A 1,153,433-nucleotide genomic window follows, 5' to 3' on the forward strand; every position below is an offset into this window, starting at 1 on the left:
GTCCACTGAAATCTGAGAATACTTGTTCAAACCGATTAAAGAACTTGGTAGCACCCTCAGACTTCTCTTGGACGCAGGCGGTAAGCTTGTCCCAAATAATTATTTTTTCGGGAATCATAGTTTTCAATTTCGCAACTATTCTGTCAGGCAAAGTTAGTATCACCAAAGGCGGTCTTTCGCCAGCTGGCCTTTCTCCATCGACTCTAATTATGTTAGCCCATGTGTCTCCTAACCCTGGTAGGTCATCTATAGTCCTGACCTGTTTCCACAAATCCACAGGCAGGAGTACGGGAAACACCAAATCAATGTCACTTAAAGTGAATATTGAGGATTGCAAAACAGACTATTTCTTTATAGAACCCTGTCGAATTTTTCCTAATGTCGGGAATTGATTGTCTAATGGTGTTCACTTCCTGTCTTGAGAACGGGACGTGAATGCACTGAGACACATAATGTGCAGGTATTTCCACAGCAGCTGTACCCGCTGCAACATTAGCAGGGACCTCAACCTTTGGGACAAGTGTCGGAGGAAACTCTCTCATAGGCAACTGAGAAGTAGGCAACTTCGAACGCTTACTAAGCAACAGAGTCAAATTGAACGCTAAAGCAGCCGAAGAAGTGTCAAGTGAAAAAGCTCTCTTGTAAATACTTAATAACTCTGTGGGACAACTAATCTTTCTTTTTACACACTTATCCTGTAGGTATTCTGCCATTACCTGTATCACTTTCCTCTGCATTTCTGGCGTATACTGACTATACGTGTCATATACTTCAACTGGAGTTATCAACGAGTCTGAGATCCATCTAATCGCGTCATTTGTGCAAATTTGCATTTCCTCAGATATCAATTTATGAAAAGGAAGGAACTGCTTCTGTACATACATACTATCTTCATCTTCATCCCGTAATCTTTCCAACTCCTTTCTATACTCAAATACCCTCTCAACATGCTCTTGTACCTTCTCCACAGTTTCTCTAGAGAACGCTAAGGTGTTCAGATCCCTCAACCCTTGTGGGAGATCTGTATTGTTTAATCTGCCCCACATTACACATAAATGAATCCCTAATCCCTCAATAAAAACATTTTTCTCAGGAAAATTGTCCATATTAGAAAGTCACGTTTCTTCTCTGGAGGTACAGTATTGCGAGTAACAACCCTCGATCCCGCTCCCTGATCTACTACAAGCAGTGCAGGACCACTAGGAAGAGGGAGAGTAGGCATGTTCAAAAGAGGTGTTATCACTGGTACAACAGGAAAGAGCAGAGGAGCAGGTGGAGGAGCAGGCAGAGGAGCAGCAACAAATGGAGGACCAACGACTGGAGGAGGAGGAACGACAGGAGGGACGATAGGAGCAGGAGGAGGAATAACAGCAGAAAGAGGCAAATCAGCAGGAAAAGTAACATACGGAGTGGCACCAGGCCTTCGTTCTTTTAACAATTTGTCAATAAGTTCATCGGAAACATGAAAGTCTTTGGAAGGATAGATTTTCTGGACACCAAGTGAGAAAGCCCTATCCATATTCCTAGTCGACTCAGACTGTTTATCTTGGTCATATAACAATGCTTCATTGGTGTTCGTCTTATGACGACACACATGTTTTTCTCTACTCTTAAGCTGCTGTAAAGCTTCTTTGTTCCAATTTTGTAATACGTCAAATGCTGCAGGTCTAGCCTTTTTCTTCAATAGTATAGATTCTAAGTATTCTATGAGAGGGATCTCAAAACTACCATTGATTGGCCACTGAAGATTGGAAACATGTCTAGTTTGTCTGTGCCAAATATCATTAAACACTATACTACCAATGCCATGCTTGCAGTACATAGTACAAGCCAGCGACCCCTCCTGTGGCGCTGGACGGCTAAATTCCAAAGATTGTCTGTCACTGCGGAATAATGCCCTAAAGCAGGCAGACAATTTCGCAGGCATGTCAGAATACTGCTGTTACCTGGTCAATAATTGTACTAGGATAATTTATCAGGATACTTAAGAATCGAGTCACGACTCACCTGATCAAGCCTAAGGAGGTCCGATCGGATTTCAAAGTTTTTCTTTTCTAACAAATTTTACCTCGTGTTTGGTGATTTCGGCAAATGCCCACCTCGATATGTGGACCCTCGTCAAGATGCCGACTCAGACCGCGTGCTCACCGTCCAGGGGTCGGGCCATGCAGCGCTGTTGAAGTGTCGCATTTCATTCAGAAAGGGGCCCCTTTTTTCAACACCTTCCGATCCCGGTCCGATAGCAGCGTCAACCTTCAACGAGCTGGCATCAATCTTGAGGGTCCCCATTCGGGTGCCATCTGTGAAAGCAAAAACAAAATATCGAGGCTGAGTACCCCAAAAGGAAATACACCAAACGCGGGTTACAAAGAAAGATACAGAGATCTTTATTCTATAACTGAACAGTTTCAAAGGACAAAGCAACAGATAGCTATCAGGCCCCCCAGTACGACACAGCGAGAACCAGCCCTGTTCGGTGTGCGTAGTGAGTGGGACTGTACATCAGAATAGTCGCACCATTTAAACAGTCCAAAACATGATGTCCAGCCCACCTACAAGTTAATACATCATAGATATAGGGTTCATGCCGAGTTTGCATCTTAATTCATACATCTATACATTTAGGGGTTATCCTTAACATATTTGCAAACAAGTTACAATAGCAACAGTGTCTCTTTGGATTTCACATTGATCTTTTACATATATTTTAAACAATATAGTCAAACAAGTATTCACATTGGATGCTTGAACAGTATTTTGCATAATATACGTTCATGGATTAGCTTTGTTGGTACAGGTAATCCTTTATACACAGGTCAACAAAGGACAAGGTCTCAGTACATGACCCTAAGATTTGGCTGGCAGGCAGTTTACATATTAACTTGCACACAGAGTTCAAGACGGCCATGTTACATTTGGAATGACACTGTCCACAATCTTAGAACACAGGGTGACTTTAGAGAGAGAATCTAAAATGGCTGATGAACCTAAAATGGCGGCTTACACAGATCTAAGGTCAGGACCTTGCAATGTGGATTTTACACACACGATCTAGAGGGTATAATATGATTTCTCGTTTGACATACAGTTCTATGTAAATGTGACGCACGGCTAGTCTAGTCTTCACTATTCTATCTAGATATGACGCATGGTTATTGTTCACAAATATATCTAAATGTGACGCATGGCTAATATTCACAATTCTTTCTAGATGTGACACATGGCTAATATTTACCATTCAATTGGGATGTGACGCAGGGCTATTCTTCACAGATCTAACCAATGAAATGAATTGCTAATATTCCTAATAGGTCTATTGTAACACATTTCATGCCTGCAAAATACATTTGGGCGCAACATATTTAATATCCTGCAAAATATATCTAAATCCTGCATGATGTCTGCCCCCCAGTACATGTGTAGGTGAAACACATTTCCTTCAGTACAAGGCATAACTATGAGGTGTATCACAATGGCTGACTATGGAGGGTAGCACAAATCGACTCAGAGGCCAACTTTGTCAGCGCCGTTTACAGTGTAGTAACAGTGTAAGAGTGGCTGGGTTTCCGGAGCACAGTAACGGTTGTGCATCCTGCCTGTATCGCCTTACAGTGGCTAGTTAGAGGGCATGGAAATATTCAACACAAATTAACTATAGTGTGGAACATAATTACTAACTATGGGGAGCAGCGCAGTTATATCTCAGAGCGCAGCAGGTGCATATAACAAAGCTATAAACAGTTTGGGTGTGAAGTATGGCTAGCGTACGTAATTTAGGCTCCATCTAGAGTATAGCTATTTTACACACTTAAGGCTGATGTAGAATGGTATTTCCTGCTCATGTGACCAAGGACACAGGCCAATTGGAGGGAGTGAAAGCAGGCTGTGGCCTATGGATCACTTACTGCAAGCCAGAGAAAAACTACAGACAATGGAGAGGAACCCCCGACTCCCTCAGCCAATTCCTATCAACATGGGAGGAGAGAGGAAACAGAAACAAACAAATTACTATACCCCCAAGGCAATCCTCTCTAGAAGTTGAACCAGTGGAAAAAAAACGATTTGTAAAATCCACTTAAACACAGATAAAACCATCCAAAAATAACCCAAACAGGCTGGAAACAGATTACCAGACGCTTGCTGTAGAGGATGCCTATGGATTAATAACTGCAAGCCTGGGAAACTACTGCTAATAGACAGGCACCCCCGCAGAAAAAAACATCCATGGAGTATGGGCAGACAGGAGATCGAGTTCAATAGGAGCAATTGGAGCAGGAGTCACCTGAAAGTGCCCTATGTACCACTGAAACACGGAGTGCATGGCATTTGGGTGCATTCATGATGGACAAGGGCCTGTTAACATGTTCTCAAGCATCTAACAAGATATACTTCTCCTTCTACCTTAAAAGTCAGAAGCCTCAAACAACATTACCTAGTGTGGTGGTGCGGGGGGGGGTGGCACAGGTAAGCCAACATGAAGTGGTGCAACAACCATTTGCTCAACTTGGTGCAACCACAACAACAGCAATGGAGTGTATAGCTACATGACCTGGGCCACCTACAGGTCCCTAGGTAGGCAAGTCACGACAGTACACAAACAGACCTTGGAGATTCACTGATGACAAAAGTCCCTGTAATAGCAGACTCTAGCCAGTACATCAGGAGTATGTGAGTAGCCATTCATACATACATAGATCACTGTAATTATGATGCCACAACATCGCTGGCATCAAGGGTACTGCCAGTGTATGTGGGTGGTGACATGAAAAAGCTATTTTACACTGCAATCCTGAACTGCCTGGAATAAGACATAAGTGGTAAAGTGCACTAATTGACACAAAGTAGACTCACCAGATATGTGCACACACACTGTGGCAACAAGTCTGCTTTGCCCACAGAAAAGTGTATTGCCCCACACACAGTCAGTGCGGTCATCACCTCTTCCAACCTGTGTGTATCCCACATTTCTCCACCCAGCATGTTAGCCCATGTGCAACCCGGCACACAAGTGTACATGGGTCTGTGCCCATGGTTCATGCAGTGTCTCACATGAATGAGGTTAGGTTTGGGTTGTACAAAGTGCAGTATATTGTGATCATCATTGCTACATTTGCTGCATGAAGTCACACCTTGGCAGGTTCACACACATGCACAGGAACCACTCACATATGAATTCTGGCAAGCATGCAATAATGTCCAGGCCATGCTCCATGTATGAACACACAGAGAACATCCAGCTAGTTCACGCAAACCACAATTGTTGGAGTAAGAACAGGGACCAACGGGGAAGGCAGAGCGATCCATATCTGCCCACAAGACAACCTACACCCTAGACATGAAGAAGCACTCTCACATAGGAAATCCCCTAGACTTACATGTGTGGACAGGCTCTAACACAAATGAGAACCTGAGTGTAAAATGAATAGCTGTGGTAGGACATCTCCACAGTTTACGTTTGAAAGGCACCACAAAAGAAATCTTCCAGAATACTACAACAGGGCTCCCGCATGATTAACCAGGAATGTCAGACCTTGGCACAATGTCCCTGCCACCCACTGCTCCTCCATAGCTACTCTGAATGCACATGGAGCAAGCTGGAAATCTGCACGATACTACCATACAGTACAGGGCATCGGGATGAGCATCTATTAAAAAGTACACTGATGACATCGCAGGGACAGCACAAGTGCATTGGTGACCATGCACAGCATGGCATATGGGCACATCACTTCACCGATGTCACCTTGCATGATCAACAGGAAGCCACCAAATGGCAGGTGTATGGCTGTGACCTCACGATAAATTGCATCTGCTTTACCAAAAATTCCACAACAAAGGCATGCCTCACGATGTAACTGGAAGAATCGACAATGGTACCCGTACACCCTATCCCTTCCCACAGCATGCCGAAACACACCAACACATGCTGGTTTAGTCCTCATCTCCCTCTGCCTGCATGAGGGACATGCGTCCTCAGCAAGCACCTCTGGGCTTGCATCCTCTGCAGGCAGGTAGAGTTGGAGGCCCATGCACCTGAGTCCAGATGAGTGTGCACGCCCATCCACCTTTGTGAGGGATATGGGGTCCCCCAGTCCTCTTCTGTAGGTACGCTTCAGACAGGCAAGTGCTTTTAATGTTATTAGCCCTCCTCGTGGCTGTCGGGAATTCCTCAGCGGCCCTTTCCTCCGTTGTCACAGCTGGGAAGTAGAAAGAAAAGGAGACATGCCAGTCCATCACATACTATTCAGGTGCGCACATTTGTTACATAACTTCTCACATATTGCAAATGATTTGCATGCATCTTGCCTTTACACAAATTCCCATTCAACTGTCCACACACTGCTGTCGTACATGTGTGATTGACCCCAATAGGCATATTGTTGTTGCCTTTAGCAATGAGTGGTGAATGTGGAGGCAATGTAGGGATGTGCCAGGTGTTTATGTGTGTTGGTGTTCTGGCAGGCCTATGACTCATTTCATGCTTATTATGCATGTGGGGAAAGGTTAATTGCATGAGGTTGTCATGCCCCCTCTGTCCATGAAACGTAATGTCCAACGGTAGTTGAGCATCTCAGGGTGTGGGTCACATGTATGCATAGCTTGGTAGGTGTTGATGGAGGTGGGGCTCCTGGAAGAGTGATGTGGGATAGGTTATTTGTTGCCAGTGCACAAGTATTCCACGTGGCTTGGTGGAATGTTCCCTTTAAGTGAATCGGGGATGTCCATGGCACTTTGTTTTGTGTACTATTGTGGAGTCAATGATGCATGTGCCGGTGTTGTCTTCCATTAAGGATTGCTACCTGTGTGTAGAATAGGGATGGGTATTCTGTGGGCATCTGCATCAGGTCTCTATGTAGCATTGCTGCTGTCATGTGTAGTGTCAGTCATAGCATGTGCAAACCTCCTGAGAGCACCGGCCTTCATTAGGTTTGCTCATGCTATGACTGACACTACCCCATTCGTTCCATGCAGCCCAGTACTGTTTTTTTTTTTCTCTTGCCTGATTGCATGTCATTTTCAGTGCCCCACTTAAATATTTGTGACCGGAATGCGTGGGATGAACTTCTGAAGTGCAGTGGTCCTTGGGAATGAGGAAAAAGAGAAACAGATGCATACAGATAAGACATTCCACAGGGGAATCCTTGAACTGTTCTGCGCCGGAGTGTGATTCGAGTGTTCTGGTTACTGGTGTGGCAATCGGAGACCTGAAGGTGGGACTTAACACTCAAACACTCCTGCCACACCGGAGCGTGGTGGAGTGTGATCAAGTGTTCTGCGTCTGTGGCTCCGAGCGGAGGAGGAGCGCTGGTCAACAACTTGCTGTGCCAGTTTGCGGGCTGCCCTGAATACGACCTCCCTTGTGGTCTTGTGGGGAAATAGGTGGCGAATTTTGAAATAGGGGAATGGAGAAAAACGTTCAAGAAACAAGTAAGTGACTGGAGAGACACCCATCCCACCACTGAGGTGTTCCCAAAGAATTTCATCTATTGCAAGTGTCTAGGAAGGTGCAGACAGAATTGGCAGCGTTAAGGTGGGTCCCAGAGCCTATTGCAAAATACAACTCTTTCTCTCGTGGTGACTGCGGGGCGGTTCCCTTTGAACTACGTTTCTAAAAAATATCTCAGCGGACAATCTCGGCTAACACTACAATGATTAGTGTGACCGTGGTGACTGCAGGGCTGGTCCGTTTGAACCACCTTGGTGAATCGACATCCTACCACACTACTGTGTTTTGTATTTCTTTTAAAAGTACACTAGTTAATAGTACCAACAAGCCGGGGAAGGCTCCACCTAAACACAGAAACGATAACCTAAGGAAGCAAAAACCCTATGGCACATGCAATGGGTACATGTGTGCCCCTATGCATAGAGCAGTCAGTATTTTGGGCGAGGAATCATACGAAATAACAAACCCCTTTGTAACTCTGGTCCCTACAAAGAACGCTTCAAGTAAAACAAAAGACATTTCTTCATTTTTTACAAAAAAACAGGACACCATTGTGCATTTAAATAATGCAGAACAAACAGAAACCGACGTCCGAATTCACGATGCACCAAATGCCAATAAATTAGATTTGCACTTTACATTTGGGGGCGGGGGGATTGATAACTCACTATTGGAACTATGCTACCAAGTTAGCAATTCAATGCGTCCTATTGTGGAGGCGCAGGTTGGTATAAGCAATCATGAAGAAGCCGCATCTATGGGGGCTCATCTGAATGCTTTGGCTGCTTCTCGGAATTTAAATCCTGTTGCTTTGGTGACACAGCGCCTTTCAACCTTCCAAATGTGGTCATGGACGACACACCCCCATCGCTGCATGCGCTCCCTTCTTACTTAAATAACCAAATGAATAGTCAGTATAATTCTACAAATTTAACATCAGCATTAAATAACAATGTTGTACACTTTGCAATAAAGATCTTACTAAAGCGTTGTGGACGTATTCGCAAGGAGGTGTTGAGGCAGGCCAACATCATGGGTTCCCTTCTCGAAGAACCCAAACTGAAACAGTTATTAACTGAAACTGGGGAAGTGCCCACTGATATTGCCCAGTCGGTACCCATAACAATTGAATCCCAGGAGGAGTGTGGCACAAGTTGTCACTTGGAAGATGGGCTATAGTCACCTCTTACTTATCCAACACATAAAGAAAGACCCTCAAAAAATGCTTTTTTCTGCCCTTGAAAGCACCTAACAAACCTCAGAAGTAAACTCTGTGTCTGGACGCCCAACCTTTTGTTTCAGAGTCTGAACCTCCTACTTAGACTAAGAAAGCTAAAAAGAAGGAAATACGGTTTAAAAGATGCCACCAGCATAGTGAGGGCACATTGATTAGTTGGCTTTTGAAAGATAACAATACCGGCCAATCACCCCAGGAAGTATCTATTTGCATCCCAAAGTAGCAACGTGTACCAGTACCAATAATTGGTAGTGCAGCATTGCACACAAATCAACCAGGAACTGGCCAAGTGACAGTCCCAGGGTTGCCTGCTCCCAAAATTCCAAGACCCCCCAAAATGTGGTATTGGATAGTCGAATAGTAACTATTAGTCAGAGGGTTACGATAAATCAGCCAGCTTTCTTTAAACCGTTTATAAAAGATGTCTTCCTTACGCATCCTAAATTCCAACGATTTTGATTTTGTGCAACTTTTGGGCACGAGTTATGATGACATGACTACAATCCACTGCTTATTATCATCTACTGCATCATTAATACGTGCTCAAAGAGATTCATTGGAATTTTTAGAATACAAATGAGATGTTACACCTGAGGTGAAGCCCTCTCATAGTGTGTGCGACCAGTGCAAAAACTGCTCAAAAAAGGACAGACAGCTACCACCATCCCTTCAAAGAAATGTGTTGCTCCAAGTTTCGATAATACTTAGGTATGGAAATGGTTAAGGAGTGTTATACCGGGTGCTTTGTTGCCCCATGCATGAATTAGCATAATCTCCTGGAACACACAGGGTCACTCACATTTTATCTCAGACGTGGGATCCATTGCCTACCTGGTAAAATCAATCATATATAGCAAACACGGTTATGTCAGGCCTTCAATTTAGATGGAAATGTGATTCATCAGGCCTTGGCAAAGAAGGGAGCATTAGGGCGCTCGTCGGGAGGACTTTTGATAAGTGTTTCTCATGACCTACCCTTCACACTTGTCGAACTTTTGGACGTAGATGGAAATGCCATTGCATTGGAAGTAGGACTATTACAGGGGGACAGAAGTAAAATAATGTTAATAGTATGTATTTATGATCGACCAGGGATGGATAAAACAGAATCCATTCTCGATTACATAGACAATTTGATTATGTCTTGGGTAGACGATGCAGAGTCTGACATAAGTATTTTTCGTGGGGGCATGAATGCAAGATGTGGTGAATCAGTGTCTGGTGCGAATGTTGGCCATATACTGAAAAGAAATAACATGCTGTTGAAGGATCCAATATTAAGGGACGTGAATGGCTTAACTTTTGTGCTGAATGGGAACTAACGACCCTTAACGGCCGCCTAATGAATGATATTCTGGGTAAAACAACCTAGAATATGGGCAATAAAAGTGGAACATTGCATTATCTGTGTGGGACCGGGCCTTTGCTCGAATATGTGTCATCATTGTGTGTGATACCTAATCAGTAAACCGATCATTGTATATTGGAACTCTGTTTAAAAGGAATTGGTAGGAACCTCATGGAAACAGGACCTGGCGACTTAGAGGTTCACCAAGGAGGAAATAGAATGTGCTGGTCTGATGGTAATATTAGAAGGACATGTATGATGCTCATAGATACTATTGTAGATGGTTCCAATTTCTTGGATAGGCTCTCTGCAGAAGGCATTGAATCATGGATAAGTGAAATTACTAAAAAAAGTTGGGGTTGCCATGGGAAGGCCACAAAATAAGCTTGGGAATGGAATAACAAAACCCTTTGACATGGAGGTCCAGTTGGCCAAACGTAAACTGCGCAGACAGGCGAGATCTATAAAACAAATCTCACACTCTACGCAGGATGCTTTAGTTAATATTAGAAAAGCTAAAAAATGTGTATCGCAATTGGCATAAATAACGCAAAGCGTTAGGGTTAACACATAACTGACTACAATTATTAAAGGTTATGTTGAGCCATAATCCAAAAACTATATGGCGTACACTGTCGCTGGCTAAAGATCCCAAAGATACAAAAGAATAATAAATCCTATCCCTGAACATACCCGTCAGGAGTTTGTTGAATGTAAGATGTTTAGAATTCGAAGGAGTTTTAAAGAAAAGAGGGGAGACGGCCACCCATGGCCACTGCATTTTAATCGGTACTACATACTTGATATCATAGAAAAGGAAAAAACTTCCAGCGCCCAAGGTCCAAATGGCTTCAGAATGGCAGTTTTGAAAGCTGATCCAGGAAAGTGGGCAATGCTGATAAGTAACCTGTTTTTGAAAGTCTGCCAGCAGAGGGAGATCCCACAATCCTGCACTCGATCCACACTGTTTCCTGTTTATAAGGCTGGAGACCGTCTGGCACATGAAAACTATCGCCTGCTATCCTTATTAGACACCACAGGGAAAGTGTTTGAAACGTGTGTCTTAAAACACTTGCAATCATGGGTGGATGAAAAAGAGATGTTACAACCATTAAAAACCGTTTTCCGAGCACGTGCCAGTATGAATCTAAACTTGAGGGGTCTGGACTGACTGAATAATAACGCAAGAAGTAAATTGAGCCCTTCTTTTAACATTGCCTTTGTGGATTTTAAATCTTCATTTGACCTAGTTAATAGGGAGCAACTGTGGGAAAAAATTTCCAATTGGGTATTCCCTGTGTGGCTCTTACTTATAATGAAGTGCTTACATGATAACACCACTGCTTGGATAAGATTGGGATATGGAAACCACTTACCAGGCGAATTTAGTATTAACAGAGGAGTCAAACAAGTTTGTATGATGGCCCTGCTCCTCTTTAATTTATACCTAGCCAATTGTATTTGCTGTTTAGATGTGGTAGCTAAATGGTCAGCTAAAATGTGTCAATATCGGATTACTGCCATTTTGTATGCAGATGACCTTGTGCTACTTAGTCATACAGTAGCTGGAATTAAGGGTCTATTAGGTGACTTGATTAGCTATGCCAACGAAAATGAGTGGACTATAAACCTAGAGAAATCTACTATTTGAAGGTGGGACTTAACAGTCAAGCACTCCTACCACACCGGAGCGTAGCGGAGAAAACCAAGATGATGTTGGTATCTCACAGAAAAATAAACAGGATGGCCATTGAAACACAAATAGGACACATTTGGTATACATCTGTACATAAATATCTTGGCCGTGGCCTAATTCATAGTGCAAGCTATGTAGACATAATGAAATCTAAAACCACGAAGGCAAGGCAATTAACTTTTTTTGATTAGCCGTTTTGCAAGAGGTAGGGCAGGTTTCTCGATGAGTGAGATTTTATTATGCAAGGAAACAATGGTTCTGCCCCTCCATACTGTATGGATTAGAAGTCTTGCAGATGAACAACCTAGAATGGCTAAATCGCATTGAAGGGTTCTTTTGATGTATCATTCTGAATCTGCCACAGTGTGCCCCTATGGAGTATCTATGGCTAGAACTGGGTCTTCTATCTTGCGCCTTGAAACACGTGTGTATAGGTGCGTTATAAATGCCATATCATATCATACCTCTAAAGGCAATGGTATTAAGACGCAGAGGGGAGCTGTGCCTCCGAACGCAATCCAATAGTGAGGATGAATTATTGGCTTGTGTGGTCTCTTACAGCCCTGTGGAGATAAGTAATGTGGATAAATATCTACGGCTGATAAATGTATCTATACACTAGTAGCCAGATATCCATTGCGGGACCAAATAAGGGACATTAAAGAAAGTGTTTGCGCGGAGGATAGCACAGTGGGATTGGCTGGGTAATTATGTTCATCCATGGTTACGCTCAGGTGTCACTAGTAATGCATAGATGCATGAGACCACAACCTTGTCTTTTGATTTGTCCTGACACTGAGGTGAGAAGACTTGGGGCCTGACCCACAGAAGTGCTTTATAATGACGCAATCCCATAGGAAAACGCTCTGTGACTCAGGCTCTTAGACTCTTAACACGGATTAACCAACTCCTGGTGCTCACCTCATTGGGCGGATGTTTAAAATTGCAGGTGGACTGTAGATACTGTAGAATTTGTATGACCCATGGAAATAAGGAAAGGGTAAGCCATATCCTCACGGAATGTCGTAAAGTGGGCTCACTATACATGATATACTTAGGACACCTCAATACAAACTCCACTTCAATACGTGTTGTTTTGTACCAAATATTGGCTTATCATTAGAACATATACTATGAGGGATTACAAACAATAATCCTGTGGGTGAATATATATTGAATTGGTCTACCCGTGAGCACTTAACTGGCAAAGTTACTCAATATTTAAGTTTTAGAATTATTCTGGAGATCTTAGGCTAGTGTGTCTGAATATGTCAATGTTTATGTACCTCTGGATGTTAGTGCTGTTTGATTCAATTGCACGAATATTATGAACTCATTTGCAATTTTTTTTTAATTAATTTAAGATTGTTCAATGAATTGTAAGGTTTTTGAATGAAATTCAGAATGCATGTTTTTATGGAAAACTTTAGCTATGCAGCTTGGCTTGCTCTGTTTTATAAAAAAAACTATGGATCTGGATATTGGAATATATTTAAAGAACCTTTATGCATTTTTTAATGTGTATATGTGTATATGTATGCATTCAAAAAAAGTAAGTGTAGACTAAAAACGTATACAAAAATAAATATGAACTGTTCTGCTATTCCAAAAGCCTATTTTTTTTATGACTGATGAAGTAATCTGAAGATTATGAAAGCTTGCAAATAACATGAATTTATTAGACATAAAATGTTATTTTCCAGGTCCCGCTACATAATTAATACTAAAAATGAATAATAACCTACAACTTAATTTACCTTGTAAATGCTGTTTTCTGTGCCTGGCCGGTGAATGTGCACTAGAAGCGTCAGCCTCAGCCTGTCGTCCATCAGAAACTCTCAAGGTCCTGCGTTCACGTGATGAATGCTGAGCATTTCTCTTTCGGCCTCCAGTCCTGGCCTGATGCAGGACATGACAGCCTGATGTGTGCGCCGCTCCTTCCAGCACAGTCCAGTGTATTCTTCATGGGCGAGTGGAAAGGCAGAGAAGAAAGGGCTCTGCATATCTCAGAGGCAACCTGCCTGCGAACGGCAGCAGTGCCATGTTTTATTGATCGACCGTTCAGCGTGTGTGCAGACGAGGCTCGGTGGGCTCCGGCACCCGCAGACATCCCAAGGCAAAGAGCATGTAATACAGTTCTGGGGTGCCAGGGCCTTGAGTTGCCCTGAGCAGTGCAAGCTTTACACCTCTCTGTGGATTATTCACAGTTCTGTAATAAACGAGTGCAGTGTGTGTGAGCTGCAGGTAAACGGCACACTCTGCGTACGTGCCACACCACAATGGTGCGAACGCATGAGAGGCGTGACTTCGTGTCTATAACAAAGCGTCGGTGCCCGCTCTGCCAATGCACGTTAAAAGCTTTGTATGAATGAATTTGTCAATGTATTTCAATATTTTCAAAAGTGTGGACTTACGTGCAGCAATACACATTTCAGAGGTACGGATATGTATGATAATGCCAGGTTGCAAATCACACGTTTTTAAATTCTATTTCGGGCATGGCCTCTCTGTAATATCTAATCCTATTCGAGTACTCAATCAATTGGCGGTTTTAAGGTCTCCGGAATAAAAAGAGTGCAGCATTTTCCATTTGGTAAAAGGCACCGTGCTTAGTAGCGAGCACTCACGCGAACCAGCAGTGCACCGAGTAAAAGCAGCTGTGATTTTCCCGCCTTCTCCGGTATGACGAGCACATATTGTATACATTTTTCCCGAGCAGGGGCCTAATTGTTTTTTGTTCATCATTCCCTGCGCAATGGCTTTCTCAAAAACACTTCAAGCAATGCTGTGAAAGCCACGTGTAATTTCCCTTGGTTATCCTCTGAAGTGATTACAGCCAGAGACAAAAATACGAGCAGGGGAGCAAGTTTGCCAGCCCTCAGATGTCCAGCAAAGGAGAGCCCGGCTCGCGCTCACAGGCACTGGCATTTCATGAAATGTCCACATTTCTTTAAGTTCGTTTGGCTTATGACTGTGAATGCTGCGAGGGCTCTTTGACACACGTGTACATCTGTTGCACTCGAGGTGTTAGTTTGTGGCATGGGGTAGAATCTCCACTTTGTGCATCTGCTTTTGTGACCAGACTTTTGTAAAATCACGGTAAACTCTAACTGACGTAATTGCATTGTGAAATATAAGGAAAGGTAAGGTGGTCTTGTAAAGCACCCTTAGGCCTTGTTGTGTGCGCCACTGTAAAAAAAATACTGTTTGGGGTGGGAACCATTAGGTTAGTGGGAGGCCGATGAGGAAACCTGTGGGTTTGAGGAGTGCGGGTAAGAAACATCTGTGAACTGCGTGGTGGTACCCAGGTCTAAAAGGATGACTTTAGAGACCATCCTGGAGTCATCTGATGATCATCGAACTACATTAGAAGTCATTCCCACATCATCAGAAGTCATCAGGCTGTTAAAGTCATCAGCAAATGTCTCAGAATGGTGGGTGATGATTTGGGGATGAGCGTGGGATGACTTGCTGATTATGCCAGCATCATCCCTATTTCAGAAAACTCTTTGTTCCTGATGATTGTAAGATGACTTGCTGATTACTTCAAGGGCATCACCATGTTTGTCCCTGATGATTTGGTGATGATTCTGGGATGACCTGCCGATTACTTCAAGAGCAACACCATGTTTGTCCCTGATGATTCGGGGATGATTCTGGGATGACCTGCCGATTACTTCAAGAGCATCAACATTTTTGCCCCTGATGATTTGGGGATGATTCTGGGATGACTTGCTGATTACTTCAAGAGCATTGCCATGAACAATTGTTCTTCATGACATGGAGATGGCTTACTGATTACTTCAGAACATCGCAGAATTTGTAGGATGATTTACAGACTAATACTGATTTTCATGCAGCTTTTGCTTAGTTGCACTTTAGCAAAGCATTCAAAAATCATTAAGCAAATCACACCTTTTTGGCATTCTTTTTAATTGCATGTAAAAAACATGATATGGATATGATTATTTATAAAACTGCTAAAGCATTCACCAGGAATCACACTTAAAAAGCATACATGCCACAGAAATAGTTTTCTTGCAGTAATAAGTGACTAACGCATATGTAGGGGAATGCGCCGCTAAGTACAGCAGTGAAGGTCAGCAGGGAAAGCGGACAATGAGAGGCACGCACCGGAAAAAAAGAATCAGGGAAAGAAGCAGAGCAAAAGTAGCAGGCAGGCAAGGAGGGAATGGTAACGAAAATCAGAGGAAGGGCAGCCAGAAGGAAAGAGAAGTGAGAACACGCCAGTAGAAGGGTTACACAAGCATCTTACTTAGGGAGGTAAAGGATTGCAACGCATGAGCGGGCCGCAGTTTCAGGATGTAAATACGAAGCGTGGGTGCCATCTTGCAATACACTAGGGTAAACGATTGTTCCAGGTCAAACGTGATGGAACACAGAGTGTATCCATTTCCATCGGTGCCACAGCGAATTCCGATGCGCTGTGACACCATTCCAAGAATGCAAAGAATGAAACAGGTCTGTACTAGTGCCACACAAAAGGAACAGTGTTTCCTGGCATGTATGAAGATAGCTTATTTAAAATGAAATAGGAAGTTAATTATTCAGTACCTGGTAAGAAATGTTGATTATTCAGCACCTGGTAAGAAATGTTAAAGTGGCAAAAATATTAAGGGTGCCAGGTGCAGAGAGGCATTTGTTACGTGGAGAACTTCATAACTGCCATTACAAAATGCACATGGAGAAAGGGCCTGGAGTTTATAACGTTCTATAATACTACCTCAAAGGTGAAAAAAATTGTAGAATGAGTGCAGCCGAACAGCTTCTGTAAGGAAACTCTTCTGAATGTTGCATGTGCCACATTTCAATTAACTGAATAATGCAGGCAAACTTATTTTATATCATAAGTGAACCAAAATAAAAAAGCAACTACTGTTTGCAAAAACACTTTCAATATTTAACTACTCAACTATCAATGCGTACTTACTCACTCATCCCTCAATACAGACATGTTCATATACTAATGTATTCATCCTCAGTAATATTTATCCATTATTCATGCATTATTTGCAATCATATTCACTGCCTCATCCATCCATCTATCTGTCCAACAATATTCACTTATTCATTGACCAATACAACCATATTCACATTCACCCACCCACACAGTCCTAAGAATTCACACATCCATCCTCTCATGCAACCATGTTCTCCCATGTCCTTCCATCCACTCAACCATATTCACATTCACCCACCCACACAGTCCTAAGAATTCACACATCCATCCTCTCATGCAACCATGTTCTCCCATGTCCTTCCATCCACTCAACCATATTCACATTCACCCACCCACACAGTCATAAGAATTCACACATTCATCTTCTCATGCAACCATGTTCTCCTATGTCCTTCCATCCACTCAACCATATTCACATTCACCCACCCACACAGTCATAATAATTCACACATCCATCCTCTCATGCAACCATGTTCTCCCATGTCCTTCCATCCACTCAACCATATTCACATTCACCCACTCAAACACATTCACTTACTCACTTGAATATGCAAAATAAAAAGCCAGACTATGTGGTTGTGCCAATGCTTGTTTACTGTGCCCAATCTTAATCTATTTCCGGTCGCTCTTTTTTAAAAAAAATCTCTGATCTTTCAGTGCCATTTCTCAAGACCATTGCCCAATCTCTGACAACAAGCTCCCTTCCACACTCTCTGCCCATGCCATTATCATTTCTCTCTCTCTGCGCAACCAGTATTTCTTCTCTCTGGCTCATCTCTTTATACATGCCTTTTTAAAACTGTGAATGAGAACTCCTTGGCAGCATTTACATTTAGGGGCTTTTTCCCTCATAGGAGAGTTAAAAACCATAAAATCCCAAAAACGCCATTCTTTAAAACGACCCCTCTGCAAAATGAAAAAGAAATGCAGCAATATAGTTGACAAGTATAGACAACAGGATAGGGGATAAATTAAGATACAAATTAAATGGAGAAATAACACCACAAAATGAAAGAGAAAGAACAGAGTATGCGCTCTCTCCCCAACACCCATCTCTAAAATCTGAGCAGAAGGTGCCTCTCAGTCTGACTGGACAGAAGGCAGGTGCTGTTTAACATTTACACGACAAAGCCACACACCATTAAGGTCATCCTTTGATTGGGAGCTCTGCCTAGAACAGAACAAAGGATGCCGCACGAACGTTAGTGGCTGTGTTGTCTGAGTGGCAGCTTCTCCCACGCTGCTGCGTGATGACGACGGCTACCAGGTCCCAGAATGCGTTGCGTGATGAGCCGAGTGTTCGGTTACCAGCAGCACAATTCCCCATTTTTTAAAATGGCGATTTTGTTTGTGCTGGCTGCACGAGCTGTGCAAATCATCAATTTTTGTGGGCAGACGGAGCGATGCAGAGACACTTTACTCGATCTACAGCGACTCGTACAGTGAGGTTTGGTTTTTGGTCTTTTGTGAGCAAGAAGTGGAAATGTATGTTGGTTTAGCATCCATTTATTTAAAATGATTCCATATATTTCATAGATGCTTCAAATAAACGTCTGGTGTCTGGATGGCAACATCATGGCGCTTAATTTGAAATCTATATAGCATTTGTTTATTCTTCTCCCTGCGCAGTACATTGTGCTGGTAAATTCACCAGTAGCTCAGCTAGGATCGGTTGTCCAGCGATATAAAAATACACCCCCTATGCCCCCACCTGGACAAAATAATAAGAAAAAACAGATGCAAATGCCACGTACCCCAAGCGTGGCTTTTTATGTTTGTGAAACGTACTTATTAGCCCTTGTCACGGTTGTAAAATGCCGCCAAGGCAGTCTGCTTTTATTTGGGAGTGCATGAGCGGGCAGATGGTCAGCACGATAACGGTGGAAAGTTAAGTGTCTGGTTTCTTGGAACCTGCTGCCCCAAGCCATCGAGTGAAGTGAGTGCACCTACAGAGGCCTAGAGTTGCCAGTCAATAATGGAAGTAGAGATGATCTGGTCTGCGGGAAACTGGGAATGTCCCAGACAGGACTGTGCTCCTGAGGGAGGGGAGGGAGGGTAGGGCTGGGGCAGAATCAGGCACAGCTTGGATGAATAAATCACTTGCAGAACTTCTCCGATTATTCTGCAATACCAACTCAATGATACGGTGGTGTTTATAGACTATGGGGTTATCCATCCAAGGCAATATTCAGAATAAAAAACATACGTTAACAATCCTAACGCTGCACAGGCCACCAGAACTCCTATTTTGAGGGATTTCAGCACAGAATCAGGAGCAGGAGCTCTACTTGTGCACCGGTAACTGCAGCACAGAAAGCGGCGGGGAACAAAGAAAGCAGTGAAAGCACTGCAGCACACTATGAATGCTATATTCCAATCTAAAGATTAACAACGTGATATTTAAACTTACAGCTGCACATTGAAAAGGCTGGTCCTTGATCTGCATGAATACGCGCGCAAATCTAATAATACAGTGAACGGCAGCCACAAAGACATGGGGGGGAAAGGGGAAATAACAGTTTCGCAGATCCCCCGCTTAATTAATTTCATCACGTTTTCTTTCATTCAAAGTCTGAAAGGTGTCTAACAAATGTACAGCCACAGAATGCATTGTGGTTCACATGTGCCTTTGGAAATTTGAATCCTGTGTTTCTAACAACACTTGTCTTACTTTGTGTGTCTCTTTGCTTCCATTAACCTAACCATAACCATTCTTTGTTTCTCTATCTTGCCGTTCCTACACAGCAGTCTCTCACTCTCCTATTGGTGTCCCCCTTTCTTGCTCACTCTGCCCCATTGGCTATTGCACGCACCTTTTATCCAGTTTCATAATCCCTCTTGCAGTGTATCCTGTCCTCAGCCTTCCTCTAAACTTGTCACTCTGTCCCTGCTTCTGGAGCGCCTCGAGCCTCCCTCCTGCTAGCCTTGCCTGTGCATCCTGCGCTCCCTCTCGCCTGTCTCTTTGCTCTGTTTCTGTATATTGCCCCGCTGCCCGTCCATCTTGCTCTGGGTGTCACTGTCAGCAGCTGGTTGAGTTACTGCTTCTTCAGACACACCGGCCTCTTGCTTTTTCTTCCGGTCTTGTATCTCACACTCTCTCTTTTCTCCCATATTAGCTCTCTCTGCCTCCAGCTAGCTCTCTTTCTGGCAATTGTCGGTCTCTCCTTCTCCTTCTTTCTCTTTCTGCTGTCCTCCTTGTGTGGGGTGGGGGGGGGGCTTCCTGCTGGGAATTCAGACAGGGGTGACACAGGGGCGAGCCTTGGGGCAGGGAGTTCTGCTGCGTGCAGTGCTCGGCTCTCTTTGTAGGTGACCCCTAAATGTTAGAAACAACCACCAACACCTCCCTGGTTGGGCTTATTCCACAAAAGCACAGTGATCCCTCTCCTTCAGTTCCTGGTGTAACTCAGAGAAAGTCACCAAGTAACCTTAGTTCTACAAATCCGAAGAGTGTTCCACAGTGGATGCAAAGCTACCTCGCACAATATAAATGTGCTTTTCAAATGTATATAATGTATATCCGACAACCAACGCTAAAAGCAGGGCTCGGAAGCTGCCATTGGCCATGTGTAAGAAGGCATACCAATCCTGTTTTTCCCCTTGAATTCTGGGACTTGTAGTTTTTTTTTTCTAATTTAGGAAAACTTCCAAGTCCTAGAACTCTAAGCAAAATCGGGAATGGATGCCTTTCTCACGCATGGTCAGGGGAATCATTTCCAGGCTTTTTGCAAAAGGAAAATATGTGCAAGGCTGTTCTGTTTCTTATTGTTTGGGCCTTCTAGATTTTTAGTACCATCAGAACACTTTTTGGCTTCTCCTTGTAACGTGGGGATGTGGAAAGGCAGAGTGCCCCTTAAACACCGGAATCCTAAGCCATCTATTGGAGTCAGAAAACTCAATGGGGGTGAGATTCACATCGTTTTTACCAGGGTTGTCACTCCAGAAAAAGTAATGTTTTACATGTGTACATTACACCAGAGTCACAAACACGGATCTCAAGTCCCCCCTGCCATGCCTGAGGCCACCCAGTCCCAAAAAAATAGGAGTGAAGGACTGTTCTCACACATGGCACGGGAAACTAAAGTCCTGAGTAGGAGTGCTGAACGGCCATACATTCCCACCATGGGTCAGATTGCAGAAACCTTTCACCGGTACAAGTGCAATGTTGCACGGTATTAGCACTAGGATTAGAAGATTAGATTAGATTAAGGAGTTAGTTAAATGGGCATGACTGTTCATTTAGTGGATAAGAGGGCAGGTCTGCAATGGCAGCCTGCAAGTGAGATTTGGATGTTACCAAGGATATAGAAGCCTAGAAGCGCACAGTGTAATTTTTTAACAACATCTTAAAGCTACTGTCTGTTTATCAAGCATTCTCGCATAACGTAAGCGCCGTGCTTTATTGTAATGGGGGCATGTAGGTGGAGATGTGCCCACATATGGACAGTGTTGTAGGGTGGAGGCACAAGTGAAAATTATGGGCAGTTCTTTCACACCTTTGTCATTATTTATGGTCTTGAAAACAGAAGGATTCCAACATGACATATTGCTTTCCCGGGAAGCGTTTTATGCTATAGGTGGCATGGTATATAATCTTCAAGTTAGTTCTCCTGGTGGGGGAAAGTGTGTTTGAACATGTGTTCATGGAGAGCAACTAGTTAATAACGGAGCCAATGGTCCTGTAGTTGTGGGGGCAGCAGAGTTATAGTGCTCATGAAATGTGTGCCATATGCTGCAAGCATGGATGTGTACCATGCGTGTTGTGGGGTGAAGTAAGGTAGCTCATTGAGATGGGCACTTTCTCAAACAGTTGTGCATGATCTGCAAACACAGGTTCGAGCTTAGAGCAAACCCAGATTTGTATCAGTCCAATGTTAATAAATTATGTACATCTGATGATAATATTAATCAGGTGTTATAGAGTAAAGGTAACTTAGGTGGGAAGTGAGTTGGGCGCTTATGTGTCATGTGTGTAGATAGAAATCCATTTCCTGACTGTTTTCTCACATGGAACACTAGAGATTGATCTTGCTGGTGTGCACATTGCTTCACAATTCATCTCTTTGGCCCCCCTCTCCTCTCCTCCCTCTCCCCTGTCACACCTGATGCGGTCTCTAGACCACTCCTGGTACCTGCTCACCGTGCCACCCGGCCTCAGGGCAACCCCTTGCACTGGGGTCTATATCTGTACCCATACAGTCCCCCCCCGCCCTTTATCTTTATGCACTTATCAGATTTTTAGTGGATTTTTGGGGATTGGATTGTTTTTGGATTTTTAGTGGATTATTTGGGGATTGGATTGTTTTTGGATTTTTAGTGGATTGTTTGGGGATTGGATTGCTTGGATTGTTTTGGGATTGCATTCCACTGAGGATTGCTAATTAACATATTTCAGGGTGCATGAAGCCAAAAAGAAGACAAAAGCAATCCTCCTAGTATAATGGGAGTTTCTGGAGTTAAAGAGGATTTAAAGAGGATTTAAATGTTTGGGAAAATCCAGTAGCAATCCACTTTCAATCCAGATTTTTTTGGTAGGGAAAATACACCGGTCCCCAGTTCCCTGATGCCACTGGAATCAACGGAGATTTTCTGCACACCAGAAACTATACGTTTAACTGGAATATAAAGCGGGTATAGCATTAGCGATCATTAGGGTTGTTTACCAGGGCGATTTGGGTTCAAAATTCTATGTTGGCAGGCCAGCTGTCTCTCGCTCGCACACAGACACGCACGCACGCACACAGTATTATTCAGGGCAAACCCACAGTTGTTTCGGGCGCATGTGAAGGATTCGGAAGTAAAGAATTATTATGTACCCGTTAGAAAGTAATTTTTTACATGTTATGGGACAATTTGAACAATACAATTACAGAATCAAATTGGTAAGAAAACAATTCATGCCCATTTCGGTTGTACTTAATGGGCATTTTGAAGAAATGATAAAGATAGCAAGGCAGCTTGAAGGAAAAGTTATATGTATAACGTGTGGTCTCTGTTGCCATGATTGCAGACAAGCCCTGGCAAATGTGATGTATTCATCGGTGCAACCCCAGCGTATCCTGGAATGTGGTTACTATGTCATCACGCGAGACTCCGGGCATCACTCCAGGTGTCACGCCAGAGGATGCTGACACCTCCTGGAGTGGGCACGCATCCCTGCCATGATGGCTGCATTACTCGCATCTGTGCAGGTAAATAAAGGACCCCCCCTCCTCTTGGAAGCCTGGCACAGGGTGTAAGGGCAGCAAAATGGGGTGCTGCTTGCGACCACGGACGAAGGTAACAGGCGGGAAATCCGCTGTTATTTCATTTGGTTCGCTCTCTGTTTTTTACTTTTTGCACAACAAAAGGAAGCCCGCCTGGAAGGGGTATGGTTGGTGCGGTAGACTCAGAGTTTCTGGGGGAGGCGCAGGGGGGGGCTGTGTTGGAGCTGCAGGTGAACTATTAGTTCCGGCTGTAGTAACATCCTGCTCTGAGAAGGGGAGGGGGGGAGTAAGACCCAATTCAGACGTTCGGCTGTGCCCCTGTTTGCAGCCTTGCCTGACTATAAACTTTTGGTGCTTTGCTTTCAATTCTGTGCCTTTGCGTCATTATGCGCGTGCAGCTATGCTGAGACCGCACTCTCTAGGAAGGGGTTCAGCCAAGCCTGAAACTGTGTCTACTTCTTGCAGGTAGCTCGTTGGATGGAGAAGGAGATGCTGCAGCCTCTCCTGTGATCCTCGGCCTGTTGCTGCTGTCGACCCAGGTAAGGGGTGTGCAGTCTTTGAGTCCCTAGGGCGACATGAATGTAACACACATGTTAAATATATTTATTTGGGGATTGTACAGTGCTAATTATCTACTGCGCTTCCTTTCATTCAGGCATCCGTGTGCCAGGCACCACTTCTGCAATTTTATGCTTGTGAAAACCTCTGGATCATCTTCGACGCCACACCCTCCTTCTCTCCTCACATCTCTGACGTCTCTAAGAAGTCACACTACCAGCTGCACCTCAGGGGTATTCTTCCTTTCCTCTGCTCCCCCACAGCTCACTGTTTCCAGAGCTCTCTCTCTAGGCTGGACTCTATTGCAACAGCCTCTTTCTAAATCTACCTGCCTCTACTCTTCGCCCTCTGCAACTCATCCAGAACAGGACTGCAAGACTTGTCCTTGGCCTCAAGCCCAGGGATCGTATCTCTCCAGGACTGAAATCTCTGCAGTGGCTGCGAGGATTAAGTTCAAAACCCTCTGCATTGTCCACAAGGCCTTCTGGGGCCTCAACACCTTCAACTCTCTCTTCCTAAATATCTTACTTGTTGTGCTCTTCGCTCATCTGCCTCCAAATCCCTCAGGGTCAGTCGCTTCTCCAAACAACGAGTTGGTGGTAGATCTCTTTCCTCGGCTGGTGCATCCCTCTGGAACAGCCTCCCTGAAACTTGAGGAGAACCATCTCTGGTTCCGGAAGCACCTCAAAACCTTTCTCTTTGCGTCTGCTTTTTCTCCTCCTCTCCTCTGCTGACCACCTGGCTGTATCCTGAACTGCACTGGCTACCTGGACACCCTCTGATCACGGGCCCAGGTCCCTCCCCCACCAGCGTCTCACACCTGCACTGCCCACCTAGCAACCCCCACACCCCTACAGTCCCCCTACCAGCCCCCTGATGTCTGCACTTACCCATGCACTTGCCACTTGCTGGCCGTCACTTACTTATTGCTATCATCTTGTACTGCACTATCCCTGCCCCCTTCCCATGCACTAGCGCGATACGAATGTCACCTGGCTTAGTATGATTGTTGTCCACCCTCCCTTTGTGTCCCTTGACTCGTCACGCCTTGAAGCAGTTGGGGGTAGAAGGGAATTTGGTCACTGGTCATGTGTAATATTAATGTTTGTGCTACTATTTCGGTGTACTGGGATAGAATGGACTTGCATCGGAAGCTGGCCATCGGACACTGCCTGGAACTGGCTCTTCAGTGAAGAAAGAGGGGAACCAGAACCACCGAGTGCCTGATCCTGGTCCGGCATCAGCATCAGAAGTAAGCACCCCTTGATTAAAAAGCAAGTTGGTTGACACCCCTATTAAATGTAATGCTTTATCTTCTCAGTCAATATGCCAGAGAAATCTTAGTCTTTTCCTGCCTCATCTCTCCCCTCTACCCCGGCATTCCTGTGAAGACATCTTGGGGTTGATACCCTTGTAAAGTTTGCAATCGACTATATGCCTAAGCCTACAGATCTATAATTGTATGTATTGTGCTTACAAAGCTGTTTCACCAAAGCACGATACTATGTGAATAAATAACCAGTTAGGCAGAAAAGCAGTAAGGAAACAAGATAAACAGACCACCAAAAAGAGAGCATATAATTGTGGATGTGGCTTTATTAAATATTGAAATCTGAACAATTTCCAGATCTTGATATAGTTTTTCAGGTTTGAGAAATCTAATCATTTTTCTTTTCTTATATACACATAGGAACATTCGTCTCGTTACAGGCTACATGGTGAACCAAGGGAGATTGTGATGTCGGCACAAAAAGACAGACGAGCAACTTGGCCCGCAACCTGCTGAAAAAAACGCTGGCACGTGAATGTAGCAAAATGGCAGAAAAGGGAAGATTAACATTGGATTGTCAGTGACAAGAAGCAATAAAAGGTACATAAATACCATTCAGAACACACATGTTAAATATATTTATTTGAAGCTTGTACAGTGCTAATTGTCTACTGCACTTCATTTCATCCAGGCATCTCTGTGCCAGGCACTTCTTCAGCAAAGTTATGTTTGTTAAGCATCTTTTTCCAGCTCTTTTCAAACAATTTCTACAGAATGATTCCTTTTTGCATTTCAGAATGTATCCATTAAAGCAACAGAAATGGGCTTTGGAGAACACTCTGCTGTTGAATACGGAAAGCACTGCCGAACACAATTGGGATCTACTGTCTGAAGCAGAAGGCACCTGACTTGTCTTTTTCTACGCAAGTCTAGTCACTATTTACAGAATGCAAAATTCATCTTATTTTTCAAAACATTTAGTTATTGTATTATAAAATGCTACCTGGGTTGGTTCAGGGGAACTCCATTGCTGCCTGTACTTGTCTGGGGCCCCCGGCCCTCTTGCTCCCTGCGTTGTGGCTGGGTCCCCGCCACCCCTTGCTACCGCGCATGGTTTTGTGCCCTCCCCTCTCTTACTCTCTTGCTCCGTGGGCCGGTATCCCTCCCTTGGCGTCCTGGGCTGGGTCTGCGTCTTCCCTCTCCTCTGCTCCCAAGGGTAATCATGGGCCGCCCCAACACTTGCTTGATCCCTGGGATGAGTCTGCACCACCATCTTGTTTAATCTCTGGGTTGTGTGCACACCTCCGTTTTCCTCCCTGGGATGGGGCGTGCCCCCCAACTCCCTGGTCTGTGCCTGTGCCCCCCCTTTGCTCCATGGGCTGGTTCTGGGTCACCATCTGACTCCCCTGGACTCACCCTAGGTCCACATCAGAATCCCTCGCTCCCCAGCTTGCTCTGGTTCCCCATTTGACTCACTGGCTTGTTCTGGGTCCCTAACAAACTTCCTTACTTGCTGGGCTGTGTCTGGGTACCCATCTGGCTCCCTGCGCTGGTTCCGGGTCCCTCCTTAACCCTTGCTCTCTGGGCTTGCCCTGGGTCTCAATTTGACTCATTGCCTGGTTCTGGCTCCCCACCTAACTTCCTTGAAAGCTGTGCTGAGTCTGGGTACCTGCTTCACAACTGCTCTGTGAGCTTGGTCCGTACCTGACTTCTTGCTTACTGGGTATATCCGGGTTTGACTCCCTGGCTGGTATTTTCTTTTTTTTAAGTCCATACATGTGCACTAATTGTAAAGTACCCAGTTCTGGGATTGCTACAGTCATGCTTGTGTATATGTGCCCATTTTCCGGTTGAACCTCATTGTGCCTCTTTTAATAAATGCAATTGAATTAAAAGCAGGTGTGTTCTTTTTTAAAAATAGATAATATCCCATTAGCCTTGTTCGACTGTCATATCATTTTACCCAAATGACGACTAAGACCCAGTGAGTGTAATGCCTACAAGAGGGTTTCTTTTCAGGGTTATAGTTAACATCGCTTTGGGATTTTTATAGGATTGTCTTGGGTTTGCATTGCTTTTGGATTTTTATAGGATTGTTGTGGGATTTCATTGCTTCTACCAGGAAGGACTTCTAGTTAACATATTTCGGGTGCATTAAACCAAAAGGAAGCCATTGCTTGGGTTTATTTGAAGATTGTGTATTTTAGTGCAGCACTTTGTAATTGTGGGAGTTTATTGGGTGTGAGGACATGTTAGCTAGAGGTGAGAAATGAAATGTGGGAGTTTACAGATTGGTTCGTCACATGGGGGGATTTGCAGTTTTGTACGCTAAATCAGCTTAGTTAACGACATTTGGGTGCTATAGCATAGAAGTCAAAGAGGGAAAGTGACGGCTGCAAAATTCCCTAGTTTTTCCAGTAAGTCTAAATAGTGTCATTCTAAAGTGATGCCACCAATCTTACTCAAAAGGGATACATCCTGGGGTAATCCAACCCCTTTTCCTAAATCTTTTGGAAGCATCTTGAAATCATTTAAACTCATCCTGGAGTGGTCTGCAATAATCATTCACAATTCAAAACCCATCCTAAAGTTATCATGGAACCATCCTGGAGTAATCCCCACCCATCCTGAAGTTGTCATGAAGTCATCCTCGAGTTGTCATGGAGTCATCCTCGAGTAATCCGAAGTCATCCTCGAGTAATCCCAACTCATCCTGAAGTTGTCATAGAGTCATCCTAGAGTAATCCGAAGTCATCCTGGAGTAATCCCCACCCATCCTGAAGTTGTCATGAAGTCATCCTGGAGTTGTCATGGAGTCATCCTAGAGTAATCCGAAGTCATCTGGGAGTAATCCCAACTCATCCTGAAGTTCTCATGGAGTCATCCTAGAGTAATCCAAGATCATCACTGGAAGTAATCCAAACTCATCCTGGAGTAGTTTCTGTGATGACTCTAGAGTCATCATCTCATTACATATTTTGGTCTGTGGGAATACTTCGGATGATCTTCCTGAACTATCCATGGATGACTTTAGAATGGAGTCATCGGATGACTCCAGAATGATTCCAGGATGATCTTCCTTTTTGACTAGGGTAGGCATTCTTTGTGTTCAGAGGTGAGGACACTGAGGTGGGTTATCGATGAGCGGTACCCAAGGTATCAGAGAGATATGTTGAGGGTTGTGCAGATGATATTAGAAGTCAGACAAGAGTAGGAATCTGTGTGAGGGTAGGTAACGATCTCCCTCAGAAGCAGCCACTCAACAGGAAGCTGTCCTGGGCTCAAGAATCAAAGGAGCACATCCATTCTAAAGGAGTGCCTCATACCAGGGTGCTGCATATCAAATAGGCCTTCAATCCTATTGAGAAGGGGCACGGATAATGTAGACAGGAAGGGCTCTGTACAGTTCGGGGAAGGTTCTACCTTCTTGTTTCTCACTGCCTCTTCCTCTCCTTCCTGTCCCTCCATATCTCTAGCACAAAGCACTTTGGGTGGGATGTCAGAAGAGCAAAGATCAATTCTTTCAAGAACTGGGATTGGACCACTTAAACAGGCTAGCTTTAGTCTAATCACCTGTGGACCTTTACTTTTAAACACAGAGGTCTCACACCATTCCTTGAATCATCGTTTGGACTTCGACCCCTGAAAAAGATTTTGTTGGATCGTGCTAGGAGAGCAGTCTTTTTCCAGAGTCGTCCCGTTGTGAGGTGTAGGCCGGTGTTCCAAGGCAGAGGAGAGCTCTCTCCACTAAAGATACCCAGTGCCTATTGGGGGGGTGATCCTGCTGCTTGAACAAGACCTGCATCTCTGCCAGCCACAGTGTTACCCAGGACCTCACTGAGTTGAAGGACGCCTGCAGTTGTGTGCAGCCTCCCCAGTGTTTGGGAGAGGGAGAAAATACTCATCGTGGCCATTATCCACTGAATTGGGACTCACAGCACCCTGAGAGCCAAAACAAACAGAATTCTAGTGTTTTTGACATTGAACTGCTTGCAGCTGTTTTGAAGAACCGTTTGACACACAAACAAACAACACCCTCCTGTTCTGCCTTTGGCACTCTGATCTCTGTATCGCTTGTACAGCACCAAGAAGTCTCATTCAGTGGTGCCGGACCATCAAGAACTGCAAAAAGGTACTATTGACTGCTTACTGGTGCCTTGGTCCATTTATGGGCCCTACGGACTGGTTAGGTCACTTTTATCCCTTTTGGTTCCAAGAGCATATCCTTTTAAAAAACATTGTGGTTATTACTTGCTTTAAACCGCTAATTCATTACTGAGAGTGTTGCATCTTGGAATCTTTGCTTATTCTGTGTTCTTTCCACTGGGGTGGGTTTTGTGTAGTGTTTTTCTAGTTAGTTATTATAGTACATGGCATTTTTAATTAAAGTATATTTATTTTATGGAACATTGATTGTTCATTTCTCTATTTTGGACTGTTCTACTTCGCTGTTTGGGAGTATGGCTTTTCCTTGGCCCACTTTACCAAAAAAGGGGAAGGCGGTATATCTCTTAATTGTGTCTGTCTTACTTTTATATTGTGTTGGCGCTTGATTTATAGAAGTGCGAGTGCTGAGTAGGCGATTTAGCCTCGATTCATTCTTGTACTGCTGCAGAGCAGAAGTGAAATTAGCCACATTGCCAGCAGTTGGGATTTGGAGCAGACTGTCCCTACAGCTGAGTCGGACAAAATATGAATGTACATTTAAAGTTAGTTTCACTGTCAAGGCATTTCTTAATTGCCTATGCAGGCCATTCTGCCTGTTGGTCTCTTTTAAGAGGAGACCACAATCAATGTGGGCATCTTGTATATAGGTATGTATGGATTAGATTTATAACATGCAATAATATCGTTCCACCAAACGAGGCTTGAAGGCGCAGAATAATTTCAGGATACATAACATACAACCAAGTACAGAGCCACTTTAAACAGATAACTGGGGAAGAGCACATCTTAACAGCTGAAGTCCCACTAATCCAGGTAGTGAACTGAAGGTCCCCAACTCTGAGAGGGAACAGTACAGGATCTCTCGAGGAGGGCCCAGTTCCCACCAGATTCAAATATTTATGGACCATGTTTCCTTGAGTGGCACTGCTGCTTGCTTCACATCTGTCAGTGGACTTGTTAGTACGCCCCTAGACCAAACCTGAAGGTAAGAGGGTTTGATAGTCTTTAGTACTGTCCCTTGGAAACAGTAGAGCATAGTTCAGGAGTGAAACCTCCCAGCCACATATTGCAGTCAAGAACTACATTCCAGGTGGGTGTCTGCTGGTAATTGCCTCCCTGATCCTGAGATAATCCCAGCAGTTACTGGAGCAGGAGCTTGGAGGGCAGCAAAGGAGGGAGTGCTTGAGGGCTGTGGCTTCCTCTGGAGGAGAGCGCAAGGGACCGGCCTTCCCAGTAGCTCCCCATCCAATCCAGAAGTTCCATTAGACACCTACTCCCGCAAGAGAGGGCCCAGTGTGCGTTGAGATGACTATTGTAGTACCACCGGGTTCAGTGATCTTGAGATGGTGGATAGGGTAATTTCTTTCCTCAGGTATAGTCCAGGACTAAGTGAGTTGGAGTCCCAGAGCAGATTGACTATTGCCTGGAACAGCAGAGCTTTTCCACTCTAACAGGTCTATTGAGGCAGACCACAGAGCAGGTACAGGGCAGATGCCCAGAACCACTCCAACAAAGGCACATAGTGAAGGCCTTGGACTGTTCCAAAAACATGAGAATTCCTCAGCTGGCGGGTGCGAAAACGGTCTCACCGGTAGCTCCCAGTCCGGCCTGAAGTCCCTTGAGCAGGGACGTCATTTCACCGAAATGCCAGGGGTAGCGGAAGTGACATCACACAACCCTTGACCTCTGATAACAGAGCTAGGGATGTCCTTTGACCTCACTCGGAAGTGACATCACAAGAAGCAATAAAACACAACCTTTCACCCCTTGACAAAACAGAAAGTGGCATCAAATAGCATTGTTCCTAAGTACACTACGAAAAATATGGTTACTATATCACTGTAATGTGATATACATTTCATACAAAAATAGATGGCCATATGTTATCGGTAATATCAGTGTGTATAGGTCCAGGGCCTAATGAGATGTTATTATATAGCACTTACACTTAAGTGTTTTATATTTAAAAAATATGCATACAATATCACCCAGCCTGTGCTGGTACTCATTCATCAACCTCAGAAGGATGAAAGACTGAGTTGACCTGGCTGGGACTGGCTGGGATTCGACCAGAAACCTGCAGATCACACACTCATCGCAGCATTGACCGCTCAGCCCACTGAGCTATCTTACCAGCTACAGCTAATTTACCGGTTATAGTAAAATGAGCAATTACATGTCTGAATGTTCTCAAAGTCAGAAATTAAATTACACTCAGTAGCAGATACTGGTAACTGAGATTTAACAGCAGGCAAGTTCATCTGCATGTCTGGTGCAAAGTTGGGCACATATCAAGCCTGCATGGAGGTACTTTTTAGGCTTCAGAGGTTGCCAAGATACATACCATTGGGAGGGTTCATAACTGTGTATTAAAGGATTTAGAATAGCACAGGGAAAGCAGCAGTGCACTCACACAGCAACCCGTACTCTTGGCACTCTTTACCTCATACATGCAAACAAACATCCTGAACCGCATTCATGGAGATAGGAAAGATAGACACATTACAAGAAAACATTAATTGTGGCACAATGAAATAAAGCGCTAATTTATGTGCTATGGTCAAACATTTCTACATTGTGCACAAGCTTTTAGGCACAAGGATTTTGTCAAGTGACCGAGGACACCAAGATGGAATTTCTTGTGATGATCATAACAGAGGCAGTGGCAGAATAAAACATGCTATAAGTGCAACTTGCCAAAAGCAAAATACATAGTATGAAATCAATGCTTATTCTACTCTAAATGCTTTTTGGGGTTATATGTGATTTTACCGACCACAATTACAGAGTGGTACATTTAATTGCAGACAAAACACCTAATCATTTCTTCTTTTTTTTTTTTTAAATGTTGGGTGTGTCCCCAAGCCCACTGTTTACCCGTATAACACCACCATAACCCGACCCATTTTAACCCCTTTACCCCACTACCATTTATTTAATTAATGTTTGCAGTGTTTTTCAGTATTATGGTCCACTCTGAAAAGTACCACTCTGCAATGTTTTAGATACATTGGGCCTCATTCCGAGATTGGAGGTTACCATGGCACTATCCCCATAGGGCTCAATGGGAATGGGGAGGGCGGTAATAATGGGCTCGCGAATGGCAAGCCCATTATTAGCACCCTGGTCCCTTAGTGGGACCCATAAGGGACGTGTGGTCAGACCACACGTTCTTTACGGTTCCCTCCAAGGGACCTCAGAATCGGGCAGTAAGGGATTACCGGCACCGGTCTCCTTACCGGTGCCCGGTATCCCTTGCCGCCTGACTCGTAATGACCCAGATTGACTGGATACACTTTTTGGAGGTTTTTGGCTGCATTGTGAATTTTGAGATATTTAAGAACAGACCAAATAAGTGACTCACCCCCTGAAGTGTGCCTGAAATAAACCTTTAATATTAGAGTCTAAAAATTGTTGTACAGAATTTGAGGAAGACAAATTATTTGTTATTCATATTTTTCTTAATTAGTGTCACTGCTCAAAGTGTTACAGTATTGGAACACCCTGTTCTTTTAAGAGGCCTGTACAAGAAAGCCAGCCAATCCAGTAACAAAGAGCCACACATGAAACTGAACATAGCCCAAAAGCTTCTATTTAAAATAAAATAAAAATATGGGTTGCAAGGTTCACCACAGGGGTAGAAAGGGAGAACTCCAGATGACTTCCCTGCCCTTAAGGCTCCTACACTTGCGAGAGAGGACTCTGCAGCTACTGAAGTGGCAATGGAGTTAGCATAGGATTCAGTGATGTCAGGGTTGCCTACGGGTGTAGAGGAGAAGCCTGAAATGGTGGACAGGGCAGTTTCAGACCTGGATGGCCTGCCAGAGCTGGAGGAGTGGAATCCAGCTGGACGCATAGGTCAGCTGTTTTTTTGCCAGAAGTAGAGGGACTGTCCCACTCTGGCGATTCTGTTGAGGCAGTCATAGGCGAATGTACAGGGCCAGAGTCTTGTATCACTCCAAAAAGGGAAACAGGTGCAGAGCAAAAGCCGTTGCCTATTCCAAATAAACAAAGCAGTGCAAGGCAAAAGCCCTGACCAGTTCAAAGACAAGTAGATCAAGAATCATGAGGTAGGGCACAGCTGGGAATTGGCTGTTCACCCAGGCCCCAAGAGTTTCATAACGAACATGGCTACTGACATAACTGCTGGTCACTTAGATGAGTCTGGGAAATCTGCTTGTCAGATAATTTCTGTAATTATGTGTGGAGTTACAAGGGAAACTATGGTTGGGAGGTCTTGTGTGAGGAAAGGTAACTTCTCTCAGGCGGGATCCCCACGATGTCATAACTGACAGGAGACCCCATGTCACCTCTGTGGCTGTGCAGTCATCACAGGAAATTCAGCAGGCCTCTTACTGCCAAACTACATTCCAGCACTCAAATGCTGGCTTAAGGAGGGCCCCAGTTCTAGAACTCCCAGACAATAGGCAGCAAAATAAAAACCATTCAGACACATGTATAACTGCAATTGGAGTAGACACAGTTCAGCTGAGCTTAGACGTCACTGATCAGCCCTTCACATCCATTTGCAGTTGGCTGACGGGGTTACAGAAACACTGGGGCATGGTTCAGAAGAGTCGAGAGCTTGGTCATTAGGATATCTCTCTAGATAGAGTTAAAATGGACATGCTGCCTAAGCCTACACCCCAACATGCTATTGCAGATGTTAACCATTTATTCTCTCACCATGAGGTTGTAACTGAGCCTTAGCAGGGAGGTTCTCAACCTTTTAGGCTGGGGGCATGTGATTAATTGAATCTGGAAAGGGTGTAGAAGCCCTTGTCTTTTTAATTTGTATTAATTCATACAATTTGGTGTTTAATTCCATCTCTGTAAGGGGAATATGCTGGCCAGATCCCCCTTTTATAAGCTCCATGCCAAAAGCATAGTGTACACCTGTGCACTGCTGCATCAGTAGCCTGATTGCAGTGCCTGTCCTACTGTGGCACAGAGCATGTTCTGGTCACAGATACCATCCTGACAGCTGAAGTGACAGCCAAAGTCATTGCAGCACTGGGGTGGCATTTACAATATGCCCAGTTCCAAACTATTACGAATATGAGTATCCCTTGCTGGTGGTAGGGTAAATTCTAAATCTAAGCCATGCTCGAGTTAAGACATAGTACACAGCACTACTTATCATCATTGCAGCCACATCCAATTTAAGATCAAACATGTGTTAGCTTTTGTGAGCCAGCTTGGCTGTGGAGGGTGATGTGTATTCTATCCACACAGGTTGGTGCTGCCAAGAGACAGGACAGGAACCTGGATGGTCATGCCTCTTCTTTGATATCTTTGTGAGGCTAAGTAACACTGTACCCCAGAAACAGATGCTCAACAAGCAGCTGTCCTGGGCCCAGGAAACAAAGGAAGCGAAGGAGCACACCCATTTGAAAGCAGTGGCCTCATACCAGGGTGCTACATACCAAAGTGGCATTTGATGCTATTGAGAAGGGAAGGGCAGTGTTAGTGTTGACAGGGAGAGCTCTGTACAGTTGGGGGAAGGATCCACCATCTTGTTTTTTTCTACCTCTTCCTCTCCATTCCATCACCTCCACTTCCTCAAGCACAAAGCACTTTGACTGTGATGTCAGAAGGGCAAAACCCACTTCTTTCAAGAACATGGATTGTACCCCTAAAGCAAGCAGGCATTAGTCCAATCACCTGTGAACGTTTACCTTTAAAAGAAGGGGTCCCCAAATCTTTGAATCATAACTTGGACTTCAATCCATAAAGAAGATGTTGTTGTACCTTGCTGTGAGACAGTACTTTCCAGGGTCCTTTAGTTGCAAGATGAAGGCAGAGGGGAGCTCTGTCCCCAAACCTTCACCAGGGACCATTCGGGGTAAACCTGTATCTGGAATAATACCTCCCTCTCTGCCAGATTCAGCAGTACCCAGGACCTCATTGTGTTGAAGGACATCTGCAGTTGTGTGCCAGCCACACCCTTGTTTGGAACCCCGAGAACAAGGACCCATCTTGTCCCAGAGTACTTGAAGTGGGACTAACAGAAACGTAGCAAAACCAGCTTCTCTGCCAGCCACATCGGTACCCATGACCTCATTGTGTTGAAGGACCATTGGTGTTGTGCGCCAGCTTTCCCCATGCATGAGGAAAAGACTCATCCTGTCACTGAGCACCTGGATTGGGATTCACAGAACCTTCAAAAACAAGACAGATTGGATCCTAATGTTTTTTCTGTTGAACTGCTTGGAGCTGTTTTCAAGAACCATCCAACATGTTGAAACCACCAGGAGCCACTGGTGCTGCCGTTTAAACTTACCCGAACTTCGAATCACTTGCACAGTACCAAGAAGTTAAAAAAGTACTATTGACTGCTCATGGCCCCTTTGGTCCATTTTTGGGCCTTAGAGAATAGTTAGGTCACTTTTATTCCTTTTGCATCCAAGAACTTATCCCTTTAAAAACAGTGTGGTTATTACTTGCCTTACGCCCATGAGCCATAATGGGCAGTGCTGCATCTTGCTATCTTTGCTTATTCTGTGTAGTGTTTTTCTAGTTAGTTATTATTGTACAAGGTGTGTTTAATTACAGTATATACATTTTCATAGAACCTTGATTGTAAACTCCTCCGGAGTTCGGGCAGAGTTCAGTCTGCGGCAGTCTCTGGTGGAGTGTGGAGTGAGGAGCTGCAGCGACGTGTCTTTCAACTGTTCGCTTCCTTCAAGCGTGTGGCTGACGGTGTTGTACACCTTTAACAAAGAAAGCCCCACCGACTTTAAAAACCTGCCTCGAGCGCGGAGCGCGCGCGGAGTTCGGGCAGAGTTCAGTCTGCGGCAGTCTCTGGTGGAGTGTGGAGTGAGGAGCTGCAGCGACGTGTCTTTCAACTGTTCGCTTCCTTCAAGCGTGTGGCTGACGGTGTTGTACACCTTTAACAAAGAAAGCCCCACCGACTTTAAAAACCTGCCTCGAGCGCGGAGCGCGCGCGGAGTTCGGGCAGAGTTCAGTCTGCGGCAGTCTCTGGTGGAGTGTGGAGTGAGGAGCTGCAGCGACGTGTCTTTCAACTGTTCGCTTCCTTCAAGCGTGTGGCTGACGGTGTTGTACACCTTTAACAAAGAAAGCCCCACCGACTTTAAAAACCTGCCTCGAGCGCGGAGCGCGCGCGGAGTTCGGGCAGAGTTCAGTCTGCGGCAGTCCGCGGCTGAACGGAGGCTGCTTGCTGCCCATCGTCCTTCGTGAACCTTGCTTAACTCCGCGTCAGCTGACTGCCGACTCAGGCCATCGTCCAGTGAAGGTAAGGAAAGTATTCTCTACCCCATTCCGGATGGCCGAAAATGGGCCTTTGACCCGAGCCATGGCAAAGCAATCGACACACCCTAGAGACAATTCGCTAAATACGATTTTTGGCGAGCGACCCAGAAAGGTTGGAGCTGGCACACTTACCCCTCAGGGAGGTGGGCCAGCGACTGAAGATAATGGAGTTAATGAATCTCCTGCACAAGAGTGCTCGATCCCGACGTCGGCTTCATTGAGGGGATATGATTGGGGAAAACAGAGCGAGCCCTGTACAAATGCCCCCCTTTTGCCTGCTGAAATAACTGAAATGGTCACGCTACCAGGTCCTTCTGTAGTGAATGATCTAGCAGTGCAATTCTTGAACAATTCCCGGAACTTAACTCCGTCCAAAATACCGTCATCAGTGGGGCATGGCATGGACGGTCTCTCCCAGACAGGGGTGGGGCGCGCGCAGGCGTTGGATTCAAACTTGCCTACATGCGAAACCTCCTTAACGATCGCGCAGAGCCCTGTGCATGAGCCTTTGCTACTACCTCAAACGAGAGAAGCAAGGCTTGCTGGTAGGGGAAGGCCAGTGAGGAGTTTGTTGGAGGTGGACAGCTCTCCCCGCGCCTATAGTGCATCAAGGGAGTTTGGGAATGTGAATATTCGAACTACAAATGGCGAGCAATCGCCAAAAATAGACTTAACAAGTGCTGCGGGAATCTTCTCTTTCGACGTCACCGATACCGAACTGCTGGAGTTTGAGACTCGGTCCTCGCAGAGCGGACATGAAACATCCAAATCAAAGTCCCTAGGTTCAAGGCAAGATGTCGTACAAGCGGTGGCGGATTCACAAACTGGGGTAACAGAAACCGCAAATAATGGTGGGCAAGTGAGCGTTCATGTACAACAAAAAAATGTTGTTCTAGATGAGATCCTAATGCATGTAAGCTCTGAAGAAAAGACTGACAAAGGGAGTTCAATAAATACGCCACCGATCCCCGTGATGGCAGCAGGCGGGGCGACTATACCACCTTTAACAGCAGTCTGTGGTATTGATGTAATCAACAGTTCACCACAGCCTTACTCCAATAATGCGCTGCATTTGTTCGACCTGGCTGGGAGAGAGGCGCGTTTAACACAACGTCTGAAGGACGACTTCGAGCAAATTAAGGTTCGGCTGTCGAGTATCCCCAGAGCAATGCCAGTGTCTAGTGTTATGGGTACAACTAACTCTAAGCCGGTAAATCAAGAAAAGTCCGGCAGTGCCTATATACATACAACAGCCGGACCGGGAGAACATGAAATACCGGACAGTTCTTCTTGCGCCCCTTACCTCCCGTTGAGTGGTACATTACGGATCGGGGGCAGAGGCGGGCCCCTCATGCAGAACAAACCACAAAAGCGCATTCCGAGCATGGTTTTGCACTGTTCTACCCCAAAGGAGACGGCGGCCTCGCTTGTCTTGCCAAAAAAATTGGTAGATTGTGATGCTGCTGACACATGTGTAAACAAGGATACAAGCAAACATAACTTGATGAATGAATCGACGAAAGAGGCCGCGGCAGCCCTTAAATCGAATCTGTCTGCGGCTGCGGCCCTACAAATACACAATAATGTGATGGCTGCGACATCAGTTGCTCTCATTCCATTTACTAAATTATACGAGAGCATAAATGACTCAGTGCAATCAAATGGGGGTCGTCTGGATCACATCATGGAACGGCTGGTAAAGCAAGACCAAATCATCTCACTGCTCCAACTAAACCTGGAAAGTGAAAGATCTTCCTCTGCTTCCCTGCAAAAATTAGTGAATGATATGACAACAAATGAGATCAATGAAAAAAAAGAATTGATAACAGCTTTTGCGTCGTGCCTAAAGCAAATCACCCTGATGACGAACCAGATAGCCAAAGGAACAAACAATCTAGATGTTCCACCACAGCTGCCGGTTGGTCCTGTGGTCGACTCTACAAATGAGCACTCGAGGCCAACTCCAATAGTCATCGCAGGCAATGCAGATGCGAATGAGAATTGTGAACTTAATCTACCGGTAGTTGAAAAGTCGTCAAAAGGTCTGGCGTCCCCATTTGAAATTATTGATGTCCAACCAGCTGAGATTGCTGAAAAGTGTCCAAATTCCTCCACAGAACCAGAGAAACAAAAACTGACTACTGAGCAAGAAAAGGAATCTTTAACATTCTTGCCTCGTACAATCTCAGTAGCATCTTTTGGCATTTTCAGTGGCCCGGCAAAAAACCTAAATACGGCAAAGGAAATCACCACGAAAGAAAAAGCAAAACAAATGACAAAGGACCAGCCAAAAAAAAGGACTGAAAAGTTAAAGAATTGCGACTCTCGAAAAGGGGCTGGCAACGCAAAGAAATTTATACATAATCTAACAACACCTGCTAAAGTGACCCCCTTCTTTAGACCTTCGAAAGAAAATTTGGCACAGCAAACTAAAGGGTCAAAAAGGGCTGTTGCGAAAGGGCCGGCAATTACATATGATATGAATAACCCAAAAAAACGACAAAGACTTGATTCAGATGACCTGATAAACGTGGTCGAGAATGCTTCTATTGACTTATGTAATTTATCTACATACTCCCATGATGATGAGAGTGGAGCCCGTAAGATCGATACCTCGAATAGTACAATGAGTACGCTTGACTCAACTGAGTCAAATGAGCCCGAGGACAGAAGGCCGATAAATACGTGGGCCATAAGTTAAAAGGTCTGTCTCAAACAAAAATCACCACTGAGTAAAACTAGTCACTCTTCAAAACCAGTACCATTTACAGCAAAGTGTAATGCTGGGCCATCCACCAAAGTGGCAACTTTTGATGGGGCTACCTTGACTGATCATGATAGCAGTAAAACAACAATGGGGCTAAATCCAAAGTTAACAGCTGCTCTGCGACTAAAGGAGTCCTTGAAACATAATCACGAAATGCAAGATTCAGGCAAACAGTCCGATATTCGAATCGCAATCGTGAATATGCTGAAAGAGGATCGTGATGTGAACATGAACAGGAGAAATGTACTGTGCCTACTACACTCAGTGCCTGCATTAAGAACGATAACCTCCAATGATATTGCAATCATCGAATATATGTCGGAGGACTATGCAGACCAGGTGTATCTCCATATAAAATCTCATGCAGTAAGAAAAGTCATATTGGCAGCCAAAGTCGAATTATTGCAACTCGGATTTGACATTAGTGAGCATAAATCTGCCCCACACACAGCTAGCAACCCTTTGTGTGAATCGGAAAACAGTTTAGCATCTAATGAACAGAGAAAAATCAACATAAGAAACCAATTACGAACTGGAACATATACAAAACCAATGACAACGAGAAACATGTACGGTGGCCAGATACATTAGCTGGAGGACGCGAAGGCTAAAGATGTGGTTTCCCTGGTCTCGTGGAACACGAGGGGATTCTCCCATCTACTTGAGGAATTTCCAACTGATCTTGAGAACAATTTCATAATCTGCTTACAAGAGACGTGGCTAAGGTCAGTGCCTGTTAAAGATGGTTATGTCACCTTGTTAAACTCTGCAGGCAAAAATGAGCATGGACGCCCCTTTTCGGGCCTTTTAACCATGATTAAAATCGGGCTTGGATGGACAGTAATAAAAATTGTAAATCCTAACATCTTCATACAAAGTACCTTACTCCAGTGTAAATCAAGCAGCCCTGGATCACACCAATATATCTTATTATTAAATGTATATTGGAACCCAGTGATGATAACTTTGAAGAATTTCATAACTGCGGTAACCACAATCCTAGACAAAAATTTGCAGGCCAGAAGCAACATCATGATCATTATTGTTGGCGACATGAACCTAACTTGGTTCGATAAAAAAGGTAACAAATTGCTTACCAAGAGAGAAATGGATTCCCGACACAATGATAGACGTAAGCATTGGGACAACATCATGAAGACTTACGATTGTGTCATGGTAAACGGGCAAATTGATGGAGACATACCTCCAAACACTACTTGGCATAATATGGGTCACGCAAAAATACTAGATTACATTTGGGTGTCTAAACACTCCTGGAAAAAAATCAGAAAAATGAATGTGATCAAGACAACAAAAAGTGACCACGAACTATTGGTGATGGGCTTGTATATAAGCAACAATCCAGAATTGCAGACCTTCGGACAAGCTCTTGAAGTAAATAATGCAAAAAACAAGCTGCGACTATCCTCTCAACAAATAATTACGCTATCAAAGGTCATGGATAAGGACAGGATCCCCACTTACAATAAAGTGGATTATGTGTCGTTTTTGCCTCTGCAAATTGGCGCCCCATTATGGAAGAAAAACTCCAATAAGCAGCATCTGCATGGCTGGAGTACGATGATAAATGAAAAAAAAAAGACGCTTCAAAGTGAGATACGTAAGCTGAAATCACAAGGAGGCATAAAAAATATCGATATGATAAAAAAAAAGAGGCAGGTCTACCGCAATTGGGTTAAAGCATACAGGTATCAACGTGACCAGGAACGTGGTGAACAAATGCTAGGCCTGATGAAATCCAACAAATGTAGAGAAATATGGCACATACTAAATAGCTGCTCAAATAATCAAGCAACTAAGATGGCCAATGTGGTATCGGAAGCTGAGTGGAACCAACATTTCACAAAAGTATTTGCAGGTGAGACTGAATGCGAAGCAAAAGAAGACGAATCATCGACAGGAAATTGGGACTGCATTGAATCTGTCGATGACGTACTCCTTGCAATCAATTCCCTGAATAATTCACGTGCGGCAGGCCCCGATGGTATATCGAATGTGATGCTTAAAAAAAATAAATCTGAATGGGCGGATTTTATTGCAAAATTATTTACAAAGATAGCAACATCGAAGAAAATCCCCACAACCTGGACATCTGCCATCATTGTACCGATATTCAAGAAGGGTGATCGGGCAAATCCAGCAAATTATCGCCCCATCGCCCTGTTGGACACCATCGGCAAAGTGTTCGTTAACTTTCTACAAAAAAAAATAACAAAGTGGGCCATTTCAGCTGGAATTGTGGACTGCAGACAAACTGGGTTCACCAAGGGTGTTGGTACTGAGAACAACCTGACGCTGCTTAACATCCTGAAACTGACAACTCTGGCGAGTAAAACGAAGTTGTTTATAGCTTTCATTGACCTTCACCAGGCCTTTGATTGCATAGATCGGAAATTGCTATGGGACAAACTAAAAAAATGGAATTGTCCTCAGGATCTATTGCAGCCAATAATTGCCTTACACACTTCAACCACAATACAAATAAGGCTAAATGAAGCAGGACTCTTGTCGAACAAAATGAGGACACAAAGAGGTGTGAAGCAAGGGTGCCCTATAGCTGCTTGTTTATTTAAGCTGTTCATCGCCGATATTCCGGATGCTTTGTGTAATGTCCGATGTTTTCCCCCAAAGATAAATGGTTCTCACATAAACTGCATGATATATGCGGACGATATCGTGCTAGTTGACAACACGCAGATTGGCCTCCAGCGTCTTTTGCAAAAGATACAAGACTACATGAATCAAAATCACCTAAAAATAAACATATCAAAAACAAAAATCATGAAGATTGGACCAAAAAGCGGCACAAGGTCAAGTGCCTTTAAGTGGAGACTTGGAAACATGACCCTAGCCGAAGTTACTGAAATGAGATATCTAGGAATCATGTTCAGTCCATCAATTTGTGAGCGGAACTGGGTCCAAGACGTTGAGTTCCGGATGACCACTCTGGCAGTACAAGGAGCCCGGTTCCATTATCTCTTCGGCAAGTTCTCCCTCGCTCCGATCCGGCTATTCTACCTCCAAAAAGTGATTTCTTCAATCACCTATGGAGCAGAGGCTGGCTGGAACCTGGACCATTCAATTTGGGCAAAATTAGAAGGCCAGTTTTGGAAACGTGTTCTAAGACTACCAAAATGCGTTTCCATAATGGTTATAAGGCAGGAGTTGGCACTTGACGACCTATATACCACTATTATCTGGAAAACACTGGCATTAATGCGGAAGATGCTAATTACAAAGAAAGAACCACCGTATAAAATTCTGGCGGTGACAGAGGCAAAACACGTAAGGGGTGTTTTTGCGAAATGGTTGGAAAAAGCAAATAACATCATGTTGGCTGCCAATATAAGCAATGAAATGCTAATAAAGTGGCCACAATTAGCAAAAAAGAGACTAAAAGAATGGTCCTGGGCATGTAACATGGATAAACTAGAAGGGTTAACAACTGCCCCCAAACTAGGACCAACAGCAAACAAACTGAATAAACTGCCAGGATATCTCACGCAATTTCCATCAAGGCACCATCGGGATCGATTTCTCAGACTTCGGCTGAATGCTTTAAGAACAAGAGAAGTACTATTCATAAGAAAAGACGCAGAGACAAGCGACAATTTGTGCAGATACTGCCGAAATGAAATGGAGACAGTAAGACACTTGATAACTGCCTGCCCTAAACTCCATTCTTTAAGATCTATACACCTTAGGAAATTTGCACCACTAAATGAGAACATGGATGAGTGGTGGTTTCGAATCTTGAGTGGAAGTTCTATTATCTTAACCTGTGCAGTGATCAACTTCATTGATGCCCTAAATGTCTGATAAGATATGTGGGCCAAGGGTCTGGCTTAAGGACATGTGGAAGGAACTGTGTGTTAGAACAAAAAGTTTATACTAAACTATGTTTAATAAAAAAAAAAAAAAAAAAAAAAATTCCTTTATGTTGGACTGTTCTACTTCGCTGTTTGGGTTACTACTGGACCACATTCACACCCCTTGAGAGTAGAACCTTCTCTCTGTCCACGTTATCACAAAAGATAAAGGAGGTATATCTTTTAACTGTGCCTTTTTTTACCTTTATGATTGTTCTACCTCTTTGCTTGTAGAAGTGTGAGAGCTGAGTAGGCTCTTTAGCCTCTACACAACTTTGTACTCCACCAAGGCAGGAGTCAATGGCCCTCATTACGAGCATGGCGGTCTGGGAAGTACGGTACCGGTAAGCATGCTGGTACCGTACTTCCTGGACCGCCATACTATGGGCTCTGATCGCGGGAACTGTTTCACCCACCAGGTTTTTCCTGGCGGGTGTAACGGCACCCGCGAGCAGAGCACCTCCGATGCACTGGCACATGCAGAGTTGTGCCGGCGCATCTGATGTCCCCATCCCCATTCAGCCCTATGGGGCAGAATGGGGATGAGGAGGCCCTTGATTCTGGCACCCGAAAATGGCAAGTACCGGGTCCACCTAACTCGGCATGACCTGGTTCTTGCACATTCACGGGTACTGGAAAAAATGCAACTCCGGCGGCAGCCATGCCATTTTTAACGGCACGGCTACCGCCAGAGTTGTAATGAGGGCCAATTTGTCACAATGTCATTACACAAACAACACAGTATCTGAGTCAATACAAGAGAAATTGAGTGTGTAAAGAAGCAAGACAATAGTTAGAAAGACATTTGGAATATAAATAGCATTCATATTCAGTGTTCCCAGACACATGATAAATTAAAGAATAAATGCCCAGGGGCATCATTTCACCAAAATGCCAGGGCTAGCGGAAGAGATATCACGTGACCCTTGACCTCTGATGAACTCACAGGAAGTGACAGCATTTGACTCCACCCCTAAGTGACATCACAGGAAGCAATGGAACACGACTGCTTATCCCTTGACAAAACATTAAGTTGCAACACATAACATTGTTTCTAAGTACACTATGAAAAATATGGCTACAATGTCACTGTTACGTGATATACATTTCGTACAAGAATGGATCACCATATGTATAGGCAGAAAAAAAATGCTATAACTAACTTGCGAAAAGCAAAATACATAGTACGAAATGGATGCTTATTCTACTCTAAATGCTATTTGGAAGATGTTGTCTGCATTGTGAATTTGAGGTGTTTAAGAACAGACTAAATCAGTGAAGTTTGCCTTAAATAAAACTTTAATGAGTCTAACAATTATTGTTTAGAATTTCAGAAAGACAAATTAATTTGTCATTCCTATTCTTTATTATGTATGGTCACTACTCAAAGTGATACACTTGTGGAACCCCACTTTTTCTTTTTTTAAGAGGCCTGAACAAGAAAGTCAGCCACTCTATGTCAGGCAGAATTGCATGCAGTACCCTCTGGGACCACCACATACAATTAGGACTACAGGTGTAAGCAAAACCAACCTTTGGTATAAGTCTGTACTACACAGTTTTTGATAGCGAGCTGACCAGCCATGCTTATCTCAAGAGGGAATGTGAGCAGTAAACAAGGTTTCACAGAGGTTTTACAATCACAGTGGTTCAAGTAGACGCTTACTCTCAAGGTTTCTTCGTAAAACACTTATTAATTTATTACACAGTCATTTAGAAAACATTCACAGAAGGAGGCAACTTAATATCATACACAAATACACTTAGGACAAAGGCACAAGTTAATAGAATAGATCACAAATACTTTCTTAGGCAGTGCAAATAGTTTCAGTTCACTAGAGGACTCGATTCAGTTCAATAGGCATAGGCCAAAGTCAATTGACTAGTGTCTTGGATAGGAAAGAGCAGTTATTGTAGTAAACAGTAAAGTCTTTGCCAAAGTTCTCAGAAGTAGTTTGTACGAGAAAGAATCATATGTTGGGTCACAAGCTGATTAGGCCTGCAAGTTGGAAAAGTTTCACAAACTTTTACCGCGAGAGGCAAGTTCTCTCAATCGGGTTGGCACAGTACCTTAATATGAAGAAAAGATGCAGCTGAAAACGTTGGTGGCAGTTCCTGCAGATCTCACTGTTCCTGAGTCTCAGTTGTGGGGATAAGAGGGAGGACGTTGGGGGACTCTTGCACTGCATGGGGACAGGTCAAACAAGCTGGCAAAATGGAAGATCTTTGGTTTGAGTAGCTGTAGTCAAGCAGACAGGCTGGTGTCCTTCCCCCTGGTTAATACTAACCAGCTCTGAGAATGGTATCCAGGTGGCTTATGAGTTGATTGACCCAACCAACTCAAAGGAAGAAGTCATCCTTGAAGGGGCTTCTCTGTGGAGATGAACTTGGCAATTCAGACCTGCAGGCGGGCTTCACCGGGCAAACCAACGGTCCAGGAATTGCAGCACCCGTCCTCTTCCAACTCGTCTTCGTTTCTTTCGTTCCAGTGGTCGACTCTGCTTTCCAGTCCAAGAGACTGACCTTTTAAACAGTTTTCTCTCATTCATTCCAGCCTAGCTGCCACTCACCCTGGAGAGTGGCTGTCCTTACCGGACAGTCAGCAAGCCAATCACGCCAGAGTGCATTTGGGTCTCCTAAGAGACTAAGCCCAGGGAGTCGGGCATCTCCCTCACTTCCTGCCCACCCCAGACACTCAGATGCCAGAGGCGGTCTTCAGTCCTGAAGCCCTCCAAAGGCATAGAAACAAAGGGACCAAACCTAGTTTGGCATGCAGAGACACACTAGAAGGACCTTTTCATAAAGAAATGGTGAAAAAAGAAGACCGGGACCTGTTTAAACAAAGGGGCTTAAGGCGCCATCTTGAAATACATGGCTCCCGTGATTTTCAGCTACCGTTCGGGATCGTGTTCGCGGTCGGGAAAAGTTATGGTAGTTCATTGTAAAACCACTGCCACCAGCCATTTCGATAGAAAAGGGTAGCATTTAACTACTACATGGGGTTCTAGACATAGGGGATACTAGGTAATCCCTCCAGCACTCTATAGGAAGATAGTGTGTGCTGGGTCTAGGAATTTAAAAATACTAGCAAGGTCAATTTAACCTTACATTCTTTGGAAAACAGTAGTTGATCCCAGATAAGGTATTTAAGCCTTTTGGAAGTCTAAAAGACATCCCTGTGTCACTGCCCTGAGGGTGCTGTGTAACACAAATGAAAAAGATGATGCTTATGGAGTTGTCTAAAACTCCATGAAAAAAGGAAATAACACAGAAAATAACCAGAATTAAAAGTTCAAAGTCCGGAAGGTCAGCAAAAGAGCTGGGGGTCTCTAAGGTAAAGAGGAATTAGCACATTTATGAGAATTTTTCCTAACACTGTAGAAACAGAGAGGCACATGGCAATGGCCACAGCCCAGGAGCTTCAATGTGTAAAAAAAAAAAAAAATGTTTTTACATTTTTTTTTCTTTCGGGATAACAAGGGTGGACACAGGGGTACCAAGGGAGACCTCAGGGGTCGCAAGTGTGTCCCATGGTGACCCCGAAATGACATCCTTGTAAAAGCGGTTATCAAACTGCTTAGATACATGCATTATTAAATTGCTCTGTGAGCATAAAGATGCAACTCAAAGAAAGTGAGGACACAGCTGCAACGTCTCATCAGAAAGATCTGGGTTTGCAAGCTCAATTTGATAGGTTACAACAGAAAATACAAATAAACAAAAAGGACCCAGTCAGACTAAGAACAAGACACTGCTATTCAAGAAATGCCCCAACTCATTTTACAACTGACACAAGCACATGCACATGCTGTTCAGTGTCTTCACAAGAGGCAGAGAGAAGAACTGAAGTGAATGTGACTGTTTTGTTCTACCCTTTTCCCCTGTCTTGGCTTGTCGCGCTCTGAAACACTTGTGTACGAGTACGATAGAAATACAATATCAATATCAATGGAAAGAAAAAACTGAAAAATGATGTGCAATCTTGAAAGTACAGTGTTACAGATTGAACTATTGAATTTAAAGAGTTAGCTAGCTGGCAGTATATAGACCAAGAATCAGTACATTAAAAACATGTTTGTCCGTAGGAAAAACATTCCTTGCAGAAGGAGTTACAAAACAACAAAGAAATACTGACCTATAAAACTAAAGCATGCATGTCTAGTCAGGCTAGTCTGACTGAATCAAGGGAACAACCAGAACAATGGAAATACCAAGTGATAAAATAAATGGATAATCCTTTGCTGTTAAAGATACTAACAGAGAGAGAAGACTCTACATTCAAAGCCTGCTGACTAGTCCTCCACCTTCCATGCAAAATACCCATCCAATGAAACTGAAGACTTACATTAGTCCTATTTACTTGGGTTATTGGCCTATCCAAGGCCACAACTATGTTATTTCATCAGAGATAAATAATCAGAATCCAGGATTAGCTTTCCAGGGAAGTTCAAATCAGAATTTCTCTTGCGATAGAAAACAATCACTCGCTCCTACAAACAATAACCACAGAGACGTACCAACTCCTACTATCTTCTAGGATAACCAATCCCAGTGCAGAGGTGAGCGAAAACCAAAAAATCCATACACCATACATGAATTACTCCTCTAGAAGGGGTACAAGGGAGGAACAAATATATGACCAAGGACTGCCCCACAAACAAGAGGTAAGAGAAAATATTTCACAACTGATATGACACGTAAAAGAATTAACTGAGTGCATCAGTCAACTGATCAGATTCAAGAAGGAGACTCCTGATCCTAATGCTCAGAGAAGCATTGTCCGAAGTAAACTGACAGGGCAGCGTGGACATTAACAAGAGAAGCAAACAATTGTGAAAGAAGAGAACCAAGTCTTTTCTCTTTCAAAGATAGAATGCCAGCTTAAAAAGAACAAAGAATCAGAATTTTAATAAGTGTCACAAATATTTCTAAAATATAACGAGATTAATCAAGAAACCCCCAGAATGACGTAAAAAGAAGAAAATAGAATACGTTTGATATAGGTATTCCTTCATCTCCCAACTTTTTTATGGATTGCACTCAAAGCAGAGACAGGGACCTGGAACATGTGAAATGGGGAGGCCCTGTTCCTTTTATGATTTCAATATGTATTTTTCGTTGCTACAGATTCCTGGACCAACTCACCAGAACTTGAGCTTGAGGACAATGCCCCCAAGGCCAAGGTGGCCGCTCAAGGTGAAGTTCATGAAACCCCAAATGTGAGAACGATACATTCAGAACTATCCACCAAGTCAAACATTTTTTGTAATTTGGAAGTGAACAAAATCATGTTTTTCCCACATATTCAGCTTCAGAGAGAGTGTGACTTATTGATGTCCATAGATACCGGTTCTGAGGGGCTGTAGGTACCTCAGGAAATGCTTGATATTCTGAAGCACTGCAGAGGGGAAATTAATTGTATTACCCTTGAAACCCTCCTTGGAGTTCTACACATCTTTGATGGAAAGCAGATTCCAGGGTTGAAGTAGAAATCCAAATAGGGTGACATTGACTTACTCACCTTGTAATTGTTGTCACACTCCTGTGCACACCTTTATTACTGGGAAACGATGTGCCTCAAAGACTTTAACCTTCTATAGTTTGTGTGAACCAGGTCCTCTGGACCCAAACTTTCATGCATGCAAAAGTTCCAATTATGTTAGTTTGAACAGTACGTGTCACAGGATTGAAAAGCATCCAGATGGACATGGAAATTCATTTTTAAAACACTCAAGTCCCTTACAGCACTATCATATCTGTGAAAGAACTAGATGATAGTGAGAGGGTTTCCACTTACTTAAAAAAATACTTATTTCAACAAATAATGAGTAGTTCTCCACTCTGAATGGAAATACACTGATGTTTTATCCAAAGCCAACCTTCAGCGAGGGTCTTGTTAAACCGTCGGATAACTACAGAGATAAAATATGTGATGTTGCTATTACGCCTAGAAAAGGAGAGTTCATACTCTTCCACATTAAAATTAAGGGAGTTTGGGATCCAGTTCTCTCAAATGTCTGTTTAACTCAAGAAAGAAGCTTTATCAATGAGAGACTGCTTAGACATTTGCAGTAAGATGAGTAAATTCCAACATTTAATCTAATAAATACATGGGAATCCTGTCTTGATGTGATGGATTCAAAACTCCTGATTAATATCACTTGTGCAAGATCATAATTGCAACCAAATCAATAAATGCTGGGTCATAGGAAATGTGATTTCTGATTTTTTATATATCAGTAATGATATACTTATTTGATTAGAAATTCATTAAGGATATATTAAGAACAAACTTTCGTCCCGAATCTGAGGATTTGAATGATTTTGCAAAAGCATTTAGGTCAGCTCAATTGCTCACTTATGCTGCTGAATTTCAAATCAGAGAAGTTGTTTCTAATCCTGGAAATACTCGAAAATACACATCTCTAAATAAGATCAAAAAAGGAAAAACCTTTTTTAATGATGAAGCTTTTATGAATTTCTATAATATGCTTTGACAACAGGGACTTTCACTACATCCACCTCTATTAGTAGATCTTAAAGATGGGATTATTCAAATATTGGTTGAACACAATGATCCTCAATGTGCCATTTTGTCTCAAGACATTATCATGGCTGTCAATTCCAGACACTCTTGAATTGATTTAACAAATACTGGTATTGGTCCAATAACTAATGATTGCTATTAGGATACTATACTATACTTGACAAGGGGGATTTCATGGTGTACTCCCTGTCTGGAGTGAAGTATGTTACCTGTGATATGTTGGAAGATGAAATAGTGTTCCGAGCCATCAGTAAGTACCTCCATTTAAAGCAATCATGCACCCAGATAGATGCCATGAATAGAGATCTCTCCACTCATCTTTAACATATTTCAGATGTTTCTACTCCAGAAATATTCCAGGCTTCTGTCAGATGGTCTATGAACAGAACAGCGCGACTGGTGCGTGTGAAATAGATGAACAATTGAAGCATGTGTTTCTTGATTTCCAGAAATGTTTCTCTGTTGATTCATAGGATTGTGGACATGAGCCTCTTCATTACACTACAATACCTACAGACCCTAGTACAGTGCCGGTATTTGTAAACAGTCCAGGTTGCCTCTCAAAGCCATATAATCACGTACAGAGATTATAAAAAATGTGAAATCTTGTGTGGTCATTTGTCCAGTACATGGTAACTTTGATAACTTAGTACTCAGAATAAATACATCCAATAGACAATGTAGACCCCGTGCAGACCTAAAGGAACTGAACAAGAGTGTGCACATGTCAAGGTGGCCTCTTCCATCTATAGATGAGTGACTTCCACTGACTCATAGTTAAAACATATATTTGCTCTGTGAACACCAATATAAACGTGTCTTTACCTTGAGTTCAGCATTATTTGTGGACCTGTACACCATTTAGGCACATTAACAGTTGGAACCATCAGAGGTCAGCCTTTTCCCTTTGTTTTGTTTGTTTTACAAACTGGAGAAATAGTGCTTTTGGCCTGATCCTTGTTGTGACTCTTCTAACAGAAACAGTAGAGCCCTTAGCCAGGATCAATTTAGACAGCCTCATGTATTTCCAGGTTTCGTGTTTGATTGTGTTTAATTGTGGGACAATTGTAACATTGTTAAATAGATTTGAATGCATGGGTGATGTGGAGGGAGTTGATTGACTGTCCGATATGATATAGGTATAATCTGGGGCAGATGAGGGGGAAGGCTGGACCCAACATTAACAGTGGAACAACGCACAAGGAGGCTCAGATTATGGGTATTTCTTGCAAAACTGGTTCTAATTTAAACAAGCTCCTCACACACCTCATATGGAATATCGCTAGTCTTCATAAGGAAATGTCTTGTGGTTCCTGGTGTAAATTTATTTCAAAATATCATGCTGTTAACCTACAGAAAACTTGGTCAATTGAGTTTACACTCCATCAGGGTTTTACACTGTATAAGAAGCAGGCTATAAGATCTAGTAGTAACGGGAGATGACCAGGAAGGCTGGCGACTTATATAGTGTAGTATTAAACAAATGTATGTCTCCAACCCGAATTTGCTTTTTCTAAAAGCGAATATTAAGGGTACTAAACAACTGCAATTCATCAACCTTTACAATAGGAATGGACCAAATTCAGTAGATGTGCTCTCAACTTTACAGGGATTTATACAACCCGACTCTAGCGGCACAGATCAGATCTGACCATCGCAATCAGAGGGCACTTAAACGTAAGATCCAGACCAGGGGAGAAGCTCCGCTATAAGGAGGAGGAGCTTATATTCTCTGCCCGCGCCACAAACACTTGGATTCCAGTACGTCAAATATTGCATACTATGATTGAATCAAACCATAGAGCCGTCAATGGGAGGTTTCAATCCCAGTCTGTTGCTATTTTTACCTTGGATAAGGGTTGTTTCAGAAGTAATATTGATTATATTTTGTTTCCTATATCAAGATGGAATCACGTCAAATTTTTTTATATCCTTGACTGATGTGACAATCATCTTTATCCACTTTCCTTGACCTGGTGATGGGCTGCCAATTCAGTCTCTGCCACTGTTTCGTTTTTTTCACCTATCAACTGGCAAAATGCAAAAGGGGCATGTTTGTGCTGGAGTCCGGATTTAACAACATTTTATCTGAAAGCCTACAAGGACAACTTAATGATTTGTTTAAACCCTAGCACACCCTAATTGATCCCCGGGGCTACCTCTTCTTTAATTCATCATGTGGGATAATAAGAAATGCAAAAAGCCTCATCAGCGGGGAAATCTAATTCCTGGCTCTCAGAGGAAAAGAAAGGTTCTATTAGGGGCTGTGAAGGCCAAATGCTAGACGGCAGTGATAATCAAGCAAAGATGAATATCATATTAATGGGAACTAGCCATTGTGAAGTGGGAGATTTCCAGGTGTCACTGGGAAGCTCTGTGCGAGGCTGCTCCCATAATGATAATAAAAGTGTCTGGGGGACCATTGCTAAAATTTCAAACAGTTTCCATCTTGGCTGCTGCGATGAACCAGAAGCGCTCATCAAGGCACAAGACTGGGTAGACCACTACACTGCACTATGTAGTGCTGACAGTAGTGGCAATAATGTGATGTGTACTGACTCTGATGACACTATTCTGGCACCTTTTTTGGTTAAGGAAGGTGAACTGGTTATTGGCCATAGCAAAACAAAAGAGGTGATGGCTGGAAGGTTTAGAATAAATCTTAACCTCTGGCATTGCTCTGAGCAACCCTGCAGACCATCGTTCTTTGCCTGCCAAGCCATTACAAAAGGGGAAAGACCATATGCAAATCAGGCTTGGTCCCACCCCCAAAGGGGTAGTCCAGCCCGAACTGCTAGGTCACATCCCTTCTGCATGAGACCACAAGCATACCCAGACATGTTTCAGCCTTGTTGGGCGTCATCAGTGGCCTAGCAGATTTATTCAAAATCTTCCACCCATCACTTTTGTGGTCACAGTTTGTCTCACTATTTGAGAGAGAGTATGACCAGACGTGGGTCCCTTGCTCGCTGCGCCATAGGGAACCAAGCTGCACCTCAATGAGGAGGCCCAACAAGGCAGAAACATTACTGGGGTTGCTTATGTTATCGTGCAGAGGGGACCTGGCCTAGCAGTTCAGGCTGAGCTGCTACCATTGGTGTCAGTACCTGAGTGATTTGCATATGGCTGGACCCCTTTTGCAATGGTGCAGACGGGCTAAAAAACAGTGGTGTGGAAGGTTGCCCAGAGCATTGCCAGTGGTACAGATTTATTCAAAACCTTCCACCCATCACTTTTGTGGTCATAGAACTGGTTATTGGCCGGCAGAAATGCCTTAAAACACCTCAGTCTGATGGAGTGCCAAATGACACCTTTCGCTTCTGCATACAGCCCTGGGCCCCTTTCCTTACCTAGGTATTTAAAGCTGTGCTGTCTATTGGCTTCCTTCCAAACATCTGGAAAATGAAGTTAGTGAGAATACTCCTGAATGGCTAATTTCCCTTACCTACTGACTCCCTCAGCAGCTTTGCTGGATTTCTAGGATTTTATTTTCACCTGGTAAGAGTGTGAGACTTTTTTCCCACTCTTACCTGTGTTTTGCTGTGTGTTTTACATTTTGTTTTCATAGACTATGGAGCCTCACCTACTCCATAGGCATCATCTTTTTACTATGTGTCACACAGCACCTTTAGTGCAGTGACACAGGGTTTCCTGTTCAGACTTCCCACTTTAAACTCCATTTTCTGTGACTGACTACTGTCACCCAGAACATGTAAAGTTGCCATTGACTTTATTAGTATTTTTAAATTCACAGACTCAGTACAAACTATCTTCCATAGAGTACTGGAAAGGGTTAACAGTTATCCCTTTTTGTCTGTCTCTCATGGAACATGATTTTGTCCCGCTTTCTTTAAGATTTGGCTGGTGGCAGTGGTATCTACCATATTTTTCCTACCGCGGTCTATGCAAATAGCCTTGGTACTGTTTTAGGCTAGGTTAGTAGCCTCGAACTTTAATCCACTGGACCCCATTTACTTTTATTTGGTTCTGGCTGGGTTTATTCACCATTTCTTTTTGTAAAGGTCTTTCTCGTGTTTACTCTGCGCACCAAACCAGGTTTGGTTCCTTTGTTTGCCATCCTTTGGCAGGCTTCTGCACAGAAGCCCTCCTTAGGCGCCTGAGAGTCTGGGTAGACAGGATGTGAGGGAGGGGTTTTAGGACCCGTGCACAGTGTCTCCTTAGAGACCCAAGTCACACTCTTGTTTGATTTGCTAGGTGACTGTCCTGCCAGGACATCCACCCTGCTGTGGGATTGAGAACCAGTCTGTGTCAATGGGGCAAAACTGCATAAAAAGCAGGTCTCTGTGACTTAGAAGGCAAAGTCATCACTGGATCGAGAGAACCAAAGAGAATCTGAAAGAAGAGGACCACTACCACGACTGAACCTCCCATTGAAGCCCTGCTGTGGGTCTGAATCTCCAAACTTCGTCGAAGATCTGCAAGGAATCTTTTTCCCTTGAGCTGGTGGGACCAACCAGTTTGCCAAACAACAAGCAAGGCCTCCCTCCCCTGGTCGAATTTGCTGTGCAGCGCTGCAGTGAACCGGATAGCCAGGAGGACCGGACCCTGTTTGGGTTTTAAGGAGCACACTTTTTATTTGTTGCTTTGCTCTGCTGCTGGTTTCTTCCCTGGGCAATGCAGGGCCCACCAGTCTTCCTTATTTGTGTCAGTTTGACAATTGCTTCAGGATCCGTGAACCTGCAGGATCTGCCAGGAACTTCTGCCTCAGCTACAACATTCATCTTCTTCTAAAGGTACAGTTCAAACCCGGTTGTAAGTTCCGTCCAACCGCAGTGAAAGTGTTTTAAATCTTTCGCCAATCACAGGGCTTGTCCTTCTGTACTCTTTTAAATAACTTTTCCTTCGACCAACTTTGTTTCAAACTCTTGGCAAAGACTTAACCGCAAACTACTCTGAACTGTGTGATCCTCTGCAAAGACTCTGAACAATTAACATTGGCCGAGGCCTATTGATTTGAATCCTCATTGTAGCAAGCCTTTTCTAGATTGCCCAGCCTACTTACTTGTTGGTGCTGTTTGATTGGGAATAGCCTTGGCTTTCCCTCCCTTTTTAAATTGATGGAGTTCCATTTTGCTCACACTTCATTTTGAGCTTAACTTGTCCAGAATTAATTGGGTTTTGTGTAGTATATTAAGAGTGTGATTTTATGCTGCTTTACTTAGTGAACTGTTTTAGAAATGAATGTGTAAATAAATGTATATTCTTTTACTCATAAACCTTGAGTCAGTGTTTGTTTGAACCATAGTAAGTACTGTCCTTTGTGTAACTTCTGATATTGCTCACTTTACTCTTGAGATAAGTCTGGCTGCTCAGCCATCGCTACCACTTCACTGTGCAGTACAGCCTTGTACCAAAGGTGAATTTGTACTGTCACTTCTAGTCTTAATTGTGTGTGGTGTTCCCAAAAGGTACTGCATATAATTCTGCCTAACAAATAAGTACTATTGTTGTTATTTTCAAAAAGGGGGGGAACTTGCTCCTGGAGTCTTACCGTTCAATCACCCTCTCGAGCGGAACATTCTCGGGTGTTATCATGAGCTGACTAGAGGAATAGGCTTTCAATAACTTATCCGAACTGCAGCTGGCATTTAGACCAGTAATGGGGATGATTAACCAGTTTGTTTCACTTTACTTAATTGAATCTCAGTATGTTACTATCCTGAGGAGTTATGTCTTCGTGGCCTTTGTGGCCCCGAGTTCCACCTTCGACCACATGGACAGGAGTCTCCTCTGAAGGTGTTTATATACAATGGGGGATCCTCGATCATTAATGCAATTCCCGTAATCTCTCCACACAGATACCATGATGGGAAACTGCTCTGGTAATGATGGTGTTGTCAGTGATAACATAACTGCAAATAAGGGTGTTCTGAAGGGTTGTGTGCCTGCCCCACTGTTTTTCCACTTGTATGTTAACCGTGTCCCTCTGTGCCTGGAGCAAGTGCACACAGATGTCCAACACTGAGTTGAGAAAGCTGCCAGTCCAGAGTTATGCGGATGGTCTGGCAAGAACACCCGAGTCCCTAAAGAACTTAATGCAAGGTTATGTGAACTTCATGACCCATTTGGGATTTAGGGTAAACAAAGAGAAATGTTATGCCATGTGCTTCTCATATAGCAGGCAGCATGAGCAAAGGGCCTATCTGTGTGACTATACATTGTCCTTTTGTAGGCACTTTGAACATTTGGGGATTATCTTCAATAGACGGCTGACATGGAAGGACAATAACTAGGCAAGAAGATTAAAGATGAAACAGGCTATAAGATGCCTTTTTTAAATTTGCTAAGATCCTGCATGATTCTTCAGTGTCACATATGTTAACAGCCTATAAAGGGAAAGGGGTGGGGGTGGGTAGCTACGGTAGTGAATTATAGGGCACAGGCAAGCTTACAGAACACCAAGACAATGGGAAATTCTTCCTTTAGTGTCTATTGAAGGTGCCTATATTGGCTGGAGCCTATATTACATGCCTAAGATGGTAGAGGCTGGGAATCCTCTATTCAGGGGGCTAGGGGAGGGCTGTCACTTTTGGATCCCAACCCTTGGGGAGGACGAGCGAGGGAGGATCACCTGGTTAGAGGAGTCTGTTGTTGTGATCATGGAAATACCCCAGGTGAGATGCGGTATCCCAACAGGATAATAGGCAAGGAGGAAGAAGTCCCTGAAGACTTTATGGGATATGCAGGCCCCATTGTCGCTGATCCAAGAGAGAGGCGGGAATACCGTGGTAGAGCAAAAGCAGGCAGGTAGGTGCGTCAGAGGAAACGACAATATGACTTCAAACCTCATACCTATTTATCTCTCCACCTTTCAGAACCAAGGGAAGGCTGTCAAGATCAGTACCTTTATGTCAGGGGACCATCAGTTGGAAACAACATGACAAAAAGGGAATCACCCCATTGGTATAAAAACAGGGCCAGGGGACTCAGCACTTTTCTCTGTCAGGCATCCTATAATTATTCCACCCATAAAGATAAGTTCCTATCTCCCCCCAAAACCCCTTCTTAATTTCCAGCAAATACAGAGTCTAGGAAGAGGCAACTATGATCGGTAGGGATTACCCATAGGAATAAAATGGAGAAAATAAGGGAAACCTACCCTAGAATTAACTCAAGTTGTCCAACTAATAGAGTCAGGCAGGGTCAGACATTCACAAGTAACTATTCACACTTGACTCCACTTAACTTGTCTTTTCGCTATAAAAGGTGTGGTCTTACACAAATGGATGAGCGAGTAGGAGAGCAAGCAGTGTGAGTTGGGAGGAGAGCCAAGATACCAGAGCTGCCCAAGACCACAGACCGGGATGCTGAGACGCGGATGAGCTGCAATTCCGAACGGCAGAAGCATGGAGAGAGAGCCATGTCTCCAGGGAGCCCAGGAGAATCTGTGTATGGGAACCGAGAGAAACTGCAGATGCAAGTGCTCATTCCCCACAACCCAGGAGTGTCTGAGGGGCAGGTGGCGAGACCCTGACCTCAGATGGAAGAACCGTTGGGAAGCCAAAGCGCAGTACTCAGCCTGTTGAGTCTGAAAGTATTGCAGAGCCGGGTTGTGAAGAGTGCAATACGAAGTGGCATTTGAAACGCATAAGAAAGAGGGTCGCGTTTGTTTGAGTATTTGAGTGAAGTTAAAGGCATGGTCTAGTAAAAAATGTTATTGTCCCTACGGGTCGGCCATGTTTTTTTAAGCCTAAGTGGCTCGATTTTAGAAAACTTTCCTATGGACCTTACCCGAGTTTTCGTCCATTAAACGCACGCGAAAACAGGCACCAGGGAGCTGCCATTTTGTGATAATCCTATCATTTCCCCCATCGCCCTGGCTGACCTGCTTTTGCGGCACTAAATCATATCCCCCGCCCCTGAGCCTGTCATCAGCAGACTCGTACCGCCCATTTCCCAACACCAAAGCACGTCTTGTATCAACATTCGCTGCACTTCAGCTAATGACGTGTCGCCATGGAAATGGCAGGACGCCTCTTTCCTCAATAAATATAAACAGACCGTTTCACAACACACAGCAGCAGATTTACGATTCCATTCCTCTCTCTGTGTTACTAAGAGTATTTTGTGACTCGTTTCTGTGCTCTGGTCAGCTACCTTTGCCGCTTGTAGCCCGTGTGAACACCTGTACCATCTCGGTAAATTATTTTACTTTGTTTACCACACAATAGCTACAATAATGCCCTACATGTACGAGCCCGAGTATACTGAGGAGGAACTACTGGAAATGGAAGCACGCGAAAACGATGGGGATTCGGACGGCAGTTGGCAGGACAAATCAACATGAAGAGCCTGGGCCTGCTCGCATGGAGGGCGTCTCCACTTGGTGCACATGCAATCAGTGCGAGCTAATGCCAACCGAGGAGGAGAACTGCTGCTGCCGAGAAAACTCGGGATGCCTGGCCTACATTTCGGAAAGCGAGCCACGACTGCAATGCATCACCGAGCTGCCAGACTTCAGGGCAGCCTGCCTCACACGGGCCGTGTTGAGGATAATGATGGTGCTTATGCACGAACTTCGCGCAACTGTTCGTCCTCGTAATCCGAGTAACGAGTAAGTATACTCTGCTTGTCATGCCACTCCAATTTCATGTTCTTCTACTATATCCAAAATTACATCTACATATCATTGTAACGCATGTAAGTCGTTCAATAGTGTGCATTGTCTAGATAGCATTTGTCCGTGCAGAATGCCATTAGTTACAAGAATTGTCATTGACAACAAACGTTTATTAAACTTATCTTGGTCATTTAAAAACAGTTTGTTTCATTCCTTTTCACAGGTGGTACAGGCTGGTGGCCTATCTTTCCTTTACATGGTGGCTCCACGGGAGGCTTTCACACCGCGTTCGAAGAGTGATACCCGCCTGTGCCGTTCGTGCCATTAGAGAAACGTTCCCGAGTGACAGCGGTCAGTACAGGGGATTTTCTCTCGCTGTGCAGCAACCTACCTGTATAATCTTTAAAGTCTTGTATTTTTGTGTCATGAAAATAAGATACAAAATAAAACACCACATATATTTTAACAACGGTTGTTTCGATTTTTTAAATGAATCAAGTGTGTCTCCATTCAAGGATGGACGTCAGACATCTGTGCTCCGAATGGGTGAAGGTCTGGTCGCTGTGAAGCAGGGTGGTCACTATCTATCTAAGCTAACATAACATATTCTCGATAATGCATGCACTAAATAACACTTGTTCAAAGTCTTTCAGTAGGTTATGTCTCTATAAAATTCACACATATATCTATACTAACCATTGGATTATACAGGCCTTAGGGTCTTGACCACTATAATACACCGGTTGAAGTGTGGGTCTGTGCTCACAAGAATCTCCGGTATGTGGCATTTGTTATTGATAAGCAACGATATACTATCAAAGGCGGTTCGCGCCAGTGGATGAACGCTTGCATGGGGGGCTGTCAGGGGCGCGAAAGGCCAAGGTGCCAAACTGCATGTACACTTCAAAAGGTATCCCACGCCAAGGGGCCATCGGTCACATGGCCTCCTCAGACCCCGTGTCTCCAGCCAGGCCTCCCCTTGAAGCAGGCCGCCCCCATGCAATCCACATAAGTGTGTCTCCATCCAGCAGTCTTCCTGTGCCTTATCTGCACGCCCCAGGCCCATCCATCCCACCCCCTCTATCAAAGGCGGTTCGCACCCGGGGATGCACGCTGTCAGGGGCGCGAAAGGCCAAGGTGCAAAACTGCATGTACACTTCGAAAGGTATCCCATGCCAAGGGGCCATTGCTCACATGGCCTCCTCAGACCCTGTGTCTCCAGCCAGGCCTCCCCTTGAAGCAGGCCGCCCCCCTGAAATCCACATAAGTGTGTCTCGATTCAGCAGTCTTCCTGTGCCTTATCTGCACGCCCCAGGCCCATCCATCCCACCCCCTCTATCAAAGGCGGTTCGCACACGGGGATGCGCGCTGTCAGGGGCGCGAAAGCCAAGGTGCCAAACTGCATGTACACTTCAAAAAGTATCCCATGCCAAGGGGCCATCGGTCACATGGCCTCCTCAGACCCCGTGTCTCCAGCCAGGCCTCCCCTTGAAGCAGGCCGCCCCCCTGCAATCCGCATAAGTGTGTCTCTATTCAGCAGTCTTCCTGTGCCTTATCTGCATGCCCCAGGCCCCTCCATCCCACCCACCCTCTATCAAAGGCGGTTCGCGCCAGTGGATGCGCGCTGTCAGGGGCGCGAAAGGCCAAGGTGCCAAACTACATGTACACTTCAAAAGGTATCCCATGCCAAGGGGCCATCGGACACATGGCCTCCTCAGACCCTGTGTCTCCAGCCAGGCCTCCCCTTCAAGCAGGCCGCCCCCCTAAGACCACGACATACATACGTCATTCATTCACAAACACACCCCTGTTTCTAATACTTTATAAACCACTTGATATGTCTCATGAGAACATCTTTGTGCTTTCCAAGTCAACTCCTGAACGTGCTACCTGGCAACCACTGAGATCTACGCTAATCTGCTCGTCGTCGTGCTATCTGTGAACTTCTGTGACCGCTTAGAGCAAACCCATCAGTGTGCTACCTGTGGCCACCCACCTATTCTCCTGCAACATACTGCTCTGCTTGCTGAATCCAACTGTTTGTTGGTCAAGGTAAGGCCATGTATCCTAGTCATATTTCGCAGATTTTTAAATTTCTATCTATTTGCGAATAGAGTACACAATAGTGCTATGTTCATTGGTCTCATTGCTATTGACTTGAGTTTCCATTGTTATGCTATCAATAGATCTATTTATTTTCATATGTGTCTATTGTCATCGAATTGCATCCTTCAGGGGTCCAGTCTATAATGTAAGCATGTTTCCTTCTCGTGCAAGACAGAACATCCAAGGGACGAGTCACATGTTCAGATTTTAGTCACATCATTTATACATTTCTGCAACTTATGCAAATACTAAGCCGCACATAATGAACTGGTATAGTTCCTGCGACCAAAACAAACCTTGCATTGATCATTGTATGATTCATTTACTTTTGTATCAAATCTTTATTCTTGAAGATTGTATAATAATGTCGATATTTACTTTTCAGATTTATCAACAATGCCTGCCTGTTCGATTAGCGGTTGCCCTTCGAAGACCCATGCGAAATCTGAATGCACTACAATGCATGTATTCCCGAAAACTGTTGATCGAATAAGAGAATGGGTCAGACATTGCAGATATCCACTGGATGAGCTGGAAAGTAGAGTCCAACAAGTCTTACAGGACAAGATGGGTGATCGATACCCCATCTGCAGCCGGCACTTTTCCTTGGACATGTACACAACATCTTGGGTAACAAAGAAGAAACGCCGAACGACACGGAAATTGCTCGAAAACGCTATTCCCACTCTATTCTTCCACATTCCGCCACCGGTGAGTCAAGTGTCCGGATTTAGCTTTATGTCTTGCGGTAGTGTGTAGGTAGCCGAATGGATTAATTGATATTGTAGGTGTTCTATCCCTTGTAATAATTTCGATATTGATATGAGTGTATAGTTTTTTGAATAATGACATTTATCAATATATTCTTTTTCGATTTCATAACCCACAAACGCAATGTATATATATATGGGAACAGGGAACTGTACTGTATTGAGGATTTCTCAAGTATTCTGTCGCCTTACATGGCTATTTTTAATATTGGCATTTCATTATCAATCATTAATTTACCTTTACAACTCCTTGACTATCCCTTGAATCTGAAGCAAGAACATTCTACATCCTTGACGTGGTCGCAGTTATCAACCACTTCTAGCGCGTATCAGGTAATCTTACTAGGCTAATCCGCTACAGACTTGTTTTATGCATGTCAAGTAATAGTTTTATTCTATCGTGTAATTATTTTACCGAATGTTTGGTTAGTGCTTTCCAATTGATATACACCTTAGTTATCGTCCACTGGTGTTTGTTTTCAGTTATAATTAGTGTTATCCATACTAGTGCCATCTTTCAGGGAGATGCTGAAGCGTCCGCCACATCTACAACATTTCTAGATGTTCTTCACCAGCAGGAGGTATGGATACTGACAGCTCCATCGAGCGTCATCATCAGAGCTGGAATTCTTGTTGTTTGATTGTTCTACACAATGTTTCATTCGTGGTTAGCCGTTGATATGTACCTGTGCTGTCGACCCCAGGTGTGTGTTATGTTTTCACTATTGTAATCCGCACTAATGCAAGTACTATGTTTCAGGCAGTTGATGGAGCGTCAACCCCTGCACTTGATGCAGAGCCTGACATTCAAGTAATTCCAGGGGAAGTGGAAGCGGGACCATGCGCATACGAATCAGCGCAACAGCTTTCGGAAGTGCGCAATACATTTGCAACATCCATAGATATTCTTCAGCAGCATGAGGTATGTATACTGACAGCTCCATCATGCGTGATCATATAACGTGATTCCATTTGCTATACTTTCTTCCCTATTAACGCAAGTGCTGTGTTTCAGGGAGACGACAAAGCTTCCACTACAATCACAACATCCAATTTAGATATTTAGATTTTCCTTGATTCTTTTAGACAATGCATCATTTGTGGTTATCTCTTTATATGTACCTGTGCGTTCGACCCCAAGTGTGTGTTATGTTTCCAATATTGAAAACCATACTAATGCAAGTACTGTGTTTCAGGGAGACGACGGAGCTTCCACTACAATCACAACATTCCATTTTCATGATGCAGATGTAAAGGAATCAGAGAAATAAGTCGATGAAATCTGCATACTTATATTTTCCTTGATTGTTTTAGACAATGCATCATTTGTGGTTATCTCTTTATATGTACCTGTGCCGTCGACCCCAAGTGTGTGTTATGTTTCCAATATTGAAAACCACACTAATGCAAGTACTGTGTTTCAGGGAGATGCGGATGCCTCCTCTCCAATACAACCATTCATGGCAGTCCATGCAGAGCCAGAGGTATGGATACTGACAGCTCCATCGAAATAGATCATCACTGGTCGAATACCTGTCGTTTGATTGTTGCACACAATGTTTAAATCGTGTTTGGCTATTGAGATGTACCCGTGTGTTCGTCCTCACGTGTGTTTTATGCTAACAATATTTTGATACATAGTAATGAAAGTACTATGTTTCAGGGAGACGATGGAGCCTCATTCCGTGCTGTCTATGCGGATACAGAAAATATAGTCGTTGCAGCGCAAGAGGAAGGGAGGACATGTGGAAACGAATCGGAGCTACAGCGTGCAGATGTTGAAGGTCGAGTCAAAAAAGTTGCAAAGAAAAAAAAACAAAAAAAGGTTAGTTACAAACAGTTCATAACTTTAAAAAAATGTTTGTGCTGGGGACTATTTTATGTTTTTTTTCCAGTCAATTTGACTACACTTTATCTTGTGTTTAAACTGAACATCCCTTTTCCAATCTCTCCTCCAGTTACCCGTGGGTGTCAGAACTATACATACACAGACAGTGAAGCGAATGAGAGATGTTGCTTGCCAGACCATGTACACTATGGAGGAACTATTAATTGAGGCGAGGCGTGTTCAGGCTCGAGATGCTCATGTCCAATGGCCAGAACATGAATAAACTGTGTTTGGAGACTACAGCAAAGTTGCATTGGACCATTGCTACTGTGCGACCGCACCACCACAAGAAGATGTTATTGAATGTATTGAAGATAGCTCTGAAGTAGTTGCAGATCAATTCACACAATCTACACCCACCTTAAATTTGCCACCCAAAAACCTGTCAACATTGTTGTGTTCTCCCATCAATGTTGAAGTAATAGATGTCGAAATGACAGAGAATGAACCAGCCGCAGCATCCATAGACGCATCAGAACTTGATATCAGCGATATTACTTTCCAATGTGTTGAAATCTCCACAACGTCACAGGCCGAAACAACGTTGACGCAGGATGACAGTCTAATGAAAGAGAGCAAATACATTGTATTCGACAGTTGTTTGATGGAAATTATAAGTATGCTGAAATGTGGGCATTCAGTTAGAGGGAAAGTATGTGAGAAGCCATTGATTAATGTAACTCGTCAAATAAAAGGCAGTAACGTCAAAATAAATGCCGCCTGTCGATTAAATCATAGGTTCTCATGGTCTGCACAAACGATGCTGGGGAAAATGCCAGCAGGCAATCTACTGTGTGCAGCTGCATCACTTTTTAGTGGCTCCAGTTTTAGAAAGTTACAGTGTTTCTTTCATGTTTGTGGGACTCCATTTCATTTCTAAATCGCTGTACTACATATACCAACGTGATTATCTGTTTCTGGCCATTAGTGATGCTTGGAAAATTGAACAATTGTCTCTAGCAAGTACATTCGAAGGGAAATGTTTCAGGCTAGCCGGCAATGGACAGTGTGACAGCCCTGGATTTTCTGCCAAGTACTGCACCTACCACTTTCAGGACATGGATAGTAAGAAAATTGTGAGTTTGGTGGTTGTGCAGGTAACACAATGTACATCGTCAGTGGCCATGGAGAAACTAGGATTTATAAAATCAGTGGAATATCTACAATCAAGGGGAATGCACATCGACCTCATAGCCACGGACAGACACGTTTCAATTGCCAAGACAATGAGAGAGCAGTTCCCACATATTAATCATCAATTTGACGTATGGCATCTTGCTAAATCAATCAGTAAGAAAATCTCGGCTGCAGGAAAAAAAAGGAAAGTATTTTGCAGTGGTCCCATTCTATCACCAACCATCTTTGGTGGAGCTCAAAAAATTCCGAAGGGTCAGTAGAAATACTACTTGAAAAATGGCGGTCACTGATGCACCACTGTACCAACGTTCACCACTGGACAGCAAATCAACATTTCAACCAATGTGAACATGGCCCTTTGTCCCCAGAGGAGACACGGAAGAAGAAGTGGTTGATTCCATCTTCACCGACACACAAAGCCATTGAGAACATTGTTTCGACAAAACTCTATCAAGAGATTTGAGAGGACTGACAGAATTCTGTCACACAGGAGATTTGGAGGTGTTCCACAATATGTGCCTAAAGTACAGGCCAAAGCGCTTGCATTTTAGCTTTCGGGGCATGAAACATCGCACTCTACTAGCGGTCTTGGCCCATAACAGAAATGTCAGACGTGAACAATCTAGGACTAGGGGTAAAGTAAGGATGCCTCGCTACACTAAGGTGTTTTCAAAACGAAGTAAGCAATGGGTGATCAAACCAGTCTATGATGAAATGCAGTTCGACTTTGTGAAAGGCCTTATTGTTGCTGTGTTAGAGAAGCACAGATATGGAATTTTGGATGTTTCTGTGCAGAGCAGTGATCCATTGCCACCGAACATTGCGACTGTGCCATGCCCACCCGAAGCACAGCTGGTTGTGAAGTACAAATCCCGGTTTAAATAATTGCAATGTTATGTACAGTGTACCTGTAACCCTAACCCCTACCTTCACCATCATGGGTGGCGAACAAGCTGGGTGTCATCTTTGAATTCTCTATATTCACCTCATATATGTGTATGTATATATTTTTCTCATGTCTCATCTCATGTAAATGTAAATGCTGCGCACTGTTGCGCACTGTTAACGGAGGGGAGGCTTGCGTATTGCAAATAATAAAACAAACAATAAATCTCACTTTTAACTCAACTCCTGTGGTACTTTATACTTTCCCTGACCTTCCGCCAAAAATTAAATGTCTCAATTTGGGCTGCAAAGCTCGCAGACAACGGGGACAAAATTGGGGAACTTAGAACGCGCCAAGCGGGCCGTGGCATTTGGGAGAGAAGCCAGTTCGCATTTGCACATTGAGGCGCACTACATAGAGGGATTCTAAACTTCAAGTTCTCACAGATGCCTATACTACGTGATGTTGCAAATAAAGAATGCGAAGGACAGCGGCTTTGATTTTCAGCTCGCGCCCAGATGAGGCCCACAAGTCGCACTGGAAGTATAAGGGTCTATTGTTTTTTGACCTTGAGACAGGGACCATGCCGAAAGAACTACATTTGAAGGGGATGCGCAATAACTTAAGAGACGATAAGGCAGAAAATTCAGAAACTAGACCGAGTTTCATTTTAGTTCAGTATACGAAAAATCGTTGTCAAGAGCACGGTCCGTTTTACAGACTGCATTACGAAGAGACACAATGGAAATTTCAAATATAATGTAAGTAAATCTTTACACGCTTTTATACCAGAATGAAGATTTAATGATTGGATGCATGAATAAATGAATGAATGAAGAGCTAGGAAAAGCAAGGAGAATGTGTTCGTAGTGGGCACATGGGCATGCAGGTCCACTGGTCTCACCGATCTCGGTCCTTGGGCCAGCCACTTTTCCCTGCACTGCCTACCTGCACTACGGGACTGTCTCTGTATCCTTCAGCCCGTTCTCCCGGCATTTACCTTGCACTTGCCACCAGCTGGCCCTATTATTTAATTTGTATTCAACTAACCATGTACAGCACTTTTACCCCCCTCCCCCCTTCCCCATGCGCGATCAGAAAGACACCTGGCCTAGTAGGGTCGTTGTCTGTCTGCCCTTGTTCCCCACCTGCCTCGTCGCGCCTTGAAACACTTGAGTATAGGCGCGTTACAAATGCCATATCATATATCATATCATTCCTCACGAATGTAGACTAACTGTCGTTTATCATTGTGTGTTGGCTTCGATTTATTTCGTTACTTTTCGCATTGATTTTAGAGCCGAACATACTCCATTGAACTATCCTTGCAAGCAAATAGTTTCTGATCGGCTGTAATAAATAAAATGAGTAATATTAATGAAGATCGGCTGGCGAGACTAATTATAATTTTTTTGTTTTCAAAACAGGTATTTGCTCCCCTTCTGCTACTGCCATCGGTTTGAGACACCAGCAGATGGCTTTTACAGTAGACACCTGCAGCTTCGTTTGAACAACTGGAGCACACTGACAATTTTATGGGACGATCGCCAAGGGCCCACATGCCCTTACGCTGTACTAAAGGCTAGAAGCAACATATCAACCTTTACGATGGACTAGTGCCTAGTTGATGGAACAGCCTTGCGGTTCACCGTGCTTCCAAAGTGCTTCTTTTAACAAAAAGCAACACCCTGTGTACCATGGCGGATACAGATAAAAGAAAATAAATGGCTTTCGGAGATCATATGGCAATTTCTGAATATTCTCTAAACATTTAATGTCAAATAAATGTACTTTACCAAATGTACCGTGTTGCTGTTTGATTTTAAAGTACAGTTTCATATTCCGAATTGTGGCGCGCTGTGTTGTGAGATGGTCTGTGTTGGTTTCCGGGTTCTGTGTCGAGTCGCGTAGAAGACGACTGGGCGCGTTTGCCTATGCAGCACAGTAACGTCACGGAGAGAGGCGGGGAATATGAATGTTTGGATAATGTCAGGCTCAGGGGCGGGGGAATTGATTTAGTGCCGCAGAAGCAGGTCAGCCAGGGTGATGCGGCAAGTGATAGGATTATCACAAAATGGCAGCTCCCTGGTGCCTGTTTTCGCATGCGTTTAATGGACGAAAACTCGGGTAAGGTCCATAGGAAAGTTTTTCTAAAATCGAGCCACTTAGGCTTAAAAAAACATGGCCGACCCGTAGGGACAACAAACATTTTTACCAGACCATGCCTTTAAAGGGACGATTTCAACGATGTAAAGTAACAGTGTAAGCACAACAAAGGGGAGACGTGTGTTTGTGAAGTAATAAGTGGAATAAAGCTGGACATTGGAGTGATACGAGTAAAAAATAGGGGCCAGAAGCCCACGGAAAAGGTGCAAGAGGTATGAAAGCAAAAGAAAGTTTAAAAGGGGGAAAAGCTCATGGAGAAGCATTCAAGAGGCATGACAAAGGGGAGGAATAAAGGACAGTGCCAGTGTGCATGGCAAAGGGAAAGTACTGCATGAACTTGGTGCAGGAAGCACCTGAAGATAAAAATTGCAAAGAGTAAGAAACCAAGAGAGGGGCAAAGGGTCAGAGTGGTTGTGCTGAGGAAAAGCAAAGTGGCTGGTGTTTTCAAAAGCCTCTGATTATACCCCATTAGAGGATGATACGTAAGAAAGACTACATGAAAGGTAAAGGCATATCCTGACTAGGTGAGTTAAAGTTTGGAGGTGAATTAATATTTGGAACTAGATGGACCTAAGCTTAAGAAGAGGCGGCCTGTGAAACCAAAAAAGGAACTGTGATACATTGGGCCTCATTACGAATTTGGAGGCAGCCATGCCCTAATAAGGGCATGGCTGCCTCCAAACTCGTGTCCGGGTCTGGGTTCCCTGAATGGGGAATTACCGGGCCATTCCGACTTTGGAGGGCCCGGTATTTCCCCATTCAGGGAACCCAGACAATCCCCATTCCCATTTGAGCCCCCATAGGGCTCAATGGTAATGGGGAGCATGCTAACAATGGGCCAGTTAATGACAGGGCCCGTTGTTAGCATGCTAGTTCCCTCGAGGGACCCGCAAAAGACGTCTGGTCTGACCAGACGTCCAGAGCGGGTTCCACGAAGGAGCCTTGTAATAGGGCGGAATGGGTTTAATGGTGCTGGCTGTTAAACCCATTCCACCATGGTGAGGTCCATTGTGTTTTGTGTTGAAAGATGGACGAGGCCTGAGCTTGGGGAGGGAACCCTGAGAGGCCTTTTCAGAAAAGTAAGTTGAAACTTGAGGTAGGCAATCCCAAGAAACTCAAAGACATTGAAAGTATTTGAAATTACTGTAAGGGACCTGTGGAGACGGTCTTATGAACAGCCCTTTTCAGTGAAACCATCTTTGTGGCATTGACCAAATTGAACCAACTCTGGTTTTGGCATTTTTGTTGAACCACCATATTTCCTTTTAAGACAACTTCCTATTAGACAACAACGGCCATTAGAAACATCAGTTAAAGGAACCATTCCTTTAGAGTTAGGGCCAGTCAGGCATTCCACCAACCCAAGAGCCTTAGTAAATAAAGGTTTTAAAACAAATGATTTTGAGTCTGTGTATCTCTCTTGATACAATGCATGTTTCACACCTGCTGTTAAAAAACCTATTCTTTTATAGTATTCTAGGTAGTGCTTTGATGCTGACTGCCTTACACAATGTTGGTTGGAGCACATTCTAACTCTGGGCAATTAAAAAAGGATTAATTGGTTAAGATATATTAAACATACTCTTGGAACTGTGGGTACAGATTTCTGCTTGAACAATCCCACATTTATTGCTACTGTGTTTTTCCAGGACTAAAAATGTTGCTGCTGCCACAGTGGGCTAGTAACAGAGTATCTGTCTCCAAGGGTCCATGGTACAACTATATCTCCAAATCTCCACCCACCGGTGGATGGCCCCTTAGCTCGACTTTGTTATAAACCCATACCACATGCCATTATTGACCCACGCTAAGTTTAACACAATACATGTTAAGGCAGTAACCAACAGGTGGGCTGCTAAGCCTTCTATCAGCGCAACATGTGTCTGTCGTGCAGTGGAAACCTTGGCCCAGTTGGTGTTTTTCTGTTCTATATACAAAGACCTACATAAATATTAGCTCTTTGATTTTTTAGTGGTTCTGATTATAGGCAGTGGCAACCTGTCTTCTTACTGCTATTATCATCAAGAGATGTTCCTAGGGCATTTAAATTTACCGGCTTCTTACATCTTGCATGGAAAAGAAGAGCCAAGCTTAACGGACAATTTTATGATATTGTCATGTGATTATTATTATGAAGTGTTCTCCTGATATTGTATTGTGTTATAGATGCATTTGTTTCTGTTTTCAGGAAGGTGATTTTATGCTGTTCTATATATTTTATTATGCTTACATGTGTGTTATGGATAATAACATGGCAGAAATAAACAGGGTAATCTCTCCTACAAAAAGCAATGCCTGACCTTACAGAAAGAACGTGGCCTTTGTAGATGAGCTATTAATCAAAGATAAAAGTGTGGAAGAACACTTGGAGGAGGTCTGCCACATGTTGACCCAATTAACGAATGTAGTTGCTTAACTATCCCTTCAGAAACTACAGTGGTGCAGAACTTTATAGGACATTAAATCACAGCTGAGGACCTTAATCCTTAGTAAAAAAAAATGTTGAGGATTACAGAAGTTGAAATACCCCACCAATCTATGTGAGTTACACAGTCTCTTAGGATTGGCCATATGCAGTCATAAATGCAAAGAGAGTTACACAGAGATGGCGTAGCCCTAGGTCCATCTATTGAAGGCCAGGGTGAAGTGAGTACGTGGGGGCACTGAAGCAGATCCTCTGAAACAACTGAAAATAAGTATTTCTCCAAGCTCTATGCTTGGCTTTCTTATGAAAAATAAATAGTTTTACCTAGAAGCAGGATTTCAACGCTGAGTTTGGCAGTCTGTGGCAGTCCGCGAGGGGAGCCAGAGTACCAAACATATTCCAATCGAATGGAGGGCAGAGTTCTGGAGAATTTCTTGTGTGATTAATGATTTAGGAATAGGGGCAGTCCCAGTTGTTGTGTAAAATTTAACACACATGTTGATACGCAAGTCCGGATACGGAGAGCAACACAGTCATTTGCAAGACTCCTATCTCAGCCCTGTGATCTGCTGTAATAAGGCCAGTCCACAGATTCACAGTGACTGCAGGGTGTTTGGGATGTCCCTTACTGTCCATCCTTTGAGCCGTGAGGCGCTGACGACACTCCGTCCGGTCTGTAAATATCCTCTGACACGCAGGGACGGCCGGATGGCATGGAATCTTCCTAGCATATACCCTTTGAGCTGCGTGACGTGAGGAACTGCTTGTGTTCCACCTCTCAGCACCTTTGTACTCGAGGTGGTCATGGCCCTATTATTTGGAAATAACATATTCTGATGATTTTGGATATGGAGAAAGGCCTGAGCCTTTGAAAGTTCTTCGAGGTGCTTGATTGCAGATTTTGCTTAGAGCACTACCGGGCGGTTCAGTGCTAACTTTTGGGTCTTTTTACTATGAGGCCTAGTCGCTTGATTTTTTCCTAGTAAAGAGGCTTGCCCTAAAGGTACTCCAGTTAATTGAGGTTGTTCTGCTGGACGAGGAAGAGATGGACTTTGTCCTCTAATTATTTACTGATCTAATTTGGGAGCCAGCACGACTCATGATATATTTCCAACAGAGGATGTTTGCTGAACTGTTTTTGTCTGTTCTACTAAACACATAAGTGTTAAAGAGTGTGAGCCCACAGGAAACTGGAATTAAATACAAAGAGTTTCATTATATTGGCTTTACATTTGGGAATCTATTAAGAATGTTTCTTTTTTGTGAAGTGTTTCTGTGTCTACACATTATCGAATTTGTATTTTGTTTATTATTAATTGTAAGTTAACAGTTAACAGTTTACTGCTGTTAATTTATATTAGGGGGATATATTTTATTGGTTTTATTGTGCGGAGGAAGGTTAGGGCGACCACATTATGAAAAGAGATCATAGATGTCCCTTTGATCTTTTCTAAAAGACGAGCCGTGCATTGGCACTTCCATTTCCTCCCTCACCTGAGCCTGAAGAAAGGGTCCATACTTCAAAAAGGTGGGGACGCAGAAGAGATCCGCAGAAGAAAGTACAGCAATAGCCTATTTACATTTTGCATTGAAGACCTGGGTACCTTTCCCCCAAGAGATTCATAGCCGAATGTCGGGCACTGTTTCATCAGAGTGTTTATTGGGAATCCCTGAACCTATTATTTGTTCCCTTTTGAATACACCCTCTATGTTCTCAACAGCAGAGGTTTCCTTATTAGCTCTATCGGAGCCCATTACAGGAATCCTGGGCAGAAGATGAGAGCCTGACATTAGCACGTAAGTCCTGAATTGGGGGCAGGGGAGGACTCCAGGCCTATTTTATTAGATTTACAAAATCTATGTGAACAATTTTGTTTTGTTTAGAATTGCAAGTGCAGACCAATTATTCAAAAAGATATCTCTGGCCACGTATTGTCTCTTGAGCAAACGGTAGGGAGAGGTGCCCACATCTGCGGGTTTTAGGCCATCAAGTGACGGTGAGTCAGCCCCGTATGGTTGATTCCATGACTGCAGCAGATGTAATTATCTTGAGTAGTTCGAACTCTGCTGAAGTGCAGGGCTCTCCCACTGTAAATAATGAATGTGTGCAGGCCAAATCAGAAACGTATAAAGCAGACGAAAAAAAGCCATGAAAGGCAACAATAGGACCATAAACAAATCAGCTAGGGAGGCTCTACAAAAGGTTGCGTTTCAGGAGGACTCTTTGAACCATTCCATTGGGGAAGATACAGAGGTGCAAGTAAACCAAAAAGATGTATACTCTGAAGCAACGGCCATCCCATTGGGGAATAGCTCTGTCTTAATAGAGACAGACCCTGGTGGGATACAAGAAATTTGCAAGGTGAGTGGGAATAAGGAATGTGGAAAGGATTATGAAGTCTCTGAGACTAGGTTACGCAATGTTATGAAACAGAAAGGACAGAATGAGGGGCTCAATGTAGGTAAGGCTTCTACTTGTCAATCAAAATCTTTGGTCTTTGATATATGAAAGCAAACCAGTATTGCACAATTGTATTTTTCAGAGTTCCTGTGCTGTGTGCATAATGATACGGAGGCAGATAACATTTACACTCATAATTTAATTTACATTCTAATTATAAAAACAGTGTGTAAAATGAGGCGTATGCACAGTCTAGTTTGCATCCATCAGCACTTGCAGTCAATGGGGTACATTACTATAAATGGTTAGTGGCAGCAGAGTCTTTGCTCAAGGGTGAGTGATTGTCATTAAACCAATCACAGGTGTTCTAGACTCCCAAATCTTCAAGACTACAGTTAAAACATCCAAAACCTGACACTCCAGGAAGTGCAAGCGCTGTTAAAAAAAAAGTTACATTTGTAATTGAAATAGAAACTCAGCAAAACCTGTTCCTCTGATAATCCAGATAGGTATTCAACTTCATGTAGCACTTCATACATGGTTCGTCCAACATCTAAGCACTGTGATTATTATACCTCAGTCGAGACTCAGTTCACCGACCTCTGAAGGATGTTAGCCAATGATATTGCTCATCCGGTTGAGCACTCGTTGCTGTGATCTGTGAGTGATCTGTAGGTTGCAGGCTAGAATCCCGGAAAGGCCAGCTCAGATTTTCATTCTTTCGAGGTCGATGAAGAAGTACCGACTTTGGTTTGGTGATAATTGTGATAAATATGTTCTATGTACAGCGCTTTGCCAAAAGTGCTATATAAATAGCCATTTGAACTTGAGATAAGATATAGAATTCAGCATGGGTCCTTGCCTCTCTGCGCTGTTGTGCCATAACATTTGCATACCATTAGATAGTAATAGGTCCAGGAAACAAGGACTTTCTTTAAACATCAAAAGACAATTTTGCTATCAAACCTCAAAACACACTATACAATTCATGTTGGCTTTACTATGTAATTGGATAGGTTTTCGTGTTTTCGACATTTAAATATATACAGGAGAGATCAAATGGCCTGACATTAGAGAAATAATGAAAGGTGTATTCTTTCACAATGCAGACTGCCAAATAGTAATGATTGCCATGCAGTTTTTGCACGCCTCGGCTGGATGACACATACATTTTACTCTCTTGCAAAGGAGAAAAGTCATTTATACTCTTAAAATCACATCTACTCTCAAAGTTTAAAACTAGGGAGTAAAATACTCCCACCTCAAAATCTTATCTGGAGCACTGCGCGCCAATATCTGTGTGATCTATTTAGGTATATGCTAGAGGTTAAATGAAGTACAAGTAATTCAACTCCCCCTGGGGGGAGAAGCTGACGAATGCAATGAAATATGTATCTGAACATTCTGCATCTGGTTCGAACTTAGAATTTGAGAATGGCACTGTCCCGGATACCCTCCAGGGATCACGAGAGGGTAGATTTGGAGAACCTGTCTTTCCAGAGGAACTTAGTCTGATGTCAAATTAAATGTTAGATAGAGGGGGTCTGGACTAATCCAATAGGACCCGTGGTTTGGCCCTTTTGATGAAGTCCCTGTACTTTGCTTGATAACTTTTAAGGATATAAAATCGGTTGATTTTGTTCACCCCTAGATATGACCATGTCAGATTAGTTACCCCTTCAGAAATGGTCTAGAATGTCTTACCTAGTGAGACCCAGAGTCTGCTTAAAATGGGGCATGATCTCTCTCCTCTGAGAGGGAGCATCAAGGGGTAGTATCAAAGTAAGGACCTCTGGTACAAGTACTCTATGAGAATAAGGAAGAGAAAAACAATAAGCACACTGAGGAATCCATTAGCAGTTCTGGGCTTGAGGAACCAAATTGGCGCTGGTTGGCATTATCACTCACTCAGAGAAGCCATAACACAACCTAAAGATCACAGAGGATAGCTTTAGCATAGGTACCCTTATTTGATGTATCTCATGGAATCTGAGGGATATTTTGGCCATACGCTCAGATGCTCCACTTTGCTCGCATCTCCGATACTTTTCTATTATTTTCCTTCAAGAGACCTGGTTGGTTTGCCTGCTGGTATTTGATGGTTGTACGTTCCTTACAGAGCCAGCAATCCATGAGGCAAAGTGTCGTCCTGTGGGAGGCTTATCGATTGCTGTGCAGAATGGTATCCGTTTTATGGTGTTGAGTTATTCTATCTTGCTTAAGTTTTTTTTTTAGCGGTGGCTATCAAAGTTGATGCGGGCATACATGTTAAGCACATTTTATTGATAGACATTTATAGGAACACCTAGGAGATTTAGCCCGGATGACAGAATAAAAGCTTTTCTGGAAGAATGGCGTATAACCTGTCTGGGGGGACAGATGTTGATGGTGGGAGATTTCAATGCTGACTGTGATGAATCTGGATCTACTGATCTCAAACAATTCTTGACCAAGCCTGTTGAAGTTGCTAACTAAGCACCATGATTCAGGTCAGGAGCCGGCATGAATTGAACCAGTGGTGGGGAGAAAAAAGGCCCAAGGTAAAGGAGACATTGGAGGGGAGCCTCGGTGCTAATCTGAATTGCCAGGGAAGTAATTCCTGATCTACCACCGATTATATATTTATCTCTATGGTGATGTAGGATATGTGCATTAAATTTGAAATTCAACCAAATAGAAATAGTGATCATTGTATTTTGCGTATGGTCCTCAATTAAGAATTCTCATAAATAACCTATTTATACTCCTTCACTTTTGACTAATATGAGTGGTAACCAAATTAGAAGGCATGATAATAATGCCATGAAACTCAATATGTTGATGGTGAGAGATGAGAATTTGCCTTATGAAAATAAAGGGGACACATATGCCCGAACATCGTTTTAACTATTATCTTCAGTCGGTGATGAAGAACTTAGGTTAAGTATTAGTGGGGAAAGTTCCTGCCAAATATCACACTCATAAATATGATATACAGGTGAAGAACATGAATAGGCACATACAACAGCAGATCAGAGTAGTTAAAAGTACACCTCTAGGTGGGACGAGAGGGTGAAGTAGAAATTTAAAAAACTGGCTGAAGTCACATTGGTATAAACTTCATCAACAAGATGGGGAAGCTATGTTGGAGGCCTTGAAGGGGGCAACCTCCAGACAGTTTTGGTCTTTAATTAATGGAATAGAAATCAACCAAATGATTGTTCAGAGTAATCCCATTCAGAACATATTTGGTTTTGCTATTTTTCTGAGTTCTATGGGAAAGGGGGGTATCAGGTGGGCAGTAATTAGGTCAGCAACTATATTGGTTGGTCTCTGGAGGTGACATTGAAAAGTCAATTATCGGGGCCAGCACGTCGAGAGCTGGCTGCCCAAATGTATCATCGAATAAGGTTTTTAAAAAAAGACACTAAACTGTAGGCTAGAATTATGTATCTTTTGTTCTCAGATATTGTGGCCAAGAAGAATATGCCCCTTTCATGGAAAACCTCCTATGTAATACCCATCTATAAAAATGGGGACAAAGTGACCCATTTAATTATCGTCCAATCACACTTTTGGATGTTGACTCAAGAATGTTTGCGTCAATTATATAGTATGGAGGAATGGTGTGGATTAAACAAAGTTCTTCATATGTTCCACATTGGATTGGCAACGAATGGGGACGGATGCTGGAGGCCTTTCAATTACTTGTTTGCAGCAGTTAGCCTGGAAAGACAATGCTACCACTACATATGTCGCATCCATGAATTTATCCATGGATTTTGATTTGGTAGACCAAGCTATCTTGATAGCAAAACCTGAAAAATTAGGACTACCTGGTGTTCAGTTGAGTATACTTGTCTACTTACATGAAGGTTCATGAACTCAAGTTGGAATAAACAATAATGGTCTAATGTCCAAACCGATTCTGACTTTTAATGGCCTCAGGCAGGACTGCATATTGGCTCAATTCCTTTTTGATATTTATATGTCAGATGTAGGAGAATCTCTCAGTAAAGCTTATTTTGTCTCCCTGAAGGTTGGAGATGTAGACATCAATGATTAATTAATGCTTGTAATGTGTATAACAGGAAACAACCATTCTAACAGTCAGAAAACTGTGATTGTAAAAATGTGTTAAGTACTAGAATTTTCAAAATTCTAGACCTACCAGCTCCAGGGATGGCTGCCTGAAGGCTGAGCTCCTGCCCCTAAGCTGATTCCTTGCTCTACAATGGGTGATACAAGCATAACTGATCCAAAGCAACCTGCAAAAAGACAAAAAGGGGGATGGTGAGAGCACCCCTGATGAAAGAGAGGATAAGATACTGGACCTACTGACCAAAGTAAGCCTAGATGTCGCTGAAATCAAGGAGAATGTTTCCAAGGCAGAAAAGAGATATGTTGAACTTACTTCACATATCAACAGGGTGGAGTCTCATTTAAATTAAATGGATGGCAGGGTACTGAAAATGGAAGATCAGAGACTTACAAATCAAAAATGAAAAACTGTCCTTGATCTCACAGAAAGACAATTTGTCAAGGATTTAAAATGTCAGGATTGCTGGCATTCCTGAAGACATAGAGAGAGGTAAACCCATGGAGTTCATAGAGAAAACTCTGATCTCCTTGCTTAAACTGGACCCAAAAATAAGCTTGGACATGTAAAGGGCACACAGAGGTCTGGGGCCTAAACCATCATTGGGGCAGAGGCTCCGATATTTTGGGGTGAAATGTTTAAGATTCCCAATTAAGGAAATGATTTTAAGGAAAGCACGTGAGCTGAAGGACCTTTCCTGGGGTGGTCACAGGGTGATTATCTTTGGAGACCTAAGCCGGGATGTCTTAGACAAAAGGAAGGAGTTGAACATAGCAAAGGAGAAGGCAAGAGCAAAAAGCCTCAAGTACTACAATGTTTATTTGGTGTGGTTATGGATGGCCGGCAATTCTCATTCAATGACAACAAAATTGCTGAGACTATCCTGAGCCACCTTGAAAAAGATCAGGATCCCATGGAGGCCACTGCATCCAACTCAAAAAGGATTTTGCCATCTAAGAAGAAACAATAAATAATAGTCCTTGTCCAGAAATAACGACTTGCATGGCTCTTTTTAGGCTCTTACTTTATTTTTAATTGTTACTTGACTTTACTTTTTTCTCATGACTGCTCGTTTACTTTGCTTGCCATCTGTCTCATACTTTAATATTTCTTTTTTTTAACCCTTTCCATTGTGACTATACTGTTTGCCCATCCGTGGCCGTTATTTTCGTTTCAACTTGTTTTTTTTTTTTGCACTTCAGCACAAATTTTCAGGATTATCAGAGGAATGGCCCCATCGACGGCACCGCGATGTGCCTAAGCAGGAAAAATGGAATGGCGTACTTACAGTGCTGGGAAAGCTGACTGATCACGACTGAGGCGGGTGAGGAGCAGGATGAAGACCGTAGCGGTTGCTTCACAGACGGTAAGAAGGGACTGTATTGAGGTTGAGACATTTCACATGTACTGCATCCGCAGAAGGCACCCGCCACTATATCCACGTGGTTGCCTCCATACCAAGCGGGTCTGCCGAGTCTCAGATGTGAGGGAGATTGCTTGTGTTGGAGAGAGAGGGGAGACGTTCTATACTGCCGGCGCACGTAAGGACCAGATAAGAATATGTGCTATCCAACCCTAGTGTTCTCGTTCAGTGCGCTGAGCCAACTTATATGACAAATGGGGAAGCCCTTACTGAGATCCAATACATGGTGGTGCCATAAACCATGAAGGAGGTGAAAGTGTAGACGGCTGGATACTGTTGTGTCCCCTCACTGAGATACTATGGAACAGTTGCATGATGTTATTTCTATTACCTTGAACTTGCTTGATTGCGCAACGAATTTGTGTTTTTATGAAATGTGATGGATGGGCAATGAACAGATTGAATGGTTAATGGGAAACACTGGACTGTAGGCTGGGTTGCACGATTATTGATGTTAACATGTTAGGGAATGGCAATTTAACAATGGTACATGGGCTTATGGCAGGCATGCAGACTTGGCAAGCAATAACTAATGTGTCTGTGTTGCTGTATATATAAGCTATAAGGCACAGGATGAGGTCCATCACTAAGATGTACACAGATTGCAGTCATTATGAAGATACACTATACCCACTACACAGTCAGTGGAGATAAGAATTGTTTGGATAATGTTAATGTTCAACTGAGTGCAGGCTTTGGACCAACTATAGTTCGGAACAGCAGTGAACATGCACATATTGTGGCTCAGAATCACTTTGTAAGGATGCAGAGGTTTATGATTTACATATCTTTGATGTGTTTATGTATGAATGTCTTTGTTACTTGTCTTGTGAATACTAATGTAATCTATATTCCTCTGACGTGTCAAAACCATGTTACTAGTTGGACACGATGTTGCATTTACACCTTTGCCTCAAATAGATACCTCCGGGCTTGCTACTCTATGATTTACACAACTATTACATCCAATGAATATTTAGCCCTAAGTGCCCACTCTATAATGTTGAGAGCAGATAAGGGTAAATGGAAATGTCACGGAAGCTGGCCTCTAGATGGGTGAATTAACGAGATTAAAGAGAGAGAAAACCGATATTGCCCTTCTGTAGGAGACCCACCTTTTGGAGGAATCCAAAAGCCTCCTGAATAACACACTTTTTAGCAAGGTTTTATTAAAATCGAGAGGGGTGGGCATACTTTTACGCAAGGGTCTGAACTTGAACGTGGAGAAAGTAGTTATGGATGAAGATTGGAGAGTGATTCTGGTGGATGCTAAATATGACAGCAGAGTATTTACAATAGGATCCATCTACTGATCATGTACAGGGGGAATGTTTTTTTTCACAAAAGGTATTGTCACTATTATGGGAAATGAAAGGGGAATACACTATACTGGTGGGCGATTTCAATTGCGTCTTTGATGGCAGGTTGGACCGGCACAGAATTTTGAGCATTTTGTGAGTTCCTGTACAGTCTAGACTTGGTAGACATATGGAGGCCTATGCATCCCGGTGAGAGAGAGTTTTCCTTCTTCTCGCCGGTCCACGACTCATACTCAAGAATTGATATTAACAGACTTGTTGAAAAGGTCTCTAGTAAAAACATAATATAGAGGGATATTTCGGATCACTCCTTGATCACAATGCGTCTAGAAATTGGGGTGGAGGGACCTATAACACCCAAGTGGCATCTAAAAACCTACATATTGCAAGGGGTACTAGAGTCTCTAAAAGTTTTTTATTAGGAATGTCTTTGAAACATATGAGGGATCTACAGCTGACATAATGGTTTGGGATAACTTCGAGGCAACAATCAGGGATGAACTGATGAATATTACGGCCCACAAAAGGAGAAGGGGACTGACAGAACTAAAGAGGCAGGAGAGCGAATTGGGTACATGTCAGAAGAGATATCAAATGACAAGAAGTGGTGAGGAGAAAGCTGAAATGGATAGAATGCGGGAGCATCTCAAACGTTAGATGGACGCCCAGCACGAGAAAGGTTTATTCTTCATGAAACAAATACTGGGAACACAGTGAGCGGTACGTTGCTGGCCAACAGACTGCAAGGCTTAATTGATAACTCCTTTGTTCAGAGAGTAGAGGGCAAGGGAGGGGTACAAAGTTAGGAAAGAAGAGATATGTGAATGTTTTAGGAAGTTTTATGCATCACTATACAAGGAAGACCAGTTCACAACACCTGTGGGAATGAATGGGTTCTTTGAGAAAATTGCCTTGCCAAGGCTGTCTGGCCACCAAGCAGCAGCCGTCGATTGGCCTTTTAGGGAGGAGGAGATACTGACTGCCATTGGCCAACTCAACACAGGTAAATTGCCAGGTCTGGACGGATTACCAGTAGCACTGGATCCAGAGTTAACACCGTTTTTATGTAAGCTATACAATCAATTTATGACTAATGGGATAATGTGCCCAACGATGAAAGAGGATTGCATTTAGTGATCCCGAAACCGGGCAGAGATCATAAAAAATGCGAAAAAGATAGGCCAATATCATTGTTAAATGTAGACCTCAAAATATTCACTCGAAGAATGACTAATCGGTTGGATAGGTGCATTGGAGCTCTGATAAGTCGATCCCAAGTTGGGTTCAAGTTGGGTTCATGCATGTCAGGTGTGTTTATGACCACATTAGAACGATATGGATATAATGGGACTCCCAAAGGAGAAGGTTAAGAATGCATTTCTAGTTTTCATGGACACAGAGAAGGCTTTCGACTGGGTTAATTGGGCCTTCCTGGATTGCACACTCCGGAAGATGGGTTTTGGGGAAACTTTCCTGAGAGTAATCAAAACGCTGAAATCGTCCGTTAGTGCTCAAGTATGGGTCAATTGCGTTCTGTCTTCTCCCTTTCTCCTAACAAGGGGTACTAGGCAGGGCTGCCACTAATCACCTTAATCTTTTCAACCTTGCCATAGAACAGTTGATTGTGTACACAAGGCAGGAGCAAAGTCTTCAGGGTCCCACTTTTGGGGATAATGAGATCAAAATCCTATGTTATGCAGTTGATATGACTATCACATTGACTAACCCAAGGGAAGAGAGTGAAAGGCTAAAATGCATGTTTGAGGAAGTGGGGCTATTGTCTGGCCATAAAATGAACTGGGGAAAGACAGTGGTCTTCCCCCTAGACATCACACAACCAAGGGGTGACATAGGCTCATGGAACTGTCTGTGGAAGACAGGAACAATGAAGTACTTGGGTGTCTACTTGGTTTGAGATCTATGATGGAACTTAATGTCTCAAAGATTATTGAGGTAATCCGGAGGGATATACTAAAATGGGGCTGATTAACACTGGGACTCTGGGCAAAAGTCAATGCCATCAAAACGGTACTTTTGGCGAAGGTACTGGACATTGTTCAATCTATCCCTTTAAAGTTCACCAAGATGATCACTGGTCGTATTGACAAGGTCTTCGAAGAATTTCTTTGGGGGGAAGGCAATAGGCCTAGCATTCCAAAGTACATCTTAATGCGACCTGTACAGGAAGGGGGTTTCGGATATCCTAACCTGTCAAACTATTGCAGAGGGTTTGTTCTGAAAAAATATGGTTTTATTTCATTGAAATGGATAGGGAAATGCCTTGTTGGCAGATTATTGAGAGAAAACAATTCTCGCTGTATGCATTGCAAGACATATACACAATGTGTAAGATGCCGAATACCGCCACTAAATTACCTACAATGGGAGCTACCAGAGAGGCCCCACAAGATTTCATAACTGCCAGTGGGGAAAACATTTCAATTCACTAAGCGGCATCGCTATAGCATAAAATGGGACTGCATATTGCAAACAAGACCTTTTGCTGGCAGTGCTGGGTCCAAAGGATCACTCTCAGATTACGAGATGTGTGGGAGGGTGACCATAAAACCTCATTTGTACGGCTCAGAGAAACTTCGGGCTGGGGGGTAGAGAACATAAGCGCCAAATGGACCTTAAGTGCCTCCTAACTGAATGGCTGAAAATGCTAGGTAGCCCCATGCGAGAGAGACCTGTGCTCTGCAATGCCATCTGTTGCTCTCCATGCACGATGTTGACGTACATGAAATTGATACCAGTAGACAATTCACATGTGGAAGCATGGGAGAAACTGCATCAGGCTTGGGTGGAAGAACTAAGTATAGACAATTCTAAAGAGGAATGGGGCAGTCTGCTGCGCATAGGCACGCAGTCAAAGATGGGTTTGGGTCTGCGGTATGTAAGACAAACAATCCTTTGTAGACTATACTGGACCCCTGCATGGATGTCTAAGCTTTGGCTGAATGATGGCTGTGGTCATAGTGGAGCACCTTACAGCATATGCTAAGGGCATGCCCAAGGGTGGCTAACTTCTGGGGCAATGTCTTAAGCAGATTAGACCTTGTGCTTGAGAACACACTTCTAAGAACATTTTACTCGACAATTTTGTTATCAAACAAAGGGAGAGGGGAAATGTCCCAAGTGTGTAAGGAATGGATAAATAGGGTAGTTGTAGTAGCAGCAAAACAAATATTAAAAGTGTGGAAGTCAAGGAAAAAGCCGGATGTGGAAGATTGGTTGACAGATGTGCGCAGTCTGATTATGAAAAAGTTAAGCTTAAGAAACAAAAACGAGAGGTACATTACTTTAACCTTTGGGGACTGTTCAACCAGTTATATGCTTAATGTTGATTTACAGAGTGCATAATAGATAGAACGCAATAAGAGGGAGATTACTGACATTTTCTGTTCAGTGTTGTGTGTTGGTGTTTGTCACTGATGTATTGTCCGATGTTGTTAAATGTCTGAAATACTGTTGTAAAATAGAGGTTTGTAATAGTAAGATAAGGCTTGGAATTGTAGTTTTCAATAATGCTACAATTAGATATATGGGTACGATATATATTGTGCTATTCAAATGCATTCCTCTGACAATATGAATATGTACGTGTTATCTTTCTCTGTTTGACTTGTATTACAAATGACAAAGAGGTTAAAAAAATAAACTTGTTAAATAAAAAAGAAAAATATGTTTTCCTGCTTTATTGACTAGATAAAGCTTCAGATGAGACAAAGCATGGCCTATTTGGGTTATCCTATTGCCTCGTATCCCTATAAATCTTTTCATAGGAATTTCTTTAAGGGAAAATCAACTATGTTGCCTAGCCAAAAGGCCAACGTTGACAGAAGGTATGGTCAATTCTGTGTCACCCCAGTGTAAACATTTTATTTGGGGAAAGTAATTCTGAAGTTGACATATGGTATGAAAATATGCCTGGAATAGATATGACTGGGAAAAAAAATACTTATGAAGCCCAAATATGGTGTACATTATTATATCTCCTACCTCGGAGCGTTCCCCTCGTAGCAATACAGTATAAATTGGTGCTCCAAACACTTCAGAGTAGAGTTCAGTGGAAGCAGCTCTCTCCTTTTAGGAAATTGTATGCATCTTTGGAAGATAACATATTCAGCCTTAGGACAAGAGGGTAAAGAGAAAGTTCAAAAAGATAATTTTATAAACTCATTTAAGTCACACTGTCTATATATCTTGGTGAACCTAGGGCTCTCATTGCAATTACTGGTTGGCAGCTATGATAAGGTTAAGAAGCTATTGCAACATAAGGATTGGGCCAACACTGTTGATGTGTTATCTAGATCCATGCTTTAGGCACATTTGGTATCTCACTACAAAAAGGTAGGTACTCCTGAATATTACTTGCAATAGTTTCCCAATAGAAGGCAGAGGAATGATGTTATGCATTTTAGAAAGCATGTTTTATTAACAAATGAAATAATTAGCATTAGGAGCGGTCTCCCTTCAGAATCAGCTTCTTATCTGTTTTTTTTTAAATGTACTGGGGAGTTAGAATCCTTGCCCCACCTAATACTTTTTTGTTCAGCCTTAAGGGCCCAGCGGATTGCATATTTTAGTAAACATATATCCTGTGTGTAATGGGTTATGCTGGATTCCCTTTGGAAGAACATTGTGCATGCAAAATCCGTCTCTTTGAAATTAATTGTCTTGAGGTTTGTAAGAAATGTCTGTAATTTATAATTAATCTAAATTATTCAAATTGTTTAAGTTTGTAGCTCTGAATTCTACTGAAATATAATAAAATGGATTTTAACAATGTTATGTAAAGGACTGAAATGTGTTTTAAGATATTTATTGTATGAATTTAAGATTATGTATGAAATTTTCTCTGGTTGTGTAAAGGTTTATTTTAAAACAAAAAGAAATATATGCATAAATAAAAGCAGGATTTCAATGTGGTCTTCTACTAGAAGCATGACCAAGTTAATAAGGTAATTTCATATGCTAGTAAAACAATATCATCTGTCCAAATTAAGTTAACAAATGTGAGAAATCTCTCCCATAAATGGTATGTCCATTTAAACATGGGGAGCATATTATAGTTCAGACATCTTACCAGCCTCTACACTATTTAAGGAATGACTGAATATAAACTGTGAATATCACTGATTCAAGGATTGTTGCCTGGTTTCTTTCTATGCAAGGATACCCTAAAGAAACCAAACATGGCCAAAATAAAAAAGAGATTAATGACACAAGGAAAAGCAGATCTACATGACTGTGTCAATGACAATTGTCTAGTAGATGATGAATTCAAAACAACTGATAACAGAGGCATATCATGTGTCTCCTTGCAAGGTGTTTAAAGAGAACACCTGTCAGGTTAAGGCCATAGTTTATGTGGATGGATGTTCCTACCAAATAATAGAAAATAGTGAGAAGTAATTAGTCGCTGGAATCGTGAATACCTGTGTAAATGACATCCCTGAACCCTCAGTGGCTATATAACTGGTCTCCGGAGTAGTCAAGGGACAGAACGAATGGCCATATATAAATCTGTCCTTACTGGCATATACCATAAACTCCAAACACTATTCATATTTACTGATTCAAGATTATATTGAAATTGATTAAACACTTAATCAATTGGAAAGCCAGGAGTATGCTCCGTTCCAGCCACAAACCCTTGAAACATTGACAGTTATTCTAAATTATAGATGGTCTAATGACTTTAAACAACATCACCAACTAGTGAGAAAAGGAAGAAACTCAAGGCACAGTGTCCCAACAAAATCAAAGCATTATTTATTCAATCATTTAGCCAAAACCGGTTCTCTCTAAGGGAAATATATCCATATGCTACACCTGCTCTGAGAAATACAAATAACAGCAGTGGCTTGATCACTAACTTGTGTTGAAAGTGAGTTTTCCACTCTTCTACTCTTCAGTGGAGTAGAGATGTTCCAGATTTTGATTGAATTACTGCTCAAAAAGAAGCTTCAATTATTAGGACTTTTTTGTCTATATCTACAACATCCAGAAACAGTTCCCTTAGCGGAAAGGAGTGTGATGGAAAGGATGGTCTTCTAGTTCTAATTAAGTTTGAGAACATGTCTAAGATATAAGAGGGTCTTCTATTTAAGATACCCAAATCTTTTTACCATCAGAGGACAGCACTTACCTCAGTCCAAAGCATAATGCTACATCATGCCCCTGATGCAGTGACAACTTGTCATCAGGTACTTAAAAAAATGATGCGTTCCTGTGTTTGGTTGCCTGTCACCTTCACATGAATAAAGACCTTAACATGCACTTAAGAGGTGGCTCATATATATGCTCAGTTCAAACCCAGTTCTCGCACTCACTGGGCTCCTCCAGAAAGAAAATGGGAATGGCATTGCCATGGTCAGATCTCTAAGTAGATTTGATTGCATCAGTGATTTGTTCTGCCCGTATAAGTAAATATATGTGAACTGGTATTTGCCTACTTACCAAATGGATTAAAGTCTCATAGCTCGAAATGGTTAGGTGGAGAGTGCTGTCACTTTATTGATCCACCATATTTTTCCCATTTCGGCCTTCCTCAGAGGATTGAGTTTCCCACAGTAGTCATTTTAATGTGAGGTGATGACGAATATCTGGGAAATTCTTTGAGTCAAGAAGTTATATATTGCCTACCACCCAGCATCTTGTAGGAGTAGGGTTATATAAGAAGGCAATTGTGGTGGATTCTGAACCCATTTGGAACTTGCAATAATAGCTACTTCTGATGGCTCTGAGGTCTACCCTTCTTCAGTCACAGAAATTTCCCCTTTTGAACTCATGACTGGTAGAAAAATTGTCTTAACGCAACATCTTTTACACTGAACACAGGAACAGACCTTGATTCATGTCTACACTACCCATGAACACGTAGAACATCTTTCAAACACCTTCTATGTGCTATTGAGGGCTCTTTTTTATTTCCGGCGGACCTCCTTGAAAACATTTCTTCATTTCTTGTGGGTACTCAGCCAGTGCATACATTGCTTAGGGTACAGCACCATGATTCCTTTGGGTGACTGATGCTCTTTACAAGTGTCGATAACATAGCATAACATGACCAGTGAAACCTGGAAAACCCTGCATTTAGAATGTGAATGCACTAGGACTGGAAACCTCAATCCCTCACTCTTAGTTAAATATGGCCTTCAAAATATGGCCCTGGTTGCATGGTCATAGGATGTGGCTGTAGTAATCTCCCTGCTTTTCTTATCTCTTGCAAATCATTAGCAACGTCAACTCCCACTACAAGTCTTAGAATTGTAATTGACTGATTGTGTGCTTCATTTCTATTCTCTTCTTTGATTTATTTTATTTATGATTAATGATGTGTCTATGTAGTGTCTTGTTTTGATGTTCGCCCATAAAGCTCTGGGACCCTAGTTGCGTGTTACAAATAAATAAGGTAAAGTAAATAACTAGAAGTTACTTCCTGCCTGGAGAGAGAGGTTGGGGAATGACAGAAGGACTAGAAAGGCCATTCACCAAGGAAAGGAAAAATGTACGAACCTAGAGATCGAAATGGCACAGTTAGAAAGAACCAATGACAATAACAAGTAAAGAAGACCTAATCTTTCTATTTTTATTTAAAAAGGCTATCAAAGGTGACCAGTAGCATAAGAAATCCCACTGAATCCTAATCCATGATCTTGTGTAGTTGATCCTTGACTTTCATCATTGTTGTCTCTGTGTTCTTGCAAGGAGGACACCTGAATGATAATATCACTGTGGTTTTTATCTTACCAAGTGCTCTTGACATTGAATAGCAGCTACCTTTTCAAGTATTATTAGAAGGATGTGATCACTAGAAATAAGATGGCTGTTGCCACTATCATTAGGGTTCAATGAGGCTTTCTATAAAAAGGGGGTTTTCCAGGTCTTCTACTGACAAGTTGGACTTCAGCGAATTACCCATTTAAAAATTCTATAATTATGGGAGTAAGATCAGCTGTGCAGCATTTCGTGACAATTTATGGACACGGTCCGGAGGGCAGTTGGTGGGTTCATTGAGTTGAAGTTTAAAACAAGTAGTGTTAGTATATTCTGAGGAGAAATATATAACTGCATTGTTTGTGTCCATATCTGTATTGGCTATTATTCCTGTTATTGTACATCTGAGGTTATCAATGTTGAAATGCTTTGAACAGGGAGTTAATCATTCAGTACACATGTCCAAACTAGAAACCAACAGTATCCTACATCCAAAGTAGAATTACCCCTAAAATAAGAATGTTTTATGTGAATCTATTGGTTGTTTTGGTGAACTATATACATGAACTACATATCGTAAATCCTGATGAGAATATTTGATGGTTTTCCTTTAAATGTGTTGCTGACAAGCAGTGATAATTTGGCTGATCCCATTGAAGGTTTTATTTTTAGTAGAATAATTAATCATACCTTTTTGTATAGGAATGGATGTGTAATTACTAGTGAGACAATAACAGGGAGGTGGTTTCCTTCTAAAGATAAGCTCCCTATTATGTGTACACAGTATTGTAGGTGATATTCCTAGCATTCATTGGCCTCCTTTTGATTTATTTTTTAAATAAAGCAGAACATTGAATATTAAAAACAATCTGTTTCTTATCCCAGAATTCTGGGGTGAGGTTGTTGCCAAGGGGGGTGTTAGATCATGAGATATTTCTCTGTACAGCCATTTTTGATGCATTTTATAGCTATGGTCAGTTACACCTCCTACCTCTCAGCCAGATACCAAACAGTCCATATGGTTAATTTCAGATCCGGCTGTCAGTCACATCACCTTCAGTGTCCGGCTGGGATCAATACCCTCCCAGGTTATTTTCAATTTCTATGTGGAAACACCCTGATCACTTCTGAAGGGCCCTAATGTTTCAGTTCACCAATACACCGATGATACTCAGTTACACCGCAGGTGAATTGGATTTAAGAGAAGTCATGCCTCAGAAAAAGCCTTGCCACCCCACAAGCTTGGATGACACTCCCATCATGAAAATCAGTCCCACCAAAACAGAATTCATCCAACTAGGCCATACATCTAAACAGAAGGCTATACAAGTGTGTTGGAATTACCTGGCAGATTCACACCACAGTTAGCCCCAGGTGTCCAATTATTTGGGTTCATTGTCAACCAAAAAATCCCAAATTGGCTGATATAAAATAGCGCTCTTCCGTATGAATAAATCCATCCTCCCAACTGAGTATTTCAGAACCACAGCCTAGGCCTTGGTAATCTCACAACTTGACAGAAGAAACACCTTTCCCAATGACAACCCACATGTCTGGCTCCCCTTACTGCTGCAAAACATGCTGCATAATGGTACTAAAACATGCACCACATCTCCCCTCATCGTCAGAGAATTACATTGGAATCCAACTTGGTCAGGATACTCTTCAAAGCTGCCCGTATCACATATAAATTAATTATTCCCTGATGAACAGCCTACAAAATCACAACACTTGCAGGGTCGGGTAGAATGCACTTCACTTGAAGATAGACAATTGGGAGACTTGAGACTAAAGTGGTACACAAAAAGAAACACGCCTTTCCGTGCAATGCCTCAGCCTATTGGAACACCACCCCAGTCACAATCAGGGCCATTCCAATGCTACTGCAGGTTGCGAAGGAACTCAAAACTCTGCTGGCAAGAGAATTGCACAGGTAGGATAGCTCAGTGGCAATGCACTTGTCTTGGAAGCAAGACGACGCAGAGCAACACTGGTTCAGATCTGGGTCTGCACTTATAACCCTCTTTGGCATTAAGTGTGTTATAAAACCAACCATTATAATTATGATACCTAGGGTTACGCCCATGTATTATTGGATATCCATGCTACTAAGCATTTAACTTCCCCTTCCACTGACATCTGTCAACCCCAAACTACTGTTATGGTGCTCCGTGCTTCCCAGCTAGTTACACGCTTGATAAATACCAACACAAAAAAACAACAACAAAACAAACATGACTTGACTGTGATGTATCACTGCTGGAGTCTCAAGGGAAGCTTTGTATTGGGAAGCCAATTTCCAGACTCATGTATGCTCCTTATCCCCCACCCCTAACTGCACCAGCAGAGCAGGGCCATCTACATCCCCTAGACACAATCATGTGCATTGGAACCGTTTTCCAAAATGGCGTTTCTGCGAGAGGACAGTTGGGCCAGGCTTAGTTTGTCACATGTACCTATCTTTCACCCAGCCCATTCGCCCCCACATACCTGTTCCGACTTTGCCTGGTTTCCCCCTGGGCCTATCCAGAAGGTGTTTCACCGCTCAATCGCCATTCCTCAACTTCCTTAAACCACCAAAAAAGGCACGTTAAAACAAGAAGGATTCCGAAAAATGTTTTCTTGCCTTCCATACTGCCATCTACAAGATTTCAGAATTGGAAGGCAAGCAAGTATTCTGACAGAACTGAAAAACAAAAACAAATTCCTTCTAAGTCCAAAAGCTTTTTTTTTCTGCCAAATGTTGCCTCAATACCGACTAGAAGTCAAGTTTGGTACATCCCTACTTTAAGAGTCATATATTCTGCCAGGACACACACCTCATAACATCCTGGTTTCTGTAATACAGTCTCAATTTAGCCCTGTGACACACGCATTTAAGTAAAGCTGTGCATACTTTACCTCATATCCCCATCCTCCACTGACCCCACCACTGCCTCACGTGATGCATAAAAAAATGAATTAGCAATCCTCTTTAGTTTGCAGCACTGCACCTCTTCCCCCCCTCCCCCTTAGGTTAATGTTACGTTTGTAAGTCAGTTGTTTTCCTATATACATTGTGTCTGTTTGTTTTGTCCCTGGCATATGTTCTAATTTGTGTACACCATCATAAACTGGCTCACTACTTGTTCTTATCTGTAACCAATTCTACAGGCACCCTTCATGTGCTTCCTCCATCTGTAAATGTGTTCAGGTGAGTCAATTCCAGATGACATTGACATCCCTGTTCTTCAAATAAAAACAAATATTCAATTTCAATTCAAGTAAGCTTATTTGTTCATCGAAAGGCTATCACAAACAAAGCACAGCCAATAGAAGCCTGGCAACCAAGAACTATACATGTTTGCAAAATAGAATGGCTATGAAGTATGACTATAAAGGGCCTAAGCACAAGGCCAGAGTCTAGAAATTGCATGTGTTGCAGCATGGGGATACACAAGTGGCAAAAGACAGCCTCAACATTCCCACAAGAAGGAATAATGTCACTGCTTCAGAGCAGGAGATGAAGTAAACACAGTGATTGAAATTTCTTAGTACTAGCAAAGAGCTTGTGGTGTCAAACTTCCAAGCAGCCAAGCGCTCACTTACAAATGCTGTTTATGTAGAGGATTACGGCATCCTCTGGCTACAAAAACTGTTCAGAGTGAAAATACTACGAGAAAGCAGCAAAACAATGGCCCATATATTTATATTATTAGACCTACTTCAAAGCATTAACTTTAATTAGTACCCGGCGAGGGGTGTGTGGTTGCCTCCCAGCCAATGAGGAGTCTCAGAACGCAGACGTTACCAGATGGTAATCCTGCCACCCTGAGTCTCCGCAGGGCTGGCGGCCGCCATCTCCCCCCACCGGGAAATGCGTTTCTTCTCCCCCTTGCCTCCATTTCCCTTCCCTCCCTCCCCCACACTTTTTGAAAGGGAACATGATGGAAACATTCCTGTTTCCAGCACGTCCGCTCCCGATCTGTGACAGGCCGCCAAAGAAAGGAAGAAGGGACTACATGTAGTCCCTTCTCTCTGTTCCATCGCAGCAATCTTTTTTGTTCACTTTTTTAAAATGTTGTTTTAATGGCCGGCATGGAGATGGTGTAAAGACTGCCTGGAGTGGGGTGTCTGTACTCCTGCTCTCTATATGGCAGAGGAGAGGCACAGAGGACCCCAGCCAAGATTCTCTATTATGGTAGAAATGGACGAGTAGTCGAGGCCTAGCTTCTCAGGAGGTGATGCGGGCTGGTTCTTAAGTACAGTGGAGTCCCCAAGCACCCACAAAGGAATGTCTACACACTGTATTAGTTAAAACACAGTCTTTATATAAATAAGGCTCAGGTTTATATACACAATCACGATAATACTCTTTGTGCTCTGACAATTCTAAAAATGTTAAATATATACAGTTCTAGGTGGTACCACGATTACTCTGATTCCATTCAAATGCATCAACAGTACTCAGTTCAAATAGTATACAAATCAATACAGCAACACTATATCAACCATAGACTTAGGAGGAAGATAAGTTGGTTAGACAATTGGCAGAGTACTAGCCCCGTTACCTAGACACAGTTCCGTGTGAGGATTGCGCCACCTTAGCAACCTGTAAATGAAAATGCACAAGCCCAGTCCATATAATGGGCCTCATTACGACCCAGGCGGTAAGGGTTTAACGGGGCCGTAAAAGGTGTCAGCGCTGTAAACTCTTACCGCCTAATTATGAGGTCCCTTTGCGGGTCCCAACCTTAACGGCTGCGCAAAGGGACTTTCGAGGTAATTACGGTACTGCAATTTGCAGTACCGTAATTAGCGCCTTCCCCATTCTCATTGAGCCCTATGGGGGCAAAAATGGGAATGGGGAAGGGCCAATGGTGAATGGGGAATTACCGCCCCGCCAACCTTGGAATGGGGCGGTAATTCTGCCATTCACCATGGCAGAGTTGGTAATTTCCCGGCGTCAACCATGGCACTAATAGCGCCATGGTTAATGCCAGGGTCGTAATGAGGCCCATTGTCTATTAGAGTCTTATCTTCTTCTATAGTTCTGCAACCCAAATGTACCTTGTGTTGTAGAGTTCTTTGTCGGGGAATCAACGGGCCCTTTTTGAGTGCGCTCCCTTTCAAGTGGGAGTCACGGGTCAAACTTCCGAGATGAAAAATAAGGTGAACGGTGGTCCTCGAGGGAGCAGCTTCGATCTTCATGGTGCTCATTGACGTAAGCTTGTCAACGTCCTGTGAAAAGAGGCATGCGGTGCACCTCGGTGACGAGTGTTTGTTGCTGCAAAGAGTTAGTGAAGAACTTTGGCCCAGTAAGGGCGTCGAGTCGTCGGCATCAATGGTCGGCGGATGGGACGTGACCACAGCTGGCTTCAGTAGCTTCGTCGGCATCTCTGAGGTCTTCGGGTGGCGGGAAACCCATCGGACGATTCTCCTCAGTCGTCGACGCCCTTGACTTTCTCCAGCAGGACGAAGGCGTTCCACGATGATGAACAAGGGAGTCCTTGGATCAAATGTTCTTAGGCAAAAGGAGCACGATGGCTCCGGTCGGCGACGGTGGACGGCCGTCCGGGGCTTCTCTTTGTTCTCCTTGGCGGTCCCCTTCTCCGGTCTCCAGCCTTTCGTAGGTCTGTCTATCAGGGAGCTTTGGAAAAGACCAGCTGGTGCACGAAGGTCCCTCGTAGCTCGGGAAGAGGTCTCCTAGCCAGGTCCTCTCTTGGATCAGGTCCTTGAAGGCACAGCAGCTTTCAGATTAGCAAAGGACAGCAGCAGCAGTTCTTCTTCCAGTGGGCCTTCAGCTTCTGCACGATGAGAGGTCCTCAGATATACTAGATGATCTCCCATTCATTCTGCTGGGTCACACTCAGGCAACCAATCATTCAGAAGGGCATTCAGGCAGTCAGTCAGCCAAACAGGCGCACGGTGCATTCAGGCCATTCTTCTCCATCCAGACACTCACAACACAGAATGTGAATTTGGACAAGTACCCAGCTTCTCAGCACTAGACACTGCATTCATGCAAGTTCCGGGCAGAGCTGTCTCAGTCATTGTGTCAAACACCAGATACTAGACACCCATAACACAGAATGCGTATTCATCACACACTCCATTCACCCAGGTCCCACCCCACAGGCCTACCTACAACAGTCATTGGGAAGGCTCCAGCCAGTCTACCCTGAACTTCCCCACAACACCATATATGGAATTTCCACCCAACAACCAATCAGGGGGAAGGGACAGAGTAAGGGATTCCCGGGACTTCGGGAAAAATAAGGAAACAGGCGATAGAAAGCAAGAGGTCACAGGGGCCATCCTGTTTCCTATCAGGAATCCAATGATGCCAATGACAGGGCCTGGACATCCCAAAATGGAGGACGCTCAGGGCACCTGTCAATTCAGCACGGAGCTGCCACCAGCCTGTACCCTGCTCTGTGGGCCACACACAGGTTCCCAAAAACATACACTAAGGGTCGTACGCCCACCCATGGGTGCCACAAGGGTATCCCAAGGGTCCGTTCACCAAACCAAATACAGGAAGAGCCGCACCGCCAGGAGTCCCACCTGAACTCCTACACGGAAAACAAGTCAGAACACACTTGATAAGGTAATAAAGGACAAGGCTATGGAGGCCCTGTCCCTCCAATGCATTTCCAGCATCACAGACGGGACAACATATAGTCAATTCTCCCTTTCCATGGTTGCCATTTTGTTTACTTTTTTTTTCTTTTCAATGGGCACTATGGAATGGGAAAACAGACTTTGCTTTCCCTTCCCAGGCAGCCATTCTTTTAACTTTTTTTTTCTTTCTGTGCCGATTCACCAGGTCATTTCAGAACAGAAAAAAAAATGCATATAACACTCCTGTCTTACGGGTCGTGATACTAATAGGAATAAGCCCCTCGCAGGGGTGAGGCATTACCACTTGGTCCCCGGGGCACTACCTAAAGTAGCAATACCCCCATATATGCCCCCCTGCGCTGGGCTTAATTAGATTATTTTATCTCATTCGTCGAGAAGGTCAGAGATTTGCTCTCCTTGATATAAATTGCCATATGAGTTGCGTTGCAATGGGACTCATGTGCCACATGTCGCTGAAGGCCTATTCCACTCTGATCGATCAGTATTGTCTCATCACCATATATCTGGCATGCCAAGGAAGGTCAGCCAAAAAAGGTCAAATAGCAGGGCGGTCATTGGTCCCACTGCTTACACACAGCAGCCACCTGGCTATGCCTACGTGTGACAGAGCACCCAACAAGCTTTCTCTGCCAAGCAATGAAGAGTGATGCTGGAAGGTGCTGAACGAATCTAATCTATTGGCATTGTCCAGAGAAACCCTGCAGAGAATCGTCTTTCAGCCTGCCACGCCAGAACAGAAGTGGTATGACCATATGTAAACCAGACCGTACCCCAAACTTCTACGTCACAACCCTTCTCCACGAGAGCACTAGCAAATACAGATTTTTTGGTGTAGCTCAGTTCTCTAGCAAGATTGGGACCCGTATCCGGGCCTACATTTCCCATGTGGGGTCACTTTTGCAAAAACATTGATGGATGAAATGTTTCAATGACTGCAAACCACTGGCACCACTCAGGACAACCCTCCATACCACAGTTCTTCAGCCAGCCATGCCATTACTGAATGGTAAACAGCATACTGAAATCAAGCTTGGTCACACCCCACAAGGGACACATCCCTGCTGCACGAGACAACAAGCGACAATAGGCATGTTTTGACATAATCTGTGAGGTATAGACTCGGTCTCTAGGCTAACCAAGCTCAGCACCCATGACTTGACATGCCCATTCCACTAGGGGTGACCTCTGCATACTGGCATTGCATAGAGTGCCCCCAAAGGGAACGCATAGAACTAGGTACGAACTCCACAGAGGAACTTGGGCAGATAAATGGGTAAACTTTGATGGCACAAGAAGAAACTTTCTTAAAAATCCATTTGGAAAGATCTTTGACTATTGAATCGAAAAGTGAGGTAAGACGATAAGCATGTGGATCGATTGGGCCCCCTCTTAAAGATGGGAATGATTTAAGCTGCCCTCCACGAATGGGAAACGTCTATGTTCTCTACCAGTGCGTGGAATAGTAGGGTCACGATGACTATTGCAAGCATGCACTCAAGGTGCAGGTAGAGGGCAACGCATAAGTGGCACTTGACTCGACTAAAGTGAAGAACTGATTCTTGTTATGTCAGTAGATTTCCTAAATGCAGAAGTTAGTTTCATCCAGAGAGAGTTTCATCCAGTGCTCTATGTGTTCGTGCAGTCTAGGCTGTAGTTGTTGATCCTGCAATGTACGTTAGCATACAAATACCCGAGTGCAAAGAAAACCCAGAGGAGTAATTCAAAGCCGACAAGGGGCACCTTGAGATCACCGTCTGCGTGAGCCCAGTGAAACGTTCCTAGGTAGAACACTTCACAGTGGGCTAGCGGTGTGCTGCATAGTTAATAATCGAAAATATAGGTTTCCTAATATAAATAGCAATTCATGATTTGTATCATTGAGGTTGCACGATGTGCCACAAACTCCATTTCACATCGAATTGCTGAACGCATGTGAAACATAACTGCTTCCTTCCTTCCTCAGAGTCAGCACGGAGGGGGCAATGTGTGGGGAGCATTTCAGACGAAACACCCCCTGCCAATAACATTGGGCCATACAATGGCAGGACCTCACCCCATGGGAAGTGCAGAGCGTGTCACTTAGTGACTCTGATAAGGCCAGCTTCTTTTAAGACCGTGATACACTCAAACAGATAATACTAAAGCAAACAAGTGCCAAAACAAGTGCAAATAAAAATGGAATTAGCAGGGATCGTTTTTAAACACCTAAAGACTTATAAAACAGAGAGACCTTACATTTCCCACTGCCATGCCCAAGCCACCCCTCTTGGAATTGTGGAACATGTAGTTTATTTATTTTTTTTCTTTGCGTTTTGTCTCTGTTACAACAAACCTAAAATTCTATGTAAAATAAAAACATGTCTGCGTGAGGGCTATGTAGAGCAGGTTCCTACTACAATAAACATACACACAAGTGCTGCTTTGCTTTTTGGGGCTCGAGAAGAGGTCTCCAAGCACGTACGCGCCTCGCCCACAACACGTTTTCATGATAAATACTTAAGTCTGCAAAATAACCTACGCGGCATACCATCACAGCATCACATTTAATTTGCACTTGGCACATCACTAAACGTTTATCGTTTGGCCAAATTGCCACCTGTACCGCTTCAGGACAGATCCATTTTAACTTGCAAAACAAATATGCTGTGTTCCGAGTCCCTCGCTTATAGGCTGCGTCTGCTTGCGCTCATTGAGTAAAACGGTGCCATAAACGTAATGAAGGCGATTAATTTAGTGCGCGGTAAATGTAATTATAATTAAGAAAAACAGGTCATTTAATAAACCATGGCATGCTGTGCCAACATCTCGGCGCTCTCCCCGAGGGACCATTTCATCAGCTCAATGACAAAGGTACAGCTGTGTTTTCTTGCCCATAGCATGAAATGACCCGCAGCAAATGCCAGGCCGGCCTGTGTTATCCCACACCATAACACAGTGTAATTCCCGGAGCCTGATTGGGTAGCCGGAAATCAGCGCAGCCCCCGGTTGTTGTTATTCATGCCTGGCAGAGGTCATTGAGAGGCGGCGCAGGTGTTCAGCTATTGTGAACTTCCGGCTGACAGGCAGCATAACTGTGATTTGGGGCAGTAAATTACGTTTCACACAGTTTCCCCTTAAGTGCAGAAACAGCTAATCCAAATGGTTAGCAAAACAACTACAAAGCATTCTGCCATATATTGTTTCCGTGTTAGCGCTGATCGATGCGATCAGGAGTCGAGGGAGGGAGCACGCCAGGCCCCTAGCGCGCCCATATCGTCTTCACCTGCAACACGCACTTCTAATTCCCACTTAATATGATCTAGGTGGAACATTTTGAAGATTTTCCGCATTTCATCAGTTTAATTGAACAGGGCAAATCGTGTCCCCAGACGTGCTGCAGAGAATGCGGACACGGTTCTCCAGAGAGTGTTTGCTGGCTTTGCCCAGGTTTCTTCCAGCTAAAGGTGGGTCGCAGAAAATGCCTCCAATTTAAGATTTGAAGAAATGTTCTCGTTCATGATGTGCAATCTTATCACAGCAATAATACATTATATTTTGGCTGCTTACTGGTGACCTTTTTCCTAAGAGCTATTTGTTTGGTAGGGGTTTGGAGTCAATTGGGAGCACATTGCAATACTTTAACACGTCTGCCATCTAGTGGACAGCATTTGAAGCAGGCTAAACCGCAGCTTCATCATTTAATGTAGCCCAGGAATATTCTAATTGAACAGCTGATAATCGACATTTTCTTGAGAGCTTTCGCACGCATAGAACCGATGCTCTGCATTTGGCACTAATTATTCCTGAAAGGTTTAAGGTGTCCTACATTCAACACCTATTTTAAATGATAATTTGAAGCCTTTGTTAAACAGGCTGAGTGACAGTTCTTAATCCTCCATTCTAATTCAATGAAGGGATTTATTTCTTGCAAAATAGAACAGACAACATTGTCATTTACATGAAGATGATGGGAATGTCACCTCAGCAGCAGGCAATATCGGTAGGCTAGAATAATTCTGCAGTGCCAGCTAGTAGAATCCAGGAGTTGGGCACTCAACTTTACGCAGCATAAAATCAAAGCTCAACAACATGTCTTAAGAATTACGAGTAAATAAATGGTACACTGCCTCTAAGAGAAGTAAAGTGGATATTATTATTAATATTATTAAGATATTTATTGTATGCAGACCTTGCATTGGGAAGCAAAGGAGCGCTTCTCAAGTCTTAGGGATAAGTGCAATGCAAGGGACGCAGTTCGCAAGGGATCCATGTAAGGGAGCAGGAAGCTAACAAAGTGGGAATGGAGGGACAGTCAAATTAGCAGCAAGGGATCTACCAGCAATCGAGAGGGAAGAGGGCAGAGGCGATTGCACAGTCCAATGTTTGGTGGGAAGTGGAGGGTATGTGTACCTAGGTGCCCGGAAGGAATCATTCTTTGAAGAGGAGGGGCTTGAGCTTCTTCCTGAAATTTCAAAATTAGGTACTGAATGTGGTGTTGGCAGGTAGGAAGTTCCAGAGTCGGAGGGGCTTAGACAGAGTAGGGCTGTCTTCTGTTTTTTTTCCTTCCTGCACCAGTGGGTTCAAATCTGAACATGCCATTATTCTGGCAGACTGTAGGACTCTGGAGATACTGAGGTTCTCAGTGATTTAGTTTGGGGTCTTGAGGACAATGACCTTGTAAATAATGCAGCAGAAGTTAAAGGTACTACATGCTGGCAGAGCGAGCCAGTGCATTTTGTAGATGGTTGGGGTGATGTGGTTGAATTTGTGGTGGCCTTTGATGAGTCATGCTGCAGTTGGTAGGACACATCTCATGGTTGCCAGGGTGGTATCCAGTGGTGGATGGGTGATGTATGCTCCTCACCCTCCACAAGTGAAGAAATAGTGGTGGGAAACCCGGTTTAAACCTTTTCAACAACTGTGTTTCCTTTGGACACCAGGACCTGTAATTACACTTTCTTCCAACGATACGTTATGGTGTTGTCTAAAATGCCAGAAATTGATAATGGTGATTCTCCGACCATCGGCTCCAGCCAACAACGACGTGGAAATGAAGGGTACTTGGACAGCTTTATGCTTTTTGTTGTCAAAAAGATAATAAGGAGAGGGACATCTCGTAAATAGACTAGGGAAAAGAGTGGAGGAGTAAAAGGTCATCTAGGCTTTGGGGTATATTATCTTGCATTGCACTGTGTCCCACACATCCTTTAGGCTGACCTTTCTCCACGGTAGCCTGTTTTGCTTTTCTTGGCCTTGTGCAGGGACTTCGTTCTTATGTCCCCATACACCCTAACAAAACCAGTTATTGGACTCGGGGAAAGATACCCACTTAGACCATTCCTTATTATGAAATAAAATGGCTTGTTGTAGTCCCTTTATTCACTTATCATACATACACACATAACATTTTATCAATTATACATAAACATAGAAAAAGAGCATCACTGTTAATATGGTTGCAGAAGACACCTTCATCTCGACCACCACAACACTGCTTAATCTCAGAGCAGGTACGCAGAGAGATCACTCATACTAATGGGGTCTGGAGCAGAGCGTCCTCCCTCTCAGTGAGACTGCATCACCCGGGGGTCCAGTTCTATCTGCTTTCTCAAGAGGAATATCTCTTCTCTTTATGGGGGAATCCCCGCCCCCCATAGGTTACTGGATTGCCCTTGGCCGAAGAGCAGACAATATGCATGAGGAGCCAAGCCAAATTCCAGCCAGGAGTGGAAAAAGCCAGCTTCTCCTCCCTGCCTTCTTTCCCAGTAGCCCTTATCTCTGCACCTGCAGAATGCTCCAACTCCTTTTCTGGCTCGCCCTTCGGCAGACAATCCACCAACTATTCTCCACAGTTATTTTAGCTGACATCATTATGTGACCTTGCCTCCGCTGCAGAAATGCACGTTTACTTACTGAGCCCCTTCAAATCATTGCGGTAATGGAAGTGAATGTCCAAAATGGCCACGCATCAACGCCATGTTCTTTTAGATTATTTTTCACACACGCACTACGCTTCACCCCTTGGACAATCAACTACCACAACCCAATGGCCAAAAAGATGGTTCCCAAAACATACAGAACATCCTCCATAAATTTGGAATACATGAAATACAACAACAGCAACAAATCAAAATAGTGAAAACCCCAAAAACCCAAATAAAAACCGAACGCAATGCCTCGGGAATCCATGCAAACAACTGACCACACCAGTTCCCATCCTGATCTTGAGTGACCTGGGCAATAAGATCTTTCAACCCACCAATATGATTTTCAATGGAACGAGAATGATCCTCTAAATTAAAACAACACATCCCTTCTACGACATCACACCATAATTATGCTTCAAAAACAAATAATCAATATTTAGCAAAATAACCAATTTCTATTATCTAACAATAACTCTGTTAATGCCTGCAACGTTTTGTTAAGCCCTTTAAGTACCAAGCAGGCTAGTTTAATCATGATTTTATATCCCCCAGCAGCCAGACCCCAAATCCCTATTAACGGAATGGTTAAAGCTAACACTTCAGTTTCAGACAACAAATTCCCATCAGAATTACAATCAGGTGACAGGGCAGTATAATGAATAGCTCCCGTAGACTACCGAACAGCAGGCTGTAAGGGAAACCTCATTAAACCAAGACATGTTAAAGCACAGGGGCCACCCGATATATTAGCAGGTATATATGAATAGGCATAGTTCCCACAGGAAAACAACAAACCTGTTGGAAGTTTCACATAGTTCAGGTGACTGGCAGTTAAAACATGTGATTAGATATATCAAAACGCACACTCGTTGGTCGCGCACCTAAGCGCTGCTCAAAATCAGTTCCTCTCTCCTCCTGGTTCAAACCCAATTGTTGACATTTACTAATGAAGTTCGGGTCACAAGTAATTTGATAACAAACATCTGCAGGAGCAACATCGTAGGTGATGATGCGAGTCATGTTCCTCCATTTGTGGTCGGAATCCGCACAGAATTTACAATACTCATACAAGGAAAAATAACTTTATGCGTCGGAATCCTCTATCAGAGAATCCTCATGCAATATTCTGAACAGATGTAGCAACATTGGGTTAGGCGTTGGTTTAGCCACAAGCCAGGTGGAAATCAGATTTGCGGAATTGTGTACATCCACCAAACAGAAATATGAAATGTCTAACACTTGTCGTGCCAGGTAAACCCATATATTCTCAGGTTGTCCAACAATGGCTAAATAGCCATGCTGCACAAAAGACATAGAAATCACAGAAGGGGGCAAGGTATTACGCTTACACCCTCCTCGTTTCCTCAGAGCACCGCCATATGCTGCAATGGATGCGTCGTCAGGTACAAAGGTGGTAGCAGCCGTGTCAGTCATCATCCAAATTTCAGACTCCATCTGCAGAATTGAGACATTTCCCACCTCTTCCAGCATGTTCCCGGACCCTCCCAAAGATACTCCCCTGCGCTCCACACAAACAACCAGCATACTCAGGATCTAAAAAATCAGAATTTAAAAACAAGATATCAGTGGCGTACATCACACGCGCAAATAACATTTGTCAGCGGGAATATGAGTCCATTTCCTTTTTCCTGGTTCCATCACAAAACCACCTCAAGCTATTACATCCGCCGGGATGGGCGGACCATTAGGCTTTTTCACCCACACCTTGGCAACCGTAACTATTGTATCTGATGAGCCAAAACCCTTGTCCCCATGAGTTGTCACTACCGTAGGCGGATGCCCTTTCTTCACCATGGACATTTTCACAGGTACCAATATCAATTGTGACACCCTATCCCCCTTATGGATAGGCCACACATTCTCTCCACTATTCACGAGGATTACCTTAATTTCACCTTGATTTTTTGATTCCACAATCCCTCCCATTATCTGAATACCTCTCAGGGCCAAGCCAGATCTAGGGGCAATTAATTCCATATGCTCAGCTGGAATTTGCACCCCTATCCCTGTATCGATCACAATAATGCCCCTGGGTTCAAGTCGGATTTCTTCCCTTGCGTGCAGATCCACTCCAGCAGACTCAGGGGTGGCTGCATAAGGAGCCAATTCCCCAGAGTACATTTCCCAGTATAAGTGTGTTTCCATAACTCTCTTAGGTTTGAATTGTAAGGTTGTCATTAACATATGGCTCAATGGAGTCTCACGTTCGCAATGGGGCGGTTGTTAAGAATCGGAACCACCTCCAACACACGCTCTCGCCACCCTTTCAGGGTTCCCTCACCAGTTTTGTGCAGCCGTTCTTTCAACAATCAATTCATCCTCTCAATTAACCCTGAAGCCTCAGGGTGATAGGGGACATGAATGATCCATTGGATACCTTTTTCCTGACAATAGTCCAAAACCAACTTCCCCTGGAAGTGTGACCCATTATCACTTTGAATCTGTAAGGGAACTCCTAATACACAGCCACTTTATCTAACAATTTAATTGCGTTCAATTGGGTGGCTCTTGTACATGGCAACACCATTAAATAACCGGACAAAGCCAGGATCGGTAATAGATAATCATCAGAAGGGTAATGAATCGATGTCACCCAAAAAGAGTGCTGATCAAGGGGCTCTGTGGGCCATAATTCCAGAGATAATAACACAAGTATGTTTGAAGTTGGGTACAGGCCAGTCTTCACTTTAGTAAAGAACAAATAAAATTGATGAGTTGGAACATGAGGGGATCTAGCAGCTTTAAACATTTGAAAGTGGGACCTGAAATATTTGGGAGAAATGATTTGATTTTCTTCCAAGAGACATGGTTGATACAGGCTCCAGATTTGGAGGGATTTACAATTGTCACACAAGCAGCCACTTGGAGTGGGAAAGGGAGACCAAAAGGAGGACTGCTAATGGCCTGCAAATCAGATTTCTGCAAACAAGTGAAAAAGATACCATGTCCTCAGGAAGGAATCCTTGCGGTAAAACTGAAGGTCCCATCGAAAGAAGGAACAAAACAGTTAATAGTTTTGAATCTATACTGGAACCCCTCAAGTTCAGAACTCTCTACTTTTCTAGATTCCCTCGGAGGTGTCCTCACCCACATAAAAACAGCCCATTCAGAAGCACGTATTATAGCAGCCGGTGATCTGAACACACAATGTGTCCCATACATCCTGGTGAGCCAATTACAAAAGTCACACAAAATCAGTGCTAACGGGAAAAGATGGTGTTCCTTTTTTAAAGAATCGGACTTAAGCATATCAAATGGTTCCATAGAGGGCGACGTGCCACCAGCATCCACATGGACATGAGGGGAAACAAAATCTACCCTAGTTTATCTCTATCTATCTTCTACCTTATTCCAACAATGTGAATATTTCAAAGTGGGCAAAACTGACTCAAGTGATCATAAACGGCGTGAAGCCTCGATTCGTTGGAGCTATCACAAAAAGGTCAAACTGGGGCAAAACACACTTTTAGTAAATGCCCAGGAAAATTGAGTGATAAAATATAGGAATGACGGTCATCTGCTTAATGAAGCTCTAACTGACATTCAAAGTACATTTGGAATGGTTACGTGGGGGGGGAAATTGCCATCCGCAACACTTTTATGTTTTCCTTTGGACAACACAACGTCCCAAAGTTATAAAGCCAAATAAAGTCATTCCACATAATCATGCATTTGATTAAACAACTTGGGAGAAAAAGCAGGAAATGTGGTGCATGGTCAATCTTGCTAAAAGAGAAACAAAGGATAATGCGCTACTTTGGAGGAAAGTAAAATCCATCAAAAATTCCTATGAAAACTGGTCTAGGCAACAACGAGCACTCTGACTACAAAAAGATGGAGAGGCAATGCTCAAAACTTTAACCATCAATAACTCTCGCAATTTCTGGTCCGTGATTAGCTCCCAAGGTAAGGCCAAAAACACTATCCAAGCAAATTGTGTACCAGAATCCGTCTGGGTAGATTACTTTTGTAAAAAATACTTGAAATCTGAAGAGGGCCCCAGATTTGACACACCTGATATCCCATGGCTATTTGAAATTACAGAAGAGTCAATTAGAGAGCTGATCAACAAATCTTCATCTTCAACAGCCGCGGGGCCTAATGGACTTACTTACCAGGTCTTAAAGGAGAAACCAGCGATGTGGGCAAACATTTTGCGACAATTATTTTGTGGAATAGGGAAGACCAGGAGAATTCCACAATCATGGAAAACAGCCCTCATTATACCCATTTACAAAAAAGGAGATTGAAAGGACCCGAGAAACTATAGGCCCATTACCTTACTAGATAAAGAAAGTAAGATTTTTGCTGGCCTACTGCTGAAAGAACTGGAGAATTGGGCAAAAATCAACAATATTATATCGAAACTTTCAGAAGGGGCCACTCCACTGGACTAAATGGAATTGCATTAGCAACTCTTTGCAATGGGAATGGCAAAGGGAAACCACCAAAGTTATTTGCAGCATTCGTGGATTTATCAAGTGCCTTGATTTACTTGACAGAGAGAGACTATGGCTTAAGCTCAATAATAGAAGAGCCCTGAAATTCATACTAAATATATTAGTAGCCCTTCATGAGAACAACAATGCAGAAGTCAGACTGAACATGGAAGGTCATCTATCAGATGAAATCCTTGTGAAAAGAGGAGTAAGGCAAGGGTGCATTGTTGCCACCTTCCTTTTTAATTTTGACCTCTTGGACTTCGGTGAAGAGGTCATCCCCGCATCATTAGTGAGTGCCAAAGTTGGACAGGAAGCAATAAAATGGCTCATGTATGCCGATGATATTGTCCTCTGACAGAACACCTGTGGGGCTTCAAAGGATGCTGCGCGCCCTAGAAATCTATATGAAGCGAAATGACCTAATAGTGAATCCAGAAAAAAACAAAATTGCTGTGTTTGGAGGAAAGGAAAAGGGATACAGGTTCCCCTGGACAATAGGTGGCCAAATAACTCCAGTAAAGGAGGAAATTGTATACCTAGGATACACACTATACGCCAAACCTCGAATGGCTCAGACATTGCCAGAAATGATCTATAAGACGACTCAATTTACAGCACAACTACAAAGAATAGTAGGCCATTTCTGCAAGTTTTCACTTCTACCAGCACTAAGGTTTTACAAAGCTAAAATCATACCAGAACCCCTCTCTGGCATTGAAGCCAAACCATTGGCTTGGACTACTGATTAGAAGAGAATAGAGGGACTAATCTGGAATAAGGTTTTAAACCTTGCAAAATGTCTACCATTGACATGCCTAAGATTTGAGTTGGTACTAAAACCCCTAAAATCCCAAATGGACTGGAAATTGGTCTCATTATATGGACTCATTATTGATCCACTAAAGAACTCACTATACGAAGATCTCAGAAAAAATCTTGAGCACCATCCATCGGTCCTATGGAACTTTAAAAAATGTGGCAAAGGAAATTCTACTCAATGGTGACACGGATGAAGCTACACTGGTGTCAAATCCGATGAAGTCAAAAAAGGCAATAGAGACAAATGATTGGGTCCAGACAATCGACAAAATGAAATCATCAGTAACATCTTCTCTTCTCTATTTTATAAGGTTTCCAGACCCTAAAATAAGGCCAAATTTCCTTAGGGTGTGGCTTAATCTGATACACACAGGAGCCATATTGGTAAAGAGAGGTCAAGATGATCAATGTAAAATCTTATGCCTAGGATGTAAAGACCCGAAACAACAGACTCTCGAACATTTACTGCGACACTGTCAAGGAACCTGGAATACCAGGCAAAGACATCTGGGAAGATGTATTTCAACAACTGACTATGAAGAGGATTTATCTTCACAGGTGTTTTGGAATAGAGTGATTACTGGACAGGAAACTGCTCTAATAATTAATGTTGTGAGAGTTCTTCAAAATACTGCTAAAAATGCTATTTAATATCTATACCTGATATCTTTTTTAGTACTGCTCTTTATTCATTAATTCTTTTTTAATTTTTTTCTCTTTCCTTCTTTTACCTTTAAAATGTAGAAAGGGAGAAATGTAATTGTGAAAAATCAAATTTGGTTATAACACAAATAAAAAAATAAAAAAAATAAATAACCGGAATACATGTCCACAATAGTACACGCATATTGACATCCTTGGCTAATGGCCATGGGACCAATATAATGGATCTGCCAAATCTGTCCGGGAAATTTTCCCCGTTTCAACGTGCCATGAATATATGTGGAATAGATCTTTGTTTCAGATTTTGAAACACAGGACATATTAAAATCACTTTTTTCACAATCTCTAATGGAAGGTTAATTCCCTTGTCTTGCACCCATCTGATAGTAGCTTTTTATGCAAGATGCCCACTCTTCTGGCAGGCCCATTTAGCAATCCCCTCCAAATCATCTTACTCAGCCCTCGTGTCCATGACTGAAATCTTGGCATGTTTGTCTGCAACAGAATTGAACCATCGTTCTAGTGAATCTGTTTCACAATGTGCGTCTACAAGATACACAGTTACTGCAGTATGCATTAGTATTTCATCAATGTTTTGCCACAATTCCTGTCCCGATACTTCTTTGGCATGAATTTTCCATCCATGTTTTTGCCAGTTAGGCAGCCACACAACCAACCCATTTGCAATGGACCAGGAATCTGTATAAATATAACAACACCGAGGCGTTTCCTGTTTCAAATCCTAATACTCGGCATACAATTACGCAAATTGGCTACTCTTCAATTATCCAGAGGTAGTTGACACCTTTTTTTCGATTTAGGATTATATGCAACCACTTTCCGGTGCCGTGCGGTTCCCACATATTTAGCTGGACCTTCTGTAAACCAGGCATGTTCAACTTGCTCACTTGTGAAATTACCATAGGGGATTCCCCATTTAACTTGTGTTTAAGAGATTTTCCTCACCTCCTTGGGTTCTAGATCTACTAACGGAACCTACGCCACTTGCTCGTGCAGTTTTGCAACCCTTTGCTGTCTTGTCACGATCTTTAATATACCATTTGTTAATGCTGGCCTCTTGTGTGTGCCCTATTTGATGTGTTTTAGGGGAGCTCAGTACCCACTGCATGATCGGTATTTCTGGTCCGATAAATACATCGTAACCCACCATAATTTGTTCTGTATCCACGAGTGCCCAATAAGATGCTAACAATTGTTTCTCAAAGGGAGTATATCTGTCACCAGCCTCGGGCAACTTCTGACTCCAAAATCCTTAAGGCACCCGCCTCTTGTCCTGTTTTTGCCACAAACTCCAGTTCGCATAGGTATCCTGTACAGATACATTTAACTCCACCTGCCCGTCCCTTAATGGCCACAAATCAAGCACTTTGTGTATGGTGTCTTTGGCTAGTTGGAACGCTCTATCTTGCTCCTCACCCCATTCAAAATTGAATTTCTTGCGTGTCACTTTGTAAATGGGGCACCAGAATCTGCCCCAAATGTGGAATATGTTGTCTCCAGAATCCAAACAACCCAATAAACTGCATTGCTTGTTTCTTAGTCCTTGGAGTGGAAAACTCAATGATCGTTTGCTTAGCTTTTGGCACCATTTCCCGATGCCCATTCTACCACTGAATCCCCAGAAAAATAACGGTCTCCGCTGGACCTTGGGTTTTGGTCTCATTCATTTCCCACCCTTCCTTCCATAGTCCTTCCATGATAAGATCTAGGTGCACTCGCACACTATGCTCATCTTTTCCCTGTATCAAAATGTCATCAATATAATGCACAATTTGCACATCCGGTTTGCATGGAATTTTATCCAAAGGTTCCACCACCAGCCAGTGACAGATTATCGGGCTATGCATGGATCCCATTAGCAGGCGTTGGAACATGTACTGCCTCCCATTCCAGGAAAATGCAAACTGCTCCTGACATACATCAGCAATCGGTATGTTGAAAAAGTAATTAGCCAAGTCTAACACTGCATACCAGGTTCCCTCAAACATTTGTACATTTTCAATCAAAGTCACTGCATCAGGGACTGCTGGTATCAACGGAAGAGTGTATTTATTCAACTTGCAATAATCTACAGTCCTCCGGTAACTTCCGTCTGGTTTCTTAACAGGCCAGACTGGATTCTTCCAAGCCGTGGTTATGGGGCGCAATACACTGGCTTCTTTTTTTAAATTTTTTGTTTTATAAGTTTATTACAGACTTTAAAAAAGGAAATGAACAACAACTAAGAAATAAACTAAAAAATGATCAATACAACATCACTAGTCCATTCGTCAATTCGTGTGATGTTTCTCATTTACCTTTTTATGTTTTTTTGTTGCTTATTTTCAATGTTGATTCTACATGAGTGTTATATCAACTTTCACCAGATTCTCCTGCATCGGTTCCAAAAACAATGTAAGGGCTATTGTCAGGTTTTTGGAGTTACTGCTGTGCGTTCTCATCCACCACTCTTTGCTGATGTAGGTTGTGCCTTTTCTCAACTCCTGACCCAAATATTTTGTTCTTAATGTTCTCAATTCACTACAGTGTAAAACCAGATGTTTTAATGTTTTATCTTGACACTGACAGAAGCAGCATTTAAGATCTTCCATTCCAATATTCTGTCTTAGCCTTTTGATTTATTTCGTTACGAAAAGGTTCAGCCTGAATTTCAAATAGATTTTTCTTAGGGGCTTACACAGGAATATTTCCATATATTTTGGGAGACTGTTAAGACTGTTCGCTTCAATTGGAGAATTTTTCCTACATTTGTGATTTGCTCTCTTCTCTGTTGTTTCTATCCAATCTAGTTGGAACCATTTTTTTACAGCGTTCAGGTTGTTTATGAGAGTTTTTTCCTGTGTCCAGTTGTTTTAGAATATCTTTAAATTTTTGTCTCCACTTCTGTAGTAAGGTCTCTTTCTCGTGATTCTTCTGATCGACTATTACTTTGAATTGCAGCAGATCAGCCTCTTCTGTGGTCTTACTGTATAGTGGTAACGTGGACCACATGATTCTGGCATTCAGAGTTGCCAAACGCACTTCATATAGTACACATGATGTTGGAAATCTTTGGGGCAGCTGAAAAATTCTCTTCCAAAAGGTGCTTTCACATTTAGACCAAATCTGGCTTGCAAAGCCAAACATACTTTCTGCTCCATAAACTAGAGCTGGGACCACCTTGCTCTTATAGAAATGTATGACTGGTTTGTAAGAAAATTTGCCATACTTTTTATGTATGGTAACACCTTGAGCTGTTAGTTGTTTACAGTTACTTGCAATTCTTTTTGTCATTGGTTCGCCATTTATGCTTGAGTTTGTATAGGTTCCCAGGTATCGACTACATGTTACTTGTTTCAAGTAGTCGGTTCTAAATGTCCATCTTTGTTTTTCCTTTTTAGTTAGCCCTCCTTTTAGATTTTCCAGGATCAGGATTTCGGATTTTGCTGCATTTATTTCCAGTCCGTTCTCCTCTATATAGGACTTCAGAGCATTCAGTTTACGTTGTAAACTAATCGGCGTCAGATTGAGTAGAACTATATTGTCAGCGTAAAGGATCCAGTTGATGTGAGTTCCATTTAACTTTGGAGGGAACGACTTAACTCCATCCAACACATATCCGACCTCGGAGATGTAGAAGTTGAAGAGTGTTGTTCCTAGTGGACACCCTTATTTAACACGGCAAGCTGTTTTTATTGGATTGGAAAGATGTCCTTCTTTGTCTAGACGGATCTGGACTAGTGTACCTGAATAGAGTTTTTATTGCCAGTATCATACCTTGATGACATCCTCGTGATTTTAATTTTGTCCATAGTGTTTCCTGGTCAGCAGCATCAAAAGCATGTGCTAAATCTATGAACGCTAGATATATTTATGACCAGTTCTAATTGCATCCATTTTTAGGAGATTGAGGATGAGGAGATTCAGATTACAGCCTACTCCTCTGACAAAGCGGTTTGTCGCACATCAAAGGCCCTTTTTGTTCTGATCCATTGAGTTAATTGTGCTAGAAGGAGACTTATGAATATTTTGCCATCACGTCCAAAAGGGCTATTGGCCGATAGTTTGCTGGCTCCATTCAGCAGCCCTTTTTTAAGATCGGCACGTTTATCGCTAATTTCCAAGAAGCAAGGATTCTTCCTTCTTGCATATGTTTTTAAATAATACCTCACAAAACTCTGACCATGCCTCTGGGTTATTTTTTTAGTGTTTGGTTAAATAACCCATCGGGACCAGCAGCTCTTGAGGAGCTGAACTTTTAAATGCACCTCCGAATGTCGTCACGCTCCATTTTGATGTCCCACTGTTGATTTGCAATACATTTGGGGCTCTTTATGTCCTCTTGTTTTTCAAACAGCTTACTGTAGTGGGATATCCATTGGATTTCATTAACCATATTCATTAGGGTCGCCTTCTGCAAGTTTTCAATCTCATTCTTGAAGGACCAGATCCCTCTTGAGTTTCTTTGCACTAAGGTTCGAGTATGGCTTCTGTGTCTCTTTGTTACATAATCGGTTTATGTGCTTTTAACCAATTTTTTTAGTTATTCTTTAATTTCCTTTTCAGCTCATTTTGATTAGCGTCTATATTGATATTGAGTCTTCCTAGTCCTCTTCTAAGTTCTTTTTCTTTTGTGCAACTTACTGAACAAATTTATGTTTAGTGTATGTCTGTTTATTAGACCCCCCGCTTTGACCTTATAGACTTCCATGAAGTCTTGATAATCTTTCAAGTCTTTCTCAGTTCATCCGACCTAGTGTTGAATTTCCTCAGGTAGAGCAATTATGTCACTATTATTCAAACAGAGGTGATTACGCCCAGGTCCAGACTTATATCCTGTCTCCATTGGTCTTTTGACAAAAAGTTTCCTTGTTTCCACACCAAGGTTACCAGGTTATGGTCACTTTGCAGGGTCTTTACCACCTTTAGGGTCATGATCTCTTGGGCCATGGGTTCTGAAATGAAAAAGTAATCTAGGGTGGACTTTTGGCTGCCTCTTTCCCAGGTTTCGACTGGAGGGATATATCGCTACTGATGATCCCATTAATCATGTTCATATTGCGGTCGTTTGTTTCTTCCAGCCACATTTTTCTGAGATTCTCCTTCTGATGTATACCATTACTCTTTGTCTCTTCTTGAAGTAGCAATTCATTTAGTCAAATATTCAAGTCTCCACACAGTACTATATGTGGCTCTGTATTTTCAGTCAGTATGGAGTCGATGAGATCTAACAGTTCTTCTGTAAACTTTTGTCGAGGTACGGCTTGATGGTTCCAATAGACATTGATGATGAAGACCATTTTTTTCCTCCAGATTCCTACTTGTTATTGCCTCTAAGGTCGCGCATTGCATATATGGTGAGTGATTAAACCATGATTTTATACTAAACCCACTGTTTCGGTTCACCAGAATAAAAGTTGTCTGGACATTGGGCTCCATTTATTTTGCTGGACTGCATGATTCAGAGTTATTTCGAATCCATTAATGCATGGGCATTTGGACAACCAGGTCTCTTGTAGACAAATTATATCAAAGGACCTTTGCTCTTTTGGCAACGTTTTTACTAAATGCGAAAAGCCTCTGTTTTTCCATGTGGCCAACATGATTTGTTTGGGCCGATCTTGGCATTAAATTTAACTTGCTTAATTTAGGGACTCGGCTACCCAGGCCCAACTGTCCTCTTCTTTATAGCTTGAACTCAGTTCTCTGTCCTGCTGTTAGGCAGAATCCTGTGCAGGTCCCTTGGGGAACACTGCAAAAAGATTAAGACTACAAGAGTAAGCAATAAACCCAATTGGTAGCAGTCTGTACCACCCAAATTTACCTGGTAGCTGTGGCTGAGCAGTCAGACTTCTCTCAAGAAGAGTAAGGCAGTATACAGAGAATACAAAATAGGGCTAAAACACAGTAGAGCAAGCAAACACTGACCAGAGCTTGTTATCAAAAGTATATAATTATTTATTTAACACACACTTTAGAAAATACACTAGAACTACTAATCAAAGCAAGTTAAAAAAACAATCAGAAAAGTATACACACCTCCCTTAAGAATTATTAGACAAGTCTAAGTCAAGACACCACTTTTTGTCAAAACAGAGGTGAGCGCGTAACTTAGATGGCACTCCAATACTTAAGTAAAAGGGAGAGAAAAAGGCAGGTCATGAAAATACAACAGTTCCCAACACTTTTAAAAGACCAAAACAAGTTAAAGAAGACAGAGTCTACTGTAGAGCCAAAGTTCATAGGCCAGGCCCACTTTAAATGGAGCAAGGTGAAATGTGCGGAAGATCACACAGTTGAGAAATGCATTTAAGTCTTTGTAAGAATGTTCAAAAGAGGTTGGGTTGATTCAGAAGGTAAAGTTAGAAGGTCTGGGGGCCAACCCAGTTGGAAAGCCAAGAATTTAACGGTCACCTTTAGCAAACCGTAGAAAGGGAGGCCAGGTGGAACACAGAACCTTTAAAGTTGAGGAAGCTCCAGCGGTGGCAGTTGTTCCTGGCAGCGGGTGCATTTTGTGGTTTCGACCAGGGGAAGAGATGATCTCATCGAGGAGAAAACTTGGAGTCGTTGCACTGCCCAGGGAAGAAACCAGCCACAGAGTTTGTTTGGTGAAAAAGGTGCGTTCCTGTTATTCGCGGTCACAGTGGTGAAGCTTGGCTATCCGGCCGCCGGGGTGCTTGGCACGGGTGATTCGACCAAGAGACGACCTGGAAGGTGAAATGGCAAACTGGTTGATCCCAAGAGCTCAGAGGAAGAAGACTCTTACAGCAGAAGATCTTCTCTTGTCGTCGGGAAAGTGGTGAGGTCGTTGCAGATGGCTCAACTTCTCCCCTCTTCGGATTTCTTAGGTCCTGTGGCGACTTCTGAAGTTCCAGTCCCAAAAGCCCTGCTTTTATGCAGAAAAAAACCCATTCAACAGCCTAGCTGTCACTCATACATGCTAAGTGGTGAGCCGGGCGGCTCACCACTGGGCCAATCAGAACAGAGTGCGACTTGAGTTGCTAAGGCAACGCAGTCCAGGGTGCCAATTCCTCCACCCACACATCCTGTGGAACCCAGACAGAGTGGCACCAGTTGGAGGGCTTCTGTGGAGAAGCCCGCCAAAAAGTGGAACAAAGGGCCGACCTTGGTTGGAGTTACAGAGACGGACACGAACGCCATTTTAGAAAAAAAGTTCTGGCAAAAAGACCAGTGATTTTATATTAAATAAATAAACCAGCGGTATCTTTAACATTGCACCAAAAAGTGGTGCGTTTAAAATCAATGGGAAAATCCCATAGGAAATATTCCAGTGGAATATTTTGCGTGGTAACCACTGTCACCAGCTAGAAACTCGACAAGGGGGGACTGGACAGTGCCCCCTTGGAAACAGACCCATGGGCAATCGAATTAACCCCTTCCAGTACTTCCACAATATGATGGTTTGTACTGGTTCTGTTCACAATTTTGGACTAGTAAAGTCAATGGTGACTTTACATGCCCTGGGAGACAGTAGTCAGTCCCAGGGTATGGAGTCTATGTTTGGGGGTCACTATGACACCCCTGTGTTACTGCACTGAGGGTGCTGTGTAACACATACACAAAAACAGATGATACCCTATGGAGTAAAAAAGAACATAGCCCATAAGCACACAAAAAGTCAAAGACATACCTCAAATCATGCCTAGGAGTGGGAGGAAAAGAGTCTCACTCTTGGCAGCAGAAAAAAACAAACCCCAAAAATCCAGCAAAGCTGCTGGGGGACTCACTAGGTTTGGGAAATTACCCTTATAAGAGAATTCTCCCTAACACCTGCCATTTTCAATGTTCATTTCCCTCCGGTTCTCGACCCTAATTTTAATTTCTTTTCTTATCCGTTCCGCTTGCAAGGCAGTGACATCCACCAATGGTTCATTCAGCTCATCATCTGCTGCATTTCGAGCACTATTTGATGGAAACTGGTGAGTTTGGACAGACTTCAGTTTCTTGATCTCACACGGCTCCATTTGCTTAGAGGAGAGCGGTGTGGTCTCTAGAGCTCTGGAATTAGTCAGGGCTTTGTCCACTTCATATACTTGGAACCCGGCATCCAAAAGCTGTCTCTCGCACATCATTACAAGTTGAGCTAACTTTATTGCATCAATATTTATTAGTGCTCTATGCCTCGTCGCATCTTCCAGGATTTCAACAAGCTTAATTTCTGTGCTTTTCACAGCCCTCAATACTAGGATGAAGTGGAAGAGCTGCAGCACAAGATTTCTGTTTAGCATGGGATTTCCATTCAGTGATTCAATTCGTTCAACCAGAATTCTGTAAGTTTTACCGTCACCCTGCAGCTCTTGTTTATTAGGGTGGGGACCTGCAGCGAGCTTATCTTGATACGCCCTCCTCGCATTCTGCTCGGGTTGCTCTGTTATTTTCGACACAATTGAAGTAGCCGCCTTTCGTTCTGAATTTGAGCATTCGTTCTTTCCCCTCATAATTATGTTTTTTTTTTAACTGAATTGAGTTATTGGCATTCTCAAGTTGCGCTAATTAATTGTTGTGTATACCTTTTCTTTAATTTCTCTTTGATGGTGTAGAAAGCGTTGTTTCCACAATTTGGCATTTTTTCCCCAGTGCTTCACTGATTTTGTCAGGAGAAGGCAACATTATAATCGCTCGTTTTCTACTTAAATCCACCAAGCCTGACCCAGAGGGTTTCTCGACTTGAAGGTCCTTTTCAACTTCCAATAAGCCTCTTGACTTGTCTAGTTGGTTCTCTTCATCCAGATTTTTGACTTTCTCTGTCTTTTCACTTTCCTCAACTTCCGCTGTAAGTCGACATGTTCGTCAAATCGTCATCACAGCTCTCATCTTTGCTAGCATTTCCGCGCGGGGTTTTCTATTCCTCCTTCTCTTGGATTCCTTTCTTATGTGACCATTTGGTATTCGTTTTATGTACAGATTGATTGTTTGACATCTGTTCCGTGTTAGCTGCAGGATTATTAATCGTGACATTCAAGGATTTTATATTTCTAAAGAAGTTGGATGCGTTTCTTGCATTTTTGTTCTTTTGAGCCGGCATATTTTTCTTTTTTTACTTTTTCCTTGTTCAGAAGCAACTTCGTTCACCTTACTGGAACTTTGCACTTTGTTTGTAAGCTGGGATTTTTCAATATATCAAACCATTCAGCCTCTTTTTGTATCATTGTTGGTAAGGCGGTCTTGGACTTCTTTGGATCAGACGTGAGCCCCATGGCATTGGCTGATGTTGATGATTCTGATGCCGGAACTTGTTTGGAGAGAGCTTCTTTCCCATCAAGTAGGAGCTGTGGTACTTCCACGACAACTGATGTTCTTTCCTTGTCTGTCTTCCATGCTACGTCATCAGTAGTACTATTTACATCAGTCAAACAGAGCTCAGGGACTTTTCGAGTTGTTTCATTACAATGGGAGTTGCCCAAGTCTTTTCCCTTTGAGCTCTCCTGGTCAATACCTGGTTCTAACAAAATCCGACCCGAAGGTCGGCAGCTGTCCAGAAAGTTGAACTTTGTATAGGCATGCTGGGTAGCTGTTTGACATGACCCTGTGTTTATGGGGTTTCATTCCAAGCTTACTCTTGCCTCTTGTTCCTTTTTCAAAATTGCCATTGCCTCTCGTGCTAATTCCGCCAGTAATATTTTATCTTCAAAATTGTTTTTTCAGGGCTTCAAAACATCATAGAGAGATCATTCTCTCTCCGTGCCAATGTGTTTTGTGTCGTCGTATCCACTAGATCCAATTCCAATTTTGTAATTTTAGAATTTAATAGTGCTATCAATGTATTTTGATCCCTGTAATTTTCGTTCAATTGTTTAAAAAGGTTTGTCAGAGGTGCTTCTGTAATTGTAGTTGCTGACATCAGATTAGGTCTCAATTCATTTATCACCTTTTCACTTATAACTGCAATTGGTGGCATTCCTTTTCTCTCACTCCAAGTTAGAGCTTTGGGTACCTGACATTTTACTTTTCTTCTGATAGGACTTCCAGGCTTGGATTCTGATGACGAAGATGAATCTTCTGATGTCCGATGGTTAATTGACCTGGCGGTTGCGGCCCTACACTCCCCAGAGCCATTAGGGTCTATTCTTTCCAGCGTCCTTGGGTTTTCGAGTTGTTTCTGAGAATAGCAGAAGTCACTCTCTGAACTATTTTCGTTTCTGGTCCTTTTTTGCACCAATTTTGCACCATCATGCAAGTCCCTTTTGGTTAAGCCACTGTTATCGGCGCATCCAGTCAAAGGCACCGGTTGGATTCTTCTTGCTAGCCCCCATAGCGGTATCGTTTTGCATTGTTCTGACGGGCATCGTTGCCAGGGCCATCTTTACATTTAAGATTACAAGATCCCTGATTGCAATTGAATTGCATCGATTTTTAATAGGGCTGTGTTCTAGGTTCTCAACTTGCGTGCAGGTGCCACCCATGGTTTCCCACGTTTCTTCATCTCCTACATCGATCGAGTTGAGAATGTTCAAAGTAGCCCCCCCAGACCCATTTGTGCCTTATGGGTTGTTCAGGTCAGCATCCTGATGCCCCAGTGCTCTGAAAGGCGGGGCGCTTGATTTAGGCAATTTATACACATCCGAGATCAAAGCTTTTCGGCTATTTGTACTTTCTGTTTGGACACCACCCTTACTTGAACTGGGGGTGGGGACTACACAAGTCCTTCCTTCGGTCCTTAGGCAAGGAATTCTCTGCTGCGGATTGTCAGGCTCTTCAGATGCTCGAGCAAGTTCGTTATAGCAGCTTTTTTGAGGACTAGACCTCATATTGCGTTTAGCTCTATTCAGTTCTTTGGCAGATTTGCCAGTCATTTCAATAATTCTCCACATCATTAATTTTAATGGCTGTATGGCCAAGGTAGTCTTTGGTAACTGTGTGGGATGTACTTCACATGCTAACTGGATCTTCCGGCATGGCACATCCGCTATTATCGCAGTGTTGTTTAGCACTTCAATTTCACCCGTGTCCGCACCCCCGTGACTGTCAGAATTAGCAAAACACTCGAACTTCTCATCTGATGGCAATCCGAACCAATTGTCCACGTTTCTAACTAGCGAGTGGTCCACCTTTTGTGGGGACACGCCTTTGGGCATTGGTGCAGATAGTTCTGATGATTGACCACGTGGGGGTATCACTGTAATTTGCACTGGTGCTATTTTCGATACACAGGGAGATGGAGATCGGGGGCAGGCTCGCACCCTCCATTTTTTGCTGCAGGTATGAAGGGGGTCAACTGGAGGGGCAACTGGGAGCGCACTTAGCACACTGGGCGGGGAGAGGCATAGTTTCTGCAATCGAGGACAAGACTACAGTTTGATCTTCCTCCGCCCCGCCAAACTCCCCCCCCCCACTTACTTCCATTACCAGGGTGACCGCTGTTGAGATTTTCCTGCCGACGACGTTTCCCCTGCTCAGCTGTTGACCCTTGGACTCAGTACCCTTGCCTCATTAAATCTGGCACGCATCAACAGTATTCCTGTTCTTATGTCCACGGCCCACGTCCTTCAAAGCACACAGCTCACAAGGAAGACAAGTAACTCACTCCTGACACACTCTGCGATGCTCTGCATCTAGCAGGGTGCTTTGAAGGGATTGCTCCTCCTTCAACAATGGAAAAGAAAAAAACACTGTAGACTTGGAAAAACGGCAACAGCTCCATCAGCTCCACACAAGTAACACACTCCTGACACACTCCGGCTTCTACTTGCCCTTTAATGGTGTCTGAAATTTCCTTTTGCCCCCTGGGAATTAAATACTGTTCCATGGATAATCTTTTTTTGTGGCTAATGGAACCTGCACTGGGGGCATCTTCAACTTTCCTACAATCACAGGGGTACAAGTTAAATCACTCACCCCAAACTGATGAAGTATCCCTTCCAATCCGAGGGTTAACCCCTCTAAAATGTCAAATCCAATAATATATTCAGGGATTGGGACAATTAACACCTGATAGGTGTCCCTTTTCAAACTTTCATATCAATTTTAGTCCGAACCGCAGGGGTCTATTTTCCCCCCAAGCCTGCAATCGTAAAATGTTGTCCCTTGTACTAATGAGGCCCCCGCCCTGTTATCAATTAAGGGGTGGACTTCTTTTAGGTTTCTAGATTTCCAAAATAATTTCACCTTTACACAAGGCCGTTGTCTACCTTGATGTGGGCAGTCGAAAATTCTTGAAACAGGACACACGAGCAATTTGGTGGACACTAAACAACAAGAACAAACTACAGACAGTGGCCCAGGCCACAGGTGTCAGTGAGGGGGTGTGCATAGAGTATTTCTCAACAAAATACAGTTAACAGAGATGCTTCGAATCAGTTGCCCATTACCTCCTCTCACTCTCTTGCATTCGATCGAAAGGATATTGAACTTACAATGGGTAAATTAAAGAATTCAAGAGCAAATGGTCCAGATGGTGTAATGAATGGCATCTTTAAAGACAACCGAGAACTTTGGGCAGACATCTTGTTTCACTTATTCACTCATGTAATTCAAGAAAACACCTGCCCAATATCATGGTCAGTCTCAATACTAGTCCCAATATTTAAAAAGGGAAGTAGAATCGAACCAGCTAGCTATAGACCAATCTCACATCTGGATACATCCTCTAAAGTATTTACAAAAATAGTATTAAAAGAACTAACATTGTCGACTAAGCCTGTTGTAGACAAACTACAGAAAGGGTCTGGGCACGGTACTGAGTATGTCCACATTCCGGGTGCTGCCTATAAATTGCAGTAATTGACATGTCTTCTGCATTTGACTATGTAAAAACAATGAGGTTATGGGTGAAGTTGTCAAAGTGGGGAATAAATACATCTCTCCTTAGCATGATACAACTGCTATACTCTAACAACACCACGAGGCTCAGGCTAAACACACAAGGAGAATTATCCCATAAAAAATACTCTAAAAACAGGTTTGCGTGTTAGCGCCCCCACCCTAACTTGTTTTTTGGGATTTGTGGGATAAAAGTGAGGAGAGTGGGGGAGAGTGGTTGTTCCAAAATGGTCAGGACTGAAATTGAGTTGCATCGCTTTTGCCGATGGCATCCTACTTAAGAATTAAACCCCGGCAGGGCTTCAGCATCAACTGCTGGGGGTTGAAGGGTATCTTAAAGCGAATTCCCTGCAAATAAACACTGACAAATCGTATGTCATGGTTAGCACCACTAAAAGAAAGTGCAGGGAATACTCCTAGGTGCTGAGCAATGTGACAATACGGCGAGTGGACTCAATTCGCTACTTTGCCTTTGAGATTAAAACAGGATGGAAGAGAAAATCTTGTAGTGTATGTCACTGTTAAAAATGGTAAAGCAAAAATTGTGCCTCTAGTCTTTAGCTCTACTGATCGACTTCTATAGAGTAACAGCGTCTCTGATAATCTATATGGGTGTTAGTTGATGAACATAACTGACAGAATGTTTTTGATGCTTTTGAGGGAAAGATCCGAAAACTAGTTTTGGGTCTCTCCAGCCTCAGTTTCAATAAGTATCATTAGATTGGAACTAGGCCTAACATCAAGGTGGTCTCAGTACATCAGTAGGACCATAGCCCTATTCGACACTCTCGAAAGAGCAGATGAGTCTGGGTTCTATTTAAATGCCCTATTAGCACAAGACTAACCTATTTTTGAAAAATCTTAGGAGAAGATGTGACAAGTTTCGAACGTTGGTTGATCTACATGGTTCTGAATCTGCTGCAGTTGTTAAGAACAAAATCAAGAGATGGGACCCATCTATGGACCTGTCAGATCTTGCCCGCCTGCAATTGTATGAGGGGAATGGTCTATTCTATTTTCCAGCTATAAACCTAAAACGGTATCTAGTAAAGTTTCCATCCTCCCCCTATTGAGATTGATACTTAAAGTTCAGATTGAATTGTCTTCCCACGCTAGAAGCCCTTGGTCCAAAAGTGGAAGTCAAGAGAGAATGTGCAGTTCAGATTCGATTGAGTCACTGTTTCACTTAGTGATGTCATGACCAGCCTTTGTCAACCTCAAAAGGCAAAATTGTTAACGGTTTACCCATTCAACCTCTGCGGTTCTAACAGATGACTTATTGTATAGATTAATAACCACTTCTCTTACTTACACCATTATTGTTAGCTCTGGTAAAAGAGTAAATCACATTTTTTTTTTATCGTCATGGAGCAAGGAACCCTTGACTTTATCAAAGTATGTGAATCTTAACAGATTGATCTGCGGATGTAAGTCATTAAGTTCTTAGACATGTAAATTAAGACTTAGCCTATGCGCAGTCTTCAGCTGTATCATTTTATTGTTTGTAATGTGGTGATTTCGAAGATATGTCTTTTATGTGATTGTGTAAATGTTTATTTTGTACAACAAAACACAATTACATTTTCATGGTAAAAAAAAAGTAAATATATTTCTACAACTGGAAATAATTTCATTTTGCAAAGTATGTTCTATTACTAATTATATTTTCATTCTTTACAGACCAACATGCACAGATTGCAGCCTTTCTTACTAAAACCAACTAAATTTATATGCCCAGTATCACACTCCTCAACACAAATGAGGTGTTGGCTGGAAGGTTTAGAATTAATCTTAACCTCTGGCATTGCTTTGGGCAACCCTCAAGACCATTGTTCTTCACCTGCCAAGCCATTACTAAAGGGGAAAGACAATACACAAATCATGCCCAAAAGGGGCAGTCCAGCCTGAACTGCTTGGTCACATCCCTTCTGCTCGAGACCACAAGCAAGACCACAAGCCTTTTGTTAAATGCCAAACCATGTGTCTTTTACAGATTTTCTATCCTTTGAATTGTTATACCTCCGATCCTTAATTTACATGAAGTCCGGGGGTTCAGGGGTTAAGAATGAAGTGATGCACATTAAAAATCAAGATGGCCAAGGTCTTCCTCCACTAGATTTCTGGATCCTTAGATTCCCTGGACCTCCCCTAACGCCTGTCTGTCCTGCATCAAAAGGTATCCCTTTGTCTGGAAGCCTCCAATTAAGTATTGTATTGTATTATGGTCCAGCGAAATTGGCAAAACAACAATGTTTATCAAGTCGAAGAAGTAGATGAGTTTTAAAAGCCGTATGAAAGGAGGAAAGAGTTGAGTTGTTAAGGACTAAATAGACAGAGGTAGAAGTCCCTGCTCCCAGCTCTACCCCAGGGGGAATGGCAGTCTCTTCACTTGGGAGAAGGAACAATTCTCTTACAGCAATTGATTTCCTGGGCGTAACTGGGTCCATGTCTTTTGTGAGCATCTTCAGAGGCAGACGTGTGCAGTAAATATCGAAATCTCTAGGCCAAGTGAAAGTTTAGAGGTGGGATAAGGGTATTATTGGCAAATTAGGGTTTGCCTGTTTGGTGTAATCACTCATGTAGCACTCACTATGTCTATTTTTTAAGAAGATTCAATTATATGTTTACTTCAGCAGTGTCCCTGAGTTTTAAAGGGTAAAGTGTCACGGCCACCATATTCAAGAAGTTAACATTTGCTGATTGAACTCTGTTCGTTTACCCCTAACTGAATTCCTGTTTTCATTTTTTTTAACGCCAATGTGAAATTTGGCTTAACTTTATTTTCTATACATGCTAGCAATATATTATTTGGAATGCATCTCCCTGATGTGATCAGAAATGTCCCCTCTAATGTGTACATTGCTGCCAGAAATCAGTTTCCACTGTGTTTGCGAAAAATTCGGATGGGACACTTTTGAAAGCGTTAGCCGGAAACTTTAGCAGCTTGTTTTTAATTCCACATCATATTTTCACTTAGTTTCTAATATGTTAATTAGAAGGCAAAGGGCAACAATAGACATCTAAATGGCATGAAGTTTTTCATTCGCACCAACAGAGCTTTTCACCTGTTTGTAAACTGTGCTCAGTGTGTCCAAAATTAGTGGCAGTGATCAGTTTACACTCACAATGCCTGAAACAAGCACAGGTATAATCACTGACAGTGGGCCTCATTATGAGTTTGTCGGTAACCCGCCGGTAATACTGGCGGTTTGCGGCCAAACTAATAACACTGTTTCAGCTGCCTGATATCCCAGTGCCAACGGGACATTACAAGTCCCTGTGGCCCGGGATATCGGGCGTTGGAAAGTGTATGTCCCCATTCCCTGGAGTTCCATAGGACTCCATGGGAATGGGGACATGGAAGCACCAGCACTTTTGCTAATGGTGCTGGTGCTTCAGTGAAAACCATTCCTGCAGGGTCCAGTTTCCCTGGCAGGTCAGACCTGCTGGGGGCAATGGCACCTGCAGGCATAGTTGTAGTCTGCCGATCCAAAAAGTGTGCTGGTACGTTGCTAGCGGCACACCTATTTCCAGAGTGCCAGAATGGGGCCCACTACATTTTAGAAACAGTGTATATGGAAAGGATGCAGCACTGCTTACTTGCAGAGAATCCACATATACGTTTTATGAAACAAATCAAAAATTCTCAGCTATCTACCATTGCAGTTGACATTCTAGCATTTGTGTACATTCGTGTTACATGACTAAATGTAAAGAAAATGTAAAAAAAAGAAAAACCATGTGTTCTGGGTTAATTCCTGCAGGGACATCATTTAGGGGTCACACTTGCGACCTGTGTTGTCTCCCTTGCGACCTCTAAAAAAAGGTTTTCAAAGTTTCTTTTTATGCAAGCTCCTGGGCTGTGGCAGGACCATGTGGGTCTTTACTTCTGGAGTGGCTGGCTTTCTTGTTCAGGCCTGTGACAAGGCAGAAGTAAGGAAAGGGGATCAGAACCAGAGCCAGAGGGGTCTGTCCGGTCTCACCAGGCATTACAGCGAGTAGAGAGCAAAAGGATGAATGTATGGGGGCTGGTTCTTGTTGGATTTGATGGACACTTCGCTAAACCAATAGGAAGTCAGCTTCCTGGGGTGTAGGTACTTTTATCTAATATACTGCTCGTTTTTGTTGTTTGTTTTTGTTGTACAGGGAGGAGGAGCCCTGCTACGAGTGGGCATTTTAGCAATGAAAGCCCTGAAAGGAGAAAACATACTGTTTAGTTAATTGTTGAAACATTGTTAAAGTTCTAAATAAACAGTCAGCATGTTGGTTGAACTATAATCAGAAGCTGAAGACTGTAATGTTGCTTCTGTGGCCTGCTGTGTGTAACAGACAAGGAGAGAAGCTTGCGGTGAACAACTGAGAGCCGCGGAGACGTGAGCCATTCTGAAGAATCTCTGAAGCAGAGGCGGAGCTTCAGTCTCAGCTGTGTGGTCCGCTGCCGTCAAGCCCAGGAGCAGCTCAGAGGGGGCGTGGCGGTCTCCGGGTAGCCGGGTGGATTAGCATCAGGAGGTGTGTCCTGGTCACGGATGAAGGCTCCAAGGGAAATAAATGAGGCGAAGCTGTCAAGGCAAGTTGCAGTGCCGGAAGGTGTGAGAGAGAGAGCGAAAGGCGGCTGTTTACGAAGCTCCCATAAAATGTGGGAAATAGACACTGATATGATGAATGACCTAGACAGAAAGGCACTGTCAGTCTGAAAGGTAGAAATACAAATGAAGGGAGGAAAACAATGTTGAAGCGCCAGTCCTGAATCCATGACTAAGGCAGTTGCACTTATAAGCAGGAAGTGCATTTCATGAGCCGGTTGCACAGATGAACCACGTTAGAAAGACTGTATAAATAAGCCTCTAGATTATGCAAGGCGAGAGAATAAGGGGGCAATCAGGATTTTGAACATGAAGGGAGAAGTTCACACCACAGAGTATTGTTTAAAAGACTCATCCTGACCCTGTCATCACCCGAAGAGGGAAAACTGAAAAGAGGAGAGATCGCTCTCTTCCCTGATTTGAGTCATCAACACAGCAGCTTCTTCCTAGAGTTCAGAGAGCGAACAGCTAGGGCTGCCTCTTAAAGTTCATCCTTATCAAAGAGAGAGAGAGAGTTTGGCCCGTTTCTGACTTTCAAGAAACATAAAAATCAGTTCTGTTAACTAAAAATGTGCTTTCTGTCTTTTATCCCACCCTGAAATTGTGACAAGGCCCCTTAAAAAAAAGAAGAAAAATAAGAACAGGAGTGCCACAAGTCTTAACTCTTTCAGCACTGACTCTAAATAAGAAAGAATATGAATACCAAATAATGTGTCTTTCTGGAATTCTCTCAAATAATTGCTAGTCTCATTAAAGGTTTATTTCAGGCACACTTCAGGGGGTGGGTCACTGATTTAGTCTGTTCTTAAACGCCTCAACTCAGCCTTTCATCCTTCTGAGGTCGATAAATGAATACCAAAACAGGTTGGGTGATTGGGTGTATATTTTTTCTACATAAAGTGCTTAAGCGTAAGTGCTGTATAATAACACATCATTATCATTTGGTCATGGATGTCTGCTTGCATTCACAGTAATTTGGTAATATGGGCCTATACGCACTGATCTTAATGATACATATGGCGATCGATTCTTGTATGAAATGTACATCACATTATAGTGATATCATAACCATATTTATAGTAGTGTATAATGCTATGTGATGCCACTTCCTGTTTTGTCAACAGGTGAAAGGTTGTGTTCCATCGCTTCCCACAATATCACTTTGGTTGGGTTCAACTTCCTGTGGTGTCATCAGGGGTCAAGGCTCGTGTGATGTCACTTCCACTACCCCTGGCATTTTGGTGAAATGACATCCCTGTATTCCTGCCGAAAATCCAAAAAGGCTGTCTCATGTCATTAGATGTGACCACCAAACTGATTCCTGTGGATGCGACCTTGCCAGAACCTCACTCTCATGATTCTTAGTTCATCGAGTAGAATGGTGCATGTGTCTGTTAACCTCGATTCCCAAGCTATGATGTTCTGAGATGCCACCACTAATGTATCACTCCCCCTCAAATTGTTCTCCACAGGAAGTGTATGCTCTTCCTGCCTAAGCAGTATTGGTTCACAAAGGCACGAGTTAGGATTTCTCTGATCATAATGAGGACAGCTTTGCGTGCAGATCCGTGTTTATCCACGTGAGGAGGGCAAATTTGTATCCCCCCCCTCCGGAGTTGGACATGGGGCCGAGAGCGGAACATTCCATCAGCAAGCATGTAAATGCAGTGGTATAGGCAGAATGAAAGGGTGTATCTGGAAAAGGCAAACAGCTGCATCAGTACAAATATGCTGTGTAAAGTGTGCATACAGGGAAATGTGCAAAATCGTATACCGTATACGAAGGAGCTTGTTACCAACCAAGAAAATCATTAAAAGACTATTCATTTACAACTGAGAAAGATTTGATTGTAGAGTAGATGTGTATTGCAGTGTGTTCCATACAGCAGACCACAGGTGTATTGTGTGCAATACGATGTCAAGGAGCCCAGTACATACTTGAACACAAGAGGCAACCACGTTAACCTTAGACTGTACAAATTCGATGACTAAAGTTCATATGCAAGTGAGGGTCTTGACACAGAACACGTCATAGAAACGGACAGTACAGTGAGTCAAGGCCAACAAGCACTTTTTCACTTGACATATGTGCCAGAAGAAAGTACAGTAACACGGCTACAGTGTGGCCTTGGGATCTCGGCAATGAAGCAGTTGTCAGGAGAGCCACATGCAGCAGTGCCATTGTATAGCTAACACGAAGGACGCAGTTAGTGGATTCAGTCCTCTCCGTAATACCATACTGTGAACATGTTCAAAAACCGAACAAAGACATTCAATGTATACGTTTCTTTGTATTGAGAAACGCATGAATGGGGAAGAGACTGGAATTTCTTTGTGTCATTTATCAATTGCATGCCCCCGCGCCCCCTAGCTAAAATGAGCGAAGTTCTTTGGGAAGGAGGCAATAATATACTGTGATTGGGAGCACAATTTGAGTATTTGCCTTTGTTGAAATGGCCATTATAAGTAGTTTCTGGAAACACTGTTTAAGCTATTACCGAATAAGCAACATAACGTCGTTAAATATATTCTTTTTGGGCGATTGGCCCAAATAGAATGGCATATCCCGTTTCAACACAGAACTATATCTGTCCAGCCCAGGTAAAAGGCAGACTGGTAAAAAGGTACAGCACAGTGAAGGCTCACATGTTATCCTGTTCCATCCAGTAAACAATGCAAGTGCATGTTTTGCATGCCCAATTGATCTGCCTCAAATTATCTTTTTAAAGTACCTGCGTCAGCATTTTGCAATCCAGCAGCTCTGCATTGGTCTTGGGTTTGCGAACATGCTTAAAATGGCCCAGAAAGTGCATGTTAGGCAGAATTGCAGGCAGTACCCTCTGGGACCACTACACACAATTAGGACAGGTGTTAGCCAAACAAACCCTTCGTATAAGTCTGTACCACACAGTTTTTGGTAGTGAGCTGAGAAGCCAGGCTTATCTCAAGAGTCAATGTAAGCAGTACAAGTAGTTACACAAAGGACCTTCAATCACGGTGGTTCAAGTAAACACTTATACTCAAGGTTTCTTGGTAAAAACACATTAATTTATTGCACAGTCATTTAGAAAACATTTCACTAGGAGAAGGCAACTTAATATTATAAACTAATACACCTCAATACAAACTTCTAAGGTTTTGAGAGAGTTTGAGCTCCCCTGAAATAGGAGCCAAATGGCAGTTCAGTACTTAGAAAAGGAGCAAAAGGCACAAGGGAAGTAGATCATATATACTTTTTAGACAGTGCAAATAGTTTCAGTTCAACAGAGGAGTTAAATTCAAGTCAATAGGCCAGGCCAAAGTCAATGGGCTAGTGTTCTGGATAGGAAAGAGCAGTTCTGGTATCAAACGGTAAAGTCTTGCGAAAGTTCTTAGAAGTAGTTTAGGCGAAAAAGAATCATATGTTGGCCCACAAGCTGATTAGGTCTGCAAGTTGGGAAAGTTTCACAAACTTTCACCGCAAGAGTGGCGTTCTCTCAATCGGGTTGGCACAGTATCTTTGTATGAAGAAACAAATGCTGCTGAAGTCGGAGTTCCTGGCAGGTCCTGCAGATCTCACTGTTGCAGAGCCTCAGTCGTGGGGACAAGAGGGATGATGTCGGGGGACATCTGTACTGCATGGGATCATCGAAGAAAGCAAACAAAATGGAGTCACTTCAGTTCCAGTAGCTGTAGATTCAAGATCACAAACTGGTGTCCCTCTCCCTGGTTAATCTTAACCAGCCTTGAGAATCGTATCCAGGAGTCTTACGAGTTGATTGGTCCCACCAACTCAAAGGAAGAAGCCGTCCTTGAAGGAGCTCCTGTGTCAAATGGAGTTTGGCAATTTGGACCTGCAGCAGGGCTTCCCTGACAAACCAACGTTCCAGGAGTTGCAGCAGTCAATCACACCAGAGTGCATTTGGGTCTCCTAGGAGACTAAGCACAGGGAGTTTCAGGCACCTCCCTCACTTCCTGCCCACCCCAGTCACTCAGACACCAGAGGCGGTCTTCAGTCCTGAAGCCTGCCAAAGGCACATGAACAAAGGGACCAAACCTGGTTTGCCGGCAGAGACAAACACTAGAAGGACCTTTCCAAAAAGAAATGGCGAAACAAGAAAACCGGGACCTGTTTAAACAAAGGGGCTTAAGGCGCCATCTTGAAAAACATGGCTCCTGTGATTTTTAGCTGTCGGTGTTCGCGGTCGGGAAAGATCATGGTAGTTTGTTGTAAAACCACTGCCACCAGCATTTTCAATAGGAATGGGTAGCATTTAACTGCTACATGAGTATTTAGGCACAGGGGATATTATGTAACCCCTCCAGCACTCCATTGTAAGATGGGGTGTGCTGGGTCTCTACATCTGGAAAGACTAGTAAAGTCAATTTCACTTTACATTATCTGGGAAACAGTAGTTTATCCCAGAGAAGGTATTTAAACCTTTGGGGAGTCTAAAAAGACAACATTGTGTCACTGCACTGAGGGTGCTGTGTAACACACATGGCAAGATGCATTTGGGAGCTATCCTAAAGCTCCAAAGTCAAAGAACACAAATGGAAAACAAACAGAATTAAAAAGTACAGCGTCCCAAAGTTCATCAAAAGAGCTGGAGGTCTCTAAAGTAGGGAGGAATTAGCACATTTTGAGAATTCTCCCAAACAGTGCACCCAGATTATTCTTTGCCCGAGTCCTCACTCAATCTATCTCCTCAATCTCCACGAATCCTCCAGCAGAAGTATGTTCTAGGTCGCAGGTCGTAATTCTGCATAACCTTTGGGTTGTTGCCAGCTTTTGCAGGTCTTCCATGTCTAGTGATCTTGAGCATTTCATTTGTTTCTGTGTGCCTCGTCCTTGTGCTTAGTCGTGATCTTTATTAGCATCCCACCGGAATGCTTCATCACACCCATTGTAACATCCATTATCATACACACGTCGTGGTATATTATGTCACGCATGTATCGATAGGTCAAATCATGGTAGGTCATACAATACTATGGGCCTCATTATGAGTTTGGTGGTGTGGCCAAAAACGGTGGCAATGCAGTGATGATGGAGCTACCTTATAATGAGGCTCTATGACATGACTTGGCATGCCCAGCAAGCTGGCTATTCCCAATAATCTCCCACTTTGACATTTCCATGAAGCAATGTAGTCCAAATGAGATCACAGTTTGAAATTCCAAGTAAGATCACGGTTTGCACAATTCCAGTATGCTTCACTGAAAAATGCCAACATATTCCCAGATATCACGGAACAAAAACTCCCATTGGAGAAACAAATTTAAGTAGCTCTAACTAAAAAGACATACAGCATATCACCAAGACCCATAAGACATAATAGCAGTCAAGGTGATGAGGCTCAGAACTCATAATATGATATATGATATGATGGGTTATTTATAACGCGCTTAATATCCAGTGGTTTCTAAGCGCGGACCCAGGGATCAAACCTATATTGCTCTGTGTCATCTTGCTTCCAAGGCGAGCACGTTGCTGCTGAGCTATCCTCCTGAGAGCCATTCATTTGAATGAGACATGGCTTTTCATATCCTCAGAACCAAATGAATACCTACGATCACAAAAGATAACAGCAGCTTTCCTGTAGTTGCATACTACTAACAACGCTAATACTATAAATAATTTGTACAAATTATCATCATCTCATTGCATACACACCATACAATCCAACCCATGAGTTTCCTTCAGTGTTTTGAAGTGGCAACCCCACTAGTTGCCACATTAAAAAAACCTCTAAAATGAAATTAAATTAAATGATTTATTTGTTTGTATATTGTCATGAAGATAAGCAGGATCAGCAAGAGTCAGAAATGGAGGTTTATGAAAAAACAATCATGAGCCTATTGGGGACAGTTGCATGCTTGGATCGACCTAAAAAAGATTAACATAAAGCTTCAAATTTAGATGGCTTTTCCTCGGCACAAAAAGAGGCCGATTCATGGAATAATTAGAGTGGCGCAAGTGGGCAAAAACGTGCGAATCGCAGTGGAATGGCGAAAATCGCAGTGCAAGTGCGAAAATCGCACGAAAAGCAGCGCACATCGATTCATGGAAGGCCGTGCACGAGAAAACCAGCGGATGTGCGATAAAAAAGTGTGCGGCGCACGTTGGTGCACGTTGGCGCACAGGCCATCTAACAGCGTGCGCCAGGTCACAGCGAAAATCGCACAGGCCACAGCGAAATTCGCACATAGCGCGGCGCACGCAACAAAAGTAGGCGGAACACGGGCGTAACACTCGGAATGGGGAACAACTTGCCAAAACGTGGGCGTCACGGGGGAAGTACAGGGCACAAGTGCGCGGAACGCCCACACGCTCGCCTACAACACGTATTCATGGAATAGAATAGGGGAAAAAAGCGCATGCTCAAACCAGCGCACAGGCACAAACACGACCGCCACAAGAAAGGAGGCGGTAGCGTCTCTGCGGATGTAAGAAATGTGCGCCAAAAGGTGCACCAACAAATAGCACCTATATACTGCCATGATGAATGTCCCATACTGTGGCCCTCCAGGAAAAATGACGTGCAAAGGGGTACCCACAAACACGGACACCCGCTGACAAAAAATACGTGTGCATGTATACCGGGGTGCGCGGGAAGTGTCACACGCGATTTGCAGGGTACGTGCATCTCAGGGGTTCGTGTGAAGTTATTCACGCGATCGGGCCTGGGGGAGCGGGCTACGTGTATTTCAGGGGTTCGCGTGAAGTTCCTCACGCGATCGGGCCTGGGGGAGCGGGCTACGTGTATTACAGGGGTTCGCGTGAAGTTCCTCACGCGATCGGGCCTGGGGGAGCGGGCTACGTGTATTACAGGGGTTCGCGTGAAGTTCCTCACGTGATCGGGCCTGGGGGAGCGTGCTACGTGTATTTCAGGGGTTCGCGTGAAGTTTCACACGCGATCGGGCCTGGGGGAGCGGGCTATGTGTATTACAGGGGTTCGCGTGAAGTTCCTCACGCGATCGGGCCTGGGGGAGCGTGCTACGTGTATTTCAGGGGTGCGCGGGAAGTTCCACACGCGAATAGCCTGGGCGCGTGTATTTCAGGGGTGCGCGGGAAGTTCCACACGCGAATAGCGTGGGCGCGTGTATTTCAGGGGTGCGCGGGAAGTTCCACACGCGAATAGCCTGGGCGCATGTATTTCAGGGGTGCGCGGGAAGTTTTACACGCGAATAGCCTGGGCGCGTGTATTTCAGGGGTGCGCGGGAAGTTTTACACACGATTTCTGCACGGTACGTGTATTTCAGGGGTGCCGGGGAGTCCCACATGTGATTTGACAGTGTGGGTCCTCCCAGGTGTACCCTGTACACCCTCCACGGCCCCTGCAGGCAGCCCACACCACAGGGGACTACCCTGCATCCCTGGTCATGTCCCGCAGGCAGCCCACCCAACATGGGCATGCCCCCCAGCAAAGGCACATGTCTCCTTGAACTAATTAACACCAACACATGTCCCCTTGCACCCCCATCCCCCAGCACTGTGGGGCACCTGCCAGCAGGCCCCCACCCATGTCCAACTCATGTCCCCCACCACCCCCACCCCCCAGCACTGTGGGGCACCTGCCAGTAGGCCCCCACCCATGTCCAACTCATGTCTCCCACCACCCCCACCCCCCAGCCACCAGGGTCACCCTCCACCAGGCCCCCACCCATGTCCCCTATCAACCCCACCCCCCAGCCACCAGGGGCACCCTCCACCAGGCCCCCACTCATGTCACCCACCACCCCCACCCCCCAGCCACCAGGGTCACCCTCCACCAGGCCCCCACTCATGTCTCCCACCACCCCCACACCCCAGCAGTGCAGGGGCACCCTCCACCAGGCCCCACTCATGTCTCCCACCACCCCCACACCCCAGCAGTGCAGGGGCACCCTCCACCAGGCCCCCACTCATGTCTCCCACCACCCCCACACCCCAGCAGTGCAGGGGCAGCCTCCACCAGGCCCCCACTCATGTCACCCACCACCCCCACCCCCCAGCGACCAGGGGCACCCTCCACCAGGCCCCCACTCATGTCTCCCACCACCCCCACACCCCAGCAGTGCAGGGGCACCCTCCACCAGGCCCCCACTCATGTCTCCCACCACCCCCACACCCCAGCAGTGCAGGGGCACCCTTCACCAGGCCCCCACTCATGTCTCCCACCACCCCCACACCCCAGCAGTGCAGGGGCACCCTCCACCAGGCCCCACTCATGTCTACCACCACCCCCACACCCCCAGCCACCAGGGGCACCCTCCACCAGGCCCCCACTCATGTCACCCACCACCCCCACCCCCCAGCGACCAGGGGCACCCTCCACCAGGCCCCCACTCATGTCTCCCACCACCCCCTCACCCCAGCAGTGCAGGGGCACCCTCCACCAGGCCCCCACTCATGTCTCCCACCACCCCCACACCCCAGCAGTGCAGGGGCAGCCTCCACCAGGCCCCCACTCATGTCTCCCACCACCCCCTCACCCCAGCAGTGCAGGGGCAGCCTCCACCAGGCCCCCACTCATGTCACCCACCACCCCCACCCCCCAGCGACCAGGGGCACCCTCCACCAGGCCCCCACTCATGTCTCCCACCACCCCCACACCCCAGCAGTGCAGGGGCAGCCTCCACCAGGCCCCCACTCATGTCACCCACCACCCCCACCCCCCAGCCACCAGGGTCACCCTCCACCAGGCCCCCACTCATGTCTCCCACCACCCCCACACCCCAGCAGTGCAGGGGCACCCTCCGCCAGGCCCCACTCATGTCCCCCTGCCCCCAGGTCCTGACAATACTCAATCATGGCAGTAATGGGCAGCATACCCAGCACAAACACCCAGGCAAGGATTGCATCCACCCACATAGTGAATGCAATTACATGATACAACCCCAATGGCAAGTCTGTAAATGAACACATGTCCGTCACACACACATACACAATGGGTGCAAGTCAATGTCAAAACCCATATCATGACATGTATGAAACCAATGAGAAAATACCACAAGTGAAAGTTAAAAAGAACATGTATTAAAGATGAAAAATAAGTAAAAAAATAAAACATAAAACAATGGCGATAACAAAATAAATGGTCCATGTCCGAGAACAAATGTAAAAATAAAATAAACAAAGTAATCCAAAAACAAATGTTGTCCAAAGCAAAATCATGTGGAAGTAAAATAATGAAAATCCATTTCCTCATGGTGAACACAATAATTAATAAAAAAAAAATTTCTTCAAAAAGCAAACTATATACACGAAAATTCCAGGGTCCATGAGCCCAACACCATAAATGAAACCTACTACTACCTAATGAAAATAATATATACAAAAAAGTGACCATTGTCCGAGCGGTCCAAAAAATAATAAAATTAATAAAGGAAACCTAACACTAAATAACTAAATAACTATATACAAAGGCAGCGGGCAAGTCCTGCGGCTCACTCGGTGATGTTGCTGGCCAGGGCATCATCGAACTCCATGTCGATGTCCTGGAGGCGGGACTCTGTCCTGGCCCCGAGGTCTCGCAGGGATAACCCCATGTCCAGCTCAAACTCCCTGCGAGCTTCCTCGAGGCACTCAGCCCGCCTCAACGCCCGACGCATGGAGAACTCTGCCCTGACCATGGTGAGCCGCTCCTCTTCCGCCCGCTGCCACTCCGCACCTATCCGCTGGACCAACTGCTCCCACACGGAAGACACCGCCATCCCAGGGTTGCCCTGCCCTCCGGCCGATGCCTGCCCCTCTGATCTTGAAGGCCCCGAGCCATGATGCCTCCCACGTCGAGCCTGCTGCTGCCTCCGACGCCACTGCCTCTGCCAGCACGACGGCATCCAGGCTGATGGAAACCACAGACGCCGTCGTGCACGTGCCCTGCCTGATGATGCTGTCACATCTTCCACCTGCTGGGGTCCAGTTGCTGTGTTGTCCACCCCTGCTGGACCTCCGACTCCCAACTGTGGCAGGGATGGGATCCCCACCGAGCTGGCTGCATTGGTCGGGGAAGGTCCACAGGGGGCCCTGGTGGCATCTGGGCTGGAAGACGGCAAGGAGAACGACTGGTGGATAGCCTGCACAGAGGAGGAGAGGGCCGCCACATTGGCCAACACATGCAGGAAACCCCCGAACATGGCCGATCCCAATTGGGCCACGTCGGCATGGTGCACTTCGTGATGACGTGCGTGCTCCTCCCGGGAAGCACGCACGGCATCACGAATCACAGCCGTGCGCATCGCGACCCCAATCAGGACCTTCTCCGCACGGCCAGGGGTTCCCACGTCCGCAGGTGGAGAGGAGTCAGGTGACATGGACATCCCGTATACCTGCGGACGGGCCTGGGACGGGGCATCCCTGCTGGTGCATGGTGGTGCACTCACAGGGTCAGGGACAGCGACATGCACAGGCCCCTCCACGGTGACCTGTGCTGCCTCCTGCCCCTGGCCCTGGACTGCACCACTTGCACCAGCAGGGATGCCCCCACCAGGCCCCATGTGTGCCCCAGTGGCGGCCTCCTCCTCCTCTGTGCAAACCACCAACCTGGATGGCTCCTCACCATCTCCCACCGTAGCAGGCCCCTGAGGGGGCTCACCCACCCCTTCCGCTGCAGCCGTGGGGGCATCCCCGCCGCCTTGCTCCACAGCGCCGTCTCCGCCCTCTTCTTCACTAGCCGCTGCGTAGAGGGAGACAAAGAACACAAGCATCAGGGCACTGTACAATGGTCCCCTAGACAGGAAGCAATAGCAGATGAGCACCACTGTCAAAGTACACTTCCATCATGTCCCTCCACAACACATGGGTCAGTCCAGGCAAAACACACACAGTAACAGGCATGGTGCATGCCATGGACATTTCCATGCATGTCCAATGGACTCTTGAAACATTCAATGATATGTAACTCACATGCATCTTGGCTCATGCCTATCATATGCACACACTTCACCTCAGTCACATCCATCTGGCCCCAAACACACCAAACACAGCGGATACAAGGGTAATTTGGCTGCTTCACTGAATCTGTGCATTGTCACACACATGTGTCATGCATCCATGGCATGCACAAGTCACAGACACGCAGGTCAGGCACACAGACATGGCTACCATATATGTACCTGGCATCAGCACCCATCCCTCACCCCCACCCATGTCCAGGTACAGAGACTGGCATGCTCTCATGTTCAAAATCTGCATAGGGCTCCCCATTCGGCATTTGAACACATGCAACAACCATGTGGGTCACACATCACTGGTCGCACATGCATTACCATGATGTCCCTGCACACATACATGCATACATGGCCTATGGCACACATACAGGCAAGTATCATAGAACCAGCACACCGCAACATGCTCTGTTTCACACAGTAATGCTTGGACACTTACCGCTCAACTCCAGACGAGCCTCCCTCTCAAGGATCTGGGCGTGGAGCGCTGGGCGTACGCGTTCCAGGACCCTCATCTGGATGGAACTCATGCGGCCCTGGCCCCCCTCCACGAGGCGCCGGGCCTTCACAAGGGTCCTGGACCTCAAGTCCTCCCAGCGCTTCTTGATCTTCAGGACGTCGCGGGTTGCCACCCCCTCCGCGTTGATGGCAACCACACAGTCGGCCCAGATCCTCTGCCGTCCTTCCTTGCTGGCGCGGGACGATCCAAAGAGGGCATCATACTGCCCCAGGACATGCTCCACCAGGACACCAACTTCGGTGGCAGTGAAGCTGGTGCCCCTCTGCCCCTCTGGCCTGGGATTGCCACTGGTGCCAGATGTGGAAGTGCCCGACATGGCAACCCCAGAGGCAGGTGTTGGTGGGAACTGGGTCCTGGGGCTGGGCTGTGGAGCGATGTAATCCCAGTCGGGAGTCTTCAGTTCCAGCAGGGGTGGACACAGCAACTGGACCCCTGCAGATGGCTGATGTGCAGGCACCAAATGGCAGGGCACGGTGGCAGCAGGCAGGCAGGTAGGCAGGCAGCAGCAGATGGCATGTGGGAGGCTGCTCGGGGCACTGGGGGGCAGTAACTCGGCCTTCTGGGCAGGAGCGTGGTCTTCCGTGTGTTTACGCGTGGCCAGCTTGATACGGAGTGATTTGGCACGTGAAAATCCTGCACGTCAGCGTGAAATTTGAGGAAAGGCCCTTAGCGCGTAAGCGCGTCAGCACGCATACGCGATTCTATTGGACCAGAGTCCCTCAGCGCGTAAGCGCGTCTGTGACGTGACCCGCACGGGTGTTCCCCACTCAGCACGTGATGACGGGGCACACGTGGAAATACTGCACGTCAGAGTGTCATCGCGTGTAATTGGACAAAAGTGCGCGTACACGCGATTGGCCTATGTACGTGTATTTAATGGGTGCGCGGGCACTTACACACGCAAGTACGTCAGCGAACCTGTATCCCGTGGTGCGTGTGAATTTCCACACGCTATTGGACTGGGAACTGGATTCCAGGGGTGCGCGGGTCACACGCTGTATCCCGTGGTGCGTGTGAATTTCCACACGCCATTGGACTGGGAACTGGATTCCAGGGGTGCGCGGGTCACACGCTCGCCTAGAACACGCGCAAAGCATAAATTTGCGGACTTTAACAATAACAAGCTCAGACGGCAGGATGAACATACCGTTCCTAGCAGCAGTGGCAGTGGGCTACCAAAGGAGGAGGAGGAGGATAGTCAGGGCCAGAATATTCACACCCAGAACCAGCCTTTTCGGGATGCCTGATGACCAGGTGTATGGGAGGTACAGGTTTCCACCACACATTATACTGGACCTGGTGAGTGAGTGTGAGGATGACCTCACATCACCCACCCTGTGCTCCCAAGCACTCAGCCCCCTGGAGAAGGTCCTCAATGTACTGCACTTCTTAGCCACTGGATCATTTCAGCGGACAAGTGCCAAAGTGGGTGGGGTGTCACAGGCCACCCAGTCACGCTGCCTACACCAGGTCTTGAACATCATGACTGCACGCCCATCAGTCCGCAGGCACATATACCTGCCCAGAACACCTGCAGAAAGGCATGCTGCCGCCCTGGATTTTTACGCTGTGGCACGATTCCCCAAAGTGCTAGGTGCCATCGACTGCACCCATGTGGCTCTACGTCCCCCCAGGGCATCTGAGCACATCTATAGGAACCGCAAGCACTGGCATTCCATCAACGTGCAGGTAGCATGTAATGCCAAGGGAATCATCACCTCAGTATATGCCAACTATCCCGGCTCCACCCACGACAGCTTCATTTACCGAATGTCCACCCTAAGCCGGGACCTAGAAGCTGGGCGGCATGGCGATACATGGCTGCTTGGTGAGTATGTATGCCACTGCACATGCATGCATGTTGGATACTGAGCAAGGTCACAACCCCACCAATGATACCAATCACCACCTCCACAGGGGACAGTGCCTACCCTCTCAGCCCACACATGATGACGCCAATTTGGAACCCCACCACGCCACCCCAGGTAAGATATAACACAGCCCACATTACAACCAGGGGCATAGTGGAGCGCACATTCGGAGTGCTTAAGTCACGCTTTCGCTCCCTTGACCGTTCTGGCGGGCAGCTGTTATACGCTCCCCCAGTAGTGTGCAGGATCATAGTGGCAGCATGTGTCCTGCACAACGTTGCAACACGCCGGGGCCTGGCCGTGGACATGGTGTTGGCCCCACATCCCCAACCACATGCACAGCCGCTGCGCATGGGAGGGGAAAGGGCACGGGGGGAGGCAGCCCGTACACAGCTACTGGCTAATTACTTCACATAGAAATCACACCCCTGTGGAGTGCACACTGCCCTGGCACATTCCATCTGACAATCAATGATGACTCAACCTGACACTGATCCTGAATGTCTGGAGAATGAACCGGGAATACCATGTCAGCCTGAGATTGTTCACCTGGAAGTGTCACAATGTGTGCATCCCTACCCACACAGACACCACCAATGCAGTTTTGTGAAGTTACACATTGAAGCAGCTAAAATGAATACCCACTTGCAAAATGCAACAAGAGGACAGTGCCATGTCAGCCAACCCAACCCCAGCACCGCCACACGACACACCGTGCCATGTCATGCTAATTGCAGGTAAACAAAGTAATCCCCACAACATGACATCAGTCTCACTATGTACAGTGTCCCTATTAGAAACCTGCAACACCTGAAATGCTCACAGCAATGCCGGACCAACAACATACTTGAGCACGTACTACCATTAACATGACATCACAAATGTTAGATATTAGTAGTCTCACCACCTGGAAATGCCTGCACTCCCACCACTACCAACTGTGCACTGTTTTCGCCATGTAGAGTTGTAGGTGCACTGCTGCCAACATGGACCCCATCTCCAGACTAGAGGTCCTTGTGTGGACATGAGGAAGGGACCTGCAAATTGGGAGGTAGACACAGAAGAAGAGTTACACATCAATGCAACATGCAGTGTACAACACAACAGCAATATGCACTAGGAATGTATACACAGTATTGACTACAGACTGCCCACACAGCTCATGGGAGTCCAACGTCACTGTGTAATTCACTGTCACTTGGGCACACCCTTTGCAAGCCCATGGAAACGGGAAGCAGGAGGGGTGTGTGTGACTCAAACCCAAGCATCTGAACCAAATACATTACAAGCCTGCATGTGCCCAGCCACAATGCAGCGTATGCCCTCAGGAACCACGGAAGCCAACAGATCGTCCCAAAAAAATTGGGAATAAAAGAAATCAAAATAAAAATAAAAATAAGAAACAATCAAAAATGGCCATTGATGGGCCCGGGGGGGTTGGGGAGGCCACCCAGGAGGTCCGAGGACAGGATGCACACCAGAACCCACCTGCGTGGATCCTGGGAAGATAAAACACCTCCATGGGCTCATGGCCCACACGGCTACCCTATTGTGGGAGTATCACTGCTGTCACTATTATCACCCTGTGCAGCTGCATCCGGAGGTGGTTGCACTATGGGAGGCAGCCCACGCAAGGCCCTAGTCTGCTCCTCCATGGCTGCAAGCATGCGGGTGTGGTAGGTCTGGTTCTGGAGGATGAGTGTGCGGAGGTCCCCATGCAACAACTCACGGGATGCCCGGACCTCCGCCCTCGTTGCCTGCATCTCAGCTGAGAGCGTACGGGTGAGACGCTCCAGCTGCTGTTCTGTCCTTTGGTGTGTTGAAGCCTCAAGCTCAACAAGAGTCGTCCTGAGGTGAAGGAGCTCCTGCCTCAGGGCTTCCCTGTGGCCCTGGGACTCAATGGAGATGGCCTCCTGCAGAGTCGCCAGTGCCGCCCGCCTGTCCCTGTTGGACCCCAACATGTCCTCCCTGTGTGACTGGCAGATGGAGTCGGTTGCCTGCTCTAGTCGCTCCATCAGCCTTTCTGGAGGGACAATGGAAGTGGCCACCCTATCCATGGCCTGAGCCATCATCTCGGATGATGCAGCCTGTTGGGTTGCCATACCGTAAATGGATTGCTCCCATGCGGTATTGCCGGGTGGCGTACGACCACCACGTCGGCGGGCACCACACCTGTCTGGGGCAAGGCGAACTGCGCCTTGCTGTGCCGGCACTGCCTGAGGCTGCAGGACTGCATTCCCCCTCTGATCTGCTGGCCCAGGAACAGGATCAGATGTCGCGGAGTGTGACCCTGCATCCGTAACCACCGAAGGCGTAGCTGCCAACACTGACATTCCCATGGAGGGTTCTGACCCTGGTGCAGGTGGGTGAGACAGAACAGAATCCCTCCCTGGAACACTCACCTGCGACGGCACGTAGGTCTCATCCGAATCAACACCTGAGTACAGCTCGGGGGAGGTGCAGCCAGAGACACCCCTTGAGAGCACGACCTGCAGCACTTCTCCCCCACCACCACACCACGTCCCTCACTGGTGGTTGGTCGGCCCTCGGACCCCTCCTGGGTCAGCACCATCTCCACAACCCCAGCAGTATCAGGTGCGTCTTCCCCTGCAAAGACATGAAAACCAAGAAATGGAAACAGGCATTAGCACCATGGCACACAATGAGGGCTGAGAAGCAAGAGAACCAGTACTTGATTGACACATGTCCCACATGACTAATACCCTCCCATGCATGCACCCTCACTGCGTATGAAGTGCAGGCAAATGGCACACACTGATGACACCAAGATGGAAGATGAACACATTTTCTGCATGCTGCCTGGCAGTGGCATCACACATTGGCCTGTGATTGCCAGGTGAAACACACATGCCATCACACAGATGGCATGTACCATTGCTAGTGAGTGAAGATGGAGAGGAGGGCAGCACCTATTCATTCAGTCCAGTTCCCGCATGTAATTGCTTTTCTAATTCTAACAGGTCAGATGTTTCACCTGGAGCTGCCAGTCTGAAATGGTCCAATTGCACAGGGACATGTGTGTACAAATGATATCCAGGTAACAAAGTCACTCCACTTTACCATACCCATGTCAGACATGTGACTAGTGGACAGCGACATGCCTAGTGAAAGTGGTGGAATGCAAACAAACTGACTGAATGAAGAGTGAAAAATAAGCAAATATGTTGTGGCAAGGTGACACTTCAAGGGCAACTGGCGTGCAGTTGGGCTAGATGTCTACTGTTGGCAGAAGGGATACTGCTATGGCCAAATGCAGCTGTGCAGGGAGTATTGCATGAAGCACATGGCTGACCCATACGACTCAGGCGCACACACTCTCACCTGGCACACAAACAGAAGCCCTCACACACACACCATGCACATGTATGACACACACATGCATGTGCACTCACCGGACAATGCCTCGTAATCAGCCAGATCTCCCACGCCTTGGATCTGTTCCTCCGTGACGTAGGTCCCAGCGACTGACTCATGTGGAGTGAGTTCCATGTCTACTACTGGAGACCCACCTCCAGTCACTAGAGTTGCGGCATGACTTGAGGCCAGCTTACTCTTTGCCCTGCGCTTTAGGTCATTCCAGCGCTTATAGCAATCATTGGCTGTGCGCCTCACGATTCCAAGGGCACTTACGATGTCCGCAACGGTCTGCCAGTGTGCCTGGTGTTGTGCAGGTGTGGTCTTGGATCCTGCAACAATGACCATCTCGTTGTCATGTCCGGACACATACTCGACAAGTGCATTCAGTTCGTCATCCGTGAAGCTGGGCTTCCTGGACGGGCCGGACTGTGTAGCCGTGTCTGGGGCATCAGCCTGTGCCGGACGAGCACTCTTCCTCTTCCGCTTGGAAGGTGGTGGTGATCCTGAGTGTCCTGCGCCGCTCTGGACACTAGGGGCAGGAGCCCTGGTGGACTCTGTTTCAGGAGTGTGGGATTGCACACTCAGCATGGGATTTGGTGCAGGCATTGGCTCTAGTGTGATGGTGTCAGGGGGAATGTCAGCAGCATGGACTAGGACCGACACTGTCCTGGCTGGGTGTGTGAGGGCTGGGGTGGATGGAGCCGCAGCTGCCCCTGCAGCCTCTCCGCCCTGCCTCCTTGGTGCAGCAGATGACCTTGCTGCCCCAGATACACGTGGCATGATGGCATCAACGTGCACCAGCGCACGTGTCGTAGCCCTGCTGACCTGGAAGTCAGCCATGGAGTCAGCCAGGTCTGGTGCCACAATGGGCTGGTCCAACAAGGGCTGAGCATGGATGGTGTCAGCCACATCAGCCTCAATGGGAGGGGGGGAGGGGGGGATTATGGGTGCCCGTGACTGGTCCTCCACACATGGGGGGACAGGCTCACCCTGCAAGTTACGACCACGTCCCCTACTGGATCCACCACAGCCACCACTTGTGGCTCTTCCACCTTTGCCACCCTTACGGAATCCTCGCCTCCCAGCGATGGCACTGATGTTAATGTGCGTATGGGAGTGGATGTAGACTATTGTCCTGGGCAATTGGGGGTCAAAGGGGTTGGGTACCAGATGGTAATTGTACCCTAGTGCTCTAGCAAGGCTGAATGTAACCCCTGGGGAAAGATGACGGGTCACGCAACGCACAGGAGGCCCAAAAAAGGGAGATGATGTGCACGCAACCCCTTCTAGACCACGTGTGCAGAAAGAAAAACCTGCACTACGCTGTGGCACCCAGAAACACAAGAATGAACGTATGCGTGTCACACGCAGCCTAGAATGACCTCTGAAGGGGTAGGCTACACACGGGGCAAGCACAGATGTTAGATACGTGCGTGACTCACCGTCTGCCTGGTAAACGAGCGTGTAAAAGGAGCACGTTTGGTTGGCAACACCCCCGCCAAAAGAAGATTTGTACGCTGTCTGAGGAGACAGGACAACAGTAGAAGGGAACACTGTTTGAGGGAACAGGCCCAGGTAAACCAGTAAAAGCGAAAGAAGAGAAAAAGCTGTCAGAGGTAACAGGGAATACGAACTTGAAACGCCGTGAAGTAAATCGCGTGTGAAACGACAAGAAGTACAGAATTCACCCACTCGCTCTCCACGAAAAGCACGTACAAGGAAGTGGTGTTCTACGCGTACCTTTTATACAGGCCCACACGTCCAGCGTCACTTACGCGGCGTGTACGCGCTAGGGCCATTTCCACCAATTACACGCTTTGTCACTTCTGCGTGTAGGGCCATTTCCACCAATTACACGCTTTGTCAATTCTGCGTGTAGGGCCATTTCCACCAATCACACGCGATGAGACTCTGACGTGCAGTCTTTCCACGTGTGCTATGTCATCACGTGCTGTGTGGGAAACACCCGTGCGAGTCACGTCACAGACGTGCTTACGCGCTGAGGGCCTTTGGTCCAATAGAATCGCGTATGCGTGCTGACGCGCTTACGCGCTAAGGGCCTTTCCTCGATTTTCACGCTGACGTGCAGGATTTTCACGTGCCAAATCACTCCGTACCAAGCTGGCCACGCGTAAGCACACGGAAGACCACGCTCCTGCCCAGAAGGCCGAACTACTGCCCCCCAGAGCCCCGAGCACGCTCCCACCTACCATCTGCTGCTGCCTGACTGCCTGCTGCCCACGTGCACTGCCATTTGCTGCCTGCACATCAGCCAGGGGTGCTGTTGCTGTGACCACCCCTGCTGGAACCGAAGACTCCCGACGGGAATTCCATCGCTCCACAGCCCAGCCCCAGTACCCAGTTGCCCACCCACTCCTGCCTCTGGGGTTGTCATGTCGGGGCAAACACCATCTGTGACCAATGACAACCCCCGGCCAGAGAGGCAGAGGGGCACCAGCTTCAGTGCCACCGAAGTTGGTGTCCTGGTGGAGCAAGTCCTGGGGCAGTATGATGCCCTCTTCGGAAGTTCCCGCGCCGACAAGGAAGGACGGACTCGGATCTGGACTGACATCGTGACTGCCATCAACGCGGAGGGGTGGCAGTCCGGGACTTACAACATGTCAGGAAGCGCTGGAAGGACTTCAGGTCCAGGACCCTGAACAAGGCCCGGCGCCTCTTGAAGGCAGCGGATGCCAAGGGGCGCCGGGGCCACTTGTCGGAAGAACAGATGGGGGTCCTGGAACGCATATCCCCAGCGCTCCACGTCCAGGTCCTGGAGAAGCAGACCCGTCTGGAGTCGAGCGGTGAGTGTACATGCATCCTGATTGTGTGCAGTGCGTGTGGTGATTATTCGGTATTGTGCAGGTTGCACATCTGTTTGTATGGGGTCGAGTATGGGTGGGGGTGTACATGGCCGTGGACTGACACATGCGAGGGCTGTAATGTGTGAGACATGTATGGTGCTTGTGTGTGTAGGCTTGCATGGCAAATGCAGTTGTGCGTGCACACATGTTTGTATGTATGTGTATGTAAGTAGACATGTCCATGTTGTCACGCATGTATGTTGTTTTGGGCTGCATGTATGAGCACTGTGTACATGTGCATGTGTGTGTATTTGACAAGGGTGCAACAGTGATGCAACATGGATGCATGTGACTGCGGTATGTGTAAGCCTGATTGGCAGATGTGACATGGATGCCCGTCTGAACAGTGCGACACTTGGCAGAGGTGTAGACATGCATGCAAGTGTGGTGGTGTCTGTACATGTGTGGTGCACATCCTGTGTTGCATGTGATGTCTGGGTCACCTTTGGCTGCTCATGCTGTTGTATGTGTATGGATGGTGGTGGCAGTTGCAATATGGCTGTGGTATGGCTCATGTGTGCGAGTTGCAATGACATGTGTGTTGGGGATTGTGATGACATGTCTGAGGTTTGCCAATGCCACTCATGTGCAACTGTCATGTGTGTATGTGTCCATTGTACACTGCCCTGATGCCTGTGTTTTGTTTCTCCCTGTCTGCAGCGTCAACTGATGAAGAGGGCGGAGAAGGTGCTGTGGAGCACAGCGGCGGGGATCCGACCGCCAGCCGGAGACGCAAGGCCCGGCTCCCCTCCCGTGTTGTCATCTCGTCGGGGAGTGAGGAGTCCGGTGCCGCGTCCCAGGCCGCAGCTGCCGGGGGGAGGTCCAAGAGGTGGAGGTTGGAGTTGGACTCCTCGGCAGCAGAAGGGGCAGCTGGGACCCCACAGGGCCCAACAGGGGAAGATGGCACAGAGTCATCCAGGTTGGTGGGGGGTCTGGTAGAGGAGGAGGCCGTGCAAGCACCAGAGACGGGGTCTGGAGGTGGGGATCCCACTGGTGCTAGTGGTGCAGTCCAGGACCAGGGACAGGAGGCAGCACAGGCCGCCGCGGAGGTGCCTGTGTGCAATCCTGTCCCCGATCCTGTCCCTGCATCATCTTGCACCAGCAGGGATGCCTACGTCCAGACCCGTTTCCAGGCAGGGGATGAGCTGACGTCAACTGGCCTTCCTCTGCCTGCGGACGTGGCTATCCAGGTCCGGGTTGAGCCTGTCCTGGCTGGTGTGGCGTTGCGTCAACGGGCCATGCGAGGTGACCTGCAGTCTTTTCATGGAGAGACTGCACGTCATCTCGAATGGCTCGTTGACCACGTCAGCCTGCTGGGACAGGTCACCCAGACCGGATTCCTCCGTCTGATGGGGCTTGTTCCGACCCCCTCCTCAACTGGACCCCCTACGCGCCAGTCGTCCTCTGTGCCATCTTCCCACCCATCAGTCACCTGGGTGCCCTGTGGAGCTGCCTCTGACAGTGCGGCCAGGCTGGTGGAGAAGGCATCCCTGCCACAGTCGGGAGTCGGACGTCCAGCAGGGGTGGCCACATCAACAACTGCACCCCAGCCGGCGGAGGATGTGCAGGCAGCAGGAGGCAGTGCACGGGCAGAGGCAGAGCAGCAGCAGCAACATGGTGGGAGCCATGAAGGCTCGGGGCCTTCGACATCGGAGGGGCAGGCATCGGCCGGAGGGCAGGAGGACCCAGGACAGAGAGTGTCTTCCGTGTGGCAGCGGTTGGGCCACGCCATAGGTGCGGAGCGGCGGCGGGCGGAAGAGGCACGGCTCACAATGGTCAGGGCGGAGAACTCCATGCGGAGGGCCCTGAGGCGGGCCGAGTGCCTCGAGGCAATCCGCAGGGGGTTGGAGGAGGACACGGCGTCGTCCCTGCGGACCCTCGGGGCCATGGAACTGGATCGCCTCCGGGACATCGAACAGGAGTTCGATGATGCACTGGCCCGGAACACCACGGAGTGAGCCGCTGGACTTGCCCGCCGCCTTTGTATATAGTTCTTTAGTTTTAGGTTTCCTTTGTTTTTTCTTATGATTTGGAGTCGACGGACAATGCTCCACTTTTTGTATATAGTTGATATTTAGGTAGGTTTTTTAGGAGGTTTCCTTAGTTCAGTTGTGATGATGGACCCTTGTTATTTTTGTACATAGTTCTTTGTTGCATGGAGAGTTTTTACATTTCACTTTGGACAAAGTTTTATGGATTTGATTTTCTACTTTTGTGTTTTTTATGCGGACATGCAGCTTATTTTTTCACATTTACATTGTAGTTATTTTTCTTTCTTTACCATTCGTATTTTTGTCCAATACATTTTTTTTCCATTGTTCACTGTGTGATTTCATCTCATTGGTTTCATGCATGTCATGTTGTGTGTTTTCCCATTCAATTGGAAAATATGTGTGTGACGGACATGTGCTCATTTGCTTCATGAACATTGGGGGTGTAACATGTGTTTTCATTTCCATGTGGGTGAATGGGTTACTTGGTAGGGCTTTTTGGCTGTGGAGGCTGACCATTACGCACATGATTGGGGATTGTGAGGACCTGGTGGGGGCTGCACATGGTGGCAGGGGGTGGGGGTGGTGGGAGACATGAGTGGGGGCCTGGTGGGGGCTGCCCATGGTGGCAGGGGGGTGGGGGTGGTGGGAGACATGAGTGGGGGCCTGGTGGAGGGTGACCCTGCACTGCTGGGGGGTGGGGGTGCAGGGGGACATGAGTGGGGGCCTGGTGGAGGGTGACCCTGCACTGCTGGGGGGTGGGGGTGGTGGGAGTCATGAGTGGGGGCCTGGTGGAGGGTGACCCTGCACTGCTGGGGGGTGGGGGTGGTGGGAGACATGAGTGGGGGCCTGGTGGAGGGTGCCCCTGCACTGCTGGGGGGTGTGGGTGGTGGGAGACATGAGTGGGGGCCTGGTGGAGGGTGACCCTGCACTGCTGGGGGGTGGGGGTGCAGGGGGACATGAGTGGGGGCCTGGTGGAGGTTGACCCTGCACTGCTGGGGGGTGGGGGTGGGGGGAGACATGAGTGGGGGCCTGGTGGAGGGTGACCCTGCACTGCTAGGGGGTGGGGGTGGTGGGAGACATGAGTGGGGGCCTGGTGGGGGCTGCCCATGGTGGCAGGGGGTGGGGGTGGTGGGAGACATGAGTGGGTGCCTGGTGGAGGGTGCCCCTGCACTGCTGGGGGGTGGGGGTGGTGGGAGACATGAGTGGGGGCCTGGTGGAGGGTGACCCTGCACTGCTGGGGGGTGGGGGTGGTGGGAGACATGAGTGGGGGCCTGGTGGAGGGTGACCCTGCACTGCTGGGGGGTGGGGGTGGTGGGAGACATGAGTGGGGGCCTGGTGGGGGCTGCCCATGGTGGCAGGGGGGTGGGGGTGGTGGGAGACATGAGTGGGTGCCTGGTGGAGGGTGCCCCTGCACTGCTGGGGGGTGGGGGTGGTGGGAGACATGAGTGGGGGCCTGGTGGAGGGTGACCCTGCACTGCTGGGGGGTGGGGGTGGTGGGAGACATGAGTAGGGGCCTGGTGGAGGGTGACCCTGCACTGCTGGGGGGTGGGGGTGGTGGGAGACATGAGTGGGGGCCTGGTGGGGGCTGCCCATGGTGGCAGGGGGGTGAGGGTGGTGGGAGACATGAGTGGGGGCCTGGTGGAGGGTGACCCTGCACTACTGGGGGGTGGGGGTGGTGGGAGACATGAGTGGGGGCCTGGTGGAGGGTGACCCTGCACTGCTGGGGGCTCGGGTGCAGGGGGACATGAGCAGGTGTGCAGGGTAGTCCCCTGTTTTGTGGGCTGCCTGCTGAGGCCGTGGAGGGTGTACAGGGAACACCTGTGAGGACCCACCCAGCCTAATTGCGTGTGATAATTCACGCACAACCCTGTAATACACGTACCTGGCCAAATCGCATGTGAGAATTCCCGCACACCCCTGTAATACACGTACCCAGCCGAATCACGTGTAGAACTTCCCGTGTACCCCTGTAATACACGTACCCAGCCAAATCGCGTGTGATAATTCCCACGTACCCCTGTAATACACGTACCCTGGCCAATCGCGTGTAGAACTTCCCACGCACCCCTGTAATACACGTACCAAGCCAAATCGCGTCTGATCATTACCACGCACCCCTGTAATACACGTACCAAGCCAAATCGCGTGTGATCATTCCCGCGCACCCCTGTAATACACGTACCCAGCCGATTCGCGTGTAGAACTTCCCGTGTACCCCTGTAATACACGTACCCAGCCAAATTGCGTGTGATAATTCCCACGTACCCCTGTAATACACGTACCCTGGCCAATCGCGTGTAGAACTTCCCACGCACCCCTGTAATACACGTACCAAGCCAAATCGCGTCTGATCATTACCACGCACCCCTGTAATACACGTACCAGGCCAAATCGCGTGTGATCATTCCCGCGCACCCCTGTAATACACGTACCCAGCCGATTCGCGTGTAGAACTTCCCGTGTACCCCTGTAATACACGTACCCAGCCAAATTGCGTGTGATAATTCCCACGTACCCCTGTAATACACGTACCCTGGCTAATCGCGTGTATAATTTCATGCTTACCCCTGTATTACACGTGCCCTGGCTAATCGCATGTAAGACTTCCCGCGTACCCCTGTAATACACGTTCCCTGGACAATCGCGTGTTGAATTTACCGCGTACCCCTGTAATACACCTTCCCTGGACAATCGCGTGTTGAACTTCCCGCGTACCCCTGTAATACACGTTCCCTGGACTATCGCGTGTTGAACTTCCCGCGCACCCCTGAAATACACGTACCCTGGCAGCCTGGCTAATCGCGTGTATAACTTCACGCGTACCCCTGATATGCACGTTACCCGCTTTGCGTTCCTTGTTTGGCAGCCCTGTAAACTGGTCCAGGGTTAGCGCAGCCCTTTGCGATGATTTAGCGATTTTGATGGCTTTTCCTTGCGCGAGGGCGTTCTTGGGGGCGTTACTGGCGCTGCTGCAGGGTCGCTGCGATACTCTGCGCCACGGCTGGTTTGGGAGCCTAAAATCCATGAATACGCTGTGCGCGGAAATCGGTTTTAGCGCACGTGCCTGGCGCAGACAATCGCACGCGGACACTCTGCGCCAGCCGCTTGCGACACTTTTCTGCGAAATTCTATGAATTACCCTGTCAATTGCTTGTTTGCAAATCACAGTCAGAGTTAATTTCCGTAAGTAGATGTTACATTCAGAAACAAACTCAGTCCTGGGTTTTGCAAGTGCTCCACACATGTCTTTCTTTTTGGCTAATTGTGTAGATTCTAGTTGTTTTTGATTCTCGTGCTCGATGCAGGGGGCTTCCTTCTTGACTATCTGAGCCAGCATGTACCTGCAGTCTCGGACCATTCACCTGTAAGAGGATTCAATTCAACACTACAGCTAAGTCAACGCCTAGTCTAGAATACTGAATGAAAACCCTTATTGATATATCTTTATGTCCAGTTCATGCGTTCTGGATGACTACCCCTATATAACACCCCTCTCTTGGAATCCCCCTGACCCCACTGAGCCAAGAAGTAGTTCTGTTTTGCAAGTTAAAAGGTTTATTTGATAATTTAAACAATCGATATATATATCACACTTTATAATAATTAATAATTGAATATAACACTTAATCTGAGCAGTAATCAATAATGGATAGTCTGGCACTAGCACACTTGTGAATAGGAACAGAAGAATAAGGTGGTAGAGAATGCTTTATATAAGTTCAGATGGATGCAATGTTGAATGAAATGCAATACAGAAAATACTTAATATGATTTCAACAAAACAATGTAATCACTTTTCTCTGGCAATCCACTCCCCCCCTTTATGCAATGCAAGGAAATGGAAGGAAAGCACACATTTCTCAGAAATGCAATCAAATGTAATCCCGTTCACCCCAGCAAGCTTAGACTACAGAAGTTTGAAACACAGGCCCAAAATGCTTTTATATGTGCTGGCAATGAAGTGAAAAATATGCTAAAATGCTTTTAATTCCCTCTAGAGGTTCAGGGTGAGTGGTATCAAGTTAATATTAGTCCAGGCTCAGTCTAGCAATGATTCAGGGATGGTTCTTAAGAGGCAAACACATTTTTAGCAAGGAAAACAAGGAAGCTGCTGTTTTCACACGTGGAGAAATTGCAAATCGCGGTAAAATTCGCGAGTGCGTTTTTCGCGATTGCGGCAAAAGTATAGGGGGTAGGAAAGCCAAGATTCCCAGCTTTCAGAGGAAAGTTACTGAGAGTCTCTAAGACAAACGGTCACGGAGATATGAGCGATATGGTAAAGGTCATTTTTCAGATTTGAAATTTTAAAAGTTCAAAGTAACAAGTGACAGCTAGCAACTAGAAATGACAGGTGACAGCTTTACAAAATGACAGGTGACAGTTAGGAGGCAGTTCTGGTTAGATTAAAATAGATTGAATTATATTATTCTAACTAAGAGACTGGTTCTGCACAGTTCTGCTAGGTACTCACAATATATTTTAAAATAGAATGGGCCTCGCCACGGATCTGGTCAGGTTTTCTTCACTCGCCACGGACGGTCTCTGCGCACAGCGTCTGGGTCAGCTCTACTCTGCTGGTCTGGTCTGGGTCTCTGGTTCTGATCAGGTCTGTGGGTCCGGATACAGCGGTCTCCGGTTCAGCTGGTCTCTCTCTGGATACAACACTGCTCTCTGGCAAATGGCAAGAGTTCTTGCAAAGAATTCAAACAGCTCGCCTGGCTGTGATAATGGCAATTATTTGAGGCCTGCTAAAGAGGGATTTAGCTTGTAGTTGAACTCTCTGCTACAAATTCTGAAGTAAAGTCTTGGTCTCTGAAGGTGGATAGATTGAAGTCTCTATGTTGGCTCTCTGGAGGTTGATGGAGGTAAAGTATGGATTTTCCCGGCAGAGCGTCCCGCAGCAGATGGAATAGACTGTCCCTATCTGTCCTGACTGTCTGCTTTTATGTGTTTTGAAAGTAGGTGGAAAGGCTAGCTTCCTAGGCCCTACCCCTCTCCACTTGTCATTGGCCACTTCATCCTCTTCCCCTTGATTGGGGGAATGAAATGAAGTGTCATCATGATGAGGTCTGTTTATGGTACAGAGAACCCACCCCTGTCAACTTTACACACAATCTATATTTGATCAAAAAGACATATTTCATAGCTACACAGTGGTTTGAAATTACATGCACCCATCATGCATATTCCATGAGATATACCCTGTTCAAATCTGCTCTTCCTGAGAGCTTGTATTGAGAAATGGCAACATATTTCACTTTTTGGTCAAGTTACCAATATCAGATTCTTACTCAAATTTACCCAAATGTGTGCAAGGCATGCAGGCATTAATTGATGAAGTATCAGAATTTTAACATGCATACATTTTAAGTAATACCCTCTTAACTGCTAGTTTGCCCCCAGATCATGCCACCGGTTCTAAAAACCTCTTAAAATGTGGGCAGAAAAATCACAAGAATTATGGTATCATTTAAATAATTATGACAAGTCCGTACTATGAGTTATTCATCTTTTTCTGAAACCATATTCTGGCTACAGGGGTGTGTCTTTTCAGGTCACATGGTACAGAAACCAGTCTTTCCACTTTCTTCAAGCTCAGCCTCTGTCTCCAGTTTCTCCCCCTCCCAGTTTCTGCCAAGCCAGCTTGCTCTCACATGCAGAGCTCCTCCCCTTTCCTTCCAGGAGGAAGCCACATTTATGACTCCCACCCATAAAACATTTGCCTGAGTCAGGACAGGGCTTTGTTCAATTTCCTGCAGAGCCCAGATAATTCAATCAGAGAAGTGTCAGATCCCTTTTGGTGGGAGCAGCAAAAGGCAGCTAGGCGTGGGACCTGCTGTGGATACAGTTTCACTCCAATTGGGGGGAAGGTGTCAAGCAGAATCCAGTTCCTTAAGCCAGGCCCCAGCTAATGTCACTTTTAGTTACCCAGTTTTCTGCATTCAAATAAAACTAACCATTTTTACATATGCAGCTAGAATGCTGATTCTAAGTGTAAAACTATGACATTTAAACAATTGCAACCTATGTGACACTCAAAAGTAGGTCACTCATTTCTTTTAAACATTTAGGTTTTTAGTGTCTTTCAGTCCAAATTTACTTAAACTGCCGAAATCCACAGCTCAGCCAGTCTTGTTATAAACCTTCAAGTCACTTCAGAATATAACTTTACATTGGATCCACCTCCCAGTAAGTCTTTCTTTGGCCTGCTTTGGGTTCATTTATTCAGTTTTACACAAGAAAAAAAAAATCTGGTGTTGTTTTAAAATGCCGGCTTTCTGATAGTGGTGAGTACTGGTAATGCAACCATTTTTGGGATTTTTCTTGGATTAATGCATTCCAAACAGGAATGGTTCTTACATGGTAGTAAATCCTTGCTTAACATTGTTTTGATGGGGCTCCTTACAGTAAAATGGTTATGTGGAACCCCACAAAAGGGTTGAATCTTTAAAGTGGTCCAATGAGTCACGATTTCAGCAACTTTTTGACATCAGTAACAGTGTATTTTGTTAACAAAGATCTTTCTTTACACTGGTGGGTGGCAAGTTAGGTAACCATTTTGGGTGTGCGCACATACTGCGTGGTTCTCCTGGATTCTGGTGCACTTGTGGGCTTTTTGGCCATCTTGGATTTTTTAAGCCCACAGCACCAAATGTTGCAGCATGATAGCTCAAACGTGGGTCAGGACACCCAACACACCAGTACAAATAATATAACGGTTACACACCTTCAAAGATTCCAAAGGCAGCTGGTTAGACTAAATTGTCTACAGGCTACATATCAATTCTCTTTCCACCTCCTTGTCATGGGGTCCTGGCTTTGTTCCCACAACCCCCATCCTTATTCTACTCCTCAATGGGTGGCAACGGCCTTGTATCTAAGGGGACATATGTACTCCCTTTCATCTCCTCTACACTTGTTAACTTACTGTCCCTCATCAATGCTCCACCACTTTCCCTCTGCTTCACTCTGAGTCAGTTCATTTTTGACTTCAACTCCAACCAATCTTGTTCACTGGATATCCTCCATCTGCCACCTGAACACAACATGCAATCTCTACTATATTTCTCTTAACCTCCTCCTTAAAGTTATTTCTCTCTTCTTAGTGTCCTTTCCCTTCTCCTCTCTGAGTTTCCTTCTTCCATCCTCGTTGATATTCCTTCCAACCTCCTGTATGATGTAGTTGCCTGCTTCTCTCTTGTTCTTCCTCAAGCCTTCTTTCTCCTCACTATATCCACCTTGTCTCTCTGCCTCTCCCCGACTTCGTCTATGATATTCCTACCAACCTTCCTTCTAATGCTCCCTACCCTTTCCTTTCTTTCTTCCCTTCCTACAGGCTGCTCTCTGCTCAGCTCACTCCTTCAAGTGTTTCTCCCAGTTTCCATCTCCAGCCTATGTAACTCATTTGCCAACTTCTTACACAAACACTGATTCCAAACTGAGCGACATTCTTATAAGGGTCTGGTCCCTCCGTTTGGGCATTCCTCACACTATTCAAGTATAGCTGCATACAGGTTTTGTGTCTGTAATAGGTTTGGAGCAGTGGTTCCCACTGATCGAGCCACCTAAGGTTTTAATTTCCTGTAAGGGGCAGAACAATGTGGAGTCAGTTACAGGCTCTGAATGCTTTGTGCACATTCTATATGCTGTGGAGCGGAATGCCAGGAGTGCCCACAGTGAGTGCAACCGCTCCCACTCCACACCTGAGCCCATTGGCGTGGCCATACCCTAAACCCCAGCTTTTGCAATATTATCCCTTGTTCTCCTTACTTCAGTACTCTTGCAGAAGTGATCACAAAATAAGGGACCATTACATTGTCAGAGGCCAACAAGGACATGATTATGCCTTGAAGGGACAGGGGATTGGAGCTAAGGGCCACTGGCAGTCCTGTGCCACATACCTATTTTCTATTTCCCCTCATCCCTCCAGAAGCATGGACTGTTTTCTGTGGAATACTTTTCTGCCATAACAAACATTCTATTTTACCATGCCAGTACTTGGGGTTCCCCAAACAAGGACCATAGCAATCCATGATAAAAAGAATCACAACCCAGACTGCCCTGCCCTTCCACACTCACATCTTTAATCAATGAATGTCCTTGTCATTCCCTCACATTATCCAAATTGGCAAGGTCACCCTGCACTGTTGCCCCTCATGACTCATCTCTCACTCTTCCATCTATATTTTTCCTACATATGACGCATGTTTTATTTACTCCAATCTAAATCTATGTTTTTCCACTATCCCTACCTTTCTCCCTACTAACAGTACCTACTCAACTCTCCCTATTTATTGCCCAACACCCATACCCAAATTCGATGTCATCTTCTATTCTACCTCATGAGCAACATTGATAAACGGCCTCTTCCTCCTACTATCCAGATAGGTAAATTATTCTTTTATACATCCCTCTGCAGAACATCTATCATCTTCCAATGCAAACTGTGAGGGGTCAGAAATGTGAGACGGACACAAAGTTCAAGGTTTCTCAAACGTTTGCCATTTATTCAAAGTATGAAAGGGTTTGAATAAATGCCTAACTTTCCCTAACCTAATAGAGAGATCACTGCCTGGCAAACTAAAGCTAAGGAAACTTATCCTATGGTCCAAAATATCTCTGACCCTCAAACTAATACATACAACAAAATCATACAAAGAAAATACGGCTTAAGTTTAGTTAAGCAAAACAGTGTTGTAATTCAAACTCAAATGTTCTTGGGAGCCCTCCTTGAAACCAGAGTTATATTCTCTTTCCCTGGATCAATTTAGGAATACTCAGAATATAGTTCTGTTTTGGGGGGTGCTGTTGAGAAGCCGAGCATGATGGCCGCCTGATTGTGAGGCTCCGACCCACCAACAATCCTTGGCATATTAATCCGTTGCTGAGCATACATTAACATTTTTGAATGAAGAATCGGAGGTGAGAAGCGACTGTGCCTCTGTGGTCTAACAACGAGACCCTTTGGTTCAGCAACACTGAGGATACATACACCGGAAGATAAGCAAGGTGCTGTTGCAACTATCAAGCCGCCATCGGCCCCTGGAGGGGGTGGAGCCGATTCCCAGCAAGGCAGTGACTGGGGAAGCTGAACCTGAAACAACACTGTGCCAGCATACATTTAAAAGAATATCGCACTGCTGGAGTGGAGGGAGGCCGAGGGGGGCGTTGTTCTGCGTTGACTCATCTGTCCTGCTGAATGCACAGGAGATAAATATACCCACACTGGCTGGAATAAACACACAGCATTATCGGATGAGCCCCAGTGGAAGAGATAAAACCTTGTCACATAACAGCACTTTACTCGCACAGTGACCAGTTGTGGAGAGGCATCAAATAAGCATTGACCCTGAAGCTCTGGGAGAGGGGGATGTGAGTCCAACCCAGTAGAACGTGAATCTCACTCGGAATATGCAGGTTACCCGATTGTAGACTTAGAACTAGGCAGAGGTAACCGGGCAAGCTCTTTGTCATGTGAAAACTACAGATAACTGAAATATAACATCACCAGAGATGCAATGACTGAAGGGACATCAGCAACCATAGGCTGGAGCTATCCTGTGACAGAGATGAAAACTAAGCAGTGGACATCGTAACTCAACTTTAGAAATACTGAAACAACCATACATAAAGGATATGAGTTAATAGATCCCAGCTGAGATTGTGGCCAGGACATAACCTCATACTAAAGGTACCCCTGTAAAGACTCTAGTCCATTTAGCCAACACCTACTCATGGTGAAAAACCGCAAATAATTCAACTGAGATACCTCCAACATCTGCCGTGACACTAGAATAGCATAATATATACTACAAAAGATCCACAACAGTACCGTGCCAAGGTCATCTGGTGCACTTCACCAAATCACACACTTCTGCGAGATGGACATAGACTATACCCCCAGCTGTATCACTGAGTGGCAAATCCAATAAACACGGTACATTGAAAATGCTGAACCTACGTTAGATATCAGCGGCGGAACTGCACATCTGACCTAGGATTTGGCACACTCTGAACCATGATGAAGGGGGTTAACAAGAAGAAATGCCCCATGGATTTGTTCACTGGCCCTCGTCCCTCAACCCCAGAAACAACCAACATTCCCAACACAAACCTGGTTGAAGTCGTAGAAGGCAGCTCTCGTAAAGATCATCTACTGCAAACAATGCAAAGCAGATTTATGACAATTAACATTAAATTAGATGATATCGTCACCACAATAGGATCTCTGAAAGCAAAAATCGAGAAAGAGAGCGGTCGCATTAACAAGGTTGAATCACAGGTCAGCATGACTGGGATTTAGTAGACCAATCAAAACAGAACTCAGCAAGATGAAGAATAAGTTTGATGACCTAGAAGCAAGGTCCAGACACAACAACATCTGAGTGGTGGGAGTACCCGAAGTGGCTTGTAAGGGCCCAAGATGCCGTTTGTAGAGAACTTCTTAAAACACTGTTTGATCCTGCTAAGCTCTCCTCCCGATTCATGGTGGAAAGAGCACATTGTAGGTTTGCCCCCCCCCCCCTCCACTGTGGCCAGGCACAACTCCATGCACAATAATTCCAAGATTGTTGAACTATAGAGACAGAGATGCAATCCTCAGACTATCAAGAGAATTGGGGACATTGCACTTAGAATCAAGCAACATACACTTTTACCCGGACCTTGCTGCCAGGGAGAAAGCACAAAAAAAGATGTACGACTCAGTGAAGCACCTTCTTAGAGCACAAAGGGTACCATACTCCCTGATCTTTCTTGTTAAGCTGAGGATTCACTATGGGTGTAGAGCTCACTTTTTTGAAAGCCCAGCCAAGGCGCTAACCTACGTAGAATCCTCTATACCTGCCCCCCACCTCATCAGAATAGAGAACCGAACGGACCACCGAGAGACGAGGTGGACCACAGCGATGAAAACAACTGAGCCAGCGTAATAAAGCAGAGGTATATCCAGTCTAACAGAATAGTAACCAGGTATGCAGGCAAGGAATAATTGGACTTGATGAGGCATGTTTGAGCCGAGCCAGGAGGTCATGGTGATCAACATGGCCCCCCTCTGGGGTATTTCCAAAGGTTTCGGGATAATGAATCATCAAGTTGGGTGAGATGGTGAGGGTGGCGGGGTGGATGTGGGTACAACAAGATATGAAGTTATTGAGTAATGGAACAATGGGAGCCCCCAAAGGGTCAAAAGTTGTGGGTAAAAAAGTGGGAAAGAAAAGTGGCATTTGGGTGATACGACTGGTCAGACAAATAACCCGATAATAGTCAAAAAGATTTGGGCATATCTTGAACGACATTCGCCCAGCATAATTATGCTGCAAGACACACGCACTAGATGCAACGCATAGACAAATAGTACCGAAATGGGGGAAAAACAGATTCTGTACTAGTTACTCATCACAGGCAAGAGGAGTGATAACATTAATACATAAGTACGTTCATTTTAAAGCTGGGTCCACTCACATAGACCCACACGGAAGATATGTTATAGTGACAGGGTCCATAAGTAACGAGGTAATAACATTAGTAAACCCATACGGCCCGAATATTGATGACCCCACATTCTATATCAAGGTGGCAACATTGATTGGGCAAGCCGCTGATGTCCCAGTACTATGGGGAGGTGATTTTAATATAATTCTTGATTACACCAAAGACAGATCTAGCACCAGAAACTGCGGCAACAGAAAAGCAGCGCAGACGATACGTCAGATAATGGCCCAATACACATTGATCGACATATGGAGAGAAGAGCACCCAGACAATGCAGAATTCACATACTATTGCACTGTACATGATGCACTGTCTAGAATTGACTTCTGGATGATTATGGACACATGGCTAGATAAAATATGTAAATCAACTATATTGCTGCAAACCTGGTTGGAGCACTCGCCAGTGGTGCTCCAGGTGAAGCTGGTACCAGAGACCAGGTCCCAAGCCCTATGGAGAATGGCTCTATCTGTGCTGGAAGACACTTCATTGTCAGAGACACTGAGCATAGATATTGAAACATTCTTCAAAAATAACAAGGGATCGGTGGTTAGATATGCCAATGTATGGCAGTCACTTAAAGTATGGTTCTGTGGTATAATGATAGCCTCTATGGCAGACATACTAAAAGCCATGCGGAAGGAGCTGGATGAGACAGAAGAAGTATTGAGAGGAATAGAAATTGAATATGGTGAGACAAAAGATAGGACACTCCTGGGATTGATTAAGGGAAACCTACTCAAGTTTTGTGACTTGGCAGAATGAGAAGTCTGATTTATAGCCAGGAACACACAAGCCTGAAGATATGGTGAAGGGGAACGACAGGGTCGCCTGCCTGCAGGAATAATTAAAGGTGAAAGGGACATACACCACTTCACGGGTATCGCAAAACCAGATGGGGGCCACACCATGCACACCAGGGAAATAAATAAGGTGTTTAAGGAGTATTACCAAAACCTATATGCTAATTCAGATACAGTGTCCATAGAAGAGGTTGACAGATGCATAGGAGGACCAGCTTTGCCCATGCTGGACTGCGAGGCAAGAGATAGATTAAATAGCGCTGTAAAGCTGGAACAAATAACAACTTCCATAACATCCCTTGCATCTGGCAAAGCCCCCGGTACAGACGGCATTGGGATCCAATTGTACAAAACATATAAGGATATATTAGCCCCCCGACTGCTTAAAGTATGGGAAGAATCCTGTAACATTGGCAAGCTTCCACCCTCACTTACGGAAGCTGTAATTACGGTCCTCTTAAAATCTGGTACACCTCTGAACAAGACTTCCTCATATCGTCCACTCTCGTTGATCAACTTAGTCACAAAAATATTTGCAAAAATCTTGGTGAATAGAATTCTTCCATATATGTCAGAGCTAGTGCATTTGGACCAATCAGGCTTCTTCCCTGGAAGATCAACAGCCCTACATCTGCATAGACCGTTCGGAACAATAGCTCAGCTGAGCCCAAAAGTGTCAATCGTGGCGGATTGTTTGTTTGTTTATTACATTTATTACGCGCACCAGACCCAGGAGTAGCAGGGCACAGAAGGATATGCAAGGCTTACAAATGTTACATGATATACAGGCAATATACAAACGTCGACATTACACACGAAATAATACAATATAGTACAATATACAAGACTACAGTTACATGGAGAGTCAGAGTTATTTACATCTAGTAATTGAAGCTATACACAATTCACAATCTAACAGCAGGTTGAGCTAACGTGCCAGCGTTTCAGTGGAGAGCTAGATCTCAGTCAGGTTGAGGTGGGTAATGAGATTCTTTCTGAAGAAAGAGTAGGGGAGGTCGGCTCTCAACTGGTGTGGTAGAGAGTTCCAAAGTTTGGCGGCCTTCACCGGGAAACTGTTGCCGCCAATCTTAGACAGTTTGAATCTGGGTACTACCAAGCAGTTGGTGTTGATAGTTCTGGACGGTCTGCTGGAGGTTCTTCTGGATATTTCGTCAATTAGGTAGCTCGGTGCCACATTGTGTAGAGCTTTGTGTCAGGGAGGCGATTTTTAGTTGTATTTTGTTGTGGGTAGATAGCCATTTATGATGACGCCTGATAGCAGAGATATGCACTCTTTTATTGATGCCTAGTGCAGCTCTAATGGCATTGTTTTGTAGTATTTGGAGTTTTTTGATGATGGTTTTATTAGCACTGCTGTAGAGAGTTGTGCAGTAGTCTAATCTTGATAGAATTAATGCTCTGGCCAGTATAAGGCAGCTGCCGTTGGAAAGGAAGGGTCTGCCTGCTCTGATCAGCTTACAAGTGTAAGCTGTGGTAGAAGCCAGAGAGTTTAGTTGTTTAGTAAAGGACATCGTTGCATCCAGGTAGAAACCGAGAGTTTTTACCTCCTTTGAGACGATGGTATTGTTACCATTGATGATGAAGGAGGCATATTCATGCCCTAGTTTGGAGATGTTAGAAATGGAGCCAAGGATTATCTATTCTGTCTTGTCATCATTCAGGCATAGGCCGTGAGTGGCCATGCATGCCTGAATGATGAGATAGATTCTATTCACCAAAGCCAAGTCCCTGCCGTGATCCCCGGAAAGCGGGAGGAGTGTCATCTGCGTAGTTAGTGTAGGTGACACCCAGAAGTTCCAGATCATCGAACAATGGTTTGGTGAATATATTGTAGAGAGTGGGGGGACACACAAGAACCCTGAGGGACTCCACACGTGATAGGGGTGGGATCCGCAGCTGCAGAAGGTGAGAATACTCTACTAGTTCTGTCGCTCAGGAAGGATTCTATCCTCTTAACAGCACTTATAGAGAAGTGGGCTGCTGTATCAAGATGCCTACAGAAGACCGTATGATCGACCAAGTCGAATGCAGCTGAGAGATCAAGTAGCAGCAATAATGCTGTTTTCCCTTGGTCTCTCAGCTCATCGACCTCTGTCTTCAGGTCTATTAGTGCAGTGTCCGTCCCGTGCAATGGTCAGAATCCTGATTGTCGGACCCCTAGGAGTTTGTGCTGTTCGAGGTGTTTTTGGATCTGCAAGTATGCAATTTTATCCAAGATTTTAAGTAGTACTGTTGGATGGGGCGGTAATTGGTAGCGATGAGTGGGTCTAAGGTTTGCTTCTTGAGAAGCGGGAGCACCCATGATTGTTTCAAATTAGCTGGGATGGTTTCGGAAGCTAAGGAGGCATTAATCAGTTTGGAAATGAAAGGGGAGAGGTCTCTAGCAGCCTCTTTTATGATATACTCTGGCAAGATATCTCCTTTACAATTTGACGGTTTGAGAGAGAGGATAGTTTTTTCCACCTCGAGGATTGTTGTTTTAGTGAAGCGGTATGTGGTATTTGGATCGTAGGTATTTGCATTAAGTGGAGGGTGGTAGTTGGTTGGTTGAGATACGTTCAGGGAGTCTTTCTTGATTTTTATTTTAGTTTGGAGGGTGTTGATTTTGTTAGTTAGTGCTTGTTGTATCTCTGAGCACCAGTTATTGTCTTTAATGCAGATATCAGGAGAAGAGATAGGGGACTCCAGTTCTTTTAAGATTAAGAATAATTCTTTCATGCTAGAGTTGGACTTAGCTATCCGTTCATTGTAGGAGTTTCTTTTTGTCTGGTAGATTTCTTTTTTATAGTGTGATGCAGTGGACACTAGCTTCTTTTTATTTTCAAGGGAGGGGCAGAGGCGCCAGTCAGTTTCACATTTTCTTTTTAATAGTCACAGGTCCTTTAACTGTGGGATGAACCACTTGTTAAGGTGTAGTTTGGCTTTACTAGCTCTTAGTTTGAGAGGGGCGACTTTCCCCAAGGTGCAGAGCATGATCTTGTTGTATTCATGCACCATCATACTAGGGTCCAGGTTGTCTGGCAGAGGATTTAGGGTAGGTAGAATGTTAGGGATCACACTGTCCGCTGTTATGTTCTTTTTTAACCTGGTTAGACAGGGGAGCTATGAGTTTTTGTCTGGTAGTGGAGAGTGTCAGGAACACGAGGAAATGGTCCGTCCAAGATAGGGGAGAGATAGAGGTAACGGTAGCTGTACAATTGTGGTCTGCTACCCAGTCCAGAGTTCTACCCTTGTTAAGGGTAAGAGCGTTCACCTTTTGAGTTAGTCCTAATGCATTGAGGGAGTTTACTATTTGCACAGCCTGATTGTCCGAAGGATCATTCAGCCCTAAGTTAAAGTCTCCAAGCAACAGTACTTGGGAGGTAGGTTTGAGATTACAAGCAATTAGGTTATGCAGATCCTCTTCAAAGGTGCCAATAGGGCCACGGGGTCTGTAGACTATGTGCATTGTGAGTGATTGGGAGTTCTTTAGTGGTAGCTTGATAGAAAGGGATTCACATGATTGCAGGTCTTGTGGGGCCACTAGTCTCAGGGACAATGGATATGATAGCTATTCCGCCGCCTCGGGAACCATCTCTGTCTTGTCTGAGAATAGTGTATCATTCTGGGATGGCTAACATGAGTGCAGGTCCTGTGGCCTTGTGTAGCCATGATTCGGTTATGACTAGGAAATCTAAACTGTTGCTGTGATTAGGTCGACAATGTCGATAGCATGGACCACCAGGGACCTAGCGTTCAGAAGAGCTCCTTTTAGTGGTAGGTTATCTTCTTTAGTTGTGGTTAGACATGTGGTAAGGCTATTGGGGGTTGGTGCCTTGGGGATGTGTATGGGAGTCTGAGTAACAGAAATGATACGGGTGGGTAGAGTGGTGGGCAGTTTGGCGCTAGTGGTTGTCATAGTGTTGTAACCGTTAGTTTTCTTATTGGAGGGTGGGAGCAATCTGGTGAGAGGCTCGTAAATCTTAGGGAGTCTGCTTCTAATATACGTAGTACAAGGGATCATAGTAAAATCTCCTGTGAACTGGTGGTTGGGAGGGGCAAGGCTATTAGGCTTGGGTGTCATGTTGATGAAGGTATGAGGGTGTGATTTCTTCTCAGCTACGAGGGTGGCATTAGGGTAGGCTGCTAAGCTAATGAGCAGCTGAAGAATGATAGATCTCATAAGGATATGAGGGATTTGGTGGCCTGGCATATTAGTGGTAGGAAGTGGATCGCAGTGGGCAAGTTCCACTTTAGCTAGGACACAGAGTGTGTGGTACACAGGATGTTCTAAGACAAATCAGAGTATGCAAATTCACTTTGGCTGGGACCTGTTACAAGTCATGCAAGTGCACTGAGTGCTCTAGGACACAAAGATAGGGCTATTATGTCACAGGCAATAAGGCTAGGTATCCTGCAAGTATCAATGCAACTCTCGGGCTGAGTGAACATAATGGTTATAAGAGTACACACGAGTTAAGTCAAGGATGCAGTGGTATCAAGGTAAGCAGATCCATATGGTATGGCCTAGGTGCAGTTCATATAGCAATACATACATAAGGTTAATATACAGTGTCAATTGTGCAACAATACATACATGATCAGGAAGGTGCATTTATAGTATCACAGTGAGTACAAGCGGCCTAGGCTGAGAGGAGATCAGACTACGGGCGATGAAGAAAGAACAGGGGTGGTTAAGGGTGATAGAAAGGGCAGGTACCACCTGAGGGAGATTAAGGGTGGAGTTTGTGCCGCTGGTGTTACTAGAGAACAAAGGTAGCTTTGGAGGAAGCAGCGTACTCGCATGGGTCAGCGAGAACATTTCAGACAGGGAGTCTGGCCGCCGGCAGAGAACCTCCTTACAGAGTGATTTGGCAGGCAACGTGTAGGTCCAAAGTAAGTGTCCACAGTATTTGAGAAGCCAGTTCCGGGTAGATCCTGGAGGCCGTATGTGCGCAGGATGTTTCAAAGGTTACTGTTGTGGTGTGTGGATACGGCGAGTAGAAATTTTGAAGATTGTCTACACGAATTAGTCATCTGGTGATATGTGGCGGGAGATCATTGGGAACTTTGCAGGATAACGGATGGGCGGTGCGACTTACATGGTTTACGAGCAGACACATGGAGGGCTGACTGCGGAGCAGTGTCCCGCGCCGTAGCACAGGTGCGTACAGGGACAGACAGGAAGGGGCCTTTGGCTCTCGGGCCTTAGGCAATTTGATCCGGCTTCCGCCTCAGGTTTTGCAATCAGCTCTAAATACGGAAGTTTGGTGGGTTGCTAGGCAACCAATGTTAACGCCGCTAGCGCGTTGGCTTTGTCGGCCATCTTGCGGCGAGGAGCAGCACCGGCAATCACGAAGCCTCACGAAGGATATATTAAGTGCTGAAAAAGTTGTTCATTCGGTATCATGGAATTGCCTGTTCTGGGTGCTGCAACGCTTTGGCCTGGGGTACAGATTTAATAAATATGTAATACTGTTGTATAACCACCCGAAAGCCAGGGTACACACCAATCAAAACTACTCTGACTCAATCATACTCACGAGAGGTACATGACAGGGGTGTCCCGTCTCTCCTCTGTTGTTCGCATTGACTATAGAGCCATTTGCAAGCAGGATTAGAGAGTTTCATGGCCACAGAGGAATACATATATGGGGCCCTCCTCAGGTAATATCACTGTATGCCGATGTCACCCTTCTGTACCTCAGAAATCCTACAGATAATACAGAACCTATTCTATTGTAAGTAATCAAATTCACACAACACTCAGGAGGATCAACACAATGAAGTCAGAATTATTCCTGTTAACGGATAACACCACAAAGCCAAAGGATTTACGTGGTTTGAGATGGGCAGACAGCACGGTTAAATACTTGGGGGTAAAGGTGGCATGCACATGTAAATTACTGTTTGAAAACAACCATGAAGAATACCTTAATACACAAAAACATAAATTAAATCTGTGGTCAAAACATTCTATTTCACTGTATGGTAGAGTTGCAATCCTGAAAATGGTGGTAGTACCCAAATGATTGTACTTTTTTAACACTATCTCGATATGTCCAGGCCGGAGGTTGTTTAACAAACTACGAGCGCTAGCGGTGGGATTTGTGTTGGTGGCGGAGCATCTCATATGAAATGGGAATGCCTTGCCAAGCCATATGACAGAGGTGGGCTTGCGGCTCCTGACTTTGAGATATATTATTTAGCAGCCCAGGCGCTTTATGCAGGATACTGGTATGGACAGGACACAAAAGCTGCGCACAAGAAACTGGAGAAATATGCATCGTCCCAGATCGATAATAAATCAGCCCTGCTGGGTGATCACTATGTAGATTTATGCCCATTTGATCCGGTATGAACCACTGTAGATGCATGGAGGCGATAAACGAGTGGATGGGGACCAAAAACTCATACTGTAACAGTGTTTCCTTGTGGAACTGCTCAGATCTTCCACCTATAATCAATGCAGATATCCAGGTGGCATGGGATCCTGACAGAGAAATGAAAGTCGAAGACCTTTATCCGGGGGTCAGATTTGTTACAATAGACACATTTAGAACTAAAATGGGAGACACCCATGTACTCTTACTCCAAAACGATCGCATGAGGGCTGCTGTTAAAAAGAAATAGCCAAAAAATCCCACTGGAACCTGAACCAAATGAATGCTTTGCAATGATAGTACGGGAGACAGTAGAAAGGGCCCAGTAGCTAGAATATATGCTAAGATACAGGCTGGGACTAATCAACACAACACAGTGAAAAATAAATGAGAAAGAGATACTGGGAATTTAATAGATGATGTTAAATGGAAGAACATTTGAAATCTCACTAAAGAGGTTTAATTGAATGCACAACTACGTTTGATACAATTTTAAGTGTTCAATAGACTTCATTACACACCAGCACGGACCTCACAATTTAATCCTGATAACATTAAAAAATGTCCGAAATGTTGAAATGAAGAAGCAGACACAATCCATATGTTTTGGAGTTGTCCCCCGGTTAAGGACTTTTGGCTACATGTTGCAAAGACATTACATGAAACGCCTGATATACCCCCAACACTCCTTCCTCTGAAGTATCTACCTGGAGATGTATGGAAGGTAAAAATAATATTTCAAAGACGATGTATAATCCACAAAAAATGCATTTTACTTAAATGGAAAGCAAAAGAGACACCAACAATACAGCAATGATTTTAGGAAGTGACATTTGTTAATGACAATGAAGAGGGGTATTTAGGTACAGTTGCAACATCAAGTAGACCCAAGGACATATGGGGTCTGTACCGAATATATATTAACAGGCTACAAAACTAGATATTGAGATACGTTGGTAGACACACTCCTGTAAATGTATTACAATGGAAGGCATCACCATGAAACAGGTAATACTGGTGCTACAAAAGAGATAATGTGACTGTTTGATAAAACAAACCTACATTAAGGTGATTTCATGAACGAAATGGTGAGTTCCCTGTAACCCACTGCCAACGTGTTAAATAAAGTTTATTAAAAAAAAGAATATAGTTCTGTTTCAACAAAGTTCCACTCAAATACATAGCACAGTCTGTTTCCACTACAGTTGCTTTCTTAGAAAAAAAAAGATATATGTTCCTTTCTTTTTCACCAAAGCTGGCTGATAATTCAAACAGTTCAATGTCTTCCACAATATCCCTCTTGCGAGATGATTGATTTCTTCTCAAAACACAAGTTCCGAAACCAAATACAATTGATCTTTTATCGTAGAACACTTTCTTCAAAAGAAACCTCTTCTTGCAGAGAAACTCTTTTATCAGGATAGGAACAACAACTTGCCTCAGTGATGCCACTGCTTGTCACCAAATGATAAAGCACATAAGGTATTTTCATTCAACAAATGTTCTTTCCACAAATCTTTCTGCTATACAAATAACAAACCCCCATCTTCTTTCCTGGTCCACTCACCTGCCGGGGTAACCACTACAAATACTTGTGTACATGTACGTTGTAAATGCCATATCATATCATATCATATGAAGCCCTTTCCTGGTATACGTGCCTGCCAGGAAGAAAACTCCAACCACCAACTTCAAACTTGATGGGTTGGTTTCAGTATATTCCACAACAGTCATTCAGTGTGGTTTTGCAATCTCTTGACAGTTGGCAATGTGAGATATAAGCTTTCTCAGAATTGTATCTCATAAAATGGGTCGTATGCTTTTGTTGCTTTGGCAAGGGTTTTCTACAATCTATAAGCTGATGGTAAAACTGGTTATGAGCTTCTCCCAAATGTTGTCTTGATCTGATGACCTCCTGGCTGGAGGTAATTATGGTTAGAGAATTTTGCCACTGGTAATTTGCCCACAGTCGTTGGACAGACCCTTGGCTGTAGGTCATACTGGTTGCAATCTCTCCCCTCTTGATGTTTGCCCAAAGTTCTTTGACAGCCTTTTGCCTGTGGGTGGGACTTGTTGTGCTTTTTCCCCTCGGGTTGTCCAATGTATCCTTGATTGTGGTAATTATTTGTATTCTCAAAACACATTCTGCTTGGATTTGTTAATTGTTCGATATTCAAAATTATTATTTTGTGCCAGCTTTTGTTCATGGAGCTCCCCAGGGTTAGCATTCACTCTCTGCCAACTCACTGGTTACTTGTAGTAATGCCCTCTGACTGTCAGGCTCTGTGGCGGTGCTTCTGCAGTCAATCTGCCTTCCTTCCTGCATCGTAGAGCCTCGAGTAAGTTGCATGGTGGTCTCTGGTAGTACCAACAGCTTTGTGGATCTTCTGAGGTTTCCCCATTCTGCTTCACGCTGCTTCAGTCGCGTTTCTTCTTCACAGTTGGTTTTCTTCTTGGTACGCCGTCTCCCACTGCGGGTACTGTGCAGTTCTTCTGGATTTCATCTATCAGGGTGACTTGTCCTGGCAAGCTTCTCTCCATGGCTGCTCCGGCACCTCGGATGACTTCAGTTCCTTCTGCTATGACACCCGCATGGTTATGAACTGCTTCTTCCTCTGCTTCAGCTTCCGATCTCGGCTGAGTCTCATCCTGGAGTTTAAATATCATGCTCAGGTGTTCAGATTGGAAATTACTAGACCACACCTCTGAATAATCACTCTTCTGAGTTCCCATTGCCTCCGAGGTCCTCTTCTTTGTCCCAGTACTTCTAGCATTATGGCAATTGAAGTTCATAGGAGAGTTTTCAATATTAAGTTGTTCCACTTTATTTTTAATTAAATCAGATTGTCCTATACACTGAGAGTTACTAGATTACTAGATGAATGAGTGTGCAATTGTACAAGTGAGTGATGATTTCTTATTAAGATAGAATCATGCTGACCCCCACGGTAAGGTTCAGGCAGCAGCTGCCTTCCCCTGGCCACATGGGATGAGACTTTAGCCTGGGGTTTGGTGATGACTCCACAGGGTTCATCACAACACCTTCTATCTGTATATGCCCACAACTCTGTTTGTGGCTAGTCTACAATAATCACTGCAGCATGCATCCTGCTCCATTCCCCCAAATTCATAAACCCTGACTCCTACCTTTCAAAGCCTTGACCATCCCTACCCAGCTCCCAACTCTGCTCATCACCAACCTCAACTGCCTATCAGCACACCTTCCAAAACACAACTAATATGCTCCTTTACTTGCCCAATTCATCCCATTTGCTCCACCACATCAACTATTATTTACATATCTCCCATCTCCCTATCCCTCACAACCACCCACTCTCCCCACTTCCTGCCTCCTATACCACACCTACATCTATTCTACATCTTATTCTTCCCACCTTAATCCATCTACCATCGTCCTTTCCCTACCTACACACTCCACCATACCCTCTTACATTCTTCTTCTTTCGCCCAATTCATGTGACCTCCTATTTCTAATGTTGCTTCACTTTCATACTCTCACACTCTCTCCTCGCCATATGCAGCATTTATTTCCTCCTGTCCACCCATCTAACTATGCCATACCCTTCCTTCATCATCCACTACAATAGCAAGCACTTTAGATCAAACTATCTCGTATTAACTCCAATCCATCACTGTCTCTCCCAAACACTCTTCAGCAGCCTTATTATAACTCATCAAATGTCTCCCACTCCCACTCTCTCCATGCCCCACCACCCCATTCCTTTGAGGAAACAAACTTAGATTCTAGCTAATGGTCATAGTGTTTAGATAGCTCCTTGTAACCCCTCAAAATGAAAACAATTCTTACAGCCTCAGAAATGTAACTCCTGCATTCAGCCTGGGATCTGGGAATGTTTTCTTCCACTGGTATCTGCCATCTCATCTCATCCTTCCCATTAATCAAACGTGCCTTCAATGCTCTAAACCAACCCTCACAAAAGATAGTATAATTGTATTGCATTACCTCCAACCCATCACTGCCTCTCCTAAACACTCTTTTGCAGCCTTGTCATAACTCCTCAAATGTCTCCTACTCTTTCCATACCCCACACCACCATTCCTTTGAAGAAACAAACTTCAATTCTTCCTAATGGTCACAGTGTTAAGATGACAAACTCCTTGCAATGCCTCAAAAATGAAAACAATAACTGCAGCCTCAGAAATGTAACGCCTCTATTCAGCCTGGAATCGGTGAAGTTGTTCTTCCACTGGTAGCTGCCATCTCATCTCATCCATCCCAGTAATCAAACATGCCTTCAATGCTCTCAACCGACCCTTACTCTCCATCACAAAAAATGTGCCTTCTCACAAACCCACAAACCAACTCATGAAGGATCACTCCCACTTCTCACTTGACCTTATAATTCTGTCTCACTCGGACCTCATCTTTGACCTCATATTACCATTCCAATCAACTCTTTCCAACCATTTCTGTGTTCTAACTCCAATCCAACGACAAATTCACTGACCAAGAAAACCCCTACCTCATTTTCATCACTTATATATGTTTTTTCAACAGCTACCTAGGGTTCACACAGAAAGCCATTCCTCCAGTCTGCAAATTACTCCAGGTGGACTGCAATATTTGCAATCCCCACCTCTGCTGATGTTTTTTTTCCTCACCACAGATAACGAAGCACTCCTTGCCAAATTCGCCCCATTGTGTTAAAGGCTTCCCTACTCATCTACAGAGTCCCAGACAACTGCTCCTCCTTTTCTGATGTTTTTAGTGATTGTAGCTTATCTTGTAACTCCTCTTCATTTCAACCCCAAACCCATCTAATGATTTCAATATTTGGTTTAACATGCATTAAAAAACTATGATCTAATCCTCTTTGATCCTTTCAACATCAATTGCTTGCCTCTGCCAAATTCACTAAACATGGCACATGCTAGACACTATCTTCAATTTTTTGAGAAAGCTATTTGTATGGCTCCAACATTCTGTCTCCTGCACTGATAATTGTGCAATCCCATCCGATGTGCTTTACTCATTGTCACCGCTATCTGTCACACTGACAAACCACTCTTCTTCATTTCACAGGTGAAAACAAATTGAGGTAATTCCTAATCAAGAAAATGTGCCCAACACTTCTGAACCCCGACACATATTTCATCTATACCTATGGAAAACATCAATATTTTCAAACAAAGTTTCTACTATGCATTTGACTCTCCCGTGCCTCCGATCGCCATAGATAATTTTCAAACCAGAGGAAATCCTTAAATGCCTGATGCTTCTGCCTAAATGTATGAAACATTAAAACGAAAAGTCACATACAGGAATGAAAAAGGAGTAGCAACCACCTCCCAATAGTAGATCTAAGCTCACTTAAACTAAAACCTAACTGAAATATGCAAGGCATGGAAATGATAACGTTCACATAAACTCTTGATATTCAACCTCCTTTAAAGGGACATTTTCAATTTCATTTTTGAAGCTAGTAACCTGTATGCTCATTTAACGTCCATCCCCATCTCACATTCCTTTTATAACGTGCTTTCTGCACATTTCCTCAAGAAACCTATTGCCTTACACAGACTTTTCTACTCCAAACTCAAACCATTATAGCGTACAATAACCTTTCATTCATCATTTACCTTTGACCCTGACCCACTACTTTACACCCTCATTGCCTTCCTCTCAATCTCCTCTGACATCTTCAGATCACTCATGACCTAAAGTCAAAGGCAAGCTTGCAATTGCCCCCTGTCCTCCAGTGCATTGCAAAATAATCCTAACTTCTGCCACAGAAACTTTCATAGTACTTATTCTCTCTCCTTAAAACCTCACTCAGCTCTGGCTGCCTTTCCCCCAGACTTAAAGGATTCCCACATCAAATGCCTGATTGAAAACCCTTCTTGAGACCACAACCAAGGCCAAATTATGATTTGCTAATCTTGCTAACCGCAACCTTAACTTAACATCTCCAGTTCATCAGATCCAAGAATAGTCCAGATTATGCACATCAAAGTATCAGACCCTGTGAAATAACACAAATCTGCATTGTCAATCTAGGATAATCTCAAACTCCATGCATGGACACAAGTGTAAACATTATCCTTTTCAATGTATCTGCAACGAATAAAACAGTTGACAAATCGACCCTCAATTTGAGATTACATCAAATAGGCATCACAACGCTGCATCAGGTTTGTTTGTTGTCATCAATGGTAGCACTATTTTATACACCTCAAACCATTTTCTTAAGTGTGTTGGGGAGAAGTTGGACCCCCACCAGGGCTCCTGGGGGTCCGAGCTGTGGGAGACCCCAACACCTCCCATTTTGCCCAAAAAAATGCAGCAGAGTCCCAACCACGCAGCAACATGTTCCAAACTGTGTTTATTTCTGTGCAGCAAAAAAAGAAAAAAACACACAGAGAGCTTTGTGCACAGTCAAAGTCCCAGTACCATCTCCCCCGAGGCTGGCTTGCAAGCCAGCTTTGTAACACACTGCAGGCTGACATCACATGATTGGACCAGCTCCCAGAAACCTATCTCATCCTGCTATTGGCTGCTAAGTGATAGGTTACCTATGTAGCCCTTATAGGAAGCCTGATAATTGGACATTAGGACTTTTGAGTCAGTGGGTTGGTTTAGCTGCCCCACCCCATTACCTAATTCTAAAATTGTTGCAGTATGAATCTGTTCCCATCAGTTTTAGCTGAAACAGGATTTTCGCCCCTGGGCCCGCAGCATTCATTGGCCAAAGCTGAGCCATTCTTGTTACAATTATGTTTCAAATGATGTGTGGGTCTTCTTTCATTCCCAGGGAAAAGCACTGGGCTCTGGATGTTCTGCCGTGGTTTACTCATATTTGTGAAGAATTAAAAATGTTTGTCTGCCAGGGGTCACTGTTGTTCAAAGAAAGTAATCTTATCTTACTGTGCGACCTTGGCTGCTCCTGGGTTTGCGAGGAGCATTGCTGTAGTCAGCACAAATCCTCACTGCGGCTGGTGTTCAGTGAGACGAATGCACTTGGCTGTGATCTTCCTGAAACATGGCTTTACACTGTGCAATTAGATCAGGTTAATTCATATTGGCATCTGCAAGTCTTTAAACAGGGATTCTTGTTTTTTGCAGATTCTGGTATTGCTGGATTGGCTAATGTAGCATGGAAGTTGCAATGTTGGTGAAGTGGGTGTCTTTCAGCATATTTGTCACCCATGCGTGCGCTGGGGCCTGGTTCAAATGATAAGCGGGCTCCTTATTCTTCCTGCTGTCCTGTCTGTCGATGTGCCTGGGGTGAGGGGCAGGAGTTTGATCTCGATTTCCCCTCTTCAAGTGGCTGTCATATTACTCATCCTATTCAACGTTTGTCATGGTTCTCCTGCTGCTGCTTTGATTTAGCTTGTTTAAGATCTCTGAAGCCCTACGCGCCTGCTGACCTTGTATCATGCCTCAAAAATACAGGCCATTAAATGATACTAAATCTACTCACATTCAACCCTTTAAAAAGAGAACTCCTGATGTGTGAGCTACTCTTTTATCACTCAACTGTCCTGTTTGAGTGCTTGCATGGATACTTCATCACAAGTTACTTCTTCCTTTTATGAATCCATCATATTCAACTAAATTCATATTCAAACATCATATTCCAACTAAATGAACTCAAACATGTTCAGCAGTTTTCAACATGGCTACAGTTACACCCCGTACCAAGAGAACACGTCACCCAAGCTTTACATAGCATAAACCTCTATTGATCATCAGGGCATTTTTAGAGGAATTTATATGATTCACTAAGGCCTTAACAAAACTGACATAGAATACCCGTAAAGGAAAATTACTAAATATATGCCTAAATGCACACTCAGATCCTCTATTGCACAAAATGTGTAAATCTGAAAAATGTAAAGTCTCTTCTGGATAACATCTGCTCATGAGTGCTACATCATTTCAATCAATGCACAGGCCCTTTCTGTTTTGCCTCCTACCTTCCCCATTACCTTACTTCCAAACTCAAGATCCACTATTGTTGAAAGGACAGGTGCACAATATACAAGCACTACCCTCTGACATCCAAGCAAGGAATCATTTGGAATTCCACTTCACAGAATATATAAAAATACAGTCCTCAAGATGTGTTCTTTCTTAAAAAGACAGGCATATCTGAACATAAAGAGATATCAACAATCAGGGGTCAAGTACTAAAAACGAACGTGGGGGCACATGTCAACAAATGCAATGAGATGTGATGTCACCAGAAATTAGCATATCAAGGTGAAATATGCACTTTTCATTACATTTGCTTTGCATAACCACCAAAATGGCACAGGACGAATGTCATTTGCCTTTCATAAAAACAACACACACGAAAAGCCCAGAAAGGATTTTTTCTTCTAATAGTGTTTTTCAAAACGTTAAAAAATGTGCCTGATTTAAACTCCAATAACCAATATAAGTGTTTTCCCTGGGAATTGCAGTACCGAAATGAGACATTTTACATTTAGTTGTTTGTTATTGTTCCTCAGGTTATATAATGCAGTGGTGAAGTATCCGGCCTACAAACCTGGCCACTGTGGTTTAATCCCTGTGGTCGTCTTTAATGCATAAATTCAAGAGGACATTTACTGTTTATCATTTTAGCTAGGGGGGACTGAGTTCACCCTCTGAAAAATGCGGGAGGACTCCGTCCCCCCGCATGTACCCTCGACTTGAGCCCTGTCAACAAGGCATTGTTCCTTCATGCCCCTTACCTGATCCAGAGCAAGTACCCTCCCAACTCTAGAGAAAGATAATAGTAAGAATAATTTCCCTCAATTTCCCCAACAAGTCATTTTACTGTCTTAATTATCTAGTTCTTAAATAGGTGCACACCTAGATTGTCTTTGTTGCCATTTTCCCATTGTAATCTGCCACTCCTCATGGATCTCTCAACTACACTCTCATTACACATATGCTGTTTTCATTTGAAGTGTACTATTTCACACAGTGACTTATACTGTGAATTCATCTCTTACCCAAAATCTTTATTTCGGATAGTACCTCAAAATTTGGTTTACATAATGTATGCTTTACTTTAGATTGTACTCATGTTTAATGCTATTAAACCATATTCTCCTTGATTTGGTTAATGTGTGACATTTTATAAACACTTTCCTAACCATCCATTGCTGTGCCCGACACGTAAATTCCACTTGAATTTGGGTACAATTTAAAAAATGTATGATTCAATTTCCATAACCAATTCAAACTGCCTGCTGCTTTTGCATATATTTTTGTATCAAATGTTCAATGCAATTGCTCGCAGCAGGGGTGGATTGTCTACATTTGATGGGGCACAAACCCCAACTGGTTACAGCGGAGCCACCAACATGTAAATGGAAACATAGTTTACCTTTACATTTCAAGTCTCCACCGTGCATGACCAGTGGGCCATGCAATACAGGGATGTTTTGCTTCCCCAACATGAGTGTGCGTACATGGGTAGGAGCATTTGTGCAGCCAGTGGAAATATGCTTTGTTTGTGTTGCCTTGCATTTTATATTGGTGGTAAAGGCAACACCAATATGGTGAGTGTTCTTACATTGAGGGGACATGTCTGCAGCCTGCAAAGACATGTTTGATTACTTTAGTATTATAATTATTCCTGGTATCACCGGTAAATCCAGCATGATATTGAACATTGTTTGGCTAAAATGGTCTACATTGGTGCAGCCAGTCTGGATATATGTTCATACTGTGGCATGAAACTATTTACTGGGCATAAAGGGTAAAACAATCATGAGTCTTCTTAGGTTGTGTACTGGCTTACATTGGTGCAGCCAGTCTGGACTTATTTTCTTACTGTGTAATGTTATTTGTTAACAGCAAAACAAGCAGGGGTAGGGTCCTATATGGTAATGTTTGATATATTGGTGGAGTCTGCATGGAGATATATGGGCACAGTCCACATGAACATTTTATTTTTATACTGGGAAAAAAGGTGGGCAAAGGCATCCTCGCAATAAGTTGTAAAAAGCGCCTTTGCACTACAAGTTACTTTGATGTGTTAATTTTATCAAGTGTTACAATGCACAAGTTGCTGTAAAATGTGTGGCTTTTTTACACACTTTGCACATCTTAGGTCCCCCTGATCCTCCCTTGGTTGGTTTGTGCTAGCCTGCGGTCGTTTACGCATATTTGTGGAAAACATGTACACCCAACAATTAAACAATTCAATGTGTGCTACGGTCTCACACTGACACAAACCCCGAAGCAATAAGGATAACTGCAATTCAGTGCATGGCATTGATTCTTTCCAACTATTGGACAGAGGTCTTTGCTAAAAGCAACTGCATTCTGCACATCAATCTGATAGCACCTGGTCTGTTCGACTGCATCACTTTGCAGTGTCACTTTGTGACTGATTAATTTATAGCTTTATGTGACTCCTTACATATCAAACAACCTTCAAGCTCATGTAGGCAAATTCAAAGTCCCTACCCACATGCAATCTTGTCAATCTTCCTAATATTAACGTGAAACTCATCTAATCTTCATCATCATTTTGGCACTTTGATTTAACATACTGATTTACCATACAAATGCAATGAATGCAATGTTAGCCAATGGTCTTGCACAATTGCAGAACTCTCAACAATCAGTGAGACCATATCCATGTCAGATAAGTTCTTTTATAATGCCACATCACAAAACATAGTATAACTTGCAGGTTACCCGTGGTGCTACAATTTTACAATATCAAGTGGAATGTTCTAAAGTTATAGATATTGAGCCCTGTCAAAAGTCGTGCATTAGATCTTAGATATGGGCAGACTGAATGAAATAATACTTTAGTTTGGTACATGCCATTATAGTGAAATCATTATTAAAATATACATACATCACACATCATACATTGGACAACAATTTACATTATTAAGCCTATTTTAAAACAAATAATCTATAATTAAACTCCTTTATATCTGAAAAAAGTGTTAGGCAAGCGAGGGATATAACAATATTAAACAAGAATAAAATATGCATAAGTTATGACATACATTATTTCCAAATATTCAGCAAAATCAATCCAATGTACTTACCCGGCAAGCAAGGTCATTAATGACACTCTACCAAATGCCTCGCAATTGGGTGTTTGATTCTCAGGGTAACCTGTGATAACTTCTGTAGTGCTCCACTCACTGCTGAATCAGAGATTTCCTTTGAAAATTACAAGGCTGGTTTACATGTTCTAAATCCTAGTGATTTCAAAAGTGGTATCAAAGTTATTTTTCTTATACTCCTATTTGACGCACAACTAGATGAAAAGAAATGAAAAGAAACATTCTTCCTCACTATGTAGGCAAAATGTCAATATGGTATGTGCGAAACCTGAAGGTGTCCTCACATCTACTTCATTTGTATCCCCTTCTCAGGTGGCCAGGGAAAGGCCATTGCTCTTGGATCTCGACCCTGGGGTTGGTGAAGCAAGGGAGGATCACCTGGGTGGAGGGTTCTTGGGGATTGGGGAGAGGGCAGCCCTGAGGGAGATGCAGTACTTCCCCCCTTTTCAGTCCATAATGAACCTATTGTGCCAGAAGCATTTGTGAGATATTGTTATCCCATTTCTTTTGGTCAAGATAGCATCAGGAAGAATTATAAACCACAGGAGCTGTGGGTGAATCCAGGAGAGAAAGGTTGCCGTCCTCATCCAGAGAGAACCCTCCCCAATTGCTGGCGTGCAGAGAAAATGGTCCAGCCGGCCTTGCAATCGGCGAGGAAGCTGCAGGGGCCATTGAAGGGAGCCGCAATCTTCCGGTGAGTGTTAGAGAGAGCACTTTGGCTCCGAATGGACAGCTAATAAGTAACCGTCATTGAAAATAAGTTCATCAAATGCCAATTGAATACCGTAATGGACTGAAGCTTTATACAATGAATGCATCATGAATACCAAACTACATGACAACTCAGTTAAGCAAAACAAATGCATCAGAATTACGAAATGGAATGGAAACTTAAAAATTGAGCCTAATGAAAGAATTTTAAGCAGTAAACTGAACAAAAAGGTGACATTGAAGATAACAGAATTATCTTGAATACTGAACTGAATGAAACCTTGAAGTTACTGAATGCTGAATGCACAAAAAACTGTGGGCAAAGCAAATCTTGAAGGATAACCAAAGTGCCGATGTGAAAATAAACTGCAGAAAAGGGCATACGTGCGAAAGAGTGCCACAGAAGGGGGGTATGAATAAAACCCCAAAAAGGTGAACTTTTATGAGTGAATGCAATGTGGAAGGACCTCAGAATGGAATGGCTAGAGGTGTGTGACACATGATGGCAGAATCAAGAGGTTGATAAGGAGAAGTCAAAGAAGTGTACACGTTGTGAGAAACCAAATGGTGTCTCACCTGCTAGTCCCCAGGGATCTCTCTCTCAGGTGGCCAGGGCATGGCCATCGCCTTTGAATCCAGACCCTGGGGGCGGACCAGTGCAGGAGGATCACCTGGGTGATGGGTCTTCGGGTAATGGCGGTAAGGCAACCGATGGCGAGCCATGGTATTCCCCCCTTTCCCGTACCCATGCCCATCCTATTTTGTAGGATTCTCCAAGTCCTCAACCCCCGCCCCTTTTCTGCACAAACACTGGGCCCAAGGAAGAGGGCAACAGAGAGTAAAGAGGATATCCCTTACATATCTCATTGGACATGACTCGCTAATCGGGTCAGGCACTTGACTCTAATTACATCCATCTGATACCCATTAGCTCTCGCCACATAGATACAACATAGAGACACACTCTGAGCAAGGTGAAACATGAGAAGGAGCAGATTTTTCGGGGTGAAGGCGAACCTTCTGGAGAAGGACGACCGATTGAGGGACTAGAGCAAAGGGTAGGGAAACCCTGAAGATCCCTGCAAAAGGTTGTTGCTTCCGGGAAACCATGAAGGAGATGCAGAGAAAGCCAAATCGCAGACAAGAAGAAATCCTCATTGTGTTTCAAGGTTTCCAGCGACCCTCCCGCGTGAATGACAGAGTTGGGGAGGTGTTAGGCGGAAACCTGTTCAGTTCCCTCTGGGACCACTGCAAAAGATTTAGGACTACAGGTGTTTGGCAGTAAACCCACTTGGTAGCAGTCTCTACCACACAGATTCACTTGGTAGCTGTGGCTGAGCAGTCAGACTTCTCTCAAGAAGAGTTAAGCAGTATGTGGAGTATACAATATAGGGCAATTCTTCACAGTAAGACAAGCAAAACACGCAACGAGGCTTAGTTTAAAGATATTAAGGTATTTATTTATAACGGAACATCTATGGAAAACACTAAGGCACTATCACGGCAAACAATTCAATTACAATTACTCTACGAAGAAGAAACGATCAAACCCCCTAACAATATTTCGACAAGTCTAGGTTCTACCGGCATCACTTATTTGCAGACAGAGGTGTATGCCTCAACCTAGATGGCACTCTAATATCAGTTAGAATGGGAGAGAAAAATAAGCAGGTTACGAAATCAACACAGTTCAATACTTCATGGGAAAAATGCAAGGCAAGAAGACAAGAACCACAATAGATCATAAAGTTCAGAGGCCAGGCCCACTCGGAGAGAGGCAAGGCGATATGTCCCAAAAAGTCTCTTTGTGGAAATGCGTTCGAGTCTGTGTAGAAAATTGTTATTGGAAGATTGAACCAGTTCAGAACAACACGCTAGAGAAAGCTTGGAGGTGACCCAAAGGAAAGGAGAGGATTTAGACACCTCACTCGATCCGGCAACAAGGGAAGCCAGGCAGACACAGTACCTTGATTGTGGAGAGACAGCTCCGGCGGGGGCAGTTGTTCCTGGTGGTGGATGCACGTCGGGTCTTTGCCAAGAGTAGAGATGATCTCGTCGTCGAAGAAAAGGGAAGTCCGGTGCACCATCAGGGAAGAGACCAGCCGCGGAGTGCTCCGTCACAAGGCTCCACCTTTTGGTCGCGGTACAGGGGTAGTGGCTATCCGGTTGCTGAGGTGCTCTGCACGGGCAATTCGACCACTGCGTCCTGAGGATAAGAAAAAGCAAAGGGGACTGGTTGTTCCCACCAGTCAGGGGAAGAGACTCTCCGGCAGGGAGATCTCCTCTGTCGTCGGGAGGTGGTGAGTCGGTTCAGCAGGGCTCCAACGGAGGTGTCGTCGTTGCAGGTCGGCTCAGCTTTACCCTCGTCGGATTCTTAGGTCCTGTGGCGACTTCTGAAGATCCAGTCCCAAAAGCCCTGCTTTTATGCAGACAACCCCCATTCATTCAGCCTAGCTGTCAATCAACACACGCTAAGTGGTGAGCGGGGAGGCTCACCACTTGGGCCAATCACACCAGAGTGCGACCGGAGTTGGCAAGGCAACTCGGTCCAGGGTGCCTAAACCCCTTCCCACACCCCTGTGGTAACCCAGACAGAATGGCACCACTTTGGAGGGTCTCTGTACAGAGGCCCGCCAAAAGTGGAACAAAGGGCTCAACCTTTGGTTTAGGAGTCAGAGAGACGAACACATACGCCATTTTAAAAACCGAGTTCTGGCAGAAAATACCATCCGATAAACTTATTTAAGATAGGTAGACCGGTGGTACGTTAGAGATTAACAAGGAAAAGTATCAATCTCTAACAATGGGACGAACATAACAAGTAGCTTCCACTGCCACCAGCCAAAACTCGACGAGGGGGGACGGGACAGTGCCCCCTCGAATAACAGATCCAGGAGTAATCGAATTACCCCTACTAGTATGTCCACAATAAGATGGTTTGTACTAGTTCTGTTAGTAAATTTAGGTCTAGTAAAGCCAATGGTGACTTTACATGCCCAGGGAGACAGTAGTCAGTCCCCGGGTATGGAGTCTATGGTGGAGGTCCGCTAGGACGCCCCAGAGTTACGGCACGTAGCGTGCGGTGTAACACACATAGAAAAACATATGAGACCCGATGGAGTAAAAGACCCCATAGCCCATAGAACACATTGACATTCAAAGGAATTACACACATTCATGTCCAAGAGTGGGAGAAAAAGAGTCTCACTCTTGGCAGGATGGAAAAAAACAAACTCCAGAAATCCAGCAAAGCTGCTGGGGGACTCACTAGGTTAGGAAATTCAGCCTAAACAGAGAATTCTCCCTAACACTCGCCTCCCCAGACTAAGGGACAGGAGGATTTAATCCACTCCTGGATGAATCTCATACCTCTAGTCGATGACATACATCCTAGAGAGACCATCAGCATTTTGGTGGTGACACCCTGACCTGGGCTCAATGGTGAAATCAAACCCTTGCAGGCAGATCAACCATCTCAATAGTTTTGGGTTTTCCCCTTTCATTTGCATTAACCATCTCAAGGGTTGGTGGTCAGTCTGAATGACAAAAGTAGAACCATACAAGTACGGCCTAAACTTCTTCAGAGCCCACACGATAGCAAAGCACTCTCTTTCGATTGTTGCCCACCTTGTTTCAGGATCCTTCAGCTTGCGGCTGATGAAGCAAACGGGGTGCTCCCTACCTTTCCCATCCAGTTGACTGAGTATGGCACCTATTCCTACATTTGAAGTATCTGTTTGCACAATGAAGTGTTGGCGGTAATCAGGAGCTCTGAGTACTGGGGCTTGGCAAAGAGCCTTTTTCAGGTTTTCAAAAGCCTGATTGCACTCCTCTTCCATCTAACCTTTTTAGGAAATTTGGGCGAGGAGATGACATTCAGTGGAGAAGCTATGGTCCCATAGTTCTCTATGAAATTCCTGTAATACCCAGTGAGGCCTAGGAAGGCTTTCACTTGGGTTTGAGTAGTAGGTGTTGTCCAATTTTGCACAGCTTCAATCTTACTGAGCAAAGGCCTTATTTCTCCACCTCCTACCTCATGTCCAAGATAGACTACCTTACTCTGTCCAATTTGGCATTTACTGGCCTTTATGGTCAGATTGGCTCGTCCAAGAGCCTGCAAAACATCTCTCAGGTGGGTTACATGTTCTTCCCAGGAATTGCTGAACACTGCGATGTCATCCAAGTATGCCATGCAGAAGTCCTCCATCCCATTCAGAACCTGGTTTACCATCCGTTGAAACGTAGCAGGTGCATTCTTCAATCCGAAAGGCATTACCTTAAACTGGTATAAGCCAACGGGGGTAGAAAATGCAGTTTTCTCCTTGGCATGGTCTGTCAGGGCTATTTGCCAATAGCCTGACGTCAAGTCAAATGTGCTGAGGAACTTTGCGGCGCCAAGTTTATCCACCAACTCATCTGTTCTTGGCAAAGGGTGGGCATCAGTCTTGGTGACTGCATTTAGAGCTCTATAATCCACGCAGAATCTAAGCTCTTTAGATCCGGCCTTTGGTACTAACACAACTGGGCTAGACCATGGACTAGTAGAGGCTCTATTACCCCGAGATCGAGCATTTTGCTGACCTCACCTTTGATGTGGGTTCGTACGTTTTCTGACATTCTGTATCCTCTGCTTTTGACCGGCAGACAGTCACCAGTGAGTATGTCGTGCTGGCCCCAAGGGGTCAAGCCTGGTGAAAGCGAAAACAGAGAGGCAAACTGATTCAACATAGATTTGCACTCTTCTTGTTGCTCGGGTGTCAGATTGGAGGAGAGATTTACTCCTTCAATTTTTTCGTCTAAAGGTAAGCCTCTGAGGAGATCCGGAAGAGCTTCACTCTCTTCTTCTTCCTCGGATGATGCTAGAAGCAATGCTCCTACATCGGGTCTTGAGACACACGCTTTGAGTCGGTTGGTGTGAAAGAATGTCGGAGCATCCTTGGGATTGCCCAAGTCCACCAGATAGTTGACCTCTCCGAGTTTACCCACAACTCTGAAGGGTCCCATCCACTTATCTTGCAAGGCCCTCTGCCTTGTTGGGATCATAACGAGAACGAGCTGGTCTTGAGCGAACTCATCCATGTTAGCCTTTTGGTCGTGCCAGTGCTTGACCAATGCTTGTCCAGCTTTCAAGTTATCGCTTGCTTCCGTCATCATGTGCGACATTCTCCTCCGGAGACCTATCACGTAGTCAGTCACTCTGACTGGCTTGGGGGAAAGAGCACTCTCCAACCCCTCCTTAATCAGGGCCAATGGACCTCTGACGGGATGACCATAGAGAAGCTCGAAGGGAGAGTAACCTACTCCCTCCTGAGGGACTTCTCTATAAGCAAAGAGAAGGCATGGCAGTAGAAGGTCCCACTTACGCTTAAGGGGTTCTTCTAAAGCACCTATCATGCTCTTCATGGTTTGTTTGAACCGTTCTACCAACCCATTGGTTTGTGGGTGGTAAGCTGTTGAGAACTTGTAAGTAACTCCACAGGTTTTCCACATGGCCTTCATGTAGTGGGACATAAAGTTTGACCCCCTGTCAGAGATTACTTCCTTAGGAAACCCGACCCTAGTAAAAATACCAAGGAGGGCCTTAGCCACAGCCAGAGCTGTAACAGTCCTCATAGGAATTGCCTCAGGATACCTAGTAGCATGGTCTACTACAACAAGTATAAACCTGTTGCCTGAGGAGGTTGGAGGATCAAGGGGACCAACAATGTCAATCCCTACTCTCTCAAATGGGACTCCCACAACTGGGAGAGGCACTAAAGGTGCCACATTCTTGGAGCCAACCTTACCAGAGGTCTGGCAGGTGTGGCAGCTCCTGCAGTGTTTTTCTACTTCGGCCCCCATCTTTGGCCAATAGAAGTAGAGAAAGCCTTTCCTTAGTCTTCTTGAAACTCAAGTGACCAGCCAAAGGAATCTCGTGGGCTAACTGCAAGAACTGTGGTCTGTTCTCTTGGGGTACTACAAGTCGTTTGTAGTCTCCAGGTGCAGACTCGGTCAGTTTGCTGTAGAAGAGGCCATCTTCCCAGTGCAACCTGTATTTCCCAGGCTCTTGCCCTTCAGCCTGAGCTTCTGCCTGGTGGCGAAGACCTTCCAGAGTTGGACATTCTCTCTGTCCTTTACTGAAGTCTGCCCTGCTGGGTCCACCTTCTGCCAGTAAAGACTGCAGCTCCGGATGGTCAACAGGATCCAGATCTCCAATGAGTTCCTGGCCTTCCATTAGCTCTTCCTCAGAGTCTAATTGTACCACACAGGGTTGTACCTCCCTCTCAGCCTCAGCTGGAGGTGGAGTTACGGGTGTAACTTTGGACAACCGCGGGGAAGTCCGTGTTGGCTACACTGAAATGCTGGCTGCTGGTTTCAGGATAGAAGTCTTAGGTTTCCCTTTCGCTTCTGATTGCTCGGGGACAGCTGCCGACAATTCCAGTGGAGCAGGAGTGATTTCTTTCTTCATCATCTCCTGGAGAGTACCGCGCATGGTCCTCTCTCTTGCGGGTCTGGTTAGCTCCTGTAACCGTTTACTAGGAGGTCTGGGAGTATGCGATACAACTCCGAGAGTTTTCAAATCGTTACCCAACAGTACGCGTCCTGGTACCTCACTCTGTATGCTGACAGGTATCTTTACAGTCATGTTGTTGCACTGGATGAGAACTGGTAATTGGGGAAGCATCTGCACAGGCCTTCCAGCTAACTCGGTGAGGCGTTTGGGTGCCTTAGCAACATCCTCAGCCTGAAAAAATGATTTATCCACCACAGTTATGCTGGCCCCAGCGTCCCTAATGGCAGGAGTCTCCTGACCATTCACCTGGACACTGTCCTTATAATACTCTTTAGTATTATCGGGATAGAATTATAGACATCTAAATTCTGTTGTTCCCACAACCCCAGAGATACTAAAGAAACGCTGGCTGAGACTCCAATGGGTTCGTCAGCTAGCAGTAGAAAGTTTCCACTTGCCATTTGGACTTCCTCCTCTGGAGCGAAGGCTAAGGAGACAAGCTTGACCCCTGAAGGTTTACCCTTACATCTGGGATCTCCTTTCACGTGGTCATTCGAGCCACAAACAAAGCATTTACCGAATGCTTTCTGGAATGGTGGCTTGTTCTGGCCTCCTTCCGGTTTGGCACCAGAAGACACACTTTTCTGCTGCGGTTTTCCTTGTGGCTTACCCTTTTGGTTTTGTTTGGGGCCCTCTTTGGAATTTGAGTTATTAGAATTCTCTTTTGAGTCTTTTTTAGGCTGTTTTCCCTCATCCTTTTTCTGAGTTGCCCCAGAATCCTTATGAGTAGCCCTGTTGGCAACCCACAAGTCAGCAGCCTTAGCTAGCTTCCGGGAATCCAATTCCTTCGAATCAGCCAAGTGCTGTCTGAGCTCAGGAGAACAGGCATCATAAATCGACTCCAACATAAAAAGATTCTTCATACCCTCATAAGTGTTCACTTTGTAACCCTTAATCCATCCCTCTAGGTTTTTCAACCCTTCACTCACCCAGGTAGCCCAAGGGGTACCATCATGCTTTTTGAGGGTTCTAAACCTCTTAAGATACTGGGAAGGGGTCTTCCCGAATCTAGCTATCAAAGCTAGTTTCACACTTTCGTAATCCGTCTTATCCGCCTCCCCCAATTCCATTACCACATCAGTCGCAACAGGAGGGAGCCTAGAGAACAACCAGGGAAGTAAATCATTCCCGGTGATGTCCTGGAGCCCATGATTGTACTCAAACAGTTTTAACCAATCCAACACATCCAATCTCGGTTCATACATACACACTAATTCCTTCAGCATCCGGGGACTTTTGGGACTGCAGCTCCTAGAGGAACCAGAGGAGAGAGAAGCATTTTCTATAGACAACTTTTTCATCTCTAACTCGTGATTAAGTTCTATTTCCCTGAGTCTTAACTCAGCTTGCTTCTGCTCAGCCTGGGCATTCATCCGTCTGAACTCGAGCTATTGGTTTCGTTCAGATTGAGCCAAGAACCGTTTGTATTCTAATTCGAGCTTCATTTTTTCGAGTTCAAAATAAGCAGGGTTACTTGTGGGACCTGGTATGGGCCCCGTAGGCACAGCTGGTAAGGCAGGTAGAGGAGCAGGGGAGACAGGTTTGTTAGCCTCTCCGTCCTCGTCAGCCTCTTCATCGCTATCATCAGAATTAAGATTTAGATCAACACCATCACTGTTATCTACATTTGCTGGAGAAATTGGCTCCTCTAAACCAGTACCCAGACTTTGGTTCGCCAGCAATCTCTCTATTAGTTCTAACTTCTTGCCCCTTACAGAAAGATTCTCTTGCCTACAGAGAGCTCGCAGACTCTCAGTATTTTCACCCGACAAGGACTCTTGACTGTAAGTTTCCATCGTAGACATGTTTTTGAAAGTTGCTTTTTAGTGCTAAGCTTTGTGGTTAGTTATCCTAAAGTGTCGAAAAGCACTCTAAACTGTATACTCGATACAAATCCCACCGCTGGCCACCAGTGTTAGGCGGAAACCTGTGCAGTTCCCTCTGGGACCACTGCAAAAGATTTAGGACTACAGGCGTTGGCGGTGAACCGACTTGGTAGCAGTCTGTACCACACAGATTCACTTGGTAACTGTGGCTGAGCAGTCAGACTTCTCTCAAGAAGAGTTAAGCAGTATGTGGAGTATACAATATAGGGCAATTCTTCACAGTAAGACAAGCAAAACACGCAACGAGGCTCAGTGTAAAGATATTAAGGTATTTATTTATAACAGAACATCTATGGAAAACACTATGGCACTATCACGGCAAACAATTCAATTACTCTACGAAGAAGAAACGATCAAACCCCCTAACAATATTTCGACAAGTCTAGGTTCTACCGGCATCACTTATTTGCAGACAGAGGTGTATGCCTCAACCTAGATGGCACTCTAATATCAGTTAGGATGGGAGAGAAAAATAAGCAGGTTATGAAATCAACACAGTTCAATACTTCACGGGAAAAATGCAAGGCAAGAAGACAAGAACCACAATAGATCATAAAGTTCAGAGGCCAGGCCCACTCGGAGAGAGGCAAGGCGTTATGTCCCAAAAAGTCTCTTTGTGGAAATGCGTTCGAGTCTGTGTAGCAAATTGTTATTGGAAGATTGAACCAGTTCAGCACAACACGCTAGAGAAAGCTTGGAGGCGACCCAACGGAAAGGAGAGGATTAAGACACCTCACTCGATCCGGCAACAAGGGAAGCCAGGCGGACACAGTACCTTGATTGTGGACAGACAGCTCCGGTGGGGGCAGTTGTTCCTGGTGGTGGATGCACGTCGGGTCTTTGCCAAGAATAGAGATGATCTCGTCGTCGAAGAAAAGGGAAGTCCGGTGCACCACCAGGGAAGAGACCAGCTGCGGAGTGCTCCGTCACAAGGCACCACCTTTTGGTCGCGGTACAGGGGTAGTGGCTATCCAGTTGCCGAGGTGCTCTGCACGGGCAATTCGACCACTGCGTCCTGAGGCAAAGAAAAAGCAAAGGGGACTGGTTGTTCCCACCAGTCAGGGGAAGAGTCTCTCCGGCAGGGAGATCTCATCTGTCGTCAGGAAGTGGTGAGTCGGTTCCGCAGGGCTCCACCGGTGGTGTCGTCGTTGCAGGTTGGCTCAGCTTTACCCTCGTCGGACTCTTAGGTCCTGTGGCAACTTCTGAAGATCCAGTCCCAAAAGTCCTGCTTTTATGCAGAAAACCCCCATTCATTCAGCCTAGCTGTCAATCAACACACGGGGAGGCTCACCACTTGGGCCAATCACACCAGAGTGCGACCGGAGTTGGCAAGGCAACTCGGTCCAGGGTGCCTAAACCCCCTCCCACACCCCTGTGGTAACCCAGACAGAATGGCACCACTTTGGAGGGTCTCTGTACAGAGGCCCGCCAAAAGTGGAACAAAGGGCTCAACCTTTGGTTTAGGAGTCACAGAGACGAACACAGACGCAATTTTAAAAAACGAGTTCTGGCAGAAAATACCATCCGATAAACTTATTTAAGATAGGTAGACCGGTGGTACGTTAGCGATTTACGAGGAAAAGTATCAATCTCTAACAATGGGACGAATCCCATAGGGTTATGTTCGGGGTAGAACATAACAAGTAGTTTCCACTGCCACCAGCCAAAACTCGACGAGGGGGGACGGGACAGTGCCCCCTCGAATAACAGATCCAGGAGTAATCGAATTACCCCTACTAGTACGTCCACAATAATATGGTTTGTACTAGTTCTGTTAGTAAATTTAGGTCTAGTAAAGCCAATGGTGACTTTACATGCCCGGGGAGACGGTAGTCAGTCCCCGGGTATGGAGTCTATGGTGGAGGTCTGCTAGGACGCCCCAGTGTTACGGCACGTAGGGTGCGGTATAACACACATAGAAAAACATTTGAGACCCTATGGAGTAAAAGACCCCATAGCCCATAGAACACATTGACATTCAAAGGAATTACACACATTCATGTCCAAGAGTGGGAGAAAAAGAGTCTCACTCTTGGCAGGATGGAAAAAAACAAACTCCAGAAATCCAGCAAAGCTGCTGGGGGACTCACTAGGTTAGGAAATTCAGCCTAAACAGAGAATTCTCCCTAACAGGAGGCAATGCCAATCCTGTGGTGTTAACCTTGACTTGTGGATCAAAGCTGCAGAGACAAGAAAGGAACATGCACAACCAGTGAGTTACTGAAAGACATGAAAGGCCAGTTTGTGTCAAGGAAAGATTGAAGCCACCACAACAGTATATGTCACAAGTGAATGTTGACTACATGCTGATGAGACGTGAAAGAAATCTAACCAGTGATGACCTTTTAAGTGGCTGATAACTGTGAAGCCAGTGATATAGAGTAGTGGAGTGGTCCGGCGAAAGGAAGTAGTCCACTTAAAAGTCTATTATAAAGTGGCAAAGTGAATGAACTCTGAAATGCGTAATGGTCAAGATTAACCCAGGCAAGGGGAAGTGAAAGGTGAGTGCTTGAAGAGGAAGATTTCTTTGAACTTTTGTGCTGAACTACCAAGACCAAGAGACACTGGGGCAAATAACACAAGAGTGTGAACTGAAGAGACAGTCTTCGACATCAGTAAAAGGTCCAAGCCTGACTGAGGGAGACCGGAAGTGTTATAAGTATAAGTTAGGGGAAGGGAACGCCTAACAAATGTGAATTAAGCTTGGGGAAGTGAACCCCTGCAAGTGCTGTGATTCCAAGGTCTGAGCCTGGCTGAAGGAGACCTGCATTGAATCAGGTACTTGTTGATTGAGAGGTCCGAGCCTGGCTGACGGAGACCTGTGTGAGCTGTTGAAGCTTCAAGCAGTCCGGCAGACAGAGGGAGACCTAAGTTAACTTTTTGTTGAACTGTGAAAGAACTTTTGGAACACTAGAATTAATGACTTTAACGTTGATGGCCAGGCAGGCCTCATTCCATATTTTGAAATGCCTTTGTTTTGAGAACCTGAGCCAGAGGGTGCAATCGTGTCTACGGGGTCCACCTTACTCCGTGCTGTTACTCTGTGCTGTCCAACGTGGGAAGAAGAGATGACTCAGCCATCTTGATCCTTTGTTATAACACTGATTTTCCTTTGCATATATATTCTCCTTTACCCATGTTTTGTGTAAGAGATAGGGCAGGCGTTAGGTTTTTCTGGTAAAGGCCATTTTTATTTGACAAAGACTGACTAGTACTGTGTTCTCTTTATTATTTGATGGTAGACACTACTCCCATCATAGCTATAAGGCTAAGTAGGAGTTTTCCAAAATGTACAAATCTACTAACGATTTTGCATTTGTATCTTTTGCGTCAGTGTCATACTTGTGATACCATGCCTCCCTTACAACTTGTACATAAAGCCAAGAGGCCAACACAGTGGATTTAAATGAAAGTGACTTGGTGAACAGGGGTGGGAGCTGAAGACCCTGACCTGGAAATCTAGGGATCCTGGTTGCGCGACCTGTGATGGGTGGACCGTGTGATCTGACAACTGCGCCTAGACCAGTGAGCCCTTTATGAGAACTAAAAGACATTTGGCCTCATTACACGTTGGGATTGACAGTACAGGTAAGGGACTACCGGTACCGCTAAATTCCCTAGCCAATTACGACCCGGACTTGCCGCTATTAGCGGAACCAGTAAGTACGGTGCCACTAATAGTGGCAAGTCCGTGGGCGCGCGACCCCCAGGTCGGAAATAGCGGCATGGCGCTAATAGCATGCCATTACAAGCCATGTGGACATGGCAAAAACCCCTTACTGGCATGGCACTAATACTGGCATCGCGAACCACCCGTAAAGAGACCTGAGCAGTGTTCCCACCTGCCACAGGTGGACACAATCAGCACAGGTGGAGGCAATGGAGACTGGCAGCACAAAAGAGCACACCATACCCCTTCCCACACCCCTTCCCACACCAAGATGGTTCCAATACTAGCAGCATTACATGGGCTGGAGGACATTATTGCAGTGCAGCACCAACAACAACAGGCAGCACAGATAATAATACCAAAACTACTTCCCAATTGCTGATATTAGGGGACTTTAACCTTGGTTTAAATGACCAAGCAGATGCCCATGCTGCCACTATCGCCAATACCCTTCAGACCTTGGGACTTACCCAAAAAGTTAGCACCCCCACACATGCAAAGGGTAGAATACTTGACTGGATCGCTGATTCCAACTGCTCAGCCACAGTATCTTCCATTATGCCACTCTCCTGGACAGACCACTCCCTGGTGTCCTTTAATTTACTAACTACCAAACCACACAGCCTTGACCCACAGGCAGCTCCGCCATGCCTTACAAGAAACAAAAAGAATATTACAGTAGCTAATATTATTCCCCTGATCCTTCCTACCTTAAATGCACTGCCAGACAACCTCAACCCTAGTGCATTGGTCAATGAATTCAACAACATCATGCGCACCACTATGGACAAAGTCGCCCCTCTCAAAATGCGAACAAGCAAACCCAAGGCACACTTAAACAAGCGGTTAAACAAGCGGTTCATGACAGAACTTAAGGCCTTGCACCTAAACAAAAGAATATGCGAATCCCACTGGAAACTATGTCCAACCGAAGAGAATAAAGCTAATTTAACTAATATCTCGGCATTATAAAAATGAAATATGTCTAGCGAAACGCAATTCTTACAATGCTCGCATTGCCAATGCCAACTCAAGTATGAAGGAACTCTTCTCCATCTTGAAAGAACTTGAGTCCCCTATTGCTACACCAGATACCTGCATTAAAGATCAGACCTGGTGCACAGATATCCAAACAGCCATCGCAAATAAAATCACCACACTGCAAAACAAAATCCAACTAAAAAAAGATTCCCTAAACCTCACAAACAAGCTGCCACTCAACAACACCATCAACGACCCAACCAACAAATTCTCCTTCACTAAAACTACCATCTTAGAGGTAGAGAAAATCATCCTCTCCCTCAAACCGTCGAACTGCAAAGGTGACATCTGCCCAGCACAACTAATAAAAGACGCTGCCAGAGACCTTTCACCGTTCATTTCAAAATTGATCAACTCCTCCTTCGCCACAGGTAATATCCCAGCGAACCTAAAACAATCATGGGTGCTCCCACTTCTCAAGAAGCAGACCCTTGACTCCCTCATCCCCACCTTTCCTTCTGAAGATACTAGACAAGGTCGCCTATACACAAATTCAAAGACACCTTGAATCTAATAATCTACTGGGAGCCAGACAATCTGGTTTCCGTCCACTCCATGGTACTGAAACTGCACTCATTGATCTAAAGACCCAAAAAGACGAACTGAGAGACCAAGGTAAGACGGCACCCCTCCTCTTACTTGACCTCTCAGCTGCTTTCGATCTGGTGGATCATAGGGTCCTCTGCAAACACTTGGACAGTGCTGCACACTTCTTTACGCATGCCACCAAATGGATTGAATCCTTTCTGAGTGAGAGAACAATGAGAGTCTTCTCCCCCTCGGCAACAGCCGACCCTCTTCCAATCACGTGCTGCGTCCCTCAAGGCTCCTGTGTTTCACCAACCCTGTACAACATATTCACTAAACCCCTTTTCGATGATCTGGACCTTCTAGGTATCACCTACACTAACTATGCAGATGATACACAGATTCTCCTCCCGCTTTCTGGGGATCACAGCAAGGACAGGGAGTTGGTGAATAGGGTGTACCTCATCATTCAGGCATGGATGGCATCACATGGCCTCTGCCTGAATGATGATAAGACTGAGCTGATCATTCTGGGCACGCAGGCCAATATCAACAAACTAGGCAAGGACTACTCCGCGTTTAACATAGATGGCAATTGCATTAAGGTCTTGAGTGTAGTAAAAACACTAGGTTTCTATCTCGACTCCACCATGTCTCTTGCCAAACAAGTTAATTCCTTAGCTTCCACGACAGCCTATACCTGCAAATTAATAAGAGCAGGTGAACCTTTCTTATCCAATAACAGTTGCATGATCTTAGCGAGAGCCTTAATACTATCACGACTCGATTATTGCAATGCGCTTTACAGTGGCGCCAACAAAACTATCACCAAAAGGCTACGCATCCTCCAAAATAAGACCCTCAGAGCTGCCTTAGGCATAAACAAAAGGGAACATATCTCCTCCACTAGACAACAATACAAATGGCTCTCCACCGACAATAAAATTCACCTAAAAATGCTCTCCCTGACGCACAAAGCCCTCAATAACGCTGCCCCCATTTACCTGATGAACAAAATAAAAAGAAAAACCTCTAGCAGACCTACAAGAACGCCCAACTCCAACTGTCTGGAAATTCCAAGATTTAAACTTGCCTAAATTGGCGGCACAAGCTTCCCTGTGCTAGCCGCTAAATGGTGGAATGCCCTGCCACACAACCTTAGATCAGACCAACCTTTCCCCCACTTTAGAACGAACCTCATTAAACACCTCACTGACAACAACATGTAAGGTTTGAAAGACTTTATTGGTGTTATGTTACTCATCTGAATGTATATATGTACCTTCAAAGATTCATCACTATTGTAAATTTTAATTATGTAACATTGTAATTTGCTGTAACATTGTAATTTCTATGCAACTTTGAAAGCTTCGTATATTCTGCTCACTGTGCCCGGTTACCCTTGGGTCTGGCGCGCAATACAAATAAATAAACAAACAAACAAACAAACAACAAAGCAGGAGGAGGAGGATGAGTAGGAGGAGGGCAAGACAGGTGCAGCAAGCGCCACCAGGGCACCCAGAAATACCACAGAGGCAGCCAACAATCCCCAGGATCCAAGCCAGTCCATTTAACCTAACACCTGAGCAGATACATACCCTGTACCGTCTGGACCGGGATACCATCACCAGCATTGTGGATAAGATACATGACGACATTGTGAGCCTCATAGACATCAGAACTGCAATCCCCCCTCTACTGAAAGAGGTGACTGTGCTCCACTTCCTGGCCACAGGCTCCTAGCAGCATACTGTGGGGCAGATGCATGGCATCTCACAACCAGTATTCTCACGCGCGCTGAACCAGGTACTCGATGCCCTCCTGAAGCTTGCAGATGAACACATATTCCTGCCATGGACTGCCCAGGAGATCGCAAACACCAAAGTTGCCTTCTATTCACTGGCAGGCATCCCAAGTAGCATCGGGGCCATCGACTGTACCCATGTGGAATTGGTGGTCCCACATCACAATGAAGTAGTCCACCGAAACAGAAAACAATTCCACTCCATCATTGTCAAAATGGCATGTGACGCAAAAAAGACAATCACACATTGTTGTGCCAGATATCCCGAATCAACCCATGATTCAATGTTCCTGCATAACTCAACCATATCACGCAACATGGTGCTACAAGCCGGACAACGATCGTGGCAACTTGGTGAGTAGCAGGGCATGCATGGCGGTGTGATTGGGGGGGGGGATACATACTCCAACTGGGTGTTGACTGTCGTGCGTAGGACAAATGGACATACAGATGTACGCCAATGTTCATCAGGGAAGGCCACAATGTACTTGAGAAGACACCACATGCAATTTGAAGCTGCACAACATTGAAAAAAATCCATGTTTCAAAAGAGTACACATCCATCCACACCCACATTGCACATCATGCCACACCACATAATACACAAATCAGCAACATGCCATCAAGACGGTCATGCAGAACTAGGGCAGCACAACATCAATACAGCAATATGCCCTTGAATGCATGCAAAGGGATCACCCCTAGCCATAGCATCGAACCACACAACTATAGCACCACTGAAGTGATGCTTCACAGCATGGCAACATGGATGTCGGAATGGCAGTACACTGGCAGTGTGGTACTATATTTGCCTGGGCCCAGGGACACCTGAGACCTGGCCTCACTCAGGACATTTCTATTACTGTCGGAGGCATGATTCGGACAGGTCTACTTGCATGGTCGAGCTCAGCTTTGCACATTGCAGTCACGCAGGTCGTCTGCATGTATGCTGGTAGTTGTGATTTTCAATCACAATGCAAAGACAATTTTTGTGACATGTACAGGCCGCACCAGAGGTAACCGGTAACAGGTGCCCATTCTTCACCACATACAGGTGACGCCGCCTATCCCCTGAAGAGGTGGCTCCTCACCCCTGTATGGAACCCACAGAACCAGCAGGAAGAGGACTACAACATTGCACATACCAGTACCCGTGTCATGACAGAGCAGGCATTTGGCCTTTCGAAGACACAGCTCAGGTGCCTAGGTGGCCCGGGTGAGGCTCTCCTGTACGGCCAAGACAAAGTGCCAAAGATAACCATGGCATGTGTAATGCAGCACAAAATGTGCATCAGACGGAATGTGCCTATGCCACCTGACATTGACATGCAACCACCAGATGAGGATGATGTTGATGGGGATAAGGATGGGTGAAATGGTCCGCCAGGACGTGCAAGAGGCGATGGCCAGGGGGAACACGATGTGCGTCAGCATGTGATGTATCAAATTTCATGAGATACAAGGGAGAACTATTAGGGATGGAGATGGGTATTGTTGCCCTGATGCATGTGGTGAGGCCCACAAAGGACCCTCTCCCCAAGAAAGTACACATACACAATGATGGAGACCAAGCCTGTGTTTTAACTTCTCAACAGTGTATTGTGATCAGGATGTGAACAAAAAGTGCATGGCCCCAACTGTGCAAACAACCTTTCCCCCCTCCCCCACAACACTCCCAAAAACACCCTTTCCCCCTCCCCCCACAACACTCCCAAAAACACCCTTTCCCACCCTCCCCCCACAACACCCCCATGTGAGCCTTATAGTGTGTACGTGTCCTGCTCCACATGTGCCACTTAGTCCTTGCTGGCCCTAATCCTCAGTGCCTCCTCCGCCATTGGGTGGTTGGAATGTCGTGCACCTCAAGTTGCACAGAGAGCGGCACAGGGGGCTTGTTTGCCGGGAACTCGCAGAGGAGGAGGTACCCGGTTGATCCTGTGTTGGGGGTGGGTATTGGCGCTCAATGGCGTCCGCAATACGTGTCATGGCCTGCCTGAGTTGGGCCATTTCCTCGCAAACCCTGTTCGTGCAGGCCTCCATGCCCTCCCTTGTCTGGCTTGCATACATACTGAGGTCATCCCTCAGACGGGCTGCCTCAGCCACATGCTGCCCAACCAGCGCAATGATTTCTACCTGCCTCTGGCTGATGGGTGCAAGGTCATGTTGCGTGCTATGAGCTGTTGGGGTGGCTGCTGCGCCCTGGTCTATGCCTCTGGCATCAGGTAAGGACACCAGAGGGCTCCATGCCCCTTCCACGGTGTGGGTGGCTGATCCTCCATGGCTACCTGATCCTGATGATGGCCTTGGGCTAAGCTCAATGGACTGTGTTGGGCTGGGGGTCTGGCTTCGATCCAGAACGTCAATTGCCTCCTCCTCGTCCGAAAGTGGTGCGGTGGCTGCTGCCTCACCAGTTGAACTGGTGGCAGCAGAGTGCGTGCCCTCCGTGCTGGTTTCACATGTAGTGGGACACACTGCCGTGGGTGCAACAATAGAAGCAGCCGTGGCCTCAGGCTGCATAGAACTGGTGCTTTTGCTGCCTTTGGCCCTCTGCTGCTGAACACTCCTCCCGGTTCCCCTTGAGGTGGTGGCGTTGTCCCCTGTCTCATCTCTTCTGGGCTTTTTCGGTGCTGGGGGAGCAGGTGTCGCAGTGCGTGGGTCTTCAGTGTCTGTCTGTGATCCTGTAGGGGTCAAAAATAGGGAATATCATCGTTTATGGTTCAACGTGCCTTATGCAGAATGTTTACGTTATGCCTCTCTATGCATTGGGACTCTTTATTTTGGATTCCGGTAATGGGGATGTCGGGTGGGTCATGCATGAATGGGTCTGTATTGCACGTGTATGTGGTGATGCATGCATGTATGTTTATGGGTGGATCCATGGCCTGAATATGGACACATATTTGGGGGGCCCCTCACCCTTCACTGTACATTGTTTAATGTATACACTTGCCTCCATCGGATGAAGTGGCCACACCATGCTCCATGTATCCAACACCCTCTACCGATTCCACACCAATTGTGGAAGCGCAGGTCTCCTCCCACTCCCGAGGTTTCAGAGGGGAATCGGCGCCACCTCCTGTGCCCATTGCCAGCTTGCGATTCACTGCCAGTATGTTTCTGACACAGACCCGGAGGTCGTCCCACCGCTAACGGCAGTCCTTGACTGTGCGGGTGGTGGTGCCCAACGCACTGACTTTGTGGGCAACCTCTGCCCAAATGGCCTTTTTCTTGAGGAGGGTCTCCCGCATTTGCCGCAAATGTCTCAGTGAGCATGATCAGCTCCTCATTGCTGAATTGTTCTTTTCGCTGGCGATCTGCAGCTTTTTTAAAGGCCTTGGGCATCTTCGGGCTATCGGGGATGAATTTGTGTTCGAGTTTCCTGGAAAGAGGTCCTGGATGCAGAGGTTGGCAATGGATTGTGTTTTTAAAGATGGCCGCCTTGTTCTTTCCCATTCCTGTCCGATGACGCTATTTCCGGTTCCGCTTTTTGACGGTGACCGCTAATAGCGGTGACCGCAATTTGCATGTAGCATGAGGGCAGAGATGCTATTAACACTTTGGTCGAAGCCGGTAAGGGACTTTTTGGGGACTTTTACGGCATGGCGGAAGGGTCATTACCGGCATGGAGCTATGCTTGTGTCCGCATACTCGTAATGGTACGCAATTAGCGCCCTCTTGCGAGGGCAGAAACGCTAATAGCGCCATGCCAGTAAATGCCGTTTTTTACCGCACAACGTGTAATGAGGCCCATTGTGAACAAATCAGGAATAAGCCTTGTGAGTGAATTCTTGAAGCCAACCAGAAGGAGAGTCAGGTTGGCCTCGAGTGAAGTTGCACTTTGGAAAATGCTGAAATAAACTTTGCAGAGTCTTGGGGAAGGAAACCCTGAGACTTTAGGAACTGCATGTGTTTTCTTGAGGGCGAAGCGTCAAGACCCCTTTGTTTTTTGAACTGTGTTGCTTGGAACTTGGTGAATGGAACCCCGAAAACTATATAGAACTGTTACCTGGAACATGAAGAGACATTTTGTGGAACTTTTTTGCCCTTGGGGACGGGGAGTTGGAAGAAGGCTGGGACTGGACAAAGCTCAGAACTTTATGTTGAACACTGTTTATGTTGTTAGTAACATCCCTACACATTGGTTAGCTTTAGTTGTGAGGGCAAGAATAGATTTGGTCACAGACAGACTTTTAAATTGAACTCTTTGACTCAGAATTTCCTCAGTTTTGTTCAAGTAGAGAAATCCCACCTTAGCATAGGACAAGTTAAGCTTTGAACCATCCTGACATTTAAGTTAATAAATATTTTTTGTTTGAACTTTGTTGTCTGTGTCTTTCTTCATGATGCCTTCACAGGTCTTAAATTGTGCTGATTCTTCCCAATCATCAAAGTGTGCCCCGTAGGAAGTAGATGAAATCTCAAACAAAGCAATAACTGCCAATCTCAAATCCCGCTAAAATGATCCACTGTAATTCCAAGTTTTACAGTTATGTAGTATACTCTATTACTCTTTTTAATCAACTTGCAGTCTTCCCTATTGTCATTCCTCAAGCAACTCAATGCGTTGACAACCCCCCTCTATCATTTTTGTTAATCTAACTGGGTCGACCAATCTTGTGTATACCTAGTTCGACCAGGCCATTTTGGCCAATTAATAGATTAACAAAATATTTACAAAAAATGTTTGGCTATAATGTAAAAGATGAATTTTGTGCAGTTCACCAACTGTCAATGTGTCCAAACATATTTGCTGGGTGCCTAAAACACAGGGATTATTCAATCTATAATAATCTGTCGTATTTTCCTTTTTTACATCATTATTTATAGAACGAGTGGATGCTGATATAGAAAGAAACAGTTTGTGTTTATAAAATGCATCTTCATTTTTCTGCAAAATTACAGGATCCTCAACCCCCATAATTATGCACGTTTCGTGTTGTGCAATATAAGTTGAATTTTAGCCAATGAAATGACTCATGGTTAATATTGCTCCACTGGTTGATTGGTCCATTGCCAACCTCTGGGCCATGATGTGTGCTCGACCCCTCCAGTTCTTTGAAAATGTCATACCTAAATAGGGAAACTTGATTACACATTCCAGTTTCGATCCATTTAAGGTAAACCAGGGGGTACACCATATGTGTTGCCTTCCACAACATGAATCTTTGATTTAGAGTTGTTTACTATTACTTGTGTGCTTATCATAAAGTCTATCTATGAATATGTATTTCTAGGGCTTTTGGCGTCCACGCTAGAAGATAGCATAGTCTATATAATTGAGATGTGCATTAAGCTGCCTCCTGTCATCTCCACATGCAAGTAGCTGGATTTCAAGTCAGTGTCTAAGGCAGTTGTGTATAACTTAAACAATAGGTAGGTTGGGCACAGCCCTAGTACACACATTGTGTAACCTTGAAACTATTTGTGTTTTCCCTCCCAGCCCATAGCAGACTGTTGGCTCTGTATCATTCCATCTCATTGCATCTGCCTGAGTCTGCCTGCAGAGGTCAGGGGACCTACAAGGAGCATCCAGGAACAATCTATGGACTGCTCACATGACCTCTCATCCCACAACCGACATCTTGAAAGGTCTTTCCACCTTCAAAAGGGCATCAGCTGGGCTGAGAGCAACATGGAGCTCATAACAACAGCACCAGAGGTCCTCATTCCATCTGCTGGATGCCTTCAGAGTTCAGGGGTCCTGCAAGTGGTATCCAGGAGTGATCTATGGACTGCTCACATGACTTCTGATCCAAAACTGCCATGTTTGAAAGGTGTTTCAACCTCCAAAAGGGACATCACTAGGGCTGAGAGCAACAGTGAGCTAATAAAAAAAGCACCAGAGGCACTTATTACATCTGCCTGAGGATACCTGCAGAGACAACCTGGCTCCCCCAACAACACCTGCTGCTAATCTGTCCATGGCATCCTCCATCCTGCATGCTCCCCTCAGCCTCCTGCATCACCATCAAGCAACAGACAGGGTGGCTGGACTGGATTCCATCTCATGGCCTGCTCTGCTCTGTAGACACAGGCTAGTGGACCTGCTCCCCCTCCCGCCATTGTATGCTCCTAACCACTTCCAGTACTTGACACCTTGCATTGGGGCAACTCAGCCCTGGGCAACCCAGCAAAGGGCAAACAGCTAAGGCCAACCCTTTGACTTTGAGCTATTGCTTTGTTGTGTCATGCAAATTGCTTGTGAGTAACAATTACTGCTTTGCTCAACCTCACCCTCACCATGTATGCCACTTACGTTCTCTTCTACATCTCTTTTCATTCTCCCCTGCTCAAAACCATTTCAAGTCTCTTCCTATCACTGTCATCTATTTCCCTTGACATCATCTCTCTCCTCGCTCACCTACTCTCTCTATTAACAAAACATCCAAACCCAACTTTCATCACACTTCCTGTTCTCACATCTCACCCCGGCACCTCTCTACTTTGCAGACTCAACATCAGTATGCTTCTGCATCTCATTATATTGATATTGCTCTTTGGAATGCGCATTCTGTCTCTAACAAAGCTTATCTTGATTCTGAATTCCTTTTTTCCCATTCTCCCTCGCTTGACCACAGAAACCTGCATTTCTACCTCAGACCCCTCAACCTGTGCTGCACTTCACAACCCTGCCTACACCTTCACCCACTCTCCCTGTCCAAATAGTAAGGGGCTGCCTCTTTCGAATACACTCTGCACAATCACTGCTCCCCATGACATTCATATTAAATTTCTCTATTGGCCACCAGGCCATGCTGGTCAATTAATTGATCACCTTTCCCAACAAATCAATTCCCTCCCCATCATCATCTCATTGTCACTCGTGACTTTAACCTCCTCTGTCTCTCCACTCCCCTATCAACTGGCTTCAGCTGACTTTAGCTCTCTTCTCCTTAATCACTCACTCTCTTCTATCCATTCTCTGCCCGCCCATTCAAATAATAACTCTCTTGTCCTTATTTTCATCTACTCTCAACTTTCTATTTATTTGTTATTTATTTATGTATTTATTTATTTTTATTGTTGTATATAATCACAATTGATTTTTTTACAACATCTTCAATCAGTGGTTCATAAAGAATTTCTCAAATTTAAGACATATCTCTGGCGAGTTGGAAAAAATTAGAAAAGGTAGAAGGTAGCCTAGCAAGAAGTCAAGTCAAGCTTGGATTCCAGCTTTACTATCAATTGTTGGAGGATTTTAAAGGTTGGTATTTGCCAAGAGGTTCTATCCCAGCTTATCATTCTTGCCCACCAGGTTTCTTCCTCTGTAATAGATGAGTGTCTAAATAAGTGTTTCATATAAGGGAGCCTGATGGCCACTGTACCGGGACAAGACAATAGGAGATGGTGGATGGTCTCCTTTTCCATGCTGCAAAATCTGCAGTTGTTGTTCAACGAAAATCCTCTGATTTGACGTATTTTGTTTGTATCCAAAAGGTTCAGTCTAGCTCTCATTAGGATGTTTCTTGCTGCTCGGCTAGGAAACCTTTTGAGGTAGTTCTGTAGCGAGTTCAGTTTGTTCCATATTGGAGGGAGGTGAGCTGTCAGTTTGCTGGTGCTGGTTGCAGTCAAGGTACGAATCCAATCAATCTCTTTTATTTTTTTGGTTACCCTTGTGGGATTTCACATTAGGTCGTCTTCTGAGCACTCTAGGTTTTTTATTAGGGCTAAGTTTTCGTCTCTCCATGATTTTAGCATGTTGCAGTTCGATTTGCATATTTATTTGTTGACCAAGCCATGGAGGAAGGTGCAGTTAGGAATTTCCTGTAAAGCATGATTGTGTTACACTCCACGGTGCCCAGTAGAGAGAGCAGACTTAATTCACGTCTGATCAAAGAGACTGAGGTTGAATTAGGAAGTCGGAGAACAGTTCTCCAAAAGTGGCCCTCTAGTTTTGGCCATACACTTCTGGGTAGATAAGGCATTGCTTCAGAGCCATAGGTCACAGTTGGAACCACTTTCAGCTTATAAAAGTTTAGTACTGGGATAGTTGAAAAGCAACCACATTTTCTGTCTATCGCCTTACCCTGAGTCGCCAAAAACCTGATCTTCGTTAAGAGCGCTTCTTGCATGGCGAGTTCTTTTTTGGAATTGTAAAACTACTCCCAAGTATTTGAACTTTTTGACTCTTTCAACCTCAGTCTTGTTTAGGGACCAGTTTAGTGTTTCTAGTTTCTTCGACTGGCGTTCCACAACCAATTGATATTAAGATTAGATCGTCTGCCTTGTGCCAGTCTTGGTGGAAAAGATATGATGGCCTCCTCTGTATATTGATAATCCTCCATATAGGCTAGAAATAAGGCCAGAGCTAGGGGACAGCCTTGTTTGACTCCTCTTTTGGTCTCAATGCGAGCCGATAGGCATCCTTGCTGGTTCAGACAGATTTTGATGTTGGTCTTTGTGTGTAAAGCTTTGATGGGTTTGAGGATGTGTTAGGGCATTTCCAAGCTTCCAGTTTTTCCCAGAGTCGGGCTCGATCGACCCTGTCGAAAGCCTGGGAGGAGTCTATAAAAGCAGTGAACAGTCTCGGTCCTCCTTCCATCACTTTACTTTTCAGAATAGACATTAGAAGGATGTTAATCGCTGTTCCTAAGGTTTTTTTTTTAATCCTGTTTGAAAGTTGTCATTGCATGGAGCTTGAGATGCCCATGTTTGGAATTATTTTAGCAGCAGTGATCCAAAGACTTTCCCTATTGGGTCCTGGAGGGCGATTGGGCGAAAATTTGATGGATCTTGATTATCTCCTTTCTTGTATATCGGGACCACAATCGCAGATGACCACGAGGGCGGAATGGATTGCGATTCTGATGAACACTGATTTTATAAACGTTGAGCATTCATCAGGATGCGTTTTTAGGTCCAAGTTGGTGATAACATCTGGGCCTGGCACCCGAGATTTTTTCCGTTTTCTCAGGAGATCATGTATATCCTCTTGGTCATCAAATTTCAACCATCCCTGGGATGGTTTGGTCTCACTTTGCTCCCTTTTCAGCGTCAATGGCTGGGAGTTCTCAAATGGGTTGATTGTAGGAAGTTGGAAGAGTGACCTAAAGTGGGTTGTCCAGGTGGTTTTGCTGATACTGTTTAAGATGGCCACTCTGTTTGGTGTTGATATCGGTTTCAGCAACGACCCGAATTCTCTAAAATTAGTGCTGCATAGTGAGTTAAGCATAGCTTCCGCATCTTGATGGTAAAGGTTCCATCTGTGTGCTCTAACCCAGGATTTATAGCTTATAGTGGCCTCTCGGAGTGCTATTTCTGCGTCACCTGGTGATAGGTTTCATATGGTTCTTTTTGCTTTTCTGTATTCTCTGCGTTTTTGGACCAACAGTTTATCATAAGTGTGGATAATTGAGGAAGAGCTGGCGTTTTCCTTTCTTTGTGGTTTTCTCAATGCAGTAAGTAGTGGTCCATAGTCAACGGGTTTTAGGCTGATGTCGTCTCCGAAATTGATGTATTGATTCAGTAGTTTATTTCTGCTGTTTTCAGTGAATCTTACTTGCTCCCTGGAGATTCTGCTCTAGCCCAACCATCATCTTTTCTTGGTTGTGTGTAGTAGATTTCCAAGTACTCAGCAGGAGGTTATGGTCACTAAATGCTGTATGGGTGACTTCAAAGCTGACAGTTAGGGACAGGATAGGGTCAGACACAAAGATATAGTCAATGGTGGACTGGGATTTTCCATTTGACCATGTCGGAAGTCGGTTGGAGCTTTCATCAGTTTCAGCCAATCTTTTCCTCGATGTTCAGAAGGCAGTGCTTTTTCTTTGAGTTTTTTCTTATTGCAAGATGTGTTGAGGTCCCCACATAGTATGATGTTGTAGGTTTTGTAGGTGGATCGTACGTCATCAATCGTGTTTTCAATTAGAGCTAAGAATTTCTTTTGGTCTATTGCTGCAGAGTTCCAATATGTATTGAGACTGCAATAAAAATCGGTTGCTGAGAATGGCCTTCCAATAGGTTTTGTGTCCAAGTTAACAGAAGAGCTAACAAGGAATCGTTGGCGACGAGGACGCGTGAGACAAAGAGGCCTTGGCCAGTTCGACATGCCGTTAAGAGACCCGAGGAAGGGCGGTCCAAAATACCTTTCTTTGCTGGCTCTAAGAATGTTTCATAGCAGTCAAGGGTGGGGGTGTTGGACAGCCAGGTTTCCTGTAGACACAGGAGTGTTGCGTTGATAATGCTTTTGGAGCCATGACCAAAAGCTAGTAAATGACGGATTGTTAGTTCCTGATGCTAGTTGATCTTTTTTTGGTTGAAAATTTTGGGTAATCTTCTTTTTGGTCTCTTGGCATTCTTTATGTAATTTGGCTTGCCCTTCGGTGTCCACGTTTTTTGGGTGGACAGTTTCTGAGTTGAGTGACATGACGATCTTTTGTGTTAAAATAGGGCTTTTAGCTGAAACAGTTGCTTTGGGGCAAAGCGAAAATCCCCCATGGATGCAGAATGAAGGTCGCTCTGATTCAATCATGTTGCGTTTATTTTGCATTCTTTTTCAGAATGCTGGTGATTTTTGCTAGGTTTCCAGTTTTTGACTCCCTTATCCGGTAATAGTCCGTAGGTTTTATGATTTTCGGGCGGTACGTTTTCCCGCCTTAAACTCAAGTCATATCCCAAACTTAGAAATCTCTGGCCTGGTCAATGAGGAGATTTTTGACCCTTCTAGATAAGATATGCAAGTGACATGTCGCTCTTCCATGGTAGTGACTGCGCTCAACGATCCTCAAGTCGTCCGGGTTAATTTGCTGCAGATTGGATATAAGATGGATCAAGGACAGAATTCCTCTTCTGTTTAAGGTTACTTTGTCCCAATTTTCCTTGATTTGCTCAAATTTAAGAATCCATTTTCTCAGTGGTATTTCAGACTTTGTAGATTTCCGATAAACCTCTGTCTTCAATCTGTAGTGCAGGTCAGCGTAACCAGTGTTTTGTCCAGTAATATACTCTTTTCGATGGGTTTGCAGTGTTTTTTGACATCGAGCGCTGGTGCCGGGAATTTGTTCCGAAAAGCAGTCTTCTAGGCGAGGCCGGAGTGTTTTGCAGCTAGGATGGGGCTGTTTTGGCTCTTCCTTGGAATTCTGTTTTTTGTGAAGCACATTAGTGATTTTTGGCATTGTTTTTTGTCTATGCATTGACAGGTCTTCGATTTTGTTTCTGCACTCCTCTAAAGTCAGGAATGGAGACGTAGACACTTCCTCGTCTACTATGGATCTGGGCGAGGTATCAGCAATTGGAATTCCCGATATAGGGAGACTATTTGGCTCTCCTGATGGCCGAGCTATCGTACCAGGAGAAGTTGCAGCGTCGAAATGCTGGCTAAGGTTCATCAGGGCGTCAGTTGTCATAAAGTCCTCTATTGACTTAGGTGAATCCAAGGTTTTTTGCTTTGTAGTTGAAACGTGAGAGTTCAAGGGGCTGCGTTCCTGATGAGTTAATGAATTTTGGGAGGCTAAATTGATAGTAACGGATGGAGATGACTTAATAGTCGTTGTTGGTCGTTTTACGGGTGCTGTATTAGATCTGGGGGATTCTGAAATCCTCTGAGGCTTGTTCACTCTAGGTTTAGAGGGTTCAAAGATTGAATAGGGTTGGTACCCTGGCTCTGATGTCACTGTGTTTGCTCTCCCTTGATCATCCACTACTAACACAATGCTGATAGAGTTCACTTGAGCGGTTTGGGTGGTAGGTGGATGAACTTTTTTACAAGACAACTTGGGGCTGATTCATGGAATTATGTGCGCCGGAAAACGGGCTTTGTGTGCCATTCTGCTCACAAATCCACATTTGTGAAACAACAATTTGCGGGCACATTGGCGTATAAAGCCCATTTTTCGGCACACATAATTCCATGAATCAGCCCCCTTGTCTCCTGGAGGAGAATTTAATTTTTGTAATTGGCGAGATCTCAAATCGATTATAGGTGGCAGTGTGATGGCTGGCCCGTGATGTCTGGCCCACCCTGCAGGGTGGAGGGACCACGTTTCTCTAAGTGATCCATAAGATTTTCTATTGCTTCCAGACACGAGGATATGGTGTCCATGTTTTTATTTGGGATTTTAGTTTTTTCCTCTTGGGCCGTAACGTATCCTTCTAGAAAAATTAGCTTTGTGTGAATCATGGCATGTAGGGTTGTTTGATCCTTCAGTGTATCATGTAGCGATTCATACAATTTGGTGAAGGGAGCCAATGCAATCGTTAATGTTGACATGTATGAAAGAAGATCTGGTTTCTTTGAGGGTGAATCTTTGCTTGTTATTGAAAGTTTTCGGGTGTGACCATGAGTAGGGGTAGATAGCGTAGGAAAGCCAGATTTGTTGAAGCGGACATCCATCTCACCCAGTGTTTTGGGCCTGTCTCTGTTCTCCAAAGTATTTAAGATGATGGGAGGGTTTTTTAAGTATGAGTCTTGTGAGTCATGGGCCTTTAAGGGTACCCACCTTTTTTCACTAGTAAGTCATGATTCTGTCCCAATTGTTTGTTTCTCCCAGATCTTCAAGAAATCAGAAGGGCTTGAAAATGCAGATGAAGTGAGGTTGGATGAAGCCAGTTGAGGGTGTTGAAAGTCAGAGCCAGATAGAATAGAAGGCTCTGTTTTTTTTTCTCCAGGTCTTCGTCAGTGGAGATGGGGAATTTCTCATTTTAGGTATTGGTGAACCCACTGGTTGAACCACTGGGCTTGAGTTATGCCCACACGACAGCAATGCGGTTTTCGGGCTGCAATCAGGTTCTTTAAGCCCCTTGTTGGCAGCAGGGATTCTAAGCGCAATTTCTGGATCAAGGCGGTTAATTTTAGGAGGCGGTGAAATAGTTGTTTGTATCACATCAGTCCTTTTTTGTTAGTGTGATGGCTGGAGGTCTAAAACAGCTTCAAGCAATTCAGCGTCCGTAAGATCACTCGGCAATCCAGTTTGCCAAGTCCCTTGTTTCTTTTTAAAGAAGTTGGCCAGGGCAGACAGTGGGGAGGAAGCCAGCCCTGATTTCTTGCCGTACAAAAATCTGTCCTTACTTACAGATTATTTAGATCTTAGTGAGGACGTTTCCTCGAGTTGGTCGTTTGATTGTTATCTGAATTTTTGAGAGTCTGAGAGGCTAGGTGCCATGAGCCCTGCTCCGCAACCAGGGGGTGTGGCTCTCTCTCCATGAGTGAGCCAGCGTTTGGTACGTCGACGTCCATGTCCTGCAGTCGAGCGGGGCGCACCGGGGACCTCTGCCGATCATGGGGTGACGGGAGAGGCGACTCAGCCTCTGCATGGACCAAGGCTCGCATCGCCCGCCCAGGAGCCGGCACCAGCACCTGGGTCGCCAGTCCCTGGGTGACACGCGGCTCTCTCTGGCTCTGAGCAGCAATGCTCCTCAGACACTCCCTGGCCCGGCCCAGAGAGGAGCAGGGAAGAAGGGCCAGTGCCGTCACATTCCTGAGGACCCACATCCTCCGCTCAGCGCCCTCCACACGGCAGCATGGACAGTATCCCCGACTTGGCGGGGCTTGCCTGCCGACTCAGGCCTCCCTCCAGGGAAAGCCGGTACGCAAGCGGGAGGGTCACCATCAAGCAGGGCCGTGGGGCTCAGCTGTGCATTTTGAACGTCGCTCTGACGCTCTAAGTTATTGAGTCAGTTGGTTTGGGAATGTGTTTTCAAGTGTTTCTTTTCGGATTTTTTGTGTTGGCTTTGACAGGCTTCACTGCTATTAAACGGCAGTCTTCTATATCTTGAGTATCCTTTGGTGTCGGTTTTTCGGAGTTCAGGCGAGGGCGCGAACTTTAGAGACGCCGATTGCCATCCTCTAAGGGAGATAAGGGGGGGGGCAACCTTTGCAGTCTTACCAGCCGCGACAGCCATGACTGTACGACTGCCACTCTCTGCCACTCCGTGCCGCTCTGTGGGTTGTTTGGTAAATTGTAGGTGCTCCAAAGGCTCCTCCTCCAGCAAGGAATGGCCACGGAAGACAGACACTGCAGGTTAGAACTCTCTGCACGACTGCCACTCTCCGCCATTATTTATTATGTGCACAATAGACCCATAGGCGTGATGGCACGGACAAGAACGAACGAACAAATACTTAGACAGTGCATATCATGTATCCACACATGCTCAACCAAAATCAATGTGGCAGTGACAATAATCTATCCAACATTCATCAATAACACAATAGCTATGGTAAGGGAAAGCACTCAGTGAGGATTTCCAAAGGGCTATACATTTAAAGAATGAGATTGCAATTAGAAGCACCTTTGGGGAGATATTTATAGCATCTGAGAAAGGACGGTAGGGTGCTAGCCCCACAGCCCACTATGATGCAGTCACTGTTAGGTTCCGAACACCAGTCGCTCTGATCTATCCTACGAATGATAATTAAGTCCATGCGTCTAACCACTCCTGGACCTGTTCTCTGACGCAGCCAGACTAGAACCTTGTTGCACAGGGCTTCTTTAGACTCTTATACTTCTGTTTTCTGGATATTAGTTATAATAAAATTCCTCTCATCCAATACAAAGTCATAAGTGTACACTTCTTTTATTTTTGGCATTTGTGACTTTTTTAGTTGTAAATTACGGGAGAGTGCTCTCTTCAATTTGGAATTCGGAATTGTAGGCTGATTGACTTCTTTGTGTACAAAGTTTGACTCACGTTGCGATGCCAGAGGAGAAATGTCCTGTGGTCCAACCATGGTGGGGATGAGAACCTTTTCGTTATAGTCCATGACTGCCCCAATCGGAGCCAATGAATCCATACTACACCAGTCGGTTTGAGTCCCTTGATCTCTTATTTCCCTTTGTTTAGGCTCCTTCTCACTCTGATCATTCCAACATCTTGCACACTCTATTGGAGTCATAGTTGCCATTCGGGCAGACCCTCAGAGAGCTTTCCTTGGAGAACTAATGAGGCAGCACATTTGCCTTTTACTAATATTTTTATATCTAAATATATATGTAATCTTGAGATAGTTGCTAATAGTTTGTGGTGTAAGGGTTTGCAATTGGTAATGGAGTTACATTCTGTGTTGACGTCATTTGTTTTTGTGAATACCCAGTAGCAATGATAAGCAGCTTTTGTGATTTCTTTGGCTTTTTGTGACTATCGGCTCAAATGCAATCTGATCTGTCTGATATTTATTTCCTTATTAGTGAATATTTGGCATACAAAGAGAGACAAGGATGGTTAGCAAGATTACTTATAGGAAATGTAAGCAATAGAGTTTAAGTGGAATTAGTTTTCTGTAAATAAGAGGCATGCTCCTACAACATCTAAACATGTTTCTAAATGATGTAGAGAACAAACTATCACTGGGGAAGCCAATAGTCCTGCTTTGCTAATTTATAGTGCACACATAGAGTGCACACATATTGTGTAATGTGCTACATTTTCATTTCAGAACGGTGGACTTAATAATTAGTGCTGTGAGAAATATTGTCAGCACCATTTTTACATTTTTCAGAAATTGCACTAGTGCTCCTTTAATTCCTTCACTATCTAACGAAGCCCCATAGTGACATATATATACCATGTGTACTACTTATACAAACAAAATCTGTACAATATGTTGACAAAGACATTTCACAAACTCTTTTAACACACGTGATGCACAGCTCACCACTCCATCAGCTCTGTAAAGGTTCATGGAAATATTTACACATGGCATTCACAAGTGATTTTGCTGAAGAGATTAATGTACCTTAAACACCTTCTATGGTGTGATGGTCTGTTCAAGGGGTGATCCATTAGGCTTTGCACCCAGAACACATTTTTAAACAATAATTTGCAAAGCCATTGGATTTCTGTACTTTTTTGCTGTTCTTTGCATTTATGGGCACCAGGGTGCAACGAGGAGAGTGCAAAGTTTTAAAGGAGGATGCAATAAGGGATGCAGGTGTGCAAGAGTATGTGAAGGAAGGAGAATAGAGTAAGGGAGAAAATTATAGAGAGAGAGGGTGCCATCAATGATGAGGAAGAGGAAATATGAGTCAGAAATGTAGAGCTTCAGATGGTAAGAAATACAGCAAGAGTGTGAGAGGATAGATTAGAGGGTGTAGAGAGTGGGGGTGGGTGGGTGTAGAGAGTGGGAAGTGGTGTGTGGAGGTAGATAGAGTGGTGGTAGGGTGGGTAGGGTAGAGAGAATGGGGGTAGGGTGAGTGGGGGTATAGTGGTGGTAGGTAGATTACCGTTTGAGTGGGTGGATGGGGGAGAAAGAGTGGTGGTAGGGTGTGTGATTGTATGGGAGTAGAGAGTGGATGTTGGGTGGGTGGTTGGGGTAAAGCGAGTGGGGGTTGGGTAGTTGGTGTAGAGAGAATAGGGGCAGTGTGGGTAGATGGGGTTGGGAGTTTGGGGGTGGATGAGGGTAGGGAAAGTGGGGGTATAGTGGGTGGGTAGGAGAAGAAAGAGCAGCTGCATGGTGGGTAGGTGGTGGTAGAAAGTGGTGGGTGGGGAAAGAGTGGGGGTAGGGTGGTTGGGGTTAGTAGATAGGGTGTATAAGGTGGGTGGGGGTAGAGAGTGAGAGTGGAGGTATGGTGGGTGGGTGTAGTGAGTGGAGTTGGGTGGGGGAAGAGATAGTGGAGGTTGGGTGGCCTGGGGTAAAGAGTGGCGGTTGGATGCACGGGATAGAGAGAGTGGTGGTATTTTGGGTAGAGAGATTGGTGTAGGGTAGGTATGGTTAGAGACAGTGGGGATAGGGTGGGTGGTTGGGAGTAGAGCGAGTGGTGGTAGGGTAGTCAAAGGATGGCACCCAAAAACCATAGAATGAAAACAATCCAAATGACTAAAATAATTACTGCACCTCTTTGCAAGGGAAAACAAACAGTTAGGTAAAACCACACTGACATGGAGCTTGTCTTCTCTCTAGTTGGTATATCGTTAATAGTGGAGAAAACACAAATTAACAATACTATGCATACTAATGAGCACAACATCCTGTCACCCTCATTGGCTACCACCTATAGAAAATACTAAGCCCCCATAGTCCCTTGACCAATTAGCCACATCTACGCTACCCCCATTCCCCTAGACATGTGGTCCCCTACCTTGTCACTGTCAAACCCAATATTTGATTGGTGGATTCTGGGCAATGAGTTTGGAAATTTGGGACCATCATGTCATGTGCACCCTCCTGTTCCAGACGCTATAAAAGAAACTTTGGGGAGGCTAACTCTGCTTTTGATTAGACAGTAGGCTTCCTCATTAGCCCAGACACCATGGCACACATGAGCCACACCCTCAACCTTGTACTGAATTTCTTGGCATCACACCTTTCTCCTCCCAACCCCAGATGCACAGGAATCACGGGACTAGGGCACAGCTCTTCAGTCAGAATTTCAAGGATTTGTTTGCTTGAGTGGTGTGTCTAGGTATGTTTCTTATAGGGTGCATCCCTTCCTGCTCTTCAGCCAACTAATATTCCATTACCACCACATTCTGTCCCTGCTCTGGATATAATTAGTGTTTATATGCATACCATGGAAGCCTCTGACCTAGGCTTCTCTCCTGGGGAATGGGAAAAGTGATGTTTTTGGAGCCGAGCTATCAGAGCCAGATCTCCACACCAAGGCCTGTATTTTCTTCTGTTCATCATGGACTGGGCTTTAACATAAAAATGGTGACACATCTGCCAATTTGACACACCAGTCTTGCTTCTACCACACTGCCTTGCTGACTCAATCTTCCTCTCTTTTCGATCCTTCCCACACATCACACTATCCTACGCCACTAAAATACATCAACTAACACTGTGCCTATAATGCTGCCCTATCTAGAACCTCTGAAACTGCAACATGAATACATGCGTTGCTCTTTCTGTGTTGCTACATGTGAGTATCTAATATGTTTCAGACCAACTAAGACAAAGGGCCTCATCTGGATCTGGCCGGTATCCTAGTGCTACTTGCGCCGGAAAAACGCCCAATGCAATTTGTGTTACCACTACTCGGTTCATCAAAAGTTGGGCCAGATCACCAGTAGTGGTAAGGTTTTAAATCCCCAAATAGCACTGCACTAATAACACTGAAAATGGAGATTTCTACCTCCAGCAAAAAGCTGGAGGTAAAACTCACATTTTCCACCAGTCTCATGATTGGGCCAACCCTTAAATGTGGTGGTAGTAGTGTTACTACTTCATTTAAGGGTTATGGCCCAACTCATGATGAGGCCAATGTATGATCTGTCCGTGGCACTAGCTTTACTCAGCACCCACAATGTTATGTTCTAATTGGTTTTCATCCACCTGAACCTCTTTGCCTGGCTGGGACACTATATGTCCATCCCAACATTCTTCCCATTAATTAATACTCCATCAACTAACCCCTCCTCCTTCTTTCTATAGTCATCATCCATGGGTACACATGCCCTACAAATGTGATGTTATATACACCCCCCCTCGGGCATACTCTTCTGGGGTGACAGCAGGAGATGGGGGATGCTGTTGCATGCCTAAGTCGACCCAGCACTCACTATAATTTTCTGGGTCTGATGGGAGTGTTGTTATCGTCCCCGGGCATTCCACAGGCTGCTCTAGCGTTAACATTCTTGGCCTAACAAACCCATCCCAACTATCAATCTCAGGTGTTACTTATGTTTATTGAAATCCTCATCATGGTGTTCCTCGGCATAGCCTTTATACAGTACTTCAGGATCATTTGACAGGAACAAAACATCACTAATAAAAATACTAAGATGGGAACCAACATTTTTACAGCTATCTTTAACCACGATGGATCCCATGAAAAATAGCCAGTTGTCATCCAATACAGCTTCTTTCTCCATAGCAATCCTCAAATAGTGGCGGGCCCCTTTTGCGTGGGACAACGATCTGTTGTCAGCATCATTTGGGGATTGGAATGTGAAGCAAGAGAGTCCAATTGTCTTCCACACTCCCCCCTCCATAGCTTGTGAGCAGGTCTAGAACAAATCAGTTATGTGGGGTCATAAGTGTGGTCACTCTCAACTCACTCATTGAGTTAAAACCCTGTTCTGTCTAATTTGCTATCTGAATCATCTCCCATCTGCTTATCTGCAGCCATTTTGCATTGGCTGCAGTCTGGAGACCTGACACCAAAAAGGAGGCAAAAAAATGTTCTGTCTTTGTAAATAACCAGTAGCGATCAGGAATTTCTTTCAGTCAGATTTTCAGAGGAGTCTTCGGACAGGTAAATAGTTCTCTTCTGACGATTAACTAGTGACCGAGAAACATGCATAATGGTTAAGGGCTTAGTTGGTTCTGGGGCTGTTACGGTCACCTGATATCCCGGTGGGCGTCTGGAAGGCTCTGAGATCTGGAACCCTGGATGCGTTAGTTGCCCAATGCTGAATAATGAATCTTCAATTACAGAAGGGAGGATTTGTGTTAACTGTCTCTAATGGGTGAATCTCCCACCTCCATCTGACCGATTCCCTTCCCACTGGGTTCTTTTCTCACCTTAGTTGTTTGTAGGGTGAGCTATCTATCCTGTGTTTCTTGTGCAGGGGTGCTTGAGGTTTGTTGGCGAGCTGCCTGAGTTGCTTTACTGGTGCAGTACTCCTTCCTTGGGCCCATGCCTGCTGTGACCCCGAATCTGCTGGTAGGCAGGTAGGTTTGTTAATTGTAAGTCTTTGTTCTGGTTATGGTTGGAATTTGTTAATGTCCATCTCCTTCTTTTCAGGTGCGAAGGTCTTTATGCTGGCGAGCCGGATGGAGAGACATGTTTTCTAGGTAAGAGAAACCATGAAACGCAGCACCTTTTTTGTCTTTTAAAGCTAACCTATGTTTTCTTCTTCTTCTCCTCACAGCCTGCTGTGGTGCTGCGAGTGGATATGAGCGTGATGACAAAAAGGCCGCCGGAATCCGTTAAGGTAAGTACAGCACTGTGTGGTTGTTTAATATTGAAAGCGAGCCTGAATATGTCTCTTTTCCTTTGCAGATGTTGCTGTGGTGCTCCAGATGGAAGCGGGCGTAGCGCGATGGAATTCAGGTAAGACTGATGGAATTTGATATTTTGGAAGGGCGCCTTCTAATATTGTTTTTCCCTTTCTCGTTATTGCAGGTCGCAATCTTTGAACAGCAGCTGTGGTAGCAGTTTGCGGAAGTCCTTAAGCTAGTACTCATGGGTGAGTGATGTTTCTTCTTCTCTCAGTTTTCACAGATTTCAGCCCAGTTGAGATGCTGAGTGATGGATGGTGTTTTCTCAGGTAAAACAGAATAATCTTGTTCTTGTTCTTGCAGGGTTATAGGAAGATGCTGAAAATCAGGAGCTGGACACGGTGAGCGTCACGCTGCGGGCTGCAGAATAACACGAAGCGTGTTCTGCAGTCAGGGTGTGGTTTATATAGCCCAGGTAAAGTAGTATCTGGGAAAGTAGTTCTGGGCCTGCTACGCGCAAAACAGTAGACCGCATGGCTTGGTTCTTAGAACTAGACTGTGTGGGTGTGTTGTGATTAACTTTGCATTCATCTGGTGCAAGTGACTAGAATCTTGAGATGGAATGCAGGGCTTAGAATGTTTATCTATGAGTGAGTTCCAGGTTTGTGAGTTGCAAGGATGTAAGCCCTGAGAGAGGATGCCGGTGGGTGTCCTAGGTCCCCTTTTACTTACCTGACTCTAAGAACTGTATTTGGTGTACCTAAACTTAAGTAAATAAGTTAACAGTTTACTGGAGTGTCAGAGTCATTTGTGGCCAAACCCCGAACACAACACTGGCGACGAGGATCTGGCTCTGCTGGGGGGACAGCACCAAAGGGAGACACCCACCGGCCCCCCCCCCCTCTGAGAAGTGATCCTCTCTCAGGTAAGTGCGCTGGATGGCTGTGAGGCACTGCAAGTGCAGTGAGGGCAATAGAGGCCCAGACAGAGGTGTTACAGAGGCAGAGGGGGCACGAAAGGCCCAGACAGAGGCGCTACGAAGGCACTGGAATAACAGAGCAGCTATGGATGTAAAGGTGCTGCATGAGGCAGTGGAGAGGTTCTGCCAGGGCAGTGAGGTGCTACAATGGGCAATGAGATGTTGCAGAGGCAGTGAGGCGCTGCATGAAGAGGTGCTGCGAGGGCAGTTAGGCGCTGCAACAGGCAGTGAAGAGGCGCTGCAGAGACAGTGAAGCGCTGCTAGGGGCAGTGAGATGCTACAGAGGCAGTGAGGCGCTGCATGAAGAAGTGCTGCAAGGGCAGTGAGGTGCTGCAACAGGCAGTGAAGACGTGCTGCAGGGGCAGTGAGGTGCTGCGTTAGGCAGTGAAGAGGTGCTGCGTGAGGCAGTGAAGAGGTGCTGCATGAGGCAGTGAAGAGATTCTGCAAGGGCAGTGAGGCACTGCAAGATGCAGTTAAGAGGTGCTGCAAGAGGCAGTCAAGAGGCGCTGCAAGAGGCAGTGAGTGGTCGCTGCAGAGGCTGTGAAGTGCTGCATGGTGCAGTGAAGAGGTGAGGCGCTGCGAGGGCAGTGAAGTGCTGCACGGGGCAGTGAAGAGGCACTGCATAGGGAGTGAAGAGGCACTTCAGTGACAAGGGTGTGCTGCAAAGGGCAGTGGGGACAAGAAGTTCTAGTGTTGAAAGGTACAACGGTCTGCTGTAAAGTGCAGTGGGCTCTGTGAGACTTATGGTTATTAGAAGAAGCTGTGAAGTTCATTGGAGCAGCAAGGTTCATTCATTCATTGGCATGGTGAAGTTCAAGGTGGCAGTCTCTTATAAAGCATTTAAGAGAATTGAGACTGTACAAACATTCAGAAGAGTTGGAAGTTGTTAATGGATCTAGGAGGGGCCTGGGGCCCATGGACTGTGCAAACATCTGTTGCGCCAAGGCTACAAGCTATTGGTCATAGTGAAGGCAGCTGAGATCACTGACAAAGTTATCCGATGTCAGTGCTTACCTTTGACTGGAACCGAAGGTTGCTGCGGTTGGCTTGAGTGGAGTCCTGGAGTTCGGCATGAGTGCTGCAGCGGGAGGCCTGACTCAGTTATGAAGTTTGATGGGGATGGGAGCTCTGTGTTCCTCCGTTACTCTCTATGCAATGGTGAAGTAGGAGAGAATGCAGAGGTGCTGGCGTTTAGAGTTGAGATACTAGAGCTGATATATATTAGTTTATTAGAGTGATGTTGTAGGTACATGTCTCTCTCTTTAATTGAGTTATGTAGTTTAACATATTTCTCTCCACAGACGGACTACTGTCCATTACATGTGTTGCATGTGTAAAAAGGTGCAATGGTTGAGGTGAACCGTTGAGCGGACTACTGTCCATTACATGTGTTGCATGTGTAAAAAGGTGCAATGGTTGAGGTGAACCGTTGAGCGGACTACTGTCCATTACATGTGTTGCATGTGTAAAAAGGTGCAATGGTTGAGGTGAACCGTTGAGCGGACTACTGTCCATTACATGTGTTGCATGTGTAAAAAGGTGCAATGGTTGAGGTGAACCGTTGAGCGGACTACTGTCCATTACATGTGTTGCATGTGTGAAAAGGTGCAATGGTTGTGGTGAACCATTGAGCGGACTACTGTCCATTACACTGTCTGTATAAAAAGGGAAATGTTGTTCCTAGACTTTGGTGCCATTGTTTTGGCATATGTTGGTAGACATGTATGTGGTGATGGTGAGTGAAATAAGATATTAATGTTTTGAGTGTTTATTAAATCTTCATTAGAGTTATTAAGTTGATAACAGTGTTCATCATTAGCTGTTCTATGTAGGCATATTAATATGTTCTCTCCACAAGTGGACTTTTAATTTTAATCCACAGATGGACATTGATGTTAATGTTAATAGATTTTGAAGTGGTGACAGGGTCTAAACCTTTTGGAGTTGGTTGTGGTTATATATGAAATGCTTTGAATAATCTTTTGTTTTTCAGGTGGGGCTTTACTGGACAAATCTTTTGATGAAATATTGATCTTGCCACCGATACTTTACTGTTCTTGTTGTTGTCCCTATAGGGGAAAGATGTGTTGTGATTAACTTTGCATTCATCTGGTGCAAGTGACTAGAATCTTGAGATGGAATGCAGGGCTTAGAATGTTTATCTATGAGTGAGTTCCAGGTTTGTGAGTTGCAAGGATGTAAGCCCTGAGAGAGGATGCCGGTGGGTGTCCTATGTCCCCTTTTACTTACCTGACTCTAAGAACTGTATTTGGTGTACCTAAACTTAAGTAAATAAGTTAACAGTTCACTGGAGTGTCAGAGTCATTTGTGGCCAACCCCCGAACACAACAGGGTGCTTCCATGCTGGATTTAAAGGCCCATGTACATAAATGGGACCTAGTTTGAACAGCCCTTCCATACTACATATGAGCCTGGTGCCAAAGGCGCCAGGACTTGCTCCAGGAGCCCTTTTGCAGTGGCTTTAAGGCCCTCAAAGTTCTGTTGGCAGCCTGCTTGTGGCACAACTTGTGCCCCCTCACAGTAATCATGACAGGGGATGGCACATTTATAACCGATAGATGAGAATCAGCAACTACTAAGGCAGCAGATCGTAGGGTGGTCAGTGAGCAATCAACCCTCCATGATGGTAGAATATGTAGATATGCATATTGTTTACACACCCAGAACATGTCCATTAATGCTGCTGTACCCTTAGTTATGTCAGGGCTGAATGTTTTATTGCAATGTCTGTTCATTCCTATGGGTACTGTTCCATGTCCTCAGAAACAATAGTACTCTGTTGGCCTTTGTACTTTGGATGGTGTTTCATTTAGTTCAATCCATGTCAGTTTTGGCATGTAGTTAACCCATATTTTGCCACATATCTTATTGACATGTGGCACCACGTCTTTAGGAAACCCCCGTAAAACCCCCTGCTGCACAGCTCACTACTCCTGCCACCCATCTGTTGTTGGAAAACAATGCTCCTTCCTTCTTCAAAAATGGCCACATCTTGCACCGTGCCTCATCTTTCTTCTTGGCACATTCTTCATCATCACTGTCAAGGATTACCGGTTGGACAGTGTACCTTTGGAAAAGGCTCTGTACTCTGAACAGAGCTAAGTGTACCAGACACTGGACTATGATGCAGCATTTCTTGGGGTATAAACAACTTTGGTGTGCCTGTCACATGAGGTATCAAAGCGCAAACATAGCAGCTCTCGTTTGGCCACTCTCTCCCAACATCTTGTATGTGGTTATACCACAGGTGATCTGATTCAAGTTGGTGCACATCGGCCAGTGTCAAATGTAACACGCTTGTATTGATTGTACTCTATCTCCTCCTCAGTTTCCCTCCTAATATGTGTTATCCCCATGTGTGTTTCATTCTCAAAAACATTCCATAATACCCCTAAATCCTTGTTTAAATGTCCCCACCATATAAAAATTATTGTATAAGAACAATATTCATCCTGCAAAGAATAAAGAACATGTACAACATAATATATATATTATTCAACATCTCTGGTGTTGTACCTGCAGAGGGTTTGAAAAAGCACAATTCCATGCAAACAATCACAAATCCATCAAAATATATATATATTCAGTAAAAACAGTTGTTAAAAGGACGTTATGGTTAAGTTGCGCTACTAAAAACCTATGAAACTCAGTGAAAAAAACTTTGTTAAAGGGACGTTATGGTTCCAAGTAAAACTGAAAAAACCCTGAAATTCGCCAGTTATGGTAACCTAAGCAACCGTAACTCCTGCCTCCACCGTGCACTGCTAAGACTAACACCCAGGACATCAAAGATGACATCACAAATGTCATTGATGACATCACTGATGACATCACATTTCTGGCTCCCTCTTTTATCCTTTACTGACATATGTAGGCCAGTAACAGTCAGGAACAAAAAATTCAAAAAGTACCCCTATAAAAGGCCACACCCCAGAGCTGCTCCTTATTCTGTTTTTGCGCTTCCAGGACAGAGACTGTTCCTTGTTGCATTGGATGACTCTTGCTCTTTTAAACTGCTGTCCTGATGGCATCCATTGCTGTTGCTGGTGCTACTGCTGTCACAACCCCGCCCCCAACCCCAAGCCCTCCACCACCAACAACTCCCCAAGGACCTGCAAGGGGAACAGGCATGATGATACAGAGGAGAGTGATGAATAGGATGAAGAGGATGAGGTAGTGGAAGTCCCTACTACAAGTCCTCACTATGAATCTTGGGTGTGGATGTTATTTACCACTCTTGATGGAGTACCAAAAGAACATGCAAACAAGGTGACCTGCGATAAGTGCAAGGTGGTGCTGATTCCTGGGAAACCGAGTTTGTACAGCTATGGTACTATCGCAATGAAGCGACACCTAAAGTCGTTCCACGGTGGGGCTATTCGTAAGGTTGTACCTTGCGATAAATGTAGTAGGTTGAGTTCCCCTACAGCAGCCTCTCTTTCTGCTCTTGCCACCACAAGAGACACTCCAGGGCAGCGCATCCCTCCAGCTGCATTGCAGGCCTTACGTGATACTGTTGATCCTTACCTTTTGAAGGTCACAGTATTGTGCATGTACTGCGATGCAGTACTCTGCTGGGGGAAGAACCTATAAAGTGCTTTTGAGACTGTGGTCAAGGAGCATGAGAAGGACTGCTACCTCCCTAAATAAGGCCCACCATACATCTTCATATAAATCAACAAAAACCAAAGCAAAAAAAGGCTCGTTTCAGAGCCGCCTTTTACAGTTCAAAAATAGAAGTGTCAATGAAATACTGCAGGGCCCTGTGCATTTTTAGAAGTCTGTGGACTGTCCGCCAAACTCTACATTTTTGGGGTGCTGCCCTGTCAGAACCATTGCACTTTTCTCTGTGAGGAAGTGGTGGCTCTGAAAAGAGCCTTTTTGTGGTGCCTTTTTGTGATTTGAAAACTTCAAATGGTCAACACCTACTGCAAAATGGATTGCTGTAATTCCAAAAAGGGTTGCAATGCATTTTGTATATTCCACAGAAATATCGGATTGCCAGCATGAGTAAGATGTACTCGATCTCTGCGAAAAATGTGTGTACTACAAAACATAATGTTTTCATTGTGAAAAGACGACATACCAACATCTGTCAAAAATGCATAGACAGCCTTGTTGACATTGCTCCTTGCTTTATCCATTTGTGGACCAAATACAGAAGAGCACAGCCACATTTGTCCCTGCGCAATACGGTAAAAAATTACTCTGGAGTTTGGATACATGTCCATGACTTTCCCAAGTCCTTCCTTTATTGCAAATTGCAAAGAGATTCCAGACACATGTCCTAAACTGTTCCTCCACAATGAATAATAATAATATCTGGATGACGCTGTGTCACCAAAGTACCACAAAGAGGTACCAAATTCAGCCACTTCATTCCACGCACTACATGACCGTGCACTTCCACATGCATATAAACCGAGTAACTGCCACTTACCATGTATAACCTGTAAAACAAGCTTACTGTCATTTCTCCCATCTGTTATGATCAACTGCCACTTACAAAGTTGTCTGCTCTCCAAATTTGTATTTACCCATATTATTAACTGCAATGTGCAAACTGTTATTTTCTTCATTCATTCAATAATTTTTGTAACCACTGCCACTTATTTATCCACATTTCAACCATAATAGCATTTAATACATTATAGTGCATAAGATGTACATACAATTTCCTTTCTATACATTCTGCACATTTAACATACATTCTATCATTTCAGCTTCCTTTACAAATGAGTATAATACTAATCGAACATAACACACACAGATATCTAACAAAGTGTCATTTCATGTTAAAAGATGGGAGAAATAACAGTATAATTATGGAAAAACTCTTTCTAGTGTGTTATAAAATGACACGCACCCAGGATGAGTACATGCATCTTTATTTATGCACACAGATAGCCAATATCATTTTAAAGGCTCCCATCTGAAACAACACCACTGCCTCTACAACTGTTTGTCCAATCTAGACAGCTCTCTCATTCCAGCTGATTGCCCATTCCGTTCTAGAATTTACAACAGAATTCAACTATGCACAGGTGCATTCAAGTCTATCACACCATCTACAACTATGTCTATGTACAGTGTTGTAGAGCAATACATACAACTTCTCCCCCTTCCCTTCTATCTGCAACACAAGCACCAGATCCTTTCTTGCCACATTTACTTTATTTCAGACTCTCCCATCTCCAAGCACCATGGAATCACCCAGTACTTTGGTAATGACCTACTGAGTAATACGCTGCTGGCCCCATCAAATCCTTCTTCTTTATTTCCCACACCTTCACAAATGCATACATTGCATGCTTTTCCGTATACTTCCTGCCATTTACCCCGTAAAAATAATAAATACAGCATACGATTATTTCTTCTGTCTCCTAACATCCAATAACACCACCTGTGCTCTTTGTGCTTACTATTGCACTCATTTGTAAAGCACATTCAACTAACAGAGTCTAAAAGAAATGTACAGAATGCACAAAGGCAAAGGAAAGTTCATGTCCATGCTGTGCATAGTTATCAGAAAGCACTACTACTGCAAAAACAAAGAAATCCATGTCTACATTAACAACAGTGTTATTAACACAAATTTACTAACTTATTTCTTTCACAATTGCAGTGAAGACCCCTCCGCTGAAAAGCAGCAGCGTCTGAAGTACGAAGGAGAACTCTTAAAAAGCCTACTCTTTCCATCCAAAAAAGTAAGTGCAATACTGCCATAATGATCTAACTGTTACTCGAACACTGTAGAATTCTGGTAGTCTAGAACAAACAATTGTACTAACCCTGCAACATTAGATTCAGTATTAGTGCTTCCTCTCACCAGCTCCATACTTTGTATTGTTATCTGAACACAAGTATAGTAACACCCACATACATGAATAGCCTTCCCAACCTGATGTAGCAGCCCATTGCACAATCACACACCACTACATACATCCTTACCATCATACTCAGACACTCATGCACAAAGCACTCATAAACTGCACAAGATCCCAACCCACAGATTCTCCAACAGACCCCAAAGAATGCCTACCAAAAAGCAATTCCATAGAAGTCAACGCAAAAGTAAACAAAATCAAACTAAATTCTCCAAAATAAGCATCCACCGCTAGCAGAATACGTGCAAAAATTTCAAACAAAACAGCTAATACAGTCATTAAGCAAAACAAAACAGGCTTCCCGTACAGAAAATGTGCCTCCTCTTTCAAAACGTAAAATGAAACAGAAAGTAATTAACAACACTGCAGCTACAACTTTTGCTAACATTGCACCTATATATCTTGAATTAAGCATACCAAAAAAAAATGTTTACAAAACATTTTCCACCACAGAGTCCTTCAGAACCTCATAAAAACAGGAGAGAAATCACGCACAACCCTTAAAACCTACCGTTGAAATTTAATCCTAGAAGCTCTCATAGACAGTGCTCAAAAGGCAATTATTTATTTTAGTTTTAAACAGAATGAAACTACTAACAAAACTAAGTACTGAACTACAAAAAAGCTTCTCAATAAACCGAATATCAACACAGATAGATTCACAAACCTCTGTGGAGATGAATGGAGTCACACCACCAGCACATAACCATATTTCAATGAAGAAGCATACAAACAAAAGCAAATAAAGATTGGTCTTATGACAAGAAGAGTACACTTCCATTCATACATTTAAAAACATTGTTTATACAAAAAATGAACAGATGGGACTGGACCCAGAACTATACCCACTTGTCCACTTTGAAGGGGTATGAGGCCATAACACGTGTAATCCATAGTTTCAGAAAGACCCAACAATACTTGATACTATGCCCTGACCCGGAGGTACATCAATTTATGCTAAAGCTGTGGACTAATCAGCTTCAGGTACAAGCGGGTGTTGGACCACGGCTGGGCATTTTACCAAAGGATAGGTGCTGTCGTATCTGTGAGATGGGAGAACATCTAGAACCAACTAGGCACGTTTTAACTCTGTGCCCTCGTCTGCAGATCAGAAACACATAAAGCAAAGTACTCCAATACATACAACCACCACAGCACAGTACAAACATCCTCATATCATATGCAATACACTCCCCTACACTAATAAAGCCTGCTTGCAATTACTAAAATAACTGTCCGCGGACTGCAGTGGTGACCGCGGACACTGTGGACACAACAATGGCATCTGGAACCTAAACAAATGCATCTTATGACCCACCTTTCACTCCCCCACCCTTTCCAGCCCTATTTCCCAACACCAAATTCCTCAAAACATGTTTTCAAGGCCCTTTTGCTGCCAGGCTGTCCGCAGTGTTTCTCGAAATGATGATGCTCCTCACGCTTCCCTCCAGCCAATCAGCGGACGCATCGGGTATCGGCGGATATGATGCAACCGCTAAACCAATCGAAAAGCTGTCGGCGGAGCAAACAGGGAAGTGTGTCAGCGGACCGGACACAAATATCACTAATTATTTTGACTTTTTGGTCATTTTAAAAACAACTAAAAGACGGATTTACACCAAATTAACAAAAGCAGGCTTTCGGGACCAAGCTGCCGCTCCTGCCGTAAATATGGTGAAATTCTGTCCAGCTGTTCGGGCTGTAGGTCTACTGAAAAAAAAAAAATGTTGGGACCCCCCTACAACTTTGCCCCGCCTTGACGAAACCTTACCAAACTTGGAAAAAAACAATCAGAGCAGGTCACCTACTATATTTGCAAAGTTGGTGAGGATTCTTCCAGGGAGAGCGAAGTTATAAGCCACTGAAAAGGTTGTCTTCCTATGGGTTTAGCAGCAACTTAACCATAACTACTGGGCCGCTACCACAGGCCAAGATATATATATATATATATATATATATATATATATATATATATATATATATATATATATATATATATATATATATATATATATATATATATATATATATATATATTAAAAAAGGTACTGAATGAGCTTCAATATCCATAAAGGGACCTAGCTTACTGATGTAATTTAATGTCCATGGGTGATTTTCTTTAAAATGGGAACGTGGTGCTCAATAATAAATCAATAGGGCACTTTATGTACAAATACAACTCTTAGTGGGTCATTAACTGAATCAGCGCAATTGTTATAGGATAATGGAAGCATACTGTAATATGCAAATGTATTCCACATACAAACTTAGGTCCACTTCATGAGAAGGTGGAGCGGTGTCGGTAGCCTTCTGAACGTTGCATAGGTGGACTCAGTACCACAACTCCGTAACTGCATAATGTGTGGTGATCCCCATGGTGAAGGGGCCCTGGAACCTCTGCTTATTCCAGCGAAGGACGAAGTTGCTCACGTAGATCTCGTCTCCTGAAAACAATTTGAGCAGTGGCAAATTGAGTTCATCGGTCATCGATGTTGCTGTTACCGCTTCTCTTCTAGGAGCAATCTGTCAGCAGAGCACTTTAATGCATTTGGTTAATCCACAGAAAATACCCAGGAAACTCCTTCCCAAAACTCTGACTGTCCTGTGAGCATCTGGTGCTGTATGTGTGGGTGTAAGAGGTCTGTGCATCCTTCTCCCCATCACTATCTTGTGCAAGGAAAAGTGGTGGTCTTTGCTGGCCTGCGTTTTGAAGCTAAACAAAGCCAGAGGGAAACTTTGCACTCAGTTCCTCCTTAATGTTAGATGCAAGTTAGATAGTTTACTTTTCAAGTGCCTGTTGATCTTCCCAACAGTCCTGTTGGCAATAAGTAATTGAAAAAGTGAGTTCCATTGTCAGATTGTAGGACCTCACACACCCCTCAACAAGGAAAAACCTCATGTACAATAAATGTTGCTGCAGATTTAGCATCTGTGTGTGCACAGGGACCAGCCTCAGCCCAATGTGAGAGCGGGCATACCACATCAATAAGGTAACAGTAATTACTACACCTGTTAGACATATCCGCATAGTCATTGTGAAGCTCCCGTAATGGCCCAGTGGGATGGGGCAATGTGCCATGCAGCATCCTGAGTGTCTGGACAGCATTGTAAAGGTAGCACACTGCATAGTTTACCAAACTTGTGTTGAGAAATTAATTTGGATTGAGGACGAACCAGTCCTCCAATATATCTGCCGAAATATGCTGTTTTGAAATATGCGTCTGGTAGGTTAGCAACTCAAAAGCAATGGTTTGCAACTCCCGTGGCATACCACCTTACCTGTAATATTTTGTCTTCCAATAAGGTCAGTCGAGGACTGCATGCAACCCCTCTTCAGCCATGCATCTTTCGCCTCTTGGGTTGGTGTCCCTGCAACTCAATTATTTGCATAATAGGTACTGCAGTGCATAGAATTGTTAACTATAACTGCTGATTTGCCACCTCAGGGCATGCAGCATCATCTGGGCCTCTTAGATACGCTGTCTCTTTGGTGGTCCTGTCTGTAGAATCATTGCAGAGTAAAATTGGGTATGTATTTTGGGTGTGGGTGGAGCATTTAACCACAGCTACCACTGAGGGACAGGACAATGCAAATTTTGATCTTTCCAATAAAGGTGCATGATGTACAGGGGTACCATCGGACTTGCAAAACCTCCTCCTTTTCCATTTGGAAAACCCTGATTGTACAGTAGTGGTGATGTACACCAAATTGGAGTAAATGGGCACCGAACATCACTGGGATGCCTCCAACACTTCAATGAAAGCAATGAGTTCCACTGCATAGACAGCCTTGTTGACATTGCTCCTTGCTTTATCCATTTGTGGACCAAATACAGAAGAGCACAGCCACATTTGTCCCTGCGCAATACGGTAAAAAATTACTATGGAGTTTGGATACATGTCCATGACTTTCCCAAGTCCTTCCTTTATTGCAAATTGCAAAGAGATTCCAGACACATGTCCTAAACTGTTCCTCCACAATGAATAATAATAATATCTGGATGACGCTGTGTCACCAAAGTACCACAAAGAGGTACCAAATTCAGCCACTTCATTCCACGCACTACATGACCGTGCACTTCCACATGCATATAAACCGAGTAACTGCCACTTACCATGTATAACCTGTAAAACAAGCTTACTGTCATTTCTCCCATCTGTTATGATCAACTGCCACTTACAAAGTTGTCTGCTCTCCAAATTTGTATTTACCCATATTATTAACTGCAATGTGCAAACTGTTATTTTCTTCATTCATTCAATAATTTTTGTAACCACTGCCACTTATTTATCCACATTTCAACCATAATAGCATTTAATACATTATAGTGCATAAGATGTACATACAATTTCCTTTCTATACATTCTGCACATTTAACATACATTCTATCATTTCAGCTTCCTTTACAAATGAGTATAATACTAATCGAACATAACACACACAGATATCTAACAAAGTGTCATTTCATGTTAAAAGATGGGAGAAATAACAGTATAATTATGGAAAAACTCTTTCTAGTGTGTTATAAAATGACACGCACCCAGGATGAGTACATGCATCTTTATTTATGCACACAGATAGCCAATATCATTTTAAAGGCTCCCATCTGAAACAACACCACTGCCTCTACAACTGTTTGTCCAATCTAGACAGCTCTCTCATTCCAGCTGATTGCCCATTCCGTTCTAGAATTTACAACAGAATTCAACTATGCACAGGTGCATTCAAGTCTATCACACCATCTACAACTATGTCTATGTACAGTGTTGTAGAGCAATACATACAACTTCTCCCCCTTCCCTTCTATCTGCAACACAAGCACCAGATCCTTTCTTGCCACATTTACTTTATTTCAGACTCTCCCATCTCCAAGCACCATGGAATCACCCAGTACTTTGGTAATGACCTACTGAGTAATACGCTGCTGGCCCCATCAAATCCTTCTTCTTTATTTCCCACACCTTCACAAATGCATACATTGCATGCTTTTCCGTATACTTCCTGCCATTTACCCCGTAAAAATAATAAATACAGCATACGATTATTTCTTCTGTCTCCTAACATCCAATAACACCACCTGTGCTCTTTGTGCTTACTATTGCATTCATTTGTAAAGCACATTCAACTAACAGAGTCTAAAAGAAATGTACAGAATGCACAAAGGCAAAGGAAAGTTCATGTCCATGCTGTGCATAGTTATCAGAAAGCACTACTACTGCAAAAACAAAGAAATCCATGTCTACATTAACAACAGTGTTATTAACACAAATTTACTAACTTATTTCTTTCACAATTGCAGTGAAGACCCCTCCGCTGAAAAGCAGCAGCGTCTGAAGTACGAAGGAGAACTCTTAAAAAGCCTACTCTTTCCATCCAAAAAAGTAAGTGCAATACTGCCATAATGATCTAACTGTTACTCGAACACTGTAGAATTCTGGTAGTCTAGAACAAACAATTGTACTAACCCTGCAACATTAGATTCAGTATTAGTGCTTCCTCTCACCAGCTCCATACTTTGTATTGTTATCTGAACACAAGTATAGTAACACCCACATACATGAATAGCCTTCCCAACCTGATGTAGCAGCCCATTGCACAATCACACACCACTACATACATCCTTACCATCATACTCAGACACTCATGCACAAAGCACTCATAAACTGCACAAGATCCCAACCCACAGATTCTCCAACAGACCCCAAAGAATGCCTACCAAAAAGCAATTCCATAGAAGTCAACGCAAAAGTAAACAAAATCAAACTAAATTCTCCAAAATAAGCATCCACCGCTAGCAGAATACGTGCAAAAATTTCAAACAAAACAGCTAATACAGTCATTAAGCAAAACAAAACAGGCTTCCCGTACAGAAAATGTGCCTCCTCTTTCAAAACGTAAAATGAAACAGAAAGTAATTAACAACACTGCAGCTACAACTTTTGCTAACATTGCACCTATATATCTTGAATTAAGCATACCAAAAAAAAATGTTTACAAAACATTTTCCACCACAGAGTCCTTCAGAACCTCATAAAAACAGGAGAGAAATCACGCACAACCCTTAAAACCTACCGTTGAAATTTAATCCTAGAAGCTCTCATAGACAGTGCTCAAAAGGCAATTATTTATTTTAGTTTTAAACAGAATGAAACTACTAACAAAACTAAGTACTGAACTACAAAAAAGCTTCTCAATAAACCGAATATCAACACAGATAGATTCACAAACCTCTGTGGAGATGAATGGAGTCACACAACCAGCACATAACCATATTTCAATGAAGAAGCATACAAACAAAAGCAAATAAAGATTGGTCTTATGACAAGAAGAGTACACTTCCATTCATACATTTAAAAACATTGTTTATACAAAAAATGAACAGATGGGACTGGACCCAGAACTATACCCACTTGTCCACTTTGAAGGGGTATGAGGCCATAACACGTGTAATCCATAGTTTCAGAAAGACCCAACAATACTTGATACTATGCCCTGACCCGGAGGTACATCAATTTATGCTAAAGCTGTGGACTAATCAGCTTCAGGTACAAGCGGGTGTTGGACCACGGCTGGGCATTTTACCAAAGGATAGGTGCTGTCGTATCTGTGAGATGGGAGAACATCTAGAACCAACTAGGCACGTTTTAACTCTGTGCCCTCGTCTGCAGATCAGAAACACATAAAGCAAAGTACTCCAATACATACAACCACCACAGCACAGTACAAACATCCTCATATCATATGCAATACACTCCCCTACACTAATAAAGCCTGCTTGCAATTACTAAAATAACTGTCCGCGGACTGCAGTGGTGACCGCGGACACTGTGGACACAACAATGGCATCTGGAACCTAAACAAATGCATCTTATGACCCACCTTTCACTCCCCCACCCTTTCCAGCCCTATTTCCCAACACCAAATTCCTCAAAACATGTTTTCAAGGCCCTTTTGCTGCCAGGCTGTCCGCAGTGTTTCTCGAAATGATGATGCTCCTCACGCTTCCCTCCAGCCAATCAGCGGACGCATCGGGTATCGGCGGATATGATGCAACCGCTAAACCAATCGAAAAGCTGTCGGCGGAGCAAACAGGGAAGTGTGTCAGCGGACCGGACACAAATATCACTAATTATTTTGACTTTTTGGTCATTTTAAAAACAACTAAAAGACGGATTTACACCAAATTAACAAAAGCAGGCTTTCGGGACCAAGCTGCCGCTCCTGCCGTAAATATGGTGAAATTCTGTCCAGCTGTTCGGGCTGTAGGTCTACTGAAAAAAAAAAAATGTTGGGACCCCCCTACAACTTTGCCCCGCCTTGACGAAACCTTACCAAACTTGGAAAAAAACAATCAGAGCAGGTCACCTACTATATTTGCAAAGTTGGTGAGGATTCTTCCAGGGAGAGCGAAGTTATAAGCCACTGAAAAGGTTGTCTTCCTATGGGTTTAGCAGCAACTTAACCATAACTACTGGGCCGCTACCACAGGCCAAGATATATATATATATATATATATATATATATATATATATATATATATATATATATATATATATATATATATTAAAAAAGGTACTGAATGAGCTTCAATATCCATAAAGGGACCTAGCTTACTGATGTAATTTAATGTCCATGGGTGATTTTCTTTAAAATGGGAACGTGGTGCTCAATAATAAATCAATAGGGCACTTTATGTACAAATACAACTCTTAGTGGGTCATTAACTGAATCAGCGCAATTGTTATAGGATAATGGAAGCATACTGTAATATGCAAATGTATTCCACATCAAAACTTAGGTCCACTTCATGAGAAGGTGGAGCGGTGTCGGTAGCCTTCTGAACGTTGCATAGGTGGACTCAGTACCACAACTCCGTAACTGCATAATGTGTGGTGATCCCCATGGTGAAGGGGCCCTGGAACCTCTGCTTATTCCAGCGAAGGACGAAGTTGCTCACGTAGATCTCGTCTCCTGAAAACAATTTGAGCAGTGGCAAATTGAGTTCATCGGTCATCGATGTTGCTGTTACCGCTTCTCTTCTAGGAGCAATCTGTCAGCAGAGCACTTTAATGCATTTGGTTAATCCACAGAAAATACCCAGGAAACTCCTTCCCCAAAACTCTGACTGTCCTGTGAGCATCTGGTGCTGTATGTGTGGGTGTAAGAGGTCTGTGCATCCTTCTCCCCATCACTATCTTGTGCAAGGAAAAGTGGTGGTCTTTGCTGGCCTGCGTTTTGAAGCTAAACAAAGCCAGAGGGAAACTTTGCACCCAGTTCCTCCTTAATGTTAGATGCAAGTTAGATAGTTTACTTTTCAAGTGCCTGTTGATTTTCCCAACAGTCCTGTTGGCAATAAGTAATTGAAAAAGTGAGTTCCATTGTCAGATTGTAGGACCTCACACACCCCTCAACAAGGAAAAACCTCATGTACAATAAATGTTGCTGCAGATTTAGCATCTGTGTGTGCACAGGGACCAGCCTCAGCCCAATGTGAGAGCGGGCATACCACATCAATAAGGTAACAGTAATTACTACACCTGTTAGACATATCCGCATAGTCATTGTGAAGCTCCCGTAATGGCCCAGTGGGATGGGGCAATGTGCCATGCAGCATCCTGAGTGTCTGGACAGCATTGTAAAGGTAGCACACTGCATAGTTTACCAAACTTGTGTTGAGAAATTAATTTGGATTGAGGACGAACCAGTCCTCCAATATATCTGCCGAAATATGCTGTTTTGAAATATGCGTCTGGTAGGTTAGCAACTCAAAAGCAATGGTTTGCAACTCCCGTGGCATACCACCTTACCTGTAATATTTTGTCTTCCAATAAGGTCAGTCGAGGACTGCATGCAACCCCTCTTCAGCCATGCATCTTTCGCCTCTTGGGTTGGTGTCCCTGCAACTCAATTATTTGCATAATAGGTACTGCAGTGCATAGAATTGTTAACTATAACTGCTGATTTGCCACCTCAGGGCATGCAGCATCATCTGGGCCTCTTAGATACGCTGTCTCTTTGGTGGTCCTGTCTGTAGAATCATTGCAGAGTAAAATTGGGTATGTATTTTGGGTGTGGGTGGAGCATTTAACCACAGCTACCACTGAGGGACAGGACAATGCAAATTTTGATCTTTCCAATAAAGGTGCATGATGTACAGGGGTACCATCGGACTTGCAAAACCTCCTCCTTTTCCATTTGGAAAACCCTGATTGTACAGTAGTGGTGATGTACACCAAATTGGAGTAAATGGGCACCGAACATCACTGGGATGCCTCCAACACTTCAATGAAAGCAATGAGTTCCACTGCCTGATCAGAATAATGTGTTGGTAACCTCATATTCTCCATCCACGAGGCACACTACCACTGCCCCGTGTGTCTCTGCCAGTCTCCTTCAGTGCGTATTTGCGTGCCTGCACCAAATCATCATTGGGACCTTCATAAGTGACAAAATAGGTGAGCTCCTCTCTTTCAACAGGTATTACAATAAACGTGGCAGGCTTCATTGTGCGGCATCTTACAATGTGAATGGATGAGCTGAACAAAATGACTTCATATGTGGAGGCCCTTTGTGCAGTAAATGTGGATTTTGATCAGTCCAGTATTGCAAGCACAGCATACCCTACATGTAATGCAACTCAGCACCCCATAAATATGGTTGAGATTTTCTCAATAGCAAAAGCTGCATCAGCCAAAGCCTGTTCAAAGGGAAATTGGTCCTGCATTACCAAATATAACCTACCACTGTAATGTGATAAAGGCTTGTGTCCCAAGGATGTTTGTTGGGACCAACACAGCAGTCATTACTTGTCCATTAAAATGTGAAAATAAATACAATTCTTTTGTGTAATCAGTGCTTGCCAATACTGGAGTATTACCTATGGCATTTTTCAATTCTGCAAAACATGTCACCATTTTGTCTCTACATGTCAGAGACACTTTCATGTTCTGTACTTCTTTCAGTCCCTGCAAGAGAGGTTTTTTTTACTAGAATAGTCAAAAGTCTAAGCTCTACAGTAGTTACACAAACCCAGGAATTGTTGCATCTCTAACTGTAGTAGGCTGTGGTGTATTCCTCACTGCAGCAGCTCTTTCCGGAGTTACTCTTTTCACTGCTGATGATATTATTTGTTCCAAATACACAACCTCCTTTTAGCAATATTGCATTTTCGATTTTTGTCTACTTTGTATCCTTTGTCTGCAAGCAATGTCAGTAACATGATGGAATCTGCTTTGTACATCTCATCTGTGCTACTACATACTAGAATATCATTTACATACTGAATGATTGTGTTGAGTACATGTATGTTGCCCAAATCCATGTGTAATATTCAGAGAATCGCATAACCCCTGTGGGAGTGTGGTGTGTTGGAATCACTGCCTGCGGTAAATAAACGCAGGGAATTATTGAGAATCAGGGTGCAATGGAATAGAAAAGAAGGAATTTTTCAAATTGATCGTGAAATGTGTGACTTCCTTTGGTATGTTGCAAAGTACTGTGGCAGGGTGTGGTACACATGGAAATTCTGCCTCCATTGGTATTCAATTGGTGTAAATCTTGTATGAACCTCCAACTTCACCCCTTTGCTTTTTTAACAGGGTACCCCATTGCATTACACAGGGCTCCCATAGCGCAACAATTGTCTCATGTATTCCTTCATCTTTTTCTCTTGACAAAGGTTACTGTTGCTCTCTAGACAACACTGCTCTCTGCTTCAACTTAATATGCACTACTCCAATGCTCCTCAAGAGCCCCAAGTCATGAGGGTTGTCCATCCATAAAGTACTTGGAACTTGTTGCAGGTCATCTTATAAATGTGCAGGCATGCTCTTAGCAATAAGTACAGGGCATTTTATGGATTTTGTTATTGTTCATTTATAACAAGCTTAATACCTATGAGTGGTTTCTAAGCATGGGATCAGGATTCAAACCTGTGTTGCGCAACGTTGCCTTGCTTCCAAGACAAACGTGTTGCCCCTTAGCTTAATGTGATAATAGTACCTGTAACATGGTCTTGGGGCAATGCAGCTCTAAATAGAAATTCTGATGCCATTCTCCATGGCTTGCTCTGAACATGTGGCACCCAACTCAACAACCCTATCACTCCATACATAAACAAATCTGGAAGCACAAGTACACCCTTAGTAATGCCATCACTAAACAAGGCTCTTGTTATCGCCAACACGTTGGCGTAACAAATTCCTGGTGTCAAACACACTACCCATCCTTCTGAAAATTAAATGGTTATGTTCAATTTGCTAAAGAAATCCCTTCCCAGCAAGTTTAGCGTGTCGCCTTTGAAAACAATAGTGGTGCTAAGACCTCTTGGTTATTGTGAGAAACCTGAAGGTACTAGCTCATCTACTCTCCAGGTATCTTCTGTTTAGGGTGTCAGGGAAGGGCCATCGCTTTTGGATCCCGACCCGGGGGGTGGAAAAGTGAGGGAAGATCACCTGGGCGGAGGGTCCTTTGGGATTGGGGAGAGAATACCTGAAGGCGAGAATTGGTATCCCCCCTTTTCTAACACTGACCTAACCTACCCTACCTCAGTCTTCATAGGGTATTGTCAATCCTATCCCATCTTTCCCGATACTTTCCCACCAAGTACTGGGCAGAGGCAGAGGCAACTAAGAGTAATGCACACTTCCTATTGTAGACACCACTCTAGTACTGTGACGAAGAAGAGGGGCCTGGAGGCATCCATTACTGAAGATCAGGCATCTCACACTAACAGGCTTATACAGGGTCAGGCAATTGAGTCTAAACCCCTTCACCTGCAGCCTGTTAACAATGAACAAGAGTATATAAGGACGAGCCCAAAACCAAAAAGTGGCTCCCATAGAGGCTGCTCCTGGTTGTGTCTGCAGGTGACGCAGGTGAAGCCAGTTTCCAGCCACCTAGCAGGGTTGACCCGCACGCTACCCTCTTAACCCTGTCCAACTCTCAAACTTAGGTGTGTTTTTCTCCTGTTTTTAAAATTGTATTGTGAAAGTATTTAAAATTGCATTGCGAAACCTAGGCTTTTTTCCCTCTATTCAGGACTCTCAAACTTAGGTGTGTTTTTCTCCTGGTTTTAAAATTGCATTGTGAAAGTATTTAAAATCGCATTGTGAAACCTAGGCCATTTTCCCTTTATTCAGGACTCTCCAACTTCGGTGTATTTTACTCCTGTTTTTATAATTGCATTTTGATAGTCCTTTAAATCTGAGTGTCTCTTGTCTTGTCCGATGGTTCAACTTGTCTCGCCTCTCTCTGTCTTGTATGCCTGCACCATGCCCTGTGTCCTTCCCTAGTGTTCTCCCCTTCCCTCTCACTTCCTCTTCTCTTCTCTCCCTATCTTCTCTATGGTGCTCTCTGTCTCTCCTATTTTCTCTAACTGCTTCTCTATCGACTATCTTGCTCTCCTCACTAAATCTGGTAGGAAGAAGTTTAAAAAGGACATCTTGGTCTCCATCCCAGGTCTCCCTATCGCTGACACTTATACCAGTGCCTTCTCCAGGCAAACTTTCACCAACATCCTCTTTGTCGTTCCCTCACCAGACCTATGGACCTTACATACGGTCTCTGTGCTTTCTCCTTTCTCTTCTTCTCCCATTAATGGTGGCACCCAGTGGGAGGCCCTCCTGGCCTCCTTCCACTCCTCTAAGGTCATCATTAATGTTTCTGTGAATGGTACCGTCTTGGTCCAAGGCCCTCAGGCCAACCTTCTACACCTCTATAGACGCTTTCCGTGCGTCATCAATTTCCTTTCTTCTCTTGCTGTCCACTCTCCCCCCTCTACGGCTTCCTCTTCTCCCCCTGCTGCCTCCTCCTTGGCTACCTTGCCTACTCCTTCCCTTTCTGCCCCCCTCAGGCTTCTTCTACACGTCTGCAGGGCATACATCTGATTTGTACCCCTCTCCGCAAGTCTTTCAAGGATGGCAACCTTTTCCATATTGCCACTCTTAACTCTCGCTCAGCTGTCAAACATTCCTCTTACATCTGCCACCTTCTGGAGGAACTTGACCTCGATGTCCTTGGGCTAAACGAGATATGGTTCATGGCCAGATCTGTCACGAGCCTCGACACTCGCCTCCCTGATGGCTATAAGATCCTTTTGCGTCCTGGTCTAACCGTTCCGCAGGGTGTGTAGCCCTAATCTTCCCTGAGTGGATTCCTGCATCTGTCATTCCTAATTAGGCCTGCTCCTCTTTTGAATGCCTCATCTGCAGGCTCTTTCTCTCTCCTAGCCGTTCCCTTACTGTGGCTACTATCTATCGTCCACCTGGTCAGATCTCCTCCTTCCTCTCTGAGTGGGCGGACCTCTCCTCTTCCCACCTAGTCTCGAACACTCAACTCCTCCTTCTTGAAGACTTCAACATCCACCTTGATGCTTCCTGTGCTTCCTCTGGACTCTTTTGCAACGTTTTTGACTCTCTCTCACTCTCTGTTCACCACTCTGGCCCGACTCACTCTGCAGGGAGCACTCTGGATGTTCTGATCTCCTCATACCTTCCCCTTCCTATCCCCCTCACCACTCCTCTCTCCTGGAGTGTGCAATTTCTCCTTTCCTCCCAGTGCCCCCTCTCTACCCCTCAGGCCAAGCAAACTCCATCACTGCCACCCACCTTTTCGGTCATCCGACCAATGAAGCATGTGTCAGGAGAGGCTTTCACTACCACTTTCTCACCCACCCCTCCCCCTTTGGCTGAATAACATCCTAACACAGCCCTTTCCATGCTCCACTCTGCTATATCTAATACTCTCGATGTTCTTGCCCCTGTCATGAGGATCCGCCTGAAGCCCAAAGCCAAGTGCAACTCCTGGTGCGACTCAGACCTTGTCACCTTTAAATGCAAGTGCAGGGTGGCTGAGACGAAATAGTGTGCTTCATGTACATCCTCTGACAAACTGGTCTGCCGCCTGCTCCAAAGGCAATACCGGCTCTGTCCTCACCAAGAGGAGAGCTCACATCCAGGCACGTGTTTCTGCAGCATCTAACAACGCAGCTGAACACTTTAAAATCTGCAAGGAACTGGGCAATCCTGCCACAGTCTCTACCTCTCCTGTCCCTTCCCAGGCTCTTTGCACGGCACTGGCTTCTCATTTAATCTCTAAAACTCTGGACATCCTGTCCTCTCTCTCCTCCTCACCTCCTCTCCTCCTCTCCCCTTCCTCCCTCTACTCCCTGCTCTTCTTCGGCCACCCCTCCTCCCTCCTTCTCTGCCATCCCCCTGTTCTCCCCAGACAAGGGTAGTAGACAAGTCTGATCTATGAAAGTCTCATCAAAACAGGTTCTCCCCTGTTCCTCTATAACCATCAAGGACCACATTAACTCCCTGGCTCCTGACCTGGCCGATTTCTGCAACCACTCCTTTGCCACTGGAGTCTTCTCTTCCTCACTGAAGCCCTCCCTTGTGAACCCTCTTCTTAAGAAACCCTCTATCAACCCGTCCTGCCCGGCTAACTATCGCCCAATCTCCATCACTCCTTTCCTGGGCAAACTCTTGGAAAAGCTGGCCAGCTCAAACTTCATACTGAATCTGTTGGTTGTCTCCATGATCATCAGTCTGGCTTCAGAGCTGCCAGAAGCACAGAAACTGCTCTCCTGAACATCCATGAACACCTGCTCTCCAACTTTGATTCCAACACCCCCTGTGTCCTCATCTTACTTGATCTCTCTTCTGCCTTTGACATGGTCAACCATGCCATCCTGCTCCACTGTCTCTGTGATAACCTGGTGATCACCGGTCAGGCCCTGGCGTGGCTGACTTCTTTCCTCTCTGATCAACCCTCCGGGGTTCAACTTGGGTCCTTCCTCTCCTCTATCTGTATCTCTACCTGTGGTGTTCCCAGGGGTCTAACCTCTCGCCCTGGCTGTTCAACCAATGCCTGACACTTCTTGCCCACCACATTGCCGCATTCCAGTGCTATGCGGATGAGACTCAGCTCATTTTCAGGCTATGCTCAGCCACCTCTTCTCCCTCTCTCATCTCAGACAGGAGTTGTGTACCGCCAATGATCTCTGCCTTAATGCCAGTAGGACAGAGATTCTCATCATCAGCACACCCGCTCCCTCCTTTCCTTTCACTCTCTGGCTGGACTCTCTTGGCCCTCTTCCTGCTCCCTCCTGTGAGGCTAAAAACCTCAAGGTCATCTTCGACTCCACACTCTCCTTCTCTCCTCACATCTCTGATGTCTCTAAAAAGTCACACTACCAGCTGTACCTCCTCCGAGGTTTTCGTCCTTCCCTCTCCTTCCCCCAGAAGCTCACTGTCTCCAGAGCTCTGGTTATCTTTAGGCTGGACTATTGCAACAGCCTCTTTCTAAATCTGCCTGCATCTATTCCCCGCCCTCTGAAACTCACCGGGAACAGGACTGCAAGACTTATTCTTGGTCTCAAGCCCAGGGATCGTATCTCTCCAGGACTGAAATCTCTGCACTGGCTCCCAGTAGCTGCGAGGATTAAGTTCAAAACCCTTTGCATTGTCTCTCTCTGCCTAAATATCGTCCTTCTCAAGCTCTTCGCTCATCCACCACCAACTCCCTCAGGGCCAGTCACTTCTCCAAGCAACTAGTTGGTGGTAGATCTCTTTCTTGGGCTGGGGCCTCCCCCTGGAACAGCCTCCCTGCCTCCCTGAAACTTGAGGAGAATCATCTTGGTTTCAGAAGCACCTCAAAACTTTTCTATTTGCTTTTGCTTTTTCTCCTCCTCTGCCCTGATGACTCCCTGCCTAATACTGAAACTACACTGGTTACCTAGCAACCCACTGATCTCGGGCCCAGGTCCCCTCCCCGCTAGTCACCCACCTGCACTGCCTTCCTTGCAATCCCCGAACTAGGGACTGTTTTCTGTTTCCCTACAGTCCCACTACCAGCACTTGACACCTGATGTCTGCACTTACCCTTGCACTTGCCACCTGCTGGCCGTACTTTTACTTATCGTCTATTTATTCTATTATTCCATGTACCGCACTTTCCCCTCCCCTTTCCCCCCCGCACTTTCCTCCTTCCCCATTTCCTTGCACTTGTGCGATCTGCATGACACCTGGCCTAGTAGGATCGTTGCCCGTCTTCCCTCTGTCCATCCTCCCTTGCCTCATTACGCCTTGAAACACCTGTGTATAGTCGCTTTATAAATGCTGTATCATAATATATCATGCAGCAGGAGCAGGAAGAAGAACAGGAAGAGAACTCTGTGTTGGGAAGAGACAAGCCAGTCCAGACATCGGCAACAACCGCAGGAAACCTGCCAGAGGAACTTTGCAGGACCGGGGCCTTCATTTTGGAAGGTGGGCAGCAGACACTGTCGTACAGCAAAGGAACAAGAAAAGCCGTCCAAACCCAAGCTCGGGTGCAGCTGGAGCTGCAGAAGCCACCGGTACCGGAGGGTATGCAGACTGCATATGAAGCAGAACAGAGAAGCTGCTGTGTGTACAGAGGCGTCACCAGTGAACTGGTGGTCTGTTTCCCAGCAACGAAGAAGCCGAGTGGGAACAGTGGAGGTTGCCACAAGGAGTAGCTGGGAGCCGGTAAGTGTCAAAGGACACTAGGGAAACCAGAGCGCTGCGAGGGGACCTCAAAAAAGTAACAGCCCATCTACGGAAGTACATATTAAATATATCAAATCCCAAACTGTACAGCACCTGTTATTTGAGTCAAAGCAAGTACATGCTGTGTTTATTTAACTCTGAACTAAACAAAAATTGCTATTTGAGTGAAAGCAAGTAAATGCTACATATATTGAAAATTGAACTGAAAGAAAACTGCAGTTTAAATAAACCATGATATGTGGAATGGTGAGTGGACATTTAAAGATAAACCAACATATCGAAAGGCACAGTGCCAACCAATTGTAGTATGAAACTGAAAGTGTGCAAAGTGAAAGCCCAAGACAGAAGAGCCTCTCAGGCACCCAACAGCTTCGGGGAGACTTATGGTTGCGTGGCTTGTAATGGGTGGACTGTGAAGTCTAAGAACTGTGCCTGGACCAGGAATAGCTATTTAGTAAATAAGTCATCAAGAACTGTGAAACAATTGGTGAAGCAAACCAGCAGGTGTTTAGGTTTTGAACATTGAGCCACTGGAACTAGCGTGTTATGTTGAAGTCTTGGGGATGGGAGCCCTAAGACTCAGACAATAGAAGGACACTGTCTTGGGGACGGGAGTCCTAGGTCCTCCTTGTAGTGTGAACGGTGCAGTCTTAGGGAAGAGAACTCTGAGACTCAGACAACAGCTGGATTCTGTCTTGGGGAAGTGAGTCCCAGAACCTTGTTGCTGTGTGAGCTGTGCTACATTTGAACTTGTGGAGGGGGGTCCCAGATTTCCTCTTTGTGTGAACTGTGCTGCATTTGGACTAGGAAAAGGTAAATGCAGAACTTTGGTGAACATTATAGAAATCAACCTTTATTGGAACTGTGTTGAACTTGGGACAGGGAATTTATGGAAAACTCAAGCTGAAAGCAGCTCTGTCTTTCTGTTTGGACACTGATAAATTTCCTAAGAAAATTCCCACACCATGTTGGTTTATTTGTTGTGATGGCAAGCATAGATTTTGACACAGACAGACTATTATTTTAGACTTGTAGACAGATGTTGCTTAGCTTCTTTAGGCATGGATAATCCCACCATCATACAGGGCAGGTTAGGAGTTACACCATCCTGATCATTAATAAAGTTTAGTTAGAAATATATCTTTGTTGTCCGCGTCATCTCTCTTGATACCATATGTAAGGAACACATGGTGGCAACAGTAAAGACAGACATAAGTGATCACAGTTCAAGGGTGTTTATTAACTGTTGATGCAGGTTGCAAAAAGCCTAATCTAAACCTAAATCTGAGATGGGAGCAAGCAACGACCATCAAATGAAAAATAAGGCAGTCGTAGTGGCGTTGTGTCAAATAAAAGGACCTATACTAAAAAACCTATCACCAGACATTACAACTAGATACAAAAATGGTGTGGGATAATGTTCACACAAAAAAAGAAAAGCGTCTATAATTTATATATCAGGATGTGGTAGCCGGGGTCTCCCTTCCCGGCGTTTTGAGCAAATGACAAGATGGGACTCCTGAGCACAGCACACTCTCGAGGCTTCCCAGTATGAGATGACAGTTCCGTTCTCAGCTATCTGGGCATTCGATGGTTAAGTCTCTTTTCATAAAAATTCTCTTGCCATTGAGGATCTGATCTACACCAAAATAACAAATAAAAAGTTGCTCTCTGATTACACTTTGGATGATGTTTCTTCACCCCTGGATCCCCTTCTTCCGGGCTCAGACCCCTCTCGATTGTTTGCCTGCCTCTGTTGGGTTCACAAGCATTAATGTGTTTTAAACATCGCACTGTGGACATCCCTCCGTCGGTTTAATTCTTGTCATCACAATGTTCTTTAGGGTATCAAGCTTTGCCCCTTTCTGTCGGCGTCTGTCTATCTGGTTCACTCTCGCCAACCACGCAGTTCCTTCTCCTTTCTTACTGAGAGGGATTTATTCCTTTCCATTTCCATTAACATATCAGTCAAAGACTTTCGATTGTACAGGATTTTGCTTGACCACTTTGACCTTTTCCTTCCGGTTCTCCCAAGGTCTCCTGGTATCGGTAGTTTCACCCTGAAGGGCAAATCAACCGAGTCCCTTGAGTAAGCACCCAAGTGGTACCAATGTCATTGGTGTTCCCCCAAGATATAAACAGTTTTGTTGTTTCCTTAATTTTCCAAATGCTGTTTTGAACCGCTTAGCTTTTCTTGTTGCTGGATGCACGGTAGCAGGCGTATCTTCCTTGTCTTTTTATTAGCGTAGGAGGGCTCCATGTACCGTTGACAACTTCTGTAACACACGTTAGCTACTGTTCACGGTCTTACAATTCGTTTCAGGCAGGCTTTGCGGATCTGGGTCGGAAAAGGCAAGGTAGCTTCTCTTCTTGTTGCCCCTTCAGCTTTCACTGCCTTTCTCCTCCTCTTGAATTGCTGTACTGGTATTGCTGTCTCGTTGTGCGGTCTGCCTTGCTCATATTGTGCTCTCATGCTCCACCTTTTATCTCTGAGGGGAAGGGAAAGAGCCATCAGGTGTGTGTGGTAGATGTCAGGTAAACAGCTCTGGTGTTAGTCCATTGTCTTCGTGGTATGCAAAAGTGTTTGTGTCAGAAAACAGGGAGTCGTGTTTTTGCATCTCCTACATGGTAGGATGGGGAAAAGTTATTGGAAGAAGGGAGATACTCATCTCACCCATCAGTGTCCCACTTCCACTCCCGGTGGACCCCCCATTCAGGTGATCCTCCCTCACTGGTCCACCCACAGGAACTGATCCATTAGTGATGGCCTTGTCCTGGCCACCTGGATGACAGATCCCTTGGGACTATTCAGTGAGATGCATTCAGTTTTCTCACACATGCCTGTCTCACTTTACCTACCTTGATGGATAATTCTTCTGTGAATGGAACCGAATGTATTTCCCCAGAGAATCACTGAATGTCCATTACTTTACCTGATATGGGGAAGAGCCCTTCCTTTAAGCATGATTTTGTAGCACCTGTTTCAACCATAAAAACAAATGATTTGTTGCCTATCTCTACACCTCCCAGTGTTGATGATATGTAACTGATTCTGCCAGTCCACTAGTGTACGCTACAGTATTATATGCATACGTTTGTCTGCTCCTACATTCTCACGCAAAGTGACCCATCTTCCCACAAGAAAGCACATTTCTGACAAACACAGCCCTGACCCACCAAATTTCAACCCCAGCCTGACAAATCCTCCTCCTATACCTCCCGGCCTCCTGGAAACCCTTCTTTTCCCCACAGATAACCTCCTGGGTAACCTTGCTTGTAAAAACAGGGTATCCTCCCTGATATCCCTGGTTGTCAATAGACCCTTGGTATCACCCTTCAGCCTACGCAAATGCCATTCTGGCTTCTACCAGAGCCATTCCCTGTTCCACCTGCTGTACGGGTTGCCCCGTAATTACTGCTCCTTCTATACTTGCCAACTTTTTCTGTACTAACTTCACCTCTGCATTCTGCGCTGTTTCTGCAATACCCTTTATGTTTTCCTATTGCTGTTTGCAATTGTGAACTACAATTGCTTGAATCTCTGCACAACCTTTCGCCTCGATCCCTACTACTTTATCCAAAGCCTACTTTACACCTCTTTTTGGAGTCCTTTCCTCAGCATGTGATAAAACATTGCTATCATTTTATCCCATGATTCCCCTCTCTCCACCCTCCACATCTCTTGAATCTGTCATATGTATTGTACCTGGTCTTCATCATCCTTCATGGTGCATGCCATGATCAAGTGTATGTCTGGCGTATCAGGATATGCATTTCTTAAAACCGCCCACACTCTAGCCCGACAATCATCAAAGTGTGTTCCATCATGTTTATCATCACCCATCTGTACCCCTGGATACCCTGCCTTTCTCCAAATATCACCATGATATTCTAATATTGCTGTAAACAAACTTTTCATATCACCTAATGCCAACGTAATGCCTGCTGTTTGCTTCTTTAATGCAAATATCCACTTGCACGCTCCTGCTGCAAATGAGAGGACCACCTTAATCAAATTGTTTTTATCCATGTGTGTCCAGGTCACATATGTAACAACGAAAACTGTGTTCCCACCTGCTTCGCTGGTAACTTCTTCCCCTCAACTTCCCTTTTACCACTGCCATATGACCTGGCCGTGCTCTTAATCGTGGGCCCTACAAACTCACTGGCATCACTCTAGGCGGAACATCTTCTCCCTGCTTCTCATCTGTCCCCTACTCTTCCTCCTCCTCTGATACTCCTGCATCAGCTCCTGATCAAATGATTTGATAATCTAAACTATCCACCACGTTCGCCCTCCTCTATACCCTTCATCATTGCGGCCATCATCCCTCATTTCAACATATGCATCTCTAATCACAAAGCTGTAAATTCTAAATAGAATATCACCCGCTCTCCATTCATTGGTACGTATTAGCGCTCTTCACCCTTCTACACTCTTTCGCATTACTCGGGCAAGCTCTGCTTCTGTCCTTCAGAGCACCATTTCTAAATCTCTTAGTGTGCTATTTTCTGGTTCGATATCTAATTGGTTACACACAGTGCTCGCTGTTAAGAACTGTGGGACGTTTTTCTGAGTTGAGGGGGCTTGCTGTTGCAGTGCTACATGGGGCACATACTTGCGGTTAGTATATCCTGAAGCTGCTTGCATGGGGTAACATCCATGTGGGGGTGGCGGGGTTGTGCGTGTTGCAGGCATTGTGGGTTGTTCACAGGACACAGGTGGTACACTTGGTATGGGAGTGACACAAGGCACTTGGTATTACTACATCTGCCCTCTTTGAATATTCAGGGACATCTTCAAACTCCTCTACCATTCTCCAAGGTTTGAGAATGCATGTTCTATTCCTCAACTACTTCCCCTTATAGTAAGCCACCAAATAAAAGTATACATGATGTTAGGGAACATTTATCTTTACTTCTCCTTTCCCTCCATCTATATGGAACCCCCAAACTTTGCGCTTTTATTTTTGATTCTGTCCTTCTCTTTTTGATGTGCATTCAAGCCTTAAGCTTCACTACACTGGCTTTTGCTCATATGTTATGGTGAAACTGACATGTCCTTCTTGCGACTTTGTTACAACTTTTCACTTGTGGTCACTTTTATTATTGTAAAATAAATGCAGATTACTCTGCAGTACAATGGGGTACACATTTTGTTTTGCCCTAGACTAACACTCAGAGGATTTATGGTTACTCTAGGTGTCCTAAAAGGATAAGCTGGTGGCAGCAGTGACTTATTTCCCATTTCTGCATTTGGCTACTAACTGTGGCTACTGGTCAAAAGTGGCCGTGCCACAGATGTTTTGCTTGTCCTTTTGCCATCTTGTTCTTTAAAATCCTTATATATCCAGTGTCCCAGAAAGCAGAAACCTTTGGTGGGCTATTGGAGGGCTGTGTGTGTTTGCTGGCAGGATGTGGGCTGTGACTGTCTGGTCCCAATCCACAAACTGATTTCAGTGTGTCTGAGTCATATGCATGAGTGTTTCCACCAGTGGTCCTGACTGGGCTCCTGCTGGGGTGTGTGTGGGCTAGACCGGCCATTGGCTAGTGAGGGCAGCTGCTCTTACATGGCTTTTAGAATAAGAAGAGGACCCCTGCACCAATTTCTCAGAGCCTGGAGAAAGCTGAAGGAGCCAAGAATCCTATCCAGCTGTGAGACCTGCGAAGAAACCGGTGACCCCTCAGAAGAAGGCTTGGCTACCAACTTCTGCTGCTGTCCTGGAGGAGCCATGTCTTGCTGATGATCTTTAGCAGTCCTGCATAGGAGCTGTGACCCTTGCAATGGAGGGAACATCCATTCCTGACGTCTGCTCGATACCTTGCAAAGGAGAGCCTTCCTTCTGAAGTGCCCTGGGACCGTCCTGGGCTACCGTGCTGCCGGCGTCACCATTCCAAGTTTCGACCTGAAACTTTGGTGATCCTCAGCTGGCCCTACGAGATTGACCTCTGCGAAATGTCGGCATCCTAGCATCAAGGGTACCTGAGATAGGAGGGAAAGGCTGTCCTCGGCAGTTGATTTCCTTTGCATTGCCATGCTGCAGTGAACACCATCGCAAATCGCTTACCTGACCCGAGTCCAGTCCTGAGAGGGGTCCTGCACCTTTTGCCACATTCTTCTTTCGAGAGTGCTTGCAACAGTGAAAGACACCAACCTGAGATCAGCTACAACCTGCCACCCCTGTTACTCGAGGACTATGACTTTTCACTGGAAAAGCAACCTCAGACCCTCTTCCTTTGTCCTGCCAAGTCTGGGGAAGAATCAGTGTACGGGGGTAAGTTACAGTGATTCTTAACTAGCCCTACACTCCCATTATAAGTCTACAGGCTTATAATAAACTTTATTATAATAATATTGTCTTTGCCATTGCTTGTATACGCAAGACTTCTGAAGGTTGGGGCTACTTCTGTTAGCTAGTTTAACTTGTACTCGGACATGTACAACCCTTCACTGAACCAGAGAGACCCTACATGCATTTTTTCCTGCTTCAAAGATTATGTGGAACTTTACCTGAACTATTGGGCAAAAGGCCCCAGACAACTAAGGGCTGTACAATTTAAGTTAGGGATCATTCTCTTGAGTGTATAATAATAACATTACCTTTCCTTTGCAGGAGTTTGTGTTGAATATTATGCCCTAAGTGAATGTATATATGTATCTATTGTTACTAGTATTGTTCTAATTGGCCATAGTCATTTTTCTATAGTGTATTTTGGCTAATAAATAATGATTGTATTTTATATACATCCTGTCTAAGTGTAATCTTTGATTCATTGTGTGACCTCATTGTGGACCCTAGACAAGCTCACCACCTCAGAAGAACTTAGCCTAGACTGCCTGTCACTACTACCTGAACTGGTTTGGCTACATCTCCCTAGAGTTGTCCCTGTCATAATATAGGTTGGCCTTCCATGCAATGTCCACCAGGCCATAATGTGGAAAATCCGTCCTAAGATATGCGACCCAAGAACTCTCTATTATTTGTTGCTTCTTTGTGCCAGGGCTCGTACATTCCCCCAATCGTATCAATCACCCACTCGTTGTGGTATTTCATTACTTTTACCAGTACAGCGGAAGTGCTATACACATATATTCGAGAGCTATCGGGGAACACATGTTGCGTCCGGGCCTAACCTCAAAACGCTATTCCGCCTCTTAAACATTGACCTAGTGGTATCAATCCCCCTCCTCCTCCCACTGTTGTCCACCCTTTCCATTACCCCTCCCTTCCCTCATAACCCCCTCACACCACACAACACATCTCCAAACAATTCAACAACCACTAATTCACACCACAACAATCCAATAACACCATATACCACAAATCATTAAAAATGCACGTATACACACAAAGATTTAGATCCTTCCTCAATCTCTACTTCGGAATGAGGCATGTACCTCCTTGCGCCCCATTTCTGATGGGTGAAGGGATCCCATGTCTGAAATATGATGGACTTAAACAACAAAATCACACTTACTGACAAACGGTGTAGACCCTTCCTCTTTCCCCGTGCCTCGGGAAGATGAATTAACCTCCTCACACTCCCTGGTGCTGAGTGGAAGGATCCCAAGTCCTCCATATGTTGGAGTTCATCGCTCATTTTATTCTGCAGTGCTGCCTTTCCCTTCACAATTGGAGAAGTTCCAACTTAAAAAAGGAAGTTTGGCTTTAAAGAAAGCTGCTCCGTAGGGCCACACCTTACAATCCCAATTTTTAGACCATAGAGAAACTGGTGTTGATACAGTTGCATCTGCGAGTAAATGGGTGTCGCAGGTCTCTGGACTCAGACAGTAGTAAAGCCTAACCGTCACCACATGTAATGTAGAAAGAGAAAAAATCTGGGACTCAGCGCCACCAGTTTAACAGTCATTTAATTGTGTTATAATGTCACACATTAAATGATGAGGTAACGCCAATGAAGTTCCAACTTACTCTCTCTATTCATCCTTTGCCTCATAACATATACTTTGATGTTACCTAATAAAAATCACTAGATATTACCACATGGCTTTGCACACTCCATACATTCACAACCAAAACACTCAACACATACCCACTCTCCCCTTATTGTTTTCTCCTGCAAAGGTGCACTTACATCTATGAGTTCTGCTAAATTCATCCGATACGGCCTCCTGGCAATGGCTTGCACACTCTGGGAGCAGCACCCAGCTCCAAAGAGCAAACATTGATTCTGCAACATGGTGCCTGTGAAGCTCTCGTCAAATCGTGCACATGGAACTGTTAGTTGTAGATGGGTACTGCACCCCAGATGTGTGGTTGGTTACCCCGACCTCATGGAGAGTTTGGGATCACGTCAGAGTCACACAATTGAAAGGATGGTAGCCCAAAAACCATAGAATAAAAACAATCCAAATGACCAAAATAATCACTGTACCTCTTTGCAAGGGAAAACAAGGATACCTACATGAAAAAAGGTCTCAGACGGTTCAGTTGAACCAAACTGACACAGAGCTCATCTCATTTTAAGACGGGATAGAGAGTGGGGGTAGGGTGGATGGGGGTGTAGAGAGTGGAGGTAGTGTGGGTGTGTGGGGGTAGGGAAAGTGGAGGTAGGGTGGGTGGGGGTAGAGTGGGGATCCTGTGGTTGGGGTTAGAGAGAGTGGGGGTAGGCTGGGGGGTTGGTGGGTGAGGGTACAGAGAGTGAGGGTAGGGTGGGTGGGAGTAGAGAGAGTGGAGGTTGGGGGGTAGAGAGTGGGCATAGAGTGGCTGGGTTAGAGAGAGTGGAGGTAGGGTGGGTGTGTGGGGGTAGATAACATAGAGGGAGGGTGGGTGGAGGTAGAGTTGGGCTACTGTGGGTAGGGTAAGAGAGAGTGGATGTAGGCTAGGGGGCTGGATGGGTGAGGGTACAGAGAGTGGGGGTAGAGTGGGTTGGTGGTTTGTATGTAACATGAGTGGGGCTGGGGCAGCTTGGTGTAGATAGAAAGTGTGGGGTAAATGGCCAGTTGCAGGAAGGAGGTGTTAGGAATCTCAACACTGACACCATAGTGGCAGTTGCAGTGCCTGGAGTATTGCCAGGGTAAACCCTGTTCATATAAATGAAGACACCTGGTACCAAGCCAAGAGACGTGTTTGAGACCCTGCACATTAGGCGGGATCTAGATTAACTACAGTACACATCCTATGAGTATCCTGAAGTTGCCTTACAGCAGGTAGACCACCACAACTGGTTTCAAGCGGTTATGACCTACCCCTCCACTTGGGCTAGACATTGTCCTTTTGCTATGGAAATTTTAACCTTAGAACAAATCCTTAGGTTGCACTCAAACAGGTGAGAAAATGGGTGATATACCAGGGAACACTATACAATTCTGATAAGACCTTTTGACATTGTCTGCGCTCAAGCTGTAGAATATAGAGCTTTGGGAGCTGCTCTCGTTTGCAGGCCCTCAAAGCCTTATTGGGCATTTTCCCCAAAATGCAGGAGTATATCCCCAGATGGTATTCCAGTAAACTGAGCCTGATTGAAGTAGCCCACCATCAGGTCACTCCTGAGCAGAGACAGAGAGCGTTGGTGATCATAATGCCTATAGGTTGTTATCCACCCATGGAACACTGTGATAGTTGGATTTCAGTGTATACCACAAAGATATAGAGATGAAGGCTATCCTTCTCATCCTTCACAGAAAGAGAAGAAGCATGGCTTGGTACCAAAGGGAGAGTAAAAGCCCTCCAGGGAGGAGGGGAAAGGAAGCAAACTGTAGCTTTCAGTGTGGACAATGGCATACATGTAAGACACTCTAAACAAGTGTCCCAAGATAATACCAGAGAATTAAGATGCAAGAGACTGGTTAGTGGTACAATTGGATTCTGCCACAAAAGTCTCTATATTTAAAGAAAGACACAAGGAGCTTTTACAACACATTCCAACTAATCCAAAAGTAAAGGTTATTACTCCCACAGGAGAAGTTGTTGAGGACAATAATGTGTTTATAGTTATGATTGAAGGGAAACATTCAAAGGTAATAGAGGCACTATGTTGGTCTAATTTGCCTACAACACAAGATGGCCTTTCAGCAGAAAATAAGTGGGCCAGAGCCCTAGAGGGGAGGAGGTAACTAAAATACTTTTTTAGATGAACTTGGGAAAATGTAGTGAGCTCCTATGCAGCCCCAAAGGCTGTTCTGGGTGCAGCACAGTTATACAATACTCATGTAAGACATGCCATATTTTACACTTCACATATAATGCCAACTGTTTGCGACACCAAAGCATCAGAGACGGACTATGCCACATATGAAAGTGTGGATTAGTTATTAGAACCAGGGGTTATGATACAACTGGCAAGCCCCTACAATCCAAACCAGATGGTTCATATTGGTTGGTAAAAGATTTCAGAATCTTAAATGCTAATAAACACACAGAGGCTGTACAGAACATACATAGTTCAGGCCTTCTGGGTGACATACAGAGAAACAAATAGACTGTATTGGCTCTGGGGAATGGATGTATTGCACAACCTTTGCATTCAGAGAGCATCAAATACAGTGCTGTAACCTTTAGCGGAAAAAAATGTTGCTTCCCTAGACTACCACAGGGGTCAAATAAACTGCTGGACATATGTAGATGACATAGACTTTACAGGTGATGACTTAGATGAACACTTAGAGAAAGTGGTCTTAATCATTGGGACACCAGCAGCTAAAGGCTACATTTTCAATTTCAAAGAGTCTAAATTAGCCCATAGAGAAATCATATTTCTGGGTTTTTCATTATCTGATGAGTGAAGGGAACTTGGTCCTCAATTCCTAGAGAAATGTGCACACTTGCAAAGCCCACTGATGCTTAAGCAAATGCAGGCCATTCCTGGACTTTTAAACTTTGGATGATCATATGTGGCAGACTGTGCAGCTTTAATGGAACCACTATCTGACTTGTTGAAGCCCAACTTCTGTCCAACAGTCTGTAATGGAGAGTACAGCGGCATCCTACGGTATGACATCTTTTTGCCGGCAGTGTTTATTTGATGGAATTTTTACTGAAAAGTTCCACTGAAAAAACTCTTCAAAATATGGGTTGGGTAAAGGGATAAAAGGGTTTGGGGGAGGGTTGGGTAGCTATACAAATATAGGGAAGTGGGACTTGGAAGGGGAAACCCCCAAATAAAATGTCAATGTGTTTTTCGATGGAATTACGTTGGTAAAGAATCGCAAAATGACATTCTCAACTTGTCTACCAACCGATGACTCAAAGCAGTCCTCTTCAGGACAGGAAAACAGATAAGGACTTAGAAGTGGCACTGCACTATTTACTGGTCCAAGAACTCTAAAATATGTAATATATAATCATGGAGTGACAAAACCCATAGCATACCATTCACATGTCTATACAATTCTGCAGCTAAAATTTGCTCCAAAAGGTATCACTATAAACCAGAATAGATAGTAATGTATGATCTAGAATGGTCTCTATAACCTTAAACAGAAACAGCAGTACCAGACATCCTGCTTTATATATCTGCAAAAATACTATACTGTGATAGAAATGCTGTTTCAGAAATTGGGACACGCTCTAAGTATTCTGCTGCCTGTGCTGATGTAAAAGGATGATTCAACTATAACAATAATAATCATAATAATTTCTTTTTTATATAGCTCTTTAATATAAAGCGTTTTACATAGGACATATTTGCATGCACTACATGCAATGAGTTTGAACACCAGGATACACAAAAAACATTTAGGGGGATACAGCAGCTCAGGTTGGAAAGTTATAAGGCCTCCTCCTTGCACTAAAACATATTGATCCACATAAGCATACTATAATTGTGTTTGATTCAGATTATGTAATACAAGGTTATAACTTTGACCTTCAATGGTGGCAAGCCAACTCATGTAGAGTTTCTAAAGGCAATACAATATTGTCACAACCAATTTGACAATAAATATGGGACATCAAGAAGGCTAGACCTATCATCTGGGTTATGCACATAAAAGCACACAGAACAGATTTTGTGCACAGTGCAGGCAATGCGCTTGCTGATCAATCTGCAAGACAGCAGCCTGCACACAAAGTGGTAGCGGCAGTAACACTCTCAGCCACATTCTGAGGACATAAAATCATGTCTAGATGCTAACTGTCCTAACTCTCAAGGGTTCCCCACCAGTAAGCACACTAACAAGGGCAACTGTAACTTTTCAATGCATGTTTATGGACCACATAGGTCCACTGAAGCCTGTCAACAAATAGTTATAGTTATGGTGGACACTTGGCTGATTCTTCAGAAGAAAGCTTATTGTGAGGAGGTCATAAAGGGTTTGATGTCCTATGACAGCACCCAAATTACTTCAAGCTGACAATAGGTCAAACTTTTCAGGTAAAGCCTTTAGAGAGGCTCTGTCAAGCGGGGGCTGTGCTCTACACTTCTCTAAACACGTTTTGCCAACAAGCTAATGGTGTCATAGAGAAAGCCAATGGGATAGTTAAGCAAGCCTTGACTATATGCATCCTTTCTTCTGGTGATAATTAGGTGAGTTACATACATATAGTGCAGTGTAGTATAAATAGTCTAACTTGCCTTTCTCAATGTGAGGGTAAAACACCTTATCAGTTCCTGTTTGTCGTTCCTACGAACATGCCTGATGTACACAATTCTTGTAGTTTTCTCAACAGGCCAAACCAGGCAGGCATAAATCTCCTAAGAGACTCCATCAATGGTGAAGAAGCACCACAACATCAAAGAGAAGACAAGTCACAGACTGCCTTGAAATCTGGGCGCTATGTCCTAGAGAAGATCCATGATAAAGAAGCCCTACAGACCTCCTGTGAAGGTATTGGGCCTCATTACGACCCTGGCGCTAAGTGAAAAACGATGGCGGTAAATGTTTACCGCCATCGTTTTCCGCCAGGTCCGATCATGACCCGTGACCGTTAACTACGAAGCCAATAGCGGCATCGTAGTTAACGCTGCCGCTAACTGCGCTAAGGGTGCACGCACGCGACCGCCCACACCGTACTTAGCGCCATGGCGGAAAGGTACGCAAATGCCGACCCAAGCGGACATGCACCTAACGCCATCACCCAGCCCGTTAAGTACCTTACCGCCATGGTGCAAATAACGCCATCGCGAACCAACCGTAAAGGGCCATGTTAAGTGAATGCAGCTGCCACAGGTGCACAGAAACAGCACAGGTGAAGGCAATACAGACTCAGGGGAGTACAAAAAGAGCACACCCCACCCCTTCCCACACCCAGTCACACTCCACAATGATACCAATACGACTAGCAATGTTGGGGCTGGAGGACCTGATAGCAATGCATGTGCTACAACAGCAACAACAACAACAGGCAGCACAGAGGAGACGCAGGAGGAGAAGGAGGGCAAGGCAGGCCCAGCAAGCCCCACCAGCACAGCCAGTGCCACCACGCAGGCAGCCCCCAATCTCACGCATCAGAGCCAATCCATTCAACCTCACTGCTGAGCAGATCCACACCCTGTACCGTTTGGACCGGGACATCATCACCACCATCGTAGACATGACACACAACGACATCGTCAGCATGATAGAAAGTCCAACCGCCACCCCCCCCTACTGAAGGTAGTGGCCGTACTCCACTTCCTGGCCACAGGCACCTACCAGCACACAGCGGGGCACCTGCATGGCATCTCACAACCATTATTCTCACGAACACTCATCCAAGTGCTCGATGCCCTCCTCAAGCACACAGACGACCACATCTCATTACCACGGACTGCCCAGGAGATTGCAAACACCAAAGTGGGTTTCCATGCACTAGCCAGCATACCCGGTTGCATTGGTGCCATCGACTGCACCCATGTGGAATTGGTGGTTCCACGTGCCATGGAGGTACCGTACCGCAACCGGAAACAGTTCCACTCAATCAACGTGCAAATGGTCTGTGACTCCAACAAGATCATCACACATTGTTGTGCCCGATTCCCCGGATCAACCCATGATTCCATGGTCCTGAGGAACTCCACAATACCACGCTACATGGAGCGACATGCAGGCCCAAGATCCTGGCTACTCGGTGAGTGCAATGTCATGGAAGTGGGCAGGTGAATGACGTACCGGGGGGGGGATGATGCATACTCCACCTGGCAGAAAGGGGGGGGGGGATGCATACTCCACCTGGCAGAAAGGGGGGGGGTGATGCATACTCCACCTGGCAGAAAGGGGGGGGGGTGATGCATACTCCACCTGGCAGAAAGGGGGGGGGGTGATGCATACTCCACCTGGCAGAAAGGGGGGGGGGTGATGCATACTCCACCTGGCAGAAAGGGGGGGGATGATGCATACTCCACCTGGCAGAAAGGGGGGGGGTGATGCATACTCCACCTGGCAGAAAGGGGGGGGGTGATGCATACTCCACCTGGCAGAAAGGGGGGGGGTGATGCATACTCCACCTGGCAGAAAGGGGGGGGGGATGATGCATACTCCACCTGGCTGTGAGTAACACAGGGAACGGAGACAGAGGAAGGGCACTCACAATGCACACAACCCCTCTGCATACATTGGGTGATGGCATGCAAAACAGGCCATAGGAGCCATGAGCACATACTGGTTGCATTGTGTGAATCAATTAGTGCATGTAGAAGTGAGCCAAAGTAACAGTTGGATGCGAGCCATGGTGGAACATCATGTTCCTGATCAGACAACATGACTGACACATACATTCTCGCCTACATACAGGTGATGCAGCCTATCCCCTGAAGAGGTGGCTCCTCACACCAGTCCGGAACCCGCAGAACCAGCACGAGGAGGACTTCAACCGTGCACATACACGTACTCGTGTGGTCATAGAGCAGACATTCGGCCTCTTGAAGGCACGGTTCCGAAGCCTCAGCAGGTCTGGTGGGGCACTCCTGTATGGCCATGAGAAGGTGGCAAAGATCGTCATGGCATGTGTCATGCTACACAATATGTGCGTCAGACGGAATGTGCCCCTGCCCCCTGACGCAGAACTGTAACCACCTGACGATGAGGATGAGGAGGGTGCAGATGGGGCGGCACCCCATGGAGGAGGCGAAGCACAGGAGGGGCGTGCCATGCGCCAAAGTATCATCGACCACTGCTTCTAGCACACACGGCTGGTGTTTATCGCATGGAGACTGCACTTGGGGCACTGTGTGTCCCTGGGACATGCACACTGTGGACTGTACACCAATAAAGCACACATACGCAATGAAAATGTCCACACATTTCTTTTTTGGGAAAGAAAAAAGTGTATTGAAACTATGAACTGTCGTGTCACACCCCCTTCCACCTCCCCCCTGCACACCCCAACACACCCCCTCCCACCTCCCCCCTGCACACCCCAACACACCCCCTCCCACCTCCCCCCTGCACACCCCAACACACCCCCTCCCACCTCCCCCCTGCACACCCCAACACACCCCCTCCCACCTCCCCCTTGCACACCCCAACACACCCCCTCCCACCTCCCCCCTGCACACCCCAACACACCCCATGCAGGTGTCAACAGATGCCTGTGACAGTGGCCACAGGCCGTCACAAGCCCCCTCTCCCGGCCCCCGGGGCACCCCTGGCTGTGGAGCGCAGGTTACGACCGGAACGTCGCACGGGGCTGCTCTGCGCAGAACTGGCAGTGGAGGATGTCCCTGGCTGCCCCTGTGCATGCACGTCCTGTTGTGTGTGGGTGAGGCCAGTGACCGCACGACGCAAGGCCGCAAGTTCTGCACAGATGTCCCTGGACATGGCCTGCATGGCATCCCTCAGGGTGGCAGTGCTCTGCGCCACTTCGGCACTTAGGGTCTCCGTGGCCTGTTCAATGCTAGACCTAGCCCCCACACATTCCGCAGCATGCTCATCCAGCATTGCGGACAGTTGATGCTGCCGTTGAGTGATGTCCTGGAGGGACTGCTGGCCGTGCTGGCCCATGGCCAGTGCTGGTGGAGTGATGGTGGGGCTGCTCCCCTCCTGTGGAGTGTGGACAGGGCATGGGGTGGATGGCCACTCCTCTACCTCTGTGTGCCCCTGTGAGTGACCCTCATGGGGGCTGGCGTCTGAGAAACAGGGGGAATGTAGCAGGTCAGTGGGGCTTCTGACCTCGTGCTCCATGTCCGAGTCTGAACATGCAGCTGTTGCAGCTGTCTCCCCGATGTTGCTGCTGGCCGCTGACCCCCTGCCTCCTGTGGCAGGCAATGTCGGTGGAGGTGGAGCAGCTGCTGCTGGCCTGCTGCCGACAGGGGTGCTTGCCGGTGGGACCTCCGGTATGCCTGCAGTGGGACCTGCTTGTTGTGGGGTCTGCCTCACTGCAGCTGAGGTTGAGGGTGCAGGGACGTTGTTGATGGCCTTCTTGGCCCTCTTTGGCGCAGGGGTGTCCTGGTCCTCTGGGTGTGAATCTGTGCCTGTGGTGGAGCAAAGGAGGGAGGGCGTTATTGATGGGTCTGCGGACTTTGGAATGAAATGTTTGACATTATTGTGGTCAGTGGATGAGGAAGATTTCAGGCAGTGCCATGCAGGTTGTCTCCTTTTAGTGTGGAATGTGGATGCAGGTATGCGGGTGCCAGCAGTGTATGCAGGGTGGTGCTCGCATGTGGCTATGGGCAGTGTTGATATGTGTTGCATTTACACTCTAGGGCAACCTTGTGCTACACATGATTGGACTGCTGTGACTATGGCATGTTTTGTTTGAGGCACCTACCTTCATCGCCTGATGTCGGAGCTCCCCTTTCCATCCCTCCGACGCCTTCAATGGACTCCATGCCAATCGTGGTTGCACAGATCTCCTCCCACGGTTGGAGTTTCAGGGGGGATTCCGACCCTCCACCGGTACCCAGGGCAAGGTTGCGGTTTGCTGAGATGACGGCTCTGACCCGTATGCGTAGGTCATCCCAGCGCTTCCTGCACTGCTGTGGGGTGCGGGGTACGGTCCCCACCGCGCTGACGCGCTCAGCCACCAGGGCCCAGATGGCCTTCTTTTTCCTGATCGCTGTCCTGGTCATGTCCGGGGAGAAAACGACACCTGCGTTGTCTTGCAGGGTCTCCGCAAGCATGCAGAGTTCCTCCCGGCTGAATCTCTCCTGGCGCTGGCGGTCACATGCCTTTTTCACACATTTAGGCATTTTCGGGTACTTGGTAGGGTGGGTGATTGGTTGGAACAGGTGTCAGGGTTGGGTCTGGTGTTGTTTGGTAGGATGGCGATGGATTGTGTTTTTCAAGATGGCCGACGGGCTGTTTCCCGTTCCGGCGCGATGACGCTATTTCCGGTTCGACCTTTTACGGCCGCCGCTAATTACGGCCGCCGCTAATTACGGTGGCCGCTACTTGCGGTGGCCGCTACTTACGGTGGCGTAAGTGCACTTTGCTCGCTTAACGATGCCGGTAGGGGCCTTTTCCGCCATGGCGTTAATTGCATTACCGCCATGGCGTAATGCTCGTGCGCGATGGGTCGTAATGTGGCGCTCTTTACGCCATCGTCCCACGGCGTAAACGCTGATTACGCCATGGCGGTAATGACGGGCGATTACCGCCAGCGTCGTAATGAGGCCCATTGAAACTGATCAGCTCAAAAACAGCAGGCCTACCAGACCTGCCTCCTAATAAAGGTATCGACAAGTGTCTGTATACCACCTTAAGCCACCTCCAGATGGTTATGCCCCTGTTACATAGGGAGGAGACTTTTTCTTGAACAACCTGACAAGCAGGCAAGTATATATGAGAATGTGAAGAGTAGCTCGACAAATCTCTGAAACCTATGAAAATATGTCTATTTTTCCCATTTTGTCTTGCTGAAATCGGGCCATTTTTTATTACCTATGGAGATCCCAATGATCAGCCGACGGGGGAACTTTTCAACCTTAGAGAGCATGTACACTAAACCCAATATATCAGAGGGAGGTGCAGGGTGTTGTGGGGGGACTCTCAACTCATATACCCACTGGTGTTAGGACAACTGTGGACACAGCAGTATAAAACCTACAGTGGGCCTAGTGTGCAACACCAGGTACATTCACTATCGGTTATAGATTAATATAGGTTAGTGATGCATCCAAGACAGAAGCTTTGCCTCAAGCAGCATTATTAATCCTGAAGGTGATCTAGAGGACATGGCAGACCATGTATGTTTTATGAGATATTTTGTCACCTTCCTTTTCTATAAGTGAAAACCTGTGCAGTGGTTCGACACAACCCACTGGGAGCATTGTCCTGTTCCTTTACTGAACTTGCCACCAGAGTTTTGGGCACAGTTCCCTTACATGCCAAAACAACAGGTGCAGGTGAAAGGAAGAGCGTATAGCACAAAATTGATATATAGTCCCCCCTACCTCCTACAGATGGGCAGATTATGTTGTCCACACATTCTATGGACTATGATATTACATTCTATGCCACAATGACGGAGAAAACATGGCAAAACACAGTCCCTATTAACGCATCATGGGGGTGAATCTGGTCATGGAACTGACACATTAGATGTAGCATGCAGAAATCTGCATTTTATGTTTTTCCTCAAACACACTAATTTGGCGGTAATGTGTAGTTCAGACCGTTTATCCGCATATTCTCTTTGGAAGGCCAAGGAATGTGGCTTTTGGTGGACAACTAAACAACTTAACAAAGCAATAAAGGAAGGAAAATATGAGCATATAACAAATACCTCAAGCTTTCCAGTACACTGGAATCTTGGAGGCAATGAATGTCATAAAAGATACTATGGTTTAAGAGTAGGGCCTTCCACAGCTTCGGCTTCACAAAACATTCCACAAATCTATGCTAATTCCATAGGCAAAGCATGCCAACTAATGGCAAAACAAGAACCGTTACAAGGGGTTGTTAGTGTAATAGACACATGGGGATGGTCAGGTAATTGGTGAGCAATCCAAGCCCGGATAGGTAACCTAGAAAAGGATCGGGCCAAAATGTTTTTTTTTTAAAGCTGAACTTACCTGGAAGAAAGCTTTCTTGTATTTCGAAGGATTGGCTGTACTGCCCATCGAGAGGAGCCTTTTAACAGCCGATGTTAACGTCATTGTATTTTAGCAGGAAATCTACAAGCTCAGTGAGAGATGTTGTAGTGGATATGGTGCATATATCATCCAAGAGGGCTTGGAAACTTTACAGGATGAACAACAAGCACTCATTGAACCTCTGAAGATCACAGACTCCCTCGACACACTCTCTACAGGTGTTGCGGACTGGTCTTTCAAAGCATGGCCAGAGCAGCTGACAGAACTTAAACTATCAAGAAAAGCTCAAAGACAGTCCATTTTTCAGTGTCCACCTACTCTTTGCTGAGTGTACTGAAGAAGATATTCTACGGAATAGACATTGCATGGTATCCTGAAAATTACTGTGCCTGGCAGGAACACCTCTTTAGTGTGAAAACCTGCAGTCCTCGGTCACCATTAGGTAGTAGCAGAGTTTTACCACTTATGATTTCCATTCAAATTGCACTCAGGATGCACTTGGTCGAGTTTGAATTCTGCTCACATCGGCTGATCTTCAAAATATCCTGGCATCTTCTATGGGAGTTCCCACACAGTTCTTCAGGGAATACAGTTTTTCTGCAGAGTCCTCATGATTTACATAGGCATGGGTATAGGGCACCTCATAGATGGGTTGTTGTTATTGCTTCTCTACTTGATGCATGATGCCTCAGGACTGCAGTTCTTCACACAAAAGAGATGTTCCTGCCAGGCACTGGAATATTCAGGATCTCATGCTGTGTCCATGACATTAAGTCTGTGTCCCATGATGGATATGAAGATAAACATTACTAGGACCACAGAGAATACTGCAATTGGCCTAAGACCTCTTGGAAAGAAAACCAGATTGGCAAAAGAAGATTCAAGCCCTGTTGGAAAGTTCTCCTCTGACAAATGGGAGCTCCATTACTAACGAGCTGACGGATACCGTTTTTTGCTTCAATCCATTGTAAGTTCTTTTTAAACTTTTCTGAAAACATAGGCTCTAGTATCACACTGGTGTTCTACTTCCTCGCAACTGAGTTCATCCTGATACTGATCATCGTTTTACTTTGTTGCGACAAGTAGCAGTGAACTTGTTCAATGCACCAAAACTGTATCCTGAATAACAGAAGAAAACTGTTTGGAATTTTTCGTGTCGCGAACATCTACCCATCTCTGATTCATCAGCGATCATCAGTGGCTGAAGTGTGTGTGCTGACTGGTACCTGCTGCAGCTGGCCCTTCTCAAGAAGAAATTAAGTTCAAAATTTAGTAACTTGTGAAGATTCTTAGTGAATACATTTTAGCAAATAAGTATTCTGCCATGTTTTACATGCTCGTTTATCACTTCGCTCTTGTTTGTTTGTTTGTTTGTTTATTTATTTGTATAGCACTCCTGACCGAGGGGTATATGGGCGCTTAAACATCAAGTTACATGCAATGATGATGAACATTTGTACATTAGTACAACATATGTATAGTTACAAGAAAGCAGATAGTACCAAGCAGGCATAGTAAAGGATACATTCGTACATTAGGCATACATACATAATTGGTTATTTATTGAGTAACCAAGTGAAGACCTTAGTTCTGAAAGGTTGGAAGATGGGGGTGGATTTGATATCCAGTGGGATAGTGTTCCACAGTTGTGAGGCTAGAACTGGGAAGCTGGGTCCACCGGCTCTTTTGAGGGAGTATTTGGGCACTGACAGTTGTAGTGTATTGGAGGATCTGGTGGTTCTGGTATTCTGTTTTAAGGTGAATATATTGGTTAAATAGGGCGGGGCTAGGTGGTTGAGAGCTTTGTAAGTGAGGCAGATGGTTTTTAGGTCTATTTTTTGTAGGATGGAGAGCAATTTGCATGAGGTTCTTGTAGCCGAGATATGTTCTCGTCTAGGGATATTGAGGGCTGCACAGAGTGCATTTTTTTGTAGAACTTGCAGTTTATTGATTACTGTCTTTTTGGCACCTACATAAAGTCTGTTACAGTAATCCAGTTTGGATTGTATAAGTGCCCTGGCTAAAATGAGGCAATTGTTGGGGGAGATCAGAAATCTGCAGGCCCTAATTAGTTTACCAGTGTAAGCGGTGGCTGAGGCAGTCATATTAATTTGTTTGGTGAGGTTGGTATTCGTGTCTAAATAGAAACCAAGAGTTTTTACACTTTTAGCAATGGGAATAGTGTTACCATCAATGGTGAAGCTGGTGTAACTAGGGCTAAGGTTCCGGGTGGTGTTAGGTGAGCAGACAAGGATCAGTTCGGTCTTGTCATCATTCAGGCAGAGGCCATGTGTGGCCATCCAGGCCTGAATGATGGAGAAGACTTCACTGATCCGGTTGGCGTCCAAGTTGTAATTGCCGGACAAGGTGAGGAGTATCTGGGTGTCATCTGCGTAGTTAGTGTAGGTGATACCCAGATCGTCCAGCTGGTCGAATAGGGGCTTTGTAAATATATCATACAAAGTGGTTGAGACACAAGAACCTTGTGGGACACCGCAAGTAATGGGAATAGGGTTGTCCGCTGCTAGTGGTGAGAAGACCTGTATGGTCCTGTTGTCAAGGAAGGATTGGATCCATGTGACCGCGGCGTGAGAGAAGTGTGCTGCCGATGACAAGTGGTTGCACAAGATTTTGTGGTCAACCAGGTCAAAGGCAGTGGAAAGGTCAAGGAGAAGAAGGATGGCAGCCCTACCTTTATATTTGAGCCCATGTTGAGGACGAAAGCCATATTGGCGAGTTCCTAGTAGTTGGTTTGTCTCAAGGTACTCCTGAATTTGTAAATAGGCCTCTCTGTCAAGAATTTTTAGTAGGAATGGGACAGTGGTGATGGGTTTATAATTCGTGGGTATATCTGGGTCAAGAGTTTGTTTTTTTAACAAGATCTTATACCCATGATACCGTTGATGCCTCCACGGCTTGTTCTATGTCTCATCGCGGGGTGACATGTGATTTTCCCATATCAGCCATGCTTAAAATTGCATGTGGCATGAGCCATAGCACAAGCCATGGTGTGAAAGTGTTTATTTTAAGTAAAATGAATGCCGCAAGATTTGCTTTTGCAAAGTTAAAGTATAGTACATTACGTTTTTTTGGGCTGGTCCTTGATCCGTGTACACTAAGATTCTCCTGTGTAAACAAAGCTGTTCATTGCTGTTTGAACCTTTCTGAGATGAGCTTCAAATGTACTAATCATAAAATAACATAGATAACGGTAGGCACTGCGGAGGAATTACAAAATGCAGTCTTTTCTGTAGTTTTCCACAAGATCAATGTAGTTCACGGAAACTTTTTGTTGGAAAGATTCCTAGTGCTAAAAGACGAAAGTCGTCCCTGGCTAATATTTACACAAGAAAAGTGCTGTCCGCTGACACTTTTATTGGAAATATTCCTAGTGTTGGATAACGTTTCGTCCATGCTAATTGCTTAAACAAAAAAGATGTGGTTCTCAGATATTTTTGTTTAGAAAGATCTTCAGTGCTGGACAAACTTTGGTGATTGTAGGCGTGGAAAAGGGACGGCCCTAGAAGTATAAATAGAGTAAGCGCAGGCCCTGCACATAGCTGTTCAGGGCGGCGGAGCTAGTAGGAAGACCAGTAGGTAGACGCAGATGGTTGGAAGGAGAGAGAGAGCAGAGAGGCTTTCCAGTTGGGAGGGCCCTTCTCCATCTTTTCTTTTACTGGATTGTAAGGTCACCAAGGTAGATTCTGGCTATGTTTAAGCATGTCGAAAAGCAAAATTTAACCTGAATATTATTTTTTTATAATTCTCTCTATGGGCATGTGATAAGTTTGAAAATGACTTATTCTGATTTGTACAACTATTGTTTCTGTCATTTCGAGCATCATCGAGTTGTTAATGTATGCATATCATGCATGTATGCATGAACTATATATTTCAATATATCTTTTTTATGATTGTGATTCTTTTATATCTACTGAATTCAGCTGTATCTTATGTTTCTTAATTGGACAAAGGTTTCAGTCTTTATAACTGTTCATGCATTGCTCATTATCATCTTTGAATGCACATATTAAAGGTCAAACTTGGATAATACAAGGGAAGACCTTTTTCTTATGTACCCACAGATGGGCATGTTTGCTTTTGAATACATTGATCAAAGTGGTGGATAATGAAGAGCTGACTTTTGCATAACCATCGCTTTGAGTTCAAACTAAGTTAACTTAGTCCACTTAGAGGTGGTAGCAGTTTCTGCAAAATGTAATAAAGGCAATATACCGTTTAAACCATGTTTAGATGTAATGCAACCTGATAATGTGCAGGTCTGTCCAAGGATACTAGTAGTACACTGTGATTTATGATATCCATATGCATGGTTGTCTGATCCTGCCCACAAGGATGATCCAGCAAGGCAATTCTCCCAAAAAGAGTATGAACAGGAACTCCATACATATTGGTATGGCTTTCTGTGAATCTTCATTGAGGTGACTGTGCCACTCTAGGTACAGAGAAAAAAGGGACCAGAGTTGCATCACCATTTTTCACTTTGAAAATAAGACACAATGGTGAGTGACACTCTACTTCGGATGAACTTTTTTGGAAATGGCTGTTCTCTGGAAAGGTTCCAACTCAAGAGGATTTACAGCCACGTGTTACCCCACTGTGCTTTACCAGAAGAAACATATTTTTCTCCCACTGTAACACTGTAATGCCAGAGGGCATATAACGGGGCTGTTTGAACCTGCCCACCAAATTTCAACCTTACCACTGAACACATTTGAGAAGTTTGTTTGCCACTACCAAGGAGAGTTTAGGATAATCATGGTTATTTATATTGCATGCAGCACCTAAATTTAATTATTTCTAGACATTTGAATTATTGGTGTTATTATGGAAAAACTTAATAGTAGTCCTGGGAAAAACGTTCAGAGTCAAATGTGAATCATCTGATGTTCTGCAGATGCATTCAGGAAGGATTCTTCTAAAATTCCTTTGAGGATTCAATGGTGTAGGCCATGTTATAATGGGCTCATAATTAATTTAAGGCATGCACTGTTGGGATTCATAATCAGTTTTGCACACACAGACAGAGGCAGATGATCGCTGGCAACACGGGTAATGTAGATAGGTGGGAAGGACATTTACTTTGAGTGATATTAGAGTAGTTAAGGGAGTCGTAGACCATTGCAATATGATTTAGTTGAAAGAGGTTTAGGAAATTGAAGTAGAATAGTTTGGCTAATTTTTTGCAAATCCCAGTGTTTATCAGAGGCACGCAGTACATTTCATTTTGAGGTGTGTGACATTTAAATGTGTGTTATTTACTTTTTTAAAATTTCCATTGCAACATGTTGGATATATATTGACTAATGCCATAATGAAATTGAAAAATATGAAGAAATAAATTGCTGTTGAAACAACTTTGCAATTTTTTTTTTATTGTAGCAGAAATGGTTTGTTTTTAATTAAAGCATGACATGGAATTTAGCCAAAGGCTGTTATCATTTTTTTATATTATTGAAATATTACACCTATTACAGCTTAAAGATTTCTTTTTTAGTAGAGCCAAAGGCTTTTTCTGGGATCTGTGCATTAAAGTAGTTGGTTGAAGGCACGAGATTACATTCAATGTATGTGTGTGCTAAATAAGTGCTATTGTTTATGACTGTGGAATGGGAGAATCACTGTGAACACCTTACATGACACACAAATACAAGATATTTGCTCTCAACAACTACTAGGTGTGAGAACACCCTAGAGTTTGTTGGAGGCAGCTGATTCTAGTTATGTTGCTATAATGGAGCGTGCCGTCTATTTACTATGAGGAGGTTTTAGAGAAAACAAAGGAGAACATCCAGAGGTAGCTGGAAGCAGATTACATTCACAATCTGTAAAACAAAGTGCAAAACACATGCCATCTTTTTGTGACTAGATATGAGGAGTGTCCATCTTCTTCAACAACATATCTAAGGGGGCACCTATACAGCCAAAGGGAAAGTAATGACAATCACAGCAGCTGAGGTGGGCACTGTTAGGGAGAATTCTCCAGAATTTCGAATTCCCCTTACCTACTGAATCCCTCAGCAGCTTTGCCGGATTTCTAGGATTTTTTTTTCACCTGATAAGAGTGTGAGTATTTTTTCCCACTCTTACATGTGTTTTGCTGTGTGTGGTTAACATTTTCTTGTGTTCATAGACTGTGGATCCTCACCTACTCCACGGGCATCTTCTTTTTACTGTGTGTCACACAGCACCTTCAGTGCAGTGACACAGGTTTGTCTTTTACACTTCCCAACTCAGACTCCATTTTCTGGGACTGACTACTGTCTCCCAGAACATGTAAAGTTGCCATTGACTTTATTAGTCTCTTTAAATCCACAGACCCAGTACAAACTGTCTTACATAGAGTACTGGAAAGGGTTGATATTTATCCCTTTTTGTCTGTTTCTCTTGGAGCATTTTTTCACTCTCTTTTCATTAAGACTTGGCTGGTGGCAGTGTTAACTACCCTATTTTTCCTACCGCGGTTATCTTAAATAACCTTGGTATTGTTTTAGGCTATCTTAGTAGCCTCAAACTTAAATCCACTGTACCCATTTGTTTTAATTTGGTTCCAGCTGGGTTTATTCGCCATTTCTTTTTGTAAAAGTCTTTCTTGTGTTTTTCTCTGGGTGCCAAACCAGGTTTGGTTCCTTTGTTCGCCGTCCTTTCGCAGGCTTCTGCACAGAAGTCCTCCTTAGGCACCTGAAAGTCTGGGTAGGCTGTATGTGCATTAGGGGTTTTAGGACCCCTGCCATCGGTTCCCTTGGTAACCCAAGTCGCACTCCTGTTTGATTGGCTAGGTGACTGTCCCGCCAGGACAGCCACCCTACTGTGTGATTGACAGCCAGGCTGTGTGAATGGAAGAAAACTGCATAAAAAGCAGGTTTCTGGGGCTGGAAATGCAGAGTCGCCACTGGAACGAAAGAACCAAAGAGGAACTGACAAAATAGGACCCCTACCATGACTGAACCACCCGGTGAAGCCCTGCTGCAGGTTCGAATCTTCGGACTCCAACGACAGCGAAGATCTACCAGGAATCTTCTTCCCCTGAGCTGGTGGGACCAACCAGTTCACCCAAACTGCAAGCCAGGTCTCCCTCTTCTGGTCGAATTTGCTGTACAGAGCTACAGTGAACCGGATAGCCAGGAAGGTTGGACCCTGCTTTAGTTTAAAGGAGCGCACCTTTTATTTGTTGCTCTGCTCTGCTGCTGGTTTCTTCCCTGGGCCGTGCAGAACCCTCCAGTCTTCCTACTTCATGCCAGTCCAACAGTCGCTTCAGGAACTGTGAGCCTGCAGAGTTTTTTGTCTAACTTTGTCTTTCCCTCCCTTTTAAATTATTGGAGTGCCATTTTGCTCACACTTCATATTGAGCTTAACTTGTGCAGAATCTATTGGGAGTGTTGTGGTGTTTTAAGAGTTTGATTTTTCAACTGAGTTACCTTATTGAAATGTTTTACAACTGATATGTAAATAAATGTATATTCTTTTACTCAGAAACCTTGAGTCGGTGTTTGTTTGGCTCATAGTAATTGCTGTCCTTTGTGTAACTATTGATACTGCTCCCTTGCTCTTGGGAGAAGTCTGGCTGCTCACCCATCACTACCACCTTACTGTGTAGTACAGGCTTGTACCAAAAGTGGATTTGTACTGTCACTTGTAATCTTCATTGTGTGTGGTGTTCACAAAGGGTACTGCATATACTTCTGCCTAACATGCACTGTGGATACCAGAATTGTGTATGGTAAGCTGAAGGTATCCATTTTATATTCAGTGCTTTCTGCTATAGAACGTTTTGGTGTGAAAAATCAAGGAGGTCATGTCCATGTATTGTGGCCTAAAGAACAGATGATTCAGACCACTGCCTCCGGTGCAGAAGTGGGAGAGCTGCAGATTGCATTTACTGATTAGCCGCGAGGAAACTCACAGTTTGGAACAGCAAGATATGAGACGTTATTTGTCCCCACCACCATCCCCAACTATTTACAAGTTTGAGAGCAACAAGGATAAAGAAGATGGTAAAGATTGACCTGTGCAAGTCCATTGCCATCCTACAAACAATGTGTTCTCTAACTACAATGAGCACTACAGTGGGCCTTATGCAACATGACTTTATAGGCTGGCTTGGCTTTAAGGCTTTGTGTTCTGTTTACTTAAGTATGAGCAATGTTCTCACTAGGGCATCCTAAATCCTGACTATAAGCCCATGGGCTTGAGAGCCCTACTCCATGGGATGATTGAATGGTATTAAATGCGAAATTGTTGATGATAAATCCATCGATAATGGATCAGAAGGGTAGGAAGTCAAGAAAATGTCTGAGATCCTTGATCTAGAAGGGTAATAGCCCACCAGCCTGAGGCAGACCTGAATGAATCAAGAGCCTTAGCATTGCCTCAGGGCTGATAAAATGGGGGTGATTGCTATTCATAGCTGGGGCTCCCTCCAAGGTGGCCCTCTCCAGGGTGCAAATAGTTTTAAAATATTTTTTCCCATAGGAGACGTGCTTTGCATGTATTGCGCATGGCCAATTTCACATGTAAAAAACCCAAAAAACCTTGGTGGCAGGAACGGCACGTGTGTATGGGGGACAGATGACAAGGGCCTGGGGATGACCAGGTAAGTGATGGTAGAAGATGCACAATTCAATGTGGGAGGGTGAAGGGGCTTGAAGGCGCCAGCCATTACAAGTGGCAGACACCTGGGAGGCGGTGCTTTTGTGGCCGAGACAACACGTCGAATAACTTGAAGGTTTGTCCAAGTTCTCAGCCACCTGAGTAGCTAGCCCCTCCGGCCCCCCAGGTGACAAGACCTCTTGGACAAGCTCAGCCTGCCATGGAAACTGCTGAGGATGCCTTCTGTGTAAATTAGAGGTGTATCGAATAGCTAATTTAAGTATTTGATATAAATAGTTCACTTTTTAATAAAGGCAAGGAAAACACTTTGTAAATTAACAACACACTTTCAAATATGTAAATCCATTATTGTTTGCATTTCTGCACAGTTTGTATTTTTGTGCATTCATAGGTGCCTCTTGCTGGGCAGGGCCTAAGAAACTAAGAGTAGCCCAAAGGTATTGTATGCATATAGGGAGACATGGATGTGTCTACTCATACGTTTAAATGTTCCTTTGACCCTGCCCATCTTTAACTATCAGACTCCAGCAATGCGTTGAAACACTAAAGGAGTGATTGCGTTAATTCGTACCCTGCTGACTGCTTAAGTGCCACTGAATGCAAACCTTTTCGGATGCTAAAGACATGCTTTCTGTGTTTGGTACCTGGAGGAAACGCGACATTTGAAAAATGTATTTTCATTAATAGTTAGCTTTTTTTTTGGGTGGGGTATGTGTGTGCTGTTTTGGGGTATGGTACAATACGCCAGCTAAAAATACACATGGAATGCAGAGTCCTCCATGGTTCTCGGGTGATCCTATAGTGAAGGATCATGTTGAATTTCAGATCTTTAATTCGCATGTGCATGTTTGTTTCACATGTACATCCATTTGGTCCAGTGTTTCTATATTTTATACTTGTATCTCCTCATCTTTAGTAGACAAATGCCCTTCTTTTTAAACTTTCTAATGTTGATTTCTGCTGCCACACAATGGGGCATTTGGTTAATAACATGTTTTTCTAATATTTTCTTTAATAACATCTGTCACCTTTACCCAATTCAAAGGGACCCAACTCGTCAACATGAGGCAGTTGGAGAGCAGGAATTGTAACCCATGTTACGATATTACAAGCAACTATCTGCCTCAGGCACTCTTCCCACTTTGCCATCTTACTTGCTTCATAGCCTTGGCCTCCGGGCTGAATACAGTTCTTTGCTGCAGGCACACTACCTCCTGAGCTATCGTACTCTGGGATTGGCACTTCCTGGGATATCTGCAACAGTTGTATTGATCCACTTAATTATATGACTTGGATTGGGAATTGGTGGGATTGGAACCTATAACTTTCAGATCACCCACACAGGCCATCAGCAAATCAATGAGGTCCTGAAGAAAATACCATTGTCCAATAGCGATTTTGTAAACTATTGCTCCAGTACAATGGTTTTCAACTGCAAAATACAGGGAAGACCAGAGACATCTCCTTGCACATTCAAAATATTGAGAGTGTTTCTTCAGCTCAACCCTCTGCAGCAAACCACCAGACTAAAGTCTGTGAGCCTGATTTACAAAAATGTTTTCAGTGGGACTATCAATGTTAAAACATTTTTGTAAATCGGGCTTTGACTGTCCAGCACATCAAGGGCTAAGATTTTGTTTGCACTTTTAGACCTTTGCTCTGTCTGTGTAAGTGACAGCAGCATTTGTTTAATTATCCTTTTAAAGGATTAACATGACATGCCTCAATCATTCCAGGTACAGTCTAAGCAGTACTGAATGTATTTTGTAGGGGAAACTTTTCGGCTTCGAATGAAAATGACTTACGCATTCAGGTGAAGCCTACTATCTCATTTTCAAACAGAATTCGGCTGAATACTTACTCAAAGTCAAATTTCAGTACACCCCTAATGTAAATTAACTTTTGGGCAGACTTTCTGTAGTATTGTAACTGCTGGGCAATATTGTACATTAGCAGATGGCTAGACCAGAGTCCTCCTTTGCACAGTAACTGTTAGGTAAATGTTCTTTGCACAGTAACAGATCGGCCTCTTGCAGCACAAAAGTTGATGGACTTTTATTTTGTGCTTATCATAAACATGCATTTTGCGACCCAGTAACATCTGTGTATATTGAGTTTACTGAGCCATTTTAAATAATGTACTTGTAGAACATTATCAGCCAATGATGTCACATAATTGTTCTCTGGGCATATTAACTTTAATAGCAGTTGCAATATTCTGTTGAAAGTGCATTTCTGGCACGTCCATTCTGATGGACATATTCTCATGTCCCCAGATGTATGACTGATTTAATTTTACCATACAAATGAGATGTGATTGTCAATGTTTATCCTGCAGAGTCATTTTTCCTGACGGGCCTCATTTCTCCAGTAGTGGAAAATTATGGGTTGTACCTCTAGTCGGAACGTGGTGCTCATCAAATGAATATGCTAAAGCAAGCATGTTTCAACCCAGCAGAGAATGACTCTCATGGGTACACCAATTACATTTTTTCCTGCAATTAAATAGTCCTGTTTCGGGCAACACTGTCTCAATTCAATAGATGTTTAGCCAATAGAATTCGAAAATGCTCTTCAAAATGCTTCACTTTGGGCCATTTCTTTCAAATTTCTGGAATCGTGCTTGTTTTGCTCACAGGCATAAAGGCTCAGCTCATGCCTCAGTTCCAGTGACACACAGAAGGTATGCGCCTAAACCTTTATGGCTGTGCAGTGAGGAAAAAATCATAATTAGGAGGAACTTTCTTGGAGGCAAAGATGGTTTTCATGTAATATGTGCCTTGTCTCTATCTCAATGTCAATTGTTGCACACTTTTCCTTACTAGATTTTGGAGCCACGTGCACTTTCTCAGATTCCCCTAACACTACCTGCCTCGAGTCAGGCAATGGCAATATGCCCCTGTAAAAGATTTCTGCCACACAATGCAGGCAGATTCGTGTACAAATTCCACAGACAGAAATGTCCTATTTACGTTTGGCTCCATCTGCTGCCACCAGAACTGCAATTTTACGATTGCGGTTCAATATTTGGCCCACTCATGAGGTTAAAACAAGAAGAAAACAAATTCCCTCTGACCTTAATTAGTGCCGGTTTTGTAAAAATGCAGCGATTGTCGAAACTCTGCAACATATAATAATGGAGTTTTCAGCCCTTACGAATTTGAGAAGATCTCACTTTGTAAATCATTTTGCGTATTTTGCTCAAATTGACCCTACAAATAGATGGGTCGCTTTGGCAGCTACTGAATGTATGAGCATTAGACTTTTTTTTTTTTTTTAAACTTTTATTTTTAGCGGCACAAGGTTACATGGTGCAGGCAACAAGGGCACGAGTCCAGCCCGTGTAAAAGACGTAACAATACAGTACATTTAACATGGTACATTGGTCACAGCAATACAAGGCAGTGGTCGCATGAAATATATACAAATAAGTGTGCACATAGTAGGGGTAATTACAGAGGGGTGGGAGACAAGCCAGAGCTGGAGGCGCTTGCGCTTCTATTGTTAAGGTATGTGTTAAATTCTGTCCAGATGTTACGGGGGCGAGATGTAACAGGGAGCATGGATATGAATTCCTCCTCGCAATTGCGTGACCAGGTAAGCATATGGAGCCATTTCCGGTGAGCCGGAGGGGAGGGATTTTTCCAATTCTGAAGGACGCATTTCTTGGCAACCATACATGCAATATTCAAAAATCTAGCTGAACATCTGGTGTCATCGGTCGTCCAGGCGCCAAACAGGACGGCCAGGGGATCTGGGTCAACAACAACCCCAATGATAGCAGAGAGAGTTTCTAGGATGCCCTCCCAGAAACCAAGCAGTTTGTTACAAGACCAAAACATGTGTAGGTGATCGGCCTCTGTCGCCCTGCAGCGGGGGCAGGGGCGTGTCGCAGTGTGAGCGAACCTAGAGGTTCTGTACGGAGTATAATAAAGTCTATTTAGGAGTTTGTACTGCATGGCACGAAAACGGAAGTTGAGGGAGACTCGTTGGGTGTGCAGGCACATGTTCTCCCAGGCCCCATCTGATATTTCCAGGCCCAGGTCGTCGGCCCAGTCATCGCGTGCCTTGAGGGTGGGAGTAGGGGAAGCAGCCTGAAATATCTTGTAGAGTGAGGAGACCACGCCGCGGGCGCCCCCTGAGTTGGCAATGTATGCGATGGCTGGGTTGTCTGGGGGCTCGTCCGGGAATGTGGGCCATTTGGACCTAAACGCGGCCCGCAGTCTATAATATTGGAGGGTTTCCAAAGCGGTCCCGGTGTGACCCGGTTTCCAAGATCGGGGGTCAATAAAGCTGCCTTCAGGGTAGAAGTCCGTCAGTGCATGGTATCCCAGCTCCCCCCAGTGTCGGGCCAGCGCTGCGTCGTGTGTGGGTTCCAGGCCAGGAAAGGCCCACACGGGAAGCCACTTGTAGTACGGGAAGGCTCCAGGCGTCTGGGAAAGCATGCGAGACCAGGCCAAGAGAGTTGTGTAAAGAGGGTCGATAGGAGAGTCGGGTATGTATTGGTAATGCAGTAGCGCGGACATTAGGTCGATGCCGGTGGTCGCCAATCTCTCCAGTTTGACATGGGGACGCGTTGGTGCACCAGGATACCAGTGGGTGGCATGTTGGGCCTGAGCTGCGTGCCAGTAAAGTGATATATTTGGGGCTGTGAGTCCCCCTAGTTTGTATGGAAGTGTCATGTCCGTCCACTTTTTGCGTACTGCGCCCGCGTGCCAAAGGAACTGAGCAAACAGTGTGTGCAGTCTGGCAAAGTAGTTATTCCCAGGCCACACGGGTACGTTGCTAAATATGTAGAGGAGTTTGGGGAGCAGAATCATTTTAATGAGGGAGAGCCGTCCAGCAATGGAGAGCGGGAGGGCACGCCACCTGAGGATTTTAGTTTCGGCCATGCGTGTTACCGCCGAGTAATTGTCAGCGAGAAGGGAGGACTTGGCCAAGGATATGTGCACGCCCAAATATCTAAAACCATTCGGTGACCAACGGAGGGGGTATTCAGAGGCAGGTTGCTGGGTGGCCTTAGTGAGCGGGAAGATCTCCGACTTAGAATAATTGATAGTGAAGCCGGAGTGAGTGCCTATGCGAGTAATGTCCCTTAGTATTGAGTCAAGGTGTGTTGCAGGGTCTCTGATGTATAAGAGAACATCGTCCGCATATAGGGATATAATTTCGGGGCTGTCTTTCAGTCTTATACCCTTGCGGGCGTGGTGAGCACGGACATAGTCTGCCATTGGTTCAATTGCTAAGGCGAACAGTATTGGAGAGAAGGGGCATCCCTGTCGGGTACCTCTGAACAGTGTGAAAAGATCAGAAGTTAGTGTATTGATCCTAACCCGTGCCACAGGAGAAGTGTAAAGTAATTTTATAAACTTAATCATGTTCGGGCCAATACCCATATTCTCAAGGACCAGCCAAGTGTATCTCCAGGAGACCATATCGAAGGCCTTCTGGGCGTCCAGTGTGACCGCCACTGCTTGTGCCTCTTGATCAATGCGGGACATTACATTAAACAGTCTCCTGATGTTGTGGGAGGTGGACCTGCCCGGTACAAAGCCGGGCTGGTCATCATGGACCAGATATGTCATAATGGGCAGAAATCGGTTCGCTATAATTTTTGCAAAGATCTTTGTGTCGAGGTTCATTAGGGAGAGGGGTCTATAGGACCCACATTCGTCGTCTGGCTTATCGGGCTTGAGCAGCACCGTAATGACTGCCTCGCGCATAGAGAGGGGAAGAATAGAGACTCGGAGCGATTCATCCCAGACCTCGAGTAGCTTGGGGGCGAGTATAGCGACGTGTTCTTGATAGAAATCAGCAGTCAGACCGTAGGGCCCCGGGGCTTTGCCTTTGGGTAGGTCAGAGATGGCTGTTACTATCTCGTCAAGCGTGACTGGAGAGTCCAGTTCGTCACGGGTAGCGGATGAGATCTCAGTGGTGGGGATCGAGTCAAGGAGTTCCCGCATGTGCTGTTCAGTGTGCTCAGCAGGCTGAGAGTAGAGAGATCTGTAGAACTCAGTAAATGTATTCAGGATTTGTAGGTCAGCCCATTGGGTATTACCCTGTTCATCTTTAAGTGAGGTGATTTGCGTTCGGCCAGATTCCCATTTAGTTAGTGTCGCTAACGTTCTCCCGGGCCTCTCTCCCTCCCCATATTTCCTGGCCGCTTGAGGGCGACCAAGGAAATGTATCTCGCTGACGGCGAGTTTGTTGAAAGCTTGGAGTTCCTCAGAGATCTGGGCAAGAGTGGCGGGGTCGGCACTAGAGGCGCCTTGCAGTTCCAGTTGTTTCAGTTTGCTTTCTGAACGGCTCAGCGCTGTTCTGATTGATTTCAGCACCCCAGCTTCCCGGGAGATAGACATTCCCCTGATGTACACCTTAAAGGCGTCCCACCTCACGGCGGCAGAGGTATCTCGGAGAGTATTTAGTTCGAAGAAAGACAGAATATCGTCGAGTATTTCAGCCTTAAATACCACATCTCGCAGGGCGTCGGATTTAAAACGCCAGGTGCTGAACGTCGGGACGGGTACTCCTAGTCTGGCTGTGAGTGTGATCGGGGCATGATCAGAAAGCGTGCGGGGTAAGATCTGGGAGCCCAACACCCCTCCCATGACACCTTTCGAGACAAGAAACAAGTCTATCCTAGAAGAGCTCCCATGCACTGATGAGTAGTAAGTGTAGTCTCTAAGATGTGGGTGTAGCGACCTCCAGGCATCGCAAATGTCGAGGGTCTTAATGTGAGAGTGCAACCTGCGTGCGGCGCTGGACAGAGGCCGTGGGTTGGATCCAGTCCTATCCAGGGCTGCATCAAGGATAAGATTCAAATCTCCCCCCCAAATGACCAGAGTTCCCACGTATCCCAGCAGTATAGTGGCGATCTTGTCAAAAAAATCAGGAGAATCGATATTGGGGCAATAGGTGTTGACGAGTAGATATTCTTTGTTGGCCAAAGTGCAATGTAGTATGACATAGCGTCCTTCAGGGTCAGTGTAGTTTTTATGCAGTGTGAACTTGATGGATTTATGGATCATGGTTAGAACCCCCCTGGATTGAGTGGAGTAGGAGGTAAAAAATCTAGTAGGTCCCCATGCCGGGGCCATTGTTCTGGGGATGTGGCCATTGGAGTGTGTCTCCTGCAGGAACAGTATCTTGCAATTATGTCTGTTGGCATATGCCATGATTTTGCGCGCCTTAGTGTGATTGCTTACCCCTCGGATATTCCATGACATTAAGACGGTTGCCATACCTGTGCCAGGTATCTCATTATGTAACACGTGTTCTCAATGAACGTCTCGGACCCAACAATAGTGTGCGCCCCAAGGGTGGGGGCAAAATTTATGAACGTGGCCCATTAGTGCCGGCCACATGCAACCCCGTGTGCCTTTTGTAGATAACACCCAGTTTCCCCCCCCCACCCTCACCACCAACCCATGATCAGCAGTGTACATCCCACCCATCTCCAACAGTGCACAGTCGGACCGACCCCAACATGATCCAGCCTGTGCAAGAGCCCAACAGGGGCGAACCAAAAACAGAGAAATAGGAAGCAGTGCAATCGCAATGGGGTGCGCTATTGCCGTGTGTTAGCACGCTTGGGACACTAAGGCGTCCGTGAGAAAATAAACAGTGTTTGCGGTTTAGTGATGCATGTCACAGCCATTACCTGTGGCCGCGCCGGCCTGGATGCGAAATGGGGAGATATTGCATTTGATGAAGACAGGAATCAACATGATCACTATGAGTGGATCAACAACATGCAAAATAGAAAGTGCGTATCTGAGGGCTAAGGAACTGTGAGTACAGCCCGGAGGGCATGAAAAGTAGGAATAAAACAGCAGGGTAGTAGTGTGGGCAGTCCATGGATGATGAAGCCCTCAGACAGCTCGAGTAGGCGGCGATCCGGGAGAGCAAGTTTCAAATTAAGTTCAGTCATTTTCCATATCATCTCCGGCAGGTGGATGCAGAGGGATGTGTGCCTCTATGAATTTCACCGCTTCTGAGGGCACCGTGAAGAAATAAAGTTTGTTGTTAAATGTGAACTTTAGACGGGCCGGGAACAGGATGGCGTATGGAATGCTTCTCTCCCTGAGCAGGTTCTTGACCCCGAGAAATTGGCGACGCTCCTGCTGTACTGCAATCGAGAAGTCGGGGAAGATTCGGATCACCTGCGAGTCCAATCTGAGTTCACCCTTCTCCCGCGCAAGGCGGAGGATTTGGTCCCGATCTCTAAAACTCAGAATTTTGGCGATGATGGGCCGCGGGAAGTCTCCTGGTTTGGGACGTGGGGCTAACGCCCTGTGGGCCCTTTCGATTGTGAAGAAGGGGGACAATTCCGGATTGCCCAATAGGTCTTTCAGGAGGTTCTCGACTGCGGATTCAAGTCGGCCCTTCAGTGCATTTTCCGGGACTCCAATGATGCGTATGTTATTCCTCCGTGATCTAGATTCGAGGTCGCCGCATTTAGCGCGCACTAGTTTCATGTCCGTGACAAGGGTGGACACCGTGCTTTGCAGCGTGTTAATATTGTCCTCGTTGGAGCTGATCCTGTTTTCGGTTTCGGTGATACGCGACCCTTGTTGGTCCAGTTTGGTTCGTAGAGATGCCACATTTGCATTAATGTCATCTAGCTTCTCGTGAAAAGCTGCGAAGTTTCTGGCCATGGATTCCATAACGACCGTCAGGTCTGCGGGGGGGGCCTCTGCAGGGAGCGGTGCCTCGATTTGATCGCATGATGTATGGGCCGAGTCGGGTCTCGGGGTGGCCTTAGCAAACTTGTCCATGGCGCCAGATTTACCGGTGTTCCTGGACCTGTTGGACATCGTGGCGTGTTCCAGGGAGTCAGACTCGTGTGGTTATCGTGAGACGGGGCAATGCACCGGCACGGCGTGGAGGACCTTAAAACCGAGTGCCGGAGGTAGTGGGCGAGAGGTTCGTTCTGACGGAGCCCCAAACGGCTCTTAGGGCGGCAGACAGATTGACCCAAGGGGTTGTGGAGAAATGCCGCACACACAGGGCCCACCAGCTCCTCACCTCAGGCTCGGTTCGCAGTCGTTAGTTGGTTCAGGCCAGGAGCGTCTTCAGCGGAGTCTTCAGCGGAGCCTTCCGCGGCGCCGCGCCGGGTCGGCCCACGCGTATCAGCGTAGGCCGCACAGGCGGCCCCCGCGCTCCGGCTCCGGCCCCAGTCACAAGGCAGGTGGGCGCAGTGGCGATAGATAGGGAGGCGGCCCGCCGGGTCGCCAGCTGCGACGGAAGGAAGTCTGCGACACCGTCCGCGGCGTTGACCGGCAGCGCACGGGCCTGGTTCGAAGCACCGCGAACACAGGGTCAGAAGGTCCGATTCAGGGCCAGATTTCACAGGCGGGTGGCCCCGAGTGTCAGCTATGCGTGGGCCGAGTCCGGAGACGGGCCAGAGTAGCAAACCGCAGATGGAAGCAGATGTAAAGCGGCAGCACACGGAGCTGAAAGGCTAGGCAGCCATCTTGTCGGCTGCTCAACAGCGCCCCCCAGCATTAGACTTGCCACAATTAATTTTTTAAAGGCTTTGAACATGGAATGAAAATTGTGTTGCTGCTCTTAACTCTGCTATGATAAATGTGTTTGCAATCGTTTTATTTTTTCGAAATAATGTATTGCATACTGACATCTTAACTTGTGAATTTATATGAATGTCTATTTTTCTATCTGGAATGTAAAAATTGTTTGTTTTTTTATCTTTTATGCTTATGAAATCTTTACTATGTATAAATTGAAAAAGTTGATGTAATTTCAACTATATTCAATAAAAAAAAAAAATGGGAGCTGTTCTGGGCCCTAAATCAATCAGATGTACTCTCTATGTGTCCTCTAATAGGGACCATAATTCAAGATGTTGCTCTCAGATTGTTGGATACTTTTGTGAGAATGGTCAATAAGAAGCTGGTTAGATTTCCACCTGCCCAACAATGGATCATGAGTTAAACCAGGCCCAAGCTCCTTGTTTAAGTTTCCCGCAAATACCGTCAGCGTTTAGTTGTTTTGTTTTTTGCTGTAGGTGACAGCTAAATTTGCATTTCTCTAGATTCTACATCACAGACTTGCGAAAGAAGTTCAGAGTTGGATGTATATTGTTTGAGGTTTTATGCAGATTTGTCAAATGGCAGCATAGTTACTTCATATGTATATGAAAATATGTTATTCCTATGGGGATTTCCACTTAACCATTACTACAGAGTCACTCTAGCCAATTCTCTGATACACAGGCACACTCACAAACACAGACACAGACACACGCATATATGTATATATACCAAAAGGAGAGCACCTAAGAAAACAACCAGATCTGCCCAACCAAGGGCCAAACCAATGGGAAAGGACAGGAAAGTGAGCCCCAACATATTTGCATCTGCAGGTATAGCAAAAAGCATATTAGCCTTGATAAAGACCCAGAGGGGTCGAAACCCGTGTCGGCTGACAACAACAATAATAATGATATTAAAATGTAACTTAACAATGTAAAACGCAATATGATGCCTCATTGCTGGTCTATAACTATTAGGCAAGCAGTCTGTGGTTCTGATTACATGTGATCATTTCCCCCATAAAGACATTTCCAATAATACATATTTAAAGTGACCCCAACCATCTTAAGAATCACTTTTAAACCTTCTAAACCCACCACTTTAAGATAATGTGTGCTCGAAGGATGATATTCTTTTTCCTTTACTATGGGGAGGCACTACAGTTTCCCAAATAAACTGTTCAAGGATATTTTCACCATTCCAGAAGTGAGATTCTGTATCTGCTGTTAATGGGAGCCTTGGCGTACATTGTCCTTAACATGACTAAACTGCTGTACACAGCTCAAATCAAAGCAATGTGACGAAATGAGTACGAGGACATGTAGTGGCTAAGTCACCCACTCACCCAGATGTGAATGCAAACCATGAAGGGAAAACCAGCACAGCTGGAAAGGGGTACCTCCTTCACCTTATGCAGTAGTGCAAGTCAAGTGGAACGCTATATTTTTAGTAGAGGTGTGAGCGAATAACAGTAGCAACGCAAATATCGATAGTGTAAAGACACCGAAATAAAAGAATGCCCAATTAAGGTCTATAAATAATATCTATACCTTTTAATATAAAAATAAGAATGCAAATATCTAAAAACACAAACAAAACCCTCTGCTCTAAAGAAAAGCAGAAGGGCAACTTTGGTTAGCACAGAAGGGATGTCCTGGTACTCAAATGGAATCTTGTCAATGTTCTGTATGGTGTCTTGTACGAAAAAGGAAGGAAAGGGGTACCTAACAGTAACAATGGTCTGAAAACTGGACGGAGGGACCGGGTCTCTTCACAGTACCGTATTTCTCAGTCAAGGATGCTTGATATTGTCGAGTCGGACTTCTAGGAACTTTTGAGACAAGATGGGATGAGTTACCATGATCCAGTGTTGTGTCAGAATGAATATATGGCTTGGTGTGGAGAGAGTCACCATTTGAGCCGGTGTTAGTTGATGGATCACAACAGGTTCTAGTCAGTGGTTGAGTAGGGTCAAAACCCTCTGCTGGGTCGAGTTGGTGATTGACATAATGGGCACTAGAAGGGCGAGTCGGCAGTAAAATCTGGTTTGGACGCGGTTCTGTTGGTTTGATGCATTGCTTGAGATGAAGCAAGTTGGATGCTTCCACAGCGATGAGCTGAGACTCAAGTCGAGACGGCGGTGGTATTTAGTGGGATTCAGTGGCGAAATATGGTCTTGATTCGGCTAAAATAAGCAGGTGAACAGCTCACAGAGTGCCAAAAGCAGCATCATTGTTCCTGTGTCAAAGGCCATTAAGCATGTCTAAAGTGGCTCAAAGACTCCTCAGGGTGGTTAAACAGGATTCCAGCTGCTCTTAGACTGGTTGCTGCGAGTCCCAAGTGCAGGGGCTCCAGGAATACGTGAGACGTTTGGCTGTACTCCCACTCCAGGGTGCTTGCCTGCTGCCTACAGGGGTTTCTTCACTTCCAGTGACAAAGTAAAGTTCAGGTTCCAGTGCAGTCATAGTGACGCCTTGATACAACAGAAGTCACCCTCCTGTTCCCTGGGGATGATTAGGGGACAGGAATCACCTCTGCCTTGGATTCCTTCTCTCATTGCCTCACTGGCAGAGGACATTGGGATAGATTGCATCCCCAAAAGTGATTTCATAAGGCATAGGACGCATGTTACAAAAATGGGGACTGGACTCCATACAGCAGCCTTGAATCTGGGGGATGTCTCTATGCCCTGGGGTAAGGTGTTTCCCTTCCTGATGATGACTCACAGGGACAGCATGCTGGCTAATGTTCCACATGGCTGATGTGATGACAATCAGCCTAGACAGCAATATGCATAAGTCAATGATAAACCCTACTTACAGAGCTACTGGAATTGGTGTGATATCAAATTAACGAGCCATCAACATGCCACAAACAGCCATTGCTTATATTTAAAATATATGTGCCACCAAACTGTCTAAGGATACAATTATCAGAATTTAGGTCAGAGATGCATATGCAGGGACTTTCTGTCAGGAATGCAAAGGTGACCTTTGAAACTGCTCCATGCAAAGCTTGTGCTGTAGATGTTAGTAAACTGGTTACAGCAAATGCCATATCTGAATCGCAGACCTTCCGTCAAGGAACAATTCTGCCTGCATCATTCTATGGTCAAGCAAAAAAGTTCGTACTATCCTACCCTCAACAGATGTCATTCTGCCACATCCACAAATAATTTTCACCAGCGCTAGAGCCAGTAATCTTCTTCATTAATAATCCTTCCTCCCTGCGCCTTAATGTCATGTTGGTCCGTTCTGCATCCAATGAGCTGAGGATTAACAACAGGTGCAGCATCTAAACATTTATAACTCTGCTTCCGCTTATCTCCCCTTCATTCCTTCTATACTCCCTGTCCTCTTTGTTTTCTCTTCCCTTTTTTGTTCCCTACTCTTTGCTTTTAAGATATGTTTGTGAAATATAAATCTGATGCATAACATCTGCATACAGTTGCCGAAAGTGTAAAAGCCCCTCCCATGAGTGATAATTAGATTTATCCTACTGTGTCCACTCAGGAGGGACTACATCTAAGTTAAATATCTATATACTTCACCTGAGAAGAAATTTCAATCTACTCTTTCGATCTCACAAGGACAGTGCAGTGCCAAAATGCAACACAATTCTCCTCTGAACAAGAGTTAACACGGTAACTTCATGTCTTGTTTGGTATCATGACTAAGGTTCAGCAGAGGCACAGTGCCATTCTCGGCACATGGCTCAAGATGTGTAACGTTGCCTATTTGTATACCCCTTTTTGAACCTTATAGTTAAAATTAAAAAACTAGCATGGAGGGGACTTTTTTTGCACAAAAAGCAACACGTAACGTGTCCCCACCTTGCAAATCCCCTTTTACTTAGCTGGATTGTTGGGAGTGGGAAATTTATTGCATCTAGGTGGATTGTTGGGGTGGGAAATATGTTGCTCCTAACACCACTAAAAACTCACCATTCTGCATACTCACTCTCAAACTCTAAACTAAATACAACCATACCTCTTCCACACACACCTCACAACAACCAACATGAACCAAACCATGCAGAATCATACCTCAACACCACATGAGGGCTACCAACTGAAAACACACCAATGCTCAATGACCAATTTCTCCTTACTGAAGCTGCCAACAAAACATCAAAGCTCTTGTGCTCTTCTCCCTCTCAATCCCACCAACAAACCCAACTGTTCTACCATTGCACCAAGTGGCAAGTGGCAATAGTGTGCGGTAGAACACCCAGTAACATTAAATGTTTAAAAACATGACCTGATGGGTGTTGTCCAATTGAAGGAACTAGCATGCAGAGATAGCACTGGGGATGCTGGGACTTTGTGGGTTTCTTTTCCTCCTGTACTGTATGCTGTACCCTTTTAGATTGTGTTTGACCCTTGTAAGTGTGTAAGATTGTGTGCATGTCATGAGAAGAATTCCTTTAAGCCGTGAACAGCAGGAGCTGCTAATCAGATCAGCTGAGTCTTGAACCACCTATGCAGACTTCTTTTTGAAGCCACTCCTTGCACAGATGTCGTTCTAAATAAAACAGTTACCAGATATAGTCACCGCAATTAAAGATGCAGACATAATAGAGAACGGTTTGCTAGTGTGCTTTGAGCTTGAGGCCTTGTATACTAATATCCTACAAGAGGCCGGTAGAAACGTAATAGAAGCATTCCTAGATGTGTGCCCGAGACTGCACAGTGCCCCCAGTACATGTATTATATCATGTGCACATATCAATGACTGAAAATGTCTTTTTGCTCGAGGACCAAATGTTTTACACAGGGGATTCTTCACTTATCACTCCTTTTCCACTCTCTGGGCCTCATTACACGGATGGCGGTAAGGATTTACCGGTACCGGTAAATCCTTACCGCCTTACTACGAGGTCCCTTTGCAGGTTGGGGGATTTAACGCCTGCTTTTTGCAGGCGTTAAAATCCAACCCGCAAAGGGACCTCGGAGCTAATTACGGCACCGCAAAATTGCGGTGCCGTAATTAGCGCCTTCCCCATTCCCATAGAGCCCTATGGGGCAGAAATGGGAATGGGGAAGGGCAACGGTGGAAGGGGGATTTACCGCCCCTCCAACCTTGGAATGGGGCGGTAAATCCCCTTTCCACCAAGGCGGTGCCAGTATTTTACCGGCATGAGCCATGGCGCTAATAGCGCCATGGCTCACCGCCTTCCGTGTAATGAGGCCCTCTGTCTCTGTCATTTCACTCTGTCTATATCTCCTCTCTCCTTCCTTCATACCCTTTCTTGGCTACCTCGCTGTCAACCTGCACCACTCTCCTTCTCTCACTTATATTCCCTATGTCTCTTTCCTCTTCTGCTCTCAGTTCTCTTCAGCCACCCACTCACTTCGGGAACCTATCTCCTGTCACCTCTCTTTCTCTGTCTCTCTCTGCCTGCATTCCTCTCATCTTTTCTACTTCTGTCAATGACCAATGTCTACTCGGCTGTCCCCTGATCTTACAACAGGCTCTCCCTCTTATCCCACCCTTCCTCCTTCTTCTCTCTGCCCTTCCCACTATTATTCAATCTAAAACCTTTCCCTTTCTTAACACTCTGCCGCCCACACTCTTACACTTGCACTCACTCTCACACCCTCTCTAAACCCCCCTACACTTTTCCCCCTCTCTCTCTTTTACGCAACAGTAATACCCCCTACTCATTACACTGCACACAACTAGTAACACGATCTCTCACATACAATACCTTACCTGCACTCTTACAAATGCCACATTCTCCTCAGTACTCCATACCATTTCGTCCTCAGCCTTGTCTCTTGATCTCTGACTGCTTCACCTGATCAAATCTGAATACCTTTCAAACTACTCAAGGCTACCTGGGCTTTTATAACCCAGTTTGTTTCACGCTTCTAACGCACCTCTCAGCTCCTCTGGTCACATGCTCCCCTTAGCCAACAGTCCAAACTGATTTAGGAAACACAAGGTGAAGGGGACTTGAAGTCCGACTGTTCAACAAGCTGCTCTGTTATGCAGATTGCATAATGCATGTTATGAATATCAGCGTGAGGTGGATTGAGGGTGTCTGAGAATTTATATTTATTATGTATGTGACCGAGAAAGTGGGGTTCAGGAGCGAAATGGGTTCGGTGACCTGAGAGAATGTGGTCAAAGTCTGCTCCCAATTTATCCCACCAGATAGTCTAGTCACTGATTATGTATCTGGGTGTGGTCTGATCCATTGATGTCAGACGTTAAAAGTTCAGGTTTGGGGAGAGGTTATGACTTATTGGGCACTCAAGGTTGGGGACTGGGTGCTAGCAGATAGGTGGGCAGAGAGAGCATTGTTTGAAGGGGTTCTTGGTTTAATCAGATAGGGCTGGGCTAAGTGGCATCGTACTAGGTCACGCCTGTGACCATGAGGTCTGCTGGTGGATAACTATATGCAATGGCACAGAAACTGAGAATACTCAGCTTGAATGTTAGAGGAATGGATGGGATGGCTAAGAAAATCAGGATACAGTCCTATCTGGCGAGACACTATTTCACTATGCATATATTACAGGAAACACACAGAAAGAGGATGTGCAGCGCCTGACTTATAGATGGAAAGAACGGGTTGTGGGGTTGGGGTTATCAACATATGTCAGGGGAGTTATGATATGGGTGAAGGACACTTCATGTTTTAAGGTATAGCAGGTGCTGGAAGATGATGAAGGACAATACATAGGGATAGTGGGCAGTCTATTGGGAAGGGAAGTGCTGATTTTTGAGTCATTTTTTAGCCCAATGTGGAGATAGCGGGAATCTATGACAAGATCGGCAAACTTAAGTCAATGCACCCAGACCTACGGATAATTTGGGTGGCCAACTTTAACTGTATGTTGGATGGACGGATGGATATTTCCAATGTTGGAGGGAGACCTTTGGGGACGGCATTGAATACGCTACTTAGAGTGAATCAGGATTGGGGTTGGTGGAAGGGTGGTGATTGCAGCACGGGACTGAATTGGGTTATTCCTTTTATTCAGTAGTACATTTAACCCATTCACGAATAGATTTTGTGTTCATGCGAGAGTAGCATGTTTATTGCATGGAGGAAGTGTAATATTTAGAGAGGTTGCTGTCGGATCATGTACCATTCAGTGTGAGCCTCCAGGTCCTCTGAGACTCTCTCTGATACCCACCTGGAGGCTTGATAATGAAATGATTAAGGATTTGGCATTTAGGGACCTGCTGGGTGTGTAGTTGTTGCACTATGTTGAAGTTAACTGGGGGACCACTGCATTTAGGGCAACGGAATGACAAGCAAGGAAGGTTTACATTAGGGGAGCGTGTATGGCCGCAAAGACTGGCGTACAGGTTGCATGTCCCTGTGATAAATGTTGTCTGACAAAAATGTCACCAAAAAATGGCCTTGGTTTGCAGGGACATTATCACATTGAACATGCAGGGGACACAACCCGAAACCTTTTTTTTCTCAGAGTGGAGACACCCTGCAACCTCCTCTCCCCTTGACCCCATATATATGGTCACCATATATAAAGTCACCACTGCCTTTTCCCGGTGACCATATGTATGGCAACCATATTTATGGGGACAATATTACCGAATACTGGCGTGCGAAAGGCCCTTAACAGTACTTTGCTGGGCCTGGAAATGGAATTGGATGAACTAGACAAGAAACTGGGTGATAGGGAAAATGTACAGGCACAGATTGCAGAATTAAGAGATGAGATAGTTGTGGCCCAGGAGAGATTTGGTAAGTTTGATTATTTGGTGTATGTGGCAAGGCAATATAACGCAGGCGATCAACACGGTAGACTGCTGGCATCAGTGTTGAATAGAGAAAAAGTTGGGATAATGGTTCCCTGCATCATGGATAAAGCTGACATGGAGTTAATTGGACAGGATGGAATCTGCAGGGTTTTCTATGAATTTTATGCAGACATATATAAAGAGTGGCATAAGGTGGACCCGGCAAGAATTTTATCTTGGATTGCTGAAGCAGAGTTGAAAGCAATATCAGAGTAGGAAGGGATAGCGTTGAATGCACCTATGTATCTCCCTGATGTGGAGTGGGCTATGGGGAAGGGTAAGACACTCTGGGTGGATGGCTGGAAAGTCGAACTATATCGGGGATATAAACATATTCTGGTTCCTAAACTACTAGAAGTGAAGATTTCCAGGAGGCCTTTTGGAGCGGCATGCTACCGGCTCCATGATAGAAGCATTGGTGATTATGCTGCCCAAGCAAGGGAAACTTAGATCTGAAGGTGGCGCTTATAGACCATTATCTACGATCAATGTAGATTTGAAGATCCTAAGTAACATTTTTTCACACAGACTTAGCAAGGTTATGGCCTGGTTAGTGCACATGGATCAATTTGGATGTATACCAGTTGGGATCACCAGTCATAATTTGCAGAAACTGTTTCTGATTCTAGACAAATGCAGAAGCGCCAAGGAAGGACTAGGCATAGCTAGTCTTGACTTACACAAGGCATTTTATACTATTGAGTCGAAATATATGTGGGTGGTTTTAACCAGAATGAGGTCAAACTGCTGTATAATGGTCCCACCTCCAAAGTGAAAGTTAAGGAGATGATGTATGCGGCCTGGCAGATGGACAGATGAACCAGGCAGGGCTGTTCTCAATTCTTGTAATTCACTCGGGACCCCTCAGCCAGGCTCAGATCCCACATTTTACAATGTTCAGAGAATATTCTTTCTTGGGTGACTCACCGGTCACCCTGGATACCCTGCAGACGGGCTCAGATCCTTCCTCTTACACATTTATTCTCCCTCAGCCAGGCTCAGACCAATTTCAGTTTGCATTAAAGCATCGAAGACTTTTGAATGTGCATGGAGTTTAGCTTGACCCGTTGCTGGGCTGTCCTCTGTCAATGTTAATTTTTGCTTTAGTGATTAAGTCCCTAGCTAGGGTGCTCCGAGGGCAATGTAATGACTGTGTTGTTCGAATAGGGCAATAGAATCACTGTGTGGACTTGCATGTAGTTGATTTTCTGCTGTACGGTGTTAAAACTTTTAACCCTGTGCAGACTCTAGGATTCATGTTGGAAACAGTGGAGGATGTGAGAAACCTGAAGGTGTTTCACGCACTAGTCCACAGGGATCTGTCATCCAGGTGGCCAGGACACTGCCATCGCTTTTGGATCCAGTTCCTGGGGGTGGACCAGTGGATGAGGGGCCTTCGGGGAGTGGGAGTCGGACACCGAATGGTGAGACACGTATCCCCTTCCCTATAACACCTTTTCCCCATACTTAGGAACTCAACTCCCTGCACTCCTTTAACGACACAAACACTTTCTCATGGACAGCTCATTGTGAGTGAAAACAGACTAAGACCAGCGCTGTACACCTGACATGTCTCAATACAATGGTCAGGCAAGATCAGGGAATTGACTTCCATCACACTTCCCCCACAAGGACAAAAGGCGGAGCCCGAAAGCTTGCTCTGAGCAAGCAAATCACACGAGGAAGCAGCAGTTCCAAGCTGGCAGTTTAATACAAGGAGAAAGACGGCAAGACCAGAGAGGGTTGCAAGGAGGGAAGTTCCTTTGACCTTTTCAGACCATTAACCTTGGAAAATAAGAAACCTCAGACCGGAGGCTAACAACTAAAGCTGAAGAAACCTGCATTGTGTGCCAGAGGTACCCGGGGCTCTAACCCAGGCAGGGAGGAACAGTTGCCACTGTGGTACTATCTTTGGCTCCTACAACAAAGCAGCACGAGTAAAGACAGCACATCTGGTGAGTCGTAGAGACTGATACCTGACCAGCTTGTGTTTGAACAAAGGTTGCATGCAGCAGAATTGTATGAAGAAATCTAAAGCAAACTGTGTATAAAAAGTATGCAATGAGCAAAACAAATATAATTGAAAACCAGAGGAGTGACTGAACTTTTGGAAGCCAGGAAAGATACCGCAAAATGGTTTTGCGCCAGGTGGGTGCTCATTCGAAGGTCTCTGTTAGGTGTCCAAAGGGTTGGCAACTGTAATAAGGGAAATTGAAGATTGAAGTGGTCCTGAAACGGTTAAGCTAAACCCTGTGCTTATTCAAAAGTCTTTAATAGTTTAATGGGAACTGAAATTGGTCCGAGCCTGGCTGAGGGAGAATAATTGTATTTGTATTTGTATTTGTTTTTTTACAAAGCGCATTACGCCAAAGCGCTGTACATGGAACAACAATATATAAAACATGAACGAAATAACAGTGAAGCAATTACAATATGAATTGATCAAGCAATAAAACAGTGAGAAGAGCAATTAACTGAGAGGGATAGGGAGAACGGGGAGCGGGACAGGGAAGGGGGAGTGGAAGAAGAGGGAAGGAGGAGGAGGGGGAAGAGGGAAGGGAGGAGAAGGGAGGGGAGAACGTTGGGGAAAAGAGTGGGGAAGGGGGGAGAAGTAGAAGAGGGGAAGGGGTTTCAAGGCAGAGAATGGAGAAGGAGAGATTTAAGGGAAGTGCGGAATGAAGTAAAGGTGGGAGAAGAACGTAAGAGGAAGGATCTGATCCTGGCTGAGTGGGATCCGGGAGTGAACCGTGAGTCTCCCGAGAAAGAATATTCTCAGAACATTGTAAAAAGGGGGATCTGAGCTTGGCTTAGGGGATCCCGAGTGAATTACAATAATTGAGTAAGTAAAAGAGGAAAGGAATTTGTGCTTTGTTTTGGTACATCGGCCCTCTAAATCAAGACACTTTGGTTAAGCCCACGTTGGAGTAAAGGACGTGTTCATCCTGTTGGGCTGTGACATACTGACATACTGATTAGTAAAGCACTGTGGTCGCTGAACAGTGCATGGAAATCGCCTGCTGACAGAAGAATTACAGTGTTTGTCTTTAAGCGCTGACTCCGCCCACTTCTGCAGAGCGTGGATAAAAGCAAATTCAACTCGCCCTTGCTGCATTAAGCCTGCATTGGAGTAAAGGGCGTGTTCATCCTGTTGCGTTGTGACATACTGACATACTGATTAGGAAAGCACTGTGGTCACTGAACAGTGCATGGATATCACCAGCTGGCAGAAGAATTACAGCGTATGTCTTTAAGCACTGACTCCGGCCACTTCTGCAGAGCGTGGAAAAAAGCAACTCCAACTCATTGTTGTGGCGTTAGGCCCGGGTTGGAGTAAAGGGCGGGTTCATCCTGTTGGGCTGTTGGAAGTGTGGTGCTGTGATGCAGTGCGATATTGTGCCTGGCACACCTCATTCTACCCTGCCCGATCCGGCCCTGCAATCTGCCTGCAGTCCACTGACATAAGTCGTCTTCTGTGCTCCATAGCTAGGGACTATCTGGGGAGGGAGTCGGACTCTGGCCGCTCCTTGAGCTGTCAGGCGTGCCCAACCCAGATAGTCACCTTCACCTCAGCAATTGCAGTCGCCAGTGAATGTTTAAGCGTGGTGATGTGATTTATCTTGAAAGCTGTTCGTTTTGAAAACAACACCTAGCCATCATATTGTAACTGTGACAGCATGACATCTGCGGTGCCTCATTGAACAGTGGTTATTAACTGGGACAACTACTGAGCTCTACCAAGTCTTCACTTACTAACTTGGAGTCATTTGTCTCTGCATCTTCTCTCAATTTGACATTATAGCAGGCACACTCATTGGACGCAGTCTTGAAAGTCGCACTTAACCATTTATTACTGTTGCTGTGACTACTGTCAGTCCTTCTCTAGCGAGTGGCCTTATTTTTCCTGGGGGCTGCGAAGGAAGTTTCCTTCTCCCTTGCTTATTATGGTGCTAATGTTTTTACTTTTATTATCTTTTTTATAGTGTGTTGATCGATTTTATTGATTCATTCTGTACATTGCTCTACCTTGGTAATTTTAGGTTGTTAGGTTGTTGGACGTTTTTTTTTTATTAGTGGCGTTGTGTAGATCTGTGGAAACACCACATATCTTAATCTCAGGAGGTTGCGAGGCATATCCTCTCTTCCCTTGAAATTAACCACTGCCTGTTATAACTTTATATTGTATCTGAACTCATGAGTGATCTAGTAGATCACCTTTCCTAATTTATTTTACAGTGGTCCATCAGGATGTTCTGGTTCTCCTGTTAACCTAGGTTTCTCCCGTTTCCTCTTTGGTACTCTTCCTTCTTTCAATTGCCCTATCTCTGAAAGAATTATGAAGTCTCAAAAATGGGACAGAACAATGAAGATATTGTTGAGCATAAGGTTTTACGTGGTAGGCATGTGTGCCTTCCTAAAATCATAACTAATGTAAAAACTGCCGGTGTGACCTGTAAGCAGCTCACAGAGTATTTTCCCAAAATTCTTATCCCAGATGAGCAAGCGGTAAATAAGGCAGTTAGAGAATTAGTAGTTGATCTGTCGACCCAACTGGGCTGTGTGAGCACTAAGTTGCTAGATGATGTAATGTTTGGATCGCGCCCACATTCAACGTGTGAAACTAACAGCATTAATGTAGATAATTGTCTAGCGAGAAACCCCTCCACACCATTGAGCATACCTCCATATGACGAGGGTGGATTGAATTAACACTATTTAAAAAAATCTATGTCCAACACCCTTTGCCGTCATGGGACAGCGGATAACCTTTCAGCCCTTTCTATGGCAGACTGTCCCAAACTTGTACCAGTAATTGTACATAACTCTAATGAGAACTCTCTTCTCAGCCCTGTTGGGTGTCCTGACCCACGTTTAAGCTATCATGCTGCAACATTTGGTGCTGTGGGCTTAGAAAATTCAAGATGGCGGAAAACCCACATGTGCGCTGAAATCCAGGAAAGCTGCGCAGTTTGTGCGCACACTAAAATGGTTGCCTCACTTGCCACCCACCAGTGCGAGAATGAAAGGCTGGGTTGCCATGAGGGAAATGGGTTGCCAAAGGAAAAACAGTAGCGCCGGTTAGCTTCAAAGCGCTTTAAAACCACCATTGGACTACCCGCACAGTAGTCTGAAACCATTGGGAGTGGCAATGCTGATTGCCAAAAGCAAACCCATAACTGTTGGGAATTCATTTTCTTAAATCCCAAAAATGGGTGCAGTACCAGTACTCACCACTATCCAAAAGCCGGCAGTTTAAAACCACCCTGTGTTTCTCTGAAGGCAGGCTCAAACTGTCTATTTTAAACATTACAACACATCTAAAAACTCACTGGACACCAGCAGACATTTGGTAGAATGGAGTGTTGTGTGCCTACAAAATCTGGGAAATGAAGAGCCCAAAACAATGCTTATAACAAAACTGCTATGGAGTCAGCAGTTTAAGTTGCACTGGATTTAAAGACACTAAAATCGAAAATGTTTAGATTAAATGAGTGAGCTATGTTTGGTGTCACATGCCTTTGTAACTGTTTAAATGTCATAGTTTTAAACTTAGAATCAGCCTTCTAGCTGCATATGTAAAAATGTTTAGTTTTATTTGAATGCAGAAACTGGGGAACAAAAAGTGACATTTTATCTGAAACCCGGCTTAAGGAACTGAATTCTGCCTGGCAACTACCCCCATCAGGAGGGAAACTTGAGTCACCACTGTGTTCCCAGGCCAACCTTCCTTTTGCTGCCCACACTAAGGATATGCCATCTATCTGATAATTGAATTATCTGTGCTCTGCAGGAGAGTGAACAAAGCCCTCTTCACTCAGGCAAAGGTTTTTATTACCGCAGTCGTAAAATGTAGCTTCCTCTTGGCAGGAGCTGGGAGGGGCACTGCCTGTGAGAGCAAGCTGGCTTGGCAGAACTGGAAGAACCAGAAATTCAACCTTTTGCTGAGGGTAAACCACACCCCTTTGGAGCCAGAACATAACTTTAAAAAGATGAATAACTCATAGAGCGGACATGTGAACATTTTATAAATGATACCATAATTCTTGTGATTTTTCTGCCCACATTTTAAGAGGTTTTTCGACCCGGTGGCATGTTCAGGGGGGTTTTAGCGGAAAAGTGGATATTACTCTAAATGTATGCATGTTAAAAATCTGAAACTTCTTCAGTTAATGTCCATACTCCCTGCACACATGTATGTAAAGTTGGGTCAATGTCAGAAATTGCAAAATCAGTTAAAAAGTGAAATATGTGCCATTTCTGAATGCAAGCTCCCAGGAAGAGCAGAGTTTGAACAGGGTATACCTCCTGTAATGCATGATGGGTGCATATGATTTTAAAACAATATGTACCTCTGCAAATATGTATTTGTTTCAAATCTAGATTTGTGTGTAAGTTGACAGGAGGAGTGGACTTTCTGCAGGCTGTAAAATGACATCACTCTGACTCACAGTTCATTCCCCAATCAAATGATAAATGGAAGTTTGACCAATTAGAAGCTGAGAGAGAGGTAGGGTCAGTGATGCTAGAACACACCCACATTCTAAACACATAAAAGCAGACAGACAGGACAGATAGGGACTTTCCAAATCAATCTGCAGCGGGACGCTCTGCCGGAAAAATCCATACTTACCTCCATCAACCTCCAGAAAGCCAAACTAGAGACTTCAATCTATCCAGAACTAAGAGAACCAGAGAGAAAGCAGTGCTGTACCCAGAGAGACCCAGACCAGCAGAGAGAGCTGACCCAGATCACTGTGAAGTGCAGAGGCCAGACCAGACCAGACCAGAGTCCAGTCTAAAACCCTGACCAGATCCGTGGCGAGGCCCATTTCACTCAAGAATATAGTGTGAGTACCTAGAAAACTGTGCAGAACCAATCTCTTAGTTAAAATAATATAATTCAATCCTATTTTAATCTAAGTAGAACTGTCTCCTAACTGTCACCTGTCACTTGTAAAGCTGTCGCCTGTGATTTGCTAGTTGCAAGCTGCACTTGTCATTTTGAGCTTTTGAAATTTGCAAACCCAAAAACGACCTTTATTAAATCGCTCATATCTCCGCGACCGTTTGGGCTAGAGCTTAGAATCGTAGCTTTGAATCGCACCAAGAACTGCATTCCTACCCCTTATAGTTTTACCGCAATCGCGGAACACGCATCCGCGAATTTTACCGCGATTTGCAATTTCTTCACATGTAAAAACTGCTGCTGCTTGCCTTCCATTTGCCAGAAATTCGTTTAACCTGCTAACTATCCCTGCATCATTGCTAGTGTGAGCCTGGACTAATATTAACTAGATACCACTTACCCTGAACCTCTGAAAGGGAATTAAAAAGCATTTCCAGCATATTTCTCATCCATTGCTAGCACATATCAAAGCATTTGGGCCCGTGTTTTCAAAACTCCTATCTGTGTTTTAAACTTCTGTTGTCTAAGCTTGGGGGGGATTGAACTGATTACATTGATTGCATTTCTGAGAACTGTTTGCTTTCCTCCCATTTCCTTGCATTGCATAAAGAGGGGGGGAGTGAATAGCCAGAGAAAAGTGATTACATTGTTTGGTTGAAATCATATTGAGTATTTTCTGTACTGCATTCATTGAATATTGCATCCACCTGAGCTTACATAAAGCATCCTCTACCACATTATACTTCTGTACCTATTTACCAGTGTGCTACCTTATCCATTTCATCTCAACTCCTTAGTAATTATAAAGAAGTGGGCTAGTGCCAGATTCTCTGTTGTTAATCTGTATCATATCAGATTAAGTGTGATATTCAATTATTAATTTATTATAAAGTGTCATATATATATCTATTGTTTAAATTATCAAATAAACCCTTTTAACTTGCAAAACAGAACTACTTCTTGGCTCAGTGGGGTCAGGGGGATTCCAAGAGAGGGGTGTTATATAGGGGTAGTCATCCAGAACGCATGAACTGGACCTAAAGATATATCAATAAGGGTTTTCATTCAGTATTATAGACTAGGCGTTGACTTAGCTGTAGTGTTGAATTGAATCCTCTTACAAATTGGGGGCTCGAGCCGAGACGTTGGGTTAGATTTACCACTTGTGCAGCTTAATACAGTGTGCTAACTGACGGGATACATACATCCGGTCGGATCACCACGCTGCATTACGCTGTGAAGCATTCCTCAAAAGGGACACTCCAAGAAAAGTTCTGTTCTGCAAAAATAAAATACTAACTTCTGTAAGTCAGGACAGAGACCAATCTCTAGAATGACGACCTTGGTAGATATGAAAATAGCCAGAGAGCACTTCTTACATAAGTTATTTGTGAGAGGTGAGTGGACTCACCAGGACCAAACAGTCTGGTTGCAGGCCATCATGCAACAGGTCACGGAAACAGGGTCAGACCTATGGAGAGATCAGGGTCCATTACATGTGGCCCTGAGTGAACTATATATGGCTCCTAAGGCCAAAGATGAACACGACAAGATTGTTAGGATAGCGGCATATTTATATTTATATATGGGAGCCATACAGAATAAATGTGCTGAAGGCCATGATCTGGCAAAAAGGCAACAGATGGCGTTAGAGAAGGCCCAATCTGACCTGGTCTCTTCTGAGCAGAGGCTGCAGAGGAGCCAGGAGTCAGAAGATGATAGTAGGCAGCACATCATTAAAATAAAGAAGGATATGGATGTGCTGCAACAGGAAAAGCTAGAACAGGATACTAGATTTCTGGCCCTGCAGAAGGAGCACCAAGACAGTTTGGACTCCTTACTGCAGAGCCAGAAAAAGCTGGAGCAACAATTAGACTTTAACAGGGCATGCACGGAGCAGGTAGCCACCCTGCAAAGTCATCTAGATAGAGTGAAGGTAGAGAGCAACAAGCTGATCTTGAAAGACCTGGATACCCAGGCAGAGTTTGATGAGGAGCGCCAAAAAGCTGGTGCCCTTCAACGGCAAAGGGACGACCTGGCGGCACAAATGCAGGCTCTTAGTCAGGAAAGAGACGCCTTAGGCCAGGAAGTCTGCCATTTAAAAAGAAAAATGGAAGAAAATCACCTGGCCCACCAGGGACTGGGTGATCTCCAAAAAGAACACCAGAACTTGTTAGAGCACACCAGGAGGGTGGAGGATGCTCTAGCAAGAAAGGAGCAGGCCAATAGGGACACAGCTCAGGAGGTAACCCTCCTGCAGCAAAGACTGGCCCAGTTCTCCAGGACCAACCAGGAAGCACAGAGGGAAAACGAGGCCCTCTGTGAACACAATGATAGGCTCCAACAACAGGTAGCGATGCAGGAGAGACTGATAGAGTCCAGTAAGGCCTTAACTGAAGAACTGAAGGCACAAATGCAGGCTCTTGCATTGCAACAGGGAGCAGGGGCGGATAGAGATGAGGTTCGCTGGGAAAGGGAAACTCCGGAGCATAACCTCAGGAGCCCTAGTACCAGAGGCCCTCATACCTCTCAGTCCCTGGACTCTGCCACCCCCATGTTCCCTGGCGCACATGAGCACAGGGCCACAGGGATGGCAGATTACTATCCAGCTAAGAGTATGGGGCTCATAGGCCAGAACCACTCAGGAATGGAGGGGTGGGCATCCGGGTATGGGCACCCAAGTACAGTACAGTTCGATGGGGAACCCCAGGAGAGTAGGCCCATTAAGGGCATCCTGAAAACCTCTGCCCAGTTAGGTCAGTGGAGGGGGTACCCATCAAATCCTGGCAGCAAGGAGGAATCTGAAGACCCCTCTGAACTGCGCAGGACACAGGAGACCAGGTCCCCACATTCTGCCAGCCATTCCCAGGCTCGCAGAATCCGGGAAAACCTGGAAGAACAGACGGGAACCTCTGGGAGCAGTGCCTCTGAGTCCGAGGAAGAATGGACAAGGGTTACCCGAACCAAAAAGGCCAATAAGGCAAAAAGGGCCTTGCTTAAGGACCCTTTAAAGCAGATTAAGGCGATCAGGAGCGTCATCACGCCTTACCATAAGAACGCTAAGTATTCTGTTTGGGAGCACTTAGAGTTGTTTGAGCAAATGATGGAGACTTTCCATATGAAGGACAGCCAAAGCTGTATTCAATATGTAAAGTGGACCTTCTCCCCGGAATACTCCAGTTTCTTTGCGGGGCTGGAGGACCAAAATCATTTAAGATGGTCCACATATAAGGCGGCCATCCTGAAACATTTTTCTGTTCACAGAAATCCTCAAGAGGCTCGCAAGGCAGCCTACAATTTGCAATGTGGGGAGGATCAGGCCCCACAAGAATTTGTGCAGGAGTTAAAGCGTGCTTTTGCACAGACCACAAGAAGGGTGCGCACAGACAGTCGAGAATTCGTTAATACATTTTTTCATGCCTTGCCCAAATATATCATGACCCAGCTTGTGAGGGATTTTCATGAGAAAAGATCTTTAGACTGGGTCATTGAACAGGCTACCCGGATCTATGAGGTGCAGAAGCCCATAGAAAATAAAAGCAATGCCCAGAAAAACCCCAAAGCCAACAGCACCCCTGCGGCTGCCAAGGTGGCAGAGGTAAAGGTCACCCCCGTTTTGGAGTTGGAGATGGGGGGGCCTAAAAACCTACCTGCACCTAATAATGCTAGGCCCAGAAGGTCCTCGGGCCAGTCACAGACAGGGAGCCAGGGAGGCAGCCCCACAAATGGGGTCCCTCGCTCTCCTGATTATGTAAGTCCACGTTACAAGGGAAATCGACCCATCCTGGGTTATGTGTGGACTCCTCCAGCCCAAGGGGGGGGATCCAGCCAAGCACCTAACCCAGGGAACTTCCCTCCAAACTTCCCACAGGAGGGCAGAAACTCTCCAAATCCTGGACAGAACTTTTTCCCCAGGTATCCACCCAACTTTCAGCCCCAAAACCATCCATCCTTCTTTCCCCAATTCCCTGAGCCCAGACCACTGAATCCGGGAGAGGGGAGGCCAAGGGTGGAGGGGTACCCAAATCTTCCCAACCCGGGGTATTACCAGAGGAGGGATAGCTACCCTTCCCGGGATCAGCCCAGGGGAGAAAACAGGGCCCCGTATCAGCCTGAGCGGGTTTCCCAGTTAGAGCGCCAGGTTCAAAACATGGCGCGGGACCTGGGTCACATACTGAGGGCTCAGCAGAACCCTCAGATGGGCGTGCCGGCGCAGAACGCACCCAACTCTGGACCTGGTGCTCCAGAACAATGACGGGGGCAGCACCCCGATAACTCACCGGTTCCCAGGGAGGAGGCACAAAGGGAAGGGGGGTGTAAAGCCTTGGAGGAAGCTTCCTTCCTCACTTGTAAACAGCCCCTGGAAACCCAGGAACCGGAAACAAAATCTCTTGCCCCTGAAAGTCTGCCTCCTAAGGAGCAGAGGGGGGGTAGGAGAAACAAAAGACCCAAACAGACTCAGTTTGAGGAGGAGGTACAGATCTTCCAATTTGAGGGAGAGGGATCCTCAGAGGATCCTGGGAAAAGGATCTTCTCCTTCAGAGAGGGGGGAACTCCTCCCAAAGAAAAATGGGTCCCTAGGGATGCAAATCCAGACTGGGGAGATGTGGAGACTGAGCTACCGCCGCCCACCATCTCATCCCAGAACCAACAGCAAGAAAATCCCCTGGTTCAAACCCATCCTGGGGACTGCCTCCAAAAAGGGGGGGGCAGCCCAGAACCGGAACCAGGGGAACCCACAATGGCTCTGATCTCCAGTTGCCAACTTTTTCTTTCAGATTCCTAAGACTCTCCACAGAATTCTGCCCAAATCTCTTCGCTATCGATGTCCAAAACCAGAAAGTTAGCCCACCAGTTGTCCAAAAATGTACATTATCTGTGCCCCCTTGAGGAGAAGGAGGGAAGATATTATGCCCCGGTACAAGTACAGGGGCAGGGTACAATCTCGGCACTGGTGGACACTGGATCTCAAGCTACCCTTCTGTCCAGAAGGGCCTTTGATGAACTGAATGCAGGAAGGGGAGAGGATTACCAAATTCCTCTCACCTCTCTTCCGGGACAACTACAGAACTTTGAGGGGAAGGAAATTCCCGTTGAGGGGACGGCAGACTTGGACATTAAAATTGGGCGACATAAGTTGAAACACCCGGTCATAGTTGTGACCCCAGAGGGCACCCCTTGTTTACTAGGGAATGACCTCCTGAGAAGGTTGTCACCCCTAATAGATTGTGTAAACAAGGTCCTCTGGACCCAGACTAGCCGACCAATAAAATTAAAACAGAGTGTTAACCATGTTAGTTTAAACGGCACCTGCCACATGGTTGAACAAAAATCTGACCAAGTAGAATTTCACTTCCAGAACAACCAGATTCCAGACGTGACAGTAATAGCGGTAGGACAACAGACTGGTGATGGGGGGTCCTCTCTATTTCTGAAAATCAACCTTCCTTCCAATTTAAGGTGGTATTCCACGCTGGAAGGAAACACTCTGAAATTCTATACCAATCCACAATCTGAAACTCCCACTCCTATAGTCCAGAAAGATGTGAAATCAGCTCAAAGCCTGGCCGATATTCAGCAAATTGGAGAGCAGTTGTTCATCCCTGTTCAGTTAAATGATGGGAAGGACTCTGTTCTCGCTCGAGTGTGTGTGAACAACGGTAAGAGCTTCATCAGCGAAGCCATGTTCCGCCAACTCCCAAAAGATCCAGCCATTCCCACATTCAAACTGATAGACAAATGGGAAATGGACCTGGAAGCACCTAATTCCAAACATCTCCTGCCAAGCAGGTGTATGCTCAAAATCTCCATTGGCAACAAGAGCATAGTCCACAATTGTTGGGTCGTGCGAGACGTCCCTGCCGCCTTTTACTTAGGCAGTGACATTCTCAATCGCTTTGCCATTAGTTTGGACCTAATAAACTCCAAAGCTTGGTCCCGATTAGCGGATAATCCCATGGCCTTTGATGATCCAGAAAAAGCATTTAGGTCAGCTCAATTGCTACCTTATGCAGTTGAAATTCAGGTTAAAGAGGAAGTCACCATCCCAGAAAGGACCCGACAATTCTCCCTGGAAGTGAAAGTTAAAAGAGGACAATATTTGCAAAACCCTGATGCTTACATACATCTAAATGCTTCTCTCCAACAGCAAGGGTTGGGGGTAAACCCAACCCCATTAGTCAACATAGAACATGACACCATTCCAATAGAGGTGGATAACAGCGACTTAAAGAGTATTACTCTAGCCGCAGGCACCATTATTGGAATGGCGGTTGATGACCGACATTTTTCCATCGACTTAGTAAATGAACTGTTAGGACCAATCCCCAAGGACTGTTTTGACAGTGACAGTGATGACAATACAACACCAGACAGGATCTTTACCCGGCATGGGGGGAACTTCCTGGTGTACACTTCCTGCCCCTATGGTAAGGAAGATGTGACTTGTGACTTCAGGAGGGATGAGGTGATTTTCCAGGTCCATGAGGGCTGCCTTTCCCACCTGAAGCCTCCGGTCCAAATCAGCACTCTGACCAGGGACTTCTCCACCCAGCTGGAGGAGGCCGCTGAAATAGCCAAACCAGAAGTCTTTCCAGGCTTCAGGCAGATGGTGGAAGAGAGAGTCAACCTAGCTGATGCCTGTGTGACTCTGGAACAAAAGCAAAAGTTGAAACAAGTTTTCTTGGATTTCCAAGATCTCTTTGCGGTAGACTCATATGACTGTGGTCGCACTGACATCCACACAACAACAATCCCCACGGACCCTGGCATGACTCCTGTGTTTGTGAAGCAATATCGCTTGCCTCTCGCATCAATGGAGTCCCTTACCGAAATAATTAAGAACCTTGAGTCCCGGGGAATAATCCGTCCAGTCCACAGCACCTTCAATAATCCGGTGCTGGGAATATTGAAGCCAAACGGCCAGTGGAGACTCTGCGCCGACCTCAGGGAGCTCAACAAACGGGTCCATACTTCCCGATGGCCTCTGCCCTACATTGACCAAGGGCTGGCCCAGATCCAGGGGTCACAGGTATTCACTGCAATAGACCTGACCAATGGATACTGGACCGTGCCTGTCAGCAGGGAGGACCAATACAAACTGGCTTTTACCTTTGGGGGCCAGCAGTACACATGGACCCGGACTCCCTTCGGATACCTCAACTCCGGCAATGAATTCAACATTTTCCTACATAAGGCCATGCCCGACCTGGGTGCGAGGGGTAACCTGGCTTATGTAGATGATGTCCTCATCAAAAGCTCAACTGTTGAGGAACACATAGCGGAGATCCGTTATGTTCTGACACAGTTGAGGGCCGCCGGAGCAAAACTTTCCTTTCAGAAAGCACAGTGGTGTAGAACCCGTGTTAATTTCTTGGGCCATGAGATTACTCCTCAGGGTTTCTGTCCCCAGGAAAAGAAAGTGGAAGCACTTCAGAAACTGAAAGACCCCACAACCCTGCGGGAACTAAGGAGCCTCCTTGGACTGACTAATTACAGCAGAAAGTTCATTGAGGGCTACGCAGAGATCACCAGACCCCTGATTCATCTCCTGAAGGGGGGGGTCAAGTGGGAATGGGGTCCAGAACAAGCCGAGGCAGTAAAACAACTCAAGAGAAGCCTCTCACAAGCGCCTTGCCTAGCTTACCCTGTCAGAAACAAGGAGTTCTTCCTGGAGACAGGGTTCTCTAATACGTGCTTGACGGCAGTATTATACCAAAAGCATGACAAGGTCAATAAAGTAATCTCCTATGCGAGCAAAACTTTATCCTCTGTGGAGGAAAAATTCAACGATTGTGAGAAGGCACTCCTGGCAACGGTGTGGGCATTGAAGAATTACCGCCCGTTTATCCAGGGGGAACACATCATAGTGGAGACTCCACACCAGCCTCTGCAATATCTCCAAAGTGACAGAATCCGGGCCGGAAATGTGAGTAATTCCCAAATTACTTCCTGGATTCTGTCAATGCAAGGCTTTCCTGTGGAGGTCCGATATGGCCAAAACAAGAAGAGTCCCCTCGCGCAAGGTCTGGCTGACTTGCATGATTGTGCCAGAGAAAACTGTCTCGAGGACGAAGGTCTAAAAATAAAGGACAACATGGAGGCATACCTTAATTCCCCACACAAAGTCTTTGAAGAAGACAAGTGTGAGGGAATGCCCACTGTGTATGTGGATGGATGCTCTTACCATGTTGACAACAACGGGGAGAAAGAACTGGTGGCCGGCGTAGGGAATGCATGGGTGAATGAGTTCCCAGAACCCTCCGCTGGATACAAAATTGGTCCCCGAAGTAGTCAGGTGGCAGAATTGATGGCTGTGCATCAGGCCATCCTCACTGCTGTCCAGCATCAACTCCACAAACTGGTCATTATCACAGATTCGGATTATGTACGGAACGGGTTCGTGGAGCACCTGGTTAATTGGAAAACCAGAGGCATGTTATGTGCTAACAACAAACCCTTGAAACATGGGAAGTTGATCCAAAACATTGATGATCTGGTCACATCGAATGGGATGACCATCTATTGGAAAAAGATCAAGGGTCATTCCAAAGTAGAGGGACCAGACAAAACTGGAAATGACTTAGCTGATCAGCTGGCCAAAACCGGAGCCATCCAAGGGGATCTAATTGAGATTGAGTCCCTGTTGGGGGAAATCCAGGTCACTGCTATCACTAGGTCCCAGACAAATGCTCACAACGACCTTTCAATTGCACAATGGAGTAAGGAGACCCCTGATGCTGATTTGATCACCGCTCAGAAGGGGGATCCAATAATTGGTAAATTTTACCAGCACCTTGAGGACCCTGAGAACTTTCCCCTGACGGATACCGATTACATTGGGAAAGAGGACCTAAGAGTGTTGATGAAATGTCCAAAAATGTTCCGAATCCAAGACGGTTTGCTGGTAAGGAAATCCAAAGCTGGCCACGATCAGTGGGTGGTTCCTACCTCATTCCGAAGCCTGATGTTAAGTCACGCCCATGATGCGGCCACCGCCGGTCATAGGGGGTTTCACACAACATTGGAAATCTTAAGAGAGGTTGCATACTGGCCACACATGGGCCAGGACCTCAACCAATATTTGAAGGGTTGTCTTGTGTGTGCACAATTTCAGCCGACATCCCTCACACACCGGGCGCCTTTACAAAAGAGGGGAATGACACTGCCATGGTCAGATTTACAAATCGACTTTGTAGGCCCTGTGATTCGCTCGGCTAGGGGGAATAAGTACATGTTGACTGTGACATGCTTGTTTACCAAGTGGGTGGAATGTCTCCCAGCCCCAAATTGCAAGGCAGAAACTGCAGCTGCCTTGATGATTAACCACATCTTTTCCCGTTTTGGTCTACCTCAAAGGATTGAGTCAGACAGAGGTAGCCACTTCACCAGTGAAGTAATGACAAAGATGTGGAAGATACTGGGGGTCAAGAGAAAGCTGCATATTGCTTAAAGACCAGCTTCTTCTGGGGCAGTAGAGAGATATAACCGGACAATTGTGAGCATATTAAAGAAGTTTGTGGCAGATTCTGGGCCAAGTTGGGATATCCGATTACCTCTGGTCCTAATGGCTATCAGATCTACCCCTTCATCTGCAACCAAAATGTCACCATTTGAGTTGATGACTGGGCGCAAGATGGTGCTTCCTCAGCATTTGCTCTACAGGACCCAAGAGCAGACACTGATAAATGCCTCCACTACTCATGAGTATGTAGAGAATTTAAGGAAACACCTCCAACATGCTTTTGCTTATGCTCAGCGGAATCTAGAAAGATCAGCTGATAGCATGAAGACCCACTATGACCTGAAAACTTCCAGGAAGGAATATCAGGTGGGGGACCGGGTCTATCTATACAACTTCCAAAGGAACCAGGCCAAGCAGCGCAAATTTTTGCCTACATGGAAAGGACCCTTTGAGATCGTCGATAAGATCTCCCCTGTGGCCTACAAGATCCGCATCCCCAAAGGCGGTTCGGCAGAGGGGGAAGACAAGTGGGTCCACATAAACCAGTTGAAATGTTGCCATCCCAGGCACACTCTGCAACAACTGGAGGAATCCTCTGGAATCCTAGCGGGTACTGTCTCAGACTAATTCAGTTCCAATCATAAAACATACCACATCTAGTTTCTAAAATATTGTGATTTGCATGAAACTGTCTCTTAGTTATACTGTTTTTTTTTTTATCAAAGTAAGAATGTAATGTTTCGTCATGATGAAATGCATATGCTGTCCCACCATCTCAACAGTGGTGGAAAAACGTCTATGAGTAGGTATTGCCGCTCTTCCTTTGTCGTCCTAGGAGAAAGAAGACCTTGAGACTGGCCAAGGAGGATGATCCGGAGACCGGGAACGAAGATCCAATGGGCCCCGTGGACCGCCCAATACTCCCATCAGGACTGGCGAGGAGAACCGATCGATCAGTACCGGATGGAGAAGAAGATGCTGAACTGTGCCATCTACAGAAGAGGAAGAAGATTATGCGGACAGACCGGTGCGTGGGTCAAAACGGATGGGCACGCGACTCCCCATCGACTCAAATTCAAAGTGCAGTCGCGTGGGGGGGCTTGTTGGGTGTCCTGACCCACGTTTAAGCTATCATGCTGCAACATTTGGTGCTGTGGGCTTAGAAAATTCAAGATGGCGGAAAACCCACATGTGCGCTGAAATCCAGGAAAGCTGCGCAGTTTGTGCGCACACTAAAATGGTTGCCTCACTTGCCACCCACCAGTGCGAGAATGAAAGGCTGGGTTGCCATGAGGGAAATGGGTTGCCAAAGGAAAAACAGTAGCGCCGGTTAGCTTCAAAGCGCTTTAAAACCACCATTGGACTACCCGCACAGTAGTCTGAAACCATTGGGAGTGGCAATGCTGATTGCCAAAAGCAAACCCATAACTGTTGGGAATTCATTTTCTTAAATCCCAAAAATGGGTGCAGTACCAGTACTCACCACTATCCAAAAGCCGGCAGTTTAAAACCACCCTGTGTTTCTCTGAAGGCAGGCTCAAACTGTCTATTTTAAACATTGCAACACATCTAAAAACTCACTGGACACCAGCAGACATTTGGTAGAATGGAGTGTTGTGTGCCTACAAAATCTGGGAAATGAAGAGCCCAAAACAATGCTTATAACAAAACTGCTATGGAGTCAGCAGTTTAAGTTGCACTGGATTTAAAGACACTAAAATCGAAAATGTTTAGATTAAATGAGTGAGCTATGTTTGGTGTCACATGCCTTTGTAACTGTTTAAATGTCATAGTTTTAAACTTAGAATCAGCCTTCTAGCTGCATATGTAAAAATGTTTAGTTTTATTTGAATGCAGAAACTGGGGAACAAAAAGTGACATTTTATCTGAAACCCGGCTTAAGGAACTGAATTCTGCCTGGCAACTACCCCCATCAGGAGGGAAACTTGAGTCACCACTGTGTTCCCAGGCCAACCTTCCTTTTGCTGCCCACACTAAGGATATGCCATCTATCTGATAATTGAATTATCTGTGCTCTGCAGGAGAGTGAACAAAGCCCTCTTCACTCAGGCAAAGGTTTTTATTACCGCAGTCGTAAAATGTAGCTTCCTCTTGGCAGGAGCTGGGAGGGGCACTGCCTGTGAGAGCAAGCTGGCTTGGCAGAACTGGAAGAACCAGAAATTCAACCTTTTGCTGAGGGTAAACCACACCCCTTTGGAGCCAGAACATAACTTTAAAAAGATGAATAACTCATAGAGCGGACATGTGAAAATTTTATAAATGATACCATAATTCTTGTGATTTTTCTGCCCACATTTTAAGAGGTTTTTCGACCCGGTGGCATGTTCAGGGGGGTTTTAGCGGAAAAGTGGATATTACTCTAAATGTATGCATGTTAAAAATCTGAAACTTCTTCAGTTAATGTCCATACTCCCTGCACACATGTATGTAAAGTTGGGTCAATGTCAGAAATTGCAAAATCAGTTAAAAAGTGAAATATGTGCCATTTCTGAATGCAAGCTCCCAGGAAGAGCAGAGTTTGAACAGGGTATACCTCCTGTAATGCATGATGGGTGCATATGATTTTAAAACAATATGTACCTCTGCAAATATGTATTTGTTTCAAATCTAGATTTGTGTGTAAGTTGACAGGAGGAGTGGACTTTCTGCAGGCTGTAAAATGACATCACTCTGACTCACAGTTCATTCCCCAATCAAATGATAAATGGAAGTTTGACCAATTAGAAGCTGAGAGAGAGGTAGGGTCAGTGATGCTAGAACACACCCACATTCTAAACACATAAAAGCAGACAGACAGGACAGATAGGGACTTTCCAAATCCATCTGCAGCGGGACGCTCTGCCGGAAAAATCCATACTTACCTCCATCAACCTCCAGAAAGCCAAACTAGAGACTTCAATCTATCCAGAACTAAGAGAACCAGAGAGAAAGCAGTGCTGTACCCAGAGAGACCCAGACCAGCAGAGAGAGCTGACCCAGATCACTGTGAAGTGCAGAGGCCAGACCAGACCAGACCAGAGTCCAGTCTAAAACCCTGACCAGATCCGTGGCGAGGCCCATTTCACTCAAGAATATAGTGTGAGTACCTAGAAAACTGTGCAGAACCAATCTCTTAGTTAAAATAATATAATTCAATCCTATTTTAATCTAAGTAGAACTGTCTCCTAACTGTCACCTGTCACTTGTAAAGCTGTCACCTGTGATTTGCTAGTTGCAAGCTGCACTTGTCATTTTGAGCTTTTGAAATTTGCAAACCCAAAAACGACCTTTATTAAATCGCTCATATCTCCGCGACCGTTTGGGCTAGAGACTTGCAGTAACTTTCCTCTGATAGCTTAGAATCGTAGCTTTGAATGGCACCAAGAACCGCATTCCTACCCCTTATAGTTTTACCGCAATCGCGGAACACGCATCCGCGAATTTTACCGCGATTTGCAATTTCTTCACATGTAAAAACTGCTGCTGCTTGCCTTCCATTTGCCAGAAATTTGTTTAACCTGCTAACTATCCCTGCATCATTGCTAGTGTGAGCCTGGACTAATATTAACTAGATACCACTTACCCTGAACCTCTGAAAGGGAATTAAAAAGCATTTCCAGCATATTTCTCATCCATTGCTAGCACATATCAAAGCATTTGGGCCCGTGTTTTCAAAACTCCTATCTGTGTTTTAAACTTCTGTTGTCTAAGCTTGGGGGGGATTGAACTGATTACATTGATTGCATTTCTGAGAACTGTTTGCTTTCCTCCCATTTCCTTGCATTGCATAAAGAGGGGGGGAGTGAATAGCCAGAGAAAAGTGATTACATTGTTTGGTTGAAATCATATTGAGTATTTTCTGTACTGCATTCATTGAATATTGCATCCACCTGAGCTTACATAAAGCATCCTCTACCACATTATACTTCTGTACCTATTTACCAGTGTGCTACCTTATCCATTTCATCTCAACTCCTTAGTAATTATAAAGAAGTGGGCTAGTGCCAGATTCTCTGTTGTTAATCTGTATCATATCAGATTAAGTGTGATATTCAATTATTAATTTATTATAAAGTGTCATATATATATCTATTGTTTAAATTATCAAATAAACCCTTTTAACTTGCAAAACAGAACTACTTCTTGGCTCAGTGGGGTCAGGGGGATTCCAAGAGAGGGGTGTTATATAGGGGTAGTCATCCAGAACGCATGAACTGGACCTAAAGATATATCAATAAGGGTTTTCATTCAGTATTATAGACTAGGCGTTGACTTAGCTGTAGTGTTGAATTGAATCCTCTTACAGCCCATTAAAAGCCTCAATATGTGTAGTAGTGACTTAGTAGATCAGGACATTGAATATTTGGGAAACATAAAGGAAATACAGGATGCTGTTGTACCTACTACCTTTGACAAAATGAGTCTGTGCCATCACCCCTTCCGTCCAGTGGTACCCCCCTCAGCACCAAATATCGGAGGGTGCTGCAAAGGAACTTGAACGTTCACCTGCACTATTCCCTAGTCCCTGTGTATTTGATTTCCATGGTAAACACATCAAGAGAGAATCTGGTGTACTCAAGTCTAAACTTATTGAAGACTCCAGCAACGCACATGACGGTATGGGATTGGGTTGTAGTGAAATGGACACCAGTATGACCTCTGACGATTTGTTTAATGCTTTTGAAATCTTGCTTAAAACATTGATTGTCAAGTTTGAGGCCATTGAACAAAAAAGAGTATTCAGACTCTCTTGTTACACAAAAACCTACATCCCAGAAGAGAGTATGTAATCGTGGGGTAGGTACATCTAATAAGTGATTTTCACCATAATCCTCTTGTCACATCTGACAAGGAGGCAATTAATGAGCCTCACGAATTGAATGAATTAGCTGGGCATAAACTGCATGGTGGAAAAAACAAAAGGAAAACAATAGCTAGGACCTCCATAAAACGTAATAAACCATCTGTGAAACAAGCATTTATGTATTGTAATAAGGTTAAACTACGGAAGAACACTACATCCCCAAGATTCCTAATGCATCTATGGTTAACACAGTCCATGACGTAATTGATGTGAGACCCCTAATGGAACCCGTATCGCTATACCATCACAAGTCAAGGACAACGAGTTATCATCCGAACCCCCGGTGGCAATTCCTGCCAATGTAATAGTTAAGAAGGGACCAGATAATGCCTTAATTACAACGAAAACTCAATGTACTCTCCCAAACAGGTGGCCCATAACAAACCACACTTCTAGGTCAGTTTCTGATAAAATAGCAGAGAACACAAATGAAAGTGGAAATAACATTGAAGTTAAAGCTCTTCAAATGACCCTTGTTCACAAAGATCATAAGCCAAAGCCCCTAAATAGGGACATGGTTCTACATATTTTACACTCTAGTGTACCCCTAAAAACGATAACATCTGATGACATCAAGATTGTAGACCTGGTTGAGGAGTCGAATGTATATAAATCTAATATATCGTTTAAATCTGACTCAACAATAAGGTTTGTAATGATGTATGAAGTAGACCTGTTAAGAATGGGCTACATGTGTTACATTGTCTTGATCAAACAACGTTCTCTAGTGCTGCCTAAGAATGGTGTACACCTACCATGCTCTAACCCTGTAGCAATGACTGCAACTATTCAAGTAGGAAGTACTATTAAGAGCATCTCTCCTAATATTAACAAGATACCAACTCCACGAGAAGTACAACTGAGGCAACTAGCAGAAGTGTAGCCCAGACTGAGGAGTGTGAGTCCGCCAATAATGGGTATTGGCCATGGGTCCCACTCGCTTTCAGGACTCACTTTATGTCAGAACATTGATGATGTTAGTTTGCTCTTTTATTGGAACACTAGGGGAAAAGCTCAGTTATTTGAGCCAGAAGGCCTTGTCTCGTTCATTGAACAATTATTGTTCATTGCTCTGCACGACACTGGGTGTAAAGATATCATTCAATTTGATGGCCGTGTAACAGTACAGTCTATCGCTGAACTGGGGTTGAAAAGTAGACCTAAGGGAGGGTTGCTGATTAGTGTTCGTTCTCCTTGGACAGTGGATAAGTTGGATATTTCCACTCCTAATGGGTTGGCAGCAATATTATCATGTCAACGAGTGTCCATACTTCTAGTAAATGTGTATAACCCTCCCAATATGGTAGTGACTAAGAGAAATATTAACGTAGTTGATGTTATATTAAAGCTACATGGCCAGAAACATCATGTATGGATTGTTGGCGACCTAAATGCTAGAATTGCCATGAGCAGACATGAAGTCGTTGGGGCATCGCGGCATTGGTCATGTCCGACCATGATGTATGTTACTAATAAACAAGGAGATGCATGGGGAAAGTTGTTGTCTAAACACAATCTCTCTATCTTAAATGGAAGTACTAGAAGTGATGCATCACAGGCATTTACTAGAGAAGATGGCCACTCCGCATCAACGATTGACTATGTCATTGCCAATGAGCGCGGTATCGACTATATTCTTGATATGGGAATTGTCAGTCGCAAGAAGAGTGATCACTTTCCCTTGTGTGGCCTATTAACCTTGTATGTTGATGCTAATGTCATCACAAAACACGACATGAATGGTTAGATTTTAGTCAATGAAGGTGGAAACTGCATCATGTGGCAACAATCTAATTTGGAGAAAGCAAATTGCTCAGCTATGCTGCTGCTACTGGAGTATATTTTGGAGGGTTCCACTAACAACTTACATAGTCCTATAAAAACAATTTCCCAGTACAGCCGCATGGTAGAAAAAATTAGTCAATCTGTGAAGGAATGTCGAGTTTACAAATCTACATTAGAAACAAACAATAAAGTGAGCTACAGAAAAGGTCATGACAAATGTATAAGTGAAGCTAAGAAGATGATGTGAAAGGAAATTAGTGCAGTACTGTATGTGGTCCCTGTGGTTTTGCCTCTAAGACGGTCATTGAAAACGTCAAACATATTAAGAAAGAATATTGAATATGGCTTGGTAATCACCAGTTTAGCTGTGAGGTTAAGCGTTGGAAGAATATTGCCTTACTGGCCCAGTCACAAATTTCTTCGGGTATATGGCAAGTAATGCATGGCTCGAAGAATAGGGAGTTAGGTATCAATTGTATCACCGAACAGGCGTGGACTATTCATCCAACTAATGGTTTTTCTCCTCATTCTAATTGCTGGTGTTGCAAGGCTACAACACATGACATTATTGATATCATAATGTGCCTCAATACTTCACGGGCCGCTGGGCCTGACAAGGTGTCTAATACTTTGATTACGCTTGCTCCTGAGCTCTGGGCCACTGCACTCCACATTTTATTTAATGTGATCAGTTTGACGGGACGAAGTGCAGAGTCATGGAAAGTCACATTCTTACCATATACGAAAAAGGAGCGTGATACCAGTCTAGTAATTTTAGAATGTTAGCAATGTTAATGTGCCCTCTAAAATATTTGCTAGAGCTGTTACTAACTAAAAGTAGAATCATTACCTTCTCTCCGAAAAAAAAGCTAACCCCTGTAACAAGATCTGGACTATGAACAGGTGCGGCAATATAACTATCTAGGCGTGATAATCGATGATAAACTAAGATGGGAAAATCAGTGGCACAGCATTCAAAGGAAATGTAGCAGCTGGGCAAGTGCAATAAGTACCTTTATTGGTAAAAACAATGGGTACTCTATTTGTACACATCTAAAATTCATGCAATGCTGTTGTATGCTGCTGAAGTATGGGGACATAAATATGTTAAAGAGATTAAGATGTGTGAAGCCAGTATATTGCACAAACTCTTGAGGCTAGCAAAATGTATTTCTAAAGAATATCTATATTTCGAATTCAATGTGAAAGGTGTTGAACACAAACTCATCAGAAGACAAGTTATGTGCTATTTTAATCTCAACAATTTAGCAAATTATACTAGAGTGGTTCCTTTTATTCCGGCATTTATTCAGGTAGAGAGTTATAGAGAAATAGGGATCTTGGGTAAAATATCAACTGTTTATGAGTTATGATGGGCCAGTTATGTCCAAAATACTATGCTTTCTGGTGTCTGTACCTTCAAAGGCTGGCTAAAAAAGAATGTGTCAGCGCTAAGTTATGAATGCTGTGTGGTTGAACTAGCAACTGTTAAGATAGATTTCTGAACTCTGACCTGGAGGGGCAGAGGTTCAGAAGGCCAGCCTAGTTTCTTGGAACAGGGTAACCTCTGGACAAGCCAGACCAATCAGGGTAGCTATGGCAGCGGTCAAGACTAAGTCTCAAGAGCGGTGAGGGTGACTGAAAGACCTCAATGAGCACACAAAGCAAGGACACTTACAAATTACTCCAGACAGGTGTTATATTAAAAATATAGACACATTTATTACAGGGCCTTTATAACATCGACCATAGCAAAGAATCACAATAATAATAAAGTAAACCAACACATCACAATCAATACAATATATATACAAGACCAAGGGGTCTAAGGAGTTATGAGCACGTAATATGTAGACCACCTAGATGGGGAGGAAAACAGACAGTGCAAGTAATCATTAGACCCAGTTCGACATCAGAAATACACCTAACTAGGAGGAAGTCAGAGCCCTATGAAGAGAGGAGCCTTATGCTCAAAAGTACCTGCACACGCTGGTGCCAATGGATAAAGTAGGGTCTCTTCAAGGGTCTCAGGCAGTTCAGGAAGGTGAATGAAGCGATGCAGAACAAGTCCCCACTACTCAAGCAAGGCCTCCACTTGTGGGCAGAGGCAGGGTTCGAGTGCGGGATAGAGTCGCTATTTCGCAACAGCCGTAGAAAAGAAACAGGCTCCTGCGCGAGGGGCCACCGGTTGGGGTACTCACCGGACTACTCACCGGTCCCCGACGCAGGCAGACCCAGACTTCTCCAGTTCAGTTCACGTTGCTGGCAGGTTCAGCTGCGATGATCAGGACGTCTCGACACAGTGTAGATTCTCTGTAGCAGGATGCAGGGTCGAGGGTGTCCCAAATGCAGCAAATGTTCACAGGTTGCTACCACAGCAGGCCAACACAGCAACCGCGTTTACTCTGGTCAGGCGCACTCGTCTCACTTCAGACCTGGGATTGCCAAGTGTACAAAATTTGGAGTGAGGGTGCCGTGGACGCAGAGCACGCAGTAGACCAAGTTTCGAGGGCTTCCCCGAAATGGCGGGGGTGACAGAGCAAAGCGTCCTGCGTAAGATGGTCAGCCCACTGGTTGGCCCAGGGACACTTCCAAAGAGGCTTACTTGCAGGGTTTGTTGAAGGTGCCGGGAATAGTTGATCCCACTATTCCAATGGGTCAAAGTGCCTTTGCAGACCTTCTAGGACGATCAGATGCAGAGGGGTCTCACAGGACGACAGCAGTTCAGGGTGCCAAACCTTCAGCGGGTCACCAGCGGTTCCTCGACTCAGCTTCTTGTTCCAGGATACTTGGCTCCTTATCCCTTGTTCGGTGTGAACTCGACAGACATCCCAGCCCACATCCTGGAGGCACACACACAAGGCATGCAGAAGCCCGCAAAAGATTTGGGTTTCGCGGGAAAGTGCATGACCAAATACGGAGTGACCCGGATCGGCTCGACCTGGGGAAGGTGAAGGGGCAAGACGGTCAGAGGACAGGACAAAGAACCTCGTGGCATGGCCATTTTGGAGCCAGGCCACTCATTTGTGCCAAACGCGGTAAGCGTGGAGAACATGGCGAAAAAGGGTTCAAAACACAAGAGAAATGATAGCTGCCACCAGTCCTGTCACACTTGCACAGTTCATAATAAGTCCAGCGAGAGTTTCTAGGGCCTTGGGAATGACTAGAGACCCAAGAGCACGGTAAAGTAAGTTACATTGCACTCTTGTTTCATGTTACACAAAAGCTGAAACATGAGGAAAGGACTAAATGAAACAAAGTCTCCCAGTACTGACTGTCTTAAGGGCATGGCAATTTCCCCATAAAAATTAAGCGAAAGCCCAGAGGAGTGCGGCGGAAGGCTATGCTTCTCTGGCAAAGTCTAGAATAGGGTGTAAAACAGCAGCAAAAAGTTTGGGGGTTGCCACATGGAGGGAAAACTACATACAATTATGAAATCCTTCCTAACAGCAGCCAAATCTCATAGTGATCCCTTACATTGCTATCTACAAGATTGTGTCTCTAACCCACTCTATATTAATGCCTACCCTATTCCCAAATTGGTCCGCATCTATTTGTTGTTGAAGTTCAACAATAGTGAAGCAATGGATACTAAAGGTGGGCAGTTACCTATGTCTAAATCAATGCGTATGTGCCGCTTATGTGGAAATGAAATAGTGGAAACATTAGAACATTTGATGATACAATGCGAGTGCCTAATGGAACTGCGAAATAAGTATCTAAAATCATTTGATAATAAGATAGATACTAATAATCTTTCCATAATATGGCAACTCTTTATGAATGGCATGAATTGTAATTTCATGGTACGATGTTATCTGCATACAGTGGAGATTTAAAAAAATGGTATATAATTAGTAATGTAGTTGTATCTGGTTGCTGACAGTTCTTCTGGCTCTATTTGATTGCCTGTCATAATTGTTTCATAGTATCATGTTGTGAGTGAATACAATGTGTAATATCTAATTACATAAATTAACATGGTAAAAATACATGAGCGATATGGCCTATTCACACTGCACTATGTAATATGGTTTTAGTTTACCAAGTTATTATAATTATATATGTTATGGATCAATGTTGTTTATGTATGTTTTTAATGTTGTATATACAAAGCCTACTTGGCTATTAAGTATATTAATAAAAACTAAACTAAACAAGACACTTTGAAGTAAAGAGACTTGGGTACAGAAGGTCCTGATGCTGGTAATAGAATGTTATCCCTGTGCCGAAGAAGCCAGAGTGTGTGCTGTTCTCGAGTGAACTGCCTTGTCCCGTGCTGAAAATGTGGGGAAGGGAGGCCAACAGCCTGAGCATCATTTTGTGAAAACTTTTTTCTTTTTCGTGAACACTACACCACACTTTTTGTATTTAACAGTAATGTTTGGCAATTGTTTTTTTGAGTATAGGCCTTTTTACTTTGACGAGACTCCACTAGGACTGCATTATTATTTGATGGTCGTAGCTTTCTCCCATCTGTAGATTTAGGGTTAAATAGGCGTTTTTCACACCATTGTTGAAGTTCAATAAACACCCTTCAACTGTGGTCACTTGTGTCTGTCTTACTGTTGATACCATACCTTCCTTCCAAGGAATTCACATCAATGTCAGGGGTGGAGGTAAACAGGGACAAGTCCACAGCATGCACAACACCAGACATTGTGGGGGGTGGAATTTTGTGATCGCGCTATGAATGTTACTTCTATGGGATTCCCATATTTGGGTGTGCGGGTGAGTCCAAACCTGCAATGGGTGTTCAAGCAGAATATGGAAGATGCAGTGCTTAAGTTTGATTAAGCAGTGGATTTTGGGCAAAGTTCCTGCTGTCTTTAATGGGCCGAGTGAAACTGGCAAATATGATGGTACTGCCAAGAATGTTGTATGTGTTCCAGTCAATGCCTACAACAATTCTAGCTGAGTTTTATTGGAGGGTCGACATGGTGGTTTAGAAACCTATTTGGAAGACCGAGGCTCCAAGAATTGAGTTGTTGACATTACAATTGCCATTGGGAGAGGGGGTATGGGTGTCCCTGACTTTAGGGCTTACTATTGGACAGTGACATTGAAACAAATAGTGGATTGTTTCCAAATCCCCTGTTAAGACGTGATTACAAAGTTGATAGAGGGGCTGTGCAGATAGACACATTTTTTTGAGCTGGTTGGGGCAACCGAGAGGGAATTCAAAAGCCTACGGTGCTGGTTAACACCCTGATTAAAGTTTGGGAGCGGGTGACGGGAGCACCCAGTTATAAAATGATGTATGTACTTGAGATGTTATTAAGTAGCAGTTGCAAGTGGCATAGTGCTGATGGTCAGACTTGAATGGGTTGGGAGGTGAATAGATGTCAGGACTAGATCAAAGATCTACATATCGGATATAGGGCGGCAACATATCAGGAATTTTAACAATTGCACCCAATGACACGCATGAACTTCTTGGATTACTCTTGGTTGATGGCAGCATTGAGGAGGCGCTGCCCACGATTTCCGTTGAAACCGGACGAGCAACTGAATAATTAGACTTTGCTTAACTTAGTGGGTGGAAGGAAGAGAATATGGGAGCACTATTGGCTAATGCCCAAGAGAACAGAGGGGAGATTACAGAAGGTTAGAGAAGCATGGGAAGTGGATTTGGAGAACCAATTGTCTGGTGAGGAATGGATGAGGGACCTCAGGCAGATGGAAGAGGTTTCTAAAAATATGAGATTTCACTGGTTACCATACACAAGCATAATAAGAGCATATATCATAACGCCTGTGACAGTTAAGATGTGGTGGATAAGATATCCACATGTTGGAGCGGCAGAGCTGCAGAGGGTACATATTTACACATGTGGTGGGAGTGTGGGATGTGTGAGAAACCAGAAGGTGTCTCACCTGCTAGTCTCCACGGATCTCTTTCTCAGGTGGCCAGGGCACAGCCATCGCCTTTGGATCCAGACCCTGGGGGGTGGACCAGTGCGGGAGGATTACCTGGGTGTGGGGTCTTCGGGGAGTGGGACACCGGATGGTGAGATACGGTATCCCTCTCTTTCCTGTAACACCTTTACCCCATCCTACCCAATGGGATATTTAGAAACTCAGCCCCCCTTTTCCTGCACTAACACTTTTACACAGAAAGCCCACTATGGAAGAAAACACACTCACACCTGAGTCATGTACATGGCATGTCCCAATACCCTGGTCAGGCAATTAACAACAATCACTCACACCTGACTTCCATTACACTTCCCCACATGGATAAAAGGCGGAGCACGAGAGCACACTCTGAGCGAGGCAAAACACACGAAGGTACAGCAATTTCAAGCCCATAGCTGAATGAGAGGAAAAAGATGGCCAGGTACGAGAGGTGTGTGAGAAGGGCAACACCCTCGACCTTTTCGGCAGGAAGCCGTGACTTTCAAGAACCCTTCAAAACAGAAAGCTTTGGACCAGGAAACTAGGCTGAAGAATCCTGCATTGTGTGTTGGAGATATTGAGGGCCCTCCCACATTAACCAATGTGGAGAGGTGCAGCAGACACCTTGGTATCGTCCCCGGCTCCAAGAACAAATAAGTGACAGAGAACAAGACAGTTGGTGAGTTGGGGAGACCGATGACAGACCAGTCTGTGTTGAATTCAAGGTTACAAGCAGCAACATTGTAGAACAAGTGCTGGAGCAAACATTGTTAAACATGTTTGATGAAAGACGCACGTAAGCTACATTGATTGTGAATGTTTGAACTTAAGAAGGAAAGAGAGGATACCCTTGACAAAGCGGTCCGGCACCGTGAATGTGCTCAAGTGAAGGGCTCTGTATGGTATCCTGACAAGGGAAACAAAAGTAGAAGAATGATGTGAAGCCTAATTGTGTGACGTGAATCGAAGTAGTCCTGCAACGGTTTAGGCAAAACCCATCGCACATTCGAAAGTCTTGGATTCTGGTATCAAAAGGGATATAACCCCGGAAGAGCGGGATCCGTGGTCCGAGCATGGATGAGGTAAAGCAAATGTTGAACATTGTGGAAAAGGGATCTTAGTCTGGAAGAGGGAGATCCATGGTCTGAGCCCAGATGAGGGAGACCAAATTGTGAACATTGAAGAAAAGGGGTCTGAGCCCAGATGAGGGGACCAATGGTCCGAACCCAAAGGAGGGTCACCAGTCTTGAACTTGTGAACGTGAAATCCTGACAAAGGAAAGGAACTTCTTTTGTTTTTTTTTTGTTACATCAGGCTCTCTACATCAGGCTCTGCAATAAGAGACTGTCATTGCGAAAGACTTTAGTGGAAAGCCCTGATGCGTATGTGTTGAACTGTTACCGCGTGTCTAAGAAGCCAGAGTCTGTGCAAAGCCTGCATGTGTTGCCTTGCCCCATGCTAATGAAGGGAAGCCAACTGTTCAACTATCCTGACATATCATTTCTTGGACACTTTTCTTTTGCATACATTGTTATCCCACAACATTTTGTATTTAGAAGTAATGATTGGCAATAGGTCTGTTAGTATAGGCCCTTTTATTTTGATGGACTCCACTAGGACTGCGTTATTATTATTTGATGGGCGTAGCTCCCATCTTGAGATTTAGTTTTAAATAGGCGTTCTACCAACCCATTGAAGTTCAATAAACACCCTTGAACAGTGATCACTTGTGTCTGTCTGGAAGCAGTGGTGGAAACTCTGGGTAGACTATCAGGGAAGGCTGTGCACTTGTCAATTAAGCACTGTTTACTTTGGTTGTTGCCTGTCTGGAAAAGGAAGGCTGCAGCCAGTAAGCTATGTGCTCTAGGATTGGTGTGGGCTAAGAAGTGCATAGGAATAGCATGGACATCGAATGTAGGGCCGAAATATGTGAAGTGGCAGATGGATATCAAAAAGTGGATCAGAGCGGCGATTGATATCCGAGATAATGCTCTGTGAGCAGTGGATGACAAAAGCAGTTACAACGGTGGCATGGAGCATACAACCTACCAAGTGTACCCTCAGATCTGAACCCACCTTGAAAGATCCATGGAGGGGATAGGCTTTCACAGGCGTACGCTAGGGATCAAGGACTGGATAGCCCATGTGGAGAGGGGGAGGCAACACAAAGGAAAGGTATTCAGTATTTGAGAGGGATGGGGGCTAGTATAAAACCAACCACAACAAGTATACTGATGATGCTTCTGTGGGGTTTGACAGCACTCCGGAGAGAGATGACAGGAATGTCTGACTGCTACTGAAGGAACGGGTTGAGACATACGTATTTAGTAAAAAACACTGTTGTACATGCAAGACCACTGGGAAATTCAATTTAGCTTTGCTCAGCACTGTTGTGTTTTGTAATGTGAAACCCCCCAAAAAAGATGCTAAATTTCAAACATAATTAAAACAAGGATGTTATGTGATAGAAGAGTTGGTTGAGAAGTTAGCTTGATGAATGTCATCACATGATGCACTAAATAATATATATGTATTAGATTACTACAATGTATTTCTGCTTTTTCCCCATTGTGAATGCAGCATCACTTAAGCAAACGAATTTAGTGTAGCACTAACGTCAAATCCCAGCTTTGCCACTTGACCAAAGTGTTTTATCCTGGGCACCTCCTTTAACCTCACAATGACTAAACCTTTGCCAATCCCTAATTTCATAATTGTTAGAGCCTTAAAAGGATTTAGTTCTCTCTTAAAGAAATCCTAATTCATGGGATAACTGGCTACACTGGTTTTTCATTTGTAATCATAGTGATCACTGCATATTGCGCACCACAACTTCAGGTGTTTCTTGGCTCACTCATGGCAACACCACATGAAAACCATCGCCCTCGTCTAATCTGTCTATTTTCAGATATGTGCACCTTAGAGTAACTTCTACTGTGTATCTATGCAACAGCATGTGCTTCTTTCTCGGTGCGTCAGATCTCTCCTATGTCTTACTGCTTGAGCATGATCGCATTTTATGAGGCTGTTAATATAACTTTTGAGTTACAGCATGTGCTTCTTTCTCGGTGCGTCAGATCTCTCCTATGTCTTACTGCTTGAGCATGATCGCATTTTATGAGGCTGTTAATATAACTTTTGAGTTTATGCTTGGGTATGGTTACCTTTTTCATACTTCTCCTTACATATATACAGCCTGTAGACCGTCATTGTGTCCCGTATGCTTTAAATGTGTCAATGTGAACCGAGGCTGTGCTAGAAAACAAATACATATATCGGATAACTAATGTTGCTCATTACAGTCATTATTCTCATCCCAGCATGGATATATGGGGACATGGGGTTCAGGGTACTTCATGTGTTTATTTTAATTACTGTTAGGGCAACATAGGATATTATGGGGTGCAAACATGATTGAGGGGGAGACTACAGATTTTTGCTTGAGGAGGGGCCCTAAAGTTGTCTTGCCCCAAGCCCCAAACTCCCTAAAGATGGCCCTGACAGTTCTGTTTGGTGGTGCCTTACTGTTGCAAAGTGTGCAGTGGTCTTTTCAGACAGTTGCCTTTCCCACAGCAGAAGCTTAATCTGAAGGGTGCACATGTGGGTGTAAAAGTAGGCCACACATATGTTGCACTCCTGCATTTTGGTGCGTAGACAGTTGAGATGTTCTGTAATATGCACCATGAAAAGAAAAACCCGCTTCCATTCATCATCCTGCATTTCAGGCACAGCTCCCCCCCCCCCCCCACGCCCCCATTACTGCTGCTTGAATAACTGGAGTTCACCATGCAATTCAAAGAAACAATTCCAGACTGAACCAATACATCTCTGGGTGATAAGACGATAGATGAATCGCCTGCGGTGCACGCCCCTGGCTTAAATGAAATGGACCATCTGGATCACGTTTCTCATATTCAAGGTTTTTCATACGCATAGATTCCCTGTGCAAAATACAATGAACGCTTCAAAACTGGTGGCCGTGATAAATGGCACTTAACATTTTCTTTCAACTTTGTGCAATCTCTTTTGCCCGACATACATGATGATCCGTCTGTGGCCAGATTTGCAGCTTTTAACCCGCCTTTTGGGCAAACTGAGATTGTGACCAATCCACTCTTTAGTAGTCCCTGGCACTCGCCAAACTGATATCTTTCCATCTGGTGAGATGTCGTTTATGGGACCCTCCTTGGCAAACTCCTCTGTAATGCGCATGCTTGATTAACATGGCAATCAGTGGATCCGGCTCCCACCCACTCTCTGGGCTGAACCATTTTACCAGAGCTTCAGGAAAGGGCTAACAACTCTGCTGTTCACCCAACTCTGACTAACATGGTTCCCTCCCCTGCGAGAGTATTTCAGTAAGAATGTCCACTGCCCATGATGCTTCTCACATGTGTAACTGGTTTATATAACAGTTCCTTGATGCCCACGGGCTTAGTGCGCTTTATAAATGGAAAAATAAATAAATAAGCTGTGTCGGTGACACACGCGCTTTCATCAATGGCAACTGAAAGACACATGAAAGACTGCATATTCTCCGTTAGTTCAGCATTGTGCTTCTGCAATGATCATTGCCCCAGCTGAAAAAAAGGATCAAGTGTATATGCCAGCATATAGCTAGCTAGAGCTAGCTTGAACTGCTGCCCCAATGGCGTTTTGCGAGGAGGGATGGCTTCTTTTTCAGTATTTTCACGGATTTGCCGGGTTTGCCATCATATATATATATATATATATATATATATATATATATATATATATATATATATATATATATATATATATATATATATATATATATATATATATATATATATATATATATATATATATATATATATATATATATATATATATATATATATATATATATATATATATATATATATATATATATATATACATTGTATTTCTCTGCATGACTGCCTGTGCACTATTCAAACCATTGCTATAAACTGGGAGCAGAGGTGGGCCTGGCCAGGAGGAGGGGTTGGAGGTCTCCTGTGCCTGGGGCCGAATATTCACTGCATACATGGGGATGTTTTCGTGCAGGAAGGGCCATGGAAAGAAAGAACTGGGATGAATACGTCCACTTCATAAGAGTGATCAGGAGTGAGGGGGTTCGGATATTTATATGGTTTTCTGCAGAATCCGGTCAGCACACGTCTTGAGCACCAATGAGCTCCCGAAAACACACCAGCGCTCCTGCATATGAACGCTCGGTGCTGACATCGCAAGCACACCTCCTCCTGACAGCAAGCAAGACTCGTAGAATGAATGACAAGTTAGAGGAGCAATGGGTCTGCTCTAGGCATGGAGGTTAGTGTAGAAGATGTTTGCACCTGTACTGCCTTCCACACACCCACATAAGAATGTCAGTGCTCTACTTACAAACTGCAAACAGGAGCTCGCTACAAGGCGCAACACAGAATCTGTGCGCTGTGCGCCTTTGATCTGTTCCTATGTCTGATGCAGGAAGCGAGCAGGGAAAATGTACCGTACAGGTATAATTCCAACGCTCCAGCTCGGCCTGGGTGCCTCAGGCTGGTTAAAGCATAGGTTTGGTAGCGCTATTATGAATGTAGCTGCCGCCGTCGGGACAGGCTAGGTAAGAGGGCTGAAAGAGACTGCACCTGGTCCACATGACCAGGCTTGACACTCCTGCACTGCATACCCTGACTTTAGAACTCCAGTCGTCCAGGAAGGTGCTGCCAGGAGTGATATCTGCCCTACGGTCTTGCCAGAAAGTTCATATGATACTTCACAAAGGCTTCAGGGCTAGCTTAATATTCTTGAGCTTAAATGCACAAACGATACATATTGGCATAAAGTAAAAAGCAATATTTATATGAAGTAAGCAAATAAGCTGGTCGAATTTTGGCATTAATGACTGATGCTGCTAATTGGGTAGCCATATTAATCTAGTGCTATGGTTGAGAACCTGATGTGCAATATTCTGCCGAGTTCTAGGCTGGATAATAGATATCCAGAATCTATTGATTGGGATAGATTTAGGGAACAGACACAATATGACCTGACAGCCACTATTATACTAGTTGACTTGATTACTAAGCGGTTCTTAAAAATCTACCAAGTAAAAGAAGAAACTTTGAGTCTGAACTGCCTTTTCCTTAACTGGCTTCAACCTAAATTCTGACTTTACAAGTGGCATCTTATAATGGGATACTCCTGATAGATGTAAAAGAGAAAATACTGCAACATTTAAGAAACTATAAAGATGTGTCACTTTGCTCATCTTATCGACCAATATCCCTTCTTCCTTTTCTGATGAAGGTCCTTGAATCATTTATCGCTCCTCTGCTTAGCACATTTCTAGCAGAGGCTCCTTTTTTGTATCTCTTTCAGTCCTGTTTTTGTCCTTGGTAGGGGGCTGAGAGGGTGCTTGTTTTAGCTGTGGATGATTGGCTCATCTCTCTGATTAGGGTGGTGTGGGTGCACTGATCTTATTATATCTATCAGCAGCATTTGAAACTGTTGGCCATGCCATGCTACTTAATTGTCTCTTAGGAGCTGGTCTTGGAGACACAGTTTTGATGTGGTTCCAGTCCTTCCTCATGGATCGTACTCTGGCTCTTTCTTTAGTAATTTTTGTTCAGGACCTGCTTCCTTGACCTGTGGAGTCCCTCGGGGGTCTGCACTGACCCCTGTTTGATTTAACATCTATATCTAGCCTCTTGTCACCCTTATTTATTGACACAGTTTCTGCTGCTCCTCTAAGGTTGATGATATGCAAATTATTGTCAAACTTAATCTTGAGAATCAGGATATTGCATCTCAGTTTAGAGGATGCCTTGAGGCGATGAGTGGTAGGATGGGCAATAATTGACTCAAGCTAAATGGGGACAAAACTGAGGTGCTGGTTGTTGGCCCTCCACCTGCGTCTGCCTTATGATCCCCTGCCTTCTGGCCTTCTGCTATCGGCCCTCTGCCTACCCCTGTTACTGTGGTCAAGGACCTGGGTGTGAATCTATCTTCATCTCGATCTTCTTCGCCCCAGGTGAGTGCAGTTTGCCAGTCTGGTCACCTTTAGCTGAAGATCTTGCGGAAGGTAATCTGTTTCCTCGTTCTGCTTTTACATGCTCTAGTGGTGGCTGCAATGGTGCTTGGCCTGTGGATTATTGCAATTCCCTGTACCTGGCTCAGCAAGGTTTTCTGATCAGCTGCCTCCAAATTCTGCAGAACTCAGCGATGACTTGATATGGGCTCTTCCTTCAGGGCACATATCTCCCCAATCCTGCAGTCCCTCCAATGGTTTCCAGTTACAAAGCAGATCCAGTTAAAACTTTATGTATTATGTATCAAGCCTTTTATGGCGTTGGTACAGAATATCTACAGCATAAATTCCATCCTTATTTTCCAGCCTGTTCTCTGCACTCCCAGAAAGCCACCCTCATTCAGGTTCCCCCTTTTAAGCTTTCTCAGGTGGGAGGGTGTGCCATTTCGGTGGCCACAGCGAAATTGGGGAATTCCATTCCTCTACTCAACGAGTAGCTGACAATAATTTTTCATTCTGTAGATTCGTAAAAATATTTCTCTTATATATCCCTGGTCTGGCTAGTCCTTCCTGTTGCTCCTAGCACAAAGATGACTTCAGGTGAATGTTGCACTTTATACAAATCAATAAAATGACATAACATAATATAACGTTATTATTGAATGTGGATCTATTTCCCCTGTTCCTATGAGAATAAGAGCATGCTTTCATACCCACCTTCAACACAACTGATGTGGATGTCGCTAATGCAAACATCTATGCCCAGGTGCTTGACTTTCCAAATTCAAAGAAAGCATTTGAAAGGGCCAGATATCAATTTCTATAGACCAATATGAGAAAATGTGAATTTCAATAATAATACATGTGACAAATTGGATTCTGCCCTGCAGCCGTATAATGATGATGTAGGGTGAACGACCCAAAACCCAACCGATAAAAACAATACCAAATAGGCCAAATAATCGATGCACAGTGTGCAAGGAAAACAGAGTGTTATTACGTGCAAATGTATCAGATGGTCCCATAGAACTGAACCAACTTGGAACTCGCTCCACCCAAAGAAGTTGCAACTTTTATAGTGGAATACTGCAAATTAACAAAACTATGCATACAAAGTTGACAACATGGTCCCACACTCCCCATTGGCTAACACCTATACAAAATTCAGATCATCCCCTGTAGTCCCTTACCCTATTGCTCACACATTATCCAAATGCATTGCCCTAAACACGTGACCTACTACATCATTACTATACATTTTGGAGTTGATTAAATACCAGGTAAATTGCTCCCATAATACATTTCTTTAACAAGTAAAATATTCTTCACCATCACATGATGTGGACCCCTCCATTGGATCCTGATCAAGTGTGACTAGCGAGGCCAGCTCTGCTTTGATAATACATTGGCCTTCCTCATTATTGGCATGCACTAACAGCTCCCTAGCCATGTAGATACATGTATTGGCATCACCTCTGCTCCTCATGTCCCAAATCACGGTACATCCCTAGCATGTATCCCCCCTTATCTCTCTGGGAATCATGGTGCCCATGAATTACATGATCGCGGACCAGTCTTATGTCTGAATTTTGCTTATTTTTCCCTAGAGTGTGGCGCCTGCAGTTCAAATAGGATGACTACTCTTTTGGTGAGGGCAGTAGTGCTCTAAATATTCACCAAGCCTCTTGGCATTATAGAACCCCATGCCCTGCTCACATGAAATTAACCTTCAAAAGATGTATGCTATCCCTTCCTCCCTGGACCCAATGTTCACTTCTCAGATCCTCCGACCTCTGCAGCTTGACTCAATTAAATGTTATCGACACAGCACAGCTGTGTGTGAGCTTGTTCACAACTTCTCTCTGGGAGGAAGGCTGGGGGACTTATCTCAGGATTAAATGGACAGAGCCGCAGCTCCACGTTGAGCCTGTTTCTCATACTTTCAAAAATGCATCCCGTAACATGCCCAAAAATCCAACATGGCGGAACTCCTGGTACCTTAGCCCCTTGGCCTCACCTTAAATGCAACACTTCAGACGCCATCTCATACACCAATCTATGTCGGCTACCTACTCACACATCCCTTAAAACATAACACTGTACACTACTGCTAAATGCAAGATACGTCTCCCTATTTTTAACCACATCAACTTCAATGTGAATATATTGTTGCACTTTCTGTATGGCTATATGGTGTTTCTAATATGTGTCAAAGCTAGCTACAAATGGTCACATGCACATTCTGCCGTGCCCAGCAGGCATTGCCAGCACTAGGATTCCTGCTAATATATATTTCTTTGCAGTCTATATCTCTTTGCTTGATTAGAATGTTGCACTTGCATCCCAACACCCCCCTTTAGTTAATATTTCATAAACTGACCAAGCTTACCTTCTTCCATAATTTCCGTCTTTAGGCAGCCACACATTGCATTTTCTTCTGGGTTACAGGTCCTAAAACAACATCCCCCATCTCCTGCAAATTTACCCAATGCTCTACATCATTTTCTGGATAAAGTAGGAGGTGAGACACTGTCCCCGGGAGACCAAATGGTTGTTCTACTCTAACCATCCTCTGCTCTGTTTCACCATTTCACTTCTCGGTCTGTGTGTACATGTGTTTTGTGAGGGGAGTAGTTTTACCTTTTGTTATGGACACCACGATCATCATCACAATCTTAGGCAGTGTCTTGGAGCAGCAGTGTCAAATCATTAGACATAAACAGAACACTTATAGGAAAAATTACTACGATAGGAACTTGTGCTTTTAATACTATCCCCAATGAAGACTGAGCCCATGAAAACATTGATTCTAGCTAGTCTTCTGCACTCACTCCAGCCTCATTTACCATGGCAATCCGCAAGTTATGGAGGGCCCCTATGGCCTGGGTCAGAGTTTCATTGTCCCTATCATTAGTGGTTAGGTATGTGCAACAATACAATCATATCTTCTTTCACATGCCCCCTCCCATTGCTGTAAGTAAATCCAGAACATACCAGTTATGGAGGGCCATGAGGCGAATAGCCCCCAATTCAGTTTGTATTGAATTGAGAACCTGTTCTGCCTGGTTTGGTATCTGTAGCATCTCCCACCTTGTGATTGCAACTACTTTGCATTTGCAGCAGTTTGGATGCCAGGCACAAGGAGGGAAGTGAAACATGTATTTGACAACATGCTTGCTCTTTGTTCTTGGTACACTCGCTTCCATCTATGTCCAATATGACTGCCTGGACCGTGCGTCCTTCAAACAGGCTCTGTACTCTGAAAAGGTCCAGGTGCACTAAACATTCAGCTATGAGAGGTGGCATTTCTTGCAGAATGAACATTTACGGTGTGCCTGTTGTGTGGGGTATAGGAGAGGAAATATAGCAGCTCTCATTTGACTTAACTCTTCCCACCTCGTGTCGTCATACCACATATTATCTGTTTTGGGGTGGTGCACATCTGCAGCAACATCCAAAATAACTCCTTTATATTCATTATATTTGATTTCATTTTATGTTTCCCTTTTATTTCTTGACACCCCTATACTTATTATGTCCGTGTCATTGCTATACTCCCTCTCTATATGCACAACCATATCACATTGACTACAATAAAGGAAAGAAGACAGAAACAGAAGCATCCTATATATAAAAAAATATACATTCCATGATGCCTTAATCCTGGAAGCTGTGGAGAAGAAGGCCTATTGCCTTGGTGCCTGAAGGGGCACTTCGGTTGCAAGAATGTCACTATAAAGGTCACCGAATTTGAGGGCCTGCAGGAGGTGGGGCTGTGCGAGTTGCTTTTCAACCTTCAGATAAGTGGACCCAATAATGTAATTCTTTAACTCTTGTAGATGAGCTGGTGGATGCCTCTTTTCTGATCCCTGCCCCCTCACCACCAGACAAAGAGCTACAATTGGGAACCCATGCATGAATCCATGTAACATTCCTATACCGTGTCGAGTGTATGAAAGACGACATACACTCAGGCAGCCATTCAGAATATAATCTCACGTAGAGGCAGTGGAAAGACGTTTCCAGAAAGGATGTTCGCTGCCAAGACGCCAGGATGTGGGTGTAAGTAATATGGAAGACTTCTAAAGTAAAGTTTGACAACAACCAAATGAAGTCATAAAGAAGATGTATGAACCTATGCCAAATCGATATGAACATACTTAAGACTGACGATGTAATTGAAGCACTAAGAGAAACATGCACCTAAAGTAATTGTGAATAAAAGAAGATGAAGTAACTTGCTGACAAATAACTGTAAATAAGCTGTAATGGTACATAGAAGCTTGCTAAAAGAGGTATAAACATAACATATAGGATGGCCATTGGAAGAAAATGGATGACGGCATGTGTTAAGAATCAACCCTGCTTCCTCGGATTGCAAGTTGAAGAACTGATTAAGAAGCTGTTTTTGTGTTCAGAATAGGGGAATACTTTGGCCTGGAATCAAGGAGGCTATTTCGAGAGATGAGTGCAAGGCTGAAAGGGAGTCCAATGAACAGAACATGTCTGTAAGACATATTTATGCTAAGATTAGGAGAGACAAGAAGATTTGCAGGTGCCAAGCGTTGGACAACCACAAAGACAAAAGGCTATGTGAGGTGGAGTGAGCAAGTCTCTAAAGGGTAATGGCACCTTGTTTAATAAAATCAAGTAGCAGTAATTGAGAGTTTGAAATGGATAAAATCATGATCTTCTAACAAGTGATGAAGAACCCAAAAGAAAGGCTATTTGTTAGGCCTTCAAGTTAAGTTAGTGGTGTGCTTTCACTTCCTCGAATGTCCCAGAACAGTGAGTAGACTACAAGGTCAACTAACAACCGAAGATTTTGGCCACAGATCAGGTCGATGATATACAATGGACTAATTGGGAAAACAAGGAATGACAGATCTCAAGCACCTAGATTTCGTTTTCACTCACGAGTTGCTAAAGCAAGCCGAAGGTCCAAGGTTGGGTGGGGTTGCCAACTAATCATAAAGACTGCCATGCACTTTCAAATACAATTTTGCATTTATCAATCCGCTGCCATATTCTCTGCTATAATCAGTATATTACATATGTAGAAGTAGCTCAGGGTGTGTGCTACAGACAAGGGGCAGCTAATGAGATATTAACACTTATATAATTCTATAAGTAGACATGTTCCCTAATCCAATCCATTCTGTTAATAGGTTTTGCAAATGCCACATAGGACAACGTCATGAATGATGTATGTAAAAGTAAATAAACTCTGTACAAACAAGATAAAGTGTGAATATTAATGCATATATTTTCATAGCTGTTATATCCCCCTGCTTTCTTTAATGAGATTAAAACAGTATTTTCCCCTCTTCTTTTGGTCATTTGGTTATTTTGTCTAAGATATTTACTGGTAATTCCATCTAGCACACAGACAATGCTTCAAGGTGTTAGAGAACATTTGGTAGCAGTGCCGATGGTTCTGGTCTAACAACTTGGATCTAGACCAGATCCAGACACCAGACTATCGCCTGACCCTACCATTAGCCAGACGATCGCAAAGTTTCCTGTGGAAAACAGAGCATAAAATAGCACGTGTTAAAGATTCGGTTGGCAGGTCCCCCTTTGATGAAATTCCTTTCCGGTCGGGGAGATAACAGCCATTCAGGCTGGGGCATAATGAGGTCAGACGAAGAAAGGGAGGAGAATGAGAGGGCTCAGAGTAAAGGCACATAAGGATTTTAAAGAGAATCGAGTTTAGATAAAGGGGTAAAATGGTCAGATTTAGAAGACCCCATAGGAAAAACACCAGAACCAACACTGTATAATGAACAACCACAATCACAATTGCGCAGTACTGAGAATATGTCACTGTTTTATGTAAGCAGATTAAGGGCATTGCCAGGACGGAAACAAGCAGGCGAGGACAACGCTGCTTGGAAGACAAGGAGTGTGGGTGGTTATGATAATGAATCAGGAATTTCACAATTCTCAAGGGGTGGTCGACGACAATATATTCCATGGCCCCAAAGGGATAAGGAGATTTTAAAGTGCACACTACTGAGTTTAACTTCCAGTGTGGAAAAATAGATTTCTGAATTAGAGAAACGAACATCAGGAGCGACTTTTGCCAAAGGCGACATTACAGGCCTATAACCAGCTGTCATAGGGGAGAGAGCTGATGATATTTGGAAAAGAGCAGGATATCGAAAAGTCACTGCACAAAACACGATGCACGATGAAGCGCCATTTAATAATTGCAGGGCAGATGAATGTCAATCACGTTGAGTACAACATATCCTTATACAAAGGATATTGGGGCAATAAGGAAAATGGGAGAGACTGAAGACTCCCTTGCCTTTATTCAGGAGATTCAGGACGATGGAATTTGGAGGCGCATGTATTCTGGGATAAGATGGTAGCATTATTTTACCACATTTTATATCAAGGGCTGCGAGAGACGGTGCAACGTCAGCTAGAAAACAGGTCGGAGTGGAAGCAAAGCCATGGCCAGAGATACAATTGGCAATTGTACATTACTGTAGAAAGAGACAAAAGACAGAAAGACAAAAGGAAAGCCAAGAGTAGGAAACAGGAATAGGCAAAGTTGGTGCAGAAAGACTGATCAAAATACACCATTGAAGGAGCCGTATTGACAAGCAATGATGGAGCGATGATGCAAATGGTGCAGTTGCCACAGCGGAATAATGCAGTATACGCCATGTACCAGAATGGGTATAGTTTTATGCCGAGAGGCAGAGGGAATGGCGAGAGGGAGGGGGAGGTGTATTTCAAAAGCCTCAAGGTAAGGGAGGATTTAATGACAGACAGCCACCACAATGTTGGAATTGCGGTAAATTAGGACATTAGGCTAGAGTATGCAGAAGCATTGGCGGCATGGAGCAAAAGAATTGGCAAACTCCAAAGTGGGGGATGGCATATGCTCCACATTATAATATGATTCAAAAGGATATTATGCCCAAGATTACACGCAAATTCAGACATATGCACCGTAACCACAGCAAATAAAACGAGTCCCAATGCAGATCCAATCGCCACAAAGGCAGCAACAACAAGCACCTATGCAGATGCCATTGGCACAGACACAACAAGTACAATATATTCGAATGCAACAGACAGATAGTGGAGCCACACAAGTAGCCGCACCCACATCAGGGAGTGTTAAGGAGAATTCTGTCATAGAGAAACCCTTTAGATTTCTCATAAGGTTTAAATACCTTTTCTTGTGTGAACTACCGTTCCCAAGAATAGTGAAGTGAAATTGACTTTACTTACCTTTTCTGTTTGTAGGTCCAGCACACACCATCTTATGTCGAGTGCTGGGTGGTTACTTAGTAGCCCCTTTTTCCTACCTACTCCTTTAACATTTCTTATGTTTCCCTCACAACTTTAAATGGCTGGTGGCAGTGGTTTAATGTTCCTACCATTGTGCGTTTTTAACGCAGGCTGAATCCTCAGCTGCAGTATAGCACCCATGGATGACCATTTTGTCAAAATGGCCCTGGTCTTCTTTCTTTGCCATTTTCTGTTTGTGAGGTCTTTCTTGGGGTTTATTCTGCATGGCAAACTATGTTTAAACCCTTTAATCATTTTGCCTTTAGTGGGTTTCAATGCTGAAACCCGCCTCTGCCTCCAGTGTGTCTGGAAGGGCAGGAAGTCAGGGAGGAGCCTGAAACTCCTCTGTCCTTCGCTTTTAGGGATACCTGAATGAACCCAGTCCTGATTGCTGGCTTCTGTTTGAGTGACAGCTAGGCTTTGTATGAATGGGAGAAACCTGCTTAAAAGGCACGGGTTTTGGGACTGGAGTCAGAGTTGAACACTGGGAAGGACATCCCGATGAAGAAACTGTTAACAAAGCTTGCTGCATTCTCCTGGACCATTGAACTGCCCAAGGAAGCCCTGCTGCTGTGCTGAAACTCCTGTTTTCTATTCAACAAGAGAAGCTCTGTAAGGTACCACTTCTTCCCTTGGATTAGTGGGTCCAACTAACGCTGAGCCACACTTTGCTGGAAGACCTTCCCCAACTGGCTGTACTTCTTTGCTGCTTCATGAACTGAGTGCCAGGGGTAGAGAAATCCATAGTTGAGTGCAACATCTGTGATCAGGCTATAAGCTCCAGGAGTCTCCCCAGGACCCTCAAGAAACAAGACGACCAGAGCTTGAGTCCCCTCACCAGAGTGCAGGACTCAAGGAGTAAAGGAAGCCCAGCCGGTATCCAAGATTTGCAGTGGTGGAGCTGCAAGACGATATGCACTTAGGCAGCGATTTAGAATCTACCCTCAAGTGGAGGCAGTGGAAGGATGTTACAAGGAAGGATGTCCACTGCCAAGATGCCAGTATGCGGCTCTGAGTAATATGGATGACCTCTAAAGAAAAGTCTGAAGACAACCAAATGATGTCATAAAGAAGATGTATGAACCTATGCCGAAATGATATGAACATACATAAGACTGATGATGTAATTGAAGCGCTAAGAGAACCATGTGAATTTAAGAAGAGGAAATAATTTGCTGACTAATAACTGTAAATACGCAGCTATGTAAGGTAGAAAAGACATATAGAAGCTTGCTAAAAAGAGGTATATACAAAATGTTTAGGACGGCCATTGAACGAAAATGGATGACACCCCGTGCTACGAATCAACCCTGCTACCATAAAATACGAGCCTGGGATTGCAAATAGAAAAAACTGATGAAGATGCTTGTTTGTGTGCAGAATAAGGGAGTACTTTGGCATAGAGTCAAGGGGGCTATTTTGAGAGATGGGCACCAAGGGAGTCAAATTAACAGATCATGAACGTAAGACATATTTCTGCTAAGATTTGGAGAGGCTAGGACATTTGCAAATGCCAAGTGTTGGACAACCACGAAGGCAAAAGCCTATGTGAGGTGGAGTGAGCAAGTCTCTGAAGGCCAGAAAGGGTAATGGCACCCTGTTTAATAAAATCAAATAGCAGTAATTCAGAGGCTGAAATGGATCAAATTAGGGTCTCCTAACACATGATGAAGTACTAAAAAAATGGCTATTCATTAGAGCTTTATGTTAAGATAGTGGTGTGCTCACACTCTCTCGAATGTCCTAGAACATTGAATAGACTACAAGGTCAACTATAAACAGAAGATTTTAGTTAAGGATCAGGTCGATGAAATGCAATGGACTAAATGGGAAAACAAGGAATGAATTGACGCATCCCTAGGTTTCGTTTTCACTCACATGCATCTAAAGCAAGCCAAAAGTCCAGGGTTGGGTGGTGTTGCCAACCACGTATACAAGGAGGAGGGAGGCACTAGCTTATACAGATATTCAAACAATAGATCAATAGGAGAAGTTTCAGGTGCAAAAGGGTAAAAGTCTCAAGGCCACTTGAGATGACACAAAGCTATATAGAACAAAACCGTTTGTTGCCAATCAGTAACCCTGTGATGCACTCCTTGGAGGACATAAAAGCCCAATTAATTAACTAATCTCAGTTATAGGTCAATTATAGGAAATAAGCATGCACGTGGACGGTACAATCAGTGGTTTCATATATTAATAATCGCATTATATCTGCAGGTGAAATTCAGTGCAAGAGGCTACAATCCCACACATATCTCGGAAGTCACAGAGAAAGTAAGGTCTATAAACAGAGAGACACTTTTAACATCCAAGCCTACCAAAATGGGAAAATCACTTTTTTATGTAACCACACACTCGACCCAGAATGGGAGAATTAAATGGATTATACAAAAGAACTGGCCTAGGCTGCAAATGGATCCCCAACTACAGCAGTTGTTCGGACAACCACCTACCTTTGCATACAGGAACAGTAAAGCACTGAGTAACAGCCTGGTGAGAGCAGAGATCCCTCCTGCACCCACAAGAAAAAATGAATTCAAAGGAACAATACTGTGTCAGAATTGCCAACATTATCGCAACTTTATGTTAGGCTACAGTATGACACACCCACACTCTGGGAAACTGATCTGGCTGAAACACTCATGTACGTGTGATTCTACCCACGTGGTCTATGGACTTAAATGCCTGTGTGGTTATTATTATGTAGGTATGATAACAGGAAAAGCCAAAACAAGGTGGACGGAACATAAGTCTAACATTCGCACTAAAAATCAGAAGTCACCTGTAGCCATGCATTTTGCTGAGGCTAGACACACGGTTGTTCATCTTAAATGTATTATTCTTGAACATATAAAACTGGGGAATAGAGAGAGAGATATCCATAGAATATTGCTACAGAGAAAGATCCTATGTGTTGACTTGCTAGACTCACTCAGCCCAAGAGGGATGAATTGCAACTTTGATTTAATGTGTTTTGTCTGAATTATTGGGTATTTGAATACAGAATAATCTGACCTGGAGACACACTGTGTCCAGGTGCTTTGCATTAGACTGACATGAACATCCTGCCAGACCTGAAGGCTCAATGGATTGGATATTAAAGCTACACCATGTAGACACTAGATTGTGAGTGGGTCTTTCCTACGAGGAGTCATGTTGAACTAATTGCTCTTCTGGCTTTTTTTTTGCCTTTGTACATTTCTTTATTGGATATAGATTGATATGTGAAGACTGTGAGCGGGCTGAGACACACAAGTAACCATGTATATATCTCCTTGTGAGTTGGGGAAGAGGTACACTGCATTGGACACTCACTTGAGGCTTTACTACACTAAAATAGGCCCATTGGCCTTGTTGCCTAACCTCCATTGATCCTGAGCAAAAGTGGGACACTGCACCGATGTTGGTCCGTATTGTTGCCCCACTTCTTGCTCCCATTATATTGGCCACACATGCCACTTAATCGAAGCAGTTATGTGGCACTAGGCAGTACTAGACTTAGTTTGGCCCACCGGCCTTGTCCATTACTCTCCACTGACCCTAAGCAGGAGTGGGGCACCCCGTGGAGGTCCGAACGTGTTGTTGTCCTACTCCTTGCTCCCTCTACATTGGCCACTCATACCTTTCAATCGAGGCAGGTATGGGGCAACCGCCAGTATCGTATCTGTGACTTTGCACCACTACCTGACTACATACCTACAAGCTTTACTGCACCCATCAGTTGTTACTGGCCATTCCCTTTGAGAATTCAATATCTGAGCCTAGTCCTTATAGGACAATAGGCTGCCACAATCCTGTTATCACCTACAAAGGTTGCTATTGCCTATTCTTTATGGATTAATCCTCCTTGCTTTAAATTAAGAATGTACATGAGACCCGTTTAGCATATTTCTGCTTAGCAGGTTACCATAGTTACTGAAGACAAGCATTGTGCCACACCAAGATGGTGGACGTGCGAAGTGGCACCCGTGCGCATACAGGCAGGTGCCATTACAACCACATACACAACGGGGTGTCGAGCCGCGCGTCTCATAGCCGGTTGGCTCGGATTCCCTGTTGTGTACCTCATGGTGAGTTCCTTACAATTCCCCAGACATTGCTATTTTTCAGCATGCCCTGATATATAAACAGGCCGCACGTGCAGACTCGACCTGACAGAAAGGTACATAGCTCGCTACACGGTCACACAAACATGGTATCAGCGCTCATTTATCCGAGCTAGAAATTCTTACGCTTTGTTTAACAGCATACTAACTATAATGGAGACCATTACGTATTACCTTTGACATGCTCATTCTCTACTGTTCTTAACAGCACATACAGTAGCTTTCTATCTTTACTCTGATGACATACAGTATGCCGTTGTCTATATTTTTCCCGCACAGGATCTGGGAAACAGCTATGTATCTATCGTACATATGTCATATACTAATGACCGATAGTCACATTTGTGACTATCTGGTCAAATCTGCAGTGCGTTTTTGCTTTAAAGGATTCCTTCCTAGACAGTATCTTAATTTCACCCTATGGGAGATCTTATCCCTTCTTTAATATGTATTCCAGCCTGACTTTTCTTTTCCATTTTCGCATCAGCAAAACCGCTCTGTTGTTATTGACCCAGCTGCTGTTGCTACTACTCCACAGCTGGGTGAGTGCCTTTTATTTCTAATTAATTCTTACTGGTACAAATGTGTTACTACTGACTCGTCTTGGTTAATTGACTTAGACTTATACACCAATGTTCTTTCCTAAACAGGCAGGATCCTTCACTCACCACAACCATATGGGCTAGAAGGTTAGTACCGCACACTGAGGAATTTTACAGCCTATTGTACTACCTATAAAACTCCCCTCACTGAGTTGTTCTACTTATAACCCCTTAGGGGTCTACAAGTAGAATTAATCACAACACGTAGGAACAATTAGCTCAGTTGCCCTGAAGTTGGACCCTTAAGAGTCCGAAATGTGTTGGCCCTGCCATAACCTAAAAGTAACTATTTTGGGTTTTTCCAAAAATTGTCTGGTTGTGGACCACTTTACTTGTGTGAATGTTGTACACACAAGTGTTCACTGGTTAAAAGTCATTATGATTTGATTTGTATTGGAACAAAATTGTCCTGAGAACACTTGGTTCTAATTATAGAATGTAATTTGTGTGTAAGTTTATGTCCTGTACCATTATTTCTCTAATTCTGATGAGATAAAGATTCTGTTTTGCGTACGAAAAACGGATGACCTGTTATTTTCCTTTCCTGGTCTGGGATGTTTATTATGACATATGAACTGGTTGAATGACCTTTGATTGCCTAAAGACAGGCTTTAGAAATAATGTAATTATTAATATATGAAACCACTGATTGTGCGGGTCCATGTGTAGGCTTATAAGTGACCTATGATTGAGACTATTGAGACTATTGAATTAATTAGGGGTTTTATGTTTTCCAAGGATTGCATCACAGGGTTACCACTTGGCAACAAACGGTCTTGTTCTTCATGGGGTTGCCAGCCATTCATAAACACTGCTACGCACTTTCACATACAATATTGCATTTACCAATCCACTGCTATATTCTCTGCTATAATCAGTATATTACATATTTAGAAGTAGTTCAGAGCTTGTCCTACAGACATGGGACAGCCAATGATATATTAACCCTTAAATAATTCTATAAATAGACATGTTCTCCTAATCCAATCCCTTCCGTTAATAGGTTTTGCAAATGCCACGTAGGATGAACTCATACATGATGCATGTAAAAGTGTATTAAGTCTGTACAAACAAGATAAAGTGTGAATATGCATCTATTTTAATAGTTTTTATTTCTCCTTGCTTTCTTTCATTGAGATTATAGCAGTATTTTACCATCTTTCTTTGATCCGTCCAGTTAATTGGCCTAAGATATTTACTAGTAATTCCATCTAGCACATAGAAGATTATTCAAGGTGCTAGAGCACACTTTTGCAGCAGACAGAGTGGAATACACCACCTCAAATGGCCCTTGGTAATGACACTGGTTCTACTTCCTCATGAATGACCCCGCATATACAAAATCTCTGGGGTAGAGCAGAGGCGCATGCTGAGATGCTGGGTCGACCATAGGCATGGCAGCTGTTTCTTCTCTGTGGAGTGCAAGCTGTTTAGATATCTTTATACACTTTGTTAAATCCCTCAAACACTCCTGAAACTCCTCCCCATGATCTCAGCTACCCTGTTTGCATCTGATGTAGTACAAGCAGGTGTGTGTGGTGTGTGTAACCTTTTCCCTGTCACTAGTTTGTGCGGGGACACGTTGTGATCCTTACCTTGCTGGTTCCTAAGGCTGAACAAAGCCATATGAATTCAATGCAGTCAGTTCCTCGCGAGCGAATGGGACAACTTTAACAGTTTTTGTTCCAGCAATCCATGGACTTGAGGGTGGTAATTGAGCTCAATTCATGTTTCATCCCTAGCAGGGATGTAATATCTTAAAATATATTTTTTTAAAGTGAGTCCCGTTGTCTGATTTTAGGACATCACATATCCCCCAGCAAGGAAAGACCTTGCATACTAAAAATGTGGCAGCTGATTTAGCATCTGAGTGTGCATAAGGGCCTGTCTCAATCCAATGAAAAAATTGGCATACGACAACAATAAGATAATGATAGTTGCTGCACCTATTATCATGTCACATTGTCTATGCGGAGCTCTTGAAAGGATCCCGTTGGATACAGCAATGTGCAACGCAACATCCTGAGGGTGTCTGCGGTGCTGTAGATCTGGCAAGTAGTACAGTTTTCCACAAATGTATCAACATATTTTTGAAGGTTGAGGACAAATAAGTCCTATTGAATATCAGCTGCAACATACTGTTTGGACATATGCGTCGGGTAATGTAGTTGTTCAAGAGCAATCATACGCAATTTTAGCAGCATTACTACTTTGCCTGTAATGCTTTTTCTCCAGATAAGATCTGTTGGTGAGAGTGAGCACCCACGTTTAACCTGACCTTGTAATTTAATCATGTGAGTGAGCGGGACTGCTGTGTAAGGCACTGCTAGCTGCAATTGTTGTGTGGCTACCTCAGGATATGCCATGGCTGTCACGGTCCTGTGCTCCTGCACAGAGGTACCATGAACTTCTGCCGCCCCTTGGGGTCTTGGCGTCTGTACCTTTACCCTACACAGAACAAACCGTGACCCTGCGGGGAAAGATGGTTAGGGTCCACAGGATTGGATGGTTAGGGGGATTTAGGGTAACTGGAAAGAGGGTTAGCGAGCGGTCGTGGATGGGCAGATGGGAAGTAGGGTAATGCTTCTCTGTTACTGGATGCTGCACCCAGTCATTCACACATAGAACACACACTATTTCATATAGTGAGCACTGTCAGAACACACCAGATTACGTTAGCTCATGACCATGAATTTTTCAATAACCCATGGCCATTCAGTGGTGTGCTTGTTTTGCATTACCTCATACAAGACATTGGTTTACTTGAATTAACTCATATGATACATTGATGCACTTGCATTACCTGATATGATACATTGATGTACTTGCATTACGCTATGCATTCATTAGTGTGGTTGGTTGCATTACTACTTACAACTACTTGGTTCAAATATCGAACAGCCAAGAAAACAAAGATCTGCGCTTAGAACAGAACATATGACATGCAAGAAGCTGCTTAGCTTAGATCTTATGTGTGCCTCATTCACAGTGCATCACGTCAGGCTCTGCTTGCTGTCTGGGGCGTACACTCTGATGTCAAGCCCACAAGCGAGAAAGAAAAGAAAATAATTTGCTATCCAGCTTGTGAGCTTTATGCTTCATCAACAGAATGAGTCAGAGACTTGCAGGACTAATCTATCTCCATTAGGAGCATAGTCAAGTTAGTAATGCAGACGGAATGCAGTTCAGGACAGAGCGATGTTGGCCGTGTAACAATTGCTCTAGGAATACAAGCAGGATGCTGTTCAGTACAAAAGCAGCATTCGCCGCGTAATAATACTGAAGTGGAATAGATTGTGCTACTTACTTGGTAGTAGCAGAGCCTGGAGAGGAACAGGTGTGGGCCCGGACCCGCTAATGGTAGCCAATGCAGGAGCTGTTGGGAGACACCTCCTTTACGTTTCTTTCCTGAGTGTGAGCCGCTCACTGTGTCCTGCCCGTGCGCATACATGCTGGCTCGGGTATGTCCTGGCCTTCATGAAGTCCATGCTGAGTACTCCCAGGTGTCCTGGGAAGTGTAGTCTTTGCTGTAATCTCGCGCCTTGAAACACTTGTGTATGGGCGAATTATAAATGCCATATCATATCATTTTATAACTGTGGCTGGAGTGCCTTAGCCTTGCCGGTTTTGGGGCTTCTTTTTATTGTGTCTGTGTTATGGTGTATTTAAGGCCAGCGTGACAGTAGGAATACCTTCAATAAGGGCAGATGTGACATATGCTGGTGAATATTGGTGCTACAGTTTTGTGCATGACACGTTTGCCCCGATTGTTCCTAAGATTGACACCTGGGACTTCTAAATACAAGGCCTCTTTGTTGGTACTATCTGTGGAATCATTACTGAGTGAAACAAGGTCTATGTCCCGTGTGTGGGCTGCACATTTCACAACTGCTACTACTGTTGGGCGGGATAAGGCATAAAGTAATCTTTCTAGCAATTCTGCATGCTGCAAAGGCATCCCATTGGACCTCTTGAACCCTTGAATCCTTTGCCATCTGGACCACCCTGAATGTTCTGTAGATGTGATGTACACTGAATCAGAATATATTGTTGCTAGACACTCTAGTGATGCTTCTAGTGTTCAATCAATGCAATGAGTTCTGCTGCTTGTGCAGAAAAATGTGTTAGTAACCTCTTTAATTGCTACTTTGTACTCCCGTCTATGAAGTGCACCACTCCAGCACCTGTATGCTTTGTCCCATCTCCTGATCAATCATCAATGAACTATTAATAAATAACACTTCCCCCTGTTCGACTGCATCGTCCCTCACTTGAATTAGGTCATACTCTGGACCTTAATAAGTAACACAGTCATGCACCTCGTCCCCTTTTGGAACGTGTATTGCAATGATTGTAGCAGGGTTCATTGTGACAACTTATAATGTGAATAGAAGGACTGGTTAGTATGACCTCAAAACGCAACATTCTTTGGTTAGTGAGGGTTGATTTGGAACTTTCCAGAATGGCAAAAACGGTGTGTTCCGCATATAATGTTTCTGAACAGCCCATGGTTATCGCGGACACATTTACAATCACAAAAGCTGCAGCTGCCATTGCCCGCTCACAAGGGAAATTACTCTGCATCACTGTGTCTAAGATCCCTCTGTAAACGGCTAATGGATTGTGCACCATAGATGTTATCTGGGTCAACACTGCTGTCATTACTTCCCCATTGGAATGTGAGAACAAAAAGAATCCATTTGTGTAATTGGCGGTTGCTAACACTGAAGCGCTACTTATAGAATTCTTAGGATCTTGAAAACATGTGATTATTTCTCCTGTCTATGTGAGTGACCCTTAAATTTTCTGCACTTCTCTAAGCCCTTGCAACAAGGGCTTTGTGTAGCTAGAGTAGTAAAAATGCCATGCTCTACAATAGTTACACAATCCTAGAAACTAATGCATCTGTTTCACTGTGGTAGGTTTTGATGTGTTTTGTACTGCAGTTGCTCTGTCTGGGAACACCCTTTTTCCTGCTGAGCATATCATGTGCTGGCCTTAGTATACCACTTCCTTCTGTCAATACTGCATTTGGTCGTTGTCTACTTTGTTCCCCTTTTCTGCAAGTAATATCAAAAGTGTCACTGAGTCCTCTTTACACTGCTCTTCGGTGTTACTACACACCAGGAGGTCATCTACTTATGGCATGATGATGCTCTGGACGTGTATGTTACCTAAATCTATCTGCAACACTCTGTTAAAAATACTAGGTGTCTTAATAGTTCCCCTGAGGAAGCCTTGTGTGTTGAAATCACTGCCCGTAATATGTAAATGCAGTGAGATACTGAGAATCAGGGTGCAATGGGATAGAGAAAAAGCATTGTTCAAATCCATTACAGTAAAATGTGTAGCATAAGTTGGTATGTTACAAAGGATTGTGGTGGAATTTGCTAATGTCCGGAATTCCACCTCTACAATATTATTCAAAGGGAAGAGATCCTGTATCATTCTCCAACTTCAACCCATTGATTTCTTTACATGATACACAGATGTGCTGCAAGGGGATTCTAATGGTACTATCATGCCCTGCTGCCTGAATGCCACAATGGTGTCATAAATCCCTTCATATGCCTCTCTGGCTAATGGGTATTGTTGTACTCTAGGTAATACTACACCCTGATTCAGCTTTATGTGAATGGCCCCTATGCTCTACAATAAACCTACATCATGGGGTTGCTAGTCCACAAGGTGCTGGATACCTTTGCCATGTCTTCCAGTAAGTGAGAGAGTACTGGTCTAGCAATAAGTATAGTGTAGATACTTCTCTGTGCTACACCATGAACTGAAAAAGGATTCATATTGCAAAAACAATTTTTCCATCATTGTCAACATCTTAAAACAACTCCTCAGACAACCTCCTTAATGGCTGGTTGGGATTTATAAACAACACGGTGTGCCACTCCCCTCTTTCCTCATCAGTCCCTAACAGTACTACTGTATCTTTTTTATCATTACCGGTTCTAGATCTAGTGTGAAGATTGCACCTGGGGCATGTTCCAGAGGGACTGCTTGCCTAAACACAAACTCCACTGGCACTCTACACGTTTTGTCTTTTATTCCTAGCACCCACCCCACCAACACTGTTACTCCATATAGGAACACATCTGGATGTATAGGCACCCCTCTGGTAGCCTCATCACTATAAAGTGCTCCTATAATTGCAGCAGCCCTAGCATGATATATTCCTGTGGTTTAGCACACTACCCCAATCTCAGTAAATGCAATAGTAATGTTTAGTTAACTCAGGAGATCTCTATCTAGCAGATTCGCTTGGTATCCTTTAAAAATAATAAAGGGGCAACCACCTCCTGGGTACCTACAGTGAAGGGGAATGTGTGTTTGATTGCTGGGCCCAAGAAGCTGACAGCTGCCTGTTGTGCAGCTATCTCTGGCAGAGGGTGTTATCTGCCCTCACAAAGGGATCAAAGAGGCCTTTCCATTCTGGTTCCTGTACTGTCCTTTGGTAGCCTGTCTAGCCAGAATCCACATCACCTTCCACAGCTTGTCTGACTCACAGGAGCTGGCACATGTGTGATATCAAATTGGTTGTGGCTGCAAGGATCATACCTAGTGCCATGTACCATGCCTTTACTCAGTCATAGCTTACATTTAGAGTTTATCCTGTGACCTTCTTGGGCTACTTATGATCATCATAGTTTTAGTAGATGGGTGTATATCTTAAATGCAGCTTCTGTACTGCAGAGACGTGGCTGTCACAGCAACTGTCCAATGGGCAGCTGTGACCTTAGAACCTGCTCTGTGACACTTGTAAAGCGAGCAACGCAAATACAGCTACCGATGCAGCAGGACACAGATACACACTATGCTTTTGGAGTGGAGCATGTGAAAGGGGAATCTGATCAGCAGGTTTCCCTTTCAGAGATGGGATTAACCACATTGTTATTATTATTAAACATCAAAATAGCAAGGTCTTTCACACCCATGGCAGATGCCAATTCATCAAAGTATATTAGAAACATGACAACCTATCATCAAAATCCAAATGCAGCTGTCTGCATAACGAACCTCTGTCAAGAGGGAGCTCCCTTTCCTCAGCATGTGCCTCCCACTTGAACAGCCTCCCTGCCACACTCCGTCTTGAGCCTGATATTCTTAAATTCTGGAAACTTCTGAAGACCTTCTTCTTCTCCTCTTCCTACTCTCTCACCGTACCCTGCTAACCTAGCTCTCTGCTCTTCCTTCTCTCCCTCCTTTCCCCACAGCTTACTGAGTGGCTGCCTGGTGTACCTCAGAGTCTCACAGGTCCCAAACATCCCTGCCAGTCCTTTCTTGCACTTGCCTTAGGGCCCGTCACCCCCGCTGCATTTGTAAGAAAACCTTGAGAGCTTATCTCTCAGCATTTTCACCAGTCACTACCGACTGGGTGCACTTGGACCCCTGACCCTCCCTTGCCCTTCCCGAACGTGCACAATCTTTATACAGCCCAGCTTGAAGATCGTTCTGTCTGTTCTCCCTGTCTTCACCCCTTAACGTGCACTTGATAAAAGTGCAGAATCGCCGTCAGACCTGTTTACTGTATTTAAACTGTTAAATGTGCAATATTCACTTAATCTGCCTGTGCAGACCGTTATCCTCTCAGAAAATCAAGGGCTCTTGAGCGACAGTTGTTTTTTCCCTTTGTTCCCACCCTCCTTAAGCACTTTGAAACACTTACCTGTGTATAGGCGCTATATGAATAAACATTACCATACCATACCAAGACCCGCCATAATCTAGAGTGTCACAAGCCAGGGCTATCCCTTCCATCAGCAATGTGTCCATTAAACATTTTCTACCCTTTAAAAAAGGTAGATCCTTGACACATGCAATGCCTTGATACCAATGACTATTGTATAGCTGATGAAATTGTGATATAAGTACATCATATTCACCATAAACTATTGCAGCACTTTATAGTGTGGGAAGGGGTGCCATCACTTTTGGCATGCTGAGGGATGTAAATTACATTTCACAAAGAAACCAAACACGCAGTGTTATTTTACCTGATCTTAAGTCACCATCCAATGCTGATTCAAATCTAAGCTTGAATACAATGATTTATCCAATCTTATAAAAAACAACTAATCAGATTTTGAAAAAGTTAAATAATGTATCTTGCACTCTCATTGATCAAATCAATATTATCAAAATGCCCATTGAACCTCCGGTTTGCTGGTCTTTCAGGGTTATTCTGTGATATATTCCACTTCAAATTAGTAAAATAAATAATTCGTTGTTTTTGTTGGGCTCCCAAACACCTTGTAAGGCTCTCAATGTATGTGCCTTTTGCCTATAAACGTACTTAGAAGTGGGCCATGACTATGTGTAGGTCACCCATCCAGATGTTTGTGACATCTGAGTATAGCAAAGCGGCATGTGTCCTCCCCAGTGCAGCACTATACCCATTAACGGCTTCCTAGGGATTCCAGACCCACAACGCAATCACATTTTTTTTAAACCGTGTTATTATTTTATTTACCATGCCTCACTATCACGAAGGGGCTTTTCAGTACAGCAGATGGGCATGTCCTATGGCCATGAGGGGGGTGGCCCTCTCGGGGACCTAATTGTTTATCCCAGGAGACTTCGGAATTTCCCGATGAAAATATGAGGATGTTCCAATGTTTGTGAGAGCTCAGACCACCGATAATATTTGTTGTTTCGGATTATCCATGAACTAGTTCGGCAAGCATTAGTATAGGGCTACATTGTTTATGAGGACTATCGTGTGGGGCTAAATACCTCTGAGACATGAAGACATAATGGTGCAAACCCATTGGAAAACGTTCTGTGAATCAGGCCCATAGACTTTATGCACATGTCCAACTTAATCAATCAGTGGTCTGCAAATGCAGGGATTTTGGGAATTCATTCTATAGCGCCTCACCTCTGGAACATCTGCCAATTTTTAAGAGGGCATTGAAGACTTACTTTTTTTAACTTACAATCTGGTTTCTTGACTGGCTCCACATCTGTTTGCAAACATGAGCTGGTACTTCTATATGGCTAGTTTGATGCTTTGTTTTCTGTGTTCTGCCTTGGTGTCTACAGCTGCCTTTGTCCTGCATGTGCACCTTTTTGCTTATGGGGCGCTGGCGCGTTTTGAATATTAAATACATACATTCTGAAGAAGAATGCTTTGTATATGGTTGCCCTAAGCATGACTCTAAAATATCTTCAATTGCGATCCTGTATGCAGCGTAGTTAGGGGATGGTTAAATCCACTGAATGTGGTTCTGTGATCATTTCAACACCGTTATTCTTTAAACTAAATCTCAGAGCATTAGAAGCCACTGCAAGGTTAGGACAGTGTTTTGGTGCAGTCATCATAAAAGTATGCCTTCACTATGGCCTAGATTGGTCATACAAATTGTTCGCCTATCATATTAGAATAAGTCGTCATGAGTTCATGATCATCTTGGGAGAATAGACAATCCCAGATAAGGTGTTCAGAGCTAATGCATTTGTAAGTAAAATGCAACCAGAGTTATGTTCTGCTGCAAACATGAAGTTAAGGCAAAGTATAAAAAACCTAATTGGTTGGCCAAGTACTCACAAGATTACTAGATTATTATTGAAAAGGCTTTTGAAAATGTCCTTTTGTGAATAAAAACATTATGAATGCATTTATTTAATTATGAAAGATATTCTGATTTGTCCTGCAAAATGAAATGCAACCGTTGTATGATAGCTATATGTGGAACCGAGTTGTTTCTCATTTTAAGTGCACTTTATTTAGGTGTAATGTTCACTGGCACATCCACTATTATTGTGAGTGAATATTAAACACCAAATAACATACATGCATCACTTTCAACTCGTGAGAGGCGGGCTCCCATGTACCTTTGTGCACTGCTAACGTTCTTCAGGAAATGGGTGCACACCTGCAGAACTGGCAACAGATTTAGGTAGCCCACTTCCCTTTATGTGTAGGAGCAAGGGACGCCAATGGTCTCAGACTCAGAGATGCTCGTGCTCCATCAAGTTAACTGGGACAGGTCTTAGTGCGTTTGTGTTATGCGTACTAGCACTTGATGAAGACAGTGTTCACCTTTATTTGCTCATGTGTGCTGTTAAGTTATAATGCAGCTAACTGAAATCCCTGAATGTAACATGCTCTTTCTCTGTTTTGTATCTGTTCATATAGAACACTCTAGGAGGGTAATTAAAAACGCTTACAACACATTACATTATGTGTTGAAAATGCACTATTTGAGGCCAAGGTTCGCTAACTTTGTGATAGAAAGTCTAATCCTGCAAAATATGAGCTTCTGGAGGTAAATGTTCTTAATGAATATTTACTTCTGCATCTTTGAAGTCACAAATTGATGTTCATTGGCAATAATGTGGCCTGGTGGGCTTTACTGTGCACAGCCAAAAACATAGAACTGATGAAAAGCAATTTCGTCTGACAGATCTTTCGCCATGTAGAATTGTTTAAAAGCAATCAAGCAAAAAGCATATGTTGGCAAAACTGTCATATTTATATTGACTAGAAAATGGATTAAAATAATGTGTGCATGATTGTTGCGAGTAGATCAATTAATAGACCAAGTTCCACTGGATTGTCAAGAAGAAAACAAATGTTTGTTCATAAAGTATTTATTAATAATAAAATATGAATTACATACATTATAAAAGGCGCACTGGCTTGTGTCTTGCAACCCATTTGTGGTAAACACTCAGTGGGAATGAGAGATACAGCTTGCGTTTTATATGGGACTACACTTATTTGAACTAGGTGGTTTGAGTACTGCAGATACAGTTATAACGACAGAACATGTTCACCCTTGGCCAATGTAGCTTTATGCTGATTCCAGCTCTTGGTTGCATGTACTGACTTGCTTCTTTTGAAACTGCTAACTCTTTTAAAGAATGTTTGCAATCCGCGATATGTAGTAATTAACATAGGCATGAATGGAAATAGGTACCAAATTAGTTCTTAAAAGATGATCACAACTTTATCCAGTTGCTTTTTTATCTGGGTTCCCCGATAGAAGTCAATGGTAATTGGATTAAGTAGATCAACGCATAATGTAGCACAGGCTATTTTCAGGTTGCGTAGCAAATTGGGAAAGTGTATGATTGTTTTTCTGGTCTCCTCCTTTCTATGTCAAAAGCTCTTTCTGTTGCAAAAGTTGGCTCATAAATGAAGTGCTATTCCAAAGCACTCCACTTAGTAACATTTGAAAAACATTTGAAAAACATTTCATTTCAGGGACAAGTTCTACTCCAACTCTTTAATTACAGGCTGAGTTAGTTATTATGGTGATGGATAATTTACTTGTTTTAAGACAATGGGCCTCATTACGAGTCCAGCAGTGACCGTGCCGGTAAACAACCCCTGCGCCGGAATGTCAGACGCCAGTAAAATCTTGTTCCCCATTCCCATAGAGTGCCATAGGACTCTATGGGAATAGGTACAACAGAAACACTGGTACCGGTAATTACGGTGCCAGTGCTTTTGTGAAAGTCAGTGGGCAGGTGCCGGTCCAGAACAAAATGTGCCGGTAAGCTTACGAGCATCAGTGTTTCCAGACCGGCAAGCTCGTAATGAGGCCCAATTTCTTTTGGGAGTAGGACCTCGGTAAGACCAGTTGCTGATCCATATCATGTGCCGTTGCAGGAGCTTTGCAGAATTCAGTCGATTATCTGCATAAGTTTATGCCTTTGCTTGGACAATCCAGAAAAATGTAGTTTTACACAAGAAGAAGGTGGCAGAGTCTTTTATAGAGGATCAAAATTAGATGCCGCTCTCACTCAATCTTTTCATAGACTATTTAGTGAATAAATCAAAGCGGGGCTTTTATCAATATCTTTATTTTCATGCACCCAGCACAGTAAAGGGTCTGTTTAAGTTTCACTTCCGTAGCCCCCCCCATATTGGCAATACAAGGTAGATCTAGAAAAGTTGATCTCTCGTCCATCTTCTGCCTGTGTCTTGGGTTACACGGAGACTAATGTACATTTTTCATTCTTTTTTACACATTGCAAAAGGTTTGGGCACAAATGGAAGACTGATGTTTGGTGATAATGGTATTGGAGAATAATAAGGCCTGCTTATTATTTCTGACAATGGGTGGAACACCCTGATGTTATGTTTGTGGTCAACTAGGTTTTATGGAAAGTTTGAGGATGGCACTACAGAATCAAGATAGGTGGAAAAATGGGTTGTCAGAGATATTACCATATATGCATTATGATTGGTTCGTCTGACCCATGAGCAGAATGTTGCATTATGTCACAAATGTATCAAATATATATAATTGGTTTAGTGTGATGACCTTTTTTTAATTGATGAATTAATTATTATTATTTGCATCTTTTAAGTTTTTAAATGATATTTGAGATGAGAAATGAATTTTACTTTGAGGTTTTTAATTATGTTTTATATTGTGTCACATATATGGAAAACTGTTGTTTGTGTATAAATAAAGATTAGCTACCAATCTACCAAACAGTTGGACCATAACTCAGAGGTGGCACAATTGGTTGGTCAAAACATAAATGTTGACTTAATTTTGAAGTCGATCACATCTATGTTGAAGGCATTGATTCCTGTTGTCATTTATTTGCAAACACACGGTATTCCAACTGTGCTGTTAACTGGCAAATGTTCATAAGTGGTGGAATTCTGAATCTGTTTTATTCACACCATAAATAAAGTCATGGATACACTGCTACCATCCATTTTATGATTACATGTATGCAAGTAGGTGAATTATAAAGCAATAACCTAGCTAGAGAGTTATGAAGTGCTGTAATAATAGGAGTGGTGCATGATGTGGGGGATCGTCATATCAGTATATGGTCCTCAATTTGTCAGTGAACTGTTCTTGAAGAAAAGCGTTTTAGTTCTATCCTGAATTTAAAGAGTAAGGGAGCCAGACTGATGTTAGGGCTGTTTTATAGTGCAGGAGCATATTCTAATAATGTTTTTTCTGATCCTCTCTTGTATGCATTTCTTGCATTCCAATCTGGTGATATGTTGGCTCCTGGTATTATATTGTCCTCCTGAGATGGTGATCTTTTCAGCTAAGCTTGATGGTTACTTGGACATTAAAGGTTTGTAGGTGATGCAGGATGCTGTGAAGGTTATGTGAGCGCAATTCCTTCAGATGCCGGAGATCTGGCTGAATTGCCTTAATCTTGCCATGAGGCATGAAGCAGTGACCTGGACAGCTACCTGAGGGAGCCAATAATGTGGTTGAGGCACAAGCCAGGAGGGCACTGCAGCCACACAGGTGGAAGAGCGTATGGGCCTGGACGATAGATCTGTAGTCTAAAGCTGGGATGAAGGGTTTGATTTGGCACATGAGTTAGAGCCATAATATACGGTTTGTGTTTTCTTCTTAATGTGTGCTTTAAAGGAGAGGTTGTGATCAATGGTGCAGTGGAAGAACTTTGAACTAGAGGTGAGTTGGGGGGAGAACATGTTGAGATCCATCGCTGTCAGCCAGTTTGAAATGTGGGTGCATGTGGTGGTGCCTCCAGGGAGGATGAACACTGGTTTGGTGGAACTGAATGTCAGGAAGGCACTTGGAAAAGTGGACAGGTGCTGCTTCTGTTGATGAAACGTTGCTGAGGCAGTTAAACTTCAGATGTAGTTGTGTGCCATCAGCATACTGGTGGATCTTGTTGTTGAATTTGGCCACGAGTGCCACAGTGACTCTATGTACAGTTTGCAGGCATTCAACCAGTTATTGTTGGAATCTGCAGGTGCCCAGTTGGAAGAACTGGTGTCTGTTGTTGAAGTAAGAGTTGAACCATTGAAGGATGTGGTATTAAATCTCATCCGGGAGAACAGGGTGTTGAGTAAATCGTTGTGCTCCACCATGTCGAATGCAGCAGAGAGGTCAAGCAGTAGGCATGTGTTACCTTGGTCCATGATCAATAGAGCCTCATCAAGGACCTGCATGGTATTCTTGGAGTAGGATTGTTAGGGAGAATTCTCCAGAATGGCTAATTTCCCTTACCTACTGAGTCCCTCAGCAGATTTATTTTTTATACGTGGTAAGAGTGTGAGTCTTTTTTCCCACTCTTGCATGTGTTTTGCTGTGTGTGTGTGTGTAACATTTTTTGTGTTCATAGACTGTGGAACCTCACCTACTCCACAGGCATCATCTTTTAACTGAGTGTTACACAGCACCTTCAGTGCAGTGACACAGGGTTGTCTTTTAGACTTCCCAACTCAGACTCCATTTTCTGGGACTGACTACTGTCTCCCAGAACATGTAAAGTTGCCATTAACTTTATTAGTCTCTTTAAATCCACAGACCCAGTATACATTATCTCACATAGAGTACTGGAAAGGGTTAATACTTATCCATTTTTGTCTGTTTCTCTTGGAGCACTCTTTCACTCCATTTTCATCAAGACTTGGCTAGTGGCAGTGGTAACTACCCTATTTTTCCTACTGCGGTTATCTTAAATAAAGTTGGTATTGTTTTAGGCTATGTTGGTAGCCTCGAACTTGAACCCGCTAGACCATATACTTGTTTATACGGTTCCAGCTGGGTTTATTCGCCATTTCTTTTTTGAAAATGTCTTTCTCGTGTTTTACTCTGTGCGCCAAACCAGGTTTGTTTCCTTTGTTCACCGTCCTTTCGCGGGCTTCCACACAGAAGCCCTCCTTAGGCGCCTGAAAGTCTGGGTAGGCAGATGTGAGAGAGGGGTTTTAGGACCCCTCCCATGGGTTCCCTTGGTAACCCAAGTCGCACTCCTGTTTGATTGGATAGGTGACTGTCCCGCCAGGACAGCCACCCTGCTGTGTGATTAACAGCCAGGCTGTGTGAATGGTGGAAAACTGCATAAAAAACAGGTCTCTGGGGCTGGAAAGGCAGAGTCACCAGTGGAACGAAAGAACCGATGAGGAGATGGCAGAAGAGGACCCCTACAATGACTGAACCGCCTGGTGAAGCCCTGATGCAGGTCCAAATCTTCAGACTCCAATGACAGAGAAGATCTACCAGGAATCTTTTTCCCCTGAGCTGGTGGGACCAACCAGTTCGCCTAAACTGCAAGCCAGGACTCCCTCCTCTTGTCAAATTTGCTGTACAGAGCTACAGTGAACCGGATAGCCAGGAAGGTCGGACCCTGCTTGTGTTTTAAGGAGCAAACCTTTTATTTGTTGCTTATCTCTGCTGCTGGTTTCTTCGCTGGGCTGTGCAGGACCCTCCAGTCTTCCTACTTCATGTCATTACGACAGTCGCTTCAGGAACCGTGAGCCTGCAGGACCTGCCAGGAACATCCGCCTCAGATACAGCTTCTTCTCCATTTAAAGGTACTGTGCAAATCCGGTTGTTTGTTTCATCCAGCCACGGTGAAGGTGTGTGAAACCTTTCGCCAATCTGAGGGCTCGTCCTTCTCTACTCTTCAAACTAACTTTTCTGCTGACCAACTTCGTCCGTAATACTTGGGAAAGACTTAACCGCGAACTACCCTGAACTGTGTGATCTTGAGCAAAAGACTTTTGTCCTATTGATTTTGGCCCTAAGCCTTTTTGATTTGATTCCCTCACTGTAGTTCCTCTTTCTAGATTGCCCTGCTTACTTACCTGTTGGTGCTGCTCAATTTTAGTCTAACTTTGGCTTTTCCTCCCTTTAAATTATTGGAGTGCCATTTTGCTCACACTTCATTTTGAGCTTAACTTGTCCGGAATCTATTGGTAGTGGTGTGGTGTATTAAGAGTGTGCTTTTTCAACTGCTTTACTTTAGTGAAATGTTTTACAACTGATGTGTAAATAAATGTATATTCTTTTACTCAGAAACCTTGTGTCAGTGTCTGTTTGAATCATAGGGCCTCATTACACGGATGGCGGTAGGGATTTACCGTTACCGCTAATGGAATACCGGTAACGTTAAATCCCCATGCGGATCACGACCCGGCACACCGCTATTAGCGGCATCGCAAATTACGGTGCCACTAATAGCGGCCAGGCCGTGTGCGCGCGACCTTCCATCCCGTAAATTACACCATGCCGCTATTATCACAGCATCACAAGGCCAGTGGACATGCTAATAGCGGCATGGTAAATCCACCCAAACCCCTTACCGCCATGGTGCTAATACCGGCATCGCGGACCACCCGTTAAGAGGAATGAGCAGTGTTCCCACCTGCCACAGGTGGACACAATCAGCACAGGTGGAGGCAATGGAGACTGTGGCAGCTCAAAAGGAGCACACCACACCCCTTCCCACACCCCTTCTCACACAAAGATGGTTCCAATACTGGCAGCAGTACATGGCCTGGGGGAGCTCATTGCAGCGCAGCTGCTACTACAACAGGCAGCACAAAGGAGACGCAGGAGGAGGAGGAGGGGGAGGAGGAGGGCAAGACAGGCACAGCAAGCACCACAACGGCACCTATTCATACCACAGAGGCACCCACCAATCCCCAGGATCAGAGCCAGTCCATTCAACCTAACCCCTGAGCAGATACACACCCTGTACCGTCTGGACAGGGTTACCATCACCAGCATCGTGGACATGATCCACAACGACATTGTGAGCCTCATAGACATCAGAACTGCCATCCCCCGCTACTGAAGGTGGTGAGTGTGCTCCACTTTCTGGCCACAGGCACCTACCAGCATACAGTGGGACAGATGCATGGCATCTCACAACCAGTATTCTCACGCACGCTGAACCAGGTACTCTATGCACTCCTGAAGCATGCACCTGAACACATATCCATGCCACGGACTGCCCAGGAGATTGCAAACACAAAAGTTGGCTTCTATTCACTGGCAGGCATCCCAAGTTGCATTGGGGCCATCGACTGTACACATGTGGAATTGGTGGTCCCACATCACAATGAAGTAGTGTACCGAAACAGGAAGCAATTCCACTCTATCAATGTCCAAATGGTATGTGACGCCAACAAGATAATCACACATTGCTGTGCCAGATTTCCAGGATCAACACATGATTCCATGGTCCTGCGGAACTCAACTATCCCACGCTACATGGAGCGACACCCCGGACAACGTTTGTGGCTACTCGGTGAGTAGCAGGGCAAGCACATGGCAACGTGATTGGGGGGGGGAGAGAAACATACTGCAACTGGCAGTGATAGGGGGGGGAGATACATACTGCAACTGGGAGTGATTGGGGGGAGATACATACTGCAACTGGGAGTGATTGGGGGGGGGGGATACATACTGCAACTGGGTGTTGACTGTCGTCCGTAGGAGAAATGGACATACAGATGTACACCAATGTGCATCCGGGAAGGCCACGATGTACTTGGAATGAACCCACATGCAATTTGAAGCTGCACAACATCGACAACAATGCAGGTTGCAAAATATCACACATCCATCCACATTGAACATCCCACCACGCCACATTTCACAAGAATCAGCAACATGGCGTCAAGATAGTAATATACAATCAGCGCAGCACAACATCAATCCAGCAATGCGCACTTGAATGCATGCAAAGGGATCACCCCTAGACATAGCACTGAACCACACACCTATAGCACCACTGAAGTGATGCCTCACAGCATGGCCACATTGGTGTCAGAATGTCAGTACACCAAATTTGCCTGGGACAGGGACACCTAAGACCTGGCCTCACCCAGGACATGTCAAATACTGTTGGAGGCATTAATGTTGCATTACTACTTGCAGGGTCAACCTCCCCCTTGCACGTTGCTGCCACACAGACCATCTGCATGTATGCTGTCAATTCAGTACTTGAATCACAATGCAATGTCAATTAGTGTGATGTGAACAGGCCGCTCTTGAGGTGAACAGTAACAGGACCCTGTTCATTCCCCCATACAGGTGATGCGGGCTATCCCCTGAAGACCTGGCTCCTCACACCTGTACGGAACCCACAGAACAGGCACGAGGAGGAATACAATCGTGCACATACCCGTACCCGCATCGTGATCGAGCAGACTTTTGGACTTTTGAAGTCACGTTTTAGGTGCATTAGCAGGTCTGGTGGTGCTCTCCTGTATGGACATGAGAAGGTGGCCAAGATCACCATGGCATGTGTCATGCTGCACAATATGTGTATCAGACGGAATGTGCCACTGCCCCCTGACGTTGAAATAGAAGCACCTGATGAGGACGATGATGGTGATGAGGACGGAGGTGAAGGGGATGCAGGTCTTGCAAGAGGGGATGGGCAGGAGGGACGTGCTGTGAGACAGCATCTGATCAACCAAATATTCTGAGGAACATGTTTTCGTACTGTCACATGGTAATGGGGAGTAATGCACTGGTGTATGTTTACGAGCACGCAATGGACCCTGTCCCCAATAAAGTACACACACACAATGAAGTTGTCCAAGCCAGTGTCTAGATCAGAAACCAGTGTATTGAGTAAAATTAAGGTTTGAAAGTGCAAGTCCAAAAACATCCCACCACCCTTCCCCCCACCCCCACAACAGACCCATAACACCCTTCCCCCCACCCCCACAACAGACCCATAACACCCTTCCCACCACCCCCCACAACAGACCCATAACACCCTTCCCCCCACCCCCACAACAGACCCATAACACCCTTCCCCCCACCCCCACAACAGACCCATAACACCCTTCCCACCAACCCCCACAACAGACCCATAACACCCTTCCCCCCACCCCCACAACAGACCCATAACACCCTTCCCCCCACCCCCACAACAGACCCATAACACCCTTCCCACCACCCCCCACAACAGTCCCTCATGTGTTTGCCAAGTTTGCCCTGGCCTATGCACAGATAGGGATCCCTATCAAACCCCTATTTTCAATAGTCCTCAGGGGGATTCAGAGGGTTGGCAGATGTGCGCCTGGTGGTGCGCATTGAGCGCCGGAGGGGGCTTGTTTGTCTCGACCCAGAAGATGAGGATGGGGCAGACTGGCCTTGTTGGGAAATGTGGCGGTCCATAGTGTCAGCCATGCGTACCAGGACCTCCCTGAGCCTCCCTATCTCATCGCACAGCCTGTTGGTGTTGGCGTCCATCCGCTCTGTGGAGTGCCTCAACGCCTCCACGATGTTCTCACTGCGATTGGCAGCCTCCTCAACATGCTGCCCAACCAGCACAGACAGCTCTTGTTGGCGCTGCAGGATGGTGGTCAATTGGTGGGCAGTGCTGGGTGACTGTGCACTTGAGGCTGTGCCCTCGGATGCATCCACAACAGCAGGTGATGGCAACATGGGGGACATGATTGCAGGGACGGTGTCCTCAACTGTGGAATCAGACGCAGGGGTCTGGAATGGCACTGGCTCTGGTGATCCAGGGGGGCTTGAGGTGTGCATCTCCATGGCCTGGTCTAGGGTGTCCTCCAGATCGGATAGGGGGGCAGTGGCGGCTGCCTCACCAGTGGAGCTTGCCGCAGCTGATAGTGGGCCCTCGGTGGCTGGCATCGGTGCGGGTGGGTTCACCACCGGTGGTGGGGCCGCAGTTGGTGGTGCAGCTAGTACTGCCGTGGCAGTGGCACTCCGACGAAGTTTGGCACTCGTCTGGTGCGGCCTGCCCCCCTTGCCCCTTGATGTTGTTGGGGTATCCGCCGGCTCCTGTGCCCTTGGCCTCTTGAATGTAGCTGTTGCCTGTGTTGCATCAGCGGCATCCTCCCCATCTGTATGTGAGCCTGTCAGGGACGAGACGGGGGATGGCATTGGTTGCGTTTCAAAATACTTAATGCAGATTACATTAATGATGCAGTTGTGGCAATTGGGACTTAGTGGTTGTGGATGCAGGTGATGTGCCAGTTCAGTGCCTCATCCATGCATGGTTGTGGTTGGGACTTGTCTGTGGTGTTGTGTGCATGTGTGTGTGTGTGTGGGTCTGACACAGGCATGGTGAGGGATGGATGCATGTGTGGATGTGTGTCCATGCATGAGAGGAGTCTGTGCTCACATATGGGGGGTACAGTACATTCACATCGCATCCTGTCATGTGTACACTCACCTCCATCAGAAGTGGTACCCACGCCGAGCTCCATGCTGCCTACTCCCTCTATTGACTCGACGGCAATCATGTTAGCGCACGTCTCCTCCCATTCCTTCATCAGGATTGGGGATCCATCTCCACCAGCACTGGCAATGCGGTGGTTCTCCGCCAGGATGCCCCTCACCCGCAGCCTGAGGTCGTCCCACCTCTTCCTGCATTCGCGCACAGTGCGCGTGCTGGTGCCCACTGCACTGACTTTGGCTGCGACCTCCTCCCAGATTGCTTTCTTCCTCAACAGGGTTGGCCGGCGCATGTCATTCGCGAAGACCACCTCAGCATTCTCCGCAAGGGTCTGTGTCAACATCACCAATTCCTCATTGGTGTATTTTTCTTTGCGCAGCAAGTCAGTCGATTTCTTGAGTGCCTTGGGCATGATGCAGGTGTCCACAATTGTTTGGCACGGCTCACGAATCAATACAGGTCCAGGGGGCAGAGGATGGCAATGGATTGTGTTTTTAAAGATGGCCGCCGGGCTCTTTCCCGTTCCGGCGCGATGACGCTATTTCCGCTTCCGCTATTTTGCGGTCACCGCTAATAGCGGTGACCGCTAGTAGCGGTGACCGCAATTTGCATGTAGCGTGAGGGCGGAGGTGCTATCTGCACTTTCGTCAAAGCCGGTAAGGGACTTTTTTGGGACTTTTGCGGCATGGCGGTAGGGTCATTACCGGCATGGCGCTATGCTCGTGTCCGCGTACTCGTAATGGTGCGTAATTAGCGCCCTCTTACGAGGGCGGACACGTTAATAGCGCCATGCCGCTAATATGCGGTTTTTAGCGCACAACGTGTAATGAGGCCCATAGTGATTGCTGTCCTTTGTGTAACTATTGATACTGCTCACTTACTCTTGAGATAAGTCTGGTTGCTCAGCCATCGCTACCACTTTACTGTGTAGTACAGGCTTGTACCAAATGTGAATTTGTACTGTCACTTGTAGTCTTAATTGTGTGTGCTGTTCCCAAATGGTACTGGATATAATTTTGCCTAACACTGGTGGCAGCAGTGAGATCAAGTATGGTAATTACACTTAGTGTGCTGGTATTACCTTGGATCAACTAACCACAACGCTAAATATCACTAAAAAGCAATATTAATCATGTCTGATATGGAAAGCTACAGTCAGGAGACCCTCCTTAGTTACACTGTGGATTATCTGAAAAATCTGTGTAGAGAAAGGAATCTCTCTGTTAAAGGTAAAACGTCTGCATTGATTGAAGGGTTGTTAGAGAAACAGTGTCTGGAAGGTGGGTCTGAAATACCTGACCCCTCAGCAAATGTGGAAAATAATGAGGATGATAATGTGTCTATTATTGATGAGTTAGAGGAAGTAGGTGTGTCTCATCATATAGGCCTCACTGCTCCCTTACCTGCTCAACAACCTCAACCTTTGTCCACTGGGACCCCACCAGGTCCTATACTCAGTCCTGAATTCATTGCTCTAGAAAATTTGAGGCTTGAATTGGAATTGAAACGGTTAAATGCTCAAACCAAACAGAAGCACCAAGAACTTAAGCTCAGAGAAATGGAGCTGAATCATGAACTAGAAATGAAAATGTTATCTCTTGAAAATGCTTCTCTCACAGAGTCTACTAGGTTTCCAGTCCTAAGAGATCCTGTATGCCTAAAGAAATTGTGGGTATGTATGAGGTTTAGCTTGATATTTTGGATTGGTTGTCAATGTTTGAATATAACCATGGGATTCAAGGTCTTATAGGGAATCAGTTGCTTCCCTGGCTCTTCTCTAGGCTACCCACTGTTGCAACTGATGTTTTGATGGAGTAGAGGGAGGTGGATAGGATGGATTATGAGTGTGTGAAGCTAGCTTTAATTGCTAGATTTTGTAAGACCCCTTCCTAGTACCCTAAGAGATTTAGGACCCTCAAAAAGCATGATGGTACCCCTTGGGGTACCTGGGTATGTGAATGTTTGAAAAACATAGATGGTTGGGTTAAGGGTACAGAGTAAACACTTATGAAGGTATGAGGAATCTTGTTATGTTGGAGTCCATTTACGATGCCTGCTCTCCTGAGTTCAGACAGCACTTGGCTGATTCTAAGGAGATAGATCCAAGCAAGTTAGCTAAGGGTGCTGACTTGTGGGTTGTCAGCAGGGCTACTCACAAGGATTCTGGGGCAACTCAGAAGAAGGATGAGGAAAAGTAGCCAAAGAAAGATACCAAGGAGAATTCTAATACCTCCAATCCAGAAGCTGGCCCCAAACATAATCATGGTAAGCCACATGGGAAACCAAATAAGGCTAGCTAATCCTCTGGTGTTCAACCAGAGGGAGGTCAGCCGAAATCCTCATTCCAGAGAGCATTTGGTAAATGCTATGTTTCTGGGTCAACTGACCATATGGAAGGAGATCCCAGGTGCAAGGGTAAACCTGCAGGGATCAGCGCTGCCTCGCTAGCCTTCTCCCCAGAGGAAGAAGTACAAATGGTTGGTGCCCACTTTGAACTATTTGCTGAAGCACCCTTGGGTCTTCGGGCAACTGTATCCTTAGAGTCTATGGGTCTGGGTAAGAAACAGAATATGGTTGTGTACAACTCCATTCCAGAAAACTCTAGAGAGTATTATTTCTTTTATTTCAATTTTTTTTAATTTCATTTAGTTTATACAAACTTTTTTAAAAAAAGAACAGGAAAGACAAAGAAACGAAAAAGCCGACCAAGGGAGAAAAAGGAAGGAAAAAGAAAAAGAAGAGAATTGTACTCCATGAAATGCAAATAGAGTGCTCTAGACAAACAGAGGTAGATCGGCGATGCAAGGAAGTTCTCCCCCGTTCCATGACAACGCCAAATCTCCATCATGTCCACTAAGTTCTATCAATTATACATGATCTTCAAGAGATAAAACGAGCAATAGTTTTCCCATTTAAAAGTCTATGCCAAATGCCTTCCCATTTCTCGTCTTTGCCGCTTTCCATACAATTTCAGTCTATCAACAGTTTTTCCAGATTTCGTAAAAAAAATTTCAGACCATAAATGTCCTTTTCTCTTGGGTTAGAAAACTTTAGCCACATATCTTCTTGACATAGGTTTGGGTAAGTGTTTACCACTTGTCTCAAATGTATCGTCCTGAACGATTTTAGCCCTTTCAGTCTAGAGTTAGATGTTTTAAGTTCTCCAAGTAGTTCTCGCAGAAACGGCATGCTAGTGGCGTTGGTATTTGTTTAAATCTCTCTTTACGATTTACTCTTGTATTAAAGAGATTAAGTCAATATTTCACAAAGATTTTCCGATAGTTGGCCTTTGGTGCTTTCACCAGATATTGTGGGAGATTACTTCTATCTTTCCCTTCTCTTGCAGCATCTTTCATTAAAGTATAACGATTTCTATCATCTATGGTTGCACACCAGTCTCGTTCCCACAACTTTTTTTGGACATAATTCAGATTATTTTTTAGTGCCTCACAGTCTGTACATAGCTCATTCAGATGTCCTTCACAAGCATTAATCCATTTGACTTTGACTGGTATTGACTCAGGATTCCCTGCCCTCAGATCTGCCAATATTTCAAACTGCGGCATCCTCTTAACAAGAACAGTCTTTCGATAAAGGGACAGCATGTTCCAGAGCACCCTCGCATTCATTGATATTAGATTTAGTTCATATCGCAGACATGCGAACGGTAATCCCTTTTGCAGTTGGAGTACTCTTCTCCAATACTGGCTTTCAAGTTGTGACCATAGATTAGCCGGAAATCATAAAGCACTTTCTGCGCCATATATTAGGGTCGGAACTACTTTCTGGTTGTAATGCGCCAGTACTGGCAACAAGGAAAACATATTTCTTATTTACAACCACACCTTGACAAGCCAGTTGTTTACATTTTTGTTTTGCATTTTCAACCCATGGCGCATCATTTATATTGCTGTTTATCCACATCCCAAGGTATTTGACCTTGAAAACGCATTTTAGCATTTCATTATTTAGATGCCATTTTGGTTCCCGAATTTTGGTAGATTTTTTTGTCCGAGTAAGATCTTGCAAGATTAATACTTCGGATTTGGCATGGTTGATCTTTAGTTTGTTTTTAATGAAGTAACCCTCTAATGCTGCTAATTTGCGCGTCAAGCCAATTGGCGTTACGTCAAGTAGGGCGATATCATCGGCGTACAGCAGCCAATTTACCTCTTGGCCATTGATTTGTGGTGGATTAGAGTTAATTGCTTCAAAAACCTCTCCGATATCTGATAAGAATAAACAGAACAGGGTAGCCACTAGTGGGCATCCCTGTTTTACACCACAGTTGGTCATAATTGGTTGACTGAGTGTTCCAGCATTATCTAGTCTGATCTTAATGACCGTTTTAGTGTATAGTTCTTTAATGGGCTGCAACAGATTTTTTACGGACACATCCATTTTCTCATTTTTCTCCAGATCAGTCCTCTATCCACGGTGTCAAATGCACAGGTTAGATCAACAAATGCTATGTAGATTTTTCTGTTTTGTCGTATTGCCTCCATCTTTAGAAAGTTTATCAGTGTTAAATTAAGGCCACAGCCAACACCTTTAACAAATCCAACTTGGCGTGGGTCAAATCTCGCAGTTTCTTCAACCCACTTCAAAAGTTGTCATTGTAACTGGCTTGCAAAGATTTTACCTACCATGTCAAGGAGTGCAATCGGTCAATAGTTTTTTGACTGTGTTCTGTCCCCTTTTTAAAATATGGGGACAACGATTGCACTCCGCCATGACGTCGGGATTTTTCGGTTTCGTAATATGGATGCAAACAAAACATAGCAGAAATCGGCCCATACTCTGGTTGCTGTTTTAGTTGCTGATTTGTCAGGCCGTCTGGTCCAGCTGCTCTGGATGTGCTAAATCTCATTATGTTCCTTAATATGTCGTCCTTTTCAATCACAATGGACCAAGCATTTACAGGCTCTTGTTGTGCAGCCACATTATTTTCTTTGTTGCACAACAATTCAGTGTAGTGGTCGACCCACATTTTTTCCGATACCATATTGTTTATGAGCGCTCCTTGCGGCACATGTACATCGTTCACCAAGTTCCAAAGGGAGCTTGTATTTCTTTTGGATAGAGTCTCTATCATCAGTTCCGCATCATGTTGAATCATTGCGGATCTGTGACTGATCAACCAATTCTTATAGGTTTGTCTTGCCTGTTTTTTTCTCTCAGGGCTTCTCCAGCTGGATAGGTTTTGGCAATTCTTATTGCTTTGTTTAGAACTTTTTTTTGTTAGCTATTTCGTGGTCCCATGCATGAATTCTTTTAAAGTCAGGCTTTGATCTCATCATGCGTGTTTCGCGATATGCATCTAGAAGCACAGTATATTCTGGTCTCTCTGGATCATACTTATTCTCCAATGATTTCACTATGTTGTGTATGTTATTCTCTTCTAGCCGTAAACGGTTTCTCCCTGGTACCACAGTTAAGTGATCTGATATTGGTGGTTCACTGGTTTGATATGCTTTCAGTTGAAGTTTTAATATGCAGTGATCACTTCGTCCTATATTGAGAACATGTAGTTTTTCAACTCGGGTTCCCAATCGTTCAGTGGCAAACATATAGTCAATAATCGATCTTTGTTGATTTCTTTGCCAGGTAAAGTTAGCTGGAGTGTCTCCAGGGGAATTTCCGTTTAGCATCTTGATGTTCCATACTTTCATTTCATGCATCCATGCTTCACCCTTTACTGTTTTATTAGTATGCTGATGTTTTTTAGCCGTTAAATTCTGATTTGTTAAGCAGTTTATATTTAGATCACCACAGATTAGGATATTCACGTCAGCCTCTTTGCAGTAGATTTCGCTCACGATTTCAGAGACTTGGGAGATTAATTTTTCCTGACGTATAGCATCATGTTGCCAATAGAGATTCATCACCACTAGCATCTTGCCAATCTTCTTCATATATGATGGTAGTGAAATCTTAACTACCTGGATGTAAGGTGATACATTTTTGTAAAGAACAATACGTGCACCGCTTTTGACTCTTACTAAGGTTAGCAGGCCAGTCATCGGCCGGCCCTTAGCGCCCTTGAGAGCTGGATTAAAGGCGTTTTCAAATCCCTTGGCTACACGATTTTCTACAAGCCATGTCTCCTGAAGACACAAAATGTCAATAAGTTCAAGTTCGGTGGGAGTTTTGCCAAAGAGATGAGAATGACCTCTCGTATTCCAAGATGCTATACAGAAGTTTTTCGAGAGGCCAGACGCTGGACATTAACTTTCATTAACCCAGTTTAGAGTTCTTGCCACCCAAGTCCAGTTTTGCTTGTTACATGTGTCGGAGGTGGTATTTCCGATCAACATATTTGTCTGTGCAAATATGATGGTAATCAAATCTCTTTCAGGATCCCATCTCTTACTGTTGTCACCGCCATGTTCAGAGTCCAATTTCAGGGTCAACTGGTTTCCTTCAACAACAGTCTTAGCATCATTGTGTTCGACGATCCTAGTCACAGGGCGCTGCTCCCGTCGCATTTGTAAATCATGCATGAGTCTTCAGTTATTTCGGTAATATCAAATCCCAGTGAATTTATTTGATTACAAGACTCCAAAAGGGATTCTCTAATCATTTAAGATACAATGTGAAGAATTACACAATCATTCAGCTTTTCCTTCTCAAATTCAACTATTTGGATGTCTTCCGAACTCACAGTCCTCAACTGTGGTATATGGTGAAAAAGAATAAGTACATTGTTCCTGTTTAGGATCAATCCATCTTTTTCTTTTTGAATTCGTTCCACACGCACAAGATATTTCCCAAGTTCTTTTAGCATTTAATGCTTGCCTGTTGACACCTTTGGATACTTGTGCTTTCATTTTATGCCTAATAGATGGGTCACTTTGCTTTTCCTTATGTAAGTCGAAAGCTATTTTTGTCGAACTTGATGAGTTTCCATGTTTATTTAGATCATTACTTACTTGTAGTTGAATAATTTTGTTTATCAAATTCACTATTTTGCGCTTGTTGGTGACTAGCCAATTCAGCAAGAGCTCTTCTAGCGTCCAAGGTAAGAAATTTGTCAGATGTCTTATCGGTGTCTTCCATGGACATAGCATCACTTTTGATTACCACAAACTTGACACATCTTTTAGTATTAGATCTTGTCTGACCGATGTGTGGAGGGCTAGGTTCTAAATTAATTACAGAATTTGGCAAATTATTGACGACCTTCAATTCAGAGTTATGTGGCTCACTTTCTTCAGTTAGATCATCTTCATCCTCAGTTAATTCATACGTAGCCAAATCTGATAGATCCATTGGAATACTGTCATCCTGTAGTTGATTTGTAAGATCCTCTGGATTAGATTCCGTTTGTTTGTTCACAATGAGGATCTCAATGCAATTTTGTCCAGTATTCGTTTTGTTAGCATGGATAGTGTTGGATGTGTTAAAAGTATTGAAGGATTTAATGTTCCTCAAAAAGGATCTGACATTCACTCCTTGTGGTTTTTTTCTTGCTTTCAAATTTTTTGGTTTCTTCTCCAGTAACATGGTAGATGATTTTTTTGTGGATTCCACTATTTTTGGCCTAAAAATGGGGAACATTTTCATCTCAGTTGAAGATGATTCTACTTGCGACTTTTCTCGAGTACCAGTCTCAGATCGATTGCCGAGAGAGGCCTGGGTAGCATTCTGGACCGCTGAATTACCAATCAGTCCTTCAGCATTGGCAGAGGTGGAAGGAAGACATTCTCTTATGTTTGCATCTTTCAGGGAGATGGTTGAGGGTCTTTCATTTGCGGTATCTTGTGTCAACACGTTCAGGCAGGGTTGATTAGCAATAAATTCACAATTTGGTCTAGACGGTTTATCCTGCCCCAGGAGTTGATCTCGATCTCGTGCTACTCCTCCCTTTAAGTGCAGTTGTTCATCACTACCTGATCTTGCCTGGTTAGCTTTCTTGGTCAGAATTTCATTATTAAATGTATGGTTTGCCTTGTCTTTTCGTTTTAGTGGTTGGCTTGCATCCGTTGGATCTCTGATTAGGTCGACATCAATAGGCTTGTTATTTATTTCCCTGATGATGAAGTCCTTTATGATTTGAGCTGGGCCATTTTCTACTTGTTTGGTAGCTTGACGGCCTACAAGCTCACATTGATCCAAAATCCTGACTATAGGGTCATGATCAGTATTTGAATTTGTAGAATCAATTTTTTGCGTTTTCAGGAGGGCAATGGCTTCACGAGCCACTTCCGCAAACAGCCTTTTGTCCGTTGCACTGTTTTTAGTACGTTCTAACATAATTCTTACATTTGCTTCAAAGTTGGAAATACTAATTGTCGTTGCTAGTTTGCTCGACGCCATTTCTTGCTCCACTGGAAGGATTTTTGAATTTAGTAGAGCTAGCAGTGTAGTTTGATCTTTTATATTTTCATTTAGCTGCTCATAAAGTTTGGTAAAAGGCGCCATTGTTATGGTAAGAGTGGCCATTATCAAGTGATTCAAATCTTTACTAAGCTTGTTAGAGTGGCTGCAGGCCAAGGCTTCAGATGTGTTAGTGCTTTTTTTACGTTCCAATGAAGCTTGCTCCACTAAGCACGGTTGACCAGGATTGATGGGCACGTCTTCATCTCCCTCACTTTCAGATGAACATGATGTACATGAGTCCTCAGTCATAAGGTTCCGGCATTCAATTTGGGGCTTGATGGAGTGCCTTTTTTGGGAAACAAATGAGTTCTCATCCGAGCTAGACAACAATCTTCATCTTTTTACAGGTAGCCTCCAGTCTGGGATCATACTGTCGTTTGCTTTTGTAATACAATCGGAAATTATCAGTTCATGACAAGTGTTTTCATCAGCTTTGGATGGAGGAGATCTTACATCATTGTCTTCTTTGTCAGTGAGTTTCTCTTTGTCATCATCGCCGTTAGTGTCATTACTCTGTTGATTTTCCAGTCTAGCATTAATTGCAATAAGGTCTTTCAGTACTTTGTCAACAGCTGCAATGGAACTACGTCTATTTGGATCTGAATAGTTAGGGCTCCTTGAACTCTCAAATACAGTAGATGCCTCATGAGGCATGTCTACACAATTGCCCATGTGGATGGGGTGCATCAAACACTCGCCATCATTGTCATACTGAGTCTGATTTTTTGATTTAGATAAGAGCTTTGTAGCACGAAAGGCTAATACTTGCAGAGATAGCACCTCGCTATTCATTTTACAGACCAAACTGGATGCGCCTCTACTTGCAGCCTCCTTCGCACCAAGGTTAAAGCTACATGTTCCAGTGGCAGTGTAATTATAGCTAGGTGTAAAGAAGTTGCAGGCAGAAATGGAGCTGTTAGCTTGGAGATTACAGTCTTGCTGCTCACACTGATTTCCACTGTAGGTGGCAGCAGGGGTAAGGACAGGAGTACTGGCAGTACAATCAAGAAAAATGTCAGTAGTTAGTGAGGAGGAGACAGAGGGACAAGACATTGTGCAGACACAGTGCAGCTTGCTGGAGAACTCACGCCAAATCCAATTCTCTCACTGGCTCTTAAGGCTAAGAATCTTCTTTGTCTCCATGTGAGAGGAGGGCCAGCCCCCCCTCTCTTCGTGGCCTCCGGCTCCATGCAGATACCAGTGTAGATGGCAGCTCCAGACACACAGCGACAACCGAGGTCTGGAAAGGTAGCTGTGGTGACTACTGTGTTGTTCATCATGAGAGTTATACTTGCCATGCTGGTCGGGTCGCACTCCAGCGCACCCCGAGCAACACGATCAACACTCTGCGCAGTCCGCGTCGCTCCACGTCGCTCCGCGTCGCTCCGCGTCGCTCCACGATGGTGGCAGAGATTATATGGAGGAAATGGACTTCCTTACAAAACAAGGTAGACAGGCAGCAAAACTTCTCGCCTGGAAACAGAGTCTCACAACAATCAACACTCTACGCACTCCTCCAGAGAGTATTATATGGACAGTGTTCTTGTCAATGGCCAGGATAATCCTGCCAGGAGAGACACTGGGGCCAGCAGAACAGTAGTGGATGAATGCTTTTTCAAGCCTGAGGATGTTGCTAAGGCACCCAGAGGTCCCAATACATTTTCTGGAGGCCCTTTCCAGTTGGTTCCAATTCTACCAGCACTCATTCAGTCTAATAATATGACAGTGAGGATCCCTGTCAGTGTCCAGAATGAGGTGCCTGGGAGAGTCCTGTTGGGGAATGATCTAAAAGATCTAGGAGTGGTATCCATTACCCCCAGGCCTCCCAGTGAGAGAAAACAGAACCAAACCAAATTGTCTAGAGAAGCAACCTTAAGAGAACACTCTTAGCCTATGGGGACCTCTACAGAGAACCCCACTGCTTGCCCTGGGGTTAGTAAGTTGACCTCTAACCGAGGCAAATCTGAGGCTAGTATAATAAGGAAATGGGAGCCCCAACCAAGCTCCATCATTGCCCATCAATTGTAAAATCTTTGACTCCCCCTGCTTATAAGGAAGAGGTGGATAGACAAATTGGACCCCTCTCTAGACCTGTGAGAACTGGTAATTCTCAAAGCTGGTGGAAAACCAGGAACAATAAGTCTAAGGCTAAAAACCTTAAGACTGTTGGAGCTTCTACTGAAGACTCCAGTGTAAATCCTAATGTTAGGAAGGAAACTTCTAAAATAGGTAAGGTCAGATCTCAGAGGAAGTGGCAACATGTACCTTGCTTGACCACATCCCCTGCAACCAAGATACCCGAGACCCAACCTGCTCTTGTGAGAGAGGTGGTGAGGAACCCTGGAGGCCCCTGTAGATCTAAGGGATTCCTTTCTAAGGACCCCTTGAAAAAGCCTATTGTAGGTTCAGAGGTTGTTACAACTTCTGAGGGACTGTTAGATCAGATCACCTATACCTTAAAAAAGAGTGATGTACCTCAACAGGTTTGTAGCTCATATAGTCTACAAATAAGGAATGCCACCACCAAAATGCTGATGGTCTCTCTAGGACGTTTTTAACCAACTAGAGGTAGAGGTTCATCCAAGAGTGGATTAAATCCTCCTGTCCCTTGGTCTACGGGGGGGGGGGGGGGGGGTGTTACGGAGAATTCTCAGGAATGGCTAATTTCCCTTACCTACTGATTCCCTCAGCAGTTTTGCTGGATTTCTAGGATTTATTTGTTTCACCTGGTAAGACTGTGAGCCTTTTTTCCCACTCTTACATGTGTTTTGCTGTGTGCGTGTAACGTTTTTTGTGTTCATAGACTTCCCAACTCAGACTCCATTTTCTGGGACTGCTGACTACTGTCTCCTAGAACATGTAAAATTGCCATTGACTGTATTAGTCTCTTTAAATCCACAGACCCAGTGCAAACTATCTTACATAGTGTACTGGAAAGGGTTAATACTTATCCCTTTTTGTCTGTTTCTCTTGGAGCACTGTTTCGCTCCCTTTTCACAGAGACTTGGCTGGTGGCAGTGGTAACTACCCTATTTTTCCTACCGCAGTTATCTTAAATAACGTTGGTATTGTTTTAGGCTATCTTGGTAGCTCGAACTTAAACCCACATGCATATACTTTTTTATATGGTTCCGGCTGGGTTTATTTGTCATTTCTTTATTGAAAATGAAATGTCTTTATCGTATTCTACTCTGCGTGCCAAACCAGGTTTGGTTCCCTTGTTCACTGTCCTTTTGCTGACTTCTACACAGAAGCCCTCCTTAGGCGCCTGAAAGTCTGGGTAGGCAGGATGTGAGGGAGGGGTTTTAGGACCCCTCCCATGTGTTCCATTGGTAACCCAAGTCGCACTCCTGTTTGATTGGCTAGGTGACTGTCCCGCCAGGACAGCCACCCTACTGTGTGATTGACAGCCAGGCTGTGTGAATGGGGTAAAACTGCATAAAAAGCAGGTCTGTGGGGCTGAAAGGCAGAGTCACCACTGGAACAAAAGAACCGATGATGAGCTGACAGAAGAGAACCCCTACAATGACATAACCGCCCGGTGAAGCCCTGATGCAGGTCTGAATCTTCAGACTCCAATGACAGAGAAAATCTTCCAGGAATCTTTTTCCCAACAGCTCGTGGGACCAACCAGTTTTTCCAAACTGCAAGTCAGGACTCCCTCCTATGGTCGAATTTGCTGTACAGAGCTACAGTGAACCAGATAGCCAGGAAGGTCGGACCCTGCTTGGATTTTAAGGAGCGCACCTTTTATTTGTTGCTTTCCTCTGCTGCTGGTTTCTTCCCTGGGCAGTGCAGGACCCTCCAATCTTCCTACTTCATGTCAGTCCGGCAGTCGCTTCAGGAACCATGAGCTTGCAAGACCTGCCAGGAACGTCCGCCTCAGCTACAGCTTCTTCTCCATTTAAAGGTACTGTGCAAATCCGGTTGTTCGTTTTGTCCAGCCGCGGTGAAGGTGTGTGAAATCTTTCGCCAATCCGAGAGCCCGTCCTTCCCTACTCTTTAAACTAACTTATCTACCGACCAACTTTGTCAGGAACACTTGGCAAAGTCTTAACAGCAAACTACCCTGAACTCTGATCTTGAGCAAAAGACTTTTGTCCTATTGACTTTGGCCCTAAACCTTTGTGATTTGATTCCCTCACTGTAGTTCCTCTTTCTAGATTGCCCTGCTTACTTACCTGTTGGTGCTGCTCAATTTTAGTCTAACTTTGGCTTTTCCTCCCTTTAAATTATTGGAGTGCCATTTTGCTCACACTTCATTTTGAGCTTAACTTGTCCGGAATCTATTGGTAGTGGTGTGGTGTATTAAGAGTGTGCTTTTTCAACTGCTTTACTTTAGTGAAATGTTTTACAACTGATGTGTAAATAAATGTATATTCTTTTACTCAGAAACCTTGTGTCAGTGTCTGTTTGAATCATAGTGATTGCTGTCCTTTGTGTAACTATTGATACTGCTCACTTACTCTTCAGATAAGTCTGGTTGCTCAGCCATCGCTACTACTTTACTGTGTAGTACAGGCTTGTACCAAAGGTGAATGTGTACTGTCACTTGTAGTCTTAATTGTGTCTGGTGTTCCCAAAGGGTACTGCATATAATTCTGCCTAACAAGGATGTGTTGGACAACCTTTTAATGTAGTTAGAGGATTAGTGTCTTGCCAATGAAGGGTAGATTGGTGAGGGTTGATTTGCTAGGTAATCTATGTCAAGAGGGTGATTTCTCAGTAAGGGTAGGATCCTTGTTTCAGTGTGTTCAGGAAGATGTCTTGCATGAGTGAGGCATTGATAATGCATAGGAGAGGAGTGAGAGCATTTCCTCTGTTGGAGGCAGGGATGTCATCATGCTCGTAAGAGGTGGGCTTTTAGTAATGTAAGGATGTGAGTTGTTACTCTTCCATTATTAGGGACAAGAATTCTGATGACCTTGGGACATGGTGTTCTGGTGTGGTTTCCATGTTGGGTAGGGTGTCACTAATGTGGATACAAAGCTTTTAGAATTTATAAAGAACATGGTGATTGATTCACATCTCTTTGTAGATTTGGGTGTTTTGTGTTAGGTATTGGTGATGGTGAACAATGAAAGACTATTGCTGCCCCTCATCCTGACAGATTTTGTTTAAAGGGTGAGATGTTGCGACAGAACAAACTTTGCATCTCCCTGTCGAACGAGCATTAGTTTGGAACAATATATTTCTCGAGACATGAGTATAGATGATTTTTTTACACTGGTTATTTAGTTTCCTTGAAACAGACTGGACAACATTGTGGGTGAAACAAATCTTATTAACTTAATTAAGACACGAAACAGGGTGTGTTTAAATAGCCTACGACCTGCGAGAATGTGACTGCAGGATTCATCCTTTGAGCACTCAGCAGGCGTCACCCGGAATGAAAGTAACTCTGCCGGAGTAAGTATAACCGCTGCCGAAACAGAGTGTGATTAATCAGTGTGTTGCTGAGCATTGGTTTAACAACACCCTTTTCAGTTTAAGTGCTGCGTGAGAGCGACTTCAGGATCTTCCTTTGAGCTCTCTACCTGCAGAACCTGGATTGAAAGTAAATTTGCACAGGGCCATTTATCACTGCATGTAGCAGGAATGAGCTAAATTAAATAAACGCAACCCTCTCTCTTATCTCTGTCCGCTTTCCCGATACAAGGTGTGCTGTACTGTGTGAATAGTGATCAATTATATAAAGCTCATCCAGGAGTGTGGGGTGTTTTCAAATAACCCCATAGCCTGCATGAGCGAACACTGAATAGACGCAGTGAATACTTCCCCAGAAGTGTGTGGCGGACATAAAAAAGCCTCATAGCCCAGGTTGAAGTTTTTCCGCAGAGCTCTGCTTCTGGAGTTTGATATCAGACACTAATGTATGACCTGGGGAGTGGTAAAGCTTCGATGCCCATCCAACACACCTTTGCTGATATCTCTGATGCAGATATGTTGCAGGCGGTGAACCTACCATTGCCACATCCCAGTACCAAAAAAAGCCTGTGAATATGCTATAAACCGCTCGTATGGGAACTTAAGGGGGGACTTGGAATTAGAATCATGCATGACAATACCAGCAGAAACTATCCCCTCGATGAAACAAAACACCACTGTGATCACTTCATACTTCTTTCCACAAGAAAAGCTTAATGTTGCAACTGACTTACTAGCCACCCCAGAAAATCTTGGTATTACACAACCATCCTGTGATAATACAAGCCAATCTTTCTGCATACATAAAGATGAACAGATCTCGTTGTGTGATTCGGATGACTTAATGTACTTGAGTGTTTATGATGCAGCCTAGAACGGATCTATAAGAATGGGGTTTGACTCTGATTGTTCTTTTTTTTGTGCCTTGCCACCGCCTTTGGAAACATTGAGACATCCCTCATAGTCAACCTCAGGAATATATTTGTTCGATGGTCTCTACCCACTTATCAGACGCTTACCGAAATTTATCAAGTATTATGTATTTTGGTTAAACTTTCTGAGGGTTTGAAAACTGATGTTAAGGCCGTTACAAGTACACTTGAAACATTGTTAATGAAAGTGGGGATAGTATATGATCTATGTGATAGTAATGAAGGGGTGAGAACGATATCTGCATCGAGTGTCCTAAAATTGCCCTTAAAAGTCGATTGAAAAGGTGTGACTAATGTTCTTATGGGAAGGGTTATTGTCTCTAATGTTAGTGATCAAAGTACTAATTTAAGTGATGATAGTACTAATGAAGACCTGTGTGCTAGTAGCAAAGGTGTGGAAAGAAATACTGTGCCAAATGAATTAAAGGGCTCCTTAATAAATGTGCAAAAACTTTCTGACCATCAGGTAGAAAAAAGGCCAATTGTTCGTTGTAGTATTCAGGGAAGGTTGGAATCTCTAAATGTGTTGGAGGAGGAGAAATCCCTTGAAAATGATGGTGATGTCATATATGTGATATCCTGGCTGTCTACTTTAATAGAGTACCAGGAGTCGTCAACAGGTACACTGTTTCTGTTAACATCCAAGCTTGAGGGCCAACAAGTGTTACCAATGTCTCTAGGAAAAAGATCAAGACTGAAGTACAGAGTCCTTTACCAACCCAAAAATTACAAAAGTGCAGAGTTGAAAAAATAAAAACACAACAGACCAAACAATTCCTATCCAGTTTCTTTAGATAGCCCACTGTAAAAGAAGTATTAGCCTGCAACTCTAGTAGGGATACAAATATTAAGGGGGGGGGCTCCAGAGAGAGGAATTAAAAGAATCATTAATCCCTGAAGGAAAATCCATAAACATCCCGTGGAATAAGAGTGTGGCTCCCCGGGTTGTAGAGATGGTAGTTCAATAAAAAGATTTCTCTTCCTGGAGGATCAAGGTCACAATTAGGATTATCAGTTATGGCTGAATACCAAGCACATTCTAACAAAACCCTTTTGGAAAAAGAACTAATAATCCTGCGGGGCCCACCAAATGTAAACTCTATGCAGGATGCTGGGAAGGGAAAATGGACTAAAAATGTGTGTCCAGTCGTGGAGGAAAAGGGATTTATTCAACAGGGTTTGGCCAAATCTAAATATTTGACCCCTTTTCCTTCCCCATGTGCTCCCCCGTTACAAGCCAATAGAGGCCTGGGTGTACAAAAGGCAGTACAGTCAGAGGGTTTTCCCCCGTTAATAGTTAACAGATCCAAGGGTGTACAAAAGAAACTGCTGTCAGAATGGAACCTCCACTACCTGAATGGTGGGGAGGAGAGCCCTCTGGCCTCTCGTAATACAAGAATAAATGAAGTGAGTCATTGGCAAAGTGGGGAATTACCTGATAAGATTTCCAAGGGGTCCTTTACACTCCTGAGACAAAAATTAATTTAGATCTAATGGTATGAGTAGCGGCAGGCCACTACAGGATAATTCCTGGTTTAGTCTTTATGACTATCCTTATTCTACAATGGTTGAGAGCCTCCTGCCAGAAAATAAGTCACTAATAATGAGACGCTCTATGATCCTGCAGTTGTTTGCTGAAATCCCTTATTTTTCTGCAATAGGTTTTTCAGACATTGAAAGAGTGGACTTTTTGGAACATCAGTATACTGAATGCACTCTTGTAGTCTTAAAATCAAGATTTGTATTTGACTTCATTCTGAAAGAAAGTGATAATTAGCATGTACTGGGGTTTGATGTCTGTCCCTATAAGAAATAAGTAAGGGAGGAAAGTTCCACAGGGCCTATGGCTCAAATTCAACACCTACAAAAAAAATGGAACAATCAGAAGCCGTGAACAACTGGGCCTGGCTGCTGAATACGACGCAGCAGCAATAACAACACACAGGTATTTTCTTTTTGAAGATACTCAGATTCAGGTGCTCTCATGGAATTCAGGGGGTATAGACATTTGTTTGTTGATTCGGGCACAGGGCATAAACTACAAGACTTTGAAGTAATCGCTCTGCAGTAAACATTGTTGACTCTTTCCCCGGAAGATGACAGATAAAATGACGGTTTTCAATCAGCCAAGCAGGGTGCTAGGGGATGTCCATCAGGAGGACTCCCTACTCTTATTAGGTCTTCTAGTTTGTTGGAGGTGGTAATCTCCTCTGAGATTAGCTGGGGAGTGCTGGTTTCCCACATCATGTTTGAACATGGTACATCCTTAGAGGTTTCTTATCTTGAATGTCTATTGTCATGAAAGGTTTGGGTAAGTTGTATTCTCTTCTGGAGAGCATCTCTGAGTATGTTATTAACTGGTGTGGGAGTGTCGTGGAGGGACATATGGTACTGTTTGGAGATATCAACTCTGACTGTACAGATCCAGAAGCCTGGGAAGAAATTGGGAGGACAGGGGTTTGAGGCAACAATGAAAGGGGGAATGGGAGACAATGGTTATCGACTATGGGAGGTCTGGGGAATAGATTTCTAACTGAGACTTATAGCAATGTACCATCCTCCCTTGGACAAATGGTGTGAGTAGCTCAATCCTACACTATGTATTTGTCGATGAAGGATTGGGGGTGAAATGTTCCAGATATGTACTTACTAGCACTCCTTTTAGTGATCATGCAATGATCGAGGTTGGAAGCAGGGTTCTTCTCTCCATCAGTGCACAAAGTGTGTAGATAACCTCTTAACGACCAGTGCCGGTAACTGGGTCCTTTGGAACCCTCAGAAAATCTTAAAGGTGAATTCCCCATTGGGTCGATACCTGGATTCCATGGACGGGAGCTGGAGATTTAACACGTTTACATCCTATAACTTTGGCACCTTCATAGGAACATTACTAAGCCAGGGAGGTGTCTCTGATAAGGACTCTAATTAGTGGCTAAATAAGAATCACATTCATGTGTATAATGAAGAACTGGTACAATGGAGGAAAGAAATGCGTCGAAAGATTGCGCACTTAAAAAAGATCTAGCTGCCACTCAAATTATGATATAAGAGAGGGAATAAGAAAAATAAAACAGGTCTACAGAAATTGGGTACTTCAATCCAATGCAAAGAGAATATAACTAGACGTAGAAGCTATGCTTCTGTGTATTAAGGATAAACACTCACAGGCCTTTTGGCAAATTATTAACAACAATGAAGCTCCTCTTGCCCTGGCACAAATTAATGTAGTAGTGAAGGCGTGTTGGGTACGGCACTTTAGGGAGATCTATGCATATGCAAATGTATTAGAAGGTGACGATCAGTGTGTGAAATGGAAACCCCCGAGCTAACTCTGGATGATTTCAGGGAAGAGGTGGTTTTTAGGGTCTCACATCCATTAGTTCCTCCAAGCCGAAGGCCCGAATGGGTGGACAAATCTCCTACTTAAGTCAGACAAAAACTCCTGGGCCCAGACTTTATCCATACTTTTTGCTAACATTCTGGCTACTAGTATATTTCCATAGACATGGTCCATGGCATACATTGTCCCTATTTATAAAAAATGGAACCAGGCCAGTCTGGCCAGCTACCGTCTGATAGCGCTACTCGAAGCAGATAGCAAAGTATTTGCATTTATTGTCATGTAGAAGAACGGGCAGCTGGCGCGAGAAGACTCCCGGAATGGCAGACTGGCTTCAGGCGTAAGATGGGGACAATGATCAACGGGCTAGTGATAAACAGTGTGCAGAACTTGGCCTGGGAGGGGAAGTATGACGTGATATATGGAGCCTTGCTAGACCTGAACATGGATTTTGACCTTTTGGATCGTAGTAGGCTTTGGAAAAAAACTATTAGCCTTGGGAATCCCGTTAGGGCTTCTTAAATTGATTATTGGTCTTTATTTATGAACTGATATTCAGGTCCAGTTGAACAAGTCAGGAGTCCTTTCAAGAAAGAATTAAACTGTTTGGGGGTAAGGCAGGGATGTGTTTTTTCCCCTTGTCTTTTTAATTTATATCTTTCGGACATTGAGGATGTCTTGCTCTCTGCCTCATTTATTGCCCCTCGACTGGAGCACATACGATTTAGTTGGTTGGCCTATCGGACCTCTTTCTTTTTGATGTCACTGCTATTGGACTTCACCGTCTCATGAAACAATATGCCCTACACATGGAAGAGCATGCCCTAATGGTCAATCCAACAAAGTCTAAGGTGATACAGTTCAGTGATGTTAGGCAAGACTGTACGCAGTAACCCTGTCGGAGACTACACCAGTCTTGTTCTCTTGGTATTAGGTAACCCACCTATAATACACAAGTTGGTAGTGTGACTGAACAGCCAGACCTATCTCAAGAGAGGTAAATGTGATCTGTAGAGCTGTAGCATCGAAATCCACAAATACAAGTATCCAAATAACACTTACACTCATGATTTTCTAGTAAAATCATTATTTATTTATTTAACAGTCAGTATTAAATAAGGATTCTTTAAAAAGGGCAATTTGCAACAATAAAAATACACTTCACAATACTTTCTCAGAATCAAGTCAAAGCAAGTAGATACTATTTAGAGATGTTTCATAAACACTTCCTACACCGTGAAGTGACTTCACCAACTAGGACTGTATTGGCATGTTTATATCACTTTTGTAGGTGGTAAAATTCTGAGGTTGGTAACAAGCCAAGGTTAATGGAAGAAAAAAGTTTAACAGGTTCTCAGATCATGTGAGCACTTTTAAATCTCCAAATGAAGTCTAGATAAAAACATTTCCCATCAATATTAGTTAAAACCAATGTATCACCTATGAGGGACAGTAAGGGAGCCAAGACAGCCCAAGTCAAATTGGAGCAAAGTCTATGGAGCTGAGGCACTTCTTAGATAGCAGAAAGTCTTGCACAAAGTTAGAGAGTTTGTTGTAGAGCATCACTGTTGGGCCACAAGCTGTTACACTTGTGAAAAGTTAGAGCTAGAATAACTCTAGAAAGGCAGCTATTGCAAATCTCAACTGAGACAAGCAAGCTATAGACAAAGAGGTAAGTACTCCTTAGTCAGAGCAGTACCTTAGGTGAGAAGAAGAGGATTCAGCTGCCTTCTATCCTGGTTGCAGACTTGCAGATCCTGTGTTCCTGGGCCTCAGCCATGGGAACAAGAGGGAGGACAGCTATGTGCTCTTTTCAGTTCAGCTGCGCTTTGCGGTTTCAGCTACCGGAAAATAGCACCACCGCAGATCATGGACACTAGATGGGCTTCATTCACTCCTTGAGTTCAGCACTCTGGTGAGGTGACTCTAGCTTGGGTCGTCATACTTCGGGAGGGTCTTCTGGATCTTCCTGGAGCTTTGGTCCGGCTTAAAGACGTTGCACTCAGCTATGGATTTCTCGACCCCTGGCACTCGGTGCCAGCAGCAGCAAAGAAGTACAGCCAGTTGGGGAAGGTCTTCCAGCAAAGTTTGTCTTGAGGTTAGTTGGTCCCACCAACCCAAGGGAAGAAGTCGTCCTCTCCGGAGCTTCTCCAGTTGATTCAGAAAAGGAGTTTCAGCACAGCAGCAGGGCTTCACCGGGCAGTTCAATGGTCCAAGAGGATGCAGTAAGCTTCTCTTCACGATTTCTTCATCAGATGTTTCTTCCAGTGGTCAACTATGTCTTCAGTTCAAGAAACCTCGCCTTGTATGCAGTTTTCACCCATTCATGCACAGCCTAGCTGTCACTCACACAGCAGGGTGGCTGTCCCACAAGGACAGCCAGCCAGCCATTCATGACTGGGTGCATTCAGGTTACCAGGGAGACTAAGGACAGGAAGTTTCGGGCACCTCCATTGCTTCCTGCCCTGCCAGACACACTGCAGCTAGAGGCAGGTTTCAGTACTGAAGCCCACCAAAGGCGAAGCGAACAAAAGGGTTGAACCTTCTTTGGCATGCACAGTAAAACCCAAGAAAGACCTCACAAACAAGAAATGGCGAGAAAAGAAGACTGTGCCATTTTGACAAAATGCTTCAGCCATGGGTGCTACACTGCAGCTGAGGATTCAGCCTGCGGTATGAAAATAACAATGGTAGGAAAATTAAACCACTGCCAGCAGCCATTAAAAGTCATGAGGGTAACATAGGAAATGTTACAAGAGTAAGTAGGAAAAAGGGGCTAGTAAGTAACCCCACAGCACTCCACATAATATGGTGTGTGCTGGACCTACAAAGAGAAAAGGTAAGTAAGGTCAATTTCACTTTACTGTTGTTGGGAACTGTAGTTCACCCAAGAAAAGGTATTTAAACCTTAAGAGAAATCTAAAGGATACCTCTGTGGAACTGCACTGAAGGTGATGTGTGTCACCATACAAAAAGTAGATACAAATCAGATCAAAACACATGAGCGAGTGAGAAAAAGGGCTCACTCACTCCAGGGTTAAAATGTGTATATGGGAGGACTTACTTAAAAGCCCAGGCGATTAGCTTGGCCATCTGGAGGCAAATAGATTTTGTTTTTATATTGCATCAATCAAGCATTCTGGGCACCACACTACAAAGGAATTCCCAAACTCCTGGCCTCTAATTAATGGGATGCCCCCACTCACACAGGTTCATTTCAAGAGAAACATTCTTAGAAATATACCTTTAAAAACACTCGCCCAAGGCCTCAAATGTGGTCATTGAAAAAAGATAATTTTGGCTGACCATATGGTAGAGGTCTGACAAATCATGTTCAACCCAACTTTGTCCCCAAAATTGCACTTAAATGGTAACATCTTGTCACTAGCTAGGTAATGAAATACACCATGTGTCTAGATATTGAAATGGAAGAGGTCTGCCAACTATACATGTCAATTATGGACTGAAGGGTCCACAAAGCTTGTCAGCAGCTCACATGGATTATTGTGCTGTCACAAACAGAACATAAAGTGTATAATTTGAATTAGCGTTATTTGGTGCTTTAAACAGTTTCTTAGAGCCGTAACAAAAGATTTTCTGAAACTATTAATAATGAGCTCATATTTCATCATATATACTCTTGTCAGGTGTCTCTGAATTTGTGGTGACTGTGGGAATCCAGACACATTTCAGCTATTTGTCATGTTGCTATATAGCGATATGGAACACATATGATTTTGGCCAAAGTGTACAGCCCCCACCATGTCCTGTTGAGCAAAGTAATGAAATACTTAGCCAATTAGAAAAGTGTGATGTCATAATGACATAGTGTGTGAGTATGAGATATTATATAAGCAGAAACATACAGGGAATGAGGAGAGCTATGGGACTGTGAAGGTTGTAGACATTTGAACACCTGTACACAAAGTGTGAGATCTGAGCTTGGATATATTCTGCAGTTGATTGGGCATTATCCATGAGAAGTCTGAAGCAGATTTTACCTGAGTCAGACCTGTTCTCCTAACGACTGAGAATTGCCTGGAAACTCTTAAGGGTCCTTGCTGGCTCTTTGCCCTAAGTAAATATTCAAAAGTGAGTATGATAATTACCCAAATATAATTAGATTGATATTGGCCGTGCCTGGACTCAAAGATGCTGTCTGCAGTGTAAGCATGGATCTAAACAACATGCACGTGTTTCAAATTAATGTTGTTTTTCTATGCAACTATTCTCTGATACTATGCTTGCTATTAATATTGGTGAAAATAAAGTGTTTTTTTCTGCTGTTTATGAAAGAAAGCTAGTTCTATGTAAATGGTATGTGAAGTAGCTCAATATGCTGATCCATAAGCATCAATGCAATTATAGGCTTGGTTTGTCTTGTTTGGAAATGTTGGAGTGGTCTATAATGGTTTCAATGGGATAGCGCCACAAACCATCAGACCTCTGAGCGCTGCTTATTATTACTTTCGGTGTGTGTTATGTATCTAGTATAGTTATTGAGAATGGAATAGGTGTTACTATTAGTGTTATTTCATGTATAATTGATACATTTCAGATTTGCATACATGTAGCAAGATAATGACAAGCATACAGATACAATGTGGACACAATGGCCCTCATTACGACCCAGGCGGTAAGTTACCGCCTGGGTCGTACCCTTACCACCATGGCGTAAACTATGTTTACGCCATGGTGGTTGGCGGATTTACCGCCCCATTCCAAGGTGAGTGGGGCGGTAAATCCCCATTTCCCATTTTACCCTTCCCCATTTCCATTTTCGCCCGATAGGGCATAATGGGAATGGGGAAAGGCGATAATTACGGCACCGTAAATTACGGTGCCGTAATTATCGCCAAGGTCCCTTTGCGGCATGGATTTTAACGGCTGCAAAAAAGCAGCCGTTAAAAGCCATCCCGCAAAGGGAACCTTGTAATCAGGCGTTAAGGGTTGGCGCCGTTTACGGCGCCGTAAACCCCTTAACGCCTGAGTCAGAATGAGGGCCAATGTAGTTGTGTGGCATGAAATGTAGTGCCTAAAGATGGGACGCGAGGAGCCTTATATGCACACGCGATAAAAGCATTTTGCAGATGGGGAAGCTACTGTGAGGGTATGCGGTAGTCTTGAATACATGTGCACAGACATAAATAAACACAATGGGTTTTCTGGGAAATGTGTTTGGGACAGTTAGGAAACAGGGATTATAGGGTGAATACATGGGAGGATTGAATACACATAGCTGGGGTTTGTGTAGGCGGCAGGAATCTGGGGTGACGAGATAAAATTTGTGTGACATGCAAAGTTAGTTGATCGAGGTCAAAGGATGGTGGAAGGCACCTAACTGCATTCGGCCAGCTGCAATAACATCACATGGTCTGTTGGGGCCAGTACAGAATGAAGTGCTCAGGTTTCACAAGGTTTACAAATCTGTGCTGATGTGGATAAGAAATGTAATATTCCTGAGAACATGGGAGTTTGTTATTCAGTGGTCAGAAAAGTCCAGCCACATGGCAGGGTCGACTTGGGGCTAGGTAATAAACCCGGTGGATGGGGTGCTCTAGGGCTGAGGTATTAAATAGTTTATGGGTTTCATTCAGGTTCTCAGGGAAATGGCCATGATATGGCCAGAAGCCATGCAAGCTGAAATGGCAGTCGTGATAGCATGAAACAAGATATACCAGGGACGCCAGCAAGTCTAGGTGGATAAGAGGTTTATCACCGGTTCAGAGGGAACTTGTTTGTTTCTCTCCCTCCTGATATTGTTGAAGTGTCCTTTTAAAAGCCATGTCCATCATTCCCGGGGTTAGAGGCCCTTGATCAGACGGAACTTGAAATAAATTAGTATTATTGTAGGCTAGTACATAATTCTGTGATGTTGTCACAACCGACTCTGGAAAGAGCCCAAAAAGGGGTGTACTGTAAATATGAGCTAATACAAATGTATGTCAAAGGGGGATGGTAGATAATTGAATGTATCCAATGAGAGCATCGGAACTTGGGGGGGATTCGATTTCCTTGAACAGGGTTAACCGATCATGTTTGGGGGGTGACCTTGCAACAAAATATGTGTGAGCATGTTAAAAGTTGCAACAATGCATGTAATGTCTAACCTTTGTGTGGTTCGGTGAGAATATGGTTAGTTCTGACTCTTAGGAGTCATATAGCCCCTCCCAGCCGTTTGTATACAATACATTTGCTTTACGGACAAATGTGCACTCACCTCTTAAGAGGTGGGACTATTTTGTGAGGATATCGGCGGTCCACTCGTAAAGAAATTAGGCTGTCCTATCAGAGATATTTAGGCAATTCATGTTCTGATTGTTGGAATGACTGTATGTGTGCACTATACCTTGGTGAGACTTGCACAGGTGGGCCGATTCCTATTCCTGTAAGCCAGCTACAGATTTACACATATTTTTCAGTGGTGAATTTACCAACATGAAATCTGACAATATGGAGGGTATGCAGGTGATTGAAGAGGGCTTCTTTGGTTTTCATGGTTGCTTGCACCCCTGTCAGATTGAGGTCTCCTAGAAAGATGTTGATGGGATTGTTGATAATTGATGCAGTATTGAGGTTTTTGATTTCCTCCAGATAAGTTTTGCTACTCTGCGGTGGGCAGTAGATAATTGTGGAAAGTAGCAGTTTCAGTGCCAGAGAGAGTGGAAAGTGACTGGTCAGGATCACCATGGATTTAAGGGGCACTATGATTCCCACTCCAGATTTCCCTCTATGGTAGGCATTTTGAATGATGTAGTCAGCAGAGACAAGGATATTCACCAAGTGTGAGGAGGTGGGGGTAAGCTATGATTCTGATATATAATTAATTGAAGTTGTGCCAGGTGATAATATCTGCAATGTCCCTGCCCGCACCCCCCTGCATGGAGTACAGCTGAGTGTGGTTTGGGTGGTGCTTGGTGTGTGCTGCATGTGTATGAGGAATGGGTAGAGATAGGCAGAGGATTATAACAAGTGAAATACCTGGTGGTATGCTTATGTGTGTTAGTCTTTAAAGGTGCTCTGACTCACGGCCCTTGTCCAGGCCCTCAAAGGAATAAAAATGTGTTGTACTAGTTGAACTCCTTGTCTAAGTCAGCCCTTTGCTTTGTTGCAGGAGTGAAGTGAGGATAAAACGCAAAGGGGTCTGGAGGATAAAAGAGACCAAGGAGAGTGCTGGAGGCATTTAGCGGGAAAAGTAAAAAAATGACCAGAAATGGTACATTGTCAGAATTCATAGGACACAATTCAACTGTGCCCAGGGGGCAGAGGAGGCACAGACAAACGTGAAATGGGGAGGGCATGGGTCTCCTAGAGGGCTGGAGGTAGTGTAAGGCAGAAGAGGAAAAAAGCAGGAAGGGAGCGTGCTGGAGCTGTATGTGGGAACAAAAAGTAGAAACAGCCACAAATGTGAGAGAAGAATGGGGAGGAACAGAAAAGAGGGATGGAAGTGAGTAGTGGAAAAAGAGAGAAAACAACAGGTACAAAATGTGGGAAGGAATTGAAGAGGAGCAGCACAGAGGGGGCTTGAGTTGAGTGAGGGGGAAAAAGAGAAATAAAACAGTCACAAAAGAATGAAGGATTGTCTAGGATTAGTATTACCGGTGAGGGACAATCAGATTGTAACAATCAATCTGATTAGCCCTCAGTGGGTCCTTACCTGGCTGACAAAGACTTACCTGACTATGAGGGACGTGCGCTGCATGCCTTGAAGTTCCTTCCCGTTCACTGTCTGGTCGCCATGGAAAGAGAGAAGGGACTATGTGTGGTCCCTTCTCCCTGTTTCCATGGTGGGCATTTTGTTTGTTTACCTTTTTCAATTCACTATTCAATGGACACCATGTAAAGAGAAAAGGGACTAAATGTAGTCCCTTCTCCCCGATCACTGTTGGCCATTTTCTTTTTTTTTTCTCAAGTTGAGAAAACGTACTATTAGTACCCCATCACAACGTGCCAGGGTACTAATAGCAATAGAACCTTTGGAGGGGGGGCATTACTGGTCGGGTAATACCCCAAGGAGCTCCAGTAAAGCTCTTGTTTCACTTGGGCTTCTAACTATCGCCCTGGGGGCATTAGTCGACTGGTAATGCCCCCTCTCCTCAGTTTCTATTGCTTTAATGAAATTACAGAAGGTTGTTGATGGCTTCAATATTTTCTGGAATCTCATTCCAGAACTTGGTTGCCAGATACCATAAGGTTCTTCCCACGGCTCTGGCTTGTCTAACCCTGGGAGCACAAATCAGGTATTTATTGGCAGAATGTAATGATCGACGAGGACAGAACCATTCATACTTTGTTCTGTGGCAAGAGGGAGTTGGATTTTAAGGGCCTAAACAGGGTTCCAAGTTATAAACTTGATTCTGGTGGGAACAGTAAGCCAGTGCAGCTTCCTTAGGTCAAGAGAAATGCATGAACGATGATGAGTATTGGTAAAAATATGTGTTGTGGTGTTGATAATGACCTGAAGTCGTCTAAGAACATATGCAAGAGCTCCCAAAAATAAGATATTGCAATAGTCTAACTTACATCCAATAAATTATCTTGCAATTTTAGCATGGTCACTCTGGGACAAAAGCATTCTAATGTGTTTTGAGTAACATAAAATGGAAACAAGAGGTTGAAGCACGGGGACGTCATTTCACCAAAATGCCAGGGGTAGCAGAAGTGACATCACATGACCCTTGACCCCTGATGACATCACAGGAAGTGATGTCATCTGACCCCACGACAAAATGATATCACAGGAAGCGATGGAACACAACCTTTCACCCATTGACAAAACAGGAAGTGTCATCACATAGCATTGTACACTACGAAAAATATGGTTACGATATCACTAGAATTTGATGTACATTTCATACAAGAATGTATCGCATATGTATCTTTAAGATCAGTGTGTATAGGCCCATATTACCAAATTACCGTGAATGCAAACAGACGTCCATGACCAAATGATAATGATGTGTTATTATATAGCACTTGCGCTTAAGCGTTTTATATAGAAAAAATATACACCCAATATCGCCCAACCTGTCTTGGAACTTATTTATCGACCTCAGAAGGATGAAAGGCTGAGTTGAGCCGTTTAAGAACAGACTAAATCAGTGACTCACCCCCTGAAGTATGCCTGAAATAAACCTTTAATGAGTCTAGCAATTATTGTATGGAATTCCAGAAAGACACATTATTTGGTATTCCTATTCTTTCTTATTTAGGGTCAGTGATTAAAGTGTTAGAAGAAAACTTTTCTTTTTATTTTTTTTAATTTTATTTTTAGAGGTCACAAGGGAGACCACAAAGGTCGCAAGGGAGACCTCAGAGGTCGCAGTTGCGACCTCTGGCGACCCTTAAACGACGTCCCTGTTGAAGCACTTGTGTCACCATTAGTCAGCATTGTTAAGTAGGAATCACATTACAGTTACAAAGAGTTCACATAATTTTGTAATGAGGATCAATCAAAAGATTATAATGTATTGTTTTTGGGCCATGAGTAGGAGTTGTGATGGGAGAAACGGAATAACACCTTGAAGCATTGCTTATTCATCTGTCGCCCTATGAGAGGTTTTCTAAACACTTTCTAAAGGAGAGAGTAAAACATCTATGGGACCCACTTTAATCCAAGCATGCAACTGTATGAAAAGGAGCAGCAAACATTGAGGTTGCTATGCAAAGACCTGAATTTCCTGGACCAATGCATTTTTCCATACTTGTTTTCAGTCTTTGCTTATTGACGGATGTTGCTCATGAATGTACAATAATGAATGCTGCAAGAAAATAAATTCCACTCTAATAGTGTGTTTTGTCTTTACAAATTACATTTCTTATTTCTGCATTTGTTTAAAAAATAACAAAGTACTGTAGCAGTACAACTGTACTATCTATGCATTTAAATTGATTGATTCATACATTTACAACACATATTGTTTTACTTGTTCTACTTTGCTCCTAACATTTGATGCATTTTATAAATTATGATTCCAAGAACAATGTCTACCTTGGTCATGTATGTACAGCCGCACACATTTTTCTAATTCTGTGTTTTACGGGGAATGGAGTTTGTGGGATTTTGAATGGAAAATCATTGTATTGGGGATGTGCAGTAAAATGATTCCCTTTAATAACAGAGTAATAGAGGATGTTATTTCCGATAACTTCAGGCTGCCTGGAAAAGAGAAAAAGCAATTCATATTTTTTCACATAAAAGCAGATCACTTGTTCACTGTATTTTTGTAGCTGATCCAGAGAACATGTTATGACAGGAGTCCAGTCAATGAAAGAAGCTGGAGAAACAATACCTAGTTTAAGAAGAACAAATAAATGTAGTTAGAACTGGTCCCCTGGTAAAAGTCTGTAACTGATCAGACTAAAACATGTTGAGTGATAGAAGCAGCCTGAGGTAGCCGGCATGAGATAACAATTACAAGGCACTTCCTTATGCATGCCCAATCGCCCAATCTCCATCACTCCCTTCCTGGGCAAGCTCCTGGGGAAACTGGCCATCTCCTAGCTTAACCTCATGCTGAATCTATTGGTAGTCTTCATGACCATCAATCTGGCTTCAGAGCTGCCAGAAGCACGGAAACTGCTCTCCTGAACATCCATGAGGACCTGCTCTTGAACGTCGACTCCCACACTCTGTGTGTTCTCATTCTGCTCGATCTCTCTTCTGCCTTTGACACGGTCAACCATGCCATCCTGCTCAACCGTCTCTGTGATAACCTGGGTATCAATGGTCAGGCTCTGGCGTGGCTGACCTCTTTCCTTTCCAATTGACCCTCCCAGGTCCAACTGGGGTCCTTCCTCTCTGACATCTTTTTTTCCACCTGTGGTGTCCCCCAGGGATCTAATCTCTCTCCCTAGCTGTTCAACCAGTATCTGGCACTCCTTGCCCACCGCATCACCACTCTCTGCCCCAACTTTCAGTGCTATGCGGACGATACCCAGCTCATTTTCAGGCTACCCTCGGCCTCCTCCTCTCCTTCCCTCTTCTCTGACTGTCTGTCTGCTATCCAGGAATGGTGCGCCACCAATGACCTTTGCCTTAATGCCAGTAAGACTGAGATTCTACTGATCAGCACACCCACTTCCTCCTTCCCTGCAGCTCTCTGGCCAGCCTCTTTTGGCCCTCTTCCTGCTCCTACCTGCAAGGCAAAAAACCTCGGGGCCATCTTCGACTCCACACTCTCCTTCTCTCCTCATATATATGACGTCTCTAAGAAGGCACACTACCAGCTGCACCTCCTCAGAGGTATTCTTCCTTTCCTCTCCTTCCCCCAGAAGCTCACTGTCTCCCGAGCACTGGTTCTCTCAAAGCTGGACTACTGTACCAGCCTCTATCTTAATCTGCCTGCATCCACTCTCCGCCCTCTGCAACTCATCCAGAACAGGACTGCGAGACTTGTCCTTGGCCTCAAGCCCAGGGACCGTATCTCTCCAGGACTGAAATCTCTACACTGGCTCCCAGTGGCTGCGAGGATTAAGTTCAAAACCCTCTGCATTGTCCACAAGGCCTGCTGGGGCCTGGGCCCTGAATACCTTCAACTCTCTCTTCCTAAATATCTTCCTTCCCGAGCCCTTCGCTCATCCATCTCCAACTCCCTCAGGATCAGCCGGTTCTCGAAGCAACGAGCTGGGGGTAGATCTCTCTCCGCGACAGGGGCCTCCCTCTGGAACAGCCTTCCTGCCTCCCTGAAACTTGAGGAGAACCATCTCCGGTTCCGGAAGCACCTCAAAACCTTCCTCTTTGCTTCTACTTTCGCTCTCGCCTCTCCCCTGCTAAATTCTTCATTGAAACTGCACTGAATCTGCAACTGGGCCACTCTCACCGACCTCGGTACTGGGCCCAGCCACTCTCCACTTGCACTGCCTCCCTGGCATCCCCTGCACTGCGGGTCTGTCTCTGTATCCCTACAGCCCCCCTCCCAGCACTTGTCTGCACTTACCTTGCACTTGCCACCAGCTGGCCCTATTTTATTTATTTTATTCTACTTACCTTGTACTGCACTTCCCCCCTCCCCTTCCCCTTGCACTTTTTCCCTTCCCCTTACCCCTGCACTTGCGCGATCTAAATTACACCTGGCTTAGTAGCATCGTTGTCTGTCTTCCCCTTGTTCCCCCCTCCCTGCCTCGTCGCGCCTTGAAACACTTGTGTATAGGCGCGTTACAAATGCCATATCATATCATATCATATCATATCTTGCCTGCTAAAGGTGATAATTACATTCAGAAGCATCTTTATATATATAAAGCGGAATGTATGTATGTGTGTATGTTTGTCCGGCTATACAAATCCACACCATTGAACCCACGTCTATCAAATTTTGCATGGATTCCTCTATTGCCTGGGGCAAGATCATAGTCTATGTTTGGATGCAAAAATCTTATATGCAAAAAATGTTTGGAATGTGTGTCTGTATGTTAGTCCGTCCATACAAATCCACACCGTTGCACCCACTGCTACCAAATTTTGCATGGATTCCTCATTTGTCTGGGGCAAGATTGTAGTCTATGTTTGGATGCAAGAACTCCGTAGACACACTTATTTACTGATTCTCACCCCGAGTCAATAAAGTAGGTACTAGAAGGGGGCAGCATTTGGAAAAGTGTCTAAAGCTAAATGTTTGATGCGTTGGTTATTCCTTTGAAATGTATTACTACTGTATACAGTTTAAAAATGTTTATTAAAACATTTTTAAAGGGAATACAAAAAATATAATTTTTTTTGATCACACCATAGTTTGTTTCCACATGTTATATTTGGGCCTGATTCACATAACTTGTTCTTATGGGATTGCGCCATTAAAAAATACTTCCATGAATCAGGCCCTTTATCTCTTGCTAGCTGGGGTACCCGGTGTTGCCCGTGTCCTGATCGAGTGGTGTCTCATGTGCCCTGGAGGATGTTGCTCTTGTCCTCTTGTTGGCAAGTCTTGCTTCAGTTAGCTCTGGTGTCTCATGTGCCCTGGAGGATGTTGCTCTTGTCCTCATGTGAGCAATTATTGCTTCAGTTTGCTCTGGCATCTCATTTTCCCTGGAGAAAGTTGCTCTTGTCCTCTGGTCGGCAGGTTATGCTACTGTTTGTTGTTGTGTTTCAGAAGCTCTTGATATTGATTTTCGCTTTGCATCAGATGGAGCTTTTCCAAATGATGCTCGTTCTTGGTGCAGCATGTTTCAGTCACTCAATGACTTCCACATATTTGAGAAAATGTCCAAGAAAGATTGATTTATTGTGCTCTCTTCTCGTCAATGAACTTAAGTAAACTGTAACCTTGCCATTTCACATATTTGAATGGAGGTAATAGATGGATTTTTTTGCAGTGATGAAAAACTTGAAAGGATATAATATCATAATAAAATATGAGGATATCCATGAGAATCTCTTTTTAGGTTGTTTTGGTCTATGTGTTGGAGTTTCTCTTTCTCCCTACGTGTGTTTGGAGTTAGTCCTAGGTAAGAAGTTGATCCATAAACAAGTTGTGCATATGCAAGAGGGGGAAGATTCATATTTCTGAATAGGCAGAAAAGGTGATGAATTCACGCACTAGCTTTATCGCCACCAATGGTTATAGATCGATTAGTATGACGCACGTTCCAAAGGAGAAGGAGGGCTGAAATGGATGGGGGAGTGGAGAGGGGATTCAGGTATGTTAAGTTCGGTCTCAGAAATGGGAAACGTAAGCATAGTCTTTTCCCCCAAGAAGTGATACATGTTTAGACACTGGAGTAGGTAGTACTGTTAAGTGTATCGGATACTGAGATGCATATGTTGTGGTGTAGATTTTTTTGTTTTGTTTGCACGGAGACCAAATTCATATGAATAATACATGAATGGTAGTGGAGCAACGTTGGTATGGATCAAGTGCCCATAACCCACACTGTCGAAAGCAATTTTAATAAAGCCTCCATGCTTTCATTTTTTGCTGATTTGTACACAAACACATGCACGGTAATTACTCTGTTTCCTCTCAGTATTTATTTGAGAAAAGAAATGGAAATAAATAGAAAAGTGAATCTCTTGCTCAGCTCTCCAATTTGTCAGTCATGCCGTGGCTTTGCAAAGTAACACAATAGAACAGTTAATAATTTCCCTTTACAAATGTTCAAATGGCTACAGAGATGTTGCTCACTTCAGCAGTAATAGCAACACCAGATTTTTTTTATTAAGGTGAAAATGGATCTGGGATTAATATGCATGCATCCAGCTGTATTATCACACAATAAAAGGCAATCAAGCCCTTCATTTTTCTCTTCAATACCTGTGGAAAAATAACAGTTGGAACACATTCTGTTTATAGAGCAAGAACTAAATGTGGATAAATATAGATGGAAATGTTGAAAACATTCCATAAAACGGTGAGTCTCAATTATAAAGCTATGACATAGGATAATATAAGGTTGTGGCCATTTAAACACAATACGGTACAATTGCACTACTCATACATTTGCCACAAATATTTGATTTACATATTCTACACTGTGATATTATTTATAGCGTTCCTATTTTGGTTAGTGGATCATCACCTGTGTTCATCTAGCCTTTGACGTCTATGTATCTCACATATGAATATAGGTACTAGATTGTTTTGCACCATTGCACACTCTTCACAAAGCTGGTCTTCAATGTATATACTCCTTGCATCATAATGGGCAAGGACACCTCAACCATCTCTTTATCTTCCATTCCATCCATCATTCTCTACCCTCTCTTCTCTGTGAAAGTCAACACCTGCCGTCCCTTCTCACCGATAGCATCTTCAGCCAACACTATGGATATTTAAGGTAACATCAAAGTTTCAACCCCTTAAAACAATGCATACACCTGCAAGCAGACTCTCCTCAGGCAAGACTCTTCACACAAGTACCCTGCAATCCCAAATTGACTCTCTTTCCATGCCACTCTTTCGGCTATCAAATCCATGAAACCAGGGGGGCGTTGCTAGCAGCCGTTCACTGTGGATGTGAGCGGTGTGAGCTCTGTCTACCATACCTCCGAAAATCCTTTTGTAAATCATGATTGAAAGGACCTGATGGAGGAGGCCTGAAGCAGAGGGGCTAGTGACCCGGAATACCAAATATCTTGCCCATAAATATCCCATGTTGGCCAGGGTGTTCGAGTTCATTTCCTCTTCAAAGGAGATAGTCACCATCTTGGGAGACTGTGCTGGTTGTCTGGGGCAGTCTCAACAATTGAGAGGGGTGCCACAGCAGAGTAACAGCTGTTGTGGTCTACTTTCTTGCCACAATCTCCTGTGGGTGCCTCGGGTGAGGTTCGCTGGGTATGTGAGCTCCCTGCCTGCATGGATATTCCGACGCACTGCCCGAACGACTGACAGTATTGATCCTCTTTCTTGTGTTCCATACTGGACGGCTGTTGCTCTGGTGGGCCTCCAGGAGTCACGTTGGGTCACAGAATTGAGAATGGACGGGGCTTTTTCCCTAATCACTGGAAATTCCTTGGTGAGTACCAGATGTGGATATTTGGAAGACTGGGCTTCCCAACCTGAGTGAATACTCTGGTGTACAGGCAGTTGTGTGTTGAGTGGAACAGCATTGCCTTTCCTTGAGACTCCGGTGCATGGGATAAGTGGTTGCCACAGATTGATTTCGCTAGGACCATGTACTTCCCATCTGAGAGCAGGGTCCTCACCACAGTGCAGAGCCAAAAGAAAATGGAGCAGTTTTTGAGAGCCAGGAGCAAACGTAGTAATTAAGAAGATTGTAGCCTAGCCCTGAATCTGCACTGGCAAAAGAGAGGAGGTGACCATGGAGAACCTATTAGAAGGTATTAAGGACCCCAAAATGTCTTTGGAAAATGAAATCCAGGAGGTTGGAGTGGACATTTCCCTTGTAAGGGTGGCTCTGCGAAAAATGAATGAGAGGGTGATGGCTGCCGAACTACGGGTCAGTGATATCGAAGATGAAATGACAATGCAGCAAAAGCACTAGGGTGGCATAGCAATGGCGACAAGGACCCAGGAACGAGGGGCAGAGGATGCAGAAGGACAGTCTTGGAGATGCAACATATGGCTTGTTGGAACAGCTGTTCCTGGAAACCCTTAAAATGATGGGACTCTCGAAGTTTCTCACCATTGAGAAAGAGCACAGGGTGCCGGGATGACATCCCCCACAAGAACTCCACCTAATTGTTTTACTTCAAATGTTGTTGTCTGGTTACTAAGTTATGGGAGGGTAGGGGAGGATAGGATACTCAGAAGGGGGAGGGGGAAGGAGTCTAGGATTTTGATTTTTTATTAAGGGTTTTGAAATACAGGATGGTGTGCATGCTGTGCAGCAGTGGAAAGCTGGGGAGGCTCCCCAGCACGGCCAGTGCTATCATTAGGCAAGGTTAGGCGCTTACCTATATGTGGAAATGTTACAGCGGCAAAATGCTGCTTTAACACCTCCACACTAATTGTATAATACGAACTGCCTTGCCTGTGATAGCACCAGCCCTGACTGCAGGCTGAGGCTGGCTGCAGCAGCTGCAGATTCTGTAAATGAAAGAACAGTATTCTAAACCACTTGGACAGAGTGGAGGAGGGGGGAAGGGGAGGTTGGGCCGGGGATAGGTCACCCAACTCACCGTGCCTGTCTCTAAGGAAGAGCACCCTGTCCTTAGCGGGAGTGCCTGTCCCTAGGTAACATGTGCGGTGGTGCATGTCTAACAGAAATAGAAAGAAGGGCTGCCCCTAGTATTTCTATACTGGTGACCAGTGTATTCAGAGAAAGCACCACCCAACGCACAAAGAGCTAAGATTTTTATTCAATCTTCAATCTTGTAGACAGTCGTCAGTACTAGGGATCAGGCAAATGGAGGCAGGAGGGGACAGAAAACCTCAGTGGTGGTGACCCAATGGGGACACTCACCAGCCGGGGACCTCAGTTCGAAAAATAACCCCTCAGATTCTGCAAAGGCAGGGAAAGGTCCCAGAAAGGTGGTGGACCCAGCGTCTTGGATCAGGGTGCTAGGCCAATGGTGCTTAGCTGGAGGCAAAGCCAAAGGAAAAATGGGAGCCAATGGGGTGAGAGCACAGATAAAAAGGAGCCATCAGGGTTGTAGCCAAAACACTATTAAATTGGTGAATCCCAAAAAAGGTGGGAGCCAACAATACCAAGCATTAACATGGCCTGGGTAGGTCGTGCCACTGGATGTTTTCATTAAGGCCTTTCAAACATGTGTTCAGTCTGAAGATCCATTGCTGTTCTCGTCTGAAGAGGATGTTGTTGAAGTTGCCCCCTCCGGCAGGCGGTGTGATTCTCTCTATGATGGTCCATTTGAAAGTGTCTGCTGTGTGTCCTTCGGCTGAAAAGTGTTGTACTAAGGGGGCTGTCAGCTTGTTGGTGCGTATGCAAGAGCGATGTTCAATCATATGTATGCGGACTGCCCTCATTGTCATGCCTATGTATTTCAAGTTGCACGGGCATGTGATCATGTAGATCACTCCCTTGAAGTTGTAATTCGCAAATGTAGTCTGTCTCCACGGGATCTGCCATCCTATATCTATCTCTGTGGTTCTTGCTGTCTGGCCACACATTGAGCAATTGCCGCAGGGGGCATGGCCTATAGCAGGGGATGAATTCTAGAGGGTCCATTGGATCGGTCCTGTTGTGGATGTGTTCTGTGTCAGGGTTTTGACTATGTTGTCTCTTACATTGGATCGTCTTTTGAGGGCGAACTGTGGGACCGGTATGTCCGTATTCCCTGTGTTGAGGATCGGCCATAGTCTCTTCACCTCTCCCTTTATTTTGTTCAGAAGGGGCGAATAGCTGAATACTGTTGTGAGCCCTGCGATGCTGTCTTGTTTCACATTCTGTTGCAGGGTGACAGACCTGGGGATGTTCCTAACTCTTTTGTAGGTGTCTCTGATAATCCTTGAGGGATAGCCCCTGTCTGCTAGCTGTTTTTACAGGAGTCTGGATTGTGTAGTGTAGGCTGGAGTCTGGACACACACCCTTCGATATCGCAAGAAATGTCCGAATGGGAGGTTGTCTCGTAATGCTTTGGGGTGATAACTGGAGTAGCAGAGGAGGGAGTTTCTATCCGTACTTTTCTTGTTGACACATGAGACCAATTTCCCATCATCGGCCGAGATGGGTAGGTCAAGGAAGTGTGTGTGGTGCTTGTCTTTATCCAAAGTAAACTGTAGATGGGGGTTGAGTGAATTGACCCAAGCGTGGAATGCTAGTTCTTGTTCCGTCCTTTTGAAAATCACAAAAATGTCATCTATATATCGTCGCCATACAACCAAGCTGGTGAGGTATGGGTTGGTGTTGGGGTAGATATGTTTCTGTTCAAACAGGTCGTCATAGAGGTTAGCGAGGCTGGGGGCAAAGGTTGTCCCCATCCCAGTGCCTGAAGTTTGTTGATAAAAGATGTTTTCAAACAAGAAATAGTTTCTAGTGAGTGCAATTTCTGCCAGTTGATGGATGAAATCAGGTGGTATTCCATGCAGTTCGATGCCTGAATGGAGTAAGCTGTTCAGCATTTCTAGTGTCTCTTGTTGAGGAATCTGGGTATAAAGTGATTCTATGGGCCTCATTCCGAGTCGGGCGGTAAGGGTTAACGGTCACCGGTAACGAGACCGGTGCCGTTAAATCCTTACCGCCCTATTCCGAGTTCCCTTTGCGGGTTGGAACTTAACACCTGCTTTTTGCAGGCGTTAAAAAACCAACCCGCAAAGGGACCTTGGAGCTAATTACGGCACCGTAATTTACGGTGCCGTAATTAGCACCTTCCCCATTCCCATTGAGCCCTATGGGGCAAAAATGGGAATGGGGAAGGGCCCATGGTGAATGGGGAATTACCGACCCCGCCAACCTTGGAATGGGGCGGTAATTCCGCCATTCACCATGGCGGAGTCGGAATGATAATGGCGTCAACCAAGGCGCTAATAGCTCCTTGGTTAACGCCAGGGTCGGAATGAGGCCCTATGTCTATTGTCACTAACCATTCTGCTTCGGGGTTGGTTGTATGGGAGAGTGTTGAGGAGGATCAGCATGTTGGTGGAATCCTTGATGTAACTGGTCATTTTAGGAATTTTATCCTTGATGGAAAAAGTCTACGAACTGGGATAGGGGTTCCAGGATGCAGCTGATTCCAGACACTATTGGTCGCCCAGGTGGTGGCACAATGCCCTTATGGATTTTAGGTAGGGCATACATTGACAGAATAAGAGGGTGGGGGGGATAGAAAGGCGGCCTCTCGGGCGCTAATATATCCCTCAGCCCATGGATAACGGGGGATACGATGTCCTGGATGGATGCGGTAGGGTCTGTTCGAAGTATTTTGTAGCTTATATTGTCGCTCAGGAGATTGTTGACCATGGTGATATAGTTTACGGTGTCCATGATGACAATAGCCCTCCCTCCCTTGTCAGCTGGTTTTATGGTGATAGCTGAGTTTTTTGAAAGATTGGTCAATACATCCAGTTGGGGTTTGGTGCAGTTGTTGTTAATGAATGGGATGTTGGTTTCAAATTCTGAGATCTTTTTCAGTAGTGCTTGTTCGAAAGTTACTGATTCAGGAGTGTTTCTACAATGTGGAGGAAAAAAGTGTGATGGGGGCGTAGGCCCATCGCATCCTTCTTCTCAATTGTCTCGTTTGCAAAGTATTGTTTAAGTCTTACTTTGCGCATCAATTGTGTGCATTCAACCCGTGTTTGGAAAGGGTCATACCGTGCTGTGGGGATGAAAGAAAGTCCCTTTTAAAGAATCTCCTGTTCTGCTCTAGTCAGTAGGTGTGTTGACTGATTGACAATTAGTGAGGGAGGAGTGCTGGTATGGTTCCTTGTCCTCTGCTGCGGGTGACCACTGTTGATTGTGGGTGGTTCTGTCATCGTGCCTGGTTCTTGACTCTCCCGTGTTGGCCTAAAAAAGGGACCGCAGGAGGGGTACCCTGGTTAGGACTGCTGAATTGCACTCGTCTCTTTTGCCAGCTGGTGTTGCCCGAGCTGTTGCTAGAATTGCTGCTTGCACTATTCCAGGAGGGGTTGCTGTTGCCTCGTTGGAGGTTCTGCAAATGTAATTGGGCCGCGTCCCGTCTGGATTGTTTTGCCTCTTCTGAAAAGTATTCCTCACCCACATACGGGTACACTTTCACATGGGTGAAGGCTGTAAGATCTTTTTTAAGCTTAGTAATCTTTCTGCTGAGGTTGTAGTCCTTGAACTCTTTCAGAGTGGTATCTAGGAGGCTGAGTTTTGCTGTACCCACCAACTACAGACCCATCACCACAGTCCCCTTCCTATTAAAAATCCTGGACAGAGTGGCCTATCTCCAAATTCAGGAATATCTGGAATCCAACCAACTGCTAGGAATACGTCAATCTGGCTTCAGACCTCAACATGGAATGGAAACTGCCCTTGTTGATCTCAAAAGTCAGATTGATGAAATTAAAGACAAAGGCAATGCTGCGATCCTACTCCTCTTAGACCTCTCAACGGCCTTCGACCTGGTTGATCACAAAATTATCTGTAGCCACCTAGCCACCACAGCTCACTTTTTTCTCCTCTGCCGTCACATGGATGCAATCCTTTCTAGCAAACAGAACCATGCGGGTCTTCTCAACAACAGCTGCAGCAGACCCCATCCCCATCTCATCCGGGGTCCCACAAAGCACTTTTGTCTCCCCCACTTTGTATAACATATTTACAATGCCACTATTCAACCAACTGGACCATCTGGGTGCCACCTACATGAATTACGCAGATGACACCCAGCTACTCCTCACCATCAAAGGCAATTACCACGCCAATGTCTCCCGGATCAACGAAATATTCTCCATCATTCAGGCATGGATGGCCTCTCATGGCCTCTGTCTGAATGATGAGAAGATATAGCTTCTCCTTTTCGGCTCTCCCAGTAACCTGGCTAAACCTATTCCTAACTACAACAACATCATTATCGACAGCCACACCATCCCTATTGCCAAAAGCGTGAAAACGCTCGGCTTTTACCTTGATGCCAACTCTAACCTCTCCAAACAAACCAACATGATCGCCTCAGCCTCTTCCTACACCGGCAACCTTATCAGGGCCAGTAGACCTTTCCTATCACCCAATAGCTGCCTCACTCTTGCTAGAGCCCTCATACAGTCCAAACTGGACTATTGCAATAGCCTGTACCTAGGCACTAACCAATCTATAACTAACAAATTACGTGCAGCACTCAACATCCCCAGGCGTGAGCACATCTCCTCTGCTAGAAAATCATGCAAATGGCTCTCCATACGTCAAAAAATTTACTTGAAAACCATTTGCCTCACATACAAGGCTTTAAACCACTTAGCCCCACCATATCTAACTAATAAATTCACCATGAAACCCTACACCAGAACCACTAGATCCTCCAACACTTTATGCTTGACAGTGCCCAGATTCCGCTTTAAAAGAGCTGGAGGGGCTAGCTTCACAGTACTTGCCTCCCAACTCTGGAACACCTTACCACTCAACATTAAAACTATTGAGTCCTTCCAGATCTTCAGGAAACATGCTACCGGTTGGCTCCTCAACAAGGAGTAGCACCACAAATATCTGGCTATACTCCTTAAACATATATGTGATCTCTGCAAACTGCTGTATTTGAAACTGTAGTACCACCTAGATATTGTGAGTACACCTCCCACTGCTTAACTATGTCTGTATATTCTGTACATTGCTGTATAGTGAAAATTGTATATCACAATTATGTTACCGTCTTCTTTAAGCACCCTTCTACCTCTGGGTTTGGAGCACTATACAAATAAATAAAACAAACAAACAAACAAACGCCGAGTGGTTCATCACAGCCGGTGAGTTGAGGGGACAACCGATAAGAATCGGGCTGTGGTGAATGAAAATTGCAAAGTGGCAAAGTGAGAGAAGTTTAAAGAACTGTAACATTGTAAAGAGGAGACCAGCTACAAAAGGGTGCCGGTATCATGTGGGTGCTGCTCTGAGAAAACCTGGTCAATCCCCGTCTGAGTGAAACTACAGATAGCAGAAGACCGTAGGAGGGACGCCACAATAGATCAAAGTGTTCATACAGGAGGTCCAGCGAAATCCCCATACAGTCGCATGCCTTTGACCTAAGGACTATAAAGAATGCAAGGGAAGTGAATCTCGCAAACATTGAAAGTAAATGTGAATGTGAAGTTGGCAAGAGTGAAACCGGAAGATGGATGCTGTCGAGAAGGTGACAAGTCTAAAGTCCCAAGAAACAGTGTCTTGACAAGAATGAACCCGGCCGAGGGATGTCCACTGGAGCTGTTTAGAAAGGCATCAACATTTGTGAAGAAAGGTAAAGCAATAGTGAACTCTGTGGAGGGAGGCTGAAAGTAAAGAGGGGTCAGAGCCCGGAAGAATCCTTACCCTAATTCAAACCAGGACACACACTTTCATTTTTTTGAAGGAACTTTTGTTTTCATTATATGAATACGCCAGGCCCTCAAAGGCAAGAGACTTTCAAGAGAAATGAGACTTCGCCATTGACGGCACTGATAGCTGCAAGTGGAACTGTCGTCTCATGCTGGGGAAGCTCGAAAGTGTACTGTGCTCCAGGATTCCACCTTGCCCCATGCTCAAAACATGGGGAAGGGAGACCCAAGCTGCCGCATCCTGACATTTTATTTGAGAACACTTCTTTGTTTTCTAGAAAACTATCCCACACCCCTTTTTGTATTAGTTGTAAGGTTCGGCAATAGGTTTCTTAGTATAGGCATTTTTTATTTGACACAACACCACTAGGACTGCCTTATTTTCATTTGATAGTTGATGCTTGCTCCCATCTTAGATTTACCTTTAGTTTAGGCGCTTTTCCAGAATGCAATCACTGTTCAATAAACACCCTTGAACTATGTTCACATGTGTCTGTCTTTACTGTGGCCACCATGATTTCCTTACAATACAATGCAAGCCCAACAGGCTCCACAAAAATGCCAATCAGCAGTTAATTACAGAGCATGCCACACTATGCACCATTGTGGTTTCCAGGCCACCCCTCCAAAACATCAACCACCCTTACTTGTGACCATACCAGGACAAGATATTGGGATTGCATCCTGGACTCATTTCTACAACCTTGCAGAAATGACTGGTCCACAATCCACACGACCCTAGAGGGTCGAAACACATGTTGGTTGACTTCTAACAATAAATATAGCATCAAAACTGCTTTATTTTGACAACAGTTACTTATTTAATAACCCAGCACTCTGGTGGTCAGGGCTCACTCTCATATTCGAAACCCAACACTTGAAGAAGGAAGGGCAACTTCACAAAATAAACCCATCACCAGCAGCAGGGTAATCCGATTAAAGTACTAGATCAAGCGAGTGATATACCCATTTCACTGCCCTGTAATTACTTAATAATTGTGTACTCTGATTTGCTGATTGGGGCATAGGCCAAAGCCTTTGTTTGAATGGAACAAATATTCTGCTCGTGGGTACAGTCTGAAGTGCTGGACTGGATTACAACAAACATTTGCGAAGCGCACAAGCAAGGACCTGAAAGCATGCTTTTGCAAATCTGTCCTGTGTTTAACTTTTTTGAAAGTGTCAAAAAGTAAGTACACAAAATATTGATATAACATTGGTGCATGGACAGTGGGTCTGGCCCTCGGCAAGGATCAATGCCTACTCTGATTTACTTATGGGGGCATGTAGCATAGCCAAAGCCCTATGTTTGAATGGGAACAAATAGTCTGCTTGCGGATACAGACTGAAGTGCTGGACTGGATTACAACAAACCTGTGTGAAGAGCATAAGCAAGGACCTGAAAGCAGGCTTTTGCAAATCTGTCCTGTGTTTTACTTTTTTGAAAATGTCAAAAACCAAGTAAAAACATTTGTGATATACCTTTGCTGCCTTGGCAGTAGGCCGGGCCCTCGGCAAGGACACATGTCTACTCTGATTTGCCTATTGGGGAATGCAGCATGGCTGAAGCCCATGCCCCATAGATTGTGGAGACTGGCCATTGGTCCCATTATGAGGGTATAGGGGACGCTGAACTAGGATGCAGGGTAGGTGCAGTGGATAATGGGGGTGGTTTGGTAGGGCTGGGGTCATGGTTGACCCTCATGCCCTAGGCAATTCAACCATGAATTGCACCCGCAGCATGCACTGCTGATAACGAACACATCAGTATGCATTACAAAACATGTTTGTTAAAGGAGGTTTACAGTTCATCATGAACATTTTCACTCATAAAAATGGATTTGTTATTGCAATTTAACCATAACGTCCCTTTTTCTGTGAATCTCTCTATACATATGATTGTGGACATATCCAGTGTCCAGATGGTTGAAGGCATGCCCTATGACTAACCACATTATCCATTTTACAATATGCATATTCATTTTATAATCACTATGCACATATTACTGTGGCCATGGGCAGTGTCCAGATGATGGACTAGCTATGGCCACAACACGACCCTTCAAACATGTTATAAATACTGTATACACTTCAATACTACCTTCCACCAAGTTACAAATACTGTATACCCCTTATAGGTGTGCAGATCCGCTGCCAAGAATATGGACACTGGCCATGGTCACAACAATGCAGTTCAACCATATCACAAAGACTCACATTACACTATCATAAAACATGACTCACCCCATTTACTATTACTATTATCCACGAATGTTAAAAAGTGTCTGTGTGGCTTGGTCACAGGAGGATCCAGATGGCACGTGGGAGTCCACGGGCAGTCCTTCTGTTCTTTCTACTGTTAAAACTGCCTAATTGGCTACTTTCAAACAGTCACCCATCCATCCACCAATCACATTCAAAAACTTCTACTCACTTTACCAGATCAGATGTACCTTTCAACTCTCACAGTGCAGTTCTCGTGTGATGCAGCCACTGCTCACCCTCTTACAGATTTCAATTTGCAGATGTAAGAAGATCTACATCTAATAAGGTATGCTTTTATTTTTTTCATTTGTATATGTATTTTTTTAACCACCTTTTTTATAATATGACACGGCCCGCGGTAGCAGGCGTGTAGTTATGGTTAAATTGCTAAACCCATAGGAAGCCCACTTTTTAGGCAGCTTATAACTTCCCTCCCCCTGGAGGAATCTTCACCAAAGTTTGGTGAGGTTTCGTGTAGGGGGAGCAGGGGGGAGGGCAAAGTTATAGGGCGGGTCCCATTTCTCTTCCATAGGCTGAATGGGCAAAAACTTTGTGCATGGCTGCAGCCCAAACGGCTGGATGCATTTTAACCACATTTGCAGCGGGAGCGGGAGCTTGGTTTCGGAGAACGTTATTTTGTGTGTTTGGTGGAAATCTGACCAGTACTTTTGTTGCAAAGAACTGAAATGTACATATAAAAATTTAGTGATATCTGGCTCCGCTGACCCATTTTCCTGTTTGCTCCGAAGACAGAAGTCTCATTGGCTTGCAGTACGCTGTGATTTCGGCGAACATTGGATGCAGCTGGTGGTTGGCAGGAGGGAAGCGTGCTGTGCGTCAAAGTTTTTATGAAATGCTACCATGGTGTATCGGAGAACAGTGCGGTGCCGAAATGGACTGATAAACATACTTTACGCCATGTGGTGGTGGCAAGAAGGGATGGAAAGTGTGGGGGAGTAAGAAGTGGTCCATCTGAGATATGTGATTATTAGGTGGATGATGACGGTGGTGTGCCTGCAGTATCCGTGCATACTGCACAAATTTTCCGGTCCCTGCACTGGTCACTACCATGTGTGGTTCATCAGCATTGCATACATTGTTGATCATATGGGTGTAGTGATTGTTTGCACATCCTACAGTGTTTACTCCATGACTACACCTAATGGAGTGCACAGTTCTGCAGTGTGTGCACTGGGTGCTGTGTTGGAATACTGTCAGTATAGAAGAGGATAGGGTTGAAGTGCATCTTCTATGTGCTTGGATACTGTAGTGTGTGAACTGGGTGCAATATTGAAATAGTGTATCCATAAAAGTCGATAGGGTGAACTGCATATTTCATATGATTGTGTTGTGTCCATTGCATGGAGTGCTGACTACTGTACTGCACTATGAATTATTGGTTTTGTACACTGAATAGAGTGCTGGGAGCAGGGCCACTGTTGCGAACATTTTTTGGTTTGGTTGGCAGTAACACCATACTATGTGAATGAACATGGGTATGGGTGCCGGAGGCTGTATTATGATTGTAGATTCTTCTAAATGTTGAATGTTTCCATGCATAGCTGTATCACGGTGCAGAGGTTGTGTAGCCGTGCCGGTGGCATTGGTACGTGTGTTGAGAGTGGTTCTTGGTCACATGTTGCCATGCATGGCTGCATTACGTTGAGATGGGTGTGGGAAAGGCATAGACTATTGGGTGCATGGCCTACAACCCATGAACACAATAGTCTAGGCCTTGCCCACATCCACTGCAGCAATGCAGTTTAGACTGCATCTGTCATAGGGTACTCACCTTTACAGAATGGTTGTGGAGCACATTTTAGACTTGGTCAGCTGACATGCATATATTGTTGGTTGGTTCAGTTGGCAGTAACACCATCATATGTGAATGAAAGTGGGTAGGGGTGCCGGAGGCTGTGTTAACTTTTTAGGCTCTGGTAAATGTTGCATGTTTATATGCATAGCTGTATAACGGTGCAGAGGTTGGGTAGGAGTGCCGGTGGCTGTGGTACATGTGTGGATTGTGGTACTTGGTGACATGTTGCCATGCATGGCTGTATTACGTTGCGGTGGGTATCGCCAAGGCCTAGACTATTGGGTGTATGTCCAAAGGCCTTAGGCCATAGGCCATGCACCCAAAAGCCAAGGCCTTCACCACACCCACCGCAGCAATGCAGTTTTGACTGCATCTCTCAGAGGGTAGTCACCTTTACAGAATGGTTGTGGAGCACAATTTACTCTTCATCACCATGCACCAGAAGTGAGCTGACATTCATATATTGTTGGTTCCATGAGTATGGTCATTGTTACAACATCCTACAGTTTTTGGTGTATGGCTGGAGATTGTGCAGTGAAAAGTCCTGTAGTGTGCCCACTGGGTGCAGTGTTGGAACACTGTCACTATAGGAGAGGGTAGGGTTGAAGTGAATCTTCTATGTGCTTAGATATTCCAGTTTGTGCAGTTTCCTGGGAGTAGCCCCAATGTTGTGAAGATTGTGTCGTTTGGTTGGCAGTGACACAATACTTTGTGACTGGAAGTGAGTAGGGGTGGTGGATGAAGTGGTATGTTTGTGGAATCTGCTAACTGCCACATGTTTCCATGCATTGCTGTGTTATGGTGCAGGGATTGGGTAGAAGTGCCGCTGGCTATGTTACGTTTGTGGATTGTGGTTTTTGGCCACATGTTTGCATGCATGGATCCATTTTGTTGTGCTGGGTATGGGCAAGCAGTAGACTCTTGTGTGCATGCTCAAAGATGTGATGGGTGCCGCTCTGGATGATTTTGGATGCTGAAATCATGGATTCTTTTCCAGAACTTTGTACTGGAGGTGCTTTGGAAGCACATGCAACGTGTATTTGGAGTGTTCAATGGTAAATATGGGGTGCTGTACAGAAATGATAGTGTTGGATGTGTTGGAAGCAGAGGTCCTGGATGTGATTGCTGCATGCATGAGTGAATATTTCACAGTACTCAATGAGGGAGTGCTGGAAGAAGAACAGTGGAGAGGGGAGAAGGACTGTCCCTATTTTACTGGGGCGTAGCCCTCACTGTAGCTGGGAGAGCCACATCATGCCATTCTGAGCATGGTGGTCATGCAAATGGAACGGTGGGGATTATGGAATCAGGTGTCAAGGGTGTGGTTCACAGGAAGGGGCGGTACTACTTTTTCCCAATACTCTTTGTTTAATGAGGTACTGTTCAAGTTGTCATGGTGCATTACGGAGGTCTACATTTGGGTTACATGTCGTGTGGACGTTTGCTCCGTCACCTGAAGAAGTTGATGAATGCAGTGATGCAGATTTTTCCCACTGCGAAGGTCGTTTTTATCAACCATTCCACCAAGAGGAGTATGAGACCATGCCAGTGTCATTTGTCCCAGCCAGAGCTCGGAAGGTGTCTTATAAAAGAAGCATGTCTGCATTTATGTGCACTTATGGTATGTTCTCCACCCTCTATGAGAGCATGAAGTTCAAAATAAACACTGCTTCCATGCAAATGGCAGTTCTTTGAACGGCATTGGCAATGCCATTTCCTTTTATACTGTACAAGAAGCGTGGACCATAATTTGGTAAACATTGAAGGAGGAAAAGCAAACAAAAATTCATACAAATAGAAAAATCAAAAAAAGGTTGTTTGCAAGCACGTAAAAAACCACCCAAAAAAACTACTAAAAATAATTTTTCAAAGGGACCACTAAAGACTCAATCCCTTACCCTGTTTCACATCCCCCCTTCCTAGCACGACAATTCCACGGAATCCACGGTAGTTTCAGGATTCAGGATGGCAGCCATGGAAATGGTACTGTGGAGGCTAAGGCATTGCTCAATAAGGTTTGTGGTTGTGGTGTGTACCCAAAAACTGTGGCAGAAGGTCTCTTTTTACAGAGAAGTGCAGAAGGCTATGGTGGAAGTGTGCAAGGTAAGGGGCAGGCATCCTGTTTGAATGCATGCACTGTATGTACTTGTTTGAAGTTGCTAACATGCATTCAGTTCTGCTTTTGTGCGATATTTATTTTAATGTTTGTAAAGTGGGGTAATGTGGAAAAAAATGTGAAGTTTACAAGGTAAGTGAAAGGCACCCTATTGTTATGAATGGAATGTGTGTATGATATGATGTGAAATTGTATCATATGGCATTTATAATGCGCCTATGCACACGTTACTCAAGGCGCGACGAGGCAATGGAGGGCGAACAGAGGGGAGAAAGAGACAATGAACCTGCTAGGCCAGGTGCCACTTAGATCACCCAAGTGCATGGGTAGGGGGAGCGGAAAGTGCAGTACATGGAAAGAAGAACAAATGACAAGAAGTAAAAACATGACCCGATTGCAAGGATAAGTGCATGCATCGGGTGGTGGTTTAACTGTTAGGGATACAGAAAACAGTCCCTATGTGCAGGGTTCACCAGAAAGGCAGTGCAGGAGTGCGACTGGTGGGGGCAGGTGGCCTGGGCCCGACATCAGAGAGTAGCCAGGTAACCACTGCAGAATCAGTTTCAGCCAGGAAGTCAGCAGGGGAGAGGAGGAAAAAAAGCAGAATCAAAGAGAAAGGCTTTGAGGTGTTTCCAGAACCGGTGATGGTTCTCCTCAAGTTTCAGGGAGGCAGGGAGGCTGTTGCAGAGGGAGGCCCCAGCCAAAGAAAGAGATCTACCATCAACTGGTTGCTTGCAGAAGTGACTGACCCTGTGGGTCTTGGAGGCAGATGAGGGATGAGCTCAAGCAGGGAGATATTTGGGAAGTGAGAGTTGAAGGTATTGAGGTCCCAGGGCCCAGAAGGCCTTTTTCATAATGCAGATAGTTTCCACCTTATTCCTTGCATCCACTGGGAGCTAGTGCAGATATTTCAGTCCATGAGAGATACGATCCATGGGCTTGAGCCCAAGGACAAGTTGCGCAGTCCTCTTCTGGATGAGTTGCAAAGTGCGGACAGTAGAAGGAGGCAGATTTTAAAATAGGCTGTTGCAATAGTCCAGCCTAGAGAGTAGCACAGCTGTGCAGACCTTTTGGGAACTTGCTGTAGTTTGGTAATATCAACCAGTGCTGCTTTTGGTGCCATATTGTTACGATTTATGTAGGAGACGGGTTAGTGGGAAAAAGCATTTGTAGCATTGTCGGAAGGAAAGAAAGAGAGTTCCTGTTTCCATAATAGAATGGATGATATGGGTAAATGAAACCATTGCAAGCATATACCATTGAAGTGCCACTTGATGTTAGTAGATGGCAGAAAAAACAGTATGCTTTTGAAGAACGTTATGGACGCTCATTGGCAGATACCATGCGCAGAGCCACTTATAACAGAGTTGTAAACATACTGCAGAAAAAGTATTCATACCTCTATTTTGTGGTGATGGGTGCTCATGTGGATGAATTTGGATGCACAAATCTTGCATTCTTTTACTGAACTTTCTACTGGACGTGCTTTCGAATGACAGGCCACTTGCAGGCTGAATGTGTAATGGTACACATGAAGTGTTGTACAGAACTGACAGTCTTAGATGCTAGCGTCTTGGATGGCAATGGTGACAGTGTGTGTGACTAACAGTACCCATTGAGGTAGCGGTGGACACAAAATAGTGGAAAGGGAAGTAGGACTGCTCCTGCTTTACTGCAGCGCAGCCCTCACTGTACTTTAGGAAGCATACGTGCCACATTCTGGCCAATGGAAATGGGACTGTGGGGATTATCCAATCAGGTACTGAGGGTGTGGTTCCTAGGAAGGGTCGGTCATACTGTTTTACATTACTCTGCGCAGTGTGGCTTGCTGACATGGAGAAACACATAGTGTTGACTTTGGGTGATGCCTTTGTGATAGATCTGCACAAGTATGCCCAGGAAAGACACTTTGATGGCAATTTCAGTTTGGAAGGAGTGGAAGCATTGTGGTGCGCTGTCCATGACCGCAGTTTCGACGATATGCATGCACTTTGCAGAGACCTGGCCACTTTTGCTACTGTTGATGTTGTCATTGGGCCTCATTACGACCCAGGCGGATTTCGCGGTGCTAAATGCACCGCGAAGCATGGCGGAAAGCCGCCGATAGCGCCATGGGGGTTGGCGGATTTACCGCCCCATTCCGACCTCGGCGGAGCGGTAAATCCCCAATCCCCATTCTGCCCTTCCCCATTCCCATTCTTGCCCCATAGGGTATAATGGGAGTGGGGAAGGAGTTAATTACGCCACCGTAAAATACGGTGGCGTAATTAACAACGAGGTCCCGTAGCGCCATGGTTTTCTCCGGCTGGTAAAACCAGGCGGAGAAAACCTCCATGGCGCTACGGGAACTCGTAGTATGGCGGAGAGGTACGCCATGCACTACGCTGGCGTAATACCCTCTCCGCCAGGGTCCTAATGAGGCCCATTGTGTACTACGGTGGCATGCATTTGGGTTACGTGGCTTGTTTAGGTTTGTTCCGCCGACTGAAGAGGTTGCTGAATGTAGTGAAGAGGCTTTTCCCCACTGCCCAGGTGCTTTTCTCATCCATAACACCAAGAAGAGTATGGGACAATGCTAATGTATGTTGTTAGCAGCCAGAGGTTGGAAGGTGTCTCATCAACAGAAGGATGTCTAATTTTTTGTCCGCTGGTGGGATGTTCTTCTGCAACAATGACCTCATTAGTTGTGGAAATGCTGAGTTTTTCTATGCAAAGGGAATTTCGTTGTCACCCATTGGTAATGATGTTTTGTTTGCCCATCTACAGGATGCTTTGAAGAGTTTACTGTAACAATGTGAGCACATGAAAACACAAAATGAAATAAACGCCCCCCCAAAAAAAGGTGTTTATCTAGAAGCATCTAAAAAAAAGGGGTCTTTTTAGAGCCACCACTAAAACTAAACTCCCCTACCTTGTTTGCAATTTATTCCCCCACACCCGCACGCAGCACGAAAGCCACACCCGAGGATTTTGAGGATGGCGGCCATGGAAATGGGACTGTGGAGGCTGAGGGATTGCACAATAACGTTTCTGGGTGTGGTGTGTACGCAGAGGACTGTTGTATAGAACTGATACTGTTACATGGAAACCTCTTCAATGTGATTGATGGATGCATGCAGAACTATTTAATAGTACCCAATGACGGCGTGCTGGAAAGAAGAAAGTGGAAAGGGAAGAAGGAATGTTTCTTGGGAATGGCCCTCGCCGTACTTGGGGGAATGCATGTGCCACATACTACCGTGTTCAGCATGCTACCCATGGGAATGGGACAGTGGGGACTATTGCAGCTGAGGGTGTGGTTCACAGGAAGGCCCGGTAATACTTTTCTCCATTACAGTGTGTAGTGAGCCGGGCTGACATGGTTGCCATTACTTACAAAGCCAATGTCACACAGCAGATTCGGTCCAACATCAATGACAGGTCATTCCTATGTGGCCTGCTACTCTGTTCGGAAAAGCTACAAACAGAGTGTGGAGCAGATCTGGGGTCTCACCTTTTGTACGGCTGCTGTGGAGCTGTCCTATGCACACTGTTGCCACTTCTCTACTGATTAATAGTGCGACACACATGCGCCAACAATTTTGGGATATGCTGAGTGTTTATAGGGTATAGCAGTTGGGATGTTTATGTTTATAGCTACCTGCAGGACGTGGGTGGGTGGCTCAAACGAATTAAAGTTTGTTCACATATGCTGCACAGTGGCGGTGTTACTAGGACACAGAGGAACAGATAGACATGTGTGTACTTGCACAACAGACAAACGTCTGCTCCCACACGTAATTATAGGTGGTGCTCTAGGTGGTGCTCAAGCTGAGGACATGCGGACATGCGTGTTGTGCTGGCATCTCACGAGTGCCAGTTATGGTTGCTTAGGTTACTATAACTGGCAAAAATCTTTTTTTTTTGTTTTACTTGTGACCATAATATGGATAGGTTGTTATTAGTGCAAAGTAAGTGTAATGTTCCTTTCAAGTTCTTGTTGCACTAAATTTGATAGGTTTTTCTTAAGGCAACTGAAGCATATCGTCCCTTTAACAACATTTTTTGTCAGTGAATTTCATAGCTTTTTAGTAGTGCAATTTACTGATAACATCCCTTTAAAAATGTTTTTTGCAAGTGAATTGCATAGGTTTTTACTAGTGCAACTAAAACATAACATCCCTTTGACAACATGTTTTGTCAGTAAATATATACATATTACATGGCCTGTGGTAGAGGCCATGTAGTTATGGTTAAGTTGCTAAACCCATAGCAAGAGGTTTTATTGGGCGGCTTATAACTTCATTCCCCCTGGACAAATCTTCACAAAACTTTGCAAAAAATGTTTTTTTTCCCATAGACTGAATGGAGAAAAAACTTTGCTCATGCCTACAGCTCAAATGGCCGGACGGATTTCCACCAAATCTGCGGTAGTAGCGGAAGCTTAGTCCCGAAAGAGTGCTTTTGTAAATTTGGTGGAAATCTGTCCAATAGTTCTTTTTAAAACGACCAAAAAGTAGGTCTAAAAAGATTAGTGATATCCATTAGCTAATCGGCTTGCATCATGTCCGCGGACACGCAACATGTTCTCTGATTGACTGGAAAGAGGCGTGAGGTGCGTCACATTGTTTTGATGCGCCTGCCATATTGGATCCACAGACAGTGCGACGTCGAACTGAGCAAAAATACAATTTTGGGGAGTGTGTTGGTGTGTAGGAATGCTTGGGGAGGGTGGGGGAGTAAGAGATGGGTCAAATGCTGTATTTGTTTAGGTGGCAGGAGTCCTTGATGTGATTGAGGTGTCCGCGGTCACTGTGGTTGTCCGTGGACACATACTAAATACTGGGCCCCCTACTGGCTATTACTTTAGTATGATGTTGGTTTTGGTTTGTTAGTAGAGCATTGATTGTAATTATTTTTAGAATGTTAATTGAAGTGGATAGGTTTTGAGATGGATGTGTTATGTTTTTGGGTTGTGGATATTTGGTAGGTGTTTGATTCTATGGGTGTGTTATGCTGCAATGGTTGTGGCCAGGGCCTAGTGTCTTGGCCATCTACCTAAGACTCTAGTCCCTGGCCACAACCATCGCAGCATAACACACCCATGCTACCAAACCTTTTGACTGTGGTATGTGGGCTGCTTATAGGGGATATATGTTTTCAAAAGTGTGTGTACTTTTTCATTTGTAGAGTCTGTATGTAAAGTTTTGGCTAGGCCATGGAGTTAAGATTCTAGGGTTTGGTACCAAGCATTGCAGCATAAAATACCCATGGAAGTAAACATTTTGGATTGTGGTCTATGGTTAGATGTTTGCTTGAATAGGTGTGTTATGCAGCTGTGTTGTGAGTCAATTTATGATATACTTACTGTTTGACTTTTTGTGGTTGTATGCAGTTTGTTCATGACAAGGGTAATTGGAGCAGACATTCTATTTCAATCTCTGTGATAAAAGAAAAGACCATGGGCCTCATTACGAGTCTGGTGGCAACCAGCCGGTTTTTCCGGCTTGGTTACTGCCGGACTCGTATTACCATTCCACCTCCGTGACTCCCGGAATTACCAGAGCATTATGACCCTGGTGTCCCGGGAATTATTGAGGCGGAATTCGGTAAATCCCCATTCCCATTGAGTCCTATAGGACTCAATGGGAATGGGAACACCCATATAGTGAGAACACTATAAGTGGAAACACCGGCAGCACCTTGTGATGGTGCTGGTGTTTCCGCGTCCACCTGCAGGCAGGTGGTGTTACACCCGCCAGGTCAGACCTGGCGTGAACGCCACCTCCCGCCTGCAGGACTCGAGATCGGGTGGTCTGGAATTAACAGTGGTGGCGGGATTACTGCCACTGTTATTTCCGGACCGTCCGACACGTAATAAGGCCCCATTTGTTAGTGTATGTAGTTCATAATGAGTTATTGCATTGCATAATAGACATTTCTGTATTTTTTCGAACCTCATAGTTAGTACTTTAGAAGTACTATAATCCAAACCAGTGTGCTGTGCAATTTGCTCAGTTTCTGTGTTTGTTTATTAAATCATTGGGTCTGTGGGGAAAGATCCATGCTGGATTGAAAAAAAAAAACTTTCTATGTTGTGCTACAATATATTTCTTTCATTGTTTTCAGAGTTTATTTCTTGTTTCTTGATAATCTTCTATCTTGTGTTTGCAGAGTTTTGGGGCAGTTAGATATCTGTTGGCATATTCTAATTGTTTATTTCTAGTTTCATGCTATTCATTTATCTGTTGGGTTGTTGCAGATTTTTGGGGCAGTTAGATACCTGTTGGTGTATTCAACTGTATATTTCTTGTTTGCTTTTAGTGGTATTTGTCTATTATTTTGCTTGTTGCTGAATTTTGGGGCAGTTAGAGATACCTGTTGGCGTATTCTAACTGTTAATTTGTTGTTACATTTTAGTGGTATTCATTTATCTGTTTGCTTGTTGCAGAATATTGGGGCTATTAGATAACTGTTGGTGTATTCTAACTGTTTATAGTTTTGAAATTGAAGTTTTTTTAATGTTTATGCACAGGTTAGCTATTACATTTTGGTTTTAAGAATATTAAGTAAGCGTTAACAAGATTTCCTGGTAATCTCTGTTTTAGAATAATGGTACTATCATTACATTCAAACCATCCACATTTCCTTTGTATATATGCAGTGTAGTGACCTGCATTGGTTGAGGCTCCTGCATGGTAGATTATTCCTACTGTTTTGAAGGTTTTCTTTCCAAGTGATACTGGACCATGTATGAATCCAGTCAGCCTGCAGTTGTTTTTGGTACCATCTGCATTGTAACGTAAAAGCATTACTATTACGTATTTACTATGTGTCTTTATTTGTAAGGTGGACCGATTATCTGGTATGGATACAACAACAAAACGTTCATTAGGGACTTTTTCCTGTGCCACATGGCTGCAGAGAGTGTATGTATGTTTCCACATGTATGAAATCTGGAAGATTTAATTTATAGGTATGTTTGTTTTCCAGTACTTGTAGTAAGTACATTAGAAATTCTTGTGGATCTTCTTGTGAGTTTATAGTGAATTTGACCATTCCAGCACAGTAGTTCAATTCTTGCCTTATTCCAGAAACACTGTAAGTGTTGTCAGGAATGTTGGTTGCATTTCTATTAAGGACTAACATTTGCAAACAAAATTGGTATGTACTGTGTAAGTAAATATTGTAAATAATTGGTGGCAATTGGAATAGAATATTTAATGCTACATTTGCGTAGCAATTTACACCAGTTGTATTTGAACATTTGAATGGACCTGTCAGTTCTGTGTCAAAGTCATTTGTTTGGAGTGTTTGTTGCTTCTTTGAAAAAGTAGTTGAGTTACTTTGAGTAGTAGATTCTTCTTTGGTTGTGGTACTTGATGAAGTATTAGCGTCTATACTTTATTTGGAGGAATTGCAGTGAGATCCTGTATCGTTTCAGTTTGAAGTAGTTTTCTTTTACCATGTTTTGCTTTTTGTGGAACAGCATAGGTTTTTAGATGGGGGTGTAGAGTGAACGCAGTCTATTGTATTCTAGAATGCAAAGAATACCAGCATTTACTTTACTTGCATCAAAGTTGAGTAGAAATTTGTCAATATAATTTGTCAAAGAGAATATTGACAAACTGAATGTTGTTGTCATGTGGGTATGTTTGAAAGACAACAACTGTACCAAGTGCTCCATTAACGTGTCATTGCTCCACGTCAAGGTTACGTTTAAGCATTACTCTACAGTTTAAAGATAATGTTAATATTTTCTCCAAACAAGCTGTGTTGGAGATAGTTTTCTAATGTATTTAGTCTTGTTGTGTCTTGTTGACACATGGGTGGTGTCATACCATGTATGTCCAGTTTGTCTGTGGAGCACATTTCAATTATTGGTTGCATTTCTTTTTTCAACATGGTTTCATTGAATTTTGAATAGCTTGCAAGAGTTGGCATCAAGGACATACAATTGACATTTGTGTGCGCTAATTGTTCCATGACATCAGTAGCACATGAGTTATGGCCATAGGGTGCATGAATGGCCTGGTTTTTAATATCGATTGTGCTTCTTGAGATGGTACGCCAACTCTAATACCTTTTAAAATATTGGCGTATATGAGGTCTGCAGACTGACGCATGTTTTCAGTTAATTCTGTCTATTGGAAATGTTACATTTCCTATGCTGCCAAGATTTTTATGGCACAGTTTGTAACCTAAGGTTTTAAAAATAGGTTCACCTTTCACTGGTGTTAATTGAAGAAGATCTCCGAAAACAATAATGTGTTTTCCTCCAAAGAGCTGTTCATACTCTGTTTTGAGTACGTCTTGTAATCTGAGGTGAATCAAAGCAAGCATTAGGTTGGAGACCATGCTCACCTCATCTATAAGTAGCATTTTCATTTGTTTGAAAATTCTGCGTAGTTCCACTGCAGCTTCTGTAGAACGTTTGTAATAGTCTGATTTGTTTTGGTATTCTACTGGAAGGAGTAGTAATTGGTGTAAAATGACAGTGCCTATGTTGTAGGCAGCTAAACCTGTGGGGGCAATTACAACAGCTGACAGTTTGTTGTTTGTCAATTGTTGGTGGAACTTGCTGATGATTTTGATTAATAATGTTTTGCCTGAACCAGCTTGACCACTGAAGTATAGCAGTAAAGGTTTGTAGTCTTGGAAGGTACAGTTTTTATTTTTATTTTGCACACCATGTTCAATTTGTTTTGTTACTTCTTGGGAAATGCTACACTGCTCATTGTTCAGTTGTGATTTCAGTACAGCGAAATCTTCTGTAGATTGTTCATACAGACACATGGTGTTTTCTACTTCTGTCATGGCTAATACTGCCTCATTTGACATTAGTGGCTGTCCAAGTCGTCTTGGCTTCCTTTTACAGAAGGTTGACTACTGTCGGGAGTGGCCACATCTAGTCCACATCTAGTTGGGCCTGGAGTTCTTCTTCGTGTTGCTGTTCATTGTGCAGAAAATGATTTGTACTGTGTAATGTTTACGTCTGTTATAGTACTTTCATTTGATTTGAAAGCATCTTCATAGGAGTCCTAGGTATCTAGTAAATCTTCTTCTTTTCTCCATAGTTTAAAAAGTTGTAGCAGGGACATGTAATACAGTTCTTTAAATTGAGGAGTTTTTAATGACAATTTGATATGATTTATTAATCTTTGTTTGGTAAATTTCAATAATCTGCCTTCACAATTTGCCACTCCCTATTTCCCTTTCTTTTCATCTGGTTTAATATTATTTTTGTATGTGAAGGTTTGGGCTACGTGGTATAGACACATGTTTTCCAAAGTGCTACTCCTGTTTGGGTAGTTTGTGTCAAGTAAATTGGTTTTCAAAATGTCTTGGCTGTTGGGATCATGTTTGGCTATTGTTTCTATGTCCTCATATGATTTGAGAAAATTTTGCAGGACTAAGACTTAGCCATACTATATTTTCAGATTTTCCATACAAGGCAGTACCGGTTAAACGGTCACATTCTCTATGAGAGAGCATTTTTATGCATAAGCTGTACAATTTCTGTGAAAGTGTTTTGTCAGGTGATATGTCATCCCAGAAGTCTTGAAGCTCTGTTTTTTCTACTTTGGTTAAGTAGTCTGTGACATATCGTGCAACTGCAGTGGAATTGTCTGCAATGTGCTGCACATCTATGTTTGCATTCCATTGGAGGGCAATGATTGCATTGTAACCATTGATATATTTTAATTCTTCTGTTCTTTTTTTATGTAATATGTGTTCTTATGTGATTTACCGTTGACACTATGTCTAACTGTAGACATGAAGTTGTTTACTTGATCTGTTGTAACTGGTGTAAGGAAACCAAAGCAGTATTTGGTATAGTATTTTCCTTTGTTTTTATATTTGTGACGACAATATTTCTCACATTTGTGTCTTTGAAATTGTAAAATTTGTGCATGACGGTCACTATGTGTTGTTTATGAAGGAATTTTACATGTGACATATTTTTGGATAATCTGCAAAACAGTGGCATCACTGTCTTGACCAAATTTAGGAGCATCTTTAATCCATACAAGCATGTGGATGTGGGGTGCTCCTCTGGCTTGGTATTCTTTTCTCCAAAAGAAGTGTTGCACTTCTCCGAGGGGAGGAACAGTCTTATTACAAATAAAGTGTAGCATAGCAATGAAGCGATGATGGAAATATCTTGATACATTTACAGGATCTAGAGAGCAGAGTTCTCCTGGTGTTTTTATATCTATGTCTGTTTTGTTTTTGTTTGCTATGCATAGGAAATCATGTAAATCTTCCCATGAATATTCTGCACAACTTAATGTAGCAAACCAAGTGAGTGGGCCAAGGTTTCTTATCATACACGTACATCTCTGTGACGTCGGAACCAGTATTCTTTTGAACCACACATGTTTGCTAAACAATTTGTAATACATGACTGTAAAACCTCATATTTTTCTTGCACTTTTTGTAGTAATTGTGTAGCTGACATATTTAGAAAATGGGTACCTGATTTTAAGGTGTGTGCAACTCCATAGCATAGAGTTGCTAGTTCACTTTCAAAGAGAAAGTGGAATATGTATTCCACATTTTGTCTGAATCTGGGGTCATTAGAATACATTTGTAAAGAGCGATATTCTGATGCTGTTATTTGTGTGGGTCTATCATCATACCTTCCTCCTTTTCCAGTAGGAAAGAGTAGAGGAAAGGCACCTGCTTCTATGCTTTTTTCCCATCTGCTGATTGGAGATCCTTTAGCTTGTCGCATTCGGTACGTTTCCAGTGCATCACCTATGGTGTCTTTAGAGTGTAATGGGTGAATTGTATAATGGTCTAAAATATTGGATTCTGTAGCAGGATCTAGAAGTTGAAATTGACCAGTTTCTGGTGACTCTTGAATTATTTCAATGGTTTCTCTCAGGTTTTCTTCAATATTAATGTCTTTATAGTATTCATTGTTGTCTTTTAGATATTGCAGGGCTTGTCTAACTTTATGTAAGTCCACGAGTTGTTGCCAAATTCTTTTGTCTTTTGTAGGTTCGCCATTTACTAAGACAATTAAAGATTGATCTATTGGAAGTTGCACTCCCAGAGTGTGTACATTTTCTTTGAGATCTAACGGTAAATAAACTACCCTGCCAAGAATGCCTTTTACTAATTGAGAGGGAGGTAATTTTGCTGTTTTTGGTTCAAGGTGTATTATTGCTTGAAATGGGTGCACTGTTTGAATTATGATGCTCTCATATAAATTGAGTTGTTGCAGGGGTTTGGGTAGTGGTATTTGTGATAGCACGTGACAGTGTTTGCTTGCTGTCAATATTTGCAGTGCAGTAACTGCAAAGTATTAAGGGGTCAGTAATTTCGTATTTGTTTTCTGCTATAAGGTAGAGAGCTAATTGGAACCAAATGAAATCTCTATTGTCTGCTATATTGTACGTTATGTCTACAGTTTTTGTGCTACTTTTATAAAAAGTCCTGCGGCAACACACACACACACACACACACACATGGTTTGGTACTTCAGCAGATGTACTTTTAAACTTTAGTATTACTTTTTTTTATGTGTGTAATAGAAGGTTGCCATCTGTACAGAAGTTGGCAGTTTGTTGTAAAGATATTGCATTTTGTAAGTGGCTTTCACTTCCAAAATATTTTCTCTGGATATGCTCTAATTCGTCGAGTAGTTTTTTGGCTGTACCATGTAGAATATTGTTATTTAAATTGGCTAGTGCTAAAGCAGGACTTTTAGCATAGTAGAGTTTATCGACCAGATTTCTTATAGTTGAATGATATGTTGATATCATTTTGATATGATGGAAGGTGCTTTTGCAAATAGGTCCTGAAATGCAGGCTAATGAATGTCCTTGTAGTCCTGTATATTTGCACACTCTACAGGCATCCATATTTTGTAGTAGTTTCGTTTTGAATTTGTCTTTGCTTTTTATATACTGATTGAGCAACTGGCGTAAAGATTTGGACGATTTTTTGTCAATTTTACACATTGATGTCCATGGCCGTTTCTAGACTGGACGTTTTAGTTCAGTGGAATGGAGAGGTAATATTGAGTTTTCTGGGGATATTTTTGTAAGCAGGGTTTCTTGTTCCATAATGGTATTATAAAGTTTTTCATACCCTCGCCAACTGCTATGTATGGCAATTGGGTTTGTTTGCTTTTGTTTGTATGCTTCTTCAATGAAATATGGTTCTGGGCTCGTGGTGTGGCTCCCTTGACCTTGACAGATTTTTAAGAAGCTATTTTTGTTGATATTTCGTTTATTGAGAAGTCTTTTATGACGTTTAGTTGTTGGTTTTGTTAGTGGTTTCATTCTGTTTAAAATAAAAAATAAATAACTTCCTTTTGAGAAGGATTGCACTGTCTTTGAGAGCTTCTAGGATGAATTTTCTACGGTGGGTTTTAAGGATTGTGCATGACTTCTCTCCAGTTATTATAAGGTTCTGAAGGACTCTGTGGCGGAACCTTTTTTGTAAAATAATTTTTTTGGTATGGTTACTTGCCACTGCATCAAGATGTATAGGTGCAGTATTAGCAGTAGTGGTAGCTGAAGTCTTGTTAATCACATTCTGTTTTGTTTTACATTTTTCAATCGGAGGTAAAGTTTCTGTACTGGAAGTTTGTTTTTTTTCGCTTAATGACTGTATTGCCTGTTTTGTTTGAACTTTTTTACACATTCTGCTAGAGGTGGTTGCTTATTTTGGACACTTTTATTTTGATTTGCTCTACTTCTGCGTTGCTTTCTACGCAGTTGCTTTTTGGTAGGCATTCTTTGGGGTCTGTTGGAGAAAAAAACAAAAGTGTGGGTTGGGCTGTTGTGCAGTGTATGCATGCTTTGTGCATGAGTGCCTGAGTATAATGGTAAGGATGTATGTGGAGGTGTATGATTGTGCAATGAGCAGCTATATCAACAGGCTAATTCATAGAATCCAGCGCACAAGTAGCGCACGCGGCTGGCGCACAGCGTGCGCCTGCGATAGTCTGCGCCAGGCACGTGCGCTAAAACAGATTTCCGCGCACAGCGTATTCATGGATTTCAAGCTCCCAAACCAGCCGTGGCGCAGAGAATCGCAGCGAGCCTGCAGCAGCGCCAGTAACGCCCCCAAGAACGCCCTCGCGCAAGGAAAAGCCATCAAAATCGCTAAATCATCGCTAAGGGCTGCGCTAACCCTGGACCACTTCACAGGGCAGGCAAACAAGGAAAGCAAAGCGGGCAATCTTCAAATCATGAGTACGCGGGAAGTACTACACGCGACTAGGCAGGGAACGTGAATTACAGGGGTACGCGGGAATCACCACACGCGAACAGCCAGGGTGCGTGTATTACAGGGGTACGCGTGAAGTAGAACACGCGATAGGCCAGGGAACGTGTATTACAGGGGTACGCGGGAATCACCACACGCGAACAGCCAGGGTACGTGTATTACAGGGGTACGCGTGAAGTAGAACACGCGAACAGCCAGGGTGCGTGTATTACAGGGGTAGCGGGAAGTCCAACACGCGATTGGCCAGGGTACGTGTATTACAGGGGTACGCGTGAAGTAGAACACGCGATAGGCCAGGGAACGTGTATGACAGGGGTACGCGGGAATTATCACACGCGAACAGCCAGGGTGCGTGTATTACAGGGGTAGCGGGAAGTTCAACACGCGATTGGCCAGGGAACGTGTATTACAGGGGGACGCGTGAAGTAGAACACGCGATAGGCCAGGGAACGTGTATCACAGGGGTACGCGGGAATCATCACACGCGAATAGGCTGGGTGGGCCCTCACAGGTGTACCCTGTACACCCTCCACGGCCCCTGCAGGCAGCCCACAAAACAGTGGACTACCCTGCACACCTGATCATGTCCCCCTGCACCCCCATCCACCAGGGGCACCCTCCACCAGGCCCCCACCCATGTCTCCCACCACCCCCACCCCCCAGCAGTGCAGGGGCACCTGCCATCAGGCCCCCACCCATGTCTCCCACCACCCCCACCCCCCATCCACCAGGGGCACCCTCCACCAGGCCCCCACCCATGTCTCCCACCACCCCCACCCACCAGCACTGTGGGGCACGTGGCCAGCAGGCAGTCAGGCAGCAGCAGATGGCAGGTGGGAGCGTGCTCAGGGCTCTGGGGGACTTTAATTTGGCCTCCTGGCCAGGAGCGTGGACTTTCGTGTTTGAACGCGTGGACAGCCTGATAGGGAGTGATTTTGCACGTGAAAACCCCACACTCAGCGAATCGCGCGAAAAACCGTCCCCAGCATATGTGCGTCAATAGTTACCTGCACGTGCAGTGTCAAAGCGTGTGATTGGTGAAAAAGGATCTACACGCAGGAGTGACAAAGCGTGTGATTGGTGAAAAGTGAGCTACACGCAGGAGTGTCAAAGCGTGTGATTGGTGAAAAAGGATCCACACGCAGGAGTGACAAAGCGTGTGATTGGTGAAAAGTGAGCTACACGCAGGAGTGTCAAAGCGTGTGATTGGTGAAAAAGGATCCACACGCAGAAGTGACAAAGCGTGTGATTGGTGAACATGGGCCAAGCACGTACACGCCGTAAGTGACGCTGTACGTGTGGGCCTGTATAAAAGGTAGTGTTGAACACCATTTCCTTGTACGTGCTTTTTGTGGAGAGCGAGTGGGTGAATTCTGTACTTCTTGTCGTTTCACACGCGATTGACTTCACAGCGTTTCCAGTTCGTACTCCCTGTTACCTCTGACAGCTTTTTCTCTTTTTCCTCTAGTACTGGTTTACCTGGGCCTGTTCCCTCAAACAGTGTCCCCTTCTACTGTTGTCCTGTCTCCTCAGACAGCGTACACATCTTCTTTTGGCGGGGGTGTTGCCAACCAAACGCGCTCATTTTTCACGCTCTTTTACCTGGCAGACGGTGAGTCACGCACGTATCTAACTTCTGTGCTTGCCCCGTGTGTAGCCTACCCCTTCAGAGGTCATTCTAGGCTGCGTGTGACACGCATACGTTCATTGTGTTACTGGATGCCACAGCGTAGTGCAGGGTTTTCCATCAGCACACGTGGTCTAGGAGGGGTATTGTGCACGTTCCTTAACTTTTTTGGGGTGCCTGTGCGTTGCGTGACCCGTCATCTTTCCCCAGGGGTGTCATATAGCCTTGCCACTGCACTAGGGTACGAATACCATCTGGTACCCAACCCCTTTGACACCCAATTGCCCAGGACAATTGTGCACACCGACTCCCATACGCACAATACCATCAGTGCCATGGTTGGGAGGCGTGCAAGCCGTAAGGGTGGCAAAGGTGGCCGAGCCACACGTGGTGGCCGTGGAGGATCCACTAGGGGACGTGGTTGTGACTTGCAGGGTGCCCCTGTCCCCCCCAGTCTGGAGGACCAGTCAGGGACACCCATGCCAAACCCCCCCCCCCCCAGTTGAGAGTCATGTGGCTGATACCAACCCTGATCAGCCCTTGTCGGACCAGGCCATTGTGGCACCAGACCTGTCCGAGGGTGATCCCATCGCTGACATCCAGGTCAGCAGGTCCACTGCACGTGCACCGGTGCACATTGGTGTCATCAGGGCACGCGCATCTATGCCAGATAGGTCATCTGCTGGCCCCCGTAGCCAGGGTGTGGCTCCATCCACCCCACCTCTCATACACCCTGCTAAGACTGTGTCGGTCCTAGTTCATGCACCTCAGATCAGGCCTGACCCCATCCCACTACCCCCAATGCCTGCACCTACTCCCATGCTGAGTGGGCAATCCCACACACCCAGTACTGAGTCCACCACGGCTCCTGCCCCTAGTGTCCACAGCGGCGTAGGACACTCTGGATCCCCACCCCCTTCCAAGCGCAAGAGGAAGAGTGCACGTCCGGCACAGGCTGATGCACCAGGCACGGCTGCACAGTCCGGCCCATCAAGGAAGCCAAGCTTCACAGACGCCGAACTGAATGCACTTGTTCAGTATGTGTCAGATCATGATAGGGAAATGGTCATCGTTGCAGGGTCCAAGACCACACATGCCAGACGCCAGGCACACTGGCAGACCATTGCTGACAGAATAAGTGCCCTTGGAGTAGTGAGGCGCACAGCTAGTGATTGCCAGAAGCGCTGGAATGACCTTAAGCGCAGGGCAAAGGATAAGCTGGCCTCAAGTCATGCCGCAACCTTGGTGACTGGAGGTGGGTCCCCAGCACAGGAAATAGAACTCACACCACACGAGTCCGTAGCTGGATCCTACGTCACCGAGGGACAACTCCAAGGTGTGGGAGACCTCCCTGATTACGAGGCATCATCCGGTGAGTGCACATGCATGTGTGTATTATCCATGTGCATGGTGTGTGTGTGAAGCATTCATGTTGGGTGCCTGTCAAGGGGGTGTGTGGCAGAGTTGATAGTGGCACCCATGTGTCCCATCCAGTATGTTCAGTGCAACACCATCTGCCCACAGCACTATCCCTACTGGCAACAGTGCACATATGGCCCGACACCATGGAAGTTGCCCTTGAATTGTCATTTTGTCACTACATTGTTGCTCATACTCCCCTGTCTATTCATCTGATGTCTTACATACCATTCCTATACTTTCCCCCAGCCATTCAAGTTTCATCTTCACATGCCTGACATGCAATGATACCACATGCTAATGCGTCCTCTGTATATAAATGCCAACCAACATGCTGTCATACTGTGGATGTTGCCTTGACATCCACCTCCTACCTGTGGGCTTTGGTACCGTCTGGTTTCGAGCCCCATTCCCTCACACTCCATGCTGCTCTTCATGGTCTATCTTCCATGACTTCTACAGTTCAGACCATCGTGCCCTACTCACGACACCTGCTTGCCAAAAGTCAAATGAGGGCACCCTGCCCTCCAATGCGACCCACCCTATTGCTGACCAGTGCATCTGAGCCTACTCAAAGCTAACTCTCACTGACATCTGCTCATACATGCCTTTGCCTGTCCCATAGACCCTTCACATGGTCCCTGTCCTCTCTCCTTGCTCCTCTTCCACCATCAATGGTGGGACCCGTTGGGGTGTACTCCTGGCCTCCTTCCAATCCTCAGAGGCCACTATTGATGTGCATGGTAATGGGAGCGTCCCAGTCCAAGGCCCTTAGGCCAACCTCAATCTCCTTGAGAAATGCTACCCACATCTCATCAACTTCCTTACCTCTCCTGCTGTCCCCCCTCCTCTCTCCTCATCAATCCTGCACTGCCTCCCTGCACCCTCCCATGAACCTTCTCCGCCTCCCACTCCAACTCCTACACATGCTGCACCCCTGATCTCTAGCACTCCCCGTAAGTCCTACAAGGCTGTCAACCTCCTCCACAATTACACTCCTTTCACTGCGGCTGCATCAGGCATTCCTCCGATATCTGTCACTTACATGAGGTTATGCACCTTGACATCCTTGGTCTCATGGAAACATGTCTGACGGCCAGCTCTGTCTGCATCCTTCACACACTCCTACCTGATGTTCAGGAGACCCTCTCCTTGGCCCGCCACTACTGTGCAGGGGGGGTGTGCCCTTGGCTTCCCTGAGGATATTCCTGCCACTGTCACTCCTACTTAGACCTACTCCACTCTGGAATGGCTTGTGTGACGTCTCTCTCCACCACACCTTGACATTCTCAAACAGTGCGTACTGTGTCTGGGAAAACTGGTCAAATGTACTACTTCCTTTCTGAGTGTCCTCACCTCTCCTCCTCACTCATGTCCCCAGACACAGAAATCCTCATCCTTGGTGCTGTACGCATCCACCTGCATGCTTGTTGACGCCCCCACGTGACCTTTCTGTGACCTCAGCAACTCCCTCTCACCCTCTAGACTCCCGTCTGTCCCTACTCATTCTGCAGGGCACACTCTTGATGCTCTGATCTCATCTGACTTTCCCCTCTCCGTCCATCTCTGCACTCCTCTCTCCTGGAGTGATCACATTCTCCTCTCCTCCCAGCTCACCCTCACCACCCTACAGGCAAAGCCACCCTCACCACTGTCACACACCTTCTTGGTATTCCGACCCATGAAGTGTGTGTCAGTCGAGGCTCATGCTGCCAAAATCTCCCCCCCATCCAGCTCCCCCTTAGGCTCACTCCCATCCTGACAGGGCACACTCCATGCTCCACTCCATGTCAGGTACACTGGATGTCTTTGCCACGGTCATGACCACCTGTCTGAAGCCCCATGCCAATGCAGAGTCCTGGCATGACTCGGATCTTGTGAACCCAAACCACAGGTGCCGGGTGGCAGAGAGGGAATGTCCTGCATCATGGCCATCCTCTGGCAAACTGGCCTGCCACATGCTCCAAAGGCAATAGCGCCTCACCCTTTTCACCAAGATGAGATCCCCAATCCAAGGGCACATATCTGCGGCATGTGACAACTCTGCAGGACACATAGAAATCTGCAAGGACCTTGCCGAGCCAGATGCAGTGTGTACCTCCCCTGTCCCCTTCGAGCCCACAGCACTGCATGATTGACTCTGTACCCCTATAGGCCACCCCCCAAGCACTTGTCTGCGCCTAACACCATCTGCCCTTGACATCAAGTCCTACTTACCTTGTACAGCACTTCCAGCCGCCACTTCCCCTTGCACTTCATTGTGCCACCCACCCCTGCACTTGCGTGACATGAATGACACCAGCACCAGTAGGATTGTTGACTGGCATCCCCTTCTGCCCCACCACCCCTCAGTGCTCCGCTGTACCTTCATACATTTCTGGACCGGTGCTTCACGAATGCAATATGAATCCTTTACAGGTGATGGGGAGGTGGAATCACATTGTTTACTGCATTTTGTTGATGTAGACAAGGCACTGTGCATCGTGGCCTATTTGGACTAGCAGATCCATGTACAACATGTATACTTATTGAAGTGACGATGCAATGTCAGGACCAGAGTGGTTGAAATCCAAAAAAATCGCCCTCCTCTCCCTCTTCACTTGGTGGCTATGTCACATGCCATGTGTGTGATGGCATGTGCCTTTGACATGGCAATCACCGGCCAATGTGTGATGGCAGTGCTAGGCAGCATGGTGAGCAGGCGTTGCTCTCCAATCTGTACATTGTATGCCCTGAGCCTCCCCTACAGACCCAGTGATGGTGAATGCATAGGAGGTCTCCCAGTCATGTGGGACATGTGTCGTAGAACTACTGCCTCTGTTGTTCATCAGCCCTTGTTGCATGCCATGGTGCTAATGCCTGTTTCCATTTTTCTCTTTCATGTCTTTGCAGGGGACGAAGCACTTGTTGATGCTGGGGATGTGGTGGTTGAGCCGTCCCAGGAGGGCAACCCGGGCCGACCTACCTCAAGTGAGGGACGTGGTGTGTTTGTGGGTGAAAACCCACAAGTGCTGCAGGTCGTGCTGTCGAGGGGTGTCTCTGGGGGTTCCTCCCCCGAGCAGTATTCAGGTGTAGACTCGGAGGATGACACCTATGTGCAGTCGCAGGTGAGTGTTCTTGGGAGAGAATCTCCTCTGTCCGACCCACCTGCAGCCGGGCCATTGCCCTCAATGGGGATGTCAGTGTCGGCAGATCAGCCTCCGGTGGTTACGGATGCAGGGCCACACCACCCAATCTCTGATCCTGTTCCTGGGGCTGCAGATCAGAGAGGGAATGCAGTCCTGCAGCCTGAGGCCTTGCCGGCACAGCAAGGCGCAGTCCGCCTTGCCCCAGGCAGGTGTGGTGCCCGTCAACGTGGTGGCCGTATGCCACCTGGCAATACCGTTTGGGAGCAATCCATCTACGGTATGGCCACCCAACAGGCAGCATCATCCGAGATGATTGCACAGGCCATGGATAGGGTGGCCACTTCCATTGTCCCCCCAGAAAGGCTGATGGAGCGACTGGAGCAGGCTACAGAGTCCATCTGCCAGGCACACAGGGAGGATATGTTGGCGTCCAACATGGACAGGCGGGCGGCACTGGCGACTCTGCGGGAATCACTTTCCATGGAGTCCCAGCGCCACAGGGAAGGCCTGAGGGAAGAACTCCGTCACCTCAGGTCGACCCTGTTAGAGCTTGAGGCTTCATCCCATAGAAGGACAGAGGAGCAGCTGGAGCGTCTGACACGGACGCTCTCGGCCGAGATGCAGGCAACTCGTGCGGAGGTCAGGTCATCCCGGGAGTTACTGCATGGGGACCTCCGCATGATTATAACCCAGAACCAGAACTACCAGACCCGCCTGCTTGCAGCCATGGAGGAGCAAACTCGTGCTTTGCGTGGGCTGCCTCCCATTGTCACACCATCTTCTGAGGCAGCTCCCCCACCTCCAGAGTCAGCTGCAGGGTCTGGCCAGAGCCATAGCGACTCATCTCCCACAACAGAGTAGCCGTGTGCGCCACGAGCCTATGGGGTGTTTTAGTTTCCCATGATCCACACAGGTGGATTGTGGCGTGCATCCTGTCCTCGGACCTCATAGGTGCCCCCCCCCCCCCGCCGCCCTTTCATGGCCATTTTTTCTCTATTTTATTTTTTCTTTTCCAAGAGTGTTGCCTTGTGTGGGTACCTGGGCATACACTGTATTGTGGCTGGGCACATGCAGGCTTGTCCTGAGTTTGGTTTCGATGCTTGGGTAGCAGACATCCACACCCCTCCTGCTTCCGTTTCCATGGGCTTGCAAAGGGTGTGCCCAAGTGACATCAAATTACACGATGACATTGGACTCCCATGAGCTGTTGGCCAGTCCATAGTCAATACTGTGTAGACATTCATAGTGTTCATTGTTGTTGCACCTAACTATGCATGATGGTTTGATATGTGCCTCTACTTACATATGTTGCTCGTGTTTTGCAGGTATTTCACACAGATCTTCACAAGGGCATACTCTCTGGAGTCAGACTACATGTCGGTAGATGTGCACTGACACTTTTGCATGGCGCCATCACTGTACATCTGGACGGTGACAACATACCAGCAGAATCAGGTAATGAGACTACCATTGATTACATGCATTGTGTCTTGTTTGGGTGGGCTTCAGGGTGGGTTGGTGTGTAATTTGATTGAAATTACTCTTACACAGGTGTGTAGTAGTGGCTCCAGGTCCGTTAGCTGCTCAAGTGCGGCTATGTTCCATTTGGGGCACTGCTATTTGTGACACTGGTGTCATGTTGTGATGGCCAGTTTGTTTGCTGTCACATACCATGACATGGTGTCCTCAGTGGCGGGACTGTGAAGGGAATGGGTGACATGGCAATGTTGTCATGTAGTGAATCGCCTGTGGCAATGCATATTAGATTGATGGAGTTGTGTCTTTGCGTTGTGATGCATTGCTGGTGTATGTGTAGCTAGGGGTGCACACATATTGACACTTCCATGTTAACAATCTCAGGCTGATGTGTATCTGACAGTTTATTGTCAAGTAAATTTCAGACATTGTCAGGTAGTGTCATCATTGATTGTCAGATGGTATGTGCCAGAGCAGTGTGCACTAGCCAGCACTGTGATTCCTAGGTGAAGAAGTTGGCCACCAGTTGCGTACGGGCTGCCTCCCCCCGTGCCCTTTCCCCTCCCATGCGCAGCGGGCGTGCATGTGGTTGTGGATGTGGGGGCACCACCATGTCCACGGGCAGGCCCCGGCGTGTTGCAACGTTGTGCAGGACACATGCTGCCACTATGATCCTGCACACTATTCGGGGAGCATATAACAGCTGCCCGCCAAAACGGTCAAGGGAGCGAAAGCGTGACTTGAGCACTCCGAATGTGCGCTCCACTATGCCCCGTGTTGCAATGTGGGCTGTGTTGTACCTTACCTGGGGTGGCGTGGTGGGGTTCCGGATTGGGGTCATCATGTGGGGGCTGATAGGGTAGGCACTGTCCCCTGTGGAGGTGGTGATGGGTATCATTAGTGGTGTTGTGTCATGACCCAGTATCTGACATGCATGCATGTGCAGTGGCATTCATGCTCACCAAGCAGCCATGTATCTCCATGCTGTCCAGCCTCTAGGTCCCGGCATAGGGTAGACATTCTGTAGATGAAGCTGTCGTGGGTGGACCCTGGATAGTTGGCATATACTGATGTGATTATTCCCTTGGCATTGCATACAACTTGCACGTTGATGGAATGCCAGTGCTTGCGGTTTCTATAGATGTGCTCTGTTGCCCTGGGTGGACGTAGAGCCACATGTGTGCAGTCAATTGCACCAAGCACTTTGGGGAATTGAGCCACACCATAGAATTCCTGGATGCACGTCCGCCTTTCTGCATGAGTCCTGGGGAGATATATGTGCCTGCGGACTGATGGCCGTGCAGTGATGATGTTCAAGACCTGGTGTAGGCAGCGTGACTGCGTGGCCTGTGACACCCCACCCACTATGGCACTTGTCCGCTGAAAGGATCCAGTGGCCAAGAAGTGCAGTACATTCAGGACCTTCTGCAGGGGGCTGAGTGCTTGGGAGCACAGGGTGGGTGATGTGAGGTCATCCTCCCACTCACTGACCAGGTCCAGTATGATGTGTGCTGGAAACCTGTACCTCCCATACACCTGGTCATCAGGCATCCCGAATAGGCTGGTTCTGGGTGTGAATATTCTGGCCCTGACTCTCCTCCTCCTCCTCCTTTGGTAGCCCACTGCCACTGCTGCTAGGAACGGTATGTTCATCCTGGCATCTGGCTTGTTTATTGAAAAGTGCGCAAATTAATGCCTTGCGCGTGTTGTAGGCGAGCGTGTGAGCCTCGCACCCCTGGAATCGAGTTCCCACTCCAATCGCGTGTGGAAATTCCCACGCAGCAGGCATACAGGTGCGCTGACGTACTTGCTTGTGTAAGTGGCCGCGCACCCCTGAAATACACGTACATAGGCCAATGGCGTGTACGCGCACTTTTGGCCAATTACACGCGATGACACTCTGACGTGCAGTATTTCCGCGTGTGCTCCGTCTTCACGTGCTGAGTGGGGAACGCCCGTGCGGATCACGTCAGACGCGCTTACGCGATGAGGGACTCTGGTCCAATAGGATCGCGTATGCGTGCTGACGCACTTACGCGCTAAGGGCCTTTCCTCGGATTTCACGCTGACGTGCAGGAATTTCACGTGCCAAATCACTCCGTATCAAGCTGGCCACCCGAAAACACACGGAATACCACGCTCCTGCCCCGAAGGCCGAGTTACTGCCCCCCCAGTGCCCTGAGCAGCCTCCCACGTGCTATCTGCTGCTGCCTGCCTGCCTGCCTGCCTGCTGCCACCGTGCCCTGCCATTTGGTGCCTGCACATCAGCCATCTGCAGGGGTCCAGTTGCTGTGTCCACCCCTGCTGGAACTGAAGACTCCCAACTGGGATTACATCGCTCCACAGCCCAGCCCCAGGACCCAGTTGCCCACCCACACCTGCCTCTGGGGTTGCCATGTCGGGCACTTCTACATCTGGCACCAGTGGCAACCCCAGGCCAGAGGGGCAGAGGGGCACCAGCTTCACTGCCACCGAAGTTGGTGTCCTGGTGGAGCATGTCCTGGGGCAGTATGATGCCCTCTTTGGATCGTCCCGCGCCAGCATGGAAGGACGGGAGAGGATCTGGGCCGACTGTGTGGTTGCCATCAACGCGGAGGGGGTGGCAACCCGCAACGTCTTGAAGATCAAGAAGCGCTGGGAGGACTTGAGGTCCAGGACCCTTGTGAAGGCCCGGCGCCTCGTGGAGGGGGGCCGGGGCCACATGAGTTCCATCCAGAAGAGGGTCCTGGAACGCGTACGCCCAGCGCTCCACGCCCAGATCCTTGAGAGGGAGACCCGTCTGGAGTTGAGCGGTAAGTGTCCAAGCATCACTGTGTGAGACAGTGCATGTTGCGGTGTGCTGGTTCTATGATACTTGCCTGTATGTGTGCCATGGGCCATGTATGCATGTATGTGTGCTGGGACATCATGGTAATGCATGTGCGACCAGTGATGTGTGACCCACATGGTTGTTGCATGTGTTGAAATGCGGCATGGGGAGCACTATGCAGATTTGGGACATGAGAGCATGCCAGTCTCTGTACCTGGACATGGATGGGGGTGAAGGATGGGTGCTGATGCCAGGTACATATATGGTAGTCATGTCTGTGTGCCTGACCTGCATGTCTGTGACTTGTGCATGCCATGGATGCATGACACATGTGTGTGACAATGCACAGATTCAGTGACGCACCCAACTTCCCCTTGTTTTGCCTGTGTTCGGTGTGATTGGGGCCAGATGGATGTGACTGAGGTGAAGTGTGTGCATGTGATATGCATGTGCCATGATGCATGTGAGTTACATATCATTGAATGTTTCAAGAGTCAATTGGACATGCATGGAAATGTGCATGGCATGCACCATGCCTGTTACTGTGTGTGTTTTGCCTGGACTGACCCATGTGTTGTGGAGGGACATGATGGAAGTGTACTTTGACAGGGGTGCTCATCTGCTATTGCTTCCTGTCTAGGGGACCATTGTACAGTAGCCTGATGCTTGTGTCCTTTGTCTCCCTCTACGCAGCGGCTAGTGAAGAAGAGGGCGGAGACGGCGCTGTGGAGCAAGGCGGCGGGGATGCCCCCACGGCTGCAGCGGAAGGGGTGGGTGAGCCCCCACAGGGGCCTGCTACGGCGGGAGACGGTGAGGAGCCATCCAGGTTGGTGGTTTGCACAGAGGAGGAGGAGGCCGACACTGGTGCACACATGGGGCCTGGTGGGAGCATCCCTGCTGGTGCAAGTGGTGCAGTCCAGGGCCAGGGGCAGGAGGCAGCACAGGTCACCGTGGAGGTGCCTGTGCATGTCGCTGTCCCTGACCCTGTGAGTGCACCACCATGCACCAGCAGGGATGCCCCGTCCCAGGCCCGTCCGCAGGTAGAGGGGATGTCCATGTCAACTGACTCCCCTCCACCTGCGGCCGTGGGAACCCCTGGCCGCGTGGAGCAGGCCCTGATTGGGGTCGCGATGCGCACGGCTGTGATTCGTGATGCCGTGCGTGCTTCCCGGGAGGAGCACGCACGTCATCACGAAGTGCACCGTGCCGACGTGGCCCAATTGGGATCGGCCATGTTCGGGGGGTTCCTGCATGTGTTGGCCAATCTGACGGCCCTCTCCTCCTCTGTGCAGGCTATCCACCGGTCGTTCTCCTTGCCGTCTTCCGGCCCAGATGCCACCATGGCCCCCTGTGGACCTGCCCCGACCAATGCAGCCAGCTCGGTGGGGATCCCATCCCTGCCGCAGTTGGGAGTCGGAGGTCCAGCAGGGGTGGACGACACAGCAAGTGGACCCCAGCAGATGGAAGATGTGCCGGCATCATCGGGCAGGGCACGTGCACGACGGCGTCGGTGGTTACCATCAGCCTGGATGCCGTCGTGCTGGCAGAGGCAGTGGCGTCGGAGGCAGCAGCGGGCTCGACGTGGGAGGCATCATGGCTCAGGGCCATCAAGATCAGAGGGGCAGGCATCGGCCGGAGGGCAGGGCAACCCTGGCATGGCGGTGTGTTCCGTGTGGGAGGAGTTTGGCCAGCGGATAGGTGCGGAGCGGCAGCGGGCGGAAGAGGAGCGGCTCGCCATGGCCAGGGCGGAGATCTCCATTCATCAGGCATTGAGGCTCGCAGGGAATTTGGTGAGCACATGGGGTTGTCCCTGCGAGACCTCGGGGCCAGGACTGAGTCCCGCCTCCAGGACATTGACATGGAGTTCGAGGATGCCCTGGCCAGCATCACCAAGTGAGCCGCAGGACTAGCCCGCTGCCTTTGTATATAGTTTTTTAGTTAGTTAGTGCTAGGTTTCCTTTATTTCTTTTTATTATTTTGGACCGCTTGGACAATGGCCACTTTTTTGTACATATTTTTTAACTTAGTTAGTATTAGGTTTCATTAGTGGTGTTGGGCTCATGGACCCTTGAACATTCCTGTATATATTGTTATTTTTTGGGAGATACATTTTTTTAATTTCATATTGTTTACACCATGTCGTAATGGTTTTTCTTTGATTTCATGCTACATGTGTTTGCTTTGGACATAATCTATTGATTTTTCTATCCTTTGTTTTTTGGTTTCTCATTTTTGTTCCCGGACATGGACCTTTTATTTGCTTTGCCAGATAGTTGTATTAGTTTACTTATTTTTTTATTTAATACATTTTTATATTATCTTACACTTGTGTCATTTTTTCTTTGGTTTCTTACATGTCATGATATGGGTTTTGACATTCACTTGCACCCATTGTGTATGTGTGTGTGGCGGACATGTGTTCTTTTGCATACTTGCCTTTGGGGTTGTGTCATGTGATTGCATTCACTATGTGGGTGCATGCAATCCTTGCCTGGGTGTTTGTGCTGGGTATGCTTGCCATTACTGCCATTATTGTGTATCGTCAGGACCAGGGGCCAGGGGGACATGGGTGGGGGCCTGGTGGAGGGTGTCCCTGGTGGATGGGGGGTTGGGGGTGGTGGGAGACATGGGTTGGACATGGGTGGGGGCCTGCTGGCAGGTTCCCAACAGTGCTGGGGGTGGGGGTGGTGGGAGACATGGGTGGGGGCCTGGTGGAGGGTGCCCCTGGTGGATGGGGGGTTGGGGGTGGTGGGAGACATGGGTGGGGGCCTGGTGGAGGGTGTCCCTGGTGGATGGGGGTTGGGGGTGGTGGGAGACATGGGTTGGACATGGGTGGGGGCCTGCTGACAGGTTCCCCACAGTGCTGGGGGTGGGGGTGGTGGGAGACATGGGTGGGGGCCTGGTGGAGGGTGCCCCTGGTGGATGGGGGGTTGGGGGTGGTGGGAGACATGGGTGGGGGCCTGGTGGAGGGTGTCCCTGGTGGATGGGGGTTGGGGGTGGTGGGAGACATGGGTTGGACATGGGTGGGGGCCTGCTGACAGGTTCCCCACAGTGGTGGGGGTGGTGGGAGACATGGGTGGGGGCCTGGTGGAGGGTGTCCCTGGTGGATGGGGGGTTGGGGGTGGTGGGAGACATGGGTGGGGGCCTGGTGGAGGGTGTCCCTGGTGGATGGGGGGTGGGGGTGGTGGGAGACATGGGTTGGACATGGGTGGGGGCCTGCTGGCAGGTTCCCCACAGTGCTGGGGGTGGGGGTGGTGGGAGACATGGGTGGGGGCCTGGTGGAGGGTGTCCCTGGTGGATGGGGGTTGGGGGTGGTGGGAGACATGGGTTGGACATGGGTGGGGGCCTGCTGACAGGTTCCCCACAGTGGTGGGGGTGGTGGGAGACATGGGTGGGGGCCTGGTGGAGGGTGTCCCTGGTGGATGGGGGGTTGGGGGTGGTGGGAGACATGGGTGGGGGCCTGGTGGAGGGTGTCCCTGGTGGATGGGGGTTGGGGGTGGTGGGAGACATGGGTTGGACATGGGTGGGGGCCTGCTGACAGGTTCCCCACAGTGGTGGGGGTGGTGGGAGACATGGGTGGGGGCCTGGTGGAGGGTGTCCCTGGTGGATGGGGGGTTGGGGGTGGTGGGAGACATGGGTGGGGGCCTGGTGGAGGGTGTCCCTGGTGGATGGGGGGTGGGGGTGGTGGGAGACATGGGTTGGACATGGGTGGGGGCCTGCTGGCAGGTTCCCCACAGTGCTGGGGGTGGTGGGAGACATGGGTTTGGGCCTGGCGGAGGGTGTCCCTGGTGGATGGGGGGTTGGGGGTGGTGGGAGACATGGGTGGGGGCCTGGTGGAGGGTGCCCCTGGTGGATGGGGGGTTGGGGGTGGTGGGAGACATGGGTTGGACATGGGTGGGGGCCTGCTGGCAGGTTCCCCACAGTGCTGGGGGTGGGGGTGGTGGGAGACATGGGTGGGGGCCTGGTGGAGGGTGTCCCTGGTGGATGGGGGGTTGGGGGTGGTGGGAGACATGGGTGGGGGCCTGGTGGAGGGTGCCCCTGGTGGATGGGGGGTTGGGGGTGGTGGGAGACATGGGTTGGACATGGGTGGGGGCCTGCTGGCAGGTTCCCCACAGTGCTGGGGGTGGGGGTGGTGGGAGACATGGGTGGGGGCCTGGTGGAGGGTGTCCCTGGTGGATGGGGGGTGGGGGTGGTGGGAGACATGAGCAGGTGTGCAGGGTAGTTCCCTGTTGTGTGTGCTGCCTGCAGGGGCCGTGGAGGGTGTACAGGTAATGCCTGGGAGCACACAGCCAATTCGCGTGTGGAACTTCCCGCGCACCCCTGCAATCCACGTAGCCGGCCATATCGCGTGTGGAACTTCCCGCGCACCCCTGAAATCCACGTTCCCTGCCATATCGCGTGTTGAACTTCCCGCGCACCCCTGTAATCCACGTAGCCGGCCATTTCGCGTGTGGAACTTCCCGCGCACCCCTGCAATCCACGTACCCTGCCATATCGCGTGTTGAACTTCCCGCGCACCCCTGAAATCCACGTTCCCTGCCATATCGCGTGTTGAACTTCCCGCGCACCCCTGAAATCCACGTAGCCGGCCATTTCGCGTGTGGAACTTCCCGCGCACCCCTGGAATCCATGTACCCTGCCATATCGCGTGTGGAACTTCCCGCGCACCCCTGGAATCCACGTAGCCGGCCATATCGCGTGTGGAACTTCCCGCGCACCCCTGAAATCCACGTACCCTGCCATATCGCGTGTGTAACTTCCCGCGCACCCCTGCAATCCACGTAGCCGGCCATATCGCGTGTGGAACTTCCCGCGCACCCCTGAAATCCACGTTCCCTGCCATTTCGCGTGTGGAACTTCCCGCGCACCCCTGCAATCCACGTACCCTGCCATATCGCGTGTTGAACTTCCCGCGCACCCCTGTAATCCACGTAGCCGGCCATTTCGCGTGTGGAACTTCCCGCGCACCCCTGAAATCCACGTAGCCGGCCATTTCGTGTGCAACTTCCCGCGCACCCCTGAAATCCACGTACCCTGCCATATCGCGTGTGTAACTTCCCGCGCACCCCTGCAATCCACGTAGCCGGCCATATCGCGTGTGGAACTTCCCGCGCACCCCTGGAATCCACGTAGCCGGCCATATCGCGTGTGGAACTTCCCGCGCACCCCTGCAATCCACGTAGCCGGCCATATCGCGTGTGCAACTTCCTGCGCACCCCTGAAATCCACGTACCCTGCCATATCGCGTGTGTAACTTCCCGCGCACCCCTGCAATCCACGTAGCCGGCCATATCGCGTGTGGAACTTCCCGCGCACCCCTGAAATCCACGTTCCCTGCCATATCGCGTGTTGAACTTCCCGCGCACCCCTGTAATCCACGTAGCCGGCCATTTCGCGTGTGGAACTTCCCGCGCACCCCTGCAATCCACGTACCCTGCCATATCGCGTGTTGAACTTCCCGCGCACCCCTGAAATCCACGTTCCCTGCCATATCGCGTGTGGAACTTCCCGCGCACCCCTGAAATCCACGTAGCCGGCCATTTCGCGTGTGGAACTTCCCGCGCACCCCTGGAATCCACGTACCCTGCCAAATCGCGTGTGGAACTTCCCGCGCACCCCTGGAATCCACGTAGCCGGCCATATCGCGTGTGGAACTTCCCGCGCACCCCTGAAATCCACGTAGCCGGCCATTTCGCGTGTGCAACTTCCCGCGCACCCCTGAAATCCACGTACCCTGCCATATCGCGTGTGTAACTTCCCGCGCACCCCTGCAATCCACGTAGCCGGCCATATCGCGTGTGGAACTTCCCGCGCACCCCTGAAATCCACGTTCCCTGCCATTTCGCGTGTGGAACTTCCCGCGCACCCCTGCAATCCACGTACCCTGCCATATCGCGTGTGGAACTTCCCGCGCACCCCTGCAATCCACGTAGCCGGCCATATCGCGTGTGGAACTTCCCGCGCACCCCTGAAATCCACGTTCCCTGCCATGTCGCGTGTGGAACTTCCCGCGCACCCCTGTAATCCACGTACCCTGCCATATCGCGTGTGGAACTTCCCGCGCACCCCTGAAATCCACGTACCCGGCCATATCGCGTGTGCAACTTACCGCGCACCCCGGTATGCACGCACACGTTTATTTTTTCTCTCTGCGCGTGTCTGTGTTTGTGGGTACCCCTTTGTACGTCATTTGTCCTGGAGGGCCACAGTATTGGACATTGATCATGTCTGTATATAGGTGCTATTTGTTGGCGCACCTTTTAGCGCACATTTCTTGCAGGCGCAGAGACGCTACCGCCTGCTTTCTTGTGGCGGTCGTGTTTGTGCCTGTTTGTGCCTGTGCGCTGCTTTGAGCGTGCGCTTTTTTGCCCTATTCTATTCCATGAATACGTGTTGTATGCGAGCGTGTGGGCGTTCCGCGCACTTGCCTCCTTAACTTTCCCCGTGCCGCCCACATTCTTCCCCATTCCGAGTGTTGTGCCCCATTTTATTCCCCATTCCGAGTGTCCCGCCCTGTGTCCCGCCTACTTTAGAGCTGTGCGCTGCGCTCGGAGTGATGGCGCAGTGGCCGTGGCGCACGACGTTGGTTGACCTGTGCGCCGGCCTGCGCCGCGCGTTTTTTCCGCGCACGTCCTCTGCTTTTCTTGCGCAGGGACTTCCATGAATCGACGTGCGCTGGTTTCCCTGCGCTTTGCGCTGATTTTAGGCGCAGCGCACGTATTGGCCCCTCTGCGCCGGGATTTTCGGCGCACATTTATTCCATGAATCGGCCTGTAGTTGGAAAGGCTATTCTTGTATTTGTGTGTTACTATACTGGGGTTCAGATGACAATACAAAGTATGCAGCTGGTGAGGGGAAGCACTAATACTAAATCTAATGTTACAGGGTTAATACAATTGTTTGTTCTAAAATACTAGAATTCTAGTGTGTTTGAGTAACACTTAGAACATTATGATAGTATTGCACTTAATTTTCTGTATGGAAAGAGTAGATTTCTTATAAATAATTGTTCATACTTCAGGCACTGTTGCTTTTTAGGAGAGTGGTCTTCACTGCAATTTTAAAAGAAAGAGGTTAGTAAATATGTGTTTTTATAGCACTGCTGTTCATGTAGACATTGATTTGGTTTTTTTGCAGTAGTAGTGTTTTCTGATAACTGAGCATAGTATGCACATGCACTTTCCGTTGCCTATGTGCATCCTGTATATTTTACTTAGAATCTGTTAGTTGAACAAGCTTTACAAATGAGTACAATAGTAAGCGTACAGAGCACACTCAGCTTCTTAAGGCTTTGTTATTGGATGTTAGGAGATAGAAGAAATGATCATATGCTTTTTTTGCTATTTTTACAGGGTAAATGGCAGGAACTGTACAGCAAAGCATGCAATGTATGCATTTGTGAAGGTGTGGGAAATAAAGCAGAAGGATTTGAGGTAGAGGCAGTGGTGTTTCAGCTGGGAGCCTTTCTAATGATATTGTATATCTGTGTGCATGAAAAAAGATGCATGTACTCATCCTGGCTGTGTGTCATTTTATAACACACTACAAAGCCTTTTCCCACAATTATACTGTTATTTCTCTCATATTTTAATATGAAATGATACTTTTTTAGATAGCTGTGTTTGTAAACAACAATTTGGAGAGCAGACAGGTTTGAAAGTGACACTTGATCATAGTAGATGGGAGAAATGACAGTAAGTTTATTTTACAGGTTATACAGGGTAAGTGGGAGTTATTCTGTTTATATGCATTCATACAAGAGCTCTACATGTACTTTGCAGAAAATATTAATACCTGTAGTTTGTGTTCACACATGTGGATGTGTATGAATCTGCAAGTAGACATCTTGGGGAGTTTTATAGTAGTTGTTGCTGTAGGTCCTTTGCAGTCACAGCCCATTTGTAGTGAGAGTGATCAATAGGACTTCTAAAGTGCTGATCTGTCATGATGGAGTTAGATGTAGAGTTCTTGCATGTGATTGGTGGACGGTTGTATGACTGCATAACATTAGCCAATGAAGGAATGGTGCAGAGAGCGGAGTGGAAAGGGTAGAAGGGCTGCCTCATTGTTATGCGCCCCCCGGACACCGCGGCTGTTCGCGGACAGGGCGTGTCACATAAGGGACTTATTAACATATCTGGCATGGAAATAGGACTGTAAGGATCAGCCAATCAGGTGTTAAGGTTGCGGTTTATATTTAAAGAGGCTGCGTGTAGTGAGGATGGCAGAGGTGGAGAAAGTCAGGGTGTTGGTGCTCAGAGATGTTTGTTGATAGTTTGGAGCGGTATGCTAAATGTAGGAATGTGGCAAAGAATTTTGATGTAAAAGGAGTGGTGGTGGTCTAGAGTACTGTGCCTGGTTTCAATTTGCAGGCTATTGTACAAATTTGTGATGATATGGGCAAGGTGAACAGTCCAGATGCGGTTGTTCTCACTGTGGTGCTTTGTATTTGGGCTATGTCAGTGGCCCTACTTTGTTGAAAGATGTAGAAAACTTGGTTCAGGCAGTAATGCATCTAGTTCCAAATGCCAAGGTATTTTTTTCTGGTTTGGTACCTAGGGCGATATGGGACAAAAGTACTGTTTTTTGTCCTCAGCAAAATATTGCTAGCTGTTTAATCATCCGAGGCATGTTTGCTTTTATGCTTAGAGCTGGCATGTTCTTTTGTAACAATGGCAACAGTGACTCTGATAATGTTGATTATTATAAAGAAGAAGGCATGTCTTTATCTTTTATGGGAAATGCCATGCTGTTTTGGAACATAAGGATTGCTTTAGAGAAGCTAATGTGAAGGATCTTTGGAGGAAAATAAGGAAAAAAAACAAAAAATACAAAATAAAAGGTGTTTCAGAAGCATCTTAGAAAAAAACAAAAAAAGTTCTTTTCAGAGCCAACCTGAAAGGGGAAATGGGGCACACGATTTAAATTTTCATTCCCCACTCTCAGATTTTTCAGTTTGGCTGCGGACACCGCGGTTGTCCGTGGAAAGTGCGTATTACATACAGGGATTTTGAGGTTGAGAGGTATGAAAATGAGACTTAGCAAAGCAAGGGATTGGTCAATCAAGTTTACTGGGTGTGATGTGTAAGGAGAGAGTTTGTCAGAAAGTATTTTTCCTGAGAAGAGAGCATATAGCTATGGCTGTGTGTTTCAGAAAGCAGATTGTTTGGATTTTGGGAGATTCGTGGATACATTGGTTGGAGGTGCATGCAGATCACTGTGGAGTGGCTGCACATCTTGGATTCCCTCATGTGGAAGTGCACTGAATTGGAGTGCGTAGAATGAAGGGCTAGATTTGATACCTCTTTGTGCTACTTTGATGACACAGTGTCATCCAGACATTATTATTATTAATTGTGGGGGGAACAGTTTAGGACATGTGTCTGGCATCTCTTTGCAATTTGCAATGAAAGAGGGACTTGGGTGAGTCATGGACATGTTTCCAAACTCCCAAGTAATTTTTTCTTATATTGCGCAGAAACAAATGTGGCTGCATTCTTCTTCATTTGGTCCACAAATGGAGAAAGCAAGGGGCAATGTCAACATGGCTGTTTGTGCCTTTTTAAGAGATGTTGGCATGTCCTCTTTTCACAATGAAAATGTTATGCTCGGTAGCACACACATTTTTTGCAGAGATGGATTACATCTCACTTATACTGGCAATCAGATTTTTCTGCGAAATATGCAAAAAGCATTGGAACCCTTTATGGAATCATAGCAATCCATTTTGCAATAGGTGTTGACCATTTCAAGTTTTCGAAACACAAAGAAAAACAAAAAAAGGCTCTTTTCAGAGCCACCACTTCCTCCTGGAGAAAAGTGCAATGGTTCTGATAGGACAGCACCCCAAAACTTTTTAAAGTCTGCGGACAGTCCGCAGACTTCTAAAAGTGCACAGGGCCCTGCAGCATTTCATCGACACTTCTATTTTTTAACTGTGAAAGGCTGCTCTGAAAAGAGCCTTTTTTTGGTTTTTGTCGTTTTATATTTTTTTTTATTTTTTAAACATGACACACAAGGAAAGGAGGGTAAAGGAGGGTAAGCAAGGGACACCAACCACAGGGGAAAGAAAGGGCTGGTGGAGGCAGGAAGATGTAGGGTGGGTCTTATTCAGGTAGTGGGCAGTCATGCTCCTTTACCGCTGCCTTGAAAGCACTTTGAAGGTTCTCCCCACTGCAGAGTACTGCATTGCATTACATGCACAATACTGTGACCCTCGAAAGGTAAGGTTCAACAGCATCACATATGGCCTGTGAGGCAGCTGGAGTTTCTCTTGTGGTGGCAGAAGCGGAAATGAAGGATGCTGCATGGAAACTCAACCTACTACGTTTATCGTATTATACAACCTTACAAATAGCCCACCATGGAACAACCTTAAGTGTCGCTTCATTGATGTAGTACCACATCTATATAAACCAGGCTTGACATGACTCAGCACCATCTGGCACTGCATGCAGCGCACCTTGTTTGCACGTGCTTTTCGTATTCCATCAAGAGTGGCAAATAACCTCCACACCCAAGATTCACAATGAGTGCTAGTAGTAGGGACTTCCACTATCTCATCCTCTTCATCCTCTTCATCACTCTCTTCTGCATCCTCATGCCTCTTCCCCTCTGCAGGCCCTTGGGGACGTGGTGGTGGTGGGGGTGGTGATGAAGCCGAAGCAGCCATGTTTGTCATCTGGAAGACAGCAGGCAGAAGTCACCAGCAATGCAGTCAATGCAGGTCAGGAGCAATGCTCTGTCAGCTAGCAAGAAGCACAATGAGGAGCAATTCTAGGGTGTGGCCTTCTATAGAGGTGCTGGGGTGCGCTTCGTGGACACCTGCGCTGTTCGCGAACATTTTGAACACCCAGAAAGGGCTCAGAAAATTCCAAAAAGAATGTAAATTGCCAGGGACATTGTCTGGGACATGTGCAATGGTGAACTTTTACTAGAAAATACCTTGGATTGCTCAAAAAAGCACTTTTTAAATGTTTGGGGGCCCAGACAGTGTCCGCGAACAAGGACCCACGCTCAGCGTGGGTGCGGTCACATGATGACATTGCGGACACGTTCGCGAATGGGATGGCTGTCCATAGAACACCAAATGTGCGGGGTCCGTTGTGCGCATGCGTGCGGATGTTCTACGGACAGTGTTCCAGTCCCCGAACTAATTAAAAGTGCAACACACATGTGGCAGACAGTTACAGACAGCCGTGCTGTTTGTAGGGCCCAACAGTGTAGTACGCATGCGTGCGGGTGTTCTATGGACATTGTTCAAGTCCCCGAATAGAATAAATGTGCATCACAACTTTGCGGACAGGCGGATGGGATATGTGTTCTACGGACATATACATTCTGGTTGCGGACATTGGGAACAGGGGGAATGTTCTTAGGACACCTTAATTTGAATAGTTACAGACATGTGGATGGATTTAGTGTCCGCCGGACACCCCCATTTTGACTACAGACAGAGCAAACAGGTGTAGTGACCTTAGGAAACCCCCTTTGTGGTTAGTTGCGACCGACGGACATCTTGTGTGTCCTAAGGACACCTCCATTTTGATTGAGAACAGTACGAACAAGTATAGTGTCCTTAGGACACTCCCATTTTGATTACAGACAGGCGGACATCTTATGTGTCCTAAGGATACCTCCATTTTGGTTAATTGCGGACATCCGGGACACCCGCGCTTTCCACGGACACCCTAGTTGCCTTTTAAAAAAATAAGACACAGGAATATACTAACAACACACTTAAAATGTTATTATTGTATAACAGTATAAAAATAAAGACAGAGTGGGGGAAGCAGAAACTGAAACAAAAACAGGGGAATTAGGGGTGTATTAGGGGTGTAGACATGATGGATGGGAGAGGAGGAAGGGGTGGAAGTCTCCCAGCATGTTTTTCTTGCTGGGGAGGGGTTGGGGATAGTTGACTGGGACAACTGGTTCCCCCTCTCCATGTCCCAGTCAAGTGATATTTATGTTTTCTTTTATGTGGTCCACTACAAAGTGTTTTGAGAGAATTACATTTTTCATTAACATATCCATTTTTAGCTTCATTTGCTGCAGAGGATTTTCTAACGTACCTCTTGGTATATTATTTTTAGTGTCTGTATGGTCTGCTAAAAAAACTAAAAAAACTAAAATGTGTTAAGTACACATAAAGTAATGGTTATTAATTGGCTTATATAGATAAATGTTGTGTCTACAATTAGTATCACTGTCTTCACTCATTTGATCCCATGGGAAATTTTCCTCCAGCCATTCCAAAGTACTGGACATTTCTGTGTAAAAAAAATAAATATTAGTTTTAGTGTACCTAATAAAGAAATTTTATAAATATATAAAATAAATGTAGTGTACTTACTAGTTTCTTGGTAGGTTTTGCTGTTACTGCTGTGTAGGTCTGGTGTTGCTTTTTGCTGTGCAGTTTATGTGAGGTAATTATGTTGGAGGCATATTTATTTGGTTTTGGTATATTCCATTCTGGTGCATATGCTATTTAAATGGACGGTTGATGTCTTACATATACAGTTTCCACTTCTTATTTATTATTAAATGTAATGTGTTTATGTGCCACTTTTTGAACTTGTTCAGTGTTTCTATTGCATGATACAACAATGTAAGATAGCCCCTGAGTTTTTGGATAGTACTGATGTTGTCCGAGTCCATCTGCAGACATGCGCATAGTCCGCGGACATCAGAACCACTAGCACAGGTAGGGGGTTCAGTATGTTCTATGTTGTATATATATATATATAAACTAGGGGAATCCTAGTAAACATTTATCAAATTTATATTATCTATATCTATATCTATATTCATTCAAAAAACATTGTTAAAGGGTTTTTATGGTTAGGTTGAGCTACTAAAAACCTAGGAAATTCAGTGAAAAAGCTTTGTTAAGGTGGTGTTATGGTTAGTTTGCGCTACTGAAAACCTATCACCTTTACTGAAAAAACTATGGTAAAGGAACTTTATGGTTAAAGTGCCCTACTAAAAATCTACAAAATTCACTGACAAAAAAAAGCTGTTAAAGGGGCGTTATGGTTAAGTTGCAGTAGTAAAAACCTATGTAATTCACTTACAAAAAACATTGTTAAAGGGACGTTATGAGTAAGGTGCACTACTAAAAAGCTATGAAATTCACTGTCAAAAAACGTTGTTAAAGGGACGATATGCTTCAGTTGCACTAAGAAACACCTATCAAATTCAGTGCAACATGTACTTGAAAGGAACATTACACTTACTTTGCACTAATAACAACCTATCTTTATAATATGGGCCCTATTTTATGAAAAATACATTTTTTTAAAAAAAGAACACTCCTAATTATTTTCTCTTTTCTTCCTTTTGTGCAGCATGCCCTCTCAACATGCCCCAAAAGCCACACATACATTATGACTGGTAGGCTCTCAACTATCACCCAAGTAGATGGTACAGTGTCCTTGCCCTATCCTGCTGCTCTCCCTGTGCCAGATCTAGACTGCTCAAAGGGCAGGTCAGAGGCAAAGCCTTGCAGTAATTCTGCCTTCTTGTTGCAATGTAATGGCTGCTTAATTGTGATTATTCTCACTGGTGTCATACAATTCGTCCTATTATGCTTCCTGATGTCCCGCAGTTATTCTGGGTCCAGGTTTCCCACCTTTGTACTACACTAATTCACAGTAATTGTCTGCTGTTCTGTGACATTGCTTCCTGCAGTTACACTAAGTGGTATGAACATGGCACTGCCTGCTGTATGCTCCTTATGAATTTCCATGTGTCCTATCTTCCCCCATTCTCATACATGACAAGTCACTGTATACTGTCCACTGCTAGAGTGATAACAGCCAATGTCTGCTGGTCGCCCGGTAGATATCACTTCAAAGGAAGGCAGCCTCTTCTAGCTGATCCTTTTTTCAGAATGGCCTCTGACAAGGATAGAACAGACATCCTGTCACTCTCATCAAGGGGAAGTTTCACACCAAGCTCCTACCACAGAACCCTTACTTGCCCAGCCCATGTGAAGAAATGACTGCTACTCAGTAGGAGTAAACAGCTGAGTAGTTGTTTAAAATCTCTTATTCAGCACAAGAATACTTCTAAACCAGCAGTAATCCTAATCATAAATGTAAAATAGACACTGCGTTAAGGTATCAGGCCGAGGCCAGGTTATACATGTCAAAAGTGTGAGTTGGCAAGAAATACTCCACAACAACAATAATTCTAGGGTACCAATATAAGATATATGTGCAATCAAGGTTCTATAAACATATGAGAGTTTAACCAAACTAAAAGATAAGACAAACGAATACAAAACTAACAAACCAGTCCTTTGAATGAAAGATGCAATCTGGGATGAAGACAGGTGTAAGATTACAATTGTCTTTGCAGCAATGTTCAGTTTTTGTTATATGTCTTTTAACAGTGTAAGGAGAGGGTCTTAATTGTCTAAGGACCCACAGATCAGGGCCAGGGCCTCTGTATATATATATATATATATATATTACTTCTTTGTGAGGTCCAACAGCATTGAACTGTGCTTCTGCGTGCTTCTGGGTGCATGGAATCAGCTTTGAGATGCTCAAACGTATGTGATGGATTTCAACAATGCAGTAAAAATTAACACACGGCAACATCACTTGGCTCAAAGAAGCTTCAGAGAGGTAGGCAATGTTTCGTCGTTGAGCTCAAAAGCCCTTCCAGCCAGGGTGATTGCTAGGAGAACACGGAGGGTTTGCCACTTCAACAGCTTTGGTACCAGTGTCCAAGCAATGGGTAGAGCTTTCCTAACAGAAGGTCACTTCAAATGTTCCTCTGAAGTGCGTGAGGGGAGGATCTGACTCCCTCTTTGGAAGTCTTTATTCCTGTCTCAGGCTGAGTACTATGGGCAGACCATACCTTAATAAAGTTCCAGTGAAATAGCTTTTTTTTAAGTCAAAAGAAGATGCCACTAAAGGGGAGGGGGATTTCACCCCCTTATATACTCATTTTCCATGATAGGTCCATGTCCGGACTCCCTCACCCTAAGGGGTATACAATATCCGCTTGGGAATGTGGCAACCTTTTCCAGCAGAAAATAAAGTGAGCCTGTATGGCTGAACCCAACAGGTTGTTGTGGGTGATGGGTATACACAAAAACTCTGACCGTTGTACGAGTCACTAGAAACCCATTTGACAATAGAAATTACATTAAATGTGTGTTTCCCAATTTTAACTCTATCTGGACATATGCCATTTCATCAAACTAGCTATAGATGTATTATTATATTTATTTATTATAATTAGTGACATATTTAATCAAACTGCCACCAGACCTAAGAGATGTTCTGTTATATTGTAACATGTTTGTTAACCTTCAAAGGGATTCCCATTTTTAATCCAAAAATTCAATTTGAAATTAGAATACCTTTGGTTCTGGAAATTCAAGCCAGAAATCCTTTGGAGACCACCTTTCTGATACAGACAGAAATGCACCTTCCGTTTTGTAGACTTCTAGCACATTTGATGCAGGCTAGTCAATCAAAAACCGGTTTACACTTTTTAGCGAACAAATTGGCTGGGGCACTTTCTTAAAGTGTAGCCTCATTGCTATTAACATACTGCTGGCGTGCCAAATACTCAAGACCACCATCAGAATGTATATGGGGTGTCTTGTATATGGATGTTGGTAAGTTTCATTGTAGACCCAATGACCAGCATGCCAACCTGGTCATAAAACCTGGGTATAAAACCAACACCACTGGTTTTTAAAGGTTTTTAAAAGACAAAGCACTGTCTGAAAAAAAAAAGACTGTTTAGCAGATCTAAATTTCATGACAGAATCCATTTAACTTACCCCACCCAATTCTCCTTTTTTCGCTGCTCATCGCCCTGTTGGTCCCTCATGCCCATTGTGTTTATATGTGCACACCGCACACTACTCCTCTGTGTGTGCTGTCAACTTTGGGCGTCATTATTTGTATTTTTTTGATTTTTTATATAGCGCTTTACACCAAGCAACGCACAAAAGAGGCTGCACAGGAAACATTGTCTACGGAACCCACTACCAGGATGTCAGACAAGCAGGACTGCCACTGAGATGCTGCAGATGGTTGCTCCTAATTGTCAATGAAACCCTCCACTAACCTCTCCACACTCACATCCTCAACTTCTGTGAACAGAAACACTACACACAGACAAGCTAGGCCAACACACACATGCCAATTTAACATCCCTCCCATAAGACAACAAACTGAACACTACACCGCTACAACCAACGTGCATACCACAGCCCACTGCATTGCATCCTAGCACACTGGGCACATGAGGATCATGGGCACAAGTCCAGTCACAAATACATCTATGTTCTTCACACAGAAAACCTAGAACCCCAAGTAGCTTAGATTACTGCCTGTCTGCACGCAACAACATTACGGCAATGCTGTCTTGCTTTTCCCCTCTTTCCCTGCTTAGCTAACTTACTTCCATCGATCGCCCACCTGCAGACCCGGCAGATAGCAACAGAGCCTGGCATAAAACCCTGCAACATAACATAACGTATCTTCTCCAATGGAAAAACACTCAACGGAGATTGGAAACAAAGGCATTCTTCACCCAGTGGTGTCAATTCACCAAAATGCCATGGGCTTATTTGATACTGTCGTCTATTGAAGGACACACTCTAAAAAGACAGTTTTCTTGGCCAATTTGGTGTGGCCCACAATATTCATCATATGTCACTTTATGGGGGTATCACCACCAAACCCTCACTTCATCGACTCCTCACCCCCTCAGCTTAAAATGGGGGGCTTCCCCCCAACCTCTGTTTGCTGCTTCGCCCGCTCCTGAAAAAATACATCACCCTAAACCCCCATCACAAACACACCATAAAAGATGCACACACTCATCCACCCCATCCCTTCGATGACACAAACACTCCTCCTTCCCCTCACTCAAACACCCTTACACATAACTTAACCCCCACCACAATGTACACACAGACACATGAACACACAAACGTATCCAATTTGCCTGTGTCTTCCAGTCTGGCGCTGCCTGTCAGCCCCTGCGCGCACTCGTCTGAACCAGGGACGTGACAGTTTGATTTAGAAAGACTGTTCTGAGCGGTCTCGGAGTGGTCTTTCTAAATCAGCTTCTCCCCGCCCAAAAGAATATAGTGAGATTTTCACTTGATACCAAATGCCGTAGGTAGTGGAAGTCACATAACACACATGACGACCTCATAAAAAGCCTGCCTCTATGACCTTTGACCATGATGACATCACAAGAAGTGATGTAATTTGACTGTAGCCTTGATGACATAACAGGAAGGGACATCAAACACGTAGAAAAAACATACACAGTAAAATTGGGGTGGAATTTAGAGCATTCGGGTATTGGAAGGCATAACTATCCTCTTCCTATGGTGTGTTATGGATTTCCATGTGCTTGGGGGGAATCTTGCAACTTTATCAGTGAAATCTGCTATTTCATGATGCCTCTTTACACATGCAGGCGACATGCTACAGCTGGCTGAATACCAATAAAAGAGAAAGCATAATGCATATCACACACAGAGCACACGCACGCCGCAATTGCAACAATCTACCTTCCTTACACAGCCGATACCTTCCTTACATAGCCGATCTAATAGCCACCTCTAATTGGACACCAATATGCCACAAATACCTCTATCCATTTTGCTTCCAAGACCAAAATCGCTAAACGTCCATGCAATAGGCAAATGCTCATTCGAATTAGACTGCTTAGTATAGCATAACATCTGGTATGATAATGGTGCATTTGGCTATTAAAAAGCATTTTTTATTGTTACACTGCAAAGTGAAGTAAATTATTTCTAGATGATCTCAATGTTGTATTTGTATTAATTTGAAGACCACTTACAGATGGTCTTCAAAGAGGCCACAGGGGCCCTCTTGTCTTCTATCGGTATTCCATTGATTCCTATGGCAGGGCCTTGGTGTCACAAGAATGGCAGACACTCACAGCCACTGCCAAGTCAGCATGTAGCTGCCAGCAGCCCATACCCTGCTCTGTGGGCAAGTCACAAGTGCCCAGAAACACACATAAGGGGTACAAGGGTGTACCCCCTCCAATTGGTGCTATAAGGGTATCCCATGGGTGCTGTTAAGCAAAAGGAAAACATGAAGAGCTGCACTGCCAGAGGTCCAGGTGAACCACATTGGCAGAAACGTAGAGAAAACAGGGCTGCAATATCCTGTCCACAATCCATTGGAAAGTGGCTGGGGCCCCATGCTTGCTAAAAGGGAGGAATTTAAAATAGAATAGTCCCAGGGGTATTGAGGAAGCTGTCTTTTCCTTATCAGGTCCATTTCGCTGAGTGAAAGCTAAATTGGGAAGGATGGTAGGTTCTTCTTCCCTCTTTGCCTGAATGGTGGGTGGTTCATCAGCCTCTCCAAAACCTAATCTACCTCACTCAGTTTCTTCTGGTTCACCTTTTTCCTTAAAACAGTGAAATAGAGCCTTCTCAAGAATTCACTGTGCAATTTTGTCCCCACAACGCATTTCAAATGGAGTCTCACCATGATTCTGTAGGAGAACCTTTACGTCTCCCTGGAAGTCGGGATCTATTATGCCTGCTAGAGCATCCAGACCAAACTTCCAGGCAAGGCCAGATTTTGCATCCATCCTTATGTAACAACCCTCCGAGTGTATTAGAACTAAGTCTGTGGGAACCATCCCTCTTTTCCCTGGAGGGATAGTAGTATCTGTAGTATTAGTAGTATTCTGTAGGAGAACCTTTACGTCTCCCTGGAAGTCGGGATCTATTATGCCTGCTAGAGCATCCAGACCAAACTTCCAGGCAAGGCCAGATTTTGCAGCCATCCTTATGTAACAACCCTCCGAGTGTATTAGAACTAAGTCTGTGGGAACCATCCCTCTTTTCCCTGGAGGGATAGTAGTATCTCTGCGACTACAGAAGTCAAAGCCTATGGATTCTTGGTGGTGGAGGGATCTGAGGCTCTGTGACTAGGTTTCTGGATTTTGAGGGTCCCCCAATTTGTCTCATTGATTGATTGATATTTTATTTCTATCGCGCTCATACACAAGTGTTTCAGAGCGCGACAAATTTGAGTCACATCCCACTACTGACACCACATGGCGAGAGCCATGGTATCAAACAGTGAAGACTGACAAAAGTAATCACAGTTCAAAGGTGTTTATTGAACTTTAAAGTGGATGGTTGAATGCCTATCTAAACCTGAAGCAAAGGATGGGAGCAAGCTATGACCATAACATAATAATAATGCAGTTCTAGTGGAGTCTGTCACAATTGGTCTCCCTCATCCGGGCTCAGACCATGGATCCCTCTCGGCCGGGCTCAGATACTCTCGATATTCGAATCTAAGACTTTCAGAGTGCCTCCCTCCTCTAAAAACAAGCACCACGAAAAACAGTCCCATAGCTCATAACAAGACATAACAAAGTTAGCTTTCCCAGCAGAAATGTCCTTGACTGCATACCAGGTTTGGAAAGCATGTTTTCTTCAGCATTGTGAATCTAACTCTCAGCAAAATGCGTGCAGCTTTTCACTGCGGCATGAAGTAAATATCCATCATGGCTCCGAGCGCTCCGAGAATGCACTGCACACCAGCGCCATTTTGGTTCAAGCATAACAATTCCACCCTTGGATATTTACCTTCCATAGCCTAGGGGCAGAGGAGCCGGTCTCTGAAACCGCCGAAATATTAAAACTAAATTAGGAATGCATTGAATACAACAACAACAAGCTATTATGATAGCTAATATAATGCAAATGCAAGCGAAAGCGTAAAGTAGTGTACCCCCAATATCATGCAATCCATGAAAATAACCAATCCCACCAATTCCCAGTACGATCTTGGCACACTTGAGAAATGAGATCCCTCAAACCTCGAATATGACTTTCAATGGATCGTGAATGGTCACTTAGATTGAAACAACACATACCTTCAACTGCGTTATACCCTAAATTATGCTTTAGCAATAGATAATCAACAGCAGCTCTGTTTTGCAAAGTTGCTTTTCTAATAACTTGACTATCAAGGAGTAATTCTTCTAATGTCTGAGAAGTATGATTAAGGCCTTTGACTGCTAAACATGCTAATTTCATCAAAGATGTAACCCCCAGCAGCTAAACCCCAAACTCCCACTAATGAAAGGGTTAATGCTAGAACCTCAGCTTCTGATAACAAATGTACATGTGTATCACAATCGGGAGATAGACCCACAGACTCGAAAGTTGACCTTTTGCCTCGAGTTATCGCTGGGTGTAAAGGAAACATCATTAGTCCTAATCGAGTTAAGGCACATGGACCTCCGGAAATGTTAGCTGGAATATAAGTGTATGTGATGTTGCCACATTGAAAGAGCCATCCAGTTGGAAGTTTCACATGATTCAAATAACTGGCAGCTATCACTGTATGATTACAAGACATAGTAGTATTTACACTGGTACATGTGCGTGGCACTCGCGAACATAATCGTTGCTCAAACATTGTATGATTTTACTGTTTGGTTAAATCGAGCTGTTGGCATTTGCCAATTTCTTGTGCATTGCATGTCATAAAGTAGCATACATCACCTTGGGTTATATTATAGGTAATGACACGTGTCAAATTTCTCCATTTGCGATTGGTTTCTTGGCAAAATCTGCAGTACTCATAAACGGAAAAAGATTGCCTAATATCAGAATCTTGAACCAAAGAAACATTGTGTGTGACGCCGAAAATATGCTTCAGAACTGGAACAGGTGTCGGCACTGCTACTAAGCATGTAGTTAGTAAGGCTTCACCATTGGGCACATCAGTAAGGCAAAAGTGCGTTATGTTGAGCACCTGCTGTGCCAGGTATATCCATATATTCTCCGTTTGCGTAATCATGGGAGAATGTCCTGAAAATGCCTCTCGCATGACTGGCATCAAGGTTGTTTTCACTTTCTCCTGGCGTGTTTGCCGCATTTCACGAATCCATGTCTTTGGTATGGCTGGCTTTTAGGCATCGGCATAAGGCTGCTTTTGAACAACATTACTCATCACTATTAGTATCCCCTTGATCAATGGCACAGATGTAGTAGCATGCTGTTTAACTCTCCCAAATGGAGTCCATTTAGTACCACAATTACACCAGCCAGACACAGGATCTACAAGGCAAACCCAGAAAAGAGATATCAGTGTTGTACATCACTCTCTCAGGTAACATTTTTCCGCGGGCACATATTGCCATTTCTTTTTACCGGGCTCCATTACCAAAACTACTTGGTCTTTGCCTGATGCAATGACATCTGCGGGCACTGGCGGGCCACTTGGCCTTTCCACCCACACCTTCGCACCCGGTACCATACTGTCTGAAGAGCCAAAACCACGATCCCACGGGTAGTTAACACTGTAGGAAGCTCCCCCATCTTAATCATGGACAACTTAACGGGAATGATGATCAATTGGGCCACCCGATCACGCTTGTGGATTGATAACAATTGGTCCCCACTATTCATCAGGATGACTTTGATCTTGGCTTCGTAATCAGCATCAATTACCCCTCCCAACACTTGAACTCCCTTCAATGCTTGCCCAGATCTAGGGACAATCCATCCCATATGCTCTGGGGGAATTTGTACTCCAATCCCTGTTTCAATTACAACGATCCCTCTTGGGTCTAATCTGATTTCTTCATGGGAATGCAAGTCTACTCCTGCTGACTCTGGAGTCGCTCGATAAGGAGCTAAAGAACCCGGGGTAATTTCCCAGTACAATAGAGTTTCTCTGACTGAATTGGGTTGAACCTGTAAAGTAGGAGTCATTAGTCGCGTTAAAGGAGTTTCATGCTCATTCATAGGCCTATTGTTTAATACTTGCACCTCATCAAACACACGATCACGCCAGCCTGCCAAATTGCCATCTCCAGATTTGCGCAGCTGTTCTTTCAACAACCCATTCATTCGTTCAATTAACCCTGAAGCAGCAGGGTAATAAGGCACGTGGTACAGCGACTCAATACTCTTTTCCTGGCAGTACTCCTGTACTAGTTTGCCTTTGAAATGTGATCCATTGTCACTTTGAATCTGCAAAGGCACTCCATAATGTAGTATGATCTGATCTAACAACCTGATGGTGTTCAGTTGTGTTGCACGCTTGCATGGCAAAACCATCAGATATCCTGAGTATGTATCCACAATAGTGCATGCATACTGACAACCTTTACTGATGGGCATGGGACCGATATAATCAATCTGCCAAATTTGATCTGGTATTTTTCCTCTTCGCAATGTACCCCGAACAATCTGAGGGATAGGTCTATCCTGTTGGTATTGGCATACTTGACATTGCAAAATGATCGTTTTCACTACCTCTAAAGGAAGACTGATTCCTCGAGCTTGTGCCCACCTGATAGTAGCCCTTTCTCCAAGCTGCCCACATTTCTGGTGAGCCCACTTGGCCAAATCCTCCAAATCATCTTCCTGAGCCTCCGCATCCACAGAGGAAATCTTGGTGTGTTCGTCTGCAACAGAATTAAACCAACGTTCTAATGAGTCTGTGGCACAATGCGCATCCACATGATACACAGTGACTTCACTTTGTAATAACATTTCTGCAATATCTTGCCACAATTCTTTTCCCCACAACTCTTTTGAATGAATCTTCCACCCATTCTTTTGCCGGGTTGGCAACCACACTGCCAATCCATTCGCCACTGACCATGAATCTGTGTACACATAACATTGACCAGGGGTTTCTTGTTTCAATGCTTGGTAAACTGCGTAAAGCTCTGCAAACTGACAGCTCTTCCCTTTCCCTGATGTTGTCAACATCTTTTTTGTCTTGGGATTGTACGACACTGCTTTCCAGTATCGCTCAGTTCCCACATATCGGGCTGAGCCATCCGTGAACCAGGCATGCTCTGTTTGTTCCACGGTCAAATCGCTGTAAGGTACTCCCCATTTCACAGGAGACTCGCGTTTTTCAGGCACTTCCGGTGGTATGTAATCTGAGGGCGGTATGTTGGCTACTTGCTCATGTAATTTTGCAACTCCACCCTTCCCTGATTTGGCTCTGGCTTGAATGTACCATTTCCATTTAATTATGCTGGCTTCTTGAGCATGTCCTATTGTGTGTGTTTTAGGAGAGCTCAGTACCCATTGCATGATTGGTATTTCTGGTCTCATCAATACATCATGGCCCACCGTCATTTGCTCGGTATCAACAAGGGCCCAATAACATGCCAGCAACTGCTTCTCAAACGGAGTGTATGAGTTGCCAGCATCGGGCAACTTACGACTCCAAAACCCCAATGGCACACGTTTCCTGTCCTGTTTCTGCCACACACTCCAGTTAGCATAATTGTCTTGTACAGACACATTTAATTCCACTTTGCCTTCCTTCAATGGCCATAAATCAAGCACCTGCTGCACGGTGTCTTTCACCAGCTCAAATGCGTTCTGCTGCCCTTCCCCCCCCGACTGAAACTCATATATCTTGCGTGTCACCTTGTAGAGGGGGGCCAATATCTGCCCTAAATGGGGAATGTGCTGGCTCCAAAACCCAAACAGCCCTATAAACTGCTGAGCTTGATTTTTGTTCATTGGAGTGGTGAATTCAAGTATTTTCTGTCAGGCTTTTGGCACCATTTCTCGATGCCCATGATGCCACTGAATCCCTAGGAATATCACTGTTTCAGCTGGGCCTTGAATTTTATTCGGGTTAATCTCCCACCCTTCCTTCTTCAATCCTTTCATAATGACATCTAACTATCTTTGCACACTGTGCTCATCCTTGCCCTGAGTCAAAATATCATCAATGTAATGAGAGATTTGTATGTCAGGTTTACACGGTGTCTTGTCTAAGTGCTCTGCCACCAGCCGGTGACAGATAGTCGGGCTATGTATGTACCCCATAGGTAGCCTTGTAAAGGTGTGCTGACATCCACTCCAAGAAAATGCAAACTGCTCTTGACACTCTTCAGCAACTGGCACAGAGAAAAATGCATTGAATAAATCAATCACTGCATATCAAGTCCCCTCAAACTTTTGGACATTCTTAATCAAGGTAATAGCATCTGGGACCGCGGGCACTAAAGGAGGAGTGTGTTTATTCAACTCCCGGCAATCCACCGTCATCCTCCACGACCCATCCCCCTTTTTAATAGGCCAGAGAGGATTGTTCCATGTGATGGTGACAGGACGTAACACACCCGCCTCCACGTACTCTTTGATGGTATCTGAAATGTCCTTGTGCCCCCCATGAATGCGGTATTGCTTCATTGCTATCCGCTTGGTTTCTACAGGCATTTTCACTGGGGGCATCTTCAATTTGCCTACGGTAATGGGTGCACAGATCAATGCACTCACCCCAAACTGGTACGTTTTCCCTCCAAGTCCCAAAGTTAATCCTTCCAGAATGTCAAAGGCAATTATATATTCAGGTATCGGGACAATCAACACTTGGTATTTCTGCCTATTCAAATGACCTATTTTCATCTCCACTTTCGTTTGTACTGCGGGGGTCTCCTTTCCCCCGAGACCTGTAATAATAAATTGTTTGCCTTTAAATCATGCTGGATTGCCATGAATCACAGAGGCCTCCGCCCTGGTGTCTATCAATGCTCGCACCCCTTGTGTATTTCCTGGCCCCCAAAAAATCTTAACATCAACATGGGGCCGCCTATCAGCTTTTATGCGAGCAGACGCTGCCGGAGCTTGGCCGTAGCCCTAGTCAAATTTCAAATGAGTGTGACTCAACTCCGCCTCTAACATTGCACTCACCACATTTCTCAAATCAGCGTATTTTGGCTGGTACGGGGAAGGTGTCCCCATAGTCCCTTCTTCTTGTTCTTTCGCAGGAGGGGTAGAGGTGACGTGTCCTCCTGTTGCTTGGTTACTACCTGTTTCTTAACCTGTTTATAGCGCTCTTTTGCTGCAAGTCCTCTTTTTGTGTATAATTCACACATTACTTGGGTTTCAATGCCATCAATCTCTTCGTGTGGCACCCCGTCTTTTAACAAAAACATGTCCTTTCGGGAAACTCAGGAGTCTCTGCTATCTTGCCACCTGCCTTCGTTTCTTCTCTCATTACGCCGCTCTCTCTCCCATGGCTTGTCCTCACTCTTGTCCCACTCCCCTAAATCTGCACGTTGCCGAATGGCATCCACTACCTCATCAGTGGGTTTGCCCGTCATACCTATGAGCAAAGTCATAATGACACTTTTATATGCAGGTGGCGCAGTTCTAATCACCATGTTTCGAGTTGAAACCGAGAGCGGCATGGCTCCCATGTGTCCTGGAGCATCTAGTAGAATTGCCTCTTTCATAGCATGCTCTCTGACTTTTTGGGAATTGCCTCTCTCAAAGTATAACACTTTGTTTCATCACTAGGCCAATCTGTGGTAATGTGGTATTTACGGTTACATGCTTGGGCTATTAGGTGAAACAAAGACACCTGTGCATCGTGACCATTGTCATCAGGGGGCGGTCCTGCCCTTAAGACCTCCTGTACATTGGTGTCAGTTGACAGGGGTAAAAAACGCTGTGAATCCGTGGAATCTACCAACAACCCTGCAGCACCCCCATTTAACAATCTCATCATCCATGTCAATAAAGATTCCCCTGATTTTTGCCTCAAACGGGTAATAATTTCCCCAACCTCCTGCTGGGTGTAATCCTCCAGCGTGGTTAAATCCACCATTCCGCCTGCAGGATTCTGCAGGTGGGGTCCGGCTCGCCGTCTTCTAACGGGCTTAGCCGCCACTGTTTTCTGCTTCATTTCCATTTTGAGGTCAGACTCATTTGTGGAACTACTCTCTAGACTGGTGGAGTCAAAAATATCACCATCCCACTTATCCGGATCCCAGTCCACACCGTCAGTAGCGATTACAGCTGCCACCTTTCTTTTGTTGACCCCTCCCCTTCTTTTCCTATACTTATACCGGGCTACTCTGACTGCTGCCCTCTCGGCCACAGCCTGATATGCCTTTCTGCAGCCAGCTCTCTTTCTAATCGCGAAACCTCATTTTTCATTTCCACCTTCATTTGATGTATTTTCCTATAAGCATGCAAAAGAACACAGCCTTGCCTACCTAATGCAGCGCATTCTCTGCCACGTTCCACTGGAACTTGTTGCAAGCATAACATTACATCAGATGGATCAGCATCATCCAATCCCTGATCCCATGTTTCACTTAACCCTGCACCACATACCCACGCCTGGTCCAATTTATCATATGGACTCTTAGTCCAGCCTGGAATGATAACATCAGAACATTCACTGCCAGTGGTAACGCTCTTTTTCCTGAACAAACTACTCATTATTGCAAAAAAAACAAAACCTCTTTATATCTATATATTTTTTCTTTCCACACTGCAATCACTCCCACAAGCATGCACACACCGGCAAAGGGAAAAAAACAGCTTAACACAGTTCAGCACTCACTTCCAAATTACTTTCGCTGGCAAGGTAACCGAATCCTATCTACGTTGAAACAGATTCTTGAATATTTGGATCAATACATCACAAATATCCTGTTTGTGATGCCAAAAATGTATTGCTCTCCCAGAGTGCACGGAAAATCATAAATCACCAATGCCATTACAGAGCCAATACTTTGAACACAGAAAGACGCAATAACTTGCAACCACACACTCTTAGAGAATAATGAGCACTTATACAGCTATTTCTTCAAAGCTTAGAAGCAACTAGTGATAACATAGAAATAAATCACAGAAGAAACATAGACATAAATCACAGAAGAAGCAAAGAATTCAAAAGGAAATACATCACCGTGAGCGTAACTGGATTCCTCATCTCGCCAGAAGCAGCTGTTAGACCCTGATAACAGCCAGGCCAAGAGCACAACAGCTCACAGGAATGCAGGACGAAAGCGTCCCTCTCCAGCTGAACTCTCACCTGACCACCCCCGGGGTTCCGCATATATGCACACTCCGAAAAGGGGTGGCGATTTCTCAAACCTTCTGGCAACGCACTTGCTCATTGATGAGCAGCCGTTGGTTGCCAGCTGGGTCAACCGACAGTACCCTCAAGGAGTAGAGTGCCTCCCTCCTCTAAAAACAAGCACCACAAAAACATAGACATAACAAAGTTAGCTTTCCCAGCAGAAATGTCCTTGACTGCATACCAGGTTTGGAAAGCATGTTTTCTTCAGCACCGTGAATCTAACTCTCAGCAAAATGCATGCAGCTTTTCACTGCGGCATGAAGTAAATATCCATCATGGCTCTGAGCGCTGCCAGAATGCACTGCGCACCAGCGCCATTTTAGTTCAAGCATAACAAGAGGCCATCTCACCAAGTCCCTATTCTTCACCTGAGATGATTCTGGAGCCTTGATGACTTTTCCTGATCATCAAACCCAGAGATATTCTTAGTGAGTAAACTTGTCCAACAGAAAAAGTATTGGTGAGGTTTTTGAATGTTTTCCCCTAAATAGATTCTCAGGTGGTGGGTATCCAGGAGTAGATCCTTAGTGTTTTCTGATTAACAAATAATTCAATCAATTCCCACATATTCAAAGAATGCAGGTGCAAGTTCAGGGAAGTTTCAAAATCGCTGATCCCTCTCCCAGTGCTGATAACAATATAGTCATTTAAAGTAATTTGACATCCCTAGATTATATTTGCCCACTCCAAAAAATATGCATTAAAAAAACACAACATTCTCAATTGTGTGACATTCCCCAGACCATGCCTTAATGCAAAGGGGTTCTGAATGATAAACTAATTCACTGGGTTTGTGCTGGGCAGAAACATGTCTTCCAGGTTAAACAAAGGGGATTACCTGATTGAAAAGGCCCACCCTCTACTGAGAGTGTGAACGAGACTCCAAATAGTAGAAGAAAGATTTTCATTGCCTAGTGGTTAAGAAAAAGGGTGCAATGTATGGAGACAAGTGTTCTGTTATTAAATGTTTGGAGATTTGAACAATGTTAGAAATATAATGCAGTCAGGAAAGTCAGAGCTGAATGGCACTGTGCATACCATTTGTTTTGCCAAAGGAAAACTGCTACATGTTATTTAAAGTAAACCCCAGGAAAAATATATAGTAATGTTAAATTGTTCTGTCATGTCCAGGGTGCTGCTTAATACTTTACATTAGATGTATTGTGAGTGAGCCCATCATTTGAAGTGTTTATTCGACCTGTGTGTCTTTTCACATGAGGGGAGGATTTAAAAATACACAGGTTGAATTTGGATATTTTGTGAGTTCTATTATCAAAAGTGAATAGTGTTCAACTTGTTTGTATTGAAGTTTGTGCCACTGAGTAAGGTGGGGGGTCTAGTGATCATTCATATGCCATATTGATCTTGTCTACTGTGAGGAACCCGATGGTTTCATGACTCCTTTCCCATAGGTAGCCTCTTCTTATGTGGCCAGGAGATGGCTATGTGATTCTGACCCTGGAGGTGGCTCTTTGAGGGAGGACCAAATGGGGGGAGGTGACCCTCAGGGGGATGAGGCAAAATCATTGGGTGAGACATGGTATCCCCCATTCACTTTTAGGGATATCCCTTCCATTTCTCATGCCTTGACGGAATACTGTTATCCTCCCCTTCAACAACCTGTAAAGCATACTGTAAATAGCCGTTACATTTCTGTAATAAACTGAATGATAAAGACTCAGACGAGGAAGAGGAGCCGAGTAGTGCTGACTACTCAGCAGATCCGGAAGGACCAGTCGTGTGCTCTAAGGAAGCTGATTGGCTCCAAACAACTCCTTTCCTTGAAGTATGAGTTTAAATATGGAGCAGCTGACAGTCAATACTGGCTAGTTGCTGCCTGGGAAAGGCAAACTGTGAGGTCCACAGGTGAGCACGTACACAGTGAGCGAAGGACTGCAAGAGCTTGTTTGCCATGCTGGGATCACAGCCGGAAGAGAAGAGGACCCTTCTTGGTGACTGAGGGAAACGAGAAGCAGTTCCATCACTGTCAGAACATGGAGAAGGGTGCAGGAGAGAAGCAGAAGCTACAAAGGATTTTGCCAGATGAAGCTGGTACGCCAGTCAAGTAGAAGCGGGACGCCAGTGCGCTTCTGTAGTTTTGCTGCAAGAGGTCCGGAGAACACCAAGGAAAGCTGGTGAGCCCTGAGAAGAGAAGCTGGGTCAGCAGGGTGCTTCAAAAGCTCCATCAAGTACTGATAATAGCCAGGCAGATAAGTCGGGTGACCCCGAGCAAGGAGGTTGGGTCATTGGAACATTTGGGACATTTGAAACCCGGTACTTTGATATTGGAACATATTGGAACTGTATGAATACAAGATATACAAGAATAAAGATATATCCTGGCATGTGAGTTAGTGTCTGGACATTTGAGAAAGTAAGTAAATGAAAGTCGGTTTCAGACCTTGTGTTTTGTTGAAAACGATACAGAATATTGGAACTGTGTGAATACAAGAAATGCAGGAATAAAGAAACTGCCAGGAGACTATACCAGATGTCTTGCGTGTCTGGGATCCATACCCAAATTGTGTAAAGGAACTGCATTAGAGAACCAGGCAGGATAGTATATCAGCTTTTTTGTGAGTCAGAGAATCCAAAGAAAGAACCATGCCCTTATGATTTTGAGTTGTGTTTTGTGACATTTTGAAGGCAGAATCCTAAAGAAGATGTGTGCCCTTGTGAGTTGAAACTGCATTGCATGTTGGAAGGACCTGGGGAAGGGAGTAATTTCCCCAGGCGTGAATTGCAAAACCAAGAGGAGAGGGTTATCCTCTTCTAATACAAAGAACTTGGTTATTCTTTTGGAACTTTATTTTGGTGGAAGGGGGCCATTCCTTGGAACTTTGAACACTGTCCATCGAAACCTCTGTTGGATTTATACATTTTTGTTGAATTTGAAAATGTGTGCACTTTTCCACCTAAAGACATTACCCGTAGCACCTTATAGTTATTTTATAGTTATAGTTTTTTATAGAATGAGTGGGCTAGGATAGGATTTTGGACACAAGACATTTTTGCTTGGGCATCTTGAGACAGGACAGACCCTTATTTTTAGTTTGAGGTAGGCAAATACCTCCTAGATTAGAGACAGGCATTTCCCAACACCCTTTATTATTTGAATAAAAGTTTGTAACCACAAACATGAGTTCTCTGTGTCTCATTCGTTGTTCCTCGCACAATTAAATAATATATATTCTTTCTGCACACCGGCCTGATTCTTGGCTAATCTATTGCCTAGGAGTGGAGCCTGATAGTGGTGTGAAATGAGTCAGAAGTAAGGCTAATGAAACATCTGATAAACTGAGTTATTGATGTGGTGCTCTTGTCTGGGGAGGGAAATAATTGCCTGTATTGATAGTTGCTGCATAAACATCCCCAACATAAAAATGAAATGATGGTGTGCAATGGGCACCACCAGTTTAAAGTCACTCATGAGCATTCACAAATCAAAAAATGGTCTTGTGCCTAGAAAGTATTTATGGACCAGCACATTTTAAGGTGTGGAATCTACCTTATAGAGTAGGCAACTGAAATCACATAATTTACAGCACTAATAATGCCCTGTCTCAGGAGTGAGTAGTATGAGAAGGTCAGATATAACTATTTACTTCATCAGTGCTTGTTTTTAACAGGACTTTACTGTAAGGAACAGATTTAAATCCAGGGACTGCAGGCACATTTGGTTAAGACATTTTTATTACACCAGAAGCACATTTTACATGTGCAGTAAACCCATTAACTGTCAGCAGACCGTTTAGAAGCAATAATGGCAGGGCAACGTTTGATGTTACTGTTTGATGCCACAAAGAGATCCCAGAAGGATGTGTTTTGGGCGGGAAGGGGCAGGTACTGTGTGAAAATTACCATAGAAGATTATTTCTGTGCTTGGACGTTTTCGTTTTGTGTGTGTTAGTGTTTTTAAAATCACGATTTTAATGGTGGTTTTAACAACTTCAATTGATGCATTTCTGATCTGTTCGAATTTTAGAGTGAACTGTTATGAAATTTGTATGGGTTGCTTACAATTTCACTCAATTTTTATTTCATGCTTTATGTCATGTTTTCTCAAATTGTAATTGATGAACTATGTTGTCATTTCATGACTGTAAACATAATTTTGTTTAAATAACTCAATATCATATTCATTGTTAATTGTGCATATTGAGATGACATGGAGGCCAAAACATTCAGTGATTCCCGATCACACATAGAGGGATAAATGTGGCATGCCATATTATATTATAAAAAAAAAAAGAAACTATTCATTAAATACACTCCTCTCCGAAAGAAAACTGCCTTTAACAAATCCCGACTTCCCTAAGGCCGTACAGCGACTAATTGAGATGTACGTGTGCTGTAGCTGTTTATTTAATGACATGCAAATAATATGCAAGGGAATCAGAAAACTGCCATTACCTCAGAAATACTTTTTCAGCTCTCGCGAATGCTCACTCTGGCTCCAGGCTGACCTATCTGCCGGAAACCTCCATCCACACAGGCAGCAAGCTCTCAATGACGCCTGAACTCGCGCACTTGACCACAGGGAGGTTTGGGTCTCTATGGACCTTGTCAGAAATACACCTCGTATCCATTTCTAGACAGCGGAAAACCTCACAGTGCAGAATCATTCTGTATGCATAGAATCCAAAACACCCTTTAGCTGAGGGCTAGCCTTGAGCTCTAACATTTCCTCGAATGTATTGCTCGGCTGTTTTTCGCATTTTTTTACAGTATTACTGGTAAAACAAGACCCTTTGGGAACAGCACTCAAAAGCAGAATTGTATGAGTAGGATGTAGTGTACATACATGTGTTAATAACATGGGGGCTCATCGTAATCAATGTAGAGCAAACAATGTAATTGCATATACATATGTTTTCTGGGGTTTTAGAAAAATGAAAGGAAGCCCAAGTATGGGCTTGTATACACATCACCCTCTGTCTGCATCAGAGTCCCTCATCAGAATGACTGAGATATTCACGATCACAGCGTCTTCTTCTGTATTGTTTATGTATATTGCAAAAAACATGACACCCACCAAAGAGAACTAAAGATCCTTTGCTATAATTATTGTATAGTCCTCAAAATATAGGCCGTGTAATAGTAATGGTAGAAATACGTGGTATTTTAAATACAGGGGCAGCCCTAGATTCTGTGAAGACTGTGGTGGCACAAGATATGTGGCCCCCCTCTTAATTGCATTATTAGTAAAATCAGTGATATTGCAGAATATTATATCACAGAAGGAGTCCTTAATACGCTATGGTATAATGGAACTTAAATTAAAAAGATGTTGTGAAGAGAAAGACACTGTGGCGGCCAGTATATGAACTGCCATTGTTATTATTTACCTATGTGGCACTATTAGGATGGAGGCTTTTTTGAAGTAGCAGACAGTGTGAGCTTATTATCTTGTACAGACTTCTAATGTTGGCACATACGGCATAGTGAACTAGAAGTATTTGCCCAGGAGCACACACTATGGTTAAGTGGTGAAGCTGGAATTTGAGACCAGTCTGCAATTTAGGCCCGTGAACACATCTCTTCCAAGATGTTATTGGTGGAATCATTGTTTTCAAAAGATCGTTTTAAACATTTGGTCTGAAAACAACATCTCACTGTGCAAGGCATTGCAGACATAGGGGGATTGTGCTCTGCTAACTGAAGCTAGCTGCTGTTTTTACAGAAGTTTCACAATTGTTTTCATTTTTATTGTGTATATATTTGCCATGTTGTGCAAATATGCTTGTATTTCATAAGCTATAGATAATATACATTTTTACCTTCAAAACAAATAAACTCCCAGCATGTTCCAAGGATGTCATGTCAGGGCAGTGATTGAGCCTGTGGCAGACAGGACAGGTTGTGTACATTGCAATAGTTCTATAGCTATTTACCTGCAGGTCTTCAAATATTAACAACATGAACATGGCACAAGTCCTAAAAAAAGTGGGGGGCCTTAGTAAAATACACATAGGAGCTCAGTACATGGGGCAGAGGACACAGTTGCACCCGCTCTCTTTGAACAACTGGTGAGGACTGTCATTTTGCCCCTGTGGAGATTCTGTTTAAAATGTGAAGGGGGCGACCAAAAACTGAAAGGAAAATCCAGATTGTGTGCTGTGTTCCTGTAAATCACCGGGGTGTGGCAGGATTTCTGTCTCCTCTCCTGCTGCGTTCTGGCTTTGTGATGTGTTATCATGCATCTTACAAAACAATCAAGTGCTATTCACTTCAACATGAGAAGGGAGCATCATCAATGAACCCACTGAGCCTTACAGGGTAATTCATAGAAATTCGCTCAAAAGTGGCGCACGCGACTGGCGCACAGCGTGCCCGTGCGAATGTCTGCGCCAGCCGCGTGCGCTAAAATCGATTTCCGCGCACAGCGTATTCATGGATTTTCGCATCCAAAACCAGCGGTGGCGCAGCGACCCTGCAGCAGCGCCAGTTACGCCCCCAAGAACGCCCTCGCGCAAGGAAAAGCCTTCAAAATCCCCAAATAATCGCAAAGGGCTGCGCTAACCCTGGACCAGTTCACAGGGCTGGCAAACAGCAAACGCCAAGCGGGGAACATGTATTTCAGTGGTTCGCGGGAAGTTCCACACGTGAATGTCCTGTGTATGTGTGCATCAGGGGTGCGCGGGAAGTATCACATGCAAAATCAGCAGGGTATGTGTATTACAGGGGTGTGCGAGAAGTCCCACATGCGATTTCAGCAGGGTACGTGTATTTCAGGGGTGCATGGGAAGTATCACACGCGATTCCAGCAGGGTATGTGTATTACAGGGGTGCGCGAGAAGTCCCACATGCGATTTCAGCAGGGTACGTGTATTTTAGGGGTGCGTGGGAAGTTCCACACGAGATTGGCCCCGTGCGAGCAGGGTACGTGTATTCCAGGGGTGCGCGGGAAGTTCCACACGCGATTTCAGCAGGGTACGTGTATTTCAGGGGTGTGCGGGAAGTTCCACACGCGATTGGCTCTGTGCGAGCAGGGTACGTGTATTTCAGGGGTGCGCGGGAAGTTCCACACGCGATTTCAGCAGGGTACGTGTATTTCAGGGGTGCGCGGGAAGTTCCACACGCGATTCCATCAGGGTACGTGTATTTCAGGGGTGCGCAGGAAGTTCCACACGCGATTGGCCCCGTGCGAGCAGGGTACGTGTATTTCAGGGGTGCGCGGGAAGTTCCACACGTGATTGGCCCTGTGCGAGCAGGGTACGTGTATTCCAGGGGTGCGCGGGAAGTTCCACATGCGATTTCAGCAGGGTACGTGTATTTCAGGGGTGCGCGGGAAGTTCCACACGTGATTGGCCCTGTGCGAGCAGGGTACGTGTATTTCAGGGGTGCGCGGGAAGTTCCACACGCGATTGGCCCCATGCGAGCAGGGTACGTGTATTTCAGGGGTCCGTGGGAAGTTCCACACGTGATTGGCCCTGTGCGAGCAGGGTACATGTATTTCAGGGGTGCGCTGGAAGTTCCACACGCGATTTCAGCAGGGAACGTGTATTTCAGGGGTGCGCGGGAAGTTCCACACGCGATTGGCCCTGTGCAAGCAGGGTACATGCATTTCAGGGGTGCGCGGGAAGTTCCACACGCGATTGGCCCCGTGCGAGCTGGGTACATGTATTCCAGGGGTGCGCGGAAAGTTCCACACGTGATTTCAGTAGGGTATGTGTATTTCAGGGGTGCGCGGGAAGTTCCACACACGATTTCAGCAGGGTACGTGTATTTCAGGGGTGCGCGGGAAGTTCCACACGTGATTTCAGCAGGGTACGTGTATTTCAGGGGTTCTGGGGAGTACTACACGTGAATTGGCTGTGTGGGTCCTACATGTATATGTAAGTGGGCATGTTCGTGATGTCATACATGTATGTTGTTCTCAGCTGCATGTATCAGCACTGTGCACATGTGTGTGTATTTGAGAAAAGTGAAACAGTGATGCAACATGGATGCATGTGACAGCGGGATGTGGAAGCCTGATTGGCAGATGTGACATGGATGCCCATCGGAACACTGCGACAGTTGGCTGAGATGTACACATGCATGCAAGTGTGGTGGTGTGCGTGCATGTGTAGTGCACTCTCTGTGTTGCATGTGATGTCTGGCTCACCTTTGCCTGCTCATGCTGTTGTATGTGTATGGATGGTGCTGGCAGTTGCAATGTGGCTGTGGTATGGCTCATGTGTGCAAGTTGAAATGACATGTGTGTTGCCCATTGTGATGCCATGTCTGAGGTTTGCCAATGCCACTCATGTGCAACTGTCATGTGTGTATGTGTCCATTGTACAGTGCCCTGATGCCTGTGCTTTATTTCTCCCTGTCTGCAGCGTCAACTGATGAAGAGGGCGGAAAAGGTGCTGTGGAGCACAGCGGTGGGGATCGCACCGCCAGCCGGAGACGCAAGGCCCGGCTCCCCTCCCAGGTTGTGATCTCGTTGGGGAGTGAGGAGTCCGGTGCTGCGTCCCAGGCCGCAGCTGCCGGGGGGAGGTCCAAGAGGCGGAGGTCAGAGTTGGACTCCTCGGCAGCAGAAGGGGCAGCTGGAACCCCACAGGGCCCAACGGGGGAAGATGGCACGGAGTCATCCAGGTTGGTGGGGGGTTTGGTGGAGGAGGAGGCCGTGCAAGCAACAGAGACGGGGTCTGGAGGTGGGGATTCCACTGGTGCTAGTGGTGCAGTGCAGGACCAGGGACAGGAGGCAGCACAGGTCGCCGCGGAGGTGCCGGTGTGCAATCCTGTCCCTGATCCTGTCACTGCATCATCTTGCACCAGCAGGGATGCCTACGTCCAGACCCGTTTTCAGGCAGGGGATGAGCTCACGACAAATGGCCTTCCTCTGCCTGTGGACGTGGCTATCCGGGTCCGGGTTGAGCCTGTCCTGACTGGTGTGGCGTTGCGTCAACGGGCCATGCGAGGTGACCTGCAGTCTTTTCATGAGGAGACTGCACGTCATCTCGAATGGCTCGTTGACCGCGTCGGCCTACTGGGACAGGTCATCCAGGCCGGATTCCTCTGTTTGATGAGGCTTGCTGCGACCCCCTCCGCAACTGAACCTCCTATGTGCCAGTCGTCCTCCATGCCATCTTCCCACCCATCAGTCACCTGGGTGCCCTGTGGAGCTGCCTCTGACGGTGCGGCCAGGCTGGTGGAGGAGGCATCCCTGCCACAGTCGGGAGTCGGACGTCCAGCAGGGGTGGCCACATCAACGACTGCACCCCAGCCAACGGAGGATATGCAGGCAGCAGGAGGCAGTGCACGGGCAGAGGCGCAGCAGCAGCAGCAGCAACGGGGTGGGAGCCATGATGGCTCGGGGCCTTCCACATCGGAGAAGCAGGCATCGCCCGGAGTGCAGGAGGACCCAGGACGGGAAGTGTCTTCCGTGTGGCAGCGGTTGGGCCACGCCATAGATGCGGAGCGGCAGCGGGCGGAAGAGGCACGGCTCACGATGGTCAGGGCGGAGAACTCCATGCAGAGGGCCCTGAGGCGAGCCGAGTGCCTCGAGGCAAACCGCAGGGAGTTTGGGGGTAACATGTGGACGGCCCTGCGGACCCTCGGGGCCATGGAGGAGGAGCGCCTCTGGGACATTGAGCAGGAGTTCGATGATGGCCTGGCCCGGAACATCCCGAAGTGAGCCGTAGGACTAGCCCGCTGCCCTTGTAAATAGTTATATAGTTAGTGTTAGGTTTCCTTTGGTTTAGCATTTTTTTTGGACCTTTTGGACAATGGGCCACATTTTTGTATATATATTTATTTTTTAGGTAGTGTTATTATTGATTTATTTGGTTGGGATTATGGACCCTGGATTGTTTATCTGTACATAGTTGACTTTTGGATTTTCAATTTTTATTATGAATTTGCCATGAAGCAATGGTTTTCGATTTTAATTTTCCATTGGATTTACTTTTGTGGACTGTGACTTTGGACACCTTTCCTTTGCATTATGATTTGTGGTTTAGCATTATTTCACGGACCTGCTGTTTCGTTTTTTTTTTTTAATTTCTATTATTGTTTGTTTATTTTTGATTCAATTTATGTTGTTTTTAATACATATTTTTTCTTCAAAGTTCAATGTGTAGTATCATCTCATTGGTTTCATGCATATCATGATATGGGTTTTGACATTCACTGACACCCATTGGGTGTATGTCAGGGACATGTGTTCATTTCCAAACTTGCAATTGGGCTTCTATCAAGTTTTTGCCATTTCTAAGTGGGTGGATGCAATACTCGGGTGGGTGTTTGCCATTTGGAGGCTGACCATAAGGGCCAGGGATCTACATTGTGGTGACATGTTGGCTGGGAAACATGGGTGGGAGCCTGGTGGAGGCTGCCCCTAGTGGCGGGGGGTTGGGGTGGTGGTAGACATGGTGGGGGCCTGGTGGAGGCTGCCCCTGCTGGCTGGGGGGTGGGAGTGGTGGTAGACATGGGTGGGGGCCTGGTGGAGGCTGCCCCTGGTGGCTGGGGGGTGGGGGTGATAGGTGACATGAGTGGGGGCCTGGTGGAGGCTGCCCCTGGTGGCTGGGGGGTGGGGGTGATAGGGGACATGAGTGGGGGCCTGGTGGAGGCTGCCCCTGGTGGCTGGGGGGTGGAGGTGGTGGGAGACATGAGTTGGACTTGGGTGGGGGCCTGGTGGAGGCTGCCCCTGCACTGCTGGGGGGTGGGGGTGGTGGTAGACATTGGTGGGGGCCTGGTGGAGGCTGCCCCTGCACTGCTGGGGGGTGAGGTGGTGGGAGACATGAGTCGGGGCCTGGTGGAGGCTGCCCCTGCACTGCTGGGGGGTGGAGGTGGTGGTAGACATGGGTGGGGGCCTGGTGGAGGCTGCCCCTGGTGGCTGGGGGGTGGGGGTGGTGGTAGACATGGGTGGGGGCCTGGTGGAGGCTGCCCCTGCACTGCTGGGGGGTGGGGGTGATAGGGGACATGAGTGGGGGCCTGGGGGAGGCTGCCCCTGCACTGCTGGGGGGTGGGGGTGATAGGGGACATGAGTGGGGGCCTGGTGGAGGCTGCCCTTGGTGGCTGGGGGGTGGGGGAGATAGGGGACATGAGTGGGGGCCTGGTGGAGGCTGCCCCTGGTGGCTGGGGGGTGGTGGTGGTGTGAGACATGAGTTGGACATGGGTGGGGGCCTGGTGGAGGTTGCCCCTGCACTGCTGGGGGGTGGGAGTGATAGGGGACATGGGTGGGGGCCTGGTGGAGGCTGCCCCTGGTTTCTGGGGGGTGGGGGTGATAGGGGACATGAGTGGGGGCCTGGTGGAGGCTGCCCCTGGTGGCTGGGGGGTGGGGGTGGTGGTAGACATGAGTGGGGGCCTGGTGGAGGCTGCCCCTACACTGCTGGGGGGTGGGGGTGATAGAGGACATGAGTGGGGGCCATTTTGGAGGCTGCCCCTGGTGGCTGGGGGTTGGGGGTGATAGGGGACATGAGTGGGGGGCTGGTGGAGGCTGCCCCTGGTGTCTGGGTGGTGGTGGTGGTGGGAGACATGAGTTGGACAAGGGTGGGGGCCTGGTGGAGGCTGCCCCTGCACTGCTGGGGGGTGGGGGTGATAGGGACATGAGTGGGGGCCTGGTGGAGGCTGCCCCTGGTGGCTGGGGGGTGGGGGTGATAGGGGACATGAGTGGGGGCCTGGTGGAGGCTGCCCCTGCACTGCTGGGGGATGGGGGTGGTGGTAGACATGGGTGGGGGCCTGGTGGAGGCTGCCCCTGGTGGCTGGGGGGTGGGGGTGGTGGTAGACATGGGTGGGGGCCTGGTGGAGGCTGCCCCTGGTGGCTGGGGGGAGGGGGTGAGAGGGGACATGGGTGGGGGCCTGGTGGAGGCTGCCTCTGGTGGCTGGGGGGTGGGGGTGGTGGTAGACATGGGTGGGGGCCTGGTGGAGGCTGCCCCTGGTGGCTGGGGGGTGGGGGTGATAGGGGACATGGGTGGGGGCCTGGGGTAGGCTGCACCTGCACTGCTGCTGGGGGGTGGGGGTGATAGGGGACATGAGTGGGGGCCTGGTGGAGGCTGCCCCTGGTGGCTGGGGGGTGGGGGAGATAGGGGACATGAGTGGGGGCCTGGTGGAGGCTGCCCCTGGTGGCTGGGGGGTGGTGGTGGTGGGAGACATGATTTGGACATGGGGGGGGCCTGGTGGAGGCTGCCCCTGCACTGCTGGGGGGTGGGGGTGATAGGGGACATGGGTGGGGGCCTGGTGGAGGCTGCCCCTGGTGGCCGGGGGGTGGGGGTGATAGGGGACATGAGTGGGGGCCTGGTGGAGGCTGCCCCTGGTGGCTGGGGAGGTGGGGGTGGTGGTAGACATGAGTGGGGGCCTGGTGGAGGCTGCCCCTGCACTGCTGGGGGGTGGGGGTGATAGGGGACATGAGTGGGGGGCTGGTGGAGGCTGCCCCTGGTGTCTGGGGGGTGGTGGTGGTGGGAGACATGAGTTGGACATGGGTGGAGGCCTGGTGGAGGCTGCCCCTGCACTGCTGGGGGGTGGGGGTGATTGGGGACATGAGTCCCATGTATCTTTCCCATGTATCTTCAACTTGTGTCATGTAGAGCAGCACATGGCCACGGTCAGGGAAATAACCTCTGCAGTCTACAGGATTGCAAACTCTCTTGCCACATCTTGGGCAAATATTCATGACTCACTTACCCTCTCACAATTTCCTCCCTCACCCCATTGTATGGCTTTTAACAATACTCTGTTTTATAAAGATGACTTGAAAAGTACATAAACCATAGTAAGCTATTCACACATATATATATTACACGGCCTGCGGTAGTGGGCATGTAGTTATGGTTAAGTTGCTCAACTCATAGAAAGAACACTTTTTGGGTGACTTATAACTTCACCCCCATAGTCAAATTGTCACCAAACTTTACAAAAAAAAGTATATAGCCCCGCAAGATGATTCTGCGAAGTTTGGTGCAGTTTTCTCCAGGGGGGACAAAGCCATAAGGGGGCCCCAAAATGTGTGGAAATACTCATAGACGCAATGGAAATAAAATGTGCTCACACCTTCAGCCCAAACTGCTGGATGGATGTTCACCAAATTTGCAGCAGGAGTGGCGGCTTGGTCCCAAAAGTGTGCTTTTGCAGATTTAGTGCATGGACTCACTTCCCTATTCGGTCCGTGGACACCCACCTCAGCCAATCAGGGCCCAGCATAATGTCCGCGGACATAAGACATGCCCGCTGATTAGATGGTGCAAAGCGCAAGGAGCATCATATTTTTGTAAATGGGCATCATGTTGGATCTGTGGATAGCAGCCAGTGTGGTGAAAAAGCGCTGTGGTGAAAAAGTCTGGAAAAATATATTTGAGCTTATTTGGTGGTCAAAAGAGGGGTTGGAAAGGGTGGGGGTGGATAAAGATGAAATGGAGCTGGTTTTCTAGGTGAAAATATTGGGAACAGGTTCTGGCAGCTCCACGGATACATTGGTAGTCCGCAGAAAGCACTGTGAACAAACAGCTTGGAAAACACATTTGGGGTTATCTGATGGCTGAGAGAGAGCATATACAGGGTAAGGGAGTAGAATAAAGATGATATGGAGCTGTATTTGTAGGTGGAAAAAAGGGTTTGCAGATGACGCTGAGTTTGCGGTACATTTTGGTGTCTGCGTACATCATTCAAATGGCAGGGGGTTCAGGGCAAATTTTGTTATTTGAAGGAGTATTGTACATACTTGTAATATGGTTTAATTCTATTGTGATGGTTGTGGCCAGAGGCCAGATTCTTGGGGCTATGGCCACAGGCCATAGCCCCAAGAATCTGCCCACTGGTCACAACCACCACAGAAGTAATATGTGTATAGTAATTACAGGTAATGTATTTGGTATTTATTTATTTATATTACGCACCTAATCCCTAAAGGGGTAGCAAGGCGCAGAGACAACAAGAGGATTGCAAGGCTTAGTTACATACAGGGGAATGCAGTCCAGCCGTGGTTACAGTGCTGGACACGTCAAAAAGAAACAATGCACGCCGATGAAGCATAGGTTACAGAAGTATACAATATAAGCAGTATTATATACAATACATCGGTTGTCTCTTGAAAAGGTATCTACACTGAGCAGTTGACAACCTAAATGTACATATCTACAATCATAGTGGTGGAGCATCAGGGCAGCAAGAGAGCATGAGGTTGTTATGTGTCGTGAATCTTGAGCCAATGGATGGTCTTAGTTCTGAATAGGCGGTAGGGGAGGTCCTCCCTGCAAGGAGGTGGAAGGGAGTTCCAGTATTGTGCTGCTTTAACAGGAAAGCTGTTCCCACCCGACATAGACCGTTTAAACCTGGGCACCAGGAGGAGATTGGAGTTGGTCATTCGAGAGGGGCGAGAGGAAGTAGGTCTGGTGAATCTAGTGATGAGGTATTGAGGGGCTGCTTGGTGGAGGCATTTGTGGGTCAGGGAAACCGATTTGAGGATTATTTTGTCTTTGGTAGAAAGCCAGTTGACAGAACTTCTAGAATCAGAGATGTGGGCTTTCTTAGAGATACTGAGGGCCGCACTTAGGGCGTTATTTTGAAGGATCTGAATTTTGTTGGTAATATATTTGTTGCATCCTACATAAAGTGCGTTGCAATAGTCCAACTTGGACAAGATCAGAGCCCTGGCTAGGGTGATACAGTTAGAAGGAGAGAGAAAAGGTTTGGCTGCTCTGATGAGTTTGCATGTATAAGATGTGGCAGATGCCATAGCATTAACCTGTTTTTTAAAGGTCAGAGTGGAATCTAGGTAGAAGCTAAGGGTTTTGACCTCCTTGGCTACCGTGATCTTATTGTTGTCAATTACGAAGGAGGAGTAGTTTTGGTCTAGTTTGTTGAGGTTATGTGAGGACCCTAGAATGAGGAGTTCTGTTTTGTCATCATTTAGGCATAGACCGTGTGAGGCCATCCATGCCTGGATGAGGAGGTACACTTTGTTAACGAAAGCCAAATCCTTGTCATAATCCCCCGTCAGCGGGATGAGGATCTGGGTATCATCGGCATAATTAGTGTAGGGGATACCCAGACCATCTAGATCATCAAAAAGGGGCTTTGTGAAGATTTTGTACAGGGCCGGGGAGACACAAGATCCCTGAGGCACGCCACAGGTGGTGGGTGTTGGGTCGGCTGCTGCTATTAGGGAAAAGACTCTCATCGTGCGGTTATTTAGAAAGGATTGGATCCAGTCAGTTGCCTCTTGAGAGAAGTGGACAGCTTTTTGAAGGTGGTCGCATAGGATCTCGTGGTCGACCAGGTCGAAGGCAGCCGAGAGATCAAGAAGTAGCAATAGTGCCACCTTACCCTGATCTCTCTGCTCATCTATCTGTGCCTTAAGATCTATGAGTGCGGTTTCGGTGCCGTGTTGAGGCCTGAAGCCCGATTGTTTGACTCCTAAGAGATGGAAGTGCTCAAGGTAATGATGGATTTGTTGGTATGCTATTTTGTCGAGGATTTTAAGAAGGAATGGTACTGTAGTGATGGGGCGGTAATTAGTGGGAGTAGAGGGGTCTAGATTCAGTTTTTTGAGCAGGGGGAGGACCCATGATTGTTTCAGATTGTTAGGTACGCTGCCTGATGTGAATGACGCATTTATTAGTTTGGTAATAAATGGTGCGAGATCACGAGCCGCATCCTTTATCAATTGTGCGGGGCATAGGTCCCCATGGCAGTTTGAAGGTTTGAGGGTGAGAATGACCTTTTCTACCTCTTTGGTGGATACTCTGTGGAAGTTAAAATGGGGAATGTACACAGGGGGGTGTGTCTGAGTTGGGTGTATCTTTTTAGGGGTGGGGATACTGGGTTTGGTGGAAGAGAGAAGGGAATCTTTTTTAATGTTTATCTTTGTCTTGAGAGAGGAGATTTTGTTAGCTAAGGCATTTTGTATACCCGTGCACCAGTTTTTATTCTTGAGGCACGAGTCAGGAGCTTGGATGGGAGATTCAACCTCTTTTAGTATTGTAAAGAGCTCTCTGGTGTTAGATTTGGCTTGTGAGGTTCGAGTGCTGTAGGACGTTTGTTTGGCCAGGATGATTTCTTTTTTATAATGAGAGGCTAGTCTACTCAGGTTTTTCTTATTTTTTTCTGAGGGGAGTCATCACCAAATTTTTTCACAGCGTCGCTTTTCCTGTCTGAGGGCTTTAAGATGAGGAGAAAACCAGGCGTTGATGTGTTTTCTAGGTTTGCTCTTTTTTAACTTCAGTGGGGCTATGGTATCATCAAGAGATGAGAGCATGACTCTATTAGATATGTCTACCATCATTAAGGGATCTGTGTGGTCCGGACTGGCATTCAAGGTTGGTGTGATTAATGGGATCAAATTTTGAGGGGTGATGTTCTTTTTATTTCTAATCTGAACAGCTGGAGCTATACTGTCAATTTGCGCTGGTGTCGCCTCTAGGGTGAACGAGATCAGGTAATGGTCTGTCCAGGGCTGTGGAAGTATATTAGAGATCAGGACTGGGCAATTGTGCACAGCTAGCCAGTCCAGAGTTCTACCTTTGGTATGAGTGGGCTCTGTGATCATCTGGGTAAAGCCCAGTTCCTCTAAGGTATTATTAATTATTGTGGCGTTAGCATCTGCAGGGTCGCTAAAACCAAGGTTAAAGTCTCCTAATACGATACTTTGTGAGGAGTTCTTGAGTTTATTTGATAGGATATTTGTGAGGTCTTCTTCAAATGACCCTAAGAACCCAGTGGTCGGTAAATAAGGTGAATGGAGATGGATTGTGTATTAGATAAGGTTAACTTTGCAGTTAAGGATTCACAAGATCCTATGTTGGCTGGTGACACAATGGTCAGAGGGAATTTAGTTTTAGCTATAATGGCAAGACCCCCGCCTCGAGAGGCGGTACGATCGAGTCTTAGTAGAGTATAGTCATCTGGTATGGCTAACATAATTGCGGGGCCTGCTGTTGGATGTAGCCAGGATTCTGTAGTAGTGGAAGTATAAAGTGTTTGTAATATGGTGGAATTATAATCCCCTACATATGGTAATTATGATTGTAATACAATTAAGGATGGTGCTTTTGGAATATTTGTTTGTTTATACTTGGTATAGTTATATAGTTGCATACAGTAATTAAGCTGGAATGTTTGGTTCTTTTTCTGTGGAAATAAAAACAGTATAATTTGTTAAGCAGGATAGTTAAAGAGCTTTAATTGCATACAATTTTACATATACATTTACTTTTTTTGACCCTCATAAACAGTACATTCTATGTGCTATGTTTGGTACAACATTAGTGTATGATACACTGTTGTTGTATTTATTTGTATTGATTTAAAATGCATACACTTTTTTACAATTTGTCTCGTCCTCACAAAACATCAAGTTCGTCAAAGTTGCAGGAGAGGAGAAAGAAGGAGAAAGAGAAGAAGAGCGTAGAGGGGAAATGGAAATGGAAGGAAGAAGAAGTCAGGGACTTTGGAAAAAATTCTTCTTGCAATTTGCCATTATTTGGACTTCTTTTAATTAAATGTCTCTTTATTCCTTCCAGTTGACGTCTTTTCATATTTTCGAAAGTCAATGTGCTGAAGAAACCATGTCACCACGATCAAATATCTTGTTCTTTCTCCCTCCAGGTTTCCACCAGTCATCTGCTATGTAAAATTGCAAATATTTAAACAGATGACACATATGAGTGCTTCTTTCTCTTGACAGACCCTTACAGGCTATGAGCAAATGCCTAACGGTTTCAATTTGTTCGGGCAACTTGCAGAAGCGGCAAACATTGGTGCTCGAAAATTCCTCTAATGGCCCTTATTTTGTTTCTCATCAAGAGATTTAGACTGGCTCTCATAAATGTCTGTCGTAACTGCTTGTTAGGAAATTTCCCCAGACATGGTCTTGTATCATTTAGTCTTCTATTAGAGGATGGTAGATGGGATACCAGTTTGTATCCTACTGCTTTGTCCGAAGTCGTTATGCAATCCTGTCTTTCCTGCTTGATTTTCTACTGTTCGGGTTGCTCTTTAATTCTTCTTCTGTAGATTCTATTTCCTCCAGTTTGTGTTGGTTTTTCTTTATCCAGTAAGGGGAGGATGTACTTGTTGATTCGTACATTTCCTTATGAAGGATGTGGAAATGTTTTGAGCGCTCAGGTAGAATTATTTTTCTGAATAGCATCAACCGGCTTCTATCGACAATAGCCTGCAGTGAGGATATATATAGTTCCCTTCTGATCAATGTCATTGGAGTAGATGTCGGTAGATTTAAGAGGTTCCTCCAGAAATGACATTCCAGCTTCGGCCATAGTTCGTCAGGAATTTTTAGAGTGGCATGAGCTCCGTAGGTCAAAAATGGTACAACCTTTGTTCGATAGAATTGAAGAATTGGGGGCTGTGAGTAACGGCAGAATTTTCTATCTATTGCCTTCGGTTGAAATGTCAATTTTTTAACTATGTCCAATAAACATGCCTGCATATTTATTTCAGTTGATTTGTTGCTCAGAATGATTCCCAAATATTTAAATTCCGTCACCGCCTGGATTTTTACACCATCCAAATGCCAATTAAAGTTGTCCTTTTTCATTATTACTTTTTCTAGAATCATTATCTTTGTTTTTGTTTTGTTAATTTCCAGATAATTGTTTCTGATGTATTGACCCAGGTTGAAGGCCTATGGGCGTTTGATCTAAGAGAATTAGATCATCCGCCTATAAGAGGCGGGATATTGTTGTTCCTCCCAAAGCCGGTGGAAAAGATTGCACAGTCTTCTCTGTGTCTTTAAAGTCCCATAGATAGCCGTTAAAGAGGGAGGGTGCCAAGGGGCACCCCTGTTTTACCCCTCTTGCTGTCGGAATAGATTTTTAGAGGGTCCCGTGTTGGTTCAGTCGTACTGTCATTGAGGTGTTTTTGTGCAGTGCTTGGATTTGTTCAAAGATACTTCTTGGACATTCCTTCACCTGGAGTTTTTCCAATAGTAGGTCACGGTTGACCTGTTCGAACGCCTGGTCCAAGTCAACAAAGGCCATGAAAATTCTGAGCGTTCTTCACAAAGCCCACTTGGAATGGGTGTCCCACGTCAGCCTCCTTCACCCAATTTTGAAATTGATCCAATAGTATAGAACCGTAAAGCTTTCCGATGACATCTGGTAATGCTATCGGTCTATAGTTCTTGGCACTTTCTCTTGGGCTGTTTTTATATATTGGCACCACAATAGACATCTTCCAAGTGGATGGTATTGTTTTTGTACTGATAATTTTTATAATTACTTCATGGATATATGCAGCCCATTCTTCCGGTGCCTGTTTCAAATGGGCAATAGTTAGACCATCAGGTCCAGGGGCTCTAGAGCTGTTCATTTTTTTTTTATTTTGGTCACAATTGTTGCTATATCGTAAGGAAGAGCCCACTCTGTTTCCCCAAGTTGTTGTGTTAATGGTCTCATCTCAGCGTGATTTGGAAAGAGTGCTGTGAAGTGCTTTATACATTCCTCTTCTCCATCATAGTTATGAATTTGATTGTTAGTGTCTGCTGTCATTGATTTTATCAGATACCAGAACTCTCTGGATTTACGTCCATTCAACAAGTTTAGCATTTCTTCTGCATCTTATTGGTATAGAAATGTTCGATGGAATCTTAACCAGTTTTTGTAGATATTCTCTACTACTCTTGCTGTTTCTATGTCCTTTTTGTTTTTAGTTGTTGCCACTATACGTTTTGCTTTTCTTACTTTTCTTCTCTCTTCAACCAGTTTTTATCATAAATATGGCGGTTTTCAATTTGTTTGTTGTTTTCCTCTATTGTTCTTACTTCGATAGATGGTTAAAAGTTGTTTGTATTCAATGTTAGTCCAGTTTTGATGTTTATCTACTCCAGAGTTGTTGGTGTAGTTTGCAGTTACATTTTTAATCACCGTAGCGGTTAATCTCGGTCTGTTTCCACCTCTTGTTTCCTCGACTTTTGCTGTCATTCGCTTTCTTATCTCATGTTTAGATTCCCAATTAAACCAGAGAAGGTTGTGATCACTGTGTTTGGTATGCACAGTTTGGAATTTAATAATATACAGAAGGATTTCTCTTGATAGAAAAATGTGGTCTAATGTAGCAGATAGTTCTTAGTCATCACCTGTTAAAAATTGGAGCTTATATAAATCTCTAGACTTTATTAGATTGGCCCATTTAATTACTCTTGTTACCGTTGATGGTTTGGATTTTCTAGAGATGTTTTCCAGTCATATTTTAGGGTCAGACAAGTTCAAATCTCCAAATATGATTAGATATTTCGAATGGTGATCTATAGATGTTTTGTCTAGAATACTGCTTGCTTGGTCTAGAAACTGTTCATCGCTCATGACTATGGGATTCCAATATGTGTTCATTATGATTACACTGTCCCCCTTGGTTCTATGGGTTGAAGAAATATTTCCCTCCCAGTTCAGAAGCAGGACTTGTATAAAATAGGCATGATTCTAATGTTTGTACAACATGGACTTCAGTGTATGAGCAAATCAAGGTCAATAAGCCCGATGAGGGAAGTCCTTGCAAACCTTTAGCTGCTGGAGAAAGGTAGGTCTCATATCCATCCGTATGGAGTTTATCCGTTAACCAGGTCTTTTGGAGACAGAGAATATTGTAGTCTCCTAAATGTGTATCACTGGGTGAGAGTAGGTGGGTTAGTTTGATCTTCTTCTACTTTTCTCCCCACCGTCACCTCTCCATTCTCCCCTCTGGTATTTACTTGGTGTTGTTGCTTTTGTTTCTCAGGACATATAGTTCAATGTGTTCAGAGATTTCCATTCCCATCATGTGGTATGTGGTCTTGTTCTTTTATCCAGATAATCAGTTACATCATAGCCCAGCATCAATTAAATTTTGGTTGCTTGTGATATCAATGATCTTACTACTGTGGAGGGGACGTGAAGATATACACTATCTGATGTTCCTTTAATTCCAAATTCAACAAACTTGCAGGGTAATTCATAGAATTTCGCACAAAAGTGGCGCACGCGGCTGGCGCATAGTGTGCGCGTGCGAATGTCTGCGCCAGCCGCGTGCGCTAAAATCGATTTCCTTGCACAGCGTATTCATGGATTTTAGCCTGCAAAACCAGCCATGGCGCAGAGTGGCGCAGCGACCCTGCAGCAGCGCCAGTTACGCCCCCAAGAACACCCTCGCGCAAGGAAAAGCCATCAAAATTCCCAATTCAGCGCAAAGAGCTGTGCTAACCCTGGACCAGTATACAGGGCTGCCAAACAGCAAACGGCGAGCTGGGAAGGTGTATTACTGGGGTGCGCGGGAAGTTCCACACGCGATTTCAGCAGGGTACGTGTATTTCTGGGGTGCGGGGAAGTTTAACACGCGATTTCAGCAGGGTACGTGTATTACTGGGGTGCGCAGGAAGTTCCACACGCGATTTCAGCAGGGTACGTGTATTTCTGGGGTGCTGGGAAGTTTAACGCATGATTTCAGCAGGGTACGTGTATTACTGGGGTGCGCGGGAAGTTCCACACGTGTTTTCAGCAGGGTACGTGTATTTCTGGGGTGCGGGGAAGTTTAACACGCGATTTAAGCAGGGTACATGTATTACTGGGGTGCGCAGGAAGTTCCACACGCGATTTCAGCAGGGTACATGTATTACTGGGGTGCGCGTGAAGCAGGCCCCCACTTATGTCCCATTGCACCCCCACCCCCAGCACTGAGGGGCACCTGCCAGCAAGCCCCCACTCATGTCTCACCCATGTCCCATTGCACCCCCACCCCCCAGCAGTGCAGGGCACCTGCCAACAGGCCCCCACTCATGTCCCATTCATGCCCCCTTGCACCCCCACCCCCCAGCACTGAAGGGCACCTGCCAGCAGGCCCCCACTCATGTCCCTTTGCACCGCCACCCCCCAGCAGTGCAGAGCACCTGCCAGCAAGCCCCCACTCATGTCTCCTTGCAACCCCACCCCCCAGCAGTGCAGGGCACCTGCCAGCAGGCCCCCACTCATGTCCCCTTGCACCCCCACCCCCCAGCAGTGCAGGGCACTTGCCAGCAGGCCCCCACTCATGTCCCCTTGCACCCCCACCCCCAGCAGTGCAGGGCACCTGACAACAGGCCCCCACTCATGTCCCACTCATGTCTCGTTGCACCCACACCCCCCATGCAGTGCAGGGCACCTGCCAACAGGCCTCCACTCATGACCCCTTGCACCCCCACGCCCCAGCAGTGCAGGGCACCTGTCAACAGGCCCCCACTCATGTCCCACTCATGTCCCATTGCACCCCCACCCCCCAGCAGTGCAGGGCACCTGCCAACAGGCCCCCACTCATGTCCTCTTGCACCCCCACCCCCCAGCAGTGCAGGGCACCTGCCAACAGCCCCCCACTCATGTCCCACTCATGTCCCATTGCACCCCCACCCCCCAGCAGTGCAGGGCACCTGCCAACAGGCCCCCACTCATGTCCCCTTGCACCCCCTCCCCCCGCTCATGTCCCATTGCACCACCAACCCCCGGCACTGAGAGGCACCTGCCAGCAGGCCCCTACTCAGATCCCCTTGCACCTACACCCCCCAGCAATGGGGGACACCTGCCAGCAGGCCCCCACTCATGTCCCCTTGCACCCCCACCCCCCAGCAGTGCAGGGCACCTGCCACCAGGCCCCCACTCATGTCCCACTCATGTCCCCTTGCACCCCCACCCCCCAGCAGTGCAGGGCACCTGCCAACAGGCCCCCACTCATGTCCCACTCATGTCCCATTGCATCCCCACCCCCCAGCAGTGCCGGGCACCTGCCAACAGGCCCCCACTCATGTCCCACTCATGTCCCAATGCACCCCTACACCCTAGCAGTGCAGGGAACCTGCCAACAGGCCCCCAATCATGTCCCACTCATGTCCCATTGCACCCCCACCCCCCAGAAGTGCAGGGCAACTGCCAACAGACCCCCACTCATGTCCCACTCATGTCCCCTTGCACCCACACCCCCAGCAGTGCAGGGCACCTGCCAGCAGGCCCCCACTCATGTCCCCTTGCACCCCTACCCCCCAGCACTGAGGAGCACCTGCCAGCAGGCCCCCACTCATGTCCCGTTCCACCCCCAGCACTGAGGGGCACCTGCCAGCAGGCCCCCACTCATGTCCCCTTGCACCCGCACCCCTCAGCAGTGCAGGGCATCTGCCAACATGCCCCCACTCAAGTCCCACTCATGTCCCCCAGCACCCCCATCCCCCAGCACTGAGGGGCACCTGCCAGCAGGCCCCCACTCATGTCCCCTTGCACCCCCACCCCCCAGCAGTGCAGGGCACCTGCCAACAGGCCCCCACTCATGTCCCCTTGCACCCCCACCCCCAGCAGTGCAGGGCACCTGCCAACAGGCCCCCACTCATGTCCCACTCATGTCCTATTGCACCCCCACCCCCCAGCAGTGCAGGGCACCTGCCAACAGGCCCCCACTCATGTCCACTTGCACCCCCTCCCCCCGCTCATGTCCCATTGCACCACCAACCCCCGGCACTGACAGGCACCTGCCAGCAGGCCCCTACTCAGATCCCCTTGCACCTACACCCCCCAGCAATGGGGGACACCTGCCAGCAGGCCCCCACTCATGTCCCCTTGCACCCCCACCCCCTAGCAGTGCAGGGCACCTGCCACCAGGCCCCCACTCATGTCCCACTCATGTCCCCTTGCACCCCCACCCCCCAGCAGTGCAGGGCACCTGCCAACAGGCCCCCACTCATGTCCCACTCATGTCCCATTGCATCCCCACCCCCCAGCAGTGCCGGGCACCTGCCAACAGGCCCCCACTCATGTCCCACTCATGTTCCAATGCACCCCTACACCCTAGCAGTGCAGGGAACCTGCCAACAGGCCCCCAATCATGTCCCACTCATGTCCCATTGCACCCCCACCCCCCAGCAGTGCAGGGCACCTGCCAGCAGGCTCCCACTCATGTCCCTTTGCACCCCTACCCCCCAGCACTGAGGAGCACCTACCAGCAGGCCCCCACTCATGTCCCGTTCCACCCCCAGCACTGAGGGGCACCTGCCAGCAGGCCCCCACTCATGTCCCCTTGCACCCGCACCCCTCAGCAGTGCAGGGCATCTGCCAACATGCCCCCACTCAAGTCCCACTCATGTCCCAAAGCACCCCCATCCCCCAGCACTGAGGGGCACCTGCCAGCAGGCCCCCATTCATGTCCCCTTGCACCCCCACCCCCCAGCAGTGCAGGGCACCTGCCAACAGGCCCCCACTCATGTCCCCTTGCACCCCCACCCCCCAGCAGTGCAGGGCACCTGCCAGCAGGCCCCCACTCATGTCCCCTTTCACCCCCAGCCCCCAGCAGTGCAGGGCACCTGCCAGCAGGCCCCGACTCATGTCCCCTTGCACCCCCACCCCCCAGCAGTGCAAGGCACCTGCCAGCAGGCCCCCACTCATGTCCCCTTGCACCCCCAACCCCCAGCACTGATGGGCACCTGCCAGCAGTGCCCATTCATGTCCCCTTGCACCCCCACCCCCCAGCAGTGCAGGGCACCTGCCAATAGGCCCCCACTCTTTCCCACTCATGTCCCCTTGCACCCCCACCTCCCAGCACTGATGGGCACCTGCCAGCAGGCCCCCACTCATGTCCCCTTTCACCCCCAACCCCCAGCACTGAGGGGCACCTGCCAGCAGGCCCCCACTCATGTCCCCTTGCACCCCCACCCCCCAGCAGTGAAATGGCGATCTCATGACACAAACCAAAAGTCAACTATGTACATCAACACATGTCTGCCACACAAAGGCAGGCGGTAGCGTCCCTGCGCTAACAAAAAGCCTTATATACAGCTCTGATGAATGTCCCATACTGTGGCCCTCTAGGACAAATGACGTGCAAAGGGGTACGCGACAAACACGGAGACCCGCTGTGTCAAAAATAGCGTGTATTGCGGGGGATGCGTGGGAAGTTTCACACACGATTGTGTCTGGGCGAGCGGGGTACGTGTACTTCAGGGGCTCGCGGGAAGTTTTACATGCGATTGTGCCTGGGTGTGCCGGGTACGTGTACTTGAGGGGCTTGCGGGAAGTTTTACACACGATTGTGCCTGGGTGAGAGGGGTACGTGTAGTTCAGGGTCTCGCGGGAAGTTTTACACACGATTGGGCCTGGGCGAGCGGGGTACTGGCGGGACATTTTTCACAGGATTGTGCCTGGGTGAGCGGGGTACGTGTACTTCAGGGGCTTGCGGGAAGTTTTACACACGATTGTGCCTGGGTGAGAGGGGTACGTGTAGTTCAGGGTCTCGCGGGAAGTTTTACACACGATTGGGCTTGGGCGAGCGGGGTACGTGTATTACTGGGGTGGGCGGGGAAGTACAGGAGGGAAATGCGCGCAACGCCCACACGCACGTGCCAATAAAGACGCGCTAATCCGGAAACTAGTACGCCAGCAGGAAGCAGACGTACGTGGACCCGCGCAGCATAAAAGTGCGCGCAAACAACAAGCAAGCTCAGACTCCAGGATGAACATACCGTTCCTAGCAGCAGTGGTCATGGGATACCACAGGAGGAGGAGGAGGATAGTCAGGCCCAGAATTTTCACACCCAGAGCCAGCCTTTTTGGCATGCCTGATGACGAGGTGTATGGGAGGTACAGGTTTCCACCTCACATAATACTCGACCTGGTCAGTGAGTGGGAGGATGACCTCACATCACCCACCCTCTGCTCCCAAGCACTCAGCCCCCTGGAGAAGGTCCTCAATGTACTGCACTTTTTGGCCACTGGATCATTTCAGCGGACAAGTGCCGTAGTGAGGGGGTGTCACAGGCCACGCAGTCACGCTGCCTACACCAGGTCTTGGCCATCATGACTGCACGGCCATCAGTCCGCAGGCACATATACCTGTCCAGGACACCTGCAGAAAGGCAGGCTGCCATCCAGGATTTCTACAGGGTGGCACAATTCCCCAAAGTCCTAGGTACCATTGATTGCACCCATGTGGCTCTACATCCCCCCAGGGCATCAGAGCACATCTATAGAAACTGCAAGCACTGGCATTCCATCAACGTCCAGGTAGTATGTGATGCCAAGGGAATCATCACCTCAGTATATGCCAACTATCCAGGGTCCACCCACGACAGTTTCCTTTACAGAATGTCAACCCTAAACCGGGACATAGAAGCTGGGCAGCATGGCGATACATGGCTGCTCGGTGAGTATATATGCCACAACACATGCATGCATGCCAGATACTGAGTAATGTCACAACCCTACTAATGATACCCATCACCACCTCCCTAGGGGACAGTGCCTACCCTCTGAGCACCCACATGATGACGCCAATTCGGAACCCGACCACGCCAGCATGCCCGCACTCATGTCCCACTCATGTCCCCTTGCACCCCCACCCCCCCAGCAGTGCACAGCACCTGCCAGCAGGGCCCCACACATGTCCCCTTGCACCCCCACCCCCCAGCAGTGCAGGGCACCTGCCAGCAGGCCCCAATCATGTCCCATTGCACCCCCACCCCCCAGCACTGAGGGGCACCTGCCAGCAGGCCCCCACGCATGTCCCACTCATGTCCCATTGCATCCCAAAACCCCCAAGCATTGCTGGGCACCTGCCAACAGGCCCCCACTCATGTCCCACTCATGTCCCCTTGCGCCCCCATCCCCCAGAAGTGCAGGGCACCTGCCAGCAGGCCCGCACTCATGTCCCCTTGCACCCCCACCCCCCAAGCAGTGCAGGGCACCTGCCAGCAGGCCCCCACTCATGTCCCCCAGCACCCCCACCCCCCAGCAGTGCAGGGCACCTGCCAGCAGGCCCCCACTCATGTCCCACTCATGTCCCCTTGCACCCCCACCCCCAGCACTGAGGGGCACCTGCCAGCAGGCCCCCACTCATGTCCCCTTGCACCACCACCCCCCAGCAGTGCAGGGCACCTGCCAACAGGCCCCGACTCATGTCCCCTTGCACCCCCACCCCCCAGCAGTGCAGGGCACCTGCCAGCAGGCCACCACTCATGTCCCACTCATGTCCCCTTGCACCCCCACCCCCCAACAGTGCAGGGGCACCTGCCAGCAGCCCCCACTCATGTCCCCTTGCACCCCCACCTCCCAGCAGTGCAGGGCAACTGCCAACAGGCCCCCACTCATGTCCCCTTGCACCCCCACCCCCCAGCGCTGAGGGGCACCTTCCAGCAGGTCCCCACTCATGTCCCCTTGCACCCCCACCCACCAGCACTGAGGGGCACATGCCAGCAGGCCCCCACTCATGTCACCTTGCACCCCCACCCCCCAAGCAGTGCAGGGCACCTGCCAGCAGGCCCCCACTCATGTCCCCTTGCACCCCCACCCCCCAAGCAGTGCAGGGCACCTGCCAGCAGGTCCCCACTCATGTCCCCCAGCACCCCCACCCCCCCAGCAGTGCAGGGCACCTGCCAGCAGGCCCCCACTCATGTCCCACTCATGTCCCCTTGCACCCCCACCCCCAGCACTGAGGGGCACCTGCCAGCAGGCCCCCACTCATGTCCCCTTGCACCACCACCCCCCAGCAGTGCAGGGCACCTGCCAACAGGCCCCGACTCATGTCCCCTGCACCCCCACCCCCCAGCAGTGCAGGGCACCTGCCAGCAGGCCACCACTCATGTCCCACTCATGTCCCCTTGCACCCCCACCCCCCAGCAGTGCAGGGGCACCTGCCAGCAGCCCCCCACTCATGTCCCCTTGCACCCCCACCTCCCAGCAGTGCAAGGCACCTGCCAACAGGCCCCCACTCATGTCCCCTTGCACACCCACCCCCCAGCACTGAGGGGCACCTTCCAGCAGGTTCCCACTCATGTCCCCTTGCACCCCTACCCACCAGCACTGAGGGGCACATGCCAGCAGGCCCCCACTCATGTCACCTTGCACCCCCACCCCCCAGCAGTGCAGGGCACCTGCCAGCAGGCCCCCACTCATGTCCCCTTGCACCCCCACCCCCCAGCAATGGGGGACACCTGCCAGCAGGCCCCCACTCATGTCCCCTTGCACCCCCACCCCCAGCAGTGCAGGGCACCTGCCACCAGGCCCCCACTCATGTCCCACTCATGTCCCCTTGCACCCCCACCCCCCAGTAGTGCAGGGCACCTGCCAACAGGCCCTCACTCATGTCCCACTCATGTCCCATTGCATCCCCACCCCCCAGCAGTGCCAGGCACCTGCCAACAGGCCCCCACTCATGTTCCCTTGCACCCCCACCCCCCAGCAGTGCAGGGCACCTGCCAACAGGCCCCCACTCATGTCCCACTAATGTCCCAATGCACCCCTACCCCCTAGCAGTGCAGGGCACCTGCGAACAGGCCCCCAATCATGTCCCACTCATGTCCCATTGCACCCCCACCCCTCAGAAGTGCAGGGCAACTGCCAACAGACCCCCACTCATGTCCCACTCATGTCCCCTTGCACCCCCACCCCGCAGCAGTGCAGGGCACCTGCCAGCAGGCCCCCAATCATGTCCCCTTGCACCCCCACCCCCCAGCACTGAGGAGCACCTGCCAGCAGGCCCCCACTCATGTCTCCTTCCATCCCCAGCACTGAGGGGCACCTGCCAGCAGGCCCCCACTCATGTCCCCTTGCACCCCCACCCCCCAGCAGTGCAGGGCACATGCCAACATGCCCCCACTCAAGTCCCACTCATGTCCCCCAGCACCCCATCCCCCAGCACTGAGGGGCACCTGCCAGCAGGCCCCCACTCATGTCCCCTTGCACCCCCACCCCCCAGCAGTGCAGGGCACCTGCCAACAGGCCCCCACTCATGTCCCCTTGCACCCCCAGCCCCCAGCAGTGCATGGCACCTGCCAGCAGGCCCCCACTCATGTCCCCTTGCACCCCCAGCAGTGCAGGGCACCTGCCAGCAGGCCCCCACTCATGTCCCACTCATGTCCCCTTGCACCCCCAACCCCCAGCACTGATGGGCACCTGCCAGCAGGGCCCACTCATGTCCCCTTGCACCCCCACCCCCCAGCACTGCAGGGCACCTGCCAATAGGCCCCCACTCATGTCCCCTTGCACCCCCACCTACCAGCACTGAGGGGCACCTGCCAGCAGGCCCCCACTCATGTCCCCTTTCACCCCAACCCCCAGCACTGAGGGGCACCTGCCAGCAGGCCCCCACTCATGTCCCCATGCACCCCCACCCCCCAGCAGTGAAATGGCTATCTCATGACACAAACCAAAAGTCAACTATGTACATCAACACATGTCTGCCACACAAAGACAGGCGGTAGTGTCCCTGCGCTAACAAAAAGCCTTATATACAGCTCGGATGAATGTCCCATACTGTGGCCCTCTAGGACAAATGACGTGGAAAGGGGTACGCGACAAACACGGAGACCCGCTGTGTCAAAAATAGCGTGTATTCCGGGGGATGCGCGGGAAGTTTCACACACGATTGTGTCTGGGCGAGCGGGGTACGTGTACTTCAGGGGCTCCCGGGAAGTTTTACATGCGATTGTGCCTGGGTCTGCCGGGTACGTGTACTTCAGGGGCTGGCAGGAAGTTTTTCACACGATTGTGCCTGGGTGAGAGGGGTATGTGTAGTTCAGGGTCTCGCGGTAAGTTTTACACACGATTGGGCCTGGGCGAGCGGGGTACATGTATTACTGGGGTGGGCGGGGAAGTACAGGAGGCAAATGCGCGGAACGCCCACACGCACGCGCCATGTCACCTTGCACCCCCACCCCCCCAAGCAGTGCAGGGCACCTGCCAGCAGGCCCCCACTCATGTCCCCCAGCACCCCCACAACCCCAGCAGTGCAGGGCACCTGCCAGCAGGCCCCACTCATGTACCCTTGCACCCCCACCCCCCAAGCAGTGCAGGGCACCTGCCAGCAGGCCCCCACTCATGTCCTCCAGCACCCCCACCCCCCCAGCAGTGCAGGGCACCTGCCAGCAGGCCCCCACTCATGTCCCCTTGCACCCCCAGCCCCCATGCAGTGCAGGGCACCTGCCAGCAGGCCCCCACTCATGTCCCCCAGCACCCCCACCCCCCCAGCAGTGCAGGGCACCTGCCAGCAGGCCCCCACTCATGTCCCACTCATGTCCCCTTGCACCCCCACCCCCAGCACTGAGGGGCACCTGCCAGCAGGCCCCCACTCATGTCCCCTTACACCACCACCCCCCAGCAGTGCAGGGCACCTGCCAACAGGCCCCGACTCATGTCCCCTTGCACCCCAACCCCCCAGCAGTGCAGGGCACCTGCCAGCAGGCCACCACTCATGTCCCACTCATGTCCCCTTGCACCCCCACCCCCCAGCAGTGCAGGGGCACCTGCCAGCAGCCCCCCACTCATGTCCCCTTGCACCCCCACCTCCCAGCAGTGCAAGGCACCTGCCAACAGGCCCCCACTCATGTCCCCTTGCACCCCCTCCCCCCAGCACTGAGGGGCACCTTCCAGCAGGTCCCCACTCATGTCCCCTTGCACCCCCACCCACCAGCACTGAGGGGCACATGCCAGCAGGCCCCCACTCATGTCACCTTGCACCCCCACCCCCCAGCAGTGCAGGGCACCTGCCAGCAGGCCCCCACTCATGTCCCCTTGCACCCCCACCCCCCAGCAATGGGGGACACCTGCCAGCAGGCCCCCACTCATGTCCCCTTGCACCCCCACCCCCAGCAGTGCAGGGCACCTGCCACCAGGCCCCCACTCATGTCCCACTCATGTCCCCTTGCACCCCCACCCCCCAGTAGTGCAGGGCACCTGCCAACAGGCCCTCATTCATGTCCCACTCATGTCCCATTGCATCCCCACCCCCCAGCAGTGCCAGGCACCTGCCAACAGGCCCCCACTCATGTTCCCTTGCACCCCCACCCCCCAGCAGTGCAGGGCACCTGCCAACAGGCCCCCACTCATGTCCCCTTGCACCCCCACCCCCCAGCAATGGGGGACACCTGCCAGCAGGCCCCCACTCATGTCCCCTTGCACCCCCACCCCCAGCAGTGCAGGGCACCTGCCACCAGGCCCCCACTCATGTCCCACTCATGTCCCCTTGCACCCCCACCCCCCAGTAGTGCAGGGCACCTGCCAACAGGCCCTCACTCATGTCCCACTCATGTCCCATTGCATCCCCACCCCCCAGCAGTGCCAGGCACCTGCCAACAGGCCCCCACTCATGTTCCCTTGCACCCCCACCCCCCAGCAGTGCAGGGCACCTGCCAACAGGCCCCCACTCATGTCCTACTCATGTCCCAATGCACCCCTACCCCCTAGCAGTGCAGGGCACCTGCGAACAGGCCCCCAATCATGTCCCACTCATGTCCCATTGCACCCCCACCCCTCAGAAGTGCAGGGCAACTGCCAACAGACCCCCACTCATGTCCCACTCATGTCCCCTTGTACCCCCACCCCGCAGCAGTGCAGGGCACCTGCCAGCAGGCCCCCAATCATGTCCCCTTGCACCCCCACCCCCCAGCACTGAGGAGCACCTGCCAGCAGGCCCCCACTCATGTCTCCTTCCATCCCCAGCACTGAGGGGCACCTGCCAGCAGGCCCCCACTCATGTCCCCTTGCACCCCCGCCCCCCAGCAGTGCAGGGCACCTGCCAACATGCCCCCACTCAAGTCCCACTCATGTCCCCCAGCACCCCATCCCCCAGCACTGAGGGGCACCTGCCAGCAGGCCCCCACTCATGTCCCCTTGCACCCCCACCCCCCAGCAGTGCAGGGCACCTGCCAACAGGCCACCACTCATGTCCCCTTGCACCCCCAGCCCCCAGCAGTGCAGGGCACCTGCCAGCAGGCCCCCACTCATGTCCCCTTGCACCCCCAGCAGTGCAGGGCACCTGCCAGCAGGCCCCGACTCATGTCCCCTTGCACCCCCACCCCCCAGCAGTGCAAGGCACCTGCCAGCAGGCCCCCACTCATGTCCCACTCATGTCCCCTTGCACCCCCAACCCCCAGCACTGATGGGCACCTGCCAGCAGGGCCCACTCATGTCCCCTTGCACCCCCACCCCCCAGCACTGCAGGGCACCTGCCAATACGCCCCCACTCATGTCCCACTCATGTCCCCTTGCACCCCCACCTACCAGCACTGAGGGGCACCTGCCAGCAGGCCCCCACTCATGTCCCCTTTCACCCCCAACCCCCAGCACTGAGGGGCACCTGCCAGCAGGCCCCCACTCATGTCCCCATGCACCCCCACCCCCCAGCAGTGAAATGGCTAGCTCATGACACAAACCAAAAGTCAACTATGTACATCAACACATGTCTGCCACACAAAGACAGGCGGTAGTGTCACTGCGCTAACAAAAAGCCTTATATACAGCTCTGATGAATGTCCCATACTGTGGCCCTCTAGGACAAATGACGTGGAAAGGGGTACGCGACAAACACGGAGACCCGCTGTGTCAAAAATAGCGTGTATTCCGGGGGATGCGCGGGAAGTTTCACACACGATTGTGTCTGGGCGAGCGGGGTACGTGTACTTCAGGGGCTCCCGGGAAGTTTTACATGCGATTGTGCCTGGGTGTGCCGGGTACGTGTACTTCAGGGGCTGGCGGGAAGTTTTTCACACGATTGTGCCTGGGTGAGAGGGGTATGTGTAGTTCAGGGTCTCGCGGGAAGTTTTACACACGATTGGGCCTGGGCGAGCGTGGTACGTGTATTACTGGGGTGGGCGGGGAAGTACAGGAGGCAAATGCACGGAACGCCCACACGCACGCGCCAATAAAGACGCGCTAATCCGGAAACTAGTACGCCAGCAGGAAGCAGGCATACGTGGACCCGCGCAGCATAAAAGTGTGCGCAAACAACAAGCAAGCTCAGACTCCAGGATGAACATACCGTTCCTAGCAGCAGTGGTCGTGGGATACCGCAGGAGGAGGAGGAGGATAGTCAAGCCCAGAATTTTCACACCCAGAGCCAGCCTTTTTGGCATGCCTGATGACCAGGTGTATGGGAGGTACAGGTTTCCACCTCACATAATACTCGACCTGGTCAGTGAGTGGGAGGATGACCTCACATCACCCACCCTCTGCTCCCAAGCACTCAGCCCCCTGGAGAAGGTCCTCAATGTACTGCACTTTTTGGCCACTGGATCATTTCAGCGGACAAGTGCCATGGTGGGGGGGTGTCACAGGCCACGCAGTCACGCTGCCTAAACCAGGTCTTGGCCATCATGACTGCACGCCCATCAGTCCGCAGGCACATATACCTGTCCAGGACACCTGCAGAAAGGCAGGCCGCCATCCAGGATTTCTACAGGGTGGCACAATTCCCCAAAGTCCTAGGTACCATTGATTGCACCCATGTGGCTCTACGTCCTCCCAGGGCATCAGAGCACATCTATAGAAACCGCAAGCACTGGCATTCCATCAACGTCCAGGTAGTATGTGATGCCAAGGGAATCATCACCTCAGTATATGCCAACTATCCAGGGTCCACCCACGACAGTTTCCTTTACAGAATGTCAACCCTAAACCGGGACATAGAAGCTGGGCGGCATGGCGATACATGGCTGCTCGGTGAGTATATATGCCACAACACATGCATGCATGCCAGATACTGAGTAATGTCACAACCCTACTAATGATACCCATCACCACCTCCCTAGCGGACAGTGCCTACCCTCTGAGCACCCACATGATGACGCCAATTCGGAACCCCACCACGCCACCCGAGGTAAGATACAACACAGCCCATATTGCAACCCGGGACATAGTGGAGCGCACATTCAGAGTGCTCAAGTCACGCTTCGCTCCCTTGACCGTTCTGGCGGGCAGCTATTATACGCTCCCCCAGTAGTGTGCAGGATCATAGTGGCAGCATGTGTCCTGCACAACATTGCAACTCGCCGGGACCTGCCGGTAGACATGGTGGTGCCCCCACATCCCCAACCACATGCACACCCGCTGCGCATGGGAGGGGAAGGGCATGGGGTGAGGCAGCCCGAACGCAGCTGGTGGCTAATTACTTCACTTAGAATCACACCTCTGTGGAGTGCACACAGCCCTGGCACATAACATCTGACAATCAATGATGATGACTCAAGGGACAGTCAACTGTCACTACCATACGAGCCTGAGATTGGTCATCTGGAAGTGTCACAATGTGTGCATACCTAACTACAGAAACACCACCAATGCTGTGTCACCAAAAGACACATATGCTGCTAAATGCATTACCCCCTTGCAAAATACAACATGAGAACAGTGCCATGTCACCCAACCCCTCCCCAGCACCACCACCCAACACACCATGGCATGTCATGCTATGTGAGAGCAAACAAAGCAATCCCGAAAACCTGACACAAGTATCACAAAGTACAGTGTCCCTAATGGAAACTGGCCACAAACAATATGCTCCCAGTGATGTTGAACTAACAACACACATGACCAAATACTTACCAACAATACAATGCAGCTGCACAAGCTCAAACATAACTAAAACATGACAGTACTAAGTTAAAGTAGTTCTGGTCTTACAACCTGAATATGCCACCACATCGCCACCTTCCAACTGTAGTCTTGCAGGCTTGTCTGTGTACTGCATACAACATGAAGACATGAGGAATGAACCTGAAAATTCAGAGGGAGACATGGAAGCAGAAACATACATAATTCCAACATGCAGTGTACAATACAACTACAATACACACAAGGAATTTCTACACAGTATTGACTACAGACTGCCCACACAGCTTATGGGAGGCCAACATCACTGTGTACATCACTGTCACTTGGTCTCATCCTTTGCAAGCCCATGGAAACGGGAAGCAGGAGTGGTGTGTGTCTCACGAACCCAAACATCGAACCCAAACTCAGGACAAGCCTGCATGTGCCCAGCCGGAATACAGTGGATGCCCACGGGAGCCACACAAGGCAACACACTGTCAAAAAATAATCAAAAATCAAAAATCAAAAAAGCAAAAATCAAAAAGTAAAAATGGCCATGTGCGGGCCAGGGTGGGGGGAGGCCACCCAGGAGGTCTGAGGGCAGGCTGTGCACCAACAGCCCCCTGAGTGGATGTTGGGAAAAAAACACTTCCATGGGCTCATGGCCTGCACGGCTATGCCAATGTGGGAGAACTGCTGCTGTCGCTCTGAACACCCTCTGCTGCTGCCACAGGAGGTGGTGGTGCTATGGGAGGCAGCCCACGCAAAGCCCTGATATGGTCCTCCATGGCAGAAAGCATGCAGGTGTGGAAGGTCTCGTTCTGGAGGATTATAGTGCAGAGATCCCCATGCAGCACCTGACGTGATGCCCAGATCTCCTCCCGAGTTGCCTGCATCTCAGCTGAGAGCGAACGTGTGAGCCGCTCCAGCTGCTGTTCTGTCCTCAAGTTAGTGGAAGTCTCAAGGTCAACAAAAGTCTCCCTGAAGTGATGGAGTTCTACCCTCAGGGCTTCCCTGTGGCCCTGGGGCTGTATCGAAATCGATTGGCGTAGAGTCTCCAGTGCTGCCCGTCTGTCCCTGTTGGACGCCAACATGTCCTTCCTGTGTGATTGGCAAATGGAGTCTGTTGCCTGCTGTAGTAGCTCCATCTGCCTTTCAGGGGGGACAATGGATGTGGCCACCCTCTCCATTGGTTGAGCCATCATCTCAACTGATGCTGCTTGTTGGGTTGCCATACCGTAAATGGATTGTTCCCATGCGGTATTGCCTGGTGGCATATGGCCACCAATCAGCGGGCACCACACCTGTTTGGGGCAAGGCGATCTGCGCCTTGCTGTGCCGGCACTGCCTGAGGCTGCAGGACTGCATTCCCCCTCTGATCTGCTGGCCGAGGAACAGGATCAGATGTTGTGGAGTGTAACCCTGCACCCGTAACCGCCAAAGGCTGACTAACCAACACTGACGTCCCCCACTGGTGGCCGGTTGTGCCTCAGGTTCCTCCTGGGTCTGCACCATCTCCTCAACCTCACCAGCATCAAGTGCGTCATCCCCTGCAAAAACATGAAAGACAAAAAATGGAAACAGGCATTAGCACCATAGCACAAAAATAGGCCTGACAAGCTACAGAACCAGTACATGAGTTACACATTTCCCACATGACTATAACCCTCCCATGCATGCACTGTCACAGAGTTGGAAGGGGAGGCAAAAGTCTGACACTGATGACACCAAGATGGAAGAGCAACACATTTGCTGCATGCTGGGCTGTGAGTGGCATGTCCTATACACATAAATGACACATGCCATCACACAGATGCCATGGTACATTCCACAAGTACATCCATATGTCAGTGAAGGAGTACTGTCACCCATCCATGTGAGATGGACATGAAGAGATGAAAAATGCCACATAGTGTGAAAAGATACGCCATGTGCCACACACTGCAACACATCCAGTGTACAAAAATACAGTGATTGCAGGACCATGTACACATCAATGGTTGTGCACTTCAACATGACAGGAAACAACTAGAAGTTCCACATTTAAACAGTTCCAAAAACATCATGTGATCAGGACAATACTCATTCAGCCTGAATGGTCAAATCTTTCAACTACCAAGGTGACACATGTGGGCCTAGGTGCGGTTCTTCACTGACTGAACCATGTCACATATGTCACAATAGGGCTGAGGAATGTGTTGCGAAAGTGGGAGAATTGAAACAATCCGCCTGAAAGAACACTGAAAAATACAAACAATGTTGTTGCATGATGCCACCTCAAGGGCAACAGCCATAATGTTGCGCTAAATTACTACTGTAGGCAGAAGGGATAGTGTCACACCCATTCCAATGTTGGAATGACCCGGTTATTCCTCATTGCAGGAACCCGGTAAACGAGCCTGGTTTGGTGGCAGCCATGGAGCTTTTAACTCCATGGCTACCGCCAAACTCGTAATGAGGGCCAATAAGGCGCTATATAAACTATCATATCATATCATATCAATAGTACTTTATATGTAAGGTGAAGTGTTCCTACACAGATGTGTGAGCAGATGGAGAATGGTGGTAGTGTAAGGCATGTAATGAGTGAGTTTGGAAAGTGTGGGATTTATATTGAATAACAAATGGAAAATGCTGACTGTTTAAAACTGTTTCTTTTTAGGAGTATTTTTTTCAAAGTTAAGAAATGCATATGTGCATTTATTGGAGCTCTGTGTGCAACGTTTTTGTTAAATAAAATGGAAAAGATTTGTAGCACTTGGTGTGTAAGTTTAATATGGATACATTCAATTCTGTAGGTGTTTATGTAGTCCTAGGGCCTCATTACATGGATGGCGGTAAGGATTTACCGGTACCGGTAAAATACTGGTACCGGTAAATCCTTACCGCCTTACTACGAGGTCTCCTTGTGGGTTGGGGGATTTAACGCCTGCTTTTTGCAGGCGTTAAAATCCAACTCGCAAAGGGACCTCGGAGCTAATTACGGCACCGCAAAATTGCGGTGCCGTTATTAGCGCCTTCCCCATTCCCATAGAGCCCTATGGGGCAGAAATGGGAATGGGGAAGGGCAATGGTGAAAGGGGGATTTACCGCCCCTCCAACCTTGGAATGGGGCGGTAAATCCCCTTTCCACCAAGGCGGTGCCAGTATTTTACCGGCATGAGCCATGGCACTAATAGCGCCATGGCTCACCGCCTACCATGTAATGAGGCCCCTAGTCTTTTTTGGTAGTGTTATGGGAGTTGTAGTTCCACTTTTCCCATTATAAAATGTGGGCGACAAGTCCCATATTGCGGAGACAAAACCAGGACTGGATTAGCGCCTACAGATTGGAATGGGTTATGTTAGCAAGAATGCATGTACTGCGAATATATTAAACGTCCACACACAAAGTGCCACTTAGGGCCCCATCACGAGTTGGGCGGTAACACCGGCGCTATTACCGCTGGCGTTATTAGCGCCAGATCACGGATTTGGTGGAACGGGAATATCCTATTCCCCAATGAGCCCATTCGGGAATGCCCCATTCCCAATTGGGCTCAATGGGGAAATTTCACACTCTTACCGCCAGCAGATTTCCCACCGGCGGTAATAGCTCAAAATTTCGGCAGATTTCCCCCCAGCTAAGAGCTGGGGGAAATCGGCCGAAGCCGTGATTTGGCGGATCCTTAAATGCTGCGGTAATAGCGCTACCACCGCATTTAAGGGTTACCGCAAAACTCGTGATGAGGCCCTTAGACATGTTCTACAAATGTTTTGCATGTGCTTTTTCTTTCTTTTAGAAAGAAGTTACAAACAGTGTTGCTATAAATGCAAATATGCATTCTTTATCTTAAAGCTAAAAGCTCATAAAAAGAATCATTTTTAAACGCACAGCATGTTATATTATTGATTCAATATAAATGTCACACTTACGAATCTTCCAGTCCATTCTTGTTTTTTTTCTTTGCATTCTGGAACTTGTAGTGTGAGGTGTATAATGGAAGAATTGAAATTACAAGTCACAGAATGCATAGGAAAAAAGGCTTGATAAGCACCTAAAGATTGAAATGGGTGATGTTGGCAAGTATGCATGTAATGCCAACATATTAACCTGGCACCCACTAAGTGCCACTTAAAAATGGTCTACAAATCTATTCTATTTGCAGTTCCTTTCTTTTATCAAAAGGGTTACACACAGTGCTGCTATAAATGCACATATAATTTGTTTAACTTCCATCAAAATGCTCCTAAAAAGAAATGTTTTTAAACACATAGCATTGTAAGTATTTACTGCTTGATGTGAGCAGGTGCTGAATACTGGAATAAATGGAAGTTTGCTAGAGTGGTTAAAAATAGAATATGTTTATTGGGAAGCTGTTTATATGGCAGTAGCAGGAAGCCTCTATATATGTAAACATACATGTAATATATCTTGTTAGATGCAGATGTTGTTGAATCTGTGTTAGGGAGAATTCTCTGTTTAGGCTGAATTTCCTAAACTAGTGAGTACCCCAGCAGCTTTGCTGGATTTCTGGAGTTTGTTTTTTTCCATCCTGCCAAGAGTGAGACTCTTTTTCTCCCACTCTTGGACATGAATGTGGTTAATTCCTTTGAATGTCAATGTGTTCTATGGGTTATGGGGTCTTTTACTCCATAGGGTCACATATGTTTTACTATGCGTGTTACACCGCACCCTCCGTGCCGTAACACTGGGGCATCCTAGAGAATCCCCACCATAGACTCCATACCCTGGGACTGACTACTGTCTCTCAGGGCATGTAAAGTCACCATTGGCTTTACTAGACCTAAATTGCTAACAGAACTAGTACAAACCATCCTATTGTGGACGTACTAGTAGGGGTAATTTGATTGCCCCTGGGTCTGTTATTCGAGGGGGCACTATCCCGTCCCCCCTCGTCGAGTTTTGGCTGGTGGCAGTGGAAACTACTTATTATATTCGACCCTGGATATAATTCTATGGAATTCTTCCCATTGTTGGAGGCTAATACCTCCAACAATGTTAGTCTCTAACATACCGCTGGTTTATTTGTCTTAAATAAATCTACCGGTCGGTATTTTCTGCCTGAACTCGTTTTTTTAAAATGGCGTATGTGTTCGCCTCTATAACTCCGAACCAAAGGTTGAGCCCTTTGTTCCACTTTTGGCGGGCTTCTACACAGAAGCCCTCCAAAGTGGTGCCATTCTGTCTGGGTACCACAGGGGGTGTGGGAGGGGATTTAGGCACCCTGGACTGAGTTGCCTTGTCAACTCAAGTCGCACTCTGGTGTGATTGGCCCAAGTGGTGAGCCACCCCGCTCACCACTTAGCGTGTTTTGATTGACAGCTAGGCTGAATGAATGGGGGGTTCCTGCATAAAAGCAGAGCTTTTGGGACTGGATCTTCAGAAGTCACCACAGGAGCTAAGAATCCGACGAGGGTAAAGCTGAGCCGACCTGCAACAACAACACCTCCGGTGGAGCCCTGCTGAACTGACTCACCACTTCCCAACGACAGAGGAGATCTCCCCGCCGGAGAGTCTTCTTCCCCTGACTGGTGGCTACAACCAGTCCCCTTTGCTTTTTCTTCGCTTCCAGGGCGTAGTGGTCGAATTGCCTGTGCTGAGCACCCCGGCAACCGGATAGCCACTAGCCCGTACCGTGACCAAAAGGTGGTGCCTTGTGACGGAGCACTCCGTGGCTGGTCTCTTCCCTGGTGGTGCAACGATCTTCAACTTTCCTTCGACGACGAGATCATCTCATCTCTTGGCAAAGCCCCGACTTGCATCCACCACCAGGAACAACTGCCCCCGCCGGAGCTGTCTCTCCACATACAAGGTACCGTGTCCACCTGGCTTCCCTTGTGATGGTTAGCGTGAGCTGTCTTAATCCTTGCCTCTCCATTGGGTCGCCTCCAAGCCTTCTTAACTTTCTGTTCTGAACTGGTCCAATCTTTCTGTGACAATCTGCAACAAAGACTCAAATTGCATTTTCACTGTGATACTTTTGGGACATAGCGCCTTGCCTCTCTCCGAGTGGGCCTGGCCTCTGAACTTTATGATCTACTGTAGATCCTGCCTCACTTGCCTTGCATTGTTTCATAAAAGTGTTGTTACCAAGTTGGTTTCACACCCTGCCTTTTCTCTCCCGTTCTAACAAATACTAGAGTGCCATCTAGGTTAAAGCATTCACCTCTGTCTGCAAATAAGTGGTGCCGATGAACCTAGACTTGTCGACATATTGTTATATTGTTAGAGGAGTGAGATACTTATAGTAAATGAAGTTGTTTGTCGTATTAGTGCCAGTGTGTTTTTCATAGATGTGTTTTTATGAATAAATAACTATATATCTTTACACCCAAGCTCTGTTCCGTGTCTGCTTGTTCTACTGTGTAAATTGCCCTATTTTGCATACTCCACATACTGCCTAACTCTTCTTGAGGGAAGTCTGACTGCTCAGCCACAGCTACCAAGTGAATCTGTGTGGTACAGACTGCTACCAAGTGGGTTTACTGCCAAACACCTGTAGGCCTAAATTTTTTGCAGTGGTTCCAGAGGAAACTGCACAGGTTTCCGCTTAACAATCTGGAAATAGAAATCATAGAGAGTTTACAGTAGTTTCTGATGCAGATGGCTGTGATATGTACTCTCAGAGTTCAAGTGTACATCTGAATTGTTGAACTGAGATGACAGGGTTAGGTGTAGAGTTTTTGGATGTGATAGGTGGTTGAATGTGTGACTGTTTGAAAGTAGCCTATGAGTGTTAGAAATAAGAATGGAAAGGGTAGAGGGCTGTCCTGTACTACAGTGTCCGTGGACACCGCACTAGACCACAGACAGCACATGCCACATTCAGGTCTTTTGAAGGTGCCTGACATGCAAAGGGGCCTGCAGAGACCGTGGATGGTTTTGTATGTCTGAGTTTACATTAGGTTCTGATGCAGATGGCTGTGATTAATAGGAGATATGCATTCTCAGAGTTCAAGTGTAAATCTGAAGTGTTGAACTGAGAGTACATGTTTAGGTGTAGAGTTTTTGGGTTTGATTGGTGGATAGATGTGTGACTGTTTGAAAGCAACCAATGATGGAGTATTAGAAAGAAGAAAATAGAAAAGGCAGAAGGGATGTTCTATGCCACGGTGTCCATGGACATTGCAGTAGTCCGTGTACAGCACGTGCCACATCTGGGTCTTTTGATGGTACCTGGCATGCAAAGGGGACTGCAGAGACCGTGGATAGTCGTGGTTGTCCGCGGACACTAAGGGATCAGCCAATCAGGTTTCCAGGGTGTACTGTACAGGAAGAGAGGATAGCAGGAGTTTTGTTTGGTGAGAGCAATGAAGATTAGTTTGGATTTGTATTTGAGGAGGCAGAGTGTACGGATTTTGAGGGACTCTTGGATCTATTGGCTAAAGGTCTATTCTGAGCACTGTGTATTGTCTGGAAATCTTGGATTCCATGAATTTAAGGTTTTATGGTATGGAGTGTGAGAAATGAAGTGGGCAGACTTGCTCCCGTTTTGTGAGAGTATGGTTCACTTGAAACATCTGGACATTATTGTTGTTCATTGTGGAGGGAACAGTTTGGGATACGTTACCAGAATTTCATTACAGTTTGCAATGAAGGATACATTTGAAAATGATATGGAACTGTTTTGACATCCGAAAATAATTTTTTCTCGGATTGCTCAGTGACAAATATGGATGCGTTAAAATATATTTTGTCCACAAATGGAAAAAGCAAGGTGCAATGGGAATAAAGCTGCATGTGATTTTTTGCAAGATGTTGGCATGATATCTTTTCATAATGAAAACATTACATTTGATATTGACAACATTTTTTAAGAGATTGAGTGCATATAACTTATGTGGGCAATCAGATTTTTCTGGAAAAACATTAAAAATGCATTGAAGTAGTTTTTGTGAACACCTACAGTATGGATTGAAGTATTTGTTAGAAGTTGCATTAAATAAAAATAAAACATTTTTTTGTGAAAGTTACAAAAAATTATTATGTTTTGTAGAATCTTTGTTAGTTTAGTATATAAAACAAAATAATCCCAAAAATATTTTAAAGTCAAAAGTATCAAAAAAAGGTTATTTTAAGAGCCAGCATTTCTGCACAGAAATTAATTAAACTGATTTCTATTTTCCCTGCTGCGCGCCTGGAATTTTCCATATGTCCACAGTCTACCATGCTTTTTGCTGACTATGCAGGCTGCGGGAGGGGCTTGTGAATTTTATTTTCATTTATATCTTTTAACTGTGAAAGGTGGCTCCTAAAGGAACCTTTTTTGTGTTTTGTTTTTTGTAGATTGTTTAAATAGTAAGGTGGGGGAGGGAAGGAAAGCAACAGAAACCAACCACAGAGACGGAGGCACAGGTGGACAGGGGAAGATGTTGGGCGGGCCTTAAATTTAAGGTGGGGGCAGTGTTTGTCATTAACCACTGCCTCAAAAGTACTACGTAATTGCTTCCCCCTACAGATTGGTGCATCGCAGTACAAACATAATACTGTGACCATCAAGGGTCAACAGTGTTTTGTATGGCCTGCAGGACAGCCGGTGGGATCCTATGCCCCAGAGGAGCTCCCTGTCTGGTAGCAGGAACGGGTGAAATAGATGGGGGAGAAGAAGATAGCCTACTTCTCCCTGAAAAAGGAAATGCCTTTCCCAGAGCACCCGGGTAGTTGGATTTGGTGTGGCGCTGTATGGATTGGATTGGATAGGAGTACAGCCCAGGTTTTCCAGTACAACGTGGCACATCTTAATTTGGCTGTCCTAGCCTTTGGTACAACCCCAATGGTGGTGAAAAACCACCACACCCAGGTCTCTCTCCAGGTGCTGATGATAGGGACTGACTCTACCTCATCTTCATCTTCCTCTTGATGCTCATATGTATCTCTGTGAATGTTCCCCTCTCCAGGCCCTCTTGGTTGTTGTGGTGGTGGCCCCTGGGAAAGAGGACTGGCAATGAGTGAAGCCTTTGGTGCAAATAAAGGTAGTGTACAAAGCAGGTGTTACTCCTGACGCTCTCTCTTGGATAGCTAGAGAATCACTGAACGTAATCGGTGGGTCCCTTCAGAGAAGCTGTCCGCGGACTGCACAAATGTCATCGCTCAACCAAATAGAAATTAGGCCTTGAAAAGTAGTGAAAATTTGCCAGATCAATTAAGAATGGTTATTTCACCTATAGAAGGGTAAACCTTTAACTTGAAACACTTGGTCACAGGGTGCGGTCACATGACGGCCATCCGCGGACACTGTCAGGCGGGAGACACAGAGTGCATGCACACTATTGTCAGTAGAAAACGTGCACAGTCTGCGGACTATTTAAAAGTGCATCATGCGAGAACAGACATGTCCGTACACTGCACATGTCCGGGGGTCCTCCATTTTATGTGCAGACATTCTGGACAGTTGCTGTGTCAGCAGACTATTAATGGGCATTTGTATTAAAAAATAGGACAGAACAATATACAAAGATATTTATAGCATAAGAAATACATTTATTTAGAAAAGGGATGGGGTATCGGAATGGGAAACATAAATGGGAGGATTAGGAATTTCTGTACAGTAATAATCAGGGGAGGAAGGGAGTGAGGTTTCATCAAAGAGTCTTTAATTTAAATGTTGGGAATTTGATGGCCATGATTGCTGGGGACAAGGGGACAGGTGCAATAAGGACAGTGATTAACATTTTGAATTACATGATTTTTAACATGATTTAAAAGTTCCTTATAGTCATTACTGATTTCATCCAATTTTGCAGACATCGTGATTTCATTGTGTACAGTTGGGGATAGAGCTTCTCTTTTTGATTCTTGGAAGTCTGCATACTTAAATTGGGGTCTTGTTTTTTCATGAAAACTATGTGATATAATATAATAAGAAATTATTTCAGTGAGATATTTACAAATTATATTATTTATGTATATTAAAAGATGTATTGTATACCATTACAGATGTTATCATCACTCATGTCTTCTTTTGGGAAGTTGTCTTCCAACCAAGTGTGTTGCCATTTCTGTGAAAATAGAAAATAGAGCTTTTTGCCTATCAGAAATGTTTACATAATAAATGGTAATAAGAGATAAATAAATGCAGTGCAATTACTATTTAGTAAGAGTTTGTTTACAAATAACCACAAACTGTATGTGAGTATGTATGCAGAGATGTACTGAGGTGATAATATGAGGTGTACAGTTATCATTGACCACAAATGTCATCATTGTGGTCATAGGCTGTGCAACAGGGGGCACAAAGTTAAGGTGGCTTTAGCTGAATGTTAGTGGTTCTGTTTTGTTAAGTTCTCACCTTGATGTCCCTTCAACTAAAGTATTTTCCTTGAATTTTCCTAGGTTTGTTAGAATATATTGCTCACCTTATCGTTCCTGTAACTTAAGTGTTTTCCCTGAATTTCAAGGGTTTTGTTTTATTCCATAGATTTTTAGAATGCTTCCAGACCACAGCATGGTCTTCCGCCATGGCCGGTAGACACGGCCACTTTTAAAACACTTGCAACCCATCACTGAAAGACATTCATCGATCAACTGATCAGCACAGAAATGGGAAAAAAATTACCAGCTGCAGAAATAACATATACCCCAGGTACTTTCTGCACACATAGCGAAAATCAACAGCTGGCACCCGGGAATATATGCAAAGTAAATGAAAATATATCTAAAAGTAAAATATATAAATGTAGTTAATTTGACCTTCCCCCTTTGAAGAAAGGGTGTTAGACAAAATAGCATTTGAATTTAAAAAAAAGTAATGAACACCAGAAAAACAACCAGAGAAATTAAATGTTCCAATAAATATGCAGGCAAAGTATAAAAGGTGCTCAACATTTAAACCCAGCAATCTGTTGTGAAATGTTCCCTTGAGAAACAAAATCCAAATAAGAAACATGTGCTTGTGGTCCTGTGGGTAAGTGTCTGAATTGGGAACGTAACACCATGAGGAACATTTGGTAGCCAAATACCTGAGCAAGCATTCCAACTTCAAATAAAACCAGATGTTGTGTCCGCCCATTGAAAATAAGTTACGCTCTTCACCCACAATTGTCCTTTGCTTGTGCCCTAAAAAACTACCACTATCATGGGAGAATAACTACACCAGTGTCCAGGATTACAAACTCTTGCCACATGGTGGGCAAATACTCATGACTTGCCCTCTCATCATTTTCCCTCCTCACCCTCACGTCTGGCTTTCAACAATACTCAGCTTTATAATGATACCTTGAAATGTACACATTCCATAGTGTCACTCAAATATATAAATCCTTATTGCACTATGTTAGGCAAAAAGTGTACAATTGTGCCATTATCCCCCCATCGCCTCTTTACTGGCAGACTGCAACTTGAAAATTACACATACCATAGTGCCACTCAGATATATAAATCCTTATAAAACTATGTTAAGCAAAAGTGTACAAATGTGGCATTATTCCCCCTATCTTGACTGGGAGACTACAAATACCAGAATTCAATTCAGCAAAAGGATGACAGTAGCATGGTTTTTAAAAATACATGTGGATGCTGTGTTATATGAGATACTTAAAACTTGGAAAACACGGCATTCGGGACTGTCAACAGTCTCCCATCCATGCAGTAACCGGGACCAACCCTGCTTAGCTTCAAAGCAATGATGGATTCAGTCCCCTCAGGCGATGCTGCTCTAAGTGGTCTTATAAGGTGGGCTCATTTATTAGGCAACAATGGCCTGACGGTGCTGGCCACTTCCTCACTTTGAAGCTAAGCAGGATCGCTGTCCTGTATATACATATATATATATATGCGGTAGCAGGCATGTATTTATGGTTAAGTTGCTAAACTCATAGAAAGAGGATTCCTCACCAAACTTTGCAAAAAGAAGTATATGGCCCACTCTGAATATTTTGCAAAGTTAGGTGAGGTTTGGTCTAGGGGGAGCAAAGTTATAGGGCGGTCCCAAAATGTCTTTTTTTCCCATAGACATAATGGGACAAAATGTCTGTTGCGCCTACAGCCCAAACCACTGGACGGATTTTTCAGTGAGGTGAAACTGTTGCCTCTCTAAGAACAGTGAGCAAGGGGTCCACGTCTGGATTGCCCTGTTAACTTAGGGTGAAACCCAAAGTTAATGTATGCAAACAAAGGCTGAAACACATGTATGGGGTTACTGATGGTACTCTTGTTCAGAGGAGAATTGCCTCTGTGAAAAGGACAGTGAGCTAAAGACTTGGTAGAGTCTCTCCCAGGGGTTATTCACCCAAGAACAAGTCATTGGGCTGTGTTCGTGCTGGTAGGGAGATTCCCAGACCCCCTTTGTTTTGGATAAATAAATGTATCCCATTGTTATAAATTGAATCGATTCTTTGTGTTTTCTTTGTGTTGTGTTTTATGTTATTTGTTATTCTGTTACCAGTAGTAATTTAGGAGTAACACACTGCACAAGGGGCCTGAGATACGAATGCAGCAAGGGGGTGTATAGTGATCCATAACCCCCTAAGAGGTTGTCAAAGATTCTCTGAGACTGGAGCGAGCTTGCCCAGGGGGGGCAAGACGACGGTTACGGATTTTGTTTTTTCAGAATAACAGTCCAATTCCTGCCTTTTTCCAGAAACACTGTAAGTGTTGTCAGGATTGTTGGTTGCATTTCTATGAAGGACTAACATTTGCAAACACAATTGGTCTGTACCGTGTAAGTAAATGTTGTCAATAATTGGTGGCAGTTGGAATAGAATATGTATTACTACATTTGTGTAGCAATTTACACCAGTTGTATTTGAAAATTTGAATGGACCTGACAGTTCTGTGTCCAAGTCATGTGTTGGGAGTGTGCTTTGCTTCTTTGAAGTATTACCTTCTTTTACTTTCTTTGGGGGAATTGCTGTGAGATCCTGCATAGAGTGAGTCCAAAGTAGTTTTATTTTACAACGTTTTGCTTTTTACGGAACAGGATAGGTTTTTAAATGGGCGATGTAGAGTGAACACAGTCTATTGTATTCTAGAATGCAAAAAATATCAGCATTTACTTTACTTGCATCAAAGTTGATTAGAAATAGTCTGTCAAGTGTATGTAAGCGTGATAGTGCTACATAGCTCATGCCTTCCTTAAAGACTGTGCTACCAATATATATCAATGCTTTATCTACGGTAAGACCTTGTGATTTGTGAATGGTGACTGCTTATGCTAGAGTTAGAGAAAATTGTTCTCTAAAGAAGGAAGCGGGCAGTTGAGCGTCCTATCCTTTTAACTTCGGATAGTTTGTCAAAGAGAACATTGACAAATTGAATATTGTTGTCACGTGGGTATGTTTGAAAGCCAACAACTGTACCAAGTGCTCCATTAACTAGTCCTTGGTCCACGTCAAGGTTACGTTTAAGCATTACTCTACAGTTTAAAGATAATTTATAACATTTTCTCCAGCTGTGTTAGAGATAGAGTTTTCCAAGGTGTTTAGCCTTGTTCTGGCTTATTGACACATGGGTAGTGTCATACCATGTACGCCCAGTTTGTCTAAGGAGGCAATTTGAACTATTGGTTGCATTTCTTTTTCTAACTTTGTTTCATTACATTTTGAACAGCTTGCATGAGTTGGAATCAAGGACATACAATTGATATTTTTGTGTGCTAATTGTTCAATGACATCAGTAGCACATGAGTTATGGCCATAGAGTGAATGTATGTGCCTGGTTTTTAATATAGTTTGTGCTTCTTGAGATAGTACACCAACTCTAATACTTTTTAACATGTTGCCATATGTCAGGTCTGCAGACTGCTACATATTTTCAGTTAATTCTCTGTACTGGAAATGTTGCCATAGGTTGACATTTCCTATGCTGCCAAGAGTTTTACAGCACAGTGTGTGCCCTAAGGTTTTAAAAATAGGTTATGCTTTCACTGGTGTTAATTGAAGGAGATATCTGAAAACGATAATGTGTTTTCCTCCAAAGAGCTCCTTCTAGTCTGTTTGGGGGACCTCTTGTAGTCTGAGGTGAAATAAAGCCAACGTTAGGTTGGAGACCATGCTCACCTCATTTATTAGCAGCATTTTCATTTGTTTGAAAACTCTGCGTAGTTCCATTGTAGCTTCTGTAGAAAGTTTGTAATCGTCTAATTTGTTTTGGTCTTCTACTGGAAGGAGTAGTAATCGGTGGAAAGTGACACCGCATATGTTGTAGGCAGCTAAACCTGTGGGTGCAGTTACAACAGCTGACAGTTTGTTGTTTGTCAAATGTTGTAGGAACTTACTGATGATTTTGATTAAGAATGTTTTGCCTGAACCAGATTGACCACTCACTTATAGCAGTATAGGTTTGTAATCTTGGCAGGTACCGTTTTTATTTTCATGTTGCACACCATGTTCAATTTGTTTTGTTACATCTTGGAAAAGGCTACGCTGCTCAGTGTTTAGTTGTGATTTTAGTACAACAAAGTCTTCTGTAGATTGTTCATACTGACACATGGGGCCTCATTACGAGAATGGAGGTAATGGAAAAATGAAGGCGGAATGGAAATAGCAGCATCGTTAACGGGTCTGGGGCATTCCGACCCGACAACCCGCCAATACCGTCACCGCCCATACCGTGCCCCCTCATACCGGCATGGGCACGTACAAGCACCACTTCGGGGAGCAAATACCGGCATGCCGGTAATAGGAGGACATCACAATCCACGCGGACATGCAAATACTGGCATCCCGAAGGCATTAATCAGGGGCTACACGATGCCGGCCATACAGGCATCGCAGACCACCCGCAAACAGCAATCAGCAATCAAGCCAACTGCCACAGGTGCACACAATCACCACAGGTGGAGTCAATGGAGACTGGGGTAGTATAAAATGAGTACACCCACACACCACACCCCTTCCTACACCAAAATGCTACCACTAGCTGTTGCAATCATGGCGCTGGAGGACATGCCTATACTGCTACAACTACAGCAACAACAGCAAATCCAACAACAACTACAGCAGCAACAACAGGCAGCACAGAGGAGGCACAGGAGGAGAAGGAGGGCGAGACAGGGCCTACAATTACCACCCGCGCAGCCAGCAGTGCCTTGTAGGCAGCCACCAATCCCTCGCATCAGACCCAGGTCATTCAACCTAACCCCTGAGCAGATCCACACCCTGTACCAGTTGGACCGGGACACCATCACCACCATAGTACAAAATTACATTGCCAGCCTCATAGAAATACGCACTGCCACCCCCCCGCTACTAAAGGTTGTGTCTGTGCTCCACTTCCTGGCCATAGGCACCTATCAACACAAAGTGGGGCAGCTGCATGGCATTCCACAACCACTATTTTCACGAATGCTGAACCAAGTGCTGGATGCCCTCCTGAACCACGCAAGCACCCACATATCCTTACCACTGCCCAGGAGATAGCCGACACCAAAGCCGACACTGCCCAGGAGATAGCCGACACCAAAGTAAGCTTCCATGCACTGGCAGGCATGCCCAATTGTGTTGGTGCCCTGGACTGCACCCATGTGGAATTAGTAGTCCCACATGCCATAGAGGCGGTGTACTGCAATAGCAAGCAATATCATTCCATCAATGTGCAAATGGTATGTGACTCCATCAGGATCATCACACATTGCTGTGCTCGATTTCCCGGATCAACACATGATGCCATGGTGCTGCGTAACTCCACACTACCCGTCACATGGAGCGACATGCTGGACTACGTGCCTGGCTGCTTGGTGAGTTGCCGAACTGGGCCATTGCAGTGCTTTGGGCTACTGATGTGTAGAGATGCATACTCCACTTGGGTGGGAAAGGGGGGGTGCATACTCCACCAGGGTGGGAAAGGGGGGATGCATACTCCACCTGGGTGGGAAAAGGGGGGATGCATACTCCACCTGGGTGGCAATTGACGGTGATTGGAGAATGCATGCAGAGCTAGACACTCCTGACCTGAATCTCCCAAACCAAAATGACACATCGCTGGCAAACATGTTACCAATTATGCATATCGATGACAAGTACGAGGCACAACCAGGCCACCATGGGTGTGACAAGCAATGCATGACTGAACAGGATTGCAACTGTGCCAATGTGGCTAGTGTGACCATGCACAGCATAAACCGGAGGCTAAACATTGTTGTACTACCACAGTACATCCGCCTCAGCATGCATCATTTCACCCTTCATCATCTATTGAACGCCATCCAGACTACCACACCTCATAGCAGTAGAGTATGCATCTAGGTAACATTCTTGCATATGTACAAGGACATGTGCATGTGCACACCAAATAGCTGTGGCCATGACTGTGCTTCCTGAAGGCTGCAGCTCAGAGTGACACACACCTATTTGTATTTGCTTGCAGGTGATGTAGGATATCCCTTGAGGCCGTGGCTACTTACCCCTGTGCGGAACCCGCAGAACAGCCATGAACAGGAGTACAATCGTGTTCACACCCATACCTGTGTTGTGATTGAGCAGATCTTTGGCCTGTTGAAGGCGCGTTTCCGCTGCCTAAGCAGGTCTGGTGGGGCACTCCTTTATAGGCCTGAGAAGGTGGCAAAGATCACCATGGACTGTGTCATGCTGCTCAACATGTGCGTCCGTAGAAATGTACCACTGCCACCTGACTTTGACATGCATGCACCGAGTGAGTATGATGAGGATGGAGACGGAGGTGAAGTAGCCCCCCTGCCAGTATGTGATGCATGGGCTGGCCATGCAGTACGCCAAGCACTGATTCACAAATACTTCTGAACCACAGAGACTATGATAGACATGTGTCAGTGATACACTGGGTCCATGTGGACATGCACACAGAGGTTGTTGGGAGTTGGGCACTGAACACCATCACACATTAAATGGATACACACAAAATGAACAATGTCCAGCCATTGAATGTTTTTACTCACAACGGGTGTATTAGTTCAAACAGCAAAAATGTGACCACTCCCCCAGCCCCCAGTGAACTCCCAAAAGCACCACCCCCAACTCCACAAAATGCTCCCCTTCGCCCCCAACCATGTGTCCCACTCCATTTGTCCGCCCACACTACTTTCAGGACTTTTTGCTGTCCGGGGGTGGCATTTCGGTGTGCCTTGCACTCCTTCGGGTCTGGCACACAGGGCTGGTAGGGACTGAAGAAGCAGGTGTGGTGGCTGATGATGAGTCAGTGGCAGGTTCCATGCCTGCTGCAAGGTGTGGCCACTGCATGTGGAGCAGGATCGAAGTAAGTACTTGTGTTACTGCCCCCAGACAGTCCCTCATCAGCACAGCCGACGCATTCACAGCAGCTGTGTTTGCTGCAATGGCCACTGTGGTCCCTGCAATGGCGATTCCCCACCTGGTGTCCTCTCCATCGGCAATGTTTTGCCGCAGGAGCTCCAACATGGCCTCCTGTCGGGCCTCCACACTCGACAGACATGACTCAAGGGTGTTGTTGGGAGCTAGAGTGGTGGGTGGTGCACTCACAGGCCTGCATTTTAGGTGCTGGCCTCCTCGAAGGGGCCCAGGTCAGAGTCATGGAGGCAGGGATCAGCAGTGCTGTAGGTGGGTGAGAGCTCGATATGGGCTGGGGGGGTGGACACGGGGCTTGGGCTGGGTGGACATGTCACTTCTGTGACTCCCTCCTGGTCCACATTGCCATCCACGGCATCCTCAGTGGTGGCCGGTGCTTGTGCGGACTCCCCTTCAACTGGTGTGGGTGTGGGCTGCAGTGTCTCAAGTGTGTCAGGCACAATGGAAGCAGGTGTTGTTGACTGTGTCTCGGTTCGGTCAGGCACACTGGCTGTGGCCTGCTTGGCTGCCACGGAGGTGGCGGTAGCCCTTTTCTTTGGGTGGGACGTGAATACCCTCGCGGTGTTGTCTTGCCTGGCATCTTCCTCGTCGGTGCCTGGGGGGTAGAAGAGATGCAGGGCATCAGTGATGGTGTTACATGCCAGAAGCATACAATGGTGCTGTACATTGTTCATTTAATCATGCATTCAAGTCTTACAGGTGTGTCAAACAGGGTATTCTGTGGGGGCATTTTGGCATTCACTGCATGCCAGGTGGCATGGCGTTGAGTTGGGATTTGTGTGATGTGCTACATAGGCACGGTCGAGGTGTGTTGGCTGTGTGTTGGTTATGGGATTGGCACTCAGCATGCATTTCTGTCTGGCAGGGTTTGGCCCGCCATCTTGACTTGGATATGTTAATGTGGGTGTTCGGACATGCATTGCCTTGCCTAGACTCTCTTCCACATCATGTGTGCTACATCATGGTTTCCCCTACAGGGACCTGCAGGGTCACTCACCTCCTTCTGGGGATGATGCTACACCCGTCTCCATCTCCCTGAATCCCTCGATGGACTCTGGACCTATGAAGCTGCTTGCAGTCTCCTCCCAGGGCATCATTTTGGCAGGAGAGTGGGGGCCCCCGCCTGTGGCCATGGCCTGCCTCCTTTTGCTTGCCATGATGTTGCGGACCCTCAAGCGGAGGTCATCCCACCTCTTCCTGCAGTCCTTGACACTATCTGGGGTGGTTCCTATGGCCGACACCATGCGCGCTACCTCCTGCCAGATGTCCTTCTTTTTCTGCTGCACCTCACGCTTCATGTCATGGGATTTCAGATGGTCTGCATGTGCAGCAATGGTGTCCGCTAACATATTTAATTCAGCGTCAGAGAAACGCTATTTCCGCAGCCGGGGGGTGGTCTTCCGGGTAGCCTTAGACATTCTCACAGTATTGGCACAGAGCTCTCCAGGAATCAACTGGTAGTTTGGGAGGATTTCAATGGATTGTGTTTTTAAAGATGGACGCCGGCCCATTTCCCATTCTGATGCAATGACGTTATTTCCGGGTCTGGTTTTACAAGCCCGGTATTTGCATGTTGGTATTACCGGGTCGGTATTTAGGGGTTTCTCCTAATTGGTGGCGGTACCGGAGGGTCCCCTGATGGCACTATCAGGGGGTTGGAGGGCCTTTTGCGGCATGCCGGTATGGCCATTACCAGCATGGAGGTTTGCGCGTGCTCGCGCACTCGTAATCACCCGCTATTAGCGGCGTCATACGAGCACGGACCCGCTTGTTCCACCATGACACTGTTTTTACTGCGCTACTCGTAATGAGGCCCATGGTGTTTTCTACTTCTGTCATGGCCAATTCTGCCTCATTTTCTGTTATTGGCTGTCCAAGTGGTTCTTGGCTTCCTGTTACAGAAGGTTGACTACTGTCAGGAGTGTCCAGATTTAGTTGAGCCTGGAGTTCTCCTTCGTGTTGCTGTTCATTGTGCAACATTGTTCGGTACTGTGTAAAGTTTACATCTGTTATAGTGCTTTCATTTGATTTGAAAGCGTCTAAATAGGAGTCATACGTATCCAGTAACTCTTCTTCTTTTCTCAATAGTTTAAAAAGGGACATGTAATACAGTTCTTTATGTTGAGGAGTTTTTAATGACAATTTGATCTGATTAATTAAGCTGCGTTTGGTAGGTTTCACTAAGCTGCCTTCACAATTTGCTACTCTGTATCTACCTTTCTTTTCATCTGGTTTAATATTATTTTTGTATGTGAAGTTTTGGGCTACGTAGTAGAGACACATGGTTTCCAAAGTGGTACTCCTGTTTGGGTAGTATGTGTCTAGTAAATTGTTTTTCAAAATGTCTTGGCTGTTGGGATCAATTTTGGATATTGTTTCTATGTCCTCATTTGATTTGAGAACTCTTTTTCTAGATTTAGCAGGACCAAGACTTAGCCATACTATATTGTCAGATTTTCTATACAAAGCAGTACCTGTTAAACGGTCTGCAACTTCATAGCAACCACATTCTCTATGAGAGAGCATTGTTATGCCTAAGCTGTACAATTTCTGTGACAGTGTTTTGTCAGATGACATGTCACCCCAGAGGTACTGAAAGTCTGTTTTCTCTGCTTTGGGTAAGTAGGCTGTGACATATCGTGCAACTGCAGTGGAATTGTCTACAATGTACTGCACATCTATGTGTCATGACCACTAGTCAACGGCCATTACCTTCATCATACAAAGGGTCCAAATGGACCCAGTCCTGGCACCTTTGGCGCCAGGCTCATAAGAAAGTGTGTTCTGCACACTTTGTGTCTAGGGCATGTGCATCTAGGTCAGGTGTGGCCATTAAGAAGCATTGGATGGCATGTGCAGAAGTCTGTGGGAGTGGCAATGTAGAGCCACAAGGTGGGGCTAAAGCGGAGTGGCTGGGTCCAGGCTATTTAAACCAGCCCCACCCGCATGCTGGTGATTCACGTTATCCTGCTGTCTACAGCATAACGCTTACCTCCGTCTGAAGATCTCTTGCCTGTTTCCACCTCATCATCTCAGCACGCATCTCAACAGGTTCTGGAACATCTTCTTCAGCGCACACCTACCTTACTCCAGCCGCACCATAGCTCGAAGCACAGCTTACCTGATTCCAAATCTGCATCTTCAGCACTCACCTACCTGACTCCAACCACACCATCGCTCGAAGCACAGCTTACTTGATTGCAACTCTGCATCTTACCTGACTCTGCAATGCCATTGCATGCAGCGCATTGCATCTTAGCTGATTCCCGGAGTCATCGGAGTCGGGGTGCATCCTCACCTGTTCTGAGCATCCAACTATGCGAGAGTCTTCTTCTCGCCCAGCATCCTCATGGATCCATCCATCTAGCACCCGCCGGCAGGTCTTCGGATAGCCGCTCTCCATCAGACGCCGCCAGGCCATCCCTGCAAGAGAAAAGGAACGCACAAGGTTAGAAACTGCATAAATATCTTACGCTTGGCCACGTATCATATAAGCCTTGTGTACAACCTTGAAACCCTACTTATCTTCTAATTGGGGTTAGCTGAATCCCCTCTGGAACCATTTGGACTTGCTTCCAACACTGCGACTCTGTGTGGCCATCTTCAAACATATTGGGGAGAGAAAAGACATTCCAAGAGTTAGAGACAATAATCATTGGGGAAAGACATTGCAAAAGGATACGGACAATAATCATTGTTACAAACATTTAACTTCAAAATGGTTCAGTCACAGCCGGTTTAGGCCGCCATGCACACGGACCAGTGAAGCAAATAGGTCCATCAACGGTGCCCCTGCTGATGGGAAGCAGGTTGGAGAGCTCATCTTTACAAGAAAACAGGTGAGACCATATGGGAAAACGCATGCTCATCTCATTCTGGAACGAAGGGTTCGAGGGGATCACAATTCAACCGCAGCATTCTCACTGCCTCTTGTTTTCTCCCAAGGGCAGTGGTAGCAAACATAGCAGCCCACACTACAGCAGCTGGGAAAAAAGGCTGATCTAGGGGAGCCAAGTCCAGGGAAGGCTCCAACCATGCCCCAACATCCCCGCAGAGACGAGGTGAGCGTAATAGTATGTTTGCATTCCGTAGGAGTGCAATGATTGATTTGTAATCATTGATGTTTTTTGATTCTTCTGTTCTTTTTATCTAATGTGTGTTCTTAGGTGATTTGCCTTTGACACTTTGGGCCTGATCACGACTTTGGCGGTAACGCCTGTGGTATTACCACCAGCGGTATTAGCCCTACTGCCGAACTCCCCGGCGCTAATAGCGCCGGATCACAAGTTCGGTGGTAATGTAATTCCCCATTCCCCATTGAGCCCATTCGGGAATGCCCCATTCCCCATTGGGCTCAATGGGGAAAATTTGCGCTCTTACTGCCGGCGGATTTCCCGCCGGCGGTAATAGCGTGAATTTTCAGCAGATTTCCCCCCAGCTAAGAGCTGGGGCAAAATCCGCCAAAGTCCTGATTTGGCGGACCCTTAAATCCAGTGGTATTAGCACTACCGCCGGAATTAAGGGTTACCACCAAAGTCGTAAACAGGCCCTATGTCTAACTGAAGACATGAAGTTGTTTACTTGACCTGTTGTTGAAAATGGTGTAGGGTGTAGGGAAACCAAAGCAGCATTTGGTGTAGTATTTCTCTTTGTTTTTATATTTGCGACGACAATATTTCCCACATGTGTGTCTTTGAAATTGTAAAATTTGTGCATGAAGGTCACTTTGTGTTGTTTGTGAAGGGATTTCACAAGTGACATATTTTTGGATGCACTGCAAAACAGTGGCATCACTATCCTGACCAAATTTAGGAGCATCTTTAATCCACGTAAAGCATGTGGATGTGTGGTGCTCCTCTGGCTTGGTATTCTTTTCTCCAAAAGAAGTGTTGCAGTTTTCCGAGGGAAGGAACAGTTTTATTACAAATGAAGTGTAGCATAGCAATGAAGTGATGATGGAAATATCTTGAAACATTCACAGGATATAGAGAGCAGAGTTCTCCTCGTGTTTTTATATCTATGTTTGTTTTGTTTTTGTTTGCTATGCGTAGGAAATCGTGAAATCTTCCCATGCATATTCTGCACAACTTAATGTCACAAACCAGGTGGGTGGGCCAAGATTTCTTATCATACAGAGTACATCTCTGTGATGTCGGAACCACTATTCTTTTGTACAACACATGTTTGCTAAAATATTTGTAATGCTTCACTATAAAATCTCATCTTTTTCTTGCATTTTTTGTAGTAATTCCGTAGCTGACACATTTTGATAATGGGTACCTGATTTCAATGCGTATCCAACTACATAGCATAGAGTTGCTAGCTCACTTTCAAAGATAAGGTGGAATATGTATTGCACGTTTTGTCAGAATCTGGGGTTGTCAGAATACATTCATAAAGAGCGATATTCTGATGCTGTTATTTGTGTGGGTCTATCATCGTACCTTCCTCCTTTTCCAGTAGAAAAGGGTAGAGGGAAGGCACATGCTTCTATATTTTTTCCCATATGCTGATTGGAAATCCTTTGGCTTGTCGCATTTGGTACGTTTCCAGTGCATCATCTATGGTGTCTTTAGAGTGTAATGGGTGAATTGAATAATGGTCTAAAATATTGGATTCTGTAGCAGGATCTAGAAGTTGAAATTGACCAGTTTCTGATGACTCTTGAATTATTTTATTGTTTTCCCTCAGGTTTCCTTCAATATTTATTTCTCTGTAGTATTCTTTGTTGTCTTTTTGATTTTGCAGGGCTTGTCTAACTGTATGTAAGTTCACAAGTTGTTGCAATTTTTTTTTGTCTTTTGTAGGTACGCCATTTACTAAGATAATTAAAGATTGATCTATTGGACGTTGCACTCCAAGAGTGTGTACATTTTCTTTGAGATCTAATGGCAAATAAACTACCTTGCCACAAATGTCTTTCACTATTTCAGAGGGCGGTAGTTTTGCTGTTTTTGTTTGAAGGCATATTATTGCTTGAAATGGGTGCACTGTTTGAATTATGATGCTCTCATATACGTTTAGTTGTTGCAGGGGTTTTGGTAATGGGAATAATTCCACGTTATTTGTAATAGCACATGAAAGTGTTTGGTTGTTGTCAGGTTTTGCAGCAGTGCACTGACTGCAAGGTATTAAGGGGTCAGTAATGTCATATTTGTTTTCTGCTATAAGATAGAGAGCTAATTGGAACCATTTGGAATCTTCATTGTCTTCTATTTTGTACAATAAGTCTACAGTTTCTGTGCTATTTTTATAAAAATTCCTGCAGCAACATACACAAAAATGGTTGGGTAGTTCAGCAGATGTACTTTTAAACTTTAGTATTTCTTTTTTGTATGTGTGTAATAGAAGGTTGTCATCTATACAGTTGTTGCTAGTCTGTTGTAAATCTATTGCATTTTGTAAGTGGCTTTCAATTACGAAATATTTTCTCTCTCTGGATATGTTCTATTTCTTTGACTAGTAGTTTTCTCTGTACCATGCAGAAGATTGTTATTTAAATTGGCTAGTGCTAAAGCAGGACGTTTGGCATAGTACAGTTATTGACCAGATTTCTTATAGTTGTATGGTGCCTTGATATCATTTTGCTATGGTGGAAGGTGTTTTTGCAAATAGGTCCACAAATGCAGGCTAATTAATGTCCTTGTAGTCCTGTGTATTTGCTCACTGGACAGGGGTCCATATTTTGTAGTAGTTTAATTTTGAATGTGTCTTTGCCTTTCACATACTGATTGAGGAACTGGCGTATAGATTTGAAAGATTTTTTGGCAATGTTACACATTGATGTGCATGGCCATTTGTAGACTGGACGTATTGGTTCAGTGGAATGGACAGGTGATTCTGCGTTTTCTGAGGATATTTGTGTGAGCAGCGTTTCATACTCTCGTCCACTGCTATGTATGGCATTTGGGTTTATTTGCTTTTTTATATGCTTCTTCACTGAAATATGGTTCTGTGCTCGTGGTGTGATTCCATTCACCTCCACAGATGTTTGTGAAGTTATCTTTGTTGATATTCTCTTTATTGAGAAATCTTTGTTGTAGTTTAGTACTTAGTTTTGTTAGTGGTTTAATTCTGTTTAACACTAAAATAAATAATTTCCTTTTGAGAAGGACTGCATGAGGAACATTTTTTGTAAAATATTTTTTTTGGTATGCTTACTTGCCACTTCATCATGATTTATAGGTGCGGTGTTAGCACTAGTGGTAGCTGCAGTCTTGTTAATCACTTTCTGTTTCCTTTTACATTTTGAAATAGGAGGCACAGTTTCTATATTGGAAGCTTGTTTTGTTTCACTTAATGACTGTATTAGCTGTTTTGTTTGCAATTTTTGTACAAATTCTGCTACAGGTGGATGCTTATTTTGGAGAGTTTTAGTTTGATTGTGTTTACTTTTGCCTTGCTTTCTATGGAGTTGCTTTTTGGTAGGCATTCTTTGGGGTCTGTTGGAGAAAAAAGCAAGTGTGGGTTGGGATCTTGTGCAGTGTATGTGTGCTTTGTGCATGAGTGTCTGAGTATGATGGCAAGGATGTATGTAGAGGTGTGTGATTGTGCAATGGGCTGCTAAATCAGGTTGGGAAGGCTATTCTTATACTTGTGTGTTACTATACTGGTGTTCAGATTGCAATAGAAAGTATGGAGCTGCTGAGCGGAAGCACTAATACTGAATCTAATGTTGCAGGGTTAATACAATTGTTTGTTCTAGAATACTAGAATTCTACAGTGTTTCAGTAACAGGTAGAACATTATGGCAGTATTGCACTTACTTTTTTGGATGGAAAGAGTAGGTTTCTTCTGAGCTCTTGTTCGTACTTCAGACACTGCTGCTTTTCAGCAGAGTGGTCTTCACTGCAATTGTGAAAGAAAGAAGTTAGTAAATATGTATGTTAATAGAACTGTTGTTAATGTAGACATGGATTTCTTTGTTTTTTCAGTAGTGGTGCTTTCTGATAACTATGCATAGCGTGTACATGCACTTTTATTTGCCTGTGTGCATTCTGTATATTTTTTTTTAGAATCTGTTAGTTGAATGTGCTTTAGAAATGAGTAAAATTGTAAGCGCAGAGAGCACATTTTGCTTCGTAAGGCAGTGTTATTGGATGTTAGGACATAGAAGAAATAATCAAATGCTTTGTTTGCTATTTTTACAGGGTAAATGGCAGGAACTGTATGGAAAGGTATGTAATGTATGTATTTGTAGAGGTGTAGGAAATAAATCAGAAGGCTTTGATGGGGTCAGCAGCTTATTGCTCAGTAGGTGATTACTAAAGTACTGGGTGTTTCTGTGGTGCTTGGAGATGGGAGGGTCTAAAATAAAGTAAGGGTTGCAAGGAAGGACCTGGTGCTTGTGTTGCAGACTGAAGGGAAGGGAGGAAATGTTGTATATCTTGCTTTACAACACTGGTCATATGTGTAGATGATGTGATAGATATGACTGCACCTGTGCATAGTTGAATGCTGTTCTGAAATCTAGAATGGGCAACCAGCTGGAATGACAGAGCTGTGTAGATTCGAAGAACAGTTGTAGAGGCAGTGGTGTTGTTTCAGCTGGGAGCCTTTCAAATGATATTGGCTATCTGTGTGCATAAATAAAGATGCATGTACTCATCCTGGCTGTGTGTAATGCTATAACACACTACAAAACCTTTTTTCCATAATTATACAGTTATTTCTCCCATCTTTTAACATGAAATGACACTTTGTTAGATAGCTGTGTGTGTTGTGACTGATTACTAGTATAGTCATTTGTAAAGGAAGTTGAAATGATAGAATATTTGTGAAATATGCAGAATGTATAGAAAGGAAATCTTATGCACTATAATGCATTAAATGATATCATGGTTGAAATTGTTAAATATGTGGCAGTGGTTACTGAAATGATAGAATGAATGAAGAAAATAACAGTTTGCACATTTCAGTTAATATGGGTAAATACAAATTTGGAGAGCGGACAACTTTGCAAGTGATACTTGATCATAGTAGATTGGAGAAAGGACAATAAGCTTGTTTTACAGGTTACACAGGGTAAGAGGCAGTTTCTATGTGTATATGCATTTATACAAGAGATGTACATGTACCATACATGCCAATCCTCCCAATTTCGGCAGGAGACTCCCAATTTTTCCGTAAAAAATATAGTTATTTCTCTGTTGTAAATACATCTTTGCATTCTTATGAAACAAATGTTGTCTCCCGATTTTTCGGAGGAAATGTCCCTCCCAGGTAGGTTGGAATGTTGGCATGTATGATGTACTGTGCAAAATATATTCATACCTGTACTTTCTGTTCATGCCTGTGGATATGCATGAATCTGCAAGTAGAAATGTTGGAGAGTTTAGTAGTAGTTGCTGTGAGTGCTTTGCAGTCACAGCACAATTGTACTCAGAGAGATCAACTGTACATCTAAAGTGCTGAATTGTGATGATGGAGTTAGATGTAGAGGTCTTGCATGTGATTGGTGGATGGTTGTATGACTGCTTAACAGTAGCCAATGAGGGAATGGTGTAGAGAGTGAAGTGGAAAGGGAAGAAGGGCTGCCCCATTGTAACATACGCGCTCCACGGACAGCGCAGCTGTTCGCAGACAGGACATGCCCAGTCTGGGGCTTCCGAGCATGAAATGTAAGTGTATTTTTAGGATTAACCAATCAGGTGTTGAGGTTCTGCTTCGTATTGAGAGAGTCTGTTTGTAGTGAAGATGGCAGAGTTGGAGAAAGTTAGGGTGGTTGTGCTTGGAAATATGTTTGTGAATGGTTTGAAGCACTATGCTAAATCTAGGAATGTGGCTAACCATTTTGACACAAAAGGAGTGGATGTGGTGTGGTGCACTGTAACTGGTATTCATTTGCAGGCTATGCTAGAAGTTTGTCAGGATATGACTAGGTATAAAAGTCCACATGCACTGTGGTGCTTTGCATTTGGGCTATGTCAGTTCCCCTACTTTGTTGCAGGATATGCACAACCTGGTTTAGGCAATCATGAAAGTGCTTCCAAATGCCAAGATATTTTTTTCTTCTTTGGTACCTGGGGCAGTATGGGACAATAGTTATGTTTGTTGTCCTCAGCAAAATGTTGGTAGGTGCTTAATTAACCAAGGCATGTTTGCTTTTATGACTAGAGTTGGCATGTTCATTTGCAATAATGAGAACATTGACTATGGTAATGTTGATTACTTTAAAGAAGATGGCATGCATTTATCTTTTATGGGAAATGCCATGCTGTTTTGGAACATAAGGGTTGCTTTGGAGACGGCAATGTGAAGATTTTTGGAGGAAAATTAGGAAAAAAAACAAATAAATACAAAATAAAAGGGGCCTGATTCATGGAAGTGTTTTATAATGGTGCAATCCCATAGGAAAACATTTCATGAACCAGGCGCAAGGTGTTTCTGAAGCATCTGCAAAAGAAACCTGAAAAAGGCTCTTTTCAGAGCCAACCTCAAAGGGGAAATGGGGCACACTATTTAAATGTTCATTCTCCAGTCTCAGATTTCTCAATTTGTCCGCAGACACTGTGGTTGTTTGCGGGCAGCGCGTATTACATACAGGATTTTTGAGGTTCAGAGGGATGCTAATGAGAGACATAGCACAGCAAGGGGTTGGTCAATAGGGTTTACTGGATGTGATCTGTGAGCAGAGAAGCTTGACAGAAAGTATTTTTCTTGAGAGGAGAAAAGATAGCTATGGCTGTGTGTTTCAGAAAGCAGATTGTCTGGATTTTGGGAGATTTGTGGATACATTGGTTGGAGGTGCATGCAGATCGCTGTGGAGTGGCTGTACATCTTGGATTCCCTCATGTGGAAGTGCACTGGCATGGAATGCGTGGAATGAAGTGGCTGGATTTGGTACGTCTTTGTGCTACTTTGGTGACACAGCATCATCCAGACATTATTATTATTCATTGTGGAGGTAGCAGTTTAGGACATGTGTCTGGAATCTCTTTGCAATTTGCATTGAAAGAAGGACTTGTGAAAGTCATGGACATGTATCCAAACAGAGTATTTTTTTTCCATATTGCGCCGAGACTAATGTGGCTCTGTTCTTCTTCATTTGGTCCACAAATGGAGAAAGCAAGGCACAATGTTAACAAGGCTCTCTGTGCCTTTTTGAGAAATGCTCGTATGTCCTCTTTTCACAATGAAAACATTATGTTTCATAGTAGACACCTTTTTCGCAGAGATGGAGTACATCTTACTTATGCCGGCAATCAGATTTTTCTGCGAAATATACAAAATGCATTGCAACCGTTTTTGGAATTACAGCAATCCATTTTGCAGTAGGTGTTGACCATTGGAATTTTCAAAACACAAAAAACAAAGTGTTTTTACTGATTATATATATATAATCATCGACAGAAAACGTTAAAGGGACATTATGGTTAAGTTGCACTAGTAAAAACCTATGCAATTCAATGGACAAACATTGTTACCGGAATTCTTAGTTACAGGTAAAACCGAAAAACCCCAGAAATTCAACCAGTTATGGTAAGCTAAGCAACCATAACTCACGCTACTACTGTGCACTGCAAGGACTAACACCCATCACATCAAAGATGACATCACAAATGTCATTGATAACATGACTGATGACATCACATGTCTGGCTCCCTCTTCTTTGGTTCAGTGACATATCTACACCAGTTACTTTTCTTCACTGACAGTCAGGCACTAAAAATTCAAAAAGGAAGATTTTTGTAGACCTTACACTTCTTAAATGTTCTTACACTACTTTCCTTAGTGTTCAGTGACATCATATGATACATATACACAGGGGAAGAAGCAAGCCTGAAACACAGCAATAATTTCTGTGCATTTAGTTAATCAGTTAGGTTATGGACACTTTCTGGTAGGACTGGTACTGTTTTGCTTACTTTACCTGTATATGCTCATATTTGAATGCTTTGTGGTCTCTTAATGTTTTGTGTAGAGTAGTACAGTTATGTAGTAAGTGCAGCATTTTAAGCTACTTATTACATGTTTCACAATACACAAAACTCTGAAACGAAAGCAATTATCCTGTTACTGTCCAACATGGGAAGTTTTTGAATATTTCACAAATATGATGCATACTGCAGACAATGCCTACGTTTCTACATGAGCTGGTTCATGGAAAGAACTGTGTAATGCAATGGTGTTTATCGCAATGCATTGGTTAATTAAGTATTCATCTCATGATAATTGTTTCAATGATGTCAGATAGTTTTCTGCCAACATTACAATGACAATCCCTTGTGGAGGCTTTTCAAGAAAACTAAATGCACATGTGATCAGGGATGTCATCAATGACATTTGTGATGTCATCTTTGATGTCATGGGTGTTAGTCGTTACAGTGCACAGTGGTAGCGCGAGTTATGGTTGCTTAGCTTACCATAAATGGCGAATTTCTGGGGGTTTTCAGTTTTACCTCTAACTATAACGTCCCTGTTACATCATTTGTCCATTGAATTTCATCGTTTTTTTACTAGTGCAACTTAACCATAACGTCCCTTTAACAATGTTTTTTTTGTGTCAGTGAATTGCATAGGTTTTTTGTAGGGCACTTTAATGATAATGTTCCTTTAGCATTGTTTTTCCAGTAAAGGTGATAGGGTTGTAGTAGCACAACTTAACCATTACGTCCCTTTAACAATGTTTGTTTCACTGAATTTCATAGCTTTTTACCAGGATACTGTTAGTTTGTATAGATGTGCTGTACAGCATACTGAAAGCGGTGGCTCCATACTAATAGCCACAGTGGTTGCGAACAGTGCATCTGTTCACGGACATCGGGTAGCGTCCAACCTGCCAAGAAAGGGAGGGGTGGTCGTACATAGTGGTACCATGCAGCAAAGACAAGAAAGATATACAAGCAGCAGCAAGTAAATGAATTGGCAAGGAAAATGCAGTAGGTGTACAAACTCTGTTCTTTTGAAACAAACAGTGCAAAGGCATAGGCTATGCAGCATAATGGAATTCACCAACAAGAGAAGTAACTTCTGCCTTCAACAGTCTTACTGCACAGCTGCTGCACATACGAACAAAGAAGGAAGAGGTAGAGTTAGAGCGCAAAGTGGTGAGAGCAGAAAGTCACTGCAGTTTGGTAAGTACACCAAAGTTTACCTTATAATTGAACAGATCCTGCGGTGTGCCATGGTAGGAAAGCAGGATGTTTTCATTTTGTGCTTTTCTGCATGACAAAATGAGTGAGGATGATTACCACATTGGTAGACACCACAGTGTGAAAAGTAAAATAATGACTTCAATCGCAAGCACTCTACTATGTCTGGAAGAGAATCTTCCGCATGACAAAATAGGCGACCATCGTAACCCTCCTTGTAGGGAACACAGTGTGAAAAGTAACATAATTACAACATATTGCTTCATGTATACCGCACACATTTGTTTTTCTTTAACAGAACATATGGGAATAGAGGGGAGTACACAACAAGCGGCACCACTTCCACAACAACATTCGGCCACAGGAACTGAAGGAAACACTGTAAATACCAAAATAGACCTACTAGATGCATAATTGATGAATTGCTGGATAATTTTGGCACCTTGAAAGATTTTGTATGAGCATATTATGGACAAAATAAAATACCACTGCCCTACCTGCACATGCCCCCTTCCCTAATTTCCAGCTGCCCCTCCCTGCAAATTCGGTGTCATAAGAGACTCTTCGATGAGACCTCAATCCCTTCCTCCCCTCATGACCAAGTTGTAGAAATGCCAAAATCCCCGGTATTTGTATATGATTCTGGTCCCCCTTCCCTTTCCTAAAAGTGGCTATGAATGTGTAGAAATAAAGATTGATATGTAAATTGTTTCTGAATTTGTATGTGCCTTTTGCTTTGTTTTAACAAGCCCATTATAACTCTGAGGGGCTCAGCACTGGTCGGGATGATCGCAAGTGAGGGAAATGGAGGAGACGTATGACCACGGCACCTGGCTGGCCTATGCGCAATCACAATAGAAGCATCAGTAGGACGCCACTACGGGCCACAAGTCTGCATCCACACAACTGCCTGTAAGCAGTTGTAGGAGTGTTCATTTGTTGGTCGCATAACTTCACCCATGAGTATCTCTTCCTCTGCCGCCTGGTAACACCGCCCCTGGCCAAGATATGCAAAGAAACGTGTGATGTACTTTTAGTAGGTGGAAGCGCTCACCCACGTCCTGAGGATAACTTTGCACGTGAACATTCCACCTACTGTACCTATCACACACCTCGTTTTTTCGAAATGTTGGAGGCATGTGTGCCATACTTTTAATTAGCATGGGGATCCCAAGGGTCTCCGTAGGACACCTATGCACATGGGCACAAAGTATTCCATCCAAAATGCATCCTGCGGACAGCAATCCCAATGGAGAACAATAGCAACATAACCATGGGAATGCAACCATGCTGCATGTGGGCCCTTATTGGGCAGACACGATCTAGACCTGTGCACCTATAATAAAATCGGTGGGCAGTCATAATGTGGACAGTCAAAATGTCGACAGTCAAAATTTTGAAAAATAAATGTCGAAAAAAATAATGTCGACAAACAAAAATGTCGACATTTTTTCGATATTTTTTCGAAATTTTGTATTTATTGTATGAATAAATAAATAAATATATATAACTAAGATGTGTTGGGTATGAGGGGTGGGGGGGGGTGGGGGGGTGGCATGGGGTCTTTGGTGAGAGGGGGGTTGGGGGGGACCCCCCCAATAGTAAATGATACTCTTTTTGGTTATTTATTTATTGAAAAAATAAATAAATAAATAAATATATAATTAGAATGTGTTGAGTATGAGGGGTGAGAGGGTGGTTGGGGGGGTGGGGGATTGGCAGGGGGGTGTTGGGTGAGGGGGGGTTGGGGGGGACCCCCCCAATAGTAAATGATACTCTTTTTGGTTATTTATTTATTGAAAAACAAATAAATAAATAAATATATAATTAGAATGTGTTGAGTATGAGGGGTGGGAGGGTGGTGGTGGGGGGTGTGGGGGGGGTGGCAGGGGGGTGTTGGGTGAGTGGGGGTTGGGGGGACCCTCCCCAATAGTAAATGATACTCTTTTTGGTTATTTATTTATTGAAAAAAAAATAAATAAATATATAATTAGAATGTGTTGAGTATGAGGGGTGGGAGGGTGGTGGTGGGGAGTGTGGGGGGGGGGGCGGCAGGGGGGTGTTGGGTGAGGTGTTGATAGTTCTAAGTGACATTTTTTTGTCGACCTTTTATTTTTCTAAAAAATGACTTTTTCCATTATAAGTATAGGATGTCGACATTATTGTTTTCGAAAAAAAAAATTCGCCATTTTTGTTTGTCGACATTTTTTTTTCAACATTTTTTCGACATTATGACTATAAACCATAAAATCCTATTTTCTACAATGTATGGAGTGTTATGGTGAAAGTGCACCCTTAGAGAGGTCCTACACTGTCCCTTCTGCATCTACTTGTTTTTGAGAAAGATTTAGGGCTCCTTTCCGGTTGCATATGCTCCACAACAGTCCTATAAAAGGACACACCCCCAGCTGCGCTGCAATCCCTGTTTGACTTTCCAGAACAGAGCAGCGATGCACATTGCTTTGTGCAGAAATTGCTGTGTGACCAATTCTGTGTCTCAAAAGTACCTTTGCAAGTAATGGTGATCAGGGCTGCTGCTGCTACTACCTCTGACTCAGCAGCACCCACACCCTCACCACCATCACCTCCTTCTGATGGGCCTGAACAAGGGAACAGGCGTGATAATGTAGATGGAGATCAAGAAGGAAACTAGGATAGAGTACAGTGATTCCCCATTGCCTGCAGCCAGCGTGAGTCTTGGGTGTGGAAATTATTTACCACCATAGGAGATGTGCCTAAATCTCGATGTGCCTTAACCAGATGAAATGCACTGAGTGTACTCAGTCACAGAAAACCTGGCTTGTCCAGCTACAGCACTACTTCCACGCAGTGGCACCGGAAATCGAACCACAAAGCAGCTGTCCTCTGCAGCATCGTCTGCATCTGCTTATGCCACCGCTAGGGATACTCCTGTGGGCCAGCACATCCCGCAACCAGCCTTGCAGGCCATACAAACTGCAGCTGACCCGTACCTTTCAAAGGTCACTGTATTGTGCATGTACTGCCATGCGGTACTGTGCAGGGGTGAACAACTTTGAAGTGCTTTCGAGGCTTCGGTCTGGGAGCATGACAAAGAGTGCCCCATACCCAAGTAAGGTGTACCCAACATCTTCTGTTCTACACTTGCAGTTTCTTATCCCTGTGGTTGGTACCCTTTGCCAAACCTCCCTTCCTTTCTTTTCCTCTGTGGAGTGGTCAGAAGCACAGGAAAAATGCAACACAACCCTAAGGGGGAAGGGGGAAAGCACAGAAAGGCTCTTCTCAGAGCCAATTTTGCACTGTTCAAAAATAGATTTTCAATGAAAACATGCCGGTGGTGCCGCAGCCTATAAGCGTTGCGTACAGGGTTGCAATCAATGGGTGGCGCGACTCTGTCAAAAACATTGTACGCATTCCCAAAATGAAGTGGCAGCTCTGAAAAGAGTCTTTTTGTGCTGTTTCTGTGTGTAAGGTTGGAAGCGGTGAACACCCACTGGTGAAATGTTTTCTAAACTTGCAGGAAGCACTGCACAGCATTTTGGATATTACGCAGAAACAGCTCATTGCCAGCATCAGTCAGATGAACTCCATCTGACCGAAAAATGGTGCTACTATGAAACGTACTATTGTCATTGTGGAAGGAGAACAGGCTAATGTCTTGCAAAAAGGTGCAAACAACCTTGCTCACAGTGCGACACACTTTCTCTATTTGTTGGCCACACGAGGAAGAATGTAGCCACATCTGTCTCTAGGCAATGCAAGAAAAAATAATGTGCGACGTTGGAAACATTGCCATCAGTTGCCAAAATGTCTCCTTCATCGCAAACTGCAGTGAGATGCCACTAACATGTCCTAATCTGTTCCATCCACAATTAACAATAATAATGTCTGGATATTCGAGCGCCACCAAACTGGCACAAAGAGGACCCACATGCAGCCACTTCATCCATTGTATTCCGTACCAGTGGACATTGACATTATGAAACCCAAGGTGTGGTGCCAGTGCACAGCGTTTGGCGTAACCTTTTAAGCAATGTATCCAGGAGTCACCCAAAAGCCATATAGTCTGCCTACGAAACGGCACACCAATACCTGTAGCCATGTGCATTGCTACTGGCAAACACACCTTCTGGCACAATCTGTTGTTACACACCATGCCCAAGAAATCTTATTGACCAATCCCAACTCCTACACAGTCCCATTTCCATGACAGCCACCCTGAAAAGACCCAGGTATAGCACGTGTGGACTGCCAAATGCTGCGGCTTTTGTGAACATATTGTCCTGTGAGTGGGGTGTGCAAGCACATTTGAAGCAGGATAGAGAATCACCTCTTTGTTGGTAGATGTGAAAAGTGTTTTTTTTGTAAAGCGACTTGTAAAGAAACACCTTGCTGTTTGGTATTTGTTGGGGATTGCTCTCTGCTATTCCTCCTTACATTATTACCTGAGCTTCTGCAAACTACATTTTACATTGTGGAATACAAGACTATTTTCAATACGCAGAAAAATAAATGATCACCTCCACTGACAAACGTCCCATTAGAAGCACCAAGGTTCTCATGGGAACAGAAGAACGTCCCAGCATGGAACAAAGAATCATACATGCACTTGATTGGATAATCTGTAGTCCCATTTCCATGGCAAGTACATTAAGAAGCACAGCATGTGGCACGTGCACTTTTCCAACTACCATGCGGGCCGCGCCCCAGTAAAGCAGGGGCAGTCCTTCTTCCCTTTCCAGTACTATATTTCCAGCACAACCTCATTGGCTACTGTTAAACGGTCACAGACACATCCACTAATTACATCAAAGAATTCTGCATCTAACACTATCATCAACAGTCTATACTAACCATTAAACACACAGAGTTTATGTGTCTGGTGAATCAAAAGCACCTGCACCCGGAAAGTATTGTAAACCGTTCGCCACCCAGCAGCACACCCTGCAGGTATCACTAATTTTTGTACAGTACATTTGCAACTGTGTTATTCGTCTGTCGCAACACGGTACCTGGCATTGAATCTCCATAACATACTGAAAATGCATACTGTTAGTTCTCCCATCACCTAAAATGAAATGGCTCCTACAGTGATAGGTGCTGGCAAAGTTGCCATTTGCCTATAGGAGCCATTTCAATATGGAAACGGTTACTCTGTTCTTTTGTTTCGTCAATTTTATGATGCTTTCCCCCATTAACGCAGCTCCTACAAAATTTGTAAAAATCACACAAAAGGATCAGTCAGCGTATCCCACCAAACTAAGCCAAATCCATACATTGCATGCATAACAACAGTTTCCACCTTTCACACTTTATAATTTGCAACTATAGAAAAAAGGACTACACCAAGATACTCATAACCACGAGAGGAACAGGCAGGTTTAGAATGGACCATAGGTTCATGGAACACCTGGGAACATGGTAATTTATTTTGAAATGTGACCCAAGAACTAGAGAGCTATCACATAATATGCCTACAAGAAACGTGGATCACAAAACAACCAGTATGTGATGGATTCACAACGTTCATGAACCCTGCCGTTCATCAGATTAAAGGAAGACCATTGTCAGGTCTGCTGACATTGATAAACATAAATTCAGTCTGGACAACATTAACCTGCATCAACTTGAACTCTTGGGTCCAATATACCATATTACAGAGGATAGATGTCCCGAAACCTCATTGCCACAAAAACAACATGGTGCCTCGTTTGGGAATAATAAATGTATACTGGTACCCCATAGCCGTCAACGAGGCAACTTTCATTGACACTGTGTGCTCTGTGATTGATGCAGACCCAGACAAATATCGAAACATTTAGTGTATCAATTGCAGAGACCTGAACATTCATTTATTTGACAACCACGGTCAACCACTGAAACACACAGAACTATCTGCAAGAGCGAGAACATGGTTAAAAGAAATTGCAGTAAGAAATATAACCCTGGCAGGAAATCCACAAGATGCAAACCAGCAAATGATTCCTACGTGGACTCGCAATTCCTCCAAATCAATAATTGATTATATATATGTTTCTCCAAGCATCCTGGATGCAACATATAATACTGATGTAACTCACACGGATAAGAGCGACCATCAACTATTGACATTTTCATGGTCTGGTATTGGCTGACAATGGCGAAATCAAGCTCTTCCTGCAATGGAACTAACCGTGGCCAGGAACAGACTTCAACTCAAACCAAATCAACTGGAGCACCTTGCTCATAATTACCAACAAACCCATATGGAAGGCCTGGATAAATTAAACTACGAATGGCTTCTTGACCCATATCAACAAAAAGTAACTACTAATTTAAAAGATCTAACAATATATAAACATTAATATAATCGGCAGATCATGGAACAAAGAAAGAACTATGCAACCTATTGAGAGCTTTGCAAAAGAACAAAACGGAAGAGAACTTTCTAAAGATAAGATCTGCAAAGCAACAATACAAAAACTGGATAAAGATGACAGGAAGCACCCTATACCAACTTGATGCTGAAAAAATTCTTGAATCTTTAAAAAATAGAAATAGTTTAGAGAACATTTTGATGTTTTATATCACAAAATAACAGGTGAAATGACAGCACATAGCCTGTCAAACAAAGAGCATTGGAGTCTGAATTGGGATAAGGAAACCATACTGAAGATTATTAAAAAGCTAAATAAGTCACGGGCCCCCGGCCTGGATGGCTTATCAAATGAAATCATTAAACAAGCACCAGAAGTATGGACAGATATCATGATACACGTTCTTACCCTGATCCATGCACCCAACCAGATCCCGAATACATGGAAGAATGCAACCCTACTTCCCATATTTAAGCAGGGCAATAGAGAAGATCGGGTCAACTATAGACCGATTGCCCAGCTTGATCCTCTGGGAAAAATATTTGCACTCTTCTCCTGACTGAACTCTGCACCTGGGCAACAACAACAAAAATATTTGCAATAAGACAATTGCTCAATCTTATCAAATTGGAAGAGCTTTTGAAAATAATAACAGTAAGGGTAGCCTTTGTTGATTTACACCCATCGTTTGATGAAGTCAATCGCCAACTGTTTTGGGCAAAATTAGAAAACTTTAACTGCCCTAGGAACATTCTTGAGCCCATCAAATTGCTATATTCTAACACAGAGATACGGGTTAGACTATCTATCAAACTGCCTTTATTGAGACCTTAAATGGTCTAAAGCAGGAATGTCCATTGGCTGCTACCCTTTTTAATCTGTACACCGCTGACTTTGAAGATGAAATGAAGTCAAACACTCTAAATCCCACTATAATCAACTCTACTGCGCTCCCGCTTATGATGTACATGGATGACATTGTGTTACTCGATAAAACACCCAGGGGGCTCCAACGATGTCTAGATTGATGGGGACTTATATGGAAAATAATTAGCTAAAAGTTAATACAGCAAAAACTAAATTTATGACACTCACGAAGATTAGCTCAAAGAAAGTGAAGACTCCGACCCTATGTATAAGAGGTACGCCGCTAACTGCAGTCTCTACATTTAAGTATCTGGGCATTTTGATTAATCAGTCACCAAATGAAAAGGAATGGACAGCGCAATTATTGGCAAAGACGTATTCACTTACCCGACAAAGAAATTTCCTCCATGGAAAATTTGGGCAATTCTCATTTAAGTCAATCACAGCCTTTTGCAGAAACAAAGTTGTGCCATGGTCAACCTATGGGAGTGAAACACTGACTAAACTCCCAATCAATATCTGGCTAAAGATTGAAGCAATCTTTTGGAGGAAAATCCTGATGCTGCCACCTTCCTTCCCGATGCCGAGAATCAGATTTGAGGTCACAACTCAATCCTTGACTTCACTGTTTCTTTGGAAAAAAATGTATCTCTTTCGTAAAGTGATGAGTGAGGATGAAATTCCAGCCATTGACATCCTACGGATGAAGACCAACACCATCTGTACCAAAGCATTAATGAATGGAAGGCGGAAATAATAGCGATTCTAAAAAATGAAAATATACCATTAGAAATGCTAATAAACTGTCCACAAGAGTTAAAGTGGAAATGATGGGCAACGACTGGCTCAAAACAATGAACGACAAGGCAAGGTATCATGATAGATTATCATGCGATTTAGACATCAGAGCAATAAACCAATTGCCCAATTATTTGTTGATTTTTACGGATAAAAACGTTAGGAATACTTATTTGAAATTACATCTGAACATTCTACCGACAAGACACAGACTAGCTAAAGTGAAGCAATTACCGCTCTCGAAGCAAAACTGCAGATTTTGTCAGAAAACGGAATGCCATGAAACAATCCATCATATTATTATGGAATGCCCAGACCTAGAGACAGAAAGAGCTCTCTGTAGAGATTATTTTAAAATCTCTGAGACACAGACAGACGCAGAAACAAGATGGGCACAGATCCTGTTAGGTCATGACAAGAACCTGATATTTAAGGAAAAGGTGGAAGATATGATGAAAGATGCACACAAATAACAGCATCAGAATACGGCTGTTTAAAAAATGCATTCTGAAGACCCTAGATTTAGACAGAACATGGAGTACATATTCCACATCCTCTTTGAAAGTAAACTGGCAACAATATTGTTATGGAGGTGCACACACATTGAAAATAGGTTCTCATTTTCAAAACATGTCTGCTACACAGCTACTTCAAAAGCTACAAGACAAGGATGAAGTTTTACAGTCAAGTATTACAAATCTCTTGGCAAACATGCATGGTTAAAAAGAGTACTGGTTCCAACGGCACGCAGATGTATGGTGTATGCTACGCAACCTTGTTCCACCCACATGGTTTGTCACTTTAAGTTGTGCAGAGTATGCATGGGAAGCCTTGCACACTTTCGTATGCATAAGAAACAAAAACAAAACAGGTGTAGACATGAAAACACTAGGAGACCTTTGCTCACTTGATCTTGTAAATGTTTCACGATACTTCCATCATCGCTTCCTTGCCATGCTGTACTTCATTTGCAATAAAGCACCTCCTCCCCTTGGAGAAGTGGAACACTTCTTCTGGAGAAAAGAATATCAAGCCAGAGGAGGGCCAAACATCCACATGCTTTTGTGTATTAAAAATGCTCCTAAATTTGGTGAGGATGGTGATGAAACTCTTTTGCAGTTCATTCACACATATGAAACTTGCTAAATCCCTTCAGAAAGCACACATAGTGACCCACACACACATATTTTGCAATTCCAAAGACACAAGTGTGGCAAGTATTGTCGCCGCAAATTTAAGAACAGAGGAAAATACTACACCAAATGCCGCTTTGGTTTCCCTAGTCCAGTTTCAGCAACAGGGCAAGTAAACAGCTTCATGTCTTTGGCTAGAAAGGGAAATCTCCTAAGAACACATACTGCATAAAAAGGAGTGAAGGATCAAAGTACACCAATGATTACAATGTAATAATTGCCCTCCTATGGAATGCTAATGTTGATGTACAGTACATTGCAGACAATTCCGCTGCAGTTGCACGATATGTCACATCCTACTTAACCAAAGCAGAGAAAACAGAGCTCAAAGACCTCTGGGATGACATAATAAGTTTGCGTAATAAGGTTTTAGCCTAGCTAAGACAGAGAACTGGGCCGGGTGTGGTCAGATAATCTGACATGAAGATTCTCCACAGGTTAGAACTAAAAGACTGGTGCTCGCAATCTAATAAGGACTTGTTATAGTGGGCTGTGGGTCCAACACTTACCTGCATTCTTAAGACTGTGTAAATACTTTCCAAGAGGGTCCTCTAGCTGTAATCTTATTCTCTGATGTATCTCGTTGTTGAGGGAATCTCTCCTATTCGCCTTTCTCTTTATACATAATTGATTTTTAATCTTCCCTCATATTTTTCTATGGTGTTTTTCTGTTCTGTATTTCTCCCTTGGATGTTTTATATACCCTGCTGATTGTTTTTTGTGTTACTTGTAAAATTTGTTTGTATTCATGTTGTTTGTATTGTATGCACCCTCCAGCCTTCGGGCACATTGGTGTGCGATCTAAATGATTAAACAAACAAACAAACAAACATATCATCTGACAAAACACTGGCATGAAGATTGTACAGCTTTGGCATACAAATGCTGTCCCATAGAGAATGTGGCTGCTACAAAGCCACAGACCGTTTAACCGGCACCACCTCATATGGGAAATCTGACAACATAGTGTGGCTAAGCCTTGGTCCTGCTGCATCCAGAAAAAGAGTACTGAAATCATATGAAGACATACAAACAATAGCAAAAAACAATCCCAACAGCAAGGACATTTTGAAGAACAACTTATTGGACACATATACCCGAACAGGAGTGTTACTTTAGAAGCCATGTACCTGTACCAGATAGCCCAACACTTCTCATACAAAAATAGCATTAAACCAGATGAAAAAAAGGTAGATACAGAGTGGAAAGTTGTGAAGGCAGCCTGGTGAAACTTACAATTTCATATGACTAATTAGGCTGCATTTGGTAATGAAAAACTCCCCAACACAAAGAACTGTACTACATTGCCCTACTGCAACTTTTAAAACCATGGAGGAAAGAAGAAGATTTATTATGCACCCACATCTCCTATGAAGATGCTTTCAAAGCAAGTGAAAGTACAATTACAGATGAAAACTTTACAACAAAAAGATTTGCAATAAGACAATTGCTCAATCTTATCAAATTGAATACATGGTATTGGACAATGAACACCAACAAGAAGAAGAACTTCAAGCACAACTAAATGTAGACACTTCTGAGAGAAATGTACCTTCTCTAACAGGCAGCCAAGAACCACTTGGACAACCACTCATAGCAAATGAGGCAGAATTAGCCATGGCGGAAGAAACCACCACCATATTTCAGTATGAGCAATCTGCAGAATAGTTGGCTGTACTGAAATCCCAACTAAACAATGATCAGCGTACCATTTTACTAGAAGTAAGTGAACAAATTTGACATGGTATACAGGACCATAGTAAAACGTGTACCTGTGACAACTACAAACTTATACTGCTGTATGTAAGTGGTGAAGCTGGGTCATAGAAAACATTCTTAATAAACATTATCAGTAAATACCTTCAACAGTTTACAAACAACAATCTTTCAGCTGTTGTAACCACCCCCACAGGTTTAGCTGCCTACAACATAGGTGGAGTCACTCTACACCAATTGCTACTCCTTGCAGTAGAACACCAAACAAATTAGAGTACTATAAACTATAAGCAGAAGCTGCTATGGAGCTACGCAGAGTTCTGAAACAAATGAAAATGCTCCAAATAGATGATGTGAGCATAGTTTCTAACCAAATATTACCTTTGATTCACCTCAGATTGCAAGTGGTCCTCAAAACAGACTACAAAGAACTGTTTGGAGGAAAAGATGTCATTGTTTTCGGAGATCTCCTTCAATTAACACGAATGAAGGTGACCCTTATCTTCAAAACCTTAGGACACAAAGCATCCATGAGCTGTATGGCGTAACACATGTGCTGCTGATGTAGTGGAAGAATTAGCTCACAAAAATGTCACCTGTATGTCCTTAATGCCAACTCTAGCAAGCTGTGCACAATTAAATGCAACAATGCTGAAAAAAGAAAAACTACCACTAGTGGAAATTGACGCCACAGACAAGCTGGATGTACACAATATGACAAAACCTATGTGTCAACAAGCCATTGTACAACTAAATTCCTTAGAAAACTCTATCTCCAACACAGCTTGTTTGGAGAACATTTTAACATTATGTGTGAACTGTAGAGTAATGCTAAAGCATAACATTGATGTAGAGCAAGGTTTAGTTAATGGAACACTTGGTACGGTTGTTATCTTCCAGACATACCCACGGGACAACAGCATTCAGTTTGTCAACATCCACTTTGGCAAACTTTCAGAAGTTAAAAAAATAGGACACACAACGGCGTGATTCCTTCTTTTCAAAGACATGTATGCACGCAGAAAACAGTTTTCTCTGTCAGCTTATGCAGTAACTATTCATAAATCGCAAGGTATAACCTTAGATTAAGCATTGATTGATATTGGCTGCACATTCTTTAAAGAAGGCATGAGTTACATAGCACGGTCATGGCTACGTACACTGGAAGGACTATTTTTTTTTTGTTTATTTGTTCTTGGTTTATCACAAACCTTTACAAACTTGATCACAAAGCAGAACTATTCACAAAACAGAATAATACATTAAAAACACATAAAGAAAAAAAAAGTTACAGTCCAAATTTAGCATTTCTTTTAAAATATATACATCAGCGTACCAAAGCAAACCACAAACACAAAATTCGAAAGTCAGAGCCTTACTAGCTTAGATCACATACTGTTTTTAAAAAGGTAATCACTCGAATAATCAAAATCGGTGAATATCCGTTTCTCATTCTGAACCATATAAATTTGGGATCATTACAAACACCATTATCGAATAACTCTGCAAAATATTCAGATCTTTGATTCAACAAATGGGGGCATCTCAACAAAATATGTTCAAGAGTCTCGTCTGTTTCTAAACTATTACAGAATCAACACCATTTCTTATCATCCATCGGGTTTCTTATATTTAGTATACTATGAGTATGCATGACATTAAGTCTGAATCTCATATAAGAATTTCGAAACCTCCTGGAGGGATATTTGTTCAAATAATTTTCCATCACCGGCAAAATTTTCCAGAAGGAATGAACCTGATTATACAGTTTGGATGCAAACACTTTGCTCTTGGTCAGAGACCAGTCCATAGCTTTTAAAATCTGTTTGCATTTGTTGGGTTTGTTCATTACAGTACATTTTGCAATACCACATTCTTCCATTGAAATTCGATGACGTTATTTAAAGCATACATAAATGGACAAGAGGAATCAGCACCAGCTTCCGTATAAAAATTAGTAATGCCAGATAATTTGCATTTTCTCCACAACATGAGTCTTTTGGTTACAACCAGCGAATGGAGAGATTGCAAACCCAATTCGTACCTCAGTACTTCTATGGGTATGCATTTGGGTAAAAAGAATAATAATCCTCTCCATATAATTCCTTCCAAAATTTTCAAAAGATCCACAATCTCTATTGGGAAGAATTCCAGTCCATAGGTAAGCCGCGGAACAACCTTCCTTAAATAAAACTCCCTCATTGGTTTCAATGTAAAACCTACAAATTTCCTTTCTAACATTCTCATTTGTCTGAGGGACACTTCTGCTTTGGTTCTCAGTTGGTTTTTAAGCAGGGTAATTGATTCAACACCAGTGAAACAATATCCTAAATATTTGAACGCTTTTTGCGGCTTACTTAGTTTACCCTCACAAAACCAGGAATAAGAATCCTGCTTCTTATTAGTCCGTCCCATTCTGATTATGATAGTTTTGGCCGGATTAATTTTCAGGTATAAATTGCTTATGAACTGTTCAAAAATATTAATTAGGCGCTGTAGACCCACTTTGGTGTTATCCATGAGGAGAAAATCATCGGCGTAAGCCAACCAGGAAATTCCCTTCCCATTAAGTTTAGGTGACACCATACCTCCATTCACAAATGCGAATTGGGCTCCACTGACATACTGATTAAAAATCATAGGAGCCAGCATACATCCTTGCCGTAAACCGATTTTAGTTATAATCTCAGAAGATAGATCTCCCACAGTATTCATTCTGACCACTACCCTTGAGTCCGTGTAGAGCTCTATAATAATGTTCAGCAAATGATTAGGTATCTTTAAAGATCTTAATTTGTGCCATAACAATGGCCTATCTACTAAATCAAACGCCTTACTGAGGTCCATAGATGCGACATAAGTTTGACTCTTCCCCTTGATCCAGGATTTACTTTGCAAACATCGCAAGACCAAACCACCACAGTCAGTACCACAGTTTTTCCTAAATCCAACTTGATTCATACTGAGAATATCATTATTGTCCATCCAACTCTGAACATCCATCAAAACCAGGGAAGCAAATATTTTGGAATCCAAGTCTGCAATCGCAATCGGTCTGTAGTTACTAGGCAACATTCTGGAATCCTTCTTAAATACAGGAATAACAACTGAAACCCTCCAAGAATGCGGAATGGATTTGGAAATGCAAACATCTTTAAACAGAATGCATAAAATTCTTGACCATAAAAAGGATTAGATTTTAGTACCTTCTTACTTAAGTTGTTTAAACCGGGAGCCCCGTATTTTTAGATTTTATTATGAGCCTCATAATTACATCAACCTCACATCTCAGAGACCATAATGATGAAATCGTTCCCTGTGATGAATAGCATTGGTCGTTGGACTTATATAACTCAGCAAAATGACCAGCCCAGACTGTCTCAGGAATTGGATTTATCATTGTTAAAACTTGCGTAGAGTCAACATTATTCATTAGTTGCCAAAAATGTGAGGGTGTCACCCCTCTTAAAGCACTCAGCATACATTCCCCATCGCGTTGTGCAATGATACCTCTATGGCTAATCATCCAGTTTTTATATGATTGCTTTAATCGTTTGATAGAGATCCAGGAACTAGGTTCTATAGTACTCATGTTCTGTAATCTTCGGATATCCCTATTAAGTTCCCTTTTTCTTTCATGAACCTCTATATCCATAGAGTGTTTGTGATTTGTATGTTGGGCTTTCCTGCAAGGCTTATCTTCGAAGAAACCCTTAATTTTGGATCTAATAGTGCTATCAAATTCCCCTACTGAGAACATTTCCGAACGTTGTTCCAGCTTAGTATTCTCATATTCGGAAATCAAGGTAGCAGTAAATTTATTAGTAGAATTAAAGGACCATTTTATCCTATTGTTTGCCGTGTTAAGCACAAGATCCTTGGTATAGCACTGTTTGGCACTCACATACACACTGGAATCAAGTTCCACCATCAGCATACAGTGGTCACTCACCACAACATTCCTTACTTCAAATTTTAGCACAGAGAAACTTAATTTGGCAGTCAAAAAAATATCATCGATTGTGGACATACAGCCTCTTGCATTCCATGTGTGATGGTCGTTAGGAATCTGTTTTAATCCCCACAATTCGGTATATTTTAGCCATAGAAATCCTCTAAGTTTCTGATTACCAATTGAACTGGTCGCCAACTGTAGATACAACTGTTCTCCAGTCAGGCTATCCACGCTACAATCTGCGTTTAAATCGGCCGCTATTATTATTTGACCATATATGTTATTTATAGACCACAGGTCTATTTGTTTCCCCAGGTTAATTAAGTCAATTTCCAGCTGTTGATCCAATAAACTGTTGGCATTCCAATATACATTGATAACCAATAGGGAGAGAAGGTTAGTTCCTTCTCCCACCGTGAGGTCGGTTAGGAGAAAAGAATGACCTTGTTTCAGCATGTTTATGATTGAAATACCAGAGGACTCTTTAATGGCCATAAGCATGCCCCCTTTAGGTCTACCCCTCAATCCTTTTGTGGCACATAAGTCATTCACTACAAAATCTTCCCAACCCACACGGGAAGTCAACCAGGTTTCCTGCAGCACTATTAGGTCAAGGTCATACAGCTCTCTCATAAGGGATTTGTTGTTAAAAAGATTGAAATGGTCGCGAGAGTTGCAACAGAGTAGTTTCAAATTATGTGGTCTAGCTATGCAGGTTTACCCAATTCTTTTAGGTTAGAGATAGCATCACGCAGAGATATTGCCAACCATCTCCAGTCTTGTTTTTCAGAAGCATCATCAAAGCTTTGTTTATGGGGGAAGTTTGCCCGATCATAGCTTTCTTGCGTTGTTGACCCACCTCTATCTGGGGCTTGCGCTGTAATGGCTTGATCTTTAAATGGGAAAAGATCAAAACCCATGCGTTGCAGGGCTTCAGCCTCCTTCAATATCATTGAGCAAACCAAGGGGGAAGGAACAACCAATCTTACATAGTCTAGTCTTTCATTGTCTATGAAATCGACCAGATGGATATCTGCAGAGGTAATTAGCTTAAGTTCAGATATCCCCGCAAATACAGAAAGAATATAAGATCTTTTTAGCGGTTGGTTTCTCTCGTCTTTGAATAATGAACATAAAATCAATGCCGGCATTTTAGGAAATGCCAAAGGTCTCACCTCCCTCACATATTTGGAATTTTGGGGAGGTTTTTCATTGTACCATCTATCATCCCCCCTCACATAGAAGCGATAGTCACGTTCATTCCTTTCTTCATCTGATAAACCTTCATCTTTTTTCTGAACATTATGGAGAATATCTCTATTTCTCAACCTCTTATTTTCTTCCACAATATCATTCACATTTTTTAATAATTCCCCAATTTGATCCTGTTCTTTTGTCTGCGGAACCCTACTTATGTCAATGGCTTCAATTTGAATATTAGATTTATCCGTTCGTACCATATTAGTCATCTCAGTGTGTACCTTGCTTAAGTCAATGGCTTCAGTTTGAATATTAGGGTTATCCATTCGTACCATATTAGTCATCTCAGTGTGTAATAGCGGTCCCTTACCATTTGTACATTCATTCTCATTCATACGGTCTATTGCCTTATCTTTTCTTTCAGCCTTAAGTTTTCCTTCATCAGCTCCTGCACGTTTCTGAGAATATCCTCCACATTCATCTGAATCTTAGTTGGGGAGGTATGGGCATTAAGAAGTCCATCTTTAACACCTTGCAGCAGAGACATTTCATCTGTGGTTCTACAAGAGGCTACCATCATTTTATTTGTGAAAGTTAGGGTATTATCTTTTACCGTGTCTTTGTGGTATAGACCCGTATTTACCGATTGTATAATCGGCCTCATTCGAGTCTTTACTACCTCTCCATGGTCATCAACTGCTTGGCTGATTTTAACCTGCCCTATCGCAGTATTTTTACCAGCAGCTCTGATAGGGTCCTTTGAAAATTGATGGTCTACATTCTTACCCATGGTAATCGCTGTGCCCTTAAAGATTTTAAAAATATCATTCAACCCATTTTCCAATCTATTGTTTATCTCCATAGACAATGTTTTTTTTTTCTGCATGGCTTCATACATACCATACACTCCATCTTCATATTCACTCTGCGTTGCCTGATCAATAGAGGTTCTCTCAGTTTCAAATGCCTTCGTCTGAGTAGCGCCCGTCTGCGACGCCACATAAACGACTGCATCTGGAGAATCCTCCTCAATCATACGTTTCATATCAACATCTCTCATAAATTTTCTAGAGGATTTGTTCTTTAAGTCAGCTTTTTTCGCTTTCTTATTGTTTTTCTTCGCTTGTTTTTTAGCTGCTCTAGTAGAGGGAATATCCGTCTCAGGGTCAATAATTGTGACCTTTGGGGTGTTTGTGGATGTAGCGGTGCCTTTTTTCACCAGAATGGCCACAATTTCCAACAATTTAGGAATCACCATAATTTTTGGGGATATTACATCTTTTGGTAGAGAGGTAGAATCAAGCTGACCCGTCACTGATCCTTCTCCTTCAGAGTTAAGTATAGGTTTCAATTTCACACCCCGAGTTTCAATTTGCTCCTTAATTAAGGGCACAAGTATGCCAGATAAATCTTTGGGCAGTACTTCTATACATTTCACAATTGGTATGAGAGACGCTGATGGGACTTTTGGAATGTTGTCGATAGCAGATATCATTGTCTTCAACAATTCGTTATGTTTTCTCAGTTCAACCAGATTGCTTGGTTGAAGATTCCTAACATTGTAGTAGTATCATCTACGGGTGGAAATTCATTCATACCCCCCGAGATGATGTCATATATCGGGTCAGACAGGGTATCATCTGGAATGAAAATGGCCGGAGTATCTAATTCGAGATCATCAGTCTCAACCGCCTTGTTCCCCTGAAGTAAATCATTATGTACCATTTCTGCTTCATAATCTCCAAACAAAGGTTGGGAGAGATCCACATTTGCTTCTAAATTTTTAATTTCTGCTGAGCAATCCTGCGCGCATTGTAACAATTCCTCTTCATCTACTTAGGGGGCAGGAAAAGGGAGCGCTGCTGCGCGAGCCAAACTAGTCCTTCGAGTACTAACTGCGGTAAATAATTCCGCCCTGTGATCTTTGCGAACAGCAGCTAATTTGGATTTACCCATAATGACCATTGTTTAGATCCCACTATACAATGAGACAGGGATAATAGTACAAACAACACCTTCTTTTCAATTTAGCAGAAGGTTTTTCTTTTTTTTTTTCTTTTTTTTTGTAGGAAACAAAAATATCAAATACCTAATAAAAATGACCTGCTGAAACTATTGAAATCCATTTGCAAATAACTCACTTCATTTCTGAGCTCGTCAGCAACCTAGCCGAGCCCCGTGCACACCAGAAATATTGAGCTCAGGATTTGAATCCCTCAAGCACACACACTACGAAGCACGAACCGCGAACAGCAAACAGCGTGCTTTCGTGCTTCCGTGTGCACGCGCGAGTGTGCTACACACAGTGTTTTAGTAATTTGTTGTGGGCGGAAATGGAGGCGGGCTTTAGAGATCAAGCCCAATAGAAATGCAGCTGGAAATAGAGTAGATAAACATAAATCAGATCCAGGAAAGGAGAGAAGTTAACAAATAGCGATATGAAACAAGGTCAATTTCGAAGTCAATTTCGGTATTTACTTTCCACCCATGCAGTCAGGCAACTTCCTGTGTGCCCTAGAAAGACGTCCGCTCCGATGCGAACCCTCAGCGCGGCAAGGCGAATCCGTCTCCACGCATGAATCACCAACTAGTTGTGGCAGGTCTGTAACAGCAAACAGCGTGCTTTCGTGATTCCGTGTGCGCGCGCGAATGCGCTACACACCATGTTTTAATAATTTGTTGTGGGCGGAAATGGAGGTGGGCTTTAGAGATCAAGCCCAATAGAAATGCAGTTTCCGCCCATGCAGTCAGGCAACTTCCTGTGTGCCCTAGAAAGACGTCCGCTCCGATGCGAACCCTCAGCGCGGCAAGGCGAATCTGTGCAAACTGAGGAAAGAAGGCATCCGTCTCCGCGCATGAATCACCAACTAGTTGTGGCAGGTCTGTAACAGCGTGCTTGTGTGCTTCCGTGTGCGCCTAGAAGGACTATATCTAGTGAATTTTGATGCAACTGCAGTCGGCTCAGACATGCCTTGCATCATAGAGTACAATAGACTTTGTGCACTCTACACACCCCATCTGAACATGTACCGTGTTCCTCAGAAACCCAAAGGTTTCAACAGAAAGGTCATTCAATCAGAAGTTCTAAATGATTTGCCAACAGTACCACCAAAGAAAGTGTAATCAGCTCATACTCCATCAACTACCAAAAGCACAGACAAAAGGACTAAAAAAGACAAGACATACCCAGCTCCCCACACAAATCAAAGTGCCTTTTCAAACAAGCCATGTGCCCTTCCATCAAAGTACTCAGATACAGAGTGCCTGGTCCATTCAAATGTTCTAATACAACAGGTTTTAAGCCATGTGCCCTTCCATCAAAGTACTCAGGTACAGAGTACCTGGTCCATTCAAATGTTCTAATACAACAGGGTTTAATTGCTATGCAAATGTAACCATGAATGTTCTATTCCAAATGCCAGCAATTATTGAAAACATTTATTTAAATGGTGCAGACCAGTTCTGTTTACACATGCTCGTCCTTCACAGAAATGCAGTAAGTAATCTGACAACATTTACAGTGTCTCAGGAGTAAGGCAAGAATTGGACTACTGTGCTGGAATGGTGAAATTCACGTTAAACAGACAAGAAGATCTGAAGGGATTTCTAATGTACTTACTACAAATACTGGAAAGGAAAAACATACTCATGAATGAAATCTTTCATATTTCCTACATGTGCAAACATAGATGTAGTCTTTACAACCATGCCATTCAGGAACAAGTCCCTAAAGAATGCTTTGTTTTTTATCAATACCTAACTGTTACTCCATTCCATTTCAGCAACTGGTGCAAGCTGCTAACCATAGCATATTGTGTACTTTGTGCAATTCTGATAATCGTTTAATGCTACGTATACACTCACATAGTCAATATGTAGTTGCAATGCTCTTAAGATAGAATGCAGATGGAACCAAAAACAACTGTAAACTGCCTTTACTCATCGGCAGGTATCACTTAGCAAGAAAACCTTCACAACAGTAGCCATAATCTACCACACAGGTGACACAACCAGTGCAGGCCACTATACTGCATACATTAGAAAGCAATGGTCATGGTGGGAATGCAATGATACTTCCATCATTCCAAACCAGAGATTATCTGCAAATCTTGCAAATACCTACTTAATCTTCTTGAAGCCAAAATTTAGTCATTGATGTACAAACCTGCTATACCGTACTCCCCAGCACCCACCAGTACCTTCCTAATTGCACAAAAAAAGAATTACCTTCCACACTGTGGACCTAAAGCACCTTAGCATACAGCAAGTATTCAAGAAATGTATTACAGTGTGTTTTGGATACTTTTATCCCAATGAACCCAATGAGTACACTCAGACAACCAATATGTGTACACAAATGACAGAAGCAGTATTTTCCACATGATACTTAAAAGGTAAAGTACTACGTATGAGGTTTCAAAACTATCCTCAGTAACCTTTGAAACCAGCAAGTACGCAAATGAGTCACTGCCTCTCTAAGAATATGCATGCAAATGCTATACATATGGAACTATCACTACGTAAACCCATAGTGGCACACCACCACTTCAGAATGTACACAGATGTGAAAGTAGCAACAGGAATGCACAAGCCTGTAAACGTACCCGATAGGAATGAGACACTGTAAACAGTTAAAATACACCACCTTGTATCTAACTGCAACCAGAATACTGCAATGTTATTTGCAGCATTACAACAACCCAACTCAACCTTCAACAACCATTGTGCTACAAAAATATCCTCAAATACTTCCAAAGTATGAGCAGTTACAGTATGCCAACAGGTACGTAACTAACGTCACAATTCTGCAGTAGCACAGTACAATGCCACACTACTTGGAAAACACCAGCAGCAACCAAACGCATAAAGAAACAGTGCTACAAAAAAGGAAGTGGGTAAGCATTTACAAAACACCAACTGCTATACAACGACACCCATCCTACCAACATGTATACGCTAGAAATCGTAAACCATTACATTTCCTCCAACTTCAAGAGCACACCTTAAGAATTGCTATAACCGCTGCAAATGTTACTGTAATTCATTGTGCACCATAGTGCAAAGAAATGTGGACTTTTTTTTTTTTTATCCAGCATGGATTTTTTCCCCCACAGACCCAATGATTATGCAATGAAACACAGGAGCTGCGCACATTGCACAATACACTGGTTCAAAGCATAGTAGTTATGAAGTACTAGTAATGAGGGTCCACAAAGTAAATAAATAAATGCAATGTTGTGGACTGCAAAGTATCGAAATATCTGTTCTAACATGTTCTGTTCTCTTTTCCCACAGATAATGCAGCAACGATTACTACATTTCACATTCCTCTGCACAAAAAACAGCATAGGATCTCCTCCATCCCAACAGTAAGTATGAAATGATTGGTATCATACTTCTCTACAATATCCACAGTGCAATGTGTGCACTTATTGCTGCAATGCACATAGCAATGCCACAATTTGCAATATTCACCTATATTACACTACACAGCTTGTACATATGCCCTACAAGCTTCAGTACAGTGTACTACAGCCATGCACTCAATATTGTAGACCCTGCCCACAACTACCGCTGCACTGTACAACTATGCATACAAACATCTATCCACGTACCAGAAACCCCACACATAAGACAGCCACCTAGCCCTTAGCATTTTAGTTGACACTGACTGGCATTTTTCCACACAATAGATAACCTGGTTCCTACCTATATTGTTCACCTAAGCCTATAATTAGTGGACACACTGAATACACAATAGTACAATAACCTACCCGATAATCTGCACAATCACAGCAATGCAAACTGAACAATGCATCCATATGTCTTATGTAACTGTCCTAACTGCTGCACCATTTGCCTCTGCACATTCACTAGCACCGTTTAGGGCATTACGTCATATTCATTGTTATGTACACCATTTCAAAAGAAGGTATACAACACAGATTTCACTGGAGCACATGGCACATAGCTCGGCTGCCATATTGCAAACACTGTGTTTCTCCTTAAACTTTCAAAGTTCTGATTCCTTTTCTTATTGTGTAATGGAAACACCATTTGAACACCATACTACCCTTACAATGTTTGGAGGAGGTACAAAATAATTCCTTTTCTTTGATCAACCACAGCCCCGAACATGTTCATGCTGCAAGACACCAAACTGCGTTCGATGGCCCAGCCAGCCACGTATGCTGATCCAGAGCACACACAGTCTGCCATCGTCCACCATTGCCTCGTAACACACTGCACATATAAATGTTCCTTAGGGACTGTAAATGCACATTTTATGTATGTTGCCATCTGTGCATTCAATGCAGCATGTGTACGGCACCATCATCTCTCCTTATATGTCATACTAACTTCACCAACATTCGGAAATGCACGATACAATCGAAACATGTTGCTGCCTGGATCCTTTTTTCTCCATCATCATCTCTGTAAAGCAAAACCTAACACACTTCTCCTTCAACAGGACAAATACTCATTGTAAAACAGGCTTGAGTGGGAAGCATGATTAGGTCCAAGGGCAGACATTTATGGAATTGTAGAAAAAAAAGGAAAGATAACTCCATGTGCCCCAAAGATAGTATGCAACAATTGAATACACTGTACGCTGCAATTTGTCGTCCACCCAATACAAGCATGGAATTTGCCCAAGTTATGTAAGTACAACTTTATATCACATGTGTATTAGGATTAACATTGATTAGGCTGCAGGTCTGTATGCATAATTATGAATTTACTTTACACTTTGTGTGCATTGTACAGAGGTTTGTGATGGCAGTCATCAGTCACCATTACAGTGCTATGTCTCCACCATTCTCCGTACATTGCAACTGTGATTGTACTTTGTTTTCTTGCCATTATTCACCAGCAGTGAAAACGCATACCTTATGCTCACTTGTGCAGTGCTACATTTCCTGTTTTGCCCTTACTATGCCCTTTCAAACAATTACCATTTCTACGCACCCTCATTGAATTGAAATTAATAATGGCTAGAGGTGCATGCAGCAGTCAAACGGCACACAAACATCGACAGGTCACAGTTCAAGGTTGCATTTTTTTAGCAAAACAGCTCCTGCATTCTCCTGCAATCCAAGGGGACCCCCATGAGGGATCTCTTTTTTAACTTTTTTACTTTCAACACACACAGAGGCATTGTGCCGTGGGTCTAACAACACTCGCTAGAACTGTCATTTTTTATAAAAAGGAAACACATGAAAGGAGCATCTGGTGGCAACGTTTCAAAGACATTTCGCTTGTGTAGAGCCGTACAAGGACAGTATCACCTACAAAGCATAGAGCAGGACAGTGGGTTAACATATGACGCTACTCAATAAAACACAGAACAGGGTCCATGAGGCAGCCACTTATAAGGACATTCATCCCACAAACTCGTGTCCTGTACGTTGCCACTAGTAACGACTACTTACATCTATTCTTATTCTTGTTTCTTCTCTGATACATTGCACCTTACTGCGCGTGCCACCCCTTCTACTTTCCAACAGATGTAGGTGAACCAAGCATAGCAAGATTACCATAAGCAATGTGTTTTCTGCCGTTGTTATCTGGGCTGAACGATATGGGCCTGTATGTCCATTTGCGTTCCGGCAATACGAACCAACCTGAAAACGTTTATGATGGAAGCCATCAGAGAGGCAACAGCTGCTACCTTGTCTACCTTGCAAATAAAATGCCTTCTTCCACACGGCCCACCAAGGACCATACATTTATCCTTTTTCCACATTGCTAGACGACAAAAGAAGTACCGAAATGCACAGTTAGCATTGCACACTGGATTTTGTTTGTGAAATAAAAGAGCAGTGATTGCAGCCACCTTACAGGTTCTCGTGATCATTCTGTAGCAGAATAATGCTCTTGTAACCATTTACATTGTTATTCGTAAAGTATGGGAATGTTCTGGAACTGTATGTGCATGTCTGCTTTTGCTTTTGTATATGTTGTTCCTCTCCGGAGCTAGGTACTCACATGACAGAGTGCGCTATGCGTGGAATGCACATTACGAAGGTACCTGGAGTGCACACCGTGAGCAACGACTCTCCACAACCAAAGTCAGCTATGCCAGTGACTGTTGCAATGGTATACCGCACCCACACATTAGGTAATGGAAGCGATGCGCACATTAGAATTGCACACAATCGGAACACCAACCACTTTTGTTGGCCATCTCAACAAGTACGCAAAAGAAAGATGGCCTGCCGTCCTGTATATAGTGGGATTTAACACCTAGATGCTTTGTCTGGTGCAAATGTATGTGGGTCATTATGTACATTATACATATTTTAAATGTGTGATGCTTAGTAACTCATGTCATATTGCAATATCTTTCTTCACTCTCAAAGCACAGAGTATTATCAGGTGCACACCATTCCAAGCAGAAATGGTGGCATGTAAGTCCATGAATGGCAACAAGCCCAATGACGTATACCACATGCTAGTGCAGGCACGGAACACCACCTCTGGTGGTGTAACAACTGCCAAATGTCCTCCACAACCATTCTGTAATGGTGACCACCCACAGTAGAGATGCATACTTCGAAGAGTGTACGATGGAGTTACAAATCAGTATAGGAACGGACCCAAACAAGGCAACATTCTGAAACCTACTTCCAACCAGTGGCCAGACTATTAGGTCCAAGGGCCCTAGTCATGCTCACAAGGCATTAGGGGCTTTGCAGGCACAACACAACACAGTACACCGACTGGAAATATCCCCATATTGTCTCCAATGCACTCCCTATCCCCAATGGAGTCTGCCTGCACTCACCAAAAAATGATAGTCGCCTGTGCAGCTACCCACCAATAAAGTATATGTGAGTAGCTGCGTAAATGGTCCATATCACATACGTGTGATGGAAAAAAAATCCTTTCATGTGGCAATGTTTTACAGCCCTGACTGAAGCAAGGCTGTGCCCAAGCCCTAGCTTCTTGGGTACATGCAGAGGCCTATGGCCTCTGCCCAAGCACCCAAAAGCCTACGCCTTGCCCACAACCACTACAAGGCAATGGAGTTATGCATGGGAACATGTGGCCACGTACCACACTTGACAAAAGTACCACAGCCACCGACACCCCTACCCACCGCCACAACACAACAGGAACCCACAAAGGCAACATAACCATCGGCACCCCTAGCCAAAAGCACAACACAGTGTCAATTTCTTTGCATCATCTGCAATGCAGTCCCCATTCCCCATTCTAGAATGTAGTCGCTGGATGAGCTACCTGCAAATTGCCTCACTGTTCTCTCATGCATGGCGGCATTGCATTGCGGGGGTGGTGCCCAAGTCCTAGGCTCTTGGTTACAAATGGTCCATATCGCAAAAGTGAGATGCTAAAAAAATCCTTTCATGTGGCAATGTCTTACTGCGCTCTCGGAAGCAAGGCTGTGCCCAAGCCCTAGGCTCTTGGGTACATGCGGAGGCCTATAGCCTCCGCCCATGCACCCAAAAGCCTAGGCCCTGCAAACAAGCACTACAAGGCAATGGAGGCATGCATGGGAACATGTGGCCACCTACCATACTTTACAAATGTACCACAGCCACCGACACCCCTAGCGAACAGCACAACACATTGTCAATTTCTTTGCATCATCTGCAATGCAGTCCCCATTCCCAATGGAGCGTCCATGCAGTCGCCACAGAAGGTTGTCTCCTGAGGAGCTACCCGCAAATTGCCACATTGCTCGCGTACACCCCTCGCACACCACTGTCTTCTTTGACCTAAACAAATATATCATAATTTCTGCTTTTCACTCTACCAAACTGGTCATCCCCTCCTTCACCTAACCGATCCGGCAAACCAGGGTGGCACTATCCTCCGATACACCATGGCGGCGATTCCCAAAAATGTTGACGCACAGCACGCTTCCCTCCAGCCAACCACTGGCCGTGTCCAATTTTTGCTGACATCACGGCGTACTGCAAGCCAATGAGACTTTTGTCCGTGGAGCGAACAGGGAAATGGGTCCTTAGATTGGAGCCAGATATCACAAATGTTTTGAGATGTAAATTTCAGTTCTTTGCAACAAAAGTACTGGTCAGATTTTGACCAAACACACAAAAGCCCACATTTGGAACCAAGCCCCTGCTCCTGTCGCAAATATGGCTAAAATCTGTTCAGCCATTTGGGCTGCAGCCGTGCGCAAAGTTTTTGCCCATTCAATCCATGGAAAAAAACATTTTTTGTGACCCCCCTATAATTTTGCCTCCCCCTGCTTGAAACCTCACCAAATTTGCTGAATAAATTCAGAGCGGTCCCTATACTTATTTTTTGCAAAGTTTGGTGAGGATTCCTCCAAGCGGAGTGAAGATAGAAGCTGCCCAAAAAGTGGTCTTCCTATGGGTTTAGCAACTTAACCATAACTAAATGGCTGCTACCGCGGGCTGTGTAATATATATAAAAATATATAAAATGTTTACCATTGTAGCATTCCCTCGGCCATCCATCTTAAATGGGAGACTACAAATACCAGAATACAATTCAGCAGAAGGCAAAAAATGGCCTTTGGGTTATGAAAATGTACTTTCAAGACCATGGGCCTCATTATAAACTTAGCGTTCCTGGCGGAAAATAAAGGTTGCCAATAGCAATGTACTAGCACCTTTTCTGGATCGCCAAACTATAGGTATGATGGTAGGGGGCACGGAACTCCCAGTGAGAGTTCATGCCCCTACCAGTATGGTTTTCACTGAAGCACAGGCACCATTAACAATGAAGCAGTGCTTCAGGTTTCTCATTCCCATTTCCAGGCTTTGCTCCTGTTGGAGGCTGCCGCAATACTGGGGAAGTAACAAGCAGCTTTGAAATCGGTAATCAGAATGCTATGGCTTGCGCAGAGATATTTGAGGTTGCTTAGGTCTCCAGAGTTATGGTTTTTGCACCACCGTTTCTCTGGGGCTCTGACTGAGCGTTTGTCGGAAGCTAGCTCAAGATTGTATCATGGGACGGATGGTTTGGTCTTTGGCCAACTGTATTTTAAGGGGTCATGAGCGTCCATCATTTTCATAGCAGAGTTGCTGAATAATTCCAGGATACCTGAGGCATTCCCTATGGTGGTGAAGTCTGCAAAGTTTGCTTCCAGCTCATTGACCTGGAAGGTTGTTGTCGAGTGGGTGGCTTAACATGGGATGGCAGCATGGTGGGATCATTCAAGTGGGATAGGGTTTGCACAGGTGATGCAGGTGGATGATGTGAAGACTATGGGCCTCATTACGAGGTGGGCGGTAAGGGTTAACGGGCACCAGTAAGGAGACTGTAGCCGGTAAACCCTTAACGCCCTATTCCAAGGTCCCTTATAGGGTCCCAGCAGGAACGGCTGGTCTGAGCAGCCGTTTTCTGCGGAACCCGTTAATGGACCTTGGAGCTAATAGCGGGCCTGCAATTTACGGGCATGTTATTAGCGCCTTCCCCATTCCCATTGAGCCCTATGGGGGCTCAAATGGGAATGTGGAATGGTATTTGGAATGGGGACCTACCGGGTCCGCATAGGTCGGAATGCCCCGGTAAGTCCCCATTCCACCTACCCGGACACAGAATGCGGTAAGGGGGTAGCCATGGTGCTAATTGCACCATGGCTACCTCCAACCTCGTAATGAGCTCCTATGTCTAGGGTGTTGCCTTTGTTGTGCGTGGGGGAGAGCACAATTTGCTTAAGGTTCATGAAAGTAGTCAATGCAAAAAGCGTGCTTCAACTATGGTTGTCAACCTGTGACTCTGGGAAATCACGAGTAAAGACATTAATACAATGTGTTCATTTGACTGATGAGAGTAAGTTGGCAATGTCAGCAATGAAAGAATCACTCCTCTGAGGTGTTCTGTAGATGAGGTGGAAGGTGATGGACTCCTTTTGTGATAGAGGTTACTGGCTGGCGAGTGATTCAAATGAGCTTATTCTGGAAGAGGGGACGATAGAGCATGGCCAATTGCTCCTCTGGATGATTGCCACTCTGCCTCCTGCCCTTCCTGACCAGTCGGCATGTTGGATGGCGAAGCCTTGGGGCAGGAGGATGTTGAAAATGTGGGAGGATGGGGTAAAGCATGTTTCAGTGATGAACAGGGCATCAAGGTTATTGTATGAGATGAGGTCAGCAATCTCTGCAGCCTGAGCGACTGCTGAGCGAGCTTTGATTAACATGAGCGTGTGTACATGTGGTCAGTGGGTGTTGGATGGGACAGTGGCAATGTTGATGAGGTTCATTAGGGTAGTGTTGTGTCGTGTGTTCCCTGCTTTGGTCCTTCATGAATGCTTGCCTGATGGAATGTTATGTCTATGGCATGTTCTGGTGTGAGTGCCCTTTGTAAGCTCTAGGAAGGTCAGTTGGGGGGAAGCAGTCTGTGAAAGAGGAGGCCGGTGGATGTCACCTGTGTACCTTTGTAAGCGGATTCAATTCAACACTACAGCTAAGTCAATGCCTAGTCTGGGTAACCTTTATTGATATATTTTTATGTCCAGTTTGTTTACTCTGGATGACAACCCTTATATAACACCCCTCTCTTAGAATCCCCCTGACCACACTGAACCAAGAAGTAGGTTTGTTTTGCAAATTAAAAGGTTTATTTGAAAATTAAACAATATATATCTATCACACTTGTATAGTAAATTAATATTTGATAGCACACTTGTGAAGATGATAGTGAGCAACAATGGATAATGTTACAGTGGTACACTCTTTTTGATGACTTAGAAATGATATAGAGAGGATAAAGTAGCTGAGAATGCTTTTATGGCTTCAAGGACAATGCAATGATGAATGAAAATGCAGTACAGAAAATAAACTTGATATGACTTCAACAAAAGACAATGTAATCACTTTTCTTTGACAATTCACCCCCCCATCCTTTAAGCAAGGTAAAGAGTGGAAGGAAAGCACACAGTTCTCAGGAATGCAATGAAATATAATTCAGTTCCCCCCTAGCAAGCTTAGAGGAAAACAGGTAGGAGTTTTAAACACAGGCAATATACTTTGATGTGGTATGCAAAGAAGTGAAAAATATGCTAAAATGATTTTAATTCCCTCTAGAGGTTCAGGGTGGGTGACAGCTACTTTGTATTAGTTCAGGATCACTTTAGCAGTGCTCTATGAAGATTGTCAGGTTGCAAACGAATTTCAGCAAAGGAAAGCAAGGACAAATATTTTTACACGTGGCTGAAATTAAGCAAAATGTCAAATCGCGGCAATTTAGACATGTGTGTCGAGCGCAATTACGGAGGCACTATAAGGGGTAGCAAGTCGGTTTTAGGTTTGTCAGAAAGCTTGGAATCCTAGCTTTAGGATGACAGTTAAAACTCGATCCTAGCACACACGGTTCCGGAGATACGGCCGATTTAGTAAAGGTAGTTTTTCGGATTTTAAATTTTAAAGCTCAGAATGACAGATGACAGTTTTCAAGTTTAAAGATGACAGAATGACACGATTCTAGGAGGCAGTTCTAAATAGATTAAAATAGTTTGGATTAGATTATTTTAAACTAAGAGATTGGTTTTGGCTCAGTGAGTACTCACACTATATTTTCGAAATAAGCCGTCAAGGTCTGGTCAGGTTGGACGGGACTTCCAGCGGGTGGTTCTGAAGTCCCGGCTATCTGGGTCATCCCTGCTCTCTGGGTCTGTCAGGCACAAGTTCTGCACACAACAGTCTTGTCTGTGGTTCCCTCTGGTTCCGGATACAGCACTGCTTTCTGGATACTGCTACAGGTTCTTGCAAAAGTTCTTGGCAAAGAATTCAAACAGCTCGCCTGGCTGTTGAATAGTTTGGTTGGTTTTGAGGCCTGCTGAAGAGGATTCAGCTTGTGGATTCAGGCCTCTCTACTACAAATTCTGGAGTTAATTTCTGGTCTCTGGAGATTGATGGATTTGAAGTCTGGATCTTTGGATGTGAAGTCTGAAGTCAAAATGCTCCGCAGAAAGTGAAAAAGAAAAGAGCCCTATCTGGCTTCCAGTGGCTCTTTTTATGTGTTTAGAAAGTAGGTGGGTCGGCTAATTCTGCATGCCCAACCCTCTCAACTTATCATTGCCCAGTTCCTCCTCTCTTCCTTGATTGGGGGAACTGGGTTGTGAGTCAGAGTGATGAGGTAGGTTTATGGTCAGAGGATCCTCCCCTTGTCAAATTGCACACAAATCTATTTCTGATCCAAATACATATTTATCTATGTACCATTTTTCTAATATTATACGTCCAGTTAACATATTTTCTGTAGCACCAAACCATCCGATCCCTGTCTTTGTAAAATGTCGTGTCCACTTATGACAGAATTCTGCCCTTTTCATCCAGATCACGACCTCTAAACCTTTCCAGATTTTACACAAATGTGCACCAGGGATATGGGGTTCAGATGATAAAGTGTCAGATTTTTAACATGCATACATTCGGAGTAACAACCTTTTTTTCCGCTACTATCCCCAAGAACATACCACAGGGTCCTAACACCTCTTATAATGTGCACAGAAAAATCACAAGAATGATGATGTTATTTATATAATTTTACAAGTCCGCACTATGAATTATCCATCTTTTTAAAATCATGCTCTGGCCCAAAAGGGGTGTGGTTTTCCAAAGCACATGGTGGAATTTCTGGTTTATCCACTTCCCCCAAGCTCAGCTTGCTCACAGATGCAGTGCCCCTCCCACTTCTCCTTCCAAGAGGAAGCCATTTACGACCCCCCTAATATAACATTTGCCTGAGCCAAGGACAGTGCTTTGTTTAGTTTCCTGTAGTCCCCAGGTGCCACTCCCCTAATTCAATCAGAGAGGTGTCATCTCCTTTTGGCAGGGGCAGCAGGATGCAGCCAGGCCTGGGAACACAGCTGCTGAATTCCCTCTCCTGTCGGGGGTAGTTGTCAGGCAGAATCCAGTTTCATTAAGCCAGGCTTCAGCTAAATGTCACTTTTGTTCCCAGTTTTTCTTCATTCAAATCAAACTTACAATTTTTACACATGCAGCTAGAATGCTGATTCTAAGTTCGAAACTATGACATTTAACGGTTGCAAACTATGTGACACTCAAAAGTAGGTCATTCATTTAATTTAAACATTTCGATTTTAGTGGTTTTAAATCCAATTTCAGTTAAGCTGCTGACATCCACAGCTCAGCCAGTTTTGTTATAAACATTGTTTTGGGCTCTTCATCTTTCCAGATTTTGTATGCACACACAATTTCATTCTGCCAGATGTCTGCTGGTGTTCAGTAAGATTTTTGAATTGCCTGCAATGTTTGAAATATGCATTTTGAGCTTGCATTCAGGGAAACAAAGGTGATTTTAAAGCACTTTTTAGCCAACCAGCACTGCTGTTTTTCCTTTGGCACATATTTCACTCATGGCACTCCTAGCCCATCATGCTTGCACTGGTGGGTTGCAGGTTAGGCAACCATTTTGGTGTGCGCACAAACTGTGCGATTTTCCTGGATCTGGCGCAACTGTGGGTTTTTCCACCATCTTGGATTTTCTAAGCCCACAGCACCAAATGTTGCAGCTTAATAGTCCAAACGTGGGTCGGGACACCCAACAAGCCCCCCCGCCCGACTGCACTTTGATTTCGAGTCGAGGGGGAGTCGGGTGCAAAGGATGTTTTGATCCACGCGCTGGTATGTCCGCATCATCTTCTTCCAATTCCGTAGATGGCACAGTTCAGCATCTTTTCCTCCATCCAGTTGGATCGATCGGTTCTCCTCGCCGGTCCTGATGGGAATATTGGGCGGTACCCCAGGCCCCTCGGATGTTTGCTCCCGGTCCCCGGGTCGTCCACCTTGGTCGATGTAAATGGTTTCATCTCTCCTAGGATGATAAAGCAAACCGACAATACACATTCCTAGACATTTTTCCACCACTATTAATGGTGTGGCGAACATATACATTTTATACATCCGAATACATTTTGCAGTCTTATTTTAAAACTAGATATAACATAAAACATTTTTTTTTTCAAATCATAATATTTTAGAGACTATATGTGGGATATTTTAGGATGGGAACTGAATTAATCTGGAGCGGTCCCCTCTGGTATTGCAGAGGACTCCTCCAGTTGCTGCAGAGTGTGCCTGGGATGGCAACACTTTAGCTGATTTATATGTACCCACTTGTCTTCCTCTTCCGCCAGACTACCTTTGGGGATGCGAATCTTATACGCTACTGGGGAGACCTTGTCTATAATTTCAAACGGTCCCTTCCATGTAGGCAAACATTTTCGCTGTTTGGCCTGGTTCCTTTGGAAATTGTATAGATAGACCCGGTCTCCCACGGTATATTCCTTCCTGGTGGTCTTCAGGTCTTAGTGGGTTTTCATGCTATCAGCTGATCTTTCTAGATTCTGCTGAGCATAGGCAAAAGCATGCTGAAGGTGTTTCCTTAAATTCTCGACATTGAGTTGTGGAGGCATTTATCAATGTCTGCTCTTGGGTCCTGTAGAGAAAATGCTGGGGAAGCACCATCTTGCGTCCGGTCATCAACTCAAATGGTGACATTTTAGTTGCAGATGAAGGGGTAGAGCTGATGGCAATTCGGACCAGAGGTAGTTGGATATCCCAACTTGGCCCAGATCTGCCACAAACTTTTTTAATATGCTCACAATGGTTTGGTTGTATCTCTCTACTGCTCCAGAAGAAGCTGGCCGGTAAGCAATATGTAGCTTCCTTTTGACCCCCAGTATCTCCCACATCTTTGTCATTACCTCGCTGGTGAAATGGCTACCTCTGTCTGACTCAATCCTTTGAGGTAGACCAAAACGGGAAAAGATGTGGTTAATCATCAGGGCAGCTGCTGTTTCTGCCTTGCCATTTGGGGCAGGTAGACATTCCACCCACTTGGTAAACAAGCATTTGACGGTCAACATGTACTTGTTTCCTCAAGACGAGCGAATTACAGGGCCTATGAAGTCGATTTGCAAATCGGATCATGGCAGTGTCATCCCCCTCTTTTGGAGAGGCGCCCGGTGTGTGAGGGATGTTGGCTGAAATTGTGCACACACCAGACACCCCTTCAAGTATTGGTCGAGGTCCTGCCCCATGTGTGGCCAGTATGCAACCTCTCTTAAGATCTCAAGGGTTGTGTGAAACCCCCTATGACCGGCTGTTGCCGCATCATGGGCGTGACTTAACATCAGGCTTCGGAATGAGGTAGGGACCACCCACTGATCATGGCCAGCTTGGGATTTCCTTACCAACAAACCGTCTTGGATTCGGAACATCTTTGGACATTTCATCAACACTCTAAGGTCCTCCTTCCCAATGTAATCGGTATCCGTCAGGGGAAAGTTCTCAGGGTCCTCAATGTGTTGGTAGAATTTACCAATTATTGTATCCCCCTTTTGAGCCGTGATTAAATCAGCATCAGGGGTCTCCTTACTCCATTGTGCAGTTGAAAGATCATTGTGAGCATTTGTCTGGGACCTAGTGATAGCAGTGACCTGGATTTCCCCCAACAGGGACTCTATTTCTATTAGATCCCCTTGGATGGCACCGGTTTTGGCCAGCTGATCAGCTAAGTCATTTCCAGTTTTGTCTGGTCCCTCTACTTTGGAATGACCCTTGATCTTTTTCCAGTAGATGGTCATCCCATTCGAGGTGACCAGATCATCAATGTTTTGAATTAACTTCCCATGTTACAAAGGTTTGCTATTAGCACATAGCATGACTCTGGTTTTCCAATTGACCAGGTGCTCCACGAACCCGTTCCGTACATAATCAGAATCTGTGATTATGACCAGTTTGTGGAGTTGATGTTGGACAGCAGTGAGGATGGCCTGATGCACAGCCATCAACTCTGCCACCTGACTACTTCGGGGACCAATTTTGTACCCAGCGGAGTGTTCTGGAAACTCCTTCACCCATGCATTCCCTACGCCGCCCACCAGTTCTTTCTCCCCGTTGTTGTCAACATGGTACGAGCATCCATCCACAGTGGGCATTCCCTCACACTTGTCTTCTTCAAAGACTTTGTGTGGGGAATTAAGGTATGCCTCCATGATGTCCTTGATTTTTAGACTTTCGTACTCGAGACAGTTTTCTCTGGCACAATCATGCAAGTCAGCCAGACCTTGCGCGAGGGGACTCTTCTTGTTTTGGCCATATCTGAACTCCACAAGAAAGCCTTGCATTGACAGAATCCAGGAAGTAATTCGGGAATTACTCACATTTCCGGCCCGGATTCTGTCACTTTGGAGATATTGCAGAGGCTGGTGTGGAGTCTCCACTATGATGTGTTCCCCCTGGATAAACGGGCGGTAATTCTTCAATGCCCACACCGTTGCCAGGAGTGCCTTCTCACAATCGTTGAATTTTTCCTCCACAGAAGATAAAGTTTTGCTCGCATAGGAGACTACTTTATTGACCATGTCATGCTTTTGGTATACTGCCGTGAAGCATGTATTAGAGAACCCTGTCTCCAGGAAGAACTCCTTGTTTCTGACAGGGTAGGCACTTGTGAGAGGCTTCTTTTGAGTTGTCTTACTGCCTCGGATTGTTCTGGACCCCATTCCCTCTTGCCCCCCCTTCAAAAGATGAATCAGGGGTCTTGTGATCTCTGCGTAGCCCTCAGTGAACTTTCTGCTGTAATTAGTCAGTCCAAAGAGGCTCCTTAGTTCGAAATTAACACAGGTTCTGCACCACTGTGCTTTCTGAAAGGAAAGTTTTGCTCCGGCGGCCCTCAACTGTGTCCGAACATAACGGATCTCCACTGTGTGTTCCTCCACAGATGAACTTTTGATGAGGACATCATCTACATAAACCAGGTTACCCCTCGCACCCAGGTCGGGCACGGCCTTGTGTAGGAAAATGTTGAATTAATTGCCGGAGTTGAGGTATCCGAAAGGAGTTCGGATCCATGTGTACTGCTGGCCCCCAAAGGTAAAAGCCAGTTTGTATTGGTCCTCCCTACTGACAGGCACGGTCCAGTATCCATTGGTCAGGTCAATTGCAGTGAATACCTGTGACCCCTGGATCTAAGTCAGCCCTTGGTCAATGTAGGGCAGAGGCCATCGGGAAGTATGGACCCGTTTGTTGAGCTCCCTAAGGTCGCCACAGAGTCTCCACTGGCCGTTTGGCTTCAATATTCCCAGCACCGGATTATTGAAGGTGCTGTGTACTGCACTGATTATTCCCCGGGACTCAAGGTTCTTAATTATTTCAGTAAGGGACTCCATGGATGCGAGAGGCAAACGATATTGCTTCACAAACACTGGAGTCATGCCATGGTCCGTGGGAATTGTTGTTGTGTGGATGTCGGTGCGACCACAGTCATATGAGTCTACCGCAAAGAGATCTTGGAAATCCAAGAAAACTTGTTTCAACTTTTGCTTCGTTTCCAGAGTCACATAGGCATCAGCTAGGTTGACTCTCTCTTCCACCATCTGCCTGAAGCCTGGAAAGACTTCTGGTTTGGCTATCTCAGCGGCCTCTTCCAGCTGGGTGAAGAAGTCCCTGGTCAGAGTGCTGATTTGGACTGGAGGCTTCAGGTGGTGACGGCAGCCCTCATGGACCTGGAAAATCACCTCATCCCTCCTGAAGTCACAAATCACATCTTCCTTACCATAAGGGAAAGAAGTGTACACCAGGAAGTTCCCCCCATGCCGGGTAAAGATCCTGTCTCGTGTGGTATTGTCATCACTGTCACTGTCAGAACAGTCCTTGGGGATTTGTCCTAACAGTTCATTTCCTAAATCAATGGAGAAATGTCGGTCATCAACCGCCATTCCAATGATGGTGCCTGCGGCTAGAGTAATACTCTGTAAATCGCTGTTATCCACCTCTATTGGAATGGTGTCATGTTCTATGTTGACTAATGGTGTTGGGTTTACCCCTAACCCTTGTTGTTGGAGGGAAGCATTTAGATGAATATAAGCATCAGGGTTTTTCAATTTTGTCCTCTTTTAACTTTCACTTCCAGTCAGAATTGTCGGGTCCTTTCTGGGATGGTGACTTCCTCTTTAATCTGAATTTCAACTGCATAAGGTAGCAATTGAGCTGACCTAAATGCTTTTTCTGAATGATCAAAGCCCATGGGATTATCCGCTAATTGGGACCAAGCTTTGAAGTTTATTAGGTCCAAATTAACGGCAAAGCGATTGAGAATGTCACTGCCTAAGTAAAAGGCGGCAGTGATGTCTCGCACGACCCAACAATTATGGACTATGCTCTTGTTGCCAATGGAGATTTTGAGCATACACCTGCTTGGCACGAGATGTTTGGAATTGGGTGCTTCCAGGTCCATTTCCCATTTGTCTATCAGTTTGAATGTGGGAATGGCTGGATCTTTTGGGAGTTGGCGGAACATGGCCTCGCTGATGAAGCTCTTACTGTTGTTCACACACACTCAGGCGAGAACAGAGTCCTTCCCATCATTTAACCGAACAGGGATGAACAACTGCTCTCCAATTTGCTGAATATCAGCCAGGCTCTGAGCTGATTTCACATCTTTCTGGACTATAGGAGTGGGAGTGTCTGATTGTGGATTGGTAAAGAATTTCAGAGTGTTTCCTTTCAGTGTGGAATACCACCTTAAACTGGAAGGAAGGTTGATTTTCAGAAATAGAGAGGACCCCCCATCACCAGTCTGTTGTCCTACTGCTATTACTGTCACATCTGGAATTTGGTTGTTCTGGAATTGAAATTCTACTTGGTCAGATTTTTATTCATCCATGTGGCAGGTGCCATTTAAACTAACATGGCTGACACTCTGTTTTAATTTTATTGGTCGGCTAGTCTGGGTCCAGAGGACCTTGTTTACGCAATCTATTAGGGTTGACAACCTTCTCAGGTGGTCATTCCCTAGTAAACAAGGGGTGCCCTCTGGAGTTACTACTATGACCGGGTGTTTCACCTTGTGTCGCCCAATTTTAATGTCCAACTCTGCAGTCCTCTCGACGGGAATTTCCTTCCCATCAAAGTTCTGAAGTTGTCCAGGAAGAGAGGTGAGGGGAATTTGGTACTTCTCCCCCCACCTGAATTCAGTTTATCAAAGCCCTTCTGGACAGAAGGGTGGCTTGAGATCCAGTGTCCACTAGCGCCAAGATTGTACCCTGCCCCTGTACTTGTACCGGGGCATAATATCTTCCCTACTTCTCCTCAAGGGGGCACAGATAATGCACATTTTCTGACAACTGGTGGGCTAACTTTCTGGTTTTGGACATGGCGAGCGAAGAGATTTGGGCAGAATTCTGTGAAGAGCCTGGGGAATCTGAAAGAAAAAGTTGGCAACTGGAAATGGTTTCAGGTTCTGGGACACCCCCCCTTTTTGGAGGCAGTCATCAGGATGGGTTTGACCCAAGGGATTTTGGTATTGTTGGTTCTGGGATAGAATGATGGGCGGCGACAGCTCAATCCCCACATCTACCCAGTCTATTGATTCGGTTTTAGGTTCCCCTGGTTCCGGTTCTGGGCCGCCCCTGCCTTTTTGGAGGCAGTCACCAGGATGGGTTTGAACCAGGGATTTTCGGTCTTGTTGGTTCTGGGATAGAATGATGGGCGGCGACAGCTCAATCCCCACATCTACCCAGTCTGGATTGGAATCCCTTGGGACCCATTTTTCCTTGGGAGGAGTTCCCCCATCTCTGAAGGAGAAAAAACTTTTCCCAGGATCCTCTGAGGATCCCTCTCCCTCAAATTGGAAGACCTGTACCTCCTCCACAAAGTGGGTCTGTTTGGGTACTTTGTTTCTCCTACCCCCCTTCTGCTCCTTGGGAGGCAGACTTTCAGGGGCAGGAGATTTTGTTTCCGGTTCCTGGTTTTCCAGGGGCTGTTTACAAGTTGGGAAGGAAGCTTCCTCCAAGGCTTTACACCCCTCTTCCACTTGTGCCTCCTCCCTGGGAACCGGTGGGTTATCGGGGTGCTGCTCCCATTATTGTTCTGGAGCACCAGGTCCAAAGTTTGGGGCATTCTGCGGTGGCATGCTCATCTGAGGGTTCTGTTGAGCCCTCAGTATGTGACCCAGATCCCGTGCCATATTTTGGACCTGGCGCTCAAGTTGGGAAACCCGCTCACGTTGATACGGGGTTCTGTTTTCTCCCCTGGGCTGATCCCAGGAAGGGTAGCTATCCCTTCTCTGGTAATACCCCGGGTTGGGAAGATTTGGGTATCCCTCCACCCTTGGCCTCCCCTCTCCCGGATTAGGTTGTCTGGGCTCAGGGAATTGGGGAAAGAAGGATGGATGGTTTTGGGGTTGGAAATTGGGTGGATACCTGGGAAAAACGCTCTACCCAGTATTTGGGATATCTGCCCTCCTGTGGGAAGTTAGGAGGGAAGTTCTCTGGGTTAGGTGCTTGACTGGATCTCCCCCCTTGGGCTGGAGGAGTCCACACATAACCCAGGATGGGTCAGTTTCCCTTATAGCGGGGATTTACATAATCAGGGGAGCGAGGGACCCCATTTGTGGGACTACCTCCTTGACTCCCTGTCTGTGACTGGCCCGAGGGCCTTCTGGAGTTAGAGTTATTCTGCGCAGGCAGGTTTTTAGGCCTCCCCATCTCCAAATGTAAAACGGGGCAACCTTTACCTCTGCCACCTTGGCAGCAGCAGGGGTGCTGTTGGTTTTGGGGTTTTTGGGCGCATTACTTTTATTTTCTATGGGCTTCTGCACCTAATAGATCCGGGTGGCTTGCTCAATGACACAGTCTAAAGATCTTTTCTCGTGAAAATCTCTCACGAGCTGGGTCATTATGTACTTGGGAAGAGCATGGAAAAATGTGTTGATGAATTCTCTGCTGTCCATGCGCACCCTTCTGGTGGTCTGCGCAAAGGCATGCTTCAATTCTTGCACGAATTCTTGTGGGGCCTGATCCTCCCCACATTGCAAATTGTAGGCTGCCTTGCGAGCTTCTTGGGGATTTCTATGTACAGAAAAATATTTCAAGATGGCCGCCCTATACGTGGACCATCTTGAATGGTTTTGGTCCTCCAGCCCAAAATCAGAATTGGAGTATTCAGGGGAGAATGTCCATTTGACGTACTGGAAGCAGCTGCTGCTGTCCTTCAAATGGAATGTCTCCATCATTTGCTCATAGAGCTCCAAGTGTTCCCAAACAGAATACTTGGCGTTCTTATGATAAGGCGTGATGACACTCCTGATTGCCTTAATCTGTTTTAAGGGGTCCTCAAGCAAGGCCCTTTTCACCTTATTGGCCTTTTTGGTTTGGGTAACCCTGGTCCATTCATTCTCTGATTCAGAAGCACTGCTCCCAGAGGTGCCCGTCTGATCTTACAGGTTTTCCCGGATTCTGCGAGCCTGGGAATAGCTGGCAGAATGTGGGGACCTGGTCTCCTGTGTCCTGTGACGCTCAGAGGAGTCTTCAGATCCCTCCTTGCTACCAGGATTTGATGGGTACCCCCCCCACTGACCTAACTGGGCAGAGGTTTTCAGGATGCCCTTAGTGGGCCTACTCTCCTGGGGTTCCCCACTAAATTGCACTGTACTTAGGTGCCCATACCCGGATGCCCGCCCATCCATTCCTGGGTGGTACTGGCCTATGAGCCCCATCCTTTTGGCTGGATAGTAATCTGCCATCCCTGTGGCCCTGTGCTCATGTGCGCCAGGGGACATGGGGGTGGCAGAGTCCAGGGACTGGGAGAGATGAAGGCCTCTGGTATTAGGGCTCCTGAGGTTATGCTCAGGCGTTTCCCTTTCCAAGCGAACCTCATCTCTATCAGCCCCTGCTCCCTGTTGCAATGCAAGAGCCTGCACTTTCAGTTCCTCAGTTAAGGCCTTACTAGACTCCATCAGTCTCTCCTGCATGGCTACCTGTTGCTGGAGCCTATCATTGTGCTGGCAGAGAGCCTCATTCTCTCTCTGTGCCTCCTGATTGGTCCTGGAGTACTGGGCCAGTCTTTGCTGCAGGAGGGTTACCTCCTGAGTCCCATCCCTACTGGCCAGCCCCTTTCTTGCCAGAGCCTCTTCCACCCTCCTGGTGTGCTCTAACAAGTTCTGATGCTCTTATTGGAGGTCACCCACCCCTGAAGGGCCAAGTGATTTTCTTCAGTTTTTCTTTTTAAATGGCAGACTTCCTGGCCTAAGGTGTCCCTTTCCTGACTAAGAGTCTGCATCTGTGCGACCAGATCGTCCCTTTGCCTTTGAAAGGCACCAGCTTTCTGGCGCTCTTGATCTAACTCTGCCTGGGTATCCAGGTCTTTCAGGATCAGTTTATTGCTCTCTGCCTTTTCTCTATCTAGGTGGCTTTGCAGGGTGACTACCTGCTCAGCACATGCCCTATTGAAATCTAATTGTTGCTCCAGATTTTTCTGGCTCTGCAGTAGGGAGTCCAAACCTTCTTGGTACTACTTCTGTAAGGCCAGAAATCTGGTATCCTGGTCAGACTTTTCCTGTTGCAGGATACACATGTCCTCTTTGATTTTAATGAGATACTGTCTGCTCTCATTTTCTGACTCCTGGCTTCTGTGCATCCTCTGCTCCGAAGAGACCAGGTCAGATTGGGCCTTCTCTAACACGATCTGTTGCCTATTTGCCAGATCTTGGCCTTCAGCACATTTGTCCTGCATGGCTCCCATATAAAGATACAAATATGCCGCTATCCTAACCATCTTGTCGTGTTCCTCTTTAGCTTTAGGAGCCATGTATAGTTCACTCAGGGCCACATGTAAGGGACCCTGACCTCTCCAGATATCTAACCCAGTTGCAGTGACCTGTTGTGTGATTGCCTGCAACCACGCATCCTGGCCCTGCTCAGTCCATTCACCTCTCACAAATAGCTTATGTAAGACATGCTCTCTGGCTATTTGATGTCTACCAGGGTCGTCATGCTGGAATTTGAGTTCCTTCCTGACTTACAGAAGTTTGTATTTTATTTTGCAAAACAGACCGTTTCCTAGAGCGTTCCTTTGAGGGGTGCTTTCACAGTGTAAAACAGCGTGGTGATCTAACCGGATATGTGTATCCGGTCAGTTGGTACACTGTATTAAGCTGCACAAGTGGTAAATCTAACCCAGAATATCCCGGCTCCGAGCCCCCACTTGGTAAGCAGATTCAATTCAACACTACAGCTAAGTCAATGCCTAGTCTGGGATGCTGAGGGAAACCCTTATTGATATATTTTTATGTCCAGTTTGTTTACTCTGGATGACAACCCTTATATAACACCCCTCTCTTAGAATCCCCCTGACCCCACTGAGCCAAGAAGTAGGTTTGTTTTGCAAATTAAAAGGTTTATTTGAAAATTAAACAATATATATCTATCACACTTTTATAGTAAATTAATATTTGATAGCACACTTGTGAAGATAGCGAGCAACAATGGATAATGTTACAGTGGTACATTCTTTTTGATGGCTTAGAAGTGATATAGAGAGGATAAAGTAGCTAAGAATGCTTTTATGGCTTCAAGGACAATGCAATGATGAATGAAAATGCAGTACAGAAAATAAACTTGATATGACTTCAACAAAAGACAATGTAATCACTTTTCTTTGACAATTCACTCCCCCCCCATATGCAAGGTAAAGAGATGGAAGCACACAGTTCTCAGGAATGCAATCAAATATAATTCAGTTCCCCCTAGCAAGCTTAGAGGAAAACAGGTAGGAGTTTTAAACACAGGCAATATACTTTGATGTGGTATGCAAAGAAGTGAAAAATATGCTAAAATGATTTTAATTCCCTCTAGAGGTTCAGGGTGGGTGACAGCTACTTCGTATTAGTTCAGGATCACTTTAGAAATGCTCTATGAATGATTGTCAGGTTGAAAACGAATTTCAGCAAAGGAAAGCAAGGACAAATATTTTTACACGTGGCTGAAATTAAGCAAAAGGTGCACGAGGCAATTTAGCCACGTGCGTCAAGCGCAATTACGGAGGCACTATATGGGAGCAAGTCTTAGGTTTATTGGAAAGCTTAGAATCCTAGCTTTAAGATGACAGTTAAAACTCGCTCCTAGCACACACGGTTCCGGATATACGGCCGATTTAGTAAAGGTAGTTTTTCGGATTTGAAATTTTAAAGCTCAGAATGACAGATGACAGTTTTCAGGTTTAAAGATGACAGAATGACACGATTCTAGGAGGCAGTTCTAAATAGGTTAAAATAGTTTGGATTAGATTATTTTAAACTAAGAGATTGGTTTTGGCTCAGTGAGTACTCACACTATATTTTCGAAATAAGCCGTCAAGGTCTGGTCAGGTTGGACGGGACTTCCGGCGGGTGGTTCTGAAGTCCCGGCTATCTGGGTCAGCCCTGCTCTCTGGGTCTGTCAGGTACCGGTTCTGCTCACAACGGTCTGGTCTGTGGTTCTCTCTGGTTCCTGATACAGCACTGCTTTCTGGATACTGCTACAGGTTCTTGCAAAAGTTCTTGGCAAAGAATTCAAACAGCTTGCCCGGCTGTTGAATAGTTTGGTTGGTTTTGAGGCCTGCTGAAGAGGATTCAGCTTGTGGATTCAGGCCTCTCTGCTACAAATTCTGGAGTTAATTTCTGGTCTCTGGAGATTGATGGATTTGAAGTCTGGATCTTTGGATGTGAAGTCTGAAGTCAAAATGCTCCGCAGAAAGTGAAAAAGAAAAGAGCCCTATCTGGCTTCCAGTGGCTCTTTGTATGTGTTTAGAAAGTGGGTGGGTCGGCTAATTCTGCATGCCCAACCCTCTCAACTTATCATTGGCCAGTTCCTCCTCTCATCCTTGATTGGGGGAACTGGGTTGTGAGTCAGAGTGGTGAGGTAGGTTTATGGTCAGAGGATCCTCCCCTTGTCAAATTGCACACAAATCTATTCCTGATCCAAATACATATTTATCTATGTACCATTTTTCTAATATTATACGTCCAGTTAACATATTTTCTGTAGCACCAAACCATCCGATCCCTGTCTTTGTAAGATGTTGTGTCCACTTATGACAGAATTCTGCCCTTTTCATCCAGATCACAACCTCTAAACCTTTCCAGATTTTACACAAATGTGCACCAGGGATATGGGTTTCAGATGATAAAGTGTCAGATTTTTAACATGCATACATTTGGAGTAACAACCTTTTTTTCCGCTACTATCCCCAAGAACATACCACAGGGTCCTAACACCTCTTAAAATGTGCACAGAAAAATCACAAGAATGGTGATGTTATTTATATAATTTTTACAAGTCCGCACTATGAATTATCCATCTTTTTAAAATTATGCTCTGGCCCCAAACGGGTGTGGTTTTCCAAAGCACATGGTGGAATTTCTGGTTTATCCACTTCCCCCAAGCTCAGCTTGCTCACAGATGCAGTGCCCCTCCCACTTCTCCTTCCAAGAGGAAGCCATTTACGACCCCCCTAATATAACATTTGCCTGAGCCAGGGACAGTGCTTTGTTTAGTTTCCTGTTGTCCCCAGGTGCCACTCCCCTTATTCAATCAGAGAGGTGTCATCTCCTTTTGGCAGGGGCAGCAGGATGCAGCCAGCTCTGGGAACACAGCTGCTGAATTCCCTCTCCTGTCTGGGGTAGTTGTCAGGCAGAATCCAGTTTCATTAAGCCAGGCTTCAGCTAAATGTCACTTTTGTTCCCAGTTTTTCGTCATTCAAATCAAACTTACAATTTTTACACATGCAGCTAGAATGCCGATTCTAAGTTCGAAACTATGACATTTAACAGTTGCAAACTATGTGACACTCAAAAGTAGGTCACTCATTTAATTTAAACATTTCGATTTTAGTGGTTTTAAATCCAATTTCAGTTAAGCTGCTGACATCCACAGCTCAGCCAGTTTTGTTATAAACATTGTTTTGGGCTCTTCATCTTTCCAGATTTTGTATGCACACAAAACTTCATTCTGCCAGATGTCTGCTGGTGTTCAGTAAGATTTTTGAATATCCTGCAATGTTTGAAATAGGCATTTTGAGCTTGCATTCAGGGAAACAAAGGTGATTTTAAAGCACTTTTTTAGCCAACCAGCACTGCTGTTTTTCCTTTGGCACATATTTCACTCATGGCACTCCTGGCCCATCATGCTTGCACTGGTGGGTTGCAGGTTAGGCAACCATTTTGGTGTGCGCACAAACTGCGTGGTTTTCCCGGATTCTGGCGCAACTGTGGGCTTTTCCTCCATCTTGGATTTTCTAAGCCCACAGCACCAAATGCTGCAGCTTAATAGTCCAAACGTGGGTCAGGACACCCAACACCCTCCTGCTTACCCTTGGACTTACCTGATGATTCTACCTTGTTACGGAACTTAGTAAAGAAGTTCACTTCCCTTATCTGCAGGATCAGACTTTTCATTTCACCTCTCAACAGGTAGCTTGCCAGGGCTGCCCAGGGCATTTGGCCCTTCGAACCCTAGTGAGAGTGGGGATGGGCTGTGGGCAGAGGCGACACATTGTGATGCCTTTTGGTGAGTAGCAGTAGTTGCGAATAGTTTGTAGGTAAAATGCAGGATAAGGGTCAGACTCTTAGCCCTATCAGGCCCAAACTTGTGAGGTCTTTGTCTTCGCCCGTCTTTTAATGAGGACGCCGGCGATGAGGACACCTAAGGAGGACTGATTAAATAGGTGGAGGGTGGAGCAACTGAGTTCAGAGCTTGGTCACATGAGTAGCTTATTCAGTGCTGACAAAGACTCATAACAAAAGATAATTTGTGAAAAAGTTACCTTTTTGTGTCATAATATTTGACAAATGCAGGCCTGAGATATAATAGAATTAAACTAATACTTTCAACCAAAAATAAATGCTTTTTGTCATGTTAAAAATGAACATCTGAAAATTATGTACTTCGTTTAAAACTTTTTTGTGTGATACATTTGAATTGACCCGGAGGAGGATGTAGATTTAGGTAGTTATCTGGTGATTTGTGTGTGCCTTCAGAATAAAAATGTCCCTTTCCATTTCCTAACACGGAAACGTTAAGAACCTCATGTCCAAAACAATGCTCTTACATGAGCCTTGACTTATAAATCTGGCCTACTTTAAAATGTCTGCTAGAAAAAGAAAAGTGATAAGCAGTAAGTATGTGGCCTGCAGCGTCTGATAGGCCACTGGTAGGGGTTATTTTTCTCTAGAGCGTCACATGGGGGTGTGAGTAGACACAGTGCACTCACTAGGACAAATAGAAAAGCGAGCTTCGTACATGAAAGTAGCACAGCCCTTTTTTAAAACAATATCACTTGGTAAAGGTGAGGCAGGCACTCGTGCTGGCGGGGGTCCCCACAGAGAGTGGGGCCCTGGGCAGCTGCACAGGCTGCCCATGTACTGTTTAAATACATCATCTTTTTCAAATACCATTTAATTAAAGGTTGAGATCACAAGTGCTACATGAACCATTTGGTGCAAAGAAAGTACTTTAAGTACGGACATTAACATGGCGAAATTAGGTTATGCAGCACTTTCTGTGGATCACATCCGGTAGACATTCCATATCCGCAACCTGTACTTATTCTTATTGTTTTTTAAGGGCTATTTATAATACCACTTGTTACCGTAATATCTCTTAAAAGGAAGCGTGAGAATATGATTTTATTGTTGGGCAAGATGGGTCAGCGCTATCATTCCCTAAATGGTTCACCTGACTTGAGGCTGGCTCACGCTTCAGCAAATATTCAGTACATCAGGTGCCAGAATCTTCACTTGAACCCAGGCAAAGTCGACGCTGTTGAATCGACAAGTCTGTCAAACAACTCTATATGCGTGAAGCATATGCTCGCCAGGAACAAGGTGCTCCGAAATCTGGCATGGTTCGAGCAATCGTAACTCCTCCAGCACAGCCCTTCAGGCGCACAAGACGAACTACGGGGGTCGTGGATCCAGGTAAACAGAACAGCCCGGCCTCTCCCCCCTGCTCCCCCACAACGATACAGTCATTTACAGTAGGATGCGCGAACGTTCGCCCCCGCCTAATTTTCTCTGCAAAAATATATTCCGTATTGAACATTCTGTCCAACACTCTGGTTGTTTATTTCATGGTGTGCCGTTGTCAGCATCTGGCATGCTGGGCGTCAGACTAATGAGTTGGATGTTCCTCGGCTAATTAGATCTCTGAATGAAAATACAGCTCCGCGGAACCAGCCTTCGACTGCAACAGTAAATATGTGGGAACATACATCTTATTTCAGGACAGTCGGTGGCGAAACAACACATTTTTTTCCAAATGCTCTGCCCTAGCGGCCTATCTTTGCATCTCCGAGAAAATGAAGCATAGATATTTAATAAGAAATCCTATTCGCAACACGTTCCAGCCCTGAAACCGCGTTTTGCGTCGCTCGTTCAATGGGGGCAAGATGGCGCAGACCCTAGCATGCTTTGCGGCGCCTTCCAGGACAATAACATGTGGTGGTATTTTGTAAGAGAGCCCGCTGCTTTTTTTCAATTCATTTTTTTTTATATACTTCAGTGTGTTTCACTTCCGATGACGGATCTGCTCATACTGCGTCTTAATATAAAAGGGCCATCACATAGGAAAGGGAAGGTAATGCTGATAAGTATTGTGCAGCGAACAATTTTGGGTATGGAGTTGAGCGAGTTATGGGAAGCACTTTATCAGAGCAGGAGCAGTAAATCAGAGGCCTGCGTCGAGGTACACTGGAAAGCAATTTACCAGTTCAGAGGTGGTAGCTATTTCCCCAGAGAAGGAGCCGCGCGGGCTGGTGATTCCCAGTTGCACAGTTACTGTGCGAATGGCACATTTACATCCAGAGAGAAGTTAAAGGGAATTTCTCGCAAATGCCCTTGAAAAGCAAGAGCTCAGTCCAGTCGCGAACACTTGCAGATTAATGAAAGAAGGAAGAAAGTGCATAAAGTGCATAGACAGCCAAGGAAATGGGGAATGGAGAGAGCGTAGTCCTTCTTGTTCATTTAAATTCCTCTAGCTAGGAACAGTCTGAATTTTCACAATCCTGTTGAGACACGGGGCCTCATTACGGGGGACCTGGTCCGGAAATAAAGGTGCCGGTAAAAATACTGGCACCTTTCTTTCCGGACTGGGTCACTCCGAGTCTGCCGGAAGTGGCACTGAACAACCAGCAGGCCTGGCATGCCAGCAGTACAGTCCCCTACCAGCAGGTTTTTCACTGAAGCAGCGGCACCGTTAAGAACGGTGCCGGTGCTTCAGTGTACTCATTCCCATGGAGTCTTATGGGACACCAAGGCAATGGGAACTTACTGTACCGCTGCCTATGATATCCCGGTAACACAGTGATGTCAGGCCACAGAAACGGTACTGTGAGGTTTGCGGTAACCTGCCGGCAGCGAGGCCCAAGGTCATTACAAGTTTGCTGGTCCAGTAAATAAGACCCCTACAGGCAAATAACGGATGGTATGAATGGCACAGTAAGACCGTTGCTGATAATATCATCATAAAAACCCTGTGGGACTCCATGGAATTGGGATTTACCGCTGGCATCTGACCTCGTAATATGCCGGTATTATCACCATGTCAGGTGCTGGTAAAGTTATTATTTGCCGATATCCCGCCAAACTCGTAATGACCCCCCCCCCAGGTCTATATTCAGAAATATAGACCAATTGCTTTTCTTCTTTCTAACAAGGCCATACCATCATCCATTAGCAGGTTTGTAGGGAAGTGTTTAATGCAGAATCTCAGAACTCATCTATGATGGCCTCTGAGGGTCTCATTTGGAAATAATAAAATAGTAAGAAACACTATACATAATACTCTGCAGTGATGAGCAGTGATGGGCCAGGGTAATAACAAAAAACACGTCTCATACATTAGGAATGCTTACCAATGCTTAAAGAACTCCTCATCAGAGAACTCCTCATCATAGGACCCACAACAGCTCTGAACAAACTCAACTGTGACTACTCGACTTTCGCTATCAATAGCATCCCTATTCCAGTCTCGCCGTCAGTGAAAACCCTGGGAGTTGTAAGGATATTTGGCGTGTTACAGTACACAGTACAGCAATACTGCACAAGTAGCACAATTTTTTTTGCAGCACCACCACCACAAGGGTGCGGTGCATTGCTATATGGGTTAGCAGATTAACAAGGAAAGACAGACTATTCAGTAAAAAACGATTTTAACATATAAGATGCAAATCTATTTTTACAGTTAAAAGCACACGTGTTCATTTAAAAATGCACACTATTTTTCACCTGAAATGCCTATATTGCTAGAGACACATTTGAAAATTAACAGCTAACCTATTAACCATTAACCTGACTAATAAAACCTTATTTGAATATAACCCACTAATAAAATGTGTTCTCTACTGCAGAATTAGGCATACTCTGAAAACCATTTAAATGAGTGTGCAGATTTTTTTTTCTTCTCTTCTCTGCCTGATTATCCGTGTTGTTGTGCACAGTAACGGCAGGAAGGAGGAAGTCAGATTTGCAACAATTGCAAATGTATAAGCGAAGCTATTGTTGAAGAGTAGGAGGATGAGAGATGATGGATTTCATTGGGACACGTCATAAAGAGGGCTGAGAGGAAAGTTTTAGTGGGCAGTAGCAGGGAAAAAGACAGGCAGACATCTTTCTGCACTACTGGGGAGAAGACCTGGCTGTGGGGTCCTGACTGAATGCAGATTCCTGTGTCCTGCTGCAATCGACATTGGGGAGAGCTGAAAGAAAAACCTGTCCACTGGCTGAGGCAGTCCTATCTGAAAAAGCTGAGAATTCCAGGCAATGACCCCGGCTTGAGAAGGCAAGCGTTCCTTTTTGTTGGAGTTAATCCAAGAGAGCCACATTCACAGAGAGAAGCCTCTGAACAGATAAGGTAATTACCTAACTGGGGGAGCTGTGTGTGTGCACGGAAATATGCAGTCAGTGTAGAAAAATGAAAGTCCCGTGCGTGTCTTAATCAAGTGCTAATGTTGCAATTTAAGTTCTGTTCTCCGCCACGATAATTGCAGTGTGTCATAGAAAATGCTTTGATTGTTCCATTTTATTGCTGTAAAGAATGAGATCGTGTTAAATACAACTTTTATAATACAGAAAAATATTTGAAAACAGACGGATGGTGTACTTACTATTTATCATTACAATGCTGATGATGTGGGGAGATTTTTAAACAGTGCAATGGTCATTTTAAGACAGATGTGTGCATGTCAGAATCAGTATGAATAATTGTGAGTGACTGTAGTATAACTTGTTGGAGGTACATGAGCCAACGGGAAGAGAGACTCTCTGAACATAGCTCCCTACCGTATATAAGGTAGTGGAAATTACCACAAGACTACCACATATAGCTCGCTGTCGTAAATAAGTCAGTGAGTTTGCCCATGGTGGCGCACCAACACTATCACTGGAAATTGTGGTATCCCTAGAATGCAGGTCTGAGGTCTCTCTAGTGATCACACGAAAAATCTAAGCGAAGATAAGGGATTCTGGACATTGGGGCCACAAATAAAACAAGGGAATTATGCTCACCAAAATACCACCAACCACGTATACCAAATATGCAGGTCTGGATGCTGAAATAATGCATGTCCATTGTATTATTATTGCACATGGCCAAATTTGAATACAAAGAGTGATTATTGCTAAGTTATTTTTCGGCGGTAATAAAATACCGTCAGGCCCCAAATCTCCACAAAATACCCTACATATTTATGGTGCGCAGGCCGGAAAAGTGATCATAGAGTACCTACTGGGCGTGGCAAGCGTGTCTCACACTGCCATTTGCACATTAAAGGGAACCCATTTTATAATAGCAGTGTGCCACTAAAAACGAATTTCAGAATGTCACAAAGGGAAACCACATTCTCAGATCTAGTGCAATATTTAGAGGCAAAGTTATTTGCACATGGGAATTGGTCTTCGAATACCACGTTAGAATGGAGTAACCGCATTCAGGGTGAGGTGCAGAAAGAAAAACTAGACAATATTTTTGCAGAAGGCAGCATAATTCAGGTCTGCCTTACAAGATTATTGAATGCAGCCGATAAAAGTGCAGAGAAAGACTGTTTAATACGGCTATGCGGCAAAATATGGTTTATTTTAAACAAGTCCCTGCGAATGCAAGAGAATGATACTCAGCTAATTAACAGGTTAAAGACTGAATTAGATGGGGCAAGTAAAAATCAGGAAATGTTGAGAGCAGAATTGGATGTATGCCAAAAAGACATGCAATTAAAATGCAGAGACTTTGATACTCAGTTATCCAAAAGCAAGAAACAATTTGAAGATAGTGAGCAAGAATTGACACACTTAAAAGCCTTAGTGGATCACATTAGGCAGGATAAAGATGAGATTGTTTCAGAAATGCAGATTTTACAAAAAGAACATTGCGAAAAAGAAGGTGATCTCCGGGGTGTAGAACAAGAAATGATTAAAATGATTCAAGAAAGAGACAAAAGAAATAAAGAGTTCAATGAATGCCAAATGCAAATGTGTGACATGCAGGAGGCGATTAATAAAATGAGCGATGAAAATAATTATTTACAGAATGAAGCAACCAGACTCCTTAAAAAGTGTAAGGACTTAGAACAGCAAATGTGCATTCCCAGGTCCCAGGAGAGGCGGCAGGGTACCACATTCTATGGAGTGGAGGTGAATTCTAGCTCTGCCCAAAGAGCTAGTGCCCCAGTGACAGGGCCGGTGACTGAACTTGGTTGCAGCGCCCTTGGGGGATTTGATACTCCCATTGGGGGCAGTCACCAATCTCATACACCTGAAAACAGGATTGACTCACAAAATAGTGCAATTCCATGCATTGCAACAAGTAGCCCCATAAAAATAATGAAATCCATTAAAGCCCTGATCAAACCATTTAAAAAGGGAGGTGAATGCTGCATTGAGGATCACTTAGAAGCGGTGCATGACATTTTTAAAGCACTCCAGATACCTAAGGAACAGTACAGACAATATTTTCATTTAACTTTAGATGCCCCGACGGCCAGCATCATAAGGGGATTAAATGAACAGCAGAATATGACATGGCTGGAGTTTGAAAAAGAAATTAGGCGTCATTTTTCTCCTTTTCAGTCATTGCAGGAGGCAAAGAAAGTCGCGTACACTATTACTGCTGGACCTAATACATCACCTCGCCAATTTTTACAAGACTTAAAAAGAGCATTCTCTCGCTTTGATGTATCTTTTGACTCAAATTCCAATGAGTTTAAAACCGCATACTTCTATGGGCTACAGAAAGACATCATATCCCAATTGGTCCGTGAATTTGACCGTGACAAGTCCCTTGAATGGATTGTACATCAAAGCACCAAGCTATATGAGGTACTCTATTGTCAGGGTAGAGAAAGTGATAAAATGAAAGATACTAGGCCTAAATCTAAAGAACCCTCAGCCACAGTAATGGAAATCAGGTCAGCCAAAATGTCCCTTGAGTCTGCTCAAAGCCAAGGTAAAAATAATGTGACACCTGAACAAAGGGGTAATCAACAAAGATCGCCATTTCCTGTACCAATGTTCCAATCACATGATCCTAGTAATAGAGAGAGCTACATCAGCCCTAGATATTTAGGAGATAGACCCCGGGTAAGATACCGGTCTGATATGGCAGGTATGAACAATAACCAGAGACAAAATCAAGATCAAAGAAACGATGGTCCCTACCAGTCATTGGGGACACAGAGCAGATTTGATCCCAGCACCATGATATATGGTAATCAGGATAGGCCCCGATATGTGGATCGATTTACTGATAATGGAAATCAATATAGGGGCCAGTACCCACAATCTGAGAGACAGGACATGAGGCAAAACGTGAACTACAGTCCACGCCAGTACAATGATTCCCCACCAGGGGACTATAATCAAAGGATGGGTGCAACCCGCTCCCCTCCACAAATGAATCAAGAGTTCAGAAACCATCCCAACCGGTATCAATCACCTGAGAGGTATCAGAATAGATCCAATCAGGGGGAAAACAACCAATATCGACCTAGGCCACAGAAAGAGGATCCTAGAGAGGTGGAAAGGTTCCAATGCCTTGAGGCCCAAGTGAAAATGTTAGCTGAGCAAATAGGAAAGCTCTATACAGCGCAAAAACAACCTTCCAAAGAGGGGGCTGATGGCCATAGCAATGACCGGGGGGCTTCCGAAAAGTGACTAAGTACTCATGATAACTGCAGTGCCAAAATGACAGATTGCTCTGATATAACTTTGCATAACGACTCTGAGATGACTAATGGATTAAAAATGAAAGTACCAGTAAATGAAATTGTGATGGAAAGTGTAAATACTTCTAAAAAAGAGGTACGGTTTAACTTAGAGCTAAATAAAACAGTAAAGATTTGCACAAATGAAAAAGAAACATTAGGAATTCCAAAAGAACAAAGGGACAGATTTAAGAAAAATGACTCATGCATGGGGAATACCAGTGAACAGGGAGTAAGTGGGGATGCCATAGCTCCTTCCCTGGGCAAGCAAAACAATGACCAAACACAGACAGAAAAAGGAAACACTCACAAGGAGGGTACAAGTCAATCACCTGAAAAATTCTTTGAGCCACATATTTTTGAAGAGGCTGAAAGGGCTGGTATTACACTAAATGATCACAAATGCACAGAATTAAAAAATGACAAATTGCTGAATGATGTTGTTACACATGTTCAGTTGGAAGGTTGTAATGTGGTCTCTGATGTTACCCAGATGGATGGGCGAACGGTGGCCACACTCCAAAAAACCTCTGAACATGGAGAAATGAATAAAATACCTCGCACAGAAATGGGTAAAAAGGAGGGAAAAATGTCTTTTCATTTACCAATGTGCTTAGCCAAAAGTGAAAAAGGCCTGAGAAAGGTGAGCCCTGAAATCAGTAAGAATTCACATTTCTTATGTGTATTAGAGGAAGTTGAGGACAGATATTATGCACCCATCACTGTAGAAGAAAAATGCCACACCTTTGCTATGATTGACACTGGCGCACAGGCCACAATTATGTCCAAGGAGCTGGTAAAGAGTATCAATGAAGGGAGGCCTCCACAGAGTCAGATCAAAGTGAAGGCAAATCAAGGCCCAGTGCATAACTTTAATGGGGAGGAGGTGCCCATCATAGGTGTAACTGAGGTTGACATAAAAATAGGAAAGCACAGAATGAAACAAGAGGTATTGATCACATCTATTTGTGAAATTCCATTTCTGATGGGGACAGATTGCCTGAAAAGATTGTCTCCTCTCATAGATGGGGTGAATGGAGTGCTGTGGTCCTTAACCAAAAAACCATTGAGGCCTAAGAAACTAAAATCACAAAACAGCAATATAAAAGAATGTCACACCGTTGCCAAAACAAATGATGCTGTGGAGGTATATCTCCAGAATAGCTGCATACCTAGTGTCACTGTTATATTAATGTGTCAAGACAAAGATCAGAGCGACAATGAAAAGCTACCTGTACAAATATACTTGGACCCAAGGAAAGATTGGCAGACTGCTATAGATGAGCACACATTACGTTTTTACTTAAAAGAGAATACATGCAAACAGAATATTGTTCCTAAAACAGATTCAGAAAAACACATTACCACTCTGGCAGAGATACACATGGAAGATGAGCAACCATGGGTTCACGTTGGTATAAATGATTATCTTAAAACAATAAAAGCCACTTTAGCGCTTGAACATGAAAGGAGTTTCATTAATGAGAAATTGTTGCAAAAAATTATGGAGAGGGAAGAAATCCCGAAATTTAGGATTAAAAACCAATATGTTTCTGGGTTGGACAGTCCAAACTTTGAAAACCGAATTACAGGCAGATGCATGCTTAAAATTAGCATTGGGCAGAAAACAATTTACCATAATGTATGGATAGTGAGTGGAGCACAAAATGAATTTTACATGGGCAATGACATCATGCACAGAATGTGTATGGTGTTAGATTTCCTTAATCAAAAAATATGGTCACGCCTAGGTGGGCCGGCGCCTGAATTTGAAGACAAAAGAAGGGCTTATCATTGTGCACAACTAGTTCCTTATGCAGTCGAATTACAGATGAGGAAAAATACTATTGTTCCTGCATTTACAAAACAGTTTGCAATAACACTGAAATGCAAAAATGGACAGCAGATGAAAGGCTCTGATGCATTTGTATGCCTGAATGAATCCATAAAACAGCAAGGCCTGGATTATGAATACATTCCATTGGTAGACATTGGTGAAGGATCTGTAAAAATCATGGTAAATAATAAAGGTTGTCAGGACATTCATTTAGAGGAAAACTCCCCATTAGGAATGGCCATACAAAAATCACATTATACGGCAGATTTAAATAACATGGTGATTGGGAAAATTCCTGAAAAATATGTAGATGCCAAGGGCGAGTTGCCAGAACACCTGGACTCTCAGCCCAAAGGAATATTTAAAATTCATTCTGTGTATCCTTATGATTCAAATGAGACAGTGTGCTGCCATCAAGAGGATTGCATAATATTTAATTTAAATGAAAATGAAACAGGAAATCAGCCCATTGAAGTGGAAGCTGATCTGCCAAAATATTTGAAAGTGGCAGCTCTACAAAAAGACACAGCCACACAGTTAGAGGAAAGCGCTGAGATTCCTTTACCAGAAAAGTTTCCAGAATTTTCCAGAATGGTAGAAGAGCAGATCTCCTTAGCGGATGCATGTGACAGCGATGAGGATCGACGCAATCTGAGGGAAATATTTATGGAGTTTAAGGATGTATTTGCAAAAGATGCTTATGATTGTGGTTTAACTGATTTACATGTGGCCACACTACCAGAAGGTTGTAGCAGAAATCCAGTGTTTGTACGCCAGTATAGACTACCGCTGGCATGTTTAGAATCATTGGCAGAGATTATTAAAAATTTGGAATCACGGGGAATAATTAGGCCCATTCATAGCACATCCAATACGCCTATTTTAGGTGTGTTAAAGCCAAATGGTCAATGGCGGCTGTGTGCAGACTTAAGAGAGTTAAATAAAAGAGTACCAGTATCTAGATGGCCACTACCATTCATTGATCAGGGCCTAGCTCAGATACATGGTTCAAATGTATTTACCACGTTAGATCTCACATCTGGATATTGGTGTGTGCCATTGGCAGAGGAGATACAACACCTATTTTCCTTTACATTTGACAGGACTCAATATGCCTGGCTTAGAGCTCCGTTCGGGTACATCAATAGTGGGAGTGAATTTGGCATATTTTTGAGAAAGGCCATGCCAGATGCAGCGGAAAGAGGAACAATAGTTTATGTGGATGATGTCTTGATAAAAAATGAAAACCTTAAAAGCCATTTTGATGAAATAAGACATGTGCTTGGCCAATTGCAGAAAGCAGGCGCCAAAGTATCTTTGCAAAAAGCACAATGGTGCAAGAAAAAAGTGAACTTTCTAGGGCATGAAGTGACTGAACATGGGCTAAATCCACAAAGGAAGAAAATAGAGGCCATACAAAGATTAAAAGATCCTAAAAATGTGAAAGGAGTAAAAAGTTTATTAGGGATGACAGGCTATAACAGAAAGTTCATTGAGAATTATGCAGAAATCACTCAACCATTGACTAAACTGCTTAAACTAAATACTCCCTGGAGATGGGAAAGAGAGCAGTCTGATGCAATGGCTAGATTGAAGGAATGTCTTGTAAAGGCACCATGTTTAGCATACCCCATAAAGGACAGGGATTTCTTTATAGAAATAGGCTTTTCTGAACATTGTATGTCAGCAGTGTTATCACAAAAACACGATTTGAATCACAAAACCATTGCATATGCAAGTAAGGCATTTTCCCAAGTTGAAATGAAATTTAATGAATGCGAAAAGGCCCTATTAACCACTGTGTGGGCGCTACAACATTTCGGCCCCATTGTTCAGGGAGAAAAGGTGATTATTGAAACAAATCATCAACCTTTGCAATTTTTAGAGAGTAAAAGAATTAGATCAGGCAATCTAGCGCAATCCAGAATCACTTCATGGACGCTGGCATTACAAGGTTTTCCCGTAGAAGTAAGATATGGACAAAATAAAAAGAGCCCAATTGCTCAAGGGTTAGCTGACTTACATGACTGTGCAGCTGAACAAATAACAAATGAAATGGATGTGGAAGCTAGTTTACAGGGATTTGAACAATCACCACACAAAGCTTTTGATGAAAAAACATGCAAGGATTTGCCAACTGTATATGTGGATGGTTGTGCTTTTCACATTGAAAATGACAGTAATAAACAATTAGTGGCAGGAATAGGAAATGTCTGGTTGAAATGTGAAGGCGTTCCTAGTATAGGGATGAGGATTGGAGATAGGAGCAGTCAGGTGGCGGAATTGGCAGCCATCTATAAAGCAATTGCTACTGCAGTTGATAAGAAGTTCAGTGAAATTGTCCTGGTGACTGATTCTGACTATGCACGGAATAGCTTTGTGGAGTATTTGCCTGGTTGGAAAGCAAGAGGCATGGTTACATACAACAAAAAGCCACTTAAACATGGAAAAATGATACAAGCCATAGACAAATTGGTGTCAGAAAATAAGTTAACAATATACTGGAGAAAAATTCGTGGGCATTTAAAAACACCAGGAGAGGATAAGGAGGGAAATGATAAGGCAGACCATCTGGCTAAGATTGGGGCTGTGATGGGAGAATTGCTACCTATTGATTATTTAATGGGTGAAATACAAATTGATGCAGTCACACGTTCTAAAGCACCAAAGGAGGTAGATCAACCGGTGGTGCAGTGGAGTCATGACACGCCAGACCAAGATTTGATTGAGGCACAAAAGAATGATCAAATTTTGGGAATCTATTATAATCATTTGATAGATCCTGAACAAAATCCTTTAACAGAAAATGATTGTATGGGAAAAGAAGAGTTGAGGGTGTTATTAAAGAACAAAACACGAATTAGATTACAGGATGGGCTCATGATTAGAGAGTCCATAACAGGGCAAATACAGTGGGTAGTACCCCTTTCATTCAGAGGACTAATGCTACACCATGCACATGATGCCATAACTGCAGGCCATAGAGGTTCACAAAAGACATTAGAAATACTAAAAGATTATGCTTACTGGCCACATATGTCCCAAGATGTGGAATTATATACTAGAGGATGTCTAGTATGCGCCCAATTTAAACCTGCTTCACCAATGCATAGAGCACCATTGATGAAAAGAGGCCTAACTCTCCCATGGTCAGATTTGCAAATAGACTATGTAGGTCCTTTAAAAAGGTCGAGCAGGGGACACCGCTATATTTTGAGTGTGGTATGTTTGATGTCAAAGTGGATTGAGTGCATTCCCACACCAGATTGTAGTGCGCAAACAGCAGCCACATTGCTGGTGAACCATGTGTTCTCAAGGTTTGGGTTGCCACAAAGAATTGAGTCAGACAGAGGAAGTCATTTCACAAGTACTCTAATGAGTAAGGTATGGCAAATACTAGGTGTGAAAAGGAAACTACATATCGCATATCGGGCGGCGTCTTCAGGTACAGTTGAAAGAAGCAATAGGTCTGTTGTGGATATTTTAAAGAAATTTGTGGCAGAAGCAGGTTCCAGCTGGGATTTGCGTTTACCATTGGTTTTGATGGCAATCAGGTCGACTCCTGCCAAAGCAACAGGTGTTAGCCCCCATGAGGTCTTAACAGGTAGGAAAATGGTGTTACCACAACACCTACTATACAGAACACATGAGCAAACTCTAGTGAGTGCATCCACAGTTCATGAATATATTGATGAACTGAGGAGGCATTTGCAACATGCATTTGCTTTTGTGCAGAGAAATCTGGAAAGAGCTGCTGACAGCGCTAAGTCATATTATGACAAAAAGACATCAGTAAAGGAATACAATGTAGGGGATCAGGTGTACAAGTTTCATTTTGGAAAAAGTAAACAGAAAAATTCTAAATTTCTAGCAGCCTGGCAGGGGCCATTTCGAATTATAGATAAAGTCTCTCCTGTAGTGTATAAAATTTTGAAAAATGAAGGTGAAACAGCAATAGAGCAGTTTGTCCATGTAAATCAAATCAAACCATGCCATCCCAGACATGAGATCAGGCAGCTTGAGCATGTGGAAACGGATAGAGTCCCTTGAGAAAATAAATGGGTGTAATCAGGAGGCAGTGACAAAGAAGTTAAAAAAAAAAAAAGTTGATTGTTATGATGGCACATAAACACTGTAATATATGTAAAAATATATAATATAAATAAATAAATAAATAAATAAATGCACATATAACGGAAGCTCGTGGTTGGTGTGCAGAGAGAAAGTGTATTAAATATTGAATGCTGTTTTATATGTGTTTGTTTTCTTTTAACTTGTGTTTAATTTCAGAAAAAAGAAAAAAAAAAAACGAAGTATTTTTACCAAGCATGTTTTATTTTTGGCAAAAGGATGAAGTTAGTATTGTGCTATGTACTTAATCTGTTTATTTTCTATTTTGATTTAGACAATTAACATTATTTGGTCGGAGGTTCCGGGATCAGAGGCCACGGGAGACGATGGAGTCCTGGAGTCCCCTGAGACCAAAAGATGCCTGCCTCCAGGTGGAGGTGAAGACAAAATAACCGGAATGCCAAAAGAGATGACTACTGTGGATTCAAGATTGCCAAGATGAAAGAGTACTCGAATGAACCGAATAACATCGCTGGTCGAGACATACCAAAAGAGACAAAGCAAAAGTTCCGGCATATGAAGTTCCACGTATTTATTATTTTAATTATTTATTTTAACTTGTTATATTACTTATTTGTTTTAGTTAGTTGTTTTATTTCATTGTTTTTAATTGACTTGGAAAATTTAAACTTAAAGTAATGCCACTTACACTGAGAAGGCAAATGTGGAACATTTTATGAACTGATGGACTCAGATGAAATGTTGATTGCAAATTTTCATTGATGCACATGAATATTCATTTTGTTGGATTGCTATATTGTAAAAAAAAATAGAACAAGTTGTTTTTAGGAATTGGCTTGGATTATAGCCAAGTTCTAAAAACAAAAGGAGGGTATATGTAAGGATATTTGGCGTGTTACAGTACACAGTACAGCAATACTGCACAAGTAGCACAATTTTTTTTGCAGCACCACCACCACAAGGGTGCGGTGCATTGCTATATGGGTTAGCAGATTAACAAGGAAAGACAGACTATTCAGTAAAAAACGATTTTAACATATAAGATGCAAATCTATTTTTACAGTTAAAAGCACACGTGTTCATTTAAAAATGCACACTATTTTTCACCTGAAATGCCTATATTGCTAGAGACACATTTGAAAATTAACAGCTAACCTATTAACCATTAACCTGACTAATAAAACCTTATTTGAATATAACCCACTAATAAAATGTGTTCTCTACTGCAGAATTAGGCATACTCTGAAAACCATTTAAATGAGTGTGCAGATTTTTTTTTCTTCTCTTCTCTGCCTGATTATCCGTGTTGTTGTGCACAGTAACGGCAGGAAGGAGGAAGTCAGATTTGCAACAATTGCAAATGTATAAGCGAAGCTATTGTTGAAGAGTAGGAGGATGAGAGATGATGGATTTCATTGGGACACGTCATAAAGAGGGCTGAGAGGAAAGTTTTAGTGGGCAGTAGCAGGGAAAAAGACAGGCAGACATCTTTCTGCACTACTGGGGAGAAGACCTGGCTGTGGGGTCCTGACTGAATGCAGATTCCTGTGTCCTGCTGCAATCGACATTGGGGAGAGCTGAAAGAAAAACCTGTCCACTGGCTGAGGCAGTCCTATCTGAAAAAGCTGAGAATTCCAGGCAATGACCCCGGCTTGAGAAGGCAAGCGTTCCTTTTTGTTGGAGTTAATCCAAGAGAGCCACATTCACAGAGAGAAGCCTCTGAACAGATAAGGTAATTACCTAACTGGGGGAGCTGTGTGTGTGCACGGAAATATGCAGTCAGTGTAGAAAAATGAAAGTCCCGTGCGTGTCTTAATCAAGTGCTAATGTTGCAATTTAAGTTCTGTTCTCCGCCACGATAATTGCAGTGTGTCATAGAAAATGCTTTGATTGTTCCATTTTATTGCTGTAAAGAATGAGATCGTGTTAAATACAACTTTTATAATACAGAAAAATATTTGAAAACAGACGGATGGTGTACTTACTATTTATCATTACAATGCTGATGATGTGGGGAGATTTTTAAACAGTGCAATGGTCATTTTAAGACAGATGTGTGCATGTCAGAATCAGTATGAATAATTGTGAGTGACTGTAGTATAACTTGTTGGAGGTACATGAGCCAACGGGAAGAGAGACTCTCTGAACATAGCTCCCTACCGTATATAAGGTAGTGGAAATTACCACAAGACTACCACATATAGCTCGCTGTCGTAAATAAGTCAGTGAGTTTGCCCATGGTGGCGCACCAACACTATCACTGGAAATTGTGGTATCCCTAGAATGCAGGTCTGAGGTCTCTCTAGTGATCACACGAAAAATCTAAGCGAAGATAAGGGATTCTGGACATTGGGGCCACAAATAAAACAAGGGAATTATGCTCACCAAAATACCACCAACCACGTATACCAAATATGCAGGTCTGGATGCTGAAATAATGCATGTCCATTGTATTATTATTGCACATGGCCAAATTTGAATACAAAGAGTGATTATTGCTAAGTTATTTTTCGGCGGTAATAAAATACCGTCAGGCCCCAAATCTCCACAAAATACCCTACAGAGTCCATAGATGCATTGCTCACACTCACCAGACAAGTCAACGCTATTACCTCCTCAACTGCATACACCACAAAACTCCTTAACGCTGCAAAGCCCTTCCTTGCACCAGATAGTTGCCTGACAATCGCTCGCTCCATGATGGGTGCTACACTAGACCATTGCAATGCGTTATTCGCTGGCACCTCCTCTTACCACAACCTAAAAAAACTGCAAATCATTCGAAATAATGCCTTACGAGCTGCCCTCAAGCTCCCCGAAACCGAACACATATCAGCTGTCTGCAGGAAGGTACATTGGCTCCCCGTTCGGGAAATAATTCTCTTCAAGACCCTAACCATTACACATAGATGCATTTTCAAATCAGCGCCACCATACCTCTCCCAAAGATTCTCCAAACCACTATCAACCAGGGCCGTCAGAACCCCCTATGTACACAGGCTAGTGCAACCCTCTTTCAAACGCGACAAAGCAGGTGGCTCTATCTTTTCTGTCATTGCAGCAAAGCAGTGGAACTCCCTCCCACCCAACCTCCAGTCAGAACACTCTTATTGGGCTTTCCGCAAAGGCATCAAAACCTGGCTATTCAATTAACTCTGTATGTCCCTGCCTGCCCCCCACTTACAGACCCTTTTAGCATTTTCTATTCATTGTTTATACTGCTTCTCTATTATATGCAATCTGTGTATCTATGCAGTCTGAAACCTGTAACCACTGCATTTTGTATTCACTGTCTATACTACCTGTCTATATGCAATTATGTATTTCAAGGCACCACTTGTAACTTGTAACCGCCTTCTGGACCCAGTGGCCCCTGTGTAACCTAATTTCCGCAGCGCCCTGATGCCTGAGGGCTTGCGCGCGCTATACAAATGCAAAAATAAATAAATAAATAATGAGGAATTCACTTTAACCGGGAAATCTGATGGCAGATTTTTCTTAAAGCAATACTTAACTCAGAATTACACACACATTCTGACCTGGGGCCTCATTACGACTTTGGAGGTAGCCATGGTGCAATTAGCGCCATGGCTGCCTCCAAAATCGTGTCCGGGTTCGACCTGGTGGAGTGGGGAGTTACCGGGACATTCCGGCCTTGGCGGACTCGGTAAGTCCCCATTCCAAATGCCATTCCCCATTCCCATTTGAGCCCCCTTAGGGCTCAAATGGGAATGGGGAAGGCGCTAATTACGGGCCTGCTAATGGCAGGCCCGTAATTAGCGCCCTGGTCCCCTAACGGGACCCATAAGGACGTTTGGTCTGACCACACATCCCTTGCGGTTCCCGCTAAGGGACCTCGGAATTGGGCGCCATGGCTGCCTCCGAAATCGTGTCCGGGTCTGACCTGGTGGATTGGGGACTTACCGGGACATTCCGCCCTTGGCGGACTCGGTAAATCCCCATTCCAAATGCCTCTCCCCATTCCCATTTGAGCCCGAAGGGGCCTGCTAATGGCAGGCCCGTAATGAGCACTCTGGTCCCCTAACGCGACCCATAAGGGACGTGTGGTCCGACCACACGTCCCTTGCGGTTCCCGCTAAGGCACCTCAGAATTGGGCGGTAAGGGATTGCCGGCACCGGTCTCCTATCCGGTGCCCGGTATCCCTTACCACCCACCTCGTAATGAGGCCCCTGGTCTGTTATTTTGCAGAATACACGTTGATAGTTTCTCGCCAGGAAGCTCATCAGCATTGCATGAAAAGTTATGAATTCATGCAAAGTACAATGAGGTGTGTTTGTGTTAACTCCTTCAAATCCAAATGAAAACAACATTAAAATAAAAATAATTTAGATTGCAATTGCTTGTGAGAATAAAATTATATTAATCAAGATGTCTTCTATTGCTTCATGACTATACGAACACTGGTTTTGGATCTGGTGCAAAAGGGTTTAATTGCATGCAGAAGTACGTTTGAGGTCATGTCCACTTCTTTTTATTACCTTTGAATGAACTTCATTAAAACTCTCTCACAGTCCCCTGGAATAATTTTGTTGAGATTGGTGTTTTGGTAACCCAAGCCATTCACAGCAGGCTTCCCGGTCTCTCTCAATAACTGTCATGGATTGCCTTCTGTGAGGGTGTGAAAGCTCATTTAAAAATGTTTTATCAAATAAAATGATGCAGATAATTGTGTTTCCAAAAGGGAGGCCTGCTAATCCAGCTCCTGTTCATAAATGATACATGGCAGAAGAATTGTACACGTGTGCCTTTGCTCTAATCAATATTCTGACATCGACAGCTCCAGCTCTGTGGCGACACAGAGTAGGTTCAAAAGTCACATGCTCATCCCAGACAGATGCTGGGCCACAAAGTCTCTGCAAGCAAAGGTGGCCTTTTAATCTTTTGACCCTCTGATCTAAATTGATTGTGAAATCTAGACAGCAGATTAATCTGTATATCTAACCATGCCTAATGCAGGCGTGGTGACTGCTATAATCACCCAATTATAAAGACCCCAAAATGTGGTATCTCACAAGTGTCAGCTCTATGAACAAGGCCTAAATATGATTGGGGTGATGCAAATTTGCATTTAGGCTGGCTGTCTCCACATCTTGCTTTCTGTTAGAGCAAGATGTTGGGAGCCTTTCCCTGACCCTTCCAGATCATGCAAGCAAGATACCCTGGGTGTGATGTCATAAGGGAAAGGACACATGTTGCAACAATAGGGATTGGATGCCTTACAGCAGGCTTGCTTTAAATTAAATTAAATATATGATGATGTCATAAGGGAAATGACACATGTTGCAACAATAGGGATTGGATGCCTTACAGCAGGCTTGCTTTAAATTAAATTCAATTTAAATTTGCATTTAGGCTGGCTGTCTCCACAGCTGACACGTGTAACAAAACCCAGGATGCTGCCCCTTTGATTCTGCAGCCGGAAGGGTACTAACTCCCTCCCAGGGCATAGGAACATCACCCAGTAGATCTCCTGGGAATGGCACTTCAGAGCCAGCACTGACATAACAAGGCCAGCCACACAACAGGCTTCTGATAACTGGAGTCCTTTCGAAGCCAACAAGCATGGGAAATGGAGCAGTGATAGAGTAGCCAGCGAGGCAAGCTGACATGGAGAAGGCCCCTAACATCTTACTTTCTGTTAGAGCAAGATGTTGGGAGCCTTTCCCTGACCCTTCCAGATCATGCAAGCAAGATACCCTGGGTGTGATGTCATAAGGGAAAGGACACATGTTACAACAATAGGGATTGGATGCCTTACAGCAGGCGTGCTTTAAATTAAACCCCTGTAGCGTTTTGCCTTTAAAGGAGTGAGGCACTACCTCATTCTTTAATGACTCTTTGAGCTCTGAAAGAAGGATTCACATGGAACTCTGTTTGAAAAACAGCCTGTTCTGAAGCTCTCTGCCATAGAGGTAACAACAGAGGATTCTAAGGCAGAGAAGAGCTCTGCTCCTAACTATCCAAAGGGAGCGATGTGGGTGACACTTATGATGGTCCAAGGCCTCTCTGCTGGCTGTCGACTGGAACCAGGATCCTGTTCACTAGATGTGAAGGACCCCCTGTAGTTTCAAGGCAACTTCCTAAAACGGAAGTGCAAAACTAAGGCCCCATCTTGTCCCTGGAGACCCTGGTTTGGGCATTCCAGCAAGTCAGAACTCAATGAACATCTCTATTTCCTGATTCCCTGTTGTAGTGACTCTGCAACTTAACTGGATGGCTCTTTAATGCCATAATCATTGTTCTACATTCCACTCTTTCAATGAAGCATCTGGTTTGGTAAATGCAGATCAGAACACATATTTTCCCTTAATGGGAAATAGAGGAACCAGGGCAAATTGGCCCTTTCTACAGTGCCACACTCGCTAGGTCCCGCACCCGGCAATCGTCAGTCATGACTGAGGAATCAAACAACGTAACCACTTTGATACAATTGAAGTACTTGAAGTCCTCCTTTATTACACCCAGGAATACCTACCTTATTCTAATAAGGCTGAATACCTTGACCCTCCCTTGCCTAACTCCTTTCTCCCTATCAAAGTATGCCTTTGGCTGGACCGCTCACCCTAGCACCCTCTCTAGTTCTATGTCTATGTTCACAAGATGTTCAGATTATCTTTTAACATTTTTGCCCAACTAACTATGGCACTAGAGATCCCTTAGTCTCCTCCCTTTTGTAACCTCAAGGAAACAATGTCCTGTTGTTGGAGACACCCTCAAGCGATAGACTCGTAGCATGTCCTCTACCCATTCCATAATGTCAAGACCAGAATGGATGGCTAACTGCACCTTCACAGTTCTGTTATAGTGCTCTACTAATCCTTGGCTTGGGGTGGCACAATGTTGGGTTGTGGTGCTCTATACCATAGTTCATAAGAAATGCTCTAATTTTCCTATTTTTTGTTTCATCCTATTGTCTATCAGGAGGGTGACCACAGTCCAATCTCAATGAAAGGGCAAGTAGTTTTCACTCTCTCTGAATACTTCATACAATCCTGCATAATGCTCCATGTCCTTGTCCATTGCTGGCCACCAGATGTTTTCCATAACCAGTCATATGTTGGTGGACATTCTTGCATGCCCTAGATGAGAATTCCTTATAATTTGAGCCCTGATTCCTAGAGGGGGAATTCATGTTTCAGTCTTTCTTGACAATCACCCTTCCTTCACCAGCTCATCTGCCACTAAGGCATAGGAGCCTGGATGTCTACTTAAAACGCCTGCAATTCTTGGTATTCTTTCCCTGCTATTATCTAGTCTTCCCTTGGCAGTGCATACTCGCCTGATATGCACACATCCATGACTCCACTTTCCAGCATGGAATTGTCATCTTCCTTTTACCCTTCCACATGGATTGGTAGTCTGTCAGACTATACTTTCAAGATGGGTGTGAACGTGAGTTGCAACCAGGGGTGGACTGTGTCAGAAACCAGAAGGTGTCTCACCCGCTAGTCCCTGGGGATCTGTCATCCAGGTGGCCAGGACACGGCCATTGCTTTTGTATCCAGTTCTTGGGGGGGGGACCAGTGCGGGAGGATCACCTGGATGAGGGGTCTTTTGGGAGTGGTAGTGGGACACCGGGTGGTGAGGCGTAGTATCCCTTTCTTCCCTGTAACAGCTTTACCCCATCCTAACGGGTAGGATATATTAAAACTCTACTCCCTCTTTCCCCTTCTCCAACACTTTCACATGGACAGCCTGCTCTGGGAGAAAACAGACTCACACCCTAGCAGTGTACCTGACATGTCCCGCTACTATGGTCAGGTGAGGTTAGGCAATTACTGAAAATCACTCACACCTCACTTCCATTAAACTTCCCCACATGGATAAAAGGCGGAGCATGAGAGCACACACTGAGCAAGGCAAAGTACACAAAGGTACAGCAGTTTTGAGTTGGCAGCTGAACGAGGGCGAAAGACGGCAAAACCCAAAGAGTTCATAAGAAGGGAAGCGCCCGTGACATTTTCGGCAAGACACTGTTACTTTCAATAATCCTTCAAGGCAGAAAGCGTAATGCTGGGAAACCAGAGAAAAGAATCCTGAATTGTGTCGAAGATAGCGAGGGCCCTTCCATGTAACTGACCAAGGCGGGGAGGAGCAGCAGTAGCCGTGGTATCATCCTTGGTTCCAAGAAGAGAGCGAGAGATCAACACAGCCAGTGAGGTGGGGAGACCAATGCAAGAATGGTCTGTGTTGAATTGAAGGTTGCAAGCAGCAACATGGTATAACGAGCGCTGGAATTAACATTATTAAACATGTGTGATGAAAGATACAAGAAAATCTAAACTGCTCATGAATACGGTTCACAGAATGGTCCGGCACTGTGGAGGTGCTCAATCAAAGGTATCTGAAAGGTATCCCGCCAAGAGAAACAAAAGTAGAAGATTGATGAGAAATATTTGTGTGAAGTGAATTGAAGTGGTCCTGTGACAGTTTAAGCAAAACCCATCACACATTCGAATGTCTCCGATTCTGATATCGAGAGTGTAGGATGAGGGAGATCCATATCAAGAGGATCCGAGCCCAAAAAAGGGAGATCTGTATCAAGAGGATCCGCACCCGAATGAGGGAGATCCGTGGCCCATGCCCGAACAAGGGAGACCAAGTTTGAACATTTATTTATTTAATATGTTTTTATTGGTTTATTTCAAACCTTTAACACATCATCATTATCTTCAAAAATCCACATAGCTACATCATCTAGATTAAATCCATTTCATTACTACATCAAAAGAAGAACAACACTTCCTTTATCACCACCCTCATACATTTCATTCCATTACAAGTATATTTAAAAATGTCACGAGTGCAAACACTGCCGACTGGTTCTCACCTAATAAAATCAGCCTCCATCATTCATCCAACGATAAAGTGGAAACAGTGTCAGTAAACAGTAATTGTGAACATTGTGGAAAAGGTGTCTGAGCCTGATCTAGGGGGACCCGTGGTCAGAGCCCGAACCAGGGAAGCTAGTTGTGATCTTGTGAATGTGAAACCCCTGACAAAGGAAAGGAACTTTTGTGTTTTGTTTGGTACATCAGGCCCTCTGCAATAGGAGACTCTCATTGGGAGAGAGACTTTGGTGGAAGGCCCTGATGCCTATATTTTGAACTGTTACCTTGTGGCCAAGAAGCCAGAGTGGGTGTGAAGCTTGCACTTGCCGCCTTGCCCCATGCTGAAAAACATGGGTAAGGGAAGCTAAGTGCTCAATCGTTCTGACATATTATTTCTTGAAAACTTTTCTTTTGCATACACCATTGTCCTACACCCTTTAGTATTTAGAAGAAAGGATTGGAAATAAGTTTATTAGTATTGGCCCTTTTATTTTGACAAAGACTCCACTAGGACTGAGTTATTATTTGATGGTTGTAGCTTGCTCCCATCCTTAGATTTAGGATTAGATAGGCGTTCAACCCACCCATTTGAAGTTCAATGAACACACTTAAACTGTGATAACTTGTGTCTGTCTTCACTGTTTGATTACATGCCTTCCTTAAAACTGGGATCCAAAAGAGGCCCTGAAAATAATGTTCTAAATGGCCCCATGTTACACATTTTCAGCAAGCCCAATACTTTTCTGTCCACCCCTGTTAGCAACCCAAACAAAATAAAAGGAATGCTCAAAGTTCTATAAATATATATATATATTTATATACTTTATGATCATCGTCAAGTTTATTCGGATTCAACCATTGATTAAACCATTTTAAAAATTCAAAACCTTACAACATGTAAAACATTCAATTGGTTAGACAAAGAAAGGAGAGCAACCTAATAGACTAGTTTCATGGCAGACATGCTAATACATTTCTACTACATTTCATGGCACCTTTAAGATAAGTCAGCACAGCTCAATCACCCAGTGGGATGTCCCCCATTAATAAATAAACAAGATTTGGCAAAGCCAATAGTATGGGCTGTTGTAGAGCCACTGTGTAAGCCTTTGTCAGGCATTATCATACAATGCCCAGGTACACACATTTTGAAAGATTTTGCCAGTATGGGGCAGATTCTTAGAAACATTGCCTATCTCATTGGAAGTGGCCAATTCACAAAGACAATACCAAAACATGGCCAGTTCGCAAGAGTGCACACATTGTTGCACAAAAGGGTGCACATCAGTAGGCATTTAAAGGCACACCAGATGAGATGTGTATATTTCTGGCACATATGTCACATTCCAACCTTTTATGCGGAAATGTTGACATGAGCATCACTTTGCACCTAAAACATGTGCATCTCATGAGATACCTTAAAAATGTGTGTATCTACTCTAAGAAAACACCAGGACAGTATTTCGGACAATTTGTTTAATGTTCATTCTCATTTTGTTTTATGTGCATAGTAATCTAAGAATACTAAAATAATGCATATTTTTTCCCTTCAGGTGTGTGATGACTTTCCATTGTAATGTGGAACATGTCCCATGTAAGTAAGTGTATATCATTTAAATCTCACAGTTGGTAGTTTTGCTGTGTCATCAGAAATGTCATAGAACATTGTCTATGATATGATATGATATGGCATTTATGACGCGCCTATACACAAGTGTTTCAAGGCGCGACGAGGCAAGGAAGGGGGAACAGAGAGAGGACAGAGACTACGATCTTACTAGGCCACGTGACATTGAGATTGCGCAAATGCAGGGGAAGGGAAAAGTGCCAGGGGAAAGGGGGGGCAGTACTGTACATGTGATCAAAACAATAACAAGACGTGCGGCCAGCAGGTGGTACATGCACGGGTAAGTGCAGACAGCAAGTGTCCAAAAGTGCAGGTAGGGGGTCTGTAGGTTTACAGATACAGACCCAAGTGCAAAAGTTGCTGGGAGCCTGTGCGGGTGTGCAACTTTGCGTGCAGGGACCTGGCCCTGAAATCAGAGGGTAGCCAGGTGACCATTGCAGTATCAGACAGGAAATCATCAGAAGAGAGGAAGAGAGAAGGCAGAAGCAAAGAGGAAGGTCTTGAGGTGCTTCCCGAACCGGAGATGTTTTCAAAAAAAAGAAAAACAATTTTTATTGATTTCAACAAACAACCAAAACATAAACAGTGAACCACAATTATACATTTCCAGTATCCTATACAGTCTCACTATGTGCCCACCACTTCCCCGTTACCCCCTCCCCTATCCTGAGCTTACCCCGCATCACCGCCTTCCACCACTCTATCTGAGGACACTCCTTCTTCCGCTTCCCCTCTGGAGGCCTTGTCTTCTAGGCCAGTCTGGCAGCCCCAGACAGTGAGGCTACTAAGTACCTCCACTCTATCAATGTCTCTGCTTCTTCCTCTTCCCCTATATCAACTGCTTCACTCCACACCACCGTTTCCAACTCCGCCCATTTCTGAAGGTCGTACCACCAGGCTTCCACTTTTGGCCTATTAGTAGCTTTCCAGCTCATGGCAATCCTATGCTTCGCAAGTATATAAGCCAGGTCTCTGAGTTTATTCACATGTTTCAACTTGCGCAACCTGGGGAACCCCCCCAGCATGCATGCCCACAAATATTCCACCTCCATCCTGATCTCCCTTTTCATCAAACGGTGGGCCACCTCCTGCCAGAATCTCCTTATTTCTGGGCACGCCCAGAACATGTGCAGAAGTCCCGCATTTGCCTCCCCACATTTCGGACATTTTTGTATTCCTGCATTCTTAAACCTTGCAATCTTCTGAAGGGTCATATACGCTCTATGGGTAACGTATAACTGGATTTGTTGCAACCTCGCGTTCCTGGACACTTTTTTGTGGTACCCTTGTACTCTCGCCCACAGCCCATCACTCCTATATTCCCCAGCTTCCTCTTCCCAATCCTGTCTCAACTGAGTCACCTCCTTTCCCACCCTCGACATCAGAAGTTCATAGATCCGGGAGACCTCATGACCTCCTTCCGACACATCACAAAATGTTTCTATGGCTGTGTCCGGCTGACTCTCCCGCGCTATTTCTGACCAAGTATCTTTTATCTTCTGCACCAACCTTTTATAAGTGATATGCTGTCCCTGGTGTAGTCCCGTGTTTTCTACCAGTATGTCAAACTCCACCGCTTTCCCATCCTGTCACACATCTCCCAGCATTGCTATACCAATCGGTTCCCAGTGCTTCTGGACTATCTTCCTCAGTTGCTCATCCACTCCATGCAGTGCCACTAGCGGCACCTGTGGGGAACACGGGTACAGGTTCTCCATGGCCCTGCAAGCCCTTTGCCATTTCTTCCATCCCAAGTCTAACATTCTTGTCCCACTGCCCTGCCGTGACTTTGGTAACCATATCCATTCCTTCAGGAAAAACGGGGCACATTCAGCCCTCAACAGCGTGGACTCTGATGTGGGGTCTTCCGATAACCACCTTGCCAGATATTGTAGTTGGCTGGCCAAATAGTACACCTTGAAGTTGGGCAATCTAATGCCTCCTTGGTCATATGTGTTTGGCAGTTTCCATAACGCTATTCTATTCCTCGTGTTGTGCCATATGAACCCCCTACATCTGCCCTGGATTTTTAACATGATACTTGGGTATCATGTATGGTACATTCCCAAAGTAGTGTAACAGCCTTGGCAACACCACCATCTTTAACAGTGCCAATCTCCCCATCATGGTCAGTGGAAGCTTAGCCCAGAACCTCTTGCTGTTTTCAATGTTTCCCACTGCCTTCTCTGTGTTTTGTTTGTGTTCAACCTCTACACTATGGTGTACATCCACCGCCAGGTATCTGAATGTCTTGGTCTCCCATTGTATTTGTAATACTGGCAGTTCCTCTCGTGGTATCCCTTTATATCTACCCTGGGGAAATATACATGATTTCTTGGGATTCACAGTAATGCCAGAGAGCACCGCATATCGACCCATTACTTCCAGAATATATAGTAGGTTCTCTTCAGGATATCTCAAATACAGCAGCATGTCATCAGCATACATTGATATTAAATGTTGCCCTCCTGTCGTACTGATCCCCACCTCCCCGTATTATTGCCTCAGCTATATCTCTTGGGGTTCTAGTGCTAGAATGAACAGCATCGGGGACCATAGACAGACATCCCTGTCTAGTGCCCCTGCTGAGATGCCATTGATCTGAGATGGTTGATCCCATCCTGACTCGAACCAGTGGTTTGCTGTACAGCAATTGGACCCATCTCAAGTATGTGGGCCCAACCCTGTATTCTTTCAGGGCCGCCATCAACCAAGGCCATTTGGCAGAGTCGAAGGCCTTCACTGCATCTAATGAAATTATTGTAAATTCCTGGGGGTCCCTTTCGGTTTGTTCCATAAGGTGATGGAGCCTTCTGAGATTGTCGGATATGTTCCTACACAGAACATGCCCGGTCTGGTCAGGATGCATGAGTATATTAATGACCGGCCTCAGCCTATTTGCTTGCACTGCCATACGTATTTTGCTATCCTGGTTAAGCATGAATAGTGGTCTGTATGATCCGCAGGCCAAGCTCGATTTGTTAGGTTTGAGAAGTAGGATAATAACCGCCTCCCTCAAAGACTCTGGCAGCACTCCCCTATCTAGTGCCTTGTTTAACATTGCCAGTAGTGGGGGGAGCAGCTCCGCCTTGTACGTTTTGTAAAACTCCCTTTGGGAGCCCATCGACCCCTGGAGCATTACTAGTGGGTAGGAGTTTGATCACTGCTTCCAACTCCTCTAGCGTAATCAGGACCTCTAAGTTCTCCCACTTTGCTTCCTCTAATTTAGGAAGGCCGATGTCCTTGAATGTTTCCACCACATTGATCTCCTCCCCCTCATCAACCTCCATCTATAATTGCTGGTAGAACTCTTAAAACCCTTTATTCACCCCTTCCTGTGTATCTAGCATTTGTCCATCCATCCCACGTACAGCTCTGATAGTTTGTCTGGGTGTCTCATTCTTATACAACCAGGCTAACAACCTGCCCGGATTATAGCCATCTGTGTGCTGTCTCTCGACATATCTTTTATAGTTCAGGTTGCATAATCTCTCCCAGTACCCCTTACAATCTCGCTGTAATTGTTGTATGACTGCAGACTCCTCCAGGGAATGCTCTGCCTTGCACATCATAGCCTCTAATTTCTTTTTCTGCTACGTGTAGCTTATGCGTTATTCCACCTTGTATGCCTTTGGATTTGGCTATTGCTGCCCCCCTCACCACCACCTTAAATGACTCCCATAATGTGCCAGCCGATTCTATACTCCCGGTGTTGTTTTCAAAGTATTCCATTATATCCTTCTTCAGATCCTCTCTAAACCTTGGGTCTTTCAAGGCTTCGGCCCTAAGCCTCCATGTCGGCATCCGTGCCCTGGGCGGCGAGTACTGCCATGTCACGATCAATAGCGAGTGGTATGAGAGGACTCTCGCTCTGTATTCCGACTGCAATATTTCCCCCATCAGCTCTGGTGCCGCAAATATATAGTCCAGCCACGTGTGCAGGTTTTGTGGGCCTGAATAGTGAGAATATTGCCTATCCTGTGGGTGGTGCAGCCTCCATACATCCACCAGTTGGAAATCACTTAATAGGGGCTTCAGAGCTTTGGCTACTGGGGTGAGCTTCTACATCTTCTTATCTGACATGTCAACCCTGGGATTTAGCGAGCAGTTAAAGGCGCCTCCCCATATAACTGCCCCCCAATATATGGGCTGATCTTACAGTACAGAATTCTAAAGTAGCTGGCCGCATCTTGGTTTGGGGCATACGTGTTGACAATGCTCAGCTCTCTGTTTTCTATCAGTCCTCTTATTAGTACCATCCTCCCATCTGGCTCTATGGTGGCTTGCAATAGCTTAAAGGGGACATGCGATGCTATCCACATGATCACCCCTCTGTCATATGCTGAATATGTTGCTCCTATAATGGTTCTCTCCATTTCCTCCCCAACACTTCCTGTTTTTCTTTTGTCAAATGAGTTTCCTGTAATAGAGCAATATCAATTCTTTGTCTCTTCAAATAATCATTACCTTATTCCTCTTCAAATAACTATTGAGCCCCCTGATGTTCCAGGTCACTATCTTGAGGTCCCCTATATCATCCATACCCTGTTCCACCCCAGTCCTCCCTTATCTTCGCTCCATGGCAGCGATTTATGTGTGTATGCTCGCCCTTCCCCTTTTCTTAACACCCCTTCAAACTCCCCAACTCCCTTACCTCCCTCCACCCTACCCATCCCCAACTGCTATCCCCCTCTTCCCCCCAACTTCCCCCAACTGTTGCCCAGCTCCATCCCTGGATCTCAGGCTACCCCACATTTAGCCCTTATCTCGGTATAACCGATACTCGGTTCTCTGCAGGTTTCCCAACTAAGCTACCTCCAGGGGGATGATAGCGTGTCTCCTGGTGTCGCTAGTCGCAGCCACACCTGCACCTCCTCAATCTACTGTGCAATCTACTATAATCCAGTCCCAGTGTCACTGCATGTGGCGTACTTATCTCTCATATTATCCTTGTCCATCAGAGCGGCACTGACCGAGTGCCGGTTCACTTTTCTGTTCCTCCCTCCATCTGTTCCTCCGCTCCCACTGGGCAGTTCCTCGCATCCAGCCATACAATCACATACTCTGGTGATTTGAAGAATAGCTCTTTGTTCTCATGGAACACCTTCATTTTTGCCGGGTACATATACCTGTAGCCCCCGTCACGTAACCTCTTCTTCACCGCTACATAATTGAAACATTGCTTCTGCACCAAGAAAGTGTAGTCTGGATGCGCAGCGATGGTCGCCGATGCTCTGCTTATCATCCCTCCTTTGCGGAAATGCTCCAGAACCTTCTCTCTGTCCTTGTAGTTCAAGATCTTGGTGATGATAGGCCGCGGTGGGGTGGCCCTGGTGGCGGCCTCCTAGTCAAGGCCCTGTGCTCTGTTTCCACTGTGAACCCCTGGCTGAGCACTCCACCCGATATCTCTTGCAGCAGCATAGTTCGGTGGATCTGATCCTTCTTCGCCTTCCGGAAGCCCCACGATGCGCACGTTATTTCTGTGTGCACACCCTTCCGTTTCTTCAGCTCTATTCTCGAGATTGCGCACTTGTTGCCGCAGCACGTGGATCTCTTTTGCGTTAGTCGTGCTATTACTTGTATTGGCTTTCACTTCTTTTTGCCGAAGTCCTGTGCGTTCGGCCAGTGCACAAACATCTTGTTGCAACAGATTCACATCCACACTCAGTGTGTTGATCTTAAATTCCAGTGAGGTCCTCAATTCCAAGATAGCAGTGTCAATCTTGCTTCCCCATGATACTTTTAAATCAGCTATGGCTTCTAGTTTCTGTTGATCGTTCCGCGCCATGGTCCCACTTCCTTGTATGCCTTGACCCTTCTCTTTGGCCCCTTCCGTCACCTGTGGTGACTTGGCAAACTCTTCTATGGTGGGTTGTTTCCCCTTAACTTTGGGTAGCCTAGATGCTATCTTTGTGTTTATCGAGGTGCACAAGCCAGACTCCGCCCTGCAGTAGGACTCTCCCCAATGTTAAGGGCACTCCTTCCTAGTTCCGTGAGTTCCTACGCTACTTTGGTCTTCATGCGTGGTCGGTGTTGTGGTGCTATATAGTGCCTTTTCACCTTAGTTATTCTGCTCTCGAGATGTCGGGCAGGCCTCCTTCATCACCGCGCTGCGGGCACTATGTCTGGCAACCACTCCTCACACTTTGGTGGCTTTTGCGATGAGGCTTCTGCCAACGCCTCTGGCGTAGTCCTACAGGGACCCTCTGTCACTGCAACTCTCTGACTATTGTTTCACCTACTTGGGTACTCCTGGTATCCCTACCCAAGTATGGCCAACTCGTAAAGGCCGTATGCATATCTGCACTGGGAGGCAATGCAGTCTGTCCCTACTTCTTGTCCTCTTCAATAGCCTGTGCCACCCTTTGTGGCCACTTGGTAGTACGTACGCTGGCGCTAAAAATATGGTGCCACTCTAGGTTCTGTGATGGCTCTCCACGACCTCTGTTCTGTGGGGGGTGGCTTGCCTCTGCTCAGTCCTTCTAGGGTAGGCTTCCCAACAAGTCTGGGCGCAGTTCTGCAGACCCTCTAGTGCCTTCACTACAGTAGTTCCATACTGGGGTTACCAAGTGTTCCCTCAATGCTTGTAGAGGGCTGTGCACAGCGTGTGAGAAATCCCCTTCTGCTATGTCATCCTGTGCACATGTTTATGACTCTTTCTGAAGTCCACCAGTGTGCTGTTACTATCTATCCACTGCACTTCTTCGCTGCTCACTATTTACACAGTCTACCTTTGGTGTTCATATGCCCTAAGGTATCAGTCCCGCGCTGCTTCGTTGCTGTTACCTCTGCTGATCCGCTCCCAACACCTCCTGTCATGTAGGCACTCAGCATGCGTGTGTTCTTGCGAATATCTCCTGGTCTGTTCCGCCTATTAGCGCAGGTTCGTAACAGCTATATGTTCAGGTAATAGGCTTCTATCGAGTCTGCGTCCCGTCTCAGGCTATCTGCCCAGTGTCATGATTTGCTGGAATTCGCACCCTCTCGTACGCCTTCCGATTAGGGTCCAGAGTCACCTCTTTGTTCTCTCTGCCCCATGGCTCTCGTTAGAGTCACGCCGCACCTTGTGAGGGAATCCCTGCTCCTCCCTCCGTTTTCATGTTTTTGGCTTCAGTCTGCTTCGGTCAGCTCACAGCCCTAACAGGAGATGGTTCTCCTCAAGTTTCAGAGAGGCAGGGAGCAGTGGTCGAAGTGGGCGGAAGCGGTCGGGAGCGCTGCTCCTCTACTTATTTTAATTAAGTTTTACCATTCCTATACTTTTATTTTAAAAAGAAACCGTTCCGGCACGGTTTCGTTTTAAAATAAAAGTGTAGGAAGAAGTTGAAACTTGCACTTTCAGTGCACTGCACAGGACGTTTCTTTAAAGAGAAGGCACATGTTTTTTGGGGGTTTTATTGTGCATGGGAGGAGGCACAGCGATGGGGTCTGTGGGGAGCGGTGCAGGCCAGTAGGGGACATAGTTCCACTACTTCTTTTTGTACACTTCGACCACTGGCAGGGAGGCTGTTCCAGAGGGAGGCCCCAGCCGAAGAAAGAGATCTGCCACCAATTCATTGCTTGGAGAAGAGACTGACCCTGAGGGAGTTGAAGGTATTTACAAAGAGAGAATTGGAGGTATTGAATACCCAGGCCCCAGAAGGCCTTCTGGACAATACAGAGGGTCTTGAACTTAAGCCTTGCAGCCACTGGGAGCCAATCCAGAGAGATAAGATCCCTGGGCTTGAGGCCAAGAAGAAGTATTGCAGTCCTGTTCTGGATGAGTGGCAGAGGGTGGAGAGTAGAGGCAGGCAGATTTTGAAAGAGGCTGCTGCAGTAGTCCAGAGCTCTAGAGACAGTGAGCTTCTGAGGGAAAGAGAGGAAAGGAAGAATACCTCTGAGAGGGGCAGTGGTAGTTTGATTTATATCATTGTGTTGATGTAAGATAATGCATTTAATTAATATATGTGTGTACAAACGAGCAGTGCGATTGCTAGACAGCCACATGGAAAGAGCTTTACTTCCAAATTTCCTTATTCCTGTACACGTGTTCTATGGCTGCAGGGGTATAGGGGCCACATAGGTGAAATCAATGGCAACACAAATGCACAGTGCCCATCTATGTCATAAAATGCTTTGACTATTCCTGCCCTGGTTTATGTATAATGAGGCATCTCTATATATTCCCTGGCAGGTGTAAGGATTATGTTAAAAAACCTGGGTAGGGCCAGTGGCTATGAGGATTATGATATAACCACAGTGATCCAACTGGTGATATTGAAGACGTCTTTGACCAGGAAAAACAGGGTTGACTGTACCCTAACTAGTGGTGGTATCACATGAACTCACATTGTGGGTGTGGTAAGAGCTCCCTCTCATTGACTCACCATCTCCAGTAGGATATGGGTTGGGATGCCGTACCTCTGGATGACCTATTCATCAACAAGTTGAAATTCAGTGATCCATCTCCTAAACATAATTTCCCTCCTCATTAGTCAGTGCAGCAGTATGATGCCTACTGGAGTGGCATTTTATGGAATGTGCACCTGCCTGTCTGTGCTGGGATTTTATACTCTGTTGTTGGTTGTGCTTAGGGTGCACGGTGTGCTTCTTTGGTTTGAAAATCAGTTGCACTCTTTTCTGGGCCAATTGCTCCACATTAAGAAAGGAGCAGTTTTTAAGAGCATTATTTGAAGCAAATTCAGTTGTCTGGTTTTGTGAATTATGATTTTCAGGTGCATCTTTGCTCACTTTGTGTGGCCACTTCCCTCTGCATTCTTATTTTGGTGTATCTGCATGATTTCCATCTAATGTGCGCATCTTTTGCACTACTACTTTCTTACACTACTTTTCAAAGTGACACATCTCTGAACATGAGGCACCTCTATTTGTGATGCATTTGTGGCACATCTCCTATTTAACCACTTTTTTGTATTTGTGCAATATGGACCTATATAGTTAAGTACTTGTTTTATCACATGGAATATTCGTCAAATCTCCTGGTAGTCACAACATCCCTAGGCACTGCCAGTACATTCCATCATATTTGCACCATTGGCAGGAATTGCCATCAAGTGTCCATTTAATCACAACACTGATGTATATTTTTATAAAACTAACCTAGTGTTTACATCTGCATCAATGATTGACATAACATTTCCATGTACCCATCCCTTGAATAGGGATTGTCATCAATAGTTTAGGTACTCACTCCATTGCCAGATAGGCATGGATTTAAAATGCCTCTTCATTCGTGCTTTTGCCATGGATTGCCATCACATGGTCAGATATGCCTCCTATCTGACCATGACTCCTATAAACTGGCTACTGAAAGGAATGTTCTTTAAAATAGGTGGACACTGCTTCATGGTGACAGGAACATGAATGACGAAATTAGGTAAACTGTATTAATATAATGCTCCAATCTCCTGCACAAAGATTTTAAGTGAGAGAAAAGGATCTCATTGCATAGACCAACATGAGAAGAGGAAGCTCTGCAAAGATAGATGGCGATGATCTGCTTTGACATGCTGATTTTGTGTACTAGGCTTGCAGTCTTGCTCCACACTTCCCTAATGCCACTTGTTACATACTTTCAGTGAACAGTGAAGGTGTATGTACAGAGTGAGAAACTGCTTAATAGCAGATCTGTGTGTTGCGTAAGTTCAACAAACAGAATATACCTTTGGACGACTACCTTTCTTCATAAAGACTTAGGCATTTGAGGAATCAATCAGAAACAGGGTCAGGGTGGGGGTTGATGTTGTGTTGTTTTTGTTTGTATGTGTGTAGATGTTGTTAGGAAGATCAGAGGTAATTTAGAGTATGAGGTGGGAATTTTAGATGCGGGTTTGATGGTACGTGGATTGTCATTTATGTTTTCAAAGGAAATGTTATGTAAACTCTTACTTTTATGGTTCTCACCAACGTGTTCCAATGTTATGTATGGTTAAAAATTAAATACAGATGATATTTATTTTTAAATAGAAACGTATAGGCACTTATATCCTTTTCCCCTCTTTTTAAAATTAAATTAATGCATTTTAATAAGTAACTTGTGTCTGCCCCTTTCTATGTTCTATTTCGCGCTGTTCATTATCCTGTTTTGTTTGTAGATGTGCATTGTGCGGTCATATGTGCAGTGTGTAACATACAGGTATTTGGTGTATGCATGGTGTGTGAGTGTATGCCTAGTTTGTGCATGTGTGCATTCACTGTGTATATGTGCAGTGTGCAGGTCTGTCTGTATTGTGTAGGTGCATGTGGTATACGTGAGTGTATGGACAGAGTGTGAGCATGTGAAGATTGTAAGTATGTGGATATGTATGGTTTCATGTGCATTGTGTGGGAGTATGTGCAGTATGGTTTGTATGTGCTGTATGAGCATGCACTTCCAGTCTGAGGGAGTAAGTGCAGTTTGAGAGTCTTTGTGCTGTGTGAGGGTGGTGGGAAGTGTGTTTCTAGGTGGACAGTGTGTAGGTGTACGCACACTTTATGGGTGTATTGGCAGTGCGCTTTAAGCAGACTTGGACAGCCCATGTGGCCACCATATTGATCTCCTGATGTTGAGGCTTGTCTGAGTGGATATTTTATATTGTGGCCATACCTGGTATTGGGAAGACCAGAGGAGAGGGAGCTAGTGAAATCAGGAGCAGGAAGCACAGTCTGAGTGTCTTACTTTAAAGTTGTGTGCATGTGTGTCTCCACTTATGCAGTTTTTATGATTGACAGAGCAGTAAATTAGCAGTGTATGACTGAGATGCCGATGACTTTAGAAGTGCATTCTAGCTGACTGATCTAGTACTACCAGTTAGGCATAATAAGAGGATGTGCAGGTGGTGCTGAATGTGCTTAAGATTCCCCAATCCACCTACAAGTGTTAGATCAAGGGTTGACCAGGCATATGCAGTTCAGGCATCTGAGCCCGAACAGGCTGTGAAAAAAAAGAGGAATGCTGGGGAAGAAAAGATAATAATGACGGTGAATGGGGCTCAACTGGAGAGCTGCACCTGCATTGCCACAGTCATGTGTGGGTCATTCTGTGTGTGTGTGTGCATATTATATGGGAGCATATCTATTGTGTGGTTGTATGTGCCTGCATGTGCAGTGTGTGAATGTGTGTACGTGTGCAATATTCGTTTGTATGTTTAGTGCACATTGTGTACATGCAGTGTGATTGTGTGTTTGTATACATGAGGGTGTATGCACAGTGTGCATGTGTGTGTGGACTCATGTGAATCGTTTACCTGCATGTGCAGTGTGTCAGTGTATGTGCAAAATATGTATCAGTGTGTGCAGTGTATGGGGACATGTGGAGCGTGTTGGTATGAGTATAGGTACAATGTGTTTGTGAATGCATCTGGATAGAGTGTGAGAATATGGGCAGTGTTAAAGTGTTTTGGGGGTATGTGCATCATGTGAGTGTACATGCACTGTTTGGATCCATGTGCCATGTACTTGTGTAGGTGTAGTGTTGGGGGTATTTAGAGTATGTGGTGGTTGGTGCACATTAGGGGCTTTTGCTGAGTGTGGGCATATGCACAGCGTCAGGGTTTTTGTGTGCATTTTATGAGTACATGTGCACTGAGTGGATGTATGTGCAGCGTAAGCAAGTATGTTCCGTTTAGTGTGATCCTGCACCATCCAGGTGTGTTTGCAATGTGAATTCACAGTGTGAGGATACATGTGCAGTGTGTATGTGCAGAACGATCATTACAGGGTGTGCGTGCAGAATGAGCAGCAATCAGTTTATATTTAAGTAAGACTGTCATACTTCGAATTGTCCTGATCCTCCATCATCTCCTGCATGCAGTGTAGACATGAAGGCAATTCAGACCATATGTCTTTTGGTCGCAACAGAGCACAAATGTTAGCAATAGTCAGTCTCAATATCTTGCACATATATCAGCATTTAACTTACAAGGCCAGCCTCACAAACTTTGTGTTGAACTTCAGCATTAATGTAAATGAGCCTAGAAGACCACTAATTGACAGCAACAGGACATGTGTTTCAAGTATTCCAGATGGCATTCTTAAAGCATATTTTAAGGATCAGTTGCATGCTTGTCAACAGTGTTGAATTTTGATAGTACACTAATAACTTGCTAGATGAAAAGGTAAGCGTTGATAGAAATTGGGATGTCGATCACTAACACAATGCCACACTCTGTTCCCATTACAATGGCACTTTCTATCTCTCCAATCTTCTCAAACTGCTTCTCTATCTCCTACCCTTCACTGCTCACTAAGTCTGGCAGGAATAAACCTAAGAAGGACACACTTGGCTCCAGCCCAGGCCTTCCTATCACTGACACCTATGTCAGTGCATCCTACAGAGGACTCTCACTGACATCCTCTTTGTCGTTCTTTCTCCCGACTTACTGACTCTACATATGGTCGCTCTGCTCTCTCTGCACTCTTCCTCACACATCAATGGTGGCACCCACTGGGAGGTCCTTGCCTTCTCCTCGACTTCCATGGTCATCATAAATGTCTACCAAAATGGTACCGTCTTGGTACAAGAGCCTCAACCCAACCGCCTTCTTTTTGATAGGCTACTCCATTGTCTTATCAACTTTCCACTATCCTCCTCACTGGCTCCCTTGCCAACTGCACCTATGGCCTCCCTGCCTGCAAGGCACACCTTGGCAACCTAGCCTCGGCCTGGTCACACTGCCTCTTACTATGGCTCCTTTGACATCTTCAACTATCCTGGCTCCCTTGCGCACACTTTCGGCACAGATATCCTTGTCAGCTTCTCCCACGCTGGTGCCTTTGCCACCCACTGCCGATGCATCTGGGCTCCCATGCCCCATCTGGCCCCCCCTCCACTGGCTCCCTTGCCATTGTGTGGGAGTGAGGGGTCGTTTAAGCCCCCCTCATACATTCAGCACAATGTAAGCCACTTGCTCATACAATAATGGGGGACACTTCTATTGCTCGCATGCACACTAGCAGTTTCATTAGCAGTGGCAGAGGCGAGGTTGTGCGAGACACTTGGCTTCCATTTTGTGCACCCTCGACTCCATCTTTGGACTAGGCCTCACTGTGATAATAAAAAAAGGTCTCTCTCCTCTCTGCAGCGCGGTGCACACCACCCTCCTAGCCCCCACCTTTTTTCACTCTGTCTGAAGGCTTCTCAGCTCCAGTTCTCACAGATGAGCCAGAGATAACTGAAACAAAGACCCTAATGTAACATTTCACTCTTCCTCTGAGATCACTGTCCTGTGTGTGAACCGGCCTGAAACATGCCCATCCGTCTCCACAAACCTGCCAGTGCCCTCTGATTCTCGCTGTTGGAAAATTACTGCCACTATAACCCAGTGCCCTCTCAAGGTATTCTCTTGATCTAACAGACATGTGGCCCTGCTCAGCAGCCTACCCCAGTGTGCCCCCAACTAACCTCCCGACCTCTGTCACAGTATATTGCACCCTAGAACTAACAAATGTCAGAATGCCTCATAGCTTCTTTTGATCAATCAATGTTATCTCACTGACCTGGACCTTAAGCCCAGGGCTCCATATAAGTCCCAATGAATGATGCTGTGATTTTATGTATATGATCTATAGGTTTATGATAATGTACTCAAAGGATTTGTAGTGACTATTATTTACTGGATGTCTAATAGTAGTATTTTATGTTAGCTTAGTCAGGGCCCGCTCTATCTCACTGCGACCTGACCCTCACCCCTCCTGGACACAGGCACCTGGACCTTGTAATGCTCACCCTCCCGCCAACTGGGCAGTCTATCCGGAAGAAGCAGCACCTACACAAATATATGTAAAACCGCTCTGAGTCCAATCTCATACAAATGTAACCCCCTATGTTCATGACGCCATCAATGACGCTGTATTGCTTTATAATTCTATGTACGTCCAATGTTTGCCAGAGCGCTTTCAGGCAGCAGAATTCTCTGTATGCCAATTTAACATAAACAACACTTAACTCTCGCAACCTGTTCTCTTATTCTCATTCCCCATTGGGGGTGTCATATTTATTTATATTTGCACATCAAGACGGGGAGTTGGCGTTTACACCATCTACTACTGTCCCTTCTCCCTTGCCTTCACTCCCTCTGCCTTCTCTTGCCTCCATCTCTCAGGCACCCCCGCCGCTTACGGGGGATCTCTGTCCCCTGCACCCCCGTAGGTCTTTCAAAAATAGCAACCTACTCCAGGTTGCTACGCTTAACTCTCGCTCTGCAGTCAAGCCTCCTCCAACATCTGCCACCTCCTTGAACACCTGGACCTTGATGTTCTTGCTCTCTCTGAGACCTGGTTTAAGGACAGGTCATGAGGGGGATTTGCCCTGATCTTTCCAGAGTGGATCCCTGTTTCCACTATTCCCACTCAGGCTTATTCCTCTTTCGAATGCCTGGTTTGTAGGCTCTCTCTCTCCTGCCTCCTCTCTTACTCTGGCCACCTTCTATTGGCCGCCGGTAGTGTCAGTAGCTGTCTTTGCCTCCATCTACTCTCCTCCTCCTACTCTCCACGGCTGACTCGCACCCTGACACAGCCCTGTCTAACTTTCATCTTTCCATCTCCAATACTCATCTCCAATACTCTTGACATCCTTACCCCTGTCATGAGGGTCCGAATGAAACCAGCCAAAAAGTGCAACTCTTGGTATGACTCTGACTTGGCTGACACAAGTGCAGGGCAGCGGAACGGAAGTGGCGATCTTCAGGTGCACCCTCCGACGAGCTGGCCTTGCCCACCACACCCCTTCTTCTCTCCTCCCTCTTCCCAGTCACACCTGAGGAGGTTTCTAGACAGCCCATTCTATGAGGAGCCTCTTCCAGTACCATCAAGGATAACATTGACTTTCTAGCTCCAGCCTTGGCAGACCTCTGCAACTTTTCTACTGGAATTTTCCCTACTTCTCTCAAACATTCCCTTGTACACCCTCTTCTCAAAAAACACTCTGCCGACCCTTCTATTCTGGCAAACTATCGCCAATTTCTATCAATCCTTTCCTGGGAAAACTCCTGGAGAAGGTGGCTATCTCTCAGCTTACCCTTCACACTGAATCTGTTGGCTGTCTCCATAAACATCAGTCTGGCTTTAGAGCATCCATAGGCACAGAAACTGCTCCCTCTGTCCTCATTCTTCCTGACCTCTCCTCTGCTTTCGATATGATAAACCACAAGATCCTGATCTCCCATCTCTGTGATACCCTGGGCATCACAGATCAGGCCCTCACATGGCTAGAGTCCTTTTTCTCTGACCGTCCTTCCCAGGTAGAACTTGGGTCCGTTTTCTCTGCTATCACTCTCTCAATTTGAGGGGCCTAATCTATCACACTGGTTTTTCAATGTCTATATAGCACCTTTGGCCCACAAGATCTCTGCCTTCACCTCCAACTTTCAGTGTTATGCGGATGACACATAACTGTCTTTAAGGCTACCCTTGGCCTTCTCCTCGCTCGTTCCTGTCTGTCTGCAATTCAGTCCTGGTTTACTGCTAATTATCTATCTCTTAATGCCAGTAAGACAGAGATCATACTCATTGGGACCCCTGCTCCCGCGTTCCCACTTTCACTCTGGCCGGCCTCTCTTTGTCATGCGCCCTCAACCACCAGTGAGGCAAATATTCTGGGGTTCATCTTCGACTCTACTCTCTCCTTCTCTTCTCAAATCTCGGACATCTCCAAAAAGTCCCACTATCAACTGCACCTCCTTGAAGGCATTTTACCTTTTCTCACCTTCCCCCAGAGGCTCACCATCTCCTGAGCCCTGGTCCTCTGCAAACTGGACTACTGCAAAAGTATCTTTCTCAGTCTTCCTACTGCTACTCTCCGACCTCTTCAACTTATCCAGAACATAACCGCAAGACTTATCCTTGGCCTCAAGTCCAGGGACCGCATCGCTCCGGCGCTGAAATCTCCCCACTGACTCCCCATTGCTGCAAGGATCAAGTTCAAGTCCCTCTGCATAAGCCACACGGCTTTCTGGGGCTGGGGCCCATACTATCTACAATGCTCTCTTCCTAAATACTCTCCTTCGAGGGGCCTGCGCTCTGCCTCCTCCAAATCTCTGCTGGTGAGCCATTTTTCCAAACAGAGATTTGGGGGTAGGTGCTTCCCTCTGGAACAGCCTCCCTGCCTCACTCAGTCTTGAGCCGGACCTCCTTAAGTTCCGGAAACTCCTCAAGGACTTCCTCTTCTCTTCCTCTTATACTCTCCCGCTCCCCTGCAACCACCTTTCTCTTCTCGCCTGCTTCCCTCCTTAGTTCTCTTCTAAACTTGGTCAGTTCATTTACTGGTCACCTGGTGCACCTCCAGAGCCTCACAGGTGGCTCCCTATCCAGTCTTGCACTTGTCTCTGCGCCGCTGCACTCTGCTTGGCACTACTGCACTCGGAATACGCTCCTTGAGAGGGGAAACCACTCTGCACTTAACCCAGGCCCTTGCTGGACTGGGTGCACTTGTCCCCCCCTCCCTCGCACTTCCTGCCTGTGCACTTGCACGACCATGAATGTACTAGGACATGTAAGTTTGTTCTGTTCTGTCCTGTCCTCCCTCTGTCTTCCCTCCCTTGCTTGGTTATACCTGAAAGGCTCGAGCATAGGTGTATTAGTGATGATCAACCACCAATGAATCTGAAATTTCGCCAGGCCTAGTACGGTAGTTTATTGTTCTCTATGTCCTTTTCCCTCTCCCCCCGAACTTCTCTCCCCACTCTTCGTCATGCACTTGCACTATTTGACAAGTCGTTGGGCATAGTAGGGTAGTTTATTGAGTGTATGCTCTTCTCCACCCCCCCCTTCTCTCATTCCTTCCTATCAGCACTTGCACTAGTTGAAATGCATCTGGCCTAGTATGCTAGTTATTCTTGTTAGATCATTCGGAATCTACAAGGCCTAAGAATGACAACTGTATCCCCTTGTTCCTTTCCCGCCTTGAAGCGCTTTGAGGCACTTCACTTGTGTATAAGTGCTTTACAAATAAACAATTACAATTACAATTACAACCTCTGTGGGATTCTTTGACAAAGAAATGTGAGTCATTAATAAGTGATCTGCTACATGGGAACCGAAATGCAGAATGTTAAATACGATACTAGGTTTTGCACAACTGTTCAATGTTCACTTCACTTATGCAGCCTTTAATGGCATTTAAAAATAATAAAGCGTGCCAGCTTTGTGGAAAATGCAAGGACTTCAGTAAAGGAAATGCTTTTAAATCAAGAAGCTGAAGGCAGGCCTAGTAAATGTTTACAACTCCAATTAAATCATTACCGCCCAGAAGACTGCTTTGAAAAATCACTGGCAGCTACTTCGAATGCAAAGCTTAATGGTAAGCCTGGCTTGATTACAGCGAGCTCAAAGAGTTCCCAGGAGGAGGTGTTATGGGCGGGCAGGAATGGGTGGGAACAGCTACAGGGATTAGCATGTCCATTGCCAGGCAATAGATGGGCACATAACCAAACAACACCTACAGGCTGTGTGTCCCTCCTCATATGTCATTCCTCTTTGTCTCTTCTCATATGCCCCATTCCCCTCTATCTCTACTTCAATGCAATCATTTCAGCTTTTAAGTGTTGCAAGCAAATAGCCCAAACTAAAAGAAGCAACCCTAAATTGAACAAACCCCTTACTTCTTAATAGGGTATCTATTGTGACCACTCTTATATGGCTGTGTACCGGGAAAAAAAACACAAAATGTAGGAGATCCTCTTTTGTAGTCTCACACATCATTATTTGCTATTTTGCCTGGATCAGACATTTATATCTGGCTCTGATTAGCAAGGATCGATTATATAACTTTAAATATTGCTGTATTGAATTAGACTGCATGGCATGGCAGTATGTCTCCGATTGAAAGGTTTAATCAGTTCTGTCGACTCTGATCATTTGAGTAGGACAGAAGCTGGTTTCTTACATGAGAAACTACAACATTGTAATTAAATGTTGGACTCCTAAACTATTGTGGTAAATTAATGCTTTAAGGGTGGTTTTGACCAGGGGATCGACATTGCAGTGCTGGAATCCATCATTGTGACCATTATATACTGTGTGAGATTTCCTTTGGGATTATTTCAGATTCTCAGCCAATGCAATACATGTTGCTTGAATAAATCATCCCCAATAAAAGTCAGCCCTAATTCTTGGTGTGCTGCATATTTGGATGCAGAGACTGTAATACCACAGATTTTCTATACATATTTGATGTCTGTAGTATGGAAAGATTTTACTGTCCAAAATCCCACAATGTAGCCGCATTATTTACAACTGATATATTTTTAATTTTATATACCTCAAGCATAATGTTTATAGGTTGGTGTCAGAAAACCCTGCCAGTGGCCTCTTTCATTCTAGACGTCATTTACCTGCAATAACTTGCCTCAGATAGAAGGTTATTAAAGGGACTTCCCAGATACGCAAATTCCTTCAAAATTGAGATAAAAACAATTATTGCTTGACAGAAGAGGTGATTTAATACACTTCCCCGATTTGAGACACAATAATATCTCACATTTCGAGGCATTAACCTCCAAATCTAGATGCATCATGAATCTTGTGCATTCGTTTATAAGTCTCTGAAGTACAATAGGAGTGTGGACAGTTCAAATTGTGTCGTCTGCATACAATAATGCAGGAAACCACTTAGTGCCCATTTGAGACAGAATTCAGTAGGATGCTGGCCACATGAACAGGAACTGCCACTCAGTTGCTCTGCCCACCTCCTGTTTTTGCACCTTCCAAACCTCTACTAAGCACTGTAGGCCAGCTCCAGGCAGGCAGCATTGAGTGGGCTGCTGGTTAAGTGACCAGGCCCTGCCACTCAGTTGCTCCGCCCACCTCCAGTTTGCACACCTTCCAAGCCTCTACTTAACGACTGAGGGCCAGCTCCAGGCATGCAACATTGATTAGGCTGCTGGTCACATGATCAGGCCCTGCCGCTCAGTTGTTCTGCCCACCTCCAATTTTCAGGCCTTCCGAGCCTCCACTTAAGGACTGTAAGCCAGCTCCAGGCAGACAGCATTGAGTAGGCTGCCGGTCATGTGACCAGGCCCTGACAGTCAGTTGCTCCTCCCATCTCCTTTTCTTGCACCTTCCAAGCCTCTACTTATGCACTGTAGTCCAGCTCCAGGCAGACAGCATTGAGTAGGCTGCTGGTTAATTGACCAAGCTAAGCCACTCAGTTGTTCCACCCACCTCTAGTTTTCGTGCCTTCCAAGTCTCTACTTAAGGACTCTAGGCCAGTTCCAGGCAGAGAGCATTAAGCAGGCTGCTGGTCATGTGACCAAGCCCTGCCACTAAATGTCTCTGTTCACCTCCAGTTGTCGCTCCTTCCAAGGCTCTACTTAAGGACTCTAGGCAAGCTCCAGGCAGACAGCATTGAGTATGCTGCTGGTCACATGAACATGCACTGCCACTCAGTTGCTCCGCTCACCTCCAGTTTTTGCACCTTCCAAGCTTCTACTTGAGGACTGTAGGCCAGCTCCAAGCAGACAGCATTGAGTAGGCTGCTGGTCACATGACCAGGCTCTGCCACTCAGTTGTTCTGCTCACCTCTAATTTTCACGCCTTCCAAGCCTTTACTTAAGGACTCTAGGCTAGCTCCAGGAAGAGGGCATTGAGCAGGCTGCTGGTCATGTGACAGCCATGGCACTCAATTGCTCTGTTCACCTCCAGTTTTCGCTCCTTCCAAGCCTCTACTTAAAGACTCTAGGCCAGCTTCAGGCAGACATCATTCTGTAGGCTGCTGGTCATGTGACCAGGTCCTGCCACTCAGTTGCTCCAACCACCACCTATTTTTCAGTCCTCCTTAGGTGTCCTCATTGCCGGCACCCTCAACAAAGGAAGTACAAAGACAAGGACCTCACCTGTTTGTGCCTGTTCAGGCCTGATAGGGCCTGACCCGCTAGCCTGCATTTCACCTACAAAATAATCGCTACTACAACTGTTATTCACCAAAGGACATCACCGTGTGTCTCCTACCTCCACAGCCCATCCCCACTCTCAATAGGGTTCGAATGGACAAATTCCCTGGCCAACCCCGGCAAGCTACCCTAGTGAACCTCTTCAATCTTGCCCTTGTCCCCATCCAACACCCACGGACCACATGCACACGTTTTCTCATGTTGATCAATGCTCGCTCAGCAGTCGGTCACGCTGCAGAGATCGCTGACCTCATCTCATACAATAAACTTGATGTCCTGTTCATCACTGAAATATGGTTAACCCCATTGGCCCCCCATGTTTTTAACATTGTCCTACCCCAAGGCTCCTGCATCCAACATGTCGACCGGCCAGGAAGGGCAGGATGCTGAGTGGCAATCATCCACAGGAGGGGTTGGCTATGATCCATCATCCCCTCTCCCAGAACAGGATAATATGAATCACTTGCATGCCAGTTCCCTCTATCACACAAGGAAACCATCACCTTCCACCACTTCTACAGACCACGTCACGAGTGACTCTTTCATTGCTGACATCTCCAACTTACTCCTTTGCCAAATGAGCACATTCAAATAATGTCTTTCTCAGTAATTTTAATGTCCCTGAGTCACAGGCTGACAGCCAGACTTGAAGCACGCTTTTCACACTGACTGCGTCAATGGACCTTAATGGACCTTAAGCAAATTGCGCTCCCCCATGCACAACAAAGGCAACACTCTAGAGTTTGCCTTCGCATCATCCACCTGTATCACCTGTGTAGGCCCTATCTCACTTGACTGGTATAACCACACCGCCAACCCAGTCATCCAGTCGACTATGGCTCACAAAGGTCAAGCTAACTCACTCAATGCTGCTCATTCAAAACCTTCCTGGTCAGTGAGCTAGAAGTAATCTTTGCAGACTTCCCCACCACAGAGAATGCCTCAGGTCTCCTAGAATTATACAGCAACTCTGCTATGAAACGAGTGGACACTCATGCCCTGCTAAAATCCAGCCAGGCTAAGACCAAACCATCCACCCCATGGTACAGACCCAATCTAGCCTCCAACAAATGCTCAGAGTCCAAGAGAAATCGTGTTGAAAAAAGTCCTCACCAACATCAAATCTCTGCACGCAAACCATAGGATTCTGATTACTGAGGCCAAAACTGCTTATTACTCCACCCCTATTGAGGCAGCCTCTAACAGGAGCAAAACCCTCTTTGAAGTAGAACGGATTGTACCAAACCCTTACCCTATCCCGAGGTACCAGCAACTCAGGAAAAATGCGACAGAATCAACACATTTCTTTATTGGAAAAATTGACAAATTCCAAGAAACCATTGACTCAACCTCTCACAGTATTGGCATCCCCTGCACCCTGGCACACACACTGCCCCCCTGGACTGAATTCTCTTCTCTCTTTTCCCCAGATCTCCTAAAAATTATTGCCTCCCTCAAACCTGCTTCTTACTCTGACGAGATAATTCTGGCCTCCATCATTAAACAATTGACAGACCTGTTGCTCAATGCGCACCTCAGCAACATCACTGTTTCCCTTGCAGAAGATTAATTCCTAGACACCCTCAAGACTGGTCTCATGCAACCTCTTTTGAAAAAAACAAACCTAGTTCCCGATGACCTGGCCAACTACAGACCCATTACGAACTTCCCGTTTATTGGTAAAATCTTGGAAAAGATAATTGCTACACAACTACTCGCCAAAATCAAACAACTCCACCTTCTAAATGACTTTCAGTCAGGGTTCCGCCCAAAGTGTAGCATCGAGACATCCAACATCCATGTGTTGGATGATGTTCTCCAAATCATGGGTAAGGGTGACTCATGCCTCCTCATTGACCTCTTGGCTGCATTCAACACCATTGACCACTGCATCCTTGCTGACAGGATGGAATTCTCTGGCACTGTCCTGAATTTGTTTACCTCCTACCTCTCAGGCAGACACACATCTGTCCAGATAAACTTGTTGTGTCCTAACCATCTACAGGTCTCCTGCAGAGTCCCCCAATGCACTTTCCTCTCAATCCTTTTTATCCTTTACATGGAGCCTCTAGGTACACTCCTCAAAGATTCCAATATAACCATCCACCAATATGCAGACAATACTCAGTTGCACGTGAGACTTAATAGCACGCAGTACATCAGTCATCTCTGCGAATACCTAGCCACCATCCAGTCCTGGATGTAGACTGCCTACCTCAAACTAAACCCATTCAAGATTGACTTCATCTTCATCGCTCCAACCATAAAAAAACGACCTTACCAACAATGGCTCAATGATAGGCACCTAGAGGGATTTAATCTCAGACTCTGCAAAGTTCTTAGGCTTCACCATTGACAGAAATCTGTCCTTCAAGAAACTCATAGCCAAGAAGGTCCAAATAGCCTTGCTCGGTGTCTCTACCCTTAAAAAAAAATGGAACACTTAATCCCTCTGCAGGACTTCCGGAACTGTACTGCAGGCCCTTGGGGTCTGTGGTCTGGCACATTGGTGGTCTCGCATATTGGCGGGGGAAATGCTTTCCTGACAGTGCTCCAGCTGCTCAATTGGCTCCCCTAAAAACAGTCCACCATGCTGCACAATGTCTTATTACAGCAGCACAGATATTTGACTGCATTTCCCCCATTCTACGTGAACTACATTGTCTTCTACTCCAAGGCAGGATACTGTTCCTGACTGCATGTTTAATTTATAAAACATTCACGAGTAGCACACCAGCATACCTGGTGGATAAGCTCCACATATCTGGTGGCCCACACTCCTCTCACAGCAAATCAACCAACCGGCTTGAATCGCAACTCGTCTGCAAAGAGAAGACTTGCAAACAACCCTTCTCATGTCATGCACCCACCCTGGAACTCTATCCTGGTATTGGCTTGTGATGCCCTCACAATGCTCCAATTTCCCAAATCTCTCAAAACATGGCTCTTTCACCGACACCTGACCAAGGACTAATTCCAATAGATGCACATACTGGCGCAAAGACCTCACAGTACTGAACTACTGTTAAAAAATGACATCCCAAATGCTGTCCACCCACACTCTGTACACCACTCCGCTGCTCTCGAGCAAAGGTCAGCGCTTTAAACAATAAAATAAAAACATTTGGGGACATCAAATATCAGTTGCATGAGGGCCTTCTGCAGGTCATTGCTATAAAGAGAGAAAAACAAGGGTGCCAAAAATCACCCCAGTACCAACTGGGAAATATGATGTAGTCTGTCCTTCTTCACCACTCATTTCACAAGTCACTGTGTTCCTGTCTCCCTGTGGATGTTCTTCAAGGCTGATATTAAAGTCATGGGGAAATTAGATGATCTTAGTCCGTCCCATAATTTTGCCCAGTTTACCTTGTCAAATGCAGCAGAGCGATCCATGAATTATACAAATACTACTTCCCTTTTAACATAACAGTGTGTGTGCCACTGAAAGGTACAAAGTCAGAGCGTGCTCTGATGTCCCTAACCCTGCCCTAAACCCCAACTGGACATTCAATAAAATGTTATTCTATTACAACCCATTGTTTCATTCTGCTTAGCAAAGCTCGCCCAACGATTTTGAATTCAGTGTCCAATAATGAGATAGGTGTGTTAGTCCGCTGGGCTGACTCTGTTCCCCTTTTTAGGATAGGCCAGATGAGTGCTCACCTCCAACTAGGTGTTACCTTGTCAAATTTCAGCAGTTTATTACAGACTGTGGTCAAAGCCAGTGCCCGAACTCAGGTAGCCTGTTAAATAAATCTGTCCTGTTCTGTCCAGACCTGGGCACCTATCAGCCAGTTGTATGGGAATAGCTGCCATGATCTCAGTGATAGAGAATACACAATGGTAAATATGGGTGTGATACCAGTGACAAGCCAGTGCCCAACAATGCATCCTCAGTTATGTAGCCAGGCTATCATTAGGTAGCACCGATATATCGGTAGAGCTCTGTGCATTATGCATATTGGAAAAATGAGTAATCCTTTCGGAATCCCCCGCAGAAACTTTCACACAATTAATGCTATCGCTATACATTAATAACTACCTCCCAAAACCTACCGGAGTACTTTCTTGTGGCAGCATATAGCAGTGCATCCCAGGCACCTCTGTCCAGTTATAGATTCCATTCACTAATAGTCTTTTTGTACAAAGCTCTGTTTGTTATAGGTTCTGATTTGGTTGAGGATTTTACAGTGGATAGCATCTTTTTGTTTGTGGAGGTGCACTTATTGTTAAACCAACTGCCCTTTTAGATATTCGTTTGAGCAAATAATCAGAAAATAAAGTTCACAATATTGTGCATAGGATCTCTGAATACCTTCACATTCATTTTCTGGGGTTATAAGGTCAATAGACAAGAAAAGATTCATGTTTTTGCTGTTGGTACTTATGATGTTATTGTTCAATGAAGATCTGTAAAAGACTGACCAACTTGCTCTACTGCTTCAGGGATTTAGATTTGGTTTAATCATATGCAGTGTAGTTTTCCGTGCCCGCACAAACTTTTTGCAAAGTATAGTCACTTGGGTAGTAGTCACTGTATAAACCTTCCAAAACATAATCATCATGTAATCTTGAGCAATGATTGAGTGACAGAAATAATCAATCGAGGAATACCCCTGGTGTCAATTAAATATGCTTTTATTGAGGTATCCTTCAAAGTATGCCCATTCACTGGCTGCAAACCCCATTTGAAGAGCCAAGTATAAAACAACATACTTGCAACACTCATTCTGGAATCCTTCATTATAATGGGTCCAGTGATACTCACTGAATGTTCTTCGTTTTGGTCAATTCAAGTTATAAGTTAAAGTCTCCTCTCGCAATAATCACACAATCAGAAAACTAGTCATCTTGCATTAAATTGTCCATAAAATGCTTACAAATTTCCAACGAGGTTTCTGAATTTTGTTTTTGTGGGCTATTGTAAAAATGAATTAATAAAATTAGCAATTCAAGTACCTGTAAACATTTAAGATTGGGGTATCCCTTAATCCACAAGAGTTTGCTAGAAAATATTACTACATGTTGCACATTCCGCCTGATGGTCTTCCTGTTTTGTTCTTAATAGCCAGAGTTTGATCTGCATAGTAGCCATCTAGTATAACATCGAAAAAAGACCACATGCCTTGGAGTAAAATGTTTTATTTAAACAGACCATCTGCAAGAAAACGAAATTGATAAACTGTACAAAACCTACCCCTGTGGAAAGAACAGAGAAGATGCAAGAAAGAGAGAGAGAATGCATCACTCTAGGTGACCATACCATTGAAAGGCAAATCAACAATTACAATGTGCTTTGAAAAGGATAGTTCTTGTAGGTAAAAAAAAGTTGCACACGCGACCGAACCAGTCTCTAAAGCCCAGAATGGACCATTGGGGCTGTAATGGGTATACAGTTAATTTTTGGCAGATCAACAGCATCAAACCAGGCTTCCAGCAGTAATGAGAGCGGATCGAGCTCAGTTGAGGTACGGTGGATATTGTTGGCCCAAGCAGCAAACAGACATTGAGTCTGGTCAGATGCAATAGCTCAGAGTGGTTCAAAGTTCAGAGATGCAGGTTGGAGTGCCTACCAGGTTCTGTTTGAGGTTGAGCCAGTTTGAGATGTTTGCTTACTGCTGGGATGCATCGATGCATGATGGTCCAGAGGTTTGAGATGAATATCAGCAATTGTTCGCAGTGGTGATCCTGTTGCTCTGGTGTGCAGTTCGGTGATGCCCCAGTTTGAGGTCAAAGCCAGGTCGAGTGATTCATTTATCAGCTGGTTCGAGTCAATGTACGACACACCAGTGGTTTCAATTTGAGTCTTTCGATGAGCAGTCAATTCAGGCTGGCAGCGGACAGGCTCAGGGAGGAGACAATGCCACATTGAGCTGGTTTGATATTGCAATCACAGTGATTCGAATGTTCCACGGAGCATCAAAAGGCAGAACCGCCAGGTCCTAGAATTCAAAGGCAGTTTGACCGGTTTAATGCAATGCAAATCAGAGTTCTGGGCTGTTAGGTGTTTGTTCGAAAGTGAACGGAAAGTGAGTTGTAGACTCCTTCTTTTTAAGGAGGCAAAAGCCTTCAGGTGAGAGAACTAAAGCTAGCCTGATTTAGGGGGTCCCATCCCTGTTCTTGGATCAAGAAGCCTTTGCCTCCTGACATCACATTCACATGCTTTGTGCTAAAGGAAGCGGAGTGGGACAGGATAGATATAGGCAGATAGAAACAAGATAGTAGAACCTTCCTCCAGCTGTAAGAATCTCCCTCTCTCTATACTAATCCCAACCCCTTTCCTTCCCAATAGAATCACCCTGAAATGCGGCTACTCCTTTTGTGAATGTGTGTGCCCTTTGATTCTTGTTCCCGGACAGCTTCCTGTGTTGTGTCTTTTCCTCTGGGAGGATGTTACCTGCCCTCAAGAAGGATCAAAAAGAGGCAGCCTGGCTGGAGGAGTACACATAACCTTTTCACAGCTCAGATGGCTCACAATTCTGAAACATGTGTGATGTGATATATGGATGTTGCTGCTATAATTATGATAAATACAATCCACCTTACCCTAACCCAGGTTTGGCTTATTTTTAGAGTTGAATATGCCACCAGGACGGTAACCTCACAATTATGGGGTTTTGGAGCTGATGAGCATATCTTAAATGCAGCCCCTGCACTGCAGTGAATTGGGCAGTCACTGCAGCTGTCAAGAGGACACTTGTGCCCTGAACCTGCTCTGTTCCATTGGTGAGCAAGAGCTTCATACCAGGATTCTGGTGCAGCTGGGCACAGGTGGTTACTATGCTTTTGAGATTGAGTTTTCTAGGGTTGCAGGTCTGGTCTGCAGACCATCCTCTCTAAGATAGAGTCACCCACATAATGTTATGCTTACATAAAAATAAAAAAAGCCAGGACGTGTTCACCCATACCAAATTACAATATTTCAAACAACAATTATGATAACCTTGGACCAGGGAAGTCCTTCCCCAGTGCTGTGTATTCACTTGAGACAATCGTTTCTGCCTAATTATGCACCATTCTTCAAAGCATTACTTTCAGAAAACATTTTCGTACAAGACAGCAACTTACAGAACAGATATACCAATAGAACCAAATTTTAATGTGAGGACAGTACAAAATAAATAACGCAGTCCTATGCATTTCTGACTATAAACAGTCCTTCAGGGACATGATCTGTAAAAACACATAAACAAAGGATAAATATAAAGATAGGTAACCATTAATATGATAAATAATGCTTTGGAAAACATGTGATTCATTTAGCAGCAACGATTGTTGCAAAGGGCCACACAGCACTGGGGGATGACATCCCTTGTCATAGGTTTTTTTTTGCAACCCATTGAGCCCATTGTGTTTGGTGGTAATTTGGCTGTGAATCGACTGAATTACCACCAAACTCTATTAGTGTTACTGGTTTACAGGTTGTGGTAGAGCTGTAGAATTCCAAAGTTTCTTGGAGTTCATAGAACTTGATGGGGGGTTTTGGTGGGTTTACTGCTGGTGTATATACTGCCTGTTCAATCTGCCAATTCCTTTATCTAAAGAGGCATATTTACCTGGAGCTTCCTGCTGGTGGTAAATTGTAACATTACCTCCAAATGTATAGTTTGGTGGTGCAGGAAAAATGCTGTCAATTCCGTTACCACCAAAACAAGTGGCAGTTAACGAATTACCACCACTTCTTTTATGCAAACCAAACTTGTACTGAGGCTCATTGTCATCATCGAAGCTACTGTGCTTGCTGGTAGATCTTGGGCCATATTCTTCGGCAATGAAGTGACTGCTCATTTTTAGAAATGTCAGTTGTTTAAATTTGAGGATTCACCTTCTCCTGTGCAGCATATTTCACACAAAAAAGTGTTCTGTAAATGACCCTTGTTCTCAAAGGCAGACCTATGTATGCATCAAACAGTGAGAAGAAAGTGTTGTCCAAAGTAAACGGATGTTTTGAAATTCATTTAATGTGTCGGTATCTTCATAACATACAGGTCAATATGAATTGTACAGCTTATTCTCTAAAGCAAAACCAGAAACCCTCATAACTAGCTTGAACAGAGGTAAAATGATTAAAAGTACATAATGTAGCTTAAAACCAAGGAGTGTTGTATGATCCACTTGTCCGATTGTTGAACTTGAAAATTAATGCCTTACAATTTCTGGCCAAATTGGCCAAAAACAATCCAATATGGTCATTTGATGCCCTGGTTGATGTATATAACTGCCTCGAAAGTTTAAAAGCATTACATAAGTCGATATGGCTTTTCAAAGCAAGCCTTGATGGAACATACTTCTACTAATCCCAGGTCGAAGCTTGTTATAATTACAATAATGTATCAAGTTAATTTCATCTGTTTAAAAAGTAGAACCACAGCAAAAGCAGTATCTCACAACTTTGCAAATGTATATTGTAGAGATGTGACAAATTGGTACACAATTAACACAGTGAGAGGCTCATGAAAATGTGATTTAATTAGCTTTAAAATATACACATATATTTATAAAATTGTGCAATTATTCTGCCAATAATCTATAATTAATATATGTCAAGTTCTTGGGGGAGGCTTTATCGAATAAACATTTAAGTCAGACACACCTATAGCCATCCCTTTTATGGAGAGAGATATTACGAGAAAGGTGAGTGTCGGGTGTGTAATTTTCCCATGGGTGTGAAGACCAATCAAATACACTGACCAACAGGAATCTGTACTATTCACCTTCAAATTACGGATGATGGTTGCTGGGTATTTAAGCTCAAACACATAGGAAGAAAAATTCTTGGGAACAAAGAGAGGCAAGAGAGTCCATCAAACATGAAAGAAGCAGATTTGGATTCCTCCTGGATGTAGCTGATGGGGAAATCTTTTAAACAGGGCTGTATCTAGACTCAATTAAATGAAGAGGCTTTTCCCAAAAGCAGGACACATTACCCGAGAGGGATTTTGAGAGCAGGAGCACTGGATTAAGGGGTAGGTCCTGTCGACATCTCTACCAGTTCTTGGGCATTGAACGACCAATGGAAAGTGAGTACTTATCATCCCAGTTTATGTAGATATTTTTCTAGGCAATTAATGAAACGCCACATAGAATTGACATGCATTTTGGGAACCGTGTGTAAAGGTTATCAGTGAAAGTGCATGTGCTATATGATTAATCAAAATTGAGATACCAGGTTGCATCATTCTTATAATAATTTTTATTGGCAATTCAGGATCAAATTGAAATGTGGAATAACTGGCCGTTTAACTGCTGTCTACTTGAGTCCATAACGTAATTGAAATATGTTCCTTAATGAAAACCTTGAAGTGGGATCTCAAGGGCGAACCGGATTACTTGAAAATATTGAGTGATTTTGGCCACCTTTTCAGTATTACAAAAGCAACTGAAATCCCAAGAAACTCAAGCCTTTACAATTATTTGAAACAAATCCAACATCATCAAATCTTGTAGGAAAGTAGAGCTCAAGTTAGCGACTAATTGTTTGTTATAGGTAGCGCCCAACATTGTAGATTTGAATCGCTCCATGTGTGGAGACTCATTTTAAAAGTAAATCATTTCAATTGATTTAAATTGAAGTGTGGGTACAGCTCCGTCATAATTCTAGTGGGGAATACCTGTCATAATATGTTGATGACCTTCTTGGGTCCAAGTGTGACGATGTGATGTATATATGCTCTATTTCCTAACTGAGGTTTTTCGAGATGGAAAGGCAATTGGGCGCATCTTGTTTTTGTTTTCGTTTTTACATGTCCTGTTTTAGTGTGCCATTCAAGAGAGTAGGTGCACATCTGCAATCCCAAGTGCACATAAACTGCAGAGTGAAAAGGCCAAAAGCAGCATATCTCCAGGCTGGAGCACAATATGCAAATTGCAAAACTAGACAAATAAATCTCTCCCTGCCTCTGGCTTGTGTCCCAAATGTGTTGTTTGCACACTGACTGTGATTTCACCCACCTCTTAAAATATCTGCTGCTTCCACCCACCAAAGTTAAATGAGCCTGACCCTCCCCCAAGCTGCCCTTCGGTTGTCCTGGCTCCTTGTGTTCCTCCTCCTGGGTGTCTTATCTATACACTTCAAGAGGCAGTCACTTACTAGTGTGTAACCCTGCTCCATGAATCTCTTTTGCTTACTCCCACAGAAATCTGCATACCTCTACCAGATGCCGCTCTCAAGAAAATCCAGAGTTATGTACATGTGTCTTTCTCAGTAGCCCAATTTGAATCTCCTCACAGCAATTCACTCTATTAATTCACACCAGATATCATTTATGTGTTTGCCTATTTCAAATCACTGAATGCGTCACACAGCACTGCATACGCAGAATCTACCCTACATCACTACTCACTATCACTCCATGCCCTCAACTAGCTCCACCTCTATTTATTCCCCTCTTTCTTAATGACAAAACCCGGCCTCTATCATTGTATTACTTCATCTATGAAATCTGCCTAGGGCTTAAACCACATCTCCCTGTAAGTCATATAGTCGAACTTCAGACAAACTTAAACAAATAAATTATGAGAGGTTTCACCTGATCAAATCGTCTAATATTCTATAATAACCTACAGTTTCGCCCATGCCTACGTTTTATAAACACTTCCAGGTCCTTTTAGTTGACCTTTTATTTGACTACTGGTTCCTGTTGCAGGCATGTGCTGTTCTAAAAAACAAAATTGAGGTGTGCCGGTGTGGTGAGGCGCTGGGTTAGAACTAAATTTGAAAAGACAAACTAAAGTCAATGCAACCCCTACAAACCAAATAAGATTGGGTTGCTGCACAAAAGAGGGACCAGCAGTCACCTCAAAAACTGCTGATAGATACAAACACTTGAAAAATGTCACCCCTAAATGATTGCGCAGCCCTAAGCGAATGGTAAATATCCTATTCAAATTGAATGTGTAACTGGACAACAAATACAGTGAAACAAAGAGTCCAAAGAAATAGATTTTTCAGTCAAAAAAATTCTGTTGAAACAGATTTTATGAGTTGATGCAAAAACAAGACTGCCGACACGTGTTTCGACCCAAAACAACTGGTCCTTTTCAAGGCAAGACGTATGTTATTCAAACTGAGTTGGAAAACCCAAGCCCTCCTTAGGGGCAGATATATGGGCCAATTCTAAAGTAGTTGATTCTCCTCAAGAATATAAACGGCAAATAACTGAAGCAGTCTTTGTTACTGATACATTGTGGTACATTCCCAGAACATGGGAGCTTGTTCAAACGTTGCAACTGTAAGTTCAGGGGCTGGTTCCCCACTGTGGCCAGAGTCCCAATGTTGTACATCTAAACCACCATGAAGAACGTTTCAGTGGTGCTTTTATTCTTTCCGTGTGAACTCGCCTCCATCTCATTCTCTATATATCTACAGATATTGCCCTGTGAGCATTACTCTTTTCCTCAATCCTCACACCTCTTTCCAGGGCAAGCGTTTTTCCTCATCAAGCCTCTTTCCCTATATTTTTCTTCTCTCATTTCCTCACTTCTCACCATCTCTGTTTCTCTTTGCTCCTATCTTTCCCTAGCTCCTTGCAATCCCTCTTTTTAATCCCTACATCAAATCCCTAACTATTGGCTTTGCCAGAACTTTGATACTATTGTATGTGTGCATTGTCTGTTGCTATTTTGGTTTGTCTCAGTGTTTCTGTCTTCTTGGGATGATATATATGTTTTCCCGCATGTGGTGTGAGATGTCCTTTTCTGCATGAGCGCTCCTTTTCTATGAGTTTCTTTCTGTGTTATGTGAATTTCAGAATTACTATATACGTCGATGCTAATTTTCAGAAAATGTTTGGCATATTTTTGGCATGTTGCGCCCATACTCACATTTTGATATGGCCCTAATGGTATGGCATGTATGTATGTTATATTTTATGCATGCACTTCATCGATTTTTTCCATTCAATATTGCACTGGTTTGTGTATTTTCCGCATGTTGTATGCCTTCCCAGATGGTGATGTGAATGTAATGGTATAGCGGGTGTGGTCATTAGGTTCTGTACATGTTTATCAGGCTTTTTGTATCAGTTTACCAATGTGCCTGTTTGTTCTCCAAGTGTTCACACATGTTTATGTGTGTGCTCATGTCCGTAAACATTCTGTACATTTCTGGATGACTTTGTGTACTTTATGCATAGTCAAAGATTTGTGTTGGTTTGCCCATGCATTTTCCAATTCCATATGTCTGTGTGTGCATTCTTTCTGCTCTGTGCATGCCCAAAGTACAGATACACTTTGACATTTTGAAAAATAAACAATTTCCAGATCTGATTGTCGAAATTGTTCTTGTGTGCAGGAGTTTCCCTTTAAGTCTAGGTTTATGCCAAAATCCTTGAAAATAAGAGTGGTCAGTTTGGAGATCTTTACCAGGAAAGCATGTTTTTTGGGGAACTATAGAATACCCCATTCTGTGAAACTGAAACTGGAGCTTTTTTTTCAAGCTTGCTAGTTCGCTTGAGCATACCTGCAGACACAAACCTAACACTTTCTTCACTCCTTTTGCATTCTAGTGTTTATTTTACCACTAACTCATGCTCTGGATGATTGGATTTCTTTTTCAACTAATGATTTTTGTACTCCCCAGCCTAGCTGCTTCACTCCTTATCTGTACATCTGCTTTGAATTCATCACTGCTTTACATTTTTCTACAATGTGGACTCCTATGAGTGAGGTAGTGTTACTTTGAATGTTCCACCGATGAAGGTTGTCTAGAATAACTTTTCATACTTGCCTTTATACACATGTTGCTTTGTGTATGTAGATGTAATTATTAGTGAGACATCAGCAGGCAGATTATAGTTATTTAAGGGTTCTGGTATTTTCTCATAGTCCCTGTTGTAGGATGGGTATTTTAGAAATACCAATTCTCCGTTGCATTCCTGGTTTCCCAATGTTAGCCAGATGGGCTAAATGGTTTGTTTGAGCCCATTTTGATACATGTCTTCACTGATTCTCTGTTTGGGAGTTGTGATGGACCTGATGATGTCATCACTACTTTCCCGGGGGTGGTCTCTCCTCATGTGGCCAGGGGACGGCACATAAGGGAAGGTATCCCTTGGTGAGGGAAAAACAGATATCATCAGATGAGACATAGGATCCCCCTTCTCCTTTTACACATGTCCCCTCCATTCCTCATGCCTTAATGACCTATTTGACTACTCCCTTCACCAACCCACAAGATTTGCTGATGGCATCTTTCAAAATTCTGTAATCAATAGCAAGACAATGACTGAGACAAGATCCTTTAGCATCCTGTAATCAAAAGAATGACAACAACTGATTTTCAAACCCATGTACATGAATCCTTAGAAAGTACTGGGGCGAAGAAGAGGAATGGAGTAATGAGGATCACTAGGGCACGGAAGCCAACACCACGATCTAGCCATTGGAAAAAAGCACAGATTGCCGGGACAGCTGAAGGAAGAGGGAGAGAAGCTGACAAAAGCAGGCAGCTCCCGTCAGCTGGAGAAAAGGCCTGAGAAGAGCTCTTCTGCAGGCGAGACCGGACGGAGAATGAGACGCCAGAGAAATGCTGCCCGAACATGAACCGCTGTTCTCTGTATGCCGGAGAACCAGAGGTCAAGCAACGTGAGGCCAGAGACAGCGCAAGGCTGTCAGAGGACACCGACCTGACAAGTGGCGAAGCAGGAGCAAGGTGCTCTACCAGTCTACCGGCGAGCAGCAGCAGTAGCCGAGCAGCACAAAGGATGCCAAAGCGACCCCAGCAAACTGGTGAGCCCAATGGGAGAAGGTGGGTCACTGGGGTGCTTAAAGGCGGATGCTGTGCAGCCTTGGAAGCCATAAAGGAGTGGATTGAGTGAGTGAGAAACTTTTCAAGAGTGGAAAGTAAACCACAAGTTAACCAAAAGAGGGTTGTGGGCCCCAACACATGGGCTGTGCAAGTCTGGGACCCGTAGCTAATGTGAACTGCATAAGAAAGTCCTGGCAGGAGAGTATACCAGGCAAGGTCAAGTGTGTAAAGTGAACTGCATTATAAAGTGAACTGCATAAGAAAGTCCTGGCAGGAGAATATACCATGCAAAGACAAGCATGTGAAGAGAAAAGCACATCGTTAAAGAAGAATCCTTAAGAAGATCGATGCCCTAATGATTTTTGATCTACATTGAATGTGGAAAAGAACCTATCAGGAGAGAGGTGTCTAGCGAGTCTGGGACCCACTAAGTGGTGTTGTTTTTGAAAGGAGAATCCCAAAGAAGATCCATGCCTTTTGGATTTGAGTAATACTGAATGTAATAGAAAGCCTGGGAAAGGGAGCCATTTCTCTTGGAGTGAATTGTGATGCCAAAAGAGGAGGTTATCTTTTTGGGCTACTAAGACGTTGTTTCTTTAAACTTTGTTTTGCTGTGAAGAAACCTGCATAAGGGAGTCATTCCATGGAACTGTGAACATTATCTACAGTGGCTGGAGTCATACATTTTTGTTGAACTTGAACATTTTGTGCACCTTCAAGATGAAAGACATATCCTTTACTCCTTTGATTTCGTTTCTAGAATGTGAGGGCTATGATAGGCTTTCAGACACAGGACATTTTTGCCATGAACATCTTGACATGGGACACACCCTTAGTATTGTTGAGGTAGGGAAATACCTCCTAGAGTAGGGACAGTGAAGCTTTTCCCAACCCTTTTATTATTTAAATAACAGTTTAAACCACTATGAGTACTCTGTGTCTGTGTCAAATACCTGGTTCATCACAGAGAATTCTCATTTCCTCTCCTATCCACTCTTTATGTACTGAGTGAGCTTCACTCACCTCCTGATGTGCAAGAACAAGAGGAAAAGGGATGTGTGGTAGGAAAGATATGCCAATCCTTAGAGGATGTTTCCTTTACATCTTGTGAACATACAGAGTGTTCTTTGAGAAGAAAATTGGATAAAAAAGAAAGTGAAGTTTGTTTAGAGAAAAATGTAATAATCACATTTGAGAAAGAGGAAAACTTGGTTGAGATAAAGACACTTGCTTTCTCTTTCAAATATTGATAGCCACCTCCAAAAGAACAAAGAATCAGAATTAGAAGTATAGTAAATAGTTACAAGAAAAAATGGTTTTCACTGAGAAACCCACAGAAAGAATACAATACAATAATTTAGATAGAGGCAGAGCCCTTGACCAATCTACCTGAACTTTAGCTTGATGCTGATGCCGACAGGTCTGCAGCCCATGGACAAATTCTTGAAACATCAACTGTGAGGAAAATACATTCAGATCTAACCCCTAATTCATAGTTTATCTGTAAGTAGGAACTGAAAGATGAAAGGTTTTTCACAGCCATTCATGTTCAGAGACTGTGTGACTTATTGGCTTTTGCAGGACAAGACCGTGGTGTTGAGCAATGCAGGTATGCAGGAAATGATGACCGATTACATGTAGCACGCTGCACTGTGCTGCATCCATGCATCCGTGCCTATAAGAACCGAAGTGTGGACTCCCTGTGCCAAAGCCCTTGCAACACAAGGCTGCAGTGTTGAGTGATGCAGGTGCGTAGGAGACACTTCCTGATTACATGTATCATGCTGCTCTACGTCCATGCATCTGTGCCTATAAGAATCGGGGAACAGAGACTCTGCAGCAAAGCCCTCATAGGACAAGGCCATGGTGTTGAGCGAAGCAGGTGCACAGGAGATGCTGCCCGATTACACCTAGCATGCTGCCTATAAGAACCGAGGTATGTGCCCTCTGTCATGATCTTCCCTCCTTGGAAGCTCTGGTACCACTGGAAGCACCGCCATTGAAGTGTCCCACAAGTTTCTAACAGTAACATGCACTGCGGTCTAGTGTTTTCTTAACATGGCCGCCCTCCGTTCTGCTTCAATGTGCTGACTCTGCCACTTGGCGCATTGCAATGCTAGTATTCTTTCTCATGGGCTAGACGCTGCTCTTTTCCTCCATTGCTTCCATTTTTGCCTGCTTCCACCTCCATTGCTTCCATTTTTGCCTGCTTCCACCCCTTCCTTGCCATCCAGTTTCCTCCCTGTTCCTGCCTTATCTGCCTTTTTTGTTTGCTGTGGCTCTACTTACAGGCTGTTTTTGCTACCATTCTACCTCTACTGCAATTTTCCCCTCGGAGAAATACTTGCTATTGATCTAGTGTGAAGATCAGCTATCTACAGAACTGTTTTTTTTCCTCCCCTTTTTGGGCTGGTACCAGAAGGCATGACATTCTGTCCTTTTGTTTCACTATCTCGGGACATAGTGGCAACCTCTTGGAACAGACCCTATTTCTTCGATAAGAAAAGCGCTAACAGGAGACGGACGATTGACTCTACGGCTGAACCATTGGAATTAGAAAACTTCACATCTTCTTCAGGTGAGAGTGAAGATGAGATATCTGCTATTTTGACACCCTCTGTGGCAAAGCCCTTGCAGGACAAGGCCATGATGTTGAGCAACACAGGAGCGCAGGTGACGCTACCCGATTACATGTAGCACGCATCAGTGCCTAAAATAACTGAGGTATGGACCCTCTGCTGCAAAGCCCTCACAGGAGAAGGCTGTGGTGTTCAGTGATTCAGATGTTTGGTGGCAAAGGGGTAGCAGTGCAGACAGTGAGTGCAGAGGACCTCACCCTCCTGTCTGCAGCCACAAGGTAAGAAGGTGTGTTGAGTGTTAGATTGCTACACTCCACGCAACCCCCCTGACCCAGTTCCCTTCCCACTCTTGCACATGGGTTGTTCCCCCAAGACCAGTACTCGCAGCCCCCCTGCTTACTCACTCCCCCTTGCACCTTAGAATGCGTGCACTCCTTCGCACCCTAGGCTGTGTGCACTCGCTTGCATTTTAGGCTGCATGCGCTCCCTCGCAGCCTAGGTTGTGTGTGTCCCCTCGCATCTTAGGCTGTGTGCGCTCCATCGCAAATCTAGGCCACATGCGATCTTCGGTCCCTAGGCCGCATGCACTCCCTTGCATTTTAGGCTGCATGTACTCTCTCACAACTCTAGGCCTTCTCTGCTCCTTCACACCCTAGGCTGCATGCACACCCTCGCATTTTAGGCTGTATGTGCTCCCTTGCAACTCTAGGCGGCATGCGCTCCTCGGGCAGCATGCGCTCCTCGCACCCTAGGCTGCGTACACTCCCTTGCATCTTAGGCCATGTGCGCTCCCTTGCATTTTAGGCTGCATGCACTCCCTCACAACTTAGGCTGCAGGTGCCCGCATGCAATTTAGGCTGCATGCACTCCCCGCAACTTGGGTCATGTGCGTTTCCATCTCTACTCGACCACTTGCACCCCTCTCTTTCTTCTAGTCGATAAGCTCCCTTGCACCTCAGTTCCCCGTATTCCCTGCGGTCCCTGCCCTCCTCTCTCGTCTTAGCTCCCTCTGTCCCTTGATCTATTTTGTACTGTTCTTGACCTTTTGTTGCTCCACCGTTGTTGGCTTACATTGCATTGCCTGCATTCCTGTTGTATATTTGTTACTTCTTGGTTACTTTGTGATTGACCTTGTGCATCCTCCTTTGCTCTGATTTTGTGTTGTTCCCCTCTGCTCTTATATTTGTTGTTCCCCACGGTTCTTGGTGTCTCACTATACTGTCTGCTTCTTCCAATCTAGGTCCCCTGCTCTGCTCTGTACCTTGATTTTGGTCCTTATGCTTTCTTCCCTTCTATGCCTCCTGTTTTGCTTCTGTGCTTGGTTGGTTCTTTGCATCTACATCCTTTTTCTATAAGTCCCCTATTGTTGAGCTGTACTTTGCTGTTGACTATGTTTTGCATCTGATTTCTCTGGTCCATTGTTCTTGTCCATTATGTGCCCCCTCCTTTTGTGTTCCCCCCTAGTGTCTAAGGAGGGTGCTGGGACCCCCATTTGTAATAGGCACTGGGTGTAGTGGTTTTCACTGATTCATGTTAGTTCCGCCAGTGTGGACAAGAAGATCCCTGTTACTGATGAGCGTGCTTGCAGGGGTTCCACTGGCCCCACTGATGCTAACCAGCACCTTAACAAAGGCCCATCTTTGCACGATACCCCATTGCCTTGACAAAGACCCATTGGTCAAAACACGTGTTGGCTTTTTTCTCATGTTACTGGCAATTACGTTGCTCACTTGAAAGTAGTAACCTTGTGCCAATTAAAACCTGTACCACGCATACCCAACTGGCTCAGGAATCATCTTTTTGTCCACATTAGAGGAACTAACATGAATCAGTGAAAACCACTACACCCAGAACCTATTACAAATTGGGGTTCCAGCACCCTCCACAGTTTTTCAACTCACGGGACAGGAACCCAAGAATGGCAGCAGGAGCAACTAGATCTCAACCAGAATAGTGCAGGAATCTGTCTTTCCCTAAAGCTCCCTCCCACTACACCTACACACCCCCTAGTGTTCCCCCGCCTGCCTGCTCCCCAGCACTACCCCTTCACATCCCCCCCTCTTCCTCTCTGCACCCTCTGTGGTGCTCATTGTCTCACCTATCTTCTGTAATTGCTTTTCTATCAACTACCCTATACCTCTCTCTAAATCTGGAAGGAAGAAGCTCAAGAAGGACATCCTGGTCTCCAGCCCAGGTCTCCCTATCGCTGATACCTAAACCAGTGCTTCCTTCTGACAGAGCCTTACTGACATCCTCTTTGCCGTTCCCTCTCCAGGCCTATGGACCCCCATATGGTCTCTGTTCCTTCTCCTTTTTCCTCCTCTCCCATTAATGGTGGCCCCCTTCCACTCCTCCAAGACCATCATTAATGTCTACTTAAATGGCATTGTCTTGGTACAGGGCCCTCAAGCTAACCCTCCTTCTTGATAGATGGTTCCAGCGCCTTATCAACTTTCTTTTCTCTCCTGCTATACTTTCTTTCCTTTCTCTGGCTCCTCTGCCACCTCCATCCTCTGCCACCTCTATGGCACCCTCTGATGCTATGCTGGCCACCCTTTTGCCTCCTTAATCTGCCACGCCTCTGGCACCCTTTTCTTCCTCCCTGGCTACCTTACCTTCTCCTCCTTCCTCTTCTGCCCATCCTCTGGCACCTCTACCCCTTCTGTAGGATGTACCTCTGACCTGTACCCCTCCACAGAAGTCCTTCAAATGGGGCACCTGCTTCACATCGCTACTCTCCTCTCTCGCTCAGCTGTCAAACACTCCTCTGCCATCTGCCATCTCCTGGATGAACTTCATTTGGATGTACTTGGTCTCAGTGAGACTTAGTTTATGGCCAGCTCTTTTACGAGCTTGACACTCTCCTTCCTGATGGCTACAAGATCCTCTCCATACCAAGAACCAACCGTCCCGGTGGGGTGTAGCCTTTATATTCCCAGAGTGGATCCCTGCTTCCATCATTCCTATGCAGGACTACTCCTCCTTTGAATGCCTGATCTGCAGGCTCTCTATCTCTTCTGGCCTTTCTCTCACTGTGGCCACTATCTACAGGCCATCTGGCCAGGTCGCTCCTTCCTCTCTGAGTTGGCTGACCTCTCCTGCCCTTCTTCAGGACTCTTTCACAACCTCTGTGACTCTCTCTCTATTCTTCACTCTGGACCGACTCACTCTGCTGGGCACACCCTGGATGTTCTGATCTCCTCAGACCTCCCCGTCTCTAATCCCCTCAGCACTCCTCTCTCCTAGAGTGATCACTTTCTCCTTTCCTCCCACCTCTCTCTCTCTCTCTACCGCTCAGGCCACACTGTCTCCAGCTCTGCCACCTACCTTCTCGTCATCTGACCCATGAACTATGTGTCAGTTGAGGCTTTCGGTCACTACTTTCTCTCCTCCTTCTGCGCCTTTGGCTGACTTACATCCTGGCACAACCCTATCTAACCTTCATCACTATCTCCAAAACTATTGATGTCCTTGCACCTGTCATGAGGATCTGTTTGAAGCCCAAATCCAAGTGTAACTCTTGTTACGATTCCGACCTTGTCACCCTGTAACGCACCCACTGACAAACTGGCTGCTGCCTGCTGCAAAGGCAATACAGACTCTCTGTCCTTGCTGAGAAGATAGCCCACATCCAAGCCTGCATCTCTGCAGCATCAAACAACTCGGCTGAACTCTTCAAAATCTGCAAGGAGCTAGCCATGCCTTCTGCAGCCTCTACCTCTCATGTTCCCTCCCAGGCCCTATGCACGGCCCTGGCCTCTCATTTCATCACTAAAACTCAGGACATCCTGACCACCCTCTCTTCCTCTACCTCCTCTTTCTCCACCTCCTCCACTCCTGGTAAGCCTGTGGCCGTCTCTCCTCCTCCTTACCCTTGTTCACCCCTAGCGACATTTCTAGACAAGTCCGATCTATGAAAGCATCAAAGCAGGATCTCCCTGCTCATCCAGAACCATCAAGGAATGCATCGCCACCATTGATCCAGCCTTGGCCAATTTCTGCAATCACTCCTTTGCCACTGGAACCTTCCCCTGCCCCTTAACCACCCCCTTGTGCACCCCTCCTAAAGATGCCCTCTGCTGATTCTTCCTCTCCAGCTAACTATTGCCTGATCTCCATCACTCCTTTTCTGGGCAAAGTCTTGGAAAAACTGGCCATCTCCCAGCTTATTCTGCACACTGAATCTGTTGCTTGGCTCCACCACCAGCAGTTTGGTTTCAGAGCTGCCAGAAGCACGGAAGCTCTCCTGAACACCTGTGAAGACCTGCTCTCTAACCTTGACTCTAACCTTCCTTCTGTCCTTTCTGTTTGCATGCTCCTCAATCTTTCTTCTGCTTTTGATACTGTCAACCATGCCATCCTGCTCAAGCACCTCCTTGATAACCTAGGTATCACTGATCAGGCCCTGGCCTGGCTGATCTCCTTTCTCACTGACTGACCCTCTCAGGTATTTCCTCTCTTCTATCCCTCTCTCTACATGTGATGTTCCCCAGGGGTCTAACTTTTCTCCCTGCCTCAACCATTAACTGGCACCTCTTGCCCTGCATCGCTACTTTCTGCTCCAACTTTAAGTGTTATGCGGATGACACCCAACTCTCTTTCAGGCTCCCCTCAGCTGCCTCTTCCCCTTCACTCATACCAGACTGTCTGGCCGCAATTCAGGAATGGTGTGCCACCAATGATCTCTGCCTTAATGCCACTAAGACTGAGATCCTCCTCATCAGAACACCAGCTCCCTTCTTTCCTCTCTCTCTCTGGCCGCCCACTCTGGGCCCTCTTCCTGCTCCTACCTGTGAGGCTAAGAACATTGGTGTCATCTTCGACTCCACCGTCTCCTTCTCTCCTCACATCTCTGATGTCTCTAAGAAGTCAAACTATCAGCTGCATCTCTCCTCAGAGGTATTCCTCCTTTCCTCACTTTCCCCTGGAAGCTTAGTCTCCAGAGCTCTGGTCGCTCTAGGCTGGACTACTGCAGCAGCCTCTTTCTAAATATGGCTGCCTCTGCTCTGCGAGATCTACAACTTATCCAGAACAGGACTGCAAGACTTGCCCTTGACGTATCTGTATCTCTCCAGCTCTGAAATCTCTTCACTGGCTCCCTCTGAGGGCAAGAATCAAGTTCAAGACCCTTTGCATCGTTCACAAGGCTTTCTGGGTCCTTGGACCACACTACCTCCAACTCTCTTCCTAAACATCTCCCTTCACGAGCTCTCCGCTCATCCACTCCCAACTCTCTGAGCTCAGACGCTTTTCCAAGCAGAGAGTTGGGGCAGATCTCCCTCTTTCGGCTGGGGCCTCCCTCTGGAACAGCCTCTCTCAAACTTTAGCAAAACCGCCCCTGGTTCCTGAAGCAACTCAAGACCTTCCTTTTCACTTCCTCTTTCTCTCTTCCTCTCCCCAATGATCTTCCCTACTGCTCCATGCACTGGTCACCTGGCTACCCTCTGAACTCGGGCACAGGATGCTGCATGTCCAGTTGCCCACGCATAATCTGGACAGTGAGTTCTGTGAAATTAGCATATTTTATTATTATTATATATACATCATGATATCACCGTATCTATATACAAAATACACATAGTAGAAAAGCTTATGTTTACATTTGTTCTTCATGAAGGGCAAAGGGTTGGACATGGTCATGTATAGAAATATAAAAGTGCAAAGTGCAATTCAATTAGATGAATCATACTGGTTCATTGTGAACCACCAACCCTAACTACAATCCTCCTGTTTTCACAGATACCAAAGAATGCTAGAAAGTCATACAATAATTAAAAAATGCACAGTTCATCATTTAGTCTCCAATCATTTGTCTCAGAGTTCATACAATACAGTCTTATGTCGTCTAAAGGTTGTTCACAAATGCATTTGTCTTTCTTAATTTTACAAAGAACTTCCCTTATCTTAGTTTCGACTATGTAGCATATAGGGCTGCAATAGAACTGATACCCATCTTCATTAGGACCGGACGGTCATCGACCAACAAGAAATAAAGAATCTTCAAAGGCCACATGACCAACAAGAAATAAAGAATCTTCAAAGTCCACCTTCATATGTAGTCTTTAACACAGTATACAACAACACATTAAAATATTCCACAGAACCCAACCATCCATAGATACTCAACACCTATCAATAGCTCCCATAAAGAAAATTTAGAGAGCACATAGCATACCATTAGCTCATCTGCGTGCAGCCCAGTCGGATCAACCTCTAGCCTCCTATTTAGACGGTCAGTGTGTCGGAATAAAATGTATATTGTGCCTCCTATTGTAATAAATATATTTAACATTGGCCTACACCAAGCTGATCGAAAGTCACTTGCGAGAGAAATCTGTGTTGCAAGGTCCTGACCTTTAATCTATGTAGGCCGCCATTTTAGGTCAAACTGCCATTTTAGGATTTGTAGTGGAAAAGTCACCCTGTGAGCTAAAATGGTGGATGATGTCATTGCAAAATACAACATAGCCGTCTTGACTTCTGTACAAAGCTAATGTGTAATTAGCCTGCAGGCCACTTGTTGAGGTCATGAACTGAGACCTCGTCCTTCGTTGACCTATGTGTAAAGGGATCACTCGTGCGATGAAACTAATCCACAAGCATATATTGAGATAATGGGGGTCATTCCGAGTAGGGCGGTAAGGGTTAACGGTCACCGGTAACGAGACCGGTGCCGTTAAACCCTTACCGCCCTATTCTGAGTTCCCTTTGAGGGTTGGTACTTAACGCCTGCTTTTTGCAGGCGTTAAAAAACCAACCAGCAAAGGGACCTAGGAGCTAATTACGGCACAGTAATTTACGGTGCCGTAATTAGCGCCTTCCCCATTCCCATTGAGCCCTATGGGCCAAAAATGGGAATGGGGAAGGGCCCATGGTGAATGGGTAATTACCGCCCCCGCCAACCTTGGAATGGGCGGTAATTCCGCCATTCATCATGGCGGAGTCGGAAAGATAACGGCGTCAACCAAGGCGCTAATAGCACCTTGGTTAACGCCAGGGTCGGAATGAGGCCCAATGTGTTTGCATACTGAACGAAGAACATCTGTTTTACTACATTGTATTTATGTTTATGAAGACCTTTAGAATACACAGTTAATGCATACGCTTGTTGTTACATGTATTAAAGTCAAACCAGTTATATGTGGTTATTTGAGACTCGGCACGAACCCTAGAATTGGTGATGTATAAAGTAAAATATTAACCCGAAGTGGGGCTGGATATGGTGCCCACAAAATGTATAAAACGTGAATGCATTCTAATGTACAGCGTCTCTCACTGAACACACTGAACCACGCTGGAGTTCGTTGTGTTGTACTGAGGGCCGATAGCTATCCGATTTTGCACTGTTTTTTGTAATTGAATTCAGTAGAGAATAAAGTACTTTGTATGTTCCTTTGTAACTCGTGTTCGGTGTATTTCCTTTTGAGGTACTCAGCCTCGATATTTTATTTCTGTTTTCACAGTTGGCACCCAAATAGGGACCCTCAAGATTGATGCCGGATTGTTGAAGGTTGACACACGCTATCGGACCGGGATCGGACGGTGTGACAAAAGGAAGGGGCCCCTGGATAAGACGCGACACCTCAGCAGCGCTGCACAACCCGATCCCTGGATGATTAGCCTGTGGTCTGAGACGGCATCTTGACGAGGGTCCACTTATCGAGGCGGGCAGATTTGCCGAAGTCACCATACATGAGGTAAGATTAGTTAGGTAAGATTCTTAGAAGTACTGATCGGTCCTCCTTAGGTTTGGTCAAGTGAGTCGTGACCCGATTCTTAATTCAACCCTGATAATTTGAATTTTGGCGCATTGTATCTGCAGACACAATTATTGACCAGGTAACACCAAGAATTTGAGATATGCCTGGGAAATTGTTTACCTGCTTTAGGGTATTATTCCGCAGTGATAGAGAATCATTGGAATTTAGCCATCTGGCACCACAGGAGGGGACGCCGGCATGTACTATGTACTGTAAGCATGGCATTGAAAGTATAGTATTTAATGATATTTGGCACAGACAAACCAGACATGCCTCCGAACTTCAGTGGCCAATCAATGGTAGTTTTGAGATCCCTCGCATTGAATATTTGGAGTCAGTCTTGTTAAAGAAAAAGGCTAGACCTGCAGCATTTGATGTTTTGCAGAATTGGAAAAAAGAAGCGTTACAACAGCTTAAGAGTAGAGAGAAACATGCGCGCCGTCATAAAACGAATGCCGAAAAAGTGTTGTTATATGACCAGGATAAACAGTCTGAGTCGGCTAAAAATAAAAATATGGACAGGGCTTTCTCACTTGGTATTCAGAAAATCTATCATTCCAAAGATCTTCATGTTTCTGATGAGTTTATTGAGAAAATATTAAATGAACGAATGCCTGGTGCCTCTGCGCCACCTCCGTATGTTCCTCTTCCCGCTGCTGTACCTCTTCCTGCTGTTATTCCTGCTCTTCCTACTCAACCTGTTGTTCTTACTCCCCCGGTTTTTGTCCCTCCACCTGCTCCTCTGCTTCTTTTTATCGCACCAGTTATAGCACCTCCATCGAATTTGCCTGCTCCCTCTCTTCAAAGTGGTTCTGAGCCGCTTGTAATCGATTGTGGTGCAGGGTCAAAGGTTGTCACTCGCAGTACTGTACCACCGGAGAAGAAACGTGAGTTAATTGCATGGGCTAAGCATTGTATGGAGAAGGATGATCAAGCTAGCGTTTTTTCCACACTTTTTAATACGGATAATTTTCCTGAGAAAAATGTTTTTATTGAAGGTTTAGGGATTCAGTTATGTATAATGTGGGGAAGATTAAATAATGCGGATGTTCCGCAAGGGTTAAGGGATCTAAATACTTTAGCACTTTCCAGAGACGCTGTGGAGAAGGTAAATGAGCATGTTGAGAGGTTATTTGGGTATAGAAAGGAGTTAGAAAGAATACAGAATGAGTATGATGAAGAGGGAAATATGTATGTACAGAAACGGTTCCTTCCGTGTCGTAATCAGATTTTGGAGGAAATGCGAATGTGTAAGAAAGATGCGATTAGATGGATTTCAGACATATTGATAACTCCAGTTAAGGTATATGACACATATAGTCAATATACGTTGGAAATGCAGAGGAAAGTGATACAGGTAATGGTAGAGTACCTGCAAGATGAATGTGTAAAAAGGAAGATTAGTTGTCCCACAGAGTTATTGAACATTTATAAGAGAGCTTTTTCACTTGACACTTCTTCGGCTGCTTTAGCGCTCGACTTGGCTCTGTTGCTTAGTAAGCGTTCGGAGTCACCTACTTCTCAGTTGCCTATGAGAGAGGTTCCTCCGACATTTGTCCCGAAGGTTGAGGTTGCGGCCGATGCTGTAAATAATATAGTCGCTGTGAACATTCCTGCACATTATGTATCACAGTTTGTTCACGTCCCGTTTTCACGTCAGGAAGTGAACACCATTAGACAGTCTATTCCTGATATTAGGAAAAATCCGACAGGATTTCATAAAGAGATGGAATCTGTTTTGCAATCCTCAGTGTTCACCTTAGGTGACATTGATTTGTTGTTTCCTGTACTCCTGCCTGTAGATTTATGGAAACAAGTTAGAACTATTGACGATGTACCCGGGTTGGGAGATACATGGGTGAATATAACTAGACTCGATGGGGAAGGCCAGCTGGCGAAAGACCACAACAGGTGATACCAACTCTGCCTGATAGAATCATTGCTAAATTAAAAACCATAATTCCCAAAAAGAGAATTATTTGGGACAAGTTTACGGCCTGTGTCCAAGGAAAGTCTGAAGGTGCTACCGAGTTCTTTAATCAGTTCGAACAGGTATTCTCGGATTTCAGTGGACAAGACTTAGGCACAGAGTCTGGGAAAAGATTATTTGTGGACAAATTTGTACGTGGATTACTGTCTGACATCCAGTCACAGATTATGTCTTCTGAGAGTGCTTGGCAGGCGAAATCACAATCAGAAGTACTGCACATGGCTCGGTACTATGAGAACCGTGTCAATAATGAAAAAGATAGGATTGAAAAACGGAAAGGTGATTTAAAAACAAAGGTGCTATTGCAGCAAATTGTTAGGGGCCCCAGAGGGGGTAACTCTCAGGTTAGAGGTCAGTATATCCCATAGGGCAATGTGCCCTTGGGTCCTGTGAATATTAATCAGTGTGCTTATTGTCGTCGAGAGGGTCATTGGCGAGCACAATGCCCCGTCCTTCAACAAAGGTCAAATAATACATTTGGTAATATGGGTAGGAGATTCAGAGGTCGCCCAGGCGTAGGGGGCCCGGGTAGAGGTCAGTTTACACAGAACCCTCAGCAACCTTTTTCGCAGGACAATCAGACTCTGAGTGCGTACATTGAGAATATATTTGATCATCCTTCCGCTGCATATTTATCTGAAGAGCTTCCTTTTGATAATATTATGTTTCATTAGGATTGCCCAAAGCAGGATTTGGAACCTACACATATTCCCGTCAATCAGAAAGGTCCCTACGTTGAAACGATGGTGGGAAATAGGAAACATCAGTTTTTGATAGACACTGGAGCACAGAAGTGTTCCATTGATCATTCACGGGTTCCAACATTCCACTGTCAGGGCAAACCAATGTTTCTGTAGGGTTTTCCGGTACACCAGTTGTTTGTCCGGTTTCTATGCCGGTACCTATTTCTTTGAACCCTTTACGGACCAGTGTCCTTTTCTGTTGACTTCGGATTGCGGAGAGAACCTGCTGGGGTTGAATTTGTTAAAATAATTAAATGCAGTGATTTATTGTTCTTCTGATGGAGTGTGCTTGACGATTTCACCACAGCAATCTTCTGCCTCGCAATTTTTGACTAGACCTTTGCCTCCAGAATTCATTGATGTACCAGAGAACTTGTGGGCTGTCGATGACAATGATGTCGGTTTTTTACAGATTGAGCCTGTTAAGATAGTTTTGAAACATGGAATTGAGCTGCCTCGCATTCCCCAGTATAAGTTTTTGGTTGTGGGCGAGCGAGCTTTGAAATGTATTGTTTCCGATTTTGTGCATCGCGGTGTGATTGAAGAAATTTCAGGAAGTTTGTGTAATAGTCCGAGTTTACCCCTGTACAAGAAAGGTGATAATGTAATTCCATTCCATTCTATAATTGATTTACGTGCCATTAATAAAGTTCTGGCACTGCAATTTCCAATTGTGCCTGATGTGACGACAATCCTAACTATGATTCTAGCTACAGCTACTTACTTTAGTGTTGTGGACTTAAAGAATGCGTTCTTTAGTATTCCTATACACAAGGATAGTAGATATTTGTTTGCGTTCACCTTAGGGGGACGCTCGTTTACATTTACTTGTGCACCTCAAGGGTAAACAGAGAGTCCTAGCATTTATAGTAGGGCTTTGAAAGAACAACTTGATAGCCTTGAATTGCCCTTTACCTGTACTTTGCTTCAGTATGTTGACGATTTGCTTCTGGCTGCTGACTCTGAGAGTGCCTGTAAGGAGGGCACTGTGTTATTACTTATTCATCTAGCTAAGCATGGTCACCAAGCTTCGCTTAAAAAGTTTCAATATTGTTGTCAGGAGGTCGCCTATTTAGGCTATCTCCTGTCAAAGGAGGGAAGAAGATTGACACCTGAAAGAATAAAACACATTTCTGGCATGTCTGTCCCAAATACGCAGAAGGAAGTTAGGGCCTTGATAGGTATGGCTTCTTACAGTAGGTTGTGGTACCCAAATTTTTCACTAGTAATAAAACCGATGCTGGCCTTGACGAAGAAGGGTGTTTCTTCGCCGTTGCCATGGACCTCGGAACACCAGCAATCGTTTCACTTGCTTAAGACTGCATTATGCTCTGCACCAGTTTTGGGCACACCAGACTAAGAAAAGGCCTTTGTATTTTTTGTGCATGAATTTGATGGATGTGCTTTGGCTGCATTAACGCAGGAGCATGGAGGGAAGAATAGGCTGTGCGGTTACTATTGCTCTGCCCTCGATCCTGTAGCATGCGCTTTGCATAGATGTTTGCACGCTGTCACTGCTGCTGCCGCGTCTGTAAAACAGAGTGAGGGCATGGTCCTAGGCCATGATCTGACCCTGATGGTGCCTCACTCTGTAGATGCTCTTTTGAACCGAACTGAAAAGCAACCCCTCACTTCCACAAGGTTGATGAGATATGAATTGATCTTGTTTGCCCCTCACATTCAAATTAAGAGGTGTTGTGTCCTTAATCCGGCTGAACTTCTACCTTTTCCGCAAGATACTACTTGCGGCGATGAAGAATCACATGATTGTATTCGACCGAACAAGAAACAAAGGGCAGGATTGATTTGAAAGATACCCCTTTGGATAATCCGCAAGGAGAGCTGTTTTGTGACGGCTCCTGCTTTAAACTTCTGCATGGTACATCCACAGCCGCTTATGCAATCACTACATTGAATACGGTTGTGGAAACTAAGAGAATTACGCATAATTCTGCGCAGGCCGCAGAGATTATAGCATTAACCCGAGCTTGTGAACTTTCCGAAGGGCTTGTAGTAAATATATATGCTGATAGTCAGTATGCCTTTGGGGTGGTTCACAACTTTGGGAGACCTTGGTCGGAAAGAGGGTTCTTAACCTCGCCTGGCACCAAGATTCAACATGGCTCCCTAATAGTGCAACTACTCTCAGCGCTTGCGCTCCATACTCAGATAGCAGTTGTAAAATGTGCAGCACATCGAAAGATTGTAGATAATATTGGAAAAGGGAATGCTTTCGCTGATCAAATAGCTAGACAAACTACCACTGATCTCTTTACAGAGATATATGTTTCAAGGGAGACTGAAAATGCTTATGTAATGGATGAGGGCGTTGGGTCTGTACGGGATATCCAAGCCGATGCCACATTAGAAGAATCCAAAAGGTGGGCTGAGGGCTTGGGAAAACTTGATGATGATGGGTGTTGGGTGGACACGGTTGATGGAAAATGGCTACTTCCTGATGATGATGGTTGTAATGGCACATGGTCCTGCGCATGTGTGTGCCCAGCAGATGACGAAAATGTTAGAACATTTTGGGCAAACGACAAAATTTCAAAAATTGCTCAGCATCACGTCCAGAACTGTATGATTTGCCTACAACATAATGTGGGAAAGGGGACAGCAACCCCAAAGGGAAGTTTTGGGCCACCCTCTGTCCCATTCGAAGTAATCCACTTTGATTCTATTGAAATGGAACGATGCAACAATCTAAAATATGTCCTTGTGGTCATTTGTGCCTTTAGTAAGTGGGTTGAGGCTTTCCCTGTTAAAGATGCTACAGCCATGACCACTGCAAAAACCATGTTAAAGGAGTACTTTCCCCGGTTCGGTTTGCCGAGAGTTATCTGGTCGGACAATGGTCCACATTTTGTCACCGCTGTAATCCTACAGATATGTACAGCGCTACGAATTGGCAAACGGTTCCATTCGGCCAGACATCCTCAGAGCGCCAGACTAGTAGAAAGACACAACGGTATCATTAAGAACAAGCTCGCTAAGACGTGTGCCGGCACCAAATTAAAATGGCCGGACGCCTTACCGATCGTGTTACTAGCCATGCCTACAATCCCTCAAACTAAGACTGGGCTCTCTCCATTTGAGGTGATAATGGGGAGACTTGCCAATATCTGGAATCTTTTCGAAATTTGAAGAATGTTGAAAATGTACTACTTTCAGATTATTGAAGCCAATTGACTAAAAACCTGTATTTGATTTGCCACCAGGTACGAGAGGCCTTACCAGTGCGATACGAGGGACTGGGCCACTGCATGCGACCGGCGAGCTGGGTGCTCATCAAATCATTTGAGCGCACCTCCTGCCTCGCTCCTCGCTGGCGTGGGCCATTCCAGGTCCTGTTGGTCACCCAGACATCTCTGCGGGTAGCTGGGCGAAAGAACTGGATCCATGCGTCACACATCAAGAAACTTCCTCACCCTGTGCCACACGCTACAGAAGAAGCAGAACCCCTCGCTGATACTGCAACTGATGATCCCAAAGCAGTAAGCAGCACTGAGAGTGTGTCAGAGAATATCTCTAAGCCCAGGAGGCTTGGGGAAGCTGCCATTTTGTCTCCACACTCTGCACACATTTTGCATCCGGAAACGGCTGTTTCAAATTTAGCCTCCTCACTTGCCTCTGACACGTTGCTTCCAACGGGAAGTGATGACACATTGTTTCCTGATCAATCAGTACCAGGAACAGCCAGGTACCACTTACGTTCGAGAAAATAGACATACGGCACGGTTCTGCTGTGCATCTGATAGACATACAGCACGGTTCGGCTGTGCATTCAAGGACGGAAAAGAGTCATCGAGGGCTTGCTTTTGCCCAAATTTGAGAAAGAGGATTCTGTCGGCTAGGGTTGTGGAAGGACTAAGAAATCGCGCGACCGGGGGGTCGCCAGCAACGAATATTGGGGTTTCCATCTGAAGACTGCAATGCCTGCTACCGCCGCCGCTCGTATTGGACTTGTAAATAATGGGATGACCAACCTGGACAATGGACAAAATGCCTGGGCCCCAAAAACGTATTGCTGTATTTTTGTAATGATATTTGGGTTTCTTATAGTCGCTGCCCTAGGATTATGGTACCTTGAGGAAACTCATTCCTTAGAACTTTTGTTGCCTGCTGAAAATGCACCCATTGTTCCTACTCCCTTTGTACATTTGCACATTTATCCCCTTGGGATTCCCAGCATAGATGAAGGTACATAATAATACACTACTACTTATTATGAATGCTACACATGCCATTTTTAATAAATCCAATTGCTGGGTCTGTTCGCATTTACCGCAACATGGGGATAAGGGGCTAGGTTGGTATATTCATCCTTTACCATTGACAACTGCCTGCTATGCTTCTCTTAGAGCACTGTTCTTTGGCTGATGGAATGATAGCGTCTCAGGGAGCTTTCACGGCACCAATATGAATAGTTTTGAGAAACGTGTTTTGACTCCCCTGGGATGCTCCCTCTTTGCAAATAGGAGTAAACTGAATGTTGCTTCGATTAGGCCTTCTGATAAACTGTCTTGTCCTTTCCGAGCTTTAATTTCCTTTCAAATGGCTCTGATAGGCAATAAGGATGCCATGCCTCCTTCCTACACTGTTAACCATAGCCCCGATTCAGTTTCTTCCTGCAGACAGAGGAATGGCACTCGGTCAGTGGGAGATTTTAAAGGTTGTGCCAACGTTGCAAATTTGACTGGGGAAGACAGATCTTTGTATGTAGCTGAACCTTTCTATTTCGTTTGCGGTAATGTAGCATTCCCATGGTTGCCCAGGGATTGGCAGGGAACCTGTTATTTAGGGATCCTGTTACCTGGGATGTTTATAGCTAGTACAAAAGAAGTTTCGAAGGCTCGTCAACGGCGGGACGAGAATGGTGACAAACCAGCACAAGTCTTGGGCGATATAGCAAAATCAGCGGTGCCATTTTAGGGACAGATAGCGAATTCAGAAGATATTAGAAAACTAGCGAGAGTACTCGAGAGAACCATCAACCGGACCACGGACATACTCTATAATATGACATTATAACAAAAGGCGATAAGATTAGTAGCACTTCAAAATCAAATGGCATTAGATGTCATTCAAGCTGAGCGTGGTGGAGTATGCAAATTAGTAGGGTCCGCCTGCTGTGTTTTCGTACCAGATTCCTACCCAACTATCTTCAAGGCAATACAAAATCTGCACGTCCTTAGCTCTGAAGTGCATGTTCCCGAGGGAAATTGGGATCTAAGCACTTGGTTCTGGGACTTCTTGCAATCTTGGGGTTGGAAAGTACTTTCGGTCTTATTAATTATTTTGGGAATTCTGTTGTTTCTTTGTTGCTGTATTCAGTGTCTGCCTGGTATTTGTTCGATACTAGGGGGATGTTGCGCACAAGCGATGGGTTCGATAGGACATAAAATGTATGCCCCAGATAAGACTGCCAAAGAATACGTATTGAAGGATATTTTAGCAAAAGACCTAATGGCAATAGATATTTCTGATAGTGATTCAAGGTGCATGGACAATGTTGCATGGAGTTATTTGCAAGGGGATCCAAAATAGTTTTTAGCACTTGGCATGGGCCAAAAGGAGGGTTTGTCGGAATAAAAAGTATATTGTGCCTCCTATTGTAATAAATATATTTAATATTGGCCTATACCAAGCTGCTCGAAAGTCGCTTGCGAGAGAAATTGGTGTTGCAAGGTCATGACCTTTAATCTATGTAGGCCGCCATTTTAGGTCAAACCGCCATTTTAGGATTCGTAGTGGAAAAGTCACCCTGTGAGCTAAAATGGTGTACGATGTCATTGCAAAATACAACATGGCCGTCTTGACTTCTGTACATAGCTAATGTGTAATTTGCCTGCAGGCCACTTGTTGAGGTCATGAACTGAAACCTCGTACTTCGTTGACCTATGTGTAAAGGGATCACTCATGCGATGAAACTAATCCACGAGCATATATTGAGATAATGTGTTTGCATACTGAACGAAGAACATCTGTCTTACTACATTGTATTCATGTTTAAGAAGACCTGCATGCGAAACTTCAGAATACGCAGTTAATGCATACGCTTCTTGTTATGTATTATGTATGTATATGTATTAAAGGCAAACCAGTTATATGGGGTTATTTGAGACTCGGCACGAACCCTAGAATTGGTGATGTATAAAGTAAAATATTAACCCGAAGTGGGGCTGGATATGGTGCCCACAAAATGTATAAAAAGCGAATGCATTCTAATGTACAGCGTCTCTCACTGAACACACTGAACCACGCTGGAGTTCGTTGTGTTGTACTGATGGCTGATAGCTATCTGATTTTGCACTGTTTTTTGTAATTGAATTCAGTAGAGAATGAAGTACTTTGTATGTTCCTTTGTAACCCGTGTTCGGTGTATTTCCTTTTGGGGTACTCAGCCTCGATATTGTATTTCTGTTTTCACAAGTGCAGCTAATGAATTCTGCAAACAAAGCCAAAAACAGAAGGGACATAAACACATTTTTTTCTCTCCCTGTGTTGGCATCTGGTGCCATGTATAATTGTCAAGTAGCAGCAAATCAAACAACATACCTCTCATAATTTGAAATCGGACATTTCAAATGGACCTGGCACGATTCCAAATGGCGATCCCATCATGAATCGCAGGGGCAACTCGAAAACCTATTTCTGCAATAAAGAGGAAACAATCCTCCGTTTACTTCCCTTTTAGAGTTACTCGCATATCTCAACCTCAGAAGTTCTAAACTAAAACAAAGTAGGGTATAGCAAACAGGCACACATCCAGATCATGTTCCTAATGCGAATAAGTTAGTCAAACTCAAGCATAAATTGATGTTATCAAAGATAAACCGGTAACCATATACTACAAACATTAGACAGTATAGAGTACCATCAATAACTCTGTATTCAATCTAGAGCTATGTTTATACTGACTTAACTATTCCAATCTCAAAAATGTATCCCAAAAACCGAGACCATCGAGAAATTTGTTTCTTACTCTCAGCCAGGAATATGACCAGCTGAGCGTTCAAATTAATATCCTTTTCTTAGGGAAACTTAACATCATTGGTGGGGTCGCCCCGTCATTTGACAATCTTACATAGCATGCAGTGGATTTCCTTTCCTTACGGGACCATATAAGCAAGTCCTCTGTTTGGAGCATTCTTCAAATTCGAATGCTAGGTTCTGTCAGAAGTCCTTCCTTTGTCTCCATGTATAGAGGCAGAGCGGCATGGAGCTAAACAAAGGACTAGATTCCTCCAGCGCTTTAGTCCATTACAAATGCCGGAACCCGACAGTAGCAAACGACATAGAGCTAAATTACAATGGAACTGACAATGGAATGTCCCCCTATTCCAGACTCTTTTTAATGGACTTAAGACAACTTATTATTGGTCCACAATGGCTGTAATGCAATTTTTAAGAATAGTTTTATGAAAGTGGTTTTGTATGATGTTTTATTGTTGTTAACTGTGTGCAAAGTTTTATTTTATAACTGCATCCCACAATGCATGAATAAGTAAATTGGTACAGTAGCTAACGATTTTTATAACAATGCCTATATGGCAGACCAAGCACTCTCTATCCTCAACAAGAGGGGCATTTTGTGATATACTCCATGTGCCCAGGTAACATGGAGGATGCTACCTGTGATATGTTGGTAGAAGAAATAGTGTTCCCAGTCACCAGTAATTACCTTGATGTCAATGCATCATCAGTCCAGGTAGATGCCATAAACAGAAATCTCTCCACCCAACTTAAAGGCACTTCAGAAAGTACTACCTCAAAAATATTTCCAGGCTTCTGTCAGATGGGTCGAAGAAAAGATCACCATCATTGATGCCTGTGAGAAAGATAAACAAAGACAACAGTTGAGAAAATTGTTTCTGAATTCTCAGAAAATATTCTCTCTTGATTCAAATGATTGTTAACATACGTCTCTTTATTATACAACAATACCTTGGACCCTGATCTAGATCGCCACTATTTGTAAAACAGCACATGCTGCTTCTCACATCCATGGAATCACCCAGTGGACTGTACCAGGGGTCACCTCGGAATTCACCAGTAAAAGTTATAAAAGTAGTCAAAAAGTAGTGTATGCCAGTGCAAGAAGTTACAGTTTTATTCAGGGCCCCAGACGCAGCTGGGACAGCAAATTCAAACAGATAGTGGAACAGAACTGCATGAAAAGGCACTGTCAACGAAACTCCCCCACTTTTATACAATGCAAAGTAATACGTATTTGTGATCGTACGACATGAAAGAATCTCCCCACACAAAGCTGATTGGTGTTCAAACATTGAACCATGGGCGGAGGACATGGAGGGAGAAATCCCCCTCCACAATTTTAAGTGGGGGGGATTCAATGGCATTTATCCCCCCCGTTTCCCCCAGTTTGTGTGTCGCTCTGCACCAGTGTGTGTCTCTCTCTGCAGTGGGTTTTGGTAAACAAGATTCTTGTTACAAGAACTCTGCTGCCTGCTGCGCAGCTCGCTCATGCTTTACCCCTCTCAATCCCCCACGCCTGCACATTTGGAGAATCACATGCCCAGGCTGGGGAACATACTGCATGAGCTCCAGCGAGTGCGCAGCCTCAGCTTCCAGAAGAAGCCAACAGCCAGGCAGCGATGCATGCTCCTGAGAGACTGACAGCATGAGAGAGACAAATGTGACTCCGACTGCTGCTGCAATGCCGACTCGACCTCCTGGAGTCCTGAGAGAGACCTCACTAACTTAGCCACTAAGGTAAGTCAAGTGAAAGTGCCCCCCCCCAGGTGCAGTGCAGGCCGGGCCGGCATCGGGTTGGGGGAGGATTTAATTAGAGGGATGAATGACCGTCATATGTAAATATATTATATTTATACAGGTAGCACACGCGGCGCGTTGAAGTTGAAACAGAGAAGTAGCTGCTTCTTCAGAGTGGGCCTGCCCATGCAGCCTTGCATGCCCCCATGGGCAGGCAGTCTCAGGACTCTTCAGGTGCCACCATCTGTTACCGTGCCGCCACCAACCATGGGAGAAGAATCCCAGTGTCACTCTCAGCAACCTGGGTCTTTCTCTGTGCAGAGGAGCAGGTCACACAGCTGCTGGTATGAACACTCATTTGTGGGCTTACAGGCTTTGCTGAGATGGGAAGGGGCCCACAGGCCTCAGTGGTCAAATGCACATGCCAGGGTTTTGATGTTACCTATGATCTATTGTCCATGTTTATTTGTCAATATGTGGCCACCCACACTGTCATCTACAGGCCTTAGGTGCATGTCAGTGTTGCTGCTTTTCCTGAGCTGTTGCTTGGGAGTTCTCAAGATCATACCTTGATGTACAAGTGCCCCACCAAGGGCTTTCTCCAATGGGACGAGGGGGGTGATGATCTTATCTGGGGAGGTAGGGGTAAAGCCAGCATTTAGGAGCGAAGGTGCAGAGAGGTACACCTCCTCTACTGAGGTGCCTTGACTTGGGCATGGATAATCTCTTTCGGGGGTGCATCACAGAGCTGTGGGTCTTTAGCAATCATATAAATGCCCCACTTCATTAAGGGCTGACCCCGCTTTACTCTGGATCGCACTTGAGCAGGGGTCTCTAACCTCCTCATCCACAGAGGCTTTACACTACGGCTCCCACCTCGCCACTGGCTCCACGCTCTAGTGCAGCAGGGTGTTGTAGATGCAAACATCTGTAGAGGCAAAGGTTGCAGACCCATCACTAGAACACAGTGATACACGTGGACCCGTACAGCCATAACTCGGTCCTGGTCTGGTGGGGAACATTAAAAAGAACACCACAGTCAGAAATATAAAGGACATTTGTCTGTTTTCCGTGTTTCGATCTCTCTGGGCTTCTTCAGGAGTGTACATGAAACATTCATGTGCAGTTACCCTGCTACAGCAGAGATACAATGCACCGCTGGTGATCCTCCTCTCATTATCCAGGCAGACACTTGTGCCCCTCCACACACTGCTGGGCCCAATGCATATCTGTTTCAGCCAGGTCAATTGGTGACAGTTAGCGATAGATTGTTTGATCAACGACAACTTTACAGGGTTGTCTGATAAGCAGCCATTACTTCCTGCTGTTGAGTTCTGGGACTGGCCATTATTACAGTAGTTATAGCCCGGGGGTCACCTTACCAGCAGGATATTTACAGTTTTGGGACATCTACCACGTCCAAGCCTTCTGCCTCCTCGTGCATATGCAAAAGGAGTTTGGCTTAATCGGGCATTCGTACAATGAAACTTGATTTTAATCATGATCTGTTTGTCCATAGCATTTCCATAGCTCTCGGTTCAACCCCCAGAGTGCTGCAGCTGAAAAAGTACAATGTAGACTTGCCAGGACGCTGTGGGTGCCGCTAAAATACTCATTTTAGCATTTAATGTATTAATCATTGCTGGCAATTATTCTTTGCAATTGCACAAGTCATGTTTGTGTTATCTTACTTGTCAAACGAAACTCCAGCTCATGGTCTCTGATTGTACCCATTATGTAAACTGTATAGACCTAAACAATATAAAACACACTATTCACTCGATCCAGCATCCAACACATTTTAACTCTTTGCAAGTCTTCCTCATTTGCTTGTGTTCAATACTCTGTTGCATTATTTTCTTTTGGCGTAGGGGGCGTCCACCCACCATTCCATCAGGAATGGTGGGTGGGCACCCAATCTTTTTGGGACGAGCTATGCTCAGGCTGAGAAAGCCTTTTGACCTGTGAAGTGGTAACATTTTTACGTGAACTGAGCCTTCTGAAGTGAGGCGCCAAATTAAAGTATTTTGTACTCTGAACTGCTTATTCTAAATTTTCTTCTGTTTTCTTTTCCCTTGTTTTATACAGTGATGATATATGTGATTCAATATGTACTGCTATTTTAATATTGTAAAAAGTCGAGTTCTTTGACTAAAACACAATACATAAATCAAAAAAGCAAAGTCCCAAGATGCACCCTGTGCCCCCAGATTTTATGGGTCTCCAACGCCCCTGCTTTGGACCCTTAGAAAAGCATATATTACTCTCAATAATTGGGTCCACAAACCTTCCCACACCACCCTCAATTACAACATGTGACGGCACAATCCATCCCCCATTTCCCACAGCACAAGTGGCCAGTGGAACTTTTATCATCTACTCTGGTCGCCTTATCTCTGTTCACATGAGAAAAGCTTACCACCATGTCACCACCAGAGCCTTGAACCACGGATGTACTGCTACACAATTGTTGCATATTACGTTCACTCTAACCTTTTTCCCAGGGAAAATGTTGTACGGTGCAATTTGAAACCGCAGTGTTCTTTTCGGCTACATTGGAAAATTGTATTTTACAAAGAATTTTGAATTGTAAAAGGATCATGCATTCATTATTCGTTCACGGAAACTGTGAGCTCTAATCTGTGACCTTGAAAAATAACAACCATTGTATAGTTCTTTCAGCACTGGCCTGGGATTGTAGGCTCTCCGCTAAATCAGAAAATGTTGGTGTCCTTGACCGTTTGCATCAGTAATGTGCCAACACTTGTTTCAGTCCTCACACTGGGTCCTCTTCAAGGCTACCAAACCCAACAACCATGACATAATTACAGAAAACAGAGCAAATTAATAAAACACCATTCAATTTACATACATATTCCACCAAAACATGATCCATGCCATATTGATACAAAGTTATTAACATTACAAGGAACACAGATCAAATTCATACATTACCATACATATTTGTAAAGGATTTCCACCAAAACGTGACAGTATCAGCATTATCCAATGGTTAAACATAATGAAAAGAAACAAAAATGGAACTATCTTAGCATATCGGGTTATTTTGCAATAGTACATCCCACCTACATTCACACACCCTTAACCTAAGGTCTCACTCTCGCAGTTTAAGGTTCAATTACTCTGTGCCCAATGAAAAGATCACCATGATTATATGTGCACAACAATCGGGCTCAACAGTGTGCATGTAGCATTTCAAACACTTATCTTCAAATCTAAAACAGTATCTCCAATCCCCACGCCCTACCGTCCCCTATGTACTAGACGGACAAAAGGGTAATTACCATCACCTTTTCCTTACTGACACGTTCCAGTTCCATTTGTTTGTTCGGAATTTTGGCTCTATACAAAAAGTATACAAATATACCCATGAACACAAATCATATCCAATAAGGAATTAGCTAACATACACAGTACCGCATTTCCATGAATACCATCACCATAACAGCCTGTAGCTAATTATCACCTGCTGGTTTAAAGAAGGTCCTTCCGTGTAGCTATTCTGCTAATAAAATCTCACATTCTGATTGCCCAAACTTTGGGGAAAATGCATCATTAGTCTGGCTGACTTTATCCCTTATCCGTTCTCTGTGCGTCCACGAGAGAGATTGCGCTGAGGAACACCCAATGGCAAGAATTGCGGTGATCCGCTTACTGAAGTATCCTAACAATTAATGCGGGCACACAGCCTTCCTCTCAGGGACTTGGTTACATACCCGTGTTTCCATGGCAACGCTAGCAGTGAATGTCCTGAAATCCTCACGTCACTGTGGATTACACCATTTGCTCTCATAGTCCCACCCCAATGGCTAGCCATGTTGCTGTAACAACACAGAATGTATACAAATACTCGCTTCACTACTCCTGCATGTCTTCAACCTATGCACCCAATGCCCACTCTGTTACTGTGAGATTAGGCCAACCATTATATTATCTTACTGTTTAGCAAACAGAAACCCTACCCCTAACACATTGCAGGTGGACCCCCTGTTTCCATACCAATGCGAAACCCGAACGGCACCGCGCACCTGACAATTCCCATCCTACAATTCCAACCTCCTCATCTATTAAAACTGCACTCCAACCCCGTAGGGACGACCCATGCTGCTGATGCCACATCTTCACGAGAACTGACTAAATTACATGTAAACTGGCCTGACCTGAAAAAATTTAAAAAAGAGATAATTCCCCACTCCAACAATAAAAACCCATGTGTGAAAAGGCCACTCCTGCCTAACTTCTGGGAAATCCCTAAGGCTACTTAAGATAAGCTGGTCCCTCTTCCTATAATTAGTTATACTACTCCTATTCTTATCATTAATACATATTAAAGGGAGAAGGCTGTCTCAACTGAACATGACCACGTGGAGCCCATTCTGGTGCACATATCCCGCCTGCCTGGATACATCTTAGCTACTGGCACTTATATCTTATAGTATTGCCAATCCCAATCGGGGCAACGAATGTCAGACTCGTGATTGAACTACAAGGCTGGCACTCACCGACTATCCTCCAACCTACAAAAAGACCCCTATTTTATGTTCTGTATTTAGACCATGTGTGACCGTTACAGATTTACAAATAAGTTGTGCTTCTTCTCTCCTTAATTCTTTTTCTCTGTCACCCCCTCTTGGATTACTAGGTATAGTTAGTAAACCCATGAATCTCAGATCCTCTTTACTATCCAGCTGGTGTTCCCGATCCCAATGTGCCTATAGTGGTAACAAGAGCAAACAGATATTCCCTAATATGAACTCTAAATTATCAGATTGTACTCCCAGTATAGTACAGTCCACATGGACATAGTATTGCATACACAACTGATATACTCTTGCAGTTAATGAATTCAGTAATCACCAGCGATTGCTAATATTGATCGTCACCTCTTTATATTCTCTAGTAAACTTTCACATTCTACATGTACACCATTTGAAAAACCCTTTCAGTTTATGCCTAAGCCACATTTCTGATCTCTCAACAGGTTTGAGGAAGGAAGAACATAGCTAATTTTTTCTGAGTTGGTGCTCTAGTAAATAACAATCCGGTTTCTTGGATACATAATGCCGCAAATCAGCATCTAGAAAAATAATTGCCCAATGTCTCTGCAAATCTTAAAACAGTTCGGTCACCATCCTCATCATGCTCAGATCCTCAGTCAGCATGCGCTTGGGTTGCAACAGTTCATCTCCATTGATTTTCAAGCTACGATTCTTAGCTTTTAGCAAGGTCTCCCTCGGATACCCCCTCTCTGTAAATCTCGCATTCAAAATATGACATTCTTTCTGAAATTCTGACATCTCTTGACAGTTACGTCGTGCTTGTATGAAGTCTCCCACTGGTATATTGTTGATAACGCTTGGCCTATGAGAACTTGAAGCCGAAAAGTACTGAGTTGGCATTCTAAAGGTCCTTGACATTATTCCGTTTCCTTTTACATATCAGTGTGTGTCCAAAAAATCTATCTCACATGTGTGCCTATGTAATGTAAATTCTATTCCAAAATAACATGATTTCATTCAGATACTTTACAAACTCAGCCAAAGTGGTCGAGTTACCATAAAAACATCATCAATGTATCTGAAAAAAAGAGGGGGTGGGGCACGCACTCCAATTCAAGGCCAATATACTACATGAAGAAAGAAAAAATATAAAACTGGGTTAAATCCCAAAAGTGTCCAATTCACTGGGTTAGATCCCAATTGTTGCCAAAATGTTCACAAGGTTAGATCCCTTCTGCTGCATTTGTGCTGCTGTTCTCCTCCTTCTAACGCTTTCGTGTCCCAACACTCTTCAGGGAGGCTGTGTTGCCTTTTGTTACGCTCACCTGACTCCCACGGAGGTGCAGGCCTGGTTTGGAGTGCTGTTGCCTCTTCTATGGTGAAGCGCAGGACTCGGAAGATGGACAGGACCGGGCCCTCAAATCTGGCTTGTCTGGCTCGCAGAAATATCCTTCTGTGTGTGAAAAGGGAGTATTAGCAATCTGCGGGATAATGTGTAAGCCACCCACTCCCTTCTCACCCTCCACGAAACCCTTCTGCGATTCCCTGTGAAGCCTCACCTTAGGGTCTGAAAGGACGAGCTCTCCATCCTGCTTCTGATGCAGGGGCGTGTTGTAATCCAGTTACTTCACTGGATCATAGATTGTAGAGAGTTCAAGTTTGCTTGACCTTCCCGGTAAAGTACTGTGAGAATTCTGTTTATAAGTATGAGCCCGAAATAATAATTGTCCGTTGTCTCTATTTCAGGTGCAGTACAAAGATTCTGAAATGAGCAATGGAACCGACGAAGGAAACTCAGGTGAGTTCTTTGATGAGAGGTTCCTTTAGTGTCCTTGCATTTATACACTAATGCTTGTGTCTTTTTTCCCCATAGGGGCCGGGGTTCGGAAATGCCGGAGATATGGCACCGACCCGAAGTGAGAGGTGCAGTTCCAGTAGATATCAGGCAAGTCTTTAATGAGCATTCAGGTAATGTCTTAGCATTCGCTCACTAACGCTGATGTCTCTTTTTTCCCCTTAGGGGCCGGGGTCCGGAAATGCCAGGATGCGGCACGACCCGAAATGAAGTGGGAATGACCCAACAGGTAAGTCTTATGATGGCGAATTAAGGTTTTCTTATTATCTTCCCTAGCTCACCTTTCTCCCTAGGCGCTGAAATGTGGCTGCGGATCCAGATGGTCGCTGATGAACATGAAGGCGCCTAGTAAAGGTGAGTGGAATGCGGCGCTGCAGCGATCGACGCGATGTGCTTTTAAAATGAATGTCTTCCTTTTCAGGATCGTCGGCGAAATGTCTTCGGAATGCGGATTTAGCAGGTAAGGACTCTTCTTTCTCCTATTCTCTTCTCTTCTCCCTTTGCAGGTCTTCCAGGATGCTGGCGGGTGTGGCAGAAGTCAGGATGCAGGAGCAGACACAGTGAGCATCCAGCTGCTAGATGCAGAACAACGCGAAGCGTGAGTTGCTGCTTGGGCGTGGCTTAAATAGCCTTCAAAGTAGTTCCAGGTATGTATCCTTCCTCTCAGGTATGTATTCTTCCTCCGGCCACACCCGTGTGGTTAAGTCCCCAAAGATACAGTAGTCCCATTCAGGCCTCTAGATAGCCAGGGTGTTGCAGTATGGTCTGCATCAGGTAAGTTCACACCAAGCACCTTTAAACACAAAGTCATCTTTTATGAGCCTGGCGCCTATGGCGCCAGGACTGAGTCCAATGGGCCCCTACTTGGGGCTGCTGAGACTTCCCTCGGGGACATGATGTCTGCCTCTGGGGTAGCTGGGCGTGGTCTGACTCCTTGGAGGTAGGCATCATGACAGTACCCTCTCCCAAGGCCCCTCCCAAGGTGGTTCTCTCCGGGGGTTTTGGCTTGTTTGGGAATTTTCGGTGGAATTTTTGTATTAATCGCGGCGCGTGTACATGGTCGCTTGGTTCCCAAGATCTCTCCTGAGGTCCATAGCCCTTCCAATCAACTAGATAGAAGAGTTTTGACTTTAACACTTTGGAATCCAATATGTCTTTAACTTAAAATTCTAATTCCCCATCAATCTGAATTGGTTCTGGTGGTTTGATCAGTCTGGTTCCTGGTTGCACCGGTTTCAACAGTGAGGCGTGAAAAACGGGATGAATTTGCATGTTCGCTGGTAGATCGAGTTTAAAGGCCACCGGGTTGATTATAGCTTTGATGGGATAGGGTCCTATGTATCTGGGGTTGAAAGTCCGCGGTCCTTTGAGAGGTAAATCTCTAGTTGCTAGCCACACCTGGTCCCCTATTTGGTACGGAGGTGCTTCACTTCGATGTAAATCAGCATTTTCTTTGTACTTTCTCTTGGCTTGCTGAAGATGAGTCATAGCTTCTTTGAAAGCTCGGGTTATCGTGGAATGCAAATGATCTACCGCAGGCATTTCCAGGTTTTGAGGAGGGTCCAGGTCTGAGGTTCGAGGATGATGACCATACAAGGTGTGAAAAGGGTTTTGTCCTGTTCCAGAATGTACAGAATTATTATATGCATATTCTGCGATCCAAAGAATGTCTTTCCAATTGCTTTCAGATTGGTGCAACATACACCGAAGATATTGTTCAAGGGTTTGGTTAGTTCTCTCGGTTTGGCCATCGGTTTGGGGATGGTGACTGGTGGATAGTCGTACATCAATTTGCGCCAGTTGACAAGATTTCCTCCAAAAATGGGAAATAAACTGGCTTCCTCGATCTGAGACTAATATGGATGGAAAACCATGCATACGAACTATGTTCTCCAGAAATTCCTTGGCCAAGATGGAGGCTGAGGGTAACCCTTTTAAAGGGATAAAATGGGCCATTTTGGAGAAGAGATCCACAATCACCAAGATAGTGTTGTATCCATAGCAAGGAGGCAGGTCGGTAAAAAAGTCCATCGACAAGGTGTGCCAAGGTGCCGGTGGAATATCCAAAGGTTGTAGAAGACCGGCTGGTCTTTTATTTTGACCTTTATTTTGGGCGCAAACTCTGCAAGACATCACAAAAGATTTTATGTCTTTTCTCCAGGATGGCCACCAGAATTGTCATTTGATCTTTTCCTCAGTTTTAGCGATACCAGGATGTCCTTCCATTAATGTATCATGATAATGGGCAATAACGAGTTCTTGCAGTTCTTTGTTAGGCAGAAATAATCGCCCCTGGAAGTATGGTAAATCGTTATTAACGGAAAAGTGTGACCCCTTTTGGCTCCATTCTTGTAAGGCTGTGGAGTCTTATAGTTGTTTAACTCGAGTTTGAACGTCCTCAATAGGTTGTAAAGAGGTCAAACCCAAAATTTTCTGTTCAGGTATAATCGGTACAGGTTCTAAGCTCGAATTTGTTTCTTCCATCCCAATCTGGGATAAAGCGTCCACTTTGCCATTCTTGCAACCAGGGCGATATGTGATTTCAAAATCAAATTCCGCAAAGAATAAAGCCCATCGGAGTTGACGTGACGATTGGGCTTTGGCCGTCTTTAAATATTGCAAATTTCTGTGATGTGTAATCACTGTGATGGTATGTCTTGCGGTAATGACGCCAAGCTTTGAAGGCGGACTTAATAGCTAGTAACTCCTTGTCGGTGATTGCGTAATTAATTTCAGGAGCCGAGAATTTTCTGGACCAAAAGGCTACAGGGTGTAGTTGGTTAGTTATTGGATCCCTTTGAGACAGGACAGCTCCCATGGCTAAGCTGGATGCGTCGGTTTCAACAATGTAAGGGAGATCTGGGCGTGGATGCTTCAACACAGGTGCAGAGGTGAATTTAGTCTTTAGGTCTTGAAAGGCCTGTTCTGCCTCATGAGTCCATTCGAAGCGTTTATTCTTCCGTAAGAGAGCTGTGATGGGTTGGACCACTCGAGAAAATTCCGGGATGAATCTTCGATAAAAATTGGCAAAACCAAGCATGCTCTGAACCCCCTTCACAGAGCTAGGAGATGGCCATTTGAGGATGGCGTCCACCTTTCGCGAGTCCATTCGGACTCCTTTAGGTGTCAGGATGAATCCGAGAAACTCGACTTCTGTGGTATGAAAAACGCATTTTTCGAGTTTTGAAAACAGTTTGTGCTGGTGCAATTTTTTAAGAACTGCCCTGATATGTTTTCTGTGATCGGATTCCGAAGAGGAGTACACCAGGATGTCGTTGATATATACGATGACACAAACATCGATAAGTTCCCGAAGAACATCATTCATAAAGTATTGAAAGGCGGCAGGTGCGTTGCACAATCCGAAGGGCATCACCTGATATTCAAAGAGCCCATATTTGGTGCGGAATGCAGTCTTCCATTCGTCACCTTCTTTTATACGCACCAGGTGATAAGCTCCCCGGAGATCTAACTTGGTGTACATACAAGCATCTTATACCTGGTCGAGAAGTTCAGGGATCAGAGGCAGAGGATAACGATTCTTAATCGTTATTTGATTTAGGGCGCGGTAGTCAACACATGTTCTAAGGTCGCCTTCTTTTTTCGGCACGAAGAACAGAGCTGAGGAAACAGGAGACTTTGACGGGCGAATAAAACCATTGGCAAGTTACTGATCTAAATACTGACGCAAATGAAGGTTCTCAGGTTCAGTAAGAGCATAAATCCTACTACAAGGCGGTTGAGCATTGGGTACCAGATCGATTTGACAAACGTACGACCGATGGAGAGGTAACGTGTTGGCCTGTTCTTTTTGGAAAACGTCTTGGAATTCTTGGTACTCAGCCGGTAGTTGTACAGTGGCGGAAGTTACTGAGGCCAGGCCCATATTTGGATTTCTTAGATAACAAGTTTGTTCACAATCAGGAAAGGTTATTCTCTTTGCTCGCCAGTCTATTCGAGGATTATGTGTCTCTAACCAAGGAATTCCTAGAATTACTTGAAACTGTGGGGCCTTGATTACGTCAAACACAATAGCTTCCCGATGTCCATCCTGACCCACTAGTGTCACTTCTGTAGTGGAATGAGTTACCGGCCCTGAGGCTATTTCGGTTCCATCAACTGTAGTAATGACATCCTTGTTAGTTTTCGGACGGAGAGGGAGATTAATCCTGGAGGCCAATTCACAATCTACATAGTTTCCAATAGCTCCACTGCATAGGTTCTGAAACGTCGGTACTCTTGGGGTTAGCGTGAGTTTTGATCAACACTCTGGTTTCAAACTTGGATCGATTTGCTTTTCTATTCTGAAGTCTGTGATCAAGTTGGACCACAAGGTCTATGTACTCCGCGCAGACTTAGGGTGGATTTACTATTTGGGGTAGCACGTCTTTAAGTTCTCCGCGCAGACCTCAATGAAATAATGTGATCCTTTTATTCTCTGGCCACCCAGTTTCCACAACCAACCTATTAAAGGTGGCGATGTAAGATAAGAGATCCTGGTTACCTTGTCGTAAGGATAGCAGTTCGTTGTCTAGGGCCTGTCCCTGAGAGTGTCGAGCGAATAATCTTTCCATGCTTGCCTGGAAGCCTTGAAAATCCTGGAGAATTGGGTCATCTTGATTTACCAAAGGAACTGACCAATCGGCAGCACTGCCGCTGAGATAAGATAATACAAAAGCTACCTTGGTCTGGTCATTAGGGAAGGCCCCAGGTCTGCATAGGAAGTGTAAGCGACATTGGTTCATAAAAACGGCATATTTCTTGGGGTCTCCAGCAAAACGTTCAGGCGGGGCCAAAGGCATGTTTCCAGGTAGATTGATTTGTACCGGGTTATTCGAAATCATAGAAGTGGGATTACCCCCGGAACTAGGTAAAGGAGTTTGTCCTGCCTGACCATGCAACAACCGTTTGGCCAGGTCATCAGTTCTTTCCTTAGATAGGATCAGTTCTCCTTTGAGAGCGTTAGTCTCCTGGCGGGCGGAGTGTACTTCTGCCCGTAATTCCCCCAAAAGCTGGGCCAGCTGGTCTGTCTCGGAAGTTTCCATAGCGCCCGGGTGGGAAATTGTAGGTAGGCTTCGTGTTCTGTTACGCTCACCTGACTCCCACGGAGGCGCAGGCCTGGTTTGGAGTGCTGTTGCCTCTTCTATGGTGAAGCGCAGGACTCGGAAGATGGACAGGACCAGGCCCTCAAATCTGGATTGTCTGGCTCGCAGAAATATCCTTCTGTGTGTGAAAAGGGAGTATTAACAATCTGCGGGATAATGTGTAAGCCTCCCACTCCCTTCTCACCCTCCACGAAACCCTTCTGCGATTCCCTGTGAAGCCTCACCCTAGGGTCTGAAAGGACGAGTTCTCCATCCTGCTTCTGATGCAGGGACGCGTTGTAATCCAGTTACTTCACTGGATCATGGATTGTAGAGAGTTCAAGTTTGCTTGACCTTCCCGGTAATGTACTGTGAGAATTCTGTTTATAAGTATGAGCCCAAAATAATAATTGTCTTTTGTCTCTATTTCAGGTGCAGAACAAAGATTCCGAGATGAGCAATGGAACTGACGAAGGAAACTCAGGTGAGTTGTTTGATGAGAGGTTCCTTTAGTGTCCTTGCATTAATGCACTAATGCTTGTGTCTTTTTTCCCCATAGGGGCCGGGGTTCGGAAATGCCGGAGATATGGCACCGACCCGAATTGAGAGGTGCAGTTCCAGTAGATATCAGGTAAGTCTTTATTGAGCGTTCAGGTAATGTCTTAGCATTCACTCACTAACGCTGATGTCTCTTTTTTCCCCTTAGGGGCCGGGGTCCGGAAATGCCAGGATGCGGCACCGACCCGAAATGAAGTGGGAATGACCCAACAGGTTAGTCTTATGATGGCGAATTAAGGTTTTCTTATTCTCTTCCCTAGCTCACCTTTGTTCTTGTCTTTTTCTACCTAGGCGCTGAAATGTGGCTGCGGATCCAGATGGTCGCTGATGAACATGGAGGAGCCTAGTAAAGGTGAGTGGAATGCGGCGCTGCAGCGATCGACGCGATATGCTTTTAAAATGAATGTCTTCCTTTTCAGGATTGTCGGCGAAATGTCAGGATTTAGCAGGTAAGTACTCTTCTTTCTCCTATTCTCTTCTCTTCTCCCTTTGCAGGTGTTCCAGGATGCTGGTGGGCGTGGCAGAAGTCAGGATGCAGGAGCAGACACGGTGAGCGTCCAGCTGCTAGATGCAGAACAACGCGAATCGTGAGTTGCTGCTTGGGCGTGGCTTAAATAGCCTTCAAAGTAGTTCCAGGTATGTATCTTCCTCTCAGGTATGTATTCTTCCTCCGGCCACACCCGTGTGGTTAAGTAGTCCCCAAAGATAAAGTAGTCCCATTCAGGCCTCTAGATGGCCCGGATGTTGCAGCATGGTCTGCATCAGGTAAGTTTATACCAAGCACCTTTAAACACAAAGTCATCTTTTATGAGCCTGGCGTCTATGGCGCCAGGACTGTTGTCCAATATGAGCCTGGCGCCAAAGGCGCCATGACTGAGTCCAAAGGGCCCCTACTTGGGGCTGCTGAGACTTCCCTCGGGGACATGATGTCTGCCTCCCGGGTAGCTGGGCCTGGTCTGGCTCCTTGGAGGTAGGCATCATGACACCTTTCTTTTCAGGTGAATCCAATTAAATTGCTAATGCAGTCTCTAAGGATTATGGGAGCTGTAGTGAAAACATTTTGTTCAGTTCAGGTGACCAAGGAAAGCCCACTCCCCTGATTTCTTTATACAGGCTGTTGTTGAACAGAAAAACATTGTTGCGTAAGGCGAAGGCCAAAAGCTCCTTCAACATGATGGTATGTAAGAAAAAAGATGCAGATTTACTAGCATACACATATTCAAAAGTATTAATAGCCAACTAATGCCGAATAGATGTCTATAGTGACTTAACATCTAATGTTTCCAAAATACAGTCATCAACCCACTCGAAATTCTCCAAAATTCTGTATGGTGTCCCTCAAAAATGCAGGTCGTTTTGGCACTTCTTTACTTATAATGTTGTGTATACACTTGGAATATTTTTCTGTCACCCAACCAATTCCACTTACAATTGGTCTACCCTCTAGTATCAAATTGAAGGCCTTATGGACCTTTGGAAAGAAGTAAATTGTCAGGGTTATTGGTTTTGGCGTTGTTAAAAGAATGTTATCTTCATCCGTGAGTAGACCAGTTCTTACTCATTTTAGAATAAGTTCACCCGATTCTCTCATGATTTCTGTAATGGCGTCTGGTTTGACTTTAACATATCAACCTGGTGAATGCAAATGTTGTTCTGCCCTTGCTATATAATCATCCCTGTCCATAATTACCACATTACCCCCTTTATCAGCCTGTTTGATGATGATTGTGTTGTCATCTTTCAATTTTTTTAAAGCTTGTCTTTCTGTGTATGTCAAATTATGTTATGTACTTAACAACCTCATCTTTGTTGATAAGAGCGTTAACATCTCCCATAACAGCTTGTTGGAACAGTTCAATAACATTCTCTGTCCCAAGGAAAGGGGTAAACTGCGATCTGTCCTTTATTTCAATATTGGTTAAATGCTTGGGATCAATCTGTAGCTCCCTCAGCAAATCTGTATTGGAAAATGTTTCCTCAACCTCCCAACTCCTTAACAAATGAATATCTTCAATATTCAAGAATAATATGTCACTATCCGGTTCATGAGTGGTACCCTTGTCAAAGACAGTGACTTTGTGATGGAAAAGATTTTAAGTTTGAGTTTCCTAGTAAACTTTAAATAGGTCTATTTGGACAGTTACCCAATCACTTCTAGTCGTACGGACATAAGAAAGCCCTTTATTTAATACTGCTTCCTCAACCTTGGTCAATCCTCTATGTGAAAGATTCATCACGAGATTCACTCCTTGCTTGGGTGCTGTTTTTCTGCGTCCAGGATCTCATCACTCTTGTTAGTGGATCCATATAGCGGATCTCCACTATATCACCAGCCACAGTGACTTTTTACATACACAAAAGGCTGACAAACATTTTCTGCAAAAGCAAGCTTTTTAGGCCTATTTATCATTTTTCATCCTACCACTAAGTTTGATTATACTTACGGGTGTCCCTGTATTTATCGATTCATTTTATTATGGGTTCTATTTCACAGATTTCTGAAATTGCACCCTCCCCTTTTACAATGCTTCTCTCGCTGCTGATAAGTGTGTTTCTTTATACCGTGTTGCACTTGCAACTTTATTACAGGACATTGAAGACTCTTTGCAGAATTAAGGGAACTGAACAAGACGATGCACATGTCAAAGTGGCCTCTCCCTTATATCAAGCAGAGATTTCCACAGATCCAAGGTTAAAAGTATACTTTGCTCTCAAATCACCTAATATATTTTGACTTTGTCGGTACTCCGTGAACACCAATATAAATTTGCCTTAATTATGGGGACAGAAGTATACATGGACCCTTCCATGTTTGGGAACATTAAAAGTGGTATTAAATTTGCTGCCTAAAGCCATACCTGACATTTCAGAAAGAGGGAAGTTGGTGCATGTAGATTACATATTAATCAAAAGTAAAACTGTGGAAGAACCCTTGATGGAGGAATAAATAATAGAGTAGAACGTATACATATCCTCTATATTCATTCTTTATACTAAACAAGCCTTTCCACACCTCTAATTTAAAAAAAACTAGAAGCCATTTCCTTACTGAAGACAGAAGGGGGGAACAAACGTGAGAAGAAAAATTGTCCCTCAAAGAAGATAAAAATGTATGATCCTGGAGCTCATTATGGAACAGTAAAGATGGAAGATAAAGTTCAAGACAAACAATGTTCCTTTTACACAGAGAGGTTACATAAATGCTCCATAAACTGTATTTTAATGCTGTAAGAAAATTATAATTTAATGTGCTATGCACTGGCCCTATAAATATTGAATTACATTTGTTAATAAAACCCAGACTATAAACTTCAGTTTGACTAACATTAAAGCATAGCATTGCTTTCTGTTTGTATGTCATGTGAAAAATTACGTAATTCAATTGATATCTAGTCTGTGGTCATTCAGCCAATTTCCCAAGACAGGAGGATCAGAGATGAGTTATCTAGTATACCAAAGTCCACCCTTAATTATTGAATAATCTATTACTTATCCCAACAGAAACAGATGTGCATGTTCAGCGCAGATGGTAAAAAAATGTAGGACCTTTTGTGGTGTTTCACAGTTTATGGGGATGCAAGGAACATGTCACAAGCGTGTTTCTTAGTGAGTCAATGTATACAGCCCTTGACCTGTTGAACTTAGTCATAACCCATTAGCAAGTGTGGGTCTCTTTTTTGGCTTTAGATTTCACGGTCCTAAACAAGATTTTGGTGCTCACTACGGCTTTGCTGGTAACACACCAGTGATTCTAGCCATACCGCTAGAGCACCTGATATCCGGGATATTACCGGTGCCGACATCAGAGGTAGCTTCCCATTGCATAGATTCTCATAGGGCTCCATGGAATGGGAAGAACCAGTGCTGGTGATTGCAGAAGCTTCCTGCCAGTAGGGGCTTAATCTACCAGCAGGTCAGGTCTGCTAGTAGATTACAGCCCCTACTGGCAGACTTGGAGTGAGCCGGTCCAGTAAAAATGCTGGAGCCAATGTTACCAGCATTAATTCCAGCATTTGTACCGGAATGGCTCACTTGCAATGAGCCCCTTTATGTTGATAACTAATTCCATGGGAGCAGGCCATGCACACCAATTGAAAAATTAAGAAAGACAAAAAGGTTTAATTTAACTGGAACCAGAATAATTAGATTGCCAGTTAAACATTCTGTAACATGTGTTTGATATAAAATAGAAAACAGCTTTGAATTCAGCATCTTACTCTTATAAACACAATCTATTAACATGTTTAAATTATTAATACATTTACATATTTCAATAACTTTCTCATACTACCAGTTACTAGTGAATGACTGGTATCAACAGATTTCAAATTTTCTTGCAGTTTTGAATATGTAGGTCTCAATAATGGGACTGGTTCAGAACAGAAATTATGCATACAAATAGATATCAGCCCAATGTGATCATAACTTCAGATGGTGGGATGGAAAACACCACTAAACAGCAAAATACATTGGACTAATTAAAATATGGTGAAGGATAATTGTGAGTGTCAGTAAAATACATCATACAGAAGACATATAATTCCTGTCCAATGAGAAAATGCTGCATCAAATTATGATGTATTGGTGGAGACAAATATTTAAGGAAAACACACAGGAAATATGTCGAGTTCTCGGGAAATCTGCAGACAAAGGTGCTTGTCTGACAGGAATAGTGCTGATTTGGGGTCTGCATCGAATGTAGCTGATGGAAATGGCCCTTCAAAAGGCCTTTTACAGAGGGAGCCTGATGCAGAACCCTTGCCAAAAATAGGACCTGATGACCTGAGAGGGATTTTGAAAGCAGGGGATAGACTGAGAGCATAGCCTGCTCGGTGGATCTGTCTAAAGCTCTAGATTTTCCTAGATGTCCTATTCCGTTAAAAGACAAACAAAAAGTGAGTAAAATAAACCCATGTGCATTCAGATATAAGGACCAAGAATTGGTTATACCCCTTCTAGCATGTGACAGCCTTTAAGTGGAACCCTTTATAAGCTACCTTCTGAATGGAGACTGAGGTATTAAGAAATATTTGTGCTGGTATATTTGAAGAATGACCCTGAATTTATGATTGTACATTAAGCATAATATTTCTGACACTATCCAAATAAATTACTTCGAGTTTTCACAGGGACAATTTATGCCTCGATTTGTGATCTGGTGCACAACGTCTTTCGGACATATTCAGGAATTTTTAGACGTCTTAACTGGTGTAAACCATTGCTTACATAAAAGGGGAAACCATGAGTAGAGCCTTACCCATTACAGTTGAATAAGGAAGAGGTTTGTTTATTTTATTCCCAAGAAAATAATTTCCATTTAAATAACCAATGACAATTATCCAAATTATATGGTGCAGAAAGAAAGGACTCTGCCTTAAGAAGAATCCTAATGACAAGTACAAATAAGTGTTTTTTCTTTGATAACCAAAACCTATTCTCTCATCTTTGTGCAACCCTTTAAATCAATCAATATTTTGTTCTACCTAAAAAAGAAGATTCTTTCCTAAAACCAAACCTTATAGGATAAGTAGTCCAAAATATCACACCCTATATTACATATGCATGCCGAAATGAGAAACCAACACAGTACCCTAAATCTTGTGTAGAATTACCCTGAGGAAAAAGTTATATGTGAATCCAATATTTTTCTCTGATTCCAACACTTGTCGATGTTGTTAGAGTAAATTAAGTGAACTATATACTGTAAATTACTGATGAGAATATTTCATGTTTCAATAAAATGTGATGATGAACAGCAGGGATCATTTCAATGTCCCCACCAATGAAGGTTGTATATGTTGTCTAGAATAGTTATTCATACTTGCCTTTATACGATTGATTTTTGTGTGTATTGTGGATGTACTTATTAGAGAGAAAAAAGCAGACAGGCTTTTCCCAAAATTCAAAGTTGGCAGAACACCTTTAATTATTTTGATTTATTTTTAATAAAACAGAATATTCAGAATATTCAGAATAAAAAAACAACCTTTTTCATGTCCCAGGAATTTGTCTTGGGATTGTTGTGGAAGGGGGTGTACAGTGAATCTTAAAAACATATGTATTTTAATAGATAATGTCACTTCCACAGATTAGCTGCATTACTGGGGTTGTGACTACATATACAGTAGCCTCTCCTTCTGAACTGTTGATCATGTCAGAACAGTTCAGCAACCACTACACCTCTAATACATGTAAATTAGATGCTCATGTGTACCCAGTCCGCTTTCCTTGTTCTGGTGTCCCTTTTAATATTCTGTATTGCTGTGATGAAAAATTGAAAAAAAACTAAAACCTCATCAGATTCATGAGTTGTTAATCATGCCATTAGGATTGGCGCTAACATCATAAGCTGGCTCCTAGAGGGTGACAATCTGTTGGCACCACTCACTAGCTCTGAGCATGTAGAGTTCTGTTTGCAGAGTGTATTTGGGTATGGCTTTGTTTTATGGGCTATTATTTATGGTGAGTTACTTTGCCAATTCAGGATGTAACTTTTCTTGGAGACCTGCATTTGTGGATACAAATGTCTTTAAACTCATATTTCGAGTTGGAAATATTTGAACAACTACAACATAATGGTAAAAGGATGGCAACCATGCAGGAATTTCCTGTCAGCACAGACCTCGTGGGCATTTCACAGAAGAGATAAATGATCCATCGAATCAGCTATTACCACTTATCTGTCGTAAATCTGCCCCCGTCTCAACTGGGATTGCTTCTTGCTCTGTTCCGCGGGAGGATTCCTCTTGTGGACGGATCGGGTCTTGAATAGACTTGCTCGAGTCTCGTCTTGAATAGACTTGCAGAGCGCGTTCAGAGTTCCGGGAAGGCCGCTGTTCCAGGATGTCTAGGAAGGTAGGTAGCGGTCGCTAAGAAATGGGATTCCAGGAGCAGATTAGAGGGAAGGGGTGAAGGAAGGAAGAAGGAACCAGGATCTACGATTAGGGATTCGCCGAACAGCACACACACAAGTCACTAACTAATGATAGCGTTGAGAGGCACGGGGCTGCGGGGGCGTGGCCAATTTATAGAACGTGCCATGTGCGACGTGGAAGCTGGTGCGAGGCAAGTCGCTTGTTGCGGCCATATTGGGAGTAACAAAGAATACAAGCCCCAGCGCGATAAGGACCAGAAAGCCCAGAAGGGGCAAATTCTATGGGTCATGACATTATCTAATACATTGGCAAATTTTAAACTGACCAAATTGGCAATTACAACATGACTTTGCCTTGCTAAAGCTGTAAAATGTGAAACAAGTGTTGGCCCTGCCACCAAGAGCTGATTCTGTTTTGGGCAAGAAAGTGTGTCAGAAAAGGTTAAGTGTATGCTTTGTACGGAACTTTGTTTATGCTGAGAACATTGAATATTGTCAGCTTAAACAATTTGCCAGGTTTTCTCTTTTCCATTTTTACAAATGTAATATTCATTGTTACAATGATATGATATGGCATTTATAGTGTGCCTGTAAACAAGTCTCTCTAGGTGCGACAAGCCAAGGGGGGGTTAAACAAAGGGACGACAACAATGACGCGTGAGCTGTCACACGGGAAAGAGTGCGTGCGGGTGAAATCCTGCAGGAACAAATCCAGCGTTCAGAAACCATGTAAAGAAATCTAAACAGGGGACAAATGATGGCGGAACAGGAACCGCCTAATGCTATACTTGTGAACAAGTATAGTGGGTTTTGACATACCCCTTGAGGCCCTTCCCACACACATGTTCTGTCAAGGCCCCTAGGGGTTTTTCATTGGTCCACTTGTGAATGACGCTTCACAACCGGAGCGCCATTTTTAACCAATCGGAGTGTTCTACGTGTTCCATTACTCGCGATCTCCTGGGAGACGATTTCACTCTGACAACGCTCGCGTACTGAGACGCCTCGCCTTTCTGCTCGCGATCTCCAGTGAGACGCTTTCACTCCGACAACGCTCGCGTACTGAGACGCCTCACTTTTCTGCTCGGCTCTAACTTGCGCATACAATTGTAAGTAATTAAGTATGCTGTTTTGGTTATACCGTGACGTTTTGGCCCTCATTGAATTTTTCAACCGTTGAGCGCCCCATATTCTGGATATGCTTACACTTTATAGGGCAATACTTTTATTATTTTTTATTATTTATTTTTTCTTTTTTCTTTTGTCTTTGTGTTTTCTCACACAGTTGAGCCATATTTGGACATCTTTGGCTGAGGAATCACATTTTATAGTGGTTTCTTCCACTTTCACTGGCAGAGTTCAACTTACCTGTCGAGGTAAGACCCTGCTACGTTTGCTTTTTGCATTTTGCATTTAGCAATTATGAGGCTATTTGTTCTGTACAGTAGTTTTACAGTCTCATGTACATGTCGTTACAGGTTCAAGTCCTGTTCCTCCATGACGCACTCAGTGCACCCCAGATATCTTGATTCATGATGGATATTCTTTGCATACCATAGCATTGGATAAATCTTTGGTAAGATTTTTGGCTCCTAACTTAAGGAGTCTCCCTCCAGCATCCTGTGAGAGTTTTTTGAATCATTCATTTTAATTAGAGGTCATAGTTCCACTGACAATTCCCTATTTGTTTGTTCTTAGATAGAGACTCCAGGATCACCTTCAAGGTCTCCACAAGTCCTGATGAAGGCCTGCTCACACAGCTGCACTACACAGCTCTTTCTAGGCCGAAACACCATTGTGTCGACGATATTACCATTCAAACAATACACATTGGAAGCATTGATTTTTTTGTGTCTTTTATATATATGTCCATTAATGTGGGTTTATGTTCTATTTCTGTGACTGCATAACTGTTTTTTGATCCATCTAAAACAGCACTTGTTGTGTCATCACATTGAGATCCAGTTGTCTATACTGGACCATACTCATTCTGTATTGTTGTGTCTTTAATACACCTTGGGTGCTCTATCCCCACTAATACTATCCATTTGTTATTAAAAATATACATTTTGTGAAAAAAAGGACTGCAGTTTAACTAATTGTTGCTTTCCGGTATTAGATTGGAACTGTTGCTTGACCTGTCATGTCAACTGTCATGTGTGTATCAGTCCATTGTACAGTGCCCTGATGCCTGTGTTTTATCTCTCCCTGTCTGCAGCGTCAACTGATGAAGAGGGCGGAGAGGTTGCTGTGGAGCACAGCGGCAGGGAACGCACCACCAGCCGGAGACGCAAGGCCCGGCTCCCCTCCCAGATTGTCATCTCGTCAGGGAGTGAGGAGTCTGGTGCCGCGTCTCAGGCCACAGCTGCCGAGGGTAGGTCCAAGAGGCAGAGGTTGGAGATGGACTCTTCAGCAGCAGAAGGAGCAGCTGAGACCCCACAGGGTCCAACGGAGGAAGATGGCACGGAGTCATCCAGGTTGGTGGGGCCGCGGAAGGGACACACACGGGGTCTGGAGGTGGGGATTCCACTGGTGCTAGTGGTTTAGTGCAGGGGAAGGGACAGGAGGCAGCACAGGCCGCCGCGGAGGTTCCTGTGTGTAATCCTGTCCCTGATCCTGTCACTGCATCATCTGGCACCAGCAGGGATGCCTCCGTCCAGACCCGTTTTCAGGGAGGGGATGAGTGCACAACAACTGGCCTTCCTCTCCCTGCAGATTTGGCTATCCAGGACCGTGTTGAGCATATCCTGAGTGGGATAGCGTTGCGTCAACGGGGCATGCAAGGTGACCTGCAGTCTTTTCGTGGAGAGACTGCACGTCGTCTCGCATGCCTCTTTGACCACATTGACCTACTGGGACGGGTCACTGGTGCTGGATTCCTCCGTGTGCTGGACCTTCTTGCGACCCACTCCTCACCTGAAACCCCTACGCGCTAGTCGTCCTCCATGCCATCTTCCCACCCATGTGTCACCTGGGTACCCTGTGGAGCTGCCCCTGTCCCAGCGGCCAGGCTGGTAGAGGACACATCCCTGCCACAGTCGGGATTCGGACGTCCAGCAGGGGTGGCCACCATGACAACTGCACCCCAGCCGGAGGAGGACGTGCAGGCAGCAAGAGCCAGGGCGCAGGCACAGGCACAGCAGCAGCAACATGGTGGGAGCAATGATGGCTCTGGGCCTTAAACATCGGAGGGGCAGGCATCGGCCATAGGGCAGGAGGACCCTGGATTTCAAGTGTCTTCCGTGTGGCAGCGGTTGGGCCACCCTATAGATGCGGAGCGGCAGCGGGCGGAAGAGGCACAGCTCACAATGGTCAGGGCGGAGAACTCCATGCGGAGGGCCCTGAGGAGGACCGAGTGCCTCGAGGCAATTCGCAGGGAGTTGGAGGTGAACATGTCGTCATTCCTCCGAACCCTCGGGGCCATCGAAGAGGACCGCCTCCAGGACATTGAGCTGGAGTTTGATGATGCCCTGGCCCGGGACATCAATAAGTGAGCCGTCGGACTAGCCCGCTGCCATTGTAAATAGTTAGTGTTAGGTTTCCTTTCTGTTTTTGTTTATTTTGGGGCGATTGGACAATGCACCACGTTTTTGTATATAGTTCTTTATTAGGTAGTCTTTTTTGTAGGTATCATTTCATTTGTTGGGCTCATGGACCCTGGATTGGTGATTTGTATATAGTTGAACAGTGGATTTTATTTTTTTTCTTTTCATTTCACCATGGAGCAATGGATTTCACTTATTTGTTTCCCTTGGATTTGCTTTGTTGTACTGAGACTTTGGACACATTTTCATTTGGATTTCTATGGATTCTAATTTCATATTTTTGATTATTCTCTGGACATGCTGCGTTTTATTTCTTCTTCACATTATTGTGTGTTTTCTCTTCATTACATTCATTTTGGATTCAATAAATTTTTGTTTCATACTTCGGGAATGTGGTATTCTCTCATTAATTTCATGCATGTCATGATGTGGGTTTTCATATTCACTTGCACCAATTGTGTGTGTGTGACGGACATGTGTTCATTTACATACTTGCCATTCAGGTTGTATCATGTAATGGGCATTTCTAGGTGGGTGGATGCAATACTTGGTTGGGTCTTTGGGCTGGGGTGGCATGGGGTGTGATGTGGCTGGCCATTAGGCCCCTGATTGAGGATCGTCATGACGTGGGGGCAGGGGGACATGAGTGGGGGCCTGCTGGCAGGTGCCCCTGACTGCTGGGCGGTGGGGGTGCTGGGAGACATGAGTGGGGGCCTGCCGGCAGGTGCCCCCGACTTCTGGGCGGTGTGGGTGCAGTGGGACAAGAGTGGGACATGAGTGGGGGCCTGCTGGCAGCTGCCCCAGACTGCTGGTTGGTGGGGGTGCAGTGAGACATGAGTGGGACATGAGTGGGGGCCTGCTGGCAGGTGACCCTGACTGCTGGGGGTTGGGGGTGCAGTGGGACATGAGTGGGGCATGCTGGCAGGTGACCCTGACTGCTGGGGGGTGGGGTTGCAGTGGGACATGAGTGGGACATGAGTGGGGGCCTGCTGGAGGGTGACCCCGACTGCTGGGGGTGGGGGTGCTGGGGGACATGAGTGGGACATGAGTGGGGGCCTGCTGGCAGGTGCCCCAGAGTGCTGGGGGGTGGGGGTGCAGTGGGACATGAGTGGGGGCCTGCTGGAAGGTGACCCTGAGTGCTGGGGGTGGGGGTGCTGGGGGACATGAGGGGGACATGAGTGGGGCCTGCTGGCAGGTGCCCCTGACTGCTGGGGGGTGGGGGTGCAGTGGGACATGAGTGGGGCCTGCTAGCAGTTGCCCCTGACTGCTGTGGGGTGAAGGTGCTGGGGGGACATGAGTGGGGGCCTGCTGGCAGGTGACCCTGACTGCTGGGTGGTAGGGGTGCTGGGGGACATGAGTGGGGGCCTGCTGGCAGGTGCCTCGGACTGCTGGGGGGTGGGGGTGTAGTGGGACATGAGTGGGACATGAGTGGGGGCCTGCTGGCAGGTGACCCTGACTGCTGGGTGTGGGGGTGCAGTGGGACATGAGTTGGACATGAGTGGGGGCCTGCTGGCAGGTGACCCTGACTGCTGGGGGTGGGGGTGCTGTGAGACATGAGTGGGACATGAGTGGGGGCCTGCTGGCTGGTGCCCCTGACTGCTGGGGGTGGGGGTGCAGTGGGACATGAGTGGGACATGAGTGGGGGCCTGCTGGCAGGTGACCCTGACTGCTGGGGAATGTGGGTGCTGGGGGACATGAGTGGGGGCCTGCTGGCAGGTGCCCATGACTGCTGGGGGCTGGGGGTGCTGGGGGACATGAGTGGGGGCCTGCTGGAAGGTGCCCCTGGCTGCTGGGGGGTGGGGGTGCTGGGGGACATGAGTGGCGGCCTGCTGGCAGGTGACCCTGACTGCTGGGGGGTGGGGGTGCTGGGGGACATGAGGGGGGGCCTGCTTGAAGGTGCCCCCGACTGTGGGGGGTGGGGGTGCAGTGGGACATGAGTGGGGGCCCACTGGCAGGTGCCCCTGAATGCTGGGGGGTGGGGGTGCAGTGGGACATGAGTGGGACATGAGTGGGGGCCTGCTGGCAGGTGCTCCTGACTTCTGGGGGGTGGGGGTGCTAGGGGACATGAGTTGGTGATCAGTAGTGCAAGGTGACATGTGGCTTGGCTGGGGGGCATGCCCATGGTGGATGGGCTGCCTGCAGGACATGACCAGGGGTGCAGGGTAGTCCCCTGTGGTGTAGGCTGCCTGGAGGGGCCTTGGAGGGTGTAGAGGGAACACCTGGGAGGACCCACACTGCCAATCCACGGGTAGGACTCCCTGCGCACCCCCGAAATTCACGTACCCCGCTCTGACAGCAAAATTGCGTGTGAAACTTCCCACGCAACTCCGAATTACACGTACCCCACTCGCACAGGGCCTATCGCGTGTGAAACTTCCCGCGCACCCCAGGAATACATGTACCCCACTCGCACAGGGCCAATCGCATGTGAAACTTCCTGCGCTCCCCCGAATTACACGTACCCCGCTCCGATCGCGTGTGAAACCTCCTGCGCACCCCAGGAATACACGTACCCCACTCGCACAGGGCCAATCGCATGTGAAACTTCCCGTGCACCCCAGGAATACACGTACCCCACTCGCACAGGGCAAATCACGTGTGGAACTTCCTGCGCACCCCAGATTTACACGTACCCCGCTCCGATCACGTGTGAAACCTCCCGCGCACCCCAGGAATACACGTACCCCACTTGCACAGGGCCAATCGTGTGTGAAACTTCCCGCGCACCCCCGAATTACACGTACCCCGCTCCGATCGCGTGTGAAACTTCCCGCGCACCCCAGGAATACACGCACCCCACTCGCACAGGGCCTATCACATGTGAACCTTCTCATGCCCCCCAGAAATACACGTAGCCCACTCGCACAGGGCCAATCACGTGTGGAACTTCCTGCACACCCATGATTTACACATACCCCTCTCCGATCGCGTGTGAAACCTCCCGCGCACCCCAGGAATACACGTACCCCACTCGCACAGGGCCAATCGCGTGTGCAACTTCCCACGGATCCCCGAATTACACGTATCCCGCTCAGATCACGTGTGAAACTTCCCACGCACCCCACTCGCACAGGGCCTTCGCGTGTGAAATTTCCTGCACACCCCAGGAATACACGTACCCCACTCGCACAGGGCCTATCGCGTGTGAAACTTCCCGTGCACCCCAGGAATACACGCAGCCCACTCGCACAGGGCCTATCGCGTGTGAAACTTCCCACGCACCAAAGGAATACACGTACCCCACTCGCATAGGGCCAATCGCGTGTGGAACTTCCCGCACACCCCCGATTTACACGTACGCCACTCCGATCGCGTGTGAAACCTCCCGCGCACCCCAGGAATACACGTACCCCACTCGCACAGGGCCTATCGTGTGTGAAACTTCCTGCGCACCCCAGGAATACACGTACCCCACTCACACAGGGCCAATAGTGTGTGGAACTTCCACGCGCACCCCCGATTTACACGTACCCCGCTCACATCGCATGGGAAACCTCCCGCGCCCCCCACGAATACACGTACCCCACTCGCACAGGGCCAATCGCCTGTGAAACTTCCCACAAACCCCAGTAATACACGTTCCCCGCTTGCCGTGTGCTGTGTGGCGGCCCTGTATACTGGTACAGGGTTAGCGCAGCCCTTTGCGCTGGATTGGGGATTTTGATGGCCTTTCTCTGCGCGAGGGGCGTTCTTGGGGGCGTAACTGGCGCTGCTGCAGGGTCGCTGCGCCACTGTGCGCCACGGCTGGTTTTGGTAGCTAAAATCCATGAATATGCTGTGCGCGGAAATGGATTTTAGCGCACGCGGCTGGCGCAAAAAGTCGCACGCACCCACTGTGCGCCAGCCGTGTGCGCCACTTGTGCACTGAATTCTATGAATTACCCTGCATACAAGCCAAAAGTCAGTTAGAAAATGTGTTCATGTACTGTACAGAAAATATGCATACCTGTAGTTTGTGTTCATGCATATGGATATTCATGGAGCTGCAAGTAGAAGTCTTGGACACTTGTACAGTATTTCTTGTAGATGGTGCTTGCCATCTGAAGGAGATTCGCTTCAAAATGCATTGGCATTAAAACAACCATAAGCAAAACTAAACAAGTCTGCTTCTTCTTCTGAAGTTGGTGACTCAAGAACTATTTTTGAGACTAGTTTGAAGTTTTTTCTAACTCCATTTTCGACATCTACTTTTTAGCTGTACACACAAATTTCCAGCTGGATAAAAAACTTCGATTTAGTTTTGCACAAATATATATAATAATATAATATATATCAAAACGAATGAACAAGCTCCACAAGAGCTCTTACGGAGAGCGCCAGGCTTAGTTGGATGAGTTCATCCAACTTTTCTTGCATGGCTTGCCAATGATATGACACCTGTACTCAGAGAGATTCACAGTACATTTGCAGTGCTCTTCTATGATGATGCAGTTAGATGTAGAGGTCTTGAATGTGATTGGTGGATGGTCATGTGACTTCTTAGCTACATCCAATGAGGGAATGGCATAGAAAGTGAAGTGGAAATGGTAGAAGGGCTGTTCATGTTACGATATGTCCGCGGACATGGCAGTTGTTCGCGGACATCAGAGTGTTACATCCGGGGATTTTTGGGTTCAGAAGTCATGCAAATGAGAATGAGCACTGAAAGGGATTGGACAGGAAAGTTTAGTGGGTGTGTTGTGCCACGAGAGAGTTACTCAGATACTCTTTTTGCTGAGAGAAGAACAGATATCTATGGCTGTGTGTTTCAGAAAACAGATTGTTTGGATTTTGGGAGATCCGTGGATACATTGGTTGAAGGTGCATGCAGAAACCTGTGGAGTAGCTGTAGATCTTGGATTCCCACATGTGGAAGTACACTGGCATAGAGTACGTGGAATGAAGTGGTTGGACTTGTGACCTCTCTGTGCTACTTTGGAGACAGAGCAACATCCAGATATAATTATAATTCATTGTGGCGGGAACAGTTTAGGACATGTGTCTGGAATTGCTTTGCAATTTGCAATGAAAGAAGGACTTGGGAAGGTCATGGACATGTTTCCAAATTCTCAAGTAATTTTTTCACGAATTGCGCCGAGACGAATGTGGCTTCGTTCTTCTTCATTTGGTCCACAAATGGAGTAAGCAAGGCGCAATATCAATAAGGCTGTTTGTGCCTTTCTAAGAGATTTTGGCATGTCCTCTTTTCACAATGAAAATATTATGTTTCGTAATACAGACATTTATCGCAGAGATGGAGTACATCTAACTTATGCTGGAAATCAGATTTTTCTAAGAAACATACAAAATGCATTTGCAACCTTTTTTAGAATTACAGCATCCATTTTGAAGTAGGTGTTTAGTATTTATAATTTTTGAAACACTAACATCTCCCAAAGGCTCTTTTCAGAGCCACCACTTCCTCCGAGAGAAAATTGCAATGCTTATGATAGGGTAGCAACCCAAAATGTTAGATGTCCGTGGACTGTCCGCTTACTTCTTAAAAATACAAAGGACCCTGCTTAATTTATTTTCACTTCTATTTTTTAACTGTGAAAGGCGGCTCTGAAAAGAGCCTTCTTTTTTTTGATTTTTGTTATTTTATATATATATTTTTTTTATACACGACACACTAGGAGAGTAAGGGAAAGGAGGGTAAATGGGGGGACACCAACCACAGGGATAAGAAAGGGCGAGCTGAGAGAGGAAGATGTACAGTGGGTTTTATTTGGGTAGTGAGCAGGTCTTCTCGTGCTCTGAGACGAAAGTCTCAAAAGCAGTATGAAGTCACTCCCCCTGCAGAGTACTGTGTCGCAGTACATACACACAACTGTGACCCTCGAAAGGTAAGGGTCATCAGCATTATGTATGGCCTGTGAGGCAGCTTGAGGAAGACGCTGTCCCACAGAGGTGTTCCTTGTGGTGACAAGATCAGAAACGGAGGATGAACTAGAGGAAATCAACCTACTACACTCCTTGCAAGGTACAACCCTGCGAATGGCCCCAGAGTGAAATGACCTGAGGTGTTGCTTCATGGTTGTGGTCCCAAAGCTGTACGAAGCATGCCTCCCATGACGGAGTACCATTTTTCACTCATTGCAGGTGACTCGGTTCGCACAATCCTTAGGACCATTCCCATGAATGGTAAATAACCGCCACACCCAAGATTCACACCTAGTGCGGGTAGTAGGGATTTCCACTGCCTCATTCTCGTCATCCTCTTCTTCCTCCTCTGCATCCTCAATCCTGTTCCCCTCTTCAGGGCCTTGGGGAGGTGGTGGTGGAGAGGGTGGTGGTGGTGCTGAAGCAGGTGCAGCACCAGGTGGCAGTAGTTCAGCCATGGATGTCATCTCGATGATGGTGTAATCTGCAGGTGCAGCAAAAATCGTTGTGTTCTGAAGAATAGCCAGAAACACAATGAGAATAAGCTCTAGGGCGTGGTCTTTTATAGGGGTGCTTGTATGCGGTTCATTGACATGTGCGCTGTCTGTGGACAGATCGAACACAAAAAAAGGTTCAAAAGGTTTCAAAAAGTATGTAGAAACTCAGGATTAGTTTGTGGGACTTGTGCTATGGTGAGTTTTTATTGAGAAATATTGTGGATTACTTGAAAATGTACTTTTAAATTTTTCGGAGACACTTACAGTGTCTGCATTCAGAACACACGATCAGCATGGGCGCGATCACATGATTGCTCCGTGAACATGTTCGTGAAGGAAGCGGCTGTCCGCAGGACACCAAATGCACGGACATTAGTTTGCAAATGCGTGTTGATGTCCTACAGACACTGTTTGGGTCCTGAAGTAATTAACAGTGCCTCACACGTCAAACGAACAGTTACGGACAACCGTTCGTTCTTAGAACAGTTTAACTTCCTTGCGAACAATACGGACAGACATAGCGTCCTCAGGACACCTCCATTTCGTTTATTTACGAACATTTCAGGACACCGCTTGTGTTCTTAGAACACTTTCAACTTGGTAGTGAACACTACGGACAGGTATAGTGTTGTTCAGGACACCTCCATTTTCATTTATTTACGAATATTTCAGGACACCACTTGTGTTCTTAGAACAGTTTCAACTTGCTAGCGAACACTACGGACAGGTATAGTGTTCTTTAGGACACTTCCATTTTCGTTTCTTGAAGAACATTTCAAGACACTACGTGTGTTCTACAATAGTTTCAACTTGCTAGCGAACAGTACGGAGAGATAAAGTGTTCTTCAGGACACATCCATTTTCATTTATTTATGAACATTTCAGAACAACCGCGCTGTCCGCGGACACCTAAATTGAAACTAATTACAACACAAAATAAAAATGTATGTTTATTTAACATATATTAACAATTCATGACAGAGAAGGCGAGGCAGAAACGGAAACAAAAACAGACGAATAACTGGTTTCAGCATGATTGGTATCAGGTGAAGAAGGGAGGAAAGCCTCGTTCAAAACGTTTTGGGTTATGGAGAGAGTTTGGGGATAATTGACTGGGATATGGTGAGGTGGGGACAAGTACATGTGGGACAATGGTATGAGGTTTTTGTTTTAAAATGATCCTCAACAAAAGTTTTCAAATTATTAAAATTGGTCAACAATAAATCCATTTTTTCTTTTATGCTTTCAAGAGTGTTATCCGCAACAGTTTCTTCAGAGGTATTTTCTATTTTGGTATGCTCTGTACAAAAAAAAAATATATATGTTATATATCATATAATAATAATTAAATGGTTTATAATGTAAAGTGTGTACCATTAGCTTCACTATCTTCTGACATTTCGTCATGTGGGAAGTGCTTCTCTAGCCATTCCAGAGTACTAGACATTTCTGTGAGAAAAAAAAAAGATAATATATTTTTTTTTAATCTAATACAGAAAGTTTATAAATATATGAGTAGAATGAAGTACACTTACTATTTCAGGTAATATATGTTCTGAGTACTCTGTAGGTCTGGTCTTGCTCTTAGTTGTCGGGTGTCTGTGAGGTAATTATGTTGGAAGCCAATTTATCTTCATTTGGTATATTCCATTTTAGAGCATATTGTATTTAAATTAATGGTTAGTGTGTTACTTATATGGGTTACATTTCTTAGGTATTACTACATATAATATGTATGTGTGCTACTTTGTGAATTTTTTAAATGTTACTATGTTATAATATAACAATTAAACATACTCCCCCAGACTTTTTAGGTAGTGGTACTGTTGTCCGAACATGTCCGCGGACATCAAAAAGTTCGCAGACATCAAATTCAGTAGAAGGGGTTCAATATGTTCTATATTCCATGTACAAGTTATTGTTAAGCTTTGCTACTAAAAACCTATGAAATTCAGTGAAAAAACTTTGTTAAAGGGACGTTATGGTTCCAAGTAAAACTGAAAAACCCCTGAAATTCGCCAGTTATGGTAATCTAAGCAACCATAACTCACAGCACCACTGTGCACTGCTAAGACTAACACCCATGACATCAAAGATGACATCACAAATGTCATTGATGACATCACTGATGACATCACATGTCTGGCTCACTCTTTTTTCTTTTGCTGACATAACTAGGCCACATGGTTTTCTTCAGTAACAGTCAGAAACTAAAAACTTTATTTTATTTGTAGACGTATCCTTCAAGTAGCTTCTTACAGTAATTCCCTTAGAGACTAGTCACATCATATGAAACATATACATAGGGGAAGACAAAAGCTTGAAAGACAGCAATCCTTTTTGTGCATAAAGATAATCAATAGACTATCAGCACTTTCTGATAGTTCTGTTTTTTTTTATGGCTGTACTTTCCCTGTATATGGTCATATTTGTATACATTGTACTCACACTACTTTCCTTAGGGTCCAATCACATCAAATGATACATATACATAGGGTAAATAGCAGCTTTGAAACAGAGCAATCATTTATTTGCATGAAAATAATCAGTTAGGTTATGAATTGTTTCTGCTACTACTTGTGCTTTTTTGCTAACTTCACTTTCCCAGTATATATCCATATTGGTATGTGTTCTTGTCTCTGTGTTTTTTATTAGCTACTTATTACATATTTCACAGTAAACAAAAATCTATTCAGAAAACAATTATCATTTCATTATTCAACATATTAACATTACAAATATTATACCTTCATCTTGTACGCTGCACACAATGCTAGGTTTCTGCATGAGTAGCTTAGTATACTAGATAGAACCCCATAATAGAATGTTATTTATATCAATGCATCGTTCAATGTACTAATTAGGGTATGATATTTATTGCAATGATCCTTGACACTTTTTTTGCAACATTATAATAAGAATCCCTTTTACACATATTTCATGAAAAGTACATACACATGTGATATCATCAGTGATGTCACCAATGACATTTGTGATGTCATCTTTGATGTCGTGGGTGTTAGTCAATTAGGGAAAGTAAACCAGGTACTTCTTCAAAGAAGGAAGACAAACTCCAAAAAAAGCAGTCAGATACAAAACTACCTGGTCCATTTAAACTCTTAAATATAGTTGGTGTAAGTTGCTACGAAAATGTAGCAATGAATATTCTATTTCAATTACCACCAATTGTTGACAACATTTACTTACACAGTACAGACCAATTGTGTTTGCAAATGTTAGTACTTCATAGAAACGCAACAAACAATCCTGACAACACGTATAGTGTTTATGGAATCAGAAAACAATTGGACTACTGTGCTGGAATGGTGAAATTCACTATAAACTCACACGAAGATCCACAATAATTTCTAATGTACTTACTACAAGTACTCGAAAACAAAAACATACCTATAAATGAAAGCTTCCAGATTTCATACATCTGAAAACATACATGCACTCTCTGCAACAATGTGTCACAAGAACAAACCCCCAATGAGCGCTTTGTGTATGTATCAATACCTAATTATGAATCTGTTCCATTTCAGCAACTTGTACAAAATGCAAACCATGGTAGATTATGTACTACCTGCAATTCGGATAATCGCTCCACCTTACTAATACAAACACATAGTAAATACGTAATACTAATGCTTCTACGTCACAATGCAGATGGTACCAAAAACAACTGCAAGCTCACTGGATTCACACATGGTCAAGTATCACTTGGTAAGAAAACCTTCACAACAATAGGTATAATCTACCACACAGGAGCCACAACCAATGCAGGTCACTATACTGCATATATAAAAAAAAATGTGGATGGTTTGAATATAATGATAGTACCATTACTCTAAAGCAGAGATTACCTGCAAATCTTACAAACGCTTATTTAATCTTCTTAAAACCAAAATGTATTAACTAAACTGTACTTAAGCATTAACTAAACTTCTATTAAAAAACTATAAACTGTTCCAATATGCCAACGGCTATATACCTGCCCCAAGATTCTACAACTAAACAGATAAATGAATACCACTAAATTGTATCAAAAAATAGACAGTTAGAATACACCAACTGGTATCTAACTGCCCCAAAATTTAACAATATCCAAACAGATACATCAATACTACTTCATTATAACAAAAAATACAGTTACAATATGTCAACAGGTACCTAACTGCTCTAGAAATCTGCAACAAGCAAATATATATAGATCATTAGCCAGAAACAAAAAGTGAACACTGAAAACAAACAAATAGGCTGTAGCATAACAAAAAAATGTTTTTTTTTAAATCCAACATGGATTTGTTTTTCTCCCACCGACCCAATGATTTTAGCATCAAACACAGAAACTGAGCAAATTGCACATTACACTGGTTTGTAATCTACTGAATATGAGGGTAAAAAAAAAAAGTTGATTATTCAATGTTATAAGTCGTTACAAAATACCAATACTAACATGATCTTTTCTTTTATCACAGAAATGAACAAGAAATACATGTACTCCAGTTACTAAACCAAACAGTAAGTATATTATAATAAGTACAACCATCACAGCAAATCACACCCATAGTGACTTATAACTTCGGTGCTTATAAATTTGGTCTTGTGCATGCGCCCAAGACTATAGGCCCTGCCCACAACCACCGCAGCATATCACACCCATAGTGGCTTATAACTTCGTTGCTTATAAATTTGTTCTTGGATCCCAGTTATAAGCCACTATGGGTGTGATATGGATTGTGGCCAGGGCATAGAGTCTTGGGTGCATGGCCATACTCTCAAGACTCTGTGCCCTGGCCACAACCATCGCAGCATATCACACCCATAGAGTCAAACATTTTAACTATGCCATATGGGCACTTTTAATGTCCACGGACATGATGAGTGTTCTTAGAACAGTTTCAACCTGCCTACAAACAGTACGCAAAGGCATAGCGTCCTCAGAACACCCCCATTTTGTTTATTTACGAGCATCCCAGGACACATGATGTGTTCTTAGAACAATTTCAACTTGCCAGCGAACAATACGGACAGCGTTCTCAGGACACACCCATTGCGTTTATTTACGAACATTTCAGGACACTGCAAGTGTTCTTAGAACAGTTTCAGCTTGCTTGCGAACAATACGGACAGATGCAGCATCCTCAGAACACCCCCATTTCGTTTATTTACAAACATCCCAGGACACTTCATGTGTTCTTAGAAAAATGTCAACTTGCTTGCGAACAGTACGGACAGGCATACCGTCCTCAGGACACCCCCATTTTGTTTATTGACGAACATCCACTATCCTCAGGACACCCCCTGTTTGTTTATTGACAAACATCCCAGGACACTTCATGTGTTCTTAGAACAGTTTCAACTTGCCTATGAATCATACGGACAGGCGTAGTGTCCTCAGGACACCCCCATTTAGTTTATTTAGAACATTTCAGGACATTGGTGTTGTTCACGGACAAAGCGAACACAACAGGGGGGTCTACCACCTAAATAAATACAACATTTAACCCATCTCTTACTCCGCCAAACTCCCCAGTCTTACACACCAACACACTCTACTAAATAGTATTTTTCCACCAAGTTTCACCGCGCTGTCCGCGGACGTCCGCGAATCCAAGATGGCGTGTGTTCCCGAAAATCTGACGTGTTTCACGCTCTTCACCATCCAATCAGCGAACACGTTGCATGTCCGGTTGTCCAATCAGGACACTGTCCGCGGAGCGAACAGAGAAGTGTGTCCGCAGACCGAACATAGATATCACTAATTTTTTGTGATCTACTTTTTGGTCATTTAAAAAAAAGCTACTGGACGGATTTTCACCAAATTTGCAAAAGCACGCTTTCAGGACCAAGCCGCTGCTCCTGGTCCATATTTGATGAAAATCCGTCCAGCAGTTTGGGCTGTAGGCATGAGCAAATTTTTTTCTCCATTCAGTCTATGGGAAAAAAAGAAGTTTTGGGACCCTCCTTATAACTTTGCCCCCCCTGGACCAAACCTCACCAAACTTAGCAAAAAAAACTTAGCAAAAAGAATCCCATATACTTTTTTTTCAAAGTTTGGTGAGGGTCCAGGGAGAGGGAAGTTATAAGCCACCCAAAAAGGGCTCTTCCTATGGAAACAGCAACTTAACCATAACTACACAGCTGTGTGATATATATATATATATATATATATACACAGTGAAAAAACTTTGTTAAAAGGACGTTATGGTTAAGTTGCGCTACTAAAAACCTATGAAATTCAGTGAAAAAAACTTTGCTAAAGGGACATTGTGGTTCCAAGTAAAACTGAAAAACCCTTGAAATTTGCCAGTTATGGTAAACTAAGCAACCATAACTCGCGCAGCCACCGTGCACGGCTAAGCCTAACACCCATGACATCAAATATGATATCACAACTGTCATTGATGACATCACTGATGACATCACATGTCTAACACCCTCTTTTTTCCTTTCCCGACATATCTAGGCCATATGATTTTCTTCAGTAACAGTCAGGAACTAAAAATTGTAAATGTACTATATTTGTAGACTTATCCTTCAAGTATGTTCTTACAATAATTTGCTTATGGTCCAGTCATATCATATGAAACATATACATAGGGGAAGACACAACCTTGAAAGACAGCAATCCTTTTTGTGCATTAAAATTATCAGTAGAGTTATCGGCACTTTCTGATAGTTTTGATGTTTTTTATTACTGTACTTTCCCTGTATATGCTCATATTTTTATATGTTGTACTCACACTATTTTCCTTAGGGTCCAGACACATCATGTGATATATATAGATAGGGTAAGTAACAGCTTTGAAACAGAGCAATCACTTCTCTGCATTAAGGTAATCAGTTAGGTTATGAACACTTTCTGCTACCATTGCTGTTTTTTTTCTTACTTCAATTCCCTTGTATATATTCATATTTGTATGTGGTGTTGTCTCTTTTTGATTTGTCTATAATAATGCAATTATGTAGTAAGTGGGTTTTATTACCTACTTATCACACGTTTCACTGTACGCAAAACTCTAATATGAAAACAGTTATCATTTCACTATTCACTATTCAACATGGTAAGCTTATGAATATTGCACCTCCATCATGTATGCTGCACACAATGCCTATGTTTCTACATGAGTACCTTAGTATACTGGATTGAAGTTAATAATAGAATGCTATTTATATGTATAGCTTAATGCACTGATTAGCACTTGATATTTATTCCAATAATCTTTGATATTTTTTTAAAATTAACATTACACTAAGAATCCCTTGTACAGACTTTTCATGAAAGGTAAATGCACATGTGATGTCATCAGTGATGTCATCAATGACATTTGTGATGTCATCTTTGATGTCCTGGGTGTTAGGCTTAGCAGTGCACGGTGGTGGCGCTAGTTATGGTTGCTTAGCTTACCATAACTGGCGAATTTCAAGTGTTTTTCGGTTTTACTTGGAACCATAACGTCCCTTTAACAACATTTTTTCACAGAATTTCATAGGTTTTTAGTAGCGCAACTTAACCTTAACGTCCCTTTAACAAAGTTATTTCATTGAATTTCATAGTTTTTTATTAGTGCAACTTATCCATAACATCCCTTAAACACATTTCTTTAATTAAATTTCATAGTTTTTTATTAGTGCAACGTAACCATAACGTCCTTTTCAATGGATGAAGACCACTAGCATCCTAGGTTCTCAAAGTAGGAACCAGGGGTGGTAAAAAAAAGATGTTTCTTCCCAAACCGGAACGCCTGCGGCGTCCCGGTGTAGGAAGGAAAATCTTTTACCAAGATAGACACCATGGAAAGGGAAGGCGGGGTGTATAAAGAGAACACAACAGGGCATGGGTAGGGGGGACCAGGAGGGAGACACGGGGCATGAGAGGAGGTTGGGGGGTAACAGGAGAGAGACACGGGGCATGAGCGTGGGGTGTGAGGTAACAGGAGGGAGACACGGGGCATGCGCAAGGGTGGGGGGCAACAGCAGGGAGACACGGGGCATGAGCGGGGGGTGGGGGGCAACAGCAGGGACACACGGGGCAGGGGGTGGGGGGTAACAGGAGAGAGACACGGGGCATTAGTGGGGGTGTGGGGAGCACTAGGGAGACACGGGGCATGAGAGGGGGTGGGAGGTAACAGAAGAGAGACACAGGGCATGAGCGGGGGGTGGTGGGCAAAAGGAGGGAGACACAGGGCATGACCGGGGGTGGGGGAAACAGGAGAGAGACACAGGGCATGACCAGGGGGTGGGGGGCTACCAGGAGAGAGACACAGGGCATGAACGGGGGGTGGGGGGTAACAGGAAAGAGACACAGGGCATGAGCAGGTGGTGTGGGGCAAAATGAGAGAGACATGGGGCATGAGCGGGGGGAACACGAGGGAGACACGGGGCATGAGAGAGGGGTGGGGGGTAACAGGAGAGAGACACGGGGCAAGAGCGGGGGTGGGGGGCAACAGCAGGGAGACACAGGGCATGAGCACGGGTGGGAGGCAACAGCAGGGAGACACGGGGCATGAGCGGGGCTGGGGGAAACACTAGAGAGACACAGGGCATGAGAGGGGTTGGGGGGTAACAGAAGAGAGACACAGGGCATGAGCGGGGGTGGGGAGCAAAAGGAGGGAGACACGGGGCATGACCGGGGGGTGGGGAGCAACAGCAGGGAGACACAGGGCATGAGCACGGGTGGGGGGTAACAGGAGAGAGACACGGGGCATGAGCGGGGGATGGGGGGCAACAGCAGGGAGACACGGGGCATGAGCGGGGGTGGGGGGAACACTAGGGAGACACAGGGCATGAGCGGGGGGTGGGGAGACCACGAGGGAGACACAGGGCATGAGACGGGGGCAGGGGGTAACAGAAGAGAAACACAGGGCAATTGCGGGGGGTGGGGGCAACAGGAGAGAAACACGGGGCATGACCAGGGGGTGGGGGCAAAATGAGAGAGACACGGGGCATGAGCAGGAGGTGGGGGGAACACAAGGGAGACACAGGGCATGAGAGGGGGGTGGGGGTAACAGGAGAGAGACACGGGGCATGAGCGGGGGTGAGGGGCAACAGCAGGAAGACAGGTCATGAGCACGGGTGGGGGCAACAGCAGGGAGACACGGGGCATGAGCGGGGTGGGGGAAACACTAGGGAGACACAGGGCATGAGAGGGGGGTTGGGGAGTAACAGAAGAGAGACACGGGGCATGAGCGGGGGGTGGTGGGCAAAATGAGGGAGACACGGGGCATGAGAGGGGTTTGGGGGTAACAGGAGAGAGACATGGGGCATGAGCGTGGGGTGGGGGCAACAGCAGGGAAACACGGGGCATGAGCGGGGGTTCGGGGGCAACAGCAGGGAGACACAGGGCATGAGCAGGGTGTGGGGGGTAACAGGAGAGAGACACGGGGCATAGCGGGGGTGTGGGGAACACTAGGGAGACACGGGGCATGAGAGGGGGGTGGGAGGTAACAGAAGAGAGACACAGGGCATGAGCGGGGGGTGGGGGGCAAAAGGAGGGAGACACAGGGCATGACCGGGGGTGGGGGCAACAGGAGAGAGACACGGGGCATGACCGGGGGGTGGGGGGGTACCAGGAGAGAGACACAGGGCATGAACGGGGGGTGGGGGGTAACAGGAGAGAGACACAGGGCATGAGCAAGAGGTGTGGGCCAAAATGAGAGAGACATGGTGCATGAGCGGGAGGTGGGGGGACACGAGGGAGACACAGGGCATGAGAGGGGGATGGGGGTAACAGGAGAGAGACACGGGGCATGAGCGGGGGTGGGGGGCAACAGCAGGGTGACACAGCGCATGAGCACGGGTGGGGGGCAACAGCAGGGAGACACGGGGCATGAGCGGGGGTGGGGGAACACTAGGGAGACACAGGGCATGACCGGGGGTGGGGGGCAACAGGAGAGAGACACGGGACATGAGCGGGGGGTGGGGGGCAAAAGGAGGGAGACACAGGGCATGACCGGGGGTGGGGGCAACAGGAGAGAGACACGGGGCATGACCGGGGGGTGGGGGGGTACCAGGAGAGAGAGACAGGGCATGAACGGGGGGTGGGGGGTAACAGGAGAGAGACACAGGGCATGAGCAAGAGGTGTGGGCCAAAATGAGAGAGACATGGTGCATGAGCGGGAGGTGGGGGGACACGAGGGAGACACAGGGCATGAGAGGGGGATGGGGGTAACAGGAGAGAGACACGGGGCATGAGCGGGGGTGGGGGGCAACAGCAGGGTGACACAGGGCATGAGCACGGGTGGGGGGCAACAGCAGGGAGACACAGGGCATGAGCGGGGGTGGGGGAAACACTAGGGAGACACAGGGCATGACCGGGGGTGGGGGGCAACAGGAGAGAGACACGGGACATGAGAGGGGGGTGGGGGGTAACAGAAGAGAGACACGGGGCATGAGACGGGGGTGGGGGGTAACAGGAGTGAGACACGGGGCATGACTGGGGGCTGGGGGGCAACAGGAGAGAGACACGGGGCATGACCAGGGGTGGGGGGGGTACCAGGAGAGAGACACAGGGCATGACCGGGGTTGGGGGGTAACAGGAGAGAGACACAGAGCATGAACGGGGGGGGCAAAATGAGAGAGACACAGGGCATGAGCGGGGGGTGGGGAGACCACGCGGGAGACAGGGCAAGAGACGGGGGTGGGGGGTAACAGGAGAGAGACATGGGCATGAGCGGGGGTGGGGGGCAACAGCAGGGAGACACGGGGCATGACCGGGGAGTGGGGGGCAACAGAAGGGAGACACGGGGCATGACCGGGGGTGGGGGGCAACAGGAGAGAGACACGGGGCATGAGAGGGGGGTGGGGGGTAACAGGAGAGAGACACGGGCATGAGCGGAGGGTGGGGGGCAACAGCAGGGAGACACGGGGCATAAGCAGGGGGTGGGGGGTAACAGGAGAGAGACACGGGGCATGAGCGGGGGTGTGGGGAACACTAGTGAGACACGGGGCATGAGAGGGGGGTGGGGGCAAAAGGAGGGAGACACGGGACATGACCGGGGTGAGGGGGCAACAGAAGGGAGACACAGGGCATGACCGGGGGTGGGGGCAACAGGAGAGAGACACGGGGCATGACCAGGGGGTGGGGGGTACCAGGAGATAGAGACAGGGCATGAGCAGGAGGTGGGAGCAAAATGAGAGAGACACGGGGCATGAGCGGGGGGTGGGGGGTAACAGGAGAGAGACACAGGGCATGAGCAGGAGGTGGGGCAAAATGAGAGAGACACGGGGCATGAGAGGGAGGTGGGGGGAACACGAGGGAGACACAGGGCATGAGAGGTGGGGGTAACAGGAGAGAGACACGAGGCATGAGCGGTGGTGGGGGGCAACAGCAGGGAGACACGGGGCATGACCGGGGAGTGGGGGGCAACAGAAGGGAGACACGGGGCATGACCGGGGGTGGGGGGCAACAGGAGAGAGACACGGGGCATGAGAGGGGGGTGGGGGGTAACAGGAGAGAGACACGGGGCATGAGCGGGGGGTGGGGGGCAACAGCAGGGAGACACGGGGCATAAGCAGGGGGTGGGGGGTAACAGGAGAGAGACACGGGGCATGAGCGGGGGTGTGGGGAACACTAGGGAGACACGGGGCATGAGAGGGGGGTGGGGGCAAAAGGAGGGAGACACGGGACATGACCGGGGTGGGGGGGCAACAGAAGGGAGACACAGGGCATGACCGGGGGTGGGGGAAACAGGAGAGAGACACGGGGCATGACCAGGGGGTGGGGGGTACCAGGAGATAGACACAGGGCATGAGCAGGAGGTGGGAGCAAAATGAGAGAGACACGGGGCATGAGCGGGGGGTGGGGGGTAACAGGAGAGAGACACAGGGCATGAGCAGGAGGTGGGGCAAAATGAGAGAGACACGGGGCATGAGAGGGAGGTGGGGGGAACACGAGGGAGACACAGGGCATGAGAGGTGGGGGTAACAGGAGAGAGACACGAGGCATGAGCGGTGGTGGGGGGCAACAGCAGGAAGACACAGGGCATGAGCACGGGTGGGGGGCAACAGCAGGGAGACACGGGGCATGAGCAGGCGTAGGGGAAACACTAGGAAGACACAGGGCATGAGAGGGGGGGTGGGGGGTAACAGAAGAGAGACACGGGGCATGAGCGGGGGGTGGGGGGGCAAAATGAGGGAGACACAGGGCATGCCCTGGGTGGGGGGGCAACAGGAGGGAGACACAGGGCATGACTGGGGGGTGGGGGGCAACAGGAGAGAGACACGGGGCATGACCAGGGGTGGGGGGTACCAGGAGAGAGACACATGGCATGAGCCGTGGTGGGGGGTAACAGGAGAGAGACACAGGGCATGAGTGGGGGTGGGGGCAGAATGAGAGAGACACAGGGCATGAGCCGGGGGTGGGGAGACCACGAGGGAGACACAGGGCATGAGAGGGGGGGTGGGGGCAACAAAAGGGAGACACGGGGCATGACCGGGGGTGGGGGGCAACAGGAGAGAGACACGGGACATGAGAGGGGGTGGGGGTAACAGGAGAGTGACACAGGGCATGAGAGGGGGTGGGGGTAACAGGAGAGAGACACGGGGCATGGTGGGGGGTAACAGGAGAGAGACAAGGGGCATGAGCGGGGGGGGCAGCAGGAGAGAGACACGGGGCATGAGCGGGGGGTGGGGGGCAACAGCAGGGAGACACGGGGCATGAGCAGGGGGTGGAGGGTAACAGGAGAGAGACACGGGGCATGAGCGGGGGTTTGGGGAACACTAGGGAGACACAGGGCATGAGAGGGGGTGGGGGGTAACAGAAGAGAGACACGGGGCATGAGCGGGGGTGGGGGTGGGGGCAAAAGGAGGGAGACACGGGGCATGACCGGGGGTGGAGGGGCAACAGAAGGGAGACACATGGCATGACCGGGGCTGGGGGCAACAGGAGAGAGACACGGGGCATGACCAGGGGGTAGGGGGGTACGAGGAGAGAGAAACAGGGCATGAGCGGGGGGTAACAGGAGAGAGACACAGGGCATGAGCAGAGGGTGGGGGCAAAATGAGAGAGACACGGGGCATGAGAGGGGTGGGGGGCAACAGCAGGAAGACAAAGGGCATGAGCACGGGTGGGGGCAACAGCAGGGAGACACAGGGCATGAGCGGGGGTGGGGGAAACACTAGGGAGACACAGGTCATGAGGGGGTGGGGGTTAACAGGAGAGAGACACAGGGCATGAGCGGGGGGTGGGGGGCAACATCAGGGAGACATGGGGCATGACCGGGGGTGGGGGGTAACAGGAGAGAGACAAGGGGCATGAACGTGGGTGGGCGGCAACAGCAGGGAGACACAGGGCATGACCGGGGGGTGGGGGGCAACAGGAGAGAGGCACGGGGCATGAGAGGGGGGTGGGGGGCAACAGGAGAGAGACACAGGGCATGAGAGGGGGGTGGGCGGGAACAGGGGTGACACGGGGCATGAGCGGGGGGTGGTGGGAACACGAGGGAGACACAGGGCATGAGCGGAGGTGGGGGGAACAGGGGAGACACGGGGCATGAGCGGGGGGTGGGGGGTACAGGAGGGAGGCATGGGTAATGAACGGGGGTGGGGGGTCTACAGGAGGGAGACACGGGTAATGAGCGGGGGTGGGGGGAATGGGATACCCGCTCCTCGGTCCTCCGCAGGCCATCGTGTACCGATGGCGTGTCTCCTGCAAGTGTGCAGCAGTCTGGCATGTTCAGTAAGTGTAATCCACATGAACCTCACACAGCCCCATTGGAGGCCCCGCTGTCCTCTGATCTTATGGCATCAGAATTTTTGCTTGTTACATTGTGATAATCACTTGTGAAGTCTGAAGTCACCGCAGAGCTTGCCACAGATGCCAATATGCCAAGATACGAACAATAAACTAAGATGGCGGGCGTCTCTGAAAATAAGACGCACTGCACGCTTTACTGCAGCCAATGGGAGAGCACGTCAGATATCTGTGGATATCACGCAAGTCGCCTGCCCAATCCCCGTCCTGTCCGCAGAGCGAACAGGGAAGTGTGTCCGTGAAGCGGACACAGATATCAATCATTTTTTTTCACTTACATTTTTGTCTTTTTTTTAAAAAAAACTACCGGACGGATTTAAACCAAATAAAAAAGAAAGCATGCTTTCGGACCAAGCCGCCGCTCCTGCTGCAAATTTGGTGTAAATCCGTCCAGCGGTTTGTGCTGTAGGCGGGAGCAAAGTTTTTTCCCCATTATGTCTATGGGAATAAAATAAGTTTTGGGACACCTTCTATAACTTTGCCCCCCCTGGACCAAACCTCACCAAACTTTGCAAATTTTTTTGCAAAGTTTGCTGAGGATTCGTCCAGGGGGAGCGAAGTTATAAGACGCCCAAAAAGTGCTCTTCCTATGGAAACAGCACCTTAACCATAACTACATGGCCACTATATATATCAGTAAAAAAACGTTGTTAAAAGGGACGTTATGGTTAAGTTGCGCTACTAAAAACCTATGAAATTCAGAGAAAAACACTTTTTAAAGGGCCGTTATGGTTCCAAGTAAAACTGAAAAAATGCTGAAATTCGCCAGTTATGGTAAGCTAAGCAACCATAACTCGCGCCACCACCGTGCACTGCTAAGACTAACACCCACAACATCAAAGATGACATCACAAATGTCATTGATGACATCACATATGGCGGTTATTTACCATTCATGGGAATGGTCCTAAGGCTCGTGCGACCGAGTCACCTGCAATGAGTGAAAAACTGTACTCAGTCGCGGGAGGCATGGTTTGTACAGCTTTGGGACCACAACCATGAAGCGACACCTCAGGTCATTTCACTCTGGGGCCATTTGCAGGGTTGTACCTTGCGAGGAGCGCAGTAGGTTGATTTCCTCTACTTCATCCTCCGTTTCCGATCCTGTCACCACATGGAACACCTCTGTGGGACAGCGTCTTCCTCAAGCTGCCTCACAGGCCATGCATAATGGTGATGACCCTTACCTTTCGAGGGTCACAGTTGTGTGTATGTACTGCGACACAGTACTCTGCAGGGGGGAGTGACTTTGTACTGCTTTCGAGACTATCGTCTCAGAGCACGAGAAGACCTGCTCACTACACAAATAAAACCCACTTTACATCTTCCTCTCTCATCTCGCCCTTTCTTATCCCCGTGGTTGGTGTCCCCCCTTTCCCCTCCTCTCCCAGTGTGTCGTGTATAAAAAAAACAAAAAAATATATAAAATAACAAAAATAAACAGTTAAAAAATAGAAGTGAAAATAAATGAAGCAGGGCCCTTTGTATTTTTTAGAAGTCCGCAGACATCTAACATTTTGGGGTGCTACCCTATCATAAGCATTGCAATTTTCTCTGGGAGGAAGTGGTGGCTCTGAAAAGAGCCTGTGGGAGGTGTTTGTTCGCAATGCATTTTGTATGTCTTAGAAAAATCAGATTGCCAGCATAAGTTAGATAAATGTATGTACTACGAAACATAATATTTTCATTGTGAAAAGAGGACATGCCAAAATCTCTTAGAAAGGCACGAACAGCCTTATTAACATTGCGCCTTGCTTTCGCCATTTGTGGACCAACTGAAGAAGAATAAAGCCACATTTGTCTCTGCGCAATCCGTGAAAAAATGACTTCAGACTTTGGAAACATGTCCATGACCTTCCCAAGTCCTTCTTTCATTGCAAATTGCAAAGAAATTCCAGACACATGTCCTAAACTGTTCCCTCCACAATTGATTATAATTATATCTGGATGTTGCTCTGTCTCCAAAGTAGCACAGAGAGGTAACAAGTCCAACCACTTCATTCCACATACTCCATGCCAGTGTACTTCCACATGTGGGAATCCAAGATCTACAGCTACTCTGCAGGTTTCTGCATGCACCTTCAACCAATGCATCTGCAAGTCTCCTAAAATCCAAACAATCTGTTTTCAGAAACACACAGCCATAGCTATCTGTTCTTCTCTCAGCAAAAAGAGTATCTGAGAAACTCTCTCCTGGCACAATACACCAACTAAACTTTCCTGACCAATCCCTTTTCAGTGCTCATTCTCATTTGCATGACTTCTGAACGCAAAAATCCCCGGATGTAACACCCGATGTACACGAACTACCGCCATGTCCGCGGACATATCGTAACATGAACAACCCTTCTACCATTTCCACTTCACTCTCTATGCCATTCCCTCATTGGATGTAGCGAAGAAGTCACATGACCATCCACCAAACACATCCAACACCTCTCCATCTAACTGCATCATCATAGATCAGCACTGCAAATGTACTGTTCATCTGTTAGTGCAAGTGTCATGTCATTGGCAAGCACCATCTACAAGAAATACTATACAATTCTCCAAGATTTCTACTTGCACCTCCATGCATATCCATATGCATGAACACAAACTACAGGTATGCATATTTTCTGTACAGTACATGAACACATTTTCTAACTGACACTTGACTAGTATAATCTGTAAAATGAATCTACTGTCTTTTTTTCAATCACCTAAAATCAACTGTCACTTATAAACCTTTATATTATTTAATTTCTTTATACACACACACACACTCAAATCATGTTAAACTAACATTTTTGAAATGAAATATATAGACTACATATAGTCAAACAAAATTACATGCACACTCTATATTCAAATCTCAAATAATAATACTTGTACAATTACATATTTTTTAAATGTCTTTATTTATTTAATTACTTACATTTATATAGGACAAGCGGCCCATTACATTGAGGCACTATTACTTGGAAGAGCTTAGTTACAGAAATAATGGTATTCAGTGCTACATTATACATTTCACAAGACAAAATAAAGATATTTTGTTTGCTACAGTTAGTATTGTAATACAATTTGTTCATTAAGAACATATGATATGTATTCAACTGGTGTGATGTATCTTATGAAAATAAGATAGTTTTAATGGTTTTGAGAAAGGCGCTGAGGGTGCCAATTAAAAATTAAAAACAATGCTATATACAAACACAATTACTAATTTGTTTCTTTTACAATTGCAGTGAAGACCATTCTCCTGAAAGGAAGCAGCCGAATTTGAAGTACAAAGAAGAACTAAGAAGTAATAAGTAGAATATCACCATAATATTTGTATTATTACTCAAACACACTTACTTCATGCTATTTCTGTGCCTAAAAATAGAGATTCTGCACCATTCTGTCCACAAATCCCCATGTCTTAAACAGTGATTAACAGTCAGAATGGCCCACAAATTCCTATTTTCCGACACACAAATTACCCAACTAAACCGCTAGAATTTAGAAGTTATAGAACAAACAACTGTTTAATTGCATAGCATTAGATATACGATTTATACTTCTCCACACCACTAGCTTACTTTTTTCTGTCCTCTGAACCCCAGTTTAGTAACACATTAATTCAATAATACCCATCCCTACTAGTTGTAGTTCCCCATGCCTAATCACACACCATTACATACATCTTTATCATCTTACTCAACCACTCATGCACACAGCACACATACATTGCAGAACACCACAACCCATATCTTCTTTATTTTTTTCAACAGACCCTAAAGAATGCCTACCAAAAATCAAGTCCGTAGAAAGCAATGCAGAAGTAGAGCAAATGAAAATAAGTGTCCAACATAAACATCCATCTCTAGCACAATTTGTAAAAAAAGTTTAAACAAAACAGCTAATACAGTCATTTAGTGAAACAAAAGAAGTTTCAAGAACAAAAACATTGACGCCTCTATCAAAATGTAAACCAAACCAAAAAACAATTAACAGAAAATCAGCTATCACTACAGATAAAACTGCTTCTTTAAATCTTGATGTAGTTCAAAGTAATCATACCAAGAAAAGTATTTTAGCCAAAATGTTGCATCACAAAGTCCTTCAAAATCTTATACAAACAGGACAGAAACCAGGTTCAACGCTTAAAACCTATCGTAGGAAATTAATCTTAGAAGCGTTGATAGACAGTGCAATTCTTCTCAAAAGAAAGTTATTTATTTTAGTGTTAAACAAAATGAAACCACTAACAAAACTATCTACTGAGTGAGGAACTTCTTGAGTGGGGATCTCATAAGGTGTACTTTCGCGACCCGTATGTTAGTGCTATTAAAGTTGGCAATGGTTTTCTTATTTTATTATTTCATTCTTGTGTCGCAAGGATGTAGGTCAACACGGAGACATAGAGTCCCTCAGCTCCGTTTGTAAAGTATGCAGTAGTTTGTTTGTGCCTACACCTCTTTGCGCCAAATTTCTGATGTAAATGAATAAAAGTACGTAGTCAAGTTTCTTCAAGTATATTTTCTTAATTTATTTGATATATGTTCTGCCCATATGGATGACACGTGTTTCGGCGTTTCATTGGCGCCTTTTTTCAAATCCGGGCTACAAAATTCTCTTGCTCATGCCCGGATTTGAAAAAGGCAGAACATATATCAAATAAATTAAGAAAATATACTTGAAGAAACTTGACTACGTACTTTTATTCATTTACATCAGAAATTTGGCGCAAAGAGGTGTAGGCACAAACAAACTACCACTAACAAAACTAATAAGTAAATTACAAAAAAAAAATTCTCAATAAACGAAATGTCAACAGAAAGAACTTCTTAAGTATCTGCAGAGGTGAATGGTGTCAACTACGAGCACAGAACCATACTTTAATGAAGCATACAAACAAAAGCAAACAAATACAATTGCCATATATAGCAGTGGTCGAGGTTATGAAAAAGTTAATAATATCATAATGGAACAAGAAGTACTCCTTACAAAAATATGCCCTAAAAACTTAGAATTATGCCCTCATTCAACTGAATCAGAACGTCTAGTGTACAAATGGCCATGCACGTCAATGTGTAACATTCCCAAACAATTTTTCAAGTCTTTACGCCAATTCCTTAATCAATATGTGAAAAGCAAGTACACAGGACTACAAGGACATTCATTGGCCTGCATTACAGGACCTACTTGCAAAACCACCTTCCATGATATCAAAAGGATATCAACACATCAACTATAAGAAATCTAGTTTGTATACTGTACTATGCTAAAAGTCCTGCTTTAGCACTAGCCAAATTAAGTAACATTCTTCTACATGGAACAGTAAAAGACCTACTAGAAGAAATCGAATATATTCAGAAAAAATATTTTGGAAGTGAAACCCACTTACAGAATGAAATAGCTGTAAACCAAATTAGTGGCAATCTTTTACTACACACATACAAAAAAGAAATACTAACAATTAAAAGTACATCAGATGAAGTACCAAACATGTGTATGTGTGTATGTTGCCGCAGAAATTTTTATAAAAGTAACACAAAAACTGTAGACCTATCATACAAAATAGAAGACAGTGAAGATTCTAAATGGTTTGAATTAGCTCTCTACTTTATAGGAGAAAACAAATACGAAATAACTGACCCCATAATACTTTGTAGTTACTGCACTAAAAAACTTGACAACAACCAAACTCCTTCACGTGCTATCACAAATAATTTGGAATTATATCCACTACCAAAACCCCTTCAACAACTTAATTTATATGAGAGCATCATAATTCAAACAGTGCACCCATTTCAAGCAATAATACGCCTTCAACCAAAAACTGCAAAATTACCTCCCTCTGAATTAGTGAAAGGTATTCTGCGAAAAGAAGTGTATTTACCATTAGATCTAAAAGAAAATGTGCACACTCTAGGAGTGCAACGTCCAATGCAACAATCTTTAATTATCTTGGTAAATGGAGTACCTACAAAAGAGAAAAAAAATTGGCAACAGCTGGTAGGTTTACATAAAGTTAGAGAAGCCTTGCAATATCTTAAAGAGAATAATGAATATTATAAAGAAATTAATATTGAAGAAAACTTGAAGGATACAAATGAAATAATTCAAGAGACACAAGAAGCTGGTCAATTTGAGCTACTAGGTCCTGCTACAATATCAAACACTTTAGACCATTATACAATTCATCCATTGCACTCTAACACTCTAACAACACCATTGAAGATGCACTGGAAACATACCAAATGCGTCAAACAAAAGGATCACCAATCAGCATATGGGGAAACAGTATAGAAGCACGTTCTTTTCCTCTACTCTTTCCTACTGGCAAAGGAGGAAGGTACGATGATAGACCTATTCAAATATCAGCATCAGAATACCGCTCATTACGGATGTATTCTGAAGATCCACATTTTGTCTAAATCTGGGAATACATATTCCACCTACTCTTTGAAAGTGAACTAGCAACTTTATGTTACAGAGTTGCACACATATTAAAATCAGGATCACACTTTCAAAATATGACAGCTACACAATTATTACAAAAAGTGCAACAAAAAGATGAGGTTTTACAATCAAATATTACAAATCTATTAGCACATATGTGTGGTACTAAAGAGTACTGGTTTTGACGTCATGGAGATGTACGTTGTATGATCAGAAACCTTGGGCCACCCACTTGGATTGTTACATTAAGTTGTGCAGAATATGCATGTGAAGATTTACATGATTTCCTACGCATATCAAACAAAAACAAAACAAACATAGATATACTAACACCTGGAGAACTTTTTTATCTGGATCCTGTTAATGTTTCAAGATGTTTTCACCATCGTTTCATTGCTATGCTACATTTTATTTGTAATAAAACTGTTCCTCCCCTTGGAGAAGTGCAACACTTCTTTTGGAGACAAGAATACCAAGCCAGAGGAGCACCACATATCCACATGCTTTTATGGATTAAAGATGCTCCTAAATTTGGTCAAGACAGTGATGCCACTGTTTTACAGTTTATTGAAAAATATGTCACTTGTGAAATTCCATCGGAATACAAAAATAGTGATCTTCATGCACAAATTTTGCAATTTCAAAGACACAAATGTGGCAAATATTGTCATCCCAAATACAAAAACAAAGGGAAATACTACACCAAATGCCGATTTGGTTTCCCTAGACCAGTTACAAATACAGGTCAAGTGAACAACCTCATGTCTTCAGTTAGACATAGTGTTAAAGGTAAGTCACCTAAAAATACATATTACATAAAATGAAAAGAAGAAGAAAAATATATCAATGATTGCAATGCAATCATTGCCCACTTATCGAATGCAAACATAGATGTGCAGTACATTGCAGACAATTCTACTGCAGTTGCACGATATGTCACAGCCTTTTCTCTCCCGTTCTAACGAATATTAGAGTGCCATCTACGTTAAAGCATTCACTTCTGTCTGCAAATAAGTGGTGCCGTTGAACCTAGACTTGTCGAAATATTGTTAGGGGATTGATATACTTTTGTAATTGAAGTTGTTTTCCGTAATAGTGCCATTGTGTTTTTCATAGATGTGTTTTTAAAATAAATAATTGTATATCTTTACACCCAAGCTCTGTTCCGTGTCTGCTTGCTCTACTGTGTAAATTGCCCTATCTTGTATACTCCACATACTGCCTAACTCTTCTTGAGGGAAGTCTGACTGCTCAGCCACAGCTACCAAGTGAATCTGTGTGGTACAGACTGCTACCAAGTGGGTTTACTGCCAAACACCTGTAGTCCTAAATCTTTTGCAGTGGTCCCAGAGGGAACTGCACAGGTTTCTGCCTAACACCAGTAAAAGGTGAGTCTATTTTTAAAACATTAGGACACAAACTCTGCCGTAAAACGGTTTTTTGCAAATGTCAACCTTTGGCCACATTTCCAATACAGAGAATTAACAGAAAACATGCAGCAATATACAGATCTCACTTATGCCAACATCATAAAAATTATCAGAGTTGGTATACTTTCTAAAGAAGCAGGAGCAATATTGAAAACCCGACACATTCATGCACTTTATGGTGATTATGCATGTGCTACAGATGTTATGGAACAATTAGCCCACAAAAATGTCAATTGTATGGCGTTAATGCCAACTCAAGCTGTTTAAAATTCAATGAAATAATGTTAAGTAAAGAAATGCAACCAATAATGGAAATTCGCGTCACAGACAAACTAGATGTACATGGTATGACACTACCCATGTGTGAGCAAGCCACAACAAGACCAAATAGTTTAGAAAAATCAATCTCAAACACAGCAGGCTTGGAAAAGATATTAAAATAATCCTTAAATTGCAGAGTAATGCTTAAACGTAACCTTGATGTGGACCAAGGACTAGTTAATGGAGCACTGGGTACAGTTCTTGGCTTTCAAACATACCCACGTGACAACAAAATTCAGTTTGTCAATATTCTCTTTGACAAACTTTCAGAAGTAAAAAGGATAGGACGCTCAACAACTCGATGCCTAGTACGCAGAGAACAATTTTCTCTAACTCTTGCATACGCAGTCACCATTCATAATTCACAAGGTCTTACCCTAGACAAAGCAATGATAGACATTGCTAACACAGTCCTTAAAGAAGGCATGAGCTACGTAGCACTATCACGCTTACGTACACTTGACGGTCTATTTCTAATCAACTTTGATGCAAGTAAAGTAAACGCTGATATTCCTTGCATTTTAGAATACAATAGATTTTGCTCACTGTACACCCCCCCATCTAAACACATTCTGTACCACAAAAAGTAAAACTTTCTAAAAGAAAACTAAATCAAATAGAAATGCAACAGGATGCCACTGCAAATCCTCCAAAGAGAGTAAAAGTAACAAACTTCATCAAGTACTACAAACATAAAAGAACCCATTAGGGAATTTAAACCAGGTACCTCATCAAAGAAGGAAGACAAACAAAAAAAAAATCAATCAGATACAGAACTACCTGGTCCATTTAAACTCTCAAATATAGTTGGAGTAAGTTGCTACGCAAACGTATCAATGAATATTCTATTTCAATTGCCACCAATTGTTGACAACATTTACTTACACAGTACAGACCAATTGTGTTTGCAAATGTTAGTACTTCACAGAAATGTAACAAAAAAATCCTGATAACACGTATAGTGTTTATGGAATAAAACAACAATTGGACTACTGTGTTGGAATGGTTAAATTCACTATAAACTCACAGGAAGATCCACAAGAATTTCTAATGTACTTACTACAAGTACTGGAAAATAAAAACATACCTATAAGTGAAATCTTCCAGATTTCATGCATGTGGAAATATACATGCACTCTGCAACATTGTGACACAAGAAGAAATCCCCAATGAACGCTTCATATATATATCAATACCTAATTGTGAATCCAATCCATTTCAGCAACTTGTACAAAATGCAAACCATGGTAGATTATGTACTACCTGCAATTCGGATAATTGCTCCACGTTAGTAATACAAACACATAGTAAATACTTAAACGAATGCTTCTACGTTACAATGCAGATGGTACCAAAAACAACTGCAAGCTGACTGGATTCACACATGGTCAAATATCACTTGGTAAGAAAACCTTCACAACAATAGGTATAATCTACCACACAGGAGCCACAACCAATTCAGGGCACTACATTGCATATAAAAAAGAAATGTAGATGGTTTGAATGTAATGATAGTACCATTACTCTAAAGCAGAGATTACCAGCAAATCTTAAAAATGCGTATATAATGTTCTTAAAACCAAAATTTGATAACGAAATTGTACTTAAACCTTAAGTAAACTTGTAGTAAAAAATATAAACTGTTAAAATATTCCAAAAGCTATCTAACTGCCCAAAGATTCCACAACAACTAATCAGATAAATGAATACCACTAAATTAGAGCACAAAAATAGACAGTTAGAATATGCCAATTGGGATCTAACTGTTTCAAAATTTAACAATATCCAAACATATAAATCAATACCACTAAAACATATTAAAAAAAAACAGTTAGAATCCGCCTACTGGTATCTAATTGCTCCAAAATTTTACAATATCCAAACAAATAAATAATATGTTACTGCTCCAAAAAACTGCAACAAGCCAATGTATAAAGCATTAGCCAGAAACAACAAGTGAACACTGAAAACAAACAAACTGTAGCATAACAGAAAACGTTTTTCTTTTTTTAATCCAACATGGATTTTTTTTTCTCCCACAGACCCAATGATTTTATCAACAAACACAGAAACTGAGCAAATTGCACAGTACTCTGTTTTGTAATCTACTAAATATGAAGGTCCATAAAAAAAATGTTGATTATACAATGTAATAAGTCATTACAAAATACTAACATACTATTTTCTTTTATCACAGAAATGAACAAAAAATACATGTACTCCATTTACTAAACCAAACAGTAAGTATATTATAATAAGCACAACTATCGCAGCATATCACACCCATAATGGCTTATAACTTTGTTCCTTATAAATTTCTTTTTGACTCAAAGTGATAAGCAACTATAAGTGTGATATGCTGTGGTGGTTGTGGCCAGGGTATAGAGTCTTGGGTGCATGGCCAAATGGCCATGCACCCAAGACTCTATGCCCTGGCCACAACCACCGCAGCATTTCACACCCATAGAGTCAAACATTTCAACTATGTAGTATGGAAACTGGCCGATTCATGGAATAAATGTGCGCCGAAAATTCCGGCGCAGAGGGGCCTATACGTGCGCTGCGCCGAAAAATAGCGAAAAGCGCAGGGAAACCAGCGCACGTCGATTCATGGAAGTCCGTGCGTAAGAAAAGCATAGGACGTGCGCTGAAAAAGTGCGCGGCGCACGCCGGCGCACAGGTCAACCAACGGCGTGCGCCACGGCCACTGCGCTATCACTCCGAGCGCAGCGCACAGCTCTAAAGTAGGCGGAACACAGGGCGGGACACTCGGAATGGGGAATAAAATGGGGCACAACACTCGGAATGGGGAAGAATGTGGGCGGCACGGGGAAGTACAGGAGGCAAGTGCGCGGAACGCCCACACGCTCTCCGGCAACACGTATTCATGGATTCGAACAGGGCAAAACAGCGCTCGATCAAACCAGCGCACAGGCCCAAAAACGTACGCCACAAGTAAGCAGGCGGTAGCGTCCCGACGCACTCAACGAAAGTGCGCCAAAACCTGCGCCAACAAATACCACCCACATACAGCAATGGGCCATACCGTGACCCCAAAGGACTAATGATGTGCAAAGGTGTACGCCATTTACACGGACACCCACTGTTCAAAAATTCGCGCGTGTGTGTACAACGGGTTGCGCGAGAAGTCACTCGCGCGATTGCCCTGGGTACGTGTATCCCGGGGTGCGGGGAAGTCCCACACGCGATTGCCCTGGCCACGTCGATACCAGGGGTGCGTGTGAAGTTCCACACGCGAAAAGCCAGGGTACGTCATTTACAGGGGTGCGTGGGAAGTTTCACACGCGAAAAGCTAGGCTACGGGAATTCCAGGGGTGCGCGTGAAATCCTACACGCGAAAAACTAGGGTATGTCATTTACAGGGGTGCGCGGGAAGTTTCACACGCGAAAAGCTAGGCTACGGGAATTCCAGGGGTGCGCGTGAAATCCTACACGCGAAAAACTAGGGTACGTCATTTACAGGGGTGCGCGGGAAGTCCCACACGCGATTACAGCAGGGCAGGGTACGTGTATTTCAGGGGTGCGCGGGAAGTTCCACACGCGAATAGCCTGGCCGCATGTATTTCAGGGGTGCGCGGGAAGTTCCACACGCGAATAGCCTGGGCGCGTGTATTTCAGGGGTGCGCGGGAATTTCCACACGCGAATAGGCTGGGCGCGTGCATTACAGGGGTGCGCGGGAAGTCCCACACGCGATTACAGCAGGGTACGTGTATTTCAGGGGTGCGCGGGAATTTCCACACGCGAATAGCCTGGGCGCGTGTATTTCAAGGGTGCGCGGGAATTATCACACGCGATTTGGCTTGGTACGTGTATTACAGGGGTGCGCGCGAAGTCCCACACGCGATTACAGCAGGGTACGTGTATTTCAGGGGTGCGCGGGAAGTTCCACACGCGAATAGCCTGGCCGCGTGTATTTCAGGGGTGCGCGGGAAGTTCCACACGCGAATAGGCTGGGCGCGTGTATTTCAGGGGTGCGCGGGAAGTTCCACACGCGAAAAGCCTGGGCGCGTGTATTTCAGGGGTGCGCGGGAAGTTCCACACGCGAATAGCCTGGGCGCGTGTATTTCAGGGGTGCGCGGGAATTTCCACACGCGAATAGGCTGGGCGCGTGTATTTCAGGGGTGCGCGGGAATTTCCACACGCGAATAGGCTGGGCGCGTGTATTTCAGGGGTGCGCGGGAAGTTCCACACGCGAATAGCCTGGGCGCGTGTATTTCAGGGGTGCGCGGGAAGTTCCACACGCGAATAGCCTGGGCGCGTGTATTTCAGGGGTGCGCGGGAAGTTCCACACGCGAATAGGCTGGGCGCGTGTATTTCAGGGGTGCGCGGGAATTTCCACACGCGAATAGGCTGGGCGCGTGTATTTCAGGGGTGCGCGGGAATTATCACACGCGATTTGGCTTGGTACGTGTATTACAGGGGTGCGTGCGAAGTTACACACGCGATTAGGCTGGGTGGGTCCTGTCACCCTCGACGGCCCCTGCAGGCAGCCCACAAAACAGGGGACTACCCTGCACACCTGCTCATGTCTCCCACCACCCCCACCCCCCCAGTCACCAGGGGTACCCTCCACCAGGCCCCCACTCATGTCTCCCACCACCCCCACCCCCCCAGTCACCAGGTGCACCCTCCACCAGGCCCCCAACCATGTCTCCCACCACCCACACCCCCCCAGTCACCAGGGGCACCCTCCACCAGGCCCCCAACCATGTCTCCCACCACCCCCACCCCCCACCATCCAGGGGCACCCTCCACCAGGCCCCCACTCATGTCTCCCACCACCCCCACCCCCCACCATCCAGGGGCACCCTCCACCAGGCCCCCACTCATGTCACCCACCACCCCCACCCCCCCAGTCACCAGGGGCACCCTCCACCAGGCCCCCACTCATGTCACCCACCACCCCCACCCCCCCAGTCACCAGGGGCACCCTCCACCAGGCCCCCACTCATGTCTCCCACCACCCCCACCCCCCAGCAGTGCAGGGGCAGCCTCCACCAGGCCCACACTCATGTCTCCCACCACCCCCACCCCCCACCATCCAGGGGCACCCTCCACCAGGCCCCCACTCATGTCACCCACCACCCCCACCTCCCCAGTCACCAGGGGCACCCTCCACCAGGCCCCCACTCATGTCACCCACCACCCCCACCCCCCAGTCACCAGGGGCACCCTCCACCAGGCCCCCACTCATGTCTCCCACCACCCCCACCCCCCAGCAGTGCAGGGGCACCCTCCACCAGGCCCCCAACCATGTCTCCCACCACCCCCACCCCCCACCATCCAGGGGCACCCTCCACCAGGCCCCCACTCATGTCTCCCACCACCCCCACCCCGCACCATCCAGGGGCACCCTCCACCAGGCCCCCACTCATGTCACCCACCACCCCCACCCCCCCAGTCACCAGGGGCACCCTCCACCAGGCCCCCACTCATGTCACCCACCACCCCCACCCTCCAGTCACCAGGGGCACCCTCCACCAGGCCCCCACTCATGTCTCCCACCACCCCCACCCCCCAGCAGTGCAGGGGCAGCCTCCACCAGGCCCACACTCATGTCTCCCACCACCCCCACCCCCCACCATCCAGGGGCACCCTCCACCAGGCCCCCACTCCTGTCACCCACCACCCCCACCCCCCCAGTCACCAGGGGCACCCTCCACCAGGCCCCCACTCATGTCACCCACCACCCCCACCCCCCAGTCACCAGGGGCACCCTCCACCAGGCCCCCACTCATGTCACCCACCACCCCCACCCCCCCAGTCACCAGGGGCACCCTCCACCAGGCCCCCACTCATGTCTCCCACCACCCCCACCCCCCAGCAGTGCAGGGGCAGCCTCCACCAGGCCCACACTCATGTCTCCCACCACCCCCACCCCCCACCATCCAGGGGCACCCTCCACCAGGCCCCCACTCATGTCTCCCACCACCCCCACCCCCCAGCACTGTGGGGAACCTGCCAGCAGGCCCCCACACATGTCCCCCTGGCCCCAGGTCCTGACGATACACAATCATGGCAGTAATGGCCAGCATACCCAGCACAAACACCCAGGCAAGGATTGCATCCACCCACATAGTGAATGCAATCACATGACACAACCCCAATGCCAAGTATGCAAAAGAACACATGTCCGTCACACACACATACACAATGGGTGCAAGTGAATGTCAAAACCCATATCATGACATGTAACAAACCAATGAGAAAATAACACAAGTGTAAGAAAATATAAAAAATGTATTAAATACCAAAAATAAGTGAAATTTTCAAACATACAACGATGTGGCTAAGTAAATAAATGGTCCATGTCCGAGAACAAAAGTGATAAACAAAAAAACAAAGGAAAAAAAAATTAAAATGAATTTGTCCAAAGCAATATCATGTAATAGGAAATTAATGAAAAACCATTACGTCATGGTGAAAACAATAAGAAATTAAAAAAATGTATCTCCCAAAAAAACAAACTATATACAGGAATGTTCCAGGGTCCATGAGCCCAACACCAAAAATGAAACCTACCACTAACTAATTAAAAATATATGTACAAAAAAGTGGCCATTGTCCGAGCGGTCCAAAATAATAAAAATAAATAAAGGAAACCTAGCACTAACTAACTAAATAACTATATACAAAGGCAGCGGGCAAGTCCTGCGGCTCACTTGGTGATGTTGCTGGCCAGGGAATCATCGAACTCCATGTCGATGTCCTGGAGGCGGGACTCTGTCCTGGCCCCGAGGTCTCGCAGGGACAACCCCATGTCCACCTCAAACTCCCTGCGAGCTTCCTCGAGGCACTCAGCCCGCCTCAATGCCCGACGCATGGAGAACTCCGCCCTGACCATGGCGAGCCGCTCCTCTTCCGCCCGCTGCCGCTCCGCACCTATCCGCTGGCCAAACTCCTCCCACACGGAACACACCACCATCCCAGGGTTGCCCTGCCCTCCGGCCGATGCCTGCCCCTCGGATCTTGATGGCCCCGAGCCATGATGCCTCCCACGTCGAGCCCGCTGCTGCCTCCGACGCCACTGCCTCTGCCAGCACGACGGCATCCAGGCTGATGGAAACCACCGACGCCGTCGTGCACGTGCCCTGCCCGATGATGCCGTCACATCTTCCATCTGCTGGGGTCCACTTGCTGTGTTGTCCACCCCTGCTGGACCTCCGACTCCCAACTGTGGCAGGGATGGGATCTCCACCGAGCTGGCTGCATTGGTCGGGGCAGGTCCACAGGGGGCCCTGGTGGCATCTGGGCCGGAAGACGGCAAGGAGAACGACCGGTGGATAGCCTACACAGAGGAGGAGAGGGCCGTCAGATTGGCCAACACATGCAGGAAACCCCCGAACATGGCCGATCCCAATTGGGCCATGTCGGCACGGTGCACTTCGTGATGACGTGCGTGCTCCTCCCGGGAAGCACGCACGTCATCACGAATCACAGCCGTGCGCATCGCGACCCCAATCAGGACCTTCTCCACGCGGCCAGGGGTTACCACGTCCGCAGGTGGAGGGGAGTCAGGTGACATGGACATCCCCTCTACCTGCGGACGGGCCTGGGACGGGGCATCCCTGCTGGTGCATGGTGGTGCACTCACAGGGTCAGGGACAGTGACATGCACAGGCCCCTCCACGGTGACCTGTGCTGCCTCCTGCCCCTGGCCCTGGACTGCACCACTTGCACCAGCAGGGATGCTCCCACCAGGCCCCATGTGTGCACCAGTGTCGGCCTCCTCCTCCTCTGTGCAAACCACCAACCTGGATGGCTCCTCACCGTCTCCCGCCGTAGCAGGCCCCTGTGGGGGCTCACCCACCCCTTCCGCTGCAGCCGTGGGGGCATCCCCGCCCCCTTGCTCCACAGCGCCGTCTCCGCCCTCTTCTTCACTAGCCGCTGCGTAGAGGGAGACAAAGGACACAAGCATCAGGCTACTGTACAATGGTCCCCTAGACAGGAAGCAATAGCAGATGAGCACCACTGTCAAAGTACACTTCCATCATGTCCCTCCACAACACATGGGTCAGTCCAGGCAAAACACACACAGTAACAGGCATGGTGCATGCCATGGACATTTCCATGCATGTCCAATGGACTCTAGAAACATTCAATGATATGTAACTCACATGCATCATGGCTCATGCATATCACATGCACACACTTCACCTCAGTCACATCCATCTGGCCCCAAACACACCGAACACAGGCGAAACAAGGGTAAGTTGGGTGCGTCACTGAATCTGTGCATTGTCACACACATGTGTCATGCATCCATGGCATGCACAAGTCACAGACACGCAGGTCAGGCACACAGACATGGCTACCATATATGTACCTGGCATCAGCACCCATCCTTCACCCCCATCCATGTCCAGGTACAGAGACTGGCATGCTCTCATGTCCAAAATCTGCATAGGGCTCCCCATGCCGCATTTCAACACATGCAACAACCATGTGGGTCACACATCACTGGTCGCACATGCATTACCATGATGTCCCTGCACACATACATGCATACATGGCCCATGGCACACATACAGGCAAGTATCATAGAACCAGCACACCGCAACATGCCCTGTCTCACACAGTAATGCTTGGACACATACCGCTCAACTCCAGACGGGCCTCCCTCTCAAGGACCTGGGCGTGGAGCGCTGGGCGTACGCGTTCCAGGACCCTCTTCTGGATGGAACTCATGCGGCCCCGGCCCCCCTCCACGAGGCGCCGGGCCTTCACAAGGGTCCTGGACCTCAAGTCCTCCCAGCGCTTCTTGATCTTCTGGACGTTGCGGGTTGCCACCCCCTCCGCGTTGATGGCAACCACACAGTCGGCCCAGATCCTCTCCCGTCCTTCCTTGCTGGCGCGGGACGATCCAAAGAGGGCATCATACTGCCCCAGGACATGCTCCACCAGGACACCAACTTCGGTGGCAGTGAAGCTGGTGCCCCTCTGCCCCTCTGGCCTGGGGTTGCCACTGGTGCCAGATGTGGAAGTGCCCGACATGGCAACCCCAGAGGCAGGTGTGGGTGGGCAACTGGGTCCTGGGGCTGGGCTGTGGAGCGATGTAATCCCAGTTGGGAGTCTTCAGTTCCAGCAGGGGTGGACACAGCAACTGGACCCCTGCAGATGGCTGATGTGCAGGCACCAAATGGCAGGGCACGGTGGCAGCAGGCAGGCAGGCAGGCAGCAGCAGATAGCACGTGGGAGGCTGCTCGGGGCACTGGGGGGCAGTAACTCGGCCTTCTGGGCAGGAGCGTGGTGTTCCGTGTGTTTTCGGGTGGCCAGCTTGATACGGAGTGATTTGGCACGTGAAAATCCTGCACGTCAGCGTGAAATCCGAGGAAAGGCCCTTAGCGCGTAAGCGCGTCAGCACGCATAAGCGATTCTATTGGACCAGAGTCCCTCAGCGCGTAAGCGCGTCTGACGTGACCCGCACGGGCGTTCCCCACTCAGCACGTGATGACGGAACACACGTGGAAATACTGCACGTCAGAGTGTCATCGCGTGATTGGCCTATGTACGTGTATTTCATTGCGTGTAATTGGACAAAAGTGCGCGTACACGCGATTGGCCTATGTACGTGTATTTAATGGGTGCGCGGCCACTTACACACGCAAGTACGTCAGCGAACCTGTATCCCGTGGTGCGTGTGAATTTCCACACGCTATTGGACTGGGAACTGGATTCCAGGGGTGCGCAGGTCACACGCTGTATCCCGTGGTGCGTGTGAATTTCCACACGCTATTGGACTGGGAACTGGATTCCAGGGGTGCGCGGGTCACACGCTGTATCCCGTGGTGCGTGTGAATTTCCACACGCTATTGGACTGGGAACTGGATTCCAGGGGTGCGCGGGTCACACGCTGTATCCCGTGGTGCGTGTGAATTTCCACACGCTATTGGACTGGGAACTGGATTCCAGGGGTGCGCGGGTCACACGCTCGCCTAGAACACGCGCAAAGCATAAAATTGCGGACTTTAACAATAACAAGCTCAGACGCCAGGATGAACATACCGTTCCTAGCAGCAGTGGCAGTGGGCTACCAAAGGAGGAGGAGGAGGATAGTCAGGGCCAGAATATTCACACCCAGAACCAGCCTTTTCGGGATGCCTGATGACCAGGTGTATGGGAGGTACAGGTTTCCACCACACATCATACTGGACCTGGTGACTGAGTGGGAGGATGACCTCACATCACCCACCCTGTGCTCCCAAGCACTCAGCCCCCTGGAGAAGGTCCTCAATGTACTGCACTTCTTAGCCACTGGATCATTTCAGCGGACAAGTGCCATAGTGGGTGGGGTGTCACAGGCCACCCAGTCACGCTGCCTACACCAGGTCTTGAACATCATGACTGCACGCCCATCAGTCCGCAGGCACATATACCTGCCCAGAACACCTGCAGAAAGGCATGCTGCCGCCCTGGATTTTTACGGAGTGGCACGATTCCCCAAAGTGCTAGGTGCCATCGACTGCACCCATGTGGCTCTACGTCCCCCCAGGGCATCAGAGCACATCTATAGGAACCGCAAGCACTGGCATTCCATCAACGTGCAGGTAGTATGTAATTCCAAGGGAATCATCACCTCAGTATATGCCAACTATCCCGGGTCCACCCACGACAGCTTCATTTACCGAATGTCCACCCTATGCCGGGACATAGATGCTGGGCGGCATGGCGATACATGGCTGCTTGGTGAGTATGTATGCCACTGCACATGCATGCATGTTGGATACTGAGCAAGGTCACAACCCCACCAATGATACCAATCACCACCTCCACAGGGGACAGTGCCTACCCTCTCAGCCCCCACATGATGACGCCAATTCGGAACCCCACCACGCCACCCCAGGTAAGATATAACACAGCCCACATTACAACCAGGGGCATAGTGGAGCGCACATTCGGAGTGCTAAAGTCACGCTTTCGCTCCCTTGACCGTTCTGGCGGGCAGCTGTTATACGCTCCCCCAGTAGTGTGCAGGATCATAGTGGCAGCATGTGTCCTGCACAACGTTGCAACACGCCGGGGCCTGGCCGTGGACATGGTGGTGGCCCCACATCCCCAACCACATGCACAGCCGCTGCGCATGGGAGGGGAAAGGGCACGGGGGGAGGCAGCCCCTGGTGGCGGGGGGGTGGGGGTGGTGGGAGACATGGGTGGGGGCCTGGTGGAGGCTGCCCCTGGTGGCGGGGGGGTGGGGGTGGTGGGAGACATGAGTGGGGGCCTGGTGGAGGGTGCCCCTGGATGGTGGGGGCTGGGGGTGGTGGGAGACATGGGTGGGGGCCTGGTGGAGGCTGCCCCTGGTGGCGGGGGGGTGGGGGTGGTGGGAGACATGAGTGGGGGCCTGGTGGAGGCTGCCCCTGCACTGCTGGGGGTTGGGGGTGGTGGGAGGCATGGGTGGGGGCCTGGTGGAGAGTGCCCCTGGTGGCGGGGGGGTGGGGGTGGTGGGAGACATGGGTGGGGGCCTGGTGGAGGCTGCCCCTGCACTGCTGGGGGTTGGGGGTGGTGGGAGGCATGGGTGGGGGCCTGGTGGAGGCTGCCCCTGGTGGCGGGGGGGTGGGGGTGGTGGGAGACATGAGTGGGGGCCTGGTGGAGGGTGCCCCTGGATGGTGGGGGCTGGGGGTGGTGGGAGACATGGGTGGGGGCCTGGTGGAGGCTGCCCCTGGTGGCGGGGGGGTGGGGGTGGTGGGAGACATGAGTGGGGGCCTGGTGGAGGCTGCCCCTGCACTGCTGGGGGTTGGGGGTGGTGGGAGGCATGGGTGGGGGCCTGGTGGAGAGTGCCCCTGGTGGCGGGGGGGTGGGGGTGGTGGGAGACATGGGTGGGGGCCTGGTGGAGGGTGCCCCTGGATGGTGGGGGCTGGGGGTGGTGGGAGACATGGGTGGGGGCCTGGTGGAGGCTGCCCCTGGTGGCGGGGGGGTGGGGGTGGTGGGAGACATGAGTGGGGGCCTGGTGGAGGGTGCCCCTGGATGGTGGGGGCTGGGGGTGGTGGGAGACATGGGTGGGGGCCTGGTGGAGGCTGCCCCTGGTGGCGGGGGGGCGTGGGGGTGGTGGGAGACATGGGTGGGGGCCTGGTGGAGAGTGCCCCTGGTGGCGGGGGGGTGGGGGTGGTGGGAGACATGGGTGGGGGCCTGGTGGAGGCTGCCCCTGCACTGCTGGGGGTTGGGGGTGGTGGGAGGCATGGGTGGGGGCCTGGTGGAGGCTGCCCCTGGTGGCGGGGGGGTGGGGGTGGTGGGAGACATGAGTGGGGGCCTGGTGGAGGGTGCCCCTGGATGGTGGGGGCTGGGGGTGGTGGGAGACATGGGTGGGGGCCTGGTGGAGGCTGCCCCTGGTGGCGGGGGGGTGGGGGTGGTGGGAGACATGAGTGGGGGCCTGGTGGAGGGTGCCCCTGGATGGTGGGGGCTGGGGGTGGTGGGAGACATGGGTGGGGGCCTGGTGGAGGCTGCCCCTGGTGGCGGGGGGGTGGGGGTGGTGGGAGACATGGGTGGGGGCCTGGTGGAGACTGCCCCTGCACTGCTGGGGGTTGGGGGTGGTGGGAGGCATGGGTGGGGGCCTGGTGGAGGCTGCCCCTGGTGGCGGGGGGGTGGGGGTGGTGGGAGACATGGGTGGGGGCCTGGTGGAGAGTGCCCCTGGTGGCGGGGGGGTGGGGGTGGTGGGAGACATGGGTGGGGGCCTGGTGGAGGCTGCCCCTGCACTGCTGGGGGTTGGGGGTGGTGGGAGGCATGGGTGGGGGCCTGGTGGAGGCTGCCCCTGGTGGCGGGGGGGTGGGGGTGGTGGGAGACATGAGTGGGGGCCTGGTGGAGGGTGCCCCTGGATGGTGGGGGCTGGGGGTGGTGGGAGACATGGGTGGGGGCCTGGTGGAGGCTGCCCCTGGTGGCGGGGGGGTGGGGGTGGTGGGAGACATGAGTGGGGGCCTGGTGGAGGGTGCCCCTGGATGGTGGGGGCTGGGGGTGGTGGGAGACATGGGTGGGGGCCTGGTGGAGGCTGCCCCTGGTGGCGGGGGGGTGGGGGTGGTGGGAGACATGGGTGGGGGCCTGGTGGAGGCTGCCCCTGCACTGCTGGGGGTTGGGGGTGGTGGGAGGCATGGGTGGGGGCCTGGTGGAGGCTGCCCCTGGTGGCGGGGGGGTGGGGGTGGTGGGAGACATGAGTGGGGGCCTGGTGGAGGGTGCCCCTGGATGGTGGGGGCTGGGGGTGGTGGGAGACATGGGTGGGGGCCTGGTGGAGGCTGCCCCTGGTGGCGGGGGGGTGGGGGTGGTGGGAGACATGAGTGGGGGCCTGGTGGAGGCTGCCCCTGCACTGCTGGGGGTTGGGGGTGGTGGGAGGCATGGGTGGGGGCCTGGTGGAGAGTGCCCCTGGTGGCGGGGGGGTGGGGGTGGTGGGAGACATGGGTGGGGGCCTGGTGGAGGGTGCCCCTGGATGGTGGGGGCTGGGGGTGGTGGGAGACATGGGTGGGGGCCTGGTGGAGGCTGCCCCTGGTGGCGGGGGGGTGGGGGTGGTGGGAGACATGAGTGGGGGCCTGGTGGAGGGTGCCCCTGGATGGTGGGGGCTGGGTGTGGTGGGAGACATGGGTGGGGGCCTGGTGGAGTCTGCCCCTGGTGGCGGGGGGGGTGGGGGTGGTGGGAGACATGGGTGGGGGCCTGGTGGAGAGTGCCCCTGGTGGCGGGGGGGTGGGGGTGGTGGGAGACATGGGTGGGGGCCTGGTGGAGGCTGCCCCTGCACTGCTGGGGGTTGGGGGTGGTGGGAGGCATGGGTGGGGGCCTGGTGGAGGCTGCCCCTGGTGGCGGGGGGGTGGGAGTGGTGGGAGACATGAGTGGGGGCCTGGTGGAGGGTGCCCCTGGATGGTGGGGGCTGGGGGTGGTGGGAGACATGGGTGGGGGCCTGGTGGAGGCTGCCCCTGGTGGCGGGGGGGTGGGGGTGGTGGGAGACATGAGTGGGGGCCTGGTGGAGGCTGCCCCTGGTGGCGGGGGGGTGGGGGTGGTGGGAGACATGGGTGGGGGCCTGGTGGAGGCTGCCCCTGCACTGCTGGGGGTTGGGGGTGGTGGGAGGCATGGGTGGGGGCCTGGTGGAGGCTGCCCCTGGTGGCGGGAGGGTGGGGGTGGTGGGAGACATGGGTGGGGGCCTGGTGGAGAGTGCCCCTGGTGGCGGGGGGGTGGGGGTGGTGGGAGACATGGGTGGGGGCCTGGTGGAGGGTGCCCCTGGTGGCGGGGGGGTGGGGGTGGTGGGAGACATGGGTGGGGGCGTGGTGGAGGCTGCCCCTGCACTGCTGGGGGTTGGGGGTGGTGGGAGGCATGGGTGGGGGCCTGTTGGAGGCTGCCCCTGCACTGCTGGGGGTTGGGGGTGGTGGGAGGCATGGGTGGGGGCCTGGTGGAGGCTGCCCCTGGTGGCGGGAGGGTGGGGGTGGTGGGAGACATGGGCGGGGGCCTGGTGGAGAGTGCCCCTGGTGGCGGGGGGGTGGGGGTGGTGGGAGACATGGGTGGGGGCCTGGTGGAGGCTGCCCCTGCACTGCTGGGGGTTGGGGGTGGTGGGAGGCATGGGTGGGGGCCTGGTGGAGGCTGCCCCTGCACTGCTGGGGGTTGGGGGTGGTGGGAGGCATGGGTGGGGGCCTGGTGGAGGCTGCCCCTGGTGGCGGGGGGGTGGGGGTGGTGGGAGACATGGGTGGGGGCCTGGTGGAGGCTGCCCCTGGTGGCGGAGGGGTGGGGATGGTTGTAGACATGGGTGGGGGCATGGTGGAGGCTGCCCCTGCACTGCTGGGGGTTGGGGGTGGTGGGAGGCATGGGTGGGGGCCTGGTGGAGGCTGCCCCTGCACTGCTGGGGGGTGGGGGTGCAGGGGGACATGAGCAGGTGTGCAGGGTAGTCCCCTGTTTTGTAGGCTGCCTGCAGGGGCCGTGGAGGGTGTACAGGGAACACCTGTGAGGACCCACCCAGCCTAATCGCGTGTGACTTCCCACGCACCCCTGTAATACACGTACCCAGCCAAATCGCGTGTGATGATTCCCACGCACCCCTGTAATACACGTACCCAGCCAAATCGCGTGTGATAATTCCTGCGCACCCCTGTAATACACGTACCCTGGCTAATCGCGTGTTAAACTTCCCGCATACCCCTGTAATACACGTACCCTGGCTAATCGCATGTTAAACTTCCCGCATACCCCTGTAATACACGTACCCTGGCTAATCGCGTGTTGAACTTCCCGCGTACCCCTGTAATACACGTACCCTGGCTAATCGCATGTTAAACTTACCGCATACCCCTGTAATACACGTACCCTGGCTAATCGCGTGTTATACTTCCCGCGTACCCCTGTAATACACGTACCCTGGCTAATCGCGTGTATAACTTCACGCGTACCCCTGATATGCACGTTACCCGCTTTGCGTTCCTTGTTTGGCCGCCCTGTAAACTGGTCCAGGGTTAGCGCAGCCCTTTGCGATGATTTAGCGATTTTGATGGCTTTTCCTTGCGCGAGGGCGTTCTTGGGGGCGTTACTGGCGCTGCTGCAGGGTCGCTGCGATACTCTGCGCCACGGCTGGTTTGGGAGCCTAAAATCCATGAATACGCTGTGCGCCGGATTCGGTTTTGGCGCACGCGGCTGGCGCAGACTATCGCACGCGCACGCTGTGCGCCAGCCGCGTGCGCTACTTGTGCGCTGAATTCTATGAATTACCCTATTAATGTCTGCGGACATTATGAGTGTTCTTAGAACACTTTCAACTTGCCAGCGAACAATACGGACAATGTCCTCAGAACACCCCTATTTTTTTTATTTGCGAACATTTCAGGACACCACGAGTGTTCTTAGAACACATTCACCTTGCCATTGAACAATACTGACAGCATCCTCAGGACACCCCCCATTTTGTTTATTTATGAACATTTCAGAACACCACCAGTGTTCTTAGAAAACATTCAACTTGCCAGAGAACAATACGGACAGAGTCTTCAGCACACCCCCTACGAACATTTCAGAACACCACGAGTGGTCTTAGAAAACATTGAACTTCCCATCGAACAATACAGACAGCGTCCTCAGGACACCCCCGATTTTGTTTATTTACGAACATTTCAGAACACCACCAGTGTTCTTAGAACACATTCAACTTGCCAGAGAACAATACGGACAGCGTCCTCAGGACACCCCCATTTTGTATATTTACGAACATTTCAGAACACCACCAGTGTTCTTAGAAAACATTCAACTTGCCAGAGAACAATACGGACAGCGTCTTCAGGGCACCCCCTACAAACATTTCAGGACACCACGAGTGTTCTTAGAACAGTTTCAGCTTGCTTGCAAACAAACGGACACATATTGCGTCCTCAGAACACCCCCCCCATTTAGTTTATTTAGAACATTTCAGAACAGCCGTTTTGTCTGCGGACAAATCGAACACAACAAGAGCGTCTACCACATAAAAAACACAACATTTAACCTATCTCATACTCTCCCACCCTCACCAAACACTCTTACACACAAAGACACTCTACTAAATACACATTTTGAACCAAGTTTCACCACGCTAGCCGCGGACATCCACGAATCCAAGATGGCGGGCACTACCGAAAATCTGACACCCTCCACGCTCTGTGGCGTCCAATCAGCGAACACGTTGCATGTCCGTGGACATCACGCAAGCCGATTGGCCAATCAGGACCGAGCACAGATATCACTAATTTTTTATGACCTACTTTTTGGTCATTTAAAAATAAAACTACTTGACGGATTTGCACCAAATCTGCAAAAGCACGCTTTCGGGACCAAGCTGCTACTCCTGGTCCAAATTTGGTAAAAATCCGTCCAGCGGTTTGGGCTGTAGGCGCGAGCAAAGTTTTTTCTCCATTCAGTCTATGGGGAAAAAAAAAGTGTTGGGACCCCCCCCCTATAACTTCCCACCCCCCTCCCCCCTGGACAAATCCTCACCAAACTTTTCTTGCAAAGTTTGGTGACGATTCGTTCAGGGGGAGCAAAGTTATAGGCTGCCCAAAAAGCGCTATTCCTATGGAAACAGCAACTTAACCATAACTACATGGCCACTACAGCGGCAATGTAATATATAGATATAGATATGGAAGGAGCACCAGAGAGAGGTATACAGCGCTCTTGAAGACTGAGCAAGCCTGTTTGCACAGCACCAGCGATACCTTTAATTATGAAGAGCTACAGCTACTACTCTAAGATTACCTCAGGGGCGGTGACCTGAACAGCATTGAAAACTACTACAGCCCTAAAACCCCAGACAACAACCCTTGTTGCTGATGAGGAATTACAACACTGCATTGGTAGTGCTATGGATTATGATCTTGATCTGAGTGAGCAGCTTTTTATGGCGAAACTTGATGCTATGATGCCACCCGTTTCCCCTACCAAAGCTGCTGCTGAATGCTGTGATGGTGTAGGTACCGTTATAACCGATGCAGAATGCATAGATTCAGACAATCAATATGGATGAGTCTATAAAAACTCTAAAAATAACCCTTGTATGAGGCTCTCAGTATTTTGGACAAACTGTTTCCAGAGACTGGCAGGTCACGGGGCCCAGAAGCATGTCCCGATGAAGACAAGCTGTTTCTGCATGCCGTTAATGCTGTGGAGATGGACTTGGATTATCCTGACCTGTGTAATTTGGTATGTAGTTAAGTGTGCAGGTGTCTGTGTGAACTATGGATGAAAACATATTCAATAGTTAAACTTCTTTAATTTTTGAATTGCAGAAAACAGTAGATAAGGTTGACAGTGCTGAGAGTAATGGTCTTCATTCAACACCATCAATTTTGACTGAGTGTACTGTTAAAAAATGATCAAAAGTCCAGCAACCCAAATCCATAATAAGTATAAGAAATGTGCCTGATAAAAACGCTTTTAAAGTTCTGATGTAGAAGAAGAGGAAACTATGACCCTTTTGGTGTCCTTAATTCTTCAGGTTTTTGCAGCCTGTGCAGTAAAAACATGCTTGAAATGTGTGTGTTTATTACCATTGATGTTATGGGCATAAATGTGATGACCCAAAACAGGATGCTCATGACTGTCTAAAGCCTCAATACCATACCAGAGCAATTCAGCTAATATGTTTTTTGTTGAATCCATATAAAGTTTCGTAATGCTATAAATGTGCATGGGCATGCGCGTACATGATAGTGTGGAGAATGTTTTATCAAAGACATTCCTGGAAATACACGATTGTCGCTATCCAAAGGGAAAAAAATCAGATCTTTACAGGTGGCCGGCTTCACTGTTTTTAGAAACATGGTAGCCCGATTAATGCAAAAAGATTTTTGTGACCTATACCTTTTTAGGAAGACCCATTATGAGTGCCCGATGTGTTGAAAGTTGTTTTAAATAAGAAATAAAAATGGACAATGAACTGGCACCTTATATGTGTACATTTTTTCTAGGACAGAACTTCTGAAGGTCAATCAAAGTGGGCGGAAGGTAAACTAAAGCCATGACTTGTATGTGTGGAAAAACTGTATACACTATGCTGAAAGAAAGAATAAATGAGATCGCCCCAGATACCTTGAAATATCTACGTGTACCTAAACCCCCATGCAATCATCCTTGTAAAAGCGTAACATGTATCAGCCACATATGTACCAACACTTGGCTGCAGTTGGAACAGTACTAGCATCTAGCATCTATACAAATATTATTTGGACTCTCTATACCTAAACCCTAGAACAGTATTCAACTCCTGGATCAACTGTATGAACACTATTTCAGCATTAAAGGATATGTGCTACAGGACCAGGAGTTGTAAGGACTTTTAAATGTGTCATGTCTCTTGTGCATGTACAGTTATACCCGTGGGGAACAGGCTGGGCTGTACAACACTATTCATAATGATGCAGACAAAATATCACAAATGCTAATGCTGTATCAGACCCTACATGTATAATATCAGTAATAAAAATAAATTTCCATCATAAACCACGTCTCTGTTTTTTTTGTGCTTCAATGGATAACAACTCTCATTTAAGAAAGCATAAAAGCCATTTTGATAAAAGTGGAGTTGGTAGTTATGAGGATTTTGATGATGCTCTTTATAGAAAACTACAACATGACAAACAGCCCATAACACGTGGAGCCTTCAAGGAAGTGCTAGCTAGTCAAAAGGCATATACCTTCATAAAAAGGCTAGAAAATGCTTTAAAAGAAGAATGGCCATGGTATTTAGCCATGACAGACAAAGGCAGGTGGATTAAGTAGATATGAGGCGTTTTGAAAAGCAGAACAATAGTGCATGTTATATCTTGACAGTAATAGATAGTTTATCAAACTATGCTTATGCTGAGGTATTGAGGGATAAAACTAGTTCAAGAGAGACAGCCGCTTTCAAGCATGCCTTCAGTAAGGGGAGTGTGCCTGCAAAATTACAACGATTTTAAATAGGTCCCTGCAAAATCTTCTAAAACAACATGGCATGCATAATTTTATAATTCACAATGAGTTTAAGGCGGGTATTATTGAGTGCTTTAAGAACATTGAAATCCAAACTTTGTAGATTTTTCACAGCTAATTATACAAATCGTTCTGTGTACATATTACAACCTTTTATAGATGTCAGATATCACTGGTCTTTTAAAATGACTCCAACATCTGTAATGCCTGAAAATTAATTGACAGTGTGGAAAAGTTTGTATGTACAAAGGTTATCGGATAAGGTCAAGAAAACACCCTTGCGAGTAGGGGACCACTTCAGAGTCTCCAAGTTAAAAGGTGTCTTTACAAAGGGGTATCACCAATCCTTTACTTATGAAATTTTAAAGTGGCTGAAGTCTCTGTGAAAGAGGAGATATACATCTACCAACTGGTTGTTTATGATGGGGAAGTTGTAGGTGATTCTTTCTATACTGATGAGTTACAGAGGGTTAAACATGATCCACAACATCTGTATAGAGCCGAGAAAATGATTCTGAGTAAAGGGAAGGGTTCTTAGAAACAAAATCTCATGAAATGGGTGGGTTGGCCTGAGAAATGAAACAGTTGGGTCTGTTCTGCATCTCTAAAGGATCTAAAAACCCTAGGAGCTCCCTGAGAAGATGGAAACCACAGCATTGTACATCACCTTACCCAATAACTGTTCTTTAGATACATTCCCCAACAACAAAATATTGAACTATTGTGTTAAGCTGGATCAACCAATTGATATACAAAGCATGAAGAACCTGTGAAACTGTTACACGTGGGTTTTTCTCACAGTTTTTTTCCCCAGCATACAAGCTAGATGCTATCAAAAAGTCACTCGCAAACATCAAGAGCTATTCTGATATACAGCTGTTTCTGGATAATAATCTGAGGAAAGCATTCCTAAGACTGCTCTTATCACACAGTTTATAAGTACTGGGAAACTCTCTAGGTTGTTAGGAACCATTCAACATGTGAAAACTAATACAAATTTGGGCTGAACATGCATTGATATTAATGGTGGATTTTACAACCTCATGATCTACAGTGATATAGTAGAATATCAAAGGGTTGGTGACTCATATACCCCCCGTAATGAGAACAGCCCCAAGTCTGAGGTGAAAATAACGGTATTGTTAATATACAATACATTAAGCATGATTATATCCCCATTTCTAAGTGTCATTTTGACATCATCAATATGTATATAAGGAACAATCAGGTGGGAAATGGTCTCATTTAAATATACAGGAAAGTCCTAGTGAAACTACACTTGCGCCTGAGAAGAGAGACTACTTAAACATGGTATCCATGAAGAAATATGGGGAGCTGTGCGTCTATAGGGATTATTACTGTAGGCAGGCCGGTTATGGCGATCAAGCCTTTTTCCAAGGTGCACCCGTTATGTATGGAGCAGGTTTAGGGGAGTATTTTGAGAAGTCTCTTTCTGAGGGCTATGCTTTCCTGCGAAAAGGGCTTGAACTAGCCAAACCACATGTAAAAACTGCAGCTACAAATATCGCTCAGAATGTGGTCACTAGTGCAACAACCGTCATCAGAAATCATTTCAACAAACCGACACAGGAGGGGTCAGGTCTGGTTTGCGTGGGAAAAGCTCCAGCAAAAAGAAAAAGGAGAGCAACGCCCAGGAGGGGGCTTCCGAAGCCACATCCGAAGCCACATCAAAAACGAGGATCAACTTCGAGAGCTGCTCAGAAGAGAAAATGGACTCAGAAGAAGAGACTCAACAAGAAAAATATTTTTGCAAAGATGGCAATCATCCATTGTGCCTCAAGGGAATATGTAAAATCCGAACTAGACCTCTTTGCTGTACCCCCAACACAGACGAGCATTGAAAACTGTTTTTATCACGGAATTTGAGTCCCTCGCTGCACTATTTTCTCTAACACCCATAGAGTATTTTGATATCAGGCTCAACGGAAATGTACCTGGATCTGAATGATAATCTACTTCACAAAAGCCAACAGGACAGCTATTACAGCCGGTAAGGTAAACACAACTTCCTATCCGGTGCCGACCATGTTAAATCAGTTTGACATCACTCTAGGCGACCGCCTTATTACACAGAGTGACAGCATGTATGCCTATAGAGCATACATAGAAAGCATCCTGAACTACAGCAATGACACTTTGCACACTATGCACACAGTGGTTTTTTTTTATAAGGACTCAGAAGGACATGCAGAGGATTATGCTTTAGATGAGTCTAAAATAGGGTTTATAAAGAGATCAGCGTATCTGAGAGGGAGCAAACATTTTGATTTACTAGGACAGATGCACTCCGATCCATTCTTTCAGGTGAAACCTATGAACAGCGTTGATCTGAAAATGTAACTCTCTTGAAATACAGACGCCTTCAGCCTTAGCAGCGATGACGCAGCCTATAAGATGGTAACAGTATCAGAAAATGTATTTAATAAAACGTTCAATGTGTCTCCCACTGTTAGATTAGCTCAGGCTGATGCTTTATAAGTATTTAACTTAAAATGTCCCGTGGACATCCTTGAAAATCTTCAGTGTTGCCACAGTAAAGATAATTATTTTAGGTAGCTGCTTCAAGAATAGGTTATCATTTGTTTTGTGGACAACACAGTTTTCTTTTGGGATTACACCAGCAACCCTTTAAATACTAAACATTACATCATCAACTACACTGCTCTTTATAGGGCTGGGGTTGTTATACAGTCCAAAGCCTATAGCACACTTGCGCATTCTCAATGTCACTGGGCCTACTAAGATTGTTGTTTTGTCCTCCCTTGTTCCCCTCCCTTGCCTCTCGCCCTCTGAAACACTTGTGTATGAGCGCGATATAAATAAAAAAATCATATCATATCATAGTCACAGTTTTGAACACAAAAATACAATTAGGAAGTATTTGAGTCTGATCTCCATTAGTGGTAAACACTTATGTGATAAAGGCTTTGTGATACCACATGACACCTATGATTCGGGGTGCACGCTGTTGGCCTTTCATTTGAGACCTGTTAATGCATCATCTTGCCATTACAAATTGTTTAGGAATGGTAATCTATGCTTCAAGGTACACTTTTATGAAAATTTAGCAAACACAGTGAATGTTATCATAATGGCTCTATTTGACTGTCATAGAACTCAACAGCAGAGTTGTTATACCGTCCAAAGCCTATACCCCCAGTTTTGAATGCAAATACAACTAGGGAGCATTTGGGTCTAGTCCTCATTCTTATCATTATGGCTCTATTTGACTGTCATAGAACTCAACAATCAACACCAGGTGCTGTACGATATGTGATGGATACCTACCAGATCAAACGTTTCCTGAGTAAAGACAAACATGCTAAGGAAAAATTCAGGGGTGTATATTCATGTGATAACCTTCCAAGAGGGAACCCGAGTGAGTGACCCGTCAACCTTGTGGTGAACAGCGATTCCCAGGAAAAGGAAGGCACCCACTGGAAAGCAAGGTTTATAGACAATGGTACAATAACGGTCTTTACTTACCAAGCAACCCAATATACAGAGTCTAAATATTGGGCTACATTAAACATATTGCACCCATAATATGTTATAATAGAACACAGGTGCACCATTCTGAAGCTGTGACGTGTGGGCAGCACTACTGCTACTTTGTTTCTAAAATGTCTGAGAAACATTCTCTGTTGGGGGTTATACAGACCTTTTCACTTGATGGCAGGCAAAATTATCTGATGGTAGCTGCCTTTGTGAACAAAAACAGATACATCAGAGCCCCTGTAAATGCCTTTGGCTCTTGTCAGAAATGCAAAATGCCTTTGGCTCTTGTCAGAAATGCACACTTGTTACTTAAACCCTACAGCTGTGTATATGTCCAAAATAAAACATTTTGCGATTTTGAACAAAAGCCTTTTTTCTCTTATTAACTTGTATTAATTTATTTAATATTTTTCTTTTTTTTTTAAAAAGTGCCTGCATGACTAGACATGTTTGAAAGGATTAGACGTAAACATTTGGTAGGTGTAAATAATAAATGTATTTATTAAAACCAGAGCTCTTTCACAGAATGGAAAGCTATCCTTATAAATAAAGGACATCCACATACACATATATATACATACATATATTACAATTGTTAAACATTTTCCTAAACTAAAAAAAACACATTTACGCACTAAACCAGTCTGATCGTTTGATGGATTTCCTTTTCTTTTTTCTTTTCTTAAAAGCATTGTCTAGAGGTTCAACATCATCGGTCATAGGTTTAAAATCTTTTAAGATTTTGAGTAGCTCACTATGTCCCATAGTTCCCACAAAGGTTAAATTAGCAGCTGCCTGCATAAACAGCTCCCAGCCTCTCGGTTTGTTGTGTCTTCCAAACGTCTGAGGATTGGTAATTCGGTAAACTAGATTGTCGATGTTTGAACCTTTGACAACCGTTCCTTTATAAACAAACTCCCCTTGTAGTTCCATGTTGCCACACCCTTTTCACTCCCCATTTTGTTCAGCAAGAGTTCAGCATTTTTTATGATAACAGGGATTAATGGTGGGCAGATGTGGGTGGTTTTGCAAGACTTGCAGGATTGTCGGGGAGCATCTACAGCATTTGTTTATTCTTCTCATTTTTGGCCTGCCTAAAATATGTTAAGTATTTTTGGAGAACAGTTGGATATTGAGTCATCTTGTCATAGACTGATAAATCATGACATCTTGGGATATCTTGCCGTTCAGAGTTGAACTTTAGGAAGGCTGATTTTCGAATATCAGGTTCTTCATGGTTCTGGGATTCAAACAATCCAGCTGGCATGTGTCAACCAAATACATCTTTTGGCTGTACTACATTAACCACCCCCTAAAAGTCTAGTGATCAGAGGCCAATAAAACATAGTAGTGATCCTAAGAAACTTACAAAGTGTTTAAAAGTTTTCTTTTAGCTTTTAGGGATGCCCTCTTGTTACCCAGTTTCTTGATGATTTGCTTTTTTGTTTTTAAAGCTCCTGACTGGTGGATGGATAGTAGAACATTCCCCTTTATGGTATTGAAGGTGCAAAGGCATCATGAGTCAGACACAGACAACAACTTCAAGTTTTCTCAACAACATTTTATTTAACTTAAAAGGCAGGGTAGATTAATGTCTAACTAACCCTATGCTAAGGATTGTCTATGTCAGGAAGTCCAAAGTAAAACATATGTCTGTGTCCAAAACCTATATATGCCTCACAACTAACTGCATACAATTTGAAGGGATGTCAACACCAAAAAGGAATAGTGCTCAAAGTAAAGTTCAGAACTTCTTTTAGCTCTTGGGTTGGCACTTAGCTCTGCTTTCCCAAGTTCAATGTAGTTAATCAAATACATATATTCCCTTCCCCAAGAGTTCACATCATCCATCGTTCAACAAAGAGTTAAAATCTTCCAGATTTCAAACAAAACTTGACTTTAATGTCATAACAAGGTCTATGCACAACACAAGCTTCCTTATAGGTGTTTTCAGTGGCTTGTCCATTCAGGACCACTCAGTCTAGGCACAGTTGTGGGACCACATGGTCCAAACATTACAGGTCATGCAATCAGTACCCTTCCTTGACTGCTTTTCCTTTAACACCAGTCCACTGCTTCTCCACAGCAGTGAAGTTTGTTACACTCTCCTGACACTGTATTGTAGCTTGTTCAACCACTTGGTGATTGTTACACCTTCTTATGTTTCCTTGGCTCTTGCCAATGCTTGTTTCCTTATGCTATACATTTCTTTGCACTTTCTTGGTTGTGGCAAAGGTTGGATTTCTCATATCCTGCATATAATTCTTTGTGCCCTCATGGCTTTGCTAGCACTGGTTTCAGTTAATACAGTTAATTATTTCAATGTTGTTCAAAACCTTCCTCTCAGTGCAGTCACAATCTCTCTTTGACTCCTCTCAAGATAACAAAGTGTTTCCAACTTGTTTTCATTTTGTTTGGTATTCAAAATGCCTTGTTTTCATTTTCTTCGGTATTCAAAATACTTTTACTCTGCTTTTACTTTCTTTCATTTCATTCAGTATTCAAAATGCCTTGCTTTGCTTTACTTATAGCAAAGCCTTCCAGCCCAGTGTTCCCCCTTTCCTGTTTGCACTCACTGGTTGGTGTTGCGAGGGTCTACGCTGCCACATGTTCCTGTTTCTCTGTGCTGTTACACTTGTCTTCTCCCGGCATTCTTCTTGTGGCTCGTGCACACCCAGCAGTGCTTCCTCAGTGAAAAAGAATACATACAACGGATTTGGGTTGTTTTACCAAAGTAGAAACAATCACAACGGAAATGACCAAAGTCGATTTTGCAGCAAATCAGTTTTTACTTTGGTAAAATATCCCAACTCCATGTCCCGAAAGTAGCCATAGACAAACCACCCCTACTTACCTTTTTGCCAGCCGCCACCACTTCTCCTGAACCCCTGTGGTGTCAGTTCTGTCCCTCTAACGCTGGTCAGAGCTGATGCGGCAGGATCTCTTTTTTCAATCGCTTTACATTTTGGTTCCCCCGCTTCCAATCTCAAGGAGCTGAGGAGCCTCCACCGCCCCCAAAACCCATAATATCGAACATGCATATTGGTAGTCCTAATTTGCTCTTGTTGTCCTCCCCTTCGGCCCGGTACTTGGCTGGGTCAAATATTTATTCACTTTCACAAAATGAGGATGTGTTGGTCTTGTTGTCCACTTCTTCGTCCCAGTACTATACCGATGCAATTTGGGTAATACTTTTGGGAATCACAGGAAAAGGGCTGACAAAAGCTTTAGAAGGCTTGACGGATGGAAGGTTCATGGTGAAAGGGAAACGGGTGATACCATGTCTCACCTAAGGACATCATCTCCCCACTCCCCAAGTCTCCTCCTCCCAGGTATCCCCCCTCAAATATCCACCCCCAGGGTTGGGAACCAAAAGCAATGTCCTTTCCCTGGCCACCTGTGAAGAGGATACTGGGAGACAGGGAGGGGGGATGCCTTCAGGTCCCTCACAAAGGAAATCGCAGCTATAGCTGATACTAGACATTCAGAAGCTGAGCACAGAATGGCCTTTCATTGTTGTGCTGGTGCTGTTACTAACATTTTAAGGAGAGCAAAGTTCCAACGTATACGTGCCGCCATGCTGGCTGGTTGGTGGTACTAATGAGGAAAGATATTTTTTTGCAGGTTTTTCTAGACATCTTTTGTATGTAAACAATAGGTAGGGCAGTGGTGAAAAGACTGGCATGCAGTCTGTAGTCCTCAAAAGTGTTTATTTTTAAATCCAACAATAGGTAACCATAAGGTTTCCGGATAGCATCTTTGAATGCCTCCATCAAAAATCTGGTTTTACCCTGGCATATCTTTCTCACTGTGACAGCAATCTGTTGTTTATTTGTAGGGTTCTTAAACAGCACTATATATCTGGCATTTAATGTAATGGAGCGCCTGCCCTTTCCGCTGTATAATACATAATGAACAATGTAATGGATGCAAAGTTTGGTTTGGAAGGAATACTGAGTGAATGCTTTTTCCAGTTGAGGGGTATGCCCACCCTTCATCATCAAATCATCTATGATGATCATATTTACAAGGTCCAGGGGTATCAAACGATCATTATTCAAAGAATCTGGTAAATCTTCCACAACTTTTAGATGAGATAGTTTAGCGAAAAACTCATTTTGCAGGGGTTGTAAGCATGAATACAACCACATTATGTTATTTGGCAGAGACGTCATTATCATGTGGCATTTTCTAAAAACTGTTTAATAAAATAGCTTTTACCACAGCTGGAAGGGCCTGCTAAAATGCTTGAAAAAGAGTGTTGTAACCTTGTATCCATTATACATGATGCTCATGGGTACATGGGTAATGTCTTGTAATCATCTTTAAGCACACACTTATCAAATACTACACTCAAAGGTCTTTGTATCATTTGGGTATGAATCTCCCATAATTTTTTCTCATGCACTATGAAGGGCTTCTGGACTACATAGTTGTGGTCATCTTTTTTAAAGAGTACTCCTGCACCAACGCCTTCAAGCTATCAAAATTGATTTTCATACTTTTACTAACATTCAGAGTGATGCCTTTTACCTTTATATAGACCACGTCGGTGGAAGTTTGATTTGAATAGGTTTTGGGACCTGCAGAGCCAAATTCTACAATGTGTTCACCCAGAGTTAATTTGCCTGTTAAATTGCCCAAATAATCACCCAACGGGGTTCTCCTCACTGGGTGTACTCACAAAAATGACTCTGTATTATGGTACAGACAGAGCTCTTGGACGACAACTCCAAACAGGCATGGACAGTTTTGAAACAAACAATAAAAGTGTTAATGTTTGAACAGGTACTTTTCAGCATACTTGAAGCAGAGTCACGCTGTTTCCTCATCTATGAGCTGTAAGCATTAAATATTACAGCTCACGTCAAATAGGTAAGTGGTCAGTACATCAGGGTTGGTTATGATTGTTGGGTTTGGGAGATTGGTTCTCTGAACAAAATTACCCCACAAGGGATTTAATCATATTTTAGCTGACGCCTGATGCCTGAAGAGGTTATTTTCAATTAATTTTGGTCTGAACCCAATCCCATGAAGTTTGTAATACTCATTTATGTAACTCAATTGGGAGCTTGGCTTCTTACAGCTCCCCAGGCCTCCTGTTTATCATGCAGAAACAGACTCATTTAACTGCAAAACTGTTTGTGACCTTCTCAGACTCAAAATGCCATATTTCATGAATCCTCCCTAAACCTTTCTGCAAGGCTGCTTCCAGCTCAACGGTGCACCAGGTACCAGTTATTGACCACTCCTCATCACTGTGTGTGCATTTTTCAGTTTGTTTTGACTTTGTGCAGGTCATACATTGAGGGAACATTAACTTTCCTGTATGAGCACCTGAAAATAAAGGTTCTTAGGTGGGTACACCTGGCATTTTATAAAGCCAAAATACTCTTCAAGATCCCAAAAATCTTCATAGCTGATACAGGGATTGCCTAGCAGTAGGGTTTTGAAATGTTGACAAAGGGGTAGAGACTGGTTATAGTGATGTATCTTTTCACATGGTGCTGTTTCATGGTAGTGCTTGACAGCATTAGTCTGCCTGCCAAAAAGAGGATCAGATGGTTTTAGGGGCTCTAAAAGATTTTACCGTTGCAGAAAATGTTTTACCCGCTCATCGTTTTTCAACATCTCTGGCCATTCATGCTCGCAAAGCGTTATAGCATGTAAACCTCGATTCTCATGAAAATTCTTTTTTTGAACATTCTATGCAAATGGTCATAGGTACATTGTATTATAGTCCTCTTTATTATAGCATTTGGGGTACACATGAAAATAGCAACCATTAAATTTGTAGGCCAGGGTCTCCACATTTATAGAAGCATAACTGCCTAGAAAATCGGAGCAAATATTTTTCTCCCCTCCAAGCAGGGTGTATTTTATAGGTACATTTAACTGATTGGACACATATCAACCACTGTATGGAAGGTGTGGAGAAGCGGTTTTGTTTGCCGTAGTATAGGTCTGGGGGTATGAGAGCTATTGTTTCTGACTCTAGAAACAACTAAATGTATATATTCATACATGTGATAGCTAATGTAATAAAGGTAAAGGGGTATACATAGCTGTCATATTTTACCAGCTCTGCAGTGCCTGGTTTCAGAAGGTGACCCTTGTGGGTCAGCTTGCTGATGCTGTCTCTAAAAATGTTACCGTCTGTTTTCAAAATATGTACATCTTCAAAGCGATAGGTTTTTAGCTCCCTCTTAAAATCAAAAACACACTTATGTGCCTCAGAATACCATTTGAGAAATGCTTCCTTCTCTTAAGACATGAATTCAGAACCATAATACTTCACAGGGGGAATGGGTCCCATGTAATTTTGATTCTGTTCGGTGTTAAAGAAATGTGGAAAATAACCTTTCAAACACGGGAATCCAAAAGCATTAGGCAGTTTACTTTATTTCATGGGTAAAAAATTCAAACTGTCAATAAAAATGAGTTTAAGGTCTGATACCATGAGGAGCTTCTGTTTTGCACCCTGGGTTATGAGCTTGATAGCTACTTTTAAAAACACCATAGCCTTGGCTGCTGTGAGCCACAAAGCTATAGCCCTTGAATTTCTGGACCTTCATATTCCCAGTTCTTATCCCCTGTTAAATGTCTGGCAGAAATATAATTTGGAATGTGAATGCCTGTCTCTTGCATGCACTCTATATCAAAAACATATGGGCCTCAATACGAGTCCGGCAGTAACCATGTTGGTGCTGCCGTGCTATGTTAACTGATCTAGATTTACAAAGTGAATAACTTCATAGTATTAAACACTTTTATAATTTGGTAGATCTCTTTGGTATGGTCCCATATGGTGTGTTTGGGGGTAGGGTGCTAAATCTTTCCTTGCATGCTGGCTAATGATAGTTTTTGCATTTTTCAAGTGTTTCTAGAATATCTTCCTTTGCCTTTGGGACGGAAGCCACTTTAAACTCCAGTCAGCTAAATCTTTTATGGGTAAATGCAGTCTTTCATCATGCAGGGAAGGTATCATCGGATCGTCCAGCCAAGACAAAGGGGATTTAGGACAGGCGTTTAGTTCTGTAGGTTTTGTGTGCTGCCCGAGTAATGGCCCAGGTCTTGAAGCAGTTAGGGGGCCTGCAAAACAGCATGTAGCTTCTACAATGTTTTTTAACTGACCTTTCATTTTCTGCTTGTCTTTTCAGAGTAAAATGCAGGTTTTTTTTTTTTTGCTATGACTTGTAATCTGTTATCTTTTTTTATTATTATTTATTTAGCATTTAGTTTCAATAGAACATTTTTGCCATTACATAGGCTTATTGAAATCAATAATTAGCAGAATTAACAATAAAAAAGAGTCATCAATTAATATGAGAGAAAAAAATTGAAGATCCGATAAGAAAAAAAGACAAAGACAAAGCTGCAAGGAGCACCAAAAGAATAGAAGGAGAGATAGAAAAAGAAAAAAAAGGCGAAAAAGAATATCATGGAGTAAATAGATAATCCAAACAAAATTAGACTCTCTTTTTTGTTGTTGTTCAAGTTTGACAATAATGATTGACACTAGCTCTAATAGAGCAAATGTCAGAGATAGCTTGGTACCTTGTAGCAAAAATAACCAAATGTCTTTCTTGGTTAGAGTTCAGTTATCTGCAAAGAATCTGCATAAAAGGTTGTGTCGAATATGGACCACGCCCTGGCAGTTCCTGATGAGGTGGCGGAGCGATTCCATTTTATGGCCGCAAAGCCTGCATGCATAATCTCTTGTGCCTTTGGGTTTCCTTACTTCAAGGATCTCCTTGGTTGGAAGAATGTTGAGTCGTAGTTTTAAGAATTGCTGGCGCAAAGCTGCTAAAGGAAACTTACTCAGATATGTATGAATCGTTCCTCGTTTGCTTTGTGCTACACAGTACTTTCCGTAGAGTTTGGATGACAGTGCAAGCTCCAGCGTCTATCCAATCATACTCATACAGGTTCATTTTAACATAATCTGGGTTTTTCGATGAGTAGTTTCTCTGTTGTACCAATTGATTCTAGTAGACCTACGCATTTCTTGCCCCATTCTACAAGTAGTTGCTCTCTTTCCATCTTGAGCGCCTGCACAAGTAACATAAAGCCACTTTCAAACGGCGGCAATAGGCATTTCTAATAGAAGGATAACGTTTTCCAGGTCACAAACGTGATTAGAGAAGTCAGACCTAGTTCTTTCCGTATCACTGCTATCGGGATACAGTTCGGAAGCCCAAGTACAGATCTCTAAAAAAGACCCTCTAGGGTTTGCCCCAGCTTCCAACTCAACTGGAGTGCACATTCAGCCCCGTAGGTCAGAATAGGGACGGTCTTCATGCAGTAAAAGGTAATTACAGGGGTCAGTGAGAATTTACAATATCTGGATTTAATCAGTCTTGCCTGGGCAGACAGCATCTTTACTTTGTGTCTCAAGCATACTTCTCTAGGGCGTTGCGGTTGCTCACGTTGATGCATGTTCCCAGGTAGATCATTTCAGTTGTTTCTTGAATTTTGTCTCCATTTATGTACCAACCCTTCAATTTAGAGGTCTTACACTTTGGGTTCCCAAAAGCCAGCCAAGCTGATTTAGAGGCGTTTACTCGACGCTCTTAGATGATAAGAAGCAAGTCAAGGCATCCAATTGACGCTGAAGTCCGATCAGAATTTCATCGAGGAGGATGACATCATCAGCATACAACAATCTGTTGACTGGGATTCCAGAAATGGACGGTGGCAAGCACCTAATATCCTTGAATACATTGCCCATATCAGAAGTGTACAAATTGAATATGGCTGGTGCTAGGCGGCAGCCTTCCTTAAGGCCCACTCCTGTTTTTATGGGGCTTGCCAGGTCCACCCTTTGGTTTAGCTTTATTTGAATACTAGTGTTGGAGTGTAGTGCTTCAATTGCCTCATGTACGTCGGCAGGGCATCCACACTCTTTTAATTTAGACCACAGCTTCTGTCTGTTGACTGAGTCAAAGGCTTGGGATAGATCCACTGAGGCCAAGTATTACATTTTTGCTGTTCTTTTTTGTGGTTCTCAATTTCATATAATTAATTAAGAATAAGTTCAAGGATGGGCCGATATCTTTTTCAAAGCCTGCTTACCAGCGGCCTCGATGTTTAGATTCCCCGCTCCACTCAGTAAAATGGTTCAAAATTAGAGCTGCAAAGATTTTGCCAATAACATCTAGAAGAGCGATAGGTCTATAGTTTGTTGGAACAGACCTATCATCCTTCTTAAAGATGGGGACAATGATGGATGGTGTCCATGTGGCTGGAATGTTACGTCTTGATTTCACCAATAGGAACAGATGATGTAGAAACGTTGCCCATTCCTCTGGGTTCTTTTTAAGTGTCAAGTTTGTTAGGCCGTCAGGGCCTGCGGCTCTTGAATTGCTGGAATTTTTAATTAATGCAAGGATGTCCTCCCGCTCGGTTTCAAATGCCCAACTCGGACAAGACTTTCCTGTTTCCTCCTTAGCATGTTCCGTCATCTTCGAGAAGATAGAGGAAAAATGATCTGCCCAGTCCCTCGCTGAGAACAGTTGGTTATCATACTCTGCTGTGGAACATCCATCGAATTGAAGATTTGCCACTTAAATTTTTAGATGCAACAAGCTTCAACGTGTGTTCTGCATTTTATTGCGTTAACAAGTATCTGCGTTGTTTCACCTAGTTGTTATTGGATGTCTTAGTCTTCTTAACAGTTTCATGGGATACCATTCAGGGATTTTTTTGTGGGCTCTTATTAGGCACATTAGGTCCCTTGCACATGGACGGTGAGATCAAATTTATGTCTGTGGCTACACTTTTTATTTCTGCCTGGACCTGGTTTCTCATTGTAGATGGCCAGAAAAATGTTGTGTTGTCCAAGTCGTCCAACCTCTCAGTGTCCCTTAGATCTCTTGACAATTTAATCACATTGTCGCCAGACAGCCTCGGGCTGTTTCTTCCAGGATGGAGTTATAGGGTATCTTCTTCCATGATAAGATCTTTCTTCACACCCAGTGAGACCTATAACTTCAGTATATTATGGTCGCTCTGTGTACTAGTGTGGAAATTGTCAGAAGCAAAGAAATAGTGCAATATATGGGATTCTTTCCCTCTCTTCCATGTTGGTTTTGGCGGTACGTCCCCTGCTATGGACCCATTCAATAATGAGATGTTCCTCAATTGAAGTTCTTTCCTGAACGACAGACCTCGTATTTCTGTTTTTTGCAAGTTGCTACTTGGCCGATCTATAAGGGTTTTAGCGTTATTAAAGCAGTGAATGTTTAGATTGCCACATAAAATGATGTTCAATTTAGGATTGGCGATCATTGAAGTCTCCACCTCTTCCAACAGCTGATCAGTGAAGCACTTTGATGCTGGGTCCTTGATGTTCCAATATAGATTACACAGGAGGATCTTCCTTGCAGCATCGCCCTCACATGTCTGGTATTCTAGCAGGAGTACTTGAATTAAGGGTGAGATGTTCTTTGCCCATACAGCGCTTAGCCCACAGCTCTCTAACTACAGTCAGTAGACCTGCCATTGCTCTACCCTTCAGCCCCTCAGTTGTCAGATTGAGAATGGAGACAATGCCCTCAACAGTGCTTAATTTGTGGGGGTGGTTGCCGGTGCCCAACACCGGCACTCTTTTTTGGGCACCGGAACTAATCATGGAGGGGCCAGCGCATGTGCAATTGCTTTATTTGTTCTTCCACTTCACTTTGCTTCATTATAAATCATTGGGTTTGTTTGCAAGTGTGATCTCCCATGCTTGCAGGTGCAGGCCATGGCTGGCTGGGCCTGGGAGGGGCCAGCAATAGCAATGAACAACAAGTTACAAACAACAGCCAATGAAAACTGCCATTCTGTTGTTACTATGCAGTATTTGATACATTCTGTATAGTACCACAGAATGTGCAGTTTTCATTGGCTGTTCTTCTGGGCCAGTGAAATTACATGGTGGCGTCTTGTTGTTACAGGAGGCAGAGCGGCGCCACCTTCATTTCACGAGTTACTGTGAAGTGAAGGTGTCTAGGCGTGGCGTGTGAGAGAGAGAGCCAGCTCTGCTGCACTGCGTGGTGCGCCTAGTTGCTTCCTGGGGCCCCCTTCTGCCTGCTTTTTCATTTGTGACAGTGTGCGCCTCCCCCATGCTGAGCCCCCGACAGGAGAGATGACTAAGTCCCAGTCAGCAAAGCAGGTAAGTCTGGACTGTAAAACAGCAGCCTGCCCTCAGCCTGTCACAGTGATCAGGCAAGAAAGGCCCAGGTCAGGGCCTGTGCAGCGTCGTAGGGGCCCGTCCGCACCCAGGCTTCTGTCTGTGTGACCTGTGTGCTGCTGACTGAAGTGCCAGGCCCAGGCCAATTTCTGTGACCACCAGGCAAGGCTGCCGCGTTGCAGACTGAGTCGGATGACTCGGCGGAGGTGCGGGCCCATGGATTGTGCCCAAATTAGTACGTTTTTTACTTTTTTCTTTTAAAACCTGACCTTCCATGGGGCCGGTGTCCGGGGCCCTGCCCCACGGAAGGTAGGTTTTAAAGGAAATAAGTATTTTTGAGTGGCGGCTGGGGCCCATCACTTCGAAAGTGATGGGCCCCAGCTGCCCAAATATGCATTTTTTCTTTTAAAATCTTACCTTCTGTGGGGCCGCTGCGCACCTATCTTTGTCATCAGCATGGCCGTGGTGGGCTGGCAGGCGGCCCCACGGAAGGTAACCTAAATTGATTGAGGCAGCTCAGGCAGCAAGGACCAGGATCGGACGGGGCACAGGCAGCTGCGTGGTCCTGGTCCCTGGTTGAGTCCTGCTGGGTCTGTGACCCCTTTGTATTAGAGTCCGACTGGGGTGGCAGTGACCGGGTGGCCCTCGTGTCTCGGGGAAGTAGTGAGTATTGAACATGGGATGGGTCACCCCAGGATACCGCATGCAAAGCCCCCCAGGACACTACGTGCACAGCCCCCGAGGTCACCATGAGTGCAGCCCCGGGACATTGTGAGCACAGCCCTCCCACACTGTCTAGACTCCATGAGTACAGCCACAGACCCCTGAAACAATGTGAGCACATCCCACCAGAACACTACGTGCACAGGCAGCCAAGGGGATCACTAATGCACTAATACACTGCACGCACAGCCCCCTAGGTCACCACGTGGACATCCCAAAGGACAGCATGTGCACAGATAGCCCTCCAGGACATTGTGCACAGCGCAGCACCTCAGGACTGCACAACGCATGCAGCTTTGTTTGTATCAGTTAGCTATCCAGCCCCATGCCCCACAGCACCTGAGCGGAGCTGCAATATCATGGGGGGGGGTCCCCAAATCCTTGGCCCAAGTGACGTGCGTTTAGCCCCCCTTCACAACGCGGTACACGGTACACCACGAGACCATGTGCAGGTTTTTACACTTGCATATTTCCTTTTCCATAATTTCGATCCTTAGGGCTCCGGTCTGCCCTTTTGACACCATTTTGATTGCAGGCAGGAGCAGCCATGGTCTTGTCACCTACGCCTCTCTCCACTGAACTAACATACTGCAATGCTTCCTTCACCCCAAAACGCACACCCGGCAGAGTACCGGAAAGGATTCGGGCAAAGCAGGGGCTGAGTGTTTCGTTTTCATAGAAAAGATAGCACCGGCTCGGACTGGCCTATAGGGCAAAGATAGCATCCGGCTCGGACTGGCCTATAGGGCAATGCACAAACCAAAAACACAAAATGCTACTGTGGGCCAGCTTTTTTGTCCCATGTGGGCCAGTTTGACGAGTTACTTCACCATTCGGCTAGTAGTTTGGGCCAGTGTCACTGAAAAAATACTCTTTAAAATGCACAATTTGCCTCATATTTTATCAGAAAGCCTCCCCCGTGGGTACTACTCAGTCTGTCACACAAGGAATGAATTGTCGTTTGCAACTTTGGCCACTTTTTCATTGGTGCCCGACTCGAGACATATATATGCCTCAACAACACCATGCTCATGCTTGAAGGAAGAGTGAGGGGGGATGCATTTATGAGATGTAATGACTGATAAGGACTTGAGAGTAAATTGATTGCACAAAACACCTGGATGAGGTGACTGAAGAACAGGCCAAGTGGAGGGTGCTCTTTCTGGAGGTAACCAATTAATAATACTTGGTGTACTTTAACAGACTGTCAAATGGGGCAGAAGGGGTAGAGACAAATACAGTGCAACAGTGACTGAAACAGAATGCTTTTTTATTTATTTGGATTTTTTAAAGCGCTCACACAGCCCAGGGCCACTGAGGCGCAGTTACAGGAGGAGCATGTCTTAGTTGCGTATTTATAACGCGCTTAATACCCAGAGGTTTCTAAGTGAGGAGTCGGGGGATCGAACCTGTATTGCTTTGTGTCGCCTTGCTTCCAAGTGGAGCACATTACCGCTGATCTAACCTGAGTCCTAGGACAATGATTGCAACGCAGCAGTGAAAAGGGACCTTTACTTGATGGGAGTACACAATGGATATCTAACTCCAACCCTGGAAAAGATGGAAAGAACAATATCTGATAAAAGAACACGCTTGTATGCGCCAGTGAGGACTTTGTCTTCTTTGGCACACATAGCCAGAGAGCTAGAGCAATCACTATAGACCAAACCTAAGTGAGTTTATGACACAACTTATTTCATTGTGCGTCTTAAATCGATGAAAATAAAGTGGGTAAATACATATTTTGCCTTTTGCATCTTATAGTTTTCCATCCAGGATGTGGAAAATAAAGGTACACTGAAATTATTTTGGCCCAACATGCTGCTATAAGGATGTACATGTTGTCATGAAGCTTTTATACAATTTGTGTATTTTGAAAGTAAACTATAGAACAGTATTGTAGGTCTTGTTGACAACCAAAACTGAAATATTTGTTCCATGTAAAGCATGGAAGAAGGTGGCTGTTCTGTTCCCGAATTGGGTTAAAATCCTTGCTTCGCTGTTCAGCATAAGTGTGTGATCCCGGGCAAATAATGTAATCTCACCCTGACTTCAACTGCAAAGGGTGTCACTCTACCCCCTTCTTCCCCTCTGCATTTTTGAAGGCAAGTGCAAGTCAAACATATGTCTGCGGGTGCTGTGATGGAGGTCAGTAAAATATTGTGCAGTGTGTAACGTTAAGTCCACCTTGCCATAGAAACTTTGCCCTGTTAGTAAAATGTCTCACTTGCAATACCTACAGATTTGGCCCACTGTGTCCTAGGCTTTCTTTTTCCTACCCTCAAGTTTGAGTTCATACAAATTAAAGTGGAAAAGTAACTGCGTCACTTCTGATCATCGGATGCTGCTCGCCACCGAGTGGGGAGTGTAAGGGTGTGCAGCTCAGAGCAGAATGACCTGATGCTGTATTAACAAGTAACAATTAAGGGAGTACCTGTAACATACCTCCTGATAATAAAGCAACTGCGGCCTGTACATCCACAACCCGAGTAAGTGTATTATTTCTGGGGAGGTGTTGGGGGAGGTTATGGAAAAATAAACCAAAGTGAATTTATAAACCAGGTAAATCAAATACAGGGCCCGTGGAAGGCCGGTGTGGGGTGTTGCGGCTAAGCAGGGGGATGTGACGAGTGCAAGGAGGAATGTGGCAGACACCATCATAGCCCCTACACGCAGCAGGACACACCCGGTGTACAACAACAGGATGGGGGGGGATCAGTGGTGGGGGGACCTTCTCACACTGGATGGCACAAGGAGACAGGAGAAGGGAGGGAGCAAGGAGGTGCAAAAGGGGTGTTGGGGGAGCGGCCTAGACCATCCCCTATCTCAGGCTTAAAGGCACGGGGAGGTGAGGGAAACAGCCTCATTCTCTGACAACCAAGAAGTGTTTTCCAACTTTAAAGCATTATACTTTCTCAACCCATGTGTGCCCTTCGCCATCCATCCCACTACTAGCCTGTGCCAGCAGTTGCTGCAGCACCAAACATGTGACATGGAGCAGCAGCAGTGTGATGGGCTGATGGTGGGCCGATCTAGGTCTAGCACTGAACTGGCACGAGCCCGCACTGTGGGCAGCACCCCGCGTGGCATTATGGGCCAATATTGTTTGGGCACTGGCACTTATTTTTTACAAATTAAGCACTGGCCCTCAAGGATGGGCTGTACACACAGCCACATCTCCTGGAGACAGACAACATCAAATTTGTCAAAGCGGATGCCCTTCTCCCAGCAAATGTTTGAAGCCATGCGTGTTCCAGCATCCCATAAGAACACGGGGCATATTGATCTTAGTTCCCAAGCTTTTGGCATTATGATTTCTGCACAAGTATGACGGCCAGCCAATCCCAGTTGTCACCCGCCTCATGAGCCAGTGACCACCTGGTGGCACAGGGTATATTCTTAGATGGCTTTGAGATGTTTATCACTATTCAGAGTTATTGGGGTTTTCAGGCATCCATTTGTCTTTTTTACTGGCATACTCTCTCTGGGACTACATTTCATCACGTTTGCCCCTCATGAATTCTGTATAAAGGGGTGATTTTGCACCTGTCACATGCTTATTGCTGTTGTTTTTTGAGAATCTTGGCAGGCGAGTGAGCATATGAATTATCCTCTTCGCTACTTCCCAGGTTAGGAATGGTAACTGCTTTTAATGAAAACCGAATTATTTTCACATGGCTTGTTTCTTGTAGCAGTAGTTGTTTAATTTCCATTGAAGCAAGGTGTAATACCACCATGTGTTCCCTAAATTCGTCAGGGAAGTCTACCAAAAGCAGATCGTTAGAATTAATTCCAGATAGCGGACCAATACTGTGAAAGAGCCTTAGAATATTGGCCCTGTTGTTAGATTTCATGTTGTATAGGATACGTTTGGCTTTAGAAACAAACATGCACATATCAACTAAAGACTTCTCAACAGTGTTATGTCTTAATCTATACTTCTGGAGTCATACGTTTATGCTGTTATGCATGTCAAATTAACATTTTGATTTTCACTTTCTGGCTCGTGTCCTACAAATACATTAATAGCTATCACACTCTATTTATAAACTGGTGTATTTAACCAGCATAAGGCAAATTAACCTGTTAAAATGTCTTTTGGCATAAACACCTGTTTATTATGGTCTAAGCTAGAAACGACAGTTGTACGATGCAGCTTGTTTACACAGTTTAGTCCTCTGCAAGAAAGATCCAATGATCTTGGGGCGTTGTTTCATCTGTAAATGACAGAGGCATATACAAATTCTTCTGGCTCTAATTTTAATGGTGATTCTGCAATAACTATCACAGACTTGTTTAAGGGTGAGTCTGCAATAACTATCACAGCCTCAGAATATGGGGTTGCAGTTGAATTGATTTTCATCAATGGTCTAAAACTTTGGTAATATTAACATTCCGCTCACAGCTGGGGATCATGGGTGAAAACACACGGGGCGGTGAAATTTCACCACAGCCAGGAGAATACTGCTGAGGGATGGCAACTGCTGGGCCTAAAAAGGTTCTGGAACCAGTGGGTGAAAAAACAAGGGGTGTTTAATGTTATCCCAACCCAGAGAACCCTGCCTAGGGCTGCTTCCTCTGTGGCTAAAACGGTATCCCTATACAAATTTGTAGAGGGACGATACAGGCAGGGTATGTGTATGTCACAGGTTTTGACAACTTGAGCGCAAGGGGTGTTTATAGAATTTTGCAACACTTTGAACTGGCTGAGCTTGTTACCAAACAGATATGTTTTTTCCAAAATAGTTTGGAGCCCCATACATTCCTTTTTGTTATCTTTTTTTTTTTTTTCACAACCCCGACCCATGTGCAGGTGTTTTGCATATCTCTGACCTGCAGTCTTCCGAATGTCCGTTGATAGGGCCACAGAGTATTATGCGCAAGGGCTGCTTCCTTATGCACACTCCAAGACCCTAAAATAAAAGAATTAAATAAATATATTTTTAAAACAAGGATTTGTGTAAGTAGTTACAGAGATATATGCAGACAGAGGTGAGTAAAAATATCCTGCTTACTTATGACCACCCAGACCCTAAAATATTACCCCCACAAAAAGAGATATGCAGATGTTAACCTGTTTAGGTAAGAAAAAACGTTTTTTTGTTAGTAGTTGAGGAATCATCCAAATGTGCCATGAGACCCATAATTTGGATTTTTTCTTTTCTGAACTGGGACATCAGACACTTCTGCTTCAGGCTGGTGAAAGTCTGAAATAAAAAAAGATATTAAGACTTAACCCTTGGATATTCTCGCAAGAAGCGGTGACAAACACAGCTTTCAAAGGTCGCTCCATATTGTTTTAACAGGAAAAGCATATTTGAAAAAGAAATACAGCTTCAAGAAAACATTTTGCTTTCTCATTCCCACCCCAGACCTTATAAAAAAAATTTAAAAACAAGATTTGTGTAGAGCTACGGAGACACATGTAGCTGTTAACCTGTGTAGGTAGGAAAAAACAAACTGGGTCTCATTACAAGTTTGCAGGTCCGGAAAAAACGGTACCGGTAAGCTTGCCGGGAACCATTGTTTCCGGACCAGCAAACTACAAGTTCTGCGAGCGGGTGCCTTTCAACCCGCCAGGTCTGACCTGGCTGGCGGAACGGCACCTGCTCACAGACCTTGGCGGATGCACCGGCACCATTCATGAATGGTGCCAATGCATACGTCCTCCCAGTGCTTAATTTGTAAAAAAATAAGTGCCATAGCCCAAAAATTCTTGGCTCACTAATGCCAACCCCGGCGGCGCCATTGCACCAGCGGCCCGACTCAGTGCGTCTTAAATCGATGAAAATAAAGTGGGTAAATACATATTTTGCCTTTTGCATCTTATAGTTTTCCATCCAGGATGTGGAAAATAAAGGTACACTGAAATTATTTTGGCCCAACATGCTGCTATAAGGATGTACATGTTGTCATGAAGCTTTTATACAATTTGTGTATTTTGAAAGTAAACTATAGAACAGTATTGTAGGTCTTGTTGACAACCAAAACTGAAATATTTGTTCCATGTAAAGCATGGAAGAAGGTGGCTGTTCTGTTCCCGAATTGGGTTAAAATCCTTGCTTCGCTGTTCAGCATAAGTGTGTGATCCCGGGCAAATAATGTAATCTCACCCTGACTTCAACTGCAAAGGGTGTCACTCTACCCCCTTCTTCCCCTCTGCATTTTTGAAGGCAAGTGCAAGTCAAACATATGTCTGCGGGTGCTGTGATGGAGGTCAGTAAAATATTGTGCAGTGTGTAACGTTAAGTCCACCTTGCCATAGAAACTTTGCCCTGTTAGTAAAATGTCTCACTTGCAATACCTACAGATTTGGCCCACTGTGTCCTAGGCTTTCTTTTTCCTACCCTCAAGTTTGAGTTCATACAAATTAAAGTGGAAAAGTAACTGCGTCACTTCTGATCATCGGATGCTGCTCGCCACCGAGTGGGGAGTGTAAGGGTGTGCAGCTCAGAGCAGAATGACCTGATGCTGTATTAACAAGTAACAATTAAGGGAGTACCTGTAACATACCTCCTGATAATAAAGCAACTGCGGCCTGTACATCCACAACCCGAGTAAGTGTATTATTTCTGGGGAGGTGTTGGGGGAGGTTATGGAAAAATAAACCAAAGTGAATTTATAAACCAGGTAAATCAAATACAGGGCCCGTGGAAGGCCGGTGTGGGGTGTTGCGGCTAAGCAGGGGGATGTGACGAGTGCAAGGAGGAATGTGGCAGACACCATCATAGCCCCTACACGCAGCAGGACACACCCGGTGTACAACAACAGGATGGGGGGGGATCAGTGGTGGGGGGACCTTCTCACACTGGATGGCACAAGGAGACAGGAGAAGGGAGGGAGCAAGGAGGTGCAAAAGGGGTGTTGGGGGAGCGGCCTAGACCATCCCCTATCTCAGGCTTAAAGGCACGGGGAGGTGAGGGAAACAGCCTCATTCTCTGACAACCAAGAAGTGTTTTCCAACTTTAAAGCATTATACTTTCTCAACCCATGTGTGCCCTTCGCCATCCATCCCACTACTAGCCTGTGCCAGCAGTTGCTGCAGCACCAAACATGTGACATGGAGCAGCAGCAGTGTGATGGGCTGATGGTGGGCCGATCTAGGTCTAGCACTGAACTGGCACGAGCCCGCACTGTGGGCAGCACCCCGCGTGGCATTATGGGCCAATATTGTTTGGGCACTGGCACTTATTTTTTACAAATTAAGCACTGGCCCTCAAGGATGGGCTGTACACACAGCCACATCTCCTGGAGACAGACAACATCAAATTTGTCAAAGCGGATGCCCTTCTCCCAGCAAATGTTTGAAGCCATGCGTGTTCCAGCATCCCATAAGAACACGGGGCATATTGATCTTAGTTCCCAAGCTTTTGGCATTATGATTTCTGCACAAGTATGACGGCCAGCCAATCCCAGTTGTCACCCGCCTCATGAGCCAGTGACCACCTGGTGGCACAGGGTATATTCTTAGATGGCTTTGAGATGTTTATCACTATTCAGAGTTATTGGGGTTTTCAGGCATCCATTTGTCTTTTTTACTGGCATACTCTCTCTGGGACTACATTTCATCACGTTTGCCCCTCATGAATTCTGTATAAAGGGGTGATTTTGCACCTGTCACATGCTTATTGCTGTTGTTTTTTGAGAATCTTGGCAGGCGAGTGAGCATATGAATTATCCTCTTCGCTACTTCCCAGGTTAGGAATGGTAACTGCTTTTAATGAAAACCGAATTATTTTCACATGGCTTGTTTCTTGTAGCAGTAGTTGTTTAATTTCCATTGAAGCAAGGTGTAATACCACCATGTGTTCCCTAAATTCGTCAGGGAAGTCTACCAAAAGCAGATCGTTAGAATTAATTCCAGATAGCGGACCAATACTGTGAAAGAGCCTTAGAATATTGGCCCTGTTGTTAGATTTCATGTTGTATAGGATACGTTTGGCTTTAGAAACAAACATGCACATATCAACTAAAGACTTCTCAACAGTGTTATGTCTTAATCTATACTTCTGGAGTCATACGTTTATGCTGTTATGCATGTCAAATTAACATTTTGATTTTCACTTTCTGGCTCGTGTCCTACAAATACATTAATAGCTATCACACTCTATTTATAAACTGGTGTATTTAACCAGCATAAGGCAAATTAACCTGTTAAAATGTCTTTTGGCATAAACACCTGTTTATTATGGTCTAAGCTAGAAACGACAGTTGTACGATGCAGCTTGTTTACACAGTTTAGTCCTCTGCAAGAAAGATCCAATGATCTTGGGGCGTTGTTTCATCTGTAAATGACAGAGGCATATACAAATTCTTCTGGCTCTAATTTTAATGGTGATTCTGCAATAACTATCACAGACTTGTTTAAGGGTGAGTCTGCAATAACTATCACAGCCTCAGAATATGGGGTTGCAGTTGAATTGATTTTCATCAATGGTCTAAAACTTTGGTAATATTAACATTCCGCTCACAGCTGGGGATCATGGGTGAAAACACACGGGGCGGTGAAATTTCACCACAGCCAGGAGAATACTGCTGAGGGATGGCAACTGCTGGGCCTAAAAAGGTTCTGGAACCAGTGGGTGAAAAAACAAGGGGTGTTTAATGTTATCCCAACCCAGAGAACCCTGCCTAGGGCTGCTTCCTCTGTGGCTAAAACGGTATCCCTATACAAATTTGTAGAGGGACGATACAGGCAGGGTATGTGTATGTCACAGGTTTTGACAACTTGAGCGCAAGGGGTGTTTATAGAATTTTGCAACACTTTGAACTGGCTGAGCTTGTTACCAAACAGATATGTTTTTTCCAAAATAGTTTGGAGCCCCATACATTCCTTTTTGTTATCTTTTTTTTTTTTTCACAACCCCGACCCATGTGCAGGTGTTTTGCATATCTCTGACCTGCAGTCTTCCGAATGTCCGTTGATAGGGCCACAGAGTATTATGCGCAAGGGCTGCTTCCTTATGCACACTCCAAGACCCTAAAATAAAAGAATTAAATAAATATATTTTTAAAACAAGGATTTGTGTAAGTAGTTACAGAGATATATGCAGACAGAGGTGAGTAAAAATATCCTGCTTACTTATGACCACCCAGACCCTAAAATATTACCCCCACAAAAAGAGATATGCAGATGTTAACCTGTTTAGGTAAGAAAAAACGTTTTTTTGTTAGTAGTTGAGGAATCATCCAAATGTGCCATGAGACCCATAATTTGGATTTTTTCTTTTCTGAACTGGGACATCAGACACTTCTGCTTCAGGCTGGTGAAAGTCTGAAATAAAAAAAGATATTAAGACTTAACCCTTGGATATTCTCGCAAGAAGCGGTGACAAACACAGCTTTCAAAGGTCGCTCCATATTGTTTTAACAGGAAAAGCATATTTGAAAAAGAAATACAGCTTCAAGAAAACATTTTGCTTTCTCATTCCCACCCCAGACCTTATAAAAAAAATTTAAAAACAAGATTTGTGTAGAGCTACGGAGACACATGTAGCTGTTAACCTGTGTAGGTAGGAAAAAACAAACTGGGTCTCATTACAAGTTTGCAGGTCCGGAAAAAACGGTACCGGTAAGCTTGCCGGGAACCATTGTTTCCGGACCAGCAAACTACAAGTTCTGCGAGCGGGTGCCTTTCAACCCGCCAGGTCTGACCTGGCTGGCGGAACGGCACCTGCTCACAGACCTTGGCGGATGCACCGGCACCATTCATGAATGGTGCCAATGCATACGTCCTCCCAGTGCTTAATTTGTAAAAAAATAAGTGCCATAGCCCAAAAATTCTTGGCTCACTAATGCCAACCCCGGCGGCGCCATTGCACCAGCGGCCCGACTCAGTGCTAGATCGGCCCAACAAGAGCCCATCACACTGCTGCTGCTTCATGTCACATCTTTGGCGCTGCAGCAACTGCTGGCACGGGATAGTGGGAAGGAGCACACATATCTATCTTTGTTTATTACACAACTTCTTTTATTTCATGTCTTAAATCACTGAAGGTACCGTGGGGTTAACTAGATTTTTCAGTTTGGAATTATCTTGCATTCTGGGAGTTATAGTTTACCATTACAGCCACAATCATATTCTTTTGGCTTAACATTTTACTATACGTATTTACATGCTGTCATGTGGCTTTATTATTCAATTTGTATTTTTGGTAAGTAAACTCTATAAGACATTATTACAGTACAGTGTTTTATTACCTGAAGTGGCAGTGATTAATTACAACAAAGTCACAGAGCACTTACGGGCCAACGCCCTGGCCAGAGTAACCAAAAGATGTCTAAAGTACTGGGCTCTAAAAATGGGCAGGAAAGTTGCTCTGATAGTGGACAATTCCTGTTATGTTAACCACAATCTAGTATAGCGTTTCCTGAGCTGGCAGCACCACAGCGCTCAAACAGGTCCAGCATATGAGCAGTTTTAGTCTGTCTAAACACATTTATGGCACACATCCACTTAAACTCGGAGCATCATCATGAAAGACGAGCAAGTGGATATTCTGCAACTAATATTAATGGACTGTTAATGACGTGCCCAACACCTGGGACCACAGTGTGCATGTTGTTGAGAGGGTGTGCTTTTTCCAAATTTGATCCCCCATGGCCATTAAAATTATCAAAATATCGAGGCTCAGCCCAACCCTCAACTTCAGGAAGCTCGTAGTAACAGAGCTGTCGAAACGGTGCTGTTCCAGCAGCATGATAACTGATTTGCTTTCCTCTGCTTTTTATGATTTTGTTACCACGCGCACCGCCCAAAAATGATTGCGAGATGATGTAAGCACTATGCAAAACTCCAAAATAAAGGGCATTATACATGTATTTATTTGGTTATTGAAAGTCCCTGAGATCTATATTTTTAGCTAACACTTCACAATAAATGAAGTCAGATAATGCTACCCACACACTTCTCCAGGAGTAATAACGCCTTCCTCCCCTGCACTTACCTGTTCTTGCACTCTCCCCTTCCTCCTCCTCCCGAATGACACAATGCCTAGTAAGATCATTTGTTTTGTCCTCCCTCTGTCTGCCCTCCCTTGTCTTGTCGTGCCTAGAAACACTTATGAACAGGCACATGCTGTTAATATATTGGCTAGGAAATCAGGCTAAACTAAGGCTCTTTTCAAAATCGTAAAATCTCAACAGATCCGCACTGACAAAGGGGCAGTTGTGTTTTAATGACAGGGCTCTCCACCTGTTTGTAATCCCTCTGCTTGAATCATGTTACTGCTGTTTTGGTTTGCAAATAAGAGGCATGTAAAACGGACGCTGCCAGAGGGAGAGACGGGGGAAGCGGGGGGCGAGAAACAATGGTGAGAGGGGGCAAGAAAGAGGGAAAGAGAAGAGGCAGGTCGGAGGTAAAGAGAGGGAGTGGAAACAGAGAGAAGTAAAGAAAGGAGACAGACGGGGGTCAGGTAAAGAGAAGGTGAATGAACCTTGCTTGCTGTACTACCTGTTTATGTTATGTTCGCTTTCTTGTTCACAGTGTTAAGGTGCAAGAAGGGGCTCGCCAGTCACCCTGGACTGTAAAGTGTACAACTTGCAGAGCACTGCAGTCCCGACAGGACTGTGCACCCTACATTGGGGTATAGTGCATCTGATTACAGCAGCTCCATGGCTTTTTTCAAGTCACGTCTGCCAATAACTTTCAGAACACAACTTTAAACAGAGGCAGAAGTTTTACCCTGGCAGCCTTCTCTGTGGCACTTTATTCGTTGCCTCTGCTCAGGGGTCCGGCCGTGTCATCTGGGCTTCCCAAGCACGCCCCGGGACACCATTGGTTTTTCCAAGGGCCGAGGTGCTGACAGTGTTGCTTGATTCCAGCTTCAGCCCAGCTGTATCCCGTGGCTGCTCACTCGACTAAGTAGCAGGAACAGGATTACTTTGAATTTCTAAGGGAATCGCTGTCTGTTGCTCCTGAAAGTTTGGCTTTTGCACCCTGCTTTTGATTGCACAAGTCTGGGGGGTGTTTCTAGAGGCGGGGTCGGCGTAGTCTACCCAGCCGAAATGACAGCTTTAACTCTTTCTTAACTGCAGCTGAAGCTACTGGCTCTCTGTCTGTGTCAGATCTCGCTCCGAGGCATCAGCGCCTGGGGAGACGTAAAACAACATGACAGACAGTGAATTATGCTCTGCATTTAATGATAATTGCGTGGCAGAGGTTGGTGCATCAAAGACCCATCTTCCACTTTGAGAAAAAGAGCCACAGGGAGCAAGGTGGCAGAGCTGCTCACTCTCAGTTCATGTGACCCTCCCCCACACACAACATTTTTTTTTTCCGAGAGAGCTCAACCCTAGCTGGGCTGCTGCCTCCTGACTGACACCATGCAGGCCCGGCAGGTGGCTGGCACACTGACAGCAGAGCCTCATTCATCACAGAAAGTTAACACTTAATTGTTAACTTTCTTTGATGAATGCCTCTATCTCCACAGCAAGCCATGATTAAGGGCAGCTGCAGAGGGGAGTGCCGGTGCTGAAAAAACACTTCCGGTGTTGGGGACCGGCAACCACCGGCACAAATTAAGCACTGCGTCCTCCCCATTCCCCTTGAGTCCAATAGGACTCAAATGGGAATGGGGAGTAATATTTTCCGGTGCCCGGCAATTGGAAATTACTGGGTCCGCTGGGGCTGTAGTACCCTGGTAATTGCCCATTCCCGGGCGCCGAAAATGTCATGACTCCAGTGGCAGCCGTGCCAGTATTTACAAGCACCGCTACCGCCAACGTCATAATAACCCCAGACTGTTTTGTTAACAGCTCAGTAATCAGACAAACGTACCATGCATCCCACCACCAGAATATTTCCTTTTCAGCGCAGGGCCACTAGAGGATACAGCTGCAGGAGGATGTGAATCTGAAATTAAAAAAAAAAAAAAAACATTAAGACTTAAATCTTTACCATTGGGTATTCTAGACAGAAATAGGTGAACACATTCAGCTTTCAAAAGGCGGCTCCATATTGTTTGAACTAAATAAACATGATTTGCCAAAATTACAGATGTATGTAAAAAGATCTTGTAATAGAGAAATAGGTTTATATCATTTTCTTTTATTTTTAACTAGCATTTCCTGAATGCTGCCATTAATTACCTCTCAAGAAAACAGGTGTCTCTCTCAGGGTCTTCGAATGCCAAGCATCAACACGTTTACAAGGGTTGCTCGGGGTGATTCGCTGACAGCAGTAAGAGTGATCCTCTGCAGCAAGGTCTAAAGATAAATACAATTTGCTACACATGAGGCTTGTTCGGAGTTGGGGGTTTAGACAGGACAGCTTTTATTAATGGCTGTTTGTGCTCTACTGCTGGCAGGATACTGTCAAAATTCAAGTTAAAAAAAGCACTAAAAAATATAAATAAAATAAATTAGATGGAATTGTCTACAATCTGGTATTTGCAAGCTATGCTGAGAAGAGATGCACATTCTACATTCAAACAAACCAGCCCATGCTTACATGTCTAAATTTAGAAACCCCCAATGAGAAAGATGAAGTTCCTATGTTAACACTTAGCCAGCTAATATTTTTACATATTTTTCTAATATTCTGTGAAGGACTGTTAAAACATTGAACATATGCCGACATAACAGGTTCAAAACACAGGACAACTCACTGAAAAATCCTGAATTCTTATACTACATAATAAGAAAGAAATAAATGGAATCCTTTTATACCATAAAGATGAAACCGTGTTCAATAAGAATATCAAGCAGCACTTGAGAGCCGGTCACATCTACATCTATGAGGGGCTGTAGTTCATCAGCAGACTCAAATGTAAATGTCAATAATGATATTCTAAAAAAACAGGTAAAACACAACTGTGTTGCAGTTATACAAACCCTCTGAGCTACGTGCATAGGTACAAAACTTGGGCTGTCTCTGTCTCTGATGCTGTAGAGAATGGGCATAATACGAGGCAGCACGTGGACATATCTGTTTTAGTCATTAGCAGTTTTCAAGATCAAAGGAGATGACGAGTGCTATATGTTTGCAGTGTAAAAAGAAGCAATCTTTAAAAAAAAAAGGCTCAGTTAAACTATTGCACATGCATACACTACGTTGACAACAGAGGTAAAAAAAAGCAATTTTTCTGGCCCACTCTCTTGAATTGTCGAAAAATAAACAGCCTTCGAATCACAAAGCCCAAAATCTGTTTTTGACATATCAGCTAGGCCTAAGAACACCAGGCACTATAAAGACCTAACGAAATCAAACATGCTTTTAAAAGAAGAGACACAATCCAGCCCGAATTTTAAACTTACTATTCAGCGAACCTCTTTTCAGCACAAAATGAAAATATATCCTGGTAAAACAACATAATTATGTATTTATTTTTTTGGGATTCTTTGCCAATAAAAACTAGCATTTTTTTACATTTTGATATAAACCATATTACAGCATTTAAATAAATAAACAAAAACAAAGAAGGGTTCACCAGATCTTGCGTAAAAGTCTACACAATCATAGAAAGAGAGAGCTGCATTAGTCTGTAAGAAATTAAACAAATAAATAACTGATTATTATATCAAACAGACGTCGAATTTTACGCTTTTTGGAGTGACCAAAACACCTACTTCTTGTTCCGGGTGATCAGGCATGCTTTCTCTGTCTAAGCGTGAATTGGTTAGGTGTGGCCGTTCTCTAACACAAGGCTTTGGAGGACAGATATATATATATACATATATATATATAGACCTATTTGGCGACCCTCTTGATTCCTGCACTCCTGTGTAGTCATTATGTGCCCTAAACACATATATTACCAGTGCCGCAGCACACCACCTGTTACATTTTATCATAAGTGATCCCCCTCCGCGGACTAACAGAATACGCATATACTGGGCGACAAGGCACAGTGGATGTACCATTTTATCACAAGGACTGTGACAGTGGCACAGACCACATATATCTGCAGTGACGCTGCAGCACGTGTTTAGAATGTATCACAAGAAATTACACAAGTTTGACAGAACATGGCGAGGTCATTCCTTTGTTCCTACTCGTAACTTTGAAACAGTTGTTTGGACTTTTTTTCCGGCACAGACCTAAATTTGTACAAAGTTCCAACACTGCATTCTTCACGATTCAGCAATAGCTTGAACACATTACATCAAACACTTGTTTCACAGCTGTGAGCAGATTCTTGCACAGCATTACGTAACCCACCCCCTATCTGAAAGATGGGTACTGCGGCCTGCGGCAGCTTGCACTTGTATACATAGAAGCTGACATGGTTTCACACAGCTGCAGAAGGGCCGCGCCTTGCAACAACTCTGCGATTAAGGCCTGATGAAAGAGCATGTGTGGGGTTCATACAGCAGAATCAAGGCATAACAAATCTTCACCACATTGCAGCGGTTATTTTTTTATTATTTTTTAAACATTATTTATATATTTATACAGGGCTGCTAAATAAAAGTGTATAAATATTAGTATGCATTCTTATTACAAGAAAACACAAAACCTACCACAGCTCAATACTAAACAGACTCTTTTACAGGCCCAACACCACCAACCATTAAAGTCCAGTCTTCAAGCATGCTGTATACCTCTCTCGGGTGCTCCTTCTCTCTCTCTCTTTCTCTCTCTCTCTCTCTCTCTCTCTCTATATATATATATATATATATATATATATGTATTCAGTGTATGTATATATAAATATATATATTCAGTGAAAAAAACTTTGTTAAAGGGACGTTATGGTTAAGTTGCGCTACTAAAAAGCTAAGAAAATCAGTAAAAAATATTTTGTTAAAGGGATGTTATGGTTCTACGTAAAACCGCAAAAACCCCTGAAATTCGGAAGTTATGGTAAGCTAAGCAACCATAACTCGCACCACCACCATGCAATGCTAAGACTGACTCCCAGGACATCAAAGATGACATCACAAATGTCATTGATGACATCACTGATGAGATCACATGTGCATTTATTTTTCATGAAAAGTCGGTACAAGGGGTTCTCCTTGTAATGTTGATATAAAAGTGTCAAGGGTCATTGCAATAAATATCATGAGGTACGTAGTGCATTAAGCAATGCAATGTTACAAATAGTATTCTATTATGAAGTTCTTTAGTATACTAAGACACTCATGTAGAAACATAGGCATTGTGTGGAGCATACATAACGGAGGCGCAATATTTGTTATTTATTATTATTTGTTTAATATATTAAAATAATGCACTCCGAAATATTATTTTCCCAAGTGTTCGGGCATGCATTTCTAAGCATACATTGATCGGTCGTACAAACATTTCCTATGCACCTTACTGTAATTTTCCTCTTTTTCACACATGCGAAATCCGGCAGAAGGGCATGGCCATCTTGTGATAATCTGATCCATTTCCCCCATCGCCCAAGGTGGACTGCCCTGGTGGCACTAATTCATATGCCCTGCCCCTGAGGCTAACATCACCAAACCTAGTGATATGCTCCACCTATCTCCAGAATATTACTATTCAGCGTAGTAAAATGCACCCAATCATCACCTACATGATAACGTTACTTGACGCAGAACCCGGAATATCAACACACATCATCTCAATACACAACGCGTCCCAATTTTGAATATGAAACCATACTTTTAAAGGAAATAGAAAAACTGCACAATTTGTAAAGTACTTTTATTTCTCAATAAACGCTCCAAGAACATCCAGAGACTTACATATACAAGAAAATATGTAATTGTGTTTTGCGTTCTCGATCTACAAATGTTTATCGTGAGTCACGTGATGTTCCTTTTCGATATAAGAACGCATCGGACGCACAGTGAATCGCAACTCTTTGGCATGAAATTCACGCTAGGCCACCATAAACGATATCAGTTGCTCCTTATCGCTGGTATGGCGTACGGGCATATGGGCCCGTGTCGATCATCCCAAAAAAGCATCACTGTGATTCACCCACTCACGTGTATCTGTAGCTGAAGGTTAAAAAAAACGTCAGTTGGTATCTGGAATCCATGACAATCACAGAAAGTCAAGATGTAGCTATTTAAAAAAAAGATAACAGAAGTGTGTCTCAGTAACAGATCTTATTACAGTTTATCATTTTAACCATTAATTTGGGCCCCTGTTACAACTATTGATAAACACGGACGCCAAACAATGATAACTCAAACAAAGCAACGTGCAAAGTACTCTTCAGTTTGCTGTACAAGTTACTGCTACACAGTATGGTCAGATCCAAATGAGATGCTAAGGTTAATGCTGAAATCAGAGAGCTAAATAAAACCAAGAAGAACACATACACAGAATTTTTATTAAATATTTGCGCTCAATTACGTGTTTTCAAACCTGGGGGACCCCACTACTGAACTACACCCATTTCGATGCTGCACTGCCGATGTGCCCACAACAAAACAAACTACACACACAAGTTGTAATTGCGTGTCATTGCAATATACCACACAAAACAAAAAATACAATGTACCCCACCAATAATGTCACCGAAAGATAATTTGACTAGTTTGTGTATAAAATCATTCAAAGTAAAACTTACATAATATTCGGCATTTCCATTCTATTGGCGTAAAACACACACTCGGTTCACTTCAACACATTTTCATGAAATTAAATTACATGTTCCTTTGTCCAATTTTTGAATGGTGAACATTATCATATTTGAAAGTCTTACATCCCTCCCTTCATGCATTCCATTTGCAATCCTCCCTTTGTTTCAAGGTCAAAAAACAATTGAACCTTATACTGTTTACCATGCGTGGGTTGCTCAGCTAGGAAAAAAATTCAACGGTGCTGACCTTCACTCAGAATGGGAGCCGGTAGTGCTTCACACCACAGTGGCATTACAAATATTTTTTAAAAACATATGAATTGTTTGCTACCATTCACCAATGTGGATGACATTTGTACAGATTTATTTAGTCCCTCTGGAGAACTTCGTACTCTCCCAGCGACTACCACAGTCAGGCCACACCACCCGTCACCTCATCGCATCTCCTCTTCACATGGCAACTCGCGTAAACATTTTTGAAAGGAGCAAGTCTCGAGGCCTGACAAAAAGTGGCCGTAGGAGAATGTCCGAACAAAGCCTGCTACAACCCCCTCCAGCCACACCGCCGACCCTGACCTCAATGACCGTGCTTATATATTAATGGCCTATAATTTGCACACTTGTGTTTGTACTATCCCCCTTTCGGTCACTAGCGAAATGACCAGTGTGGGCGTCTTACCACCTTACAAATACAGACACATAGTAAATACATAATAGCAATGTTTTCACATTAGAATGCAAATGGTACCAAAAACAACTGCAAGATAACTGGATTTACAAATAGTAAACTATCACTTGATAAAAAAAACCTTCACACCATTAGGTATATTCTACCACGTAGCAGCCACAACCAATACATGTCACTACACTGCATATATAGAAAAGAATTGTGGATGGGTCAAATATAATGATACCAACATTACTGTAAAACAGAGAATGAGAAGTTCTGCCACCTCCCTCAATAAACTGCACCCTACATCTGCTTCTTTCCACCTGCTGAGTACAAAAAACAAAACTAGTGTCCGATATTGCCCTTTAAAATAACTTTGATATTTGGGATTATTTTCATTACTGCCTGAACCAAATATTCAAAATCTGCAAACAAAGTAGGTGCACTGGCATACCCCAAATACAAAGCACCACAATGCATAACAACTACATATGCAATGTTTACCCGGCCCATATCTCCACAATCTTGACCAATTCCCTGCACATTAAAACCAGGCATAGTTCTCCACACCACCTCCACTCCTTTAACATCAACATTTTTTTGCCACATTCCTACATTTAGAATACTACTCCAAACCATGCACAAACATATTTCCAAACATCAATGCTCAGATTTTTTCCACCTTTACCATCTTCACTACACACAGCCTCTTTCAACACAAACCACAACCTCAACATCTGATTGGCTCATCCCTACAGTTCCCTTTACATGCTGTATTTGCTGAGAAACCCCAGATGTAGCACACTGTAAGCGATATTAAATCAACACTACAGCCAAGTCAATGCCTAGTCTGGGATGCAAAGGAAAACACTTATTAATGTATTTTTATGTCTAGTTCAGTACTCTGGATGACCACCCTTGTATAACACCCCTCTTAGAATCCCCCTGACCCCACTGAGCCAAGAAGTAGGTTTGTTTTGCAAATTAAAAGGTTTATTTGAAAAATTAAACTATATATATATATATATATATATATATATATATATATATATATATATATCACTTTTAGTACAGTACACTGAGACATATGATGTGGATCAACAATGGGTAATCTGGCACTAGCACACTTCTTTACAATCAATGAGGAGTTAGTATAGGATGGATAAAGTAGCAAAAATACTTTTATGATTTCAAGGGAAAAGCAACGAGGAATAAAATGCTGTACAGGAATACTTGATATGATTTTAGCAAAAGATAAGATAATCACTTTTTCTCTGGAAATTCACCCCCCTCCCCTATGCAATGTAAGAAATGGAAGGAGATGGAAAGAGGAGCACACAGTTCTCAGGAATGTAATCAAAGACAATACGAAATTCAGTCCCCCCCCAGCAAGTTTAGAGGAAACAGGTAGGAGTTTGAAACACAGGCCCAAAATGCTTTTAAATGTGATGGCAATGGATGGGAAAATGTGTCAACTGATTTTAATTCCCTCTAGAGATTCAGGGTGAGTGGGAGATGCGTGTTGGTATTATTTCAGGCTCACCTTAGCAATGCTCTATTAGTTATTAAGAGACAAACAAATTTTTAGCACAGGAAAGCAAAAAGCTGCTATCTTTTTACAGGTAAAGAAATCAGGCCAAATCGCAAATCGCGTCAAAATTTGCGAGTGCGTGAATCAGGATTACGGCAAAAGTATAAGGAGTAGCAAGGAGTAGCAAGTCATTTTAGGTTCATTGGAAAGCTTCAATTCTAAGCTTTCAGATGAAAGTTAAATTTCGTTCCTAGCCCAAACGGTTCCAGAGATACGGACGATTAAATAAAGGTAGTTTTTTGGATTTAAAGTAAACTCAAATGGCAGGTGACAGCTTGCAGCTGCAGAATTGACAAGTGACAGTTGTGCAGCTTTAAAAATGACAGATGATACGATTTCTAGGAGGCAGTTCTTCTTAGGTTAAAATAGTTTGGATTAGATTATTTTAACTAAGAGATTGGTTCTGCACAGTTCTGCTAGGTACTCACAATATAAATTTGAAATAGGCCTCGCCACGGATCTGGTCAGGTTTTGGACAGGACTCCGGTTCTGGTCTCGGCACTTCACAGTGATCTGGGTCAGCTCTCTGGTTCTGCTCACAGCGGTCTGGGTCACTCTGGATCTCTCGTCTGGTCTCTGGCAATTGTTCTTGGCAAAAGAATTCAAACAGCTCGCTCGGCTGTGGAATAGTTCACAAATGATTTTTAGGTTGCTGAGGCCTGCTGAGAAGAGTTCTCAGTTTGTGGGTTTAGGCCCTTGCTTTACATTCTGAAGTAAAGTTCTGGTCTTTGGAGATTGATGGATTTGAAGTCCAGATCTCTGGATGTGAAGTCATTGGTCAGCATGCTCCGCAGCAAATGGAATTGAATGTCTCTACCTGTCCCAGCAGTCTCTTTTTACGCGTTTTGAAAATGGGTGTGTGCCTGGGCCTAGCTAAGCCTGCCCCTCTCTACTTGTCATTGGCCCAATTCTCCCCTCTCCCATGATTGGGGGAAGGAAATGGATTGTCAGCATGATGATGTCTGTTTATGGGTCAGAGGATCCTCCCCTGGTCAGTTTGCCCACAAATCTATATTTGATTCAAATACATCCTTCGCAGATATACAATTTTTTGAAATTACATGTGCACATTATATATTCCTTATGGTCCATGCTTGTCCGCCTCTGATCTTCCTGAGGGCTTGCATTCAAAAATGACAATATTTTGCGCTTTTTAACTGGTTTTGCAATATCGGTCATTTACCCAAAATTACACACATGTGCGCAAGGAGTATGGACATTAATTGATGAAGTGTCAGATTTTAAACATGCAGACATTTGGAGTGAGACCCCATTTTCCGATAGCAACCCCCCAGAATACACCATAGGGTCCTAACGCCTCTCAAAATGTTCACAGAAAAATCACAAAAATAATGATATTACTTATATAATTCTGACAAGTCCACACTCTGAGTTATCTATCTTTTTAAAATGATGCTCTGGTCAAAAAGGGGTGTGGCTTCCCACATCACAGGGTGGAATAACTGGTTTATCCACTTCCCCCAAGCTCAGCTGGCTTGCAGAGGCACTTCCCCTCTCAGTTTCCCCTAAGAGGAAGCCACTTTACGGCCCCCCAATATAACATTTGCCTGAGTCCAGGACAGGCCTTTGTTCAACTCCCTGTAGTCCCCAGTTGCTACACCCCTAATCTAATCAGAGAGGTGACAACTCCTTTTGGCAAGGGGAGTGGCTGAGCAGGTTTCTCCTGTCGGGGATAGTTGTCAGGCAGAATCCAGTTTCATTAAGCCAGGCTTCAGCTAAATGTCACTTTTTGTTCCCAGTTTTCTACATTCAAATAAAACTGACAATTTGTACCTATACATTAAATAATTACTTCCTTCAAGTCATTACAGAATATGGTTTTATGTTCTTCCACCTCTTAGCAAGTCTTTCCTTGGTCTGGTTTTGTTTCATTTGTGCAGTTTTACACAAAAGTCTGGTGGTTTTAAAACGCCGGCTTTCTGATAGTGGTGAGTACTGGTAATGCAACCATTTTTGGGATTAAGAAAATTAATTCCCCACAGTTCTGGGTTGCTTTTGGCAATCAGCATTGCCATTCCCAATGGTTTCAGGCTACTGTGTGTGTAGCCCACTGGTGGTTTTAGGCAGTGCCCTCCTTTGCTCACAACATAGGCAAAAATGGGTGGCAGCCTATTCTTCATGTTTTCCCTGTGCACTCTCTGGGGAGTTCTGGCCATCATGATGTTTTCCATGCCAGTACTGCACAGTTTTATTGTAGGGCTTGGATGCATGGGTAAAAACATCCCAGAACTCTACATCTAACTCTATCATCACATATCAGCACTTTAGATGTACTATTGATCCCTTTCAGTACAATGCCGCTGTCACTGCAACAGACCTACAAAATCTACACTGCAACAGACCTCCTATATAACTGGCCAATATTTCTACTTGCAGATTCATGCACATCCACATGCATGAACACAGACTACATGCATTGATATTTTCTACACAGTACATGTACAGCTCTTCTAAGAATACATATACACAGAACTTCCACTTACCCTGTATAAATTGTAAAATGACCTTACTTCATTTATCCCATCTGGTATGATGCAGTATCAATTGCAAACCTGTCTCCTCTCCAAATTTTTGTTTACTCACACAGCTATCTGAAAAAAAATAATTTCATATTAATAGATGGGAGAAATAACAGTATCATTATGAAAAATACTGTTCAATGTGTTATAAAATTACATGCAGCCTGGTTGAGTACATGCATGTTCATTCAAGCACACACACACAGACAATATAATTACAAAGGCTCCCAGCTCAAACAACACCACTGCTTCTATATGAAATCCTACTCCTTTATTTCCCACACCTTCACACATGCATACATTGCATGCTTCTCTGTACAATCTCTGCCATTTGCCCTGTAAAAAATAGCAAAAAATGCATATGATTATTTATTCTTGCCATCCAATAACATAACATTAAAAAAACAAGTGTGCTCTATACGTTTACTATTATACTCATTTGTAAAACATATTCAACTAACAGATTCTAAATAAAATACAAGCTGCACATAGACAAAGTAAAGTGCATATGCATACTATGCTTAGTTGTAAGAAAACGCTATTACTACAAAAACAAAAAGAGTCTACATTAACAAAAGTGCTATAAACACACATATTCACTAACTTCTTTCTTTTACAATTGCAGTGAAGACCACTCTCCTGAAAAGCAGCAGTGTCTAAAGTACGAACAACGACTTCAAAGAAACCTACTCTTTCCATACAAAAAAGTAAGTATAATACTTACATAAATTTCTAACTGTTTCTCAAACACACTAGCATTTTACTGTTGTAGAACAAAGAAGTTTATTAACCCTTTCCCATTAGATGTATTAGTACTGCTTCCACTTACCAGTTTCATACGTTATATTGTCATCTCAAGCCCAGTATACTAACACACAAATACAAGAATAACCTTCCTAACTTAATGTAGCTGCCCATTTCACAATCACACACCTCCATAATCATCCTTACCATCATACTCAGACACTCATGCACAAAGCACGCATACATTGCACAACAACCCAACCCACATTTTATTTTTCTCCAACAAACCCCAAAGAATGCCTACCGAAAAGCAACTCCATAGAAAGCAACGCAGAAGTAGAGCAAATCAAAATAAAAGTGTCCAAAATAATCATACATCTCTACCAGATTTTGTACAAAACGTTCAAACAAAACACCTAATACAGTCACTAGGCTAAACAAAACAAGCTTCCACTACAGAAACTTTCCCTCCTCTATCAAAATGTAAAACGAAACAAAAGTGATTAACAAGACTTCACTTACCACTAATACTAACACTGCACCCATACATCTTGATATAGTAGCAACTAACCATACCAAAAAAAATATTTTACAAAAAATGTTCTGCCACAGACTACTTCAGAACCTTATAAAAACAGGAGAGAAGTCATGGACAACCCTTAAAACCTACCATAGAAAAGTAATCCTAAAAGCTCTCATAAACAGTGCAATCCTTCTGAAAAGGAAGTTCTTTATTTTATTTAAACAGAATGAAACCACTAACAACAGTAACTACTAAATTACAATAAACACTTCTCAATAAACTGCATATAAACAAAAATAACTCCTCAAGTGTCTGTGGAGGTGAATGGAGTCACACCACGACCACAGAAACATATTTTCATGAAGAAGCATATAAACAAAAGCAAACAAACCCAATTGCCATACATAGCAGTGGACACGGGTATGAAAAACATAATAACACCATTATGAAACAAGACACTCTGCTCAAAAAAATATCCCCAAAAAACTCGATATCACCTCTGCATTCTAATAAATCAAATTGTCCAGTCTACAAATGGCCGTGCACATCAATATGTAACATTGCCAAAAAATCTTTGAAATCTTTACGCCACTTCCTCAATCAGTATGTAAAAAGCAAAGACTAAATCAAAATGAAACTACTACAGAATATGGATACCTGTCCAGTGCGCAAAAACACAGGACTACAAGCACATTCATTAGCCTGCATTTCAGGACCTATTTGCAAAACCATCTTCCATCATCCTTCCATCATATCAAAATGATATCAACACATCATGCAACTATAAAAATGTGGTCCATATACTCTACTATGCTAAAAGTCCTGCTTTGGCACTAGTCAATTTAAATTACAATCTTCTACATGGTACAGTCAAACAACTACTCTAAGAAATAGAGCATATCCGGAGAAAATATTTTGGAAGTTAAAGCCACTTACAAAATGCATTAGCTTTACCCCAAACTACCAACTACTGTACAAATAGCAACCTTCTATTAAACACATACAAAAAAGAAATAATAAAGTTTAAAAGTACTTCCGCAGAAGTACCAATCCATGTGTGTGTGTGTTGCATAACACACCTATAATACCAAACATTTTGACTATGGTATGCGGGCTCCTTATAGGGGATATTATTTACAATCAATCCTCTACTAACAACCCTTAAACAACATCATACCAAAGTGAAATAGCCAGTATTGCATTCATTATATCCACGGACAACCACTATGACTGCGGACATGGCGAACACATCAGAGGCACCTGCCACCTAAACAAATACAATATTTGACCCATCTCTTACTCCCCAACCCTCCCCAAGCACTTCTACACACCAACACACTCCCCAAAATTGCATTTTGCCTCTGTTCGCCGCCATGTTGTCGGCGGATCTAAGATGGTGGGCACATCGAAACAATGTGACACACCTCACGCCTCACCCCAGCCAATCAGAGAACATGTTGCCTGTCCGTGGACATGACACAAGCCAACTAGCCAATTGGTGTCCTGTTCGCAGAGCAAACAGGGAAGTGTGTCCGCAGAGCAGACATAGATATCACTAATTATGTTGCCTTACATTTTGACTTTTTATTAAAAAACTACTGGACGAATTTACACCAAATTAACAAAAGCACACTTTTGGGACTAGGCTGCCACGCCTGCCGCACATTTGGTGGAAATCCGTCCAGCGGTTTGAGCTTTAGGCATGCGCAAAGTTTTTTCCTATTATGTCTTTGGGAAAAAAAGAAATTTTGCCCCCTGAACCAAACCTCACTAAAATTTGCAAATCAATTCAGAGTGGGCCATATACTCTTTTTGTAAAGTTTGGTGAGGATTCGTGTAGGGAGAGCGAAGTAATAAGCCACCCAAAAAGTCATATTCTATGGGATTAGCAATTTAACCATAACTACACATCCAATCCCTTTACCCCACCCTCTAGGTACGGCACCACACCTACATCATCTCCAGTACAATGTGTCATACTTCAGGGTCAAAAAGTGCATCTATATCACACCTTGCCCAAACAATCACAGGCTAATGCCTGCATCATCTCCACAGCGCCCTGTTGCACTATGGACCCTATGACACCCTTCCAGGTTGTGGGGGCATAACTGCTGGAGGTCAAAAAGAACATGTACAACATTTCGGCATTATGATGTCAGGGTGGCCCACACAAGGCTTCAGACAGATTACTACCTGGTCAAAATGTAGATGTCACCTAGCCACAACCGGGAAAGTAGAAAGCTGGATGGCAGCCAAAATGCACTTCCCGGGTGGGACTTTTGACAGGGCAGGACCTGCGGATGCCCTCCAGCATATCACATCCTGGATATGACTTCCAGCAGGGCATGACTACACATAGACAGCCATGATGTTACTTCCGGGATAGGCCTTCCTGAATGGCTGAACTTCCAGGTCACCCCATGATTTCACTACCAGGGTGGGACTTCTGGTAGAACGGGACTTCCGGATTAACGGGGTGTTCCCACCTGTGAAATGTAATTTGATGGCAAAATGTATCATCTCCCTCTACTAATGCTACTTGGCACAACAAACTGCATATCATTCTTTAAAGTACTGTTAGGCAGAATTGCATGCAGTACCCTCTGGGACCACCACATACAATTAGGACTACAGGTGTAAGCAAAACCAACCTTTGGTATATGTCTGCACTACACAGTTTTGTGGTAGCGAGCTGAACATCTAGGCTTATCTCAAGAGGGAATGTGAGCAGTATAAGGATGTTACACAGAGGTATTACAATCACAGTGGTTCAAGTAGACACTTACACTCAAGGTTTCTTGGTAAAACACTTATTAATTTATTACACAGTCAGTTAGAAAACATTCACTAAAAGGAGGCAACTTAATATTATACACACACATACTTCAGTACCAAACCAATACGTTTCTGAGTAAATTAGGCTCCCCTGAAATAGGAGCAAAACAGCAATTCAGTTACTTTGAATGGAAGTAAAAAGGCACTAGTTAACAGAATAGATCACACATACTTTCTTAGTCAGTACAAATAGTTTCAGTTCACTTGAGGACTCGATTCAGTTCAATAGGCCTAGACCAAGGTCAATAAACTAGTGTCTTGGATAGGAAAGAGCAGTTCTTGTAGTAAATGGTAAAGTGTTTGCCAATTTTCTCAGAAGTAGTTTGTACGAAAAAGAATCATATGTTGGGTCACAAGCTGATTAAGCCTGCAAGTTGGGAAAGTTCCACGAACTTTCACCGCAAGAGTTAAGTTCTCTCAATCGGGTTGGCACAGTACCTTAATATGAAGAAAAGATGCAGCTGAAGATGTTGATTCTTAGCAGTTCCAGCAGATCTCACTGTTCCTGAGCCTCAGTTGTGGGGACAAGAGGGAGGACATTGCGGGACTCCTGCACTGCACTGGGATGGGTCAAACAAGCTGTGAAAAAATGGAAGATCTTCGGTTCGAGTAGCTGTTATCAAACACACAAGTTGGTGTCCTTCCCCTTGGTTAATCCTAACCAGCTCCGAGAATGGTATCCAGGTGGCTTACAAGTTGATTGGTCCCACCAACTCAAAGGAAGAAGTCGTCCTAGACGGAGCTTCTCTGTCAAAAGGAGCTTTGGCGATTCGGACCTGCAGCAGGGCTTCACCGGGCAAACCAACGGTCCAGGAGTTGCATCAGCCATCCTCTTCCAGCTGGTCTTCGGTTCTTTCGTTCCAGTGGTTGACTCTGCTTTACAGTCCAAGACACTCACCTTTTAAACAGTTTTCTCCCTTTCATTCCGGACAGTCAGCCAGCCAATCACACCAGAATGCATTCAGGTCTCTTAGGAGACTAAGCACAGGGAGTTTCAGGCACCTCGCTCACTTCCTGCCCACCCCAGACACTAGACACCAGAGGCGGTCTTCAGTCCTGAAGCCCGCCAAAGGCATGGAAACAAAGGGACCAAACCTTGTTTGGCACGCAAGGACAAACTCTAGAAGGACCTTTCCAAAAAGAAATGGCGAAAAAAGAAGACCGGGTCCTGTTTAAACAAAGGGGCTGAAAGCACCATCTTGAAAAACATGGCTCCTGCGATTTGTAACTACCGTTGTTCGCAGTCGGGAAAAATCATGGTCGTTTGTTGTAAAACCACTACCACCAGCCATTTTGATGATATAGGAAGATAGTGTATGCTGGGTCTAGGAATTTAAAAAGACTAGTAAAGTCAATTTAACCTTACATCTCTGGGAAACAGTAGTTTATCCCAGAGAAGGTATTTCAACCTTGGGACAGCCTAAAAGGCTTCCCTTTGTCACTGCACTGAGGGTGCTTTGTGACACAAATAGAACAGATGATGCCTATGGAGTTGTCTAAAACTCCATAACCAAAAGAGATACACAGAAAATAAACCGAATTAAAAAGTACAGAGTCCCAAAGTTCAGCAAAAGAGCTGGGGGTCTCTAAAGTAGAGAGGAATTAGCACATTTTGAGAACTATCCCTAACAAGTACCACATCACAACATAGGTCAAGGTGTAGGGACCCAAAGGTTCTGTCGTCCAGAAAACCTTTCTTAGGTGTGCAATTGCACAGGGCAAAAAAGGTGACACCTGCACATGAATAGACTAAACATAAATCACATGCCAATTATTAAGATGACACCACCCTCATTTGGGAGTCACTCTGGTAATAGTTAAAGACCTAGTTTGAATGTCTTTAAAACCAAATTGCACACCCTTCCACACCATCTTCCTACCACACTTTATACTGGACATGCTGATATAGTGGACACACTGGACGACTCTCAATCACACACCACACACAGACACAGACACACACACACACACACACACACGCACAAGCACACTTTACAATCAGTGTTCCTGGTTAAAGGCAATTCTACAGAAGACACACACAAGTACACTTTCAAAATAAATAGTTAAAAAGCGACATGTTTAGAACACAAATATCAATGCAAAGACAAAGCTGCAGGAGGACAAAGACAGACTGCAGTAAACTAAAGACCTACTGAGAACATTTGCTGTAGAAGATACAAGAAATTCTGCAGTTTAATGCAATTAATTGGGAATAGGGCATAGGTAGTCTCAAAGCTGCTTCCATATCATTAGAATGACAGACTAGGCAATCCAAATGAGTAAACCTTGAATGACAAATTCCCTAAGCAGGAGCTGATGATGCTAAGAGCCCAAGCAGCAAGAGATGCTAGCTGGTATGACTTGGGATTTTGGTCTGTTTTCATAGGTTTAGATCCCTCAAATGAAAATGGGTTTTTAGTCATTGCTGTTGATAGGCGAGTACACAACAGCTTTGAGGTATGAAACTCGCTCATTGAAGAAATTGAAAGAACAAAGACTCAATAACAACTTGTTTCCAAACTGAGCCTGGCACCATATCCGGTTACGGTTGTCTGTAAGAATTGAATTCAGCTTGACAACCCTTTGCATTTTCTTGGACTAATCAGTCATATGGCAAGCTTTGCATAGTCCATTTCCTAGCAGCAGTGTATTTGGTGAAAACCTGTATATCATCTATGATTTAGGGCCTATGTGTTTAGAAAACAACTAATGGGTTTGTTGGAATTATTTGTGTTGTCTCATTTCAGTCCCTCAAAACTGAAGTAGCAAAACTGGTATTCTTCCCTGACTGCAGTGCTTGAGTTAGCACAGCTACCAATTTGTGAAAACCAATACACAGAGTTTGCTGTACATTATTGAAGGGCAGACACTGTACATTTAAAATGGATTGCTCAAAGTAGCAGCAAGTTGAAACGTTTGGTGCTATGCAAAAAGAAAAGTGAAATACAATGATTAAGTATGTGGTGGATAATCAAGAATTTAAAGCAATAACACATTCTTTTTATACCATATGTACATTATAGTATTTTAGCAACTTACTGCATGTTTATATAATAATGTAACATTAATATACACACCAACTATTAGTAATAGTGTGTAAATAATGTAAGTGCAGATTTGCATATTGGTAGATATATTACACGGCCATGGTAGTGGCTGTGTCGTTATGGTTAAGTTGCTGTTTCCATAGGAAGAGCACTTTTTGGGCGGCTTATAACTCTGCTCTCCCTGGACATATCCTCACCAAACTTTGCAAAAAAAGTATGTGGCCCACTCCGATTTTTTTTGCAAAGTTTGGCGAGGTTTGGTCCAGGGAGGGTAAAGTTATAGGGGGTTCCCAAAACATATTTTTTTCCCATAGACTGAATAGGGGAACAACTTTGCGCACAGCTACAGATCAAACCGCTGGGCGGATGTTCACCAAATTTGTGGCAGGAGCAGCGGTTTGATCCCTAAAGTGTGCTTTTGTAAATTTTGTGAAAATCTGTCCAGTATTTTTTTTTAACGATCAAAAAGTAGGTCTAAAATAATTAGTAATATCTTTGTCCACTCCGCGGACACACTTTCCTGTTCGCTCCACGGGCAGGACACCGATTGGGTAATCGGTTGCGACATGTCTGCGGACATGTGATGCGTTCGCTCATTGGATGGTGAAGGACGTGAAGTGCGTCAGATTGTTCGGATGCGCCTGCCATCTTTGATCCGTGTTTTGGTGTCCGTGGACATCGCTACAAAAACATATAAAAAAACACAACATTGCACTTGTTAAACTTACCAAATACTGGCTGGGGAGGTGAGGGTTGATGAGGATGGGACGGGATGTGGCAGCAAGAAGCAAAAAAGTGGTGTTTTTTTTGTCACGAAAGTCATACGGTATATTTGGAGGTAGGGTGGGCAACTGTCCCGTAATTTGCGGGATGGTCCCGCAATTGGCCCCTGTGTTGCGCAGTTTGCCGAGTGGCTCTGCGGGACACGGGTTGTCCCGACTTGCTCTGTTCGAGCACAATTTGTGATCTAACAGAGTAAGTTAGGAGTCACAATTTGTCATGCTGGGGGTTGGGGCCGAGCGGGGAGGTGGTCATATACATACATTTCCCGTGAATGGGAATAACAGTGGCTGGCAAGTGGCAGCTAATCTGTAAATAAGAGTCTTATTGTATTGCATTGCAACCGCAACTACTGAAGTGACAGGCTTGCAGGCCGGTCATGTCAGTAGCTTTGGGTGCAATGCATTGATTCTGCCAGTGAATGACGCTGTGACATCATCACCACCTTTTGTCCCGCAAAAGTGATGTGACAAAATTGGCCGACTTATTTGGCGGTATTCCTCAATATATTGTGCGTAAAATACCGGTGAAGGAGTAATGTGTCTGTGTTACAATGTATGTAAAATACTATTGGAGACAGATTGGTGCCCCCTAGAGTTTGGCATCTGAGGCAGCCACCTGCAGTGTTTGATGGAAACAGCGGCCGTGCACGTGTATGACAATACGGTTTCTCATGGGTGCGTTGAGCCATGTTGTTGTAAAGTGAGAATGTATTTAGATTCTGAGTGAAGGTGAGCAACTTTGAAATTTTGGTTGCGAGCTAAGGCAGCCCACGCATGGGACAGAAAGTAGAAGGGTCAATTGTTTTTTGACCTTGAGAGAAAGGGATTTTTTCGTGAATAGTCAGTGAGAGGAGGTTTGTAATAAAGAACATTTGATAAGGTTATGCATTCCAAAAGTGTGCACGGAACATGTGAATTCAGTTCATGAAGATTCTTTGATGCAAGCGGATTGAGCATTACGGACTGATTTTTGCAAATTCAATGGAGACAGTGATTATTATGCAAGTTTGCTTTGGACGACTGTATACCGGAACAAACTTTAACCTATTATTATCTGAAGATTAATTTTGGCAATGTAACTCAGGTACTATTTTTCTGTGTGGTTGTCTTTTTTATGTGGTTATGGGAAGTGCAGAACGTAGGCGTATGTCAACTATAACTAGATTCACCCAGGTTGAACGCTAATATTTCTTTAAATTGTCATGTATGACTATATTGAATTGTGTATCAGTTTCTAGGTTCTTTTTGTCTTTTTTGAGATTGTTTGATGTGTGTGCTGATCGTTAGTTTAAATTCTATGCCGAATTAAGAAAATAATACATATATTGCAATAAAGTGCAATAAAGATCGGGTATTGATACATATTTTCTGTTATGTTTTCCAAATAGCTGCATGCTGCCTTACTGCAATTGCCATGGATTCCAGATGCCAACTGATGGGTTCTTCATTCGTCAAGTGCACGTAGTCATCAACAGCTGGATTACTGTGACTGTTTTGTGGGACGATCGGCCAGGGCCCATGTGTCCGTATGCTGCACTAGCGATTAGGAGTAACATAACATCTTTTATGGTGGGCTAGGCGTAAGTTGATGCAGATGCCCTGGAATTCACTGTGGGACCCAAGCGGTTCCTTCATTAAAAGCGAACACTTTGTGTATGGAAAAAGAAGAACGTGTGTCTCACAATTAACATTTTCGATCATGAGCAAAGAAACAAATTAGCAATTTGATTGAATATCTGAACAGTCGGATGTTCTCGGAGAGTTTATTGTGAAATGAAAGTACTTTACAAATTGTATACTGTTATTGTTTTCTTTTAAAAAGCGGTTTAATAATTTGAATTGTGACGTGGTATGTTGTTAGTCGCTGTGTGTTGATTTTTGGGTTCTGCGTCACGTCATGTAGGTGGTTATGGGCGCATGTGGCTACGCTAAAGAGGAACATCACCGAGAAAGGTGTTCATTATCACTATGGTTGGTTATGTGAGGGTCAGGGGCGGGGCATATGATTTAGTGATGTCCGGCCAGTTTACCTTAGGCCGATGCAGCAATGGTTAACAAAAGCATAAGATGGACATGCCATGTAGCCAGATTTCGTACGTTTCTCAAAGAGGAGACATGCAGTAAGCTGATGTGGAAATGTTTGCGCTAAATCAACATATGTACAAAAATATATGGTCAAACCCTCGGGACAATAATATTTTGTGAGCATTGCACTTGTGAAACTTATGCAATAATGTTTGGGGAGGTGAGAGGTGATGATCATGGTTGGAATATTTCAGACATAATTTCGAATGAGTTTACAAAGTTTGTTGGAAGCTTATATGATCAATGATTTGTGTATTATTTTGACAGTTTTGAAAAAATAAAACGTGGGCATTGACAAGGATCAATGACATTTGTGATGTCATCTTTGATGTCCTGGGTGTTAGTCTTAGCAGTGCACGGTGGTGGCGCGAGTTATGGTTGCATAGCTTACCATGACTGGCGAATTTCAAGGGTTTTTCGGTTTTACTTGAAACCATAACGTCCCTTTAGCAAAGTTTTTTCACTGAATTTCATAGGTTTTTAGTAGCGCAACTTAACCATAACGTCCCTTTAACAAAGTTTTTTTCACTGAATTTCATAGGTTTTTAGTAGCGCAACTTAACCATAACGTCCCTTTAACAAAGTTTTTTCACTTTTTCACTGAATTTCATAGTTTTTTAGTAGCACAACTTAACAATAATGACTTTGACTTTATATACATGTCATATGCAACTGACTAGATCTCTTCTTATGAACTTGATGTCCGCGAACTTATTTAATTTTCGCGGATATGTTCGGAGAACCGTACCACTACCTAAAAACTGTGGGCGGGGTGGGGGGGAATGTTTGATTGTTATATCATAATATAGGAACATTTAACAAATTCAAAAAGCAGCACACAAACACATTATATATAGTAATACATAAGAAATGTAACCCATATATGTAACACACTAACCATTCATTTAAATACAATATGTTCTGAAATGGAATATACCACAAGAAGATAAATTGGCTTCCAACATAATTACCTCACAGACACAACAGAACTGAGAACAAGACCAGACCCACTGAATACATAGGATTTATCTTACCAGAAATAGTAAGTGTACTTCATTTTACTCATATATTTATAAACGTTCTGTATTAGATTAAAAAATATATTATCTTTTTTTTTTTTTCTCACAGAAATGTCTAGTACTCTGGAATGGCTAGAGGACAATTTCCCACATGAAGAAATGTCACAAGATAGTGAAACTAATGGTAAACACTTTATAATATAAACAATTTATTTATTATTTTTTTATATACATTTAACATATATATTATTTTTTTGTACAGAGCATACCAAAATAGAAAAAACTTCAGAAAACCCTGTTATGGATAACAGTCTTCACAATATAGAAGAATAAATGGATGTATTGTTTGCTAATTTTAATAATTTAAAAACTTTTGTAGAAAATTATTTCAAACCAAAAACCTCGTACCATTGCCCCACATGTACTTGTCCCTCCTCACCATATCCCAGTCAATTATCCCCAAACCCTCTCCATAATCCAAAACGTTTTGATGAGAATTCCATCCCTTCTTCACCTAATACCAATCATGTTGAAACCCCAAATTCTCCTGTTTTTGTTTCTGTGTCTGCCTCACCTTCTCTGTCATAAATTATTAATATATGTTAAATAAAGTTTAATTTTTATATTGTATTGTGAATAGTTTCCGTTTTTTTTTAATAAAAAACAATAAAAGTGTCCGCGGACAGGGCGAGTGTTCTGAAATGTTCGTACATAAACGAAAATGGAGGTGTACTGAAGAACACCACACCTGTTCGTACTGTTCGCTAGCAAGTTGAAACTGTTCTAAGAACACATGTGGTGTCCTGAAATGTTCGTAAAGAAACAAAAATTAAAGTGGTCTAAAGAACACCACACCTGTTCGTACTGTTCGCTATCAACTTAAAACTGTCCTAAGAACACAATTGGTGTCCTGGAATGTTCGTAAATAAACGAAAATGATGTGTCCTGAACAACAGTACAACTGTTCGTAGTGTTCGCTAGCAACTTGAAACTGTACTAAGAACACACGAGGTGTCCTGAATTGTTTGTAAACAAACAAAAATTAAAGTGTCCTAAAGAATACTATACTTGTCCGGTACTGTTCGCTAGCATGTTCAAACTGTTCTAAGAACGCTATTGGTGTCCTGAAATGTTCGTACGTAAACGAAAATGGAGGTGTCCTGAAGAACACTATACCTGTTCGTAGTGTTCGCTACCCAATTGAAACTGTTCTAAGAACACAATTGGTGTCCTGAAATGTTCGTACATAAACTAAATTACACGTGTCCTGAAGAACACTATATCTGTTCTTACTGTTCGCTACCAAGTTTAAACTGTTCTAAGAACACACGCGGTGTCCTGAAATGTTCGTTTCACGTGTGACGCACTTTTAATTACTTCAGAACCCGAACAGTGTCCGTAGGACATCAATGCGCATGCGCTAACCAATCTCTGTGCACTTGGTGTCCTGCGGACAGGCGCTTCCTTTGCGGACTAGTTTGCGAATGGATCATATAACCGCACCCACGTTCATCGTCTGTCCTAAATTGCGGACAGTGTTCGTGTCCCCGAACAATTTAAAATTACATTTTCAGTTAATCCATAATATTTTTCAATAAAATCTCACCATGGCACAAGTCCCACATAGCAATCTTGAGTTTCTATATACCTTTTGAAACTTTCCGATCCTTTTTTTGTGTTCGATCTGTCCGCGGACAGTGCGCATGTCCGCGAACCGCGCACAAGCACCCCTATAAAAGACCACGCCCAAGAGCTTATTCCCATTGTGTTTCTGGCTATTCTTCAGAACACAGTGATTTTTGCGGCCACCTGCAGACTACACCATCATCGAGATGGCATCCTTGGCTGCTGAACTGCCACTTGGTGCTGCACCTGCTTCAGCACCACCCCCTCCCCCTCCCCCTCCACCACCACCACCTCCTCCCCAAGGGCCTGAAGAGGGGAACAGGAGTGAGGATGCGGAGGAGGAAGAAGAGGATGATGAGAATGAGGTAGAGGAAAACCCTACTACCCGCACTAGGCGTGAGTCTTGGGTGTGGCGGTTATTTACCATTCATGGTAATGTTCCTAAGGCTCGTGTGAACCGTGTTACCTGCAATGAGTGCAAAATGATACTCAGTCGCGGGAAGCACGGTAAGTACAGCTTTGGGACCACTACTATGAAGCGACACCTGAGGTCATTTCACTCTGGGGCTATTCGCAGGGTTGTACCTTGCGAAGAACGTAGCAGGTTGATTTCCTCTACTTCATCCTCTGTTTCTGATCATGTCACCACAAGGACCACCTCTGTGGGACAGCGTCTTCCTCAAGCTGCCTCACAGGCCATACAGAATGCTTATGACCCTTACCTTTCGAGGGTCACAGTTGTATCTATGTACTGTGACACAGTACTCTGCAGGGGGGAGCGACTTCGGAGTGCTTTTGAGACTATTGTCTCAGAGCACGAGAAGACCTGCTCACTACCTAAATAAAACCCACTCTACATCTTCCTCTCTCAGCTCGCCCTTTCTTATCCCTGTGGTTGGTGTCCCCCCCTTTACCCTCCTTTACCCTCCTCTCGTAGTGTCTTGTGTCTGAAAAACCAAAAAAAATACAAAATTAAAAAAATCAAAAAAAAAATAAGGCTCTTTTCAGAGCCGCCTTTCCCAGTTAAAAAATAGAAGTGAAAATAAATGAAGCAGGGCTCTTTGTATTTTTTAGAAGTCTGCGGACAGTTCGCGAACATTAAAAAAATTGGGTTGCTACTCCATCACAAACATTATAATTTTTTCTGGAAAGAAGTGGTGGCTCTGAAAAGAGCCTTTGGGTGGTGTTTGTAAGTCAAAAATTGTAAATGCTTAACATCTACTTCAAAATCGTTGTTGTAATTCCAAAAAAGGTCGCAATGCATTTTCTACATTTCTCCGAAAAATCTGATTGCCATCATAAGTAAGATGGACTCCATCTCTGCGAAAAATGTATGTACTACAAAACATAATATTTTCATTGTGAAAAGAAGACATGCCAACATCTCTTAGAAAGGTACAAACAGCCTTATTAACATTGCGCCTTGCTTTTTCAATTTGTGGACCAAATGAAGAAGAACAAAGTCACATTTGTCTCTGCGCAATCTGTGATATTTTCCTAAGTCCTTCTTTCATAGCAAATTGCAAAAAAATTCCAGTCACATGTCCTAAAATGTTCCCTCCACAATGAATTACAATTATGTCTGGATGTTGCTCTGTCTCCAAAGTAGCACAGAGAGGTAGCAAGTCCAACCACTTCATTCCACGTACTCCATGCCTGTGTACTTTCACATGTGGGAATCCAAGATCTACAGCTACTCCACAGCTTTCTGCATGCACCTTCAACCAATGTATCCACAAATCTCCTAAAATCCAAACAATCTTTTTTCTGAAACACACAGCCATAGCTATCTTTTGTTCTCTAAGCAAAAAGAGTATCTGAGAAAATCTCTCCTGGCACAACACACCCACCAAACTTTCCTGACCAATCCCTTTCAGTGCTTATTCTCATTTGCATGACTTCTGAACCCAAAAATCCCCGGATGTAACTCCCGATGTCCGCGGACATATCGTAACATGAACAGCCCTTCTACCATTTCCACTACACTCTCTCTGCCATTCCCTCATTGGATGTACCTCAAAAATCACATGACCATGCACCAATCACATTCAAGACCTCTACATCTAACTGCATCATCATAGATCAGCACTGCAAATCTACTCTGAATCTCTCTGAGTACAAGTGTCATATCATTGGCAAGCACCATCTACCAGAAATACTGTACAAGTCTTCAAGATGTCTACTTGCAGCTCCATGCATATCTATATGCATGAACACAAACTTCAGGTATGCATATTTTCTTTATAGTAGATGAACACATTTTCAAACAGACTTTTACCTTGTAAAATCTGTAAAATTAATTTACTGTACTTTTTTCAATTACCTAAAATCAACTATCACTTATAAACCTTTACACTATTTACTTTCTTTATACACACACACTCAAATCATGTTAAACTAACATTTTTTAAATGAAATATATAGACTACATATATTCAAACAAAATTGCATGCAAACACAATCTATGTTTAAACCTTTATAAAAATACTTATACAATTTCATATGTTTTTTTTAATTTATTTACTTAATTACTTTAAATTAGACATGACATTGAGGCGCTATTACCTAGAACAGTTTACTTACAGAAATAGTGGTATTCAATAATATATTATACATTTCACAAGACATAGTAAAGATATTTTTTTTTTGCTACAGTTAGTCATTCAATACAAATAGTTCATTAAGAACATTTCATATGTACTGTACTGATGCAATGTATCTTATGTATATAAATTAGTTTAATGGTTTTACAGAAGGCACTGAGGATTTCAATTAAAAAAATCAATATCTAAATTAAAAACAGTGCTATATACAAACAAAGTTACTAATTTGAAGCTTTTACAATTGCAGTGAAGACCGGTTTCCTGAAAAGAAGCAGACGAATTCAAAGAAGAAAGAAAAACTAAGAAGTTACCTGTTAATTAAAAAAAAAGTAAAATATTACCACAATATTTTTATTATTAATCAAATATTCTATAACATTAATACGAGCTATTTTGGTTTCTAAAAAATAGAGATTTTGTACCATTTTGTCCAAAAATTTCCATGTCTTAAACAGCGATTTACAGCCAGAATGGCCCACAAATTTCTATTTTTGGACACACAAATTACCCAACTGAACCACTACAATTTTCATATTATAGAACAAACAACTGTTTTAATTGTATACATTAGATTTACTATTTGTACTTTTCCACACCACTAGCTTACTTTTTTTGTCATCTGAACCCCAGTTTAGTAACACATAAATTCAAGAATACCTATCTCTACTAGTTTTAGTTCCCAATGCACAATCACACACCATTACATACATCTTTATCATCTTACTCAAACACTCATGCACACAGCACACATACATTCCAGAACACCCCAACCCATATCTTCTTTATTTTTTTCAACAGGCCCTAGCAGAATTTGTAAAAAAAGTTTAAACAAAACAGCTAGTACAATCATTTATTGAAACACAAGAAGTTTCAAGTACAATAACTTTGCTTCCTCTATCAAAATGTAAAAAAACCAAAACACAATTAACAGAAAATCAGCTATCAGTACAGATAAAACTACTTCTTCAAATTTTAATATAGTGCAAAGTAAGCATACCAAGAAAAGTATTTTAGCCAAAATATACCATCACAAAGTCCTTCAAAATCTTATAATAACAGGAGAGAAATCAGGTTCAAAGCTTAAAACCTATCGTAGGAAATTAATCTTAGAAGCATTGATGGACAGTGCAATTCTTCTCAAAACGCCAATTCCTCAATAAATAAGTAAAAAGCAAAGACAAAATCAAAATTAAATTACTGCAAAGTATAGATACCTGTCCAGTGCGCAAGTACACAGGACTACAAGGACATTCATTGGCCTGCATTACAGGACCTACTTGTAAAACCACTTTCCATGATATCAAAAGGATATCAACACATCATTCAACTATAAGAAATCTAGTCTATAAACTGTACTATGCTAAAAGTCCTGCTTTAGCACTAGCAAAGTTAAGTAACATCCTTCTACATGGTACAGCAAAGGACCTACTTGAAGAATTTCACTATATCCAGAAAAATATTTTGGAAGTGAAAGCCATTTACAGAATGAAATAGCTTTAAACCAATTAAGCAACAATTCTACACATGGCAACCTTTTGCTAAACACATACAAAAAAGAAATACTAAAATTTAAAAGTACATCAGCTGAAGTACCAAACCATATATGTGTATGTTGCCGTAGAATTATTTATAAAAGTAACACAAAAACTGTGGACCTATCATACAAAATAGAAGACAATGAAGATTCTAAATGGTTTGAATTAGATCTCTACCTTGTAGCAGAAAACAAATATGAAATAACTGAGCCCTTAATACTTTGCAGTTATTGCACTACAAAACTTGACAACAACCAAACTCCTTCACGTTCTATCACAAATAATTTGGAATTATACCCAGTACCAAAACCTCTACAACAACTTAATTTATATGAGAGCATCATAATTCAAACAGTACACCCATTTCAAGCAATAATACGCCTTCAACCAAAAACAGCAAAATTACCTCCCTCTGAATTGGTAAAAGGCATTCGTGGAAAAGTAGTTTATTTACCATTAAATCTAAAAGTAAATGTGCATACTCTAGGAGTGCAACGTCCAATGCAGCAATCTTTAAATATATTAGTAAATGGAGTACCTACAAAAGACAAAAAAATATGGCAACAGCTGGTAGATTTACATAAAGTTAGACAAGCCTTCCAATATCTTAAAGAGAAAAATTAATATTACAAAGAAATTAATATTGAAGAAAACTTGAAAGATACAACTGAAATAATTCACGAAACACAAGAAGCTGGTCAATTTGAGCTACTAGATCCTGCTACAATATCAAATACTTTAGACCATTATACAATTCATCCTTTGCACTGTAATGACACCGTACAAGATGTACTGGAAACTTACCAAATGCGTCAAACAAAATGATCGCCAATCAGTATATGGGAAAAAAGTATAGAAGCACATGCTTTTCCTCTACTCTTTCCTACTGGCAAAGGAGGAAGGTATGATGATAGACCTATTCAAATATCAGCTTCAGAATACCGCTCATTACGGATGTATTCTGAAGATCCACATTTTGTCTAAATCTGGGAATACATATTCCACCTACTCTTTGAAAGTGAACTAGCAACTTTATGTTACGGAGTTGCACACATATTAAAATCAGGATCCCACTTTCAAAATATGACAGCTACACAATTATTAGAGAAAGTGCAACAAAAGGATGAGGTTTTACAATCAAATATTACAAATCTATTAGCAAATATGCGTGGTACTAAAGAGTACTGGTTTCGACGTCATGGAGATGTACGTTGTATGATCAGAAACCTTGGCCCACCCACTTGGTTTGTTACATTAAGTTGTGCAGAATATGCATGGGAAGATTTACATGATTTCCTACGCATATCAAATAAAAACAAAACAAACATAGATATTCTAACACCTGGAGAACTTTGTTCTTTGGATCCAGTTAATGTTACAAGATATTTTCACCATTGCTTCATTGCTATACTACATTTTATTTGTAATAAAACTTTTCCTCCCGTTGGAGAAGTGCAACACTTCTTTTGGAGAAAAGAATACCAAGCCAGAGGAGCACCACATATCCACATGCTTTTATGGATTAAAGATGCTCCTAAATTTGGTCAAGACAGTGATGCCACTGTTTTACAGTTTATTGAAAAATATATCACTTGTGAAATTCCATCAGAAGCCACAAATAGTGATCTTCATGCACAAATTTTACAATTTCAAAGACACAAATGTGGAAAAAATTGTCGTCGCAAATACAAAAACAAAGGCAAATACTACACCAAATGGCGATTTGGTTTCCCTAGACCAGTTACAAATACAGGTCAAGTAAACAACCTCATGTCTTCAGTTAGACATAGTGTTAAAGGTAAGTCACCTGAAAATACATATTACATAAAAAGAAAAGAAGAAGAAAAATATATCAATGATTATAATGCAATCATTGCCCACTTATGGAATGCAAACATAGATGTGCAGTACATTGCAGACAATTCTACTGCAGTTGCACGATATGTCACAGCATACTTAACTAAAGCAGAAAAGACAGAGCTCCAAGACCTCTGGAATGACCTGTCATCAGATAAAACAGTATCTCAGAAATTATACAGCTTGGGCATAAAAATTCTCACCCATAGAGAATGTGGATCTTATGAAGCAGCTGATCGTTTAACTGGTACTTCATTGTATGGTAAATCTGAAAATATAGTATGGCTAAGTCTTGCTCCAGCTAAATCTAGAAAAAGAGTTCTAAAATCATATGAAGATATAGAAACAATAGCCAAACATGATCCCAACAGCCAAGACATTTTAAAAAACAATTTATTGGACACATACTACCCAAACAGAAGTAATACTTTGGAAAACATGTGTCTATACCAAATAGCCCAAAACTACACATGCAAAAATAGTATGAAATCTGATGAAAAAAAAGGTAAATATAGAGTGACAGACTGTGAAGGCAGCTTAGTTAAACTCACTAAACCAAATTTAATTAATCATATCAAATTGTCATTGAAGACTCCTCAACATAAAGAAGTATATTACATGTCCCTGCTACAACTCTTCAAACCATGGAGAAAAGAAGAACAGTTAATAGATAACTATGACTCATATGAGGATGCTTTCAAAGCAAATGAAAGCACTATAACTGATGTAAACTTTACACCGTACAAAACAATGTTGCACAATGAACAGCAACATGAAGAAGAACTCCAAGCCCAACTAGATAAGGATACTCCTGACAGTAGTCAACCTTCTGTAACAGGAAGCCAAGAACCACTGGGAGAACCACTAATAACAAATGAGGCAGAATTAGCTATGATAGAAGTAGAAAACACCATGTGTCAGTATGAAGATAAGGAAGACTTAACTATACTACAATCAAAACTAAACAATGAGCAAAGTAGCATTTTTCAAGAAGTAACAAAACAAATTGCACATGGTGTAAAACATGAAAATAAAGAATGTTCCTGCCATAATTATAAACCTATACTACTGTACGTCAGTGGTGAGCTGGTTCTGGCAAAACATTCCTAATCAAAATCATTAGTAAGTTCCTTCAACAATTGACAAACAACAAACTGTCAGCTGTTGTCACTGCCCCCACAGGTTTAGCTGCCTACAACATAGGTGGTGTTACATTACACCGATTACTACTATTACCAGTAGAACACCAGAACAAATTAGACTATTACAAACTTTCTGCAGAAGCTACAATGGAATTACGCAGAGTATTGAAACAAATGAAAATGCTACTAATAGATGAAGTGAGCATGGTCTCCAACCTGATGTTAGCTTTGATTCACCTCAGATTACAAGAAGTACTCAAAACAGACTATGAAGAGCTCTTTGCAGGAAAACACATTATTGTTTTTGGAGATCTGCTTCAATTAACACCAGTAAGAGGTGAACCTATTTTTAAAACATTAGGGCACAAACTCTGCCGTAAAACTGTTGGCAGCATTGGAAATGTCAACCTTTGGCAACATTTCCAATACAGAGAATTAACAGAAAACATGCGCCAATCTGCAGATCTAACTTACACCAACATTTTAAAAAGTTGGAGAGTTGGTATACTTTCTAAAGAAGCAGAAGCAACATTGAAAACCCGGCACCTTAAAGCACTTTATGGCGATAATGCATGTGCTACAGATGTTATGGAACAATTAGCCCACAAAAATGTCAATTGTATGGCCTTAATGCCTACTCTTGCAAGCTGTCTCAAATTCAATGAAAAAATGTTAAGTAAAGAAATGCAACCAATAATGGAAATTAGCGCCACAGACAAACTAGATGTACATGGTATGACACTACCCATGTGTGACCAAGCCACAACAAGACTAAATAATTTAGAAAAATCAATCTCAAACACAGCAGGCTTAGAAAAGATGTTAACATTATCCTTTAATTGCAGAGTAATGCTTAAACGTAACCTTGACGTGGACCAAGGACTAGTTAATGGAGCACTGGGTACAGTTGTTGGCTTTCAAACATACCCACGTGACAACAAAATTCAGTTTGTCAATATACTCTTTGACAAACTTTCAGAAGTAAAATGGATAGGACTCTCAACAGCTAAATTCCTTCTCTTCAAAGGTATGTATGTACGCAGAAAACAATTTTCTCTAACTCTTGCATACGCAGTCACGATTCATAAATCACAAGGTCTTACCCTAGACAAAGCAATGATAGATATTGGTAACACAGTCTTTAAAGAAGGCATGAGCTACGTAGCACTATCACACTTACGTACACTTGACGGTCTATTTCTAATCAACTTTGATGCAAGTAAAGTAAACGCTGATATTCCTTGCATTTTAGAATATAATAGACTTCGCTCACTATACACTCTCCATCTAAACACATATTCTGTTCCACAAAAACTAAAACGTTGTAAAAGAAAACTAAATCAAACAGAAATGCAACAGGACGTCACTGCAAATCCTCCAAAGAGAGTAAAAGAAACTAATACTTCATCAAGTACCACAAACAAAAAAGAATCAATTAGAGAAAGTAAACCAGGTACTTCTTTAAAGAAGGAAGACAAACTCCAAAAAAAGCAGTTAGATATAGAACTACCTGGACCATTTAAATTCTCAAATATAGTTGGTGTAAGTTGCTATGCAAATGTAGCAATGAATATTCTATTTCAATTACCACCAATTGTTGACAACATTTACTTACACAGTACAGACCCATTGTGTTTGCAAATTGTTAGTAATTCACAGAATTGCAGCAAACAATCCTGACAACACAAATTGTGTTTTTGGAATAAGACGACAATTGGACTACTGTGCTGGAATGGTGAAATTCACTATAAACTCACAGGAAGATCCACAAGAATTTCTAATGTACTTACTACAAGTACTGGAAAACAAAAACATACCTATAAATGAAATCTTTCAGATTACATACATGTGGAAACATACAGGCACTCTCTGCAACAATGTGACACAAGAAGAAATCCCCAATGAACGCTTCATATATATATATCAATACCAAATTGTGAATCCATTCCATTTCAGCAACTTGTACAAAATGCAAACCATGGTAGATAATGCTCTACCTCCAATTCAGATAATCGCTCCACGTTAGTAATACAAACACATGGTAAATACATAGTACTAATGCCTCTACGATACAATGCAGATGGTACCAAAAACAACTGCAAGCTCACTGGATTCACACATGGTCAAACATCAATTGGTAAGAAAACCTTCACAACAATAGGTATAATCTACCATGCAGGAGCCACAACCAATTCAGGGCACTACACCGCATATATAAAAAAGAAATGTGGATGGTTTGAATGTAATGATAGTACCATTACTCTAAAGCAGAGATTACCAGCAAATCTTACAAACGCTTATTTGATGTTCTTAAAAACAAAATTTGATAAATAAACTGTATTTAAACCTTTAAGTAAATTTGTGTTAAAAAATATAAACTGTTAGAATACTCCAAAAGCTATCTAACTGCTCAAAGATTCTACAACAACTAATCAGATAAATGAATACCACTAAATTAGACCAAAAAATACACAGTTAGAATTCGCCAATTGGTATCTAACTGTCCCAAAATGATAAATTTGTGTTAAAATAATATAAACTGTTAGAATACTCCAAAAGCTATCTAACAGCTCAAAGATTCTACAACAACTAATCAGATAAATGAATACCACTAAATTAGGCCAAAAAATACACAGTTAGAATACGCCAATTGGTATCTAACTGTCCCAAAATTTAACAATATCCAAATAGTTAAATCAAAACCACTAAAATATATTAAAGAAATAGACAGTTAAAATACGCCAATTGGTATCTAACAGCTCCAAAATTGTATAATATCAAAACAAATGAAGAATCTGTCACTGCTCCAAAAAAAATACAACAAAGCAAAGTATAAAGCATTAGCCAGAAACAAAAGGTGAACATTGAAAACAAACAAACAAATAAACTGTAGCATAACAGAAAAAGGTTTTTTTTTTAATCCCACATGGATTTTTTTTTTCTCCCACAGACCCAATATTTTAGCAACAAATACAGAAACTGAGCAAATTGCACAGTACTCTATTGTGTACTCTACTAAATATGAGGGTCGAAAAAAATCAAAGCATATTGCTTATACAATGTAATAAGTCATTACAAAATACTAATACTAACATACTATTTTCTTTTATCACAGAAATGAAGAAGAAAAACATGGACTCCCATTACTAGACCAAACAGTAAGTATACAATAATAAGGACAACCCTAGCAGCATATCACATCCATAGTATCTAATACCTTTCTTCCTTATACATTTGTTTTTCACCCAAAGTTATAAGCAAATATGAATGTGATATGCTGCGGTGGTTGTTGCCAGGGCATAGAGTCTTGGGTGCATGGCCAAATGGCCAAATGGCCATGCACCCAAGACTCTATGCCCTGGCAACAACCACCGCAGCATATCACATCCATAGAGTCAAACATTTCAACTATGATCTATGGGAGACTTTTAATGTCCGCGAACAATGTGAGTGTTCTTAGAACACTTTGAACTTGCCAGCGAACAATACGGACACTGTTTTCAGGACACCCCCTATGAACACTCCCCGGACACCGCAAGTGTTCTTAGAGCGTCTTCAGAACACCACCATCTTGTTTATTTGCGAACATTTCAGGACACCGCGAGTGTTCTTAGGACACATTCAACTTGACAGAGAACAATACGGACACTGCGAGTGTTCTTAGAACAGTTTCACTTTGCTTGCGAACAAAACAGACACATATTGAGTACTTAGAACACCCCCCGGTCAGTTTATTTAGAACATTTCAGAACACCCGTGATGCCCGCAAATCGAACACAAAAAGAACGTCTAACACATAAAAAACACAACTTTCATCCTATCTCATACACTCCCACCCTCCCCAAACACTCCTACACACCAACACACTCTACAAAATACACATTTTGAACAAAGTTTCACCGCGCTGTCCGCGGACGTCTGCAAATCCAAGATGGCGGGCGCTACCGAAAAATCTGACACGCTTCATGCTCCACGCCGTCCAATCAGCGAACACGTTGCATGTCCGCGAACATCACGCAATACGATTGGCCAATCAGGACACTGCCGTGGAGCCAACAGGGAAGTGTGTCCGCGAACCGAACACAGATATCACTAATTTTTTTTGACCTACTTTTTAAAAACAACTACTGGACGGATTTTCACCAAATTTGCAAAAGCACACTTTCGGGACCAAGCTGCTGCTCCCGGTCCAAATTTGGTGGAAATCCGTCCAGCGGTTTGGGCTGTAGGCGCGAGCAAAACATTTTTCCCATTCAGTCTATGGGGGAAAAAAAAGTTTTGGGACCCCCTTATAACTTTGCCCCCCCTGGTCGAATCCTCACCAAACTTTGCAATACAATTCAGAGTGACCCAAATACTTTTTTTACAAAGTTTGGTGAGGATCCGTCCAGGGAGAGCGAAGTTATAAGTCACCCAAAAAGTGGCCATGTAATATACATATATATATATATATATATATATATATATATATGTATGTAGATGTAACCAGTGGTTGCCACCAAGTTACTCATGTTTCCCACAATGGTAATGGGAAGAGCAGCCAGGCTTCACTTTTAGCCGCTGAGTGGGGTGGCCATAAAGTGCAGTTGGTCAATTCACAGCACACAATAAACAATTGTCTACACAGGTAAGTGGTGAAAAGCATTAACTTTGGTGTTAAAGCAAAGCATGAAGGAATGAACAGCTAAATAAAGAAATTTAGGCAAGCAGGTCATAAAAACAGTAACAGCTCTATAAAAAGTCCAAAAGAAATGTAAAACTCACATTCTTGTCCCATGACTACTAGACACTATTTACCCCCATCCCAGGATGACCAGGACCACCACTTTCCTCATGGGGAATGATTCCTAGCCTCCTATTGTACAATACCTTGTGCTCCCTACTGTCCCTGGGTTACTGATTTAAATTACATTTTGGTCATAACTGCTGCTCATTGCTAACTCACTTTTGTTTTAAAAACGTAACCCTATTACCCATCATCTGCATTGCTTACATTTCACTCACCCCCACCTCTTTATCACATTCCTGCCTTAACACAACCCAGGAAAGGATTCTCAGCCGACACTCACACTCCACAATATCCATCCCCCTGAGCTCTTTGCCAGTACTCCTCCTGCGTGTTGCTCTCTCACACTGCTCTCACCATTGGGCTTGTGAATGCACAATCTATCTACAACAAAACCTCCTACTCCACTGGCTGTTTAAGTGCTCACAACCCAGCACGTGTGGTAAAGGAAGTAAACAAACCTGGATCACACACCATGGCACAACCACCCCTGCTGCCATTCACGCCAAACTTGGTCATATTTGAGCACTCCTCTCAAACATTCAAGAGATGTGTGGCTATTGGCATAATAATGATAAAAGTTAATGCCTCTGTTTCTTCCACTATTTTATTGTTTACCACTCTCCTTTTTTGTTGCCTCCTACCATTATCTTCACTCCCTTTACTACTGCTCAACTCTTGATGTTCTCTGTTCCCACCAAAGCGCCCACAGTGTTCATCAGGCCCTTGAGTATCTCCATAATTTTCTTCACACACGATATCAAACTCAACTTTTTCCTCTCTGTTGACTCCCTAATCTCCCTTATAACCTTGCAATTCACTTTCAAGGCAATTTGCTTACTCTCAATCTCATCATCTCCTCACTTCCTGTTTCTAGTCTCACTCCTTCACTTCAGTTTAACTGTTCTCACCACTGCTCTACCCGTCCCAGCTCTCCAATCTACAAATTAATTTTTAACCCTGACCGTATAGCCCCTCTTCCTATCTAAAGTCAGGTTCTCACTCCTATCTCTAACTGCTCCCTTGCCCCGTATTGAACAGACCTTCTCTGACTTTAAGCAGAATCTCAGCTAGCTCATCAAACTCCACCATACCTCTTGAAATCTCACTTATTCTAACTCTTGACCCAACCCTGGACTTTGGAGATTACTACTTTCCCAAAAGGGCCCAAACAAATTCTTCTTCAAGGGTTGATGTCCAGAGATGAATAACAGCAGGAGTGGGAGACCACTTCTTTTAAAGGCAAATGTTTACAGGTGGTTGTACAGAAGCAATCCAAAACATGTGCTTTATACAAGGGATCTTTGCCTCATGACATCACACCCAAAGTGGTTTACGGTAAAAGAAGTGGGGAGGGAAGGAAGGGTAGAGATAGAGAGAAACAAGATGGGGGAATCGTTCTTCCCTTGGGCTGAGCACCTTCTGACTACACTAACTCCATCCCATTCCCTTGTCAATAAATTCAAATGCCATTTTGGTATGCAGCACCCTGGTGGGAGGCTAGTCCTTTTAGTGTTAATGGTAAAGGTTTTTATACCACGCAAAGGTGCCACTTGCTTGGTCTCTCGGCGCTCTGGCGGTTCTGTGAAAAAAATAAGGAGGGTACGGTTAGTGGGAAGAGTGGGAAAAGAGAAAGGGAGCCGTGATGTGCTGTTGGCAGCTTCAGTTCGAGGGACTGTTCACTGATTCTGGTGCGAGATTCAGAGGACAGACATTGTGTGGTGTTGTGCAAGGTTATGTGCTCAATGTCTTGTTGTTGCAGTTTTGTGAAGTTTTGCGTGGTTTGCTGTGCTGAGGAGTTCTGGTAGTCTTTAGTGCAGTATGTGAGAGGTCAATGCGAAGGGTTGAGTGTTAGTATTAGTTCACCCAGATGGGAATGATGGCTAAGCAACATAGTTTGCCCCGAGATGAAAAAAGGCTGACTAACGCAGTTCACCTCGGTGTGACAAATGGCTGACTGACACAGTTTACCTAGATGTGGCAAATGGCTAACTACCACAGGTTATCTAGAAATAACAAATGGCTGATATTCGTATTTCTATCTAAATGTGACAGAAGCCAATATTCACATTTCTGTCTAGATGTCTTCTAGGATAGGTATGCCCTTTGATTCCTGTTTTCTAGGCTAGCTGCTTCTGGGAGGAGGTGTTCTTGGGGAAGGATTTTACCCAACCTTACAAAGGATCAAAGTAGAGGCATAGTCATACAGTCTTCTGCCCTGTCACTTGGCAGGGCCAGGCTGTCTGTCCAGAAAACACTCAAAGATCCACCGCTGAAATGGCTCTAACAAGTATGAGAGATGCTAGCCACCATACCCTAAACTCAGGTATGGCTTATATTTAAAGATTACAACTGCCATCAGGCATGTCTTAAATGCAACCCCTGTGCTGATGTAACTTGGCAGTCCCAGCAGGTGTCAAATGGGCACCTATGACCCCCAAACCTGCTCTGTGCCACTGGAAAGTAGGTGCTGCAGATCAGTATACTGATACAGAAAAGCACAGGCGTATCGAATGCTTTTGTCGTGGAGTTACTGAAAAGGGATATCTCTGTTAGAAGAGCACCCTTTCTGAGACGGACCTAACAGCATCATTGTAAAAAGCCAGGTCTTCTACCCCCTTGCAAGAATGCAATCCCTTACACTTAGAACCTAAAGGATTCTGGCATGAAGAACTGTAAAAGCAGGCAACATTATGCTTATTATTAATATCATTATCAACGAGAAGTCAAAGGGGACAATGCAGAAGAACGAGGTTATGTGGTGTCAGCATGAATGTAAATGATGCGGATGTAAAGGGCAGGGCCCCAGTCCTGTGCATGCATGGCTCTGGTCATGGTGGGGAGGTGCCCGGTGGTTAATGCTGGTAATTACTTTCTGCTCAGGTAACATGAGGGCAGCGGGGAGTGTGCATGGCTGCCCACTGATAACCTGGGCAACTCCCTAAGAGGTCTCACGCGTTTTCAGCTTTTTGAAGCAAGTAAAACATGCCCAGAGAGCCTTTGTAGTTATTTAATTTGTCCGATCTTCCGCAACTAGTCGGAACCAGTGCAAACGGAATGGCCTGGTTGAGAAAACCTTTCCGACTGAGGGTTTGAGGAGGGAAATGAAATTCAGGAATAGAAGGACAGCATCTTAACAAGGGTCCAAGCACTTATCATGTATACATTGGGAATTACAGGTCACAATGCCTAACCATCTGTGGAGGGTAACACTTGAAATCCAATGGAAGACAGGCAGTTGTCCAAAATGCCAAGCCAAGGATCATCTGGTAAAAGCCTACCATCCTGGCAGAGGCTTCATTCAAGACATCTCTTAAGAAACTAAACTCACCTTGTCTGCTGCTTGCAGTGGTGAATGCGTTAAAAGATCAGCTGGGTTCATTTTGTATCCACTCTCAGCATATCATTCTTATTGACCGGTTTAGTCACTTATGTGCAGGTCTTTTATCAATTTACTGTGTGTTCTTGATTGCTTTTTGGGTTTTTCTGATTTTCCTCAACCCGAAAGGATGTCAATCATAACTGGAGGTTTGATACCAAAAGAAATTGTTGTGTCCCTGACTGGTTCGGAAGGCTGGTGATGGTTATTGATGCTTCATCCGTTTGCCAAGTGCTGAAAGATTAATGTCACTGAATAAATTGAATGCTTCCAGAATAAAACGTAGGCATCCATGAAATGCCTGCAATGCAGTCTTTTCATCAAGCAAGTTCAAACTCTAGTAGACGAAAATACACAGTATTCTGTGCTCATGTCCGTGCTTTAGTTGGGAACAGGATGGTATTTACTAATGTACTTTCAACCAATATTAGTAGGAAATGAGGGCCATTACAAGGGTGGCATATCTTTCCAATCAATCAAACATGTTTATTCGGAAATATTAAAAAAAATCCATTAAGCAACAAAAATACAATTATACACATAACAACGTCACATTAATTCATTTATGGTGGCCGCATTAAAATTAGATGAAAATCAAGCAGGGAGCAAAGGTCATACAATTAACCCATTAGCAGAAAATGTTGTGTGATTCACAACACTAGTTTTCAACACCTTGCAATTTTACTAAACTATTTCTGAAATACATTGCTCTTTTTTCAAAAACGTCAGAAGAGCCCAAAAAACTGTATCGGAACTCAAGAGAAAACAAGTGTGGCCCGATGCGTGCGGATCGCTGTCTTCTTAAGGGTATGAATCAAAGTCATTCTACGTATACCAACATACCCTGTACAAAAAAACAGCAGATGCGGAAGATACTCACGCATATGGCCACAGACCAGACAACCCGCAGAGTCGGGAAAGCCTTTCCCGACTCAAAAATTTCCTTGCAACCGGAGGAAATCAAAACGTGCCCTCGTAATCAACCATCTATCTTTTTTATACGGGCTCCATGTCAAAAATGGTTGAATTCTGGTAAGCCTGCTAATACTAGTGTGGAATTGGCCGGATTTTTGGCCATACTCCAAGAGAATTCTTTTCCTTACCACAATCTCTCCCAGTGTTGCTTTATATGCTGCCCCCTCACTCTTTGTTATTATCGAGGACAGGTGGAAAAAGGGCACTTAGATTAACCTCCCCCAGTTTAGAGGAGACATAAACTAGCCAGGGGATTTTTTTCCAACCAGCTCTGCCCAACACAGTAGGAATAATAAAATGACAAAGAGAGGCATGTTTGTTAGCCCACAAGCGAACCCAAAATAAAAGAGGTGCCATCGCCCACTGGCCCTCCCAGAATTCCACACCCAGTTCTCTGTGGATGGTTATACTGGAGACATTAGTTGGTAACCCCAAAACATTTTTTAAGAACTTATTTTCTTTACTTTGAATTTCCATCGCATTCTGAAAGCCCCAAATGGCTGCACCATAGAACTTTGTGATTACATCTAGAGGCTGGCCCCTACATTTTGACATAAATCTAAAGATGCCTCCTATCTGTTGACTCATCTTTACAGATTGCTTGGCCACATGGGCCCTACCATTTAGTGCCTGGGAGAAACGTATTGTAAGGTAGTCAAAAACCTTGACTCTTGTTATAATATCCCCTGCACAAAGCATAGGTTGCATGGGCACTGGGCGTTTTCTTCCAACACAGGCCATTACTGCTGACTTCTTGGTATTAATTCTTATGTTATCATATCTTTCCGTCTCTGCACTTGCTGCTTGCTCCACGCCAATCCAAGGGGATATTCACATTGTGCATGTGCTTTGGTTGTTCTCCTTGTTCAGGAAACTACAGGGGAATCGAGTTAATAAGAGTAAGGGGGCACAGATTAAAAAAGGAGGACCTTTGGGAGTATTTCTTCCATTTCTTATACACAAAGAAGCAAATAAACCTTTGTAAGTCAGGCAAAAGAAGGGCGTATAGGTGATACTCATTTTATATAAAGAAAACGCCATATGGGAATAAAGCGCAAGGGGGACATACATTTAAAAAATCAGAGTGGTGTATGGAGATGTGCCCCCGTTTGCAAAAATATAGAACCATTCAGAGAAAGTGAATGGAAGACCTAGACAACCTTTGTATAACGTGGTATGAGCAATAGTGCAAGCACGTTTTGGTACAGTCTGAATTTCGCGTAATCTACTTTCAGAGTGATACATCTATAATGCATTGGTAGTAAAAAAAACATTGAAAGGATAACTCCAAAGGGAAATGGAAAGGAGCGAAAGGGTGCTAAGCTGGTAGAGGAAGGCTGGACTAGGGCATGGAGAGGGAATAGTGTACTGTGCAGCTGCAATTCTATCCAGAGAAGACTGCATGTTAACCTAAGCAGTAAGCTATAGCGACCAGTTATGCACTGGTTAAAGGGGTCTGTTTGTGAACCGTAGGTCTCCCAGCACTGCTGAAATTGCCAACAGTTACAAAAGTTAATGTTTGGTTTAATAACGGACTTGCACCCCTGAAGCCACATGGTTTGTGTTTTACCTTCCTAGTCGATGGCAGACATGTCCCTCTGATAGCTGTAAAGGGCTTGAGAAGAGTCACTCAGATGTAGAGTTTGCATGATACAGCATTGTGTCCATCTGGGGTTGCATGAATATTATAATTCTGGGGCCTTATTACAGAATGTTTTCACTAGTGCAGCGATACCTTTTGTATGGCATTTGCACGAGGGGAACCATTACAATAGAGTAAAAAAGATATTCTTTCAATGCATTGTTACACAAGTGAAATCTGTTCCCTAGTGCTAACATTGAACAGTATTAGTTCTAGAACAAACATTGATGTGGTGCTAAAACATATTGAAAATATATGTTCATTTTATTATTAATAATGTGTATTTATGAAGTGCTAACCTAGTTTAGGTGAAACAGAACACACTAATAGTCACACAGCAAACAATTGTATCGAACATTTATAAGTCATAAAGTAAACATTGGTAATAATGATTGTAATACTGTATGTGCATGGGTGTACATAAAATAGTCGGAATCTAGGATACACCATGATGTTGCTAGGAGAGCCAGGTCTTCAGTTCTTTGCTAAACTGAAGGAGACTTGGAGCTGTCCAGAGTGCCACCATGAGTTCCAGAGGACCAGAGCGTAGCATGAGAATGACCGTTTCCTAGTTTTCTCTTTGTGAACCAGTGTAGTTATTAGTCTAGTGATGGTCTTACTGTGAGATGGCTGTGTTCTGCCCAGTGATTTTAGTTTTACCACCATGTAGGCTGGTGCACCGATAGTGGTTACGCAGCAGGTGAGATATGAGGTTTTGAATTAGATCTTGGACGGTGTCTGGAACCAATGTAATTCATGCAATGTGAGATTGATGTGGTCCAATTTTTCTAGAGCCGCAGATGAGGTGCGGTATGGTGGGATGCTTTTAGGGTGGCCAAGTGAGCAGTTGGAATCCCTGCGAGGAGGGCATAAACCCCATTGTTATGCAAGATCGCTAGGGCCTGTGCCACAATTCAGAAGTCCTGGGGTGGGAGGATGTGCTCTATATGATGTTGTAGAGAGGTCAGAGACATGGCAGTTTGAGACTGTTTAGTCAATGTGTTGGTGTAAGGATAGATTAATATCCACAATGAAGTTTTGGGATTTTGCTGAGTGGTCGACCATTTGTTGTGGGTATGGGGGCTATCGGGGGCCACACGCTCGCATCCGTGCAGGTATGCAATCAGGCACACACAGAGAGTACGCCGGAGACGTGCGTCTGCTCCGGTTCCCGGCGCGAACTGCCGGGTGACCGCCTTTATTAACCATTGCGCATGCGCGAGCCTCGATGCTGCTCGCGCATGCGTATACAAGCGTATTCAATACGCAACATCCCTCCTTTTTCCCCAAAATGAATAAACATTAACAAACATTGGAACCAACAGGGTCCTGCTCAAATTCTCACTATCAGTGTGCCACTAGTTACGAGGCAGGGTCCATAATAAAGTCTTGGAACCTCTGCGGCGGCTTGCGCCCCGCCCGGTTCGGGTACCTGCGTGCCCCAACATCGGGGGCCTCCAGTGTCCCAGGAGTCTCTGGCGGTCCATCACTTTCCAGTGGCACTCCGGCGTCCTGATCGGGGCTTTCTCTGACAGCGTCCTCACTGTTCGCTGTTCCTATGCGCTTGAAGAACGAGACAATTCTGGTGATTGTCCCTCGTGCATTGGCGGCAGTGACCATAGATCCTTTGACGTGTGTCACCCCCAATGGTTGTGTTTCATATGGCAGTGACAACTTCCCTTCTGGCCTCCTGTTGCGCACCAGCATGGTGTCACCTACGGCGATCTCTTTCTCTGGTAGTCCTCGCCGTACCGTCTCTCTCTCATTCTGAACTGCCCTCTCTGTTCGCACGTGGTGGTTGTTGATCTCTCCCGGCTGTCTCCCTTCAGCTTCAGGTAGCAGTCCTCTTGGTATCCGTTTGAAAAGGGCTTCTGCAGGGGCAACCCCAGTTGACTGATGTGGGGTCGTACGATACTCTCTAAGGAAGTCGACCAGTTTGCGCCGGAAGTCCTCTCCCCCATTCACCGATATGCGGAACACTTTGTTGAGCGTTCGCATGAAGCGCTCGACTTCGCCATTCGCTCTCGGCCACAGTGGGGTGACTTTTCGATGTTTTATTCCCCTTTCTTCACAATATTGAGCAAACTGCTGACCTTGAAACGGTGACCCATTGTCCGAGCATATCTCCAAGGGGAAACCATGTGTGGCGAACATTTTGTCCATTGCTAGGGTGGTGTGGTCGCTGGATGTGGATTCGACCAGCTCCACCTCCGGGTATCGTGACCACTGGTCGGTCACCGCTAGAAAGTATTGGCCTCAGCCCGTGGACCCGAAATCCGCATGTACTGTCCCCCATGGTCGGCCGCTCCTTTCCATGGCCTGAATGGGCAGCCCCTTCTCTACAGGGCTTGCGGCCTGGCAGGGGATGCAGGCTCTCACGAATTTCTCAACCCTGCCTTCCAAATTGGGAAACCAGACCTTCAATCTGATACGAGCCTTCATCTTGGCCATCCCCTGATGTCCTTTGTGGGCAAGCTGTAGAACCTTCTCAACCAGTGACCATGGGATTACGATCTGGTGTCCTCTCAGCAGGATGCCGTAATCCGCCACCGATAGCTCATGGCGCGTCTTCCAGAGCGCTTGCAGATCTCTTTGCGCCTCCACATTCCTTCGGGAGTTGTTCAGGAGGACTTCCTGCCATTCTCCGGTGTCTACCGCACTCTTTATCCTCAGGAACGCTTCATCAATGTTGGATTCGTACGCGATCTCCTGACATACAAGGGCGACAGGCAGTGCCGCCTCGATTACCAGGTGTATGGCTTCCACACAGTCCGCCACCTCCAGTGAGTCCCTGGGCTGTCCAGTGCCCGGATGGCGGGATAAATAGTCTGCCGGGTTGTGTGTTCCTGGACGATACAGCAACTTGACCCCATATTCCATGAGTGCCAGCATTCATCTTTCTATGCTAAGAGGTGGTTTGGATGAGGCTCCTGACAAAATCGGGATGAGAGGCTTGTGATCAGTCACAACAACTGGCTTCCCTAAAATGTATATTCTGAAATGTTTGCACCCCCATAAAATGGCCAAGGTCTCTCGCTCAATCTGGGAGTAGCGCCGCTCTGTATCGGTCAGGGCTTTGCTGGCGTAGGCGATGGGTCGCATTGTCCCCTGATGGTCTGCCTGCATGAGGACCGCTCCCAGTCCCACCGGGCTGGCGTCGACTACAATCTCGGATTCGCGGCCTGGGTGGAAATAGGCCATGGTTTCTTGCTCTGATAGGGCATTCTTGATGGCGGTGAACACCCTTTGCTCTTTCTCTGTCCATGTCCACGCTACGTCATTCCTGGTGACCGCCCTCAGGGGTTCTGATAGAGAAGCTAAGTCTCGGATAAAACGGCCACAATAGTTGACCATCCCCAGGAAGCTTCTTATTTCCGCTGGGGACGCTGGTGGGGATGCTTCTCTGATATCTTTCACCTTCTCCGGATCTGGGGAGATGCCCCAGCGTGGACTATGAATCCAAAAAACTCCAGCCTGTCCTTCAAGAACTCACACTTCTCTTTGTGTAGGGTCAAACCAACGCTGCACAATCTCTCAAGGGTGTTCTCTAGGCGCTTCAGATGTTCAGCTTCCGACCTGGTGAAAACCAGAATGTCATCTGACATGTTGATGACCCCCTTGAGTCCCGACAAGCCTCCCCTGGTGGCATTCTGGAAGACCTCCTCTGCGGACGAGATCCCGAAGCTGAGTCTTTTGTGTTGGTATAACCCCTAGTGAGTCGTAAAGGTAGTACTATATCTAGACTCGGGGTGGAGTTCCAACTGGTGGTAACCTGATCTCAAGTCTAGCTTCGAGAAAACGTTCGCCCCCTGGAGTTCCCCAACAATGTCATCAAGGGTGGGTGTGAGGTGACATTCACTTTTGATTGCTACGTTGGGCAGCCTCATATCTACGCAGATGTGTACTGCCCCTGGCTGTTTGGGCTTTGGGGCCACCACAATTGGAGAGACCCAGGGGGTGGGCCCCTCTACCCTTTCAATAATGTCTCAGTCCACCAGTGACTGCAGCTCTTTTTCCACTTGTGCCATTAGATGGAAAGGGATGCGGCGATGTTTAAGCGATGTTGGTCTCACTGACCCATCGATGTGTAACCGTATGGGGTCGGCCTTTAGTTTTCCAATGCCTGTGAAGATCATCTCAAAGCGTTGTAACAAACGGTCCAGATCAGTGCGATATACCGCAAAAGTGAAGTGCACAATGTCCAGCGCTTCCGATGCAGCACAGCTCAGGAGGGAGTGCGGGCTTACGTTGGTGACAAAAAACCTTGCTTTTATTCTGCTCTGACCGTGAGAAACTGGGGCTACAAACACTCCTTGGATGGGAAGAGGTGTATCCCTTCCAAATGCGTAAATTCACGCTGTGGATTCTGTCAGTCCTGGAGGACCTCAGAGCGCATTGTAATGTTCAGTTGCTAGTACGCAGACAGATGCTCCAGTGTCTATGAGGACCGGAGTGGGGACCTCACCAATATTGACAGTGCATGTGGGTTGTCGACTTTTCCCAGGGCCCTTGGCAATGCTCGAAATGAAGAAGATATCTTCAACTTCCTCTTCTGCGATGTTGAGATCTTGCATTCCTTGTTCGACAGAAGACACGCCCCTCACCCTCCTAGTGTCACTCCTGCCGCTTCTCTCTGGTCCTCTTGAAGCTGCTTCTGGTGCCACCGCTCTGCACATCCTGGCATAGTGTCCCAATGTGCCACACCGACCACAGACTCTCGATTTTGCCAGGCATTCACCCGCATGCGGCAAATCATACCCGCAGTAGGGGCACGACGGAGCAGCACTTGGCGTTGTGGGGCCATCTCCTCTTCTTGGTGCCCATCTACGGCAGAGCGTCCCACTGCATATGCTTCTTCCTCCTTCCTGGAGTGTGTGGCTGCGTCCATCTTCGCCCCTCTTGCCTCTGCCAGTTCGTAAACTCTCCCCGTGTCCAAAATCTGCTGCAGAGTCAGTCCAGGTTCCCTCAGGACTTGTCTCCTCAGTTTCCCTGAGCTGCAAACCTGCAGCAGCTGGTTGCGAACCATTTCTTCCTCGTTTACCCACCTACAGGACCTCGCTAGGTGTCTCAGCCGAGCACAAAACTGGTCCAATGATTCCTCATCCAATTGTTTTTCGGCGCACATGCTAAACCTGTCAAAGTCAATATTTCCCATAGGAAGGAAGTGGTCACGGAGTGCTTGTTTGACTGCGTCATATGTGACTGCTGAAGGGATGTTGAGAGAGTCATATATACGTTGGTCCTCTGTCCCTGCAGAATAAACCATGATGGCTATCTTCGCATCCTCATCTGTTTCCCCCGAGGCCCTGAAAAACATTTCCAGTTTTTTGACCCACAGGAGCCACTTCGGTCCCAGCTTGGATGGGGGGCCTTTGGTATCAAATTTGGGCATGGGGGCTAGAGTACTGTGCATTCTGCATGGTATTGGGGCAACAGCACCCTCCTCCTCTTCTTCACCCATGGCAATGAGCGGTACTCACAGTGAGCTGTGTTCAGCAGATGTTGAGGTGATCAGGGTGGATGTGTCCACTTGAAAGGGCCCCTCACTGTCCTCCCTCCTTTGTCTTCCTTTTCTGTGCCACAGCCCTGCAGCAGCTGGGCTGTGGAGATTCCAAAAATTGTTGCAGAGCAGTGCAGATGGCAGATGGCGCACGAGCACCCTCACGGGCCGCAACCACTGCAATCTGCGTATGAAAATGGCCGCCAGCCGTGCGTGCGGGTCCGTAAGCACACGGAGCGCGTTCTGTTTCTCCGACACCGTTGGAGCAGAGAACAGCTCCGTGTCCGCCCTCGTCGCCAGTGTTGTGGGCGTGGGGGTTAGCGGGGGCCACCCGCTCGCATCTGTGCAGGTATGAAATCAGGCACACAGCGAGTACGCCGGAGTCGTGCGTCTGCTCCGGTCCCCGGTGCGAACTGCCGGGTGACCGCCTTTATTAACCATTGCACATGCGCGAGCCTCGATGCTGCTCGCGCATGCCTATACAAGCGTATTCAATACGCAACACCATTGAACCCATCACAATGTATTTCGTACAGCCACGTTTTAGTGGGTTCCTGCCTGGAGGGCTAGCACAAGAGTCTGAATTTAGTCATAGTGCGGTTAAGCTTTAAGTAGTCACTTGTCATCCACGTTTGAATCATTGCTAAACATGAGTGGAGGTGAGTGACATCTTATGAGCACTTCACATTTATGTATAACTGTTTATCATCTGCATGCTGGTGTATCACTATGTTGTGGTTGTTTATGTGTGAGCACAGTGGTTCCATAGAGATGTTAAAGAATGACACTCTGGGGGACTCCACAAGTGATGCGTTGGTGGCCAGATCTGGGAGAGCCCACACGGACAGCAGCCTGTGTCTTCCAAATATGTAGGATATGAACCATTTCAGGATGGTATCAGAGTAGCCCATCCAGTGTGCAAGATCGGACAGAAGTGCATGGTGATCAGCCAGGTTGAGCCAGCCGAAAGGCTCTGGGGGACTAGCAGGCATGAGTCCCCTTTGTCCATAATGTGAAAGGCATCACCAACAACCTGGATGGTGGTAATCATCGTAACACTAGAAGTAGTAAGAGCAACAAAACTAGTACGATCAGTAGTAGTGCACCCATTATAGTATTACCTCGCTATTCATTTCAATTGGTGAATTGTGGCCAGGTTTGCAAAGCATATCTTTGTGGTGGAGAACAAGAACAACATATGCATTAATGCATCCATCATGGTGCAGGAGGACCTTTGTGTGCAGGGATCTAAGCTAGTGCACAAAATAGACAAACCAAGAATGTTAAGATCTCTTAGCAGACACGTTCCCTTCAACAGTTCGCTTGTGCTTAGATCGTCCCAAACTATATTTTATGCAGTGCCTCAAAAGTCATAAATCCTGCAATTGTGTCTTCACTCCATTTACAGTTTAAAATTAAAAAAAAACAGATAACATTTCATGCAGCTTGTGATATGATATTTATAACATGCTCAATACCCACAGGTTTCTAAGCGTGGACCCGTGGATTGAACCTGTCATGCTCTGTGTTGTTTTGCTTCCAAGGCAAGCACTTTGCCCCTGAGCTATCCTCCCGAGAAAAGGACAGCAGCATATACCACCATACAAACAAGTAGAACTATATCAATCTTTGATATGACTTGTTGAGAAACAAGTGACTCCAGTCCCACCACCCAATGTTATGTAATGTTGAGTTATACCATGCACTGCACCATTTACATGGTCCCCAGATGCGTAAGAATAGATCACGAATTACAATCCTATGAACATTACATTCTATATTGCACAGATTCAGAAATATACAGGCAACTGAGCTATCAGGATGTGCCGTAACATCCTAATCAGCAGTCCCTCCTCATCGATATGTGGGAAGGCTACCGTTGTGGCCCGGGCAAAGGGAAGTGATATTGGGGTTAGGGAGGGGCCAGGGTTTAGGTGGGCAGTCGGAAGTAGAGGAAAATTAAGTGAGACGTGTTCTAAGACCCCGCGTGTCCCGCATATCATTACAGCCGTGAATGGTATCTGCGAGTGAAGAGGTGGAGCGTTCACAATGGTGATGAGGCAGTGAACGTAGACCCAGCACCCAGGTGAGGTCTGCCTTCTGGTAGTTGAGCGCGTCAGTGCACCTCACATGCTTTAGCCCTGAGCCAGGGTGAAGCGAAAAGCCACAGAGCACCCAGCAGGCGATGGAGCAACACATGCTGGCAGTCAAGTCTAACCTCACGGGAGCAGAGTGGCTGGAGGGCATCAACCAAAGCCCCAGCTGCAGCGGAGACGGCAGTGCCGAGCACCACTGGAAAGAAGCAACGCTGCTGTGACACGTGCAGTGCCAGCAACGGTGGAGGCCACTGCGCGTGGCTTCCCTGCTACTCATTGATCCGAGGGGACCCAGTGAGAAAGGGAAAGCGCAAGGCACGTGCCCTGGCCAGCTGCAGCAGGGCCTTACAGCTAAAGGAGGGCTTTACAGCTAAAGGAACACGCAATCATGCACAGGGGAGAGAAGTGTACCCCAGCAACCAAAAACAAAGGAAGGCCCAGAAGACACGCTCCAGGGTGGGAGACCGTCAAAAGGAAAAGAAACAGGGGAGGCACACAGACAAGGTGCAGGGAACACCCTGAGAGAGAGCAGGCACCTGAAATATTAGGCTGTCTCCACAACCCCAGCAAGAGCATCTTAAAATGACCTTCATACCACACTCATAGCAAACGCGAGCCACCACACCATGTTAGATCTGGTGGTTTCTCCAGCGTCATCAGCATCATCGGCAATGGGTGGATGGAGCAGTCAGAGGAGCCGCCAACCAAGCGCAAGTGGCGGAGGTACTGCACCAGTCATGCACATGCCAAATCCATTTGATGTCAGGGACACCACCAATCTGGGCCCCCGCTGGGCCATAAGTTTTATGTAGGCACCATAGGTCTCACGGATGATGCCAGACTCAATGTCCATGGCCGTAGGGCCTGCAGTCAGGGACATTGCAAGAGAACTGCTGAACCGGGACACCACAACCTACGGCGAACTACACAGAAATGTAATGGAATAGTTTGCCCCCCACACCAACATTAATTATGAGCGTCACGTGTTCCACACCACCAGACAAGAAAAGGGTGAATCCCTCGACAACTTCGTAATACGCCTCTGCATTAAACTCAAATACTGCAAATTCCACCGATATTTGAATGAAGAGGATTTGAGATCACAAGTCATAGCAGGCTGCATATTTCAACCGTTCAGGAAGCAGCTATTGCAGAAACAAAGGTCGCTAGAGGAAATACTGGTTCTAGCCAGGATGGAAGCGGCCGTAGAATTGCAACTTGATAGCCTAGGAAAAATAGCCATACAACAGCCTGCGACAACCCCGGAACTAGTCAACAAACCGGCCACCGTCACACATCAAGGAGGAAAGCACTCAGATGCCACGTGCTACAGGTGTGGATACGAATACCCACATGCAGGAGAGTGCCCTGCCTGGGCCCGCAATGTGCTGCCTGTGAAGGGACGGATCACTTCAGGGCTGTATGCAAGAACACCCCTGCGTCCATGTCGGGTAGACAGAATACAAGAACGCAGAAGAAGCTCCTGCCAAAGCCAACCAGGCATCAGACCAGAAAATGACCCCAGAACTCAACAGAGAGAAGACAGGGAACGCGGAAGCACATATGTCCATGAGGAAAGGTGGCCGGCGGAAGGATCGAGACACACCCAGAGAAGGAGGATCATCAGATACATCGAAAAGCGCTCACCATCGAGCAGTGAAACCCCATCGTCAGAGGATGACCAGAGAAAGAAAGGGTATGTCTGGGCTCTCAACAATGAAATGGCCACCTAACACAGCCCCATCCTCATGCTGCAAGTAAACAACACATCGAAAAAACAGAGGCCAATAGAAGATGTATTCTGAGCTTCAAGACGGCAGTCAACATGGGTTTAGTGCCCATCTTATATCAAAGCATGGCCCACAAATACTTTGCTAGACCGGAGGCAGTCGAAGAAGCTTTCCCAAAACTCTTCAGAGGCCTAAGAAAATTGAAAAAGAGGAAAGTCAATCTGCACATCAACCCCGACATCACACCAGTGGCACAGCACTATAGGGGGATACCAGTGAACATACAGAGACAGGTAGAAGAGGAACTCGATAAACTCATCAAACTGCAGGTCATGGAACCCATAACGACCCGACACCATGGGTGTCACCCATAGTCCCGGTCCCCAAAAAGTCCCCCGATGGGTTAATACGTCTGCACGTAGACATGAGGAGAGCAATTGAGAGAGAGAGACATCAAGCACCTAGAATCACCGACATGATTCGCCTCCTCCATGGGGCCAAGATATTTTCAAAATTGGATTTGACGAAAGGATACCATCAAATAGAATTAAGACCGGAATCAAGATACATCATGACATTCGTGACGCATCTAGGATTCTTCCAATACAAAAGGCTCTGTTTCGACATATCATCGGCTGATGAAATCTTTCAGGAAGAAATTCACAGTGTGATCCGGCACATACCAAACTGCCTTAATTATTCAGATGATGTACTAGTGTTTGGCAAGACCAAGGAAGATCACGACGTGGCTCTACACTGCGTGTATGCAGCACTGGAGGCTGCAGATCTCACACTCAACAAAGACAAATGCGATTTCGGCAAAGGGTCCTTAAGATTTTTCGGCCACATCTTTTCAGAAAAAGTAATGCTCCCAGACCCAGATAAGGTGGCTGCCCTCAACACAGCTTTGCCCCCCACAAACACGAGGATCTACGCTCTTTCCTTGGTTTGGCCAGTTACTGCTCGAGATACCTAAAAGACTATGCCACAGTGAGCAACCCCCTGCGCCTGCTCACTCGCAAGGATAAACCATTCAAGTGGTCAAAGGACTGTCAGACTGCATTCGAGACCATTCGCAAAGCCATCACCAGGGCAGAAGACATGGCGTACTTCAATGTACAGCGGGACACAGAGGTAATCGTTGATGCGAGTCCCGTCGTACTCAGAGCCATCCTTACACAAAAAGACCCGGCCGAGCCATCAAACATCTTCATAGTGGCATACGCCAGCAGGAGCCTCACACTCACAGAACAAGTGTACTCCCAGGTGGAGAAAGAAAGCCTGGCGGTAGTGTGGGCCTGCAAATATTTCCATTTGTTCTTATATGTCAAGGAGTTCACAATCATAACGGATCACCAGGCTCTGCACACAATCTATGGCAACCCTAAGGCAAGAATGCCACCGAGAATAGCAAGGTGGGGTTTACGACTCCAAGACTACAAGTTTGTGATCAAACATCGTCCAGGCAAGGAAGACAATCCGGCCGACTATTTATCCTGCCACCCCACGGGTCCAGCAAGCACACAGTCCTCCATAGCAGACGCATGCATCAACTATGTTGTCCATCACCTGCAGCCACTCCCAGTAAGATGGTCGGAAATCATTACCCAGTCAGAACGTGATCCAGCCCTACGAGTTGTCAGACACTGCATACAGTCAGACAAACGAGCACACATGAAGCAACAGGCCAAACAAAAACCAGAGGCAGTGCGGGACAACATCCGATGGATAGACCAGGTCAGAGATGTACTGTCCATTGTAGAGGATCACGTCATTCTAAAGGGTTTCAAAGTAGTGATACCTTAGTCACTCCATGAGAAGACGGTACAGCTGGTGAATGAAGGACACCGGGGGATGGTGGCGACCAAGCGCTCACTAAGACAAAAGGTATGGTTACTGAGGCTAGATGCACTAGTGGAAAGCCTGGTGGGAGGATGCACGACATGCACGCAAGTAGCCCCGCCACCACACCCGAACCCACTGCAACTTTCCACACTCCCAGAGCAGGTATGGGACGAGCTGGCGGTAGACATGTTTGGACCTCTCTGGAAAGGCACATACGTCCTAGTACTCATTGATGAACATTTGCGCTTCCCGGAAGCGCAAATTGTTGCAAGCACAGCCGCCACATGTGTCATCCTGGTACTCGACCGTATTCTGTCCCCTAGGGGGTGCCGAGGCTGATAAAGTCCGACAATGGCCGACCATTCACCAGTTTGGACTTCCAAAACTTTGCAAGATACATGGGCTTCCAACACAGGAAAATAACCCTAAGGTGGCCACAAGCAAACAGCATCGTGCCAAGGTTCATGGCCAACACCAAACAGACCTTACAGATAGCCAACATAATAAATAAGCCACTCTACCAGCTACTGAGGGAATATCGACACACCCCTCACAGCACCACAGGGGTTTGCCCTGCTGACTTCATGTTCAGAAGACCAGTCAAGACCAGACTCCTGGAAGACACGAGTCTGACGCCCCCAACCCCACTGGAACAACAAGCAAGGAAAAAGGACACAGATGTGAAAAAGAAAATGAAGGACACAGGAGACGCACGAAGGAGAGCTCAGGAGTAGACCCTCGAGCCAGGAGATCAAGTACTGGTAGGGCAACCGAAGGACGGAAAGAAGATGCCACATTTGCACACCGACTTGCTGACAATAACACAAAGGAAAGGCAACATGATCACGGCCGAGAGAGAAGGCCACCCGTCAATGACACGCAACATGTCATACTTCAAGAGAGCAGTGGCCCTGCCCGAGACAGTGTGGCAAAGGGACGATGACACTGAAGAGCCATGGTGTGATGAACCCTCGGAGAGAATGAAGCATCAGAGGAAGAAGGAAAGAGGGCTCAGGTACCCTCGACCCCTGGAACCCCCCGCAGTCATTGGAGGCCACAGAAGAGCCACATAAAGCCCCAAAGACTCATAGAAGAGATGGGGTAAAGGACTGAAGTGACCTAGTACTCTAAAAAGGGGGGAAATGTCAGGATGTACCGTGACATCCTAATCAGCAGTCCCCCCACATCGTTATGTGGGAAGGCCACCGTCGTGGCCCCTGGCCAAGGGAAGTGACATTGGGGTTAGGGAGGGGGCAGGGTTTAGGTGGGCAGTTGGAAGTTGAGGAAAATAAATTAAGAAGTGTTCCAAGACCCTGCGCCTCCCACGTATCAATACAGCCGTGAATGGTGTCTGCGAGTGGAGAGGCGGAGTGTTCACATGAGCTTTGCACAAAAAGGCTTTACTTGTGGTAGTATGTCCATTCGTACAACCCAACCACGCTGAATACTTACTTAGAATACATACGATAAGTCTCAGGAGGATAGCTCAGGGGCAACGTGCTCCCCTTGAAAGCAAGAGGACACTCTGCACTTAAATTTACCAATTACAATTACAAAAGAATTTTTGGATTGCAATCTGTTTGGGAATAGGTGTTGTGTGCGGATAGGCCGGCAGGAAGTACAAGAACGCAAATCTTGAAAACCGGATCATTTCACTTTTTTTTGTTGCAAGGAGAGGCACTACACTATGAAGTACTTCACTGTAACTGACTTCTGTGCACATGCTCAGGCCATGATCCACAGTCCATGTGCAGTCCACGTAGCAGGACGTTTGTATATGCACAAGGGCAATTTCAGCTCTAGTGGTAATACGTTGCAAATGTCCACTTGCACCATTGAAACTTTTCTGTAACGAGGGCACCAAGCAAGCAGTTTTATGATGGTTGTAAGGAAATTACCATAATAGTATAGCAGGAGTTTGGCCGAGTCAATTCCATGAGGGAGGGCACCAAAACCAACCGGGGGGCGGGGAGAGGGTGGGGGCTGTGGGTGCTTTCCCCACCAACAACATTTATTAAATAATGGGGTCAAAATGGTGTATTTTACAATTCTCTTTCTGTAAAAAAAAAAACAATATGTGAAAAGCCACACAGTTTTCAATCACTTTTAAAGGGTAAAACATGAACAAATCCATTAGATGCCAAGTCAGCAACAGTGCACAGGAGCCTTTTTCAACACATTTGTGATGCATATCCCGACTATATACCAGTATTCTGCAAGTGTAAAATAAATGTCCATGCTGACTGTGTCCACACGTCCATTTTGGCTGCACCAGTATATCCCAGTGTGGCCATCCAACATTCTTCATGTGGCGTTCTGCTTGATGCTGGTAAACATTCCATGCCGCAATAAGAAAACCTATCCATGCCAGTTTCACCAATGTAGGCTAGTATGGCCATGTAAGCACACTCAGTGGGCCTCATTCCGAGATTGGTGGTAGCCATGGCGTTAATAGCGCCATGGCTGCCTCCAATAACGGTACAGAGTCCTCCCTCATTCAATGGGGACTTACCGGTCTAGTCGGACCTTTGCGGGACCGGTAAGTCCCCATTGAAAATGCCATTCCCCATTCCCATATGAGCCCCCTTAGGGCTCAATGGGAATGGGGAAGGTGCAAATAACGGTACTGCAATTTGCGGTACTGTTATTTGCTCCCTGGACCCTTTGCGGCTCCCGCTAAGGCCGCCTGGTAAAACCAAGCGGCCTTAGCGGGACCCGCAAAGGGACCTCGGAATAGGGCGCAAAGGGATTACCGGCACCAGTGTCCTTAACGGTGCCCGGTATCCCTTTGCGCCCACCTCGTAATGAGGCACAGTATATTGGCTTTGACCGTAACACCAGTAAAAAATGCCAATCCACAGTAAAAAAACATGTCTTTGCTGGCTGCATAAATGATCGACCATGTTGAGCCAGCCGAAAGAATACTCATTATGTTATCTTTGCCCTTAACACCATTATAAAATGCTGTGTCACAATAATAAATCACATTTTGTTTTCTGGCTGCATGCACCTTTGCTCCCCCAGCCTTGCACACACATGCATAGTCATGCCTATTCACACATGCAGTCACACACCCATTCAGATTCTCTATCAATCATTCACATTTACACCCAGCTCATTCACATTGCATTGTCTCGCACACACACACTCACTCCCATACACACAATTCACACTGCAGCCTCATTCATATGCATACCCACTCAGACAACCCCTCACATACACACATACATACACATCCTCACTTTTATTCATACATTATACTCATGTTTTTTTCATACCTATTTCTCTCCTGCCCCACACTCAACACTGTCTTCTCATCTACTCTCCAGGCCTCTAGATCCCCAGAAACAGGGAGAGCTGTATAGTCCCTAACATGTCTTGTGGCGCTTGAGTACCTGCATTTCACTATCCATAGACACCTAAATGGTGGTGGGAGGTCCAGGAACACCTCTTATGGCTATTTATGTGTGCAGTTCTCCAGCTTTTATCCCTAATGTGCCATGAAAAGCTAGAGAAAGAAAACATTACGGTCTTGCAAGAACCAATGGGCATGCATGCAGGGAACTGGCAAAGTAATAGGAAACCACATTTTCCAGCTTTTCATGGCACCGCCATAATGGTGGCAGGTTGGTGCCCCATCGCTTATTAGGGTCTAGCCACCCCTGGTGACATCACAAGTACATATGATTCCCTCTTTCCCTTTCCTGCTAATCTCCCACTGCCGCGTTGACTGGTGGCCTGATCTTCATGAATCTCACAGGACTCCCGGCCTTTCTCTCCAGTCGATACCAGCACCCTCTGTCACTGCATTGCCACTTAGCCTGAGGTTCTCCCTGTTGGATCCCCTTAAGCACTTACCTCCCAGACCCTCAACTAGCAATTGCCACTCCTCTGCATCCCCCCATCCTTCCCTATATCCTGAAATTCTCCTCAATGCACTTGCACGCCTGAATGCCACAAGGCCGAGTAGGACCATGACTGTATTTTTCTGTTTTGCTATTGTTAATTTCCTCCTGTTCTCTTCCCATGTATGTGAAACACTATTCATTTGTATAAGATCCTAACAAATGCTCAATACAAAAATATATATATATATTTTGCCTTTTGTGGCAATGTGGGCCAATGAAAGGCTACACTCTCAAGAGATGTGCTTGGCCACCAGTGTTTGCTGCAGGATTGTTTTTGCCAGGTGAAACAAGTCATTCAATACAAAACATGAACATAAATATGCTAAGGCTGCAAGCTATTAGCCATGCAAGGTGCCCCATTTTTTGCTTTGAACATATGCTAGTAAGTTTCTGACATGTTGAACCTACAGTTAACAGCAAGTTTCATCAGCCTTTACCCAACCTAAATCTAATACTTGGTGAGAGGCTAATGACCCTTTGAATACACCAACAATATGGGTGTTTCTCAGTTCTGCTGAATACATTTCCACTGCCTAGACAAAGCAGTAGGCCACACAGAGGAAAACATTTTGTGGCATGGTCAAGGGCTTCGCCAATATTGGCAGTGTTAGTTTGTAACATTGACATATTCCATTATGTGTAAAACTGTACAAGTTGCAGTGTATTTACTGTAATCTTTAATTAAAACCTGAGTATGTCCTAGTCGAAAAGTGAAGCTTAATATATACAAGAGGAAAAATGCTCTTTGTGATCTGAAAAGAACGTACAATATATAAGAAATCAGATTTGACAGGAAGCAGTGAGCTTCTTACAATGGGGTCAGTTTGGGGGACATTCTGACCAGGTTGTGGAGGGGAGTAAATGGAACAGTCACCGGGGACAATACATAAGTGTACTTACATAGATTAAGGACAACCGACATTGGACATTTTTAAGTGAAGGTATCAATATAAAATTATGGGTGCTTTGGCCTCCTCAAGGTTGTCTTCAGTGAAGTGTACACATGCAACTACACAATTTAAGCCTCCTTACAGTTACATTTATTGAAAATGGTTTCCTCTGTGATTCAGTCTAATGAAGGACTCTTTCTTTAAGTGGTCATTAGCGATGCATTGCACTGTGGAACTGTGTGATATCCAAAGCTAATACTCGGGGCCATCTATAAACTGTGGTTGTCATCTTTTCAAAGGTGTGACTTTCCGCAAGGTACAGTTTCAATTATACAATCCACTGATGATAGAGTAACAACTATGCTTCTTATATCAGGGTTGTTGCAATTGCAGTTTTGCTTAATTGCTTTCATTCTCAGTTTTTAGTTTTTACTATTATGTGGAGCTGAAAGCGCTAGCTTTAAACCAGAAATACTATCATTAAAATGAGAACTTTAGGAGGCCACCAGGGGGCGTGCAGGCAATGGCTGCCTGATCATACTGCTTGCGCCAAAGCCGGGCTGCACAAAGGGATTGAGCCCCCCCAAACCCTCCCAGGTGGACCCAGCACGACAGCGTTGTGTGGTGACACCCCCGGGCACTTAGTGAGCGAAAAAGCGACACTCGAGGTCCCCGGGAAGCACGAGAACAGGACCTGTGACGTCTGCCCGGGACAAACCTGCGCAGGGCCTCAGCAGCTGCGGCGCGGGAGAGTGGAGAAGAGCCCCGCGGACGCCGCACAGACACGGTGTGGAGCCCCCTCCCCCCCGCCTCACCCGATTGATCCCCGATCCTGCTGCACGATCGGCCCCAAGAGCGGGGGCCACGGCGGGACGAGGGGGCTCCCCCCCCAGGTTGTGGAATGGATCTTCGCCCCTCCCCCCAGCCTCTGCGGAGCAGCGGGCCGCAAGCCTAGCCCGGCGGGCGGAGAACCTACGTAGAGAAGCCGAAAGCCAGCGCACCTCGGAGCTAGCCCCGAGACACTTTGAGGATTGCCAGGCAGGAGGCCCCCAACAAGGCAGTAGGACCCACATTACGGCAAGGGGGACCCAGGCCAGGCAAGGAGCCAGCCAGGCGTAGGGTTCCGGGTGGGGAAAACGAGTCGGGCCCGTGCTATTCACCTTCCCCCCACGAGGAAAGCATCAACAGTCCTGTGCGGACCCCAGGTGCGAGGCCCCCGCCGGGTGTTGGTGGGGCGTGTACCCGCCCGGGGATGGCCTTGGTCCCCCCCCCTGGAGATCAGAGAGTGGAGGATTGGGGGGCAGGGACCACAGACCCAGTTGCCTCCATAGATACAACTGGGCAGACCAGCGACAACTTAAGCAGGCTGCAGCGACTCTGGTCCGGGTGAGAGGCCCCCACTTGGAGACGGTGGGGCGAGTGCCTGCCCAATAAAGACCCCCCTGCAACGGCAGATCACAGCTAGGTGGGGGTGTGCCCCCCCCCAATTTTTTTCACAGCCCCCCACTGAGAGCCCCAGGAAGGAAACCACTGGCTGATCCAGAAGGGGGCGGCCAGATGAACTGGCGGAAAACCTTACAGGAATTTCGCTTTCAGGAGACGGCGAGCAGCAAGAGAAGCCGAAGCCCCACTAAAGGAATGGCCCAGTCGGAGGCCCCGGTACCCTCCACGACGGCCATGGAAAGAGGTTTTGCCTCAATAAAAAATTGATCAAAGGGTGGACAAGGTCGAGGATAGACTGTTGCAGGTAGAGACCAATCAAACATCATCAGCGTCCCTAGAGGTGGATGTAGGGCTGAGGCTAGCGTCCCTGGAGAAAAGGGATGAGGAGAGGTCCAGGCAGATGGACGACTTTGGAAACAGGGAAAGGAGGAACAACCTCAGAATTTTTGGGGTACCCGAAGTGGAAGGGGAAACGGAGAGAGACATTATCCGAACGGTGAGAGACATCATCACCCTCCTATTTGCTGAAGAAATGACTACGGAACCCACATTTGATAGGGTGCATGGGGTAGGGCGGGGGGCCCCCGATCTATTCTGGTCCAGTTTCACTACTATTCGGAAAAAACAAAGGTGTTGGAGGAAGCCAGGAAGGCTCGGGAGATCACTTACAAGAATGCCCAGATCACAATCTACCAAGATCTCTCCGCCTACACTCTGGCCAAACGCAGGATGTGTCGCCCCCTAACACTGCTGCTTAAGGAAAAGGGGGTCCGCTACCATTGCGGCTATCCATTCTCCCTGACTTTCGAGTATATAGGCCAGCGGTCAACTCTGATCACGGAAGACGACATACGAGGAGCCATCCAGGACTACGTAGTGGTCTCGAATCCCAGGAGGGGCCCGTCGGGGCCGGAGAGGGACACTCCGGGGGGCCCAGGCCCGTCGAAAGATAGGAGAAGAAAAGCAGGCGCGAGGAAATATAGGAAAATGAATACTCCTTCGCCAGTTAAGGAGGGAGAACGGAACGACTTCTAGGACTGAGGACAGGGGAAACCCGCTGAATCTCGCAATGTGAAGCGAAAAGTCAGTGGTTTTGCCATTATCAGCGTCCCTACGAACAGCAAGTATGGGGGAGTCATGTGGGGGATGACGCTGCAGGGAGGAAGGGGGGGCTCATAAGGACGAGCATTACAAGGAGCGCCTGGTCGAAGCGGGCAGGCTGGTGGTTCGGCCAAAAGCCAGCGATGGCAGAACTACTTGGCTGGATGCCGGGGTGGGGGAAGGGGGGACACGAGACTGTTGGGGCTGTTCAGTTAGGGGTTGGGACTGGGGGGCAGTTGGAGAAATGTTTTGGGCCCTCCAGGGGGGTGGGGGAGGGTGGGTTGGAAAGGGGGAGCACAATATGACACTAAGGGAGCGCGCGAGGAGGGGTGAGGTGACGAGGTGGTCGGCGAAAAAAGAATACTTAGATAATGGCTGACAGTCTACCGTCCCTGGGAGTGGGCTCCCTAAACGTCCGGGGTCTGAACACTCCTACAAAGAGGTCCCTGGTTTGCAGGGAATTTAGAAGGACTAACCTTGACCTTCTTTTCGTGCAAGAGACTCACTGGGCCCAGGGGAAGGAGCCCGAAATGCGGGGTGGAGGAATCGGGGAGGTCTTCTGTGCATCTCATAAGGGCAAGAAAAGAGGAGTGGCCATGTTAATATCAAGGAATGTGGGTTTCGAGAAAGAGGCCATATTGAAAGATCCAGAAGACCGTTACTTGTTGGTCTGGGGGTCCCTGCAGGGTGCCCCTCTAACCTTAGCTATAGTATACGGGCCGAATGAAAGTCAAACTCAATTCTGAGAAGAGGTGAGGGATAAACTTAAGCTCTTTGTCCAGGGCCCGATGGTGGTAGGGGGGAAATTTCAATATGGTTCTAGACCCGTCCAGAGATAGGAAACGTGTGGGCCCCCAGATTCCCAGGGTGGCAGACAAGACCATGGCAAGGAATTTCCAGAGAGTCAACTCAGAACTAGGCCTGGTGGTCACGACCCCCCCCCCCCGGGTCGGGTGCCCCCTTCTTCACATACTGCTCAGCCATCCATACTTCCTTTTCCAGAATAGACTACATCCTAGTGGATGAGACCCTTCATCCATTTGTCACTGGCCATAGGGTGGACCCTGTCCCCTGGTCGGACCACGATCTGGTACGAGTCACCGTAGCAAGGGGATGGGCCAACGACCGCAGGGGAAGATGGAAATGCAATGACTCCTTGCTGAAGGACAAGGTCCACGCGCAGGAGGTGCTAGACGCCCTAACGGATTTCTTTGAGATCAATGACAATGGGGAGGTTGGCCAGCACACCCTATGGGATGCTTTCATGGCGACCCTAAGGGGTGTTCTCATTAAGAAGGGAGCCCAGAATAAAAGAGTGAGGGATGCCCAAGAAAGGTCCCGGAGGGAAAAAATAGCCCATCTCCAGCCGGAGGGCTCCCTAACGGTGCCCTTAGACCGCGAACAGGTAATCGCCCTGGACGACTACAGGCTCCAGTTGAAGGACCTCCTCCTCCACAAAACAGAAAGGAGTCTCCAGCTGGTTAAGCAGAAATACTATGAAAAGGGGGACAGGGCAGATAGGATCCTAGCCTGGAAACTGAGGGAGGTGCAAAGAAGTAGAATGGTGAAAGCCGTGAAGAACGATGTGGGGTCAATAGAACATGAAGCGTCCCATATAGGAGAGGCCTTCCGCCGATACTATGAAAAACTATACTCATCAGAATATACTGGGGGCGAGACCGAGATAGAAAGGTTTTTGAATTCCATACAAGTCCCGGCCCTGACTAGGGAAATGGCTGACAGGTTGGAGGGTGCAGTGCAGGAGGACGAGGTCGAACAGGTGATAAGTGGGATGAGGGCGGGCACTTCCCCGGGTGAGGACGGCTTCTCAGTATACTTCTACAAAAGGTTTCGCTCGACCCTGGCCCCACATTTAGTAAAGCTTTTCAATGCAGTCCTGGAGGGGGGAACTCTTCCGGACTCTATGATGGAAGCCATAATCGTAGTATTACCCAAGGAAGGCAAGGACCGCACAGAGTGCTCCTCCTACCGCCCAATATCCCTACTAAACATCGATGTCAAGATCCTAGCCAAGGTAATTGGGAGGCGGATGGAGGAGATACTACCAAAACTGGTCCATGGAGACCAGATAGGATTCATAAGAGGCAGGCAGGGCTCGGATAACATCTGCAAAACCATAGATCTATTCCACTATGCCCAGGGATCGGATCTCGACGCGTGTCCTCTCTCTGGACTCGGAAAAGGCATTCAACAGGGTCGAGTGGAGATACATGCAACTCCTCCTCCAGAAAATGGGCTTTGGGGTACACATCAGGGAATGGGTGGCAGCACTGTACAGAGCCCCACGGGCAAGAGTCCAAATGAATGGCAGGCTGTCGGAATCATTCGCCCTCTCCCGGGGAACGAGACAGGGATGCCTGCTTTCTCCCCTGATATACGTCCCAACAATGGAGCCCCTGGCCATAGCAGTAAGAGCACACCCGGACATCCGGGGGATTAGGAGAGGAGGAGTAGAATTCAAACTGTCCCTGTTTGCGGACGATATTCTGACCTATCTGGTGGACCCGAGCTCCTCGCTCCCCCCTCTCCTGTCTCTGATGTCCGCTTTTGGGCGCTTCTCGGGATTGAAGATCAATACTTCCAAATCCAGTTCTACTCCCCATGAGGGCACGTGACCCGGGTTTGGACCCCATGGACAGACTCAATGGAATAACAGTGGGTAAAGCCTCTATCCCATACCTGGGCGTCCTCCTTACCAGGGACCTATCCAACCTCGCCCCCGCCAATTATGATCCTGTTCTGGCGGGAATCTCTGCTGACCTCAGGAGGTGGGGCTCGATGGTTCTGTCCTGGTACGGACACATAACGGCGGTAAAAATGAACATACTACCGCACTTACTTTATCTCTTTACTGCTCTCCCTACTACCGTCCCAGACCACACCTTTACAAAGTTACAGAATGCGGTGAGAGAGTTTGTATGGCAGGGCCAGACCCTGAGGACCGCGAAGGCGGTCCTGACCTTACCGAGAGAGGAGGGAGGGCTCGGGTTTCCAGACTTCCAATTGTACTTTCGTGCAGCCCAATTGCGCGTCCTCCTGGAGCACATGAAAGAGGGGATGGGAACTTACTGGTCCTACCTGGAAGACATGGATGCTCACCCCATGAAAGTTCGAGACCTCCTGTGGGCCCCACATAGGTCGATCCCGAGTAGACTTAAATCCCACCCTACACTGGCAGTCCTCTGGGCAATCTGGAAAGAGGGCCCCCAGACGGCACATTTGACATCATGGCCGTCCCCGATGTCCTCACTCTGGGGCCACCTCCTCAAACTGGGTAGCAGGGGGTTCCAAAAGGCTCAGACCTGGTCCGATTTGGGAATGGAATCGGCGGGCCAACTATTCAAAGAAGGGGAATTCCTATCATATGAGGAGTTAAGAGACGCTCTTGTTGCAGGGGTCTCTTTCCATATTTGAATATCTCCGCCTGAAAGGTATCCTCTGTGATCAGTCATGGGGTCAAAACTTAAAAAGACAGCTGACCCCTTTTGAGAACTTTCTTGATCCAGCGACCTCAAGGAAGGAGGCGGTGTCTGGGATATACAAGATTCTTAACACCATTAATTTGGCAGAGAGGAGGGGGTTCCGTACATTCTGGAACGATCTGGCAGGGGAGGTGATCTCAGAGGACGCTTGGTCGAGGATATTTAAAATTGCATTCCACGGAAACTTGTTCATGGCAGATATGGAACATAACTTTAACATTTTATAGGGGTGGCACAGAGACCCAGTGAGGCTGTCAAAAATGTTTTCAGGAGTGTCCCCCGAATGCCCAAGGGGATGTGGTGAGGTCGCATCGAGGGGCCATATGTGGTGGCATTGCCCAAAGGTACAGACGTACTGGGAGAGGGTAAGCGGTTGGATCGCAGAAGTCTCATAGGAACTGCTCCCCCAGAACCCCCTGATGGTGCTGCTGGGTCTCCCCCCAGAAGACACAGACACATATAGATACCCAAGAATGTGGGAAACAATGCTAAGGGCGGGGAGGGTGGCCTTGGCCCAGAAATGGAAGAGTCCGGAGACCCCCTCAAAGGAGGACTGGCTAAAGAAGGTGAAGCAGATGTTCTTGATGGACAAATTGACAGCAATGGTAAACAATGACTCTGGCTCATTCCAAGCGAACTGGTAAGGGGTGCAGGAGTCCTGGGGATGGGATGTTCATTGAAGCCTGGTGGGGGGCAGGAGGGGTCAGTGGAACAGCCAGGAGCTCGGAGGAGGGCGGATGCCCACGGCCCAGGGAACGGTGATCGAACAACAGTCATGGAATACTTCAGCGTCCACAGTAACTTCCAAGCTCTGTTTACATATGTGCACTCAAAGTGTCTCCCAGTTATTTTGCACTAGTTGAAATGTGCTTTTGTTTTTTCCCCTCTTTGTTTCTTTTTTCTTTTTCTTTTCATTTTGGGGGGGGGAGAGGGGCTGGGGTTGCAGGGCGTACTGATTGTCTATTCTTTGACCATGCTTTGACCCTGTTTGTTATACCATGAAAATGTTAATAACACCAAAGTTTTAAAAAAAAATGAGAGCTTTAAAATAAGAGCTTTAAACAGGGGATTTGAATGTGGGACTGTAATGCTTTTCAATTGAACTCACATGTGAGGATGGATACATAGGCTTTTTGTGTTGTTTGGCTATGTGTCCACCCATTTAACATCCATCTGTAAATCAAATCTATTTGATTTTCCACCCATTTCCACCTATCCACACCCAAAACAACACCCCTTTGGCATTTCTATTGTGTGCTGAATTTGGCAGGCATGTTTGATCCCAAACGCAGACCCTATATGTTAATGTCTATAAAAATGTATTGTACTTGTTTTTGTATTGAAGAAATATATACTAGTGCTTTTAAGTTATGTAATATATTTGTATTTATTATTTTGTATTAAAACTAGAATACCAGCCATAAGAACACACACACACCGCTAAAACACGATGAATGAAAATACAGATCCCGGTTCCCACCAAGCAATCAAATAGAAACAGAATCTAAGGAAAGCAGTCCAAAACATACCATACGACATAATGAGAGATACCCACAAGGGGAGGACACTGAAGATTGAATACCTAGACAGACCGAGACAGGAGCACTTAGACAACTCATCCATAGCATCCTGGCCCTGTACCACACCCGAAGTTCCAGCAGAACAATTTGCATAGATAGTAGGGAAAAGGGGCCCCCCAACCCCAGCTCCGATAACAAAGGAGGAGAATAGACACACAAATCACATCACACTTCATTCATTAGAATACAACAGGGAGTGCTCCTCACTAAAACCCGCAACAGTCAGACGGTCAAGAAAGGATTGTAGAAACTAATCCCACCGATAGTGATATAATTTAAACCGAACAAGATGTGCCACAACCACGATTCTCACCACACTAACCCTACCTTCAAATCTCTGCATACCTAACTCACCCGCAAATTCACACAACCACTCTCTCCCAGCAAACCGCACGCACTTCAACACACCATGTCAACAACAAACTAACAACACATAAACAGCACCAACTGTACATGTGGTCTCGCGCCGGTCCAATATTTACACCAAAGCACAGCGCACGGTGTACACCGATCTGAAGCTGCCAACAGCATACCACCTCTCTCGGTCTCCTACTCCCTCTTCTCCCGACTAACCCACCCCGCTCCTTCTTGTTTACAGATCCGGCAGAGCGCCTGGGGACCAACGGTTAACATTAAAAATAAACAACTTACAGTTATAGATAAGTTTTGTTGCAAAAGGTCTTTGAAAATGCCCACATACTTACGTGTTGGTGATGGTCCAGTGTTTGGTGGTGTAAACAGTACCTGACTGGATGTGCAGTATGTTAGTACAATTTGATTGGGTCTGCAGTATGTGCTTTCTTTGGAAATGTAGCCATTTTCTTTCCACAGTGGAAGAGAGAGTTTTTTTGTTGAAACTTCTGTTTATTGTAAAGTTTTTAACACATACAGAATAAGACAACATGCATATTTAAAGATGACTTTGTACCATAAGCATAATCGAGCACTCCCCGGGACCTCCCCCCGCCAGACCCCTGAGTAGTAGGATCAGGTGGGTATCCTGTTCCTCATCCTCGTGGCATGTACCAGCAAGTTCTTGTGCAAAGTCTTTGTCTCGCTGAACAAAACCCACAAACCCATTGCCCTATTCTCCACTAACTGTTGACTAATACTACTTATGCTACTGCTCAGGAACGGGCTTGGATATCGGCGAGGCCATTGTTTCCACATTGGTGTGTGGTAGATACATGTAGGGTGCGCTGGTATCAGGCATGTGGTGGGATTTCTGAGGTAGACCTCGAGTCTGTATGCAGGTCTGGGTCCACGTGTCATTGGTATAGGGTCTGAGTCTTAGCAGTATCAACAGATTATATCTAGAGTGGGTTCTGTGGGAAGGGGTCAAATAGGTCCCAGAGTTTACGGGACAATTCTACTTTGGCCGGGTTCATTCTTTTTAGAGCGCTTTTCTCCAGGAAACAGGTCTTGGTCACCATATGGATAGTTGTGAGTCGGTGGGTGGCTCTCGCACATTCCAGTTCACTACTAGGAGTTTACGGGCAGCAAACAGCACTGTGTTCATGACTTTGCATGTCAGGGGGTCTGTATGCCAGTCCTTATTGTTGCCCCCAAAAAGCATGCACTCTGGGGCCAGTGCCATGTTCGCCTCTGGGAAATGATTGGTCAGTGCTTAATCTTTGGGCACAAACACAATATGTGTCCCATATTGCATGTCTCTGCACAACCACGCTAGCAGAGAGGAGAGGGTGTTAGTCCCAATGTGTGCATTTTGGAGGAGGTATATTAAAGGTGTTGGATGATTTTATACTGGATTTCTCTGTTTTTTATGTTCACTGATCTCCCTGGGATGGTAGAGAAGTACTGGTATATGTCACCCGTCTCGATTGGGTTACCGATGTCGAGTGACCATGTCTATGTGAAAGCAGAGTTTCTCCCCACATTGTTTGGGATGGCCATGGAGTAGAACGTGCGGAGGCACGGGTGGCTCCTACCTGCGTTCAAGTTCCTGTTTTCCAGGGGCTGGGGGTTTGTTTGGAGGACAGTGTGGTGTAGTGTATTTCAGCATAGACTGTACCGTACTGCAACCACTGTCCCACATGTAGGCCCAGTAGTCTGCCCAATCAGAGAATGTTGTATTTTAGGGCCATCACATAAATCAAGTACTTTAACCAGTGACCAACAGGTGTACTGGTGAGGGTGGACTTTGCTCTTATTATCAAGTGAAAGGAGGGTCTTGATCGATGTCAGGACAGTTTTTCTGAAGTCCAACTAGGGGCTTAGTAAAACCATTCAACTGAGGCAGTACAAGACTCCACCCTTAGTATAAGGCTGTACCACATGAGTACATGGTAGCACAGACATAGCAGCCAGCTTATTTTAGGAGGGAGAGAGGGTTGTAGAATCAGTACAAATGAAATTGTAATACAAATGGTCCAAAGAAACACTGAAACACTATGTATGTCAAAAGAAACGATGTATTTAAATACAAGTAGGACCAGATAAATCTAGGGGTAAATAAGCACTAACACATTATATGAAACCACAATTATAAAAAAAAACACAACACTATACTTGAAGGTACACAGACCCAAGTATAAACCTTATTTGGAACAACTAACAGTAGGTGTAGGGAAGTCAAAACCTTTTCATGGGCGTTTAGTACAGGTCACACCTATTCTTGAGGAGTGAAAACCAATGGTTACTTTCACAATTACATTCAGTAATGCAAGGGCAGTAGACCCTACCAGGTGTACAGTGACTCTCAGTACACATCACATAATCAGTCTACTGGGCAATATACTTTTTGGAATAGTGGAACACTTATTCCAGGTACAGTAAAAACCTATAACTACTTTTGTGATAACACACAGTTATACTAGGTTAGTAAAACCTAAGGATGTAACATACAATTACAGGGGCTTTTGAGATCAGTGAACCACAGACAGAGATAATCAGTAACTTGTTTAACTTATTTTTCACGTTACTGAATGACTCAAAGTTATTTTAGGTAGGCAACAACCTAATACACACTTATTCTGTACAGGCTAGCAGCAAGTCAGGGGAAGCAAGACGCAGTTGAGGGACACTCATACACATTTCCTAGCAGGACTAATCTGGTGATACCTACAGTTGGAGGACACTCATGCAATTACGCTGAAGGAATAATCTGGTGAAACCAACACTTTACTTTTGGGAAGAGGCACAACCTAATCACAGGAGAGTAATATACCTTCACATTTACTTTCTATTAGAATGGCAAAACAGTTTCTAAGGAAAGAAACGATGTTAACCATACTTTTAGGAATAGTGCATCACACATCCAAGGTAAGTAAGAACTTCTGTAACTGTACACTCTTAGAATTACAGTTACCATACTCTTTACAAGTAAGTTACTTTAAAACACTTATTTTCAATTCTAGGCAAAAGTCCCAATCCCTCGAAATTCTTTCCCTTATTCTTGGAGCCTGAGTGTTCTCAGTGGCAGAAGGGGGATCACTCGGACTAGTGACCAACATGCAGTGTCAGGATAGGTTCTATAGTAGCAAAAGTCAGAGTTCTCTAGGAAAACTGGGCAAACAGGTAAGTACTTTACTTTAGAGTTAGAGGAGGGTCCAGTGCTTCCTAGCAGGATTCCTAGCAGGATTCTAGCAGTGGGACTGGATGCACTGGATGAGAGGCCTCCCCATCACAGAAGACAACCCACAGCTACACAGAAATCCTAACAGGCTTAAGGTAAGTACATACCAAAGCCAACACAGTACCTCAGCATTGAAGAAGATTTTGCAGCAGGAGGACTCAGGGTCTGCAGCCAAATACCCGGTCAGTAGATACATTGTTGTGGTGACTGAAAACAAGACCTCAGAAGGAACTTTGCAGCAGGGATCAACAAAGAAGGCTCTCGGCAAGGTTTTCCTTGTCGCTGAATGTGGTTCTGTGGATTTGGCATCTTTTCAAGGAGCACAGAGGAAGACAGAAAATTGCAGTTGAATTTATCGTTACATAGGTCCAGCACTCTGTTGAGGTGATTTTTCAGACTTTTTTAGTGTTTCTGGAGATCCACCAGGATGCCCACGAAGTTTCAGCGAGATTCGGAATTCGGAAGACCATGCACCGCATGATAGCTTGAGGTCCCAGGGTATTGGGGTTTTGCAGCAACGCAAACTCGCAGCAATGTGTGGGATGGCTCAAAATGCAGGTCTTCTTACGTCTAGAATTTCCCACCCTGGATGTCAGGGGAAGGAACAAGAAACAAGAAAAAGCACTAAACTGGCAAAAATAGAAGACAGGGGCCATTTTCGTAAAATGAGCACACTTAGGTGCCTGTACTGCAGCTGTGAACACAGCCTGCGGTAAAGGTGCACCACATTATTACAAGGTATCACTGTCACCAGCCACTGAAGGTAAGCTTGTCCCTGTAACAGAATTGTTACAGGTTTAGTGTGAAAGGGGAGACATTGTATCTGCCCAGCACTCCACATAAGGTGGGGTGTGCTGGCTTCACAGAATATAAGGTAAAAGGGATACAAAGACCCTTTCTACCAGGGTGCTGTAGTTCACCCAAGGTTAGCAAGAGAAATTTAAAAGGGGAGCCCCTAGGGCAACCCAGCAACAACAGGCACTTATTGCCAATAAGTTGTTAAAGAGGATAACTTTAAAAAGACACTATGGTGAGTCCCAAAAAAATGACACCCATAAAAAGAGTTAAAGATTCTGTGAGTGTGGAAAAAGGTTCCCACTCACTGAGATATTAAGGAAAAATATCCCACTAATAAAGCAAAAAGTTCTGGGGTTGACTCAGGTCACGAAGATTCACCAGTTTTGTGAAAATCTTACCTAACAATCGACATTCACATAGGTGCTGATTTCGTATTGATACCCTGTTGGGATCAGAGCTTATACCATGGGTTATGGTTGGGCCCATGATGGGGTGTGTGTTAAGATGCCCTGATGGGTTCATTGGGGGGGTGGCAAGGACGTCTAAAGGTGTTAAGGGGGCCATCAGAGTCAGCTCCAGCTATCTCTAGCTAGAACTCTCGTCCGGATTCAACAAACGTTTGGCCCAGCATATCTGTGCGGCCTGGTAATAGCTCTTTCAAGATGGTAATGCAAGGCCGCCGTCCGATTTAGATGCTAAAAGGGTTCTCGTGCATATACGTGCTCTTCTACCCCACCAAATAAATTTCAAGAAGGTGGTGTCCAATGTTTTGTACATCCCTGGGCTGGAGGAACACAGTAGCATCATCGCAAGGTAAATAAGTTTGGGAATCGATTTCATTTTAATGGCATTGATTCTGCCAGCAAGAGGTAAAGCTAAGGTGTCCCATTTGATGAGGTCCGAGCGAATCCTCTCAATCCTGTGTGGATAATTGAGATCACGGACGTCTTTAATGTGAGCACTGATGTTGACCCGCAGCTATTTAATGGATACCATTTGTAATCGGAATGGGGTTACCCCTCCCGGGTCCCAGGGGATGTCCAGCCTCAGCGGAAATATCTCTGATTTGACCCAATTAACCCGTTAGCCCGCCATTGGCCCATATTGTTGTAGGAGATGTCGCACTCGGGGGAGGGAGGTGGTGGTGGTGCTGCCTATGTCGGCGTATAGGGAGACCCGATGTTCCACCCCTCCTCTCCATAGCCCCTGCCACTGAGGATCCATCCATAGTTTCACTGCCACTGGTTCGATGGACAGGGCATACAGGAGGGGGGATAACGGGCACCCCTGGCGTGTGCCTGAGTATAAAGCGAAGGGCGATGAGGTAAGGCCGTTGGTAGTGACAGTCGCTTCACGGTCTGTGTAAAGTAGTCAAATCAGTTTGATCAGAGATGGAGGAAGGCCGTAATCACCTGGTGCGAGGAACATAGAGTCCCACTGGACCGTGTCGGAGGCCTTTTTCGTGTTGATTGTGAGTATAGAATCCGCCTGGTCCATTTCACCGGCAATAACATGCTTTAGCCAGCATACGTTGTCCCTCGAGTGTTGTTTGCCTATGAAGCCTGCTTGGTCGTCATGTACCAAGTCAGACAAGACTGATTTTTTTTTCTGTGCGAGGCATTTCGCCAGAACCTTAGCGTCGGAATTAATCAGCGATACGGGTCGATATGAACCACAATCGTCTTCTGGTCTCCCCTTCTCATGGAACATCACTATGTTGGCAGTCCTCATAGATTAGGTCAGCCAGCCCATGCTGATCGCCTCTGAGAATACCTTGTGTAGTTTTGGGGCTGTTACGTAAGATTTCCACAGGGCTGGTAAATCTTCCTTTCCTGGTTCAACTCCAGAACATTTTGCTTTTCTAGTGGGATATTTTTCATTAATACCTCAGTGAGTGGGGACCTTTTTCCACACTCACCTAATCTTTAACTCTTGTTATGGATGGCATTTTAAAGACTCTCCATAGTGTCTTTTTAAAGTTATCATGTTTAACAACTTATTGGCAATAAGTCCCTGGTGGTGCTGGGTTGCCCTAGGGGCTCCCCATTTAACTTTCTTGTGCTAACCTTGAGTGAACTACAGTTCCCAATGGTAGAAAGGATCTTTGGATCCCTTTTACATTTTGTTAGATGAAACCAGTACACCCCACCTTATGTGGAGTGCTGGGGAGATACAATGTATCCCCTTTCACATTAAAACTGTTACAATTCTGTTACAGTGACAAGCTTACCTTTAATGCCTGGAGGCAGTGATACATTTTACTAATTTGGTGCACCTTTACCATGGGATGTGATCACAGCTGCAGTAAAGACACCTAAAGGTGCTCGTTTTACCAAAATGGCCCCTGTCTTCTTTTTCTGCCATTCTAGTGTCTCTTATTGTTTCTTGTTCCTTCCCCTGACATCCAGGGCAGGAAATTCCTTTGTTTGAGTTTTGTCTCCGCGGGAGTCCCCTGGACAACCCGCTCAGGCTCCAGTCAGCCTGTAAGCACAGGAAGTGGGGGAGGAGTCCAAAACGTCCCCATCCTTTGTCTTACGCCATGCTTCAACTGTGACAAATCCCAGTGGGGGGCTGGCTGTCCTGATTGGACAACCAGATGCCCCTTTCTTGTAAAATGCGAGAGAGAATGCAGAGGTTGTGCTGTAGTTCCTGATAAATACTGGAAACCTAGAAGATGAAGTCATGTCGACCATTGGGACTGAAACCAAAGAGGATGATGAAGGAAAAGCGGTGGAGACGATTTCCAGCGACCGGAGAGCCTGCTGTGTAACCCGAGCCTCCTGCAGCCCTTCCTTCCAATCGACCTGGGGACTCTGAAAACGACAAACCAAACCCAGAGCCTGGTGAGACCCACTATACTCAAGTAGACCTGCATTTTGAGCCATCTCACAGATTGCTGCGACCTTGCGTTCTTGCAATACCCCAAAACCCAGGGACCTCTTGCCACTGTGCAGTGCGCGGTCTTTTGTATTCCGAATCTCACTGAATCTTTGTGGGCCTCTAGGTGCATCTCCAGAGACATGAATCAAGTCTTAAAATTCCCTTCACAACAGTGCTGTACCTATAAAACAACGGGAATTCAGCCACGATTTTCTGTCTTCTTCTGTGCTCCTTGAAAAGGAACCAAATCCGCAGAACCACATTCACCCATGAGAGAAATCTTGCCTAGAGCCTTCTTCATCGATCCCTGCTGCAAAGTCCCTCCTGAGGTCTTGTTTTCAGTCTCCACAACAAGGAATCCACTGATCGGGTATTTGGCTGCAGTCCCTGAAGTTCTCATGCTGCAATCTCTTCTTCATTGCTGAGGTAATGTGTTGGCTTGGGTGTATACTTACCTTAAGCCTGTTGGGATTTCTGTGTAGTCCTGGGGTGTTGCCTGTGATTGGGAGGTCCCTCATTCAGTGCACCCAGTCCCACTGCTAGAATCCTGCTGGGGTGTCTTCTGTGAAGCCCCTGGACCCTCTTCTAACCCTAAAAGTAAAGTACTCACCCGTTTGTCGGTTTTCCTAAGGAAACTCTGACTTTTGCTACTAAATAACTTATTCTAACACTGCCTGTTGGTCACTAGTTCTAGTGAACCCCCTTCTGCCAGTGAGAACACTTATGCTCCAAGAATAAGGGAAAGACTTTGAAGGGATGAGACTTCTGCCTAGAAAAGAAATCAAGTGTTTTACTTACTTGTAAAGAGTTGGTTGGTAACTGTAATTCTACGAGTGAACAGTTAAAAAAGTTCTTACTGATCTTGAATGTCTGATGCACTATTCTTAAAAGTATGTTTAACATCTTTCTTCCTTAGCCACTGTTTTGCCAGTCTAATAGAAAGTATATGTGAAGGTATCTTACTCTCCTGTGATTAGGTTGTGCCTCTTTACAAAAGTAATGTGTTGGTTTCACCAGATTATTCCTGTAGGCTAATTGTATGAGTGTCCTCCGACTGTTCATATCACCAGGTTAGTCCTGTTAGGATAACTGTATGAGTGTCCCCCAACTGGGTCTTGTTTCCTCTGACTTGCTGTTAGCCTGTCCTTAATAAGTCCACATTAGGTTGTTGCCTACCTAGAATAACTATTCAGTAAAGTGTGACATTGGGTTTTACTTTCCCCTTCATTGTGAAGTTAAGGTATGTGGGTTTTACTTGCCTTGTGTTAGCTGTGTGGCATCCAAAACAGGTTACCAGAGTTATTGCTTACCTCAATCTGGGGTTCCCTGATTTCAAAATCATCTGTAATGGTATTACATCCTTAGGTTTTACTCACCTGGTATAACTGTGTGTTAATGACAAAAGTAGTTCTAGGTTTTTACTGCACCTAGGATAAGTGTTTCACTATTCACCAAAAGTATATTGTCCAGTTGACTGTTTATGTGATTTGTTGAAAGAGTCACTGTACAACTGGAAAGGTCTACTGCCTTTGTATTACTGAATGTAATCTAAAAGTAACCATTGGTCTTTTACCTCCAAAGAATTGGCATGACCTATACTAAAAGTGTATAACATGGTTTTGACTTCCCTAGAACTACTGTTAGGTGTTCCAAATAATGTCTATACTTTGGCCTGTGGATTTCAAGTATAGTGTTGTGGTTTTATACTGTGATTGTTTATAATGTTTTAGTACTTACTTACCCCTAGGTTTATATGGGCCTATCTGTATTTAAATAAATCCTTTATTTTTACAATGCATAGTATTTCAGTGTTTCTTTGGATCATTTGTATTACAATTTCACTTGTACTGTGTCTACTGCCCTCTCTCCCTCCTAGGATAAGCCTGGCTGCTCTGCCTACACTGCCATGTACTCAGGTGGTACAGACTTATAATAAGAGTTGAGACTTGTACTGCCTCAGTTGAATGGTTTTACTAAGCCCTTAGTTGGACTTCAGAAAAACTGTCCTAACAGGGGTGACGTCCTCGGCCGTGAGTTTGTAAAGATTGATCGGGATCCCATTGCGACCCGCTGTTTTTTCCTGGATCGAGGGCGTGAATCGCCCGGCCGACGTCGCCTCAGTCAGAGGGGTGTCCAACACCTTGTATTGGGCCTGGGTGATTCTGGACAGTTGGTTTGAGTCCAGGAATCCCTTCATCGCCTTTGGGGGGAGGGTCTCCAGTTTAGCGCAAAGGTTTGCATAGAACTCTGCAAATCTAGCGTTAATGCCAATATCCCCAGTAACTAAGTTCCCTTCCCCATCTCGGATAGAGGTGATTGTCATCGTCGCCCGTCTCTGTTTCAGTGTGAGCGCCATGAGCTGAAGGGGACTATCGTTCTCTAAATAGTATCTTTGGGACCAGCTCGAAAAGGATTTCTGGGCCCTAATGGTCGTGATGTCTTTGATATTTGCTCGAACCGTACGTATCTGCATAAGAGTTTGGTGTTCTGGTGTTTTGTGCTGTTTTTCTAGGGCCTCGAGAGCCAGTGTTAGCTGGTCTTCCTTGTCGCGTCACTGTTTGAGTTTGTACGTCCATCTGGAGATGCATTGGCCTCTCGTAAAGGCCTTGAAAGCGTCCCAGCAGGAGAGAGTGGTATATGAGGGGTTAATATTTGTATCCTAGAAGATAGCCATGTCCCCCCTGGTGTGTTCCACAAAGTCCAGGTAGGCCATGGCTCTCAGGTTCAGGTGCCAATTTGGGGACTTTTAGGTGTGTCTGGGAGGGTTAGCCCAAGCTTGACGGGCGTGTGGTCCGAGACGGTGGTGGGGAGTATGGAACAGTCGTTGAGCATGTGTAATACAGTGTTAGGGGCCAGCCAGTAGTCTATTCTTGAGTAGTTGTGGTGACTATATGAATAAAATGTGTAGTCTCTGTTGGTTCCGTGTTTTATTCTCCATAAAACGTTCAGCCCCAGGTCTGCAAGAAGGGAGGTGAGGGCGAGTAACTTTTTTGATCTATCCAACCACGGGAAGCGTACTCCTAGCCTATCAAGGTCTGGATCCAGTGCAATGTTCGGGTCCTCACCCACCAGTGTGAATTGTCCCATGAAAGGTGCACAGGTAGCAAATACATGAGTAAAGAAGGCAGGTGTGTCAGAAGTTGGGGCATAGATGTTGATAAGTGTAAGCAAATGTTGGTGTGTCCAGCCGTGTGCCAATATATATCTCCCCTCATTGTCGAAGATGGTGTGTTGGATTTTAAAGGGTACCCGCCGATGAACCAGGATGGACACTCCCCGTTTGCCCCGATACGGGGCGTGGGCAGCAGCCCCAACCCGCCCTCTCTCTAGCTTCTTGGATTCCACATCGTTGAGATGGGTTTCTTGAGGGAACACAATATCCCCTTGGAGGTCCCTCAGATGGTTCAGGACTCGACTGCACTTAATGGGGTGCCCCAACCCCAGCACCTTTAGGGTTAGCAGTGTAAGCTTAGCCATTGGCGTACGCAAGTGGGTCCCTCCCTGGCGTCCCTATTAAGGGAGTCTGATCATGTATCAGTCACCTGAAGAGTGATGTAGTGTAGTAGCGCAGCGTGATCTCCCGATTTTCATGCCTAGCAACCAATCCCAAAGTATGAACTAACTTTAAAACATTTACTAGAACTGTAGAGAGTAACATCTCCCTTACAGCATTGGGTGTAGGTAGACCGCACTCAATACAAGGCCATAAAGCCCATGCATGGTAACTTGGAGCCCAGTTCCAACTACCCTGAATAACCGCAAACCCTCTACAAGAGGCCAGGAAACATGCAGGTCTACCGGAGTGCGTGGCCCAGATGGTAACATCAGTGATGCCTGTACTCGGGTTCATGGTTGGGCCAGTAGGGATGATCCGGGCTCAATTGACGATGGTGTAGAGGTTGTAGTGGTCACTAGAGAAGTGTTTGTGGGGGTTTGACAGCCAATAGGTCACCAAGGCCGCGCAGGCCCGCTGCTAAACACGTACCTGACAGTTCGCAATTCTCCCCCACGGAAGCGGATGTTGATGGCGGTAGACCTGATATGAACTGCAAAACACCTTGGCGCTCGGATGTCTTCGCGAGTGCATGAGATTGATCTCTCCCCCAGAGGCCTAATGGCCCGCTTTGAATGAAGCTCTACATGTGATGTCTTGGGTACGGCAGGCATGAGGATTCACGTCATGGGTTCCTTTCGTCTCCAGTCTGGTCCCTTGAGGCCTCTCCTGAGTCTTTGCCACCTGCCTCTGTTTCGTGGCATCTGGAATTCGGACGAAGTTGTCGCCTGTGATGTCGATGGCCTCTGGTCGGCTTCCCATGGGTATTCTGTGGACACCAAGTTTTGACGTTGCAGGAATTGGCTAGCTTCTTCTGGATAATCGAAAGAGTGCCACTGGCAATCTATTTGGACACACCACACTGCTAGAAATTTTAAGTAGTGCCTCAGTTCTTGGCCTCTTAGTGCTTCAAAAGGGGGGTGTTATGCTCACCTGGTCTCTGCAGGGATGTTGTGGCATGGTTGGAGCCCTCCTAGAACTTGGCTCCCTTGGATCGACTCTCCCCCAGCTGCTGCATAATCAAAGACTCGGGATGCTGGTACTGCCCCTGTTTTAATGTAAGGATGGGCTCTCCGTCCTGCTTTCTCTCAGCAGGGGTGCCGTGGATGGACCTAGTTGTGTGACTGCTCCTTAGCGTGGAGGTCCAGACCGGCTGCAACCTGTTCCGCCTTGAAGGTTGGTGTTTATAACAATGATTATTGTCCGTATCCTGTGTGGTGATTTTCCCCAATGGTTACTGTCCTTAATGTTATGTTGTCCTTTTCTCTCTCTCTAGGTATGAAGATGGCCGACGAGTGCATGGTGATGGAAGAGAGTCCAATCCGGAAAATCTACAAGTGGTAAGTTGACTTTCCTGATGATGTGCCAAGTTTGTGAGTTGCGCTGCCAGCGCTTAGAGTTTATGCAATTTCTAACCTTGTGCTCTCCGTCTTCTTTGCAGGTGATGGCAAGCAGTTCTCCCAACTCCTGCCGGCTGCCTGATGAGTATATCCATGAGGATGCTGCGCCGCAAGATGACCCGGTGTTGCTTGGGAGTTCGGGGCAGCTAAATGCAAGGCGCCGCCCGAAGTGGATTCAAGGAGACAGGTAAGAGGCGTGCGGCCGCTGCTGGGTTGGAAGCGAGTAGAAATGCTCCAAGCGATGGCGAGGCTGATCTCAGGTAAAATGCGTGCGGTAGCTGCAGAGTCGGAAGCTGTAGCAGAGCTTCCAGCAATGGCGTGGCTGACCTCAGGTAAGATGCGCGTGGTAGCTGCAGAGTGGGAAGCGGACAGCGGTGCTTCCAGCGATGGTGTGGCTGATTACTGGTAAGATACTGGATGTGTTCCCTAGACTGAAGATGCTCGTGCTGAACAGGTAAGGGTCTGTAGACGGCAGTAAGCGTTACGTTGCACAAGCAGACTAACGTGAAGCGCCAGTATGTGGGTGGGGCTGGCTTTTTTAGCCTGGCCCAAGCCACTCCCTTTAGGCCCCACCTTGTGGCCCCACCTTGCCACTCCCCCTGTCTTCTGCACGTGCCTTCCATGCATTTATATGGCCCCGCCTAGCCTAGATGCACGTGCCCTGAGCATAATGTGTGCAGAGCACACTTTGAAATAAGCTTGGTGCCAGAGGCACCAAGACTGGATCCATTGGGACCCTGCAGGAGATAAAATGACTGGCCCTTGACCAGTGGCCATGACAGGGGGTTGAAGCCTTTCCAGTGGCCAGAGACCTCCGCAGAGTAGTCATTGAATAGCCTGAGAGGAGGTACTCCTTCAATATTCACATGCCCAACCGCTCTATACGCTTTCAAGATCGCCATCTTGTGTTGGAAGTTTAGGAGTCTGAGCGTGATCAACCTTGGACGCTCTCCAGCTGCTGGTTTTGGGACCGCGGCACGGTGGATCCTTTCTATTATTAGTTCCCTGGAATGTTCTATATGGAAGACGTTCTGTAGAAAGTTATGCATAAATGATTCCAGGTCGGGACTTTCTGAGTTCTCAGGGAGTCCGACCATCCTGATATTGTTTTGCCTGGACCGGTTTTCCTAATCCGCCATCTTGGCGCTGAGACGTTGGACCTCCCTGATGACGCCATCCAGTCTGGTTGGTATCAGGTAATATTATTCCCATATATATGGTCGCCGTAAATAATATTGCCGGGAAAAGGTCATGGTTCCATGCAATAATGTCGCCACAAAAAACGGCCATTTTTCAGCGAGATTTTTGCATGGCGAGATTTTTGTGGCGACATTATTACATGGAACCGTCTGGTCGCCGTCGAGTCTTGATTGTCCTCAATCGAGATAATACGTTGCTCGTTGTCAGTTGTTCTCTCTGCCTGTACATTGAGTCTCGCCTGGACGTCCTGGAGGTCCTGTTTTTTATCTTGGACTGTAGTATTGGTCTCTTGCCTGCGTTGGCCAATGAGCTTCATTTCAGGTAGGTGCTTGGAGTTGCGTAGGGCTATCCATTGCCGTCTTGCGTCTTGAGCAGCGCCTTGGTGTGGATTCAGCAGTATCTGGGTTTCTCAGTGGCGTTGGTTGCACATCAAAGCTCTCTTTTAACATAGCCCCCCAGGCGACACCTGTTGTCGGTTGTGTGTGTGCCCCAGTTCCACTGTGGTCATGGGTCGGGTGATTCCACAGATCAAGCGCCGGGTGATTGGGGATGCTCCCACGCTCTTCCTGTTCAGGCCTTCCTGGTTCCAGAGGTCACCCTCTGGTTTTGGGGCTGATGGGTTGGGACTATTGAGCACTGAAGGATTTTAGGCCCACGTGGAGGAGCAGTGTGGTAGGGTGGCTGTGGCTGCAGTCGTTGTCTGTAATTCCGCTTAATTTGTATGTGTTGGCGGAGGGGTAATTGTCTTCACCACATTGCTTGTGAGTGCTGTGCATGGTACTGTTGTAGCTGAAGCATAAGGAGTGACCGGCCGGCCTCCGAACCACCTGTTGCACTTGTATACTAATAACTGGATATGTTGCTGGTGGCTTATATGGGCCTGGTGGTCTGAGCCGGCTGGAGGTAGCCCCCTTCACCCTGTCAGGTGACTGTGGCAGGAAAGTCTAGTGCCCTGCATCATAAGAGAGGGTAGGCGCTCCTGGTCGAGGTCAGCTCACCACGTAGGTTTGTATGGCATCATGCCTCAAGGCGCTTTAGGGGGTTGGGGTCCATGGGGCTGGATTCTAGTGCCGATGTGACAGCTCTGGGAGAGCCCCGCAGAAAAGTCAATAGGTGTGCTTAGTGTCCGGGTTGTCCACGTGCCACTGATCGAGGTTTTGTGACGAGACAAACTGGTGGTGACAGGTACGATTGGTTGTAATAGGGAGCCCCTGTGCCGAGTAGTACGAGACATGGGTGGGCGCTCCCTAGCTGGGTTTGGCCTTCCGCCCGGGCCTATAAAGCATTGTATCTTTGGGTGCCCTCTGGGATTGGGGGCCTAAGGGACTGGATTCACTGTGGGGCACGTTGAGGCAAAGGGTGGGCCAGTTAGAGTATACTAGGGCGCCGTTGCTTTGGAGGCTGTCCAACTAGTTGCCTGTGCCCCTCTGCTCTAGGGGCCCCAGTGGAGCCGGTTTCAAGGGGCTGTATTCGGCTGGGGGGTCCTTCCCAGCTGGTGTGGTGCTGTCTCATGGTGCCCGGTCCTACCACCCCCCCGGGGCAAACTTCTGTCAGGTATGTTGTAGGGGCTGGGTAGGCGGGAATGATGACAGGTTGCGGGTGAGGCCTTCTCCCAGGGCGGATGCTGCCTGTTCGCCCAAACCTAGCGAGGGTTCGGGGTTGCAGGTTCCGGTCATGCTGCCTAAAGACCCCTCTCAGCTCAGGGGTATCGGTGCAGTGGGGGCAGCTGAATATGCCTCCTGTTCCGTGGGGGGCTTGCGGGGTCCCTGGTCAGGCTCGGAAAGGCCCCCCCAGATCACACGTGTCTCCCCACGTCCTAGCCAGGGCCAGGGCCAGCCAGTCCCCCGCCTGCACTAAGTCTGCCCTTCGGTGCTGCTCCTGACCTTTGGTGTGTGCGGGACTGCCCCCTCAGAGCTGGTGCAGGGCGGGGGTTCAGCGTCGCAGGCCGCTTCCCAGGCAGCCTCTCCGCTGGTGTAGGCTGATGGTTCTCAGATGTTTCTGGAACAGGGCTGGGCATGGAGCAGGGTGTGGGACAGCAAGCCTGCGGGAGGACCGCCGAGACCGGACCGGATTAGGAAAACAGGTCCAGCGGTCTGAAAGTGGGCCCCTCGATCCCCTGGCGTAGTCATGCCCCTCTCAGCTCCAACATGGTCATCCTTTGGTGGACTCAGGCTGCTTCGCCCTCTGCAGTGGGCTTGGGCAGGAATATATCTCGGTGGCTCCCGGTGCATAGCTCACATTTCAGGAACATTTCAGGAACACCCTCGGAGGGCATCAAGTCATTTGTGTGGGCGGCTGAGATTCTCAGATGCATAAAGGTCTCTGCTTCTCATATATGCATTTTCTGCCACTTCCTGGGAGTGTGAGTGGCAGGATTACATGGTCCGATGGCGGGCTGGCAGAGGGCTTCAACGACCTGCGGTCATCTTCACTCTAGCTCTCGAGCGTCCCCCCCTGCCCCCCATCATAGTGGAAAAGAGAGTTAAGGCTGCTTGTTTTGTCTGTTGAATTGTTTTTGTATGTGTGCCTGCATTATTTTATTTTTTCATCTGGTGCAGTCTTATTTCTGCTTGCAGTCTTAATTCTGCTTGCCTAGGTTCTAAATTATGGCATCCTGCATTTTAAGATGGCCGTCACAATGATTCCAGCCTTTCCTCAAACATTGCAACTGTTTGTGAATGGCTCGCTGATACTCCTGGATCAGATGCACATGCCAGTGTTCAAGTATTAGTCCGAGCCCTTGTATTATATTTTTCCAGACAAAGGCCAGTCGGATGTCTCAGTTGAGTATTACAGCTGTTTGAAGGGGATCCTTACTGGCTTTTAAAACATGTATGTAGGTGTATGTGGGAATAATAGCGCTTGCTTCCCTATATGTGAAATGCGGAATGGTTGCAATGGATTTATTATTAAACATGTGACCTCTTTTGAAAACATTTTCCGAAATATTCACCTTTAAAGCAAAACAACTGACAGTAACGTTACCAAATGCTTCAAGGCCAGCATTTTACCGGCCTGGGATTTCATCCTAATGCATTTTTTTTATTGTTTTATTTTTATTGAAATCTGAAATTAATCAACTTTACAATTTGTGGTTGTTCATCATAGAAAGCATATTAATATCAGATTCATCTATATACAAAAAAATGACATATGGTTAAATATATACATCAAGATTTAAAGCATTCAAAAAATTCACAGTTGCAATTTATGACATAAATTGAGTTGCACCCGTAATGCAGGACCAGCATGATTGGTCATTCACATTACCTAGGTAAGTATGGTATTTCTTGAAGTGAGTTATTCTTTGTTTATTGACTGCTAGGCAATTTACGATTAAATGTTCAGTTGGTTCTACCATATCCGGAACTTTGCAAAAACGACAGACACTTTGCTCTTTATTAGTGTTTTCCATGTGAAGGCTAGCTCTCTGGAGGGCCATAAACCAAAAAGAAATCTCAATATGACATGTCTATACGAAACAGAGGGACACTTCACCAAATATTTTTCCATGGTCTCACCGATTTATGACGAAATATCTCTGGGGCCGTCATTCTATATTGTAGACATGATTGGCGATTATCAATCCAATCCATGTTGTATATCTTGCTTTTATCCCTATCCGGATGATCTATTAACAGCTCAATCGTAATCTCAGCATGCACAAGTATCTGGTAGCATTTTGACAACCAACGTTGAACAAACACCTGCTTGCTTGTAAACGGATATTCTGATAAGGTTTTTAGCATAACAGGCAATACAGTAGATATTAAACATGTGCGCAATAAGCTACACAGTTTCCAATGATAAATTGCATTAAGCGAAACCAGAACCAGCTCATATCGAATCCATGATATAAGTATGCATTGGGGGAATTGCAGTGTTTGTAGCCAATATTTCTTTTCCTATTTATCAAGAGTCTGTGAGGAAATTGGAATGTCTGTTTCTAAGCCATATAAGATGGTAGGAATCACTTTGGCTTTCCAATACATCAAGGCTGGCCATAATGAGAATTTGCCATATCGATGTAATATCATTTTAGTTTGAGATATGGCAGGGCTCAGGTTCCGGTCACTGCATGTCAACTGATCTCTAGCTTTGGTTGAACCTTCAAAAGGACAAAAGGACAGGCCTAAACAGGTGCACTTCGGGACTATCTCAAGTTGTGTCTTGTTGATGCTCCAAGCTCTCCACTTATGACCAATGGATTATACATAACTATCTGCATTTTGGATGTAGTTTTAGTTCATTAAGATGTATTGTTCAAATGAAGTTAGGAGCTTTTGTAGGCCGATTGGAGGTTTTGTTATAAGTACCAGATCACTGGCATACATTCAAGCCTTGATGGCTACAGCCTAAAGTTTTGGAGAATCTGAGGATACTGTATCAAATGTGTGTTTCACATGTATGAAGTAATTAAATACAGCTGATGCTAAGAGACAACCTTGCTTTAAACCACGTGATGTGGGTATAGAAGTTGATAGTAATCCATTCAAATTAAGACGGATATGCATAGATGTATTGGAATGGAAACTATGAATAATGTCACACAAATTTTGTCGGGCAAAGGTCTTGCTCGAGTTTAGATATCAATAGGGTTCTGGACATTGAATCAAACGCAGCATCTACAAATCTACAAATGCGAAAAATAATGTTTGTTTCACCTGTTGACATTGTGATTTTAACGCATTTAAATATAGGAGATTTATTCCAGTGCACATCCCAGCTACCAAACCCGATAGTTGTGTGTCACGAAGGTTCTGAGAAAGGGTCCATGCATTAAAGTCTCTTAACACACATTTTGCAAAAATCTTCCCCAGGATATCAAGAAGGGCTATGGGTCTATAGTTCGTTGGTAAGGAATAGTCGCCCTTCTTGAATATCATACTATGGAAGTTTGCCACGATACAGGTAGAGATTTAGTTTTTAGAATTTGCTGATAGATTGTATGCAAAATTGTTGCCCAAAGCTTTGGATTGGCCTTTAGCATGATGTTATGTAGACCCTCCGGCCGGATGCCCTGAAATTACTTAGCTTTCTGATGACATCCATGATGGTGTCAATTGAGCATTCCAATGTCCAATTGTTCTTAGTCTGCATGATGTATTTAAGGTTTGCAAATTCAGAGTCCATGTAAAGGCTTTTGAAATGTTGTATCCACTGGTGTTCCTGAACACCATTGGCTTGGGCATCAATTTGACAACAATGACTACAAATGTTGAGCAGCAGCCAAGTCTCCGCAGAGTTTTTGGAGGCTATAGATTTAAGAAAGATTTTGCTCTCATGTTGAAAAAGCCTTGTTCGCCGGGCTCGCACCCAGATGGTATAATAACATTTGGCATATTTTAGCGCCATTTGGGATGCTGAATTTGGGAATTTTAATATTGTTTTCCTTTCTTTGCGATAGGCTGCTCTTCTTTCTTGTACTTCTGGGTCAGACATGTGGCTGTGTTACACTGACTGTTTTTTCTGATCGCGATGTTGTCTTTGAATTGTTCGAGAATTTGTGTATATTGCTTTGATATATTGTGTGTCACATGTGTGATGGTGAAAATGCATCAGAGGGACATGGCATCTGTATCCTTATGGGCTGGTGGCAGCTTCGTGCTGAACTGACTGGTGCCCTGAGCGTCCTCCATTTTGGAATGCCCAGGCCCTGTCATTGGAATCGGTAGATTCCTGATGGAGACAAGATGGCCCCTGTGGCCTCTTGCCTTCCATCACCTGTTACCTTGATCTTCCCGAAGTCCCGGGAAGCCCTGACTATGTCCCTTCACCCTGACTGGCTGTTGGATGGGAGTTCCATATATGGTAGTGTGGGGAAGTGCTGACCAGACTGGCCAGAGTCTTCACAAAGACTGTATGTTGTGGGTACACCTGTGGGTGGGACCTGGGTGAATGTGACGATTCTACACTTCTTGTTGTGGATGTCTGGTATCTGGTGTTTGACACAATGACTGAGACAGCCCTACCCGAAACTGGAATGAATGTAGTGTGTAGTGTTGAATGGCGTGGTACTTGTCCGAATCCACATTCTGTGTTGTGAGTGTCTGGATGGAGAAGAATAGCCTGAATGCACTGTTTGCCTGATTGGCTGACTGACTGCTGAATGGCCTTCAAAGTGATTGGCTGCCTGAGTGTGACCCAGCAGAATTAATGTGAGATCAACAGTATATCTGGGGACCTCTCACTGCTAGGAATCGTGTTCAGAAGCTAAAGTCCAAACTACGAAGAGTAACTGGAGTGAAACTGAAGCTTGACCTTGCAGCCCTGCTGGAAGAGAAGAATTGCAGTTGCTCTTCTTCATCAATCTGAAAGCTGCTGTGTCTCCAAGGACTGACCCAGAGAGTAACTGGTAAGGCGCCCTCTTCCTGAGCTACAAGGGACCATAATACAGCAGCTGATCTTTGCCAAGGCTCCCTGGTAGACAGACCTACGACAGGCTGCTGACCAGAGACGGGGACTGCCGCGGAATCCCAAAGAGAAGTGCCCAGACTGTTGTCCACCACCGTCGCCGACCGCGGTCACCGACCGGAGCTGCCATGCTCCCGTTGCCTAAGAACTTTCGATTCACAGACGCGCTCGTCTGCACCGCCGCCTGCCTTATCCCGTCGGAGAAGGCCAGGCCGTCGACGCGCCGAGGAGCATCCGCTGGTGGGTTTCCCGCCACTTAACGACCACAGAGACGCCGATGACTCAATGCCCTTGCTGGGCCACAGTTCTTCAAACTCTTTGTGGTCCAGAACTATCGACATCCAGGTGCCCCGCATGCCTCTTCCTTGCTGCACGTTTACACTTCCCTGTCGACGAGCTCCGCTAGGAAAGAAGCTGCCACTTCACCGCCGTAGTTCACCCTGTTCTTCGCCAGACGTTCGATGACCTGTGACTCCTGCCTTAAAGGGAGGGCACTCAAGAAGGGCCGTCGATTCCCCGACGAGGAACGCTACAATGCCAGGTACTTTGGGGTTGCTGAACTATTGGAAAGACTCTTGTGAACAGTATATGGACTGTGTGTGTGATATATCTTTATTCCAGAGGTGGCCCAGGTGGGGGGGATCTGCACACAGAACTGTATCTAGGTAAACGGGGCCAGTATTCTGCCAATTGTTCTAACCAACTGCTTTCCTCTTATATCTATTATTGGTTTCCTTTACAAACTGATTTGTGTGACATTTAACCGCACAGTTGATGCACTTTAAAGAGATCGAATAGTAATTGTGGTACCACGTAGACGTGTATAGATTTGCCATTATAGATAACCGAGTACAAAGTGAGTTATCGTGATATTGTACTGAAAGTGAGAGGTCCCCAAAAATACAGTCAAATAACTCAATAGAGTCAATCAGGACACATCCCTGGAGGGAATGAGACCAAGACCAAGTGTTGGTGTTAAAAAAAGTTTTTTTAAAAAAAAATCTAAATAGGGCAAGCAGAATCTACTCTGCTTACGCCAAGAGCGTTCTGTAGAAAACATGTTACAAATTACTTTCATACACCAATATCGTCAACGAACAGGGGGAAGGCCTAGGGGGCACATAATAGATTGGGATTGGTCACTAGAGGTGAACACCTATAGGTGTCATAGGGTTGGAGAAGCTTGGTTGGCTTGAGGACACCTGGTGTAGTGATGACGCTTCTCGGGTTGATCGGTCAGCTGGGCTCATCGAATTGGCATGTAGGATTGGCAACATGTTGTGCTGGGTACGCATTAAATAACAATTCGACTTTTGCCCTTGTGGCCACACATTCCCATTTATTCAATACCATGATCTGCTTGTCCAGTGAACTCAAAGACTTGCAAGTACAGGTTAATTTATCCATGGGCACAGGTCAGATTATAACCGTTAAATGCAGCACTTCATCTGTTAGTAGGCATCTTGACCATATGTTGAAACAATGCAAGATGTATTGACTAAAGTGGTGAAGCTTTTGAGGTCATTGCATGGTCTGGAATGTCCATCTGATAAGCACCTAAGAGGGCTCTACATCTAAGATTGGAATTACACTTTAAAACAGGTCACAAAAGGCACATACCATCGTGGACATAAATCTCATTGTGGGGGGGTTAGTGGTCGGTTGTTCAAACATCGTTAAATCTCTGCGAATCTCCTGTGACACCACAAGGGGAATCAAACACCTTTGATGTACTATTCCGCATTGCATAAAGAGCCAGGGTTTTCAGAAATGAGTTTTACATATGGGCTCTTTACATGTGCCCTATTACTCTATATTCTAGTTACATCTATTTAGAGAATACTATAATTCTATTGGGCTTAATATCCTCATTAGTAAAGTAGGCGCATGTCAGGGTTAATGTCCATTCTTACAACAGTTCATGGTTCAGGTTCTACACATGTGGCCTTAACATATATCATCATAATATGAACATTCTAGTCAGAGCAATTGGTTGCGGCAATAATTTCACATAATAAAATTCATGTAATCACAGTTAAACTAAACGATGAGGTAGTTTTTTGCTGGCGTGTACAGTGTTATATTGGCTATGCATATCGTCACGGTAATCCATTTCTATTAGCCGCATCATACCATATGTTAATATACATCACACCATTATAATTGAATTCTAACTTTAGGATTTTCTACTACACATATATAATATATTACATTACGGTATCTATTATTCCACTACAACCCTCACACTAACTCACATGAAATAGAAACTGGCCCGTGATTAACACCTCTTGTCTACATGGAGGAAGACACGTTGGCTCTCGTTTTACTAAGGTGTGAACAATCAAACAGACTTGGGGGTTGCTTCAACTGTTTGATCTTGCTTTAAAGGTGAGGGGACAGTATTCTTTATGGCCAGGGTCTGCTGGGTGGGGGCAGGTTCATAGAGATGAATGGCTTTTGTGCTGGCCCATGTCAGGGTCGATAAAGTAAGACGGAAGGCAGAAGATACAGTGTAAAGTTTGTTGCATTCTCGCAACTAGTCTCTCATGAGAGCCGAACAACTGCAGAGGCGACAAAGGGGAGGAGGTGGGGGGAGCAACTTGCTCGCTGCGCAGGTATGCCTGGGAGAGCTACAGGTCTGCGTTTTAACTTCAGGACTGTCTTGCCATTACAAAATGGAGTCAGTAACTTACAAAATGGAGTCTTGTTCAGCTCTGGTTTAACACCGTCCTAAGGGGGGTTACAGTTCCTAGGGGTGTTCCCGCACAGGTGCTCCGGGGCCGGAGCCTTGGACCCAAAGCAGCCACCGCCGGGCCTACCCAGGAAGTGTGAAGAATGGAGGGGGGGGGGGGTGTTCCAAGACCCTCTCCTCCCACACATTCCCCCTTTTGTCACTTAAGTAACGAATATTGTAACTTTCCCAACCTCTTACGCTCCTCCTCCTCATCTATTGCTTCATCCCATGCTGGTGTCCCCTTTATTGGCATCCATGCTCTGCATACCGCTCTAAGGCTTTCCCGCCTCCTGGCATATTCGTCCGGGGTGCAGGTCATATAGATACACCCTCCTGCTCCCTCCAGGTCTACCCATACCTCCTTATACCACTGTAATTCCCTCGTCTCCTTAATGGTTCTGTGATATAGATTATCCACCCTATGCCCGTATTGTATATGGCAGTCATTCTGTATTTGGGCTCCAAACTATCTCCTGTTTGCACTTCTGCCTCGTGTTTGATTTGCGCCACTCCATTTGCATGCCCCATTGTTAACATCATCAGTGCATCATTGGGAAATGCATTGGTGCAGCACCCGAGTCCTTATTGGCACACACAAAAAATGAGGAGCAATAAAACAATGAGCGGTATGAGGAGCTTCACTGTCATCCCAAGCCACAATGGTACCTCCCCCACCCCCACATGCTTCCAAGGTTGTGCACCACCGCTACCATGAGCGAGAGCTAGCCACCCTCCGCGTCGGCAGAGGGCACGAAAGTGTAACATGCGCTCCCGATTTTTCGGCACACACCTCCATCGATTGCTGTTAACAGGTCTAGCACATACCTGTTCTGCATGGTCATTAGTCACAGGGCTCTGAGTTCCACTTTTTGACATTGAACCCCTCTTCAGTGTCATTGGCTAGTTGGATGAGCTCCCATCTAGTGATCTGAAGCCACTTGCATTCACTCTCTCTTGGATACTGGGAACGAGGGATTCGAAGAATGTTTCAACATAGCTGAACAATCAGAATCGATATGGGATCTGTGCCAAGAGCTCTTGGCACAAAGCTCTGATGATTTGACAGAGATATAGTTTGATGCTCGTTTCTTCCTTCGCATTGTGCTCTACAGTCCTTCTTCATCCATTGAATACATGGGAACTCCTCAGGCGGCGTTGGGGAAAGTTCGGTTGACGCCTCCGTTCACATTCTTCCACCTTGGATGTGACTTTCTGGGATTACCATCAGTGCGAGTGCAGCGTTGCCAGTGAGCATGTGCCCCTTCATGATTGCGGGAGCTGCAGGTATGCCATGTTACCGCAAACCCAGTATATGTCCATCATAGCAGCTGTGCCTTTCTTCATGTCAGGTATTATGAGAGTCTTGCTGCAATTTTTATTTCCCCCCCATGTCCTTTTTTACCTTCTCCACGGAAACAGAGTTCGTAAGAAATGTCTTTTTGCAGCTTGAAGGGTTTCTCGATGGAAGTAACCCAAGTGAGCTTCATTATATGTTCCGTCCATATGGGAGCACATGTTCTTTGTACCCATGAAAGCTTTTCTTCGGACAACCCTTGCAGTGCTTCTGCTTTTCATAGTATTTCATCATTCTGCCACTTATTGTCTGAGTGCAATGTTCCTTTTATCACCAAAAAAGGCTCCTTTACACACATTACTCCTTGCGGCCGGGAGTAACACGTCCGCTCGTTTTGCAACAATTGAATGAGACGGTGTATGCTTGAGAAGTGTTTTTGATTCGACATAGCGCAAGATGTAGGAGACACTGAGCCTCTGCAAATGGGATTTTTTGTGGCAATAAAACCTTTGGGGTGCCCGAAGCATAGGGTATAAGTGAGCACACGTAGCAACTCTTGTTAGTTGTTTGCTTTGCCGTGTTGCTCATGTCAGCATACCATGTGTTTATTTGGTGAGGGTGCTGAGGATCATCGACTGTATCTAGGCCAAATTTATAGTGCTCTTCCCACTTTTCCTGTTGTGTTTCTCTCCTAAATCCACCTTCCTCATTCCCGTGGGCTGATTTGCCATCCTCTTTTCCCTCCCCCTTGGTGTATACGTTATAGTACTGATGGCCATATGTGTCTTATGACTGCTCTCTTCACTGGTTGTTATATTACCTAATGATACATTTTCTGGCACCAGCATTCTGGTTGGGTAGAGGTGATTTAGTACCTATGTGAGTTCAGAAGGTGTTTTGTCATTCATTGTATAGATGCAAAAGTCGGGGGCTCTTGAGTGGCCTCTTTAGAAGTGGCATTTGTAGTATCATTGTATTCGTTTCCATCACTCCCGTGGGCCCAAATTAATTGTCCAATACAAGAACAAGCCAAATAGTGTTGAAAAGAATACTACTGCATACACAAACAACACACATTCTTATGAATAACTAGGATACACATGTCCTCGTCGTTTGTTCCTATCTACACTACTATTTGTTGTCACTGGGGCTTCTTAAATGCCCATTGTAGCTCTTGATAAATGAGATACAAGCATTTGTTAATCATGCATATTAAACTTTCAATATTTACACCGCTTATTCATAAATTATCAAATTTTTTGGTTCTTCTTGCACTTGCTTCTAATTTCATAACATGAGTGAATATTCTTGCATCCCTTCCTTCCCGTCCCCACACCTTGTGTCTGGGGACGAGGAACCAAGGGAGGTGATTCGCTATCAATGCAAAATCAGCAGTAAAGAAAACATGCTCATGTGGGTGCATATGTACATGCCAAAAAAGGAAAAGATAAAGAGAGAGAGAAAGAAGAGAAGAATGAGCATGAAGGCACATCTATTTTCATTTATTTACACTTCATGATTTTGATTGTATCATCTTGTCACACTTTGTCATTATTCATCAATATTGCGTATCCTTTTAAATATTCCCATTTTCTCCTTATTTTGTCCCTGTTATGCGCTTACTATTTATTCTTGTACTCCTGCTTCTTTGCTTTCAATGTTTGTACGCTTTGCTCATTTATGTTATCTTCATAACCTGCACTGTCTGTACTCCCATGGGCTTTGTGAACATCTGTTAAGTGTACCCAATACCTCAGGCCATGTACCTTTACTGCTTTTGGCGTGCAGTATATTACCTTATATGGACCATGGAACCTTGACCTGTTCCACCGTCGCACAAAACTCCTTACATATACCATGTCACCTGTCATCAACTGGCAGTCTGGGCTATCTGTGGCTGGGGTGATTGTATCTGTGGCATTTTCCTGTGTAAAGGGTGGCACTATTTGCTTGGCTATGGCTTGTGCAGCTCTTGTCAAGTTCCTGAGATACTTATGGAATTCTTCTCCTAGGACTGTGGCACTTTGGTGGGCATTCGATTACCTATGCGGGGGTGAGTGGGCTGTGTGCATCCTCCTACCTGTCACAATCTCATGGGGTGACAAGTGGTGGTCCTTGCTGGGCTGATTCCTCATTTCAAAAAGTGCCAAGGGTAAGCAATATACCCACTTTTTCTTAAGTGTATGACACAGTTTTGACAATCTACTCTTGAGCAATCTGTTCATTTTCTCAATGAATCCATTTGATTGCGGATGATAAATCATGCTGAGCTTATGAGTTATTTCTAGCATTGCAGTGATGTGCTTGAACATGTCATTCACAAAGTGCGTCCCATTGTCAGAATGTATAACATCACAGATGCCCCAACAGGGGGAACACTTCCCTCACTAAAAACTTGGCAGTGCACTGTTCATCTGGATGAGCGCAGACGCCTGCTTCCACCCATCGGGAAAAGGGGCATACCACAACAATCAAATATCTGGCAACATTACACCTCTCTCCCATGTCTGCATAATCTATATGCAGTTCCCTGAATGGCCCTTCAGCCTTCGGTAATGTTCCTCTGAGTGTTCGTAGTGTGATGCCCGAGTTGTACATTTGGCATGTGATACATTCTATTGTCAACTTTGTCAAGTGTTCCTGCAGTCCTGGGGCGAACCAATCTTCCTGTATGTCTGCAATAATATGCTGCTTTGCATTGTGGGCTGGGAAGTACAACTGCTTTAATGCCACCTCTAGTAATGTTGCAGTCATTACTACCTTACCAGTGTTATTCTGTCTCCATAATAGGTCAGTGGATGACTGGCTACACCCCCTCACCCATGTTTCCTTTTCTTCACTGGGTGCATTTTGCTGAAGCTCAATGATTTGAGAGACTGGTAATGAGTTAAATCCTTCTCGCTGTACCTCCTCTACCACCTTTTGTTATATGTACTCATCTGTTGCAGGTTTTAATAAAATGGAGGATTCCTTGGCGACAGCGTCCTCTGCCGCGTTTTCCAATGAGATGACATCATCACCTCGTGTGTGGGCCTGATATTTCACAACTGCTACAAGTGTAGGTTCTTTTAACGCAAATTAACAATGGGGGTCCTGGGAGTCCCTCTGCCAGACATTAGTCCTGGTTACGAGAGACTTACCCAGAGTCTTTAGCTCACTTTCTTTCACAGAGAAGAAATATCCCAAACATATCAGTCTTTGTCCTGCCCTGGGGCAGTCCAGCACCGAAATGCTAGGCAATTCTCCTCTGAACAAGAGTACCAACAGAAACCCCAGACACGTGTTTCGGTCTGGTTGGACCTCATCAGTAGGGTGGATCTGTGCCTCTCTAAGAATAGTGAGCAAGGGGTCCACGTCTGGATTCCCCTAGTAACTTAGGGTGAAACCCAAAGTTACGTAAATATGCAAATTAACAATGGGGGTCCTGGGAGTCCCTCTGCCAGACATTAGTCCTGGTTACGAGAGACTTACCCAGAGTCTTTAGCTCACTTTCTTTCACAGAGAAGAAATATCCCAAACATATCAGTCTTTGTCCTGCCCTGGGGCAGTCCAGCACCGAAATGCTAGGCAATTCTCCTCTGAACAAGAGTACCAACAGAAACCCCAGACACGTGTTTCGGTCTGGTTGGACCTCATCAGTAGGGTGGATCTGTGCCTCTCTAAGAATAGTGAGCAAGGGGTCCACGTCTGGATTCCCCTAGTAACTTAGGGTGAAACCCAAAGTTACGTAAATATGCAAATTAACAATGGGGGTCCTGGGAGTCCCTCTGCCAGACATTAGTCCTGGTTACGAGAGACTTACCCAGAGTCTTTAGCTCACTTTCTTTCACAGAGAAGAAATATCCCAAACATATCAGTCTTTGTCCTGCCCTGGGGCAGTCCAGCACCGAAATGCTAGGCAATTCTCCTCTGAACAAGAGTACCAACAGAAACCCCAGACACGTGTTTCGGTCTGGTTGGACCTCATCAGTAGGGTGGATCTGTGCCTCTCTAAGAATAGTGAGCAAGGGGTCCACGTCTGGATTCCCCTAGTAACTTAGGGTGAAACCCAAAGTTACGTAAATATGCAAATTAACAATGGGGGTCCTGGGAGTCCCTCTGCCAGACATTAGTCCTGGTTACGAGAGACTTACCCAGAGTCTTTAGCTCACTTTCTTTCACAGAGAAGAAATATCCCAAACATATCAGTCTTTGTCCTGCCCTGGGGCAGTCCAGCACCGAAATGCTAGGCAATTCTCCTCTGAACAAGAGTACCAACAGAAACCCCAGACACGTGTTTCGGTCTGGTTGGACCTCATCAGTAGGGTGGATCTGTGCCTCTCTAAGAATAGTGAGCAAGGGGTCCACGTCTGGATTCCCCTAGTAACTTAGGGTGAAACCCAAAGTTACGTAAATATGCAAATTAACAATGGGGGTCCTGGGAGTCCCTCTGCCAGACATTAGTCCTGGTTACGAGAGACTTACCCAGAGTCTTTAGCTCACTTTCTTTCACAGAGAAGAAATATCCCAAACATATCAGTCTTTGTCCTGCCCTGGGGCAGTCCAGCACCGAAATGCTAGGCAATTCTCCTCTGAACAAGAGTACCAACAGAAACCCCAGACACGTGTTTCGGTCTGGTTGGACCTCATCAGTAGGGTGGATCTGTGCCTCTCTAAGAATAGTGAGCAAGGGGTCCACGTCTGGATTCCCCTAGTAACTTAGGGTGAAACCCAAAGTTACGTAAATATGCAAATTAACAATGGGGGTCCTGGGAGTCCCTCTGCCAGACATTAGTCCTGGTTACGAGAGACTTACCCAGAGTCTTTAGCTCACTTTCTTTCACAGAGAAGAAATATCCCAAACATATCAGTCTTTGTCCTGCCCTGGGGCAGTCCAGCACCGAAATGCTAGGCAATTCTCCTCTGAACAAGAGTACCAACAGAAACCCCAGACACGTGTTTCGGTCTGGTTGGACCTCATCAGTAGGGTGGATCTGTGCCTCTCTAAGAATAGTGAGCAAGGGGTCCACGTCTGGATTCCCCTAGTAACTTAGGGTGAAACCCAAAGTTACGTAAATATGCAAATTAACAATGGGGGTCCTGGGAGTCCCTCTGCCAGACATTAGTCCTGGTTACGAGAGACTTACCCAGAGTCTTTAGCTCACTTTCTTTCACAGAGAAGAAATATCCCAAACATATCAGTCTTTGTCCTGCCCTGGGGCAGTCCAGCACCGAAATGCTAGGCAATTCTCCTCTGAACAAGAGTACCAACAGAAACCCCAGACACGTGTTTCGGTCTGGTTGGACCTCATCAGTAGGGTGGATCTGTGCCTCTCTAAGAATAGTGAGCAAGGGGTCCACGTCTGGATTCCCCTAGTAACTTAGGGTGAAACCCAAAGTTACGTAAATATGCAAATTAACAATGGGGGTCCTGGGAGTCCCTCTGCCAGACATTAGTCCTGGTTACGAGAGACTTACCCAGAGTCTTTAGCTCACTTTCTTTCACAGAGAAGAAATATCCCAAACATATCAGTCTTTGTCCTGCCCTGGGGCAGTCCAGCACCGAAATGCTAGGCAATTCTCCTCTGAACAAGAGTACCAACAGAAACCCCAGACACGTGTTTCGGTCTGGTTGGACCTCATCAGTAGGGTGGATCTGTGCCTCTCTAAGAATAGTGAGCAAGGGGTCCACGTCTGGATTCCCCTAGTAACTTAGGGTGAAACCCAAAGTTACGTAAATATGCAAATTAACAATGGGGGTCCTGGGAGTCCCTCTGCCAGACATTAGTCCTGGTTACGAGAGACTTACCCAGAGTCTTTAGCTCACTTTCTTTCACAGAGAAGAAATATCCCAAACATATCAGTCTTTGTCCTGCCCTGGGGCAGTCCAGCACCGAAATGCTAGGCAATTCTCCTCTGAACAAGAGTACCAACAGAAACCCCAGACACGCGTTTCGGTCTGGTTGGACCTCATCAGTAGGGTGGATCTGTGCCTCTCTAAGAATAGTGAGCAAGGGGTCCACGTCTGGATTCCCCTAGTAACTTAGGGTGAAACCCAAAGTTACGTAAATATGCAAATTAACAATGGGGGTCCTGGGAGTCCCTCTGCCAGACATTAGTCCTGGTTACGAGAGACTTACCCAGAGTCTTTAGCTCACTTTCTTTCACAGAGAAGAAATATCCCAAACATATCAGTCTTTGTCCTGCCCTGGGGCAGTCCAGCACCGAAATGCTAGGCAATTCTCCTCTGAACAAGAGTACCAACAGAAACCCCAGACACGTGTTTCGGTCTGGTTGGACCTCATCAGTAGGGTGGATCTGTGCCTCTCTAAGAATAGTGAGCAAGGGGTCCACGTCTGGATTCCCCTAGTAACTTAGGGTGAAACCCAAAGTTACGTAAATATGCAAATTAACAATGGGGGTCCTGGGAGTCCCTCTGCCAGACATTAGTCCTGGTTACGAGAGACTTACCCAGAGTCTTTAGCTCACTTTCTTTCACAGAGAAGAAATATCCCAAACATATCAGTCTTTGTCCTGCCCTGGGGCAGTCCAGCACCGAAATGCTAGGCAATTCTCCTCTGAACAAGAGTACCAACAGAAACCCCAGACACGTGTTTCGGTCTGGTTGGACCTCATCAGTAGGGTGGATCTGTGCCTCTCTAAGAATAGTGAGCAAGGGGTCCACGTCTGGATTCCCCTAGTAACTTAGGGTGAAACCCAAAGTTACGTAAATATGCAAATTAACAATGGGGGTCCTGGGAGTCCCTCTGCCAGACATTAGTCCTGGTTACGAGAGACTTACCCAGAGTCTTTAGCTCACTTTCTTTCACAGAGAAGAAATATCCCAAACATATCAGTCTTTGTCCTGCCCTGGGGCAGTCCAGCACCGAAATGCTAGGCAATTCTCCTCTGAACAAGAGTACCAACAGAAACCCCAGACACGTGTTTCGGTCTGGTTGGACCTCATCAGTAGGGTGGATCTGTGCCTCTCTAAGAATAGTGAGCAAGGGGTCCACGTCTGGATTCCCCTAGTAACTTAGGGTGAAACCCAAAGTTACGTAAATATGCAAATTAACAATGGGGGTCCTGGGAGTCCCTCTGCCAGACATTAGTCCTGGTTACGAGAGACTTACCCAGAGTCTTTAGCTCACTTTCTTTCACAGAGAAGAAATATCCCAAACATATCAGTCTTTGTCCTGCCCTGGGGCAGTCCAGCACCGAAATGCTAGGCAATTCTCCTCTGAACAAGAGTACCAACAGAAACCCCAGACACGTGTTTCGGTCTGGTTGGACCTCATCAGTAGGGTGGATCTGTGCCTCTCTAAGAATAGTGAGCAAGGGGTCCACGTCTGGATTCCCCTAGTAACTTAGGGTGAAACCCAAAGTTACGTAAATATGCAAATTAACAATGGGGGTCCTGGGAGTCCCTCTGCCAGACATTAGTCCTGGTTACGAGAGACTTACCCAGAGTCTTTAGCTCACTTTCTTTCACAGAGAAGAAATATCCCAAACATATCAGTCTTTGTCCTGCCCTGGGGCAGTCCAGCACCGAAATGCTAGGCAATTCTCCTCTGAACAAGAGTACCAACAGAAACCCCAGACACGTGTTTCGGTCTGGTTGGACCTCATCAGTAGGGTGGATCTGTGCCTCTCTAAGAATAGTGAGCAAGGGGTCCACGTCTGGATTCCCCTAGTAACTTAGGGTGAAACCCAAAGTTACGTAAATATGCAAAATAACATATGTTTGGGATATTTCTTCTCTGTGAAAAGATAGTGAGCTAAAGACTCTGGGTAAGTCTCTCGTAACCAGGACTAATGTCTGGCAGAGCGACTCCCAGGACCCCCCTTGTTAAATCTGCATATTTAAGTAACTTTGGGTCTCACCCTAAGTTACTAGGGGAATCCAGACGTGGACCCCTTGCTCACTATTCTTAGAGAGGCACAGATCCACCCTACTGATGAGGTCCAACCAGACCGAAACACGTGTCTGGGGTTTCTGTTGGTACTCTTGTTCAGAGGAGAATTGCCTCGCATTTCGGTGCTGGACTGCCCCAGGGCAGGACAAAGACTGATATGTTTGGGATATTTCTTCTCTGTGAAAAGATAGTGAGCTAAAGACTCTGGGTAAGTCTCTCGTAACCAGGACTAATGTCTGGCAGAGCGACTCCCAGGACCCCCCTTGTTAAATCTGCATATTTAAGTAACTTTGGGTCTCACCCTAAGTTACTAGGGGAATCCAGACGTGGACCCCTTGCTCACTATTCTTAGAGAGGCACAGATCCACCCTACTGATGAGGTCCAACCAGACCGAAACACGTGTCTGGGGTTTCTGTTGGTACTCTTGTTCAGAGGAGAATTGCCTCGCATTTCGGTGCTGGACTGCCCCAGGGCAGGACAAAGACTGATATGTTTGGGATATTTCTTCTCTGTGAAAAGATAGTGAGCTAAAGACTCTGGGTAAGTCTCTCGTAACCAGGACTAATGTCTGGCAGAGCGACTCCCAGGACCCCCCTTGTTAAATCTGCATATTTAAGTAACTTTGGGTCTCACCCTAAGTTACTAGGGGAATCCAGACGTGGACCCCTTGCTCACTATTCTTAGAGAGGCACAGATCCACCCTACTGATGAGGTCCAACCAGACCGAAACACGTGTCTGGGGTTTCTGTTGGTACTCTTGTTCAGAGGAGAATTGCCTCGCATTTCGGTGCTGGACTGCCCCAGGGCAGGACAAAGACTGATATGTTTGGGATATTTCTTCTCTGTGAAAAGATAGTGAGCTAAAGACTCTGGGTAAGTCTCTCGTAACCAGGACTAATGTCTGGCAGAGCGACTCCCAGGACCCCCCTTGTTAAATCTGCATATTTAAGTAACTTTGGGTCTCACCCTAAGTTACTAGGGGAATCCAGACGTGGACCCCTTGCTCACTATTCTTAGAGAGGCACAGATCCACCCTACTGATGAGGTCCAACCAGACCGAAACACGTGTCTGGGGTTTCTGTTGGTACTCTTGTTCAGAGGAGAATTGCCTCGCATTTCGGTGCTGGACTGCCCCAGGGCAGGACAAAGACTGATATGTTTGGGATATTTCTTCTCTGTGAAAAGATAGTGAGCTAAAGACTCTGGGTAAGTCTCTCGTAACCAGGACTAATGTCTGGCAGAGCGACTCCCAGGACCCCCCTTGTTAAATCTGCATATTTAAGTAACTTTGGGTCTCACCCTAAGTTACTAGGGGAATCCAGACGTGGACCCCTTGCTCACTATTCTTAGAGAGGCACAGATCCACCCTACTGATGAGGTCCAACCAGACCGAAACACGTGTCTGGGGTTTCTGTTGGTACTCTTGTTCAGAGGAGAATTGCCTCGCATTTCGGTGCTGGACTGCCCCAGGGCAGGACAAAGACTGATATGTTTGGGATATTTCTTCTCTGTGAAAAGATAGTGAGCTAAAGACTCTGGGTAAGTCTCTCGTAACCAGGACTAATGTCTGGCAGAGCGACTCCCAGGACCCCCCTTGTTAAATCTGCATATTTAAGTAACTTTGGGTCTCACCCTAAGTTACTAGGGGAATCCAGACGTGGACCCCTTGCTCACTATTCTTAGAGAGGCACAGATCCACCCTACTGATGAGGTCCAACCAGACCGAAACACGTGTCTGGGGTTTCTGTTGGTACTCTTGTTCAGAGGAGAATTGCCTCGCATTTCGGTGCTGGACTGCCCCAGGGCAGGACAAAGACTGATATGTTTGGGATATTTCTTCTCTGTGAAAAGATAGTGAGCTAAAGACTCTGGGTAAGTCTCTCGTAACCAGGACTAATGTCTGGCAGAGCGACTCCCAGGACCCCCCTTGTTAAATCTGCATATTTAAGTAACTTTGGGTCTCACCCTAAGTTACTAGGGGAATCCAGACGTGGACCCCTTGCTCACTATTCTTAGAGAGGCACAGATCCACCCTACTGATGAGGTCCAACCAGACCGAAACACGTGTCTGGGGTTTCTGTTGGTACTCTTGTTCAGAGGAGAATTGCCTCGCATTTCGGTGCTGGACTGCCCCAGGGCAGGACAAAGACTGATATGTTTGGGATATTTCTTCTCTGTGAAAAGATAGTGAGCTAAAGACTCTGGGTAAGTCTCTCGTAACCAGGACTAATGTCTGGCAGAGCGACTCCCAGGACCCCCCTTGTTAAATCTGCATATTTAAGTAACTTTGGGTCTCACCCTAAGTTACTAGGGGAATCCAGACGTGGACCCCTTGCTCACTATTCTTAGAGAGGCACAGATCCACCCTACTGATGAGGTCCAACCAGACCGAAACACGTGTCTGGGGTTTCTGTTGGTACTCTTGTTCAGAGGAGAATTGCCTCGCATTTCGGTGCTGGACTGCCCCAGGGCAGGACAAAGACTGATATGTTTGGGATATTTCTTCTCTGTGAAAAGATAGTGAGCTAAAGACTCTGGGTAAGTCTCTCGTAACCAGGACTAATGTCTGGCAGAGCGACTCCCAGGACCCCCCTTGTTAAATCTGCATATTTAAGTAACTTTGGGTCTCACCCTAAGTTACTAGGGGAATCCAGACGTGGACCCCTTGCTCACTATTCTTAGAGAGGCACAGATCCACCCTACTGATGAGGTCCAACCAGACCGAAACACGTGTCTGGGGTTTCTGTTGGTACTCTTGTTCAGAGGAGAATTGCCTCGCATTTCGGTGCTGGACTGCCCCAGGGCAGGACAAAGACTGATATGTTTGGGATATTTCTTCTCTGTGAAAAGATAGTGAGCTAAAGACTCTGGGTAAGTCTCTCGTAACCAGGACTAATGTCTGGCAGAGCGACTCCCAGGACCCCCCTTGTTAAATCTGCATATTTAAGTAACTTTGGGTCTCACCCTAAGTTACTAGGGGAATCCAGACGTGGACCCCTTGCTCACTATTCTTAGAGAGGCACAGATCCACCCTACTGATGAGGTCCAACCAGACCGAAACACGTGTCTGGGGTTTCTGTTGGTACTCTTGTTCAGAGGAGAATTGCCTCGCATTTCGGTGCTGGACTGCCCCAGGGCAGGACAAAGACTGATATGTTTGGGATATTTCTTCTCTGTGAAAAGATAGTGAGCTAAAGACTCTGGGTAAGTCTCTCGTAACCAGGACTAATGTCTGGCAGAGCGACTCCCAGGACCCCCCTTGTTAAATCTGGTTCTTTTAACGCGTCAATTAGTTCCCCTAGTAATGTTGCATGTTGCACTGGGGACCCATCTGCTCTCCGGAATCCTCTCCTCCCACATCTTGCTAATCCTCCATGTACTGTTGTTGCCATGTAGTCAGAGTCGGTGTAAATGGTCACCGCGCACCCCTTTGCTGTATGCAATGCTTCTATCAGTGCCACCAGTTCTGCTGCTTGGGCTGAGAAGTGTGATGGTAATCTTTTCTGCACAATCACTTCAAATTCCCCATCTTCCACCCGTACTCCTCCCCATCTTCCACCCGTACTCCCACATGTTTTTCTCCTGTGTCACAATCTATAGAGGCAGACCCACATACGAAATACATTTCTCCTTCTGACAGTGCGTCTTCATGTGCTTTGGGCGTGTCATCATCATCTCCTGTGTATGTGGCGCAGTCGTGCTGCTGCATGTCTTCTACTGTGCATGCTTCTGTGATAAACGTGGCAGGGTTCACACTTTTGCATCGTACAATATGAATGTTCTTGCTGGATATGATCAACTCACATGCTGTGGCCCTTTGGGTGGTTAATGTACTTTTTGATCTTTCTAGGATGGCTAAAAGAGAATGTTCCACATATAATGTGATGGAGCACCCCATCACGATTGTAGAGCTCATTTCGATTACGAATGCAGCGGCTGCGAGAGCCTATTCGCAAGTGAAATGTCCTTGCATAATGGCATCTAGTGTCCGGCTGTAAAATGCGAGGGGCTTGTGGCCTAGTGATGTATTTTGTGTCAGTACAGCTGTCATGAGTGTGCCATTGCAATGTGAGAACAATTACAATTCCTGCTCATAATTCGGCTTTGCAAGAACCGTGGCAGTGGATATCAATTCTTGGAGTGTGTCAAAAGCTGTGTGCATTTCTTGTGTCCACTGTAATTTGCTGTTTTCTCGCTGTGCTTCTTTGAGTGCTTGCAACAGGGGTTTTGTGTGCGCTGCATAATCTAATATCCACGCTCTGCAATGATTACACATGCCATGGAATTTCTGCATTTCTTTTACTATGTTAGGCTCCCTTACTGCTTTTATTGCTGCTGCTCTGTCGGGTATTATTCTCTTACCATCTTTAGATATCAGCTGGCCTAAGTACAGTACATCCGTCAAGCAGTATTGCAGTTTTTGTCTGTCTACCTTGTATCCTTTCTGTGCCAGATGTGTTAACATGGTGATGGAATCCTCTTTGCACTCTTTTTCATCTTTTCTGCAGACCAACAGATAATCCATGTACTGAATTATTGGACTCGTTGGATGTATGTTTCGAAGATCTTCATGCAGTATTCTATTGAAAATACTGGGACTTTCGCAGTACCCTTGGGGCAATCTTCAGTGCTCATATCTTTTCCCCCCTAGTGTGAATGCTGTCAAGTGCCGGGAACCTGGGTCAAGAGGAATTGAAAAGAACGCATTCTTCAGATCCACTACTGTAAAATGGGTAGCTTCTATTGGGATGCTGCATAGTATTGAGGCAGGGTTTGGAACAAAAGGGAACTCTTTCTGTACCACGTCATTGAGGGGGCGTAGGTCCTGGATCATCCTCCATGCCCCTCTCTTCGCTTTCTTGATCGGGTAAATGCACGTGTTGCAGGGCGAGTTGGATGGCACTATTATTCCCTGTTTCATTAATGCACATATTGTGTCTTTTATACCCTCTTCGGCTTCTCTAGATATGGGGTATTGTTTCACTTGTGGTAGAATGGCTCTGGGTTTGGGTTTTATCTTTACAGGTGTCACTTCATGCAGCAACCCTACATCATGTGGGCCAGTGGTCCACAGCTGCTGCAGTACTTGAGACATGTCTGCCTCAAAGTGTTCTGATGGTGCTTTAATGACTGCTACTAGAGGTAGTGGCACTTCCCTTCTTTGAATCATTACATCACAAGGGATTGCTATTTCCATCACTATCTCCACGTCATTTTATGTGTCACTAAAGAGTTCTTCGTCTGTTAACTCCTGCCGGGTCATATTGGCAACAATGCACAGCACTGTTCTCCACTGGCATCCCTGCATGTCCATTGCAATAATTGTTATTCTTTGTGACAACACCTGTACTGCATGTATATCTAAGGACACTATTGAGCCTTGCACTGTTTCTGGGTTAGGGCGGAAAATGAATGCACCCTCCATTTTTCATTTTTCAATTCTGTCACCACACTCGCTAGTATTCTCAAACCTTGTATAAACATGTCTGGATTTACAGGTATGCCACGTGTTTGCGGAAAGTTGGCTTGCATGTGTATTGCTAACATGGCGCGGATCACACATATGCCTGGTGTAGAGCACACTGTTCCTTTGTCTGTGAAGGATATGGTCATGTTAAGTTTGCTTAGAAAGTTCCTTGCCAGCAAATTAATGGGTGACTCCTCATAATACAACAGGGGTGCCCGCACAGTTTTTCCACCCACCGTTATTTCTAGCTCCTCAGTATATGGAGGGAACCTCGACCACCGCCCCAGAGAATCCTTGCATTTTCAAAGTCCTATTAGAAAGCGGGAAGCAGCCTTCTTTGAGACATGATTTTTCTGCTCCCGAATCCACCATAAAAATGAATTGTTTGTTTCCTATCGCCGCCCCTACCAGTGGTTCCTCTGCTGCGTTAAGGGTCGTCGATAGTACTGGACACGCAAGTGTTCCCTGTGGGCTGTCCTATGCTGAATGCCATGGAAGTTCATCAGCATCAAAAACATTTAATGTTACCATTGCTGTTCCTCTACACAGTGTGGGTGCTCCATTTGCGGTGGTGGCATACATGTTATTACGCATGGGGGCAGCATTTTCGTGAAACTGGGGGTGTGGAGATGTGTTTTGTGGGGGCGTTTGATGCTCATTCATGTACCTAGGGTCGGGCTGACTATCCCTTCTATTCCCACCCATTGGTAATCCGTAGGCGCTCCCTGGGTGTGGGTGTCCATTCAGTTGTCCATTTGGGTATGAGTTATTGGGTCTGCTTCGACATTCTCTCACAAAGTGTCCCCACCTCTCGCAATTCCAACACTGTCCTTGCCCTCCTCCTCAGGGCCCTCCATACCCAACACCCCCTTCTCTCAGCCCCGTGAATCCTCATCTATTGCCCCGCCCGACTCTTGACGGCCATTGTGGTTCCTCATACTCATTATCCCCAAACCATGAATCCTGGCTGTTACCTGTCCAATTTGCTGCCATTTGCACCGGTATTCCCATTTGCCCGTCATCCTCCTCCCGCCCCCTTCCTGCCGCGCTGGTTGCTGCTACTGTACTGACCTTCAATTGTTTGTTTTGTACTAATTTAGCATGGTCTGCCAACCTCCGCTGAGCTATCTCCTTCTCATTCTCTTTGATCCACTTGCAGTTGTGCACTATTATGCTTTGAATTTTAGGGCATCCCTTGGCTTCTATCCAAGCTATTTTATATAGAGCCTTCTGTACTTCCTTTGGGAGCTCTCTTTTTATAATGAAGTAGAACAGGGACATTGATTGGTCCCAGGCCATACCCGTTTCCGCTCTTCACATGTCCTGCACCCAAAGAATGAAAGACATCGCATCTTCCTCATCTCCCATTGTGCACTGCATGACTAACTGTAAATCTGGGGTATCTGGAAATTTGTCTCTTAGGGCATCCCACACTCGTGCTCGCACTGTGTTGAAGGAAGCCCCATCAGGGCGGTTGCAATCTAGTGTTATTCCGGGAAACCCCGCCTTCGCCCAGACCCTGGTTGCCTGGTCTCCCACTGCAGATACTAGCAGGCTTTTAACACCCCCCACTGCCAAGGGCACTCCTGCCGTGTGTTTCTCAAATGCATATATCCACTTACTGGCACCTCCGGACAGTGGGGATAACTGTTTAAGCAAGTTTGCCTTATCCATTTGGGCCCACGGTATATAATTGGGCATCCCTGCCTCCCTATGTATTAGTGGCAGCTGTAGATTTTTCCCCCTTTGCTGGTACTCACCTTCCTCCCTTTCTTCCCTATCACCGCCATACGTCCTGTCCTGTTCCTTAACCTCCCTCTCCATTCTTCTGTGGGGGGACAATCCCTCCCCAATCTCCTTTCTTCTTCGTCCTGCTACTCTATATCACACCAGTATTCTTCTTCTCTTTCTGATGCCACCCCTCCCTCTTCTAGCTCCCGTTCACTGTCAGCTGTGTTTATTTCTTTGATTCGAGTGGGGTGTCATTTATTCGGAATAGTATTTCCCCCTTTTTCCATCAATTTTCCACTGCTCCTTCACTCGGATGCGGCATCGCGTCTCTTTCTGCTCGGGGGGTGAGTGAGCCTCCCTGTTCCCCCAGGGCCCTGCGGCAGGACAGCTCAGTCTGAGCCATTGTTAATCGTAAATCTAGATCTTGTGTAAGTTTCTCAATGTCGATTGTAGGGGTACTTACTTGTCCTGCTACTCCTTGACTCTCATACGGGGGCGGTGCTGTGGCAGAAGGCGTAGGTATTGAGGGTGGTGTGGGCTGTGCTATGTACACAGAATCACAATATCCTTCTGCAGGCACTGGTTTTGTCAATAAAGGGTATACACGTGTGGCCTCTACCTTATTCCCACCCTGCGTAATTTTCCCTTCACTGCCAGTTGTTGCCAGGGAAGACGTACTACACTCACCACTTTTCCCTAGGGGCACTTCCACGAACAGCCGCCACAGGTCCAATATCTCCTTCGTGTTTTGTAGCTGCTTACCTTTGTATTAAATGAACAGACAGGTGGCAACCAGATCTAACACTGCTTTATCAAAAGAACCCCCTTGTGGCCAAACTTGGGGCAGTCCTTCTCCATTCTTCTCCGTGACCCATTGGTCATGGTATTTACTGATTTTCTCTGCGTATCCGGGCCAGGTCTTACAAATATGGGCTAGGGGCGTTTTTGTGCCCATCACACCTGACTGCACGCATTACTCACTGACACCCCTTCTCTAGTCCCTTACACTTCTTATAAGGCCTACTCAGTATATTGTGCAACCTTTCTCAAAGCGGTGAACTTTCACTCATTTTTAACAGTTCTAAATCACATTTATCTGAACACCACATTCTTTTCCACAATGTCAGACCAATCTCATTAATGTTCTTTAACAACAAACAATGCTTACATATTAAGACTAACACTTAACAAATTTCACATACAATGAAAAACATAGAAAACATAAACTGTACTTCACCTTCCCTACTGTCCCTTCTACCCCTGCTTAATTGTACTTCCCTTGGAATGTTCTCTACCCTATACTTTACTTCAATCCACCCAAGAGAGAGAGAGAGAGAGAGACAAGATAAAACCGGAAAAAAGTGTTTCTAAATACTACTCCGGGTCTTCCCTTGAGACCCCTACGTTTTCTTCTTTTCACTCAGTTGTCCCATATCCACTTATCCTGTACTAGTCGAGATAGCACTATGCGGTGCCGCCTTCCACCCTGCAATAGAGATAGGATCCCTTAACCTCTTCTCACCTTGTTCTCTGTTAATGTCCTAATGGCCATGTGCAATAGATAAAAGTAGAATGGAAAGACAGAAAAGACCCAGAACTCCCAGGTTCCCCTCTGCACTACAATCTCAGCACCTGTTCACTCAAAATTATGCTATTTGTCCCGAACCCTCCTATTCTGACTCCCACCCTCCTTTTAATACCACCCGCACTTGGTACTCCCGTGTCCGTCTTGATCCGAGACCCACTGGACCCGACCAGTCAGTGCGCCACTCCTCGCTCAAAGACCACGCCCGGCTCCGGCGAGTGGTATGGTGGGTTTTGTAAAGTGGGATCCCGTACCCTTTCGTCCTATTGCGTGCGCACGTCTAGGTGTACTGGATGCCGCTGGCGGGTAGCTCTTGAGGGAGCGCGCTCCGGGTCATAAACAGGGGACATCTCGTGCCAGAAGGACGGAAAGAAAGCTAACGCTATAAAGGTTTTTTATCTAAATAGAGCAAGCAGAATCTACTCTGCTCACTCCGAGAGCGCTCTGTAGAGAACATGTTGCAAATTGTTTTTAATACACCAATATCGTCATCGAACAGGGAGAAGGCTGAGGGGGGCACATAATAGATTGGATTGGTCACTAGGGGCGAACACCTATAGGTGCCATAGGGTTGGAGACGCTTGGTTGGCTTGAGGACACGTGGTGTAGTGATGACACTTCTCGGGTCGATCGGTCAGCTGGGCTCATCGAATTGGCATGTAGGATCAGCAACATGTTGTGCTGGGTATGCATTAAATAACAATTCGACTTTTGCCCTTGTGGCCACACATTCCCATTCATTCACTACCATGATCTGCTTGTCAAGTGAACTCAAAGACCTGCAAGTACAGGTTAATTTATCTATGGGGACAAGTCAGAGTATAACCGTTAAATGCAGCACTTAATCTGTTAGTAGGCATCTTAACCATATGTTGATACAATGCAAGATGTATTGGCTAAAGGGGTGAAGCTTTTGAGGTCATTGCATGGTCTGGAATGTCCATCTGATAAACACCTAAGAGGGCTCTACATCTAAGACTGGAATTACACTTTAAAACAGGTCACAAAAGGCACATACTATTGTGGACATAAATCTCATTGTGGGGGGTTAGTGGTCAGTTGTTCAAACATTGTTAAATCTCTACGAATCTCCTGTGACACAACGAGGGGAATCAAAACACCTTTGTAGTACTATTACGCATTCCATAAAGAGACAGCGTTTTCAGAAACAAGTTTTACCTATGGGCTCTTTACATGTGCCCTATTACTCTATATTTTAGTTACATCTATTTAGAGCATACTATAATTCTATTGGGCTTAATATCCTCATTAGTAAAGTAGGCGCATGCCAGGGTTAATGTCCATTCTTACACAAACAGTTCATAGTTCAGGTTCTACGCATGTGGCCTTAACATATATCGGGCCTCATTACAAGTACACCGATCCGGAGTTAACGGCGCCAGTAAAACCATACCGGCACCGTTTCCACGTCCGCCCAACCATGACCCTTGGCCACGGAAAAAGCACCTCCCCCAACCGCCACTTCAGAGTTAAGGGTCCCGTAAAGTCCACCTGCACGGAAACCCCTCCGTTACTGGCAATACGAAACACCGCGAGTATCACAACTAGCGCGGACACAGAAACACCGCCAGAAAAATAGGGTTAAAACCGTGATCACGCTGGCGGTACCGCCGCCACCGCGAACATGACGTTAAACAGTGCCTGCTGAACTGAATCAGGGTACAGGTGCACCAAATCAGCCCAGCTGGACCCAGCAGCACACTGGGAGCCTACAAACGTGCCACACCCAGCCCAACACAACACAGAACCATGCAGGCAGCAGCTCTAGTAGCACTTGGACTGGGTCTACTCAACCAACAGGCAGCACTGCACATGATGGCAGTAATGGTGCGGAGGCGGAGGAGGCGCAGGCGCCAACCAGCCAACACTGCACCTATGGCAAACCCCATTGTCCATCCAGCACATCCCCGCAGGCAGCCTGCAACACCACGCATCAGGCCCTCACCCTGGAACCTTACCCCAGGACAGATCCACACACTATACCGGCTGGACCGTCCAACAATCCTGTACATCACTGCCATGATTGAGGACAACATCAGCAGCCACATAGACACCCCCACCGCCACCCCCCCCTCCTGAAGGTTGTGTCTGTGCTGCATTTCCTTGGCACTGGCACCTATCAACACACGGTCGGTGAGCTGCACGGCATATCACAACCCTGTTTTTCAAAAATCCTGGTACAGGTACTGGATGCCCTGTTGCGCCATTTGTCGTAACACATAGCCCTACCCCGTACCCTCCCCGAGGTCATTGCCACCAAGTTGGCCTTCCATGCCCTAGCAGGCATGCCAAATTGCATAGGTGCAGTTGACTGCACCCACATTGAGCTGACAGTACCACGTGCAATTGAGATGGTGTTCCGCAATAGGAAACAGTATCACTCATTGAATGTACAGATGGTATATGATGCCACGCTACTGATTACACACTGCTGTGCATGTTTCCCAGGCTCAACCCATGACTCAAGGGTACTGCAGAATTCGACATTGCCACGGTACATGGAACGCTATGCTGGACAAAGCACATGGCTATTAGGTGAGTACAGCTGACAATGCTCCGACCCTGTTGAAGTGGTGTGTGTGTCTCCAGGCCAATGAGCAATGTGAGTGTGCCGCTGTGACCGCACATGCATCACCCCCCCTGCCATCAACCAAATAGACAGCGGATCCCAAACCTCACAAAGGAAGACATGACAGGTCAACACAGTGCATCCGTACACACCCTGCCACATGACACACACAACCGATACTGTCGCTGTCCCATACACTTTGTGCCACTGCAAACACCCACCCACAAATGGAACACTGCCCTCCCAATCCACGAGATGCCTGTAAATGAGACGTCCTGCATTAACTACTTCATTACAGTGGAGTGACTCTGCCATGTGTGCACATCACTGCACTATGCCATACTCACAATCAAATGTCACCCGCAGGGCAGAGTGCACATGCACGTAAATGTGTAGGTCAATATCCATTTGGCTACATCCACTGTGATGGCCAATAAACACTTCCAACCACTGCATGGCACACATGCATGAATGAACAATGATAAAAGATAGCACCGCATCAGATGAAGACATGATACCACAAACACTGACATGTCCCCCATCTACATCCATGTAGGTGATGCTGGATATGCACTCACGCCATGGATGATGACACCTGTACGGAGACCAAGGAACAGGCATGAAGAGGCATACAATAGGGCACATGTCTGCACACGTGGAATGATTGAGAGGACTTTCGGACTGCTGAAGGCCCGGTTCCGCTGTTTGAGCAGATCAGGCGGATCACTGCTGTACAGCCCAGTGAAGACGGGTAAAATCACGCTCGTATGTGCCATGATCCACAATCTCTGCCTGCGCAGGAACATCCCAATGCCCCCAGACGCAGATGAAGAACATGGGGATGGGGATGTGGATGGGGATGGGATGGCACCACCTCCCCCTGAGGATGGCCAAAGAGCACGGGATGAACTGATTCACATTTACTTTTGAGAAACAGCACATTCACAGCAATGCATGGACATGGTGATGACAATAAATGATTTGTTGTACTGTAAATGAAATGATAGCTGTCCACACATGTATATTTCGATTTCAAATGATGATATATTGATGAATTAACAACAGGGAAGGAGGTGCAATGGTTAGGGAAGCTGTACACTCGTGCCCACCCACCACCCAAACGTACCCACCCCCACCCAGGCCCCAATGTTCAAACACCCAAAACAACCTCACCCACCACCCAAACGAACCCACCCCTCACACCCTTCTAGTTCACGTGTGTCCTGCAGTGCCCCACACACATGCCATCACTTCCGTGTGCGCTTCTGTGCCTGTGCATCCTTGCCCGAGAGCCCCGTTAGCCGACTCGAGCGCCTCCGTGGACTGGCAGTAGTGGAGCTGGATGGGGTGGTGATATTGGATGGCACAGAATCAGGTATAGATGGCATACGTGCAATATTTGCCTGTTGCCCAATCAACATGGACTCTATGAGCCTGGAGGTGTTGTCATTACCCTCCCGCACATGGCGTGCCAGGGTGACAATAGTGCTGGCAAAGCGTCCAATGGACCTTGATAGGCGACGCACTGACGTGCTGTAGCACTCCCTCTGCAGCCTAGATTCCTCGAGCTGCCTCTCCACCAGCTGGGTGAGGGTAGCCTGCTGCTCCTCCATCCGCTGCATGCGAGAATTAAGCTCTGCCATAGATGGGGTGGGTGACCTCATGGGACTTCAGAGTGATGTGGGGCTAAACTCCAGCTGATGAAAGGATCCGAGGTCATCAAATGTGGGCATCAACCCCTGTGGCCCAGTATCAGAGTGCTCTGCCGGGGCACTGTTGTCACTACAGGCCGCCTCCTCTGCAGTGCAGCTGTCTTCTGTGTTGGTTTGGGTGGGCATGATGGGTTGCCGTGGCACCTGTGTTGCCTCAGGCAGCGTGGAGACGCTGGGGATGTTGGTGGTGGTGGCCGGCACATTTGTTGCAGTTGGTACTGGGGGCAGAGATGCCGAACTGCTGGCAGCATCCTCTTATGCAGGGGCGGTGGCTTGGACACGTGCCGGTGCAGATTGCCTGGCCTTTTGTGAGGTATCACTGTCACTTGATACGGCTGTGGGGACACAGAGGACATGCAATTAGTGTGGTGGTGGTGGCTGATGGGTGCATCACATGCATCATACAGGTTGATCATTCAATAGTGTTAGTTACATGCATCTGATTGTTGGGGGTATGCATTGTTGTGACATTGGTTGCCATACGGATCATGATGGGTCCTTTGGCCCAGTCATGCACTGCTGAGGAGGGGGGGGGTTTAATGGGTCCTTTGGCCCAGTCATGCACTGCTGGGGGGGGGGGGGAGTTGTTTATGGGTCCTTTGGCCCAGTCATGCCATCAACATATTCTCATGTGGCATTCAAGTTTCACCACTTACCAGCATCTGCAGGTGGGCTCACTCCTGCCTCAGCCTCCTCGATCCCATGGATGCCCTCAAGGTGGAAGACACTGCTGCAACGCTCCTCCGATGCTTGCAGCCTCAGTGGGGTAGGGGATCGTCCACCTGTCCCACTGCTGTGTTGGCGGTGTGTGGAGATCAGGTTCTGAACCCTCAGCCTGAGGTCGTCCCACCGCTTGTGGCAGTCCTTGATGCTCCTCACAGTCACACCCACAGCGGTGCACTTGCGTGCTGCTTCCGCCCACACTGCCTTCCTCCGCTGCTGTGTGGCATGCCGTTGATCGGCACTAAACAGCATCTCTGCATGCTCCACTATATGCTCCACCAGAACAGTTAGCTCTGCCTCACTAAAGCGCTGTTTGCGCTGCCTCTGAGCTGGAATCCTGGCAGACATGCTGGTGGTCCCTTTTGCCTTCTCACAGTGTGGATTCTGCTTGTGCTGACTCTGGATGGCAATGTATTGTTTATATGATGGCCGCCTCTCCGTTTCCTGTTTTGGCGATCATGGTAATTCCGGTTCCGTGTCTGTGGCGACGGAGGCGGACACGGGTTTTGCGCTACTTGTGGCAGCGCTATGTCCATTTACGTGGCTTTTTCCGTGATTGCCGTAACAACGTTTCCGCGTCCGTTTGGGGCGCGCGACCGACAGCACGTAATCGGACGGTCTTTCCGCAACCTTGCGGACACGGAAACTTTGCTACCGGCGTCACGGAACCACTGTGGTCCAAACCTGACAGGTTCTAATGAGGCCAATCATCATAATATGAACATTCTAGTTAGAGCAATTGGTTGCAGTATTAATTTCACATAGTAACATTCATGTAATCACAGTTAAACTAAAAGATGAGGTAGTTTTATGCTGCCGTGTACAGTGTTATATTGGCTATGCATATCGTCACGGTAATCCATTTCTATTAGCAGCATCATACCATATGTTAATATACATCACACCTTTATAATTGAATTCTAACGTTTGATTTTCTACTATACATATATTATACATTACGTTACCGTATCTATTATTCTAGTAGAACCCTTACACGAACTCACATGAAATAGAAACTGGCCGTGAATAACACTTCTTGTCTACATGGAGAAAGAAACTTTGGCTCTCGTTTTACTAAGGCACGAACAATCAAACAGACTTGGGGGTTGCTTCAACTTTTTGGTGTTGCTTTAAGAGTGAGGGGACAGTATTCTTTATGGCCAGGGTCTGCTTTGTGGAAGCAGGTTCATAGAGACAAATGGCTTTTGTGCTAGCCCTTGTGCTGGGCCATGTCAGGGTGAATGAATTAAGACGGAAGGCAGAAGATACAGTGTAAAGTTTGTTGCATTCTCGTGGCTAGTCCCTCATGAGAACCGAACAACTGCAGAGGCAGCAGAGGGGAGGAGGTGGGGGAGCTGCTTGCTCGCTTTGCGCGTATGCCTGGGAGAGCTACAGGTCTGCGTTTTAACTTCACGACTGTCTTGCCATTACAAAATGGAGTTAGTAACTTACCAAATGAGTCTTGTTCAGCTCAGGTTTCACACTGTTTTAGAGAGGGGGGTCACAGTTCCTAGGGGTGTTCCTACATGGGTGCTCGGGGGCCGGGGCCCTGGACCCAAAGTAGCCGACGCTGGGCCTACCCTGGAAGTGTGAAGAATGGAGGGGGGTTCCAAGACCCTCTCCTCCCACACATTACATAACCTTAAATATGAATTATATAAAGACTGTGTTTTAACTTATACAGTGTGCAGACATTCCTTTGTGGGTGCTTGGGGACTGCACTTTACTTAAGAACCAGCCTGCATCATCTTCCTGAGAAGCTAGGCCTTGATTGTACGACCAGGATACCAATAATAGAGAATCTTGGCTGGGGTCCTCTGTCATATAGAGAGCAGAAGTACAGACCCCCCCCTCCAGTCTTTACAGTGGTGGCAGTGGTTGGATGCTTATGGTTTTAAGAATCAGTGTATAACCATGCCACTTACAAAATATCTGCACTTTGTAAAATTAAGGTTTAGTTGTGTACAAGATAACTGCATTACAAGCAATGGAATCTATTGCGAATGGTAAATTGACTCGGATGAGCTTAGAGGCTCTCCAGAGTGCCTGTGAAGCCAGGGAGTTAACCTTTGTGGGTAAGTCTAGGGCTGAGCTGATAGCTGCCCTGGTGGACTTCCAGACTGATGGTGAAACTCTTGAAGGGGGGGTTGTCACTGAATCTGTTTCTGGGAAGGCCACCATTCCTGCTGCCTCTGTTCCAACCCCCAGCAATTCCTTGGAACTTGAGTTATTAAGGATGAAATTGGCCTTTGAATATTGCAAGTTGAAAATAGATGATGAGCTTAAGAAAGAGGAGCTGGCACAGCAAGTGGAACTTAAGAATAGAGATCTTGAACTCAAAGACAAGGACACTGAATGTCAGACAATCCAGTTAGAGAAAGCTCAAGTGGAGACTTCAGCTAAACCAGTTGAGAGTGACATGTCCCCAGCAACCAAGTTCATGAAAGATTTGGTTGGTGTGCATGCAGAGGATTCTGATATCCTCCAATGGATTGAAGCATTTGAGATGGCTTGTGCAATTCATGATGTAGATAAACGAGATTGGGCTAAGTGTTTGTTAAGCAGAGTGCCTCAGACTGGGTATGACTGTATTCTGAAGGTGAGTGTGGAAGAAAGGGGTCAGTATGAGTGCATGAAGTCTGCTTTGATTGCCAAGTTTTGCAAAACACCTACCCAATACCTTAAAAAGTTCAGGGATTTTAAGAAATGAGAGAATGTGTCTTGGGTTGACTGGGTGAGTGCTGCGCACATGAACATGATGGGGTGGATTGATGGTTACAAAGTGAAAACGTTGGTTGAATTGTCCCACCTTTAGTTTTTTGAGCATTTTTCGGAAGCCTGTTCACCAGAGCTGTGTCAGAATGTTTCTGACCAGAACATTTTGCACCCCTTTAAGCTGGCTAGGTTGGCTGACAAGTGGGTCTCCCACCGGGTGTCCCCTAAGGACTCCAGCAGGAAGGACAAGGACAAAGAAAAGGGGACCTCTCAGAAAGCTGAGGAGTCCCAGAAGCAATCACAGTCGGGTAAACCAAAACCTTCTTCTCCTAAGACCCAAAAACCTATTGGGGATAAGTCATTTGTGGGTGGGAGTAAGAGTAGTGGTCCGCCTGCTGCAAAGCAGGGTCCCAGTGGTTCCAGTACCGTACTCCGCACTCCCGGCACTTGTTGGAATTGTGGGGCTCTGGATCACTGGAGGGGTGACCCCAAGTGTAAGGGTAAAGCACTTGGAGTCCAGGTTGTCAGCCTGACCTACCCCTACTCCGTTCAAAACAAAAGGGTCGACCAGTGGAAAAGGGATGACACGGGTTATTCAAAAATATTACACATTTTAATCAATAAACGTATAATACATCATTGTATGTATTGCTTTAAAATCATGAATTCAGTTCATCACCATATATTTCATATATTTGACTTCCATACTCAATCCCATACTCCCTCATTCATACAACATTTTTTTAAAACAGCAAATTTGACAATTTGTACATAATGCATTGGTCTACTAATACAAATGTTTCCAAATAGTAATTATCACAAATCTTTATGACCCAGTCCTTATTTTCGAGTGTCGTATTTTATCTTATTTATTAATTAACCAGAATATTCACATCATCGTCGACACGTATTTTGGTCCACATACGACAGAACTGACTGCCTTTTGTTTTTCCAGACCTTCTTCAGGACGTAGGGCAAGAGCTAATAGATCTGCCCTTATATTTGGAATGGTGTAAGCCAATTTCAGATCTAAAAAAACATAGATAAAACACCTCAGTATCCCATGTCATCCATATTACTTTATTAGTGACTAATATTGTCACATGTGTATTATATGAATAAATGTATCAATTCAAGGGATGGCGAGTAGATAATTGGAATGAATCCTCCACGGTATCTCTAACGTTGTTGAGACCCTGTGAATCAACAGAGATGATGCTAAATTCTCTGTATCTATTTATTCCAAATTCCAAATCATATTCTCATATAGAGAGGGGCGCCGGCTACCTTTTTTGTATTTTTGAAAGGAACTTGGGGTTGGTCACCCTAGGTTACCTGGGGGCAACCAGACGTGGACTCCCTGCTCACTATGCTTAGAGAGGCTCAACAAGGCTGAAACACGTGTATGGGGTTGCTGATGGTACTCTTGCTCAGAGAGGAATTGCCATAGCATTTCGGTGCTGGACTGCCCTTGTGGGCGGGAAAAAGACTAATATGCAAATGGTTATTTCGCATCTGTAAAGGTACAGTGAGCAAAAAGCAATGGCTGCAAACTCTCAATGTGGTTAATAACCACTGAACAGGTTATCATGCCTTGTTCTTTCGAGAGAGGGGCGCCTGCTACCTTTTTTGTACATTCTCATATATGGTCATATGGACTTGCAGTTTCAAAATAAGGACTGGGTCATAAAGATTTGTGATAATTACCATTTGAAAACGTTTGGATTAGTAGACCAATACATTATGTACAAATTGTCAAATTTGCTGTTTTAAAAAAAAGTTGCATGTCTGAATGAGTGAGTATGGGATTGAGTATGGAAGTCGAACATATGAAATATATGGTGATGAACTGAATTTATGATTTTAAAGCAATACATACAATGATGTATTATACGTTTATTGATTGAAATGTGTAATATTTTTTAATAACCCGTGTCATCCCTTTTCCACTGGTCCACCCTTTTGTTCTGAACCTTAATAGCTTGCCTGAAGGACCAGGGATTTAGTGCAGGTACACCCCTTTATTTTGAATCTACCTCTACTCTATACCTGAGGTGGAGGCCACTGTCCTCCCCTCCTCTACCGGGATCACATTGGGTGCTCCCGTAGAGATTTCCTTAGTGTCCTTCGGGGCCTGGGACCAGTATACAGAAGTACTGGTAACAATCCCACAGAACACCGATAGGTTTTTGAAAAGGGTCCGCTTGAATGGCCAGCCTTCTACTGGTTTGAGAGACACTGGGGCAAGCATGACAGTGGCGGACAGGACCCTGCTCAAGACGGAGCACTATGTAGGTGCTCCTCTGAGAACCACCAAGTTAGCTGGTGGGCCTCCCAAATTATCGCCTGTAGCCTTAGTCCACATCACGATTGGAGACAAGACAGCAAAGCTTCCGGTCCTGGTTCAGGACAATGTGCCTGCGAACATTTTGTTAGGCAACAATTTGGTTGAGTTGGGGATGATCACAGATGGTCTAACCATGGCTGCTGTGGCGGTCACGCGATCGCAGGTTACACAGGGTCCAGCTGCAAGCCCGGTACCCTCGCCGATGGGGAAACCCAAGGGACAAAGGAAACGGAAGAGTAAGAAGGCCACCTCTGTGGAGGGGACTCCTGCTCTTCCTGCTGTTCCGACAGCACCCATTGGGATCCATGCTCTGGACGGGCAGGGTCCAGTGGTAAGCGCCGTCTCAACTCCTGTGGGAGAAGAGCCAGAAGACTTCCCTGTGGGAGACGTACTCAACCCGGAGGACCACCCCGACCTTCAATGCTTGTTATCTGAAGGGGGACTCTCCCGGGCAGACTTCTGTAAGGGTCAGAGAGAGTGCCATTCTCTCAAGGGTCTGAGAAAACAGGCCCTGTCCCAGGCACAAGGAGAAGTGCCTAGGACATTCTGGATCTATTGGGAGGGTGAGCTCCTTGTTATGGAGCCCACTAAGCCTGGACCTGGTGCCCTCAAGAGGTTGGTGGTACCCCAGGTTTACAGGCTCTTCCTAGTGCAGTTGGCGCATGAGGTGCCCCTAGCTGTTCATCTTGGTACCAAGAAGACTAAGCAGAGACTCTCTGCCCATTTCTACTGGCCCCGGATGGGAGTAGAAGTGGAGTCCCACTGCAAGACCTGCCCCGCTTGTCAGTTATATGGCAAGACTGGCGGCAGTGTTATTGCCCCACTGCAACCGTTGCCAGTGGTTGGCACACCGTTTGAGAGGGTGGGAATTGACATTGTCGGTCCCCTTGACCCTCCCAGCTCAGGTGGACATTGGTTCATCCTGGTCTTGGTTGATCATGCCACCAGGTACACTGAGGCTATACCCCTTCGGACTGTTAATGCCAAGGTGGTTGCTAGGGCTCTCCTAGGCATTTTCACCCATGTTGGATTCCATAAGGAGGTTGTCTCTGACAGAGGATCCAACTTCATGTCTAGTTACATGAAAACCCTGTGGAAAGAGTGTGTTCTCCAACCCTTACCATCCCAAGACCAATGGTCTGGTTGAGAGATTTAATAAAACGCTCAAGGGCATGCTAGGCACTTTGGAAGAGCCCCTAAGGAGGACATGGGATCATCTTCTGCCATGCCTGCTGTTCGCATACAGAGAGGTACCTCAAGAGGGTGTTGGTTTCAGCTCCTTTGAGTTGATTTTTGGACATCCTGTGAGGCGGTCCCTTTTCTTGATCAGAGAAGGTTGGGAGGCCACCCCTCCAGGTCCCGCCAAGCAAGTGGGGGACTATGTGTAGGCCTCAGACGGAGAATGACACAGATGATGGGTCCGGTGACAGCAAATCTCAAGGCAAGCCAAGAACTGAATAAGTACTGGCATGACCTTAAAGCCTTGCAAGCGGATTGGACTCCGGGGCAGGAAATCCTTGTGATGGAGCCTACCAAGCCTAGAGCTTTGGCAGACAAGTGGACTCAACCCTTCAGGATCATCTCCAAGATGGGCAAAGTCAATTATCTTTTTGACATGGGAGTTTCTGGGGTAGCCCCTCAAGTATTCCATGTTAACAGGCTCAAGCCTTTCCATAGGCGGGCAGAAGTCTCATGTCTCTTGCTAGCTTCAGAGCAAGAAAAGGATGAGAGTGAGCCCCTTCCTGATTTGCTGCATAGCAACCCTCAGACTGGCTCAGTGGAGGGAGTGCATCTCTCTCCCGATCTGATGACAGAGCAGCAGAGGGCTTGCAGGGCTTTGCCCCAGCAGTATGCCTCTCTTTTATCATTGAAACCAGGCCTTACACCGTGGTGTAGGCTAGAAATTTACACAGGTGCTACCATATGTCAGATACAGTTAAGAACCACATCCAGGCTGAGGTCGCCAAGATGTTGGTTCAGGGTGTTATTGAACCCTCAACCAGTCCCAGGCAAGTTACAAGGCAGGCACCAAGGATTGGAGGTTCTCTGTGGACTACCGAGGAGTCAATGCCGTCACCAAAACTGACAGACACCCATTGCCCAGGGCTGATGTGTTTGTGGACACCATAGGTGCTGCCAAATTTGTGAGCACCTTTGACCTTACACAAGGCAATTGGCAAATACCTCTGACAGACCTTGCCAAGGAAAAGACGGCGTTCTCAACACCTGAGGGACTCTACCAGTTTAGGGTCATGCCTTTTGGGTTGAAGAATGCCCCTGCCACCTTCCAGAGATTGGTCAATCATGTGCACAGTGGGCTGGAGGCCTTCTTTGTGGCCTACTTAGACGACATTGCTGTCTACAGTTCCACCTGGGAAGAGCATTTGACACATTTGGATAAGGTGTTGCAGGCCTTAAAAAGGGCTAACCTCACTATCAAGGCCACCAAGTGCCAGATAGCTCAGGGGAAAGTCACGTATCTTGGTCATGAGGTAGGAGGGGGTCAAATTCAACCTCTCCCCAGTAAAGTACAGGATGTACATGACTGGGAGACTCCCACTACTCAAACCCAGGGGCCTCACTGGGTATTAACGCAATTTCATGGCAGACTATGGAACCATAACTGTACCGCCGACAGCCCCTACTATACCCAAACAGCCTAGGAAGGTTAATTGGACTGAAGACTGTCAGAGGGCATTTGATGGCTTGAAAGAAAGTCTGTGTAGGGCACCCGTGTTGTGTGCCCCTGATTACAGCAAGCCCTTTATCATTCAAACTGATGCCTGCGACACCGGAATTGGATGTGTCTTGTCCTAGTTAGATGACAAAGGTAGAAAACATCCGATCATATTCATCAGTAGACAACTCAAGGGTAGAAAACCTAGGTGAGCTACTGTTGAAAAGGAATGTTTTAGTATAGTTTGGAGCCTTAGACGTTTTAGACTCTACCTTACCAGGTCTACCTTCAAGGTCCAAACAGATCATAAGCCCCTGAAGTGGCTTATGCAGGTGAAGGGTGAAAACCCAAAGTTGCTCATTTGGTCCATTAGTCTGCAAGGGCTAGACTTCACCATTGAGCATAGACCAGGGAAGAGTCACGATAATGCAGATGGCCTTTCCAGAAGGAATGTTGATCGTCTGGATGAGGGTGTCTATCTCGTGGGAGATTAGGCATCCTAACATCAGTCTGGTGGGGGCAACTGTGATGCTGGAAATGCATCAGAGGGACAGGGCCTCTGTATCCTTGTCCTTTACTGTTTTTATTGTGTGTTCTGTTGTGTTTTCCGCACCAGAGTTCATGTGGGGCTCCTGGTGGTGCAGCTCTCTCTTTTGGTTTGGTGTACAGACCCATGGGATACCCTTATGGCACCCATGGGGGGGGTAATACCCTGTGCCCCTAGTGTATATTTTTGGGCACCTGTGTGTAGCCCACAGAGCAGGGTATGGGCTGGTGGCAGCTCCGTGCTGAATTGACTGGTGCCCTGAGCGTCCTCCATTTTGGGATGCCCAGGCCATGTCATTGGAATCGGTAGATTCCTGACGGAGACAAGATGGCCCCGTGGCCTCTTGCCTTCCATCACCTGTTACCTTGATCTTCCCGAGGTCCCGGGAAGCCCCGACTCTGTCCCTTCCCCCTGACTGGCTGTTGGATGGGGGTTCCATATATGGTAGTGTGGGGAAGTGCCGACCAGACTGGCTGGAGCCTTCCCAACGACCGTATGTTGTGGGTACACCTGTGGGTGGGACCTGTGTGAATGGAGTGTGTGACAAATCTACACTTCTTGATTTGTATGTCTGGTAGCTGATGTTTGACACAATGACTGAGACAGCCCTCCCCGAAACTGGAATGAATGCAGTGTGTAGTGCTGAATGGCGTGGTACTTGTCCAAATCCACATTCTGCGTTGTAAGTGTCTGGATGGAGAAGAATGGCCTGAATGCACTGTGTGCCTGATTGGCTGACTGACTGCTGAATGCCCTTCTAAGTGATTGGCTGCCTGAGTGTGACCCAGCAGAATGAATGGGAGATCAACAGTATATCTCAGGACCTCTCCTTGCTAGGAATCATGTTCAGAAGCTGAAGTCCAAACAATGAAGAGTAACTGGAGTGAAAATGAAGCTTGACCTTGAAGCCCTGCTGGAAGAGAAGAATTGCTGGTGCTCTTCTTGATCAATCTGAAAGCTGCTGTGTCTCCAAGGACTGACCCAGAGAGGACCTGGTAAGGCGCCCTCTTCCCGAGCTACGAGGGACCATCGTGCACCAGCTGATATTTGCCAAGGCTCCCTGGTAGACAGGCTGCCAACCGAGATGGGTACTACTGCGGAATCCCAAAGAGAAGCGACCGGACTGTTGTCCACCACCATCGACAACCACCGGTGCCGACCAGAACCGCCGTGCTCCTGATTGGCTTCCCGAGTGTGACCCAGCAGAATGAATGGGAGATCAACAGTATATCTGGGAACTTCTCACTGCTAGGAATCGTGTTCAGAAGCTGAAGTCCAAACTACGAAGAGTAACTGGAGTAAAACTGGAGCTTGACCTTGAAGCCCTGCTGGAAGAGAAGAATTGCTGTTGCTTTTCTTCATAAATCTGAAAGCTGACCCAGAGAAGACCTGGTAATGCGCCCTCTTCCTGAGCTACGAGGGACCATCGTGCACCATGTAAGCGGATTCAATTCAACACTGCAGCTAAGTCAATGCCTAGTCTGGGATGCTGATGGAAACCCTTATTGATATATTTTTATGTCCAGTTTGTTTACTCTGGATGACAACCCTTATATAACACCCCTCTCTTAGAATCCCCGTGACCCCACTGAGCCAAGAAGTAGGTTTGTTTTGCAAATTAAAAGGTTTATATGAAAATTAAACAATATATCTATACAGCACACTTTTATAAATAAATTGATAATTGATAGCACACTTGCGAAGATGATAGTGATCAACAATGGATAATGTTACAGTAGCACAGATCTTGGTTACTTATAAATAGGACCAAAGAATAAGGTGACAGAGAATGCTTTATATGGATCAAGGAAAGGCAAGGTGAGAGAATGCAGCACAGAAATAACCTTGATATGATTTCAACCAAAAGATAATATGATCACTTTTTCTTGAACAATTCACTCCCCCCTATGCAATGTAAGGAGATGAAAATGAGAGCATACAGTTCTTAGGAATGCAAACAATATAATTCAGTTCCCCCCTAGCAAGCTTAGAGGAAACAGGTGGGAGTTTTAAACACAGGCAATATACTTTGATGTGGTTGCAATTAAGTGAAAAATATGCTAAAATGACTTTTAATTCCCTATAGGAGGTTCAGGGTGAGTGAGAGATACTTAAATTAATTCAGGATCATTTTAGCAATGCTCTATGAATGATTGTCAGGTTGCACACGAATTCCAGCAAGGAAAGCAAGGACAAATATTTTTACATGTGGCTGAAATTAAGCAAAATGTCAAATCGCAGCAAATTTAGTCGCGTGTTTCGAGCACAATTACGGAGGCACTATAAGTCGGTTCTTGGCTTGTTGGAAAGCTTAGAATCTTAGCTTTAAGATGACAGTTAAAACTCGCTCCTAGCACAAACGGTTCCAGAGATACGGCCGATTTAGTAAAGGTAGTTTTTCGGATTTGAAATTTTAAAGCTCAGAATGACAGATCACAGTTTTCAGTTTTAAAAATGACAGAATGACACGATTCTAGGAGGCAGTTGTAATAGGCTAAAATAGTTTGAATTAGATTATTTTAAACAAAGAGATTGGTTTTGCCACAGTGCTAGCTGGGTACTCACACTAGATTTTGGACAGGAATGCGACTTCGTCACCGATCGGGTCAGGATTGGCTGGACTTCTACTAGCAGTTCTTCACAGCGATCTGGTCTCTGGTTCTCTCTGGTTCCGGATACAGCACTGCTTTCTGGATACTGCTACAGGTTCTTGCAAAAGTTCTTGGCAAAGAATTCAAACAGCTCGCCCGGCTGTTGAATAGTTTGGTTGATCTTGAGGCCTGCTGAAGAGGATTCAGCTTGTGGATTCAGGCCTCTCTGCTACAAATTCTGGAGTTAATTTCTGGTCTCTGGAGATTGATGGATTTGAGGTCTGGATCTCTGGATGTGAAGTCTGAAGTCTCCCGGCAAAGCGTCCCGCAAGAAAGTGGAAAGTGAATCTCTCTACCTGGGTTTCAATGTTACTTTTATGTGTTTAGAAAGTGAGTGTGTGCCTGGGCCTAGCTAAACCTGCCCCTCTCACTTATCATTGGCCAAGCTTTCCTCTCTCCCTTGATTGGGGGAACGAAATGGAGTGTCAGAGTGATGCTGTAGGTTTTATGGTCAGAGGAACCTCCCCTTGTCAAATTGCACACAAATCTATTTCTGACCCAAATACATATTTATCTATGTACCATTTTTCTAATATTATAGGTCAAGTTAACATATTTTCTGTAGCACCAAACCATCCGATCCCTGTTTTTGTACGATGTCGTGTCCACTTATGACAGAATTCTCCCCTTTTCATCCAGATAACCTTTCCAGATTTTACACAAATGTGCACCAGGGATATGGGTTTCATATCATAAAGTGTCAGATTTTTAACATGCATACATTTGGAGTAACAACCTTTTTTTCCGCTACTATCCCCAAGAACATCCCACATGGTCCTAACACCTCTTAAAATGTGCACAGAAAAATCACATAAATGATGATGTTATTTATATAATTTTGACAAGTCCGCACTGTGAATGATCCATCTTTTTAAAATCATGCTCTGGCCCCAAAGGGGTGTGGTTTTCCAAAGCACATGGTGGAATTTCTGGTTTATCCACTTCCCCCAAGCTCAGCTTGCCCTCACAGGCACTGCCCCTCCCAGTTTCTCCCAAGAGGAAGCCTTTTTACAACCCCCCCCAATATAACATTTGCCTGAGCCAGGGACAGTGCTTTGTTTTAGTTTCCTGTAGTCCCCAGGTGCCACTCCCCTAATTCAATCAGAGAGGTGTCACCTCCTTTTGGTGGGGGCAGCAGGATGCAGCCAGGCCTGGGAAGAGTGGTTGAGCCAGTTCAACTCCTGTCGGAGGTAGTTGTCAGGCAGAATTCAGCTAAATGTCACTTTAGTTCCCAGTTTTCTACATTCAAATTCAACTTACAATTTTTGCACATGCAGCTAGAATGCTGATTCTAAGTTCAAAACTATGACATTTAAATAATTGCAACCTATATGACATTCACAAGTAGGTCACTCATTTATTCTAAACATTTCGATTTTAGTGGCTTTAAACCCAAATTCACTTAAGCTGCTGACATCCCCAGCTAATTTTTATATATACACATTAAATAATTACTTCCTTCAAGTCATTTCAGAATATAGTTTTACATTGTATCCACCTCTTAGCAAGTCTTTCCTTGGCCTGGTTTGGGTTCATTTGTTCACTTTTACACAAAAGTCTGGTGGTTTTAAAACGCCGGCTTTCTGATAGTGGTGCGCACCACTACTGCATCCTTTTTTACATTAAGAAAATGAATTCCCCACAGTTCTGGGTTGCTTTTGGCAATCAGCATTGCCATTCCCAATGGTTTCAGGCTACTGTGTGTGTAGCCCAATGGTGGTTTTAGGCAGTGCCCTCCTGTGCTCACAACATAGGCAAAAATGGGTGGCAGCCTATTCTCCATGTTTTCCCTGTGCACTCTCTAGGGAGTTCTGGCCATCATGATGTTTTCAATGCCAGTAATGCACAGTTTTAAGGTAGGGCTTGGATGCATGGGTAAAAACATCCCACAACCAGCTGATCTTTGCCAAGGCTCCCTGGTAGACAGACCTACTACAGGCTGCCGACTGGTGAGAGGGACTGCCGCGGAATTCCAAACAGAAGTGCCCGGACTGTTGTCCACCACCGTCGACGACCGCCGTCACCGACCAGAGCCGGCGTGCTCCTGTTGCGTAAGAACTTTTGAATCACGGATGTGCTCGTCTGCACTGCCGCCCGCCTTATCCCGTCAGAGAAAGCCAGGCCGTCGACACACAGAGGAGCATCTGCTGTTGGGTTTCCCGCCACCTAAAGACCACAGAGGCGCTGACGACTCGATGCCCTTGCTGGGCCACAGTTCTTCAAACTCTTTGCAGTTCAGAGCTATCGACATCGATGTGCCCCGCACGCCTCTTCCTTGCAGGATGTTTATGCCCAGTGGACGAGCACTGCTAGGAAAGAAGCTGCCACTTCACCGCCATAGTTCACCCTTTTCTTCGCCGGACAATTGATGACCCGTGACTCCTGCCTTAAAGGGAGTGCACTCAAGAAGGGCCATCGATTCCCCAACGAGGAACGCTACAACGCCAGGTACTTTGGGGTTGCTGAACTATTGAAAAGACTCTTGTGAACAATATATTTACTGGGCTTGTGATATATCTTTATTCCACAGGTTGCCCAGGTGGGGGGGATCTCCACAAAGAACTGTGTCTAGGGAAATGGGGCCAGTATTCTGCCTATTCTTCTAACCAACTGTTTTCCTCTTATATCTATTGTTGGTTTCCTTTACAAACTGATTTATGTGATATTTAACCACACAGTTCATGCACTTTAAAGAAATATAATAGTAATTGTGCTACTACGTAGAACTATATAGATTTGCCATCATAGATAACCGAGTACAAAGTGAGTTATTGTGACATTGTACATAACCTTGAATATTAATTATATAAAGACTATTTTAACTAATACATTGTGCGGACATTCCTTTGTGGGTGCTTGGGGACTACACTGTACTTAAGAACCAGCCCACATCACCTCCTGAGAAGCTAGGCCTTGATTGCTCGACCACAATACCAATAATAAAGAATCTTGGTTGGGGTCCTCTGTGCCTCTCCTCTGCCATATAGAGAGCAGAGGTACAGACCCCCCCCCTCCAGTCTTTACAACATGCCATTCAACGGTGTTGTTATGTGCCCAGAGTTTTTGAGAGGACCATGAAAAGCGAGATATAGCATTATTAACCACAAGCGAGTGGGAGAGGAATTGTCGTTCTACTGTAGGTGCAGCCTTTGTCCACTCAAATATCAAGGCTAGTGCATTATGATCACTAAGGGCCTCATTACACGGAAGGCGGTATTGATTTAACGGTAATGTTAAATCCCTATGTGGATCACGACCCGGCACACCGCTATTAGCGGCACCGCTAATTACGGTGCCACTAATAGAGGGCAGGCCGCGTGCGCGCGACCCTCCATTCCGTTAATAACGCCATGCCGCTATTAGCACAGCATCACAAGGCCAGTGCACATGCAAATAGCAGCATGGTAAATCCCCCCAAACCCCTGACCGCCATGGTGAAAATACCGGCATCGCGGACCACCCGTTATGGGAAATGGGCAGTGTACCCACCTGCCACAGGTGGACCAAATCAGCACAGGTGAAGGCAATGGAGACTGTGGCAGCTCAAAAGGAGCACACCACACCCCTTCCCACACCCCTCCCCACACCAAGATGGTTCCGATACTGGCAGCATTACATGGCGTGGAGGACCTCATTGCAGCGCAGCTGCTACAACAACAGGCAGCACAAAGGAGACGCAGGAGGAGGAGGAGGAGGGCAAGACAGGCACAGCAGGCACCACAACAGCACCTAATCATACCACAGAGGCACCCACCAGTACCCAGGACCAGAGCCAGTCCATTCAACCTGACCCCTGAGCAGATACACACCCTGTACCATCTGGACAGGGCTCCCATCACCAGCATCATGGACATGACCCACAACGACATTGCGAGCCTCATAGACATCAGAACTGCCATCCCCCCGCTACTGAAGGTGGTGAGTGTGCTCCACTTCCTGCCCACAGGCACCCATCAGCATACAGTGGGACAGATGCATGGCATCTCACAACCAGTATCCTCACGCACGCTGAACCAGGTACTCGATGCACTCCTGAAGCATGCACCTGAACACATATCCATGCCACAGACTGCCCAGGAGATTGCAAACATAAAAGTTGGCTTCTATTCACTGGCAGGCATTCCAAGTTGCATCGCGGCCATCGACTGTATCCATGCGGAATTGGTGGTCCCACATCACAATGAAGCAGTGTACCGAAACAGGAAGCAATTCCACTCTATCAATGGTATGTGACGCCAGCAAGATAATCACACATTGCTGTGCCAGATTCCCAGGATCAACACATGATTCCATGGTTCTGCGGGACTCAAGTATGCCACGCTACATGGAGCGACACACCGGACAACGTACGTGGCTACTTTGTGAGTAGCAGGGCAAGCACATGGCGGCGTGATTTTGGGGGGGGAGAGATACATACGCCAACTGGGTGTTGACTGGCGTCCGTAGGGAAAATGGACATACAGATGTACGCCAATGTCCTTCAGGGAAGGCCATGATGTACCTGAGAAGAATCCACATGCAATTTGAAGGTGCACGACTATGAGAACAATGCAGGTTGCAAAATATTACACATCCATCCCCATTGCACATCATGCCACGCCACATATTACACAAATCATCAACCTGGCGTCAAGATGGTAATACAGAATCAGCACATCACAGCATCAATCCAGCAATGTACCCTTGAATGCATGCAAAGAGAACACCCCTAGACATGGCACTGAACCACACACGGAAGTGATGCTTCACAGCATGGCAACATTGGTGTCAGAATGTCAGTACACAAGCAGTGTGCTACAAAATTTGCCTGGCCCAGGGACACCTAAGTCCTGGCTACACACAGGACATGTGAAAACTACTGTTGTAGGCATTATTGTGCCATTTCTACTTGCAGGGTCGGCCACACACTTGCACGTTGCTGTCACACAGACCATCTGCATGTATGCGCTCATTTTAGAACTTGCATCACAATGCTATGTCAATTTGTGTGATGTGAACAGGCCGCCCTTGAGGTGAACAGTAACAGGACCCCATTTATCCCCCCATACAGGTGAAGCGGCCTATCCCCTGAAAACCTGGCTCCTCACACCTGTACGGAGACCACAGAACAGGCACGAGGAGGTAATCAATCATGCACATACCCGTACCCGCATCGTGACTGAGCAGGCCTTTGGACTTTTGAAGTCACGTTCAATGTGCATTACCAGGTCTGGTGCTGCTCTCCTGTATGGACATGAGAAGGTGGCCAAGATCACCATGGCATGTGTCATGCTGCACAATATGTGTGACAGACGGAATAGCCCACTGCCCCCTGACGTTGGGATAGAAGCACATGATGAGGATGATGATGTTGATGTGGACGGAGGTGAAGGGGATGCAGGCGTTGCAAGAGGGGATGGCCAGGAGGCACGTGCTGTGAGACAGAATCTGATCAGCCAATCAATCTGCGGAAAATGTTTTTCGTACTGTCACATCGATATGGGGAGGAATGCACTGGTGTATGTCTCAGAGCACGCAATGGACCCTGTCGCCAATGAAGTACACACACACACAATGAAGATGTCCAAGGCTGTGTTTTCATCAGAAACCAGTGTATTGACTAACATAAAGGTGAGGAAGTGCAAGTCCCACAACATCCCACCACCCTTCCCACCCCCCCCAACAGACCCATAACACCCTTCCCACCACCCCCCACAACAGACCCATAACACCCTTCCCACCACCCCCCACAACAGACGCATGACACCCTTCCCACTACCCCCCACAACAGACCCATAACACCCTTCCCACCACCCCCCACAACAGACCCATAACACCCTTCCCACCACCCCCCACAACACACCCATGACACCCTTCCCACCACCCCCCACAACAGTCCCTCATGTCTCTGCCATTTCTGCCATGGCCAATGCACACCGGGGTATCCCCATTATCCCCCTAATTGCAATTGTCCTTGGAACGGTCTTGAGGGTTGCCAGACGTGCGCCTGGTGGTTCGCATCGAGCGCCTGAGGGGGCTTGTTTGTGTCGACCCGGAAGTCGAGGATGGGGCAGACTGGCCTTGTTGGTGAAAGTGGCGGTCCTTTGTGTCTGCCATGCGGACAAGCACCTCCCTAAGACTTGCAATTTCATTGCATATCCTGTCCGTGTTGGCGTCCATGCGCTCAGTGGAGTGCCTCACCGTCTGGACTATGTTCTCAGTGAGATTGACAGCCTCAGCGACATGCTGGCCAACCAGCACGGTCAGCTCCTGTTGGCGCTGCAGGATGGCGGAAATTTGGAGGTCTGTGCCGGGTGACCGTGCATTGGATGCCGTGCCCTCAGATGGCTCCAATGCAACAGGTGATGGTAGCATGGGTGACATTATTGCAGGGTTGGTGCCCTCGAAAGTCCCATCAGAACCAGGGATCTGGGATGCCACTGGCTCTGGGCATCCTGGGGGGCTTGGGGTGTGCATCTCCATGTGCTGGAGTAGGGTGTCCTCTGGATCGGACTGGGGGCCAGTGGCGGCTGCCTCACCAGCAGAGCTTGCGGCAGCTGATGGTGGGCCCTGGGTGTCTGGCATTGTTGACAGTGGGTTAGCCTCCGGTGGTGGGGCCACAGTTGGTGGTGCAGCTACTGCTGCCCTGGCAGTGGCACTGTGACGTAGGCTGCCACTCTTCAGGTGTGGCCTTCCACCCTTGCCTCTGGATGTTGCAGGGGTTTCCTCCGGGTCCTGTGCCCTTGGCCTCTTTGATGTAGGTGGTGCCTTTGATGCATCAGCAGCATCCTCCCCATCTGTATGTGAGCCTGTCAGGGACGAGAAGGGGGATGGCATTGGTTGCGTTTCAATATACTCAATGTAAATTACAGGAATGATGCAGTTGTGGCCATTGGGATTTAGCAGTTGTGGATGCAGGTGATGTGCCAGTTCAGTGCCTCATCCATGCATGGTTGAGTTTGGGACTTGTCTCTGGTGATGTGTGCGTTTGGGTCTGACACTGACATGGTGATGGATGGGTGCATGTGTGGATGTGTGTCCATGCATGAGTGGGGTCTGTGCTCACATGTGGGGGTGACTGTGCATTCACACCGCATCCTGTCATGTGTACACTCACCTGCATCGGAAGTGGTAGCCACGCCGACCTCCATGCTGCCCACTCCCTCGATGCTTTTGGTGGCAATCATGTTGGCGCATGTCTCCTCCCATTCCTTCAGGCGTATTGGGGAGCCATCTCCACCGGCACTGGCAATGCGGTGGTTCTCCGCCAGGATGCCCCTCACCCGCAGCCTGAGGTCGTCCCACCTCTTCCTGCATTCGCGCACAGTGCGCGTGCTGGTGCCCACGGCACTGACTTTGACTGCCACCTCCTCCCAGATGGCTTTCTTCTTGAGCAAGGTGGTGCGGCGCATATCATTGGCAAAGACTACCTCTGCATGCTCTGCAAGGGTTTGTGTCAACATGACCAGTTCCTCGTTGGTATACTTTTCCTTCCGCTGCCTGTCACAGGTTTTCTTCAGGGCCTTGGGCATGATGCAGGTGTCACGGTTGATTTCACACAGCTCCCAACTCCAATATGGTCCAGGGGGCAGAGGATGGCAATGGATTGTGTTTTTAAAGATGGCCGCCGTGCTCTTTCCCGTTCCGGTGCGATGACGCTATTTCCGCTTCCGCTATTTAATGGTCGATGCTAATAGGGGTCACCGCTAATAGCGGTGACCGCTAATAGCATGTACAGTGAGGGTGGAGGTGCTATCAGCACTTTGGGCGGGCCCGGTAAGGTGCTTTTGCGGCATGGCGGTAGGGTCATTTACCGGCATGGCCCTATGCGCGTGTCCGCTTACTCGTAATGGTGCGCTATTGGCAGTCTCCTGTGAGGGCGGACAAGCTAATAGCGCCATGCCGGTAATTCCCGTTTTTTAGCACCTACCGTGTAATGAGGCCCTAAGTGTTTGGGACAAGATGTTAAACGAAATAATGTGTGGAAGGAATTTTGTGTTCACAAATATATAGTCAATTATGCTTGACCAATTTTGTCTGTGCCATGTAGGCTGCCCCATTTAACATTGCAAAATGTCTTTCCCACATAAAATCAGACCATCTTCGGCACTTCTGGTTGGCACACTCCTTTGGTTCTTTAAGGCAATCGATATTAATATTGCCTGCTATGATTACAGATGTTATATCGCAGGACATAGCTACTACTTCCAGCATATTAGAAAGTTCTAAATAGACTATATCATCCTAGATTTTCACAGGGTTGCGATAGATGTTTATGACAGCAATCGAACCAGATGCGCTCAGCAGTTTCACTAATTGTAGAGATGAGCCATAGGTCAACCATGGATATATTACAAATGCTGAGGTTATTCTCACCGCCACAAGTAGTCCCGAAGAAGGTCTGCCCTTGACTCCTCTTAATGCTGGCACCAAGCTGATCGTATAGTTGTCCCTGTTAGGCAGAATTATATGCAGTACCCATTGGGAACACTACACACAATTAAGACTACAAGTGACAGTACAATTTCACCTTTGGTTCAAGCCTGTACTACACAGTTATAGTGGTAGCAGTAGCGGAGCAGCCAGACTTATCTCAAGAGTAAGTGAGTAGTAAAAGAGTTACACAAAGGGCAGCAGTTACTATGGTTCAGGCAAACACTGACTCAAGATTTCTAAGTAAAAGAATATATATTTATTTACTCAACAGTTGAATAATATTTCACTATTCTAAGCAAGTTAAAAATCACAATCATAAATACACTACACCACTTCCCTTAAATTCCAGACAAGTTAAGCTCACAAAATGAAGTTGGAGCAAAATGGCTCTCCAGCAATTTTAAAGGGAGGGAAAGACAAAGTTATTATAAATTAGGCAAAACCAACAGGTAAGTAATCAGGGCAATAGAACAAGAGAGATTGCAGTGAGGATATCAGATAGAAAAGGCTTAATGCCAAAGTCAATAGGACAAAAGACTTTTGCTCAAGATCACACAGTTCAGGGTAGTTTGCGGTAAAGTTCATGGCACAGATTCCGGACGAGGTTGGTTGGTAGAAAAGTTAGTTCAAAGAGAAGAGAAGGACAAGCTCCCGGATTGGAGAAAGATATCAAACACTTTCACCGTGGCTGACCGAAACGGACAACCGGATTTGCACAGTACCTTGAAACGGAGAGGGGGCTGTAACTGAGGTGGACGTTCCTGGTGGTTCCTGCAGGCTCACTTTTCCTGAAGCGACTGTTGGACTGACATGAAGTAGGATGACTGGAGAGTCCTGCGCCACCCAGAGAAGAAACCAGCAGCAGAGCAATCAACAAATAAAAGGTGCGCTCCTTAAAAGCCAATCAGGGTCCGACCTTCCTGGCTATCCGGCCCACTGTAGCTCTGTACAGCAAATTCGACCAGAGGAGGGGTCCTGGCTTGTAGTTTGGGTGAACTGGTTGGTCCCACCAGCTCAAGAGAAGAAGTTTTCTGGAGGATCTTCTCTGTCATCGGATTTGGAGATTCGGACTTGCAGCAGGGCTTCATTGGGCGGTTCAGTCGTGGTAGGGGTCCTCTTCTTCCAGTTCCTCGTTGGTTCTTTCGTTCCAGTGGCGACTCTGCTCTTCCAGTCCCAGAGACCTGCTTTTTATGCCGTTTGTCTCACATTCATACTTCCTGGCTGTCAATCATACAGCAGGGCGGTTGGGCTGGCAAGGCCAGTACCCTTAGCCAATCAGACAGGAGTGCGACTTGCATTACTAAGGCAACCCATGGCAGGGGTCCGAAGATCCCTCCCTCACATCTTGCCCCTCTAGACTATCAGGCGCCTTAAGGAGGGCTTCTGTGCAGAAGCCTGTGAAAAGACAGCGAACAAAGGAATCATCCCCGGTTTGGCACGCAGAGAAAAACACGAGAAAGACTAACAAAAAGAAATGGCGAATTAACCCAGCTGGAACCAAAATAAAATGTACTTGGTTAAGCGGGTTTATGTTCGAGGCTACTGAAATAGCATGGAACAATACCACGTTTATATAAGATAATTGCGGTAGGAAAGTTAGGGTAGTTACCACTGCCACCAGCCAAGTCTTAATGTTAAGGGAGTGAAACAAGGCTCCGAGAGGCACAGACAAAAAGGGATAAGAGTTAACCTTTTCCAATACTCCATGTAAGATGGGGTGTACTGAGTCTGTGGTTTAAAGTGCCTATATAAAGTTAATGGCAACTTTACCTGTTTCTGTGGGACAGTAGTCAGCCCCAGAAAAATTGAGTGAGTGGGAAGTCTCAAAGACAACCCTGTGTCACTACACTGAAGGTGCTGTGTTACACACACAAAAAGTGGTGCACATGGAGTAGGGGAGGCTCCAGTGCCCAAGATCACACAAACAGTGAAAATACACACAGCAAAACATATGTAAGAGTGGGAAAAAGGCTCACACGCTTACCAGGTGAGAAAATAAATCCTAGGAATGCAGCAAAGCTGCTGGGGGACTCTTTAGGTAAGGGAAATCATCCATTTATGAGAATTCTCCCTAACAGTCCCAAACGGGAGCTTCCAACAACCACGTTTCCTGTAGTACAAGAAAATCAAAAAGAGTCACAAAATTGCGTATAGAAATCTCAGGATGTTTATGCCCTCTCGTGTTCCAACAACTCAAAGAGAGCAACCTAAACGCATTCACTCGAGACAGTTATACTCGCGGAAGACGGTTCGTTGAGTTGTGCATCATAATATTAGACTGGCTTAACTCCCACACTCATAGGGTTGTACGTTTGGTGACTACTCTCCTTTTGAAAATGAACCGGAACCTGGGCAATTACAAAACTCATCTCGAACAGATGCATTTTGGCTCTCCAGATGGCGTTTAGAACGACACCTGAGGGGATCCACAATCTAACCATAGTTGAATTTCTTCCTGCTATGAACTCAATCAGCTCTATGTCACTGGAGGTAATGTCCTCCAATTCAATGACATCATTAAAGATATTGAGGACACTTTTTCGGTTAAGATCGTAAGAATTAAATTGACCCCCACGACATTTCATAATTAAAGAGTGGCAATTTGGTCTCAAATTATGTTTAGCATTCTGTATGAATGATTGGTTAGTGCTAACTTGGAAGTGCTAACTTCAAAGTGGCTTGTTAGCAGAAATGTATGGCCTGTTGGCCCAGGACTCCTGTGCTTGCTTTTACAGGCGGGTTTACTGGCTTCTGACCAATGTGACCAGTAGAGCTGGTGTGATACATGATTTGCAGTTTCACAGGACACGCTGACCAAGAGCCGTGTATCCGCTAAGTTGCTAGATTGTGACCTCATAGGACTCGTGGTCGTCAGTGGCATTTTTGTCAGCGGTATTTAGTCAATCTGGTTGAAATCCTTTGGACACTTCTCTCTGTTACTTATTCCTGAGGCTAGTCTTGCTTCTAGATAGTCTTCTACCATTTTCTTCATATCTTTAATGGTACAAGACGTCTCCCTGTCTGATGCATTCTTAGGAGTTATGTCATTTAGAGATGCACTGGTGTCCGCAATTGGCTCAGCAGTTGTATAGCTTGTACTAATTTATTCAACAGAGAGTAATTCACAGGAGCACTTTGGTGGGAACTCAGATTTGGCAATTCGCACTGCCACTGGCCTGACAAGATGTCTTCAAGTCATCAGCTTGAGGATGGTTAGGCAACGAGGTGGCGGCATCCGAGTTCTCTACATATACAGATGCGTCTCCTTTTGAAGCTTTTGTCGTTTTAAAAACGGCAGCCATATTATTTTTAGAGAACTTTGTCGCAGGCATGTTTTTAGATTTTTTCATCAAATTCTGTCAGCTCAATTTCTTTTGTTTATGAATAGGATCCCCTACGATTTGTGGTTTGACATGCACTATGGCATCATTATCGTGATTTATGCTCACCCATGAGGTCTCTGGTATGGGCTCAGTCGGGGGATTCATCAAAGGTTCTGTTGATTGATTGATCTCTGTAAATATCGGTACAGAAGAGATTTTACACAAAGAATCTGAGGGTGAAGGCAAAGTTACCTTTGCAGCGGCTTGAGTTGCCAACATCCATTTAAAAATCTCTTCAACTTGTTGTGCTTGAGTCCCAAGTTTTTGGTTGAGGTTCCCAAGCAATTTGAATAAGCTCATTATCGGCGTGTTTGTTGCCGATAGAGTTACTTCTAACATAGATGATTTCTGTATGTTAGCATTTGGTGGAGGCTCTTTACGACATTGGCAAGGTGTCGGATGAACATAGATTGATGAGTCTCTGAAAGTTCGCCCTTCATCTGCAAAGGTATTCTCCTGTGGTGAGTATTTGCTGCAGATGGTTATGGGTGATTCACAATGACTCGCATAAAGTGAGATATCCCCTTCCCGGTGATAACTGATCTTAGAAATATCAGCAACTGCAAGAGAGGGGGTCACTGCCAGGGCTTTATTTACAGGCATGTTAGAGTCCCCTCCTTCAGTATGCAACATTGTTCTATCAGAAAGAAGTTGAGACCTCAGTAAAGCCGCGCTCACACAATTCTATTGAGCCAGCTGGCCCTTTTGAGAAACCCGTACAGTTTGTGAACGGGTAAAAATATGGAACAGCTTTAGCAACATCGGATAGATCTTTGTCACCCCACTGGAATGTTTTCAAAGGGGGATTTGAAGAGGTAAGTGGCGTCCTAACCGTAGACATCATTTTGGACTGTCTATGGGGGGTTAATGTGATGGATTTATGGGATATACACGCATTTGTAGACCCACTCCCCATGGCCACATTGAAATTATATGCCGAGTTGGCAGGCATGCATGTTGTTAGAGAATACTTTGTTTACACGCAAACACCCAATAAAAATATATGCGCCTTACACAATAACACCACTTTTTTCACGCGATCAAAATCTAAATGAAGAAACGCCAGCCAAAGCGAGCTAAGGTACTTCACTGCAGTACTTGCTCTGAAGGTGCGCAAAAGTAAACAGTTAAATGGAAAGTAAGGAGTCCAGCCCCTCCAGGGGCGTGTCCAAGGGCTTAGAAAAAGTCTGTGCTAAAACAAACAGAAACAGGCGTAAGTCTTCAGAGAGGCATTATGCTACTGACTCAAGCTGCTTGGGACTGCAGGAAAATTACCTTAAGCACAGTTAGATTCGCGTCCAGCAACATAGCTCACTTCACAGCTCCACAGCGGGCTAAGCAGTACTTCACTGCGGCACTTGCTCTGCAGGTGTACGTGTGCGGGTGTGCGAGCGGAAACAGTTAAATGGAAAATAAGGAGTCCAGCCCCTCCAGGGGCATGTCCAAGGACTTAGAAAAAGTCTGGGCTTAAACACAGTTCGATTCGCGTCCAGCAGCGTAGCTCACTTCAGAGCTCCACAGCAGGCTAAGCGGTACTTCACTGCGGTACTTGCCCTGCTAATGCATTCTGGGAATTGTGGTTTGTATCGCCTTCATTCGCACCAATTAGGTTACAGTAGCAGATTACATTAGTGTGTTAAATGAATGCCAGGGATTTTGAAAAAGTGACTCAGTGACATGGAGTCCTTGACTAACATTATGCGCAGAAGAAGTGTTGGATAGGTCGTGGAATTTTGAAATTATACAAGAGTGTCACAGCCAGCTAAAAACACCTGTGAGCGTTCTAAATGCATAAGGTGTGATTGTTCTCCAGAGCGAATGCACTGCAAGCTTCGGACATTGAAAATCACAGCCCTGCACCCTAACCCCCTTCTCCTTTTCTGCAAGGTGTTTAGGGTGGATGAAAGAATGACTAATCATGCTCATTGCCAGTGCATTAGGAGGCCCCACGGAACAACACTGGAGTCATTTTGCTATCATGGGAGTCTTGGGAATGCGCGGCATAAACATCACGCTCTACAGCTGGAAGCAAAGAGAGGAACCGCAGAGGTGAGAACTGGTTCTGCAGTATTCGCTTTCCGTAAGACTTCTCCCATGTCACGCCAAACGCTGGATAGTGCAACGCCGAGAGAAGATGCCCTCCCAGTCAATCACGTGAAGGCTCCGATGTTATAGATTTGTGACTTTGATGGCCAGGATTAAGGAAAACGCACGTGATAGGAGTCACACTTCCCAGGTGGACCTCAGACACACTGAGACTGGAGAGGTTTGGTTCTCCTAAGCACGGGAGCAAACACTGGCAGCGGGCAGGTAGATCCAAAATATTGATTCCCTGTAATCGGTACAAAAGTTTTCATATGCCTGGGTTTATAATCACTTTGTGGACTTCAGGTGGACCAAAACTGCAACTCCCAGAAATAATGTTTGTTTAATCAAAGCACAGGACTGGAGTAGATATATGATCATAGACATGTTAAGTCTTTGAGACCCCAAGATTCACCATGTAGGGTTTGGGCAACATATCCAGTGACCTGTGCCCTCTTGTGCCCTTTCAGTTTTGACACTGATTACATTTTAGTTGTGGCTTCCAGCAATCTTTCAAAGGCATGACCCCAGTCTGCTTGCAGCTGCTTAGCACAATGTGAAAGACCCAGTTGAAGGGATGCTTTGCTAGAGTCACCGGATGGCCTGCTTGGGTCTCTTCTACTCGGGATGAAGGACAGAAGTACTGCAAGCCCAGGGCGAATAGCTGCACCAGTAAAGCATTGGCTCTAAGCCGAGGGCATCCTATCCCCTAAAGTGTCATCTGATCCTTCCAAGCAAGAACAGGGCATTTATGTAGTGTAACTTGACAACGAGCTAGTCCTCTTTCTACTCATCGACAAGGGCTGGAAAACAATGGGAAAATGAGGAAAAAGAAGCAGGTGTCTCTTTTCACTAGCAGTAGCCAGAGATGGAGGGGCCAACATTGTGACATATAAAATGGCACACGGCTATTTCAACTGTTGAAGTTATCCAAAACTACAGCACCCAGATGCAACATGTTGCCAAATTAAAACCTAACACTAGACAAATGGTGCTCCAGAGACCTGGAGTTATTTGGTCACAACATTGGTAGATGTGTCAGGTTAGCCTAATGTCATTTTGGCTACTACATAGCCTTTCTTTTACTTAGCAAATAACTATTTTTATTAATGTGGCAACTTTAAGTGAAGGCTGCTGTTCCTTTTGGTCATTTCACAAAGACAATTTTATTAATCTGCTATACATTTCTTGTGTGCTGGAAAGTCGCTTTTCAGTCACCTTAAAGGAAAGATATTAACATGGCTTTGATTTTCAGTTGCAAGGCCCACTTATTTAAACAAAGGGTGCACAGCATTTTGATGTTTGACAGTTTTTTAATTACATTGCCGCATTTATCTCTCAGCCAACACTGTGCTTTCCATTTTCAAATCTTTGTTATGTCATCTGCAGAAGTACAAACCTTTGTATTTGTTTGGCATATTTAGCAGGATTTTATTTTGAAATTTTGAAGGTTAACTTTTCACTCTCCCAGAATCACCATGATGTAGTCAGGTTCTGACAGCTTTTGCCAGCCATTGCAGACAATTGCCATCATGTATCATGTACTGTCATCATGTGTTCAGGTACCCACAACATAACCAGCAATTGCCTTAATATGCTCTGGTACACACAATGCATGGAAGTCACTGCTTTCATGTATGTTCAGCTAGCCTAATCATTGCCAGCTCGTTCATTAATGTCAGAAGGCACTCACATATTTATTAGGTCTGACCTACTGTGCCCAGGTCCTTCAACATGATGTGCAATTTTGCCATTAAATTGCCACGGCACCCATCTCAGGCATTGCATGATACTATACATTTCTCTAATTTTACAATTTGCCAGATATTGCATTGTATCGTTAGGTACTGGTATGAAATGCCAAGCATTTTGAGAGGACGTACCAGGATTGCCTTTATTTCCCTATTTTTGTCACTATTTGCCATACATTCTGTTGTATGACAAGGTATTCCAAATATACTTTTTGTACTGCTGTCACATGTCCATAATTGCCATCCAATAGCAGGCACACATGCCATTACAATGAATTGACATTACATTGCAGGACACTTAAACCATTATCAGGTTTTGCCATCATATAATATGATATGATATTGCATTTATAACGCACCTATAGACAAGTGTTTCAAGGCGTGAAAGGTTAATGTACTCAAAGCACTGCCATATAGCTCGATCAAAAGCCTGAGTACTCACACCACTTCCAGATCAAACTATCAAAAGCCCAGTTACATACCCAATTGGCATATGTTGCTACTAAACGGACAGGCAATCGCACCATTGCCTGATATTGCCGCCAAAGGCCGAGATATTTACACGATTGGGATGTAGCAATTTAAAAAGTCCAGGTATTAGCACCGTTGACAGTTATTGGCATCAACTGCCCATGCATTTGCACCTCTACGAGGCATCTTAATTATTGTCTTTAAAAGATCAGGTATACACACACCATTGTCAAACATTGCAGTTAAAGTTACGTCCTTTCAACCCTCTTTAATGTATAGGTTAAGCCACTAAATGACATCTGATTTGCAGAATATGCTCAGCTGTTCTTGAAACTTTCCAATCATTATACTTAAAAAATATCAAACTTGCCTTCACTTTAAGTAGAATAAAAAAAAGTGTGGGTCTTCATTGCCAGTGCCAAAGTAACACAAAATGATGGAGCTATCTTCTTTTTTTTTATTGATTCGGCTGAAATGTTCAATCCTTCAACAGAACTTCCATAATATAATTCATTTTACAATTAAAACTTATTTCTGCAAACATTACAATTAACATTAAAATAAAAACAATAAAAACAAAAATGTAGAAGAAACCAGAAACATGAGTCCCATATTTAAACTATTCAGGCCATTAATTACATTAAACTTGAGCAAATGTATGTCATCAAGATCATCAGTGTCTAAATTCAATACAGATAAAAAAATGTACTGTTGCATAGCCAATGGATTTTGAATGAATGTGATAAACATGCTGCCATAAATCCTTAGCATCCATAGACATTGAGGAATGAAACAAACTCTTAAAATACTTCATGCATAGGGATAATAGGTTAACGCATTCACTATTATTATGTTCTAATGTTTCTATTGCTTTCCCACAAAATCTACACATATTTGTGGTTTGATCTTGCGGGTACCATCTTGTAGTGATTTCTCTGGTTTTCCATAAATTGAGTCTGAGGCGCAAAAGATCTATGCGATGCCGCGGATTGGGGGACTTCAGAAGGTATTGTTCTGTTAATCCATAAGTTTTTATCATGAATGGATTTGCTATGAATGTTTTGTATGGACCACATGATTCTCTGGTGGAGTGCCAATCATTTTGCCATACTTTAGGTTTAGCACGATCAGTATTCTGTACGAGCAATTACTCTGTTATATCAGCAGCACTTAAAAATTCCTGCGCCTTAGATCTCCAGCTTTCCATAAATGTATCAGTCGATGAATGCATATAACCAGACAATATTCTAAATAACCCACTAGCATTTTTTCCTGATAAACATTTTCTGTACATGGCACAAACTTTCCATTTATACCCTGCATTTAAAAAGATCAAACCAAGTTCATGTCTAATTAATGACAATGGCAAAGAAGATGGCAGCTTCAGCAGAGTTCTCCAATACCTAGCTTACAGCATATTCCAAAATGTGGGTGTCCTCACTTTTTTTGTCTCGGCACCATACAGTAAAATAGGTGAGACTTTCTGTTTGTAGAAGACCATCAATGGCTGGATAGTAAATTTACAGAATCTTCCATTTATAATTTGAGCTTGAGAAATAAGGGTGTTTACTTTCCTTTGTAATCTGTAGGGTATTTTGTGTAGATTTGGGGCCTAGCGGTATTTTCTTACCACCAAGAATAAAAGTAATTTAGCTAATTTAGCAACAATCACCCCTTGCATTCAGATTGGATTTGGTATTATGGTGGTATCGTGGCAATGCATTATTTCAGTACACAGATACATTTAGTTAGTATGCATTTCGTTGTGGTATAGTGATGAGCATAATTTCTTTGTTTTATTTGTGGCCCCAACATACAAAACCCTTTTCTTTTGTTTAGACTGTTCTTGTGATCTCTAGAGGCCTCAGGCTTCTACATTATTCAAGAACACCACATTTCCATATGGAGTGCCACATATAGCTGTTATCACTGATTTATCTACACCAGTGAGCTATGCTTCCATAAAGTATTCACAATAACATGTGGTATAATCACTAATTTATTTACATTAGTGAAACTATTTCCAGAGGCCTCTTTCTCTGCTGACTCATGTACGTCCAACAGACTATCAGATTGTGTTCCACTCAGAAGTCACACACACATACACTAAGTGGAGCCACGCACACAGCTATTTATAATTACTCATAACATAACTTTTTCCACATGGGATGCTTGACATATATTACCTAATAACCTCCCCTTTTATCAAGTGATATGGGCTAAATGTACCGGAGAAAAACAGAAGCAAATAGAAGCCTTTACACGGATTGTTTTTTACATCAATTTCATTTCAAAATCATACATTACCAGTTTTGTGAGGCAGTCTTTTCTAGAATAAACATAAGAGAAGCAATTGCAAAATACATGGCATTTCATTAGATTCTTCGCAACAATAAAAAGAACAGTGCATCAGTTGACTTGCATTTCTGAATAGCAACATTAGAACGCAGCTATCGCTATGCTGCCTGGCATTCACACACCGCATTCTCACTCTGTGTAAGATAATTACCAGCAAAATTGTAGCAGATCAGCACGCGAACTCCCTGGACAGGTCGCCTTCTTTAAATCGCTCGGGACTTCCCTTTGTAACACCCGGCGAGGACATGCAGTTCCAATCTGCACTCTTTGGTCCTCAAACCGGTGCCAATTGACTGGAATCTCCTGCCTGTGAAGGTCAGCAATACACTGGAACTACGCCCTCAATCAGGCAGCCCCACAGCAACTCCCCTCAGGCTTCTCACCCAAGCTGTGTAAAAATGTCCACCGCCTTTCTCTCTCCCCGAGATTGTTTAGGAAACCTCCGTTACAGCCCTTTATGAGTCACCAATCAAAACACACAATAATCTATCCTCCTCTTTCAACAATGGCTTGGCTTATACGGTTTAGAAACTGTATCTTCTCATTTCCTGGCATGCAGATTTCGCATCCAGCTAACACAGTACACAGAGAAGAAAAGAAAATGAATCCAAGTGCACGTTTCAAATGACTTTCAGAGCCTGTCTTTTCCACCTCCTTTTGCACTGGGGAAAACATTATGATGTTATTTGAATAGAATCATGTTAGTACTGTTAATTATATTAGTTCATTAATCCTCTAATGTGTCTCCTGCAACAGAGGCATTTCAGGTGAGAGAGAAGAAAAATAAATGCGTTTTTAAATGTGATCAAAATTGCTGTGTTTTTGACTGAGTAGCCTGTCTTCATTTACATGTCCATGTCACATTGGCAACACATGGCTTGCTGTACCACATTATAGCAATACATTAATCCCATGCAATGGTGCTGTGCTCCCAAAACACGCTAAATAATCCTACATATCCCCTCTGAGAATTTTGGCAATGGTCCAAGCCACAATTGGAAGAAATCCAACTTGCTCCCTTTCTTCTTTTTTAAAATGTATGCGTGTTGGGATATCTTTCTCTCACTGTTGTAGCCACTAACATGAGCAACATCTTCATTTTTACTGATAAAACAATCAACCATCCTCCCATTATTAGCACCAGGACAGCTAAACCCACTATAGAGCGTTCCATCCAGGTTCCCCAATTAAATCTTTCCACTTCTATTATACCCAGGTTACTAACCGTAATGTTGTTCTTTCTTAGATTCATTTTCACTACGTGTTTCTCTTTATGATTCAATAAGAATTCTAGGTCCGGGTCTATTGGAAATGCATCCCTTTGAAAAAATTCAATATTTTCTACTTGGCTTTCCCAAATGTCATTCGTAACATGAAATATTGTTAACCCTCCAATCGACACAATTGTATCCTTTGGAACCTGTAAGTAAAAGACATTATATTTCACCTGTTTAACCACATATGTTCCATGATTTAAGTGTACCAGGCTCCCATGACTGAAATGCCACCACCAAAAAAAAAAATAATAATAATTTGTCCTCTTGCCAAAATCCCACATTGTGTACCCACTTTGTTTGATTAATAAGTTCAGGAGCTACATATGGGATGCATAGTAAGAACCCAATTTCCAGCCTATCCAAGTCCACATATAATGGCATTGCATTACCCATTTCAAATGCAATTTTTACCTGTATCACATCAATCTACCTCCTAGTCAACCTTTCTATCATTTGAAGAATAATATCCTGTGAAACAAAGTTCAATGGTATATGTCCTTGAATCAATTGTGAAATTGCAGTTTGAACTTCTCTCATATAATTCGTTAATAGTCTATCAACAGGACTCATTATATTCAAAATCCCACTAAGTGTTCTGTCATGCTTAATAATCAGCTTAGTTGCCCGTTGCATCACATCCGCTTGTTCATTCAATATGATCGCAGTTTCATTTATGAACCTTACTTGTTCATCCAATCCCCCTCTAATCCCATCTAATGTTTTTTGTATTATTTCTAGGTCAACACTCAGTTGTTGTGCTTTAGTACTCAGCGTCCCTACTGAAATGGCATTGGCTGTTGATATCGTGGTACCTATTATGGCTCCAATTATAGACATTACCAATGAGATCGCAAGAATCACTGCACCTCTTTTTCCTCTCTTCTTCTTAATGTCTGCTGAATTCACAAATGTTTTCTCCAATTGCATCAATATATCTCTTATTAACTGCTTAGCACCCTCTTTTCTTATTTCCAGCCACTCTTTAGTCTGCTCAGCTTTAATTCCAGTGTTGCTAAAATGTTTTTCTATCAAATATCAGGATTCAATGGTATATAAATGTTCTGGAAAATCATCCTTCTATCACTCATGATGAATCCTGGTGCTTCTTCTACCGCAATACCAGATGCTAGTCCAGGTTCAATGACAACCTGTGCTTCTGAATTTTTGAAGTTCCCTCCGAACATCAACATAATTATCCATATTGTCAGCGTCATCTTCAATGCTGATCGCTTTGCAGCCTTGATCTTCGCCCCCTTCCGGGGCTTCTCCGGAATCCGTCCACGTGGGCTCCAGGACTCCATCGTCTCCTGTGGCCTCTGGTCCCGTGTCCTCCAAGTACAAATATGTTAATATTCTAAATCAAATAGAAAAGAAATAAATTAATTACATAGCACAATACTAACTTCACCTTTTTGCCTAGAATAAAACATGCTTTGTAAAATATTTCGCCCTTTTTCCTCTTGCTTTCTGAAATTAAACATAGGTTAAAGAGAAAACAACATACATAAAACAGCATTCAATATTTAATACATTTTCACACTAATTCCATAAATTTTAGCTTCCATTTTTTTATATATATATTTACATATATTACAGTGTTTATGTGCCATTATCATAATCAACCATCTTTATTTAACTTCTCTGCCACTACTATTGACTAGACCCATTTACTTTACATTTTTATGCTCAAGGGACTTTATCTGTTTCTACATGCTCATGTTGTTTAATCTCATGTTTGGGGTGACATGGTTTAATTTGATTCACGTGAGCACACTGTTCTGTTGCTGTTTCACCTTCAGTCTTCAAAATTTTATAGACCACAGGAGAGACCTTATCTATAATTCGAAATGGTCCCTGCCAGGCTGCTAGAAATTTGGAATTTTTCTGTTTACCTTTTCCAAAATGAAATTTATACACCTGATCGCCCACACAATATTCCTTTACTGACGTCTTTTTATCTTAATATGACTTTGCACTGTCAGCAGCTCTTTCTAAATTTTTCTGTACAAAAGCAAATGCATGTTGTAAATGCTTCCTCAGTTCATCAATGTATTCATGAACTGTGGATGTGCTCACAAGTGTCTGCTCATGTGTTCTGTATAGCAGGTGTTGTGGTAACACCATTTTCCTACCTGTTAAAACTTCATGAGGGCTAATACCTGTTGCATTAGCAGGAGTTGATCTGATTGCCATCAGAACCAAAGGTAAGCGTAAATCCCAGCTGGAACCGCTTCTGCCAAGAATTTCTTTAAAATGTCCACAACAGACCTATTGCTGCGTTCAATTCCACTTGAAGACGCCGCCCGATATGCGATATGTAGCTTTCTCTTCACACCCAGTATTTGCCATACCTTACTCATTAGAGCACTTGTAAAATGACTTTCTCTGTCTGATTCTATTCTTAGTGGCAACCCAAACCTTGAAAACACATGGTTCACCAGCAATGTGGCTGCTGTTTGCGCACTACAATCTGGTGCAGGAATACACTCAATCCACTTCGACATCAAACATACCACACTTAAAATATACCGGTTCCCCCTGCTCGACCTCTTTACAAGCCCTACATAGTCTATTTGCAAATCTTACCATGGAAGAGTTAGGCCTCTTTTCATTAATGGAGCTCTATACATTGGTGAAGCAGGTTTACATTGGGCACATACTAGACATCCTCTAGTATATAATTCTACATCTTGGGACATATGTGGCCAATAAGCATAATCTTTTAGTATTTCCATTGTTTTCCGTGAGCCTCTGTGGCCTGCAGTTATAGCAACATGGGTATAGTGTAGCATTAACCCTCTGAATGAAAGGGGTACCACCCACTGTATTTTTCCTGTTATGGACTCTCTAATCATGAGTCCATTTTGTAGTCTTATTCGTTTTTTATTCTTTAATAGCACTCTCAACTTTTCTTTTCCCATACAATCATTTTCTGTTAAAGGGTTTTGTTCAGGATCTATCAAATGATTATAATAGATTCCCAAAATTCGATCATTCTTTTGTGCCTCAATCAGATCTTGGTCTGGTGTATCATAACTACACTGTACCACTGGTTGATCTCTCTCCTTTGGTGCTTTAGAACTTGTTACTGCATCAATTTGTATTTCACCCAGTAAATGTTCAATAGGTAGCAATTTTCCCATCACAGCCCCAATTTTAGCCAGGTGATCTGCCTTATCATTTCCCTCCTTATCCTCTCCTGGAGTTTTTAAATGCCCATGAATTTTCCTCCAGTATATTGTTAAATCATTTTCTGACACCAATTTGTCTATGGCTTGTATCATTTTTCCATGTTTAAGTGGCTTTTTATTGTATGTAATCATACCTCTCGCTTTCCAGCCAGGTAAATATTCCACAAAGCTATTCCGTGCGTAATCAGAATCAGTCACCAGGACAATTTCACTGAATTTATTATCAACTGCAGTAGCAATTGCCTTATAAATGGCTGCCAATTCCACTACCTGACTGCTCCTAGCACCAATTCTCATCCCTATACTCGGGACACTTCACACCTCAACCGGACATTCCCTATTCCTGACACTAATTGTTTATCACTGTCATTTTCAATGTGAAAGGCACAACCATCAACATACACAGTTGGCAAGTCTTTGCATGTTTTTTCATCAAAAGCTTTGTGTGGTGATTGTTCAAATTCCTGCCAATTAGGTTCCACATCTATTTAATTTGATACTGGTTCAGCTGCACAGTCATGTAAATCTGCTAAACTTTGAGCAATTGGGCTTTTTTTATTTTGGCCATATCTCACTTCTACAGGAAAACCCTGTAATGCTAGCATCCATGAAGTGATTCTGGACTGCGCTAAATTACCTGACCTAATTCTTTTACTCTCTAAAAATTGCAAAGTTGATGATTTGTCTCAATAATCACCTATTCTCCCTGAACAATGGGGTGGAAATGTTGTAGCGCCCACACAGTGCTTAATAGGGCCTTTTCACATTCATTGAATTTAATTTCAACTTGGGAAAATGCCTTACTTGCATATGCAATGGTTTTGTGATTTAAATCATGTTTTTGTGATAACACTGCTGACATACAATGTTCATAGAAACCTATTTCTGTAAAGAAATCACTGTCCTTTATGGGTTATGCTAAACATGGTGCCTTTACAAGACATTCCTTCAATTTAGCCACTGCCTCAGACTGCTCTTTTTCCCATTTCCAGGGTGTATTCAGTTTAAGCAGTTTAGTCAATGGTTGCGTGATTTCAGCATAATTTTCAATGAACTTTCTTTTATAGCCTGTCATTCCTAATAAACATTTTACCCCTTTCACATTTATAGGATCTTTTAGTTTCTGTATGGCCTCTATTTTCATCTTTTGTGGATTTAGTCCATGCTCAGTCACTTCATGGCCTAGAAAATTCACCTTTTTCTTGCACCATTGTGCTTTTTGTAAATATACTTTGGTGCCTGCTTTCTGCAATTGGCCAAGAACATGTCTTATTTCATCAAAATGGCTTTTCAAGCTTTTATTTTTTATCAGGACATCATCCACATAACTTATAGTTCCTCATTCTGCTGCATCAGGCATAGCCTTCCTCAAAAATATGCCAAATTCCCTCCCACTATTGACGTACCCGAATGGAGTTCTAACCCATGCGTATTGAGTCTTATCAAATGAAAAGGAAAATAAATTCCGTATCTCCTCTGCCAATGGCACACACCAATATCCAGAGGTGAGATCTAATGTGGTGAACACTTTTGAACCATGTACCTGAGCTAATCCCTGATCAATGAATGGCAGTGGCCATCTGGATACTGGCACTCTTTTATTTAACTCTCTCAAATCTGCACACAGTCACCATTGACCATTTGGTTTTAACACACCTAAAATAGGTGTATTGGATGTGCTATGAATGGGCCTGATGATTCCCCGCGACTCCAAATTTTTAATAATCTCTGCCAATGATTCTAAACATGCCAGAGGTAGTCTATCCTGGCGTACAAATACTGGGCTTCTGCTACACCCTTCCGGAATTGTGGCCACATGTAAATTAGTTAGCCCACAATCATAAGCATCTTTTGCAAATACATCTTTAAACTCCATAAATATCTTCCTCAATTAATTCCTATCCTCCTCGTTGTCGCATGCATCCGCTAATAAAATCTGCTCCTCTACCATTTTGGGGAATTCTGGAAAATGTTCCGGCATGGGAATCTCTGTGCTTTCCTCTAATTGTGTGGCTGTGTCTCTTTGTAAAGCTGCCACATTTAAATGTTTTGGCATATCAGCTTCCACTTCAATGGGCTGATTTTCTATTTCATGTTCATTTAAGTTAAATGTTATGCAGTCCTCTTGATGACAGCACACTGCCTCGCTTGAATCACAAGGGTACACAGAATGAATTTTAAATATCCCTTTGGGTTGAGAGTCCAGGTATTCTGTCAATTCACCCTTAGCATCTACATACTTTTCAGGGATATTTCCAATCACCATGTTATTTAGATCAGCTGTGTAATGTGATTTTTGTATGGCCATTCCTACTGGGGAGTTTTCCTCTAAAGGAATATTCTGATAACCTTTTTTATTCACCATCATTTTTACAGACCCTTCACCCACATCTACCAATGGAATGTATTCATAATCCAGGCCCTGCTGTTTTATGGATTCATTCAGACACACAAATGCATCAGAATATTTCATCTGCTGTCCATTTTTGCATTTCAGTGTTATTGCAAACTGCTTTGTGAATGCAGGGACAACAGTAGCTTTCCTCATTTGTAATTCAATTGCATAAGGGACCAGCTGTGTGCAATGATAAGCCCTTCTTTTGTCTTCAAATTCAGGTGCCGGCCCACCTATGCGTGACATATGGGTGTCATTGTCTTGCATTCGCAGGAACCTATTCAAAATAGACCAGATTTTGGTGCATAGCCGTATCAAACAGTCTTTCTCTGTATTTTTATCGGCTGCATTTAATAACTTTAGAAGGCAGACCTGAATTATGCTGCCTTCTGCAAACATATTGTCTAGTTTTTCTTTCTGCACCTCACCCTGAATGCGGTCATGCCATTCTGAGCTACTGTTTGATGACCACGTCCCATGTGCGAATAACTTTGCCTCTAAATATTGCACCAGGTCTGAGAATGTGGTTTCCCTTTGAGACATTCTGAAATTTGTTTTTAGTGACACACTGCTATTATGAAATGGGTTCCCTTTAATGTACAGATGGCGGTGTGAGACACACTTGCCACGCCCAGTAGGTGCTCTATGATCACTTTCCCGGCCTGCAACGCACGATAAATATGTAGGGTATTTTGTGTAGATTTGGGGCCTAGCGGTATTTTCTTACCACCAAGAATAAAAGTAATTTAGCAACAATCACCCCTTGCATTCAGATTGGGTTTGGTATTATGGTGGTATCGTGGCTATGCATTATTTCAGTACACAGATACATTTAGTTAGTATGCATTTTGTTGTGGTATAGTGATGAGCAAAATGTCTTTGTTTTATTTGTGGCCCCAACATACAAAGCCCCTTTCTTTTGTTTAGACTGTTCTTGTGACCTCTAGAGGTCTCAGGCTTCTACATTATTCAAGAACACCAAATTTCCATATGGAGTGCCACATATGGCTGTTATCACTGATTTATCTACACCAGTGAGCTATGCTTCCATAAAGTATTCACAATAACATGTGGTATAATCACTCATTTATTTACATTAGTGAAACTATTTCCAGAGGCCTCTTTCTCTGCTGACTCATGTACGTCCAACAGACTATCAGATTGTGTTCCACTCAGAAGTCACACACACATACACTAAGTGGAGCCACGCACACAGCTATTTATAATTACTCATAACATAACTTTTTCCACATGGGATGCTTGACATATATTACCTAATAACCTCCCCTTTCATCAGGTGATATGGGCTAACTGTACCAGAGAAAAACAGAAGCAAATAGAAGCCTTTATAGGGATTGTTTTTAACATCAATTTAATTTCAAAATCATACATTACCAGTTTTGTGAGGCAGTCTTTTCTAGAATAAACATAAGAGAAGCAATTGCAAAATACATGGCATTTCATTAGATTATTCGCAACAATAAAAAGAACAGTGCATCAGTTGACTTGCATTTCTGAATAGCAACATTAGAACGCAGCTATCGCTATGCTGCCTGGCATTCACACACCGCATTCTCACTCTGTGTAAGATAATTACCAGCAAAATTGTAGCAGATCAGCACGCGAACTCCCTGGACAGGTCGCCTTCTTTAAATCGCTCGGGACTTCCCTTTGTAACACCCGGCGAGGACATGCAGTTCCAATCTGCACTCTTTGGTCCTCAAACCGGTGCCAATTGACTGGAATCTCCTGCCTGTGAAGGTCAGCAATACACTGGAACTACGCCCTCAATCAGGCAGCCCCACAGCAACTCCCCTCAGGCTTCTCACCCAAGCTGTGTAAAAATGTCCATCGCCTTTCTCTCTCTCCGAGATTGTTTAGGAAACCTCCGTTACAGCCCTTAATGTGACGAGTCACCAATCAAAACACACAATAATCTATCCTCCTCTTTCAACAATGGCTTGGCTTATACGGTTTAGAAACTGTATCTTCTTATTTCCTGGCATGCAGATTTCGCATCCAGCTAACACAGTACACAGAGAAGAAAAGAAAATGAATCCAAGTGCACGTTTCAAATGACTTTCAGAGCCTGTCTTTTCCACCTCCTTTTGCACTGGGGAAAACATTATGATGTTATTTGATTAGAATCATGTTAGTACTGTTAATTATATTAGTTCATTAATCCTCTAATGTGTCTCCTGCAACAGAGGCATTTCAGGTGAGAGAGAAGAAAAATAAATGCGTTTTTAAATGTGATCAAAATTGCTGTGTTTTTGACTGAGTAGCCTGTCTTCATTTACATGTCCATGTCACATTGGCAACACATGGCTTGCTGTACCACATTATAGCAATACATTTATCCCATGCAATGGTGCTGTGCTCCCAAAACACGCTAAATAATCCTACATATCCCCTCCTTTTTTCTGAGAATTTTGGCAATGGTCCAAGCCACAATTGGAAGAAATCCAACTTGCTCCCTTTCTTCTTTTTTAAAATGTATGCGTGTTGGGATATCTTTCTCTCACCGTTGTAGCCACTAACATGAGCAACATCTTCATTTTTACTGATAAAACAATCAACCATCCTCCCATTATTAGCACCAGGACAGCTAAACCCACTATAGAGCGTTCCCCCCAGGTTCCCCAATTAAATCTTTCCACTTCTATTATACCCAGGTTACTAACCGTAATGTTGTTCTTTCTTAGATTCATTTTCACTACGTGTTTCTCTTTATGATTCAATAAGAATTCTAGGTCCGGGTCTATTGGAAATGCATCCCTTTGAAAAAATTCAATATTTTCTACTTGGCTTTCCCAAATGTCATTCGTAACATGAAATAATGTTAACCCTCCAATCGACACAATTGTATCCTTTGGAACCTGTAAGTAAAAGACATTATATTTCACCTGTTTAACCACATATGTTCCATGATTTAAGTGTACCAGGCTCCCATGACTGAAATGCCACCACCAAAAAAAAAATAATAATAATTTGTCCTCTTGCCAAAATCCCACATTGTGTACCCACTTGGTTTGATAAATAAGTTCAGGAGCTACATATGGGATGCATAGTAAGAACCCAATTTCCAGCCTATCCAAGTCCACATATAATGGCATTGCATTACCCATTTCAAATGCAATTTTTACCTGTATCACATCAATCTACCTCCTAGTCAACCTTTCTATCATTTGATGAATAATATCCTGTGAAACAAAGTTCAATGGTATATGTCCTTGAATCAATTGTGAAATTGCAGTTTGAACTTCTCTCATATAATTCGTTAATAGTCTATCAACAGGACTCATTATATTCAAAATCCCACTAAGTGTTCTGTCATGCTTAATAATCAGCTTAGTTGCCCGTTGCATCACATCCGCTTGTTCATTCAATATGATCGCAGTTTCATTTATGAACCCTACTTGTTCATCCAATCCCCCTCTAATCCCATCTAATGTTTTTTGTATTATTTCTAGGTCAACACTCAGTTGTTGTGCTTTTGTACTCAGCGTCCCTACTGAAATGGCATTGGCTGTTGATATCGTGGTACCTATTATGGCTCCAACTATAGACATTACCAATGAGATCGCAAGAATCACTGCACCTCTTTTTCCTCTCCTCTTCTTAATGTCTGCTGAATTCACAAATGTTTTCTCCAATTGCATCAATATATCTCTTATTAACTGCTTAGCATCCTCTTTTCTTATTTCCAGCCACTCTTTAGTCTGCTTAGCTTTAATTCCAGTGTTGCTAAAATGTTTTTCTATCAAATATCAGGATTCAATGGTATATAAATGTTCTGGAAAATCATCCTTCTATCACTCATGATGAATCCTGGTGCTTCTTCTACCGCAATACCAGATGCTGGTCCAGGTTCAATGACAACCTGTGCTTCTGAATTTTTGAAGTTCCCTCCGAACATCAACATAATTATCCATATTGTCAGCGTCATCTTCAATGCTGATCGCTTTGCAGCCTTGATCTTCGCCCCCTTCCGGGGCTTCTCCGGAATCCGTCCACGTGGGCTCCAGGACTCCATCGTCTCCCGTGGACTCTGGTCCCGTGTCCTCCAAGTACAAATATGTTAATATTCTAAATCAAATAGAAAAGAAATAAATTAATTACATAGCACAAAACTAACTTCACCTTTTTGCCAAGAATAAAACATGCTTTGTAAAATATTTCGCCCTTTTTCCTCTTGCTTTCTGAAATTAAACATAGGTTAAAGAGAAAACAACATACATATAACAGCATTCAATATTTAATACATTTTCACACTAAATCCATAAATTTTAGCTTCCATTTATTTCTATATATATTTATATATATTACAGTGTTTATGTGCCATTATCATAATCAACCATATTTATTTAACTTCTCTGCCACTACTATTGACTAGACCCATTTACTTTACCTTTTTATGCTCAAGGGACTTTATCTGTTTCTACATGCTCATGTTGTTTAATCTCATGTTTGGGGTGACATGGTTTAATTTGATTCACGTGTACAAACTGTTCTGTTGCTGTTTCACCTTCAGTCTTCAAAATTTTATAAACCACAGGAGAGACCTTATCTATAATTCGAAATGGTCCCTGCCAGGCTGCTAGAAATTTGGAATTTTTCTGTTTACCTTTTCCAAAATGAAATTTATACACCTGATTGCCCACACAATATTCCTTTACTGACGTCTTTTTATCTTAATATGACTTTGCACTGTCAGCAGCTCTTTCTAAATTTTTCTGTACAAAAGCAAATGCATGTTGTAAATGCTTCCTCAGTTCATCAATGTATTCATGAACTGTGGATGCGCTCACAAGTGTCTGCTCGTGTGTTCTGTATGGCAGGTGTTGTGGTAACACCATTTTCCTACCTGTTAAAACTTCATGAGGGCTAATACCTGTTGCATTGGCAGGAGTTGATCTGATTGCCATCAGAACCATAGGTAAGCGTAAATCCCATCTGGAACCGCTTCTGCCAAGAATTTCTTTAAAATGTCCACAACAGACCTATTGCTGCGTTCAATTCCACCTGAAGACGCCGCCCGATATGCGATATGTAGCTTTCTCTTCACACCCAGTATTTGCCATACCTTACTCATTAGAGCACTTGTAAAATGACTTCCTCTGTCTGATTCTATTCTTAGTGGCAACCCAAACCTTGAAAACACTTGGTTCACCAGCAATGTGGCTGCTGTTTGCACACTACAATCTGGTGCAGGAATACACTCAATCCACTTCGTCATCAAACATACCACACTTAAAATATACCGGTTCCCCCTGCTCGACCTCTTTACAGGCCCTACATAGTCTATTTGCAAATCTTACCATGGAAGAGTTAGGCCTCTTTTCATTAATGGAGCTCTATGCATTGGTGAAGCAGGTTTACATTGGGCACATACTAGACATCCTCTAGTATATAATTCTACATCTTGGGACATATGTGGCCAATAAGCATAATCTTTTAGTATTTCCATTGTTTTCCGTGAGCCTCTGTGGCCTGCAGTTATAGCAACATGGGTATAGTGTAGCATTAACCCTCTGAATGAAAGGGGTACCACCCACTGTATTTTTCCTGTTATGGACTCTCTAATCATGAGTCCATTTTGTAGTCTTATTCGTTTTTTATTCTTTAATAGCACTCTCAACTTTTCTTTTCCCATACAATCATTTTCTGTTAAAGGGTTTTGTTCAGGATCTATCAAATGATTATAATAGATTCCCAAAATTCGATCATTCTTTTGTGCCTCAATCAGATTTTGGTCTGGTGTATCATAACTACACTGTACCACTGGTTGATCTCTCTCCTTTGGTGCTTTAGAACTTGTTACTGCATCAATTTGTATTTCACCCAGTAAATGTTCAATAGGTAGCAATTTTCCCATCACAGCCCCAATTTTAGCCAGGTGATCTGCTTTATCATTTCCCTCCTTATCCTCTCCTGGAGTTTTTAAATGCCCATGAATTTTCCTCCAGTATATTGTTAAATCATTTTCTGACACCAATTTGTCTATGGCTTGTATCATTTTTCCATGTTTAAGTGGCTTTTTATTGTATGTAATCATACCTCTCGCTTTCCAGCCAGGTAAATATTCCACAAAGCTATTCCGTGCGTAATCAGAATCAGTCACCAGGACAATTTCACTGAATTTATTATCAACTGCAGTAGCAATTGCCTTATAAATGGCTGCCAATTCCACTACCTGACTGCTCCTAGCACCAATTCTCATCCCTATACTCGGGACACTTCACACCTCAACCGGACATTCCCTATTCCTGACACTAATTGTTTATCACTGTCATTTTCAATGTGAAAGGCACAACCATCAACATACACAGTTGGCAAGTCTTTGCATGTTTTTTCATCAAAAGTTTTGTGTGGTGATTGTTCAAATTCCTGCCAATTAGGTTCCACATCTATTTAATTTGATACTGGTTCAGCTGCACAGTCATGTAAATCTGCTAAACTTTGAGCAATTGGGCTTTTTTTATTTTGGCCATATCTCACTTCTACAGGAAAACCCTGTAATGCTAGCGTCCATGAAGTGATTCTGGACTGCGCTAAATTACCTGACCTAATTCTTTTACTCTCTAAAAATTGCAAAGTTGATGATTTGTCTCAATAATCACCTATTCTCCCTGAACAATGGGGTGGAAATGTTGTAGCGCCCACACTGTGGTTAATAGGGCCTTTTCACATTCATTGAATTTAATTTCAACTTGGGAAAATGCCTTACTTGCATATGCAATGGTTTTGTGATTCAAATCATGTTTTTGTGATAACACTGCTGACATACAATGTTCATAGAAACCTATTTCTGTAAAGAAATCACTGTCCTTTATGGGTTATGCTAAACATGGTGCCTTTACAAGACATTCCTTCAATTTAGCCACTGCCTCAGACTGCTCTTTTTCCCATTTCCAGGGTGTATTCAGTTTAAGCAGTTTAGTCAATGGTTGCGTGATTTCAGCATAATTTTCAATGAACTTTCTTTTATAGCCTGTCATTCCTAATAAACATTTTACCCCTTTCACATTTATAGGATCTTTTAGTTTCTGTATGGCCTCTATTTTCATCTTTTGTGGATTTAGTCCATGCTCAGTCACTTCATGGCCTAGAAAATTCACCTTTTTCTTGCACCATTGTGCTTTTTGTAAAGATACTTTGGTGCCTGCTTTCTGCAATTGGCCAAGAACATGTCTTATTTCATCAAAATGGCTTTTCAAGCTTTTATTTTTTATCAGGACCTCATCCACATAACTTATAGTTCCTCATTCTGCTGCATCAGGCATAGCCTTCCTCAAAAATATGCCAAATTCCCTCCCACTATTGACGTACCCGAATGGAGTTCTAACCCATGCGTATTGAGTCTTATCAAATGAAAAGGAAAATAAATTCTGTATCTCCTCTGCCAATGGCACACACCAATATCCAGAGGTGAGATCTAATGTGGTGAACACTTTTGAACCATGTACCTGAGCTAATCCCTGATCAATGAATGGCAGTGGCCATCTGGATACTGGCACTCTTTTATTTAACTCTCTCAAATCTGCACACAGTCACCATTGACCATTTGGTTTTAACACACCTAAAATAGGTGTATTGGATGTGCTATGAATGGGCCTGATGATTCCCCGCGACTCCAAATTTTTAATAATCTCTGCCAATGATTCTAAACATGCCAGAGGTAGTCTATCCTGGCGTACAAATACTGGGCTTCTGCTACACCCTTCCGGAATTGTGGCCACATGTAAATTAGTTAGCCCACAATCATAAGCATCTTTTGCAAATACATCTTTAAACTCCATAAATATCTTCCTCAATTAATTCCTATCCTCCTCGTTGTCGCATGCATCCGCTAATAAAATCTGCTCCTCTACCATTTTGGGGAATTCTGGAAAATGTTCCGGCATGGGAATCTCTGTGCTTTCCTCTAATTGTGTGGCTGTGTCTCTTTGTAAAGCTGCCACATTTAAATGTTTTGGCATATCAGCTTCCACTTCAATGGGCTGATTTTCTATTTCATGTTCATTTAAGTTAAATGTTATGCAGTCCTCTTGATGACAGCACACTGCCTCGCTTGAATCACAAGGGTACACAGAATGAATTTTAAATATCCCTTTGGGTTGAGAGTCCAGGTATTCTGTCAATTCACCCTTAGCATCTACATACTTTTCAGGGATATTTCCAATCACCATGTTATTTAGATCAGCTGTGTAATGTGATTTTTGTATGGCCATTCCTACTGGGGAGTTTTCCTCTAAAGGAATATTCTGATAACCTTTTTTATTCACCATCATTTTTACAGACCCTTCACCCACATCTACCAATGGAATGTATTCATAATCCAGGCCCTGCTGTTTTATGGATTCATTCAGACACACAAATGCATCAGAATCTTTCATCTGCTGTCCATTTTTGCATTTCAGTGTTATTGCAAACTGCTTTGTGAATGCAGGGACAACAGTAGCTTTCCTCATTTGTAATTCAATTGCATAAGGGACCAGCTGTGTGCAATGATAAGCCCTTCTTTTGTCTTCAAATTCAGGTGCCGGCCCACCTATGCGTGACATATGGGTGTCATTGTCTTGCATTCGCAGGAACCTATTCAAAATAGACCAGATTTTGGTGCATAGCCGTATCAAACAGTCTTTCTCTGTATTTTTATCGGCTGCATTTAATAACTTTAGAAGGCAGACCTGAATTATGCTGCCTTCTGCAAACATATTGTCTAGTTTTTCTTTCTGCACCTCACCCTGAATGCGGTCATGCCATTCTGAGCTACTGTTTGATGACCACGTCCCATGTGCGAATAACTTTGCCTCTAAATATTGCACCAGGTCTGAGAATGTGGTTTCCCTTTGAGACATTCTGAAATTTGTTTTTAGTGACACACTGCTATTATGAAATGGGTTCCCTTTAATGTACAGATGGCAGTGTGAGACACACTTGCCACGCCCAGTAGGTGCTCTATGATCACTTTCCCGGCCTGCAACGCACGATAAATATGTAGGGTATTTTGTGTAGATTTGGGGCCTAGCGGTATTTTCTTACCACCAAGAATAAAAGTAATTTAGCAACAATCACCCCTTGCATTCAGATTGGGTTTGGTATTATGGTGGTATCGTGGCTATGCATTATTTCAGTACACAGATACATTTAGTTAGTATGCATTTTGTTGTGGTATAGTGATGAGCAAAATGTCTTTGTTTTATTTGTGGCCCCAACATACAAAGCCCCTTTCTTTTGTTTAGACTGTTCTTGTGACCTCTAGAGGTCTCAGGCTTCTACATTATTCAAGAACACCAAATTTCCATATGGAGTGCCACATATGGCTGTTATCACTGATTTATCTACACCAGTGAGCTATGCTTCCATAAAGTATTCACAATAACATGTGGTATAATCACTCATTTATTTACATTAGTGAAACTATTTCCAGAGGCCTCTTTCTCTGCTGACTCATGTACGTCCAACAGACTATCAGATTGTGTTCCACTCAGAAGTCACACACACATACACTAAGTGGAGCCACGCACACAGCTATTTATAATTACTCATAACATAACTTTTTCCACATGGGATGCTTGACATATATTACCTAATAACCTCCCCTTTCATCAGGTGATATGGGCTAACTGTACCAGAGAAAAACAGAAGCAAATAGAAGCCTTTATAGGGATTGTTTTTAACATCAATTTAATTTCAAAATCATACATTACCAGTTTTGTGAGGCAGTCTTTTCTAGAATAAACATAAGAGAAGCAATTGCAAAATACATGGCATTTCATTAGATTCTTCGCAACAATAAAAAGAACAGTGCATCAGTTGACTTGCATTTCTGAATAGCAACATTAGAACGCAGCTATCGCTATGCTGCCTGGCATTCACACACCGCATTCTCACTCTGTGTAAGATAATTACCAGCAAAATTGTAGCAGATCAGCACGCGAACTCCCTGGACAGGTCGCCTTCTTTAAATCGCTCGGGACTTCCCTTTGTAACACCCGGCGAGGACATGCAGTTCCAATCTGCACTCTTTGGTCCTCAAACCGGTGCCAATTGACTGGAATCTCCTGCCTGTGAAGGTCAGCAATACACTGGAACTACGCCCTCAATCAGGCAGCCCCACAGCAACTCCCCTCAGGCTTCTCACCCAAGCTGTGTAAAAATGTCCACCGCCTTTCTCTCTCCCCGAGATTGTTTAGGAAACCTCCGTTACAGCCCTTAATGTGACGAGTCACCAATCAAAACACACAATAATCTATCCTCCTCTTTCAACAATGGCTTGGCTTATACGGTTTAGAAACTGTATCTTCTTATTTCCTGGCATGCAGATTTCGCATCCAGCTAACACAGTACACAGAGAAGAAAAGAAAATGAATCCAAGTGCACGTTTCAAATGACTTTCAGAGCCTGTCTTTTCCACCTCCTTTTGCACTGGGGAAAACATTATGATGTTATTTGATTAGAATCATGTTAGTACTGTTAATTATATTAGTTCATTAATCCTCTAATGTGTCTCCTGCAACAGAGGCATTTCAGGTGAGAGAGAAGAAAAATAAATGCGTTTTTAAATGTGATCAAAATTGCTGTGTTTTTGACTGAGTAGCCTGTCTTCATTTACATGTCCATGTCACATTGGCAACACATGGCTTGCTGTACCACATTATAGCAATACATTTATCCCATGCAATGGTGCTGTGCTCCCAAAACACGCTAAATAATCCTACATATCCCCTCCTTTTTTCTGAGAATTTTGGCAATGGTCCAAGCCACAATTGGAAGAAATCCAACTTGCTCCCTTTCTTCTTTTTTAAAATGTATGCGTGTTGGGATATCTTTCTCTCACCGTTGTAGCCACTAACATGAGCAACATCTTCATTTTTACTGATAAAACAATCAACCATCCTCCCATTATTAGCACCAGGACAGCTAAACCCACTATAGAGCGTTCCCCCCAGGTTCCCCAATTAAATCTTTCCACTTCTATTATACCCAGGTTACTAACCGTAATGTTGTTCTTTCTTAGATTCATTTTCACTACGTGTTTCTCTTTATGATTCAATAAGAATTCTAGGTCCGGGTCTATTGGAAATGCATCCCTTTGAAAAAATTCAATATTTTCTACTTGGCTTTCCCAAATGTCATTCGTAACATGAAATAATGTTAACCCTCCAATCGACACAATTGTATCCTTTGGAACCTGTAAGTAAAAGACATTATATTTCACCTGTTTAACCACATATGTTCCATGATTTAAGTGTACCAGGCTCCCATGACTGAAATGCCACCACCAAAAAAAAAATAATAATAATTTGTCCTCTTGCCAAAATCCCACATTGTGTACCCACTTGGTTTGATAAATAAGTTCAGGAGCTACATATGGGATGCATAGTAAGAACCCAATTTCCAGCCTATCCAAGTCCACATATAATGGCATTGCATTACCCATTTCAAATGCAATTTTTACCTGTATCACATCAATCTACCTCCTAGTCAACCTTTCTATCATTTGATGAATAATATCCTGTGAAACAAAGTTCAATGGTATATGTCCTTGAATCAATTGTGAAATTGCAGTTTGAACTTCTCTCATATAATTCGTTAATAGTCTATCAACAGGACTCATTATATTCAAAATCCCACTAAGTGTTCTGTCATGCTTAATAATCAGCTTAGTTGCCCGTTGCATCACATCCGCTTGTTCATTCAATATGATCGCAGTTTCATTTATGAACCTTACTTGTTCATCCAATCCCCCTCTAATCCCATCTAATGTTTTTTGTATTATTTCTAGGTCAACACTCAGTTGTTGTGCTTTTGTACTCAGCGTCCCTACTGAAATGGCATTGGCTGTTGATATTGTGGTACCTATTATGGCTCCAACTATAGACATTACCAATGAGATCGCAAGAATCACTGCACCTCTTTTTCCTCTCCTCTTCTTAATGTCTGCTGAATTCACAAATGTTTTCTCCAATTGCATCAATATATCTCTTATTAACTGCTTAGCATCCTCTTTTCTTATTTCCAGCCACTCTTTAGTCTGCTTAGCTTTAATTCCAGTGTTGCTAAAATGTTTTTCTATCAAATATCAGGATTCAATGGTATATAAATGTTCTGGAAAATCATCATTCTATCACTCATGATGAATCCTGGTGCTTCTTCTACCGCAATACCAGATGCTGGTCCAGGTTCAATGACAACCTGTGCTTCTGAATTTTTGAAGTTCCCTCCGAACATCAACATAATTATCCATATTGTCAGCGTCATCTTCAATGCTGATCGCTTTGCAGCCTTGATCTTCGCCCCCTTCCGGGGCTTCTCCGGAATCCGTCCACGTGGGCTCCAGGACTCCATCGTCTCCCGTGGACTCTGGTCCCGTGTCCTCCAAGTACAAATATGTTAATATTCTAAATCAAATAGAAAAGAAATAAATTAATTACATAGCACAAAACTAACTTCACCTTTTTGCCAAGAATAAAACATGCTTTGTAAAATATTTCTCCCTTTTTCCTCTTGCTTTCTGAAATTAAACATAGGTTAAAGAGAAAACAACATACATAAAACAGCATTCAATATTTAATACATTTTCACACTAAATCCATAAATTTTAGCTTCCATTTATTTCTATATATATTTATATATATTACAGTGTTTATGTGCCATTATCATAATCAACCATATTTATTTAACTTCTCTGCCACTACTATTGACTAGACCCATTTACTTTACCTTTTTATGCTCAAGGGACTTTATCTGTTTCTACATGCTCCTGTTGTTTAATCTCATGTTTGGGGTGACATGGTTTAATTTGATTCACGTGTACAAACTGTTCTGTTGCTGTTTCACCTTCAGTCTTCAAAATTTTATAAACCACAGGAGAGACCTTATCTATAATTCGAAATGGTCCCTGCCAGGCTGCTAGAAATTTGGAATTTTTCTGTTTACCTTTTCCAAAATGAAATTTATACACCTGATTGCCCACACAATATTCCTTTACTGACGTCTTTTTATCTTAATATGACTTTGCACTGTCAGCAGCTCTTTCTAAATTTTTCTGTACAAAAGCAAATGCATGTTGTAAATGCTTCCTCAGTTCATCAATGTATTCATGAACTGTGGATGCGCTCACAAGTGTCTGCTCGTGTGTTCTGTATAGCAGGTGTTGTGGTAACACCATTTTCCTACCTGTTAAAACTTCATGAGGGCTAATACCTGTTGCATTGGCAGGAGTTGATCTTATTGCCATCAGAACCATAGGTAAGCGTAAATCCCATCTGGAACCGCTTCTGCCAAGAATTTCTTTAAAATGTCCACAACAGACCTATTGCTGCGTTCAATTCCACCTGAAGACGCCGCCCGATATGCGATATGTAGCTTTCTCTTCACACCCAGTGTTTGCCATACCTTACTCATTAGAGCACTTGTAAAATGACTTCCTCTGTCTGATTCTATTCTTAGTGGCAACCCAAACCTTGAAAACACTTGGTTCACCAGCAATGTGGCTGCTGTTTGCACACTACAATCTGGTGCAGGAATACACTCAATCCACTTCGACATCAAACATACCACACTTAAAATATACCGGTTCCCCCTGCTCGACCTCTTTACAGGCCCTACATAGTCTATTTGCAAATCTTACCATGGAAGAGTTAGGCCTCTTTTCATTAATGGAGCTCTATGCATTGGTGAAGCAGGTTTACATTGGGCACATACTAGACATCCTCTAGTATATAATTCTACATCTTGGGACATATGTGGCCAATAAGCATAATCTTTTAGTATTTCCATTGTTTTCTGTGAGCCTCTGTGGCCTGCAGTTATAGCATCATGCGCATGGTGTAGCATTAACCATCTGAATGAAAGGGGTACCACCCACTGTATTTGTCCTGTTATGGACTCTCTAATCATGAGTCCATTTTGTAGTCTTATTCGTTTTTTATTCTTTAATAGCACTCTCAACTTTTCTTTTCCCATACAATCATTTTCTGTTAAAGGGTTTTGTTCAGGATCTATCAAATGATTATAATAGATTCCCAAAATTCGATCATTCTTTTGTGCCTCAATCAGATCTTGGTCTGGTGTATCATAACTACACTGTACCACTGGTTGATCTCTCTCCTTTGGTGCTTTAGAACTTGTTACTGCATCAATTTGTATTTCACCCAGTAAATGTTCAATAGGTAGCAATTTTCCCATCACAGCCCCAATTTTAGCCAGGTGATCTGCCTTATCATTTCCCTCCTTATCCTCTCCTGGAGTTTTTAAATGCCCATGAATTTTCCTCCAGTATATTGTTAAATCATTTTCTGACACCAATTTGTCTATGGCTTGTATCATTTTTCCATGTTTAAGTGGCTTTTTATTGTATGTAATCATACCTCTCGCTTTCCAGCCAGGTAAATATTCCACAAAGCTATTCCGTGCGTAATCAGAATCAGTCACCAGGACAATTTCACTGAATTTATTATCAACTGCAGTAGCAATTGCCTTATAAATGGCTGCCAATTCCACTACCTGACTGCTCCTAGCACCAATTCTCATCCCTATACTCGGGACACTTCACACCTCAACCAGACATTCCCTATTCCTGACACTAATTGTTTATCACTGTCATTTTCAATGTGAAAGGCACAACCATCAACATACACAGTTGGCAAGTCTTTGCATGTTTTTTCATCAAAAGCTTTGTGTGGTGATTGTTCAAATTCCTGCCAATTAGGTTCCACATCTATTTCATTTGATACTGGTTCAGCTGCACAGTCATGTAAATCTGCTAAACCTTGAGCAATTGGGCTTTTTTTTATTTTGGCCATATCTCACTTCTACAGGAAAACCCTGTAATGCTAGCGTCCATGAAGTGATTCTGGACTGCGCTAAATTACCTGACCTAATTCTTTTACTCTCTAAAAATTACAAAGGTTGATTATTTGTCTCAATAATCACCTATTCTCCCTGAACAATGGGGTGGAAATGTTGTAGCACCCACACAGTGGTTAATAGGGCCTTTTCACATTCATTGAATTTAATTTCAACTTGGGAAAATGCCTTACTTGCATATGCAATGGTTTTGTGATTCAAATCATGTTTTTGTGATAACACTGCTGACATACAATGTTCATAGAAACCTATTTCTGTAAAGAAATCACTGTCCTTTATGGGATATGCTAAACATGGTGCCTTAACAAGACATTCCTTCAATTTAGCCACTGCCTCAGACTGCTCTTTTTCCCATTTCCAGGGTGTATTCAGTTTAAGCAGTTTAGTCAATGGTTGAGTGATTTCAGCATAATTTTCAATGAACTTTCTGTTATAGCCTGTCATTCCTAATAAACATTTTACCACTTTCACATTTTTAGGATCTTTTAGTTTCTGTATGGCCTCTATTTTCATCTTTTTTGGATTTAGTCCATGTTCAGTCACTTCATGGCCTAGAAAATTCACCTTTTTCTTGCACCATTGTGCTTTTTGTAAAGATACTTTGGCGCCTGCTTTCTGCAATTGGCCAAGAACATGTCTTATTTCATCAAAATGGCTTTTAAAGCTTTCATTTTTTATCAGGACATCATCCACATAAATTATGGTTCCTCATTCTGCTGCATCAGGCATAGCCTTCCTCAAAAAATATGCCAAATTCCCTCCCACTATTGACGTACCCGAATGGAGTTCTAACCCATGCGTATTGAGTCTTATCAAATGAAAAGGAAAATAAATTCCGTATCTCCTCTGCCAATGGCACACACCAATATCCAGAGGTGAGATCTAATGTGGTGAACACTTTTGAACCATGTACCTGAGCTAATCCCTGATCAATGAATGGCAGTGGCCATCTGGATACTGGCACTCTTTTATTTAACTCTCTCAAATCTGCACACAGTCACCATTGACCATTTGGTTTTAACACACCTAAAATAGGTGTATTGGATGTGCTATGAATGGGCCTGATGATTCCCAGCGACTCCAAATTTTTAATAATCTCTGCCAATGATTCTAAACATGCCAGCGGTAGTCTATACTGGCGTACAAATACTGGGCTTCTGCTACACCCTTCCGGAAGTATGGCCACATGTAAATTAGTTAGCCCACAATCATAAGCATCTTTTGAAAATACATCTTTAAACTCCATAAATATCTTCCTGAATTAATTGCTATCCTCCTCGTTGTCGCATGCATCCGCTAATAAAATCTGCTCCTCTACCATTTTGGGGAATTCTGGAAAATGTTCCGCCATGGGAATCTCAGTGCTTTCCTCTAATTGTGTGGCTGTGTCTCTTTGTAAAGCTGCCACATTTAAATGTTTTGGCATATCAGCTTCCACTTCAATGGGCTGATTTTCTATTTCATGTTCATTTAAGTTAAATGTTATGCAGTCCTCTTGATGACAGCACACTGCCTCGCTTGAATCACAAGGGTACACAGAATGAATTTTAAATATCCCTTTGGGTTGAGAGTCCAGGTATTCAGTCAATTCACCCTTAGCATCTACATACTTTTCAGAGATATTTCCAATCACCATGTTATTTAGATCATCTGTGTAATGTGATTTTTGTATGGCCATTCCTACTGGGGAGTTTTCCTCTAAAGGAATATTCTGATAACCTTTTTTACTCACCATCATTTTTACAGACCCTTCACCCACATCTACCAATGGAATGTATTCATAATCCAGGCCCTGCTGTTTTATGGATTCATTCAGACACACAAATGCATCAGAATCTTTCATCTGCTGTCCATTTTTGCATTTCAGTGTTATTGCAAACTGCTTTGTGAATGCAGGAACAACAGTAGCTTTCCTCATTTGTAATTCAATTGCATAAGGGACCAGCTGTGTGCAATGATAAGCCCTTCTTTTGTCTTCAAATTCAGGTGCCGGCCCACCTATGCGTGACATATGGATGTCATTTTCTTGCATTCGCAGGAACCTATTCAAAATAGACCAGATTTTGGTGCATAGCCGTATCAAACAGTCTTTCTCTGTATTTTTATCGGCTGCATTTAATAACTTTAGAAGGCAGACCTGAATTATGCTGCCTTCTGCAAAAATATTGTCTAGTTTTTCTTTCTGCACCTCACCCTGAATGCGGTCATGCCATTCTTTGGTACTGTTTGATGACCATGTCCCTTGTGCGAATAACTTTGCCTCTAAATATTGCACCAGGTCTGAGAATGTGGTTTCCCTTTGAGACATTCTGAAATTCGTTTTTAGTGACACACTGCTATTATGAAATGGGTTCCCTTTAATGTACAGATGGCGGTGTGAGACACACTTGCCACGCCCAGTAGGTGCTCTATGATCACTTTCCCGGCCTGCAACGCACGATAAATATGTAGGGTATTTTGTGTAGATTTGGGGCCTAGCGGTATTTTCTTACCACCAAGAATAAAAGTAATTTAGCAACAATCACCCCTTGCATTCAGATTGGGTTTGGTATTATGGTGGTATCATGGCTATGCATTATTTCAGTACACATTTAGTTAGTATGCATTTCGTTGTGGTATAGTGATGAGCAAAATTTCTTTGTTTTATTTGGAACCACGCACACAGCTATTTATAATTACTCATAACATAACATAACTTTTTCCACATGGGATGCTTGACATATATTACCTAATAACCTCCCCTTTTATCAGGTGATATGAGCTAACTGTACCAGAGAAAAACAGAAGCAAATAGAAGCCTTTACACGGATTGTTTTTTACATCAATTTCATTTCGAAATCATACATTACCAGTTTTGTGAGGCAGTCTTTTCTAGAATAAACATAAGAGAAGCAATTGCAAAATACATGGCATTACATTAGATTCTTCGCAACAATAAAAAGAACAGTGCATCAGTTGACTCGCTATGGTGCCTGACTGAAATAGCTTTCATTCACACAGCGCATTATCGCTTTGTGCAAGATAATTACCAGCAAAATTGTAGCAGATCAGCACGCAAACTCCCTGGACAGGTCGCCTTCTATAAATCGCACTTCCCTTTGTAACACCCGACGAGGACATGCAGTTCCAATCTGCACTCTTTGGTCCTCAAACCAGTGCCAATTGACTGGAATCTCCAGCCTGTGAAGGTCAGCAATACACTGGAACGACGCCCCTCAATCAGGCAGCCCCACAGCAACTCCCCTCAGGCTTCTCACCCAAGCTGTGTAAAAATGTCCACCGCCTTTCTCTCTCCCTGAGATTCTTTAGGAAACCTCTGTTACAGCCCTTAAGGTGACGTGTCACCAATCAAAATACACAATCATCTATCCTCCTCTTTCAACAATGGCTTGGCTTATACAGTTTAGAAACTGTATCTACTCATTTCCTGGCATGCAGATTTCGCATCCAGCTAACACAGTGAACAGAGAAGAAAAAAAAATGAATCCAAGTGCACGTTTAAAATGACTTTCAGAGCCTGCCTTTTCCACCTCGTTTTGCACTTGAGAACACATTATGATGTTATTTGATTAGAATCATGTTAGTACTGTTAACTATATTAATCCATTAATCCTCTAATGTGTCTCCTGCAACAGAGGCATTTCAGGTGCGAGAGAAGAAAAAAAAATGTGTTTTTAAATGTGATAAAAATTGCTGTGTTTTTGACTGAGTAGCCTGTCTTCATTTACATGTCCATGTCACATTGGCAACACATGGCTTGCTGTACCACATTATAGCAATACATTAATCCCATGCAATGGTGCTGTGCTCCCAAAACACGCTAAATAATCCTACATATCATTTCATACGGGAGATCTCGATTATCATTGTTAATATTTACACCAAGATAGATGTAACTTCTTACTACCTCAACTCTATTGTTGTATGACGCCAAGCCATGGTACATTTGCGATGATTCCTTTTGCCAAATTGTACTATTTGGGTCTTCTTAACATTGATTGTGATTTTGTTATCATGGGCATACTTTTCCAAGGCTTGGAGCATGTTATTCAGGCCCATGGGTGATTTGGAAAATAAGAGAAGGTCATCCGCATAAAGCAGCCATTTTATGACCTGATTGCCCAATTTAGGTGAGTTGGTTATACAATTCAAAAACACCATTCCTAAATCCGATATGGAAAAGTTAAAGAGGGCTGAAGCAAGTGTATATCCCTGCTTCAGCCCTCTTGATGTCCTGATTGGACCTGACAACAGGCCCTCTCTATCCAATCGGATTTGTATAGAAGTTTCAGTATGGAATTCAATCAACCATTTTAGGATGTACCATGGGCAATCTTGAGTCATCAATTTACTAAACAAAAGTTCTCTTAAAACAGCATCGAAAGCGGTGCGGAAATCAACAAATGCAATGTAAAGTGGTTGCTTTAGATGTTGATATTTAGCTATGATTGCATTTAGTGTGATTAGATTGATGCTAGTACCAAGACCTGCCAAGAACCCAGTTTGAAATGGATCTCTTATGTTTTTTTTCAGAAAGCCAAGCATTGAAGTCTCTCAGGACCAGGCAAGCAAAATGTTTCCCTGGACAATCTAATAGATTGTCTAATAGGGTCTGCTCTGCTCCCTTTTTAAAACAATGGAATCAATATGGATTTCTTCCATGAGGGTGGTATCTCGCCTCGCCTCTTTACTTGTGGGAAGATTTTACTTAAGATCGCAGCCCATTTTTCTGGATGTTCTTTTAATGTTCTATGGTCCACGCCATCTGGCCCAATAGCTCGGGACATACTTAATTTTGTGATGTAATATAGCAAGTCCTCGTGTGAGTATTGTACTATATGAGGGCAATCTCTTTTAGTACAGAAGACCATGCCAGATAGCGGGGACTGATACATACTCTGATAGTATTCGCACCATTTGCGTCCAGAGATTGAATTTATTTGGACTGAGGCCTGTCCTTTATATGTGAGACCCCATATATCAGCAGTTGAATTTCCCACAATTTTCTGAAGCATCTGCTCACTGTCTTGTTGGAAACAAAGCGATTTCCTCCCCCTCTGCCAATTTATAGGTCGTTTTAAGTCTTTTTATTTTGAGGACCCTTTCACATTTTGGCAGATGTTTTGCTTGTCTTATATGCCATCTTAGTTCAGTTTTCTTTGCCTTGACTACCACATCAAACACATGCTGATGTTTATAGTTGTATCCCCAAAATGCTGATTTCACTTGTACAAATGTTTGCGTGCCTGAAACATAACACTTTCAATCCCCATTTGTTAAAGCTTTGTCCATCAGACCACCTGAGTCGATTTCTTGGATTGTTTGCTTCTACATGCCCTTTTTACCTCTCTTTCTGAGGCAAATTATGTAATAAACTCAACTCCCAGGTTAAACACAGCTGGCTGTGATCACTTTTATCACTAGGTTTAACCTCCAGTGATTTGATTATATTCAGAAAGGCAAGGTTTGTATAAATGTAGTCAATAACGGCCCGTGATTGATCTCGGCCCCATGTGTATTTGGCCGGGATATCCCCTTCAATTGCACCATTCACCATGAAAAAGTGTCGTTCATCCATGAGTGAACACCATTGCTGTTCATCCCGGTTACACCACATCCATGTAATTAAAAATAAATCTGGCTTTAAATGCACTTGCCCCCAGTATATATTGATAATCATCAAAACATAGTGATTTTTTATCAATTTCACAACCTGGATGTAAGGAGAGACGTACATGAAGTAGCCACAACATTTTTTGATTTCTTGATTGTCATCATTAATCCCACCACGGGACGTCCTCTCTTTTGAGATATAGCAGGCAAAAGCAAAATCTCAAAGCCATCTCAAAAAGCAGGATCAAGGAGCCATGTTTACTGGAGTACTATTATATCAAAATCATGAAGTGTTTTTTCACTAGAACTGACAAAATGATGGAATTCACGAATATTCCAGGAAACTAGCCGAATTGATTCTGAACCTGCAGGTTGTTATGCTCGACTAGAGCTATCACAGTTATTCCCTTGTTCACCCATGCTTGCACTTGTACTACTTGCACCATAGATGCGTAAACTCTTTTTGGATGCTTTAGGATCTCCATCTGAACTCAGGCATATTAGTTTCTCGAAAGAGGTTAAATCCAATATCATAAAGGGCAGATTAACCACCCACTCCACAATATTTCAGCCAGCACTGTTGAGTGGATATATAGACGGGACTTAGAGAGATTATTGTCATCCAAGAATTCAACCCCATCTACATCGGCTGACTTAATGTTATGTAATTGTGGAAGTTCTTTGCAGATGTTTAAGATACTGGATCTGTTCAGATCAAATTTCATAAAGGGGTGTTGGCGACATTCAATAATGAATTGCTGATGGCACTTGTGGTTCTGCTGTGTATTTAGAGCTAACTTCTTGATATCACCAAGTTCCATTTTCTGTCCCTGGTTCGTCGCCCATGCATTTCTTTGATTTACATGTGAAAACAGCGGCATGTTTATTTCAAGTGCATTGGTTTCAACACTGGACCCTTTTACTACAGACATTACAGAAGGTGGCGATGGCTGCGTTACATCAGGAATTGCATTCAGACCCCCAGACACTGCTGCCATGTAGCGTGCTACTGCTTTGTTTATTTAACCTTGCATCTGAGCAGATAATGCATCTATAGATGTATTGGATGCAGTTGGTGGAGTCCCGTTAAATGCATTTATCACTTCCTTCATTACTAGCGTGGACTGTGATGCAGTTTCCACCTGTATACTAGTTTGAATTGAGGCAGCAACCAAATCATCTAGCAGTTTGCATGCCATAGGGGTAGGAATTTCCCCAGGAAAAATGGTTGGTCTTGCCTTTTTGCAATTATTCTGCTTTGATTGTGCCTCAATCTTTTCGTGTGAAGCGCTTAGAATTTTTAAAAATCATCTAGACTTTGATCCTTCTTTCGATTTCTTTTGGGCCACCAACATTTTTTTCGCTTTCTCCTTTGATTTAGCATGAGAATCAATTGTTTCCCCATTTGTGGTGTTTTCTTTGGTGAACATGGAAAATGCATTTGATTTGGATACATCATTTTTGCCCCACAACAGTACACCACATCTGTCGGAATTATCAGCACCTTTTGTATTCGCAGACACAGCTGTCGATTTTATTGGTGCAGATTCTATATTCTTGGCAATATGTGAACCAGCATTCATATCTGCATCAGGTTGTGGCACAATTACATCACTGATATCGGCTATTACAACGGTTTGAGTGCCAACATAATTTTGTTTACAGTGGTGGAAAATGTCATATTCTTGGTCTATAGATGGCATAGCTTCTGCAGATGTGACACTCTGGTTCAACAATTGTGATAATAAGATTGTTTGATAGTTGATTTTTTTTATCTAGTGTCTCATATAGTTTTGCCAGGGATAATAGGGCCACATTCATTGACATTAGGGCGTGCCTGTCTTGTGACATTTTTGCTTGAGACTCCTTACCAGGTTGCAAAGTTATAGGGGCATCATTTGCGAGTGGAGACATTAACTCCACAGCCACCCGACGTGGAGTGGGGGAAATAAAGGACAATGAGCGCACAGGCCCCTCACACTCTAGGTCTTCAAAAGATGCTAATGAGTTAGATGCTGGATGATTCACCTGTCGCAATTGGGCCTCAGTATCACACTCATTAGGTCTAAATGAGCTGGGGCCACATGAACTGTTAATAGGGGATAAATTGTCCACATGCATCAAATCACCCGTATTCGAGTGTACAAAAATAGTTTCTTCATTTTTGCCTGAGTTACCACTTTGATTCATAAATGAGATCGTCTCATCAACCTGTCCCACAATGCGCATTTCATGATATGCTTTCCGTAATTTATGCTGTGCTGCAATTGAGCATAGCATGGGTGATGGTAAACTCTCCTGGTTGCTAGCTCCAGATGGATGGGGAGTGTCATTATCACAACGTTTACCTTCCATTTCCATTGTCACATCGGACAATACACTGGCAGGAGGAGCAAGGGTGATAACCTTTGGATTACAGCATTTCATTGCCGCAATTTCAGCATCCATTCATGCATCTATTTTCGACACTTTGGATTGTTTTCCCATTCATCATTAATTTTTCAAGGGGCGCTTCTTTATTATAGTATAACCTGATGTCATTATCAACCGACATAGATCGTTTTTTATTTTTTCCTACATATAGCTTCCCATTTTATCTACTGAATGTACGTTTTTGTATGGGTGTGTGCGCTTTTGAGAAGTCAAGTTGCATACTAGGATTTATGTCTGCGTTTGTATGTGAAATCAGGTTTGCTGGCATACCTGACTTTAAAGTGAACCGATTCATGCTCTTGCCTGCCAAAGCAGAAATTCTCTCTATAAAAGGTTGTCAACAAAACACGGCACAATCGAATTTTAAATCATCACCAGTATCGCTAAGTTCCTCTTTATGTAAACTTTCTAAACCCACTCCAGCAAGCCTTAATTGCACTTCAGGCTAAAGAGGATTCCAGCACACGCAGTCTTAAAACAACAAACTCACAAGTGCTTACTGATCCGCCCAACCTTGACCAGCCTGAAAGCTATTAAACAGGCATTTCAGTCTTCAGCTTTAAATCAAACATGCGGCCAGCAATTATATAAAAGAGAAAAGAATAGCTTTACCGTGATACTAAATAAACAAACAAAGCTTTACTACAAAGGAGAGTGTTTTCATCTACGATAACAAAACTTGCCTTTCAAAGCAGCCTGAGGTGTTTACAGCAGCCCACCAACCCCGCCCAAGACAGCCACAGACAGCCCTTTCTCACAGGGCTCCCTCACAAAGGCGCTATCAATCATCTGCACACCAGCCAAAGCAGAAACATAATAACCAACCACCATCTTTATAGTCGGTTTAATTCACTTCCGCATTTTGCCAAAGGTAAAAGCACTGCAAGTCTTTTCTTTTTCAAGCCTCCTTATTATGCAAGTACTTATCTGTAGAATACATCAAAAGTGGAACAAGCTCCTGCATGGGTGGCTTTTGAAAAATGAGTATCACAAGTATTATGGCGCTTTACTAGTTTTTACCTTAGCTTTAGCAAACTGTCTTTCTGAAGAGGCTGCCCTTTCTTCTCTCAAAACATGCATTGGTGAAGCCACCAGTGTTGGCATTGGGTAGGCATTTTCCAGGTACTGCTATCACATGTGAAGATATTTACACCGTTTCCCAGGTGTTCACATCTGATGGCAAGGTAGTACCATCCAAGCAGTGCCTGAAAAGTGATTATCCAGTGTCTACAAAAAAAAATAAAACTGTTGGCTTTGCCAATGCGTGTTTCAAAAAAGCACATATGCCTTTTTTTTGGTTCGGGGTGCAATGCTTGTTTCCTCAATATCATAACTTTGACATTCAGGCAAGGAATCCCTGCACAGTGTATTCCTAAGTAATTTCATTCTAACATCCACAAACGGTCACTGCATTGGCAACTATGCACTGATTCCTGAAGAGAGTTACCTCTTGTAACAAAAACATCAACACGCTTATGCCGAATGAGGGATATTGAGCATTTCTCAGAAGAACATACATCAAATTGCATTTCAGTGTTTGAACATGCTTCCCTTTTGTGCTGTCTTGAATCTCTAGCCACAGCTGAACATTATAATACAATGCTCTTTGTTACGCAAGCCTGTTACCAATGCACTACCATTTGAACAGGGGCGGAAATGGTTCTGGTGCACCCCAAAGAATTGCAGCTAAAATATTTGCGTCCATTGCGAGCTGTATTGAACTGCATCTTCGTATCATTCTCACGAATAACTAAACATCAACCTCTTTCAGTCTGAGGTGCCTGTAGAATGTGTCAATGTCCATTAACAGGTTATTTACAAGCTACCGTTAAGAGCCTGACCTCTTCCGCATCCACGGTCAGGCTCTTCACTTTGGATTATCCTGCTCACACCTCACAGAAGCAGATCAGTAATTGGCTGCAAGCATATGGAAACGCTCGGAAACGGACACTAAAAAAGGAAGTCAATCTATTTTCCGGTATGTAAACGCATACTTGCCAACTCTACAGATTTAGGCAGTAGGCTACTGCTTTTTAAGCAGTCATATCACCAACAGATTTGGGTGACAGATCCTACTGCTTTTTACAGTGGCAGGTAATTTAGGTGACTCTAAGGCAGGCCGCTTGAGACTAGGCCCAGGACAAAGCATGTAATACATTAATTAGTCTGTCTGTACAATGGGCTGGTAGGTGATTACTTTGATTGGGCTCAGACCAATCCACTGATCTGACAGCTATGTGACTCTCTCCTGCACTCTTGCTGGTACAACCCTTAGGTGAACCATCAGTGAAGGCAAGTGGTAGAGCGTAAGACCATCACAAAGCATCTGCCTATCAGACTGAGGGGGATATCAGTCTCCATGTCATTCAGTGTTCACCTTTCACTGCAGGAATACATATGGATTGCCCAGGCTGATGCTACAAAGCAGTGGCTACCGCTGCCTATCAGCTCTGTGTGATTGCCTTCTGTATAATTGAATTTGGTTTTAACTTACCATTCAGAATTATACATTTTTAACATTTGAACATCTTTCCATGTTGTGCTGTTTGATGGGTTGGGCATTTTAGAATGTTCCAGTGGTGCCAACAATGTATGTTTTGTATTTTCCTGTGATGTCATTGTTATACGAAGTATTATTTTTGAAACTTGAAAAATCCTACATCGTTTTGGTCACAGAATGTTGGCAAGTATGTAAATGTATACTACACACAATGTTGCAAGTGGAGAAAAGGAACTAGGGGTACTCTGGATGCATCCAATAAGGGGGGAATGGGGAAGTCTGGGAGGGCCAGCACAGGTCAGGGCTTGACTTTTGGCTTTCCATCTACGATGGCTCTTGTCGAATTGTGGCTAGACTAGACATAACGAAAACCCAGCACCAGATTAGGCCCTGGCATAAATGTCAAAACAATATATTAACTAAGCAATATTACCCTTTAAGGGTACTATTGCTTAGGTAAGGCCCCGGGCCAGGTAGAAGCCAGAGCGAAGTGGCAACAGCTGGAAAATGGTGTGACTACATCGTTATCTGATAGAATATGCCTGTCTGCTCCATAAAAAACAAGCCAAAACGGTAGACGTTTTCAATGCTTGTTTAAACAGGACCTTAGTGTAGGAGCAGAAATAAAGTGGTTGAAGGTACACTTGGATGGCACACTTGGATAAGACATATTTATTAGGCTAGTGGCACATGTATAGTTACAATTAAACCACTAACTCAGCAGTCTACTTAGAAATAACACTGGTGGGCAAAGTTTGATGTTACTGCTTGAAAGAGCCACCATAATGAGATCCCAGGAGAGGAGGGGATGGTAGTGGCTGGCAATGGCCATAGAGATTAACATGACGATGGCCGGTCAATAGGTGGGTAAATAACCAGTTAGCACTCTCTCATACACTTTATCTTAAAGTAAAGCCAAACAAGGGCTTAGAGGACACTACCACTGTCCCTCAGCGGAAGCACACCCTGACCCTGTCAGGAGGGGCTGGCCCTAGGTTGACGGTGATGCGCCACCTATCTAAAAGGGGAAAGAGAGAGAAAGCTGTCCCTACTTATTATATGTGGCATCATGAGTTAGCTCAAATAAGAATCCAAAAAGAAGTGACTCATGCAAGGTAAATGTGAATGACCCTGATTATTCGCAAGATAAACATTGCCTAGGGGAATTGTGCATACATTTACTAACCAACTAGGCAGTCTGTTCTCAAAGCGTATTTACGGCTCACTCCTGGATGTTAAGAGAAGTCCTGCATGGGGAATCAAAATATAATTGCTCACAGATGCCCTGTTACCATGAGCAGATGTGAGCTAATTCTAAAACATGTATCCAAACATAACTCTAGGATATTGTCAGAGTAGCATGAGGTCGACCGGTTTCAATGACTGGAATTGCTGATGTCATCTTGTTCAGGACCTGATCATTCGAACTTTGACATTACTCTTTAGAAATCCACAAATCCAGATTCAGCATTCATTCCATCTCCTATGGAAAGGGGAGACAAAAGATCAAACCCGTAGGCTTAAACTGCGTTCAGCGTTAAGGCAGAGGGGTGTGGCCACTCGCATACAATTAATGTTGATGTCTAGTTTGTGTGATATTTAGTCTGTGGTAATTGTGAACAGTTCCGGGAACTACTCATTCTTAGTGATGTACTCATCAAGCAAAAGAACCCCATAAAATTATGGGTATTCAATCAATCCTATGCGAGAGGCAATATGCGGTAAGCAATGTAGCATCAGATTGCAGGATTATGCATTCATCAGACTTGTGAGGCTATACTATCACATACCTCGTTTGTCCGAACTTGAAAGATGTGTCAGATGAGGGGGACACGGGTGCCAAAAACCTGGATGCTCCTCGCCTGGTGACCTCAGGCACATGGTCCAGTTACCTTGTGTCTGTTGGAAAAGGAAAGCACAAGTGGGAAGTGCCCCGTCAGACTGGCTTTGTACTAGTCTCAAGAGACGCGTACTGTCGTTCGTGTATCGAACAAGCAGTATGTGGATGCTCACACAGGGAGGCTACTTGATGGTAGAGCAGCCCCCTCCAGACTCTAGCTGCGTACCTGGGATCGGCCTGGGCCGTTTCCCTAATCTGGGGTCACGCTTTGTAGCAATATCGTGTGGCATGTGGAGGTGAAACCTAACACGCTATCTGCACCTCCCCTGCTATTATGCCAGCAGTGGCGTGGTCATTCAGAAGAGATGAGTGAAGCCGCAAAAGGGGCGGCCATCTTGGACTGGAATCAGTGTCTTTTCCCTATGACATTTATTTCCCAGCACACATGCTCATTGAGCCATGAAAGGTTAGGGTAATTTTGCTTCCCTAATCTTGCAAGGCCCATTCGGAATGCACACTACGTAACTGCACCTTTCAATGTGTGTGGGGGAGTGCTGCTTCCTGGTTCCTATTTGTGTGTCGTAAGAGCCCGAGCGCTTCTGGGTTGCTGCTGGTGTTCGTAGAGGAGCAGCATCAGGACTAGGGCTGAAGATAAGATTATGTATTATGTATTACATATGTATACGTGCCGGTGTGAATGAATTAATGAATTAATGAATGAGCATATGATGTGTGGGTTGGTTCTGGGTACGCATATAAATGATAAAGTGTATGGTGCATGGGTGTGCAGATTAATGCTGTGTGAATGCGCAAATGAATGTTGTGTGGTGGTCTGTGATTTTGTGCCAGTCCTCCCACTGATTTGGGGGGCAGAGAGGAATGCCGGCCAAAGGCATAATTGTTACTGGGCATCTTTGATAAATCAAGTATGATAAGTTGTACTATGCTGCTAGACTGGCATTCTGGTGCTGCCAATCAAGCCATTTGTGTATTGTGGCATGGCATTCTTATTTGGCATCTTTAATAAAGCTGGCCTGATAAGAGTTATTACATGGCTATACTGGAATGTTGGTGCAACCATTCTAGCTATTTGTTTGACATGGCATTTTTATACTGGGCCTCCAATAAATCAAGCATGATATGTATTATTATTTGCCAAGACTGGCATTGTGTTGTAGGCAGTCTGGTTATTTTGTATTGTGGCATGACATTTTCTACTGGGACTTTTTGATAAAGCAAGCATGGTAAGGGTTATTACATGGCTATAATGGCACTTTGGTGCAGCTAGTCTAGCCATGCCTATGGCATGGCATCTCCAATGAGCATCTATGATAAAGCAATCATCAAGTGCTATTAAGTGGTTCAAATGGCATTTTTGTGAAGCCAGTTTGTACATCTTTTCATATTGTGCCATGATCATTTTAATGGCAAAGCCAACTGAAGTATGCTATTAACCACTATGGACGTGTTTTCTTGTAGTGCCATTACTATTGGCATTATGTGCAAGGCAAACATAAGTATGTTCTTATATGGGAATACTGGCATATATTGGTGCAACCAGCATGGAAATGCAGGCAACATGAAAAAGATGTTAAACTGGCATATATTTTGGGCAAAGGCATCCTGCAAATGCATTGGAAAATGCTCCTGTCCACTGTTGGTAACTTGCATCTTTTAGATTTTGTATGAGTTAGTCTACAAAACCAAGTTAAAACTATTTATCATTTAATTAATCTTTTCCCTTAAAGTGTGTTGCAAAATGCACCATTTTAACCCATTATTTAAAAAGAATGTCTTGGGGGAGTAGCCCCAGACCCAATCCTGGTTGTTAAGGCTGCGTCGCTACACTTGGTCATTCAGGCATGTTTGGGGGACATATGTATGCAGTTCCAATTAAATGATTCCACCAGCCACCACTGAAAAGCTGAAGACGGGAGAACCTGTGCCTCCGGAGGTGGGATGAAAGATGTGCCAGGTGAGCTTGGAAAGTGGTTTTACTGAGATGGAAAGCTCGCAGTCCATGATGTGGTATAATGCACATTTTAACCAAATTTAGCAAAATCGAACTTTATTTCAATTTGTTAAAAGACAATGTAAAATTAAATACATACAGTTTATCAAAAAGACAACCGCTATTGAACATAAGTCAATGTTCACCTTCAATAGGAACAAGAACAGAAACATGTTGAGTTCAAGTCGATGCCTAAGAGCATAGTTTAAGATACACCTACACCAGGACAAGCCATTGGTTTTCCAAGGAGGTTGTAATGATTATAAACCCCTCTAGACATTAAAAAACTCTATATAGAAGATTTATTCCACCTAGAATAATGTTAATCACTGCCCTAGAACACCACCTCTTTAGGACACAACAGAGGCGTTGTGTTAAATTGTTTTCCTATTATTATTTTTTCATGAATACATTGGCTCATGTGCAATAGCTGTCGTCTTTTAACATATTGAAATAAAGTTCTATTTTGCTAAATTTTGTTAAATGTTAAATTATACCACATCATAGGCTGCAAACTTTTTACCTCTATGCTTAATGTTAGATATCTATCCCGGAAAGAGGTAGAAACTGCACGTTTAAATGTATAAACGGGTGCACCCTGGAATTCTCTCCTGCATCCACAGCTTACTGAGATGGAACCACTTAGATCTTCTCAGATAACCGTGTATTTCTGAGATTCTGTTACTTTCATGTCAACTGGGTGTGGCTACAGATATTGAGACTATGGCATTTATACGCTATATGTGATATTAGTATCAACATCTTGAAATGTAATATGCTTTCTGCTTTTGTGCATATAATTAGCTTTTTATCCAAATTTCTCCTACAAATATTTAGCAAAATGCACCATTGAGACCTATCACTTTCAGAAATTATTTGAAAAATCTCATACAAAATGGTTTCAGCTAGAGAATGCAGAAGTGGCAAGGATGAGACAATTGTGGGGCATGCAGAAAAAATATAAATTGAAATTGCAGGGCAAGTAACACCAAAGCGAGAATGACATTTCAAAACAAAGAGAACATATTGAGGATCTTGCAAGGATTAGTAAGCATGTTCATTGGGGTCTCCAACTTTTTAAAATACAGACAAAAGGGAAAAGGGACTTCCACTGTCCCACCAAACACTAAAGGCAATGGTGTAAAAACTAGAGGCTTGGACCAGCTTTAGGAGAAAAGGTAGCTTATTGAGATAACTCCTCCTAGATATTCAGCAGAGCATGTTCCACCAACATCTGCCCATATACTACTAACCCTTGGTAAGATTATCCATCCTCCCTTGCTGTGGCACCGACTTCTTGCAGGCACACGAGCACAGTATGTCTGCTCCTGTTAGAAGCTGTTATCAAGCAAAACAGGCAGCTATCTTGACTAAATACCTTGCGCTGGGACTCCACTCTGTCTCTACCAATAATAATGTCTCAGGAAACACCTCCCCCGAAATTAACAGTATGATAAATAATAACATGAATGCCATTACTATACAACATTCACTGCTATCTGATTCACTCCCATTGCAGAAGGAAATGCATTCGGTATTACCAGCTGACTCTGATAAAGGGGAAAAGATGCAATTACCACTCCTTCCAAACGAGCATCTCGATCACACCACTTCCTCCCAGAACACAACATTCAAATCAACCCTCCTGCTACTCAGACTACACCATTTGACACCAGTTTAAACACTGGAAATAATTCTGAGATAATCCCCCGTCATAACTGTTACACCATTTCCCTTCTAAAAACCCGCTCATTATGCCTACATGGAATTGAGATTGCTGATTATATCCCCATACACAAGCCTGACATGTTCGCAGTTACTGAGACATGGTTTCATGATACAGCCCAGGTATCTGCAGATGATGCCACTCCTGAAAGATACAACATCTATAGATCAGACCATACTGGGAAAAGAGGGGGAGGAGTGGCACTCATCAAAAAAGAACATCTTGATTGTCACCCCATATATGCCCCGTACTTGTACGGAAGCGAAAATCTGATCCTAAAAATGAAAGTTAACCATAATGTTTCCCTGACTATACTCCTCTTATATAGACATTCACAGATTCTACCCTTGTTCGAGGAACAACTCTTTGCATTACTAAACAACACCATAAATTCAACTCTCCTGTAATCGTACTTGGTGATTTCAACCTATGGGCGATGATTCTAACGACCCTAAGGCACTTTCTCCATTATCTGCCTTTGAAGCCAGTGGTTTCTCCTAATTGGTAGAAAAACAGACCCACCAAGTGGTCATACCTTGGACTGGATCTTGACCCAACACATACTTGACTCCCATATTCACATTCAGCATGTCCCTGGTCTGATCACTCTTTAATCAGTTTGAAATCACTGTTACCCGCGGCTACAGTCAGACTAAATAGCAATTTATGAGCCGAGATAAAATGTTTGAATTTGAAAAACATTTAATCTACTGACTTCTCTACTCTCCTCGCCACAAGTCTAGACACTGCAGAAACATTTCACAATTCCTCTGAATTGGTATGTCACCTCTCCCAAGCTATCAAGACTATCATTGACACTCTGGTCCCTGAAAAAACAAAGAAAGTTAAATCAGAAACCTTCAAAAATCTTGGTTTGGTGATGACATCAGTGAGTCAAGAAAAATTAAAAGAGCTCTAGAGCGTGTATGGTGGAAAAAACCTCACCCCCTCACTCTAGGAAAATACAAATATGCTGCCATGCATACAAAACACTGTTATTGAAGCAAAGGCAAACAATTACAACTCTCATATTAATAAAGCTAAATCCTGATCAAATGAATTATTCAAGATTCTTAAAGAATTTGAAAATCATACCATGCCTTTCCCACATGTTACTAAAGATTCACTTTGTTGACAGACAATTCAAGATGAATTCTTGATTAAAACCACTGGTCACCAACTGAATATTGCAAACCAACTGATTATCCGAGCTCCCAACAACATGCAGACCTCCTTTAACACCATAACAAAAGGGATCCCTACTCCTCCGATTTCCCAATTCGGATTTAAATACTGTACTGAACTAGAAGTTCATGACATTATCATGAACCTTAGTTCCACCACATGTGCAGGGGACCCATGCCCATCTAATATCCTGAAAGACTTGTTGGATGTCCTCAATCCTTGGATTACTAGGATGATCAACATGTCCTTCAGGCATGGCCTGGTGCCTGCCTCTCTGAAGGACGCCTGGATAACTCCCCTACTGAAAAAGAATACACTGGATCCAGCTATAGCAAAACATTATAGGCCAATAACTAATGTGCCATATTGTAACGCTCACCTGGTTCCCACGGGGGCGCTGGTCTAGTCTGGATTGCTGTGGCCTCTTCTAGCGTGATGCGCAGGACCCGGAACACCGATTGGACAGGACCTCCAAATCGTGTTTGCCTGGCCCGTAGGAATATCCTTCTGCAGATGAGAAAGGGGATTAACAGTCTGCAGAATAGTGTGCTAGCTCCCCCCTTTCCCCCTTCCCCCTTCGTTCCTCTCTAACTTCCTCCAAACCCCGGTTTAAGCTCACCGTATAGTTTGGAAGGATGAACTCTCCATCCTGCTTCTGGTGCAGGGGCGCGTGTTCGTCCAGTTACTTCACTGGTTTTCAGAATGGCACTGGCAAAATCCACTTGACTTTCCTGAGCGATGCGCCGTAAGTATGAAAGTTCAAAGTTCAAGTGAGGCCCCCTTTATGTTGTCTTTCTAACCTGTGATCTGTCCTTTATTTCAGGTGCAGAATGAAGGCGATGCGTCGAGGGGTTAAACTGCCGAGGTGAGTAGTGATGAGGGCGATCCCTCTAAATGTCCTTATCATTCCCCAGAAATGTCTCTTGTCCTTTCCCCATAGGGGCCGGGGTACGGTACCTGCCAACGGGGCGGCGCCGACCCGAAATGTGGAAGAAAAGCCGGTAAGTATTATGGCTGTTAATCAGGCTTTCCTTCTGTGTTCCTTCTGCTCACCTTTTGTTTCTTCCTCTCTCCCCTAGGTGCAGAGATGTGGCGTCCGATGCTGACAGCCGCGATGGAGCTGGGAGATGTCTCGAGGACAGGTGAGTGAAGCATGGCGCTGCAGCGAGCAACGCAATGCTTTTAAATGGAAGTCTTTCTTCAGGGATGCTGGCGAGAAGATTCCAGATGCAGGTAAGAAGTTTGAAATAGTCCTTGGTTTTCACCTTTCTCTTTTCTTCCTTCCTTACAGGTCTTCCAGGTTCGAGGCGGGCGTGGCTGGAGTCCAGGAGCAGGAGCAGACACGGTGAGCGTTAAGCTGCAGGAAGCAGAACAACGCGAAGCATGAGCTGCTGTCTGGGCGTGGCTTAAATAGCCTCCAAAGAAGTCCCAGGTATGTATCCTTCCCCAACTAGGTATGTATCCTTCCCTGGCCACGCCCGAGTGAAAAAATAGTCCCTATGAAAAAATAGTCCCTTTCAGGTCTCAGGGAGGCCTGAAGCATGCAGCATGGTCTGCATCAGGTAAGTGCACAAAACACCTCCCTTTATGAGCCTGGCGCCTATGGCGTCAGGACTGATGTGCAACATGAGCCTGGTGCCAAAGGCGCCAGGACTGAGTCCAAAGAGCCCCTATAAGGGGCCGCTGGGCTTTTACCCGAGGGCATGATGCCTGCTTCCGGGGGTGCTGGGCCTGGCCTGGTGCTCCGGGGGTAGGCATCATGACACATATCTTTTGAAAAATCATTGATAGAGCACCCACCAATCCAGATTCAGAGCAAGGCACACTACTGAGACGGCACACTTGGACATGAAATCTAACATCTCAGGCATCATGGAAAAAGGCCACCCAGCAATATTAATGCTGTTGGACCTCTCTGCAGCATTGCATCTTATTGATCACAACCTTCTCCAAGAAAGACTGATAAACATTGTTAATTACTCAGAGAAAGTGGCCCTTTGGATTTCATCTTTTTTATGCCCTAGAACATGTAGGATGGCCGTCTAGAAAGCTGAAGCCTCCCCCATCTCCTCTGTGTGTTGAGTTCCACAGGGATCTTGCTTGTCTCCTACTCCATTTAACATATACCTGAGACCCCTACTTGATCTTCTTGATGGACTTGGTGTCTAATATGCTAACTATGCAGATGACACCCAGGTCCTTTTTGAGTTGACCAGCATTTACACTACTGATGTCAAGACCGTGAATAACATCTATACTGAAATTCAAACTTGGATGGCCTGCAACTCACTTGCATTGAACAATGAGTAGAAGGAGCTTCTCATTGTCGCTTCTGGTCCTCATTTAAAGAAAATTGACCCCAGGTACTCCCATTTCTCCATCATGGGCAACCAGATCCCTGTCAACAAATCAGTGAAAACCTTAGGTGTCATTCTGGATGCCGAGTTGTCTATGAAACAACACGTCTCTAGCATTTGCTAATCCTGTGGCTGTGTTATTAAACTACTGCACCAGATTAGGCCATATCTCGCCACAATAAACAGATCCCTTCTGGCCACCGCATTAGTTAACTTGTGGTTGGATTTTGTGATAGCCTGCTCATCCACTCATCTCAATCCAATCTTTCCCATCTAGAGACCATGCAGATTGGTGTCGTCAGGGCAATTTATGGATTGGCTAAGAACAACCATGTATCGGAGTTCAGAAAATGTTACTCTGGCTTCCAGTTAAACAGAGAATCAGGCATACAATTCTATCCATCATTCACAAATGCCAGAACTCTGCGGCCCCACAGTATTAGAAAAAAGGATTTCCTTAAAACAGCCCACAAGAGTTTTGCACTCTAATGACAATCAATATACTGCACCAACTTTGTTTCCGTCTAAAAAGGTTTGGAGGCACAAGCTTTGAAATTCAAGCATCTCGAGAATGGAACACACTCCCATCCGCCTTGTGATACCTCTCTTGAGATCCCTCTCCTCCTTGACAGTTTTCAAAAAGACCATCAATGCTCTCCTCTTTAAATCAGCAGATAAATTGTACCTGTGCCCAACATCACCACCTCCCCCTATAAACCTTTAGATCTCTGCTGATTGTCTGTCTTTTTTTGTGCACTCTGAGGCTTACGGGCTTATAGCGCTCTATACAAATAATAAATGTATTTATAAATAAATAAATAAACTCCTTTCATGACCTCTTACTCCTGCATTGTGGTCAAGAGGAAAAGTGTGAAATCTTTCCCAGATTTCAAGAAAACTGGGTTACGAATTCGCAGATGAACCCACTGTGAACCCCTCATTCGTCAATTGCAGATCTTTTAATTAATTGCGTTATTTATTCATTTGTATTGTTGCGAGGCAACTCATGAAATGAATTTGTTTGCTAAAAGATACACAAATACCACATTTACTTCCTCAAAGGGCGCATCATAATAATATTAAAATTAATATATATAGAACATTACATAAAACAGCACCAAATACGCAAAGCAATAACAGTAAAAACTCGATTCAAAGTGATTCTAACCCACTGTAATACAGTGTTTTAAAATCTTTATTGAATTAATTTGACAAGAATTAGGTGGCCCTCAAGGATTATTTAACATTTTAGGTGGAAAAGTTAAAAAACTGTGTACAAAATGTGTCAAAATATTTAATTCTAAGATCAGATAGAGCATTACATTCTGAAGCTACATGAAAAAGTGATCCTAATACCTGAGATTTACAAAAACAACATCCTCTCTCCTCTCTTGGGATTTAATTTCTTGCACCCAAGATTTTATTAGAGGGCAATACATTGTGCCTACATTTTTAAAAAGATGACCTCCATTTGTAAATTTTGAAACATTGTAATATAATATGGTATTCGGTTTAGTGGTTTACCATCTACGACTATATAATGTTGATGGGACAACAATTTGCATATAGAGATGCTGCTAATCCAGTCGGCTTCCCAAATGTTTCTTTTTACTTCAAGACGATTCTCTCTTATCAGATCCAAAGATGCATCCATCTCCTTTAGCAATGGCAGTTATCTGCCCAACCAGTTACAGCAGCAACTCTTCTAGTTTGAATTAACATCGTTAAATATGCTTTATTATATTGCAGGGAGCCCCTGAACTGTCCTCACAGACACACACAGGTATATCTTGGATAAAATATCTAGGGATAGTGATGTAATACAAACTTATGAAAACAAAATGCCTGCAAAAGTGTCCAAATTAATTAATTGGTGGTAATATCAGTGGGCTGCGAGAAGACTTAAAGCAAAGTTTAATTAATTAAATAATTAATATTTTGCAATGTGCTTTATACCAGATATCAGTCTCTAAGCCTGAGTCTAAGCCATTTTCATTGTGAACTAACAGCAAGGTGGAGACTGGGCTCATGTGGGCACAATGCTGCTGGTGGTGTTCCAGATGCTACATACAGATGTGATATACTTGTTGACCTTTGAAAAGAAGGCTGCTTCTCAAAGAAAGTCAGCAGCAGCGAGGGTTTGATTTCTGTTACTATTACAATATCTGCACCTGGGTTGTCATTCTTACCTTCTTCTGTATCATTGGTATTGTGTTCCGGATCAATTCTTCCTGGACTGTGATAGTTCATAATCTTGATCGTATTCACCATCCATGTCTTAGCCATCCATTTTATTGTCTGTTTTACAATGGATGATGGCAGCAGAGATAGACACCTGAAATTGTCAAACTCCTTTTTCTGTAGATCTACACCATATGCTGCTCTTTTCTGATATTCAGTAGACAATATCTACACCACTTTCCCAAAGCACCCACCCGCGATAGTTAATGGAACTGAAATTGCAATCTTCTCTATCAGTCTTTGTGGATGTTCATTGATTTGGTGCAATACCTGTTCATGTACTTATAATGATGCATGTACTCCAGAATGACCTGTGAAGAGAGTGTTGACATGAGTTTGATGACACCTTCATTTGACCACACGCAATTCCGGAATGCACAGAACAAGTGCTGCTGCATGTGTGAAAAGACCCCCAAGAAGCACATTTTTGTTAATTTGGGTGCACAGACATGTTTTCCAAATGTGTCATTCACCCCACTTGATGGTATCTCCCACTTCCATCAATCTCTGATTGTTTTTCCCAAACAAACCTAGATGCTTGATTCTCACACATGTCCCTCAGCTATTCTCTGTTCCTCTAACTCCACCGCAGAAGTGTCATTCCATGGCATGTGTCTCATTCATTCACTCACTTCAAGAGGAGGGCACTGACTGGTGTGTCTCTCAACTTTTCTGCTCGACCTGCTCCTTCTCCCTAGCATCACCTCATGCTGCATGTCAGTGTCCATTTCTTCAAGAAAAACACACTGACCTCTGAATCTCCTTCTTGCCCGAATTTCTCCACATTTCTCCTTCAAACATTACGCTAGCATGAGTCTTGTAGAAGCTTCCCTCAGTGATTCTTGTCTCCTTTTCGCAAATGTAACCCAATGTCACCTATTTTGTTCACCCACGTCATTAGACAGACACTGATGGTGGAGCTACATAATCTGTGATACTATCATGCTTAAAATAATCCCACACGCAGGAGTCTCTCACAACCAGCCCACAGGAAGACTTTGCTTCTCCTCCGAAGTGTCACTCAACAGCCTATGTGTTATTCATTCTCTTACTTGGCAAGGCATGGAATGGTATCTCCCATCTCTATGAATATCTGCTACTTTCTCCCACAACAATCCTATGAGTGTGAGTCTCATAAAGCTGCCCTTAGGGATTCCATGATTCTCCTGGCTTTCTTCCCAGGTGTCACCTGATGGCACATGTCATATTCACTCACTTCAGCTTCACCCCACTCACCATCCTTGAGGTCGAAAACATCATTCGCAATCTAAAACCTTCCAACTGCCAAGGCGACTCCTGCCCAGCACCCATCATCAAGGAAGCAGCACACGACCTTGCTCCCTTTATAACTTCCTTCATTAACTCCTCTTTCCTAACAGGTACGGTACCTAACAACTTAAAGGACGCGTGGGTTATCCCCCTCCTAAAAAAAACGACACTAGACCCTGAAATACCAACTAACTATAGACCTATTACCACCATACCGTTCCTACTTAAAATACTCGACAGAGCAGCTTACTTGCAGATTCATAATTACTTAGAAACTAATAACCTCCTTGGCTCAAGACAATCCGGCTTCAGACCTAAGCATGGGACTGAAACAGCTTTACTCGATCTCAAAACTCAAATTGATGACCTTAAAGACAAAAGTAAATTGGCCCTTCTACTACTACTGGATCTATCAGCTGCCTTTGATTAGGTCAATCACCAAATACTATGCAGGCATCTGAAGTCAGCGGCCCACTTCTCTGACAATGCATCCAATTGGATCAGGTCATTCCTTGACAATAGGCACATGAGAGTTTTCTCTCCTACCGCATCGGCCGATCTCACACCAGTCCCGTGTGGAGTCAATGTCTTCACCAAACCTTTATTTGACGTGCTTGACTATCTGGGTGTCACCTACACTAACTACGCTGATGACACCCAGATGCTCATACCCATCACGGGTGACTACATTGCTGATTTCGAAGCCCTTAGTGACATTTACCTTGTCATACAGGCGTGGATGGCCCAGCATGAACTGTGCCTCAACGATGACAAGACTGCGCTTCTCATCCTAGGCACACAACAGAGACTTAACAAACTAAGTCACCTGTTCGGCTCCTTCAACATTGATGGCAATCTGATCAAAGTATCCAAAGACACCAAAACTCTGGGTATATACTTGGACGCTTCCTTGACACTCAATAGACAAACCAATGCAGTGGCCTCCGCGTCTGCTTACACCTGCAAATTGATCTCAGCCTGCCGCCCTTTCCTCACGGCCCAGAACTGCATCACCTTGGCCAGGACCTTGGTCATATCCAAATTGGACTACTGTAATGCATTGTACCAGGGCACCAACCAGGGTAATCTTAATAAACTCCAGACGACCCAAAATAATGCCATTAGAGCAGCCCTTAACATTCCCCGATCTGCCCACATTTCAGAAACCAGACAGAACCTCAACTGGCTCTCAGTCGCCCAAACGATCTCCTTGAAAGCACTGGCCCTCACCGACAAATGCATCAACCACCAGGCCCCCTCATACCTAGCCTCACGCTTCACTCATTATACACCAGCACGAGCACTCGGATCTGTACAAAACCAAGGTCTTGCGATCCCCAGATTTAAGCTTCAATCTGCTGGAGGCGCCAGCTTCCCTGTCCTGGCAGCCAAGCTCTGGAACACCGTACCACTTCTGATCAGAACCCTACCTTCATTCAACCAATTCAAACACAAAGCCAAGCTTTGGTTAGTCACTTCCTACTAACAACTGCTCCTCTTTATTGAATGGGCCAGCTGGGACCCTACTTGCACTGATGATCAATGCCTGATCTGTAACGCCTACTGTTTACTTGTTGCAATCGGTCGGGACTATTGCGATTATATGTAATGTACTGCTCCCTTACTTGTAAATATTATGTAATTGCTTGACTAAGATATGCGCCCGGTTGCCCTTGGGCCTGGCCTGTGCTATATAAATAAAATAAATACAAATACAAATTCAGGAGGAGAAAGACAGGTGTATCCTGCACTTTGCTAAGTCGCTGCCACTTTCTTCCTCAGAAATCACACAAGCCTGAGTTACACACACACACAACTTCCCATATTTATTTATTTATGGATTGGTTGCTTATAACACACTTATACATTTAGCAAAACTGTTTCAAAGCACCCACAGGGCAAACAGGGTGGGGACAGAAGACAATGAATTAGAGTAAGGAAAAATAATTGCAATAATAGTACAAACCAATAATGAGAATAAGGTAAGGGGAGACAAACCTACAATTCCCTGTGAGTGTTCAGAACATGCAAGTGCATAGTGGGGACAGTTGAGGGATACTGTGCTTGATGCTCATGGAGAAGGGCTCAGAGTAAGTGCTAAGAGGAGAAGAACGTAAGTGCAGTCAAAGATGAGCGGGTGTGCAGTAGAAAGACAGCGGCTGGGATGAGAGATGTGGGGGTCCAAGGCCACAAGGACACATAAGGGCCCTGCACATCAGTCATGCTGCTGTAAACTTAGCATGAAAGGGAAGAGGAGAAGGAGAGGGTAAAGAGAAAAGTTTTGAGGCGTTCTTGGGAATTAAGGAGGTCTTGCTCAAGACGCAGAGGAAGAGGGAGGCTGTTCCACAGTAGGGAGCAAACCGAGGAAAGAGATCGCCCACCAGCTCTCTGTTTAGCAAAGCACTTAGCATGCAGGGAGTTGGTGCCGGAGGAACGGAGGAGTCTAGAAAGAGTGTTTGGTCAGGAAGCATTGAAGATAGAGTGGTCCATTGCCCCAGATAGCCTTGTGTATGATGCAGAGGGATTTAAATTTAATCTGTGCTGAGACCGGAGCCAGTGAAGGATTTGTAAGGCAGGAGAGATGCAGTCCCTGGGCTTGAGGCCAAGGATAGGTCTTGCTGCCCTATTCTGGGTTAGCTGGAGGGGTTGCAGGGTGAAGGAAGGAATATTAAGGAGGAGGCTATTGCAGTAGTCTAGCCTGGACAGAAACAGAGAATGGGTGACATTGAATCTCTGGAGCAAGGGAAGAGTCCATTTGAGAAGGAAGAGTTGAAAGAGGGACTTCATGACACTGGGCCTCATTACACGTTGTGCGGTAATGGAATACCGGTACCAGTAAAGATTTACCGGTACCGTTAATTCCCTTAGCCAATCACGACCCGGACCCACCGCTATCTGCGCACCCGTTAATTACGGTGCCACTAATAGCGGCAAGGCCGCGGGCGCGCGACCCCCAGGCCGGAATTAGCACCATGGCGCTAATACCACGCCATCACAAGCAATGCGGACATGGCATTAGCGGCATGTAAAACACCCAAAAAACCCTTACCGGCATTGGCGCTAATAACGGCATCGAAAAGCACCCGTTAAGAGACCTGAGCAGTGTACCCATCTACTACAGGTGGACACAATCAGCACAGGTGCATGCAATGGAGACAGGGAGCACAAAAGAGCACACCACACCCCTACCCACACCCCTTCCCACACCAAGATGGTCCCAATAGCAGCAGCATGACATGACAGCCTTGACTACATGATAGCAGTGCAGCACCAACAACAACAGCCCACACCAGAGGTGACCCGTAACAGGTACCCATTCCTCACACCATACAGGCAATGCCAGCGATCCACTGAGGAGGTGGCTCCCAACCCCTGTACGGAACCCACAGAACCAGCAGGAAGAGGACAACAATATTGCACATCCCCGTACCTGCGTCGTGATAGAGCTGGCAGTCAGCCTTCCAATGACAGTGCTCCGCTGCCTAAGCAGCCTGTGTGAGGCACTCCTGTACAGCCGTGGCAAAGATAACCAAGCCATGTGTAGAGCACCAAAAAATGTGCATATGATGGAATGTGCCAATGCCACCTGAAATTGACATGCAACCACCAGAAGAGCATGATGGGGATGTGGATGAGTACGGGTGGAATGCCCCGGCAGGACATGCAAGAGGCAATGCCAAGGGGGCACAACGATGTGCGTCAGCATCTGATTCTGAAATCCCATCAGGCACAAAGGTGAAAAAGCATGGGCGGAGATGGATATTGTTGCCCTGGTGCATGTTTGGAGTACCATAAAGGACCTTGTCCAAGATAAATGACACATATGCAATGATGGAGACCACGCTTGGGTTTCAACTTCAGTACAACTGTGTATTGAACAGAATGTGATAAGCAATGCAACACCCCAAAACACCCAAATGCACCCTTACCCTCCTCCCCCCAAAACACCCAAATGCACCCTTACCCCTCTCCCCCCCAAAACACCCAGGTGAGTCTTATGGTGTCTATAATGTTTCCTGCACCACATGTGCCACCTGGTCCTTGGTGGAGCTAAGCATCAGGGCCCCCACCGACATTGGGTTGCTGTGATGCAGGCCTCAGGTTGCGCAGGGAGTGGCGCAGGGGGCTGGTCTGCTGGGAACTCGCTGAGGAGGAGGTTCCCGGTCGATCCTGTGTTGGGGGTTGGTGATGCTGCTCCATGATGTCCCCAATGCGTAAAATGGCCTGGCGGAGTTGGCCCATCTCCTGGCATATCCTGTCAGTGCAGGCCTCCATGGCCTCCTTTGTTTGCCCTGCATATTTTTGGAGGTCATCCCTTTGACGGCCTGTCTCGGCCACATGCTGGGCGGCCAGCGCAGCCATGTCTTCCTGCCTCCGGCTGATGGTTGCAAGGTCTGCCAGGGTGGTAGGTGCTGCTGGGCTGGACGGTGCACCCTGGTCCATGCACCCGGCATCCGGTGAGGACAGCTGAGGGCTCCATGCACCTTCTACAGTGAGGGTGTCATGTGCTCCCTGGGTAGCAGATCCGGACGTTGCCCTCGGACTCCCCTCAATGGACCATGTTGGGGTGGGGTCATGGATGAGTTGTAGGACGTCGATTGCGTCCTCCTCGTCACTGGCCGGTGCAGTGGCTGCTGCCTCCCCAGTGGAGCTGGTGGCTGCGGAGTGCGTGCCCTCCGTGCTCATCTCAGCAGTGATGGGGCACAATTGCGTGGGTTCGGCTACAACAGGAGCCGTGCCCTCAGGCTGTGATGCAATGGTGCTCCTGCTGCCCTTGGCCCTCTGCAGATGGACTGTCCTCCCACTTCCCCTGGAGGTGGTGGCGGTGTCACCCCTCTCATGCAGTCTGCCTTTTTTGGCTGCTGGGGGAGTACGTGCTGCGGTGCTTGTCTCTCCAGTGTCTGTCGGTGATCCTGTGGAGGACATAAATAGGGTACATCATTGTTAATGGGTCTAGGTGCCTCATGCAGAATGTTCACGTCATGCTGCTCTATGCATTGGGGCCTATTCATCAGTGATTCTTGTCATGGGGATGTCGGGTTGGTCATGCATTGATGGGTCAGTATTGCACGTGTATATGGTGATGCATGCATGTATGTGTGTGGCAGGACCAATGGCCTGGTCATCGACACATGTTTGGGGTACCCCCTCACCCTTCAATGTGCATTGTTTGACGTATTCACTCACCTCCATCAGATGAGATGGCCACACCATGCTCCATGTCTCCGACCCCCTCTATGGCTTCGACTCCGATGGTGGAGGCACATGTCTCCTCCCACTCCTTCATCTTCAGAGGTGATTCTGCGCCTCCGCCTGTGGCCATTGCAAGGTTGCGGTTGACTGATACGATATTCCGCACACGTAGCCGGAGGTCGTCCCACCTCTTGCGGCAGTCCTTCACGCTGCGGGTGGTAGTGCCCACCGCACTAACTTTTTGACGGTGTCCGCTAATAGCGGTGACCGCTATTAGCATGTTGCGTGAGGGAGGAGGTGCTATCAGCACTGTGGTCGAGGCCGGTAATGGGCATTTTGTGGACTTTTGCGGCATGGCGGCAATGACATTTACGGCATGGCGCTATTCTCGTGTCCGCGAACTCGTAATGGGACGCTATTAGCGGTCTTTTGCGAGGGCGGACATGCTAATAGCGCCATGCCGTAAAATTCTGATTTTTACCGCGCAACGTGTAATGAGGCCCAATGTCCTGAATGTGAAGGATGAAGGAAAAGGAGGAGTCAAAGATGACTCTGAGATTCCTAGCTGCAGTGGAGGGGGGCTAGGGGAGCATGGTGGAAGGCCAGAGTGCAGGGAACACAATGTCTAGAATCTCTGTTTTGCTGGCATTGAGGCAGAGGTCATTGGCAGTGCACTAGGCCTGGGTGGCAGAGAGGCAGAAAGGATGATGGAGGCTGCAAGAAAAGTTTTGTATCATAAGCGTGGCATTGGAAGTTGAAGGAAAAGGAGGAAATGAGTTGTGCCAGCAGAGAACAGTATATGTTAAAGAGCCAGGGTGAAAGAATGGAGCCCTGGGGGATGCCACAGGTAGCGAAGGAAGAAGGGCAGGAGAAAGAGCCTGAATGGTTTTGGAGGAACGGCCAGTACGGAAGGAGGTAAGTCAGTCCAGTGCTCGATCAGAGAGGCCAAGGGTGTCATGGAGCCTTTTTATGAGGATGGAATGATTTACTGTGTCAAATGCAAAAGAGAGATCAAGATGGATGAGTACAGAATTTAAGTAGAGATGCAAGTAGTTCTTCATGGATGTTCAGGAGAGCAGTGTCTAACTCTGGATGCTCGGAATCCCGACTGATGGTCAGGTAGACCACTCACAAGTTTGGTATGAAAGTTGAGTTGGGCGAGGGCCAGCTTCTCAAGCAGCATAAATATTTTCTACTTCACTTGATAGTTTATTCCTTTCTCAGGGCTTGGGTAAACATTTTCTTTTCATCCATTCTTTTTCAAAGACTAAAAAGGTGAAGTCTGGCATCCCACATGGTTCTTCGCTTTTCCATTGATTTTTTAATGTATATGAACAAACATTCGTGCTACTAATAGAATAGTTTGGACTAACTTGTATATATTATGTGGATGGCATTCAACCTCCCAACATGCTAAATGTAGAACAGAAAGTGTGTTGGATTGCCCTCTGGCAAGGGTGTAGAACCCCTAGTTGTTCAGATGTTTATTACATTAATACAATTATATGGGTAATTCTACCTCAAAAATGGAAATTTGCTGGTCAGATCTCCCTTTCATAGGCTCCATGCCAAAGTCATAGCATACACATGTACCCTGCTGGCACAGTATCCTGATCTGCAGCACCTGCTCTCCAGTGGTCCAGAGCAGGTTCAGGGGCCCGAGATGCCCATTTGGTAGCTGCTGTGAGCCAATTCACTGCAGCACAGGGGCTGCATGCTCCCTTGATGGCTTGTTAAACTATAAATATAAGCAATACCGAGTTTGAGATATGGTGGATATCATGCCTCATAATTATCCAAGACATATCAACTTGATATCACACGTGTGTTTGTTCTGTGAGCCCAACTCGGTAGTGAAAGGTTTATGTGTACTCCCCCCTGCAGGGCTGTCTCTGCTGCTTTCAGCAAAACTTTGACCTGCAGGTTGCCTCTCTTTTTCCTTAGTGAGGGCAGGTAACACCATCTCCAGAGAGACAGCCACTCTACAGGAAGCTGCCCTGGGGACAGGAATCAAAAGGAGTAGCCTCACCTCAGGGTGGTGCATAGCTAAAGGACCTTTGATTCTCCTGGGAAGGGAAGGGAAGGGAAGCGGTGTGCTAGTGTAGACAAAGGGAGCTCAGACCAGCTGGAGGAACCTTCCACCATGTAGTTTCTCTCTGCACTTCCTTCAATCCCCCTCCACTTTTCTTTAGCACAAAACACTTTTGGTGTGATGTCAGAAGACAAAGAACACTTGTCTCAAGAATAGGGATCGGACCCCTTAAGCAGGCATGGTTTAGTCCAATCAACTTGGACCTTCATCTTTAAAGGAAGGGGTCTCCCACACCTTTTTGTTTCACTTTGGAAAACTACTAAGGAAGAATCAATTGGACCTCTGTTGCAAGAGTAGACTTTCTGGAGCACTTCACCAGTGAGATGAAGACTGAGTGTCCAAGGAAGAGGCAAGCTCCATTCCTTACGGACTCCCAGGTCACATTGGATGTGACTCTTCATGCTGGAACAAGTCCTGCATCTCTGCCAGCCCCATTACTGTCCATTACCAAACTGTAGTGAAGGTGTCCTGACTGTGTGGGCCACCCTCCCTGGCTAGGAGCTCAAATACAAGGACTGAACTTGTCCATGAGACTTACAGAGTGGCACTCACAGTATCCTAAGAACCAAGACAGCATGTATCACTGTTTTTCATTGCATCAAACTGGTCAAACTGCCATCAGAATGGGTTTGTTCCATCTCGAACCTCAGGACCTGTCAGTGCTGCTTTTTCACTCGATCAAACCTTCGAACCACCATGCTTGCAACTTCAAACCAGACTACCACTGCAATGTGTCCTCACAGAGCCCATCACCTGCTCGGCTTGAATCATCTGATCATCACCGGAACTGACTCAAATGCTGGAGTGTCACTCATTGACACAAACCAGCAGTTACTGAACGTCTCAACCCAGCTTTTCCACAAACTGCTGCTTTTCTGAAAAGCACACTGGAGCAGCAGGAAAACTGCTTTGAACCGTTGCCAACCTTCAACTCAAACCGCTGGAGTGTCACGTATCATCCCTTCCCAGTAGTAACCACACATCTGGAACTGGTTCAGCCCCGAATAGATCATGCTGAGCAGTCCAACCTGCATCGCCAAGCACCAACCTCGAACCACTCTTAGTGATAGCATTCCAACTGTCTGAATGCACCCGCTTTGCTTGGGCCAAACCGATCCGCTGCACCTGAACTAAGACTGATCTGCTTGCACTATTGCTCAAAGCCTGGCCCAACACTGCGGAAATGCCAAGAGGTACTATTGACCTGTAACTTCCCACTTGTTAGTTCACTTGTGCACAATTTTTATTAAAGACATATCTTTTTAAAAAGAAAAACGGTGATTATTGAACTGCCTTTCACCCCTGTATTCTTGCCCAGAGTGATGTATTTAGTTTTTTCTTGAATATTTTCTGTTCTTTTCGAATGGGTGGGTTTTGCACAGTTTGTCTATTTAGTTTTCCTACAGATGATGTATTTAATTAAAGTATATATATTTGTATAGCACCTTGATTGGAAATTCCCTTTCTTTTGGTCTGGTTCACTATAGTCCATTTTGGTTGCTAGGGGATCACATCCACACCCCTCTTGAGAGTATAGCCTTTTCTCAGCCCACGTTACCACAACCGGGGAAGGAGATATATCTGTTAACAGTGTCTTCTTTACCGTTATGATTGGGATCACTCTTGCTTTGTAGCAGTTTGAAGGCTGAGTAGACACGTTAGCCACTAGTCATCATTTTACTCCTGCAATTTAGAAGTATTCCATCAAGTCTATCCTTTTTTGACTCACGCAGCCTGTGTTTTACTAGCTGCAGGACTAATTCAGTCTCATCTGGACTATGTCAACCCTCTATTGGTTGGTCTGACAGACTACAGCCTACACTGACTACAAATACTGCAGAATGTGTCGGCCAGCCTGTTAGTTCGCCTAATGAAGTATTCCTCTATCTCTCCATTGTTGGCCTACATTCATTGGCTTCAAACAAATACCTTCATTTTTCTGGCCCTGAATCTTTAGGTGCAAAATGTAAGGCACCTTGCCAAAATCTTAAATCCTAGAATGTATGTCTTCTTGTCGATCCTCACATTAGATATGTGCAAAAGGGTGGCTGGGTATTCTCTGCCATGGCACCTAATCTCTGGAACATGTTACCAATATCCCTTTGGAAAGCGCCATGAATTGACATTTTTAGACAAAAAAAGTAAAACCTTTTTGCGCATCCAGGCATTTTGGAACGATGTCTGATGTTAAAAGGTGTGTGTTATCAGCATAGTAAGCTAGCACTAGTAAACCGTTAATGGAGCTTTACATATGGCTATAACATAACATAACATAAATACCCTGCTCCTCCTCCCAATTGTCACTCTTCCACTGTTGCATCTAGCTGGATCAGACTTTTGGTAGTGGAACTAGAGTCTGTGCATTCTCTAAGGAAGAATCTAGGATAGGTAGCTGCCCCTTCCGACCTTAGTAAACCTCACTTGGATATATACCTACTGCCCAGCCCTGAACACAACTGCAGCATCCAGCCCTTGATTCCCTATGATAGAACTGTAAGAGCACTCTTGCAAAGTAGCCTTAACGTTTTCCAAGGTGGTAAAAGTTCCCTAGAGGATATAATGGGACAAAGTATGTACGCACAGCCGGAGTTATCAAGAAAAGTCATGTGATTCTGTGGTTTGACCCACAGGTGTGGAGAAGGCACCAGAGGAGACATGTATGACAAGCTCAAGTATCAGCTGTGAGACCCAGAAACCCCAAGAAAAAGAGAAGCAAAGCAGAATTCATGGCACTGTCAATCTTATGGCAAACCGAGATAGAAAGGGACCTGCAGAAACTCATGGCCATGGAGCAAGTGGAGCTCTGAGGATATGTTTCAAGAACAGTACACCAGACCAGTGCCCAAGGGCTATGGACTTGCAGTGGCAATGTCGGGAACCATAGCTTAGTAATGGTGTAACAAATCAGTGAGTGAAAGTAGTTACTAGTCTGGCTTGTGGCCAAGCCCACTTGCCAGTATACCCCCCTATAACTGGTCCTTTGACCACTTGCCATGCCGAGTGGCCACATTTCCTGGAGCATGACTTTTGGCCATGCCACAGGGCGCATCAGCCCACTCACCCACAGTACCCACTTTATCTCCATAGCCAGTCCATGGGGCACTGGCTATGTCCTTAAGTCATGCCTTATGCCCCACCAAGGCACTCTCCGTAGTCAATGAATGACATTTTGTCAAGAGGTCTTTTGATAACATCCTTAACTATTTCAATGTATTCAAAATTAAAGTGAAACTAAACATGAACTGCTGCTTACATGGAGAGCTTTTGTAATTAGAGATTCCAACTTTCTACTTTGTCTGAACCGGTGAAGAAAAATCTGCTTTAGTTTTACAGTGTTCCAAATATTGGAACAAAACTTGATTGTAAAACATACTTTTGTGGATTTCTTTTATTTGACTTTGTGTTCCAAAAGTCCCTGCTTATGGTCTCTGCTTCTTAACAACAAATTGTGTCACACATTTCTCTTTAATTTGTTTTTTTAAAATCATTTTGGAACACCCTTTGACTGTTTCAATTTACATTTTGTTACAAATGAATTATTAATTCCTTTGACTTCTCTGAAAGGATGTACATATTTTCTAATTAATATTTTTCCTCTGTGGCAATCAGGAGAATGATTCTCTGTGGCATTGCCATTAGCTGACTTTCTGGATGGTGAGGTTCACCTGCTTGAGTATTGTTACTAGCCTGAACCCACTGGAAGCTTCCAGGACCAGGAGGAGCATTGAATAACACCCCTTTCCCCGCTGTTCTGCTGGCACCTTCTGGAGAGCACCCTAGCATATTAGCAGCTGTACCTCAGATTTCCCCGCTGTTCTGCTGGCACCTTCTGGAGAGCACCCTAGCATATTAGCAGCTGTACCTCAGATTTCCCCGCTGTTTTGCTGGCACCTTCTGGAGAGCACCCTAGCATATTAGCAGCTGTACCTCAGATTTCCCCGCTGTTTTGCTGGCACCTTCTGGAGAGCACCCTAGCATATTAGCAGCTGTATCTCAGATTTCCCCGCTGTTTTGCTGGCACCTTCTGGAGAGCACCCTAGCATATTAGCAGCTGTACCTCAGATTTCCCCGCTGTTTTGCTGGCACCTTCTGGAGAGCACCCTAGCATATTAGCAGCTGTACCTCAGATTTCCCCGCTGTTTTGCTGGCACCTTCTGGAGAGCACCCTAGCATATTAGCAGCTGTATCTCAGAGTGCGGCATCTACTTCTTTGCCATATTCCAGAGCCATGGAGTTACTGCCATGCCGATCTCTGGGGTGCCGATCTCTGGTGAATTCCAAGCAGTCGCCCAGTTGAACAGTCTGCAGTACACAGCAATCTGTTTTGTGTTGCTCCCATATTCCAGTGAACTGATACATCCTGGCTCCGACACGAGACACCCCAGTATAGTCAGGAATACTGCAGAGGTTTGGAAGGTAAAGGCCCCTGTCTCGTTTGAGGTGGCTGCCTCATTTTCCCTTAGAACACTGGTCTGCCACCTCTTGCCATTCCCCTGTAACGGGTCTGGGTGTTGATTCCTGGGTTCCATTTCATGGATTACATCTGGGCATTATCTGTCCTCCACTCCTTAACCTGCTACCACAGTAGAGCCCACCATCAAGGCTGCTGCCATAACCAAGTTGTAGGCCCGAACCGAAAGGAAATTGTCTTGGAGGTGCATGCTGTTAATGATAATGGAATGGAGCAGTCCGCTCCACCCTCCATTATATTGCACAGTTTCTGAAAGTCCTCCGAAAGGGACTTGCACATGTAGAAAACAAATGTTCCTACCTGTAGAAACAAATGAGCCTACTCAAAGGATTTCCTGAGGGCTAAATCCAGCTTGATGTCTTCTTGTTTGCTTACTGCAGTCTATACCAACATTGAGGGCCTTCCTGTCAGACTGAAAAGTAGAGAGTCAATCTTAGCTGAGGTTGGGGGCTTGACCTCCTCGCAGAGGGGATGCAGCTTGTTCATGAAGCTCAGGGCTGTCAGTCTGTCAGGGTCAGTCCAGTCTCAGAGTCTCAGAGCACCTTCTTTCTGATTGCAGGGATTTTTACCCTGGGTCTTGCTTTGTCCTCATAGGACCAGGATGAGGAGGAAGAACGTGGTGATGACGTCATCCTCTTAGATCTGGCATGCCATTTGTCAGCCCGTTCCTCTTTTAGGGCTATCTTCATTAGTTTGAGGAGCCTAGCCTCCTCACAGGTGGGTCTTACCCTCGATTTCTTCCTAGGAGGTAGGGCCCTATGTCTGGAAAAGAGAAGAGGTCCTGTGCAGGTCTGCTTTTCTCTTCATGTTCCCACATTGCAACTGTGCTCACAGCAGGAGCCCTGTGTCTGTGGTTTCATCAAATAGGGGAGTCTCACCCTCTAATTGGGCGTGGCCCAATGATGGAAAGCCAGCTGTATGCCCAATGGATGGGTCCCGCCCTGCCCACAGAGGTTGCCCCAGGCCACGAGGACATTCCCATGCTACTAACCCCCTGAGTTTGGGGCACTCCACCCGCATTAGCTCCTGGGAACGCACTTCAACATGGCAGTCCCTTACCAGCTTTTGGTGCCAGCCCACTGCTGGCCATCGACCAGCTCCTGGCTATGGACAGACCAAGCCTTAACTGCTCTTTCCGCTATGGGATGCGGCCAAAGGGTGCAGCCCATGCCTTTCCTTAGACGGCAGTCTGGAGGCTGAGTGTGCCCTGCCGGGATCCGGGAGGTAGCATTCCCTACTTATGCTGCCATGGCTGGAAACCTTGATGAGAGGGACCCCCTGACCCATCTCACCCTGTGGACACATGACCCACTTCGGCAGCTGTTCCACTCAATTCCTACTCATTTGGCACCAACGCACCTGCTACCTTCACCCTCCTTAGCCCAGTAGGGGGAGTTGGAGCTCCTCTTCATGCCTTCACCACCCAGCAGCTTCAGCAACTTCCTGCAGCACCCGTGTCCAGCCCAGCAGGCCCGAAGCAGCAAGAGAAAAAGAACAGACAGAGGTAAGGTAAACCACTCGCTTTATAGGGGGGATTGAGACCGCCATTGGTGGCTTTTAGCGGAGTATTTTGGGATTTCTGCTGGGAAGGACAGTCTCTTCATGAGTGGGTTCTTGTACCAGGAAGATGTACGTGGAGGTAATGGTGGGCTAATGTTGGAAGTGCATTTAGCAACCAAATGCACAAGTATGTATGCACATTTATCACAAACCTGCTAACTGCCCCCTTGGACAAGCACATTGTTTCATGTAGCCAATGTTTTTTTGTATTCTGTCTTTAAAACATATATGCATATGATAATGCTGTTTTGCAGAACTTTACAACTTCTCAGAACTATGTGAAGTTTGCAATGTTTTTTCAGTAAAAACCAAATTCTGCAATTTCGCTTTGCCCTCCACCCACCTACCACCTGCCCCACTGCCGTATTTCCTGGAATCACTTCTTTTGATCTATTTTCTTTATTTATCACCATCAATGACTTTGGTGTTCTTCCATGCCTCCTCCCATAAATGTCCTGGTGTACCCTCTATTCACTCCTCTCACACTTAGTTCTATACATTTCAACCACCTTTTTTCATTTGAAAACGGTGCTTCATTTTACTTTAATTACACATTCATAAATGTCTCACTTTATAGGAACGTATTTTTGCATAAACAGAAGTAATTCAGCTTTTTTTATTGGACAGTCCATAACATAGATTCGAACCAACGCTTTTGCATTACATTTTTGATAAAGTTTACATTTGATTTGGTTAAGTATGTACTTCAATTATTTTTGTTCAGAAAAATTGCTCCATTACCATCGTTCCCTGGGGTGTCATTCCTCAGTATGTGACTATGAATTTCTCAAATCACTTTAGAAGACAAAGGGTGAGTACAGGGTAGAAAAGGAACGCTGATTAACGTAAAAAATAAAATGATCCTAAATTGCTATGGAAATGAAAGTAGCTCGTGAAGAACTAATCTCTTCACCAAAGTGGCTAAAGCAATTAAAGTAATAAGTACCAACAAATCACAAGAGGAAGACAGTTCGAAATTAAAAATCTACAATAACTACCCCCTTAGCTGCCTTCATTTGTAAGAAAAGTCATTAAAGAAGAAAACGAAACAAAAATCTTGGCCAGGATTATTGTACGTACATTACACATACAGTTCACACCTACAGAAATAGCGCGTCATCACCAGCGCAAATACAATGAAAATGTACTTCCATTTGCACTGAAGCCAATGCACATAAGCAAAGGGTGTTTGTGCTGGAGCAACGTATCAGAATTCCTCCCAAAAGAGGAGAATTCCATTGTGAAATGATCACATTGTGGCCAATTCCAGGTATGAGTTTGTTGAATTGAACAAATTAGATCATCCCTCATCATACATGCAAAGAGTATAGCCAAAGTATAATGAAATCATTGCAGGGGCTGGTTCATTGTATAATTACCATATTTCAAGCTGGATTTGTGTCTGACAAACTCTGGGGCCCTGATGCTGAAGTATCACAAGTATGGGGGAAAAGGATACTATTATGTTAGGACGCCTAATGTAAGGAACTATTGAAATGGAACACCAAACCAGTCAATTGTAATTATTACCGGTCATTGAATGTGGATTTCACGGACATATTGTTATTTAGATTTCATGTCTGTAAACAATGTGAGTATTTTTCATGGATCGTGAATCAATTATAACAATGTACCCGCTTGTTTTGAAATGTTTTACAATCCTGAATTGTGAATTCCTATTGTTTTTAAGGCAACCAATAAAAATGATATATCTGATACAGCTGGCACTTATTTTCCCCAGCCGCTCCCAAGTATTACAAATTCATCATGAAACTCCGGGACTAACATCAATTTTGCTATCAGTACTGGAAGTGTGCCAACCCCATAGAAAACTGCTTACATCAGGCATCCGCTCGGAAAGCCCACTGTAGGGACATCTTTGTAGACATTCATATGCAATCAACTCCTAGATGAAGCACAGCATGCATTCAGACCACGCAGAGGTACAGAATCACACATGCACAGACGCGTTAGGGGAAATAGGGGACTTTATTGGACCACTTACCATAAATTACTTATACAAAATAATCTAAGTATGAGAAAGTCCTGAAAACCATATAGAGGCAACTAAAAATGGACGAGGCTGCAGTAGAGGCTATAGAGGCAAAGCAGATACAGAATACAGAATCCTGTAAATAAAAGGAACGGCCTGAAAACAAGAACATACAGCTCAAACCATACTACAAGTCAACCTAATAACTAAATGGTACAATGAAAACAGCATGCAAAGAGACAAACTGTCATTGAAAAGGAGAAGAAAAAAACAAGAAATTGCAGAAAGATTTTGAAGAAAATTACACTGTTTCAAAACTGATTTAACTGTAAATCTAGAAAGAATGATCTAAAATTAAGGTATGGACAGATTATACACTGTGAAAAAGGGACAATGAAAATCGTGGAGTGGTTCCCCTAGAATGTGTCACTGTACAAAGGATTACAGAGGACTATTGTGACAGAATGTTATTTGTGAAGGTGCATCTTTCTGAGTTTCTTGTTTATATAACAGATGGTGAATTTGGTATTTATCAAAAATATGTTCACTTCTTATCAGACACATGTGCTGTTCTTAAAAGCTGGTTTAGAGAGTGAACAACATACTCACGGTCATCCATGTAGTAAATACATGAATTAATCTGCTGTGCTCAGGCCAAGGACACACCAGAAGTTGAACAGTGAAATGGAAACTTTTCTGGTACATAAGTAACATACAGGTTTAAATGTGCACAAAAGTGTAGTGCAGTGTATTTTTAATATCATCTGCTTTAAGAGCCTACTGGCATTAGGACGATGGGCTAATATTATACAGATGCTTAATGGAACTTCTGTTCCAGTCAGTACTTAAAGATAAGGGGCAGGGAAAGTACAATATTATTCAGTAAAGTATGCTTAAAGCCAAAAGTGCCTGCACTTATCGGTTTTTATTTCAGTTGCTAAGACCCCCGTGTTAAAACACGCAGATCTTGCCAATGTTTAGTAATACATTGTAACACTATTCTAACACCCATCAGATGGATATTAGCTGAAACTAAATAGAAAACAACATTTTGCCGAAAAGGTTTGTAGTAGAAACAAAGCTATACACATATTGTTTGAACAATGATATAGTTATTCAAATTTCCTTAACCTTGCTGTTTCTGAAGAAGAAATTAACATTTTATGGAAAATGAATCCCTCATGAAATTAATACCAGATGGTTAGATCATCCTAGGAAGCCCTTTCTATCCCCCAAGTGACAGTTTCACATTTCACCAGCATGGTGGTACAGGGATTCTATAGATTGGGCTGAATCAATATTGTCCCATTTGTGTCAATGTCACTGTGAAGGATTAGAATCTATCAAGGGTGTAGATTTATGATCTTATTAATAATAAAATGATGCAAGTAATCTCGAAAAGGATGATCTGCTGACCAATCCCTCTTTCATCCAATGCCATCCCGAAAACATGGTGTACATCTATGCCCTGCTGCAACAGTATCCTCATCAGCAGTGGTGCTCTCCAGTGCCAAGAGCAAGTTCAATGGTCACTGGTTTCCTGTTATCAGCTTGGGTGAGAGCAAAGTGACTTCGGCACAGAAGCTATATTTAAAATATGCACCTCTGTTCCAAAACAACATAATTATAATGTCTTGCTATCCTGACAGTGGATTAATCTTTATACATACACCATACCAGAGTTTGGGGTACGGTGTCTTGAATTTAAAATAATTATTAAAGCCACATCTGAACTGTATCATACATGTGTCAGCACTATATGTGAGCTAGGCCAGCCATGGACAGGATGTGTGTATTCTCCCTAGTCTGGCTATCTCTGCTGCACTCTGTCTAGGTCTGGGAAGGGGTTCAGATTTGTATTCTCAGAGGGAGCTCAGGACAGTTGGGGAAGGATTCCACCATCTCGTTCCTCTCTGTACCTTGCTTTTCTTCCTATCTCCTTCACTTCCTTTAACACAAAACACTTTGGGTATGATGCAAGAAGTCAAGGACCGAGTGTCACAAGGACATTAACTTGATCCTTTAAAGCTGGCTTGCTTGTGTCAATCATATGTGGACATTTGCCTACAAATGAGGGGCTTTCACACTTCTTCTTTGATTCACGTTTGGACTATCCAGGACATAGGAAAGAATTAATGTGGTCCTCCTTTGGCGAGAGTTGATTTTTCCAAGCCCTCAGCCATTTAGATGAAGGAGTGTTCCAAGTCAGAGCCACCCTCTCCGCTCCATGCCGACTCACAGTGCAGATTGGGGAGATTCATGCTGAAGACCAGGACATGCCACTCTGCATCAAACCTCCCTAGTCTGGGAAAGCACATTGTTTCATGTATTCCATGTTTTTTTGTATTCTGTCTTTAAAACATATATGCATATGATAATGCTGTTTGCAGAACTTAACAACTTCTCAGAACTATGTGAAGTTTGAATGTGTTTTCAGTAAAAACATAATTCTGCAATTTTGCTTTGCCATTCACCCACCTACCACCTTCCCCACTGCCGTATTTTCTGGAATCACTTCTTTTGATCTATTTTCTTTATTTATCACCATCAATGACTTTGGTGTTCTTCCATGCCTCCTCCCATTAAGCAGAACCTGAAAGGACTCACCCTGTCCTAGAGCCATTGCAATGTGTCTCACAGCATCTGAAACACAGAGGCAGAACAGCCAGGATCCTTGTTCTAACACATCAAACCGGTGGATCAGCATTCAAACTGTGCTCACTGCACTCAAACCAAAGGGAACTGTGTGCGCTACATTTGCCACTTTACCAAACTTTGAGTCTATAGCCTATTATTTCCATCTCACATGAATCTTACCTGTGCACCGTAAATTAGTAAAACATTTAGCAATAACCCATTTTAGCAGGCACACACCATCTGATGGACAGAGAACAACACATCACCCACCTGTAAGTGATTTCAACCCGGCATTCCTCCTAAGTCAATGCCTAGCGTGTGATGTACAGTTGGAACCCTTAATTATATATTTTTGTCTATATCTTCTTTTATTTCTGAATGATGTACTCTTATATCACGCCCCTCTCTTTGAATCCCCCCGGTCACACTGAACCAGGAAGCAGGCTCTTTTGCAAAGTGAAAAGATTTATTTTTATGAATTTGAACAATATAGATATCACACTATTAATATTTACACAATGATCACCATTGGGTGATGTCACAACAATCAACAATCTCTTTAATCAGAATGAGTATTTATTTATTTATTTGTATTTGTAGAGTGCACTACAGCCCACAGGCATCGCAGAGCTATAGCAGTACTCAAAGAAGGCTAGCTTAAGGCTTACAGTGAAGCCGCCCAGGTAGGTAGACTTAGTGACGATACAATGCATGGTATAGGATTACATACATATTTAGATCATGGTACATTAAGGGGATTGCCGTTGCACAATGCAAGTCATACAAAGAGACTGGTTTTGATGGCCTTGGGAGTCAATAGTCCTAATGTGAGGGGGGAGTGAATTCCAGTATGGATAAGAAAAATCGTGCAGCACAGAATAAAACGTTGTGTGGGTTCAGTCAAATGCAATGTCACTCTTTCCCCCTGCACACTACTCCATTTTCCCCAATATGCAATATAGAGATGGAAGGAGAGAACACAGGTGGGAGCCACTTTGTATAGTTTGAGGTAAACACTAGCAATGATGATTGAATAACTAGTAGATTGAAAACTGAATTCTGAGGTCGGATGCAAGGAATAGCTGTTTTACACGTGATGAAATTGAGACAAATGCAAATCTGCTGCAAACTTTTCAGCGAGCGAGAACACGATTACAGAATACTTACAAGGAGATGGAATGCGGTTTTAGATTCGTTTGAAAGCTGGGGATGTTAGCTTCAATTTGACACTTACGTTTCGTTTCTAGCATGTACGGTTCTGAAGTTATGAAGGTTTTTAGAAGAGGGCGGTTTTTCTCAGAAAGAGTCAAGATTTCAAATGAAAGATGCGCTTTTGAACTACAAACAGGAATTTTCTTTACACTAGGGAGGCTATGAAGATACAAGATACTCAACCCGGACAGCCACCAGACCGGAGGCGCCTCTGTTCTGACTTTTGTCCGCCGAGACACTTTCTTCAGCAACTATATTAGCGCAAAGATGATATTATCACTAAAATTATCAAAGGACTATATGGATGTGGGAAAGATTCAGGAAAACAAAAGGGATTCTACAATGCAGTTCTGGATATGATAGAAGAGTTTGGATAGGATTACTTAAGGATAAGATACTGTCTATGGACAATTCTATGCTATGGATACTCACAACTGTGGTTTGGAATAGGCCCATCAAAGATCTGGTCAAAGGTTTTGGACTGGAATTCTACTATCCCACCGGACAGGATTCAGGTGCTTGGTTCTGCGCATAGCACGGCACTCTGGACTGGATCTGACGGGTTGGTTCTGGGTTGCAGCTATCAGATTACAGCTCTGCTCTACTGGTTTGGATCTCTGGGTTCTAGCATGAGTTCATGGCAAGAAATCAGCATCAGCACAGCCCGGCTGTTCTATTGGTTTTGTTGTGTTCCCCTTGGAAGTCGGGGGTTAAAATCAGTTTTCAAGATTTTAAAGGCCAGCTGAGAAGGGTTCCGCTTTGGAATTGGGCCTTCTGCTTTCAGAGTTCTGGAGTCTTGGATCAGGGTTCCTTTTGCAGAGCGCTTTGCCAGTAAATCAGTTGATGGGTGAATCTGTGTGTCTCTCTAGGTCCTAAACTGTCCCTATTTATGTATTTCCCTAAGGGGTGGGTATGCTAAATTATACTAAGCAGACCCTCTAGGAATCCTATTGGTTAGGGTCTGTCCTCTCTCCTGATTTGAGAAGGAACACATTGTTTCATGATGATGTGGCATTTTACAATCCAGGGAGTACCTCCCCTTTGTTTCAGTACAGTAAATCTGTTTTTCACATAAATCATATTTACAATATCACCAACTTGCTTATAATACATATTCACATCACAGATTTAGTAGAGCACGTATCGGTCTGAGTCCCAACTCAGTGAGAGCTTTGGTTCAAAATTGACAGTTTTTTGCGCTTCTGGTTCGGTACCCAGTGTCAGATCTGTCCACATTTTTCTCCATACATGCGCATGACATCTGGGCATAATCCTGTGAAGTTTCGTATTTCTAGCATTATAACAATTGCTACAACTCCAACATTTCGGTAGTCCTGTCTCTGAACATCGCACAGAGTTCAGAGTAGTCTCAAACTGTGAGCAGCATTTTCATATTAACAACCTATTAATTACAGATTTGTACAAGTTTTGCACAGTTATCGCTTTTTCCAAAAATATATTTTCTACAGTTTTAGATACACAAATCGGTCTGGTCCCGCCTCCACGGTTTGCTGAGGCCAGAGCAGTTCAGGGCTCTCTTCCTGCTGGCAGTTGGGTTCTGTTGACACCTGAATTTGCATTCCCTTTCAGTCCAGGAAGCCTATTGTCTCTCCCAGAGAAGCAGAGCAAAATCCCCTCCTTCTTTCATTAGCACCTAAATGATAGTTCCTGGGCAGAGAGCAAAAGGAAAGGCACCTTTGTTTGGGGCAAACTGTGGAATGTGCCTTTGAAGTCCTGTGTGGCCTCAGTTCACTTGAAAACATTTTGTTCAAAATTGTCTTTTGCTAAACTAAATCTTACATTTTCAACAGTTACACACTCGGATCTCTAATTACAGTCTTTTTAAAACATAGCGATTGCATTGTAGCAACCCATATTGCTTTTGATGGCAAGTCTGTTCTTTTCCACTATTTGATCTTAATGTACAAGTTTAAACTAACGGTATCAGTAAATCACAGCTCTGACACAGGCAAGCGGCGGTACTGTGCCCATATTCTGACATCTTTTTCCAGGCAAGCACCCTCTTGAATGGGGATGTTTTTGTGATGAAATGTGCTTCTCCTGATATTGTGCTTATGGAGATTCCTTAAATAAGGTGATGGTGAACACCCCACAAGGATGTTGGATCTTCTCTGGTATTTGGGGAACATGATTTTGCAATTTCAACAGCCAAGGAAAAACTGATTTTAAAGCTCTTTTGGGTTTTCCTGGCAATGCAACACTGCCTTTTCAAACAGTTCGATTTCATTCTGTGGGCAGCCCAATGACAGGTTTTGGCAGTGTGGTCTCCTGTTCTACCACTGATACAGGCAAAGTAGATTGGCAGCCAGTTTTTCCGGTTTCCCTGCGCACTTCTCAGAGATTTTTAGTGCGCATTGGGCTTTTCAGCGGCCATTCTGTTGTTTCTGATGAAAGCAGCACACAGTGATGTTGCAGGGCAGAGCCTAGTGGGTCAGAACATCCCACAAGCCCCCCCGTGCGATTTGTCATTGATCGTCCCGCAATGGGAAGTCGCGAGACTGGGATGATCAGTCTCTTTTCTTTTGGTTCCAAAAATGGCCAAGTTCATAATCTTTTCTTCCATCAGGGGTAGATCGACCAGTCCTGGTGTGGGTATGGAGTGATACCCCGGGCACCTTGGATCTTTGCTTCCGGTCTCTGGGTGGTCCTCCTTGCTCCTTGGTTTTGCTCTCCATTGTTTCCAATTCTAGGCTGACAAAGCAAAAACATATTTGTAGTGGGGCGGACACATACATTTTGACAAATCGGGACACATTTTTCTATTGATAATTTACTGACTATACAGATGGAATATTTTATAGTGGAATTCTAGGGAGCTGGAGTTACTCCCCCTGGGGTTCCGGAAGACTCCTCCGGTTGCTGCAGAGTGTGCCTAGGATGGCAAGACTTCAGTTGGTTAATATGGACCCACTTATCTTCCCCCTCTGTCAACCTGCCTTTGGGGGATGCAGATTTTGTAGGTGACTGGTGAGATTTTGTCTACAATTTCAAAGGTCCCCTCCAGCTAGGCAAAAATGTGCGCTGTGTGGCCTGGTTCCTTTGGAAATTGTATAAGTAGACCCTGTCTCCTATATGGTATTCTTTTCTGGTAGTCTTTAAGTCATAGTGTGTCTTCATGCTGTCTGCAGAGCTTTCTAGATTTCGCTGAGCATAGGCAAAAGCATGTTGAAGGTGTTTTCTTAGATTTTCAACATACTCATGAGTTGTGGAGGCATTGATCAATGTCTGCTCTTGGGTTCTGTAGAGCTGATGCCGGGGAAGCACCATCCTTTGTCCAGTCATCAGCTCAAATGGTAACATTTTAGTTGCAGATGAAGGGGGTAGATCTGATGGCCATTAGGACAAGAGGTAATCGAATATCCGAACTTGGCCCAGAATCTGCCACAAACCTTTTTAATATGCTCACAATTGTTTTATTGTATCTCTCCACTGCACCACTAGAGGCTCGTCGGTAGGCAATGTGTAATTTCCTTTTGACCCTAAGTATCTCCCACATCTTTGTCATTACTTTGCTAGTGAAGTGGTTACCTCGGTCTGACTCGATCCTTTGGGGTAGTCCAAAACGTGAGAATATGTGTTTGATCATCAGGGCAGCTTCTGTTTCTGCCTTGCAGTTTGGGGCCGGGAGACATTCCACCCATTTAGTAAACAAGCATGTCACGGTCAACATGTACTTGTTTCCCCTAGAGGAGCGAATCACAGGTCCAATATAATCGACTTGTAAATCTGACCAAGACAGTGTCATCTCCCACTTTTGGAGAGGTGCTCGGTGTGTGAGGGATGTTGGCTGAAATTGTGCACACACAAGACACACCTTCAAATATTGGTCGAGGTCCTGCCCCATGTGTGGCCAATATGCAACCTCTCTTAAGATTTCAAGTGTTGTATGAAACCCCCTATGACCGGCTGTGGCTGCATCATGGGCGTACCTTAACTTCAGGCTTCGGAACGAGGTAGGGACCACCCACTGATCATGGCCAGCTAGGGATCTCCTTACTAACAAAACGTCTTGGATTCGGAACATTTTTGGACATTTCATCACACTCTGAGGTCCTCTTTCCCAATGTAATCGGTATCCGTCAGGGGAAAGTTCTCAGGGTCCTCAATGTGTTGATAAAAGTTACCAATTATTGGATCCCCTTTTTGAGCCGTAATCAAATCAGCATCTGGGGTCTCCTTACTCCATTGTGCAGTTGAGAGTTCATTGTGAGCATTTGTCTGTGACCTAGTGATAGCAGTGACCTGGATTTTCCCCAACATGGACTCAATCTCAAGTAGATCCTCTTGGATGGCTCTGGTTTTGGCCAGCTGATCAGCTAGGTCATTTCCAGTTTTGTCTGGTCCCTCTACTTTAGAATGACCCTTACAGGGTAATTCATGGAATTTCGCACAAAAGTGTCGCACGCGGCTGGCACACAACATGCCCGTGCGAATGTCTGCGCCAGCTGCATGCGCTAAAATCGATTTCCGCGCACAGCGTATTTATGGATTTTTGCATCCAAAACCAGCCGTGGCGCAGCGTGGCGCAGCGACCCTGCAGCAGCGCCAGTTACGCCCCCAAGAACGCCCTCGCACAAGGAAAAGCCTTCAAAATCCCAAAATAATCGCAAAGGGCTAACCCTGGACCAGTTCAAGCGGGGAACGTGTATTTCAGTGGTTTGCGGGAAGTTCCACACACTATTGTCCTGTGTACGTGTGCATCAGGGGTGCGTGGGAAGTAACACACGCAAAAGCAGCAGGGTACGTGTATTTCAGGGGTGCGCGGGAAGTATCACACGCAAAAGCAGCAGGGTTCGTGTATCTCAGGGGTGCGCGGGAAGTATCACACGCAATTGCATCAGGGTACGTGTATTCCAGGGGTGCGCGGGAAGTATCACACGCAAAAACAGCAGGGTACGTGTATTCCAGGGGTGCACGGGAATTATCACACACAAAAGCAGCAGGGTACGTACACTCCATCCATCTTCCTAGAGGGGTGAGGGCAGGAGCCCCCCCATGCCAGAAGCGGATCCTGTGCAGCAAGGCAAGCTGCTGCCTCAACGGAGAAGGGCCTGCCTGACCCTGTCTCCATACTGTGCCTGACTCGCGCATGCCGGGCGCTGCGCGGCACGACAACAAGGCTGAACCTCGTTATCACTCGATTTGCTTCGCCGGTAGGCGGAGTCGCCGGTGGCCAGCCACGAAGGCCACACAAAGGCCCTGTTTGGCGCCCAAGTCCTCCACTCCATCCATCTTCCTAGAGGGGTGAGGGCAGGAGCCCCCCCATGCCAGAAGCGGATCCTGTGCAGCAAGGCAAGCTGCTGCCTCAACGGAGAAGGGCCTGCCTGACCCTGTCTCCATACTGTGCCTGACTCGCGCATGCCGGGCGCTGCGCGGCACGACAACGAGGCTGAACCTCGTTATCACTCGATTTGCTTCGCCGGTAGGCGGAGTCGCCGGTGGCCAGCCACGAAGGCCACACAAAGGCCCTGTTTGGCGCCCAAGTCCTCCACTCCATCCATCTTCCTAGAGGGGTGAGGGCAGGAGCCCCCCATGCCAGAAGCGGATCCTGTGCAGCAAGGCAAGCTGCTGCCTCAACGGAGAAGGGCCTGCCTGACCCTGTCTCCATACTGTGCCTGACTCGCGCATGCCGGGCGCTGCGCGGCACGACAACGAGGCTGAACCTCGTTATCACTCGATTTGCTTCTGACCCCACCTTGAATGCTATTGTGCCAAATGTGCCGGTGGCCAGCCACGAAGGCCACACAAAGGCCCTGTTTGGCGCCCAAGTCCTCCACTCCATCCATCTTCCTAGAGGGGTGAGGGCAGGAGCCCCCCCATGCCAGAAGCGGATCCTGTGCAGCAAGGCAAGCTGCTGCCTCAACGGAGAAGGGCCTGCCTGACCCTGTCTCCATACTGTGCCTGACTCGCGCATGCCGGGCGCTGCGCGGCACGACAACGAGGCTGAACCTCGTTATCACTCGATTTGCTTCGCCGGTAGGAGTCGCCGGTGGCCAGCCACGAAGGCCACACAAAGGCCCTGTTTGGCGCCTGTTCGGTGCATGTGAGGGAGGTGCGGTCTGCACCATTCTACCGCAGGAACTGTAACCTCTCCAATGATGGGCCTCCAACACTACGGTAAGCCTCTGGGCTCTACTATGCAAGATTAACAGGAACATTCAAACGCAAAATGTCCTCATGTTGAACTCTGATTCGTCATTGCCACCACCATTGCTGACTAAGTGCCATTCTATAACCCCTGTCGCTCTGTACTGAGCTGAGCATAATTAACCTTGCCTACTATCCCGTTGCTTATAAGCACGAGACTCACCTCTCAAAAATGGCCACTCTGCCTAGGTGCCCGTTTGCCAGCTGCCACCCAGGCCCTGCCATTAGGTGCCTCAGACTGCGTGCCCGCACGCTAGAGTCCACCCTCAGCACCCAGCCCACCCCCACTAGCACCCGAAATGAACGTCTATGCTCCCGTACTATGCCCCCCACTATAGGTGCAAACAGGGCCAGGATCATCCGCCCAACTGCCAAGCTCACAGCCACTATAGCTACCCACAATATAGTTGTCAATGAATCAGCTCACCCCATTCCAAATTATATTCATTCTATATTAAATGTGATCCCACATGTGTCCACCACTACCGAAAATGAGGTCCCCAGTGCAAAATCTGTGATATGCAATTCTTCTGCCCCCACCTTGAATGCTATTATGCCAAATGTGATTCCACATGTGTCCACCACTACCGAAAATGAGGTCCCCAGTGCAAAATCTGTGATATGCAATTCTTCTGCCCCCACCTTGAATGCTATTATGCCAAATGTGATTCCACATGTGTCCACCACTACCGAAAATGAGGTCCCCAATGCAAAATCTGTGATATGCAATTCTTCTGCCCCCACCTTAAATGCTATTATGCCAAATGTGATTCCACATGTGTCCACCACTACCGAAAATGAGGTCCCCAGTGCAAAATCTGTGATATGCAATTCTTCTGCCCCCACCTTGAATGCTATTATGCCAAATGTGATTCCACATGTGTCCACCACTACCGTAAATGAGGTCCCCAGTGCAAAATCTGTGATATGCAATTCCTCTGACCCCACCTTGAATGCTATTGTGCCAAATGTTATTCCACATGTGCCCACCACTACCGAAAATGATGTCCCCAATGCAAAATCTGTGATATGCAATTCTTCTGACCCCACCTTGAATGCTATTGTGCCAAATGTTATTCCACATGTGCCCACCACTACCGAAAATGATGTCCCCAATGCAAAATCTGTGATATGCAATTCTTCTGACCCCACCTTGAATGCTATTGTGCCAAATGTGATTCCACATGTGTCCACCACCACGGGAAAATCAGCACTGTGCAACTCTTCTACCACCCCCAGCGTAACCACGCCCACCCCTGCACCCACTCTCCCCGTGGACCCCCCCCTAGCCGTTACAGAACCCCATCTCAAATGCGCCATGATCAACGCTAGGTCAATCAATGCCCATGCTCTGGACATCCATGACCTCATCACCACCCATGACCTTGATCTACTCATGATCTCAGAAACCTGGTTTCACGAGGCCTCCGGCCCCGCACTCTCACTTGCACTGCCCTCTGGGTATTCCATCACTAGGCAGGATCGACTCTCTAAAGGGGGAGGTGTAGCAATCATTGCCAAAGACGCCCTCTCGATTAGAAAGGTAGAGAAATCCCTACACAACAACAGCGACTACCTCCAAGTCAAAATCAACATCTCTCCCCATTGTACCATTACCAGTCACACTGTCTACCGCCCTCCAGGCCCAACAGGAGACTTTCAAGCCTCTCTCACCCACCTCCTCTCCGACAACCTCAAAAAACACACAAAAGCCATTCTCCTTGGGGACGTCAACCTAGGCCTCCTGGACAGCAAGGACTCAGCAGCCAAATCCCTTGACTCAGCCCTCAGGGCACTAGGATACAAAAACACCATCTTCTGCCCAACTCACACCCAGGGCAGAACTCTCGACTGGATTGCACAGCATAACTGCCCACTCATCATCACTGGAAACTCTCCCACCCCCTGGTCCGACAACCACATCATCACTTTCAGCATCCCTACCACCAGCCCCTCCACTCCCGCACCACAACCCCTGCCTCCCTGCCTCGCAAGAAGCTCCCGTCAGCTCACTAAGGAAAGGATACTGCCCTTCCTCCAAGGCCCAGCCTTCAGACCACCTTTTTCCACAGACCCAGAAACCCTCGCAACAGCCTATGATGTTGCCATCAAAGCAGCTATCAACTCCATTGCACCACTCAAACCCCGGAAATCCAAACCAACTACCCACTCTAACTCCTGGTTCACCCCGGACCTTCTCATACTCCGCAATGAGAAAAAGGCTGCACTTACGCAATGGCAAACATCCCACTCCGACGAAGATAAGCTGATCTTTAAAACCCGCTCCACCATATACAAAAAGGAAATCACCCTAGCAAAGTCCAAATCCTTTGAATCCAGAATCTCAGAAGCCCAATCTAGCTCAAAAGAAATCTTCGCCATCTTCAGGGAGCTGGAGACACCCACCCCCGCCCCCCAGAACTTCACCAAAGACAAAGCCTGGTGCGACGAAATACAAACGGCCATGCAGACCAAATTGAAGACTCTCCAAAGCAAAATACTGGCTACCAAACTAGCCCTACCTAATACACACATCCCTGTCCCACCACCAGCCTCGGACCCCCCCCAACCTTTTTCCTTCAAACCCATACAGGAAAAGATATCATCAACATAATGAGGAATATCAAACCCTCTAACTGTAAAGGGGATGCTTGCCCAGCCACCATCATCAAGGACTGTACTGAAGCGCTTGCTCCCTTCCTGACAGCCTTTGTCAATGCGTCCTTTGCCACAGGGAAAGTCCCCGCCTCCCTGAAGGAAGCCTGGGTCCGCCCTCTCTTAAAAAAACCAACTCTTGACCCAACATCCCCTAACAACTACAGACCTATCACCACTGTCCCTTTCCTCCTCAAAATATTGGACAAAGCAGCCTACCTGCAGGTCCAGCACTTCATTGAAGAGAACAAACTCCTGGGACTCCGTCAATCTGGCTTCCGCCCCAGACACGGGACGGAAACCGCCTTACTTGACCTGAAAAACCAGATGGATGATGCCAGAGACATGGGCAAACCAACACTTCTCCTACTTCTTGACTTATCCGCGGCTTTCGATCTTGTTGATCACGACGTCCTTTGCCACCACCTCTCCTCCACTGCCAAGTTCTCCCCTGACGCCACTGCATGGATCACTTCCTTCCTACAAGACAGAACCATGCAAGTATTCTCTGACCTAGCCTCCGCCTCACCCTCCTTCATACTCTGCGGTGTGCCCCAAGGCTCCTGCCTTTCTCCCACCCTGTACAACATCTTCACACGGCCCCTCTTCCTCATCCTCGACGCTATGGGTATCTCATACACTAACTATGCTGACGATACCCAGATCCTCCTTACCCTCACTGGCAACTACGACACTGACTCCTTGACCCTTAACAACCTCTACAACACCATTCAAGCCTGGATGGCAGACAATGGACTATGCCTCAATTCCGATAAGACTGAACTCCTCCTGGTAGGCTCCACCGACACACTAAGAAATCTAGACTCCCAATTCAGTCACTTCACCATCGACACCATCAAAATACCTGTCTCTGACTCAGTCAAAACCCTTGGAGTCTATTTGGATTCCAACCTATCCATGGAGAGACAAGTCAATGCAATAGCCTCCTCAGCTGCATATCACGCTAAACTAATCAACGCAGTCAGGCCCTTTCTCTCCAAAGAGAACTGCACAAACATAGCCAGAGCCATCACTGGCTCCAGGCTAGACTACTGCAACGTACTCTTCCTAGGAACCTCCAACAAAAATCTGGAAAGGTTACAAGTCATACAGAACAGTGCTCTCCGTGCAGCCCAAGGCATTGCTAAAAGAGAACACATCTCGGAGGCCAGAAAACTAGCCCACTGGCTCCCAATTAAGGAAAGAATCGTCTTCAAAGCTCTTACACTGACTCACAAGTGCATTCACCTCACTGCTCCCGCTTACCTCTCCGAAAGGATCCACCCTGTCTCCTCCACAAGGCCAACCAGATCACCCTATACCAACATGCTCTATGTGCCACTAGTAAAAAGAGCCAGAGCGGGGGGTTCCAGCTTCCCATATCTTGCACCCACACACTGGAATGCCCTACCTCCCACTATCCGAGGTGAGGCCTCCCTCATCGCCTTCCGTAAAGCTATGAAAACCATCCTCTTCACATAAGGTCCCTCACATCAGCATGAATACTATACATTTTGACCCACTGCATAAGCTGGAATGTAATGACCAATCGCAGAAGCTGTAAGTATTGTATTATGTCTGTAATACTTATAATGTACCAACAACTGCTACCATTCCTGTACCTCTGTAACTAAGCTCTCACAAGTAACAGCGCATCAATGCCCGTGGGCTGCTTGCGCGCTATATAAATCTAAATAAATAAATAAATAAATAAATACGTGTATTCCAGGGGTGCACGGGAAGTATCACACGCAAAAGCAGCAGGCTACGTGTATTTCAGGGGTGCGCAGGAAGTATCACACGCGATTCATCAGGGTACGTGTATTACAGGGGTGCGTGGGGAGCACCACACGTGAATTGCACGTGTGGGTCCTCCCAGGTGTTCCCTCTACACCCTCCACGGCCCCTGCAGGTGGCCTACACCACAGGGGCCTACCCTGCACATGTCCTGCAGGCACCCCATCCACCATGGCCATGCCCCCCAGCCAACCCACATGTCACCTTGCAGTACTGCCCACCAACGCATGTCCCCCTGCACCCCCAGCCACCAGGGGCAGCCTCCACCAGGCCCCCACCCATGTCTTCCATCACCCCCACCCCCCAGCCACTAGGGGCAGCCTCGACCAGGCCCCCACTCATGTCTCCCATCACCCCCACCCCCCAGCAGTGCAGGGGCAGCCTCCACCAGGCCCCCACTCATGTCCAACTCATGTCTCCCTGCACCCCCACCCCCCAGGCACCAGGGGCAGCCTCCACCAGGCCCCCACTCATGTCCCCTATCACCCCCACCCCCCAGCAGTGCAGGGGCAGCCTCCACCAGGCCCCCACTCATGTCTCCCATCACCTTCAACCCCCAGCAGTGCAGGGGCAGCCTCCACCAGGCCCCCACTCATGTCCAACTCATGTATCCCTGCACCCCCAAACCCCAGCCACCAGGGGCAGCCTCCACCAGGCCCCCACTCATGTCCCCTATCACCCCCACCCCCAGCAGTGCAGGGGCAGCCTCCACCAGGCCCCCACTCATGTCCCCTATCACCCCCACCCCCATCAGTGCAGGGGCAGCCTCCACCAGGCCCCCACTCATGTCCACTATCACCCCACCCCCCAGCAGTGCAGGGGCAGCCTCCACCAGGCCCTCACTCATGTCTCCCACCACCCCCACCCCCCAGCCACCAGGGGCGGCATCCACCAGGCCCGCACTCATGTCCAACTCATGTCTCCCTGCCCCCACCCCCCAGCCACCAGGGGCAGCCTCCACCAGGCCCCCACTCATGTTTCCCACCACCCCACCCCCCAGCCACCAGGGGCAGCCTCCACCAGGCCCCCACTCATGTCCAAATCATGTCTCCCTGCACCCCCACCCCCCTGCCACCAGAGGCAGCCTCCACCAGGCCCCCACTCATGTCCCCTATCACCCCACCCCCTAGCAGTGCAGGGGCAGCCTCCACTAGGCCCCCACTCATGCCCCCTATCACCCCCACCCCCCAGCAGTGCAAGGGCAGCCTCCAGCAGGCCCCCACTCATGTCCCCTATTACCCCCACCCTCCAGCAGTGCAGGGGCAGCCTCCACCAGGCCCCCACTCATGTCTACCATCACCCCCACCCCCAGCAGTACAGGGGCAGCCTCCACGAGGCCCCCACTCATGTCTCCCATCACCCCCACCCCCCAGCAGTGCAGGGGCAGCCTCCACCAGGCCCCCACTCATGTCTCCCATCACCCCCACCCCCCAGCAGTGCAGGGGCAGCCTCCACCAGGCCCCCACTCATGTCCCCTATCACCCCCACCCCCCTGCCACCAGGAGCAGCCTCCACCAGGCCCCCACTCATGTCTCCCATCACCCCCACCCCCCAGCCACCAGGGGCAGCCTCCACCAGGCACCCGCTCATGTCTCCCATCAACCCCACCCCCCAGCCACCAGGGGCAGCCTCCACCAGGCCCCCGCTCATGTTCAACTCATGTCTCCCTGCACCCCCAGCCACCAGGGGCAGCCTCCACCAGGCCCCCACTCATGCCTCCCACCACCCCCACCCCCCAGCCACCAGGGGCAGCCTCCACCAGGCCCCCACTCATGTCCAACTCATGTCTCCCACCACCCCCATCCCCCAGCCGCCAGGGGCAGCCTCCACCAGGCCCCCACTCATGTCCCCTATCACCCCCACCCCCCAGCAGTGCAGGGGCACCCTCCACCAGGCCCCCACTCATGTCCCATATCACCCCCACCCCCCAGCAGTGCAGGGGCAGCCTCCACCAGGCCCCCACTCATGTCCCCTATCACCCCCACCCCCAGCAGTGCAGGGGCAGCCTCCACCAGGCCCCCACTCATGTCTCCCACCAACCCCACCCTCCAGCAGTGCAGGGGCAGCCTCCACAACGCCCCCACTCATGTCTCCCATCACCCCCACCCCCCAGCAGTGCAGGGGTAGCCTCCACAAGGCCCCCACTCATGTCTCCCATCACCCCCACCCCCCAGCAGTGCAGGGGTAGCCTCCACCAGGCCCCCACTCATGTCTCCCATCACCCCCACGCCCCAGCAGTGAAGGGGCAGCCTCCACCAGGCCCCCACTCATGTCCAACTCATGTCTCCCTGCACCCCCACCCCGCAGCTCCCAGGGGCAGCCTCCACCAGGCCCCCACTCATGTCCCCTATCACCCCCACCCCCCAGCAGTGGGGGGGCAGCCTCCACCAGGCCCCCACTCATGTCCCCTATCACCCCCACCCCACAGCAGTGCAGGGGCAGCCTCCACCAGGCCCCCACTCATGTCCCCTATCACCCCCACCCCCCAGCAGTGCAGGGGCAGCCTCCACCAGGCCCCCACTCATGTCTCCCACCACCCCCACCCCCCAGCCACCAGGGGAGCCTCCACCAGGCCCCCACTCATGTCTCCCACCACCCCCACCCCCCAGCCACCAGGAGCAGGCTCCACCAAGCCCCCACTCATGTCCAACTCATGTCTCCCTGAATCCCCACCCCCCAGCCACCAGGGGCAGCCTCCACCAGGCCCCCACTCATGTCCAACTCATGTCTACCTGCACCCCCACCCCCCAGCCACCAGAGGCAGCCTCCACCAGGTCCCCACTCATGTCTCCCATCACCCCCACCCCGCAGCAGTGCAGGAGCAGCCTCCACCAGGCCCCCACTCATGTCTTCCTGCACCCCACCCCCCAGCCACCAGGGGCAGCCTCCACCAGGCCCCCACTCATGTCTCCCACCACCCCACCCCCCAGCCGCCAGGGGAAGCCTCCACCAGGCCCCCACTCATGTCTCCCACCACCCCCACCCCCCAGCCACCAGGGGCAGCCTCCACCAGGCCCCCACTCATGTCTCCCACCACCCCCACCCCCCAGCCACCAGGGGCAGCCTCCACCAGGCCCCCAACCATGTCCCCTATCACCCCCACCCCCCAGCAGTGCAGGGGCAGCCTCCATCAGGCCCCCACTCATGTCTCCCACCACCCCCACCCCCCAGCCACCAGGGGCAGCCTCCACCAGGCCCCCACTCATGTCTCCCACCACCCCCACCCCCCAGCCACCAGGGGCAGCCTCCACCAGGCCCCCAACCATGTCCCCTATCACCCCCACCCCCCATCAGTGCAGGGGCAGCCTCCACCAGGCCCCCACTCATGTCCAACTCATGTCTCCCTGCACCCCCACCCCCCAGCCACCAGGGGCAGCCTCTACCAGGCCCCCACTCATGTCTCCCATCACCCCCACCCCCAAGCAGTGCAGGGGCAGCCTTCACCAGGCCCCCACTCATGTCTCCCATCATCCCCACCCCCCAGCCACCAGGGGCAGCCTCCACCAGGCCCCCACTCATGTCTCCCACCACCCCCACCCCCCAGCCACCAGGGGCAGCCTCCACCAGGCCCCCACTCGTGTCCAACTCATGTCTCCCTGCACCCCCACCCCCCAGCCACCAGGGACAGCCTCCACCAGGCCCCCACTCATGTCTCCCACCACCCCCACCCCCCAGCCATCAGGGGCAGCCTCCACCAGGCCCCCACTCATGTCTCCCAACACCCCCACCCCCCAGCAGTGCAGGGGCAGCCTCCACCAGGCCCCCACTCATGTCTCCCACCACCCCCACCCCCCAGCCACCAGGGGCAACCTCCACCAGGCCCCCACTCATGTCTCCCATCACCCCCACCCCCCAGCAGTGCAGGGGCAGCCTCCACCAGGCCCCCACTCATGTCTCCCATCACCCCCACCCCCCAGCAGTGCAGGGGCAGCCTCCACCAGGCCCCCACTCATGTCTCCCATCACCCCCACCCCCCAGCAGTGCAGGTGCAGCCTCCACCAGGCCCCCACTCATGTCTCCCATCTTCCCCACCCCCCAGCCACCAGGGGCAGCCTCCACCAGGCACCCACTCATGTCTCCCACCACCCCCACCCCCCAGCCACAAGGGCCAGCCTCCACCAGGCCCCCACTCATGTCCAACTCATGTCTCCCTGCACCCCCACCCCCCAGCCACCAGGGGCAGCCTCCACCAGGCCCCCACTCATGTCTCCCACCACCCCCACCCCCCAGCCACCAGGGGCAGCCTCCACCAGGCCCCCACTCATGTCTCCCCTCACCCCCACCCCCCAGCAGTGCAGGGGCAGCCTCCACCAGGCCCCCACTCATGTCTCCCACCACCCCCACCCCCAGCCACCAGGGGCAGCCTCCACCAGGCCCCCACTCATGTCTCCCTGCACCCCCACCCCCCCAGCCACCAGGGGCAGCCTCCACCAGGCCCCCACTCATGTCCCCTATCACCCCACCCCCCAGCAGTGCAGGGGCAGCCTCCACCAGGCCCCCACTCATGTCTCCCACCACCCCCACACCCCAGCCACCAGGGGCAGCCTCCACCAGGCCCCCACTCATGTCTCCCATCACCCCCACCCCCCAGCAGTGCAGGGGCAGCCTCCACCAGGCCCCCACTCATGTCTCCCATCACCCCACCCCCCAGCAGTGCAGGGGCAGCCTCCACCAGGCCCCCACTCATGTCCCCCAGCCAACATGTCACCACAATCTAGATCCCTGGCCCTTATGGTCAGCCTCCAAATGCCAAACACCCACCCGAGTATTGCATCCACCCACTTAGAAATGGCAAAAACATGATAGAACCACAATTGCAAGTTTGCAAATGAACACATGTCCCTCACATACACCCAATGGGTGTCAGTGAATGTCAAAACCCATATCATGATATGCATGAAACCAATGAGATGATACTACACATTGAAGTTTGAAGAAAAAATATGTATTAAACGCAACATAAATTGAATCAAAAACAAAGAAACAATAATTGAAATTTAAAAAAATAAACCAGCAGGTACGTGAAATAATGCAAAACCACAAATCATAATGCAAACGAAAGGTGTCCAAAGTCACAGTCCACAAAAGTTAATCCAATGGAAAATTAAAATCGAAAACCATTGCTCCATGGGGAAATCATAAAAGAAAATGAAAATCCAAAAGTCAACTATATAAAGATGAACAATCCAGGGTCCATGATCCCAACCGAAGAAACGAAACCTATCTAATAACACTACCTAAAAAAATAAACTATATACAAAAATGCGGGCCATTGTCCAAAAGGTCCAAAAAAAATGCTAAACCAAAGGAAACCTAACACTAACTACAGAACTATTTACAAGTGCAGCGGACTAGTCCGACGGCTCACTTCGGGATGTTCCGGGCCAGGGCATCATCGAACTCCTGCTCAATGTCCCGGAGGCGCTCCTACTCCATGGCCCGAGGGTCCGCTGGGCCGTCCACATGTTCCCCCCCAAACTCCCTGCGGATTGCCTCGAGGCACTCGGCACGCCTCAGGGCCCTCCGCATGGAGTTCTCCGCCCTGACCATCGTGAGCCGTGCCTCTTCCGCCCGCTGCCGCTCCGCATCTATGGCGTGGCCCAACCGCTGCCACAAGGAAGACACTTCCCGTCCTGGGTCCTCCTGCCCTCCGGCCGATGCCTGCCCTTCCGATGTCGAAGGCCCTGAGCCAACATGGCTCCCACCATGTTGCTGCTGCTGCTGCGCCTCTGCCCGTGCACTGCCTCCTGCTGCCTGCACATCATCCGCTGGCTGGGGTGCAGTCGTTGATGTGGCCACCCCTGCTGGACGTCCGACTCCCGACTGTGGCAGGGATGCCTCCTCCACCAACCTGGCCGCACCGTCAGAGGCAGCTCCACAGGGCACCCAGGTGACTGATGGGTGGGAAGATGGCACGGAGGACGACTGGCGCATAGGGGGTTCAGTTGAGGAGGCGGTCTGAGCAAGCCCCATCAAACAGAGGAATCCTGCCTGGGTGACCTGTCCCAGTAGGCCGACGCAGTCAACGACCCATTCGAGATGACGTGCAGTCTCCTCATGAAAAGACTGCAGGTCACCTCGCATGGCCCGTTGACGCAACGCCACACCAGTCAGGACAGGCTCAACCCGGACCCGGATAGCCACGTCCTCAGGCAGAGGAAGGCCAGTTGTCGTGAGCTCATCCCCTGCCTGAAAACGGGTCTGGACGTAGGCATTCCTGCTGGTGCAAGATGATGCAGTGACAGGATCAGGGACAGGATTGCACACAGGCACCTCTGTGGCGACCTGTGCTGCCTCCTGTCCCTGGTCCTGCACTGCACTACTAGCACCAATGGAATCCCCACCTCTAAACCCCGTCTCTGTTGCTTGCACGGCCTCCTCCTCAACCAAACCCCACACCAACATGGATGACTCCGTGCCATCTTCCCCCGTTGGGCCCTGTGGGGTCCCAGCTGCCCCTTCTGCTGCCGAGGAGACCAACTTCGACCTCCGCCTCTTGGACCTCCCCCCGGCAGCTGCGGCCTGGGACGCAGCACCAGACTTCTCACTCCCCGACGAGATCACAACCTGGGAGGGGAGCCGGGCCTTGCGTCTCCGGCTGGCGGTGCGAACCCCGCCGCTGTGCTCCACAGCACCTTCTCCGCCCTCTTCATCAGTTGACGCTGCAGACAGGGAGAAATGAAACACAGGCATCAGGGCACTGTACAATGGGCACATACACACATGACAGTTGCACATGAGTGGCATTGGCAAACCTCAGACATGGCATCACAATCAGCAACACACATGTCATTTCAACTTGCACCCATGAGCCATACCACAGCCACATCGCAACTGCCAGCACCATCCGTACACATACAACAGCATGAGCAGGCAAAGGTGAGCCAGACATCACATGCAACACAGGGAGTGCACTACACATGCACGCACACCACCACACTTGCATTCATGTGTACACCTCAACCAACTGTCGCAGTGTTCTGATGGGCATCCATGTCACATCTGCCAATCAGGCTTCCACATCCCGCTGTCACATGCATCCATGTTGCATCAATGTTGCACCCTTGTCAAATGCACACACATGCACATGTACACTGTGCTGATACATGCTGCTGAAAACAACATACATGTCTGACATCACGACCATGCCCACTTACATACACATTCATCCAAACATGTGTGCCCACGCAACTGAATTTGGATGGAAGCCTACACACACAAGCACCATCCATGTCTCACACATGACAGCCCTCGCATGTGTTAGCCGCATGGCCCTGTACACCCCCACCCATACTTGGCCCCATACAAACATATGTGCAACCGGCACACTACTGGCACATCACCACACGCACAGTTTACAATCATGATGCATGTACACTTACCGATCGACTCCAGACGGGTCTGCCTCTCAAGGACCTGGATGTGGAGCGCTGGGGATATGCATTCCAGGACCCTCATCTGATCTTCCGACAAGTGGCCCCGGCACCCCTTAGCATCCGCTGCCTTCAAGAGGCGCCGGGCCTTGTTCAGGGTCCTGGACCTGAAGTCCTCCCAGCGCTTCTTGACATGTTGGAAGTCACGGACTGCCACCCCCTCCGCGTTGATGGCAGTCACGATGTACGTCCAGATCCGAGTCCGTCCTTCCTTGTCGGCGCGCACACTTCCGTAGAGGGCATCATACTGCCCCAGGACTTGCTCCACCAGGACACCAACTTCCCTGGCACTGAAGCTGGTGCCCCTATGCCTCTCTGGCCGGGGGTTGTCAGTGGTGCCAGATGTTGCAGTGGCCGACATGACAACCCCAGAGGCAGGAGTGGGTGGGCAACTGGGTCCTGGGGCTGGGCTGTGGAGCGATGGAAGTCTTCGGTTCCAGCAGGGGTGGTCACAGCAACAGCACCCCTGGCTGATGTGCAGGCAGCAAATGGCAGGGCACGTGGGCAGCAGGCAGTCAGGCAGCAGCAGATGGCAGGTGGGAGCGTGCTCGGGGCTCTGGGGGGCAGTAATTCGGCCTTGTGGGCAGGAGCGTGGTCTCGCGTTTGCTTACGCATGGCCAGCTTGATACGGAGTGATTTTGCACGTGAAAATCCTGCACGTCTGCGTGTAAATCGAAGAAAGGCCCTTGGCGCGTATGCACGTAAGCACGCATATGCGATTTCATTGGACCAAAGGCCCTTAGCGCGTCTGTGACATGACGCGCGCGGGTGTTTCCCTCATTACACGTGATGACAGAGCACACGTGGATTTCCACCAATCGCGTGTGAAACTTCCTGCGCACACCAAAAATACACGTACCCAGGCCAATCGCGTGTACGCTCACTTCCCTCCGATTACACGCGATGACACTCGGACGTGCAGTTTTACCACGTGTGCTCGCATATGCGATTTCATTGGCCCAAAGGTCACCATGCGCAGCTGTGACCTCACGCTCATGGCCGAAGAGAATGGCGCGTGTAAAAAAAAAGAGATACACGTCCGAGTGTCAAAGTGCTTAATTGGTGGAAATGGCCTCATCGCGTATGCGCGTCTGTGACGTGTGTATAAAAGGTACGTGTAGAACGCCATTTCCTTGTACGTGCTTTTCGTGGAGAGCGAGTGGGTGAAATCTGTACTTCTTGTCGGTTCACACGCGATTTACTTCACTGCATTTCCAGTTCGTACTCCCTGTTACCTCTGACAGCTTTTTCTCTTTTCCTCTTTTTCCTGGGTCTGTTTCCTCAAACAGCGTTCCCTTCTACTGTTGTCCTGTCTCCTCAGACACCGTACAATTCTTCTTTTGGCGGGGGTGTTGCCAACGTGCACACGTGGATATTTTTCACGCTTTTGTTCCTGGCAGACGGTGAGTCGCGCACGTATTTAACATCTGTGCTTGCCACGTGTGTCGCGTACCCCTTCAGAGGTCATTCTAGGCTGCGTGTGACACGCATACGTTCATTCTTGTGTTTCTGGGTGCTACAGCATAGTGCAGGTTTATTTTTCCACGCACATGGTCTAGGAGGGGTTGCGTGCACCTTACTTCCCTTTTATGGGGTGCCTGTGCATTGCGTGACCCGTCATCTTTCCCCAGGGGTGACATACAGCCTTGCTAGAGCACTAGGGTAAGATTACCATCTGGTACCCAACCCCTTTGACCCCCAATTGCCCAGGACAATAGTTCACATCGACTCCCATACGTACAATAACATCAGTGCCATGGCTGGGAGGTGAACAAGCCACAAGGGTGGCAAAGGTGGCCGAGCCCCAAGTGGATGCCGTGGTGGATCCGGTAGGGGACGTGGCCATGACTTGCAGGGTGCCTCTAGCCCCCCATGTGTGGAGGAGCAGTCAGGGACACCCATGCCCCCCCCGGTTGAGGTTAACATGGCTGACACCATCCATGCTCAGCCCTTGTTGGACCAGCCCTCTGTGGAACCAGACCTGGCACAGGGTGACTCCATGGCTGACTTCCAGGTCAGCAGGTCTAGGCCACGTGCACCGGTGAACTTTGGTGTCATCAGGCCACGTGGATCAGGGGCAGCTAGGTCATATGCTGCCCCGCCTAGGCAGGCTGGGGAGGCTGCAGGGGCAGCTGCGGCTTCATCCACCACACCTCTCACACACCCTGCCAGGACAGTGTCGGTCCAAGTCCATCATGCTGACATTCCCCCTGACACCATCACACTTGAGCTAATGCCTGCACCAACTCCCATGCTGAGTGTTCAATCCCATACTCCTAGTACAGAGTCCACCGGGGCTCCTGCCCCTAGTGTCCAGAGCGGCGTAGGACACTCAGGATCCCCACCACCTTCCAAGCGGAAGAGGAAGAGTGCTCGTCCAGTAGAGGCTGATGCCCCAGACACGGCTACACAGTCCGGCCCGTCAAGGAAGCCCAGCTTCAATGAGGCCGAATTGAATGCACTTGTAGAGTATGCGTCCACACATGACCGCGAAATGGTGATTATTGCAGGATCCAAGACCACACCTGCACAACGTCAGGCACACTGGCAGACCATTGCGGACATCATAAGTGCCCTTGGAATCGTGAGGCGCACAGCTATTGAATGCTACAAGCGCTGGAATGACCTGAAGCGCAGGGCAAAGAATAAGCTGGCCTCAAGTCATGCCGCAACTCTAGTGACTGGAGGTGGGTCTCCAGCAGACGACATAGAACTCACTCCACATGAGCAGGTTGCTGGGACCTACGTCACGGAGGAACAGATCCAAGGCGTGGGAGAACTGGCAGATTACGAGGCATTGTCCGGTGAGTGCACATGCATGTGTGTGTCATCCATGTGCATGATGTGTGTGGGAGGGCTTCTGTTTGGGTGCCAGGTGAGGGTGTGTGTGCCTGAGTGGTTTGGGTCACCCATGTGCCTCTTCCTATACATTCTGCGCACCAGCATTTGGGTATAGCAGCATCCCTTCTGCCAACATTAGACATCCAGCCCAACACCACGCCAGTTGCCCTTGGAGTGTCATCTTGCCACAACATTGTTGCTTATTTACCTCTGTTTATTCAGGCAGATTGTTTGCATACCACCACTTTTACTCGGGATTTGTCAGTCCTATTGTCACATGTCTGACATGGCTATGGTACAGTGGACTGGCTTAGTTTCCTGGACATGATTTGTTTAGACATGCCCCTGTGCTATAGGACCATTTTGAACTGGCAGCTGCAGGTTAAACATTCAAACCATTTCAACGAAAAAATCAATTACATTAGCAAACTGGACTGAATGAACAATTGGTGACCTCCTCTCCCTCTTCACTTCATGGCTAGGGTACATGCGTGTGATGGCATGTATATTTGACCTGGCAATCACTGGCCAATGTGTGATGCCACTGCTAGGCAGCATGTAGCAAATGTGTTCATCTTCCATCTTGGTGTCATTGATGTGTGCCATCTGCCTCCCCTTCACACGCAGTGACGGTGCATGCATGGGAGGGTTTTAGTCATGTGGGACATGTGTCAATCAAGTACTGTTTCTGTAGCCTCTCAGCCCTAATTGTGTGCCATAGTGCTAATGGCTGTTTCCATTTGTTTTCTTTTTTGTCTTTGCAGGGGATGACGCACTTGATACTGCTGGGGTTGTGGAGATGGTGCAGACCCAGGAGGGGTCTGAGGGTCGACCGACCACAAGTGAGGGACGTGGTGTGGTGGTGGGTGAGAACCCACAACTGCTGCAGGTCGTGCTCTCAAGGGGTGTCTCTGTCTGCACCTCCCCCGAGCTGTATTCAGGTGTCGATTCGGATGATGAGACCTATGTGCCGTCGAAGGTGAATGTTCCTGGGAGGGATTCTGTTCTGTCCGACCCACCTGCACCAGGGTTAGAACCCTCAATGGGGATGTCAGTGTTGGCAGGTACTTCTTTGGTGGTTACGGATGCAGGGTCACACTCCGCGACATCTGATCCTGTTCCGGGGCCAGCAGATCAGAGGGGGAATGCAGTCCTGCAGCCTCAGTTAGTGCCAGCACAGCAAGGCGGAGTTCGCCTTGCCCCAGACAGGTGTGGTGCCCGCCGACGTGGTGGCCATCAGCCACCTGGCAATACCGCATGGGAGCAATCCATATACGGTATGGCAACCCAACAGGCAGCATCATCAGAGATGATGGCTCAGGCCATGGATAGGGTGGCCACTTCCATTGTCCCCCCCGAAAGGCTGATGGAGCGACTACAGCAGGCAACCGACTCCATCTGCAAGTCACACAGGGAGGACCTGTTGGCATCCGACAGGGACAGGCGGGCGGCACTGGCGACTCTGCAGGAAGCCATTTCCATAGAGTCCCAGGGCCACAGGGAAGCCCTGAGGGTGGAACTCCTTCACCTCAGGACAACTCTTGTTGAGCTTGAGGCTTCAACAAACAGAAGGACAGAACAGCAGCTGGAGCTTCTCACACATACGCTCTCAGCTGAGATGCAGGCAACTAGGGCGGAGGTCTGGGCATCCCGTGAGTTGTTGCATGGTGACCTCCGCACACTTATCCTCCAGAACGAGACCTACCACAACCGCATGCTTGCAGCCATGGAGGAACAGACTAGGGCTTTGCGTGGGCTGCCTCCCATAGTGCCACCACCTCCTGATGCAGCTGCACAGGGTGAGTAGAGCGACAGCAGTGATACTCCCACAATAGGGTAGCCGTGTAGGCCATGAGCCCATGGAAGTGTTTTTTTTTTCTGCAAGATCCACACAGGTGGGTTTTGGTGTGCACCCTGTCCTCGGACCTCCTGGGTGGCCTCCCCCACCCCCGCACCGGGCCCATTAATGGCCATTTTTGATTTATTTATTTATTTATTTATTTATTTATTTTGGGACAGTGTGTTGCCTAGTGTGGCTCCCGTGGGCATACGCTGCATTGTGGCTGGGCACATGCAGGCTTGTCATGAATTTGGTTCAGATGCTTGGGTTTTTGTGACACACACCCCTCCTGCTTCCCGTTTCAATGGACTTGCAAAGGGTGTGCCCAAGTGACATTGACGTACATGGTGATATTGGACTCCCATGAGCTGTGTGGGCAGTCTGTAGTCAATACTGTGTATACATTCATAGTGCATATTGTTGTTGTATTGTAGACTGCATGGTGTATTGATATGTGCCTCTGCATCCATCTCATCCTCCTAATTTGCAGGTCCATTCCTCATGTCTTCACAATGCGGTCCACCTTGGAACTGGAGTCCATGTTGTAAGCAGTGCACCTACACTCTTGCGTGGCGCTAACACTGTATACTTGGAAGTGTTCGGAGGGCTGGCATCATCAGGTAGTGAGGCTAGCAAATTATTAAGTCTGTAATGTCATGTTTAAGGTAGGTTGTAGGTTGTGTAGGTGATTGGTATTCTTGGTAAGTATTTGGTAATGTGTGTTGTAGGTCCTGCATTACTGTGAGCATTTCATGTGTGGACATGTTTCCATTAGGGACACTGTAGCTGGTGACACTTGGGGCATGTTGTGGGGATTAATTTGTTTCCCCTCACATTGCATGACATGCCATGGTGTGTTGTGTGGCCGTGCCGGGGAGGGGTTGGGTGACATGGCACTGTTTTCATGTAGTATTTTGCGAGTGAGTATTCATTTCTGCAGCATGGAAGTGTCTTTTGATGACACTGCATTGGTGGTGTTTGTGTAGGTAGGGATGCACACATTGTGACAATTCCAGATGAACAATCTCAGGCTGCTATGGTTCTGACAGTTGACTGTCGTTTTGTTCGTCTTAATTGTCAGGTCGAGTCATCATTGCTTATCAGATGGTATGTGCCAGGGCTGTGTGCACTCCACTGGGGTGTGATTTCTATATGAAGTAATTAGCCACCAGCTGCGTACGGGCTGCCTCACCCCGTGCCCTCTCCCCTCCCATGCGCAGCGGGCGTGCATGTGGTTGGGGATGTGGGGGCACCACCATGTCCACAGACAGGCCCCGACGTGTTGCAACATTGTGCAGGACACATGCTGCCACTATGATCCTGCACACTACTGGGGGCGCATATAACAGCTGCCCGCCAGAACGGTCAAGGGAGCGAAAGCGTGACTTGAGCACTCCGAATGTGCGCTCCACTATGCCCCGGGTTGCAATATGGGCTGTGTTGTATCTTACCTCTGGAGGCGTGATGGGGTTCCGAATTGGCGTCATCATGTGGGTGCTCAGAGGGTAGGCACTGTCCCCTGGTGAGGAGGTGATGGGTATCATTAGTGGGGTAGTGACATAACTCTGCATCTGACATGCATGCATGTGCAGTGGCATTCATACTCACCAAGCAGCCATGTATCGCCATGCCACCCAGCTTCTAGGTCCCGGCTTAGGGTAGACATTCGGTAAATGAAGCTGTCGTGGGTGGACCCTGGATAGTTGGCATATACTGAGGTGATGATTCCCTTGGCATTAAATACTACCTGCACGTTGATGGAATGCCAGTGCTTGCGGTTCCTATATATGTGCTCAGATGCCCTGGGGGGACGTAGTGCCACATGGGTGCAGTCAATGGCACCTAGCACTTTTGGGAATTGTGCCACACCGTAGAAATCGAGGGTGGCAGCCTGCCTTTCTGCAGGTGTCCTGGGCAGGTATATGTGCCTACGGACTGATGGGCGTGCAGTGATGATGTTCAAGACCTGGTGTAGGCAGCGTGACTGCGTGGCCTGTGACACCCCACCCACTATGGCACTTGTCCACTGAAATGATCCTGTGGCCAAGAAGTGCAGTACATTGAGGACCTTCTCCAGGGGGCTGAGTGCTTGGGAGCACAGAGTGGGTGATGTGAGGTCATCCTCCCACTCACTGACCAGGTCCAGTATTATGTGTGGTGGAAACCTGTACCTCCCAAACACCGGGTCATCAGGCATCCCAAAAAGGCTGGTTCTGGGAGTGAAAATTCTGGCCCTCACTGTCCTCCTCCTCCTCCTTTTGTAACCCACGGCCACTGCTGCTAGGAACAGTATATTCATCCTGGCGTCTGAGCTTGTTTGTTGTTTGCGTGCACTTTTATTCTGGCGTACGTGTTTCAGGATTGGACCATTTATTTTTTCGGCGCGTCGTAGGCGAACGTGTGAATCTTCCCACCCACCCCAGGAATACACGTAGCACGCTCTCCAAGGCCCAGTCGCGAGTAAATATTCCGGCCCACCCCTGGAATACACATACCCCACTCTCACAGGCCCAGTCACGTGTGGAAGTTCATGCACACCCCGAAATACACGTACCCAGGCCAATCGCGTGTGGAACTTCCCGTGCACCCCGTAGTACACGTACCCAGGCCAATTGCGTGTGGAACTTCCCGCACACCCCGAAGTACACGTACCCAGGCCAATCGCGTGTGGAACTTCCCGCGCACCCCGCAGTACACGTACCCAGGCTAATCGCATGTAGAACTTCCCGCGCACCCCGTAGTACACCTACCCAGGCTAATCGCGTGTGGAACTTCCCGCGCACCCCGAAGTACACATACCCAGGACAATCGCGTGTGGAACTTCCTGCACACCCAGGAACACACGCACATGCTATTTTTCATACAGCGGGTGTCCGTGTTTGTCGGTACCCCTTTGCACCTCATTTGTCCTACAGGGCCACTGTATGGCCCATTCATCATGGCTGTATATGGGTGGTTTTTGGTAGCGCACATTTTGGCGCACATTTTTTTCAGTCGCAGGGGCGCTACCGCCTGCTTTCTTGTGGCGTACTTGTTTGGCCCTGTGCGCCTCTTTGACCGTGCTCTGGTTTGCCCTATTCGATTCCATGAATACGGGTTGTAGGCGAGCGTGTGGGCGTTCCGCACACTTGCCTCCTGTACTTCCCCCGTGACACCCATATTTTCACGCGTTGTTCCCCATTCCCAGTGTTACGCTCCGTGTTACGCCTACTTTTGTGATGTGCGCCGCGCTATGTGCGATTTCGCAGTGGCCGTGGCGCACGCTGTTGGATGACCTGTGCGCCGGCGTGCGCGGCGCACATTTTTAGCGCACATCCAATGTTTTTCTCGCGCAAGGACTTCCATGAATCGATGTGCGCTGGTTTCCCTGCGATTTTTGCACTTGCACTGCGATTTTCGCACTTTTACTGCGATTCGCACATTTTGGCACCTCTGCGCGGGAATTTTCGGCGCACATTATTTCCATGAATCGACCTCTTAATCTTTTTACAGTAGATGGTCATCCCATTCGAAGTGACCAGATCATCAATATTTTGAATTCATTTCCCATGTTTCAAGGGTTTCTTGTTAGCACATGGCATGCCTCTGGTTTTGCAGTTAACCAGGTGCTCCATGAACCCGTTCCGTACATAATCCGAGTCGGTGTTTATGACCAGTTCATGGAGTTGGTGTTGGACAGCAGTGAGAATGGCTTGATGCACAGCCATCAACTCTGCCACTTGACTACTTCGGGTACCAATCTTTTACCCAGCAGAGAGTTCTGGGGTCTCATTCACCCATGCATTCCCTATGCTATGCCGGCCACAAGTTCGTTTTCCCCATTCTTGTCAACATGGTAAGAGCAACCATCCACATAGACAGTGGGGATTCCCTCACACTTGTCTTCATCAAAGACTTTGTGTGGGGAATTGAGGTATGCCTCCATGTTGACCTTAATTTTAAGACTTTCGTCCTCGAGACAGTTTTCTCTGGCACAATCATGCAAGTCAGCCAGACCTTGCGGAAGGGGACTCTTCTTGTTTTGGCCATATCTGACCTCCACAGGAAAGCCTTGCATTGACAGAATCTAGGAAGTTATTCGGGAATTACTTACATTTCCGGCCCGGATTCTGTCACTTTGGAGATATTGCAGAGGCTGGTGAGGAGTCTCCACTATGATGTGTTCCCCCTGGACGAACGGGCGGTAATTCTTCAATGCCCACACCGTTGCCAGTAGGGCCTTCTCACAAACATTGAATTTTTCCTCCACAGAGGATAAAGTTTTACTCGCATAGGAGATTACTTTATTGACCTTGTCATGCTTTTGATATAATACTGCAGTCAAGGATGTATAAGGGAACCCTGTCTCCAAGAAGAACTCCTTGTTTTTGACAGGGTAAGCTAGGCAAGGTGCTTGTGAGAGGCTTCTTTTGAGTTGTCTTACTGCCTCGGCTTGTTCTGGACCCCACCCCCACTTGACCCCCCCCTTCAAAAGATAGATCAGGGGTCTTGTGATCTCTGCGTAGTCCTCAATGATCTTTCTACTGTAGTTAGTCAGTCCAAGGAGGCTCCTTAGTTCCAGCAGAGTTGTGGGGTCTTTCAATCTCTGGAGTCCTTCCACTTTCTTTTCCTGGTGACAGAGACCCTGAGGAGTAATCTCATGCCCCAAGAAATTTACACGGGTTCTACACCACTGTGCGTTTTGAAAGGAGAGTTTTGCTCCAGCGGCCCTCAACTGTGTCAGAACATAACAGATCTCCGCTATGTGTTCCTCCACAGTTGAGCTTTTGATGAGAACATCATCTACATAGGCCAGGTTACCCTGTCACCCAGGTGAGACATGGCCTTATGTAGAAAAATGTTGAATTAATTGCCGGAGTTGATTTATCCGAAAGGGAGTACTGCTGCCCCCCGAAGGTAAAGGCCAGCTTGTATTGGTCCTCCCTACTGACAGGTACAGTCCAGTATCCATTGGTCGGGTCTATTGCAGTGAATACCTGTGACCCCTTGATCTAGGCTAGCCCTTGGTCAATGTAGGGAAGAGGCCATCGGGAAGGATAAACCCATTTGTTGAGCTCCCTAAGGTCAGCACAGAGTCTCCACTGGCCGTTTGGCTTCAAAATCCCCAGCACTGGATTATTGAAGGTGCTGTGGACTGGACGGATTATCCCACGGGACTCAAGGTTCTTAATTATTTCAGTAAGGGACTCCATTGATGCGAGAGGCAACGATATTGGTTCACAAACACTGGAGTCATGCCAGGGTCCGTGGGAATTGTTGTTGTGTGGATGTCGGTGTGACCACAGTCATATAAGTCCACGGCAAAGAGATCTTGAAAATCCAAGAAAACTTGTTTCAATTTTTGATTTTGCTCCAGAGTCTCAAAGGCATCAGCTAGGTTGACTCTCTCTTTAACCACCTGCATGAAGCCTGGAAAGACTTCTGGTTTTGCTATCTCAGTGGCCTCTTCCAGCTGAGTGGAGAAGTCCCTGGTCAGAGTGCTGATTTGGACTGGTGGCTTCAGGTGGGGCAGGCAGTCCTTGCGGACTTGGAAAATCACCTCATCCCCCCCTGAAGTCACAGGTCACATCTGCCTTACCATACAGCCAGGAAGTGTACACCAGGAAGCTCCCCACATGCCGGGTAAAGATCCTGTCTGGTGTTGTGTTGTCATCACTATCACTGTCAAAACAGTCCTTGGGGATTGTTCCTAACAGTTAATTGTCTAAATCTATGGAAAATGCCAGTCATCAACCGCCATTCCAATAATGGTGCCTGCAGTTAGAGAGATACTCTTTAAGTTGCTCTTATCCACCTCTATTGGAATGGTGTCATGTTCTATGTTGACTAGTGGTGTTGGGTTTACCCCCAACCCTTGCTGTTGGAGAAAAGCATTTAGATGAACATAGGCGTAAGGGGTTGTTGAATTTCTGTCCTCTTTTAACTTTCACTTCCAATTAGAATTGTCGGGTCCTTTCTGGGATGGTGACTTCCTCTCCAATCTGATAATCTGATAATCTGCATTATGCAGCAGTTGAGCTGACGAAAATGGTTACTCAGAGTCATCAAAGCCCATGGGATTATCCTCTAATCGGGAGCAAGCTTTGAAGTTTATTAGGTCCAAACTAATGGCAAAGCAATTGAGAATGTCCCCGCCTAAGTAAAAGGCGGCAGTGAAGTCTCGCACGACCCACCAATTATTGACTATGCTCTTGTTGCCTATGGAGATTTTGAGCATACACCTGCTTGGCAGGATATGTTTGGAATTGGGTGTTTCAAGATCCATTTCCCATTTGTCTATCAGTTTAAATGTGGGAATGGCTGGATCTTTTGGGAGTTTGCAGAACATGGCTTCGCTGATGAAGCTCTTACTGTTGTTCACACACAATCCGGGGAGAACAGAGTCCTTCCCTTCCTTTAACTGAATAGGGATGAGCAACTGCTCTCCAATTTGCTGAATATCAGCCAGGCTCTGAGCTGATTTCTCATCTTTATGGACTAGAGGAGTGGGAATGTCGGATTGTGGATTGGTAAATAATTTCAGAGTGTTTCCTTCCAGTGTGAACTGCCACCTTAGACTGGAAGGAAGGTTGATTTTCAGAAATAGAGAGGACCCCCCATCACCAGTTTGTTGTCCTACTGCTATTACTGTCACGTCTGGGATTTGGTTGTTCTGGAAGTGAAATTCTACTTTTTTTGTTCAACCATGTGGCAGGTGCCGTTTAAACTAACATGGTTGACCTTGTTTACACAATCCATTAGGGGTGACAACCTTCTCAGGAGGTCATTCCCTAGTAAACAAGGGGTGCCCTCTGGAGTTACAACTATTACCGGGTGCTTCACCTTGTGTCGCCCAATTTTGATGTCCAAATCCGCAGTCCTCTCGATAGGAATTTCCTTCCTCCAGAGTTTGGGGTATGGTGGCTTGAATTTAACCTAATTATTAAAGCCACATCTGAACTGTATCATACATGTGTCAGCACTATATGTGAGCTAGGCCAGCCATGGACAGGATGTGTGTATTCTCTCTAGTCTGGCTATCTCTGCTGCACTCTGTGTAGGTCTGGGAAGGGATTCAGATTAGTATTGGCAGAGGGAGCTCAGGACAGTTGGGGAAGGATTCCACCATCTCGTTCCTCTCTGTACCTTGCTTTTCTTCCTATCTCCTTCACTTCCTTTAACACAAAACACTTTGAGTATGATGCAAGAAGTCAAGGACCGAGTGTCACAAGGACATTAACTTGATCCTTTAAAGCTGGCTTGCTTGTGTCAATCATATGTGGACATTTGCCTACAAAACAGGGGCTTTCACACTTCTTCTTTGATTCAAGTTTGGACTATCCAGGACATAGGAAAGAATTAATGTGGTCCTCCTTTGGCAAGAGTTGATTTTTCCAAGCCCTCAGCCATTTAGATGAAGGAGTGTTCCAAGTCAGAGCCACCCTCTCCGCTCCATACCGACTCACAGGGCAGATTGGGGAGATTCATGCTGAGGACCAGGACATGCCACTCTGCATCAAACCTCCCTAGTCTGGGAAAGCACATTGTTTCATGTATTCCATGTTTTTTTGTATGCTGTCTTTAAAACATATATGCATATGATAATGCTGTTTGCAGAACTTTACAACTTCTCAGAACTATGTGAAGTTTGCAATGTTTTTTCAGTAAAAACAAAATTCTGCAATTTCGCTTTGCCATCCACCCACCTACCGCCTGCCCCACTGCCGTATTTTCCGGAATCATTTCTTTTGATCTATTTTCTTTATTTATCACCATCAATGACTTTGGTGTTCTTCCATGCCTCCTCCCATTAAGCAGAACCTGAAAGGACTCACCCTGTCCTAGAGCCATTGCAATGTGTCCCACAGCATCTGAAACACAGCAGCAGAACAGCCAGGATCCTTGTTCTAACACATCAAACCGGTGGATCAGCATTCAAACTGTGCTCACTGCACTCAAACCAAAGGGAACCGTGTGCGCTACATTTGCCACTTTACCAAACTTTGAGTCTATAGCCTATTATTTCATCTCACATGAATCTTACCTGTGCACCGTAAATTAGTAAAACATTTAGCAATAACCCATTTTAGCAGGCACACACCATCTGATGGACAGAGAACAACACATCACCCACCTGTAAGTGATTTCAACCCGGCACTCCTCCTAAGTCAATGCCTAGCGTGTGATGTACAATGGGAACCCTTAATTATATATTTTTGTCTATAAGTTATTTTATTTCTGAACGATGTACCCTTATATCACGCCCCTCTCTTTGAATCCCCCCAGTCACACTGAACCAGGAGCAGGCTCTTTTGCAAAGTTAAAAGATGTATTTTTATGAATTTGAACAATATAGATATCACACTATTAATATTTATACAATGATCACCATTGGATGATGTCACAACAATCAACAATCTCTTTAATCAGAATGAGTATGGATAAGAAAATTCATGCAGCACAGGAAAAAACGTTGTGTGGGTTCAGTCAAATGCAATGTCACTCTTTCCCCCTGCACACTATTCAATTCCCCCCAATATGCAATATAGTGATGGAAGGGGAGAACACAGGTTTCAGGAAATACACACTCAACAAATACAGTTTCAATCCCAATTCCCCCCAGCAAGCATAGAGAGAAACAGAAATGATTTCAAAACAGGTCAAATTCTTTTGAATGTGGTTTTGAAGTAATGGTTGAAAACACTGCAAGATGGATTTAAATCACTAAATTGGTTTCAAAACTAGTGGGAGCCGCTTTGTATAGTTTTAGGTAAACACTAGCAATGATGATTGAATAACTAGTAGATTGAAAACTGAATTCTGAGGTTGGATGCAAAGAATAGCTGTTTTACACGTGATGAAATTGAGCCAAATGCAAATCGCGGCAAACTTTTCAGGAATGCGAGAAACGCAGTTACAGAAAAACTACATGGAGTTGGAATGCGGTTTTAGATTCGTTTGAAAGCTGAGGATGTTGTTTCTAGCATATACGATTCAGAAGTCATGAACGTTTTAGTAGAGGTCGGTTTTTCTCAGAAAGAGTCAACATTTTCAAATGAAAGATGCGCTTTTGAATTACAAACAGGAATTTTCTTTACACTAGGGAGGCTATGATACAAGATACCCAACCGGACAGCCACCAGATCAGCGGCGCCTTTGTTCTGACTTTTGTCCGCCGAGACACTTGTCTTTCTTCAGCAACTATATTAGCGCAAAGATGATATTATCACTACAATTATCAAAGGACTATATGGATGTGTGGAAAGATTCAGGAAAACAAAAGGGATTCTACAATGCAGTTCTGGATATGATAGAAGAGTTTGGATATGATAAAGGATAAGATACTGGCTATGGACAATTCTATGCTATAGATACTCACAACTATGGTTTATAATAGGCCCGTCAAAGATCTGGTCAAAGGTTTTGGACTGGAATTCTGCTAGTCCACGGGACAGGATTCAGGTGCTTGGTTCTGCACGTAGCATGGCTCTCTGGACTCTGAAAGTCACTCTGTACTGGATCTGACTGGCTGGTTCTGGGTTGCAGCTATCAGATTACAGCTCTGCTCTACTGGTTTGGATCTCTGGGTTCTAACAAGAGTTATTGGCAAGAAATCAGAATCAGCACAGCCCGGCTGTTCTATTGGTTTTGCTGTGTTCCCAAAATCAGGTTTCAAGATTTTAAAGGCCAGCTGAGAAGGGTTCAGCTTTGGAATTGGGACTTCTGCTTTCAGAGTTCTGGAGTCTTGGATCTGGGTTCCTCCTGCAGAGCGCTTTGCCAGTAAATCAGTTGATGGGTGAATCTGTGGGTCTCTCTAGGTCCTAAACTGTACCAATTTATGTATTTCCCTAAGGGGAGGGTAGGCTAAATTATACTAAGCACACCCTCTAGGAATCCTATTGGTTAGGGTCTGTCCTATCTCCTGGTTTGAGAAGGAACACATGGTTTGATGATGATGTGTCATTTTACAATCCAGGGAGTACGTCCCTTTGTTTCAGTACAGTAAATCTGTTTTTTTCACATAAATCATATTTACAATATTACCAACTTGCTAATAATACATATTCACATCCCAGATTTAGTAGAGCACGTATCCGTCCGAGTCCCAACAGATCTACCAACTACTATAACCTAAAAGGTACTGTTTACTGTAGGTAAACAAAAAATATTCAAGAAAAGAAATTCGAACAAAATTAGTTTTTTGTAAAACACGTAGGTGTATATATTTTGTTTTTTAAATTGCAACTTTAAGTACAAAGACAAATACAAAAACAATCTCAGTATTATTACAAAGAGCAAACACAAAATGTGAAGAAGTGTTGCCAGTAGTCTGCTTTTGAGTGGCGACGCATTTCAAGGTTGGACACCTCTTCTTCTTAGGCCTAAACCGACTATAAACAGAATGTATATATTAAAAACGGGGATTTGTCAACATACATTTATACAGTAATACCTATAAGTTCAAGGGAGTTCCAGAAAGAGAGTTACTTTTTCTAAGGTTTCAACATTAACAGTGCAAGTATATTCTCATTCACATTACTTTTTTGTTATTTGGTACCTTAATTTGACTCACTGAAATGACATGATCAAATGACCAAAATGTACATTATATGAACTTGTTTGAAATTCGGTAAGTGCCCACGTGGGGAAAGGAACTGCATGGCATTACTCGTAGACTCGAATAAACATAGTTACCTGGTAGTGGAAGGTTGAGTGATATAGATTCAGTGTCTGACGTCCCTAAGACAGGGAGGGGTGGTGCATACAATCGATCCCGGGATTGACTTTGAAAGTGAAGGTGCTGGTGATAACTCAAAATGTGCCTGGAATGGGCAAGCCTAAAGGGGCTAGTTCAATCTGAAAGATATAGGCGGTCATTCTAAGTAACGCAATACTAAAGATTAATTAACCGACAGATTATGCATAAATTACACTACACTTATGCTGGGTATAAAACCAGTTCAAGTGAACACTAGTCATTAGCGACTGTCAGCGATGCTCCAGATAGCACGTAGAACGTAATTTCGCCCAATTGAAAACAATCTCTAAAGAAAACAGAATAGTAGAAAAAAGTTGAAAATACATAAGAGTACAGTGTATCATCTGTCAATACATGGCTAAAGAACGGGAATATGCCGTAGAGGTGACAAGAAAGTAAAAGAACTAAGAGAGAGATAATACTAATTTACCTACCCAAATAGTGGGGGAGACTGGGTATTAGTCTGATCGACAGACATCCTTGCATGGGGTCAGAGGGGCCATGGTTGAAAATATACCAAGGATAGGCTCGGTCATAGATCGATAATAGGTATCCGATTCTAAAGACAGGTAGCAAAGAATAAAGTTTAGTCACGGAGTGCTCCCAACCTATTGCTAAATTGAGAGTTCCTAATCTAAAGGTCTTTCTGGTTCTAATGCACTTACTTGTTGCTGTAGGATCGGGAGTGCTGTGCAGAATGAGCGTGGAGGCATCGGCGACCGTTACCATGGTAACTAGGTCCGCCATTTTAGAAAGGGAAATACTAAACACGTGAAATGTATAATCCAATAAGGATGCTTAGGTTGCTAGAACTCAAAAAGGGACTCATTCTGTCTACAGGCGAACAGTAAAGCGGCCATATTGGAATATGGTGCGTATGTAAAAAGTCATATATATAACATAAGAAGAAGAGGTGTCCATCCTCGAAACGCGTCGCCACTCAAAAGGAGACTACTGGCTACACTTCTTCACATTTTGTGTTTGCTCTTTGTAATAATACTGAGATTGTTTTTGTATTTGTCTTTGTACTTAAAGTTGCAATTTAAAAAACAAAATATATACACCTACGTGTTTTACAAAAAACGAATTTTGTTCGAATTTCTTTGCTTGAATATTTTTTGTTTACCTACAGTAAACAGTACCTTTTAGGTTATAGTAGTTGGTAGATCCAACACATTTAAAGTGTGCAGGGGACGGGAGGGTTCAAAGCTTGAATCTTCTCTTTCTTTGTTTGTTATTTATAGAGGTCTTGTGCCAGGATCTCAGTTCCTCCTCCGCACCTTAAAATTTAAATAATAGTACTCCTAACACTCTTAAACATTTACCATACTAGGTAGTGCACCTATTTTTGGAATTGTCTTGACACGTGCCACAGGCCACCTTGCACACTGGGCACTGGGCATAGCAGGTACATAAATTGTCACATGGAATAATGATTGTCCAGTCATGAATTCAATTTGCCACCCCAACTATATCATGTGATTACAAACTATGTACAGATGTGATTTTGGTATACCAGTGATACTGAGCACCCCAAATATCACCCACCCCACTCCCCAACTGTCCTTCCACACACCCACTCCCCAACTATTCCCACACCCCCCTCCCCAACTGTCCCTCCCCACACCCACTCCCAACTATCCGCACCCCCCTCCCCAACTGTCCTGCAGCAAACCCACTCCCCAACTATCCCCACACCCACCCTCCCCAACTGTCCCTCCTTACACCCCCTCACCAAACTGTCTATGTGCATATCATGCCCTGTTTAACTATGTACATTGGCAGAGTTCTCAGTCAGGGCAGCCATGTATCCATGCCCTATGTCTGGCCCCTTTTAGGTTCCGGAGTGTGTTAGGCGGAAACCTGTGCAGTTCCCTCTGGGACCATTGCAAAAGATTTAGGACTACAGGCGTTTGGCGGTGAACCCACTTGGTAGCAGTCTGCACCACACAGATTCACTCGGTAGCTGTGGCTGAGCAGTCAGACTTCTCTCAAGAAAAGTTGAGCAGTATGTGGAGTATACAAAATAGGGCAATCCTTCACAGCAAGACAAGCAAACACGCAACGAAGCTTAGTGTAAAGATATTAAGGTATTTATTTATAACAAAACATCTACGAAAAACACTATAGCAAATTCACGGCAAACAAATCAAACACAATTACTCTACGAAGCAGAAAACGATCAATCCCCCTAGCAATACTTCGACAACTCTAGGTTCTACCGGTACCACTTATTTTCAGACAGAGGTGTATACCTCAACCTAGATGACACTCTAATATTAGTTAGGACGGGAGAGAAAAAGATAGGCAGGTTATGAAATCAACACAGTTCAATCCTACACGGATAAAATGCAAGGCAAGAAGGCAAGAATCACAATAGGTCATAAAGTTCAGAGGCCAGGCCCACTCGGAGAGAGGCAAGGCGCGATGTCCCAAAAGTCTCTAGCGGAGATGCATTCAAGTCTTTGTAGCAAATTGTTATTGGCAGATTGAACCAGTTCAGAACAATGAATGAGAAAAGCTTGGAGGCGACCCAATGGACCGGAGAGGATTAAGACATCTCACTCGAACCGATCGAAAGGGAAGCCAGGCGGAAACGGTACCTTGTTGTGGAGGGCAGCTCCGGCGGGGGCAGTAGTTCCTGGTGGTGGATTCACGTCGGGTCTTTGCCAAGAGTAGAGATGATCTCGTCGTCGAAGAAAAGTGAAGTCTGGTGCACCACCAGGGAAGAGACCAGCCGCGGAGTGCTCCGTCACAAGGCACCACCTTTTGGTCGCAGTACAGGGGTAGTGGCTATCCGGTTGCCGAGGTGCTCTGCATGGGCAATTCGACCACTGCGTCCTGAGGCGAATAAAAAGCAAAGGGGACTGGTTGTTCCCACCAGTCAGGGGAAGAGACTCTCCGGCAGGGAGATCACCTCTGTCGTCGGGAAGTGGTGTGCCGGCTCAGCAGGACTCCACCGGAGGTGTCGTCGTTGCAGGTCGGCTCAGCGTTACCCTCGTCGGATTCTTAGGTCCTGTGGCGACTTCCGAAGATCCAGTCCCAAAAGCCCTGCTTTTATGCAGAAAACACCCATTCATTCAGCCTAGCTGTCAATCAACACATGCTAAGTGGTGAGTGGGAAGGCTCACCACTTGGGCCAATCACTCCAGAGTGCGACCGGAGTTGGCGAGGCAACTCGGCCCAGGGTGCCTAAACCCCCTCCCACACCCCTGTGGTAACCCAGACAGAATGGCACCACTTTGGAGGGTCTCTGCCCAGAGGCCTGCCAAAAGTGGAACAAAGGGCTCAACCTTTGGTTTAGGAGTCACAGAAACAAACACAGACGCCATTTTACAAACCGAGTTCTGGCAGAAAATAACATCCGATAAACCTATTTAAGATAAGTAGATCAGTGGTACGTTAGAGATTAACGAGAAAAAGTATCAATCCCCAACAATGGGACGAATCCCATAGGGTTATGTTCGGGGTTGAACATAACAAGTAGTTTCCACTGCCACCAGCCAAAACTCGACGAGGGGGGACGGGACAGTGCCCCTTCGAGTAACAGATCTAGGAGTAATCGAATTACCCCTACTAGTACGTCCACAATAAGATGGTTTGTACTAGTTCTGTTAGTAAATTTAGGTCTAGTAAAGCCAATGGTGACTTTACATGCCCGGGGAGACAGTAGTCAGTCCCCGGGTATGGAGTCTATGGTGGGGGTCCGCTAGGACGCCCCAGTGTTACGGCACGTAGGGTGCGGTGTAACACACACAGAAAAACATATGAGACCCTATGGAGTAAAAGACCCCATAGCCCATTGAACACATTGACATTTCAAAGGAATTACACACATACATGTCCAAAAGTGGGAGAAAAGAGTCTCACTCTTGGCAGGATGGAAAAAACCAAACTCCAGAAATCCAGCAAAGCTGCTGGGGGACTCACTAGGTTAGGAAATTCAGCCTAAACAGAGAATTCTCCCTAACAGAGTGCAGCATGCAGCAGGCCGGGACAGCCGCACTGAGCAACGCCTGGAGCTCCTCTGTAAAGAACTCCCTGTTGTGCAACTAGTGGAGGGAGCCAGTGGTATGGACAGGTGCCTTTGGTTGAGGAAGGCCTGGACCAGCATGGACATTATCTGGGCTATCAAGGACATCATGCTGTTGCCCTCCCTCAATGTGGCATTTGCAAGATGGCATATGTGCATCTGCCCAGTGCCCATGCATTCCTCCTCGAACTGACCTGTACAGTCTCCCACATGAATTGTGCCTCATGAAGGTGCTGTTGATCAAATGATGTCAGGGGATCCTGACGTTGATCCATACATGACAGCTGCCCTTCAATGGCCCTGACACTACGAAAGGGTGGGGGTTGGGGGTCATTGGGCCCACAGGACTGAAGGTCATGGCCTCCTCGTAGCTCCGGTCCGTGTCCACACTTTCTGCTCCAGCCGCCTCACTGGTGTTTTCATCAGGACCCCCTTGTGGACGTCCTTGTGTCTGGGGTGCAGGTGCCACTTGGATGTTGGACGGTTCCTAGTGACTATTTCGAATGACATTTTTTCGAATGCCATAATGTCGAAAACATTTCACCAAATGTTTTTTTTCGAATTTCTTTTTTTTGTTATTTTTCTTTTTTGCAATGGGGAGTTTTCCCCCAAACCCCCTTTCTTAAATGTTTTTTAACACTTTTTTTTACTTGTGAAACAAAAAAAACATGCAAATTAAAAAATAATACATTTGAAAAAAAAAATGGTAACATATTTTAGACATTTTTGTCATTCGAAAAAATGTTTTCGAGATATTAACTGGATACCATGTTGGACGGCTAGGGTGCAGGTACCACCGGGATGTTGGGCAGCTGGGGTGCAAGTGCCACCGGGAGGGTGGGCAGCAGGGGTGTCAGTGCCATTTTGCTGGCTAACCTCATTGCCAGATGGTGTGCCTGAGGGAGTCAGAAAAGCAGGGCATCAGTGATGGGTGTGGATTGATGAGACAGACATGAATGCTAGTCCTTTTTGATGACAATGCTGTGTCAGGGACATGGTGTTGGCCATGGCATTGCGCTGGGGATACTATGTGGGTGCATTTGTGGTCTATCTACATGGTGTGTGCAGTGGCACTTCCGTGGTGTACTGGTGTTTCCCGGTTAGGGTGTTGTTGGTGTGGCACACAAGCTGTATGATATTGTGTTGTGGCTGGTTGCGTCATGGATGTGTTCCACATGTGACTGCTGCCTATGGCACGTACTGCGTCAGTGATGATTTTGCAACATGGGTCGTGGTGGATGGGACGACGGGACCACATGTTTCATTGCTGCGTGCGGCAGGTCATTTGCTGGTGGTGTAGGTGCTTGGCACTGACGTGACTTTGGGCCTGTGCTAACACGACAATGCCAACACAAGGTAGGCTGGGTCAGGGGGATATGTATCTGAGTGCCAGCAGGAGCATCTTGTGAGGGCGATATAGGGGGCCTGTGTTATGTTCACTGTGTGCGTGGTGTATGAATGAGGTTTGGGTGCAAGGTGTATGTGGATGGTTGCAACCCGGTTGCAGGTGGGTGGCCGGCAGGGCTGAACTGGCATTGGGTGGAAACATACTTGACATGTTTGCCTACTCTATCGTATACAGTGTTGACAAGGTGGAAAATGTGACATTGGGCTTACCAGTACTCACCAGCCTATTCCAATGTCACAGCTCCGTCATCCGCTGCACCAACTCCCTCAATCAACTCTAGGCGCAGTACGCTACTGCAGGTCACCGCCCATGGCTGCAGATCTGGGGGCATGCCTCCTCATGTGGCCATGCCCTGGGTGCGCTGAGGTCTTGCACCCTCAGACATAGGTCATCCCACCTTTTGTGGCAGTCCTGGACAGTTTGTGGTGTTGTTCCAACTGCCGTGACCTTCTGGTCCACCTCCCCCCAGATTGCCTTCTTGTTTAACTGGGCCTGCCTTCTGAGGTCATTGCTCAAAATTTGGTCTGCATGCTCGACTATGGCATCTGCAAGCATTTTCAATTCATCTGTCTGAAGCGTGGCTTGCACCTCCAGGTTGCAGGTACCCTTGTAGACATGTCTCCTGATATGATTCTGTGCTCTGGATGTGAGTGTCACTCCTGGGCTCAAAGGATTGCAATGGATTGTGTTTTGTTAATGGTCACCGGTCCATTTCCTTTTCGGGCAAATGTGTTATTTACGGTCATGGTAATACCAGCGCTGTTGTTACAAGTGCCGGTGAGTCCGGTGAGTTAGCTAGCATGGAGCCGGTATCAGAGTCACTGGCACCGAGGGTAGCGGTGTGGGAATTTTGGGGGGGTTTGGTGGTATAACCAGCATGCCGGTGCAGCCGTTTCTGGCATGTTGAAATGCACGTGCACGCTAACACGGAATCAACCGTTGATTCCGACAACAGTGCTTCATGGACACAGTAGCACTGGCATGCCAGTAATTCCGATTTTTTTACCACCGGACTTGTAATGAGGCCCAATTACTATGAATATATGGCTTTGCAGGAGGATGCGGTTATGATGTCGGAGAGTGGCCGCGACCCCATGGGCCTTTGGGAAAAACAGTGCGGGAGTGAGGCGAGCCAAGCTGTTGCAGAGTCTATCAATATGCACTGAGGCTGCTGTTCAAATGCACTTGAAAACCCATATGTAAGGACTGTTTTTTTTGTTAATGGCGGCCGACAGCTTTAAAGACAATGGGCCTCATTACGAGGTTGGAGGTAGCCATTCCCTTAATAAGGGCATGGCTACCCCCAAACTCGGGTCCTGCGAAAGGGGAATTACTGGGCCATTCCGACCTTGGGCCTAGGGCCCAATGGGAATGGGAGGATGGTAGCAGCGGTACCGTTTATAATGGTACCATTGCTAGCATCCTGTTCTGCTTGCGGGTGCCACTCTGCACGCCTGGTCTGACCAGGCGTGTAGAGCGGCACCCGCGAGCTGACCTCGTAATGTGGCGGCATGGTAACAACAGCGCCGGTAGCACTACCGACGCCGTTATTGCCTTACCGCCACAGACGTAATGAGGTCCAAAGGACCTCATTGCCAGTTTGCCGGTCAGGAAATGGCGGTGTCGGTCGCACCATACCAGCACCCTATTCCAGACCGGAACACTACGGTTGTGATGCCGCAAACACTGTCACTGCAAGTGACACCCACAGTGCTACTGTAGCCGGCAGCACCATTAATGTAAACAGCAGATTGACCAGTAGGCTCTGCCTGAAACACCATCACGGTGGTAGCATGGGCACATTCCAAGATCAGTCTTCACGGAAACACCACCATAAAAAATGGTGGCTTTTGGTGCGTGGATGGGCCACAACTAGTTGAAACTGAATGGGGACAAAATAGAGGTGATGGTGGTACGATTCCCCATGTCCCTTCACTCTGGATTTCCTCCTTTTGGCCCTCCTCTTTGGGCCCACTCCCGATGCCCTCCACCAAAGTTAAAAATGTGGGGGTCCTTATGACTAACAACTTGTCAATGGCAGCTCATGTATCAGCGGTCTGCCAGACCAGCCATCTTCAGTTGAAAATATTGAGAAAGACCCTCCTTCTGTTCCCAGGCACACTTCGTCCCCCTGGTGGTAGCCGTCATGATTATGAGCAAGCTGGATTATTGCAACTCCCGTCATCTGGCCCAGCCTAAGGGGCTGGTTGTCTGGTTGCAACGTCTTCAGAACATGGCAGCTCGGGTGACAAGTGGGTCCCATTATGGGGCCCGTCTTACCCCCGTACTGCGTTCTTTGCACTGGCTCCCAGTGGCCCAGCGCATCCAGTTCAAGTCACTGTGCATTGTGCACCGCGCTCTCTATGACCATGGAGCGGGTTATTCGTGCACTAAATTTGGGGGCTATGCTCGTAATCACCCCCTGAGATCAGCAGGCTCTGGTCTACTTTCCGTGCCGTCTTTTCGCTCACCCGGGTGGGCTCCTTTCTCTCTAGCGCAATGATGCCTTTCGGGACCGCGCACTTTATAAAACCACGTAACATAACATAACATAACGTAACATAAAAATGGTGGTGGCACTGTGATGACCATGCCAGAAACGCTGGAATTGCGGAACAGGCGTTAGCCCAGCTGCACAGCATGAGCACTGTGAATGTCCAAAAGGACCACTCCCACACCCCACACACCTTTCAACACAACCATGCTGGCAGCTTATTAGGAAGTATTCTCAGAAATGTGTTAATTCCCTCCACCTTAGAGACCCCCAGCAACTTTGCTGGACTTTGAGGACTTGATTTTTTTACCTGGAGAGAGTGAGACCCTTTTTTCCCACCCTCTCATGTATTTTAATGTGATTTCTGAACGTTGTGTTTCTTTTGGTTATGGAGCCTGACAAACTCCGTAGGCCTCATCTTTTACATTGTGTCACACAATGGCACAGGGAAGTCTTTCATATTTCCCAAAGGTTTTAATACCTTCTCTTGGATAAACTACTCTTTCCCAGAGCAGTAAAGTGAAATTGGCTTTACTTACATGTAAAACTTTCTCGACCCAGCACACACTATCTTACAATAGGATGCTGGAGGGGTTACCTAGTATCCCCTTTGTCTAGCTTCTCATGTAACATTTTTATGTTACCCTTTCCTTGATAATGGCTGGTGGCAGTGGTTTACTTTTAATTACTGTGGTGTGCATTTACCGCGGGCTGCGTTCACAGCTGCAGTAAAGCACCCAAAGGTACAATTTTTGTCAAAATGGCCCAGGTCTTCCCTACATTGATTATTCTTTTTCTTCAAAGACTTTTAAAACATTGTGCAAAGACTTTTCTTACCTACCTGTAAAGAAGTACTTCAGCTCAGATAAACTTTTGACCATTGGCTTTGACTTAGCCTGTTCTATTGAATGACTCTTATTGGGGGATCTGAAAGTGTTTGCCTGCTTAAGAATATTTTTGGTCTCTTATATGTTCAATAACCTTTTCTTTTGGCTTAATCCTAAGTGATTCTAAATGCAATCGTGATATATTAATGTCCCCAGCACCCTAGCTACTGAAGTCACCTGAGGGTGTAGGTTGAGTCTGTGGGCCATCCCAAAAAGGTACTCACTGCTTTAGAGATATTAAGAGTGTGTATTTTGTGAAGTATATTTGAGTGTTACTGATATATTGCTCCCTTCTGAAGAAGGCTTACCTAACTGACTGAAAAATAAATCAATAATTGTTTATTCAAGACACCTTGTGTCTAAGAATTTATTTGAACACTTGTCACTGTGAATCTTCATGTAACTCCACTATAGCTCACATTGACCCCTCTTGAGACAAGCCTGGCTGCTCAACACGCTACCAAAACTGTGTAGTACAAGCTTATACCAAAGGTTGGGTTTCCTATTACCTGTAGTCAGAGTTGTTGTAGTGTTCCCAAAGGGTACTGCATACAGTCTTGCCTAACACTGGTAGCAGGTGTTGAGGATATATTGTAGAGTTGTTACACTAGGCATTTGCTTTGCTTTTTTAAAACTAAAACCTTCACAAGGCTAAACTCGACTAGAAAAGCAATTGTAACATGTCAGATATGGATAACTTCAGGCAGGAAGCCTTGATCATTTAAACAGAAAGACAAATGAACTGATTTCAAGATTGTTGAAGAATAAAAGTCTGGGTAATAGGCCTTCGCACCTACTAACCCAGGAAATATGGACAATGATAACGAGGATAATAATTCGGAGTCTAACTCTAATATTGTTGAAGAGTCAGAGGAGTCTCAGGAAGAGAGCCCCTCTTTACTTCAACAGGCCCTAATGTCTCAACCTTTAGCAACAGGGACCCCACAAGGTCCATCACTGAGTCCATAATGTGTGTGTCTTGAGAAAATGAGACCTGAGTTAGAGTTCAAAAGATTACAAATCCAAGCTAAGGAGAATGGAATTACAATATGGTCTTGAAATGAAGAAATTGGAGAAGCAGTGAGTAAAATGAAACTTGATTTTGGATTGGTTGGGTGCTTTTGAATATAACTATGGGATTCAGGGTTTCACTGGGAATCAGTTGATTTCTTGGCTTTTTTCTAGGCTCCCCCAGGTTGTAACTGATGCTGTAATGGAGGTGGGGGAACTTGAAAGATTGGAGTATGAAAATGTGAAGCATACCTCTGATAGCTAGATTTGGGAAAACTCCTTCCTAGTACCTTAAGAGGTTTAGGACCCTCAAAAAGACTGTGTGACGGTGTGTGAATGTTTGAAAAACGTAGATGGTTGGGTTAAGGGTTACAGAGTGAACTCCTTTGAAGGAATGAGAAATCTATTTTTGTTGGAGTCTATTTTTGCTGCCTGCTCCCCTGAGCTGAGACAGCATTTGTCTGACTCAAAAGAGATTGATCCAAAGAAGCTAGCAAAAGCTGCTGACTTGTGGGTTGCCAACAGGGCTACTCACAAGAATGCTGGAGCCACTCACAAAAAGGATGAGAGGAAGCAGCACAAGAAAGATAAGAAAGAGAATTCTAAAACCTCCCATCCAAAAGAGGGCCACAAACATAAGAAGGGTAAGCCATGGGAAACCAGGTCAGTCTAGTGAGGGAGGTCAGCACAAACCCCATTTGTCAAATGTTATGCTAGTGGGTCAACTGACCATGTGGAAGTGGATCCCAGATGCAAGGGTTAACGTTCAGCGGTCCACACTGCTTCCTTAGCCTTCGCCTTCATCCCTGAGGGAGAAGTACATATGGCAAGTGGAAATGTTCTACTATTGGCTGAAGACCCCATTGGGGTCTCTGCCAGTGTTTCTTTAGTGTCCCTGGGTCTTTGGGAACAGCAGAATGTAGATGTGTATAACTCTATACCAGATAACACAAAAGAATACTACAAGGACAGTGTACTTGTAAATGGTCAGGAGACCCCTGCCATTGAGACACTGGGGCCAGCATTACAGTGGATGGATGAAACCTTTTTCAAAACTGAGGATGTTGCTATGGCACCCAAAGGCCTCACTAAGCTTGCTGGAGGCCCTTTCCAGATGGTACTACCAGCTCTCATCCAGTGAAACAATATGACTGTAAGAATACCTGTCAGTGTACAAAGTGAGGTGCCTGGGAGAGTTCTTTTGGGGAATGACTTAAGAACTCTTGGAGTTGTATCAAGCACCCACAGGCCTCCCAGTAAAAGGAAGCAGGAGCAGACTAGGAAGGCCAGAGAACTCTTTTAAATGACTCTCAATGGATTCTTAAAGAAGAAACTAACACCCAGTCCACAGGAAGAACAAACGTCTATTTCCAGGAAGAAAGAGACAAAGGGGCACCAGGACATCCCTGAGAGGACAGTCAAATGTCACACCTGTGACTACAGAGCCAGCTGAGGCTGAATGTGAGGTCCAACCAGAAGAGGTTGAATCAGCTACTGATGACACAGATCTAGAAGAAGACCTTCCTCCTGTTGGTGATCTGGATCCTAATGACCATCCTGAGCTGCACACCTTACTTACAGAAGGTGGCCCCTGTAGGGCAGACTTCATCAGAGGTCAAAGAGAGTGTCCTACTCTTGAAGGCCTTCGCCAACAGGCAGCTTCCCAGCTGGAAGGGCAAGAGCCAGCGAAGCACAGGTTGTACTGGGAGGATGGTCTCCTCTACAGTGAAACTATTGAGTCTAACCCAGGAGACTACAAAAGACATGTAGTGTCCCAGGAGGTGAGACCTCAGTTTGTACAGTTAGCCCATGATATTCCTTTAGTTGGTCATTTAATCTTTAAGAAGACAAAGGAAAGGATTTCTCTTTATTTCTACTGGCCTACAATGGGGTCTTATGTAGATAAGTTCTGTAAAAGCTGTCACGCTTATCAGATATCTGGCAAGAGTGGAGCCAAGAATGTGATACCTTTTGCTGCCCCTTCCAGTGGTAGGAGTCCCTTTTGAGAGGGTAGGAATCGACATGGTTGATCCCTTAGAAACATACTCGACAAAATGTACCTTTTGGTCAATTTTTACGTATGAAACGTAATAGCAGCACTAAAAGAGATTTTGGGATGGAAGCAGACAACCTCAAACTAAACCTGTTACAAAGGGGCTACCCCAATAGAATTGTCAAGACAGCATACAAAAGAGCGGCCAATAATAACGGAGATGCTATTTTGGAATACAGAGAAAAAAGACCAGTTAATGACAATATTGTGTTTGTGAGTACTTATAACCCACTGTCTAATGAGATATCCAAAATTGTGAGAAACAACTGGCATATACTAGAAGTTGGAGATTGTCCATTATCTGCCCCCAAGTGTGCTTTTCGAAGGAGTAAAAATCTGAAAGAACTCATTACTAAAAATGATGTATCCCTTAAACTAAGCACTCAGTCCCCTTTAACTGAAAGTTGGGATCTACCAAAAGCTACAGGCCACAGTCCTTGCGGACACTGTAATTGCTGTGCACAAACGTGTAGATCTAAAGATATTGACCTGGGTCTCAATAAGAGATGGGAACAACGTGTCCTAACGAACTGCAACTCCAAAATGGTAATATATGCTATCTGGTGCCCATGCAATAGATTGTATATAGGCAAGACTAAAAGAAAAATAAAGATCAGGATTGGTGAACATAAAAGCTGTATCAGGAACAACACTATAAATGCACCACTAGTGGGTCACTTCAACAGCCTAGGACATAAACCAGAGGAACTTAGATGGAGAGTAGTTCTCAAAATCGACCAAACTGAGGAGAGCAACAATGACAAACACATACTATGTGTACAAGAGCAAAAACTGATTTTTCTAAATAAGAGTTACCCAGATGGACTCAATGAAAATATCGACTGGAGCATATTTATTAAATAATGTTCCATTTGCATACTTTAAGTACAATTGAACTGACCGTTCCTAACAACACTGTTAGTACTTGATGATAATCTTTATAGAGTATGATTTTCACTCTGTATATCCCTAGTGTCACCCCTAGTGCTCCGGATGAAACTCAACAAAATGATAGTTCATTCATTTTTCTGGGCCCACATAAGATCGGAGTTAACATATGGACCAATATAGTCTTATATTAGGACCATATCTATACGGCACGTACATTTCGCCAATCACTGTATGCATTAAGTTATGACTAATTGCTGACCATTAGCCATACCATCGGCACACTTTATATTGAGTATATTATCAATTTTTATGACTGGCTTTAACTATGTATCTTTCTGGTCGTAATTCACTACCAGTTACCAGTGCTTTTGCTATATCCCCTTTACGAGACACTATTCCCTTGAGAGAGGCGTGTATAGCACCCATTCCATTATATAAAGAGATGACTTTTGCGTCTATAAACTACTGTGCACTTAATCACCGGCTTATTTACTTCGCCTTCTCGAGAGATATATATGACGGGACTCACCCGTGATGTTGAAGCATCCTTACTGTCTTTACACTGTGTTTACATCGGGTGTGGAATGACCATGTTGGGAGTAGTGTTGCTCTGTCAACACATGCGCTTTTACTCGCCAGTGCCGGTACAAAGCGTATCCGGTCCCCATAGCAACCGCGACTGAAGCTGCCGCTTCTATACTGCCTATCAGATTGTACGCGTTTGAAGAAGATGGTAACCATGCCCGATATTATCCTTTAACTCTTTCTTGCCTTATCCTTAAGCTACATATGAACACAAAATGCTCGATCGACATTACGATCTGCATGTATTGTCCCAGGTACACGCATGCGCTGACAACGCCTCACGCCGGCTCCTGGGCGTATAGTTGCTTTAACAACGTACATGCAGATTTTTGACCGCTGCCAAATCCGCGGAACTGCCCTCACCAAGCGGAGTCACACCGCCGTCTCAGGTAACTGCTGTGCTCCTACACTCCTTTTCTGCCATCATGCTTAGGTACCCCAGACCTAGTGACTCGGCACAATATGCTAGTCCCTAAGTGATATTCGAGGCAAACGCCTCAGGCACGCTATGTTTTGAGTTTGATGTACGGTACCGCGTACCTCGTGGCACTTATTTATACAGAAGTGTCCATTATTCATCGTATTAATAGTAATTTAACTGTGCCTCATTACTATCTGAAGAGTTCCACTATTTTTGAAAGCATAAACTCTTCACCATCTATGGTTTCTTGACTCAAACTACACAAAGCGAGTCCTTGGACAATATTATTTATATCTCTCTGGTTAGTTGAAAAGTTACTCTTTTACAAGATGTCTTTACTTTTTTATCCACAGATTATGACTACTTTGCCATTTTAGAGCGTGCCCATATAGGAGCAAGCCAATATCACAACAGATGACACAGGAATTATGTTGTCATCCTCTAAATGAAACTGAATGTAAGTCTCGGCTTTGTCCTGCTTTCTTTGACTATAGCATTCCCATACTGGTATTAGTCACCAAAAAAATATTACAAGACCACTGCACTAGTTTAACACCATTTTATCTATAGATTAGTGTATATTGAGTTTTATGTTTGTGTGTTTATAAGGATCCCCCTGAGGACTGCAACACTATGAATCCAGGCAGTACCTAGGAAATACTTACCGATACTGTGACCGTAAGCCCCTAATCTCAGGGAGTCCAATTTCTTTTTGTTTCAATGACTAAGGCATTGACTTAGAAACCACATTATACTAAAGGTGGTTTTCTGTGTTTTTTATGTTTAGGCTCAACCTGGCAACCTCACAACGCGTATTACGAACAAGAGTTTGCGACTGGTTATATATTTAGACTTATCCTCTGCAACAAAAATCGAGGATTCGACGCTGCTACAACAGCCGGAAAAAGTTTTGTTCTATTAAGCTTCGACCACGACTCGAGCTAAGGACCTGTTTAGTCTCAGCTCCCCCACACACTCCCCTGAAGAAGTTCCTCAACCAATCCAAAGGACTATAGGAACGAAACATGTAGGGTCAATGTAGATACTAACATCAAGTACCTCAATTAGGATCTAATACCAACCAAGGTGTATTTTTAGGTATCTGGTAACCTTAACACCTCATTATTTTACTCTTTTGAGACATTGGAAAAAGAGAGGTCTTGTATATTGTATTTAGAGTGGTTTCTCCTCCCTCCTTGTGTTCACTAGAACAAGTCAAAGGTTGTCTGTTCTTACAAGTTTGATTGTTAAATTTGCAACTAAGCATTTGTTAACCTAGAACTTGTCCTTACTTGTAAGACAAAGAAAGCTTTTTTAAGTATTTTTCTATTTTATTAACACTCTTTGGTGATTTGCACACAGCACTTTATTGAAAACATTGGTCACTTTGTACCTTGCCTATATTCAATGCTTATGGTTTTTAAATGTATATGTTTTATATTAAAATTGTTCTTAATAGTATTAACAATGAAGTTAGGTTGTATTCTCCTTGAACTTCTCAACACCATCGTACTGATTTATGTTGTAGTATGATAATTTGTGTCCAAAGAAAATCTCTCTCGAATGCCTAAAACCCTATAAAGTATAGGAGCTGTATGTTTTTGATCCTTTAACAAGATATGTCAGGTTGGCTCCTCACTTGCTCTATACCTGATTTCCCCCTAAGTTTATATGGTCCCTTAGACCCGCCAACATCTTCAGGCAACTGATTTATATTGGTTGTGGTAGACCATGCTACCAGGCATCCTGAAGCCATACCTATTAGGACTGTTACTGCTAAGGCAGTGGCTAAGGCCCTACTTGATATTTTTACCAGAGTAGTTTTCCTAAGGAGGTTATATCAGATAGGGGATCCGACTGTATGTCTCACTACATGCAACCCATGCGGAAAAACTGTGGAGTGACCTACAAGTTCTCAACAGCCTACCATCTCCAAACCAATGGGTTGGTGGAGAGGTTTAACAGAACTATGAAGATCATGATAGGTGCTTTAGAAGAACCCCTTAGAAGAAAGTAGGACCTTCTACCGCCATGCCTTCTCTTTGCTATTAGAGAAGTCCTTCAAGAAGGGGTTGGAGAGTGCTCCTTCAGTGACAGTCACTGACTATGCGTTAGGTCTCCGAAGAAGAATGACACACATGATGACAGAAGCTTCAGATACCTTGAAAGCAGGTGAGGCTCTGGTGAAGCATTGGCAAGACCAGAAGGCCAATATGGTTGACTTTACTCAAGACCAGCTAGATCTAGTTATGGTACCTACAAGGCAGAGGGCCTTACATGACAAATGGATTGGACCCTTCAATGTTGTGGGAAACTTGGAGAGGTCAATTATTTGGTGGATTTAGGCAATCTTAAGAAGGCCCCCAGGGCATTTCACACCAACCGCCTAAAGGTCTATGTCTCTAGACCAGAACTGGGAGCTTTGCTTTTAGCCTCAGGAGGAAGCGAGTGAACCTCTACTTGACCTCCTCAGGGGACAACCTTTAGATGGAAAGATAGGAGTCAATCCCTCTTCTCATCTGACACTGGAAGAACAAGAGGAGTGCAAACTTGTGTTAAATCAGTTTGCCACTCTGTTTTCACTATCACCAGGCTTGACCCCTTGGGGCCAGTATGAGATTCTCAATGGTGACTGTTTACCTGTTAAAAGCACAGGTTACAGAATATCAGACCATGTAAGAACCCACATAAAGGAAGAGGTCAACAGGATGCTTGATCTTGGGGTAATATAGCCCTCTACAAGTCCATGGTCTAGTCCAGTTGTGCTAGTACCAAAGGCAGGATCCAATGAGTTGAGATTCTGTGTGGACTATAGAGCCCTGAATGCAGTCACCATGACTGATGCCCATCCTTTACGTAGGACAGATGAGCTGGTAGACAAACCTGGTACAGCCAAGTACCTCAGTACATTTGACTTAACATCAGGCTATTGGCAAATAGCTCTGACAGACCATGCCAAGGAAAAATCTGCATTGTCAACCCCAGGAGGCCTCTACCAGTTAAAAGGTATGCCTTTTGGACTAAAGAATGCAACTGCAACATTCCAAAGGATGGTGAATTATGTTCTGAATGTGATGGGGGACATCTGCATGGCATACTTGGATGACATTGCAGTGTTCAGCCATAACTGGAAGGAACATATTGACCATTTAGCATATGTATTGCAGGTTCTTGAGCAGGCCAATCCGACCATAAAGGCAAGTAAATGTCAAATTGGACAGAGTAAAGTTGTCTAGCTTGGACATGAGGTAGGAAGAGTTGAAATATGGCCATTGCCTAGCAAAGTACAAGTTGTACAGGACTGGACCACCCCTACTACTCAAACCAAAGTGAGAGAATGTTTAGGCCTCACAGGTTACTATAGGAATTTCAATGAGAACTATGGGACCATAGCTTCTCCCTTGAATGTGATCTCCTCACCCGAATTCCCCAAGAAGGTCAGGTAGAATGAGGAGTGCACTGAGGCATTTGAAGGACTTAAGAAAGCCCTTTGTCGAGCTCCAGTCTTAAGAGCTCCTGACTACAACCAATCCTTTATTGTACAGACAGATGCTTCCAATACAGCTATAGGTGCAGTTATGTGTCAGCTGGATGAGAAAGGCAGGGAACACCCAATCTGCTTCATCAGTAGAAAACTCAAAGACCCTGAAACAAGGTGGGCAACCATAGCACGTGAATGTTTTGCCATTGTGTGGTCTTTGAAGAAGTTTAGACCATACTTGTATGAATCTACCTGTGTGATTCAAACATACCACCAACACTTGAGATGGTTAATGCAGATGAAAGGGGAAAATCATAAATTGTTAAGATGGTCAATCAGCCTACAGGGGTTTGATTTTACCATTGAGCACAGGTCAGGGTGTAATCACCAAAATGCCGTTGGTCTCTCCAGAAAGTATGACCGACTGGAGTAAGAAGATTCATCCAGGGGTGGATTAATTCCTCCTGTCCCTTAGTCTGAGGGGGACTAATGTTGGGAAGAATTCTTAGAAATGTGCTAATTCCCTCCACCTTAGAGACCACCAGCAACTTTGACGGATTTTGAGGACTTGATTTTTTTTTCACCTGCAGAGAGTAAGACAATTTTTCCCACTCTCTCATGTATTTTAATGTCATTTCTGAACTTTTTATTTCTTTTGGTTATAGAGCCTGACAAACTCCATAGGCATCATCTTTTACCTTGTGTCACACAGCACCTTCAGTATAGTGGCACAGGGAAGTCTTTCAGATTTCCCAAAGTTTTAATACCTTCTCTGAGATAAACTAATGTTTCCTAGAGCAACACAGTGAAATTGGCTTTACTTACATTTATAGCTTTCTAGAACCAGCACACACTATCTTACAATAGGGTGCCTGAGGGGTTACCTAGTACAGCAGGTAGCACCCCGCAGGCAGCCACCCATACCCCGATTAAAGGTTACACCCTGGAACCTCACCCAGACACAGATCCATACCCTGTACTGGCAGAATGCTTCTCACCATTGCACATACCTCTGCAATGACACACTGAATACAACCCCCACCACCTGCATCACAGCCAATTCCGACTAACGCAACCCACCTCCCCACCATCAGTGTCAGCCTGTCAGAGGTGCACATACCCATATGCATGTGACATGAATGCAAACAAATATGTTGCACACATGAATGAATGGGTTAAATGGCCATTTTACGACATGCAAACAGAACCAGAATTGACGCATGCAATGGGCAAAGTAGAAGATTGCGTAGGCACAGGGGTAATGGGCAAGGTGGGTGTGAATATGCTATGGAAAAGTGCTTGCAAACCACCCGCCCACTTTGCATAGCAACCAAGGCTATTGCGTGCATGCCAGTAAGTTACCTGCCATCTCCTTCACAATTAAACCAAACCCAAGAATGTTCCTTTACTACGTATACATCCACATAAATCAGTTTCACTGAATCAAAGATGACTTGCAAACACTCTTATGCAGCATTTTCCAAAATCAAAAATGCAAGTATCACTGCACGCATGCAGCCATTTCATTATTAAATGGTAGCTAAAATATGTGCATGTCACCAATCGAGGAGTGCCACTGTGACTGCTGCTGCCCTAAGAAACACGTAAGCAATCACAAGTACTTGAATACCATTCCCATGCAAATATTACACTGACCATGGGCCTCATTACGAGGTTGGCGGTAACCCGCAGGTGCGATCAGCGGGTTGCCGCCAGCCCTGTAATAACGCTACCACCACCTGGCTTCCCGGTGCCTACAGGACATTACAAATCCGGCAGCCTGGGTAGTCAGGCACCGGAAAGTGTAAGTACCCATTCCCACAGACTTCTATGGGACTCTTTGGGAATAGAAGAACCGTTGACGGTGCCAGTGCTCCTAAGGCAACTCTGACTACCATAGCCATGGCAGGGTCAGACCTGTTGGGCGCTGCGGCTCCGGCAGCCAGACTCGTAGCTTGCCACTCTGGAAACAAGGGTGCCGGTAAACTTACTGACACCCTTGTTACCAGACCGGCAAACTTGGAATGAGGGCCAAATGTGTAAATCTACGTAGGAATCAGAAACTGCAATTCCCATTGACAATGCAACAGATACTAGGGTCATCTGTGCCATCAGCTACGTCTTGTGTCACTCCCATGTGACTTTGCTAACATGACACTGCCAACACAATGTTTTTACCCCCTTCGGTCCCTCTCATGCAGGTGATGCGGATACCCCTTGATGCCATGGCTGATGAGACCTGTCAGGCAACCACAGGGCCAGCACGAACAAAACTACAACTGTGCTCACATCAGGACACATTGCAGAATAGAACATACATTTGGGTTGCTGAAGGCAATGTTCTGCTGCCTCTGCAGATCGAGGGGTGGACTCATGCACAGCCCGATGAAGGTGGGCAAGATAGCCATGGCCTGGGCCATGTTGCACAACATGTGCATCAGACGCAACATACCACTTCTCCCAGACATGCACCTGACAGAGGAGTAGGAAGAAAGTGACAGTGAGGATGAACTGCCATTGCCACATCACCAGGATGCAATGGATGGGCGTGATGCACGCTATGCACTAATCAACCACTACTTCTGAGCACATCACACAACATGCAAATGGCCTAGGCCATCAACCACAATCTGCACTGTTCACGGAATAAATCTCACTCTCACACAAAAAAATAATGTCCAGTCATGATTTCTATGCAACAACAAGTGTAATCAAAATAATGAAATGCAATAACAGGTGGACCAACACCACCCTCCCCAACTATCCCTCCCCACTTCCCTTCCCTAACTAGCACTCACCACAACCCGCCCCAACTATTCCTCCCCAGTACGTCTCCCCAACTATTACCCCAACTCGTGTCACACTGTCCATGAAGTCTCAGCCCAAGACACTTCCATTGCACATGTTTGTGTTTATTTGTTTTAGCCCGTAGCAACTTTGGCAAGTGTCCTTATATTTGTTGAGAGTTTCACTCGAAATTTTTGTTTGCTGCACCTGGAACTTGCAACACTGCGGCTTTCCAGTGTAGAAAGATATATAAAAAAAATAATAACACAAATACTCCTTCGGTGCGCTACAAAAATAACCCTTTTTATGATTTTTTTTCACATTTTTCAATTGTTTAGAACCAAATTATAAGTGTAAATCATATCGAATTCATTCATCACAAAAAAATGTTTTTCAACTTCAGATTCCTTCCCTTTCACATGACAATTTCAGCATTGAGTAACTTCCATCTCCCTTTCACAAAACAGTTTCAGCATTGAGTTCCTTCTCTCTACACGTGTTTCCCCATCTTGTTAGGTGGTTCCTCAGGAGGGATTTTTTAATGATAAATCTTTTTTTTCTCAATTTGTTTTTTCAGTATGTAGATTTAACACTACCAATTGCGATTTTATTGCCTATGGGAACAAGAATATTCTATAATTAGAACATGTATGTTGTTGGGCCAGTGTTGTAACAGCATAGCATTTAATTCAAAAGATATACTTACTCCGTACGTCTACTTATACTTGTGGCTGTTTCCCGCATTGTTTGGGCCAATTATATCTTCTTAGTTATTTATTCTTTTGAGTTTTATCAGGTATTTCATCACTATGCGGTTTTTCCAATTTATTTAAATTCCAGTGTTTAACCTGTGCTAGTGAAAGCATGATAATGATTTACTATTACCATCTCTGGTTTCTTACTATTTTAATTGTATTAATGGGACAAATTTGGTGCAATTGTTGTTGCTTACCTTATTAGTTCTCTTCTATTCTTTCCTCCAAATGAAAAATTGCATGTCTTTTCGGACCCAGTGTTCCGAAATGATTTCAAAATGGACGGATTTAACGGCGTCATTTACGTAAACCTGCATGATTGCACCTGTTCGTCCTTGGCCTATTTATGGGCCTGCTTGCCACTGGGCCTGCCACTGTGATGTGTGGCTGACAGGCACATCGGGCTCCGCCTTGAGCTGTTATAAGTGGAACTCATGGAGCTTGTGGCTGCTGTGTGTGTCGGGTCACTGACCATCTATCCAGGCCTCCTGAAGGGACATTGCCATGGACTCTGCAATGGAGGACATAATGCTGTTCCCCTCGCAGACCCTCTTGGCCCTCAGTACAATGGTGGATGTAGCACATCCAAGGGCACATGCAGTTCGATGCCCAGTAGCCTGCACACTTTCCTTCATCATCTAGGTCTCAGTGCATAGGAGGCCTGCCTCCCCATGCATCAGGTGTGCCGCTTCAAGGTGCTGGTGCACCAGGGAAGTAAACGCCTCCAGCAACTCCTCCATGCGCTGCAGATGGCCATCCATCTCCCTGACACTAGGGAAGGGTGGACATTGTGGGCTGGGGAGGTTCATCGGCTGAATTCAAGCCGCTCATAGCTAGTATTGTTGGTGGTGTCCCCAGTGGTGTTTCCAGCGTTGTCAGTAGACCCCTCTGCACTGGATTCATGTCCTTGTGCATGTGGCTGCTCTGGAGGGGGTAGTGTATTTGCTCCTGCTGCTTTCTCTGCAGGAAATTGCAGCACCGCAGGTGGTGCAGCCTGGATGTTTGGGGCAGCAGTAGTTATCACTGCAGGTGGTGCAGTCTGGATGCATGAGGCAGCAGTAGTTACCACTGCAGGTGGTGCTGCATGGGTTGGGGGAGGCAGTTGTGTCAGTGGCCACTGCAGTATCCTGAGTGGTGGTGGTGGTTTGTGCAGTATGGCGCCATCATCATCTGGTGCCCTTTGAGGTGCCTAGTTGGCCTCCATCACCATCAGATGATGTGCCTGTGGGTGGTATAAAGGCATGGTGTTAGGGACCAGCGTGGACTCAAGATGCACTGCAACATGCAATATGTTGGTTGTAGGTGTGCTGTCCTGGGGACATGGAGTGGTGTACTGGTACTTGCTGGGTATGGTGGTAGGATGGGGCTTTCTGACTGTGGGGTGTTTGGGTGGGGGGTTTGAATGGAGTAAGGCTGGGCTTGATGGCTGACCCAGTTGCGTGTTCAGTATGTGCATTTGAGTTCTTTGGTAGGCCTGGCAGGGACGTGGGGGACACATGTCATTGCCATTGCATCGGAGGGTGGTCATGTATGGGTTGAGCTGAGGGTCAGAATTGTCGGGTTCTGGTGGCAGTGGCAGCATGGCAGCCACAAATGCATTACGCAGTAGCATGGTGATGTGTGTCTGTGTGGGGGTGGACACTTGTACACTTGGCAGTACAGGGCGCCGGTGCAGTGTTCAAGATGCATTTCTGGAATGGGTCATTGTTAGGGGGCCAGGCTGTACGTCCAAGACTGAAACCTGGGTGTTGGTTTAGGTGCGGAGAGAAGTGCCTACAGTGTGCTTTCTGGTGGATCAGGACGGTGCAATTCCCATTTCTGTGATGTGTCGAAGAAGTGGTGGGAGCAAGGTGGCCAGGGCTGATGTTCATTACATTGGGGTTACGTGTACTCACCGGCCAACCCCTCCAATCGACTCCATGTGCAGCACAATGCTGCACTTCTCCTCCCAGGGCATTAGACGTATTGGTGAGGAGGGACCACCACCTGTGGCCATGCTCTGTCTCCAGTGTACTGAAAGGAGGTTCGGGACCCTCAGGCGGAGTAGGTTGCAGCGCATGTGGCAATACCATACTGTGCGTGGTGTTGTCCTCACTGCAAACTCCTTCTGTGCCACTTCTTCCCATATGAACTTTTGGCAAACCTGGGTTTGGTGAAGCTGGTCAGAGGAGAAGAACTCCCCAGCATGCAGGACAATGGTGACCACAAGCATGTACAGCCCTGCTGGTTAATACATCAAAATAGGCTTTCTGCTGCAACTGCTCTTAACCTCTAGTAGTGAAACACCACTCGTAGAATTGTTTAACACATCCTGGCACTCATTTAAGATGTAAAAGAGCCTATGTGACTAAATCAGGACTTGCAAGAGAGTGTGCCTTATAGATACAATTGCAATACTTTAATAGGGGAAATGGTTGCCTCTCCCTTGTTGATTGAGTGGAGAATGTGTACATTTAATGCACAGCAGACTGATTCAGTAATTCTCCAATGTGGACCGGAAGGGCTGGTTGTGTTGGACTCTCAACAGACACTCATCTTTGCTGGGCATTGATCTCAGGCTGCGGAATGAGTAGCAGCGCCTCAGCATTAGGTGTTATTAAAAGACAGAAGCTGTTCACACTTCACAAACTGAATCCTCATTAATCAATCCTGATAAAAGTGTCTATTATCTGCACACCAAGATGTTCATTCCCATCAGCCTGCACTTCTCTTTGCAGGTAATAAACCTATGTTCTAAAAGGGGAAGCCAGAGGTGCGTCGTTCACGTGTGTTGTGTTTTACTAGAATGATTTACCCCCAAGAATAGGGTCTAGTGAGTGGCATTTTAAATTAACGTTGTGACCAATGTCTAAACGCTTACTCAGGAATGATGTGCTTTCGAAAACGAGTTGCTTTACTCAGGAAGGATGTGGTTTTCAAAAACAAGTTGTTTTACTTTACAAAAATGTAAAATAAATGCAAATAAGTGCTGCAACACATCTTGACAGTGTAGAGCAAAGGAATGCTCAAAAAGAAACAATCCATACAAAAACATACTTAAAATTAATTACCAAGGAAAATATGATAGGAACACTTGAGAAAGAAGTGAAATGGAACTGCTTTGAACATGGGAGTACTAAATATGATATAAAAAAAAGTTGATCGGAGTTTCTAAATGTGTTGGTATGTGTAGAATTAGCTATAGCCATTACCTGCCTTTGTGTAAATTCAGACCATTGACAATGTTGTCTTTAATGACCAGACATTACACGTGTATGGTACAATGTGCAAAGATGAATATTTTCAGGTACTTGCATTATAAAAGCTTCTATTTATGTAAAAGAAATAATTTCTGCATGCCATAGGTTTATAAAAAGCAGTGATATTGTACAACCTCTATACAAATCCACATTGCTGACATGTGCCACAATAAACACCAATTCTCTACCACCATTCAGATCATCTCTCCACCATGGCAGGAGCCCTCTTTGCGGTAGCTGCAGGAGCAGCTCCCCACAGAGCCCCCATTGAACTGCATCCGCTGCCTTCACCCAACACCAAGTGCAATCCTGCACTTGCGAAGTCCCAACAGATACGATGGCCATTCTACTATTGATTAGCTCTACTTGCCCTACTGAGTGGGAAGCAACTTGTGGGTATTTTCAATTTTAAATAACTTTGTGGAGCTATGAATTTATGTGTGCCGCGATTATATTACATTACATTTTTCAAGTCTTCTGGCACCCAGTATTACGCTTACATAATAAAAACCTTTGGGGGGGTCTTGGATATATTGAAAGAAACTTTCTCAGGTATTATACTCCAGCAAATATACCATTATCGGGGGCACTCCCCACTGTGCACGCAGATCAGTCTAATAGGTTTCTTCTATCATAGTGGTAGCTTCAATCATATATACATTTATAGCCGGGGAATTTTGTTGATTCTAAATCTGGGTCAATGTTTTAATTTTCAGGCCTTGCTATTGCAGCATTTCTCTCCTGGTTGATTAGCGGCACACGCCTCGCCAGGTCAGTGCTTTTTTGGCTTGTTTAACACAGCAGTGCTACAGATAACACGTACATCTGTATCCGTTGATCTAGAGATATTTCATACAGTAGCTGTAGCCTGTGTTACAGATTTTGGTTACCCTGTTTTACACATAGACCCCACGTCGAATCTGGATAATGGCATGTGTTCTGGGCAATCTCTGAATTAGAGACCACCAGATTGTCACGGGCTGTGGCTAGAATGGCCTGGCTTTGTTGAGGGGTGGTGTATACAAGCATTTTGAATAGCGCAATGTTTCACAATATGCATGTCGACATGGTAAAAGCACAACCTGCTACTGATGCAGTATTGCAATTAATGTCGTCATTGAAAGACGTAATTTTAAGAGAATAAACAGCGGATAGATCCAGTAAAAATATATTGGTGGGCAATCTATAATAATCCCGAGGGCTTATTTATAAATCCACCAGCAGATTGCAGTAGGGCTTATTGGTCACGTCTTCAAAAACCTGCATAAAAACACATTTTGGACGGATACATCTGTCGAGCTATCATGGCTAATTATTGCTTATCACAGGGGTTTTAAATAACACTATATAACAAGCATTTAGCTCTATAGATATATTGCTCTTGCCCTTGTTGAACAGGTTTTGCATGATATAACACATGCTTAGATTGCGGTGATGGAAATATTGATGGGTTTTTTTTAAATTCAGCATGCATGGAAACATCCACTCTTTAATAACAATATTACATTTTGGGGCCGTTTTATAGATGATGTTTTGCTCATCTGGGAAGATAACACAACGGATCTGGAAACCTATGTAACTTATCTAAATGAAAATAACTATAATCTTTCTTTCACAAAATCAGCAAGTGCGGAAAAGATAGAATTCTTAGATCTGGAACTTTTCGTGGAAAACTCACAAATTCAAACTAAATTGTTTACAAAACCATCAGCAGGAAACAGTCTCCTACATGCAACATCATATCATCCAAGGCATACAGTTCAAATATACCGTTTGGGGAGACCCTTAGAGTGAAACGAAATTGTAGCACTACCTTCACCTTTCAGGAAAATCTGAAATCAACTTTTTCGAAATTTAGACAAAGAGGTTATGGCATTAAAAACATCAAAATTGCCATAAAAAAAGCAGAGAATATTTCGAGAGAATCTTTACTCGTGGATAAACTAAAAACACAAAAATATTGGACGCAAGACCCAATTCATAACAACATACAGCACAGAAGCAAGGAAAATTAAGAAAATATTATCAGAAAATTGGAACATTCTTCTCACAGACTCAAGTTTGAAAAACCATGTGGATGAAACAGTGAGCATATGCTTCCGGAAAGCTCCAACCATAAGAATTTTAGTCAGTCCTAGCTTCATGAAACCATTACCAGACAACAGAAAAATATTTTTTCAATCATTGATGAAAGGCACTCAGAAGTGTGGACATTGTAAACTATGCCCGTATAGGAAAGAAGGAGATTCTATTACCAAATGGTAAGAGCAAGCAAATCGAGCAACTTATCAATTGTAATTCAACATATGTGATTTATGGACTGGAATGCATTTGCAAAAGACTATATATCGGCAGCATGATACGGAAGTTAAAAGTAAGGATGTTTGAACATTTGAGAGCAATTCAAAATAAACATTTGAGATCCCCCATAGCAGTTCACATTTTGGAAAATCATCCAATGTTGGATATCACATCTTTGAAGATCTTTGGCCTGGAGAAAATCTCTCTACCACCAAGAGGAGGAAACAAGGAAAACATGCTAAGAAAGCAGGAATGCAAATGGATATGTATAATGGACACATGTACTGGTTTGAACAATGATACTGAGATGTATAATTGGCTTTGATTTAATATTTTGAAAAAGTGACTTATGATAATGTCTAGCTAAAATGTTATCAACACAGACACTGGTGGAGTTTATAATGTGTTCTTTAATTGTTTTCATAAACTGAAGTTAATAATGAGACATACATAGTAATTGTCAATTTTTAACTCTTGCTTTCTAGAAAGTTATTAATCTCAATAGAGATAAAGTAAAAAACCTAGGTCTGTTTACTTTTAAAAATTGTGCATACTCGTAAGCAGCAAGGTTTAAGAATAATAGGAGTTTACTCAATAAATCTACCTAGGTAATGAGGAAGAATATTTTGTTTAGGATTAAGAAATACATAATATTAAGGATAAATTAGGAATTCCATAACGGACTAAAAAGTAAAGACAGAAAAAAGTAAACCAAAATGGCCGCCGCAGTGCGAGGAACAGGATGATGTCATCACGTTGCGGGTAGCAACGTGGCGCGCGGCGTGATGACGTCATCGCGACCCACGCATTTAGTAAAAGTTGAAAACAAAACCACAGAGTAGCTGCGAAAGCAATCAGCAACACTCTGTTGAGCGACCAGGAAGGATGTGTTTTTGATGAGAAATCCAAATGAAACCCAGGTGAGAACATTTAGCCCTAATTGGTGGTTATAAAACTAGACTCAAAAGCCATTTATTTAAATAGAAAATTAGCTAGTTTAACTTAAATAATTTAGTTAAGCGTTCTCTGTCTCTACAGAATTCGAAAGGAGTCAGCAGCAGTTAGCTGATCAAGATAAAGTATTATACAAACTTGAACAGTCAATAGAAATAAAGATTGATTTACACAACAAATTTGGAACAAGTGAAAGTACCTCTAAAAAGGTTTTCTTGAAGGATTTATTTAGGTGAGTAATGTAAGCACTGTATATCCATTATGATATGAAGCAAACTAATTTGTAAAACACAAAGGTGATATTGTTTTTTTTTCCTTTTTTTTAATATTCTTTCCATTCAAAAGTTAACCTGATTAGAATCTACTCTCCTGAAGAACCATTGCAAAGAGCGATGGGGAAACACGTGTGAGAGAGTTGGAAATTGAAAGTTATTTTTGTTTACAAAGTGAACAAGTGTGAAATGAACATCTGGATAATGGGTTCACACTTGTGATGATAACATGTGGAATTTGCAATAAACAACTTAACAAAACAGCAGCATTGGATTGTGAAAATTATTATATTTTGAACTTGTTCTTTACTATACTTTATTTTGAATACTCACAGAACTCAGTTAAACTCATAAGGTTGTCGCATTGGAGTAAAAATATATATCTCACATCATTTCAGTCTTAAATTGTTTCTGTGTAGCAGCCACACATGGATCTGAGGATTACTCATGCAGACAACATTTAAACAAATAATTAGACATTTAATTTAAGTACTGTCGCCAGGGATAAGCTGAATATTTGGTTGCACGACTTTTCTTTTTTCAAAAGGAAATATTGAACAAACAATGTTTCTTTTTCTGCGCTCTGGCCACCATCCATCATCAAATCATCCACAAAGATCATATTCACCATGGTCGGTGGCAGTAAATGATTGTCGTTTAGACTGCCAGGCATACCTTCTAGGGATATGGCTCATTGCGGTGTGGCTGTTTTCTAGATATTTACGGACAATGTAACTCTTGCCACAACTGGAACGCCCTGCCAGCACACACATGAATATATGTGTTGGCCTGTTATTCATAATGTAAAATACTTATGTATTTACAGTTGCAGTTGCTTAAGTGAGTTGCTGTCTCGCTGATCCCCTGTCCTCCATGTGTTTGGACTTGTTTCTGGATTGCAACCATTACCCACCGAAGGACCGTGATTGGAGTGTGCTTGCTCCGCCCTCTCCCCCAGAACTCCATTTACTCACCGTGCACGCTCATCCGCGCGCGCCTCTGCAGAAGTACAGTTGCTTAAGTGAGATGCTGTCTCGCTGATCCCCTGTCCTCCATGTGTTTGGACTCGTTTGTGGATTGCAACCATTACCTGCAGCAGGACCGTGATTGGAGCGGTACGAGCAACTCTGTCTAAATGGGACTTTTATGGTGAACTACGGCTGGGAACTGCTGGGAAATGTTAGGAACTGTTGGGAACTGTTAAACAATCCAGCCACTTATAAGGATTTGTTCTTTTATTTTTTCAGCGCATGCTCCGCCCTCTCCCCCAGAACTCCATATACTCACTGTGCACATGCATCCGAGTGCGTGCATCTGCAGAAGTTCAGTTGCTTAAGTGAGTTGCTGTCTCGCTGTCACGCGTGAGAGCGGGAGGTAGAGGTAGCACAGCACTCGTTTATTTACTTATTGTGCTTTTTGTCTCATTTGCATAACAAGGCTCTGTGATTATGTCTACCAATGCATATACCTTAAAAACTGGCATGCCTGTGTGCATTGCCCCTGAGGTAGGGTCTAACGTGGCTCTTCCCCGGATAAAAAGGACGCTCCCTGAATTAATCCACAATTTGCATGTGTCTAAAAAAACTGCTTCGCTCGCTGTCCTTAACAGCCGATATAAGATCTTTTTGTACTCTGGAGTCTAAACAACATGCGCAGGTCCACAGTGCTTTAATTGAGAAGGACCCTGCCCCGGTTGCGAAGGTTCCCTCTTCGAATCATAGTTCAGATAATGCATCGGTGGCCATAGTGGTTAATTCTGAAACACAAGAGGTTGTCACCCCACAACGACCGAATGAAATATCTGGTTCGGTTTTGGAATCAGAGGTGCTGACTGGGGAAGTTATATTCATGCAGGGAACGCAGGTGAATGGAATTGTCCAGTCGCGATAGTGAACAGCTGTTAAAAACCCCTCCTGTTTGCTCAACACAAGCTCAATACAATCTTCGTGAAGCGTATGACCTGCTTACAGTTGCTGGTGAAATTGACGATGATGCCATTGACTTTATGAATACATCTAATAACACATGTCACGAATCTGAGGGCATTTTGTATATATGTTCAAATACATGTGATTTGATTCAGTTTTATGAAGAGTCAGGTGTTCATTTTCCGTTAGTCTCCGAGACTACCAAGCCTTTAAATCAGCCCAATTGAAATCCCAAAAGCCCCACTTGACCTTTCCAAATCACCAATTCTGTTTGATAAATCTGACACGCATTCATTGAACACATCACTCTCTTTTATTGCGCCGACGCGACGGCACTCGAAGTTTGCTGAATTGGCAGGAGACTAATTTTTTCATTCAAGACACCAATTCTCTGTGGTTCTCCTTTCCAGAGCCTCTAGCCCTTAACAACACACTTATTGCAATGAATACCACCCTTTTTACAGTGGAGCGGTTATATGAAGTATTAGAGCAAAAAATAGGGAATCAATCTGATTTATTGTCTCAAGTGTTGAAGGATTGTTTGACAACAAAGAACCTGTGCAAAGCACAAAATCAATCATTGATGTCTTTATTAACACTGATAACACAGAACTCTTTACCGGTAATACCTAGTTCTAATTTGGATGTAGACAAAATGGCTCTGAAAGACAAGTCCCATCACGACCAAATGATGGTTAAAGCAGCCAGCATGGACCCATTGCTTATGGTAGAGCCCATAAAAATGTTAGCCATGGAGTCGTTTTTGGCCCCAAATGAGGTGCACCTGGTTCAAGCAACACTAACATCTAGTCAGGGCGATTCAAACCAAATTCAAAATCCATTTACTTTGTTTACAAAGCCGCCTCCACCCAATTCGGTAAATAAACCTCCCAAAGAAGGGAAGCAAAATATTGATGCCGCAAAAGCATCTCAACTTGGTGCCCAAAAATCTAAGACACATCGATTCATTAAACTATTGACAAATTCGGCCAGACCAAAATCAATGGTACACCCGCCATTTGTGAGTAAGCAGATCCGCGATGACTGCCAAACCAGGATTGCTGGTAGTGTAGTCTTGGAGTATCAACCGCTGGATGATCTGGTGAATATGGTGAATACAGGGAGGGTGCCCCTTCAGCCAGTGTCGCAGGTCTCTGACTGTCAGTAATTACATGTAGAACCTAAACCAGCAGACATCCTGACCATTCCAAACGTTCAGCAATTGAGAGAAGAGATAAAAAATTCAATTGCTCAATGTATGGGAGTGAGCCAGACCTTATGTCCCTCAAACAGTGAAAAGCTGATTGAAAGGGAACTTTTCCTGTCCTCACTCCTCTCCACGAAGGGTTTGTGTATTCACAAACAGGGAAGATTCCCATAAATAACTCTTTGAATACATCCCATAAATAACTCTTTGAATACAAATAACACAAACAAAAATACTCCAACAGAGGTCATAACAATTTCAACCATGCAGCAATTGAGAAAAGAAATAAAAAACTCTATTGAGCAATATATGGGCGACCCACGGCTCTTATCTCTGCCAAATCCTGAAAAACTAGTCAAGAAGGTGCTCATCTCACTCTTGACTCCTTTACTTAAAGGCCCAAGTTATCTACAATCAGGAAGCATTCATTCTATTAATCCTTCAAATATAATAATTCCATAAAAACCTTTGGTAACACGTCAGGTAATGTGGTGAGTGGGCAGCCCAGGAACAAACTTTTGCAATATAAGAATTGTCATTGATTCCTAATAAGATGTAGAGACCATCCTTTTAGTCAGTACAATCTTAACCGAGCAACCATTTTAAATATTTGTAGAGATGTACCAAGTCTGGCGGATCTAGTTTCAACAGATATAGGGCCTCATTACGGCTTTGGCGGTAGCCATGCCGCTATTGGTGGCATAGCTGCCTCCAAAACCTGGTCCGGGTTCCCTGAATGGGGAATTACCAGGCCATTCCGAGTTGGGAGGGCCCGGTAATTCCTGCCTTAGGGAACCTGGGCCCGGACCTTCCCCATTCCCATTCGAGCCCCCATAGGGCTTAATGGGAATGGGTGCAGGGAGCTAACCATGGGCCAATTACGACCGGCCCATTGTTAGCTCCCTGGTCCCCTCGCGGGACCCGGTAAGGACACCTGGTTTTACCAGGCATCCTTACCGGGTCCCGTGAGGGGACCTCGTAATCAGGCGGAATGGGAATAACGAGTCCGCATCCATTAGCGGACCCCGTTAACCCATTCCGCCTGACTCGTAATGAGGCCCATAGAATTTGTTGAATTAATTGATGATCGAAATTTGACAGAGACAAGATTATTTGTAAAATCAAGAGTCATTGCCAATATACTATGGGAAGCTAGATCATCATTGTTCAACTTGGGATTTGCCTTGATTCAAGATACTTTGGTAAATTCCCGTGACAATATTCAACAAGAGTCAACAAGTATGAGAATATACAATACGACAAATCACTCCTTAATTCCATCTCATGATAATAACAAACCGAGTCCTTGGAATCATTGTAGTCATGATGGAAGACTGTAACAATTCTTGCCAAAGGAGGGGGTGTCCTGGAATACAAGGGGCCACAGGCATCTTATCAACTCCATGAGAATGAGTTGGGTGCCTGTGACATTATTGTGTTACAGGATACCTGGTTAATTGAAATCCCGATTTGGGATGCATTCAACGTATTCATGGTTCCGGCAATATGTAATAAGAGAGGTCGTCCTATAGAAGGCCTCCTGATGGCTATTAAGAAATCCATGAATTTTAAGAGCAGTGTTTATACTTCCTCTACTCCTTATATTCAGAAACTCAAACTTCAGAGAAATAAGGTGACTTTCATCATCATAAATATATATTGGGGTCAAGCCCATCTATCGGCGAAAGAACTCTTTGAACATCTTAGCTCCACACTAGATGAAATATCTCTTGATTCATCCATCAATCATACCTTAATTATGGGAGATTTAAATCTTCATCTAATGGCATTGGATAAAACCCAGATTATAGCAGATGAACTCCAATGGGAGCAGTTAATGGCAAGTAGGAATTATGTGATGCTATATGGGCCCCTAAAGGGAGATATACCCCCGACAACAACCTGGCGCAGAGGCCCGCAATAAGCTAATCTTGATTATATTTACAGTGACTCCAAATTTATAGACAGACAGCCTCATTACGAGTCCGGCGGTAACCGAGGCGGTAAAACTGCCTGGTAACCGCCAGACTCGTATTACCATTCCGCCTCCGTGATTCCCGGGATTACCGGGGCATTACAAGCCCGGTTTTCCGGGAATCATGGAGGCGTAATGGTGTTAATCCCCATTCCCATTGAGTCCTATGGGACTCAATGGGAATGGGGATCATGGAAACACCGGCAGCATCTCGTAATGCTGCCGGTGTTTCCTTGTCCGCCTGCAGGCGGGCAGTGTTAAACCCGCCAGGTCAAACCTGGCGGGAACATCACCTCACGCCTGCAGGAGTCGGGATCATGCGGTCCGGACACAACGGTGGTGGCGGGCTTACCGCCACCGTTATTTCCGGACCACCTGATTTGTAATGAGGCCCATGGCGTCATTGTTAGTGATCAAAGACTTTGATTACAGTGATCACAAACAACTGTGCTTATCGTGGGAATGGCCCTCAAGCCAATCCATGATTTCTAGGAATATTAACCTTGTACACACTATTTCCAACAACTCAGGGTCTTGTCTAGCATGGACAGAGTCTAAGTTACTCAAATTCGAACAATTACTTATTGACAATAATACGTGGCGGAACCCCCTAGCAGAAGGATGTTACATCACCTCAATGCAAAGGTTTGCTCAGAAAAGACTACGTGATGGTCAATGCAGCAATAGGCATTTACACGCATTTGATCTCGAGTTGAAATATAAACAAGCTAACTTGAAGAAAAATCTGAAGAATCTAAAATATATTCCTATAAGTAGTAGAAGCATCCAGATGAAAGCCTTAAAAGCTGATTACGAAAAATGGTTAAGGGGTCACAAAAACATCTGATACCAAAAAGATGGGGGGTTAATAGCGTCCAGACCAAACTGAAGTCAACACGGGGAATTTGGGCCCCATTGAATGAAGCTGTATATAATATGCAAGCTTCTGTTCAGTCAAACTCTGCATCGGAACAGATCTGGAGCAAATATTTTGGCTCTGTGTATCGAACCCCTCTTCCTGGATGTGATATTAAGCTTGATGAATTGCAACTTGATCCCAAAGGACGATATAAGAAATTGTATATCTAAGCTGAGTAGATCAAGAGCGGCGGGGCCTGACGGCCTCCACAATTGTACAATGCAACAAAACCCACAAGTTTGGTCTTCAATCCTAAATGAGATATTCAAACAAATTATGAGCACTGGATATATTCCCCCATCTTGGAAAACATCTTATATTTTGCCTTCAAGAAAGGGATTAGAGCAGACCCCAAATTATACCGACCCATCACTTTGCTCGATTGTCCAGGCAAGATCTTTGCACAGTTAGTGTTGCGAGAATTCAATAAATGGCTAACTACTGCAAATTTGCGACATCCTTTCCAGACAGGATTTATTCCTGGTCTGGGGACTGCCATTAACTTACTCACTCTGGACTTCATTGTTCATTGTACACAGCTTTCATAGACTTTCGAACAGCATTCGACTCAGTTCCACATGAGATGTTATTCAAAAAATTCATACATCATAAATGTCTGTGAGTCATATTGAAATGGTTATACGAATTTCATTCATGTACATCCATCCGAGTTCGTCTAAGTCAAGAGGGCTTGTTATCCGATGCAATATTGACTGATCGTGGGTTGAAGCAAGGCTGTTTGCTAGCCTCTGCTTTATTTAATTTTTACATCGCAGATGTAAGCAACAGCTTTGAAGATTTGGAGGTCGATGCGCCCAGACTTAAGGACTATATTGCTATATGCTATATTGCTATATGCGGACGACATGATCTTGATATCTAAAGCAGCACAAAGTCTAAGAACAATGTTAAAGGCATTAGAGAGTTATATTAAAAATAATTACACTACCATAACTACAACAAAAATAGAAATTGTGCAAATTGGGAACAAGAACCAAAGATCAAAGTGTCATATATGGTCGCTACAGAACACTAATTTACAGACTGTCTCGACTTGCATCTGTCTGGGAGTGTCTATAAATAATCATCCTCAAGATCTTCCGTATGAAATCAGCTTAAAAAATAAAGTGCCTACAGCATTATCTCAAACCGAAGTGATCAGAGCAAAATACTGCACATTCTCTATTGCCCCAATAATCTTGTACTATAAGCAAGAAATGATTCCTGTTGTGCTATATAGCGCAGAAACTAAAAGCTGGAAATCTTACTATTATTGGGCAAAAATAGAGGGCCTTTACTGGAGGAATGTGTTGTTTCTACCAATGTCGGAACCTCTTCCAATAATTCGCCATGAACTCGGCCTGATCTCTCTTCATGCTGTGTATAAATGGAAAATCTGCACTTTGTACAGGAAATGTATCATGAGTAACAATGATAATGGTCTGCTAATTATAATATCTCATTATATAAACACATCAGAAAATATGTTTGCCAGACAATGGAAATCCAGGGTTCTAAAAATTCTGTATGATGCTGATATTTCTATCAATCTTCTTATTGAAAATCCAAATAAAGCGAAGCAAAAACTCCATGAAGATGATTGGATTCAGACCCGGGCCCAATGCGTATGCTATAAAAAATGTAATGATAACCCATTCCTGTTGAAAAGATTTGGTATAACAGCTCCGTACTTGTTGCACTCCCCAAATCCATACCATCTTGCAGAATTCCTGCGCTTTAGGCTAAATCTATGGCCCGCCAAGGAAATATTATGTAGATGGAAGAGAATGTTGCCAGCAGATTTAAACTGTCGTTATTGTAAAAAAGAACCAGAAACATTACAACATTTGTTGACAAATTGTGATGAATTACTGTTGGACAGGTGTAATCTCTTCAAAACCTATTTCGAGGGTTATGTCAATCTAACACATATACAATTGTGGTTTGCTCTTTTCAAGACAGACAAAAAAGCGATTAGATATGCTATTACACATTTTCTGGGCAAATTGAACTTAAAAGATATTCTAATAGCAAAAGAACAATCGCATATGGGTTTCTAGAATTGACTTGATGAAAAGCATGACATGAAATAGATGTGAATGAAATTATGGGCCATGATTAAGACAATGGTCGTAAATTTTGAGTTTTGGAATGCATGATTTTAGTTGGGTAGTTTGATCAATTGCTTTCTGTTGTTCTTTTTTTATTATAAAATTGGTTTTACAAATTGTATTATTAATTGTACTAATTGTATCATCAACTGTATTATAAATTGTATTAATGTTATGTTATTTATACGTTGAAAGGCTGATTTTTTATTTTTCCGGCTGTACCAACGTTAATAATTAAAAAATAAAATAAAATACTTATGGGTAAACTCACCTTCTACAGATATCTACAAGTGAACTTCACAGCGGGTTTAACTCCCCACAGATTCAACCTTTCAGCCTTCTGGGGCAGATAAAGCAAATATTGCTGTGCCGGTGCTTCTTCATTCAGCATTTAAGTGCTGCGTGAAAACCTACAATTAAAATACATGTCCTCTCTATCTTGCATAGAAGCTGTGAATAAAAACATGTTACTGATTCGTATATTTTCTTCAACAATATGCCTTTAAAGGCTGTATAAAACTCCCATCCATTGTCTATGACACACAAGCTACCTTTACGTGCTGTACTGAATCATCTGTCATTTGGAAGCCCCATCCTCAGCCCAGAAAAACAATGTCCACAATTATAAATTGTAGTGGCCACTATCAAAAACTTTTAGCGCCGGCTGTGGGGGCTCAACACCACTACCGACAATGTACCATGGTTGGCGCCTTGATAACGACAGTGCCCCAGATGTATGACCCCTGGTGACGGGCACCATTGCGGGTCCTTGGTCTCACAGATAGCTACGGCGTCTGAAAGCCCTGCCCATTTACCGATACAATGCCATGAGCCCAGTTGCTGCAGTCCATTGAAGAGCCAGAAAAAACACTCTCCATCGACGGGGTGCCTCATCCGTTCAGCCTTGCTGGGGGGGGGTCACAAAGCATCAGTGCCCCATGTTAAATCACAGACAACATTCAGCCCCATTCTCTGGGCCCTAAAACAATCAAGGTTTATTGAGTCAGAGGCACACCATTCCACAGATCCAGCATCTCTCAGTTGCCTGGCACCACATTCAATTTCTTCAGGGTTTGATGACAGTACATTCCTACAGTTGGAATACATGATGTCTCTAAAAAGAAAATAGAATCAAAATATGACATCTTTTACACATCTCCAATTTTCATTGTCCTAAGTGGAATGGCTTCGCGTTCAGGGCTGCTGGATCAGTGTTTCCAGCACATGCCCCAAGCTAACCTAGCCATGTATAAAACAAACTCTCTACATCCAATGCATAACTTTAGTTATGCTCTAAGAAATAATGAATAGGAGGAGAAACTCGTCTCACGAAATCTAAGAGAGCTTGCACTGCGTGTGTAGAAAACCAGCACATGTATTCACACTGTTCTAACAAAAACACACACAACATTATCAAAACACATACAGGTAACTGGTATGTGTATGTTTGTGTGAGTGTGTGTACATGTATGCACATGTTCACGTGGCTTGTTTGGAATTATAGTGTGGCAAGCAGCCGAGAAAGTTAAGTGTTTTATTGCAACACCAATCTGCGGGTCAAACTTAAAAGTCTGTAACATTTGTACAAAAATTGCAAACTAGTAAACTGTAAAAGATCAAAATCTACAGTTGTAAAATTCAAAAGTTACACATGATTAAGAGAAATAATATAAAAATGCAAAGACAAAAATAGCATATCATTAAGCACTAACAGTTATTCCCATTTCCATGTTGTTTTGCAGTCGCAATAGCTTTTTACTTTTACACCAAACCCTCCATGGGGACTGGGCAACCCCAAACTATGTAAACTTATCAGGGAAGCACATTATCTTATAGGCTGCTTGAGATGTGCTAGTGCTAGTCTTTAAAAAAAATATTAATAACCACCTTCCCTTAACCCAGAATAATGTGGACAAAGGAATAAAGAATTAATGGGGGACTCCAATGTTACTAGGTCACAATTACAGTGTGGGGACTCCTAGGATGTAGACTGACGATGGGTATAAACCTTTAGGGGCAAACAGCTAAGGGCCTGGTAGGAGGCTTTTCCCTTTTTTGTAAATCATGCCCGAGTCTAAATTGCAAATATTGCCTTTAGATTTCTTTGCTGGTTAATACATCAAAATAGGCTTTCTGCTGCAACTGCTCTTAACCTCTAGTAGTGAAACACCACTTGTAGAATTGTTTAACACATCCTGGCACTCATTTAAGATGTAAAAGAGCCTATGTGACTAAATCAGGACTTGCAAGAGAGTTTGCCTTATAGATGCAGTTGCAATACTTTAATAGGGGAAATGGTCGCCTCTCCCTTGTTGATTGAGTGGTAATCTGTACATTTAATGCACAGCAGACTGATTCAGTAATTCCCCAGCGTGGACCGGAAGGGCTGGTTGTGTTGGACTCTCAACAGACACTCATCTTTGCTTGGCATTCATCTCAGGCAGCGGAATGAGTAGCAGCGCCTCAGCATTAGGTGTTATTAATAGACGGAAGCTGTTCACACTTCACAAACTGAATCCTCATTAATCAATCCTGATAAAAGTGGGTATTATCTGCACACCAGAATGTTCATTCCCATCAGCCTGCACTTCTCTTTGCATGTAATAAACCCATGTTCTAAAAGGGGTAGTCAGAGGTGTGTCGTTCACGTGTGTTGTGTTTTATTGGAATTATTTACCCCCAAGAATAGGGTTTAGGGAGTGGCATTTTAAATTAACGTTGTGACCAATGTCTAAACGCTTACTCAGGAATGATGTGCTTTAAGAAAACGAGTTGCTTTACTCAGGAAGGATGTGTTTTTCAAAAACAAGTTGTTTTACTTTACAAAAATGTAAAATAAATGCAAATAAGTGCTGCAACACATTTTGACAGTGTAGAGCATAAGAATGCTCACAAAGAGACAATCCATAGAAAAACATACTTAAAAGTAATGACCAAGGAAAATATGATAGGAACACTTGAGAAAGAAGTGAAATGGAACTGTTTTGAACATGGGAGTACTAAATATGATATTAAAAAAAGTTGATTGGAGTTTCTAAATGTGTTGGTATGTGTAGAATTAGCTATAGCCATTACCTGCCTTTGTGTAAATTCAGACCATTGACAATGTTGTCTTTAATGACAAGACATTACACGTATATGGTACGATTTGCAAAGATGAATATTTTCAGGGACTTGCATTTTAAAAGCTTCTATTTTATGTAAAAGAGATCATTTCTGCATGCCATAGGTTTATAAAAAGCAGTGATATTGTACAACCTCTATACAAGTCCACATTGCTGACATGTGCCACAATAAACACCAATTCTCTACCACCATTCAGATCATCTCTACACCATGGCAGGAGCCCTCTTTGAGGTAGCTGCAGAAGCAGCTCCCCCCCAGATCCCCCATTGAACTGCATCTGCTGCCTTCACCCAACGCCAAGTGCAATCCTGCACTTGCGAAGTCCAAACAGATGCCGACGGCCTTTCTACAATTGATTAGCCCTACTTGCCCTACTGAGCCTGTGCACACCTCTCCCTCATCGCCATCAACCACGAGGAGCCGGCGACCTACAGTCCACGTTGCCTGCCTCTAACCAGCCCCAAGATGGCCGCCGCAATCTCTGTGGCCCATTGTTGATGTCAGTTGCCTAGCCACCCCCACAGGCACGCCTATAGACTGCCTGGGAAAAACCGGAAGGCGTCAGCCGAGCCCCTTTCGCCCAAGGCACCTGCAGCACAAGGCTAAGCCTGTCTGTGCCACCATTCGGATCATCTCTCCACCAGGGCAGGAGCCCTCTTTGCGGTTGCTGCAGGAGCTGCTCCCCACAGCACCCCCAGCGAACCGCATTTGCTGCCTTCACCCAACGCCAAGTGCAATCCTGTACTTGCGAAGTCCCAACTGATAACGATGGCCCTTCTACAATTGATTAGCTCTACTTGCCCTACTGAGTCCCCGGGTGGGAAGCAACTTGTGGGTGTTTTTGATTTTAAATAACTTTGTGGTGCTATGAAGTTATGTGTGCCGCAATTATATTAGATTACATTTTTCAAGTCTTCTGGCATCCAGTATTACTCTTACATAATAAAAACTTTTGGTGGAGTCTTGGCTATATTGAAAGAAACTTTCTCAGGTATTATACTCCAGCAAATATACCATTATCGGGGGCACTCCCCACTGTGCACGCAGATCAGTCTAATAGGTTTCTTCTATCATAGTGGTAGCTTCAATCATATATACATTTATAACCGGGGAATTTTGTTGATTCTAATTTCGGGTCAATGTTTTAATTTTCAGGCCTTGCTAGTGCGCATTTTTCTCCTGGTTGATTTGCAGCGCACGCCTTGCCAGGTCAGTGCTTTTTTGGCTTGTTTAACACAGCATTGCTACGGATAGCACGTACTTCTGTGTCCATTGATCTATAGATGTTTCATACACTAGCTGTAGCCTGTGTTACAGATTTCGGTTACCCTATTAGAAATACTGCATTAGGTAGGTTTTACACATAGACCCCACGTCGAATCTGGAAAAAGGCAATCCCCAAATGGGTAATCGTGGACAAATCATGCCTCCCTCTTTGCCTCAGTTCTGATATCTGGCAGAAATGAGAGCACCTGGAAACATGGGTGCTAGATGCGTCTACAAAATCTGAAGGTGGTTTGCCATCACTTCCTGTAATGTCACTTGGGGGCAGGGTCAAATTACATCACTTCCGCTGATGTCATCAGGGGGTCAAGGGTCGTGTGATGTCACTTCCGCTACCCCTTGCATTTTGGTGAAATGACATCCATGACTGTGACACTTTCTGGAGAATATTCAGGCCAGTTTGTTCACGATGGCACCTCTAACATATATCCAACTCACACCCTCGATTCTACAAATGTCTTGGGTATATTTTTTATGCTGTACATACACTATACCAAACTTCCCTCAAGCCCTGAGAGAGAAGTCTCTGCAAAGTGTACTTTGGGCAAGAAACTCTCCCAAGCACCCAGGAGTGAACTGCTGGGCATTATACAAGAAAATGACCAGGTGGACACATTATAAGAAAACAAATCATCAAAAGTATTGCGCACTGTGCGTGATGTAAGAAAAATCAATCATGCTCCTGGAGAGGACACAGTGTGCACTGCCCTCTAACAAAAAAAACACAACTACCTAGAGGCGACTTATGGGCACAGTAGAAGAAAATGTAATCCCATGAACATGATTTTGTGTGTGTATCAAGCGCAAATAATCCCTCAAACTCTTAGTGGTGCTTCGATGTGCTGTGCACTATGCAAGTAAATCTGCAAACACACCTGCCGGTGATTCAAGGTTCTTACACTAGGAATCTCACAAGATGGGTGAAGTGCTTGGTGTGGGGTATCAGGGAAAACTTACTAAAACACATACATTTGGTGCACACCATTCACTGTTGAACAAAACTCAGGTAGACACCTCAACTGAAGCACCTTAAGATTATGTTTGTGCTAATACATGAAACTTTAACAACACTGTTTTGATTTTGTGTGGTGCCAAGAAGATGCTTGCAGAGAAAATACTGCACCACACGGAAGGTGTGCTTGAGGTCTGAAAAACGTTTTCTTCTTTATTTGTAGACTGTTAATGTTCTGTTGTTCTCCTTGATTATGTTCAGAAGAGATTCTTTTACCTCATCTTCTAGTACGCCAAAACCATGGCTACCTTCGCCGCCATGTACTCTCTTTGCGTAAAGCACCTAGGGCAGACGCGGGCCTCTGACCTCTGACCGTGCTGGTGCTGCTTTAACGCAGCTCTTGATCTTTACTTCAGAGTGCTTCATGGAAGCTGCATGAAGAAGCTGCAGGCTAGCATGAGTGCTCTATAAAAATAAGAACCAAATAAAAAGAACCATTTCATTAGGTTTAAAGACAAGTACTAAAACCGTAGCTCATGCTGGTGCCCCTATGAAGCAGAGAGCACTAGGAGCACTTTTCAAGCACATGCTAAGGACTGCACAACACATGGGGGGTTGTTTAACACAGCTCTGCAACTTTTCAACACTCATACAGTAGTTCTTGCCATTTACAAATTCCTGTCACAAAACACAGGAATGCATTTCATGAATAAAGGCAACCGTACTCTTGGTGCCTGCTTTGAATACCGTGTACTTTTCGTTTTTTAGTAATCATACATTTTTACACTGGATGAACACGGTGTGAGTGTGTTTTTACAGGCACGTGAATCACAACTGAAGGTAGAGGTGCGCTAGCTTCCTGCTCGCCTGCACAAACATGCCCCTGCACGTGATTTACGGATGTCTTGTGCCCTTCAGAGTAAGGGGAATCTCAGAGCAAAATTGGTATCTTCCATACGTGTCTCCAGAATATTATGAATATGAGGAAGATGCAATGATGAGAAATCACACTGACCCAACTAGGAAGCCCTTGATACCACTGTGGGGTCATAGGCGAATTCATTCCACTCTTTGCCGAGTGAACTGGTTCCCAAAAGCATTCTGCTGAGACTAGAGAGGCTCTCATAACAGGACACAGCCCAGCACCATCAAGGCTGCTGGGGCTCTGGTCGCTGCAGGGAGAGCAGCGTTACCAGATGTAAACTTTCAGTCTGCAACACGCAGCAACACAATTCCCAGCAGCAAATCTTCACAGTCCGTCATTTACTAGCTACCTGATGGCGGACTGCTGCTCTGACACCAAACCCCCCATTCCCCGCCCGCCATGAGCTCCGAAAGAAAATATAGCAATGACGTCAAAGCGTCCTCAGCTCCTTGCATATCAGTGATCAAGTGTTAATTTGATTCTTTTTGTATTCACATACAGTAGCACTTAACTGAAAACTAGCCACATTGTACTTGCACTATTTTAGTGCAATGTGCAATGTGCATTCAGCATTACAAAATCTTCCCACCAGATTTTCCATGAAAACTGGCCCATAATGTTATCAACTTTTACCGGGCATTGGCCAAAAGACTGATGGGACAATCCAAGTCTGGCTGTAGGTCCTGCTGATTTCATCTAATAAAATGAGACCGGTATATAGTATTTAGCATAGTATAATATAGCATTGTTTTATACATATCAGAGTTTAGTTTAAAGTATAGTTTAGAGTTTAGAGTGTAGAGCTAGTTTACAGTGTACAGTTAGTTTCGTTTTTCGAGAGTATAATTAGCCAGACCTGACAAAAAGCGGTTATCATTCTTAACAAGTTATTTTTTTAAATATTCATGCAGTTTATTTACTCGTGGTTCACAAATTAATCTGTATACCAACAGTATTGTCCACCCTATATGCGAGCTGAGAGATAGAATACCTAATTCATACCTGAAAGTGGAAATTGGGCGGAATTAGGGGAGGGAAAGATTTTTTTTCTCCATAATAGTCACTCTAACCTAACCCAATCTATTATTTTAATAGTTGGATTAATATCCACTAAATATATCAAAATGGGGATCACTTTACTGGTATAATATGTTATGAATGGTGATAACAAGAACCTGCAATAATTGAAGTTCAGTTTTTTTATTTGGCTCATTTGGTTTTTTCAAACTCTTGTCTATCCTATCTTTTTCCTTCTTTTTTCTGTTTCTCACTTTTTGTTTTTATAGTTTTGAAATATGTACATTTTTATTTATTGTAAACATTTTTATTTTGTGAAAATTCAAATGTATTATTGGCTAAAACACAATAAATAAAAAATAAAAAAGTTAGCTTCGCGTGTAGAGCTAGTTTAGAGTTTACAGTTATTTTAGAGTTTGTAGTTTAGAGTGTAGAGTTAAGACAGTTTTACAGTTAGAGAGTTTACAGTTTTGAGATCAGCTTTTAGTATCCATAATTAAGAGTTTAGGGTTAGAGTTACATTGTTAGAGTTTAATTTCTAAAAGAAAGTTAAAAGTAAAAAGGGGAACATATTTTTCAGTTCACCTTCTGTCTCTTATTTCTGCTACATGCTGTGGTCGTAGGCCTTGGTATCGCAGGCTCCTATACCTGCAAGCCTAGGCTTGCAAGCCAGAGGTCTCTAAAGCAACACAGTGCTTATGGTGGGGTAGAAGTGGTGCAGGACCTCGTATGGTTGTACCAGTGTCAGTTGAGTGGATGTCACTGAATCATGCTGTCTCTTGTTGAAGTACAACATCTGCACTCGTTCTAACTTTCTGTGCCACTGGAAAATACCAGCTATGTATCCTGGTGATTTCCATTCAAGTGAAGTAAAGATATACATAGTATTTAGCATATAGGGGGGAGCAGCTAATCAGGTTCCGTGGATCGCATGCTGAAACCGCTATTCTCAGCCCGCGTTCCATGTTCCATGGAACTCATAGGCTGCTTCCCATGCACCACACTGCCATCTTCTCCCCACCCTCCCTTCCGTGCTTTTTTTTTATATCCCTAGCCCTACTTACCTAATCATTGTGGCAGCGATGCCCACTGCCACCACAGCTTGCCTCTGCCTCCCTGTGCCAGCGCCATAGAAATCAAAGAGGGGCTCGGTAAGGAGCCCCGCCTTCCTTCTCTGTGGCAGCCATTTTTTAAAAGTATTTTCTATGAATGAATGGGACACTGAGAGGTGTCCTGTTCATTCATAGAAAAGACTGTGCTATCGGCACCCCGGGTTACTGGATTGGCAACCCGAGGTCCTAATGGCATCCCACAGCCATTCTTAATTGCCCTTGCTAAGCTCAGGCCTTCAACTCGGGCTGCCGGGCTGTTACCCCCGGTATAGCCAGTGGAATGGGTTACTAATGCCATAGTATAATATAGTATAGTTTAGTACATATCATAGTTTAGTATGTAGTATAGTTGAGAGTTTACAGTTAACATTTCCAGCAAGTTTAGAGTTTACAGTTAGTTTAGTACAGGGTTTACAATTCGTTTAGAGCACAGAGTTCAGAGGGTAGAGTTTAAAGTGTTTGGAGGTAAGAGTGTTTAATGTTTAGAGCTACATTTCTAAGTGTAAAGTTTAGAGTTAAAAGTTAGAGCTCAATTTTCAGAGTGTAGTTTCTAAAAGTAGGTAACATTTAAATGAGAAATATATTTGACAATTAACTTTCTGCAGCTGGTGCAGGTCTGTGTGTCACATTCTTCCCATAACTACAAGCCCATGCTTGCAAGAGGGCAATCCATGGTGTAACAGGTAATCTTCCCGATCATAGGTCTGTTTGGTGTTGAGTTTGACACCAGTTGTCACTTCTTTATTGATGAGCACCTTCTCCCACAAAGACTTTCTAACTGGTGGGGGGGAGTTCTTCCACCCAGTTCCCACATTATTTGGATGGTACATGTCAGATAGCCCATTTTGCAGGGTCATCTCCACCTCACAATGTTTTCGGTAGGTGGAAAAAGAAAGAAAACTTCACAACTTTGCATAGCTGTGAAGTCCACAGCTTTGCAAAGTCGCACAGTCCAAAAAAAAGTGGCGAGGGTAGTCCCTGGGGATTCCCACAGTAATGTCCTCTGGGTGTAGGATAAAAGTGTCCTAGTGTCAGTTAGGTAGACTGGTTGTGGAGGAGGGCATCCCTCCATTTAAGGACAGCCCACACCCCAAGCCCGAATTTATGATGGAGATGATCAACTACGATTTGCTGGCAGAGTCATATCATGCTGACAGTTACAGTATAAGTAATAATTGCTGATTTATAACTGCAGCTAATGGTAACTCTTCGCTGAATTCAATCAGGATAGGTCCTTGCTCCTGGGATGCAAATATGTTTTGATTTGCAAAGCAATTAAGGAGGATCTCCAAGGGACATGATGACTTTGTTCACTCATTTATGGGTTAGGCCATTTGTTAAAGACATGCTACAGAACTGGATAATGGTGGTGGCTAGAATCTAAATCTAGTTGTTTGTAAGGTGGCCTGGTCTGTGGTGCCCTGGACCCTGTGCAGAGAAGTTCTTTCCTAATGCAAATTATATTAATTTGCTACAGAGAAAAAGTGAATTAAAGCACATTAAAGTGTCACTCTGTGGAGTGATCATATAGCTTGCTGTCATACTCTTGGTGTGTTTCTGTAGGTTGGCTTTGATCTTAACAAAAACAAAAATATGTATAAAATCAAATGAAAATGATGTCCATCAAAGAATTTGCTACCTATTATTTATTGGATCTCCTGATGCAAATGATGTCAAGCATTCATAGGTTATATCACCATAGAAAGGGCCTCATTATGTGTATTCCTCAATCACTTGTACTTCACTCTTGTAAATGCTCACTCTTGATGCCACATTAAGAATATGGTGGTAATGGTGAAAATGTGCAGTAGTTGAAGCACATCTGATTTTTAAAATATCACCTAAATATGAGTTGAGATAGCATCGAATATTTAAAGAATAGGGTACCTAATACATATCCAATGTGGTAAATAACCTCTGTGTACCTCATTCTATGAAATTGCATGTAATCCCTCCTCACAATTATGTGGTATTTAAAAATAATGTATGTATTCATTTATATAAAGTGTATTCTAGCTTCCAAGACAATAATACACATTTTTTCACACTAGAAAATTCCACAAAAGATCATAATAAAACCAATTAATTCATACAAAACAATACGTATCTAAGATCACCACTAACAGAAATATGTAATAGAAGTTCATATAAATACATATAAACAATTCAAATAAAATAAAATAAAATCATCAAATCCCTAATTCATCAACATTTTAAAAAAGTGTCATCCCTGAATACTGTGTTTGCAAACCAGCCTGCTGCTGTACACAGTTCGTCCGAGGGAAGACCACACCCATTCCCATGAAGGTATCACCGGTTTAGCCATGAATTTACCAAATTTACCAAATGCATGAGCACATACAGCAGCTAGTCCCATACATTCCACATATAAATGATATAATTTCTACAGTTTCACTACAAAAGCATATTCTTTTGGTTTTAAACATTTTACATCTTGCACCCAAAACATTCATGTTGGGAATAAATTGTGTTTCTCCCTTAATTGCAGATTTCTATATTTCTTAGATGGGTGTCTCCATAAATATGGTTGTAGGGGATTAAATGATTCAAATTTAAAATGGCCAAATATCTTATAACCAGATGAAATGTGTCTGTTATTCATCCAATCTTGCTCAAATAATTCTTGTTCACTTTATTTGGGTAAAAAAACAGTTAATCTACTGAGGTTTCCATCATACCCAAGAATATTAAGCCAGAGCCTATCCATAGTCACATTGTTTTACATGAACCATTATGCTCTAGTTTATTTAGATTAACAAACAGAGTACCCTCCGGTGGAATTAGCAGACTTCTAATTAGCTGCAAACTCTGCAAATCTATGCATGTATTTAATGAAGTAATGCCTAATTCATGTCGGATTGCCACCATCGGGATTCCTAGAGGAAGTGACAGCACTCTTTTCCATAGCTTAGATTTAAATGTTTCCCCTTCCACCTTGTTTTCCTGCGTCTCTGCTCCATATATGACTCTTAGTAATATCTTATGATTGTAAAATGTAATTACTGGATATAACGAAAAGCAACCACATTTTTTGTCCAAAGCCCGAAGTTGTGCAGCAGCAACAGCTGCAGCAATATTCAGGGCAGTCATTCTTGCCTCCCTTGTTTCGTTACCAGACAAATTAATTCCTAAATATTTAAAAGTTTGGACGCACTCTCATTTTTGATTTCCGATCTTTGAAATAAATTAAGTGTGTTGCCCTTTTGCCTTACCAATAGGGTTCACAATCATAATCTTTGATTTTGAAATATTCAGCACCAGGTCTAATTTCTTGGAGTACCTGTGTACTGCTGTCTGTGAACGCTGAGGTCCAATTTGCGTATTATCACACAAAACCACATCATCCGCATACAAGAGATAACGAATGGGAAGGGCACCCAATTACACACAAAAAACTTGGCCGATTGGCCCCTACCTCTTACAAACATTCACTCAAGTCTGAAATATATGAATTAAACAAGAACAGGGCCAAAACGCAACCCTGGCGTAGGCCCTGTTCATACGGTATATAGGCTGAGAATGTTCCATGCGAGTCCAAACTAACCCTTATTCTTGTGTCTTTGTGTAATAATGTCAACATTCTTAGCAAAGCCTCAGGACACTCCTGTTCCTTTATCTTCTCCCATACCTTTGCTCTCATCACACACTCAAAGGCTTTACCAATATATAGGAAAGCCGAATAAAACTGCATTTTTGCACCTTTGACTTGTATTGATTAAAATTGATTTACAAAACAATTCAGTGAGGTACTAGTGCCTCTTTTAATCCAGATTGGTATTAATCAGAGCACTTTGTCTTATTAGACCAGCTATTAAGTATTCTTAGAATAAATATAGAATATATTTTATACGAAACCATCTTTCCCAGTGTTTGCTGGTACCTGTACCTTCTTTTGTCACACACACAGTTCAATATTTGATATTTTACAATTCTCAATCTCAGTAGCTTCCATCCGTTGGGATCAAACTAATCTCTTAACTTTGCTCGTGTACTTCAAACTCGCAGTTCCAATGTTGAGGTGTCTTCTCAATTCAACTGTTTACAGGGAGTAGAACAGACATTTCCTCAAGGTCTCAATGAAGAACAAAGCAAGTTTATCATTGGCACGTGGAACACAGAGTAATTCTCCATGGCTTTTCTGGAGTTTCTCTTTCTCTCTTAAAGCCTCTGGACCCCTCGATTTCCTCATCGTACACTGCCACTGCTCCACAAGAGCCACTTCTTCTCGCCCCCAGTCTCTCTCTGTCCTGCAGCTTCGCTCTGTCTCACAGCTTCGTTCTGTTCCACAGCTTTGCTCGCTTGGACTACAAGTCCCAGAATGCACATTCGAGGTTTTGTTCCCACTTTGCCAGTTACAGGCAATGTGGGGATTTACACAAAGTTCTTGACACAAAGTATGACCCCGCCTTAGCTTCCCTCGAGTCACAGGGCCTACATCTTTTATCCTCAGTGACAAAGTTTAAATGGTGCTCAATGGGGATTCACTTGAGATCAGAGTCTCAGCACCTGCCCCTCAACTACCTGGGCTTTTCAAACTCACCCAGGGAGAAAGCACTGGTTTAAACATACCAGAAGAGTGTAGCTGGTGTTTTGGCTCCCCTGCCACACTGTAGCCCCCATTGTATTCACAAGCTCAGTGTCTTGGCAATCCATCCCCCTTCTGTCTTCCCAAGCTTTTCCCAGATGCTGACTTCTCCTTCTGGTCTTCATGGTTCCTTCAGCATCCCTTGGTGTGCCTGGGTGTCTGACCTTTTATACTCTTTGAAAGAGTTGATTGGTGTCAAGTGTGAGTAGTTGATCCTCCCTGCCTGTCTCTCCCTGACCTTATTACCGGGACAACATTGCCCATTGATTTCCATAGATAATCCTCATGAGTCCTATCTGCCTCTTCTTCCTCCCAGTAGTTGGACTTCTAGAGTGGAAGCAGGGATTGTGGAAGTTGTAGGTTTTCCAAGGGATCTTGGAAAAATCATTTAGGTTTTTGTCAGGATGAAGGGGGTAAATGTATTGTGGTGGGTGAATGGATTTTCTATTGGGTTCTTGTGATTTTATAGATAGTTTTAATTTCCCTGGTCGTTTTCTCCTTTTTCTCACAGAAAGGTACTGGGTATGATGGGACTCTGCTGACAATATCTCATGACAACTGAGGGATTATCGGGTAGGGGTGTATCGGAACAAGAGGAATATCATTTCTCGCCTGAGGACGTGCTTCCCATAGTCCCCATGGACCCGTGGCCCAGGTAATCCTCCCTCACTCATCCGCCCCTAGGGTTGGGATCCAAGAGCGATGGCCCTCCCCTTGCCATCTGAACAAAGGATCCCCAGTAATAGCCTGGGATAAATGCCTCAGGTTTCTCACACCAACCAGTTAGCAACCACGACACCCCTACATATGCTCCACTCGCCAGGCCTGCGCTGCTGTACATCACCAATGTGCACAACACTAGCCCACCCATGCTTAGTTAGATAAATGTCAGTACCCTCATCCCAAGATCATCAGTGCTGCCACTCATGTGCCCAAGATCACTGGTGCCACCACTTATGTGCCCAAGATCACCAGTGCCACCACTTATGTGCCCAAACTCACTAGTGCTGCCTCTCATGCGCCCAAGCTCACCAGTGATGCCTCCCATGTTCCCAAGCTCACCAGTGCCACCACTTATGTGCCCAAACTCACTAGTGCTGCCTCTCATGTGCCCAACCTCACCAGCGCTGCCACTCATGCCTCTAAACTCATCTGTGCTGCCACTCATTTGCCCAAGCTTACTAGTGCTGCCTCTCATGCGCACATGACCTCCAGTGCTGCCTCCCATGCGCCCAAGATCACCTGTTCCACCATTCATGCACCCAAGGTCACCAGTGCTGCCACTCATGCGCCCACGCTCACCAGCACTGCCAATTGCTCGCCCAAGCTCACCAGTTCCGCCACTCAAGCGCCTAAGCTCACCAGTTCCACCATTCACACGCCCAAGCTCACCAGTGCCACCACTCAAGCGCCCAAGCTCACCGATGCCACAAACAGAGACCTCTGCCCTAGCATCATCACACAAAACGCATTTCTGCGCCTCTGTACCCAAACACATTACCCTTCCCCAAAGCCCTCCACATCACCTAAGGAATCTGTCACAGAATACAAAACTCCAAAGAAAACACCCCAGGCACCGCCTCCACTGAAATGTACCCTGATCAACGCCAAATCAGTCATTGCCCACGCCCTTGACATCCATGACCTAATAACCTCAAACGATATCGACATTCTGGACATTACTGAAACCTGGCTCTGCCCTACTGCTGGCCCTGCACTGTCCAATCCCATCCCTCCAGGTTATGCCCTACTCAGAGAAGACAGAACAGACCACAAAGGAGGGGGGGGGGGCTAACATTCCTATATAAGGACTATATCCCACTCTGCAGGTCTCCCCTCCCTTCCTGCGAAGCTCTAGCCACTAAACTCACCACCCCTCCCAATAATTCCATAACACTGCTCCTTCTATACCACCCCCCAGATCCCTTGCACCTTTGAAGAAAGCCTCCTCCAAGCCATGGGTACCTCTCTCAAGCCTAATAACCAGCTCATAATACTGGAAGACTTCAATGTTGGCTACAACAACCCACTAGTTACCTCCGCTTCCACCCTGGCTAAAGCCTGTGTTGCCCTAGGTTGCACTCAATCTATTACAAACCCCACACACGCCCAAGGCTGCATACTCCCCAAGAACTTCCTCTTCGCCTCTGCCTTTGGCCCTCTTCTCTCCTGCTGATCTCCTTTCTTTCTTGGCACTGTGCACCTGGCCACCCTCTGTCCTTCGTGCCCAGGTACCTGCTCACCCTGCCACCCTCCTGCACTGCCTCCAGGCCACCCCTTGCACTCGGGCCTGTATCTGTACCCATACAGTCCCCCACCCACTCCTCTTCTCCACTTATCAGATACACCCTATATGACTAACCTAGCACTTTCCCACTTACCGGCTGCACTACCACTGTTTATCACCTTTATTTATTTATTTGACATTATTTATTCTGCTCTCTCCTATGCTCTGCACTTTCCAATGTCTCCCCCCCTTCCATGCACTTTCCCCCTTTTCCCTTCCCCATGCACTTGCATGTTCTCAATGTCACTGGGCCAAGTAAGATCGTTGTTTTTGTCAATCCCTTGTTCCCCTCCCTTCGCCTGGTCATGCTCTGAAACATCTGTGTATGAGCACGATATAAATAAAATATCATATCATATCATACTCGATTGGCTACTCGATCAAAATTGTAAAACATCAGTCACCTCTAACACTGCCTACCTGTGGACAGGACACCACGCTGCAACTTTCAACCTACCCATCCCACAGAGGCACACTGACCAGGCCCCCCGCCTACCTCCTACTTTTGCACGTAGCACACAGAACCTCACAAGCAAGCGACTTATCCCGCTTCTCACAAGCAAGACACTGACAAACAATGATGTTGACTCCTTACTAGACCAGTACAATTCCATATTATCCAATGTAGTGGAATCCTTATCTCCCCTCAAGCTGCTTAAAGAATAAAAACACTAACAACAGAAACGCATGGTATTCCACACATCTCCACTCCCTACGAGAAAAAAAGAGAGCTGCCGAAACTACATGGCAGAAGGAACTAACAGGGTAATTCATAGAATTTCGCAGAAAAGTGTCGCAAGCGGCTGGCGCAGAGTGTCCGCGTGCGATTGTCTGCGCCAGGCACGTGCGCTAAAACCGATTTCCGCGCACAGCGTATTCATGGATTTTAGGCTCCCAAACCAGCCGTGGCGCAGAGTATCGCAGCGACCCTGCAGCAGCGCCAGTAACGCCCCCAAGAACGCCCTCGCGCAAGGAAAAGCCATCAAAATCGCAAAATCATCGCAAAGGGCTGCGCTAACCCTGGACCAGTTTACAGGGCTGCCAAACAAGGAACGCAAAGCGGGTAACGTGCATATCAGGGGTACGCGTGAAGTTATACACGCGATTAGCCAGGGTACGTGTATTACAGGGGTACGCGGTAAGTTTAACACGCGATTGGCCAGGGTACGTGTATTACAGGGGTACGCGTGAAGTTTCACACGCGATTAGCCAGGGCACGTGTATCGCATTTGGTGGAAATGCGGGAATTATCACACGCAATTTGGCTGGGTACGTGTATTACAGGGGTACACGGGAAGTTTTACACGCGATTCGGCTGGGTACGTGTATTACAGGGGTGCGTGGGAATTCTCACATGCGATTTGGCCAGGTACGTGTATTACAGGGGTGCGCGGGAATTATCACACGCGATTTGGCTTGGTACGTGTATTACAGGGGTGCGTGGGAAGTTACACATGCGATTAGGCTGGGTGGGTCCTCACAGGTGTTCCCTGTACACCCTCCACGGCCCCTGCAGGCAGCCCACAAAACAGGGGACTCCCCTGCACACCTGCTCATGTCCCCCTGCACCCCCACCCCCCACCAGTGCAGGGGCACCCTCCACCAGGCCCCCACTCATGTCTACCACCACCCCCACCCCCCAGCCACCAGGGGCAGCCTCCACCAGGCCCCCACTCATGTCTCCCACCACCCCCACCCCCCAGCCACCAGGGGCACCCTCCACCAGGCCCCCACTCATGTCTCCCACCACCCCCACCCCCCAGCAGTGCAGGGGCAGCCTCCACCAGGCCCCCACTCATGTCTACCACCACCCCCACCCCCGAGCCACCAGGGGCACCCTCCACCAGGCCCCCACTCATGTCTCCCACCACCCCCACCCCCCAGCAGTGCAGGGGCACCCTCCACCAGGCCCCCACCCATGTATCCCACCACCCCCACCCCCCAGCCACCAGGGGCACCCTCCACCAGGCCCGCACCCATGTCTCCCACCACCCCCACCCCCCAGCAGTGCAGGGGCAGCCTCCACCAGGCCCCCACTCATGTCCCCTATCACCCCCACCCCCCCGCCACCAGGGGCAGCCTCCACCAGGCCCCCACCCATGTCTCCCACCACCCCCACCCCCCAGCCACCAGGGGCACCCTCCACCAGGCCCCCACCCATGTCTCCCACCACCCCCCCCCACCAGGGGCACCCTCCACCAGGCCCCCACCCATGTCTCCCACCACCCCCACCCCCAGCAGTGCAGGGGCAGCCTCCACCAGGCCCCCACTCATGTCTACCACCACCCCCACCCCCCAGCCACCAGGGGCACCCTCCACCAGGCCCCCACTCATGTCTCCCACCACCCCCACCCCCCAGCAGTGCAGGGGCAGCCTCCACCAGGCCCCCACTCATGTCTCCCACCACCCTCACCCCCCAGCCACCAGGGGCAGCCTCCACCAGGCCCCCACTCATGTCTCCCACCACCCCCACCCCCCAGCAGTGCTGGGGCAGCCTCCACCAGGCCCCCACTCATGTCCCCTATCACCCCCACCCCCCCGCCACCAGGGGCAGCCTCCACCAGGCCCCCACCCATGTCTCCCACCACCCCCACCCCCCAGCCACCAGGAGCACCCTCCACCAGGCCCCCACCCATGTCTCCCACCACCCCCACCCCCAGCAGTGCAGGGGCACCCTCCACCAGGCCCCCACTCATGTCTACCACCACCCCCACCCCCCAGCCACCAGGGGCACCCTCCACCAGGCCCCCACCCATGTATCCCACCACCCCCACCCCCCAGCCACCAGGGGCACCCTCCACCAGGTCCCCACTCATGTCTCCCACCACCCCCACCCCCCAGCAGTGCAGGGGCAGCCTCCACCACGCCCCCACTCATGTCTCCCACCACCCCCACCCCCCAGCCACCAGGGGCAGCCTCCACCAGGCCCCCACTCATGTCTCCCACCACCCCCACCCCCCAGCAGTGCAGGGGCAGCCTCCACCAGGCCCCCACTCATGTCTCCCACCACCCCCACCCCCCAGCCACCAGGGGCAGCCTCCACCAGGCCCCCACTCATGTCCCCTATCACCCCCACCCCCCCGCCACCAGGGGCAGCCTCCACCAGGCCCCCACTCATGTCTACCACCACCCCCACCCCCCAGCCGCCAGGGGCACCCTCCACCAGGCCCCTACCCATGTCTCCCACCACCCCCAGCCACCAGGGGCACCCTCCAGCAGGCCCCCACCCATGTCTCCCACCACCCCCACCCCCCAGCCACCAGGGGCACCCTCCACCAGGCCCCCACTCATGTCTCCTACCACCCCCACCCCCCAGCAGTGCAGGGGCAGCCTCCACCAGGCCCCCACTCATGTCTACCACCACCCCCACCCCCCAGCCACCAGGGGCAGCCTCCACCAGGCCCCCACTCATGTCCCCTATCACCCCCACCCCCCAGCAGTGCAGGGGCACCCTCCACCAGGCCCCCACTCATGTCTCCCACCACCCCCACCCCCCAGCCACCAGGGGCACCCTCCACCAGGCCCCCACTCATGTCCCCCTGCCCACAGGCCCTGACAATCCTCAAGCATGTGCCTCATGGCCAGCCACCACAGCCCAAAGACACAACCAAGTATTACATGTACCCATGATACTACTCCAATGGAAACAATGTAAATCAACACATGTGTCTCACACACACACAATGGTTGCAAGGGAACCTGAAAACCCATATCATGACATGCATGAAAACAATGAGATGAAACCACACATTGAAGAATGAAAAAATCTAAATAATGTATTAAAAACAACAGCAATGGCTATCAAAATCAACCAAAATACACAAGTAAAATAATCAAAAAATTAAGCAGGCTGTCTCTTTTCAAAATGAAATCAATAAATGACAATACGAAAAAATATCTTCCGAAGTTAAAGTCCATGAAAAGTAAATGAAGGTAAATAAGAAATAGAAAACCATTGCTCCATGGCAAAAAATATTCATAGTTAAAAAAATATCCAAATCCAAAGTCAAACTATGTACAAAGTATTCAGGGTCCATCATCCCAAGAGAAGAAATGAAACCTACCAAAAAACCATCTAAAATGGAACTATATACAAAAGGTGGAGCAGTGTCCGTCGACTCCAAAGAAAAATAAACTGCAAAGGAAACCTATCACTAAATAACTATATACAATGGCGGCTTGCCATTCCAGCAGCTCACTTAGTGGTGTTCCGGGCCAGGGAATCATCGAACTCCTCGTCTATGTCCCGGAGGCGGTCCTGTTCCATGGCCCCGAGGGTCCGCAGGGACGCCGACATGTTCACCTCCAACTCCCTGCGGATTGCCTCGAGGCACTCGGCCCGCCTCAGGGCCCTCCGCATGGAGTTCTCCGCTCTGACCATCGTGAGCCGCGCCTCTTCTGCCAGCCGCCGTTCCGCATCTATGGCGTGGCCCAACCGCTGCCACACGGAAGACACTTCCCGTCCAGGGTCCTCCTGCCCTCCGGCCGATGCCTGCCCCTCCGATGTTGAAGGCCCCGAGCTATCGTGGCTCCCACCTACAGCCTCCTGCTGCTGCAGCTGCTGCTGTCCATGTGCCCTGTCCGATGGTGCCTGCACATCCTCCTCCAGCTGGGGTGCAGTCGTTGACGTGGCCACCCCTGCTGGATGTCCGACTCCCGACTGTGGCAGGGATCTGTTGTCCACAAGCCTGGCCGCACGGTCAGAGGCAGCTCCACAGGGCACCCAGGTGACACATGGGTGGGAAGATGGCATGGAGGACGACTGGGGCATAGGGGGTTCTGTGGAGAAGGGGGTCAGAACAAGGTCCAGGAAACGGAGGAATCCAGCCCTGGTGAGCTGTCCCAGTGGGTCAACGCGGTCAACGAGCCATGTGAGAAGACGTGCAGACTCATCATGAAAAGACTGCAGGTCAGCTCGCATGGCCCGTTGACGCAACGCCACCCCACCCTGGACAGGCACAACCTGGTGCAGGATAGTCACATCCGCAGGGAGTGGAAGGCCAGGTGTCGTAAGCCAATCCTCTCCCTGAGAACGGGTCTGGAGGTAGGCATCCCCGCTGGTGCAAGATGATGCAGTGACAGGAGCAGGGACAGGATTGCACACAGGCACCTCCGCGGCGGCCTGTGCTGCCTCCTGTCCCTGATCCTGCACTGCACCACTAGCACCACCTCCAGACCCCGCCACTGTCGCTTGCACGGCCTCCTCCTCCACCAAACCCCCCACCAACCTGGATGACTCCGTGCCATCTTCCCCCGTTGGGCCCTGTGGGGTCCCAGCTGCCCCTTCTGCTGCCGAGGAGTCCAACTCCAACCTCCGCCTCTTGGACCTCCCCTCGGCAGCTGCGGCCTGGGACGCGGCACCGGACTCCTCACTCCCCGACGAGATCACAACCTGGGAGGGGATCCGGACCTTGCGTCTCCGGCTGGTGGTGCGACCCCTGCCGCTGTGCTCCACAGCACCTTCTCCGCCCTCTTCATCAGTTGACGCTGCAGACAGGGAGAAAGAAAACACAGGCATCAGGGCACTGTAAAATGGACTCATACACACATGACAGTTATACATGAGTGGCATTGGTAAACCTCAGACATGGCATCACAATCCCCAACACACATGTCATTTCAACTTGCACACATGAGCCATACCACAGCCATAATGCAACAGCCAGCACCATCCATTCACATACAACAGCATGAGCGGCCAAAGGTCATCCACACATCACATGCAACATAGGGAGTACACTACAAATGCACACACAACACCAAACTTGCATGCATGTGTACACCTCCGCCAACTGTCGCAGTGTTTTGATCGACATCCATGTCACACCTGACAATCATTCCTCCACATCCTGTGCCATGCAAGCCCACACACACAAGCACCATCCATGTGTCACACATGAGACCCCTCTCATGTGTCACACTCACGGCCCTGTACACCCCCCCTACTTGGCCACATAAAAATACATGTTCAACCTGCACACTCCTGGCACACCACCACACGCACAGCTTACAATCAGTATGCTTGGACACTTACCGCTCGACTCCAGACGGGTCTGCTTCTCAAGGACCTGGATGTGGAGCGCTGGGGATATGCGTTCCAGGACCCTCATCTGATCTTCCGACGAGTGGCCCCGGCGCCCCTTGGCATCCGCTGCCTTCAGGAGGCGCCGGGCCTTGTTGAGGGTCCTGGACCTGAAGTCCTCCCAGCGCTTCCTGACACGTACGTAGTCGCGGACTGCCACCTCCTGCGCGTTGATGGCAGTCACAATGTCCATCCAGATCCGAGTCCGTCCTTCCTTGTCGGCGCGCAACCTTCCGAAGAGGGCATCATACTGCCCCAGGACATGCTCCACCAGGACACCAACTTCGGTGGCAGTGAAGCTGGTGCCCCTCTGTCTCCTTGGCCGGGGGTTGCCACTGGTGCCAGATGTTGCAGTGCCCGACATGGCAACCCCAGAGGCAGGAGTGGGTGGGCAACTGGGTCCTGGGGCTGGACTGTGGGGCGATGGAAAATCAGTCGGGAGTCTTCTGTTCCAGCAGGGGTGGTCACAGCAACAGCACCCTGGCTGATGTGCAGGCAGCAAATGGCAGGGCACGTGGACAGCAGGCAGTCAGGCAGCAGCAGATGGCAGGTGGGAGCGTGCTCAGGGCTCTGGGGGGCAGTAATGTGGCCTTCTGGGCAGGAGCGTGGTCTTCCATGTGTGAACGCGTGGCCAGCTTGATACGGAGTGATTTGGCACGTGAAAATCCAACATGTCTGCGTGTAATTCGAGGAAAGGCCCTTAGCGCGTAAACGCGTCGCCAGCGTATGCGCGTCTATGAAGTCATTTGCACGTTGAATTGGGCACACGTTGGAACATGTTGCGAGTGAAAAAAATGAAAGACACGTCCGAGTGTCAAAGCATGTAATTGGTGGGAATGGGCCTAGCGCGTACACGCGGCAGTGACAAAGCGTGTAATTGGTGGAAATGGCCCTACACGCAGAAGTGACAAAGCGTGTAATTGGTGGAAATGGCCCTACACGCAGAAGTGACAAAGCGTGTAATTGGTGGAAATGGCCCTAGCGCGTACACGCCGCGTAAGTGACGCTGGACGTGTGGGCCTGCATAAAAGGTACGTGTAGAACACCATTTCCTTGTACGTGCTTTTCGTGGAGAGCGAGTGGGTGAATTCTGTACTTCTTGTCGTTTCACACGCGATTTACTTCACAGCGTTTCAAGTTCGTACTCCCTGTTACCTCTGACAGCTTTTTCTCTTTTTTCTCTTTTACTGGTTTACCTGGGCCTGTTCCCTCAAACAGTGTTCCCTTCTACTGTTGTCCTGTCTCCTCAGACAGCGTACAAATCTTCTTTTGGCGGGGGTGTTGCCAACCAAACGCGCTCCTTTTTCACGCTCTTTTACCTGGCAGACGGTGAGTCACGCACGTATCTAACATCTGTGCTTGCCCCGTGTGTAGCCTACCCCTTCAGAGGTCATTCTAGGCTGCGTGTGACACGCATACGTTCATTCTTGTGTTACTGGGTGCCACAGCGTAGTGCAGGTTTTTCTTTCTGCACACGTGGTCTAGGAGGGGATGCGTGCACGTCATCTCCCTTTTTTGGGCCTCCTGTGCATAGCGTGACCCGTCATCTTTCCCCAGGGGTTACATTCAGCCTTGCTAGAGCACTAGGGTACAATTACCATCTGGTACCCAACCCCTTTGACCCCCAATTGCCCAGGACAATAGTTTACAGCCACTCCCATACGCACATTAACATCAGTGCCATGGCTGGGAGGCGAGGATTCCGTAAGGGTGGCAAAGGTGGAAGAGCCACAAGTGGTGGCCGTGGTGGATCCGGTAGGGGACGTGGTCGTTACTTGCAGGGTGAGCCTGTCCCCCCATGTGTGGAGGACCAGTCAAGGGCACCCATAATCCCCCCCCTCCCGTTGAGGCTGATGTGGCTGACACCATCCATGCTCAGCCCTTGTTGGACCAGCCCATTGTGGCACCAGACCTGGCTGACTCCATGGCTGACTTCCAGGTCAGCAGGCCTATGACACGTGCGCTGGTGCACGTTGATGTCATCATGCCACGTGGATCTGGGGCAGCAAGGTCATCTGCTGCCCCAAGTAGGCAGGGCGGAGAGGCTGCAGGGGCAGCTGTGGCTCCATCCACCCCAGCTCTCACACACCCAGCCAGGACAGTGTCGGTCCTAGTCCATCCTGCTGACATTCCCCCTGACACCATTACACTTCAGCCAATGCCTGCACCAACTCCCATGCTGAGTGTGCAATCCCACACTCCTGATACAGAGTCCACCAGGGCTCCTGCCCCTAGTGTCCAGAGCGGCGCAGGACACTCAGGATCACTACCACCTTCCAAGCGGAAGAGGAAGAGTGCTCGTCCGGCACAGGCTGATACCCCAGACACGGCTACACAGTCCGGCCCGTCGAGGAAGCACAGCTTCACGGATGACGAACTGAATGCACTTGTCGAGTATGTGTCCGGACATGATAACGAGATGGTCATTGTTGCAGGATCCAAGACCACACCTGCACAACGCCAGGCACACTGGCAGACTATTGCGGACATCGTAAGTGACCTTGGAATCGTGAGGCGCACAGCCAATGATTGCTATAAGCGCTGGAATGACCTAAAGCGCAGGGCAAAGAATACGCTGGCCTCAAGTCATGCCACAACTCTAGTGACTGGAGGTGGGTCTCCAGTAGTGGACATGGAACTCACTTCACATGAGTCAGTCGCTGGGACCTACGTCACGGAGGAACAGATCCAAGGCATGGGAGATCTGCCTGATTACAAGGCATTGTCCGGTGAGTGCACATGCATGTGTGTGTCATCCATGTGCATGGTGTGTGTGTGAGGGCTTCTGTTTGTGTGCCAGGTGAGAGTGTGTGCGCCTGAGTCGTATGGGTCAGCCATGTGCTTCATGCAATACATCCTGCGCAGCTGCATTTGGCCATAGCAGTATCCCTTCTGCCAACAGTAGACATCTAGCCCAACAGCACGCCAGTTGCCCTTGAAGTGTCACCTTGCCACAACATTGTTGCTTATTTTTCTCTGTTCATTCAGGCAGATTGTTTGCATTCCACCACTTTTACTAGGCATTTCTCAGTCCTCTAGTCACATGTCTGACATGGCTATGGTAAAGTGGAGTGACTTTGTTACCTGGATATCATTTGTTCACACATGTCCCTGTGCAATTGGACCATTTTGGACTGGCAGCTCCAGGTGAAAAATCTGACCTGTTTGAATTAGAAAAGCTATTACATGCGGGAACTGGACTGAATGAATAGGTGCTGCCCTCCTCTCCATCTTCACTCAATAGCAATGGTACATGCCATCTGTGTGATGGCATGTGTGTTTCACCTGGCAATCACAGGCCAATGTGTGATGCCACTGCCAGGCAGCATGCAGAAAATGTGTTCATCTTCCATCTTGGTGTCATCAGTGTGTGCCATTTGCCTGCCCTTCATATGCAGTGAGGGTGCATGCATGGGAGGGTTTTAGTCATGTGGGACATGTGTCAATCAAGTACTGGTTCTCTTGCTTCTCAGCCCTCATTGTGTGCCATGGTGCTAATGCCTGTTTCCATTTCTTTGTTTTTATATCTTTGCAGGGGAAGACGCACCTGATACTGCTGGGGTTGTGGAGATGGTGCAGACCCAGGAGGGGTCCGAGGGCCGACCAACCACCAGTGAGGGACGTGGTGTGGTGGTGGGTGAGAACCCACAAGTGCTGCAGGTCGTGCTCTCAAGGGGTGTCTCTGGCTGCACCTCCCCCGAGCTGTACTCAGGTGTTGATTCGGATGATGAGACCTACGTGCCGTCGCAGGTGAGTGTTCCAGGGAGGGATTCTGTTCTGTCCCACCCACCTGCACCAGGGTCAGAACCCTCAATGGGGATGTCAGTGTTGGCAGCTACGCCTTTGGTGGTTACGGATGCAGGGTCACACTCCGCGACATCTGATCCTGTTCCTGGGCCAGCAGATCAGAGGGGGAATGCAGTCCTGCAGCCTCAGGCAGTGCCGGCACAGCAAGGCGCAGTTCGCCTTGCCCCAGACAGGTGTGGTGCCCGCCGACGTGGTGGCCGTACGCCACCTGGCAATACCGCATGGGAGCAATCCATTTACGGTATGGCAACCCAACAGGCAGCATCATCCGAGATAATGGCTCAGGCCATGGATAGGGTGGCCACTTCCATTGTCCCCCCTGAAAGGCTGATGGAGCAACTACAGCAGGCAACCGACTCCATCTGCCAGTCACACAGGGAGGACATGTTGGCGTCCAACAGGGACAGGCTGGCGGCACTGGCGACTCTGCAGGAGGCCATCTCCATAGAGTCCCAGGGCCACAGGGAAGCCCTGAGGCAGGAGCTCCTTCACCTCAGGACGACACTTGTTGAGCTTGAGGCTTCAACACACCAAAGGACAGAACAGCAGCTGGAGAGTCTCACCCGTACGCTCTCAGCTGAGATGCAGGCAAAGAGGGCGGAGGTCCGGGCATCCCGTGAGTTGTTGCATGGGGACCTCCGCACACTCATCCTCCAGAACGAGACCTACCACACCCGCATGCTTGCAGCCATGGAGGAGCAGACTAGGACCTTGCGTGGGCTGCCTCCCATAGTGCAACCACCTCCGGATGCAGCTGCTCAGGGTGATAATAGCGACAGCAGTGATACTCCCACAATAGGGTAGCCGTGTGGGCCATGAGCCCATGGAGGTGTTTTATTTTTCCCAGGATCCACACAGGTGGGTTTTGGTGTGCACCCTGTCCTCGGACCTCCTGGGTGGCCTCCCCAACACCCCCGGGCCCATCAATGGCCATTTTTTTTTTTTTTTTTTTTTTTTTTTTTATTTTTATTTTTCCCAATTTTTTTGGGACAATTTGTTGCCTTCCGTGGTTCCTGTGGGCATACGCTGCATTGTGGCTGGGCACATGCAGGCTTGTCATGTATTTGGTTCAGATGCTTGGGTTTGAGTCACACTCACCCCTCCTGCTTCCCGTTTCCATGGGCTTGCAAAGGGTGTGCCCAAGTGACATTGACGTACATAGTGACATTGGACTCCCACTACATATGTGGGTAGTCTAGTCAATACTGTGTATACATTCATAGTGCATATTGCTGTTGTGTTGTACACTGCATGTTGCATTGATGTGTAACTCATCATCTGTGTCTACCTCCCAATTTGCAGGTCCCTTCCTCATGTCTACACAAGGCCCTCTAGTTTGGAGATGGGGTCCATGTTGGCAGCAGTGCACCAACAACTCTACATGGCGCCAACACTGTACAGTTGGAAGTGGTGGGAGTGCAGGCATTTCCAGGTGGTGAGACTACTAATTTATTACATTTGTGATGTCATGTTAATGGTAGTACCTGCTCAAGTTTGTTGTTGGTCCTGCATTACTGTGAGCATTTCAGGTGTTGCAAGTTAGGGACACTGTACATTGTGACACTTGTGTCATGTTGTGGGGATTACTTTGTTTACCTGCAAATAGCATGACATGGCACGGTGTGTCGTGTGGCGGTGCTGGGGATGGGTTGGCTGACATGGCACTGTCCTCTTGTTGCATTTTGCAAGTGGGTATTCATTTTAGCTGCTTGAATGTGTTTCTTCACAAAACTGCATTGGTGGTGTCTGTGTGGGTAGGGATGCACACATTGTAACACTTCCAGGTGAACAATCTCAGGCTGATATGGTTTTCACGGTTGATTCTCCAGACATTCAGGATCAGTGTCAGGTTGAGTCATCATTGATTGTCAGATGGAATGTGCCAGGGCAGTGTGCACTCCACAGGGGTGTGATTTCTATGTGAAGTAATTAGCCACTAGCTGTGTACGGGCTGCCTCCCCCGTGCCCTTTCCCCTCCCATGAGCAGCAGCTGTGCATGTGGTTGGGGATGTGGGGCCACCACCATGTCCACGGCCAGGCCCCGGCGTGTTGCAATGTTGTGCAGGACACATGCTGCCACTATGATCCTGCACACTACTGGGGGAGCGTATAACAGCTGCCCGCCAGAACGGTCAAAGGAGCGAAAGCGTGACTTTAGCACTCTGAATGTGCGCTCCACTATGCCCCAGGTTGTAATGTGGGCTGTGTTATATCTTACCTCGGGTGGCGTGGTGGGGTTCCGAATTGGCATCATGTGGGGGCTGAGAGGGTAGGCACTGTCCCCTGTGGAGGTGGTGATTGGTATCATGGTGGGGTTGTGACCTTGCTCAGTATCTGACATGCATGCATGTGCAGTGGCATTCATACTCACCAAGCAGCCATGTATCGCCATGCCGCCCAGCTTCTAGGTCCCGGCTTAGGGTGGACATTCGGTAAATGAAGCTGTCGTGGGTGGACCAGGGATAGTTGGCATATACTGAGGTGATGATTCCCTTGGCATTACATACTACCTGCACGTTGATGGAATGCCAGTGCTTGCGGTTCCTATAGATGTGCTCGGATGCCCTGGGGGGACGTAGAGCGACATGGGTGCAGTCGATGGCACCTAGCACTTTGGGGAATCATGCCACACCGTAAAAATCCAGGGCGGCAGCATGCCTTTCTGCAAGTGTTCTGGGCAGGTATATGTGCCTGCGGACTGATGGGCGTGCAGTGATGATGTTCAAGACCTGGTGTAGGCAGCGTGACTGCGTGGCCTGTGACACCCCACCCACTATGGCACTTGTCCGCTGAAATGATCCAGTGGCTAAGAAGTGCAGTACATTGAGGACCTTCTCCAGGGGGCTGAGTGCTTGGGAGCACAGGGTGGGTGATGTGAGGTCATCCTCCCACTCACTCACCAGGTCCAGTATTATGTGTGGTGGAAACCTGTACCTCCCATACACCTGGTCATCAGGCATCCCGGAAAGGCTGGTTGCATCCCGTAAAGGCTGGTTCTGGGTGTGAATATTCTGGCCCTGACTATCCTCCTCCTCCTCCTTTGGTAGCCCACGGCCACTGCTGCTAGGAACGGTATGTTCATCCTGGGTCTGAGCTTGTTATTTTGTTAGCGCGCAAATGTATGCGTTGCGCGTGTTGTAGGCGAGCGTGTGACCCGCACACCCCTGAAATCCAGTACCCAGTCCAATAGCATGTGGAAATTCCCGCGCACCCCGGGATACAGGTGCGCTGACGTACTTGCGTGTGTAAGTGCCCGCGCACCCCTGAAATACACGTACATAGGCCAATCGCGTGTACGCGCACTTTTGTCCAATTACACTCGATGACACTCTGACGTGCAGTCTTTCCACGTGTGCTCCGTCATCACGTGCTGTGTGGGAAACACCCGTGCGGGTCACGCGCTTACGCGCTGAGGGCCTTTGGTCCAATGGAATCGCGTATGCGTGCTGACGCGCTTACGTGCTAAGGGCCTTTACTCGATCTTCACGCTGACGTGCAGGATTTTCACATGCCAAATCACTCCTTATCAAGCTGGCCACGCGAAAACACACGGAAGACCATGCTCCTGCCCAGAAGGCCAAATTACTGCCCCCCAGTGCCCCGAGCAGCCTCCCACGTGCCATCTGCTGCTGCCTGCCTGCCTGCCTGCCTGCTGCCACCGTGCCCTGCAATTTGGTGCCTGCACATCAGCCATCTGCAGGGGTCCTGAAGACTCCCGATTGGGATTACATCGCTCCACAGCCCAGCCCCAGGACCCAGTTGCCCACCCACACCTGCCTCTGGGGTTGCCATGTCAGGCACTTCCACATCTGGCACCAGTGGCAACCCCAGGCCAGAGGGGCAGAGGGGCACCAGCTTCACTGCCACCGAAGTTGGTGTCCTGGTGGAGCATGTCCTGGGGCAGTATGATGCCCTCTTTGGATCGTCCCGCGCCAGCAAGGAAGGACGGGAGAGGATCTGGGCCGACTGTGTGGTTGCCATCAACGCGGAGGGGGTGGCAACCCGCGACGTCCAGAAGATCAAGAAGCGCTGGGAGGACTTGAGGTCCAGGACCCTCGTGAAGGCCCGACGCCTCGTGGAGGGGGGCCGGGGCCGCATGAGTTCCATCCAGATGAGGGTCCTGGAACGCGTACGCCCAGCGCTCCACGCCCAGATCCTTGAGAGGGAGACCCGTCTGGAGTTGAGCGGTAAGTGTCCAAGCATTGCTGTGTGAGACAGGGCATGTTGTGGTGTGCTGGTTCTCTGATACTTGCCTGTATGTGTGACATAGGCCATGTATGCATGTATGTGTGCAGGGACATCATGGTAATGCATGTGCGACCAGTGATGTGTGAACCACATGGTTGTTGCATGTGTTTAAATGCCACATGGGGAGCCCTATGCAGATTTTGAACATGAGGGCATGCCAGTCTCTGTTCCTGGACATGGGTGGGGGTGAGGGATGGGTGCTGATGCCAGGTACATGTATGGTAGCCATGTCTGTGTGCCTGACCTGTGTGTCTGTGACTTGTGCATGCCATGGATGCATGACACATGTGTGTGACAATGCACAGATTCACTGATGCAGCCTAGTTACCCTTGTATCCGCTGTGTTTGGGGTGTATGGGGCCAGATGGATGTGACTGAGGTGAAGTGTGTGCATGTGATAGGCATGACCCATGATGCATGTGAGTTCCATATCATTGTATGTTTCAAGAGTCCATTGGACATGTATGGAAATGTCCATGGCTTGCACCATGCCTGTTACTGTGTGTGTTTTGCCTGGACTGACCCATGCGTTGTGGAGGGACATGATGGAAGTGTACTTAGACAGTGGTACTCATCTGCTATTGCTTCCTGTCTAGGGGACCATTGTACAGTACCCTGATGCTTGTGTTCTTTGTCTCCCTCTACGCAGCGGCTAGTGAAGAAGAGGGCGGAGAAGGCGCTGTGGAGCAAGGCGGCGGGGATGCCCCCACGGCTGCAGCGGAAGGGGTGGGTGAGCCCCCACAGGGCCCTGCTACGGTGGAAGATGGTGAGGAGCCATCCAGGTTGGTGGTTTCCACAGAGGAGGAGGAGGCTGCCACAGGGGCACACATGGGGCCTGGTGGGGGCATCCCTGCTGGTGCAAGTGGTGCAGTCCAGGGCCAGGAGGCAGCACAGGTCACCGTGGAGGGGCCTGTGCATGTCGCTGTCCCTGACCCTGTGAGTGCACCACCATGCACCAGCAGGGATGCCCCGTCCCAGGCCCGTCCGCAGGTAGAGGGGATGTCCATGTAACCTGACTCCCCTCCACCTGCGGACGAGGGGACCCGTGTCCGTATGGAGAAGGTCCTGATTGGGCCACGTCGGCATGGTGCTCTTCGTGATGACGTGCGTGCTTCCCGGGAGGAGCACGCACATCATCACGAAGAGCACCATGCCGACGTGGCCCAATTGGGATCTTCCATGTTCGGGGGTTTCCTGCATGTGTCGGCCAATCTGGCGGCCCTCTCCTCCTCTGTGGAGGCTATACGCCGGTCGTTCTCCTTGCTGTCTTCCGGCCCAGATGCCACCAGGGCCCCCTGTGGACCTGCCCTGACCTATGCAGCCAGCTCGGTGGGGATCCCATCCCTGCCACAGTCGGGAGTCGGAGGTCAAGCAGGGGTGGACACCACAGCAACTGTACCCCAGCAGATGGAGGATGTGCCGGCATCATCAGGCAGGGCACGTGCACGACGGCATCGGTGGATTCCATCAGCCTGGATTTCGTCGTGCTGGCAGAGGCAGTTGCGTCGGAGGCAGCAGCAGAGTCAACGTGGGAGGCATCATGGCTCGGGGCCATCAACATCGGAGGGGCAGGCATCGGCCGGAGGGCAGGAGGACCCAGGACAGGAAGTGTCTTCCGTGTGGCTGCGGTTGGGCCAGCAGATAGGTGCGGAGCGGCGGCGGGGGGCGGAAGAGGAGCGGCTCACGATGGTCAGGGCAGAGAACTCCATGCGGAGGGCCCTGAGGCGGGCCGAGTGCCTCAAGGCAATCCGCAGGGGGTTGGAGGAGCAGATGGCGTCGTCCCTGCGGACCCTTGGGGCCATGGAACAGGACCGCCTCCGGGACATAGACGAGGAGTTTGATGATGCCCTGGCCCTGAACACTACGGAGTGAGCCGCTGGACTTGCCCGCCGCCTTTGTATATAGTTCTTTAGTTTTAGGTTTCATTTGTTTATTCTTATGATTTGGAGTCGACGGACACAACTCCACTTTTTGTATACAGTTGCATTTTTGTTAGGGTTTTTTGTAGGTTTCCTTTGTTCAGTTGGGCTCATGGACCCTTGGATATTTTGTACATAGTTCTTCATTGGATTGTTTTATTTTTTAATTTTTTATTTCTTCTCCATGGAGCAATGGTGTTTGGATTTTTTTTTTCTGTCGGATTGATTTCATTTTAATGTGACTTTGAAGTACATTTTTTTTGGATTTGGTGTTTTTAATTTTTTTGGACGGACATGCACCTTTTCTTTTTTTCATTGGCATTGTAGTTTGTTTCATTTCATTTGCATTCATATTTTTTTAATACAATTTTGTTTTCATACTTCACTGTGTGGTATCATCTCATTGGTTTCATGCATGTCATGTTGGGTGTTTTCCAATTCATTTGCAACCATTGTGTGTGACAGACATGGGCTCATTTGCTTTATGTACGTTGGGGGTGTAACATGTAATTTCCATTTCCATGTGGGTGAATGGGTTACTTGGTAGGGCCTTTTGGCTGTGGAGGCTGACCAATACGCACATGGTTGGTGATTGTGAGGACCTGGGTGCAGGGGGACATGGGTGGGGGCCTGGTGGAGGCTGCCCCTGCACTGTTGGGGGGTGGGGGTGGTGGGAGACATGTGTGGGGGCCTGGTGGAGGCTGCCCCTGGTGGCTGGGGGGTGGGGGTGGTGGGAGACATGAGTGGGGGCCTGGTGGAGGCTGCCCCTGCACTGCTGGGGGGTAGGGGTGGTGGGAGACATGAGTGGGGGCCTGGTGGAGGGTGCCCCTGGATGCTGGGGGGTGGGGGTGATAGGGGACATGAGTGGGGGCCTGGTGGAGGCTGCCCCTGCACTGCTGGGGGGTGGGGGTGGTGGTCGACATGAGTGGGGGCCTGGTGGAGGCTGCCCCTGGTGGCTGGGGGGTGGGGGTGGTGGGAGACATGGGTGGGGGCCTGGTGGAGCGTGCCCCTGCACTGCTGGGGGGTGGGGGTGGTGGGAGACATGGGTGGGGGCCTGGTGGAGGCTGCCCCTGGTGGCTGGGGGTGGGGGTGGTGGGAGACATGAGTGGGGGCCTGGTGGAGGGTGCCCCTGCACTGCTGGGGGGTGGGGTTGGTGGGAGACATGAGTGGGGGCCTGGTGTAGGCTGCCCCTGGTGGCTGGGGGGTGGGGGTGGTGGTAGACATGGGTGGGGGCCTGGTGGAGGGTGCCCCTGGATGCTGGGGGGTGGGGGTGATAGGGGACATGAGTGGGGGCCTAGTGGAGGCTGCCCCTGCACTGCTGGGGGGTGGGGGTGGTGGGAGACATGGGTGGGGCCTGGTGGAGGCTGCCCCTGGTGGCTGGGGGGTGGGGGTGGTGGGAGACATGAGTGGGGGCCTGGTGGAGGCTGCCCCTGCACTGCTGGGGGGTGGGGGTGGTGGGAGACATGAGTGGGGGCCTGGTGTAGGCTGCCCCTGGTGGCTGGGGGGTGGGGGTGGTGGGCGACATGGGTGGGGGCCTGGTGGAGGCTGCCCCTGCACTGCTGGGGGGTGGGGGTGATAGGGGACATGAGTGGGGGCCTGGTGGAGGCTGCCCCTGGTGGCTGGGGGGTGGGGGTGGTGGGAGACATGAGTGGGGGCCTGGTGGAGGCTGCCCCTGGTGGCTGGGGGGTGGGGGTGGTGGGAGACATGAGGGGGGGCCTGGTGGAGGCTGCCCCTGCACTGCTGGGGGGTGGGGGTGGTGGGAGACATGAGTGGGGGCCTGGTGTAGGCTGCCCCTGGTGGCTGGGGGGTGGGGGTGGTGGGAGATATGGGTGAGGGCCTGGTGGACGGTGCCCCTGCACTGCTGGGGGGTGGGGGTGATAGGGGACATGAGTGGGGGCCTGGTGGAGGCTGCCCCTGGTGGCCGGGGGGTGGGGGTGGTGGGAGACATGAGTGGGGGCCTGGTGGAGGGTGCCCCTGGATGCTGGGGGGTGGGGGTGGTGGGAGACATGAGTGGGGGCCTGGTGGAGGGTGCCCCTGGATGCTGGGGGGTGGGGGTGCTGGGTGACATGAGCAGGTGTGCAGGGTAGTCCCCTCTGGTGTGTGCTGCCTGCAGGGGCCGTGGAGGGTGTACAGGGAATACCTGGGAGCACACAGCCAAATTGCGTGTAGAATTTCCCGCGTACCCCTGTCATACACGTGCCCAGCCAAATCGCGTGTGGAACTTCCCGCGCACCCCTGAAATCCACGTACCCGGCCAAATCGCGTGTGGAACTTCCCGCGCACCCCTGAAATCCAAGTACACGGCCAAATCGCGTGTGGAACTTCCCGCGCACCCCTGAAATCCACGTACCCTGACAAATCGCGTGTGGAACTTCCCGCGCACCCCTGAAATCCACCTACCCGGCCAAATCGCGTGTGGAACTTCCCGCGCACCCCTGAAATCCACGTACCCGGACAAATCACGTGTGGAACTTCCTGCGCACCCCTGAAATCCACGTACCCGGCCAAATCGCGTGTGGAACTTCCCGCGCACCCCTGAAATCCACGTAGACGGCCAAATCGCGTGTGGAACTTCCCGCGCACCCCTGAAATCCACGTACCCGGCCAAATCGCGTGTGGAACTTCCCGCGCACCCCTGAAATCCACATACACGGCCAAATCGGGTGTGGAACTTCCCGCGCACCCCTGAAATCCACATACCCGGCCAAATCGCGTGTGGAACTTCCCGCGCACCCCTGAAATCCACATACCTGGCCAAATCGCGTGTGGAACTTCCCGCGCACCCCTGAAATCCACGTACACGGCCAAATCGCGTGTGGAACTTCCCGCGCACCCCTGAAATCCACGTACCCTGACAAATCACGTGTGGAACTTCCCACGCACCCCTGAAATCCACGTACCCTGACAAATCGCGTGTGGAACTTCCCGCGCACCCCTGCAATCCACGTACCCTGACAAATCGCGTGTGGAACTTCCCGCGCACCCCTGAAATCCATGTACCCTGACAAATCGCGTTTGAGACTTCCCGCGCACCCCGGTATACACGCACACATATTTGTTGTCAGCGGGTGTCCGTGTTTGTGGGTACCCCTTTGCACGTCATTTGTCCTGGAGGGCCACAGTATAGGACATTCATCATGGCTGTATATAGGTGCTATTTGTTGGCGCACCTTTTGGCACACATTTCTTACAAGCGCAGAGACGCTACCGCCTGCTTTCTTGTGGCGGTCGTGTTTGTGCCTGTGCGCTGGTTTGAGCGTGCGCTTTTTTGCCCTATTCTATTCAATGAATACGTGTTGTAGGCGAGCGTGTGGGCATTCCGCGCACTTGTACCCTGTACTTCCCCCGTGACGCCCACATTTCGGCAAGTTGTTCCCCATTCCGAGTGTTACGCCCCGTGTTCCGCCTACTTTTGTTGCGTGCGCCGCGCTATGTGCGATTTTCGCTGTGGCCTGTGCGCACGCAGTTAGATGGCCTGTGCGCCAACGTGGCCGCGCACTTTTTTATCGCACATCCGATGGTTTTCTCGCACACGGCCTCCCATGAATCGATGTGCGCTGCTTTTCGTGCGATTTTCGCACTTGCACTGCGATTTTCGCTATTCCACTGCGATTCGCACGTTTTTGGCCACTTTCGCCGCGCTAATTATTCCATGAATCGGCCTGAAAGTGCCTCTAACAAGGCACTATTCACAGAACAGTCTAAAATATATAAACAATCCATACCAGCCACTAAGGCCTAACAAAACCATTCCAAAAGCTAATGTTAACATTCACAAGAAGTTACAAGTGAATACAGCATCAAAGGAAGGTCGCATGTGGCCAATTGTGTTACCCGAAAGGTGTTTGAAAGTATCTCTGTGAAGGATCACGAGAATAATCTTACTTGCGTCCCTTTAAGGATAAAGATCTATCTTAAAGAGTGGTTGTGTGTGCCTACATCTGTTTTTTTATTCTGAACAATCATTTTTTAATTTCAGAAGTTGTTATACTGAAACTGAGAGAAAAGAATAAACATTAACCAAGCCAAGAGACGAACCCTTTCCACAATGAAGTAAAATCTATTCAGACCCATTCGCTTAACCTGTGAGGTTGTTAAATGTCCAGTGTCCTCTGATAATTGTGTGACAATTTGTCCTCAAGCTAGAGGAGTGGCAATACAAATTATGGATAATTACTGTAGCCAAGAATGTGTGAATAAAGTGGGGAAAGGGAGCTGGGTGTTTGTGAAGAAGACTAAGAAAATAACTTGTAACGCTGAAGACTGTTGAAATTGAGAGAAAGTCAGTCTTGGGGCAGAGGCAGGCTACGCCTGTGGTGGTAAGGCAGACAGAAGAAGCAAAGAGGCTGCCCTTATCTTGAAGCATAGCAGAGAAGAGTGCCTTGCCTACCTGTATAGGTCGAAGTGTTTGCCATTATATGCCTAACAACTTTCCTATTTTTTTTGTTTTATTGGTTAATTAGATTTAAACCTTAAACATTACTTCAAGATGAGTTCCTTACAAAATAAATTTCCAAAAGCCATTGTCCATTTCAACCTACAACCTTCCTCTGAGTTCTCAGGCTTCTGGTTCAGTCCTAAGGATTCGATTAGTTGGAGAGCAGCCAGGGTTAGGCCTAGATTTACTACTGCCAGTATCCCTTCCCAACACTCATCATCAGTTTTTTGGTCAAAAAGGCTTCTGTATTTGGTCAGCTTCTTACAGTTAAATGAAACACAGTGAAAATCTTGTGTACGAGCGCGATAGAAATAAAATATCAATATCAATATCAAAAATACCAGATGTTTCAATGTCTCCGGATTTTCTTGGTTTTTGCAGAACCGGCAAGAAGCATAGTCCGGGGAGATCTGTTATGTCAACAGTTGTACTTCCCTTGTATGCAGAATATTCAATCTGCATCTCAACAGTAGATTCCGATAGAAGGGGGATGGGAATTTTGCAAAGTATTTAGGCAATTTATTCAGTGCTTTCCATGCCCATCGTGGGAGAAAACCAGTCTTGCACTGTTCCCTTGATGCCAATGTCTCTATCCAATCCCTCCTTTGTAAATTCTTTTTCACTTTAGTCGGGGTGTCCATCAGCATTTTCGTGTCCATCTCACTTGCTGTCAAATATTCGGTACATCGTGATACCCAAACTTGTAGCAATTTGACCTTTGGCATTTCCTGAATATTTAATGTCTCAAAAGGGATTGCTGGCGTGGGAGTCATGCATTTCTCAAACAGGCAAAGGGTTCTCCACATTGCTATGAATCTTAGTGATTCTAGACATAGTTTGTATCTGATCATGTAAGCCGGAACTGAGTTGGGCAGTCGCAGAACCTTTTTCCAGAAGTACATTCCCATAGTTTCCCATACCTTCTGAGATAGATTCAAAAGTGATTCTGAGCCATATACCAGAACTGCCACCACCTTTTGTTTGTAGGATGTCCATTTTGGCCCTATTGAAAACTTCCTGTAGCAGTGATGGATGGCTCTCCCCTGGTTGGTAATTTTTTTCAATTTTTCTTTTAGTAATTTCAACTGTCCTTGTTCGTTAATATTTCTATTAATTAGAACTCCCAGGTAAATAATGGAATTCACATTTTCCAATTTTTTACCATCGATGAACCAGCGTGGGGCATTCCCTTTTTTGATTATTCTCTGTGCAGTTTCCATTATCATTACTTTGGACTTGTTCTCATTAGCCCGCATATCATTTTCATCAAGGTATTGCTGGAAGGCGTCCAACCATCTTTGCAGACCAATTTCTGTCTGATCTACAAAAACCAGATCATCAGCATACAAGATCCAGGGTATTAGCCCTTCATTTATCTTCGGAGGGAAAGCACGAACATCATGTTGTGAATCACCCAGATCCGCCATGTATAGAACAAAGAGGAAGGGTGCTAGAGCACATCCTTGTTTTATTCCTCTATGTGTTTTGATGTTTTTCGTGAGGGCACCATCCCTGATTAGTCGTACTTGTATAGTTGTATTTGTATACAGACTTTGGATGGCTTCCACCAAGTCCGGTGGGCAGTTCCACTTTTTTAATTTGGCCCATAGGCGTTCTCGATTTACATTGATGAACGCTTGGGCCAGGTCCATAAATCCTAAGTATAGCCTGCTATTGGACTCAAGCGTTCATAATTTTAATAGATTCAAGATGAATACATTTAGAGAAGTTCCCACTCCAGCTGTAAAGGCGGTTTGGCGCTTGTCAAGAAACCCTGATGATATTGCCCATTTTTTGAGGTCTCGCAGCTGAAGTGAGACAAATAGCTTCCCTATTGAATCAAGGAAGGCTATTGGCCGGTAGTTTGTAGGATCACTTCGATCACCCTTTTTAAAGATAGGGACTATCAACGCATCTTTCCAAGATGGTGGGAGTTTTTTTGTATTCAACACTAGGGAGAAGAGTAGCGTTATTACATCTGCCCAGTGGTATTCATTTGCCTTTAATGTGTAGTTTGAGATACTGGGGGTCATTACGACCCAGGCGTTAAGGGGTTAACGGCGCCGTAAAATGTTGCAGCGCCGTTAACCCCTTAACGCCTTACTACAAGGTCCCTATGGGGCAAAAATGGGAATGGGGAAGGGCCAATGGTAAATGGGGAATTACCGCCCTGCCAACCTTGGAATGGGGTGGTAATTCCCCATTTCACCATGCTGGAATCGGTAAGTTACCGGCGTTAACCATGGCGCTAATAGCTAATAGCTAATAGCGCCATGGTTAACGCCGGGGTTGTAATGATGGCCACTGTCTGGTCCAGCCGCCCACAAATGGCTCAGCCTCTTGATCATTATTAAGATATCCTCACGATCAAATACGATGTTCCAGGGGTTATTGGTTTTCTCCAACTCGACTAATTGTGTCTCTATCGGTCGCATCGAGGCTTTATTTTCAAAGAGTGCAGTGTAATGATCAACCCATTTTTCCTCGGACACTTGAGTTATACATAATGCTGCTTGTTAATTGTCCCCATGATTTATGATATCCCAGAGTTTTCTGCTATTATTAGTCGATATGGCTGCTAGCATTTTTTCCGCATCAAATTGGACATGCTTTGCTTAAGTGGCTTTTCTCCAGTTTTTATATTTTTGTTTGTTTCCACACCAGATATTCTTTATTCAGATCGTCATACTTTTTCAGTATCTTAGGTTTTTTCTATATTCTTTTCTTTTCAGCACCAATTCAGGGTTGTAGGTGTGATTCTTTGTGATAAGGGGTGTCTTATTTACTCCCTTTTTTAATACAAATTAATTTAACAGCCATCGATAGTCCACTTCTTCCGGATTCTCGTGGACGAATTGATCATAGTTCATAACCAGTTTGGGTAGCACCTTCTGGTGGATTCGTAGTCTATTCGTACCCCAGGTTACTTCTACTTTATTTAACATCCGGGTTTGAGGCTCTTTAGTTAATATAGACAGTTCCGTTCTCAGCAGTTCATGATCGCGTTTGCTTGTTTTTATAATCTCAAAAGATTATACCCACTGTAATAGTTTGTCAGAAACGAAACAGTAATCAAGACACGCTGTAATGGATCTTCTGTGCCAGGTGTCAGCCCCTCTAATGTCACCTGGGGTTTGGGCATTCAACATTTTCATGTCTCGTATTTCCATTTTGTTTATCCAACGGAGGGCCCTATAATTGAGTTGAGAGATGTTCTTTACTTCACCGTCTTTGGATAACAATTTGATATTTAACAACTTTCCTATATAAATTTGAAGCAGAAGTACCTGAACTGTGGTGGTGTAAAACTGTCAGTTGATGTTACATTGAAGTTGTTTGGAGTAGTAGACTACTGTGGGACAAAAGTGACTGATGCATAGTAGCAGAAGTAGAAGGGTGGTTGTTAAGAAGGAAGCAGCAACCCACAGCGAAACATCCTGACAGTTATTCAGTGCTCGAAGAAGAAGTTATTTACCTATTCTTTGAACTGAGGCAAATCATCTTGGAAATAAGATATCAAGGATTACCATTAGTGCTATTTTCTTTTCTGGAAGGGGATCTTTTCAACAGAAACCAGAGAATTGTTACCAGTGAAGTGTTATGTTTGTTGAACTTTTGTTTTTACTTGGAACTTACAAGAGCTGGTTTAAGACTTTTCATCTGCTTTGAACATTTTGAAGAACTGATAAGAACTGGTTCAAGGCTTTTCCTTTTCATTTGAACATTTGAAAGCTGACTTTGAAATCCTGTGGAAGGGATTGGCCCAGGACAGGTGAAGGTCCTCCTTACACTGTTCACTTATTGGTTGTTGTTTTATGTTGTTTTTTTATTACTTTCCAATGTTTTGTTTTTTAGTGTGTTGTCCAGTTTACCTATGTTAGGAGTTGTTCCCTTAGCCTTTAGACTGGCTAGGGAATTCCCTGATAGAGTAGGGCAAGCAAGTCTTTATTTGCAAATGTTTACTTTAATCAAATGTCTGATCTTGGGAATAGTACAAGCAGTTGTCTGCCTTGCATTACTGACATTGTATAGTACAAAACCACAAACTGAAATGTTGCTAGGTCCTGCAGAGCAGTCGAAAGCTGAAAGAAATCTGCAAGTCACCGAGAATGCCTGGTTGGTTGACTAACCAACTCTTCTGAAGTTTCCTGAGCTGACCACGAGCAATGCCTGACAGATAAAGATAGGCAGAGAATTCCAAATTGTAGGGACTGACACAGGGAATGTGTTGGGCACTTTGCCAGTGTATCTGGAAGTGGGAACTTTCAGGAGCATTTGGTTGACAGAGTGCAATGTTTCACAAGTAAGGATGGATCCTGGAGTTAAAGTAGATGGGATATCTGCCATGGCATCATTTATAAGTCAAGTATGGAGTTTCATAGTAATGGAAATGTTTACAGGCAATCAATGTAGTTCTAGTGTAAGTAAAGAGGGACCTGGAGAGCTATTTACAGATCCCTGCCATGGGTAGACCATGAGCATTTTGGATGAGGAGTTGATGGTGAGGCCAACAAAGAAGAGAGGTGGGAAGTTGACTCTTTTAGTTGGAAGGTTGCAAAGGAGGATTTCAGTTTCAATTCCAGTAAGCTTCAAACAACTGTTGCTGTTCATTTAGTCTGCCAGGGTAGAAAGCCTTTAGAGAAATTGGAATATATTTGCATTAATGGAGATATAAAAATAGATCTGTGTGTCATCTAAACAACAGTGCAACTTGATGTTATGTCTTCATTGAGATCTACAAAGGGTTTTATGTTGATAATTAAGAGGAGGGACCTAGGGAAGCCTTGAAGCACTCTGGGAAAGGAGAAGCAGAGTGAGTTGAATGTTCATTGTCTAACACATTGCTGGTGGTTGGCCATGTTAAGGATTTCAATCAGGCACACACCTAGGTCTCGCCTAGCATATAGTGTGCAATAAAATACTTATTTATTGTGTCTATAGGTTCAATATACTGAGTAATATACCACTCATGTCACACCCATCTCAAAATACCCCCCAGGTCACAGTGGACCAGGAATCAGGCTGGTTTGTACAGGTAAATATGTATTTATTTATTGTAATTAAAATCAAAAACAAATGTTAATATGTATATATATATATATATATATGGGGCAGCAATCACCAATGTGGTGACAAAACAATTCAGAAATATGTAAGGCAATTGGATTCCCTTATAGCAATAGAGAAGGTAAAACACAGGGAAAAGACAGTTTTGGTTTGTGAACAGATAGTGCTTCGGTTAATATTTCCCCCTGCAAAGTTCTGGATTCACACAAGAGCAATTCTACACAAGTGTAAGTGAGGAGCAGGTATTCAGAAATGAACAACAGAATACATTGTTTGAATATAGTCTTCCCTACCCAAACAAGAGAGAAAACATTTTTGGAACTTGGACACTTTTAAAAACAGACAGTTGAAAATGGCGTTGTGAAACAATGAAAAATGTGCAAAAATGCTTAAATTTATATGAATTCCTATGAGAGCAACACTTAACAGGTCCTAACAAACATGAGCTACAAGATAAGCAACAATACACACTTTAGATCGGAATAGAATTTAAGAAACACTTTGGATGGGAAAAGACACGTGTAAAACTTTTGTAAAATGCAAATTTGCGGCAAGATTTCACTATGCGATTTTTCAAATATACTGTTCTGCAATGGTTGTGGATGTAGCTACAGGTCTTAGGTTTAACTGAGAGTTGAAACTAGACCTCTAGTTATACAATTGAAGAAGTTATCTAAGTTTTGGTGAGAGGCGTTTTTGAAAAAATTAGAACAGAGAAAAGTAGAAATTTGTTTTTAAAAATGACTGATTGGGTTTATTTAAACTATATTAATGACTATGAAAAAGAAGAATGCCACCCGTGAATCTCCACAGTTACGCACGGCCGATTGTAACTCTTCACGTGTGATACTCTGGTTTCCGTTTTGTATGGGAATTACTTTATTTAACCAAATCACTAATGGGTTATGGTTTAAGGAAACAAATGAGAAAGAAATCAGTGCAAGAATGGTTCTGACAATATGAGAGGTTGTCAAGTTAAAGATGGGATGGTTTAAGATTGGGATAGGACAATGCAATATATACTATGAGTTACTATGATTCCTGTTTATACTTACAGTTCACTGTAATTTAAGATTGGACTGTCAGGGTTCTGGTCATCCCAGATCGGGTCTACCGGCAGCAGGGCAACTCTGGCAGGATGGTCAGCAGGGTGGTTCTGGTCAATTCAGATTGCACATCAGACTAGATTTGGATTGTCCCTTCTGGTCACTAAACACGGTAGATTAGCGGGATGGTGGGTTCAGTAGGCAAGCATGAATGGTAGCAAGCTAGACTGGATCAGAATTATCGTTTCCTGAAATTTAGGAAGGTTGGATTTGGGCCTAGCTGAAAAGAGTTCCACATGCTTAGCCTTGGTTTTTGCAAAGAAGTCTGGAATCAGGACAAGCTGAAAAGTTCTGGACAGGATGAAGAAGTCAGGAACAAAGTGCTGCGTGAAAATCAGGAGGTAGTCAGGAATCAGTCTCTATGTGTGGTGAAATTCCTATATTTATCATGCCAAGTAACATCACAAACTTTATGGTAGGGGCAGAATTTCAAACCACACCCCCACGGCTGTGAGTGGTCAACGGCACTTGCCTTGTTCTGGTTCAAAGTCAGAAAAGAGCTGTCATCTTTATGATGTGATTTAGGAACTCCCAAATTGATTTGAGCAGCAATTTAACTTTTGCACAAATGCACATTTCTATAATTATGCCCCCTAATAAAATCGGACACATACATTATATATTTTGTGAGTTATCCTTATGTCCAATTCCCATCTCTGTGAGAGCTGTCTTTGTCGTTCTGTGGAGGTTTGTCCTTTTTAATCATAACAGTTTGGCCTAACAATTTCTAATTAAATACATATCTGTACGATTATCCGATTATCCCTAGGACATGGGTATACACTATCATATTTGCAGCATCAATAGTTTTGCCACAAAAAGAGTTTTCGTGTTACTTTGGTTCCTTATGTAGTACAGTGTTCACTAACGCTTCCACAGAAAGAGCATACAATTTGATTTATAACTACCAATTTTTAGATTTGTCCTCCTTCATGTTGCAAAGTTAAAGGTTTTCAGGGTGGGGTGTAGAGGGAAATTTCTTGCCCCTCCCCAGAAGGGGTCACTACTTAGCCTGTCCTTTGTCCTTGGTTCAGCCAAAGACGAATGGCTAATGAGGTCTTTGTTCTAAATATGTGAGAACCTCCAACATCAGTTAAGCATTCCTGGTAGCAGCATAGCAGCATAGTGTCAACATGAAGTGTCATCTTTCTCAGGCTGGGCACTGTCCAATCAGAATTAACCAGTTAACTCCAAACTGGGTTACTTTAAGATTCACCTAAACTCTTTCATTCAAAATCTATAAGATGCACGGAGTTTTTAGGGGATTTAGACAATTAAAGGAATTAAGCCCTTCACAAAAACATGCTTTTAAACAAGTGAATCATGCACTTCTTCAGAGAAAAAGCACATTTAAACTGAGTCTTTTACATCAGAGTTTCCTTTGCACCATACACATCTACTCAGCACCATTTCTGTCCTTGAGTGCTGGAATTTGTTTGCAATCTGGAAGTAAGTATTCAGCCTTTGCTTGGAGTGTACTCTGCACAGCTGAAATTATTATATGTTGTCACTGTTAGCCGCATTTCTCCCGTGGAACTTGAAATAAAGGTTGGGGTTGCAATTTTCATGAAATACATTTCTTAGCTGCTGTCAGTCAGTGAGGTCCGGTTTTCCCTGAGCCACCTGGAGAATCTGTGATTTCAGTACACTTTTAATTTCAATGGTTCAGTTGGAAAATGACTGAATTTAGCACCAAAACAGCACTTTGAAAGTTGCAATTGGTTGGGGAAGCCGCATTTTAAAAGGCATTTTTGGTTTTTATCCCACTTCTGTGGCCTTGCTTCATGTTACATGTAACAGCACCCACGGGCATTCTCCTGCAGTGAATTCTATTTTTATCCCAACTTTGACTGTGTGTGACAGGGGTGTGCAGCCTTTTGTGATGGTGAACCATGCGCAGTTTTGCAGATTTTTGCATGCACAGGGGTTAGCGCATCCATTTTTGGCTGTTTCTTTCCCCATTGGCAAAGGGGTGCATTGGGGTGCATTGTCATGGGTAAAACTATCCCTCAAAGCCCCCACCCCCAGACTTCGACTTGACTTCCAGTCATGGGGAAGTCGGGCACGTGGGATTTTTCTTTCTGTCCATGTGAAGAAATCCGGTTGCTTCTCCCATCAGTGATTGATGTGACACGCTCTCCAGGCCGGTTCTGTTTGGGATGGGAAGATACTCCTGTCTTCTCCCCTGCTTTCTTTTCCATTGTGGAGCAACACTCCAGATCTCTTGGACTTTTCCTCCCAGGTCCCTGAGGAAGTCCTCCTTGGTGATTAAGTGTACTTGGTGCAATACCAGAAAACAGAACATAGCGTGGTTATGAAAAATGTCCCACTACTGTTCCCAGGGGGATTTCAGCAGTGTGATAGACGCATATATTGAATGACAATTAACAATATTCCCCGCATACATTCAATGATAATTTACCAATTCCCTAGGTGTCTGGATTCTCCCCCTCTAGGTTTTCGGTAGGCTCTTCTATTTGCCGCAAAGTATGCCTGAGATCGCAACTCTTTAGCTGGTTTATGTGGACCCACTTGTCTTCCATTTCTGTCAAATTTCCCTTGGGAATGCGGATTCTGTAGGCGACTGGTGAGATTCTGTCTACAATTGCAAACGGTCCCTGCCAGCTAGGCAGAAATTTGCGCTCCTTGGCTTGGATCCTTCGAAATTGTACAAGTAGACCCTGTCTCCTACTTGATATTCCTTTTTGATTGTCTTAACATCATAGTGGGTCTTCATACTGTCTGCATAACTTTCTAGATTCCGCTGAGCATACGCAAAAGCATGTTGAAGGTGTTTTCTCAGATTCTCAACATACTCATGAGCTGTGGAGGCATTTATATAGGTCTGCACTTGGTTTCAGTACAGCAGATGATGGGGTAGCACCATCCTTTTTCCCAGTTATCAGCTCAAATGGAGAAATTTTTGTTGCAGAAGAAGGGGTAGATCTGATGGCCATCAGGACAAGGGGTAATCGAATATCCCAACTTGGCCCAGAGTCTGCCATAAACTTTTTTTAATATGCTCACAATGATTTTATTGTACCTCTCAACTCCACCACTAGAGGACAGCGGTATGCAATGTGTAATTTCCTGTTTACCCCAAGAATCTCCCACATCTTTGTCATCACTTCACTGGTGAAGTGACTACCTTGGTCTGACTCAATCCTTTGGGGTAGTCCAAAACGCGAGAAAATGTGATGGATCATCAGTGCAGCTGCTGTTTCTGCCTTGCAATTTGGGGCCGGGAGACATTCCACTCATTTAGTAAACAAGCCTGTTACGGTTAACGTGTACTTGTTCCGCCTAGAGGAGCGAATAATGTGCCAGATGAAATTGACTTGCAAATCTGACCAAGGCAGTGTCATCCCCCTCTTTTGGAGTGGAGCACAGTGTGTGAGTGATGTTGGGTGAAATTGTGCACACACAATACACCCCTTCAAGTATTGGTCGAGGTCCTACCCCATGTGTGGCCAGTATGCAACCTCTCGCATAAGTTTGTAATATAATATGTGTAAAAACTGGAGGGGGTGCCTGTACTTCCGCTCTCTATATGGTAGAGGAGAGGCACAGAGGACCCCAACCAAGATTCTCAATAAGGTAGCAATGGAAGAGCAATCAAGGCCTAGCTTCTCAGGAGGTGATGCAGGCTGGTTCTTAATTACAGTGTAGTCCCCGAACCCCCACAAAGGAATGTCCACACACTGTATTACTGAAAACACAGTCTTTATATAATTAATATTCAAAGGTATGTACACGATCACAATAACACACTTTGTACTTGGAAATCAACAATGATAAATATATACAATTGTAAAGTGGTACCACCAATTTTATTGTCAGGGCTGGGGCAATTGGCAGTGTTTTGGGGGACCTAGGGGGAGTTAATAGGGCCCTGGGGAGTCCAACCACCTTGTCCAGGCGTGTTCTCCTTCCATTTTGCAGGACAAAGGCCCAAGGAAGGAGAACCGCCCAGAAACTACATTGCCCAGCAGGCCGTGCACTTCACGGGCCTGCTGGGAGGAAAAGGACCACACACGCGCTACTGCGCATGCGCGAGCCGCGCCCAGAAAGCACCGCTCGCAATCCTGACCATCGGCAAGAGAGGACGTGTGAACCTCGAGCTCCTGCAGGCACGCCTACGCGGGGCACCGCCCGCCAGCTCAACCCCTGGCCCCGAGTACATGAAAAGCTAAGTACACGTCTTTTTCCTAGAACAGCTGATTTATCCCGTCGGAGGGAAACGCGCTACGCGCTGTGGAATTACTGTGTTGACATTTTCGGAAGCACGAAAAGACGAGTTAAACTATTTTGCATGCAAAGCATGAATACTAACCCAGAGTTGGAGTTAGCTTGGCGGTGAAGCAACCGCACCTTTAACAATCTTTAACCCTTTAGGGAATGTTCCTTAGGAACGACAATTTCGCACGCACGTGCACTGACTTTGTTTTGCTATTGTCAGCTTGTTGTTTGATCGGATTGGTGAGACATATCACGCCCATCAACACGAAAAGGCCGAAGGACCTAGAACTCCCACAGAACACAGAGCTAAGTGTTTTAGCACCTCGTGTGCATGTTATTGTATGCTACTCTTGTACAGGGTGAGGTGGGGAACTTGTAATCTGCATATTGGTGGGGAGTTACCACGATATGATGTGATGTTGGGAGGGTTTGCCTTCATGAGGAAATGAGGGAGAAGTTCATGTTTGAGAAGGCAGTTTGAAAACCAAAGCAGCACTAAAGAATACCAAACCTAAGGTGTAAATTGGTTAGAGGCTCCAAAACAAAGGCCTCCAAAGGAGAAATTCAGAGTGAGTGATGGTTGTAAGAGTGTGTGTGAGCAGAGCCACTGCCAACAACCAACAGCAAGAAGAGCACTGGAGTCGAGGAGCATGTTTCCCTAAAACCCCCTTGCCCATCCATTGTGATTCCCTAAGCCTCTTTCCGGTTATCCTGAACTCCCTCTACCCATCCACTCAACGAACCCTAACCCTCTTTCCCCAGAGGGTTGCGGTCGCCTGCAGTTTCCATTTCCCAGGTGCCAAGACCCAATGGGGAAGGAGGAGTTTGTGCTGCCTCTGCGCCTGTCAAGAGGAGTGAGGATCCGACAGAATTGCGAGCCCACGTATTCTTTCGGCACCTAGGCAGCACAATTATGGCAGACGTTGTAGCCCTTCTCCAGGACCTGAAGGCTGAATTGGCAGCAACCAGGCAGGATTATCAGAATTTAGCAGGTCAAGTCCATACCCTGACTATCCAGACTCAGGCCAAAGCAACGCCCTTGCCCAGACAACCCCCGCCAACGCCAGTACAAGTGCAGGTAGCCACTGAACCATCTTTGCCTCTTGCTGCCCCCGAAAGATACCATGGGGACCCACAGAATTTTAACCAGTTTATCATGCAGTGTCAGTTGCATTTCTTGACCAAGCCAGGAGTTTTCAGGACTGCACAAGCTCGCACAGCATTCGTAATATCCTATCTCACGGGGGATGCAGCTTCTTGGGCTACACCACTGGTTCGCAAGTACGATGCCTTATTGTACAACTGGGATACTTTCTTGGATGAATTCGGTAAAATATTTAACCGCAGGGCTGCAACCTTGATTACAGATCGAGAATTGTTGACGCTGAGGCAAGGAAGCAGAGACTTGGTTTCGTATGTCACAGCCTTTAACCGATTGGCAGTAGAAACCGATTGGCCCCAGGAAAAGAGAATGGCCCTATTCTATCAGGGTGTAAGGGAGGAGCTGAAAGATTTAGTAACGCAAGTAGACCCCCAACCAGAAGACTGTTCTACCATGATTGATCTGGCACTACGATTAGATCAGAGACAAAGTGAACGTCGCCAAGACCGTCGTAAATGGGACAATAAGCCTATGGTTCGGCTGGATCAACAGAAAAACACCAAGTTATCTGAAAAGGGAACCGAGGAACCGATGCAGATTGGAACCATACGAGGCCCCTTGACTAAAGAGGAGAAAGAGAGAAGAAGGAGAGAAAGATTATGTCTCTATTGCGGAAAATCGGGCCACTTCGTCCGAGAATGCACCAATAAACCACCCACCAAAGGAACCCTGTTGGGAAACGCGCCAGCTCGTCCATGAGGGGGGTGAGGGCGAGCGGATCTGAAGATACCCCAAAGATGCTAGCAAATGTACATCAGACTCCGTCAGCTCACATTATGCTGGCTGGTCATCTGGAAGTACAAGGGATGCGCATACCAGTGTCACTTATGGTCGACTACGGGGCCACTGGTAACTTCGTAGACGATCAAGTAGAGAAAAAACTAGGACTTTCGTTGGTGACTAAAGAACAGCCAGAACAAGTGAAGTCAGTGGATGGATCCCCGTTGGTTTCAGGCCCGATCACCGAGCATATGCAGCCCATGCAACTAGAGTGTGGGAAGGGACATCAAGAAATTATCGAGTTTGACGTGATTACTGCACCACAATTTGGATTCATTTTGGGCCTAACTTGGCTAAGACTCCACAACCCAGCCGTGGATTGGGCCGCAGGTACGCTACAGTTCTCTTCAATGTATTGCCAGGCTAAGTGTAGCGTGGGGAAGTGTTGTCCCCACTTCATATGAGGCAGTACAGATGTGGTTCTACCTGAACAGTATGAGTATCGGGATGTCTTCAGTAAGGTGGCCGCCGAGACCTTACCACAACACAGGCCTTTTGACTGTCGCATAGACTTAGAAGCGGGCGCTGTGCTACCTTGTAGCAGAATATACGCACTCACTGAAGCCGAGAATGAACACCTGAAGGAATACATTGAAACCAACTTGGCAAACGGCTTCATACGACATTCTACATCCCCAGTATCCTCCCCTTTGTTTTTCATACCAAAAAAAACGGGAGACCTGAGGACATGTATCGATTATAGAGCGATCAATCGCATTACCATCAAAAACCGTTACCCGTTGCCCTTAATCCCTGTGTTGTTGGACCAAGTACGAGGATCCACCGTATACACGAAGTTAGATCTGCGAGGCGCGTATCATCTGGTACGCGTCAGAGAGGGCGACAAATGGAAAACAGCCTTTCGGACCAAGTTTGGCCTGTACAAATATCAGGTCATGCCCTTCGGGCTGTGTAATGCCCCAGCAGCATTCCAGCACTTTTTAGATGAGGTGTTACGTGGTTACCTAGATGTCTTTGCCATCGTATACATCGATGACATCTTAATCTATTCTCGCAATGCTGCAGAACATCAGGGCCATGTGAAGGCTGTTTTACAGAGGTTGCGGGAACATAAGTTGTATGCCAAACTTGAGAAGTGTCAATTTCATCAAACCACAGCTGAGTTCTTAGGATTTATCTTGTCACCTCAAGGCATCACAATGGATCAAAAGAAAGTGCAGGCCATTGCCAACTGGCCCTCTCCGAGTTCAGTGAAGGATGTTCAAACAGTGTTGGGATTTGCCAATTTCTACCGCCGGTTTATTGACGGTTTTGCCAAGAAGGTCCAACCCATTACACAACTGTTACGAAAAGGAGTTCCTTTTCAGTGGAACGAAAAGGCTGAGGCTAGTTTTCGAACTTTGAAAGAAGCGTTTGTGACAGCACCAGTGCTGCAGCATCCAGACCCTTCTAAGCCTTACATCGTGGAAACCGATGCATCTAGTTATGCGGTGGGTGCTATTCTGTCGCAGCGTGATAACAATGGGCAATTACATCCAGTCGCTTACTACTCACGAACATTGCTGCCGGCAGAACAAAATTATGTTATTGCAGACAAGGAACTGTTGGCTATTAAAGTGGCCTTCGACGAGTGTCGTCATTACCTCATGGGAGCCCATCATCCTATCACCATCTATACCGACCATCGTAATTTGCAATTCTTGAAATCCGCCAGGGCGCTTAGTCCGAGACAACTCAGGTGGGCCATGCAGTTCTCAGAATACGACTTTGTCGTCACATATCGACCTGGAGTGGAAAATCGAAAGGCAGATATACTCTCTAGGTATCCGGAGGCAAATTCGGTTCTATCAAAGACCATAGACGAACCCAAACCAATTGTGGACCCGGCACAAATAATTGGAAGTGTGGTGGTAGACGCCATATTTGAAAAAATCCGAAAGGCCATGTCAGCGCAAGATCTGGTGCAATGGGCTAGCAGGGGTCAAGAGCAAACGATCAAGGAGGGGTTGCCATTTTACAAATCAGCGCTATACTTACCTACTATACCGCTTCGACAACAAGCCATCAGGTGGTGCCACGACTCCCCTTTCGTGGGTCATCCTGGAACACTGAAAACCAAGGAGCTAATCATGTGCCATTTCTGGTGGCCTAGTTTACAAAAAGATGTGAAACAATATATATCAAGATGTGAGACTTGCTTAAGGAACAAAACTGAACACAGGAAACCTGCGGGTCCGTTGCAACCCCTTCCAACTCCTCTGGCACCATGGCACACGGTATCGTTGGACTTAATTGTCGAATTACCACCAAGTCAGGGGTTTTCAGCTATTCTGGTTGTTGTGGACTACTTAACTAAGATGGCTCATTTCATACCATGCAAGGGCACACCAACAGCCAGCACACTAGCGAACTTGTTTTTACAAAACATGGTACGGATTCACGGTATACCGTATGGGATAGTTTCAGATCGAGGACCTAAATTTACTTCGCGATTCTGGAAGGCCTTTTGCAAAAGAAGCAGGGATCGAAATTCGGTTGTCCACCAGTTACCATCCGGAAACTGATGGTCAAACCGAGAGACTAAATCAGACTTTGGAACAATATCTGCGTTGTCTGACTCAAGGAAAAGAACACGAATGGGCAGAAGTAATTTGGCTGGCCGAACTGGCTTACAACAACGCCATACATGCATCAACCAAGGTCACCCTATTTTATTGTGCCTACGGCTATCACCCACGATTTCAGCCTGTGCCACATGAACCAATGCCCGAAGTTCCTGCAGTCAGTGAGAGACAGAAACATTTGTAGAGCATCTGGCAAGCTGCGCAACGCAATCTAAATCTCGCTAAAGCAATTTACAAACACCATGCTGACAAGAAAAGGAGACCAAGTCCTCAATACCAGGTGGGGGATCGGGTGTGGCTTTCGACACGCAATCTACATTTACAGGGCTCGAGCAAATTTATCCCCCGTTTCATTGGCCCATTTCCGATTAAAGCTCTGGTCGGCCCTGTGGCAGTAAAGTTAATCTTACCCCCATCCATGAAAATACATCCGGTGTTTCACATCTCATTACTAAAACCAGCCCCAGCTTCCATAAGATCCAAGAAACCCCCACCGGTCTTGATAGATGGCATTCCTGAATATGAAGTCCACAATATCCTGGACTCACGCCGTAGATAGGGATCTCTTTGGTATTTGGTGGACTGGAAGGGGTATGGCCCAGAAGACCGCTCGTGGGAGCCCGCATGTAATATTCATGCTCCTCGGCTCCTCCGCCAATTTCATGTGTTATACCCCACTAAACCAGGGCCTGCTGGAGGGAGGGGGAGTACTGTCAGGGCTGGGGCAATTGGCAGTGTTTTGGAGGTTCTGGGGGGAGTTAAGTGGGCCCTGGGGAGTCCAACCACCTTGTCCAGGCGTGTTCTCCTTCCATTTTGCAGGACAAAGGCCCAAGGAAGGAGAACCGCCCAGAAACTACATTGCCCAGCAGGCCGTGCACTTCACGGGCTGCTGGGAGGAAAAGGACCACACGCGCGCTACTGCGCATGCGCGAGCCGCACCCAGAAAGCACCGCTCGCAATCCTGACCATCGGCAAGAGAGGACGTGTGAACCTCGAGCTCCTGCAGGCACGCCTACGTGGGGCACCGCCTGCCAGCTCAACCCCCGGCCCCGCGTACATGAAAAGCTAAGTACACGTCTTTTTCCTAGAGCAGCTGATTTATCCCGTCGGAGGGAAACGCGCTACGCGCTGTGGAATTAATGTGTTGACATTTTCGGAAGCGCGAAAAGACGAGTTAAACTATTTTGCATGCAAAGCATGAATACGAACCCAGAGTTGGAGTTAGCTTGGCGGTGAAGCAACCGCACCTTTAACAATCTTTAACCCTTTAGGGAACGTTCCTTAGGAACGACAATTTCGCACGCACGTGCACTGACTTTGTTTTGCTATTGTCAGCTTGTTGTTTGATCGGATTGGTGAGACATATCACGCCCATCAACACGAAAAGGCCAAAGGACCCAGAACTCCCACAGAACACAGAGCTAAGTGTTTTAGCACCTCGGGTGCATGTTATTGTTTGCTACTCTTGTACAGGGTGAGGTGGGGAACTTGTAATCTGCATATTGGTGGGGAGTTACCACGATATGATGTGATGTTGGGAGGGTTTGCCTTCATGAGGAAATGAGGGAGAAGTTCATGTTTGAGAAGGCAGTTTGAAAACCAAAGCAGCACTAAAGAATACCAAACCTAAGGTGTAAATTGGTTAGAGGCTCCAATACAAAGGCCTCCAAAGGAGAAATTCAGAGTGAGTGATGGTTGTAAGAGAGTGTGTGTGAGCAGAGCCACTGCCAACAACCAACAGCAAGAAGAGCACTGGAGTCGAGAAGCATGTTTCCCTAAAACCCCCTTGCCCATCCATTGTGATTCCCTAAACCTCTTTCCGGTTATCCTGAACTCCCTCTACCCATCCACTCAACAAACCCTAACCCTCTTTCCCCATAGGGTTGCGGTGGCCTGCGGTTTCCATTTCCCAGGTGCCAAGACCCAATGGGGAGGGAGAAGTTTGTGCTGCCTCTGCGCCTGTCAGGAGGAGTGAGGATCTGACAGTTATGAAATCTCATTAAAGTGCATCAACTGTACGGTTAAAATGTCACACAGATCAATAACGAGGAAACCAGCAATAAAGATAGGAGGGAACGCAAGATGGTTGAAACAATAGGCAGATTTCTGGCCCCTACCACTATGCATAGTTCTGTGTGGAGATCCCCCCCACCTGGGCAACCTGTAAAATGAAGATATATCGCACAAGCCCAGTCCATATATTGTTCAATAGCCTTATTCCCTGCTATTAAGGTTTTATCCCCCCAATGTACCTGGTGGGGTAGAGTTCTTCGAAGACACGTCAAAGGATCCTTGTTGAGTGACTCCCTTTAAAGCAGGAGCCACGGATCGTCGAGAGGCGTCGAAGATGGTGAACTTGTCGTCGATGGCGGTGATGAGAAGTTCAAGAGTGCCGAGACCCCGATGGCGATCCAGGCGGTGCTCGTCAGCGACGTCCTACAAGGATGAGGTGTGCGGGGCACCTCGGCGATAGATTGTTCAGGACCGCAAAGAGTTTCAGAAGTGCTGTGGCCCAATCGATGAAGTCTTTGTGGCCTTCAGGTGGTGGGAAACCCACCGGCGGATTCTCCTCGTTGGTCGTCCTTGACTTTCTCCGGTGGGACAAAGCGGTCGAGGATGCGGACAAGGGAGTCCATGGATTCAAATGTTCTTAGGCAAAGGAGCGGGCGGCTCTGGTTGTCTGCGGCACGCCGTCAAGTGGTCCCCACGGCTGGGCAACACAACTTCGACGGGCCTTCAGCGGTAACACAAACCTGCAAACCCTGGTCGACGGCAATGGGCTTCGACAGCAGAGAAGTCCGGGTGCTTTGCTTCGTTCTCCTCAGCGGTCCCGTCTTGGGTCGGCAGCCTTTTGAGGGTCTGATTTCCCGGCAGCTTTGGCCAAGGTTAGCGGTGCTTGATGGTCCCTTGGAGCACGGGAAGAGGGCGCCTTACCAGGTCCTCTCTCGGATAAGTCCTTAAAGAGTTCGGCACCTTTCAGACCAGGTCGAAGCAAATGCGACAGCAAGTCTTCGTCTTCCAGCTGGGCGTCGAGGATCAGCAGTTCCAGTTACTGTTCAAGTGTAGACAATGCTTCTGAACGCTTCTGAACCCTTCTGAACAATTTTCAGTGGTGATAGGTCCCCAGATATACTATCTTGTCTCTCATCCACACTGCTGGGTCACTCTCAGCAGCCAATCATACTGAAGGGCATTCATGCAGTCAGTCAGCCAATCAGGCACACAGTGCATTCAGGCCATCCTCCTCCCTCTCAGACACTCACAACAAGGAATGTGGATTGGGACAAGTACCCAGCCATTCAACACTACACACTGCATTCAGGCCAGTTTCGGGCAGGGCTGTCTCAGTCTTTGTCTCTCATACCAGAAACCAGACAACCCACAACAAGAAGTGCATATTGGTCACACACTCCATTCACCCAGGTCCCACCCACAGGGGGTACCCACAACATACAGTCACTGGGAATGCTCCAGCAACTCTGACCGGGCCTTCACAACAACACCATATATGGCACTTCCCCCAACAGCCAGTCAGGGGGATGGGACAGAGTCAGGGCTTCCCAGGACTTTGGGAAAACAAGGTAACAGGCAATAGAAAGCAAGAGGCCACAGGGGCCATCTTGTTTCCTATCAGAAATCAACTGATTCCAATGGCAGGGCCTGGGTATCCAAAAATGGAGGATACTCAACGCACCTGTCAAATTCAGCATGGAGCTGCCACCAGCCCTTACCCTGCTCTGCGGGCTACCCACAGGAGCCCAGAAACATACACTAGGGGCACAGGGTTGTACCCCCACCCATGGGTGCCGTAAGGGTATAAACAGAGAAGAGAGTGGGCACCACCATGTATTCAAAAATGTTCAGAATATTCAAGTAAAAATCAAATATTTCAAAAAAGAATATACATCCAATTGAAAAGGAGCTGGCTGTGACAAGTCTGGAGACACCCAGACTTATAATTGCAACACACGCTGGAGACCAAGTAATAATACTGGGTCACACAACCGCTCTCATATGGGGCCCAAGATGGGCACGTATTTATATCTGATTCATGACAATATGTTCAAGTATCCATAATATACCATACTTCTTAGAGAAAGGAAGATGAGTCTTTCTGATTCATATCAAAAATGATTTATCCATAGTAGTTCAAACAAAAAGCTATCACTAATAATCCTTAGTGAGGAAGCAGTTGCCACAATCCACATGTATTAGACTAAAAAAGCCAATGCATTTCGGAAATTATTTCCTTCATCAGGGCGAGTCTCATTGGTGTGGTCAGTGGTGAAAAACAGAACGTCCTGCGTTCATGCCCACTCAGCAGTGGGTTGTAAATGACATTATGCACAAAGGCATGGAGAAAATCCACTTGTGCTTACAAGGAAACCAATCTTGTAATACACAGAGAGAAACGATCCTCCACTGTGCCGTAAGGGTATCCCACGGGTCTATTCACCAAACCAAAAGAGAGAGAGCTGCACCGTCAGGAGTCCCACTTGAACTCCTGCGCGGAAAATATGATAGAACACACAATAAAAAGGCAGTAAAGGACAAGGATACGGAGGCCCTGTCCCTCTGATGCATTTCCAGCATCACAATACGAAATCCCCTATGACCAGAGGTGGCCGATAATCATGGGCGTGACTAAGCATCAGGCTTCGGAATGAGGCAGGGACCACCCACTGGTCACAGCCAGATATGGATCTCCTCACCAACAAACCGTCTTGGATTCAAAACATTTTTGGACATTTCATCAACACTCTGAGTTCCTCTTTCCCAATGCAATCGGTATCCATCAGGGGAAAGTTCTCAGGGTCCTCAATTTTTTGATAAAACTTACCAATGATTGGATCCCCTTTTTGAGCCATGATTAAATCAGTATCTGGGGTCTCCTTACTCCACTGGGCAGTTGAGAGTTCATTGAGAGCATTTGTCTGGGACTTAGTGATAACAGTGACCTGTATTTCCCCCAACAGGGACTCAATCTCAAGTAGATCCCCTTGGATGGCTACGGTTTTGGCCAGCTGATCAGCTAAGTCATTTCCAGTTTTGTCTTGTCCTCTACTTTAGAATGACCCTGATCTTTTTCTAGTAGATGGTCATGCCACTAGAGGTGATCAGATCATCAATATTTTGTATTAATTGTCCATGTTTTAGTGGTTTGTTGTTAGCACATAGCATGCCTCTGGTTTTCCAATTAATCGGGTGCTCCACAAACCCGTTCCAGACATAATCTGAAGCAGTGATTATGACCAATTCGTGGAGTTGGTGTTGGACAGCAGTGAGGATGGCTTCATGCACAGCCATCAGCTCTGCCACCTGACTACTACGGGGACCGATTTTGTACCCAGCAGAAGGTTCAAGGGGCATCATTCACCCAGGCATTCCCCATGCCGGCCACTAGTTTCTTTTCCCCGTTGTTGTCAATGTGGTAGGAGCACATAGTCAGTGGGCATTCCCTCACACTTGTCTTCTTCATAGAATGTGTGTGGTGAATTGAGGTATGCCTCCATGTTGTCCTTGATTTTAAGACTTTCGTCCTCTAAACAGTTTTCTCTGGCACAATCTTGCAAGTCAGCCAGACCTTGCGTGAGGGGACTCTTCTTGTTTTGGCCATATCGGACCTCCACAGGAAAGCCTTGCATTGACAGAATCCAGGAAGTAATTCGGGAATTACTCACATTTCCGGCCCAGATTCTGTCACTTTGAAGATATTACAGCGGCTGGTGTGGAGTCTCCACTATGATGTGTTCCCCCTAGATGAACGGGCGGTAATTCTTCAATGCCCAGACCATTGCCAGGAGTTTCTTCTCACAATCATTGAATTTTTCCTCCACAGAAGGATAAGGTCTTGCTTTCATAGGAGATGACTTTATTGACCTTGTCATGCTTTTGGTACAATACTGTGGTCAAGCATGTATTTGAGAACCCTGTCTCTATGAAGAACTCTTTGTTTTTGACAGGGTAAGCTAGGCAAGGTGCTTGTGAGAGGCTTCTTTTGAGTTGTCTTACTGGCGCGGCTTGTTCTGGACCCCACTCCCACTTGACCCTCCACTTCAACAGATGGATCAGGGTCTTGTGATCTCTGTGTAATCCTCAACGAACTTTCTGCTATAATTAGTCAGTCCAAGGAGGCTCCTTAGCTCCTGCAGAGTTGTGGGGTCTTTTAGTTTCAGGAGTGCTTCCACTTTCTTTTACTGGGGGCAGAGACCCTCAGGAGTTATCTCATGCCCCAAGAAATTGACACGGGTCCTACAACACTGTGCCTTTTGGAAAGATAGTTTTGCTATGGCAGCCGTCAACTGTGTCAGGACATAACGGATCTCTGCTATGTGTTCCTCCACAGTTGGGCTTTTGATCAGAACATCATCTACATAGGCTAGGTTACCCCTTTCACCCAAGTCGGGCATGGCCTTATGCAAGAAGATATTGAATTCATTGCCGGAGTTGATGTATCCAAAAGGAGTCTGGGTCCAAGTGTACTGCTGCCCCCTGAAGGTAAAGGCCAGCTTCTATTGGTCCTCCCTACTGACAGGTACGGTCCAGTACCCATTGGTAAGATCAATGGCAGTGTATACCTTTGACCCCTGGATCTGTGCCAGCCCTTGGTCAATGTAGGGAAGAGACAATCGGGAAGTGTGGAACCATTTGTTTAGCTCCCTCTGGTCGGCATAGAGTCTCCACTGGCGGTTTGGTTTTAAAATCCCCAGCACTGTATTATTGGAGGTGCTGTGGACTGGACAAATTATCCCACAGGACTCAAGGTGTTTAATTATTTCTATGAGGGACTCCATGGATGTGAGAGGCAAGCGGTATTGCTTCACAAACACTGGAGTCATACCACGGTCCGTGGGAATTGTTGTTGTATGGATTTTGGTGCGACCACAGTCATATGAGTCTACCGCAAAGAGATGCTGAAAATCTAAGAAAACTTGTTTCAACTTTAGCTTTTGCTCCAGACTCTCACAGGCATCAGCTAGGTTGAATCTCTATTCAATCATTTACCTGAAGTCCAGAAATACTTCTGGTTTGGCTATCTCAGCTGCCTCCTCCAGCTGGGTGGAGAAGTCCCTGGTTAAAGTACTGACTTGGACTGATGGCTTCAGGTGGGGAAGGCAGTCCTGGTGGACTTGAAAGATCACCTCATCCCTCCCGAAGTCACAGGTCACCTCTTCCTTTCCATAAGGGCAGGAAGAGTGCACCAGGAAATTCCCCCTACGCCGGGTGGAGATCCTGTCTGATGTTGTGTCATTGTCACTATCACTGTCAAAACAGTCATTGGGGATTGGTCCTATCAGTCCATTACCTAAATCTATGGAAAAATGTCTGTCACTAACCGTCATTTCAATAATGGTGCCTTCGCCCAGAGTGATACCCCTAAGGTTGTTGTTATCCACACTATTTGAATGGTGTTGTGTTCTGTATTGACTAGTGGTGTTGGGTTTACCCCAAACCCTTGCTGTTGGAGATGGGCGTTGAGATGAACATAATCATCAGGATTTTACAGTTTCTGTCCTCTTTTAATTTTTACTTTAAGTGGGAGTAGTGAGGTCCATTCTGGAATGGTGACTTCCTCTCCAATCTGAACTTCAACTGCATATGGCAGCAGTTGAACTGACCAAAATGCTTTCTCTGGATCATCAAAGTCCATGGGATTACCCGCTAATCCGGACCAGGCGTTGAAGTTTATCAGGTCCAAACAAATGGCAAAGCGATTGAGAATGTCACTGCCTAAATAAAATGCAGCATGGACATCTTGCACGACCCAACAGTTATGTACTATACTTTTGTTGCCTATGGAAATTTTGTGCATACACCTGCTGGGCAGGAAATGTTTGGAATTGGGAGTTTCCAGGTCCATTTCCCATTTGTCTATCAATTTAAATGTGGGAATGGGTGGATCTTTTTGGAGTTTTCGGAACATGGCTTCACTGATGAAGCTCTTACCTTTGTTCACGCACATTTGGGCAGAACAGAGTCCTTCCCCTCATTTAACTGAATAGGGATGAACAATTGTTCTCTAATCTTCTGAATGTCAGCTAAGCTTTGAGCTGGTTTCTCATCATTTTTACTATTGAAGTGGGATTTTCTGACTGTGAATTGGAGTAGAATTTCAGAGTATTTCCTTTCAGTGTGGAATGCCACTTGAGACTAGAAGGGAGGTTGATTTTCAAAAATAGAGAGGAATTCCCATCACCAGTTTGTTGTCCTACTGCAATTACTGTCACGTCAGGGATTTGGTTGTTTTTAAAATGGAATTCAATATGATCCGGTTTTTGTTTTTGTTCGACCATGTGGCATGTGCCCTTTAAACTAACATGGTTGACACTATGTTTTAATTTTATTGGTCAGTTATTCTGGGTCCAGAGGACCTTGTTTACACAGTCTATGAGGGGAGAGAGTTTACGCAGAATGTCATTCCCCAATAAACATAGTGTGCCCTCCGTAGTCACAACTATGACCGGGTGTTTCACCTTGTGTCGTTCAATTTTAATTTCCAAACCTGCAGCACCCTCAACAGGAATTTCATTCCCATCAAATTTTTGAAGTTGTCCAGGAAGAGGGGTGAGAGGGGTCTGGTATCTCTCCCCCCTTCTTCAATTCAGCTGATCAAAGGCCCTCTTTGACAGAGGAGTGGCTTGGGATCCAGTGTCCACCAGTGCCTAAAATGTACATTGCCCTTGTACTTGGACCGAGGCATAAAATATTCCTTCCTTCTCCTCAAGGGGGCAAAGATAATGTGCATTTTGTGCCAGTTGGAGGGTTAATTTCTTGACTCTTGATTCTGACACAGGGGTAGTTTGGGCAGGATTCTATGTGGCGCTTGGGGATCTGTAAGAAAAAAAATGACAGTTGGATTTGGGGGCGTTTTTGGAGGCAGTCACCAGAATATTTTTGGACAAGGTGGTTTTCTCGCTTATCATTCTGGGGTTCAATGATGGCCGGTTCTAACTCAGTCCCCACATTTACCCAGTCTTGATTAGGATCTCTCGGGACACATTTTTCTTTGAGAGGAGTTCCCCCATCCCTGAAGGAGAAGATTCTTTTCCCAGAGTCCTCCCAGGACCCCATCTCCTTCAAATTGGAGGTCACTAACTTCCTCCACAAAATGGCTCTTTTTATGTCCTTTATTTCTCCTACCAGCCCTCTGTTCCTTAGGTTGCAGACTTTCAGGGCAGGAGATTCTGGTTCCGGTTCCTGTGTTTCCAGGGGCTTTTCACAAGTGGGGAAGGAAGCCTCCTCTAAGGCTTTAGACCCCCTTTCCGACCGTGCCTCTTCCTGGGGAACCAGTGAATTGTCGGGGTTCTCTCCCCGTCATTGCTCTGGAGTATCAGACCCTTGGTTTGTGGAGTTCTGAGCCGGCATGCTCATCTGAGGGTTCTGCTGAGCCCTCAACATGCGACCCAGATCCTGGGACAAGTTCTGGACCTGGTGCTCCAGTTGGGACAACCGCTCTGGCTGGTACGGGGTCTGTGGTCCATCCTAGGCAGATCACGGGAGGGTAGCTATTCCTTCTCCCATAATACCCTGGGTTGGGATAGTTCTGGTAACCCTCCAACCTTGGCCTTCACTCTCCTGGATTGGGCTGCCTGGGCTCAGGAAAGTGAGGAAAGAAAGGAGGGTTGTTTTGCAAGTTGAAGTTTTGCGAAAGAAGCTCAACCCAGCATTTAGGTGATTACTGTCCTGCTGGGGAAAGTTGGGAGGGAAGTTTCCCGGGGTGGTGCCTACCTGATTGGATCCCCCCCCCTTGGAGGACCTTCTGATTCTTTGATTAGAAGATGGATTCGATACAGGAATATTTTTAGGCCCCCCATCTCCAGATCTAAAGTGGGGGCAACCTTCACCTCTGCCAACTTAGCAGCAACAGGGGTGTTGGCTGGCTTGGGGTTTTTATTTGTATTTTGTTCTCTACGGGTTTCTGCACTTCATAAATACGGGTCGCCTGTTCAATGACCCAGTCCAGTGATCTCTTCTCGTGAAAGTCCCTCACCAGCTGGATCATGATGTATTTAGGGAGTGCCTTAAATAAGATGTTAATGAACTCCTTGCTGTCTGTGCGCACCCTCCTGGTGGTCTGCACAAAGGCACGTTTTAGTTCTTGTACCAATTCTTGTGGGGGCTGATCTTCCCCACACTGCAGATTGTAGGCCGCCTTGCGGGCCTCTTGGGGGTTCCTATGGACAGAAAAATGTTTAAGATGGCCACCCTATAGGTGGACCATCTTGAGTGGTTCTTATCCTCCAGTCCCGCAAAGAAGCTGGAGTACTCAGGGGAGCATGTCCATTTTACATATTGGATGCAACTCTGACTATCTTTCAGATGAAAAGTATCCATCATCTGTTCGTATAACTAAAGGTGTTCCTAGACTGAATACTTAGCATTTTTGTGATAGGGAGTTATAACACTCCTAATGGCCTTGGTCTGCTTCAGGGGATCTTTTAGTAGAGTCCTCTTAATTGTGTTTGCCTTTTTGGTCTTAGTCACCCGAGTCCACTCATCCTCTGACTCAGAGGCACTACTATTGGAGGTGGCTATCTGATCCTCTAGACACTCCCTGATTCTGCAAGTTTGAGAAGGGTTTGCAGAATGTGGGGGGCTAGTTTCTTGATGCTTGGGGCGCTCAGAAGAGTCTTCTGACTCTCTCCTACTCCCAGGATTGGCTGAGTACCTCTTCCCCCCACTGCCCTAGCTGGGAAAAGGTCTTTAGGATACTCTTTTTGGGTTTGCTTTCCTGGAGTTCCCCACCAAATTTGACAAACTGATCCTTTGGTAGGCGGTATTTTTGAGGATCCAATTCCCTGATTCTCCCCTCACAGGAGTCTTTCGGATCAGATAGGCTAGCCCTAACATTTGGGGATCTGTACAGAGATGTCCGTCCATCAATTTCTGGGAGGCGTTGATCCGTCAGTCCCATGTTACCTATTCTGCTGAAGTCTGCCATCCCCATGGCCCTTGGTTCTTATGAGCCAGTGGGCATGAAGCTGGCAGAGTCCATGGTACTGAAGGGGTTAGAGTCCCTGATTACATGGTTCCTGATGTTATGCTCAGGGGTTTCTCTGTCCCTCCCTACCCCTTCTCTTTCCGCCCCTATTCCCTGGTGATATGCCAAAATCTGACTCTTTTGCTCCTCTAAGAAGGCCTTACTGGTCTCAATGATTTGCTCTTGTATGGCTATCTGTTTGTAGAGCCTATCATTCTTTTCACAGAGAGCCTCATTGTCTCTCTGCGCTTCATGCCTGGATTGGAAATTCTGGGCCAATTTCTGCTGCAGGAGACTCACCTCCTGAGTTTTATCTTTATTGGCCTATGTGTTCTTTTCCAGAGCAGCCTCCACCCGCCTGGTGTTCTCTAGTAGCTTCTCATATTCGGTTTTAACTTCACTAAGCTCCTGTAGGGTCAGCTTTCTTTCCTCCAACTTAGTTTTTAATTGGCTGACTTCCTGGCCCAAGGAGTCCTGTTCCTGACTTACAGTGCCTTCTGTGGAGCCAGTTCATCCCTTTGTTTTTTAAATGGCGCTCCTTATCAAATTCTGCTTGAGATTCTAGGTCTTTAATAATTAATTTATCATTTTCCTCTTTCAAGGATTCTATGTGGTTCTCTAAGGTGACTATCTGTTCTGCGCAGACTCTATTATAATTTAATTGATGTGCCAGTTTCTGTTGACTCTGTTGTAAAGAGTCAACCCTTTCCTGACACTCCTCTTGCAGTATCTGTAATTGGGTATCTTGCTCTGCTTTCTCTTGCTGTAGGAGAGCCAGATCTTCCTTTAGTTTTGTCAGGTACTGCCTAGCTTCTGTCTCTGATTCTTGGAGCTTCAGTAGCCTTTGCTCTGCAGAGTTTAGATTAGTTTGGATTTTCTCTAGTGTTTCCACTTTCTTCTTTGCCAGAACTAGGTTTTCTGCATGCTTTTCCAGTATAGATGGTGATATTACCCAAGATCTATCATCTGTATCATAACCACCAACCACAAACGACTCTCACTGGTCATTATGTAGCTGGAACACAAGGGGTAACACTCACCTATTTAATCAGACAGCAACGGAATTCAAACTAACAACTATAGTATGCCTGCAAGAAACATGGCTAACCAAATTACCTAGCTGCGAGGGCTTCATTACTTTCCTCAATCCAGCAATAAAAGGCACCCTAGGAAGACCAGCATCAAGACTTTTAACATTAATCCAAATCCTACCACAATGGACAATTGTATCTAGTAATAACATCAATCCATGGATACAAAATACTATTATTCAAATACAAGAATCCACTCCCAACAGCCATGAGCGATTAATATCCATGATGAACCTATACTGGAATCCCACAACACTAAACGACAGCAAATTTCTGGACGATGTTTTCTTAACTATCGATCAAACACTTCTAGAGCATCATCACGTGGAATTCATTATTTGCAGTGATTTAAATATATATCTATATAATAAACTCGGCCAACGGATGGAGTATGCGGAACTGTCTACACGTGCAAAAAAATGTCACAAAGAAACTTACACTTGTAACCGTAAACAAGTCGATCGTCCAAATGATGGGATGGGCAAAACCATACTTACATGGGACAGCGGCAAGGCAACAGCAACAATAGACTATGTATATTTGTCAACACACCTATTTGATTCCATCACAGAGACAGTAATCAATACATCAGCAAGAAGTGATCATAACCAAATTATTATTGATGCCTTTGGACTTGCACAACTAAAAAATATTGATTTCCGTACTCCGACAGAAGTCACTGGCAATAATTGTAATTTGCGATTAACTGAGGAACAATTAACAGACCTCACAAAGCAAATCCAACTAACATCAATGCCAGATATTCACAAACTCAATTATGATGCCTTCTTGATTCCTTTCCTAAAGCCAAGGAAGAATCAAATAAAATCACATAACCACCAGTATAATATGCAAATCGTTCAGGAAAAAAATAGATGCGCAAAGATGTTCGCAAATTAAACCCAGTAAATGGAACTTCAATCTTCTCACAGAAGAAAAAAATAAAACAAAGGTACACAAATTGGAGGAAGTCATATCACGCAATATTACTACAAAATGACGCAGAAACCATGTTGAAGACGCAACTTACGATGGCTCACCATCTCACGGCGCATTGCCCTCAAAACTCTGGTTCTTAGTTACAAAGCACAGAACAACGCTGCACCAGCCTACCTGTCAGAGCGCTTCACACAACACACAGCCCACAGACCCCTAAGATCTGCACAAGCTAATACACTCATCATTCCTAGCTTCAAGCTCCAGACTGCCAGTGGCTCGAGCTTCCCAGTCCTGGCAGCCAAGCTCTGGAACTCACTTCCCAATGATCTCAGGAATGTCCCCTCCCTTCAATCCTTCAAAAATAGAGCAAAACAATGGCTTTATGAGCTAGACGAAGCTTCAGCCTCCTTTTTGTAAACACTCACTGCACGCTGTACCAATCCTATCACCTCTGTATATATTGGGTCGACTAACAACCTTGTAAATATATGTATATTTCTTTGCCTTATGTATATTTATATTTTGTAATATGTAACTGCCTTCCTGTAACTGTCTCTCTGTAACTCCTCATTGTAACCCTTCCAAACATGCGCCCTGATGCCCTTGGGCAGGCTGCGCAATATAAATAAACAAATACAAATACAAATAAGAACCACAATCCAAGACATCTGTGCAATCTTCTGAACAACAATGACCGTAATCAACAGCTTCTGGTAACAAACGTGACTATGCAAAAGTGGACAGATCATTTTACAAACATCTACAATGATTCTGTTACCACTCTGCCTCCAATTTCACAGACCGCAAACAACTCTTGGAAAATCGATTACGACAAGGAAGACCTGATACAGATCTTTGGCAAACTGAGCACCTCACGTGCCCCGTGCCCTGACGCCATATCAAATGCAATCTTAAAACAAAATACGGACCTGTGGATTCTCTTCATGATACAACTTATAGAAACAATCAACAAACAAAATATAATCCCACCGTTGTGGAGAACAGCGATAATTGTCCCTATATACAAACAAGGACCAAGAGATAATCCCCAGAATTTTCGGCCGATTGCATTATTAGATCCACCAGGCAAGATTTTTGCCGTCCTACTCCTCAAAATACTCAAAGAAAGGGCCATGAACACAAACCGATTTGCAGTCAGACAGATGGGATTTACTTCAAATGTAGGAATAAACGTACATCTGCTAATAATGAATTTGATCAAGAATGAAGCAATAGAAAAGAAAACACAGATATACGCTGCTTTCCTAGACCTACATATGGCATTCGACTCTATCTCAAGAACACGATTATGGGAAAAACTATCAGCTTGGAATTGTCCAAAAGAGATCTTAGAGCCAATAAAATTATTACATTCCAACACCGCAATTTCTGTAAGACTCACAAAGAATGGCACAACTACTCCATTGATAGCGACAACGAAAGGATTAAAGCAGGGCTGCCCTCTTGCAGCCACTTTATATAACCTATACACAGCAGACTGCGAATATCATTTAAAAGATACAACTTTGAATCCACCAAAACTGAATTCTGTTCCAATTCCAGCACTATTCTATGCCGACGACATCATCCTGCTAGATATAACCATTTCAGGATTACAACAGAGTTTATACCTTATGGGAACCTACATGAAGATAAACGAACTAAAGATCAACACCACAAAGACCAAAGTCATGGCCTTAGTAAAACTCCCATTTAAGAAACAACCAGTACTAAAACTCTCTATTGATAACATCTCTCTGGAAGAAGTCTCAACCTTCAAATACCTTGGGATCACGTTAAACCAGTCCAAAACAGAAAAGCAATGGTTTGATACTGTGGAAACAAAAACTCAATCACTAGCCAGACAGGGATGCCTTTTACACCGAAAATATGGTAAATTTTCATTTAAACCAATTATAACATTTTATAGGCAGAAAGTAATCCCTGTAATTACATATGGCAGTGATGCAATGATCCACACACTACCTAAAAATTGGACGAAATTAGAAGCAATTTTCTGGAGGAAGATCCTAAGATTACCAGATTCATACCCAATGTCGAGAATTCGTTATGAAGTCGCGACACAATCACTATCCTCCACAGTGATATGGAAGGAACTAGATTTCCTAAGGAAACTGCTGATAAAGGAAAAAATACCAGCCATAGAAATTCTGAAAAATAACCCAATCGCGTCGTATAATACATGCCTACGGAAATGGAAAGAACAATTATTTCAACAATTAAAAGATGAAGACATATCACTTGAAACTCTCATGAACAGACCTCAATATGCAAAGCGTAAACTGGCAATCAACGATTGGATTAGAACCTGCCAAATGAAAACCCTATATTCAAGAAATCTCCAAAGCCATCTAGATGTTTGAGCGTTAAACGAAACTCCAAAATACATGGAACTATTTCCTGATGACAAGATCCCCGCAGTGTATATGGCGATCCGTCTGAACAATCTGCCGACAAGATATAAGCTTGCAATGGTCGGACAAATCCCGAAAACCGACAGACATTGCCGCTTTTGTAAAGATAGAGAAGAACCAGAGACAATACATCATCTAGTAATGATCTGTCCTGAATTGATGCATGAGAGAATGATTTTTGGCAAATTCTTTAACATATCAACTCAACAGATGGACAAAGAACAGCGATGGGCACTACTATTGAATGGACATGAAAACAAATTAATTTTCACGATAGTGCAGTTCTCACAACATATCTTAGGACTAGATGCTGGAAACCAACCAAAACAGAAGCAAAGACAATGAGGACTATCATTTTAGTTGCCTCACAATGACAAAAAGAAATCCTTTTTATTTACATGTGTTATACTTTTTCTTTTTCTCTTTTCTCTCTACTTTTTCCCTATGAATTTTTACCCACTCGAATTGTAATATCTAAAAAATTAAAAGTTTGAAACAAACTAAATCATTTTAAATAAAAAAATATAATAATTAATCTTATGTGGAGGTATAGGTAGGCTGCTATCCTGGCAATTTTCGTCTGTTCCTCTTTAGCTTTTGGGGCCATGTACAGTTCACTAAGAGCTTGGTGTAATAGGCCCATGTCTTGCCATGTATTTAGGTCCATGGCAGTGACCTGTTCTTTGATTTCCTGCAGCAAGCTCTGCTCATTCTGTTCTGCCCACTCACCCCTGACAAACAGTTTGTGCAGGAGGTGTTTGCTAGCAATACTAATTTCTACTGGGATCGCCATTTTTAGAAATATTAATTTCCTTATGACTTATTTTAGGCTGAATTTACTTTTACAAACAGGGCCTGATTTTTTGAGTATTTATTTGAGAGGTGCTTGTACAGTGTAGCACAGTACACCAACCCAGCATGGTGTGTGTACCCTGCAGGTTAGTATGCTGTGTTAGACTGTCACGGGTGGTAACTCAAACTCAAAATCACTGCACAAGCCCACAAAATCTGTTAAGGATTTCAATCGGGCACACACCCGGGTCTCGCCTAGTATGTAGTGTGCAATGAAATACTTATTTATTGTTTCTATAGGTTCAATATTTTGAGTGATACACCACTCATATCACACCCGTCTCAAAATACCCCCCAGGTCACACTGGACCAGGAATCAGGCTGGTTTGTACAGATAAATATGTATTCATTTATTTTAAATCAAATCAAACACCAAACACACACATATATATATATATATATATATATATATATATATATATATATATATATATATATATATATATATATATATATATATAAACACACAAATAATTGTGTGTTTGAGGCCTACTATTGCCCTATGCATGTGGATCATGAGCTGACACCAGACCCTAAGGAAAGTACTTTAAGAACGCACAACAAGGGTAACGTTTTACTGCACAGCACCATTGCAATTTTCATATTGTGCTGGTCAGTGAATAAAACCACCTAGCCTACATTTTTCAATGCACCAAAATAAGTGAGGCAAACGTGATGTCATGAGTGATGTCATTAATGTTATTTGTGATGTCATCTTTGATGTCCTGGTTGTTAGTCTTAGCAATGCACGGAGATGGTGCGAGTTATGGTTGCTTAGCTTACTATAATGGGGGAATGTGGTGGTCAGTCATAATCTCGCAAATAAAATGTCGAAAGACAAAAATGTCGAAAAAGAAATGTCGAAAAAAAAATGTCGAATTATTTTTTTTTCTATATTTTTTTTGGGCTCTAGTATATATATAAAAAATAGGTAAAAACCAAAAAAAAAGGGGGAGTTGGGGGGAACCCCCCATTTTCAAACAAAAAACGTCATTAAAAAAATTCGACATTTTTTTTCGACATTTTTTTTCGACATTTTGACTTTCGAGTTTTTGCCATTCGAGATTATCACTATGAACCGGGGAATGTCCAGTGGTGTTTGGTTGCACTGTGAGGTGTAACATTCCTTTAGTGACATTTTTTTACTGAATGTACATATATATGTATGGCAGGTTAGGTAAAGAAAGGGGCTAAACAAGTGATGTTGTTATTGATGTCATCATTGACATTTGAGAAGACAGCTTTCATGGTCTGAGTGTTAGTGTTAGCAGTGCACAGGTTTGGTGGCAGGGTTGGGGGTTTAATTTACCATAACTGTCGAGTTTCAGGGGTTTTTCGGTTTTAATTTGAAGCATAAAGGGGAGTTTGAAAGGTTTTTTTTAGTGAAGTGTACAGGTTTTTGTTAGGGCAACTTAACCACAATGTCCCCTCAACAGAGTTTTTGTAGTGAATTGCACTGGTTTTTGGGAGGGGAGCTGAACCCAAACGTCCCCTTAGGAAAGTGTGTTTTGTAAGGAAATGTACAGGTTTTTGGAAGGTGGAACTTACGCATGAAATTGTGGCAATGAAGTTGGTGAGCAGAATATGCACTGTAATCATGTGATTTCGAGAGATATGTAGTATACTGTATGTACTTGCCATACATTTAACACAGAACATTCAGAACCCCCTCCCTATTGACTTTAGAAAGGGACGTACTGAGCACCTGTTTCCGGACGGGGGCGGACAGGATCAACATTACACGAAGAGGTGGGGGGTATCTGAAAAAGTACTATTGTTTTACACAAAAAGTGTGAAACGGTGAAGAAGGGCATAAAGATATTGTAAGTAATTATAAGTTAATATGGAAACCTGAAGGTAGGAAATGAAAATGATACATTTAAGAACCATGTAGAATGGAGTGGATGGTACCAAAAAAAAAAGAAAGGATGCCATCACTGTAATCACTTCACAGAAACTCAGCAGCCTGGAACGATAGTGGACGGACGCATTTGGAAGAAGGGAGATTACAGCAAAAGAGTGAGTACAGGGCATTTTTTTAAGTGGGTGTGGTTGTTTTTGGTATGTGGTGCAGAAATAATATTTTTTTTCTGTTGTTTTGACTCAGAAATGGCTAGTACTTTGGAGTGGCTGGAGGAGTATTTCCCGAAGGAGGAAATGTCTGAAGACAGTGACAACAATGGTACACATTGGTCTGCATATGGAGAATAGTGACCTGTATTTTATAGGCATTTAATTTGTGGTAATTTTTTTTTTTTTTTTTTTTAACAGACCAGGAACAAAAAGAGGAAAGGCCAACAGAAGACATAGAAGAAGACAGAATAAAACGAATAGAGTCAAAAATTGATGTTTTGTATGACAATTTTCAAAGTTTGCGGGAGTTTGTGGAGGACGTTGTGAGAGGGAAAGTTTGGTACCATTGCCCCACCTGCACCTACCCAGCTTCTCCAAACCCTACTGACCCATCCCAAACCTGCAACAGGAAAATAGATGTTTCGACGAAGTATCCATCCCTTCTTCCACTCACAAATCTTCCCCTCCTAACCAGCCCGTGTTAAATCCAAATCCCCCATATTTGTTTCAGTGTCCGCTTCCCTTGCTGTTTCTTTAGATAGATGTGTGTTTTTGTGCATATTGTAAATGGTTTTGTACATTAGTTGTAGAGATAGAGGATGTTTTTAGAATATTTTTTTTTAAAAGGAAGTAAAAGGTTCGCAATCAGCGCGCCTGTTCGACCTATCCGCAAGCAATGGAATGCTGGTGTTGTCTAATGGCAAGTAAGATGGATGTGATGTGTGACAGCACCATCTTTGCACAATGTGTGCACATAAACAGAAAGGGTTGTCCAAAGGATATACTAACTCGGCGTACTGCTTCGGAACGAGATAATACATGGTGGCAGAACACACAAGATGGCCGAAAAGGGTGTAAATGAGTAGAAGGGGAGTGTGTGGAGGAAAGTATAGCGGTTTGTATTGGGCGCAGTCAAAATGGTGCCGTCTGTAGAACAGGCATGGTGGGTGGGAAGGGCGTAGGAAAACAAAATGGAGTTGTCCTAAGGACACTGGAATTGTCCGTATAGTGACCATAGCATGCAAGCACATATGCAGTACAAACGAAAGGATTGCCAACATTGCGCCAGTTCCTAACTGTCTGTCTCACTTGTGTTGCACTTTGAAGTACTTTGAGAACCCGAACACTGTCCGTAGGACACTTGTGTGCATGTGTGAATGTTTGCATTTGCTGGCCAGAGGACTTTCATGAAGGGGGCGGATGTGTTGAGGACGTCATCTTGTGACCGCACCTAAGCTGAGCGTGGGGACTAGTTTCCGCGGTTTGTGTGCTTCCGCAACACTAAAAATGAACTTGTGGACACAGAGCAAAGTATTGTGGAGTGGGAAAATGTACTTTCACACATCCCAAACAAAAGGCCACCTCAGGAGTTGCTGTGTAAAATTGAGTGTACCGCTTAGTAAGGATGAAGACGGTCACGAGACTACCCCTGCAAGCCTTCAAAAGGCCACACCCCCGAGCGCATCTTCATTGTCCTTCTAGCTGTAGCAGATAGAGGTGCATTGCCTTTATTGCTGTAGTGACGAAAAGGAAAGGAATTACTATGGCTTCCATGGCTGCTGTTGGGTTATTAGCCTCTGCACCTCCCCCAAACCCGCCACCATCACCACCTCACCAAGGGCCTGCAGAGAGATATTTGGGTAAGGATGTAGAGATTGAGGAAGAAGAGGAGGAAGAGAATGAAGTGGAGGAACTCTGCACTAGGAGCACTCGCCGGGAGTCGTGGGTGTGACGGTTGTTTTCCGTTTATGGGAACGTACCAAAAGCACGTGCGAACATGGTGAAGTGTAACCAGTGCGATGTGGTGTTGAGTCGCAGCAGACTTGGAGCATACAGTTTTGGTACGACAACCATGAAGCGCCACCTCACTTAGTTCCACACTGCGGACATTCGCAAGGTGGTGCCATGTGAAGAGCGTAGTCGGTTGAATTCCTCCACAGCATCCTCGGAATCCGATCCTCCCACCACAAGAGACATTCCTGTGGGGGAGCGCCTCCCTCCAGCTGTGTCACAAGCCATTTGCAATGCTGTGGACCCTTACCTTTCGAAGGTGACAGTAGTGTGCACGTATTGTGATGCAGTGCACGGGGGAGAGTCTTCAAAGTGCTTTTGAGGCTGCAGTCAGCGAGCACCAGAAAATGTGCTCCTTACCTAAATAAGCATCACCCTTAATATTTATCTGTTCAGTTACCCTTTCTTATCCCCGTGGCTGTTGTTCCTTCCTTACCCTCCTCTCGCCTCTTCTCCTAGTGTGTGGAGTGCTGTTAGTCAATGAACGTAAAAACAACAAAAATGACAGAAATGGCTCTTTTCAGAGCGGCCTTTCTCAGTGTAACAATAGAACTATGAAGTGAAGGCCCTAGAGGCCTGCAGAGTTCAGCAAAAGTTTGCGGACAGTAGTAGAGGACAAAAAGGGAGGGTGCAAACGGAGCAAACGCAATAAAGTGTACGTTGGGAGTAAGTGGCGGCACTGAAAAGAGCCTTTTGGTGGTGTGTTGTGTGGGTTAAAAAGGAGTGGATTGGGTAAAACGGATTGTCAGATAGGTTAGTGTGATTGCAAAAGAGGGTGCAATGCATTTTGTATATTGTGAAGAAACATCTGATTGCCTGCATATGTGAGGTGGACTCCATCTCTGTGGAAAATGAAATTGCTACGAAACAAAATGTTTTCATTTTGGAAAGAGGACATACCAACATCTCTTAAAAAGGCACACACAACCTTATTCACATTGCATCTCGCTTTCTCTATTTGTGGACCAAATGCAGAAGAACGCAACCATATTTGTCTTTGGGCAATACAGGAAAAAAGTATTTGACAATTTGGAAACATGTCCATGAGCCTCGCGAGTCCTTCCTTCATGGCAAATTGTAAAGAAATTCCAGATACATGGCACAAACTGTTTCCGCCACAATGAATGATGAGTATATCTGGAAGGCGCTCTCTTTGCAAATTAACACAAAGAGGTACCAAGTCCAACCATCTCATGCCGCGCACGCCATGCCAGTGCACTTCTGCATGTTGAAATCCGGCTGTGTGGTGTCCTGTGAGGAAGAAGACGGGTTTACTAAAGTACGTCGGTCAGAGTACACCTACTGAACTTTTTGGACCAATCCCTAGCTCCGCTCATTCTCATTTACATGCGGCTCCACCCTTCAGTCCCCGGTGGTGATATGTGCTGGCAGTTAACTACCGGCATGTTCGCGGACATGTAGAGGAGCAGAGCGTGACGACGGTACATGAAATTACTAATCCCCTTTTTCCCCTTAAAGGTAGGTTTTTTTTTTGCCCACATATCGTACAGGCATGTGGTATTTTATGCATTTTTTTTGTAGTTTTTGTCCTTGCTTTACTCTTGCAAACATTACAAACCCTTCTCTAAAGCAAGCTTTATGTTCCAAAAGAACATCGCATTTCCCAAAGAGGATAGTGCAACGCCATCTCCTTCAAAGTAATGCGCATTGCTGGGAGCAATGTTGTCGTGGCTACAAAAAAACATACCAACTCGCAGCATGAATGCACGCATGCCCCGATTGATGATGCACCTCCCGATGCACAGAAAACAGAAGTGTTGGTCCATTGTAGTCTGGGGAGTAAAGCAGAAAAAATAACTTTGGAGGTTGGGAAGATGGTCATGATTGCTTCAACCAACTGTGCCAAATCTCCCAACAAAGAACGTGAAGTCAGGTATCCCAAGTGGCAAGCACCGTAGTGCTAAATTACCACATGAGTGGTCATTCTACACAAACTTGCAGAATTGCCACAGCATTGGCATCAGTGTCAGTGCTGCAGACCACCTCCACTCCCCGCATATCGAAATGGTGTGCCACATGCCTACTCTCGGCATAGTGTTGTAAGCCTTGTACAAAAATGTCTCTGAGCAGCAAAACCCTGACCCGCTGCACCTCTGCCATTTTCAGTGTGCGCACCGTCTTTCGACACAAAAGAGTAATGTGAACATCTGATTGGCTGATGGCTACAGTCGTCTTTCCATGCAGGATTAGATGTAGAAACCCATATGTGACACATTACCAGTGGACAAGCGTTGGCTATGTGTGGCACGTAACTCTTAGCCAGTCCTTCCACCCTTTCTACAGCGGTACAAAAGCGAGTCCATCATTGGACACAACTAAGCGGGCGCAGAATCAGCCACCAATCACATAGAACCTTGCTAATTTTGACTCTGTCTTCAACATTGCACACTTCAAAATTACTGTCGACAATTCTTAATGGAAATCGCATACCATTGCAAAGCACCTACTTCACAAGCTACTGTGGAAGGATTGCGAATATTCTACGTTCAGCTCCATGCATGACCACATGCATCAGTATTAAGTACAGGTATGTTGATTCTAATTCGAGTACATGTGGAAGCCTTATAATTTAAAATAGACAAAATAATGCCGGTAAATTTCCATAGGAAGCACATAACAACACTACCCCTAGTAAAGTGCAAGAATGCCGATTTGCCATTAACAATTGGCACGACTGATTACTTTCTTCAGTATAACCTGTACATACATTGCAAGCATGCCTATTTAGGCATAGCTCTCAACCATTTTTGTGTGAAGAACGGGTGAAATTAGCTTTTTTTTGTTTTTGGCGGGTGACACGTCCATTGGAAAGAATGGCTGTGCAGGAGTCTTGGAGGGTGAGTCTGCCCTTTACAAGGCGGGTGACACCCGCCAAAAGCGTGTGAATTGAGAAGTATAATTTAAAGTTCACCTTAATTTTGTGTGTGAAAATGTCGCAATTCTGTCCTCTGTGCTGGCAACAGTAATGCTACTTGCAATGCGATGGTATGAAAATAGTAAACGCTTCCGATAGTGGTGCTGACATGTCCTTCGGAGGGTCACCCGATTTTTGGATATCGTGCTTTGCATTAAGAAGTACAAAATGTCTGCCCATCTACTACGTTGCCCTATCGCTTACAAGCCTCTCTCCTATGCATACTGCACTTTGTAAAGAACAAGGCATTTCCAAACCCCTAAAAAAAGATAGATATTTTGAAGGACTTTGAAGTACCATATTGAAAGTAGTATACAAAGAGTGCGCAGAGAGAAGTGAAATGTGCACGTGGATTGGGTAGAAACATGAAAGTTGAATCGTATGACGAACAAAGTACAAGTGAAGGCTGCAGTATCTTGACGTCTGCAAACACACAAAGTAATTGCTATTGTTTTTTTAATTCACAGTGAAGACTACTCTCCTGAGAATCACTAACATCTACACTGCAGGCGACATATCCGAAGAAAGCTTGTCATTGTGCACAGAAAAGTAAGTACAGTACAACCTTCATTTTGTAACTTCTCCTTAAAGAGGCTGCGTGGGTTATTTGTTTATTTTGGGCACCAACGGAAGCATTCATTTGTAAACCATTCTGCCTACAAATATCCAATTGTAGGACAAAGATTAACAGGTGGAATAGGTGACAAATGGCTGTGTGCTTGGTACTGAAATGACATGGGAAATCCGTAGAGGGTTAGATTGTGAAAATAAGTGGCGGTATCAAGCTTTTGCCATTTTGGTTATTAATAGTGGTTCTCAGCACAAGTAGGGCACTGTGTATTCTCATCTAAAGCGCATTGTACTACTATACAAACAGTAAAGTAGCCTTACCAAATGATAGTTAGAGGTCACTGTGCGTTGACACACCGTGGCAAAGAGTTTCATAATCACACTTAGGCACACATGCACACAGCAGACATACATTCGACAACAGACCAAAGAATATTTTTTTTCTCAACAGACACCAAAGAATGCCTACCAAAAAGCAGCTCGGTAGAAAGGAACGCAGAATTAGAGCAAATAAAAATAAAGGTACCTAATGTAAGCATCCATCTGTTGTAGAGTTAGGGGAGAATCTTGGTACAAACCAAGTAATGCAATTGGGTAACATAATAAAAGAAGCCTCAACTACCGAAACTGTACGTCCTCCATCAAAAAGTATCACAAAACACAGAAATGATGTCAACAGAACAGCTGCCACTACAGCTAACAATGTTCCTTATAATCCTGATAGTGTAAGAATAAGCCATAGTAAAAAAAAAATTTTTGCAAAAATGTTTCGTCACAGAGTCCTTCAGAATCTACTAAAAAGAGGACCAAAGTCATCTTCACCCCTTAAAACGTACTGTAGAAAATTAATTCTGCAAGCACTCGTCGACAGTGCAATCCTTCTCAAAAGGAAGTTGTTCATATTAGTGTTAAAAAGGATGAAAGCACTAACAAAAGTAAATACCAAACTACAAATGAAACTGAGCAATAAACGGAATGTGAACATAAATCATTTTTTGCATGTTTGTGGTGGTGAGTGGAGTCACACAACAACCACAGAGCCATATTTAAATGAAGAAGCATACAAACAAAATCAAACAAACACAATTGCCATCCATAGCAGTGGACGTGGGTATGGGAAAATCAATACTACCATCATGGAACAAGAAACACTGCTTACAAAACTGTCTCCTGAAAACTCAGAATTACCTCTCCATTCAGCAGAACCACACCGTCCAGTGTACAAATGGCTGTGCACATCAATGTGTGCCATTCCAAATAAAGCTTTCAAGTCTTTGGCCCTCATTACGACCCTGGCGTTGGACCATGGTGCTAATAGCACCATGGTCCATGCCGGTAACTTACCGACTCTGCCATGGCGGAATGGGGAATTACCGCCCCATTCCGAGGTTGGCGGGGCGGTAATTCCCCATGCCGCCATGGCCCTTCCCCATTCCCATTTTTGCCCCATAGGGCTCAATGGAAATGGGGAAGGCGCTAAGTACGGTGCCGCAACTTACGGCACCGTACTTAGCACCAAGGTCCCTTTGCGGGTTGGTTTTTAACGCCTGCAAAAAGCAGGCGTTAAAGTCTCCAACCCGCAAAGGGACCTCGTAATCAGGCGTTAAGGGTTTAACGGCGCCGCCACCTTTTACGGTGCCGTTAACCCCTTAATGCCTAGGTTGTAATGAGGGCTTTTACATGTGTTCCTCAATCAATATGTAAAAGGTAAAGACAAAAGTAAAATCAAAGTGCTGCAAAATATGGATATTTGTGTAGTGCGAAAACACACAGGACTAAAAGGACATTCACTAGCCTGCATTTCTCGGCCTAATTGCAAAGGTACCTTCCATGATATCAAAAGAATATCAGTACATCATTCTAAAGTAAGAAATTTAGGGGCCGATTCATGGAACAAACGTGCGCCGAAAATCTTCGCGCAAGCATGCGCAAGCATGCGCAAGCGGAAAAAACAGGCGCACGCGCACGCGTGCGATTCATGGAAGTGCCTGCGCGTGTTCACCGCGGGATGTGCGCCAAACCCGTGCATGGCGCACAAGTCACTGCAACATCGCGAAAGGCGTGCGCGATGCGCACAGTGAAAGCGCACAACCTCAGCGCACACACCAGAAAGTGGGCGGGACATGGGGCGTAACGCGCGGAATGGGGAACAACACGCGAAAATAAGGGCGTAACTGGGGATGTACTGCAGGGAAGCAGACGGAACGCCCACACGCACTCGAACCACACGTATTCATGGAATCGAATAGGGCAAAGCCACGCACAGCCAAAGACACGCACAAGCTGAAACACGGCCGCCACACGAAGGCAGGCGGTAGAGTCCCAGCGCATCAAAAAAGTGGTGCGCGGGAAGTTAAATACGCGATTGAGCGGGGTACGTGGATTTCAGGGGTGCGCGAGAAATTCTACACGCGATTGGCCTGGGTACGTGTATTACAGGGGTGCGCGAGAAAATCTACATGCGATTGGCCTGGGTACGTGGATTTCAGGGGTGCGCGAGAAAATCTACACGCGATTGGCCTTGGTACGTGGATTTCAGGGGTGCGCGAGAAATGCTACACGCGATTGGCCTGGGTAGTTGTATTACAGGGGTGCGCGAGAAAATCTACACGCGATTGGCCTGGGTACGTGGATTTCAGGGGTGCGTGAGAAAATCTACACGCGATTGGCCTGGGTACGTGGATTTCAGGGGTGCGCGAGAAATGCTACACGCGATTGGCCTGGGTACGTGGATTACAGGGGTGCGCGAGAAAATCTACACGCGATTGGCCTGGGTACGTGGATTTCAGGGGTGCACGAGAAATGCTACACGCGATTGGCCTGGGTACGTGTATTACAGGGGTGCGCGAGAAAATCTACACGCGATTGGCCTGGGTACGTGTATTACAGGGGTGCGCGAGAAATGCTACACGCGATTGGCCTGGGTACGTGGATTTCAGGGGTGCGCGAGAAAATCTACACGCGATTGGCCTGGGTACGTGTATTACAGGGGTGCACGAGAAAATCTACACGCGATTGGCCTGGGTACGTGTATTACAGGGGTGCGCGAGAAAACCTACACGCGATTGGCCTGGGTACGTGTATTACAGGGGTGCGCGAGAAATCCTACACGCGATTGGGCCTGTGCGAGTGGGGCAGTGTATTACGTGGGTGTGCGGGAAGTTGAAGAGGTGAATTGCCAGTGTGGGTCCTCCCAGGTCTCCCCTCTACCCCCTCCACGACCTCTGCAGGCAGCCCACACCACAGGGGACTACCCTGCACCCCTGGTCATGTCCCGCAGGCAGCCCATCCACCATGGGCATGCCCCCCAGCCAAGCCACATGTCCCCTTGCACCCCTACCCCCCAGCACCGTGGGGCACCTGCCAGCAGGCCCCCAACCATGTCCCACTCATGTCCCCTTGCACCCCCACCCCCCAGTCACCAGGGGCAGCCTCCACAAGGCCCCCACCCATGTCTCACACCACCCCCACCCCTCCAGTCACCAGGGGCAGCCTCCACCAGGCCCCCACCCATGTCTCCCACCACCCCCACCCCTCCAGTCACCAGGGGCAGCCTCCACAAGGCCCCCACCCATGTCTCCCACCACCCCCACCACCCAGTCACCAGGGGCAGCCTCCACCAGGCCCCCACCCATGTCTCCCACCACCCCCACCCCTCCAGTCACCAGGGGCAGCCTCCACAAGGCCCCCACCCATGTCTCCCACCACCCCCACCACCCAGTCACCAGGGGCAGCCTCCACAAGGCCCCCGCCCATGTCTCCCACCACCCCCACCACCCAGTCACCAGGGGCAGCCTCCACAAGGCCCCCACCCATGTCTCCCACCACCCCCACCACCCAGTCACCAGGGGCAGCCTCCACAAGGCCCCCACCCATGTCTCCCACCACCCCCACCACCCAGTCACCAGGGGCAGCCTCCACAAGGCCCCCACCCATGTCTCCCACCACCCCCACCCCTCCAGTCACCAGGGGCAGCCTCCACCAGGCCCCCACCCATGTCTCCCACCACCCCCACCCCTCCAGTCACCAGGGGCAGCCTCCACCAGGCCCCCAACCATGTCTCCCACCACCCCCACCACCCAGTCACCAGGGGCAGCCTCCACCAGGCCCCCAATATGTCTCCCACCCCCCCACCCCTCCAGTCACCAGGGGCAGCCTCCACAAGGCCCCCACCCATGTCTCCCACCACCCCCACCCCCCAGCACTGTGGGGCACCTGCCAGCAGGCCCCCAACCATGTCCCCTTGCACCCCCACCCCCCAGCAGGCCCCCACTCATGTCCCCTTGCACCCCCACCCCCCAGCACTGTGGGGCACCTGCCAGCAGGCCCCCAACCATGTCCCCTTGCACCCCCACCCCCCAGCAGGCCCCCACTCATGTCCCCTTGCACCCCCCAGCACTGTGGGGCACCTGCCAGCAGGCCCCCAACCATGTCCCCTTGCACCCCCACCCCCCAGCAGGCCCCCACTCATGTCCCCTTGCACCCCCACCCCCCAGCAGGCCCCCACTCATGTCCCCTTGCACCCCCACCCCCCAGCACTGTGGGGCACCTGCCAGCAGGCCCCCAACCATGTCCCCTTGCACCCCCACCCCCCAGCAGGCCCCCACTCATGTCCCCTTGCACCCCCACCCCCCAGCACTGTGGGGCACCTGCCAGCAGGCCCCCAACCATGTCCCCTTGCACCCCCACCCCCCAGCAGGCCCCCACTCATGTCCCCTTGCACCCCCACCCCCCAGCAGGCCCCCACTCATGTCCCCTTGCACCCCCACCCCCCAGCACTGTGGGGCACCTGCCAGCAGGCCCCCAACCATGTCCCCTTGCACCCCCACCCCCCAGCACTGTGGGGCACCTGCCAGCAGGCCCCCAACCATGTCCCCTTGCACCCCCACCCCCCAGCACTGTGGGGCACCTGCCAGCAGGCCCCCAACCATGTCCCCTTGCACCCCCACCCCCCAGCAGGCCCCCACTCATGTCTCCTTGCACCCCCACCCCCCAGCAGGCCCCCACTCATGTCCCCTTGCACCCCCACCCCCCAGCACTGTGGGGCACCTGCCAGCAGGCCCCCAACCATGTCCCCTTGCACCCCCACCCCCCAGCAGGCCCCCACTCATGTCCCCTTGCACCCCCACCCCCCAGCACTGTGGGGCACCTGCCAGCAGGCCCCCAACCATGTCCCCTTGCACCCCCACCCCCCAGCAGGCCCCCACTCATGTCCCCTTGCACCCCCACCCCCAAGCAGGCCCCCACTCATGTCCCCTTGCACCCCCACCCCCCAGCACTGTGGGGCACCTGCCAGCAGGCCCCCAACCATGTCCCCTTGCACCCCCACCCCCCAGCACTGTGGGGCACCTGCCAGCAGGCCCCCAACCATGTCCCCTTGCACCCCCACCCCCCAGCACTGTGGGGCACCTGCCAGCAGGCCCCCAACCATGTCCCCTTGCACCCCCACCCCCCAGCAGGCCCCCACTCATGTCCCCTTGCACCCCCACCCCCCAGCACTGTGGGGCACCTGCCAGCAGGCCCCCAACCATGTCTCCCACCACCCCCACCCCTCCAGTCACCAGGGGCAGCCTCCACAAGGCCCCCACCCATGTCCCCTTGCACCCCCACCCCCCAGCACTGTGGGGCACCTGCCAGCAGGCCCCCAACCATGTCCCCTTGCACCCCCACCCCCCAGCAGGCCCCCACTCATGTCCCCTTGCACCCCCACCCCCCAGCAGGCCCCCACTCATGTCCCCTTGCACCCCCACCCCCCAGCACTGTGGGGCACCTGCCAGCAGGCCCCCAACCATGTCCCCTTGCACCCCCACCCCCCAGCACTGTGGGGCACCTGCCAGCAGGCCCCCAACCATGTCCCCTTGCACCCCAACCCCCCAGTAGGCCCCCACTCATGTCCCCTTGCACCCCCACCCCCCAGCACTGTGGGGCACCTGCCAGCAGGCCCCCAACCATGTCCCCTTGCACCCCCACCCCCCAACACTGTGGGGCACCTGCCAGCAGGCCCCCAACCATGTCCCCTTGCACCCCCACCCCCCAGCAGGCCCCCACTCATGTCCCCTTGCACCCCCACCCCCCAGCACTGTGGGGCACCTGCCAGCAGGCCCCCAACCATGTCCCACTCATGTCCCCCTGCCCCCAGGTCCTGACGAAACGCAATCATGGCAGTAAATGGCAGCATACCCAGCACAAACACCCAGCCAAGGATTGCATCCACCCACATAGTAGATGCTATTACATGATACAACCCCAATGGCAAGTATGTAAATGAACACATGTCTGTCACACACACATACACAATGGGTGCAAGTGAATGTCAAAACCCATATCATTACATGCATGAAACCAATGAGAAAATACCACAAATGTAAGTAATAAATATATGTATTAAAGATGAAAATGAAGTAAAGAAAAAAAACACACAACAATGGGGATGACAAAACAAATGGTCCATGTCCGAGAACTAATAGAAAAAATCAAAAAACAAAGGAATCCAAAAACAAATGTAGTCCAAAGCAAAATAATGGGGGGGAAAAATAAGGAAAAACCATTGCCTCATGGTGAACACAAATATAAATCCAACAAATGTTTTCAAAACATCAAACTATGTACAAGAAGATCCCAGGGTCCATGAGCCCAACACCATAAATGAAACCTACTACTACTAACTAATAAAAAAGTATATATACAGAAAAGTGGCCATTGTCCGAGCGGTCCAAAAAAAAATTAAAAAATAAAGGAAACCTAACACTAACTAACTAAAGAACTATATACAATGGCAGCGGGCAAGTCCTGCGGCTCACTCTGTGATGTTGCCGGCCAGGGCATCATCGAACTCCATGTCGATGTCCCGGAGGCGGGACTCTGTCCTGGCCCCGAGGTCTCGCAGGGACAACCCCGTGTCCACCTCAAACTCCCTGCGAGCTTCCTCGAGGCACTCAGCCCGCCTCAACGCCCGACGCATGGAGAACTCCGCCCTGACCATGGTGAGCCGCTCCTCTTCCGCCCGCTGCCGCTCCGCACCTATCCGCTGGACCAACTGCTCCCACACGGAAGACACTGCCATCCCAGGGTTCTCCTGCCCTCCGGCCGATGCCTGCCCCTCTGATCTTGATGGCCCCGAGCCATGATGCCTCCCACGTCGAGCCTGCTGCTGCCTCCGACGCCACTGCCTCTGCCAGCACGACGGCATCCAGGCTGATGGAATCCACCGATGCCGTCGTGCACGTGCCCTGCCAGATGATGCCGGCACATCCTCCATCTGCAGGGCGACAGTTGCTGGTGTGTCCACCCCTGCTGGACCTTCGACTTCCGACTGTGGCAGGGATGGGGTCCCCACCGAGCTGGCTGCGTTGGTCGGGGCAGGTCCACAGGGGGCCCTGGTGGCATCTGGGCCGGAAGACGGCATGGAGCACGACTGGCGCATAGCCCCCACAGAGGAGGAGAGGGTCGCCAGAAGGCCACACACATGTAGGAAACCCCCGACCATGGCAGCTCCCAAATGGTTCACATACGCACGGTGCTCTTCGTGATGATGTGCATGCTCCTCCCGGGAAGCATGCACCTCATCACGAATGCCAGCCGTGCGCAACGCGACACCAATCAGGACCCTCTCCACACGGCCAGGGGTCCCCCCGTCCGCAGGTAGAGGAGTGTCAGATGACATGGACATCTCCCCTACCTGTGGACGGGCCTGGGATGGGGCATCCCTGCTGGTGCATGGTGGTGCAGTCACAGTGTCAGGGACAGTGACATGCACAGGCACCTCCACGGCGACCTGTGTTGCCTCCTGCCCCTGGCCCTGGACTGCACCACTTGCACCAGCGGGGATGCCCCCACCAGGCCCCATGTGTGGCTCAGTAGCGGCCTCCTCCCCCTCTGTGGAAACCACCAACCTGGATGTCTCCACGCCATCTTCCGCCGGTGCAAGCCCGTGTGGGGGCTCACCCACCCCTTCCGCTGCAGCCGTGGCGGCATCCCCGCCGCTCTGCTCTACAGCGCCTTCTCCGCCCTCTTCTTCACTTGCCACTGTGTAGAGGGAGACATAGAACACAAGCATCAGGGTACTGTACAATGGTCCCCTAGACAGGAAGCAACAGCAGATGAGTGGCACTGTCATACATCACTTCCATCATGTCCCTCCACAACACATGGGTCAGTGCAGGCAAAACACATACAGTAACAGGCATGGCGCATGCCATGGACATTGGCATACATGACCAAGGGACTCATGATTCATGCAATGCTGGTTTTAAACTCACATGCATCATGGGTCTTGCCATCACATGAACACACCTCACCGTAGTTCCATCCATCTGGCCTCGTACACCACAGACGCAGTGGATACAAGGATGACTAGGCTGCATCAGTGAATCTGAACATTGTCACAGACATGTGTCATGCATCCATGGCAGTTACAAGTCACAGACACGCAGGTCAGACACACACACATGGACACCATACGTGTACATGGGACCAGCACCCATCCCTCACCCCCACCCATGTCCAGGAACAGAGACTGCCATGCTTCCATGTGTCCATTCCGCACAGAGCCCCCCATGTTGCAATAGAACACATCACTGTACTCACATGCCTGACCATGATGTCCATGCACACACACATACGTACATGGCCTATGTCACACATACAGGCAGGTATCAGACAACCAGCACACTGCAACATGCCCTGTCTCACACAGTAATGCTTGGCCACTTACCGGCCAACTCCAGATGGGTCTGCCTCCGAAGGATCTGGGCGTGGAGCGCTGGGTCTACGCGTTCCAGGACCCTCATCTGGATGTCACTCAGGCGTGCCCGGCCCCCCTCGGCGAGGCGCCGGGCCTTATTGAGGGTCCTGGACCTCAAGTCCTCCCAGCGCTTCTTGATGTGCTTGATGTCGCGGGTTGCCACCCCCTCCGCGTTGATGGCAACCACTACATCGTCCCAGATCCTCTCCCGTCCTTCCTTGTTGGCGCGTGGTCTTCCGAAGAGGGCATCATAATGCCCCAGGACATGCTCCACCAGGACACCAACTTCCTTCTCACTGAAGCTGGTGGCCCTCTGCCTCTCTGGCTGGGGGTCGCCACTGGTCTCAGATGGTGCTTGCCCCGACATGGCGACCCCCGAGGCAGGTGTGGGTGGGCAACTGGGTCCTGGGGCTGGGCTGTGGAGCGATGGTATCCCAGTCGGGAGTCTACTGTTCCAGCAGGGGTGGACACAGCAACTGGACCCCTGCAGATGGCTGATGTGCAGGCACCAAATGGCAGGGCACGGTGGCAGCAGGCAGGCAGGCAGGCAGGCAGCAGCAGATGGCACGTGGGAGGCTGCTCGGGGCACTGGGGGGCAGTGATTCGGCCTTCTGGGCAGGAGCGTGGTCTTCCGTGTGTATTTGCGTGGCCAGCTTGATACAGAGTGATTTGGCACGTGAAAAATCTGCACGTCAGCGTGTAATTCGAGGAAAGGCCCTTAGCGCGTAAGCGCGTCTGCACGCATATGCATTTTCATTGGACCAAAGGCCCTCAGCGCGTGAGCGCGTCTGTGACGTGTCGTGCGAGGGTGTATCCCTCTTTGCACGTGATGACAGAACACACGTGGATTTCAACCAATCGCGTGTGAAAGTTCACGGCACCCCGGAACACACGTACCCAGGCCAATCGCGTGTAGATTTTCTCGCGCACCCCTGTAATACACGTACCCAGCCCAATCGCGTGTGGAACTACCCGCGCACCCGGAAACACACGTACCCAGGCCAATCGCGTGTAGATTTTCTCGCGCACCCCTGTAATACACGTACCCAGGCCAATCGCGTGTAGATTTTCTCGCGCACCCCTGTAATACACGTACCCAGGCCAATCGCATGTAGCATTTCTCGCGCACCCCTGTAATACACGTACCCAGGCTAATCGCGTGTGGAACTACCCGCGCACCCGGAAACACACTTACCCAGGCCAATGGCGTGTACGCTTGCTCCCCTCCGATCACACGCGATGACGTGCACGGCAAAAGACGTGCACAGGCGTCAACGAGTCCGCCCACACGGAGGCGTCCCGCGGACAGCATAAAAGTGCGCGCAAACAACAAACGCGTATATACAGCGACGATGAATGCCCCATTTGTTGCTGCACTGATCGTGGGACACCGCAGGAGGAGGAGAATAGCCAGGGCACGCATTTTTGCACCACGGACAAGCCTTTTTGGGATGCCTGACGACCAGGTCTACGGCAGGTATAGGTTTCCACCCCATATCATCCTAGACCTGGTCAGGGAGTGGGAAGATGACCTCACATCCCCCACCCTTTGCTCCCAAGCATTGAGCCCCTTGGAGAAGCTGCTCAATGTCTTGCATTTTTTGGCCACTGGGTCGTTTCAGCGGACCACTGCCATAGTGGGGGGGGTCTCACAGGCCACGCAGTCACGCTGCCTACACCAGGTACTGGCAATCATGACAGCGCGCCCCTCAGTCCGCAGGCACATATACATGCCCAGAACACCCGCAGAAAGGCAGGCCTTTGTCCTGGATTTTTTCAGGGTGGCACACTTCCCCAAAGTGCTCGGTGCCATAGATTGCACCCATGTGGCCCTACGTCCACCTAGGGCCACTGAGCACATCTACCGAAACCGCAAGCACTGGAATTCCATCAATGTACAGGTGGTATGCGATGCAAAGGGAATCATCACCTCTGTCTATGCAAACTACCCTGGCTCCACCCATGACAGTTTCATATACAGAATGTCCGCCCTGAGCCGGGCCCTGGAAGCTGGGCAGCATGGCGACACATGGCTCCTAGGTGAGTACAAATGCCCTTGCACATGCATGCAAGTCACACACAGACAAATATCCCAACCCTAATAATCTCAATTATTATCACCTCCCCAGGGGACAGTGCCTACCCTCTGAGCAACCACATGATGACGCCAATCCGGAACCCCACCACACCACCCCAGGTAAGATACAACGCCGCCCATATTGCAACCAGGGGCATAGTGGAGCGCACATTCGGAGTGCTCAAGTCACGTTTCCGCTCCCTTGACCGCTCTGGTGGGCAACTACTCTATGCACCACCAGTAGTGTGCAGGATCATTGTGGCAGCATGTGTCCTGCACAATGTTGCAACACGGCAGGGCGTCCCGGTGGACATGGTGGTGCCCCCACATCCCCAACCACAGGCACAGGCGCTGCCCATGGGAGGGGACAGGGCACGTGGCGAGGAAGCCCGGACCCAGCTTGTGGCCACATTTTTCACCTAAACTCCCACCCCTGCGGAGTGCACACAGGCCTGGCACATACCAGGTGACAATCGATGATGACAAAGTGACAGTCAACTGTCACAACCCTACCACCCTGAGATAGTTGCCATGGAAGTGCCACATCGTCTGCATCCCTAGCTACTTAAACACAAGCTATCCTGTGCAACCAAAATGCACACATATGACATGTGACATGACATGGGCCATACACAAGTATTCCAAGGCGCAATGAGGCAGGGGGGGGGGAACAAGGGAACACAGAGAACGGTACTACTAGGCCAGGTGTCATTGAGATTGTGCAAGTGCAGGGGTAGGGGGAAGGGAAAAGTGCAAGGGGAAGGGTGGGGGGGAGTCCAGTACAGGGGAAGTAGGCCAAAAGAATAATACATAGGTCGCCTGGTGGCAACTGCAAAGGTAAGTGCAGACAAGTGCTGGGAAGGGAGGGCTGTAGGGATAGAGAGACAGTACTGCAGTGCAGGGGTTGCCAGGGTGGCAGTGCAAGTGGCCAGTGGTTGGGCCAGGGACCGAGGTTGGTGAGAGTGTCCCAGTAGCAGCTCCTGTGCAGTTCCAGTGAAGAATTCTGCAAGGGAGAGGCAGAGAGTAAGCAGAAGCAAAGAGGAAGGTCTTGAGGTGCTTCCAGAACTGGAGATGGTTCCCCTCAAGTTCAAGTCAGGCAGGAAGTCTGTTCCAGGGGGAGGGCCCTGCTGCGGAGAGAAACCTACCCCCAGCTAGTTGCTCTGAGAAGCGGATGACCTGGACATGCAAGGTGTGCATCACACACACCTGCAAAACAGGCCATGGCCATCACTGTCATGTCAGTCAAACCCTCCCAAACATCAACATGACATGGCAAGCAATACCCATACACTGACGCAGTAACAATAAGGTACACATTGCCATGTCCTAAATGTACAGTGGCATCGGACAATGATGCCTGACCCGGAATCAGATGAAATGACAGACCAACAAAATGTCCCACCCAAAATAAGTCGTTTCCAAATGCATTGCAACAGTCGTAGACGTAACATGACAATGAATGCCTGTCTATATGCACATTATGCATTGCAAAATCAACACTGCAGCTCATGTGTGCAGTGTCCCACTCCTGCATCACACTGCTCAGTGCACAGCACAGTGAACAGCCATTGCGTGTGATGCACACCCTGAGCATCACATCTAAGTGACAGACTACATCAAACATCAAATTTGGCATGTACTGGAACCATAATCGGTCACAGAACATGTGCTGCCGGGACACAGTGGGCACCAGAAGGCAAACAGTGTACACGTGGATATGCAAGGGTGGGAGTACATGGAGTGCATCCGAGTGCAAGTGTGTGGTTCTGCAGGGACATGCACTCCACATATGCATGTGCACTCAAGTGACCATCAGTGTTCCCTACACATCACATGTGAACATCCACCATGTGTACACCCCAGCATGTCAAACCACAACTATCCCCTCGCACCTGAAAGGAAAACACAACACATGAACAGGCATTGATCAGCAGAACACAACATGTACATAGGACAACAACATTACAATGTCAGAGCTCCCATCACACTGCAGGGCAATGCAACTATCAACAACAACCCCCCCCTCCCGCGCAAATGACCATGACCCACTGACCAACTGCACCTGGGTCATGGAGCCTCCAACCCTCATTTCCACCTGGCCACAGGATCACCTTTACCCTTCGTGTCCATCTCCCACCTTGTGTGTAAAAAGATGCCTGAACCCTCAGAATCCACACTCATTTCCAAAATCACAAAATCCAAGGCATGAAAACGAACCCAAACACCCTCCAGTAGATGACTTGACGTAGCAGTACCTCACAAACGCCAAGTACTACCACAATGATGCAACAACCAAGGTAGCACAGCAGAACAATGTCACGACAGGATGTGAGACATGTGTGGTACATGACATAGGATGATGCACCATGAATGGATGTGTACTGTCACAGGTCCCCTGTACAGGCGCGGGAGTCTCATGAAACAACCACCCACACCATGTCCCGGGTGCCTGCAAGGTCAAACTCACACAGGCCCCTGAGATCATGGTGGGGAATGAGGTTCAGGGATATGCAGTCGGGACAGGTGTAGACACACTGGATGACTGGAATGAGTGGCAGGTGAGGGGAGGAGGAATGACACATGAAACTAGGGAATGCACGAAAATGTACAACCTGCATGAACACATACACAATCCAAACAAACTTGGACATCATTGTCATGGCCTTCTGTAGTCCAGGCTCAGGAGTGGTACGAACCAACCACCCCCTCTACGGTTTTGGCGCCTGCAAGTTCGGGGCTTACACAGGCATCCGCAACCCCAGTGGGGAAAGAGGGTCAGGGAACGTTGCTTGGATAGGCACGGGAAGCAGGAACACCGGGTAGAGGGTACAGGTTTCATAATTGCATAGGATCACGGGTGATTAGGGAAAAAAACATACCAAATAGGACCACACATACATCCATGCATCAGTACACTCCCCAGCAAGCCTATGCAGGGCAGTTTGTAAGGAAAACAACAAGACACTTAGCTCTGGTTTTGAGTGCTGGCCTCCTGCCTGCGCACTCTCAGGGCCGGTTACAGGAGCACTCCAATGCTGCAAAGAGAGACACAGTCAACAACCTGTATGTGCCAATTACACAAAAACACAACACAAAACATGCCCCATAGCAACAAACTACTCTACAAACAGACAATCAGTGCTCGATGCTTCGTACCCATATATAACATCACCCCTGTGACGGGTCATACACAGTCAATGCAGTAAGTCAGGCGCTGGTGGGTGCGTGGCAAATGGAACACCAATGTGTCACAATTCACACAACATGCAATGTTCCCTGGGTAAGCAGACAGACCCATATAGCAAGCCATGACTACAGAGCAAGTTGCGTACCACCATGACCAAAACAAAGTTGGCAGTGCATTTATCATGAAGTACGTGGAATAGACATGCACTGCACCCAAGTATGACCCTTGCTGTATGTCCCTGTGAGCTGCCCCTTTCCATGTCTCGGAAGGCTACATGGTTGATACAAGTGCCTCAATGAACCTTGGTGTACCGCAGGGTATGTGCCACTGCCCCTGCATGTGTCCCAGACAACCCTACTATCAACAGCCATCAGTCCACAAACACATCTGAGCTGCATTGTGTGCTTCAACACCAATATTCGTCTAAGCTCACCCTCAGTGCTGTGACTAAGCCTGCATGTGCAACTCGCCTGGTGCAAGCTTTGCTGTGTCGTGGCCCCCCTGTGATGCTCACTGTTAGGCGGAAACCTGTGCAGTTCCCTCTGGGACCACTGCAAAAGATTTAGGACTACAGGTGTTGCGATGAACCCACTTGGTAGCAGTCTGTACCACACAGATTCAATTGGTAGCTGTGGCTGAGCAGTCAGACTTCTCTCAAGAAAAGTTGGTCAGTATAGGGAGTATACAATATAGGGTAATTCTTCGCAGCAAAACGAGTAAACACGCAACCAGGCTTTAGTATAAAGATAGTAAGTTATTTATTGATAACAGAACGTCTACGAAAAATACTAAAGCGAATCACGGCAAACAACTCAAAATACAATTACTCTGCAGAATGGAATAAAGCTCAACCCCCCGAAACACAATATCGACAACTCTAGGTTCTACGGCACCACTTATTTTCAGACAGAGGTGTATACCTCAACCCAGATGACACTCGAATATTTAGTGAGGAAGGGAGGGAAGAGAAAGGCAGGTAATGAAGTCAACACGGTTCGTACTGAAGCGGGTAAAAATGCAAGGCAAGAAGGCATTAATCACACTAGATCATACAGTTCGGCGGCCAGGCCCACTCGGTGAGAGGCAAGGCACGATGTCCTGGAAAGTCTCTACGGATGATGCATTCAAGTCTTGTTTAGCAAATTGGTTAGCGACAGGTTGAACCAGTTCAGAACAAAGAGTGAATAAAGCTTGGAGGCAACCCAACGGAACGGAGAGGAATCAGATACCTCACACGAACCGATCGAAAAGGGAAGCCAGGCGGTTACGGTACCTTGTTGTGGAAGACAGCTCCGACGGGGGCAGTTGTTCCTGGTGGTGGATGCACGACGGGTCTTGGCCAAGAGAAGAGATGCTCTCGTCGTCGAAGAGAAGATGTCCGGTGCACCACCAGGGAAGAAACCAGCCGCGGAGTGCTCCGTCACAAGGCACCACCTTTCGATCACGGTGCAGGAGTAGTGGCTATCCGGTTGCCGGGTGCTCTGCACGGGCAATTCGACCACTGCGTCCTGGGCGACCAAAAAGCACAAAGAAGAAGAAGACTGGTTGTTCCCACCAGCCAGGGAAAGAGACTCTCCGGCAGGGAGATCTCTTCTGTCGTCGGGAGATTGTGAGACGATTCCGCAGGGCTTCACCGGAGGTGTTGTCGTGCAGGTCGACTCAGCGTTACCCTCGTCGGATTCTTTAGGTCCAGTGGCGACTTCCTGAAGATCCAGTCCCAAAGCCCTGCTTTTATGCAGACGTCCCCCATTCATTCAGCCTAGCTTGTCAATCAACACATGCTAAGTGGTGAGCGGGAAGGCTCACCACCTGGGCCAATCACTTCAGAGTGCGACCTGAGTTGGCAAGGCAACTCGGTCCAGGGTGTCTAAACCCCCTCCCACACCCCTGAGGTAACCCAGACAGAATGGCGCCACCTTCGAGGGTCTCTGTCCAGAGGCCCGCCAAAAGTGGAACAAAGGGCTCAACCTTTGGTTTAGGAGTCACAGAGAAAAACACAGACGCCATTTTACAACCCGAGTTCTGGCAGAAAATACCACTCGATAAACCTATTTAAGATAAGTAGATCGGTGGTACGTTGGAGATTAACGAAAAACAGTATCAATCTTCAACAATGGGACGAATCCCATAGGGTTATGCTCGGGGCCGAACATACCAAGTAGTTTCCACTGCCACCAGCCAAAACTCGACGAGGGGGGACGGGACAGTGCCCCCTCGAGTAACAGATCCAGGAGTAATCGTATTACCCCTACTAGCACGTCCACAATAAGATGGTTGGTACTAGTTCTGTTAGCAAATTTAGGTCTAGTAAAGCCAATGGTGACTTTACATGCCCGGGGAGACAGTAGTCAGTCCCCGGGTATGGAGTCTATGGTGGGGGGACCTGCTAGGGCGCCCCCGTGTCACGACACGTAGGGTGCAGAGTGACACACATAGAAAACTTATGAGACCCTATGGAGTAAAAGACCCCATAGCCCATCGAACACATTGACAATTCAAAGGAATCACACACATACATGTCCAAGAGTGAGAGGAAAAGGGTCACACTCTTGGCAGGATGGAAAAAAACAAACTCCAGAAATCCAGCAAAGCTGCTGGGGGACTCACTAGGTTAGGAAATTCAGCCTAAACAGAGAATTCTCCCTAACACTCGCCCCCCCCAGACTAAGGGACAGGAGGATTTAATCCACTCCTGGGTGAATCTCATACCTCTAGTCGATGATATACATCCTAGAGAGACCATCAGCATTTTGGTGGTGACACCCTGACCTGTGCTCAATGGTGAAATCGAACCCTTGCAGGCAGATCGACCATCTCAGTAGTTTTGGGTTTTCCCCTTTCATTTGCATTAACCATCTCAAGGGTTGGTTGTCAGTCTGAATAACAAAAGTAGAACCATACAAGTACGGCCTAAACTTCTTCAGAGCCCACACGATAGCAAAGCATTCTCTTTCGATTGTTGCCCACCTTGTTTCAGGATCCTTCAGCTTGCGGCTGATGTAGCAAACGGGGTGCTCCCTACCTTTCCCATCCAGTTGACCGAGTACGGCACCTATCCCTACATTGGAAGCGTCTGTCTGCACAATGAAGTGTTGGCGGTAATCAGGAGCTCTGAGTACTGGGGCTTGGCAAAGAGCCTTTTTCAGGTTTTCAAAAGCCTGATTGCACTCCTCGTTCCATTTAACCTTTTTAGGGAATTTGGGCGAGGAGATGACATTCAGTGGAGAAGCTATGGTCCCATAGTTCTCTATGAAATTCCTGTAATACCCGGTGAGGCCTAGGAAGGCTCTCACCTGAGTCTGAGTAGTCGGTGTTGTCCAATTTTGCACAGCTTCAATCTTACTGAGCAAAGGCCTTATTTCTCCACCGCCTACCTCATGCCCAAGGTAGACTACCTTACTCTGTCCAATTTGGCATTTACTCGCCTTTATGGTCAGATTGGCTCGTCCAAGAGCCTGCAAAACATCTCTCAGGTGGGTTACATGTTCGTCCCAGGAATTGCTGAACACTGCTATGTCATCCAAGTATGCCATGCAGAAGTCCTCCATCCCGGTTAGAACCTGGTTTACCATCCGTTGAAACGTAGCAGGTGCATTTTTTAGTCCGAAAGGCATTACCGTAAACTGGTATAAGCCAACGGGGGTAGAAACTGCAGTTTTCTCCTTGGCATGGTTGGTCAGGGCTATTTGCCAATAGCCTGACGTCAAGTCAAATGTGCTGAGGAACTTGGCGGCGCCAAGTTTATCCACCAACTCATCTGTTCTTGGCAAAGGGTGGGCATCAGTCGTGGTGACTGCGTTAAGAGCTCTATAATCCACGCAGAATCTAAGTTCTTTAGATCCGGCCTTTGGTACTAACACAACTGGGCTAGACCATGGACTAGTAGAGGGCTCTATTACCCCGAGATCAAGCATCTTGCTGACCTCACCTTTGATGTGGGTTCTTACGTTTTCTGACATGCGATATCCTCTGCTTTTGACAGGCAGACAGTCACCAGTGAGTATCTCGTGCTGGCCCCAAGGGGTCAAGCCTGGTGAGAGCGAGAACAGAGAGGCAAACTGATTCAACATAGACTTGCACTCTTCTTGTTGCTCGGTGTCAGATTGGAGGAGAGATTTATTCCTTCAATTTTTTCATCTAAAGGTAAGCCTCTGAGGAGATCCGGAAGAGCTTCACTCTCTTCTTCTTCCTCGGCCGATGCTAGAAGCAACGCTCCTACGTCAGGTCGTGAGACATACGCTTTAAGTCGGTTGGTGTGAAAGACTGTCGGAGCCTCCTTGGGGTTGCCCAAGTCCACCAGATAGTTAACCTCACCGAGCTTACCCACTACTCGGTAGGGTCCCATCCATTTATCTTGCAAGGCCCTCTGCCTTGTGGGGATCATAACAAGAACAAGCTGGTTTTGAGCGAACTCAACCATGTTAGCCTTTTGATCGTGCCAGTGCTTGACCAATGCTTGTCCAGCTTTCAAGTTATCGCTTGCTTCTGTCATCAGGTGCGACATTCTCCTCCGGAGACCTATCACGTAGTCAGTCACTCTGACTGGCTTGGGGGAAGGAGCACTCTCCAACCCCTCCTTAATCAGGGCCAATGGACCTCTGACGGGATGACCATAGAGCAGTTCGAAGGGAGAGTAGCCTACTCCCTCCTGAGGGACTTCTCTATAAGCAAAAAGAAGGCATGGCAATAGAAGGTCCCACTTACGTTTAAGGGGTTCTTCTAGAGCACCTATCGTGCTCTTCATGGTTCGGTTGAACCGTTCTACCAACCCATTGGTTTGTGGGTGGTAAGCCGTTGAGAACTTGTAAGTTACCCCGCAGGTTTTCCACATGGCTTTCATGTAGTGGGACATAAAATTTGACCCCCTGTCAGAGATAACTTCCTTAGGAAATCCGACCCTAGTAAAAATACCAAGGAGGGCCTTAGCCACAGCCGGAGCTGTAACAGTCCTCATAGGAATTGCCTCAGGATACCTAGTAGCATGGTCTACTACAACAAGGATAAACCTGTTGCCTGAGGAGGTTGGAGGATCAAGAGGACCCACGATATCAATCCCTACTCTCTCAAATGGGACTCCCACAACGGGAAGAGGCACTAACGGTGCCACATTCTTGGACCCAACCTTACCAGAGATCTGGCAGGTATGGCAGCTTCTGCAGTGTTTTTCTACTTCGGCCCCCATTTTTGGCCAATAGAAGTAGAGTGAGAGCCTTTCCTTAGTCTTCTTGAAACTCAAGTGACCAGCCAAAGGAATCTCGTGGGCTAACTGCAAGAACTGTGGTCTGTTCTCTTGGGGTACTACAAGGCGTTTGTAGTCTCCAGGTGCAGACTCGGTCGGTTCACTATAGAAGAGGCCATCTTCCCAGTGCAACCTATGTTTCCCAGGCTCTTGCCCTTCAGCCTGAGTTTCTGCCTGACGGCGAAGACCTTCCAGAGTTGGACATTCTCTCTGTCTCTTACTGAAGTCTGCCCTGCTGGGTCCACCTTCTGCCAGTAATGACTGCAGCTCAGGATGGTCAACAGGATCCAGATCTCCAATGAGTTCCTGGCCTTCCATTAGCTCTTCTTCAGAGTCTAATTCTACCATACAGGGTTGTACTTCCCCCTCAGCATCAGCTGGAGGTGGAGTTACGGGTGTGACGTTGGACAACCGCGGGGAAGTCCGTGTCGGCTGCATCGGAATGTGGGCTGTTGGTTTCGGTTTAGAAGTGTTAGGTTTCCCTTTGACTTCTGTGTTCCTAGAGACAGCGGCCGCCATTTCCAATGGAGCAGGAGTGATTTCTTTCTTCATCATCTCCCCGAGAGTACCGCGCAGGGTCCTCTCTCTTGCAGGTCTGGTTAGCTCCTGTAACCGTTTACAAGGAGGTCTGGGAGTATGCGATACAACTCCGAGAGTTTTCAAATCGTTACCCAACAGTACGCGTCCTGGTACCTCACTCTGTATGCTGACAGGTATCTTTACAGTCATGTCGTTACACTGGATGAGAACTGGTAATTGGGGAAGCATCTGCACAGGCCCTCCAGCTAACTTGGTGAGGCGTTTGGGTGCCTTAGCAACATCCTCAGCCTGAAAAAACGATGTATCCACCACAGTTATGCTGGCCCCAGTGTCCCTAATGGCAGGCGTCTCCTGACCATTCACCTGGACACTGTCCTTATAATACTCTTTAGTATTATCGGGGATAGAATTATAGACATCTAAATTCTGTTGTTCCCACAACCCCAGAGATACTAAAGAAACGCTGGCTGAGACTCCAATGGGTTCGTCAGCTAGCAGTAGAAAGTTTCCACTTGCCATTTGGACTTCCTCCTCCGGAGCGAAGGCTAAGGAGGCAAGCTGGACCCCTGAAGGTTTACCCTTACATCTGGGATCTCCTTTCACGTGATCAGTCGAGCCACAAACAAAGCATTTCCCGAATGCTTTCTGGAATGGTGGCTTGTTCTGACCTCCTTCCGGTTTGGCACCAGAAGACACACTATTCTGCTGTGGTTTTCCCGGTGGCTTACCCTTCTGGTTTTGTTTGGGGCCCTCTTTGGAATGTGAGTTATTCAAATTCTCCTTTGAGTCTTTTTTAGGCTGTTTTCCCTCATCCTTTTTCTGAGTTGCCCCAGAATCCTTGTGAGTAGCCCTGTTGGCAACCCACAAGTCAGCAGCCTTAGCTAGAGCCCTGGAATCTAATTCCTTCGAATCAGCCAAGTGCTGTCTGAGCTCAGGAGAACAGGCATCATAAATCGACTCCAACATAAAAAGATTTCGCATACCCTCGTAAGTGTCAACTTTGTAACCCTTAATCCATCCCTCTAAGTTTTTCAACCCTTCACTCACCCAGGTAGCCCAAGGGGTACCATCATGCTTTTTGAGGGTTCTAAACCTCTTAAGATACTGGGAAGGGGTCTTCCCGAATCTAGCTATCAAAGCTAGTTTCACACTTTCGTAATCCGTCTTATCCACCTCCCCCAATTCCATTACCACATCAGTCGCAACAGGAGGAAGCCTAGAGAACAACCAGGGAAGCAACGCATTCCCGGTGATGTCCTGGAGCCCATGATTGTATTCAAACAGTTTCAACCAATCCAACACATCCAATCTCGGTTCGTACATACCCACTAATTCCTTCGGCATCCGGGGTCTTTTGGGACTGGAGCTCCTAGAGGAACCAGAGGAGAGAGAAGCATTTTCCATAGACAACTTTTTCATTTGTAACTCATGATTAAGCTCTATTTCCCTGAGTCTTAACTCAGCTTGCCTCTGCTCAGTTTGAGCCAAGAACCGTGTATGTTCTAATTCGAGCTTCATTTTTTCAAGTTCAAAATAAGCAGCATTACTCGTGGGACCTGGTATTGGCCCTGTAGGCACAGTTGGTAAGGCAGGTAGAGGAACAGGTGAGACAGTTTCGTTAGCCTCGCCGTCCTCGTCAGCCTCTTCATCGCTATCATCAGAATTACGATTCAGATCAACACCATTACTGTTATCTACAGTTGCTGGAGAGTTTGGTTCCTCTGAACCAGTACCCAGACTTTGGTTCGCCAGCAATCTCTCTATTAGTTCTAACTTCTTGCCTTTTACAGGAAGATTCTCTTGTCTACAGAGAGCTCGCAGACTCTCAGTATTTTTATCCGACAAAGACTCTTGGCTGTAAATTTCCATCGTAGACATGTTTTTTGAAAGTTGCTTTTGTAAAGTTTTGTGGTTAGTCGTCCTACAGCGTCGAAAAACACTCTAAACTGTATACTCGATACTAATCCCACCGCTGTACACCAGTGTTAGGCGGAAACCTGTGCAGTTCCCTCTGGGACCACTGCAAAAGATTTAGGACTACAGGTGTTGCGATGAACCCACTTGGTAGCAGTCTGTACCACACAGATTCAATTGGTAGCTGTGGCTGAGCAGTCAGACTTCTCTCAAGAAAAGTTGGTCAGTATAGGGAGTATGCAATATAGGGTAATTCTTCGCAGCAAAACGAGTAAACACACAACCAGGCTTTAGTATAAAGATAGTAAGTTATTTATTGATAACAGAACGTCTACGAAAAATACTAAAGCGAATCACGGAAACAACTCAAAATACAATTACTCTGCAGAATGGAATAAAGCTCAACCCCCCGAAACACAATATCGACAACTCTAGGTTCTACGGCACCACTTATTTTCAGACAGAGGTGTATACCTCAACCCAGATGACACTCGAATATTTAGTGAGGAAGGGAGGGAAGAGAAAGGCAGGTAATGAAGTCAACACGGTTCGTACTGAAGCGGGTAAAAATGCAAGGCAAGAAGGCATTAATCACACTAGATCATACAGTTCGGCGGCCAGCCCCACTCGGTGAGAGGCAAGGCACGATGTCCTGGAAAGTCTCTACGGATGATGCATTCAAGTCTTGTTTAGCAAATTGGTTAGCGACAGGTTGAACCAGTTCAGAACAAAGAGTGAATAAAGCTTGGAGGCAACCCAACGGAACGGAGAGGAATCAGATACCTCACACGAACCGATCGAAAAGGGAAGCCAGGCGGTTACGGTACCTTGTTGTGGAAGACAGCTCCGACGGGGGCAGTTGTTCCTGGTGGTGGATGCACGACGGGTCTTGGCCAAGAGAAGAGATGCTCTCGTCGTCGAAGAGAAGATGTCCGGTGCACCACCAGGGAAGAAACCAGCCGCGGAGTGCTCCGTCACAAGGCACCACCTTTCGATCACGGTGCAGGAGTAGTGGCTATCCGGTTGCCGGGTGCTCTGCACGGGCAATTCGACCACTGCGTCCTGGGCGACCAAAAAGCACAAAGAAGAAGAAGACTGGTTGTTCCCACCAGCCAGGGAAAGAGACTCTCCGGCAGGGAGATCTCTTCTGTCGTCGGGAGATTGTGAGACGATTCCGCAGGGCTTCACCGGAGGTGTTGTCGTGCAGGTCGACTCAGCGTTACCCTCGTCAGATTCTTTAGGTCCAGTGGCGACTTCCTGAAGATCCAGTCCCAAAGCCCTGCTTTTATGCAGACATCCCCCATTCATTCAGCCTAGCTTGTCAATCAACACATGCTAAGTGGTGAGCGGGAAGGCTCACCACCTGGGCCAATCACTTCAGAGTGCGACCTGAGTTGGCAAGGCAACTCGGTCCAGGGTGTCTAAACCCCCTCCCACACCCCTGAGGTAACCCAGACAGAATGGCGCCACCTTCGAGGGTCTCGGTCCAGAGGCCCGCCAAAAGTGGAACAAAGGGCTCAACCTTTGGTTTAGGAGTCACAGAGAAAAACACAGACGCCATTTTACAACCCGAGTTCTGGCAGAAAATACCACTCGATAAACCTATTTAAGATAAGTAGATCGGTGGTACGTTGGAGATTAACGAAAAACAGTATCAATCTTCAACAATGGGACGAATCCCATAGGGTTATGCTCGGGGCCGAACATAACAAGTAGTTTCCACTGCCACCAGCCAAAACTCGACGAGGGGGGACGGGACAGTGCCCCCTCGAGTAACAGATCCAGGAGTAATCGTACTACCCCTACTAGCACGTCCACAATAAGATGGTTGGTACTAGTTCTGTTAGCAAATTTAGGTCTAGTAAAGCCAATGGTGACTTTACATGCCCGGGGAGACAGTAGTCAGTCCCCGGGTATGGAGTCTATGGTGGGGGGACCTGCTAGGGCGCCCCCGTGTCACGACACGTAGGGTGCAGAGTGACACACATAGAAAACTTATGAGACCCTATGGAGTAAAAGACCCCATAGCCCATCGAACACATTGACAATTCAAAGGAATCACACACATACATGTCCAAGAGTGAGAGGAAAAGGGTCACACTCTTGGCAGGATGGAAAAAAACAAACTCCAGAAATCCAGCAAAGCTGCTGGGGGACTCACTAGGTTAGGAAATTCAGCCTAAACAGAGAATTCTCCCTAACACTCACCTTGCCTGGAGTTCCTTGGAACATGTCAGCAGTTCTAGGATGTGGGTCTGCAATCACTGTGGCTCTGCTCGTGCACACATGTGCATGTGGGCACCAACAAACGGGTCAGGAATTCCGTCGTCCAATGGGCCATGTCTGCTGGCAAAGGTGCTCTGGTGCCTCATCCCCCTGCACAAAGTGCATTAAACAAATGATTAATGCATGAAAGTGATCTGTGTGTGTCTCATCAGGCATCTCATTACTTGACCATGTCAGAGAGTCACATCACAAATCACACCATCAGTCCGTCTTTGACTTCCAAAGTGTGGAACACTATCTACAGCATGAATTGCAACAGGCACGTGTACAGGAAAGAAATGAGACATAATACACAATGCATAGCAATCAATGTCCACATTAATCATGACACACCCCATCTAGCAAAAGCTGAACAGTGGACAATTACACCTAAATCATCCCCACTAGGGGTGTCAACACAAGTCACAAAGCACCAGACATGCCACAGATATGACAGTCCAAAGCCCTTGTGTAAAATTCTGTAACACCGAACCATCCTTGCGAGCCCATGGATAAGGGAGGCAGGAGTGGCATATGTGAGTCAAGGAACCCAAGCAGCAAACACATACACAAGACAACCATGAACGGCCCAGCTGGAACAGACAGTGGATGCCTTCAAAAACCACAAGGCACCGCACTGTCACATGAAAGCACAATAGACTACAAATTTTAAACTAACTCAACTATTAACTAATTACACTAACTATGGAAAACCTACATTACCTATTTAAACTAACTATCAAACAGAAACTTAACTAACTAAACTAAAAGAAAAATCAAAAATGGCCACATACGACCCGGGGGGGAGGGGAGGCACCCAGGAGGGGGGAGGTACAGGGTGCTGCTCAACATCCACATGCGATGATGCTGAGCCAAAACCAAAAAAAAATACCTCCATGGGCTCAACGCCTGCACAGCACGACCTATGTGGGAGATAGATGGTCGTCCGAGTCTGGCTCATCCCGGAAAGGAGGACGTGGCACAGTAGCCTGGCCACGCCTAGCCGCAGCTTGCCCCTCGTCGGCAGCAAGTCTGCCGGACAGGTGAGCCTGGTTCTGTGTGGCGATGTTACATAGGTCTGCATGCAGAACCTCACGTGATACACGTGCTTCCTCTTGCAAGGTAGCACGTGTAACACGGAGTTCCTCCTGCAAGGCCTGGCTGGACAACCGCTGCACCTCCCGGCAAGCCTGTAGCTCAGCCGAGATGGTGCGCTCAAGCTGTGCAAACCTCTCCTCTGCCTGCTGCCTCTGGGACATCATAAGGACACCCAGAGTGGATCTGAGGGAGGCATACTCCTCCCTCAGGGCATCCATGTGCGCCTCTGCGTGAGCAGCAATTGCTTGACGCAGAGACGACATTTCAGCCTGGCGTGCCCTGTCTGAGGCCGCCATGCCCAGCCTGAGCGAGCGGGCCGTGGACCGTGCCGCCTGCTGCTGGAGAAGCACCTGCCTAGCAGGGGGGAGCACAGGTCGGGCCACACGCTCCATGCTGTCAGCGATGTTCTCCATTGCTGCCCCCTGCCGTTCGGAATTGGCAGTCATGTCTTGCTCCCACTCAGTATACAGCGGTTGCGCGCGGTGACCGCGTTGCCGGGCTTGACCCCTGCGGGACCCAAGGACCGGAGGTCCTCGCTGTGTTGGCACCGCCTGCGGCTGCACGACTACATGCCCCCATCGACGTGATGTCCCAGGCACATCAGTGACTGGTGTGGAGGGTGACCCTGCGTCCCGATCCACCACGGGCGGAGGAACCAAGACTGTCTGATCCATCAGTGCAGGTGTCACAGACAGAGGAGTGTCCACATCAGAATCACTCACCCCTGACACATGGACTTGATGCTCATCCAACTCAACATGGACGTCAGAGTCGTCATCAAGGCTGGACTCATAGGCAGCCAGAGACAGGATGGACTGCAGCACTTGGGGGTTTTCGTGGCCTACCACCCCACGACCCCCACTAGTGCCGGGTTGATGTGGTCTTACCAACCCTGTGTCTGGCATGACAACACCATCCTCTGCATCCATTGCGTCATCACCTGATAAATAGAGAGGAAAAGGTCACTACACATGTCAGAAGCACACAACACACACACACACCGACAGCAAAGGCATCCGGCAGACATTTGACACACAACATATGACCTGGCATGCATGCTGGGTCTACTTTGAATAGCTACTGTGATCAGACCTGTTGAAAGGTGGCAGTTTGCATGGAAGTGGGTCTATGCAGTGCAGAAAATGTGTACGCCACTCACTACCTACATGTACAAGCACTCCATGGTGTGTGCCAGAATTTGTGAAGGCATTGCAATGTCAAATTCAGACATCACGTGCATTGTGTATTCAATGTGTACCATGTCTAGCAGCCAAGCACCCCTCCACCCCAGTACCAAAGCAGGGATGCCTAGCATGGTATCAAAAGGCTGCCCATACACCTGTGTATTGACAAGCAGTGTTGACTGGCATCAACAGCTTCATGTGATTCAAATTACAACACTGCAAATGATGCTGGGACAGTGGGCAGGACACATGATGAAAGATCCGGAGGCCAGCCACGTGTGAAGAAGACACGACAAGAGTTGGACAGAGTCATTGGCCATTGAACAGGCTGAGGCCTGTGAGCCACACAGATTGTCAGAGCCTAAACATGTGTGCAACGCAGGACTGAGCCACAGTTGACATGGGGAGGCCGATAATATGGCAGGCAATGTATGTAACCAAGGACTCATATTACAGTGATCATCCAGTCAAGGACACATAGGGGCATGCGTGCAATGCACATGGAGCATGAATGGGCACTCATGTCCCTGCGAGACATCTGACCCATGCACAGTACAAGTGGGATACCCTGCATCGAGTACTAAGGCTGTACCACACGGCATATGTCTGGCAGTTTCTAAGCTGGAAGTTAGCATCTACACAGGACACATGAACAAGAAACTACACATTGGCAAGAATGTAGCAGACCAGTGCAAAGGTGGAACTGGGGTGCAGAGTGGCGGAGGAGGGGCAAGGGAGCATGCCCACATGGAGTCCCGCATGCAGGCAGAGGAGACATGCATGACGGTAGCATTGCATTACTTACACATCAGAACCATGTACACGTCACATGTAGCAGCAATCATGCACAACACATCCCACAAGTGAAACACACACGTCCTCAACAACTACGCATCAACACTCACTGGACTGGGCATCAAAGTCCAGCATCTCTCCCACACCTTCGACCAATTCTGGTGGTATGAACTCCGCAACGAGAGCCTCATGCGGAGTGAGTTCTTCCTCCTCTGGTGCAGGCCCACCGCCAGTCACCAGAGTCAAGTTGTAATTTGAGGCACGCTTAGCCTTAGTGCTGCGCTTGATGTCATTCCAGCGCTTTTTGCACTCCTGCGCCGTGTGCACCTCATGGCCGAATGAACTGACATGTTCCGCAACATGCTTCCAGTGGGTGTCACGTTGGGCAGCCGTAGTCTGACTATTGGCACCCACTAGCATGTCACGGCTGTGTCCCCGCACGTAGTCCACGAGGAAGTCCAGTTCCTGCTTACAGAAAGGCTTCTCCCTCGACGTGCAGGAGGTCGTGGCTGTGTGTGGGGTCCAAGCCTGTGCTGCAGGTGCAACCTTCCTCCTCTTGGACTGTGGCGCAGACCCTGGCTGGCTAATGCCGCCCTGACCAGTATGGCCAGTGGGTTCGGTGGATTGAGCCGAGGGAGTGGCAGGTGGAGGGATGACCGAAGGCCTGACTTGTGTCAGTGGCAGCTGGGTGCCCACTAATGGACCCTGCACAGCAACATCAGCTGTGGCAGGGTCATTGACCGCAACGGTCCTGGTTGGCAGACTCACAACCGGGGTGCTGTTGGGTGCATCTGCCCCTGCACTTGCCAACACCCGGCTGTTCGGGGCAGCAGATGACATGACTGCCCCAGGGACACGTGTCTTGGTCTGAGCAGCCCGGCGTGCCCCTATGGTTTCCCCCCTGGCCTGTTGGAGATCTACCAAGGGCTCTTCAAGTGCCAACGCAGCCTGCGCTGGCAGACCCTGAGCCTGGGTGGCGGTGTCCACAGCTGCACCTGCAGCTACCGCTACCCTTGGGCCCGTGGCAGTCGATGGAACGGACTGCCGGGTCATACGGGTGCCAGTGCCAGATGCAGGAGCTGCATCCCCCGGAACCACAGGGGGTGGTGGCATGGCTGCACCAACACATGGCACAACATTGTGCTCAAGTGGCGCACCCCTGCCTCTTCCCCCTCTGTGGCTGCCCTGGACACCCTGGAGTCCCCCTACTCCCTGGTCACCACGGCCACGTCCCCGACCACGCCCGCCACGAGGAGTACGCCCAGCTGAGGCGCCCCTCACCTTTGGTGGCCTCCCAACCATGGCACAGATGTAATAGTGCTGGCACAGATGGAGTGGTGCCAATGGGAGGTGTACAGCACAATTGACCTGGGCAATTGGGGTGAAGGGGGTGGGAAGCAAGATGTTAACAGCCCCCCTGCACCTGCAAGGCTGTATGTGACCCCGGTGATGTGGTGACGGGTCACGCAACGCTCAGGCACCCCAAAACTGCAGTAAAACCGTGCACGCAACCCTGCAGCCTACGTGCGTGGATTTAACCTCCCGCAGTACGCGGTGGCACCCAGTAACACGAATAACGCGTACGCGTGGGACACGCAGGCTACGATGACATCGAAAATGGGTGCAATACACAGGGGCACCCGCAGTGGGAAAAGGAGCGTTTGCGACTCACCGTCTGACTAGCGCGATGCAGAAAAACACGCGTAGCCAATACCCCCGCCAAAAGAAGAGATACGTCCTTGAGAGCTGTGAAGTAGATGGCGCGCGAAACAACTGGAAGCAGCAACACACGTCGGTCTCCACGGAAGGCACGTACAGCGAACTGCTGGGCCCGCTCACCTTTAACCCGTGCTGAGGGAAACGCACGCGCGCGTCACGTCACATGCGGACGTGCAGTTTTTCACACGCGATTACGCGCATTACACGCGGACGTGCAGTTTTTCACGCGCGATTACGCGCATTAGACGCGGACGTGCAGTTCTTCACGCGCGATTACGCGCATTACGCGCGGACGTGCAGTATTCCACACGCGATTACGCGCATTACACGCGGACGTGCAGTTTTCCACACGCGATTAGCCTGGGTACGTGTGTTTCCGGGTGCGCGGGTAGTTCCACATGCGATTGGTTGAAATCCACGTGTGTTCTGTCATCATGTGCAAAGAGGGATACACCCTCGCACGACACGTCACAGACGCGCTCACGCGCTGAGGGCCTTTGGTCCAATGAAAATGCGTATGCGTGCAGACGCGCTTACGCGCTAAGGGCCTTTCCTCGAATTACACGCTGACGTGCAGATTTTTCACGTGCCAAATCACTCCGTATCAAGCTGGCCACGCAAATACACACGGAAGACCACGCTCCTGCCCAGAAGGCCGAATCACTGCCCCCCAGTGCCCCGAGCAGCCTCCCACGTGCCATCTGCTGCTGCCTGCCTGACTGCCTGCCTGCCTGCTGCCACCGTGCCCTGCCATTTGGTGCCTGCACATCAGCCATCTGCAGGGGTCCAGTTGCTGTGTCCACCCCTGCTGGAACAGTAGACTCCCGACTGGGATACCATCGCTCCACAGCCCAGCCCCAGGACCCAGTTGCCCACCCACGCCTGCCTCGGGGGTCGCCATGTCGGGGCAAGCACCATCTGAGACCAGTGGCGACCCCCAGCCAGAGAGGCAGAGGGCCACCAGCTTCAGTGAGAAGGAAGTTGGTGTCCTGGTGGAGCATGTCCTGGGGCATTATGATGCCCTCTTCGGAAGACCACGCGCCAACAAGGAAGGACGGGAGAGGATCTGGGATGATGTAGTGGTTGCCATCAATGCGGAGGGGGTGGCAACCCGCGACATCAAGCACATCAAGAAGCGCTGGGAGGACTTGAGGTCCAGGACCCTCAATAAGGCCCGGCGCCTCGCGGAGGGGGGCCGGGCACGCCTGAGTGACATCCAGATGAGGGTCCTGGAACGCGTAGACCCAGCGCTCCACGCCCAGATCCTTCGGAGGCAGACCCATCTGGAGTTGGCCGGTAAGTGGCCAAGCATTACTGTGTGAGACAGGGCATGTTGCAGTGTGCTGGTTGTCTGATACCTGCCTGTATGTGTGACATAGGCCATGTACGTATGTGTGTGTGCAGGGACATCATGGTCAGGCATGTGAGTACAGTGATGTGTTCTATTGCAACATGGGGGGCTCTGTGCGGAATGGACACATGGAAGCATGGCAGTCTCTGTTCCTGGACATGGGTGGGGGTGAGGGATGGGTGCTGGTCCCATGTACACGTATGGTGTCCATGTGTGTGTGTCTGACCTGCGTGTCTGTGACTTGTAACTGCCATGGATGCATGACACATGTCTGTGACAATGTTCAGATTCACTGATGCAGCCTAGTCATCCTTGTATCCACTGCGTCTGTGGTGTACGAGGCCAGATGGATGGAACTACGGTGAGGTGTGTGCATGTGATGGCAAGATCCATGATGCATGTGAGTTTAAAACCAACATTGTATGAATCATGAGTCCCTTGGTCATGTATGCCAATGTGCATGGCATGCGCCATGCCTGTTACTGTATGTGTTTTGCCTGCACTGACCCATGTGTTGTGGAGGGACATGATGGAAGTGATGTATGACAGTGCCACTCATCTGCTGTTGCTTCCTGTCTAGGGGACCATTGTACAGTACCCTGATGCTTGTGTTCTATGTCTCCCTCTACACAGTGGCAAGTGAAGAAGAGGGCGGAGAAGGCGCTGTGGAGCAGAGCGGCGGGGATGCCGCCACGGCTGCAGTGGAAGGGGTGGGTGAGCCCCCACAGGGGCTTGCACCGGCGGAAGATGGCGTGGAGACATCCAGGTTGGTGGTTTCCACAGAGGGGGAGGAGGCCGCTACTGAGCCACACATGGGGCCTGGTGGGGGCATCCCCGCTGGTGCAAGTGGTGCAGTCCAGGGCCAGGGGCAGGAGGCAACACAGGTCGCCGTGGAGGTGCCTGTGCATGTCACTGTCCCTGACACTGTGACTGCACCACCATGCACCAGCAGGGATGCCCCATCCCAGGCCCGTCCGCAGGTAGGGGAGATGTCCATGTCATCTGACACTCCTCTACCTGCGGACAGGGGGACCCCTGGCCGTGTGGAGAGGGTCCTGATTGGTGTCGCGTTGCGCACGGCTGGCATTCGTGATGAGGTGCATGTTTCCCGGGAGGAGCATGCACATCATCACGAAGAGCACCGTGCGTACGTGAACCATTTGGGAGCCGCCATGGTCGGGGGTTTCCTACATGTGTGTGGCCTTCTGGCGACCCTCTCCTCCTCTGTGGGGGCTATGCGCCAGTCATGCTCCATGCCGTCTTCCGGCCCAGATGCCACCAGGGCCCCCTGTGGACCTGCCCCGACCAACGCAGCCAGCTCGGTGGGGACCCCATCCCTGCCACAGTCGGGAGTCGAAGGTCCAGCAGGGGTGGACACACCAGCAACTGTCCCCCTGCAGATGGAGGATGTGCCGGCATCATCTGGCAGGGCACGTGCACGACGGCATCGGTGGATTCCATCAGCCTGGATGCCGTCGTGCTGGCAGAGGCAGTGGCGTCGGAGGCAGCAGCAGGCTCGACGTGGGAGGCATCATGGCTCGGGGCCATCAAGATCAGAGGGGCAGGCATCGGCCGGAGGGCAGGAGAACCCTGGGATGGCAGTGTCTTCCGTGTGGGAGCAGTTGGTCCAGCGGATAGGTGCGGAGCGGCAGCGGGCGGAAGAGGAGCGGCTCACCATTGTCAGGGCGGAGTTCTCCATGCGTCGGGCGTTGAGGCGGGCTGAGTGCCTCGAGGAAGCTCGCAGGGAGTTTGAGGTGGACACGGGGTTGTCCCTGCGAGACCTCGGGGCCAGGACAGAGTCCCGCCTCCGGGACATCGACATGGAGTTCGATGATGCCCTGGCCGGCAACATCACAGAGTGAGCCGCAGGACTTGCCCGCTGCCATTGTATATAGTTCTTTAGTTAGTTAGTGTTAGGTTTCCTTTATTTTTTAAGTTTTTTTTGGACCGCTCGGACAATGGCCACTTTTCTGTATATATTTTTTTCATTAGTTAGTAGTAGTAGGTTTTATTTATGGTGTTGGGCTCATGGACCCTGGGATCTTCTTGTACATAGTTTGATGTTTGGAAAACATTTGTTGGATTTATATTTCTGTTCACCATGAGGCAATGGTTTTTCCTTATTTTTTCCCCCCATTATTTTGCTTTGGACTACATTAGTTTTTGGATTCCTTTGTTTTTTGATTTTTTCTATTAGTTCTCGGACATGGACCATTTGTTTTGTCATCCCCATTGTTGTGTGTTTTTTTTCTTTACTTCATTTTCATCTTTAATACATATATTTATTACTTACATTTGTGGTATTTTCTCATTGGTTTCATGCATGTCATGATATGGGTTTTGACATTCACTTGCATCCATTGTGTATGTGTGTGTGACGGACATGTGTTCATTTACATACTTGCCATTGGGGTTGTATCATGTAATTGCATCTACTATGTGGGTGGATGCAATCCTTGGCTGGGTGTTTGTGCTGGGTATGCTGCCCATTACTGCCATGATTGCGTTTCGTCAGGACCTGGGGGCAGGGGGACATGAGTGGGGGCCTGCTGGGGGGTGGGGGTGCAAGGGGACATGGTTGGGGGCCTGCTGGCAGGTGCCCCACAGTGCTGGGGGGTGGGGGTGCAAGGGGACATGGTTGGGGGCCTGCTGGCAGGTGCCCCACAGTGCTGGGGGGTGGGGGTGCAAGGGGACATGAGTGGGGGCCTGCTGGGGGGTGGGGGTGCAAGGGGACATGAGTGGGGGCCTGCTGGGGGGTGGGGGTGCAAGGGGACATGGTTGGGGGCCTGCTGGCAGGTGCCCCACAGTGCTGGGGGGTGGGGGTGCAAGGGGACATGAGTGGGGGCCTGCTGGAGGGTGGGGGTGCAAGGGGACATGTGGCTTGGCTGGGGGGCATGCCCATGGTGGATGGGCTGCCTGCGGGACATGACCAGGGGTGCAGGGTAGTCCCCTGTGGTGTGGGCTGCCTGCAGAGGTCGTGGAGGGGGTAGAGGGGAGACCTGGGAGGACCCACACTGGCAATTCACCTCTTCAACTTCCCGCACACCCACGTAATACACTGCCCCACTCGCACAGGCCATATCGCGTGTAGAATTTCTCGCGCACCCCTGAAATACACGCGCCCAGGCTATTCGCGTGTAGAATTTCTCGCGCACCCCTGAAATACACGCGCCCAGGCTATTCGCGTGTGGAACTTCACGCGCACCCCTGAAATACACGCGCCCAGGCTATTCGCGTGTGGAACTTCACGCGAACCCCTGAAATACACGCGCCCAGGCTATTCGCGTGTGGAACTTCACGCAAACCCCTGAAATACACGTAGCACGCTCCCCCAGGCCCGATCGCGTGAAAAAGTTCACGCGAACCCCTGAAATACACGTAGCCCGCTCCCCCAGGGCCGATCGCGTGAATAAGTTCACGCGAACCCCTGAAATACACGTAGCCCGCTCCCCCAGGCCCGATCGCGTGAAAAAGTACACGCGAACCCCTGAAATACACGTAGCCCGCTCCCCCAGGCCCGATCGCGTGAAAAAGTTCACGCGAACCCCTGAAATACACGTAGCCCGCTCCCCCAGGCCCGATCGCGTGAATAAGTTCACGCGAACCCCTGAAATACACGTAGCCCGCTCCCCCAGGCCCGATCGCGTGAAAAAGTTCACGCGAACCCCTGAAATACACGTAGCCCGCTCCCCCAGGCCCGATCGCGTGAATAAGTTCACGCGAACCCCTGAAATACACGTAGCACGCTCCCCCAGGCTCGATCGCGTGAGTGACTTCACGTGAACCCCTGGAATACACGTAGCCCGCTTGCCGTGCTGGTACAGGGTTAGCGCAGCACTTTGCGCTGGATTGGGGATTTTGATGGCTTTTCCCTGCGCGGAAGGCGTTCTTGGGGGCGTAACTGGCGCTGCTGCAAGGTCGCTGCGCCACTATGCGCCACGGCTGGTTTTGGTGGCTGGAATCCATGAATACGCTGTGCGCGGAAATGGGTTTTGGCGCACGCGGCTGGCGCAGAGATTCGCACGCGCACACTGTGCGCCAGCCGCGTGCGCCACTTGTGCGCTTAATTCTATGAATTACCCCCTTAGTGTATAAAATATATTGTGCAAAAAGTCCAGCTTCAGAATTAGCCAATTTAAATACCACTCTTCTGCATGATACACCCAAATACTTACAAGAAAAAATGGACCATATTCAGAAAAAGTATTTTGGAAGTGAGAGCCACGTAGAAAATGCAACAGTTTTAGAGCATAGTAGCAACAATTCTGAAGATAGCAACCTTCTATTGCACACATACAGAAAAGAAATACTTAAATTTAAAAGGTCATCGGCTGAAGTACCAAACCATGTGTGTGTATGTTTCCGCAGAACGTTTTACAAAAGGAACACAAAAAACGTGGACATACAAAATAGAAAACAATGAAGACTCTATAAGGCCGATTCATGGAATTAATGTGTGCTGAAATTCCAATGCAAGCGTGAGGAAGTGTGCGAATCGCAGCACAAGTGCGAAAATCGCAGCAAAATCCACGCACTGCGATTCATGGAAGTCCGTGCGTGGGTAAATCCATGGATGTGCGCTAAAATCCTTCGTGGAGCACGCTGGCGCACACGTCTTCAAACAGCGTGCGCTACGCACACAGCGAAAGTGTACATAGCGAAGCGTACACAACAAAAGTAGGCGTAACACGGGGCGTAACACGCGGAATTGGGAACAACGCGTGAAAATGTGGGCGTCACGGGGGAAGTAAAGGAGGCAAATGCGCGGAACGCCCACACGCGCGCCTTCAACACGTATTCATGCAATCGAACGGGGCTAACGCCTGTGCCAAAATAGACACTCTAATCCGGAAACAAGTACGCCAGCAGGAAGCAGGCGTACGTGGACCCTCGCGGCATAAAAGTGCGCGCAAACAACAAACAAGCTCAGACGCCAAGATGAATATACTGTTCCTCGCAGCAGTGGTCTTGGGATACCACAGGAGGAGGATAGTCAGGGTCAGAATTTTTACACCCAGAACCAGCCTTTTTGGGATGCCTGATTATAAGGTGTATGGGAGGTACAGGTTTCCACCTAACATAATACTCGACCTGGTGAGTGAGTGGGAGGATGACCTCACATCACCCACCCTCTGCTCCCAAGCACTGAGCCCCTTGGAAAAGGTGCTCAAAGTAATGCACTTCTTGGCCACTTGTTCATTTCAGCGGACAAGTGCCATAGTGGGGGGGGGTGTCACAGGCCACGCAGTCACGCTGCCTGCACCAGGTGTTGGCCATCATGACTGCACGCCCATCAGTCCACAAGCACATATACCTGCCCAGAACACCTGCAGAAATGCAGGCTGTCGTCCAGGATTTTTACGGGGTGGCACACTTCCCCCAAAGTTCTAGGTGCCATTGACTGCACCCATGTGGCTCTACGCCCTCCCAGGCAACTGAGCACATCTACAGAAACGGCAAGCACTGGCATTCCATCAACTTGCATGTAGTATGTGATGCCAAGGAAATCATCACCTCAGTATAGGCCAACTATCCAGGGTCCACCCATGACAGTTTCATTTACAGAATGTGAACCCTAAACCGGGACCTAGAAGCTGGCCGGCATGCCTACCCACTGAGCACCCACATGATGACGCCAATTTGGAACCCCACCACACCACCCGAGGTAAGATACAACACAGCCCATATTGCAACCCGGGGCATAGTGGAGCGCACATTTGGAGTGCTCAAGTCACGCTTTTGCTCCCTTGACCGCTCTCGTGGGCAGCTGCTATACGCCCCCCCAGCAGTGTGCAGGATCATAGTGGCAGCATGTGTCCCGCACAACGTTGCTACACGCTGGGGCCTGCCGGTGTACATGGTGGTGCCCCCACACCCCCAAACACAAGCATGGCCACATGGGAGGGGAAGGGGCATGTGGTGAGGCAGCCCATACGCAGCTGGTGGCTAATTACTTCACCTAAAATCACACCCATGTGGTGTGCACACAGCCCTGGCACATACCAGCTGACAATCAATGATGATGACATAAGGGACAGTCAACTGTCACAACCATACCAGCCTGAGATTGGTCACCTGGAATTGTTACATTGTGTGCATCCCTACCTGCCGAAAGACAACCAATGCTGTCTCACCAAAAAACACACATTTATGCTGCATGAATGACTACCCCCTTTCAAAATACAACATGAAAATAGCACCATGTCACCCAACCCCTCCCCAGCTCCGCCCCCCAACACACCATGGCATTTCATGCAATGTGAAAGCAAACAAAGCAATGCACAAGAACTGACACAAGGGTCACAAAGTGCACTGTCCTGAATGGAAACTGCCCACAGACAATATGCTCCCAGTAATCAATAAAAAAAGCACACATGAACAAATACTTACCACCAACACAATACAGCAACACACCATGAAACATTACAAAAACATGACAGTACTAAGTCAAAGTAGTGGTAGTCTTACAACCTGAATAAGCCAGCACATCGACCCCTTCCAACTGTAGGGTGTTGCTGCCACGCAAATGTGTCAGTGTACTGCATACAACTTGAATTCCATCTGCAAAGGAGACGACCTTGTGAAGAAATGAGCAAGGAACCTGCAAATTAGGAGGAAGACATGGATGCACAAGCACATATCAATACACCATGCAGTGTACAATACAACAACAATACCCACTAGGGATGTACACACAGTAATGACTACAGACTGCCCACACAGCTCATGGGAGCCCAATGCCACTGTGTAAGTCACTGTCACTTGGTCACACCCTTTGCAAGCCCATGGAAACAGGAAGCAGGAGGAGTGTGTGTGTCACGAACCCAAGCATCTAACCCAAACTCAGGACAAACCTGCATGTGCCCAGCCGGAATACAGTGGATACACACGTAAAAATAAATAAAAAATGGCCATATGGGAGGCAGGGGGGGTCACCCAGGAGGTTCAAGGACAGGGTGCACACCAACACCACCTGCGTAGATGTTGCAAACAAAAAAAAATACCTCCATGGGCTCATGGCCTGCACGGCTATGCCATTGTGGGAGAACTGCTCTCGCTCTCTTCACCCTCTGCTGCTGGATCAGGAGGAGGTGGCACTATGGGAGGCAGCCCACGCAAAGCCCTGGTATGGTCCTCCATGGCAGCAAGCATGCAGGTCTGGAAGGTCTGATTCTGGAGGATTAAAGTGTGCAGATCCCTATGCAGCACCTCACAGGTTGCCTGCACTTCTGCACGCATGGCCTCGCGGGATGCCCGGATCACCTCACGTGTTGCCTGCAGCTCAGCTGAGAGCGAACGTGTGAGCTGCTCCGGCTGCTGTTCTGCCCTAACATTTCGGGAAGCCTCAAGTTCAAGCAGACTCTGCCTGAGGTTATGGAGTTCTACCCTCAGGGCTTCCCTGTGGCCCTGTAACTCTATTGATATGGATTCGCGCAGAGTCTCCAGTGCCGCCCGTCAGTCCCTATTGGACGCCAACATGTCTTCCCTGTGTGATTGGCAAATGGAGTCTATTGCCTGCTGTTGTTGCTCCATCTGCCTTTCAGGGGGGATAATGGAAGTGGCCACCCTCTCGATTGCCTGAGCCATCATTTCTACTGATGCTGCCTGTTGGGTAGCCATCCCGTACATGGAGTTTTCCCATACAGTATTACCTGGTGGCGCACGGCCACCACATCGGCGGGCACCACACCTGTTTGGGGCAAGACGATCTGCACCTTGCTGTGCTGGCACTGCCTGAGGCTGCAGGACTGCATTCCCCCTCTGATCTGCTGGCCCAGGAACAGGATCAGATGCTGTGGAGTGTGACCCTGCATCCGTAACCGCCAAAAGCGGACCTACCAACACTGACATCCCCATAGAGGGTTCTACCCCTGGTGCAGGTGGGAAGGACAGAACAGAATCCCTGCCAGAAGCACTGACCTGCGACAGCACATAAGTTTCATCATCCGACTCAGCACCTGAATAGAGGTCTGGGGAGCTGCACCCAGAGACACCCCTCGACAGTATGGTCTGCAGTACCAAAGTGTTTTCACCCACCACCACACCACATCCCCCACTGGTGCCTGGTCGTGGCTGAGAATCCTCCTGGGTCTGCACCATCTCCTGAACCTCACCAGCATCAAGTGCGTCGTCACCTACAAAAACATGAAATACAAGAAATGGAAACAGGCATGAGCATCATAGCACACACATAGGCCTGACAAGACAGAGATCCTGTACATGGTTTACACATGTCCCACATGACTATAACCCTGGCATGCATGCTCTGTCAATGAGTTTGAAGGGGAGTCAAAAAGGCAGACAATGAGGACACCAAGATTGAAAAGCAACACATTCGCAGCATGTTGTGTAGCACTGGCATCACACATCAGCCTGTGAGTGGCACTTCCAAGACACATACATGACACATGCCAGCAGACAGATGTCATGTAGCATAGCCATGGTAAATTAGACAACTACAGCGATATGTCAGTGAATGAGTACTGTCACACATTCATGTCACATGGACATGATGAGAAGATTAATGCAGAATAGTGTTGCAAAATATGCATGTGCCACAAACTGCAACACATCTAGTGTACAATAAGACAGTGATTGTAGGCAGATGTACACATCAATGGTTGGTCACTTCAACATGACAGGAAACAACTATCATGTTCCACATGCAAACAGGCCCCAAAAATACATTTCAGCAGGCCAATACTCCCGTGCCTTGAATGGTCTAATCATTCACATAACCAGGTAACTAAAGTGGCACAATGTGGGGTGTAAACAGTGACAGAAGCATGTCACATATGTGGCATTAGGGATGAAAAAAGCATATGAAAAATGGGATAATCTAAACAATCAGCCTGAATGAACACAGAAGAAATCAGAACAATGTGGGGCTAATTGGCTACTGTGGGCAGAAGGGATACTGTCATACCCAAATCAAAGGCACGTGAATGTATTGGAGGAAGCACATGGGTGACCAATAACACTCAGGAGTACACACCCTCACCTGGCACTCAATCGGAACCCGTCACCCAAACAACATACACATGGATTACACACACATGCATGGGCACTCACTGGACAATGCGTCGTAATCAGGTAGCTCTCCCACGCCTTGGATCTGTTCCTCTGTGACGAAGGTCCCAGCAACAGACTCATGTTCAGTGAGTTTGTTGTCCTCTGGTGGAGACCCACCGCCAGTCACCAGAGTAGCGGCATGATTTGAGGCCAGCTTGTTCTTTGCTCTGTGTTTCAGGTCATTCCACCGCTTGTAGCAATCATCAGCTGTGCGCCTCACAAATCCAAGGGCACTTATGCGGTCCGCGATGGTCTGCCAGTGTGCCCTACGTTGACCAGGTGTGGTCTTGCACCCTGCAGTCACCACCATTTCACGGCTATGTGCCGACACATAGGTCACAAGTGCATCAAGTTTGGCGTTATTAAAGCTAGGCTTCCTTGACGTGCCAGACTGTGTAGCCGTGTTTGGGGTCTCAGCCTGTAGTGCAAGAGCACCCTTCTTCCTCTTTTTCAAAGGTGGAGTGGAGCCTGAGTGGCTTACGCCGCTCTGGTCAGTAGGGACAGAAGCACCGGTGGACTGGGTACTGGCAGTGTGTGAAGGCACTATGACCATAGGTCTTGGTGCAGGCATTGGCTGAAGTGTGATGTTGGCAGGGGCAACATCTGTTTGATGGACCTGGACCGACACTGTCCCCCCTGCAGCCTCCCCACCCTGCCTACTTGGGGCAGTGATGTCATCACTGCCCCAGATCCACGTGGCCTGGTGACACCAACTTGCACCGCAACACGTGGCTTAGACTTGCTGATCTGGAAGTCAGCCTGGGAGTCATCCTGTGCCGGGTCAGGTGCCACAATGAGCTGGTCCAACAAGGGCTGAGCTGGGATGGTGTCAGCCACGTTTCCTTCAACCATGGGGGCGGAGCATGGGTGTCCCTGATTGGTCCTACACACATGGGGGTCTAGGGGCACCCTGCAAATCTTGGCCACATCCCCTACTGCGCCCACCATGCCCACCTTTTGGAGGTCAGCCACCTTTGCCTCCCTTACCGCTTGGTCGTCTCCCAACCATGGCACTGATGTTGTTGTGCGTATGGGAGTTGCAGTAAACAATTGTCCTGGGCAATTGGGGTGAAAGGGGTAGGGTACTAGATGGAATTCGTACCCTAGTGCTCTAGCAAGGCTGTCTGTGACCCCTGGGGGAAGATGACGGGTCACGCAACGCACAGGCACCCCGAAAATAAAATGTAACGTGCATGCAACCCCTCTTAGACCAAGTGGGTGGAAAAATGAACCCGCACTACGCTGTGGCACTCAGAAACATGAAAATAAGCGTACACGTGTTACACGCAGCCTACAATGACCTCTGAAGGGGTACGCGACACACGGGGCAAGCACAGTTGGTAAATACGTGTGCGACTCACCGTCTGCCTGCAAAAAGAACATGAAAAAGACGCACGTGTGTGCGTTGACAACACCCCCACCAAAAGAAGAATTGTACGCTGTCTGAGGAGACAGGACAAAAGAAGTAGTGAATGCTGTTTGAGGAAACAGGCCCAACAAAAAAAATGTACGCTGTCAGAGGTAACAGGGAGTACGAACTTGAAACGCTGTGAAGTAATCACGTGTGAACCGACAAGAAGTACAGAATTCACCCACTTGCTCTCCACGAAAAGCACGCACAAGGAAATGGGGTCCTACACATACCTTTTAAACCGGCCCACACGTAAAATGCTACTTACGCGTGTACGCGCTAAGGCCCTTTCCTCCAATTACACAGCTGACACTCAGACGTGCAGTTCTTGGACGTGTACACATGCACCCATGCTGAGGGAAACGCCCGCACGTCACGTCACAGATGCGTAGGCCCTTTCCTCGGATTACACGCATTCACACATGGACTTGCAGTTTATTCACACGCCATGAGCCACGATGCCCACGTCACGAGGGAAATGTCCACGCGCGTCACCTCACAGTCGCGCTTATGCGCTAAGGGCCTTTGGTCCAATGAAACCGCGTCCGTGTGCTGACGCGCATACACGCAAAGGGCCTTTCCTCGAATTATACGCTGACGTGCAAGATTTTCACGTGCCAAATCACTCCGTATCAAGCTGGCCACGCAACAACACACGGAAGACCACGCTCCTGCCCAGAAGGCCGAATTACTGCCCCCCAGAACCCCGAGCACGCTCCCACCTGACATCTGCTGCTGCCTGCCTGCCTGCTGCCCACGTGTCCTGGTATTTGGTGCCTGCACATCAGCCAGGGTTCCAGTTGCTGTGTCCACCCCTGATGGAACAGACTGGGATACCATCACTCCACAGCCCAGCCCCAGGACCCAGTTGTCCACCCACGCCTGCCTCAGGGGTCGCCATGTCGGGGCAAACACCATCTGAGACCACTGGCGACCCCCAGCCAGAGAGGCAGAGGGCCACCAGCTTCAGTGTGAAGGAAGTTGGTGTCCTGGTGGAGCATGTGCTGGGGCAGTATGATGCCCTCTTCAGAACATCACACGCCAACAAGGAAGGATGGGAGAGGATCTGGGACGACGTAGTGGTTGCCATCAACGCGGAGGGGGTGGCAACCCACGACATCAAGCACATCAAGAAGCGCTGGGAGGACTTTAGGTTCAGGACCCTCCACAAGGCCCGGCATCTAATGGAGGGGGGCCGGTCAGCATGAGTGACATCCAGATGAGAGTCCTGGAACACGTATGCCCAGCGCTCCACGCCCAGATCCTTCGGAGGAAGACCCGTCTGGAGTTGAGCGGTAAGTGGCCAAGCATTGTTGTGTGAGACAGGGCATGTTACAGTGTGCTGGTAGTCTGATACTTGCCTGTGTGTGTGACATGGGCCATGTATGGATGTGTGTGTGCAGGGACATGATGTTCATGCATGTGAGACGAGTAATGTGCGAACCACATGGTTGGTGCATGAGTTCCAATGCAACATGGGGAACTGTATGGCAAATGCACACATGAAAGCATGCCAGTGTCTGTTTTGCACATGGTGGGGGTGTGAGGGATGGGTGCTGCTGTCATGTACATGTATGGTGCACATGTGTGTGTGTGTCTGAGAAGTGTGTCTGTGACTTTGATACGCCATGGATTCATGACACATGTCCGTGATGATGTGTACATTCACTCATGCAGTGTGGTCACCGTTGTATGCACTGTGTCTATCCAATGTGTCTGTGGTGTACAAGGCATGATGCATGACCCTCCGGTGATGTGTGTGCATGGGATCAGTGTGAGCCATGATGCATGTGAGTTTGAAGGCAACATTTTGATTAATAGAGGCCCTTGTACATTGATGCTGATGTTGATTGCAGGCGCCGTGCCTGTTTATGCATGTGTGTTGCGTGCATTCACCCATGTGTTGTGAAGGGACAGGATGGAAGTGACGTTAGACACTGCCACTCATGTGTTATTGCTTCCTGTCTAGGCAAATATTGGACTGTACCCTGATGCTTGTGTTCTATGTCTGCCTCTACGCAGCGTCACGTGAAGAAGAGGGCGGAGACGGCGCTGTGGAGCCAAGCGGCGGGGATGCCTCCACTGGGCGGCGCCGCAAGGCCCAGCCACCTTCCCAGGACTTGCCATCATCCGGGAGCGAGGGGGCTGGTGCCGCGTCTGCAACTACGGCTGTGGCGGAAGGGCCGGGTGAGCCCCCACAGGGGCTTGCAATGGCGGAAGACGGTACGGAGACATCCAGGTTGGTGGTCTCCACAGAGGAGGAGGAGCCCGCTACTGAGCCACACATGGGGCCTGGTGGGGGTAGTACCACTGGTGTAAGTTGTGCAGTCCAGGGCCAAGGTCAGGAGGCAGCACAGGTCACCGCGGAGGGGCCTGTGCATGTTCCTGTCCTTGACCCTGTGACAGCACCACCATGCACCAGCAGGGATGCCCCGTCCCAGGCCCGTAAGCAGGTAGGGGAGAGTGCCATGTCATCTGCCTCTCCACTACCTGCGGACGAGGTGTCCAATGAACGTATGGGCTCCGTCCTGATTGGTGCCGCGTTGCGCATGCGTGACATTCATGATGACGTGCGTTCTTCCTGGGCAGAGAACGCACGCCATCACGAACAGCAGCGCCGCGACGTGGTACTGTTGGGAGGGGCCCTGGTTGGTGGGTTCCTACATGTGACGCGCACTCTGGCGGACCTCTCCTCCTCTATGGAGACTATGCGCCAGTCATTCTCCCTGCCGTCTTCCATCCCAGATTCCACCAGGACCCCCTGTGGACCTGGCCTGACCGAGACAGCCAGCTTGGTGAAGATCCCATCCCTGCCAAAGTCGGGAGTCGGCGGTCCAGCAGGGGTGGACACCACAACTGGAGACCAGCTGATGGAGATTGTGCAGGCATCATCGGACAGGGCACCTGGACAGCAGCAGCAGCAGGAGCAGGCTCTAGGTGGGAGCAATGATGGCTCGGGCCATCGACATCAGGGGGGCATGCATCGGCCAGAGGGCAGGAGAACCCTGGAATGGATGTGTCTTCCGTGTGGCTGCGGTTGGGCCAGCGTATAGGTGCGGAGCGGCAGCGGGCAGAAGAGGCGCGGCTCACCATGGTCAGGGCGGAGTTCTCCATGCGTCGGGCATTGAGGTGGGCAGAGTGCCTCGAGGCGACTGGCAGGGAGTTGGAACAGGCCATGAGTGCCTCCCTTCGAGACATCGGGTCAGGACAGAGGCCCGCCTCCAGCAAATAGACATGGAGTTCGATGTTGCCCTGGCCGAAAACATCACTGAGTGAGCTGCAGGACTTGCCCGTCGCCATTGTAAATAGTTTATAGTGTTAGGTTTCCTTTTTTTTCTTTATTTTGGGGCTTTTGGACTATGCCCCACACTTTTGTAAATAGTATTTTTGTTAGGTAGGTTATTAGATAGGTTTCATTTGTTTCGTTGTGCTCATGGACCCTTGGAAATTTGATTGTACCTAGTTGGACGTTGGATTGATTTTGATTTTGTACATGGGTTGGACAATGGATTATTTTGAACTTTTTCGTTTGATTTCACCATGGATCAATGGATTTTTTTTGTTAAGTTTCCTTTGGATTTGCGTTGGTGGAGGGAGAGTTTGGACTATTTTTCTTTTGGATTTCTTTGTATTGGTTAGACTTTTCATTTACTCTTCTTTTGCACATGCTTTTCATTTCATGTTTGCTATTCTGTTATGCTTTCATTTTATTGATTTATTTTTGTACATAATACATTTTCATATTTTAGTTCCATGTGTGGGATTTGCTCATTGGGTTAATGCATGTGAAAATGTGGGTTTACACAATCAATGCCAACGAGTGTGTGTGTGTGACCGACATGTGTTGATGTACATAGTTGACTTTTGGTTTGTGTCTTGAGATGGGCATGTCAGTGTGGGTTTTATTGGGAAATCATTGCATCTCAGAAATAGGGTGGCATGCTGTGGTATTTTGGTGTAGAAGTGGGCCATGATTGTGCATCTTTATTTCATGTAGGGGGGGATCATGAGTGGGGGCCTGCTGGCAGGTGCCCCTCACTGATGGGGTGGGGGTGCAGGGTGACATGAGTGGGGGCCTGCTGGCAGGTGCCCCTCACTGATGGGGGGTGGGGGTACAGGGGGACATGAGTGGGGGCCTGCTGGAAGGTGCCCCTCACTGATGGGGGGTGGGGGTGCAGGGGGACATGAGCGGGGGCCTGCTGGACGGTGCCCCTGGCTGATGGGGGTGGGGGTGCAGGGGGACATGTGTGGGACATGAGTGGGGGCCTGCTGAAAGGGGCCCCTCACTGATGGGGGTGGGGTTGCAGGGGGACATGTGTGGGACATGAGTGGGGGCCTGCTGGCAGGTGCCCCTCACTGATGGGGGTGGGGGTGCAGGGGGACATGAGTGGGGGCCTGCTGGCAGGTGCCCCAAACTGATGGGGGGTGGGGGTGCAGGGGGACATGTGTGGGACATGAGTGGGGGCCTGCTGGCAGGTGCCCCTCACTGATTGGGGATGGGGGTGCAGGGGGACATGAGTTGGTGATCACTAGTGCAACGTGACAGGTGGCCTGGCTGGGGGGCATGGCCATGGTGGACGGGCTGCCTGCAGGACATGTCCAGGGGTGCAGGGTAGTCCCCTGTGGTGTGGGCTGCCTGCAGGGGCCGTGGAGGGGGTAGAGGGGACACCTGGGAGGACCCGCACTGCCAATTCACATGTAGGACTCCCCGCGCACCACACTGGATACACTTAACCTGCTCTGACAGCAAATTTGCATATGATATCTCCCACACACCCCAGTAATACATGTACCCCGCTCGCACAGGGCCAATCGCGTGTGAAAGTTCCCGCGCACCCCAGTAACACACATACCCCGCTCGCACAGGGCCAATCTTGTTTGAAAGTTTCCGCACACCCCAGTAACACACGTACCCCGCTCGCACAGGGCCAATCTCGTTTGAAAGTTCCCGCGCACCCCAGTAACACACGTACCCTGCTCGCACAGGGCCAATCGTGTGTGAAAGTTCCCACGCACCCCAGTAATACACGTACCCTGCTCGCACAGGGCCAATCGCGTGTGAAAGTTCCCTCGCACCCCAGTAATAGACGTACCCCGCTCGCACAGGGTCAATCGTGTGTGAAAGTTCATACGCACCCCAGTAACACACGTACCCCGCTCGCACAGGGCCAATCTCATGTGAAAGTTCCCGCGCACCCCAGTAATACACGTACCCCGCTCGCACAGGGCCAATCGCGTGTGAAAGTTCCCGTGCACCCCAGTAACACACGTACCCCACTCGCACAGGGACAATCTCGTGTGAAAGTTCCCGCGCACCCCAGGAACACACGTACCCCGCTCGCACAGGGCCAATCGCGTGGGGAACTCCCCGCGCCGGGGTGTACATGTATTCGGAGGGGTGCGCAAGGAGTTTTACTGGCGTTTTCGTGGTTCGGGCCTGTGTGCCATGTACGGGATTTGTGCGCTGTGCATGGCACACGGGGAGGGTTTGGGGGCGTAACTGGCGCTGCTGCAGGGTCGCTGGGCCACTCTGCGTCATGGCTGGTTTTGGATGCTAAAATCCATGAATACGCTGTGCACGGAAATGGATTTTAGCGCACGCGGCTGGCGCAGAAAGTCGCACGTGCACACTGTACGCCAGCCACGTGTGCCACTTGTGCGCTGAATTCTATGAATTACCCTGCAAATGGTTTGAATTAGCTTTGTACCTTTTAGCTGAAAGCAAATATTAAGTAACTGAACGTCTAATATGTTGCAAAATTAGACAACAACCACACTCCTTCACGTGCAATTACAAATAATTTGGAATTGTTTCCATTACCAAAAAGTCTGCAACAGCTCAATTTGTATGAGAGCATAATAATTCAAACAGTTCACCCCTTTCGAGCAATTATACGCCTTCATCCAAAAACAGCAAATTTACCTCCCTCTGAATTGGTGAAAGACATTTGTGGCAAAGTAGTGTACTTGCCATTAGATCTAACAGAAAATGTGCACACTCTAGGAGTGTAACGTTCAATAGAGAATTCTTTAATAGTCTTGGTAAATGGAGTACCAACAAAGGACAAAAAAATGTGGCAACAATTAGTGGATTTACACAAAGTTACACAAGAATTGCAATATCTAAACGACAACAATGAGTACTACAAGGAAATCAATATTGATGAAAGCTTAAGGCAAACAACTGAAATAATTCAAGAGCCATCAGAAACTGGACAATTTGAACTTCTGTATCCAGCTACAGTATCCACTCTCTTAGCCATTACACAATTCATCCATTGCATTCCAATGAAACTATAGATGATGCACTAGAAACTTACCAAATGCGACAAACCAAAGGATCACCAATGAGTATTTGGGAAAAAAGTGCAGAAGCACGTGCTTTTCTACTGTTATTTCATACTGGCAAAGGTGGGAGGTGCGATGATAGACCCACTCAGATTGGGGCATCAGAATACCGTTCATTACGAATGTATTCCCAAAATCCCCGATTTAGACAAAATGTGGACTACATATTCCACCTACTCTACGAAAGTGAATTAGCAACACTATGTTATGGAGTTGCATACATTCTTAAATCTGGAACGCACTTTCAAAATATGTCAGCTAGCAGTTAATACAGAAAGTACAAGAAAAAGATAAGGTTTTACAATCAAGTATAACAAATTTGTTTGCAAACATGCACAGTACAAAGAAAACTGGTTTAGATGGCACGGAGACATGTGTTGCATGATCAGAAACCTTGGACCACCAACTTGGTTTGTTACGCTAAGTTGTGCAGAATACGCATGGAAAGATTTGCATGAGTTCCTACGCATAGCAAACAGCAACAAAAACAACATAGATATATTAACACCTGGAGAACTTTGCTCTCTAGATCCAGTTAATGTCTCAAGATATTTCCATCATCGTTTCATCGCAATGCTACACTTTATTTGCAATAAAAGTGTTCCTCCCATTGGCGAAGTGCAACACTTCTTTTGGAGAAAAGAATATCAAGCGAGAGGAGCACCACATATTCACATGCGATTATGGATCGAAGGTGCACCAAAATATGCCCATGACAGTGATAGCACTGTTTTGCAGTTTATCCAAAAATATGTCACATGTGAAATCCCTTCACAACAGAGTCATAGTGAGCTGCATGGGCAGATTTTACAATTTCAAAGACACAAATGTGGCAAATATTGTCGCTGTAAATACAAAAACAAAGATAAATACTATACCAAATGCCACTTTGGTTTCCCTAGACCAGTTACAGAAACAGGTGAAGTAAACAACTTCATGTCTTCAGTCTGACATAGTGTTAAAGGTAAGTCACCTAAAAACACGTATTACATAATGCAATCATTGCCCTATTGTGGAATGCAAACATAGATGTGCAGTACATTGCAGACAATTCAACTGCTGTTGCGCAATATGTTACAGCCTACTTAACAAAAGCAGAAAAAACAGAGCTTCAAGACCTCTGAGATGACCTAGCATCAGGCAAAACATTATCACAGAAATTGTACAGCCTAGGCATAAAAATGCTCTCTCATAGAGAATGTTTGGGCCTATGAAGCAGCAGATCGTTTAACCGGCATTGCTTTGTACGGAAAATCAGACAACATAGTATGGCTCAGAGTTGGTCCTGCAAAATCTAGAAAAAGAGTGCTAAAATCATATGAGGACATAGAAACTATTGCCAGAAATGATCCCAACATCCAAGACATTCTGAAAAACAATTTACGGGACACATACTATCCAAACAGGAGTACCATTCTGGAAAGCATGTTTCTGTACCACATAGCTCAAAACTTTGCATACAAAAATAATGTAAAACCCGATGAAAGTAAACGTAGATATAGAGTGACCGATTGTGAAGGGAGCTTAGTGAAACTTAACAAACGAAGCTTAATTAATCATGTGAAGTTGTCATTAAAAACTCCTCAACAGAAAGAACTATATTACATGTTTCTTTTACAACATTTCAAACCATGGAGAAAAGAGGAAGATATACTAGATAATTATGAGTGCTATGAAGATGCTTTCAAAGCAAATGAAAGCACTATCACCAATGTTAACTTTACGCAGTACAAAACAATGTTACACAATGAGCAGCAACAGGAAGAAGAAATTCAGGCCCAACTAGATAAAGACTCTTCTGACAGTAGTCAACCTTCTTTAAAAGGAAGTCAAGAGCAATTAGGACAACCACTGATAGCAAATAAGGCTGAAGTTGCTGTGGCAGAAGTAGAAAACACCATGTATCTGTATCAAGAAGATACAGAGGACTTAACTGTGCAGCAAGGAAAACTTTACAACGATCAGCGCACCATTTTTGAAGAGGTAACAAAACAAATTGTGCATGGCGTACAGGATGAAAATAAAGAATGTACCTGCCAAAATTACAAACCTATACTGCTGTACGTCAGTGGGGAAGCTGGATCAGGGAAAACATTCTTAATCAAAATTATTAGCAAGTTCCTGCAGCAATTGACAAACAACAAACTGTCTTAGCTGCCTACAGCATAGGCGGTGTGACTTTACACTGATTACTACTGCTTCCAGTAGAGCATCAAGATAAATTAGACTACTACAAACTTTCTGCAGAAGCTGCAATGGAATTACAGAGAGTATTGAAGAAAATGAAAATGCTACTAATAGATGAAGTGAGCATGGTCTCCAATCTAATGTTGGCTTTGATTCATCTCAGATTGCAAGAAGTACTTAAAAGTAATAAGGAAGAACTCTTTGCTGGGAAACACATTATTGTTTTCGGAGATCTTCTTCAATTGACACCAGTAAAAGGTGAACCAATTTTTAAAACTTTAGGCCACAAACTCTGCCGGAAAACTGTTGGTAGCATAGGTAATGTTAACCTTTAGCAACATTTCCAATACAGAGAATTAACTGAGAACATGTGGCAATCTGCAGTTCTCACTTATGCCAACATCTTGAAAAGTGTTAGAGTTGGTGTATTATCGCAAGAAGCACAAGCTGTATTGAAAAAGCATCATATACATGCACTTTATGGCGATAATGCATGCGCAACTCATGTAATGGAACAAGTAGCGCACAAAAATGTCAATTGTATGGCCTTAATGCCAACTCTTACAAGCTGTTTCAAATTCAATTAAATAATGCTAAAGAAAGAAATGCAAGCAATAATAGAAATTAGTGCCTCAGACAAACTAGACGTACATGGTTTGACAGTACCCATGTGTGAGCAGGCCACAACAAGACTAAATAGTTTAGAACATTCAATCTCCAACACAGCTGGGTTGGAAAAAGTATTGAAATTATCATTAAATTGTAGAGTAATGCTTAAACGAAATCTTGACGTAGAGCAAGGGCTAGTTAATGCAGCACTGGGCACAGTTGTTGGCTTTCAATCATGCCCACGTGATAACAGCATTCAGTTTGTAAATATTCACTTTGATAAAGTTTCAGAAGTAAAAAGGATAGGGCACTCAATGGCTCGATTCCTTCTCTTCAAAGATGTGTATGTGCGTAGAGAGCAATTTTCTCTAACTCTTGCATATGCAGTTACCATTCATAAATCTCAAGGTCCTACCCTAGATAAAGCATTGATAGATATAGGAAAGACAGAGTTTAAGGAAGGAAGGCATGAACTACTTAGCATTATCACGCTTACGTACACTTGACGGTCTTTTGTTAATAAACTTTGATTCAAGTAAAGTCAAAGCTGATATTCCTTGCATTCTAGAATACAATACATGAAACAGAAATGCAACAGAATGCAACAGGAAATTCTGCAAAAATAAAAAAGAAGCTAAAGTTTCATCAATTGCCGCAAACATAGAAGAACCTATTAGGGAATGTGAACCAGGCACATTGGCAAAGAAGCAACAGAAAAACCAAAAAATGCACTCAGGTACAGAACTTGCTGGCCCATTCAAATTTACAAATGAAAGTGGGGTAAGTTGCTATGGAAATGTAGCAATGAATATTCTATTTCAATTGCCACCAATTGTTAACAATATTTACCTGCACAGCACAGACCAATTGTGTTCACAAATGTTAGTACTGCATAGAAATGCAACTAGCAATCCTGACAACACATACAGTGTTTATGGAGTAAGGCAACAATTGGATGACTGTGCTGGAATGGTGAGATTCACTATGAACTCACAATTTGTATTTTTGTATTTATTTTATTTATAACGCGCAACCCGCAGGCCCGGAGGCATCAGGGCGCAACTTATACAAGGTACAAAAGCATATATACAAGAATAGCAATGCATGAATTTACAAAGGAATAACATTACAAAATATGGACAGGACATTAGGTACAAATCAAACAGTGAAGCCGGAGCCGCTAGGTAATAACCGGGGTCGGCAGGTCAGAGTAAGTGAAACAGGGGCGCTGTGCGGGACTTAAAGCTGGCCGAAAAGCCAGGATCTGGTATTGGTTTGAAAGTGTAGAAAGACTCTTCTGCTCTGATTGTAGCAGGGAGGGAGTTCCAGAGCTTGGACGCTAGGACCGGGAAGCTTGAACCCCCTGCTTTTTGCAGTTTAAATCTAGGGATGGCTAGACAGTGGGACTGGGCAGTTCTTAGTGGACAGGAGGTCGCGTGCCGCGATAGTCGACTGCCGAGGTAGACGGGGGCCTTATTAGCCAGGCATTTTTGCGTAATGGCGACTGCTTTGAGTGAGATTCTTTGCTTGACAGGTAACCACTTTAACTTTGTTCTAGTTTCTGTGATATGGTGGTTACGAGGGATGTTTAAGGCAGCTCGGATGGCATTGTTTTGGGTAGTTTGGAGTTTATTTAGGTTCTCTTGGCTGGTGCCTAGGTAGAGGGCACTGCAGTAGTCGATTTTAGCCATGATGAGGGTTCTCTCTAGTGTGACACTGTTGGAAGTAGTAAGGAAAGGTCTGCAGGCTGCAATGAGTTTGCATGTGTATGCAGACGCAGATCTGACAGCATTTGTTTGTCGGGTTAATGATAAAGTAGCGTCTAGGTAGAACCCTAATGTTTTAGTGTCTTTAGAGACTCGAATGTTATTGCCGTCTATGGTGAATGACTGATATGCCGGTTCTAGTCTGCTTAGGCGTTGTGCAGTGCCCAAGATCAGAAGCTCTGTTTTGTCGTCGTTTAGGCAAAGCTGGTGTTGGGCCATCCAAGCTTGGATGACCAGATAGACATCATTGAGGGCCTTGGTGTCAGCTAGATAATCACCAGTGATGGGGATGAGTATCTGGGTGTCATCCGCATAATTAGTGTAGGAGACATCCAGATAGTCGAGCACATCAAAGAGTGGTTTTGTGAAGATGTTATAGAGTGTAGGTGACACACAAGAACCCTGAGGTACGCCACAGTGAATAGGGGAAGGGTCGCCGGCTGCGGAAAAAGACTCTCATGCATCTGTTGCTCAGAAAGGATTTGATCCAGGCTGCAGCCGAGGATGAGAAGTTAGCAGCGGAGTGGAGGTGCTTGCAAAGGATTTGGTGATTGACCAGATCAAAAGCGGCCGAAAGGTCGAGAAGTAATAGCATAGCTAGCTTTGCCCAGATCCTTTAGGACCTCGATTTGGGTTTTGAGGTCTATTAACGCAGTCTTCGTCCCGTGTCTGGGGCGGAATCCAGATTGTCGTAGACCTAGCATGTTATTGGATTCCAGATAATTTTGAATCTGAAGGTATGCAGCACGGTGTAAAATCTTAAGCAGAAATGGTACTGTTGTGATAGGTCGGAAATTGGTAGGAATACTTGGGTCGAGGGATGGTTTTTTAAGCAGAGGGATCACCCAAGCGTCCTTCAGGTTATCCGGGACAATACCGGTTTTGAAGGACGAGTTAATGAAGGGCATGATGAATGGGGCCAGCTCATGCACCGAGTCCTTAATAATAGGGGCTGGGCAAGGATCACCTTGGCAGTTGGAGGGTTTAATTCTGAGAATTATGTTTTCTACCTCAACGAAGGTGAGCGGTGAGAATGTAAATGGTGAAGATCCACAAGAATGTCTAATGTACATAATATTAGTATTGTAAAACAAAAGTATACCTGTAAATGAAATCATCCAAATTTCGTACGTGTGGAAACATACATGCACTCTCTGTTAAAGTGATACCGGAAGAAATCCCAAAAGAGCGATTTGTGTATATTTCCATACCAAATTGTGAGAGCATTCCTTTTCATCAATTTGTACAAAATGCAAACCATGGCAGATTATGTAGTATTTGCAATTCAGACAATCGCTCTACCTTACTGATACAATCACGTAGTGACTATATAATACTTATGCTTCTACGTTATAATGCAGATGGCACCAAAAACAACTGCAAACTAACTGGATTTACACACGGTCAAGTGTCACTTGGAAAGAAAACCTTTACAACAGTTGGAATAATCTTCCATGCAGGAGCTACAACCAATGCAGGTCACTACACTGCATACATTAAAAAGAATTGTGGATGGTTTGAATGTAATGATAGCATCATTACTCTAAAGCAGAGGTTGCCAGCTAACCTAACAAATGCGTACTTAATGTTCTTGAAGCCAAAATTTACGAAATAATGTGCACTTCAAAATTGTGAACAAAGTAAGTGAAAGACTACAAACAGTTAGAATACGCCCACAGGTATCTAACTACCCAGCAGGATGGAAAAATGACACAAATAAATGATTATCACAGATTGTTGTAAACCAATGTACAGGCAGAATACGCCTGTACGTATCCAACTGTAGTTGAAAATGGGCAGGAAGACAACAAAGAAAACATTCATGGAAAAGATACAGGAAACAGGAAATGTCAATTACACAAATGAATGAGTATCACAAATCTGTAGGAACACATGCACAGTTAGAATACACCTACAGGTATCTAACTACTCAACAGGATGGAAGAATGACACAAATAAATGATTATCACAGATCGTTGAAAACAAATTCACAGGTAGAATATGCCTATAGGTATCTAAGTGTTGTAAAAAATTGGCAGGAAGGCAAGAAAGAAAACTTTAATGGGAAAGATGAAGGAAACAGGATGTAACAATGACACAAAAGAATGGGTATCGAAAATCTGTAGGAACAAATGCACAGTTTGAAGATGCCTACAGGTATCTAACTGTTGATAAAAATGGGCAGGAAGGCAACAAACATAACATTGATCAGAAAAATGAAGAAAGCACTGAAAGGAAAAAATGAAGTACTTAGTTGCATAAGAAATTAAGGGTTTTTTTAATCCGGCATGGATTTTTTTTCCCAGACCCAAGGATTAGAAAAGCAAACACAGAAACTGAGCGCAATGCACAGTACACTGGTTTGTAAAGTAAAAATGAGGGTCTAAAAAGCTATTAAGCAATGTGGTAAATGTGGAAAATCTGCAAACATTAACACACCTTTTTCTTTCATCACAGAAATGGAAAAAGTGATACTTCTGCCAAGTACGTAAACCAAACACAAAGAAATGTTTCTGGATTCTGAACAAAATAAGGAGTAAGGAAGGCCATGCACCCAACACTGCACACACTCTCCACAACTTGCCAATGGAAATGCACCACAAGGGGTGCATGCATGGTTGGCACATGCTACAGTGGTTGTGGCCAGAGCCTAGAGTCTTGGAAGTGAGGCCTTCGGCAAACGGCCATGCATCCAAGACTCTAGGCCCTGGCCACAACCACCGTAGCATGTGGCAACCATGGCTGCGTACTAATGAATATAATAATAGGCATTGGAAACAGTAAGTATGTACAAGTGTATTATTTGGTGCATGGCCTTCAGCCTTGCACCCAAGAGTGCAGGATGTCCCCACAACCACCTCTTTGTTTTTGGGCACATGGCCTTCGTAATAATAGGCATTACGAAAAACAATACGGTCATGGCATGTTGTCAATTGCAATGTTGCCTACCTATACCCGTGTGCTTTCAAGAGTTACAAATTTCTAATCCACTACATACAGTCAAGTGTTACAAATGGCCTGCCCACTATATGGACTGAAGTGCTATCGTTATTATCTCCTACATTTACTGTACGTACAAGGTGTCCATAGAAATGACATCATGACGGCCGAGGAACAAATGCATAGATCACTCATTTCTTACTGTGTGAACCTTTCCCAATGCTCTGTGCCACAGCAAAATAGGGTAATGAAAAAAGCATGTGTACGCTGTTTGTTACTCCGCTTTCCGCAGATCGAAGATGTCGGGCGCATCCAAACCCTCTGACGCAGAAGACGTCTCGCAGAAGCCAATGGACAGAGATGTTGCGTGTACGCGGTCATGACGGCAGCCCCTTAGCCAATTGGTTTCTTGTTCGTCGACCAAACAGGGAAGTGTGACCGCGGAGCAAACATAGATATCACTAATTATTTCAGACCTACTTTTTCATAATTATAAATGAACGTACTGCATGTATGGTGACACTATGTACAGAAGCACTCTTTGTGGACCAAGCCCCTGTACCTGCCGCACATTTCATCAAAATCCATCCAGCAGTTTGACCTGTAGCCGTGCGCAAAGTTTTTCCCCATTCAGTCTATGGGAAAAAAAGACGTTTTGGGACCCCCCCTATAACTCCCCTCCCCCTGGACGATTTCTCACCAATCTTTACAAAAAAAATCAGAGTGGCCCATATACTTTTTTTGCACAGTTTGGTGAGGATTCGTCCAAAGGGAGCGGAGTTATAAACCACCCAAAAAGTGTTCTTCCTATGGAAACAGCAACTTAACCATAACTACATTGCCACTACCATGGCCATGTCATATATATATATATATATATATATATATATATATATATATATATATATATATATATATATATATATATATATATGGGGCAGCACAATTCAGAAATAAGTAAGGCAATTGGATTCACTTATAGCAATAGAGAAGGTAAAACACAGGTAAAAGACAGTTTTGGTTTGTGAACAGATAGCGCTTAGGTTAATATTTCCCCCTGCAAAGTTTTTAATTCACACATGAGCAATTCTACACAAGTGTAAGTGAGTAGCAGCTATTCAGGAATGAACAACAGAATACAGTGTTTGAATATAGTCTTCCCTCCCCAAACAAGAGAGAAAATGTTTTTGGAACTTGTACACTTTTAAAATCTGAAAGTTGAAAATGGCTTTGTGAAACAATGAAAATTGTGCAAAAATGCAAAAATTGATATGAATTCCTATGAGAGCAACCTTAAACAGGTCCTAACAAACATGAGCTACAAGATAAACAACAGTACACACTTTAGATAGGAATGGAATTTAAGAAACACTTCGGATGGGAAAAGACACGTGTAAAAATTTTGCAAAATGCGAATTTGTGGCAACATTTTACTATGTGATTTCTTAAAAGAAACGGTCAAATATACTGTTCCACAATGGTTGTGAGTGTAGCTACAGGTCATAGGTTTAACTGAGAGTTGAAATTAGATCTCTAGCTATAGAATTGAAGATGTTATGTAAGTTTTAGTGAGAGGAGTTTTTGAAAAAATTAGAACAGAGAAAGGAGACATTTTTAAAAAAAATGACTGATTGGGTTTATTTAAACTGTATTAATGACTATGAAAAAGAAGAATGCCACCTGTGAATCTCCACAGTTACACACAGCCAATTGTAACTCTTCACGTGTGATACTCTGGTTTCCGTTTTGTATGGGAATTACTTTATTTAATCCAAATCACTAATGGGTTATGGTTTAAGGAAACAAATGAGAAAAAAATCAGCGCAAGAATGGTTCTGACAATATGAGAGGTTCTCAAGTTAGGGATGGTTTAAGATTTGGATAGGACAATGCAATAAATACTATGGGTTGCTATGATTCCTGTTTATACTTACAGTCCACTGTAATTTAAGATTGGACAGTCAGGGTTCTGTTCATCCCAGATCCGAACTACCGGCAGCAGGGCACCTGTGGCAGGATGGTCAGTGGGGCGGTTCTGGTCAATTTGGACTGCAACTCAGACGGGATTTGGATTGGCCCTTCTGGTCCCTGGACCCGTAGGTTAGCGGGATGGCGAGTTCAGTAGGCAAGCATGAATGGTAGCAAACCAGACGGGCTTGGAATGATCCTTTCCTGAAGTTTAGGATGGTTGGATTTGGGCCTAGCTGAAAAGAGTTCAGCAAATGCTGGGCCTTGGTTTTTGCAAAGAAGTCTGGAATCAGGACAAAATGAAAAGGTCTGGACAGGATGAAGATGTCAGGAACAAAGTGCTGCGCGGAAATCAGGAGGTAGTCAGGAATCAGTGTCTATGTGTGGTGAAGTTCCTATATTTATCATGCCAAGTGACATCACAAAGTTTATGGTAGGGGCAGAATTTCAACCCCCCTCCACAGTGTGAGCGGTCAAAGGCACTTGCCTTGTTCTGGTTGGAAGTCAGAAAAGATCTGTCATCTTTATGATGTGATTTAGGAACTCCCACATTGATTTGAACCACAATTTAACTTTTGCACAAATGCACATTTCTGTGATTATGTCCTCTAATAAAATCAGACACATACGTTATATATTTTGTGAGTTATCCTTAAGTCCAATTCTCATCTCTGTGAGAGCTGCCTTTGTCGTTCTGTGGAATTTTAATTTTAATCATAATGGTTTGGCCTAACAATTTCTAATTCAATACATATCTGTGCGATTACCCCTAGGACATGGGTATGCAATATCATATTTGCAGCATCAATATTTTTGCCACAATTAGGGTTTTGGTGTAGCTTTGGTCCCTTATGTAGTACAGTGTTCACTAACGTTTCCACAGAAAGAGCATAACATTAGATTTATAACTACCAATTTTTAGATTTGTCCTCCTTCATGTTGCAAAGTTAAAGGTTTTCAAAATGTAATCACAAATATGCATTTTAAACAACAGATTGCTTTGAGCAATTTTTTTTCTCTCCTTTCAGCAAACAGCAGCGGTCAAATCCTTTTGATCAGGGTGGGGTGTAGAGGGAAACTTCCTGCCCCTCCCCAGAAGGGGTCACTGCTCAGCCTGTCCTTTGTCCTTGGTTCAGCTAAAGACGAATGGCTAATGAGGTCTGTGTTCTAAATATGTGAGAACCTCCAGCATCACTTAAGCATTCCTGGTAGCAGCATAGTGTCAACATGAAGTGTCATCTTTTCCTGGCTGGGCACTTCCAATCAGAATTAACCAGTTAACTCCAAACTGGGTTACTGTGACATTTCCCAGGAACAGATGGTGCCTTTGGCACCGATGGTCTCGCAGGCGTGTGTCGTCCATCTTTTCTCTTAAGATGGCGACACATGTCTGCTGTTACGGTCCAGTCCTTCCATCCTCCAAGCACAGGATGGCTCTGCCCCTTCTGCAGTGCACAGAATATCAACCCTCCTTCACAACGCGTGGACGCATTGCTACTCTCTCACATCAGTGCTCCGTAGGTTCGGCAATCTAGGCTTTACTTACTTTCCTGTACTTCCATTCCGCTTCGCTATAACTTCTAGCCTATGTCCTTCATTTCAGAGTATCTCAACCCTTGGAACGATTTGTCAAGAACCGTTTCACTCCCCGTTGAAGTCTGTTTCCTTCTGCCTGCAAACACAGACTCACAACTCACGCTCGAAAGTTGACTTATCTTTTCACAATCAGAAAACAAACCTGGTGGGTAGAATAGCGATAGAAACCCAACTTCCGGTCCCCATTCTTTGTTGTGCTACTCATCTGACATCTTAATTCTGATTCACGGTCTGATAGCGGGGCTGGTTACTGGTTAACACTGGGTTCATCTGATGACCTAATCTTCAAACAGAGAAATCTGTATCGTCCACCTTCCCAGGTACTGACCTGGGGCTTTCAACTCCTTTTCTCATTCTGCTTCCTGTACTTACTATCTTTATTTTTTTATCTAGCGCTGGTACTCGAGATATCACTGTCCCGAGGAGGGCCACAGTTTCTAAATTATATTCCTCTCGAATGGTATAAACAAGTGAATTTTCCCATTCCTTTAAACTCCCTTTTTTCTTCCTTTGGTTAACACTATTTTCCTTCTTTTATTTTTACTGTGCTAGAAGATACTCCTGGTAACTCCTGAAAGAATACCCATTACGGACTGCCACTCCTGAAGCAGACGTCCACCCGGAAACAACAGGGTTTTTTTCCCCAGAGGGTTTCCCTGGGTCTACTCTCCCCTTTTTGACTATTTCAGTCGATGAAGGGGAAGAGGAGATTCAGGGGGGTTCTCATAGTCTTCCTCACGCATCTTATCGGCTTATAGACCCAGATCCTCACAGACATGCCCAGCTATTGGTCAGTACTCTGTTAATGGTATGCTCAGGATTAAAACTTAGGAGATACAATTGTTACAGTTAGCAATGCCCGAAAACAACCAATATTGAAAAAGAGCATACCATTTACTTGGAACACATCCATAGCGGGCTAACTCAACATGGACCCCGCACAACAGCAGCAGCTGATTACAGCCGTCCAGTCTTTAACGGCTGAGGTACAATCCTTAAAGCAAGAAAATGCAATATTACGACAGCATATGGGAAGAGCTCCCAGCTGTTCCGAACTGCCTCCCAGACCTATACCAGGTGGTCAGTTTTTTGGCAATCCCCACAAATTAAAGGCCTTTATAGAGGCCTGTATAGTACAGTTTGCTTTCAAGGCTGCCTTCTTTCATAATGATAGAGACAAGGTAGGGCATATGATTTCTCAATTGACTGGTCCTGCTTTGGCATGGGCGACCCCTTTGGTCACAACTAACAATCCTTTGTTAGATTCTTACCCCACCTTTTTGAACAGTATTAAGAATATGTTTGGTCAACAAGAAATCACGGTATCCGCCCAAGAACAGTTACTAGACTACCGACAGGGATCTCGAGATCTATTAACATACATTACTAAATTTAAACAACTGGCTGCTGGTACTTCCTGGCCAGGTGATGCACTGATCACGCTGTTCCGAAGGGGTTTAAACGAGCAATTGAAAGATGAGGCATCTAGGGTACCTAGACCTCCCAATTTAGCAGAACTCATTGCTTTAGTTATGCAAATGGATTATCATTTACAAGAACGACATAGGGAGTGTCGTCGACCCAGGAGTTCTCGATACTTGTCGGATTTCTCTTCTACAACTGCCAAGACACATGTCCCCGATGAACCCATGCAAATCGGCGCCGCCCGAGGACCATTGACACCCGAAGAACGGAATTGTCGCAGCACACTGGGACTATGTATGTATTGTGGATCGAAGGAACATATTCTCCAGAACTGTACCATCGCCCCTCCTCAAAGGTCGGGAAACGCTCAAACCCTTCTGTCAGGGGAACCACGGATAGGGGATAATTGATGGGTTCCTCATCAGCTTATTTGACATCTCATATCACAGAAATCTCTGAACAACCCATGGTAGTACTCAAAGTAACCATAATGGTGGAATCATCTTGGTCTGTGGAAGTGCCTGCCCTAGTAGACTGTGGCGCTGAAGGGAACTTTATGGACAATGTTTGGGCTGAAAGTCACGGAATACCTCGCTCTTCCAAATTAGTCTCCATTCCTGTAGAATCAGTGGACGGTAGCCCTTTGATTTCCGGACCCATCAAAGAACAAACCAAACTTTTACAGATGAGCATAGCTTCACATGTTGAATCCATTGTCCTGGATATAATTCGAACGGCATATTATCCAGTTATACTCGGTCTGCCTACGCTTTGTATCCACAACCCTTATATCAACTGGTCAGCAGGAACTATTTTCTTGGGGTCCGAACATTGTCTCTCCAATTGTTTAGCAGGCGGCGCAGTTGGCGTCCGCCCCATGTCCTCTCACTCAGTTTTAAACCCAAAGCCCACAGTGCTGAACCATGTACAAGGGTTACCAAAGGATTATCAGTCCTTTCATAAGGTATTCTCCAATTCAGAATACGTGGAACTGCCACATCACCGAAGAGATGACTACGCCATAGAGTTGGTACCCGATGTGCCGATACCTTTCGGTCGCATGTATGTCTTGTCCTCTCGTGAAAAGGAGGTGCTTAAAGAATACTTACAAAAGAATCTTCACAACAGGCTGATAGCTGAATCTACCTCACCTGCTGGGGCTTCATTATTTTTCATACCCAAAAAAGACACCATAGAGCTCAGACCATGTATAGATTTCCGCGGTTTGAATAAGATTACCATCCCAGATCGTTACCCTATGCCCTTGATTCCTGACATACTAGAGGCAGTGAAAGGGGTAACGATATTCACAAAACTAGACCTATGTGGAGCCTACCATTTAATACGAATTAGGGCCAGAGATGAGTGGAAGACGGCTTTCCGAACACCTTTTGGGCATTATGAGTATCGTGTAATGCCCTTTGGGTTATCTAATGCCCCAGCCATTTTCCAACGCTTTATGGACCACCTCTTCTCTGATATCCTACTACACTCTGTCATAGTATACTTGGACGATATTCTTGTCTTCTCTTCATCAATATCAAGTCACATTCAACATGTCAGAGAAGTTCTCAGGAGACTATCCGATAGTCATTTATATTGTAAATTGGGAAAATGTGAGTTTCATAAAGACAAGGTAACATACCTGGGATATGTATTGTCATCTCAAGACATATCCATGCATCCCCGTAAAGTCTCGGCCATCACTGATTGGGCTCCACCTGGAAGTGTTAAGGAATTGCAGAGATTTCTAGGTTTCGCCAATTTCTATCGATGCTTCATTCCTAAATATTCGGAAGAAATACTACCTATGGCGGCACTTCTCAAGAAAGGAATAGAGTTCCACTGGTCCTCTGAAGCTCAACTCGCCTTTTATGCCATTAAACGCTGCTTCGTGACTGGTCCAATTTTACTTACACCGGAGCAAACCAAACGATTCATTGTAGAATCAGATGCGTATCACTGCGCCTTAAGAGCAGTCCTCTTACAGGAAGACGATCAAGGGGTGGAATGTCCCATAGCTTATCTTTCTAAAATACTCTCGCCCTCAGAACTGAATTAAACCATCCTTGAGAAGGAATTTCTTGCTATCAAGCGAGCCTTTGAAGTATGGCGACATCTACTACTAGGAGCTCAACATGCCATTGAAGTACGAACTGATCACAGCAATCTCTGTGCGTTACAGTACGCCCAGACTAGGAATAGTCGACAAGCCCAATGGGCACATTTTTTTTCTCCTTACGAGATAGTCTTCACCTTCATCCCTGGTAGAGTCAATCTCAAGGCAGAGGCCCTATCAAGAAAGGAATCCTTCGAATCCATACCCTTTCGAGCCGAATCTCTGTTTCCTAAAGCTCGATTTGTTCACACAATAACAAAATTTCTTCAACTAGTTGCAGAGGGCACATCTCAACTGCAAAGAATTGATCCTACAGCTATGAATGCCTTGGGTCTTGTACTCTCCCAAGGCTGCGCTTATCATGGCAAGAGGTTATTTATCCCATCCGAGAAATTATGCAAGACGGTCCTGCAATTATGTCACCATTCTCTGATGGCAGGACATAGGGGTATCACTAATACCATGGAGCTGGTTCGTTGTCATTTCTGGTGGCCAACGTTTTCACTGGACGTACAAGATTATGTCTCAGCCTGTTCAGTCTGCTTACAAACCAAATCTCCTTGTAGCGCTCCTTTGGGTCTTCTTTCTACAATGCTGATTCCCGATCACCCTTGGCAGATGATATCGACCGATTTTGTGGTGGATCTTCCAATCTCGGACGGCTGCACGACAGTCATGGTCACAGTTGACTATTTCAGGAAAATGGCACATTTTGTTCATCTCCCTAAGGTGCCCTCCACAGCTCAGATGGCCAAAATCTTCATTGCACGCATTTTTTCCCTGCACGGTCTCCCTGAGTCGATAGTCTCGGACCGTGGCCCTCAGTACACTTCACGATATTGGCGTCAGATTTGCAGGAGTCTCAATATCACCCAGTCGTTGAGTTCGGGTTTCCATCCTCAAACAAACGGCCAGACTGAACCCCTAAATCAGACTTTGGAAGGGTACCTCCGCTGCTATATTTCTGCCTCCCAGGACAACTGGTGTGAACTGCTAGCATTGGCAGAGTTTCCATATAATAATGCTCAACATGAAGCCCTGAGTGCTAGTCCTTTTTTCTGTTCCTACAGATTCCATCCTACCTGCTTCCCTGTGGGACTTACCTCTCCTTCTGTGTTTCCAGGTGTGGATGAACTACTCTTGGAAATTCATGAAAACCACAGGACGACACGGGCCTCCCTGATATCCGCTCAGGAACGAGTCAAACTTTTTGCAGCCAGACATCGTATGCCGGCTCCTTCCTTGGTGCCTGGGGATCTAATGTGGTTTGCCTCCCGATTCCTGCCCCGTCACCTGGTGCCTTCCAAACTCTCTCCAAAATTCTTTGGTCCCTTTCCGATTTTACAATGTATTGGGGCTGTGGCTTATCGTCTTCGGCTCCCTCCCTCCTGGTCCTGGATTCACCCGGTGTTTTACGTCTCTCAACTCAAGAAGGATGTGAAGGACCGCTTTGCCAGATGCCCGGGTGCTCGCCCTCCTCCTGTCACCACCTCATTGGGGCCTGAGTACGAGGTGGCAGGGATTTGTGACTCCCATTTCTACCGGGGTCGTCTTCAGTACCTAGTCGATTGGCGTGGATATTCCCAGGCCGAACGCTCCTGGGAACCGGCTTCTGCTGTGCATGCCCCGCGTTTGGTTTGCCTCTTCTACAGGCATCATCCCAGCAAGCCTGGTGCACCTGCCCTTCGGAGGGGGCATACTGTGACATTTCCCAAGAACAGATGGTCCCTTTGGCACCGATGGTCTCGCAGGAGTGTGTCGATCATCTTTACTCGTAAAATGGCAACACGTGTCTGCTGTTACGGTCCAGTCTTTCCATCCTCTAAGGACAGGATGGCTCCGCCCCTTCTGCAGTGCACAGATATCAACCCTCCTTCACAACGTGCGGACGCATTGCTACTCTCTCACATCAGCGCTCTGTAAGTTTGGCAATCTAGGCTTTACTTACTTTTCTGTACTTCCATTCCGCTTCGCTATAACTTCTAGCCTATGTCATTTATTTCAGAGTATATCAACCCTTGGAATGATTTGTCAAGAACCATTTCACTCCCCGTTGAAGTCTGTTTCCTTCTGTCTGAAAACACAGACTCGCAACTCACGCTCGAAAGTTGACTTCCCTTTTCGCAATCAGAAAACAAACCTGGTGGGTAGAATAGCAATAGAAACCCAACTTCCAGTCCCCATTCTTTGTTGTGCTACTCATCTGACATCTTGATTCTGATTCACAGTCTGGTAGCGGGGCTGGTTACTGGTTAACGCCGGGTACATCTGATGACCTAATCTTCAAACAGTGAAATCTGTATCATCCACCTTCCCAGGTACTGACCTGGGGCTTTCAACTCCTTTTCTCATTCTGCTTCCTGTACTTATTATCTTTATTTGTTTATCTAGCGCTGTTACTCGAGATATGACTGTCCCGAGGAGTGCCACAGTTTCTAAATTATATTCCTCTCGAATGGTATAAACAAGTGAATTTTCCTATTCATTTAAACTCCCTTCTTTCTTCCTTTGGTTAACTCTATTTTCCTTCTTTTATTTTTTCTCTGCTAGAAGATTCCCCTGGTAACTCCTGAAAGAATACCCATTACGGACTGCCACTCCTGAAGCAGACGCCCACCCGGAACCAACAGGGTTTTTTTCCCCAGAGGGTTTCCCTGGGTCTACTCTCCCCTTTTTGACTATTTCAGTCGATGAAGGGGAAGAGGGGATTCAGGGGGGTTCTCATCGTCTTCCTCACGCATCTTTTCAGCTTATAGACCCAGATCCGCACAGACAAGCCCAGCTATTGGTGAGTACTCTGTAAATGGTATACTCAGGATTAAAATTTAGGAGATACAATTGTTACAGTTACTTTAATATTCACCTAAACTCTTTCATTAAAAATTTATAAATGCACAAATGTTATAGGGGATTTTGACAATTAAAGGAATTAAGCCCTTCACAAAAACATGCTTTTAAACAGGCAAATTTTGCATTTTTTCAGAGGAAAAGCACATTTAAACTGAGTCTTTTACATCAGAGTTTCCTTTGCAGCATACACATCTACTCAGCACCATTTCTGTCCTTGAGTGCTGGAATTCGGTTGCAATCCGGAAGTAAGTATTCAGCCTTTGCTTCGAGTTTTCTCAGCACAGCTGAAATTATTATATGTTGCCCCTTTTAGTCGCATTTCTCCTGTGGAACATGAAATAAAGGTTGCTAGGTTGCCTTTTTTATTAAATATATTTCTTAGCTGCTGTCAGTCAGTGAGGCCCGGTTTTCTCTGAGCCACCTCGAGAATTGTGATTTCTGTACACTTTTAATTTCAATGGTTCACTTGGAAAATGACTGAATTTAGCGCCAAAACAGCACTTTGAAGGTTGCAATTCTTTGGGGAAGCCGCATTTTAAAAGGCTTTTTCGTTTTTTTAGCCCACTTCTGTGGCTTTGCTTCATGTTACATGTAACAGCACACACTGGCATTCTCCTGCAGTGAATTCTGTTTTTATCCCAACTTTGTGTGTGGCAGGGGTGTGCAGCCTTTTGTGATTGTGAACCATGCGCAGTTTTGCTGATGTTTGTGCGCACAGGGGTTAGCGCATCTATTTTCTGCTGTTTCTTTCCCCATTGGCAAATGGGTGCATTGGGGTGCATCAGCATGGGTAAGAATATCCCACAACCAGCAAGTCACAAAACCAGTTCAAGGTCTGCCTGTAACACACAAACAACCTTCTTGAGTTTTTACTAGGAGTTGGGTTTGGATGATCCTGTCGAACACAGCTAAAAAGGTCTAAGAGGAAGAAGAAGAACCAGTTTCCACAGCTAGAAGAATATCAACACAGACATAGGATCTGGTTATGTGCCGTGTTTTTTCGGAAGCCAGATAGGCCTGTTTCAAATAAGGAGTTACTTATGACATGAAGTTGCACTTGTTCAGTGGAAACCTGCTCGAGAATGTGTGTGATCTAAGGGCGGCCAGCAGAAGAAGAATAGATGGAGAGAAGTTGGGGTCAAGGTTGGGCTTCTTAAGAAGAGGGGTGATGAAGGAGTTGCAATTTGTTGTTATATAGCTGTGACTTACAGTTATTTTATTTGTAGGCAAAAATCCAATTAATCACATGTAACCTGTTTTCTCATATTTACAGTTTTCACCTGCAGCATAACCAATGGTTCCAGCAAGAAACAGGCCTTTTTCTTCTTTTCCTAATGAAAGAAAGCACAATGGGTACTTGAATTGATGGAGACCTATGTAAAATGCATGAAACACTGACTGAACCCAATTGGGCTATTAACTGGTTTTGAATAAAGAAGAACTGAATAAATTCAACTTTGAGGCAGATGCGCAGTCATAGTTACAAAACATCAGCTCTTCTAGTGAAACTGCTTGCTCACCATATATATTTAGCTCTGCTAAGCTGGCTTCTTGCCCATGGTGGGGCAGATGGCTTGTTTTCAGAAGCAACTGTAACAATGTTTGCAATTCTGGAAGTGCATACAAAATCAGATGATGCTTTAGAGCATTCAAATTCACCACAGCAAATTAGTGTCTCCGATTACATGACTATAATCGACTGACTTGGTTTGTGTGATAACAGGCTTGACAAATATATCATTTGAAAATCACTTGCGATTCAGTGCTGGGTGAAGATTGACCAGGGCTCGAGTATGTGTGTTTCCAGATGTCATGTAGCAGAGTCTAAAGGGCCTGAAAAAGGCTCATGTTTGCAGCTCTCAATCAACAGGAGAATCAACGATTATGCTGTGCGGAAGGTGGCTATTTGTGCAATACCGAGAACAGAACAGTCATTGCAAGAATGCCAAGGATATCTCATGTTTCTACCATCATTTGTAACTGGGGTGGTTTGGTAACTAACTACTTGTGAGATGGCTGTAATAGAATTGTTCTGGTTCCATGCCAGTACTTAGCATGCTGCTCCATCATATGACATTGCAAAGATATGATACCCAACTCAGGCCTAGCCTTTACACAGCCCACAGTTTTGTTGAACACAGTGCATAAGCTCAGAGTGCATTCTTTGCTCTGCCTCTTTACTACCACCTCTGCCCATAGTCCCTACTCTGCTAATTTTTAGTATAAACTGATAATTTTGCCATGAAAATGGCCGCCATGTGTCAACATTTCTTTAAAAATGCTCCCTCCAAACAATCAAACACTTTCCCCAAAGATTGTAGGATTGGAGGCAATCATATATAATTATACCCCCCTAGAATATTTGGCCAGAGAATTTTAGGGGTCAGAAAAAAGAAATGTTGCCTACCTGGTGACTTTTTCACGGCGACATTATCACATGGAACCTCATTTTTCCAGTAATTGGGCTCTTTCTTTTAAAGAAAGTTTTTTTTTTTTTTTTTTTTTTTTTTTAAAGGGTGGGGTAGGGTAGAAGTCACTTGTTTTTCCAGAGATAGCAATGTTCATGTTAATGGACTCAATTTTCTGCGACATTGGTTGGTTCTACTCATGCATTCATGAAATGAAAAATACATAAAGGTGAGTCTGATTACCCCTCTTTCTATTGCCCCAATGTTTTGAAGTGACCAACAATTACAAACTAAACAAATAACATTTGAATTTGTTACTATCCATAGTCATGAACCCAATGCAAATACAGTACTTACAAAAACTAAATTCAATTTTTATTATTGTCACACGTTGTGTAACATTAAAAAGGCAAACATTGCCACACACATAATATCACTCATTTTAAACAATTCACCAATGATTAAAAGACTATTTTATTCTAAAAGAACAAAGTGCGTCATGCACCAATTAGACAAAGGGGTGCGAGCAGCACAACATTTTTATATTGTTTAACCACTTTGTTTGCATGAAAAATCCCACAATTGATTCACATGGGTATTTCAGATAGCTGTCGACATGTTTCAGCCATGTTTATTTTTCGGAAACTATCCCTAGTGTCTTTAAATCTTTCTTTTCTTAGGCCATCTTCAGGACAGAATTTCTTCAAGGAAAGTCGAGAACGACTCTATACCCCAAAGGTAGATCAGCTTTACCAATTTGTTGTCATCTGTGAGTGGTTTTACAGGTTTAAACAGGTTTTGAATACAAGACTGTGTGGGCAGCAGCGCTGTTGCAAACCATCTTTGGCTTGCGTTGTCAAGCGGGAGGGGAGATGTCAGCTTTCTGCTGATCGGCAAAGCCCCTTTTAAATGAATAACCCCCCTTCCAACAATCACAGAGGTAATCTCAATTCAAAACCGGATTCCGTGAACGTCCGCGTTACCAACCGCACTGCTTAGCGAGCATCCTTTAAGCCGGGAACTTTACCTGGTTTAGGTAACACATTCATGAAATGAGACACATTCTACTTGCTTTGGCCAGTTCCAAGCGGGTTCCATACAGTTCATGTGTACGTCTGGTGTTTTATAACCATGTCCTTGCTATATCTGCATTAGAGGTATACATTCAATGAAGGAATTTTTCAAGACCGGGCTCATTTATTAGCGCAATGCTGTCTGCAGCAGAAACAATGGTCTGCATGTGAACGTCCCCTTGACTTGAGAATGGAGAGCTTGTCAGAATGCTGATGCACATGTTAAGATACTAGCAAGGCAGCTCTGCATGCAATGAGGCCAATACAGCGCAGGCAGCGAGAATGAGCTCTACATAACCAGGTAGTGAAGTGAGGGTGCTACAGTCAAAGGCCAGAAAGCAGGTTGAAATAGTGTCCTTTATTTTTAGTCGATCCCATCAGGTGGAGAGATAAGGGCGGTACATAGGAGGCAAGGTGCATGCGGAATGGAAAATCAAATAAATAATCGCATTAAAAAAGAATGAACCTCCTGCTGTTTATTGGCCTACCTGCTTATTTCACGCACAGAAGAAGTCGAAAACAAGACGAAAAAACAATGCCCAATTAAACACTCTCGGTTTTAAAAATACATATGCGCAATACCACTTACTTTTCAGAAACGGAGAACGAATATCAACCAGACTATGGATTTCCCGCTGGTTGACTGCTGTCCAAATATCCCAGTGTGATGCATTTGTTCTCCTCAACGTGGGGCCTAATTGCTTTTATCTTAAATATGAATGATCAGAGGGGCCTGAGAGAGAGTGCCTTACCCCCCAGCACTCCACACTGGAGTGGCGATTGATTTAAAACAACATTCTACGCAATTCAGAAGCTTTTTCTTTTTTTCGGGCAGAAAATAACATGCTGCAGCTGAGCGACTGCTGGGCAAGGCCATTTGTAAACACGCTATTCAAAAGGCAGTATGCAAATCACGGAAGGGGCACGTAGACGCCAATACAAGCGAAGGAGGGGGTGTTGGGGGGCCAGGGGAGGGGAGCTGTCCCCCTGCGCCTGAAGTCTTCATCATGTCTGAAGATAAAATGATGAAGCCGAAGCAGTTGGATTAGTCACACACCCAGCGATGTGCTCGTGCACCTGTCGCATTAGGGCCGCGTGATGAATCTACTGCGCAGTATCTGTGGAAGCGCTGTCAGAAGGCTGAATTGAGATGAATGGCAGCCTTCTGCGCGTGAAGAGACAGGCAGTAAATCCTAGTGAACTCAGGAGGCATTTCAATCGTGCGATGAAACACAGGGGGGCGGGGTGGGGCTTGCCAGATTCATCAGCTCATTGTCAAGGTCGTTTCAAATGCAGGGCTGTCAGGTGAGTGACTTCTTATTGGAACAAGAGGGATAGCAGACTCCGTTCAGAAGCAGCATCTCACGCCAGAGTTGGCCACTGTCCTTTCCACGAGTTTGAAACTGCATGTCAACAGTCTCTTAGTGTTGCCTAAAAAGGGCCAACAAATCCTCTTAATTGTAATCAGGCTATTTCATACAGCAATTTATTAAACGTTTATATTCTTCTTCTTAACCTGCTATTGATTGAAAAGTTCTCTCAAGCAATATAGTCCTGTATTCCAGCCCAGGCCATGTTTCGATTACCAGTACTTAACTCGAATGCCTCACAAGAGAAGGCTTTGCTGTGTTACTTTGCATGGGGATACTGTATCCGAAATACTGCCTTGGAGTTAGAACCGAACCGCCAAGCAAATTGCTCTATCCATTCCCAGCCTTTCCCATAAATCCGACTGGTACAAGGGACAGCAGTGCAGAGGTAATTATGGCGGTCCTTTGGTGGCCCTGGAGGAGCTGCTTCCCCTAAGAGTTTACCTGGAAGTACTATCACTGCCATGGATGAGGGGTGGAAGTTGAAAGGGAGGGGCTAAGGAGGTACGTACACTCCATGCGGATAGTGGCATCTATTCAAAAACCGATCATGCGATAGGCTCAAAAGTCGTTAAAAAAAGCTGGATGTTTTTCAGCAAATGATGTGAGTGGAAGGAGGTGACGCCCTTGCAGTGTGGCTTTCCCTTGGTTAGTTATGTTGTGTTATGTTCATGTGACTTGTATAGTGCACTGCTTTCATTTTATGGTCTCCAAGCACTTCGGCGGATCTGAAAAGTCATAGAGAGAGGGATAGGTTTGTTAGTGGGAGTAGTGGGATAGGGCAAGACTTGTTTTGCTGTTCCATTGAAAGTTTCAATTCGGAAAAAACTGGTCATTGTGTGTTGGGTTTGCTTCTCGGTGGTAGAGGTTGGTGGGCGATCGGGTGCGTGAATCTTTGTAGGATGTTTTATGTGCCTTTGGCAAGGAGGGTGGAATTAAGTGTGATTTTGTGAGATCTTGAAGGAGCTGTGCAGCTCGTATGATTTTAGAGAAATGTTGTGGTACGTGCATGTGGTATATGTATTATGTAGGTGTGTGGTGTGCTTGCATAAGTATGGAGAGTTTTGGAAGGGTTATTTGTAGGAAGGCGGGGATTCTTATGTTGATCTTACTTAGATTGTTGGATGTTTACACTGAAATCCCTTGTGTGGTGATTATTGATATTATGTTTTCTTTCACTGGGGCCTGCCCAACTTGGTTGACTTGATCTTGAATCCCGAAATGAGACCTCATCATTGTGGTGTACCGCTTTGTATTGAAGTTGTGGGCTTCTTTTAGACCGTTGTTTGGGTTTTAATGCTTACAAATTCAAAGAGCCATGCTTGTAGTGATTCCGTGAAGGTCATATGTTACAGTTTTGTTGAGATTTATGAGAAGGATGCACCACATTTCATTTTGAATATTGTTTGGTTTTAAATGCATTAAAAGACCTCAATGTTCAAAAAAGGATATTTCTTGAGTTTGCAAAAGGGATTAAAATGAGTTAGCAAGTATCTCGGATACTCAGAGGCTGCTGTTAAGGGGACACCAGGGTAGGGTTGATCGATTTACAGGAGGAGCGATGAAGAAGCTGGTGCTTTGAGTGGTGACTCGAGCAATGCATTGGTTCGAGCTGAGGCAATGGCATGCTTCAGCTGGCGCAATGCAGCATTGAATGGATTCAAAAAGCAAATAGCAGTTCAGAGAGCAATGAACACCAAAGGCAGCTTCAAAGGGTCCGGAAGGGTTGCTCGACATTGAACACGCTCGAATCCTAGCTTGCAGTGGGTCAGTGGTGAAAACTCAGGGATTTTGACTGATCAGGCTTTAAGGAGATGTGCGTCTCACTCCAGGGTTTCAAGAGCCAATGTTAGTCCTTTTCTCAGACTCACAAACACATGGAAGGCTGGCACACACCTTCAGGTGTCTTGCAACATGATGAGATCCCAGGCAACAGGGTGGCTGGCAGAGAAGTGGTCTTTGTCCAGCACAGATTTCTCCCCCAAGGATCCCTGATGTTGTTTAGGGGACACCTCCGTCTTGGAACACCTCACAACTGGCAGATTTTAGACATAAGTGCTCTCTCAGCAGGGTCCAGCAAAATCTTTGTCCAGGGTTGGACTCCAGAGATGATCAAAAGAAATGCTGTCAACCCCCCGTCTTTTAAAGGTGAAAGCCTACAGGTGATTTGAGCAAGCTGGCCTTGTTTAAGGGTTTAGTTCCTGCTCTTGTAATTAGACTTTGCCCTTCTGACATCACACCCAAAGTGCTTTGTGCTACAGGAAGTGGTGGAGACAGGAAAGAGAGAGAGAGAGAGGCAGAGAGAAACAAGATGGCAGAATATTCCCCAAACTGTACAGATGTTTCGCTGGCGACACTAACGCCACCCTATTCCCTTCTCAACAGAATCAAATGTCTTTAGAAATGCAGCACCCTGGTCTGAGGCCTTGCCCTTTGTGCATGGATGTGCCCTTTGATTCCTGTTCCCAGGCCAGATTCCTGTGGAGTGGCTGTCCCTGGGGAAAGGATGTTACCTGTCCTAACAAAGTAACACAGAGAGGCAATCCCCTAATGATACATTACTGCCAGTGGGCAGTAGGAGCTGTGTCTGGAATTAATACACATACCCCTTTTACAGCTGAACCGGGCCCACAGAGCTGACACGTCTGATAATAAATTAATGTGACTGGGATAACTAAGAGAGATGCTGGCCAACATTCCCTTTACTCAGGTATGGCTTATGTTTACAGTTTACCGTGCTACCAGGACAGTACCCTCCAAGTGATGTATATCTTAAATGCAACCCATTGCATTGCAGAGACTTGACTGTCAATGAAGCTCCCAAGAGGGCACCTGTGATCTCTGAACCTGCTCTTTGCTGCTGGCAGAATAGACGCTACAAATCAGGATACTGATGCTGCAAGGCAGAAGTACAGCTATGCCTTTGGCATTGAGTTTATGAAAGGGAAATCTCATCAGCAGATTTCCATGTCAGAAAATGGAATTACCCACATAATTGTATTATTTAATAAAAATCAGAAAGGACATGACTTTCATACCCCTGCCAGATGAAAATTCATCACAGTTGCACCCAGTGAAAATACAATGGGGAAAATGGCTGTTTGTTTGTTTGTTTGTTTAGTTTATTTGTAGAGCGCTCCGGACCCGTGGGTAGAAGGGCGCTTAAGAACACGGTTACAGACAAAAGATATGCATTTACATTTACAAGTACATCAATTTACAACAAAAAAAGATTTACATATTACAACAATTTACATATAGTGCAGGTAAGGTTGCGGCTGTTAGATATTCGGGATGATGGTGGATGCTACTTTTTGTTCAGTAACCAGCCAATAACAAGTTTCCTAAAGATCGGGAAGGACTCAGTGGTTTTAATTTTGAGTGGTATGGTGCCCCAAAGTTGTGAGGCTAGTACAGTGAAACTCACGCCTCCTGCTCTTTGTAAGGCATATCTGGGCACTAGCAGGCATAGGGAGTTGGATGATCTGGTGGTTCTGGATGTGGATTTTAGAGTGAATTTGTTGGAGAGGTATGGTGGGGCTAGGTTGTTTAAGGCCTTGTAGGTGAGACAGATAGTTTTGAGGTCAATTCTTTGCCGTATGGAGAGCCATTTGCACGCTTTCCTGGTTGTATAAATGTGCTCACGCCTTGGGATGTTGAGTGCTGTGCATAGAGCATTATTCTGGAGAACCTGGAGTTTTTTAGTTACAGATTGGTTGGCTCCTAGGTACAGGCTGTTGCAATAGTCTAGTTTGGATTGAATGAGTGCTCTGGCCAGAATGAGGCAGCTGTCGGGGGACAGGAAGGGTCTGCTTGCCCTGATTAGCTTACCCGTATAGGCAGTGGCTGAGGGGGTTGAATTGAGTTGTTTGGAGAGGTTGGAGTTGGCATCAAGGTGGAAACCTAAGGTTTTCACGCTTTTAGCGATAGCGATGGTGTTACCGTCTATGATAAAGTTCTTGTGGGTGGGACTGAGTTTAGACAGGTTATTAGGAGAGCCTACCAGCAGAAGCTCCGTCTTCTCATCATTCAGGCAGAGGCCGTGGGTGGCCATCCATGCCTGTATGATTGAGAAGATTTTGTTGATCCGGGTGATGTCTGCATTGTAGTTGCCTGAGATGGTGAGGGGAATCTGGGTGTCATCTGCATAGTTAGTGTAGGTGACACCCAGACGGTCCAATTTGTTGAATAGGGGCTTTGTAAATATATTATACAAGGTAGGGGATACACAGGAGCCTTGTGGGACACCGCAGGTGATGGGGATGGGGTCAGCAGCAGCTGTAGTGGAGAAGACTCGCATGGTTTTATTTGCCAGGAAGGATTGTATCCATGCGGAGGCAGAGGAGGAGAAGTGGGCTGTGATGGAGAGGTGGTTGCATAAGATTTCGTGGTCGACTAAGTCAAAGGCCGCTGAGAGGTCTAAGAGAAGTAGGATGGCTGCATTTCCTTGGTCTTTGATTTCATCAATCTGGCTTTTGAGGACAACCAGGGCAGTTTCAGTTCCGTGTTGAGGTCGGAAGCCAGATTGACGAATACCTAGCAGTTGGTTAGATTCCAGGTACTCCTGAATCTGGATGTAGGCGACTCTGTCCACGATTTTTAACAGAAAAGGGACAGTAGCGATGGGTCTATAATTTGTTGGTATGGCTGGGTCCAGAGATTGTTATTTTAGGAGAGGGAGCACCCAGGATTGTTTTAGGTTGTTGGGGAGAGAATTGCTGGCAAATGAGAGGTTAATTAACTTAGTGATAAAGGGGGAGAGGTCTCTGGCAGCGTCTTTTATTATTTGGGCAGGGCAGCTGTTGCCTTTGCAATTAGAGGGTTTTAGGGAAGTGATGATTTTTTCGACTTCTAGGACGGTCACTTTCTTAAAGGTGAAGCCTAAATTGGCTTTGTTGGGTGTTGGTGGGCTTAAGTTAGGGTTGGCGGTTCTGTTGCTGGGGAGTTGTTGACATTTGTTCTCCATTTTGGTCTGGAGTCCTGTGATTTTATTGTTGAGTGCATTCTGGATGCTGGTGCACCAGGGTTTATCTTTTGAGCAGTTGCTGGAGGGGGATTGGGGTTTTCAAGCTCCTTTAAGATTTTAAATAATTCTTTGGTGGAAGAACCTGCCTGGTCAATCCTGGCGTTATAGGTTTCTTTTTTGGTGCGAATGATCTCACTTTTGTATAGCGCGGAGATGTTTTTAAGATTGGATTTGTTTTCAGGAGATGGGTGAGTTTTCCATAAAAGTTCTAGTTTGGCTTTCTTTTTCCTGAGTAGTTTGAGCTCTGGAGTGCACCACAAATTGAGGTACTTTTACGTAGTTTCAAAGGGGCAATGGTATCAATGGCGGTAGCCATGGAGTTGTTAAAGGAGTCGACTAGTAGTTTAAGGTCAGCATTGTCCGGTAGAGCGTTGAGGGTGGGTAGGACCAGAGGTAGTAGGGCTTCGGCCGTGATGTTGCGCTTGTTTCTGGTTGGGCAGGCTGGTGCCAGGGGGCGTTTCTTGCGCGTGGCCTGGTTGGTATGAATTTCGAGTGGGATAAGGTAGTGATCTGTCCATGTAAGAGGTTGGGGGTCCTTGCAGGTGGTGTTGCAGTTAAGGGTTGCTACCAAGTCAAGAATTCTGCCTTTGTGGTGAGTTGGTGAAATGCTAAGTTGAGCGAATCTGTGCTCAGTTAGGGCGTTTGCTAAGGATGCGGCTGGTGCGTCCTTGGGGTCAATGTAGCCTAGGTTGAAGTCGCCGAGGATGATAGTTTGTGCTAGTGGCTTGGAATTTTCAGTAATGAGCGCTGTAATGTCTTCCTCGAAGGTTCCCGGAGGGCCTGGAGGTCTATATATAAGGTGTAGTGTGATCGTACTAGTCGGGGAGGTTTGTAACTTGATTGTGAGTAACTCACAGGATTTAGGAAATGGGGTGGAGACTAGTCTGCAGCCTAGTGTAGATCTGGAGATGATAGCTACGCCTCCTCCCTTACCGTTAGGCCTGTCGGCTCTAAGAATGGAGTAGTTGGCTGGAATGGCTAACGATAAGTGTGGTCCTGAAGCCTCATGTAGCCATGTTTCCGTTAGGGCAAGGAAGTCAAGATCATATGTTAGAAAAGTGTCAGCAATTTCTGTGGGGTGGGCGGCCAGGGATCTGGCATTGAGTAAAGCTCCTTTTAGGGGGAGTGGGCCAGGCGCATTAGGGGTCTTTGATTTCTTCTTAGTTTTGGTGTTGAGTTTGGTCAGGTGGATGCTGTTTGTGAGGGGCAGCCTGGTGCCTAGTCTGATGTTGCGGATAGTGAGGTTGGGGTTGGTAGAATGTAGGGGTTCTGGAGATTTCAATGTGGGGGGCCCCGTACGACAAAGAGCACTAAGTGTGCTATGATTGGGCATCTTGTTAGAGGTCACATTGGCAGGGGAGCTGTTGTCTACGGAGGAAGTAGGGTGGGAGTGGTGGTTGGGTGGAAAAGGCGGCTGGGAGGGTAGGAAGGGCGTGGGGCAGGGGATCGGGTAGTGCCTAGGGCAGCCTAGCTTGGCTAAACCGTTGTTGACGGTTATGAAGGTGTTGCCGGTACAGTGTACATTGTCCGGCATGATGCAGAAAGGGAACATGGTGAGAGTGAACCAGGTGATCATGGTCTGGGCGCGCAGCTGCGCAATGCAAGTCTGGTGCTCACTCGGACTAGGTTACAATGGGACAGTACCTAGATTTGAAAATGCGCTCTGCGAATAAATGCCGTGCGTTAATAGCTAGGGTCCATGCTAGGCCTAGAAGTGGAGCAGTGAGTACAATGACAAAAGATGGTGGGAGCAGAGATGGGCTGGTGGGGGCTTTACCTATCAGCATGAGTCATGTGTACAGCAGTGTATGTGCTGTAAACATAAGCTAGGCTAGTTTCAAATTGCACAGAGCAGATCTATGTTTAACAATCCCGGCAAGGACTAAGATGCATACAGCAGAATATACCTGGACTTGGCAGTCTCAGCAGCTACAAAAATGCATACATCAGAGGGCACCTAGATATGACAGTTCCGATCAACGACTAAAATGCATGCATCAGCGGGCGCTTAGGTTTGACAATTTGCGTCAATTAAAGCCTATAAGTGGGCTCAGAACATGTGAATGGGGCAGCGCTGGCATGTATAGACAGACTTTCCTCAGTGAGGTGAAGAGCGAGGTCAGAAAGTTACAAGCAATTAATGGCAGCACTTCAGAATAGCAGCAGGTAGAGAGGTTCAATTAATTCAATCAATAT

The sequence above is a fragment of the Ambystoma mexicanum genome, chromosome 3q, assembly GCF_040938575.1.
Source record: "Ambystoma mexicanum isolate Mex_15411 chromosome 3q, UKY_AmexF1_1, whole genome shotgun sequence".
NCBI classification, from domain to species: Eukaryota; Metazoa; Chordata; class Amphibia; order Caudata; family Ambystomatidae; genus Ambystoma; species Ambystoma mexicanum.